This window comes from Pinus tabuliformis, chromosome 7 (genome assembly GCF_031772625.1).
Source record: "Pinus tabuliformis cultivar Carrire ecotype Pingquan chromosome 7, CPIR1, whole genome shotgun sequence".
In the NCBI taxonomy this organism is placed as follows: domain Eukaryota; kingdom Viridiplantae; phylum Streptophyta; class Pinopsida; order Pinales; family Pinaceae; genus Pinus; species Pinus tabuliformis.
The window spans coordinates 1672712794-1673866226 of NC_142293.1; the positions used below are offsets into that span (position 1 = coordinate 1672712794).

The 1153433-nt window shown below is 39.4% G+C and overlaps 3 protein-coding genes and 2 pseudogenes across 12 annotated transcripts; 4 read left to right on the forward strand and 1 right to left on the reverse strand.

Moving 5' to 3' along the window:
- Window positions 1-140583: 140583 nt before the first annotated feature.
- LOC149254883 (UBP1-associated protein 2A-like) lies at window positions 140584-142762 on the reverse strand (annotated as a pseudogene).
- Window positions 142763-148258: 5496 nt separating this feature from the next.
- On the forward strand, window positions 148259-631845 carry LOC149254884 (myosin-11-like). 9 transcript variants are annotated; one of them, XM_089460258.1, is made up of 40 exons: window positions 148259-149245; window positions 180588-180716; window positions 181007-181150; window positions 219185-219330; window positions 219436-219592; window positions 219841-219899; window positions 220550-220552; window positions 222585-222777; window positions 222924-223073; window positions 223215-223351; window positions 253202-253348; window positions 253458-253559; window positions 255382-255439; window positions 255539-255640; window positions 268311-268348; window positions 288486-288612; window positions 288745-288918; window positions 289151-289282; window positions 289495-289604; window positions 289979-290039; window positions 290333-290510; window positions 291942-292147; window positions 313646-313765; window positions 350309-350407; window positions 405710-405931; window positions 491380-491519; window positions 491876-491990; window positions 492339-492389; window positions 492492-492584; window positions 492691-492861; window positions 540375-540527; window positions 575804-576004; window positions 597226-597369; window positions 598345-598415; window positions 598646-598745; window positions 598837-598893; window positions 630661-630717; window positions 630827-630907; window positions 631037-631119; window positions 631433-631845. In XM_089460258.1, exons 1-40 carry the CDS (start codon window positions 149216-149218, stop codon window positions 631551-631553), a joined length of 4662 nt encoding a protein of 1553 aa, XP_089316384.1. In that variant the 5' UTR covers window positions 148259-149215; the 3' UTR covers window positions 631554-631845. The 9 variants fall into 9 exon arrangements, 4 of the variants coding, with proteins under 4 accessions (XP_089316384.1, XP_089316381.1, XP_089316382.1 ...); XM_089460255.1 differs by lacking the exons at window positions 148259-149245; window positions 180588-180716; window positions 181007-181150; ... (2 more) ...; window positions 219841-219899; window positions 220550-220552 and having other exon boundaries at window positions 222451-222777; window positions 491380-491549; XM_089460256.1 differs by lacking the exons at window positions 148259-149245; window positions 180588-180716; window positions 181007-181150; ... (2 more) ...; window positions 219841-219899; window positions 220550-220552 and having other exon boundaries at window positions 222451-222777; window positions 491380-491549; window positions 492342-492389.
- LOC149254885 (uncharacterized) lies at window positions 283540-288110 on the forward strand (annotated as a pseudogene).
- A 181747-nt stretch (window positions 631846-813592) lies between the features above and the next one.
- LOC149254886 (uncharacterized) lies at window positions 813593-816746 on the forward strand. Its single transcript, XM_089457138.1, has 3 exons — window positions 813593-814266; window positions 815825-815880; window positions 816141-816746. Exons 1-3 carry the CDS (start codon window positions 814128-814130, stop codon window positions 816384-816386), a joined length of 441 nt encoding a protein of 146 aa, XP_089313264.1. The 5' UTR covers window positions 813593-814127; the 3' UTR covers window positions 816387-816746.
- Window positions 816747-1056195: 239449 nt separating this feature from the next.
- Window positions 1056196-1141701, forward strand: SPL2 (E3 Ubiquitin ligase family protein). 2 transcript variants are annotated; one of them, XM_089460259.1, is made up of 6 exons: window positions 1056199-1056745; window positions 1070753-1070854; window positions 1130503-1130673; window positions 1130865-1130989; window positions 1131208-1131327; window positions 1141021-1141701. In XM_089460259.1, the coding sequence occupies exons 1-6, from the start codon at window positions 1056359-1056361 to the stop codon at window positions 1141298-1141300; spliced, it is 1185 nt and encodes a 394-aa protein (XP_089316385.1). In that variant the 5' UTR covers window positions 1056199-1056358; the 3' UTR covers window positions 1141301-1141701. The 2 variants fall into 2 exon arrangements, with proteins under 2 accessions (XP_089316386.1, XP_089316385.1); XM_089460260.1 differs by lacking the exon at window positions 1130503-1130673 and having other exon boundaries at window positions 1056196-1056745.
- Window positions 1141702-1153433: the final 11732 nt, after the last annotated feature.

A 1153433-nucleotide genomic window follows, 5' to 3' on the forward strand; every position in this document is an offset into this window, starting at 1 on the left:
AACTTAGGTAAGGTGCTGCACAAATGCATTGAAATGAACCTGCCTCTCAGTCCCAAAAAATGTGAATTCTTAATGACTACAGGGAACGTGTTATGACATTCAATATCTCAGCAAGGACTGCATGTGGACCCAAACAAAATAGCTATCATCCAAAGGTTCCCACATCCGCAAAAGCAGAGAGATGTCAAAAGTTTCCAAGGGTTATCTGAATACTACCGAATGTTTATAAAAGGCTTCAGCAAGTTGGCTTCTCCTTTATTTGGGTTGTTGGCCAAAGAATCTGAGTTTGTATGGTCAAAAAGCTGTCAAGAGGCCTTGGACACCCTGAAGAACAAGTTAACCACTGCATTGATTCTCCGAGGCCCAAATTGGGGCCTTCCTTTTCATATTCCTGTTGATGCCTCACACAAATCCATAGGAGTAGCCCTAGGCCAGATAGATGAAAAATTGACTTATGCCATTTAATTTATCAGTAAAAATCTGTCAAAGCCCGAACTGAACTACACAGTGACCGAAAAGGAGTTCTTGGTTGTTGTGCATTCATTGAATAAATTTAGGAATTATATTACAGGCTATCAAACATTTGTACATACTGACCATGCTGCAATCAAATATTTAATGAATAAACCTGATGTGAATGACCGATAATTAGATGGTTACTTTTACTACAGCAATTTGATCTAACTATTGTTGATAAGCCTGGTAAGGAAAATGTTGTTGCAGATTTTTTGTCTAGATTAACTTTTCCTGCAGGTGAGGAGGGAATGGTTGATGATCAGTTACCGAATGAGCACTTATTTGCCATTTCAGTTCTCTCTCCATGGTTTGCTAACATAGCAAACTATTTGGTATCTGCACAGTTCCCACTGAATTTGTCCTCCAAAGAGAAAAGCAAGATTGTGAGGAAGAGCGCCCCCTTCACTTGGATTGGGGGCAACCTCTTCAAACTAGGCCCGGATCAAATTTTGAGAAGGTGTGTCAGGGAGGAGGAAGTCTTTGACATCCTTCTGACCTGTCATGATGGGCCTTGTGGAGGTCACTTTGCAGAAAAGAGGACAACATTTAAAGTGTTACAAGCTAGGTATTATTGGCCCACTCTTCATCAGGATGTGAAAAGATATACTAGTCAGTGTGATCGATGCCAAAGGATGGGAAAGCCTACTCCAAGAGATGAAATTCCTTTGCAACCTCAAGTGACTTTTGAGCCATTTGACAAGTGGGGCATGGACTTCATTAGACCTATTGACCCTCCTTCCAAGCAAAAGTAGTATATCATTGTGTGCACTGACTATCTGACTAAGTGGGTTGAAACCAAGGCAATTAAGGCAGAAACAGAGGAGAAGGTGGCTGAGTTCTTAAGGGAGAATGTATTTTATAAATTTGGGTACCCTAGAGAACTGGTCATTGATCAAGGCAGTCAGTTTACTTCCAACATGATTGAAGACTTGTTAAGCCAGCATAAAACCTCCACTCCCTATCACCCACAAGCTATGATCCAGGTGGATCTTGGTGGCCACCTGCCAAGTCCACCTGGACCACCACCATTGTTTCTCTCATCATTTTCAGTTTCCTTAATTGTAGCACAACTTACTATTTTTTAGCAGTTTTTCAGGTCCTGAACTTCTGGAGCCGTTTTGAGGCCCTAAACGACATTTTTTGGGAAATCTGGGGGCAACATGGGTCCATGGACCGATGTTGCCCTTCCCAAAGTGGCAGTGCTCAGATAGATCTTTCTAACGAGCTATTGTACGCATCAAACGGAGATCGTATGCCAAAGTTACCACCCTTGGAAGTTGATGTACCAATTTACCCAAACGGGGCCCACAGTTTGGCATTTCATCTTCTAGGGTTAGGTTTTGGAATGTGAAGGGTTTTCCATTGTTTCTCAACAATAAATAGGCCTTTGAGCCTCATTGTAACACAGTTCAGAGGCATGTAGCCACCACAACTCTTCTCAGAGATAAGCTACCATCGCCCTAGCTGGTTTGTTTCCATTACTGTTTGTAAGCATATTTCAGTATTTTACATTAATGAAATGAAGTATTATTTCTGCTGCATGTCTGTGTTTATAGTTATCTCTGTAATCTGTTGCGTTCTTGTTTAAGTCTGGATCAGTGGTATCAGAGTGGTCTGCTTTTTCTCTGTTTTTCTTTGCATGTCCCCAACGAGGTCGGGATACAAGGAGTTAGGGCTTGAACTGATCGAACCTTTGCAAGACCAGGCTCACAAATCCCGATGGCCTCCCATGGTGGATGAGAAGAAAGACGAGGGGGCAGGAGATCCTATCAAAATCTTGCTCGAAGAAGCCCTCGAGCAACAACAGAATGCGATGATGGACAGCTTTGCCCAGATCCTTCAGCAGCTACCCAGAAGCGACGCATCGGCTTCCAGCAGCTACTCTGGAAATGCCACGCCCTTTAAGGTACAAGTTAATTTTGAAATCCCCATATTCGAGGGTCGGATAGATGCAAATGTCGTAGATAAATGGTTAAATCTGCTAGAGGGTTATTTTTCTATTCATGAATTTTCGAGTTAGGAAAAGATTGTTTTCGCTCTTCTCAAAGCAGACCCCCACGTCAAGGATGGGTGGGAAACCTACTGCGAGCAGAAGGATGAAAGTACCGGCTCACTATTTTCAGCTACACCCACCTGGAATTCATTCCAGGATGCCATCAAGGAGCAGTACTACCCTGTTGGAAGCTACGAGGATGAATATATAAAATGGACCACGCTGCGGCAGAGAAGGGACCAGGACATGCCAGAGTTCACCAATCTTTTCCATACCCTTCGCACAAAGTTGGGTATCAAGGATTCGGCGCAACATTTGATACTCAAATACCGCAGCTTCCTACACAAGTACATCCAGGAAGAAATACAATTCCTGAACATCTCCTCGCTCGGCACAACATACCGATATGTCGTCAAGGTCGTGTAGAAGTTTAAAAAAAAGAAGCGAGACTTTGGATCTGTGAATCCAAAGCAAGGGAAAGGTGCCCCTAAACCACAGAACAAAGGACAAAGCCAAGGCAGGGCAGCCCAAGACAACCCGTCGAAGCTGCAAGCAAATAATAGCGTCGTGAAGCCGAAAAAGGACACGGGAAAATGGTGTGAGTTCCATAAGAGCTCCACTCACAACACAAGTGAGTGTCGGGCTAAGCAGTCACTAGTGGCTGAGCTAAAGGTTTTAGAATCATATGCATGTTCCGACTCTGAGTTAGAACCCAACAAGGGGAATGACAAAGGGAAGCAGATCGTTGATGCGGATCCCAACACCACTGTTGCTATCGCCAAGATCCAGAAAAATGAACCCGAAGATCAAGAGGAGGAGGAACGCCTCTTCCACTCCCAGATGTGGGTAAAGTGATCCCCGCTGCAGTTCATTTTCGATAGCAGGAGCCAAAAGAACCTCATTTCGGCAGATGTCGTGAAGCGGTTGGGCTTACCGACCACAACACATCCACAACCGTACACCATCGGGTGGCTTCACCAAGGACGGGATCTTCGAGTGAGCCAGCAGTGTCGCCTTCCATACAACATCAAGCCCTTCACAGATGAGGTATTGTGTGACATTGCTCCCCTTGAAGTTTGTGATGTATTATTAGGACAACCATACTTGTGGAAGTGACATGCCGTGTATGAATCAAGGCCCCGTGCTGTTATTATTACATTGGGAAATAAGTTGTACAGGATACCAGAGGTAGCACTGCCTACCGCCATCTCTTTGATTACTGTAAAACAATGCAGTAAGCTCATTTCCAAAACCAGGAAATTTGTTTTCCTGATGATACGCCCTCAAGGAAAGAAGAAGACGGTGGCCACAGCCTCCAGTCAAGGCCCCTCTGCACAACAACTACAGATGGACAAGATCATGGAGGAGTACAAGGGCATCTTCACCTCCCCCGTAGGGGTTCCTCTGCACTATCAGGTCAAGCACTCCATCGATCTGACCCCAGGTGCGCCACTACCCAATGGACCAATTTATCGGTGCTCCGTTCTAGAGAACGATGAAATCAAGAGGCAGATTCAAGAGCTCCTACAGAAAGGTCACATCCGTCCGAGTTCATCGCCTTGTGGGAGCCCGATCGTGTTGGTACAAAAGAAGGATGGGACTTGGAGACTCTGTATTGATTATCGAGCACTGAACAAGATCACTGTTCGTAATAGGTACCCGATCCCGTGGATTGATGACCTCCTGGACCAACTAAAGGGGGAGAAATATTTCAGCAAGGTCGATCTAAAGTCAGGATATCACCAAGTACCAATCGAACCCTCTGATTTGTGGAAGACTGCCTTCAAAGCCAAGGAGGGCCTTTTCGAATGGTTGGTTATGCCTTTTGGATTGACGAATGCTCTTGCAACCTTCATGAGGGTAATGGATGACATCTTGTGGCCATTCAACAACTCATTTATAGTGGTATACTTGGATGACATTCTGATCTTCAGCCAGAATTGGGAAGAGCACCTCCACCACATTCGACAGGTTTTCCAAACACTGCGGCAACACAAGCTATGTGCCAATTTGGAGAAATGCACTTTTGGCATGACCCAGTTTCAGTATCTGGGATACATTATTGATGAACAGGGGGTGCATGTGGATCTAGCCAAGATCCAAGTCATTCGGGATTGGCCATCTCCAACCACTCTGACAGAGCTCCGCAGCTTTCTAGGTCTTGCCAACTTCTACCGCAGGTTTGTGTTGGGGTTTTCTCATATCACTTGGCCCTTGAGTCAAGTCACCAAGGGAGGAGCGAAAGCAAAATTCTTTTGGTCTGAATCTCAACAGAAGGCATTCATAGAGTTGAAAGATCGCCTCTGCACAACACCAGTGCTCGCGTTACCAGATTTACAACAACCATTTGAGGTCGAGACAGATGCCTCTGACTATGCTATTGGGGCAGTCCTTACTCAACATGGGCATCCAGTGGCATATCACAGTGAAACACTTTCAGACATAGTCTGGAAGTATCCCACTTATGATAAAGAGATGTATTCCATTGTGCAGGCTTGCCGACAATGGAAGCATTACATTCTGGGGAAGGAAACAGTCATCCACTCAGACCACCGACCCTTGCAGTTCATACAGACCTAAGGGAAATTGCAGAATGATCGCCATCAGAAGTGGTCTACATACCTACAACAGTTTCATTTGAATATCAAGTATAAGAAGGGCAACACCAATAATGTTGCAGATTGCCTCAGTCGACCACCGATCACGGCGTTAACCACCGTGCTCAACTCTTGTGGGCACGAGACTTCTGATTGGCCACTTCTCTACAAAACCGACCCAGAATTCAGCCACACATACTCTACACTCTTGGAGGGTCGGCATGTTCCAGATTTCCACCTCCAAGGTGCCCTGTTATGCCACCTGAGTCACCTTTGTGTTCCTTCAAGCGAGCGTGCCAATATGATTTTGGAAGCACACTATAGTCAAGCTATTGGGCATTTCGGGGTCGAGAAAACGGTGGCAGTACTGCAGAAGTATTTCTACTAGCGGAATCTTCGACAGGATGTTGGGAAGTACATCAAATCATGTACTGCATGTGCCATTGCCAAACCGACCATCAAGAAGCAAGGCCTCTATGCCCCGCTGCCTACCCCTAGTCGACCTTGGGAATCCATCTCCATGGATTACATGTCAGGCCTTCCTTCCACTAAGCATGGAAATGACTGTGTTTTTGTGGTCGTCGACAAGTTCTCGAAGATGGCCATTATGGTGGCCTGCAAGAAGAATATCACAGCAGAAGCCATTGCTAAACTCTTCTTTGAACGAGTGTGGGTGCACTTTGGGATCCCACAGTCTATCATCTCAGATCGGGATAGTCGGTTCCTCTATACATTTTGGTCCAATCTCTAGTCAATGCTGGACACCAAACTCACTAAGTCCACAGCCTTCCATCCTCAAACTGATGGCCAGACAGAGGTTGTCAATAATGTTGACAACTAATCTTCATGATTGGGGGAATTTGTAAATAAATAAATCAGGAATGTGAACATTCATCGAGAGATGAATTGAACAATCACTCCTAATGTATATAACAATAACCTACCTATGGAATAATCAGACGAATCAGTTTTTCTGCCTTTGGAGAGTTACTTCCTGGCCTGACATAGTATCGGAGCAGTGGTATCGTTTGCATGAACCGCTTGTCGCTATATATGCCGTGTCACAGCGTTTTGAAATTTGAATGGGTTTGCATTGACGCTGAAGTCGTATTAACTTTTGAATGCGCTGTTGAATTAAAGCTGAAGTCATATTAATGTTTAAATGCGTTTGCATTATTAATGTTTGAATGCATTTGAATTATTAACGTCGTTGAATTAAAGCTAAATCCGCTCACTATATTCGAGTATTGAATGTGTATTAAAGTTGAGGTTTGAATAATAACGTGGTGCGAATCCGGGGAAAGCACTGTGGGTGTATATATATATTGTCCAAGTCTGTGGTCCAATATATATATATATATATATATTGAATGGTTTTCTTGCTTAAAAGAAAATGAAAGGGGAGGATATTTTATAAATTTTGGAGACATTTGAAGAAAACTTAGTGCATAAAGAATTTGAAATCTGTTGCCCTTTTGAGTACAATTTCACTGTATATCAGCAGAAAGTTTTTTTATCAGCAGAAGTTTTTTTTATCAGCAGAAGTTTTTTTTTTTTATCAGCAGAAGTATTTTTTACAGAATGCATTCAATCATCTCTATGGTAGGAATAGTTCTCACTGGCAAGGAGAACTATCCTAAATGGTCCCGGATGATAAAACACACCCTCATCTTCAATGAGTTGTGGAAAGGAGTGTGTGTCGGAGAAGGAGACAATGAGCCAGTGCAGCCTACATCAGACAAAGATCTCGTCATTTGGGAAAACAAGAATAGCAAAGCCCTATGCATTAATCGCAGCATCTATAAATGAAGAAGTAAGTCGCCATATTTCATCATATTCAACTCCCTTTGAAGCTTTACAAAATCTGAAAGAACTCTATGACGCACATTCTGCACTTGAAGTTGTTCAGCTCATGATTAAACTCTTCACTCTTGAACTGAAAAATAATGATCCTCTTGCTCTTGCATCTGAAGTAAAGTCTATAATGCATGATATCAAATCCACTAAGGTTAAGCTGGATATCCCTCTTATTGCTTTTCTCAAGGCACTCTCTCCTACCTACTCCAATTATCTTGAGTCTTTACAAGCAAATGGAAATCTTAAATATATAACCTTTGACTCTCTTGTGAAAAAGTTTGCTGAAAGAGAGAAAGCCTTTGGAAAGAAGACAACCCCTGAATCTTTTGAAGAGACTGTGTGCCTTGCTCATAAAGAAAAGCATCCTGCTCAAGATTCTACAAGAGGAAGAGGTGGACGAAGAGGAAGAGGAAGATACTTCAGAGGCAGGGGGCCAGACATTCTCAAGGAGAAAAGGCAGATCTGCATTGCATTCACTGCAAACGAAATGGATCACATGATGCTTCTACATGCAAGCTACCATGGGACAAAATTGAGCAGAAAAGAAACCAACAAAAAGGTAAAACTGATGATACAGACAAAGGTAAAGCACCTAAATCCACTCACTATATTGAGGCACAATGTAACATTGGAGTAAATGAAGATTTGTTTAATGCTTCACTTGCTTCTTCGAAAAATGATTGGTTGCTTGATTCAGGAGCAACCTGTCATATGACTCATAGAAAAGATTTTTTTGAAGATTTCACTGACAATGTTGATGGAGCAGTATACTTTACAGATCAGTCAAAAATCAAGCCATCAGGGCTTGGCACAATCAGGCTTAAATTGCCTGGTCTTCCAGACTTTCTTCTGGATCATGTTCTATATCTCCCACAGCTCAAGAGAAACTTGTTGTCCTTGGTCCACATCCGCCAGCAAGGTCACTCCATTCATATGTTTGATGGTAAGCTTGAGGTAAGAAAAGCATCTAACCACTCACTTGTCATGAGGGGAATAGAAGAAGAAAGGCTTCTCAAACTGCAAGGAACCTCTGCTCATGCACAACATTTCTCATATATTTCTCATCATGAAGAAGGTACACTTCCATCAAGTTTATTATGGCATGCTAGATTTGGACATTTAAACTATGACAGTCTCCGCTTATTGAAGAAAAATGGTGTTGCTGGTTTTCCTACAATTCCTAGGAAACATAAGCAATGTGATGCTTGCATTCTAGGAAAGCATAGCAAACAGTCTTTTCATGATTCACATTCAAGAGCACATAGGAAGCTTGAACTCATTCATTCAGATTTATGTGGTCCAATGCCTGTTCCTTCTGCAAATGGAAATAAATATATCATGACATTTATTGATGATTACACCAGAATGTGTTGGGTTTATTTATTGAAGAACAAATCTGATGCTTTTCAAACATTCAAGAATTTTCATAAATGGATTGAAAATGATGCACAATCTCATATTGGGTGTATTCGCACTAATAATGTAAAAGAATATACATCAAATGAATTTGAAACTATCTTCGCCAACATGGGATCAAACATCAAACAACTGTGCCTTATAATCCCCAACAGAATGGTGTAGCTGAAAGAATGAATAGAACAATCTTGAATATGGTACGATCCATGCTTTTCTTCAAAAATGTAAAGATAATGTTTTGGTTTGATGTTTTTCTATGTGCTACATATATAAAGAATAGATGTCCATCTAATGCTATAAGAAACAAGACTCCTTATGAATTGTGGTATGGACATGTTCCTTCGGTAAAACATCTCAAGATCTTTGGTTCCACCTGTTATGCTTTGATACCAAAGGTACATAGAAACAAACTTGGTGCTAGAAGTCGTAAGTGTATCTTCCTGGGGTTTTCAAACACCTCCAAAGCATACCGTCCCTATGATGAAGTAAATAAAAAGTTTGTTGTATCTAGAGATGTAATTTTTCTTGAATCATCCAAATCTGACAATGTTGTTGAGTGGCAACTTGATCACTTGGATAGATTCACAAAAACGAAATCATTTCAAGAGTTTGATAATCAGATTCCACATCTTGAAGGGGGGATTCGTATACTAGAACAACATGTGGAATCTTCTTCTGAAGAACAATCTCCTCTGCATGAAACTCCAACAATGGATGATGCTTTAAGTGATTTAATTGATAGAATTAGGAGACTCAATCTTGATTCAGTCCCAACTTAATCAACAGAGCAGCCTGGACCATCTCAGAAAGGTCCCCCAAAGTGGCTAACAAAGACACTTGAAAGTGTTCATCCTGATGAAATTGGAAAAACAGGAACCAGAAATTCAAACAGACAAAATGGAGGTGATGTAGATGACCCTAATTCACCTGTTGATATGGATGTTACTTATGATTGTGAATTGAACTTGTCTACAGATTTTGAACCAACTTCCTTCAAAGAAGATGCTTCTCATGATGAATGGAAAGAAGCGATGCAAAAGGAGTATGATGCCCTCATAAAGAATGGCACTTGGAAGCTAGTTGATCCTCCATTGGGAACCAAACCAATTGGCTGCAAGTGGGTCTACAAGAACAAGTACAAAGATGATGGCTCACTTGACAAGCACAAAGCTAGGCTTGTGGAAAAAGGTTTTGCACAGAAGGAAGGGGTCGATTATGAGGAAACTTTTGCCCCCACAGCAAAATGGGCCACCATCCAACGGTTGGAAAGTCCATCAAATGGATGTAAAAACTGCATTCTTGAATGGAGATCTAAAAGAGAATGTTTTTATGTACCAGCCTGAAGGATTTGTTGTGAAATGACATGAACATAAAGTATGCAAACTTGTGAAGTCCTTGTATGGCCTCAAACAAGCACCGCGAGCCTGGTATGAAAAACTAACTGAGCATCTTCTGAAACTCAACTTCAATCATTTTGATCTTGATGATGCAACTTTATTTATCAAGAAAGTTGGCAAAACAGTTGTGTATCTTGTGGTATATGTAGATGATCTTTTAATGACAGGGAACAATGAAAGCTACATTGCATCCATAAAGAAGGAATTGGGGAAAAGTTTTGAAATGACTGATTTGGGCTATGTTCATTACTATCTTGGCATTGAAGTAACCCAATATCCAAAATCCATATTGCTTTCTCAAAAGAAATACATTGGAGATTTGTTAAATAGATTTGGCGTGACAGAGTGCAATCCTCTTTCTACTCCAATGGAAAAAAACTTAAACCTCACATCTATTTAAGGAAAGGAATTTGAGGATGCAACAAAGTATAGACAGCTTGTAGGAAGTCTCATCTACCTCACTACTACCAGACCAGACATTTCATTTACTGTTGGAATCCTCTCCAGGTTCATGCAAAAGCCTTGTGAGGGACATTGGTCTGCTGCAAAAAGAGTTCTAAGGTACTTGAAGGGAACTCAAGACCTTGGAATCAAGTATACACAGGTGGACGACTTCATCTTGATTGGATACTCTGATTCAGACTTCGATGGAGACAAAGAAACTAGGGTATCTACTTCAGGATATGCTATGAGTCTTGGATCAGGAGCTGTCTCCTGGAGATCACGCAAACAATCAGTTCCAGCATATTCCACAACAGAAGCAGAATACGTGGCAGCAACTGAAGCAACGAAAGAAATTGTGTGGCTCAGGAAAATTCTTGAATATTTGCAGGTAAAACAAGTATAATCAACTCCACTCATGATTGATAACACCTCTGCAATAAAGTTGGCCAAGAATCCAAAGTTCCATGATCGAACAAAGCATATCAATACTAAATATTATCTGATTCGACATCATGTTGAGGCCAAAACAATCCATCTCCGTCATTGTTCCACAAATGAGAAAATTGCAGACATCTTCACCAAAGCACTTGGAAAGGAAAAGCTTGAACGATTCAGAATGATGCTTGGACTCACCAACATCCCTTCAGATTAAGGGGGGGAATGTTGACACCTAATCTTCATGATTGGGGGAATTTGTAAATAAATAAATCAGGAATGTGAACAGTCATCGAGAGATGAACTGAACAATCACTCCTAATGTATATCACAATAACCTACCTATGGAATAATCAGACGAATCAGTTTTTCTGCCTTTGGAGCGTTACTGCCTGGCCTAACAAATAGGATGATTGTGCACATTCTGCGCATGTACAACTCAAAGAATCCACGCACATGGGATGAGATCCTCCCCTATGTTCAGCACAGCTACAATCGAGCTCTTCACAGCTTGACTGGCCACAACCCTTTTCAGGTGGGCTTGGGATTCCAGCCACTATGCCCCATTGATGTGGTCATGCCACTTGCAACTACTCACATAGGTTCAGCTCATGTCCAGTCTGAAACAGATAAGGAAACCAACTTCATTGAGAACATCCAACATATTCGCCAACAGGTCTGTGACATTCTAGAGAAATCAAATACCAAGTACAAGCAGCGACATGATCAACATTGGGTGCCACACAAGTTTCAGGTGGGCGACAAAGTCTGGTTGCATTTGCAAAAGGAACGCCTTACTGGAGCCTATCGAAAACTGAGACCACTCCGATATGGTCCTTACACCATTACTAAGGCTATGGGAGACAATGCATTTGATCTCAGCATTCCCCCATTCCTTGGCCTGCACCCAGTGTTCAATGTGGACCGCCTTTGGCCATACTTTCCACCATTGCTAGACACATCCGACATTGCAAAACAGCTCACACCCAGAGAATTAAATCCAGATTGCATGGAACAAGCTGTAACTGATCGGATCATGGACACAGAGATCAAGAACACTCGCCAACAAAATATCCAGCTGTATCGAGTTGTCAAAGCAGGCCAACTCCTTCACTAGGGCAAGTGGCTCACTAGGGACCAAGTTCAGCAAAAGTTTCCTCATCTCATGGAGGAACTCAACGCAATGGGGACCATTGCTTCCTAAGGGGGGAGGAATGATCCAGGTGGATCTTGGTGGCCACCTGCCAAGTCCACCTGGACCCCCACCATTGTTTCTCTCATCATTTTTAGTTTCCTTAATTGTAGCACAACTTACTATTTTTGTATAAATTTTGAATATTAAACACTTATTCAACAGAGATTATCCCGATTATACACTATTGCGGAATACATGCATAATACATAACCTCCTCTACGTTGATCAACAATTTAGCGGCATCAAAAACAATGAAACATCAATCGCATGCACACATTAACACAGTATGTAACCCGAGGAAAGCTTACAGCTGAAAACCCCACACTATCTGTATATTAATGATTAATAAAATGTAACAATACATAGTACAATACTCCTCACAAGTACTCAGTACTATCTCCACCTGTTACACACAAAACTAGCTCAGATCTTATCAATCACTGCTCAAATCTCCTCCACTGCTTTGCCTGCCTCCACTGCACAACCCTGCAAGAGAATGAATGATGAATGGATGATCCAAACTCCTATTTACCTTGTGAAAATCACTCACACTGGAAATCATGTGAGCACAGGCTATTCTACTGGGCATATGTTGTGCAATGCTCATGGGCATACTCAATACATTGCTTGTGCAAGATCTCATGCACAACTATAGTCACAACTGATAGCAATCTCAACCTCTAACACCCGTCTCCACTGAACTGTACATGCACTGAGTTAACTGATGTATTCTTCAGTTGCATTATGAGTTAATAATTAGTGAATTAATTAATAATCAATTCACAAAACTCATCACTACTGTATTCTTTAGTTAGACTAAATACAACTAGTTCAACTAAGTCAAACTGAACACAACTCCATCAACTCCACATCCAACTCCACAGAACTCACATGCATGAGTTCTAACTGATGTCCTGCATGCAATAGCTCAACTGACTCACAAAGAAAGTGTATTTCCTTCTGACAGTTGCATGTGCCACATCCGTAGCTCGAACTGAAGTGCTCCAAGAGAATAAGATAAAGTTTATAGTCCAAATATTATTATGAGACAATAATATTTGACTTTTCTATTTTTGACTAGTAGTCTAAAAATAGACTCTGATCACTCTTGCTGTGATCCAAAAATAGATTCCATCTATTTTTCCCAACATGACCAATCATCCATAAACAGCATTCTGCAACTCATAGACCATGATCCATATGTCTAAAAATAGACATAGTCTAAAAATAGACTTTGCGCCATAATTTGCCTACGGGCCCACTTAGTGAAGGTGACTCCTTTCCACTAAGCTCCATCATCTTGTTGCATTTTCAACAAGTTTTAGCAGTTTTTCAGGTCCTGAACTTCCGGAGCCGTTTTGAGGCCCTAAACGATGCTTTTTTGGAAATCTGGGGGCAACATGGGTATGTGGACCGATGTTGCCCTTCCCAAAGTGGTAGTGCTCAGGTAGATCTTTCTAATGAGCTATTGTACGCGTCGAACGGAGATCGTATGCCAAAGTTACGACCCTGGGAAGTTGATGTACCAATTTACCCAAACGGGGCCCACAGTTTGGTGTTTCATCTTCTAGGGTTAGGTTTTGGAATGTGAAGGGTTTTCCATTGTTTCTCAACAATAAATAGGCCTTTGAGCCTCATTGTAACACAGTTCAGAGGCATGTAGCCACCACATCTCTTCTCAGAGATAAGCTACCATAGCCCTAGCTGGTTTATTTCCGTTACTATTTGTAAGCATATTTCAGTATTTTACATTAATGAAATAAAGTATTATTTCCACTGCATGTCTGTGTTTATGGTTATCTCTATAATATGTTGCGTTCATGTTTAAGTCTGAATCAAGCTAATAGGAAAGTGGAGATGACCAACATAGTGCTAGACGGCATCCTGACCAAAGTAGTTAGCAGCAACAGGAAATATTGGGCAGATAGACTAGTTGAGGCCACCTGGGCCTATAATACCCTTGGAAAACCACCACTGGATTCACACCTTATGAGATGGTCTATGGGGAAAATGCCCTTCTGTCCATGAATTTGAGTATAATACATGGAGGATGGCAGCCCAACCAAATCTAGATCTCAGCAATGCACAAAAAGAGAGACTGCTCCAGTTGAATGGCTTAGATGAGTTCAAAATGCAAGCCCTCCGACACACAGAGGTAACTCAAATTTAGAGGAAGACATGGCATGATAAGAATATAAAAGATAAGTAATTTCAAGAAGGTGATTGGGCCTTGTTATATGATTCCATATATAAATACTTAAAGGACAAGTTAAGGACAAGATGGTTAGGGCCTTATGTTATAGAGAGATGTCATGAGAATGGTTCAATGCAGATCAAAACCATAGATGCAGAGACCATTCATTTACTTGTTAATGGGCACAGATTGAAAGTTTACAAAAGGCCATTGTCAAAGCAAGAGTTCATTAATGGTATCAATAAAATAGTGATGGTGGTGGAGCAAGTCTCAGCTCCTACCTCATCAAGTCACTAAGAAAAGAAAAAAAATAAAAATAAAAAATAAGGAGAATCAGGTGAAAACCTCCATGACGTGCCTGAGTTCCACTATTGGGCTGAAAACCTCTTGGGGCGACCCAATGGTGTCAAAAAAAAATACAAAGGTCTCTAGGTGAAAACATCTCTTGAGGCACCTAGGGAAAGCAGCTAGAATGAAAACCTCTTGGAGGCAGACTAGTTGTTAAAAAAAATAGAGAAAAAGAAAAGTCAGGAAAAAATTGTTTGCAGGTCAGCAGGAGGACAATCAGAGAGCAAAGGAGAATAAAAAAGGAACCTATTCCACTCATATTTTTATTTATCCATTCATTTTCCTTCATCATTCCACCATTCCTTTCATTTTTTCACTCATTTGCCTCAGTTTGCAAGGGTACTGTGTTTTCTACAGGATTCCCTGTAAACCTACAGGATCCCCTGAAAACCTACAGGATGATCCTGTAGGAATTACAGTGGCTTCGGAATCCTAAAGTGAGTAACCCTAGGGAAAGGAAATGACCTGTCCATGTCAAAAAATAAAAACCCTACATCACAATTCCATTACCATGCATCTCTCCACCTTGATCACCCCTGCATTCATCATTAAAAAAATCAATTTTCAAAAGAAAAACCACAGTATTCAAGAGAAAACACAGAGAAAATATGAAACAAAGAGAAGAGGAGAACAACACCTGAATGTATTTCTAATTATTCACACTCCTATACCTCCTCTCCATTCAGGTCATCATCCTCAAGTCCCAGCAGTTGAAATGATTAAAAATTCTAAGGGAGAAGCAACTACAGGACACCCTGTAGGAAATCAAGTAGCAGCCATCCCATAAAATAAAAATCATGAGTTACAGCGAGCTTCCATCATGGAGATCCAAGGGTAGAAGAAGCTCCAGAGTAGCAGCAGCACGATCATCTTCAACACCAGGTACCTGCATGTCAAGGCAATCATCAAAAGGGCAAGATATATATAAAAAAAGGAGGGAGAAATAACATGCAGCCAACACACAGCAAGCACCTCATGTCCTCAACAAACTGCAGCAAGGTATTATCACCACAGGTAAGTATCTCGCTTCACTCTCTCATTTTCATAATGTAATCAAAATATGTAAAGATTGTGGACGAGTTGGTTTATAAGTGAAAGGTGGCCAGTTAACTTGGCCACCTTCGTTCAGTCAGTGAGGAAAAAACAGTTAGTCCCCTCACACGTGGCAGAAGTCAAGTCAAAGAAAACAAGAATGAGGTCAAAATAAGTTGAGATTATGGATGCCCGAAGTGGGAGTTGATTACGAGGAGAGGGGAATGATGATGTGGTAGTGGGGACCAATAGTCCAAAAATAGAAAAAAAAATCATACCTCGACTGCCAACACACCACCTCACTCAACTCGACCATAAGAGGAAATAAATGTTGATCCCCATGCACTCATGCATTCATCTTCTTGAGGCTCACTCTAGCAAAGTCACTCTCGTACCTAAGCAACCTACAGAAGAAAAATTCATCTTTCTCCTACGCAGGACTTCCTACAGGATCACACAGGAAATCCTACAGGATCACACAGGAATCCTACAAGATACAGTCAAGCAGTCTATAGGATTGGCAGAGAGCAGTTTCAGAGAAGGAAACACAGGGGTTGGCTACAACAAGCACCATGAGGAGGTAGGCTCTACATTTCCTTCCATTTTTCCAAGTGAAAAGAACAGAAAAATCTCCTAGCTTGATTGAATTTGATAGTTGTGTAAGGGAATAGTTCCACAAGTATTTCAGTCCCATTTCCTCCTTCATTAAAATCTGTATCATACATATTTTCTCCTCAAAATTCATCAGAAAAAATGACAAGGGGGTTTAATAGAAGGGATCCCATCAACACTATGAGGATTCACCAACACCCTCTTGTGCTAGAAATCTTCACAAGGCATAATTGGATGGGGTATTTTGAGAAATTAAGGGGGTATGATGATGAAGTAGCCCGAGATTTTTCTCTCTCCCTCATTCCACTGACAAGAACCCATGCCACTGTGGTGGTGAGAGGTCTCTCCATAGAGCTCACCCCTGAACTCATAAGCAGAATTACCACACTTCCCCTAGGAGTGCCTTGGAGAAAGGAAGACAAGGGGGATAGCCAAACTGCCAAAAAGAAATTCTTTTTAGAGGGAGAGGAGCCCATTGAAGACAAGAATGGAGTAAGGAGAACAAGCCTACCATACCCCTGGAATGAGGTAAGCTACCACCTTATAAAATACATATCATGTGAAGGTAGGTATAGTGTGGTTTATGGATATCACTTTAGGCTTCTTGAAGAATTGAGGTTTGGAGCAGAAACACCTCCTCACCACAGGCTCAGCATACCATACTTCCTTCTACAATCACTGATAGATACAAGCATAAAGGTGCAGGAAGGAAACTACCAATAGTTAGCCCACCATGGGTTAATTAGAATCATCATAGAAGATGCCCTCCAAAACCTTAGAATTCCTATCCAATGGGCAATTTTCAGAGACATGCAGACAAATGAGGATATCAAAGCCCTCACATATGATATTAGCCCTACTATCAGTGAAAAGGATGAAGAAGAGATTGAAACAGATGGAGAAGAAGCAGAGAGGGATGAAGAGGAGATAGATGAGGATGAAGAGGAAGAGAAAGAGGAAGAAGGTGATGAAGAAATAGAGGAAGATGTCAAGGAGGACACTGATAAACAAGATGAGGATCTAGAGGGAGAAGAAGAGGGGAAAGACAAAGGTGAAAAGGGCAATGGAAAAGAAGAGGCAAAAGACAAAGATGAGTCACCCAGGGTGTCTCTAGAACCCACTGAGAAAGAGGCAGCAACTTCCCTCACTGCCCTTAGCACCCCTATCAACCAAAAAGGCAAAAGATAGAGGCAACCCCCTTTATACTTCAGAACAAGAAAAAGTACAAGGATAAGGCAGGGAAAACCCCAAACTCCAACCAAGGTTCCCATTGTTATTGAGGACTCACCTAAACAACAGGAGAATATGGCTCCTCTTATAAAAACTCAAGAAGAAGGATCATCAACACAAACCTCCCCTAAGTCTCCTATCACCTATGTGAGAAGGCATGTGCCCAGATCCACCTCATCCGAAGGAAAAGGCACCCTACATGATACATAGTAGGACCTATAGGAAGTAGATGCTGTCCTACAGGAAACTCTACTAAACCTACAGGAAACTCAAAAATTGGATAAGGAAGGAAGTATGCAGCAAGAAACAAAGAGAGAGGACCCAGAGCTAAGGGCACCTAGTCCTCAATCTAACCTTCACTCATACTATAGATTTATTGAGGGGGGAAGGGTCATTCCACAAAAATTTTCCATTCCATTATTCTTTGAGCTTGAGAAAGAAAGAGCCAGAACGCATAGATGAATGCATATTGCAAAGTCCAATGGAGTGGAGGAAATTGGTCACATGGAAGAAAATCTCAAAGAGATGGGTAGAGAACTAAGTAGCCTGAGGGACAGAGGGGCCATAATGAAGGCTCAATTGGAGGCAGAAAATGCATGGTTGAAAGGACAACTACAAGAAAGAGAGAATCAATTGGCATCCATGGTCTGTCTATCTTTGGAAGCAATCCAGTGCAGGATGCCAGCTAAGTCCTATGCATTATACCTTAGGGAGCAATGGCTACAGTTCCAAATCAAGACCCTAGCACAAAGATGCACTATGCCATTCTAGGATTATAGACAGTTCATTGATCTCTATGATCAAAGTACATTAGAGGATAGGGCTAAGATGTCTGAGTTCTACTTGCATAACATGGCTTTGACAGATATGAATGTATGGGACCCTAATGCAAAGCTGGGGGATTTACAGTTGATGGCTTTGGCATCATGGATGAACCATGAGGAAGCAAGGGTTGCAAAAATGAAGAAGATATTGGCAAGGGAACAAACTTAGCCTCTCATGATAAGAGCTGAGCAATCCAATCCAATGGTTGTCATTAGCACACACAATTTAATTGCAAATGATCATCAACTTTCACCCAGGTATCTTGCTACCCAAGAGAAAGCAATTACACATTTTTAGGACATGTTCAGACTGTTAGGGGATGAAAACATGCAAGCGTGCCAAAGGATGTGGAATACTTTACCATATAGTTTGAAAATTAGAGAGTACCATTCTCCTCAAAGGATGAGAGAAGTATTGAACAGGACACCCATGTACAAACAAACCTTCCAAAGGCTCAAAGTCAATTGGATTGGCTTGAAACTCAATCCACCACTGCTCTTGGGGATGTTAGAAGGAAGGAAGGAAGAGGAAGAAAGAAAGCAATGGGAGGAGGTAGAAAGGAATGTAGGATTATATGCACAAGAAGAGGAAACCATGATAGAAGCATGGGATGTCAGGGAGGCCACTAGAGCTATGAAAGACATGGATATTGATTGAGTTGCTTGGAGGATTAGCAACACTTTCAGTAGGGGGTGATGATGAGCCTCATCATAGGGTAACTATATGGACCTTAAGTCACCTCCTAACTTATTCAAATCAACTCTTCTCACAATTTATTACATGTTTTGATTATATTTTGTTTAATGAGATGAGTTAAAGTGATATATTATGCCTAGTGGACTAATATGCATTGAATGCAGGTTTGAAAGAGAAAATCAAAGAATTTTGGAAAATATTAAGGTTTAAAACTCGAATGGGACAAGGCAGAGAGATTGTAGGAGGTAAATCCTCCTCATTTACTCCTCCTTCATTCGAATATTCCTCCATTAATCACATCAGCTCAGAGTACAAGCAGCCAAGTCATGAAGATCAAAAGGCAGTCGAGCAAGTGATAGTCAAAGAGTTAGTTCATCTCTAGTTTGGGAGCCGATCCTCCCTAAATTTAAGGCAGTCGTTGGGGACTTTAGTTGTATAAATAAAGAGGCCTAGAGCCTCATTAGGATTCGAATTTTTGTTGTAAAAGCACTAGTTATTTTTGAGCTCCAGACTTGTGGAAGACATTGCTATGTAATTTTCTGTTTTGGTAACGAGAATGAGATTTTTCATGGTCCAGTACTAAGTTAACTCAAAGGGCTGAACCTCTTGGGTTAGGGCCCAACCCTAGCAGTAAAGGTTCCTCTTCTTGTATATTTATGTTGAGATTAGTTTCATAGATTCATGGTTAAATTGTCCTTAAAAGTATTTCATTGCAAGTAGTGTAGATTTGATTAGTTTGTTTATTAGTTTGCTTCCATTTCTGCTTTACTTCAGTAGTAGGTTAGAAGGGATAAAAGGAAAATCACAAAGCTATCAGTAGGTGTCTTGGCCTCACCTCTTCCTTCAGGGATCATGATTTGAGGAAAGGACCCCTATGCAGCCCCAAAAAGACAGATTTCTATTTTCTCATAGAATTTAGAGTTTACTGTACTTGAACCAACATTTGATTAGTTTGAAAGTGTAGGATTTAATTACCATATCTTCCATCTTTGTTCTTAAAATAGATCTCATCAATGATTCCATTTCATTCTGCAATTTTCCTCATGCATGAAGTAGACAGTTAGCTCATTAAACTCTGTTTTTCTAGCTTATTAGAATTCTTCTTGTTTACATGATTTTTTGGCAAATAGAAATGTTTGATGCAGAGCAGGTGTTTCAGAAGTAGAGAGAGATCCCATAGAAGAAACCACCTTCCAACTTCATCCATCCATAATCATTCCTTGCTTTCACCAAGACCTTCACCTATTTCATCATTTTACATAGAAATTCCTCCAAGCATGTTGAGCAAATCCAACCATCTCCTAACCTTGGTTTTGAGTTCTGAGTGACCCTAGGCATTTTCTCACTCCATTCCACCTACCAACCACCTTCCCTAAGCCTTCCATCACCTCTAGCACCCATTGTTTTGCTCTCAGCTGTATCCTATAGAAATATAGGGAATCCTATAGGTTTTTAGGACATCTTGTAGGTTTTCCTGTAGTGGCCTGTTTTGAGGCCGAATTGAAGGAAAAACCTCTAGGAAGCCACACAAGGGTACCTGAGGGTCTCCCAAACTTCCCAACCATCCACCAGCATCTCTAAGTCACCTGCCACAACACCAAAAGAGATTAGGGTTTACACTTGATTCTCCATAAAAAGAATAAAAAGAAAAAAACAGATTTATTGCAGTCCTTTACATGCACAGTAGTGATGTTTGATGTTTTTAACTTCCATGCTTAGGACAATAGCATTTCATACATGTTAGCTTGGCATTCATGTAAAGCATAGTTGTTGGGCCATGAATACGACCACTTTGTAACACTTATTTCATCCATTTTTACTCTTCTCTGTTATATCATCTATTATAATTTATCATTTAAATCCATTTTATAAATGATTTATGCTCTTATGGATGAATATTATTTATTCTCCTTTATTTCTAATAAATTGATGATTATGCATGATTTTATCAATGATAGTTTTAATAAATCAGTTGTAACATTATTCACCATTTTTAGCCTCCAAGATAATTTCCAGATTGAAGATTTGATCATTAAAAGTGCCAACTCAGAAATTCGTTGGAATAAGAAGTGACGGTTTTGCGGTTGAGATTCTAAGCAAATGAAGCAGAATCTGGAAAATCTGGAACATGAGTTTTGTCCAGAATGGACCTAATTAACTTTATCAAAGAACGGTTTGCCCAAATTCAGCTTGTACTAAGAGAAACGCAGGGTTCTTTGAGCACGATTTTCTCAGATTTGTTGTTGCGGCCATCCTCCAAATCTCAGCTACAAAGCCAAATTCGTCTTGCTCTTGTTGAAAGCTGGATGGAAATATATCTTCTTGTTTATCAATTGGTTGGAAACAATCTAATTTTGTAATAGAAATCATGTTGTACTTATCTTGATTGTAACTGCTCTCTAATCTCTCTTTATTTAAATCACAACAGAGATCAGAGAGGGGGGTGATTTCATAGGGATTCGAATGATGGAATGGAGGATGAATTAGAGATTCAGAATTGAGGATGGCAGAGAGAATGGATAATGGCTGAGAGATTGAGAGATTTCTTGTCGTAATCCACTGTAACTCTGCTTTGATATTTTAATATAAATTTTGTTGCCATTTCATCTTTGATCCTGAAGTAACCCAGCAGCATCCGCTGGCGGCTAAGGGCCCAGCCTCTAGTGGAGTACGCTGCTGCTGTATTATATCTTTATGCTTCATGTGTGGTTTGATTTCTTTCTTTTACTCCGTTCAGTAATATGATGCACTTTACTGTTTTACATTTCAGCGCTATTAGACATACTTGATTGGATACTATCGTTATCTGCAACAGGAATGCTATGTTATCATTTTAACTTTGTATCGCATTGCTGTTCCTTTTGATAATTGATATAACATTGATGTTCCTTACAGATTGTCATTCGATTACAGATTAACAGTGCTATATGTTCCTAAATCGGTACAACTGTATGATGTATTCTTAAATTGTGACTGTTGTTTATTCGGGATTGTTGTTCCGTTACACTAGCTGTTACTTTATAACTGTGATTCATGCATATTGTATCGAAGCTCGGATTACTGTCCCTTTTAATGATAAGTGTGTTGCGTGCTTGATTTGGATTGTTGTACATTCATATTTAGTTGTTGTTCCATTTCTGAATTGTTGTTTCATTTCAATTGCTGGTCTATTTCAAGAATTGTTGATTTGTTGTTTCGTTTACTTGCCATTTCTTAAGGACAGACTCAAGTTGTAGTGAGTGTCAGCTTCTGCTATTTGGCTCCCAGACCTCTGATCTGCTCCCATCAGTTATGAAAGGGATAGGTTATTGCCACCAAACCCTTGGTTGATGTGCTGTTCTATTTCATTGTTATTTCCTTTACTTGCCATTTCATTTATATTCATCAAGGACGATCTCAGGCTGTAGTGAGCCCTAGCATCTGCTACCTAGCTCCCAGACCTCGGATTTGTTCTCATCAATTATGAAAAGGATGGGTTATTGCTACCGAACCTTCGACTGATGCAATGCTTGGTGTGATTTAGCCTTTTGAAGTAGTTAAGTTGTAGACATGCACCCATTTACTTTGTTGTTCATTTCTATTGATTAATTGCACTAGTTTGCTTTTAAAGAGTTTTCCTAGTTTACTTTCAATGGTAGCTTTAGTTCAAGTTCGATTTCCTTTTGATTGCTTTAAAGCAGGACTGTCAACTGTAGAGAACATTGGTTATTGCTTCCTCGTTCCCAGATAGATTGTCTTGTTCCGGTTTGATTTCAATTGCATCAATCTCTAGAGGAATGAGTTATTGCTACTGTATCCTCAATTGATGTTTGCTGAGTGAATAGTTGGATTTCAGAGCATTTGAGTTTATGTTATTGTTAGATTTCTTTTTCAAGCATTCATTTAATTTTGTAGCTTTTAAGCACTATACTACAAAACATTACTCTTGAATAAATAGCCGCCTCAGATTGAGTACACTCTTGAAATAAAAAGTCGTCCCTGGGTTGATAATTAATGTGAAGGTAATTAGGAGTTTAAAAGACACCTTTTTATCGCTCCACATTTTGGCGCCGTTGCCGGGGAGAGCGTAGCCATTTCTAAAGAGTAGTGTGAATCTGATGAGTGTCTGCTAGGGAAGAGTTGGATCTTAAAAACGGAAGGTAAGAACCTGCGTGTGGAGCATGTAAAAGCCCTGCTCCACTGTCCGCTTTCCTAACAGATTTGTTGTTGCTTTGTTGGGTAGAGATAGATGTTTGAATTTTCGTGTGAATGACTAGGAAAAAATAAATCACATGATTTCACTCAAGTGGTGATGTAAGCACCACCCATTTCACTAACTAATTGACAGGAACATTGGAAGGAGGAGCTTCGAAGGAACACATGAAGAACATCTTCTGTTATGGTAAGAAACTGCCCAACATTTCTACTTTTGATTTTCCTACTCAACTAATTCCACACCCTCACCATAATAAACCAGTACAGCATGCTTACAATGTTGAACTGCCAAATTTACCGACCCTTCCCACCCATTCTATCTCACATGCGCCATTAGAGAAAACTTACAATGAGATTCGGAATGTTTCAAATTCAAAAATTGTAGAAGCTATGGAAGAAAATGAGGTTTCTTGTAGGTTGCACCAACAAACCATTTTAAAAGCTCAAGAACTTCATGGTATGATGGGAAATCAAGAAAGTAACGGATATATTGAAGATTGGTTTCACTCCATCACGTGTTTGCATCATCACTCCATACTTCAACAATTTTTGATACCATCTTTTCAAGGGAAGTTGGCTTCTCATACCCTAATTTTTATCAACATGTATTTTTCAAATTTGGGTATGTGCATACTAGAAGCCTTATTTCTAAAATGGTTCCACTGGAAGTACTCTTATACATAAACATATTCGATTCTCAAAGAAGAGTAGGATGGTGGAGAAAATAAAATAAATAAACAAATAAAACAAATACATCTTTTTTATTTTTATTTTTGTAAAGCTAGTTGTTTTTTGTTGCAACATACTATGGAAATCAACATCGGTGATAAATTTTTTTTTAATTCATTTGTGTATGTAGATGACTTATAATGGAAATAATAGTTCTACAAACACTTATATTCATTTTTTATCATCAATATGAAAAAATGCTTGAATATCATTTTTTTGGCTTGTGGGCTTGATGAAATTTCTGGAGAAACAGTCGGGACAGTTATGTTTTGAGGGACCAAAAATGAATATTTTTAAAACCTATTTCTACCCTAGGTAGCCCCTGATGTCTACTTTCTAACCCAATTTGAATCACTCAACTTGGATTTGAAACGAAAAAGTTAGAAACAAAACATTGACAGGGTGTCTAGTGGGCAGCTCAGGAACATAGTTGCGACAATCAGTTTTCGGAGGCCTAAATGTTTGAATTTTTAAAACCTATTACTATGGTAGATTCCCCTATGAATCTAGTTTACAATGCAATTGGAATCACCCATTTTCGATATCGTATGGGGAAGTTATGATCCAAATACTGACTGTTTATCGTAAATCAGCACCCTTAAAACTATGTCTTTCCGGTTGTTCCTTACAGTATTTGACCTATTAATTCTTCTTTTCTTCAAAACCTGTTTCTATTGGAGATAAATTAATGAATCTACTTTCATTTCCAATTTGAACCATTTGAATCCGACATCAAACGAAAAAATTATGCTTGAAATATCAACCGTTGGTCTAAGTGGGGTAATCGAAAATGACTCTGTAATGCAGGTTGTTCTAACTAAAATTGACATATCATATCATTGAATTTTTAAAACTTGTTTCTACTGGAGATATACCTTTGAATTAGCTCTCATTTAGCTTTGGAATCACTCAATTTGGACAAAAAACAAAGACGTTGTGATTAAAACACTGTTGGTTAGTATGGTCGACCACTGCTCTCCCGCAGGTGACAAATAAATTTTACTTTGTTATTTTCTCCATGGATTTGTTCTAAAGAGTAACTACTTGTTAGTTTTTTTGCATAATTCTTGGATTAGGGGAGCCATGCACCTCTCTTTCTCCATGATTTAATGTTTTATTGCAGGTAGACACTCGTTTTTTGCAGGTCCTCGGAAAAAAATAATGTCAATTTATGGACGAGTGATTCTTGAAAGAAATTTTAAATGAAACAAAGGAATTTCATCCAAATCATTACCCAACGGATTCATAATAGAAGAAATGAAGAATTGATTTCCATTTGAAGATTCATGTCATGCTGCCAAAACATTTTTCGAATAAATCATTTCTTTGACATAACATCATAGCTGTTGTAACTTAATTTATTTATTTACATACTGTTTTTTGTTGTTTCTTTTCTAATTTCTCTTATATTTTGTATTTCAGGTGTTGCTTCACTCAAAGTATAACTCATCCTCAGCATCAATACAGTGAACAGCGAATTCCTTCTTTGCATGCTTGCATTTTATGCTTGTGCATTTTGTTGTTCCTTTTCTGAAGGGACAGCATTTGTGTGCACTTTTTTTTGTTTCTGCTGTTCCTTTTCCAAAAGGACAGCATTTTCGTTTTGTTGTTCATTTTCCAAAGGAATAGCACCTTTTGGGTTAGCCGTTCATTTTGTTGTTCCTTCTTCATGATTCATTTTGTTGTTCCTTTTTCACTTTCATTTTGCCGTTCCTTTTCCATGGTTCATTTTGCCGTTCCTTTTCCACGGTTCATTTTGTTGTTCCTTTTCCACGGTTCATTTTGCCGTTCCTTTTCCATGATTCATTTTTGCTATTCCTTTCCAAATGGAACAGCACTTCTACACTTTCACGTTTTGTTGTTCCTTTCCGAACGTAACAACACTTCTGCACTTTCACTTTTTGTTGTTCCTTTCCAAATGGAACAGCACTTCTACACTTTCACGTTTTGTTGTTCCTTTCTGAATGGAATAGCACTTCTGCACTTTCACGTTTTGTTGTTCCTTTCTGAATGGAACAGCACTTTTGCACTTTCACGTTTTGCTGTTCCTTTCTGAATGGAATAGCACTTTTGCACTTTCACGTTTTGATGTTCCTTTCTGAATGGAACAGCACTTTTGCACTTTCACGTTTCGTTGTTCCTTTTCGAATGGAACAGCACTTCTGCACTTTTCATTTTTACTGTTCCTTTTCCAAAGGAACGACACTTGTGTTTTTGTTGTTCATTTTCCAAAGGAACGACACTTTTCATTTTTGTTGTTCCTTTTCCAAAGGAACGACACTTGTGTTTTTGCTGTTCCTTTTCCAAAGGAACGACACTTTTCATTTTTGTTGTTCCTTTTCCAAAGGAACAGCACTTGCGTTTTTGCTGTTCCTTTTCCAAAGGAACGACACTTTTAGTTTTTGCTGTTCATTTTTCCAAAGGAATGACATTTGCATTTTCACAATTTTTTTAGTGTGTATTTTTTTTTTTTTTTTGGTGCATTTCCTTTGTTGTTCCCTACAAGGAACACCACTTTTTGAGTGTTTTTGTTGTTCATTCAAAAGAGCAATGCTTTGGGATTATTTTCGAGAGCAACCCTTCCTTCCTCTTGTGGAATTATTCCTAATTCATCTCAACCACATTTTACTGATTCCCTTTTATGGCATGAAGTACACTACTTTTATGAGGACAAGAATTATGGATTCTTTTGAAGCAAAGTTAAATCATTCACGTTATGATCTTTAACAGGACAGCTCCTTGATGATAGATTCTTTTCAAAAGGGACACAATTATTTATATATCACTTTACTGCATTGTTTTCTGTTGAACATGATATTGATTGATCATCTTAATACCACGCTGGTTCCACCCTTCCTGGTTATAATCTTCTCTGTCTGTAATAAATGAGATTATGGGTATTTTTTTTTCTATTGACATGTTCAACTTCTTCCACCATCCTTGCTCTTAAGGAGTACTGAGCCTCCCTCTTTTTATCATAAAAATGTGTAATAATAACAAAATTTTGTTCGCAGATGGAGGATAGGGGGTCTCATTATGAGCCAGCCTACCATGTTCATAAGGTTGTAATAAAGTGACATTCCCATTATGGCCACCACACCAGGGTTATGATCCATTGGATAGCCAAATTATCCTTGGAACAGGAGGTCTCATCACGAGCCGACCTGATCACTTTTGCTACATCCTAGTGAATGGCAGTGTGGTTATCTGGTTACCACGCCAGCACACTGATCTCTTCTGTAGAACAGCACTGAAACTCTCTAGTTATAGATTGAGGATTCTGGCTCATATGAGTTAAAAAGCAACCCTACCGAGGCTATGGACGCCTGCTGGCAGCAGCGGCTCTGCTTATGGTATTGAAGTTATATCTTATCGTCAATTATTACTATAATACCCTTTTCTTATTTTTTCTTTTTATCAGAGAAGTTATTTCCTTAACTTTTTCCCTGTTTTGAACCTTTATGCATGAGAAATTATTTTCAGATCAATCACATCCTTTTCAGCTAGAATACCGTCAGCAAAGCATTTTTTTAGCATATTGTTGTCCTTTTTCATTTTGCATAAACTATCATCAATCCACAGCGTCCTATCTCTTATTCATAATTATCTTTACACACTTTGCTCTCAATATAACCATAACTTTCACCGTCCTATCATTGATAAGTGTACTCTGCTTCATTTACTGATATATTGTTCATTCCATTGCCTTGCCGTCAGCACCACCCCTTTCATATGCATTATGGTTATGGAACCCATTTTCCAATTGGAGGGGGAATGTATGCATTATGGGATTGCATGCGATATGATTACTGCACTTTGCCATACCTTGTTGATTTGACAACATATTAGTATTGCATGTATACATAAGTTTTTCTAATTGAAATTTTGCATGCATCTTATCTGTTGCTATTCAAAGCTAACACTATGGATTCAAGAACATTGTATGCAAAATAGTGCTTTGTTTACAGGAGAACAACAAGTATGGGCAGAATTCTATTCGTAGCATGACCACAGTATTGCACTTAACAGAAGAGGCTCGCGAACGTGAACAATTCTTCAGACATGGTGTGCTTACCTGGATTCCACCTTTTGCATCACTTTTCGCACCAACTCAGCTTCAACAACTGCCAATCCATATATGTCATTTCACATTTTTCTTTTTGGAGGTAAAATAGCATAATTTTCTAATTTATTACGAATTTAGGAGAATTTAATGAAAATCTATTTTGAGCATTATTTATCATCCTTCATTTCACATCTTTACCACTTCCCCTTTTTCAGCAACATATCATTTCCGAGTGTGGGGGAGTGTTCCTTCATTTCTTTCTTATGACCACGTCATTCATATTCTTTATCATCCATTGCTCTTCTTATTCATTCTCAACACCTCCCTTATTCCATGTTGTTTTACACCAAGCATAGAATTCAACAGATAATAGCAACCACCTCTATTTGTTTTCTAGCATCGCATGAGGGCATGCTAATTTTTCAAAGAGGGGGAGGAATTGCTACGCATGATGGATGTGTTCTATTTTCTTTCTCATTTAAGGCATACAATTTCAGTGTAGAAATTGATTTCCATAATATTTTTAAAACTATGAACTCAATTCTTGTGATCTCTAGGAAACACAGACATACTGTTAAAATACACATACCTAGATAATTTCAAGATAAATTGGTTCATAAAATTTCGGAAATCATGCACTCTCACCTACAACCATTTTGTTTATATCTCATGATCCGTGCATCAAAACAGTCCGATTTTTGGATCATAAAGGCATTCATATATTATAAATTTACTTGCCAAATTTCAACAAAAGTTGGTTTGTAGTTTTTGAGAAAATGGTTAATGAAGTTTGTTGTTACTTATATCATATTTTGTTGCAACTTCATATATACATATAATTGAATGTCAATGTAAAAATTGTTATGCCTTCATCAAGATTAATAAAAGTGAATATTCATTAATTAAGGAAGAATTCATTTGTTCTATCCATTTCATGAGCTGAAATGAACATATTTTTTTTTATCACTTGGTTAACACATGGGTTTTTGTCTTTGGGTTGCATGAAGGCATGCAATATATTCAGTTTTCGTTGCATGAGGACATGCAACATATTGAGTGTGGGGGTATGTTGGGCCATGAATACGACCACTTTGTAACACTTATTTCATCCATTTTTACTCTTCTCTATTATATCATCTATTATAATTTATTATTTAAATCCATTTTATAAATGATTTATGCTCTTATGGATGAATATTATTTATTCTCCTTTATTTCTAATAAATTGATGATTATGCATGATTTTATCAATGATAGTTTTAATAAATCAGTTGTAACATTATTCACCATTTTTAGCCTCCAAGATAATTTCCAGATTGAAGATTTGATCATTAAAAGTGCCAACTCATAAATTCGCTGGAATAAGAAGTGACGGTTTTGCGGTTGAGATTCTGAGCAAATGAAGCAGAATCTAGAAAATCTGGAACATGGGTTTTGTCCAGAACGGACCCAATTAAGTTTTTTAAAGAACGGTTTGCCAAAATTCGGTTTGTACTGAGAGAAACCTGGGGTTCTTGAGCATGATTTTCTCAGATTTGTTGTTGCGGCCGTCCTCCAAATCTCAGCTGCAAAGCCAAATTCGTCTTGCTCTTGTTGAAAGCTGGATGGAAATATATCTTCTTGTTTATCAATTAGTTGGAAACAATCTAATTTTGTAATAGAAATCATGTTGTACTTATCTTGATTGTAACTACTCTCTGATCTCTCTTTATTTAAATCACAACAGAGATCAGAGAGGGGGGTGATTTCAGAGGGATTCGAATGATGGAATGGAGGATGAATTAGAGATTCAGAATTGAGGATGGCAGAGAGAATGGATAATGGCTGAGAGATTGAGAGATTTCTTGTTGTAATCCACTGTAACTCTGCTTTGATATTTTAATATAAATTTTTTTGCCATTTCATCTTTGATCCTGAAGTAACCCAGCAACATCCGCTGGCGGCTAAGGGCCCAGCCTCTGGAGGAGTACGTTGCTGCTGTATTGTATCTTTATGCTTCATGTGTGGTTTGATTTCTTTCTTTTACTCTGTTCAGTAATCTGATGCACTTTACTGTTTTACATTTCAGCGCTATTAGATATACTTGATTGGATACTATCGTTATCTGCAACAGGAATGCTATGTTATCATTTTAACTTTGTATCGCATTGCTGTTCCTTTTGATAATTGATATAACATTGATGTTCCTTACAGATTGTCATTCGATTACATATTAACAGCGCTATATGTTCCTAAATCAGTACAACTGTATGATGTATTCTTAAATTGTGACTGTTGTTTATTCGGGATTGTTGTTCCGTTACACTAGCTGTTACTTTATAACTGTGATTCATGCATATTGTATCGAAGCTCGGATTACTGTCCCTTTTAATGATAAGTGTGTTGCGTGCTTGATTTGGATTGTTGTACATTCATATTTAGTTGCTGTTCCATTTCTGAATTGTTGTTTCATTTCAATTGCTGGTCTATTTCAAGAATTGCTAATTTGTTGTTTCGTTTACTTGCCATTTCTTAAGGACAGACTCAGGCTGTAGTGAGTGTCAGCTTCTGCTATTTGGCTCCCAGACCTCTGATCTGCTCCCATCAGTTATGAAAGGGATAGGTTATTGCCACCAAACCCTTGGTTGATGTGCTGTTCTATTTCATTGTTATTTCCTTTACTTGCCATTTCATTTATATTCATCAAGGACGATCTCAGGCTGTAGTGAGCCCCAGCATCTGCTACCTAGCTCCCAGACCTCGGATTTGTTCTCATCAGTTATGAAAAGGATGGGTTATTGCTACCGAACCTTCGACTGATGCAATGCTTGGTGTGATTTAGCCTTTTGAAGTAGTTAAGTTGTAGACATGCACCCATTTACTTTTTTGTTCATTTCTATTGATTAATTGCACTAGTTTGCTTTTAAAGAGTTTTCCTAGTTTACTTTCAATGGTAGCTTTAGTTCAAGTTCGATTTCCTTTTGATTGCTTTAAAGCAGGACTGTCAACTATAGAGAACATTGGTTATTGCTTCCTCGTTCCTAGATTGATTGTCTTGTTCCGGTTTGATTTCAATTGCATCAATCTCTAGAGGAATGAGTTATTGCTACTGTATCCTCAATTGATGTTTGCTGAGTGAATAGTTGGATTTCAGAGCATTTGAGTTTATGTTATTGTTAGATTTCTTTTTCAAGCATTCATTTACTTTTGTAGTTTTTAAGCACTATACTACAAAACATTACTCTTGAATAAATAGCCGCCTCAGATTGAGTACACTCTTGAAATAAAAAGTCGTCCCTCGGTTGATAATTAATGTGAAGGTAATTAGGAGTTTAAAAGACACCTTTTTATCGCTCCACAATAGTCTCTTAGCAGTTAGTTAGAGAATGGTGTCTTGTTAGCATAGAATTTCATTCATTTTCCTTATTGCAGTAGAGAAGCTTTCTCTTACAGTAGATTTCTCTTTCTCTCATTAGCAATCAAGCTTCTTCTAAATCCATAGAAGTTTGGCTTGAAAGCCCTAGTGGTATCTCACCAGCTGAGCAGTGACAAAAGGCAAAACCATCACTTTTACTTGTGTATACAACACTGTCACCTCCAAGTTTGTACGAACCCCGGGTTGATAAAGTAAAGCTAGTAGCTCCAAGAGTTGCAGCATTCTTGCTACAATACTAGTGCTCATCACCCTGGTGGATGAATTGGATCTACTCTATGATATCAACCTCTATGTTCTCACTTCTCCTTAATGGAGCTTCGGCAGAGGCTTTCAATGCAACAAGGGGACTAAGACAAGGAGACTCGATTTCCCCCTTCTTGTTCATATTAGCAGTTGAAAGGCTAGGAAGATATGTAAAATCAAAGGTGCAAGCAGGACAATTCAAAGGTCTGCGAATGTGGGGAAATGACTTGCCATTCACTCATCAACAGTTTTTTGATGACATCATGATGTTCGGGAAAGAAACACTCAAGGAAGCCAAATCCCTATTATACATCTTGCAAGACTTCACGAATGCCTCAAGAACGCAAATCAATAAAGAGCAGTCAGATATATTTTTCTTCAATACAACAACCCAATCCCAAGAATTCTTGGCAAGAACAATGGGCTTTCATATAGGAACCTTCCCATCGAAATACCTGGGGATTCTGCTAAGTCTACACTCGATTAGAGTGGCAAATTACAAAGTACTTATGACAAAGATTCAAGGTAGTCTTGAGAACTGGACATTCAGGACTTTAAACATGACAAGTAGAGTCATACTGCTAAAAGCAGTGGTACAATCAATCCCGCTCTACCAGCTCTCAAGCCTAGCAGTTCCTAAAATAGTATGTAATGGAATGATCAATATCTTTAAGAAATTCCTGTGGCAAGGGCCACAAACTATTAAAAATTGGGCATTACTATCTTGGAACTGGCTAATTAAACCAAACAAAGTAGGGGAGTTAGGACTCCGAGATCCATATACCCTAAACCAAGTAATGGGGGCTAAGTTATGGTGGAGATGGATATAGGGAGGAACAGATCTATTGAAAGAAATATGGGGGAGAAAATATGGGATGCCTAGATCGCCAGAAGGAAGATTAAGAATCTAGGAAAATATAAAGGGATTGACTATATGGAACTTTGCAACAGAAAACAAAGAACTGATAAGAAACCATAGCTTCTGGGAAATCAGGGGAGGAGACAAAGCTGGGTTCTGGAAAGAGGCTTGGCAGTAGAGAGAGAAATTATTGAGTAGGCTAGATCTAGCAGAAATATTCCTAAATACGAACAACCCAACAAATTAGACGGTGAAAAACTATTAGGAAACAGATACAGGAGAACAATGGAGAAAATGGAAGAGAAGACAACATTGGCCAGAAGCACCAAATTCTATTCAGTGGGAAACCTATGATAAGGATATGGATTCTAGAAGAATAGCGATTGCGGAACGACCAGACATTATAAGGTGGGGATACGGAATAAAAGGGATGTTCACTATCCAAGAAGGATATTATCTACAAGTAGAACACCAACAACAGCAAGGGTTACCCATATGGGAACATATATGGAAGGACAAACTATGGTCGAAAATAGCCTTCTTCCTGTGGGTGGTCCTCCATGGCCGAGCTTTAACATGGGATCAACTATAGGTAAGGGGGATGCAGGGTCCATCAGTTTTCTGCACATGTGAAGGACAAATGGAAACGATGGAACACCTACTAAATGCTTGCAGTTACAACAAATTCATATGGAAGAATCACGAACAACTATTCGGCCACACAGATAGGGATCAATCAAGTACGAAAACAACAATGGAAAAATGGCGAAAGAAGTTATACCAAAATCCCGTCTTGAACCGAGCCTGGAATATCTCCCTAACATTCCTACTACGGGCAGCATGGAAGGAAAGGAACCAACGAATTTTTAAAGGGGAAAAAGAACAACAATATAGTTATGGGAAATGATAGTTCAAAACATTAGAGAGACGATTCTCGCGGAGAAAGGGTACCCAGATGATTGGGAAACCATGCCACAGGAACGCTGAATAATGTAAAGGTTAAACATGATTCCTCGTATGATGATGCCCAATTCCTGGAAATAGAAACCTACTCCCCGTGATTCCTTAATCCACTTTGTGTTCCCCATGGAGGATTTCATAACACTAAATTTCGATGGTGCAGCCAAAGGAAATCTGGGTGCAGTTGGCTCAGGAGGTGTGTTGAGAGACCACCAGGGCAACACCATCTGGCTGTTTTCTATGGACTATGGAACAATGAGAAAAAATTAAGCAGAACTCTATGCGTTAAAGCAGCGGCTAGAAATAGCTCGAAGAGAAAATTTCCAGAAAATAGAGGTGGAAGGAGACTCGACACTAGTTATAGACATAGTGAAAAAAATTCAACAAGGAACCCAATGGGAGAAGATAAGACAAAGTTGGAGAACGGCACGATTAGTACAGGAAATAGAATACCTAATCTAAGGGATAGACTACATCATACCAACACATGTCTGAAGATCAGGGAATGTGGCAGCAGATTGCCTAGCAAACTGGGGATGTGGCAAATCCATAAGCAACCTAGATATATCGGGCGAAGATATAAGTCGAACAGAAGGAATGAATAGCCTCATCGAAATTTTGAGAAAAGACATGGAATAAGGACAGAATCCCCAATCGGGGTGTGGAGGGCAGAGGTAAGAAGGACAGGACAAATGGAAGGAGGGCAAGCACGCTGTCGAAGGGAAACAGAAAATATAAGACGGCAAGAGAAGTCAGAAATGGAAAGGCGATGATGGAGGACAATAAATGGCAGGTAAGTGTGCACCTAGACTGATACTTACACACGAAGGAAAGGAAGGCAGACAACGAAGCAAGGCAAGTGGAGGGTACCTTGGTAATGGGGATAGTTAGGTGGGAGAGCAAGTTAAGGAAAAAGGTGGCAAGGCTGAAGGGTAATTGCATGCAGGAAGCAGAGGAAGAATGATCAGACGGAGCTGGTGAAGGCCGAGAGCTGGGGTGTGACGACTAGCAAACGACCTTCATAAGAAACACCTGGTATGTACTTACAGCCTCCCCTTGTGTCAATAGGGTAACAATGCCATGGAATTTGAGAAGAATTTGGAATTTAAGGAGAAAAGTAATCAATACTCTAGAAAAATGTTGCCTCTGTGTTACTGGTCTTCTAGTCGAGAGAAGGAATGGAAAATCCTGAGTATTCAAGGATAATTGTCTGTTAACCCGGAATGGGTTCGACTTGATAGATTTCCGGGAAGGGTGGGAGGGAAAAATCAAACCCCGTAAGACAGCCAACTGGTCCTGGGGAAGAACAAGACTATCAGGCCATATAGATGTTGAAAGTAGCGATATTTTAAGTGTCTCCCTCCGTAATTTCCTGAGGATAATCTCATGGTATAAAGGGATGGTTATCCTGTTGGGGTGGGTGGGGAAAAAAGGGCATTGTAAGAGCCTTGGGGGGAAAACAGAACCTGGAGAAAACTCTAGACTGCTTGCCTGTAGGAACCGCCACAGAATTGAGAAGACGAAAGGCCTGTAGGCCTCTACAAGATGTCGGGGGAGTTGCTACCCCTTGGACCAGGGAGGGGAGAAGGATAGACACTGGAACTGGAAAAAAAACCAAGGGAGGATAGCATGGAGACGGGGGGGAACTCGCAGCACAGGGATAAAAATCTAGATCAGAGGGATAGGAAAGGGAAAACTCTAGTTCAAAAGGGCAGTGAAAGGAAGGAGAAAGAGCACCCTGGGAGGTCAGTGGGTAGGGTTGTCAGCCTAAGGAAACCGCAGCACAGAAAAGTGAAGAGGGGGTCCGTCCCGGTGGTGGAATGGCCAACAAAGTTCAGCTCCCCTGAAGATGGTGAGAAAATCTCTAACCCACTAGACCATGAGCATGGAGGGGGTTACTTGGGATCCTCATGGGGAATGAGAAGCAGAGGGGGCATAGAGCCGAGGATTGAGAATGTAACGGAGTGGTTTCAAACTGACAGTGATGGGAAGAATGCGGAAAAAATTGGAAGAGAAAAGGCCAAAACACAGACCATAAAACAAAGTAAGAATACTAAGGACAAAATTATTCCTGATTTTAATGTTTTACTACTGGTTCACATTATAGGTAGTATAAAATCTAGTGTTCATCAAGCCCCGATATACCGGAACTTGAATCAAGCAAGGGCACAGGAGTGCAAGGACTGTAAGAACAAAGAGCAGACAAATATGGTAAAGGAAGGCAGACAACAGGGACAAAAAGGGAGCAGAAGAACAGGAAAAAAGACTGATCAGAAAATGAAAGGCCCGAAGACATTAGCAAGAAAACCACTGAGGAAAAGGGGTAGAAAAACAGGACAGGAAAGTATGTAGAATCTAATCAATGCCTACTATGTAGGAACCCCAGTTGAAGTAAAAGCGGTCATAGACGAATGGGAAGGGGAGTTAAATGCCAATATACAAAACAAATAAATTTCTGTAGCAAAATGGGATCCTATAATTCAAGATCTAGGCCATACTCGAGGTCACCAAACATTGTTTAGGCAGACCATCCAGCAATATTGGGTAATGAAAAACCTTTTGGCTAAAGAAATGACAACTTACAAGGATAGAGAAGAGCCAGAAGTGGACAGACAAGCAGAACCAAGCCTAAAAGATCTCCAGAAGGAGATCCAGTCAGTTCAAATGCAGCAATATCATAACAATCTCTACTTGAAGAGAATGGAACAGTAGATCCAGACACTGCTACAGAGTGAAGCACCTGGGTCAAGTGCGAAAGTCTCGGCTCTAGTAGAATCCTCAAATGAATGAAGCAGAAGTCCAACTAGTAAAATTTTGTTATTATGTCGATTAGCATTTACTTTTTAAGTATGAAGCATATAGTAGATAAAGTAGCAAATGCAGCCTGGATGATAAGAATTAAACTGTTTAAATTTTGGACAACTTTTGATGCAGATAGGTGGCCAATGGACCTCGTTTCCTGTGAGCAAGTTGAGGCGACTAGCAATATTTTGAAAACCATATTTGACTACATGTTTATAAAAAATTAATAAAAAAAGGAGTACTACCAAACTTACACAACAACAACAACAAAAAATATTATATATATATATATATATATATATATATATATTAACAAAATATTAAAAATGTTATTTATATACCAACTCGTCATAATCATATTTAATTTAATAAAAAAACAAAAATACACTTCTGAATATTTTGTATTTACTTAAAATATTAAAATAAAAACAATGTCATATATAATAATTAGGGTATTTTGTATTTACTTAAAATATTAAAATAAAAACAATGTCATATATAATAATCAACCCTAATTTTATTAGTAGCAAAATCACTTTAAATGTAATTGATATAGGTGAATAGGCATATATCCACTATATAGATAATTATTAAAATGGATTATATTAATTATAGTACACAAAATTAATATTTATATCAATGTTAATATAAATATGAATACTAACGTTAACGGTAATAACAAGAATAATGAAAACTAATTATTAAAAATCAGTAACTCTATATAACCGTGGGTTGGCTAAATGTATTCTTACGACGCTTTTACTTATAAGAAAGGATTTTAGTAAATTCCCATTCCTGGGTTCTACAAGTTTGCTGGTCTACCTCAATACCTTACTCTCAAATGAAAATTGAAAACGCAGTCACAATATACTCTAGCCAAAAAAAAAATTGTTTTCAGAATGTTGTTTTGGAAATCCTTCTACTCATACTATTTTCTCTTATGCATAAAATGAATAAGCATAAAATGAAACCTTCACCTTTTACAACATGTACTTCTGTTTAGCACCGAGCATTAAAAGTAGTATGTTTTATTAAAAGACTTATACATTAAAAGTAGTATGCTTTATTAAAAGACTTATTTGAAATATTCCGAGAGTGATTTGAAATATTTTCCAATTGATAAACTCAAATCTATTGTCTCAATTCGATTGTCCTATTGATTAACCATGTGTTTCAAGTAACAGTGTAAAATGCTAACCAGATTTAATGCAACCAAATTTGATAATGTTAAATGTTAAAAAACATCAGTCCCAAAGGCATTATCCATGAAAAGAGGGCATCGATGTTCGTAAGCAATAGTTACATGATAAACTACATCCATGGAATTCCTTAGAAGTGGTCTCTCTGTGTAAGAGGGAGTAAGGATAGTTAAATATTTTCTTCATAAGGTATGCAAGAGGAAGAGGAGTTCTAAGTATTGCTCAGATTTATGTTGTAAATTAATAGGTCTATAGAAAGTTTTGTATACATCTATATGCTGCTGGGTGGAGCTATGAGATTTCCATTAACTATTCGTTCAACAATATCATTACCTAGATCTAGTCTTGATTTTTAGAAAGCAGTCTGGCTCTATCCCCTATATGAAGGGATCTTTGGTTAAGATAGAACATTGAGCTCTGGGAGCTCCTAAAGGCTTGCAGTACTTAGTAAGCTATGAGCGACCATAGGGTGAGTGGTTCACCTTCCCCTATAGGTGCGCGATGTACAGGGTGAGTGGTTCACCTTCCCCTGTGATAGATAACATGTGTGTAGGGCGAGTCATTCGCCTTCCCATATGATTTATAACACGTGTGTAGGGTGATTTGTTCACCTTACCCTACTGTTGATGACATATGCATAGGATGAGTGGTTCACCTTGTCCCATGGCATATGAGCAGGATGAGTGGTTCATCTTCTCCTGTAGATACTGAAGTGAGATATGCATTTAGGCATCTACTTGTGGACATGTCGGTGGGACATGGTTCATTCTTTCCCCACATGTAGGATGCTCATTTCCTATGATCAATGGTTGACATGTCGGTGGGGCGTGGTTCATCCCCCACAACTAGGATCCTTCCTAGGATTGATTGGTTGACATGCATGTATGAAGTGGTTCATCTTTTCCATACTCTCGTTGATTTGCATGCATGTAGGATGTGGTTTGTCCTTTCCCTACAATGATTGTGATATGTGACTGTAGAATGTGGTTCATCATTTCCCTACGTGTGGTTATGACATGTGTTTCTAGGATGTGGTTCATTTTTTCCCTACATGTGGTTATGACATGTGTTTGTAAGATGTGGTTCCTCCTTTCCCTACGTGTTGTTATGAGCAGGATGTGATATATTATTTCCCTACTGGTGTTCCTGCGTCATCCTATCCATGTAGCCTGGGACACATGGGAAGTACCTCTCATCTTGCCAATGAGATGAGAAAAGTGGATAGGAACCATAGCACTAGCGATGGACGCATCGTGTACTACCATACTTCCTATGTCTAGCATGAATGATGTTTCTTCAACTTGATCACTTGGGATCAAATCTCGATTATGTGGACCGACTTTTGTCAGTGGAGAGTGGCAAGGTCTTGTGACTCACTCTCGATCAATTCTTCTTCATTATCTATATCAGTGTTCAGCAGAATTGAAATGAGATGGCGCATGATGACAAGATTACATGATAATAAATGGATTGGATGGTGGAATTCTCCCTAGTTGAGAGGGAGTGTTAAAATTGGAAACTAGGGAAAAATTCCACTCTAGGCAGGTCTTTTGAAGAAGATAATTATGACATTGAATTCATCTTTTCGAGAGGACCAAAAATGACCTAAAGATCGTCAAATTTGGATAAGGAGAAAAGGGTTTTTGAATTTATGTTCTCCAACATGTAAAATATCAAAGTCAGCCTCACCTTTATGTAAGCTCATCAAGCCCAATGGTCACGTCTCTTGACCCCCATTGAGTTGTATATATAGAAGTGATTTCACCCTCATTTTGACATACACATATCTCATTCTTCTCTCTGAAATAGCTGCAGATGAAAGAAGATCTCCAATGAAGGTAATGAGGGCAAGGTTGGGATCGGTTTAGTCTCCTTCATGGGATGTGTTCCATATGCAGGAGGCCGAAATCAGTTTGGGCTTATCTATACATTATTATGGGCTCATTTATCTTCATTTCAGGACCAAGTTTGAGTAGAAAGGGAGCCACACTTATTAAATGCTATTGCACAGTGTTTTTGGCATACTTATGTATGGGTCTTCTCTTCAACTGTAACATGCACTCCTAATAGAATGGTATAGGTAGGCTGCATTACTTATGTCTCTTGACACAGAAGGTAGAAAGTGAGGTTGGTATCACATCTAGGCCATAGTCCTAGTCTCCATGGATTAGATTGACCGAAAGGCCTATGTAGGGGCTGACATTAGCTCAGATTTATTGATTGGATGTGAACAAAGATCCTAGAAGAAAGGTTGCAGCATTGAAAGGAAGTCTGGAAGTATTATAGTCATGAACCTATAAGCCCTTACCTAGATTCAGTCTATGCTTTGTCTATCGTTGACCATTAAACAAGACAGATTGTGACTGCAAAAATGCATATTTGATTGGGGTGCTTATTTGGATTTTGAACAATGAACAATGTAAACTAGGAAACGGGAACTGTACCAAGTACCCGTTTTTTTGAGGTAGCAAAAAAACCATCCGATTTTGAAAATTGTTCATTCAAAACACATTTTTTTTTAGAATATTTTTGAAACTTTAAATTTTCTTATGTATCAAGTATAAACATTATTTTTAAAATGTTAGTGATTTTCATGTTGATTTTGAAAAGTTTTAATCCAACGTCAACCCCTTTTTTTAGAAGACTCACTTTTTTGACTTTAAATTTTATAATGTAGTAAGTGTGGATAATTATTTTCTAAATTTAACATTTATTGAAGTAGTCATCTTCTTCTTTTTCCCTGACATATTTTTTTAAGTGTTTGTAGATTTTTTTTTTCTTTCATTTTTTTTTTGTAGTGAGATCTCTATTCTTTTGCATAGTTAAAAAAAGGTCGATATTTTAAAGTTTCGATCTTCTATATGTTTATATATCGTTAACTAATATTTCAATGTACACCAAATAATTGTCACTAAAAGAACAATAATTTTTAATAGATGACATAAAAATACACATTTTGAATATAGATATAACAAAAAATGCACATTTTGAGACTTTTTTGCTAAAAATGACTTGTGAAATATATGGCTTTTATAGTAAAAACTTAACAAAAAATGTTTAAAAAAATAGCAATTTTTATGAATTTCATGTCAAAAATAAGAATAATCACAGTTTAAAAAAAAAAATGATTCACATAAAAATTAAAGTGAAAATCACATAATACAAATATTAAACATATAACAACAACAATTGAATACTTATTCTTTTCATAAACTCTCAAAGCCAAAACATTACAAATATAGCTAATTAATAGTTACAAAAAATGAGCTTCATTTCTAAGATAACTTAAATTTAATCAATAATATCATGTAATCCATATTCTTCATCTTCTAAAGTTTCAATATTGTCTTCTTCCATAATATTTTCTACTTCAGTTTAGTCATTTTCCTCTTCTGATGGATCTTTGATGTTTGTAAATCTCCTAGTGTATGCTTTTCCAATCATTTCATCTAATGGTGGTTGAAGTTCCTTCGCCTTTTTTTCCACACATGATTCATTAAAATTCCCTTTCCTCAAACCAACTTCTTACATTGCATCTTGAAGAAATTGAAGAGAATTCATTATTTGTTGAATAAATTTGCATTGCACTCGGTCTTTTTCAATGACAATGCAATTCCTTTCTTTTTGTATGCAACATGCTAGTGTTGTACCTAATCATCAAGTACAAAAGAAATAATTACGTAAATTAATATAAACACATAAAAATTAAAAAAGAAAATAATTAAATTAAATTTTATATAATAAAACTTACCTGAGCCTGAGAATAAATCCAAAACTCAATCTCCTTCATTTGAACATAAATCTATAAGATAGTTAATCAATGATTATGGTTTTTTATAAATGTTAATTATCTCTCATTTTACTTCTTTATCTTCATATGTTAGTTTTTTACAACATCGTGAACTAGTACTTGCTTATGACTCTTTCCATCTACCCAATTCAGAAGCATAAGCTTATAGCTACCATCTTTTATCCAGCGTTAAACATGGATGAAATCACAATCACTTATAATTGGTTGATCTCTGCAACCAATAAGATTTCACTTTTGCCTGTAATATGGAATAATAAAAGTTCAATTAATTTGTACATAAATGATTTTTTTAACATTAATCAAACATATAATTTCAACGTCTTACCATGTAAGTTGCATCCTTGAGTTTTCTTTTCCCTTGAAGCTTGTTAATAACATTGCCAATTGTGTGTATAAATGAAATGTAAAAAATATCCAAAATGGTCATGTGGTGACTTCTATAAATCTCGTAACCACTTTACTAAAAGCTTGATAACTATAAAGATCACTATCATATTCAATGTTTGGGATATTGAAACCATGGGGATATCTGCGATCACTAGGGAATAATTCCTTTTAGTGATCAGGTGCTTAGTATTTAGCTCAAAATTCAAAGTTCTTAGATTGGCTTGAAAACTATATGGTTGTCTATGTCTCATCAAGATGATCGCAACACATTTCGTTTCATTGAAAATAGAGTTTGGATGATGGAGAAAATTCCTACTGTTCGTTTTCCTAAATAGCTAAAAAAATTGCAGAATGGAACAAAATGATGACACGGCAGTCCAGTCAGTAAGGGGAATATTATTCAATTTTCGCCCAATGGGGTTGTGACAAGTGTCACCTCTGGATTCGTCAGTGTGGTTGTGTGAAAGGGAAATTGCCTAATTGGCCTCTAAGGTGGAATTTGATTTTTTTTATTTAATTAAATATTATTATATATATAATTATTAGGTTATATTATATAATTTTTTAAATTATATATATATATATATATATATTAATTAAATATATATATATAATTATAAATTATATATATATATAAATTAATTAAATATCGAAGTCGCATTAAACCAAAGTTTATTAATATGGCAACGTTTTACATATGGGGCGACAAAATTATACAAGGAGCGAAAGGAGGGGGAATGGAACCCCCAACCTCTCCTGCCCCACTCCAAAACTTTACCAACCAGCCACAAGGCACACATTTCAAATATGCATTCGCGCACATATATTTATTGCCGTAGTTATGACCGACGGTGGGGTGGTGGGAGCCAGCCCCTACCCCATGCGACCTTCAAACACGTGACCATGGGCCAACACCAAGTATAAGCGTGATTAGTGCGCCATTAGTCCAATATTAGCCTTAATTAAACCATTGTTTAAGTTGGCGGAAATTATGGTGGAGCCACCAAATTCGGAACTCCCACCAAACTTGGCGGACTTAACTGGAGTCTCTTAAGATTTAGAGGAGGTTTTCTACGAAAATTAAAAGAAGCATAACTTGCTCAATTTTCGACCAAATTGAGATCAGAAAGAAGTGTTCTTAGCTAATTTGGACCTTCTGAACACATTAGTATAGGTTTCAAGAGACATAGAGCTTTGTAAATAACATTTTGCCACATTGAGCTAATATAGAGGCCCAAGCCATAGAAGCTAGACCAAGGAGATGTAGCCCAGGAGGGGTGAACTCCTTCATCAAAACATTGTGTTAATGTGTCTCTTTGATGGTTTGTTGTACTATAGATGTCTATTGTTCATTATTCAGTTTTGAAGCTATTTTTTTCATGAATGTCTTGTTTAACTTAAGAGAATTTACATGTTTGTAAGCACCAACAACTAAGGAAACCTCAGCACAAAAAGCAAGAAGCAAACACATGTTTATAAATATGTAATTGTTATTAGAGCAGCAAAACTAATCATACAAAAATAGATCAAGTTGGTATCAAATCTCAAGGTTGAATTGCTTGATTGCTTGAGTTTGTGCAATTAGGATTTTAATGGTTGCAAAATTGTGATGCTTATAAGGTTAAAGTTGTAGAGAGGAGAATAGAAGTTATTGGTTGCAACTCCTGAGGTAATGCCCAGAAGAAAGAGAGCCATAGGGCCACAATATCCACCACCAAAAGTTCCAATTCCAGTTGCACTTGAAACTCCTCAAATTTTTCCTTCAATTGCGATTAAAGAGGTACAATCAGTATAAATTTATGAGCCTGAATCCATAGCCATTATGTCTGGAGAAAGAGAGCCTGAAGGTCCCTCTTCAGAAGAGGAAGATTTCAAGAAAGCTTTATATACTTTGACTGAGATGGTTAAAGTACTTTATGAAGAGAGGAACACTAGAATGGTTGGAGAGAATTCTAAACCTCCACATGGAGAAGGAAGCTCAAAGGACAAAAAAGATGGAAAGAAGGATTCTAAAGGGAATGGTGGAAAGCCACCTCCATCTCCACCATCCTCATCATCTTCACCATCTCACACAGCATCATCTTCCACTACCACCACTGCCCATAATCATTCAAAAACCACAAAAGGAAAAACTCCATTACTGAAATTGGACATAAAATTTGAACTTTCCATGTACAATTGAGAACTGAATGCAGAAAAGTTGGACAATTGGATTCGACAATTGGAGGTATACTTTAGAATTTAGAACCTTCAAGAAGACGACATAAATATCCAGTCGGCTTCATTGAGGCTAGAAGGCGCTGCACTAGTTTGGTGGGAAGCAAAGACTCAAGAAGAAATGAGAATCCATGGTAAGATATACATCACTTGGGTTGAATTTGTTTCTACAATTAAAATACAATTTTACCCTTTAGCCTATATGCAAAAAGCCATTATGAGTTGGTAGAATTTTAGGCAGCTTAAAGGCCAAACAGTCCAAGATTATACACAGGAGTTTAGAAAAAGGGCTTTGTTATTAGTAGTGAATTTGAATTCCCAAGATACATTGTTCAAATATATTGGGGGTTTACATTCCTATCTTAAACACACTTTAACACACTTTTCTTATGTTCAATCAACTAATTTAGATGAAGTATATGTGCAAGCCATGCATCTTGAATCTAGAGGAAAGAACACTTATGAAGAGGATAGTAATAAAAATCCACCTAAGGGTAAGGAGAAAGAGAAGCGAGGAAAATGGAAGGGAAAGAAGAATGCAAGTGTGAAGAAAGAATGGGAGAAAATCACATGCAAACATTGTTCCAAAGAGGGGCATGATGAAGCCCACTGCTGGAAATTGCATCCAGAAATGAGACCAAATAAGTTCAACAATAAAGGCAAACAAAAAGACACTGTTATCACTCAAGAAGATTTATGTTCTGAATCAGGTGATGAAAATAAAATCGCTGTCATGGGAATCAAAGGAAAAAAATATGTTGCAAGCACTAGTTCACAAAATTGTTATGCTACTACTACTCCAGATGAAAAGAGACGAATTGAGTTATTTCATGTTAGGGTCATATCTAAACACACCAAGATTGACACACTCTTTAATAGTGGATCACAAGCGAATATAATCTTTGAAGACTTAGTCAACAGATTGAATCTTGAAACTGTACCTCACCATAAACCATACCCTTTGGGATGGAATCAAGAGACACAAGTTTACAGGTTACAAGAACATGTTTGTTTAAGTTTGCAATCACTACAAATTTTGTTGACGAAGTAGAGTTAGATGTGGTACCGCTTAATATTTCGAGTGTGGTGTTGGGTAGTCCATATTTGTATGACCGGAAAGCAGTGTTTTATCGCCATGAAAACAAGTATCACTTTTTCAAGGATTGTGTGGAGTAGATAGTGAGAGCCCATCGCAAAAAGCTGAACATTTATTTGGTTAATGCAAGGGAGGCAAAAATACTAGTGAATTCGAGTAAAAGTTTAGTACTTCTCATGTTCAAGCCAAATGATGATATTGTTTATGAAAATGTTATTGCATGTAATGCAAGTTTCAATTCTGATTTGGTTGGTTCAGTTCATAAGAGTGATGAAATATTTCAGGTTGTGAAATAATCGTCCTTCGAGGAGAAAAAAACTTCACATGAAATATCTTTGCAACAAGGATTTTCTCTTTGTGATATTAGCGTGCAAGGGTTAACAAAATTGCAAAGTATAGAGACACCAATGCAATGCAAAAGTTTGTTGAACAATGGGCTCATTCAATCATCCTTTATGCCATGTTGTGCACCGATGGTTATGGTGCCAAAGAGGAATTGTAAGTATTTCAAGAAAGAGGACAAGAGGAGTAGTTTTCGCCAAAACAATGTGGTAAGAAAAGGTCAGTGCAAGAATATACATAACATCAAACAAGAATGGTTTGTGTATTTTAATGTTGTATGTTCTTTGTAGTACTTCTACTACATACATGTATTTGAATTATGGCAAAAAAGAGTCATTTCTTGAAGAAATTGTCCACTTGGGTGACATAAATATGTTTATAAAGTTTTCTTATTCACATGTCATATATGAAGGAAAATTGTTTGATGTTTTGAAGATATCAAAGTACAAGTTGAGTTTCACTTCTTTGATGCATTTGGGCCATGATATTGGAGGAGGTAAGTTGAAGGCAAGCCTCTCCAAGTTGGATGCCATTGTTGATTGGTCAATGCCCAAGATCATCATTTTGATAAGAGGTTTGTTGGGAACAACCCAATGTTGGAAAAAAAAAATTGTTGACATTTCTTTTTTCGAATCTCCTTGGCATGCATTGTCATGTGTGTGCAAAGTCTTCCAGTGGGGAGGCAAATAGCAAGAGGCATGTGTTGCTTCAAAACAAAAGATCAGTTCAATTATTTTTTATGTTCTTTCAAACTTGAAAGGTTCATTTGAGTTTCAGGTTTATGTAAGCAACTTCACCATATTATTACATTCAGAAGATTTCCATGGTGTAAATATTAAGTTGTAGGGACCCATGCACTTTCATTGGATGGATACTTGTCAAAAATTTCACTTGGTTCGAAGGTGAAAAAGAGGTATAAGCAGCAAGTTCATTGTTATGCCTTTTAGGCCTAATTGTTATGTAACTATTGTATTCAAGCGTCATTATGTTTTACATGAAAGTTATGTTCAGAAAATTTCATACTTTCAAGATGTACAATTGGGCTCGAGTCATGTAAACCAAGTAGTGAAATTTTTTCATCCATTTGCATTACATTTTGGTATGTCATCTTGGTAAGGAGGATGTTGCTTTTGATGGCAACATGGACAAAACCATGAGTTTTTATGAACAACTGAAAAGTGCAACAAATAGTGCAAGATTAGCTTGAAAGGAGCAAAGATAAGTATAGGTATAGAACGAGGTCCTCAAGGCAAGGGAATGTTGATTTCCTTAGAGAGGAGCTCAAGGAAACAAATTTGTCAAAATCCAATTGGATCGAGCTTAGAAAGGTGAAAGGTTGTACCCTACATGTCAAATGAAAGTATCTTTTGGGGCCCAAAAGGCTTCTAGTGGGGAGAAATGATCAGGTGCTCAGTATTTAGCTCAAAATTCAAAGTTCTTAGATTGGCTCTAAAACTATATGGTTGTTTCTGTATCATCAAGACGATCGCAATGCAATTCCTTTCGTCAAAAATGGAGTCTGGATGAAGGAGGAAAGGCCTACTGTTCATTTTCCTAAACAACTAAAAAAATTGCAAAATGGGACAGAACGATGACATGGTAGTCCAGTCAGCAAAGGGAATCTTCTTCAGTTTTTTCCCAATGGGGCTGTGACAAGTGTCACCTCCGGATTCACCAGTGTGGTTGTGTGAAAGGGAAATTGCCTAATTGACCTCTAAGGTGGAATTTGATTTTTTTATTTAATTAAATATATATATTTATTTAATTAAATATTATTATATTATATTATATAATTTTATATATATATATATATATATATATATATATATATATATATATATGTCAAAGTCGCATTAAACCAAAGTTTATTAATATGGCAACGTTTTACATATGGGGCGGAAATATTATATGAGGAGCAGAGGGAGGGGGAATGGAACCCACGACCTCCCCTACCCCACTCCAAAGCTTTACCAACCAACCACAGGGCGCACATTTGATATATGTAGTCACGCACATAATTATTGCCGCAGTTATGACCGATGGCGGAGTGGTGGGAGCCAGCCCTACGGGCCAACCCCCACCCCATGCAACCTTCAAACACGTGACCATGGGTCAGCGCCAAGTATAAGCGCAATTAGTGCACCATTAATCCAGGATTAGCCTTAATTAAACCATTTTTTAAGTTGGCAGAAATTGTGGCGGAGCCACCAAATCCGGAACTGCCACTAAACTTGGCGGACTTAACTAGAGTCTCCCCAAATTTAGCGGAGGTTTTCTAGGAAAAATTAAAAGAAGCATAACTTACTCCATTTTCGACCAAATTAAGATCATAAATAAGTGTTCTTAGCTAATTTGGGCCTTATGAACACATTGGTGTAGGTATCAAGAGCCATAGAGCTTTGTAAACATCATTTTTTCCACATTGAGCTAATATAGAGGCCCAAGCCATGGAATATAGACCAAGGAGATGTAGCTCAGGAGGGGTGAACTCCTTCATCAAAACACTGTGTTAATGTGTCTCTTTGATGGTTTTCTGTATTGTAGATGTTTATTGTTCATTATTCATTTTTGAAGCTATTTTTCTCATGAATGTCTTGTTTAACTTAAGGAAGTTTCCCTGTTTGTAAGCACCAACAACCAAAGAAACCTCAACACAAAAAGAAAGAAGCAAACACATGTTTATAAATCTGTAATTGTTATTAGCGCAACAAAACTAATCATACAAAAATAGATCATTTAGGTATGATTTTTTCAATGTCTCCACAATCACCTTGTATTATTTGATATTGGATAGTCTCGGGCCCATTCCAAATGAAATGAGTAAGACTAGGATCAAGTTCAACATTATTAAGACGTTGCTTTCTCAACCTTTCCATTTTATTTATTTCAATCAAGCTTTTGAAACTACGAGGTGCTCCATTTGCATCCTTATATATATCTATATATATATATATATATATATATATATATATATATATATATATATATATATATATATATATATATATAAAAGTTATAAAATGAAAATAGTATATATATGAACAAAAATGAATGTATAAATCAACATACCTTTTTAAATGCAAGATAAAAATATTTTAGTGTTGAGGTAGAACTTGAATCTTGGTAGTTGCGTACAACATCATCCCAACGTGGGTTATTGGGATATTCCTCCATGAATTTCCTTTGAGCTTCTACATAGAGGTTTTCCCCAAGTACATAATATTTGTATTCAAAACATCTTGTCTTATCAAATGTTTATTTGTTGGGAACTTTAATTGGATCAACAAGCTGCACATAATCATACACATGTGCATATGGATTGTATCTCATCAATGTTTTCAAGTTGTGAACATATAGGTGGTTTGAATTTCTAATTTGATATTTAAATAGTCCTTTATTTGGCTTATAGATTTTTTTGACATTAAATTGAAATGTACGACCGCCCTCAATTGAGTTTGTCTTCATCAACTAATGTCGAATGGCATTTTTTTTTTCAATAATTACATTCTCTAAATCAGCTCCTGGTGTAATGATTTCTATGCTTCCTTTTGAGTTTTCACTAGGATCTTCACTTCTGCCCATGATTTTTTTCAGAATGATAAACTTTTAATTTCTTCCTCTTATCATTTATCATATTTTCTTCTACATAAGCAATCTCCTGATCATCAACTAGAAGGGAGACATTCTTGGACATTTTTATCTTTGGTCTTTTATGGCTCTTCTCCTTTCTAACATCAGTTCTAATCTCATCCTCAATAATGGTAACATATTCTTTAGCTTCAACTTCAACTTCCTCATATTCAAAAGTAACAGGTCTAGCTTTACTAGATTGATACACTATAGGCATTATCTGTTGATCCCTTGTATGTAGTCTTGTAGAATCATGAAGTAATTTGTTTTGCTTGTTTATCATATCTTCTTCTTACCCTGAGTGGAAATTGCTGACAACATTCATAATATCTCGCTTTATAAAATAAATCCCCCCAACATAATCAAAAGACCCTTAGATAAATTTTGTCAAACAAAATATAAGATGTCAATAATAAATAAGTTATAGAAAATACAATGATACAGTTACAATAACGCAAAACACATAAATATAAATAAGAATACTTACGATGTTTTGTGCAATGTCGTTGACTATTTGTTTACATATCCTTGTAGAATCTTTTGTCGTGTCATACATCGACAATGCAAAACGATATCTAATATTCTCATGTGACTTGGGAGTTTTTGTAAGTACATAAACAACTTCAATATCCAACATCAACAATATCTCCAGTATCTTTCCCAACACCTCATAACATCCATCATCGTAAATCATACCAGCATATAGATATATCTAGAGATCTTCTTTGCTTTCTCTATATTTCACATACAATGAAAAAATTTTATTGATACAAATTGGATCATTATATTATTTTTCATCCATCTCAATACATTTGGAGTGGAAGAAGTCGAGGATTCAACTCATGGGACCATTTTTACTAGTAGGACCCAGTGTGCCAAAATGGGGTCTGAAACCTTCTGGGAGCATTTTGGGGGTAAAAGTTTTCCCTTAATGCTGGATCATTTCATGTTATTCTAAAGACAATGATATTTCCAACAACGCAAGAATCGCATCAATCGGAGTCCATATGCAAAATTTATGCCACTCAAAAATTGACCTTCCTGTTTTCACACCTATAGTCGGGAGGATGCCGCGTCAGCCCCCATTACTCATGGAAAAGGGTATAGCGACATGCTTATGATGTAAAAGACTCTAGAAGGATCTATTTTGTAACTCTAGTTAAGAGTTGTTGTAGTTAAATTTAACCACTAATAGGCTATCAGGTTGTGTTATAACCGAGCCACTAGGAGAAAGAGGTATTCCATTATTTTGGGAGAATTTTGTTCCACAGCTTAGCAAAGATAGCTAGGAGAGATAGGAGGTAGAGCACAAAAAGAGGATTTGTGCACGGTAGCAGCCCACAAGCCACAGGCATTACTTCTTTGTACCTACAGCCATATTTCTAGATAGAGAAAGAGAGCGAAGCAGCCTCACCTTCTAGCTGGGTTTTCTCCCAAAAGGTTTTTCCAAAGAGCATATATTATGTATTATGTATGTGTGAGATTATTTTGTTGTTCTCTATTTTTTTGCATAATTTAAATTCGCATGCATGCACTAATTACAGTTAAATATATAGATCTTAAAGTTTAATAAAACTGTAATAGTGTAGAATCTCATATTTTTCATAGAATATTATCAGATCTGTTGTGACGAACTGTCCAGTGGAATATCCACGACAGTTTATGTATCATGTATGCTTCATTTCTTGTGATTTATTCTAGTATTAAATCAACTTATTTCCCTTTGAGGAGCCACTTGCTATATTTTTATTCATTAGCTCAGGTCAAGTTCATTCAACAATATTTTTTAAGGGTCCACTTGCAGCTTTAGATGATGTAATTGTTGTCTTTGGTCTAGAAAGATTCACAATAAATTACAAAAAAATCAATATCTTAAGTAAAGAAACAAAAGAAAACTAAAACTAAAAAACACCATAAACATGCACAGAAACACCCATGTCAAGTGGGTTGTTAGGCTCATCCAAGATACAAAAAAAAAAAAAAAAAAAATCCCATTCCTTCAAAACCATTTTTTTTTACATTTTCACCCTGATCCCCTACCTGCTAGGGAGCCGTCGGTGGGCCCGCCCACCCGAGGCACATCGGAGCCCTGGAAGGTAGGCGCTCAATTATCAGAATCGGCCCCCTACCTGTTAAGGGGCCACTGTGCGCATGCAACACAACGGGTATATTTCGCTAACGAAATGTTAAAAAAATATTAATGGAATGGGTTTTTTTATGGTATCCTGGATGAACCTAACAACCCAACTGACACATAACTACTAGTAAAGCTATGTGGGTTAAAGACCTATACTCAGTGGGATTTGAACCTAAGTCTACCTTGTTTCAACAATTTCTTACTTTTCGAATAAATAAATTGATTTCCCCTAAGAAAAAGAAAATAAATTATTTGTCGGTATATAACGAACTATTTTCCCCAAATTCCTTGTTGAATGGTCGCAGTAGAAGGAAAAGCAACCTTTGAAATGTAACAATCTCCCGTTGTATGTATTGTTGATGACAATGTAGCTTCTCCACAAAATCGCTCCAAGCTTTTAACGAAACCTAGAGAAGTCTTGATGTGATGTGATTGAGGAATAGTGACAACGAAAGTTATTATACAGCAGAAATTATGGAATTTCTTTATCGCTTCCTGGATGTGGTATTAAAAATAAAATTAGAAAAAACTTAATATATATTTTAAGTAAAATATTTAGTTTAATTTTGAAGGAATGTATCAAACGAAAATTGTGTGGAAAATTTGAATGGAAATTAGGGTCAAAATTTTCAAGAGAAAATTTTAGTAGAATTTTTCCAAACAAATTCTAGAAGAAATTTTGGAGGGAAATACTTCAAGCAAATTTTTTGGAGGGGAAATTTTCGGTGAAAAAATTTGGGGGGGAACTTTGGAGGGAAATTTTCATTCTTTAAGTTATATATTATTGCGAGAGAGTATGCTTGTATCATTCAACAGGAACTTTGGAGGGAAATTTTCATTCTTTAAGTTATATATTATTGGGAGAGAGTATGTTTGTATCATTCAACATATTCTGTTTGAAAGTCATAGATTCTTTTGATAGTGAAGTTTCTCTTTGTGAAGCATCAACATCTTCATCACGTAACAACTCTATTCATATTGATGAATATAACGAAAATTCTTTCACTATGAATAGAGAGTCAAATTTTCCACTTAGTCCTAACCCTAGGGACTATGAGAGGAGCATTGATGAAGGGCATGATGAAGAATTTCAAATAAATATAGAGTCACTTTTTCCACTTAGTCCTAATCCTACGGACTATGAGAGCAGTAGTGACGAAGGCCAGGATGAAGAATTTCCAATAAATCACGAGTTACATTTTCAACTTACTCCTAATCCTAAGGACTATGAGAGAAGTAGTGACGAAGGGCAGGATGAAGAATTTCTAGTAAATAGAAAGTCACATTTTACACTTAGTCTTAGTCCTAAGGACTATGAGAGAAACAGTGACAAAGGGCAGGACGGGGAATTTTCAGTAAATATAGAGTCACATTTTCCACTTAGTCATAATCCTAAGGACTATGAGAGCAACAGTGATGAAGGGCAAGATGAAGAATTTCCAGTAAATAGAGAGTCATGTTTTCCACTTAGTCCTAATGCTAAGGACTATGAGAGCAGCACTTACAAAGCACAAGATGAAGAACTTTCGGTAAATAGAGAGTCAAATTTTCCACTTAGTCCTAATTCAAAGGAATATGAGGGTAGAATTAATGAAGGGCAGGATGATGATGAAGAAAAATATCCTCCAAGTCGGTATTTCAGAAGCACAGATGATGATAGTGAAAAAATTCCTAGAACTGAGTATGGTAATGAATGTTTTTCAAACAATGATGGTGATGCCAATTTCCTAACTATGTTCAAAATGATCATAGTGAGGATAATACTCCTCCTAATGATGATGTAAATTATTATAAAGAGGATGATGAAATGATGGAAACGTTGCCAACAAATATTTTATCTAGGAGTAGGAGAAGACTTTTTGTATGAATCCAAAATGTTATAGTTATACAAGGGGTAGAGCAGAATAGCTCACAAGAAGAAGTTCTATCACTAATCTCATTTCAAGTGAATGTTGTCAAAAGGATTGCTTGAAACACATGGATTTCAAGTTTGCATTAGAGAAAAGGAAGAGATATTTTTCAATGAATAAAAACATGTAAAATTTATATTTAGTGTGGTGCATGCAATCTACATTGTCAGTTTATGGTTATCATATTGGGCCTTTATTGCTCTATAGAAAGGCTTTCAAAATGTTTCATTCAATTGGAAATTTTTTTCTATCAAGAATCCAAGAAAATTTGGAAAAAGATCCCACATTTTATTCAGAAGTACATCATAGATGAGAGTTTGGGACGTTAGAAAACATTGCAATGTCGTGGATGCAAGACTTATTTTCAAAGCATGGAGAGTGTTTTCCAAATAGAGAAACAATACATATTCCTCATAATTTCTCAAGACGAGAAATCTACAACTTATACAAAGAATATGTAGAAGGTGTTGAAGGAAATGGTAGTTTTATTACATATCAATATTTTGTGAAGATATGGAGGAAATAATTAAATATTGTATGTATTCCTAAGAACACAAGGATGGGGCTTTGTGTTACTTGTTCTTCTATTTAATAAAAAAGTGATAAAGTTCAAGGGGTAGAAATAGGTAAGCATTCATAACATTATTTTCAAAAATTGTAGTCATGAAATTGAAAATGTATTTATTAATAGGTTTCGTTTATGTTATGTGTATATTCCATTGTCAAAGCAATTCAAGAGCATCACAAACAACAAACAAGTGAAAAGAAAGAGTTGTACAAGAATCGAAATAAGTGTTATGATAATCCAAATAAATATTTGGGTTTGGTAATTGATGGTATAAACTAGAAGAACACTTCTACCATATTTTGTTCGCACACCCAAAAATTTACTGGAGGAAAATTTTGTTCAGTTTCACTTGGTCGGTTGTATGGTATTCGATGGGAAAATGTCAATAAGGGTTTACTTCACAACTCCAAATATTCATAATGATGCAAATCAGACAATAACCATAATTCATGATGTGCTTTCTCATTGGTCTGGTAATCTTCCTGAATTTTTGTATCTACAATTGGACAACACTTGTCATTAAAATAAAAATTAGATTTCTTTTGGATATCTAAACATGCTTGTTTAATTGAGAATTTTTCAGAAGGTAAAGGTTGGTTTCCTTCTTGTTGGGCACATTCATGACCATATTGATCAGATGTTCAGTCATTTTTCAACAACATTGAGGAGCAAGGATGTTGGGAGCTTTCCATCATTAATTGAATGTATTAAGAAATCATACATGCCATAACCTATTTTTCATGTGTTGGAAGAAATTGCTGACATGCGAAGGTGTATTCTGGGATGGCATGGTGAGGAGAAATGCATTGAACAAATTAATGACATTAGCTTCCAACATGAATTTCGTATCAAATAATTGAGGGGAAAATAATTATATGGGGCAAGAAGTATTCAGCTACTGTAGAATGGGCGTCGTCATCAGGTTTGGCATTTTTGGGGTTCATTCCAAATCATCCAATATTTGTGTCAAACATATTGTTATTACAATTAGTTGTTGAAGTTCATAATGCACAAAGGAAGAAGAGCGATATAAATTATTTTGAATGCCTGGAATAAATTAAAAAAATATATTGGATATACATATGAGTACTTTGATGTTGTTGATTTGATTTGGTGGGAATATTTTTTTCAATAATTAGAGTGATATCATTTCAATATCAACAAATGAAGATATACTTTTGAAGACTCCATTTATTTGGCCACAAAATGTGTGAAATGAACATGTGGAAAGAAACATTGTTGAACAATGACAATCTCAAGGTATTATTAATTATTCAAAGGTAGAAGAAAGAGAAATGTATATTAGTTCTAGAAGATCTCATGCGCAACATGAAGCCATGGAAGACCTTTACAGGGGTTCAATATAGTATATTAATGAGGGTTGATTTTCTGGGTTTCCAAGGTTATAAAGGTCATTAAAGAAAACGAAGATGTTTCACGTGTTGAAGTACATTGGTATGTCACAAATACACACCCATTTAATGGTGTGTACAAGCCAGAGACGGTAATTGATAAAAATGTTGGAAGAAAGAGAAAAATAAAGGGTACAAATATAAATTGTCGCCACGCAGACCTCTTAAAATCGGAGAATGCTAATATAATTGTTTATGACTTCAATTTAACAAAGAGAGGAACTCTTCACTTCAGGAATATAGATATTCTGAAGAAGTTGCTACCAGAAGAAACAGTGTTGATATGTGTGTCTCTTGAACCCAATCGTAGATCTAGAAGACTTTTGAAACCTGAAATAGTGGGCATGCATGTTGACTCGGATGGGGCACTAATTGATGAAAAAGAAGAATATGGAACATCTTCATCTGCATCCAGTCATTCATTTGAATATGTGAATTATGATGGTGTGCAAGAACATATGAGTGATTTTGAATAATTATATAAGACAATTTATATAAATGATGTTTGCATGGTAACTTGAAATAAATATTTTAACTTCCATATGATCTTACATGAGGTTATGAGTCATTTTTATGTTTGTTGTATTGTATGTTTTAATTATGATGAATTTATTTGTTTAGAATATCCACAATGCAATAATAACTTAGAGAAATAATTTATGTTTCATTCAATCTACAAGTATTGATATTTTGATTAATTTAGTCATATAATTTATTCATAATATCATGGTTGAAATATGTTGAAAACTTAAAGTTTTTTAATTATGTGGTTGAAAATTTGTCAATTTTGTTTTATCTTTATTGCTATGGTTGAAAACAATTAGAATTTTAGGGATTTTTAATGTCATGGTATTATATGTTTAATGACATGGATGAAAATTATTGGAATTTCAATGTGTTTCAGATCCCATTATCTTATCTTTAACGCCATCACTAAAAAATATTGAAATTGTACCCGGAAAAGAAAAATGTTACTCTACCAACAACACTAGTGTGTTTTTTTCATTTATTTTGCATAAAAAATTGGTTTCACTGCCATTTTTTAAAAATGACAAAAATTAACACACACACAAAAACATCGTTCCTGAATACACACTTTTCGTTTTTGGGCTATTTTTCATGTTTTTTGGGGTTTTTTTGGCTATAATTCTCGTTTTGAGTTTACAGATCCCGTTTCAAAGTTTACATCTGTTATGTAACTAGCTCGGAAATATATAGATCAACGACTTAAAAATTATCCTCTTCGAGGGGGAAACCTCCTTTACATTACATAAATGAATAATTCTTGGATGATTCAAATGACAGAACCTCCTTTCTATATATAGGAGTCTAAGGGGTCACAATATAATCAGAGCCTACATAAAAATAATAATGTAAGGGCACAACAATAATAATAATCGGCTTCTATGGGGTACCATAATAACAATATGGCGACTACACGGGCAAAACAATAACAATAAGGGGCTACACTAGTATTATTGGAACCTAACATGCCCTTCTTCTTCAAAAAAAGTGTTGTCCTCAATGCTTGAGTAGTTTTGGATGCTTTTGTATAAAATTCTCATCCTCCCTTGTGGAATATTCAACGGGTAAGTTCTTCCACTTGATGAGATACTCTTAAATTGATCGATTTCTTAGTTGTCGAGTTCTTGTTTCCGTGACTGCTTCAGGTTCCAATATGATTTTTCTTTCCTCGTCAAATTCTAGAAATATTGTTTGAACTGGGACCTTTTCAACTATAACCTTCTCTAAACATGAAAGATGGAAAACCGGGTGCAATCGGGAAGATGTGGGTAGCTTCAATTTGTATGCCATAGTATCAATCTTTTGCTGCACCTTCTAAGTACCATAGTACTTTGGTGATAATTTATTATACTTCTTAGCTTTCTTGAGGGATATTTGTATGTATGGTTGTAGCCGTAAAAATACCCAGTCGCCTACATCAAAACTTATTTTGTTACAATGCTAAATTGCCTGTTGTTTCATTCGATTCTGCGCTAAAGTGGGGTTATTCTTTAAGAGTTAGAGAACTTTTTGTTGATGCACAATGTGATCTTCCACTGCTTGAACATTAGAATTTTATCTTAAAGATAATGTGGTGGAAAATGGATGATATCCATAAAGTGCCATAAATAGGGTCTTTTTTGCTATAGTATGGAAGGAAGTGTTATACCACCATTCAACAAGAGGTAACCACTTGACCCATTGTGTTTGTTTATCATATACAAAGAAACAAAGATATCCTTCAAAACATTTGTTTGCTATCTCAATTTTCCCATCAGATTGAGGATGATAAGATGATCTATGAGCTAATTGAGTACCCAGACAAGAAAATAATTTTGTCCAAAAAAATCTAGTGAAAATTGGATCTTTGTTGCTTACAATAATCTTTGGCTTTCCATGTAGCTTTTGAATTATTTCCATAAATGCAGTAGCAACTGTACTAGCTTTAAATTAATGAGATAATGCATAAAAGTGTGCATCCTTGGTAAGTATATCAATTACCACCATGATAACACTTTTTCCTTTCGAACTTGGGTAATCCTGTGATAAAATCCATTGCAACTTCCTCCCAACATTGACTTGGAATGGATAAAGGTAGTAACAAACCCGGGGTCTTAATTGTCTCAACTTTATTTTGTTTGAAAACCAAACATTTCGCCACAAACTTTTGAATATCACATTTAAGGCCATACCAAAAAACTTCCTTCTTGACTCCGTGGTAATTGTTTAAAAATTCTGAGTGCCCTCCTAAGGGGGAGGTGTGAAATTTCAAAACAATATTTTGTTTGAGTTGGGAATTCTTACAAAGATATAAGCGATCTTTGTACCATAATGAATAATTTTTCTAGTTAAATGTATCAGATGTATTGGGATCTTGCTGCAAATTTTGAATGAGTTTCTACACTTCTTTGTCATTCTTCCATTGATCCCTTGCTTTGGTTATCCAATCTGGTTGGTTAAAAGGAAATGGTACAAAGAAATTATTCCACATCCTCATCCTTTCTTGAGAGTGCATTTGAAACAATATTTTGGTTCCTTTTTTTGTAAATGATTTTAAAGTCATAACCCAACATCTTTGTAACCCATTTTTGCTACTCTTCTGAAGATAATCTTTGTTCCAAAAAGTATTTATGACTATCATGATCTGTTTTTACCTTGAAGTGTCTTCCCATTAGGTAATGTCGCCATTGCTTTAGTGCATGTTGTATTTCCAACATTTCCTTATCATAGATAGTGTTTGTAAATATTTTCCTTTGATTGGACGGCTTTCAAAATAAATGGGTCTTCCTTCTTGCATTAAAACATGACCAATTCCAATTCCCAAGGCATCACATTTCACAATAAAGGTTTTTGTGAAGTCTGGCATAGTTAAGACCAATGCTTGGCACATTGCCTCTTTAAGATGTTCCAAGGCCTAACTTGATTTTGGAGTCCAAGAAAATGCATCTTTCTTCAGTAATGTTGTTAGAGGTGCTGCTATATATTCTCCCATAATTTGTAACAAACTTGAGATAATACCCTATCAACCTGAGAAATCCTGCAAATGCTTAATGGTTGTGGAGATTTTCCATTCCTTAATGGCTTTAATTTTGTTAGAGTCTACCTTAACACCCTCATGAGATACAATATGACCAAGATACTTCACCTCCTTTACTCCAAAGAATCATTTGGAGGTTTTTACATATAATTGTTTCTCCTCCAATAGTTTGCGCATATAATCAACATGTCGAACATGATCCTTCCAAGACTTGTTGTAGATTAGTATATCATAAAAAATACTAATAAAAATTTTCTAAGAAAGGATTTGAAAATGTAATTCATCCAACCTTGAAATGTAGAAGGTGCATTGGTAAGGCCAAAAGGCATGACCAAAAATTCATAATGACCTTCATGAGTTGTAAATGTTTTTTTTTTAATGTCTTTATAACACCCTCCTCCCATGTCTACCCAAGTAATTGGCCAACCAGGGTAAACATGAGACGAGAGGCTGCTATGATGGGATTCAACCTCCTATGTGACCTTAAGGAACTGAAATAGACAGAATCACAACACACAAATATCCAACACCAGTCTCAGGACCCACAGGAACCAAAAAAACACTTTAGACACCTTGCGCCTGGGTCCTACTACTGTTTTAACCAACTTAGGCCAATGTAACGCTCCCCAGACACTGTTAAGGCGAGTTATAATGCTCCCCAAACATAGCCCAGGTGAGTTATAATGCTCTCCAGAAACTACCCAGTCGAGTTATTCTCTAGGTGAGTGCTCTATTTTGCTAGCATCCCGAGATTTGAGCCACCTTTTTCGGCCCAGAGCTCGAGACACTATCCAGAATGGAATGATCACTTAAAATTGGTAAGAATACAAGGAAACAAGGATGAAAAAGCAATAAGTTTAAAAATACCATAACCAGACCCCTACTATCCATGAAAAACATTTCGTCAAACATATCATCAACATGTAACCTACAGGTCTAAACAATAGAATTAAGCGTAGGGATCTCATACTTATATGAGAATTTCCATGAACCATTGTTTCCTCATGTCATTTTCTGCCTTATCATTTATTAGATCATAGATACATTATCCATTTAGATATAAGTTAAAACATGATGAGAGCCATACATAGTTGTTGTCACAAAATATACATATAACCAGCGTAATAGGAACATAAATACAATGGACATATCAATCATCAAAATCCATGTATACATCAATACTTTTACACATGAAAATCAAGGGAATGAATTTCTCATTAATGAATGCAATGAACCAACTGGGGATGGGACTACCACGTTCCACTTGACCATAGATTGGATGAGCCAAGTCTCTCTTCATCCAATCACCCTCGTGCCATATTATGAGCTTGAATGTGGGATCTCATAGAATACATCAATCAAAACTCATCAAGGGATTCCAGAGGCCATCCGCCTCAACCCATAAAACAATTATTCCACCTCATGTTCGGACATCACAACACCGTCATCAAATTGGTCTCCATGCAAGCCTTCCAGGGCTTCCAAAGTGTTTGTTCCAACCAAGGCTTCCAGGACTAGCAACTCAACCCACAGTTGTTGTCAGGATTCCAAATAATTTTTCCAACCAAGGCTTCCAGGACTAGTAACTTAACCCACCAAGCACTTCCAGAGCATTTGTCCAACCAAGGCTTCTAGGACTAGTAACTCAACCCAAGATGTTACAGGGCTTCCAGAGCATTTGTCCAACCAAGGATTTCAAGAACTAATAACTCAACCCAAGCTAAGAAAACATGAGAACCAACCAACAACAAACAGTGAAAGTAAACCCACAATCACCATGGTTATATAGGAAATGACAAGGCTAGGAAACCCATTATCAATCTAGGAAATCCTTCATGCCAATGACAGATCACAACCAAAAAACCACATGCATATGCCGTGCATGCCAAAACTAGTGAAGAAATCATACATGCAATTTGGTACCTGTAAAAAAAATATGATGTAGTTGTTGATCTCGATTCCTTCTTGCTCTTTCCTACTCTTACGTTGTCTTCTTGCTCCAAGAATCCAAGTATGCCACACCCTTCAAGAGTGCTCCAAAAAAACTCTCAAGTATCCAAGAGTATGAGAGAGAGAGAGAGAGAATAATGAGAGAGAGCTCCAACATTGAACTGAAAAAAGGTTCACACTGAAACAAAGAAGCTTGCCAACTAATCCTCATAAGTTTTTTTATTAATGAGGCCTCTATTTTCTTCATTTTCCATTATTTTCCTTCATTTTACTACTCACATGAAAACTGTGATCTTTTACCTTCCTTTTCTCCTAATTTCCTTTATTTTCATTAATAAATGTACCAAAAATGCCTTTTTTCCTTTCCAAAGCCTTTTCCATTACCTTGTCCAATTTCCTTAGCCATAAACAAACAAATGAACACCCCCCTAGGATGTCCTGCCCAACATTCAGCTTGGAATATGTGTCCCATTGTTACACAACATTTTGTCATTGTCCCTATACTCCCCATGCCTTGATCCTGGACGACCTCTACAGTGAACCCGACATGCTTTCCCTTCATGAAGAAACTCCCATTGTGTCCCTCTTCATGAGCAGAACAATTTCCTTTTGCACCATTTCCCAAAAATCTTTAGTTTTTCCCAGTTTACAAGACCAACGCTAATGACCCTTGTCCTCCTCGCGCTGATATGCAGGGATTAACATTGTCCCTAGCACCAACCAAAGCGACTGAGCTTTGTTCCAATCGCGCTGATCCTCTTATGGAAATTTTTTTAAATAAGGAACTGAAGAATCCAGCTCTATAAGCTTCGTAACGGAAGTCTGCTAAATGGTTTGGTCGGATGGGGTCGAGGATGTCAGTTTGGGCTCCTTTCCCCTATAAGGATGGAACTGCCTCAAGAGATAAGACCTTCTCCCATGAGAAGAGGATCCATCTCCCATCCATTCATGCTATAAAAATCTCCATTTTTCTTAAGCACAAGCTAGTGTTAATGTTGGTGTGCTAGTGCTAATTAAGTTTGGAGTAAACAAGCAACTATTCATAGTTGTAGCTCTCTTAGAGTTGTGTGAAGGATAAGTGTGAATTTCGTTTAGTGTGAATTCTAAAGGGAAGAGCCTTAAAACTATCATTGTTGAGGCTATCATGGAATGATAACGGAAATGTGTGGGAACCTGGTTTTGTCGAAGGAGAATAGCAATGTCAAGACAATTGTTGTAATCTCTTCTTGATTCAATATATATGCAACTATCGATTGATTTCCTACATAATGTGTCATCTTACATGTTTATGGCTTAATGTTTCTTGACTTGTTAAGTAGGTTTAATTGCAATTTGTCTATTCTCACAGTTGTTGTTTACTTGTTTCAGGTGTTCGAAGAAGGAAACGAGAGATAGTTGGAGCGAGCAAGCAAGGTCATCATCAAACGAGATAAACGTACTAAGAGGTAGGCCCTCTTAATTGGTTCTAACATAAGGAAATATTCCATAGAATGTATCATTTGTGGCTACACCCATTATCGGGCTAGAGGAATTGTTTGTGTCCGCACTCATAATTTTACTTCACCACAAATTGGCAACTCCACTGGGGAAACAATCCTTCTGTTTGTTTGTTTGGGATTTCATGGTTTTGTGCGAACTTTTCTAGTTCCACTTTTTCCCTTCGGTTTTGTTTGTTTTCCTTTGCTTATTGGTCTGATTTTGAAATTCATACTAGCAATTATGGTCCCAGCTTTAAATTTTGTTTTATTTTTTTCATGGCTTCCTCGCTCAGCGCACTTAATTCGATGACAGTCGCGCCAACCCCCTTCTGGCGCTTATTGATGTAGGTTTTAACCCCGTACAGAAATTACCTGCATATGAATTCTAAAACACAGAAAATAAATAATGCGAGAGCACATAAAACACATATACACAGAGATTTTTCCCTGGATCCCAAAATCGAGACTACCAGCTTGATTTTTCATTATGTCCTTTCAATGTTATAATACATATTTATACATGCCGAAGCATCCAATACCGTGGATCGAAAACCATCGCGTCTAATACCATGGACCGAAAAACCATCGCGTCCAAAAAAACATGTGCGAAAATCATGCACAAAACCATAGATGGGTCCGCCCAACCTAACATAGTGTCCAAAACCAAAATTTTCCGGGGCGCTACCCTGGACCCCATAAAGTGGGGTTACGGGTGCCCCTCAAACCCCTTGTTAACTACATGGAAAGAATATAACACAACCCAACAGTTTTCAGTTAGGCAATCGCGTTGATGCCTGTAAGTGAAGATTAGGGTTTGTCCCAAATCTTGACCAGTGTGTTTTGTTGTCATGATTTCTACCTCGTAAGCTTTTTAGAGTGTTTTCTCCCTGACTAAAAAGCTGCTTTTCATTTGGTTTGTTTACTTATTGATTTGTCATCTTTTCGCTTGATTTCTTGGGTCATTGGATGGTTAGTGGCACTAAGTCATCTAGATTGTCATCTATTCAGCTAATTGTGGACTTAATGAGTCCAGTTGTTGGTGAATTTACTCCTTGAATTTTGTTTGCAATCCTGCTATGACTTTGACCCCATTACACAAGTTTGAAAAGTTTTCATTTGCTTATCTAAACGTTTCTTTTCGGCATGGATCACATTGCTTGTCTTGTTTATGGTAAATTCGGTGTTTCATTAGTCTGAAAGAGTTTATATCTTCGTGTTTTCATCTGCTTGAAGAGCTAATTGTCTCGAAAAAATTTCATTGAAGTGTTGTATGCGAAAAATTCATTTCCTCGTTTCATGAAAAGTATAAAATTCTAGTTTGTTGCATCGGTATGCTACGGTAGTTAGCATCATTGAAGACTAGGATTGCGTTGGCATTTGAAAGGAAAAATAACTCTCTTTTCTTTTGAAAGGACTGTTAGAAATGTACTTGTAAGGAAATTAGGAATTGGAATGTATTTTTCATTAGTTTATTTTCTCAAAAAGTGAAGTAGTGAAAAATCATTTTGCTTTCAGTTGCTTGGTTGTTTGCATTTGATTGTGTGTTTTCTACCCTCTCTAGTGTAGACAATTCATCGAATTGAAAGGGTATTGTCTCATTTAGTTGCATTTAGGGTTTTTCGAGTCACATCGCCAGGGCCTGAAAACTGAAACGTAACTCAAGATAAAATTTAAAACAAACTCAATTAACCTAAGGCACATTTAAAATCTAATGATCACATCTAGAAGGTCTAGGTTAGATACGTGTTCCGAAGTCTTTAAACCTAATAGTTGTCATTAGCTTCAGCATTAAATAGCGCTAGTACGGATTTGTGCTCCCTGTACCGTCGAGTATATAACGAGAGACCCCTCTAGGCTGCAATCCTTTATCCATAGGAAGTTGAGTCGGCCACCTTGAAAACATGATACACTAAACACAACATTCGAGGAGATTTCCTGCCAATACTTCTCGGTTCCCTAGGAGGTATTCTGCAGTTCACAATTTCCCAGTCATCCAGAGCATTCATTTGATCTTTTTGACTCATTAAACTTAAAATATCATTCGAGCGCTTGTCCTTTCGAGCTCGTTTCCAATCGAAAGTGATAGAGTCATTTTTGTTTCTTTCTCGACTCTTAAAACATGAAAGAACACCAGTCTATTTATGCGTCTTAATAAATTGATTACCTACGATCTTATAACCTCCTGTTAGTCTTTCTAGACCAAATTGTGAGTTTTCCTTAAACAATATTTTAAAGCCTTGAAGTTTATCTCTCTCTTTTCCTGTTAACTAAGACAAGGTCATCGTGGTTGAACCATTTGGTTCACCTAGTTCCTCTTCCTCTCCTTCGTCTGAAAGATTGCATGAGGAGTCATTTCTTGAATTACTAGATTCACTCGAGGACCAAGGTGTTGAACTCAGAATTGTTCTGAGCATTCAACCTTTGTCATCTCGTCCTCCACCTACTTCAGATACTGGGTCACCTACTGATTTTGGCCCAGAATCTCCGGACAATCCCGTTCAAACTCCTGAGAGTTCGTCGACCACTGACGGTCAGCTTGGACTGGTTATCTATCCTCTAAATCCTTTGTTCGATCATGTTGTGATATCACCACAGCATCCATACAGTTCGTACGATCAGCCGCGTGTTCCTTTGGAATTATCCCCTCATACCTCTTCGGTCGTTCGCTATCATTTGTTCCCAGATATGGAACCCGAAGGTGATGCTCCAATCACCTCTCTAGATGAGTCAAAAGATTCTACTCGACACACTGTCGAGGAGGAAGAACATCCTTTTCCTCCTGAAGGTTTCCCCTAGACAGGGAGCATTCCCGTCAATGTGCATTGGGAATTGCCACTTAATTATGTATCCTTGGCACAATTGGTTTTAGGTACACCTAGTGCCTCATCACTTTACCATAACCCTGTTTGGGCATCCAACGCCATGCCTACTACAGGTCCGTTCATTGCAAACTCGACCTCCCAACAGGACGTTACCTCAGTCTCGGTGTAACCCACCATTCTGAACCCTCTTGTATCGTCTGTCCCAGTTACCCCTTCGGTTCAACCGACGGTCTTTGTCAGTTCCTTAATCCCTCCGGTCAGTGGCCAAGCTGTGCCACCGCCTGGGGGGTAGAATCTGAATGTTTCTATGGTGTCAAGAACCACCAATGTGAGTAGCTCATAGGCTCACATGCTTGGTATGAACCAGCCTTCTTCTGGCTTTATTCAAAATCCTGCTAGATCGAGCAATGTCTAGAACCAATAGGTTCAAAATCTTGTTGGTCTGTTTGGGTCAAGCAATTTCCAGTATCAGCAGCCTTATGAAGCTCAGGTTCAATACCAAACTCCTTACGTTCCATATGGTTCCCAAGGAATGGTTAATCTGCCTTATATCCTTTAGTCTAGGCAGTACGTTCATCTTGGCTCATCCACTTTCCAGGGTGGCTATGGCCAGATTCAATTCGGAAATTTTTCAGGCACTGTTCAAGTACCCTTGCAATAGCAAGGACAGCCCTTATAGCAATAAGGGCAACTTTTGTTGTCGCAAGGGCCATCTACGCAACAGCAAGGGAAAATGATCCCGCAGCAAGGTCAACTACAACAACCATAGGGGAAACCCTCACAACAGTTGCAACAAACTATGCAGCAACAGCTGCAGTATGCTCCGCAAACCTCCCAACCTATGTCTTTGCAGGGCCAACCTCTGCAGCCCCAGGGACAAACTTTGCAGTCACAGGGCCAACCCTTGTAGAAGCAAAACCAACCCGAGCAGCAACAACCCTTATATACATATCAGCAGGGTCAATCCTTGGAAGGGCAAGGCCAGAGTCAAGTCCTGCAGCAGCAGGCCCATAATTCTAATGTCCTAGGTCAACAGGTCTAGAATCCTTTTGGCCAAGGGAAGCAGGTACAGAACCCTAGTGTCCTAGGTCAACAGGTCCAGAATCCTTTTGGCCAAGGGCAGCAGGCACAAAATCCCTATGTCCAAGGGCAACAAGTGTATATCCTTATGCCCAAGGGCACCAGGACCAAAATACTCTTGTTCAGGGGCAACAGGTTCACCACCCGTATGTTCAGGGACAACAAGTACAATACCCATATGTGTCCAAGGTCAACAGGCTCAACAACCTCTTAATCCGTACGTTGCTTATCAGTAACCTATGACTAGACAGTTCCAAGGTATTCAAGGTCAAAATCCCCCATATGGCTAAGGTAACCCACAATCGGGACAGAATCAAATGCCATAGTGTCCAAAACCAAAATTTTCCGGGGCGCTACCCTGGACCCCATAAAGTGGGGTTACGGGTGCCCCTCAAACCCCTTGTTAACTACATGGAAAGAATATAACACAACCCAACAGTTTTCAGTTAGGCAATCGCGTTGATGCCTGTAAGTGAAGATTAGGGTTTGTCCCAAATCTTGACCAGTGTGTTTTGTTGTCATGATTTCTACCTCGTAAGCTTTTTAGAGTGTTTTCTCCCTGACTAAAAAGCTGCTTTTCATTTGGTTTGTTTACTTATTGATTTGTCATCTTTTCGCTTGATTTCTTGGGTCATTGGATGGTTAGTGGCACTAAGTCATCTAGATTGTCATCTATTCAGCTAATTGTGGACTTAATGAGTCCAGTTGTTGGTGAATTTACTCCTTGAATTTTGTTTGCAATCCTGCTATGACTTTGACCCCATTACACAAGTTTGAAAAGTTTTCATTTGCTTATCTAAACGTTTCTTTTCGGCATGGATCACATTGCTTGTCTTGTTTATGGTAAATTCGGTGTTTCATTAGTCTGAAAGAGTTTATATCTTCGTGTTTTCATCTGCTTGAAGAGCTAATTGTCTCGAAAAAATTTCATTGAAGTGTTGTATGCGAAAAATTCATTTCCTCGTTTCATGAAAAGTATAAAATTCTAGTTTGTTGCATCGGTATGCTACGGTAGTTAGCATCATTGAAGACTAGGATTGCGTTGGCATTTGAAAGGAAAAATAACTCTCTTTTCTTTTGAAAGGACTGTTAGAAATGTACTTGTAAGGAAATTAGGAATTGGAATGTATTTTTCATTAGTTTATTTTCTCAAAAAGTGAAGTAGTGAAAAATCATTTTGCTTTCAGTTGCTTGGTTGTTTGCATTTGATTGTGTGTTTTCTACCCTCTCTAGTGTAGACAATTCATCGAATTGAAAGGGTATTGTCTCATTTAGTTGCATTTAGGGTTTTTCGAGTCACATCGCCAGGGCCTGAAAACTGAAACGTAACTCAAGATAAAATTTAAAACAAACTCAATTAACCTAAGGCACATTTAAAATCTAATGATCACATCTAGAAGGTCTAGGTTAGATACGTGTTCCGAAGTCTTTAAACCTAATAGTTGTCATTAGCTTCAGCATTAAATAGCGCTAGTACGGATTTGTGCTCCCTGTACCGTCGAGTATATAACGAGAGACCCCTCTAGGCTGCAATCCTTTATCCATAGGAAGTTGAGTCGGCCACCTTGAAAACATGATACACTAAACACAACATTCGAGGAGATTTCCTGCCAGTACTTCTCGGTTCCCTAGGAGGTATTCTGCAGTTCACAATTTCCCAGTCATCCAGAGCATTCATTTGATCTTTTTGACTCATTAAACTTAAAATATCATTCGAGCGCTTGTCCTTTCGAGCTCGTTTCCAATCGAAAGTGATAGAGTCATTTTTGTTTCTTTCTCGACTCTTAAAACATGAAAGAACACCAGTCTATTTATGCGTCTTAATAAATTGATTACCTACGATCTTATAACCTCCTGTTAGTCTTTCTAGACCAAATTGTGAGTTTTCCTTAAACAATATTTTAAAGCCTTGAAGTTTATCTCTCTCTTTTCCTGTTAACTAAGACAAGGTCATCGTGGTTGAACCATTTGGTTCACCTAGTTCCTCTTCCTCTCCTTCGTCTGAAAGATTGCTTGAGGAGTCATTTCTTGAATTACTAGAGTCACTCGAGGACCAAGGTGTTGAACTCAGAATTGTTCTGAGCATTCAACCTTTGTCATCTCGTCCTCCACCTACTTCAGATACTGGGTCACCTACTGATTTTGGCCCAGAATCTCCGGACAATCCCGTTCAAACTCCTGAGAGTTCGTCGACCACTGACGGTCAGCTTGGACTGGTTATCTATCCTCTAAATCCTTTGTTCGACCATGTTGTGATATCACCACAGCATCCATACAGTTCGTACGATCAGCCGGGTGTTCCTTTGGAATTATCCCCTCATACCTCTTCGGTCGTTCGCTATCATTTGTTCCCAGATATGGAACCCGAAGGTGATGCTCCAATCACCTCTCTAGATGAGTCAAAAGTTTCTACTCCACACACTGTCGAGGAGGAAGAACATCCTTTTCCTCCTGAAGGTTTCCCCTATACAGGGAGCATTCCCGTCAATGTGCATTGGGAATTGCCACCTAATTATGTATCCTTGGCACAATTGGTTTTAGGTACACCTAGTGCCTCATCACTTTACCATAACCCTGTTTGGGCATCCAACGCCATGCCTACTACAGGTCCGTTCATTGCAAACTCGACCTCCCAACAGGTCGTTACCTCAGTCTCGGTGCAACCCACCATTCTGAACCCTCTTGTATCGTCTGTCCCAGTTACCCATTCGGTTCAACCGACGGTCTTTGTCAGTTCCTCAATCCCTCCGGTCAGTGGCCAAGCTGTGCCACCGCCTGGGGGGTAGAATCTGAATGTTTCTATGGTGTCAGGTACCACCAATGTGAGTAGCTCATAGGCTCACATGCTTGGTATGAACCAGCCTTCTTCTGGCATTATTCAAAATCCTGCTAGATCGAGCAATGTCTAGTACCAATAGGTTCAAAATCTTGTTGGTCTGTTTGGGTCAAGCAATTTCCAGTATCAGCAGCCTTATGAAGCTCAGGTTCAATACCAAACTCCTTACGTTCCATATGGTTCCCAAGGAATGGTTAATCTGCCTTATATCCTTTAGTCTAGGCAGTACGTTCATCTTGGCTCATCCACTTTCCAGGGTGGTTATGGCCAGATTCAATTCGGAAATTTTTCAGGCACTGTTCAAGTACCCTTGCAATAGCAAGGACAGCCCTTATAGCAATAAGGGCAACTTTTGTTGTCGCAAGGGCCATCTACGCAACAGCAAGGGAAAATGATCCCGCAGCAAGGTCAACTACAACAACCATAGGGGAAACCCTCACAACAGTTGCAACAAACTATGCAGCAACAGCTGCAGTATGCTCCGCAAACCTCCCAACCTATGTCTTTGCAGGGCCAACCTCTGCAGCCCCAGGGACAAACTTTGCAGTCACAGGGCCAACCCTTGTAGAAGCAAAACCAACCCGAGCAGCAACAACCCTTATATACATATCAGCAGGGTCAATCCTTGGAAGGGCAAGGCCAGAGTCAAGTCCTGCAGCAGCAGGCCCATAATTCTAATGTCCTAGGTCAACAGGTCTAGAATCCTTTTGGCCAAGGGAAGCAGGTACAGAACCCTAGTGTCCTAGGTCAACAGGTCCAGAATCCTTTTGGCCAAGGGCAGCAGGCACAAAATCCCTATGTCCAAGGGCAACAAGTGTATATCCTTATGCCCAAGGGCACCAGGACCAAAATACTCTTGTTCAGGGGCAACAGGTTCACCACCCGTATGTTCAGGGACAACAAGTACAATACCCATATGTGTCCAAGGTCAACAGGCTCAACAACCTCTTAATCCGTACGTTGCTTATCAGTAACCTATGACTAGACAGTTCCAAGGTATTCAAGGTCAAAATCCCCCATATGGCTAAGGTAACCCACAATCGGGACAGAATCAAATGCCATATGGCCAAAACCCCCACTGTGCGGCCAAAATCCTTACCAGCAAGGATGGGCTCCTCCAATTGGACCCGCTTACCGGCCTCTAATGACTTTTAATACTCAATTGCCATTCTTGGCCACACTAGAGTTGCCATATTTGTCTCTCCTTACGAATGATCCAATTATTCATTCACCATACTAGCCTTCAGTTCCGTCCAAGATCCCGAGCGATTGTCCTAAGTTCGATGGGAAAGCAAAAGAAGATCCTCAAGCCCATGTGATGACATATCACCTCTAGTGCTCTTCGAATGCGTAGTTGACGATTCCATTTATCTCCGTGTTTTCCAACGAACCCTCACAGGTGTTGCAACCAAGTGGTACATCGAACTTCCTCGAAGTACTTACCACGACTTTAACTCTTTAGCCATGACTTTTCTCATGCATTTTCAGCTACCGGTTCGCTATGAAACTGGCACCTATTTTCTCACATTGCTTAAGCAAGATACTGTGACACACATCTCCGATCAAATCCATGAATGGATACATAGGTGTCGCTTGATCATTTGAGATTGTTGATCATTTGCTCACTGAATGGTTCACTAAGTCATTCGTGGCTCTAATTGCTCGCGATATAGCTATGGGTGGGTGCGTTACTGAAGAATAAGCCATTTCTCGTGCCCAGTACTTAGATCTAGTTTGCTCTCAGTCTAGCACTTTGTATGAGTTATTACCCGATGCTCCTCAGCGATCATCTGATCCCACGACATCGAAGTCATAGGCTACACCTCCTGTTGACAGAGTCATTGGTTTAGTGTCCCAGACCCCTGTTAAATCTTCTTCTAAACAAAAGTCGGTTTCAAACACTGTTTCTAATAGTTCCTACCAGAACCCACCTAGCCCTGGTAAAACCTTAGAGGTCCACGCTATCCAATCTACCACAATGGACAAATCCTCGAAAGGTAAGAAGAAAGGCAAAGGCAAGGGTAAAGCCAATGCCCCAAAACAGGGTCCTCCTAAATCGTCTGCTGGTGAGTCTTCACAATGGAAACCTAAGTATCCCTGCCTCATTTGCGAGGAGGATCACTATACCAAGGATTTTCCCCGACGATTCGAAGTTAGTCATTTTCTCAAAGGGACCCCAGCTATCCTAAAAGATCCATTTCTGTCTCAGCAGACCCAAATGGTAGACCAACCTCAATCCTCTGCTTCCTCAGGATCTCAAGTGTTCATGATGAGTACGCCTATTAATGTGGCTACTAGATCAAAATATTACCAAACTCCTGCTCTGACAGCCAAGAAAGAGAAAGAAGCCACCCCTTCTTCTTCTACCCCGAGTTCTGACCCTCTTCATATCGAGTGCCCTAACCCTGATTCCACTATACAACCACCCTCTCAAGGTGTGCTAACGAAATCCTCGTACAATCTCAACTCTCGAGTCGCTCAGCACTATAATATTGTTGAGGATTTGGCTCAGGCGTCATCAGCTATGTCGGTTCTCGAGGTGCTCCAAAGCTGCCCATCACAGCAGAAATCTTTGTTGTCGGCTATCGGGGGTATTGATCCTACTAATTCCAATTTGATATGTTTTGATCTAGAGAACCATGTTCCGCGCCTGCCTCATCAGATTGCCTTTCTCATTCAGGTAATCATCAATGAGAAGACCATCCACAGGACTGTCATCGATGAAGGTGCTTCCACCTACATCATGTCAATCGCATGCTGGAAGGCCATTGGTTCTCCTACTTTGAACCAATCCCCGAACACTTTGGAAGCTTTTGATGGGCGCGATTTGCGACCCTTTAGTGTCTTACCTAACCTTGCCATTACTCTGGAGGGCAAGATAGTACAAGTCAAGGTAGAGATTGTTGATGCTAATCTCAATTATAATCTTCTACTCGGTCGGAGCTGGACCCATGCCATGCATGTTGTAGCCTCCTCCCTATTCCGCGTGATTTGTTTTCCCCATCAAGGGAAGATTGTCACTGTCGACTAGCTGTCCTTCTTTGCCTCTTCCTCCTCGAATGGAAATGTTCCATACATCAAGCACATTGTTTCTCCCTATGAGAGTGTGGGGGCAGGTATTTTTAAATATTATGCCTTAATGGGATTTTTTTCGCTCCCACCTCCTCATGTTGCCTCTATCAACATGATCTCAGTCAAATCTGACCCTTGGGTCATACCTTCACTAGATCTTATTGATCCCTGGGGTGAGGTTATGCCACTTAGTCCTGTCGAAATCAATTACGTGGAAATCGTTCGGTCTCAAGCTCCAAATCCTCTAAATCCTCTGTTTTGAAGACCTCTCTTGATACGTATTCTCAATCCCCATGGCTTGGCGCTTTGGAATCTCTTGATCCCTTAGCCGAGACTTTTCTTGCTGATGAAGGTATCATGAAAGTAATGTCTCTCGAGGAACCGCCTTGCAATGATATTCATTATCGTTCCTCGTTCCTGCTTCACCTGGCGGTCACGTCTACCAATATCGAAGAGTTCTCTTCTCTGCTTCCTTCCCTCCCGCTTCCACCACCACTCATGACTCATGAAGTATGTTCGGAAGGAAATCTGGGTAATATTACTCAAAAGATGCCGATTGATATTTCTATCAAGCCTGGTATCGTTGAACATGTCCATATCGGGGTAACTTGTTCTTCAGATGAGATCAAGACCTATACTCGTTTATTTCAAGAATTTCGTGATGTGTTTGTGTGGTCCTACGAAGAAATGCCTAGCATTGATCCTAGCATTGTTGTGCACGAAATACCAACTTATCCTCATGCGAAGCCCGTTCGCCAACGGCTCCGCCTAGTGCACCCTAGGAAGGTCGCCGCTATCAAGGGTGAAGTTGAAAAACTTCTCAAAGCTGGATTCATCTATCCCATCCCTCTTACAGATTGGGTGTCAAATATTGTCCCAGTGACGAAAAAACAAGGCACGATCCGCATTTGCATTGATTATCATGATCTCAATCGTGCATGTCCTAAGGATAACTACCCTACTCCCTTCATTGATCAGATCATTGACGAATGTGTTGGGAGTGATTTTTTTTTCTTTATGGACAGTTTTTCTGGATACAACAAGATTAACATTGCATCGGTCGATCAAGAAAAGACAGCTTTTATCTATCCATGGGGTACATTCGCGTACAAAAATCTCCCTTTTGGCCTAAAAAATGTTGGGGCTACATTTCAGCGGGCGATGTCCTATGTGTTTCACGATATTCGCAACATCGTCCAGCCTTACTTGGATGACCTTCCTGCTCATTCTCGTAAGTTCCAAGATCATCCTGACCATCTTCGGTAGATTTTTCTTCGTTGTAGACACTACAACAGTCGTTTAAACCTGCATAAATGTTTTTTCTGCATAGAATCTGGACGACTCCTCGGCTTTATCTTTTCCAAGGACAGTATTTGCCTTTATCCACTTAAATTCGAGGCCATTGTAAATTTACCCACTCCATCTTCATTGCACCAACTCCATAGCCTGCAAGGAAAGGCAAATTTTCTTCATTGTTTTATACCTAATTATGTTGGGCTAGCTACAGGGTTTACCTGGTTGCTCAAACAAGGATCACCCTTTGCTTGGGATGAGGTTGCCCAAAAATATTTCTATGATCTCAAGGCTATCCGCGTAAATTCTCCTTTGTTGCATCCCCCGGATTATCACCGAGATTACTTCATTTACCTAGCTGCAGCCCCTAGCACCATTGTTATGGTCTTGGTCCAAGATGACGATGAAGGCAATGAACATGTTATCTACTACCTTAGTCGTAATCTCCTCAACACCGAAACGCGTTATGCCCAGGTCAAAAAGTTGGCTTTGGCTTCCATCCAGGTTATTCAACGCTTTTGACACTACATTCTCTTACGCACTACTACTGTGATTTCTGAATGCAACCCCATGACCTACATCCTGACTCATCAGTTGTTGGGGGGAAAGTATTCTAAATGGATTGTCATCCTGCAAGAATTCGATTTGGTATTTACTACTGCCAAATCTAAGAAGTCACTAGTTTTCGTCAAGTTGATTTGTTCCCTTCCTTCTACGTCTCTCCCTACTCGTGCAGATGAACAACTTCCGGACGAGACTCTTTTCCTAATCAGCACCCTTGACCAATGGTACGGTGATATCATCGTGTATCTCCAGACGTCCATGTTCCGATTCGCATTGACTAAGGATGATTACCGACAAATTCGGCATCACTCCCAACCCTACCGTATTATTGACGATACTTTATACCGTGTTGGTGTCGATTTAGTTCTTCACTGACGGATTCGGCATCGCTCCCAACCCTACCATATTATTGGCGATACTTTATACCATGTTGCTATTGATTCAGTTCTTCGTCGATGCCTTACTCTCGAGGAGGCTGAGAGAGTTTTCAATCACTGCCACTCCGGGGCATGTGGTGGTCATATGTTTGGCTATGCTACCGCTCAAAAAATCCTTCACGCTGGTTATTTTTGGTTGTGCATTTTTAAGGACTACATCCTTGTTGTTCGCAAGTGCCATGAATACCAAATTTACCAATGCAAGATGTGCACCCCACCCGCACACCTACACCCCATCATTACCGTTGGTCCTTTTGCTAGATGGGGCATCGACTATGTGACATGTAACCCTCGTTCGGCCGAGGGGCATGGCTATATTATTCTTGTTGTGGATTATTTCACCAAATGGGCCGAAGCGATGCCTACGTACTCTGCAGATGGTAAAACAGTAGCTCAATTCCTTTTCAACCATCTTATTTCCAGGTTCGACGTACCTCAAGCCATTGTCACAGACCATGGCTCCCATTTCAGAGATTACATGATGGTTAAGCTGACTTCCGCGTTGGGTTTACGCCATGATGGTTCAAACCCATATTACCTCAGGCCAATGGCCTAGTTGAAGCTGTGAAAAAGGTTTTGGTTACAATCCTTTAGCGTACTATTGGGATGCACAAGTCAAATTCGCATCTCATGCTCTTTTCAGCTCTATGGGCTTACTGAGCCTCGACGAAATATGCAACTAGTTTCACACCATTCCAGCTTGTCTCCGGTTTGCAAGCAACATTGTCGATTGAATGTGAGATTCCTTCGCTCAAGCTAGTTGTCGAACTTCTCCCCGAAACATCACCTCAGGAAGAGCGCCTCTTATGTTTAGAACGACTGGATGAGACTCATCGTCTCGTTTCTTTGGTTATCGAAGCATAAAAGAAATGAGTCAAGTCCCATTTTGATCAGTCAGTCTCCCCCCGTACATTCTCTGAGAGTGATTTGGTTTTACTATACGACCAAGCTAATGATAAACTAGGAGCAGGCAAGTTCGAGACCATGTGGCATGGGCCCTACATTGTGAAACGTGTTGTCAAACACACATGGGCAGTCAGAAAGACATGAAAGATAAAACATGCAATTCGATTTTTTATTAACAGAAGATATACATTTATAGTACATTATGTGACTCTTGGGTTTCAGATCCCAAGGTCTCTTGGACTGCTTTGTCTCTTCGGCTTCCACACTAACCATTTAGGATTAGGTGTCCAACATTCCCCCCCTTAATCCGAAGGGTTATGTATGAGTCCAAGAAGAGAGCTGTAATACAAAATGTGCAAAAAATGCATGGCAGCACTAGGCTGAATGTGCTCTATGAAATGTTGGTATAAAGGGCAGTGGTTTAAGGGTGACCACCAACACTGGAATGCTTAGTGCAGTTCCCGGAACTCTTCCAAAACTGGCAAGAAACTGAAGTTTTCTGCTAGAGGAAGTGATCCTATTGTTTTAAAGAGGGAAACCTTCAACCATAAAAGGGAGGTCGCACCCCGCATAAAAGGTAAAACTTCAACCTGAAAAGGGAAGTCTCAACCTGTGATGGTTTAAGGATGACCAACAACTCTGGAATGCTTAATGCAATTCCTGGAACTCTTCCAAAACTGGCAAGAAGCTGGAGTCTTCTGCTAGAGGAAGTGTTCTTAATCTGTGATGGTTTAAGGATGACCAACAACTCTGCGATTCCTGGAACTCTTCCAAAACTGGCAAGAAGCTGAAGTCTTCTGCTAGAGGAAGTGTCCCAGATTGCCAACTGAAGGCATGTTCAGGCATCTTTGTCTCTGGCTACAACTCTGAAACTGGTGTGGCAGGTTGTGGCTCAGGCTCGCTTGATGTGACTTTGAAGCTTGTAGATGACCATCATTTCTCCCCCTGTCAAATACAAGGTGAGAAGATGGAGAAAACTCAACTGCAAGACTGTTCAATACTCTGGAACAAGTTCTGACATGTGTTTGGAATATCTTCTTGGCTGTTGATGCCCATTGCCAAGAACAAGCAATCCATCCAAGATGAATCTTTGTTCTTGCAGGACGTTTGTTTTTGAAGCATCTGTTTGAAGAATGAGTGGTTTTATGACAGTGCTTACATGGATGAAGATCAAAACAATGATCTTTCAAATGGCCAACTCGGTCACAGTGTTGGCATTTCACGATCTGTTGTTTTTGTTGTTGTTGTCGCTGTGGAAGAGGGGCAGAATCTGGAACAGCTGGAGCTGAACTATCATGAGGAGCAGGTGAACTGTCATAAATGAATCCAGCACTCTAAAACTGAATGGGCTTGGTGTGGTCTGGAATATGAAAGGACAAGTCCTTGTCATATCCAAGACCAGTTCTGTGCTTGTTGTGGACAAGTTGTTCCCAATCTCTGATGATGGGCTTGGGAAGTGTAGACTGAACTTCTACCTCTGCATGTAACCTTGCTGCTTTATCTGAATGAACTGTAACATTATTGACTTGCTATTTATGGGAGTCTGTTTCATTGTTCTGAACAGAAACAGGTTCAGAATGATGACTCCACTGTTGTAATTCTTCCTGCTGCAGTTGTGATTCAAGCTGCAAAAACTCTATCTTTTCCTGTGCATATTGCAAACATGTTTGAATGTCTGAAAGAGAGGCTTTGTTAATTTTGATTGTGCTGTTAGCAGTGGACATGATTAGAGTTCTCAATAACTCTAATATTCTTTCAAGCTTAGCCATTTTTCTACACCTTAAAAATCCTCCAAAATCCCACAGAAAAATGTCAGCTGCTAAATATCTTCAAGTTACACAAGAAAGCCCTGTAGCTTAAAGGGAAAAACCAACCAGAGATATCTTGAAACTATGAAAATTATACAAATATCACAGAGTCCTTCTATATTTAGCCAACAATTACCCAAAATCCTCTAATATTTTGAAGAAATCCCTTGACGGCTGCAAAAACTATCAGCTGCTAAACATCTTCAAGCTACACAAAGAAAATCCTGCAGATTAAAGAAAAAACGCAGGGCAAGCGCTGGAGGCTTAATGCGCAGACTATTGCAACTGTGGCACTTTTTATTGCATCCACAACAAATATTTTAGTTCCAAAATATGGCGGCAGGATTATTGATATTGTCAGCAGAGATTTGAGAACGGAAGAAGAGAAAGCAGATGCTTTTAATACCATCAAAAACACTCTTGTGGAAATTCTTCTTATAATCTTAATTGGTTCATTTGCTACTGCACTGCTTGGATGGTGGTTTGCATCATCAAGTGAACGTGTTGTTGCTCGATTGAGAAAAGATTTATTTCGACATCTTTTTAACCAAGAGATCGCATTCTTTGATGTCACATGAACTGGGGAACTTCTTAGTCGTCTTTCAGAAGATACAAATTATTAAGAATGCAGCAACGACGAATCTCTCAGAGGCTCTCCGCAATCTCACAACTGCATTGATTATGTTTCAAAAAATATAACTGAACCATCCATTAAACTGCTGCAACAACGATATACTATGATTGTGCCATATCAGAGAGCGAGTAACTTGTCAAAAAACAAGACATGGACAGCAAAGACAATATCTGCGCCGAGTGCCAGGCGTTGCAAAAGTACAATCATGGAGGAAGCAGAACCCATAATTCGACAGTTATCATTGTTGATTTTTCAAGCTAAGGAGCTTCACTATGACAGTGCTACTATGATCATGAAATTGAAGGTTCAGATACAAGCGCTGGAAGATCGTGCAAATGCTGCAACTATACAAAGTACAACATTTGGACAATCGGCTGCAGAAGCTGTGCCCAAGGGTCTTTACTGTTTTGGCACAAAGGAATGGTCCAAAAATCATAAACTACAAAAATACATGGATCAGCAGAATCATTCACCTAAACTTGCAGATAATAAATTATATCACTTTTGTGTGTTTTCCGATAATGTGATTGCTACATCTGTAGTTGTGAACACCACAGTTCAGAATGCCGATGATTTCACAGCAGTGGACGTCGCCCTGCGGGAACAGCTCCACCCATAAATACGCCACGCTTACTTGCAAGGCCGCCCCGTGCAGGAACAATAACAATAATGGACCTCTGTTTAATGTAACTCCCTCCTCACCTGACGGCGAATTTGACGGGTATGAAGGCAGAATGGTATCCAACTCTGGCGGTTTCCATAGAATAAATTATGGAAGTGAATCGTCAGTGTCAGCAAATCAGTCGTTCGACCAACCTTATGGGTCTCCACTTTTCCAGCCAGCGTTTTCAAATCGAAAAAGGCACCTTGCAGCCGTCAAGGGATTTCTTCAAAATATTAGAGGATTTTGGGTAATTGTTGGCTCTGATACCATGTCAAATTCGCCGTCAGGTGAGGAGGGAGTTACATTAAACAGAGGTCCATTATTGTTATTGTTCCTGCGCGGGGCGGCCTTGCAAGTAAGCGTGGCCCCATCAACCGTCTTCGTGGGTTCCTCGAGCGCTCTGACTTGTAAATAAAAAAGGCAAGACCCTTGGATTTTCCCGTCACCTTGTCTAACCTTAACGGCCCTTCTTCAATCTCCCCGTTTGGCAGGTTCCTCGATGTCTGTCAGAATTAAGATTCTTGGCGTTACACAAGAGCTGCGCATTGAATTGTAACCTAATCACCAACACAAAATCCTTGAAAAATGTTACGTTTCAACGTTGGAATGCAATATATATGTTAAACACACGGTCATGCTCTGTTTTCAATTCATAACCGCCACCACGTGGACCGCAACATTTAATCACACACAGTCATGCTCTGTTTTCAATTCATAACCGCCACCACGTGGACCGCAACATTTAATCACACACAGTCATGCTCTGTCTTCAATGTTTAATTTAGGCAGCGTTTACCACGATTCTCAGCAGAGTTACTGGAGTTTTGACTAGCGTTCAACAATATAGCGTTCTTTGGAATACGATTTGTAGCGATAGGTGCAATGAGCCACTTTAGTGGTTAGCACTCAAGATATAGCTTATATATTTCCATGGAAAAAACATAACTCAGTCAGAAAAACAATGTCAAACCATGCCATACCGTGTCTATAAGCCATTTAGTGTGTGCGACACCAGGTATTTCAATGCAAAGAGCAACGTACATATAGTACTCAAGGCAACGTTACGACAACAGACTACCATGTAGACAATATGGTAAATTCAGGTGTATACATTATGGTAGAGATTGCAAAAATGGTGTTGCATTGATAGAATGTTAAGGCAGGTGTAGACAGACTATCAGCGTATCAATGAAACCTCTACTTTCGACAAAGAGAAGACGTTCGAATTTGCAGGTCGAGACAAAAGTTTCTGCTCTTAAGGAGAGAATGAAACAATGTCTAAGTAAAATATAATATCGAATGTGTATCCTATTCGAACTTGTAGTATTCAAATTCGAGTGAGTTGAGCGCTTGGTAACAATTGTAACAGATAGGGTCCAGGCTTGATAAGTCTGAAGAGACAAACAAAGATGCCGAGGTGTTACAGCTAGGGTAGGTAGGTGACAGAGACGTTAGGAATAGTGTCAGACCCGATTTCAGTGAGAGAGAGAAGCGATAATGTTTAGTGCAACTAGACAGGTAGTGCTGGCAGAGCGCTCAGGGAGGCATGACCGACAGTAGAGAAAAGCCACAGAATTGCGCTGAGTAACATTATAAACATAGAGTAACTTTATTTCTATAGCTGACTGGCCAAATAAAGAAGCAAACAAATCTTGGAAAGAAACAAATCTGAAAATGCCTAAGCCTAACTTGGCTCTGATACCATGTCAAACACACATGGGCAGTCAGAAAGATATGAAAGATAAAACATGCAATTCGATTTTTTATTAACAGAAGATATACATTTATAGTACATTATGTGACTCTTGGGTTTCAGATCCCAAGGTCTCTTGGACTGCTTTGTCTTTTCGGCTTCCACACTAACCATTTAGGATTAGGTGTCCAACACGTGTTTTGTAAGACCTGTGAGCTTATCGATTATGAAGACAATCCTCTGGACAAGCCTCGAAATGGGATTTACCTCAAGAAGTAATATGCTTAGGTCATCTTGCATGGTTACTTGTGTACATTAGTGTGTCATTCATTTTTGTGCAGTGTGGTTTGGTGTGTTAGTTTTCAAACAACTTTCTTGTTTACTATGTTTTCCTTGCTTTGCAGATGTTTGTGACTCCCCACATCGGTTTCACTGACGGTGCTTGTCGTAGTACCCGGAACCTATCATCCGTAGCGTGGGCTATTTATGACCCTCACGGTGAGTTGATTGATCTTCAAGGTATCTATTTAGGTCACACAACTAACAACATTGTTGAATACAGTGCGGTCATCGAACTGTTGTCAGAAGCCATTGCTCTTGACATTCGAGAGTTGGTTGTCAACCTGGATTCACAGCTTGTCGTCCTTCAACTCAACGGGAAATATTCTGTCAGAAACCCTTAGATATTGAGAATGTATCTCCGTATTCATCTACTAGAAAGACATTTTGATTATATTACATATCATCATATTCCTAGACGCATGAATACATTGACAGATGCATTAGCTAATTATGTGTTGGATAGACATTTACGAAACATGTGAAAAGATAAAACAAATCATTTGTACCATAGTAAGCAAGAAAATATAGCATATATATCTATATATATATAGAGAGAGAGAGAGATATATATATATATATATATACATATATATATCTCTCTCTCTCTCTCTCTCTCTCTCTCTCTCTCTCTATATATATATATATATGGTGATAATGTTTGATACATCAAAACCCAAAAAAATAATATGTATGTCCAAAATAACATCGTCGGCTCATAGGCCTCATATATCCATGGCACGTAGGCCTAAAAAATGTAAATGCTGGACCTAGGAACTAATCAGCATGGTGATCGTGGTAGCATGACATAGCTCGTGCAACACGAGTCAGCAATAGGTGAATCCGATCCGATACTCCCACCGTGTGTCTCTGGTACTGGCGAGGAATGTCTCCCACCCGAGCATACTCTAGGATACCACGAGTCAACCCCTCAAGGTTCCTCGCGATCTCCTCCTCGTTGTCACTCCCCTCCCGATAAGGAGCGACAGCACTGAACTAGCGGGTGACGCGCCTGGCTATTGGGGACATCCCAGCGAGACGCTTTGGTCCAACATCTACATTAACAAAGAAAAACGTTATAAACACATATATCAAAAATAATTAAAAATTCACAAAATAAAAAAAAAAAATGATTTTTACATTCATCATCAAAATCCTCTCCATCTGGTAGTGGCATATCTGGATCTCCACAAAAGTCGGTGCCACTATATGGCCATTCCTCGATGACGATCAGCTGTCATCGTAGCCATGAAAGGAAGGTAGGCTTGTACAACATGTGCTAGTCCCCAGTGATCCTGGGCATGAAACGACTCCAGCGGGCCATTCGCGGGTCGTGTGGCATGGGAGGATCTACCTCAGTCAACTGGTACTAGAACAATGGCACCCGTTCCAAGAAAAAGGTCACTAGTACGGATCCGAAGAAAAATTGCTTCAGATCCCACACCTTAGCTTTGGTCAGATGGCGTTTTATGTTGATCTTCAGGGCTTTCGCCCAATTGAAGATCGTTGGTGTTGTGCAATCGATGGCATATAAGAATTTTGAATTGTTAGTCTCATGCACTGCCGGGACCCCACCACTCTATTGATAGTCAACAGTAGCACTCTCAATGTCAGATCTCGAACGGTGGCAATCTCAATTTTGCCACTCTTGGATTTGAGGGCTTCAGGGAAATGTTCAGAAAGAAACATGGATATGCTTGCCCCAATCGGTCGTGGCCCATATAAGTTGACTGGCTCCCCTCTCTGGGACAGTCCTGTGATGAAATATATGTCTGAAGTTTCTAACTCTAGCTCCCGTCACCAATGATGAATATTTCCCGATATATGTCCCAGAGACTAATCAGGTACCAGAGCAGCTCAGGTTGGACCCGCATCCTTGGTGTGAATGTTGGAAATACTGAGGGGGGGCTGAATTAGTATTTCTTTTTCCGACTATTGTTTTACCAGTTAAAACATATATATTCAAAACATAAGATGAACAATAAGAATAAATGCTTTTATTAGTATAAATTGTGCAGTAAAATAGATACAATATATAGATGGTTGCAATCAGTTTCCAAGCTCCAACTCGGACTTTGGTGAGGCTCCAACCTCCAGAGCACCTGTTATGCTCCTATACCAATAGGTGTCATATTTCATGATTGACTGGTTAAAATCCCTAATATGTTCATCCTTTCCCTACTGCAAAGGTTTTCCATATTTTGAAAAGATAAAAAAATTAAAAAATGAAAAGAGGGTATACCCTAAAAGAAAGATCAAAGGGTAAAAAGAATGAAATGGTCAAAAGAAAAAATGAAAGAAATGAACCCCAAAGGAAAAAAGACCAGGAAAGTGTGCAAGGCCAAATGCCACTACTATTTCATGTCCTGTAAATAAAAGTTTCATGTGCAGTTTGTTGAACTTTATGCTGCAATTGATGAATGGCCAAACAGCTTAATCTTGGCTAGTTCATGTTTGAATTTCCTGTTTTAGAGATAGAGAATAAAAATCTGTCCAAACTGTTTAAACTTGGCAGATAAGTAGATAGGTAGAGAAGCAAAGGAGCTCAATTGTTAAACCTGAGCCCTTGGAAGAAATAAGGGCAGACTTAGATAGGATTCCCATGAAAAGAAAAGAAAATTTGTAAGGGTTTGCTAGTCCAAGTGCACCCATGGAAGAAGAACAAAAAATGTTAGGTATAATAGGCTGGGTAGGTAGTTCTGGTGTTGCAGAAGCATGCTTATGATTAATTTTGTCTCTCAAAGATGTTCATCTTATTGATATCATAAGTACCATGGCAACTATTTGGTTACAAATCAAGTGAGGCATGACTAACTTCCCTTCACACTTCTCCCAAAATCACTTACTAACCTCCCCCCAAGGATATTGAGATCTGCTCAAAACTCCTAAATCACTCCACCTCATTTCATGAAAAAGCTTAAGTAAAACAACATTCTTGCTTTAGGAAAAGAAGCCACATTTCTTGTGTAAAATCCTTTCGTTCCCTTAGCCTAATTTGTTGAACTTTATAACTTAGCGCCTATTTTTCATAGACTCATATTAGATATTAACATGGTAAGTATTAAATCCCTTATATTTGTTCCCCTTCCCGTATTATATATATAATAAAAACCCCAAATTTTATTATTTCCACCCCGGCTAGCTATAGCCATATGTCATTGTTTAATGGAATTATAGGTTTATTCAAAACCTTATAATAACCATCCCCCGCGCATTGTTTTGGAATCAATTAACCCCACGTTAATTGATTAACAAATCACCCCGCCACCAATCATATCAAGCCCGAAAAACATTAAAACGATGATTTAATTACATGGGCCCCCGCGCCGTAACCCTCCGCCAACTCCATTAACCGCCAGCCGTTAGATCTGGGCCCACTCATCCAACGGCCCACGATCGTATCGCAAGCCCCCCCGCTGCTGAAGTTTACCGCCCGGAGAGCTGGCGGTATTGCCGCTGTACCGAGGACACGTGTCCTACTCCCGCCATGCTCGCGGCCCTCCCCACCAAAACCACTTTGGCCCATAAGCGGTGCGTGCCAATACCGCTTATCGCCCTCCCGCTGATGTCATCGCCACATCACCGCCACATCATCCTCCCGTACCCCCGCGTCACGACAAAACGTCACATCCCGATGACATCATCCAACCAAAAGCGCCAAAAAGCCTCGCGAAAGCCAAATTTTGTCAAATAGTCGAGAAAATGTCATTTTCATTCGTTTTTCTCTGCGAAACTGTTTCATGCAAACTACGTCCAAGCAACTGCAGAAGCGTCCAGTCTGCCACCCGACCAAGCAAAGTCCAGCATCCTGCTCCGCAACTCGTCGATCAACCTGCAAATTACACTGGTTCGCCTCCAAAATACAGGTATTTACCCCGTTTTCACTTCCCGAACCTGTAATTTCGGTTTTCCTCTGTGAATTTCACCCAAAAGAGCTAAATTCAAGCTGAAGCAGTCCACAGTTGCCATACCAAGACACCCAGAACTACTCTTTTGCCCGTTTTTCCCACAGAAACTCGACCTCTAGTTTGAAAACGCAGCAAACAAGCATGGAAGCCCCTGTGGCCCTCAATGTGGCACCCCTTAATGCGCCTCACAAAGACCTAGATTGGTTGCCCTTGGCTGACAGAGATTTTCAAATTAAAGAGTTATCTGGTGATATGAACCATCTCCAGGCATTTTGCAGAATTAGGAATAGTCATCTGAGTAACTCTGATATCCTTGGAATATGGGAATCTAATCTCCCCAGGTATTACCTTCCCTCAGCCAATGTGTTCCCAGATATTATCCATCATTGCTGTGCAAACTATGACCCTGTCAGTAAAGCAGTTATGACTCCATCACAAACTGTTCTCTTTTATATAACTACTGAATCTATCAATGAGATGTTACGCTTTCACCCAGCTCAACCCCTTGCTCCTCTTTCCATGGGATTTTTGCTTAAGCAAGGCTCTCAATTGCCCAGTTCAGAAATAACTTGGATTGCTAAATTATTTATGAAGCCAGATTGCCAGCCTCAAGGCCCACCTCCCTATGTACATGCCTGGTTCACTGAAACTGGCAAGCTTATTCTTGACATGATATCCTTTATCTTGGGTTTCAAAACCAGTGAATTTGTTGATGAGACCATCTTTGTTATGTTGTCAATGTTTACTCCAGGACAACCCCTTGCTGTCAAATATGATTATGCCTCTTTCATTGCCAATAAAATCAATGAGCAATTCATAAATCTGGACAGAGAAGGAGTCTTCAAGTACACCTCATTCATATATCACCTTCTGCTATATTATCAGACAGACAACTTTTCATTTCCCATCAGGAAATTGGATTCCAAAGGAGAGAGGAGGTCTGTGATCTCTTTGACCTCAGTCTTCCACAATGTTTGCGAATCCCCATATACATATTGTGAATTCATTGACTGGTTTATACATCCAGCCTCCACTTTATTGATAGGAGCTCCTCCTCCTAGGCTCTCTGGGGATATAAAGAAGATTTTACAGCTCTCCAAAAACTACATAATAGGTGACTGGTACCTCTACCAAAATCACACTGAAATCAGAATTTATGGCTGTGAACTGTGCCCTTATAAGCTGCCCAAATATGTGCCCATGAGACTGTTTGCACTGGAGTATTTCAGGCAACTTATCAATGCAGATTTAACCCACTTTTGCAATGTAAAGAAAAAGGCTCAGCTGAGAATAAGAAACCAATTAGGCCCTTTTATCATTAACAAGAGGGAGGCATGGGAAGATGCTGATAAGATATTGGGGGAAGACCTTAAATTGAAGAAAAGTTTCTGGTGGGTGCCATATGACCCAAATAGCTTTATAAGTGACAGAAAAGTAAGAAACAGGCTATCGGCCTATAAACATTTTAGGATCCCTGAAATAGAGCAATTTTCTAATCAGGATGAGTGGGTAGAGGGTACATTAATAGAAGAACTTACTCAGCAAGAAATGATGGAACAAGCTATGAAAGATCTTGAAAAGACCCTTGACCTAGACTCTTTTGGACAGGTATCTTTCAAGCTACCTCAGCAAACCGGAGTGGGTACATCCTCTGCTGGAACTTCACAGCAACCTGTACAAGAAACCAGTGCACCAGGTACAGGGTCTTCTAAGGGCAAGGAAGTGGCAAGCACGGAGCAGCAAGCAATGACTGATCAACAAGGGCAAATTCCTCCGGTACAGACCAAAGAAGTAGAGATTCTTGCATTACAGACTCCACTAAATGAGGAAAAGGGTAAGAAAAGAGACAGAGAAGAGGCCACGCCCATCAGTGGACCTGTAGAACAGCCAGGTGCAAAAAGGTAAAGACTGAATCCTCTATCTGAAGAGGAAATCATTGAAGAAACAATAGAAAGTCTAAGAGGTGAGAGGGTAACGAGCCAACAAACCTCCCCAATGATAGAGACATCAACTAGCTCACATAGGCAGGAGCTAGAAAGGCAACATAGTGTGGAAGTTTCATCCACTAAGCCACCAAGTAAGCATACCTCTGACATCAAAAGAACATTCACAGAGATAAAGGCTAGAAATGATCCACTAAGGTTGCAGATTTACAATCAATATCTTAAAATGGCCCCCACAAAACAGCAAAGATTAATGTCTGCCTATGACATTAAAGAAGGGAAGATGATCATGAGTTATTTCAAGCCCAAGGTGCAGCAACCACAATCAGCAGCTGATTATATCAGGACAAATCTGGAGGTCTTGGCCAAGGACATTCATCCAATAGACCAGATTGAGCTACACAAACAGACTAGAGAGATGGTATACTCCACACTAGCTGATAAAGCAATGTTGGCTCATAAATTACAAAACTCCTTGAATAATACCTCGGCTCAATTAGATTTAGAGAAAGCTTCTTCTCTAGCAAAGGACAACAGGATCAAATCCTTGGAAGATATTATCATTGAACTGGGACATGATCCCAAAGATGCCAAAGGCATAAAAGCACTAATGAAGAAAAAGAAGAGGACATTGCTGCCCTCAGAAAATAGCTCAAAATGCCTCCTTCTATGCATCCACAAACTGCAGATGTTGTGCAGCAGAAATCAGAAGAGGACATGATGGACCTGCTCATGAGATTGAATGAGAGATTGAGTGAGACAGAGCAGGCATTGGAGAAAGCTCTACAAGAAAAGCAGGGAGAGTCGACCTCCCAGCCACCTAAAGTAGTCCCAACAGTCACTACTGCCCCTTCCACACTTATAACAACAGTGCCTCCCACTGTCCCGGCATCAACAACAGAAGTCATCACAGGAGCAACATCAACAGCAACAGCACCAGGCAACAGTACAGCTATGACTACAGAGCAATTAATAAAAGCCATGGAGGAATTGAAACTCCAAGTATCAGAGCTGAAGCAGGTAAAAGAAAAATTGGCAAAAGTAGAGCAAAGTTATGATAAATCCAAGATGAATGTGGCAGAGAAAACAAGGGAGATCAAAGCATTGGAGAACAAGGTGAGAGCATTAGAAAAGGATCTCTCTCTGGATAAACTTATGGCACAAATCAGAGGAATTTTGTGGAACAACATCACTCAATCCCTTAGTGATGTGTGGAGGTCTATCCAAACCATTTATGAGCAAATTGATTTAATAAGAGTGGCCCAAGTGGAAATTCAAAAAACAAGAGCCTTATTGGGACAGATGCCTGAGCAAGCTAACAGGCTAATACATTTTTTGAATACCAAAACTAGTGAAGAATTGGAAGCACTGGACATTAGAGACAGAACAGGCACCATTCTAGACATCAAGAGAGTTCTAACCATGAGAACTCTAATGCAAAATTTGGACAGAAGAAGCCAGGACATGCAGGTAGAGTTTGATTCTTTCATAGAAAAGTTTACAATCCTGCATCAAAAAGGTTTGCCAAGTCCTTTGGGAAATAATGATCGTCTGATGAAACACAAGGACTATGTATAAAAATTAAATACATATGTTGTCAATCAAGTTAATACATCATCAAGTACTTCAGGAGAAAAAGCACTTCCATCTGGCCAGTCCCTATATGACAGCTTGGAAAATTTGTTTTACATTGAGCACGAGGTGAAGCATCTATTCACCATCCCACCCAATTTCTTCAGGTACACAGAGACTAACGAAACTCTGAGGAAGCTGCAAAGACATAAATTACCAGGACCAGAGTGGTGGCAAAGTATGTTAGAAATCCTATGAACTTATCTTTGGTCAACTGAAAATTTTGGACCATCTACTATAATGCGAAGAATAGGAGTGAATCACACTCATACGGGTCAAAGAAAGTCTGGCCAAGGCAGAGTAACCAGAACAGAGTATCAGTAAAAGACGGTCGTGAACCGACTTGCAGCACCTACCTCTTATACATCTCATAAAGATAGAACAACCAGCACAGTGTCAATTTATTACATCAATTTATTGTTCCCCTGTTTTCGACACTGTCTGTCTCTATCTTTGTAAAACGCATTAATGATCACCAGATATTATGTAAGATATTTTGATGTTTTTTGTATAAAGACCCCCCCGAGACGAAGTATTAGGGGTTGGTTGGTTGATTGGGAAGCATTCTCAGACTTTGCTGTAATTCTAAAGTTTTTGGAATAAAAGGTTGTTGGAACCATTTTTGTCTGGCTTACTGAATGAGGAATTGCTACTAAGGACCATGCTACATAATTCTTGAATCATCTTATGGATCAATAAGTCCCTTCTAACTTGTGTTTTACAGTTTCTATGTTTACTATATCATCTATGTTTCATGATCTGAATAATAGAGAGAAAGAATAACTCAGAATTTGCTTGATTGCACTCTGTGTTCAATCTTTGTTATTATCAATGTTTTCTTTAGAATTGGCATAAACAGTGAATTCTTAATTGCTCTTGTTTCCCCTGATTCTTTCATCTTGAATATTTGCTAAGGAATTCTTAACTGCTCCTTAACAGTACTCAGCCATTCTCCCTCTGTCAACATGATGAAGGATTCTTAATTTCCCTTCACCCATTGACTCCATTCCATCTGATTCCAGCCTATTAATTGTTCCATGTTTGATTACCTTGCTCTGTGATACCATCCTTTGTTGAAAAAACCAAATCCAGAAGGCTATCCTTCTCTGACTCCATCATGCCCAATGGACTGAAACTTTTCATTTTTACCTCACTGTTCTTTTGAATCTCCATTCCTCCAACCAAACACAAAACAAAACCCTTGTACTTCATAACTAGCCTAACATAATTCAAAACAAAGCTAAATTATAAAGAGAGAACCCTCTCTAAACGCAAATTGGCTAGAACCTGTATCTAAAAGATTGGTCTGTGATTACCTCAGTTGTATTCCCTTTCTTACAACTTTAGGGAACAACCTGAGTGATAACAACACCAACTCTATTTTGCCAAGACACCAATCTTGGACTTAGGAGCACCAACTCCCAAGGACTTCAATCCTTCCATTTCCTGAGACACTAGTTCCAAAGACTCCTATCCTTCCTACTTCTGAGGCATCAACCCCAAGAACTCCATTCCTTCTTACTTCTGAGGGCACCAACCCCAAGGACTTCTATCCTTCTTGCTTCTGAGGCACCAGCCCCAAGGACACCAATCCTACTTACTTTTGAGGCACCAGCCTCAAGGGTTCTGACCCAATCTTGTCGAGGTTCATTTGATAGTAAGGTTCTGCTCTATTAACTATTCTCTACTGAGTTCTGTCTGATTATAGCATCACTATAGTCTCCAAGCTACAACATCAATGACAACCAGTCTTCTTATGAAGTAGTCTTCCCAATTCTTCATACTGCCCACACAGAGTGTCCAGTACCCTTCATGACTTTTGATAATGTCTTCACACAACTTTAGTCAGTCTACTGTTAGCTACACTAAGCTCTGCATAAAGAACAACTTTCTGTTCAAGCTTATGTTCTCTGCTGGCTACTTCTCCCCTTCAACTGTCTAATGTCCTGTTGACCCTTCGGCCCTCTTTCTGTTCTGTTGGATCCTCTCGCTACCTCTATCTCATCCAGCTTATTTTTCACAGCGTTCAACATCCTTCAACCGCGTTCTCTTCTTTTCTTGTCTTTTATTCATTCCTCATGCCTATGTCTGTGGATTTCCTCTCTTCGTTGGCCCTTTGCCTTCCTCCTCAGTCTTTGTGGTTTCCTCTATCTCTTTGTGCTCGCCAGCACTCCTGAGACACATTTCTTCTCAAGAGAGGTCCACAAATGCACAAAGAAATCATGTTTTATGTTAAACTGTAATAACGCTCCTTTTTACAATAATTACAGGCATACATAGAGACAACATTGTTTAACGGACAGCCACGTCCCAATCGCAATCGCAATCGGCTTGATTCAGCCTCCTGAACTATCCGGAGCATCCCTTAGTGTATTGCTGCCTCCAACTGTCATGCAAACCAAATATACAATTACACGGGAAATAGGAGCAAAAACAGGCAAACAGGACTAAAGGGCGGACTTCAAAAAATATTACACCAGCACCTAAATTGTATTGGATCCGCTCCTCCACAGTTTTATCACAATTGGTGCTTTCTTGAAGGTCTGTAATAAGTCATACCCTATTGCATAGCCGATGGTCGATGGTCGATTCCCTGCTCCGATGGACCAGATGCGATATGGTATTAAACTATAGTTAATATACCCATCGGGTCCACAACCTTATCGCAGTCGGCGCTTCCATTATGGCCAGGCTTTACGGCTTGCGATATGCGATGGATGCGATAATATATTAAGTCATATTATAATGTGCAGCAGGTCCACATACTTTATCGCAATCAGAGGTTTTAATGTGCCGGGGCCTTAACCACTTGCGATACATAATCCTAACGCGGCGAACGTGATATTAAATTGCAACATATTGCAATGGTCCCATGGGTCCGCGCATATATTATCACAATTGGAGGGTTTCGGGGGTGACAACCCTTTTGAACTTTGCGATAGGTGGATGCGGGTCCATGTATTATCGCATCAATATACTCCGCTCCATTAACTTTGTTTATATATATATATTGCTCTATTGTTTTAACTCTGTTTATTTGCTCCTCCGCTTATGCACCTTACTCTTGGCATATACGATAGCTCTACTCCTCTGATATTTTTCCTTTGGCATTGTTGCTCCGATAGTTGTTAATGCACATATAGATGGGTTTTGGCCTCCAATAGCTCCCGATTGTGTAATCTTCTTCCTCTGATGGCTCTGTTTTGGTTGATATATATGTTATATATATATGGCTCCTCCGTTTGATCTGTTTGCTCTGTTTGCTCCTCTTCTCTGGCATATATATATGCTCTGTTATGCTCCCTGTATTTGCTCCTGTAGCTCTGAGAACTCAGTTTTGGTATATATATTACATATATATGTGGCTCCTCCTATAGTTCCTCTTGCTCCAATGTGGCTCCTCTAGCTTGGCAGTGTCTTTCAAAGACCTCCTTGCATAAATGAATGCCTCTCTTGCTCTGATATCCTGTGATATGCTTTGATCTTCCTCCTTTAGTAACTCCTCTTGCTTATGGCTTGGCTATCCTGATGGCCTTGCTCTTGTCTCTTCATGGATCTGCTCTGCTTCCCCTTGGCTTCATATCGTCATCTAGTACCTAGAATATTGCCATATTGACATCAATGACAACCTAGGTCAACAATTTCCCCCTTTGTTATTGATGTCAATATTCTTTTTCTATCCCCCTTTGACACTAACGGCAAAGGAGTGCTCTAGGACTCCCCCTATCAAACTTCTTCTATTCTTCGTGAATGGTAGATTTTCATGGGTCGGTGACTCCCCCTATCATAATGCTCTTCTTCTTTTTATTCAACATAGAAGGATTGGTGCTTTATCATTTATTAGCACATCATTCCCTCTTTATGTCTCAGAACTACTCTATCATGGCTTCAACAATGCTTAAAGATGCTCTACATTAATGCTTTCATTTAGATTGCAAATAGCCATACACTAAGTGTCCAAGTCCAGGATTTTATGCTTCAATCCATATTGTTGTCTCCATAGCCAGAATTGAGAGGCCTTCATAAGTCCGAATCAAGAGAAAACTGCCACTGAGATTGTCTTTCTTATTGTCTTTCTTCAAATCTGAGTTCCTTTGTGTTCTTGTACATATCTCTGCAGATTCTGATATCCAATCTGTGACTGTCCTTTAAATTTATTCTGCTGATTTGCATCTTCATGCAATGCTTCAGTTTTTTTATATGCCGCCAGCTTCTCTTATTTCAATCTTCATTCCAAATGTATCTGTCGGATCTTATTCTTCAATGGAGTACTCCTAAGACATGATCTTTTTCAAAGAATGAGTGTTAATATAGCTCAACAAGGATTTCATCAGGACCCTTTTCACTAATAGCTTATACAATAGTGATCAAGAATTACAGGCTCCCCCTAACTGTATGCATCATCTCCTTTTGGCAGAGTCTTCCCATCAAATGCTTAGATTGTCAAAATTCAGGCCAATGACATATGTTGTTGGTTGGAGAGCTCAAGGGACTTTCGGACTTTATTTGCTTTCTTCTCCATACTTGTGTAACTTTCTTCTTTTGCATGGTTCTAGGTTGTGTAAGAACCCATGTTAAGTTACAATCACGTGTCATATGACCAATGTTATGACACTTGAAGCATTCTACATTGTTCATGAATAAGAATTCATGATTTCTTCTTGCAAAATTGTTTCTTGGATATTGTTGGGGACTATAACATCTATCTCTATGAGATGATTGGGGACCATAACATCTATCTTTATGATATGCTTTATAGTCTTTTTCAATGTGACCAAAGTTTGTACAAGAATAACAATAACCAAAAATGAACTTTGGTACCTGGGAGATGAAGGTTTCCTTGATGTACTTCTGAAGCCTTTCTACCTTGAGATCCTTTGATGATAACCATTGCCTCTTGCATCTTTGACATCATCTACATTTCTTCTTGGAGCTGGATTTCTTCTTGGAGCTGGATTCCTTCTTGGAGCAGGATTTCTTCTATTGTAGCCTTAATTTTTCTCCTTGCCTTTGTTGGAACTGGGAGCATCACCATTTCTTTCTAGCTTCATCACATCTCTTTTGTTTAAAGCATTTTCATTTTTGTTTAAGGGTTCACCTACATACCCGAGACCTGATTTATCTGATGGACATCTGTGATAGCTGAGCATGTCATCCAAGGTTTGAGAGCTCTTCAAGATTTTGTTCATCCCTTCAACCTTTGTCCTGAGTAAGACAATCTCTTCTTCCAATCTTTCACACTCACTATTCTTCTTAGCAAGTTGTTCCTCAGTTTCTTCGTTGATACGAGTAGCTTCATCTACTTTTATTTTAAGGGAGATGATATCTGACTTCATTTTGAAGATTTCTTCATTCTTTGTTTGACTGCTCTCCATATCTTCCTTGATCTTTTCAGCTCCTTGTGCTTGTTTCCTTGCTTCTTGTAGTTGAGACTTGAGAGAGGAGACCTCTACCTTGTACTGACCAATCTCTTCTTCAAGTTTGTTCAAGCTCTTGTGCCTTTGTTCAAGTTGACTTGACAACGTATATTCCTACTTCTTTACATTATTCTTTGCTTTATTCAGTTGATTTGTCATGGATATGAGTTCTTCATGATGCTTTCTTTTGCTTTGCTGAAATTCCTTCTTAAGCTTGGCAAGCTCTTCATCCCTTTCTTGTACCTGAAGCTTGATGAGGTCAATTTTCTTCCTTGTTTGATCTTGGTCACCAACTAGTGTTATCTTCTTAAGTTCCTCATTTTCCTTTTTCAAATTGTTATTCTCTTCCAGGGCAGTCATAAGTTGAGCGAGGAGTTCTTCTACAAAATCTTTTTCATTCTCTTCATCTTCTATGAGGGTTCTAGATTTCCTTCTTGATTTCCATCATCTTCATGACTGATGGTCATGGTCAAAGCCCCTTTTGAGTGAAGGTCATGCAGTTTCTACTATATACCCTTTGTTGATGAACATTTTCCTAGATTGTTCTTTACAGAATCAGGTAGCCCATTCAAGATTGCCTTCATTGCTTTTTCATTTTACTCCTTGGATTCCTCATCCATCCTGTTATCAGTAATCATTGATTTCCAGATTTCAATGCCTTGAGACTATACGAAATTCCTCATTCTTGCTTCCCATATATTAAAGTTCCCATTGAGCCTTGGAGCCTCCTCAAATTGATTGTCTTCTATTTTAGTAGTAGAGGGAGACATATCCTTAGGAGGATTGGATACTTTCTTCCTTTACCTTGCCATTTGTGTTCTAAAGGTCAAACTTCAAGTTGTTAAGCTTTGAATGAAGGTACTGACTCTGATACCAATTGTTGGAAATACTGAGGGGGGGGTGAATCAGTATTTATTTTTCCGACTATTGTTTTACCAGTTAAAACATATATATTCAGAACACAAGATGAACAATAAGAATGAATTCTTTTATTAATATAAATTGTGTCGTAAAATAGATACAATATATAGATGGTTGCAATCAGTCGCCAAGCTCCAACTCAGACTTTGGTGAGGCTCCAACCTCCAGAGCACCAACTCTATTTCGCCAAGACACCAATCTTGGACTTAGAAGCACCAACTCCCAAGGACTTCAATCCTTCCAGTTCCTGAGACACCAGTCCCAAAGACTCCTATCCTTCCTACTTCTGAGGCATCAACCCCAAGGACTCCAATCCTTCTTACCTCTGAGGACACTAGCCCCAAGGACTCCTATCCTTCATGCTTTTGAGGCACTAGCCCGAAGGACTCCAATCCTACTTACTTCTGAGGCACTAGCCTCAAGGGTTCTAACCCAATCTTGTCAAGGTTCATTTGATAGTAAGGTTTTTCTCTCAGAACTCTTCTCTATTGAGTTTTGTCTGATTATAGCTTCACTGCAGTCTCCAAGCTACAACATTAATGACAATCAATCTTCTTATGAAGTAGTCTTCCCAATTCTTCATACTGCACACATAGAGTGTCCAATACCCTTCATGGCTTCTGATAATGTCTTCACACAACTTTAGTCAGTCTACTGTTAGCTTCACTAAGCTTTGCATAAATAACAACTTTCTGTTCAAGCTTATGTTCTCTGCTAGCTACTTCTCCCCTTCGACTGTTTGTTGTCCTGTTGGCCCTTCGGCACTCTTTCTGTTCTACTGGATCCTCTCGCTGCCTCTGTCTCCTCCAACTTATTTTTCACAACTTTCAACAACCTTCAACCGCGTTCTCTTCTTTTCCTGTCTTTTATTCATTCCTCATGCCTTTGTCTATTGGTTTCCTCTCTTCGCTATCCCTTTGGCTTCCTCCTCGGTCTCTGTGGTTTCCTCTGTCTCTTCGTGCTCGCCAGCACTCCTAAGACACATTACTTCTCAAGAGAGGTCCACAAATGCACAGAGAAATCATGTCTTACATTAAATTGTAACAACACTCCTATTTACAATAATTACAGGCATACATAGGGACGACATTGTTTAACGGACATCCATGTCCCCATTGCAATCGCAATCGGCTTGGTTTAGCCTCCTGAACTATCCAGAGCATCCCTTAGTGTATTGCTGCCTCCAACTGCCGCACAAACCAAATATACAATTACACGAGAAATAGGAGCAAAAACAGGCAAACATGACTAAAGGGCAGACTTCAAAAAATATTACACCCGCACCTAAACTGTATCGGATCTGCTCCTCCACAGTTTTATCGCAATCGGCGCTTTCCTGAATGTCTTTAATAAGTCATGCCCTATTGCATAGCTGATGGACGTTGGCCGATTCCGGTGCTTTGATGAACCGGATGCAATATGGTATTAAACCATAGTTAATGTACCCATCGGGTCCACAACCTTATCACAGTCGGTGCTTCCACTGTGGCTAGGCTTTACGGCTTGGGATATGCGATGGATGCCATAATATATTAAGTCATATTACAATGTCGTAGTGGGTCCACATACTTTATCGCAATCGGAGGTTTTAATGTGGCAGGGCCTTAACCACTTGCGATACATAATCCCGACGCGATATTAAATTGCAACGTATTGCAATGGTCCCATGGGTCCGCGCATATATTATCGGAATCGGCGGGTCTTGGGGGTGACAACCCTTTTGAACTTTGCGATAGGTGGATGCAGGTCCATGTATTATCGCATCAATATACTCCGCTCCTTTAACTTTTTATATATATATATTGCTCCGCTGTTTTAACTCTGTTTATATGCTCCTCCGCTTATGCACCTTACTCTTGGCATATGCGATAGCTCTACTCCTCCAATAGTTCTTCCTTTGGCATTGTTGCTCCGATAGCTGTTAATGCATATATAGATGGGTTTTGGCCTCCGATAGCTCCCGATTGTGTAATCTGCTTCCTCTGATGGCTTTGTTTTGGCATATATATATATATATATATATATATATACATATATATATATATATATATACATATACATATATATATATATATATATACATATATATATATATATATATATACATATATATATATATATACATATACATATATATATATACATATATACATATATGTATATATACATACATATATACATATATACATATATATATACATATATATATACATATATATATACATATATACATATATACATATATATATACATATATATATACATATATACATATATATATATATACATATATACATATATACATATATATATACATATATACATATATACATATATATATATATATATATATATATATATGGCTCCTCTGTTTGCTCTATTTGCTCCATTTGCTCCTCTTCTTTGGCATATATATGGCATATATATATGCTCTGTTCTGCTCACTCTATTTGCTCCTGTAGCTCTGAGAACTTAGTTTTGGCATATATATATTACATATATATATGGCTCCTCCTGTAGCTCCTCTTGCTCCAATGTGGCTCCTTTGGCTTGGCAGTGTCTTTCAAAGACCTCCTTGCATATATGAATGCCTCTCTTGCTCTGATATCCTGTGATATGCTTTGATCTGCCTCCTTTGGTAACTCCTCTTGCTTATGGCTTGGCTATCCTGATGGCCTTGCTCCTGTCTCTTCATGGATCTACTCTGCTTCCCCTTGGCTTCATATCGTCATCTAGTATCTAGAATATTTCCATATTGACATCAATGACAACCTAGGTCAATAGTGAGAAAGAATTTGAGGAGCCCACAGTTCCTCAAAGCGTTCAGGCAATTTGGATCATTAAGTGCTTGGCTGTCCACGTCCTCGTGCTCACGTTCTTTCCAGTCTACCATTTTCGACGATTCTTTCCTGCAAAAACCATAGATTTAAGTCAATAATCATTTTTGGCCCATAAATTTCAAATTCTAATGGTGGTTTTGAGGGGAAATTGGTTTTTTCCCTATTCATGGCATCGGCGTGCCTGTTTTAAAAACAGTTGCGCCAATGGCATGATAGTTCATTTTAATTACCATCGGTTGGCACTATTTTGTGCCTGGAAGTCACGCCGACCAAGGGCAAAAAACTTTTGAAAAATCCTCCCTCAAAAATCCCAAAAATGGTCAAAAACAGGAACAAATGGTATGAAAATGAAGCTTAGGGTTTTGGCTCTTACCTGTAATTAGCGGCTTGGCAAATGGCCTGCTGGATCTCCCGCAATTTGCTACAGAGCAATTAGGGCAAAAGTGAGTAAAAAGTCTTTCACAGCAAGGTAAAATAGTAAATGGTAAAAAATATTTACTTTTCCTCCCTTTTATTCAGTTTTTCATGAAATATTAGGTTTTGTAAATATTTTGACCTATTTTGCCTCAAGATTTGGATAATGCACTTTACCTTTTTGCGCAAGAACAGGTGATGGATGTTCGACGATGATGTTGAGTCACGTTTCAACTCTTTTCTTGACTCTTAAAACTCATATGAAAAGGTTGCCGAGTATTTTTCCCTTTTGACTCGTAAAAGAAAATAAAACTTGGGGTCTGCTTTCAAGCTCTTTTTCGAACCTTTAAAAGTGAAAAGATTGCTAAGCCCTTGTTGTTTAGAACTCGTTAATAGATGCAAAACATCATGCGCCCAGTGTAATTTTACCCCTATTTCAGGCTGGGATGCACTATTTACGAAAAAGGTACTCCTTAACTGAAATGGTCAAGCGGTTCTCTCGAGTATTGTTTTCTACCTTTTCGGGCTCAAGAGACACAAATGTACGAAAAGGGGCCATGTGGAGTTTTCTTTTCCGTGTCTTTTTCAAACTATCTAAACATGAAAAAAATACTGAGTTACACCTTTTTTAGACTCGTTAAAATATTAAACGACATAGGATTTGTCACCCTGATGAACATGAGCTTCTCCTTCCAAGGGCTCGTTAAACTTACTGGGTCGGATTCGTCCGAAGGATGAACTTATAGTGCAAGCATATGCTATCCCCTTCAAGCTTGTGATTAAAAAATAATTAGGGTACCTGCCATAAATGGTGGGGGGGAATTTGGAAATCTAATCAGTTGTGTCAGCAGCTCACTCTTGAACATGACACTTTCTGCTTTGTGTCGGGTTGGGATATCCTCCTTTGTATCGTTGACCTTCCTGGGTTGGCCTATTCATTTTTGCCTTCCATTTGATCTTTGCCACGTCGTCATGACCACCAATACTATGGATCCAAAAGTTGCCAAACTTCCAATTGTGTCACCGATATGTTCAAGAGTTGTCCTTTTGTAGTTACACTTACCTCTAATTCTCTGTATCATCCAAAATCATTTTGCATCCCTTTGTCTCGTGTCAATGACGTGGGATACATTATGGCCCTCCTTCGACACGATCACTTCCTGTCGACTTCAACTCATTATCTGGGAATTTGATCGAGAGACTCCCTTCCAATACCTTAGAGCTTGCATGCCCTAATGACAAGTTCTTCGTACTTGACGACAAGTTCACATCATTGGCTTTCGATTGGGTGATTTTACGGGTGTTCGACTTTAGTTCCTCTATTCACATTTTGTGGCTTGTGCTGATAATACCTTGAGGACCATTGTCATTATTGGTGGTTTCTCTTGCACTTGTTAACAGTTTACATCATTGACTGTTAATCAAGCAACTTTCTAGCATGTTCGACGTCAACATATCTATTCACGTGTTAGAATTTGTACTCTAATTGGGTCGTGTTGGAGTGCAAGACCCTCGGCTCAGATCACAAAATTCCAAGTTGCATAATGATGTGACATGATTATGTTGATATACATGTCTCTTTCATATGGATGGTTACGACCATACCCTGAGTTCTCATATGTGATCCTTCTCATTAATGGATGGTCACGACCACACCTTGGTTTCGATATGATCCTCTTTATAGGATGGCTGCACCCATACCTGGATCCATTTACATGATCATTCTCTGGATGGATGCATCCATGCCACGATTCATGTATCATTTGACAGAGTTTTTAGTTATGTATATGTATATGTACTTGCTTGCAGGTTTTCCGACGACAGACTCTAGTTCCTCGCACTGATTCATAAAGTATTTCATCCCTCACTCTAGTTTGGCCTTCATGCTTTAGGGGGCATCTGTTACAAAGCATTTTGTCACTATCCCTATACTCCCTGTTCCTTGATCCTGGAGGACCTCTACAATGAACCCTACATGCTTTCCCTTCATGAAGAAACTCCCATTGTGTCCCTCTTCATGAGAAGAACAATTCCCTTTTGCACCATTTCCCCAAAATCTTCTGTTTTTCCCAGTTTACAAGACCGATGCTAATGACCCTTGTCCTCCTTGCATCGATATGCAAGGATTAACACTGTCCCTAGCGCCGACTAGAGCGACTAAGCTTTGTTCCAGTCGCGTTGATCCTCTTATGGAAAGTTTTTTAAATAAGGAGCCAAAGCTTCTAGCTCTAGAATTTTCGTAACGAAAGTCTGGTAATTGGTTTGGCCGGATGGGGTCGAGGATGTTAGTTTGGGTTCCTTTCCTCTATAAGGATGGAACTACCTCAAGAGATAAGACCTTCTCCCATGAGAAGAGGATCCATCTCCCATCTATTCATGTTATATAAACCTCCATTTTTCCCAAGCACAAGCTAGTGTTAATCTTGGTGTGCTAGTGCTAATTAAGTTTGGAGTAAACAACAAGATATTCATAGTTGTAGCTCTCTAGTTGTGTGAGGGAGAAGTGTGAATTTGGTTTAGTGTGAAGTCTAAAGGGAAGAGCCTTAAAACTATCATTATTGAGGCCATCATGGAATGCTAACGAAAGTGTGTGGGAGCCTGGTTTTGTCGGAGGATAATGGCAATGTCAAGACAATGGTTGTAATCTCTTCTTGATTTAATATATATGCAACTATCAATTGATTTCCTACATAATGTGTCATCTTACATGTTTATGGCTTAATGTTTCTTGACTTGTTAAGTAGGTTGAATTAAAATTTGTCTATTATCATGGTTGTTGTTTGTTGTTGTTTACTTGTTTCAGGTGTTCGAAGAAGGAAACGAGAGATAGCTAGAGTGAGCAATCAAGGTCATCATCAAACGGGATTCATGACACCTATAACCAACATGATTGCTGAAAAAAAATAAAAATAATAAATAATAAATAAATAGAATAAATAAAAAATAAAAATAAATAAATAAAATAAAATAAAAATAAATATATATATATATATATATACAAATACTGCCCATGGAGCTTTATAACACAACTCATTGCAGTATGTACAATGAATGAACTACTCAAAAGAACAACATCATGACAACATGACCAAATAACAACCATGTTGCATACTAGAGATTTATAACACAACTCATTATGGTATTTACAATAACCAAATATATACATATGCACATTTGCTAAACCAACAAATAAAGGATACGATATTTGCATCCACAATAAGGGAATCCAGAGGCTTACACCTCCACCCTCAAAGTAGTACTAGGATTCACATCCTTCCTAGGAAGTCCAAAATCCACTGTGAAGTCAAATTTGTGTCCAATTTCCAACACTATAATCCCAAGCCACTTTTCCTCTTAATGAACACTTATCGGCTCATTGTTCCAGGGCACATCATCTAATTCCATCTGGAAATGCTAATGAACAAAACAAATATATCCACGAACTTACCTTCTCTGCTACACAGTCCCTCGGGAATCCAGTCACCCCTTCTGTGCAGTCACTCACCTTCCAAGTTTCAATGCCACCCCCATCCTGGGAAGTCCATCCCCTCACAAGGCATCCTCGCATCGGAAGATACAAAAAAACAAGGCATATCCCTGCCTCAACACATCATACCAGTCACAACATGCTCATGGCAATCAATGGACATTATTGGGTACTAGTGTTCCACAATGGCCCTGCTCCTGAAGTGATTTACCAACATATTGTTTCATTTTCCAATTTCCTTCATTGTTTCTGATAATTATTGTAGTTGATTTCAACTACCCAACTGACTATGTTCATGCTTCTTGTACCATGCACATAACTTCCATTAGATTTAAATCAAATTAAAATAAATTCACATCATACCTCATTGGTAACTCATTAGTAAGGTACATTTGCAATCCTATTCGCTTCATGTCACAACAAGCCAAACTAACATATTTGACCAAATAAACATGTATAAAATATCACATCAGGTAAGCTCAAAACATAACCATCAAAATCATAAATCACATGTAACCATCATAACCAAAATCATAGATCACATGTAATCATCATAGACTAGAATCATAAATCACATGCATGATAAAACTGAAATAAAACATTGATACTTATCCTTTAATCAATCCTTAGCTTCCACCTTTGTCCTTATTTCATACGCAACTCGGATCAGTTTCCACACCTGACAAACACCCAATGCCTTCTCCTCAACCATGTGCACATATGCATAGTGTGCATCACACACATACAACCACACACGACATACAACTCCATGAAATACATGCACCTACCCTGACATACAACACACACACCTACACTTAGTGTATACAATACAATACATACGCCTACATCTAGTGCATAACACAATACATACACCTACATCTGACATACAACACAACCCGATATACAACACCACACAGTACATGCACCTACACAATGCACATACATAGTGCCACATTCCCTCATCACAATATGTATGACATGCACACAAGGCCACACATGCACCAATACCATATGTACAATATGTACATAGTACCACCTATACACCGCACCACTTGCACAACGTGTGCACAACATCACATGTACACGATGCCACCTGCACAACGTGTGCACAACATCACATGTACACGATGCCACCTGCACAATGTGGACATAACGCCACATGTACAATACACCGCTTACACAACATGTACACAATACCACATGTACATAGTACCACATGCACGACATGTACGTGGCACCACATTTACACAACACCACATGTACACAACGCCACTTGCACACAGCACCACTTGTACGACATGTACACAACACCACATGCACACAACACCACTTGTACAATCATGCACACCACACCATATGTACCTAGCACCACATGTACAACATGCATGCAACTCCACATGTACATAGCACTACATATTCAACATATACATAGCATCATCTATACATAACATCGCATATCCAACACACACAGAGAACCATACGCATACAACACCGCATATCCATCATGCACACAGTACAATATGTACATAGCATAGTATATCCAACATGTACATAGCACCATCTATACCCAGCACTGAATATGAAACATTCATATAGTACAGGTACATAACATCACATAAACAACATGTACACATGCTATATATTCACAACACCACATGCGCACAACATCATAGATGCAACATGTATAACATATACAACATATTCATAATAGTAGTACCACACATCCCAACCACACTTTCTCTACCAAGCAACCTTCCTTCCAGTGTCTTACCCATGCTTGTCCCAACATGTTTCAGACCACACTGCTTTCATTTTGTTGATGTATCCTTCAGTATAACATGTCCATAACATAGACACAGTATAATCACATAATATCAACTCATAGCCACATGATACTGACCTCATATACTTTTCATGACTACTCTTTCCACTTGATTCCTCATGAACCATGAACCTCTTCATTCCATTCACTTGCGTAAGCAATTATTCCTCCACAAGAATGATTCCTTACAATCCTTGTCAGACAGTGCAATAGATACATAGATACATGGATACATATACATAATCATTAGCATAAAACCATCATGATCCTGTCAGAAAATGATGTACATATATGTTCATATAAACATTAACATTAAACCACCATGATCCATGATGACCCTGTCAGACATGACATACACACATACATACATGTATACATATATAAACATCAACATAATCATGATCATAGCATAATTACTAGATAACATAAAGTCTAGGTTAATATAACTTTCTTACTCGTGCACAACAAAAATTCCCAACATATCCAAGGCATCTCACGCCTCAGATCCATTTACTTTACCTTTTTCGTTACCTTTCTCATGTCTGTATTGCCACCATTCATTTACCACAATGGACCCAACCAGTCCAACTGGTTGTCATACTCTTACCATATGTAGTGCTTACTCATGCATAGAGCTTCATATGAATCTTACATTACCTTTCAAGTACCATACAACTCTCCATGAGTTCCATTAACTCTCCTTTTTTTCAACCGGTTCCCAAGACTCAAAACTTAAGATGCGAGCACAAGAAACAATAAGAAGAAAACCATGAAAACCAATACCAACACGATTCCACAAACAAAGTGGCATGGCCATACACTAGACATAAACAAAGTCGCAAATCAAGCGCAACAAATCACAAAAGATTAAAAGCACAAGACTAACAATAGACACCATGGCTCAATCCCCATGGTTCCCAGTGCTCCCAAAGGAAAGCTCAACTTGAGCCTTCTTCAAGATTTCATGGCAATCTATCTTTCCATGCAACTCCCTACATTATATTGCCATAAACACATAATGTCAGTGCATAAATAAACATAACAATGCATCAATTACCTTACCTTGCTATGCCAAGCATGCTACCTTGCAATTGAACGCATCCACAACATCTCTTAAGGGACTCCAATTATCTTGACAGATCCACCTATAACTAGAGACTAGCTAATATACCTATCAAGTACATGTTCATGAATCTAGCACATATCCACATAATTTCAAACAGATTAAGGTTAAGAAGACTTCTTGTATGCAAAACACTCATTCGTTTGGAATTAGGGTTTCCAAACATAGCCAAAGGAATTCTTTCCCAATTCCTTTCCTTTACCATTTTTACTTTCTTGCAATCGAGGCTTACTATGCATTGTTACATCAACCAACTGTTAGTTATGTAAACACATTAGTTATTACCTTGTTAGGCTAATACCAGCATGCTTCCTGCAACTTCTCACACATGTCAACCACATGTTCCAAATATCAAGACAATCATATCTATCAATTTGAAATCAACATTTAGCAAGACTGACAATCATGTCATAATCCATAGTCAACTCATAGTCATTAGACATAATGCTACAACTATCACCTACTTATACTCAAGTGCCTATCAACTATCTTAACACATATGTATTAGTACCATCATCTTAAAACAAGGTCATTTGAACACATAATCATATTATGCAATTCATCAAACATTCAACCAACTTGCAACATACCATGTTAAATAAATCAACTAGACACCAAACACTCAAACACCAAATAGATGTCATAATCAAACAGTCAAGCACCAGGTAGATGACATAAGAAATCTCATACCTTAATGCATCTCAGGGGAGGTGATCTCGTCTGCACAATCAATCCAAGTTAGCATGATACAACTTCACAACATATTAACATAAATCATGATATCCATAATAGTAACTAACTAACATGTTCACATTATAAGCTCATAAGCATATGTCGTTCATGCATAATAATCACATATGTACGATCAGTCTAGATTAGTACAACACCATATCACAAATATGTCAACTCATACCTGAGTATCACAACCATAACCATCTGCATAGGTCAAACCAGGTTAGCACAATACATATAACATCAAGATCTTCAATGCAATGAACATAACCATCACGCATATGACCAATCCAAATTACAACATCAAGATCTCAATGAAGTAACCCTAATCATCAAGTTAATAGCATATAACAACAATAATCTATATATCACACTCATCAACAACATATAACCTAATCATCAAGTTATCTAACATAAACAACAAATCAATGCATATAACCACATGTTACTATCATTCATGACTATCCGACACATGTGCATATAACCACACTAATCATCTAACATCTATCATGAATGTAACCATAACATCAAATACATGTTCATAAACCTAATGTATATAACCCTAATGCATATAATAATCCTTAACTTACATACCTACATGCCAACATACAATACCTATATGACAATCTGCTCTTGCCTTGAGGTCCAATACTACAACTTCACTTTGATGATTTGCATCCCTTGCTCTATCTCAACCAGCTCATTAGCATCATAACAACCAATAGCACCATGATGGCCTAAATTTCATACATTGACTTCACAAGGCAATTTTGACCTACTATTCATGCATAACTATAACCAAGACCATACATGCATAACAACTGCATATAGACATATAACACATGAATACCAAACCATATACTCTTCATTCTAGCTAGAGTCCAGTCATCAATTCATGACCATATCAACTACACAAACCATGACCTCATGCATGACAAAAACAACCACATCATGTGCACTTGATAATATGTGAACACTAACGTGCCTAATATTGCATAATCAACCATACACACATGAAGACATACTCCATGACAACACCTTCAAACTTCACATGGACTACAACACAAGAGACACACATGCAACTGACATGAATGCATGACCAACATAGAGCCCAAGGAGGGTGAAACCACGCTTTGATACCACTTTGTAACACCCTCCTCCCACGTCCACCGAAGTAACTAGCCAACCGAGGTAAACATGTGATGAGAGACTACTATGATGGGATTCGACCTCCTATGTGACCTTAATGAAGTGGAATCAACAGAATCACAACAGATAGATATCCAATGCCAGTCTCAGGAACCACAAAAACCAAACAAGCACTTTAGACAACTTGCCACTAGGTCCTACTGTTGTTTTAAATGACTTATGCCAGAGTAACGCTCCCCAGACACTACCAAGGCAAGTTATAACTCTCCCTAGACATTGCCCAGGCGAGTTAGTCTCTAGTGTAACGCTATGTTTTGCTAGAATTCTATGATTTGAGCGACCTTTTTTGGCTTAGAGCCCGGTGTTAACACCCAGGTTGTTCCCTTTGACTCCCAAGGGAATACGGCCGGGGTAACCACTAACCAAGCTTTGGATTATAGGTCCTAGCCTACCTATAATTAGAGAGGGCTCTCTCTTTAAGTTTTAGCTCTGTTTGTGAAAATTTTAGGCTAGTTATGAGTTCAGCTTTTGTTTAAGGTTTTGGTTGTGAACTGTTGTTTTGAGAAGGGCATGAAATGTTTGAGGGATTTTTAGTCCATTGGGCATACGGAGTCAGAAATTGAGTAGGTCCTGATGTCTGTGATGGAGAAAGATTTAATGCAGAGCTAGACAGCTATTCATGATACAATTTTTTGGTTTATAAATGAAACAGAGTGAAATGGAAACTTATACATAGTGTGACTGTAAGTTTGAAAAAAGCCGATTCTATTCAGTAGCATCTAAGAATTACTGCACAGAAACTGTTAAAGATTTATAGTAAGTTGGAGCATTTAAGAATTCCAATTTAACAGATAAACCTGAAGAAAACATTTATAACAAGGAAAGATTGAATTCAGGGTGTCTCTATGGACAAATCCTGAGTTATTCTTCTTCTTTCTTGTTGAGATTAGACCACATACATGAGAAACGAAATAAACAAAAATTACACACAGACAGAGATAGAGAAACTTATTGTATCAAGCTATAGCACTAGAATTCTGCAGCATTCAATGGTTCCAACACAGCATACATCAGAAAAGACAATCTCTGAACTCCCAAAAAACTTCTTTGTATTATCTCTCCAAAGATACGGCCGAGTTCTCTTTCTGAACAAGTAACAACAACCCTTGCACGCTTATGCGGGGGGGAATATATACAGTCGGTTTTTACAAAATATCTGAACTGCTGAGTCACTTGATAAATTGAATACGCTCACTAACTTTACAAAATAGCAGATAAAGAAGTTATTACTGCTCTAAATACAAAATGAATGCTCATTAATTCTGTCAGAAATCTTTTTGACCTTTGGAGGCCACTGAGTCGGTTGAGCGTTCTGCATAAATGTTGAATGATGTGTCTTTACGGCTTTCTCATGCTGTAGCTTTCTCGGCCCTGTTATCTGTAGTTGTCCGTGTTGCTTTAGTGGCCGAATCTTTCTGCTGAGTTGGCTCAGTCCACTCTTCTTTAGTCATAGTGTATGCATCACACTTTCTGATCCTGATGACTTATGTTTTTTGATGAAAAACCTGATGAGAGGCTCTTGTTCACAGTATCAACTGTGTCATTTTGGTCCACCATTCCTGTGTGGGCAATTGATGCCTCAAAATTGCATCTAAGGTTTCATCTGCCTCTGTATACTTGTAGAAGTTTGGAGGTACTTCAAACAAATGTTTGATCTCATTCATAATAAAAAAAAAAGTTCTCTACTCTGTTATAGAGACTTTGCCCAGATGCTGGCCCTGTTTCTTCTGAGGTACTTGGTCTTACAGTGATCTGATTGGTAGCAAATGTATTGACCCTTTTAGCATATTTCTCATGTGAAAGTAGTCTCCCTGCGCTGCTCAGTAAGCCAGGAAGACCTCTGCTTTGTAATGCTGCAAACTTGTCCATAAATTTGTTTACTTCTGTCTGCATGTCCTGGCTTCTTCTTTCCAGTGTTTGTACCAGGCTTCTCAATGTAAGGACCCTCTTTATCAGCAGGATAGTTTCAGTTCTGTTAGGGATTCCTATTGCTGCCAGCTGAGGACCTGTACGGTTATTGAGCACGTTAATCATTCTATTGGCTATCTCAGGCATATTGCCTAGAGATGCCCTTGCTCTCTGGACTTCCCTGTGTGCTTTGCCTATGAGCTCCATTTGCTCATGAATGGTCTCTATATACTGCCACTGATCTGTGATTGATTGGCCCATGTTGGCCCATAAAACTGTCTTGAGCTCAACCACCACTTTGTCAAGGGTGAGCTCTTTCTCCAGCTCCTTTATCTTCTCTTTGAGAGCCTTCACTTCTCTTCCCTTTTCAGCTATGCTTTGCTTTGACTTGTCATATTTTTCATTCAGCTTAGCTAAATTCTCCCTGGCTTCATTTAACTCTGTCATTTGGGCTTCTAAGGCCCGAATTTCATTCTTCAGCTTCTGCATATCAAGGCTTGGAGCCTGCTCTGTTGTTGGTGCTGGTGTTGATGTAGATGGCGCTGTTTGAGCTGTCTGCTCTGTAGGAGGAGCAGTAGTTTGAGGAGATTCCTCAAGGTTGATTATTTGTGGAGGGGGCTGTGATGTTTGGCCTCCTTCCTTCTGTTGTAGGGCTGCCTGCAGCGCAACCTCTGACTCTCCAAATTTCTCCTCTGTCTGGATCAACTGTTTGTATAATGATACCAGCATAGCTGCCGCATCTTGGTCATGCCTTAGTTGGGCAACCTCTTCGGTCTGAGGATGAAGAGTTGTTGGGATCTTGATCATTTTTCTTAATGTTGCCATGTCTGCATCTCTTAATTTCAACAGCGCTTGTATAGCCTTGGTGTCCTTGGGATCATGCCCAAGCTCTATGATGATATCCTCCAACGCTTTGATTCGGTTGTCTTTTGCCTGGGAGGATGCTTTCTCCAACTCAAGTTGGGCAGCTGTGTTGTTTAGGCTATTTTCCAGCCTATAATTTACCAATGTTTTGTCTGCAAGGGTGGCATATACCATCTCACCCGTTTTCTTGTGCAATTCAATCTGATCCATAGGGTGGATGTCTTTTGCAAGGACCTCAAGGTTGGTCCTTATGTAGTCTGCAGCTGACTGTGGCTGCAGCATGGTTGGCATGAAATGACTCATTATCATTTTGCCCTCATGTACATCATATGCAGACATCAACCTCTGTTGGTTTGTAGGAGCCATTTTCAACAAGTGATTGTAGAGCTGTATCTTGAGTGGCTCATTCCTCTTTTTGATATCAATAAATTGTTGTTTGATGCCTGTTTCAGCTCCCCTTTGGTGGCTTGAGGAGCTGACTTCTCCTCCAACTGTCCTTTCCTGTTCCTGCTGAAAGGAACTTGCAGATGCTTCCATGCTTGGTGGGCCCATGCCCAAAGATTGCCCCATAGGCATTTCTTCTTCTGAAAGGGGATTTAGCCTCTGTCTTTTCTCCCCTTGAGTTGTGGATGTGGTGAGGGGAGTCTCCTGCTCTCTATCCCTCTTCCGATTTCTGTCTTCATTTTGTGGGGTTTGGAGGACCGAGGCCTCCACTGTCGTTTCCTGCCTAGGAGGCACAGTTTCTTGTGCCTGCTGCCCAGTGGATATTGGGGCTTCAGCTGTTTGTTCTTGCTGCACTGGCTGCTCCTGTTTTTGTTGTTCTTCTTGTTGCTGTACTTCTTCATGAGGTGGTTGTTCTGGCTCCATCTGTTTCTCTTTGCCTTTGCTGGAAGCCTAATAAGTAGCTTTGGCTACTTGCTGATGTGCTGTAGAAGATGAGGCAGCTGCTCCAAGTTGCCTTTGATATGAAGAGGAAACATGTCCACAAGTTTCCAAGTCAGCCTCTTTTTCAATATTCTTTGCCTCTCTTTGAATCATTTTCTCTCTAGTAATTGCCTCTTCTAGGGTGCCCTCTTTCCAACTTAGTAGATTGGCATATTTCTCAATATGAGGCAATCTAATGTGAGCATAGCCACCCAATTTATGTTTTACCCTCCTGAGAGAAATGAAATGATTAGGGTCATAAGGTACCCAGCGAAAACTGGTTTCCAATCGGAGGGCCTCTAGCATGCCATCTGCTTCCTTCCATCCCTCCTCCCTTATGTTGTAAAGAAAAGGGCCTAGCTGGTTCCTGACTTTTAGTTGCACTTTCTTGTTTTTACTATGGAAATGGATTTGGTCTGCATTTCCAAACTGCCTGAAATACTCCAAGGCAAATAGTCTCATAGGGACATATCTTGGCAGCCTATAAGGGTCCAACTCACAGCCATATATTCTGATTACTGTATGGTGTTGGTAAAAGTACCAATCACCAATGTTGTAGGTCTTAGAGAGATGGAGAATTCTTTGCATTTCATCGGTCAATCTCGGAGGAGGAACACCAAATAATAAAGTCATAGCTGGATGAATGAAAAGGTCTATGAATTCACAGTATGTGTATGGTGAACAAGAGGTATGATGAAAAACTGAAGTCCAAAACACAACCGACCTTGGATTTCCCTGGGCATCAAGTTTCTTGAGAGGAATAGGGAAACTGTCAGGTTGATAAAATAAGAACAGATGATATATGTATGAGGTGTATCTAAACACCTTTTCCCTTTCTAGATTCATCAGTTGCTCATGAATCTTGTTTGCAATGTATTCAACATAGTCATAGTGCACAGCAGGAGGCTTCCCAGGAGAAAATATGGACAGCATGGCCATAATGGTGTTATCAACATCCTCAACTCCCTTGTAGCCCAGGACATAGCTAATCAAATCTACAAGCATTTTGCCCAAGTCATTGAGATATGGATTTCCAATAGGAGGCGTTCTCACAGTTTCAGAGCTTGGCTGAATAAATAACTGATTAATTTTGATGATTTGGGCACTGGACAGGTTGCCCCCCTTCTTTAATAAGTCCAACATGGAGAGAGGAGTCAATGGTCTTGCAGTGTGAAAGTGCAGCATCTCATTTATGGCCTCAGGGGTAATATGGAACAAGACTGAGCCTGTGGGACTGAGAATAGCTCTCTGACATGGATCATAGCATTCACAGCATCTATGGATCAAGTCTGGAAGGGAATTGACTTGAGGAAGGTTAAAAATGGGCAAATTGGAGTCCCAAATCCCCAAAATATCAGCTCCACTGAGGTGTTGGGCCTTTAACTCATTCAGCATATGGATGTTAAATTTGGAATTCATTGGAAATGACTCTATCATCTTATAATATTTATCACCCAGGGCCTTCCATTCTAACTCTCTTTGCGGGGCATTCAGAGGTGGGATATTTAATGCTATTGGTGTTTCCATGGCTAATTAGGACTCTGATTTGTACGTGAACTGGTGTTTACTGATCAGAGCAACACAGAGGGGTATCTCCGGAACAGAGAGGCGAATTGCAGAGGAGCAGAGGGTAAATGGTAGTGAAGTAATTGAAATACAGCACAGAGAATTGATAGAGCAAATGCCAGGACTGGTAAACTCTCTCCACGGTGAATTAGTGGAGCTCGGGTCTTTAAGTTCACGAATGCGTGAACTAACTGTGAATTTAGGTAAATTTGGCTAAATGCAGGTTCTGCAGAGGAGTTTCGACCCAACAATTGAAAATAGACACTGGTACCGGGGACTGTCTGGTAAATACAGTGTTTTCTCACTCTTTTTAGGCTAGCTTTGGACAATTATGGACAAAACCAGGCGCGGAGGGAATGATTTGGATAAATACCTTGTGAATTGCCAGCAATGGTTACAAATGCAGGTGGATTGGACGCGCCCACGGTCTTTGTAGCGATTTCTGCAGGTTGGCGACAGATTGGTCGTAATTCGCATGCAGGGGGAGCAATAGTTGTTTTTGCAAAAAGTGAGAAAAATGCAATTTTTGGCGAAAATATGGACTTTTGGGTCATTGGCGCCTTTTTTGGATGATGTCAGCATGACGTCATCAGGTGGGGTCAGGGTCGGGTGATGTCAGCATGACGTCATCGAGTGACGTTGCGACCTGTGAGTGGTCCACGTGGATTGCATAGGTGGCGGACATGTTGGAGCGCTGGCGGGCGGGGGTGCTGACAGGGCGTCGAGTCGAACTGACGTGGGCATGACGTAGTAATGACGTGGGCATGGCGGTAAAGCACAAGCGGTAAGTGGTTTTCCTCGGACCGCTCTGGATACGGTCATGGTATTGTTAGAGGGCGGCCCGAGAAAATATGGGGGTGACGCGTGGCAGAGGCCTGACGTCACCCTCTGACAGTTTCTCGGGTGGTAAAGTGCGGTCATCGGGGCCGACCCGATATGGATATGGGCCGTCGGATGGGAAAGCCCAGATCCGACGGTCGACGGGTCAATAAGATGTCAGGGCGATACGGAAGCGGGCGGGCATATAAAATAATATTATTCGGTAAAATACGCGCCCGACGAAACATTAGAAAAGTGGGTTTTCAACTGTATTACGAGTAAAATGGATTATGCACAGGTTTGGTTACAAAACTGAGTTTAGGCAGTTAATCCAAGCAGATATTAGATTAATTCCAGGATTAATTTATCGGTGTTCTTTGGGTCGCACTCCAATGTTTAGCGCTCAAACCATTTTAAAGCCAAACTTAGAGCTATAATGCTCGGGGAAAGGGATACTTAGATATTTTGGGTTTTTTGCATAATTTACATAGTAATAGGGGAATAGGGGGTATAGGGAGTTACATAGTAAGAAGTTAGGGGTTAATATGAGTGGAAGAGGTGGATGAGGAGTGGAAACACTAAGTTTTATATGGAATCAACTTAGTTTAGGAAGTATATCAAAATGAAAAGAATTTTACACAAGAAATGTGGCTTTTAAAGAAACAAGAACCACCATAAGACCTTGACTTTCTTTCATGAACATAACTGGTAATGGGATGTTAACAATGAATGTGAGGGGGGGAAACAAGAAGTTAGACATGCTCCTTTGTATTGCTGCAAGATGATGGAGAAGAGGAACTTCTCTATCCACTGATGTTTCCTTTATGTTAGACCAGCAAAATTCAATTGAAAGGAATGACATTTCTGCAACCCCCTCTACCTACCCATTAACTTGCCTAGCATTTTTTGTTTCTTCATGGAGGGTGCACTTAGACTTGCAGACCCTCATGTGCCTTTTCTTTTTCTTTTGATTTTCTATCTAGAACTACCCTTATTGCTTCCAAGGTCCCAGATTAAGCAGTTGGGAACCTTAATTCTCTACCTAACTACTGGTCTGCCAAGATTGAACAGTTTGGATAGACTTCTTTCTCTATTCTACAACGGAAAATTGAAACATGGCATGATCCAGATTAGGCTGTTGGACCATCCATCCAAAATTGAGTCAACATCAAGCTATGTACACATATTACCTTCTCTTGAAAATATGGGATCTTTGCATCACCAAAGCAGAGCATATTTGGAACTTTCTTTACCAATCATGAAATATGAAACCTATTGGTATAGGTATCTAACAGTGGGTCCACATGGGGATGGTTTTTTCCATTTGAAAAACCAAGAACAACAGGTCAGAATGCCTTGGCCCTTGACTTCTTTTACCAAAACTTGGAGTTTTCCTCCTTGAAATCTCAAAATTGGAGTCTGTCATACTTGTGGAACTTGCTGAACTAAAAGCCTTTTCCTGGTTCTGCAAGACCTTTCAAACTGAGCTATTCATATGCTGAAAGAAAACATTATATACAACAGATTATGTACAGGGGAACAACCATGCTATATACATGGAAAGTAGTCAAAATAGTGCTTCAACATCCTGCCATTCACAGGACCTTCATCCAAGTCAGTTTCATCCAGATTTTTTAGGAAGTAAGTGTTGTTTCCTTGCACTGCTTGGATGACAAATGGTCCTCTCCAAAGGGAATCAAATTTTCCATGTTTTCCTTTATCTTCCCTTCTTGAATCCCACTTGAGGACTTTGTCACCCATGTTGAAATCTTCAGCCTTAGTTCTTCTATCAAAAGCTTTCTTTAACTTTTCTTGTAAAACTTGAACTCTGTGATAAACTTGGTCTCTAGTTTGTTGCAAACATATAATTTGATTTACTCTTCTTTGCATATCATTTGGTTCAGCCTGGCTTTCTTGAAGAAGTTTCATGACAGGGATCCCTAAGGATGAAGGGAATTTGGCTTCTAATCCATAGACTAACTCATATGGGCTGACCCCAATGGATCTCTTGGTTGTTAGTCTATCTGCCCATAAGGCATTCACAAGCTTCTTATGCCAAATTTTCTTATTGTCTTCCAACACCTTCTTTATGATGTTTACAAGGCTTTTATTTGATGATTCAGCTAGGCCATTACCTTGGGGATAGTATGCAGTAGAGTGGCCCAAGGTAATATGAAATTTGTGGCAGAAGTTCACCATCTTCTTGGATCTAAAAGCAGCAGCATTGTCTGTTATGATCTTATCAGGACAACCAAATCTAGGCAATATGTTATTCTCCAAAAACTGAATGATTGTTGAATCATTTGCTTGTCTGCATGGAATAGCTTCAATCCATTTAGTAAAGTAGTCTGTAGCTGTTAGAATCCATCTATGTTGGCCTAAAGATGAGGGATTAATTTCCCCAATGAAATCTAAGCCCCATTGTTGAAAATGTCTCTCTGTTGCAATAGGTCTCAAAGGAAGTGGCAGTAACTGTCTCTTTCCCTCAAACACTTGGCATTTATGACATGAAATGGTAAATTTTTTGACATCAGAGAAAACAGTGGGCCAATAGTAACCAACCCTCAGTATCTTGTCCACAGTGGACTTCCAATACAAGTGTCCACCACAATCACCTGCATGAAATTCTTTCATGACATTGTTAGTCTCATTCTCAATTAAGCAGTTTAACAATATACCCTCATGGTTTTTCCAAAGTAAATTACCATCTATAACACAGAATTTTGATGCTTTCATTTTTAGGAACCTACATTTAGTTCTGGACAATCCTGGGGGAGCACACAGGTTTTGCAATATATAACAGATATCAGAATACCACAGAGATTGTTCAAAGGCTACATTGATCTTTGGAGTCGCCAGCTCCGGTTCACTGTCCAGTTGGTTGATGTCCAAGGCTTGGAAATTTGTTTCAGACATTAATTTGGCCAAACCTTGCCCTTTTATCAGTTTTGTAGGTTTTATTTCAATGTCAAATTCTAAAATGTTGGCAATCCATTTTCCTCTTCTGCCCTCTAAGTTCTCTTGAGTAAGTATGTCTTTCACAATGGGACTTGGTACATAAGCTATAACATGGGAGTATAGGATATAGATCCTAAAGTATTTGATGGCTTTGACCAAAGCATATGCTTTCTTTTCCATGATCTGATATTTCAGGGGTGCATCTCTGAGAGCTCTACTAAAGAAAGCAATAGGTCTCTCATTTCCTTGATCATCTTTCTGTAATAAGACAACAGCAATAGTATGCTGGGAGGCAAAAGAGAAAATGATAAAATCTTTGTCAAATTGTGGATTTGTTAAGACTGGAGTTTGGGTGAGGGCCAATTTTATTCCTTCAAAAGCTTGATTTGCTTCTACTGTCCATTTTACTTTTGAATCCTTTTTAAGCATGTTATTGAGTAATCTGCTCAATTCTGCAAAATTTGGGATAAATCTCCTTAGGAAGTTGATCTTCCCCAAGAATGCTTGTAATTCTTTGATGTTTCTTGGGTGGGGCATTTGCAAGATGGCCTGTATTCTGTCTGGGTCAATCCTAATGCCATCCTTTGAAATAATATGACCCAATAACTTGCCTTCTTCCAAACCAAACAGGGATTTCTTGGGATTTAAAGAAATTCCATATTTCCTACAAGTTATGAATATCTGCCTTAGATGTCTCAAATGTTCTTGGTCAGATTTTGAGAAAGGTGTGAGGTCATCTAAGTAGATGACAAGGAAATCATGAATTTCTTTGGCAAACGCAATATCCATTGCTCTTTGAAAGGTAGCTCCTGCATTTTTCAACCCAAAAGGCATTTTGACATATTTGAAGGTTCCCCATGGGGTTGTGAATGCTGTTTTGTCCTGATCATCAGGGTGAACTAAGATCTGGTTGAAACCTGAGAACCCATCAAGTAAAGAAATTCTTGAGGCCCCCACTACTCTTTGCAAGATGTGATCCATCTTGGGTAAGGGGTAATTATCTTTTAGGGATACTTGATTTAAGTTCCTTAGATCAACACAAAGCCTTATTTCACCAGTTTTCTTTCTTGTAGGGACCAAATTTGAAATCCAGTCTGAGAATCTGATTGGTGCTATGATGCCAGCTTTAAACATTTTTTGTAGCTCTTTCTCAATTGAAGGGAGAAGCATGGGATTGATCCTTCTTAGTTTCTGCTTGAATGGCTTTTGATTAGGCTTGAGAGGGATTGTGTGTTGGATCACAGAGGTGTCATAGGATTTTAAATCCTCATAACTCCATGCAAAGACATCTTGAAACTCTTTGAAGAGGTCAATGTATTTAGGCTTCTGATCAGGAGGTAAGGATGCAGACAATTTTATTATCTTGGGCTTCTCAATAGTTCCAATGTTGCACTCTTCAATGGCAGCATTAAGAGGCTGCAATTTTGGTTTTCTAGGGACATCATTTGAGTCAAAAATGTCCTCTAATGGAGCTAGGCCTGCTGGAAGAAAATTGTCTCTCAATTGTATAACTTCAGCCTCAGCATCAGCTATTTCCTCAGAATGTAATTGTTCAAGTTCTTGTATTTTCTCCTGGTTAAAGTTTGTTGGACAAAGCATTTGATTTGCTGTTTCGAGTGAGATATTTGTTTGTTGTTGTTCACCTAGTATTTGTGAATCACTTGCAGCCTCAGTATCAATGTTTAGTCCTGAAAATTCTTGCTGCAAAGTCAAGAAATTGTTTATTTGTGTATCATCCTCAAACACTTGCCAATCCTTGACATTGTTTGGGACAGAAGGTCTGTGTTTTATCTCAGCTGTAAAGCAATGCTGGGGTTCAAAAGGTAGTTTACAAGTGCTTGCAAATGTAGCCAAACTATGAGCATGAAGATTATGGGTTCTAGGAATTTTGGTAATTTGAAATTCAGTGAAAGAATTTAGTATTTCAGCAGCAGCAGACCTATAAGATCTCAGTCTTTTGTCATTAGTGACAAAATTTCCCTTTATTTGTTGGATAATTAGGCCTGAGTCTCCTAGGATTGAAACTTTTATGGCTTGTAAGGATTTTACTAGCTTGAGGCCTAGTAAGAGAGCTTCATATTCTGCCATATTGTTGGTGCACCTGAAGTTTAACCTGTAGGCTCGGCCCTCTGCATGACTGTTTTGTTTGTTATGTATCCAAACCCCCGCTCCTGCCCCTAATTTGTTGACTGATCCATCAAACTCAAGGAACCATAAGATCTCCTGTTTTAAGGGATTTTCAACATTCTTTCTATAATTTGGGATTATAAGTTGGAGTTCTTGTTTTTCATCTGGTTTATCTTTTAGGAGTGACTCATCAATTGGTTTCTCAATTTGGATCTCTTGGGGACTTGGTTGCTTACTCTCATGCATGTTTTGTTCAAGTGTGACTGATTTATTATCACTCTCAGGGCTTGTATCATCATTGAACAGAATAAAGGAATCCATATCTGAATGGACTGCATAAATGGGGAAATTCTGAGGCTTTTCTTCACTGCTCACCATGTATTTCATAAGTGACTCTCTATATAGCCTCTTGGGTTGACCAAAGACTGAGATGGTGGCATATGACATGTCTAATTGCAGGGAACCTTGGAGTTTAGCCCCCCATGATCTTGATAACAACATTCCATATTTGGGTGGGATATCAGCAACTACAACATCCATTAAGATGGTTTTGTTTGGATACTGGATCAGGGATACACATAGATCTTTTATCAATCCTAAAAACTTAACTTGGCTGGAGTCAAATGAAAATAGGTCCTTATAGGGTCTTGTAATGTCTAAGTTGAGCCTCTCCATCACTGATTTAGGCATAAGGTTATGAGAGGCACCTGAATCAAACATTGCATTGTGTAATATTTTATGATGAACATGCAAGCTGACATAAAAAGGTAAGATCCCTTTAACTGTTGTCTTACCATCAACCTTTGGACCGAAAAGTAGTTCTGGGGTATCATCCAACACATTAACATCATCTTTATTATGGGTCAGTTGAAGGGATTTTTTGATTTGTTGTTTGTAAATGTCATGCTTGGCTAGCTCTGAAAGAGGAATGGCTATCTTCAGTTTTCCAATTTCAGCTTCTAAGTCAAAGGGTTTTTCGGATTGGACCTTGGTATTGTGGTTGACAAACCTTTCTTTGTTGTTGAAATTTTCTTCTTGGTTTTCACTCTGATCTTGAGGCTTGTCCTTTTTACTCATCTTCTGCGAAGTAACGCTTGAATTAGGCTGCAAGGGTGATGTAGCTATTGCTTGTTGATTTGGGGAAGATGTTTCAGTTATTTCTTCAACTGTTACTTCCTTTGTAATTGAATCAGTTTTGTCAATTGGCTCTGTGACAATGGTTTTCTTAGGCAGTACAGTGCCCTTTGTTTTCTCAGGCTATGTCACATTTATAGTTCTGCTCCTTAGCTTGTATTGTTTATGAACTTCATAAACAGCTGTGTCATAGCCTTGTTTAAAGTCGAATGACTCACCTAACTTGGTTTGAAACTGTTTAATACCATCATACTTATGATCTTCTTGACTTAGGAAAACTTGTTGATCATCATTCAGGCCCATTAGGTTAATGTGGGTGTCATCTATTTGTTCATTAGAAGTGGATGCTTCTGTATAGTTTTCTTGGAACGGAGGTCTGATCTCTAGTTCAGAATTAGCTTTACCAGCATTAGGATTTTGGTCTCTTCTGAAATTAGGATTCCTAATAGGATTATTCTGTGGTGCTTCCCATGATGACTTCCTCTCAACTGATTCTACTCTGTCACCTAATCTCTGCATACCAATGATTATTGCATCCAGTTTTTGATCCTAGCCTGAAGGCTCTTCTTTGAAGGTGGTCTTTCTCTCAGTTCTTGTCCTATTTCTCTTGGCTATCAGATTGGCTTCCACACTTACTGCTATATCTTGCATTTCAGCTAAAGTTCTGGGAGCCCTTTCCCTTAATTGATATGCCATATCTGAATCAAACCCATCAGGGAAGGTATATAAAGCTAGATCCGGTGGGGGTCTAAGATTTTGGGGAATAGCATTGTAGACATTGTTAAATCGGGCATAGTAGTCCAGGACAGTTTCTTGGGGACCTCTTTTGATAGTATTGTATTTAGATAATATATGGAGTGGGTCCTTCTTCTTCTCCCATCTGTTGATAAATGTTTGATAGAGGGCTTCAGGGTCAGCTATGGAATTTGGTGCAAGTGACCTAAACCATGTTCTTACATCCCCCGTTAAGCTTTGCACAAAAATTTTCATCCTAACCCCATCATCATCTATTTCGTAGTTTTCAAAGTAGTCCTGCATTTTCTTAGTATGTTGAAGGGCTGGATAAGAGCCAGTACCATCAAAGTATGAGATCTTGCTTTGGTACTCTTGAGGCATAGGAGCTGGATTGGCCGGTAACTGCAATGGGGCATATCTATTAGCCATGTTTGGTGGGACAACAGGGATAACCGGGATGAATGGGACAAGTGCAGGAAATGGGATGAAAGGGGTGAGTGTATTTGATGGAGTGGTTGAAAGGATACCTTGTGAACTGGATGAGGAACTAGGAGATTGTGGGCCAGTTGTATGAGGATGTAGAGCAGCCTTAGCAGGGGTTGGAATGTCAGTTTGGAGACCTGCTTCCGAACTTGAATCTAATAAAGTGCCTTCTGATTTGTGTCTCTTGAGGATTCTTGCAATCAAGTTTGGATTTTGAAACTCAGGTGCTGGATCAGGATTTGGGTTTGATCTTGTATAACGAGTTTTCTTCTTGGGAGCCAGCTTCTATAACTTTCTTTGTGAGAATTTCTAAGGAGGTAGTGATCTTTTGACAAGGACTGGTCAGTTATGGCATGACTATATGAAAATTAATACTGAATAAAGATTGACTGAGGCAGCTTTTATATACTCCTGCAAATGCAAAGCAGAGGCAGTTTCTAAGGCTATCTGGCTGTCACTCAGGCTTTATCTACAGCATTAAGAATCAGATAGGAGGTTGCAAAGTTTATCCAGATCCCCAGCAGAGTCGCCATTTATGTTAACACCCAGGTTGTTCCCTTTGACTCCCAAGGGAATATGGTCGGGGTAACCACTAACCAAGCTTTGGATTATAGGTCCTAGCCTAACTATAATCAGAGAGGGCTCTCTCTTTAAGTTTTAGCTCTATTTGTGAAAATTTTAGGCTAGTTATGAGTTCAGCTTTTGTTTAAGGTTTTGGTTGTGAACTGTTGTTCTGAGAAGGGCATGAAATGCTTGAGGGATTTTTAGTCCATTGGGCATACGGAGTCAGAAATTGAGTAGGTCCTGATGTCTGTGATGGAGAAAGATGTACTGCAGAGCTAGACAGCTATTCATGATACAATTTTTGGTTTATAAATGAAACAGAGTGAAATGGAAACTTATACATAGTGTGACTGTAAGTTGAAAAAAGCCGATTCTATTCAGTAGCATCTAAGAATTACTGCACAGAAACTGTTAAAGATTTATAGTAAGTTGGAGCATTTAAGAATTCCAATTTAACAGATAAACCTGAAGAAAACATTTATAACAAGGAAAGATTGAATTCAGGGTGTCTCCATGGACAAATCCTGAGTTATTCTTCTTCTTTCTTGTTGAGATTAGACCACATACATGAGAAACGAAATAAACAAAAATTAAACACAGACAGAGATAGAGAAACTTATTGTATCAAGCTATAGCACTAGAATTCTGCAGCATTCAATGGTTCCAACACAGCATACATCAGAAAAGACAATCTCTGAAATCCCAAAAAACTTCTTTGTATTATCTCTCCAAAGATACAGCCGAGTTCTCTTTCTGAACAAGTAACAACAACCCTTGCAAGCTTATGCGAGGGGGAATATATACAGTCGGTTTTTACAAAATATCTGAACTGCTGAGTCACTTGATAAATTGAATACGCTCACTAACTTTACAAAATAGCAGATAAAGAAGTTATTACTGCTCTAAATACAAAATGAATGCTCTTTAATTCTGTCAGAAATCTTTTTGACCTTTGGAGGCCACTGAGTCGGTTGAGCGTTCTGCATAAATGCTGAATGATGTGTTTTTACGGCTTTGTCATGCTGTAGCTTTCTCGGCCCTGTTATCTGTAGTTGTCCGTGTTGCTTTAGTGGCCGAATCTTTCTGCTGAGTTGGCTCAGTCCACTCTTCTCTAGTCATAGTGTATGCATCACACTTTCTGATCCTGATGACTTATGTTTTTTGATGAAAAACCTGATGAGAGGCTCTTGTTCACAGTATCAACTGTGTCATTTTGGTCCACCATTCCTGTGTAGGCAGTTGATGCCTCAAAATTGCATCTAAGGTTTCATCTGCCTCTGTATACTTGTAGAAGTTTGGAGGTACTTCAAACAAATGTTTGATCTCATTCATAATAAAAAATAAGTTCTCTACTCTGTTATAGAGACTTTGCCCAGATGCTGGCCCTGTTTCTTCTGAGGTACTTGGTCTTACAGTGATCTGATTGGTAGCAAATGTATTGACCCTTTTAGCATAGTTCTCATGTGAAAGTAGTCTCCCTGCGCTGTTCAGTAAGCCAGGAAGACCTCTGCTTTGTAATGCTGCAAACTTGTCCATAAATTTGTTTACTTCTGTCTGCATGTCCTGGCTTCTTCTTTCCAGTGTTTGTACCAGGCTTCTCAATGTAAGGACCCTCTTTATCAGCAGGATAGTTTCAGTTCTGTTAGGGATTCCTATTGCTGCCAGCTGAGGACCTGTACGGTTATTGAGCACGTTAATCATTCTATTGGCTATCTCAGGCATATTGCCTAGAGATGCCCTTGCTCTCTGGACTTCCCTGTGTGCTTTGCCTATGAGCTCCATTTGCTCATGAATGGTCTCTATATACTGCCACTGATCTGTGATTGATTGGCCAATGTTGGCCCATAAAACTGTCTTGAGCTCAGCCACCACTTTGTCAAGGGTGAGCTCTTTCTCCAGCTCCTTTATCTTCTCTTTGAGAGCCTTCACTTCTCTTCCCTTTTCAGCTATGCTTTGCTTTGACTTGTCATATTTTTCATTCAGCTTAGCTAAATTCTCCCTGGCTTCATTTAACTCTGTCATTTGGGCTTCTAAGGCCCGAATTTCATTCTTCAGCTTCTGCATATCAAGGCTTGGAGCCTGCTCTGTTGTTGGTGCTGGTGCTGATGTAGATGTCGCTGTTTGAGCTGTCTGCTCAGTAGGAGGAGCAGTAGTTTGAGGAGATTCCTCAAGGTTGATTATTTGTGGAGGGGGCTGTGATGTTTGGCCTCCTTCCTTCTGTTGTAGGGCTGCCTGCAGCGCAGCCTCTGACTCTCCCAATTTCTCCTCTGTTTGATGCCTGTTTCAGCTCCCCTTTGGTGGCTTGAGGAGCTGACTTCTCCTCCAACTGTCCTTTCCTGTTCCTGCTGAAAGGAACTTGCAGATGCTTCCATGCTTGGTGGGCTCATGCCCAAAGATTGCCCCATAGGCATTTCTTCTTCTGAAAGGGGATTTAGCCTCTGTCTTTTCTCCCCTTGAGTTGTGGATGTGGTGAGGGGAGTCTCCTACTCTCTATCCCTCTTCTGATTTCTGTCTTCATTTTGTGGGGTTTGGAGGACCGAGGCCTCCACTGTCGTTTCCTGCTTAGGAGGCACAGTTTCTTGTCCCTGCTGCCCAGTGGATATTGGGGCTTCAGCTGTTTGTTCTTGATGCACTGGCTGCTCCTGTTTTTGTTGTTCTTCTTGTTGTTGTACTTCTTCATGAGGTGGTTGTTCTGGCTCCATCTGTTTCTCTTTGCCTTTGCTGGAAGCCTGATAAGTAGCTTTGGCTGCTTGCTGATGTGCTGTAGAAGATGAGGCAGCTGCTCCAAGTTACCTTTGATATGAAGAGGAAACCTGTCCACAAGTTTCCAAGTCAGCCTCTTTTTCAATATTCTTTTCCTCTCTTTGAATCATTTTCTCTCTAGTAATTGCCTCTTCTAGGGTGCCCTCTTTCCAACTTAGTAGATTGGCATATTTCTCAATATGAGGCAATCTAATGTGAGCATAGCCACCCAATTTATGTTTTACCCTCCTGAGAGAAATGAAATGATTTGGGTCATAAGGTACCCAGCGAAAACTGGTTTCCAATCGGAGGGCCTCTAGCATGCCATCTGCTTCCTTCCATCCCTCCTCCCTTATGTTGTAAAGAAAAGGGCCTAGCTGGTTCCTGACTTTTAGTTGCACTTTCTTGTTTTTACTATGGAAATGGATTTGGTCTGCATTTCCAAACTGCCTGAAATACTCCAAGGCAAATAGTCTCATAGGGACATATCTTGGCAGCCTATAAGGGTCCAACTCACAGCCATATATTCTGATTACTGTATGGTGTTGGTAAAAGTACCAATCACCAATGCTGTAGGTCTTAGAGAGATGGAGAATTCTTTGCATTTCATCGGTCAATCTCGGAGGAGGAACACCAAATAATAAAGTCATAGCTGGATGAATGAAAAGGTCTATGAATTCACAGTATGTGTATGGTGAACAAGAGGTATGATGAAAAACTGAAGTCCAAAACACAACCGACCTTGGATTGCCCTGGGAATCAAGTTTCTTGAGAGGAATAGGGAAACTGTCAGGTTGATAAAATAAGAACAAATGATATATGTATGAGGTGTATCTAAACACCTTTTCCCTTTCTAGATTCATCAGTTGCTCATGAATCTTGTTTGCAATGTATTCAGCATAGTCATAGTGCACGGCAGGAGGCTTCCCAGGAGAAAATATGGACAGCATGGCCATAATGGTGTTATCAACATCCTCAACTCCCTTGTAGCCCAGGACATAGCTAATCAAATCTACAAGCATTTTGCCCAAGTCATTGAGATATGGATTTCCAATAGGAGGCGTTCTCACAGTTTCAGAGCTTGGCTGAATAAATAACTGATTAATTTTGATGATTTGGGCACGGGACAGGTTGCCCCCCTTCTTTAATAAGTCCAACATGGAGAGAGGAGTCAATGGTCTTGCAGTGTGAAAGTGCAGCATCTCATTTATGGCCTCAGGGGTAATATGGAACAAGACTGAGCCTGTGGGACTGAGAACAGCTCTCTGACATGGATCATAGCATTCACAGCATCTATGGATCAAGTCTGGAAGGGAATTGACTTGAGGAAGGTTAAAAATGGGCAAATTGGAGTCCCAAATCCCCAAAATATCAGCTCCACTGAGGTGTTGGGCCTTTAACTCATTCAGCATATGGATGTTAAATTTGGAATTCATTGGAAATGACTCTATCATCTGATAATATTTATCACCCAGGGCCTTCCATTCTAACTCTCTTTGCGGGGCATTCAGAGGTGGGATATTTAATGCTATTGGTGTTTCCATGGCTAATTAGGACTCCGATTTGTACGTGAACTGGTGTTTACTAATCAGAGCAACACAGAGGGGTATCTCCGGAACAGAGAGGCGAATTGCAGAGGAGCAGAGGGTAAATGGTAGTGAAGCAATTGAAATACAGCACAGAGAATTGATAGAGCAAATGCCAGGACTGGTAAACTCTCTCCACGGTGAATTAGTGGAGCTCGGGTCTTTAAGTTCACGAATGCGCGAACTAACTGTGAATTTAGGTAAATTTGGCTAAATGCAGGTTCTGCAGAGGAGTTTCGACCCAACAATTGAAAATAGACACTGGTACCGGGGACTGTCTGGTAAATACAGTGTTTTCTCACTCTTTTTAAGCTAGCTTTGGACAATTATGGACAAAACCAGGCGCGGAGGGAATGATTTGGATAAATACCTTGTGAATTGCCAGCAATGGTTACAAATGCAGGTGGATTGGACGCGCCCACGGTCTTTGTAGCGATTTCTGCAGGTTGGCGACGGATTGGTCGTAATTCGCATGCAGGGGGAGCAATAGTTGTTTTTGCAAAAAGTGAGAAAAACGCAATTTTCGGCGAAAATATGGACTTTTGGGTCATTGGCGCCTTTTTTGGATGACGTCAGCATGACGTCATCAGGTGGGGTCAGGGTCGGGTGACGTCAGCATGACGTCATCGAGTGACGTGGCGGCCTGTGAGTGGTCCACGGGGATTGCATAGGTGGCGGACATGTTGGAGCGCTGGCGAGCGGGGGTGTTGACAGGGCGCCGAGTCGAACTGACGTGGGCATGACGTAGTAATGATGTGGGCATGGCGGTAAAGCACAAGCGGTAAGTGGTTTTCCTCGGACCGCTCTGGATACAGTCATGGTATTGTCAGAGGGCGGCCCGAGAAAATATGGGGGTGACGCGTGGCAGAGGCCTGACGTCACCCTCTGACAGTTTCTCGGGCGGTAAAGTGCGGTCATCGGGGCCGACCCGATATGGATATGGGCCGTCGGATGGGAAAGCCCAGATCCGACGGTCGACGGGTCAGTAAGATGTCAGGGCGATACGAAAGCGGGCGGGCATATAAAATAATATTATTCGGTAAAATACACGCCCTGCGAAACATTAGAAAAGTGGGTTTTCAACTATATTACGGGTAAAATGGATTATGCACAGGTTTGGTTACAAAACTGAGTTTAGGCGGTTAATCAAAGCAGATATTAGATTAATTCCAGGATTAATTTATCGGTGCTCTTTGGGTCGCGCTCCAATGTTTAGCGCTCAAACCATTTTAAAGTCAAACTTAGAGCTATAATGCTCGGGGAAAGGGATACTTAGATATTTTGGGTTTTTTGCATAATTTACATAGTAATAGGGGAATAGGGGGTATAGGGAATTACATAGTAAGAAGTTAGGGGTTAATATGAGTGGAAGAGGTGGATGAGGAGTGGAAACACTAAGTTTTATATTGAATCAACTTAGTTTAGGAAGTAGATCAAAATGAAAAGAATTTTACACAAGAAATGTGGCTTTTAAATAAACAAGAACCACCATAAGACCTTGACTTTCTTTCATGAACATAACTGGTAATGGGATGTTAACAATGAATGTGAGGGGGGAAACAGGAAGTTAGACATGCTCCTTTGTATTGCTGCAAGATGATGGAGAAGAGGAACTTCTCTATCCACTGATGTTTCCTTTATGTTAGACCAGCAAAATTCAATTGAAAGGAATGACATTTCTGCAACCCCCTCTACCTACCCATTAACTTGCCTAGCATTTTTTGTTTCTTCATGGTGGGTGCACTTAGACTTGCAGACCCTCATGTGCCTTTTCTTTTTCTTTTGGCTTTTTCTTTTGATTTTCTATCTAGAACTACCCTTATTGCTTCCAAGGTCCCAGATTAAGCAATTGGGAACCTTAATTCTCTACCTAACTACTGGTCTGCCAAGATTGAACAGTTTGGACAGACTTCTTTCTCTATTCTACAACGGAAAATTGAAACATGGCATGATCCAGATTAGGCTGTTGGACCATCCATCCAAAATTGAGTCAACATCAAGCTATGTACACATATTACCTTCTCTTGAAAATATGGGATCTTTTCATCACCAAAGCAGAGCATATTTGGAACTTTCTTTACCAATCATGAAATATGAAACCTATTGGTATAGGTATCTAACACCCAGGACACTTCCCAGAATGGAATGATCACTTAAAATTGATAAGAATACAAGGAAACAAGGATGCAAAAGAAATAAGTTGAAGAAGACCATAACTAGACCCCTACTAGCAATGACAGACATTTCGTCAAACATATCATCAACATGTAACCTACAGGTGTGAACAATAGAATTAAGCGTAGGTATCTAATAGTTATCTAAGAATCGCCATGGACCATTGTTTCCTCATGTCATTTGTTGCCTTATCATTTATTAGATCATAGATACATTATCCATTCAGATACAAGTAAAAACATGCTGACATCCATACATAGTTGTTGTCACAAAATATACATATAACCAGCATAATAGGAACAAAAATACAATGGACGTATCAACCATCAAAATCCATGTACACATCAATACTTTTACACATGAAAATCAAGGGAATGAATTTCTCATTAATGAATTCAATGAACCATCTAGAGATGGGACTACCATGTTTCACCTGACCATAGATTGGTTAAGCCAAGTCTCTCTTTAGCCAATCAACCTCGCGCCATATTCCAAGCATGAATGTGGGATCTGATAGAACACATGAATCAAAACTCATCAAGGCTTCTAGAGACCATCCACCTCAACCCATCAAACAGTGATTCCACCTCAAGGTCGGACATCACAGCACCATCATTCGATTGGTCTCCATCCAAGCCTTCCAGGGTTTCCAGAGTTTTTGTTCCAACCAAGGCTTCCAGGACTAGTAACTTAACCCACAGTCATTTCCAAGCTTCCAGAGTGTTTGTCCAACCAAGGCTTCTAGGACTAGTAACTCAACCCACCAAAGGCTTCCAAAGAGTTTTTCCAACCAAGGCTTCTAGGGCTAGTAACTCAACCCAAGCTATTACAGGGATTCCAGAGCGTCTGTCCGACCAGGGATTCTAGGAACTAATAACTCAACCCAAGCTAAGAAGATATGAGAACCAACCAACAACAAACAATGAAAGTAAACACACAATCGCCATGGCCATCTAGGAAATGGAAAAGCTAGGAAATCCTTCATGCCAATGATAGAACATAAGTAAGAAACCACATGCATATGCCATGCATGCCAAAACTAATGAAGAAATCATACATGCAATTCGGTTCCTGCAAAACAAATCTGATGTAGTTGTGGATCCCGATGCCTTCTTGGAATTTCATGGTCTTCCTTTTCCTTCTTTCTCCAAGAATCCAAGTATCCCACACCCTTCAAGAGTGCCCCAAGAAAACTCTTAAGTATCCAAGAGTATGAGAGAGAGAGATAATAATGAGAGAGAGCTCCAACACTAAACTGACAAAAGGTTCACACTAAAAGGAAGAAGCTTGCCAACTGATCCTCATAAGCCTTTTTATTAACGAGGCCTCTATTTTCTTCATTTTCTATTATTTTCCTTCATTTTCCTCCTCACAGCCAACATGTGACCTGTTACCTTCCTCTTCTCCTATTTTCCTTTTTTTCATAAATAAATATGCCAAAAATTCCTTTTTGCCTTTCCAAATCTTTTTCCATTTCCTTTGCCAATTTCCTTAGCCATAAACAACCAAATGAAAACCCCCTAGGATGTCCTACCCAACATTCAACTTTGAATATATGTCCCATCAACCATGGTATTATATATTTTTACATGGAATTTTTACCATGGTTGTTACAGTGTTCAGTCTTCATTCTAATTTGAAGATATCCTGAACAAAGATCCAACTTGGTGAAGTAAATTGCTCCATGTAATTCATCCAATAATTCATTAATGACTGGAATGGGAAATTTATCTTTAATAGTGATCTTGTTAAGCTCCCTATAATCTGGACACATGTGCCATGATCCATCCTTCTTGTGAACCAATACTACTCGAGAAGAGAAAGAACTTTGACTAGGTTGAATTATACCGACCTTTATCATTTCCACAACCATACGTTTAATTTCACTCTTTTGGGCATATGGATATCTGTAAGGCCTAATGTTTGGAGGAACACTTCCTGGAATCAAATGAATAGCATGATCACGGTCATGAATAGGTTGGAGGCCTTTGGGAGTCTCAAATACCTTTGAATGATTGTTTAAGGATTTTTGGAGATCTGGAGAAATATACAATTTCGATGTTTGAACCTCTAGTGAGCTTAATTGTGTAATTACGCTCCGTTGTTCTTTCTTTAAAAGATTTTTCATGCCATTAGAGCTGATTATCTTTCCTGGTTTCCCTTCGATACCCCTTAATTCAACTTCCTTTCCTTCACAAAAATATTTCAAGAAAATTTCTTGAAAGTTAAAAGCTATCATACCTAAAGATTGTAACCATTGGACTCCTAGTACCCCATAAACACCACCCATTGGAATGGAAACCATTGGACTATTAAATACATATTCCCCCATGGTTAGCTTGATTTATGGCACTTTCCAGAGAAATTTATAGTTCCTCCATTTGCAACCATCACTTTACACTCTAGTGCTGGATATAGGAAGCAATTTAATTCCTTTGCCATCTTACAATGAATAAAATTATGGGTACTGCCCCAATCAGTGATCAAGGTTACCTTTTTCTTCTTGATATGTCTTTCTATATTGAGAGTTTGAGGAGTGGTAATTCCTGCCAATGCATTACGAGATATGGTCAGATTAATTTCTTCTTTCTCTAGGGTTGGTTCTTGGTGTATATCCTCTTCTTTTGAAGTTTCTTGTTCCTTTTCTTCATCCTCTTCATAACCTATGTAAAATAATCTCTTCTTAGCACACTTATGACCATTAGTGTATTTTCTATCACAATTATAAATAATCCCTTTTGCTCTTTTTTCTTGCAATTGTTGTGGTGTCAACCTTGTACGTTGTGGAAGGCTAGGAGTAGCAACACTTCCTTCTTTATAGTTGTGAATGGTAAGATTCCTTGTTGCCATAATTTTTCTCTCAAATTTTCTTGCCATCCTGAATGTCTTCCCCAATGAATCAGGTTCTCAAAGGCGAACCTCATGATGGATGTTATCCTTTAAATTCCCTATGAAAACATCAATCATATGCTCCTCTAGAATATCATTTACCCTTATATTCAATTTTTGGAAATCTTCAATGTACTCCGCCATTGAACCCTTTTGTTCTAGATTTATCAATTGGTTAAAGAAGGTGTTTCTCTTTGTATCCTCATAATGTGATATCATTTTCTCCATAAAAATTGACCAAGTGACAAGTGGTTTATGAGAACAAATCCATCTATAACATATGAACTGATTGGGTTCTAAATATAAATTTGAAATGCGTAACTTTTGTGTGTGTTGCACATTATGGAGATCAAAATATTGCTCCATCTTTAGTATCCATGTTACCGGATCCTTGCCATAAAAAATTCCTCATATAGATATTTGGAATATGGTGGGTCTTCAATCCAATGTTAGAGTCTATGAAATCATGATTAACATTTATTTTGTTCTCATCATGAGTTTCATGTAATACCTTTTCGCCGTTAGAAAGCATTTCTTGTAGCAACTTTGTCAAACCTTCATTCAAACCTTCCATGTCTTCTTTTAAAACATTCTTCAAATCTTCCATGTTTCCTTTCGTTATTTCTTCTATACTATCTATCTTAGATTCCATTTCATTTTTGGTTACTCTTTGCGAGAGCGAAATTTGTTGCACTTGGTCTCGTAATTTTGATATATCACGTTGGATTTCTTCCTCTTCTTCATGTGTCATAGAAGATCTTTCTGGTTTCTTACTAGATGTGTCCATTTTTTGTTTTGAGACTTTTTGAAATCAAACAATGATATCTATGCTTCATTATGCCCTTTGAATCACTTCAAATTGATTTTTCAAATAAAATTTATGCAAAATTTAAAAAATACACACCTTTTTCTTGCTTTTTAGGAGCTAGATATTGCAATTGTTATATCTCTGTAATTGTGCATCTCCAAGATCTAAAATTCCATCCTGTAGTAGCCCTCTGAGTCTTCTTTCCAACCTAAAAGTTTAGACCAAGATTGGATTCTTCAAGAAAGAGTTATTCCCAATATTCCATGATGACCTGATTATAGACTAGTTGAGTAGAGCAAACTTGTACAGAGTTCCATATGTCACTGCTTCAACCTTCAACCCTTTTTGAGATGGAATTATGGAGCCTGCAAAAACCATAACTTCCTCAGATCATATCTCTGGAAATATAGCAAGAAAAGATTAGAAATTTGTACACGAAGTTCACCAAGATTTCGGCTCCACGTGGATACAATTTCAACTTTTGAATCTTAGTAGGAAAAACTTTATAGAGAAAATGCCATGATGACCTATTTGAAGCAGCAAAACCCTAAAATCCAAAGCTCTGATACCAAATTCTATGCAACCAGGTCACAAATAGATAGATCAATGACTTAAAAAATATGCTCTTCGAGGGGGAAACCTCCTTTACATTACGTAAATGTCTATATATAGGATTCTAAGGGGTCACAATATAATCAGAGCCTACATAACAATAATAACGTAAGGGCACAACAATAACAATAAGGGGCTATAGTAGTATTATCTTTGTGTTCTTTTCGTTCTCTTCTATTGGCTTGCCTTCTGCATTTACATTTAATGTTCTTTCTTCAATTACTATCATATGGTAACGGTTAAAGTGATTTCTTATGGTCTAATGGAATTTATAATGGGCTAATGAAGTAACTAACCTAAGAAAAGAACATGTTAACTCAAAATTTAACATTGTATACATATGCGAGAATCCTCAAGAGATGGTGCAGGTATGGTCACAAGTCAAGGTTGATGGCAAGCCTCCCATACCTTTTTATTAACTGCATCCTCCCTTAAGAGATGGTGCAGGTATGGTCATAGGTTAGGGTTGATGGCAAGCCTCCCATACCTCTTTCTTAACTGCATCCTCTCTCCAACTATCTCTTCTCTAATTTGCAGCCGGATTGAGCTAATATTAAGCCATGACATGAAGGATAGGTACTATCACTCTTCACTTGAATCAAGGTCAAGCCATTCATCTACAAGAAGTGTTGTATGTGCCTGATTTGAAGAAGAACCTGGTGCATATTTCTCCGATGGAAGATAAAGGCTTCAAGGTAGCATTCGTTGATGGAAATGTATGAATTTGGAAAATAAATCCTAAATATCCATTTACACTTGTATTTATGGTTTATGGTATTTATCAAGTTGGAGGAAGTCCTTTGGGAGCCATGCCTTCTGATACTTCTCTACAATATGAATTATGGCATTAGAGATTTACCCACCTTCATTACAAAGCCTTACCTAGGATGAGGATGATGGTCATAGGTATGCTTGAATTCAATATGAACCAGGAAGGTGTTTTTCAAGGTTGTGCAACTAGGAAACATACAAGGGGACCATTACCTTCAAGTTAAAGTCAAAATTCTCGTATTCTTCAACTGGTCCATTATGACCTATCTGGTATGTTTCCCATAACATCATTGGGAGGATACTTATATTATGCTATCTTTGTGGATGGATTCTCTCACAAAACATGGATCTACTTATTGAAGAAGAAGGATGAAGTGTTCAAATGGCTCTATTCTTCCAAAGCTTTGGTGGAGAATCAAACAGGGAAGAATATCAAAATATTGATGACCGACAATGGAACTGAATATGAATGAAATGAATTCAATAAATTTTGTAAATTATCTAGCATTAAGAAGGAGAAAACCATTGCATACACTCCTGAGTAAAATGGAGTTGCTGAAAGGAAGAATCAAATGATCATGGAACGCAATCGTGCCATGCTCCACGATCTAGATCTTCCAAAGTTCTTATGGGGAGAAGCTGCCAATACTGCCGTGTATTTTCAAAATAGGTGTCCACATCAAGCATTGGATTTCAAGACCATCAAAGAAATTTTCACTGGTAAGAAACCTAATGTTTCTCATTTTAGAATATTTGTTTGTCCCATGTATTTTCATGTGCCTAAAGAGAAGATAAACAAGTTGGGAGCATGTAGGAAGAAAGGAACATTTGTGGGCTACAGTGAAAATTCAAAGGCATATAGAATCTATGTGCCTAGTCAACGAGATGTGGAAGTAAGCCATGATGTTACATTCTATGAAGACACTACCCTTGGGAAAGATCGAGATCTCCCCATTCCAGGAAAGGAGAATGATAATGTCATAGATAAACAAGTTGAATCTCTGGAAGATGAATATATGCCCGCCGTTGAAGGCCCAATGGATCCCATTGATCCACAACCTGGTGATCCCTCTACCTCAAGAAAAAAACCTTTGTGGCTCAAGGATACTCTCGAAGATGCTAAAGCACATGTTGCTCAAAGAGGGATATTTCGTGAAAGTAAGAAGCCAAATAGGTATCAAGGGTACCTTGTTGCTATGAGTACTATTTTTCAATCTGAGCCATGTACATTCAAAGAAGCTACAAAGCACCAAGTCTGGAAGGATGCGATGAATGAGAAATACGAATGTTATGAAGCCAGCTCAAGAAAAGATAGAAAAGAGAGATCAACGCCTTAGAATTCAGCCTCTTCGAGGGGGCAACCTCCTTTACATTACATAAATGAACAATTCTTGGATGATTCAAATGACAAAACCTCCTTTCTATATATAGGAGTCTAAGGAGTCACAATATAATCCAGCCGACCTAACAATAATAATACAAAGCCACAAAAATAACAATAGAGGGATTCTATGGGAACATTAATAACAATAATGGGGGGAAAACAATATAAATAAGGGATATAACTACAATAGTAATGGGGTAATCACTAGTATTATAGGGACCCAACATGCCCCTCTCCTTCAAAAAAGTGTTGTCCTCAACACTTGAGTAGTTCTGGATACTTCTGCATAAAATTCTCATCCTCCCATGTGGAATCTTCAGCGGATAAGTTCTTCCACTTGATAAGATACTCTGAAATTGATCGATTTCGTAGCTGTCGAGTTCTTGTTTCTATAACTGCTTCCGGTTCCAATATAATTTTTCCTTCCTCGTCAAGTTCTGGCAATATTGTTTGAACTGGGAGCTTGTCGCCTATAACCTTCTTTAAACATGAAACATGGAAAACTGGGTGCAATCGAGAAGCTGCAGGAAGCTCCAATTTGTATGCCATAGTACCAATCTTTTGCAACACCTTGTACGGACCATAATACTTTGGTGATAATTTATTATCCTTCTTAGCTTGCTTGAGGGACATTTGCTTATATGGTTGTAGCCGTAGGAATACCCAATCACCTACATCAAAACTTCTTTCACTGCGATGTTGATCTGCCTGTTGTTTCATTCTATTCTGTGCCAACACGAGGTTATCCTTTAAGAGTTGGAGGACTTGTTGTTGATGTTCGATGTGATGTTCCACTGCCTGAACCTTAGAATTTTCTCTTAAATATGATGTGATGGATGGTGGTTGATACCCATAAAGTGCCATAAATGGGGTCATTTTTGTTGCTGTATGGAAGGAAGTGTTATACCACCATTCAGCCAGAGGCAACCATTTGACCCATTGTGTCTGTTTATCAGATACAAAGCAACGAAGATATCCTTCCAAACATTTGTTTACTATCTCAGTTTGCCCATCAGATTGAGGATGATAAGATGAGCTATGAGCTAACTGAGTACCAAGACAAGAAAATAATTCTGTCCAAAAATTTCCAGTGAAAATGGGATCTCTGTCACTTACAATAATCTTTGGGTTTCCATGTAGCTTTTGAATTGTTTCCATAAATGCAGTAGAAACTGTACTGGCTTTAAATGGATGTGATAATGCACAAAAGTGTGCATACTTGGTAAGTCTGTCAACTACCACCATGATGACACTCTTTCCCTCAGACTTGGGTAAACCTGTGATAAAATCCATTGAAACCTCCTCCCAACGTTGGCTTGGAATGGATAAAGGTTGTAATAGACCCGGTGTCTTAATTGTTTCAACTTTATTTTGTTGGCAAACCAAACATTCCGCCACAAACTTTTGAATATCTGATTTAAGGCCATCCCAAAAAAATTCCTTCTTAACCCTGTGGTAAGTTTTTAAAAATCCTGAGTGCCCTCCTAAGGGAGAAGTGTGCAATTCCATAAGAATCTTTTGTTTTAGCTGGGAATTCTTACAGAGGTATAAGCGATCTTTGTACCATAACGAATCATTTTTCCAGCTAAATGTATCAGACGTACTGGAATCTTGTTGTAGCTTTCGAATAAGTGCCCACACTTCTTCGTCATTCTTCCATTCCTCCCTTGCTTCGTTTATCCAATCTGGTTGGATAATAGAAATGGCGCACAACAATGCTTCCACATCCTCATCCTTTCTTGAGAGTGCATCTGCCACCACATTTTGCTTCCCTTTTTTGTAGATGATTTCAAAGTCATAACCCAACATCTTTGTGACCCACTTTTGTTGCTCTTCAGAGGATAATCTTTGTTCTAAAAAGTATTTAAGGCTATCATGATCCGTTTTTACCTTGAAGTGTCTTCCCATTAGGTAGGGTCGCCATTTCTTAAGTGCATGGAGTATTGCCAACATTTCCTTCTCATAAATAGCTTTGCTTAAAAACTTTCCCTTGATTGGACGACTTTCAAAAGCAATGGGTCTTTCATCTTGCATTAGAACAGCACCAATTCCATTTCCTGAAGCATCACATTCCACAATAAAGGTTTTTGTGAAGTCCGGTGTAGCTAAGACCGGTGCTTGGCACATTGCCTCTTTAAGATGTTCAAAGGCCTTTGTTGCTTCCGGAGTCCATGAAAATGCATCTTTCTTCAATAATGTTGTTAGAGGTGCTGCTATTCTCCCATAATTCTTAACAAACTTGCGATAATACCCTGTCAACCCAAGAAATCCTCGCAGATGCTTTATGGATGTGGGGATTTTCCATTCCTTAATGGCTTTAATTTTGCTAGGGTCTACCTTAACTCCTTCATGAGATACAATATGACCCAAATATTCCACCTCCTGGACTCCAAAGAAACATTTGGATCTTTTTGCATATAATTGTTTCTCCTCCAATAGTTGTAGCACCCTGTCAACATGTTCAACATGATCCTTCCAAGACTTGCTGTAGATTAGTATATCATCAAAAAATACTAACACAAATTTTCTAAGGAATGGTTTGAAAATTGAATTCATCAAACCTTGAAATGTTGAAGGTGCATTGGTAAGGCCAAAAGGCATGACCAAAAATTCATAATGACCCTCATGAGTTCTAAATGCCGTTTTCGGAATGTCTTCAATCTTCATTCTGATTTGATGATATCCTGAACGAAGATCCAACTTGGTGAAGTAAATTGATCCATGCAATTCATCCAGTAATTCATCAATGACAGGAATGGGGAACTTATCTTTAATAGTGAGCTTGTTGAGCTCCCTATAATCCGGACACATGCGCCATGATCCATCCTTCTTGTGCACCAATACTACTGGAGCAGAGAAAGAACTTTGACTCGGTTGAATTATACCAGCCTCTAGCATTTCTGCAACCATACGTTCAATTTCACTTTTTGGACATAGGGATATCTGTACGGCCTGATGTTTGGAGGAACACTTCCTGGAATCAGATGAATAGCATGATCATGATCACGCATAGGTGGGAGACCTTTGGGAGTCTCAAATACCTTGGAATGATTGTCCAGGACTTTTTGGAGATCTGGAGAAATAGATGATTCCAATGTGGAAACATCTAGCGAACATAATTGTGCAATTACACCTCTTTGCTCCTTTTTTAGAAGCTTTGTCATGCCATTAGAGCTGATTATCTTTCCTGGTTTCCCTGCAATACCCCTTAATTCAACTTCCTTTCCTTCCACAGAAAATTTCATGAAAAGTTCTTGAAAATTAAAAGCTATTGTACCCAAGGATTGTAGCCATTGGACTCCTAGTACAACATCAGCACCTCCCATTGGAATGGAAAGCATTGGGCTAGTCAATACATATTCTCCCATGGATAGCTTGATATTATGGCACTTTCCAGAACAATTTATTGTTCCTCCATTTGCAATCATCACTTGACACTCTGGTGCTGGATATAGGAAGCAATTCAATTCTTTTGCTACCCTACAATGAATAAAATTGTGGGTGCTTCCTGAATCAATCAACACTATTACCTTTTTCTTCTTGATTTGTCCTTCTATCTTGATGGTTTGAGGAGTGGTAATTCCCGCCAATGCATTACAAGATATGGTCGGATTTATTTGTTCTTCATCTAGGCTTTGTTCCTGGAATATATCCTCTTCTTTTGACCTTTCTTGCTCCTTTTCTTCTTCCTCTTCACAATCTATGTAGAATAATTTCTTCTCAGCACACTTATGACCTTTTGTGTATTTGCTATCACAATTGTAACAAAGCCCTTTTGCTCTTTTTTCTTCCAATTGTTGTGGTGTCAACCTTGTAGGTTGTGGAAGACTATGGGCAACAACACTTCCGTCTTTATAGTTGTGAATGGTATGCTTCCTAGTTGCCATAATTTTGCTTTCCATTTTTCTTGCTAACCTGAATGCCTTCTCTAATGAATCAGGTTCCCAAAGGCGCACATCATGTTGGATATTATCCTTTAAAGACCCTATGAACACATCAATCCTATGCTCCTCTGGAATATCTTTTACCCTTATGTTCAATTTTTGGAACTCCTCAATGTGCTCCATTATTGAACCCTTTTGTTTGAGACTTATCAATTGGCTAAAAAAAGTGTTGCTTTTTGTATCCTCATAATGTGCTATCAATTCTTCCGTAAAAATTGCCCAAGTGATAAATTGTTTACGAGAACAAAGCCATTGATACCATACAAACTGATTTGGTTCCAAATATAAAGTTGCCATACGTACCTTTTGTGTGTTTTGCACATTATTGAGATCGAAGAATTGCTCCATCTGTAATATCCATGTGGCGGGATCCTTGCCATCAAACTTCCTCATATCGATTTTTGGAACATGGTGAGTCTTCGATCCAACATTAGAGTCTATGGAATCATGATTAACATTTCTTTTGTTCTCATCATGAGTTTCCTTTAGTACTCTTTCACCCTTAGTGACCATTTCTTGTAGCAACTTATTCATATATATCTTCAATTCTTCCATCTTATCATCCATGCCATTCACCTTAGCTTCCATGCCATCCATCTTAGCTTCCATGCCCTTTATCTTAGATTCCACGCCATTTATCTTAGCATATGTTAGCTTTTGTGAGCGTGACATTTGTTGCACTTGTTCTTGTAATTTTGATATATCATGTAGCATTTCTTCCTCTTCTTCATGAGTCATGCTAGAGCTTTCAGGTTCCTTACTAGGTGTTTGCATTTTCTTTCCTCGGGGCATCAGTTACCGATAATAATGCTTTACTATGCCCTTTGAATTCCTTCAAACCAAGCTTATGCAAAAATTAAAAAAAAAACTACACACCTTTTTTTCTTTGTAGAAGCCTGATATTGAATCTGATGTATCTCTGTAATTTTGAATCATCCAGTTCTGAAATTTTGACCTTTAGTAGCCTTCTATGTCCTCTTTCCAATGCCACTAGTTTGATCCAAATTGGATTCTCCAAGAAAGAGTTATGCACAATCTCCCGCAGTGACCTGATTATAGACTAGTTCAGTAGAGCGAACTTGTACGAAGTGCCACGTGTCACTGTTTCAACCTTTGACTCTGAAAAATATAAAAAAGAAAACTACAGTCCGTCCTCTTTCTGTACCTTCTTACGAAATTTCAATCCGATGCTCAGAAAGAAAGTTATGATGATTTTCCCCAGGTCACCTGTTTTGAATGTAATTCAGGAGTCTGCAAAAAGACCAACTTCCTCAGATCATATCTCCGAAAATATCGCGCGAAAAGCTCTGAAATTCGGACCCAAGGTTCAGCGCGATTTCTTCTCAAATGGGTTTTTTTTGCGACTTCTGAAACGTCACAGAAAAAAAGTTATAGCGAAAATGCCACGATGACCTATTTGGAGCAGCGAAACCCTAGAATCCAAAGCTCTGATACCAAATGTTATGAAACCAGCTCAAGAAAAGATAGAAAAGAGAGATCAATGCCTTAGAATTCAGCCTCTTCGAGGGGGCAACCTCCTTTACATTACATAAATGAACAATTCTTGGATGATTCAAATGACAAAACCTCCTTTCTATATATAGGAGTCTAAGGAGTCACAATATAATCCAGCCGACCTAACAATAATAATATAAAGCCACAAAAATAACAATAGAGGGATTCTATGGGCACATTAATAACAATAATGGGGGCACAACAATATAAATAAGGGATATAACTACAATAGTAATGGGGTAATCACTAGTATTATAGGGACCCAACAACGAATCAAATAGGGAGAAGGATTTTTGGGACATGGTTCCTACGCCCAAGGACAAGTTTTTGGTTACATCTAAATGGATTTACATAACAAAACATGGAGATGATGGGAGTGCTAATAAATATAAAGCCAAGTTCATTGCTCGAGGCTTGTCTCAAAAGGAAGGAATGGACAATGACGAGATATTTGCACCAGTTTCCCGATATACCATTATCAGATCGATTATTTCTCTTGTTTCCTCTCACAAATGGAGCCTACACAAAATGGATGTTAAGACTGCTTTCTTGAATGACTCACTTAAGGAGTAAGTCTACTTGGAACAACCTTCATGGTTTGAAGTACAAGGTTGAAGGGCACATGTGTGCAGGTTGAAGAAAGCTCTCCATGGGTTGAAGAAAGCCTTCTATGGGTTGAAGCAAGCCCCCAAGGCTTGGTATGAGAGGATTGATAACTATATTATGAAGTTGGGCTTTACAAGGAGCGAAGTTGATCCTAATCTATATTTTAGGGTTGAAAATGACATGCCTCTCATTCTGGGCCATTATGTAGATGGTCTCTTTCTGACAGGTGCAAACCCTCTCATTTATCAATGTAAGAGGGATTTGGCTTCCAAGTTTGAGACAAAGGACGTAGGTCTAATTCACTACTTCCTAGGCCTAGATGTCTAGAAAAAGCCAGGTGATATTTTTCTTTCTCAAGGAAAATACATTGTAAAGCTGATCGAGAGATGTGGGATGGTGGATTTCAAGTTTGTGTCTACTCCGATGGAAATCAACTTCAAGAATCTATGTGGAGGTGTTTTTGGGCCCGAATTGGAAAACCCTTTTTAATATAGACAACTTGTGGGGACCCTGATGTTCTTGGTAAACTCTTGTCTTGACATATGCTTCGCTATGAATAAGTTGAGTTGATTTATGGTCGAGCCTCATCACATACATTGGATTGCTACTAAGAACACTACAACAAAAAAGGTCATTGGTGAGTGTAGAAAAATGACGCCATAAGCTCATTGGTGACAGTCAAAATGACTTTTGTCACCAGAAACTGAATGTCACCAAAAGTATAGGTGTTGTGGTGACATTCAAGGTCTATCACAAATAATGATTACAATGACAGATAGTGACCATCACCATTTCATATGAACAATAGTGATGTATGGTGATGGACCTTTCATGACCCTGACTATTGATGTATATATATGGCAATGTTCATTGACCGTCACCTTTTCATATTTTGGTGAGGGTCGAAAAGTGTCACCATAAACTCATTGGTGACTATCAAATAACTTCCATCACCAAAAACTGAACATCACCAAAGGTCGTGTGACCAAAAGTATAGGTGTTGTGGTGACATTCAAGATCCGTAAAAAATAATAATTATAATGATGGATAGTGACCGTCACCATTTCATATGAACAACAATGATTTATGGTGATGGACCTTTCATGACCCTCATTATTGATGCATATATATAGCAATGTTCATTAACCATCACCATTTCATATATAAAAAATGACTTTTGATGATGACCATTTAATGACACTCACTATTGATACATATATAGGGATTAATAGTGATCGTCACCATTCCCTATGAATATTAGGGCACGATGGAATCGAACCACCAACCACCTACTTGTAAAACAAGTGCTCTTCCATTGAGCTAGAACCCTTTAAATAATTAGACCTTAAAACTTTATAAATTTTAAATTTTAAAACTTTAATTAAATTATAAAAGTTTGTAAAGTCGTGTAATTTTCATCGACTTAGCTAGCACAAACATCCGTCCAATAGATGCATATAATTGTTTTAGAACAAGAAAACAACTTTCACATGGTTAATATGCTCAACCACCTAAAAATAACATCAAATCCAATTATTTAAACTTGAGACCAACCAAAGTACAAACCCAAAGTCCCCATGTTCTATGGCTCTTCTAATACAAGTTTGCAGATGAAAGAAATCACTGATAGCAAAAATTGACGAAAATAGGCATTATAACTATTATGATGATTAAATAGCAAAATCCTGTAGAGTAGGAAATTCAACAAAGAGACTGAATACAATGGAGCCAACACGAAATCTAGTTCACAATTCTCACATGTGCTCCATGAATATACATACCTTTGGAATGCAACTCTTATGAATCCCTCAAAAATTAATATAGAACTCCAATGATATATAAAGGAAGAAAATAGGCATTATAATTTAACTATAAAGATAAAAATTCTTGCAGTGCAGGTATATTCAGTATAAAAAATAAACATATGGAGTAGCCATGAGATCTTGTGCATGTGACTAGCATGGGCTTCCTAAATATACATACCTCCAAAAAAGTGACTCTCTTGAAGCGCCAAAAATTAAAATAGAACTTTAATTATTTCTTTGGTAAAATCAGAGCTCTGAGTACTGAGACCAAGGTTAACTACCTTAATCCTCAATAAGAAGGACAATCTTTGATCTCCATGTCATCAAGAATCACTTTATGAGGTACCATAGTATGGAGGGATAGGTGCAATTGTGGTACCTATTGTAGGCAATCCAGGTTCGCTACACTGTGGAAGTTGAAAGGTTGTATTTTGGTTATAGTGGGGGTTGTACTTTATTGGTGCTAAAGCTCCATGAGCATCAAATAGCCATGCATATATAGGATGTATTGCAAATGTAGGTCCATATAAAGGTTGTGTAACATAAGAATATTGTGGACCATATAAAGGTAGCCTTGTCGGATATGCTTGTGGAGTAGGAGGAGGTAGTTGTGACCTTGGATATGATGGAAAGTTTGGTTCTTTACTGCATAACCTGATTGTACCTATGATCCCAATTACACTTGAGAGGATGGTATAGGTCTTGAAGCAGCCTTCTTCTAGCCCTCAATTGCAAGTTTCACTCTAACTAACCTTCCCTACATTTCAAAAAACAATTACAAATTACAAATTACAAACTATAATTGTCCAAAGAAGTCAAGTTTATCCTTTAAACTACCCAATAAAAGATAATCTCAAGAGGATTTAAAAAATGCACAGTTCCATTCCTTACATCAATATTTCTATTTGAATCCTCAAGAGCCCTTTTGGCCAGTTCAATAGACTTAAATGTCACAAATGCAAAACCCTTGTTTGAAAAATTTGTTTCAGAGTAGAAATATAAAACAATATTGCCAAACTAGATATAGTATATATATAAAACTTTCAGATGGAAGAATTACAAGAAACTAAAGTTTCCACTTAATAATTTCATTTTTAGCCAAAAACTAAATTACTTGGATCTATTTGTATTCTTGTCATATGCAACAAAACCTTCCTCTATTTCTCCATACTATGAAAAAATCGATATGAGTGCCTCATTTGATGTCTCATATGAAAGACCACCAATGTAAAGTTTCCTTTGTGACTGATCGGTAGTTTGTGTTGGATTAGTGGTAGCAGTTTCTAGATTACATACAGTAATTCAACCTTGTAGAGTCATCACCTCACATTACAAAATTATTCTTAAACGCTTAACAAAGAAGCATCCAATCAAATTTCCAACACAGTGACACACGACTAGAAAAAAACAGTAGCCCCCGCCAAAACTATTGCCTAGTTTGTGAAAATATTATGTTTGTTATACAAAGCATCTTATGCCATGGAGCAATTTAAATGGAATTCCACCAAGATAAAGCTCATAGATTTGCATATACTAAATTTTCATTGTTAATAATAAGTTTCCAATAATATTAACATTTCACTAGAAAGCATATCACAAGAAAGCAACAACTGAACAACATGAATAACATTACACCTAGATAGAACAATGGTGGATGTTCCATCGACTAAAATTTCTTGCAATACATGAAATTTAAAATCAACTTCTTATGCATGTATTTGGGAAACACTAATATTCTATTGAAAACTAAAAGTAGATGTGACTCTCATATCAATGACAGACACAGTCACACGGTCTCCTAAGAAGACACAACATCAAAAAGTATCTATACAATCAGCATTTCACAGTAAACTTCCAAGTTAAAATGTACAAATATCTGGAACCAACATTGACACATAGATCAATAGTCTTGTTAGGTTCCTACAAAGCCCTCTGAGAAGAATTCATATACTTAAATGTGAAATCCAAACCTCCTTACCTTCCCAATTTCCTTATCAATGATAACAGAACCTTCTTTAATCTCTCCATACTGTTTGAATGCCTAAAATATCAACAATAATTGGAATTATCAGTAAACAATTTTTCATTCAAAAGCATGGCTTGTTTTATATAGTCTCCAAGAGAGACTACATAGTCTATAGTTGTAAAAAACAAGCTAGATTTTGAACCATGGTTAACTTCCCTTTGAGTGAATATTAACAACAACCTTTATGTTAAATCAGAATGACAAAACTAAGGTACAAATTACAACTAGGACCAATGCAACCAAAAATATATGGTGACAAAAGCCAAAAAATAACATCACATGGTTTCAAGGCCATAAAACAAAAGCATTACCAATAAACAACAATATGAACAACATTTTCGTTGATACAAATGACAAGCACCCAATCATCATGCACACACTTCACGCAAAGTCTGTGAAACAGTCTCCCAAGCCAGTCCACATAAAAACGACATCCGATGAGTAGGGTATCTGCGTGGAACATTCCTAATATCCACAATCCCACCCATCAAACTATTCTAGAATATCATATAATATACTAGAATTATGTGTTAGATATACAACACCATACCTCCCTACTCTTCTTATGATATATAATATGTACATCTTACATGATGAAATTCTCGCAATTATGTATCCATAGTCTATGAACTTTATGGATCATATTTTCTTTTATGCTAGTTTCCTTTCCCTTCAAAATGCCTTGGAGGAAAATTTTACCTAGCTATCATCTAACATTCCTACCACCAATCATGAATGGAGCATGGATTCACGCTTTCCAACATGTAATAAGAAACATGTAACAAAGTACATGAAAGGCTCCATACATGAAGGTAGAGTAACAACAAATATGTAGTCATAGTGATTAGTTGGTTGCTCAAAAACAATCTTTGCATTGTTGTTGCTAGAACTAAGCCATAGATAGTGTCTTAGAATATTTTTTGGGCTTCTTTTCCTCTATATTTGCAATGTTATACTTTATTTGGTGAGAATATTAGCATAAAGCCCTTCTTAGATATATGTAGTTACTTCTAGTAGAGACGACTTGACTTAATTAGCGATGATGTAAATTCTAGCATCAACCTCATTTAAGTTGTTGCTTCCTTGAGATCTCAAAAACTACACCTTTTTATGGCATAGAGATGGTGATTTTAAGGTTTGAAATGACCCACAACATATATTTTGTGATTTTAATATTCTTTATTTTAAGGATATGAATGTGTCAATTCCTTCTGCTTTGATAAACTAAATTATGATGGAATTTAAGCAACCAACAAAGCTACAAATTTCTTGTACATATGCATAGACTGTCAGAGGTGTTCAAATTATGGGAAAAAAACAAGAAGAAGAAGAAGAGACTATTTGTTAACCTTATTGTCATGGATAAAATAAGATTGAGAATTTGACAATTGAACATTACACTTTGATGGTTTGAAGGGATCTGTATTTGATTTCCTAGAGCCAAAGGTTAGAGGTGAATATACATTTATTTTGTTAGGGTTGAATTTGGTGAATGTGGTCTATCTTGAGAAGACAAATAGTGCTCTCAATCAGATGTTGTCTTCATTTCACTTTCAAACATAACAAAAGGCCAGTTTCCAATTAGGATCCTATTGGAAGTTCCCAATATGAGGCTTTCTCTATGCTTTCATAATAACACCTAGTATATACTATATAGTCTATCTTGTTAAAGGTGAAGTCAGTAACAAGGGATATGAACTTCTATCTCTGTTATGTTTTAGTTCATATATAATTTATATAAACAATGACTATTCCTCTGTTTTACTTTATTGTTTCTTTTCCTTTCTTGGAGGTTGCTAAAGTTAGGGATGATGAACGACTTGTTTTTGTTAGAATATCAATTTTAGCACCAACTTTTGTGGTTGGGCGATTTACAATTGTTTAAAAAAAAGGGTATAATCTTATTGGAGAAAATAAATCCAAGAAGCAAAACAATTAGTACACAGCTAGAAACACCGCCAATACAATAAATTAAATGCGATTCTCCATCTCTTGGTTTATGTATGGATGCACACTAAACATACTTGCTCATAGAAGAGCTTCTAGTCTCTAGGCATATTTAGTGATGTTGAGGTTCAGATTGTTTTCGTGTTGTCTTCAAGTTACAACTGTGACTTTCAGACTCTTAAAAGTAGCCACCGCCCCTTCCCAATCATTTAAATCTACTGTCTCAGTTTTAGACATTTCAAACTTCTTGCCTTGCTTACCAGATGCTTCAAACTTACCTCCTGGATTGCCAGATATTTCAAAATCACTGCCTCGTCTACCAGATGTATGTGACTTACTGTTTTGTCTTCCATATGTTTTAAAGCTATTGCCTTGCCTTCCAGATGTTAGTTTGCTATTGTCTTGCCATTTGGAAGTTCTTAAACTATCATCCTTTATTCCAGATGTTTTGGAGTTAAAATTTGTGTCTGGATTGCCAAATGTTTTACAATCACTGCCTTGTCTACCATATGTCTGCAACTTACTGTTTTGTCTCCCAGATGCTTCAAAGCTACTGCCTTGTCCTCCAGATGTTTGTTTGCTACAGTCTTCCCGTTTGGAATTTCTTAAAAAACCATCCTTAACTCCATATGTTTTGGAGTTAAACTTACTACCTGGATTGTCAGATGTTTCAAAATGACTGCTTCGTCTATCAGACGTCTGCAACTTATTATTTTTTTATTTCAAATAATTCAAAGCTATTGCCTTGTTTTCCAGATTTTTTTTTTTTTTATTACTGTCTTCCACTTTGAAATTTCTTAAACTACCATCCTTCACTCCATATGTTTTGGAGTTAAACTTCCTGCCTATATTGCCATATGTTTCAAAATGACCGCCTTCTCTATTATATGTATGTAGTTTAGTGTTCCATGTTCCATAGGTTTCAAAATGACTGCCTTATCTTTAAGATGTTATTTCAATTTGGAAATTCCCAAACTTCCATCCTTTATTCCAGGTAGTTTGGATTTACCAACTCGACTTCCCCGTGACTACAAACTAGTAGCTTGCCTACTAGATGGCATGAAGTTACCACTCCTCTTTCTAGATGTTCTAACTTCTTTACCAATTTCCTCCCCCTCATTATCATCATCATATTCATCTTCATCATCCTCATCATCGTCTTCATCCTTCTCATCATCATCGTCATCTTCATCCTCCTCATCATAATCTTCATAATCATCCTCATCCTCGGTCTCAATCTCAACCTTAGTTTCATCCTCACTGGAAAGTCTCTCATTATATTTATTGTCATCCGAGCTCTCCTCTCTTGTGATTCTTTGTTCCCATAAGGATTCTTATCACAATCATCACCTTTTTTTCTAAGAATGGTCATTGTCTCCTTCTGCCGAATCTTTTTGCTGTGACTGACCCTTTTTGTACAACCATTTCTTCATGTCTTCCATCCCCTTCACCATTAAGTGAATATACTTCCCTCTCAAGGTTACAAGAGGATGTGCCTCGACCAACTTGGCTCTTTTGAAGGCCTCTCTGAGGATGATGGTTATGACACCATTCTTCATAGACTGGTAAAAAATCTCAGGATGGCGACTAAAACACCTCACAAACTTGTGTCGGAGACCCATCGGTTCATGCAAACTGAGAAGTGTACGCCTGTGAACTTTCTTGTTAACCATGATGCATAGCAACTCATGCAGAACACCGACCACCCGCTTCTCCCCTAAATCGCTATTGGGGTCCAAATGAGATGCATCCTTGTAAGGAGATATATAGGGCAGTTTCTGCCATGCTTGTAACCATTTCACAACTTTTTGTTTCATTTCATGCCCCTTAGAAAAATTCATAGGAAAAGCCAGAGGCATACCTTTTCTGTATTTCCAACACTATCTGCTCTCTTCTCTAATGTTGATACATCCAATTCATTATTCCAGCATAAGATATCCAATCCAGGCCTCTTAGTAGCATGTTGACGATGCTAAAATAGTCAGGATAGTTGGGCACCAAGCTCTGAACATAATTATCTGGCAAACCCAAATCCCATTTCAACTCGTCTATTAAGCTTAAGAGAAGTTGTTTTGGTCATGTCATCATGAGTAGCTTACAAAGCTTCTCTGCGTTATCTAATTCATGTTGTCGATGGATTCTCTCTTCCTCTTCTTCGAGTGCGAGGGCCTCTTTGCTCAATCAGAACCATGGAAGATTAGTTTTTTTAGCCACATATTCCTCAAAGATATGAAAAGTTTGTAGTATGACTTATCTAGGCTTGACAAGTGTTTTGAACATTGATACCTTTCCCTCATGTTTGTAGCAGCATTTACTTAAGAGTCTTCTAAACAATGAAATTAACATGATCTGCTGAATTGACTTTTAGATTTCACAAACATACTTTATCATAGTGACACATTAAACTAATATATGGGATAGCAAGTGACACATTTACATTGATATAATATATTGACTTTAACTTGATATATTAGTGAGATAATTATGTGACTTTAACATGTCCTATTGACTTCACACATGGTTTAGAACAACGATCTAACATGAGAGTTGAAAAATTTATTGACTTTGACTTTATTTGAGTATGAATTGACCTATAGATTGTGATGATAACCTAGGAATTGTATTAGTTGTCTTGTAGTGATGACCTAGAGCGTGTATAATGGCATAACCACGACCTTATAGGGTAGCAAGTCTTTTAGGACATATCACCTTGATGTACATCTTATTATCATGAAATATGGATTTCAGTATATGATTTGTGATCAGAAGTAGTAGATATGAAACATATGTTGGTAGCTCTTTGTGCGCAGAGTTTGAGAGAGTTAGTTGCTAGTTATAGGAATGATAAGTGGCATCTTGGAGTATGACACTATTGAAATTTTGAGCTCAATAGTATAGAGTGTTGGTTCATTGATGTTGGCATCCAGTTTGTGAGCCCATAAATGCTCATCTATTCATGCGCAGTGCAGTGTTTGGATAGTGATATGCAATTGAGAGGTGATAGTGATGTGTAGTTGAGCAACAACATTAACATGCAATATAGTGAAGTGATTAGCAAGAGAAAAATTATATATTTAAAACATAATTTTTATTTAAAAAAACAAACTTACACATCTTTTCTCTTGAACTAAAAAAAGCTCTCGAGTCAACCTCTTGACTCAATTAGTAAAAAAACAAAAACCAATTGGTTAATGTTTTTTCTTTCCATTCCAACACAATATTATTAAATCTACATATAAAAGAAAACTGAATGATTGTTATAATAAAAATATATGAATGTATAGAGTGGCTGCATACGACAAACGTGAGGGCAAATTAAAGCACATCGTGATCACTAGAGGCATTGCGAAAGGCTGCTGAACCTTTAAAAATTTCACATGGCGGTGGACGCTTGGGGTGACAATCATGGCCCAAGGGCTAAACCAACTCTTAAAAAATCATTGTACGAAAATAAAGGCGATCTCATAAATTTTTTCACGAATCCACATTTGCGAGGGCCAATTGAAAATAATTTAATGATAATTTATTGACTATGTGGATTTCCAAACCTATTACAACATGGTTATGATGGCCAGTTAAACAAAAATATCTTAAAGAAATATGCCCACTATTATTAGCTTTGTGAGAATTCCCAGGTGCACCCTCGCGATAACATGTGGCAGGACCGCCAGAATAGCCGAGACCGACCTACTTATGATTAAATAATTTTTCTGTTTTGACTTCCGCTATTTTATTTCTTTATGCTGTCAGCTGGTACTGCCCAGCGTCCATATTTAAAGGGAACACGAAGGGCGGGCTGCGGGCGATCAACAGGAAAAAGGGACCAGGGTTTCAGAACACGCGTTAGGCTGTTTGCAACTTTGCAGAAGTAATAGAGCTCATTTTGTTTGGTATTGGCGGGACGGGTCGCTTTTTGAGTCGGAGAAAGGCGTTTGAGCTCACACGCCATTGCCTCTTCCGGCGGTTCATGCGGTCCCTCGACCACGTAAAGCCGCCTTTCTTCGCGCTTCTCTTCGAGCTCACGATTAACTTAATACTGGGTTTTGGTATCCTAGCCCGACGGGAGTGAATAAGTTCAAACCCGAGACCTGCGGTTTGGTATCTTGACGAGCATTCCGTGAAATTAATGTTACTTTGCCAGAAGTTTGGAGCACAAGTAAGAATTTTCAGGAACTATTTGTGAAGTTCGAACCCGGGACCTGCGGTTTGTTACAGTGACGAACATTCCGTGTATAAATGTGAATATGGCAGAAGTTTGCTTGGAGTCGCAGTACAGGTGATCATTTTCAGGAATGTCAGTGTATTTCGAATGGGAAACCCGTGGGTTGATATCTCAACGAACATTCTTCGAAATAAATGTAAATTGATAGGAATGCTTTGATTGACATCATCAACACTCATGTCAGTTAATATCGGCGAATTTCGAGCCCCAAACCCGTGGTTTGTTATCTCGAAGAGCATTCTTTGAAATAGATGACAACCGACAGAATTTTGCTTCGATTCACTGCACAAATAGTCATCTTCTGTAAATATCAGTCAATTTCGATCCCGAGAGCCGTGGTTTATTGTCGGGAGAATAGTTCCGTGAAAGTAATATCCATTTGCCGGATGATTGTTTCGATTCACAGCATAAATGATCATTTTCAAGTAAATTTGGTGAATTTAAAGCCCGAGGGTTGCGCTTTGTTATCTTCATGAGCATTCCGTGTCAATTTCCCAGAAGATTGTTTCGATTCTCAGCATACGTAACAATTTTCAATAACACATTGGTGAATTTTGCGACCGAGACCTGCAGCTCTGTTAAATTAATGTCAGTTTGCTTGAAGATTGTTTCGATTCTTTGCATACGTTATTATTCTCAGGGACATATTGGCGAATATCAAGGATTTCTGGCAAAGGTTATGGTTCGTGTTGGAATGCCGTTGAAGATCTTTGAATCAATGTCAATTGAAGGAGTCAATAGTTAGAATCCCATCAACCGACATAGCCGGTTTATGCGCAGTCGTTTCCGGCTTACTCTCATGGTTTGTTTTTTGTTTTTTGTTTTTTTTTTTTTTGTTTTTCTGTATACTTTTGAAGTTTTAACTAACGACGCGTTTTTTAAGGCTGTTTGCATTAGATTTATTTCTAGCATTTGTCCTTTCAATCAGAATCCAATGAATTGCAGTAATAATTCAGATTAGTAGAGTTATCGAACTGAATGATTTTCCGGTTTATTCTGGTCCACATTTGGAGCCGAATATGCTAGAAGTTTAAAAGTAAATTTCAACAATTAATCTGCTAGTTGCGATGAATTTTGGCACTGGATCACGTTAAACTCGAGTTCTGGTTAATTAGGCTTTGTTTCGGCTTTTGGCGCTGACTGATATTTATGCACATTTCGAAATAAATGATTTTCTTGTATTATACGAAACCTACGGCGAATTTTATAAATCTATTCTACTATGTCATCACCTTCTTTCAAACTCCCACGAAGATGCCAAATTTGGGGCCACCTTGCGACGATGAATAAATGAGCATAAGTGAAGTAATAGTGTTTTTAAGCTTCCTTAGAAAACTGTTACGAATTCTTTTGAGTCTAAATTTATTAAAATCATTAAATCCTTCCACATTCCAGTATTGTGTAAATATATTAAACATAAAGATCTGTGCAAAACAACCCTTATTCCATGTTATCATTTAATCCGTGCCTGAAAATATTCAGAAACAGAACTATAATGCAGAGATTTAAGAAAATAATTTAATATTACTAATGTCCAACAAATGACCATAAATAGGTCAGTGGGACTGCTAACCACAACAATGTCTATACAAAGTGGGAGCGCAAGAGCGACCCCTATAAAGGCAGGAAGAAACACGGAAATAATTGTTAAAAAGTAAGGTCTAAGCTATAATAAGAAAACTAAAAGAGGAAGTGATCCTAGGATGGAGTGCCAAGTACAGATACAACTGTCTGTGTACTGCTGAGATCCAAAACCCTGAAGAAATGTTGTGTGCCAGCAGCCAGACTACAAGGCGAAGAAGATCGTGGACTGCTGGAACTAACAGCCAAGATCAAAGAGAGAGACTCAGAGGTATGCCCCTCCTACAAGTCAAGAATCTTAGTATCTCAGCATGTGTATCTCTCTTAACATTCAAGGCCATAGAAAAGAAATATTGGATAGGACATTGGCTAGATCAGCAAGACAAGTTTGGCTAAGAAATGTATCTTTGTCTGGAATAGGCAGCCCACCATTGGTATCGTGAGGAGCTCCACTGTCTGTTTGAGTGACACGAACTATCTTAGGCTCTAAGATGACATGTCCACAATGGTCTCAGAGACGTAGGATACTTATTGGTGGAGGGTGTGTGGAAGGTGTACAACCCCCTAAGGTCTCTTGGATATAGAACCAGATATAGTGCAACTGTCAGGCAACTGCTCGGTTCCCCTGTATGCTTTCAACCACAATTTTTAAAATATGTCTGGTTTTGTGACCCTTACAGTTTCAACAAAGGCTTCATGATTAGACAAAATCCTTACAGGAAAGGCATCTTGTACACACTCTAACTCGGAGATTCCTATTTCTTTGTTGCTGATTATTATTATTTTTTTCATTAGCTAGAGACAGTACAAGATGCCTTTTTTTCCAACACTTCAAGTGGCATTGAATTTTAATTTTCCTAGCCAAAATTATGACTCAAATTGTGCAAGGTGCAGTTTGAAGGCAAGAATCATTTGCTTTGATGCCAAATGTTATAAATTAACCAAATTAGCATAAGAAACACCAGATATGGTTATTTTTATACCTAATTAATTTAATAAGATAAGATAAGATAACTACATTTTATTGTCCAACAACTGACCACAAAAGTAGGTCAATGGGACTAAGAATGCAAATTCAATGAGGGAGTGTGAAAGCAACCTTTAGCTCGATATTGAAAACAAAAAGATAAAGAACTAAGTGTCTAGTGAAAAGCTAAATATCTAGCCAAAATAATATATAAGAGAAGGTGCAAGTACAATACAATAAAGCCTCAATATGCCAAAATGCTAAATTGAGGAGAGAATGTCAAGATTCCCCAAAGTTTAAGTTAGCGCTGGTTGTTGAGGCTGAGTTAGGGGACCATGATGTGGAATCCTCATTGGAGTCATTGATAACTTTGAAGGACTAATACACTATTAGATGATGTCCTTTAGTGAGTGGTCGGGGTTGAGAGGGCTTAGTTGTATGATCTCAAGGGGAGCAGAGAATTGAGGAAACCCAACTTTCCTAACATCCAAGGCCACGGGGAAGAAACACATAATAGAAGACTAGCTTCTTGAGTGAACTTGAATAGTGGTTTGCTAGAGGGGTGAGTGACTTTGGATCCACCTAGAACTAGTTTGTCTATTGAACTTCATACGTACATATCTGACATGGTCCATACCAGGTCATAATTTGTGTGATCATCCACTAAAATGCTAGTTGGAATAGAGTCAATGATGATCGAACAGTTAAACTTTCTAGCAATGATGTAGAGTTTGGTTTGTCCAACAAATGCAACTCTTCTACACATTGGTAGCACAACAAATTTATATTGGAAAACTAGTACTTTTTGGCTTGCCATGATTTGTTTGTTGACCTTTCTACCTTCATGTTCTGATGGTTGATACAAGTCATCAATTGTCTAATCATCCACTAGTATTCTTGTTAGTATGTGTTTGATGATGATTGAAAATTTCAACCTTTCTACCATTGATGTAGATTTTGGTTTGTTCAATAATCACACCTCTTCTACACCGTGGTAGCACAACAAATTGATTTTTGAAAATTGGGACTTCTAAGCTTTCCATGATCTATATAGTGTCCAACTTGCTCACTTCACTTCTCGCTGAACTTAGTCACTATATATATATATATTTTCCAATTCCACCAGGGAAATTGAATTCTCATGGTTGGCAATATTTTGTTGTGCTTCTTGTGGAATCTATTTTGCATTGAATCTCATAAGGGATTTTTTCCACTCATTCTTTTCACAATACGATGTTCTAATGAGCTTACTACAACCTAAGTCACTGCATTCAACGCATTTCAAGTTTGAAATCTGAAATTCACCGAATATGAAGGTGAACTGAATTAATTTGGCACAAATTCCAAACCAAACTTGATTTTGAATTTGATCTTGAACCTCAAGCAAACCTTAATCGAACAAATTTGCCTCGATTCTTCAAATTCCTCCCAAAATTTTTGAGAAGAAAAACTAAACCCTAGGCTCATTTTGTGTGGGTCTTTTGGCCTTCATGGTTTTCATCTTTTGCAAGGCCACGCTGCAGGAGTTCCATGTCATTCATTTTGGTAAATGCATTCCAATTTCTCTCCTCCACGCAACTGCAATAGCAACAGAGTCAAAACTACAATATGTTGATTTCTGGTAGCATCGAATGTGCTTTAAGCCTCAAAATTTGTAGGGAGGATTGAACACATGTATTCCACAATACCCAGAAATTGTTTTGGGAAATTCCACCCGGAGACAGTTTTATTAAAATAATTAATTATTTTTAAGGGGTGCATAAGTCTAAAGTTAGGAAAATAAAATAATTAAAGGGTATTAATCAAACTGTGGGTGAAACTTCTAGAAGAAGACGAGGATCAAGCTAAAATGATCGGAGATATTGATTAGAATCTAGTTTGGGCCGTTGATTGTCAATGAGAAGACTATAAGAGGAGGCTTGATGGGCATTTGGAAAACACATTGGGGAGAGATCAAGAGATCGAATTTCTCAGAGAAGGCAGCAGAACAGTTGCTAGAGAGAAGATCAAAGTGATTTCTTGCAGTGAGGGGTAGGGATAGTTTCGGTTGGAGAATTTCCGGATCCTGGAATACATTGCAGAGGAGGCAGAGAGAGATCCGGAAGAGACAATGCAGAGGCTACGCTAGGCAGCGTAGGCTGATGCAGAAGCAACGCAGAGCCCGAGAGGAGATTCGTATTTTGCTAGAGAAGTTGAATTCTGGAGCTAGAAGCCGGGGTGTGAGACCAGGAGGGCAGAAGTCGAAGTCTCAGAGGCAAATCGATCTGATGCAGTGCTCAGAAGTTGTGATGCAGGGCCTACATAGTGACTGCGCAAAGGCTGCAAGGGCATAGCCATTCTATGGCTGGATCAGTTAGGATCACCATTGATAGTGTGAGGTATATCTCACTCATCTCTCTGTTAGTCATATTACTTGTATTGGATAGCCAACAAGGCATCCAAAGACTATTCAGAAAACTATTGCTTAATAATACAAACCCTCAGTTGCTATATTGATTTTCCCACACTTGGTTTTTTTGGGGACATTTGTCCAAAAATAACTGTGTAGATGTGTGTGATGATTATTTCTCTCTTGTGCTGTGTTTAGTTTCCGCAATTTTTATTTGTGTAGGCTGCAGTTTTATTAATTCGATATTTGGCATAGCACACAAGAAGTAAATTGTTTAATCGAATTAACATTAGAAGAATTAACATCAGTTGTTGCAGTAGGAATCGGGTAACTGATTTCTCACATGGTATCGGAGCGCAGATCATGAGCAGAAGAGCTCAGAAGCAGAAAGGAAGAGGAGTTTGAAATTACTGTAGAGGCAACAATTCGAAACCCCAAAGGTAGCGCAGTTCGTGGGCCAAGGAGGTCGAAGTTTTGAGGAGAATTTGATTTCTTTGAGTGAGTCGACAAAGAAATTCGATCTCTAGATCGAAGCTTTCCAGAGGTAGAAGTGAGCAACGTACTTTTCCTTGCAGAGCATATCTTCAGCTGGGACGCAGATATTTTGCAGCAGTTGTTGGCAGAATAGTGTCAGTGGGGGAGAAGAAGACACACTTGAGGGAATTCTTCCTCAAAGGACTTCCAACCAAGAAGTCCGAATTTTCATTTGCTGAGCAACAACAGGGAGCAACAGATCTACTAACTCCAGCAAGGAGTGTGTAGGCTAGCTCAGCAGCAGCGCAGAGGAGAGAGGAGGCAATTCGACATTTCACTGGCAGAGAGGATAGCTCGTGGGCTGCGAGATCAGGATTGGTTGGAGGGTGCATCCAACTATGTGATCTGGAAGGCAAGAGTCTCATGCCTTCTGGATGAACACAATCTCAAAACCTCTGTCGATAGTGTGGTAGTTGTACCCGCAGATCCAGATCCGCTCAAGAAGTACAAGGCTGAGACGGAGTGAGAGATTACGTAGTGTGTCACATTGTCGGTAAGGACACTGCCCAACAAATGTGGGAAGCATTGGCCACGCTATACGAAGGATCTTCCGAACAATGGAAGATGTACTTGGAGTAGAAGATGAGATCCACGCAGGTGCAAAATGGGGAACACATTGATCTATTCCTAACGAAGCTTCAGGAAATCCAAGACTCGTTGGCAGCTGTGGGGTCAACACCTCAGCCTACTGAGATGGTGAGGCTGGCCCTGAATTCAGCCTCAGAAGAATGGAAAGTGTTTGTCCAAAGTATCTTGGGCAGAGAAAGATTGTTGGTTTGGGAAGGAATATGGGCCGCTCTTTAGCAAGAAGAGATGACGAGAGACTTAAAAGATTGTTGGTTTGGGAAGGAATATGGGCCGCTCTTCAGCAGGAAGAGATGACGAGAGACTTAGTCAAGTGCAAACTTGATAGTAGTGGCATTGGGACGAAGCCCAAGGAGGTGGAAGAAAATGCAACCCTTGCATCTAAAGGGCAATAGGAGTAGCGAAAGAAAAAGAAAGATGTTTCAAAGATCAAGTGCTTCCGTTGTGGTGAACATGGTCACTATGCTACATAATGTCTCTCAAGAAGAAGGACAAGGACGAGAAGCATGATTTGAAGGTTGCATTTGCAAAAATCGAGGAGGAGGAGTTTGCCATGGTTGCCTAGAATCCTCCAGGGGAGAGGTGGGGTGATCTAGAACTGTAGTTCGAAAGAATTGCATATGGATAGGATCCTTGAGGAGTCCACCTCTTGGATCAATACCTTGCTATAGGAGCCCGTATCAGATGTAGCAGGATGAACCAGTGTTAGTTGGTGCAGAGGAGTGTCGGAGTAACAGTCGCAGTGGCTAGGAGTGCCAAAGACTGAGCAACACAGAGCAGAGTTGGCAGTAGTGCAGTTGGCACAATGAAGAGTCAACAACAATGCAGAGGCTTTAGAGGATCGACGCAGAGACTAGCAGTAGTTTGAATTCCAGCAACAGATGCATCATGTTGAACACCTGTTCAGTAATTTTGGATGCTTTTCTGTTGCTGATGTAGCAACAACAACATTTGGAGAAGGATGCAGTGCAGATACAATATTGGTAGTGGCAATGCTAGTAGCAGCACAAATGTAGAAATTATGAGGGTTGCAGTATAGATGCAGTGTTTGTAGTAACACGGTCAACAATAGTATAGTTGCAACATTTGCACAGTAGTTGGTGGGCAGTGATGTCAGACATCAACAACGCAGAGGGAGACGTTACAGAGAAGGGTGATTCTTCAGCAGGTTGCATTACGCACCTTCCTCGCTAAGAGGGAGTGTTGATTTCTAGTAGCATCGGATGTGCTCTAAGCCTCAAAAGTTGCAGGGAGGCTTGAACATGTATTCCACAATACTTAGAAATTGTTTTGGAAAATTCCACGCGGAGACAGTTTTATTAAAATAATTAATTATTTTTAATGGGTGCCTAAGTCTAAACTTAGGAAATTAAAATAATTAAAGAGTATTAATCAAACTGTGGGTGAAACTTATAGAAGAAGACAAGGATCAAGCCAAAATGATCTGAGCCATTGATTAGAATCTAATCTGGGCCATTGATTGTCAACGAGAAGATTATAAGAGGAGGCTTCATGGGCATTTGGAAAACACATCGGGGAGAGATCAAATTTCTCGGAGAAGGCAACACAACAATTGCTAGAGAGAAGATTGAAGTGATTTCTTGCAGTGAGGGTCAGGGATAGTTCCGGTTGGAGAATTTCCGGATCCTGGAATACATCGCAGAGGAGGTAGAGAGAGATCAGGCAGCACATAGGCTACGTTGGGAAGTGTAGGCTGACGTAGAAGTAGTGTAGAGCCTGAGAGGAGATCCGTATTTTGCTGGAGAAGTCGAGTTCTGGAGCCAGAAGTCAGGGTGTGAGACCGGGAGGGCAGAAGTCGAAGTCTCAGAGGCAAATCAATTTGCATAAGGAGTGACGCAGTCCCCATAAGCTGTGACGCAGGGCCTACGCAGTGACTGCGCAAAGGCTACAAGGGACTAGCCATTCTATGGCTGGATCAATCAGGATCACCAGTGATAGTGTGAGGTATATCTCACTCATCTCTCTGTTAGTCATATTCTTTGTATTGGATAGCCAACAAGGCATCCAAAGATTGTATTTAGAAAACTACTGCTTAATAATACAAACCCTTAGCTGCTGCAACAGTGTTTCCACACTAGGTTTTTTCGGGGGCATTTGTCCAAAAATAATTGTGTAATGTGTTGTGTATTTCTTTCTTGCTCAGTTTCTTGTTTCCGCATATAATTTTAATTGGTGAAGGCTGCAATGTATTAGTTTCAGTATTTGCTGTAGGAAGCAGTAAATAATTTGTTTAGTAATTAACAAATAGAAGGAACTTAATCAATTGTTGCAGTAGAAATTTGGGCTTTCAAATTTTCACAACTAACAGGTCCATGGTGCATCCATTATATGGCAGGGGTCATGTGATATAATGATGGAACAGAGTGGGGCATTAGGGGAAGGCTCCAAGCCACATGCCATGGCACAAGGGTAACTATGATGAGGGGAAACCCACAATTGGGTGTATAGATGTAGGAGGTAGCAATCATGGTACATGAGTTACCCCCAACCATTGTTTTTCCACCCTTCTTCATATGTCTCTTGCCTTTTATTGATTTTTTCCACCCTCCTTTTCTTTAGCGCTGGGCTCTTCCGGCTTTTTTGCTCTCTTGCTTCACCTGTAGCTCTGATACCATGTGAAAATTTGGAAGCCGAAATTTATACTGCAACAACTGATTAAGTTCTTTATATTTGTTAATTACTGAACAAATTATTCACTGCTTCCTACAACAAATACCGAAAATAATACATTGCAGCCTTCACCAATTAAAATTATATGCGGAAACAAGAAACTAAGCAAGAAAGAAGTACACAACACATTACACGTTATTTTTTGGACAAATGTCCGGGGAAAGACCCAATGCAGGAAAACCGGTGCAACAACTGAGGGTTTGTATGATTAAGCAATAGTTTTCTGAATACAATCGTTGGATGCCTTGCTGGCTATCCAATATAGAGAATCTGATTGACAAAGAGATTAGTGAGAGATACCTCACACTATGGTTGGCGATCCAAGACTGATCCAACCATTGAATGGCTAGCCCCTAGCAGCCTCTACGTAGTTTTTGCTCAATCACTGCGCTGTTCTGCGTCATCGCTTCTGGGGTTTGCGTCACTCCTTCTGGTTGATCATTTTGCTTTTGGAACTTTGACTTCTGCCCTCTCGGTCTCACACCTCGACGGCTTCCGAACTCGACTTCTCCAACAAAATACAGATCTCCTCTCAGGCTCTACACTGCTTCTACGTCAGCCTATGCTGCCTAGCGCAGCCTCTGTGCTGCCTGTTCTGGATCTCTCTTTGCCTCCTTTGCAATGTATTCCTGGATTAGGAAATTCTCCAACCGGAACTATCCCTGCCCTTCCCTGCAAGAAATCACTTCGATCTTTTCTCTAGCAATTGCTGTGCTGCCCTCTCTGAGAAATTCGATATCTTGATCTCTCGATGTGTTTTCCAAATGCCCATCAAGCATCCTCTTATAATCTTCTCGCTGACAATCAACGACCCAGATTAGATTCTAATCAATGGCTTAAATCATTTTGGCTTGATCCTCATCTTCTTCTGAAAGTTTCACCCATAGTTTGATTAATACCCTTTAATTATTTTAATTTCCTAAGTTTAGACTTAGGCACCCATTAAAAATAATTAATTATTTTAATAAAATTGTCTCCTCGTGGAATTTCCCACAACGATTTCTGGGTATTGCGGAATACATATGTTCAAGCCTCCCTGCAAATTTTGAGGCTTAGAGCACATCTGATGCTACTAGAAATCAACATCACTCCCCTAGAGGTTGAAACCATCTAATAGGGTCCTTGATTAACCTCCTTCTTGAACTTTGGAGACATCTGTACACTTTGAAGCCCATTATGGAAGGGCATGCCACTATGAAGTGCCTACTTGGTTCCATGATTTGTAAGCTTATTCACTCAATTACACTAATGAATTGTTGTACTGGAAGGTGAGGGGACGCACTGGATTTTATATAGGATTGCAGGTGGGTCTTCATCTTGGGGTTTGGTCTCCCTATACGGAATCCATGCCTTCCAGAGGGTCATGTTGGCATTTGTAGGGTGTGTGTTGAGAGCCGTAGGCCTCCACTATAGCAAAGAGTAGATAGCCATGCCATGGGATCCTTCAGCACTGTTACTGCTCAAACTAACAGGGGACCTAAAGGGAATCCCTAAAGAGCAAATGCTAGTCCAAGGGTAACAAATGGAGTCTTAGCCCACTGTCACCTCAGCTAAGGCTTCCTTCTATTTACCGAATTTCATTGATGGGAGGAGATCCGGTATGCGTGGGGTCACTAATGAAGGATAAGTCAATGGATATGAGTGACCCGGATATCCCTTTCCTAGAATTTGAAGGATAAAGATTGCTTGCTTTGTAAGCAAGGTACTAGGTAATCTAGGGAAAGGAAGAGAGGATTTGAGGGTTAGGTTTATGGGATAAGACTTGTGAAGGAGTTTCCCAATCCCTAAAATCCTTGTTAGAATTGGTATCCCGGATGGTTCTTGAAGAATGGTCTTTCAAAGGAGTGGGACCACACGGGGCCAAGTGGACCCAGTCTAGGGTATGAGGAAGGAATGTAGAAACCGATAATATTCTTACCCTAGACAAGGTGGGGAGAGGTTCAAAGAAAATATAATTGCTCAAAGATGTTGGTTTGACCTCGCGAATTGCTAGCTTTGGGGATGGCAGGGCAAGTTTTGGTCTGGAGCTAGGGCTTGGCTTTTCTCCCAACTTCACCGTCGAAATGTCTTCAAATTTGGAGGAGGGCTAGAGGAAAGGCCAGCGTAGGAGACCCTAGGAGATCGATTTTTTCTAGTGGCTAACTTGTTGGGAAATTGATGCCCTAAGCACCCCAATGTGGCTAGACTTGGGAGAAGGTGAAAGAATAAGAGTTTTGGTGACCACCCTTGGTAGATCAGTGCCTTAATCCTTGGGAGAATGGAGTCTATGTTGATTATGATTAAGATTTCTTGGTTCCCAATCAAAGAGGCCCCAAAATTACTTCACAAAGCCCTCTAGGTCTAGTGAAAGCAATCTTGTAGCTTTTATACTTCAAATGCACAAGAGGAATGGCTTATCAAGGTCAAACTTTACCCCTAGGAGATTTTTCTCACACTACATGGCCCAGACATGGAGAGAACGTTATAATAGAGACAATTCCACAATATTAAGCAATAACTGCATGCAACAATTAGCCCTAAAACAACGAAAATCCTAGTCCAACATATATGACAAAAGTTACAAGAATAACATCAAAATTTCGTACTTACATGCAGTAGAGTATATCCAACCATTCACAAATGACAATAGAGAAGCTCCAAGAGAAGATATACCAACAACCATACATCAAAATTCATCCATAAAAGCTCCAATTCATCCTCTAGGGAAAGTGCGAAATTCTCTAAAGAAGAGAGAGATCCAATCCAAAGTGGCGATGAGAAATGATCTCACCTCACTTGTATTTATACACATCTTAGGAGTTCAAATTAGCCTCCTTGGCCTACATAAGCCCCAAAAACAAAATAATGTGTTAATAATACAACTTTTGGTGGCAAGCCCACCAAACTTGCTCATAAATGAAAAGGTAAGCCTCTCAAGAGGTCAAATAATAATTTATGCATGTCATAGGGCCCTCTAAGAGGCCTAATGATCTATGGCTGCCATAATGAAGAGAAGGACCCTCAAAAGCAGTGGGCAAGGGGGTGGCCCCTTGTAATAACCCGTGGTGCTCCAAATGACATCTGGGGGCAGACAAGTGACCTCATGGGTCTATAAATAAATTGAAGATGCCTGTAGGCTGCCTTCAAGGGCTAGGATGATGGTGTAGGTGATGCCAAATCATCGTGGGAGTCCTGGATCATCTGGCATGTGTATGGTGTAGATCTGGGGCCGGCTGGGCATGATGGATCAAGTGCATCCTCCTCGTCTAATAAGTGAACCACGAGCAATCTCTGAATGGTTGTGGGGATCCATGGAGTGCAATTTGCTACTGTGGAGGTCCATGGCTCTCAATGCTCACCCTACATGTGCTAATGTAGCCCTTTGGAGGATTACGACCCCGTATAGGGAGACCAAACCCCAAATGGAAACCATTTGCAATCCTGCATAAGATGCAATGCGTCCCCTAGCCCTCCAGTACAACTGTCAACAAGTCATTTGAGAAATCGAGTAAATGAGCTTACCTAATCATGGACCACAGGTGGGGACTTCATAATGGCCTGCCCTTCCATAATGGGCTTCGGGATGTGCCAATGTCTCCTAAACTCCAAATGGGTTAACCAAGCACCCTATTAGGTGGTTTCTACTTCTAAAGGGGACAATATTCAAGTTACATCCTTCAAAACGTGGTGGGATGTGACAGATATGGTGAATGAAGTAGGGGATGAAAAGGGGTAGCCCTAAGTCACATGTCGGGGTGCAATGATAATAAGAGGGAAGCCCACACTTGGGTTTATAATGTATAAGAGGGAGCAATCATGGTACATGAGGTGCCCCGTGTTGACGAATCTAGGGCAAGTGGAGTTAATGAGATTCTTCTAGTCATGATAACTATTTGTGAGGTATTTTTAACTTTTTCTTCTTAGCACAATGTTCACTTGTTATTATTAGAGTGTGTCTTCTTATATTCATCAAATAGTTACCAAAAAACAAAGAGACAAGAACACAAGATGTTGGCTTTCTGCCACGGCCAAAACCTCTCACTCTTTTCGAGGAAAACTCGCACAAAATTCTTCTTATAGAGATTCCAATTGACGAATACCAAGATCATGACCCTTGACCTATTAGGCCACTCCACGACCAAGATACCAATCCTCTTCTTTGTCACTGCTGAGTTTATCATCATCACTGAGGTCATCATTACTGCACCACAAAATTCATTACAGTTGCACCATGCACCTTCACCTAGATAATTGCTGCACTATCACTGAGATCATTACCATGTCAACGAGGTCTCTTGTCTTCATTGAGATCTTCATTATGACCTTGATTCCATGACTTCATCAATGCATCGAGATCTTCATCATGACCTTGTCTAGTATGCCGAGAGTATATTACTGTGGGATCACAATTATGTCAAGACAAAGATCAGTGTCTAGAGAGTGTATCATCTCCATCTTCTTCATCACAAATATAGTGATCAACACTGAGATCTTTATCATTACAACTACACCGAGACAATGATTGTTTTCCTTGCACTGAGATCATCATCATAGATATGCTGAGACTGTCACCACCGAGGAGGATGAGACTGTAATTTTCTCACTATAATTATCCATGAAAATTGCAGAGGTATCCGAGATTGTACCCTACTGTACCCATCCGAAGTTTCTGAGCTTGTGGACAGACCTCCGAAAATGACATCCGAAATTCTTCCTATAACTGTCCTCCTGTACTTCCTGTACCCATCCGAAAATCAGAGAGAATCCGAGTTCTGTGTTTTCTGTGGTGACCCTAGCCACATATATATAGTGGTTCGACCCACATATTAAGCTGACATGACAGTGAACCATTGTGTCTCTTTATATGAGTCGACATGACTGCATTTTATCTTATTTGGAGGCTGACTTCTTCAAGAGGGATTGTGCTTGTCTTTGGAGGGCTTCTAGACTTGTATATATTACACATAGGCTCAAGAAGAGCTTCTTCATACATGACATTGACTCTTTGACTTAATAATAAATCCTATGGGAGCCACTAGCAAATAAATAAACCTCTTGCTCATGAAACCCATGCAACAAGGCATACACAAATAATTTTATTCTTTTTATTTCATCGTTTACAAAGATCATGTCATTGTGAAGACCGAACCTAGTTACACTTCCTTCAACACTCCCTCTTAACTATGGAGGTATTCATAATAGTACTTGGTCATTCTCAATCTGAAGAATTTCTCATAAGAAGAATCGGATTGGTAACCCATCTGTATATCATCATAGTAACCAACATTGTTTCCACAACAAGGCCTTGATTGACAGCTCTATCTCTCATTAGATCAGAGCACAATGTTGGCGAGACCAATGATTATAGACACCTTCATCATTGTCTCTCAAGGTACATACCCACCCGGGTGTTCACTGAGTATGACCTTCTAGGACTATTCTTATCTTGGGTTCCCAACCCTTAAAGAATATTGGTCCTTTTACCTACTCTTATCTTGGATGCCCTACACATGCTCAAAGAGCATCAGATGCCAGATGATTACCCAATCCTCCATTCTTTCTTCCCAAGTGAAGACAAGAATGTTGTGTCTATCTCTCCCTCTCAACTAGGGAAGATATGCCCATTCCTGTAAAGGAATGTACCCAAGTTCCCTCTGACCAGGAACTTGTCCAAGCTCCCTCTCAATTAGGGACTTGTCAGAGATCCCTTTTAACTAGGGACTCTCCTTTTTCATCAACAACTTCTTCTTCATGGGTCATTTAGCTACTTGATCAACTTCTTTTCTTGATGTCATGAAATGCAATTGAGTTTCCTGCTTGTAGGGCATTAGCCATCCATCACTTTCCTTCTTGGTTCATCATGTCATTCTTTTCTTCATGGAAAGTGACCTTCTTGATACACATTTGAAACCCTTGTCATATGGCTACTTCTTCCTCATCATGTTTCTTTCAGGAATTTCCATCCACCACATGAATGCTAGTTGTACTTGTACTTACAATTCTTGTTCCAGTAGCCCTGCATGAACTCATCCATATATTACTCAAGAAATCAAAACATAACATTAAATCAAATTGTACCTTTCGAGATGGCTCTTCATGATGACATCTTCTTGTAGGTATCAACATCATGCATACATGTCGACACATCTCCCAAAGATATCCATTGTCAAGGGTCTTCATCTTTTCAGATTTTCATCAGTGTCTTTATATCTTTTTCGGGAGATTTCCTAGTCAAATCTTCTTGGTCTTTTTGATGTTGATCGCCTTCATCATGGTTGCATATCTCATGATCTCTTCCTTCCTCAAACATTCCATTCCCAGGAGCTTTCAATCAGAGTTTCTTAAATATGAGGACATATTATGTTGATTTCATCTAGTGTGACTTTATGCCTTCTTGCATCCTTTCAGAGTAGGAGATCCTTTTTATGCTTCTTAAGATAGAAGTAATGATCCATGTTACCTGCAACCGTATGACATGACATTATAATATTAAACACAAGCATACATACCTCATTTTAGCTTTAGGTCATCTAGGCTTCTTCCAACAACGTCCTTGATTGAAAAAATCTTCAATCCCTTGATTTGCTTAATGTCATCACACCATCATCCCATGAATTCCATAAGTTGGAGTTCCTGATGAAACAATTGCTTCCTCTCTAGATTAATGAACCCTCTGATGAGGATTCCATTAGAGAACCTTGAGGATCGTGCATATCCCCATCTGACAAATGTTTCCTTTTTGACTTGATGTATGATGAGCCTTGTCCTAGATGACTTCATCCTTTCCTTTAATGTCCAATGAGGTTCCCGAGAGCTATATCCTTCATGTTTGACTGCCATAGATTTTGTCCTCCATGATTCCCATGGTGATGTCACGAGCTCTTGTTTCTAATGCTTCCATGATGCATCTTATTATCATGGTCATATCTGTAATAAAAGATTTAGGAGATTATGATAAGACCCTTTTGTGAGGGATACCATCTCAATCATAGTAGATCTGTTACTCCCTCTTTCCTAGGCCCTTTTCTTTAGCTTCCTCCATCTTTTTGGCGATATGAGCTTTCTTTTCATAATCTTCCCATAACACTATTCTGTCTTGTTTGAGGACTAAACTTCCCTTTCCTTTCTGCAAATATTTGAGTCCTTTAACCTTCAACACTTTTGCCCTCAACTTGTCTTTTTCTATCTAGCATAGAGACCACAAGTTGTTAAATGAGGTAACCTTCTTGTTCATGGACATTTGTTACCTTGCTTATTAGTTAGAACAATGATGATTATCTTCTTATCATCTCTCTCAGATCTCCCAATTGAGATCCCATGAAGATATTCCTTCATTCTTTGATACTTTCAATTTTGTGTAGATTAGGTCTTAAGAGATATGACCTTCTTTACTACATTATTCAGACAATATATCTTCTAGTATTTCATATATCTCTTTTTTGTCTCCTTTCTTGCTACATAGGGTTGGGAGGACTTTAAGAGTTCCCTCCCACGAATTCAAAGGAGACCTTTTTCCCTGATATGTTCACTGACTTCTCTTATCTATGAGGATCATGACAATCCTCCTTATTCCATGCAAGGGCCTTTGATGACCCATCCAACCTATAGATCCCCTTGCAATCATGAAGTCATTTTACCAAATTGATTAATGAAAAATACTTACTTGACATGTGAAGATAAAATCTTCACCTTGATCATGTTGAAGATGCACTGATGCTTCCTTCGGGTGATCTTCGAGTTGATGTGATTTTATTGTATATCCTTGTGGTCTTGTTGTGATGCTCCTTGCTGGTGTAGAATCCTAGATACTTTGACTTGTAGATCCTTGCTTGAGTTGACTAGCATGAACAACTGAAATCCCTTTTTCAAAGATCTCCTTTGAGACCTTCTAGCACTTTTCAGCACCAAGCACCTAAACTGCTCCAGACTATAAGTTATTGAGATCATTGTGGTATGACAAAGATTGTAATGACACCCAATTTGTGGCTAGCACCGAAATTGTGAGAGGTACTGCGTTTTCTTCTTTTGACTGTGATTCGAGTTCTGAATGCTTCATTTTTACTCAGATTGCTTGATCCTGGCACCGAAAATATCCTGATTTGTCTTGTTGTTGTAGACTGTCTCGTTGATTATATAGACACAAACCCTTGTTGTTGTAGACCGATCCTTCAATCTTGACAAAGTCCTTCAACTTGCTTTGATGCCCTTCTTGAAGCTGATCCTTGAATGTCACTTTTTGCTGCCCTTCCTTTGACTTAAGCACCTTAACTCCGATACCTTGTTGAAGAATCTAGGGCAAATGAAGTTAATGAGATTCTGCTAGTCATGATAACTATTTGTAAGGTATTTTTAACTTTTTCTTCGTAATACAATCTTCACTTGTTATTATTAGAGTGTGTCTTCTTATATTCATCAAATAGTTACCAAAAAACAAAGAGACAAGAACACAACATGTTGGCTTTCTGTCACGGTCGAAACCTCTCACTCTTTTAGAGGAAAACCCGCACAAAATTCTTCTTATAGAGATTCCAATTGACGAATACCAAGACCATGACCCTTGACCTATTAGGCCACTCCACGACCAAGGCACCAATCCTCTTCTTTGTCATTGCTGAGTTTATCATCATCAGTGTTGCTTCACTGAGGTCATCATTATTGCACCACAGAAGTCATTACAGTTGCACCATGCACCTTCACCTAGATAATTGCTGCACTATCATTGAGATCATTACCATGTCAACGAGGTCTCTTGTCTTCATCTAGATCTTCATTATGACTTGATTCCATGACTTCATCAATGCATCGAGATCTTCATCATAACCTTGTCTAGTATGCCGAGAGTATATTACTGTGGGATGACAATTATGCCGAGACAGAGATCAGTGTCTAGAGAGTGTATCATCTCCATCTACTTCATCACAAATATAGTGATCAACACTGAGATCTTTATCATTACAACTACACTGAGACAGTGATTATTTTTCCTTGCATTGAGATCATCATCATAGATATGCTGAGACTGTCACCACCGAGGAGGATGAGATTGTATTTTTCTCACTGTAATTATCCACGAAAATTGTAGAGTTATCCGAGATTGTACCTTACTGTACCCATTCGATGTTTCTGAGCTTGTGGACAGGCCTATGAAAATGACATCTGAAATTCTTCCTGTAACTGTCCTCCTGTACTTCCCGTACCCATCTGAAAATCAGAGAGAATCCAAGTTCTGTATTTTCTGTGGTGACCCTAGCTACATATATATAGTGGTTCGACCCACATATTAAGCCGACATGACAGTGAACCGTTGTGTCTCTTTATATGAGCTGACATGACTGTGTTTTATCTTATTTGGAGGCCGACTTCTTCAAGAGGGATTGTGCTTGTCTTTGGAGGGCTTCTAGACTTTTCTATAGACTTGTATATATTACACATAGGCTCAAGAAGAGCTTCTTCATACATGACATTGAGTCTTTAACTTAATAATAAATCCTAAGGCTCTCGATGGGAGGTAATAGAAAATAAATTCACCTCTTGCTCATGAAATCCATGCAACAAGGCATACAAAAGTAATTTTATTCTTTTTATTTCGTCATTTACAAAGATCATGTCATTAGGAAGACCAACCTAGTTACACTTCCTTCAACACCCTGACCTTGAATTTTCCAGCTTTCTTTTATTCCTTTTGCCTTTTTGTGATTTTCTTTGATTAATTGCTCGGGGCTCAAAAGGGTTAGAGCATGATGTGTAAGATATAGCAGTGGAATCCCTCTTTTAAGGTGGGGCCCCACTAGGGGTTGGGACAATCATGGGTTCCTATATGATGAAGAAGGCTCATAGAACCTATAGGAACCAGGGTGATGGCCATGATAATGGGGTAGAGCTCATGTATTGGCTTTTGCCCACGTGCTAAAATGTTTTTGTCCCGACCATCTTTTGCATTTTGTGGTATTTTTCCTGTTGAATGTGGCCATATATGCTTTTAACTTTCTTTTCAGCTGCATCAACCTCCGGGCTTCATTCCAAGCTATGACCCAAGGTGTGGGCAAGGGGAAGGGGCAAGATAACGTTATGTGGACCCAATGGAGGAATGTGGACCAGGTGGGAAAATGATGGATGGGGTAATAATGAGTGGAAAGAGGGTACTATAAGCGGATAAGGGAGCGGGACCACGCAACCAAACTCGGGGTGTCCCACGAAATACCATCTTTGAAACCAAATGGTCAGTAAAAGAGATCACATGGGACTAGAATCTAAGGTTAATTCCTAAAAGGGGTCTAGGCAACAGAAGCACAGACCTGGCCCATCCTTTTCGCCGAATCCCCCCATTAATCCATGCCCAGAGGTGTCCATGATAAGCAAACCTCAATACTCAATTTCAAAATGATAAGGCATGCCTTTAGATTCAGGAGGCCCACCTTCAAACATACGATCATGGCAGATGGGCGATGGACCACATGGCTAGCTTAGGTGGCAGAGAAATGGCACAATGAGATAGCTGATGGCTGTAAGGGGCTGCTGGCTACTGACTGAGGACCATCTTGGAGAAATTTTTTCTCCTAGGGATATTACCCACAAAATGGTGGGTAACAAGCACCATTCATTGCTTGCTTGTGCCCGACTTATTTGATGATGATGATGCACCTAGACCACCTTGCCCAATCGGCTATATAATTGCACCACACACTTGGCAGTTGGTCCAGGGCCTAGACAGGGTTTTATCTCACCATGGGGGACAAGGTAGGGCTTGCATCATTGTTCCAGCTCTTACAAATGGGATACATGCTTGTTCGATTTAGTTGGAGACCCATGAGGATGCTTTTGTGCCCCCACAACCACTTGAGGGCACCACAGGTCATTTGCTTGGAGATCAAGGGGCCACCCCCTTCATCACTGTTATTGGAGCCCTCCAATTTGTTATGGCACATGAGGGACTTCATTTGGCCTTCCAATGACCCTTCTCGTTACTGTTCTATCATTTCGGCCCTCTTGAGAAGCTTATTCTTCATCTTTTGGAGCTATTTGGTGGGATTGTCACCAATTAGGGTGTTATTTTGCACATTAAAGTCATTTTTAGGGTCTTGTTAAGCAAATTTGACCCATTCGAATTGTTAGAGGCTCATATGAATACAAGTGAGGCCTCATTTGTAACTCATCATCACTTGAGATTTTCGCTAGCTCTTGAGAATTTCGACCTGCAATTTGTGGAGTTATTTGGATGGAAAAATTGCATTTTGACGTTTGGAAATCTTTGCTATCTTTTCTTGGAGCTTCTTGTTGCAATGTTGTGGATGGATATATTCTTCATTGTCTTGTAAGTGCCTTTTTAATGCTATATTTTTGAAATAATGATTGTCTAATGCATGGAATTTATTTCTTATGGTTATTATTGTGCCCTAATTCATGGGAAATTGTTTTAGGCCTTGATACTATTGGAAAATTTTGCATGTGTTACTCATAAAGATAATGAATGAATGAATGTTCCTAGGGGATCATTTGCATCCTTGAAAATCCATAATATTTTGCCATCGAAGTATAAATGCCTAAAGTTGCCGTGTAGCTGCATCCCTAGATAGTGAAGTTGTTGCTTTAGGCCTCCTTGAAGAGCGAAGGTGACAAAGTTGGGATCATTTTGACTCCAATCCTCCCAATAGCCAGGCACTGGTCTTAAATCCTAGTGTGATCACCCTAAAAACCTTTTCTCGCCTTTTCCCCTTTTTTCTGCCCTAACCCTAGAAGGCTGACTAGGGCCTTGTATGAATTTCATTAGAGACATCTCCTTAGGGTGCAAATTGGCAAGCAACTGCGCTAGTGAGTCTCCTATAAGCCCTCAAAATTTGAGGCCAATCTCGTGGTTGGATTGGGAGATATACCAAGCCCTAGCTATAAGACCAATTCCTCTAGGCTCCTTCTTGGGTAGTGGCTCCTCAAGGGTCGTTCACACTTTAAAACTCAAAGGAAGTTCATCTCTCATTGACCCTTCCAATAATCCTTTCCTGACCTAGTCATATTGTTGATGATCACCCCAAACCCTAAGTCTCTCTTGGATCCCCTTGGTCTCTCTTGTGGTCCCAACCTTTGTATGATCTATATTTCACAAAACTTTAAGAGAGGTCCTCCTCCCTTTCTAAGAAACCTTGATCTAGGCATAATTCTTCTATTGAATATCCTTTCACCTAGGTCTAGGACTCCTTCCTTGAAGCCTTTCTTGGGGAGCCCTTCCTTTGCTTCTAAAACAAGCAACCTATTATCTGAGCCTCTCCTTTGAATGGGCTTTGGAAATTATATTATACATTGTTATTGACCTCATCATTCTAGTGATTTCCACCTTATCGGGACTCCTCCCATTGGTTAGAGTTTGTAAAGAGCAGGGGACGTTGACTGAGATGATAGTGGTCCTTGTCCTAGTGTTGTCACTTGGTCTAGTAGTAGTCCCGTTGGAACCCCTGCTAGTTTGAGTGGTAACAAGTCCAACTTTTGGTTCCAATTGCTCCAACCTGCAACAAAAGAGATAGAGAAGACTAGTGCCTTGTTTACTCTCTCCATGTGGCTATTTAGCCCCTCAGTGGATTATCCCTCCAACTTTTGTCTAATCGTTACTAATTGTGTTATTATATTATTCAAACCTTTTTACAATATTAACCAATAAAAGATCAAATCGAAAAAACCAACCCACAATTTTGAGACATGAGTTTGCAAAAGGAGTTCTATTATGGTGTAGAGTTGTCTCACAGTTCAACAACAACTAAACTTGGAGGAGGGACTAACCTTTTATAGTTTTCTTTTGTAACGATTAGTTGGACCTCACTCTCTAAAAAATATTTTTTACTTTTCATCTACATGTCAAAGACTAAATGAACTAAGCAAAATATTTTTAATACAATGATTAGCCCACTAAGGGAGTTCTACTTGACTCAATTGATCCTTAGAAGTCCAATGTTGCACTTGGATAGACCCTAAAAAGGCAAGAGGTAAAATTTTTAGGCAAAATATGCTCAACGTTCCACTTGGATGACCCAACAACTTCATTTGTGGCTCAATTTGGTACTAGGAGGGTTCAATTTGGTACTTGGGAAGCTAATTTGACCTTGTAATGGCTATTTTTATGTCCACAAAAATCTAAATAGTCCATTTGATCTCCAATGGTCCAATTTGACCTCCCAATGTTCCCTTTTTGCCTTCAACGACTAGTATAGAGGTCTTCACCTTACATGGGAAGAGTCTCCAACGCTCTTGGGAAATTGAGGAATGTACCACTTGCATTTTGTTCGACTAATTTTATAGATCATTTTTGATGTATTTGCATGTCTCCTTTGGTCAAAATTTGCCCCTGATTTACCACTTGGGAAGCCCATGTACTGTTGGACCACCTTTGATTGCCATTTTCTTAATGACGTCTTCACTTTTTGGAAAAATTTCAATATGGCATGTCATATACATTTTTTGTTAAGCATTTTGAGGCTCCAATGGCCTTTGGAGTCTAAAACCATGTTACAAGCCATTGGGCCTTTGGCCTACTACAAATCATTGATCAAATGATCACTCATCAATGTCATCACCATTGCTAAAATAGGGATCATCAATAGGAGCTACATAAATATCATATGGCTTAGACTCTTTAGACTCTTCAGACTCCTTAGGGAGTGTTACCACAAAATCCAATAGCCTAGTGGAAAGCCTCACTAGGTACTCTAGGTCTAGCGCAACAATGAGATCAACCACCACTGTCACCTTAGTGGCTTCATCTCTTGCTTTTTTGTGGCCAGATATTATCCCCACAAGGGAGGTTTCGCCAACAAGACCTAGAGGTTAGATGACTAGCTCTCTAAATAGCTTGCAAACTATACACCCTAGAATGGTCTTCAATCAAGAAAGTCTCGGGGTGAAAAAAAGGTGGTGGATTTGAGGAAACTATTGGCGAAGCCTTGGAGGCCAAAATAATGTCCGTGGATGTTCAAGTAAGATTTTTCCATTAGCCACCACCAACTTCTAGAATGCTGTTATAAGTTAGGATTTCAAGTGTAGGAAGACTTATAGCATGCAAAACATTACAACAACAATGGAAATATCCTAGTGAAGGTATGATCAATTAAGTGATTGAGGCTATTGAAGGGCGTAGATAAGGGATAGGTCAACATTTTGTTTTTAATGGCCAAAAACGTGCAAAACAACAAATAATACCTAGACAACAAATTTAAAAACGGGGGTAAAAAAATGCATAAAATGATAGATTTTGCCTTTTTAAAGTTTATAGATCCAATACCAAACCTTAGGTCAATAACATATAGGTGCAATTAAGCTACCAAATGCAGATTTAACTAAACCCTAACCCTAGTTTCCTAAAATAGAGAAAATGGAAAAATTAAGTTGATTGACACACAATGACTAGGGCCTTCAATAAATGGGCAATGGAGTCAATAGGACCAGGTCAAAAGTTTGAGGACCTTGGATGGAGAAGGAGGAGGGAGAGGGAGGAGGGAGAGTTCTCTTCACCGCCAAACCTTAACGAATTTTTTCTTTAGGAGATTTAAGGTCAAAGGATGTAATCTAGTTCCTTTGATGGATACATGATATCAAATTTTACATAATAAGTAACAAGAGTGCATAAATAATATTGCAATTTTTAATATGGGACATTATAAACCCTAATTTCAGTAATTCATGCAAATTGAAAGAAAAATAGCATTAAACTTACACCATTCAAGCAAACATCACTTTATCAATCCATAGAAAGTCTCTCCATGCAAAACATATCCTCCCTAAGGCAATTCACATACCCGATTTAGCCATTGCATCCAAGTGAAAGAGACAAAACTCGCGTGCTCTCCTTGCAAGAGAAAGAATCAAGTGTTTGGGAGAATGATCCAAGTAATTTGACTCCCCTCTACTTATAGGAGGGAAACCAAGTTGAATTTGTCTTAATTTACACCAAAATCCCTGAAACACGACCTTAAACATTCAACAAGGCTAATAGGTCACAAGTCAATGTAAAGATAGATTTACATAATAAAAGACTCCTTTTCTCCACACCTATGGGAAAAGTAGCTCTCCAACATGACGTTATCATCATAAGGTGAGCATCTCCATCAAGTAAGGTGCCAAGAAGGGTCAAAGAGTGCTCCTCACTTGAAGACATCTCAACAATGTGAAAGGGTGCATCTCCAAGCCCCAACTTCTCCTCCGAGATGTCATCATCAACAAGCCATACGTCATCATCCTACGATTTGCATGGGTGATGTTGCAACCCTAGAGCATGACATCATCATCAAGAGAATTTGTACTAGCCCTCCCAAGGTGTCTCAAGTCATCATTATCCTCATTTGGACACTGGAACAAGGAACACCCATGAAGGTGCAAGGCTAGCTTGGGGGTATCTTGGGTCCTTTGGGTACATCATCAATCATGCTAATGCTTTGACTTCTTAGCTCAACATTTCAACATCTGGATTTGTAGAAGGTGTCATGCATCCATGTGAGGTTTCCTCAAGGCCCAACGCTCATCTTTGTGGGTGTCTCAAGTCATCATCATCCTCATTTGGACATTGGAACAAGGAACACCGATCAAGGTGCAAGGCTAGCTTGGGGGTGCATTGGGTCTTGTTGACCATGTACATGTCAACAGTTCCAAGAAGCAGAGTACAAAAGTGTGGATTGAAATTTTTCAGTCATCATCATCTTTGTAATCCCAAACTCTGCAATTTATTTGTAAAAATGATTCTAGTATAACCATTAAGCCATATAACAACACCTAGGTAAGCCTGTGATTCTTCTCAAAGGGTTTCACTCTAGGGAGTTTTTTAACCTCCTCAAATTATTTGTGTTTGTAAACACAAATAATTGGTAGAGTTTTTCTCCCAGATATACCCCAAGGCTAGGGTGGAACTGAATGACAAGGTTTTAGGTGAGTCCTATTGTTATCGAGTCTATGTATTTTTATCATACTAGATCATGTGTCTTGTGTCGTAGAATTTGGTTGAGTCTTAAGAGTCAGTATCTTTCATAATTTTCTCCTTCTAAGGGTTGAATATTGTAATATCTTGATGTCAAAGTGTGTTCAGGAATATTTTTGGTGAATGGTTCCTCATAATTAGTACACCATTACCAAAATATTTTCTAGACCCACTTATGTTGAAAAGTGTAACTAGGTTCGTCTTCATAATGACATTGATGTAAAGAAGAAAAAAAAATTATTTTTGTAATGCTTGAATCATTGGTTTCATGATCAAGGAATTTTATTTTTAGTTGAAGCTCCAATGGTGAGCTATTAGCGTTAGTCATCAAGTCATAAAGTTCATTGAGTCAATGTCAAAATTTGAAGACCCATTTGGGCATATTATACATTGCAAAGAGCAAAGTTAATTATGTTACAAACCCTCCAAGACCTTGTCACAAGCTCCCCCACATGTTGGCCTTCAAAAGAAGAAAAGGATGCTCCTTGATGGCAAGTCGACTTACCTATGGCACAAGTTGGCTTATTTGATGGACAAACTACTATATATAGGCAACTCAACCTTCATTTGAGAGTAGAATTTTGGTCAAGGGCAATCTGAAGCAGAAGAAGTGCGAAAAACTCAAGAGAGAAGCATCATCACCAAGCGAAGGAGAAGGGAAGACAACCGAGCCATTTCTGATCTATTTTTTGGCTAAACACTTCCACACGTGTGAGATTTCAGAGTTGTCTGCTGCAGTAAGGGACCGAGATATGACAGTCATCTTGAGAAGAAAAACTTAGGAAGAAATCAAGTGGATCCTCAAGCCGAGTTAAGGAAGAATAACCTCCATCTCAAGCGAAGGAAGGTGAGGACCAAAATCTCTCAAGTACCGAAACTAGGGTTTCTAAAGAAGGGCCGAAAAGTGCAGATCTGAGCCAAGGACTGAAATCTGAAGGTTAGTCGAGGGAAGTGGGAGGAGGAAGAAGTTTGACTATCTTTGACTCAAGGAAGAAGAAGTTAAACAAGAGGTCTTGTGACTTGGTCTTGGAAAGGTTTATAGGTCAAGGGTCTTGGTCATGGTGTTGGTATTCGTCAATTGAAGTCTCTATAAGAAGAAGAATTTGTTTGGGTTTTCCTCTTAAGTTGGAGAGGTTTTGGCATTGGCTGATCGCCTATATTTTGTGTCTCTTGTCTCTTTATTGTTTATGCTTTGGTAGCTGTTTGATGAAGAAGAATATTATAATAATCTAACTTAAGAGAAGATCCTAATCTAAAGAAGTAAAAAGCATTCACAAGCAGTTATCATTACAAGAGAAATCAACTAATCTTCATGCCCTAGATTTCTCAACAACTTAGAGGGTGGAAAAATATTTGTAATCCCCTCTTGAGTCTATTAATTAATTTTTTGGCAAAAATAAAAATAGAGTTAGCCAGAAATTGTCAAAATTAAAATGAAAGGGGAAAATTAATTACCCTCAAAGTGGAAAAATTATTAAAATTTCTATTGAGGCTATTTTCAAAGGAAAAAATTCAAGTCAAAATAAAAAGCCTCATTTCCAAGGCAGGATGGACCAATCCAGAAATTCGTTGGGCCAAAGAAGACTATTTCCCAACAAATAAAAAATTTGGACCAAGCAGTTAATTATTTTGCACAAGAAATGATAATTCTATTTTTTAGAGGTCCTCCATGGTCCAAAAGTCAAAGTTTGACCCCTCTAGCACAATGAACAAGGAAGATCGAATTATTTTGGAGATTTGTGCCAGCTAATCAAGGGTTCAAATTTTTTAGACGAGGATCAAGCCATGGATCGAGCTACTAGTCGTTATTTTCCACTTGGAGGGGTTGATCCCTCTCATTTTCTATATAAGGGAGCTTTCCAGCTCCTCATTGTAACAACTCTGATGATGATATGATGTACTGAGCTAATCTCTGCTCGAATATTTTCTGCATTAATAAAAAGTCTTTGGGGTTTCAATTCAAGGTGTTTCTCTCTTGATGATTCATGATATGTGCTGAATAATTTTAATGTTCTAATTGTGTTCACTATTGAAGATTATTGTTTCATAGCCAGTGGTTGTATTATCTATTAGCACTGGTATCTTGCTTTAGGTGTTGGGCTAGAGTAAACACATTGAACTTGGCAAATCTAGCAAGTATCTCTAGATCTCTAGTTTTCGTGTGTGAATCGAACCCCTTTGGAACTAATAATCTATCTTTTGAGTGTGTGGAGATCTTCAGGTGATTCAACCTGTGGGCAATGCCCAGGTACATGGATTTTGAGGTGATCACACCTTGTTTGGACTTTGAGCTTATCTAATGATTTGTGGTGCAAGATTTGGCTAGTACATTGGAATAAAAATATTTCTATCAATTATTTTCAAACTCCTACTTGAGCTAAAAATATTTATTTGCTAATTAGAGCTTGAATTTAATTGTGAATAGTGTAAATTAATTTGTAAATATTTTTCTACTAACCCTTGTGATTATTTTCTATTTTGTATATAATCATTTGGGGCTTTTATTTTTCAAATTTCTTCTAGATCTTGGGATTGGCTCTATTTATCTTACTTGTAGGTGTCAAAGATTGAATTTTCAAAGACAAATCTGAAGGCAGAGGGTCTAAGCCCTCACCTAGCCTAGACAGTTAGGGTTTGGGCACCATAGCACCTTTGGAGGGGCCGTTCAATGATTTTAGTGAGAGCGTTCAACATATAAGGGTGGATCTAGGCCTTAGAGGCCTTGATCTACAAGACCCAACTCTTGAAATTGCAATGTCCAACCTCTGGAAGGTAGACGCTAGCCCTAGAGTGCTAATTCACTGCAGAAACAAGGGTTCTTCACAAGTATTTCTCATCTGAAAGCCTTGCAAGTAATCTTTGGTGGCCAAAATCAAGCTTTGTGGCTCAAATTCACTCATTTGCTTCAGCAAGGGCAACCGCAAGGGTTTGGACTCTGGAGGCCTTTGAGGCCTAGCTGCAGCCCTTAGTGGCCTTTTCAAGCCTAGCTGCATGCCTAGTAGGGCTTAACAATTTCATTGCAAGTGATTTGGGTGGCTAATAATTTGTTTCACAGGCCTAGAAGGGCTTAATAATTTCATGACAAGTGATTTGGGTGGCTAATAATTTGTTTTGTAGGCCTAACATCATGTTTTGCAGGAGTTTGAAGTGGATTCTCACTGAATATTTGCCATTTGATCCATAAGGGTTTGAGTTTTCTTGGCTAGTTAGTGGTTTTGTAGGACTACAATCCATCTTGAAGGAGTTTTATGGGCTCAAATTAACCTTCAGGCCTAGCCGCAAGCCTAGAAGGACATTTCTACCCTAGCCGCAAGGATTTCAAGGGCTACTATCCTTGGCCGCAGCCCTTGAAGGGCCTATTAGCCCTAGCCGCTAGCATTTGGAGGCTTCATCTATCACTAGAATTGGTTCCAAGGCTAATCATTTGTGTTTGCAGGCTCAATCACAAATTTGGCAACGGTTTTGTGGTGGTTTATCATTGGTAATTTGTCATTTTGTTTGTTTGTTTGAGGGCTAACAAATTTGTTTTGCAGGCTTGAGATCAAATTTGGAACAAGTTCGTGGGCTTGGAAAACCATTTTATCCATCACATTAGCCCTACACTCTTGGTCGCTAGCATTTGGAGGCCTCATAGCCCTAGTCGCATACACTAGAAGATCTGATCTATCATTTTAATTGGGTTTGAAGGCTAATCTTTGTGGTTGCAGGTGTTAGAGAGCTCAAACATTACTATTTTGGTGCCTCAACCAGCCATGTTTGCCATCAAAGGGAGGCTGCTAGGCTTTAAGGGTTTGATCTCTCTAGCCTTGCCTCCTTTCTCGACTGTCACATTAATAACCAAACCTGAAGTTAATCATAACAATGGTGTGATCTTAATATCTAATCCTAAATAAACCCTAAGATCATCACACATTAACTTCTAAGGCTAATCATTGTGTTAGTTCTTGTGTCCTCTCACATTGGTGTCTTTCTTGAGGTCTGATCTAAATTTTCAGAGGTCTGATATAAAGATTGCAGTGGCATAATCTCTTTAAGCAGATCCTAAATTTAATCCTAATAAGCCTAAGAACCTAAAGGATTAACTCTCATTAAGTAAAGGCTTATTCATAATTGTTTCTGCTTTGTTTACAAGTGATTATTGGGACTGTCTTCATAATATTAAGTGGGCTGATCTGATTTATATTAATGTCTGGTGCATCTTCCTTGTGGTCATTGAATGATAAGAGTATTGGTGCATTGGTCTCTCTTTTGGTCTTGAGGATAAATTAGTGCATCTTGCTTTCTAGCTTTTTGCATCTTTGCATTCTTGCATCATTGCATTGTGCATTTGTTAGTCTCTTCATACATTGTGATTCACTGTTAGCAATCTCATTGTTCTATCGGTGCTTGTTACTATTGTGTCTAAAGAACATTAAAGTTCCTCTTGTCCCTAATTGTCTCACATCATAAGTATAAGAGAATTATTCTAATTGACACATCTAATAAGCATCTTGAGTAATAAGTATTGCTAATTTTGTTTCATTGAGATAAAGTGTTCTCTAAAGTGCTTCATTCATTTGCTATTGTCATCTTGTAATCTTTTGTTAAGGATAACATTTTGAGCATATTGATTTCAAGTGGTTTAATATTGTCATATTGGAGCATTTAATATATTTGTGATCTCATTGAAGCAATCAATCATTTGCATCTTCATTCTAAATTAGAACTGCATATTTAAAGGTTACCTCCAAGTATAAGCTTGGTTGTAAGAGAGATAGGACCACCTTCTTCACACAATTTGAGAAGTGGGGGAACAAGGATACATACATCAAGAGCGACCAATCATCCAGCTAAACATGTGATTCATATTAGAATGCCCTTAACATTAAATGAAAGCACATGATTACAGAAATGGTTAGTGTACCTTATAATAGATGACCCGCCTTCCCTTAAGAATTATGCAAGGTGGGAGAAAGCACTGACTGGACATATGTGGAGAGTTTTGTGACATAGCTACCTGTGGATCATCATAGGGCTGCTGACTGTCAAGCTTATCAATTAGGAGAAAAGATGCAGAGATAGCTGCTGTCTTCCTGAGTTTGCTCTTATTAAATATTGGATGCAAAGCAAGTGGAACAATAGGGCGTTGAGTAGAACATTGACAAGAGTAATTATGTATAGTATGGAAATTCTGGAAAATACTTCTAACAATAACCTCCACAGCAGAAATCTCAATTTTGAAATCAATGCGTTGTATGGAAGGGAAACCTGTGATGATATCTGTCTATTGGAAAAGTTAAGGGTTAATATTGAAAGAAGAGCTGCAGGTCTGGTATTTCTTAAAAGATGCAGAGATAACTGCATTCTCCCTGGTAGCTATCATTAAACATTGGATGTGATGCAAGTGGAACAAAAGGACGTTCAATAGAACATTAACAAAAGTAATTATGTCTACTGTGGAAATTTTGGAAAATACTTCTAAAAATAATGTCCACCACAGAGCTCAATTCTGAGATTGCTGCCCTGTAGAAGCAAAACTTGTGATGATAGACATCTACTGGAAAGTGTTGGAATTGAAAGAACTGCAGAATTAGTATTTCTGAAAAAGTGCAGAGATAACTTCGTTTTCTCTGAGCTTGCTATCATTAAGCATTGAACGTTACACAAACAGAACAATAGGGCATTCAATAGAATGTTGACAAAGGGATTATGTCTACTGTGAAAATTCTGGAAAATATTTTTAACAACAACCTCTACCACAGAAATCTCAATTCTGAAATTGGTGCCCTGTATGGAAGGAAAACTTGGGATGATATTTGTCTATTGGAAAAGATAATGGTTAAGATTGAAAGAAGAGCTGCAGATATGATATTTTTGCTTTCATTAAACATTGGATGTGAAGCAAGTGGAACAGAAATGTCAATCCTGAAAAAGCAACAAATTGAAAAACTTTGAGGTGATCAGTTTGAGGCTTTTTCCTTGAACAAGCCTCTTTCGAGGTGACCTCTCACACTGCTTTTATTGAGTAAATATGCAATAGTATGTGATGCTTCTAGTCAATACCTAATTCACAGCACCCTATATACTTAATCATACATTGCGCTATCTAACTCCATTGTGCTGTGGAGTATATTATCAGAAAATTGTCTTTGAATGCCTTCTTAGTTGCAAAAATCAGTAAACCTGTTAAATCTTATTTCACCTCCATTATTGTCTAGAGGGACGTCATATTTTTACCAGATTCTTTCTATATTACTGATTTAGAAAAAAAAAGACTTTGAACTCAACAAAAGCGTCAAATTTGTTTTTGCGAAAGCAGGCCCATATTTTCCTTGAAAAATCATCAACTGCAGCATATATGGTTGTCAACTTAGTGTCTTCTTTATCCCAAAGTGTTCCACTCAGCAATTCTGCCAATAAAAGACAATTTATTTGGATTGAAAATTGTTTTGACAAGGCGATAGCTCTGATCTTCATCTTATAACTTGGGATTGATGGCTTCCTTCTAGTATATAACTTTATATTCTGAATCTACGTATCACTCCATATTTTCTACACCAATATATTGGAAGAAACAATATTTCAAATCAGCTAATATCCCCATTGTGCAGGCCTCCCAAATTGGGAAAGATGCGCCTCTTATGTACCAGTTGTCATGCACAAGGTAGATTCTGGGTAGCCAAGTGCAGAGTGGATTGGTTTTAGGTCCCAATCCGTGCAGAAAGCAATAGCATTATCTTTAGGCACGGTGACAAGTTTTACGTGTTTTTTTCGTCCTGAGAATTTTTGAATGAAATTACGAATTATTTTGAAGCTTGAGATTTTTCATATTCAATTTGTAACTTCATGGATTTACCTCTGAATCTTTTTAATATGGTTACATTACAGAGCATTGACAGATCAAAAGTATTTTAATTTTTAGCTTAGCTTAAAGAAGAATGTCAATATTGCTAAAATAAGAATGAACTCTCACAAGCTTGATAGTGAAACACGTCATTCAACAATTCACTAAATGTGTGGGGATGAAATAATGAGTCATACCCGTGATACTAGGAAGGTGGGGAATGAAAAACACTTTTGGTCTAGAATGTCCCTTGTATGGCGACATCAGATCTCGTTTTCAAAATATTTGTAACAATATTGACCTTCCTGAATTGTTAGCTTATAAAAAATATGGAGATTTAGGAGGTTTATCTCCAATCATTTCGGGCATAGAAATAAAATCCTAAATGAAACCAATTAATTCCTTAACATTTTTTTTCAGGGTTTGATAGATTGAAGTGGGTCTTAATGGATGGTAACAATCATCATCATCATCATGATAAACAACTTTTGAGGACATACCTCCTAAATCAAATCATCAATGATCTTTTTTTTTCTTTTTATGGGTTACCTCTAATGTAATTTTTTCCTGAAAATATATCTCCTATAATTAATGCCATGCTACTTGTTTGCATTGTGGAAAAAATAATTGTGGATTTTGTATTTAATAGGCAACTGAAAGGAACATCATTGCTGGGATGAAAGTATGGGTTGAGGACAGTGAGCTGGCATGGGTTGATGGCGAGGTTATCAATGTTGGTAATGGGCTTGCTGCTGTTCTTACAAGCAAGGGGAGTAAGGTAAATGTTCTCAGTGGATATGTTTAAATGATGTTTATTGATTTGCATGCTCATGAACAATATTGCTTGTTCCACAAATCCAGTTGTGGATGGCTGGATAATTTTGGTATGTAGTCATTTACATAGAAGTTTTAGAATCTGCTTAAACGATGTGATGTGTTAGATAGCTAGAGTACTTAAACAACTACTAGGGAACCATGGTTTAGCATGAAAAACTTGTATTTTGTGGCTTTTTTTGGTTGGGAAGTTGATGGAAACCTTGTAATTTGTGGCTTATTTTTGTTGTGCAGCTGTCTATTCCGTTTTCCAAGATTCATCCTAGGGATGTAGATACACCACCTGGAGGAGTAGATGACATGACTAAGCTGGCCTATTTGAATGAACCGAGTGTTTTATATAATCTTGCAAGCAGATATGAACTGAATGACATTTATGTGAGTGATATGATTTTCTAGCCTTTACTTGTATCTGTTTTAATGTGCAAAATCTAATCTGGCATGTTGTTTTGAAATCTTGTCATTTTCCGAAATGAATGATACACTTAAAGGCAACTTATAGGAGGTTCCTATGAAATAACTCTATTTCATTTGTTTGTTTTGAAAGTCAGTGTCTCTTCTGTAGATAATGAATTTAGTGTGTGTGTTGTGTGTGATACTCAAGTAATCCTGTTGCTGCAAAATCTAGCAGGCCTTGGAGGAAGAAACCCTACAAGGTACAAACTAGACAATGGGACAACAATGGGGGAGAGGCCCAATGTCACCTCAGCGAAAATCCCCTGCTCTTTAGGATTTTCACTGATGGGAGGAGTCTCGGTAAGAGAGGTAGAGATCAATTCTAAGATAGATAGGCTATAGACAAGGGATGGGATGATCTCAATAGGGCTCATTCAAGAGAGAGACACAATAAGAGTTCAAAGGCTTCTCTAAGGAAGCAATTTGCTGTCCTTGGAAAGACCTAGAAAATGGAGGTGCATGACCTAGGGTTTGATGTACTTGATGATAAAGGGAGTTCCAAAGGTCAAGACTAAAGAGAAAAGGTTTTTTATAATGAAATTAGCTAAGCCAAGGCTCATGAAACCCTCGAATAAGTACTTAATTTGAGAGAAGGAAGACTAGGGTTTCCTTCCTAGGGAAAACACTTAGGGCAAAATAATTTATGGATAAAATTTGAGTGGATGTCCACCAAATTGATAGGTTTTGTGGCAAACCAAGTCAGCTTGATGTTTAGGTCTCAAATCATCAAAAACCTTTCTCCCTAGAATTTCTCTCCAAGTCCTAGTTGCTCCTCTAGCCTTAAAAGGACTGAAATTTTGAGAGAGGAAAAGATGGCTTAAAAATATGAGTGATCACCAATGACTTGGACTAGTGCCTTGTTCCTTGGGTATATGGAGTTAAGGATGTCAAAGATAGGCCAATATCGTTCTTAAGGAGGCTGAAATTTGATGCCCTGGCACAAATTTCAAGTAGTTACCCACTTCAAGGAATAATGAAATTTTATGAGAAGAGCTTTCAAGAGTTTCACCACTAGGATAATTCTTACAATGTCATGTATGAGTAATGCATGCAAAATTCATCTAGATAACCAATTAACAAGTTTTCAACAAATTAGGGCACAATTTTATCATCATCTAGAATCAATATTTCCATACATTAGACATAGAAAATAAATCATTCAACAATTAAAAGTACTGACAATACAATTATGCAAGAAATCCATCTATTATTCCAAGAAATAACTCTAGAAGATATCGAAAAATCAGCTCCAAGTGTCAAAATGCATCCAATGATCCAATAATCCAAGAGAGCAAGAAGTGCGAGTCTCTCTAAGGAGGTCGAAAATCCCAAGTTGAGTGATGACATGGCATCTCTCCAATATATATAAGTCCTAACATGTGCTATTATGCCTACAAGCCCCTAAAATCATAAATTAATGGCAAGAAACACCTCTAGGTCATAGGCTAACCTAGTAACCAATGTAAATAAATGATAAATCTCGTAAATGAGGGACAGGATATTGATGTCATGCATGCGTTGGCCTCCAAAGGGAAGACATTGAGGCTAAGTGGTGCCATGTGTGATGTAGAGGGTCTCTAAAATCATGATGGAGGGGTCGTGTTGAGAAAAAAGGGTACCAAGGAAGTGTTTCCTAGTGATTTTGCCTTTTGCCTAGGAAAACAAATGAGAACACCTTTTTAGTAAGTGACTTTGAGTTATTAAAGTCATGTGAGTTAAAGTCACTTTATGAGGTACTTTAATACTATGTACTTTATATTATATTAAAGTCACTTTATGTTTATAAAGTGACTTTATGAGAAAAAGTACATGGTACCTTATAATATTAAAGTCACTTTATGTTTTTAAAGTGACTTTATGTGAAAAAGGTACAAGGTACAACTTAAAGTTATAAAGTGACTAGGGAGACTCATTAATGAGGGGGGACACATGAAAAAGGGGGTCAAGTGAGGAAAAGATCTCCACCATTGATCTAGAGGGCTGAGATCTAATCTCAGCCCTTGATCAAAAGGGTTAGGGTTCTCTCATCTTAATGAGAACTAAAAAGGGAAAAAGGCTTTGTTACACGGGATCACTCCCGAGAGGTGGGAAGCCTGTTCCAATGGTTCCCGCGCTCCCGGGAGCTTTGGAAGTGTATGGGAATGTTACCTTTTCAGTAGGAGCTGCAATGGGAGCTTGGGAAAGTTTTAGAAGCTTTGACGACTGTTTTTTTGGAGTTCCAGTGTTCTCTGGGATTGGGCAATACAAAACCTATAGATAAATATGCTGAACTGCCCACAAAACATGAGCCTATGTTGAAACCTTCGCAAGAAGAAAGGCCAAAGACATCCTTAACACCGATATCCTTAATTGAGAGTGACACCCGAAGAATATATTTATATATAAGAGAGATAATATATTTATTATTTATATATTTAAATTGATTTTAATATTGGAATATTTTTATTCAATATTAATTTTGATTATTATATAAACTATATAATTAAATTTATTTATTATATAATATTACCGCTCCCGATTAGTCATTTCCTATAAATTTTGGGGAAACCTCTAGCCATTCTGGACATCTGTACCCGAGTTCCCAATGTTCCCACGATCCAGAAACTCACGCAACATAGGAAAAAGGCATGAGAGATTACTCATTCTTCATGAGAATTGTTGGAGAAGAGGAGCATGGAGGCTGTGAGAGCTTCAAGGAGGTCGAGAGAGCTTCAAGGAGGAAAAGGAGGTTGTGAGAGCTTCTAGGAAGCTGAGAGAGCTTCAAGGAGATTAGAGGCTCATTCTACATGTGCATTTGTGGAAGAGAAGAGCAAGAGGAGGAGAAGAAAGGCTGAGATATCCATTTGCTGAAGGAAGGAGGAGGCTGATATAGCTAAAATTTACAGTAGGAGGAGAGACCCTACAACTCGTACCCCAAGGAGGATAGAGGCCCAAATTCCTAGGAGAATCGTAGCTCAAAAATCAAGGAAGTTTCCAGTAGGATTTTTGAGGAGGAACAATGCGAATTTCTTGGAGATCCAGCATTGATTTTGAAGAAGGGGTAGGTCTAGATTTCAAGGAGAAAGGGAAGCCTTATCCACGCTAATTTCAACCTAATCCCGACCCATTGCATTCTTTCATCTCTTTACCAGTATTGATTCCACATTACATGGAATGTATACTAACCTTGTCATGATGCTTTTCCCAAAGACCTTCCAAAATAATGGTCCTTCCTGAATCACGTTGATTCAACTAAGCAAGATGACAACTTCTAACATTGTGTTACATAATACCTAGATGATTAATATGCAAAATGGTCTATCTATCCATCTATCTAGATGATCTCTACAAAGCAACTTAATCATGCAAATTCTAGACATGCTACTATCATATGCTTCTTTCTATGATGTTATGCAAAACATACTATCCTAAAAGAAATATTAGTCTTCATAAAGAACCTAATAGTTAGTGAACTTTCTTTAGTAGTAAAGATCCTTCACTTCTTCCTTCTTTGCCTTCTTCTCAGGTTCTCCCAACGCTTCAACTACATGAGCTTCACTCCTTTCCTTTCTCTTGATGTTTTGTTGGTTTGGACAATCCCTTTTAAAGTTTCCAAACTCATTGCACTTGAAGCATTAAACCTTGGACATGTATTTATTTTTGGGCTTACCAAACTTTCCATTCTTTAGTTTCTTGACTCGGGCGAGAAAGGCTTGAGATTACTCATTTGATCCAATATTATCCTTGACCTTGATCCTTGATTCTTCTAATATGCACTGTGCCCACAACTCATCAAAGGGAGTTGAATCCTTCTTGGACTAGATGCTTGTTGCAAAGCTGCTCGATTCCGGTGGCAATGCATTCAGTACACAAATGGTTACTTCAGAATCAGTAATTGGTTCCCAAAGTCCTTGCAGATGGTCTCTTAGTTGAGAGACTCTCATGAGAAAGGATGCCACATCCTCATCCTTTGATTTCTTCATTCTATACAATTTGTTCCTCAACGACATCTTTTGTCCTGTTGTACTTACCGAGTACAAATTCACTAGCTTGTCATACATAGCCTTGGAAGTCTTCAAATTTGCAATGAATGGAACAAGAGAATCTTTAATGGATTCCACTATGATCCTTTGTGCCCTTACTTCCCCTTTCTTGTATTTTGCTAGTTCTTGTGTTTTATCTTTCTCAGGTTCAATAATTTCTCCAGTAACATATTCCATTACTTCTTGTTTTGTGAGTATCAAGTCAATTCTTTTCTTCCATGCTAGATAGTTTGATGCCCCAACGAGCTTATTGCTCTCCTTGTAGAAAGAACCCATATGACTTGAAGATTCAGACATGATGTAATAATATGATACTTGATGACCAAGATTTTCCTTGATGATGTCTTCAACCTTCTTGATGCCTTCAAGATCCTTGAAGAGTCTTCAACAATGTCTTTGAAAGATGTTTCTTGGGATTCTTCCAACAACAACTTCCAAGATCCTTGATGCCTTCTTCAAAAATGCTTTCCAAATAGATCTTCTTTCAAGAGAGATCAACACCCTTCTTGAACTTTTCCTTTGATGTAGTCTTGATCTTCTTCAGTAGAAACCCTCCTACTAGGTCTTCTACCAATGAGTCCTCAATCCTTCTTGAAGTCTTCTTCTTTAGTCTTTTTGTTATGAATATAATTCATATAAAAAAAATAAAAAAAATAAATGCAAATAATAAATAATCAAAGTAGTGATTATTTTAATAGTCATTAGTTAAGTGAAAAGGTATGTCTAAAAAGACATGCCCAGTCATGAAGGGGTACCTGCCTATGTATATAAGCGGGCCCTCATTGTAACATTCAGTCACTCTTGTACATTCATCTTATTAATAAAATATTACTTACAATACATTGTGTATTTTACATATTAAAAGCGCAAACAATTCTGAGTTTTGTTGCTTTAGTGGTATCAGAGCCATTCGACCCCTTAGATGTTATTCGCTGCACATTTTTCCATTAAAGCTTAGGCCCTGAAAATCATGGAATTAAGTGAATATCATAAATCTAAATTGTTAAATGAAATTGGAGAAGCATTACAACAAATACAACAAATAAAAAATCATTTTCAAAATACCTAGAGGCTTTTAAAACACCGGATTTATCACCTATAATAGAAGTCGACATTAATGTCAAAGAGGATGAGTTTGAGCCGAGTGTTTTGATAGAGAAAAATAGGATAGTTGAAGATGAAATCAATGAGGAAAAAACATGAATCTACATAAATTATTCATGAAGAATCACTACATTCTGCAGAAGATTAGGAAGAGGTTTGTCAATTTTAGATTATGATGAGAATGAAGATGATCTTAAAGATAAATATGAGACTGCTAGCCAAGAGATTGTCAAAGAAGTTGAAAAAGATGATGAACGTGAAATTAATGACATGCCTGCCCCCTTAAATGATGGGAAGAAACAAAAGCAATTTGAAATTTTTATAGGTGGCCTTGATAAAGAAGTTGATGAAGAAGATTTGAAGAAAGCTTTTGGTGAAATTAATGTAATATAGAACCCACCACCTCCTCTGAAAATTGAACCCGATGAAACAATTTTTCATATACTTTGTTTTGGGTCAAAGACTGGAGGTATAATTGACATTGAAGCAAAGTTTAAATTGCATTTTCCACTTAATGAATTGATATTTTATCCATTGAAAACCCCAACAATAATGTTGTTCTAAATTGGATAATAAGAGAGCAAGAGCCTCCTGTGAAAACTGAAAAGAAAGAGGTCGTGAAGCCCAAAAAAGGGTTCATTGAGGTCCCATTTATTAAAATACCGACAAAAGATGCAGTAAATTTATCTGAGTGGATTCCTGTGAATCATGTATCAAGCCAAATACCACAGATTACTTATAGATAAGGAGAAGAGATAATCAAATCCATACAACTAAACAAAAAATAGAAAAAATGTCAATTGTTCCTCAGAACTTTACTCACAGTGTGCCCAAGGAGTTCTTTTGTCCCATTAGCAATGAGTTCATGATTGATAATGTCATCGCTTCTTCAACAAACAGAACATACAATCAGAACAACAACAACCACGAGAGGGAGGCTGACAATGAGTTTGACACAAGCAATCACCACCACAAAAGAGAACGCAAAAGATCAACAACCACCATTTCCATGAATCACAACGACGAAAACCAAAGGCAGCGCAATAGGTGGAGGGAGGCCACTAGAGATTACTCTTTCCCATCTCGCTACAGTCCGAGAGAAAACGACATTCTGCCACCGTAAAATGAAATGACACTTCACGATTATGATCTCATCGATCGATTACTGCATGGAGGCAAGGGCACAAGACTGTTTTCCATTCTTCACTACCGCCATCCGATTATACAAGCCACGAGACACATCCTTGCGCCGCCGTTTTTCACAGTCTCGATTGATGCCTTCTGTCCCTTCCCACATTGTCTTTCCGTCCCTCTGTTCGCAATCCTTGTTCTTGTCATATTGACTAAATCCACCTCTCTCATATTCGTTGTGGTCAAACCGTCGTGTTTTTCCTTATTGCGGTCACATCCAATTGGGTTCGGTCGGTTTGGTCGATGTCATTACAAACTATAACTTGTTGATACTATATAATAGTAATATAATTATATAATTATAACTATATAATTATAATTATATTAATAAAGTTATAGTTTTATAATTAAAGGTTTTTTTTTTTAATATATATTACCAAAAAAAGAAAGAGAAAATGGGTAAAGATCAATAATACCGCTTACACATGCGGGATGTGGGAAAGTGAGAAATTGTCAACGATTAAGCTTTGAGGACAAAGCTTTCTAAAGAGGGGCAATGCTAGGAATATAATTCATATAAAATAAAATAAATAAAAATAAATGTAAATAATAAATAATCAAAGTAGTGATTATTTTAATAGTCATTAGTTAAATGAAAAGGCATGTCTAAAAAGACATGCCCAGTCATGAAGGGGCACCTACCTAGGTATATAAGCGGGTCCTCATTGTAACATTCCATCACTCTTGTACATTCATCTTATTAATAAAATATTACTTACAATACATTGTGTATTTACATATTAAAAGCACAAACAATTCTGAGTTTTGTCTATTCACTTTTCTTGAGAGTTTCCTTTTTCCTTCCCCTTGATAAGAAATTCCTTCTAGTGTCCTTCCAACTGCCTTCCTTGTTCACCTTAGCTCTGATACCATGTTGGAAAATGGATAGTGGTAGTTATTAATCTTATTTTCCTTAACCTTGATATTTGCTTGTGAATCTTATTTATCTTCTTTATGTTCTTTAGTTAGATCTTTTCATCAAACAATATCAAGAACAGTGATAACAACAATATAGGACACAAATATTATTCTCTCAGCCAAGGCGAAACCCCTCCAAGGGGCATCCAAAAATTCTTCTCTTCTTAGAATCTGCTTCAAATGAGATACAAAGACCCAAACCCTAGACCAAGTCCTTCTCCTAGTACCAAGTTAGCCCTTCTTCAATTCCTTCCTTGTTTCTGCACCAAACTGCTACACTTTGCAACTTTGACTTGCCAGCTTTGATACTGCTACTCAGCTTGCAACTTCAACCCTGCAATTTCGGTCTTGCAGCTTCTAAGGAAACCCTAGTCTCAACCTCCTCTTGAGACCTTCCTAGAGCAAGAAAACTCCTCCTAAGGTCAACGAGGTCTAGATAGAGTATCCTTCCTTCCAACTACAAGATGTTGCATTTTGTCCTACTACAACTCGACCCCGAAATTACAATGTCTTACCGCAGCCCACAAACCCTATAATTTCACATGTGTGAGAGAGATAGAGCCCAAAAACAAGAAAATTTCGTACTTCCTTCTCTTTCTTAGCCTATGCTCTCGTTCTTGCTCTTTCCAGCGACAAATTGAACGTCTTCTTTTGATATCGAAATTGTGGAGTGTGTGTCCCAAATGAGGTCGAATTGCTTCTTTATGTAGCCTTCTCAAGGGGTCGAATTCCCTCCTTTATGCCGATTTGATGTTTCCAGGGCTGACTTGTACAGTTGGAGCTTTTAAGGCTTTCTAGACTAAAAATAATTCTTTTTACAATTACATATTGCTCGGAAGGGTCTTATGAACATGTTGACTCCTTTGACATATGACAATAAATCCTAAGACCTAACAAACCCTAGAAGCATGAAGAACATGCTTTAACTTAGAAGACCACCAATAATGAGCATTAAAACCATGCTTTAATAATAATAACTTTTTCTTTTCTTTTCTTGTTTGTTACATATGATACATATTGAAATGAATACAACAATTATGAAGACTGAAACTAGTTACATTTCTCAACATCTGCAAGTGCATACGACTTCACACCTGCGGCCCTGGCTGAAGGAAATTCATCCTCACAACCTCTGGCAAACTCGACCTCCTTTGACAAAAACTCGGCTTGACCTCTTGGCATTCCTTGGAACAAAATCAGACTGAAAAACTGCTTCTCTCTCCCACACTTGTCAATACAAAACTTGGCCTCTAGAAACACTTGCGCACTAGAAAAATCTCAGCCTTTGGCAGAAAATCAACTGACAATTTTTTCTTCCTCTATATCTGAGAAACTAGATGAAACTGATGAAGAAATCTTCTACTCAATCACTGCTTATTCCTTGCTGCTTGGTGTCCTCCACGCTATCATTGTGCCCTTGCTCTCACTGCAAATCTGTGTCTCACATGTGTTCTCCAAATGCCTTTTCTCCCTTTTTAGCCTTCATAATGAAGTGAAGCCCTAACCCTATGATAGATTATATCACAACTCTCCTTGATCAAGGGTGGAGATCTAATCTCTCATTGACCCCCTTTTCATGTCTCCCTTCATTAATGACTTCCCTAGTCACTTTGATGTTGTTTTTGTACCTTGTACTTTTTTCTCGTAAAATCTCTTTAAACACATAAAGTAACTTTAATAATATAAAGTACTATGTTTTTTGAATCTTATAAAGTGACTAAAACTCACATGACTTTAATAACTCATAAAGTCACTTACTAAAAAGGTGTCTCATGTGTCTTCCTAGGCCAAAGGTAAGAAGCACTAGGAAACACCTCTTTGGTACCCTTTTTCTCAAAAAAATATCTCTCGTCAGCTTTCCTCTCTTGGCCTTGAGTATCACATAGTGAGAGAATTACTTTCTCAAAATTGTGTTCTTTTTCCTCTCCTTAGACTTGCTTTTATAAATCACACAGTGAGAAAATTACTCTCTCAAAATTGTGTTTTTTTCTTCTCCTTAGACTTGCTTTTATAATTTCTCATTGAGCTAAATCCCTAACCCTAATCTCCAAAGTAATGGATGGTTAGGATTAAATCCTAACCCACTTGAGATCAATGGTTAAGATTAAAACAAATTCACTAATGTAATTAAAATTACATTTCCTTTGTTTTCCTAGCTCAATAGTGAACATTAATTAATTAACTTAATTAATTTGCTTTTCCTAAGTTAGAATTATGAAAATCATAAAACAACTTAGTAAATTGAGCAATTTTCCTAAGAAGGCTTTGGATGATTCTTGCATGTTTTACACCTTGTCAGTGTAGAAATACAAGTCCACTGCTACAAACATCAAAATATTATTGCCTTGCTTCAGAAAATTTCAGTGGGTGACATTATGCTCAAACAATGACCCCATCATGTATACATTGTATGAACGTAAGATTCATATTCAATAAATTAATGCCCTTTAACAAGTGCACCCCCCTATAGTATGTTCACTTATAAACAAAGTGAAGACAAGGATATAAGGGTCTCCAATACCATAACATGAATATGGGCTCATAAGATGAATGACTCCCCTCGTGAATATAAAATAAAGGGTGGCCGAACATCATATAAAATAAAATACTATAAAATTGCCTTCACATATGTTCACTAAGTGGTGGATCAAGGTGCATAATTTTCAAGGGGTGGCCCATCATCATTAAAATAATAATATCCTCCTCCACATATGTGTCCACAAGGAGTATATTGCATAAAGGGTTAGTACCATGAAAGTAAAAGTGGTGTCCCCTAGTAAACCCCACCATAAGCTAACATCCTAATGTAAGGAGACCATGAGATGTATGAGTGTAGGCTAGGTTAACCATGGACAATATAATCATCCATCAATGATATACTAGAGTGTTAAAACCATGAACTTCTAACACCCAAAGCTCGATTTACCAATGATATGCAACCATGAAGAGAGCACCAAGCACTAAGAGAATCCACCACATAAGTCACATCTCCATCCAACCAAGGAGAAATGAGATTCCCCCAAAGAAAGATCTCCATTAAGCGATCAAATGCAATGAAGAGAAAAGGGCTTCATGAAGATGTATACCCCAAATTGGTCCATTGCTCAAGAGTGCCATCAAGATGTATCCCCCAAATTGGTCCATTGCTCAAGAGTACCATCAACAAGTATCCATTGATGTGATGAAAATCACAAGATGGAACTTCATACAATTCAAGTTGTAATAGTGGGATTCATCTTTATGGATGTAATGCCCCCAATTTTTTATTTACTATCTCAGGAGGTTAGCAGAGACTTTCGGAGTTGTGCCAACAGTCATAGTAATGAGGCTATACCATTTGTGGGCCGGAGGGGCCAATGCAGGGAGGCAATGCACACCACTAGAGAGTGAGAGAGAGTGCAATTTTAGGAGGCAAGTGTTAATTTTTCCTAGTGTTCTATGTTGATATAATCACTTAAAAACAATTTTTGCGAATTTCAGTCACCCCAGTAACAGATAAGCAATTATAGATAGAACAATAAACAATAAATGCACAATAGAAGATAGCCATGCACAATGAGACATAGAGATTTTGGTCGATGACCAGGAAAGAAACCCCACAAAGGGGGAAAACCCTTAATGAATTCTTTTTCTTCTATTACTCAATCAATGTTCAACATGAGATACATAGTCGAAATAGTACATCCAACAACTAGTTAAAGTCAAGCCTTATGACATTCCAAGTCAACCAATCCAAAACCAATCAATGATGAGAGAGAAAGTCAAATCTAGTCCAAAATATTAGTTTGCAAACAATCAATGGTCAAAGTCAACCTGCCCAGAAAATTTTGGTCAGCGGGCATTAAATTCGAATTTCCTTTAGTGAAACTTGGTCAAAATGGAGACAAAAATCCTTCTTGCATTTCTGTCAAACTTCCATAGTCAACTTGCGGTCAAACCCTAGATCCAACCTGCTGTTAATGCTAGTCAAAGTGCCAGAACATAGTCAAAGATTGAACGTTCAAAATAGTTCAGTCAAATAGCAGAAAAGAGCTCGGTCGATAGAAGTCAACACTCTAAAATAGGAAAGTCAACATAGGTCTGAATTTTTTCTCTCTCCTCCACACGTGTGAAGTGACCCTTGCAATTTCAAAATAGATTGAACTTGTTTGTGATGTGTGGTTATGTCCAAATGAGCTCCAACATAAGGTCTATTTATATGTGGTCTTGGAGGGTGAATTTCTTCTTGAGGTTGACTTGGTCAAGGGTAGAAAATGTGACCTTTATTTATTGGTTTGGTGATGAAATTTTGACTTTAGCTACCTAATATTTAACACTCCCTCTTTTCTAGGGAGAAATTTTTCGCTGCACCATAAGTCTCATCTCGGATGTATGTCTCAACATAGGAGAAGCTCATCTTGTCTTATCTCATCTCATCTCGTCTCAGCTGAACAATGATGACTCGATCAATAGAAGTAGAAGAATGATCCACACGACAATTGGGGCGATCATTTTACCACAACCATGTCCATGGTAGTCATAAATGACCTTGGTAAAGATCACACACCTTATGTCGACTCACTGACCCTCACCCAACTTGATCCTCAGTAATCAAGTGGTAGAACACCTACATCCAATACTTAGGGGCGAACAATTTACCACAACTAAGTCCATGGCAAGTGTGTCCGCCCTTGGTAAAGGTCACACACACCTAAGTCTCCTCTCCCATGTGGCCAAGATGGGAGGCAATCCCGACAAGCTTAACATGTGAAAATTCCTAAACCCAGAATCCCTACTGCAACAAATTGATGTTACTTCTACTACTTGTTAATCTATGCAAGTTATTTACGATGTTCTACTGTAAATATCGAAGTAAATACAACTGCAACCTTCACTTAATTAAATTATATGCGGAAACAAGAAAATGAACAGGAAAGAAATACAACATATCTACACAACTATTTTTGGACAAATGTCCCCGAAAAAACCCAATGCGGGAAAACCGATGCAGCAGCGAAGGGTTTTATTATTATGCAGTAGTAATTTCTGAATACAATATCTGGATGCCTTCCTGACAATACAGTTACAGAGAATATCACTGACAGAGAGATTTGTGAGATTACTTCACACTATCACTGGAGGTCTTGGCTAATCCAACCCTTGAACGAACAATGCTTGTTTGCCTCTGTGCAGTGTCTGTGTTAGCCCAATGTCACACTGTCTAGGATCTTTGTCACTCTTCCTCGCGGATCGATTTGCCTCTGAGATTCTAACTTTTGCTCTCTCGTCTCACACCCCAACTTCTCGCTGCAAAAGTCGAAATTTCAGACTCCCTCAAGGCTATGCTGCCTCTATGTCAGCCTCTCTGGCTTTGCGCTACCTCTACTGGATCTCTCTCTCTCTCTTCTCTGCTGAGTATTCTCCTACTGGGAAAGATTTCCTTTCGGATACTATCCCTCCCCCTCTCTGCAAAAGATCACTATTGAAAATCTCTCTTGCAGCTGCTCTGCTTCAGAAAATCGAACTTCTGATCTTCCCTCTATGTGTTCTCCAAGCGCCCATCAAGCCTTCAGTTATAATCGTCTCGTTGATCAATCAATGACCTAGATTATGACTCTCATCAAACTGTGGCTCGCTATTTCTGCGGCACAAATTCTTGCTGTGGCTCACATTTGTATTCATAAGATTTGTATTCATTGCAGTGATGTTGGGCATGGAATCCCCCCACAACATGTTTTGGGGTTTAAAGCCCAAGTTTTGAGTATTATTGTTGTAAAGACTTCGTGAATTGCGGGCGTAGAGCGCAAATTGTATGTTAGAGTCATATGGTTGTCCGCCCTAAGTTTTGAATGTAGTGTCGGTCTACCCATGGTCCGCGGACCATGGGATTGTATAAATAGAGCGAGGCTCTAAGTTGTAAAGAAAACTAGAGGTAGACAGAGAAACAAATGGAGTTTAGAAGATAACGAGCATAGAGAAAAGGTCTAAGTGCTTTGGGTCGTAGTAGTAGGAAGAGGCTCTGCAACTGACTGCGCAGAGGCCTAGTAGAGTCCGCAGCTGAGTGTGCGGACCCCTGCAGTTGAGTGCGCAGGGCGGAGTCGAGTCTGTAACCAAGGCAGAAGAATAATAAAGATAAGTTTGATTCCAAACCTTGTGTATCTGTTTTGAGTTATTATATGGTTGATATCTTTTGCAATTATATTGTTTTATTTATCGCCCGCACTAGTATGAATGGTGAATACTGTTAAGTATAACTAAACACACGCAGATAAGCTAAGTGATCAACTAATATTGGGTTAATAGTAAGGGATTGGGTACTAACGCGGATCGAGTCTCGAGTAGGGTTGCGCGAAGGCAGCATCACAGGCTGTGAGGTACTGATAAGTGCGCCTAGCGATGCACACGTAGGGTCAGTCTGCAGACCACCGAAAATCATCAGACATCTCTAGGGTGCGGAAACTTGGTTCTAGCACCCTCCCATACTACTACGGGTAAGACCTCAGTCTGCGCTCCGCAGACTGTTGTCGAAAGGGCCAATAGTACCGGGATTTGTTTGGCTAAATCACCTTTGAACTTGGGTCAGACCCATATAAGCCAACAAATGGTTCCATTGCCAGGACCAGAAAGGGGTAACGAACAACTAATTTGCTACAATTGTGGAGGGCCCGGACACTATGCCCACGATTGTACGAATCCGACAAGAACATCGTGTTTGTACTGTACTCAATTTGATCATGAGGCAGAAGACTGCCCTACCTTGATAGCGAGGCTGCACGAAAAAGGGGTACTCCAGCCTACTCGACTTCGAATTTACAAATGATGAGGTCTAAGCTGCGCGAAGAAGACCTGAATGTAAACATAGTGCTCAAAAGCGGTATCACTACTGGAGAGGATAAAGGGAAGCAACTAGAAGAAAGTGCGTGGGTTCGCAAAAAGAACCCGAATTTGATTTGGAGCGTGCGAAGTAGACGTTCATGGAAGCTAAGAAGAGCTGAGGCCTCCACTTTAGGTAGTAAGGATCAAGTAGAACCAGGGATGGATCCTTTAGTGCTCACTACCTTTCTGGAGACATGCATGAAACTGCTGCGCGACAGCGAGGCAGTAAAAGGACAACAGGAACTTATCACTAGGTGCGCGGGGTTAGGAGAATCGCACGTGGTCCGGAAACTTGGAAAGCATGCACTGCGCACGGGAAGGGAAATGAGGTTGACTGGCGAACCAACAGAAGATCCTCCCCATGGGGAGATTGCAAGGGGTAACGGTGGATATTGAAGGTGCGAGCGCATTGGCACAACAATCCCTATCCCACGCTACTAGGAATAGACTGGGCCACCAATATGAACGGAGTCATAAATTTGAGGAAACACAAAATGATTTTTGAGAAAAAATCATTACGCGTAGTAGTACCGCTAGATCCAGCCGAAGGAGCGTGATACACTGAACCAGTGTGCGACGATGATAGTGATGACGATCTTGATTGTATCTACAAGATAACCGCGCGAGAATAGGATTGGGTGAATCCAACAGCAGATGGTAGGATTTCATGGGAGTGCGAAAGCTCTTGCACTTCGGATTAGGACGAGGAAACAGAACGATGGCAGAACCGGTTACACGAGATAACCACGCTTAATTGCAACATGATGGTTAGATCATTGTGCTGTGTGACAATCGAGGTAAGGGATCTGCCTAGGTATGACGGGTTGATAGCGGTGGAAGAATTCCTGGACAAATTTGAAAGCGAAGAACCAGAACAACTGCGGTTCGATGCTCTGAAATGGGCACTGTGCGTGACGCCCGCAAGGTGGTGGAGTACACATCAGGGAAGTTTTGAGGACTGGCGAAGATGCAAGAGGATGATGCGCTTATGATTTGGAAAACCCTAGCTAAGGATGAGAGCTGGTTATGAGGGGAAAAACAACTTGCGCACCCATCTTTTCCGACGGTTATAGACATATGACATGCAGTCCACACAAGCGCACACCACTCCTAGGATAGAGAATTGGAACAAAATGCAGCAGCAGGAAAGGCGAAGCGCGCCAATGATTATCCATGGAGAAGCATTCGACAGGGTGTGCGAGGCGCTGAACAGGGTTCACCAGGTGAGACGCACTGACTGGGACCTGCGCATACCAGCGGTTCGATGGGCCTATAGGACCATATGCAAAACCCTGACCGCGAAAACAGTTCCAAGGAGGTGGACTGAAGTAAGGACCGTAATCTCTGAAGAGTAGGCGAAGATGAATCCACACGAAATAGCATCTACAGGTGTGATAATGCGCAAAGCCCAGGACAAGGAAATCACACAGCTACGCGAAACAGAATACCTAAGACTTCAGAAAGCCATTCGGCAAGGGAACCTTAGACTTCGCGAACTTGAAAAGGACCGGGTACGGTTAAGGAAGAAAAGCAACTTGATGGACGCAAAGGTCAAGAGGTTGGAAAACAAGATCAAGGGAGCATGTTTCAACGATAAACCAAGGATGTCAAGGCAAGGTGCGGGTGATCATACTAATGAATTAGAAGACTATTGCCAAGAATTAATTAGTCTGCTGCCATGGCTAGGACCGTATATCACCAAACGCAGTAACCAGGGGAGCGCACTACAAACAGTAGAGCGCGCGGCGCCGATCACCACGATGACAGATGAGGATTTTCCGCGAACTATACTAGAGGGCGAGATGGAGCCTCACACAGGTGGTGCGACCACCTGACTAGCCGTAGGAAGAACAATCTTAGCACTCCAGGCAGCTGAAAGGGAGCGCGGGACTATAAACTATCCTGCCTGGAAGCTGCGTGCTCTGACAGGTGCGCGCAGGAACAACCTGTCACAAGGTTCGTGCCCATGCATGGAGGGATGCGCTGCCGCGCGGGTGGGCTGGGAAGTGACCATTGGTGTCACTGTTCATGACGGGATGTCCGATTTGAGGCCAAATGGAGCAGGCGACGGGCATTTAAGACAAGAGTTATGGGCAAGATTTCGGAAAATCTGCCGCCAAGAAAGCATTGATGGCCTGGAATTGGGGGGAACGGTCGAATTTGAATTCGAAAGGCGCTATAAAACTCAATGGGCTAGCCAACGGACAACACTTGGTCATTTGAGCATTGAGCAAGGCACAGAGTGTTGAGAGCCGAGCGATAATAGAGCCCCTGAGTTCGCGAGAGACAAAATACTGTGTAGAAATGATGACGACCACTAAGGATGGGTTGGGAATTGAGGAAGGAACCGCCGGCGAGGCTGCGCAGACCCCCATGGTACAGGATGTTCCTGAAGGCGCTGGGGTCGTGACAGAAATCCCCTCACCCTGGATGTCGAGGCCGAAGAAAGATAAGTAGGCAATGGGACCACTACGCATGTCCCTGAGGAATCCGCGGCACAGTAAGTTATCAATGGAAGAAAAAGGCAAGGCAGTCACCATTGAAACAGATGAAGAGGAAGAGGACTTGCAGGCAGTAGAAGAAGAAGAAGACGTGGAGGAAGACATCCAACCAATGCGCCTCGCTGCGAAATTGCCCGAGTATGTCCCTCTGCGGAAAGGGAAATCTAAAGTACCAAAGGATCTGGATGTGGCGAAGAATGCACTCCAGACCCCGCTCCTCCTTGATGGAATTACCTTTGAGGGGTCCGCTTCTAGGACGCGTGCCCACCCTGAAAATGTCGCGGCGATGAAGTACCAGCACCAATAGTTGCGTTGGCCGAACAATGTGCGGAAGGGGTCCAGTTCAATTGGGCCGAGTTCCTCTGCGAAGAGTTTTTGCTCAACTTCCAGGAGGCCTAGGAACAGGGTAAGACCTTCCACTACGCGTGGTTGCTCTTATCCATCTTGCTGGTAGCAGGAGAATTGCCGGAGGACAGCTAGTTCCCGAGCATCGATCGAGACTTACCAGAGGCCGCGAAGTACGCTTCGCTTTGGGCCACCAAGGACGCGAAACGGATTCGCGATACCAAGATTTTCTGGGTGCTCATGGAGGCGAGCATCCAAATGTGGATTAATAGGAGGCCACACTTGTCCCCCACAGTGCACAACAGTTTGAAGAGTTTTGCAGATTTCAAGGTGGACATGCACAATATCTACATCAGAGCGCGAAAAGATCTGCGCAGCAGTGGACAAAGCTCCCATTCATAGCCACTGACGACGCGATCTTTACGGTGTTAGAGACATGGCCTCCCGAGTGGCACGCCCCGGATTTGGTGGAGTTGGAAAAGACAACAGCGCAGAAAAGGAAGGATGATGCCAAGCTGTGCGTCACCCAACTGGCTGAGAAAAGGTGCAACGAAAAAGCGCCAACCGAGGTCAGGGCAGCGCGCGAAGCGGCACAGGCAGTCGAGGAGCAAAAGAAGGGCAGCTGAAGCAGTAGTAGCAGCGCAGACAGCAGAGGCCGAAACAGTGCAGGCAGAGGAGGGCCAAGCAGTGTCTGTAGGATAGGAGGTAGAGGACACAGACCTTGCAGAAGAGAGCGCGGACCCAGGAACCACCTCGACCCAACTCAAACGGCTGTGCATCGCAGAAAGATCGGGTCCAAGAAAAAAGGTCAAGGCCTTGAAGCTGGCCATTGACCCGATCACCTTAACTGAAGGTGACCTCCATGACATCGGCGAGACAGTTCGTGATGTCACTAGTGAAGCGCTCCAAGACTTTATGACAGAGCAACAGAATGTGTTGGGGGCCCTCAGGATGCAGCTGCAGGAGTTAAAGGTGCAGCCCCCTCAGGAAGGTATCTTGTCTACCCACGTCGCAGCGGGCACTTCAACAACAGAACAGATGCTGCGCGCGAGGATGGCCAACACAATAGTGTTGCCAGAAGGAGCGTTGGTATCAGCAGATGCAATGGACCGAATGACAATTAGCATGATGAAAGGCCTTGGCCTTAATCTAGCTGCCCTTCCCCTGGAAATGCTCTATCAGCTACAAGATGGAATAACAGCAGAGTTTTGTGCCAGGGAGAGCCGAGCGATCCAGGTTCTAAGCGAGCAGAAGATTAATATAGAACAGCTTAGCTTGCAACGCGACGAGTTGGTGTCGTAGAACAAACAATTGATGTAGACGGTAGATGACGATTGTCGACGTGTCCCAGAGATGGCTATTGCAGTAGATCTACCGGTAGAATTGCTGATTCACAGTTTAGCAAGTGGAGTCTGCGATGCCAGAGAAGAGACAACAAGGGTGCAGCTGGAGCTGAATCTCCTGATTGCCGAGCGCGGTTGAAGGCGCAACCTTCCACTCCCCCAGGGTCAGAGAGCAACGCGCCAACGCTATTGTAGCAGGGATGGAAGAGATTTGAGGTGCAGTGCGCGACTGTACCAACATGTTGGAGCAGGCGCTTGAGGTCCTCATGACGTTGCAGGAGGACCCCAAAATTCAGCGGCTGGAGACCGAGGCCCACGTACTCCAGCAATAGTATGACAAAATCAGAGGGACTGCGCAAGTAATAGTCCTTACTCAGCGGTTTGCAAGGATGCAGCAAGCCAAGGCATTAAAGGAGCAGGTGGACGTGGCGCGCCATAAGGAAGCCGTTCTCAAAGCGCGCGTCCAACCATGGATTGACGAAGCCTTCACAATCACAACAAATATTGAAGGAGAGCTCGCGCAAATTCAGGGGATACATGCACAGATGCAGTGCAACACGATGGAAACAGAGGGCTCAGAAGACAGAATGCAGTGGGTTCAGCAGGCAGCAGCTCAGTGTGCTACCAACATTCAGGCCGTTTGGGACCAGCTGGAGGGACTCCGCGCCAAGATCGCCACGCTGACAGAGTGACTCGAGGACGAGTCACGATGTTTGTGTTGGGGGCCTGTTGGGCATGGAATCCCCCCACAACATGTTTTGGGGCTCAAAGCCCAAATTTTGAGTATTATTGTTGTAAAGACTCCGTGAATTGCGGGCGCGGAGCGCAAATTGTATGTTAGAGTCATAGGGTTGTTCGCCCTAAGTTTTGAATGTAGTGTCGGCCTACCCATGGTCCGCAGACCATGGGTTTGTATAAATAAAGTGAGGCTCTAAGTTGTAAAGAAAACTAGAGATAGATATAGAAACGAATGGAGTCTAGAAGATAACGAGCATATAGAAAAGGTCTAAGTGCTTTGGGTTGTAGTAGTAGGAAGAGGCTCTGCAGCTGAGTGCGCAGAGGCCTAGTAGAGTCCGTAGTTGAGTGCGCGGACCCCTGCAGCTTAGTGCGCAGGGCGGCGTCGAGTTTGTAACCAAGGCAGAAGAATAATAAAGAGAAGTTTGATTCCAAATGTTGTGTATCTGTTTTGAGTTATTATATGGTTGATATCTTTTGCAATTACACTGTTTTATTTATTGCGCACACTGGTATGAATGGTGAACACTGTTAAGTATAACTAAACACACGCAGATAAGCTAAGTGATCAACTAATATCAGGTTAATAGTAAGGGATTGGGTGCTAACTCGGATCAAGCCTCGAGTAGGGCTGCGCGAAGGCAACATCACAGGCTGCAAGGTACTGATAAGTGTGTGTAGTGACGTGCGCGTTGGGTCAGTTTGCGGACCACTGAAAATCATTAGACATCTCTAGGGTGTGGAAACCTGATTTTAGCACCCTCCCATACTACTTCAGGTGAGACCTCAGTCTGTGCTCCGTGGACTGTTGCCAAAAGGGCCAGTAGTATCGGGATTTGTCTGGCTAAATCACCTCTGAACCTGGGTTAGGCCCATATAAGCCGACAAGTGACTTGCTCTTCTTGTTGTGGTTCACATATGGTATCTGTGTAACTTGGATTTTGTGACAGTGGCTTGTATATATACGTTTTGTGGCTCTCATAAATCGACAATGGCATTGCATTCGAGGCTCGACATCATCTCAATACTTTGTATGTTAGTTTTTGTAGCATCAGACAGGTGTTCTAGTCTCGATTTGTGTCAGAGGCTAAGAACAAGAGATATTCAAAACCCATAAAAAGTTTCATGAGGTAAACTTGTGAAACGCCTTAATTAAATTAATTGACCATCATTTAAATTTTTCCTAAGTCTAATTTAGGATAACTGGTTAATTAAAGTAATTAATTAAGGAAATGTGAGAATGCTCTAGAAACTCACACAAATTGAGTTTGAGATGATGTTGGCCATTGATGGAGATCTAATCATGGCTATTGGTTCACCAACAAGAGATTATAAGAGCAGGACGATGGGGATGGAGAAAGACACATCATGAGAGCGAGTTCCTTGGCAGATCGAGCTATCCAGCTGCAGAAGTCGAGCAGGGAAGAAGAGTTCGAGCTAGAAGGAAAGCATAAGGGAGAGGGAGCAACTGAAGTGATTTTACAGTGGATTTCTAGTACCGAAGAGTTGGCAACAAGAGCGCTGAGTGATTCTTTAGTGAGGCTTTATAGGGCCTGTGTAGGCAACTTTAGAGGGCAGTTCGATTTAGCTAGAGAGGAGGTGGATTCAGTTGCTGCTGGCCAGTAAAATTTCTAGAAGGCTAAGCGAGTCATCTTCGGAGGTTGAGTTAGGTAGAATGACTATATTAGAGCAATTCCTCAGGCAGTGTGAGTTTAGCTTGTGCAGAGACAGTGCAAAGGTTGACGCAGGGGCTTTTTGAGTGGCCCAGACAGAACCAAATTTGGTGCTGAGATTAGTGTCGGTTGAGACAAATTGTCTCACTAATATTTTGGCCAGATTATTTTTTGGAGGATTCCCAGTTTGGGGATCCAGATATTGTACTCGGATTTTTCTGCTGCATATAATAAAATAAACCGTCATCCACTGCACCGGTTTTCCCAGTTGGGTTTTTCCGGGGACTTTTGTCCAAAAATATTGTTGTCATTTTTATTGTGTGTGCATCCATTTCTCAGTTTCTAGTTTATGTTCTGCATCGTTTTTATTGTGATGAAAATGCAGGGTGATTTATTCGTTATTTGCCATAACAAATAAACTGCATATTTAATCAGATAGAAGAATAAATTCCAGTTGCTGCATTTCAAAGAAATTTTCACATGGTATCAGAGCATTGAAGATCATATCAGAGGCTCAGTAGCGAGAAGGAAAATTTGTGCAGGTTCAAAGGGAGTTATGAGCACAGTTTTTAGGATCTGCGTAGGCCAACCAGGCAGTTCGAATTGTTGGGCAGGAAATTCAATTTCTAGATCTAGACAGGTGGAAAAATTAGATTTGCCTAGTAGTAGATCCAGCAGGCAGTGGATTTGCAAGAAAAAGGGTTTTGGTGAGTAGATCAGTCAGTTCGTTGAGCATATCTGGGGTGCAGTTGGTTTGCAGCTAGTCTAGCAATAGTAGATCAATGCTCGGTGGAAGAGAAAAACACACAAAAAGGAATTTATCAGAGGGTTTCTAGATCTAGTTGTTAGGAAGAAATCCGTGATTTTCAGTTGTAGTAACCCGTCGTAGTTTTGCCAATAAGCCAATATGAGCTTCAGGAGCAATAGATTGTGTGCCAGATTCTGGAGAAGGGATTTCGAAAGGTTGAGTGAGTTGCCCAGTTGAGGTAGCAGGCAGCGTGAGGACCAGAGTACTCCCAGAGGTAGACAATAGTAGATTTGCGTATTCTAGAAGGGATTGCGAATAACAGAGACAGAGGTCGAGAAAAAAATGGAGGAGATTCCTATTTGTTTCCCAGTTTTTTAAGTTTCGCAGAGATGGCCGCAACAGGTTAGGATAGACTTGACGGAGCCTCAAACTTTGGTATCTGGAAGGCTAGGATGCTATTCTTGTTGGATGAACATGGCCTGAAAGAGTTCGTGACAACAGTCATAGCTGTACCTATAGATCTGATCTAGTTTCACGAGTACAGGAAGGATCAGGCCTGTTAGTGTCAGTCAGTTTTTCCTTCCACCAGTGATCAAATGTTCTCTTTCAAAATGTCCATTAGAGTTTAAGGTCAATTTTTTGTCATTTCACTAGGTCTTCCATTCAAAAACTTTGGTCACTGGTTAGTGTGTTTACGGTTATTTCCACTCTCTCAAGAATTTCACGTGCTGGTCACTTTCATAACTCAACTAAGTGTATCATCATTAAGATACTATCATCATCATGTCAGTCATCACCATCATGATTTCATTCAGTTCAATGTCTCCATTAGGTCATTAGGGTTTCAAGGTCACTAAAACTTTCAATTCATGCATAAAATCCGACAAAGGAGGAGTGGTAATAAGCAAGTTTCTTCAATAAATTTTGATTTCAAATGTAATTTTATGTTTTTATATGTAATAAGTACTTCAAAGTCCCAAAAGGGCATTGCAGAAAGAAAGAGACCAAAACCTACTAAACGAGGATTTGAGTATTGAAGACAGAATTGCTATGGAAATCAATGAAGACAGGGAATATTGGCTAGGCAAAGTCAATGGCCATCTAGAGAAGCTTCTTGACAAGGCTAACAGGGACAATTAAATGTTGAGGCACATGGCCCACCACTATCAAACAAGGAATCAGATTGCACAAATCAAAATCAAGAAATTGAAAACAAAACTGAAAGAAGTCCAAGACAAGAAAAGGGAGTCAAGAAAAAGGGGTAAAAGAATGAAATTGGTGGCTAAAACATCCAAGGATGTTTAGCCTATCATCCATAGCAGCCAAGGAGAAAATTTTGAAAATTTTGGAGCAATTTGAAATTTTTATGAAATTTTGCAGGAAATGGCACACAGAAGCGCCGCGTAGAGGCGCGACCCTTTTTCCTTGGACATCCAAATGAAGTTTTTCCTACATGGATGAGTACATAATGATGAGTACATGCCAAATCTCAGCTTAGTTTTGCATAAAAGCTTCCTATTCTGATCATAAACTCAAAAAACCTCACCTTTTTCATGCCTCTGCCACTAAATCTGGACTAGCGCGACGCTTCTGAGTAAGGTTGGAAAAATCAAGTTTTGGAGGCCTTCCCATGGGTATTTTTTGGAGCTTGATGGCTCATTGGAAAGTAGAAACGTGGGGCTACTTGACCCAACTTTCAGAATGCAGAATGGACTCCTAAAAGTCTACCAAAATCAGCTCTCAACAGGCACGACCCTTTTGCTGGCTAGTGCGACCCTTCTGGGCTTGGCACGACCCTTCTGGAGACACCTTGGGAGAATGAGTTTTTGGAGGCCTTCCCATGGGTCATTTTAAAAAATTCAAGATGTTCTGGAAACTAGACAAACAAGGTTAGTTTACCGTTCTTTCAGATTTCAATTTTGACTTCAGGAAGGCACCTAAAAATGGCCTCAAACTTGGCGCTATGCTTCTGCAATTTTTTAAGATTTTAATTAAAATTTTCACTGTGTAATTTTTTAGAGTTTCTAGTTTGACTTTTGTAAAGGTCAAAAGGTGAAGGTGGATAAATGTAAATGTAAATGTAAATGGGTTACTATATGGGTAAATAGGTGTCTTATCCTCCATTTAATGCTTTGGATAAATATCTTGTGATAGTTAGATAAAAGAGGAAATGGTTGAGTAACCTCCATAGTATGTAGAAATGATCAGATAGGTGCATGTATTTGACTTTCTTTGCTGGAAATTTGACCTTCTAGGGAGGATTTTGACTTCAGAGCCTATATGAGGCCTTTTGTAATCATTTTCAAGGGTTGGATGCAGTGGAATTAAGCCTTGAATGCTAGTGTAATTGAGAATTTGGCAAGAACTAATAGACAAAGTTTGCAGCTATTATAGTGGGATTCTTGTGGTATGTGTTTTAGCAGTGTTTTTCCTTCTGTGATCATAAGTTTGAATGTATTGTATCTTTCATTTCCATTTCCATGTTTCATGTGCTTGTTTCCTAAGATAATAATGTAATGCTCTGTTTTGGAGAAGCTTTCACATTATTGTTCATTTTTCTTCTGATATAAACAAATTCATGAGACTCATGCTCATTTAGAAACCCTACCTATCTCCCATATACACAATGACAACCCTAAAGTGCTAAAGTGTGTGCCTACCTTGCCCCATTACATCTCTACAAATCTGATTCTCAAAGCCTAGACCTAGCTCCCTAGACCTAAGCCATCATCCAACAAACAATCAAAATCAAATCAAACCCTGATCTAAACATATCTAGCCTAAAATCCTTTATATTCCAGTCATCTCTTGGCTGTGATTTCATAGAGAGAGCCCTCTCTGGTTTGGTAGGGCTAGCTACCAAACTAAAAGCTTGGTCTGTGGTTACCTTTGTCGATTCCTCTAAGCCTGGGCATCGTGGGGGATAAGAAGGCCAAAGCCAAGAGGATGGTCTTGGATGGAGTTCCAGATCATATCTTTCTAGACATTGCAGAGAAGAATACGACAAAGGAAATGTGGGATGCCGTCATGAAGTTATACCAGGATCCATCAGAGAACAAGAAAATGGTTCTCAAGGAGAAGCTGAGGACCATGAAGATGATGAAGGGTGAGGGCATAACTCCATATCTCACCAGGATTCGAGATGTTCGGGATGAGCTTGCAACTGTAGGTGAGAAACCGGAGGAAAGTGAGCTTGTGCGAATAACACTCAATGGGTTTATCCCAGAGAAGGCGACGTTTGTCCAATGAATCACTAGACGTGATAGATTGCCTGATTAGGAACACCTGTTGAGTCATTGGGAACACAAGAGGAGCAGAGATGAGTAGAGATGAGCGGAAATGAGCAGAGATGAGATATGGTATGATATAGTGATGATGATATTGTGTCATTTGAGATGAGACTTATGATGTAGTCGAAAATTCCTCCCTAACTGAGAGGGAATGTTGAAATTTAGTAGCTCAGGGAGAAATTCCCTCCTCTGGGAAGCCTTCCTCATTTTGAGAAGACCCTACTAACCCTTGGAAGAATTTAATTTCCTCAAGGAAAAATGTTATTTAAAATGTGAAACCCACAACTGCACAAAAGTACAAGTCGACCTGGGCAAGGAAATTCGACCCCCTCAACCACATATAAATAGACCTCATGTCGCATCACTTGGAGGCATCATTCGCACATCACATCTTTTCTTGATTGGTTTGTACAACTCTAAAATTGCAGGTCCGAGTTCACACGTGTGAAGGGAAGGAAGACATTTCTGTTTGCTGCGTTGACTTTTTGTTTTGAGCCTTTGACCAACGTTGACTTTTGGAATTTTGGGCATGGTTTGACTTGGGATTTTGGATCTGTCTTGGAGGCCGAATTCAAGAGCAAGGAGATTGAACTTTTATGGGCACTTTGACCTTGTTTGACTACAGACTTGAAGCTGCCCTTTGATCGTAGGGTTGACCTTGATGTTGACCAATTTTAGAGGCATATTTTGGCACTGTTTTGACCGAGTTTGACTGAGCTAAAGAGCCTGAGTTTTCTACTGCCTTGACCAAACTTTTGGAGGCTGATTTGACCGTTGACCAGGACTGGTTAAAGTTGTTGTTGTTATTGTTGACTTTGACCATAATTTGCAAATTTGACTTTTGATCGGAGTTTACTTTTTGGGCTCATCTTTGATTGGATATTGGATTGGTATTTGGATAGTCAAGGCTTTGACCTTTGACTCTTTGTTGATGAACTTGAACATTGTATCTCCTACTGAACATTTGATGACAATCTAATAGAAGAATTTTGAAAGGGTTTTCCCCCTTGTAGGGTCTTTCCCTAGTGTTTAACCAAATACCGTGTCTCTATTATTCTTGGCCGTCTTCTATTGTGCATTTGATTTACTGTTCTATCTACGTTTGCTTATTGTTGTTGGAAGATTGAATTATATTGGAAATTGATTGCTAACTAAAGAAGAATTGGAATAAGTGATTGTGTTGAGCATAGAACATTGGAAATTAACACCCTAGGTGTGCCCTAGAAGGGGACCTAGCTTGTTCTCCTTGGATATATGGCCTCTTTGAGGGTTGTATTAGCCTAGTATTTAATAGAATAAATCATAAGAGACCCTTGCCTCTATCTTACCTTGACCTAGTGAATACCTTGGAGGAATTTCTTACCACGTTTGTCCCTAAAAACCCTAGGTCTAGTGTAAGCTTCACTAGGTCTCTCAAGAAAAGCGAAATGCCTATTTGAGGTGTCAAATCATATTACAAAGCTTCTTGAGATGTCCTATCTCACCTTTGGAGTCTTTAGGCAAGCCTATTGTTATTGCATATTTCGAGCCCTATGTCTTGATCTCCATCCTAGGTCTTTCTTGGAGAGCCTTCAACTTCATTGAAGCATTGAAACAATATTGTGCCTCTCTTTGAATGGTCCTTTGAAATCACTTCACACCTTGTTATTAACATTATCATTACAAGTGATTTCCTTTCTACCGAGACTCCCCCCATTGATGAAAGTTCGTAAAGAGCAGGGGACATTGACTGAGGTGACAATGGGTCCTTGTCCCATTGTTGTCACTTGGTATGGTAGTTGCCCCATAGGTTCCCCTCCTAGGGCCCTGCTATATTGTATGGCAACATACCTTAGATTGTAGAACATAAAAGAGGGAAGATGCCTCTAAATTGTTGATCTCCGTAGATTGAACTTGCTCCATTTGATCCACTACATAGGGACCAGCAATGTTTTGGTTCAGATCTGCAAGGGCTGAAACCTTTCCTTGTACTGCATCTTTAAAAGAGATTGAAGGTCCATTTGGTGCTTAGGCACTTGAAGAACCCCCATGTAACCTTGTGTTTAGGATGATGGTTGATTTTTTTAGGATATTGTCGTCTTTAAGTTGGGCTGAATCTTGTAGTACCTTTCCCTCAAATTGCAGGCATTGCAAATAAGAAAGCATACCCATTTTTGTTCAATACTTTGTTTTAGTGAGGAAACAAAGTCTGTGCTTCTGGTCCAGAATAGGGTAGATTTCCCACAAAAAATTCTAATAAAAAATTGAAATGATGTACACTGAAATTTCACAGGATGTGGAAATTTGGAGATGCCACAAGAGGGTTGAATACTAAATTTTTTAAATTGCAGTGCTCGCGGAAGCCACAAAGGCACAGGGGCCAAATGGCCATAGGAAAAGGTTGTAGTATATCGACGCAAAGGAGAATAAAGATTAACTGGGAGTACGGAAGTAATTTTACATTTAATGAAACCCAGCTTCACCCAGACTACTGAAAAGGGGCCGCCATTAACCTCGTTTGCAGAGTTCTGTAAGACAGTCTTGTTTCCAGAGGCAGCAAAGGGTTGCTCTTGAACAGGGAAATCTTCCTATGATACGAACCACCCACCGATAAGCTCTAAAGACCCTTAGAATTGGTGATATGGCTACAATCCCACTAGAACATACCCTAATCCTTCGTATCCCACGCTATAGGCGAATAGTAAGTCGCCTCCCCCTCGATCAGAGACCACGAGAGTGCCGGTGAAGTAGCTAATTCCGTAAATAACAGGAATAGTAAATATTTGTTAATAATTGAATAATAATTTGAATGATGATTGTTTACAATGAGGGTCCCTGGCTTATATCCTACCATGGGCACCCTTTGGGGAAAGGGCATGATCTTATGATCGTGCCCTTTCGTCTAATTAACCTAAAATTAAATAATAAACCTAAAATTTAAATAATTTTTACATAACATTGCCTTCCTCTCAAAAAATGCTTTGTCCTCAAAGCATACGTAACGACGAATGTTGTTGACAAAATGATTCATTCTCCCAAGAAGCCTCTTCATCGGGTAAGTCCTTCCACTTGATCAGATATTCTGTGATTGTACAATGTCAAAGCTTTCTTTCTCTAGTAGATAAAATGTCTTCTGGTTCTAGAATGACCCTTCCCTCATCATCCAAGGATGGAAGCGTTGTTTGCGCTGATTGATGGTCGCCTAGTGCCCTTTTAAGGCAGGAGACATGGAAGACGTTGTGAACACGACTTTTCTCTAGAAGGCTTAAACCATATGCAACTTGGCTGATCTTTTTGTTGATCTGATAAGGTCTGTAGAACTTTGGTGCCAATTTGGTTTTTCCTTTTTGTTTTAAGGACAATTGTTTGTATGGTTGGAGCTTGACAAACACCCATTCTCCGACTTCAAACTCTCCTTCGGTTCTGTTTCAGTCTGCTTGTTGCTTCATAAGATTCCTTGCATTATTCAAGTTTTCTTTTAATATTTGGAATATTTTTTGGGTTTCTTCTAGTTGATCTTTAACAGCAGGTAGATTTCTCTGGACAACAACTAGATCCTTCCATTTTGGGGGTTCATACCCATACAAAGCTTGAAATGGCATCATTTTTGTTGACATATGATAAGTAGAATTATACCACCACTCAGCGAGATGTAACCATTGAGCCCACTTATTTTGTTTTTCTGTAGCATAGCAACGTAGGTAGGCCTCCAAACATTTATTGACAACCTCTGTTTGTCCATCTGCTTGAGTATGATAAGTGGAACTCATATTTAGGTAGGTTCCTATGTGGTTGAACAACTCCTTCCAGAAATTACCCTTGAATTTGGCATCTCTATCACTCATAATGACTTTCGGAAAACCATGTAACTTATATATATTTTTGCAAAATATTTCAGCGATTTCTTTCGCTGAGTATGATTTCTTTATTGCCATAAAGTGAGCATATTTGGTGAGTCTGTCGACTACTACGAAAATCTTGTCCTTGCCTTCAGATACTGGTAATCCTTCGATAAAGTCCATCGAAATTTCTTCCCATTTCTGATTTGGAATGTTTAAAGGGTGAAGTAATCCCGGTGTCGTAATATTTTCACTTTTATTCCTTTGACATGTGTCACACTCTGCTACATACTTCTGAATATTGCGACTCATTCCCTTCCAAAAGAAGGATTGACGTGCATTGTAGTAAGTCTTAAAGAATCCTACATGTCCAGCTGACGGTGAGTCATGTGACTCCTTGAGTATCTTAAATTTAAACTTGGAATTTGCATTTAGATAGATTCTTCCCTTGTACCATAGAATATCATTCTTCCACTCAAATTTTGAGTTGTTGGGAAGGTTATTGATTATTGCCGTTATTTCTGGATCCTTGGCATACTCACTTCGAATTTCGTTAAGCCATTTAGGAACAACAACCGAGATTGCAAGTAGTGTTGGTTCTTCGTCTTTCCTGGATAAGGCATCTGCTACTACATTGTCTTTTCCTCTTTTATGTAGTATTTCCATGTCAAAGGCGGCAATTTTTTCAATCCATTTTTGTTGTTCTTCGGAAAGTGTTTTTTGTTGAAGGAGGTGCTGGAGACTGTTATGGTCTGTTCGAATGGAGAACTTACTTCCCAAAAGATATTGCCTCCACTTAGCTAGTGCGTGCATAATAGCGAGCATCTCTTTGTTGTATGTGGATTTGAGGCGTTCTCTTTTGTTGAGCTTCCTACTTTCAAAAGCTATTGGATGCCCTTCTTGCATTAATACTGCACCTATACCGAATCCGGAAGCATCACACTCAATGATAAATGGTTTAGAAAAATTTGGTGTTGCCAATACGGGGGCATTAGACATAACTTCCTTTAATTTTTCAAAACACTTTCCTGCTTCCTCATCCCATAGAAATGAATTCTTCTTTAAAAGGTTTGTCAGAGGCGCAGTTATATGTGCATAGTTTTTAATAAACCTTCGGTAGTATCTAGTCAAACCTAAGAACCCTCTTAGCTTGGATACATTAACAGGTTTGGTCCATTCTTTTATAGCTTTGATTTTATTAGGGTCCACCTTTATGCCTTCATGGGATATAATGTGTCCAAGGTATTCTACTTCTTCCTTTTCGAAGGTGCATTTGGATTTTTTTGCATAAAATTGATGCTCTTTTAGTAGTGTAAGAACTTTATCCAGATGTTGTAAGTGCTCTTTCCAAGTTTTACTGTAAATTAAAATATCGTCAAAGAATACTAATACAAACTTCCTAAGATGTGGACGAAATAATTCGTTCATAGTTGCTTGAAATGTTGCTGGTGCATTGGTTAACCCAAACGACATTACTTTAAATTCATAGTGACCTTCGTGTGTTCGGAATGCCGTTTTTGGTATGTCTTCCAATCTGATCCTGATTTGATAGTAGCCTGACCTTAAGTCCAATTTTGAGAAGTATTTTGCGCCATGTAGCTCATCCAACATTTCGTCGATAAATGGAATTGGGAACTTGTTTTTAATTGTTATTTTGTTCAATCCTCTATAATCAATGCATAGCCTGAATGAACCATCCTTCTTCCTTACCAATACCACTAGAGCAACATACGGACTTTTACTTTTCGAGATGATCCCACACTTTAAAAGGTCTTGGATTAATTTCTCAATTTCCGTCTTTTGGTGATGTGGATATCGGTATGGCTTGATGTTGACGGGGTCTAACCTTGCTTTGACTTCTATTGTATGCTCAATTTCCCTCTTAGGAGGCATTTTCATAGGTAGGTCTTGAAGTGCTTTTTCGTGCTTCTGAATTAGATCTTGTATCTCTGGTGACTCTTCGTTGGTCATATTTGCAGCTAACATTTCCAATTGGTGACATTGTACTACGTAAGCGGGTGCTCCTTTTCGAATCATCGTCATTATCTGAGCTGATGATACAATTTGATTCTCTGGTGCTTGGAATCCGTGTAATTTGTACTTCTGACCTCCCCATTTGAATTTTATGAATTGTACTTGATGGTTGGCGGCATAAGTACCTAAAGTTCGTAGCCATTGGATACCTAAGACTACATCGACTCCTCCTAATGGTATCGTGAAGAACGGAGAGTCTAAATTAAAGTCTTGAATCTGCAATTTGACCTTATGGCATTTCCCTACCTTTTCAATCTTCTTACCGTCAGCTACCATCACTTTCATGTTTGGTAAGGGAAATGAAAAAATATTGAGTCTCTTTGCCACAGTTGCATCTAAAAAATTGTGTGTGCCACCAGAGTTGATGAGAACCACTACGTTGTTCTTCTTTATGTGTCCTTTTAACTTTAAGGTCTGAGGTTGTGATATACCTGTCATCGCTGATAGTGACACTTGCGGAATACTTCCGTCATCTAATTCTAGTGAGAATTCTGGGGCATCTTCTGTATCTTCTATATCAGAGTCTTCACTGTTTGAATCATTAGTTGCTTCACAATTATATAGGTTCTTTGATTCTTTTCCCTTAGCACACCTATGCTTGGGGTCCCACTTCTCACCACAACGTTTGCATTTGCCTTCTTTTATCCTTTGTATTTCCACATTAGATTTTTCATCTTCACGACGATGTGGTGGAACATATCTTGTATTGTTTGAGTCCATAGACTGGGGTACTCTTCGTCTTGAATATGCTTTTTCCGATTTTGACCAAAATATTTGTTCAAATTTCTTTTCAGTAGTTTTTTCTTTTCATCTTGCTTCTTCTATTGATATAATGTCATTCATTTCAAGTTCTACTTGTAAATGGGTTTTAAGTCCAGAGACGTATGATTGAATTAGACGAGACTCTGATAACCCAGGTACTCGTGTTACTAAGGTCTCCCATTCTTGAGTGTATTCGTCCACACTTCCTTTTTGTCATAATTTGATGAGTGTTGAAAAGAACTCTTCTTCCTTTACACCTTGGAATCTTTTAAAGAATGCATCCTTAAATTTTCTCCAACTAATGGCGTGTGTCGTCTTTTTCCACCACATATACCAATTATATGCTTCCCCTTCCATTTTCATGGATGCGTGCCTGAGCTTTTCGTCATCATCATTGATGTCATATATCTCAAAGTATTCTTCTGCTTTATTTATCCATGCAACATTGTTTTTTTCGTTTCCATCGAATTTAGGCATCTCGACTTTTGCCCTTCACTGGTATGTCGCTAATGGTTGAGCGAAAAGGGGTGTTGATTGGTAAAGGTATCCCAGAGTTGCTTATTTGTAAGAGCCATGTTACTAATTTCCTGGTGGGATGTCGTTGATTTTTTTGGAGATTCAGCTTTATGAGAATCTGTTGATTTTATTGAGTTTGATGAATGGTGCTCTTGATTTTCTTCATCTTCTTGGAGTAGTTGTTCGGGTGTAATATTTCTGCTTTCTACACAAGAGATTCAGCATTGCCAAAGCCTGTTTTTGGTTCAATTCGGATTGTCTCTTATTCTGATCCATCTATTGTTTTATTCGATTCGTCGTATCCTGAAGCCTCTTGATATCATCAGACTGCCTACTAAACTTACCCTCGAGATCGATTAATCTCGTATTGACATCATCGGAGTTGTTAGCCATCTTATTCTCCACTTCAATCAATCTTTTATTGAAATCGGCCATTGACATTGTCGACATTGAGCGAGTTTGTGGGGGCGTATATTTATCTGCTAGCTTATTTTATTTTATTTTTTTAAATAATTAAATTAAATTAATAAATCTAATTATATGACATAAGTTTTTTTTTCATTAATTAATTAAAATAAATTTAATTAATTAAATAAACATTATATATATATAACTTATAACTAAATTAAAGTTATATATTATATAACTTATAATTAAATTATAATATATATTATATATAACTTATATTATATATATATTATATATATATCATACGGATAGTCACGTCTGACTGATCCATCACGTTTGTTTGACCGTTCAAAAAAAATATGAGTGGATGAGGGACGTTAATAGCAGACAGAAAAACCACTGAAAACACACAAATGGTGACAGGGTTAGTGGTCGAATGCTAGGTGGAAGGCGGTGGTGGTGAGATGACAACACTTGCCTATGGAGATAGTGGTGGGTGGTGGTGAGACGGCAAGAGATGGCAAAGATAGCGGTGGGTGGTTGAGACGGTGGGACACGATGGCAACCCGTGTGGTTGTGGTGATGACTGACGAAGAACGACGGAACGTGATAGGGGCAGTGTCGAACAGGTGCAGGGATGGTACTCGATGGCTCAACAGCAGCAACGTCTCGAGAGCGAACCCCTCTGAGACCAGATGAAGTAGCTAATTCCGTAAATAACAGGAATAGTAAATATTTATTAATAATTGAATAATGATTTGAATGATGATTGTTTACAGTGAGGGTCCCTGGCTTATATACCGCCATGGGCACCCTTTGGGGAAAGGGCATGATCTTATGATTGTGCCCTTTTGTCTAATTAACCTAAAATAAAATAATAAACCTAAAATGTAAATAATTTTTACATAACAGCCGGGGGCCAAACCAAGCAGGACGCTGCTGCTCTATTTGACATTCTAGTGTAGAGAAAACCTAGCCGAACGTGCTGTCATTCCAGGTGTAATGCACAACTAAAAATTGGCAACTAGGGCCAAACTCCATGTGGGTCATCTTATTTATGGCAGCTGATATTTTTTCATGGATTCCTCTCATCGAGAGGTGTAGGATTGATCTAAAGATCATCTGATTCCGATAAGTATTCATGGAGATATGAATTTATTTGTGTTATGAGACAATTTGTCAAGGTCGGCCAGCGACCAAATAACCCCCATGTGTGCTCAACGTTTTAGTATAAAAGGAGGTGGCTTGATAGTCATTTGGATACACACTTCACTCTTGATTTCTCTCCAACTTGTTTTGGGTTTTAATGGCAAGAGAAATCTAAGAGGATGAAGCCCTAGACGCAGGTCTAGAAGGAGACCCTATGCGCAGCAAAATAAGGATGCCCTAGTCGCTGTTATAATGAATCTTAGCTGCAGTCCAAGCAGGGAGATCTAGCACGTTGAGGGAGACCTAACAGCTGACCCTAATGCAGTCCTATCATGCCCGCAGGTCTTATCATGCCCTAGCTAAACGCAGTGATGCCCTAATCCTGTACCCTGTTTTGGAAGGGTTTGAGATAGCCCTTAGACGCAGCAAAAAGGGATGCCCTAACGGCAGTCAAAAGAGGCTCCTAGCCACAGCAAAAGCAAGATCATTGAAGGGAGGTCTATCCACGTTCAGGGGAGCTTCTATACGCAGCAAGATCCACTGTCATAAGGAGGCCTTGAATCCACAGTCTTGGATCCCTAGCCGCAGATCTAAGGAAGGGTTATAACCCAGCTTTGGAGGAGCTGTGTGTAGGGCTGTTAGGTCACTTCAGGACAGCGTGGAGAGCCTAGATTAGAGGTTGAGTTGCTGTGGGAGTGCGGATTAGTTTGAGGGCTGTTTGAGGGTGCAAACAGGCCCAAGAACAGGGTTGTCTCAAGGATCAAGGAGCTGTGTGTAGGGCTGTTGAGGCCAAGCCTAATCAAGGTTGTTTGGACTGCAATCAAGGGGTTTTGGAGTGAGCTGTAGATGACAGCTGAACTGTGATAGACAGCAGGCCTAATCACCTCAGAACAAGAGACAACGTGGATAGGTTTGGGGCAGATTTGTGCCCAGAACAACAACACGGTTGAAGAGAAGTCTCCCTTGCCTAGGCTGCAGATTATAAGGGTTGCTTGATGAATCTGTTAGGGCTGTTGCAGCAATCAGTCACTGTAATCAGTTTCGCTGTTCGAAGACATTGGCATTGCTATGTGCTAGGCCGCAGGCCATAGCACCATAGCAAGCAACCTTGGTGTCTTAGGATGAATGTTGTAAGTATATGACAGTGGTATGCATAGTGCAGCAGTATGAAAGATGCAGCACAATGAGACACAATGATGGTGCAGCATAGTGCAGCACTACACAAAGCAGCATGATGAAAGGTATGCGGCATGATGATGTAAAGGGGCAACATGGTATGATGCATGGTGCAACTTGGTGATGCTGGACATGGTATGATGGTGCAACACAATGATAGGTGTCGCATGATGATGGAGTCACCTTGGAGGATCAGTGGAAGCAGCATGCCTTCAACTGAGTTCAGTTAAGCTACCTCATGTGTCATCTTCTTAGAGATGATCTCTGCTCTTATTTAGATAAGTCAAAATGTTGACTTCTGATGTATATGTACTCTATCTCTCTCTGTGCTAAACTATTGAAGAACATATAAGAAGAATTGATCAAGGGTTTCCATACATTGGGGTTTGTCCCTGGCTAGTGCCATATCTTGTGTCCTTTTGTCTTGAATTTTGCGATTTATGTTTATGTTCTATCTACAATTTACTATTATGCTGATGTGATTGCTACTTTGGAAAAGATATTGAGCCAATTGGGAAAATTGAAATAAATTGCTCTAAGCATAGAACTACCTAAAATTAATAGTCTTGTTTCCAGAGGCAGCAGAGGGTTGCTCCTGAACAGGGAAATCTTCCTATCATACGAACCACCCACCGATAAGCTCCAAATACTCTTCGAATTGGTGAGACGACTATAATCCCACTAGAACATACCCTAATCCTTCGTATCCCACGCTATAGGTGAATAGTAAGTCGCCTCCCCCTCGATCAAAGACCACGACAGTGCCGAGGGCCAAACCAAGCAGGACGCCACCGCTCTCTTTGACATTCTAGTGCAGAGAAAACCTAGCCGAACGTGCTGTCATTCCAGGTGTAATGCACAACTTATTGTAGTTTATTGACCCACACTTGTCGCCTTAGTAAGTAAATTTATTAATGTTCAACTAATTACCACAAAAGTAGGTCATTAGGAGTGAAGAAGAGTATAATTTGCTAGATTTCTAATACCAACCAGATTTATTTTCTCATGGCAAATTAGTTTATCTCCAATAATTTATTGATTAATCCGAATAAACACTGATTTGCCGAAAAATAAAATCACTAGTATTTTTAACTTCTAGAATTAAAAATATGGAATGGAAAGATCAACCACACATTGCAAAATCAATTAACCTACAATCAAATCTTCGTCATTTCATTATCTGGATAATCTGGGTTTTTCAACCCATAAAGATACAAGTAAAAATACAAATATGGAACCTGCAACCTAGTTCCCTCAGAATGAATTCGGCCCAAATATGGAACTGCATGTGACCTGCATAAAACTTGTGGAGACCCTCAGTTTTTCCTTTTGTGCTTAAAATTTACCATATTTTAAGTTTTTTTTTTGGAATTACCTTTGTTCTTTTCATAAATTATTATTATTATTATTTTGCCGAGTCTTATATGGGTTGTTCCCGAGTCTGATACGGCTCACTGAGTGAATAGCCAGACGAGTCTTATATGAGTATGAGTCATGCAACATTACTACAATGAAGGAGTGCAGGGGCATTTCCTAAAAGAAATGTTAAAGATAAGATATCGAGAGAAAGAAACCAGTGGTAGTGCTACTGCAACACGTATACAAGCGACCATGGTATAATACAAAATACATTGTCTGTGGCACGATACAGAATAGTAATGGCCTGCTAAAAAAGAATGAGTGAGTCTAAAGTCTTGACTTAGGAAATTCATTAATTAACTGCTGTAGGAGATAATTATGGTGACTCGCTGCATGTCATGGCACCTGATCCATGCAGAATCACCTTCCAAGCTACAACTTCAACAGATTTACCCATCTTTACTTCGTTGTTATTATGTTAACCTTTTGTATGGTAGACCAAAATTTTGTTGGATTAACAGAACCTCGTATTCATGACAAATGCTTAAGTATGACACCTATAGCCTTTCAAAGCAGTTTTCTGCTGTAAAAGTCAGCAAGCTAAAACTGAGTTTGGCATGCCTAGCAACTCGTATCGCCTTACATTCTTATGCACTTGCCCTATTTGATTTGTCCTTCCATTACTCCATTCGCCCAAGGTGTGATTAGGCACTTGGTCTAGGGGTTTCTATATTCATCAATGTTGCAAAAATTGTGATCGGGATTAAATTGGCGAGGGTCTGGAAAATGAAAAAATCGTAAAAATCGGCATAAAATCAGTAAAAACTGGCAAAATTTTAAAAAAATACAAAAAAATACAAAAAATACAAAAATACAAATTTTTGGGGTCAGATCGCAATTTTTTCTACCAGAATGAAAAAATCTCCAAATTAATCATTTTAGGGAAAAATTCGCGATTTAAAAAAAAATCATGGTTAAATCGCGATTTTCACAACACTGATATTCATATTCTCTTTCTACACCACTCATGTATTCCATTTTTACTACAATCAGTTGGTTTTGGTCAGGCTAACTGTTCACAAAATCACCTTGAGCCTCCACTCTATATCCTTAGCAATCCTATCTTTACGAAAGCCACCCTCGAGTTGAAGAAGAGCCAACCAAAGTGTGTTGAAGAGCTACTGTGGTGACTCACTCCTGTAGCCTTCTTGAGTGCACAAAACTAGCCCCTTGATGCTTAGGACTCATATCATACGGGAGTGCTAGATTTTGTTGTAACAAGAAGTATGTTAGTGGAACCATACTATATATTATTTTGTTGTAACAAGAAGTATGTTAGTGGATAGTGTTGTAAACTTGTGAGTTGTAGGCTTTAAGATTTTCTGTGTTAACCATTGGAACTGTGATTTCTTGTGTGGGCCAAATAACCATATAGAAGTTCTTGAGAAACTGTTTGTGGTGATTTATTGTACTGTTAGTTTTTCTGCAATCCTGGTGCAGTGGGTTTTCATGGTGAGCGAAATTTTTAAATTTCTGAGTTTATTGCTCAAGTTTCAGAAGTGGTGAATTGCTGCAGTGTTTAGTTAGGATGGAACTGTGAAGCGCAGCTCTGTTCTATTATATTGGCAGTATCTGAAAAATACTAGCACATATCTGCTGTAGCATTAATCTGCAAAAGAGGCACGCTGTTTTGTAGAAGGCTTTCTAGACCTCGTTGTGGATGGTATTTGAGATTGGTTGACAGAGTTCTGAGAATGTTGTTAGTCATTGGTAGTTTTTTCATTTTCTTTTGGGAATTAAAAGCATACTTCTACTCAAATATCCTTATCATCAGAAAGTTGTTTCCCTGTTTGTCCTTTATAGCGAGGAAGAAGATCCTATATTCATTTTATACATCATGCATTTTTCTCATCAGCAAATAATTACTATTTTCAGAAGTCAGTTGATTTTTATCCTGTCCTGAGCAATTGATTATAGGGTATTTCATAAATTTTTTCTCCTGATGGCAGACTTATACAGGAAATATCTTGATTGCTGTTAACCCTTTTACAAAGCTTCCGCACTTATATGATGTTCACATGATGGAGCAGTATAGAGGAGCACCATTTGGACAATTGAATCCTCATGTTTTTGCAGTCGCTGATGCTTCATACAGGTGAATTTTTAGTAGGAACAGGTGCATTGCCCCTAATTCTGACAAGAGAAAATTGATTGAATGGTTTTTTGTCACACATGGTTTTACTTGTTGATTTCATTACAGGGCAATGATCAATGAACAGCTAAGCCAATCAATTCTGGTTAGTGGAGAAAGTGGAGCAGGTAAAACAGAGACCACAAAACTGATAATGCAGTATTTAGCTTATATGGGGGGTCGATCTGTGACGGATAATAGAACTGTTGAGCAGCAAGTTCTTGAAGTAAGTTTTATTTTCCATTAGAGCTATTTCAAGAAGTTTTTCTTAAATGAAATCCAGATAGTCGTCAGGTGGTTTTTTTATACATGAAAGCATAACACCTTCTGGCACAAATAAAATATAAATGAATCCATATTTAGACCTCTGAATGATATGGCTCGAAAGGACCACATGCATTGGGCCTTATAGTATTTGTCAAGAAGTTGATTCTCACTTTCCTAATATAAATGCTGATTTTGAGATTTCTCCAGTCAAATCCAGTTCTAGAGGCATTCGGCAATGCAAAAACAGTCAGGAATGATAACTCAAGGTGAGATTCAGAGATGTATGGATTTTGTCTTATGTTGCGTCATTACCTGCATGTTACAGTTGCATGAATCTTTTCCTGTTATGAACTTTCCAAGTTACCATTCCTCAGGATTTAAGAGCGTGTTCCGGTTGTTCAATTAACATACATAATGGGGATTGTGTTACTTTTATTGCATTGGAAAATACGGACTTATTTTGTGCTTCCTGCTTTCATCTTATTTGGGTGTCATATGGTTTTAGCTATGTTGCAGGAAACGTGGGGGGGGGGGGGGGGGGGGGGGGGGCGTTCCGGCTGGAAACTGGGACGAAACGCGTTTGGTACGGCCAGGAAACGCGTTTCCGGCACGTTTCCCGAAACGGAAACGTGGCAGTACGGTCGGAAACGCGTTTCCCGGCCGTACAGCCCGCGTTTCCCAATTGAATTGTGTTTTTTTTAGTTTTTTTTTTTCAAATTTGTTTTTTAATTTTCTAGATGGGCGTCTAAAGTTATAAAAGTGAATTTTTGCCCTAGTGTTGATATGCAGTTCATGGTAATGTTTAAAATTCTCCTTTATTTTTCATTTTCATCCTTTTACTTAAATTTTTAACATTACCATGAAATGACTCAGGATGTTTGAGAGTGGTTTCGCCCTCATTGGATTTCATATGGAGAAAGTAGAATTTTAGATTTCACTCAAAATCCAGCAGACTTATTTGTTTTTCAGGATTTCAGGATTGGGGGGATTGCAATGTTTCCATTGGATTTTATCATGTACTAGGGTATGGAACTTGTATTTAATCAAGAAAACCAAGCCCTCTATGCAGGGGAAACTCCCAATAATCAAGATAATGTAGGGTACTAGGGTATGAAACGTGTATTTAATCAAGAGCACTAAGGTCGTTCGACTATGTAGGAGGAGACTCCCAATACAACAGTGGTCCTTCTAAAGAATGGGATGTGGATGCAGAAAATACTGATTTGGATCTCTCTCTTGCAGCCTTATAGTCTTTATTGTACTTGCAGCCTCATATATTAATATAAATAAAGGCTGATTTTGAGATTTGGATATCTAATAAAGGTTGCTTTTGGATATTCCGATATTTTTATTTTCATTATGTGATCATTCATGAGTAAATGTGATGTAAATTAAATCTTAATGTTTAAGTGTAATAAATTATAATGTATCATTTATGCTTTATGATTGCACACACACACACACACACACACACACACACACATATATATATATATTCACGTTTCCCCGTTTCAAAAATTTGGGGAGGTTGCGTTTCGTATCGCTTCCCGTTTCGGAAACTCGTACCCGTTTCGTGCAACTTAGGGTTTTAGAGATGCATGGATTTTGTCTTATGTTGCGTCATTACCTCCATGTTATGTTGCATGAATCTTTTCCTGTTATGAACTTTCCAAGTTACCATTCCTCAGGATTTAAATATGTGTTCTGTTTGTTCAATTGACATGCTTAATGGAGATTGTGTAATTTTTATTGCAATGAATATTGCAAACTTAGTCTGTGCTTGCTGCTTTCATCTTATTTGGGTATCATATGGTTTTAAAGGTTTTGCTTAAGTTTGTCTGCTTACCCTTACCATCTGATAGGTGTGTGCTCCTTGTTTCAACTTTCAGACACATTTCTCTAGATTCACACAATATAGACAGCTGCTTGAGATATGCTGATTGGCATCATGTGTGTATTTTGTACAGCCACTTTGGAAAATTTGTAGAAATACAGTTTGACAAGAATGGAAAGATATCTGGAGCTGCTATTAGGACCTACCTTCTGGAGAGATCTCAAGTGCTTGCTGCTTTCATCTTATTTGGGTGTCATATGGTTTTAGAGATGCATGGATTTTGTCTTATGTTGTGTCATTACCTCCATGTTACGGTTGCATGAATCTTTTCCTGTTATGAACTTTCCAAGTTACCATTCGTCAGGATTAAAATATGTGTTCTGGTTGTTCAATTGACATGCATAATGGAGATTGTGTAATTTTTACTGTATTGAATATTGCAAACTTAGTCTGTGCTTGCTGCTTTCATCTTATTTGGGTGTCATATGGTTTTAAATGTTTTGCTTAAGTTTGTCTGCTTACCCTTACCATCTGATAGGTGTGTGATCCTTGTTTCAACTTTCAGATACATTTCTCTAGATTCACACAATATAGACAGCTGCTTGAGATATGCTGATTGGCATCATGTGTGTATTTTGTACAGCCGCTTTGGAAAATTTGTAGAAATACAGTTTGACAAGAATGGAAAGATATCTGGAGCTGCTATTAGGACCTACCTTCTGGAGAGATCTCAAGTGCTTGCTGCTTTCATCTTATTTGGGTGTCATATGGTTTTAGAGATGCATGGATTTTGTCTTATGTTGTGTCATTACCTCCATGTTACGGTTGCATGAATCTTTTCCTGTTATGAACTTTCCAAGTTACCATTCCTCTGGATTTAAATATGTGTTCTGGTTGTTCAATTGACATGCATAATGGAGATTTTGTAATTTTTATTGCATTGAATATTGCAAACTTAGTCTGTGCTTGCTGCTTTCATCTTATTTGGGTGTCATATGGTTTTAAAGGTTTTGCTTAAGTTTGTCTGCTTACCCTTACCATCTGATAGGTGTGTGCTCCTTGTTTCAACTTTCAGACACATTTCTCTAGATTCACACAATATAGGCGGCTGCTTGAGATATGCTGATTGGCATCATGTGTGTATTTTGTACAGCCGCTTTGGAAAATTTGTAGAAATACAGTTTGACAAGAATGGAAAGATATCTGGAGCTGCTATTAGGACCTACCTTCTGGAGAGATCTCGAGTTGTGCAGATAACAGATCCTGAGAGGAACTACCATTGTTTTTATCAACTGTGTGCTTCCCCTGAGGTTAGCTGATTAGTGAACTTAGTCTGAAGGTTTTAGAATAAATTTGAAATATTGCCGTTAGGAAATATTTGTGCTGTCATTTTCATATTTATCTTTCTTAGTCAGTGCTCCTTTATTACTATCTGACTTGTTCTTCATTTACCAAGGATGTTGATATGTATAAGTTGGGGGATAGTAGAATGTTCCACTATCTGAACCAGAGCAATACGTATGAGTTGGATGGGGTGAACAATGCTGAGGAATATTCTAAAACACGGAGAGCCATGGATGTAGTTGGCATAAATCTTGAAGAACAGGTGCACATATTTTTGATGTATGTACAAATATACCATTCAGTGCACTTTGAAAATCGAATTAACATGGAGCTAATTGAGGGCTTGGTAATTTAAAAGGCAATGTTACTGATATTTAGTGTATTATGACTGGTATTGTGTCAGGAAGCTATATTCCGCATTCTGGCAGCTATATTACACTTAGGGAACATTGAATTTGCTCCAGGGAGAGAACATGATTCCTCAACACTGAAGGACCAGACATCTGCTTTTCATCTCCAAAATGCAGCAGAGCTTTTCATGTAAGTTTTGTGTAAATTGAAAGCAGTGGTTGTTGTATGTACTATCATATAAACAAGGTTTGATTAACCTTATCCATGGAAACCATCATAAAGTTAAGGATTGATTGTCTAGGCATTTTGTTGAAGAAATCTTCATAGCATGCCTCATTATTGCTCTAACTGATGTCAGAGTAAGCCTCTAAAAATGCTAGTATTACTACCCAAAAGAGAGATTGCCTTGGTCAAGATTGCGGTTGCATGATAGTTGGTAAAGGGAACATGATTCAGTGACTGTGATTGAGTCAATTTACCTACAATGAAATGTAAATGTAATAGTAGTCTCTCTAAAGCCATAAGATCATTGTGGATACAGGATACCAAAGACCCAACATGGATATGAACCCCAAGATGACTCCTTTACTGGCCTTACATGGAAATGAAACCCTGAGTATTAAGACATACATTATGAGAAGTGAGCAAATGCTAGTGAGATCAAAGAACATACACAAAAAATGCAAGAAAGCTTGAAACGTCTTAAAGAAAACTTCCGTACAACACAAACAACAACAAAACAACAAGCTGATACAAGGAAAACTGAACATAAAATAATCAAGGAGATTGGCTGTACTTAAGATTAAAATGATATAAGCAGACATATTTTAAAATTAAATTAAATACAAATTATCAAGAGGATTTTATGGACCTTTTAAGAGACAGTGAAGAGTATGAGAAATAGTGTATGAGTTAGAATTGCTTTGTAACTGAAAGAGAATAGGAAATTATATACCTATGCAAATCAACTTACCAACATTTAGTGAATAAGGGCAAAAGCCCAGATGGAGCCCGTAAATATCATGGATTCTCACACTAAGAATTTAGGATCAGGAAACATAAAAAGATGTCTTATTAAATGGAGATATTTACAGTTTGGAGAAACTACCCAGGGAAATGAGCAATTCTCCAAGCATTTGGAATTTGATAATAGGTTCCATGATCATATAGGTCTCCAAACATAAAGAGAAAGAAAGACCAAAAAATATGGTAGCTAATGGAAAATACCCAAATTAATATAGTATATTACCAGGGCATAATACAACGATGGATATTTTCAATAACTTGAGAGGAGAAAATGCAATCCAAAGATTACAATATGTCAAATGTTCTCTCTCTTTGTACTATTTATTCTTTGAGTTGCAACCTTCATAAAAGATCAACTATTATAACTGAAATAGCTTTCTATTTTCACTCAAGTGGCTGTGACTACTATTTTCTTTTCACTCAAAATAAGTTTAGTTTACATATATGATCTTATCCAAACATTTACACATTGTAACACCCCACCCTTAAATACCAACTAACAACAAATACAATGTTAGGTCTGCTAAGAGTCAGGTGAATAAGGCTTCCAACAAGTTGTCTATACAGTGTAGCATCAACCTTTTTCAGAGCTACTCTCTTTCATCAGCTTGACTCTTGGCTGATATGGGATAGAACAAGGACTACAACCTTCCATCTTAAATCTTTTCAATAAATTAAGAGCACACTTAAGTTGAGAAATCAAGTACCATCATCCAATTGCAAAACTTGGATGTGAAGAGAGAAATGAAGGAAACCCAAGTCTATTATCTCAAATCTATCCTTCTACATAACCTTTATGCCAAGAATCAAATCCCTACTGTCTTCGTGATAAGCAAATCATCTATTTATATCACAATCAAAAGAATCCTCGTCCTTAACATAAATACTATGATCTGATTTGCAACACTTGAAACCACAATGATGAAAGATTTTATCAATCTTCACCTCCCTACCCTCGGCCATTAGACTGAAGAGACCTTGTCATCATTGCTTCATCATCAGATCTCTTGTTCGGACACTCTCTCTTGATAGGATATTGAGTTTCCCACTTGTCCAATCTTGAGCAAACTCACTAAAGTTGATTTTATTGTTGGAAATGCTAAGACGGGGGTGAATTAGTATTGCGTTACTTTTAACAAATTTTCACTTAGTTAATCTCTAAGTTATCAGCATTCAGATATGGATACGGATCTGGATCCGGATTCGATAGTTTTTTGAAAATCCAGGATCCGGATACGGCAAGGATATGTCAATTACAAAAAAATTTAAATATAATATTATTTTTAAAATTAAAAAAAACACTTTTAGAGTTCAAAAATCAAATACTCTCTGAAAGCATCAAACACTTTTAGAACTGAAACCATTAGATATATTATAAATATGAAGACTAAAACACTGAAATGATGCATCCTCCCTTATACGAAAAGGATAATATCGTAAATGATAATAGTAAATACATTTACATATCCTCAAATGGATCTGCATTATCTTTTGCATATTGCAACTCTACATCATGAATAGATGATGGGGGTCCTAGAATGTAGCAAGTTGCATCAGTATGCCTGGATTGGTGGTGGAATAATATCCTCAAGTAGGTTGAGGTGATTCATGGCATTCAGTGTTAGGTTCAAGTCAGAGATCTTAGGCTCCACATCCCACATCCTGCTCAAACATTTTTTATACTTTGGTTCAACATGTGATAGAAGACGAAGGTTGGAATGAACATACACAAGATCCTCAACCTTTGTTGCTCTCAACCTATTTCTCTTCATTGAATGGATGAAGACATATGTACTCCAATTCCTCTCAGCTGATGAGGAACTAGCAACCTTTGATAACAACCTAGTGGCCAGAGTGGAGAGATGAATGCTATCCCCACAATGGAAGCCCCACCAAGTAATAGGATCAAGATGCCCTTGATCATCCATAGATACTGGATTTGAAAAGCTACTAGTAGATTGTACAAATCCTCCAAATTCTTGGCGTACTTCCATTGCAACTCCTACATCTTTATAAATTTTCTTCAAAGATGTCTTGTACCCTTGTACCACTTCAAAATCCTTGTTTGACACTGTTCTATTAGGTAAAGACAAAATTTTGCAATGATAATATTTGGGGTGCAATGCATAGGCCAAAAGGTGTAATGGTGTGGTCATTTTGTTCCACCTTTTTGTAACTATGTCCTTCACTTCATAATAGAATGTTTCAAAAGGGTCATTTTCACTTGCCCTGATAATTTTCCTTATCCTCTCCAACATACTATCAATGTTTTCATAAACTTCCTCCAAGCAATGTGTATTTGTGTCAAATGTTCTGATCAAGGTCAAGATTGGTTCAGTAAACTGCAGAAGGTATTGGGCCTTGTCCCACCATGCATCATCAATAATGATGGATTTTATTTTTTGCCCTCTATCAGAAGTGGAAGTCCTCCATGATTCCTAAAGAGGTCATTGACCATTGCTTGTAATGCTTGTCTCACTTCCACAAGCCTCCTTATGACAAGAGTGTGGGAGGCAAAACGATTTTCAACAACCTACAAGTTTCAAAAAGTCAAATCTCAAATGAAAATTCATATATAAATTTGTAATTAAAATTAAGAATTTCCAATACAAATAGTATTGATTAAAAACAAAATACCATCAGTAGCTCCAACTTTGCAAAACCTCGATATCTGGCCTGGGACATTGAATGATTGGTTATGAACATTTGAATTTCTTTTGCTGCTACATATATTTCATTAATCCATTCAATATCACCAATCTTGGGAAGCATAAGGTTCAAACCTTCAACTTTACAGACCTGTGCGTTGTCTGTAATGACTTGGACAACATTATGTGGCCCCACACTTTTTATTGCATCAATAAGAATTGTGGATATGAAAGATGCATCTTTCTCTATTCCACTGCAATCAACAACCTTCAAAAACACTGCCCCTTGGGGGCATACTGCAACAACATTAATTAACGGGCAGTTTCTTTGGTCTCTCCATCCATCAGCAATGATGGTGTTAAAATTGGCAACTAGGGCCAAACTCCATGTGGGTCATCTTATTTATGGCAGCTGATATTTTTCTTAGATTCCTCTCGTCGAGAGGTGTAGGATTGATCTAAAGATCATCTGATTCCGATAAGTATTCATGGAGATATGAATTTATTTGTGTTATGGGACAATTCGTCAAGGTCGGCCAGCAACTAAACTGCCCCCACTTGTGCTCCACGTTTTGGTATAAATACAAGTGCCTTGCAAGTCATTTGAACACACAACTCTCTTGAGATTTCTTCTTCTCCACTTGTTTTGGGTTTTAGTGGAAAGAAGAATCTCTAAGGGAAAAACGCAGGTCTAGAAGGAGACCCTATACGCAGCAAAAGAAGGATGCCCTAGCCGCAGGTCTTGTGAAGGTTTGGCCGCAGTTCAAAGGGAGCTTTGTCCACTGTTTAAGGGAGCTTCAATAGCCCTAATCTTGGAGCCCTAGCCGCAGTCTATTCATAGACTAACGCAGTCCTATCATGCCCTAAACGTAGGTCATATCAAGTCCTAGCTAAACGCAGTCATGCCCTGATCCATACGCTATTTTGGAAGGGTTTGAGACAACGCTTATATGCAGCAAAAAGGGATGCCCTGTCTGCAGTAAAAAGACTCCTATACACTGCCCATAACTGCTCCTATACGCTGCCCATACCTGCTCCTATACGCTGCCCTAATCTATACCCAGCAAGGCAGCCCTAACCACAACAAGAGAAGAGCCCTAGTGACAACATGAAGAATGAATGTGTTTGGGTGCTGGCAAGTGCTATTAGTTAGGCATTTGGATGCCACAACTGTGTTAGGGAGATAGGTAAAAGTGTTGGGCTTGAAACTACCTCAAAGGGGCAGCATGGAGGGCAACATCTCTGTGAGAGACAACATCAGTGATTAAGTGCAATTCTGGGCTAGTTTTGATGGGTTGTTAGGGACTGTGGTTAGTTCCCTAACCAGTCCCAGAATTGCAACAGTGCATAGTGAGTACAGCGGCATAATGATGTCATCTGTGGCAACATGATGAAGCCAACATTGTGCAGTATGGTGCAACAATGGAACAACATGGTAATGATGGACATGCAGCAGTATGGATAGCAAGAAGTATAGTGCAGCAATGGGACATGGTAATGATGGACATGTAGTAGTATGGACAGCGAGAAGTATGGTGCAGCAGTGGGACAACAATGCTACATGGTGCTGCAATGATAAGCAATGGGACAACAAAGGCAACTTGGTGAAATATGGTACAATAATGGGACATCAATGGTCAATGGCATATAGTGCACAACGGGACATCAATGGTACAATGGTACAACATGGGACAACTAGTACTTAGTGCTGCAATGTTTCATGGTGGATACATAGGACAGCAAGTACATAGTGCTGCAATGGTTTATGGTGGATACACAGGACAACCATGACATTGTGCAGTAGTGCCACAATGGGACAACAAGCATGTGCAGCATGGTGCTGCACGATGAGGTGTAGCATGACGACGAGATGCAACACAATGATAGGTGGTGGTGTCACCTTGGTGAATCAGTGGAAGTAGCATGTCTTCAACTGATCTCATGTATCATCTTGTTAGAGATGATCTATTCTCTTATCTAGAAAGTCAAAGTGTTGACTTCTGTTGTAAATGTACTATCTCTCTCTCTGCTGAACTATTGAAGAACATATAAGAAGAATTGATCAAGGGGTTCCCCACATTGGGGTTTGTCCCTGGTTAGCGCCACCTCTTGTGTCCTCTTGTCTTGGCTTGTCTTCTGCGATTTATATTTATGTTCTATCTGCAGTTTACTTTAATGATGATGTGATTGCTAATCTGAAAAAGATATTGAGCTAACTGTGAAAATTGAAATAAATTGCTCTAGCATAGAACATACCTAAATTTAACATGGTATCAGAGCTGAGGTGAAGACAATGCCCAAGCAAGAGTGAAAGAGCAATCACCGAAAACAGTTGGGAAAGGACAAAAGGCTCAATGGATTCCTCATCCCTCTTCAAATTCACCAAGGGTGAAATCGAAGCAGAGAATATTATCAGAATAGTGCAGCGGAAGCTTCTGATGGCCTACCTAAAGATCACTTCATTGGGAAGTCCGGATCTAAGGGTGGAAGGAAAGGCAGATGCCTTGGTTGCAATAAGTTCGGCCATTATGCGGAGAAGTGTCCGAATGGCTGGGACACATCACTTGATGATGATAACAATCATTCTAGGGACATCTTCAATGGTCAGAGGATTGACAGGTAATGCAGGTCATCAAGGAAACGACCAACTCTTCAGAGAAAGCAAGGAACCCCTGGTATGAAGAACCAAATGTTGTTTCTGATATTGGGCCTCTCCTTCATTTTTTTTGGGAATCTGGCTTATTGATTGTAGTGCTCCAAAGCACTTCAATGGATAGAAGGGTGCTCTCTCTAATTTGGTAGAGATGGAAACAATCGTGAGATTATACTTGGAGCCGATGCCACCTATCCCGGAAAGGGTGTAGGAAATATTACCCCTCAATTGAATGAGGGTAACTCGATTCATTTACAAAATCTCTTTTATGTACCTGATCACAAGAAGAACCTGGTGTCCATTTTGGCAATGGAAGTCAAAGGTTTCAGGGTGGCATTCATCGATGGAAAGGTACGTGTTTGAAAATAGAATTTTCAAAAGATGTTTTTACTCATGGGTTCAGGGTTGGCAATTTGTATCAAGTTGCAGGATGGTCCATTGGGGACCATGTCAGTTGACACATCTCATCTATAGCACTGGAGGTCTACTTATTATAGGACCCTACACGATGTGAGTCAGATGGTGACTGGGATGCCTGAATTCAAGAAGAGCATGAAGGTACATGTTTGAGATGTACCGAAGGAAAATCTTACAAGGGGACCATTCCCCTCATGTAGCAGGTCCACAAGTTTGGAACAACCCGAGGGGTTTGAGATTCATGATTGGGAATCTCATGTATACAGGTGGAAGAAAGCCCTCTATGGCTTGAAGTAAAACACCCCGAGCCTAATATGAGAGGATTGATAGCTGTCTGATGAAGCTGAGATTCACTAAAAGTGAAGCCGATCCAAACCATTATTTGAAGGTTGTGGATGATAGACCTCTTGTACTAGCACCTTCTGAGAAACAACCTATTTCTGACAGGTGCAGACCCTCTCACTTGCAGAAGTAAGAGGGAGTTGGATTTCAGATATGGAATGGTAAACTGCAAGCCCGTGACTACCTCGAGGATCTTAACTTTCAAAAGTTATATGGTGGTGATGCTGGACCAGATTTGGGAAATGCCTTTGAGTTTCATAAACTCACCTGCATTGATGTTCTTGGTGAACTTCAGTCTGTATATATGCTTTGCAGTTAGCATGGTGAGCTCATATTTGTTTGAGCCTCACTAGATTGGTGCCAAGAATCTTCTGAGATATCTTCAGGGCACAATCTCTCACGGATTGAGATACACTGCCGGAAATATGAAGCTACATGATTATTCGAATGCTGACTGGGCAGGCAGTGTGGAGGATCGCTAGAGCACTTCTCAATGCTGGTTCTCTCTGGATTCTGCTTCGATATCATGTATGAGTAGGGAGCAGAAGTCGGTTGCTATAAGCACCGCCGAGACTGAATACATAGCTACGAGTATGATCTCGTGTGAAGCTGCCTGGTTGTGGAAGCTCTTCAGTGAGCTGTTTTGTACACATGATGAATACCACTTTGATTCTTTGTGACAACTAGGGGGGATTCGATTATTGAGGAATCCCGTGTTCGATGATTGCTCCAGCAGATAGACATCAGATACTACCTCATCTGGGATATGGTAAGTCAATGAGCGAGGAGGCTCCATCGCATTGAGACTGATGTACAAGTCGCAGAAACTTTGTCAAAGCCTCGGGGAAAGATCAAATCTGTGATTTTCCCGAACGACTTGGAGTTGTTGAGAGACCTTCGTATAATGGTCCTTCACGTTGCATGCATTGAGTTCTGTGAGCTCTGGGGGGCTTGGGGTACTTACTAGAGCGACATACGACCACAGGGCAACTCACCCTCCCTTGGTGGTGCGCTATGTACAGGGTGACAGGTTCAATCTTTCTCTGTGATACCTCGTGGCGACTATGGAACAGGGTGATTAATTCTCTTGTGTGCCGGGATGATTAGTTCTCCCGTGGCAACTATGGAACGGGATGATTAGTTCTCCGGTGGGCTGGGATGATTAGTTCTCTCGTGGCAACTATGGAACAGGATGATTAGTTCTCCTGTGGGCCGGGATGATTAGTTCTCCCGTGGCAACTGTGAGCCAGGATGATTAGTTCTCCTGTGACGACCAATGGACAGGATGATTTGTTCTCCTGTGGACAGGTTGATTAGTTCTCCTGTCGAGGCATCCTAGCCATGTAGTCTGGGACTCATGGGAAGTACCTCTCATTTGATCAATGAGCAGGGAAATGGGGTTAGGGACCATGGTAGTACTATCGATGGACGCATCGTTGTATCTACCATACTCCCTATGCTAGGATGACCTACATTGGTCAGGGATCAATAAAACTGACACTGGGTCAGTGAGAGTGATATGACACACTCTCTTCAGATGAAATTGGCTTCAGGTTAATAGAGAATGGTATGAGACATTCTCGATTAATTCTTCAACCTTCATGGTTCAGCAGCGCAGAGCAGTGCAAGGCACTGATGGCAGAGATGTACAATCGGACATATGGATCAGTGGATGGAGTTCTCCCTAGTTGAGAGGGAGTGTTAAAATTGGCAACTAGGGCCAAACTCCATGTGGGTCATCGTATTTATGGCAGTTGATATTTTTCTTAGATCCCTCTCATCGAGAGATGTAGGATTGATCTAAAGATCATCCGATTCCGATAAGTATTCATGGAGATATGAATTTATTTGTGTTATGGGACAATTCGTCAAGGTCAGCCAGAAACTAAACTGCCCCCACTTGTGCTCCACATTTTGGTATAAATACAAGTGCCTTGCAAGTCATTTGAACACACAACTCTCTTGAGATTTCTTCTTCTCCACTTGTTTTGGGTTTTAGTGGAAAGAAGAATCTCTAAGGGAAAAACACAGGTTTAGAAGGAGACCCTATATGCAACAAAAGAAGGATGCCCTAGCCGCAGGTCTTATGAAGGTTTGGCCACAGTTCAAACGGAGCTCTAAAGGTTTGGCCACAGTTCAAACGGAGCTCTGTTCACTGTTTAAGGGAGCTTCAATAGCCCTAATCTTGGAGCCCTAGCCGTAGTCGATTCATAGACTAATGCAGTCTTATCATGCCCTAAACGCAGGTCATATCAAGCCCTAGCTAAACGTAGTCATGCCCTAATCCATACACTATTTTGGAAGGGTTTGAGACAACCCTTAGATGTAGCAAAAAGGGATGCCCTGTCTGCAGTAAAAAGACTCCTATACACTGCCCATAACCGCTCCTATACGCTGCCCATACCTGCTCCTATACGCTGCCCATACCTGCTCCTATACGCTGCCCTAATCTATACGCAGCAAGGCAACCCTAACCACAACAAGAGAAGAGCCCTAGTGACAACATGAAGAATGAATGTGTTTGGGTGCTGGCAAGTGCTATTGGTTAGGCATTTGGATGCCACAGTTGTGTTAGGGAGATAGGTAAAAGTGTTGGGCCTGAAACTACCACAAAGGGGCAGCATGGAGGGCAACATCTCTGTGAGAGACAACATTAGTCATTAAGTGAAATTCTGGGCTAGTTTTGATGGGCTGTTAGGGACTGTGGTTAGTACCCTAACCAATCCCAGAATTGCAGTAGTGCACAGTAAGTACAACGACATAATGATGTGATCGGTGGCAGAATGATGAAGACAACATTGTGCAGTATGGTGCAATAATGGGACAACATGGTAATGATGGACATGCAGCGGTATAGACAACAAGAAGTATGGTGCAGCGATGGGACAACATGGTAATGATGGACATGCAGCAGTATGGACAACAAGAAGTATGGTGCAACAATGCTACATGGTGCTGCAATGATAAGCAATGGGACAACAAAGGCAACTTGGTGAAATATGGTACAGTAATGGGACAGCAATGGTCAATGGCATATAGTGCACAACGGGACAGCAATGGTCAATGGCATATAGTGCACAACGGGACAACAATGGTACAATGGTACAACGTGGGACAACTAGTACTTAGTGCTGCAATGTTTCATGGTGGATACATAGGACAACAAGTACATAGTGTTGCAATGGTTCATGGTGGATACACAGGACAACCATGACATTGTGCAGTAGTGGCACAATGGGACAGCCATGACATAGTGCAACAGTGGCACAACGGGACAACCATGACATTGTGCAGCAGTGGCACAATGGGATAGCAAGCATGTGCAGCATGGTGTTGCACGATGAGGTGCAACATGATGACGAGATGCAGCACAATGATAGGTGAAGGAGTCACCTTGGAGAATCAGTTGAAGCAGCATGTCTTCAACTGATCTCATGTATCATCTTGTTAGAGATGATCTATTCTCTTATCTAGAAAGTCAAAGTGTTGATTTCTGTTGTAAAGGTACTATCTCTCTCTCTCTCTCTCTTTGCTGAACTATTGAAGAACATATAGGAAGAATTGATCAAGGGTTTCCCCACATTGGGGTTTGTCCCTGGCTAGCGCCACATCTTGTGTCCTCTTCTCTTGGCTTGTTCTGCGATTTATATTTATGTTCTATCTACAGTTCACTTTAATGTTGATGTGATTGCTAATCTGGAAAAGATATTGAGCTAACCGTGAAAATTGAAATAAATTGCTCTAGCATAGAACATACCTAAATTTAATAGATCGACACCCTTGTTTTTTGCCCATGTATCCCAGATTGCCTGTAGCTGTTTATCCATCGATTGTTTCTCTGATGCCAACAAAGTAGTGCAGACATTTTCATATCCAGGGCTTTTGTACCCTTTTGGCACTTTATTAACTGCCTTAGTCATTTGTTGCCAATAAGGGGAACACACCAAATTGAATGCTAGCCCATTAGCGTAGATGCAACTAGCTGCATGTTCATCGACGATGTCGCTATCTTGATTATTGAAAGCTGCTTCAAGAGGGCTTAGAGTGGGCCTTCTATTAGTTGTGGCAGCATGCCTAGATGGCAATGGAGGCCTAGTTGTAGAGCTTTGCACAAGGTGTTTTCCCTTAGCAAGCTTCATATTAGCAACTTCTTGCAAAGATGCGTAGAATTTCATTTTCCCAGGATTCAAACCTTGGCCAGGTTTGCCATTTGCATCTTTTGGTCTGGTGCATACTTGCACCCCTGTGTTAGTTTGACTAGTGAGATAGGCCTTCACTCTTGTATATGAACAATTTTTGATATCTTGGCATCCATTGCGCTTTCATTTAAATGAACCACCTACAGGATTTTTTCGAATAATCTCCACATATTGCCATACAGGAGATTTTGGGTCTATTTTGATGATTTCCCCGTCACTCTGCTCATGCTGTGATGGTTCCATAATGATAATCATCTATAAGTTACTGCATATAAAATTCAAATTATAATATATTATCAATAAACAATTAAAAATTAAAATACACAATTAAATACATAAAAATTAAAATACATTAAAATTTCAAAAGAAATACATTTAAAATACTTTATATCAGGACTGGGAATTACCCTTTCTCCATGGACATGGGAAAATAAATCATTGTATAAACCAGTGGTGCAGGAAACGTCCCCCCCTGGATCAAAACCCTGAAACACAATCCGCCCTCCAAAACGCATTTCGGAAAAACCGAAATGCGGATCAGGCTAAATAATACGGTTCCTGCCATTTCGGAACCGTACGACCCGATCCACGTTTCGATTTTTTGGAAAAGCGTTTTGTACGGCGGATCGGCCGTATGATCCGCGACGTTTCCAGGCCGGATTTGTACGGATTGCAACTGCTTAGCCGGGCAAGCGACCGTTTCCGTTGCGTGGGCCACAAAGTGGTGCATTTTTTGTTTATTTTTCCTTTTTTTTGTTTTTCTTTGTTGGGGTGGGTCCTGTTGACCTGCCGCTTACACCTACCTACAAGTCAGTGAGAAATGCTTTCAACCCCACAAGGTGTGGTTGGTGGCGGGGAACTCAGAGAAGGGGCTGTCAAACTAATCTCGACTCTCTCTGTTTAAGCTATCTCCTAGGTTAGCTAAGGGGGGTGGTCCCTAATGAAAACTAAGTTAAAAAGAGATGTGAGTTTCGAGGAGAATTGTTAGAGTTAAATAGATTATTTCTTTAAGATTTATAAGCAAAAACTGATATGAGCAATAACCATCATAAGATAAGCATGAAATACATAAACAACTAGTGCCTTCCAAGTATTTGTTCTTTAAGAAATGAAATTGTATTTTGCTTAAAACAAAAGTAGAATGCTTAAAAAATTGAAAGCAAAGCAATCCCGAAACGGAGACAAAGATTGCATGAAATAGTCAAAATGAAAATCTACAATTAGTGTACAAGAACTAGATCAAGACATGCAAGTAGAACTCCATACTTGTCTAGTTAAAACAATGCTCTAGGTAGCAAATAAAATCCTTGAAAGCACAAGATATTGATCAAGAAAAATATTTAATTTAAATTTATGTGATCTTAGTAGGCTAGAGGAAAGGAAACTCCTTTTAAAATCGTTTGATGAGATCCTTGAGGCAAACCGATTGGGTCCTTTTATTCTTGATCTTGAGAGTTAGTTCGTATATTGGAGAGCTACCCCACGCCCAAGTAAATCCTTCAACCAAATCTAAAGATCTCTACACACTTGGAAAAAGATGTCAGCAATCATAAGGGATTAGATTATACAATCGAGGAGAAGGCTAGAGATTTCACCAAAAATCTTCTAGTGCTCCTCTTCCTAGAATATTTCTCTAATCCAAAATCCATACAAGATAGCTTGCATATGTTAATCCAAACAAGTGGCAAAATGATAACTAGCATAATCCAACATACATGTAGAATGTAAAGCACAACAATTGAAATAACATCACCTCAAGAAATGGAAGGAGAACACCAACACAATAGTACCCCAAAGTCTCTTTTATTATATGAAAGATGAACACAAAATCCAGCAGAGTCTCCGTAAGCCCAATAGTTCGTTCTATGATACAAAAATGAGAGCTCAAGACTCATATAAATAAGAAAATGGGAGATGATCTCAATGGAGAAACCAAGTGATAAGTGTAGCTTGATGACAATCCTAAAGACCAAGTCAAGTTTCAAGTGGCAATGTGACTGTGAAGTGTGGAAATCAAACTGCTGTGAATACCCTCTGCTGGCCTGTGCGTACATCCTCACTGCTACCATGTGTATAAATGCTGGTGGAATGGGAGACAACTCCTTAGTTAACTGCTGTAAACTTCAATGCAATCCCCACAAAATACGATGTCAAGTTGCCTCTGCTTTTGAACTTAGCAACATGTATCTCTTGACTGATTTTGTGGGGGGACAAACTCTGACACATGTCCCCCACTAACTGAAATAACACAGCCCCTTCCAAATCTGCGTGTAGTTTGAACTAGCTGTTACGTAGAGGCTAAGGTAGGTACTGTGCGTACAAGTGTAAAGGATGTGAAGTTGTGTGGAGATATACTCCCAAAATAATAGCAATCAGATCTGCTATTACAAAATCTGAACCATGCGTTGATTTCCCTTGTTGTAGCGTTGATCTTTGACTGCCAACGTGTACCTAATCTGCCCATACGTGGAGTTGTCTCCTTGATTGGCAGCGTAAATATCTCTTCAAAAATCTGCTGTGTAATATCATGTTGCTGCGTTGGAGTTTCCCTTGCTGCGTGGAACCTTCTTTTCCCTTTGCGTTGAATCTTTAGTGGCATGTGCATAAATCTGTTTTGATTGCCTCCTACGTAGACTATATGATTGAGGTGGGGTCCAATCCCCATCCACTTTATTAAAGTTTAAACTTCAGACTTATACTCCACATTTAATCCATAACAGTTGAATTATATCAAGGTGAACTTTTGGCCATATGCATGAACTCAACGTGGGCCCAGTTTGACTTTGACTTGAGTTGTAGTTGAGCTAGCGCCTTTTTGGTGGGTCCCATGTAACTGCTACATCACCTTTGACTTCCCCACAATTTTCCTTGTCACTTGTTTTCCTTATTTTGACTTTGGAAAAATTTCTAAATTTTTCCGATTATTCATTTTTTTGAATTTTTTCCTCATTTTTGCCACTAACATTAGGAAGATTGGCGTTTGAGGGACTATAAGTCGTTTTTTGACTCCCAAAGTGGGTCCCAAGATAATGTTGGGTCTCTAAAGATGAATTTCGAATAGTCACACGACCCAGACATTTCTTAAGGCCACTTATTTACACCATTACATAGAAAATAATTAAAAAAATCCCGTTTTGCAAGAAATTTTTAACTATTAAAAAATCCTACTTAGACCTAGCCAAATCCCACAATTTTTTTTTTTGTGTGATTTAGTATGGTAATATACATCGACTCTAGACACTAAGATATGTTATGGGCACTCCAAGGTGTACTCGTTTGTTGATCGAGTATTAATATCCTAGGCCTAGTATAGACTCAAAAACTCATCATTACTAGTATTTTATTACAATTCCCCGCAGGGTGTGGAATTTGGTCACAAGAAAGATGATGAGAAGATAGAAGTAGAGTTAAAAAACTTTGTTGATTGATGATATATGATTGTACAACTGTCCTCTGGATCATTCTTGGGCATGGAGTCTTCTCATTTGCTCACTTTTATTTTATGAGAGCTTGGAGAAGAGAAGAGAGGAGAGCTTGGAGGAGTGAAGGAGGAGGAGCTAGGAGAAGGAGGAGGAGCTTGGAAGACTTCCATCTACAAGAGCTAAATAGGTAAGTGCAAACCCCAAACTCCCTCATTTTTTGACATTGTTTTTTGTATTTTTCTCCTCCCTCTCCTATTCTCTCCCATTCTTTCTACTTGCTCATTTAATTGCCGGTTGGCCACCACCTATAGCCATATTCCAAGATGGTGTTATTTTGGCTTCTATGTATCATTCCACTTTTGGTTTTAATGATGGCAAGGGGGAGTAGAAATAGAAGGGAAGAAGAACAAGAGGATGGTGGTCCCCATATGAGTGACCCAATGTATGATGAGGAGGAAGGATTTGAAGAGGAAGGGGATGAACCTGAAGGGAACACTGAAACACTAGAGGGGAATGCTGCATTAACACCCTTGTGGAACTGTGACCAAACTTGAAGGGGGAAAGGGTGGTGGAAGCTACAAATTTTTGTGCCCTCATGGTTGTCATGGAGGAAAAACATTTAGTGGTTCATATACCCATGTGAGGAGGCATCTTTGTGGGATGATGATAAAAAGGGTGATGTGGGGATACAAGTTTGCCCAAACATCAGTTCAACAAAGAAGATAATACATCCAAATAGAGGAGGCTGCACAACAAAAAAGAAAGAAATAACAAACTCATTCTGAATCAAGTGCAACCTCTAGATTTGGTAGGTCATCTCCTCATGGTGCTTTTGCAAGCTCTATAGGTAAAAGAACAACAGGGGATTTCCTGAATGTTGTTGGGAGGGATGATGTGGATGGAAAGATAGTAAAGGCCATCAATGAATTCCCAAAAGGATACAAGTCCCCCAACTATGAGAAAGCTAGAACAATGTTATTAGAAAGTGAAAAAGCAAAGGTTCAAAGAGCTTTTACAAATGAGTGGGTAGATTGTGGGGCATCCATTGTATCAGATGGGTGGACAAATATTAGAAACCAACATTTGATAAATGTTCTTGGTGTTTATGCTAGTGGTGTAGTATTTATTACATGTCATGACTCCTCATCAATTAGTTCATCTTACCAAAACATTGCAGATCTCCTATTGCAATCAATCAGAGATGTTGGTCCAAATATTGTGGTTCAAGTGATCACAGATAATGCAGCAAATTGTAAGGTAGCAGGAAAGTTATTGAGCATACTCATCTACACATCTTTTGGTCTGGGTGCCTAGTTCACACATTGAACCTTTTGAATCTTGATGCATGATATTGTGAAGCATAAAGAATGTGGGTGGATTAATGAGCTATACATGAGAGGGAAGCAACTCACTAAATTCATCATAGAGCATACAAGGGTAAACTACTTCTATGGCACTTACTCCAAGTTGCAGTTGCTTAAACTTGCAAAAACAAGATTTGCTAGTTATTACTTCACCTTTAGGCAGCTAGTGAAGGTGAAACAAGCTTTAACTAATATGGTGTGCACTGAATCATGGGAGGAAATTAACACTGATAGAGATGGTGCTAATGTAGCCAAGGACACTATTCTTGACATGTACTTTTGGTCACAGGTTAAATATGTTTTGCAATTCACCAAAAATTTATTACATGATCAAGTTTGGAGATTTAGATCTACCAATAATTGGGGAGGCGTATGAACAAATGGATAACATGTTGGGGCAGATTAAAGACATTGTTTAGCCTAGAGATATCACCTTGTACAATTATATTCGTGCAGAGGTGGAAAACCGATGGGAAATGCTAAATGTTCTATTGTATGCATTAGCATATGTTTTGACACCTAAATACTATCATCTATCATGGCTTTCAACACCAACACCTAGGGGGAGCAGGGGAAAACCACACCAAGATCAAGAGGTTCACAAAAAATATATGATTGCATTTAGTAAATTAGTCCTTGATGAGGAGGAGGCTGCCATGGTACGGAGACAGTTGAGCAACTATACGCTTAGCACTGGTCCATTTGGGAGCATGCATGCAATTAGAGATCAAGAGACTTTTTCTTCTCTTGAGTGGTGGAACATGCAAGGAGGTGCTACTCCACTTCTACAGACTTTGGCATTGCGGGTGCTATCACAGGTGGTAAACATTTCTTCTGCAGAGAGGTGTTGGAGCTCTTATTCTTTCGTCCACAGTGTTAAAAGGAATTGGTTGAGTTTAGATTGGGTAGAGAGCTTGGTTTATGTTCATTACAACTTGCGATTGTTGTCCCATTACTGTGATGATGCAAAGACTCATAAATACCTTAAGGTTTGGGACATGAATCTAGAGGAGCCCAATTTGGAGGATGGAGTGTTGCGATTAGAGAAATTAGAGGATGCTCTTAGTATGAATTTTGCTTATAAAGCATTTCTCTAATTCCTGTTTTTTTTTTTTTTTTTTTAACTAGTGGTTTTTTTTTGGTCTGAATTTTTTGAGCGGTTCCTGGATGATGATGATAGAGTTGAGATGCCACCCCCATTTGGTCCCTCGGTTACTAGGTTCCATGGTTCAACACCAACAGCAGGGGGTTTGTCTTCATCATTTTCAGTGCCACAACTTCCACAGGCACCATCTTCTTCATTGCCACCACGTGGAGGCCCACCGCTACGTTCTCTTCATGGTGGAAGAAGGAAGATTAGTAGATATATTCACAATTTAATACTTTTGTCATAGATTAGTCATTAGACTTGTAGGCTTGTTGTGAATTTGAACCTTTTTGTCTTGGCGGTGACCAAGTGACCTATTTTGTAAACATTATTATTTGAATTTTGGACATGACAAATGTTGACAGTTGCTCACTTGCTAGATACATCATAATATGTTTTATGTTTTATGTTTTATAATATGCTTAAATGCTTTATGTTTTATAATATGCTTAAACATTTGATGTATGTTTGTAATTGCTAGAATATAGATGGTTGATGCTCGAATAATTAATCATTGATGTACAATGGAATCATGGATGCCATATCTATCTTGATCTATGTAAAAATATGCATGTTTTCATGTCTTCTACAACTAATTTGGTATTTGGGATGTTTGTTTGAATATAAATGTAAAATATATATATAGTAGACGCTTCCGAGACGCTTTGCTTCCTAGATTTTTGGAAAATAACGCTTCTACGTCCTTGCTTCCAAAAAACGTCCCCGTTTCGTCCCCGCTTTGTGCAACATTGGTATAAAACTAAGTCACCTGACACGGGGATTCAGGATTCGTAGGATACGGGGATTCGAGAGTCGGATTCAGACACGTTGACCCCCAGAACAAGACACGTAGGATTCGTTATATATTATTTTATTAAAATATATATATTAAAAATTAGATATTTCTTATACAAATTCTCATTAATGATACAAATTCATTGATTTGAAATATAGATCTTCATCTAGATGATAGTTTACTATTTTTAAAGTAAGTTAGTAACATTATAGCATGCATAATACATACAAAATTCAAATACACATCACATAAATCACCATTCATAAATGAAAGACAACTTACAAGATAGTAAGATAAAGACATTGACAACTGTACTTTTCTCATTAAGTCATCAAATCAAAATGTGCTACATAGGTATTGCAATGCCAATGGCAAATGCCAAATAGAAATAAAAAATATAAAACAACTACAGGTATACAAGCCTCAGGGCAATAGGTAGCCCATGACTCATGAGTCAACAATCCTCATAGTCATCATCAGAATCAACATCAATGTCCTCATCATCATGGTCACCAGACTCACCACTGCTCTCCTTTGCATCCTCCTCCTCCCCTGTATCCATAGTCGCCTCTGCATTTGCTGGTGTGGAGGATGACCCCTCTAAAATATCACCGTCATCAAATCTAACAGGCTCTAGCACTAGATCATTGAGATCCGTGTTGGCCAATGCCAACTCAACACTACTGTCCAGACCCATATCATCAGGAAAGACATCCCACATCTTTGTCTTTCCCCTCAACCACTCTTGTCTCTGCCTGTAAATAAGACGAAGGTTGGTGTGCACATACACCATTGTCTCTGCTTTGGACTGCTCAAGCCTGCTCTTCTTCACACTATACAAATTCCCATATGTGCTCCAGTTCCTCTCGCAACAAGAGGATGAAGTCACCTGAGAGAGGAGCCTCATGGCTAACTGCTGAAGAGGAGGGCTTGTTGCCCCATGATTTGCCCACCAAGAATAGGGCTTCTTAGCCCCCCTGTGTCTAATCACATCATATCCTGCAAAGCGACCAGTGCCAGTGGAAAAATCTGCAAAGGCATCCTCCACCTCATCAAGGGATGCTCTATCTTGGAAAACCCACCTGAATGCATCTTTCCTCCCATGTGAGATTTCACCATCCATGTGAGGAGGGAATCTGCAGGAAGGTCCACCATTCAGCCACTCATGGCTGCAGTATTTTGGGTTCAATGAGTGAGCCAAACAATGTAAAGGTGTGCAATTTTTGTCCCATCTGCTGACAAGAATATCCTGTATAGTACCATAGAAGGCCTCTTGTGATGTCTCATACTCGGGGCACTCACACTGTAGAATAATGCTCCTCACAGACTCAATCATGGAATCCCATCCCTCATAAACCTCTCCTAGGATGGGTTTGTCCGTGTCTGCAAATCGAAGCAAAGAAATGATAGGGTCCATGATCTGAATAATTAGATCTACCCTCTCCCACCAAGCATCATCTAGCACTATGTCCTTCACTCTTTTAGAGGCTACTTGATCTGTCTTTCTCCAAAAAGACCAAAACTAAAAAATAACCATGGCCCCAAGAGCGGTCTTGACCTCCCTCAACCTCTTCAACATCATGAATGAAGAGGCAAATCGTGTATCAGTAATCTTCAACAATGATAGATTGTTCTACTCCTTGTAGATAGTGGGGGCATTTGAATGATTTTGCACAAAGCTACGGATATGTCGTGCATCCTCAATAATGTTACCAATCCAAAGCACATCAGAAGCAATCGATTTCAGTGCTAAGTTCAATGAATGGACAATGCAAGGTGTCCAAAACACTTGTGGATATTTAGCTTCCACAATCATGCCAGCAGCCTTGCAAACAGGTGCATTATTTGTAATGATTTGCACACAAGAATCAACACTTACATCTTCAATAACTTTAATAAATAACTCACCCATAAATTGTGCATCCTTGTATTCTCCAAGTGTATCCACTGCTTTCAAGAAAACTGGACCATTCAAGGAAGACACCATGAAGTTGATGATTGGGTGTCGTGCTAGATCTGTCCATCCATCAGAAACAATGCTAACCCCAGATGTTGGCCATGATGCTTTAATAGGCTCAAGCATTTTTTGCATCTCTTTTTTTGCCTTCGTCAACAATGTGGTTCTAAGATTCTCCGAACCAGGAGGCACATACCATGATGGAGATCCGTGAGTTAGAGCTCGACACATCTCAATAAATAGAGGTGAGCGTGCAACATTAAATGATATGAAGTTTTGATAGAAAAAGAAGGCAATGGTGAGATCAAGCTCTTCATGTTTCTCTTTTTGAAAAATCTTGTCCATTGGACCAAGTGTAATTGCTCCTCTTTGCTGCTTTTCCCCCAATAGAACTCTCAAATGGAAATTTGGTGGTGCCTTTCCTCAAAAATGGAAGGGGGTCTTCACTCTTGGTTTTTCTTGATTTTGCAACCACATTTTCCATACCAACAGTGAACTCCTTTTCCATTTTTTTCCTCATTTGTAAAGGAACAACTTTACAAGCTCCAATTCCACAACCTGGTAAAGCCAAAAAATGGCCTTTCACATGGTAATATGTGCTTTTGAAAGAAATGTGGCAAAAGTTGCATCTCCATTGCACATTGCCTCCTCCCTTCCCTTGGTGCTTGTCCCATCCTCTCTTGTGACATATTTCCACAAGGGATATTTCTCAATGCTGTCTTTAGGTCCTCCTCTTCCCTCAACATTACTTGCAACAGACTCTAATGATATTGGGGGAGGAGGGGCATCTCCAATGGAGACATTCTCCCCATTCCTTTGCCCCTTAACTGCTGCCCTTGATTGAGCCATGAATACTATAAAAAAATAAACAAAACATGCACAAATTTGTAAAAAAAAATCATATACAAACTGCTGTTATAGAAATGCAAAAAAATAGAGATGAAATGCACTTACCTAGTGTTTGAATCTTCTTGCCGAACGCTCCACACCCTTAGCTCCTTGCTCCAAACCCTTGAATCCTTGACCACAACTCAATGTATGCAAAATTGAAAGAGAGAAATGGTAAAAGACTGAAATAACAACGCCTTTTTATGCCCGCGGGTTTCATTTCTTGGGGATTCGAATGCCAAGATCGAGACATGTTGTGTCCTAATGGGACATGTACGAGATTCGTACGTGTCCTGTTCTGCGATTCGAATCCCCAACAAATCGTGTCCGATTTGTGGGATTTGGACATGTAGCCTCCTTTCAGTGAATCCGGTTTCACGTTTATGCCAGTTTTGTAAAGAACTTAATACCTTATTTCAAGCCCTAGATTAGCCACACGTGCGAAGAAATCAGAGCTGCAATAGGGTAAGAAGATCAGCCTCTAGATTGAAGATATTCCTCAAGGAAGGTCTCATTCTCTAGCCTAAGACCTAAAACTTTGCTAACAAGCTCAATGGTATCTGGAGCCCATTTGGGATGACAAATTTCCGTTGGCAAGGAAGTCTGCATTTGACTATCATTATGGACATGCTAAATTGTATCATTAGAAGTCTCAACATCACTAGCTTCATTAATTCTTCTTCCAAAGTTGCATTGATGGGGAATCATGAGAATAATACAAGAGGGAGAAGAAAGAAGAGTAGAACCTGAAACCTTGTCATTAAAAATAATATCTCTCTAAATGGTTGCCGACTCTTTAATTGGACCATACAATCGATAAGCCTTAGGTTCTACAAAATAACTTATCATTGCATGCATAACTTTTTGATCCGACTTGTTCCTCTTTTCATCTCGAATATGAAGCTCAAGCAACACATCCAAATGTTTTGAAATAAACCATTGTGGGATTCCTCTAGGGTAGTAATATTTGGCCATATTGGCCTTTTTTGTATGAAAATTTGTTAAAATTGGCAACTAGGGCCAAACTGCATGTGGGTCATCTTATTTATGGCAGCTGATATTTTTCATGAATCCCTCTCATCGAGAGGTGTAGGATTGATCTAAAGATCATCCGATTTCGATAAGTATTCATGGAGTTATGAATCTATTTTTGTTATAAGACAATTCGTCGAGGTCGGCCAGCAACCAAATAAACCCCACATGTGCTCAACGTTTCAGTATAAAAAGAGATGACTTGAGAGTCATTTCTCACACACTTCTATCTTGATTTCTCTCCACTTGTTTTGGCTTGTCTTCTGTGATTTATGTTTATGTTCTATCTATAGTTTACTTTAACGCTGATGTGATTGCTAATTTGGAAAAGATATTGAGCTAACTGTGAAAATTGAAATAAATTGCTCTAAGCATTGAACATACCTAAAATTAACATGGTATGAGAGCTGAGGTGAAGACAAAGCCCAAGCAAGAGTGAAAGAGCAATCACCGAAGACAGTTGGGAAAGGACAATAGATCAATGGATTGCTCATCCCTCTTCAAATTCACCAAGGGTGAAGTCAAAGCAGAGTATATTATCAAAATGGTGCAGCGGAAGTTTCTAATGGTGGAAGGAAAGGCAGATGTCTTGGTTGAAATAAGTTCAACCATTATGTGAAGGAGTGTTCGACTGGCAGGGACACATCACTTGATGATGATAACAATAATTCCAGGGACATCTTCAATGATTAGAGGAATGACAATGCAGGTCATCAAGGAAATGGCTGACTCTTCAGAGAAAACAAGGAACCCCAGGTATGAAGAATCAAATGTTGTTTTTGATAAGATAAAAAAGCGTTATCTTGTATTAGCCCTCTCCTTCAGATTCTGTGGGAATCTGGCTTATTGATTGTAGTGCTTCAAGGCACTTCATCAGATAGAAGGGTGATCTCTCTAATTCAGTAGAGATGGAAACAATCGTGGGATTATACGTGGAGTCGATGCCACCTATCCTGGAAAGGGTGTAGGGAATGTTACCTCAGAATTGAATGAGGGTAACTCGATTCATTTACATAATCTCTTTTATGTACTTGATCGCAAGAAGGACCTGGTGTCCATTTCGGCAATGAAAGTCAAAGGTTTCAGGGTGGCATTCATCGATGGAAAGGTACGTGTTTGAAAATGGAATTTTGAAAGATGCTTTTACTCATGGGTTCAAGATTGGCAGTTTGTATCAAGTTGTAGGATGGTCCATTGGGGACCATGTCAGTAGACACATCTCATCTATAGCACCAGAGGTCTACTTTATGGGGCCCTACTCGATGTAAGTCAAATGGTGACAAGGATGCCTGAATACAGGAAAAGCCTCAAGGTACATGCCCGAGATGTATCGAAGGAAAATCTTACAAGGGGACCGCTCCCCTCATGTAGCAGGTCCACAGGTTTTGAACAATCCGAGGGGTTTGAGATTCATGATCGGGTATCTCATGTATGCAGGTGGAAGAAAGCCCCCTATGGCTTGAAGCAAAACACCGCGGGCTTAGTATGAGAGGATTGATAACTGTCTGATAAAGATGAGATTCACTAGGAGTGAAGACAATCCAAACCATTACTCGAGGGTTGTGGATGATAGACCTCTCATACCGACACCTTTTGAGGATGACCTCTTTTTGACAGGTGCAGATCCTCTCATTTGCAAAAGTAAGAGGGAGTTGGATTCCAGATTGGGAATGGTGAATTGCAAGCCCGTGACTACCTTGATGGAGCTTAACTTTCAGAAGTTATGTGGTAGTGATGCCAGACCAGATTTGGGAAATGCCTCTGAGTCTCATAAACTCATTCGCATTGATGTTCTTGGTGAACTTCCGTCCGGATATATGTTTTGCAATTAGCATGTTGGGCTCATATTTGGTTGAGCCTCACTAGATTGGTGCCAAGAATTTTCCGAGATATCTTCAGGGCACAATCTCTCATGGATTGAGATACACTGCCGGAAATGTGAAGCTGCATGACTATTCGAATGCTGACTAGGCAGGCAGTGTGGAGGATCGCAAGAGCACTTCTGGGTGCTGGTTCTCTTTGGGTTCTGCTCGATATCCTGGATGAGCAGGAAGCAGAAGACGGTTGCTTTGAACACCGCTAAGACTGAATACATAGCTACGAGTATGATCTCGTGTGGAGATGCTTGGTTGTGGAAGCTCCTCAGTGAGTTGTTTGTACACATGATGGATACCACTGTGATCTTCTGTGTCAACCAGGGGGGGATTCGATTGTTGAGGAATCTCGTATTCTATGATTTCTCCAGTATATAGACATCAGATACTACCTTATTTGGGATATGGTACGTCGATGAGCGAGGAGGCTCTATCACATTGAGACTGATGTACAGGTCGCAAACATTCTGTCAAAGCCCTGGGGAAAGGTCAAATTTGTGACTTTCCCGAACGACTTGGAGTCGTTGAGAGACCTTCTTATGAGGGTCCTGCATGTTGCATGCATTGAGCTCTGGGAGCTTCGGGGGGCTTGGGGTACTTATTGGAGCAACAAGCGACCATAGGGCGACTCACCCTCCCCTAATGGTGCGCTGTGTATAGGGTGAATGGCTCAGCATTCCCCTGTGATACCTCGTGGCAACTTAGGGACAAGATGAGTGGTTCTCCTGTCGAGGCATCGTACCCATGTATTTTGGGACTCATGGGAAGTACCTCTCATCTAGCCAATGAGCAGGGAAATGGGGTTAGGGACAATAATAGTACTATTGATGGACGCATCGTTGTATCTACCGTACTCCCTATGCTAGGATGACCTCCATTGATCTGGGATTAGTATGAGTGGTTTGAGACACTCTCTTATGATATTGATCTAGGATTAATAAAACTGACTTCGGGTCAGTAGAGAATGGTATGAGACATTCTCGATCAATTCTTCTTCTTCATGGTTCAGTAGAACAGAGCAGAGTAGAGCAGAGCAGAGCAGAGCTTAGCAGAGCAGAGAAAAGCAGAGCAGAGCAGAGAAGTGCAAGGCACCGATGGCGAAGATAGTATAGTCGGACATATGGATCAACAGGTGGAGTTCTCCTTAGTTGAGAGGGAGTGTTAAAATTGGCAACTAGGGTCAAACTCCATGTGGGTCATCTTATTTATGGCAGCTGATATTTTTCATGGATCCCTCTCATCGAGAGGTGTAGGATTGATCTAAAGATCATCTGATTCCGATAAGTATTCATGGAATTATGAATTTATGTGTTATAAGACAATTCGTCAAGGTCGGCCAACAACCAAATAAACCCCACATGTGCTCAACATTTTAGTATAAAAGGAGATGACTTGAGAGTCATTTCTCACACTCACTTCTATCTTGATTTCTCTCCACTTGTCTTGGCTTGTCTTTTGCGATTTGTGTTTCTGTTCTATCTACAGTTTACTTTAATGCTGATGTGATTGTTAATCTGGAAAAGGTATTGAGCTAACTGTGAAAATTGAAATAAATTGTTCTAAGCATAGAACATACCTAAGATTAACAAAATTCAATAACAATACAAATTTTGTGAATTTTTTGTACAAAACAGAGGTCGTACAAATAACCTACTTTTGGCGATCATTGTTAATGTACCTTATGTCTTTGATACCCATTAACCATTTATCCAAAAAATTAATGGAATCTCCCTAAAAAACCCTAAAAATCCTATAAATATAAACTAAATTACCCCAATTTTCGAGAAATAAAATTTTATTTTTATTTTTATTTATTATGCATTACTAGGGTCCCAACTCTTCCAAAAGTTGTAACAAAATGCATATTTTCTTATCTATGTGATATATGCTCCCATTTCTTTTACTTTTAATTTTCTAGGAAACACTCATGGAAAACCATCAGAGTACTTTCCCATGATCTATGGATGGCAAACAGGGTAAAATATTGGTCTTGAGTATGGAACCTATCCGTAAGGGGATTAAGAGGGTTAAACTCTTGACCTCCCCAACTTTGGGGGAGAGATAAGAGGTCTTACTTTTGGCTCATGACCACCTGGGCTAAGCATCAAGGCTAAGGTATATACTTTCATATTGGAGGTGTATTAGTTTTTTTTTTTTTGTTATACATATTCTTTCATACCAATTGTATTCAGGTTTGAGTTTATATTCAAATCTTGCTCTTATGGTTTCCTATAACTCCATTTCTCGAGACTCAAGAGGTGTTACATTCTTGACATCCTTGGTGGTAATCCTCAGTGTTGTTGACGTTGGCATTAGCAACAAACCAACAAGGGTTGGTAAAAGAAAAAAATTGTGAAAATAGGGAAAATAATGGTAAAAATCGGAAAAAAAAATACAAAAATATTCATTTTTATAATTTTTTAAATATGTAAAGAAACAACAACATCAAAGAACTGCATTTTCATAAAAATATGAAAACATAACTAATATATAAGATGTATAAGATGTCTGGTGCTACATCACTCATTAACTCCAGTGTTATCAGAACCGAATTGAAATTGATGGAACTGGCTGGTCCGACCGTTTTTGGTCCAAAACCAGTCCAGACCGGAATAGGCTGGTTCAATACCGAACTGACCTATTTCACTGAATTGGCTGGTTTAGGACCAGTTCCGTGCAGAAAATTTTGCCTTTTTTATTTGTTATTTTTTGATTTTTGAGTTGGTTGGCCCACTTCTTACTCTCCCCTGGGCTAGCCTAATATTCAAGCCTATGGCCCTCAACCTAATAATCAAGCCTATGACCCTCAGCCTAAGAATCAAGCCTATGGCCCTAGTATTGCTATGCAATTCATGGTAATGTTAAATTCTTAAATTAAAAGGATGAAAATGAAAATTTAAGGGAAATTTTCATCCTTTTACATAAATTTTTAACATTACCATGTAATGGCCCAGGATGTTTCAGAGTGGTTCCAACCTCATTGGATTTCTTATGGAGAAAGTAGAATTTTAGATTCACTCAAAATCCGGCAGACTTAACTGTTTTTCAGGATTTTAGGATTAGGGGGATTGCAATGTTTCCATTGGATTTTGTCATGTATGAGGGTATGGAACTAGTATTTAATAAAGAACACCAAGCCCTCTATGTACTTCGATGTTAGTGGCATTGGTTGTCGAACTCCTCTATCATGACTATACTAAAAATGTACCCATCACTCAAACAAAATCTTGACATGACATGCTATGCTTTTTCTATCTGATTTTAATGCCTAAATGGCTATATTGAATGCAAAAGGCCCAATATAAGCAATGATTTTGATGATATGTAGGCATTTGTTGTAGCATGATTTTTTTTGGATGCTAGAGGCCATCTAGAGCCTATTTGTTGATGTATTTTCGGTTCATAGATGGATTGCACTCAATGCTATTTTGGTTATTTGCACCCTTACATGCTATGTAAATGAGAATTTTTGCATATTTGTGTATAAATGGTTTGGATTCATATGGATGCACATGAATATAGATGTTTTTCTTTAAAATATGAATATTTATGTGTTTTCAGTAAACCAGTTTTTTTGTTTTGTTTTTATTTATTTATTGTTCTGGTTTTTTACTCGTTCTGGTCTAGTTCCGATTGGTTCCCGGTCCACAAGGTTTTTCAGTTCGATCACCGGTTCGGTTCTGATAACATTGATTAACACTGAATCACGTTTTGAGTCATGAGTCCTGACTTAGCCTCAAAATATCACCAAAAAATATAATAAATGTATCTCATCATCATAGAGTCATCTACAATGAAATTAGATACATAAACTAGTGTTTTCCTTTGCCCCTTTTATGGGCAAAGGCAATGCCTTTTCCTCTAGAGGAAGGAGGCCTTGGGGTTGGTTTTGGGAAGATGAAGGATGTAGCCTTTGACATCGTCTACTGGTGTCCATACTATTGCTAAGTCCAGCTTGCTTTGTTTGAGTCCCTAAGGGTGGTTGTTTCACATTCTCCTCTTCCTCCTCCTCTCCTCTCTCCCCTACTACCTCCATTGGTGCCTAGTATGATGAAGAAAAAATAATGGGTAAAGGAAGACCCATGAAAAATCTAAAAAAAAATTGGTGGAAATTGATGACCATACCTGCAAATTCATCCACGATTGAGGGAAACCAATCCCACTCCAACAAAACATGGTGATGGTAAAGGAAAATGGTGTCCTCTTCCATCTTCGCTCAAGCAAAACCAGTTGCCTCCTCTTCTCTCCAATTGCTTCTTCTGTTTGCAAAATGAGTCAACCCCCTCAAGAGGGAAAAAAAACCACTGAAAGTGCCCTTGTCTGTGGCTTGGCGATTTTTTGGAACAGTTTGCAATTTTTATGATATTATTGTGATTTTTTCGGTTGGTAAAAAATTGTTGATTTTTTCCAGCAGCAAAATTGGCCAAGAGTAAAAGTTGCCACTGCACAATTTTTTCACAATTTAATTGTGATTTTAGTAACATTGGTATCCCTATTCAATGTGTGATTTCAACAAGCCACAATTTTTTCCCAAAAAGTGTTTGGCAATCAATTTGCTTGAATTATACATCTAGCTATTTGAGTCGATGTTCTATTCTGTTGCTCAACAATGGCATTCTGTTGAGAAATGAATGCCACAATTCCTTGCCATGAAATGCCATTTTTGGACATCAAACACTTCATTGGTTGTTCACAATGCTTTTTATGGAATGCCTTGAAGTCAGTGAATCTCTTAGCTCCATGTTCATATTCTTCAAGAAATAAATCCATGCTTGCTTTACTCTGCACCTCATAGAGAATGATGGCTCATCATGTAACATTCACCATGCATGATGTCCAGTTGTCACTTTACCCTCCATCACTTCTCTTTATCAAATCATCAACTTCATACTCCTAAAATTCAGATACCTTATTCTCTTGCAACAATGCGTATTTGCATCATCTAGTTTGGTTACAAGAGAAAAAGATCCTCTTTGTCTTTTTGGATCATGAAAACTTTAAAACTTGTGTAATTTCTCATTTGGGTCAAAAGTACCCGTACCAACAAAGAAAAACTGCTGTAAATATCCTTCACCATAAACTTGTTAGGCCAAAAGTTTACTTTCTGGCCAGTTTGTGTGATTTGAGGTATGGATAGCAAGTGAGCACTAAGTTGTGGCACATGATGTACATTATTAATTATTCCATTCTCTTACTCAACACTATGCCATTCCTAATGATAAATAACATATTGATTAAATATTCTCTTACTCAACACTGCCATTCCTAATGATAAATAACATATTAATTAAATATTCTCTTACTCAACAGTATGCCATTCCTAATGATAAATAACTTATTGATTAAATATACTAACATACTATTTACGAAGGGACATGACTATCCTTGTATGTGACCATTCAATGTGTGCTTATACAGATGTCACGTCTGATTGTAATCCATCACCTTTTCAACCATTCAATCATCTATCAAATAGTTTTTGGTACATTTTCTTTACAAATATGTTTATCTTGCATGTTTGTAACAATCTTCTTTTGTGAGGTAGAGCAAACAAGAAATGAGGTTTGCTTTTGCAAAAAACTCTAGAGGTGAGATAGATATGGTTGGGAATGTCTTGTTTAGGTTAGTAGTTTATGCTTCTTAGCATTTGCCTATGAGTTAGTACAAAAGTGATATGTGCACACAAGATAGCTATGAGAAAACATGCTGATAAGAAGGAAAATGCAAGAGAAGAATTGTGGCAGTTGTACATACTGCTCACTATATTTTAGTAGGAATATATAGATGTACAGCAAGTGGTAGCCAGAGAGTATTCATGAAAAGCTCAGTGACAAGTTTATCATCAGCTGAAGCAGATGGAGTGGTAGGTGAGATGTATGAGCGTGCTAAATAGGACATAGAAATACAAATGTAGGACAAGATACTTTTTCACCTACTTCGAAGTTGCATACAAAATTGGTTCTAAGGCATGCACTATGAAAAGGACACGTGTGATAAAAATTACATGTTTATTGCATGGTCTGTTTTATGTCTTAGATTTCAAGAACAATCATGTATACCATTAGGCTTGCTAGTAATGTAAATTCTCTGGTGGGTTTCCTCAAATGGATTTATGAGTGCAATAAGTATAGCACTCTAAATTTTTTACAAGAAGCCCGTTAAATGGAAAAACAATCAATGAATGAGATACATTAACTTGTGCACATTATCTTGCCTTTGACTTTTTTGTGTTAAATACTAGAAAGGAGTCTTATGTTATGTTTCTTTGTTGCAGGTGTGATGCAAAACAACTACAGGACACATTATGCACTCGCATCATTATGACTCGAGAGGGAAATATTACAAAATCTCTCGATCCTTCTTCTGCTACAATTAATCGTGATGCTCTAGCAAAGACTGTGTATTCACGCTTATTTGATTGGTCTATATCTCCTACCATTTAATTTGCTATCTCTTCATCTTTAAGATTACTGTGTTAGCATTATATATATTATTGATAATAGAAAACTGCTCATTTTACACTTTTGTAGGTTGGTGGATAAAATAAACAAGTCAGTTGGGCAAGATTCAGATTCTAGAACTCTAATTGGAGTCTTAGACATCTATGGTTTTGAAAGTTTTAAGAACAACAGGTTTATCCATCTCTTGGCACCTTTGTTATCTAGGAATATTGTGTTATTGTGAAAGATGCTTCTTTGTGTTTATGTAGCTTTGAAATGTATCCTCATAAGCACTATTTTCATACACAACAAAACTATGCTTGTCGATATTTGGAGTGTTCATATTTAATAATGAAATGCCTCGCTTTGTGTTTTCTGAGATAAATTCTATGTTATTATCAGAGTGTTTTCCTTCAGTGTCTTAAAGAAGTGAGTTGCAGTAAAAAAATAACATTAACTTTCCTTATGTTTAGGATTCTAGGGATTCTTCATTGTTTAGGGTACTAGACCACTTTTTTTGTTTGTAATTTTGTTTCTTTAGCTATTAATATATCTGAAGCATGTACGAGTAGGGTTTTGTTACCAAAAATGTGGGTGAGCTTGGTGGCCACCACAAGTTAGATTAAAGCAGGCTTAAAATCCATGGAGTTTTCAAAATGCCCTATATCATTTTTTTAAAGGATATATTGCCACTTGACATCAAAGCAGGCTTAAAATGCATTGAAGTAGTCAAAATTGCCATTGAAGTAGTCAAAATTGCCCTATATCATCTTTTAACGATATATCACCAGTTGGATTGCCATTAAGGCATGGAAAGGAATGACAACAAATATTAACAAGGTTTATTTATAAGTTGCATAATACAGAGAAACGGACATGTGTATCTGAGATGGGAATGCATTGGAAACATGACCTCCCTAAAATCAGGAAATGGGAAAATGTGATATATATATATATGAAAAAATTATTCTGTTTTTTTGAAAAAAAACATTTAACATTATAATTTAAAATACAGATACAAATTCATGAATAAAGAGCAAGTTCTGAGGCTCAAGGCCACAGAAAATTATATTGGGATCCTCATCATCAATTTCTCTTGTTGAACTGAAAAATTTCTCTAAGGAAAAGGTTGCTGGGTTTTCCCCCATGTGGGTCTTCCCAGGGTAAATGTTTGTGTTCTTGTTTGGCTGTCTCTTTATGATTCTACTGGCATTTTGTTTTACTATTGAAATCCTATGTGTAATTGCTTTATGATGAATATGATTGCAAGAAAAGATTAACCTAAGAGGAATCATTGAAGTAATTATTAATTACGAAGATACTTGAAAATTCAACAATGACAACATTCAACAACTGGTTCCTGTTCTGGTTGGCCCAGTTTTTAAAGCACCGATCTATGGTCATAGAATTTGCTTCTGAGTTGCTTCAATGGCGGAGGATTTTGAGTTTGGGGAAAAGTTATTTGAAGCTACTCCTAATATTCAATCATGTGATCTAGGGATTGCGATTTTTGGTAAGGAATTTTATGTTCTTGGGTTTCCAAATGAAGATTAAATCTTTAACAAATCATAATATTGAAATTTAACATGAGAAGAGGTTTTCAGAACATTTTCTCTTATTGTTGCCCTTTTTGTCTTTACTTTTGATTATTGAGTATTAAAACTTGGAACTGATAAAAACACGATGATTTACTTTCCAGAACTTCCTTTGCTATGAAAGTGATGTTATCACCCTTATTTTAAGTGGGTTTCTTTAAGGGTCTCTATTTTATTAGATAAAGAGGATCACTATTTTTCACTTGTGCGATGACTTCTGGTTTGGAATTCGGTCATGCTAGAGTTATTACAAATTAAATCTGTCGTTTTGCATTACCTGTGTGTATGCATGCTTGATGTATCTATGTACACCTATATCTTGACAGAAATAAAATCTGTAATGAACTAAACAGTAAATGTTAAGAAATTACACAACGTACGAGTGAAAATTACATTCTAACTTTAGTCATTCTGGCCAGTTTTGAGCAGTTTTGTATCAACCTTGCCAATGAGAAGCTTCAGCAGCATTTTAATCAGGTGGAGTCAAACTCTTTTGCATTAAAATACCAGTACTTTGTAGTTTGTGTACATGTGGCTGAAACAAAAAAATGGCTAACCTTTTGAATTGTGTCTCAGCATGTCTTCAAAATGGAGCAAGAGGAATATAGCAAAGAAGAAATTAACTGGAGCTATATAGAGTTCATTGACAATCAAGATATTCTAGATCTAATTGAAAGAGTATGTATGCTCTCAACAAGTTGGCTTCTTATACTAATGGCAATGTCTATAGTGCAATGCTTTTGTAACCGGATGCTGTTGCTTGTTATTCTTTGGAAGACAGCCAGGGGATTTTTGATGGTAAACTTAAATTGTTTTGAATGCCTTTTGATCCCAAATGCTTAAATATATATATGCTAGACTATATAAAGAACATAAGCATGAATTGAAGCCTGGGGCTGCTTTATTTCATTAGCTTGTAGCTGATTGTTACTTTAGTTATTAATAATTCTCCGTTCTAAACCATGTCTAATCACTTGACTGGAAAGGACCAGTTTTTACAGAGATTTATTAATATTTTTGGTCAGAATTTTTTTCTTGGTAGTTACAGATGAAGCTGTTGTGGTTGCTGTTTTTTTTTCTTCTGTTTAATTCCTTTGAAAGAAAACCGTATTTTCATTCATATTTGAAAACATAATACATTTTGTATATACACACTAAACATGTGCATTCATCAAGAATCTGCCCAGATGCTTGTGTGGCAAATTACTACAAAAAAAGATGCTAGCTGTTATGTAGTTACATTTCTGTACTACAGATAAAAAAACATAAAAATCACTTAATTTCTCCTTTTTGCCTTTTTTTGTGGAACTTTTGCCAACCCCCAGGATTGGGCTCCATAGGAACCAAAGCCAATTCTATTGCAGATGTCAATGGAAGAACTTCTTTATCTGAATCTGAACTCTCAAATACATGAGCTCTTTTTGTACCCCCCGCACCATTTTCTATCAGAGCCTCATTTTTCTCTGATCTGATTCCAGAAACTCTTGAATTTCAGTGTGTTCCTGTTCATGGAACACATCCCCACACTGGGCCTGAGCGGACACTTCTGCGTGTCCTGGAGGATCCTCCAGAATTTCCTCTTCTTCTTCTTTGGACAGGTTGGGATTTGAGGTCTGCCATCCTTTTGGTTTATGAACCTACGCATTTTTCCTCTTTGGGATTTTTTTTGCCTGATGGTAAGTACTCTGCAGGTGACTTGTTTGAAAGCATGTTTGGCATCTAAATGCCATATTTTCATAGTCTAGTACAATGTTACCACACTCGGAATCGGCAATAAATTGGCGAGGCAAAAGAGCGAAGAGTTTTAATCGGCTCAGGAAAAAATCGGTGAATTCAATAAATAAAAGTATACACATATATTGAATTAAAAAGAAACATTTTTCATTGATATTCACTAAAGCCATGTTCAAACAATGCATAATATCAATAGATGTCCAACATATCATGAATTAATAAGTATCTCATATATGTTATGAGTCCAAACATGATCCAAAGTACTGAGTCCTGACTCCTAACTAGTGACTACATAGAACCAGAAGCATTTGCTTCTAAAAGTTTACAAAATCTGCATACTAATGAGAAAAAAATAAGTAACTAAGAGTCTAAGACTCTTAAGAGTGAGAACTAGAAGCGATTCCTCCCGCTTCTTCGCTTGCTTGACTCTCAAAGTTGTCCAAATCATGTAGGCTAAAAAGAGGAGCCTCCTCTAATTGGACCCAATCTGTTGCATTTGTAGTTTGCAGATCTATCTCTTCAAGGTGGATTGGTGAATGATCCAAACTTGTCATTATCATGAGACATTGAAATGTGAATTAAAGCTTGACTTTGAACTTTAAAGTGCAAATCAGATTATGAAACCTTCCAATTCAATCTCACCTAATATTTGCTTGTTGCGAAGTCGTAGATTGTAATGGACGATTACAGGGTCATTTAAGCGCTTTTGTGTCAATCGCTTGCACTTCTTAGAATGTATTTTCTCAAACATGCTCCAGCTGCGCTCACAACCTGAAGCACTGCATGCTTGGTTTAAGATTCGAATGGCGAATCTCTTCAAATCTACCAAAGTTTTGCCACCAAAGACCTAGCAAGTGGCAAGGGTTTGTGAGTAGAAGTACTAAATAGTAAATAGTAAATACTAAATAGTAAAAACTTAAAAAGACAACAAAATTTAATAAAACATTTAACATACAAAATAAAGTTTAAACTTTAAACAAATTTAATGAATTGATGAAGCCTTCAAGCCTCAAAGGGTACCTGGCAACATCTTAGACCTTTCTCGTATAGCACTGGTATAGGAAAATAATTTAGCTGGCGCCCTATAATCTTGTAGTTGGGAAAAGACACGACTTTGAAAATCTGGATCAGGGAAGCACCTTTCCATGCATGTCATAAGTCCTCTGCCAACCTCCCCATCCTCATTAAATTTGCTTTTATCATAAAAATATTGTGGGTTTAAGAAGTACCCAGCAGCATGTAAGGGGGAATGCAATTGCCTATCCCAACGTGCATCAATAATGTCCCAAAGAGGCATATACTTTGCGTCCTCATCCCCATATCTTCTTTTGATGGTCTCCTTTGCGAGATCCATCGCCTCATCAACCATCTTGAAAGTTCAAGCTTTCAAATTTAAAGAAATATGAAACATTGAAAATAAAAAGAAGCTTGAAATGAAATTTTAAAAATGAAAAAGTTAAAGGCTTGAAGACTTGAAGTACTTGAGAACTCTAGCAAGGGACTCTGTCACAACAATAATCTCTTCGGCATCTTTCCAGAAATCGTTATTAAATGCAAGTGCAACAATTTAAATGCCTTCAAGGGCATTGGAATGTTTAGATGCCATCCACTCAGGTCCCAGGAATATCCTCTTCAGATTTATCTTTTGCTCAACCACAGATTGCAAAGATACAAATTTTGTTGCAAATCTAGTCACTGCAGGTCTAACAATTTCCTTACCTTCAGTGTATTTTCTCATAGTGTTTAGTACAATAGTGTGGTTGTATAGGTATTTGGTTATGGATTTTGCCTTCTCCACAACCTCATGTATCAAATGAAGCTCACCAATGTCCTCGAGCATTAAATCTATGCAATGGGCAGCACAGGAGGTCCAAAAAATAGTGGGGTTCCTAATTTCAAAAAGTCTACCAACAACCATATAATTAGCTGCATTGTCAGTGACAATTTGTACAACATGTTCTTCTCCCACTTCTTGAACGACTTCCTCCATCATTTCACAAAAAAGTTAGGCTGTCTTAACCTTGTTTGTGGCATCCATTGATTTGAGAAACATTGTTCCTGTTGGACAAGATACAAGGAAATTTATTAAAGTTCTATTCCTATGATTTGTCCATCCATTACTCTTGATGGTGCACCCTGTTTCTACCATGATGAACGAAACTCAGATAGCACAAGCATGACATCTTCAACACTCTCTAACAACAAATATGTCCTAAGGCTCTCCGATGAAGGGGCTTTGAACCCTGGACCTGCAATAGCAACTGCATCAATCATAGCTTGCCAATAAGGACTTTTGGCACAATGGAAAGGTATGTCAGAATAGTACCAAAAGTTAGCAATGGCCTTCCTTGCTTGACTATGGATATTTTTTTTCCAACCAGTGGCATCCAAGGTAGGTTGAAAGCCGGGTCTAGTGCGGGGAGCAAAAAAAGGTGTTTATGTTTCCACCTTTAGTGTTGAATGTAGGAGGACTCATTTGGCCTTGAGTTGGACTTGGACTTGGACTTGGAGGCATGTGTGGGAAACTTGGGAACATCATTGAGGATTCAACAGAGGGAAATGACATGGGGGTAGTGGAAGAAAAATCGTTAACTCCAGGAGTTCCTTTTTTTTGTGTTTCTTTCTTGGCATTATGGTGTCTCAACATATCGATGGCTAAGGTTGCTTGGTGTTTGACATTTTCATCAACCTTGTTGCAGAAACCTATATCATGGTCGGGTATTTGTGCAAGGTGGTGCTTGAATCTATAAATGGCTCCACTACATTTTGCTTTGCAAAATTTACAAATGAGCTCGGGGTCTCCGAGAATCTTGTCACAATAAGCCCAAGCAAAGTCCTTCTCCCTTAGCATTGTTGTTGTTTTGGACTTGTGTTTAAGTTGTGTCTTCAGTTAAGATTTGGAGTCGTGCATTCTGTTTAATTTGGCTCCTGTAAAAGACAATAAAAAAGTTAAAATTGCTTGTATTCTAGTAAAATGTAAAATACAAATTTGTTAGAGCAGTAAACTTTAAAATACAAATTTGTCATACAACATCTTGAATTAAGTTTAAAGTTTAAATTTTAAAGATAGTACTTGAGAGTTGAATTAACAAAAGTTTAAAACTAAAGCCTGAAGGTGATATTGACCTTGAGGCTTGAACAGCGATACAAAATGGTGATAAAATGTGCAGTGTTACTATGAAGAACAGTTGGAGTTGTCTCGACGAACAGCAGCTGGAGTCTTCCTCGTTCTTGGAGTCGTCTTGATGGACAACAACAACGACTGAGATATCGTGAAAACACAGTGACATCGAATTGTGTGACAACAATGGTTTTTCAGGCTTCAACGGACTGCGTTTAAATACCACGACACAATCTGTTGCCTAAGCCTGTTTTCCACCCGCCCACGCACTGCTATAGTCTGCCTAGGGCCTGGGCACGTATTCTGTAAGTGTCCTTTTGCTATATTTCTCCTTATGGCTATTGTATAGTGACCGACGTTGGCTGCGTTTCAGCCTTCAAGCTTCAGCGGGCTGCGGACTGTGAGTCATGATAGCGTAAAACAAATCATTGTGAGTTGTGGCTGTGTTTGCGTTTGCGGACTGTTGTCTAGACAGTGTAAAACAAATCGACCGACGTCGGCTTCAACGCACTGCGAATTGTGACAACGAAGCGGGCTGTTTTAAAAAACCAAATCAACCAACACGTCAAAGCTAAAAATAAATCCCTGCTCGCCCACAAACCTAAAATTAAAGTCGTGCCCGCAGACTCTGCAACCAGAAATTGGGAAAATCGGACGTAATCGACAAACTCAGCAAACTCGGGGACTCACGAGTCAAACTCGGTCAACGCGAGTTTGACTCGCAGAGGTTTGAGTCAGCTCTTTTGGCAAGCGAGCAGAGTTATAATCGGGAGTACTCGGGAAAGTCCGCAATTTCCGTTTCATTTGTCTAGTACTTGTTTCCAATGGAAATTTTTGTGCTTCATTTGTATGTGGTCAAGAAGACCTTTGCTGAGGTCAATCTCTATACAAATTCTAGCAAAAAAAATACACCTTTCTCTGATCTCTCATGGTCTATTTTTTTGTATTTTCTCGGTGTGTTTCCTATTACCTCTAGAACTTTATGGTGCATGTTTTCGTATAAGAGGTACACTAAATGTGGGAAAAGTTTCCAACCCCACAAGGTATAGACTTTATGGCGCAACACTCAGAGTAGGGGCTGTCATCTATTCCCTACTCACTTTGTTTAATCTCTCTCCTAGGCAAGCAAAGGGGGGCAGTGTGTAATATTCCTAACGGAAATATTCATTAGAATACCAAAGACATGCATTAGCTACAACATATGAACAAATACAAAATTCTGGAAATTGACACAAGCATGCACAAATTAAAAACCCATAATGCAGCCATAAGAAATCTGAGCCATTTTATTGATGTGTTGGAATTTGATTACAATAGGTGGTGGAAAGTGTGCATTTGAGCTTGCTATGAAAACAGGCAAATACGTAGGTAAAGATAGATGGAAATTTCCATGCAAATGGCTCTAACAGGTTGTACGCTGCACCCAGAAATTTCTGCACTGCTGTTGTAGACAAACTGGAGTTTGAGGGCTCAGAACACCTCTGAAAATTCTACAAAATTAGGTGTGTGCTCCTTGGGGCTAGTTTAGCGAAACCCAGAAAAGAATTGGGTTAATTCTGACCTCCCAGAATTACCCAATATTATGCTACGCCTTCCTGGCCAGAAATTGCGTCCCCCAAAATCATCACTGCTGTATCTGGCCCTTATCTCTCCTCAATCTGTTGTAGAAATCCTCCAAAAATTACCCCGTATAAGAGAGAGAGTTTCTCCCCCAAAATCCCGCACAAGAGAGCAGCTCCAGCCTCCCAAATTTCTGCCCAGTGACCCTCTGCGCAGGCCCAAGAATGAAAAATTCAGCCCTCTAAAGAGTAGCACCCTTCAGCGCTGAAATTTACCATAATTGCTAATTCATACTTAATGAAATACCCCTGGAAGCTTGCTCTATTTGGAGGCACGATTTTGCTTTTGCGTCCTCCCTAAAGTATGAACTGGATGAGTAATGGTTGAAAGGCACCACAAACCCAACAATTCCCCTCTTAAGCATAAATGATTCTAATGCCCTAATCATGTAAAAAATCATAGCATAAATTCCAATGGGATGTCACATATTCTAGGGACTGTCATAAAAGAAAAAATATTTTTTGACATTAGACACACTATTTTGAAATTGTTCTTACACTTGCTTATAGAGGACATTATGACCTTTTTAACAAGTACCTACTTGCCCTCTTATTCCTTAGCGTTGTGAAGATATTAATTTTTGAAGTGTAAAATAGACCTTCTGTCAACTTACCGACGTTGGCTCAATAAGTACAGGTCGGCTCTCCAAAAGGGACGTGCCCTTTCACAGTCACAAACAAGTATAAATACAAACTCAAAAAACAAGTACAAGATGTTGATCATGACCTTGATAAGACAAAGCAAGAAATTGACCTTTCCAAGTTTAACTACAAGAAAGAGGTAAGGAGCTCAACAAACTTAAGGAGGACTTGCATCAAAACATGAAGAGACATCATGAATAAGTCATTTCCATGACAACCCAATTAGAAAAAGCGAAAAGAAGGGAAGATATTTTGGAAAATTGTCTCTACTAGAGTTCTAAGGAATTGTGTAAATTCAAAGGAGAAATTGGTCAATATAAAGAAGAAGTCGCCTCCCTAAAAGCTCAACTAGAAGAAGCAAAGAAATGGATGCAAGGAGTTGAAGTTAATAATTTAAAGGAAGAATTGGTCCTCCTAAAAGGACAAGTGGATGAAGCAGAGAAATAAAGAAAATCATTGCATGCCAACTAAAAGAAAAAAATGAAGAGACTAGCATATTTGAAGCAAATGTCATCTCTTTTAATTCCAAGCATGTGAAGCAACAAAGATGAAGGAAGAAATGGGGAGTCAATCGGCAATGAAAGAGGAGGACTGTGAGAAGATGAAAGGAGAGATTATTTTTCTAAAGAAAGAAGTTGATCAACTAAATAAGAACTTGAGGAGTTCTCAAGCCTTGGAAGACATCCTTAGTCATCAAATATCCCATCTTGACAAATCTGGTCTTGGATATGTAGGTGAGTGTTCTAGCTAAAGTGATGCAAACCCTAATGCATCAAAAGACAAGAACGTTGCTCTTGCAGGGAAGAGAAAAGCGAAGAAGGGTCCCAGCTAGGGACAAGACTCAAAGGGAGAAAAGAAGAAGAAATATCTGTCGAAGGTCAAGTGCTTCGGATGTGGTGAGCTTGGTCACAATGTTAGCTAGTGTCCGAAGAGGATGAAGGACAAGAAAGGGAAGCATACAGTAGCTTCAACAAAGATCGAGGATTTGTCTTCCAAATTGGAGGATGAATTCACATTGATAGCAAAAATACTTCAAGGAGTAGTATGACAGTCCAGTATATTAGATGGAGCAGGGTCCAAGAGAGGAGCAACAAGGAGATCTAGATCGAGCCAGGGAGAGCTTGATTAGTAGATCAAATCTAGTTGTTTTGCAACCCTCAGTTGGACCAGTACCTTTGCTACGGGAGCCCAAGCATTATAGTAGCAGGAGGATTGAAGGGTCAGCAAGGTGCAGTCAAGCACTGGAGAGACAGTTGCAAAGCCAGACTCAATAGATCGGTATGAGATCAAGTCTCATTATTGCAATGATATCAACATTGCAGAGCTAGCGCAAGGGCATCAACAATGTGAGATCAAAGTAACGCAGTAGAAGAACAAGATGGTTTAGCTACAACATGTAGCAGGAGAATCAAGGATTTTGTCCAACATAGATCAGTTTGGCTACAATGTGTTCCCACAAATCAGCGGGTAGCTGATATACTCATGAAAGCCTTGGATAGGGCAAAGTTTGTCTACCTAAAGGAGCAAATAGGTATAGTGGGGAACACCTTTGCTAAGTGGGAGTGTTAGTTTTGGGAGTAGCAGTGGACAGGTGTTGTAATGTCTATGGTGTCTAAGAGGCTAAGGGGCACGAGATATCCAAAACCTAGAAGAGGTTTCGTCAGAAAAGCCTTTGAGGCACCTCAATTAGATTAATTAGCCTATAATTAAATATTTCCCAAGTCTAACTTAGGAAAAGTGGTTAATTAAGTCAGATTAATTGAGGGAGGCCGATTTTGCTCTAGAGACTTTTGGAGAAGTTAATTTACAAAGTTAAGATGATCATAGCCATTGGTTGCCCAACAAAAGATTATAAAAAGAAGGTCGATGGGGTTGGAGAAGATAGTTAATCACAGAGAAGTTCGACTACCTAGTTGTAGTGATTTCAGCAAGGGCACAGTTTAAGCTAGGGAGGCACCAACAACGTAGTAATCAATAGAGATTTGGGAGGAAATTTTCTAGAGAAAATTTCCGTAGTGATTTCCAGTTTTCAGAGGCAGGAAGGGGATCAATTTATTTGCAGAGGAGGCCGCATAAGCTAGTATGAGTAGCTAGTTTTCCCAGTGTGAGTTGTTGGAGAGACCACGTTTGAGTTGCAATTGGCCGGATCTATTTCTCGAAGGCAAAGCGAGTGGGTCTAGGAGGAAGATGGAGGCAGTACGACTTGCTGGGAAGTGATCACAATGGCTGAGCAAATTTTCAGAGCCAGTAGTGTGCATTTCTGGGCAGGAGTGCAAGTGCCGGGAAGTAGAGCGAATTGGCCGGAGGAGGCCAGATTAGTTGTAGAGGGAGACAAAGAGTCCAGTTATTTTTGTCAGTGGAGATTATCAGTTGTCAGAGGTTTGCCAATGGAAGGCAACCATTTGTAATATTTCTCAAATTGTTGAATAATAATAAAACTAAAACACTCATCTGCTGCATTGGTTTTCCCTTCAAGGTTTTTCTAGGGACAATTGTCCAAAAATAATGGTGTCAATTTTTGTGTGTGTGTGTGCATATTTTCTCAATTCCAATTTTATTTTTCACAACGTATTTATTTGTGAGGATTGCAATAGTGATTTAATCGTTATTTGCTGTAAATTTAATTAACATATTCTCTAGTAGATAGAAGATTAAGTTCTAGTTTATTGCAATCGTGGAAATTTCATAGGCTTCAACAAACTAACTCGGTCCTAACAATTAAACTCGGGTCCAACAAATCACCAATTCGGCTCTGTAGCCAATCGATCCCTTAACAACAAGAGATCTCGTCCTTCTAAAGATGATCCTGTAATTACAACAACCAAGGCTCAAAGTATTATCCCTTGCCGAAGGGTTTCTCCTTTGGAAATCCGCTCCAAACACTTACAAATTTCTTGATTGAATACAAGTGGAAGATTTGAAGTGATCTCCCCCAGAGAGCCAACTAGGGTGGCACTTTGGGTCCACCAAAATCTGTTGAAGAGTTCTCGTTGAAACCCTTGCACGAGACTCACTTGAGCCAAATCAATTTCATAGAGATGATAAATAGAATAGGATGCTTGAGAAGTGACCCCCTTCTTCCTCTTAAATATTTGTTGGATCTTTCTCCTTCCTTCTAGAAACATCTTTATTATTATTATTTTAATTGATAAAGTCACTAAGTGGGTTCTCTTATTCTCTCCAAGTGGTTTTTCCCACTTTTATTTAATAATGTGACTTTTTATTAACTAATTAAAGCCACTTTTAACCACAGGAAATGCTTAATTTGCCACCATGATCACATTGGCCACCCCAATGCCTCTTTTCTTCATCCTGCCTTGTAGATATTTTCGTCTCGACTCCAATGAGCTATTACACTAAGGTGTTCTTCCAATTAATCAACCCCAAATAACACCTTGAGCATAAATAACTAAAATATGCTTTGCTAAGTACGTTGTTTTATAGGAATCGTCAGAACGCAACGAAACCAAGATCTAATTGAGCGAAACAGATCTTGATGACAAAATATGGCAAGCGATCCCAGTTGGATCCCATAAAACTCCTCTAATCCCTCCGGGCCAACCAATGGTGTAATCCCACCCCTATGACCTGGCTGACACAAGCTCTGGAAATCTCCCCCACAAGGTAATCCAAAAATTGGGGACATTACAACATGAGTGACATGGATCTAAGCAACTCTTTCTCTTTCTTTCTGAAAATATGTTTTATACAATGATGCCTCATTTTCCCTTCCTACTAGCTACTAGGGCAACAATAAATTTAGATTTGACATCATGTCATTATCTGAGATTCCCCGTTTTCAGGACATGGGGATCTGGGAGTGTTGAAATGCATTCTGGGGACGTGTGGAGACAACCCACAAATTTTAGGGAGTGTGATGGGGGATGGGGGTTTGTCGTGGTCCTTGGCATAGGGACCTGTCTTTAAAATCAATTTGAAAATACAAAAAGATGAATCAAAATGATACCATTTAGGAGAAATACTTTTACAGAGTAGCATGACTTGTAGTGCAACATTTCGTCCATCTCCAATGACAGATCCAGCGGGCCTGCGGATCCCCTTTCACCCCTCCTTTGAGGCATCCCTTTAGGAAGTTTTTGGTGTTTGACTTTTTTCCATTGGTAACCATTGTTGATTTCTGGTAGCATCAGATGTGTTCTAAGCCTCAAAATTTGCAGCGAGGCTTGGACACGTATTCCACAATACCGAAAAATCGTTTTGGGAAATTCCACCAAGAGACAATTTTATTAAAATAATTAATTATTTTTAATGGAGACTTAAGTCTAAACTTAGGAAATTAAAATAATTAAAGGGTATTAATCAAACTGCTTTGTAATACAACAAAAGATACAAGTGCTTTGTAATACAACAAAGTTACTAGGAAGAGATGAAAAAGTAGTGACTGGGAAAGGAAGAGCATCTGCTGTGATGTAAGTTACCGTGAGGGCACCAGTACATTGCCTGATGATGTCATTTGGGGTACATGCGGGGCTGAGAAGACCTAGTTTGGCAGGGCTAAAAAGGTACATATTTTAGAAATTCTTCTTGAATTGGTACTTAGTCATATCACTTATGTTTGAGTTGTGGAGAGTATCATACTAAACATTTATATCCAGAATTTAAGGTACTTACTAGCACTTCTGTGCATATTATCATCTAAATTATAACTGATCTATGGAGCTTTTGGATGCTGACAGTTGCCATGAGTTAGTTTCATAATGGGGGGTTCCTTCTAATTTTAAAAAGCCACATCTTAATAATGGATTATCATCTTCTTACGTACATTGATTTTCCCACTTTGGCTCTCTGTTTTGACTTGAGACACTTATGCTGATGGTTGAAATGATAATAACTATTCAGTGCACCTTTGTTTCATCTCTTTAATTTCTTTATGAAATGTCTTTCTGATGCGTATTTTTGTTAATCCATTGTTAATTTAGATATTCACCTGGAAATTTTTACCAATGATTAAAAGTTATCATAATATGGTTATGTTGAAAATTGACAGCTCAGGGATGAATTTCTAAGAATAGAAAGTCTCAAGTATGACTTTCCAAAAATAGTAAATCAACTTGCATTAATTGGTAATCAAGTATTGTTGATGAAAAATCACTTATCATTAATCAATCCTAATAGTTCAATCTCGACTTAATATTTTATCATTAATATTATTATTATTATTCTTACGATACTATTATATTATTATTAAAAACAAATTCAAGTCAATCAATCATGACTCAATAATGTTCGCTTACACTCTCATTATTGGCATGACATATTCCTCTTACACTGTCATTAATGCTCTTACATTCTCTTACACTCAATAAAAACATGTCATAAAAGATTCTCTTACACTCTCTTACACTCAATAAAAGCATGTTATAAAAGATTCCTCTTACGCACTCTTTAATGCATATGTTACACTCTGTCTTAAAAGCATAAGTTACAAAGGCATGCATACCTCATTAATGGCATGAGTTACACTCCTCTTGGCATGCGAGTTACTCCTCTTTTATGGCATGGATTCATTGCTCCTCCTATATATATGTGCCTCGTTCTTTCTCCCCTCGCTACTTGTGCATTGTGAAAGAAGAATTCGAACTTGAGAGAGAGTTGGAGAGAGTTGAAGAAGATTGTGAGAGAGAGACTTGGAGAGTAAAAGAAGAACTTGGTTGATTTAGTGCTTCAGTGTTTCAGTGTTGATTCAGTTGAAGGGAAGGTTGATTGAGTGTGTGCATCTGCTGCTGCTACCAGTGTTCTTGTTACAACTTGTTCAGATTTGGGTGAATTTAGTCCTTCTCTTGATCTCTCATTGTACTTTGTATTTCTGCTAAACAATTGATTTCTACTAGAAGAAGAATCTGGTTGGGTTTTCCCCTTGTGGGTTTTGCCCTGGTCATTGGACCTAAATTCTCTGTCTACTTGTGGTCTTGGTTGTCTTCTATTTTGCATATGGTTTATATGGTGTATGTTCTATCTACAATTGCTTAATTAATATTGTAGAAGAAAGATGTTTTGGAATAAGTAATTGTTGCAACCTAGAACGCCAAAATTTCAACAGGTTACTGTATTTTTGTTGTTGAAGTCTGATATTTAGTATTGTTTTATATATCTTGTGTAGTATTATAGGAATCAATACTGCTTTGAAAATATAATTTAAGGGGTTTTTATGCATTTCTAATTTTGTTGAAGGTTGGTTCACTGATCGCTACTAAATGATTTTGTTTTGCAGAAACCTATGGGAATCATTTCTCTTTTAGATGAAGCCTGGTAATTTCAGTCCTGACGTGTCATGATTTGTGTATTTCTTTATTTGTTATTAAAGATTGGTTTTCATTAGAGTGATATGTACATCTCTTTGTGTCCATTTGGTTTATTATCTTTCTCGATTATTTACCAAATGCTATGATGTATTCAGTGTTTTTCATTAATAATTGGCATTGATGATTGCTATTCAAGTAAGGAAATGATGGCTTAATGCATGTCCATTAACCTTATGTGCAGAAATTTTTGGCATTCCTTAATAAATATATGCATTCAGAGCTTTTCATTAATAACTGGCGTTGATGAATGTTATTCCTGTAATAGAGAAAAGTTTAATGCATGTTCATTAACTTTATTTTATCAAGAAATTTTAGATATTTGAAGTGAGCAAAGTTCATTTACTATGGAAAAATCCAGCATAAGAAGGACATTAAACAAAAATGCATATAGGACAGAATATATAGATATAATGAATAAGATAGATGAGATATAAGCTCTGATATAATGCCATATGATGGTGTACTTATCCACATTGTGAAATTTCTGGCTACCCAGAAGGTGCTATTAATCCAGTTAATTATTTCCTGTTACTTAATTCTTCTGTGAGAAGTAACGAATAATAACATGAAGAACAACAATCACAGAAATAAAATTACAGGCAATATATGAGAAACAAATCACAAAATTTACACCAATATTTTTGGACAAAATATCCCTGGAAAAACCCCAATGTGGGGAAAACCAGTTTTCAGATTTGAGGGCATTTTATTATTAACTTAAGCGAAAACGGTTGTTGAGAAATTACAACTGCTTGCCTGACACAAGCAAAGCTCTGAAAATGTTATATCTTCATTTCTGCTAATCATAGATCATAGTATCACTTCGTAATATTATTTTATTCGAAATTCTAAATGTTAAATTTGAATGCATAAAATTTTAATCTAAATGTAAAATATATATTCACTTTTACTATGCAACCCTTTTTAAACAACGCTGTCAAAATATGATTTTAAAACTACAAATGGACCAAAATTTATATCAAACCATCATTTTTTATTTTTATTTTTTTAAATACTTGTATATTTATATGATGTTACGAATACCTCCTTTAATGTTTGATGGACATCTCTCCTTTCTCTCAAGAGAACATTTATAATATAGCTCGGCGTATCCCAAACAATGAGATTGGGCCTACTCGTTGATATTTCATTCCATATCTTTATCCTTATCCTTTAATTTTAATTTGATTAAATCAACATTTCATTTCATACTTAGAGAAAAGTATTTAAATTTAGGAGTCTATTGAGATATTCTCGTGATATATAAGCTTTTCACACTTTATTTTAAATTTTAAACCTTCTGAAATTTTAATTAGTAGTAAAATTTCCATCGAAATTTTATTTAGTAGTATTTACTACTTTGCAAAATGGTTTTGTTCGTAATTAGTAATAATGTACAGTTAACTTGGGTTCTAAATGGATTGGATTTTGAATCCGGCAGGTAGGAGTATGATTTTCTTAGTTTGTTTATACTAATTGATCCTTGCTGCTGTTTATTTATAAATTCATAATAAACTGGAATAAATTAATTCATAATATATATATATATATATATATATATATATATATAATCATTAAATTACAATGGGAAAGTGGCTAGGATTTGTGCAATCTCTCATAATTCTATACAGAGTTTTAAAAATCGCCGACTTGAACCGGAAACCGGTAAAACCAGCTGGTTCATTGGGTGACCGGGTCAAACTGGACAAAAAACCCGGTTTATGGGCCTATTTCGCCAAAAAACCACAAAAACCGGCCCAAACTGGCCGGTTTACGAAGGAACCGACTGGTTTTCCCATAAACCGTCCAGTTCCTTCATAAACTGACCGTTTATTGCCAAGCCAGCTACAAACCCTACAAAATGCAATTTTTTGAATTTGATGCTGTTTTGAGGGAAATTTGGAGTTGTTTCCCCCCAAAAACAACCCGTCTAAGAAAAGCATGCCTCCCCTCTCATTTGCCTCACACATATCAACCCTAGCAACACTAGCAATCAATGTCAAATGGTAATGTTAAATTCTTAAATTTCCTTTATTTTTCATTTTCATCCTTTTACTTAAATTTTTAACATTACCATGAACTGACTCAAGATGTTTGAGAGTGGTTTCGGCCTCATTGGATTTCATATGTAGAAACTAGAATTTTAGAGTTCACTCAAAATTCAGTAGACTTAATTGTTTTCAAGATTTCATGGTTTGGGGGTTTGCAATGTTTCCATTTGATTCTATCATGCATGAAGGTATGAGATTGGTGTTTGATCAAGAGCATGAAGCCCTTTAAGGACCTTGATATTTGTGGCATTGATTTTTGAACTTTGTTGATGTTGGTGGTATTGATTGTTGAATTACTCTACCATGGCCTTAACAATAATGTACCATTCACTGGAAGGAAAATAATTCGTTAGGGATGCTAAGCTTTTTCTACCACATTATAAGGCTGAGGAGATGAACCTTTCACTCAAACCAAAATCACTAGTTAGGCATGTTAAACTTCAATTTCTATCATATTATAAGGTTGAGCAATCCAAGTCTGAAGACTTTGAGCGAGATGATGTTTATGTATCTCTTGCTGATGATCCCATTTTTAGTAGCGCTGAGTCAATGATGAGTTTCATGAATGATCATGTTGATCAGAGATTTGTAGTTTTGTTGTCTATTTTTGTTGCTACTACTAGCATTACTGCTAAGGTTGCAGAGGAGTTTTAGGAGTCCTCAAACACTTAGCCAGATTATTTATGTAGCTTATGTTGATGATCCCTTGTCTAGTAGTGGTTGAGTTTGATCATGATGAGGAGTGATCATGCTTATCACTGATATGTAGACTTGTAGTAGGCCAGTGACCCCATAGCTTATAACATTGTTTTTATACTATAGAGGCCATTTAGAGCCTCATTGATTATGTATTATGTTGCTGATATGTATTTCACTCAGTGCCAATTTGATATATTCACCTTTACCTGGTATATAGATGAGCAAACTTTGCATATTTTATCTCTATTGGTTTGAAATCTTAAAAATAGTCTTTTTCATTGAAAACTAAGTATTTCATGTATTTCTTTAAAGACCGGTTCATTGAGATCTGACCAGTTCCGGTTGGATAGGTGGACTGGTCCGGTCACCGGTTCCAGTTTTTAAAACCATGTTTCTATATTAACATGAATTTAAAATCGGCTCCAAGTTCCCATAATTTTATAATAACATAAATTCGTGAGTTTGAAGATTCTTTAGAGCCGCTTCACTTCATAATAGAGAGTGAATTCCAAAGATTTAAGGAAATGAATTAGGGAAATATTGCAGGCTTCATTTTGACGAAAGGAAATTGCGAACATGTCTAACTGATGCAAAACCATATTCACTAAGGATCAGGGAAATCACGGCTTTATAGTAATTGATAGAGGCAGTGCAATATCATTCTCTAAGAAAGTCACATTTTCACATTTAGCGACTCTTCGCCATTGTAGTGGTGATTGAAAAGGACAAAAATAGGAACAATTGATCCTATCCACAGTGTGGAAGATAACAGAACCTGCATTGCTGAGCTTGTTATTTATATATAAAATTGTCTCGCATGAGCTCCACGCACAATGTCCTCAAATCAAACATATTTAAATGCCCACAATATGCAGAGCATTGGGGCAGAGTCATAACTCTGAGTATTGTTATTTTTATCGGACTGTAGAAATGAAGCTTAAACGCTTTAGAGCAGCCCAGGGAAAAAGCTGAGTCCATTAATGCTTCCATTATACTGAGAAGATCGCATTAGGGTGAGGACTATTAGTTTAGTCCCTAAATATTACAATCATTTGTGAATAAGTTTCTAGAAGGTCGATAGGTTCGACTCCTACCTAGTGTGCAGATTTTGGAAGAATTCGTTGTTTCCTGACATGATTCTGTATTAAATAAAAATTTAAAACCTGAACTAAGCTAGACTAAAGATGGCAGTAACCACTGCATTGTGTATATTATGCGCCCTGACATATAATCATATGCTTCAACTGTTGTAGACTAATCTTGGACTAAGTTAATGTTATTTTCTTCCTTTCCAGATCCCAAGAATTGAGCACTTAACTAAGCACGATAATTGCTGGCATAACACTAATAATTAGTGTATATATATTCCATATATCAGACTATGAATATTGAAGTTAAAAAAAAAAAAAACTTTCAAGGGTATAAAGCATACTTCTGGTCTCATAGAGTCACTAAAATCGCATGAATAATTATTCGCTGTAAATCTCCTCTCTGACCAAATCATCTTCCAAAACATTTAGCCCTATAGCCAAACCCGAGATATGTATGTTGTAGGACGACTGTTTTCTTCATAAATTCCTACCATTGACATTCCAGGTAAGCAAAGCCTGGGTAAATTGGCTTTTTTCTATAAGATGGCTGATAAAAATTTAATGCCCTAGCGATAGCTCCTTTACAAACTTTATAGGGCCAGTGAGGTCCCAAAGGGTTTAACTTTCCTCTGATACCAGTTTGTGAAACCCTAATTTCGGAAAATTAACAAATTTTAACAAAATTGATGCCCAAAATCTAGACAGTGAAAATTTTAAAGCAAAATTTATCAATTTAATAACACAGTCACATACCTAGCTTCCTCGTTTGAAGTCGATCCTGAGCTATTGTAGCTCCAAATTTACTCCTGTTACCAAAATGACCAAAACCTCGCTGCCAAACTGGGCTCAATCTCAGTACCCAACTCCAAAATACTTCAACATTGAAGCACTCTAGCCCTCATGCCCAAAAGTGTCAAGAACTGTTAAATCTCCAATTCTGATTGAATTCTCCTTGTAACTTGTTAATTTTAGGATAACAATGGCATGTTGTATGCTTAGAACAATTTTACTTCAATTTTCTTTATTAGACCAATATCATATCTAGTATAGCAATCACATCAATATGATAGTAAAATGCAGATAGAACATAAACAATAACAATAGAAGACAAGCCAACACAAGAGGACACAAGATATGGCACCAGCCAGGGACAAACCCCAATGTGGGGAAACCCTTGATCAATTTTTCTTATAATAAGTCAAAAGTTCAACGGAGAGAGAGTACAATTTACAATATTCACTTGCCCACACTGATCAATCAAAATAGCAGAAACAGAAAGCCCTGACTAGGAAGTCAATGTTGGTCAACAGGGCTGAAATTGACTTCCAAAACAACTCGGTCAGCCTTAGTCAACTTGACCTCCAAAAGCAAGATAATGCAGCCCAAAATAGTCCAAAAATAACCAGTCAAATCTGGTCAACAAAAGTCAACGCAACAACCTGAATTAGTGCAGTCAACTCTAGAGTCAAAGTGCCTCGGTTTTTGTGCCCAAAACAATGGCTTGCCCAAACATAAGTCTCCCTCACAAAATCGTAGTCAAATATGGTTAATGCTGGTCAAAGTTAGCCTCTTGGAATTTCGGTCAAAGCTGGTCAATGTAGTAGCTAGAAAAGATAGTATTCCTGTCGCACGTGTGGAGAGAGAGTCCTAGAAATCCGTACTAGATCAAGATGAGAGAGAGAAATATGAATGAGATGAGATGCCAAAATGGAGGAGGCATCTTGTATTTCTATGCAACATTGAAGGCCGGAGGAGGCTAATTTGATTGCTGGCCGACCTTGACAATTTGTCCATAATCAAAATAAATTCAATACTTCATTTGTACATGTCAGAATGGGATGATCTTTAGATCAATCCTACACCTCTCGGAAAGAGGAATCCAAGAAAAATATCAGTTGCCTCATAAGAGCTATCAAAAGTGATGTTTGGCCCTAGTTGCAAAATTTAACACTCTCTCTTAACTAGGGAGAACATCACCTGCAAAACTATCTTACAATCTGTACCATTCCTGTCACTGCACTGCTCTGTTGAACCATGAAGCAAGAAGAAATGATCGAGAATGTATCATACCATTCTCCACTGGTCCGAAGTCAGTGTCCAACAATAGAGAGTGTGCCATACCACTGTTAATCGACCCGTAGTCAGTTTTCATTGATCCCAGATCAATATCAACATCCTAGCATAGAGAGTACGGTAGTACACGATGTGTCCATCGGTAGTGCTATGGTCCCTATCCTCGTTTCCCTACTCATTGGCCAGATGAGAGGTACTTCCCATGAGTCACAGACTGCATGGGTAGGATGTGCCGATAGGAGAAGGTGAACCATTCATCCTGCTCATATGCCATAGGGGAGGGTGAACCACTCAGCTTATGCATATGCCACCATGGGGTATCACAGGGGGAGGGTGAACCATTCACCCTGTACACAATGCACCAATAGGGGAGGGTGAGTCACCCTATGGTTTCTCATCGCTCCAAGAAGTACCCCAAGCCCCCCGGAGTTCCTAGAGCTCACTATCCATCTCATAAAGGATCCTCATAAGAGGGTTTTTCAACGACTACAAGTCATTCATGGAAGGTTAAGAATTTGACCTTCCCGAGGGGCTTCGTAAGAATATCGACGACTTGCTCATCAGTCCCAATATGATGGAGCCTTATTGCTCCCCGCTATACCATATCCCAGATAAAGTGGTACCTGATATCAATATGCTTGGAGCGATCATGAAACACAGGATTCTCAGAAAGACGAATCCCACTCTGGTTGTCACAAAAGATCACGGTGGTATCCAACACATGTCCAAACAACTCACTAAAAAGCTTCCTCAACTAGATAACTTCCCAGGGGGCCAAACTAGCAGCAATGTATTCAACCTCATCGATGCTTAAAGCAACCAACTTCTTCTTCCTGCTCATCCATGATATTGAAGAAGAACCTAGAGAGAAGCAACATCCTAATGTGCTTTTGTGATCCACCACACTATCAACCTAGTCTGCATCGGAGTAACCATGGAGCCTCACATTCCCGGTAGTGTATCTTAGTCCATAAGTGATTGTGCCTCAGAGATCTCAAGAGATTCTTGGTAGCAATCCAATGTATATGATGAGGCTCGATCATAAACTGACTCAATGCGTTCATTGCAAAACATATGTCCAGACGAGAGCTCACTAAGAACATTAGGGCCCCTATGAGTTGACAATACTCAAAAGGATTTCCCAAATCGGGCCCAACAACACTTCCGCATAACTTCTTGAAGTTAAGTTCCATCAGAGTAGTCATGGACTTGCAGTCCACCATCCCAAATCTTTCAAGTAGCTTAACAACATATTTTCCTTGGGAAAGGAAAATCTCCCTTGGCTTTGCTAGACCTCCAACCCTAGAAAGTAATGCATTAGTCCTAGGCCCGTTATATCAAATTCGGAAGCCAACTCTCTCTTACATTGATGAATAAGAGAGTCTGCACTTGTCAGAAAGAGATTGTCCACATAGAGTACCAAGATGAGAGGTCTATCATTCTCAACCTTAAAGTAAAGGTTTGGATCAACTTCACTTCTTGTAAATTTCAGCTTCATCAGATAGCTATCGACCCTCTCATACCAAGTCTGGGGTGCTTCCTTCAACCCATATAGGGCTCTCATACATGTGTTTGACGATCTTGAACTTCAAACCCCTCAGGTTGTTCCACATAGACTTCGTCCTTAAGTGAACCATGCAAGAAGGCAATCTTGACATCCACCTAGTGTAGATTCCATCCTTGTGAGGTAGCAAGGGCTGTAATCGAACGAATGGTGGTGTGTGTAGTGAGCAATGGGTGCAAACATCTCATCATAATCTACACCTTCCTTTTGAGAAAAGCCTCGAGCAACAAATCTAGCCTTGAACTTCTCAACACTTTCATCAGCACCATGCTTGATCTTGTAGAGCCATTTAGAGGTGACAACAGATTTGTCTTGGGGTCTAGGGACCACATCCTAGACATCATTCTTCATAATTGACTCGTACTCTTCGTTCATAGCATCCTTGCATAATTGTTGCTTCACAACTTCTTCGAATGAGCAAGGTTAAGACTAAATAATGGTGCTCATAGCAGTTAAGTACCCTTGGTACCTATTAGGCTTCTTTTTTTCACGAAATGTCCCCCTCGGTGCAACATATCTCTTGGCATCTTCGAGAGTTTCCCTAAGCCATGAGGGTCTGCTTTTGGAGGAGGGCTCATGATGAGGAGGACCAATGGGATCCATCGGTTCTTCAACATCGGGCATTGACTCATCCTGCGAATCTCCTTGCTTTCCTGCATCTGCTTCTTTGTCCTTCCTTGGAATAGGAAGGTTGCTAATCTTCCTTAGGGGAGCATCCTCATCGAAGGTGACATCACGACTCAACTCTACTTCTCTTTGACGAGGCACAAATTCTATATGCCTTAGAAGTTTCATTGTAGCCCACAAAAGTTCCTTTCTTTCCAGATGCCTCCAATTTACTTATTTTTTCTTTCGACACATGAAAGTATACGGGACTACCAAAAATTCTTAAATGAGAAACATCAGGTTTCTTATCGGTGAAAACTTCTTCGGGAGTTTTAGAGTCCAATGCTTGATGAGGGCATCGACTTTGAACGTACACAATAGTGTTGGCAGCTTCTCCCCATAGGAACTTTGAAGTCCTTGATCATGAAGCATGGCATGAGTGGCTTCTATAATGGAATGATTCTTCCTTTCGACAACACCATTTTGCTCAGTAGTATATGCAATAGTAGCCTCCCTCTTAATGCTAACTTCCCTGCAATAGTCATTGAAGTCATTTGACTCATACTTGGTTCCATTATCTGTTCTCAATATCTTGATCTTCTTCCCTGTTTGATTTTCCCCCAAGGCTTTGAAGGCACGAAACCATGAGAATATTTCGTCCTTTTTCTTCAAGAAATATATCCAAGTTTTGCGAGAGAAATCATCCACAAAGACAACATAATATTAATATCCTCCTAATGATGTCACAAGCAACATACCAGATAGATCAGAATGAACCAATTGCAAAATGTCTGTGGTCTTACTATCACTTGAGGGGAATGGTCCCAATATATGTTTTCCCTTGGCACATCCTTGACGTACACCTTCATGCTCTATTTTGAATTCGGGCATACGTGTAACCATCTTCCTTGCATTAGGTAGAGCCTTTTAGTGAAGATGAGCAAACCTCTAGTGCGATAGTTCGGATCGAAGAGATGTGTCGCAAGACATGGCTCCTAGTGGACTTCCTCCAACTTGATATAAATTGTCAACTTTGAATCCAAGAGTAAATGCTTCTTTGAAATTTCTTTTCCACACACTTACCTTTCCATCGATGAATGCCACCTTGAATCCTTTGTCTTCCATTGCTGAGATAGACACTAGATTCTTCTTTAGATCAGGTTCATATAGTACTTCTTGGTGATGAACTATGTTACCTTGATTCAATTGAAGGGTAACATTCCCAACTCCCTTCATGGGATAGGTGGCATTGTCTCCAAGGATAATTTCCAAATTTGTATCCTTCTCTATCAGATTTGAAAGAGCTTCCTTGTACCTGGTGAAGTGCCTTGAGGCACCACTATCAATCAACCAATTTCCCAAAGTATCAAGTTATTTACATTATTATAAGGTAAACATCGAAATAAATACCACTGCAACCTTCACAACTTAAATAATATGCGGAAACAAGAACTGAGCAAGAAAGAAATAATAGCACACACAAGTGACACCGTTGTTTTTGGACAAATGTCCCTAGAAAAGCCCAATGCGGGAAAATTGGTGCAGCAACTGAGGGTTTGTATTATTATGCAATAATTTCTGAGTACAATTCTTCGGATGCCCAAATTGGAAATCCTATACAGAGATTTAACTGGACAAAAAAGTTAGTGAGATGATCTCACCTTGTCACTGGGAAATCCGACACTGATCTGCACTGGAGATGAGTCTCTGTGCTGTCTTTGCGCAGTACTATGTCACACCCACGCAGTTACAACGTCACTGCTGTGTTGATTTTTGGTAGCATCGGATGTGCTCCGGCCATTAAAATTGGTGGAGAGGCTAAGGCACATGAGATCTCCAAGACTCAAAAATCGTTTGGGGAAATTCCACCTAGATGGAGAGATATTAAAATAATTAATATTTTTAATGGGGTTCCTAAGTCTAAACTTAGGAAAATTAAAATATTAATGTGTATTAATATAATATGGGTGAGAAAGTTTTAAATAACGAGGATCAAGCCAAATTTAATCTTAGCCGTTGATTAGGGACTGCTGTTGAATCGTCAACAGGAAAAGTATAAGAGGAGGCTTGAGGGTCAATTGGAGACACACCAAGACACCATGAGAGATCAATCAGTTCAATTTTCTAGGGTGAGGTTTGTTGAGGAAATCAAACAAGTGATCAGTTGCAGTGAGGGGCAGATCGACAGGAGGTCGAGGAATACATATCAGAGAGACAACAGAGTGCTGGAAGAGGCAGTGTATGGCTTAGGAGGGATGATGCAGGGGCAGCAAGGGTTGACACAAAGGCTAAGGAGGCTAGCACAGAGGACGCAAAAGGCCAAAAGGAGTTGACGCAGAGGCCATAGAGGTTGACGCAGTAGATGCAAAGGGCTTTAGAGGCTGCACTGAGGTGATTCAGTGGGATAGACTCAGAGCTGATTGGCTGACGCAGAGCTAGAGAGGTGACACAGTCCCTAAGAGGGTGATGCACTTCCAGAGAGTGCGTGGAGCAGCTTTCGCTGTCCAGCACAAGGTTTAGCTAGAGTGATCAGCCGAAATATCTGCTTCATGATAGAGGTATTGTTGCTAAGGAAATTCTCTGAAGGTGAGCCATTTCTAGCACCCTAGTTGTATTCATAATCTGCGTAAAAATAAAACCCTCTATATGCTGCACTGGTTTTCCCACATTGGGTTTTCCTAGGGACGATTGTCCAAAAATAATGGTGTCCCTTGTGTTGTCTCAGTTTATTTCAGTTGCTGATCTGTATGTTTGTGAAGGCTGCAATTGTGTTTATTTTGATATTTATGCATATAAATAACTTGTTAATGTAAAGAACAAGTAGGAGATAATAAACCAGATGTTGTAGTAGGGGTTTTTGATGTGTTAGATTCAGAAATTTTCACATGTTGTTGGGATTGGTTGCACCTCCTCTCGATCCTCTGCGCGCTAGAAAATTTGGCCCTCTAGCCTCCCAGTCTCGCACCACGGCTCCGACACTAGATCACGACTGTTTCCCAACAGAAATACAGACTCCCTCTGAAGCTCTGCGCTGCCACAGCGTAGCTCTACGCTGCCTCTGCGTGGCCCAGCATTGCCTCTCCGGACTACTCTATGCCCTCTCTGCCTTGCACTCTCCGAGTCATGAAAACTTCCTGCGGAAAATTATGCCTGCCCCTCACTACAAGAAATCTCCTCGATCACCTTCTCTGACAACTGTTGCACTGCTCTCTTGAGAAAATCGATCTCTGATCTCTCACTCGATGTGTTTTCCAAATGCCCATCAAGCCTCTTCTTATAATCCTCTCGTTGATCAATCAACGACCCAGATTATATTCTAATCAATGGCTCAGATCATTTTGGCTTGATCCTCGTCTTCTTCTAGAAGTTCCAGCCCCAGTTTAATTAATACCCTTTAATTATTTTAATTTTCTAAGTTTAGACTTAGGCATCCATAAAAAATAATTAATTATTTCAATAAAGCTGTCTCTGGGTGGAATTTCCGAAAACGATTTTTGGGTATTCTGGAATACATTTGTCCTAGCCTCCTTGCAAATTTTGAGGCTTAGAGCACATCCGATGCTATCAGAAATCAACACTATTCAGGTTCCATGGTCTTCCCAAGACCATTATTAGTGATCAGGACAACAGATTTATGGGAGCATTTTGGCAGGAGTTATTCAGATGGGTGGGCAGTGAGCTCACTCTTAGCACTAGCTACCACCCCCAGACATATGGGAAGACAAAGATTGTGAACAAATGGATGCAGGCATATTTGCAGAACTATGTGACTGGGCAACAATGCGCATGGGCGTAGTTGCTTCACTCGGGAGAGTATTGCTACAACACCACTCACCATATGTCCATCGGTATGTCACCTTTCCGTGCCCTTTATGGTTATGATGCATTATCTTTTGCTGACATGAGTTTTGGAGATAACTGAACCCCTGGGGCAAAGGATTGGATACAGGTGAGGCAGGGGATCCAAAGGGCTCTCAAAGACAACTTGTAGATAGTGGAAAACCAACATAAGATGTATGTAGACAGGCATCGTGTGGAGAGGCATTTTGAGGTTGGAGACTTAGTTTTCTTACATCTCCAGTTGTATAGGCAATGTACACTGAAGCAGAAGGGAGCTTGGAAGCTCAAGCCACATTTTTATGTGCCATATCGGGTGATCTGATAGGTTGCAGAGATGGCCTATGAGCTAGAACTTCCACCAGGGAGCAAGGTGCATAATGTGTTCCATGTGCCTTGGCTGAAAAGGGCCTTGGGACAATAGGTTACCGCTGCCCCAGAGTTGCCACCCTTGGATGATGAGGGGCACTTGATTTTGGTACCTAAGGCTATCTTGCCGGAGGGGGAGAGAAGGCTCAAGAATAGGACTATTAGAGAGTACCTTGTCAGGTGGAAGAACCTATCAGAGGAGGATGCCACTTGGGAGGAAGAACATGTTCTACAACATCTAGAATTGCAGTTACTTGAGGACAAGCAACATTCGGGAGGGGAGGACTGTCATGTCCCCAATAAGTAAATTTTGCTAATAAGAATTTTCAATTTTGGTGATTAATAAATATTTTGGCATATAAACTTTTAGGAAAAGTGGGTTATGCATGCACTATAATTTTGGGAGACAAAAGAAAGCTAAAATTAGGAGAAAAGATAAAATTAAAGTGGTAATGGGTTGTGGGGACCACTCAAAAACGGAAATCTGTTGGACACCTAATCCTCAATGGGTTAGTGTGGAAGCTGAATAGACAAAGTAGTCCAAGAGACCTTGGGATGTGAAACCCAACGGTCACATAATGTACTATAAATGTATATCATTTGTCAATAAAAATTGTACTTGCATGTTTTATCTTTCATATTGTTCTTGCTGCCCATGTGTGTTTAACATGGTATCAGAGCAGGCGATTGCTGGTGTTGCTCCAATTTAAGCCTCTAATTTTTGTGGTCATTTTATGTGAGTTTGTTTTGTCCTCTCTGTCTACTGCGCAGTCTTCCTGCCTAAATTCAGAAAGCATTGAGAGAGGAACGGCTTCAGCACTGGAATATTGTCTGAAGAAGTTTCGGTGGAATATTGTCATGCTGCGTTGAACAGTTGATTTGTGCGCTGCTCCTGCTTTGTAAGAAACGCAGGTATTCTAAATTTGTATGCTACTCAGGGATTCTGGTCACTAGTTTGGGATTCGTATCTAATGCCTCCACGCAGGAACGAGGAACGAAGCTGTTCTTAAATAATTTCTTGAATGCTGCCATCAAAGTCTGAAGTATGTTGAACGCTGCTATACTTTGCTAATATATTGCTCCACCAAGTGTACTCATTAAATGTGTTTGAGAATGCCTGCCTATCACTTATTCATCATTGAACTTTGTTAATTGAGGTTCATCTGCAGCTACAATAAATAAATTGTTGTCTTCAGAGACGATGCTTTGGTTTCTATAATGGGAATTCAATTGACATTCAAGAGAATATACACTCGTGAATGATTGCTCTAGCCTGGGTCGATAGATTTGAAATCAGATGGTCGTCTGTATCCACCATTTGAGGTGATGCTTGGAGAACAAAATCGAAACGCATGAAAAGGCAGATACTGCCAGTAAGGAAGGACATAAAAAAAACGCAGATGCTGCGATTGACGAGAACAGCAAACCCGCTGGAGTTATCTGTGATGGAGATGTTTGTCACCGTGCTGATTAAAGTTTACTCATTAAAGTGATCTGTTTGAGTTGTTCATCTTTATAAATTGCTGGTTGTTATATACTGTGGTTGAAACACCAACCTTTGGGCATCATGAAACTGCTGTAAACCACTGCTTGAAAAATCAGAAGTACACAAAATACCTACAGCCGTATGTATGGGACATGTTTGACGAATTCTTGTTTACTGTAGCTGCTATTCAATTACCTCAATTTCTGAGCTTGGGTAAAGGCGTATTGTGGGGACTCCTTTATCAGTTCTAAGGTTGTGCTAAGAAAGCACCTCCCAACGTTCTTAATCACTAGACAATTATCCAAATAGGGTTCACGCTCCCATGCACCTGAATTTTCCCTTACAGTAGTCAAATCTACTTCTGGAACTGATTCGAGACATCTAGACCAAGACTGGAGTGGAGACAAGCATTTCTGGACAGCGCTATATCAGACGACCGGGCATTTGAGGGCTTCGTAGTGCGGTTCCTGACAAGGGCATCTTCTGGAGCAGCTCAAGGCGACTCTTCCTCTTCCACACGGACATGTATGCCGACAATCACAATCTACTATATAGAGGATGGTGGAGAGAGTTGGTGATAATGAGACCATGCTTTTTAGGCTTTAAATGTGAATGACGAGATCCAACATATCATTTCAAAGTTTAAAGAAATGATGAAGGCCCCCACATCTCAATCTGCACCTGAATATACAATGCTACGCTGGTATATAACGCTGTCCGGTATGATGTGTGGTCTTCCATGAGTTTTATGGTCTAATCAAGCTCAACATTTAGTTTTCTACATTTACTTGTTCAGTTCTGTGCGTAATGGTGATTATAGATTCCTTTAGCCGTTCCATTTTATTGAGCGCACTCTGCACATGTCAGTGTTGTCAAATCTGAAACTAGTTCTGACCTTCCTCCTTTGCTTGTGTCTGGTCTCTGACACACTGTCCATATACGTTATATCAGCGCTGTCCCGGCTGACATCTCATTGAAAACGCTGGCCTGGCATCTCATGCAGTTTTAATATGTAACGCTGGTTTTGATTCAAAACGAAATCTCAGAATTCCTATTCTGGCTTGGGCATTTTATCTTCCCAAGGAAACCTAACGCTCCTGCGCACTTGAGCTCTGCCAATTTGCTGACATTAATGATTGCCACCGCTCTGCTCCATTGAACCGTTTGCAGCTTGTCCCAACTCAATTACCATATCAGCGCCATTCTGCCAAAACTTCTGCGCTTGGCATCCACTCAGCGATAATCAACCTTTTCATTAATCTGCTCAACGACTTGGAATCCGCTCGACTGCAATCAACCGTTTCATTAATGTGACTACGGATTATGTTCATTATTTAATTTCAAAGGTGTTGCTCGCATGTTCGTTTTTGGGTATCACTGAGGATTGCAGATTCATCCTCGTTCTGTACTGAAGATGACAACGCTGTCAATTTTCATACCCTGTTACCGCAGTGGTCACCCAAGATTGGGCCCAGGTCAAGCTAACAATGGTCTTCGAGGGGATTTTCCAATAGGTTTAAGTGGAGCGAGAGCCATGTGCAAAATAGAGCGCGACATCACCACTATTAAAGAGCTTGCAGATGGGAGTCAAATGTTTTCTTTTGGAGCATCTCATTCATCAGGAAACAGGAGGAGAGCAACTGATTTTTCCTCATCACATGTGGAACACATGGCATTAAGCAACAGTTCCTTCCCAAGGAGAATGCCCTCTAATTTCAATAGACAGTCCCCAATTCCAATTTCTGCAGTTAAAAAGGAAGGAGGGCGTATTCGGAACAGAAAGCAGGAGAACAATGGTGCTGAAAAGGTGCAGAATAATTTTGATTCAGAGAATGTTATTGGAGAAACTGATAATGTAAACCACAGTAAAAGAGATCATCACCTTTCTCTGAGATCATCATCTACATATGCGAGGAGATCTCCAATGTCATCTCTTAATGATGGATCCAATCCAGATATGAATAAATCATCTAACTCATCTGTTGAAGGTGACATTGTTGCTCTCTTTAGGCGAATACAGGCTGAGTCTACTGTTTCAAAAGAAAATCCGGGAAATGATAAGAAAAATAGTAACATTTCTTCAAAATCTAAGAAATCCGCAGATTCTGTTTTAAGAGTGTTATGTCAATACCCTGACAAACCTAAGGAGGAAATTGAAGAAGAGCCTAACCAAAAAATATCATTTATGGGAGGCTATGAGAAATTGGTGACAAACATAGATTTTTCAAGAAAGCAATAAAAAAAGTCCAAAGAAATTGAAGAAGAATCTAACCAAAACATATCATTATTGGGAGGATATGAAAAAATGACTACAATTACTGAAGTATTAGAGTTCATGAAAACTCTTATACAATCTACTGTTGATGACACATTACAAATCAACAAAGGCTCTCTCTCTGAAATTCATACATGTCTACAAAATGCACAGGAAAAGATCGATTTTTTGCAGCTTGAATCTCAACTACAGCAAGAAGAACTAAAACAGAAGAGTCATTCTGAACATGTTTCTGTTCAGAACAATAAAATAGACTCCCATAAACAACAAGTCAATATTGTTCAAGTTCATTCAGATCCAGTGCCCAATAAAGCAGCAATTGTACATGCAGATGTAGAAACTCAGTGTGCACTTCCCAAGCCCATTATCAGACCTTGGGAACAACTTGTCCACAACAAGCACAAAACTGGTCTTGGATATGACAAGGACTTGTCCTTTCATATTCCAGACTACTCAAAGCCCATTCAGTTTCAGAGTGCTGGATTCATTCATGACAGTTCACCTCCAGCTGTTCCAGATTCTGCTCCTCTTCCACAGCAACAACAACAACAACAGATTATAAAATGCCAACACTGTGACCGAGTTGGCCATCTGAAAGATCACTGTTTTGATCTTCATCCATGTAAGCACTGTCATAAAACCAACCATTCTTCACACAGATGCTTCAGAAACAAACGTCTTGCAAGAACAAAGATTCATCTTAGATGGATCGCTTCTTGGCAATGGGCATCAACAGCCAAGAAGATATTCCAAACACATGTCAGAACTTGTTCTAGAGTATTGAAGAATCTTGCAGTTGAGTTTTCTCCATCATCTCACCTTGTATCTGACAGGGGGGAAATGATGGTCATCTACAAGCTTCAAAGTCACATCAAGCGAGCCTGAGCCACAACCTACCACACCAATTTTAGAGTTGTAGCCAGAAACAAAGATGCCCGTGAACATGCCTTCAGTTGCCAATCTGGGACACTTCCTCTAGTAGAAGACTTCAGCTTCTTGCCAGCTTCGGAAGAATTCCAGGAACAAAATTGGGGACACTTCCTCTAGCAGAAGACTCCAACTTCTTGCCAGTTTTGGAAGAGTTCCAGGAATTGCATTAAGAATTCCAGAGTTGTTGGTCATCCTTAAACCATCACAGGTTGAGACTTCCCTATTCAGGTTGAAGTTCTCCCTTTTATGCGGGGTGAGACCTCCCTTTTATGGTTGAAGGTTTCCCTCTTCAAAACAATAGGAGCACTTCCTCTAGCAGAAAACTTCAGTTTCTTGCCAGTTTTGGAAGAGTTCCGGGAACTGCACTAAGCGTTCCAGTGTTGGTGGTCATCCTTAAACCACCGCCCTTTATACCAACATTTCAGAGAGCACATTCAGCCTAGTGCTGCCATGCATTTTTGCACATTTTGTATTACAGCTCTCTTCTTGGACTCATACATAACCCTTCAGATTAAGGGGGGGAATGTTGGACACCTAATCCTCAATGGGTTAGTGTGGAAGCTGAATAGACAAAGTAGTCCAAGAGACCTTGGGATGTGAAACCCAACGGTCACATAATGTACTATAAATGTATATCATTTGTCAATAAAAATTGTACTTGCATGTTTTATCTTTCATATTGTTCTTGCTGCCCATGTGTGTTTAACAAAATCAAACCACCTTAGCAAAAATCGAACCACAAGGAAAGAGATGAGAAGGAAGGTCGAATTAGTGGAGCCCGGAAGGAAGACAAGAGCAACAATTATAAAAGGGAGAGAAGAGCCTCGTTTTTGCATCTTTGGCATTTCATTTCAAAACAAGAGAATTTGCTTGAGCTGCTTAGCCAAGTCAACCATTGCTGCTTAGCACAAGGAATTTCCATGTGGGAATTCCATCTCTTCTTCGGTGAACTACAAGTGTCACCCTAGAAGAGGATTTGAGAGCTGATTTCTGAGCATTTGAGGGATCAATTCATAGGATTTCTCCATCTTGTGCGAGTTCTAGAAGGACGCAAGAGAAAATTCATGGTGTTCAGGAGGGCCAACAAACGACAAAATTTTTGCAGAAGAAATTGCAGAGATTTTCCTTCAAGGTGGATGAACATTTCCTTGGAGGTTTGCAGGGTTAGAAGTGTTGTTATTTGGGAGACCGAATTTATCTTTGCTAGGGCCTACGCAGGGTTTTCTGTCTATCTTATGCACAGTCTTTGAGCAACAACTTCCATGAGTTGGATAAAGAGAAAATAAGGAGGATTGGAGCAACATTTTTGTATTGTATTTGGAGGGTGAATCTTCAAGAGTATTTTGAGGGCATATTTCATTAGTTCTTCTTCCAGCATTCTATGAAAATTCCTTGAAATGCAACAACTGGAAATATTTCTTCTAACAGATAAATTAATTATGCAGTTTATTTTGTTAACGACAAAATAACGAAATATTGACATTGCAATTTCTTCACTAAATATTGTGGAAGCAAAAACAGGAACTGAGAAATACAAGCACACACACAAATGTTTTGACTCTATTATTTTAGACAAAATTCCCCAAAAAAACCCAATGCAGGAAAACCGGTGTAGCAGTTGAGGGTTTATTTTTTTATGCAGCATTGAATTTTTGAGTACAATCTTTGGAAGCTTAGTTGGCTATCCAATCAACAAGAATTTGACAGAAAAATTCAGAGAGAATTCTCTCTCTCCACAAGATAACCTCGACCTCTTTCTCCCTCTAAAAACTGGTCGTTCAACCCCTGTGCAGACCGTTTCTGCTTATGACGATCCCAGCGGTTGTGTTGGGAAAACCTACGTGATACTCGCGACTGTACTAGGAAAACCCGCACAACCCTAACCGCAACCCGTCAGAAAATTCCCCGCGACCCTTGTGGCTGTTCTGGGCTAGCTTTGCTGTGGAATACTTTAGTCACTTGCTGTTGCTTCTTCGGAATTGGAAATATTCCTCCAGATCACTATCTTTGCCCCTCTGACACTTTCTACTCGATCTCTGACTCAATATCTCCGGCTGAAACACCTGCACTGGAGAATTGAACTGTCTAGATCACTAAGTATCTACACTAGTGTGTTCTCCATCAACCCATCGACCTATTTTTATAATCTCTAGTTGGGACTATAACGGCCAAGATTAAAACTTAATCGATGGCTGAGAATCGAGATCATCTCCAATTTGATCCGTGTGAGCTTCTAGATGATTCACACCTTTCTCAATTAATTCCTTTTAGTTAATCGCTTTTCCTAAGTTACATTTAAGAATTTTTTAATTATGGTCAATTAATTTTAATGGAGCCATCTCTAGGTGGAATTTCCATAAACGATTTATATGTTTTGGAAAACCCCTTTGTTTTAGCCTCTCCACCAAGTCTCAAGACTAAAACACCATCCGATGCTACAAAAACTAACACATTCCTTAGCCAGTCAGTTAGAGCCAAACACAGTTCTTGTGATCACCGACGCATTGTGGGTTCAACCCAAAACCCTTTCTGAGTTTTTGTGGGTTTATTGTGGGGAGGCCCTAGTTAAATTGGCTGAATTTTCTGAGCACTTTTGGAGGTCCAAACACAGGGTTGTTTCCAGCCAGAAGCCGCAGAATTTCCAGGCAGTGCGCAGTTCTTTCTGGGCATCTTCTCGGCATTTGGATTTCATGTTTTGACACCTAGGTTTGATCAGATCTTGCAATAGAAAGCTCAGGTTCCATTTCCTATCGTTGATGTATTCTTATCTCTTAGATTAATACCATGTCTCAGATTTCTGGTTTCAATTACTGTGTTTACCGAAGTGTGGGTTGTGTTTCAAAATTTTATTGTTGTTTGCTAGTGCATGTATTTGATATTCACTTGACTTCCTAGTTAGGAACATTACAAGATTCAGTTGCTGAAGTGAATAGAGCTTATTTTGAACTAGGTTCATGATCAATAAGATGTTTACAGTAATTTGTTCAGAATGCAGCAGTATCACTTTCGATGGCAATGTGTCTTTCTAGTAAAGTTTAGTCCTTTGGTACAATTATGTGTGTCTTGTTACATCCCTTGTATTTAACATAATTGGTTGATACAGCATGTTTCCTAGATCAACACATGAAACGTTTGCCACCAAGCTGTTTCAAAGCTTCAAAAATCATAGTCGATTCAAGAAGCCGAAGCTCTCACTTACGGACTTCACAATTTCTCATTATGCGGGTGAGGTATGCAAAATTTGGCTTCTATGTTTTCTGTATCATTAAATTCTATGCACTCTGCAATATTTTCGTTGTTGATTTCTTGTTTTAGGTATTGTGAATTGCTACAATACTGTCTGAGTTGTATACATTGTGCAGGTAACCTACCAAACAAATCATTTTCTTGAAAAAAACAGAGACTACAGCATTGTGGAACATCATTCACTATTGTCATCGTCAAAGTGCCCTTTCGTTGCTGGTCTTTTTCCTCCTTCACTTGAGGATACTTCGAAGTCTTCTTACAAATTTTCTTCTGTTGCAACAAGGTTTAAGGTATATTATATATTCCATGTCAGCTAACAAGTCCTGCTGATAAACTTTCTCTATTTGTTTTGACTGACTTTTAGAGTGTTAAAATGAGATTTCTACTGCATTGTGGCTTCATTACTTTGAATATATTGTGTAAGATCAAATACTTAGTGCATTTCATTCTTCATTTCCTCTTCATGCCAAGTTATTTGTGAAAATCTTGTAGCTGACAAGTGTATTGAATTGACATGCATAGCAACAACTTCAATCTCTGATGGAGACTTTGAGCGTAACAGAACCACATTACATTCGATGTGTGAAACCAAATTCGGGCAATAGGCCTGGAAACTTTGAGAACCTAAGCGTGATTCACCAGCTACGCTGTGGTGTATGTTTTCTACCCAATTCAAGTCTTTTGTGGAGTGTTTTACGTTAATGCATGTTTGAAGAGCCTCCTTTCCCATATCCATGCTTATTAGTTGGGAAGAATTCATTTTGTACAATCTCCATTGTATCTCAGTCAAAGAATGTGATTTGGTATGGTGTTTTATTGGTTTAAGCTTCTAATTATCTGATAATAACAAAATCCCTTTTCTTCAGGGTGTTCTCGAAGCTGTGCGAATAAGCTGTGCAGGCTATCCAACACGACGCACATATGATGAGTTTTTGGATCGTTTTGGTCTACTAACACCAAAATTTGTTGCTACCCAGTATGCATTTTATACCTGTCTTGATTTGAGAAAAGACTTTTAGCAATAACAGTTTGAGGTTCAAAGGGGTATGTGGTTTGAATTTCATAATAGAATATGCAAAGTGCTGCATTTTTATATGGTCTGGGCAAACTGTACAGAATGTGCATTCTTACATCTTATTGGTAGAACTCAGTGAACAAGATGTCTGGTGAAACTAAGTGGAAAATCGTCGCCCAACTTTAGTTGCATTGGCACACATTCTACTTTATTGGAGTAATAGAATGTTTCCTTGAAGTTAGGAAGAGCAGGTGTGATCCCGTGATTACTGAAAATTACTTTATCTGTCTCTTTAATGTTTTAACATTTTGCAATTGTTTATGGTTTGCCTACAGAAATAATGAAAAAGAAGCTACAGAAGAGTTGCTTCAGAGATTGAATCTCAGCAATTACCAAGTATGCAAATTATATTAAATCAATTAAAAGCAGACAATTTGTTAAAATATCTTTATGTGGTTACCTCTTCCCAAATGTATTATTCTAGAAATGGCAATTTCATGGGGATTTGGTCTGTATTGAATCATGTTTTTGTGGAGTCATTACTATACTGAAATTTTGATGCTAACCACTTACCTTTGTTATATTTCAGATTCTATCTATTTGATGTCAAATTTGATTACCTTTGGTGTTTTTCTGTTAGTCATGGAAATGATTTTTCTCCTTATTGATATGTCCTGAAATCTTTGCAGTTGGGGAAAACAAAAGTTTTCCTTAGGGCAGGTCAGATGGCTGAGCTGGATGCTCGAAGAGCAGAGGCCCTGAATAATGCAGCTAAAGTTATTCAACGGAAGTTTCGCACATTCATTGCCCGGAAAGAGTTTAATAGAAAGCGTAGGGCTGCTTTGAAAATCCAATGTTACTGGAGAGGTAATTCGGTTTACTTTTATAAACATTTTGTTGATCAGTATCACTCTGATGATTTGTTTACAGCCAACTGCTTTGGAAGGTGTGTTCACTATGTGGCACATGACTAAATAGATATACTCAGGATATAGGATATGAACATATTTATGTAGTTACACTAGAAATATATTGATGTCAAATTGAAATTTAAACAGTTTTCAAAAAATACAATCATTCAAAATCTTAAGTTACAGCTTTCAAATTGCGTATGCATTCTTAAACAGTGCCCTTCATCTTAAATGTGGTTGTTCTGCATGCTTCATAGTCTGAAAAAGGATTTCTTGCATGATGAAGAAGTAATCTAACGAAAAGCAAAATCTTGCAAGTGTGTCCATAATAATTAAAATTAACAAGCAGAAAGGGTAGGTGACAGAGTTCAACACAGGTAGGATTGTTACCATTACCATTGTAGTCTGGTATCCTCCACAAACCCATATTGTGATATGAATGCAAACCTGCAATATAGGAGAACTCACATGCAAGTTGGAGCAGGAAAAGTTTTAGGGCTGGTTTCCATAAGTTGCTTATGAAATACTCGAGAAAAATATACGAATAAAGTTGTTCCTCTATTCTTTTGATATTTTATCTAGATAATATTCAAAATTTTATATGGTCCCTAATAATAATATATTAGTTGATTACTTTTATTGCATTTGCCTGTAAACTATAATTTTAATTCTATAAACTTTAAAGTAATCATGTTTATCTAATATTCATACATTTAAGTTGTCCCCCAAATCTGCATTACTATTCTATCATGTCATGGATGCATGATTTGTACAAACTGGATTTCCTTGTAATGTTTGATGTTTATGTCAAACTGATATTAGGGAAGAAAATTAACCTGGCTTAGCCGGATGGAAAGTGTGACTGTTGAGTACGAAAGAAACTATCACATCTCTCTCTCTCTCTCTCTATATATATATATATATATATATCTTCTTCTCTTGGGAAAACCATATAAACTGTTAATCTAACTATTCGTTTTTTTCCTTGGGAGTTACGTGTCATATTGCCACTTTCACTTTATTCTGTCAAAAATTGAGTCCCTATATTCTGTTTTCTAATTACCTTTAGCAATGTTTAAAATTCTTTTCTCAAGAATTAAAGTTATTGGAATGATTGAAAATATCACGATCATATACATCCCAGAGTTCATTTCTTTTTCCATTCTCGTATTGGAATATTTGATTAAATTATTTGTTGGGAAAATGGTGTTAGTGTTACATGCTAATGGAAAAGAAACCAAGTTATATGTAAAAGACATTTTTGTGGTCCTACTTTTGATTGATTAGTCATGATCAGAGGAGTGGGGCAGGAGAAAAAGTTACTCTGATGCACTGATTACATCTCTATATGTTTGAAATGATTTAATGAAATTAACTGTTTTGATAGGTTGGCTTGCACGCAAGCTCTATAAAGTTATGCGGAGGGAAGCTGCATCGGTTATTATTCAGAAGTACATCCGCAGGTGGTTAAGTCAGAAGGTCTACATTCATCTTCGTTTTGCAGTGAATACTATACAAGCTGGAATCCGTGCATATTTTGCTCGTCGAGAGTATCAACTTAAAAGGCAAACACTAGCTGCAGTTAAAATTCAGGTAGTTATTGTAATCTGGACAAGTGCAAAACTGAACTTACATCTCATGTAATCAATTTATTGTTATCAGATGATACTATTGGAATATTTTGTCCCATCCATGAAAGGAGTCCTATTTTTTCTGATGATTTAGACATGTACAAATATATTCATTCAACAAATATCTGTTCTGTTTGCACATATGTTTCCCATTTCAAACTCTTATTGTAATGAAGTATGACCTTTGCACTAAATATATCTCTTGAAAGTTACATATGTTACAGGATCTGTTCCACTCTGGAATATTTGGATTCCTGGGGTCCATTGTGTCTATCATGGTTCCTTATCTGGAAAGAATAAGTCAGCAATCTGTAAGGGAACCGTTCTGGATTTGATTGTGGGTGATGCACATGCTGGTGGCCTTTAGTGTTAAATAAAGGACCACACATAGGAATTTCAAAAGCTTCAAAAATAAATATATTCATCCCAATTAGACATCAAGAAAATTGTTTATCATGTACATGCATGTCAATTAATAGGGTCATGTTTGAAGAAATCTATGGCTCTATATTTGCTTCTTATTTCCCAGAACAAATTTTACTTGGTGAGAGTAAGATGTTACACAATATCTGAACTTTGTCGTCTGCACCATTATTTAAGCAACAATATGTCAACCTTACAAGAAACAATCTTTTTTTCCAAACTATTTCATACTTTGTCTTATATTGTATTTTGTTAACTTTTAGAAACCTACACATGCTATAAAGGAAACTTTTATATGATATACTTAATTGCTCGATGAGTAGGTTGTGAACTAATTAATGAGATTGTCATAATGAACAAACACTAAGAAAAGTCCTTGTTAAAGTCCTAATTAGCTGGATGAAGGGTTATGCCTTTTGTCAGTTGTTGCATATGTAGGTCCTTGATTTGTGCAAGCCGCCCATATTTTGGAATTCTTTATCATGACAAGTGGAGGGAGCATCATTGTCTATTGTGCATCATATATCCATCTGTGTTGACTGTGTGTATTTTTGCATTAGATTTCTTGTGTTTTCGTAATTCATATTGTAATTTTTTCTTCTTCCTTATTCATTTAAGGTGCTCACTTATATTATTTGTAATTATGTTTGTCTTGTTGATTTTTTAGTGCTAATTTAGACAAGCACAATTTTCTGCCACTGATAATTAGTTCCAATGATATACAGTCTTATTTTATCATACTTCAGAACATCTTTAAGCAATTACACTGAGAAAATTGAACAGTAATTGCAATAGAACAATAAAGATCACAGTAGACACCAAAATTTTCACCTGGGAAACCCAGACTCGGGAGAAAACCCAGCAATCTTTTCTAGGAGAAATTGTTTAATTCAGAAAAAGTACAATCTGATTTTCCAAGTCAAATTTTGGCCACAATAGACCAACAATCTAGCTCTGGTCAAACCTGGTCAAATGGGCGTAAATTTGGCCTTTTTGCAGCTGCCAACAAATTTGATCAGCCTGGTCAAACAGGCCAAATTTTGGCCTCCTGCTGCTGCCCAAAGAACTCAGTCAACCTGTGGTCAAACGACCCAGGAAATCTTGGTCAACCTGCGGTGAAACAGTGCCTCAGGAATTCGGTCAACTGCCTCTGAATTTCAGTCAACTGTGCATCTGAAATTTGGTCAACTTCCTCAGTCAAACTTCGGTCAAATAGATCAGAAGGAGGGCCCAGTCAATGCTGGTCAAACAAATCCTTGAGCTCAGTCAAACTTCAGACTTCTATTTCTCCTTTGCATGTGTGAACAGAAGATTAGATGTTTTGTGATCTGGATTCGGTTGCAAAGAAAGAGGTTTCAAATGCTGTATATATAGTGGTCAAAGTAGGTGGGTTTTGACCAAGGGTTGGACCCGTTTGTATGGTCTGGCCGACCTGTCTTTCTGGAGCCTACATGAATTCAAAAATAATAATTTTCTTTTCTTTAATTTGGCTGACTTGAATACTGACTGCAGCCACTAAAAAAATCAACACTCCCTCTTGGCTAGGGAGGTATTCAACTTTGACTCTCTTAGATGTCCTCTTTGCTCAACAATTTCTTCATCCAAAGAAAAGATTGAATGAGCTAGCTATGTTAATGTATTTGTCGACTCAATGTTCTAATCTAGAACCATGTGGAAAGCATCCTACATCAGCATCATGCAAAGGATCTAGTTACCTACTAATCAAATCCCCTTTGCAAATGGATCTTGTTACCCACTAGCCAAACCTTTGGCGATATGGTCAGAACCTTTTGATCGGAGTCAACAAGACTAGTCCTGGGTCACTAGCTCAACAAGTCGTCACTTGGAGCAAGGTCAATATCTTTGACCAACAAAATGGTGAAACCCTGGGCTAATTACCAATGTTCCACCACCTTTTGACCGGAGTCAACAATACTAGTCTTGGGTCACTAGCTCAACAAGTCGTCACTTGGAGCAAGGTCAATACCTTTGACCAACAAAATGGTGAAACCCTGGGCTAATTACCAATGTTCGACCATGACTTTGGGATGGGGGGATGTTGGTGTGGGGAGATGCACAGGGTGGACATGTGGGAGTACCCTCAAATTTTAGGGAAATTTAGGGGGGGACTGGGAGACACTGGGGTATATATGTATAATATTCAAATTCATACTCAATAATGAAAGCATAAATATATTGATCTATACATAATTGAATTAAATAGTGAAATACACTAATCCATATTCATCGTTCATATTGGTACATACAATTCATCCATACACCACGAGATTCAATAGTGAAATACATTGATCCATATTCATCATTCATCATTCTAGAATCTACATTGATTTAAAAAATAAATTTATCATTCATCATTCTAAAACGTAAATTGATTTAAAATCTAAATTCATCATTCATCATTTTAGAATCTAATTAGTACTAAACAAAATAGACTGTAGTAGATACCAATGTTATCGCAACTGAACCAATGATTGAACCATAAAGCTCTCTTTATCGAGAACTAGCTATAACTTGGCCAGAATCGGTAAAAAACCCGGAACAAAAACCAATTGACCAAAAACACCTAAATTATTGAAATGTTAAATAAAGACATATATATTCATGTGCAGCCATATGGATTTAAACCATTTATACACAAATAAGCAAAAGTTTTCCTATATATAACATGTAAGGGTGCACATAACCAAATTAGCACTGAGTGCAATCCATCTCTGAACCGAAAAGACAACAACAAACATGCTCTAAATGGCCTCTAGCATCCAAAAAAATCATGCTACAGCAAATACCTACATATCACCAAAATCGTTACCTATCTTGGGATTGTCGACATTAATATCACCCTCTAAATATTAAAATAAGATAGAAAAAACGTAATATGTCAAGTCAAGGTTTTGTTTGAGTGATGGGTATATTTTTAGAAGGGTCATGATAGAGGAGTTTGACATTCAGTGCCACTAGCATCCATGTGCATAGAGGGCTTTGTGCTCTTGATTAAATACTAGTTCCATACTCTCGTACATGACAAAATCCATTCGAAATGTTGCAATCCTCTTGGATTTTGAGTGGGATCTAAAATTCTACTTTCTCCATATGAATCCAATGTGGTCGGAACCATTCTCAAATATCTCGAGTCATTTCATGGTAATGTTAAAAATTTAAGTAAAAGGATGAAAATAAAAGATGAAGGGGAATGCTACTTTTACTTTAAGAATTTAACTTTGCCATGAATTGCATAGCATAGCAGTAATAGGGCCATAGGCTTGAATATTAGGCTTCCCCACACAAAAGTTCTTGAAACTCAAAAGGGTTGCTTTTGGGCGTCTCCCCTCAAAATGGGTGCTTTTGGGCATCCCCATTTTGAGGGGGTGCGCCCAAAAGCACCCCTTTTGGGATGACATGTCCCCCACTCTGAGGAAATGTTTCCCCCTGTGTCTCCCTGCATATCCCCAAAACGGGGATGTGGGGAAATGTTTCTCTAGGTGTCCCCTTGTCCCGGGTACGAGGGAACCGTGGGGTACGTACACCCCACCCTGGGGGACGGGTCCCCATGGAACACTACTAATTACCATTCTTGCATGCTAATTGAATGGTAAAACACTTTCCCGATGCCATGGGGCACTCACTCTACCCTCTAGCCACTCACTCTACCCTCTAGCCAAACACCTCTTGGCAATATGGTCAAGACCTTCTGACCTAGGGAGCACTTTGGGCCTTGATGCTCTCTAGGCCGTTCTCCCTAGCCTTATTACATGGCATCCTGGTCAATACCTTTGACCTAGGGAGAATGTATGCCCTTGATGCAACAACATCAACACTCCCTCTCACTAAGGGAGACATTCTCAGCCACTCCAAGCTTGTCCTTGAAGTAGACAAACTTCGTCTGGGACAGAGGCTTTGTGAGAATGTCGGGAAGTTTCCCATTTGTAGAAATGTACTGCAGCCATATTGCTCTCTTTTGTACAATGACTCGATACTTGATCTCAATGTGCTTTGACCTATCATCACAGTCATTTCCAACCTCTGATGAAACAATTCTACGAGTAGCTTCCGAAGTCACACTGCTTCACAACTCGCCAAACTAGCTGCAATATAGTCGGCCTTTGTAGTGTTGAGTGTGAAAGATGTGTGCTTCCTACTAAAGCAACATCTTGTTGTGCTCTTCTTGTCTTTGCCACTCTCTGCGCAATATTAATCCATATATCCCTAAAACTGTACTTCATCATTTGAGACATATCTCAATCCATATCCAATTGTAGCATGCCGGTACCTCAACACATGTTGTGTCGCATGCCTTGGCTCAGCGATAAATTGATCAACTTTCTTCACTGAATCCATGACCACAGTTGCTTTCCGGTCACCCTGAATGAGTGCTTCCTCTAACGCTGAAAAAAATCCTTTCTGTGACAATCCTAGTTGAACACTCTACCACTACTACTTCCTAGTCACTGAAGGATATCTGCTGTTTAGCTTGGTCCACTCATAGAAGGCATACTGCTCTTAGAGATCACTTGTTTCTGAGCATCTTATAGTTCATTATTTGAAGGATCTCAATAGTATACTTCCTTTGACCAAGGAAATAATGCATGCATCAATTCTAGATACTTCATCTTGAATTAAGAAGTCAACTTCCTCTGACATTGAAGCGAAGCTTGATTGCTCCCTCTATCACAAAAGCTAATTCTCCTGCCATTGCTGCTCCCTCTGTCAGACGAGTCATTCTACTTCCGTTAGAAACAAGTCATATATAACAAGATCAACCAAGACTCAATAGATATCCATCAATACAAGAATACCATGCCCGATGTCTATACAAAACTTACTTCTCATGTACCTTGAAGCGCTCTGGTAGTTCTAAGTACACTTCTTCCTCAATCACTCCATTGAGAGAGGTCTTTAGATCCATTTGATGTAATCTCCAATACATAATAGAAGTAGTAATTCTAATAGAAGTGTACTTGGCAATTGGAGCATATGTCACTTCATGGTCCTCTCTCTCTTGTTAGGAGAACCGTCTTACCACGAATCTCACTTTGTACTTCTCTTTGTGCCATCTACCGTATGTTTGATCTTGTAGATCCACTTGGAAGTCACCATGACTTCCCTTCAGGTCTCAGGACAATTTCCTCCATTATAGCATCCTTCAAACTTGCTGGTCTGCGTGCTCGCTGTGAATTAGGAACTCTTCCGAGCATTGGACACAGTTCTAAATGTTAGTACAATTCTCCCTCTTGAGAGCAATTCACTCTAGTTGAGTTTATGCTTGATCTTGGGAGAATCCTCTTTCCACAAACTTTGTTTCGTTCTTCTTGATGCTTCCATCTGCTTCTAGAGCCTTGGCAACGTTTATGATGTACCTGCAAACCTCATTAGGAGGTTATGGAAGAAACAATTATAACCAGGCAAAGGATATAAATACAAGAGGCTGACTAGTAATAATAATCAATGAGGAAAGATATGAAGTATGTATCTTTTAATTTGAGGGTTGTAGGAATTGTCAACTCCCTCTTGCTCCTTGCCTATTTGCAGAGATCATTGAAATTGAAGCATATTCTCGTCCTCATCATCATTTGTTTTGTCATACTTTGATTTCTTCTGTTGTGGATGCTCATCATCACTAATGTCGACTGCTAAAGCATGTTGTTTTCCTTTCCTCTTTTTATCTTTCTTCCCTTCAGGACACTTGTTTTTATAGTGTCCAAACTCGTGACAACTGAAACATTGAATGTCCTCCTTCTTTTGATCTTGAACAAGAGTAGAACCTCTACCTGTATTCCTCTTATGAAATTTACCAAACTTTCTTCTTCCTTTACCATTCTTAGAATGAGATGCAAATGCTAGGGATTCACCATCTCGAGGTCTCTAAATCTTCTCTTTTGATATTAACCTAGACTCCTCTCGGGTTCAAGAGGTCCATAGTTGATCAAATGTTGGAATTTCTGTTCTACCACAAATTCTTGATACAAGAGAATCCCATGAATTTGACAAATCATTAAGAGTTGTGGTCAGAAGTTATGATTCATCAATATTTTCCCCAATGGCCTTGACCCGATCTCTCCACTGAGAGATCCTCATGAAGTAGGAAACCACAATATCTGATCTATTCATTTGAATATCATGACGCTGATTCCTCGAGGTCATTTTTTGTTCAATGTTGTTAATTGTATACAACCCTATGGCACATGCGAATGGGACACTTACACCACGGAGCACTGAGGATGCTCAGAGAGACTGTGACAGGAGTTGCAGTCCTTAGTACTGAGCATGATGTTATATGCAAAGGATGTGTACTAGGGAAGTACGCTAAAGTAGCTTTTCCACGGATAAAAACAGAGTGGAAGGCGTATTGGGATTGATACACTCAGATATCTATGGTCCAGTGTCCACAAGAGCTCTTAGTGGTGGAGAATACTTCATCACCTTTATTGATGATCACTCCAGAAAAACCTGGATCTATTTCTTAAAGATTGAGGATGAGGTCTTCGATTGGTTCAGAGAGTTTAAGGCTCTTGTTGAGAACATGATAGGGAAAAAGATAAAGGTATTGCGTTCAGATAACGGTGGAGAATATACAGACAAAATCTTTACAGATTTCTGCGCAAAGGAGGGCATCAAAAGAGAATGGACAACTCCCTATAATCCGAAGCAGAATGGAGTTGCAGAGTGCAAGAAGAGAGCTATTGTTGAAGCGGCAAAGGCTATGTTGTACGATAAGGATTTGCCTAAGTTCTTATGGGTAGAAGCTTGTAACACGATGGTGTAAATCTAGAATAGAACTCCTCACAAAGCATTGGGGAAGAAAATGCCCGAACGTCACAGGGAAGAAGCCAGAAGTCAGTCATCTCAGGATATTTGAAGGGTGGCATATTGTCACATTTTAGACGAGAAGCGTAGTAAATTGGACTAGACTGCAGAAAAGGGATACCTCGTAGGATATAGCGAGACCTCAAAGGCATACAAAATCTACATTCCTAGCAGCAAGAAGATTGTAGTGAGACAGGATGCGAAGTTCATGGAGGATAGTGCTTTCGGGAAATCTCGAGAGATGCTAGCAGAAGGTCAGTTAGTAGATGTTCCATTAGTCTAGTAGTAGCAGGGGTAGGCAGGAGGACAGGCAGGAGGACAGACACCTGGATCAAGTACAGTGACCAGTACCAGTATTTCCTCAGAGGAAGGAAATCCAGATAGTTCTCATTAGATGGAACGATAGGATCAAGAGGAGTTGATTGAGCCTCCCACCACCAGTGGTAGAACCAACAGGGAAGTATGACAGACACTGAGGAACACAAAGGAGTTTGTTGGAGCTCCTAGAACTGAGAAGAGGCGGCGTAGATTGCCTGACAGGTATCGGGCCTTGGTAGCATAGGTTAAAAAACTCTCTAGCTTTTAGGAAGCCATTCAACACCAAGTTTGCGTGGATGCCATGGTAGAAGAGTATAGTTCTATCATGACGAATGATGTTTGGGAAGTAGTATCTAGACCAGAGGATAGATCAGTGGTAGGATCAAAGTGGATCTACAAGAGCAAGTATGCTACAGATGGCAGTATAGAGAAGAATAAGGCTAGGTTCGTGGCAAAGGGGTGCGCACAAAAAGAAGGAATAGACTATGAAGAGACCTTCGCCCCAGTAGCCCGATATACCTCTATCAGATCCATTAAATCTATTAGTAGATGTTCCATTAGTCAGCAGTAGCAGGGGCAGGCAGGAGGACATGCGGGAGGACAGACACCTGGATGAAGTACAGTGACCAGTACCAGTATTTCCTTAGAGGAAGGAAATCCAGATAGTTCTCATTAGATGGAACGACAGGATCAAGAGGAGGAGTTGATTGAGCCTCCCACCACCAATGGTAGAACCAGCAGGGAAGTATGATAGACACTGAGGGACGCAAAGGAGTTTGTTAGAGCTCCTAGAACTGAGAAGAGGCAACGTAGATACCCTGACAGGTATCGGGCCTTGGTAGCACAGGTTGAAGAACCCTCTAGCTTTTAGGAAGCTGTTCTACACCAAGTTTGGGTGGATGCCATTGTAGAAGAGTATAGTTCTATCATGACGAATGATGTTTGGGAAGTAGTACCTAGATCAGAGGATAGATCAGTTGCAGGATCAAGGTGGATATACAAGATCAAGTATGCTGCAGATGGCAGTATGGAGAAGTATAAGGCTAGGTTTGTGGCAAAGGGGTACGCACAGAAAGAAGGAATAGACTATGAAGAGACCTTTGCCCCAGTAGCCCGATATACCTCTATCAGATCCGTTATATCCCTAGCAGCTCAAATGGGATGGGAGATTCACCAAATGGATGCCAAGACAACATTCTTGAACAAGGTGATAGAAGAAGAGGTGTATATAGAACAACTTGAAGGCTTCAAAACTCTTGAAAAGAGAACTCATGTATGCAGATTAAAGGCGGCCCTATATTGGCTCAAGTAGGTATTGAAGTTTCTAAGTTTACTTAGTTAGAAACCCTCCATGCAATTTATCTGATTTATTCCTACCCACTTGTTATTTTCCTTAACAAGTTATTTACAATGTAAATACTGAAAATAAACACTAATGCATGTTCAACAAATTATAGATCAGCAACTAAAGAAAGAAGAACAAACACACCACATGACACCATTATTTTTGGACTAATGTCCCCAGAAAATCCTAATGTGGGAAAACCGGTGCAACTATCTGAGGGTTTTCTTATTAAACAATATCAGAGTACAATCTGGGTGCCGAAACTGGCATACCCAACAGAGAATTTCCTTGGCAGTAATACCTCTCAGTTTCTAACAAATCTACTAGCTGAACCCCAAATAATCCTTTCGGCAGCTACTCGGCACCAATCTGCCCCAGAAACCCCAACGTTTTCCCAATCTGGATTGCGTCAGCCTCTCCTTGCCTAGCGCTGGCCCTGCGTCAGCGTATCTTGGCCTGCGTCAGCCCCAGGAGGCCCTGCGTCAGCTCTCTGAGCCTCTGTGTCAGCTACGCTGGCCCCTCTAGTGCTCTGCGCAACACTTCGCTGCCTCTGCGTGAGCACTGGTTGCTCCTGCATCTCTCTCTCTGGCTGCTCTGCTGCTATCCCAACACTATCTCTGCCTCTCTCTCTCTCTGTACTCAATGCCCCTCAGCTGCTCTCCCAATCACTGATTCTATCTCTCTTAGCAAACCCCGCTCTAGAGAATAGAATGATTGATCACTTTGGTGTGTTCGTCAAGTGACCCTCAAGCCTCCTCTTATACTCTTATACTTTTCCTGTTGACATATCAATGGCTGAGATAAACTCCCTAATGAACGACTAAGATTAGATCTGGCTCGATCCATGTCTTTTGGACCATTCTAACACAGATTCATATTGATTCACATTAATATTTTATTTTCCCAAGTTTAGACTTAGGGACTCCATTAAAAATATTAATATTTTTAATATCTCCTGTTATGTTTAGAATCTGCCCAAACCCTTTCTGGGTATTGGAGATCTCATGTGCCCCAACCTCTCCACCAAATTTCGTGGCTGGAGCACATCCGATGCTACCCCAAATCAACACTTCCTCTTAGTGAGGACTGTGCTCTAGCAATACTCCTCACTGAGTATTACTCTGATCATCTAGCATCAATACCTGTGTTGATGTTAGGCCTTCCTGCCCAACATCCTCTGCACTGCTGCATGCTGTACTGCTGCCCATGGTTTTGCCACTGCCGCTGCTGCATCTGTACGACAACTCCCTTTGCATCCGTGCTGCTGCTGGTCCTTCCTCCCAGCACTGCATCTGCATTGCACCTCCTCTCATCATGTTGCATCTTGCTGCCCACTGCTGCACCGCAACTCAGTTACCGAGAAGTAAGTAACTCATCTCCCAACTGACCTCCCTATTGGGCTAGAAACACCCACTGATGCTAAAGCTCCCTCTGCCGCTGACAAGTGCTCCCTTTCTAACCTCTGCGTTGCTGCAGCAACTCCCTGCATCTCGCACCGTTGCACACCTCTCTGTGCCTTCCTGCACTGGTGTAACACTCCTGTGCCTCTTGCATTGTTGCAGCCTTCTAGCTCTGTGCTATCTCGCGACACCTGCATTGTAGCTCTCTCTGCCACTCCGTCCGCATTCGTCCCTACCCACTTAGCCAGTCTTGGTACTCCTCGTCGGGGCTCCCGTAGCAAGGTCTAATCCAAGAGGCTGGGTACCACAAGGATCCTGCCCCTCATCACCTATAATCCACCTGACTACAGCTCGATGTCTCCCCACTTCCGCTTAAGTGGTGCGTGTGCACTCAAGGCACAGTCATCATCTGTCAAAACTTCCTTTTCTGCCCGTGCTGGCGCTACCTTAGTCTCGAAAGACTCTCCCTTACTCTTCTTCCTTGGACACTTGGTCGCATAATGACCCAGCTCCCCATAGTGGAAGCACTTGATCTTGGAGAGATCTTTCTTCTTCCGCTTTTCCTGCTTTCCCTCAGATGCCAGGGGCACATCTTCCTACTCCCGCTTGACTTTGATCCCCTTACTGCTGTTACCCATCTTCGACTGTCGTCTGATCTCTTCTTGGAAAAGAGCTGCCCACATCTCGTCCCAAGGTGGAAGTGTCCCTCTGCCTAGTATACTCTGGACAAACACTTCCCAGTCTTCTGAGACAGCATTCAGGGTTGTCCTCACCATTAGCTCTTGATCCGGTGTCGCCCCTATAACAGTCAACTGATCTCGGATCTCATTCAGTCCTCCAAGGAAGGTGTCAATCAATTGTCCCTTCTTCATCTAATACGACCTCATCTGATTCTCGAGCAACATTCTTCTCTGCACAGAAGTATGCTGATACAACTTCTTGAGAGCCTCCCACATCTCAAATGCCGTTTCCTTCTCGGTTATGTGTGGTACCACATGATCCATGACTCCGTTAAGGATAATGCACTTGGCCCTCGCCATTGCCTCCTTGTACCTGTCATTATCACTGGGGTCGACTGGGACAACTATTACCTTAAGGGCAAAGTTATTGACACGATTCCTGTCAAACACTGATAAGATTCTGGCCTTCCAGACTGCAAAGTTCGATGCTCCGTCCAGTCTATCCTAGTCTCTTATCTTGTGTAGTGCCATGATGCTCCTCTACTTTGCTTTTGGAAGTTCTCTGTTCGACTCCTCTGAGTCTCTACCTCCCGTTTGGAAGTTCTCTTCTGGACTCCCTCTGGGTCCTCATTTCCCTCCTGGAAATCCTTTTGCCGCTTGTCGAGATGTCACCTACTCTCATTGTCTTGTGCCACTGCATTGCTGATCCAGGTTCCTCGGCTAGAAACCCTCGGTAACAATTCCTCTGGCCCTGCTCTGTCAGGTACTGTTCTGACTACACTACCTCACCAGCTCCACTCTGCAATATTCCTGCAGCCTTATAGACCCCAAAAACTGCCTCTTTGTGAACCGTGTCAGCACCTCTCTGCCTCATGCTGTCTCTGCATCACCCCAGATGGATCTGCGTCAGCCCTGGGATGCCCTGTGTTAGTCCTTTGGCCCTCTGTGCCAGCAACGCTGGCCTTTCTGGGGCTCTGCGCAGGTCCCGACTTCCTCTGCGTGGCCCTGGTTGGCTCTGCGTCACACTCCTTGGCTTCTGCGTTGCTAGAAACAACTTCTGTCACCTCGGGACAACGGTTTTCTGCTGCTATTGCTTTGTTCGGCTGATGTCTTTTAGTCTTCCTGTGATCTGTAATCACGCTCTAATACGATGTTGAAGTTTCTAAGTGTACCTAGGAACCCTCCATGCAATTTCTCTGATTTATTCCTACGCACTTGTTATTTTACTTAACAAGTTATTTACAATGTAAATACTGAAAATAAACACTAGTGCATGCTCAACATATTACAAATCAACAAATAAAAGAAACAAGAACAAACACACCACATGACACCATTATTTTTGGACTAATGTCTCCGGAGAAACCCAATGCGGGAAAACCAATGCAACTATATGAAGGTTTTCTTATTAAGCAATATCAGAGTACAATCTGGGTGCCGAAACTGGCCTACACAACAGAGAATTTCCTTGGCAGTAATACCTCTCAGTTTTTGACAAATCTATTGGCTGAACCCCAGATAATCCTTCCGACAGCTACTCAACACCAATATGCCCCAGAAATCCCGGCGTCTGCCCAATCTGGATTGAGTCAGCCTCTCCTTGCCTAGCACTGGCCTTGCGTCAGCTTATCTTGGCCTGCGTCAGCGCCAGGAGGCCCTGCGTCAGCTCTCTGAGCCTTTGCGCAGCTACGCTGGCCCATCTGGTGCTCTGCGCAGCACTTAGCTGCCTCTATGTGGCCTTGCGTGAGCACTCGCTGCTCTTGCATGGCACTGCGTGAGCACTGGCTGCTCCTGCGTCTCTCTCTCTCGCTGCTCTACTGTTATCCCAACACTATCTTTGCCTCTTTGTCTCTCTGTAATCAATGCCCCTCAGCTGCTCTCCCGATCACTGATTCTATCTCTCTTAGCAAACTCCGCTCTAGAGAATAGAATGATTGATCACTCTGGTGTGTTCTCCAAGTGACCTTCAAGCCTCCTCTTATACTTTTCTTGTTGACATATCAACGACCGAGGTTAAGTCCCTAATCAATGGCTAAGATTAGATCTGGCTGATCCATGTCTTTTGGACCATTCTAACACAGATTCATATTAATACACATTAATATGTTATTTTCCCTAAGTTTAGGCTTCAGGACTCCATTAAAAATATTAATTATTTTAATATCTCCTGATCTATTTAGAATCTATCCAAACCCTTTCAAGTTGGATATCTCATGTGCCCCAACCTCTCCACCAAATTTCGTGGCTAGAGCACATCCGATGCTACCCCAAATCAACAGTAGGCACCCAGAACATGGTGCGATCGGATTGATAATTACTTGTAATAGTTAGGATTCGTCAAGTGTGAGGTTGATCCCAATCTCTACTATTTAATGATAGAGAATGAGCCACTTATTCTAGTATTATATGTGGATGACTTGTTTCTAATAAGTTCTCTAGGCTCATACAAGGCTGCAAGAAGAATCTTGAAGCATAATTGGACATGAAAGATATGGGGTTGATGCATTATTTTCTAGGATTTGAAGTTTGGTAGAAGAATGGGGAGATCTTCCTTGGGCAAGGAAGATATGCTATAGAGATTCAGAAGAATGCAGGATTGTCGACCCATGGCTACACCCATGATCACCAAATGGAAGTCAATAGATGCATCAGGAGACAAGGAGGTGGACCGCACCTTTTACAAATAGCTTATTGTGTTGCTCACGTATCTGGTCAACACTAGTCTAGATATTTGCTTCGTTGTCAACACCCTTAGTCAATGCATAGTGGAACCGAAAAGGGTGCATTGGGCAACAACTAGGCACATTCTTAGGTATGTGCGTGGAACAGTCGGATATGGGTTGATATACTCCCGAGGAGATGACTATTGGATGGATTCACAGATGCAGATTGGGCAGGCAGTTTAGTAGACCGGAAAAGTTCCTTTAGGTACTGCTTCAGTGTTGGATCAGGGATGATATCTTGGTGCAACAGGAAACAAAAGTCGATACCTCTGAGTTCAACAAACGCTGAATATATTGAAGGAAGCATAACTACGTGTGAGGCTATATGGCCTAGAAAACTACTTGTGAGTTTGTTCAGAAAGAGGATGGAAGCAACCATGATTTATTGCGATAATCAGAGTTGTATCAGCTCTCTGAGAATCCAATATTTCATGACCGGTCGAAACATATTGATATTAGATGTCACTTTATCAGAGACTGTGTTCAGCGTGGGGCAGTATAGCAGCGGTATGTCCTCATAGGAGATCAAGTAGCAGACGTACTCACAAAGGCTCTAGGAAGAGCTAAGCTCATTTAGTTTAGAGAGCAGATGGGTATGGTAGAGAATCCGTTTCAGTAGCAGAACCATGTGATTTCTCAGTTACAATGGCAAGAAATGAGAGGGAGTTGCAGTACAGATGCAGTGTTGGTAGTGGCAGGGTCAACAGCAGTACAAATGCAACATTTGCGCAGTAGTTGGTGGGTAGTGATGTTAGACATCAACAACGCAAAGGGAGATGTTACATAATAGGGTGATGCTTCAACAGGTTGCATTGCTAGAGCACATTCCTCGCTAAGAGGGAGTGTTGATTTCCGATAGCATCGAATGTGCTCTAAGTCTCAAATTTCGCAGGGAGGCTTAGAAACATGTATTCCACAATACCCAGAAATTGTTTTGGGAAATTCGACCTGGAGACAGTTTTATTAAAATAATTAAGTATTTTTAAAGAGTGCCTAAGTCTAAACTTAGGAAATTAAAATAATTAAAGGGTATTAATCTAACTGTGGGTGAAACTTCTAGAAGAAGACAAGGATTAAGTCAATATACTCTGAGCCATTGATTAGAATCTAATCTGGGCCGTTGAATACTTAATTGGAGGATTATAAGGACTTCGATGGGCATTTGGAAAATACACCAGGCAGATACTCAGTTACCCTAGTAAAATCAACACTGGTCGAAGTTCGGCAAGAGGAGATCTATTCAGAGGGAGAGTTGTAGGTGAGCAGAAGAAAGGGTATCAACAACAGTCGAGAGACAGGAGCAGAAGAAGCAGAGCAGAGAAGAGACAGCGCAGAAGCTATGACGTAGAGGGACAACTCAGAAGCTGAGATGCTTGGACTACGCAGATGATGACGCAGTGAGTGACAGAGGGGACAACAAATCCTCTCCTAGATCAGAATCTCGCCAAGGAGTGTGAGAAAGTTGTCTGTAAAATTCTCACAGAGATATCTTTTCTATTTTGCTAGTTGCATCTTGTACATGAGATTTTCGCTGAAGATTAATAAAGAAACCCTCATCTGCTGCACCAGTTTTACCACACTGGGTTTTTCTGGGGACGATTGTCCAAAATAACTGTCATTGTGATTATCCTTGTGCTAGTTTTTTTCTTTGCATTTACTTTCTGAAGTATTTTAATTGTGAAAGATGCAGTAGAATTTATTTCGATATTTGCAGTAGAAATGCTGTGAATAACTTATTTTTGAATTAATAAGTAGAAGAAATAATATTAGTCACTGTAGTTGGATTTCAATCTTGAAATTTTCACAAAGTCGACCTCATTTGGACATCTCATCAAGCATCTTCTTCTCTCTCTTCTTTGGATTGGTTCATACAGGTTTAAAATTGCAGGGTCTGAGCTCACACATGCGAGGAGAAGAAATTAAGCTAGAGCCGCAGGGTTTGATCAACGAAAATTTGGCTCTATCCGCTACGTTGATAGGGTGCTCCTTGTGGCTGGAGGGCTACAACCCCACTATCTGTCACTAGGTCCCAGCAGTTGTGACCTAAAATTCTGTTGACTGACGACCGTAGACTTTGACTTTGATCAATTTTTCCTATTGGGCTCATCTCTTGGATATTGTTTGGTTGGTTTTGTTGGATAGTCAAAGGATTGACTTTGACTCTTGATTGATGAATTGGAACACTGTACACTCTCTTCTAAACATTTTATGACAATCTAATGAGATGAATTTGAAAGGGTTTTCCTCTTTGTAGGGTTTTTCCCTGGTCTTTGACCAATCTTGGTGTCTCTTGTTATTGCTCTTTATTGCAATGTTCCACCAAGACTCCGGTGCGGGTGGACGGGGGTGCGGGGAGACGCACAGGGGTGACGTGTGGGAGTACCCTCAAATTTTAGGGAAATTTCGAGGATGTGGGGCGATATATATATATATATATATATATATATATAATTCAAGTTCATATTCATTGTTCAATAATGAAAGCACAAATATTAAATAGACCAATAAATTGAAAATTGAAAATTGGTCCACGCATAAAATTTAAATTCATAACTGAATTAAATAATGACATACATTGATCCGTCCTCATCATTCATTTTGATACATACATTATTCATATGACATACTCGTTATTCATCCATACCATGAGATTCAATAATGAAATATAATATATTCAAATACATTGATCCATATCATTCATCATTCATCATTCTAGAACCTACATTGATTTAAAAACTAAATTCATCATTCATCATTCTAGAACCTAAATTGAAGGCAAAACATACTAGTATATTACTATATACTATATACTAGATACTGAAGTTGAGGGGAGACGTCCAAACGCACCCCTTTTGGGGAGTCTCGTTGCCCACAATGGGGAAACGCACCGCCTTGTGTGTCCCCAAGACTCCCCAAAAAGGGTGCGTGGGGAAACGCACCCCTAGTAGACTCCCCGCCACTGGTGCGTGGGATATGAGGGGTGCGTGCACCCAACCCTAGGGGACGCGTCCCTGTTGAACATTGCTTTATTGTCTTCTACTGTGCAATGCATTGACTGTTGTATCTACAATTGCTACTATTCATTGGAAGATTGATATAATTTTGAAAGATTGCTAATTGAAGATAAGAATTGGGCTAAAGTGATTGTATCAACATAGAACAGTGGAAAATTAATAGGTTTTGACCTAGGGTTACACCCATTCGTATAATTTGGCTGACTTGTCTTTATAGAGCCTACATGAATTCAAAAATAAACATTTTCTTTTCTTTAATTTGGCTGACTTGAATACCGACCGTAGCTACCAAAAAAAATCAACATATCTCATTATCATTTCCAAATCCATGACTTCTGCTTGATTAACTCTCAACATTTGCCTTTGTTGCGAAGTTTTAAAATTGAAATGTGGAGACTCCTAATTTGGTTGTGACACTCATGTATCCAAGACATCTAATTATCAAATCCATAACGATTATCTCTTCCTTCCCAATGAGTATAGACAGAGGCAACAAGAGATAGGCAAAGAGTGACTTCACCTTAGCTCCTAGCTCTATGAGATGATGAGGAGACTTTCAACATTGACCTCCAAGAATCTTCTGGTAGTGTCTTGTCTAAGGCTATGCCAAATATCTCGTTCGTAGTAGACATTGCTTTCCTTCCTCTTAGTCTTGGTAATGACCTATTCTTGGTTGCATGGCTCACTGTTACCCACCAAAATGGGTAACCCCATATGAGAAAACGTTTTTCTCCTATCTTGGAAAGCCAACAATCCAACAACCCTAGACATTTGCTTATTGATGATGATATGCCAACTTTCTACACTATCTGCACCAGTCATGCACCTCTCATCATCTAACATTTCCTATTGGATGATGGTGGGCTACCAATTGAACATGTACTTTGACCATTTTGTAATCGAGTGCTTGTACTTAATGTTTTGGGTGTTTTGATATGGATAAATGGGGGATCTAGATGATTGACCGATCTTGACTGTAAACATATTCTCTCATCTTACTAGGGGAGGTAATCTTTAACCCTAGTTCAATGGGACCTCCTCTAAGGCCTTATAGCCTTATTGTCATTGGAGGGGCGCTACTTGGGAAACTTGGGTTGAAGTAGCAAACAAGTTGATTTGAGCGTGCAGGTAACAAGTCTATGAACCTAGGGATGTTCTCATGAACTCCCTGTTCGAGCATATGGATCATGCGCTCTACGGTGAGCACATGTCCCCGAGTTGGAGCCAAATGTTACCCACCAAAATGGGTAACCCCATAGGAGTAGAACTTTTTCCCCTTTCTTGGATAGCCAACCGATTAACAACCCTATACATTTGCTTATTGATGATGATGTGCCTGTTTTCTATGCCATCTGCACCTGTCATGCACCTATCGCCAATCGACAATCCTCTTGGACGAAGGTGCGCTACCACTAAACATGTAGTTTAAATATTTTGCAATCGAGTGCTTTTACTTAATGTTTTGGGCATTTTAACATGGATAAAGGGGTGATTTAGATGATTGATCAACCTTGATTACTAGTGGGGTTAATATTTAACCCTCCTCCAGTGGGACCTTCTCTAAGACCCTAGGGTTGTAGGAGGGACTCTACATGGGAAATGTGGATTGAAGTAGCGTGTCCATTACCCTTTTCATACTTTAACATTTTCCATGTTATATCATTTCCTTTGATATCATCTCCATCCTTTGGGTTAACTGTAATTTGTTTATTGTGATTTGGTACTCACTAATTGTTAATTTTAGATAACAATGGTATGTTCTATGCTTAGTACAATTTACTTCAATGTACCTTTAGCAGCGCAATGACAATTTCCAAACATTTCTAATAGCAATCACATTAACTTAATCACATTGACAATAAATATAGATAGAACATAAAAACATATGCAGAAAACAAGCTAAGACAAGAGGACACCAGATTTGGCGGATGCCAGGGACAAACCTCAATGTTGGGAAAACCATTTGATCAAATATTCTTATTATTATTGAATAGTTCAGCACAAAGAGAGTACAAAAATCAAATTCACTTGCCCAATACATAGTCAAATCAGCTCTATCAAATTCTGCAGTGAAATCAACCCTAACTAGAAAGTCAACGCTAGTCAAAGCAGCAATAAAATGTCCTCAAAACAAATCAATCTTATCCAGTAAAACTCGGCTTGATTAGAAGGTCAAAATCATCCCAAAACAGTCCAGTCAAACTTGGTCAAAGGAGAGAGAAAACTGTTGTAATTTTCTACAGTCAACCTGCAATTTGGTTTGCGGTCAAAGTGCTTAGAAAACCTCGGTTTTTGTGCCAAAAGCTGCGGCCTGCTGAGACAGAAATTTCCCCAAAAGATCGAAGTCAAATGATGCCTGGAAGGTCTCGGTCAACGCTGGTCAACAGTCTGAAATTTTTGCAACTTCGGTTCTGTGATTTAGCCCAGAAATTCTTGATTTTTTGCCCAACTGTACGACCTGCAAAAATCGAACTTTTCCACCCAAAATCGAAGTCAAACTTGGTCAAGAACACCTTGGTCAATGCTGGTCAAACTGTCCCTGAACTCTGAAATTTTTGGCCTGCAATCTGTCCCAGAAAACTCGTCCTCCAGCCACACGTGTGAGAGAGAGAAGCTGCCCAATAGTTGTATGACCCAATCAGAAGAAGAGAGAGAAGAATGTGTGAGTGAATGATGTCCAAATGAGGAGAGAGGTCACTCCTATTTATACAATTCATTGAGGGTGAAAGGACACATCTATTGGGCTTCTTGAGCCTACATTAAGCCTAGATCGACCTTAACAATTTGTGCATGAGAGAGAATAAATTCAAAATTCCACTTCTGCTTGTCCGAATGAGATGATCTTTATATCAAATTTGGACCTCTCGGAGGGAGGAATCCAATGCAAGAATCATCTCTATCATATGAGCTGTCCCAAAGTGGAATTTGGCCCTAGTTTCCAATTTTAACACTCCCTCTCAACTAGGGAGAATTCCACCTGCCAATCCATCTGTCATCATCGTGCCATCCTGTCATCATGTACCATCTCTGTCATCACTGCTTTGCTGAACCATGAAGTAATAATGAAGAAGAAGTGATTGAGAGTGAGTAACTGACAAAAGTCAGTCCTTAATCCTAGATCAAGTTGTTGAACACCATGCATCCTATTCATAGAGAGTACAACAATACACGGTGTGTCCATAGATAGTGGTATGGTTCCTAACTACTTTTTCCATCTCATTGGCCAAATGAGAGGTACTTCCCATGAGTTTCGGACTCCATGGGTAGGATGTGTGTTGGGGCATCGGCCGGAGAAGGTGAACCACTCATCTTGCTCATATGCCATAGGAGAAGGTGAACCACTCATCCTATGCATATGTCAATCGTAGGGGAAGGTGAACCACTCACCCTACATACATGTGTTTGCAATTGTAGGGGATGGTGAACCGCTCACCCTACACACATGTCAACCATCATGGGGTATCACAGGGGAAGGTGAACCACTCACCTGGTACATAGTGCACCACTAAGGGAAGCTGAACCACTCACCTTATGGTTGCTCATATCTTCAAGAAGTACCCCAAGCCCACAGGAGCTCCCAAAGCTAAGTGTCCAACTCGTATGGGACCCTCATAGGAGGGTCTTTCCACAACTCCAAGTCTCTCTCGGAAGGTTAAGAACTTGACCTTCCCCAAGGGCTTTGTGAGAATGTCTGCGACCTACTCATCCATCCTAATGTGATGGAGCCTTATTGCTCCCCATTGTACCATATCCTAGATAAAGTGGTACCTGATATCAATGTGCTTGGAGCGGTTGTGGAACACGGGATTCTCTGAGAGGCGAATCCCACTCTAGTTGTTGCAGAAGATCACGGTGGTATCCAACATGTGCTCAAATAGCTCACTGAAGAGCTTCCTCAACCAAACAACTTCACAACAGGCCATACTCACAGCAATGTATTCCGCCTTGGCTGTGCTTAGAGCAACCGATTTCTGCTTCTTGCTCATCCAAGATATTGAAGCAAACCTCAAAGTGAAGCAACGCCCAGATGTGCTCTTATGATCTACCATACTACCAGCCTGTGCAGCATCAGTATATCCATGTAGCCTCAAATTCCCGGAAATGTATCTCAAACCATAGTTGATTGTGCCACGGAGATATCTCAAGAGATTCTTGGGAGCAATCCAATGTATGTGATGAGGCTCGACCATAAATTGACTCAATGTATTCACAACGAAGCATATGTCTGGACGGTAGTTTACCTAGAACATTAGGGCCCCCACAAGTTGTCGATACTTGGAAGGATTTGCCAATGTGGGCCCAACAACACTTCCACATAGCTTCTTGAAGTTGAGTTCCATCAGAGTAGACACAGATAAATTAATTGGTAATTGATTGAAGGAAAATAAGAACTATTTTTGGTTGATGCAGGATTGGGCGATCCCTAGGAATGCTCCTGCATCAACAAGTATTTTAAACAAATGACATGGTATAATGTAGTCCAGATTTGCAAGTCTACATGATACCAAACATATTAATCCATAATGTGATATGGAAGTATATGCCAAATGCTAATTTTTGTGTTAGATTGGTGCTGATTATAGACCTGTATTAGCTCTTCATATTAAATGTTTTGCTGGGTAAATAATCGTTGGAGAATGTTTACTAAAGTGCAGGTTACTATGTGTTGTGAACTTGTTTACATTGTGTCTTCTGTTGACTTCTCATATTCTAAATGTTATGCCGTCTTTTTTAGAAAAATTGGCGGATGTGGAAAGCTCGTTCATATTTCCTTCATTTGCGGGCGGCTACTATTGCTTTCCAGTGTGCATGGAGGTGCAGGCTTGCAAGAAAGGAGCTCCATGGATTGAAGTTGGTATGTTTTATGCACACCATCCTTTCCACTATTATTATTTGCTTGATAATCTGTGAACGTGTAAGGTGTTATGTTGGGACATCTTAAGCTGGTAATATGGTCTTATTAGGTTCATGTTTAAAGTTTCCTTTTCATACTTTGGATTGTAAGTGTCAAAATGATGTATGAGTTTTAGTAGAATAGGTTGGAATTACCATAGTTCAGCACTTTTTAAACCCACATTTTTGGATCAGGCCTGTTGCTGGTTAAAAAATAACCACCGATTACTAGTATAAATAATTAATCATGGACAGATGGATAGACTTATTACCTCCTGTCCATATGTATTGTTTGTTTTATGAGTTGATGTGTTATTGGATTTAACTTGTATTTCTTCTCTAGACTCTATTGTGATGGTACATACATTGTGCCTTGCATCCTGGACAATGGTGAATATCCTAGACCATACAACAAGAAGTGACTGGGCCAGTTGCAACTAAATTATAACCACCTATTACTCGTATGAATAACTAATTATGAACAGAGGGAGAGTCTGGTTATCTCCCATCTATATATATTGTTTTTTTCATTAATGGATGTTACTTTGGATTTAGCTTTTTATTCATGTCGAAAGTATATTGTGATGACACGGACATTATATCTTGCATCTGTGACAAGAGTGAGTATGCTAGACCATACAACAAGAAGTGAATTTTTATTTGCAGACAGAGAGCTGTTCTTTACAGTGATACATATGGCTAAATCACAGTTGAAATTTTAGATACATATTGCTTGTATTCTAAGTTTTTGAGCCAGTTTAAAAAGAATTAATTCTTCATGGTGGCTTGATTAAGTATAGTGAAATAGATGGAATCACATTTTGTGTATTGTATACCGCTCTGAGTATTTCTTGCTTTGAAGAGAAAATGCTTGGCCAATGGTTGCCTATTTTGTTCGTGATGGTGTTCAACTTTAGTTTTAAATTAGATATCATTGTCCATTAGTGGCCAAAGGTTAGCCATTGGAACATTGATTGGAGAGCATTGTAAGTGCTAAAAGTATCTCCACATGAATTGTAAAAGTACAACGCAAGAGAGTAGATTTGGAGTGCCAAAAGCATCATTATGAAAAGAAATAGGAAGTGATGCAAGCCCACAACTAAAACGTGCTAAGCAAGGCTTGTAGAAGCAAGAGAAGACGACCACACACACATAACAGAAATTGGTTTTTTTCTGTCTGTGCAGCTTGTACAGTCTATTATGATGCATATCTATACCTAGAATGACGCCAAAAATGTTACCGTTCAAACTAGTAGGGGTCCTAGGAGGGAAACCTAAAGGGACAATTGCTAGGTCAAAGGCAACGATGGAGCAATAGCCCATTGACACCTCGGCTAAGGCTCCCTATTCTTTACAGACTTTCACCGATGGGAGCAGACCCCTTGTGATAAGGATCACGAGATGCATGGACCAGTGATAGGGTGAGGGGTGATCCTTGAAGCCTATTCACAAGAGAGGCTCAAATATGTGGCTTGTTTGTCTTGGAAGACAAGATGGAAGGCTCTCAAGGAAGGGCTTGGGGAGAATTTCAAGGGTTAGGTTTTGAGTATGTGTCTTATAAAGGAGATCCCTAAGCCCTAGAATTCTTGTGGAAACTTGGGTTCTAGGTGATCTTTGAAGAATTAACCTTGATAGTGCATGGGACCACACAGGACCAAGTGGACCCGAGGTTAGGTCAAGGGGATAGGATTTAGCAACCAATGATATGCTTGACCTAATTAGGGAGGGGAAAGGGATCAAGGAATGAATTTTCAGTGAAAGGCAATGCAAGGATCCCAGTGAGGTATCTAGCCTAATGGAAACCAAGGGAAAGAATTGGTCTTCGAGCTAGGGTTTGCGATATCTCAAGATCCCACTATCAGAATCTCATGAAATTTGGAGGTTTGGATTGTGAGATAATTGATGCCCTATGTGACCTAGAGGACTAGACTTAGAGAAGAGGAGAGGGGAGAAGGAAAACATGTTTAAGGTGATCACCTTATAGTGGACCAGTGCCTAATCCTTTGGGGAGATTTGGAGTCAAGAGTAATTATGACTATGGACATTGAATTTTCTATGTCAATGAGGACTCAAAGACAACTTCACATAGCATTAGGGCAACAACAAAAGCAACTTCAAGAACTTTATACTTGGTTTTGCAAGATTGATGGATTATCAAGATGAATTTCAATGAAGAAGCATCTATAGGAACATTCATTCATAATACATGCCCCATACATGAAGCATTACTATCTAGATACCGAATTTCCACAACTTCGCATAATTGGATGCAGTTAATTGGCCCTAGTATAGCGAATTCCCAGCAACAATGTATGTGATAAGAATAGAAAATAAAATAGTGTTAAATTATACGAACATGTATTAAGAGTATATCCAACCATTAAGAATTTTCCAATCAAGAAGCTCCAAGACAAGAGAAAATAATCCAAACATCAAAACTCATTCCATGCTTCAATATTCATCCTCCAAGAAGCATAGTGAAATTCTCAAGAGAGATACAAGTCCAATCCAAGTGATGATGATAAAATGAATCCTCATCACTTCTATTTTCACACTTCTAATGAGTTTGATTTAGCTACTTGGGCCTACATTAGCCCCTAGAATAAATTAATGTGCAAAACAACAAAGTTTTGGTGAAAAACCCACCAAACTAGCTCATAAACAAAAGAATAAGTGTCTCAAGGGGTCAAATGATCAATAATACATGTCGTTGGGCCTTCTAAGAAGCCTGATGAAGTCCATAAGTGCCACAATGACGAATACGACTCCCAAAAGTAGTGGATAAGAGGTTGGCCTATTGTTCTCCAAATAATAAACCTGTGGTGCTCCCAATGGGTGTGAGGGCACACAAGTAACCTCATGGGTCTCCAAGTAGATCGAAGATGCTTGTAGACCATCTGTAAGGGTTCAAATGATGGTGTAAGTGATGCCACATCAGTATACAAGTCTTGGGTCATCTGCCAAGTGCATGGTACAACTGTGGGGACAGTTGGGCATGGTGAACTCTGAGCATCTTCCTCGTCCAATAGGTGAATCTCGAGCAATCTCTGAACATCTCTGGGGATCAATGGAGTGCTGTCTACTGCTGGGGAGGCCCATGGCTCTCTACACACACCCTACATGTGCCAATGTAGCCCTTTGGAGGGTTAGGACCCTATATAGGGAGACCAAACCCAAAATGGAGACCATCTGCAATCCTGCATAAGATCCAATGCGTTCCCTAGCCTTTCAGTACAACAAATCGTTTTATGAAATCAAGTTAAAGAGCTTACAAACCATGGACAACAGGTGGGCACTTCAGAATGGCATGCCCTTCCGTAGTGGGCTTTGACATGTGCTAATGTCTCCAAGCTCCAAATGGGGTTAACCAAGTATCTTATTAGGTGGTCTCTACCTTTAAAGAGGATAGTATGTCCGAGGTACATCCTTCAAAGGCTGGTGGCTTGTGATAAAGAGATGAATGGAGTAGGGAATGAAAGGGGCAGCCCAATATGTCGGGTTACAAGGGTAGATAGTAAAAGGGAAGCCCACACTTGTGTATATAATGTATAGGAGGGAGCAATCGTGGTGCATGAGGTACCCTGACCTTGATTTTTCCACCCTTCTTTATATGCCTTTTTCCTTTTATGATTTTTCTTTGATTAACTGCTCAAGGCTCAAGGGATAAGAGCATGATGTGTATGGTATAACAGTGGATATCCCCTTTAAGGTAAGGCGGTTCATTGCCCACTAGGGGTTGGGACAATTATGGGTTCCTGAATGAGAAATGAGGCTCATTTATCAAGGTGACGACCATGATAATGGGGTAGAGTTCATGTATTGGCTTTTTCCCACGTTCTAAACGTGTCTGCCCTGACGATATTTTGCATTTTGTGGTACATTTTCCTGTTGAATGTGGCCACTTGTGCTTTTACTTTTCTTTTTAGCTGCATCAACCTCCAGGGCATCATTCTAGGCTTGACCTATTGAAGAATCTAGGGAAAATTATTATTAATGATTCTTCCATAGTCATTGAGAACTGCTGGTGATGTCTTTTTCTTTTAGTTAACTTCTTTATGTTTGCTTGTTCTTCAATCATCAAACAATTATCAAAGCAAGAAAATCAACAAAATACAAGTACACAAGATGTTGGCTCCAAGCCAGGGCAAACCTCTCCTCTTGAGAGTAAACCCTTGAATCTCTTCTTATAGATGTTTAGATGAAGAATACCAATACCCTTGACAAGATAGACACCAGGTTACCTCCAAGACGATTGTCACTATCCTCTGCTCTGTTGAGTCCACAATTCCCTGCTCTCCTTCTCCTTATGTTCTTGTTGTCACTGTCTTCGATTCCTCCTTTTCTCGGCTGCCACAATCCTTTATTTATGTTGATATCTTGGGACAGACTTGCATACTCTTTGTTGAGTTATGTTACTGTTTAGATGTACCACCACCGAGAACTGTATCTTCTACTGAGAGCTGTAGATACCACTGAGAGCTTCCATATATGTGCCACCATTGAGAACTGTGTCTTCCACTGAGAGTTGTGATACCACCGAGAGCTTCTATATATTTGCCACCATCGAGAACTCTGCCTACCATTGAGAACTGTACTCATAGTATATGTGTTCACCGAGAGATGTTGCTACATATATCTACACAAGACACTGCAACAAGTAATCACTATATATATATATATATATATATATACATACATACACACAATCCTTGAATACCTTCAAAGAGTGTTAAAATTGGCAACTAGGGCCAAACTCCATGTGGGTCATCTTATTAATGGCAGTTGATATTTTTCTTGGATCCCTCTCATCGAGAGGTGTAGGATTGATCTAAAGATCATCCAATTCCGATAAGTATTCATGGAGATATGAATTTATTTGTGTTATGGGACAATTCGTCAAGGTCGGCCAGCAACCAAATAAACCCCACATGTGCTCAACGTTTTAGTATAAATAGAGGTGCCTTGAAAGTCATTTGAACACACACTTGGGATCTCTTCCTCTCTACTTGTCTTTGGGTTTTAGTGGGAGGAGAGATCCTAAGGGATTACGCTGCCCTAATGGAGAAGCCCTAAATCAGCCTCTACGCAGTCCTAGGAGGAGACACCTCTACGCATTCAAGAAGGGTTCTATATGCTGTCTTAATGGAGATAAAATGCCCTAGCCGTAGTCCAATCTAGGAGCTCAAGTTGCTGTCCAAGCATGCCCTAATCAGTTGTCAAGGAAGGGCTAATGCTGCCCTATACTCAGTCCTAATGGGAGGTTCAATACTGCCCTAGCCGCAGTCCTAAAGAGGGTGGTTTAAGCCGCAGTCCAAGAGAGGAGAAACCTGCCCTATATGTTGCCCTAACCTGCTCCTATATGCAACCCTAGCCTGCCCTAACTCGTTGTCTAAAAGAATGCCCTAACAACAGTCTACAAAGGCTACTTAGCCGCAACAAGAAGGGAGTTGTTTAGAGGATCATCTATATGCAGCAAGGTAAGACCTTAACACTGTTTTTGGAAGGGCTTAGGACAACCCTTAGACGCAGCAACCAGGAGACTTAGCCGCAGTCTATACATAGCCAAACGCAGTCCAAAGATGATGACTGGATGCCCTAGCCGCAGCAAGAAGAGACAACAAGGTAATGTCACTTCAGGATAGCATGGAGAGCTTAGTTCAGAGGACAAGTTGCTGTGGAAGTGCGGATTAGTTTGAGGGTTGTTTGAGGGTGCAAATAGGTCCTGAATAGGGATGTCTCAACAATCAAGGAGCTGTGTGTAGGGCTGTTAAGACCAAGCCCAAATCAAGATAGTTTGGATTGCAATAAAAGGGGTTTTGAAGTGAGATGTAGATGACAGCTATACTGTGATAGACAATAGGCCTTATCATCTCAAACAAGAGACAACGTGGATAGACATGAGGCAGATCTGTGCACAGTATGTACAGTAGCATAATGATGTGATAGGTGGCAGTGTAATGAAGGCATATGGCGCTGTATGGTGTAGCCTTGGGACAACAATGAAGCTTGATGGAGCAAGCAAATGGGACAACAGTATGGCAACCATGGAATGGCAATATCACTAACAGTGGGACAACAGTATGGTACATGGGACAACAGTGGCAGCATGAGGTCCAACAATGTGATGATAAGTGCAGCATGGTGCAACATGGTGAGGTGAAGCATGATGACGAGACGGAACACAATGATAGGTGAAGGAGTCACGTTGGAGAATTAGTTGAAGTAGCATGTCTTCAACTGTTCTCATGTAGAGATGATCTATTCTCTTATCTAAAAAGTCTAAGTGTTGACTTCTGTTGTAAATGCACTATCTCTCTCTCTCGCTGTCTCCGCTGAACTATTGAAGACATATAAGAAGAATTGATCAAGGGTTTCCCCACATTGGGGTTTGTCGCTTGCTAGCGCCACATCTTGTGTCCTCTTGTCTTGGTTTGTGTTTTGCGATTTATGTTTATGTTCTATCTGTAGTTTACTTTAATGTTGATGTGATTGCTAATCTGGAAAAGAATTGAGCTAACTGTGAAAATTGAAATAAATTGCTCTAAGCATAGAACACACCTAAAATTAACATGGTACCAGAGCTGAGGTGAAGACAATGCCCAAGGAAGAGTGAAAGAGCAATCATCGAAGACAGTTGGGAAAGGACAAAAGGATCAATGGATTCCTCATCCATCTTCAAATTCGCTAAGGTGAAGTCGAAGCAGAGAATATTATTAGAATGGAGCAGCGAAAGTTTCTGATGACCTACCTAAAGATCACTTCAATGGGAAGTCTGGATCTAAGGTTGGAAGGAAAGGCAGATGCCTTGATTGTAATAAGTTCAGCCATTATGCGAAGGAGTGTCCGAGGTAGGGACACATCACTTGATGATGATAACAATCATCCCTGGGACATCTTCAATGATCAGAGGAATGACAGGTAATGCAGGTCATCAAGGAAACGTCCGACTCTTCAAAGAAAGCAAGGAACTCCAGGTATGAAGAATCAAATATTGTTTTTGATAAGATAAAGAAGCATTATCTTGTATTGGCCCTCTCCTTCAGATTCTTTGGGAATCTGGCTTATTGATTATAGTGCTTCAAGGAACTCCATCGGATAGAAGGGTGCTCTCTCTAATTTGATAGGTGGAAACATTCGTGGGATTATATTTGGAGCCGATGCCACCTATCCTGGAAAGGGTGTAGGGAATGTTACCCCCTCAATTGAATGAGGGTAACTCGATTCACTTACAGAATCTCTTTTATGTACCTGATCACAAGAAGAACCCGATGTCCATTTCGACAATGAAAGTCAAAGGTTACAGGGTGGCATTCATCGATAGAAAGGTACATGTTTAAAAATAAAAATTTCTAAGATGCTTTTGAGTTCAGGGTTGGCAATTTGTATCAAGTTGCAGGATGGTCCATTGGGGACCATATCAGTTGACACATCTCATCTATAGCACCGGATATCTACTTATGGGGCGATACCCGATGTGAGTCAGATGGTGACTTAGATATCCGAATTCAAGAAAAGCATGAAGATACATGTTTGAGATGTACTGAAGGAAATTTTTACAAGGGGACCATTCCCCTCATGTAGCAGGTTCACAGGTTTGGAACAACCCGAGGAGTTTGAGATTCATGATCGGGAATATCATGTATACAGGTGGAAGAAAGCCCTTTATGGCTTGAAGCAAAACACCTCGGGCATAGTATGAGATGATTGATAACTGTTTGTTGAAGCTGAGATTCACTAGGAGTGAAACAGATCCAAACCATTACTCGAAGGTTGTGGATGATATACCTCTCATACCGACACCTTCTTAGGACGACCTATTTCTGACAGGTGCAGACCCTCTCATTTGAAGTAAGAGGGAGTTGGATTTTGGATGTGGAATGGTAAACTGCAAGCCTGTGACTACCTCGAGGATCTTAACTTTCAGAAGTTATATGGTGATGATGCTGGACCAGATTTGGGAAATTCCTCTGAGTTTCATAAACTCATTTGCATTGATGATCTTGGTGAACTTTTGTCCAGATATATGTTTTGCAATTAGCATGGCGAGCTCATATTTGGTTGAGCCTCACTGGATTGGTGCCAAGAATCTTCTGAGATATCTTCGGGGCACAATCTATCATAGATTGAGATACACTGTCGAAAATATGAAGCTGCATGATTATTCGAATGCTGACTCGGCAAACATTGTGGAGGATCACTAGAGCACTTCTCAGTGCTGGTTCTCTTTGGATTCTGCTTCAATATCATGGATGAGCAGGAAGCAGAAGTCGGTTGCTATAAGCACTGCCGAGACCAAATTCATAGCTACGAGTATGATGTCATGTGAAGGTGCCTGGTTGTGGAAGCTCTTCAGTGAGCTGTTACCACTGTGATTTTCTGTGACAACTAGGGGGGGGATTCTATTGTTGAGGAATCTCGTATTCGATGATTGCTCCAGCAGATAGACATCAGATACTACCTTATTGGGATATGGTAAGTTAATGAGCGAGGAGGCTCCATCACATTGAGACTGATGTACATGTCGTAGACATTTTGTCAAAGCCCCAGGGAAAGGTCAAATCTGTGGCTTTCTCGAACGGCTTGGAGTTGTTGAGAGACCTTCGTGTAAGGTTCTTGCATGTTGCATGCATTGAGCTCTAGGAGCTCTGGGGGAGCTTGGGGTACTCACTGGAGCAACACATGACCATAGGGCGACTCACCCTCCCCTAATGGTGCGTTGTGTATAGGGTGAATAGCTTAACCTTCCCCTGTGATACCCCGAGGTGACTTTGGGACAAGATGATTCGTTCTCCTGTGAGCCAGGATGATTCGTTCTCCTGTGGGACAAGATGATTAGTTCTCCTGTCGAGGCATCCTACCCATGCAGTCTGGGACTCATGGGAAGTACCTCTCATCTGATCAATGAGCAGGGAAATGGGGTTAGGGACCATAGTAGTACTATTGATGGACGCATCGTTGTATCTATCGTACTCCCTATGCTAGGATGACCTCCAACTGATCTGGGATCAATATGAGTGGTTTGAGACACTCTCTTGTGATATTGATCTGGGATCAATAAAACTGACTTCGGGTCAGTAAGAGTGATATGACACACTCTCTTCAGATGAAACTGACTTCGGGTCAGTAGAGAATGGTATGAGACATTCTCGATCAATTCTTCTTCTTCATGGTTCAGCAGAATTGAGCAGAGCAGTGCAGGGCATTGATGGCAGAGATAGTACAGTGGGACATATGGATCAGCGGATGGAGTTCTTCCTAGTTGAGAGGGAGTGTTAAAATTGGCAACTAGGGCCAAACTCCATGTGGGTCATCTTATTAATGGCAGCTCATATTTTTCTTGGATCCCTCTCATCAAGAGGTATAGGATTGATCTAAAGATCATCCAATTCCGATAAGTATTCATGGAGATATGAATGTTGTGTTATGGGACAATTCATCAAGGTCAGTGAACAACCAAATAAACCCCACATGTGCTCAATGTTTTAGTATAAAAAGAGGTGCCTTGAAAGTCATTTGAACACACACTTGGGATCTCTTCCTCTCTACTTGTCTTTGGGTTTTAGTGGGAGGAGAGATCCTAAGGGATTACACTGCCCTAATGGAGAAGCCCTAAATCAGCCTCTACGTAGTCCTAGGAGGAGACAACTCTATGCATTCAAGAAGGGTTCTATATGTTGTCTTAATGGAGATAAAATGCCCTAGCCACAGTCCAATCTAGGAGCTCAAGTTGCTGTCCAAGCATGCCCTAATTAGTTGTCAAGGAAGGGCTAAATGCTGCCCTTACTCAGTCCTAATGGGAGGTTCAATACTGCCCTAGCTGCAGTCCTAAAGAGGATGGTTTAAGCCGCAGTCCAAGAGAGGAGAAACCTGCACTATACACTGCCCTAACCTGCTCCTATACGCAGCCCTAGCCTGCCCTAACTTCTTGTCTAAAAGAATGCCCTAACAACAGTCTATAAAGGCTACTTAGCCGCAGCAAGAAGGGAGCTGTTTAGAGTATCATCTATACACAACAAGGTAAGACCTTAACACTATTTTTGGAAGGGCTTAGGACAACCCTTAGACACAGCAACCAGGAGACTTATCCGCAATCTATACATAGCCAAACACAGTCGAAAGATGATGACTGGTTGCCCTAGCCTCAACAAGAAGAGACATCAAGGTAATGTCACTTCAGGACAACATGGAGAGCTTAGTTCAGAGGACAAGTTGCTGTGGAAGTGCGGATTAGTTTGAGGGCTGTTTGAGGGTGCAAACAGGTCCTGAACAGGGATGTCTCAAGGATCAAGGAGCTGTGTGTAGTGCTGTTAAGACCAAGCCCAAATCAAGATAGTTTGGATTGCAATCAAGGGGTTTTAAAGTGAGCTGTAGATGACAACTATACTGTGATAGACAACAGGCCTTATCACCTCAAACAAGAGACAACATGGATAGACTTGAGGCAGATCTGTGCACAATATGTACAGTAGCATAATGATGTGATAGGTGGCAGTATGATGAAGGCATATGGTGTTGTATGGTGCAGCCTTGGGACAACAATGAAGCTTGATGGAGCAAGCAAACGGGACAACAGTATGGCAACCATGGAATGGCAATATCACCAACAGTGGCAGCATGAGGTCCAACAATGTGATGATAAGTGCAGCATGCTGCAGCACGGTGAGGTGCAGCGTGATGACACGATGCAGCACAATGGTAGGTGAAGGAGTCACCTTGGAGAATCAGTTGAAGCAACATGTCTTCAACTGATCTCATGTAGAGATGAACTATTCTCTTATCTAGAAAGTCTAAGCGTTGACTTCTGTTGTAAATGTACTATCTCTCTCTCTCTCTCTCTCTCTCTCTGTTGAACTATTGAAGAAATATAAGAAGAATTGATCAAGGTTTTCCCCACATTAGGGTTTGTCCTTGGCTAGCGCCACATCTTGTGTCCTCTTGTCTTGGCTTGTCTTCTGCGATTTATGTTTATATTCTATCTGCAGTTTACTTTAATGCTGATGTGATTGCTAGTCTGGAAAAGATATTGAGATAACTGTGAAAATTGAAATAAATTTCTCTAAGCATAGAACATACCTAAAATTAACAGAGAGCTATCACAATGTATTGATCTCATAAAAACCTCCGAGATATATATTACAGACTTCTGAGATGAGAGATATAGTATAGTTATCTATTGCAGACTTTCGATATATTTCGTTTACTGCGTATATGTTCTTTTCATCATTGACTATACCTTTTTAACTTATCTGAAGACTTACGTTACTCCTTGTATATATATGAGTCAACAATGGACCTTTGAGCCGACATGATAACCTTGTATTCAAGCCAAGATATCACCAAGGAGATTCCTTCATTTTTGTAGAGCGGATTTGCATGAGGATAGTGACACATCTCTTGGAGTATTGTCCTTTGACCTTATGACTTTCATAATACATATGATGTAACATAAAAACCTAAAGACATCAAGAAGAAGTCTTTTAAGCTGAAGCGACCACATCTTTCTCATGAAACCCATCATGCAAGGAATAATATTATAGTTACAAACTTACAAGTCATCATGAAACCGAACCTAGTTACTTTTCCTTCAACACTCCCTCTTAACTAGGGAGGTATTCATTAAATGGTACATGGCTATTCAACACTAAAGAGATCTGATAAAAAGGGTCGGATTAGTAATCCATCTGTATAGCATCATTATAACAAACATTGTCACATAGGAAGATCTTGACTAACAATTCTATCTCTTAATAGATCAAAGCACAATGTTGGCGAGACCAATGACTTATAGACACCTTAGTCATTGTATCTCAAGGTACATACCCACCCGGGTGTTCACTGAGTATGACCTTCTAGGACTATTCTTGGGTTCCCAATCCTCAAAGAATATCTTTCCTCTTGCCTACTCTTGTCCTGGATGCCCTACACATTCTGAAAGAGTATCGGATGCCAGATGATTACCCAATCCTCCCATTCTTTCTTCCCAAGTGAAGACAAGAATGTTGTGTCTATCTCTTCCTCTTAATTGAGGAATACATGCCCAAGTTTCCTCTAACAAGGAACTTGTCCAAGGTCCTTTGTAATTGGGAACTTGTTATAACTCCCTCTTAGTTAGGGACTTGTCTATTCATCGACAACTTCTTATTCGTGGGTCCTTCAGTTGCTTGATTTCCTTGTGATGTCATGAAGTATTTGTTTGAAATTCTTCTAGGTAGGGCACCGACCATTGATCACTTTCCTTCCTGGCTTGTCATGTCACTGCTCCCTTCGTGGAAAGTGGCCTTCTTGATATATGTCAGGTCCTTTAGTCATCTAGCTACTCCTTTGTCATATGTCTATGCTTCAGAGTACTCATCACATAGATGCTTGCTTGTTTCCACACTTGGATTTGGTATCCCTTCATGACTTCATCTTGACATAGCTTTAACATTCAATAGTGCTTTTGCTGGATGGCTTCTTTATCATGACACCTTTCTGTAGTGTTGACTTTTAGTTTACCTTGGACAAGTGATTTCCCATGGGTTAGTCTCTACCTAGGGAAAAGTGTCCAAAATAATTCTTTTCCTAAGTGTGACTTTATAAAGTGAAAGTGAGTTTATAAGTGGTAAAGTCAATGTTAAATTATAAAGTGAAAAGTGACTTTAGACATAAAGTACAATTTGGGTTCTTTATTTAATGGATGAGTTAAAAAATAGAAAGTGAGAATTAAATGCACATTTATTCTCATCCCTTGATCTAAATGAATCTAAGCCATTAGATCTTAGGGTTGGCCAAAAGTCATTTAGGGAAACAAAAGGGGGAAAAGAAAATAGAGACTACATTAATTCTTCATGAGCAGATTGGAGAAAGGAGGCTGAGAGCTGGAGAAAAGTTCTAAAGGAGAAATTTGTTGCAGCAAGTTGAAGGAGTGATTTCTAGGCAACACTGGGCATGGAAATCAAGGCATAGAAGACAAGAAAAGGTATAGTACGAGCAACATTGAATGCTATGAGTTGCATGCCATTCGAGAGAAGTTTTATTTGAAAAAATGTATATACAGTCTGTACGAAGTCCGTACAGTCGTATTTGTGCAATACATATTTTCAGCTTCAAGTGGGCACGGTTTTCAAGGAGTTTTGGGCTGAAGATATAAGTTGTATTTTGCTGTTTTGTTTTGTCTGCAAATCTATTTTTCATGAACTTGAAAGATAAATAAATTTGAAGAGTTCCCTAATAGGTTTTCCTCGGAGAAGATTGAAGGGGTTTTGCTTGGGTCTAAGTTGACCAAAAATCTGTGCATATTTTTATGTGTGTTGCTGGCTGGGTTATGTCCATAGTTATTTTCAGCATGTGTTAACAGACCCATGTGTTTTAATCTGGAAATTTCATTTCCAGAATTCTATATGTTGAATGTATGTTTACGGGAAATGACATTTAACTGAATGAGAGTGCTAGGGTGAAATTAAAACTGGGTTGGGATTGCAGGGAACTTTTTTTTAGTCATCAATTTTCACGGAGAGCCAGCTAGGGCTCACGCAGAGGTAACCAGGAACCTCATAGTGTCCCAGAGGGCTAGTGTTGGTGACGCAGAGGGCCAGTTGACTGACGCAGGCCAAGCCAGAGTGACGCTGGGCTAACGCTGGGCTAGAGAGAGGCTGACGTAGTCCCTAGAGGCTGACACTGGGGTTTCATGGCGTAGATTGGAGCTATGACGCTGCCAGAGTGATTATCCGAGGTTTTAGTCGAAATATCTGTCTCCGAAGGAGAGGTACTATTGCCGAGATTATTCTCTGTTGGGTGAGTCGGATTTGGCACCCAGATGGTATTCTGAAACTGCTTAATTAATCAAACCCTCAGATAGCTGCACCAGTTTTCCCGCATTGGGTTTTTCCGGGGACATTAGTCCAAAATCAATAGTGTCACTTGTGTGCTTGTTTCTATTTCCTTCAGTTGATGATCTGTAATGTGTTGAGTATGTACTTGTATTTATTTCCAGTATTTACATGGTAAATAACTTGTTAATTAACAGAACAAGTAGGTAGGAATAAATCAGTAAAGTATATGAAGGGTCTCTAAAGTGTCAAACTTAGAAATATCAGCATGGTATCAGAGGGTGGTTGCAGATTACATGAGAACTGAGGACATCAGTCGAACAGAGCAACAACGGCAAAAAACAACTGTCCCGAGTGACAGAAGCTGTTCCTAGCAGAGTAGCAGCAAGGAAGGGGTGATGCATTGCCTGCGTCATCAAGATTTAGCTAGGAAGAGGCAGTGCAGACGCTGAGGGAGCCAAATACAGGCTCACGCAGAGGCCAGGAGGGTTGACGTAGTTTGCTAAGGACGCTGATTTGCCAATGCCGGGATTGCGCAGAGCCTAGAGCTCTAACCTTCAGTTTGTTGGGGTTTAGGAGGCTGTGGGTAAGTTGCAAAGTGGAGCTGGGGGGGTACTGTAGTCAGAACAACACCTAATAGGGCAAGGCCAAGGTAGAGGGAGTTTATGCAGAGGTGGATTTCTAGCCAAGGAATCCAAATTAGTGTTGCAGTTGCACAGACGATTGGAGAGGGGCATCTTGACATTGGCAGAAGGGTTTCCAGGAGGGAAATCGAGGCTCAGAGGAGTCATACTAAGAACTTCTAGGAGGGAAGTAGAGGAGCAACAAAATGGCACTACACGGAGTAAGAGACCAATACTGACTGGACGGAGCCTCAAACTTCGTAGTCTAGAAGGCCATAATCTTATCCTTACTAGATAGGAATCGTGTCAAGTACCTCGCCTTGAGGATGATAGCTATCCCAGTTGACCCGGTTGATAACGACAGGTACGAGGATGCAATGGCTAGGGCTAAGAGTATCATCCTTGACGGGTTCAAGCATCATATCGTACTAGATATTGCCGAGAAGAACATGGCACAAGAGATGTGGGAGGGCCTGACCAAGTTGTATTAGGATATTTCCGTGCAAAGGAAGATGCTACTAGAAAATCAACTGCGATCATTCAAGGGAGAACAGATCAACCCATTCCTTGGTTGATTGAAGGAGATCCGGGATCAGCTGACTTCCATAGGGGCAATGCTGGATCCAGAATTGATGGTGAGAACAACCCTGAACGCAGTCTCAGAATATTGGGAGGTGTTTGTCCAGAGCATAGTGGACAGGGTGACCCTTCCAAATTGGGAGGAAATGTGGGGTGCTCTTCGCTAAGAAGAGATCAGAAGGCTGAGCAAGGCGGGAAGTAGCGACAAGGGGATCAGAATCAAGGAGGAGGAGGAGGATGTTCCCCTAACATTTGATGGAAAGCAGGAGAAACGGAAGAAGAAGGAGCTCTCCAAGGTCAAATGCTTCCGCTGTGGGGAGCTCGGTAATTATGCGACCATGTGTCCAAGGAAGAAGAGTAGGGGAGAGGCCTCTGAGACCAAGGCAGTGCCAGCAAGGGCAGAGAACGAAGTGGAGACAGACGATGACTATGCCATGAGTGCTCATGTGCCACTTGAGTGGAAGTGGGGAGACATCAAGCTGTAGTCAGACGGACTATTGGCGATGAGGGGCCTGATACTTGAGGTACCCAACCTCTTGGATTAGACCTTGCTACGGGAGCCTCGAAGAGGAGTGCAGTGCTGGTGGATGTCAGTAGAGACGGATGCAAATGGAGTGACAAAGGGAGCTCTAGTGTAGGATTCCCAGGACATTGCATGGCTAGCATGTTGCAACAGTGCGAGAGGCACGGGATTGTTGCACCAGTGCAGGATGGCACAGAGGTGTGCAACGGTGCGAGATGCATGGAGTTGTTGTAACAGCGCAGAGATCAGAGAGGGAGCACTTGTTAGTGATAGAGGGAGCTTCAGCATCAGGAGTGTTTCTAGCCCAACGGAGATGTCAGAGTTGGGAGATCAATTACTTACTTCTCAGTAATTGCGTTGCAGTGCAGCAGTTAGCAGTGGTAGTGCTATGGGTAGCACGATGCGGCATGATGAGAGGGGTTGCAAGGCAGATGCAACAGTTGCAGTGGTAGGGTCATGGGAAGTAGCACAAATGCAGAGGGAGTTGCAGTACCGATGCAGTAGTGGCAGTGGCAGGGCCATGGGTAGCATTACAGGATGCAGCAGTGCAGATGCTGGGTAGCAGGCCTAGCATTAGCACAGGGGCCGATGTCGGATGATCAGGGTGATACACGGTGAGGAGTATTACTAGAGCACAGTCCTCGCTAAGAGGGAGTGTTGATTTGGGGTAGCATCAAATGTGCTCTAGCCACGAAAATTGGTGGAGAGGCTAAGGTACATGAGATCTCCAATACCTAGAAAGGGTTTGGGCAGATTCTAAATAGTTTGGGAGATATTAAAATAATTAATATTTTTAATGGAGTCCCCAAGTCTAAACTTAGGAAAAATAAAATATTAATGTGAATTAATATAAAACTGTGTTAGAATGGCCCAAAAGACATGGATCAAGCCAGATCTAATCTTATCCGTTGATTAGGGACTTAATGTCGGCTGTTTATTTGTCAACGAGAAAAGTATAAGAGGAGGCTTGAGGGTCACTTGGAGAACACAACAAGAGATCAAGATTTCGACTTTCTGGAGTTGGGTTTGCTGAGAAAGTTGAGAGAGTGATCAAAGTTGCAGTTGAGGGGCAGTGAATACAGAAGCAAAGATGCAGAGATAGCACCGGGAGGATCAGCGCAATAGCTGGAGAGAGGGATGCAAAATCAGCCAAGGGTTCACGCAGAGCCAGCCAGGGCTCACACAGAGGTAGCCAAGAGCTGCACAGTGCCTAAGAGGGCCAACATGGGTGACGCAGAGGGCCAGAGAACTGACGCGGGTCAAGCCATAGTGACGCTGGGCTAACATTGGGCCAGAGAGAGGCTGACACAGTCCCTAGAGGCTGTCTCTGTGGTTTCATGGGGCAGATTGGAGCTGTGAAGCTGTTGGAGTGATTATTCGGGGTTTTAGCTGGAATTTTTGCCTTCGAAGGAGAGGTACTACTGCCGAGATTATTCTCTGTTGGGTGAGCTGGATTTGGCACCCAGATTGTATTATGAAACTCCTTAATAAATCAAACCCTCAGATAGCTGCACCGGTTTTTGCGCATTGGGTTTTTCCGGGGAAATTAGTCCAAAAACAACATTGTCACTTGTGTGCTTGTTTCTATTTCCTTCAGTTGATGATCTGTAATGTGTTGAGTATGTACTTGTATTTATTTCCAGTGTTTACATGGTAAATAACTAGGAATAAATTAGTAAAGTACATGAAGGGTTTCTAATGTGTCAGACTTAGAAATGTCAACATGGTATCAGAGGGTGGTTGTAGATCACAAGAGAACTGAGGACATTAGCCAAGCAGAGTAGCAACAACAGAAAACAATTGTCTCGAGTGACAGAAGCTGTTCCTAGCAGAGTAGCAGCAAGGAAGGGGTGACGTAGTGCCTGCATCATGAAGATTGATCCAGGAAGAGGTAGCACAAAGGCTGAGGGAGGCAAAGGCAGGCTCACGCAGAGCCATGCAGAGGCCAGGAGGGTTGATTCAATTCGCTGAGGACGCTGACTTACCGGTGCCGGGATTGCGCAGATCCTAGGAGCTCTAACCTTCAGTGCGTTGGGGTTTAGGAGGCTGTGGGTAAGTTGCAGATTGGAGCTGGTGGGGTACTGTAGTCAAAACATCACCTAACAGGGCAAAGCCAAGGTAGAGGGAGTTGCTGCCGATGTGGATTTCTAGCCAAGGAATCCAAATCAGTGTTGCAGTTGCAAAGACAACTGGAGAGGGGTATCTCAACATTGGCATAAGGTTTACGAGGAGGGAAATCGAGGCTCAGAGGAGTCATACCAAGAACTTCTAGGAGGGAAGGAGAGGAGCAGGGAAATGGCACTACACGGAGTAAGGGACCAGGACAGACTGGACGGAGCCTCAAACTTCGTAGTTTGGAAGGCCAAAATCTTATCCATACTAGACAGGAATCGTGTTAAGCACTTCGCCTTGAGGACGATAGCTATCCCAAATTCCAATTGACCTGGCTGATAATGACAGGTACGAGGTTGGAATGGCGAGGGCTGAGAGTATCATATCGTACCACATATTGCTAAGAAGAACATGGCACAGGAGATGTGGGAGGTCCTGACCAAGTTGTATTAGCATACTTCCGTGCAGAGGAAGATGCTACTAGAAAATCATCAGCAATCATACCAGATGCAAAAGGGAGAACAGATCGACCCATTCCTCGGTCGATTGAAAGTGATCTAGGATCAATTAACTTCCATAGGGGCAACGCTGGATCTAGAATTGATGGTGAGAACAACCCTAAACGCTGTCTCAGAAGACTGGGAGGTGTTTGTCCAGAGCATACTGGGTAGGGCGACCCTTCCAGATTGGGAGGAAATGTTGGCTGCTCTTCGCTAATGATTTGAAAATGGGGCTTAAAGGCTTCTTGTCAAGGTTACAAGAACCTCTCCCACTTCCAAAGCTTAAATATTCCCAAGACCTTATGATTAACCAATTGCAGAATTAATAAGTGCTTGAAAATAGGCGTACTCTTATGTTTGTTTTAAAACTGTTTATGTGCTGTAAGTTCTGTTGTTTATGCTGATATGTAAATACATGTAACAGTAAAACAGTGCAACGAACAACAAACACATAAGACAACAATATAATATGGAGTTCACCCAAAACTCTTGGCCTACGTCTCCCTGAGCTCTAGTCAACTCGACTAGGTTCTTTGGGATTATGGCATAAGTCCTTTTACAAGCTCCACGCTCAACTCCATTGGATTACACAGAAAAAATGGGCTTAGAACACTATCTTATCCCTGGCTTTGAAGCTCTCTGGTTTTCTGGCTCTGGCTCTGGCTCTCGGCTTTGGCTCTGGCTCGTGGCTCTGGCTCTGGCTCTTGGCTCTCGGCTTTTGGCTCTTGGCTTTGTGAGCTATCAGCAGTTCGCTCGACCTCCAAGTGACTGTCTCAGCAACTTTCAGCTCTCTGGTTTTTTGCTCGACTTCCAAGCGACTCCAAAAACTCCCTCAGCTGCCTGCGCTGCTCGCTACCTCGTCAATTGAGCTCTTTGGCTTTCTTGAGGCATCCTTTCGGCTTTGCGGCTCACCAACCGTTTCTCTGCTGTAATCATTCCTCTGTGGCTTTGCGGCTTTTTTTACTCCTCGTCTCTTCGACTAGCCATTTCGTTCTGTGGCTCTCTCTGCGTTGCAAATGCATCATTGTCTATAAAACGCCCGCTTGCAGCGTGGCACAATGATCAGGGGTAGTTACAAAGGAATCGGGGCCTTCCTTCATGCAAAACCCGAAAATGGAAGAAAATTCCAATACATAGAGATTTACCGAAAATACATTATCGGGCGCAAAAGCGCGAACTTCAAATTCTATGAAATTGCGCTCATATCCCTATCGGGTCCTCTCTTTTATGGCTGTCGCAAGCCCATCGTTGATCTGCATGATCTTCGATCCAACAACTGACAGCCATTTCGGGTGGCTTATGTGCACGAAGATTACCCGCCCGAAAAGGCGGTTTTCTCTCTCTTGCGCCATGCCACGTGTCGGCCAGTGTATGGGATTAGGCGAAGCCTATCCAATACCACTTATCGCCTGAGGCCTGCCCGAAATCTCGCTTACCACGGAACTCCTTTGTATTTCGGTTTTATAACGAAAATTCGCTAATACACAAAATATTCGAAAAACTCGGATTTCAAATTTTATGCAATCGGGCTTATAATTCCCATCGGGTTCGGCCCTTATCGGCTTATCGCAAGTTGCGTGCCCAACGACCCTTTGTATCGGGGATCACCGTTCACTCGATCGCCGATCGCCGATATTGGTGTATCGCTGTCAGCGCCGTCGTTATATCGCACATCGCATTTGCAACGGCCCCGGGGTTCTTCCCTTTGACCATGCCGGCCGCTGATCTACTGATCGCCGATATCGCACCTCGCGTATCGCATCGACATGGGTCTATGTCCCTGCTCCTCCGATTACTGATCACCCCGATCGCCGATATCGTAATCGCTTTAATCACATATCGCTCATCGTGAATCCTTCATGCCTTTAGCTTAAGTTTGCCCTTTGAGCCTTTTCGATGCGATTTCCTTTAAGAAGGCCTGAAGTCCATTTTTTTATAAGAAATGCCTCCTTTTTTCAAAGGACAAAGGCAACCTTCTTTCTGCGCTAACTTCTTCATCCAAAGTCCGTTTTAGCCCATTCAAATTGCAGTAGATTCAGAATGAAATGATCTACGCAATGGGACTATTTTCATGAGCATCTTAGGACTTTCATTTTCCTCTGTGAGGAACACTTTAGACTTAGAAGTCTATCTTAAATCCATTTTGGATCACACCTTCCCACTAAAAGAACTTTTGGTCTTCAAAAGACTGACATATTGATCTGATCAGTAAATGGGAGTAACACCCTCTTCTTTCAGCCTCCATACACTTGCCTTGCATAGTGCCTCTGAACCAAAGTCTCTGACCACTTTTCTTCCTGGATGTGCTGGTACCCCTGGGAAGAACTGCCTTCCTCCTTGCCTACCTACAGAACTCCTGCTGAGAAGGTTACAGAGGGTAGTTTGAACTTCTCTTCCTTGATCATTGATCCAAGGTGGTTCAAACTTCAAACCAATGTGAAGTTATTACATTTGTTTCACAATATTTCCATTTGTACCTATTTGAAAAGTTGCCAACAACCACTGTTAACAACAACAAAAATACAAACAACAATTGGATGGCCTAAACTCGTGCTTCAACAAAAGAAACAGATTTTCACATCTTGTGAACGCCTCCATGTCTTACTTCTGCATACAAATGAGAGACTAGATAACAAGCCCAGAAAACATGCCTTTAAAACAAAAGACCCTTCGAGTCAAGCTTGTAGAAAAGATTTCAAGGATTCTTTTCAAAATATGAAACACTTCATCATCATCTCCATCTTGGAGACCAAGTTAACTTCTTCCAAGTCAACATTGCATGCATGTTACAACAAAGCAATCAACCCTTCAAGTTAATTACACATACATGTTCAAATACAAGGAAATCATCAGCATCCTTGTGTTCATGCATATCATTCTCATGCATGCATTTCATCCTTCAACTTTCGTTTAAGGACACTATACTTTCGAAGCTGAAATGAAATATAATGTTGCAACAACAAAGTGAGTCTCCTACTCAACTTTTCCATTCACCTTCTTGGTAAAATCCTGCAACTTGCATTCCATTAACAAAGAAATGTAAATAGACGCATCAATAGACATGCAATCTTAATTGGATAAGAACTCTAACCATTTCTTACCAATCCATTTCAAAGGTCTTGCCTTTGTGTGCACATCAACATCAATGTGTGGATCATCCTGAGACACATCATCCATGGAAACTACCTTTCCATTTTTGCCCTTTTCTCTTTCCACTTTCTTCAGCTTTCGTGGAAGCATTGCTGGATTCAGAGTCCAACAATTTTCAGCAAGATGCCCTTGCTTATGGCAGTAAGTGCCACACATGTGCATCCTCTTGACAGCATGATTTGCCTTGCCCAATGGACCCTTGGCTTCTTGCTTCCTTTCCTTTAAAAGTTTCTTGTATGTGGCCATTCTCTTCCAACATCTAGAAACATTATGGTTATCCAAACCACAAAAGAACATGCAATTCTTTTTTCATACTTATATGGAAATTTACGATGCTGAACATAATCAAAAGGAAAATGTTTAGAACCAGATTTATACCTTTCTCTTTCACCTTTATTGCCTTCATGAGGAGGTGAATCAAATGAAGAAGTGGCTCCCTTTGGAACACCATCAATCTCTTCAAGGCTGTTGGAGTTTCCACAACTCTCTGGTTCAAGTGTGTGCTTCTGAACACCTGCATCCTGCAAATGATGTTTTAAGCTATTGCATTCCTCCTGAATACAATCTTCACACTCTTGAGGTAGAAGACCTGCGATGCAAGTCCTTCTTGGAGCTGTTTCAATGGCCTGCATGGCAGCTTTGGAACTTTCTCCATAAGACTGTCCATAGCCAAGACCCAAATACTTAGGCCTTTCCTCAACTATTATTGGCTCAACAATACCTTGTGCATGTTTGCCCAAGCCCTTTCCTTCATAGCCCATCTTGGACATTAGCTTGGAACCTATGCCTCTAGTATGTTTTTCAAAAGAACCAATACAAGCATTCTTAGAAGAATTTGAAGACAAACAGGAATTGTTTACCTCTTCTTCAAGCTGATACTTGACTAAGGCTTCTTTGGCAACAAAGAGCTGTGTCTCCAACTCATGCATCCTTTTCAGGTTCATATTTGCAATATGAAGTTGCCTCTCCATTTCCTGCAATTTGTCAGAAAGCAACTGCTTCTCTTCCTCCACGGAATTCAACTACTCTCTAAGTATGCTGCTCTTCCTTCCATCCTCATACATTTCTCTCACCATATCCATCATGGTGAACAAGTCTTGCTTCTTGTCTTCATCAAAGAATCTTGTGAAGAAAGCAGAATTTGAGGACTCACTTGTAGAAGTTGTCATTATGCCAATGAACAAAAGAACTTCAAACAAGATTAATAAAGAGCTTATTCAACAATCTTTTGCAACAAACCTCTTGTGCTTCAAGGATTGCCTTGAGGTCCTTGGGGATAGAATAATGCCTTCAACCCTTCTTCCTTCTTGTCCTTCCTGGACTGAGCTATCAATAGCTTTTCCTTCACCTCTGCAAACTCAAACAATAGTTAGTCTGCAAACAAGCATACAATCAACCTCTGACTATTTAAACACGTTTTAGACAAGCAATCTTTGCTCTGTTAATCAAGCATTCTGATCTGATACCACTTGCTTTGGTATAATCCGCTTTGACATCACCTTCCTGAAGGTGGGGTTAATCAATCTCAGGCTTTGATACCACATGATCTGAAAATGGGGCCTAAAGGCTTCTTGTCAATCTTACAAGAACCTCTCCCACTTCCAAAGCTTAAATATTCCCAAGACCTTATGATTAACCAATTGCGGAATTAATAAGTGCTTGAAAATAGGTGTATGCTTATATTTGTTTTAAAACTGTTTATGTGTTGTAAGTTCTATTGTTTATGCTGATATGTAAATACATGTAATAGTAAAACAATGCAGCAAATAACAAACACATAAGACAACAATATAGTATGGAGTTCACCCAAAACTCTTGGGCTACGTCTCCTTGAGCTCTAGTCAACTCGACTAGGCTCTCTAGGATTATGGCATAAGTCCATTTACAAGCTCCACGCTCAACTCCATTGGATTACACAGAAAAAAATAGGCTTAGAACACCATCTTATCCCTGGCTCTGAAGCTCTCCGGCTTTTTGGCTCTGGCTCTGGCTCTGGCTCTCGGCTCTGGCTCTGGCTCAGGCTCAGGCTCTCGGCTCTGGCTCGTGGCTCATGGTTATGGCTTTGGCTCTTGGCTCTCGGCTCTTGGCTCTGTGAGCTATCAGCAGTTCGCTTGACCTCCAAGCGACTGTCTCAGCAACTTTCAGCTCTCTGGTTTTTCGCTCGACCTCCAAGCGACTCCAAAAACTCCCTCAGCTGCCTGCTACCTCGTCAATTGAGCTCTCTGGCTTTCTTGAGGCATCCTTCCAGCTCTGCGGCTTCCCCAGCCGTTTCTCTGCGTGTAATCATTCCTCTGCGGCTCTGCGGCTTCTTCTACTCCTTGTCTCTTCGACTGGCCATCTGGCTCTGTGGCTCTCTCTGCGTTACAAATGCATCATTGTCTATAAAACGCCCGCTTGCAGCGTGGCACAATGATTAGGGGTAGTTACAAAGGAATCGGGGCCTTCCTTCAGGAAAAACCCGAAAATGGAACAAAATTCCAATACATAGAGATTTAACGAAAATACACTGTTGGGCGCAAAAGCGCGGACTTCAAATTCTATGAAATCGTCCTCATATCCCTATCCGGCCCGCCCTTTTATGGTTGGCGCAAGCCCACTGTTGATCTGCGTGATCTCCGATCCAACGGCTGACAACCATTTCGGGTGTCTTATGTGCACGAAGACTACTTGCCCGAAAAGGCGGTTTTCTCTCTCTTTCGCCATGCCATGTGTCGGCCAGTGTATGGGATCGGGCGGAGCCTGTCCAATACCACTTACCACCTGAGGCCCGCCCAAAATCCCGCTTACCACAAAACTCCTATATATTTTGGTTTTATAATGGAAATGTGCTAATACACAAAAAATCCGAAAAACCCGGATTTCAAATTTTATGCAATCGGGCTTATAATTCCCATTGGGTCCGGCCCTTATCGGCTTATCTGAAGTCGCGTGCCCAACGACTCTTTGTATCGTGGATCACCGATCTCCGATATCGGCGTATCGTTGTCGGCCTCGTCGCTATATCGCACATCGCAATTGCAATGGCCCCGAGGGTCTTCCCTTTGACCATGCCGACTATCGATCTTCTGATTGCCGATATCACACCTCTCGTATCGCATCAGCGGGGGTCTATGTCCCTGCCCCTCCGATCTCCGATATCGCAATCACTTTAATCGCATATCACTCATCGCGAATCCTTCATGCCTTTGGCTTAAGTTTGCCCTTTGAGCCTTTTCAATGCGATTTCGTTTAAGAAGTCCTTAAGTCCATTTTTATAAGAAATGCCTCCTTTTTTCAAAGGACAAAGGCAACCTTCTTTCTGCGATAACTTCTTCATCCGAAGTCCGTTTTAGCCCATTCAAATTGCAGTAGATTCAGAATGAAACGATCTACACAATGGGACTATTTCTAGGAGCATCCTCAGACTTTCATTTTCCGTTGTGAGGAACACTTTAGACTTAGAAGTCTATCTTAGATCCATTTTGGATCAACTAAGAAGAGATTAGAAGGCTAAGCAAGGCGGGAAGCAACGGTAAGGGGATCATAATCAAGAAGGAGGAGGAGGATGCTGCCCTAGCATCTGAGGGAAAGGAGAAATGGAAGAAGAAGGACCTCTTCAAGGTCAAATGCTTCCACCGTGGGGAGCTAGGTCATTATGCGACCTAGTGTCCAAGGAATAAGAGTAAGGGAGAGGCCTCCAAGACCAAGGCAACGCTAGCAAGGGCAAAGAAGGAAGTGGAGACAGATGATGACTGTGCCATGAGTGCTCATGTGCCACTTGAGTGCAAGTGGCGAGACATCGAGCCGTATTCAGACAGGCTACAGGCAATGAGGGGCAGGATCCTCGAGGTACTCAACCTCTTGGATTAAACCTTGCTACGGGAGCCACGAAGAGGAGTAGCAGTGTTGGCGAATGTCAGTAGAGACGGATGCAGATGGAGCGACAAAGAGAGCTACAGTGCAGGATTCCCAGGACAATGCAAGGCTAGCAGGATGCAACAGTGCGAGAGGCACGGGAGTGTTGCACCAGTGTAGTATGACACAGAGAGGTGTGCAATGGTGCGAGATGCATGGAGTTGTTGAAGCAGTGCAAAGGTCAGAGAGGGAGCACTTTTCAGTGACAGAGGGAGCCTCATCATCAGGAGTGTTTCTAGCCTGACGGAGATGTTAGAGTTGGGAGATCAATTACTTCTCAATCACTGAGTTGCAGTGCACAATGTTACTTGGGAGCGGGAGCGGAAGCAGGAGCGGGAGCGACCATTTTCAGAAGCTCCCGGTTTGGGAGCGAATCCCGGAGCGATTTTTTAAAAATATATATATTTTTTATATTTTTTAATTTTTGATACATAAATGTCAACAAAAACATGTAGAATGATGAATTAGATATAAAAAACATAAAAAAGCATAGATTGAACCATATAACAACAATCATCTAGAAGTTATAATCTTCATCAACCACGTCCGCAAGTTAGTAACTAAAAGAATGTTGAATGAATTGATTTCGAATGAGCAAACAGCTCAATCATAATACAAAGATATTTACAATAATAGAAACATCAGGTTTCTATGTAGAATATAGAAACACTCAGTTTCATCAAAGAAACTGCTAAAAGAATATAAATAGCAAAAGCTAAAAGGAATGAGCATTAAATGCTAAATAGGAATATTCTAATATATTCTAATACCCTCCCTTAATGCTCAATCTATTTACAACACCAATAGACCCTCTGAATTTTACAAATTTATCAGGACCAAGAGGCTTGGTGAAGATGTCGGCGGGCTGCTCTGTTGTGGGAACATATTGCAACTAAACTGAGCCGTCTTCAACAAGCTGGCGAATGTAGTGACAATGAGTTTCCACATGCTTTGTTCGTTCATGAAAGTTAGGATTCTTGGCAAGTTTGAGCACTCCCTGATTATCACAAAACAAAGAAGTAGGCCTTGTCTGAGAAACATGCATATCTGCCAGCATACGTCGAAGCCAAACTGCCTCACAGGATGCCTTAACTGCTCCCCGATACTCAGCTTCTGTTGAGGAGAGAGCCACTGCTTGTTGCTTCTTACTAGTCCAAGTAACAGCACCGGATCCTAGATTAAACACATACCCAGCTGTAGATTTACGGTCATCAACCGAACCGGCCCAGTCAGAATCAGTGTACCCACTGAGAATAGGATTGGAACTTCGAGTGTATAGGAGGCCATAATCAGAGGTGCCACGCACATATCGTAGCACACGCTTTGCTGCTTGCCAATGATCAGCTTTAGGAGCGGACATGAAGCGAGAAATGTAGCTTACTGCAAAACTGATGTCAGGTCTGGTAGCAGTAAGATAGATGAGACTGCCCACTAATTGCCTGAATAAAGTTTCATCCACAAGGGGAGAGGATGACTGAGCTGAAAGTTTGAGCCCTGGTTCCATAGGAGTCGTGGCCGGTTTGCAATCCTGCATTCTGAATCTGTCCACAAGATTTTTGGCATACTTGGACTGAGAGAGAAAGATCTGATTTTCAGTCTGCCAAACTTCAACCCCCAGACAATAATGAAGAAGCCCCAAGTCTGTCATCTCAAAAGTTCTGCATAAATCTTGTTTGATCCCATGGATCAAATGTGCAGAGCTGCCAGTAATGATAAGATCATCCACATAGACAACCACAAACAAGATATCATCACCAGTATGCTTGATGTACAGGTTTGCATCAGAAGGGCTCCGCTGAAAACCCTGATCTGTCAAGTACTGATCAATTTTCATGTACCAAGCCCGAGGAGCTTGTTTCAATCCATAGATTGCTTTAGCTAACCGACACACTTTCTGTTCTTGACCAGCAACCTTGAATCCTGGAGGCTGCGTCATGTAGACTTCTTCTTGAAGATCACCATTTAGGAAAGCACTTTTTACATCCATCTGATGAACTTTCCAATTGAACTGAGCTGCTAGGGCAAGAACAAGCCTTATGGTACTCATCTTGGCTGTAGGAGCAAAAGTCTCCTCATAGTCGATGCCTTCTTTCTGTGAAAATCCACGAGCCACAAGCCGAGCTTTATACTTGTCTATGGTTCCATCAGCTTTGTATTTCACTTTATACACCCATTTGCAGCCTATGGGCTTTTTGTCTGCAGGAAGATCAGAAAGTGTCCATGTGTGATTCTTCTGAAGACTCTGGAATTCGGCTTCCATAGCTTGTTCCCACTCAGATGTACCCTTAGCCTCTGAATAGGTTTGAGGCTCAAAAGTACTGTGTAGGTTAGCCATAAGAGCAAAATTGACTGTAGACTGTTGTCTGCTCTTATGTCTAGAAGTTCTGCCTTCAAGGAGCTCATCATCCCGGAGATCACCAATGGTTTTAGCCCACCATTTTGGTCGAAGAGTAGAAGAAGTAATAGCAGAAGTAGAGGAACCAATATCAGGAGGAGGTGGATGAGACTCAAGAGCGATAGGGGCCGCAAGAGGAGGGTTATTTTCTGGAGGAAGCTCAGATAGAGTATGATCAAATACTGATGCTACATCATCCCTCCCATCAGGTGGACCGACCGGAAGAAAAACACTGTGAGGCTCATCCTCAGAACACTGCTTAGAAGAAGAAGACTGAAAAAATCCTCTGTCTTCATCAAATACTACATCCCGACTGAAGCTAAGCCGACCAGTGGCTATATCTATCAGCCTATAGGCCTTGTGATGATCACTGTACCCTGTCATCATGAGTTTCTGGCTTTTAGAATCCAACTTAGATCGCTTAGCAGCTGGAATCCAAACATATGCAACTGAGCCAAATACTTTGAGGTGACTGATCTTAGGCTTTCGGCCAGACCAAACCTCTTCAGGAGTCTTCCCTGTAACAGCCTGAGTGGGTGATCTGTTAAGAAGATAAACAGCAGTAAATACTGCTTCAGCCCAGAATTTGTTTGGAACACTCCTGTGTTGTAGCATGGAACGAGCCATTTCAACAACCGTGCGATTGCGACGCTCGACAACACTGTTTTGCTGAGGAGTGTAAGGAGTGGTTAATTGACGTTTGATGCCATGGATATCACAGAAGTTGGCAAACGCTGAAGAACAAAATTCCCCCCCATTGTCTGTCCTAAGGGTCATTATGTTACAACCAGATTCTTTCTCCACTAAAGTTTTAAACTTCTGAAAGGTACTAAGAACATCAGATTTATTTTTTAAAAAATATACCCACATCTTTCTACTGAAATCATCTACAATAAGTAAAAAATATTTGCAAGCAGTGATAGAAGCTGTATTCATAGGTCCGCAAATATCAGCATGAAGTAACTGAAGTACCTTAGATGCGCGCCAAGATTCTCCATTTTTGAATGAAGACCGATGTTGCTTTCCCGCTTGACAGGCGCTGCATACCCCCAACTGCTGAGTCTGAATATCAGGTAATCCAGACACAAGTCCCTCCCTAGAGAGTTGGGAGAGATACTGCATATTGAGATGCCCATATCGCTGATGCCATAGAGTGCTGATAGGAGAAATACGTGCTGCTAGAGCCACTTCTGGAGAGTCACCGGTGTCAAGTAGCCTGTATAAACCATGATCTTCTAGGCCAACAGCAACTGTTAAACTAGACTCCCTGTCAATAATGGAGCACTTGTGGGCACTGAACACTACATCAAGTTGAGGAGAATTCCTCATAATCTGGCTGACAGATAGCAGATTAATTTCCATACCAGGAACATAGTAGACATTCAGAAATATAAGTGTGCGCCCACCAGACTGAATTTGAACTGTACCTCTGCCAGCTATTGTGTACTTTTCACCTCCGCCAAATACCACGGAATCACTGAAAGGTGAGAAGTCAATAAACCAGTCACGCCTGTGAGAAAAATGACGTGATGCGCCAGAATCAATGTACCATGCAGAGGTAGGAACATGATCTGAAGACCTTTTAGCCATAAAGGCGTAAAAGGCAGACTCTGTCTGCTCGGAATGTTCTGGAACATTTGCTGTCTGATGTGGCCCTCCCTGTTTCCTGTGTTCAGAAGCAATCCTCTGTCGGCAATCTTTCTTCATGTGGCCGAACTTGTGACAGTAATTACACTGCACACTTTTCTTCCGAGCAGGATCAAAAGGCTGAGAGGAGCCTTTTTGCTGAAAGGACTGAGAGGACTGATATTTAGCAGAAAATGCATTTTCCGAGGACACTGATGAAGCACTACTACCAAACTGCTGTTTCCACCGATCCTGCTGCAGAAGTTTGGTACATAAATCTGGAAACTTCAGATCAACATTTGTGGTGGTAATGTTGAGCGTTTCAATGAAGTGTGCATAAGATTTCGGTAGACTTTTCAAAGTAATGACTACCATATCTTCCTCCTCCATGGTCCGACCAATGGCTTCGAGCTGATCTCGAATGTCTTTAATTTTGTTGAGATGTTCCTGTAGAGACATATGTTCGTCCATCATGATGGAGAACAACTGATTTTTGAGAAAAAAAGCTCTGCTTTTATCAGATGTCTCATGCAATTCTTTCAACTGTTGCCAGATTTCAGCAGCTGTCTTGCCAGAAGGGATCTGTGGTAACTGATCATCAGCGACAGAGAGCTTGAGAAGCATAACAACCTCTCGATTTCGATCATCAAATTTATCTTGATCGGTCCCGGCTGTACCTGGACGAAGCTCTTTGCCCAAAATGAGTTGATCAAGACGCCTGTACTCAAAAATGGTCAACATTCTTTGTTTCCAAATGTTATAGTTGCTGCCATTGAAGCGTTGATTTCCTTCTAACATCAGATTGGTAAGTGTGGCCATTTTCACAAAGAAAATACAGAAGTATGACACACAAGAACAATGTAGCTGACTGTTTATCCTGGTGTAAATTAAAGAACAGACTTTGTCCTGTTAAAAAAAAGTTTTACCCAGCAAAGATATCTCTCCAGTCTAAAACAATGGTAATACTGCTAGCACAAAATATATATTTCTGAGAATACAGTTTCCCACAGGAGAATGCAAGTCTACCATACGTGTATAGCTTGTAAAGGAGGCTGTCAGGATCACAAAAAAATTCCGCTGATAAAAATTCCGGCAACCAGAACCACAAATACCACGGATAAAAATTCAGGCAAGCACCACAGATTGGTAACGCTGATAAATCAAATACGAACCGGCAACCAGAACCACAAATTCCACAGATAAAAATTCCGGCAAGCACCATGGATTGGTAACGCTGATAAATCAAATACGAATATCTAAACAAGTTGACCCACGTGAGCTATCAAGGCTTCACGTCACGTCTCAGCTGTAAACGACTCAGAGATATACGTCTCAGCTATATACGGCTCAGCTATATAGATCCACAGGTGTATATATCCACGGGTTTCAACTGCCACGGGTTTCAACTGTATATATGGACCACGGGTTTCAAATATTTATCCTCGGGTTTGAAATATAAATGAACCACGGGTTTCAAATACGGGTCGGAAATATATAGCTACGGGTTTCAACTGCCACGGGTCGGAAATATATATGAACCACGGGTTTGAAATATAGCTGAACCACGGGTTTCAAATACGGGTCGGAAATATATATCTACAGGTTTCCACTGCCACGGGTCGGAAATATATATCCACGCCAAAATATATATCCACAGGTTTCAAAACGTGTATCCACGGGTTTCAAATGTAAATCCTCAAGCTTCAAAATGAATATCCACGAGTTTCAAAAATACACGCGTATCCACGGGTTTGACAGCTTTGAAAATAAAACCACGAATTTTCCCACAGATCGAATTTTCAAACCACGAGTCTGACTTTCAAAAAAACAAATGAGTTTTGAGAGAAAAACACCTGGATCACAAATGCTGAGAAATTCCACGTTGTGGTCGAGTAGCCGCCAGGTGAAGAAGAAGATAGCCGGATCCACGATTCCAAGCAGAACTGGCCAGCCAAAAAAAAATTCCGCTCCCACGAAAACAGTCACCGTCACAGAGTTATTTCCTTAATAAAATGATCATGCAAGGGAAGAATCCATTTCTGTATCGAGATGGACGACTGTAAGCTTTTATCACAGCGAGCAAAGCCGAGGCTAAGACTCAGTGAAGGCTGCCTGGCTTACAGAGGGCTCGACCTTAGAAAGGACTCAAGAGATTAAAATGCAGAGAGAATTACTGTTCAAGAAATCTCTTAACCTTGCTCTGATACCATAAAAGAATGTTGAATGAATTGATTTCGAATGAGCAAACAGCTCAATCATAATACAGAGATATTTACAATAATAGAAACATCAGGTTTCTATGTAGAATATAGAAACACTCAGTTTCATCAAAGAAACTGCTAAAAGAATATAAATAGCAAAAGCTAAAAGGAATGAGCATTAAATGCTAAATAGGAATATTCTAATATATTCTAATAGTAACATAGTAACATACAACATATTGAGTCTCATGATTCATCAATCTTAAAGTTTCAAGCTTTCAAAATTCAATATATAACATTTATCATCATTGATCACCAAAGTTGTACTTGTAAGCTAAGTGTAACCATTACAACAAATAATATCTAACATGAAATGAAATGTTATAAAATGAAATGAAATGAAACAACTTTCAACTTTCATGAAGCATCATATTCATAATTCATTACTAATGAGTTATAATTGCCAACTTCAAACTTAAATTGTCATATATTGTTTAAAAAAATATCATAATAAATATGAAAGAGTCAATAGTTATAAAAGCTACTAGAAACTAGAAAAGAGAAGTAAGTCTATTATCTATTTCTTATGCTTGGGCCTCTTGCCACCACGAGAAATGTCTAATTTTTTAGTCTTGTTGCAAAATCAGGATATTTGTCGTTAATATCACCCTCCAAGCATTAATATCCAGAGGTATCTTTGTCATTACCTTTGTACCTGTATAGGGATCTTTGTCATTAATATCACCCTCTAAGCATTAACATAAGATAGAAAAATCATAGCATGTCAAGTCAAGATTTTGTTTGAGTGATGCGTACATTTTTAGAAGGGTCATGATAGAGGAGTTCGACAACCAATGTCTCTAACATCAAGGTACATAGAGGGATTGGTACTCTTGATTAAATATGAGTTCCATACCCTAATACATGACAAAATTCAATGGAAACATTGCAATCCCCCAATCCTGAAATCCTGAAAAACTGATAAGTCTGCTGGATTTTGAATGAAATCTAAAATTCTACTTTCTCCATATGAAATCCAATGAGGACGAAACCACTCTCAAACATCCTGAGTCATTTCATGGTAATGTTAAAAATTTAAGTAAAAGGATGAAAATGAAAATTAAAGAAAATGTCACTTTTACTTTAAGAATTTAACATTACCATGAATAGCATATCAATACTAGGGCCTAGACTTGATCATTAAGTTGCCCCACTCAAAAACTATTTGTTTCTTTCAAAAAAAATTGCATTTCGAACATTACTACAAAAAAAAAATGCAAAAAAGGCAAAACGCTCCCGAAAATGCTCCCGAAAAGGCAGGGAGCGAATTTTTTTTTAGGGAGCGCGCTCCCGACCCGCTCTCGAGTCGCTCCCGCCCGGAGCGCGGATCGGGAGCGGGAGCGAGGGGGGGGGGGCGCTCCCCCGCAACACTGGTGCAGCAATTAGCAGTGGTAATCCTATGGGTAGCACGATGCAACATGATGAGAGGGGTTGCAGTGTAGATGCAGCAGTGACAGGGCCATGGGCAGCAGCACAGATGTAGAGGGAGTTGCAGTACGGATGCAGTAGTGGTAGTGATAGGGCCATGGGTAGCAATATAGGATGCAACAGTGTAGATAATGGGCAGTATGCCTAGCATCAACACAAGGACCGATGTTGAATGATTAGGGTGATGCTCAGTGAGGAGTATTACTGGAGCAAAGTCCTCGCTAAGAGGGAGTGTTGATTTGGGGTAGCATCAGATGTGCTCTAGCCACGAAAATTGGTGGAGAGGCTAAGGCACATGAGATCTCGAATACCTAGAAAGGGTTTGGGCAGATTCTAAACAGTTTGGGAGATATTACAATAATAATATTTTAATGGAGTCCCTAAATCTAAACTTAGGGAAAATAAAATATTAATGTGAATTAGTATAAAACTGCGTTAGAATGGTCCAAAAGACATGGATCAAGCCAGATCTAAACTTACCCGTTGATTTGTCAACGAGAAAAGTATAAGAGGAGGCTTGAGGGTCACTTGGAGAACACACCAAGAGATCAAGATTTCGACTTTCTGGGGTTGGGTTTGTTGAGAAAGTTGAGAGAGTGATCAGAGTTGCAGCCGAGGTGCAGTGAATACAGAAGCAGAGAGGCAGAGATAGCACCAGGAGGATCAACGCAGTAGCTGGAGAGAGGGACGCAATAGCAGCCAAGGGTTCATGCAGTGCCTCAGAGGGCCAACGTGGGTGACACAGAGGGCCAGAGGACTGACGCAGGCCAAGCCAGAGTGACGGTGGGCTAATGCTGGGCCAGAGAGAGGCTGACGCAGTCCCTAGAGGCTGACGTTGGGGTTTCATGGGGTAGATTGGAGCTGGGAAGCTGTCGGAGTGATTATCTGGGGTTTCAGCCGGAATATCTGTCTTCGAAGGAGAGGTACTACTGCTGAGATTATTCTCTGTTGGGTGAGCTGGATTTGGCACCCAGATTGTATTCTGAAAGTGCTTAATAAATCAAACCCTCAGATAGCTGCACTGGTTTTCCCGCATTGGGTTTTTCTGGGGACATTAGTCCAAAAACAACGGTGTCACTTGTGTGCTTGTTTCTATTTCCTTCAGTTGATGGTCTATAATGTGTTGAGTATGTACTTGTATTTATTTCCAGTATTTACATGGTAAATAACTTGTTAATTAACAGAACAAGTAGGTAGGAATAAATTAGTAAAGTACATGAAGTGTTTCTAACGTGTTCAACTTAGTAATATCAACAATAGGAGGATTTGTGCAATGATTTAGGAGGCTTCTAGTGCGCAAAGATTAAGGGGCAAGGATAAGGAATTGCAAGGGCAAGTCAAGGTATTCAGCAGGGGAACAGTTGCGAGCTAGAGGGCTGAGATCAAGCAGTGATCAAGGCAGGCTGAGATCAATTGTATCAGCTGAGATTAGTGAGAAGAAGCAGAACGCTTTCTCAGAGACAGATTGCTTTGTAATAGATCCAATTGCTCAAGAACAATCAATAAAATACCACAACAAAGAAAGCAGGTTTTCCCTTTTGGGTTTCCTAGGTAAACAAGTGTGTCAATTTGTGTGATGTGTTTTTATATCTGGTGTTTTTATTCACTAATAATATGTCTTTTGTTTTAGATTTACAGAACCGGTGCATGCTCATTCCAAGGTGGCCCCTTTTTTACAAACCCGGCCGGTTAGGTACCAAACTGGCCATGAATCAGGTTTATTGCTGTGGTTAGCAAGCTCGGGTGTCTGACTGGCTGGTTTGGCTGATTTCCGGTTCAACTCGGCCGGTATTTAAAACTATGCGTCAAATATTGGCTATCAGGAGGTGCTGGCTGGATGGTTATCCAACTGACTGTCCAATGTAGGAGAAAAGTTTTCTCTGATGGGGTTACCACTGTCCATAGTAATCTTTGGAATATCCTTCATAATCACTGCAGGTTATGATGTCTCCTGTTGCTACTGTCGCTAAGATTGTCACAAGAATGTATTGTTACTTTCATGGAGCTTATGATCTCATTAAATCATGTAAAGGAAGTCTTCTCTGCTGTAGATGAATAATAACTTGTCTTATAACTCTGATATATTGAGACACTGGATACTTATGCATCATACAAAGCCATTTACTGGGCACACTATTCTGCCATTTCTGCATGAAGATTGAGAGGTGGCTGAAGTGTGAGAAATGCTCTATTTGGTATTAGGGTTTATCACTTCATTGCCAACAGTTGTAAAGAGCACAAGACCTTTATCAAATTGGACCAAAATTTGTTAGGGCTCCTGGCTGGGCTTCATGTTAACGTTCTTACCAGATGTCAATGACACTATGCATGCCCAAAATCTGTTACCAGTGTTGAGCTACGGGGATCTGTTATCCATAATCCTTCAGATGCCAGCATTTTGAACCTCAACCAGCACTTGGAACCATTTACTTTGATGGTGTATTCTTTGAAGAGAGGATAATATGTTGCCAGCATTCAGTATGCATCTTTCCCATTGGCAATGAAACGATTTGTAAACAGTTTTCCAATTCTCAATGCCCTTATGATGAAGATGCTCAGAACTGATTATTTTATTTACGATCCTTTTTGATCTGTGCGACTTTTTGTCATACTGTAATTCAAGCACAATGCTACATGTTGGTTTTGTATGACCACCAATATAAGGTTCACTAACTGTGCATTCCCTTTCTCCTACCACATCAAAATCATCATTTTTTATGTTTTTGTGACAATCTTAAGTGCCAGAAGATTCACATGAATGGCTTCTGCATGACAATCTCTCAACATTTTTCATTCAAGAGGGTATCATGCGATGCATATTGAAATCTTCAACAAAACCAAACTCAGATTCATCATCGCTGTCAATCAGTTCTGGCATTGCCATGTTCCTAGTACTTTTCAGCCTTGGAACAAATAAAATGAAGTGGTAACCGACCAGTATTTCCATGCTTTTGAAAGAAAGCATGCCGGTAGACCACCAAAGTTACTCCTCTCAAGCATCCATAAACATCTTTCCTTTCAATGTTATCCCCATTCAAGATGCTGATTCATTCATGCATCCAGCATCCCAAGTGGAGTACAACCCTATAGCAGATTGAGGGGTAACACTTCCCAGTATTCATGGATGGAATTCCTTGTAAACTCATCGACAAAGAGTAGTGCTGCTAACCCTAGGTTATTCAACCCAAGCACCTGGAAGGTTATTCAACCCAAGCAGCTGGCAACACAGAACTAGCCAAATACACAACACTTCTCTGACAATTGGTTGAGGTTACCCCTTAAGCAATGTCTTGTATTACTTACACATTATTATCAACAGCCATTTAGATATATACTTTGGGCAATGGTCCATATTTTGGTTTGTGCTTTTCCTTTAGAATATCCTTGTGCAAACACCATAGATGTATCATGTGCAAATTCAAATTATATGGACTTATATGTCTTTTGCTTCTTGGTAATATTTTTGCTTCTATTTTGAGCCAATGGTGGTCCTTTCTAAAATTCAAAGATTTCTTGTGAATATTATGTGGAGAATTTATTTTTTCCCTTTTCTAGTTTGTTGCTTTTGATACTTATATGGACTTTTTGGCTTTTTTGACATGGAAGGCTGAAAGGGAAACTGGGGCCCTACGTGAGGCAAAGAACAAACTTGAGAAGCGATGTGAGGAACTAACATGGCGACTTCAACTCGAGAAAAGATTGCGTGTAATGAAATTTCTCATGTTCCTATAATTTTAAATTGTCATCTTGTTTGCATGTTGTTATTTGTCAATAGAAACCTGGGGCTTTGTTGGTATCAATAAGTGGCTAAAATATTTAAGGAAATTTAGTACTTTGTAGTGATTTATTTACTCTAGTTGGGTTGTTTCTGTCAGTTATGAGCTGATTGTGTCTTTGTACCCGCAATGATGCACAATATATTTTCTTAAATTATCCATTATGTAGCTGCACCTTCTGGAGCTTCGTTGTGATATTGTTGTAAGTTAAAATTAATTCTGAAATGCTCTGCTCAATGTGTAAATTAATGCTATTTCATCCATATCTGTTTCCCTGCTTATTATTTGTTTGTTGTATTTAGGATTTCACATGATATGTTGGGACTATGTTGGCTCCCTAATTTAGTCAAATCATTTTAGTGGAAAAACACTTCCAAAGGGTAATTTTTAGACAGGATTTCTAGCAGTCAAGGACAACTGGCAAGCATTCCTACAACATACAGTCTAAGGTTCAATATCCTTTCTGCACAATCTGCAATACTTGGTCAATTCAAGTATCTTTGAATCAATTAGCCATCTTCTACTAATCAAAAAACATGATAGGGTGTAAAGGATATTGTCTGTAGGGGAAAGATTTGACACCTATCTAAGCCTAAATACTCTGTTGTTGAAAATCTTCTTGTGAACAGCAACCAAAAGCTTTTAGAGTGCTATCTTAGAAGGACATTTGTAGTGAATGCTTAGCATCTATGCTTGCAGGCATCATGTCATACTCCATATTTACTTGACTCATCATGACGTTAAGTTGAATGTAAAATCATTAAACACTAACAATTAGTATGTAGATATAATTCATTCACAATATAATTACATTTGTGTAGAGAAAAAACAAAAGAAAACAACCATTATAGGATTCAGTTGTTATATAAAATGGAGACAAAGCCTAAATTGGAAATCCCTTCTTGACTACTTCGTTATAAATGTTCTTTATCAGGGTAAAAGTGTGGATGGCTCATTAAATCAGTTATAGTTTCTTTGATGGTTACCTGGTTGATCCTGCCAGTAGTCATTTATATGTAAATTTATAAGCACAATTTTTACTTGGTGAACCCTAGAAGTTAAACAGGATTTTACCCTCTGCATTGCACTCTTTGACCCCTAGGTTTTATTTTGAAATTAATCTTATACAAGTCCGTCGACCCGAATTGCATAGAAAATCCTTGAATGCAAAATTGAATAAATTAGTGAACTGTATTAATACATATCTTCATTTTAACTTTATGAGGCCTGGATACAATCTTTCTCATGAAGTGTACACTACATCCATTGGCGAAAGTATCTTTTACAATCAAATAGTCTCTTAACATAACTCAAATCTTCCCCTGTTGGAAAATGTTACTAGGTTCGGTCTTCATAATTGTCATTTTGGTTATGTCATTATATATTTGATGTAAAATGCAAAAGAAGAAAAAGAAATTTATTTATTTTTCAAGCATGGGTTTCATGCTCAAGAATTTTTATTTTTAGATAAGCACGTTCTTCATGCTTCTAGGTTTTGTTGAGTTAAAGAGTCAAAGTCCTATTTGGACCTATTGAAAAGAAAAAGGGAAAATAATTTTTAAATATGTAATTTTGGTTCAAAAACCCCTCTAGGTGCCAAGTCAGCCTACCTATCAAGTTGGCCCTGCCCCAATGGACATGTTTATTTGCACCCCTCTGGATAGTATAAGTAGAGGGAAGATGGAGCTCATTTGGACACACACTTGGAAATTTTTGGTCTGAAATATTGCAGAAAGGACAAAGATGAAGAGGAGGGACAAATTATAAGAGAAGGAGTATCTTCTTGAGCTTAAAGTTTGGGAAATTTCTGTCTTGATGCATCTCTTGTTGCTGGTCTCTTGATGATGGATTTGCTGTGCTAAAGGAAGGGTCTGACTTGGCATCTAGAGGGTGAAGTTTTCTGTGGTCATGGGTCTTGGATACCTCACTTTGATCTGATTCTATAGGAAGAGAATTTTTGCGGGTTTTTGCCATTGAGGGGTTTTTCTCTAGCTTGGTACCTATATCTTGTGTTCTTTTGTTTTCTGTGATATTCATGTTTTGTATGTTTGATAATTGTTTGATGAAGAAGAACAAAATTAAATTAATAGGAAGCCAAAAAATTTCACAAGCAGTTATCAAAGAAAGGAAAATCTAATCTAATCGTAAAGCCTCCAGATTTTCCAATGCCTCCATATGCAAAAACATATCTAATATGTATTTGAAAAATATTTATGAGACGATGATTCTTGAAAATAGAAATTTTGATTTTATCTTACATAAATAGAGATGAGTACAAAAGATTTGGTTCGTTATTCCCTGACTCACTCTTTTGTGTTGTTAACTATTATTGGCAACGTTATGCATGTTCTAAGGGGCATCACATTATTTGGGATAAATAAGTTAGCATAGATTCATTTGATTCTGGAATGACATGTCAACCCAGAAAACTGAAGATGGCCCAGGAAGGTTAAGGGACGTGTCCCTTGGGTTATTTCATCCCATTCGACTAGTGTAAATAGATGATGTGACCCCTCATTTTCTCCTTCAATCAAGAACAAGATTTCTCTTTCTATCTCTCTTGGAGATCACACATATGAAAAGAGGATGAGTTTTGTTGGAGAATGTAACTAAGTTCGTTCTTCATAATTGTATCAAAATGTATTTTATGTAAAAAGCAAAAGGAAGAAAAAGAAAAAAATTATATTCAAGCATGGGTTTCATGCTCAAGAAATTATTATTTTATTAGTTAAGCGTGTTCCTCTTGCTTTTAGGATTTGATGAGTCAAAGTCCTATTTGGACCTATTGAAAAAGGGAAAGGAATTTTTTTAACGTCTTTTGGGTAAAAACTCGTCTAGAAGCCAGGTCGGCCTACCTATCAAGTCGGCCCTGCCCCAAAAGACATGATTGTTCGCACCCCTCCGGACAAGTATAAATAGAAGAAAGTTGGAGGTCATTTCGGAGACACAAGTTTGGAGCTGTTGACCTCTACTGGTCAACTACCCATGCAGTACATCCCCCTTTTCTTGGCAAAAAGGGGCAGCCCCTGATCAGCATGTCCGTGCCATCCTGCCATCATCAGCAGCTTAATCATTTTTTATTGTAAACCCAGTCTGCATGTATGAATTGTAAATAATCTAAGCAGATCAGAGTCATGTATGTAAAATTGCCTAGTTGGACCTAACTTTCTATGATAATCTATGTCCCGGAAGGTTTTTCGTCTCACCGATCCATGGATCGGCAGAGTTTTCCTTCAAACCTGACCCCAAAGCCGGGATGCATTTTGTCATTAGAACTTTAGGAGAATCCTAGTGTGTTAATCTGCTAGATTATAGTTGTGTCGCAGAACTGGGTGTTTTGTGAGGGTCTGTATTAAGTGGGTTTGTCCCCTTAAGATGTAAATTGTAAAAAGTCATCATGAAATGTGTCTTGAGGGTTGAAAATGTTTTAAATCCCCTCGTGAGTCCTAAGTCCTAGGTCCTAGGTGATGTTTCCAAAGGCTTAGTTCGATGATCCATTTAAAAAAAAAATGAAATAAAATAATAAAATAAATAAAAAATTAAAAAATTTAAAAATTTAAAAAATAAAATAAAATAATAAATAATAATTTTTTTTAAAAAATTTAAAAATTTAAAAATTTAAAAATTTAAAAAATGAAATAAAATAAAAAAAATAAAAAATTTAAAAATTTAAAAAGTGAAATAAATAAAAAATAATAAAAAAAAATTTAAAATTTTAAAAATTTAAAAAATAATAAATAATAAAAAAAATTAAAAATTTTAAAAATTTAAAAAAATGAAATAAATAAAAAATAATAAAAAAAATTTAAAAATTTAAAAATTTAAAAAATAATAATAAAATAATAAATAATAAGAAATTTAAAAAATTTAAAAAATAATAATAAAAATTAATTGAATAAATCGACGGATGAGATCAAGAGATGTCTTGATCTTCATCAACGGTCGAGATCATTTCTACATGGATCATTCGAACTAGCCGTTGGGATCATTTCCTTTATATAGGGTCTTAGGTGGTCATTTCAGATTCATTCGATCTGTGAGTCTAAGACTGAAGAAGCTCTCTTGTAAATCTGTTTCTGGTTAATAAAGGAAGACTTTGGGGTCCATATCTTGCTGGTGTTACTCTCTTGGAATGTTGTGAGATCATTTCATTTTTTGCATATGTTATTTTCAGCCATTAATATTAGCTTCTTATAGAGTATTGTGAGCACAGGTATCTTGTTCACTTGCTGGGGTTTGGGTGCTGTTAGGGTTTCTGAAGTAATGGCAGGTATCTCCATTACTATTTGAGATCTAGCAGCATTTTTGCCCTCTTTGTTGACGGTTGTTTTGAGCTGTGCAGAAAGCATTTTCTGAAGGAATTTTGTGGGCGTTCGGGGAAGTTCTCGGCTGAACCAGCCAACTCCCGCAAGCATTTTTTGCTGAGCCCAGTTGGATTTGATCCTGGGTCTATCATTCGGTTTATTTATTTGATTTGCATGAGAAATTTTCTGAAGTTCTTCACAGTGACAAATCTGAAATTTTCTGTTCTTTAAAATATTTCCGTTCTTATTGCTGAATTTGGCTGTTAAGGGGCCAAATCTGTAAATTAATCAGTTGTCTTAGGGTTTCAATTTTCTCTGATCTAGGGTTTCAAATTTTTTGCTTTATGCAGTTTTTATCAGGGTTTAGGGTTTTTAGGTTTCATTTTATCACATAAAAAATTTGGAAAATCATTTTTGCCAGTTTCAGTTGTTTTTCATGTTATATCTTAAGATCTGAATTTTTCAAGTCGAGATGCGAATATGATATCTAGTTAATGGTCTAGGATTCTCGTGGTGGTTTAAAGCATTTATCTTTTTTCAAAATTCTCAGTCGCTGGATATCGTTTGGTTATGTGATTTCGCTGATACCTTTTGATGACAAATGATTGTTGTTCACGGTTTATTTTTCTATATCTAACAAGTAATCATTTTAACAATAATCTCTTAAGGCACTGGTCTGCTCAATTAATCAAATCATTTTAGTGCTTTTTATATCGTATCTCGTGTCTCCCAACCAACTGGTCGACAGTTGGTCTCATCATCTCACAGGGACTACCCCCCTTAGCCGCAGGAGATAGGCTTAAACGGAGGGATCGGGGATCAGAGTGACAGCCCCCGGTCTGAGCGTTGTCGTGTCAATCCGCGCGACAACATTTTTTGGCGCCATTGCCGGGGATAGAGTTTTTCTGTCCTTGGTTTTTCAATATCTTTTCATCATCCTTCTCATTTCTTATCTTTTCATCTGGCCCGGCAACGGCGCCAAAAAAATTAGAATCATGCAAAGCAGGTTGTCAGTCTTAGAGGAAAATATGGTGACCATGAAAGCTGATCATGATAGGGAAATTGACTCTATGCAAAACAAGTTACTAACTGTGGAAGAGGAAATGACTATCATGACGTTCAATCATAACAATCAGTTGGCTGACATGCAAGCAAATCACAGAGAAGAAATAAATTTTATGCAACATTGCTTGATGGACATAAAGGAAAAGAATGTTAAAGTAATAAAAGACATGCACGAATACCATGCCAGACAAATCAGTGCTACAAAGGTTGAACACTCTAGTCAGATGGATGCCATTAAAATACAAGTTCAAAGGTTTCAACAATTGGAAAATGAGAGAAACCAGGGAACATCAACAGATCAGGAGCCTTCTCATTTGTTGCAACAAGATTCATCTTATTATTGGGAGGTTGTTGATTCGATTGAAAGATGGTTGATTGAGGGTGATCCAGACAGACTTAAGAATGATAAAGATCAGATGCAAGATGAAGAAAGACATAGCACACATATCTTACATACTTCATCTGATAGTTTTGAAACAGAAAGTACCAGGTCATCGGTAATTCAACCAGCCAGAAAGAAAAAGCGCAAGAGAAAGAAGATAAGAAGAAGATTTGACTCATCAGACGGCCGCGAGCAGCTTGATTTTCGGATAGGAAAGAGTCCTACCATATGCAAAATTGGACATGGCACATCCGACAAGCAGCCGACAGATTTGCCTGAAAGCAGGCAAATGCTCAGTATGCACTATATTGAACACATCTGATGCCATAGGGCATCCTTTGTATCGTATTTCTAACCCTACTCGTCTTTTCAGCATTTCATTTCTGTTTTTAGGATTAGATTTACTTTTCATGTTATTAGTTAGTTAATAAATGAAGAGCTTTTATCTTTCCTGTGCTTAATTTATATGATGATTTTGGACGGACGCTACTTATATTTTGTTGTGTGTTGCATGGATGCAGATTCTGGATTCTCACATTCCTACAGAGCAGCAACATGTCCCCAAGTAGAGCCAGATGTTGACCTCTACTGGTCAACTACCCATGCAGTACATCCCCCTTTTCTTGGCAAAAAGGGGCAGCCCCTGATCAGCATGTCCGTGCCATCCTGCCATCATCAGCAGCTTAATCATTTTTTATTGTAAACCCAGTCTGCATGTATGAATTGTAAATAATCTAAGCAGATCAGAGTCATGTATGTAAAATTGCCTAGTTGGACCTAACTTTCTATGATAATTGCGACAACAGGAGCATCTGATCTAAAATTTCACGGAGATAGTGGAGGACCTAAATCTGAAATGGACAAGGAAATAACGGTTTATCTTCAACTTAGTTTTGTGGAACTTCTGCCTTGACATATCCATTGTTGAAGATCTGTTTCTGATGAGCTACATGTTGCTAGTCTCTTGCTATTGATGGATTTGCTGAAGGAAGGTTTGACTTGGCTTCTAGAGGGTTGAAGGGTCTTGGATATCTTATTTGATCTAATTCTATAAGAAGAGAATTTTCTGGGTTTTCCCTGTTGGAGGGGTTTTGCCTTGGCTTGGAGCCCATATCTTGTGTTTTTTGTTTTTGTGATCTTCATGTTTGATAATTGTTTGATGAAAAAAGAAGAATATAATAAGATAATGCCAACAAATTCACAAGTAATTATCAAAGAAGGAGAAAGATGAATTTAATTTGCAAACCACCTATTTCTCCAACATGGTATTAGAGCTAATGTTGAAGGATGGTTGTTCGAAGATCACATTTTGTTGGCATCATATGTAAAGTTTGAGGAATAAGGAGGTCTCAAGCTTACTCTCTGGATTCCAAGGAATGGTAGCATTGCTTGATACATAATCTAGATGGCTCCTGCCGTGAAAATTCCAATATGGAATCCTATTGCAACAACTGGTATTATTTCTCCTAATTTTTAATTAATTTAAACATATATCTGTTGCAACAAACATCGAAATAAACACATTGCAACCTTCACAATTAAAACTACCAAAAAATAATGTGCTGGAAACTGAGAAATGCTAGCACATGTAAAGTATGAGAATTAGTTTTGGACAAATGTCCCCGGAAAAACCCAACTTGGGAAAACTAGTGCAGCAGTGACGGTTTTTGTTATTATGCAGTAGTGAAAATCTGATTACAATATGGATGCATGAAACTAGCAATCCATAGCAAGAAAATCTGGGCCAAAATTATTGAAGGGAATTAACCCTTACTCCACAAACAATCCCGACCAACTTTCCTATAGAAAACTCGGCCTCCTAAAGCTTCTGCGTCACTCTCTGCGGTAAACTGCGCAGTCACTATGACGTCTAGGCTTTGACTGGTTTTTGATTAAGTCATAGTCATTCTGCCTTTTGCTGCTGAGATATTCATCTCTTCGACCCTCTGGATCCTTTGCCCGACCTTTGGATCTGAGAACGATTTTCTCTCCAGCAAATCGAACTGCCCTCTTTGAAGCTACCGCGTAGAGCTCTGTGCTGCCTCACTGGAATAGTTCGGATCTCTTGCTACTGCCTCTCCGGATCTCTTGTTGCTGCCTCTCCAGATCATTGTCCCCACGCCTCACTCACTTCTTTGATTTTTAGCTCTTTGGCAATTGACTGTTGCTACTTGGGAAACCGATCTGCCAATAAATCAAATTGCTTAAGTGTCTTCTCCATCACCATGTTGAATCAAATTGCTCAAGGGCCAACTTGCTGTAGCAAGGAACAGTTCGAATCCCCTGAGGGATTGCATAGTTCTAGCCAGGAGGGATATACTTTCGAGGTTCTCTCTCTTTGAGTGAGTCAACAGAGAGGTAAGACTACTGGTTTGAGAATTTGCCAAGGCAGAGGGAGCCACGCAAAGGCTCATCGCAGAGCTAGAGGGACACAATTTTCTGCAAGCTGAGTGCTGCGCAGAAAAACCATCGGAAGAAGGAAGCATATCACATAGTGAGGGAATACTTCCTCAGTGGTTTTGTTAATTTTTGGATAACAATGGTATGTTCTACGCTTAGAGCAATTTTACTGCAATTTTCTTTATTAGCCCAATATCATATCCAGTATAGCGATCACATCAACATGATAGTAAAATGTAGATAGAACATAAACAATAATAGTAGAAGACAAGCCAACATAGGAGGACACAAGATATGGCACCAGGTAGGGACAAACCCCAATGTGGGGAAACCCTTGATCAATTCTTCTTATAATTCTTCAAACGTTCAACAGAGAGAGTATAATTTACAGTATTCACTTGCCCAAACTGATTAGTCAAGACAATAGAAAAAGAAAGCCCTAACCATAAAGTCAACGCTGGTCAATAGGGCTGAAATTGACCTCCAAAACAACTCAGTCAACCTTGGTCAAATCGGCCTCCAACAACAAGATAATGCAGCCCAAAAGAGTCCGAAAATAACCAGTCAACTCTAGTCAACAAAAGTCAATGCAACAATCTGAATTAGGGTAGTTGACGCTGGTCAACGCAAGGGTGAAACTACCTCGGTTTTTGTGGCTAGAACAGCGGCCTGCCCAAACAAAAGTCTCTCTTACAAAAATCGAAGTCAAACTGGGTCAACGTTGGTCAAAGTTAGCCTCCTAAAATTTTAGTCAAATCTGGTCAATGAAGTAGCTAGAAAAGACAGTCTTCCTTTCACACGTCTGGAGAGAGAGAGGCCCAGAAATCCGTACCCAATCAAGATGAGAGAGAGAAAGATGAATGAGATGAGATGCCAAAATGAGGAGGCACCTTGTATTTATATGCAACGTTGAAGGCTGGAGGAGGCTAATTTGATGGTTGGCTGACCTTGACAATTTGTCCATAATCAAAATAAATTCATAACTTCATTTGGACATGTCAGAACGGAATGGTTTTTAGATGAATCCTACACCTCTTGGAAAGAGGAATCCAAGAAAAATATCAGCTGCCTCATAAGAGTTGTCAAAAGTGATGTTTGGCCGTAGTTGCCAAATTTAACACTCCTCTTAACTAGGGAGAACATCACCTGCAAAACTGTCTTACAATTTGTACCATCCCTGTCACTGCACTACTCTGTTGAACCATGAAGCACGAAGAAATGATCTAGAATGTATCATACCATTCTCCACTAGCCCGAAGTCAGTCTCCAACAACAAAGAGTGTGCCATACCACTCTTAATCGACCTGTAGTCAGTGTCCATGTGTCTGATGATCTTGAACTTCAAACCCCTCAAGTTGTTCCACATATATGTCCTCCTTAAGTGAATCATGCATGAAGGCAGTGTTGACATCCATCTGGTGTAGATTCCATCCTTGCGAGGCAGCAAGGGCTATAATTGAACGGATGGTGGTGTAGTGAGCAACGAGTGCAAATATCTCATCATAATCTACACCTTTCTTTTGAGAGAAGCCTCGAGCAACAAATCTGGCCTTAAACTTCTCAGCACTTCCATCAACACCATGCTTGATCTTGTAGAGCCATTTATAGGTGACAACAGAGTTGTCCTGGTGTCTAGAGACCATATCCCAGACATCATTCATCATAATTGACTTGTACTCTTTGTTCATAGCATCCTTCCATACTTATTGCTTCACAGATTCTTTGAATGAGCAAGGTTGAGATTGAATAATGATGCTCATAACAGTTAAGTACCCTTGGTACCTATTAGGCTTCTTTCTTTCACGAAATGTCCCACTTAGTGCAACATGTCTCTTGACATCTTCGAGAGTTTCCCTCAGCCATGAGGGTCTCCTTTTGGACGAGGAGGGCTCATGAGGAGGAGGATCAATGGGATCCATCGGTTCTTCAACACTGGGCATCGGCTTATCTTGCGAATCTCCCTTATTTCTTGCATCTGCTTCTTTGTCCTTCCTTGGAATAGGAAGGTTGCTAATCTTCCTTAGGGTAGCGTCCTCATCGAAGGTGATATCATGACTCAACTCTACTTCTCTTTGATTAGGCACACAGATTCTATATGCCTTAGAAGTTTCACTGCAGCCCACAAAAGTTCCTTTCTTCCCAGATGCCTCCAATTTACTTTTCTTTTCTTTTGGCACATGAAAGTATACGGGACTATGAAAAGTTCTAACATGAGAAACATCACGTTTCTTATTGGTGAAAACTTCTTCGGGAGTTTTGGAGTCCAATGCTTGATGAGGGCATCGATTTTGATTGTACACAACAGTGTTGGTAGCTTCTCCCTATAGGAACTTTGGAAGTCCTTGATCATGAAGCATGGCACGTGTGGCTTCTATAATGGAACGATTCTTCCTTTCAACAACACCATTTTGCTCAGGATTATATGCAGTAGTAGTCTCCCTCATAATGCCAACTTCCCTGCAAGAGTCATTGAACTCATTTGACTCATACTCAGTTCCACTATCGATCCTCAATATCTTGATCTTCTTCCCTGTTTGATTTTCCAGAGGTCAAACTGCCTTGGTTTTTGTGTCGAGAACAACGGCCCACCCAAACAGAAGTCTCCCTCACAAAACCGAAGTCAAACAGGGTCAATGCTGGTTAAAGTCAGCGTCTTGGAATTTTGGCCTCTTGAAATTTCATTCAAATCTGGTCAACGCAGCAGCTAGAAAAGATAGTTTTCCTTTCACACATGTGGAGAGAGAGAGGCCCAGAAATCCGTACCCAATCAAGATGAGAGAGAGAAAGATGAATGAGAAGAGATGCCAAAATGAGGAGGCTCCTTGTATTTATATGCAACGTTGATCGCTGGCCGACCTTGACAATTTGTCCATAATCAAAATAAATTCATAACTTTATTTGTACATGTCAGAATGGGATGATGTTTAGATGAATCCTACACCTCTCGGAAAGAGGAATCCAAGAAAAATATCAGCTGCCTCATAAGAGCTGTCCAAAGTGATGTTTGGCCTTAGTTGCCAAATTTAACATGTTTCTTGCTGTGGATATCAATATTTCTCATTTGCGGGGCAGCAGAGGAGCAACAAACTTTCCAGCTTTATCAGGGAGTACGTAAACTAGCCTAGAAGCTATGTAGTAGGGAGAAAGAGGGAGTTGTTTGACAGTTTTCGGAGGAGATGGCAACTAGTGGCTTGAGGGATCAAGACAAGTTGGACGGAGCATCCAACTACGTCATCTGGAAAATTAGAATGTCTTTCCTTCTAGATGAGCATGCCCTTAAGACGTATGTTGATAGTGTGGTAGTTGAACCTGCAGATGCAGATCCACTAAGGAATTACAAGGCTGAGATGGCGAAGGCCAAGAGGATGATCCTGGATGGAGTCAAGGATCACGTGGTGTGTCACGTTGCTAGCAGAGCGATTGCTAAGGAGATGTGGGATGCCTTGGCCTTGTTATATCAGGGGTATTCTGAGCAGCAGAAGATGTATTTGGAGCAGAAGTTGAGATCTGCTCAGATGCAGAAGGGAGAACGTTTGGATCCATTCCTCACGAAGCTGAAGGAGACCCGTGATGAGTTGTCAGTTGCGGGGCATACACCTCAGGATTCAGAGTTAGTTAGGCTGGCCCTAAATTCTATATCAGATGAGTGGCAAGTCTTTGTCTAGAGTATCCTGGGCAGAGAAACATTGCCAAATTGGGATGAGATGTGGGCAGCTCTAAAATAGGAGGACGTGAGGAGAGCCCTGGTTAAGGTCAAACTTGACGGAAGCATCAACAACAATGGGTCGAAGCCCAAGGAGGAGGAGGATAATGCAGCCCTTGCATCGAAGGGACAGCAGGGGCAGCAGAGACGAAAGGAGGACGTCTCTAATATGAAGTGTTTTTGATGTGGCGAGATGGGCTACTATGCATCCGAGTGTCCTTTGAAGATAAAGGACAAGAATGAGAAGCACGATCCTAAGGTTGCAGTTGCAAAGATCGAAGAGGAGGAGTTCGCTATGACAACAGAGATACCTCTAGGAGGAGGTGGGCTGATTTGGAGTTGTAGCTCGGAAGAGCTACAGACAGGCAGGGTCCTTGAGGAGTCCACCTCTTGGATAAATACCTTGCTAACGAGAGCCCAGTCTTGTAGTAGCAGGATGGACGAGTGTTGGATGGTGCCGAGGAGTGTCGGGGAGAAAGTTGCAGTGGCTAGGATGGCTAGAGACTAAACAACGTAGAGCAGATTTGGCAGTAGTGCAGATGGCACAGAGCAAAGGTCAGCAACAACGTAGTAGATTCAGAGGGTCAGTGCAGAGACTAGCAGCAATCAGGGTCCAACATTCACGTGGTATCATAGTGAGCACAATTAGTTCAGTAATTTTGGATGTGTTTCAGTTGCTTCTCTCAACAACCGAGTTGCAGTATGGATGCAATGTTAGTAGTGGCAGTGCTAGCAGCATAGCAGATGCAACATTTGAGAGGAAGTTGTAGTACAGATTTAGCGTTGGCAGTGGCAGTGTCAAAGGTAGAAGTACAGTTGTAGCAGCAGCGCAGTAGTTGGTGGACAACATGTCAGACATCAGCAGCACAAAGGACGATGCTTCACAGTCAAAGCAGTATGCAGCAACAATATATTGCTAGAGCACATTCCTCGCTAAGAGGGAGTGTTGATTTGGGGTAGTATCGGATGTGCTCTAAGCCTCAAATTTTGCAGGGAGGCTTGGACACATGCATTCCAAAGAACCCAGAAACCGTTTTGGGAAATTCCACCCAGAGACGATTTTATCAAAATAATTAATATTTTCAATTAGTTCCTATGTCTAAACTTAGGAAAATTAAAATATTAATGGGTATTAATCTAATTGTGCGTGTAACTCTAGGAAAAGGCGGAGATCAAGTCAAAACGATTTGAGCCTTTGATTAAGAGTTAATCTAGGCCATTGGTTGCCCATCAGGAAGATATAAGAACAAACTTGAGGGTCATTTGGAGAGAGAGTGATTTTCTTAGCTAGAGAATCATCAACAGAGAGAGGCAGAGAGTAATCTAGCAGTGGCAGCGCTAAGCTAGAGGGGCTGATGCAGAGCCATGTAGAGACAACGCAAAAGCCAGTGAGGAGTCCGAAATTTGTAGAGGGAATTTGAGTTTTAGAAGCCGGGAGCCGGGGTGTGAGATTGGGAGGCTGAAATCGAATCTCCTGGGCAAAAAATTGACCAGCAGAGGATTCATGTAGTCCCGAGAGAGCTTGACGTTGGGATGACGCACAGGCAACGCAGAGACAGCCAGAAAAGCCGGGGGCAATCAGTCAGGGGTTGGATCAGTCAGGATTTCTAGTGATAGTGTGAGGTAACCTCACAATTCTTTCTGCCAGTGTTTCTCTCTGTAATTGAATAACCCTGTGAGGTATTCAAAGATGTATTTAGAATTTGCTACTACTTAATAATAATAAACCCTCAGAGCTGTTGCATTGGTTTTCCGGCATTGGGTTTTTCTAGGGACTTTTATCCAAAAATAACGGTGTCCTACGTGTTTGTATTTCCTTGCTGAGTTTCTATTTTTCAAAATCATATTTAATTTGGTGTAGGCTCCTTCAGTAATTTGCTTCAATATTTCAAGAGGAAATCTGAAATAAGTTTGTATTGTAATTTATAATCTAGGCGAAGTAGATTCAACTAATTGCAGTAGGATTCCTAAGACTGTTAGATCTATGAATTTTCACAGGAATAACTTGGCCTCCTTGCTGTTGTCTGTCTGGATTTGAAAAACTTCCTCCAGATCATTGCCTCTGCCCCTCACTGACCTTGCTTCGATTTTTGGCTCTCCAGCAACTGTTGCTGCTGTCTAGAAATTGATTTATCAACAAAATCAAACTACAAAAGTGAAGTCTCCAAGTGCCCATCGACTTCCTCTTATAATCCATTGTTGGAGCTCCAATGACCAAGATTAAAATTTAATCGATGGCTAGGATCATCTTGGAATCTATCCATGTGAGTTGCTAGATGATTCTCATCTTGACTTAATTAATAATGATTAATTAACCAGTTTTCCTAAGTTTAGACTTAGGAAACATTAAAAAATTGGTTAATAATCGAATTAATTCACTTCTAGGTGGAATTTCCAGAAATGATTTCTTGGTTTTGGAGATCTCATGTATTCTAGCCTCTCCACCAAATTTCGTGGCTAGAACACATCCGACGCTACAAAAACTAACATATTCCTTGTTCAAGAGGGAATGGGGATCTCCCCTTTGGTTGAGAGGGAGTGATGATGGACCTCGTATTCGTACTCTTCTTCTTGTGTCATGCACTAGGCCAGGACTATCAACCGTACATCTAGTGAAGGACATGGAAGGAGAATGGAGGATTGGATAAGCATTTAAGACCAGTACTCCTTGAAGATTAGAATCCAAGATAGGTAGTAGTGTCGTGGACAGGGTATCCAAGCTAAGAGTAGTAGAAGAGGACCAATATTCATTGAGGGTTGGGAATCCAAGATAAGAATAGTCCTACAAAAATGTAACATGCTAGGGCAATTTTTTTTTCCTTGTAACAATAAGACTTTTTTTCCATATAACAATGCATCTAATTCCTTTTACAATTTAATCAATAAACATTTCAATTCCAAAATATTTCCACTATATAAAAATTAATGGCCAATGGGTCCCATGATATTAAGTCCACAATCGTATCAAGGTTCAAGGTAAATACGACACCATAACAAATAAGAATAGTTCAAAAGTTAACACGACAACATGCCCTCGACCACTGTTCTTGATAGCTACCCTTACAAGCACTGCGAATTCCCTAGTATTAACGACGACCCATTCTTTTGTTTGGTAGTACCTTCTAACACGTCGACCACTACAGGCCTGTAGGTTCCTTCTGATGAGAGTTCGATAGGCTAGTTTCTTCTGCAACTCTGTTTGACCATGCATTTGGTCCTTCGCAACACAATGGATCCGAAAACCTGTTTAGTGTCATCGCAACAGATTGGACGTATCCCGCTAAAGTTTTTTCTAGTTACAAGATTGAAAGTGTCAAGAATGCATAAAATATTGCCCCAAGAGACAGGAACGCTTATGGGACTTTCGTCCTATCTCCGAAGCAAAATTGAGCTGCCACAAAGTTGGTTACAGATTACGCTTCATTGATGAGGTGGTTTTCTGTGATCAGACAAGTTTTCAGTGGAAAGAGACTTTGCAACCTTCTAGATGGTGCTCCTATATCTTGAGCTTGTAGACAAAATAATCACTATCTTAGGATCTTTCTGAGTGTGGTTTCTTGTCGAGGGCAGAATCAAGGGCCTTAGACATTCCCAGGAAAAATTCACATTCTGCTACAATGTGTATTTAGAGAGCCTTATGGCCAAACAATGACGAGAGATTTTGATGCCCTTCAGACGCTATCTGTATGCCCAATAGAGAGAAAGAAAAGGAATCTTCGTCTAGTGGAAGCTTGAAAATGCTAGAGAAATCCCCACTATTAAAGAGAATCAACCATCTCAACAATATGTTGCCACTGAAAAAGCTAACTGTGATTTTGGACTTTCTAATTGTGCAGCGGAAAACAAATTTGCAAAGGAGTTGAGTATTTATAATTACATCAAGTAGTACGGTTTGGAAATTCAAAGCCAATATTGCAAAACTCCAAAGTGCACACAATTCTATGCAAATCTGAGCTGGACCTGGATGTATTAGAGTTTTGACTCCTTTCACTATTCAAGTGCTTGACAAATAACACTATTGAAATTAAATCCAATGCCAAATGCAATCTACCAAATCCGATTGCCTTTTCGCATTTGTATTTTGGCCTCAATGTAATTGAGCTCATACCAAATTGAGCTTGAAGAAGTGTCGCCAAAGCGATTTCTCTGCACCAATGAAAACCCCAAAAGCTTAGTCTCAATGATGGCTCCCTTTGTTCGGAGGGACCATGAATTTAAGAGAAACTACCCTCCACTTCATCATTAGTTACACAAAAATCATTTATAAGTTGTGTTGACCTCTACTGGTCAACTACCCATGTAGTACACCACCCTTTTCTTGGCAAAAAGGGGCAGCACCTGATCAACGTTTCCGTGCCATCCTGCAGTCATCAGCAGCTTGATCATTTTGATTGTAAACCCAGTCTGCATGTATGAATTGTAAATAATCTTAGCAGACATGAGTCGTGTATGTGTATTGCCTAGGTGGACCTAACTTTCTAGTGGTAATCTACGTCCCGGAAGGTTTTTCGTCTCACCGATCCATGGATCGGCAGAGTTTTCCTTCAAACCTGACCCCAAAGCCGGGATGGATTTTGTCATTAGAACTTTAGGAGAATCCTAGTGTGTTGATCTGCTAGATTATAGTTGTGTCGCAGAACTGGGTGTTTTGTGAGGGTCTGTATTAAGTGGGTTTGTCCCCTTGAGATGTAAATTGTAAAAAGTCATCATGAAATGTGTCTTGAGGGTTGAAAATGTTTTAAATCCCCTCGTTAGTCCTAAGTCCTAGGTCCTAGGTGATGTTTCCGAAGGCTTAGTTCGATGATCCATTTAAAAAAATGAAATAAAATAATAAATAATAAAAAATTTAAAAATTAAAAAAAAAATGAAATAAAAAAAAAATAATAAAAAATTTAAAAAATTTAAAAATTTAAAAAAAATAAAATAAAATAAAATAATATTTTAAGTGAATAAATCGACGGATGAGATCAAGAGATGTCTTGATCCTCATCAACGGTCGAGATCATTTCTACATGGATCATTCGAACTAGCCGTTGGGATCATTTCCTTTATATAGGGTCTTAGGTGGTCATTTCAATTCATTGGATCTGTGAGTCTAAGACTGAAGAAGCTCTCTTGTAAATCTGTTTCTGGTTAATAAAAGAAGACTTTGGGGTCCATATCTTGCTGGTGTTACTCTCTTGAAATGCTGTGAGATTGTTTAAATTTTCTGCATATTTTATTTTCAGCCATTAATAATAGCTTTTTGTAGAGTATTGTGAGCACAGGTATCTTGTTCACTTGCTGGGGTTTGGGTGCTGTTAGGGTTTCTGAAGTAATGGCAGGTATCTCCATTACTGTTTGAGATCTAGCAGCATTTTTGCCCTCTTTATTGACGGTTGTTTTGAGCTGTGCAGAAAGCATTTTATGAAGGAATTTTGTGGGCGTTCGGGGAAGTTCTCGGCTGAACCAGCCAACTCCCGCAAGCATTTTTTGCTGAGCCCAGTTGGATTTGATCCTGGGTCTATCATTCGGTTTATTTTTCTAATTTGCATGAGAGATTTTCTGAAGTTCTTCACAGTGACAATTTGAAATTTTTGTTTCTTTAAAAACATCCCTGTGCTCATTGCCGAATCTGGCTGTTAAGGGGCTAAATCTGTACATTAATCAGCTGTTTTAGGGTTTCAAAATTTTCTGTTATAGGGTTTTAATTTTTTTTTGCTTTATGCAAATTAAAGATTAGGGTTTCATTTCTTTTTTTATTGCAGGTGCAGAGTTTTTTTTTATTTTTTTGGAGAATTTTTTTTTAGGGTTTCTGGAGCAGGAAAGACTGAGAATTTTGTAATCAATCCGACATTCTCTTAAGCAATCCCATCCGCCATCAGTCGAAGCTGCCAAATGCTTTAAGGGGAAAACGTATCTATGTCTTCCACCTGTCAGACAAAAAAGGGAATATATATATATATATATATATATATATATATATATATATATATATATATATATATATATATCGCTGGAACAAACGACGAATTTCGGCTTAGATAAGCGGTGGTCTATATCTTTGAAGAACGCAGTGAATGAACAGTTCAATGTGACGGCAATTCACCGAGAAACCTTTCTATGTCAAACACCAGGGTTGTGTTTTCAAGGGTTACGATTCCTGTTTTAATCACCTAAATATGTCGTTCGATGAAGGCGCATTCGATTTCCCTCATTACAATTCGCGTGGCCAAGTCGTGGTTTTTCCGGGTTGCATTTCTTCAAACGCCAGGCGAAAGTTCTGACCACTGCATTCACGTGTCCCTTGGCATAAGCAGCACATGCTGGCGTTTTCTGGTATTGTTTACAAAGCGTGATTCGCCCAGGGCAAGCTGAAGGGGCGTACAGCGTAAATCCTTTGACGGCTTGAGCGAGTATCTCTGAGTGTGAAGCCAGGAAAACATCAAACCGCTTCAAATCTTTTCTGTCCGCCCGCAGCATGAACGCATTCCCTTCATTACGCAGATGTTTCAAATCGACGCTCAGTTTAGTCACAATTGTATTTCACGCAGGCATCATTGACTGAAACTCCTTCACGGTTAAACGCTTATTCTGCCGTCGAAGACCCTCAGGTAATGACTGTGTATTGTTTTAAGCGCGAGTAAGTCTGGACTATTTCACTTGCATGTTCAGATCAGGGTCACGATTTCCATTCCGCCGCCATCTGACTTAGCTCACGCGTTCATTTTTTGCGTTTTATTAGGGTTACGTAGTAGTGTTTTAGTTTTATTTAAAATTTAGTTTTATGAATTTGCGTAGTCATGCTTTAGGTTTAATTAGATTAAGTTTTAATAAAGATTTTAGATACGCTTTGTTTAGTTTTAGAGTTTTAGGATTTTAAAATATATATAAAATGGAAAAATCAAAATCGTTGTTTAGAATAGGTTTTAAGTTCAAAGTTTTGTAAATTTTAGATTTTCTTTAAATTTTCATTTTTATAATATAAAAAATAAAAATAAAACAAAGGATTCATTTTAATTTTTTAGGTTCTTTTTTAACTTAGTTTTAGATTTTAATTCATTTTAGTTTAAATTTTAATTAATCTTTGATTTTGTTTTTCTTTAAAAAAAAATAAAAAAATAAAAATTTTTCGAAAATTAGTTTTGCCAGATCCAGTCATTTTCGGGATTTATCATCTTTCATGCTGAGATCTAAAATTTTCAAGTCGAGACGCGAATGTGATATCTAGTTAGCAATTTATGATTCTCGTGGTGGTTTAAAGCATTCATTTTTTGAAATTTCTCAATTGCTGGATATCGTTTTGGTCATTCTAAGAGCATTGTGATTTAGCTGATGATAGATGATTGCTGTTCATGGTCCATTTTTTATATCATTTAACAAGTAATCGTTTTAACCACAATCTCTTAAGGCACTGGTCTGCTAAGTTAATCAAATCATTTTAGTGCTTTTTATATCGTATCTCGTGTCTCCCAAACAACTGGTCGACAGTTGGTCTCATCATCTCACAGGGACTACCCCCCTTAGCCGCGGGAGACAGGCTTAAACGGAGGGATCGGGGATCAGAGTGACAGCCCCCGGTCTGAGTGTTGTCGTGTCAATTCGCGCGACAACAAGTTGTAGGTGAAACTTTGTATTGTCATACATGAGCTTCAAAAACATTCCCATTGGTAATATCGACTTGTTGACTTTCTATGCTATAGGTGAACTTGAAACCCAACGGGAGAAACAAATAAAACACAATTTAATGGTACCTATTGCATTGTGAACAATCCAGACGGGATGTGTTGTTGCATAGAATGTCTAGGCACCGCGACAACGGCTCAGATCGGGGGCTGTCACCCTGATCCCCAATTTCTCTGTTTAAGCTGTCTCCCTACAACAGGCTAAGGGGGGTAGACCCTATGGAAAAGTGGAATGAAGAAGAATTAGTTGGGAACCAACCAGTTCAGGAGACATAGTGAAGCGATCAAGTACTTTATTGATTTAGTAAGACCTGTAGGATTTGATTAGATTTTAAACGATTGATACCAGTGCCTTATGGAGTCAACGATCTTGCTAGGGAAATTAAGGCCAAGTAATCGATTAACAACTGTTGCTTAGATGAATGGCTATTTTATATGAAATGCAGATCCTAAAACTAATGTGAGATGCAAGAATCTTGGTTAATTTTAGTTAAATGCTTATTTAAATGTGAACCCTTCAATCCTTTCTGTGTTGAGCTTGATTTTGTAGTAATTGGCAGAGAGAAGATCAGGAGAAGCACACTAAGGTGTGATTAATGATACCTCTTTTGAAATTCTAACATACCCGGTGCCTCTGGCGCTGCAGAGAATTGTGGCTCTAACGACTGCAAGGTCACCGTTTTAAGTACTATTAAAATAGGCTTCTCAAGAAAAGACGGATGGAGATCTGTCTGTCTATCGACCAAGCTTATGCTTGGAAGTAAATTTTATCTATGCAAAGTTAACTTATATGCAAATGCACTAGAAGATGAGATGAAGTTAGACTCGAGAATGGGAAAACACTTATGCCGCAAAAGCCTTCAATTACTCAAATGAAATGCTTGCTTTTTTTTTAGATGAAGACTTAGAAAATAAACTCTTGAAGATACTATAGTTAAAACACCAACTTATTTCAAATCTTCTTGATACATTTTAGCTCAAAGAGAACAAAGACAACTTTGCAATTCAATATCAATGTCAACAGATGCTCAAAAAAAATACTGAGTTTATCAAACAAAGGATATGCATTTTATCACAATTCCATGACAGAGTACTTAATTTTCAGAAATTAATTTTTAAGACAGCAGTAAGAAGTTTTTTATGACAACAACGATATGACAATGAAAACAGTAAGCTATCAATGATATCTTTATGCAAAAATTTACCGAAAATTTTCCAAACATGCCCACATGAATTATCAAAAAAATTTCAGCCTGTTGTGATGTGATTTCCGGAATTATATTAGCTCTGATATACTTATTACAGCCAGTAATTAAAACATGAAATAAGCCTAATGATGAATGCTCAACTCAAGAAATTAAATCCTTAATGTATTAGACAACTTAGGAACTGATTTTGGGCTAACTCACATGAAATTTTTCCACTGTTATATTTCAGACTTAAGAAACATAATTATTCAGAGATAATAGTGACCCAAAATGTAGATCTACGCCAAATTCTTGATACACATCAAACATAAATGACTTATTAATGTATTTAGCAATTTTTTAGTTAATTTCAAACCACTTTGATGTGTTTTTCACCACTATTAGAAAGGTATATGACTGCTGTAGCAAATAGTGAGGAAAAAGATGGTTTAGAGATCAAACCCTTAGGCCCTAGGCCCTTGAAAATCACTTGCCCAAGTTGCCAAAAAAATTTCAATATCTGAAACACATTTTTACCAAATTTTCTGCAAAACCCCACCAACGATTAGCTTCAGAAAATCAAATATTCAAATCAGAAATAGAGCAAGGGAATCTAGGGCCAATGAGAGTTAGCACTAGGCCCAATAAAACTATCGTTGGGCTAGGAGAAGCCAGATCTGGGCTTAGGAGCCCCAAAACTTGAAACCCTTGTTCGGAAAAAAATTATTTTGCTTCAGATCTTCAGATTTATTGCAAAATCTTTAATGGCTGGCCTTGTAAAAAAATTTGGGATAAGATATTGCCCTTCAGGGCCTAGATCTGTCTCAAAACCTCCAGATCTGCCTGAAAAATCTCAGATCTGAAGATTTACGTGGCTGATTTCTCAGATCTATTCCTACAAACATGAGCCCAGATCTTGCTCTCCAGGGTCTAGATCTAGCTCAGATCTGAAGATTTACTTCGCTTTTTTCTCAGATCTATTGCTGCAAACAATCTTTGAGCCCAGATCTCGCTCTCCAGGGTCTAGATCTAGATTAGATATGAAGATTTTTTTAGCTGATTTCTCAGATCTATTTCTGCACAAGTGAAAAGAAAAAAACCCAATACTGAATATGTACAAAAATAGAGAAAATTTCAAAAACCCAAGTGTTAAAATTCAAAATTATGTTACAAAAATTTCAGATCTACACAAGTAAGTAACAGATCTATACAAATAATTTACAGATGTATACAAATAAATAACAGATCTATCAGATCTGAGGAGTATGAGTCCAATTTCGTTCGCAGATTTGATAATCTAAGGCTCTTAATAGCCATATTTTTCAAAATTTCCACAAAATATTTAAAAGATTTTGAAATTTTAGAGAGGTACTAGCTCAAAAACACCTTGCAGAAAAAAGATTATCGTTAGATAAATCCTGAGGCTTATATGAAATAGGCTCTTCAGAAAATATGTGTTGAGAGGTGGCTGGTCCAACCGAGGACTATCCCCAAACACTCAATGAGAACCTGAGAGATCTTCTGCAAGCACTAGATCAACTATCAAATCAAGTAGAGAAATAGAACAACAATAAAATTATGAAGAAATAGAGATACCTGCTACTTCAATCAAAATTAAAAATGTTACCCTAGATCCAACAAAATGAATAAGATACCTGTATTCAGATTATTCTAAGAGAGCTATTGATACATAATATTAAGCAGAAATTAAAACAATGTTACCATAAATTCATGAAGAGGAACACTACAGCACGTTGAAACGCCAAAGACTTTTGCATTAATTCAAAAAAACTATACAAGAGAGCTTGAGAGCTTAATACACGATCCAGAGATTGGATGATCTCAACTGACAACTGACCTCCTATTTAAAGATAAATTTTCCAACGGCTAGTTCGAGTGATTCTTGTCAAAATAATCTTGACCGTTGATGAGGATCAAAATTTCTTTTAATCTCATCCGTCGAAATTTTAATTATTGAGGAAATTTCTAATTTTTCAATTAAATGCATTTTAATTAATTCAAAAATTAATTTTTTGAATTAATTTCCTCAAAATTTTGACTTTGACTTAACCCCAGGGACCAAAGCTTAAAATTTAACAAAATAATCAAATAACCTTAGTCCCTGGACCTCTTAAAATTTAATTTTTAAAGGACCCACAAATTTTGCTTTCGGAAAATTTAAATTTACCTAGGACCTATAATTAATTAAATTTCTGGCTGAGGATTTTAATTAATTTTGGCCAGAAAATTCAATTAATTAACCTATGAGGGGATAAATTATTTTTCTAACCCTCAAGGCACTTTACATCATGAATTTTACATTTTTTTACATCTCAAGGGGGAAACCCATTTGCAAAAGATCCTCACAAGCTACCCAGTTTTGCGACACCAAAATATAATCTAGCAGATCAAGCAATTTGTAATAAAATAATCTAACCAAATAGTTAGGATTATTCTCAAATCACTTTTACACAGATTCGATCTATAACACTGGGACTCACCTAAGATCTTGGTGACAAAATTCATTCCGGCTTTTTGGGGTAAGGCTGAAGGAAAACTCTATCGACCATCCAAGAATGGATCAGTGAGACAAAAAACCTCTCGGAATGTAGATCGTTACCAGAAAAATAGGTTTTACTTAGGCAATTACATAGATGACACAGATCTGCTGAGATTATCTACATCACATATATGCAGAATGGGTTTACATTATAACATGACAATTTGGTTGATGATGATAGCTCGACAGCATCTATCAGGTGCTATGCTTTTTGTTAAAAAGGGGGTGTACTGCTATGGGTCGTTCACACGTAGTGGTCAACATTTGGCTTTACTTGGGGATACGTTGCTGCACTGGAGGAATGTGAGAATCCAGAATCTGCATCCACGCAACACACAACAAAACATAAGTAGCATCCATCCAAGAAATCAACATATAACGTTAAGCACATGAAATATATAAGCTCTTCATTTATTAACTAGTCTAATAAGATGAAAAACACAAATCTAACTACAAAATGAAATACTGAAATAACAGGGCATAAGTTTAGAAATACAATACAAAGATGCCCCATGGCATTAAATGCGTTCAGTATAGTGCATACTGAGCATTTGCCTGCTTTGAGGCAAATCTGTTGGCTGTTTTTCGGATGTGCCATGTCCAATTCTGCATATGGTAGGACTTTTTCCTATTCGAAAATCAAGCTGCTCGCGGCCATCTAATGCATCAAATCACTTTCTCATTCTCTTTCTCTTGCGCTTTTTGTTTGTGGCAGGCTGTATCACTGACGATGTGGAACATTCTGTTTCAAAACTCTCAAATGAAGTATGTAAGATATGCATGACATGTCTCTCTTCATTCTGCATCTGCTCTGTCAAGAATGATGGATCAATCTCACAGGTGTCATGAGTTATAACTTGATCTTCTATGACTGGTGGATTAACTGTGTGAGCATCAACCTGATTATTAATTTCCATTTTATCCAGGTCACCTTCAATTAGCCACTTTTCAATGGAACAAAGGACCTCATAATAAGATGGAGCTTGCTGCAGCAAATAGGGAGGCTTATGATTTGTTGACATTTCCTTGTTTCTTTCATCCTCTAACTGATGGTGAAGTTTCTATACTTGTATTGTTATGGCATCCATCTGGTTAGAGTGTTCAACCTTCATAGCACTGACTTCCTTGGCATGGTCTTCCTCCATGCTCAATAACTTATTCTGAAGACATATCTGACTAGCTTCCATATCTTTTATTATTTAGTCATTATCTGCTTTTATGGTCATCGAGCAATGTTGTATAGAGTTTATCTCTTTCTCATGATTTGCTTGTATGACAGCTAACTGATTATTATAATCGAATCTTATGATGGTCATTTCTTCATCCATAGTTGACAACTTGTTCTGAATCGCACTTATTTCTTCCTGATAACTTGCTTCCATGGCAGTCACTTGATTTGAATGATTGAATTCCATGATCGCCATATTTTCCTCTAGGGATAATAACTTGTTTTGCATAGAATTAATTTCCCTGTCATGATTAGCTTTCATGGTTTCCATTTCCTTAGCATGTTGACTTTGCATGTTGGTGTATAAAGTTCTCATATCCTTGACGTAATCGGTTACAAATTTTTCTTGATTAAGCTCCATATTTTTTACCAGCTGCGTTTCATTGAACTGCATGTCTCTAACCAACTACTTTAGTTCTTCTATAATTTGCTTATCATTTTCCCTTTCATTGTCAATGTTGATTTGACAACTTGTCCCTGTTTTCCCACTGTCATAGATTTGATCTGCAATGGTACAAGTGGATGACACATTCTGATATGGAGAATTGTCTTGAAATCGTTCATCGATAGCTTGATCCTTCACAAGATCACTTTCATTTTGTTGCATAGTTTTAGGGGCACAAGGCAAGCTATCTTGATAACCATTTCTATCTTTAAAATCATTGACGATGTCTTGTAAAGAAGCGAAAGAATTTTCAGGACAATTATTAAACCAATTCAAAGCATCACCCTCTAAAGAAAAGGCAAATAGACACATTTTGACATATTCATTAATATATTGGGGAGGACAACAATATCTGAGTATTGTATGAGTAAACCTGCATAGATGCTTTCTAACTGTGACTAAATCGCCACCCGAGAACAAAGACAATTTATGAATGGTCGCTTTCGGAATATCATAGAGAACATTAGTAAAATGACACGAGGTAAATGAATCATCCATGATGACTTTGCCTAAAGGAATAATGAGGGACCAAATGGATGCTAGAGAGAGACCTCTGCTCAAGAAAATCAAGAGATCCACTAGAAGCGAGCTTCTAGTAGAAATTCTTGTAAGAAATGAAGGAAGTGGAGTCACCAGTTAAACATGAATCTAACGCTAGGATCCAAAAGACAACAAACAACGGATATAAGGGAGGGCTTCTTGTCTGAGAAATAATAAATGGAGGAAGTGGAGTCGCCACCCAAACACGAAACGAACCGAAATGTCCAAGTGCTAAAGGTGCAGATGAAACGATTAATGAGATGACGGATGATAGGGCGATGAAAAGATCAAATGACGCTAGGAAATGTTGTGCCGCTTGACAGGCTAATGAATGGCAGAAAAGATGAGATGATTGAAATGATGAATGTGGTAAAGCCAAGGCCCAATAAATTGGTCCCTGGTGGCAATGCCAAGAAGTGTTGGCTTTGTTGGCTCGAATGAGAGATGAGAAAGATGAAAGATGAAGAAATGTCGTTGAAATGCCGAGAATAAAATGTCCCCGGCAGCGGCGCCAAAAATGTTGTCGCACAGAATGTCTAGGCACCGCGACAATGACTCAGATTGGGGGCTGTCACCCTGATCCCCAATCTCTCTATTTAAGCTGTCTCCCTATAACAGGCTAAGGGGGGGTAGACCCTATGGAAAAGTGGAATGAAGAAGAACTGGCTGGGAACCAACTAGTTCGAGAGACACAGTGAAGCGTTAATCAAGTATTTGATTGCCTCGCTGTGTCTCCCGAATCGGTTGATTCCCAGCTGGTTCTCCTTCATCCCATTTCTCCATAGGGTTTACCCCCCTTAGCTTGCTGTAGGGAGACAACTTAAACGGAGAGATCGGGGATCAGGGTGACAACTCCCGATCTTTGCGTTCGCGGTGCCTAGACAATCTGTGCGACAATAGGATGCAATGAAATGATTACAATACACCTTTAGAGGCTCACTGATAAGTCTTAGGTCTTTTTCGCACCCTAAAAGTTTGCGACCGGAATGTACGTGTTGGTAACCTTGAAGAGGTACGACTTTCAAGTTCGATCCATGTTGTGTATATGTGCAGCGAATGTCGCCTTTCGTTTGCTTTGAATGCCTCTAGATGGTCATGTGGATTGCTCTGATGTGCGAGTCTTCCTATATTAGTGTTCCCTAATAAATGCTTATGGCAATCAGTGTCCAGGTGCAATCTGTTCTGAATGGAAACTTATGCTCTTCAACTACTTCCCATGAAATCACCAATTCAAGTTTTGTTCTTTGATATGGATAGTAGCACGAATGTCATGAATTTTGAAGGAGAGACTTGGTATCTAATGCTTCTCCAACACGCATGTGCAACACAAGAACAAGGAACCAGTCCTTTGTGAGCAGACTTGGGCACGTTCAGTCTAGAACACGCAGCTTTCATTAACAATAGATTGAGCCCAATACTTGATGTTGAAGAAAGTGTAACTAGGTTCAGTCTTCGTAATGACATGTAATGATGACTGATGTAAATGATGTAATAAATTGAACATGATTATTATTGTAAACTTACTTCATGGGTTTCATGAGCAAGCGATTTTAGAATAATAGGATTTGTCATGTAGAATTTAGAATTAATGTCATGTATGAAGTGCTCTTCTTGAGCCTATGTTTAATGTATACAAGTCTATAGAAATGTCTAGAAGCCCTCCAAAGAAAAGCACAATCCCTCTTGAAGAAGTCAACCTACAAATTGAATTAAAGGAAGATCATGTTGGCTCACTATATAGAGACACATCTCTTCATACACTCAAGTTAGCTTATTTATGATGGGTAACGACTATATATAGGCACCAAGGCACTTCGCATTTCCTTAGTTTAGGAATTCGGATCATCCTCTGAATTCGGATGGGTAATAACAAGAGGACGGTTTAGATCCCTAGTGTTGATTTGGGGTAGCATCGGATGTGCTCTAGCCACGAAAATTAGTGGATAGGCTAAGGCACATGAGATCTCCAATACCTAGAATGGGTTTGGGCAGATTCTAAACAGTTTGGGAGATATTAAAATAATTAATATTTTTAATGGAGTCCCTAAGTCTAAAGTTAGGGAAATTAAAATATTAATGTGAATTAATATAAAACTGTGTTAGAATGGTCCAAAAGTCATGGATCAAGCCAGATGTAATCTTAGCAATTGATTAGGGACTTAATCTCGACCGTTGATTTGTCAACGAGAAAAGTATAAGAGGAGGCTTGAGGGTGACTTGGAGAACACACCAAGAGATCAAGATTTCAACTTTCTGGGGCTGGGTTTGCTGAGAAAGTTGAGAGAGTGATCGGAGTTGCAGCTGAGGGGTAGTGAATACAGAAGCAGAGAGGCAGAGATAGCACCGGGAGGATCAATGCAGTAGCCAGAGAGAGGGACGCAGAAATAGTCGGGGTTAGCCAGTCTTGTGCCGGAACAGCCGGAACTGTCGGAACAACCGGGAAAGCTGACGAAGAGGGTAGAAGCTGGAACTGCCTGGAACAATCGGAACTGCCGAAACAGCCGGGAAAGCTGACGCAGTGGGTTATAGATCCGACCTGAAAATATATGAGAAATATAAATATACCCAAGAAATAACAAGATCTGAATATAGAAATACTTCACTTTATTACTCAAAACCCTTGAGGTAGGGAAACACCATACATTTACACCTTAGGAAGGAGACCACTCCACAAGCCATATGCTTGACAATAAAATAATCCTTGACATCTCTCAATGAGGAGTCACTAGCCTCTATATAGGCCTCATACATACAATACCATGGGTCATTACCATGGTTCCCTCAATACCATCTATCTAATACAATGGGCTTATTACATTATTACTAACTACTTGTGGTCCCGTAGATGATACGGGTTAACCACTTTATTTATTACTATGGCCCATCCTATTATTACATTATTCCCTTGGGTACCTCCCTCTGTACCCCATACTATCCCCTGTAGGTATACTACATTGGAACTGCTGGAACAGCGGGGAAAGCTGACGCAGAGGGTAGAAGCTGGAATTGCTGGGAACAGTCGGAACTGTAGGGAATAGCCGGAATAATGGGGAAAGCAGACGCAGAGGGCAGAGGCCAGAACTGCCGGGAACAACTGAAACTGCTGGGCAGAGGCTGATGTAGTCCCTAGAGGCTGATGCTGGAGTTTTGTGGGGAAGATTGGAGCTGTGAAGCTACCAGAGTGTTTATCCGGGGTTTCAGCTGGAATATCTACTTCCGAGTAGAGAGGTGCTACTGCCGAGATTTTTCTTTGTCGGGTGAGCCGGATTTGGCACCCAGATTGTATTCTGAAACTGCTTAATAAATCAAACCCTCAGATAGCTGCATCGGTTTTCCCACATTGGGTTTTTTCTGGGGACATTAATCCAAAAATAACGGTGTCATTTGTGTGCTTGTTTTTGTTTCCTTTAGTTGATTATATGTAATGTGTTGAGCATGTAGTTGTGTTTATTTTCAATATTTACATGGTAAATAACTTGTTAATTAATCATAACAAGTAGGAAGGAATAAACCAGAAAGGACATGGAGGGTTTCTAACTGTTAGACTTAGAAACTTCAACATGGTATCAGAGCATGATTGCAAATCATAGGAGAACTGAGGACATCAGCCGAGCAGAGCAACAGCAACAGAAAACAACTGTCCCGACTCCCGAGTGACAGAAGCTGTTCCTAGTAGAGTAGCAGCAAGGAAGGGGTGATGCAGTGCTTGCGTCATCAAGACTGAGCCAGGAAGAGGCAGCGCAAGGGCTGAGGGAGGCAAAGGCAGGCTCACTCAGAGGCCAGGAGGGTTGATGCAGTTGGCTGAAGAGGTTGATTTGCCGGTGCCAGGATTGCATAGAGCCTAGGAGCTCTAACCTTCAGTTTGCTGGGGTTTAGGAGGCTGTGGGTAAGTTGCAGAGTGGAGCTGGTGGGGTACTACAGTCAGAACAATACCTAACAGGGCAAGGCCAAGGTAGAGGGAGTTGCTGCCGAGGCGGATTTCGAGCCAAGGAATCCGAATCAGTGTTGCAGTTGCATAGACGATTGGAGAGGGGCATCTCGACATTGGCAGAAGGATTTCCAAGAGGGAAATCGAGGCTCAGAGGAGTCATACCAAGAACTTCCAGGAGGGAAGTAGAGGAGCAACGAAATGGCACTACACGGAGTAAGAGACCAGGACAGACTGGATGGAGCCTGAAACTTCGTAGTCTGGAAGGCCAGAATCTTATCCGTACAAGATAGGAATTTTGTCAAGCACCTCGCCTTGAGGACGATAGCTATCCCAGTTGACTCGGCTGATAACGGCAAGTATGCGGATGCAATGGCGAGGGTTAAGAGTATCATCCTTGACGGGGTCAAGGATCATATAGTACCACATATTGCCGAGTAGAATACAACACAGGAGATGTGGGAGGCCCTAACCAAGTTGTATCAGCATACTTCCGTGTAGAGGAAGATGCTAGTAGAAAATCAGCGGCGATCATACCAGATGAAGAAGGGAGAACATATCCACCCTTTCCTCCGTCGATTGAAGGAGATCTGGGATCAACTGACTTTCATAGGGCAACGCCAGATCTAGAATTGATGGTGAGAACAACCCTAAACGCAGTCTCAGAAGACTGGGAGGTGTTTGGCCAGAGCATACTTGGCAGGGCGAGCCTTCCAGATTGGGAGGAAATGTGGGTTGCTCTTCGCCAAGAAGAGATCAGAACGCTGAGCAAGGTGGGAAGCAGCTGCAGAGTGATCAAAATCGAGGGGCAAGAGGAAGATGTTGCCCTAGCATCTGAGGGAAAGCAGGAAAAACGGAAGGAGGATCTCTCCAAGGTCAGATGCTTCCACTGTGGGGAGCTGGGTCATTATGTGACCCAGTGTCCAAGGAAGAAGAGTAAGGGAGAGGTCTCCGAGGCCAAGGTAACGCTAACAAAGGTTGATAAGGAAGTGGAGACAGACGATCATTGTGCCATGAGTGCTCATGTGCCACTTGAGGAGAAGTGGGGAGACATCGTGCTGTAGTTAGGAAGACTACAGGCAATGAGGGGCAGGATCCTCGAGGTACCCAGCCTCTTGGATTAGACCTTGCTACAGGAGCCGCGAAGAGGAGTAGCAGTACTGGCGATATCAGTAGAGACGGATGCGGATGGAGCGACAGAGGGAGCCACAGTGCAGGATTCCCAGGACAACACGAGGTTAGTAGGATGCAACAGTGCGAGAGGCACGAGAGTGTTTCACCAGTGCAGGATGAAACAGAGAAGTGTGCAACGGTGCGAGATGCACAAAGTTGTTGCAGCAATGCAGAGGTCAGCTAGGGAGCACTTGTCACTGAGAGAGCGAGCTTCAACATCAATAGTGTTTCTAGCCTGACAGGAGATTTCAGGGTTCGGAGATCAGTTACTTACTTCTCAGGAACTGAGTTGTAGTGCAGTAGTTAGCAGTGGTAGTGCTATGGGCACTACGATGCAGCATGATGAGAGGGGTTGCAGTGCAGATGCAACAGTGGCAGTAGCAGGGCCATGGGCAGCAGCACAGATGCATAGGGAGTTGCAATACAAATGTAGCAGTGGCAGTGGAAGGGGCATGGGTAGCATGACAGGATGCAGCGGTGCAGAGGATGTTGGGCACAGTGTTACTTGGGAGCGAGAGCGAAAACGGCTGCGGGAGTGACATTTTCAAAAGCTCTCAATTTGGGAGCGAATCTCGGAGCAATTTTTATATAATATATCTATTTTTTATATTTTGATACATATATGTCAACAAAAACATGTAGAATGATGAATTAGATGTAAGAAACATAAAAAACACATAGATTGATCATTGAACCATATAACATCAATCATCTAGAAGTTATAATCTTCATCAACCACGTCCACAAGTTAGTAACATACAACATATTGAGTCTCGTGAATCATGATTCATGAATCTTAAAGTTTCAACTTCAATCTTTCAAAATTGAAAATTCAATATATAACATTTATCATCATTGATCACCAAAGTTGTACTTGTAAGCTAAGTTTAACCATTACAAGAAATAATATCTAACATGAAATGAAATGTTATAAAATGAATTATGAAATGAAATGAAACAACTTTCATGAAGCATCATATTCATAATTCAGAATCATGATTCATTACCAATGAGTTATAACTTCAAACTTCAAACTTAAATTGTCACAGTCATATATTGTTTACAAAAAATATCATTATGATATTAAAGAGTCAAGACTCAACAGTTATGAAAACTAATAGAAACTAGAAAAGACAAGTAAATTGTAAATCTATTATCTACTACTTCATGTGGCCCTTGCCACGAGAAGTGTCTGATGTATGTGCTGGTCGTGGTGGTCTTCTAGGAGTCTCCTCCCACATAGACCAACGACTAGAACCAGAAGGCACATGCCCTCCACGTGAGGGTGTAGATGGAGGCGGCGACATCAAAGGAATAAGACTCGGAACTTGAGCACTGCTACTGGATGGTGGAGGTGGCACGGTTGTTGCTTCATCTTCCTCTCTCATAAGTTCCGCTTCTAGTTCTTCAAGATGTGTAGTGCCATCCTCCAAATTATCATCCTCTGGGTGGTTGTCCCAAATTTTATATGTTGGATCCTCATAACCCTGATCACAGTAAGACTCAACAACCTCAAGTTGTAGTGCACATAAACCAAGCTTTCTGCCCAGTTTTCATTGAGTCTGTTTCTTTTCACATTATGTATGAAGCTGTAGGTGCTCCAACACCTGTCTACAGAAGAAGTATTTACAACCTGTGAGAGAACTTTTTTTGCCAATTTTGGCAAAAGTCCCTGGCCACCATATGATTCCCACCATGTGAGAGCATCAAATCTATCTCTATCTTCCATTACATGAAAGGTACCAAACAAAGCAGTGCAACTGAAGTATCTTCCTAATTCAAGACGCACACTAGCACATTCCTCCCTGTCAGGTATCAACTTTTCTAATGCTTGCAAATATCCTGTAGATACCTCTTCATCTATATGGGGTTTGACCCTAACCCCACCCCCTGGTGCAGGTTGGCCCAACCAAGATGTAGAGTAGTATTTTGGCGTAAGGATATACGCCAAGCAATGTAGTGGAACATTAAGTTTATCCCACCATATACACACACAATCGTGAATCAATTTATACAAGTTGGGATCATTGTTATGAACAATATCTTTTATTTGCCCCAACATGGTATCCATCTGCTCATACACCTCACCAATCACTGGTTTATCTATATCTGCAAACCGAATCATGTGATAAATGGGCTTGGCGAAATCCAATACTTCCCTCACACGTGCCCAAGCATACCATCAAGAGTGGCCTCCTCCACCTGTTCAAAACCTTGCCTGTCAGCTGCATTTGTAGCCCTTTCCATGAATACCTGCCAGTGTGGACTTTATACCATGCTAGGCTGCTAGCCAATGATTCCCTTACCTTCAAAAGGTGCCTAAAGGTGAGGTAATAGCTACCAAATCTGGTCCTCTCAATCTTTAACAACTCCAATCTTGAGTGACTGTGGAAAAGGCCATGGGTATTGCTATGATTTGTAATAAATTTTATCATTTGTTTGCGTCTCTTGTACAAATCACTAATCCATTCGTATTGTTTGTTTTTGTTTTTAACAATATCATGCATCAAAAGGTTCAGTGTGTGAACCAAACACCCAGACCAAAATATGTTGGGGTATTTATCCTCAATAATTGCTCCCACTGCCTTACAATTAGGAGCATTATCAGTGATGACTTGGATGACATTGTATGGCCCAATACACTCAATTGTTTCAAGTAATGGTTCTGCAATGTTGATGCTGGTCTTGAACTTGTCTGAGTAATCATATGCTGAAAGAAAGATGGCACCACTAACTGACATAGCAAGAACATTTATCAATGGCTTGCCTTTTACATTTGTCCATCCATCAGATACAATGGACACCCCATGGTCAGTCCAAGAACTTGTCATTCTATTCAAAGAATGTGATATTTTTGTTTTTTCATGATCAAGTCCAACGGTTCTTGCCTTGTCATACTCAGGGCTCTTGTATCCTTTAGGGGCATCATTTATGGCAGAAACCATTTCATGCCAGTAAGGTGAGCGAAGAACATTGAATGGTATCCCACATGCATAGAGAAACCTATAAACTTTTGAATCCACATCATTCCTACACCATTCATCAAGGAAATCTGATATGCTTCTACGCCTTAAACCTGGTGACCCCGTGCCTTCATATCCACTGCCTTGGGAGGATGCTGAAGGAGTCCTTTGTGCATGTGATTGTGAGCTTGGTTCAAAGAAACCCTTCGATTTTTTAGATTTGTATTGGGCTTCCTCCTCTTCCCTTGTGTATTTGGCTCTATCTATTGCTGACTCACCTGAACAAGTTTTGATTCCTATTTGTTTATCTCCATCCCATGGCCTTTTCCTGTAGAGGTGTTTTCTGGCACGGATGTATGAACCTGTGTAATTATTGTTGCAATGGGGGCAATGAAATTTAGTGGTTCCACTGCCTTTCCCTGTTTCAGGCCTATTAACATATTTCCACAATGGAGTTTGGTCTTGTTTAGTTTTTTGAGCTGACTCATGTTCACTCTTCTCCAGCTCCTCCTCACCAGGATTTTCATCAAATCCACTATGACTCCCTTCTTCATCCCCTTCTTCATTTTCAACCCTCCCTTTTCTACTCTCCAACACCATAATAACCAAAAAAGGAACCAAGAAAAAGAAAATGCCAAGAAATATAACCATGATGTTTAAATCTGCAAAAAAATGGAATGGGAATGGGGATAAAAAATTTAATTATTCATTTAGTAATGAACATTAAAAAAAATTGCTAGAATAGAGCCTACCTCTTTGGCCTCCAGTCTCCCCTCCTTGCTTTCTCTTGCTCCTTGCACCTTGCTCCTTGGCACTTGCTCTCTCCTTGCACCTTGCTTCTTGCTCTCACTCTCACTTGCTCTCTCTTACCCCTCAGTCTCTCTTGCTCCTCACCCTCCCGTGCTCACTCTCACTTGCTCTCTCTTGCCCCTCACTCTCTCTTGCTCCTCACCCTCTCTTACTCTCGTCTTGCTCTCACTCTCATTCTCTTCTAAAATAATGAAATTGATTGGAGGGAGGGTTTATTTATATTCCCTCCCTTCCCTCCCTCCCTTCCCTCCCTTTTTCCCCCAAACCGGCGACCTTTTTTATATTTTCCAGGGCGATTTTTTTTCCATTCGCGCGATTTTTTTCACCGGCTGGGAGCGTTATTTATAGCTCGGGAGCGGTTGGGAGCGATCGCTCCCCAAACGCTCCTGAGCTATAAAAAACTCTCCCAAAGCGACGGAGCAATTGCTCCGGCAATAGGCAGGGAACAATTTTTTTTTTTATGGGAGTGCTCCCGTAAAAAAAATTCCGTTCCCTGCCTATTGCCAGAGCAATTGCTCCGTCGCTCTGGGAGAGTTTTTTATAGCTCGGGAGCGTTTGGGGAGCGATCCGCGACCCGCCCCTGAGTCGCTCCCGCCCGGAGCGCGGATTGGGAGTAGGATCGGGGGGGGGGGGGGGGGTGCTCCCCTGCAACATTGGTTGGGCAGCAGGCCTAGCATTAGCACAGGGACCGATGTCGGATGATCAGAGTGATGGTCAGTGAGGAGTATTACTAGAGCACAATCCTTGCTAGGACGGAGTGTTGATTTGGGGTAGCAGCAGCTCTGCTCTAGCCACGATAATTGGTGGAGAGGCTAAAGCACATGAGATCTCCAATACCTAGAAAGGGTTTGGGCAGATTCTAAATAGTTTGGGAGATATTAAAATAATTAATATTTTTAATGGAGTATGTAAGTCTAAAATTAGGGAAATTAAAATATTAATGTGAATTAATATAAAACTGTGTTGGAATGGTCCAAAAGTCATGGATCAAGCCAAATCTAATCTTAGCCGTTGATTAGGGACTTAATCTCGGCCGTTGATTTGTCAACGAGAAAAGTATAAAAGGAGGTTTGAGGGTCATTTGGAGAACACACCAAGAGATCAAGATTTCGACTTTCTGGGATTGGGTTTGCTGAGAAAGTTGAGAGAGTGATCGGAGTTGTAGCTAAGGGGCAGTGAATACAAAAGCAGAGAGGCAGAGATAACACCGGGAGGATCAACGCAGTAGCCAGAGAGAGGGACGCAAAAATAGTCGGAGTTAGCCTGTCTTGTGCCGGAACAGTCGGAACTCCCTGGAACTACTTGGAACTGCTGGGAACAACTGGAAATGCTGGGAATGCTGACGTAGAGGGCAGAAGCTGGAATTGCCGTGAACATCCGGAACTGCTGGAACTGTCGTGAAAGCTGACGCAGAGGGCAGATGCCGGAACTGTCGGGAACCAATGTTCCACCAAGGTTCCGGGACGAAGGGGCGAGGGTGCGAGGATACGCGGGAGCGGCCTATGCAAAAGCTCCCCACCAATTTTTAGGAAACGTGGCGGGTCGTCAGGGTCTTAAAAACTTATAAATATAAAATATAATTTATTAATTGAGTCCACTATGACAATTGGGTTTGAATTGAAAAGCTGCAAAGCATGATCATTGATATGAATATCATTATCTAATATCATATAAATTTAAAATTCTAATTTATAATCATACATCATAGTATCATACATTATGATTAATGTTTAAACTTTAAACCATATTGATGTTCCACTTTCTACTATGAACATTGAATACTGAACAGGGAATATTGACGTAAAATTATAAAATTCAAGTCTGTTACATCATACATCAAGAGTCCAAATTTTATAGAATTATAAAAGATTAAAGTCAAGTCTGATACATCAAGAGTCGAAATTTTATAGAGTCAGAATAACATAAGAACATCAACATATCAAACGATAAACGAGCATAATTTTGCCCAAGCCTCAAGGTAATGCCCCGCTAGTCTCTTCATCCAGCTGCTGCATGAATAAATCAGGATCAACCATATCACTATCTGAATCTGAATCACTAGGATTCTCAAACATGGTAAGTGGCACACCAACCAATCCCATCTGTCTCTCATCAAGTCTCTCCTCCATATCTACCTGTGCATCATCGTCTGGATCAACATCACATTGTGTTGCTGGTCCCTTCAAATACTCAGGTGTCTTCCTATTTTCAAGACGTAGGGCACTGTGCACAACAACTAACTTGTCTGCTCTTTTAGAGGTAAGTTTGTTCCTCTTGATAGAGTGGATGAAGCTATTTGTGGACCAATTCCTCTCTGTTGTAGAGGAACTAGCAATCTGAGACAACAAACACATGGCTAGATCTTTGAACTCTGGAGCACCATCCCCATGCATCCTCCACCATCCAATTGGGTCATCTTGGGCTAGATCTATGCGATCTGCTCGAGCACCACGTGTGTTGAAGGGGCGACTAAGGGATGCAAACTGAACAAATTGTCTTCGAAATCTTGACCCCTCCTCCTCACTGTACATCTGTGCAATTGCATCTAGGAAGCCATTCTTTATCTCTAGATCATCAATAGGAGGCACCCTCCTAGGTCTCTCAACATACCATTTTGGGTTTAATGCATATGCTGCCATGTGCAAAGGTGTGTTCATGTGATCCCACCTACGCTGAATGATGGGTCAAATCTAGGAAGTATAGAGCTCTAATGAGGGCTCCCTCTGCTGAATGGCTACCTTCACACGACCCAACATGCTATCAAAGGTCTCATAGATTTCTCCAAGACTAGGAGCATCTAAATCAGTGTAACGAATGACCTCCACAATAGGGCCCAAGAATGACACCAAATAAAAACAATTTTCCCACCAATCATTGTCCAACACGTGAAGCCTGACCTTCTTCCCAGTGACTGTCTTTGATTCTAACCACCTTCCCCACTCTGAACTCACAACCAAAGATTGTAGAGGTGCTTGTACCTTTATTATCCTCTCCAATAAGAGAAAATAACTAGCATATCTAGTATCAGTGGGCTTGAGGAATTCCTTCCTCGTGTGAGCCCTATACATAGCCAAGGAGCTGTAGTGGTTGCAGATAAACATCTGCACATCTCTTGCCGCTAACACCAAGTCTGATATCCACTGAATCTTGCTAATGTCCTTCAGTGCATTATTGAGTGCAGGCACACAACAAGGAGTCCAAAATATATGTTGATACCTATTTTGAATCAATTACCCAGCTGATCTATAAACTACTGTTGCATCTGTCACAACCTGCACCACACTACCAGGCCCAACATCCTCTGTAGCTTCTCGAAGAAGCTCAAATTGGAAAGATGCATCCGTGCGCTTTCCAGAACAATCAACAACTTTAAGAAAGAATGGACCTTCTGAAGATGTCAGTATGATGTTGATTAGTGGGCATTTTCGGATGTCATTCCATCCATCCATAACAATAGAGCAACCAAACTTCAACCATGTTTGTCTCATTCTCTCTTTCTGCACATTAATTTTGGACACTTGTCTATCTAAAATTGTTGTTCGTAGTTTATGTTTTCCGGGTGGTACATATGAAGGCTCTATTTTTGTAGTTGCTTGGACCATTTCCTTGTAATAAGGAGAACAAAGAACATGGAAGGGAATTCCATTGGCAAAAAGAAATTTGCCAATTGCATCCTCTGTGTCATCTCGATCTAGAATGTTGTACATCCCAGACACTATACCACCCATTGCACAAGAACGAGATGCACCAGTAGAAACTTTTGTCTTTTTTGATGAAGCACTGGATGGAGGAATATTTGTGGATGGATCAACATGTCTATTGGAAAACAATCCTTTTCTAGTGGCTGCCCTTTCTAGCATCCAAAGTTGTTCTCTTTGAGCTGAATTCAGGTTCTTTGAGGGACACATATTGACTCCTTTACCTGTAATAGCCAAAATGTGTTGCTTCACCTTGGTATAGCTGCCAACAAAGTGATGCCCACAAATATATCAAACCCAATCACGTGAGCCACCACCAACTTTTGGATTCTTTTTTGGCAGTCTAGTTGCATAGATTAGAAGTGGTTTTAGAGGATTAAATGTCCCCTTTGCAAACATTTCCAGCGCTCTTGGTGGTCCTGCAGAATCTACACCATGCCTATTCTGGTATCTTGCCCCCTTGTGACTGCTTTCAACTTCTTCTTGTGTATCTTGTGGCTCACTACCACTGTAGCTACTGTCATTGTTCTCACTGTTCTCAGAGGAAGTTTGACTCTGACTCATAGTTGTAAGTTGTAAGTTGTAACTTTGTAAGTTGAATGACAAATCAAAATGTAAGTTGCCGCCTGCAATGAAAATAATTTTTTTTTAAAAACATTACACAGGCTAGTAGCACACACATTGAAGTTTCGAACACTGTTTTTTTTTTTTTAAATTTACAAGAAAAAAAAATAATTAATACATAGTCAGAAGTTATAAACAATTAAAAAAAAATAAAATTTACAAAAACAGTTTCAAATTTTTTTTTTAAACATAGTGAAGACTCAAAACTTAAAAAAGAAATGAAAAAATGAAAAAAACGAAAAAAACACAGGCTAAAAAATTATAAACAAATTAAAATTTACAAAAAAAAAAATTGAAAAATTAAAAAACAGTGGAATTGAAGTTTCTGATTTATTATTTTTTTAGAAATGAAATACATTATATAGTAAATTAAAAAAATAAAAAATTAAGAAATGCAATTACAGATTTCAGAATTACAAAAAAAATTAAAAATGAAAAAAAATTACTTACAGTTCTGGTACTTACCTGCATCAATCAGTGTTTAGGCAGGGCCGCAACTTGCAAGTGACACTGGACAACAACGGTGGACTGCTGCTCGACGGGGTACTGCTCGACGGGGAGGGGTGCTGCGTGTGATGGAACACTGGACTGTAGTCTGCTGCTCGCCACTCACTGGAGGAACAATGCTGGACTGGAAGTTTGGAACAATGCTGAGGAACCTCCAAACAATGCTCGCTGGTGGGTTGCTGCTCGACGGAGGAGTCAGGATCGTGGACGTGGACTGCTGCAGTGTTGCTCGACGTGCTCGTAGGATGCTGCTCGACGGAGGACGGGAGGAGTTTGGAGTTCCGAGTGGAGCGAACGCGCATGGTGTGAGGTCTCAGGTGTGAGGGTTTACACTTTAAAACATAAAACAATGAAACACAAAACCCTACGCGGTTTAAGTTTTAACAATTAATTAAATTAATTAAAGTTTAGTTTTAATTTAAACCATTTTTTTTAAAATCGTGCCTCTCGTCCCCTCGCGTGCCCCCTCGTCCCCACACGACCCCTCATGACCCCCCTTGTCCCCTCACAACCCCTCTTGTCGCCCTTTTCGGAAACGACCCCTTAGGACAGGGAAACGACCCCCTGGCATGTTCCCCTGCGCACCTTGATTTTCTGGAGCATGGGGAAACGACCCCTTCTCGCCCCCTCTCGGCCCCCCTCGTCCCCCCATGACCCCTCACGACCCCCCTCGTCCCTTCACGATCCCTCTCATCCCCCTTTTCGGAAATGACCCCTCTCGACCCCCCTCGTCCCCTCACGACCCCTCACAGGCCCCCTCGTCCCCTCACGACCCCTCTCGTCCCCCTTTTCGGAAACGACTCCTCATGACATGGAAACAACCCCCTGGCACGTCCCCCTGCGTACCTTGATTTTTGGTAGCGTTAGGAAACGACCCCTTCTTGTCCCCAAGTCCCCGGAGCGTGGGGGAGCTAGGGGGTGAGTCCCCGTGGAACATTGTCAGGAACAACCAGAACTGCCGGGGATAGGCTGACGCAGTCCCTAGAGGCTGACACTGGGGTTTCATGGGGTAGATTGGAGATGTGAAGTTGCCAGAGTGTGGTTTCAGCGGGAATATCTGCTTCCGAGTAGAGAGGTGCTACTGCCGAGATTTTTCTCTGTTGGGTGAGCTGCGTTTGGCACCTAGATTGTATTCTGAAACTGCTTAATAAATAAAACCCTCAAATAGCTGCATCGGTTTTCCTGCTTTGGGTTTTTCTGGGGACATTAGTTCAAAAATAATGGTGTCATTTGTGTGCTTGTTTCTGTTTCCTTCAGTTTATGATCAATAGTGTGTTGAGCATGTACTTGTGTTTATTTTCAGTGTTTACATGGTAAATAACTTGTTAATTAATCAGAACAAGTAGGAAGGAATAAATCAGAAAGGACATGGAGGGTTTATAACTGTTAGACTTTTAGAAACTTCAACGCCTAGAACAAAAGCTAATTTGGATGGAAGGAGCAACAAGAAAAGATGATAATGGAACAACGAAAAGGTCTAAGGGCTAGTTGCAAGTACAATGATTTAGATACCTCTCTCTGATATTTTAATGAGGCTACAGTCATCTTTGAATTCGGATGGGTAGAGGCAGAATGAGGTTCGGATACATCTCAGTGTTATTCGGATGGGCAGTGGCAAGATCTAAGTGAAAGCTTCAGAACGAACCTGTCTCTTTGATGAGGAGGATCTCGGTGATCGCATAGTGACACACTCTGTCTCAGCATACATTCTATATGCAGTCATAATCTCGACATAGATGTAATCATGGTCTTGGTATAGTTACAAGATCATGATCTTGATGAAGATCTCGGTGCAACTCTCATATATATATATATATATATACATATCTCAGTATAGAGATCTCATAGTTATGATGAAGATCTCGGTGAAGATGCAGCAATGGTGCAACAGTAATGATCTCAGTGGTGCAGTAGTGATGGCCTCGGTGTTGCAGCAGTGATGACTTCAGTAGCAGTGATGATGATCTCAGCAATGACAAAGAAGAGGATTGGTGTCTTGGTCTTGGAGTGGCTTATAGGTCAAGGGTCTTGGTCTTGGTATTTGTCAATTGGAATCTCTATAAGAAGAATTTGTGCGGGTTTTCCTCTCAAAGAGTGAGAGGTTTTGGCCCTGGCAGAGAGCCAACATTTTGTGTTCTTGTCTCTTTTGTTTTGGTAACTATTTGATGAAGTAAAAGAACATACACTAATAACAAGAGAAGATTGTGCTAATAAGAAAAAGTAAAAAGTACCTCACAAGTAGTTATCATCGTCCGAAAAATCTCACCCTAACCTAAATGCCCTAGATTCTTCAACATGGTATCAGGGCTAAGGTGCTAAGGTCAAAGAAAGGGCAACAAAGAGACATTCAAGGATCAAGTTTCAAGAAGGGCATCAAAGCAAGTTGAAGGATATCAAAGAAAAGGATAAAGATCTACATTGAAGAATCAAACCCTGTTTTCTATCAAACCCTAGATCAAAGAAGCAATCTACAATAACAAGAGCTTTTGTTTACGTAGTCATCATAAAAAGGCCTCGAAGACCATCATCAAGTTGTCTACAAAGCAGGGTAGCTCGAAGGACCTTAAAACAAAGATCACATCATCTTGGAGAAAGTTCAAACCCTAGTAGCAGTTCTAATCTACACTACAAAAGAAGGCAAAGCATATTGAAGGCATTGTCATCATCTTCAAGGTTATAAAACAAGCAAGGATCATCTCCTTGTCCTAGAACAAGATCTTTCAAGGAAGCAACAAATCATCCTCATCAAAAGGAGAAACCTTTCTCTATTGGAGAAAGGATTTTTCATTTGGAAGAGGATCATCCAAGAGGAAGGTCTAATACATCTTCTTCAACCAATGATCAAGTAAAAGAGTTCATCTTCACTTGTCAAGTGAGTATCTTTCATTCTTTAATTTATTTGGTAAAATGACTTTGTGCTTGCAAGGAAATCTATAAGTTGGATAGGTCATCGAAATTCCTTGCATAAGAAAGGAGGATAGATATAGTCCCCGAAATAGAAGTCATTGATATCTATGGAGAAGTCTCTGAAGGTCAAGCATTGTTTGAATGTGTTAGCGCTTGGAATTCACCTAGACTGAGATAGACAAACTCTCAAGGCTACATCAAACCATTTCACCTCGTAGCTAGCCCTACGAGGTATGAGAAGGCTCTCTCGGGTCAGATTTGATAGATCTTTCAATATGATTAGGCTGACCAATTAAGAATAAAGATTTTAGGCTAGTAAATTGATAGGGGGGTTGGATTTAATGATTTTTGGGGTTTTTGGTGGCAATTGGAGGGAGTGCAATTCAGGGTGCGGGGATTGGGCTCAGTTTTTGCAGGGGGTTCTTTGGGGCAATGTAGGAACTTGTGCTGATGCCTTTGGCTTGGATGAGTGATCAGGGAAGAAAGAGAGGAGGTTAAAGAGGGCAAACAAGGACTTTGAATCCTCTTTAAACAGTGGAAAACATAGATATTGAACAGAATTAAAAGCTGAGCATGGCATGCATGAATTCAAACTTTATCACTTCATCTTGTTCAAATAGCAGCAAAGAAAGAGAGATGTAACACATAAACAAACTTACAGTAACAATTAGAAGACACACCATCAACACAATGATCCACAAGAATCCACAATGAAATCTGCAAAACCCTGGCTTTCCTTTCCTTAAATTGCAGAAATAGATGTACAATACACAATAATGTTTCTCCCACAAGAGTCCAACCATGAAAATGAGAAGGAGAGAGCATAATATAGACCATCTAGACCATCTAACTCCTTTCCCCACCTCTAGGGGTCGAGCTCAGCTTCCTAGGGGCAGTTTCAACTAATTCTAAATTAAGCACTAGATAATAGGTAGTCCAACAACTTGCCTCTATTACTTAGCTAACTGATTCATGCATTAATTATTCACTTTTTACATCAAGGAAGCTTCTAGAAGGGTAAAGAGAGATAAAATCTATCAAAGTGCCATGAAAATATTACATTTATCCATCATCTACAAGTAAAAATGGTCAACCATAGTCAAAACAGTGTTTTTTGACAAAAAAGGTCAATTCTGGCAAAGCTGGCTCGAATGGTCGCGCCCCCTGTTCAAATGGTCGCGCCCCTTTGCAGCAACTTTTGAGTGGGTTCCACTGGTCCAAATCAGGTGCAAGATGGCTCATTGGAAAGCTTGGTCTGTCTACTTTCCATCCCAAATGGAATTTCTGAATTTGGAGTTGTTTTTCCCCCTCAAAAACCATTTCTCCTAAGGTCACTTTCTGCAACTCAAAAAGTGGGCAGAAAGTCATTTTTTTGATGTATTTTGAGCTTTTGGAGGCTCAAATCTCAAAATCAAGCTTCTCCCAAGTATTGGTAATTTTTCTCTTTGCATGCCCTTTCCAAAAATGCCAAGTTTTCAAAATTCCGAGCAGTCCTCCAAAATGGTCTCACCCGGGGTGAGACCATTCCACGGGAAAAACCTGTAATTTTACCAAAAATTTGCAAAATGCTCCAAAATTCTCAAAATTTTCAGATTTTGATGCTAGATCAAGGCTGATCAGTACCATGATGAGTGGGGGATGCCTCAGCCAAGATACGAAGTGGGTTTGTCCTTTTCTTCTTCTTCTGGGTCTCTGACAGCTTCCTTTGGAGAATTTTCATTTTAGCCTTGCAAACATGCAATCTTGCCCAATAGTGTGTTTTCATGTTGCGTAGCAGCTCTTTGTCACGATTTGCCTTCTCCAACAATCTCTCCAAGTGTGCATTCACACTGATAAGCATGGACTCCCGATCAGCAGGCAATGGGTCACCGGGCCTCCTACGGTTTAAAGTTCGATCATTGCGGATCCTCCATAGCTCATCAAGTTCTTTTTCTTCTTCTAATTGTTTGGTGCGCTGTTCTAGATAAGTGATGGTCCACTGAGCCATCTCAAGCTTCCGCTGCAACACAAGGTTCTCCTCATCTCTCCGCCGGATAATCTCATCAAAATCTGAAGAGGGAGAGCGGGCATCACGACCAGTGAAATCATCATGTGCCTCGCCAACTGCCTCATCCTCAATCATGGGCTGCTTGCCCTCTCGTACTGCCTGTGCCGATGAAGAAAGCGAGGCCCCTTCCACCTGGTGTGGAGATAACACTCGCTACTCTGAAGATGATGACGAGAGCCCTTCCACCGGCTGTGGAGAAAGTACTCGTCGAGCTGCTGCAAATAAGGTCCTATGACCTCTCTGATATGTGACCCTAGGAGAAGAAGCCATGTGTCTCGGAATGCTGGTCTCGGGCTGATGTGATGGCCCTCCCTCCTCGTGAACTGCCTTTGGCTCTGGATGTGGCTGTGTAAAAAACTCTCGGGAGATAAAATCTGCCCAAGGAATGCCCTGCTGGCTCAGCTGATAGGAAACTACTAGCTGAATAAGACCATGATGGCATAGGCTCCGAAGTTGCTGTACTAGGGTCTGTCTCTGAAAGATAGAGACCATCCTCTGAGTGTCGTGAAATAAGTATGCTGAGATGTTCATCATCCTCACTCTGGTGAAGTGCATTAGCATGCGGATATGACCAGGACCTACCCGTGAGAATCTCCCCTCGCATGTGAGGTAGTGCATAATGAGTCTCATGATATCTATATACTCTGCTCGGAGGAACTTGATAGGAAAGTTCCTTGACAAGTTATGCACATAGGTAGACCTGACATATGGCTCATAGTATACTAGGTCCAGCCACTTGCGCTTCGGCCACACCTCACCCACATTGGGTATCCCGGTAGCCTCTGTGATAGCCTCTGGAGAAAATACAAAATTCACCCCTGCAAGGGTGACCTGCCTGTCATGGAGATGTAGGACAAACAACCGGGCCAACTCTCTGTGATGCTGAATGTGTGACAGCCTCTCACAAAACTGATAACAAGCCATGTGCTGAAAACAAGATACTGCCAATGGGCAAGCCTGCAACTTCGTCAATGATGTGGGCTCTTCCCTCTTGTGGTGACCACCCTTGCCTCCCCTACGAGGCCTCCGCTGTGTCTCAATCTTAGAAGATGATGATCGGTCATCACCTTGCTCATTAGTCTCAGTAGTTGACATGGTGTTGTTATTGAGCAAGGTGGAATAAACAAGTCAAAATGACCGCTGCCCTGCCTGCAAAATGCTGTGAAGTATGCTGTTTTCAAGGGGAAACATCATGAGGGACGTGTTAGGGGAGGGAATTTACATATAGGAAAGGGAAAAATATATATAAGCAGGGAATTTTGAAGGAAAACATCACATAATGCTAAACATGTCATTCCATCTCTCACCATTTGCAAATCAATACTTTATTTAGGGAAACTGTGTTTTTTAAGCACCAAGGGAAAGGACAATGAAAATCTTCATGATGGAGGGGAGGATGTCATGGGCATAGGGGGATAGGGCAGCATCACTTATGTACAAGTAACAGGCAGCTCATTTCATTTTGCTTTTGCATGTCCTTGAGGAGCATACTCTGTTTTTTATAACTTTTGGAATAGTCATTTGATGCTTTGGGAAACAGGGAGTTAGGGTATTTGATTGCAAGAGGAAGGGAGAGGGGATTGCCGTGATTATGTTACAATGGAAGGGAGAGGGAATTGGTAACTTGGGAATTAGGGAAAAGAGAGGATATTAGGAATTAGGTTTAGGGGGACAATGAAACCCTTTTAATAATCACTGCCAACTAATTTTCGTAACAGCAATTCATTTAGGACAGTGGCAGCTTCATCATGCTTTTACCATGGGGAATTAGGGTTTTACTGTGTGCTTTGATCGTACGGAGGGACATTCAATTTGCATAAGGAGTTTTGCATGAAGGGAAATGCAATTGAATTAGGGTTTTAATATAGGGAATAGATAGGGAAAAACAGAGTTCTAGGAAAGGGAGATGATACCATGTTACTGCAAACTCTAACCACAACAAGACTGCTCTTTTTGGATAACTAGCAGCTGATACCTTTAATGAATTTTATCATGAATTTTACACAGCTTGTAACCTTTGACATCATACAGCAAGATGACATTTTTCTTTATTTTTTTTAAGGCTATGCAAATGGTAATTTTCACTGTTTTTACAATTTCTTGTGTGCATGCCTTGTCATCACTTTCCTTTTTGTTTTTTACAATGTTTTCCTTTTTACTTTGCTGTGTATACTAGTGTTTAGGTTTTGAGCATATAACATGGCAAAAAATTAGGGTTTGAAATGGTTTAGAAGGGGTTAGGGTTTCATAGGATTGGGGGTAGGGTTTGTGACTAGGGTTTCATAGGATTTAGGGGTAGGTTTGGTATGGTTAATTTGCAAATATGATTAATGAATATGACATTTTAACACTTGTGATTTAACATGGGAAAATAATGGAAGGGAATAAAGGAAAAATCACCTTGAAAAACGAACAAACTATCAAAGCATATGCTTGCAAAACAACCATCATTTAACCTATTTTTCATTGTTTTCTTGCATGACAAAACATGACCATAAATCTCCTTTGAAACCATGACACACTCATAAACTTGATAAAGGAGGCATACCTTGGAAAAAACCCGAGCAAATTTGGAGAAATTTGGAGTTTGGATGAATTTTGGTGAGTTTTCTGTGCAGGCGGACCAAATGGTCGCGCCTGTGTAAATTTACACAGGGAAATGCTCGTGGAATGGTCGCGCACCACCCAGGTGGTCGCGCACACCTGTGGAATGGTCGCGCACCTTCCCAAGCGCTAGATTTGCAGAAAATTGCCACGAAATCGCCTTCTTTGCCTCTAGCACGAAATTTTCACTTTCAATTGCACAATAAGAGTGACTAAAGAGGGAAGTTAGCTTTTATAGGGTCATTTTAAAAAAAATTTAACTTTAGAACCCACTTTCTAATGTTTTCAACTTGCTTTTCTTTTTAACACTGTTTAGAGTCTTTTTGTCCTGAAATGAGCTCTTTTGATGCGTTTGACTCCGTTCTTTTTGCAGGTTGACCGCCTGATGGACTGTAGTGAAGGAACCAGGGTTGTTGCCGACACTTTTACAAATTTTTGGAAATTTCTTTATTTTTACAAATTCCTCATGGCCTTGGACTTAAAAACAGGGTTTTTTAAATCCAAGGCATAAAGTGAGCTATAGCTGAAGAAAATGATAATGAAACATATGTACAAAATTCCTTCCGGCTTGCTGGGCACTTACTGACCATGACTCATTACCTTGAAATGATTTTGACTCAAAACCCTAGACCTAAGACCATGGGATCTCAAGACAAAAAAAATAAGAACAAGCATGACTCAATTACATTGTTGTATGACCTGATCCAGCAAAGCCAAGAAGGGAACAAAGACCAGCTCCTCCATTCAGTGTTATGGCATGCCTAGTGGGATGCAAAACTGACACTGATGAGACACCTACTTATGCATATGCAAAGAGCTTTTGATCACTGATGGAGGGCTCAAGACCGACACTAACAGAATGCATGAAAAAGATCAAGGGACTCATGGGATTCTTATGAAATCAGTCAAAGGTCCTCTCATCCTTATGTAGTAGGAGAGGAGACATCAAAGAGATATATGAAATGCTAGAAGATATATTCTCTGAAAATGCAGTAAGGAAGGTCATATCAGTTTGACCTGATCTACACGAAATTGATGGTATTAAAGAATGAAGGGATATCTTCATAAGATCTCAATTAGGAGATTTGGGAGAGATGATAAGAAGATAATTGTCATTGTTCTGAAATGCACTAAAGTTAACTGATTCTACAACTTGTGGTCGCTATGCTATATAGAAAAAGACAAGTTGAGGGCAAAAGTATTGAAGGTTAAAGGACTCAAACATTTGTAGAAAGGAAAGGGATGTTTGGTCCTCAAACAAGACATAATAGTATAGCTAAGATTCAATGTTATTGAGAGAAAGCTCATATCACTGGAAAGATGGAGGAAGCTGAAGAAAAGGGCCGAGGAAAGAGGGAGTAACAAATCTCTACTATGATTGAGATGGTATCGCTCACAAAAGGGTCTTATCATAAACTCCTAAATCTTTTGTTATAGATATGACCATGATAAATAATAAGATGCATCGTGGCATCATGGAAGCATTAGAAACAAGAGCTTGTGACATCGCCATGGGAATCATGAAGGATAGAAGGAACTAAATCCATGGCAGTCAAACATGAAGAATATAACTCTTGGGAACCTCATTGGACTTTGAAGGAAAGGATGAAGTCAGCCAAGACAAGGCTCATCATACATCAAGTCAAAAAGGAACCATCTGCCAGATTGGGATATGCAAGATCCTTGAGATTCTTAGATGGAATCCTCATCAGAGGGTTCACTAATCTAGAGAGGAAGCAAATATTTCATCAGGGACTCCAACTTGTGGAATTGATGGAATGATGACATGAGAAATGAAGCAGATCAAGGGGTTGAATATCTTTGCAATCAAGGAAGTTGCTGGAATAAGCCTAGATGACCTAAATATAAATGATGTATGTATGCTTGTATTTAATATTATAAATTCATGTCATATGGTTGCAGGTAACATGGATCACTACTTCTATCTTGAGAAGTGTGATCAAGGGAAAAAGGATCTCCTCCTCTGAAAGGATGCAGGAAGGCATAAGTCACACTAGATGAAATCAACATAATATGTCCTTATATGAAGTATGAGGTGGTTAACTACAATCAGGGAACTCTGATTTGAAGCTCCTGGGAATGGAATGTGTAAGAAAGGAAGAGATCATGAGATATGCAACCATGATGAAGGCGATCAACATCCAAAAGACCAAGAAGATTTGACTAGAAAATCTCCTGGAAAGATATGAAGACTCTGATGGAAGTCTGAATAAGATGGAGACCCTTGACAATGGATATCTTTGGGAGATGTGTCAACATGTATGCAAGATGCTGATACCTACTGGAAGATGTCATGATGAAGAACCATCACGTAAGGTACTATTTGATTTAATGTTATGTTTTGATTTCTTAATATTTGGATGAGTTCATGTAGCGACTACTGGAACAAGAGTTGTAAGCACAAGTACAACTAGCATTCATGTGGTTAATGGAAGTTCCTGAAAGAAGCAGGATGAGAAAGAAGTAGCCATATGAAGAAGGTTCTAGATATATACCAAGAAGGCCAATTTCCATGAAGAAAGGAATGGCATGATGAACCAAGGAGGAAAGTGATCGATGGCTAATGCCCTAGAAGGAAGAAGCTCGTCTGAATTTCATAACATCAAGGAAATAAGTTGGTTAAGTAGTTGAAGGACCCACGAAGAAGAAGTTGCTGATGCAAAGGAGAGTCCCTAGTTAAGAGGGAGCTTTGACAAGTCCCTAATTAAGAGGGAGCTTGGGCAAGTTCCTGGTCAGAAGGAGCTTGGGTACATTCCTTATAGGAATGGGCATATCTTCCCTAGTTGAGAGGGAGAGATAGACACAACATTCTTGTCTTTACTTGCGAAGAAAGAATGGAGAATTAGGTAATCATCTGACATCCGATGCTCTTTGAGCATCCAAGATAAGAGTAGGCAAGAGGACCAATATTCTTTGAGGGTTGGGAACCCAAGATAAGAAGAGTCTTAGAAGGTGATACTCAGTGAACACCCGAGTGGGTATGTACCTTGAGAGACAATGATGAAGGTGTCTATAGTCATTGGTCTCGCCAACATTATGCTCTGGTTTGATGAGAGATAGAGTTGTTAGTCAAGGCCTTGCTATGGAAACAATGATGGTTTCTATGATGCTATACAGATGGATTACCAATCCGATTCTTCTTATGAGAAATTCTTTAGATTGAGAATGACCAAGTACCATTATGAATACCTCCCTAGTTAAGAGGGAGTGTTGAAGAAAGTGTAATTAGGTTCGGTCTTCTTAATAACATGTAATTATAACTGATGTAAATGATGTAATAAAGAGAACAAAATTATTATTGTAAACTTGCTTCATGGGTTTCATGAGCAAGTGATTTTAGAATAATAGGATTTGTCATTTAGAATCTAGAATTAATGTCATGTATGAAGAGGGCTTCTTGAGCCTATGTTTAATGTATACAAGTCTATAGAAATGTCTAGAATCCCTCCAAAGACAAGCACAATCCCTCTTGAAGCAGTCGACCTACAAATTGAATTAAAGGAAGATCATGTCGGCTCACTATATAGAGACACATCCCTTCATATACTCAAGTCGGCTTATTTATGATGGGAAACCACTATATATAGGCACCAAGGCACTTTGCATTTCCTAGTTCAGGGATTCTGACCAGCCTCTAAATTCAGGTGGGTAATAACAAGAGGACAATTCAGATCCCTAGAACAAAAGCTAGTTCGGATGGAAGGAGCAGCAAGAAAAGATGATAATGGATCAGCGAAAAGGTCTAAGCGCTAGCTGCAAGTACCATGATTCAGATACCTCTCTCTGATATTTGAATGAGGCTACAGTCATCCCTAAATTTGGATGGGCATAGGAAGAATGAGGTTCAGATACATCATAGTGTTATTCAGATGGGCAGTGGAAAGATCTCTGTGGAAACTTCAAAACAAACCTCTCTTTGATGAGGAGGATCTCGGTGATCCCATAGTGACACACTCTGTCTCAGCATACATTCTATGTGCAGTCATAATCTCGACATAGATGTAATCATGGTCTTGGTATAGTTACAAGATCATGATCTTGATGAAGATCTCGGTGCGACTCTCATATATATATATATATACATATCTCAGTATAGAGATCTCATAGTTAGGATGAAGATCTCGGTGAAGATGCAGCAATGGTGCAACAATAATAATCTCAGTGGTGCAGTAGTGATGGCCTCGGTGTTGCAGCAGTGATGACTTCAATAGTAGTGATGATGATCTCAGCAATGACAAAGAAGAGGATTGGTGTCTTGGTCTTGGAGTGGCTTATAGGTCAAGGGTCTTGGTCTTGGTCTTGGTATTCATCAATTAGAATCACTATAAGAAGAATTTGTGTGATTTTTCCTCTCAAAGAGTGAGAGGTTTTGGTCCTGGTAGAGAGCCAACATTTTGTGTTCTTGTCTCTTTTGTTTTGGTAACTATTTGATGAAGTAAAAGAACATACACTAATAATAAGAGAAGATTGTACTAATAAGAAAAAGTAATAAATACCTCACAAGTAGTTATCATCGTTCGAAGAATCTCACCTTAACCTAAATGCCTTAGATTCTTCAACACTTTAGATGCAATCACATGCTTCTAATGAATGAGGTATGAGAGTTCATATAAGGACCAACGTACAGACTTCAGCAAGAGTCACGCTCCATTCAACGATGCTCCATTCAACAATGCTCCATTCATCGCATTTTCTTCAAGGCTCAATGCACTAAATTGGTGTTTATCTTGAATGTGTTACACCACATTGAATAATAAAAGCTTCCCCTTCACAAAATCTCTGTCAGATGGATTCACCAGGCTGGCCATTCTTCAGAAACAAACATATTTGACATGGCTTGATTCTATTATCTAACTTTCACCATGCTGGCCATTCTTCAGAAACAAACATATTTGACATGGCTTGATTCTATTATCTAACTATGGCATTCGTCCAATCATACCAAGATATTATAGTCGAGATAACGTTTGAATGTGCAAGTGTGTGCAGGAGACTTTACCTTAACTTGGCAAAGGAATCGTTTTTGATAAGTGAAATAATGAGCATGCTAAATTAGCGGGGGCAGAGAACTGGTAAATGATAGGACTATGTAGGTCAGTCCGACACGCGAATGAGACGTTGATATGAGATGATAGGAATGGCGTAAACAAAGGAATCCAAAACTTAGAGAGAATTGTGTTGTGATGAGCAGGGAAATGTGTTAAGGTATAGACAACATTAAGAGAAAAAACGTTGAGCCGGAGTAGACTAGGTATGCAAAAGAGGCGTTCTCAAACACCCAGGTCCCAAAGAATAAACTGTTGTACACTGCAATGGATGTAACAAATGGCATAAATGGACATAATTTTATAGTAATGTTCTTCTTGACACTTAGAAACTTGACAAAGGTAGAATTGGCAGTTTTCTGAGCAAGACTTACTACATTTTTGCATGAATAAAATTCACATAATCAGGGATCTGACAAAACAGAAAGGCCAAAATCATGAGCAGAGTGGGTAGGTCTAAGCAGAAAAGGAGCATTTCTGTGTAAGAGGCATATAGGAATGAAATGGGTCGAGTGATAAGACAACTAGAAATGAAATAGGACTGACAAAGGCCACAAAAATCAGTGGCTCAAATTGGAGCAGGGCTAAAATTCGCCCTCTCTGATACCATGTTAGACATCACCATGATGAAGACCAAATATGAAGGATAAGCATTGAATGCATATATTATTCACATGATATACATTTTATAATACATTGGAGTGGCCGTTGGAATATATTCCAAGGTCTCTTGGATTCCCTTTGACTGACCAACTTCCACACCTTAACCCTTAGCGGATTAGGTGTCCAACAAGAGTACCTCGAATTTGAAGTACTTTGGAGCTGGGTATTGAAGTTGTGCTGAGTTTGGCAGGGAGGTTTTGGTCGTTTTGGTGATGGTACCGAGATCCACAATAGAGCATAGACATCTTCAACCACAAAAGCCCAGGTCGGTACTCAATAGTAAAATCTAAGTTGCACAAAGCAATGAAACGTTTCAGAGTTTCTGAAACGGGTACGTTTAGAAACATCACCTCCCAAACATGGAAACACTAGCTGAAATGTTGGCCAAAACATCATATATGTTTATATATATGAAAAGAAATTTATAAATAAGTGAATAACACATTATCTTGCAAGAAAAAAGCGAATAAGACCCATAGATGACAATTTTGAAGGAAAACCAAGTCTATATTAACTCTCATAGATGATTCCATGATGGTTGAGTTTCAATAAAGTTTCGGCCAAGTTTCAGAGTTTCGGGTATGGGTATGTCCCGAAATGCCATGTTCCTAGAAGTTTCATGTAACATAGAGTAAAATTGATAAATTCTGTACATATATTGCAGAGTAGTATATTCTGAGAGTAATATTGATAATACCCTGTTAAATTTCCAATTTAGGGTTTTACCAACTGCTTTCAGAGCTTTAATATCATTAAAATTGTCAATTTTGAATTCTGGGTCTCACAAGCGATTTCTAAGTACATGAAATCGCTTTAAAATATAATCTGAGACACAAAAGCGAGCCATATTGTAATTTCATTATAAATTCACGATGCAACTGCAATATAATAGATGCCATGATGCCACTGCAATATAATAGATGCCACAATTCCACTGTAATAGAGTTGATACCACAGAGTGTTTTCTATAGAGAACGAGCCACAATGGTGCGAGCCACTGAGAATGTAATTGAAACCATAGAAGTGCAATGTCACTGTGAATGTAATTCGAGCCACAAAAGTGCGATGTCATTGTATGATATGCGAACCTCAGAGTTGCGGGCTATTGTATGATATGCAAACCTCAGAGTTGTGTGCCGCTGTAAAGTATGCAAGCCTCAAAGTTGAAGAGAAGCGAGATACATAAATTATTGTCTCAGACTTTCACACTCAATTAAGTGACCTCAGATCTTCACTAGGATGTGAGAGATCAAATTGCCATTTTAGAGGAGAATCGATCCAATATTTATATACATTCTAGTGGTTCAAATAGATGCCTTCAAAGGTCAAGCAGACTTTAGGGTTTTTGAGGAAAGTTCAAACTTGCTTATTTTAAAATATATTTTCTAAATGCTTGCCCAAATAGTTTTGCCACATATTAATAATATTTCTTTTATCGATTTGAATTCTCAATATAAATTCTCTTTGGGGCACTTTCCCTTGGGGATATTGGGTTTCTCTATGGAAATTCGTCCCATAGCTGCCCAAAATATCAACATTGCTATGCATTGTTTTGTTTTCTTCTTCTCTGTTCTTCCAGTTCCCTTAGCTGTAGGTTTAATATTGTACTTTTCGGAGACGTATTTTGTACTCCCATCATTGCCATTTGGATATGCTGTACTTTTCAATAGCATTGACCTGTTTCTGTCATATGACATCAATATAATTTCATTTCATTTAATGCATTCACATGCACAGAAACTAGAAAAGTGAAAATGTGATAACACAACTGACTATCTGAATTAGTTCCTTTATCCAGTGTTCTAATGAGGGCAGGCCATGAGTAATCAGTCACTTTCCATGGTGGAGATAAAAAACAGTAATAATCACAAGGTTAAGCAGTGCTTAGCATTTATACTGTGGTTTCTGTTCAGCCACTCAATGCTCTTGTCAATGCCCCTGTTAGGCCGTTTGAAGGTGCAAAGTTTGCCTTCCATTGGGACTCCCATTGAAAGCCTTTCTGCGACTCCACATGAAAGAAAAAGACTCATTACAGTTTTTATTATGATATGAATCTTGAAATCTTTTCTTCCTGTCTCTCTTTTTAAATACAAATGCAAAAGGTGTGAGAATCAAGATGCAACCAACCAGTGATGACCTTTTCATTTATTTTAATTAATATTTTGAAACATGAGTAAAGTTGTTAGCTAGACAGCAGTTGCCAATTTTTCCTCTGAGAAATGTACATCCTGAGCACTTCCCCTCATTCCAACGATGGTACCTGTGGTGAACTAGATTCCACAGAATCTTGAGGCTCTGTGAAGACAAGCTCAAGTCTGTTACAACAATATACTCATCAAGAGCTTAACTTGTGACTTGGGGGAATTGGTTCTAGGTGGGGAGGATAATTCATCACTTCTCACAATCACCCAGGTTTGATCGAATTGGAAGACAGCATTTGATATATGAATGTGCTTTGATTACATCATTTTAAGAGCCAGTGCTCATAAATTTAATAAGGGAATTGAGACACATGCCATATTTAGTTAAGTCGTTTCTGTTTCTAGACCATCATGTGTGCATACAAGTCTTCAATATATTACAAGGTACATTTTTTGCTGATTAGTCATTGATATGGATAAGATATGGAATCTTTTTAAAATTTAGAGAATTGGGGTTTTCATATTTCATTTGTTAAAACATATTTCATTTTTCTTTTTTGGACTTTTGAAATTGTGTTCCAGTAGTAGGAAAGTATTCTGAATTATATCCAATCATATTCAGGCTGATGCTGAAGAATCCAAGAGTTTGGAAATTAGGAAGCTCCAGAATGCTTTGGAAGAAATGCAACTTGAATCAGATGCAGCTAAAGCATTTGCATTGAAAGAGAAAGAGGCAAATCTGGTACTCCGAAATAAACTTGAACTTGCTACCAATCAAAGCTCAGCCTTGGAAGAGAGCTATGTGAAAATCCAGGATTTGACAAGAGAAAATCAGTCTCTTAAGGTAAATATTGCTGATAGTGATCGGATATGCCCAGGTATTGCAATTTCAATTTTGAATAACTTGAAAACAGGAATGATTTTGGCATGATGTTGGACTTGGTATTCATATATCAAATTAGGTAATGTGTTTTAAAATTATAGATTTGTTTGAACTTTGAAGTATTGTTCGGTATGTATAATCTGATAAAGACATTTCCAATTTCCTAAATTGTGTTGTGTTTATGCTTTCTTATAAATTGAGTGTATCTCTATAGAAGCACAATTGCTAGAGACAGAAAAGCGTGTGCAGAGGAAATATGTAGATGCACATATGCTGGTGTGACACTGATGAATATCAACATTTATACAAATCTACAATTTTCTATGTAAAAGTGTTTCATTCTTATTACTCATCAATTTCAAAAGATTGCATGGTTCACCTGATTTTTGTTCCACTTTCTTCTGTGTCTGCAACTTTGTCCAAGTTCGATGTGACGTATTGAATCACAAACTTCATTAGATTTTTTTATATATTGTTCTCTAACATTTGGCATCTGATAGTGATAAAAAATGCAGAAGAGACTTAATTTTTATGTTACATTGAGAATAAGGAAGAGATCATCTTTGTCTTTTCTTGTCAAATCTGCTTGCCTGTCTTGCATTTTTTGTTTTTGTGAATATTTTGATTTAATTTGCGAGAATATCATCCATTGGGTCAAAGGAAGTGTGTTCCTTGTGTGCAATCATTTGCAACCTGTGAAATACAATCTCGGCCTTTACATAGTGGTGTTGGTCACCCTGCCATAGTCCTGTGTTTGCTTCATGAAAATCACTGTTGATTACAGGTTTCTCTTCACTGCCATGGAGTTGCATAATAACAAGTGTGCATAAAAACCAAACTTTGCAAATTCAGATTATCATTTTGTTGAGCCCTCAACAAGCCCCTAAGTTTTGGGCAAAGCTTGGTGCCCCCTTCTGATCTTCTTCTTGGGTTTATATTGATTTTATCCCCTCATTGCCTTTGCTGCCTGGTTTCTTTTCATTCCTTAAATGCATAAGTTCGATGAGACTCCATGTTCTACTCTCTCAATTATGACTTAGTGTGGTAAATAAATCTGAAATCCTTCTCAACAACAAAATATCCAGAATACTTGACATGTAAAGGCATTTGTTTAGGATAAAATAATATAGTATTGAAATGTATGGAAAAAAGATATTTATATAAATTTTGCAAATGCAGATTATCGTTTTTTTGAGCCCTCAACAAGCCCTTAAGTTTTGGGCAAAGCTTGGTGCTCCCTTCTGATCTTCTTCGGTTTATATTGATTTTATACCCTCATTGCCTTTGCAGACTGGTTCTTTTCATTCCTTTGAAATGCATAAGTTAGATGAAACTCCATGTTCTATTCTCTTAATTTTGAATTCATGTGATAACTAAATCTTGAATCTTTCTCAACAATAAAATATCCAGAATGCTTGAAATGTAAAGACCATTTAGGATAAAATAATATTGAATTGAAATGTATGAAAAAAAAGATTTATATGATTTAGAAATGAGGGCCTTTTTGCCGTGAATTCTAGCAAGCCCGGTGCAAAGCTTCACTGGGCAGGGCCAAACCTTGTGGCAACAAAAGAAAGGGTTGGCACTATCACCTCAGTAGTCTTTCTCCTCTTTATTAAAACTAAACAACAAGGGAGGCTTCCCTAAATCACCAAGAAAGATGTTCTAATGCTGTGGTTCAAGATGATGAGTAAAAGGTCTAGTTTTGGATAAACCACTGCCAAGGCCTAAGATGGCCTAGGTGTTTGTGTTCTATACCAAGGTTCAAAATACTCCATATCTGGACCAAGATAGGGCTTGGAAGATATGCCATGATGAGGCATTCAATGTCATATAGCAGCCCAAGAAAAGAGCTTAGAATGATATTTAAAGGATCAAGATCTTCCAATAGAGAGTTGGGTTAGACTAGGGAAACTGTTTCTATGGTTGTTAAGTAAGTATAGATGGCAAGAAAGAGATTAAAATCAGCCCTATTTAAGAGGTATAGACCATGCACTTGTTGATTTGGGGTAGCGTCGGATGTGCTCTAGCCATGAAAATTGGTGGAGAGGCTAAAGCACATGAAATCTCCAAGACCCAGAGATGGTTTGGGCAAATTCTAACTGGTTTGGGAGATATTAAAATAATTAATATTTTAATGGAGGTCCTAAGTCTGAACTTAGGAAAAATAAAATATTAATGGGTATTAATATAAAATTGGGTTAGAATGTTTCAAAAGTCATGGATCAAGCCAAATATAATCTTAGCCATTGATTAGAGATTTAATCTCTGCCGTTGATGGACTAATGAGAAAAGTACAAGAGGAGGCTTGAGGGTCGGTTAGAGAACACACCAAAGTGATCAGTCATTCATTTTGCTAGAACGGGGTTGCTAAGAAAAAGTGAATTAGTGATCAGCAGCGAGGGGCAGTGAATACATTGCAGAGAGGTAGAGTTGTTACCAGAGAGAGTGCAAAGTCCAAGGAGGTTGACGCAGAGGCAACTAGGTGCTGCACGGAGGCTGTTGGGAGTTGCGCAGAGCCTGGAAAGGGCAGCGTGGGTGACACAGAGGGTGTGAGGGTTGACGCAGAGGCTTCAATAGTTGCGCAAAGGCCAGTAGAGATGATGCAGGGCCAAGAGGCAGCGCTGGGAAGATTTTCCTGGGGCAGACTGGGTGCTGGTGAGCTGGTGAGGGTGACACATAACAATGGAAGCTGCAATTGTTGCTGTGGAATCACTCATCCGGTGATTGGTCAGCCGAAATATCTGTCTCCGAGGAGAGGTACTACTGCCGAGGGCATTCTCTGTTGGGTGAGCCATTTCTGGCACCCTAGTTGTATTTTGAAAAATGCATAATAATAAGACCCTCTGAATATCTGCACCAGTTTTCCCGCATTGGGTTTTTCCAGGGACAATGGTCCAAAAATAACGATGTCACTTGTGTGCTTGTTTTCTTTTAGTTGATGATCTGTAGATGTTGATATTGTACTTGTGTTTATTTTCAGTGTTTACATGGTGAATAACTTGTTAAGTAATTAAACAAGTAGGAAGAAAATAAACCAGATAGTACAGGAAGAATTTCTAATGGGTTCAACTTAGAAATTCCAACATGGTATCGGAGCCAGGTTGTAGATCACAAGATAATTGAAGGCATCAGCTAGCAGAGCGGTAGCAGCAGATTAAGCTGTCCCGAGTGACAGAGCTGATCCGTGCAGAAGGTGACAGAGGAAGGAGTGACGCAGAGAGACTGCGTCATCAGTCTGGGCCAGAGAGAGGCGAATGCAGAGGCTGTGGGAGGCAGAATCAAGCTCGCAGCAGAGCCACACAAAGGCCAGGAGGGCTGATGCAGTTGGCTAAGGGAGCTGATTTGCCATTGTCGGGATTGCTTAGAGCCAAGTGGCTCAATCCTTCAGTTGCTAGGGCATAGGAGGCCATGGATAGTTTGCGGAGCGAAGTTAGTGGGTTACTGTGGTTAGAACAATACCTAACATGGTAAGACCAAGGTGGAGGAAGTTGCTGCCAAGGCCGATTTCTAGCCAAGGAATCTTGATCAGAGTCAGACGATCAAAGTGGGGCAGCTTGACGTTGGCAGAAGGATTTCCAGAAGGGAAATCGAGACTCAGAGGGAGGTGAACCTAGAACTTCTAGGCAGGAAGTTGAGAGACTCGGAGGAGTTGAAAGAAGAGCAACATACTGGCCGTGAATGGACTGAGAGATCAGGATAGGTTGGACGGAGCATCCAACTTCGTGGTCTGGAAGGCTAGGATCTTGTCCATTCTAGACATATATCACATCAAGGACTTCGCCTTGAAAACAATAGCGATCCTAGTTGAACCAGATGAAAATGAGAAGTACGAGGAGGCAATGTCTAGGGCGAAGTGCATCATCCTTGATGGGGTCAAGGATTATGTGGTGCCCCATATTGTCGAAAAGGATACAACATATGAGATGTGGGAGGCCTTGAAGAAATTGTACTAGCACACTTCCGTGCTGAAGAAGATGTTACTTGGAAATCAGCTGCAATCATACTAGATGCAGAAGGGAGATTAGATAGATGTCTTCCTCGGTCGATTGAAGGAGATCTGTGACTAGCTAACTTCTATAGGGGCCACGCCGGATCAGGAATTGATGGTGAGGACCGCATTGAACGCAGTCTCAGAGGATTGGTAGGTATTTGTCCAGAGCATACTAGGCAGGACAAGCCTTCTGGATTGGGAGGAACTGTGGGGGTTTCTTCGTCAAGAAGAGATTAGACGGTTGACCAAGGCAGGGAATAGCGACAAAGGGTTCAGAATCAAGAACGAGGAAGAAGAGGATGCGGCTCTAGCATCTGCGGGGAAGCAGGAGAGGAGAAAGAAGAAGGACCTCTCCAAGGTCAAGTGCTTCCATTGTGGGGAACTGGGTCATTTTGCGAACCACTGTCCTAGGAAGAAGAGCAAGGGAGAGGCTTCTGAGACCAAGGGAGTGCCAGTGAGGGCAGAGAAAGAAGTAGAGGAGGATGACGATTGTGCCATGAGTGCTCATGTGCCACTTGATAAGAAGTGGGGAGAAATCGAGCTGTAGTCAGGAGGACTACATGCGATGAGGGGCAGGATCCTTGAGGTACCCAACCTCTTGGATTATTCCTTGCTACGAGAGCCTTGAAGAGGAGTAGCAAGACTGGCGGATGTCGGTAGAGACGGATGTGGATGAAGCGACAGAGAGTGCTACAGTGTGGGAGTGCACAGGCAGCGTGAGGCTAGCAAGTTGCAACAGTGCGAGAGGCACGCGAGTGTTGCACCAGTGTAGGATGGCACAGAGAGGTGTGCAACAATGCAACATGCAGGGAGTTGTTGCAGCAGTGCAGAGGTCAATAGAGGGAGAACTTGTTAGCGACAGAGGGAGATTCAACATCGGGAGTGTCTCTAGCCTGACAAGGATGTCAGAAGTTGGGTGGATCAATTACTTACTTCTCAGTAACTAAGTTGCAGTGCAGTAGCACGATGCAACATGATGAGAGGGAATGCAGTGTAGATGCAGTGCTGGGAGGATGGACCAGCAGCAACAGGGATGCAGAGGGAGCTGCCGTATGGATGCAGCAGTGGCAGTGGCAAGGCCATGGCTAGCAATACAGGATGCAACAATGTAGAGGATGTTGGGCAGGGAGGCCTAGCATCAGCACAACGACCGGTGCAAGATGATCAGGGTAATGCTCAGTGTGGAGTATTACTAGAGCACAATCCTCGCTAAGAGGGAGTGTTGATTTGGTGTAGCATCGAATGTACTCTAGCCATGAAAATTGGTGGAGAGACTAAAGCGCATGAGATCTCCGTGACCTAGAAATGGTTTGGGTAGATTCTAACTGGTTTGGGAGATATTAAAATAATTAATATTTTTAATGGAGGTCCTAAGTCTAGACTTAGGAAAAATAAAATATTAATGGGTTTTAATATAAAACCGAGTTAGAATGTTCCAAAGGTCATGGATCAAACCAAATTTAATCCTAGCCATTGATTAGAGATTTAATCTCGGCCATTGATGGACCAACGAGAAAAGTATAAGAGGACGCTTAAGGGTTAGTTGGAGAACACACAAGAGTGATCAATCACTCATTTTGCTAGAGCAGGGTTCCTAAGAAAAAGTGAATTAGTGATCAGCAGCGAGGGGCAGTGAATACATTGCAGAGAGGTAGAGTTGGTACTAGAGAGATAGTGCAGAGCCCGGAGAGGTTTACGCAGAGGTAGCTGGGTGCTGCGCAGAGGCAGCTGGGAGCTGCGTAGAGCCTGGAAAGGCCAGCGTGGGTGATGCAGAGGGTCTGAGGGTTGACGTAGAGGCTAGCAGAGATGACGCAGGGTCAAGAGGCAGTGCTGGGAAGATTTTCATGGGGTGGACTGGGTGCTGGTGAGTTGGGAAGGGTGACGCAGAGGGAATTCTCTGTTGGGTGAGCCATTTCTGGCACCCTAGTTGTATTCTGAAAACTGCATAATAATAAAACCCTTTGAATAGCTGCATCGGTTTTCTCGCAATGGGTTTTTTCCTAGGACATTGGTCGAAAAATAACGGTGTCACTTGTGTACTTGTTTTCTTTTAGTTGATGATCTGCAGATGTTGATACTGTACTTGTGTTTGTTTTCAATATTTACATGGTAAATAACTTGTTAAGTAATTAAACAAGTAAGAAGAAATAAACCAGATAGTATAGGAAGAATTTCCAACGGGTTAAACTTAGAAATTCCAACAACACTATGTGAGATTTTTCCTTTAAACAATTTATAGATTCAATTCTTAAATTAAGAGACACAAATTTCCACTCAAACTTCACTTTTATGCATAAATTTGCCCTATAAAACTTAGAGGCTGCCATAGTTGTTGATTTGGGTAGCATTGGATGCGCTCTAGCCACGAAATTTGGTGGAGAGGCTAAGCCGCATGATATCTCCAATACCCAGAAAGGGTTTGGACAGATTCTAAACAGTTTGGGAGATATTAAAATAATTAATATTTTTAATGGAGACCCTAAGTCTAAACTTAGGGAAATTAAAATATTAATGTGAATTAATATAAAACTGTGTGAGAATGGTCCAAAAGTCATGGATCAAGCCAGATCTAATCTTAGCCTTTGATTAGGGACTTAATCTCAACCGTTGATTTGTCAATGATAAAAGTATAAGAGGAGGCTTGAGGGTCACTTGGAGAATACACCAAGAGATCAAGATTTCGAATTTCTGGGGCTGGGTTTGCTGAGAAAGTTAAGAGAGTGATCATAGTTGCAGCTAAGGGGCAGTGAATATAGAAGCAGAGAGGCAGAGATCACACCGGGAGGATCAGCGCAGTAGCTGGAGAGAGAGACGCAAAAGCAGCCAAGGGTTCACGCAGAGGCAGCCAGGAGCTGCGCAGTGCCTCAGAGGGCCAACGTGGGTGACGTGGAGGGCCAGAGGGTTGACACAATGCCTCCAGAGGCTGACACAGGCCAAGCCAGAGTGACCTTGGGCTAACGCTGGGCCAGAGAGAGGCTGATGTTGGGGTTTCGTGGGGTAGATTGGATTAGTGGAGCTGCCAGAGTATTTATCCGGGGCTTCAGTTGGAATATCTGCTTCCGATTAGAGGGGTACTACTGCCAAGATTTTTGTTTGGTTGGGGAGCCGGATTTGGCACCCAGATTGTATTCTGAAACTGCTTAGTAAATCAAACCCTCAGATAACTGCACCAGTTTTCCCGCATTGGGTTTTTCCGTGGATATTAGTCCAAAAACAACGGTGTCACTTGTGTGCTTGTTTCTATTTCTTTCAGTTGATGATCTGTAATGTGTTGAGCATGTACTTGTATTTATTTCCAGTATTTACATGGTAAATGTTTTGTTAATTAACAGAACAAGTAGGTAGGAATAAATCAGTAAAGTACATGAAGGGTTTCTAACGTGTCAGACTTAGAAATTCCAACATGGTATTAGAGCGTGGTTGCAGATCACAGGAGAATTGAGGACATCAGCGGAGCAAAGTAATAGTAGTAGATAAAGCTATCCCGAGTGACAAAAGCTATTCCTATCAACAAAACAACAAGGAAGGGGTGACGCAGTGCCTGCATCATCATGTTCGGGCCAAGAAGAGGCTGCGCAAAGGCTGAGGGAGGCAAAGACACACTAACACAGAGCCACGCAGATGCCAGGGGGGCTGATATGGTGGCTTAGGGAGCTAGTTTGCCGGTGCTGGGATTGCGCAAAGCCTAGGAGCTCTCACCTTCGGGTTGCTGGGGTTTAGGAGGTTGTGGATAAGTTGCAGAGTGGAGCTAGTGGGGTATTGTTGTCAGAACAATACCTAAAAGGGCAAGGCCGAGGAGGAGGGAGTTGCTACCGAGGGTTTCTAGTTGAGAAATCCAGATTAGTGATGTGGTTGCACAGACGATCGGAGTAGGGGGCATCTCAACATCGGCAGAAAGCTTTCCAGGAGGGAAATCAAGGCTCAGAGGGAGTCACATCGAGAACTTCCATGAGGGAAGTAGAAGTGCAACGAAAGGGCACTACACGGAGTAAGAGGCCAGGACAAACTGGATGGAGCCTCAAACTTCGTAGTCCGGAAGGCCAGAATCTTTTCCGTACTTGACAGAATTCGTGTCAAGCACTTCGCCTTGAAGATGATAACAGTCCTAGTTGACCTAGCTGAAAATGATATGTATGACGAAGCAATGGTGAGGGCCAAGAGTATCGTTCTTGACGGAGTCAAGGATCATATGGTACCACGTATTGCCGAAAAGAATTCTACACGGGAGATGTGGGAGGCCCTGACCAAGTTGTATCAACATACTTCCGTGCAGAGGAAGATGCTCCTAGAAAATCAACTTCTGTCATACCAGATGAAGAAGGGAGAACAGATCGACACCTTATACGGTCAATTGAAGGATATCCGAGATAAGCTGATTTCCATAGGGGCCACACTATATCCAGAGTCGATGGTGAGAACAACCCTGAATGCAGTCTCAGAAGACTGGGAGGTGTTTGTCTAGAGCATACTGGGCAGGGCGACCCTTGCAGATTGGGAGGAAATGTGGGCTGCTCTTCGCCAAGAAGAGATCAGGAGGGTGACCGGGACGGGAAGCAACATAAAGGGGATCAGAATCAAGAAGGAGGAGGAGGTGGATGGTGCCCTAACATCTGAGGGTAAGCAAGAAAAGCGGAAGAAGAAGAACCTCTCCAAGGTCAAATGCTTCCCCTGTGGGGAGCTGGGTCATTATGTGACCCAGTGTCCGAGGAAGAAGATCAAGGGAGAGGCTTCTGAGACCAAGGTAGCACCAGTAAGGGCAGAGAAGGAAGTGGAGACAGACGACGTCTGTGTCATGAGTGCACAAACACCACTTAAGCGAAAGTGGGGAGACATTGAGTTGTAGTCAGGAGGACTACAAAAGATGGGGGGCAGGATCCTCGAGGTACCCAACCTCTTGGATTATACCTGGCTACAGGAGCCCCGAAGAGGAGTAGTAGGACTAGTGGATGTCGGTAGAGACAGATGAGGATGGAGCGGCAGAGAGAGCTATAGTGCAGGATTCCTAAGACAACGCGAGGCTAGTAGGCTGCAACAGTGCGAGAGGCACGAGAGTGTTGCACCAGTGCAGGATGGCACAGAGAGGTGTGCAACGGTGCGATATGCAGGGAGTTGTTGCAGTAGCATAGAGGTCAGAGAGGGAGCACTTGTCAACGACAGAGGGAATATCAACATCGGGAGTGTCTCTAGCCTAACAAAGATGTCAGAGTTGGGAGATCAGTTACTTACTTCTCAGTAACTGAGTTGCAGTGCAACAGTTAGAAATGGCAGTGGCAGGGCCATGGGCAGCAACATGGATGCAGAGGGAGCTGTCGTACAGATGCAGCAGTGGCAGTGGCAGGGCCATGGGCAGCAGCACGGATGCAGAGGGAGCTGTCGTACAGATGCAGCAGTGGCAGAGCCATGGGTGGCAGTACGAGATGCAATAGTACAGATAATGGGTTGTAGGCCTAGCATTAGGGACTGATGCCGGATGATCAGAGTAATACTCAGTGAGGAGTATTGCTAGAGCAAAGTCCTCGGTAAGAGGGAGTGTTGATTTGGTGTAGCATCAGATGTGCTCTAGCCATGAAATTTGGTGGAGAGGCTAAGGCACATGAGATCTCCAATACCCAGAAAGGGTTTGGGCAGATTCTAAACAGTTTGGGAGATATTAAAATAATTAATATTTTTAATGGAGTCCCTAAGTCTAAACTTAGGGAAATTAAAATATTAATGTGAATTAATATAAAACTGTGTTAGAATGGTCCAAAAGTCATGGATCAAGCCAGATTTAATCTTAGTTGCTGAGTAGGGACTTAATCTCGACCGTTGATTTGTCAACGAGAAAAGTATAAGAGGAGGCTTGAAGGTCACTTGGAGAATACACCAAGAGATCAAGATTTCGACTTTTTGGGGCTGGGTTTGTTGAGAAAGTTGAGAGTGATCAGAGTTGCAGCTGAGGGGCAGTGAATACAGAAGCAGAGAGGCAGAGATAGCACCGAGAGGATCAACGCAGTAGACAGAGAGGGATGCAAAAGCAGCCAAGGGTTCATGCAGAGGCAACCAGGGCTCATGTAGAGGCAGCTAAGAGCTGCGCAGGGCCTTAGAGGGCCAACGTGGGTGACATAGAGGGCCAGAGGGTTGATGCAGTGCCTCCAGAGGTTAACGTAGGCCAAACCAGAGTGATGCTGGGCTAATGCTGGGCCAAAGAGAGGCTGACGCTAGGGTTTTGTGGGGAAGATTGGAGCTGTGGAGCTTTTGGAGTGTTTATCCGGGGCTTTAGCATGTATATTTGCTTCCGAGTAGAGAGGTACTACTCTTGAGATTTTGTCTGTTGGGTGAGCCGGATTTGGTACCTAGATTGTATTTTGAAACTGCTTAATAAATCAAACCCTCAGATAGCTATATTGAGTTTCCCACATTGGGTTTTTCCGGGGACATTAGTCCAAAAACAATGGTGTCTCTCCTGTGCTTGTTTCTGTTTCCTTCAATTGATGATCTGTAATGTGTTGAGCATGTACTTGTATTATTTCCAGTATTTACATGGTAAATAACTTGTTAATTAACAGAACCAGTAGGTAGGAATAAATCAATAAAGTGCATGAAGGGTTTCTAACGTGTCAGACTTAGAAATTCCAGCCATAGCCATTTAGGAGAGAGAAAAAGAAGATGAAATTTTATGGAGTTTATGGATTTTCAACACATGTAATGAATAATTCCTTATCCTATTAAGGTTTAATGGAGTCCTTGGGTTAAAAATTGAAGTAAGGACCTTGATGGAGTAAGGGAGGATGCCTAGGATATCCACTTTTAAAACCCAAGTATTATTCATGTGAGGGGGGAAATTAAATGTAGTGTCTACACATTAAGGTTTCCCTATAGGCCTTAGAGAACAATTTTACATGCAATAACGAAACAAGATTTCAATAATATTTAAGCACTTAGTCATGGCATAGTAAAAACCTAAGTTTCCAGGAAACGAAAATGGATATGGATCAAGATTCGATGTAGATCCACTAGATTTTTGAAAAGTTAGGATCTAGATACGGTATGGGAATGCCATATATATATATATCTGTTAATTTTAAAAAGCGTATTCAACGTTAAAAATCAAAACTTTGCTTGAATCAGAACATTAGAACTAAAATCATTAGATAATTTATAAGTTGGAAGACTAAAATCATGATGCATTGTTCTTTATACAAAAAGGATAATTGTAAATACAAAATTTACTATATCATCAATGATCATTTATTTATATGATGATGTAGAGTAGGTCTAACTACATGTCCAAAAATGGGTCTACATGCTCATGATTGTGAAAATTTCTTGAAATGTAGCGATTGGAAATTTGTTCTTCTAACTGATGAATTATGCTGTTTATTTGCTACGACAAACAATGAATAAAACATGTTGCAATTTCTTCACCATAAAAAAAATACGCCGTGGAAAGTAAAACAAGAACTGAGAAAACAGAGCACACTAACAATAAAATTGACATCGTTATTTTTGGACAAATGTCCCTGGAAAAACCCAATGTGGGAAATCGATGTAGGAGATGAGCGTTTTATTATTATTATTATTATTATGCAAGAATGAAAATCTGAGTACAATCTTCAGCAAATAATCTCGCTGAAATTATTAGAGAGAATTTTCTCTCTGCACGTGCAATCTTGGCACAACTTGTCTTAGAATAACTAGCCCTCAAGCACCCTTGCATGTGTGTAGTGGTTGCGCAATCCCGCACATGCATAGCCTGAAAGTGCCTCTGACCAAGTCGTTCTTCCTGCCGATGCTACTGGAAGTGATCCTCCAGCGTTATGGAAAATTATCTCGGCCTCTGTCTACTGAATCAACTCCCTGTTCAGCATAATTGAGCTACCTCACAGACACTGCCTATATAGTCCTTTGCGCAACCTCTAGTGGAATAACTCAACCTCTTTGCTACTGCCTCTCTATTGCTGGAAACTCCTCGGAAATCACTATCTCTGCTCCCTCTATGGCTCTATGCCCCTTCTGGCTCGAACTCTTCTTCCTTGCTCAACCTATGCAACTGGATAGCTTGATCTGCCAAGGAACTCGACCTCACTGGTGTATCTTCTTGATCTCCATTGAGTTACTCTTAAAATCTCTCGTTGGTGAACCAACAAGCATGATTAGATCCCCATCAACGACTAAGATCATCTCTAACTCGATCCACATGAGTTTATAGAGAAATCTCACCTTTCTCAATTAATTATTGTAAATTAATCACTTTTCCTAAGTTACACATGGGAAGTATTTCTTTATTGATCAATTAACTTAATTGAGCCATCTCTAGGTGTTTTCTCTTGAAACTTTTTCTGGGTTCTGGAGATCTTGTGTTTCTTAGCCTGTTTGGCCAAACTCGAGACTAGAACACCTGTGTGATGCTACAAAAACTAAGACTCCCTCTTAGCGAGGAAGGTGTTCTCTCACTTTGTCTCGATAACATCCTCCATAGACGCTGCTGATGTCTAACAACTGTGATGATCTGCCACTGCATGTGAAAATTCCTAGATCTAACAATCTCAGGAATCCTACTGCAATCGACTGAATCTACTTCACCTAGATCGTAAATTACATTACAAACTTATTTCAGATTTCTTTTTGAAATATTGAAGTAAATTACTGAAGCAACCTACAACAAATTAAATATGATTTTGAAACATAGAAACTTAGCAAGGAAATTCAAACACATAGGACACTGTTAATTTTGGGCAAATGTCCCCAGAAAAACCCAACTTGGGAAAACCAATGTAGAGTGAGGGTTTTATTTTATTATGCAACAGTGAAATCTTAGTACATCTATGGATGCCCAACTGGCAATCTAAACAGTAAGAAAATATGGTAGAGATATTCTCTAAGTAACCTCGACACTTGTGTTGCCTGCACTCGCGTTCCTGCACGCGCGTTCCTGCACTCGCGCGTTCTTGCACTTGCGAGATCCTACACACGCGCGTTCTTGCACTCGCGCATTCTTGCACTCGCGCATTCTTGCACTCGCGAGTTCTTGCACTCACGCGTTCCTACACTCGTGCATTCCTGCACTTGCGAGTTCTTGCACTCACACGTTCCTGCACTTGCGTGTTCCTACACTCGTACGTTCTTGCACTCATGCGTTCTTGCACTCACGCATTCCTGCACTCGCGCATTCTGGCACTCGCGCGTTCCTATACCTGTGCATTCCTTCACTAGGAATAACTCAGCCTCTGGCTATTGCCTCTCCGGATCACTGTCCCTGCCCCCCTCTTCAATTAGAATTTCCTCCTGAGAACTTCTCACTTCAGAAATTCGATCTCTTGATTTCTTGGTGTGTCTTCGAAATGATCATCAAGCTTCCTTAAATAATCTTCTCGTTGACATTCAACGGCCCAGATTAAAAGCTAATCAATTGCTAAGATCATTTTAGCTTGACTCTTGTCTTCTTCTAGAAGTTACACCCATAATTAGATTAATACCCATTAATATTTTTAATTTCCTAAGTTTAGACTTAGGAACTCCATTAAAAATAATAATTATTTTAATATAATCGTCTATGGGTGGAATTTCCAAAAACGGTTTCTGAGTTCTTTGGAATGCATGTGACCAGGTCTCCCTACAAAATTTGAGGCTTAGAGCACATCTGATGCTACCCCAAATCAACACTCCTCTTAGCGAGGAATGTGCTCTAGCAATATACTGCTGCATACTGCTCTAAGTCTGAAGCATCATCCTCTGCATTGCTGATGTTTGACATGCTGTCCACCAACTACTGTGTTGCTGCTGCACTGTACTACTGCCTTTGACATTGCCACTGCCAATGCTACGTGCGTACTACAACTCCCTCTCAAATGTTGCATCTGCTATGTTGCTAGCATTGCCACTGCGAACATTGCATTCATATTGCAACTCATTTGCTGAGAGAAGCAACTGGAAACACCCAATATTGGATAAGTATCCCGTGGATACACCTCGGTGTTGAAAGCCTGACTGCTCCTAGTCCCACACTGTCTTTTGAAGTCACTACGCTGTTGAAGCCCTGCACTGTGCCCCCATGCACTGCTGCCTTTCTGCTCTACGCTGCTCAAGTTTTGGCACTGCTAGCTACTACAATTTGTCGCTCCAACACTCCATGGCACCAACTGAAAACTCTTCCATCCTGCTACTACTGATCATGGGCTCCTGTAGCAAGGTGATGATCCAAGAGATGGGCTCCTCAAGGATCTCACCCATTTGTAGCTCTATCGAACTACAGTTATATATCAGTCTACTACCCTCCTGGAGGTATCTTGGCTGTCATGGCGAACTCGTCCTCTTGTTCGATCTTTGCGGTTGCGACCTTAGGATCGTGCTTCTCATTGTTGTCCTTTTTCTTCAAGGGACACTCGAATGCATAGTGGCCCATCTCGCCACATTTGAAACACTTCACCTTGGAAACGTCCTTCTTTCGTCTTTGTTGCCCCTGCCACCCCTTCGATGCAAGGGTTGCGTTATCCTCCTCCTCTACTTTGGGCTTCGACCCACTATTGTTGTTGCTTCCATCAAGTCTGACCTTGACCAGGTCTCTGCTGAACTCTTCTTGTTCTAGAGTTGCCCACATCTCATCCCAATTAGGCAATGCTGCTCTGCCCAGGATATGCTGGACAAAGACTTGCCACTCATCCGAGACAAAAGTTAGGGCTAGTTTTGCTAACTCCAAATCTTGAGGTGTATGCCCCGCAAACGACGACTCATCACGGGTCTCCTTCAGCTTCGTGAGGAATGGATCCACACGTTCTCCCTTCTGCATCTGCGCAGATCTCAACTTTTGTTCCAAGTACATCTTCTGCTACTCAGAAGATCCCTGATACAATGTGGCCAAGGCATCCCACATCTCCTTAGCAGTCCCTCTACTAGCAACGTGACACACCACGTGATCCTTGACTCCATCTAGGATCATCCGCTTGGCCTTTGCCATCTCAACTTTATACTTCTTTAGCGGATCTGCATCCGCAGGGACAGCTACCACACTATTGACATACGTCTTGAGGGCATGCTCATCTAGAAGGAAAGACATTCTGGCTTTCCGGATGACATAGTTAGAAGCTCCGTCCAACCTGTCCTAATCCCTCAAGCCATTGGTTGCCATATCCTCCGATAAATGTTGAACAATTCTCTCTTTCTCCCTATTGCGTAGCTTCTAGGCTGGCTTATGTACTCCTTGATTGAGCTGGTAAGTCTGCTGCTCCTCTGCTGCCCAACAAATGAGAATTACTGATTTCCTCGGCAAGGAATCACTGAGGAAGTATTGCCTCACTATGCGATCTGCTTTCTTCTTTTGACGACTTTTTTGCCTAGCACTCAGCTTGCAGAAAACTGCGTCCCTCTAGCTCTGTGTGGTTCCCTTTGCCTTGGCAAATTCTCGATCTGGCAACCTTACCTCTTTGTCAGCTCACTTAGAGAGAGGCACCCACGAAAATATAGGCCTCCTGGCTAGAACTGCGCAATCCCTCAGGGGATTCAAAATGCTGCTTGCTAGATCCCTTCAGTGCTAGATCTGCTCTTCCTCTTTCACATCAATAACTCTGATACTATGTGAAAATTCCTTGTTCTAACAATCTCAGGAATCCTACTACAACCAACTGAATCTACTTCACGTAGATCGTAAATTACATTACAAACTTATTTCAAATTTCTTCTTGAAACATTGAAGTAAATTACTGAAGCAGCCTATACACCAAACTAAATATGATTCTGAAACATAGAAACTGAGCAAGGAAATACAAACACATAGGACACCGTTATTTTTGGATAACTGTCCCTGGAAAAGCCCAACTTGGGAAAACCAGTGCAGTAGTGAGGGTTTTATTTTACTATGCAGTAGTGAAATATGAGTACCTCTGTGGATGCCCAACTGGCAATCCAAACATCAAGAAAATTAGGCAGAGATATTCCCTAAGCAACCCCGACACTCGTGTTGCCTACACTCGCGTTCCTGCACTTGTGTGTTCTTGCACTTGCGAGTTCCTGCAGTCACGTGTTCCTGCACTTGCGAGTTCTTGCACTCGTGCGTTCCTGCACTTGCGAGTTCCTACACTCGTGCATTCTTGCAATCGCGAGTTCCTGCACTCACGTGTTCCTACAGTTACGCGTTCCTGCACTCGTGAGTTCCTGCACTCGCGAGTTCTTGCACTCGCGCATTCCTGCACTCGTGAGTTCCTGCACTCGTGGGTTCCTGCACTCGTGAGTTCCTACACTCACACGTTCTTACATTGGGAATAACTCAGCCTCTTGCTACCGCCTCTCCGGATTTGGAGATCTTCCTCCGGATCACTGCCCCTTCCCCTCTTTTACAACAAATCTCTTCGATTACAATTTTCTCCTAAGAACTTCTCACTTCAGATGTTCGATCTCTTGATCTCTCGGTGTGTCTTCCAGATGACCCTCAAGCTTCCTTAAATAATCTTCTTGTTGACATTCAACGACCCAAATTAAAATCTAATCAATGGCTAAGATCATTTTAGCTTGATCCTTGTCTTCTTCTAGAAGTTACACCCACAATTATATTAATACCCATTAATATTGTTAATTTCCTAGGTTTAGACTTGGGAACTCCATTAAAAATAATAACTATTTTAATATAATCGTCTCTGGGTGGAATTTCCCAAAACGACTTCTAGGTACTTTGGAATGCATGTGCCCAACCTTCCCTGGAAAATTTGAGGCTTAGAGCACATTCGATGTTACCTCAATTCAACACTGCACAACTCTGATTCATCTGCCACTTTGAGTGAACCAACTTGCATCTGCGCTGTTGCTGACACTACACTGTGCCTCCTGCACTACTGCCAACTTTGCTCTGTTGCAATTGATCTCATGCTACTGCAACTATTGCATCTGAGAAACAAACTCCTGTCCCTGCTATTGAAAAGGGTTCTCCACTCTACCCATCTATTCTCTGAAATAGACAAACTTAACTCTCCCTAGAGCTTTTGTGAGTATATATGAAACTTGCTCTTCTGTGGGAACATGCTATAGCTAGACTGCTCCACGTTGCACACAATGTTTGATGAAATGATATTGTATATCTATGTGTTTTTCCCTATCATGAAACATTAGATTGGCAGAGAGCTTGATGCAACTGTAATTATCAAAGTAGATATTGGTCTCCTTCATCCTCTGATCAAACATGCTCACCAGCTCTTTTGAAGCCATATAACATTGCATGTAGCTATGCTCTTTGCCATATACTCTGCTTTTGCAGAGCTCATTTCTACTGAATTCTGCTCCCTATTGCACCAGGAAACCACCCTTGATCCAATGTTAAAGCAACACCTAATGGAATTTTTCTGTCCCCTGAACTGCCTGCGCAATTTGCATCTATGGATCCACGTAGTTTGACACCATCACCTCGAGTATACCTCAATCCATACTTGACTATGCCACACAAATACCTCAAAATGTGCCTCATTGTTGTCCAATGCACTCTCGTTGGTCCCACCATATACTGACTGAGAGTGTTGAATGCGAAGCGAATATCTGGCCTATTGTTTACCAGATACATGAGGGAACTAATAAGCTGTCTATACAAGGTGGGGTCAACATCCTCGTCCTCTGATGCATCGATCTTTGTCCATTTTGTAATCATCGGCGTAGACATAGGTCTACAATCATGTATCCTGAATCTCTTTAGAATCTTTGTAGTATATCTCCCTTGACCAAGGAAGATCTCCCTGTCCTTTTGCCATACTTCCAAGCCTAGAAAGTAATGCATCAACCCCAAATCTTTAATGTCAAATTCTATTGCCAGGTTCCTCTTGCAGTCCTGTATGAGCCTGATGACCCTGTCAAGAAGAGGCCATCCACGTACAACGCTAGGATGAGTGACTCATCCTCTACCATAAGATAGTAACGGTTGGGATTTGCGCCACTCTTGATGAATCCCATCTACTGCAAGTAGCTATCAATTTGACCATACCATGCCCTGGGAGCCTGTTTGAGCTTGTATAGAGCTTTCTCCAGTCTGCACACATGCATGCCCCTCTCATATGTCTTGGAGCACTCTCGCTGTTCTATATATACCTCCTCCTCTATCACCCCATTCAAGAAGGCTGTCTTGATGTCCATCTGGTGAGTCTGCCATCCCATTTACGATGCTAGAGATATAACCGATCAGATAGAAGTATATTTGGCCACTAGTGCAAAGGTCTCTTCATAGTCTATCCCTTCCTTTTGTGCATACCCCTTTACAACAAACCTAGCCTTGTACTTGTCCATGCTTCCATTTGCAACGTACTTGATTTTATAGATCCATCGAGATCCCACAACTGAACTGTTCTTAGGCCTCGACACCACCTCCTAAAAATAGTTCTTTATGATAGAACTATACCCCTCTACCATGGCATCTACGCACACCTGATGCTGTGCGACCTCTTGATAGCTGGAAGGTTCTATAACCTGTGCGACCAATGTTTGGTACCTCTTAGGTTGTCTACGTTCTCTCTTATTTGTCTTAGGAACTCCAATGAACTCTTCTGCATCTCTCAATGTCTGTCAAACTTCCCTACTGGTTTGACCATTAGTGGTGGGACGATCAACTAACTCCTTATCCTACCTCTGTTGGTCCGTCTGTTGTGGACTCATTGGATCTCCTGCACTTGAGCACGTTCTGGTACTGGTAACTGTACTGGATCCGTTTGATTGTGCTTGCGACGGTCCTAGTGGTTGCCCTTTTTGCTGAACCAATGGAGCTTCTACTGGCTCACTCTGATTACTTGTTGGGATCTTGCGAGATTTCTTGAAGGTTTTGTCCTCCATAACTTCAGGTCCCATCTCCCGATAATCTTCTTGCTGCTAGGAATGTAGATCTTGTATGCCTTAGAGGTTTCACTATGCACAACAAAATTTACCCTCTTTGCAGTCTAATCCAACTTGGTACGCTTCTCATTTATTACATGGCAATAAGCTATGCTACCAAAGGCCCTGAAGTCACAGACTCCTAACTTCTTCCCTGAGAAGACTTCTTCTGTTGTTATCTTCCCCAACACCCTGTGAGGAAATTTGTTCTGAATATATACAACTGTGTTACATGCTCGTGCCCATAAGAACCTAGGCAAATCCTGGTCATATAACATCGCCTTTGTAGCCCCAACTATAGACATGTTCTTCCACTCCGCTACCCCATTCTGCTATGGATTGTATGGAAGTGTCCACTCTCTTGTGATGCCTTCCTTCACATAGAAACTTGTGAAGTCACTATTACTGTACTCACCCCCGTTATCTGAGCAAAGCACACTGATCGTTTTCCTTCTCGCATTCTCCACCAGAGCCTTAAACTCCTTGAAGTGATAGAAGACCTCATCCTTGATCTTCAGAAAATAGATCCAGGTTTTCCTGGAAAGATCATCAATGAAGGTGACGAAGTACTCGTATCGTCTAAGAGATCTAGTGGACATAGCACCACATATATCTGAGTGTATAACTTTTAACACACCCTCTGATTTGCTATCATTCCTTGGGAACATTGCCTTAGCGTACTTCCCTAGCACGCACCCCTTGCACGCATCATCATGTTCCGTGCCTGTTACCCACCATTTTGTGGGTGCTATTCCCAGGAGATTTTTTTTTTTTCTCCATGATGAGCCTCAACCGGCAGCCAACAACCCCTTGATGCCTCTTGCTAGCTCCTTAGACCATTTCTCTGCCACCTGAGCTAGCCATGTGGTCCCTCATCCACCTGTATTGATCGTATGTTTGAAGGTGGGCCTCCCGAATCTAAAGGTATGTCTTGTCATTTGATAATTGAGTATTGGGTTTATATATCATGGATACTTTTTGGTATGTATTGATGGGGGGATTTGGCAGAAAGACTGGGCTTAGTTTGTACTCTTGTCTCCTTGATCTCTTTTGGTTGTTACCTTTGAATCTTAGTCCCATGGGATCTCCTTTATTGACCATTTGGTTCTAGGGTGGTACTACTTGGGAAACCCCGAGTTCGGGTGCGTGGTCCTGCTTCTTTACCCACATACATTAATCCCTTCCCGCTCATTGTACCCCATTCATCATTTCTCCCACCTGGGCCCACATTCCCATTCTGGGTCCACATAGGGCTAGCCTCCCTATCCTGTTGCCCCCACCTTGGGTTAGGCCTAGAATGATGCCCCAGAGGTTGAAGCAACTAAAAAAGGAAGAAAACGCATAATTGGCCACATTTAACAGGAAATTTTACCACAAAATGCAAAATATGGCCAAGACAAAAAGTAATTAGCACATGGGCAAAAGCCAATACATGAGCTCTAGCCCAATCCATGGCCATCACCTCAGTGCCATAGGCCCTAGATGAGCCTCCTTTATGTTAATTTTAGGTATGTTCTATGCTTAGAGCAATTTATTTCAATTTTCACAGTTAGCTCCATATCTTTTATATATTAGCAATCACATCAGCATTAAAGTAAATTGCAGATAGAACATAAACATAAATCACAGAAGGCAAGCCAAGAGAAGAGGACACAAGATGTGGCGCTAGCCAGGGATAAACCCTAATTTGGGGAAACCCTTGATCAATTCTTCTTATATGTTCTTCAATAGTTCAACAGAGAGAGAGAGATAGTACATTTACAACAGAAGTCAACACTTTGACTTATCTAGATAAAAGCATAGATCATCTCAAAGAAGATGATACATGAGATCAGTTGAAGACATGCTGCTTCAACTAATTCTCCAAGGTTACTCCTTCACCTATCGTTGTGTTGCATTTCGTCATCATGCTGCACCTCACCGCGCTGCACCCATCATCACTATGCTGCATCTCATCACGCTTCATTTATCTTGACTGTACCCATCACTGTACTGCATTATGTGCCATTGCTGCACCATGTTGCCATCTTGACCTATGTGTTGGCTGTCCTTAGCATGCTTGTTGTCCTTAGCATGCTTGTTGTTGCATGCTAGTTGCCCCTTGCATGCTAGCTGTAACATTGCATGCTTGGTGTATTTGCTGCTAAGTACCATACAACTCTCCCAATGTTAGTTCGCTGTCCCTTGTATGCTGCTCTCCTTCGGCGACAGATGCTCCCGCTGTTTCGGCAGTTCTTGACAATTCTGGTAGTTTCGGCTGTTCTCGGCAGTTCTGGTAGTTCCGGTTGTTCCCGGCAGTTCCGACAGTCCTGACAGTTCCAGCTTTTCTGGCAGTTTCAGCAATTCCGACATTTCCGGCTTTTCTGGATTTTCTGGCAGTTCCAATTTTTTCGACTTTTCTGGCTTTTCCGGTAGTTCCGACTTTTCTGGATTTTTTGGCAGTTCTGTCTTTTTTGGTAGTTCCAGCTTTTTCGGCAGTTCCGGATTTTCCGGCAGTTCCGATTTTTCTGGCTTTTTCGACATTTCTGCTTTCCGATAGTTCCGGCTTTTCCGGCTTTTCTAGCAGTTCCATCTTTTCTGGCAGTTCTGGCTTTTCCGACAGTTCTGGAAGTTTTGGCATTTCTGACAGTTCCAGTGTTTCCGACATTTCTGGCTTTTTCGGCAGTTCTGGCATTTCCGGCAGTTCCGGCTTTTCCGGTAGTTCCGACTTTCTGCCCTTTGGATCAGGGCAACGTTATTCCTTAAGATCTCTCCTCCTGCTAAAACCCAACGACAAGTAGAGAGAGGAAGAGATCCCAAGTGTGTTGAAATGACTTGAAGGCCAGCTCTATTTATACTAAAACATTGAGCGCATGTGGGGTTTGTTTGGTCGCTGGCCGACCTTGACGAATTGTCTTATAACGCAAATAAATTCATAACTCCATGAATACTTATCGAAATTGGATGATCTTTCGATCAATCCTACACCTCTCGATGAGAGGGATCCAAGAAAAATATCAGCTGCCATAAATAAGATGACCCACATGGAGTTTGGCCCTAGTTGCCAATTTTAACACTTTATCGTTTAGGAACCCATGATTGTCCTAACCCCTGAGGGCAATGAATCACCCTACCTTGAAGGGGGTAATCACTGCAATATCTTACACATCATGCTCTTGTCCTTTGAGCCCCGAGCAGTTAATTAAAGAAAATTCGTAAAAGGAAAAGGGCATATAATGAAGGGTGGAAAAATCAAGGCCAAGGCACCTCATGTACCACGACTGCTCCCTCCTATACATTACATACCCAAGTATGGGCTTCCCCTTATCTAGCTACCCCTATGCCCCATTATGTGGCCCAGGACTGCCCCTCTCATTCCCTATTCCATCTCACTTATTTGTCACTTGCCACCCCCATTAGAGGGATGTACCTTGGACATACTATCCCCTCTAAGGGCTGAAACCACCTAATAAAGTACTTGGCTAACCCCCTTTGGAGTTTGGAGACACTAGCACATGCCAAAGACCACTACAGAAGGGCATGCCATTATGAAGTGCTCACTTTGCTATCCATGATTTGTAATCTCTTTTACAGGATTATTTTAATGACTGGTTATACTGGAAGCATAGGGAACGCATTGGATCTTATACAGGATTGCAGGTGGTTTCCATTTGGTTTTGGTTTCCCTATATGGGATCCTGACACCCAGAGGTCTACATTGGCACATGTAGGGTGTGCATAGAGAGCCATGGGCCTCCACAGCAGCAGACAACACTCCACAGATCTTCATGGATGTTCAGAGACTACTAGTGATCCACTTTTGGGGTGATGGTGATATGCTTGGTACACTATGCCCAACGGGCCCCCACAGGAGCCCCACACTCTTAGCCGATGTCCCAACACATGTGCGATGTCATGGCAACATTCATTCCACCACTTGGACCATTATAGAGGATATACAGGCATCTCCGATATATATGGAGACCCATGGGGTCATTGATGTGCCCTCAGACCCACTAGGAGCACCACAGGTCTACTACTTGGAGAACAAGGGGCCATCCCCTTGTCCATCATATTCCTAGGAATGTATTCCTCAATATGGCACTTTAGGATACTATTGAGCCTTTGGAGGGCCCTACGACATGCACGTACTTTTTTTTGGCCCCTTGTGAGGCTTATTTTTACACTTGTGAGCTAGTTTGGTGGGCTTGTCACCAATAGTGGTTATTATTTGCACATTATTTTATCATTAGGGGCTAATGTAGGCCCATAGGCTAATTCGAACTCCTTAGGAGGCTATATATTGATGTTAGATACATTCATTTGGATTATCACTTGACTTGGGATCTCTCTAATCATAGAGAACTTCACATTTTTTCCTTGGAGGATATTTTTTGGAGATGGATGAATTTCAATGTATGGATTTGGGCTATTTATCTTGTCTTGGAGCTTTGTCTTGTGAACCAAATGCTGGTTGGAAATAATCTATAACGTTGTAAGTGAATTTTGATGTTATTATTCTTGCTGTCGCATATTGCTAAAATTAGGGCTAGTTGCTGCATAATTGAAACGTTGAATTGAGCATGTTTGAGTTTAATGTATGGGCCAATGTTATATGAATGAAATGTCCTAGAGATTATTCGTCTCGATGAGCTTACATCATTTGCTTTGAAGTATAAATGCTTGAAAGTCACTTTTCTTGTCTTTCTCTCAACATTGGATGAAGTTGACTTTTTGGGCCTTCTTGATCAAGAAACCAAGTTCTTGCTCATTATCATCTTTGACTTCATCTCCCTAAGTGAATTAGGCATTGGTCCCTTAAAGGGGTGATCATTTTAACCTTCTCCTTACTCTTTTCCCTATTTCCCCAAGTCTAGCCCCATAAGGTCACCTAGGGCATCAATTTCCTGGGAACCGACCCAAGGAAAAGCTTCGATCTCCTAGAGGCTACTGTGCTGGTGGGTCCCTTCCCTCTCCTCCAAATTTGAGGCAATTCTAACAGTGAAATCTAAGGGACTCCCAAGCCCTAGATCTAGGACTGAATTTTTCTTAGGCATCCCCAAGGCTAGGCCTCATTAAGATCAATCAACCTTTTGAAGTAAATATTCTTTCTTGGTCCTTTCCCGTCACCTTGTCTAGGATAGGAACATCATTGGTTGCTACATTCCATCCCCGAACTCGGGCTGGGTCCATGTTTCCAAGTTTCCAAGGATGATAGGGATTGAGAATCTCCTTTATAAGCCTATCCTTTCTCCATCAACCCTCTAATCCTTGACCCTTACCCCTGGTGGACCAAGTCCCTTGCTTAAAGAGCAATCAAGTTCCATTCCTCACTCCATCCTTGGGAAAGAGTTTTGAGGGTCACTCCTCACCTCTCCATTGACTTTTACTTTACAAAGTGATCCCTACACTACGGGGACTCCTCGCATTGGTGAAAGTTCGTAAAGAGCAGGGAGACTTAGTTGTCGTGACAATGGGCTAAGCCTCCACCGTTGCCCTTGATCTAGCAATTGCCCTCTTAGGAACCTCTTTAAGTCCCCTGCTAGTTTGAGTGGTAACAATGCCTAATTCTGGAACACTTGTTTCTGTTTGCTTGAGCATTCTAAATGCTCCATGATCTAAATATGCCATCCTCTTGTGTCATAACTGATTCAGGTCTTTCCCATTGTTACTTCCATGGTTGATTAGTGCCATTGGAGAGTCGAACTGCAACTTGTACAATATGTTGTTTCGTAGCCCAATTTGTTTCACCTTCTTTCAGTTCTGGTGTTTGATGAACACCTTCTTCCCTACAAAGTGGACATCATATCCCTTGTCTTGCCATTGGGATACTGAGATTAGATTCATACCCAATCCCGATGCTTGCAATACCTCTGTAACACTGGATTGTCGCCGATTTAATCCTGATTGCAATTATCGCAACATTGATACTAAGTGTTAACAGTGGGACAATGGCCCACTGTCATCACAGACAAGATTCGTTGCTCTTTATGGACTCTCATTGATGGGGGAGTCCCGGTAAGATAGTATCACCTATGAAAGGTATCTTGAGGTTCACTGTTATCAGAATCAAACCAAAACTAGTGGAACTGACTGGTTTGATGGGTTTGGGGACCAAATCAGTCCGGTTCAAGGTTTGGAACCAGAAATGGCTAGTTCGGTGCCGAATTGGCCTGCTTTCACCGGACCGACCTGTCTTGTATTGAACTGGCCGATTCCGTATAAGTTGATCAAATATGTTTGAAACAATTTTTTGTTTTTTAAGAAAAACCAAGAATTTTGAGTGGGGCAACCTAATATTCAAGCCTATGGCCCTAGTATTGCTATGCAATTGATGGTAATGTTAAATTCTTAAAGTAATTCATGTTAATGTTAAAGTCTCCTTTATCTTTCATTTTCATCCTTTTACTTAATTTTTTAACATTACCATGAAATGACTCAGAATGTTTGAGAGTGGTTTCAACCTCATTGGATTTCATATGGAGAAAGTAGAATTTTAGATCTCACTCAAAATCCAATAGACTGATCATTTTTTCAAGATTTCAGGATTGGGGTGATTGCAATGTTTCCATCGGATTCGGTCATGTATGAGGGTATGAAACTAGTATTTAATCAAGAGCACCAAACCCTCTATGTACCTTGATGTTAGTGGTATTGGATGTCGAACTCCTCTATCACGACCCTACTAAAAATGTACCCATCACTCAAACAAAATCTTGACTTGACATGCTACATTTTTGCTATCTTATTTAAATGCTTAGAGGGTGATATTGTTGATGAAAATCCCAATATAGGCAATGATTTTGAGATAGGTAGTTGTAGCATGATTTTTTTGGGATGCTAGAGGCCATCTAGAGCCTATTTGTTGATGTATTTTTGGTTCCGGGATGGATTGCACTCAATGCTATTTTGGTTATGTGCACCCTTGCATGCTATACAAATGATAACTTTTGCTTATTTGTGCACAAATGTTTTGGATTGATATGAATGCACATGAATATATATGTTTTTATTTAAAATTTGAATATTTTATGTGTTTTGTTGATTTTTGGTAGCATCAGATGTGCTCTAAGCCTCAAAATTTACAGGGGGGCTTGGACACATGTATTCTAGAATACCCAGAAATCGTTTTGGCAAATTCCACCCAGACACAGTGTTATTAAAATAATTAATTATTTTTAATGGTGCCTAAGTCTAAACTTAGGAAAATTAAAATAATTAAAGGGTATTAATCAAACTTAGGGTGAAACTTCTAGAAGAAGACGGAGATCGAGACCAAATGATTTGAGCCATTGATTAGGATCTAATCTCGGTCGTTGATTATTCAATTGGAGGATTATAAGGAGGACTTTGATGGGCATTTGGAAAACAAATCGAGTGAGAGATTAGAGATCGAATTTCTCAAGGAGGGCAGCGCATCAGTTGCTAGAGAGAAGATCGAAGTGATTTCTGGCAGTGAGGGGCAGGGATAGTTTTGGTCGAAGAGTTTCCTGATCTGGGAATACTGCAGAGGAGGCAGAGAGAGATCTAGAAGAGGCAGCGCAGAGGCCACACTGAGCAGTGTAGGGACACACTGAGACAACATGGAGCCTGAGAGGAGATTCGAATTTGCTGGAGAAGTCGTGTTACAGAGCCAGAAGCCGGGGTGTGAAACCAGGAGGGCAGAAAGTCGAAGTTGCTGAGGCAAATCAATCAACGGAAGGAAAGATGCAGTTCCCAAAAGTTGTGACGCAAAGCAGCACAGTGATTGCGCATAAATTGCATAGAGGCAACTGGGGGCTAGTCATTCAATGGCTGGATCAGTGCTGGATCGCCAGTGATAGTGTGAGGTATATCTCACTCATCTCTATGTTAGTCAAATTCTCTGTATTGGATAGCCAACAAGGCATCCAAAGATTCTATTCAGAAAACTATTGCTTAATAATACAAACCCTCAGTTGCTGCACCGGTTTTCCCACATTGGGTTTTTCTGGGGACATTGGTCCAAGAACAACGATGTCATTTGTCTGTGTTATTTCTTTCTTGCTCAGTTCTTTTTTCCGCATTTAATTTAATTGGTGAAGGATGCAGTGTATTAGTTTTGGTATTTGCTGTAGGATGCAGTAAATAATTTGTTTAGTAATTTAACAAATAGAAGGAACTTAATCAATTGTTGCAGTAGAAATTTGGGTCTTCCAAATTTTCACATGTTTTTGGTCAATCGATTTTTTGGTTCGGCTTCTTTATAGGTTCCGATTGGTTCTCGGTTCAAAGGGTTTTTCGATTCATTTCTGATAACATTGTTGAGGTTATGGTATTAGGTGATAGGCTAGAATCTCTCAAGAATGGCTCAAGTTTATGGTATAAGGCTTGAAGAAGCAATATGCCTTTTAGAAGAGGCCTAGTAATAAAATGCATGAGACCTAGGGTTTCATGATTTTTCTTGGTTTTAGGTACTCCCGAGATCGAGGCATGAAGGAGAAAAGGCTTCTTGCGATATACTTCAATAAGTACTAAGCTCATACGACCTTCAAAGAAGTCACCAAGTTAAGGAAGAATAGCTAGGGTTTCCCTCTTAGGGAAACACCTAGGGCAAGAGATTTTATGGATAAAACTTAAGTGGATGCCCACCAAAGTTGTAGGTCAAGTAGCCAAGACCCTTAGCTTGATGTTTAGGTTCTCAAGTTCCCACAAAACCTCTTTGAGGGAAATTCGCTCTAAGCCCTAGTTAGACATCCTTCCTTAAGAGGACCGAAATTTCAAGAAGATTTATGGATAAAAAGAGAGGATGATGACCTAGGACTTGGATTAGTGCCTTTTCCTTTGGGCATATAGAGTTTAGGAGGCTCAAGATAAGTTAAATTGTTGTGAAGGAGGCTAAGAATTGATGCCCTAGGTATTAATTTGTAGCATTTAACCACTTCTAAGGAGAATGGAGTTTGATGGAGAGTTTGAAGGATTCCTCTACTAGGAACATTCATGACATGTTATACAATGAATAACATATGTAATTCTCAAGTAGATAGCCTTTTAAATTTTAATATTAAATAATTAGGGCACAAATTATCATATTCTAGAAGCAGCGATTCCATACATTTTCAAGATAAATACTCATCAACATTAAGCACTTACAAGACAACATGTAGTATATCCATCCATTATCCAAAGAAATAGCTCCAAAGACAATCCAAAATAGCTTCCAAACATCAAAATGCATCCAAAGATCTCCAATAGCCAAGAAGGAACAAGTGCGAAATTCTCTGAATAGGTCGAATGATCCAAGTGATGATGATGAAAGAATGAAATGATCTCTCTCCAATTTATGTCTATCTAATGATCTCTAATTTGAGCCTAAAGCTCCTAAAGTCATAAAATAATGGGCTAATACTAGGAGAGGTTACAAGGCAACCTCATAGCCAATGTGAAACATAACAATTAACCCACTAAAGAGGTCGAAAAGCTGAAGTCATGCATGTGTAGGCCCTTTTATGGCATGTGTTTAGGTTGTCCAGTGCCAAGTTGAGTGTAGGGGGAATCCAAAAATCACAACCTAGAGGTTGGCCCCTAAATCTCCATGCAAATCATCCTACAAACCCTAGTTTTATGTTTGGGGCACAAAATGGGTCTCATGGGTCTCCTAGTGACAAAATAGCCTAGTTTTGCTCCAACGTTGAGGGCTCAGAGGATGGTGCTAGGCCTCCCATGTCTCAAGGGGTGAGACAAACTTCATCTAGGCCTAAGATGAATTGCCAAACCATGTGTACACTACTAAGTCGGTTGGGGCATGCTGGTCAAAGTGCATCATCTTATGAATAATGTGGGGCAAAGTGTAAACTATTGGGGTGTTGTAGGTGCGCACTGAATGGAATGATGCTCTGCAAGTGATATAAGTCCCATTTCTCTCAATGCTTCACCTGTAGGGTGTCATAATGCTCCTCTAAGGGACTTGGGCCCCAATTAAGTCGCTTGGACCATGATGAAAACCACCTACCAATCACATAATGTCCAGTGCTGCATCTTCACTGGTCGGTACAATAATAATTAGTGCATCTAAGTGAACGAAGCTTGTTAACCATGGGCAAATTGACTCTTCATACAAGGCTTCCCTTCCAAATTTGGGGCTTTGATCATGTAATAATGTTATCTCTCTAGGTAGGAGTGGCTAATAGACGACCCTTTTACAAATTAGGTTTTCCCAGTCCCTAAGGGGAAAGACAAGTCCCTCGTACATCCATCAATCAATAGGTGGCATGTGAATAATGATGGAACCAAATGGGGACAAAGGGGTCTCAAGGTCAATTGTTGTGGTCAAAGGGGTAACAATGATGAGGAAATCCATGTATTGGGTGGATAGATGTGAGGAGGGAGCAGTCGTGGATGCATGAGTTATCTGGCCTTTGTTTTTCCACCCCTCTTATTCCTTTTCCCTTTTCTTGATTTTTTTTTTTGTATTATTGCTCGAAGCTCTAGGAATTAGCAAATGAGAGCATGCCGTGAATCTTTTGTAGTAGTGGTTACCTCTTAGTGGTGGGGCAATTCATCGCCCACCAGGGGTTGGGACATGTAAGGGTTCCTTTTTAGTGATGTAATAACGAAACATTGGCCCCAGGAACTAGGTGATGGCGATAATGATAAGGGTAGAGCTCATGTTTGGATTTTTCCTATGTGTTAATATAAATGTCTTGACCATCTTTTGCATTTTATAATTTTCTTTCGTTTGTTTCTTGCTTGTGACCATGATATGCTTTTATCTTTCTTTTAGTTGAATCAATCTTCAAGGCAATGTTTGAAGGCCCGACCTAGATATGTGGACAAGGGGAGTGGGGTGTGGTAGTGCCCTATGGACCTAATGGTCATGTGGACCCATAGAGGGGAGATGGTGAATACGACTCGTAATGTGCGGAGGTAAACGATAATATGGAACAGGTTAATGGGACCACGCTATTAAAATCATGGTTTCCCAAGTATTGCCCTTCCTGAAGACATGGACCAATAGGGGCAGGTCTCACTGGACTAGGATTGAAGATTAACCCCCCATTTAAGGTGAGGGAACAAAACCGTGGTCAAAATGATTCATTTTTCCAAGTCAACCTATAATCCATGCCATATGCCGAAATGAAAAATAATTGTAAGCCCCCGATTGCACACTGAATAATATATCTTTTGGATTGGATTGCCCACCTTCTAACATGTGCTCAACAAATGGGCAAGGAAACATATGACTTGATGCAGGTGGCAGTGATAAAGTGGCACATCACATCAACTACAAGGTGGTTATCAGGGGCTGCTGGCTGCTAGTTAGAAGAATATTAGGAGAAAAGTTGTCCTAAGGGTACCCACTGAAGCAACTGTGAAGCAGGTGTATTTGGAGTTACCATTTGAGATGGCAAACTAGAGAGATCCTCAATCTCTTCATCAAGCTAACTCAAATCAGGGGGCACCTCCTCCACAACCCAATTAGACTCTAAAGAATTACTATCCAATAAAATTGGATCTAGTTCCTATTGTTGCTCAGATTGTACAGGCAATACGACAACAACTCAGGGTGGGGGTTATCATTTTGATCCCCACCCACTCCGTTCTAGTTGTCTCCTAACAATAGGCTATTGGGGGTAGTCCCTATGGAAATGTGAAGGCGAAGGACAAGGTGGCAACCAACAAGTCTGGGAGGCATGATTGAGTGGCCTAGCCACTTGGTTAATTTAAGCAAGATTTAAAGATTAGATTGGATCCAATTTTGAGACCAGTACCTTATGAAGTGAATTTCTTTCTTATTGTCAATTAAATGCCTAGTAACCGGATGGACAATTGCTGCTTGGACGAATGTCTATCCTAGATGAAGTGCAAATTCTACAAGCTAGGTGACATGCAGGATCTTGGTTGATTTTAAGTTAAATGCCTATTCTAGGTGCAAACTTCCTCTTAACTGTTTTCGAACCAGTCTCTAGAGTAGGTTGTGGGATGGTAGCAAACAAGAAGCAAGCATCGGCTTGATTAACGATACCTCCCCCTACGTTCCAACTACCCAATGCCTCCGACGCTGCAAAAATTGTGGCTCTGACAACTGCAAGGTCACCGTGTTAACCACTAAAGAGGGTCTAAGTCCCTCAATCTAAATTGAGAAAGGGTGGCCCTAAATATCTATCAACCAAGCTTATGCTTGGAGGTAAATTATTAAATGCAAGACTGACGTAGGATGATATGCAAGGATTATGAGTGTTTCTTAAGTTAAGATTGCTTAGGTTGTTGAAGTACTTAGTTATGGTTTGATTATGCGTGATAACTTGTCAATGAGTTATAATCTTAACCATAAGAAAATGTGCCAAGATACTAAGTGCCAATGAGATACAAATAGAAACCCACAAGATACAAATTTTCAACGACTATGGGATGTGCCAAAATCCCGTAATTAGAATAATCTAGCCAATTTTAACAAGATGTAAATGATTATTACCACAAGATTATCAATGCTCTCGCTCAGTTTAAAGCTCTCGAGGTATATGAATGAGATACATGCCAATATTAGAACACTTAGAATCTCAATGCCAATTAGGAGTCTTCCAAGATAATGCCAATGACAATTAGATCCCTCAATGCCAATGATTCAAAAGATGCTTAATTTAAGCGATGAATTACTTAGATCTTTAATTATCATTCCCAAATACAGACCAACAAATGAAACAAGAATGATAATAATAAAAGCACTATTTGCCAAAGTTTTTATGCCAATTATGAAAACGAAAGACCACCCAAAAGATTAAATCTTTTTATACAATTAGCATTTAACCAATGATACATCACCCAACAAGATAGCAATGTTCAATGAGATCTCATAATGATATCAATTGTGCTTTAGAGAGTGAACTTATGTGAGTGAGTGTAAATTGTAACTTTATGAAACTTTACAAGGTAACAAACAATACTTCTCTTATCCAATATTATCAATGCCAATAATCTCCTTCACAATAGCACATTAGATAATTAAAACAAGCCCCTTTAATGATGAGTAATCATAACCAACAAAACATGATCCCATGAAAGCACTTTAAGTTTCCTATGCCCTTACGACATTCAATGAGAAATAGGACAGTAACAACTAAGTCTTGTGGCAGCAGTGAACTTTAATGCCAAGTGCTCAGAACAGTCCTAAAATCACCACCCTTTTTAAGGTTTGATTGGAGCAAGAAAACAGTAGAAATAAACTTAAGCCTCTGATATGTTTTCAGACCTCAATATACTTATGACAGTGAGCAGTAAACCATGAAATGAGCGAATAATGAAAGCAGTTAGTTCCTTAATATATCAAGAAAATTTTATGTAGCTATCAGGGCACTTAGGGGAGGATTTGATCATTTGTTATAAGATGATCAGCTAGCTGTAGAGAAACAGTACGAGGATTGAGGGTCAGACAATGCAAAACATGTGGGCCATAGGCCTTGAAGACCACTGGCAAATATGCCCAAAATTATTCCAATGGAGATGGCCACCTTTGAGCAAAAATATTTATTCCAAATTGCTGCAACATACCCAGACTTAGCTCATAAATTTCAACGACATTCAAACAGTGATGGAAAGAGAAAAGATGAGATGGAGCAAGGCTAGATGAGGGGGCAGCAGAGCTCAACTTGGTCTGCGGTCAAGGGAGGATGTTGTTTGTCCATGACCTTGGTGTTTTGGATAGAATCTTAAATCTCTGACACTACCAAACCAAGAATCACAACGAAATCACTTTGCACAGTGGAATTAAAACAACAATAAATCTGCTAGTGCACAAAATATAGACAACTTTTGACAATTTTCAACACAACTTCGTTATATTAATCAAACTGAATAATACAATAGTCTAGTGTTCCCGTACTAGGAATAATGGCCCTCAAATATCCACTAGTACAAGAATACAAAACTGGGGCTTGGTGTCAATCCATTGACAACCAATCTACACTCAACAAGATACTTTGACCATCTAGCTGTTGCATGCTCTCTTAGCTCCTCTTGGTCGTACCTTGTACCTGCCTATTCTTTCAACTCCCAATCTACAACACTGCCTCTATCAACGATCCAAGTCCATCTGGTCACTGAACCTCGGCTATCCAATCTGCTCACTAGTTGTGCCTTAGTCCACCAAGGGCACAACACATCGAGAGTCCTGTCGAGTTGTTCACAACTCCGTTTGTGAACAATTCACAATTGCCCACTACTGCTTCTCAGCTACTTATGGATTCCAACCCACTATGGTCTTCCTTCTCGACACACAAGTCTAGGGATGTACAACTGCTCCTTTGGCTGATCAAACCTTGAGCTCAACTTCTGCCACTCTAGCAACCACCTAGGTCCATGAAGATGGTGCACATCGGGCTCCAACTTGGGCACTATCATGTTCTCCGAATCTCCTCCAACAAACCAATAAATGTCCAATCCAATGTCTACACTTGGTCCACTCTCACGCTGCCCTCCAACAGACCACGAGTGATCAAGTCTTGCTATAGCATCTACCTCTAGTTAGGGAATCCAATCATCTAGGAAACCCCTCCACTTGGTTGCCAAAAAACTTCGCGTAGGACACCCATTCACCTGTAAGTTACATCAACTCAAGAGGACAACCATACCTGATCTACAACCTTCTGCTGCTCCTCTTGACATGATACCTAAGTTGCTGATGTGATTGCTCCTTAGGATGGCCAGAACTGTCCTAATCTAGGACGCCATCCAACTAACATACTCATTGACACAAAAGAGTACAAACTCCAACATACTACTGGTCTACTCTTGTCCTTGGGATTTGTGGTACCTAAGCTCTGGTTAGGGCTGAAGCAACACTGCAACAGTAACTATAATCTACTCAAATCACTGTGTTTGTCTTCCAATTAGCTGCCCTACTTCGCTGTCCTATCTGGGCATCCAAAGCACTGTTTCGAGCTTGTTACCACTCAATCTAGTAGGGGACCTAAGGGGAATCCCTAAAGGGCAAATGCTAGGCCAAAGGCAACAAATGGAGTCTTAGCCAACTGTCACCTCAACTAAGTCTCCCTTCTATTTATGAAATTTCACTGATGGGAGGAGACCCGATAGTTATGGAGTCAGTAATGAATGATAAGTCAATGGATATGAGTGACTCAGACCCTTTTCGAGAAGGTTTTGAAGGATGGAGCTTGCTTGCTTTCTAAGCAATGTACTATGTGTTTCTAGGGAAATGAAGAAGATTTTGGGGGTTAGGTGTATGAGAATAGGCTTTGAAAGGAGTTCCCTACACTCTAAATCCTTGCTAAACTTTTTTGATTTGTGGTAGCATCGAATGTGGTGTAGCCACGAAATTTGGTGGAGAGGTTGGGGCACATGAGATCTCCAATACCCAGAAAGGGTTTGGGTAGATTCTAAACAGTTTAGGAGATATTAAAATAATTAATAATTTTAATGGAGTCCAGAAAGGGTTTGGGCAGATTCTAAATAGTTTAGGAGATATTAAAATAATTAATATTTTCAATGGAGTCCCTAAGTTTAGACTTAGGGAAATTAAAATATTAATGTGGATTAATATAAAACTGTGTTAGAATGGTCCAAAAGACATGGATCAAGCCAGAGCTAATCTTAGCCGTCGATCAGGGACTTAATCTTGCGCGTTGATATGTCAACGAGAAAAATATAAGAGGCTTGAGGGTCACTTGGAGAGTACACCAGATGATCAATCATTCTATTCTCTAAAGCAGGGCTTGCTAAGAGAGATAGAATCAGTGATCGGAGTTGCAGCTGAGGGGCAGTGAGTACAGAGAGATAGAGAGGCAGAGATAGTGCCGAGAGATTAATGTAGGAGCTAGAGAGAGTGACGCAGTAGCAGCCAAGGCTCATGCAGGGCCACGGAGAGGCATCTAGGAGCTGCATAGTGCTTGAGAGAGGCTAGCGTTGCTGACGCAGAGGGCCAGAAGGTTGATGTAGGGCCTCCGAGGCTGACACGGACCCATTCAGGGTGACGTAGGGCCAACGCTAGGCAGAGAGAGGTTGACGCAGTCCAGAAAGGTTGACCCTGGGGTTTCTGGGGCAGATTAGAGCTGAGGAGCTGCCAGAGGGTTTATCCGGGACATTTGTCTTAGACTGAGAGGTACCATTACCGAGGGCATTCTTTGTTGGGTAAGCTGGATTTGGCACCCAGATTGTACTCTGAAATTGCTTAATAAGAAAACCCTCAGATAGCTGCACTGGTTTTCTCGCATTGGGTTTTTCTGGGGACATTGGTCCAAAAATAACAGTGTCATTTTGTGTGCTTGTATCTGTTTCCTTCAGTTGATGATCTATAATATTTTGAGCATGCACTAGCGTTTATTTTCAGTATTTACATTGTAAATAACTTGTTAAGTAACAGAACAAGTAGGTAGGAATAAATCAGTAAAGTGCATGGAGGGTTTCTAACTAGTAGACTTAGAAACTTCGACAAACTTGGTATCCGAGATGGTTCTTTGAAGGAGCGGGACCACACAGGCCCAAGTGGACCCGGTTTAGGGTATGACACACGTATGAAATAATCAATGATTTTCTTACCCTAGACAAGGTGGGAGGGGTCAAGGAAAGTATTTCACTCAACGATGTTGATTTGACCCTGGGAAGTACTAGCCTTGGGGATGGCAGGGCAAGTTTTGGTCTTGGAGCTAGGGCTTGTCTTACATTCCAACTCCACCGTTGGAATGTCTTCAAATTTGGAGGTGAGCTAGAGGAAAGGCCAATGCAGGAGACCCTGGGAGATCGAACTTTTTCAGTGGCTGACTTGTTGGTAAATTAATGTCCTAGGCACCTCATTGTGGCTAGACTTGGGAGAGGAGGAAAGTATAAGTGTTTTGTGACTACCCTTGGTAGATCAGTGCCTTAATCATTAGGAGAATGGAGTCTACGTTGATTATGTGTAAGATTTCTTGGCTCCTAGTCGAGGAGGCTCCAAAATTACTTCACAAAACCCTCTAAGTCAAGTGAGCAATCATGCAGCTTTTATACTTCACATGTACAAGAGGAATGGATTATCAAGGTTAGATTTACCCCTAGGAGATTTCGATCATACTACATGGGCCAATACATGGAGAGAACGTTATAATAGAGACATCCCACAATATTACACAACAATTAGCCTTAAAACAACGAAAATCCCATCCAGCATATGTGACAAAAGTAACAATAATAACATCAAAATTTCATACTTACATGCAGTAGAGTATATCCAATCATTCACAAATGACAATAGAGAAGCTCCAAGAGAAGATAGACCAATAACCCTAATTCAAAATTCATCCATAAATACTGCAACTCATCCACTAGAAAGAAGTGTGAAATTCTCTAAAGAAGAGAGAGATCCCATCCAAAGTGATGGTGAGAAATGATCTCACCTCACTTGTATTCATACACATCTTAGGAGTTCGAATTAGTCTCCTTGGCCTACATAAACACCAAAAATAAAATAATGTGCTAATAATACAACTTTTGGTGACAAGCGCATCAAACTAGCTCATAGATGAAAAGGTAAGCCTCTCAAGAGGTCAAATAATAAACTATGCATATCATAGGGTCCTCTAAGAGGTCTAGTGAGGTCTATGGGTGCCATAATGAAGAGAAGGACATTCAAAAGTAGTGGCAAGGGGGTGGCCCCTTATAATAACCTGGGGTGCTCCAAATGACATTTGCGGGCACATAAGTGTCCTTATGGGTCTCCAAACAAATCGAAGATGGCTGTAGGCTTCCCTCAAGGGTTAGGATGATGGTGTAGGTGATGCCACATCATCATGGAAGTCCTAGATCATCTGCCAAGTGTATGGTGTAGATTTGGGGCCGACTGAGCATGATGGATCAAGTTCATCCGCCTTGTCCAATAAGTGAACCACGAGAAATCTCTGAATGGCTGTGGGGATCGATGGAGTGCAATTTGCTGCTGTGGAGGCCCATGGATTTCAATGCTCACCCTACATGTGGCAGTGTAACCCTTTCTAGGATTAGGACCCCGTATAGGGAGACCAAACCCCAAATGGAAACCATCTGCAATCCTGCATAAGATCCAATGCGTCCACTAGCCTTCCAGTACAACAAGTCATTAGAGAAATCGAGTAAATGAGCTTACCTAATCATGGACCACAAGTGGGGCTTCGTAATGGCTTTCCCTTCCATAATGGGCTTCAGGATGTGCCAATGTCCCCTAAACTCTAAATGGGTTAACCAAGCACCCTATTAGGTGGTTTCTACCTCTAGAGGGGACAATATAGTCAAGGTACATCTGTCAAAAGGTGGTGGCATGTGAGAGATAGGTGAATGAAGTAGGGGATGAGAAGGGCCAACGCTGGGTCACATGCTAAGGTACAAGAGTAGCTAATAAGAGGGAAGGCCACACTTTGGATTTATAATGTGTAGGAGGGAGCAATCGTGGTACATGAGGCGCTCCGACCTTGGTTTTTCCACCCTTCTTTATATGCCTTTTTCCTTTTTATGATTTTCTTTGATCAACTGCTCGGGGCTCAAGGGGTTAGAGCATGATGTGTAAGATATAGCAATGGAATCCCCCTTTTAAGGTGGGGTGGTTCATCGCCCACTAGGGGTTGGGACCAATGTTACTTGGGAGCGGGAGTAGGAGCGAAAACGGGTGCGGGAGCAACATTTTCAAAAGATTCCGATTTGGGAGTGAATCCTGGAGTGTTTTTTATATAATATATATATATTTTATATTTTGATACATATATGTCAACAAAAGCATGTAAAATGATGAATTAGATATAAAAAACATAAAAAAAACATAGATTGATCATTGAACCATATAACACCAATTATCTAGAAGTTATAATCTTCATCAACCACGTCCACAAGTTAGTAACATACAACATATTGAGTCTCATGAATCATGATTCATCAATCTTCAAGCTTTCAAAATTGAAAATTGAAAATTTCAATATACAACATTTATCATCATTGATCACCAAAGTTGTACTTGTAAGCTAAGTTTAACCATTACAACAAATAATATCTAACATGAAATGAAATGTTATAAAATGAAATGAAAAGAAACAAATTTCATGTAGCATCATATTCATAATTCATTACCAATGAGTTATAATTGCAAACTTCAAACGTCAAACTTAAATTGTCATATATTGTTTACAAAAAATATCATAATAAATATGAAAGAGTCAACTGTCAACAGTTATGAAAACTACTAGAAACTAGAAAAGACAAGTAAATCTATTATCTACTAGTTCATGTGGCCCTTTCCACGAGAAATGTCTGATGTATGAGTAGGTCGTGGTGGTCTTCTAGGAGTCTCCTCCCGCACAGACTGACGACCAGAACCAGAAGGCACATGCCCTCCACGTGAAGGTGTAGATGGAGGTGGCGACATCAAAGGAACAAGACTCAGAACTCGAGCACTACTACTGGATGGTGGAGGTGGCATGGTTGTTGCTTCATCCTCCTCTCTCATAAGTTCTGCTTCCAATTCTTCAAGATGTATAGTGCCATCCTCCAAATTATCATCCTCTGGGTGGTTGTCCCAAATTTTATATGTTGGATCCTCATAAGCTTGATCATAGTAATGACTCAACAACCTCAAGTTATGGTGCACATAAACCAAGCTTTCTGCTCGGTTTTCATTGAGTCTGTTTCTTTTCACATTATGTATGAAGTTGTACGTGCTCGAACACCTGTCTGCAGAAGAAGTATTTACAACCTGTTAGAGAACTTTTTTTGCCAATTTTGGCAAAATTCCTTGGCCGCCATATGCTTCCCACCATGTGAGAGCATCAAATCTGTCTCTATCTTCCATAGCATGGAAGGTACCAAACAAACCAGTGCAACTGAAGTATCTTCCTAATTCAAGATGCAAACTAGCACATTCCTCCGTGTCAGGTATCAACTTGTCTAATGCTTGCAAATATCCTGTAGATACCTCTTCATCTATATGGGGTTTGACCCTAATCCCACCCCCTGGTACAGGTTGGCCCAACCAAGATGCAGAGTAGTATTTTGGCATAAGGATATACGCCAAGGCATGTAGTGGAACATTAAGTTTATCCCACTGTGTACACACACAATTGTGAATTAGTGTATACAAGTTGGGATCATTTTTATGAAAAATATATTTTATTTGCCCCAACATGGTATCAATCTACTCATACACCTCCCCAATCACTAGTTTATCTGTATCTGCAAACCGAATCATGGGATAAACGGGCTTGGTGAAATCCAATACTTGCCTCACACGTGCCCAAAACATACCATCAAGAGCGGTCTCCTCCACCTGTTCAAAACCTTGCCTGTCAGCTGCATTTGTAGCCCTTTCCTTTAATACCTGCCAGTGTGGACTTGATGCCATGCTAGCCAATGACTCTCTTACCTTCAAAAGGCGCTTGAAGGTGAGGTAATAGCTACCAAATCTAGTCTTCACAATCTTCAACAACTCCAATCTTTAGTGAATGCGGAAAAGGCCGTGGGTATTGCTATGATTTGTAATAAATTTTATCATTTCTTTGCCTCTCTTGTACAAATCACCAATCCATTTGTATTGTTGGTTTTTGTTCTTAACAATCTCATGCATCAAAAGGTTCATTGTGTGAACCAAACACCCAGACCAAAATATGTTGGGGTATTTATCCTCAATAATTGCGCCTGCTGCCTTACAATTAGGAGCATTATCAGTGATGACTCGGATGACATTGTATGACCCAATACGGTCAATTGTTTCAAGTAATGGTTTTGCAATGTTGATGCCGGTCTTGAACTTGCCTGAGTAATCATACGCTGAAAGAAAGATGGCATTACTAATAGACACAACAAGAACACTCATCAATGGCTTGCCTTTTACATTTGTCCATTCATTAGATACAATGGACACCCCATGGTTAGTCCAAGAACTTGTCATTCTACTCAAAGAATGTGATATTTTTTCTTTTTCATGATCAAGTCCAACGGTTTTAGCCTTGTCATACCCAGGGCTCTTGTATCCTTATCATTTATGGAAAAAACCATTTCGTGCCAATAAGGAGAGCGAAGAACATTGAATGGTATCCCACATGCATAGAGAAACCTGTAAACTTTTGAATCCACATCATTCCTACACCCTTAATCAAGGAAACCTGATATGATTCTACGCCTTAAACTTGGTGACCCTGTGCCTCCATATCCATTGCCATGAGAGGATCCTGAAGGAGTTCTTTGTGCATGTGATTGTGAACTTGGTTCAAAGAAACCCTTTGATTTTTTCAATGTTCCACCAAGACTTCGGGACAGGGAGACGCAGGTGCAGGGAGACGCACAAGGGGGACGTGTGGGAGTACCCTCAAATTTTAGGGAAATTTAGGGGGAACGGGGAGACGTTGGGGTATATATATATTTTTTCCTTTTTAATATATATACAAGGGGGACGTGTGGGAGTACCCTCAAATTTTAGGGAAATTTAGGGGGGACAGGGGAACGTTAGGGTATATATATATTTTTTTTCCTTTTTAATATATATATATATATATATTTTTTTTTCCTTTTTAATATATATATATATATATATATATATATATTTCAAATTCATAATCAATAATGAAAGCATAAATATAATGATACATACATAATTGAATTAAATACTGAAATACATTGATCCATACTCATCATCCTTACTAATACATACATGATTCATCCATAGACCACGAGATTCAATAATGAAATACTCCAATCCACATTCATTATTCATTATTCACCATTCTAGAATCTACATTGATTTAAAAATTAAATTCATCATTCATCATTCTAGATTCTAAATTGATTTAAAATTAGAATTTATCATTCATCATTCTAGAATCTAATTAGTACTAAGCAAAATAGACTATAATAGATACTGAAATCTGAATACTGGAATAGTAAATTGATATAACTAAAACTCAAAAATAGTGGAGTGATGAGTCTAAAAGTCACTCTAAAGTACAAAGAGGGCTTGGTGCTCTTGATTAAATACTAAATCCATACCCTTGTACATGACAAAATGCAATGGAAAAATTGCAATCAATCGAATCATGAATTCCTGAAAAACTGTTAAGTCCGCTAGATTTTGAGTGAGATCTAAAATTCTAATTTCTCCATATGAAATCCAATGATGTCGGAACCAATCTCAAACATCCTGAGTCATTTCATGGTAATGTTAAAAATTTAAGTAAAAGGATGAAAATGAAAGATAAAGGAGAATGCCTTTTACTTTAAGAATTTAACATTACCATGAATTGCACAGCATTAGCAGGGAAATATGGTCAAATACTAGGTTTTCCTTGTCATAAATCATTGTTTACAAGTAAATTTAAGAGGGGACGCATAACCCATATTGAGGAGGGATGCCCAGGCGTCCCCCTTTTGGGGAGTCGCATTCCCTACACTGGGTAAACGTCCCCCCCTGCATCTCCCTGCGTCTCCCCAAAAGGGGGACGTGGGGAAACGTTTCCGCAGACGTCCCCCCATCCCGGTTGCGTGGGGTGCGACGAGGGGTGCGTGCACCTGACCCTGGGGGACGCGTCCCCGTGGAACACTGGATTTTTTAGATTTGTATTGGGCTTCCTCCTCTTCCCTTATGTATTTGGCTCTATCTGCTACTGACACACCTATACAAGTTTTGATTCCTATTTGTTTATCTCCATCCCATGGCCTTTTCCTGGAGAGGTGCTTTCTGGCACGGGTGTATGAACCTGTGTAATTATTATTGCAATGGGGGCAATGCAATTTAGTGGTTCCACCCCCTTTCCCTGCTTCAGGACTATTAACATATTTTCACAATGGGGTTTGGTCTTGTTTTGTTTTTTGAGCTGACTCATGTTCACTCTCCTCCAGCCCCTCGTCACCAAGGTACTTCTCTCCGGGGTTTTCATCAAATCCACTATGACCCACTTCTCCATCCCCTTCTTCATTTTCAACCATCCTTTTTCTACTCTCCAACACCATAATAACCAAAAAAGGAACCAAGAAGAAGAAAATGCCAAGAAATATAACCATGATGTTTGAAATTTGAAGTTTTGAATCTGCAAAAAAATGGAATGGGAAATAGAGAAAAAAAAATTATTTATTTATTTAGGAATGAACATTAAAAAAAATTGCTAGAATAGAGTGTAGAGCCTACCTCTTTGGCCTCCAATCTCCCCTTGCAAGCTCTTGCAAGCTCTTCAATCTCCCCTTGCTCCTTGCTCCTTGCTCTCTCTTGTTCTCACTCTCACTTGCTCTCTCTTGCCCCTTGCTCTCTCTTGCTCCTCACTCTCTCTTGCTCTCTCTTGCTCTTACTCTAACTCTCACTCTCTCAATTTCTCAAATAATGAAATTCATTTAAGGGAGGGTTTATTTATATTTCCTCTCTCTCTCTCTCTCTCTCCTTTCCCTCCCTTTATTTTCCTACAGTTGTTTTTTTTTTGTTTTTTAAATTTCCGCGCAATTTTTTTTTGGGGCGTCGCTCACGCCGTCGAGAGCGATCGCCCCTCAACCGCTCCCAGAGCGACGGGAGTGACGCTCCCTAAGTTGTTTCAAAAATAGCCAGGGAGCGAAATTTTTTTTAGGGAGCGTGCTCTCGACCCGCTCCCGAGTCGCTCCGCGCAAAGCGTGGATTGGCAGCGGGATTGAGGGGCTCCTCCGCAACACTGGTTGGGACAATCATGGATTCCTATATGATGAAGAAGGGTCATAGAACCTGTAGGAACCAGGGTGATGGCCATGATGATGGGGTAGAGCTCATGTGTTGGCTTTTGCCCACGTGCTAAACTAAGTCACCTGAAACGGGTATTCGGGACATGTAGGATTCAGGATTCGTGGTGTCGGATTTGGACACGTTGACCCCCTGGAACAGGACACGTTATATATTATTTTATTAATATATATATATATATATATATATTAAAATTAGATATTTCTTACACAAATTTTAATTAATGATACAAATTTATTGATTTCAAACATAGATCTTCATCTATAGCTATTAGCATGCATAGTACATACAAAATTCAAATAAATGTCAGTGGTACTGGTCACATAAATGATAAATCATCTAAAATCTATTAAAAATTTAAATCATGATTCATAATTCATAACTGAAAGACAACTTACAACTACAAGATAGTAAGATAAACACACTGACAACTGTAGTTTTCTCATTAAGTCATCAAATCAAAATGTGTTACATAGTTAGTGTTGGTGCAATGCCAATGGCAAATAGAAATAGAAAATATAAAACAACTACAGGTATACAAGCCTCAAGGCATCAGTCAACATCATAATCAACATCACTGTCCTCATCATCATGGTCCCCACTGCTCTCCTCTGCATCCTTCTCCTCCCCTGTATCCATAGTCGCCTCTGCATCTGCTGGTGTGGAGGTTGACCCCTCTAAGTCATCAAATCTAACAGGCTCTAGCACTGGATCATTGAGATCCATGTTGGCCAATGCCAACTCAACAGTGGTGTCCAGACCCATATCATCAGGAAAGACATCCCACATCTTTGTCTTTCCCCTCAACCACTCTTCCCTTTGCTTGTAAATAAGCCGAAGGTTGGTGTGCACATACACCATTGTCTCTGCCCTGGACTGCTCAAGCCTGCTCTTCACATTTTGCAAATTCCCATTTGTGCTCCAATTCCTCTCGCAACAAGAGGATGAAGTCACCTGAGAGAGGAGCCTCATGGCTAACTGCTGAAGAGGAGGGCTTGTTGCCCCATGATTTTCCCACCAAGAATAGGGCTTGTTAACCCCCGTGTCTCTAATCATATCATAACCTCCAAATCAACCAGTGCCAGTGGAAAACTCTACAAAGGCATCCTCCACCTCAGCAAGCAATGCACTACCCTGATAAATCCACTTGAATGCCTCTTTCCTCCCCTGTGAGATTTCACCATCCATGTGAGGAGGGAATTTGCGGGAAGGTCCACCATTCAGCCACTCATGGCTGTAGTATTTGGGGTTCAATGAGTGAGCCAAACAATGTAAAGGTGTACAATTCTTGTCCCATTTGCTGACAAGAATATCATGTATGGTATTGCAGAAGGCCTCTGGTGATGTCTCATACTCGGGGCACTCACTCTGTAGAATAATGTTCCTCACAGACTCAATCATGGAATCCCATCCCTCATAAACCTCTCCTAGGATGGGTTTGTCTGTATCTGCAACACGAAGCAAAGAAATGGCAGGGTCCATGATCCGAATAATTAGATCTACCCTCTCCCACCAAGCATCATCTAGTACCGTGTCCTTCACTCTTTTAGAGGCTGCCTGATCTGTCTTTCTCCAAAAAGACCAAAACTCAGAAATAACCATGGACCCAAGAGCGGTCTTGACCTCCCTCAACCTCTTCAACATCATGAATGAAGATGCAAACCGTGTATCAGCGATCTTCAACAATGATAGATTGTTGTACTCCTTATAGATAGTGAGGGCATTTGTATGATTTTGCACAAAGTTACGGATATGTCTTGCATCCTCAATAATGCTTCCAATCCAACGCACATCAGAAGCAATGGATTTCAGTGCTAAGTTCAATGAATGGACAATGCAAGGTGTCCAAAACACTTGTGGATATTTAGCTTCCACAATCATGCCAGCAGCCTTGCAAACAGGTGCATTATCCGTAATGATTTGCACACAAGATTCAACACCTACATCTTCAACAACTTTAATAAATAACTCACCCATAAATTGTGCATCCTTGTATTCGCCAAGTGTATCCACTGCTTTCATGAAAACTGGACCATTCAAGGAAGACACCATGAAGTTGATGATTGGGTGTCGTGCTGGATCTGTCCATCCATCAGAAACAATGCTAACCCCAGATGTTGGCCATGATGCCATAATAGGCTCAAGCATTTTTTGCACCTCTTTTTTTGCCTTGGTCAACAATGTGGTTCTCAACTTCTCTGACCCAGGAGGCACATACCCTGCTAGAGCCCCTTGAGTTAGAGCTCGGCACATTTCAACAAATAAAGGTGAACGTGCAACATTAAATGATATAAAGTTTTGATAGAAGAAGAAGGCAATGGTGAGATCAAGCTCTTCTTGTCTCTCTTTTTGGAAAATCTTGTCCATTGGACCAAGTGCTCTTCTTTTTGATGCTTGTCCCCCAGTAGAAGTAGAACTCTCAAATGGAAATTTGGTGGTGGCTTTCCTCAAAAATGGAAGGGGGTCTTCATTCTTGGGTTTTTTTGATATTGAAGCCAGTGCTACATGTTCCATACCAACATTGGCCTCCTTTTCCAATTCTTTTCTCTTTTGTGAAGTAATAGCTCTACAAGATCCAATCCCACAACCAGGTAAAGCCAACAAATGTGATTTCACACAGTAATATGTGCTTTTGAAAGAAATGTTACAAAAGTTGCATTTCCATTGCACATTGCCTCCTCCCATTCCCTTGTTGTTTGGCCCATCCTCTCTTGTGACATATTTCCACAATGGATATTTATCATTGTCTTTAAGTCCTCTTCCCTCAACATTACTTGCAGCAGACTTTGATGATATTGGGGGAGGAGGGGCATCTCTACTGATGACATTTTTGCCCTTCCTTTGCCCCCTAACTGCTGCATTTGATTGAGCCATGAACACTGTTACCTCAACCTGTAAAAAAAATGAACAAACTGCTGTAAAAAAATTAAAAATGCAAAAAAATGAACAAACTGCTGAAATGCCAGTCTTAGAACAGAGACAATACACATAAATTCAAGGTTACAATACACATAAATTATAATTAAATTATTAAATAGATTCCACTGTTCAGAACAGTCTGGCATCATATTAGGAATCAGATCTAGTGCAGCAGTTTTGGGCAATGACACCTCACCTCTGTTGGCCTCACACTTCTCATTGCTACGTTTCCATTAAAAATAATCTGAAGGGTTAATAAATCCTCTATGTTGCATTTAAAGTTTCAACTTTCAAGCCAACTAAGGTCTGTGACAACTCCAAGTAACCTTAAGAGTGCTCCTAAAACTGCTTTAAGTCTTCTTCAAAGGCTGCTCAAAGAATATCAAGTTTGTGCATTACAAAGGGACTCCAAAACTGTTCCAAGTCTGCTCTTAACTTGGTTTGAGCAACTTAGTCAAGGTCACAACCAACTCAGACTTGACAACAGTCTTCACTTCTTAATTTTAAACATCTTTTTTGACGGCTTTAAGCAACAAGCAGCATTGTCAATATTGAGTTTCGCTCACTTTGACGTGTGCTCACTGCTATGTTGTAACTTGTCATTGAAAATAATCTGAAGGGTCATAGACTCATATATGTTATTTGTTAATAATAAATATTTTAAAATAATAAGTTATGATTCATAAGTAGTATCTCGTGTATCGATCTTAGTATACAAAGATGTTAAAGTTCCAAACCATTTTATTATATCCTTGTCTGAGTTCAATGCTGTCTGGAGTGGATATAATAGTAGCTTCCAAGAGCAGCCATGAGAACACGGCTAGTTTATCAACATTCACCTTCCAATTACTTATTCAGATAACCTAGTTTTCGAGTGGGCTATGATAATTATTAATAAGTTAATAACCTATGTTTTGAGTGGGCTATGAGTAGGTAGCAGTTAGCACTTTTACTGACTTGCCTGCGGCTGCATGAGTTCCTTCTAAACCTGATGAATGTGTCAAATATTTTGACTTTCATGAGTAAGTTATAACTTATCAAGTAAACCATAACAATTATTAATTTATTGGCTGTTGCTAATCAGTAATCTCCAAGTAGGCGATTGATGTGATATCTGGGCAGTGGGCAATGATCTCATTGATCAATCTGGGCAGTGGGCAATGATCTCATTGATCAATCGTTTGTGTCCAAGGCATACAATCGTTTGAGTCTCAAACTGTTTTGTGTATACAGGCCAAGACCTATAAAAGCCAATAAAAAATAATCTCTGCTATCATGCTATGCAAGGTTACAATAACTTAATACTAAATAGTTACTTGGTGGACCGGTGGTCGATTCTCCTTGCTGAGAGTCTACTCCTTGCTGCAACAGCACAATCACTTGCCAACAGCACAAATCACTTGCAAAATGAAACGATTAATGAGCAAACACGCCCTTTTCATACCCGCGCTGGGCTTAGCGAGTCCTGGAAACAGGACACGTTTTCCAAAATCGCGACACACTCTTCAAAATCGTGACACGACCTCGGACACGACGTTTCATAAAGGGACACGACATGTCATAAAGTTTGGACATGAATCCGTACCGAATTGTGTCGGATTCGCTGGATTCGCGATTCGAGGGGCCTCTAGGGCGAATCCGATGATCTAGGTGCTAAAATGTTTTTGTCTCGGCCATCTTTTGCATTTTGTGGTACTTTTTTTGTTAAATGTGGCCATATATGCTTTTAAATTTCTTTTTAGTTGCATCAATCTTTGGGCTTCATTCCAGGCCATGACCCAAGGTGTGGGCAAGTGGAAGGGGCAAGCTAACCCTATGTGGACCCAATGGAGGATTGTGGACCCAAGCCGGAGAAATGATGGATGGAGTAATATTGAATGGGAAGAGGGTAATATAAGCAGATAAGGGAGCGGTACCACTGAAGCAACAAAACTGTAGCTTGTTGTCTTAATGTAAAAATACAGAAAAGGTATTTTGTAATAATAATTTATTATATATATAAATGTACAAGTGATGTCTAATGTTACAATGAGGACCCACATATATACCTAAGCTGGTGTCCTTTCATGACTAGGCATGTCTTTTAGACATACCTTTTCACTTAACTAATGACTATTTAACATAATCATCTTGTCATTATTTATTATTTATATTTATTTTATTTTATACAATTTATGTTCGTAAAATTGCCTCTTCCTTCAAAAGCTTTGTCCTCAAAGCTTTATTGGCGATGATTTTCTTCACTTTGCTCACGTTATTTTGATCAGTGTGACTTATCACTGGTACCTCAACATGTCGTGCTTTTGGTGATATTGTTTTAAACTAAGGCTTTTTTTTTAAATAGCATTTTTTTTAATTAACTCAATTATATAAGTTAATAAATTAAAATAATCAGATTATATAAATTAATTAATTAAATTGATCAATTTATATAAATTAACTAATAAAATTTAATTATGTTATATAGTATAATTGTATATATAGCAGTGTTTAATTAATGATCTGCTTTTTTTGAAAGGTGTGACGCATCACAACACTCGGTTGGCATCGTTTTCTTTCCCACAAGAGAATGGTCAACGGGTCGAACGACAAACTTGGTTGGGGAGTGACATACGGAGATGGTGGCCCAGAGGATCGGACTTTTTGTCGGGCAATGACCAGTCTTTGGTTTAGTGCTCACGTGGTCACGATGATTTGGGAGCCGAGGTGGATAGGGGAAGTGGTGGACGATGGGTTGTGACAGTGGGGGCAGCTCGATGGCAGCAGTAGTGGAAGCAATGGGCGGACAAGGGCGCAAGTGTCAAATGGAGGTCGTGACGGTGGGGACAAATTTTCTTGTTGGTGCGATAACAACGTGGCCACGCAACAGATGCCGTCTCCACGTCCAACATGCACAGGTTGTTGTCGAGCACATCCCTGGATTCACGGAAGAGGTCCTCATTGAGTTTTTATGCCATAGAGATCGATGCCGCCACAAGGTCGTGTTGGTTGGAGATAAATTGGAAGGGAGGGTTGAGATCGTATTGAGAGATCCATTGTTCAATAACAATTCTCATTCTTAGATCCTAAAATACATGTTATGGCTTGTGCAGATGTTTTACTGACTTCTGATTGTAGGTGAAGTTAGATTGGGGATGGTAACATGATCCGAGATGAATTTCTTTGAAATAGGGCAGAAAAGCTCTTCTGGTATTTCTTCATACTTCTCAGTGTGATCTACATCCATTGGGCTGGTTGTCGCACGAAGTGTCTAGGCAGTGCGACAATGCTCAGAGTAAGGGTTGTCACTCTTAATCCTTATTCACTCCGTTTGGACTCTCTCCTGGGCAAGTCAAGGGGGGTAGTCCCTAAGGTAAATGGATGAGAAAGCCTGTGGATCACGGGCTCTAGGAGATTTTAATGATGGACAACTTGATGAATCTAAATGATTAAATCAGATTGATAGATTAAATGCCAACGTAAACAAGACACGACCACAAGATAGAAACAATTATAGACCAGTGCCTTCGATATTTGAATTAACCATCAATAAAACAAGTTACCCAGAACGATTTTCAATATGTGACGAAAAGTGACAATCATAAATAATCCATATAAATGCCAAACACTTTATCATGCAAGATATTCCAGATTTAAGACGATTTTCGTTAATGACCAAGATCTAGAATTAATTAATTATCTTTTAACATTTATCGCACTAGACTATAGAAGAATTATGAGAATTTAAGATTTAGCGTTTAATATTATAGACACCAAGGAATTTAAAATTAATCAACGTGTTAAAAATTGAAATTATAATGGGCCACAGGCCACATTAAATTTTTTAACGTTTAAGTGAAAAGCCCCTTAATGTAAATCATTAATCACAAATTTAAATTTTTAGAATTTTTTAAATGTTTAGAATTTTAAAAGTTTTTTCATTTTTATATTTTGAAAATTTTAATTTTTTCTTAGGATTTTTTAAAGTTTTTTTTTTTTTTTTTTTTTTTTTTAATGTTTAGAATTATTTTTTTAATGTTTTTTAGATTTTTAACTTCTAGGATCTTTTGATTTTTATGATTTAGAAGTTCTTTTGATTTTAAATAAAAAAATCAAAGTTAAAATAAGACAATGAAAAATAAAATCTAAATAAAACAAAATGAAATCAAACGAATTTTTTTTTGAACTTTTGATGAATCTTAGCCTAAGTTTAATTTTAATGAAATTAGAAGGAATATACACCCTAGCTAAAACTAAAACAACACATATATCACAATAAAAAAAACAAAAAACAAAAATAAAAATAAACTACATACCTACGCTAACCCTACTCATATGCATACATAAAAAAAAAAAAAACTAAAACCAAAATAGGATTTTATTTGCGTTTGGTGTTTATTGTTGCAGGTTGGAGGTCGAGCGGAGGGACGACGTGGCAAGGAGCAATGGATTGAGGGTAGTATGCAAGCTTGGACGGAGGGGAGACCGAGGGAGTTGGAGCAAGCAGCTATGGAGAAGACTGCGTGAGGGGACAAACAACGAAGGGAGACTCCAGGACGTAGGTTTTGAAGGTTATATGATGTGGGGTTAAGGTTTTTCTTGACGAGAAGGGAGGAATAACACAACAAGAAAAGATGCGATGGGGGTTTTGAGGATGAATGGAGGGTTCGAAGCAGGCAGCGAGGACAGGTGATGCTTGCGTATGGAGCAAAGTGGCTCACTGACAGCGTGGGAGAGAAACGTGAGAATGGAGCAGCGAATCAGTGGAGGGAATACGAAGATGGAGAAAGGGTTTCAGATGAGGAAATCACAGGCTTTTTTTCTTTTTTTTTTTGCAGGTATGTAGCAGTGTATGGAGGGATGGCGTGGAGAGGCAGTGTTTGAAGGCAGACTGCGGAAGGAGGGAGAGCTGGGCAGATGAAGAGGGGAGGAGATGATGGTTGGTTTGCAGGTCAAGGAAGAGAGCTGCGTGGATTAAGGGTTTAGCTGCAATGAAAGAGAATGCCGTAGATTGAAAGAGAGGGCAGTGCTTGCTGTATGATGGTCTTTGACAACGATCAGGAATGAAAACAGAGAATGGCAGCGAATAGACAGACTTTCCCAGGAAAACTGAAAATACTTCAGCTTAAAAATCCCCTGTCAAACCCAAAAAAAGTTTAATTTTTTTTTCCAAATTTAAGAATTTTAAATTTAAACCACTGGGTTGCGAAACGCTGATAAATATTCTTCAAAAACAATTTTAATGAACCCCCGAGATCCAGATCTTACCCTCTAGGGCCTAGATCTGGACTATGCACAACTTTTCTCCTTCAGATCTGTAGCTGAAATACAACAAGAATCACCCAAAGAACATGTATAATAACCCAAAAAACTAAACCTTGAAAACCCAAGTTAGAAATCTAAAATTAATTATATATATGTACATAAATGGCAGATCTATCAGATCTAGGGAGTGTGAGTCCGATTCTGCTCCCAGATATGATGATCTGTGGCTCCCAATGGCCAGATCTAACGATTTAGCACAAAAAAATAAAAAAAATTTGAATTTTGGAGGAGGTACTAAGCTTGAAACCCTTCATGCATCACCCATAAAAATAATATCTTATGATAAGCCCGAGATCAAATTCAAACTGGGCTCTTCAGAAAACACGGATCGGGAGTTGGCTCGTTCAGCCGAGAACTTCCCCAAACGCCCGATGACCTAATAATCAAGGATTTTCCTGCAAAACTTAATTCAGCAGTCAACATAGAGCAAGAAAACGATAATAAAATTTAGATCTAATATAGATGGCTGCTATTATATTCAAAACTTAAATTACCATTTAAACCCCAGCGAATGAGGAAGATACCTATAATCAAATCGCTCTTTAGAAGGCTATATCAATGGCCAAAAAGAAATATATGCATGAAAATAACACATCTTACAACATTTCCATGAAGAGTAACACCAGTAGAAGTTAACCCCAAAGTCTTTCTTTATTTCTCATAAAAAAGATTACAAGAGAGCTTTTCGCTTAGTACATGATCAAAAGATCTGATGATATTGATTGACAAATGACCTCCTATTTAAAGATAAATCCTCCAACGACTAGTTCGAGTGATGCTTGTCAAAGTGATCTCAACCGTTGATGAGGATCAAAATTTCTTTTAATCTTATCCGTCAAAATTTTAAATATTGAGGAAATTTCGAATTTTTCAATTAAATGCATTTTAATAAATTTAAAAAATTAAAATTTTGCATTAATTTTCTCAAAATTTTGACTTTGACTTAACCCCAGGGACCCAAGGCATAAAATTTAGCAAAATAATTAATTAACCTTAGTCCCTGGACTTGTTAAGATTTAATTTTTTAAAGGATCCACGAATTTTACCTCTGGAAAATTTAAATTTACCTAGGATCTAGTACCTATGAGGGGATAAATTAATTTTCTAACCCTCAAGACACATTACATCATGATTTTTACATTTTTACATCTCAAGGGGGAAAACCCATTTGAAAAACATCCTCACAGACTACCCATTTCTGCGACACCAATAGATCAAGCAATTTATAATAAAATAACCTAACCAAATAGTTAGGAATATTCCCAAATCACTTTTACATAGACTCAATCTAGAACACTAGGACTCCCATAAGATTCCAGCGACAAAATCCATTTTGGCTTTAGGGTAAGGCTGAAGGAAAACTCTGCCGACCATCTGAGAATGGATCGGTGAGACAAAAAACCTCCCGGAATGTAGATTGTTACCAGAAAACTAGGTTTACCTAGGTGATTACATACACGACACGGATCTACTGAGATTATTTACATCAAATATATGCAGAATGGGTTTACATTACAATATGATCCTCAGGCTGACAATGATAGCTGGATGCCAGGAACACGTCGATGAGGCGCTATCCCTTTTGCGAAAAAGGGGGTGTACTGCTATGGCTAGTTGACACATGGTGGTCAATAAGGCTTAGGCTTCTCTCCTGCTTTCTATAGCTCTTGGTCATATTTTTTACAAGTTGTATCGACCCTGCAGTAATCAGGTAGTAGCTATGGTTTCCAGAAGCGGTCAAGATACAGGTATTATCCTTAACCACCAAATATCAAATATGGTAGTGTCATGAGCCCTCCATAGCTTTGTTCTGGCATCCTCTGTGTCAAGTTGACAGGAAAAATAAGAAGGCAGTTGACGCTATGTATGAAAAAGTTTAACAACCCCTTCTTCATCTGAAACCGCAAGCACGTGATTGCCACCATTTGTCTGGGCAAATGATATTGTATGAAAATTCTATTACTGTAGCAATTGATTTACTTTTCCTACTTATTCCACAATAAGTTATTTATGAAATTATTTCAATAAACATTAAAATAAATACTGCTGCAGATATCACACCGTAATAGAGAAACAAACATATACACAAGAATCAACAAATTGACACAATTATTTTGGACAGCAGTCCCTGGAAAAACCCAATGTGGGAAAATAGTGCAGTAAGGGAGGTTTTTATTATTCAACAATTCTTCAGTACGATAAGGTGCCAAACTGGCTTACCCACAGAGAGAAAAAATTCTCCAGCACTTCACCCAATCCCAGCGTTAGCCCGACTGACCTCTGTGTGGCTCTCAGATCCTCTGCGTCAGTCCCCTCTTAATTGCGTTAGCCCTGGGCCTCTTTGCGTCACCCACGGAAGCCTACTTAGTGACTGCACAGTCTCCTGCTGCCTTTGCTTCTGCCTGAAATGCCCTATGTCTGCCTCTCCTGCCTCAACGCTGATCTCTAGTGGCTGATCCGGTCTCTTTGTTCCGTACTTGCTGCCTTTTGACTGCTCACCAGACCATTGGTTCAATTTCTCAGCTAACCCCGCTCCAGAAATTGAACTGACTAGTCTCCCTTAGTGTGTTCTCCAAGTGGTCCTCAAGCCTTCTCTTATACTTTTCTCGTTGACAAATCAATGGCCGAGATTAAGTCCCTAATCAACGACTAAGATTAGTTCTGGCTTGATCCATGACTTTTGGACCATTCCAACACAATTTTATATTAATTCACATTAATATTTTATTTTCCCTATGTTTAGACCATTGTTTTACAACCCGCCCGTTTCAACTCCGAATCGGCCGTTTCGAACCGAGTCATCACCATAAACATTGACCCGGCCAGCAACCCGGCTCGGTTGACCGAGTCACATATGACTCGGCCGAGTCATCCAATGACTCGGCCGAGTCATATGTGACTCGGTCAACCCGGCCGGGTCCGTTATGACTCGGCCGAGTCAATGAAACTACGGCTGGGCAGCGTAAAACATGAAAAAAATTCACTTTTTTTGTGATTTTTGGTAAAGTTAAATTCAGTTTATGGATTTCAAAGGGTAATGGTAAATTGTTAAATGCTTTTGGGGTCCATTTCCCCCTCCCAAACCCTATTTAAGACAGCCAAATGCTCTCATTCACTCACAACAGTCTTATGCATTTGAGTGAGAGTCTTATTTCACTCCCTCCTCTCCATCAGATGCACATGGTCCTGAAGTTAGTAAAGGTCAAATTCAGCCCAGTTTAGATGACCATTGGAAGAAAGAATTGAGGGAGACTGCTTGTGACTACATAGCTAGATGGTGGTATGATGCTGATATCCCCTTTAATGCTGCTCGTTCACCATATTATGAGCCTATGTTTGATGCCATACATGCTGCTGGAAAAGGCTTCAAAGGCCCTACTATGCAAGAGCTAAGGGGGTTTCGTTTGCAGAAAGAAATTCAATCCATTAATGAGTATTTGCAAGAGTTCAGGGACTCATGGGCAAGAACAGGGTGTACCATCATGTCAGATGGATGGACTGATCAAAGAAACCGTACCATCATAAACTTTCTTGTCTTCTGCCCACAGGGAACCATGTTTTTAAAATCAGTTGATGCATTTGATAAGGTAAAAGATGGCCACTTGTTGTTTCAGCTATTGGATGAGGTTATTGAGGATGTGGGGGTGGCTAATGTTGTTCAAATCATCACAGACAATGCCTCTAACTATGTTCTTGCTGGTAAACTGTTAGAGGAAAAACACAAGACCATCTTTTGGACCCCATGCACTGCACATTGCATAGACCTCATGCTTGAGAATATTGGAAAATTAGATTGGGTCAGAAACACTGTAGATAATGCCAAAAGCATAACAAAATTTATCTACAATCATACACTGGTTTTGAGTCTCATGAGGAAACACACTGGAGGCAAGGATATTATTAGGCCTGCCATCACTAGATTTGCTACACATTTTTTGACATTGCAATCTATGCTTTCCCAACATAGAAACTTGCAAAAGATGTTTTCCAGTGATGAATGGAATCAAAGCAATTGGTCTAACAAACCAGAAGGCAGAGAATTGAAAAGGAAAGTCCATGATGAAACTTTTTGGAGAAAGGCAGCAGAGATTGTGAAGCTTGCTAAGCCACTAGTTAAGGTGTTGCGGTTGGTGGATGGGGAAAGGTTGGCTATGGGCTTCATTTATGAGGCTATGGATCAAGCAAAGGAGCAAATAAAGATAGCATACAAGGATAGAGTGGCAAAGTATGGGCCCATTTGGGCAATCATTGATGAAAGATGGAACAATCAACTCCATCGCCCTATACATGCAGCTGGGTATTTTTTGAACCCACGGTATCATTATAAAGCTAAGGAGTCAAGAGCTTTGAGGGGGGAAGTCAGAGATGGACTGGGTGATTGCATTGAATGCATGATCCCATCGAAGTCTGATCAGCTGCAGATACATCAACAGGTCACATCCTTCAGCAATGCAACAAGTACCTTTGGGAAGAACCTAGCAAAGATTGCAAGAGAAGCAGATGAGCCAGGTAAACAAAAATTTCAATTTTCAATTTCTTAATGGTTTTACAGTTTTACTTTTTTTATTAAAGACTAAAGTTTGTTAAATCATTTATAATTTGAAAGTTAGATATAATTTGTAATTTTGTTGAGCTTCAGCCTTCATCTAACTCATAATTCATTACACTCCTATGTTTTTTGCAACACAATGGTGGGAGGCCTTTGGTGGCCAGTGCCCTCAATTGCAAAAGTTTGCAATTCGTATTTTGAGTCAAACTTGCAGTGCATCTGGGTGTGGGCGCAATTGGTCTGTCTTTGAGAGGATTCACACAAAGAAGAGAAACCGTTTGGAGCAAAAACGGTTGAATGATCTAGTTTTTGTCCAATACAACCTTCGGCTCAGACGGAACCAATTGCTGAACAAAAGACCTGATTCAGATCCCATTGTGTTGGAAGACATTGATCCAACATCAGATTGGGTAGTGGAGAGTCGTCCACCAGAGTTTGATCCTGATGAGGATCTTGATGAACTTGAACTGGAACATCAACTTCAGCCTGTTCAGTTGAATGCAGATCCCGATCCACCAGCCTCAGTCTCACAGCCAGCAAGGAGTAGGACTCCAGTTGTAGGTGCTTCCTCTGCTCAGCCACGACAGAAGCGCAGCCGCATATCTACTCTATCTTAGCTTGCATCTGCTGCACAGCCTGCTAGTGGTACTGGCACCACTTCTACAGTTGCAGTTGGAGACGATGATGATGAGGAGGAGGCATGGGGCCCCTTGTCTGACTCTGATGATGATGATCCGGAGATTGGTCGAGATGATCTTGGCTCCTCTGGCAGTAGCTACTAGCCAGTAGTACTAGTATTGGAGTCTGGTCACCATCGCAGTTTACTTTTGTTGTAGAGGCCATTTCTAGCCTCCTTGGTTTTTTGTATTTTGTTTTGAGTCTTTGATCATGTATGACAGTTGACTATGTATTGCCATTGGGTACCATTTTGATATAATGGATTGGTTCATGAGCCTACTTTGATCATATGTTGTCTTCCATCTATATTATAATGCTGTGTGTTTGGAAACATGAATGAAATTCTTTAAAATTATGTTTAAAATATTTAAAATTATGTTTTTTTATAAAAAAAATAAATATTTAATGTATTTTTTACAACGACCGAGTCATTGAAATCGAGCCGGCCGAGTCATTACCGAGTCGGAGTCGGAGTCGGAGTCGATCCTCGGCCGAGTCGGAGTCGGAGTCGGAGTCGTAAAACACTGGAACTTTAGACTTAGGGACTCCATTAAAAATATTAATTATTTTAGTATCTCCCAAACTGTTTAGAATCTGCGCAAACCCTTTCTGGGTATTGGAGATCTCATGTGCTTTAGCCTCTCCACCAATTTTCGTGGCTAGAGCACATTCGATGCTACCTCAAATCAACACTTCCTCTTAGCGAGGACTGTGCTCTAGCAATACTCCTCACTGAGCATCACCTTGATCATGTGGCATCAGTTCGTGTGCTCATGCTAGGCCTGTTGCCCATCATCCTTTGCGCTGTTGCAACCTGTACTGTTGCCCATGGTTCTGCCACTACCACTGCTGCATCTGTACGACAAATACCCCTGCATTCATGTTGCTATCATTCCCATTTCTGCTTCTGAAACAGGTTCTTCACCATCCCCATCTTTTCCTTGAAGTAGTCAAACTGTGTCATTCCAAGGGCCTTGGTGAGGATCTTCGCCACCTGTTCTCCTATAGGAGTGTAGCTCAACTGTATAGCTCCTCGTTGGACACAGTCTCTGACAAAGTGACACTGGATATCAATATGCTTTGACCTATCATGAAACACTGGATTCTCAGAGAGCTTGATGCAACTCTGATTGTCGCACATTATCCTGGTCGTCTCCATATTCTTTCCGAATAGGTTCACCAACAGTTTTCTAAGCCATATGGCCTCACACAAAGCTGTGTTTGCTGCCATATATTCTGCCTTAGATGAGCTCAGAGCCATGGACTTCTCTTTCCTACTGCACCAGGAGGTCATTCCTGATCCAATGTTGAGATAGTACCCGTAGCTACTTTTCGATCCACTGAAGTTCCTGCCCAATTTGCATCAGTAAATCCGCTCAAACTGATATCCTTACCTTTAGTGTACAAGAGCCCATAATCGATTGTTCCCTGTAAATACCTGAGAACATGTTTGGCTGCTGCCCAGTGTGCCCTCTTTGTTTCCACCATGAACTGACTGAGGGTGTTTACGGCATAGCAAATGTCTGGTCCGGTATTGACCAGATACATCAGGGACCCTATGAGCTCCTTGTATAGGGTGGGATCAACATCCTTGTCTTCTGATGCATCAAACTTCTTCCAGTTGGTGATCATTGGCATAGCCATAGGTCTATAGTTCTCCATCCCGAATCTTTTCAGGATTTCTGTAGCATACCTCGCTTGCCCAAGGAAGATTTCTCCCTTCTATTGCCAAACTTCCAACCCTAGGAAGTAGTGCATTCGTCCCAAATCCTTCATATCAAATTCTTTGACTAGATTCTTCTTGCAGTCCCAAATGAGCCTGTATGATCATGTTAGAAAACGATCATCCACATTTAATATAAAGATTAGTGGCTCGTTCTTTACAACCAGATAGTAGAGATTCGGATACGCGTCACTCTTGACTAATCCCATCTTCTGCAAGTAGCCATCTATTCGACCATACCATGCTCTCGGTGCCTGTTTCAGCGCACAAAGATTTCTTCAATCTGCATACATGAGACTTCTTCTCATGAGTTTCAAAGCCCTCTGGTTGTTCAATGTATACCTCCTCTTCTATTACCCCGTTCAGAAATGCCGTATTGACATCCATCTGATGGATCTCCCATCCCATCTAGGCTGCAAGAGATATCACGGTCCTAATAGATATATACCTGGCTACTAGGGCGAAGGTCTCCTCATAGTCAATTCCTTCCTTTTGAGCATACCCCTTAGCCACAAACATGGCCTTGTATTTCTCAACACTGCCGTTTGCAGTGTATTTGATCTTGTAGATCCATCTTGAACATACTACTGACCTGTCTTGACTCCTTGGCACCACCTCCCAGACATCGTTTACCATTATGGAGTTGTATTCCTCTACCATCGCATCTAGTGAAACCTGATGTTGAGCTACCTCCTTGAAACTGTCAAGTTTTCCATCCTAAGCTACTAATCTTTGATATCTATCTGGCTATTTTCTCTCCGTCTTATTGTTTCTTGGCGCACCGATGAAGTCCTCTGCATCTTGCTGAATCTAACGAAGTTCCCTGCTAGTTCTTTCTTTGCCAACAGGTGCTTTTGTTCGCTCCTCCTCATCCTGAGAATCTTCCTGGTCCTGAGGAAGAATCCTTTACTTCTGTTGGTTGAGGAGGCTTAACCAATGACTCCTCTTTCGATTGCTCCTCAGAAGGCATCTCATGAGATATTCTGAAAGCCCTATCCTCCATGAACTTTACATCTTGTCATTCTACTACCTTCCTGCTCCTTGGGAGATTGATTCTGTATGCCTTAGCGTTCTTGCTATATCCCGCCAGATATCCCTTTTTTGTAGTCTGATCCAGCTTTTTCCTCTTTTTTTTCGGGTATGAGGTAATATGCTAAACTCCCAAATATCCTGAAATGACTGACTACAGGTGTTTTCCCTGTGAAGACTTTCTTTGGAGTAATCCTACCTAGTGCCCGATGAGGAGTCCTGTTTTGAACATAGACTGTTATGTTGCATGCTTCTGCCCACAGGAATTTTGGCATGTCCTGATCATACATCATGGCCCTAGCTGCTTCTACAATAGTCCTGTTCTTTCTTTCTGCTACCCCATTTTGCTCCGGATTGTAGGGAGCTGTCCACTCTCTTCTGATGCCCTCCTTAGCGCAAGAATCAGTGAAGTCCTTATCGACATATTCTCCACCATTATCTGAGCGCAAAACTTTTATTTTCTTCCCAGTGAAATTTTCCACCAGAGCCTTGAACTCCTTGAATCGAAAGAAAACCTCATCCTTGGTTTTCAAAAAATAAATCCGAGTTTTGCTTGAGTGGTCATCAATGAAGGTAAGGAAATACTCGGCACCACTGAGAGCTTTGACGGACATAGGTCCACAGATATCTGAGTGTATCAATCCTAGTACACTCTTGGCCCTGTGTTTGCTCCTAGGAAATGCTGCCTTGGCATACTTTCCTAGAGCACATCCCCTGCATACATCATCTCGTTCCGTACTCAGATCCAGAACTCCTGTTACAGTGCTCTTGAGAATTCTTAGAGCTCCATGGTGCAAGTGACCCATTCTTCTATGCCATAGTTCGTTCAAGTCCTTGTCTCCATGACTGCCTATTAGTGCCATTGGTGATTCTAGTTGTAATCTATACAACCGATTACTTTTGATCCCGATCTGCACTTTCTTTTTCCAACTCGGGTGTTTGACGTATACCTTCTCCTTGATGAAGTAGACGTCATAGCCCTTGCCTTGTAGTTGTGACACGGAAAGTAAGTTCATCCCCAATCCTGGCACATGCAACACATTTGTTGCACAGAACCATTCCCAGATGCAGCTCTCCGAGAGATATTGGCTTCTATGTATGCTTTTGGTTGATGACTATGAGTGGGATTAAACACTTCAATATAGTAATTTTTCTTTCTTCCTAGCTCCTTATCCCAAGTATGCTTGTGGAGCTTTTCCATAACAAAAGCTTTTATCTATTTGCTGCTTATGGGACACGCGTTCAAGCAAATGCCCAATTTACTAAACCATTTGTTATTTTGCTGCATCCAAGTTTTTTTTGCTCTTGCACAATCTATCATTAAAGACAACCTTAGGCCATCTACCCTCTTCCATTTGCTCAATTTTTTTTAAATACCTTACATAGCAATTGCTTCAATAGGAGCAGTCCCTGTTTCACTTAACAAGATATCATAAGGAACTGCACTTTTAATCTTAAATTTGCTTGTAATCAAACACTTCTGAATTTTCTCAATTTGTCTCCATTGCATGTCGGATGTACTGCTGGCCCATAGTTCACAACCATAGAGAATCACTGGAATCACTAGAAGCCCAAAAAGAGTTTGAGTGGTTTTCCAGTCCCATAACTTTGCCTCTCTACACCTATTTTGAAAGGTCATAAAATGCTTTCCAACCCCACAAAGTTCTTTTCTTTCTACAACCATTCCAGCTTAGATTTTTGTTGAAGTTGATTCCGAGGTATTTGCTGCCCTATTTTGTCTTTCCTTGCCTTCACTATCTTGCATGTTGTCAAACTTAATATTTGTTTCTCCTTTCTTATTAGCAAAATTGCTAATAACTTGAGCCCAAGTTTTGGAAACTTTGGTGGAACCTTTTTTCGTTTCTTCTCTTGCGTTCTCTTCATGGTTGTTTATCTGGGCAATCATTTTCCCTTTATCTTGGAATGATTTCACATTCACCACCTCTATACTTTCCACTACAGATTTCTTTATGTTTTTCACATCCGCTTTCATGCGTTGCCATTCTGTCTTCCCTATCAGGAGAGTTTCCTGTAGCAATGCCACTTTTTCTTTTGAAACTTTATTGCTTTCTGCTAAAGCCTTGTTCTCAGCTGTTATTATATGAATTTTATGATCTCTTTCCTGGCCTTTAGCTTTTAAAACTTCCAACCTTTGTTTTGCATTTAACAATTCTTTCACATAAAGATCAGATGACTAGGTGAGAGGTGTGGATGTGGTACTATATAAGGAAAAATCATCAATGAATTTTCCTCTGGACTTCTTGTTGCCATGTGCTTGTAGAGGAGACTTGTTTGAGTACTTTTTGTGAAGGGCTCGAGTACTTTTCTTTTTAGATTGTTTCTTCCTTGTTTGCTCCCATTTTAGAAGGGCTATTCTTCGTTTTAAAATGCCCGATATTATTTGGATTTGACCCAAACCCACTTCCTAGCTTTGGCGGATGAGGCAATTTTCACTTGTCCTAAATCATTTGTTTCCACATGTTCTGAAATTTCTTGTTCCTTTGTCATGTTTGAATGCATTTGTCGTCCACCCTATTCTGAGAAATATGTAGGTCTATAAAATGCCAAGATTACTTCGCACTGCTCCCTACTGTTTAGGTTATCGCTGCTCGTTGCTCGCTGCTTTTGCTGCATAAAAGATCCCTTGTCTCACACTGCTCACTATTCACTGCTCGCTGCTCTCACTGCTGACCTCACTGCTCACACTGCTCTGCTCACTTTGCTCGGACAACTATATTGACAGTATTGCTTGGAAGGGATCAGATTTTTCTAGGAACACCTGGTCATATGGAGGTCCGACTGCCTGCTTGTCTGCCTGCTAGCCATTGAATAAATCCTCAAGTTATGCATAACAACTTGAATTCGGAGATTGCAAGTTCAAAACCCTTGGAGTAAGTATCCTTTTATTTGTTTCCTCAAGAATCGTCGTCCCGTGTAGTCTCCTCAATTGAGGGTTTGAATGATGAGCTCGCAAACAAATCACTAGTGTCAAGTGATCTATGGTGGCTATGGCTATGGTTACATGGCTATGGAGGTTCTCCTTTGTAGACTTGACTGGCCATGAGCCCAAAAGACATGTCCCTTGGGACTAATGTCTATTCAATACTTAATTAAGTGTTTTTAACTTCATTTAATTTATTTAATAATTAATTAATTAATTATAATGTATTTATTTATTGTTGTAATAATTATTATTTAATATATATATTTAGTTATGAATTTTTAATTCATAACATTGCCTCTCCCTTAAAAATGCTTTGTCCTCAAAGCATAGGTAATGTTGGGTGTTGCTGAAGAAAACATTCTGTCTCCCATGATGAGTCTTCCTCTGGTAGTTTCTTCCATTTGATGAGGTACTCCTTAATAGTCTTGGACTATAATACCTTCTCTTTGGTAGCGAGTATACCTTCAGGTTCTAAGATGATTCTCCCTTCTTCATTAGTCTCGGGTATCTCTATTTGAGCTATTTGATTTTGCCCCAGTACTTTTTTGAGACTTGATACATGGAACATGTTGTGGATTCGACAGTTGTCTGGTAGCCTCAGTCCATAAGCCACGCCACTTATTTTTTTGATTATTTGGTATGGGCCATAATATTTAGGCGATAACTTATTTTTCCCTTGTTTTAATGATAATTGCTTATAAGGTTGAAGCCTAACAAAGACGCAATCTCCTTCTTCGAACTCTCTTTCAATGTGATGCTGGTCGACTTGTTGTTTCATTCTATTATGTGCCACTGTTAGATTTTACTTTAGCAGGTTAATAATTCTTTGGTTTCCTTCTAAGTGTTCTTTTATTGCTTATACTTTAGAATCGGGTAGTGCAAAGTCCTTCGACCTGTGTGGTTCATAGCCATAGAGGGCTTGGAAAGGTGTTATCTTAGCTGAAGTATGATTGGTGGTATTATACCACCATTCTGGTAGGTGTAGCCACTAGGTCCATTTGTTTTGTTTTTCGGTGACGAAACAATGAAGATATGTTTCCAAGCATTTATTTACGACTTCAGTTTGATCATCTATCTAGGTGTGATGGGCCGAAATCATGTTGAGAGATATTCCTTCTTGGTGGCTGAAATCCTTCCAAAAATTGGCTTTTTATTTTGTCTCAATCACTGACATTGACCTGGGGAAATCCATGTAATTTGTAAATGTTTTTACAAAACGCATCCACAATTTGCTTAGTTGTGTTAGTTTTTTTGATTGCCATGAAATGGGCATATTTAGTGACTCTGTTGACTATGAGAAATATCTTGTCCTTCCTGTTAGATACAGGTTGTCCTTCAATGAAGTCCATCGAAATTTCCTCCCATTTTTGATTTGGAATATGTAATGGGTGTAGTAAACCAGGGGTTGGGATATTTTCACTCCTATTCCTCTGACAAACATCACATTCCGCAACATATTTTTGGACTTCTTTACCCATACCTTTCCAATAGAACGATTGTCAAAGGTTGTAAAAAGGTTGTAGTAAGTCTTGAAGAATCCAAGATGCATAGCTGTAGGAGTACTATGAGATTCCCTTAGAATTTTCATTGTAAATTTGGATGTTGGGGTTAGGTAAATCCTACCTTTGTACCATAGTATGTCATTTTTCCATTCAAAATTGGCATATTGACTGATGTTTTCAATCATAGAACTGCAATCTGAATCCTTGGCATACTCGGCTCATATTTCGTCTAACCATTCAGGAACAACTACCAAGGTGGCACATATTGTGTTGTCTTCATCCTTACGTGAGAGTGCATCAACTACAACATTTTCTCTTCCCTTTTTGTGCAATATTTCTAGGTCAAACGCTGAAAGTTTCTCCATCCACTTTTGCTGTTCTGTTGACAATGTTTTTTGTTGAAGTAGAAATTGAAGACTATTGTGATCAGTTTAGATTGAGAACTTACTTCCAAGCAGGTACTGTCGCCATTTCGTTAAAGCATGTATGATGGCAAGCATCTCCTTTTGGTAAGTTGATTTCAAGCCTTCTCGTTTGTTAAGTTTCCTTCTCTCGAATGCTATAGGGTGGTTGTCTTGCATGAATACAACTCTAATTCTGAACCCCATCACATTCGACTACGAACGATTTGGAGAAGTTTGGAGTTGCTAGTACTGGTGTGGTTGACATCACTTCTTTTAGATTCTCGAAGCATTCGTCTGCCTGGTTATTCCATTGAAAAGCGTTTTTTTTCAACAAGTTTGTCAGGGGTGCCTTCAAATGTGCATAGTTTTTTATGAACGTTTTGTAATACCCAATTAGACCTAGAAATCCTCTTAGTTTTGATACGTTGGGTTTGGGACATTCCTTGATTGTTTTGATTTTGTTGGGGTCCACTTTGACTCTTTCCTTGGATATAAAGTGTCCTAGGTATTCAACTTCCTTTTGCCTAAAGGTACATTTTGATAACTTGGCGTAAAATTGATTCTTCTCTAATACGGACAACACTTCCTCTAGATGCTTGAGGTGCTCCTTCCATGTCTTACTGTAAACGAGAATATCGTCGAAAAAAACTAACACAAACTTTCGCAAGTATGGGTGGAAAAGTTCGTTCATGGTTGCTTGGAAGGTGGCTGGCGCATTTGTTAATCCAAATGGCATAACCTTAAACTCATAGTGCCCTTCGTGAGTTCTGAAATGCCGTCTTTTCGACATCTTCTAATCTTACTCGAATTTGATAGTAACCTGATCTCAAATCTAATTTTGAGAAATATTTTGCTCCATAAAGCTCATCTAGCATCTCATCAATGAATGGAATCGGAAATTTATGTTTAATAGTAATTTTGTTTAATCCTCTGTAATCTATACACAACCGAAAAGATCCATCTTTCTTTCTGACCAATACCACTGGTGCTGCATATGGACTTCTACTTTTCGTAATGATTCCATGCTTTAGCAGATCTTGGATTAGTCGTTCTATTTCTGTTTTATGATGATGGGGGTAACGATACGACTTTACATTTACTGGTGTTGAATCTGGTTTGACTTCAATGATATGTTCAATTTTCCTTTCAGGGGGTAATTTCATCGGTAGATCTTGAAAAACCTTCTCATACTTTTGGATTAGGGATGAAACTTCTGACGGTTGGTGAATCCCTTCTATCGATAATAACTCCAACTGTTGACATTGTGCAACAAATACTGGGGCTCCCTTGCGAATAAGTTTTTTCATTTGTTGAGTAGAGATGACTTGGGTAGGTGGGGCTTGGAACCCAAACAACTTATACTTCCTTCCATTCATTTTGAACTTAATGAACTACTTTTGGTGATTTGCCGAATATGTCCCTAGTGTTTGCAACCATTGTACTCCTAAAACGATGTCTACTTCAACTAGGGGGACTGTATAAAAACTGGATTCCATTTTGTATTCATTTAGTTGCATTTTGACTTTATGGCACTTTTCTACTCCATATACCACCATAACTTTTAAATCTGCTACAGGGTAGGCAAAAATGTTCAGTCTTTTTGCAACATTGACATCTATAAAGTTGTGCATACTTCCTGAGTCTATTAGAACGATAACGTTTTGTTTGTTGATATGGTCCTTTAAGCTTTAGTTTCTGCGGCTGAGCTATCCCTGTGATGGCTACCAGAGAAATTCGTGGCATATCTTCTTCTGGATCTAGATTATGATTCTCAATTTCTTCATTGTTCTCTTCGTCAGAGCTATCTTCTGAAGATTCTTCTTCTTGTTCTGCTTCACAATTGTAAAGTTTTTGCATCGTGCATCTGTGCCCTGGGGAATACTTGTCTTCGCATGTCCAACACTTGCCATCCCTTTTTCTTTCAACATTAGACTGTTGTTTTCCTCCATTACACATTGGTGGTGGAACGTACTTACCTGTGTTTTCTAAAGACAGTTTACTTGACTTCCCCTTGGAGTAGTTGTTTGATTTTTCATCACTGGCATATGGTGCTTTATGGAGTTTATATTACTGTTCAATAACTATGGCTGCATGCCTGGCATCCTCAATGGTTTGGGGTTTATATATCTTTAATTCTTTCCAAATGTAATTCTTAAGGCCACAATGATACATTTTTAATAGCTCTTTGTCTGAGAATCCCCTTTGCCTTATCGCTAATACTTCCCATTCGTGAGTGTATTCACTTAGTGATCCCTTCTGTTTGAGGTGAACGAATCTCTCGTAAACAAATCCTCTTCTTTGTCATGCAACCTTTTCAGCAGAGCGCTTTTAAAATTTTGCCAATTGAACGAGCGAGCTGCACATTTGTTAGACGACCATAGGAACCAACCATACGCTTCTGCTTCCAGGTAGTTGGATGTGGTCATGACCTTCTCTTGTTCACCTATTGGCGGGTTTGCTCCGAAAATGGCGTCCATTTTATTTGCCCATAGAATGGCGCCTTTATGGCCCTTACCATCATATTTCGGTAATTCTCTTTTAATTTTGAGGTAGTCTTTGTCGAAGAACTTTGTATGGTACTAACTTCCTTCAAACTATATATGTGGTACTCGTGGCATTTTGTACATTGATAGAATTTCGTGATTTGGAAAAATTCTGTCTTCCAGAGTTTCTGGACTTTGCGTCTCCGAGGGATTGAAAGGTGGATTCGCTGCTTCCATAGATTGGCTCATCATGCTCTTTATTGCTATGATATTGTCTGTCATTTCGTCTTGACAAATCCCAAAATTATCTTGCTTTCTTTCAACCTCGTCAAGGTGCCTGTGCACTTTGTCGAGTTCTTCTTGAAATTTCTTCAAATTATCGTCATTATTACTGCTTCCCATTTTGTTCTTCTTCTCCCTTGTAGACCGAATTTTTTTTTTTTTTATTTTTAATTTTTTTATTTTTTAAGTTAATTAAATTATATAATCAAATTAATAAAATTAATTAATTATGATTGTATAAATTTATTAATTGTGATTATAAGTTGATTAATCGTTATAATGTAATTATATATATCATACCGTATTACCCTATTTACCCACTGTATCCACCATTAGACACTGTATCACTTTATCACTCACCATATGACACCGTCACACCGTATCACCTTATCTCCCATTGTATGACACCATCACACTCCGTATCACCTAAACACCCATCGTATCACATGCTATGTCCATCCTTTATCACACGCTATGTCCATCCTTTATCACACCTTGACGTACATCAACGACACTGTCTGTGTATGTTGCGGCAAATAGAATAATTCCGAGCGTGTCCGCTGTGGTATCACTGTTGAGCAGGTATGACTGTCAAGAACGAGAGATTGAAGGGCAACCGAACAGGTAGCAATAGTCAGATGTACAACCAGGATCCGGACTGAGGCCTAACAGAGGCTCTGATACAACTGGTATGCCTAGTTTATTCCCGCAATCGTTGAACTGTGCGCTTACAATCAATTTGCTCACATACATTGATTAACACACACACACACACACACACATATATATATAATTTTTATTCAGATAAAAGATGATTTTTACATGGCTATGGCAGTTCTCCTTTATAGGAGTTGACTGGCCATGAGCCCAAAAGACATGTCCCTTGGGATTGATGTCTATTCAATACTTAATTAAGTGTTTTTACCTTCATTTAATTTATTTAATAATTCATTATTATGTATTTATTTATTGTTGTAATAATTATTATTTAATATATTTATTTAGTTATGCATTTTTAATTCATAATACTGCAGCTAGGTGAGAGGGCCCTCACTAGCCCTCTCGGCCCCTTCAACAAGTCTCCCGATATTTTGTTGTAGCTACAACCCACCTACGGCCCAAAACAAAAGTCATAAACACTATAAAATAAGCACAAAATCATCCTCAACCTTACCTCTGATCTGTGGCTCTATTCTGTAAGGAATTCGCACTCATAAACTGTCCAAAGGTTACCCTCCAATCATCCTCACTGGTTGTTACAGACCCTGGACATCTGCGGCCTTATTTGCTAAAGAAATCTGTATCAAAACAATCAAGAGACTCCTCCATATACTCGTTCTCCTTGTTACCTCAGATTCGTTGCCATTTCAGAGATAATCCATGATGAGATCTCACCTTAGGATGTACCAAATAGCCTTAATGAGCCCTCTTATTTATACACTTCTCAAGGGCTCCATCGAATTTGTCAAGAGGGCTAAACTAGCCCTAGCTGACATGCTTTCCTTGACAAATTAGCTCACACATAACTTCCAAAATTAATAACTCTTCAATGACAACTTGAAATTGGACGATTTTCGATGCGTTGGATTCGTCTCAACATCTACTATCATCCTCATCCATCACATGTTGTAATCTCGTCATGGTTTTGGCCCAAATATCGATGGGTGCAAAACCCCAAGCTTGGGTTTCAAACTGACATGGCCACTTGTGGAGCTCCTTCCTCCAAACCCTCGATCCTCCAGGCTTGGAGTACCTCCCAAGCTACGAAAATCAACAGAGGAGACCCCTTAAGCGGTTGCGGCCAATGTTGCACGAAGCGGGGACGTTTTTTGGAAGTCTATCCGTAGAAGCATCATTTCCCGAAAATCTAGGAAGCGAAGGGTCTCAGAATCATCTACTATATATATATATATATGTATTTTTATATTTTTTTGCATTTTTATTCAAAAAAAAAATCCTAAATACCAAATTAGTTGTGGAAGTCATCAAAACATGCATATTTTTACATAAATCAAGATAGATATTGCATCCATTGTACATCAATGATTAATTCTTCCAGCATCAACCATCTAGATGCATCAACCATCTAAAATCTAGATTCCTCTTCTCTTGTGTAGCCTTTGCCTCTACTTCGATTCTCTAGGGATATTAGTCAACATTGCCCAATTTTGATCAAACGACCTAATCCAAGTCTTATAATATGGTAGAGAAAGCTTAACATCTCTGATCAATGATTTTGACTTAAGTGAAGGGTACATTTTTGCGAAGGTGGTGACAAAGGAGTTCAACAATCAACAACACCAACACTAGGGTACATATAGGGCTTGGTGGTCTTGATTAAATGCTAAAGACATGCCCTCATACATGATATAATCCAATAAAACACCACAATCTCGTTGATCTTGAAAACTGTTAAGTCTGCTGAATTTTGAATTGGATATGAAATTCTATTTTCTCCATATGAAGTTTGATGAGGTTGGAACCACTCTCAAACATCCTGAGTCATTTCATGGTACTGTTAAAAATTCAAGTAAAAGGATGAAAATGAAAGATAAAGGAGAATGCCACTTTTACTTTAAGAATTTAACATTACCATTAGGGAGCATCAAGGGGCACCTTGGGAGTATTCAGAAAGCATGACTCCTCACATAACAGTTCGAAGTTTCCAAAAAAAAAAAGGCCTGCGGAACCATGTGAATTGTCCACCTTTTCTCGAATCTGCTCATGATCTGCGGCAGATACACGCTCGAAACTGCATGGATCGGCAACTGATCCTTTCTGAATCCACAGATTAGGGCCTCGTAGATCTAATTTTCTAGGAATCGCCAAAAGATGGCGGAACCACGGATCTGAAAATTGGATCCGTGGTTTTGGCAGAGGATCGGTGGCGGATCCGTATGGGATGCGGTTCCGCCTCTTGATCCTTTGGTGGGGGGATAGTTCCTGCAATTATGGCTGTGACAAGTTAAAAGAGGAGGAGGAGACCTACTGCAGAGAGGAAGAGGGCTAGCAGAGGATATAGGGAGGCTGACGTGAAGCAGAGATGTGCAAATTCTTGAATCTAACAAACCAGAAATCCTACTGCAGTAAATTGATTTGCATTATCTACTTTTGTTCTTCATTTTAACAAGTTATTTTTAGAAATATTCAGAAAATATTAATGCAAATACACTGCAGTCTACACCACTATATAGATCAAGTACTGAAAAATAAATGAGACAACCAGACAAAGGACACACTTATTTTTGGACTAAACAACCCCGGAAAAACCCAATGCGGGAAAACCCGTGCAAGAGATATGAGAGTTTTATTATTAAGAAGATTTCTGAATACAACTAGGGTGCCAACTCCGGCTCACCGAACAAAGAATAAACCCGACAGAAGTACTTCTATCCAGAGACGGATATTTTGGCAAATATAACAACTAGATAAACAAACCACATTGGTGACTGCGCTGTCCCCAATGCTGTGCAGTGATCGTTGCTCCAAGCTTTGCGCTGGAACTGCGTCACCTCCTCTAGGAGCTACGTCACCCTCCTAGTGAGCCTTCCTGGCTCAAAAATCAATTTGTTGAACTGCTGCTCTCTCTACCTCACAGAAACCCCAGTGCTACCTCTAAGTGATTGCGTCAGCTCCTCTATCCTCTGCGTCACCCTTTCTGGAGTTGCGTTGTCTCTCCTTGCGTTACTCTGTCTCTTTGTTATGTATTCTTGGCCTTGGATTGAAGTCCCTCTGCCGAACTTCCCCTCTTTGCACTAGAAACTCACTCCGAAATTCTCTGCAAACCATGCGCCAAAATTTCGAACTAGCTCAAGTGCTACTCTGTGTGTGTGTGTGTGTTCTCCAATTGAACCCAAGCCTTCCTTTATACTTTTTTTGTTGAGAAATCACTGACCGTGATGTAATCTCTAATCAACGACTAAGATTAAATTAGACTTGATTCTCGTCACTTAGAAGCTTCTCACCCATATTTAAATTAATTCACTTTAATTATTTTAATTTACTAAGTTTTAACTTAGGCACCATTACAAATAATTAATTATTTGAATAACATGCACTCTGAGTGGAATTTCTCCAAACGATTTTTGGGTCTTGGAGATCTCATGTGTTTTAGCCCCTCCACAATATTTTAAAGCTAGAACACATCCGATGCTACCTAAAAATCAACAAGAGGAAGGGAAAAGGGGGGCACGGTGGGCAGGCTAAGCTTGTGGCAGGCCTGGGAGGAGGCCAAAAGCTTGATGTCAGTGGGGATAAAGGGTTGTGAAGGTAAGAAATCTAACATCAGAGGGGAGAAGATGGTTTGATGCAGAGAAGAGAAGGAAGGATGGAGAGGACGGAGGCAAGGGAGTAGGTTAGGAGGAGGGATAAGGTCACTGGGAAGGGAAAAAGGGCAAGTGAAAGGGATAGGATGGGGCACGAGTGTTGATTTCCGGTCGCATCGAATGTGCTCTAAGCCTCAAATTTTGTAGAAGGGCTTGGGCACATGTATTCCAAAGAACCCAGAAAGCGTTTTGGGAAATTCCACCCAGAGACAATTTTATTAAAATAATTAATTATTTTTAATGGGTCCCTAAGTCTAAACTTAGGAAATTAAAATAATTAATGGGTATTAATCTAACTGTGTGTGTAACTTCTAGATGAAGACGAGGATCAAGAATAAATAATCTTAGGCATTGATTAACTTCTAATTTGGGCAATTGAATCTCCACGAGAAGATTATTTAAGGAGGCTTGAGGGTCATTTGGAAGACACACAGAGTTGATTAGTCAGATCGAATTGCTGAAGCTAGAGGCAGTGTAGTAATTTCAGGATGATCAAGGAGAGAGGGGTAGAGACTAGAGAGAGTTTTGGTTGGAGGATCTTCTCCGGAGCCAAGAATACTCAGTAGAGAGGCAGAGAGACACACAAAGGAGGCAACGCATTGCCCATAGAGGGTGATGTAGAGCTAGAAAGGGCTCACGCAGGGCCCATGTAGAGCAGCACAAAAGCTTTACACGCAAAGGTCCGAAATTTGCTGAGGAGGTTGACATTCTGAGCCAGGAGGGTTGGAGTCAGCTCCTGAGAGAAAATCAATCCAGCAAGGAGGTGATGTAGTGCCTTAGAGTTTGATGTAGGCCAGTGACAGCGCAAGGGTAGTGCAGAAGTAGTCGGGGACTCATTGTTTCAGTTGCCGCATTAGTGGGGACTTGCAGTGTAGAGTGAGGTGATCTCACTAATTTCATCTGCCACGCGATATTCTCTGTACTAGATTTCCAGCAAGGTATCCAGAGGCTATATTCAGAAATAACCTTTGCTTAATAATAAAAACACTCAGATCTGTTGCACCTGTTTTCCTGCATTAGGTTTTTCCAAGTACGTTTGCCCAAAAACCATTGTGTCATTTGTGTTGTATCTCTTTATTGTTCAATTTCTTGTTTCGACATATTATTTTAAATGGTGTAGGTTGCAGTGTATGTATTTCAATGTTTGTCGTAGGAAACTGCGAATAACTTGTTCATGTAAATCTAACAAGTAGGAGAAATATCATCAGTTGTTGCAGTGGCGATTCCAGTTTAGGAATTTTCACAATGAGGAGCAAGGAGGGCTGGCAATGGCCATGACCAAAGGGAAAAGGAGCCACATTAGGCCTATAGGGCTAGAAAAAATTCCTCAAAATCCTTGCCGAATTTTAATTTTGCTTCAGATTTCCAAAATTTGCCAAAAGATGCCACAAAAATTCTCTTGAGGGCGGATGCCTTCTCTTTGGGCTTGAACGTTGAGCTTGGAGAGGAAAGCAATGTTGGATCTTGCCTTGCTAGGCCTAGATCCACTTCTATAAACCCTCACGAAAATATTCCAAGGCTTGGTACCCTTGAAAATATTCAGATCTATTTACTTGCACAAATAAAATTACAAGAGCCCACAACCCCAATTTATACAAAAATTTAAAATAAATCCCAAAATCCCAATTGCAAACAATGGTTAGAGAAATAAAATAAAATATTTATTTTACAAATATATTTATAAAATATACGTGTATAAGGCTTGAAGAAATTTTGAGATTTTTTTTTTTTTTTTTTTTTGTGAATTTTTCGATAAATGGCTAAATGTGTTTCGAAAGATAAATGCCAAACCACAGTCTTAGCAAAGTTTGAAAACCATAAAAATATTCAGGATCCAAACGTAGTTAGGATGAAGTTAACAATTTGAATGAAATCGTCTCCTTGAAAGATCAACTCAAAGACACAAAGATAAACAAAGGAGAGTTCGTGCATTCCTAGATAATGAGGATATCTTGTCTTAGAGATCGATTTGAAAGAGTTGGGGACTCTGTGCCTGACAGGTAATTGGTGATTGTGACTCAAAGAGGTCTCCCTCCTATTTGGGAAACCTTTATTACTACTATAAGCAACAACAATGTCTTGTCATTTGATGAAATTCTTGGAAAGCTCACTCAAGAAGAATCAAGGATGATATCAAGAGGAAGGATTCAAAAGCATGAAGAAGGAGAACCCACTACATTCATCACTCATGACAAGAAAAAGAAGAAAGGGAAAGGAGCTCCATCAAATTCAAGAAGCTTCCTCATCGAAATTCAAATAGAAGGAAGGAATTATTGCACATTGAATGCTACAATTGTCATAAGAAAGGCCACTATGCTCAAGATTGCCCCGAGAAGAATAATGGACCACACTACAATACTAGAAGCAACAACAACAGGTTCAATAATCAAAGAAGAAGAGATGACCGAAGGAATGATCACAATGGAAGAGATGAAAGGAGAAGAAGAGATTCTCTAAGTGATCATGAAGAAGATCGTCATCCACAAAAGAATTCAAGATTCTCCAGTTATGAAAGTAATGTTGCAAATCAATCTAAATATATTCTTAATTTTGCCCTTACTAGTTCATCTCCTCCAGATTCGTGGGATATTTGGTTGGTTGATAGTGGGGCCACTCATTACTTCTTTGGTTATAAGGAAGTTCTCTCTAATTTGGTAGAGAGGGAGTCAAATTTGAAAATTATTCTTGGAGACAAATCTACTCATCCTGTTAAAGGTTTTGGGTCCGTCAAATTTCATTTGAATTCCGGGGAATCTATTTTTCTCCATGATGTGATGTATGTGTCAGGACTGAAGAAGAATTTGGTATCAATATTCGCTTTGGAAGACAAAGGGATGGGGGCTGTCTTTATCCAGGGAAAGGTTCTTACTTGGCCCGTTGGGTCACCTATGAGAAATGCATTCACATTGGGATCAAGATATGAAGCACTCTACAAGGTTACTGGAAGACCTCTTCTAGCATTGGTCCATGATTCTAATCATCTAAGCGAGCTATGGCATCAAAGATTCGCCAATCTACATTATGGTGCTCTTCCAAAATTGGAGAATTGGTCTTAGGGATTATGAAGGTTCAAACCCATCATGATGGAGTATGTCCAAGTTGTGCCAGTGGAAAGAAGAGAAAGGGACCATTCTCCTCTGGCGAGAACAAGACAAATGATATCCTCCATTTCATTCATTCCGATATATGTGGTCCAATGCCCGTGCATTCTATTGGTGGCCATCTCTACTATATCACCTTCATTGATGACTTCTCAAGAAAGACATGAATATATTATTTGAAGCACATGGATGAAGCCCTTGAAATGTTCAAGGAGTTAAAAGCTTTGATCGAAAATCAAACAGGGAAGAAAATCAAAATATTCAGGTCTGATAATGTTGGTGAGTACATATCAAAGGAGTTCATTGATTTTTGCAAGAAGGAAGGTATCAAGAAAGAGACAATTGTGCTGTATACTCTCGAACAAAATGGAGTGGCTGAAAGAAAAAACATGTCCATTATAGAAGCTGGCCGTGCCATGCTCCATGATCAAAAGTTGACGAAGTTCCTTTGGGGAGAAGTAACAAATGTCATCATATATGTCCAAAACAGGGCACCTCATCAAGCATTGGGCAACAAGACGCCCGAAGAAGTGTCCACAGGTGTCAAGCCCGATGTTGGACATCTCTATATCTTTGGCTGCCCCGTATATTTGCATGTGCCAAAGGACAAAAGGCACAAATTGGAAGCCTCGGGAAGAAAATGTACGTTTGTTGGATATTGTGAAAATTCTAAAGCATTTAGGATATATATTCCTGGTCAAAGGAAGGTTGAAATTAGTAGCGATGTTACATTCGATCAAGATGTCGCCCTAGGAAAAGCAAGGGACCTTTCCCCGCCGCGTCCTCCTAAGAATAATGATGATATGAATATTTTAGATGGTCCTTTCGTGCCTGAATCTGAGATAGATATTGTTGATGATCCCATGGAGCCCATGGATCCCTTAGATCCTCCTCCATTGATCAGGTCACTTTGGCTTCGTGATACTTTACATGATGACGAGAGACGTGTTCCTGTTTGAAGATCATTAAGAGAAAGCGAGAAGCCTTGCAAGTATTAGGGATATGTTGTATACATGAGCACTATGATTCAAGCCGAACCTTCCATATTTGAAGAAGCCGTAAAAGAACAAGTTTGGAAAGATGATATGGTCGAAGAATATGAATTGCTTGTGAAGAATGACATATGGGATGTTGTGCCAAGACCGAGGGGGAAATCAATGGTGACTTCAAGGTGGCTATTCAAGATCAAGCATGGAGTTGATGGTAGCATTGAGAAATACATGTCAAGAATCGTGGCTCGAGGATTCTCCTAGAAAGAGGGAGAAGATTATGATGATGTATTTGCACTTGTGGCTCGATATGCAACCATTCGTTGGATAGTTTCCTTTGCCGCAAGTCAAGGATGTACCCTTCATCAGATGGATGTGAAGACTGCATTCTTCCATGGCATTATACAAGAAGTGTACGTTGAGTAGCCACAGGGATTTGAAGTAGAGGACTGAAAGAGACATGTTTGTAGGTTGAATAAGGCATTGTATGGTTTGAAGCAAGCCGCTAGAGCATGGTACACCCTGATAGACAATTATTTGGTGAAGTTGGGATTCACAATGTCGATCCTAACCTCTACTTTAAGGTAGTCTAAGGTATGTTGTTGATTTTGGTTTATATGTTGACAATCTATTCTTGACAGTTAGTGAGCCCCTGATGATCGAGTGTAAGAGGGAGCTAGCCTCTGAATTCGAGATGAAGGACCTTGGACTCATGCACTACTTTCTAGGCCTTGAGGTGTGGCAAAGGCCCGGTGAGATTTTCCTTTCACAAGGAAAATATGTTGTGAAGATGTTGGAGAGATTTGGAATGATAAAATCCAAGTCCCTACCCACATCGATGGAAATGAACTTCAAGAAGTTATGTGGAGAGGCTGTAGGACCCAATTTGCTGAATCCATCTAAGTATAGACAATTAATTGGTGAACACTTGTCCGGACATATGCTATGCAGTGAATCTGTTGAGTCAATTCATCGCCAAGCCTCTCCATGCACATTGGATCGTTGCCAAACACATTTTGAGATATTTGCATGGAAGAATCACACTTGGTCTGAGATATACTACCGGAGATGTTCTACTTCATTGATACACTGATATTGACTGGGCAAGAAATGTTGTCGATAAGAAGAGTACGTCTGGATGTTGTTTTAGCCTTGGATCTGCCATGATATCTTGGATGAGAAGGAAGCAAAAGTTCGTAGCATTGAGTACCGTTGAGGTAGAGTATATTGCTACTTGCATGGCTAACTACGATGCAGTTTGGTTGAGGAAGCTCTTTGGAGAGCTATTTGAGCAGATCCTAGACACTAGAGTGATATATTGCGACAACAAGAATGGGATTCGTCTAGCGGAGAATCCTGTATTTCATGACAAGTCCAAGAACATAGAGATTCAATATCACTTCATTTAAGACATGGCGTAGAGAGGAGTCATTAGACTCTATCACATCTCGACAGATTGTTGAAGTTTCTAAGTCTAACAGTTAGAAACCCTCCATGTACTTTCTGATTTATTCCTTCCTACTTGCTCTGATTAAATAACAAGTTATTTACCATGTAAACACTGAAAATAAAGACAAGTACATCCTCAACACATTACAGATCATCAACTGAAGGAAACAGAGACAAGCACACAAATGACACTGTTATTTTTGGACTAATGTCCCTGGAAAAACCCAATGCGGGAAAAGCTGTGCAGCTATCTTGAGGGTTTGATTTATTAAACAATTTCAGAATACAATCTGGGTGCCAAATCTGTCTCACCCAACAAAGAAAAATATTGGCAGTAGTACCTTTCCTTCAGAGACAGATACTTCGGCTGAAACCCCAAATAAACACTCTTGCAAGTCCTTAGCTCCAATATGCCCCACGAAAAATCCCAACGTCAGCCTATAGGGACTGCGTCAACCTCTTCTTCCCTCCGCGTCAACTTTCACGGCAGTTCCGACTGTTCCCAGCAGTGCTGCCTTCAGCCCTTTACGTGAGCTTTCTCGACAGTTTTAGCTGTTCCCGGCAGTTCCGATTGTTCCCAGCAGTTCCGTCTTTTGCCCTTTGCGTCATCTTTCCTCGCTGTTCTGGCAGTTCCCGACAGTTTCGGCAGTTTCAGCTTTTGCCCTCCGTGTCAGCTTTCCCGGCCGTTCTGGTAGTTCCTGACAGTTTCGGTTGTTCCTGGCAGTTCTAGCTTTTGCCCTGTGTGTCAGCTTTCCCGACAGTTTCGGCTTCTTCCCTCTCCGTGAGCTTTCCCTACTGTTGTGTTGATCCTCCCGACACTATCTCTGCCTCTCTACTTTTGTATTCACTACCCCTCAGCTGCAACATTAGATTACTCTCTCAACTTTCTCAGCAAACCCAACCCCAGAAAGTAGAAATCTTGATCTCTTGGTGTGTTCTCCGAGTGACCCTCAAGCCTCTTATACTTTTCTCATTGACAAATCAACGACCGAGATTAAGTCCCTAATTAATGACTAAGATTAGATCTGGCTTGGTCCATGATTTGGACCATTCTAACACAGTTTTATATTAATTCACATTAATATTTTAACTTCCCTAAGTTTAGACTTAGGGACTCCATTAAAAATATTAATTATTTTAGTATCTCCCAAACTGTTTAGAATCTACCCAAACCCTTCTCAGTATTGGAGATCTCATGTGCCGTAGCCTCTGCACCAAATTTCGTGGCTAGAGCACATCCGATGCTACCCCAAATCAACACTCCCTTTTAGCGAGGACCGTGCTCTAGCAATACTCCTTACTGAGTATTACTCTGATCATCCGACATCGGTCCCTAATGCTAGGCCTGCTGCCCATCATCTGTACTGCTGCATCTCATACTGCCACCCATGGCTTTGCCACTGCCACTGCTGCATCTGTACGACAACTCCCTTTGCATTCGTGCTGCTGCCCATGGCCCTGCCATTGCCATTGCTGCGTTTGCACTGCATCCCCTCTCATGATGTTGCATCGTGCTGCCCATAGCACTGACACTGCTAACTACTGCACTGCAGCTTAGTTACTAAGAAGTAAGTAACTGATCTCGCAACTCTAACATCTCTGTCAGGCTAGAGACACTTCCGATGCTGAAGCTCCCTCTGCCACTGATAGGTGCTCTCTCTCTGACTTCTGCGCTGCTGCAACAACTCCCTACATCTATCACTGTTGCATACCTCTCTGTGCCATCCTGCACTGGTGCAACACTCCCATGCCTCTCGTACTGTTGCATCTTGCTAGCTTCGCGCTGTGCTGGGAATCCTGCACTGTAGCTCTCTTTGTCGCTTCATCCTCATCTGTCTCTATTGACATCCGCCAATCCTGCTATTCCTCTTCGGGGCTCTTGTAGCCAGGTATAATCCAAGAGGTTGGGTACCTCGAGGATTCTGCCCCTCATCTTCTACAGTGCTCTTGACTACAACTCGATGTCTCCCCACTTTCGTTCAAGTGGTGTGTGTGCACTCATGGCATAGTCATCGTCTGTCTCCACTTCCTTCTCTGCCCTTGCTGGCGTGGCCTTGGTCTCGGAAGCCTCTCCCTTGCTTTTCTTCCTCGGACACTTGGTTGCATAATGACCCAGCTCCCCATAGTGGAATCATTTTCCCTTGGAGAGGTCCTTCTTCTTCCTCTTTTCTTGCTTATCGTCAGATGCTAGGGTAGCATCCACCTCCTCCTCCTCCTTGATTTTGATCCCCTTGTTGCTGCTTCCTGTCTTGGTCACCCCCTTGATCTCTTCTTGGCAAAGAGCCGCCCACATTTCCTCCCAATCTGGAAGGCTCGCCATGCCCAGTATGCTCTGGACAAACACCTCCTAGTCTTCTGAGACTGCATTTAGGGCTATTCTCACCATCAACTCTAGATCTGGTGTGGCCCTTATGGGCGTCAGTTGATCTTGGATCTCCTTCAATCGACCGAGGAAGGTGTCGATTTGTTCTCCCTTCTGCATTTGGTATGACCGCAACTAATTTTCTAGGAGCATCTTCCTCTGCACGGAAGTATGTTGATACAACATGGTCAGGGCCTCCCACATCTCCCGTGCTGTATTCTTCTCGGAAATGTGGTACTATATGATCCTTAACCCCGTCAAGAATGATATTCTTGGCCCTTGCCATTGCTTCCTCATGCCTGCCATTGTCAGCTGGGTCAATTGGGATCGCTATCGTCTTCAAGGCGAAGTGCTTAACATGATTTCTGTCAAGTACGGATAAGATTCTGGCCTTCTAGACTACGAAATTTGAGGCTGCGTCCAGTTTGTCCTGGTCTCTTACTCCCTGTAGTGCCATTTCTTTGCTCTTCTACTTCCCTCTTGGAAGTTCTCGATGTGACTCCCTCTGAGCCTCGATTTCCCTCCTAGAAATCCTTCTGTCGATGTCGAGATGCCCCCTACTATGATCGTCTGTGCAACTGCACCATTGATCCGGATTTCTCGGCTAGAAACCCTCGGTAGCAACTCCCTTTTCCTTGGCCTTGCCTTGTTAGGTACTGTTCTGACAATAGTACCCTACCACCTCCACTCTGCAACTTAACCACAACCTCCTAAGCCCCAACAACCTGAAGGTGAGAGCTCCTAGGCTCTGCGCAGTCCTAGCATCGACAAACTAGGCTCCTAAGCCAACTGCGTCAACCCTCCTGGCCTCTGCGTGGCTCTTCTTGAGCTTGTCTTTGCCTCCCTCAACCTTTGCACAACCTCTTCTTGCCCTGAACTTGATGATACAGGCACTGCGTCACCCCTTCCTTGCTGTTTTGCTGCTAGGAACAACTTTTGTCACTCGGGACAACTGTTTTCTGTTGTTGTTGCTATGCTCGGCTGATGTCCTCAGTTCTCCTGTGATTTGCAACCACGCTCTGATACCATGTTGAAGTTTCTATGTGTAACAGTTAGAACCCATCCATGTAATTTTTGATTTATTCCTTCCTACTTGTTCTGATTAATTAACAAGTTATTTACCATGTAAATACTGAAAATAAACACAAGTACATGCCCAACACATTACAGATCATCAATTGAAGGAAACAGAAACAAGCACACAAATGACACCGTTATTTTTGGACTAATGTCCCCAAAAAAACCCAATGCGGGAAAAGCGGTGCAACTATCTAAGGGTTTGATTTATTAAGCAGTTTCAGAATACAATCTGGGTGCCAAATCCACCTCACCCAACAAAGAAAAATCTCGGCAGTAGTACCTCTCCTTCGGAGACAGATGCTTCAGCTGCAAACCCAGATAAACAGTCTGGCAACTCCTCAACTCCAATATGCCCCATGAAAAACCCCTGCGTCAGCCTCTTCTGCCCTCTGTGTCAGCTTTCCTGGTAGTTCTAACAATTCCCGGCAGTTTCGGCTGTTCCTGGTAGTTCCGGTTTCTGCCCTTTGCGTCAACTTTCCCGATAGTTTTTGCTGTTCCCGACAGTTCCGGCTGTTCCCGACAGTTCCGACTTCTGCCCTAAGCATCAGCTTTCCTGACAGTTCCAGCAATTCCCAATAGTTCCGGTTGTTCCCGGTAGTTTCGGCTTCTACCCTCTGTGTCAGCTTTCCCGGCTGTTCTGGCAGTTCCCAGTAGTTCTGGGTGTTCCCTGCAGTTTCGGCTTCTGCCATCTGCGACAGCTTTCCCGGCTGTTCCGGGTGTTCCCGGCAGTTTCAGCTTCTGCCCTCTGCGTCAACTTTCCTGGCTGCTGCGCTGATCCTCCTGACACTATCTCTTCCTCTCTGCTTTTGTATTCACTGCCCCTCAGCTACAACTCCAGATCACTCTCTCAACTTTCTCAGCAAACCCAGCCCTAGAAAGTCGAAATCTTGATCTCTTGGTGTGTTCTCTAAGTGACATTCAAGCCTTCTCTTATACTTTTCTCGTTGACAAATCAACGATCAAGATTAAGTCCCTAATCAACGACTAAGATTAGATCTGGTTTGATCCATGACTCTTGGACCATTCTAACACAGTTTTATGTTAATTCACATTAATATTTTAATTTCCCTAAGTTTAGACTTAGGGACTCCATTAAAAATATTAATTATTTTAATATCTCCCAAACTGTTTAGAATCTACCCAAACCCTTTTTGGGTATTGGATATCTCATGTGCCTTAGTATTTCCACCAAATTTCGTGGCTAGAGCACATCCAATGCTACCCCAAATCAACATAGATGAGAAGATTGCAAATATTCTCACCAAGGCTTTGCCAAAAAGGAAGTTCTTGGTGTTTAGAGAGTAGCTTGGACTGATGGATGTGACCCCTTCTGATAATGGGCTTCGCTCGAGGACACTGAGACAACTCTTCCCCTTTTTGAGCTCCCAGGGTGAGGAATTGAGATGGAAGGCCCCTGGGGTTGAGGGTTCTTTGGACAATAGGGTATCATCCTTATTTGTTACCCATAGGGTTGGAGATGTTGCTCCCCTATCTTAGTCTTTGCAGAGTATACCCCACTTGGCATCATACCCACAAGCCAGGCTTGTTGGGATTGTCCCTCCTTGTCTGGGCAATTGGTTGAGGAGGCTTGGGCATGTGATCCTTACCTTCTGGTAAGTCGGGTATCTAGCCCAAGCTCGGATTATGATGTAAGTGTTCTGCCACATGACACTTGAGGGTCGTTGTTGGGAAGATTGGTAGGACATAGGATGGGTTGAGATGTGCTCGCCTATATCACCTATTGCTCGATATGGGGTCATAAATATTTAGCTCCTCCATGAGATTCCAGGTTGAGATGTACTCCCTGATGTGGTTTCGAATTGATATATGCTCTCCGACAATGTAGGGGAAGGTAGCTTTAACTCCTCGATGATTATTCTTCTTTAGATTCGACAATGTTTCAACAGATAGAGTTGAGCAGAGATGGGACATGATATGATGACAGGATCACATGTTGATTGATGGTCAGATATTGACAGGTGGAATTCTCCCTAGTTGAGAGGGAGTGTTAAATTATGCAACTAGGTTCAAATTCCACTTTTGATAGCTCATTTGATGGAGATGATGATTGCATTGAATTCCTCTTTTCAAGAGGACCAAAATCGACCTAAAGATCATCAAATTTAGACAAGGGAAAGTGTACTTGTAAATAAAAGCCCACATATGCACATTTGGACAAGTTGGCCCTAATGGTGAATTGGTCACCCTTGGAAGCCTATAAATACAAGTGACCTAAATCTCATTTGGATATCACCAAGCATCTTCTTATTTTCTTCTTGATTGATTGGTTTGCACAAGTTGTAGGCCGGGTTGACAAATGAAGTTCGCAAAAGTCCATAATGATAGGGTCCGAAGCTAGCATCTATTTCTACGGTTTTGGGTTACAGTCGCTGGGTCATCACAGGACAAATGCGACCGCTGCTGCTGGCTTGCAGGCTCAATGGAGTGACTGGAAGCCTTCAGTTGTTCGCACAACTCCTCCTCCATGCGGCTGGGAAGTTTTACCCTTGACCAAAGTTGACCGCAAGCATGAAAATTGTCTCTGATATATTCTGATGCTAGAAACATATTTCTAAATGTTATTGGGTTATTTGCTGGATGATGTTGTATTGTGCTCATTGTACTCTCTGCTGAACATTTTATGACAATCTAGTAGAAAAAGAATTTCAAAGGGTTTTTCCCCTAGTGGGGTTTTCCCTTGATCTTTGACCAAACCTGGTGTCTCTTGTTGATGTGTTGATTGTCTCCTTTGTCATTGCATTTATTGTTCTATCTTCAATTACTGTTGATGATTGGAAAGACTAATTGTCATTGGAAATATTGCTAATTGAAGTATTGAATTGGCTAAAGTAATTGATTCACCATAGAATGTGAATATCTGGAGATTCCAAATCCTACTGCAACAACTTATAATATTTATTCTATTTGTTAATTTACTGAAACAAATTATTTGCAATTATCTGAGGCAAATATCGAAATACATACACTGTAATCTTCACAAATTAATTACTGCAGAAAAATAAATGTAAGGAAAATAATAGCAGAACAATAACACATTAACACAATTATTTTTGGACAATTGTCCCCAGAAAAAGCCAATTTGGGAAAACCGGTGCAACAAATGAGGGTTTCTTTCATTATTCTTTAGCAAAATCTCATGTATAATCTAGAGATAGCAGAATGGAACAAGAATCACTGAGAGAAATTTTACAAACAAATTTCTCCACTCAACAGTGAATTTCTGACACCTGAGAGGACCTATTGCCCTCACTCTAGCTACAATGCATCACCCTCTGTGCAGTGAATGCGCTATTCCTGCGCATCTGCCTCTGCATGGGTGATCTACATCCCTCTTTTACGCTGCCTCTTCCTGTCGTTTCCTGCACTCTTGATTATTGCTGATTCCCTCTCTCTCCACCCTTATTGCCGATTCCCTCTCTCTTTCACCTGCAACTCACCCTTTGATTTGATTTCCTCTTGTCAAACTTTAGCCATTGAGAAAATCGATCTACTTGGGCAATTGAGTATCTGCCTGGTGTATTTTCCAAATGCCTATCGAAGTCCTTATAATCCTCTCATTGATCAATCAACGACCCAGATTAGATTCTAATCAATGGCTCAGATCATTTTGACTTGATCCTCGTCTTCTTCTAGAAGTTTCACACCTAGTTTAATTAATACCCTTTAATTATTTTAATTTCCTAAGTTTAGACTTAGGCATCCATTAAAAATAATTAATTATTTTAATAAAACTGTCTCTGGGTGGAATTTCCCAAAACGATTTCTGGGTATTCTGGAATACATGTGTCCTAGCCTCCCTGCAAATTTTGAGGCTTAGAGCACATCCAATGCTACCAGAAATCAACGTAGAACAATCTGAAAATTTAACAGGAGGAAGGTATTTCTATGCAATGTTTTTAAAACTGGAACCGGTGACCGGACCGGTCCACCTAATTAGTCGGTTCACTGACCGGAATCAGTCTAACCGGGACTGGTTTGGTCTAAATGAACCGGTTTTAGAAAAGTACATTAAATAGTTAATTTTTAATGAAACACAACTATTTTTAAGATTTAAAACCATGATTCCAAGCCAATAGAGACAAAATATGCAAAGTTTGCTCATTTATATACCATGTAAAGGTGAATATATCGAAATGGCACCGAGTGCAATACATATTATCGACAAAATAGCAAAATACATAAGCAATGAGGCTCTAAATGGCCTATAAAGTCCAAAAACAATGTTGTAAGCTATGAGGCGATTGGCCTACTACAAGTCTACAATATACATATGATCAATCATCAAGTTCGTCACCACTACTAGCCACATGATCATCATCAGGAGTTACATAGACATCATCTGGTGGTTCAGAGTTTGAGGATGCCTCAGCCTGATCTGCAAGCTCAGTAGCAATGCCACCAATAACAATAGAAGTGGACCTAATGGAAGCACGAGTTTGTCGACCTACACGACTAGTGCCTTCCATTGGTTCTTTGCCTTTCCTTGATGCTGCTACTGATCTTGGTTCTGATGCCGCCACAAAATCTGCTTCATCCCCCTCTGAAGCCATGTCGATATCAAAATCAGCCTCAAACACAGGATCTTTAGTCTCCTCGACCCATTCTGATGTTGGATCAATATTGTCCAACACAATGGGATCTAGATCAGGTGCTTTGTTCGTCATTTGGTTCCTCCTCAGTCGAAGGTTGTATTGCACGAAAGCAAGATCATTTAACTGTTTTTGTTCCTTAAAGGCTTGGAGAGGGTGTTTTTGGAGGGAAAACACTCTTAATTTTCCTCTAAAACCCCTAAACTACCTTGGAAAATCCGCACTGTTGGTCCTCGGTGGGCATGGTAGGTAACCAGCTGGTTTAGGACCGATTAGGTCAAATTTTCCACCACACAGCCTATTAAACCGGGTTTTTTCACTGGTTCCAACCGGTGGGCCTGCTAACCAGCCGGTTAGACCGGTAACCAGTTAGCTAGGCCTGTTTTTAAAACTATGTTTCTATGATGTAACTTTCTTTGTTTTATAATTTTGGGTTTTACTGTTTGGTGTATCTCCATTTCTTGACTCTTTTCCTTCATGTGAAAAATATCCTAACTTCAAATTTTAAAGTTTTAATTAAGGATTTTCTTTGTGACTAGGATGTTATAGATATGCTAGTTTTATGGTGGGAAGATTTTGAAAGCCATATTCCTAGCTCCCAAAGCTTGATAGTAGATTGTTAATCCATACATACACAATCTTTGTTTTTGTGCATACATGGATAATATTTTAGCACACACACTTCAAGAGGAGCTACAGATTGGCCCAAAAATGAATGAATGGTTTTGTGTTCCTGGGACTAGAGTTGAAGCAATTGAAGGGAAATAAGAGTGCTTTTGACGTGCTATACTAGGTTAATCTGATTTCAGATTGGATCAGCAAGGCGGGGGAGGTGGCTTTTCCTTACAAGGCTTATCAACACTATTGGAGAGAGCAATTGGGTGTTTGGGTTCCCGCTCATAGCTTTGGCAGTTGGTTTAGAATGACACTGTTTCATCATTTATATTGTGGCATATCGTTAATTTTATTTTATTTACATGAACTATTGTCTATGTTGTACATCCTAATTTAATTGATTTGTCTTGAAATGCTAGAGGCCTGATTTTTACCTTCTCAAATGTCAACTATATATATAAATATATATTAAATATGCTGCGTTATTGACTAATTTATTATGGAGTTTCCCAAGATTAGGTATTGTCTCTTCATTTTCTGTATGTGGAGGCTGAGTCATAATATTTAAACGGTAGAATGTTCCTTTTTTTCAGCTTCTTACTAACCAATGTGATTGTGTAGATTTCAGTGGAATCACTTGAGAAAAAAGTTGCAGACACACACAGAGAATTGGTGATATCTCAAAATGAAACTGATGAAAGACAGAGGAAAGTAAAAGAAGTTGAATCAAATATTGCTCAACTTCAGGAGACAGTGCATAGGTGCTTGCTCTTATTGTCCTTGATAATGAGGTTTTAGTTGTTTTCTATTACTCTCTAATTTGACCATTGGTGTCCCATATTTTCTATCTATCTATGTCCTAACTTCTAAGTAGTTCAAGCTGTCACTTATATAAAATACTGCTGAAAAGGTAACACAATCTTTACTAGCTCTCTCAGGCTCAAGAAAACTAGAGAAACTTTTAGAATATTGATAGTCACTAGATAACAACTCAGAATCGGGCTTAGTGTTCCTTTTCTTTAATAAACTTGAGAAACTAAGATACATTTGTGATGTCCAATGTGAATATAGTTTCTGAAATTCTCAACTAATTATTAACTGTTGAACCATTTTGCAGGCTGGAAGAAAAACTATCAAACTTGGAGTCTGAGAATCAAGTTCTACGACAGCAAGCTTTAGTTGTCTCTCCAACTAATGGCCTGACAAACCATGCAACACCTATGATTTTGCAGGTTTGATTTATTTTTAGATTGAGCTTGGTGCATATCTGTTTGTTTTGATTTTTACCAAAGTATGGAGAGGATATTAGTGGTAACAGTTATGGTTAGTATTCTTTTGTTCAAGAAGTTTGAATCCTATATCAAAATTTTGAACATTTGTATCCTATATTTGCTTCCTATAACATGTTATGTTTTCACATAAGAAATAAAGCCTAAATATTGATGCAAATAAAGTTTTCACTAATATTTGTACATTGAGAATCTTTGTTGTGTGTGTTTTTCATGATTCGTGTGTACTATATAGATTTCACGTGATTCTATGAAATCTTGAGTTCAGTTATTAGGTGTTTTGTCATGCAGAAGACTCCAGAAGCTCAGCAGGTTTCTCAAGGGAGTCAGCAATCTATGTTTGTGAGATTCTTGCCTCATCTTTTCTCATATTGCAAATTGAGATCTGCCAAATTGTTGCTAATCTGTCTGATGTCATTAACATTGTTCCATCCTTCAATCTAGGATTCACCTATTGATTCTCAAATCGTTAAAGTAAGGAGTAATTCTGTGTCAGATACGAAGCTACAATCAAGGTTTTCCATTGAGAGGCAACAGGTAGTTTATGATGCCATGCTCAGTGAATCCTAAGAGATTACAGAATAAAATCTACATTGAACTTTATGTCATCAATCTGTTGAATTTGAGCATTGTCATCTGGCAGGAAAATCAACGAGCTCTTGTTAAGTGTGTAATACAAGATGTAGGTTTCAGCAATGATAAGCCTGTTGCAGCCTGTATCATATATAAATGCCTTCTTCACTGGCATGCTTTTGAGGCTGAGATAACACCAGTATTTGACCACATTATTCAAACTATTGGCTTAATTATTGAGGTGAGCTATTTCCATTAGGATGCTTTAGTGTTTTGAAGATAAAGAAAAGGATAGACTAGTTTATAGACATAATTACAGGGAAAATATAAAATTATTCAATTTAGACTGATATTCATGCACCTCTTTACCTAGCATACATGGGGTGCCAGTAATTAATTAAAATTGAGTGAGATCAATCAACACATTGACTGTGGGTTTAAAGAAAGAACAAAGAGGAATGTAGGGTTCTTGCCAGTCAAATTTCATCATCAAATGTTGGAGAGAGTACCAATAGTTCAAATCATCTAATAAGATGTGTATTCATATTTTTGATTAAAAGTTTGAAATGAGTATTAAATCTGTATTTATTTTTGATGAGCGCTGGCTTTTTTCATAATTTTAAATATCATTTAATGGATGTATTTTTGTCTATGCATCTTGGTCTCTTTATCTTTTGGTTTACTTTTTCTTCCATGTTGGGACCCTCTTTTTTAATGCCTCTCATACTTCGTAATTGTGGTGGTCGAGAAGAAGCACCACTAAGTACAGACAGTTTTAGGGAGGATCTGAAGGAGTTAAGATATTTTTGAAGATAGTTAACATTGTATACTGTTCCCTGAACAAACAGGATTCCTTTTTAGCTGCTTTTTGCTATAGATTGTTTTCCCTTCTATTGACAAACACAACATCATACAGATTTCTAGGTGCATTACCTTCTCTTATCTATCATGACACTGAAGCCTTTGCAATGTATGGTAGATTTTCCCATGGCAGAGGTGCTAATGTAGTGGACTATGTCATGTCCAACTAGGACCTTTTCTTTATATGCCACTTATCGGTTCCCCCCATCCCTTTAGTTGATCATGTGCTATTTTCCTCCCCTTTCCAGGGCGATTTGTTATGAATGTAAATAATTAATAATTAATAGTTAATAGTGATTGGTACACTGAGGAGGCATGTCTCAAAAGACATGGCTCTTCATGAAGGGGTACCCACCTAGGTATATATATGGGACCCTCAGTTGTAACAAATCATATTCTCATTGATATATATACTTGTGTCCTTTGTTGGAAAGACTGAGAGGGGGGTGAATCAATATTTCTTATCAATTAGTAACTTATTAAAATTTTTAGAGCATTAACAACATACAGAACATCAACACATCAAGAGAACAATACACAAGAAATTTTAGGTGGAAACCCTTCTAGGAGAAAAACCACCAAACACTATTCATAATAATTTTATCAATAATATGCTTCAGCTCCAACTAAAAAGGTAAGCCCCAACTGTCTAGTACTTTAGAAAAACGTTCAATTTTTCAGCTCCAACAAGAGGGGCGCTCCAACACCCTGCAAGCTCCAACTTGCCCTAGCACCACCTTGCCACCTTGAAGTGTTTCCAGGCTACGACCTGAAGGTGACTTCGATCACCTGCCTTGCACCATCCAACCATCCTGAAATATAAAAATGGATAATGAGATGTGGGCTCCCGTACTAGGGACAATGACCCACTTACAAATGATTTTCAATGATATCACAATTGTACAATTTCAAACTGCTGGAAGATGCAGAAGCTTTAACCAAACAACTTGCTGCACAACATACCTCAATTCCTTCTGCTGATAGCATTGCCTTGAAGGTATACCTCTATCCCTGCATTCTTTAGATATCTGCTACTGTCTTTTTCAATGGAATCAATACATCAGAGAAAACCTTTTGCAATACATGTCACTGCCATATACAATGATATAACTTCTGTAACCCTAGAATGATAAGCAAATCTAAGCCCTTATTTTTGCAAACTGATGGTGAAACTCTTACTGCAAACCGTAACTTCATTGACAATAAAATGTCTGTTCTCAGATGTGACCTCAAGAATTACTATAACAAGCTCAAGCCTTAGTGATTAGGGCATGGCTCCACTTCATAATTTATAAAGATAATCAACTAAACCCTTATACAGTATTTAGGTTTTCTTTCAGGAAATAAATCAGAATTTTGCTCAGAATTATCAAAAATCAGTGCACAGGGCACTAGTTAGTTTGTCACCAGAGCAACAAGAAGGACTGTAGTTATAAATTCATTGTCAACTTCAAAACCACAAAGTCAAAAGGTATACCAGATTTCCAATTGGAAGATTGTTCACACAGTCACAATTTAGAAGAACACAGTGAACCTTAGCAATGCTTCCAAAATGCTCAGAAATTTAGCATCAGATCAATGTCAAGAGAGGTCTCAACATTGCAGGTTTATCACCAAAAGGGGCTGAAACTGCTCAACCTTTTATTAGTCCTTATATCCTCAAACACAAACTTTAATATCATACTACATACCTCTGGACATGTTTGATTGATTCTTCAGACTTGCAGGCTGAATTTACCACAAACAGCCAGTGTCAAGCATGGATGCAAATAAGTGCCAAACTTCATGTTAATTTTTAGGGCTAGATTGTTCTCTGCTGTAGATAATTGCAGTTTTAAACTTTTTCAACATTTTCATATAACATTCACCCCATAACATCATATCATCATTAGCAACTATGTAGACAGAACAATAACAACAACAATGTATTGGAACGATAAGGAACAACAGAAAAAAACATTCACAATAGAGACACTAGGATATAGGTCAGAGACCGGGAAAAAGCTCACAAGGGGGAAATCCTCACCAGATTCTTCTTCTATTAGATATTCATCAAATGTTCAGCTGAGATACAGTGTACAATAAGTATGAAACACATCTTACACCATCCGATACATTAGGCCTCCTAGGCCAAACCTAGTAGCAAACGAGTATACACAGGTCTCCATCTCACTGTCACAAGTAGCACATGTATCTGTAATCATAGTCATAAGAGCATAGCACTTCACTGTCACTATCATCTGTCATGCAGGGATATTGCCACACAACTTTTAGTTAGAAGGAGATTGCCATTAGAGCAATCTGTTATCAATGTCATTAAGCATATTGTAGATATACTGTTATCACTGTCATCCAGATCAAGGTCACAATCATGTCAAGGTCACTGCCATATCAAAGATCAAGATCACTATCATTCATCAGGGTCAATACCTCTGTCACATAGATAACTGTCATGTCTCACTGTCATATAGGTTACAGCCATATACAAATGCACCAAGGTTATCGACATATACATATAGATCACAATCATGTATCAAGGTCACTATTGTCAAGATTAAGGTTACTGCCATGTCAAAGGTTCCTATCATCTCACCGGTCACTGCTATTACTATCATCGTACTGTTATCAAGATTATCACTCGAGGTCATTCTTGCCATTCATTACTGTCATATCAAGTCATATATCACTGCACTGTCATACCATGCCATTCATTATTGTCATATCAAGTCATACATCATGGTCACTGTTATGCCAAAGTCACTGAGATAGAATTATAGCCACAAATTATAATAGCGAACCACAACAGAAAGATGTGCAAGCCACCACAGAGAATCAAGTCACTGAGAATAGCGAGCCACAAAAATTGAGCCACAGAGATAGAGTCCTAGAGAAATAATAAGCCATAGGAATCTAGCCACAAACATCGAATCATAGAGAAATAGCGAGCCATAAAAATCGAGCCACATAGATAGAGTCATAGAGAAATAGTGAGCCATAGAAATCGAGCCATAGAGATCGAATCGTAGAGATAGAGTCAGGGAAATAGCGAGCCATAGAAATCGAGCCACAAAGATCGAATCATAGAGAAGGTGCAAGCCACAATGCAAGCCACAGGAAATACAATGCGTGCCACAAAAGTATAATGTGAATCTCAGAGATACAATGCCGACCTCAGAGATAACAATGCGAGCCATTATCATAACCATGTGAGCCACAAAAGTATAATACAGGTCACAAAAAATATGATGCGAGCCTGTGTCATAAAAATGCGAGCCTCACAAGTATGGCGTGAGCCACTATTATAAAAATTTGAGCCTCAGAATTATGGTGCGAGTCACTGGAGCATAGTGCGAGCCATAGAGAAAGCCATGCGATGTGTCATGTGAGCCATAGACATATAAAGCGAGCTACAGTACAAAGTATGCGATCCATAGAGAAGTAGTGAGCCATTGTTGATTTAATATCAGCCATAAAAGATGCGAGCCTCAGATATGTGAGATCAGTAATTTCAAACCACAACCAGTCAAACCAGGACTGGTTAGATCTCAATGTACCAATTTTAAAAAAATACATGAAATAATTATTTTTTAATGAAAAAAACTATTTTTAAGATTTAAAACCATGAGTCCAAACCAATAGAGACAAAATACGCAAAGTTTGCTCATCTATATACCATGTAAAGGTGAATATATCAAAATGGAACAAAGTGCAATACAAATCAACAACAAAATACATAATCAATTGAGGATCTAAATGGCCTCCAGAGTCCAAAAACAATGCTACAAGCTATGGTGTTTGTTGTCGCCCGGATTGTACAGGTACCGTGACAACCGCTTAGGGCAGGTGCTGTCACTCTGATCCACGCCCACTCCATTCTAGTTCTCTCCCAACAACAGGCTATGGGGGTAGTCCCTATGGAATGAGATGAAGGAAAACAAGTTGGGAACCAACTTGCTTGCGAGACACGAATGAGTGCCCTAGCTACTTGTTTAAATTTAGCAAGATTAATGATTAGATTAGATTTTAAGTATGTGACCAGTGCTTTAATGGAGTCACAATTCTTGCTTATAGTAAATTGAAACTAAGTGACTGGATGGATACCCGCTGCTTGAATGATTGACTAACCTATATGATGTGCAAGTCCTAGGACCTATGTGAGATGTAGTGATCTTAGTTAATTTTAATTATATGCCTAATCTAAGTAGAACCTTTCCCCTAACTATTTTGAGAAACAATCCTCAAAGTAAGTTGTGAAATGGAAGCCAACGGGAAGCAAGCAGCAACCTGATTAGCGATACCTCCCGCTGTGTTCCACTCACCTAGTGCCTCCTGTGCTACATTGACTGTGGCTTTGATGACTGCAACGTCGTTGTGTTAACTACTAGGAATAGTTGAACCTCTCAAGCTAGTTTTAAAAGGGCTGCCCTAAATCTCTATCAACCCAGCTTATGCTAGGAGGTGAATTTTAATGGAGGCTAGATCCTAGAATGCTTATGCAAGATGATGAGTGAGATTGTCTTGAGTTAAGATTGTTTATGTTATTCAAGTACTTAGTGTGAATCGTCTTATAGCAAGAGTACCTAACAATATTGAGATGACAATCTTAAAAAAGAAAAATGCTAACAGATACAAGGGCAAACTTCAATCAGAGATTAATCCATGAGATGCTCGACCAATTCAAAGAAAACTAAAGCACTTATCCAGTAATCATTATCCACAAGATGTTGAATGCCAATATTTCAATAATGTTCAGCACTGGTACCGCTCAAACTAGCAGGGGACCTGAGGGGAATCCCTAAAGGGAAAATGCTAGACCAAGGGCAACAAATGGAGTCTTAGCCCATTGTCACCTTGGCTAAGGCTCCCTTCTATTTACGGACTTTCACCGATGGGAGGAGACCCGATATGTATGGAGTCACTAATGAATGATAAGTCAATGGATATGAGTGACCCAGACCCTTTCCCAGAAGGTTTTGAAGGATGGAGCTTGCTTGCTTTCTAAGCAAGGTACTATGCGCTTCTAGGGAAAGGAAGAGGATTTTGGGGGTTAGGTGTATGGGAATAGGCTTTGAAAGGAGTTCCCCACACCCTAAATCCTTGTTAGAATTGGTATCCCGGATGGTTCTTGAAGAATGGTCCTTTGAAGGAGCGGGACCACACGGGGCCAAGTGGACTTGGTCTAGGGTATGAGGAAGGTATGAAACAATCAATGATATTCTTACCCTAGACAAGGTGGGAAGGATCAAAGAAAGTATTTCACTCAATAATGTTGCTTTGACCCTGGGAAGTGCTAGCCTTGGGGATGGCAGGGCAAGTTTTGGTCTCGGAGCTAGGGCTTGGCTTTTCTCCCAACTCCACCATCAGAATGTCTTCAAATTTGGAGGAGGGCTCTAGAAAAGGCCAATGCAGGAGACCCTAGGAGATCGGAATTTTTCAGTGGCTAACTTGTCAGGAAATTGATGCCCTAGGCACCCCAATGTGGCTCGACCTTGGAGAAGGTGAAAGAAGAAGTGTTCTGGTGACCACCCTTAGTAGATTATTGCCTTAATCTTTGGGATAATGGAGTCTATGTTGGTTATGTGCTTTGACAAGACAGAGTTGGTGCTCTGGAGGTTGGAGCCTCACAAAGAGTCCAAGTTGGTGCTTGGCAACTGATTGAAATATATATATATATATATATATATATATATATATATATATATATATATATATATATATTATATATGATTTATTGCAAAGATCACATTAATAAAAGCATCTATTCCTGTTATCTATTTCTGTGTTCCAAATATAAATGTTTTTAACTGATAAAAATAATAATTGAAAAGAAACACTGATTCATGCCCCCTCTCAGTATTTCCAACAATTGGTATCAGAGCGGGCTTCTTCATATCAGCCTAATAGCTTGAAGAAGGATTCTTAGTCATGATGAGAAATCTAGAAGTGTCAGGAAGACCTCCTCTGTTTGATGGCACAAATTTTGGTTTTTTGAAGAAGAGAATGTCCTACTACTTAATGTCTCTTGGACCTGAAGTTTGGCATTTGGTCTTAAATGAGTACATAGCTCCTTCCACTCTTCCAACAAATCAAGATGAGAGGAAAGTCTACGTTGCAAATGCAAAAGCCTTAAACTCCATCACTAGTGGAATCACTGATTCTGAATTTACAAAAGTCATGAATTGTAACTCTGCCAAAGAAGTATGGGATAAGCTAATTAGCTTATATGACGGGGACTCCAAAGTCAAGGAGGCAAAGCTTCAAACTCATAGAAGGAAATTTGAAAGTCTGAAAATGGACTATGAAGAAGATATTGCGTCATACTTTCTCCGAGTATCTGAAGTGGTCAACTCTCTTAAAGGATTGGAAGAAAACATTGAAGAAAGCACCATTGTTCAAAAGGTCTTAAGATCTCTCCCAGACAGATTTGACTCCAAAGTAAGTGCCATACAAGAAATGAAGGATCTAAATACTCTCAAGATGGATGAACTTCATGGAATCCTCATTGCCTATGAGATGAGAAAAGGTTGCCCAAGTTCCAAAGATGTAGCATTCAAGGCCTCAAAATCAAAAAAGGGGAAAGAAAGGAATGTCAATAGTGATGACTCTGATGTTGAATCTGAATTGGCGCAATTTGTACGAAGGTTGAAGAAAGGATCTAAGCTAAAAGTTAAATACCCTCTTATTTGTTTCAAGTGTGGAAAAATAGGTCATTATGCTGCAAAATGTCCTCATAAGCATGATAGTGATGATGAAGAAAATTCTAAAAGGATGGTATACAAAAAGAAAGGGTTCAATAAGAAGAATTTCCTCTCTAAGCAAGATGAGTTTGTAGTCATAAAAAAGAAATCAACTAACCAGTTCCCTCACCGCAAAGGAGGTAATGAAGAATCAGATGAAGAAAATGACCATGCTAGAAGCCAAGAAGTATTATTCATGGCATTCACAAATGATGATGACTCAGGGCTAGATGGAAATGTAGATGAATTGTTAATAAGTGCCATTGAAGAAAATGAGAAATTACGGAATAAAATCATTTCTCTCAAGGTAGAAAATGAGGAAACAAAAAGAAGGGAAGATCTCTTGAAAAATAAGCTAAAAGAAAAAGAAGAAGCTTGCGAAGAACGTGAAGCCGAAATAGTATCTCTGAGGAAGGAATTGGAGCAAGTTAAAAAGGGTTGGAAAAGCTCTCAAATACTTGACACTATCCTAAATAATCAAAAACCTCAACATGACAAATCTGGAATAGGTTTTAAAGGAGAATCATCAAGTACTAAGAATAATGCAAAAAGCTATGCCGATGTACTTTCCAGCGACCCAAAAGAAGAAAGATTATTTCATCAAAGGCTCATCCCAGATCCAAAGAATGAAGAGAGAGTAACTTCAAGGAAGAATTTTGATTCGAATCATAGATGTTGCAACAGATACAAAACAGTATTTCATCAAAGGCCCATCTCAAATCCAAAGAATGAAGCGTGAATAACTCCAAGGAAGAATGTTGATTCAAATCATGGCTATTACAACAGGTACAAAACTATCTTTTTTTGGGCATTGTTTCCATTGTAAAAGTTTTGGTCATCAATCTAGACATTGTATGGCTTGTAAGAATGACACACCAAAACTAAAGGATCAAATAAATAAACCATATGGCCCCAAAGGGCAAGGACAAATCAAGACCTACAATTCTTTTGATCCCTTGGCCAAATTTGATCTGATGTGCTTGTTATGTAATAATAATGGACACAATGAACAAAATTGCCCACTCAAAAGAGGAAAAGCAAGAAGAGAGAATCCCAACACGGATAAATGTGGCCTAGCTCTATGTGCTCAAAATAATGAAAATCATTGGTTTGTGGATAGTGGGTGCTCCAGACACATGACAGGGGACAAAGGGAAGTTTGTCTCATTGAACAAGAAGGAAGGAAATGTATCCTTTGGAAGTGGATCTGCCAAAATTGCTGGAAAAGGAACTGTTACTCTTATTAATGGAAAAGGAAAAGTTCAAAATGCTTTGCTAGTAAACGGGCTTAAACACAACCTCTTGAGTGTTAGCCAAATCTGTGATCAAGGACATAATGTTGTCTTTAGCACCAAAGACTGTGAAATAAGGAACTCTTCCTCAGGGGAACTTGTGGCGAAAGGGGTTAGAACACTAGACAACATCTATATTTTGAATAAGATTCAGGAAGATAAATGCTACTTAAGTCAAACAGATGCAAGTTGGTTGTGGCACAAGTGACTTGGACATACAAGCTTCGATAACTTGATCAATATCAGCAAGATTAAAGCAGTACAAGACATTCCAAGGTTATTCAAACCAAATCAAGGAGTATGTGGCCCATGTCAACATGGAAAGCAAACTAGAACAAGTCACAAGATCAAGGAGTTTTGTACATCAAAGCCTTTGGAGATCATTCATGTTGATTTATGTGGACCAACTAGAACTCTGGCACTCCAAGGAGAAAGGTACTTTGCTTTATTTGTTGATGACTATACTAGAATGATGTGGGTATATTTTATAAAATATAAATCTGAAGCATTTGAGTGTTTTAAGAATCTTAAAGCTCTTGTGGAAAATGAAAAGGACTCTAAGATTAAGTGTCTCAGAACAGATAGAGGGGGAGAATTCACATCAAAAGAATTTGATGAATTCTGTAAAATACATGGAATTAAAAGAGAACTCTCTGCTGCCAGAACACCAAAGCAAAATGGGGTAGTTGAAAGAAGAAACCGAACAGTTCAAGAAATGGCAAGAACAATGTTAATAGCAGCTAACTTGCAGACAAAATTCTGGAAAGAAGCAGTCGGGACAACTGTCTATACATTGAATCGAACTCAATTGAGACCAAATAATGAAAAGACTCCTTATGAATTATGGAAAGGAAGACCTGCGTCAGTAAAATACTTCAAGATTTTTGGAAGCAAGTGCTTCATAAAAATCAATGATGACTCACCAGGAAAATTTGATTCACGGGTTGACGAAGGGATCTTTCTTGGATATTCTATAAGAAGCAAAGCCTACAAGTGCTACAATAACCGACTATGGAAAATAGTGGAAAGCATTGATGTAAAAATTGATGAAGACCTTCTAGAAAAAGAAATTGAAGAACATGAAGTTGATCCTCTAATTGAAGAAGAAGAACTTGAAAACGAAGAAAAAGACCAAGGAAAAACCAAGGAAAAAGAACCATCTCAAACCCCTTCAAAGATGAAATTTCTCCAAAAATATCACCTAGAAGAGCAGATTATTGGCAATATGGATGAAGGGATGCAAACCCGAAGAAGGATGACTAGCACACCAAAGAAGAATGATGTTGCTCTTCTATCCATGATAGAACCAGAAACATTTACTCAAGCAAGGATCCTTATTGGGTAAAAGCCATGGAAGAAAAAATGTCTCAAATTGAGAAGAATGAGACATGAGAGCTGGTACCTCGTCCAAAGGACAAAAGCATAATAGGAACCAAGTGGGTGTTCCAAAACAAAATGAATGAAGATGGACAAATCATCAGAAACAAGGCAAGGCATGTTTGTAAAGGCTATTCACAAATTGAAGGAATTGACTTTGAAGAAATATTTGCACCAGTAGATCGTGTGGAAGCTATCAGGATGTTCTTAGCATTTGCTTGCTCAAAAGGATTCAAAATCTATCAAATGGACTTAAAATTAGCATTTCTGAATGGGGAACTCAAGGAAGAAGTTTACATAGAGCAACCAGAAGGGTTTAATCTAACAGAAGGAAAAGACTTTGTTTGTAAGTTGAAAAAGGCATTATATGGGTTGAAACAACTCCTAGAGCTTGGTACGCAAGATTGGCTCACTATCTACAACAACAAGGTTTCAAGAAGGGGGTGGCAGGAAGTAATCTCTACATAAAGACGGATGAGGATAAGTTACTAGTCACACTTGTTTATGTTGATGATCTGATTTTTGCTAGTAATAATGATGAGATGAGCCATGAGTTTTCTGAAAATATGTCAAAAGAGTTCGAGATGTCAATGATAGGAGAGTTATCTCACTTCCTTGGACTACAAGTGTCTCAAACCACGACAGGCATGTTTATATCTCAAGCCAAATATCTTAAAGACATGCTTAAAAGATATGGAATGGAAGACTGTGCAACCATGAGCACACCCATGACCACAAGTTGCAAATTGAGCAAAAATGATGACTCCCCTCCGTTGGATGCAACTCATTACAGGTCAATAGTTGGAGCCCTTCTGTACTTAACTGCTACGAGACCCGACATTATGCAAGCAATAGGAATGGTGGGAAGATTTCAATCAACCCCTAAACAATCCCATTTGTTGGCTGTAAAAACAATTCTCAGATACCTGAAAGGAAACCCTGATTTCGGTGTGTAGTACCCTAAGAGCTCAACTCTTACTTTGACTGCATACACTGATGCTGATTGGGCCAGAAGTGTCGATGATCAGAAAAGTACTAGTGGAAATGCATTCTTCCTGGGAGACTGTTTAGTATCTTGGCTCAACAAAAAACAAACATCCATATCACTATCTGCAGCTGAAGCCAAGTATATAGCTGCCGCAGATTATTGTACTCAAATACTATGGATGAAGGAAGCTCTAAAAGATGTCAACATAGGGACAAATCAACTAATTACTATCTATTGTGATAACACAAGTGCGATCAGCCTCAGTGAAAATCCAATGATGCACTCAAAGACCAAACATATACCAATCAAGTATCATTTCCTTCGTGAACAAGTAGTTGAACAAAACATCATCTTGGAATATATCAATACTAAGGAGCAGATAGCTGATATTTTCACAAAACCTCTTCCTCGAGAAGCATTTGAACATCTTCGTCAAAAGATGGGGGTTATCTCTTTAGCATCACTTAAGTTGATTCATAAAGATGTTGCAGGACAGGGGGAGCAGTTCGACAGGGGAGTCCTTGTGCACTCCTTTGCCATTGATGTCAAAGGGGGAGAGAAGAAGAATATTGCCATCAATAACAAAGGGGGAGATTGTTGACCTAGATTGTCATTGATGTCAATATGGCAATATTCTAGGAGAAGCGGAGCAAGAAGCCATGAGGAGAAACCAGAGGAAAGCCAAGACAGTCAAGCCATTGGAGAGAATATCGGAAGTCATAGGAGCTATCAGAGCAGAGCTATCAAAGCAGGGAAGAAGTTCATTAGAAGGAACAAAGAGGAACATGCATCAAGAGGAGAAGCCAGCGGAAGAGCAGTTAACAAAGGAGCATCGCATGTAATATATGCCAAAGAAGAACTATCGGAATCCAAAGGGAAGATCGATCAGAGGAGCAAAAGAAGCATAAAGGAAGAGTCATTTGAAACCACGAGAAGCAAAGAGCGGAGAGTCGTTACTCTGTGTAACCACGTTCAACAGTTAACCGACGAGTTTGTAATAGTGGCAATGGTTATCGGGCGGACGCTAGGCGGTAAGTGGTATTTAGAGGAGAGCGCCCGATTCCATTAACCGAGCGACACGTAGCACTCGGGTGGAGAGAGAAAACCACTTTTTCAGGTGGTTATTTCTCTTGCAAGTGGCTCACTCGAAATGCATGTAGGCCGTTGGATCTAGCGCGGGTTGATCGACAACAAAGGATCAATAGACGGTTTTGGGTTGATCGGGTTAAGTCGGGATTGTTAGATCTGGAGAGAAGTTCAATGGTGGAGGATCACTAAGGAATACCGCAAGAGTGTAGAGCCGTGTCATGATAAAATATGCGATTGCGATATATATATATATATATATATGGACCGACGGGAGCATTACAATATGATGTAATATAGGGGATAATATAGTCAAGGTACATTGGTAAAAAGGTGGTGGCATGTGACAAGTAAGTGGATGAAATAGGCGATGAGAAGGGGCAGCCCTAGGTCACATGCTGGGGTACAAGGGTAGCTAATAAGAGGGAAGCCTACACTTGGGTTTCTAATGTGTAGAAGGGAGCAATCGTGGTACATGAGGTGCCTCGACCTTGATTTTTCCACCCTTCTTTATATGTCTTTTGCCTTTTTATGATTTTCTTTGATTAATTGCTTAGGGCTCAAGGGGTTAGAGCATGATGTATAAGATATAGCAGTGATTTCCCCCTTTTAAGGTGGGGTTCCACTAGGGGTTGGGACAATCATGGGTTCCTATATGATGAAGAAGGCTCATAGGACCTGTAGGAACCGGGGTGATGGCCATGATGGTGGGGTAGAGTTCATGTATTGGCTTTTGTCCACGTCCTAAATGTTTTTTCCCTAGCCATCTTGTGCATTTTGTGGTACTTTTCCTGTTGAAGGTGGCCATATATGCTTTTAACTTTCTTTTCAGCTGCATCAACCTTCGGGCTTCATTCCAGGGCATGATCCAAGGTGTGGCAAGGGGAAGGGGCGAGCCGACCCTATGTGGACACAATGGAGGAATGTGTTCTCAGGCAGGAAAAATGATGGATGGGGTAATAATGAATGGAAATAGGGTAATATAAGCGAATAAAGGGGAGGGACCACACAACCAAAATCGGGGTTTCTTGTGAAATACCATACTTGAAACCAAATGGTCAGTAAAACAGATCCCATGGGACTAGAATCCAAGGTTAATTCCAAAAAGGGGGCTAGGGGACAGAAGCAGAAACCTAGCCCATTTTTTCTGCTGAATCCCCCCATTAATCCACGCCCAGAAGTGTCCATGATAAACAAACTACAATACTCAATTTCAAAATGACAAGGCATACCTTTAGATTCAGGAGGCCCACCTTCAAACATACGATCATGGGAGATGGGCGAGGGACCACATGGCTGGCTTAGGTGTCAGAGAAATGGAACAATGAGCTAGCTGATGGCTGCAAGGGCTGCTCGCTGCCGGCTTAGGACCATCTTTGAGAATTTTTTTCTCCTAGGGATATTACCCACAAATGGTGGGTAACAAGTACCACTTAGGAAAAACCAAACATCACTTTTAAGATAACCAATGAAAAACTTAGATGCCAAGTGCTTAAGATGATCAACCCAGATGTCAAAGACTTAGAGCAATGATTCAATTATATGCCAAACATAATGATGCCAGTTAGATTTCAAGTATTAGATCAACTTATACCAATCACAAGATCAGATCTTTAGAGCTTAAGTGTAGGAGTGCTTTAGGTGCCAAATTCAGAAAATTTTGCAAACTTAGAAGAAGACACACAAATGTTAGATTTCAATAATCAAATCAGCAGTAGCACTTGAAAAAATTTCAGCACTTATTAGTGTTGTGACAGTAGTAGAAAAGTCACTCTAGATTATAGAATTTGTCCAACACATGAAGCATAAAACTTTCCAATGACCAACAAATGTAAATCTAAGAGTTTAGCTTACTTTATGATGATGTATTCAACAATATTTCAGATCTGTAATAAGTTATTACAACAGTAAATAAACTATAGATCAACGAGCTAGTAATGCTAAAGACAATGCTCAGAACACCCAAAGATTGGAAAATTTCATTGAAACTGAAAATTTTAAGTTTTTGACCCTTTTTAAGTCTGCTTAAGAAATTTGAGATCAGAAATATCCAGTTATTTAGTAAATTCTAGCAAGCAGAAAAATAGATCTAGGCTAGACCTAGGGTTCCCAAGTGCCCAAAATTTTAGAAAAATGAAAATTTTGCAATTTTAAACAATTTTGACCAATTTATATTTGATATTAGGGCATAATTCACATTGATTTAACTGTTGTATTAAAACAAAAAGAAAACAATTGTCTAGAGGTCAAATCCTAGGCCAAAGGCCTTGTAGATGCACTTGCCCAAGTGGCCCAAAATTTTATGATGAAGAGCCCACCTGAAAATCAGCCTTTTGGATCTCAAATATTTGCAAAACCACCAACGAATCAGTTTCAAAACTTCAGACAAGGGTTTAGGGCAACTTAGGGCAAAAAGAGGCCAAGAAAAGCTAACGCTAGGCCAAGGAAGGTCAATGTTGAGGGAAGAGAGCCTTAGGAGGGTAGATCAAGGGCCAAAATGGCAAGAGGCAAAAAATTGGCAACACTAGAGGAGGAAGAGGCCTCAAGGCTAGACGATGGGGTTTTGAAGGGGAAATTAGGGACTAAAAGGCCACGACCAACCCAAAGGGCTGTCGTTAGGGTCAATGGAGGGAAGCTGTGTGGTCTGGGGCCCATGACTAGGCCTTCTAAGGCCTAAAATCCCTAACACTTGGCTAGGAAATGGAGACCGAGGCTTCTAGAGGTTACGACCTGCCCTAAAGGTCTGAATAAAGGATGACACAGGGGCAAAAACGCTGACACTGGGGCCTTAGAGGATGATGCTTGCCTTGGGGAGGTCGGATCCGATCCTGGGAGGCCTAAAAATGAAAACCCTTGTTTGGAATTTTTTTTCCTTTTCAGATCTGAATTTTGCTGCAAAATATTAAGTGAATAGCCCTGCAAAATTTCTTAGAGACTAGATCTTACCCTCAAGGGCCTAGATCTAGCTCTACTTCAACTTGATCCCTTGATCTAACCTACAAATAATGAAATAAAACACCCAAACCCCAAATATATAGAAAATAGTTAAAACCCCAAAATCCAAGTTAGAAAAAATAACTTACAAATTAGATTTACAAAATTATTTACAAGATCTACAAATATACAAGGGTTTTGAAAATTTTGAATTTTTGAGAAATAATTTTTTTATGGAGCTTTTTCCTTTGACGAATGACTAAAAATACTTTAGAAATCCCAATGTATACTATAGCCACCATTTAAAAAAATGACCGAGTCGACTTGGATTTGGCCGAGTTGACCGAGCCATACCCTTGATCAGTTCGGCTCGGAAAAAAAACTGGTCCAGCGGTCGGTTTGTTACCGAACGGGCTGAGCGGGTCACCGACTTGGTCGATTCGGTAACAAACCTACTGGCTTGGCCGAGTCCAAGTTAAACCAGCTAGTGACACTAAAATCTTCTAGTAGGAACTAGTTTCTAATGACATGGAAGCAGGGGAAACTATCCCTTTAGCTTGTTGTATTTGCAATTTTAAGGATACAACAAGAAGAGAATTGGGGAAGAAAGAAAATATTTTGATGTCATTCAACAACCAAAAATGGTTGAAGGGATCGTAGATTTTAGCAGGCATACATGAATTAAGGCAGTGCACACTATTTTGTTTCTTCTATCAGCCCATTAGTTGTAGCTATACCTTGCACAACCGAGTCTTGGCGGCCTCTCTGATAATGGGAAATTACTATAGTGTTGCACAGATTTTTTAACATGTCTTGATCCTTATTGTATTCATCTATGCAACCAATTGCACTCATATAACGCTGCTATTTCGTATGTGTTGGTTTTCCTGGGGTAGTGCTATTTAAACTGTGGCTTCTCTAGTAATAGCCAGTAGTACTGGTGACTAGTGATGTTTTACAATTTACTTTTGTTCTAGAGGCCATTTAGAGCCTCCTTGGCTGTGTGTTTTTGTTTTGATCTCTATATCATGTATGTTTTGGACAGTGCACTCGGTGCCATTTTTGATATAATGGATATATTCATGAGCCTACTTTGATCATATGTTGTCTTCTCTTTATATTCTAATGCTTTGTGTTTGGAAACATGAATGAATAACTTTAAAATTATGTTTTTTCATAAAATAATAAATATTAATGTATATTTTACAATGATTGAGTCATTGAAATCAAACTGGACGAGTCTATACTGAGTCTGAGTCAGAGTCAGAGACGACCCTCGGTCAGTTTTGAACTCGAGTCAGAGTTTTAAAACATAGAATAGCCTTAGCGAAAATTTAATCCACCATACAAATATTTGCGATCCAAGAAACAACGGTTCCTGCCCAAGTTTCTGAGCTTGGAGGCCAAGGACTAAAGTACTTGCAAGCACTATGTATTTATCTCAAAAATGATCTGTTAAATCACATGGGGAATCAAATCACCTAAGATTAGCCCAAAATTATTGATAGTATGATTTTATCTCCATCTAATGAAAAAAATAGATCTTACCAATATTCAACATGACATAAAGATGCTCGTAGTCAGCACATACCACAAATCAATAAGCAAGAACACCTTGAATTGCATCCGAAAGTCTTTTTTATAATAGAAAAAATAGTTCCCAGTGGGACAATAGTTACAAAGATGCTTCAACGACAATTTTATAGGCAGAGATCAAGATGCTAGAGACTCAACTGACTCTCTAATTTATAGATTTATCCTCTTAAGTGGAAAAATAATAGTTAGTTCCTTTGATCCTTTTCAAAATAATCTTAGCCATTGATAAACACTTCAAGATCTTTTAATCTTGGCCCTTGATTTTTAATTTTTGAGGAATTTTCGAATTTATCTTTTAATCCCATTTTTACTAGCTCAAAATGAATTATTTTGAGCTAATTTCCCCAAAAATTGATTTTGATTTAACCACCAAGATCCAGTGGTCCAAATTTTCTTGTAATACACAATATTCCCTTGGTGGAGGACCTCTGAAAATTGATTCCGTTTAGACTCACAAATTTTTCCACTTGGAGAATTATTTTTCCTAAGACATTTAATTTTTACTCTAATTCATTAAATTTTATGGCTTAGGATTTAATTTTATTTTGCCAGAAAAATTAATTAGTTTACACACGAAGGGATTTAATTATTTTTCCACTTTCTAATACATAAGATTTTACATTTACAACCCTCAAAGAGGAATGCACATTTGGCTTAGACCCTCAAGACACATAACCCATCTGCGAAACAATATGATCTAGTAGACCAAGTGATTTGTAATAAAATAGTTAAGCCAACTAGTTTAAATTATTCCCAAATCACTTTTACATCAGACTCGATTAAAAACACTAGGACTGACTTAAGATTTCGACAATTAATTTCAACCTAGCTTTGGGGTTTAAGCTGGAGGGAAAAAACTCTTCTGATTAGCCGTGTCTAGAAACACAGGTAATCAGTGAGGTTAAAAAACCTCCTAGGATGAAATCCGTCATCAAAATTATAGGCTCACCCAGGTCATTACATATAAACAACTCAAGGTCGTACTAGGATCATTTACATTACATAACTTACAGAATGGGTTTACAATGACATGTAGACTGCTGGTAGATGACCCGATCCTATTGAAAAAATTTGGCACTTTGGCACTTTCACTTCCTTGGAACTTTGAGAAAATGTGTGCAACATCTGGCTTCCTATGGGGACATGTTGCTTTTGTGAAGTAACGTGAGAACCCCAATATCCTCCATCCAAGAAAATAGAGGTCCATCAAATAGATATCCATTCAAAATCGAAATCGTCATGCATATATAGAAAACATTGTTGGAATAGAAAAATGTATTCGAACAAACTGAAATATAAAAGACATAATATAAATGCATGAAATAAAACCATGTAATGACATGAAGTAAAAAGGGAATATGGTTAGAGATACTATACAAAACGATGCCCTATGGCATCAGATGTCATCGAGGAGGTAAAATCTTGGGCATTTGTCCACTGACTGGTTGTTTCTCAGATGTCCCGTGTTGAAATTTGACCCTCTTAGGTTAGTATGACTGCTCATCACTGTGCCGCACATTTTTGTCCCTTTGAAATCTTCTTCTTTTTTTAGCTTGGCAAAGGGGATGGGCAGTGGAAAAAATGACTTATTGGCTGGACGAACTCTGATTCAAAATGAGGTGGAATTTGGATGCTCCTATGGCACAACCTATTCACCATTTTCTAACTTCTTTGGAACTTCCACGTGGTATCTTCTTTCAACTTCTCTGTACAGTCTGACCATTCCACCTGCTGCTGCGGGAATAGTGGCATAAGATAAATCCATCTGAATGTACCCACCTAAATCAACTGCAAACTTCTTGGAGAGAAGCATTCCCCATACATCTGGTGCATCAATGACTGCTATATCCATGGTAATGATTCTGCATGGATAATCGACTAAGGAAACCTGTGAATCTTTCACCACACCAAGGACTTTAACCTTTCTAGAGTTGATTGAACAAATGTTATGGTATGGTCTAGAAATCCTTAAGTTTAATTGCTCCATGACCTTCTTGGTCATAACGTTCTTAGATGCACCAAAATCTAACATGCAATTGTGAAGCAATTTGTTGTTTATGTCCAAAGTAAGAAAGAACAGCTCATGATTTTCATTAGTCATATAATAGTTAATATCCTTTAACTTAATTTCTTCATCCTTATGATTATTTCCATCATCACTTTGTTGAAGCATACCCAAAGCCCTAAAGAAAGATGCCCTTTGAGAAGGAATTTTTAACTATTCAATTACTGGAACATATATCTTGATGTTATTTATCCATGTTGCCCAATCTACCTTTAAAGCAGGTTTATATCTTTAAGAAGGAACTTGCTTATCTTGACTTTGGCCTTTACCTTTTCTTTGATAAGTGCAACCTTTACTTTTGGCAAGTTCTAGAATTTGTTCATGCAATGGTTTTTCACCATATACCTAAGTAATGGAGTCCTTTTCTTCAATAAAGGTGTTAATGGTGAAGGATGAAGAAATCATATCTGCACATCGACTTTCCTTAAGAGTTATCTTGATCTACTTTGTTATCTTGTTGATTCTTACTTTCTTCCAAGATTCTTCTAGCAAATGTAGATGTACTTTCCTCATGGAAACTCTCGCAAGGTGTGCAGAAAGGAACAAGCGCATCAACCATGTTGGGAAACTCAAGCGGTGTAGGGGGTTTCTGATTGCTTGGGGGATTCCTTCTTGCCATGGATTATTATTATTACTCTTGTTATTGTTGTTATTCCTGGGTGGCATACTCTGCATTCACATTCTCTCTATCTGTATTAACTGATTCTGCGTTTCACCTATTTTTCTGGCACGTTCAATCTTCATTTCTCCTACCAATCGGGTTAACTCCATAACAGTCTCAAATTCCTCTTCTTTAACTTCTTTTTCCTAACTTAATTTGGATTCTTTCAAAACTAGGGATTTCTGATTTTCCAGAGGCTTTCTTATCCTTCTCTAATTCCTCAGTTGTGCGTTGGGCAATTACTAGTGTGTTGGAATGAGCACGCCTGATTTCATACCGGGTTTCCGAGGGTTAAGCTTCAAGGTATTGTTCTAGAATAGTCTTGTCAAGAGGCTTGTAGTCCTGAGTCATATCCCTTAGAAGTTTATTGAACCTTTGGTTAAATTCTTCCACTGTTTCATTTTTTTCTTAATAGTGTTGAATTATTTAACCAAATATTTTCCTTCTCTTTTGTCCCCATATTTAGCTCTGATAATGTTATCGGAACTGAACCGGTTCTGGTAAAACCGGCCAGTCCAATCGGTTTGGAGGCAAAGCTAGTCCGAACCGGCCCTGCGAGCCAAAAATGACCAGTTCAGTACCGAACTGGCCTATTTCACTGAACCGACTGGTTCAAGACTGGTTTTGTGCAAAAAAAATTGCCTTTATTTTTTTATTTTTTTATTTTTAGACAATTGGCACACTTCTTACTCTCCCCTAGGCTAGCCTAATATTCAAGCCTATGGCCCTCAGCCTAATAATCAAGCCTATGGCCCTAGTATTTCTATGCAATTCATGGTAATGTTAAATTCTTAAAGTAAAAGTGACATTTTCCTTATTGTCACTTTTACTTAAATTTTTAACATTACCATGAAATAACTTGGGATGTTTGAGAGTGGTTCCAACCTTACTGGATTTCATATGGAGAAAGTAGAATTTTAGATTTCACTCAAAATCCAGCAGACTTTACAATTTTTCAGGATTTCAGGATTAGGGGGATTACGATGTTTCCATTGGATTTTGTCATGTACGAGGGTATGGAGCTAGTATTTAATAAAGAGCACTAGACCCTCTATGTACTTTGATGATAGTGGCATTGGTTGTCGAACTCCTCTACCATGACTACTAAAAATGTACCCATCACTCAAACAAAATCATGACATGACATGCTACGTTTTTTCTATCTTATTTTAATGCCTAAATGGTTATATTGATGGTGAAGACCCCAATATAGGCAATAGTTTTGATCATATGTAGGCATTTGTTGTAGCACAATTTTTTTTTGGAAGCTAGAGGCCATCTAAAGCCTATTTGTTGATGTATTTTCGGTTCAAAGATGGATTGCACTCGATGCTATTTTGGTTATGTGCACCCTTACATGCTATGGAAATGAAAACTTTTGCATATATGTATATAAATGGCTTGGATTCATATGGATGCACATGAATATATATTCTTTTCTTTAAAATATGAATATTTTATGTGTTTTTGGTAAATCGTTTTTTTTCTTTCTCGGTTTTTTACTTGTTTCGGTCCAGTTCCGACCGGTTCCCGGTCCACAAGGTTTTTCGGTTCAATCACCGGTTCAGTTCTGATAACTTGATCTCTGAAAGCATGAAGGAGAGTCCTCAAAGAATCAAAGGAATTATCGCCCTTATCTTGAAACCAATCAAAACCATCATCTTCTAAGGAAACGTTAAACAACTTCATTCTAACATCTTCATGGTTGTAAGCTGTAGTACGAGGAAATCTCTGAATGAAGCACTTGAATTTCTTAATATGTTCTTCAGCGTTGATGGCATTATTCCCTTGGAAGAGCGGTAGCTTGCTCATGGTAGATTCATTTGGAAAATCATGCGGATACCCCTGAATGTTGGTGAAGTTGCAAGGCCTGCGAAAGTCACCCATGATGTCAAGATTTATAGGATGATTGATAAAAAGAAAATGGAATGGAGGGCTTCTTGTCCAAGAAGGATAAGATGCTTACTAGAATGTAGTTTGTTTAATCTATCTCTAAGGGCCTTTTCAGGATCCAAGGCGAGATTAACCAACCTACCAAGATTTCCTCTAGTATTTGCTCTTGTGAAAGGATGAATAAGTGGAGTCGCCACCAAAACAGGAAACTAACCCAAATGTCCAAGTGCTAGGAAATGTTGTGATAGTGGGGATGAAAAGATGTTGAGGCGCCGAGAACAAGAAACTTGTCCCCGACAACGACGCCAGAAAATGTTGTCGCTCAAACTGTACATAGAATTGCGACAACGCTTAGGGTAGGGGATGTCACTCTAATTCCTACCCTCTCCGCTCAAGTTGTCTCCTAAATGCAGGTTAAGGGGAGTAGTCCCAATGGATGAGATGATGAGAAACTTGTTGGGAACCAACAAGTCCAAGAGACATCACTGAATGACCTAGAAACTGTTGAGTTGGGGTAGTATCGGATGTGCTCTAGCCACGAAATTTGGTGGAGAGGCTCAGGCACATGAGATCTCTAATACCCAAAAAGGGTTTGGGCAGATTCTAAGCAGATTGGGAGATATTAAAATAATTAATGTTTTTAATGGAGTCCCTAAGTCTAAACATAGGGAAATTAAAATATTAATATGAATTAATATAAAATTGTGTTAGAATGGTCCACAAGCCATGGATCAAGCCAAATCTAATCTTAGCCGTTGATTAGGGACTTAATCTCGGCTGTTGAATTGTCAACGAGAAAAGTATAGGAGGCTTGAGGGTCACTTGGAGAACACACCAAGAGATCAAGATTTTGACTTTCTGGGGTTTGGTTTGCTGAGAAAGTTGAGAGAGTGATCTGGAGTTGCAGCTGAGGGGCAGTGAATACAGAAGCAGAGGGGCAGAGATGGTGCTCGGAGGATTAGCGCCAATGTTTTTAAAACCGGAACTCGTGACCGGACTGGGCCACCTAATGAACCGATTTACTGACTAGAACCGATCGAATCGGGACTGATTAGGTCTAAACGAATCGGTTTTAGAAAAATACATCAAATAATTAATTTTTAATGAAACAAAACTATTTTTAAGATTTAAAACCATGATTCCAAGACAATAGAGACAAAATATGCAAAGTTTGCTCATTTATATACCATGTAAAGGTGAATATATCAAAATGGCATCGAGTGCAATACATATGATCGACAAAATAGTAAAATAGATAAGCAATGAGGCTCTAAATGGCCTATAAAGTCCAAAAACAATGCTGCAAGCTATGAGGCCATTGGCCTACTACAAGTCTATAGTGTACACATGATCAATCATCAAGTTCATCACCACTGCTATACACAGGATCATCATCACGAGCTACATAGACATCATCTGGTTCAGAGTCTGAGGATGCCTCGGCCTGATCTACAACCTCAGTAGCAATGCCACCAATAACAATAGAAGTGGGCCTAATGGAAGCACGAGTTTGTCGACCTGCACGACTAGTGCCTTCCATTGGTTCTTTTCCTCTCCTTGATGCCGCTACTGATCCTGGTTCTGATGCTGCCACAAAATCTGCTCCATCCCCTGCTAATGCCATGTCGATATCAAAATCAGCCCCAAACACTAGATCTTCGGTCTCCTCCACCCATTTTGATGTTGGATCAATATCGTCCAACACAATGGGATCTAGATCAGGTGTTTTGTTCATCATTTGGTTCCTCCTTAGTCGAAGGTTGTATTGTATGAAAACAAGATCATTTAATCGTTTTTGTTCCAAACGGTTTCTCTTCTTCATGTGTATGCGCTCAAAACAGACCAATTGCGCTCACAACCTGAAGCACTGCAAGTTTCGCTGAGGACTCTAATTGCAAACCTTTGCAATTGAGGACACTGGTCACCAAATGACTCCCACCAATGCGTTGCAAAGAAAAATACATTAATTAGTAACTTAGTTTATAATTTGAATTGGAAAGAACGTAAACAATTTTAACTTGAAAAGAAAAACAAATTGGAAATTGGCATTGCTTACCTGGTTGATCCACATCTCTTGCCATCTTTGCCAAGCTTTTGCCAAAGGTACCACTTGCCATAGTGAAAACAGTAATTTTTCTGTGTATTTCCAACTGGTCTGCATGGGTAGGGACCATGCACTCCAAGCAATCGATCAATCCAGCTCTGACCTCCCCATCATGCAGATTTCCTAGCCGATCTTTATAATTATACTTTGGGTTCAAAAAATACCCAGTTGCATGTATAGCACAATGGAGTTGACTGTTCCATCTGTTATCAATGATCTCACATATACGACCATATTTAGCTAACCTGTCCTTGTAAGCTGCCTGTATCTGCTCCTTTGCTTGATCCATAGCCTCATAAATCTAGCCCATGGCCAATTCTTCCCCATCCATCATCCTTAGCACCTTAACAAGGGGCTCGATAATTTTCACAAGCTCTACGGACCTTTTCCAAAAAAAATTGTCAAACACTTTGTTTTTGGTGTCTTTTCCATCTTGTCTACAAGCCCACCAAGATTTAGACCATTCTTCAGGAGAAAACATTTTCTGCAAGTTTTTATGTTGACTATTGAGACATTGCAACGTGAGGAAATGAGTTGCAAATCTTGTAATTGCAGGGCTAAGAAGCTCTTTGCCCCCAGTGCTTTTCCTCATTAGGTTCAATACCCATGAGTGGTTGTAAATGTATTTTGTAATGCACTTGCCATGCTCTAAAGTGTTTTTTACCCACTCCACTTTGCCTATGTCTCCAAGCATGAGGTCTATGCAATGTCCAGCACATGGAGTCCAAAATATGGTCCTATCTTTGGACTCAAGCATCTTTCCAGCAAGAACATAGTTTGAGGCATTATCAGTGATGACTTGCACAACATTATGCTCCCCATCTTCTTGAATAATGTCATCCAAAAGCTCAAATAGAAAGGCTACATCGTTCACCCTATCAGATGCATCAACTGATCTCAAAAACATGGTTCCTTGAGGGCAAGAAGCAAGGAAATTAATGATAGTGCAGTTCTTTCCATCGGTCCATCCATCTGACATGATGGAACAACTTGTTTTGAGCCATGAATCTTTAAACTCAGCCAAATACTCATCAATGGAAGATATCTTTTTTTGCAAAAGAGCTCCCCTAAAGTCATGCATACTAGGGCCTTTGAAGCCCTTTCCTGCAACTATAACAGAGTCCCACATAGCTTGGTAATAAGGTGAGCGAGCAACATTAAATGGGATATTTGAATCATACCACCATCTAGCAATGTATTGATGAGAAGTTTCTTTGCATTGTTTTTTCCAATGTTGATCCAAAGTGGGTTGACAACTTGGCTGGGAGGAAGTGGGATTAGAAGAGGCAATGTTGGCAGAAGATGAGAAATAACTTTGGATGTTTGTTCTCTTTGTTCCTTTTGATCGTTGGCCACAAGAAGGATGAACATAGTGAAAGGGGTCATTGGTGGAAGGGATAGAAGTTGAGTCTTGAATCTCATAATCATCATACCCACTCTTTCATGGCTTCTAATAATTCCCTCTTCCTTGCACTGTCATCTTGGATGGCCTTATCCCTAGCCTTAGCAGTACGGATGCAACAGTGGCAGTGGCAGGGCCATGGGTAGCAGTACAGGATGCAACAGTGCAGAGGATGTTGGGCAGCAGGGCTAGCATTAGCACAGGGACCGATGTCGGATGATCAAAGTGATGCTCAGTGAGGAGTATTACTAGAGCATAATCCTTGCTAAGAGGGAGTGTTGATTTGGGGTAGCATCAGATGTGCTCTAGCCACAAAAATTGGTGGAGAGGCTAAGGCACATGAGATTTCCAATACCCAGAAAGGGTTTGGGCAAATTCTAAACAGTTTGGGAGATATTAAAATGATTAATAATTTTAATGGAGTCCCTATATCTAAACTTAGGTAAATTAAAATATTAATATGAATTAATATAAAACTGTTTTTGAATGGTCCAAAATCCATGGATCAAGCCAGATCTAATCGTAGTGGTTGATTAGGGACTTAATCTCGGCTGTTGAATTGTCAACGAGAAAAGTATAAGAGGAGGCTTAAGGGTCACTTGGAGAACACACCAAGAGATCAAGATTTCGACTTTCTGGGGCTGGGTTTGCTGAGAAAGTTGAGAGAGTGATCGGGAGTTGCACATGAGTGGAAGTAAGTACAGAAGCAGAGATGCAGAGATAGTGCCAGGAGGATCAGCACAACAGCCAAGAAAGCTGACGCAGAGGGCAGAATCCAGAACTGTCGGAACTATCGAGAACTGTCGGAATCGCCGGGAAAGCTGACACAGAGGGCAGAAGCGAAAATTGCCGGGAAAGCTGACACAGAAGGCAGAAGCCGGGAACTATCGGGAACAACTGGAACTGCCGGGAAAGCGGACACAGAGGGCAGAAGCTGGAATTGCCAGGAAAGTTGACGCAGAGGGCAGAAGCTGGAACTGCTGGGAATAGACGAAACTTCCAGAACTGCCGGCAAAGCTGACGCAGAGGGTAGAAGAGGCTAACACAGTCCCTAGAGGCTGACGTTGTGGTTTTTCGTGGGGCAGATTGGAGTGAGGAGCTTCCGGAGTGTTTATCCGGGGTTTCAGCCGGAGCATCTGTCTCCGAAGGAGAGGTACTTTTGCCGAGATTTTTCTTTGTTGGGTGAGCCGGTTTTGGCACCCAGATTATATTCTGAAACTGCTTAATAAATCAAACCCTCAGATCGCTACATCGGTTTTCCCACATTGGGTTTTTTTAGGGACATTAGTCCAAAAACAATGGTGTCACTTGTGTGCTTGTTTCTATTTCCTTCAGTTGATGATCTGTAATGTGTTGAGCATGTACTTGTATTTATTTCCAGTATTTACATGGTGAATAACTTGTTAATTAACAAAACAAGTAGGTAGGAATAAATCAGTAAAGTACATGAAGGGTTTGTAATGTGTCAGACTTAGAAATTCCAATAGCAACTTGGGTTAAAATTAAATGGCAAGTGAGATTATTAAGCACAATTTGGTTAGATTCTTCAATGTTAGAATGAGAGACCAGTTCTTTTAAATTAATTGCTTGATCAATATAGATTAATATTCCAAGTTACTGGATGAACGGTGGTTTGTGGGATACAAATTCTATCCTAAATGAAGTGCAGGACCTAGACCTATGTGTGATGCAGGATCTTGGTAGATTTTAATTAGATGCCCTATCTAGATGAATCCTTTTTCTCAATTATTTTGGAACTAGTCTCGAACGCAAGTTGCAGAGAGAAGCGAAAAGGAAGGAGGCTAAGGCTTCATTTATGATAGCTCCTGTGGGGTTCTAACCACCTAGGTGCCTTCGTTCCCACAAGGGATTGCCCACAAGAGAACTTCAACGTCACCTATGTTGACTGCGAATGAGGGTCTAGACTCCTCAAATTGTGTGAAGAAGGTGGTCCTATCTTTCTTTCAACCAAGCTTATGCTTGGAGGTATATTTTAGAAATGCACTTCTAACCTAGAATGAAGGTGCAAGAGATGAGTGATTGCTTCAATGAGATTATAGATATGTTAAATGCTCCAATGAAGATTAAATTATTTAAACACAAGATGCTCACAATGAAATTCAACACAAGATCGCAAGAGCAATTATTAGAGCACTTGGAGAACAATTTAGAAATTATCCCAACGAAACAAGATTAGCAATATCAATAATCCAAGATACTTATTAGATTCAATTAGATCTCATTTAATTTCTCTTATGCAATTAGGAAAAAGAGCTACTTATAGCACAATGAGAGCAATATCTTCACATGAAACAATCAGGCATAAGAAAAGATTTACAATTTATCTCTTAAGCACAAATGTAACCCTTGAGCACAAGGAGAGATGAGATTGCTAACAATGATATGCAATACAAGAGAAGACTAACAAATGCATTCAACTACTAATGAGATGCCAATGCAATGATGCAAAATGCAAAGAGGAAATTATCTATCTTAGCAATGACAATGAAAGAATGCAAGAGACATGTTAATGAAATAACTAGCTATCCTCAAGATGCAAAATTCATGCATTTAATTCATCACTGATTCTTCACACTGCTATCACTTTGAAAATGCACCAGAGTTAAACAAATCAGATCAGATTCCCTTTATCATGAAATCAGCCCCAAAACAGGAACAAGAAGTGAGCCCTTAGTTAATATGTATCACTTCTTAGAGTTATAAGGCTTATTTTGAGATGATTTTAGGCTTCTTTAGGTTGATTAACACTTGATTATTCCATTATTAGATATGTCTTCAAATCTTGTTATTTATGACAGTCAACAAAAGAGAGGAGGGGAGAGAGGATCAAACCCTTCAGGGCTAGTGGTCCAACTTCAATGGAAACTTTGCCTTGTTGAGGCAAGCTTGAGGGACGAAATGAAATGAGTTGACAATGATTTGGCTTTTGAATACCTGCAACCGAAAATGATTAGCTTGTAAACAAGGGGGAAGTTCACCAAATCCCATGGCCAAGACAAGAAGAGCCTCTTAGGCTAGCGACTAAGGCAAATGACATCAAAAGTGTGATATGAGGCTTCTAACAAGTGCAAGACACCTACAAACACAAGGGATTAGCCCTAAAAATAATTCAAATGATGAATCAAGCAAATGCTATACTTTAGAGGCCCTCTAGGGCTACGGCTAGGGCTAGAAGCCCTAGAAACCCTTGTGGCTAAGTGAGAGAAGGCCCTCTAAGCTTATGACTATGCCCAAAAGCAAGTGTGAACTCCCTAAAACCTCTTCAAAATGGATATTGACCCTGCGAAACCAAGATTAGTTCACCATACAAGAAATTTTATGAATTAATGGCAAAAATATGATGAGAAACCACTACAAAACCTTGCCAAACATCACTTTAGGCTTGCAAAACAAATTGTTATCCCTTAAAATCAATTGCAAGGATGGAATTAGCCCCTTGTAGGGCAACAACTAGGTCAACAAGGCCTAATTAGCATTGTGGAAAAAGTTGAAGTCGGGATTAAAGCAACTGTAGGAATTTACAGGGTAAGTTCCTTAGATAGAACACCAAAGGGCATTGCTCACAAACAAATCACAGATCAGTACGCCAGTATTCTTGACGTGGTTAAAACCCTCAAATAGGGAAACAACCCACAACCTGAGCTAACGCGACCACTTCAGGCAATTTATTAATGTAAAAGAAAGAAAATTTACATAAGCTTCTCTCATGAATGGTCGCCTAACAAATGACCCTACATGCTCTTTAATTAGAGATCATGGACCAATCGGGTGTTAAGCCACCGATCAAGTGTTGGTAATATCAAGGAGAGAATGAACCGTTAGATCACATCATGTCTAGAACATATCGTGACCAAGTTATACTTAATTATTTCCTATGTGTCGGAATATCCTAACACCCCTCCTTAACTACAACTTGGGATGGGATTGAAGGATGTACAAGGATGACACTATAGAAGAAGGAGGGAGGCATTAGATCCTATCCCCCCTTAGTGACAATTTCCTTAACTCCAACGATAAATCAAAGTTTAGTAAACTTCGCCTTTGTGAGAGCCTTTGTAAAGATGCCTGCAACTTGATCATCGGTTGAATAATATTGTACTTCAAGAACATGGTCGTGAATGAGCTTTCTGATGAAGTGCATGTGTAGTTCAATGTGTTTGATGCACTGATGTTGGACTGGATCTTTGCATAGTTGAATGGCACTTTGATTATCACCCCTAGGTGTAGTCGGACGTTGCCACTGAAAACCAAACTCTGACAAGATCTGACGAAGCCACAGGGCTTCCTTATTAGCTTCAACGACACCAGGATACTCTGCTTCTGCTGAAGAAAGAGAGATGGCACTTTGTTTCTTGCAAGCCCATGTAATAGGTCCAGAACCAAGAGTGAAGACATAACCTGTAGTAGACTTCCGATCATCAGCGTCACCAGCCCAATCAAAATCAGTGAAACCAACCAATAGAGGAGATGCTTCTACACTGTAATGAATCCCAAACTGAACTGTACCTTGAACATCACGAAGTATTCTTTTGGCTGCTTTCCAATGGATTTCATGTGGGTTTTGCATAAACTGAGCAACAAGGCCAACAACAATGAAAAGGTTAGGACGGTTATGGGTCAGATATAAAAGTTTTCCAACAAGCTAACGATATAAGGTTGCATTAACTTCAGGGGAAGTACAAGTGACACAAAATTTGGCTCCAAACTGAAAGGGGGAAGGCGGTGGCTTACAGTCTTCCATGTCAAAGTGGCGTGGAAGATCATAGGCATACTTGGACTGGGAAAGGGAAATACCTTTTTTGGATTGCAAGACTTGAAGACCAAGAAAATAATGCAAGTGTCCTAAGTTTGTTAGTTCAAACTGCTTTTTAACGCTGGACTTCACATGGTTTATAAGGTTGGGATGATTACTAGTAAGGATAAGATCATCAACATAAAGAACAAGAATGATAAGAAACTTACCCACTTTCTTGGTGTAGACAGTTTTGTCAGAATGATACCTAGAAAAATCCAGTATCTAAAAGAAAGTTATCCATTTTGGCATACCAAGCCCAAGGGGCTTGCTTGAGACCATAAAGGGATTTCTTAAGCCGACATACAAGGCTGGAGTCTATTTGTATAAAGCCAGGAGGTTGTTCCATATGGATTTCTTCATGCAAGACCCCATACAAGAAGACGGATTTAACATCCATATGATGGACTTCCCATTTGAAAGGGGCAGCAAGGGAAAGAACAAGGCAGATAGACTTCATTTTGGGAACATGGGAGAAGGTTTCAGTATAGTCAATGCCTTCAACATGTGGAAAACCCTTAGCAACAAGAAGAGCTTTATGTTTATCAACTTTTCCATCTGGTGCAAACTTGGTTCTATAAACCCATTTGCATCTAACAAGTTTTCGTCCCTTTGGAAGAGGAACAAGGTCCCATGTATCATTTGCCAATAGTGAACGATATTCTTCATTCATAGCTGCGTCCCAATCTGGATGGCCTGAAGCTTCTGCAAAGGTGTCAAGATCATAATTTGTTGAAGCTTGAGCTAGTAAAGAAGAGGCTCTATCGAACTGAGAACGTGTACGATGATGATCTGTAGGATCACCTGCAAGAGCACCTACTGCATCCCGAGTAGCACAGACCCATTTTGGAAGCGAAGGAGCTGAAGGAGAATCCTGAGAAGTTGGGGGAGGATTGTCATCCTCACTATGATCATCTGAAGAAGGAATATTTTCAAAAGTAGAAGGGATAGAGAGAGGCCGCACATCCACCGAACTAGGTGTGAAAATTTCTGAATCTAACACATCAGAAACCCCTACTACAATATTTGGTTTTTTAATATCCTACTTGTTCTTTAAATTAACAAGTTATTTATATGCATCAATATCAAAATAAACACAACTGTAGCCTTCACAAACATACAGAGCACTGAAATAAATTAAGACAACACAAGGGACACCGTTATTTTTGGACAATAGTCCTTGTAAAAACCCAATGCGGGAAAACCGGTGCAGCATATATAGGGTTTTATTATTAAGCAGATTCTGAATACATCTATGGTGCCAAAAATGGCTCACCCTTCAGAGAATTTCCCTAGCAGCAATACCTCTATCCAGAGACAGATATTCCGGCAAATCAGCAACCGGATGAACTATCCTATAGTGACTATGGTTGTTCCTTGTACTGGACAACAAAAGTTGCTCCACGCACTCCTCTAGAACTGCGTCACCCTTTCCCGACTAATCTGTTCTCAGTCTGCTCCTCAGACTTCCTCAGCGCAGCCTCTGAAGCTCTCTGCCTGCACTGCATCAGCATCTATGGCCTCCGCGTCAGCTCCTTTGGCCCTCTACGTCCTCTGCACTGGCCTCCCAAGCCTCTATGTCTAAGGCTTTGCACTGCCTCTTCCGGCACTCTGTTGCCTCTCTGATATGTATTGCTCGGCCTCCTATTGAGCTTGCCCCTCACTGAAACTGATCACTTGTTCGATTTCCTTAGCAAACCTCGCCTCAAAAAATCGAACTGACTCATCTTTCTTGGTGTCTTAGTGTATCTCCAACCAACTCTCAAGCCTCCTTTCATACTTTTGCTATTGATGATTCAACAGCTGAGATGAAGTCCCTAATCAACAACTAAGATTGGATCTGGCTTGATTCCCGTTATTTAAAATTTTCTCACCTATATTATATTAATACACATTAATATTTTAATTTTCCTAAGTTTAGACTTGAGAGCCCCATTAAAAATATTAATTATTTTAATATCTCTCCATCTGGGTGGAATTTCCCCAAACGATTCTTGGGTCTTGGAGATCTCATGTGCCTTAACCTCTCCACCAATTTTCATGGCTAGAGCATATCCGTTGCTACCATAAATCAACACTAGGCTCGTAGGCCAATATATTTTCAGCAAACTTTACATCTCTTCTAATGATAACATTTTTGGATTTATGTTGAAGAAGTCTATATCCTTTGACATCTTCAGAATATCCAACAGAAATACATTTTTCACTCTTAGGTTCTAAGGCTTTATGTTTCTCATCTGGAATATGGGCCCATGCTTCACTTCTAAAAACACGAAAGTAACTTACATTTGGTTTAGTTGAGCTCCATGCTTCTTCTGGAGTGATATTCTTTAAAACCTTAGTAGGAGTGCAATTTACTATGTAATTGGCACAGTTAATTGCTTTTGTCCAAAAATTAAGACTAAACCCTTTAGATTGAAGTATACAATTAGCCATTTCCTTTAAGGTGCGATTCTTCCTTTCAGCTACACCATTTTGTTGTGGAGTATATGGAACAGTATGTTGCAATTGAATTTCATTCTCAGTGCAAATTTTGATGAATTTGTTGTTAACATATTCTCTGCCATTATTAGATCTTAGCTTAAGAATTTGATGTCCAGATTGTTTCTCAACAAAGATCTTAAAGGCCAAGAACATGTTAAAGGCTTCACTCTTGAGTTTTAAGAAGTATACCCAAGTGCGTTTGGAGAAATCATCAATGAAGGTTAAGAAATACTTGTAGACAGAGAATGAAACAACTAGAAGTGGACCACATAAATCACTATGCACATGTTGTAAAGGGGTTGAGGCATGCCAAGAGGCACGTTTTTTAAAACTATCCCGATGATGTTTTCCGAGTACACATTTGGAACAAACACCACCTCTGCAAGATACCATAAGAAGATTTGTTACCATATTTTCTTTACATAGATTTTGAAGGGAACGATAGTTTAAGTGACCAAATCGTTCATGCCAAAGTTTGCTCGCTTCATCATTATGAGCAACAAATACCGAGGGAAGAGTTGATGACCCAAAGTTGTTAAATTTATACAACCTTGTAGAATCATCAATAATGCTAGTAGCTAAAATCTGTCTAGGATCTCTTAGGTCCTTAATTACAACATCATGAGGTGAAAATTCAATGGTTTTACCTTCACCTGAATGAGTTATACAGATAGAAGGTTGCAGGATAAGGTAGGAACACACAATACATCATTAAATTGACCATTGTCTAGATGAATAGTTCCAGTCTCTACAACACTAAGAGATCTATCATCACTAACATATATATTTTTGGTGTTACAATTATTTAAAAAAGAAAACATAACTTTGTTTTTGGCCATATGATAAGAAGCTCCAGAATCAATGAGCCACTCATGAGAATGAGAAGAAGAAGATACATTTAGTGCATAACCAAACCGAGATGCTTGACAACCACATGCAAGAAGTGTTATTCCTGAAGATGAAGTTGAAGTTGAAGAGTGCTCCAAATGGATGTTATGTTTCTTCATTGCTACTTGCAAGGCTTCCATCTTCTTGAAGCATTTGGATTCTAGGTGGCCATCATGATTACAAAAGTTGCAGTGTCTATCAATCTTCTTCCCTTTGTTTTTAGTTGCCTTATCATTTTGGTGAGTTGATTTTTCATTGTGAGTCTGAAATTGCTTAGGACCCTTGTTTGGTTTAGGACCATTCCTTTTAGGATGCTGCTTTTAAGGATTCTTTGAACATGGTTGTTGTTGGGATGCTAAGGCTTTCTTAGAAGAGTTTACAATATTAATAAGACTGAGATGTAGGAGTTTTTCTTGCTTTCTTATCAAAGAATCACAAAATGCATCAAAAGAGGGGGTCTTGTAGTTTTGTCCTTGAGAAATAAAGGATTCTCTAGTAGAATGGAAGGTGGAAACAAACATAGAGTAGGCTGGTCCTAACTTAGTAAGAATGGAATAGATAAGGCTACCATCTTCTTTCTTAACCTTAACACCTTCCAAGAGAAGTCCAAGGGTATTGAACTTGGACAAAAATTCTTCAATGGAAGAAAAATTATTGGGTTTCAACATAAGCAACTCATTTTCTAGTTGATGGGCTCTAATTTTATTTTTAGTTCCAAAATCTTTATTGAGTTGTTTCATTGTTTCATCGGGGGTATCATTTTCTGCGATATGGAATCTAAGGTCTGGAGAAATAGACATCCCTATCAACCCACGTGCTTGATCTTGCTTATTTTCCCATTTGGCTTGCTTATATTCATCTTGAGGTTTAGACTCTTGACCTAAGGCTATTGTATAAAGACCTTTACTTCTAAGAAAATCCACCATGTAGGATAGCCATTGGAAGTAGTTGGTGCTGTCAAGAATAACTAGGCATGGAATTTCCATTTTAAAAGAAACCGAAGCTGTATATGGTGAAACTAAGTGTTCTAATGGAAGGATCTCGAAAAATTAGGCCAATTAAAAAGAATGGCTCTTAAAATGGCTTCTGAATGAAGAAGTTATGGCTTTTTGAAGAAAAATTGTTGAAGATGCCAACGAACCACGTGAATGTTGGGAAGTTGATGATAATGTTATATTTAAAAAAATCCCCCCCCTTTCCAAATTTAATCTAATTAGCTCACTTTAAAAAAAGATTATTTTATGTGACCCACTTTTATAAATAAGTGAAAGTCACTTTTACAATGATGCTTTATGGACTATCCACTAAAGTGTAACTTAAATAAAAGATAAAGTGACTTTAGAATTATAAGTGACTCACTTTTTATAATGGGTGAGAACACTTTTACATAGAGTAACTTTAAAACATAAGTTACATGTGCTTTTTGAAATGTAACTCAACAAAAAGAAAGACTTGAACCCAAGACCTCTATTCTCATAAAGTAACTTTAGACCAAGTGAGCTAGTTTAAAAGGTTAGTAAGTTTTGGAAATAGGAAGGGTTTTTTTTTTTTTTTTTGCTCACAGAAGCTTTGGGGTGCATGCTTGCTTGAAAAACCCCTTATTGCCCGCAAAACAAAAAAACAATTACACAAACCAAACGAACAAACAAAAGTATGCAAGGCTTACGACTTAAAGTTAGATTTGGTCAGAAACTAAATATTTTCCTCAATGTTTCTGATTTTCCGACATAACACTAAAGCACGATGGAAAAGAGCATACACATGAGAAAAAATCCTTTCTGTTTCTGGTTTGCTCAGATCGCACAAAGTCGCGAGGCAAAGAGCATACGCAGAAATGAAAGGTATAGATTCGGTAATAGAAAAAAATTATAGAGGACTACAAACCGAAATAACAGAGAGATAAATAACTATAAATGCAAATAAAGATTGTATACCTCTAGATCTTAAAAATGACATAGCTAGTGCTACCGAAAACCTTTTCGCATGAAACAAAAGGGGTTCCTCATTGGAACAGATGTTCCTAACACAATAGTGTTGAAATTTCTGAATCTAACACATCAAAAATCCCTACTGCATTCTCTGGTTTAATTTCTCCTACTTGTTTATTCCATTAACAAGTTATTTATAAATATAAATACTGAAATAAACACAAATGCAACCTTAATTCATATACAAACTTGCAACTGAAATAACTGAGACAAACACACAAGGAACACCGTTATTTTTGGACAATCGTCCCCAGGAAAGCCTAATGCGGGAAAACTGGTGCAACAAATATGAGGATTTTATTATTATGCAGTTTCTGAATACAACTAGGGTGCTAGAAATGGCTCACCGAACAAAGAATGCCTTCGGCAGTAGTACCTCTCAAATAGGGCAACACAATCCCGATAAAACTGTATCTCGCGATTAATTTCGCTACAAAGCTCAGGATCAGATACCATCCTATGAATACAGGAATGGAGCCCTTCCATCACGTCACCATCAAAATCAAAGCCGCATTTGTATTAAAATGCGGGGTTGAGAAAGAGTGTTGCTGCATGAGTGGGTCGATGAAGCATCCTTGTCCACCGACTATCAATCACATTCCATAACATCATATGCCTATCAAGGCCAGCAAAACCCTTATCTGCATAATAAGAATGAATGGCCTCCTTGGCCCTATCCATGGCCTCATACAAATAAGCCATTGCAGGCTTCTCCCCATCTACCAATCTGAGAACCTTTACTATAGATTCACTAACTAGCATGCTTCTTCTACTCCACGCCAAAATGTCTTCGAGTACACCATTTTTGCAATGGCTTTCCCATCTTGTCTCTTGCTGTATCTACAATTACACCAGCCATCAGACACAAACATTTGCTTCAGCTTGAACTGACATCGAAGCAAAGACTGAAGAGTAATAAAGTTTGTAGCAAAAGGTGTGATCGCAGGACGCCGCAGCTCCTTGTTTCTAGTGAACTTCCTCATGAGGCTAAGAACAAAAGCATGCTTATAAATAAATTTGGGGATGCTCCGAGCCATATCAACTGCCTCCTTGATGAAGGAGAGTTTCCCCATATCCTCAAGCAACAAATCGAGATAATGTGCTAAACACGGAGTCCAGAACAATGTGCGATGCCTCTTCATAAGCATCTTGTCAGCAGACACATAATTAGCTGCATTGTCTGTTATGACTTGCACCACATTTTACACACCAATCTCCCAAATGAACCCATCTAACAACTCACATATCGTTGCTGCATCTTTGATATGTTCTGATACATCCGGTGATTTAATAAACATGGTACCTTTAGGACAATGAACCAAGAAATTTAGAAGGGTCCTACCCTTCCTATCTATCCAACCATCAGACATCACTGTGCATCCAGTAACTTCCCATGTTTTTTTCAACTCCGCCAATCTAGAGTTGATGTCTTGCTTTTCTACTTGAAGAATTGGCCCCTGCAACTCCTCATATGTAGCACTTTTGTACCCTGGGCCCACAACAACAATAGCATCGCACATTGGATGCCAAAATGGATTGGTTTTGGTGATGCTGAGAGGTAAGTCACTCCAGAAAAGACACCTCCCCATGACTATCTGCTTCTTGCTTCTCCTTTTTTTTAACAAGTGATTTTATGCTAGGTTGTGATCCATGTCGTGTTCGTGGAACAAAAAATGATGACCTCGCACTAGCAGTAGCAGGTGATGCTGTGGAGCCCCTCCCACTACCCTCAGCATCAAAATTAGGAGAAGATATCTCGAAAGGTCTACCTGCACGTTCAACCTTGTTTCTTTCTATCTCTTCCTTCTTTCTGTCTTTTTCATCAATTGCCTCAAGAGCTTTTTGTATAAGCTCCGCACTAGAAACTGTACAAATCCCAACATCATATCCAGTGAGTCTAGCCAAATGGTATTTCAATCGTGTAACCCCTCTTGTCATCCTGGTCCCACACAATTTGCATGTAAGATATGCCCGATTTGTCCCACCATCAGGCTCCCCATACTCCCAAAATGGGTCCAAGGCTTTTGGCATATTTGAATTTTGTAGTGAGCTAACTCAATCCTAGGGCACCAAAAAAAAATAATTGGAATTAATAAGTAATAACCACCTCATTTTACAAAATATTTTTTTTGCTGCACTATTTGCAATGTGAATTCAATGAAAAACCATAAATGACAATAAGAGGGTGCATTTGAAAGTTTAAAAAAAAAATGGAGTTTGCTCTCCAAATATGGAGAAAACCCTTGCATTTGCTCATGGGCATGAAAATCATAGCAAATGGAAAAAAAAAAAGCAAAATATTTGTAGGCAAATAGGCAAGCAAGAATAATCCTAAAACTATCAAAAAATTCATTAACATAGGGGTTTATTTGAACATACCTGTTAATGGAAGAAATGAAATTGTCTCATTGTTTTTCAATCTTAGATCAACAAAATCTTCGTTGTTGGTGGCAATAATGGCTATTCAACACTCAAATCCTCCTTGGCAGCAAGCACATAGCTCTCCCCTTCCTTCTGCAGCGATCATAAATGAAAATGAATGAAAAAAAACAAAAATGGCCTTTTCTAGCCGCGGCAGCAATTTTTTGTTGTTGCTCGTCGATATTTTCAATCGCAGCACGATATTTTCCCGAGATATCGCTGATATTTCGGAAACATCGTGATATTTTCGAGAGACAAAATATCGCGACATTTCCTCTGCGATATCTCATCTCCTCGAAAATATTGCGATATTTCCGAATATCGGCGATATTGTCTTCATTGATTCCAGCTGATCAACCACCGGATGAACGATCCCACAGTAACTATGGCAACTTACACTGCTTTGCGTCACTTTGCAGGGACTGTGTCACCCTTCCTGGTTCACTAGCAGTCAGTTTTCTAGCCTCTACGCAGCGATTGAAGCCTCTGCGTCAGCTCTCAGACCCTCTGTGTCACCCACGCTAGCCTCTTTAGCCTCTGCGTAGTTCCCAGCTGCCTCTGCGTAGCACCCAATTGCCTTTGCGTCAGCCTCTCCAGGAACTGCGCTGTCTCTCTGGCATTATCTCTGCCTCTCTGCTATGTATTCTCAGCCTCGTGTCAAACTACCCCTCACTGCAACACATCACTGGTTTGATTCTCTTAGCAAACCTCGCTCCATAAAATCGAACTGACCGATCAACTTGGTGTATCTCCAACTGACCCTCAAGCCTCCTCTTATACTTTTCTTGTTAAGTCTTCAACGACTAGGATTAAGTCCCTAATCTATGACTATGATTAGATTTGGCTTGATCCATGTCAATTAGAACATTCTCACCCAGTTTTATATTAATACCCGTTAATATTTTAATTTTCCTAAGTTTACACTTAGGAACCCCATTAAAAATATTAATTATTTTAATATCTCTCCAACCGGGTGGAATTTCCCCAAACCATTTCTGGGTCTTGGAGATCTTATGTGCCTTAGTCTCTCCACCAATTTTCATGGCTAGAGCACATCCGATGCTAGCACAAATCAAGAAATAGAGCAGTCCTCTCAGCTTGAAAGCGATAAAAAACAGTAGATGTAGGAAACGACAATCGGATGCAGTTGTACCAGCTTCGGATTTGGATCACCAATGGATACGACCATCGAATAACTCTGATACTATGTAGGAATTTACAGGGTAAGTTCCTTAGATAAAACACCAAGGGACACCGCTCGCAAAATGATCATAGCTCAGTACGCCAGTATTCTTGACGTGGTTAAAACCCTCAAAGAGGGAAACAGTCCATGACCTGAGCCAACCTGTTCACTTCAGACAATTTATTAATATAAAAGAAAGAAAATTTTTACAAGTTTTTCTCGTGAACGGTCTCCTAACAAATTACCCTCCATGATCTTTAAAGAGAGATCATGGACCAATTGGGTGTTAAGCCACGGATCGAGCGTTGGTAATACTGAGGAGAGAATAAACCGTCGGATCACTTCATGTCTAGAACATATCGTGACTGTCGGATTGTAAGGTACAAAAAGTACATACTAAAGAAACACACTTTACCTAACTATACACTAGACCAAGTTATAATTAATTATTTCTTGTGTCGGAATATCCTAACATCGGCAAGGGTCTATGTTGATTTGGGGTAGCATCGGATGTGCTCTAGCCATGAAAATTGGTGGAGAGGCTAAAGCACATGAGATCTCCAAGTCCTAGAAATGGTTTGGACATATTATACCTGGTTTTGGAGGTATTAAAATAATTAATATTTTTAATGGAGTTCCTAAGTCTAAACTTAGGAAAAATAAAATATTAATGGGTATTAATGTCAAACTGGATTAGAAGATTCCAAAAGTTATGGATCAAGCCAAATCTAATCTTAGCCATTGATTAGAGATTTAATCTCGGTCGTTGAAGGACCAACGAGAAAAGTATAAGAGGAGGCTTGAGGGTCAGTTGGAGAATACACCAGAGTGATCAGTCATTCATTTTGCTAGAGTGGGGTTGCTAAGCAAAGTTGAATCAGTGATCAACAACGAGGGGCAATGAGTACGAGGCAGAGAGGCAGGGATAGTACTGAGAGACCAACGCAGAAGTAGAGAGAGTAAGAGCAACAACCAGTCCAGGTTATGCAAAACCCTAATAGAGACAGCGCAGAGGCCAGAGGGATTGCGTCATCCATGCAGAGGTCGTTGGAGTGACGCAGACGGTCCCAGAGGCTACGCAGTGCCTCAGAGGGCTGACATAGAGGGTCCTAGGTCTGACACAGGTCAGCAGGAGGCTGATGCAGAGGCCAAAAGGGCCAGTGCTGAGCTTTAGTTGTGTCGGAGAGGGTTTCGTGGAACAGGGTTTCTAAATACCTGTTTCAGAATATAGAGGTATTGCTGCCGTGTATTTTTTCTCTGTTGGGTGAGCCGGTTAGGCACCCAGTTGTACTAAAAAGATTGCATAATAATTAACCCTCAGAATAGCTGTACCAGTTTTCTCGCATTGGGTTTTTCTGGGGACATTTGTCCAAAAATAACGGTGTCACTTGTGTGCTTGTTTTCTTTCAGTTGATGATCCGTAGATGTTGTGACTGTATTGTGTTTATTTCGATATTTAAAATATTTTAAATAACTTGTTTAGAATTTACAAAGAATAAATAAATCAACAAAATACAGATTAATTTTCTAATGGATAGACTTAAAAAATTCAACAGTCTAGAATTTGAAAAAGTCGTTGAAGTTGGGAGGTTTTTGAAAAAGACAAATTAAAAAATTACAAAAATATTCATTTTAAAAAAAAAGTTTAGAAGTTATTAAAGAAACTACCTTAGTCACGATTTTTTTGGAAAAACTCTCGATTTTTCAAAATAAATTTAAAAAATCGTTGAAGAAACTACCTCACTCACAATCTTTTGGAAAAACTCCCGACTTTTTTGATAAAATCATGATTTTTTCGGTTTCCAAGAAGTCGCCAAAAAATCAGTCGATATGATTGGCTAGCTTAAAAAATCGGAGTTTGCTGATTTTATGGCGACTTTTTCCACATTGCTTATTAGGCCTGCACTAGCCTTCAAAGGTCACTTACCGGCCACATCTACGACTACAAGCCTTCAAACCCCTATAGCTAGGCTTTAGAGGCCTTCAAACCCTTGCGGTTGCCCTTGATGGAGCAGATGGAGTAGTATGAGCCACAAAAAAATTGATTTCCTCCACAAAATTGGATTACAAATCTTGCAATGATAAAATACTTGTGAAAAACCCTAGTTGCAGTAGCAAATAGGCCCTCTAAGGCTACAAACTTCCTCTTAGAGGATTAGCATTGGAAAATTGGCACTTGGATCTTGTCGATCAGGCCCTAAAAGGGCTAGATTATCCTCTTCTAGCTGAACGTTCTCCTTGTTTGAGCAAAACGACCCCTTGTCAACTGAATTTAGACCCAAACCCTAGCTGTCTAGGCTAAGTGAAGGCTTCAATCTTCCCACTTCATATTTGTCTTTGAATCCTTGAGCTAATGGCACCTGCAAGTCAAATAAATAGAGCCAATCCAAAAGAACTAGAAAATTCTAAAATAAAAACCCCAAAATATTATTTACAAAATGAGAAAAACAATATACAAGGGTTAGAAATAATTTACAAATAATCTACAAATTATTTACAATATCTACAAGAGAAATATTAGCTCTAATTAACAAATAAATCATTTATAGCCCAAGTAGATTTTGAAAATAAGAGATTTTTTTATTTAATGTCCAAGCCAAGGCCTTGCTCCAATAATCGTTAGATAAGTTTGAAGTCCAAACAATATGTGATCACCTCAAAGTCCATGAACTTGGTGCATGCCGGAGGGCTCAATATCTGAAGATCTCTACCCAAAAGATAGACTATTAGTTCTAGACGGGTTTGATTCACACAAATAAATTAGAGATCTAGAGATACCTACTAGATCTACCAACTTCGAGATGTTTACTCTAGCCCAATACCTAAAGCAAGATACCTATGCTAATAGATAATCCAACCACTGGCTATGGAACAATAATCTTCAGTTAAAGATAATTAGAGCATTAAGATCAATTCAACACATACCATGAATCATCAAGTGAGAGACACCTTGAATTGAAACCCGAAAGGCTTTTTATTAAAAATATTCTAGCGAGCTTAATTATGTACAAAAGATTTTCAATTTAGATCATCTGACAAAGAGGAGCTTGAAAGCTTCCTTATATAGAAAATGAGGGGTATCAACCCCTCCAAGTGGAAATAATGGCTAGTTGCATCAATCCATGGCTTGATCCTTGTTAGAAAAAATTGTTCCCTTGATTAGCTGGCACAAATCTCCAAAAAAGTTCGATTTCCTTATTCATTGTTTTGGAGGGTCAAAATTTGACTTCTGGGGCACTGGAGGACCTCCAAAAAATATAATTATCATCACTTGTGCAAAATAATTCACTTCTTGGCGCAACAATTTGATTTGATTTGATGGAAAATAGTCTTCTCTGGACCAAACGAATTTTTGGACTAGGTCCTTCTGCCTTGGAAATGAGACTTTTTTCTTTTACTTGCAAATAATATTTTCATGAATTTTCCACTTGTAGGGTAATTAATTTTACCTTCATTTTATTTTTTGACAATTTCTAGCTTAATTTTATTTTTTTGTCCAGAAAGTTAATTATTAGTCTCGATAGAGGACTAAATATTTTTTCCACCCCCTAAGTGTATCTAAAAAAATATTTTGGTAATGGTGTTTTAATTATGGGGAACCATTCACCAAAAATATTCCTAGATAACACTTTTCTCTCTAGATATTTTTGCAAGTATTTTCTCTACATGATTGCCAGTTTTCGGCATCCAAATTGTACTCAGACAAATTCACTGTTGCATGATAATAAAAACCCTCAGTTGCTGCACCAATTTTCCCGCATTGGGCTTTTCCATGGACATTTGTCCAAAAATATTGTGTTAACTTTTATGTGTGTTAGCATATTTCTTAGTTTGCAACGCTATTTTCTTCCACTGTTTATTTGTGAAGGTTGCAGTGTGAATTATTTGATATTTGTCGTAGCAGATAAATTGTTAAATTAATTAACAATTAGAAAAATAATTCCGAGTCAACTATAATAAAATTTCCTAGCGAAGTTGTCCCAACTGCAAAATAATTTTGTAGCGCCGAAATTTTCACATGGTATCAAAGCGTGATTGATTAGATGGGGAAGCTCAAAAGCATAAGCAAAAATTCGTTGTTCAGAGGGAGTAGCAGGACAATTTTTTGGAGGTTGCGCAAAGCGTAAGCTGGACAGATCGAATTGTTAAGTAGATTGATTTTTCAGTGCAAGTTGGCAAAAAAATTCGAGTTGCCAGATTTAGTGATTCCAACAGGTAGAGGGGGCAACAACTTAGTTATTTTTGCTCAGTAGATTCCTTGGTTGGATGCAAAGGGTTTTGCTGCTGCAAAATCAACGTCGAGTGGAAAGAGAAATAAAATACACACAGGGAAAATTTCTCTCAGGGAACTTCTGGTTTCAAAAGTTTGATCTTCCGATTGCAGATTGGCAGTAGCTGAGAGTAGATTTCCTCACTTTAGAAGGGAGTGCAAATAGCAAAATCAGTGGGCAAGCAGAGGAAAAGAGGGAGTTTTCGACAATTTTAGAGATGGCCACAACAGGGCATAGAGATCAAGATAGGTTGGAGGGAGGCTCCAATTATGTCATCTGGAAGGCTAGGATGTCCTTTTCCTTCTAGATGAATATGGCCGAAATGTCTATGTAGATAATGTGATAGCAGTGCCCGAGGATGCCAATTAGTTGGAGTACAAAAGAGAAATGGCGAAAGCAAAGCGAATGATTTTGGATGGAGTTTGAGATAATACAATTTTGCATATTTCTAGCAAGAACACTGCCAAGGAAATATGGGTAGCTCTCTTGATGTTATATCAGATTTCTTCCGAGTAGCGGAAGATGTTTCTCTAGGAGAAGTTGAGAACCATTAGGATGTAGAAAGGTGAAGGCATAGATCCCTTCCTCACTTGGATTAGGAGGTCCGAGATCAACTTGCAGCCATTGGGGAGGCACCCCAACCCATAGAGCTTGTATGATTGGTGCTAAACAATGTCTCAGAGGACTAGCAAGTGTGTGTCCAAAGCATATTGCGCAGAGACACTTTACCTAGTTGAGACAGAATGTGGGGCAATATGCAGCAGGAGGAGTTGAGGCAAGATCTAGTAAAGAGCACCATCAGTGGTAGCAGCAGTAAGGCCATGAAGGGTGAGACGGAAGAGGAAAATGCGGCCTTAGCATCGAAGGGTCCCAGTCAGGGGTAGGGGGAAGAGAAGAAGATGAAGGACCTGTCAGAGGTCAAGTGCTATGGATGTGGTGAGCTTGGTGACTACTGTACTCAGTGTCCTCTCAGGAAGGACACGCAGGAGAAGCAGGACTAGGCGGCAACGTCAGCCGAGATAGACAAGTTGTCCTCCAGGCTGGAAGAAGACTTCGCTATGATGGTAACCATACCTCTAGGAGTGAGGTGGAGCGACATGGAGCTATTGTCGTAGAGATTGCAGAGATTAGGCAGGGTCCATTGAGGTGTCCTCCTCATGGATCATTACCTTGCTATGGGGGCCCACAATATTCAGTGGCAGGATGGATCGGTGTTAGTGATGCAATCAAATTCCAAGGTGACAGTTGCAGACTAGTAGCAGTCAGGTGCTGAGGAGCGTAGTTCAATGTTGACAGTAGAGCAAGTGGCTCAATGGAGGGTTGGCAGTAGCGTAGATTCTTCAGTAGATAGTGCATAGGCTAGTAACAATCAGGACTTGGGAGACATATGCATCATGCTAAACACAATTGATTTAGTATTTAGGATGCTCCTTAGTTGCATTTGTAGCAGCAAGAATTGAGAGGGAGTTGCAGTGCAGATGCAGGGTTGGAAACGGTATGGTAGTGTCAGCAACAACACAGATGCAACATCAAAGCTGCGCAGTAGTTGGTGGGTAGTGGCAGGTAGTCACTGTGACCGGACATCAGCAGTGTCACAGAGGAGTGATACAGAAACAGGGGATGTGGCAATATGTGCAGCACTACAGAGAACACCTTCCTCGCTAAGAGGGAGTGTTAGTTTTTGTAGCATCGAAGGTGTTCTAGTCTCAAAACTTTGTAGGGAGGCTAAAACGCATGAGCTCCTCATAACCCAGAAATCGTTTATGGACATTCAACCTAGAAGTACCTCAATTAGATTATTAGTCTATTTTTAATTATTTCGTAAGTCTAAACTTAGGAAAAGGGGTTAATTAATAAGAATTAATTGAGATAAGGTGTGAATCATCTAGAAACTCACACAGATCGACAAGGAATTAATCTGGGCCCTTGATTAAGATTTAATCTTGGCCGTTAAAGGACTAACAAAGGATTATAAGAAGAAGTTGATGGGTGGATGGAGAACAAACTTGAAACACTTGTGAGAACCACAAAGAGTTTGATTTCCTTGTAGAGTTCGATTTTCCAGAGAGCCAGAAGTGTTGGAAGAGTTCGAGCTTCAGTAAGGAGGTAGAGACAGAGAGGGTTAGAGACAATGTGGTCGGAGGAAGTTCTCCAGATCCAGTGAAGTGCATTGTAGAGAAAGGCCAAAATTTCTCCAAGAATATGTTCAAAGACAACATAGGGACTTCATTGGGCAATTCGATTTGTTGAGGAAGGAAGACATTTTCAGTTCCAGAGGTCGGGCAGAGGCTCCAGAGTGTCGGAGAAGCGTTTTCCCAGTCAGCAACAAGCAAGACAGTTTGATAAGTAGATGATTTGGGCTACAGATGTGGCAGGAAGCTACAGATTGATGCAGAGCTTGTATAGATCCAAATGAACGACTTGCTTTTCAGTGGAAATCAAATGTCGGGATTGCTCAGAGTGAGGGTAATTTCTCTCTAGATATTTTTGCCAGTATTTTCTCTACAGGATTGCCTGTTTTTGGCATCCAGATTGTACTAAGACAAATTCACTGTTGCATAATAATAAAAACCCTCAGCTGTTGCACCAGTTTTGCCACATTGGGTTTTTCCAGGGACATTTGTCCAAAAAAAAGTTGTGTTAATTTTTATGTGTGTGTGCTAGCATATTTCTCAGTTTCCAAGGCTATTTTCTTCTATAGTTTATTTGTGAAGGTTGCAGTGTGAATTATTTGATATTTGTCATAGTATATAAATTGTTAAAATAATTAACAATTAGAAAAATAATTTCCAGTCATTGCATTAAAATTTCGTAGCGAAATTGTCTCAGTTGTAGAATAATTTCATAGTGCCAAAATTTTCACAGGGACGAAGTTGTAGGGCCAAGCTTCTGAAGTGAAGCTGCAGGGCCGAAATCCTAGTGTGAAGCTGCGAGGTCGAAGTTCTGAAGCTGCTTTGAAGAGATCTTGCTGGTGGGCTGACTTAGTGATTGGGATGATTCTGGGCTTTGGTCTTTGGGTCTTGGAAGTTTCAATTTGAACAGATTCTATAAGAAGAGAAGTATTCTTTCTGGGTTTTCCCCCTAGAGGGGTTTTGCCCTAGCTTAGAGCATATATCTTGTGTGCTTTGTCTCTTTTTGATCTTCATTGGTTTGATAATTGCTTGATGAACAAGAACTAAAAGAAGTAATAAAAGACCAACTAACATCACAAGTAATTATGAAGAATGGAAAGTCATTATAATATACAAGATTCTTGATTTTCCAACACAAAGGCCCTTCAACAGCTTTCGCTCTGCCATAAGTCTTTCAATCTGCGATCTAAAGCCTTCTAAATTTGGTACACAACCCCAAAATCTTCTTCCAAGGTGGACAAGTGTGGTTACAATATGGGTCTGATAGCCCTCAGAGCCACCAAACAGCTCACCTTTTATAAACAGTGATTCCAGGTGGGGCGACCCAGCCTCAGCATTAGCTGAATGGTGATATATATGGGTTCCATGATGCCATGTGAGTATAAAAGGGACCGATTGAAACAAATCTGCCCCAAAACTCAGCAGGAAAACCATCAAATGTGATAAGCAGCCTTTTCTCCACATAAATAATCATCATAGGACCACCCATGTCAATAAAGGTCGATTGAAGTCCTTTTTTAGGTCAGATCCGAAGTAAGATGTCAATATATGTCATTTACCAGGCAGAGGCCAGCTCAGCAAACAAAAATTTTTGTGTGCACCTATACACACACACATCATAAGTTCATTTCCTCTCTTCACTTCTAAAACGAGCACAATTGCTCTCTAACTTTTGGGACAGGTCCGACAACTGTTCTGGGCATTTTCTGAGGTTGGCTTGACCCACACTCCTATGTTCAATCTGTAACAGCAAAAGTAACCTTTATACCAGGCTGAGATCTTCATATTTCTGTAGCTGTTGAGCTAAACCCCTATAGCCCAGTGCCATATGTGAAACTGTCCGAATCGTTTTGCTTTAAGGATTACATCAGATCTGTACTCTCTTAAGCTTGGCAGCCTCACTAAATGTTTTAACAGCACCACCCAGAGCTACAGCAGGCTCAACCATATCAAGGTTGCTGAATTTCAACACCAGGTCACAACGTATTCAGTTTACCATCCTCAACCAGATTGACTTTTCATTGAGTAACCCATGTAACCTTGGAGCAGATTGCTAAAAATCTTACAGAATTGCAAGTTCCCTGCACATTGACAATTACAAATCTTCTCTGTAGCAGTGCTGCCAGGTATATCCTTCTCACAACATACCTTAGTCGACGTCAAATCTTCATTCATGGCCCTAAAGAAAAATAAAAATTTGCTGCCGTACCCCTTTCAAGTAATGGGGTAACAGGCCCAATGCAAGAGTTTGTGTGTTTTACTGTAGGATTCACCCAATTTCTGTTCTTTCGTCTAATGGTTTACGGATGATTTTCCATTATAAAAGTTGAGTAATTAGTACTTTTATTTTTAGTGATGAATAGAATCGCTTTTTGTTATTTGAAACTCACAACACTTAAAGCTGTAAATTACTAAATATCTCTTCACTCATGTAGACTACTTATGCTTTTGATTGTGTGACATATTTATTCTATAAATGTGTCATAATACAAGGATAATCATGGTATTTATGGTGTGAAACTCATTTAGTTTCAGAAGGGGAATAAGATGCATCTACAATATTTTTGGTTCATATGCAGGAAAAGGATGATAATGATGCCTTGTCATATTGGCTTTCAAATACTTCAACATTGATTTTCTTACTTCAACGCAACTTAAAACCAAGTGGGGTTTCTACAACACCTCAACGTCGTTACCCTGGATCAGTCACTCTTATTGGGAGGATGACACAAGTAAGCAAGCAAACGTGACAGAATGGGATATCTTTAACTCCTTTTAGTTATTACATTTTCAATGAGCTCGAGGTACTCAATTTAAAGCAAGTGTAGAAATGTGTATTTGAGTTTACATAACTCCTTTCATGCAATTTGATTTATCAAGTTTTGATAACAACTGTACTATCCACATGAATGTAGATCTGTAACTAATTTTCACTTGAGAATATCTATGCTAGTATGCACTGAGTTGTTCATTGTTTTGCTGAAGTAAATTTTATTAGTAGGCCACCTATGTCGAAAAAATGGCATCAGGCATGTTTTACCACAATGGTTTATATTAAGATGTTCACCTGTTTTTGACGCTGAACAGCTACTTAAAATTTTTCATCAGTCATTTCTGACACCTCTATATGCGTGTTGTGCATAATCATTGGAAGTTCAAAGCATGCTATATCCTATTATTTTATTTTCAACAAGCAGTACTGAAACAGGATATAAAACCCAACTCCGTTAAGGCTGTAAGTAAGTATTTGTTGTTAGCTTTACATGTTTTTAGATGGTGTTCTGTTTTAGTGTAGCTGTACACAGTAGATTCTAATTGAGCAGGACAACATAGTCAACCGTCAGTGTGGTCTTGTTTACAGTGTAGGATGGAAGCTCTGTGCATGAGGGCACAGCAGAAGAAGCCTCTTGGAGGCGGACATCAGTTAAGTGTCAGTGGTAGACAGCATTGGGCAGTTTTCTCACAGTGGAAGAAGTACTTAAAATGCACCATACATGCATGTTTTTGCTTTTGACTTGCTTTATTTAGAGGCAGTATTCATCTTTAACAAACACTATAGTTTAGTAGGCATTGAAGGGCTGTAGCATATGCATGCATCATGCTTCATGCGCTATCCTTAGACAGATTTAGGATGTTTTGTTCACATCATTCTAGTCCAGCTCTACATGTGTGCAGCACGCTGCATACACTATCCTTGGGCAGATTTAGGAGGTTTGTTATATATATAATTTTTCTAATATATATATTTATTTATTTTAAATTGCAACATTAATAAATAATAAGTTTAATAATAATGTTTGCCTCATTGGTTCTTTATAGATTGCTATAACCTTCGAATCCTTAACCCTTTATCAAATTAATGCGGCAAGTACTGATATACCAATGGTGGTTAGTAGTGGTTGTAGAGATTTATTATCTTTTATCAAATCGGACAAGATAGTGATCTAATGCCCTGTTTAATTTTGACGATGAGATGTTTTGGACAGTCATGTCCTCTATCTGCCTTCACGTCAAAGGCAGAAATTCGGCATAGATCTGCAATTGACAAGTTAAATCCCACTGGCACAGAATACAATTAGGGTTTGTACAACGACTTGTTCACATATTGACCCAACGGCTTGACTATGTCATGTATGGCGGATTTCAATGTGGATTGCGACAACGATAAAGGATTGTAATGGCATACAAACATGGATTGCAATTAATCTGTGCCAATGTGCATGTTGGATGAGGTATTTGATCGCTCAGAAATGGTTGATGTGACCTTTAAATTCATGATTCTCACTCTGATTTATTTTTGTGTGCGCACAGGTCTGTCTGAGATGAGGGTGGTTGTGGTTGGTACGGTTGCCGCAGGTGGCAGTGCCTAGTGATGGTCGCTGTGTGTGGTCTGCCTCTAGCTGCGGCTACAGTGTGAGGGTCCAGTGAAGGACGATGGATGCAGAGGTGCGGCCGTTGAGTGCTAACTTCCTTATGAATATAATATATATAAAAATAATATAAATATAAATAATAATAATAATAAGAATAATATTCATAATAATGATTAATTAAATAATGATTAGTATAGAAGAGGCATGTCTCTAAAGACAAGAACATTCATTAAGGGGTACCTCCCTAGGTATATAAGTGGGCTCACATTTGTAATCAATCTCATAGCATCTCATATCTCTTATACATTCAACATTCTTATATATTATTATTTATCCTGTAATGGATATTTACTGTAGTAACACAAGCACTGCTCCCAGGTATTGGAGAGTACGTACCCCACACTCTCGTGCCCTGTAATGGATATTTACCGTAGTAACACAGGTACCGCTCCCAGGCATTGGAGAGCACGTACCCCACGCTCCCACGCTCCTGGGAGCTTGGGAGCTGGTAGGAAACTTTCCAAAATCGCCAAGAGCTTTAAAGGGTACTTTGGAGCTTTTCGAGAGCTTCACTACAACAGATTTTGACGTTTCGGGTACCTATTTTGAGCAGATTTTCACCTTTCAGGTACCTATTTTGAGCAGAGAAGGTACCATTTATTTATTTTATAAGTGATACATGACAGGTCAGGGGGCTGGACTACATGGGCTCTATAAAGCGACAGAGACGTGGAGATGTAGCAAAGGTTTCAACAAAATATAGACAGTTTTCAGTCATTCCTTGGCAACTTCTGTTGCAAATCTTGAAGTTCAACAATTGCAAATAAGTCTACTTTCTTGAAGTCTATCTTGAAGCTTTAATGATAAGATTCAACAAATTACAGTGATGGTTAGAAAGAGAAAGAGTAGCGTGTTACTCAGTTTCATTTTATAAATTTCCAAACTTGAATTTTGAAGTTGAATATAATATAGTGTTGCATGAAATCACATAATAATCAAGTAATAATAGCCTTTTTTTTGGTTTGGGAGTTTCACATGTTTCTTTGCTGGCAAGGAATTTCATTGGCAAATTGTTGATGGATTAATATTTTGATTTTCCTGGCAGTGTTTCAAAGTTCAATCTTTTACATATTTCATTGCAAGATGGAATTTGCAGAATGGAATTTAATTGGCAAATTTTGGATGGAAATAAATAAATTATTTTATTTTATTTTTAATATATTATATTATTGTCGCTCCCAACTTCATGTTTCCTATAAATTTGGGCAAAGCTTCTAGCCATACCGGATACTTGTTCCCTGGTGCTCAAAGTACCCGCGTACCGGAAACTCGGGCAACATAGATATTTACATATTCCAGATATTCGGAATATTGTGTGTCTTACACGAACCTTGTTCGTTACATCGGTATCAGAGCGTAAATGAACTTTGATCATTACATTGGTATCATAACATATACAAACTTTGTTCATTATGTTGATATAGAGCATATACGAACGTTGTTCGTTACATTAGTATCAGAGTATATACAAACTTTGTTCGTTATATTGGTATTAGAGCAACTCGACCCTTTGGCCGCTCAACTACTACACAAAGTTGCGTTTTCTAATCATTAGACCTTTGGCCATCAACCTTGTTACCCACCACCTGTGGGTAGTATCCATAAAAGGAAATTTTTCTCCTAAATGGTTCTCAGTCGGTACCCAGGAGCCCCCTGGAGTCACGAGATAGCTTGATGTACCATTATCTCTGCCACTTGGGCCAGCCATATGCTCCTTTGCCCATCTGTTATGATCGTATGTTTGAAGATGTGACTTCCAACCTCAAAGGTATGGATTTTCGTTGCGTAATTGGGTACATTTGTTTACTTATCATAGACACTTTTTGGCATGAATTAGTGGGGGGATTTAGCGAAAAGAGTGAGCTTGGTTTGTAATTTTGTCTCCTCTGTCCAATTTGATGGTTAACCTTGTATCCTAGTCCCATGGGATCTCCTTTATTAGATACTAGCTTTAGGGATGGCATTACATGGGAAACCCCGATTTTGGTTGTGTGGTCGCTCTTCCCGACACCATACACATCACTCTGCTTTGCTCATTATAACCATATTCACCATGTTTCCCATTTGGGTCTACATTTGCCCACTGGGTCCACAAGGAGTTAGCTTCCCCCTCCCCTTGCCCACACCTTGGGTTGGGCATGGAACAATGCCTTGAGGTTGATGCAGGTAAAAAGAAAAGAAAAAGCATAATCTGACCACCCTCAATAGGAAATGTACCATAAAATGCAAAAGATGGCTAGGACATACAAATTTAGCATGTGGGCAAAAGCCAACATGAGCTCTACCCCTATCATCCTGGCCATCACCCTGGTTCCTAGGGCCCCTCATATCAGCCCCTTTTATTATTAAGGAACACACGATTGTCCCACCCCTAGTGGGCAATGAATTGCCCCATCTTAAGGGGGTAGTCACCGGTATATTTCCCACATCATGCTCTCATCCCCTGGAGCCCCAAGCAATTATAAGAGAAAAATCAACAAAGGCAAAAGGCATATCAAGAAGGGTGGAAAAACAAAGGTCAGGGTAACTCACGTACCACGATTGTACCTATTGATTTGGGGTAGCATCAGATGTGCTCTAGCCATGAAAATTGGTAGAGAGGCTAAAGCACGTGAGATCTCCAAAACCCAGAAATGGTTTGGGTAGAATCTAACCAGTTTGGGAGATAATAAAATAATTAATATTTATAATGGAGTCTCTAAGTTTAAACTTAGGGAAAATAAAATATTACTGTGAATTAATATAAAATTGAGTTAGAATGGTCCAAAAGTCATGGATCAAGCCAAATCTAATCTTAGCTGTTGATTAGGGACTTAATCTTGGCCGTTGAATTGTCAACGAGAAAAGTATAAGAGGAGGCTTGAGAGTCACTTGGAGAACACATCGAGTTGATCAAGATTTCGATTTTCTGAGGCAGGGTTTGCCGAGGAAGTCGAAAGAGTGATCAAAGTTGCAGCGAAGGGGCAGTGAATACAAAAGCAAAGAGGTAGAGATAGTACCGAGAGGATTAGCACAGAAGGTAGGAGGGAGGCACGCAGAGCTAACCAGAGGTTCACGCAGAGCTAGCCAGGGCTCATGCAGAGACAGGTAGGAGTTGCGAAGTGCCTCAGAGAGCCAGCGTGGGTGACGCAGAGGCTCTAAAGGCTGACACAATGCATCCAGAGGATGAGATAGGGCGAGCTACGGTGACAATGGGCAGACACTGGGCCAGAAAAGGTTGACGCAGTCCCTAGAGACTGACACTGGGGTTTTCGTGGTGTAAATTGGAGCTGGGAGTTGTCGGAGTGTTTATCCAGGGTTTCAGCTGGAACATCTGTCTCCGACTGGGAGGTAACTGTTGCTGAGATTATTCTCTGTTGGGTGAGTCGGTTTTGGCACCCAGATTGTATTCTGAAACTGCTTAATAATTAAAACCCTCAGATAGTTGCACCAGTTTTCCCACATTGGATTTTTCCGAGGACATTGGTCCAAAAACAATGGTGTCACTTGTGTGCTTGTTTTTGTTTCCTTCAGTTGATGATCTGTAATGTGTTGAGCATGTACTTGTATTTATTTTCAGTTTTTATATGGTAAATAACTTGTTAATTAATCAGAACAAGTAGGCAGAAATAAATCAGAAAATACATGAAGGGTTTCTAACGAGTTAGACTTAGAAATTCCAACATGGTATCAGAGCGTGGTCGCAGATCACAGAAGAACTTAGGACTTCAACTGAGCAGAGCAACAACAACAAAAGATAGCTTTCCTGAGTGACAAAAGTTATTCCTAGTAGAGAAGTAGCAAGGAAGGGGTGATGCAGTGCTTGCGTCATCGGGTTTGAGCTAGGAAGAGGATTAGCACAGTGGCAGAGGGGAGTAGACTCGACCTACGCAATGCTCGGTCATCTTTCTCAGTCAGGAAGGATTGACGCCTGTGGCCAAGAGGTGTGGATTTTGCTGGTGTTGGGATTGCGCAGAGCTTAGAAGCTCTAAACTTCATTTTGCTGCGGCTTAGGAGGCTATGGGTAAGTTGCAGAGTGACGCTGGTGGGGCACTGTAGTCAGAACAGTACCAAACAGGGCAAGACCAAGGTTGAGGGAGTTTCTGTCGAGGATTTCTAGCCAAGAAATCTAGATCAGTGGTGCAGCTCCACTAACGATCGAAATGGGGGCATCTCGACATTGGCAGAAGGGTTTCCAGGAGGGAAATCGAGGCTCAAAGGGAGTAACACGAAGAACTTCCAAGAGGGAAGTAGAGGAGCAGCGAGATGGCAGTGAACGAGGTAAGAGACTAGGATAGACTGGACGGAGCCTCAAAGTTCGTAGTCTGGAAAGCCAGAATCTTTGTCCGTTCTAGACAGGAATCGTGTCAAGCACTTCGCCTTGAAGTCGATAGCGATCCCAATGGACCCAGCTGAGGACGACAAGTACGAGGAGGCAATGGAGAGGTCCAAGAGCATCATCCTTGACGGGGTCAAGGACCATGTAGTACCACATATTGCCGAAAAGGACACGAGAAATGAGATGTGGGAGGCCCTAAAGAAATTGTATCAGCATACTTCTTTGTAGAGGAAGATGCTACTAGAAAATCAGCTACAGTCATACCGAATGCAAAAGGGAGAACAGATCGACACCTTTCTCGGTCGATTGAAGGAGATCCGGGATCATCTGACTTCCATAGGGGCCACGCCGGATCAAGAATTGATGGTGAGAACAACCCTGAATGCAGTGTCAGAAGACTAGGAGGTGTTTGTCCAGATCATACTGGGCAGGGCGACCCTTCCAAATTTGGAGGAAATGTGGACAGCTCTTCGCCAATAAGAGATCAGAAGGCTGAGCAAGGCAGGAAGCAGCAACAAGTGGGTCAGAATCAAGAAGGAGGAGGAGGTGGATGCTGCCCTGGCATCTGAGGGAAAGCATGAGAAACGTTAGAAGGACCTCTCCAAGGTCAAATGCTTCCACTGTGGGGAACTGGGTCATTATGCGACTCAGTGTCCAAGGAAGAAGAGCAAAGGAGAGGCTTCCGAAACCAAGGTTGTGCCAGCAAGGGTGGAGAAGGAAGTGGAGACAGATGATGACTGTGCCATGAGTGCTCACACGCCACTTGAGCGGAAGTGGGGAGACATCAAGCTGTAGTCAGACAGACTACAGGTGATGAGGTGCAAGATCCTTGAGGTACCCAACCTCTCGGTCTATACCTGGCTATGGCAGCCCCGAAGAGGAGTAGTAGTGTTGGCGGATGTCGGTAGAGACGGATGAGGATGGAGCGACAAAGGGAGCTACAGTGCAAGATTCCCAGGATAGCATGAGGCAGCAATGCAAGATGCATGGAGCTGTTGCAGCAATGTAGAGGTCAGAGAAGGGGCACTTGTTAGCAACAGAGGGAGTTTCAGCATTGAGGGTGTCTCTAGCCTGATAGAGATGTCAGAGTTGGGAGATCAGTTACTTAGCTCTCAATAACTGAGTTGCAGTGTAGTAGTTAGTAGTGGCAGTGCTATGGGCAGCACGATGCAGTATGATGAGGGGGGTTGTCGTACAGATGTAGCAGTGGCAGTGTCAGGGCCACGGGTAGCAATACATGATGCAGGAGTGCAAAGGATGTTGGGCAGCAGGCCTAGCATTAGCACAGGGACTGATGTCGGATGATTAGGGTGATGCTCAGTGAGGAGTATTACTAGAGCACAGTCCTCGCTAGGAGGGAGTGTTGATTTGAGGTAGCATCGGATGTGCTCTATCCACGAAAATTGGTGGAGAGGTTAAAGCACATGAGATCTCCAATACCTAGAAATGGTTTGGGCAGAATGTAACTAGTTTGGGAGATATTAAAATAATAAATATTATTAATGGAGTCCCAAAGTTTAAACTTGGGAAAACTAGAATATTAATGTGAATTAATATAAAACTGAGTTAGAATGGTCGAAAAGTCATGGATCAAGCCAGATCTAATCTTAGCCATTGATTAGGGACTTAATCTTGGCCGTTGAATTGTCAACGAGAAAAGTATAAGAGGAGGCTTGAGGGTCACTAGGAGAACACACCGAGTTGATAAATATTTCGATTTTTGGGGCAAGGTTTGCAGAGGAAGTCAAAAGAGTGATCAAAGTTGCTGCTGAGGGCTAGTGAATACAGAAGCAGAGAGGCAGTGATAGTACCAGGAGGATCAGCGCAGAAGCAGGGAGAGAGGGACACAGAGCCAGCCAGAGGTTCACATAGAGGCAGCCAGGAGTTGCGCAGTGCCTTAGAGAGCCATCGTGGGTGACGCAGTGCGTCCAGACGCTGACGCAGGGCGAGCTGGGGTGACGCTGGGTAGACGCTCGGACAGAAAGGGCTAACGCAGTCCCTAGAGGCTGACATTGGGGTTTTCGTGGGGCAGATTGGAGCTGGGAGCTGTCAGAGTATTTATCTGGGGTTTTAGCCAAAACATTTGTCTCCGACTGGGAGGTACTACTGTCGAGATTATTCTCTGTTGGGTGAGCCAATTTTGGCACCCAAATTGTATTTTGAAACTGCTTAATAATTAAAACCCTCAGATAGCTGCACCGATTTTCTCGCATTAGGTTTTTGTAGGGACATTGGTCCAAAAACAACGGTGTCACTTGTGTGCTTCTTGTTGTTTCCTTTAGTTGATGATCTGTAATGTGTTGAGCATGTACTTATATTTATTTTCAGTGTTTACATGGTAAATAACTTGTTAATTAATCAGACCAAGTAGGCAGAAATAAATCAGAAAGTACATGAAGGGTTTCTAACGAGTTAGACTTGGAAATTCCAACAATACCCTCCTAGATTCATACACCCAAGTGTGGGCTTCCCTTATTATAGATACCCTTGTACTGTGGCATGTGGCGTGGAGCCTTCCCCTGATGTCCCACTCCATTCCATCATTATATCACATGCCACCTGCCATTTGAAGGATGTACCATGGACATGTCACTCCCGTTAAAGGTTGAAACCACCTAATAACATCCTTGGTTAACCTTCTTCTTGAACTTGGAGACACTTTTATGTTCTAAATCCCACTATGTAAGGGCATGCCACTATGAATTGTCCACTCGAATCCATGATTTGTAAGCTCATTTACTCAATTGCACTAATGTTTGGTTGTACTGGAAGGTGAGGGGACACATTGGATCTTATACAGGATTACATGTGGGTCTTTATCTTGGGTTTGGTCGCCCTATGCACCCCCTCCAGAGGATCATATTGGCATTTGTAGAGTGAGCATTCAGAGCCACGGGTCTCCACCATAGCAAAGAGTAGATTGCTACTTCATGGGATCCTTCATTTCCAGTTATTGCTTGCTCGTGTTTCACCCATTTGACGATGATGATGCACCTGGACCACCTTGCCCAACCGACTCCACTGTTGCACCAAACACTTGGCAGCTGATCTAGGGCCCAGATGAGGATGTGTTTTGTCATGGGAGACAATGGGAGGGCTTTCATCATTCTTCCTGCGATTATAGATGGGATACATGCTTGTTTGATCCATTTGGAGACCCATGAGGATGTTTTGTGCCCCCCACATAGCCACTCGGGGGCACCATAGGTTATTTTCTTCGATATTAAGGGGCCACCCCCTTTATCACTATTTTTGGAGCTTATTCATTTATCATGGCACACATTGGAATCCACTAGGCCTCTTCAATGGCCCTTCGACCTATTGTACCTATTATTTTTCCCTCTTGGGAGGCTTATTTTGTATTATGGAGCTATCTTGGTGGGCTTGTCACCAAGGAATGTTATTTTTGCACATTATTTTATTAGTTGGGGCATTATATGGCCTTATTAAGCAAATCAAACCCCTTAGGAAGGATTTATGTTGATGTGATGATCATTTCATTTGATCATCACTTGGATTTGGAACACTATCTCTTCTTGAGAATTTCGCGAGACCTATTGATGGACGAATTGGAATCTTAATGCATTTCGATGTTTGGAAAAGATTGTCTTTAATCTTGGACCTTCGATTTTTGTCTTTATTGATGATTGAAAGATTTCACTATACTTGTAAGTGTCTTTTTCATGGTCTATTTCTCATTCTTGTCACTTGTATAATGTATGAAGAATTTTTGCTCATGAAGTTGGTGTAGCTGCCTTAATGAAATACAAATATATTGATCTTGTCTTTGTGAGGGTTTTTCATATGTTTCATGCAAAGTATAGTGAATGAATGTCCTAGGGATATATGATTATTCATAATTACATTGATAAGTCATCAATTGCAGCATCAAAGAAGTATAAATTTTCCTAGTAACCTAGTTGCTGACTCTAGGTCCATACAAAGTTGCTGGGGAACTCCTTGATTGGTTATAAGGATCTCTAAACATTGAATCCCTTTGACTCCATTCTCCCAATAGGGTAGGCACTGATTGAGTCCTAGGTGATCACCAAAACAAAGATTTCTCTCACCTCCTTTTCTCTTTCTAAACCCTAACCCTAGTAGGCTTCCTAGGGCATCACTCGAAGTCCATTGTAGACATCCAAAATTAATGAAATTTGGTCTAGTACTAGGTTGGTGTGTCTTTGAGAGGTCGTCCAATTTTGAAGCCAATCCGATAGTTGAATCTCGAGCTTTGCCAAGCCCTAGCTCAAAGAACATTAAATTCAAATCCCATCTCTTTGATCATTTTCTTCTCCCATACTTGGTCAAGATCATTACTTTGATGTTTCACCCCAAACCCTTGATTTTGTTTAGGTCCATAGGGTCCACTAGGGCTTCTTGGTGGTCATGCAACCTTGTCACTCCAATTTCACAAGGATTGTTTGGAAACCTTGTTTTTCGAGGATTCTTTGGTCTAGAGCACTTCACATCAAGAAATACTCCTCAACCCTAGGTCTAGGTCTCTTTCTAGCCTTCTTGGAGAGACATTCATCTTGCTTCTGAAGCAAGCAATCCCTATTATTAGAGTCTCTCCTTTGAATAGGCTCTTGGAATCACTACCTACACGCCATTGATATATTTCTCCTAGTGATATCCCTAATACTAAGACTCCTAGTCCGTAAAGAGCAGAGCGCTTTAGCTCAGGTGACAGTGGGCTATTGCTCCATTGTTGCCACTTTGTGAAAAAATGGTGACCTGATTCCCTACTGCAACAACTAATTAAATTTCTCTTACTTGTTAATTTCTGAATCAAGTTATTTACAGTGTTACACAGTAAACATCGAAATAAAATCTACTGCAGCCTTCACAATATGAAATACTGTGGAAACAAAATACTGCATAGGAGTGAAATAAACACACAAACAAATACACCGTTGTTTTTGGACAAACGTCCCCGGAAAAACCCAACATGGGAAAACCAATGCAACAACTCAAGGTTTTAATTATTATGCAGTGGTAATCTGTGTACAAATCTTTAGATGCCCAAACTAGCAATCGGATAGAGACAATAAACTGACAAAGAGGTAGTGAGAAATATTCTCAGACTGTCACTGGCGATCCGACACTGATCAGGCTCTGGAAGGCTAGCCCCACATTGCCTTTGTGTCAACTGACGCAGATCTATGTCACATCCTTTAGGAACTGTGTCACCTCCTCCTCTGATCTTCCGCGGATTGGAATTTCGACCCTCTAGCCTTCCCGTCTCATACCCCGGCTTTCAGCTTTAGATCTCGAATTCTCCCTGCAAAAATACGGACTTCCTCTGAAGCTTTGCGCTGCCTCTGTCTTTCACTACGCTGCCTCTCTGAACCTCTCATTGCCTTCTCTGCCTTGCACTCTTTGAAATTGGAAAATGCTCCTCTGGTCTACTATCTCTACCTGTCACTGCAAGAAGATCACTCGATCTCTCTCCAGCAACTCAACGCTGCTACACTTGAGAAATTTGATCTCTAGATCTTACTATCTCGATGTGTTCTCCAAGTGCCCATCAAGCTCCTTCTTATAATCTCATTGGAGCACCAACGACCAAGATTAGAATATAATCAAAGGCTAAGATTAACCGGGAGTTGATCCTTGCCTTCTTCTAGAAGATTCTCACCAGTTTTAATTAATACCCTTTAATTAATCACATTTCCTAAGTTTAGACTTAGGAATACATTAAAAATGATTAATTATTTTAATTAAACCATCTTTAGGTGGAATTTTCTCAAATGATTTTTGGGTCTTGGAGAATGCATGTGTCTAAGCGTCTCTACAAAATCTGGAGGCTAGAGCACATCCGATGCTACAAAAATCAACACTCCCTCTTAGCGAGGAATGTGCTCTAGTGCTGCAACCCACTGAATCAACACTTTGTCTTTGCACCATCTTCTGCAATGATGTTGATGTTTGGCTTTGCTGCCCATCAATTACCGCACAACTCTGATTGCTACATCCGTGCTGCTGTTGGCCATGTTGAACTGCTGCCAACACTGCGTTTGCACTGTGACCTTCTCCAATTGCTACTACTGTAATGGAAAAGTATCCAAAATACTAAACCAACTGTGGTCAGTATGATGCATTTGTCGTCCGAGTTTTGATTGTTGCTAGCCTCTACCTTGTCACTGAAGCCACGGTGTTGTTGTTAATTCTTCACTATGCCATCTTGTTAAGTTATGGTATGTTCTATGCTTATAACAGTTTACTTCTTTTTCTTATTATATTCCACCGATTAGCAATCACATGTACATAAAGTAAAGTGCAGATAGAACATTAAACAATCGACAGAAAACAAGCCAAGACAAGAGACACAAGATGTGGCGGCTAGCCAAGGACAAACCCCACAATGTGTGGGGAAACCCTTTGATCAAATCTTCTTTTATCTTCAAAAATTCAGCAGAGAGAAATAGTACAATAACTCTGATTCATATCAGCAGTAGCAAACCCTAGATCAGCAGCATCAGCATTAGCGGCTTCATTATCAAACTAGGGCAGACCATATCTCACAAACCGACCGTCGGATTGACTTCATTCCACCACCAAAAGTTTCGGCTTCCAAAGGAGGTTCAGATGAACCTACAATGCAGTTCAGATGAGGAGATCTTCTAGGCCACGCAAGTCAATCTTTACTTCTGCAGTTAAAGCTTCAGTTTCAGTAGTTTCCGACTTCAAACTAGGGCAGTCGATATCTTGCAAACCGTTCGTCGGATTGACTTCATTCCACCACCAAAAGTTGCGGCTTTCAAAGGAGGTTCAGATGAACCTACAGTGCAATTCCAAAGAGGAGATCTTTTAGGCCACGCAAGTCAATCTTTACTTCTGCAGATGCAGCTTCAAATTCAGCAGTTTCCGGCTTCACATGTGTGAGAGAGAGAGACCCATTTCAGCGCAGTAGAGAAGAGACTCATATCTGCGCAGTAGAGAGAGAGAGAGATGTGATGAGATGAGTGAGTCCAAATGAGGAAAAGTCCTCTTATATTTATACACAACGTTGGTGGGTGAATAGATGCGACTGTTGGGCTTCTGAGCCTACATGAGTTGTAGGTCGGCTTGATAATAATTCCATAATCAAAATAAATTCATATCTCCATGAATAACTATCGGAATCGGATGATCTTTATATCAATCCTACACCTCTCGACGAGAGGAATCTAATAAAAATATTATCAGCCATGAATAAGATGACCCACATGAAGTTTTGCCTTGGTTGCCAATTTTAACACTCCCTCTCAACTATGGAGAACTTCATCTGCAATTTGTCTATCGGTCGTTACTATTCATCCATCAAATGCACTGCCCTGTGCAGCCTGACCCTTGCCCTGCTCTGCTCTATTCTGCATGTTCTGCTTTGTCTTGATCTGCCTGCACTGATCTGTACTGTTTTGCTCTATTCTGCTCTGCTCTTGCATTGTTCTATTTTGCTCTGCTTTTGTCTGAATTATGAAGAAGAAATGATCGAGGATGTATCATACTGACTCAAAGTCAGTCTCAGAGTATGTACCACTGGTTCCAGACCAGTCTCAACCAACCCAAAGTCAGCGTCATAGTGAGTACAACTCCAATGGTCCCAGACCAATATCATCCTCTACTGACTCAAAGTCAGTCTCAGAGTATGTACCACTGATCCCAGACCAGTCTCAACCGACCTGAAGTCAGCGTCATAGTATGGTACAACTCCTACCACTGGTCCCAGACTAGTATCATTGATCGCAGATCAATGGAGGTCATCCTAGCGTAGGGAGTACGGTAGTTACAACGATGCATCCATCGGTACTACTATGGTCCCTAACTTCATTTCCCTGCTCATTGATCAGATGAGAGGTACTTCCCATGAGTCCCAGACTGCATGGATAGGTTGCCTCGACAAGAGAACTAATCAATCCTGTCCTCACAGGAGAACACATCAATCCTGCTACAATTGCCATGGAGAACACATCAATCCAGGCCTCACAGGAGAACTAATCATCCTGCTACACAGGAGAGCGAATCCTCCTGTCCCACAAGAGAGCGAATCATCTTGTTCCAGTGTGCACCACTAGGGGAGGGTGAGTCACCTTGTGGTCATATGTTGCTCCAGTAATAACCGCAAGCCCTCAGAGCTCCCAGAGCTCAATGTATGCAACATGCAGGACCCTTGTACAAGGGTTTCTTGCCGACTCCAAGTCATTTGGGAAAATCACAGATTAGATCTTTCCTCTGGACTTTGACAAGGTGTATCAACCTGTACATCATCTTAATGCGATGGAGCCTCCTTGCTCATCAACTTACCATATCCCAGATGATGTCTATCTGCTGGAGCAATCGACGAATACAGGATTCCTCAATAATCGAATCGCACCTCTGGTTGTTATACAGAATCACAGTGGTATCCAATGTAAATCCAAACAGCTCACTGAAGAGCTTTCACAACAAGACTGCCTCACACGAGGTCATGCTAGCAGCAATATATTCTGCTTCGACGTTGCTCAAAGCCACCGACTTCTACTTCCTGCTCATCCAGGATATCGAAGCAGATCCCAAGGTGAAACAACACCTGGAAGTGCTCTTACGGTCCACCACATTGCCTGCCCAATCAGCATTAGTATATCCAAGTAGTCTTACATCTCCGGCAGTGTATCTTAACCCATTGTACCACGAAGATATCTCAGAAGATTCTTGGCATCAATCTAGTGAGGCTCAACCAAATATGAGCTCACAATGCTAACTGCAAAACATATGTTCGGACGGAGGTTCACCAAGAACATCAATGCGAATGAGCTTTTGAAACTCAAAGGCATTTCCTAAGTCTGGTTCGACATCACTACCATATAACTTCTAAAGGTTAAGATCCTCGAGGTAGTCACAGGCTTGCAGTCCATCATACCAAATCTTTCCAATATCTTTACCACATATTTTCCTTGAGATAGGAAAATTTCCCTTGGCTTCTGCCATACTTCAATTCCTTGGTCCTTCATTTCAAATTCAGAAGCCAACTCCCTCTTACATTTGTGAATGAGAGGGTATGCACCTGTTAGAAAGAGGTCATCCACATAGAACACCAGTATGAGAGGCTTTTCATCTTCAACCTTAAAATAAAGGTTAGGATCGGCTTCACTCCAGTGAATCCCAGCTTCATCAAGTAGCTATCGATCCTCTCATACCATGCTCGAGGTGCTTGCTTCAGCCCATAGAGAGCTTTCTTCAACCTGCATACATGAGATTTTCGATCATAAATCTCAAATCCTTCGGGTTGCTCCACGTAGACCTCTTCTTTGATCGAGCCATGCAAGAACGCAGTCTTGACATCCATCTGATGTAGGTTCCATCCTTGTGAAGCGGCAAGGGCTATGATCAAGCGAATGGTCGTATATCTGGCAACAGGTGCAAATATCTCATCATAGTCTATACCTTCCTTGTGGGAGAAACCTCGAGCAACAAAACGAGCCTTATACTTTTCTGTGCTTCCATCTGCTGCATGCTTTTTCTTGTAAAGCCATTTGGAAGTAACAACAGTCTTGTCCTGGGATCTGGGAACTACTTCCCAAACATCATTCTTTATGATAGACTCATATTCTTCGGTCATAGCATCCTTCCATACTTGATGCTTGACGGCATCTGAGAATGATGAAGGCTCATTTTGTATGATCGTGCTCATGATGGTCAGGTATCCCTGATACCTGTTAAGTTTCTTACTTTGATGGAAGGTTCCTCAGGGTGTAGCATGTCCTTCAGCATCATCAAGTATCCCCCTAAGCCATGAAGGCCTCTTCCTAGAAGAGGAAGGCTCATGTGGATGAGGATCAATCGGATCCATGCGTTTTTCTACATCAGGCATTTGATTCATCATCCTTTTCTTTCGGTTCCCTGGTGTCGGCTTCTTGAGAGCTCCTCAAAGTCGGAAGATTGATCACCTTGCGGAGAGCCATATCTTCGTCAAAGGTGACATCATGACTAATTATGACTTCCCTTTGACCGGCTACATAGATTCTATAGCCTTTAGTATTTTCACCATAGCCCACGAAAATTCCCTTCTTTCCAGATGCTCCCAATTTATTTCTTTTCTCTTTCGACACATGAAAGTATACAGGGCTTCCAAAAATTTTAAAATGAGAAACATCAGGTTTCTTACCGGTGAATTTTTCTTCAGGAGTCTTGGAACCCAATGCTTGATGAGGGCATCGATTTTGTACATATACGGCAGTGTTTGCAGCTTCAGCCCATAGAAACTTTTGAAGTCTTTGATCATGTAGCATGGCCCAGACAGCTTCCATCATCGTGTGGTTCTTCCTTCCCACCACACCATTTTGCTCAGGAGTATGTGGTGTAGTAGTCTCCCTCTTAATGCCAACCTCAGGTATGCCTGAGTAAACCAATTGTAATATATCGGAGGTCTTGCTTTGGCTTGAGGGGAATGGTCCCCTTTTGAGCTTTCCTTTGGCACATCCCGGACATACACCTTCTTTCTCTACTTGGAATTCGGGCATCCCTGTTACCATCTGTCTTACATCGGGTAGAGCTTTGTAATGAAGGTGGGAAAACCTTTGATGCCAAAGTTCGGACTGAAGCATTGTGTCGCAAGACATGACTCCTAGCGGACTTCCATCGACCTGATATAATGAATCAACACTAAACCCAAGAGTAAAGGCATCTTTAACATTATTTTTCCATATACATACCTTGCCATTGCTGAAGGTTACCTTGTAGCCTCTGTCTTCCATTGCCAAGATGGACACAAGGTTCCTTTTGAGGTCAGGTGCATTTAATACATCGTGGACTTTCTAGCCTTCTTGAATGGTTGTCCTCTTCCTCGATCTCTAGCTCTCCTCTTACCTTTGTTGTTGAATTTGTCATTCCTTTGATTTGCCATCAGAGGGATTTTGATCATTGTCCTGGTGTGAGTCCTTTCTTTTCTTTGCATGAGAAGAAAAGGCAGCAGGAGGACCTTTAGGCATGGGAATTTCTTGCACTTCTTCCTTTGTTTCTTCTTGAATGCATCTAGCCATTAATTCCTCGAAACCAGGAATTACATTATAGTTCAGAAGAGTAGTCCAGTCTGTCGTAGATTTCCTTGGAGGTGTCTAGATCAGAGATGTAGGCCACCAAGCGCTTGTCGATAGAGTCCCGGATGATCTTCTTTGTTTTGACTTCTCCATTTTTCCATTAGTTCCAGGCAGTAGCAGATGCATTTGATGAAGGCTCAACAATATTGCCTCTTACATGGTCCAGCACTCCTTGATCTTCAAGGGATAGATCAATAGACATCTTCCATCCGTGATAGTCAGCTTTCTCACGGAGCTTATCTTCGACAGGAAAGAGTGTTGAGGACCCCATAGTTCTTTTAGGATAGCCTTGTCAATCTTCTCTTCGATGATTGCTCTTGCTCTTGCTTGGGCTTTTTCTTCACCTCAGCTCTGATACCATGTTAAGTTATGGTATGTTCTATGCTTATAACAGTTTACTTCTTTTTCTTATTATATTCCACCGATTAGCAATCACATGTACATAAAGTAAAGTGCAGATAGAACATTAAACGATCGACAGAAAACAAGCCAAGACAAGAGACACAAGATGTGGTGGCTAGCCAGGGACAAACCCCACAATGTGTGGGGAAACCCTTTGATCAAATCTTCTTTTATCTTCAAAAATTCAGCAGAGAGAAATAGTACAATAAATCTGATTCATATCAGCAGTAGCAAACCCTAGATCAGCAGCATCAGCATTAGCGGCTTCATTATCAAACTAGGGCAGACCATATCTCACAAACCGACCGTCGGATTGACTTCATTCCACCACCAAAAGTTTCGGCTTCCAGAGGAGGTTCAGATGAACCTACAGCGCAGTTCAGATGAGGAGATCTTCTAGGCCACGCAAGTCAATCTTTACTTCTGCAGTTACAACTTCAGTTTCAGTAGTTTCTGACTTCAAACTAGGGCAGTCGATATCTTGCAAACTGTTCATCGGATTGACTTCATTCCACCACCAAAAGTTGCGGCTTTCAAAGGAGGTTCAGATGAACCTACAGTGCAGTTCCAAAGAGGAGATCTTCTAGGCCACGCAAGTCAAGGAGCTTAACCTTAGATCTATCCCACAGAGAAATGTGGATTTGTTGTAGCTTCTTACTGCAGCTCCTTGACTTTGACTGTGGCTCCTTAACCTTGACCGTGGCTTACTGCGGCTCCCTTCTCCATTGACTGCGGCTTACGGCGGCTCCTCTTCCTCCATTGACTGCGGCTTACTTCTGAAATTTTCTGTGTCATTTTTGTCTACCCTTCATGGGTATTTATAGTGGTCATCCATATATGTAAGCCGACCTTAACTCATGAACCGATGTGTCCATTATTTCAAGTCGGCATGACATGTATTTATACATTTTAATTCATTTCTTTGTAGCCAACATGATCATCTCCTTATTGCTTCGCTTGCAGACTTCTGAGGGCTTGATTTGAAGCATTGATCTTCGTCTTGGAGGGCTGCTACACTAAGTGAAGACTTGTACACATTTATGTGGACTCATGACATGATTCTTTAACATAGAAATAAATTCTAAAGACATCGAGAAGAAGTCTTTCACCTAATGACACCTCTTGCTCATGAAACCCATCCATCAAGATTACAAAGATAATTTATTCTCTTTTATTACATCAAATACAAAGATTATGTCATTATGAAGACTGAACCTAGTTACACTTTATTCAAAATTACCTAGGTTGTTACATAAATACACAGTCTTACTAGCATCATTTACATTACAAATTTGCAGAATGGCTTTATAATGACTCAAAAAGTTGTTGGTTGATGATCTTGATCTTTGAAAAAAATTGGAACAAGTGCTTCCTGGAACTTTGACAAAATGTGTGCAATGCCTCCTTTACCGAGACTCCTCCCATCGGTGAAAATCCGTAAAGAGCTAGGGGTTTTGGCTGAGGTGACATTGGGCCTCTACCCCATTATTGCTAATAGGTCTAGTTTATACCTTGTAGGGTTTCCCTGTCCAAGGCATGCTAGGTTTTACACCAAAAAGTTGGATGAAAACCCAACCCGTTGTTGAGGAGATTTCATTCGGAAACCTTACGGAGCTTTATCAGCATCATTTGTGATCAAATCTGGAGCAAATATGTACATTGGAGTGGGGATCATTCCAATCTCCAATCAAAGCTTCATCTTCATTTTCAGTTTGATTCAATTTGCAGTTGTTATTGGGGGTCCCATCTTCTAAGCCATTGTGTGGCTATGGCATTTAATATCAAATCTATATTAATATAATAAGGCTAAAGATTTGTTGCATTGTCTCTTGTTATTTTATTTCTTAATTTGTCAGAGTAGCAAATTTGTGCAATTTCTAGATTTTACTTTAATCGTTGGCATTTTCTACGAAATTTTTCTTGGTGTTTCTAAATAAAATTCATGCCATAACCTTTTTAAGTAATTTCCTGAAAATTATAACAAGTGTTAGTTTTTTATGGTTAGGTAGCATTAGATAGGTGTTTTAGTCTTGACTTTGGTCAGAAAGGCTTAGAAACACAAGAGCTCCAGAACCCAGAAAACGTTTCGGGAGAAAACACCTAGAGATGCCTCAATTAAGTTAATTAGTCAATAATTAAATATTTCCCAAGTCTAATTTAAGAAAAGTGATTAATTAACAAGAATTAATTGAGAAAGGTGAGATTTCTCTAAAAGCTCACATGAATTAACTCAGAGATGATCTTAGCCATTAATGAGGATTTAATCATGGTCGTTGGTGAGCCACGAGAGATTATAAGAGGAATTCGAGTTGGAGCAATACACTTGAGACACTACAAGTCAAGTTCCTTGGCAGAGATCGAGCTTCCCAGTTGAAATTATTCAACAGAGTTCAAGCCACAGGAGACGTAGAGCCAATGAGGGGAAAAGACTGTGATTCTAGAGGATATTCCAGTTCCGGAGAGGTAGCAACAAGTGATAGAAGTATTCCACATTGAAGGTGCAAGGGCTTCAAAAGGCAGTTCGATTTAGCTAAGAGGTGTTGAGAAATCTAGGGGCAGCTAGATTAGGTGATTTCTCTTACTTTGATAACTGCTTGTGATGTATTTTTACTTAACTTGGTTAGCTTTTTCTTCAACTTGATTATTGTTGTGTTTTCTATCATCAAACGACTACCAAACTATGAAGATCAATAAGACAAAATGACAAAAAATGTAGGTTGCAAGTTAGGGCCAAAAAATCTCCTCTTGGGAGGAAAATGTTCGTTTTTGTAGCATCAGAGATGTGTTCTAGACACATAATTTGGTGGAGAGGCTAGAATGCATGAGATCTCCAAAACCCATAAATCGTTTCTAGAAAATCCACCTAGAGATGACTTAATTAGGTTATTAACCTATTTTTTTAATGTTTTCTAAGTCTAAACTTAGGAAAACTGGTTAATTAATCAAAATTAATTAAGTCAACATGAGGATAGTCTAGAAACTCACACGGATCGACTTCAAGATGATCCTAGCCCTTGATTAAGTTTTAATCTTGGCCATTGGTGCTCCAATCGAAGATTATAAGAAGAAGTCGATGGTGTTGATTTCTGGTAGCATCGGATGTGCTCTAAGTCTCAAAATTTGTAAGGAGGCTTAGACACATGCATTCTCTAATACCCAGAAATTGTTTTGGGAAATTCCACCTGAAGACAGTTTTATTAAAATAATTAATTATTTTTAATGGGACCCTAAGTCTAAACTTAGGAAATTAAAATAATAAAGGGTATTAATCTAATTGTGGGTGAAACTTCTAGAAGAAGACAAGGATCAAGCCAGGATGATCTTAAGCCATTGATTAGAAGTTAATCTGTGTCTTTGGTTGTCCAACAGAAAGATATAAGAAGAGGTTTGAGGGGCACTTGGAGAACACATCAAATAGAGTTCAAAAGATTTAATTTCCGAAGCAAAGCAGCTGCCGGTGAGAAATTCGAAGTGAGCTTTTGTAGTGAGGAGTGGGGATAATTCCAGTTGGAGATTTCTTCTGATCCAGGAATACTCAGCAAAGGAGGCAGAGAGAGATCCGAGAGAGGCAGCATAGAGCCAGAAGACGCTGACGCAGGGCCACAAAGAGGCAGCATAGGCTGACGCAGAGGCAACGCAGAGCCTTGCGGAGGTTCAAATTTTTTGCTGGAGGAATCGAAGTTCCTAGGAAACAAATCGATTAGCAGAAGGGGTGACGCAATCCCTAGAGCTTGTGATGTTAGGCTGATGCAATGACTATGCAAAGGCAGACAGGGGTCATTCATTCAGTGGCTGGATTAGTCAGATCTCTAGTGATAGTGTGAGGTAATCTCACTTATCTCTCTGTCAGTGATATTGTCTATATTGGATAGCCAAGAGGGCATCCAGTGATTGTATTTAGAAATTACTACTACATAATAATAAAAGCCCTCAATTGCTTTACTGGGTCTCCCAAACCGGGTTTTTCCGAGGACATTTGTCCAAAAACAACTCTGTAGATGTGTTGTATTCTTTCTTGTTCAGTTTCTTGTTTCCGCATTTATTTAAATGGTGAAGGTTGCAGTGTATTAGTTTCGGTGTTTACAGTAGGAAACAGTGAATAATTTTGTTCAATAATGAACAAATAGAAGAAACGTAATCAGTCGCTGCAGTAGAAATTTGGGCATCCAAATTTTCACATGGTATCAGAGCTACAAGTGAAAAAAGAGAGCAGTGCCGAAATAACCCAACGTTGAAGGAAGAAGGGAATTCAAAATTCCTGCAGAGGTAGCAATTCGAATCCCCAGAGGGATTACGTAGTTCAGGCTAGGAAGGCAAGATTTTCATGGTAAATCTCTGTCTGAGTGAGTCGACAGAGAGGTAGGATTTCCAAATTGAAATTTGTCAGCAGCAGAGGGAGCAACGCAACGAAAGCTTCATCGAAGAGGGGTTTTATGGTGTGACATAGTTTTCTACAGGAAATTGCTGGGCAAAAAGACATCAAAAGGAAGAAGAGACACTTGAGGGAATTTCTTCCTTAGAGAGTTCCTAACTAGGGAATTTGATTTTTCATTTGTTGAGCGACAATAGCAAAGAGGAAGTCATTCGACACTTTCGTTTGGCAAAGATGGCAGCCAGTGGATTGAGAGATCAGGATCGATTGGATGGTACATCCAACTATGTGATTTGGAAGGCAAGGATGTCGTGCCTTTTGGATGAGCATTTTCTCAAGATCTACGTCGACAACATGGTAGTTGAGCCCACAGATACAGATCCGCTCAACAAGTGCAAAGGAGAAATGGCAAAGACAAAGAGAATCATCCTCGACAGAGTGAATGATCATATAGTCTGTCACATCGCTGGCAGAGGGACTGCCAAGGAAATGCGGGATGGTTTGTCGACTTTATATCAAGGATCTTCCGAGCAGCAAAAGATGTACTTGGAGTAGAAGATGAGATCTATGCAGATGCAGAAAGGGGAACACATTGATCCATTCCTCACTAAGTTTCAGAAGACTCCAGACGAGGTGGCAGCGGTGGGATCAACACCTCAAGTTTCTTAGATGGTAAGACTGGCCCTGAATCCCATTTTTGAGGAGTGGCAAGTTTTTGCCCAGAGCATCTTGGGCAGGGCGACTTTGCCAAACTTGGATGGAACATGGGCAGCTCTTAAGCAAGAAGAGCTGAGGAGAGACTTATTCAACTGTAAACTTGACAGGAGCAACAATAGTGGGTCGAAGCCCAAGGAGGAGAAAGAGAATGCAGCCCTCACATCCAAGGGGCAGCAGAGGCGTAAGAAGGACGTCTCAGAGTGTTGATTTGGGGTAGCATTGGATGTGCTCTAGCCACGAAAGTTGGTGGAGAGGCTAAGGCACATGAAATCCCCAATACCCAGAAAGGGTTTGGGGATATTCTAAATAGTTTGGGAGATATTAAAATAATTAATATTTTTAATGGAGTCCCTAAGTCTAAACTTAGGAAAAATAAAATATTAATGTGTATTAATATAAAACTGTGTTGGAATGGTCCAAAAGTCGTGGATCAAACCAGATCTAATCTTAGTCATTTATTAGAGACTTAATCCCGATCATTGATTTGTCAATGAGAAGAGTATAAGAGGAGGCTTGAGGGTCACTTGGAGCGGAGTTCGCTGAGAAACTGAACCAGTGGTCTAGAGAGCAGTCAGGAGGCAACAAGTACAGAACAGAGAGACCGGAGATCAGCACAAACGCAGAAAAGGCAGACGCAGGACCAGAGGGAACCACGCAGACCCAGAAGGGCCTGCGCCATCCACACAGAGGCTACGGGAGTGATGCAGAAGGCCAGCAAGGCTGCACAGAGTCTCAACAGGCTGACGCAAAGGTCAGTAGGGCTAATGCTGGGTTCAAAAGAAGTGCTGGAAAATTTGTCTATTTGTGGGTAAGCCAGTTTGGCACCCTGTTGTACTAGAAAAATGTTGAATAATAATATCCTCCCTTGCTGCACCGGTTTTCCCACATTGGGTTTTTTCGGGAACATTAGTCCAAACTAACTGTGTCAATGTGTTGATTCTTGTGCATATGTTTGTTTCTGTATTATGGTGTGACATCTGCAGTAGTATTTATTTTAATGTTTATTGAAGTAATTTCATAAATAACTTATGGTGAAGTAAGTATGAAACGTAAATCAATTGCTGCAGTGATAGAATTTTCGCATGGTATCAAAGAAAGTAACCAGAGACAGAATGAGAAAGTCAGTTATGGGTCGAGATCACGATGCAGAGGCATCCACCTCAGGGGACTCACGCAGATTTTCAGAAGATTGCACAAGAGAAAGAGATTTTGATTTCTCTATGTTGGCTTCCAGGTTGGAAGAAGAAGTGGCATGCATGACTAGTGTTGCATCATTAGAAGTATGGTATATAGACAGTGGAGCCTCAAGGCATATGACAGGAATCAGGGAGTGTTTCTTAGAATATCGAGAAGAGAAGATGAACTTTCAGATCACCATGGGGAACAAGGCAAAGTGTACTCCAGTAGGGAAGGGTACCATAGTTTTTTAGACAAAATCTAGAGAGTGGTTCTGCGCCACAAATGTGTTGCATGTACTAGGATTAGGGATGAACTTACTTTCCGTGTCACAACTACAAGGCAAGGGCTATGACGTCTACTTCATCAAGGAAAAGGTATACATCAAACCCCCGAGTTGGAAAAAGAAAGTGAAAATCAGGATCAAAAGTAATTGGTTGTATAGATTACAACTAGAATCATCAATGTCACTAATAGGCAGTCATGGGGACAAGGACTTGAACGAACTATGGCACAGAAGGATGGGTCAATTTCACCATGGAGCTTTGTGAATTCTCAGGAGCACTGTAACAACAGTTCCGGATCTGAATACGGAATGAGATGATGTATGCAAGGATGCGCTCTAGGAAAGTATGCCAAGCTGGCATCTCCTAGGAGCAAACACAAGGCTAAAAGTGTACTAGGATTGATATACTTAGATATCTGCGGAATTATGTCCATCAAAGCTCTCAATGGTGTCAAGTATTTCCTTACCTTCATTGATGACCAGTCAAGGAAAACTTGTCGATTAAGGAGTTCAAGTCTCTGGTGGAGAATCTGACTGGGAAGAAAATAAAAGTTTTGTGCTCAGATAATGGTGGAGAGTATGTCGATAAGGACTTCACTAATTATTGCGCTAAAGAGGGCATCAAAAGAGAGTGGACAGCGCCCTACAATCCGGAGCAGAATGGGGTTGCAGAAAGGAAAAACAAGACTATTGTAGAAGCAACTAAGGCCATGCTGTATGATCAGGATATGCCAAAATTCCTATGGGAAGAAGCATGCAACACAACTGTCTATGTTCAGAACAGGACTCCTCATCGGGCATTGGGCAAGATTACTCCAGAGAAAGTCTTCACTGGGAAGACGCATGAAGTCAGTCATTTTAGGATATTTGGGAGTTTAGCATATTGCTGCATAGTCGAAGAAAAGAGGAAGAAGCTGGCTCAGACTACAAAAAAGAGATATCTGGTGGGATATAACGAGAATGCTAAGGTATACAGAATCTATCTTCCACGGAGCAAGAAGGTAGTAGTACGACAAGATGTAAAGTTCATGGAGGACAGAGCTTTCAGAAGATCTCGCGAATTGCCTTCCAAGGAGCAGTCGAAAGAGGATCCGTTGGTCATGCCTCTTCAACCAACATAAGCGAAGAATTCTTCCTCGGGTCAGGAAGATTCTCAGGATGAAGAGGAGGAGTGAACAAAAGCACCTGCTGGCAAAGGAAGAACTAGCAGATAACTTCATCGGTGAGCCAAGGAACAGTAAGAGGGAGCTAAAACAACTAGACAGATATCAAGCGATAGTAGCTCAGGATGGAGAGCCTGCTAGTTTCAAGGAGGCAGCTTAGCATCAAGTCTGGCTAGATGCGATGGTAGAGGAGTATAACTCCATAATGGTGAACGATGTCTGGGAGGTGGTGTCAAGGCCTCAAGACAGATCTGTGGTAGGTTCAAGATGGATCTACAAGATCAAATATGCTGCAGACGACAGTGTTGAGAAATACAAGGCCAGGTTTGTGGCTAAGGGGTATGCTCAAAAGGAAGGGATTGACTATGAGGAAACCTTCGCCCCAGTAGCCAGGTATACATCTATTAGGACTGTGATATCTCTTGCAGCCCAGATGGGATGGGAGATCCATCAGATGGATGTCAAGACGACATTTCTGAACGGGGTAATAGAAGAAGAGGTATACATTGAACAACCAAAGGGCTTTGAAACTCATGAGAAGAAGTCTCATGTATGCAGACTGAAGAAAGCCTTGTATGGGCTGAAGCAGGCACCGAGAGCGTGGTATGGTCAAATAGATGGCTACTTGCAGAAGATGGGGTTTGTCAAGAGTGATGCGGATCTGAATCTCTACTATCTGGTCATAGAGGACGAGCCGCTTATCTTAGTATTATATGTGGATGATCTCTTTCTGACAGGATCATCCAGACTCATTGAGGACTACAAGAAGAATCTAGCCACGGTGTTCGATATGAAGGATCTGGGACGAATGCACTACTTCCTAGGGTTGCAAGTTTTGCAGCAGAAAGGAGAAATCTTCCTTGGGCAAGGGAGGTATGCTACAGAAATCCTGAAAAGGTTCGGGATGGAAGACTGTAGACCTATGGCTACGCCAATGATCACCAACTAGAAGAAAATTGATGCATCAGAAGACAAGGATGTCGATCCCACCCTATACCGGCAGCTCATAGGGTCCTTGATGTATCTAGTCAATACCAAGCCAGATATTTGCTACACTGTCAACACCCTCAGTCAGTTCATGGTGGAACCAAAGAGGGCACACTGGGCAGCAGCCAAACACGTTCTCAGGTATTTGCAGGGAACAGTGCATTATGCGCTCTTATACACTGAGGGGAAGGATATCAGGTTGAGTGGATTTACTAATGCAGATTGGGCAGGAAGTTCAGTGGATCGGAAAAGTACCTTTGGGCACTGTTTCAACTTTGGATCAAGAATGACCTCCTGGTGCAGTAGGAAACAGAAGTTCGTGGCTATGAGCTCATCTGAGCCAGGATATATGGCAGCAAACACAACTTTGTGTGAGGCCATATGGCTTAGAAAACTGCTGGTGAACCTATTCAAAAGAAATATGGAGGCGACCAGGATCATGTGTGATAATCAGTGTTGCATCAAACTCTCTGAGAATCTAGTATTTCATGATAGGTCGAAGCATATTGATATCCGGTGTCACTTTGTCAGAGACTGTGTCCAACGAGGAGCTATACAGTTGAGCTACACTCCTACAGGAGAACAGGTGGCAGATATCCTCACCAAGGCCCTTGGAAAGTCAAAATTTGACTACTTCAAGGAAAAGATGGGGATGGTAAAGAACCCCTTTCAGAAGTAGAAATGAGTGTGTTAGCAGCACGAATAAAGAGGGAGTTGCAGTGCAAATGTAGTGTTGGGAGAAAGGACCAGCAACAACACAGATGCAGAGGGAGTTGCAGTGTGGATGCAGTGTTGGGAGAAAGGACCAGCAACAACACGGATGTAGAGGGAATTGTCGTACAGATGCAGCAGTGGCAGTAGAGGGAATTGTTGTACAGATGCAGTAGTGGCAGTGGCAGTGTCATGGGTAGCAGTGCAGAGGATGTTGGGCAGGGAAGCTTAGCATCAGCACAAGGAGATGCCAAATGATCAGAGTGATACTCAGTGAGGAGTATTAATAGAGCACAATCCTCGCTAAGAGGGAGTGTTGATTTCGGGTAGCATCAGATGTGCTCTAGCCACAAAAATTGGTGGAGAGGCTAAGGCACATGAGATCTCTAATACCCAAAAAGGGTTTGGGCAGATTCTAAACAGTTTGGGGATATTAAAATAATTAATATTTTTAATGGAGTCCCTAAGTCTAAACTTAGGGAAAATAAAATATTAATGTGTATTAATATAAAACTGTGTTAGAATGGTCCAAAAGTCATGGATCAAGCCAGATCTAATCTTAGCGATTGATTAGGGACTTAATCTCGACCGTTGATTTGTCAACGAAAGAAGTATAAAAGGAGGCTTGAGGGTCACTTGAAGAACACACTGAGGAGACCAGTCAGTTCAATTTCTGGAGCGGGGTTAGCTGAGAAATTGAACTAGTGGTCTGGAGAGAAGTCGGGAGGCAGCAAGTACGGAACAAAGAGACAAGAGATCAGCACAGAGGCAGAAAAGGCAGATGCATGGCCAGAGGGAGTCACGCAGAGGCAACAGAGGCTGCACAGAACCAACAGGGCCTGCGTCATCCACCCAGAGGCTGCGGGAGTGATGCAGAAGGCTAGCAAGGCTGCGTAGAGTCTCAACAGACTGACGCAAAGGGTTTCAGGTCACGTAGATGTTAGTAGGGCTAGCGATGAGTTTAGAAGAAGTGCTGGAAAATTTGTCTATTTGTGGGTAAGCTAGTTTGGCACCCTGTTGTACTAGAAAATTGTTGAATAATAAAATCCTCCCTTACTGCACCAGTTTTCCCACATTGGGTTTTTCTGGGGACATTAGTCCAAACTAATTGTGTCAATGTGTTGATTCTTGTGCATATGTGTGTTTCTGTATTAAAGTGTGTTATCTGCAGCAATATTTATTTTAATGTTTATTGAAGTAATTTCATAAATAACTTATGGTGAAATAAGTAGGAAAAGTAAATCAGTTGCTGCAGTGATAGAATTTTCACACGGAGATTAAATGCTTCAGGTGTGGTGAATTCGGTCACTACACAACACAGTGTCCTCTCAAAAAGAAGGACAAAGATGAGAAGCATGATTCAAAGGCTGCACCCACGAAGATCGAGGAGGAGTTTGCCATGACAGCCCAGATACCTCCAAGAGGGAGGTGGGGTGATCTAGAGTTGTAGTTCGAAAGGACTGCAGATGGGCAGGATCCTTGAGGAGCCCACCTCTTGGATCAATTCCTTACTACGGGAGCCCAGATCAGAAGTAGCAGGATGGACCAGCATCAATTGGTGCAGAGGAGTGTCGGAGTGACAATTGCAGTGGCTAGGAGTGCCAGAGACTGACCAACGCAGAGCAGAGTTTACAACAATGTAGTTCGCATAGAGCAGAGGTCGGCTGCAGTGCAGAGGCTTCAAAGGGTCAACGTAGAGACTAGCAGCAGTCAAACTCTAACAATAAGATGCATCATACCGAACACTTGTTCAGTAATTTGGGATGCTTTTCTGTTGCTAATGCAGTAGCAACAACAGTTGGAGAAGGTTGCAATGCAGATGCAATGTTGGCAGTGGCAATGCTAGCAGTAACATGGATGCAGAATTTGAGAGGGAGTTGCAGTACAGATGCAGTGTTGGTAGTGGCAGGGCCAGCAGCAGTACAGATGCAGCGTTTGCGCAGTAGTTGGTGGGCATCGATGTCTTCAACGGCGCAAAGGGAGATGTTTCAGAGTCAAAGTGATGCTTCAACAGTTTGCATTACTAGAGCACATTCGTCGCTAAGAGGAGTGTTGATTTTTGGTAGGATCAGAAGTGCTCTAAGTCTCAAAATTTGCAAGGAGGCTTAGACACATGCATTCTTCAATACCTAGAAATTGTTTTGGGAAATTCCACCTGGAGACAGTTTTACTAAAATAATTAATTATTTTCAATGGGACCCTAAGTCTAAACATAAGAAATTAAAATAATTAAAAGGTGTTAATCTAACTGTGGGTGAAACTTCTAGAAGAAGATGAGGATCAAGCCAGAATGATCTATGCCATTGATTAGAAGTTAATCTAGGTCATTGGTTGTCTAACAGAAAGATATATGAAGAGGCCTAAGGGGCACTTGGAGAACACATTGAATAGAGTTCAGAATATCGAATTTCGAAACGAGATTTTGCAGTGAGGGGCAGGGATAGTTCCGGTTGGAGATTTCTCCTAATTCGGGAATACTCAACAGAAGAGGCAGAGAGAGATCTGGGAGAGGCAATGCAGAGCCAAAAGACGCTGACGCATGCCCACACAGAGGCAGCGCAGAGCCTTGAGGAGGTCTGAAAATTTGTTGGAGGAATCGATTTCAGAGGTCAAAAGCCGGGGTGTGAGACTAGGAGGTGAAAATCGAAGTTCCTAGGCAACAAATCGATCAGCAGAAGGGGTGATGCTAGGTTGGCGCAATCGCAGCGCAGAGGAAGCCAAGGTTCGTTCATTCAGCGGTTGGATCAATCAAATCTCCAATGATAGTGTGAGATAATCTCACTTATCTCTCTGTCAGTGATATTCTTTGTACTGGATAGCCAGGAGGGCATCCAGTGATTGTATTCAGAAATTACTACTACATAAAAATAAAAACCGTCAGCTGTTGCATCGGTTTTCCCACACTAGGTTTTTCTAAAGACATTTGTCCAAAAATAATTGTGTAGATGTGTTGTATTTCTTTCTTGTTCAGTTTCTTGTTTCCGCATTTTATTTAAATGGTGGAGGTTGTAGTGTATTATTTTTGGTGTTTACTATTGGAAACAATAAGTAATTTTGTTCAGTAATTAAAAAATAAAAGAAACGTAATCAGTTGTTTCAGTAGAAATTTGGGCATCCAGATTTTCACAGATGGGAACTTGGAGAAGATACTTGTGGGGTTCGATTTCTTTGGCAGTTCGATTTCTAGAGAGTAGCAGTAGGTGCTAGAAATCTAAAGAAGGACGTAGAAACTGTGAAGGGTAAAGTCAGTGAAACCAGAGGAAGATTTTCAGTTTCAGCAACTGCATTTACAGAGAGGTCGGGATTTGTCCAGGAGGTTGCGCAGTGCCAACATAGAAGCTTCAGTGGGAAATTTGATTTGCTGAGGAAGATGTTTTCAGTTCCAGAGTGTCGAAGAAGCCTTTTCCCTGTGAACAGCAAGTAGGACAGCTTGATTAGCAGACAATCTAGGCAGCACGTGTGGCAGGTAGCCTTAGATTCACGCAGATCCTGCGCAGGCCAGTTGGACGACTTCCTTTTTAGTAGCAGTCAAGTGTCAGGGTTGCTCGGAGTGAGGGTAATTTCCCTCGAAATATTTTTTCCAATATTTTCTCTGCAGGATTTCTAGTTTTTGGCATCCAAATTGTAGTCAGAATTTCACTGTTGCATAATAATAAAAACCCTCAGCTGCTACACCAATTTTCCCAAGTTGGGTTTTTTCGAGGACATTTGTCCAAAAATAACTGTCATATTTTTTATGTGTGTGTGCTAGAATTTCTCAGTTTCCAATGCTATTTTCTTCCACAGTTTATTTGTGAAAATCACAGTGTGAATTATTTGATATTTGTCACGGCAGACAACAGATAAATTGTTAAATAAATTAACAATTAGAAAAATAATTTCCAATTCCTGTGACGGATGAAATTTTCACATAAAACCCACAAGAATTCTTCTCTTCTTATAGAATGTTCAGAGGACGAATTCCAAGACCCAAGACCTTGACCCTTGACAAAGACCCCTCCAAGACCAAGTGAACCTTCCTTGTTGAGCTTTCCTTAAACAACTTATAACAACAAACTTCAACCTTCCAACAACTTCTCTAGTAGCTTTGACCCCAACAATAATTCCAACAACTTCAACCACAACAACTTTTCCCAACAACTTTGACCCCAACAACTTTTCCAGCAACTTGAAACCCAACAACTTTTCCTGTAACTTCAACCCCATCAAATTCTCCGTCAATTTCGATCCCAACAACTTCAAAATTTTGTTTTATATGAGAGAGAGAGAGAGACCCAAAAACTTTGACCCTAACTTTCTTCATGAATTTCACTTGCCTTAGGAATTCTTCCTTTTAAGATCGAACTTCTTCTCTTGCTTCTCCGTGTGTCTTAGATGCTCTCTTCAAATGAGCTTGAATGCCTCCTATATATAAGCTTTCCAGGGGTACGAATTGTCTCCCTGAGGCCGACTTGTTTGACAAGGTCTTGAAGGGTCTTTATAACACTTTTGACTTTACAAAAAATTTCTTTAACAATGACTCTTTTGAGTTATTGACTCAATGACAAGCCCTAGAAGCACACAATGGGTGCTTAACCTATAAATAAATTTAGCTTGAGCATGAAACCCATGCATCAAGAATGACAATAATAAATTTATTTTCTCTTTAATATCAAATATATAAAATCATGATTACAATAGACATTATGAAGACCAAACCTAGTTACACATTTCGACAAGAGGGAGGTCGATTTAGCTTTTCTAGAGGTTGGGAAAATTTTCCAAAGGACCAGAGAGTCACTTCTAGCAGCAGAGACAAGCAGGACGTCTTGATCTGTGGTTGATCTAATCCACACGTGGTCTGTGCAGAAGGGCCTGCACAAGGGTTGGACGACCAGTTTTCAGAGGGAGCCAGAGATCGAGTTTGCTTGTGGAGAGAGAGAATTTTCTCTCTAATTATTTTTGTCAGTTATTTTTTGATTGGATAGCCAGCTGGGCATCCATAGCTTGTGCTCAGAATTTAACTGTTGCATAATAATAAAACCCTCATCTGCTGCACCGGTTTTCCCGCATTGGGTTTTTCCAAGGACAATTGTCCAAAAATAACAGTGTCAATTTTATTGTGTGCGCTCTATTTTCTTAGTTCCAAGTATTTTGTAATATTCCAAATGGAAATTAACAGTGATAATCAAACAAAAACATCACATGTAACACAAAACTTTACGCATGCAATTGTCACCTAGAAATTCAGCAAAACTGTGCCAAGCTGAACCATTTTATTATATATCAATGAGAGTACAATATAAGCATGGAGTAGATGCACCTAGGCTTGCAAAAGCAAGCCAGACAAATCCCAGGTGAGTGAAGATGATGCCTGGATGCTAGCAAGTACTTCTCCTTCTGCTTCTGCGCTGGCCCTAGAATTTTGTTGTTGCTGGCTAGAAAGAGATTTGTGTTTTACTCCTCTAGACTGCTCAGAAAATTCAACCAAATTAATCATAGCTCCTTCTCTTTAAACCCAAAAAAACCCAGTACCCCCAATTAGAATGAGCTCCTCCACCAGCTAGGAAATTCGTACCACCCAGAAATACGTTGCAAATGCCCTCTAAAAATTCTGCAAAATTAGGATCATGCTCCTTGGGCTATTCCAGCAAAACCCAGGAAGGATTTGGGCTAATTCAACCTCCCCGAAATACCCAAATTTGGTGCTACACCCTCCTTTATAGATTCTGTGTCCTCCACAATCTACAATTGTTGAATATGTCACAATCCCTCCTCAATTAGTTGTAGAATGGCCCTACAAAATTCCTCCGAAAAAGTCAGTGGATTTCCTTCCTAAAAACCCACACAAGCATGAAGTGTTCAGCGCCACGAATTCTATCCAATGCCACTATTGCGCAGGCCCTAGAGGCATATTGAGCTCTCACAAAAGATGCAACTTCAAGCCCTGAAAATTTCCATAAATGCTAGTCCAACCTAAGGGAAATTTCTGCTAAATTCTCATGCCAAAATACCCCTTTTCTCTGCCCCAACTCAGTGGTATGATTTTGATTCCTGCATCCTCCCTAGAAATCTTACTGGGTAAGAAATGGGTTGAAAGGTACGGCAATCTCCAACAAATTTACCTCCCACTAAGTTCAGAAATTCCTCCTTAGGGTGGCACTCGAAGTCCACCGAAAGAGAGGTTGGAATTCCTGCTTGGGAATTCCTTGTGCTGAACAATAGAGTTATCTTGGCTAAGCTACTCAAGAGAACTAATGTCAAATTTTCAACTGATCAAAGATGTCCCAAATGAGAGCCTCCTTGTTCCTTTTTATAATTGTTGGCCTCTCTCTCCCTTGGTGGCCCCCACTTTCCACTAGTTCACCCCCTTTTTTTCTTTCTTGCTCCACAAGTGCGCATTCCTTTTTTCTCTCTCCTGTGGCCCCCACCTGCACATGAGTTGCTATCTTGCCTTTTCACCCAAGTCCCTCAAGCCGAAATCAGTTCCAAAACTTGAACCACAAAATTGTGTTATGCCTAGCACCTCCCCAATAAACTTCGTTAATCTCCTCAAATGAAAGAAAATCAAAATTGGGGATATTACATATTTTCTGCAACATTTTTATGGTGAAAATTGCAGTTGTGATTTTATTCATTATTTGTCGTAGCAAATAAACTGCACTTAATTTTTAATAAATTATAAGAATAATTTCAAGTTTTTGCAATAGATTAAAATTTTTACAACAAGAATATCCAAACAGGATATTACATTGGCTTTGCTAGGAGTTAGCCTAGACGGAGGAGTTGAGATTTGAGTGACAACTACTCAACTCGTGACTTGACCCCAAGACCACACTAAGTGGATTAAAGATTTTCCCCACACTAACCTAGGTGTGGATTAGGCGGCAATACATAGCAACCTCAATGTTCAACTTGGAAGATAAAACAACTAGCTTGGGGAGGTCGACTTGGCTTGAAGATGCCACAACTAGCTCATGTTGGCCTTAGTCTTTCTCAATGAGGAAAATAGTATTCGGATGACTCATCTCCAATGGCTAGTTTGAGCTCCCAATGTGTCACTAAGGGAGGATGTCCACCTTGCATGGATGACTTATATGTTTAAAGCTGCAACACCCTTGGGAATTTGAGGAATCTGAAACATGGGTTTTGTTCAATTGAATATTTTTTTAACATTTGATGCAAAGTTTGTCATCACATGTTAGGTTCTCAATTTCACCTTGTTTTGCCACCTAAAAGCCCCATGTGCCACCTAGAGAGGGTATGACTACCTTTAGAATGTAATATCTGAATGATGCCTTTATCTTTTATCAAAAATTTTACGTTGCATGTCATCTATACAATATTCTAATTAATCTATACAATATTCTAATTAATTTGAGACACTGTTTATTTTTTATCTGAGGACCTACATGCATTGGGTTTTGTGCATTGCCTTGAGAACTGTGAGAGTGCCATGTTGAGAACTAGATGATGAATATTGCTTCAAAGCCAAGGATCCATACAGAGTCTATGACACATAAGTCATAACCATGTGGAAAGGCATAGGTGTGCAACACATGGGCTGGACTGGCCCTACAATTGCAATCACCCTTACATCCTAAACAATGAATCCCAAAGAGATCCATTCCAATTCTTGCAATCTTATTTAAGACGAAAGGAGCTAAGAGCGGGGACCAAATGGACTAGCCATGGCTGACCATAATAGCACTAGGATTCCCTAATGCATAGCCTCGCATGACTTACAAGGCGTTTACTTGCATCCTTCGGACTTACAATGGTGTTATTGAAATGAAAAAATGATCGTATGTAGCCTTGTTGGAATGAGGGATAATAGGAGGTATCTTTATTTGGCCCTCTATTACTCATGCATTAGACCATCTTAGTGATTAGTCCACTAAGGTATCCTTGGATCTTTAGATAGTATATGTCGCTTGCAAGCTACTTAATATGGATTTTCTCTTTGGATGGGCTCCAGTTGACTAATATCCTATGGATTAGCGAAGAGGTTAATGAGTCTATTTAAGATGGCATCTGTTATGTGTACACTCATGTAACATTATGTTCCTAGTAAATTTATTGGATAACTATGTTTTAATTTTCAACTCTTTATATCAGAGATGGATAAATTAGCATTCAAGGTATCTACTATGAATTATTCATATGGTTAAATAGAAATTTATACCATATAGTGAACCTCTCTAAACAATTCCAACTCCCTTTTGATGGTCTTCCTTCATATATGGATATGAAATGATGAAAAGAAACATAATTTTATCCCGTGTCAAAGTTAGAATCTATCATAGGTCTGGCAATCAATTGTTTTACCAATATAAGTATTTGAGTGTTATTGTATATTTCAAGATTGTCTTCTTTACTGAGCTTAACATTTGTGACTTTATAGGGGTTCAAATCACCCTCAAATCATGGCTCATTAGGAACTGGTGGAACCTTTGGTGCACATGAGGGAATACAACAAGTGGAAGCAAAGTATCCAGCCATACTCTTCAAACAACAAGTCACGACTTATCTAGAAAAAATCTATGGTATACTCCGAGAGAATGTGAAGAAGGATATAGGCCCGCTACTGAGCCTTTGCATTCAAGTACGTATCTTATTTCAGTATGCTTTTAATCTTTCATGTTCATTTCTATGTTATTTAGACAGCGTGTTCCTAGTTTCCAAATTGCACTGTTCTAGTAGGTGTTATTATCGAGAAGATGGCTATAAGATGTTGTGACTGATCGTGCAATCTTCAACCATTTTATTGGGATATGTAGACAAATTGCTCACTGTACTAGCTGTAATTTTGATTATTTGGGAAGTATCTTCTAGATAAAAGCGAGCTTTACGAAATAAAATGCCATATTTATAATTAAAAATGATTATATATTACTTCATTTTGTATGGGAACCTTTTTTGTTAGGATTTATTTTGTTTACTGTTATTTCCTCATGTTTGATTTTAATGTTTGCTTGTTAATTTGGATTTTTTTCCATGTATCTAGACTTCAACCAATGTAATTTATTAATGAGAATATATCTTACAGATTTGAACATAATTAGTTGATTGTGCCAATTTTGTGGCCAGCCTTTCAATCCTATTTACAACTTTTTGCCTTGCTAGATGTTAGAGAAATTATATTAATGGCCAGGAATAACAAAATTGGTTCAATGGAAGTCGAGAGTCGAAAGTATTGCAAGCTACGATAGCAGTGCAAGAGTTCCTATGGCTTCTCCAAACGATCTAGAAAGAAAGAGTGAATAATAATTAGAACCACAATACATAGGATTGGTTGGTAGTAGATGCATGCAGGGTCAAATGAGCAAAATCAGTGTGCTTAATGTCTTATAGAAGTATTAAGATATGGACTATCTGTCCAATGACTTCTTCCTTTTTGTGTTGTAAGCTGTAGGTAGAATGGGAGCTATGACTCTACAAACACTAAATGGGGCTAGAAATGGAACCACTATGTGCACCTTCTAAATCCACCTTTAAATCAACTACTGCTTAAATTATTTTGCGATAATTACTGAAATAATGTAATATTTAAGAACGAAAATGAGAGAAATAATCACAAAAGCAACAATTCGTATTCACTTCTTTTAATTAACATGTACAATAATGGAGAATAATGGAGCAATCTTGAGCGCTCATAGTTATTGTGGCAATTAACAAACAATGGCTATGCATTGGAATGTCACTTTGACTATACCAACAACCACATATCTTTTATTTTTTGGAAAGTACATCTTATACTTACAGAAAAGGTATTTTTAAATATAAGACCAGAAAGTCGAATGGCATATACAATGAACATCATAACCTCTTCCATAGAGCTACTTGGGAAAAAATAAAAGTAGAGTACTCAATGTTAGCCAAAGATTGAGCATCTTTGATCAACAGAACTCCTTTTAGCAACAATTGATGATGAACCTCATCCTTCCAAGCAGAATTAATAGTGGGAAAGGAGCTAGGTTCATGATCAAAAACAATCTTATACCACAGCTTCCATAAAACAAGAAGGCTCGCTGTCCTCAAACAATGCCAAATCCAGTGAAAATTAATACGAACAAAAGCTTGATTATCACCAAATAATGTTGCCCACTAGTAAACCCTGTTGGAAAATGCAAAGTGGCAGCTATTAATTCCAATTTTCCTTAACCTTAATACTTGCTTGTGAACTTTATTATTCTTCTTGTGTTTCTTTATTATATTTTCTTCATCAAACAAATATCAAGAGAAAAATAATAAAGACAATGGACATAGAAATTAGGCTCCAAGCCAGGACAAAACCCCTCCAAGGGGAAAACCCAGAAACGCATCTCTTCTTATAGAATCTGCTTCAAATGAGACAACAAATACCCAAACCCTAGACCAAGTCCCCCTCCAAGTACCAAGTTAGCCCTTCCAATATCACAGCTCAATCCTGCATCAACCAGCTTCTAGTTGCAACTTCAACCCTGTGATTTCGTACAACAACTTCTTCCTGCACCTTCAATCTGTAACTTTGGCCTTGAATTTGCCACAGAAACCCTAATTCAGCTTACTCAAGAGATCCTTCTTAGAGCAACACAGCTCCTGCCAAGGTCAACGAGGTCAAGACAAAGTATTCTCTCCTTCAACAACTAGATTCTGCACTTTTCTCTCCTGCAATTAGGGCCTGCAGTTTTGACCCTCTTTCTAGCTGCAGACACCCTAGACTTTCGCATTTGTGAGAAAGATGAGCCTACAAACAAGATTTTCTTCCTTCTTCTCTCTTCTTAAACTTTCGCTCTTCTTCTTTTCTGCTTCCTAGCTACAGATCAAACTTCTTTTCTTGAGATTGAACTTAAGGGTTCGAATTCCCCCCTTTAGGCCGACTTGAAGTTGTCGAAGAATGTAACTAATGCCAGTCTCTAAGTTGCATTGAGACAAATACGGATACAGTAAGGAAACAACATATATATATATATATATATATATATATATATATATATATATATGATGATGATGATGATGATTTTGGGTAGCATCGAATGTGCTCTAGCTCCGAAATTTTGTGGAGGGGCTAGAACACATGAGATCTCCATGACCCAGAAATCGTTTGGAGAAATTCCACCTGGATGAGTAGTTATTAAAATAATTAATATTTTTAATGGGTTCCTAAGTCTAAACCTAAGTTACCAGGATCCGGATTCGGATACGGATCCGCTAGTTTTTTGAAAAGTCGGGATCCAGAAACGGCAAGTACAAGCAAATATAAAATATTTTATAATTTTTAAAATTAGAATTTATATAAATATTAACTTAAAAACATAATTTTTCAATATGTAATTTTTATATACAATAAATAATTATTATATAAGTAATTCCTAAGGTATCATTTATAAATATTAATTAAATTTATATAAAAATAAAAATAAAAACATATGGAAATTTTTAAATATATAAATTCAATATAAAACTTTAGAAATAATTATTAAGTTAATCATAATATAATTAATGCATCATTTATAAATATTTAAACATTATTTATTAGTTACAATTATTTATATTAAGCAAATTATTAAACTTATTTTAGAAAAACTATTTTTAAACTTGAAAATTTATTAAAATATAAACTTACTTTTTAAACTTTAAATAAAATATCTTCTAAATAAATATGAGTAGATTATAATCTTGACGTCACATGTATTAAAGTTTATAATATGTATTTGTATTAAATAATATAAAGTTTATAATATATCTTTGTATTAAAGTTTATAATACCGTCAACATAGAAATAATAAATTGTGGCCCGCCAACTCCCTCTCGGACTTCATATCCGCTCGTTCTTATCATTAGCTTCATTCACTTGAATTAAAGTTTATAATATATTGTATTAAAAATAATACATTTCAATGTAAAAATAATAAATTTTATGACGTCCAACAACTCCCTAGTTTATTTTCGCGGAGGGATTTTTAATCCATTTCTTAACATTCGAAATTGACTTGCGTTGATATTTCTGTTTAGAAATTTTGTGCTGAATTACAGTTTTTTTACCCACGAAGAGAAATTTTTGCTGACATACGGTATTTACACACGGAGAGAAGATGGGCGGATCTCTACGGATCCAGATTCGAATCCGTCTCTGATCCGGGGATCCGCGGATCCAGCCATCAAGCTTGATGGATCCAGTAACATAGGTCTAAACTTAGTAAAAAAAAATATTAATGGGGATTAATAAAGATATGGGTGAGAAGCTTCTAAGAGAGGAGGATCAAGTTGTTTTAATCTTTAGTCGTTGATTCATCAACAGGAAAAGTATAAGAGAAGACTTGAGAGTCATTTGGAGAAACACTGGGCAAATACTCAGTAACCTAAGGGAAATCGATTCTCAAGGAGAAGTAGTTCGATTTCAGAAGGAGAGTTGCAAGGTGAAGGAAGAGGAGGGCATCACTAGTTGTCATAGATTGAGGAGGTGATGCAGGGCATTCGAGAGACAATGCAGAGGGAAGAGCAGGGAGACAACACCATTGGAGACGCAGTCCTCACGCAGAGTGACGCAGAAATGATTGAAGGGTTTGCAGGGTGTCAGAACATCTCCAGGAGGAGGAGAAACTTTGTCTCAGGTGTTTCTCCTAGAAGTGTCTCAGTTTTTTTGTAGAATCATTCCTTGTAAAGTGATTGTTGCTGAAGATTAATAAATAAACCCTCATTTGTTGCACTGGTTTTCCCACATTGGGTTTTTCCGAGTACAATTGTCTAAAAACAATTGTGTTGATGTGATTTATTCTTGTGCTTGTATATCACTATTATTTTCTCTATGTAATTATGTGATAACTGCAGTAGAATTTATTTTAATGTTTACTGAAGGGTTTCATAAATAACTTATTGTGAGAGATAAGTAGGTGAAATAAATCAGTTATTGCAGTGTTAGAAATTTTCACATGGTATCAGAGCAGAGATTGGTCAACAGGATTGAAGAATCTGCTATGAGTCAGGAGCATGATGTCGGGACATAAACTCAGTGGGACTCACGCAGATCTCCAGAAGAGAGCACAAATAACATGGATCACGATTATTCTATGTTAGCTTCTAGACTGGAAGAATAAATCGCTTGCCTAGCGAGTTTCGCTTCCTCTGAGGTTTGGTATATAGATAGTGGAGCTTCCTGACATATGACAGGAATACGAGAATGTTTTTTGGATTATCTGGAAGAAAGGATGAATTTCCAAATCACCATGGGAAATAAGGCAAAATTTATCCCCGTAGGAAGAGGTATAGACTTCGAGCAACCAATGTGTTGCGTGTGCCAGGATTGGGGATGAACTCACTCTCTGTATCTCAGCTTCAAAACAAGGGCTATGACGTTTTCTTCATTAAGGAGAAAGTATATGTCAGACACCCAAGTTGGAAAACGGAATCAGAAGGAACAGGCTATATAGATTACAGCTAGAATCTCCAATGGCACTGATAGGCAGCAGTGGGGAAAAAGATTTGAATGAACTATGGCACAAGAGGATGGGACACTTACACCATGGGGCTCTAAGAATTCTCGGGAAAACAGTATCAGGAGTTCCAGAATTAAGTACCGAACGAGATGATGTATGTAGAGGATGTGCACTAGGCAAGTACGCCAAGGCAGCATTTTCCAGAAGCAACAATAGGGCTAAGAGTGTTCTGGGATTGATACACTCAGATATCTGTGGACCCATGTCCACAAAAGCTCTTAGTGGTGCCGAATATTTTGTCACCTTCATTGATGATTGTTCCAAAAAGACTTGGATCTACTTTCTAAACACCAAGGATGAGGTTTTTAGTCGATTCAAAGAGTTCAAGGCTCTAGTTCAGAATCTGACAAGAAAGGAGATAAAGATATTGCACTCAGACAATGGTGGAGAATATATCGACAAGGACTTCACTGATTTTTGTGCAAGGGAAGGCATCAAAAGAGAGTGGACAACCCCCTATAGTCCGGAGGAAAATGGAGTAGCAGAAAGGAAGAACTGGACTATTGTTGAAGCAGCTAGGGCAATGTTGTATGATCAGGATATGCCCAAGTTTCTATGGGCAAAAGCATGCAACACGGCAGTGTATATCCAGAACAGGACTCCTTACAGGGCATTAGGTAAGATTACTCTGGAGAGTGTCTTCACCAGTAAGAACCCTGAGGTGATTCATTTCAAGATATTTGGGAGTTTTGCATATTGCCATTTACCTGAAGAAAAGAGGAAGAAATCAGATCAGATAGCAGAGAAAGGATATCTTGTAGGATATATCGAGAATGCTAAGGTGTTGATTTGTGGTAGCATCGGATGTGCTCTAGCCATGAAAATTGTTGGAGAGGCTAAAGCACATGAGATCTCCAAGACCCAGAAATGGTTTGGGGAAATTCCACCTGGTTAGAGAGAGATTAAAATAATTAATATTTTTAATGGAGTTCCTAAGTCTAAACTTAGGAAAATTAAAATATTAATGGGTATTAATATAAAACTAGGTGAGAATGTTCTAAATGACATGGATCAAGCCAAATCTAATCTTAGCCGTTGATTAGGGACTTAATCTCGGTCATTGAATTGTCAACAGGAAAATTATAAGAGGAGGCTTGAGGGTCAGTTCGAGATACACCAAGTTTGATCAATTAGTTGAGTGGGGTCTGTTGAGAAAATTCGAACAAGTGATCTTAGTTGCAGCGAGGGGCAGTGAGTACATAACAGAGAGGCAGAGATAGTGCCAGAGGGTCAGCGTGGTGATTGAGGAGGCTACACAGAGGCAACAAGAGCCACGCGGAGGCAGCTAGAGACTACGCAGAGGCTAAGGGTCCTGTGTGGGTGACGCAGAAGGCCAGAGCGCTGATGCAAAGAGGCAAAGGGTCATGCGTGGGTGACACAAAAGGCTAGAGAGCTGACGCATGTTGAAAGTAGTGTAACTAGGTTCGGTCTTCATTATTTTTGCATTAATGTATTTTTGTATTTTTGCTCTAATTAAAGAGCCCAAGATAAGTCATGTAAAAATAAAGACAATCATGTATTATTTGTTTAAATGTAATGAATGTAAGTCCTTCTAGATCATCAAAGAAATACTCAAATGTGTACCATTTTTACTCAAGAAACCGCTCAGAGGAAGGCTATGAAACCACGCCGGCTTAGCTAATTGATCAAAGGTTATGTTGGCCCAATGGATGAGAGGGAAAGCCTATATATAGGCTATGTGTGGCTCCTCCAAATAGAAATTTCGATTAATGTATCTCATGAAGAAGTGAAGTAATGTTAAGGCCGAAGAAAGAAGATAGACGCAGTACATGAGGAAGTTTGTCCCCTCATGCAAGTTACCATCGAGCCTCCGCTTCATCTCAGCATCCAGATCAGGGTTTGGGTATTGCATTTCGTGATTGCATGAAGGGTTTGAAGGGCAGTCTTGACCTCAAATGAAAGGAGAAGATTGCAGTTGAATAGTGTGAGGGTCGTAGGGCCAGAAGAGCCCTAACTCCATCAACATATATGCATATGCTCTGAAATCTAGGGCTTCTCCCTTCGTTGTGGTGACAGTGAACCTTATTACCTTGTGGAAGCTTTGCAAACCAGCTCTATTCATAACTGTGACAACTTATAAGACATCTACATGTGGAGCGAGGATAGATCGAGACTAGGAGAGCCCATCTGAACTGTTTTGGTGCAGACTGTCATAATCATTCAACTGCAGAACTGAACAGCGTGATTGGGTATGTTAGTGTCGGTCATGATGCCCTCCATCAGTGATCAAAAAACTCTTTGCATATGCATAAGTAGGTGTCTCATCAATGTCAGTTTTGCATTCCATTAGGCATGCCATAAAACTGATGGAGGAGCTGGTCCTTGTTCCCTTCTTGGCTTTGCTGGATCAGGTCATATCAGTTAATGAGCTTGTGTCACACTTGTTTTGTTTTGTCTTGAAGTCCAAAATCTTAGGTCTAGGGTTTCAGTCAAATGTCATTGCAAGATCATGAGTCAGAGGTCCATGAGTCCCCAGCAAGCCAGAAGGAGGTATGTAAATATGTTTCATTGATATTTTTCATCATGTACAGCTTATTTATACCTTGGATTTAAAAACCCTGTTTTTAAACCCAAGGTCATGTCAATTTTGTAAAACAATAAGGAAATTTCAAAAAAATTTCAAAATGCCGGCAATAACCCTGGTCTCCTCACCAGAGTCCATCAGATGGTCTACCTGCAAAAAGAACGGAGCTAAAGCACCCAAAAAGTCAAATTCAGAACAAAAGAAAACTCAAAACAGTGTTAAAAGAAAGTGTCAAGGCAAAACATTAGAAAGTGGGTTTGGTAAGTAATTTTTTTCAAATTGAGCTTATAAAGAGTCAAATTCCCTCTCAATACCCTCATTGTGCATCCAAAGAGCTTGCAAGAAGAAGTGATAGGGCGAAGAGGCGAAAGGAGGCAAAGTGCAGAGAAATTGAACCAGTTTCAGGTGCGCGACCCGTCAGAGGTTGTGCGCGACCTGTTGGGCGGTGCGCGACCCGTCAGGCGCCTCCCAGCAGTGTTAATTTGTAACGGGCGCGACCCGTCGGGCTGTGCGCGACCCGTCAAGCTGTTGACACCAAAACCGCCCCAAATTTTGTCCAATCGCCCTCTAAGTTGCAAAATCGACCGAGGTAGGGTCTATACACTTGATGAATTGATGAATGGTGAATGATGAGCTTTCATTTATATGTTTTTATCACTAAGAATGCAAAGAAAATAGATTTTGGTGATTGCTTGTCAATGTAGGCATAATGCTAGGGTTTGGTGTTTTTTTTCAAGGTTTTGATTCCCATTTATGTTCCCTCCATGTTTCCCCATTGATTTCACAATTGTCATCATATGTCTCTATCTTATCTTATTTGCAAAGAATATGAAATTTTCCTCCTTCCAAGTATCAAACCCTATCCCTCCCTAAACACATTCCCAAAACCCTAATACCCTCCATTGTGATATAAAAACACACACAGCAAAAAGAACAAAATGCTATGAAAGAAAAACAAAACGATTATGCAAAAAAGAAAGCAATATGATGATAAAATGCCAAAACAAGAAATAAAGAAAATGTGGCTGTGTATATAAACAAAAGCAAAGGAAATATTGCTATGTATATTTGATCAAAAGTAATGTTGCTGTGGTCCTAAAAAGCAAAAACCATGTTTTCCCTTCTATCTCCTAATATCCTTGTCAATGAAACCCCTTTTCCCTTTTGACAAAATGTCAATGAAGCCCTTTTCCCCTAGCATCAAATGTACATGAACCCCTTTAAAAAAAAAAAAACAGGGTGTGCCTTATGATGTACATTGAAAGGCAGAAATCAAATGAGCAAGTTATCTATGCTGTCCCATCCCCCTGTTGAGCATACATGTCATTTCCCTTGGTTATTATTATCCATGTTTCCCTAATAAAAACATTTCTTTGCAAATGATTTCCCGCTGATTAAGATGAGATTATATGTTTGACAGTTTGTGAATTGTCCCTTGAAAATTCCCTGTTTTCATATGTTTCCCTTTCCTTATTAAAAAATCCCCTCCCCTAACATTTCCTTCATGATTTTTTTTCCCCTTGAAAACAGCATACAACTCAGCATTTTTGCAGGCAAGGGCAGCAGTTTACTTTGTCTATTTTCTCCACTTTGCTCAAAAGCACCATGTCAACCACCGAGACCTATGAGCAAGGTGATGACCAGTCTTCTTCTACAGAGGTTGAGGTACAGCGGAGGCCTCGTAGGGGGGGCAAAGGTGGTCATCATAAGAGAGAGGAGCCCACCTCATTGGCAGAATTGCAGGCCTGTCCTTTGGCAGTGAATTGCTTTCGGTATATGTCATGTTTTCAGTTTTGCGAGAGGCTTGCTCAGATCCAGCACCAGAGGGAGTTGGCCCGCTTATTTGTTTTGCACCTTCATGATGGGCAGGTCACTCTGGCAGGAGTGAACTTTGTGTTGTCTCCGGAAGTGATTTCAGAGGCTACCGGGATACCAAATGTGGGTGAGGTGTGGCCCAAGAGCAAAGTGTTGGATTTTGTTCATTTTGAGCCATATGTCATGCCAGCCTTCATGAGACACTTGTCGGGGGTCTTTCCTTTCAGATTTCTCCGGAGGGAGTATGCTCCGATCTTGAAACTCATCATGCATTACTTTACATGTGAGGGCAGGTTTTCACAGGTGTACTCTTATCACATCCGCTTGTTGATGCACTTTACCCGAGTGAGGATGATGAACATCCCGGTTTTCTTCTTCCAGAATATTCAGAGAATGGTGCCTATGTTACAAAGGAAGACCCCAGCCCAGCAGTTTAGGAGTTTATGTCACTATGGTCTCATCCAGCTCATTGTTTCCCATCAGTTGAGTCAGCAGGGCATTCCATGGGAAGAGTTCATCTCCCATGAGTTCTTCACAGCGCCACCACAGCCACAGCCGGAGCCAGAGGTCATTTATGAGGAGGGAGGTCCATCTCACCAGCCCGAGATCACTGTTCCGAGACATGTTGCTTCCTCACCTCAGGTCACCTACCAGAGAGGCCACAGGGCCTTGTTTGCAGCAGCTCGACGAGTACTTTCTCCACAGCAGGTGGAAGGGGTCTCGTCATCATCTTCAGGGCAGCGAGTGTTATCTCCACACCAGGTGGAAGGGGCCTCGCATTCTTCATCAGCAGAGGCAGTGCGGGAGGGCAAGCAGCCCATGGTTGAGGATGAGAGAGCCGGTGATACACATGATGATTTCATTGACCTTGATGCCCGCTCTCCTTCTTCAGATTTTTATGAGATTATTAGACAGAGAGAGGAGGGGAACCTCGTGTTGCAGCAAAAGCTCCAAATGGCTCAATGGACCATCACTGATCTGGAGCAGCGCAACAAACAATTAGAAGAGGAAAAAGAACTTGATGAGCTATGGAGGATCCGCAGTGATCGAACTTTGAACTGTAGGAGGCCCGATGACCCATTGCTTGCTGACCGGGAGTCTTTGCTCATTCAGGAGAATGCTCGCTTGGAGAGGCTGTTGGAGAAGGCCAACCAGGACAAGAGGCTGCTAAGGAACATGAAGGATCATTATTGGGCGAGGATGCATGTTTGCAAGGCGAAGATGAAAATGTTCCAAAGAAGGTTGTCCGAGGCCCGCAAGAGGAAGAAGAAGACCAATCCACTCCGTATCTTGGCCGAGGCTTCTCTCACTCACCATGATACTCATTAGCCTCTTCATAGCAGCTAGCACAAGAAATTTTGAAAGTTTTGAGGCATTTTTGGCATTTTTGGGAAATTGACAGGTTTTGGCCTTTTAACGGGTCTCACCCCGCGCGCGACCCTACATGGGGGCAACTCAGAACGGGGAAAACTCAGCATTTTTGGAATTGTCATGCAAAGTTACACCTACCTGTGGATGGACTTCAGTTTTTATGGAGATTTGGGCCTCCAAAAGGTCAAAACACATGCAAATTTTGACTTTCTGCCCCTATTTTGAGTTGTAGAAAGCTGTCTTGGGAGAATTGAGTTTTGAGGGGTCAAATCAACTCCAAATTCAAAAATTCCGGTGGGGTTAGAAAGTAGACTCGCAGACCTTTCCAACGAGCTATCTTGCACCTGATTTGGACACCGGGAAGGCCCCCAAACAGGCCTCTCAATGTGCGCGACCCGTCAGGGAATTTTACCTGTTTTGACCAGTTTGGCCAGAAAAACACTATTTTCACTTGGTTTAATGTTTTGGGCATGTAAATGATGGATTTTTGTGTAATTTTCATGGCTCTATGATGCTTTTACTCTCCTTGATCACTTCTAGAAGATTCTTGAATGTAAATGGTAAAAATTTAATGCATGGATAGGTTTCCTAAGTTTTAGAGGCAAGTTGTTTTGACTGCCTATTATCTAGTGCTCAGTTTAGAATTAGTTGAAACAGCTCCTAGGAAGCTGAGCTCGACCCCTAGAGGTGGGGAAAGGAGTTAGATCATCTATATTATGCCTTCTCTTGCTCATTTTCATGGTTGGACTCTTGAGGGAGAAGCTCCTATTGTATATTTTACTTGTATCTCTGCAATTTGAGGAAAAGGAAGCCCAGGGTTTTGCAGACATCATTGGGGTTCTTGTGGACTCTTGTGTTGATGGTGTGTTCTCTTATTGTAATTGTAAGTGTATTTATGTGTTCCATCTCTTTCTTTACCGCAGCTTATTAAACAAATGAAGTGATAAAGTTTGAATTCATGCTTGCCATGCTCAGCTTTCAAATTTGTTTAATGTTTATGTTTTCCACTGTCTAGAGAGGATTCAAAGTCATTGTTTGCCCTCTTTAGCTTCTCTTTTTTCTTCCTTGATCATCCATCTCAGCTAAAGGCATCAGCACAAACTCCTACCTTGCCCCAAAGACCCACCTGCAAAACCTGAGCTCAATCCCCGCACCCTGAATTGCACTCCCTCCAATTGCCACCAAAAAAAAAAAAAACCCAAAAAACCCCAAGTCCACCTTTTAATCAGTTTACTAGCCTAATATCAGTGTTACCTTTGATTGGTCATCTCATCCCATTGAAAATTTACCGAGATAGACCGGAGAGAGCCTTCTCATACCCCGTAGGGCTAGCTACGAGGTGAAATGGTTTGATGTAGCTTTGAGATTTGCCTTCTCAGCCTGAGGTGAAATTTCAAGCGCTAACAGGGTACACATTCTAAGGTATTGTCATTTGATGTTGAAGGCATTTCGGAGTCAAGTTTGGGTCATGTAACTTCTCAATAAAGATTCTGTAAGAAAGAGTTCAAGGGTTTTTCCTCTCAAGTTTTGGAGAGGTTTTTGCCCTGGCATGGTGCCAATATCTTGTGTACTTCTGCATGGTTGATTTTCTTGTTTTGATAGCTGATTGATGATAACACTTCATGGTTAAAATAATAATAATATCAAATTTGAAGAAAAATAATATCTTAAGCAATTATCAAAGTATAGAGAAATAGATTAATTGTATTGCCCTTAATTTCTCAACATGGTATCAGAGCGCAAGTTCCACTAAGGGCATGAAGAAGATCACCTCCCTCACGAAGAAGTTGGCAAGCATTAGATCAGTTTCGCATTTCTCTCTGAAACTTCATGTGTAGATGGGTGCAGGTCTCCGCAAATAAGAAGAGACAAATCTCGGGTTCTTTCTCTGAAACTTCGCATGAGAACAGAAGAAGCAGATCCACATCACCTTAGGGCAAGAGATCAAGGGTCTGTCTGCACCTCAGATGGGTTTAAGGGCAGACAGACTAGGTCTCGGATTGCTAGAAAGAGTAGAAAGGCAAGCTACATCTCGGACACAAAGAGGAGCAGATAGAACTTCAGATGGATGGATAATCTCGGCATAAGAAGTCTTGGATAGTACCACAGTCTTGATGAGCCGCAGTATCAACAGTGACACAGTTGATCAGCCTCGGATTCATGACAGCAAAGGAGCATAATAATCTTAGCATAATGAGAAGCAGTAACTATCACTGTCTCGACCTAGATGGAAAGATAAGATCACACTCTCGGTGGATCTGTTTCATAAGCATGAGGACTTTGAAACCCTTATTGTTCTCTCTGTCTCGGATGGAAGATCACTATGATCCTAAAGGTGCAACCTCAGTCTCGACACACATATCTTACATAATTATGTTGAAAGAGAACTTCGGAAGTCTGGGCACAATGAGAAGCAGTGACAAGGGTTTCAAGCAGTATTAAGTGCTGCTGTAGTAATGACAGTGATAGCCACATTCTCGACATAATAGAAGGAGCTGTGACATGAATGATCAGTGACAAAGTCATGATCTAGTTCTTGTAAAATCATGATCTCGTTGAAGATGTAGAGATCACTTCTGTGGTAATTTCAAAGGGACAGTCATGGTGCAGCAATGATGGCAGCAGTAACAAAGATATCAGTGATATCGGAATAAGATCTCACTATTATAATCACAATATACTCTCGGCATGCTCACAATTAATGTGATGAAAAGCTCAGCTAGTGTACAGTGATGATGAATCAATCATCATGGTGATTGTAACAGTGAAGATCTCAACAGACCTCGTTGACGTAATGAAGAAGCAACAGTAAAGATCTCGGTGCAAGGAAGGTACACACTCTCTGTCTTCATATTTATGTCTCGGAAAAACTGTGATCCCACAGTAATGCATTCACATCATACTCTGTCTCGATATATTGGTAATAAACAAGTCATACCACCTGAACGAAATCATGATCTCGGTCTCAGCATTGATTATGAGAAGATCTTGATACCGCTGTCTTAATATATCGAGATCTCAGTGTTATAGTTATGGTTTCAGTAAAAGCGCAGAGATGATCTTAGTAAAAGAACAGTAAAGTTCTTAGTGAAGATGTGACAATAAAATAGCAGTCATGATCTTGTTCTTCTATGAAGACAAGGTCATGGGCATGATCTCGGCCATGATGAAGGCAAGGTCCTGATCCCTATCTCGGTGTAGTTATCATAAAAACCTCGTTGCTATAAAGGTACAAAAATGATGATCTTGCTGAAGAAGCAACAAGGATGATTGCAGTCATGGTGCAGTAGTGACCTAATTGAAATGCTAGAGGACATAGCTCTTGGGAATCTCATTAAAGGAAAGGAAGAAGTCATCAAAGACAAAGTAAGGATTTGCCAGATGGGGATATACAATATCTTGAGGACTCTCTGATGGAAACCTCAACAGAGGATCCCCTAGTCAGGAAAGGCAACAAGTGTTTCGAGGTCTCAGTGTTATAGTTATGGTTTCGGTAAAAGCGCGGAGATGATCTTTGTAAAAGAACAGTAAAGTTCTTAGTAAATATGTGACAATAAAATAGCAGTCAGGATCTTGTTCTTCTATGAAGACAAGGTCATGGGCATGATCTCGGCCATGATGAAGGCAAGGTTTTGATCCCTATCTCGTTGTAGTTATCATAAAAACCTCGTTGCTATAAAGGTACAACAATGATGATCTCGCGGAAGAAGAAACAAGGATGATTGCAGTCATGGTGTAGTAGTGATGTAATTGAAATGCTAGAGGACATAGCTCTTGGGAATCTCATTAAAGGAAGAAGTCATCAAAGACAGCAAGGATTTGCCAGATGGGGATATACAATATCTTGAGGACTCTCTGATGGAAACCTCAACGGAGGATCCCCTAGTCAAGAAAGGCAGCAAGTGTTTCATCAAGAAATCCAAACTTTTGGAATTCATGAGATGATGATCCGATGACATGAGAAATGAAGCAGATCAGGGGATTGAAGATCTTTTCAATCAAGGAAGTTGTTGGAAGTAGCAAAGGTAAAACAAGGTGTGTATGCTTGTGTTTATATTTAATATTGTAATATCATGTTATATGGTTGCAAGTAACATAGATCAAGCATGATCAAAAGGAAAAATGATCTCCTCCTCTGAAAGGATGCAGAGGGACATAAGTCACATTAGATGAAATCAACATAATATCCTCATATGAAGTATGAGGTGGTTGACTATGATTGAAGAACTTTGATTGAAAGCTCCTGGGATGGAAGATGTGAGGATGGATGAAATCATGCAACCATGATGAAGGCAATCAACATCTAGAGGATCAGGAAGACTTGACCAGGAATTCTTCTAGAAATATGTGAAGACTCTGATGGAAGTCTGAAAAGATGAAGACCCTTGACAACGATATTTTGAAGGCAATCAACATCTAGAGGATCAGGAAGACTTGACCAGGAAATCTCCCAGAAAGATGTGAAGACTTTGATGGAAGTCTGAAAAGATGAAGACCCTTGACAACAGATATCGTTGGGAGATGTGTCAACATGTATGCAGGATGTTGATACCTACAAGAAGATGTCACTGGAAAAAGGCCATCACCAAAAGGTAATATGTGATTTGTTTTTGGTGTCTGACCTCTTGGAAAAGTCTGGGTATGTGTGCAGGGCCATGGTAAGAAGAGTTGTGAAGGATGTCACAACTATGTACCTCGTGATCTAGAACAATCACCGTTGAAGGAAAGGTGAAGATAGATGGCCCTATGAAGGAAGCCCCAGATGTAAAGCCAAGGAGGATACTTTCCAAGATGACATGATGGAGGAAAGTGATGGATGGCTGAACCCTACATATGAAGAAATTGATGACATCAAAGTCTTGGATCATCAGTCAACTAGAAGACCCTATAAAGTACTGATGATAGAGTCCCTGGGTAAGAGGGAGCTCTGGGAGGTTCCTATGAGTAAAGGAACTCGAGCAAGTTTCTGAGTGAAGAGAAACTTGGAACTCGTCCCTGGTTAAGAGGGAGAGTTAGACACGACATTCTTGTCTTCAGTTTGGAAGAAAGAATGGAGGATTGTGTAATCATCTGGCATTCGACACTCTTTGAGGATGTGGTAGGGCATCCAAGACAAGAGTGGGCAAGAGGACCGATATTCTTGAGGGTTGGGAACCCAAGATGAGAATAGTCCTAGTAGGGCATACTCGGAGAACACCCGGGTGGGTATGACCCTAAGAGAGACAATGACGAGTTTGTCTATAAGTCATTGGTCTTGCCAACATTGTGCTCTAATCTATTCTTGAGAGATAGAGCGGTTAGTCAAGGCCTTGCTATATGGAAACAATGTTGGTTGAAATTATGCAATAACAGATGGATAACTAATCGGACTCTTTGCTTATGAGAACTCTTATATTGAGAATGTCCATGTACCATGTATGAATGAATACCTCCCTAGTTAAGAGGGAGTGTTGAAAGTAGTGTAACTAGGTTCGGTCTTCATTATTTTTGCATTAATGTAGTTTTTCTCTAATTAAAGAGCCCAAGATAAGTCATGTAAAAGTAAAGACAATCATGTATTATTTTTGTAAATGTAATGAATGTAAGTCCTTCTAGATCATCAAAGAAATACTCAAATGTGTACCCATAGTTTTACTCAAGAAACCGCTCAAAGGAAGGCTATGAAACCACGTCGACTCAGCTAATGGATCAAAGGTTATGTCGGCCTAATCTAAGTTCACGTCGGCCCAATGGATGAGAGGGAAAGCCTATATATAGGCTACGTGTGGCTCCTCCAAATAGAAATTTGATTCATGTCTCTCATGAAGAAGTGAAGTAACATTAAGGTCGAAGAAAGAAGATAGCCGCAGCACATGAGGAAGTTTGTCCCCTCATGCAAGTTACCATTGAGCCTGCTCTTCATCTCGGCATCCGGATCAGGGTTAGGGTATTGCATTTCGTGATTGCGTGAAGGGTTTGAAGGGAAGTCTTGACCTCAAACGAAAGGAGAAGACTGCGGTTGGATAGTGTGAGGGTATCGTAGGGCTAGAAGAGCCCTAACTCCATCCACGTATATGCATACGCTCTGAAATCTAGGGCTTCTCCCTTCGCTGTGGTGACAGTCAACCTTATTACCTTGTGGAAGCTTTGTAAACCAACTCTATTCATAACTGTGACAACTTATAAGACATCTACATGTGGAGCGAGGATAGATCAAGGCTAGGAGAGCCCATCCAAATTGTTTTGGTGCAGACCGTCATAATCATTCAACTACAGAACTGAACAATGTGATTGGGTACACATTCTGAGGTATTGTCATTTGATGTTGAAGGCATTTCGGAGTCAAGTTTGGATCATGTAACTTCTCAATAAAGATTCTATAAGAAAGAGTTCAAGGGTTTTTCCTCTCAAGTTTTGGAGAGGTTTTTGCCCTGGCATGGTAACAATATCTTGTGTACTTGTGCATGGTTGATTTTCTTGTTTTGATAGCTAGTTGATGATAACACTTCATGGTAATAATAATATCAATCAAATCTGAAGGAAATTAATAACACAAGAAGTTATCAAAGTAAAGAGAAATAGATTAATTGTATTTCCCTTAATTTCTCAACAACGCAAAAGGTTCCAAAGCTACGCAGAGGCTAGCAGGGTTGACAGAGAGCCTTGGAGAAGTACCGGAAGGATTTTCGTGGGGCAGACTAATGTTGAGAAGCTGAACATCTACTTCCGAGAAGAGGTATTGCTGTTGTGCAGATATCTTTGTTGGGTGAGCCAGTTTGGCACCCTAGTTGTACTCAAGAAAGTCGCTTAATAATAAAACCCTCAGAATTGTTGCACCGGTTTTCCCAAGTTGGGTTTTTCAAGGGACGATCGTCCAAAAATAACGGTGTCCCTTGTGTGTTTGTCTATTATTTCAGTTGATGATTTGTATATGAGTTGACACTGCATTTGTGTTTATTTTCAATATGTATATGGTTAAATAACTTGTTAAGGAATAAACAATTAGGTGAACTAAACCAGATAGTGCAGTAGGAATTTCTGATGTGTCAAAGTTAGAAATTTCAACATGGTATCAGAGCGTTGCAGATCATAGGAGAATCGAAGGCACCAGCAGAAATTAGAAAATGTGCAACAGAAACAGTTGTCCTGACAAACAGAGTTGTTCCTTAGCAAAAGGCAGCATAGAAGGAGTGACGTAGAGGGTCTGCGTCATCATTTCGAGCCAGAGAGAGGGCCAGCGTAGAGGCAGAGAGAGGCAAAAGAGGCTCACGAAGAGCCACGTCATCCTACGTAGTCAGGTAGGCTTGGATCATGTAACTTCTCAATAAAGATTCTATAAGAAAGAGTTTTTCCTCTCAATTTTGGAGAGGTTTTTGCCCTGGCATGGTAACAATATCTTGTGTACTTGTGCATGGTTGATTTTCTTGTTTTGATAGCTAGTTGATGATAACACTTCATGGTAATAATAATATCAATCAAATCTGAAGGAAATTAATAACTCAAGAAGTTATCAAAGTAAAGAGAAATAGATTAATTATATTTCCCTTAATTTCTCAACAACGGAGAAGGTTGCAGAGCTACGCAGAGGCTAGCAGGGTTGGCAAAGAGCCTTGGAGAAGTACTGGAAGGATTTTCGTGGGGCGGACTAATGCTGAGAAGCTGAATATCTACTTCTGAGAAGAGGTATTGCTGTTGTGTAGATATCTCTGTTGGGTGAGCCAGTTTGGCACCCTAGTTGTACTCAAGAAAGTTGCTTAATAATAAAACCCTCAGAATTGTTGCACCGGTTTTCCCAAGTTGGGTTTTTCCAGGGACGATCGTCCAAAAATAACGGTGTCCCTTGTGTGTTTGTCTATTATTTCAGTTGATGATTTCTATATGAGTTGAGACTGCATTTGTGTTTATTTTCAATATTTATATGGTTAAATAACTTGTTAAGGAATAAACAAGTAGGTGAACTAAACCAGATAGTGCAGTAGGAATTTCTGAAGTGTCAGAGTTAGAATTTTCAACATGGTATTAGAGTATTGCAAATCACAGGAGAACTGAAGGCACCAGCAGAAATCAGAAAATGTGCAACAGAAACAGTTGTCCCGACAGACAGAGTTGTTCCTTAGCAGAAGGCAACAGAGAAGGAGTGACGTAGAGGGCCTGCATCATCATTTTGAGCCAGAGAGAGGGCCAGTGTAGAGGCAGAGAGAGGCAGAAGAGGCTCACGAAGAGCCACGTCATCCTACTTAGTCAAGTAGGCTTGATGCAGTTGGCCAGAGGAGTGATTCAGCCTTGCCAGGATTGCACAGAGCTGAGAGGCTCAGTTTCTTCAGTTGTTGGGGCCTAGGGAGCTGTGGACAGATTGTGGATTAGGAAGTTGGTGGGGTGTTGTTGTTGTCGAAGCAAAACAATACCTAACAGGACAGAACCAAGATAGAGGGAGTCGTTGTCTTGGCAAAGTTCTAGCCATGAAATCCAAATCTGGTTTGCAGTTTCAAACAGAATCGTGTTGATTTGGGGTAGCATCGGATGTCCTCTAGCCATGAAAATTGGTGGAGAGGCTAAAGCACATGAGATCTCCAAGACCCAGAAATGGTTTTGGGAGATTCTAAACGGTTTGGGAGATATTAAAGTAATTAATGTTTTTAATGGAATTCCTAAGTCTAAACTTAGGAAAAATAAAACATTAATGGGTATTAATATAAAACTGGGTTAGAAGGTTCCAAAAGTCATGGATCAAGCCAAATCTAATCTTATCCATTGATTAGAGATTTAATCTCAGCCATTGATGGACCAATGAGAAAAGTATAAGAGGAGGCTTGAGGGTCAGTTAGAGAATACACCAGAGTGATTAGTGATTCATTTTGCTAGAGCAGGGTTGCTAAGCAAAAGTGAATCAGTGAGCAGCAGCGAGGGGCAGTGAATACATTGCAGAGAGGCAAAGTTAGTACCAGAGAGACAGCGCAGAGCCTAGAGTGGTTGACGCAGAGGCAGCTAGGTGCTACACAGAGGCAGCTGGGAGCTGCGCAGAGCCAGAAGAGGCCAGCGTGGGTGACGCAGAGGCTAGCAGAGCTGACACAAGGCCAAGAGGCAGCGTTGGGAGGATTTTCGTGGGGCAGACTCATTTGGAGCATACACTTAACAAGGTCGATCTGCAAGAGAAAGAGGACGAAGAATTAACAATTAGAAGAATAATTTCCAGTTGCTGCAATAGGATTTCAGACTTGAAATTTTCACATGTACATTATAATCTCCTGCATGACTTGGACTACACTTATCAGGAAAGCTTCATCATGTGGAAAGAATTCGAAGAAGTGCCAAAGTTCTTTTGAGCTAATGCAAACGTCACTCCCACATGGAGACTGGAAATAAGAGGACATGTTTATTATTTATTCTCAACCAGTTTTGTTGATTGTTTTAAAACATTCAGCAGTCTTTTTGGTGAACATAATGTGTTTCCATATTTCTTATCATGCAACTGTGTTTCCGTATTTCTCATGATGTAGCTTAACATATTTCTGAACTTAGAGTTGAGTTTTCTGAAAGTCTTATTATTATACAGAATCCAGATATGTGACATACAGATATACCAATATTTTTAGAAAATTTATGATATAATACAGCAAGATGCAGCCAGTGTGTGTGTCCTGGCTCAGGAGATTCTGCTCAAGACATCTTAGCAAAAGGTAACACCTCTCAAAAGAAACACTCATTATCCTGATATAAATGCTATGGTATCCTCCTGCCACAACTTCTCAGAAAATGCAACAATATGCTAAAAGCATTTTAGTTTCTCTCTTTACTGATGGCAAATGGTCCTCCTGAACATATTTGTTTGTATTTTTTAGTTGGGATTCTCTTATATGTTTAGAGTGTTTTTCTTTCCTATTTTTCTGGATTCATCATGGGATTGAATTTGCATCCCAAATGGATAGAGGGCATATCTAGGATGGATGATATATGAATCTGTAATGTATCTAAACCAGATATGTATCCTTGACTTATCTGGATTGAAGATGAATAAAATATGATAATACATGATTAGACTGTTGCATCTAGTAGCTAACATATTTGTAGAGATTCCAATGAATACTGTCCCATCACCTTCTCAAGTGAAGTTTATCCCTTTTTGGATCAGTTTCATTTAGATGTTAGGCTATGGATCTCTTTATTTTTTTTATAGTATTTTTAATTATCTACATTAGTGCATCAAAGTCATGATGAGATTTCATAAGATTTTTCCCCACTAGTTTTTTGAATAGTAATTGCTACACCATTTTTACTGCAGCTCCTATCATTCCCAAATGCTCCAGCACTACCTGTTTGTAGCCTTATTGCGTGAAAGAAGCTTAACCTTCAATTTTTAAATTTTAAATGTCTAAGATTTGTTGTTTGTTATAATGCATAAGTTACTAGGTTTAAAATCGTTATGCATGCCTAGTGATTAGTAACTTATTTATATCTACTTCATATTAGTCCAGCTTATTTTCATTTCCAATCTTGGGGATTGCTGAGGGCTTTGGACAACGGCATAATTTAATGCCAATTACTTTGCTTGAATTGCTGTTCTTTAAAAGGAAAATTATATCTGTACTGTTTTGAACTGTGTGAATGATAGCTTTTTAACTGTGGATCTGTGTTACAAAGGCACCAAGAATGTCACGAGCAAGTGTGAGTAAAGGATCGCGTTCACCAAACATGATTGGAGCTACCCAACAAGTTTTGAGCAGTCATTGGCATAGTATTATCAAAATCCTGAACTCTTTATTGAGTAAACTTCGTGCAAATCATGTCAGTACTCTCTCTCTCTCTCTGCATGCATGTGTGCTTACTCATATATGCAGTTTCATTTGTTTGCATGTGTGTGTGGGTCCAAAATTCAAAGTTGACAAAGCTGTTAAAGATTGCCCTTAGATAGCCACATTCATTTCTATGCGTTTTTGAACTGCACATGGATCAAGCAGCTACTTCGATATTTCAATGGAACAACTGATCCTGGTAAAGTGGAAATAAAGTTGAAGCAATGGCTTAAGAAGTTTGAAAGAAAGAATATGGAAAATAGAGTTAATATCATGTACACTGGGTGTGAACAGAAGTTTACTTGATTAGTCAGATCTCTGTCATGATAACTAAAATTGTGATTTTGGTCAGTGCTTGAAGGGAATAAACCTGAACTAGTAGGGTTTATGGCAACTGGATGTGACCTGCCAATCCAGCTCATTAAGTGAAAATCTAGAGAAAAATGGCTAATAAAGATATTGAACCAACAGTTTTCATGAATGATATATGCCACTTACTATAGTTAGATTTATATCTCAGGAGTAGCTTATATGTCTGCATGGTTGTGCTTCATGGGATGTTTTAGTACCTGTTTGGATGACAGTTTCAAAATGTGTATCCGTTTTCTTCAGAGAAAATGGAGAAAAATTTGGTTTGTAGGGTGAGTAGTAGTTTTAATTGCTGTCGGGGATGTACTAGAACATTCTCTGTCATCAGTTAACTTTTCCAAGATTTGTTTACCTGTAAGCTTTTGAAGTTTAGGGACATAACTTTTATTGTGTGGCATTTTTCACATAAACATTTAATTTGGATTTAATGATACTTCACTTTCTTACAGTAGACTTTATCTTCTAATTGACTTACTTTTGAGCTTCTAGAGAGATATCCACTTTTTCATTACATATCACTATTCTTATCTTCTTATCAACTTGATTTTTACCTTTTGGATTTTAATAGTGATCTTCCTCGTTTTCTTGTGTGCTACAGGTGCCTCCACTTTTAGTTTGTAAACTCTTTACTCAAGTTTTCTCATTCATCAATGTGCAACTTTTCAACAGGTTAGACATTTTTCAAGTTAGCTATCTAACATCATCATTTGTGGTGGGGGATTCCTTTGAAACTTATATTGCTGTCTGTTTCCTCATTTTGGAAAATGCATCTTATATTATTACTTAAATGAACAACAAGAGCACATAAAATTGTTCCATCGTTGGGCCAAGAAACCAGGTGGAGTAAGGGTGTCAAGATATCTGGAAGTCTCATCCTTTGTTGGTTGTTGTTTGGACAGCCTGTTGCTGCGACGGGAGTGCTGTTCTTTTAGCAACGGTGAATATATAAAATCCGGACTTGCAGAACTAGAACAATGGATATGCGAGGCTTCAGAGCAAGTATGCAATGATTACTTTTCAGATGCATTAGATATATGAAACAAATATTAAACAAACTGGCCACAGCACTGATTTTGTAGCATTATTTCAGTATGCAGGGACATCCTGGGATGAATTAAGGTACATCAGGCAAGCTGTTGGATTCCTGGTAAGATAGTTTTGTCATTTCATTGAGAAAGTATTCTTTCATATGAATTTACTCTTCATAGCATCTTCAGTACAATATCAGTTTCAATTTTCATATGGCAGCAGATTTTTGCCATGAAATATTTGTTGGGGATTTCTGCTATGAAATACTTGCTGCTCTGTGTGAGTCACAGACTCTTCAGAGTGTTCTGATGCTGATTTAACACGTGAATGTTCACCAAAACCTGAACATAGGGATGGCTGAAAATTTTCCAAATTTTTGCTTCATAAAATAGCTGCAAGTGCTCAGAACAACATGTATCATACCTCATAGGATATGGCTAGAAACTTTTCCATGAGGAGGCTGTAATAAATCTGTTCTAGATGGTTGAAACAAATCTCTGAAAATATCCTCTTCATGGTTCCAAAAATCTACATCGTAGTGTATATATATGGCTAGAAGTGATGATGAAATTTTTCTGAAACTGATGGCCATTCCAAAAGTAACAATTTTTCAATCTTGACTTTAGAATCGTCATAAGTATCATCAGTAGGATCCCCATCAAAATGTAAACAACTCATCCCATTTGTGCTGCCAGATAGATAGCAGGCCATCAATATTTCGATCTCAGGGTCATCATTTTTTCATCAAATTGACCAAATCCAAGGGTGGTTCTAAAAATTCTTCACTTTTCCAATCAATAAAGGATGCAACATGGAGTTTGTTGCCACCTGAATCAACACATGGGATATCATGGAGAAAATATTTAACTCCACTTGGTGTTGTGAAAATTTCTAATATGAAATTCTACTGCAGCAACTGATTTATTTCACCTACTTATTCTTCACAATAAGTTATTTATGAAATCCCTTCAGCAAATATTAAAATAAATTATACAGCGTTATCACATAATTACACAGAGAAAATACATGCACAAGAATCAATCACATCAACGCAGTTGTTTTTGGACAATTGTCCCCGGAAATACCCAACGCAGGAAAACCGGCGCAGGAGATGAGGGTTTTATTAATCTTTAGCAACAATCGCTTTTTTACAAAGAATGATTTTATAGAGAAACTGAAAGAAAACACCTGAGACTTTCCCCTAGAACCTTTCTGACACTTTGGAGACCCTTCTCCCACTCTTGCATCACCTTTGTGTCACTCAGCATGGCTCTGAGTGGCTTCGCGTCCCTTTGCGTTAGCCTGCGTGAGGGTCACGTCTCTCCTCTAGACTGCGGCACTCAGTGTGGCTCTGAGTGGCTCTGCGTCCCTTTGCGTCAACTTGCGTGAGGGACTACGTCTCTCCTCTGGACTGCATCTCTCTCTACGTTGTCTCTCAATGCCCCTATGTCACCTGCTTCTCAGTCACAAACTGCTACTAATGCCCTCCTCTTCCTCCACCCTGCAACTCTCCCTCTGAAATCGATCTCCTTCTCTTGAGAATTGATTTTCCTTGAGATATTGAGTATTTGTCGGTGTCTCTCCAAATGATCCTCAAGTCTTCTCTTATACATTTCCTATTGATGAATCAACGACTGAGATTAAGTCAATGGCTAAGATTAAAACAGACTTGATCCTTGTCTCTTAGAAGCTTCTCACCTTTATCTTTTTTAATACCCATTAATATTTTTATTTTCCTAAGTTTAGACTTAGGAACCCATTAAAAATATTAATTATTTTAATAAATCCTCATCCGGGTGGAATTTCTCAAAACGATTTTTGGGTCTTGGAGATCTCCTGTGCCTAGCCTCTCCTCCAAATTTCAAAGCTAGAGCACATCCGATGCTACCAAAATCAACACTCCCTCTTAGCGAGGAATGTGCTTTAGCAATGCTTCACCATAGAAGCATCACACTGATCCTCCGCATCGGTCCTTTGCGTTGATGCTTGGCTTGCTGACCCACATCCACTGGACTTGTGCTTCCTGTATTGTTGCCCATGACATTGCCACTGCCACTACTACATCTGTACTACAACTCCCTCTCAACATGTTGCCCATATCACTGCAACTCCCGAAACTTACCCATTTTTGCTACTGAAATGGATTCTTCACCATCCCCATCTTCTTCCTGAAGTAAACAAACTTTGTTCTTCCTAGAGCCTTGGTGAGGACATCTACCACCTATTCTCCTGTAGGAGAGTACCTCAACTATATTGCTCCTCGTTGAACACAGTCTCTGACAAAGTGACACCTGATATCAATGTGCTTCAACCAATAATGAAATACTGGATTCTCATAGAGCTTGATGCAACTCTGATTATCACACAAGATCCTGGTCGCTTCCATCCTTCTCCTGAATAGATTGACAAGCAATTTCCTAAGCCATATGGCTTCGCATGAAGTTGTGCTAGCTGCGATATATTCTGTTTCAACTAAGCTCAGAGCCACGGATTTATGTTTCCTACTACACCAGGAGGTCATTACTGATCCAATGTTGAAATAGTACCCAGTTGTACTTTTCCGGTCTATTGAACTTCCAACCCAATCTACGTCAGTGAACCCGCTCAGCCTAATGGCATTGCCTTGGGTGTACAATAGTCCATGCTTGATTGTTCCTTGTATATTCCTGAGAACATGTTTGGCTATTGCCCAGTGTGCCCTCTTGGGTTCCACCATGAATTGACTAAGGGTGTTGACAGTGTAACAAATGTTTGGCCTAGTATTGACCAGATACATCAGGGACCCTATAAGCTGCCTATACAAGGTGGGATCAACATCTTTATCTTTTGATGCATCAATCTTTTTCCGGTTGGTGATCATTGGAGTAGCCATAGGTCTACAGTCCTGCATCCTGAATCTCTTCAAGGTCTCTGTAGCATATCTCCCTTGTGCAAGGAAGATCTCACCCTTCTACTGCCAAACTTTCAATCCCAGGAAATAATGCATCTATCCCAGATCCTTCATGTCAAATTCTATGGCTAGGTTCTTCTTGTAGTCTGTGATGAGCCTGGATGATCCTGTCAGGAAAAGATCATCCACATATAACACTAGGATTAGAGGCTCATTATCTACAACAAGATAGTAGAGATTAGGGTTTGCATCACTCTTGACGAACCCCATCTTCTGCAAGTAGCCATCAATTCGATTGTACCATGCCCTAGGTGCTTGTTTATGCCCATACAAGGCTTTCTTTAATCTGCATACATGAGATTTCTTCTCATGTGTCTCAAAACCCTTTGGTTGTTCAATTTATACTTTCTCTTCTATTACCCGTTCAAGAATGTCGTCTTGACATCCATCTGGTGAATCTACCACCCCATCTGTGCTACAAGAGATATTACGGTTCTAATAGAAGTATACCTGGCTACTGGGGCGAAGGTTTCTTCATAGTCTATCCCTTCCTTCTGAGCATACCCCTTAGCCACAAACTTGCCTTTGTATTTCTCCACACTTTCATCTGCAGCATATTTGACTTTTTAGATCCATCTCGAACCTACCACTGACTTGTCCTAAGGCCTAGGTACCACTTCCCAGACACCATTGACCATTATAGAACTGTATTCCTCCACCATAGCATCTAGCCATACTTGATGTTGAACAGCCTCTTGAAAACTAGAAGGTTCCCCAACTTGAGCTACTAGGGCTTGGTATCTGTCTGGTTGTCTTCGCTCCCTTTTATCATTCCTGGGTGCACCAATGAAGTCCTCTGCATCCCATAAAATTATGTTGGAGTTCCCGGCTCATTCTTCCATTGGTAGTGGGTACATCTATCATCTCTTCCTCTTCCTGAGATTCCTCCTGTTTTGAAGCTTTGTCTTTAGGAGAATTTTTGGTACTAGTTTCTGCTAGTCAAAGTGGTTGGACCAACGGATCGTCTTTTGACTGCTCCTCAGAAGGCATTTCTCGGGATTTCCTTAAAGCTCTGTCCTCTATGAACTTTACATCCCGTTGAACTACTACCTTCCTACTCCCTGGAAGATAGACCCTATATGCCTTAGCATTTTCGCTATATCCCACAAGGTATCCTTTCTCAGCAGTTTGATCTAATTTCTCTCTTTTCTTCGGATACACGGCAATACGCTAAACTCCCAAATATCCTAAAATGACTGACTTCAGGGGTATTTGCAGTGAAGACCCTTTCCGAAGTGATTTTTTCCAATGCCCTATGAGGTGTCTTGTTTTGGACATAAATTGTCGTGCCACATGCTTCCGCCCATAGGTATTTGGGCATACAATGATCATACAGCATTGCCCTAGCTACTTCCACAATAGTCTTGTTTTTCCTTTGTTCTACTCCATTTTGCTCCGGATTGTAGGGAGTTGTCCACTCTCTTTTGATGCCTTCCTTAGCGCAAAGATCAGCGAAGTCCTTGTCAACATACTCTCCACCATTGTCTAAGTGCAACACTTTTATCTTCTTTCCTGTCAGATTCTCCACTAGAGCCTTGAACTCTTTGAATCGACCAAAAGCCTCATCCTTAGTTTTCATAAAATAGATCCAAGTCTTCATGGAATGGTCATCGATGAAGGTGACGAAGTATTCAACACCACTAAGAGCTTTTGTGGACATTGGTCTGCAGATGTCTGAGTGTATCAATCCTAGAACACTCTTAGCTCTATTTTTGCTTCTGGAAAACGCTTCTTTGGCATACATGCCCAGAGCGCACCCTCTGCATACATCATCTCGTTTGGTACTTAGTTTCAGAACTCCTGATACTGCTTTCCTGAGAATTCTCAGAGCCCCATGGTGTAAGTGTCCCATCCTTCTGTGCCATAGTTCATTCAAATATTTGTCTCCATCGCTGCCTATCAGTGCCATTGGTGATTCTAGCTATAATCTATACAACCTGTTACTTCTGATTCCAATCTGGGTCTTCCTTTTCCAACTCGAGTGTTTGACATATACTTTCTCCTTAATGAAGAAAATGTCATAGCCCTTGCTTTGAAGTTGAGATAGGGAGAGTGGGCATCCCCAATCCTGGCACATGCAGCACATTGGTTGCTCGAAGCCGCTCTCCTGCTTCGGGTTGAAAGAATATAGTACCTCTTCCTACTGAGGTACACTTTGCCTTATTTTCCATGGTGATCTGAAAATTCATTCTTTCTTCCTAATAATCTGAAAAACATTCTCGAATTCTTGTCATATGCCAGGAAGCTCCACTTTTTATATACCAAACCTTAGATGAGGTAGAGCTTGCTAGGCAAGCGACTTCTTCTTCCAATCTGGAAGCTAGCATAGAATAATCGTGATCCATGTCCCTTGTGCCTTCTTCAGGAAATCTGCGTGAGTCCCTTTGAGTTGATCCCTTGTGCCTTCTTCTCTCCTGTTGCCAGATCTCTGCTCTGATACCATGTGAAAATTTCTAATCTGAAATTCTACTGCAGCAACTGATTTATTTCACCTACTTATTCTTCACAATAAGTTATTTACAAAATCCCTTCAACAAATATTAAAATAAATTCTACTGCAATTATCACATAATTACAAAAAGAAAATACATGCACAAGAACCAATCACATCAACACAGTTGTTTTTGGACAATTGTCCCCGAATAAATCCAATGTGGGAAATCTGGTGCAGCAGATGACTATTTTATTAATCTTCAGCAACAATCACTTTTTACAAGGAATGATTTTACAGAAAAACTGAAAGAAAACACCTGAGACTTTCCCCTAGAACCTTTCTGACACTTTGGAGACCCTTTTCCCACTCCTGTGTCACTCAGCGTGGCTCTGAGTGGCTCTACATCCCTCTACGTCAGCCTGCATGAGGGCTACGTCTCTCTTTGCATTGTCTCTCAATGTCCCTACATCACCTCCTCCTCGGTCACTGACTTCTACTGATGCCCTCCTCTTCCTCCACCCTGCAACTCTCCCTCTAAAATTGATCTCCTTCTCTTGAGAATCGATTTTCCTCGAGACACTGAGTATCTACCGGTGTCTTTCCAAATGATCCTCAAGTCTTCTCTTATACTTTTCCTGTTGATGAATCAACGGCTAAGATTAAAGCAGACTTGATCCTCATCTTTTAGAAGCTTCTCACCTTTATCTTTATTAATACCCATTAATATTTTTATTTCCTAAGTTTATACTTAGGAACCCATTAAAAATATTAATAAATCCTCATCAGGGTGGAATTTCCCAAAACGATATATGGGTCTTGGAGATCTCATGTGCCTTAGCCTCTCCTCCAAATTTCAAGGCTAGAGCACATCCGATGCTACCAAAATCAATAGGTGTGCCCTTGGGGGCAAGTTTTGGGTTGAGTTGCTATCACTCAAATCTCAACTCCTCTGTCTAAGCTAACTCCTAGCAAAGCCAAATGGGGTGGACCCTATCAAAATAACTAAGACTTAATTAATCTATGCTAAAAAAGTTAAGTTCTAGGAGTTAATTAAAATGACCAAGATGCATCCACTTTTCAATATGTAACTTGCAGCAAATGAATTCAAAGCATATACATCGATTCCATGGGCAAAATGACCATAACCATTTACAAGTATAGATATTGCAATAATGAAAAAGATGAAACAAATGTAGATCAGTGTCAAATGTAAAATACTTGCAAAGATAAATACTCCAAGTAAAAGAAATAACTTTGAAAGTAAGTGCTTGGAAATAAGTATTTCAAAAGATAATGGTCCAAAATGTAATTGCTTTGAAAATAAAGCTAATCGCATGAATGACAAAGCACTTGAAAAGGAAACGCCTTGGAAATATAAATAATAAAATTTGGAAGCAAAGGGAAAAGATCAAGTACAAGATTGCTAAGTAAAAAAATGTGTAATGTGCTCTTGGTTCATTTTAAGTTAAATTAGATTGCCACTTAAGATTAAGTTAATTAGTTGCAAGATTAAAACAAGTTGCAATTCAACTTCTTCCCCAACTCTTATCCTCATCAAGGCCTTGATCTCAGAATAAGAAGACTTAGGGAAAGAAGGGTCCCTAATTAGACTACTTCAACCAGCGAGTTGGAGGTAAATTAATTATTGCAAAAGTAAATCCAACCACTGGAATTAAATATGGATCTAACTAGAAAGAGAATACTTGAATGCAAAAGAAAAGTAAATAAAATAGATAGTTAATGAAAGGAAATCAACTACACTAGATTTTAATAATGAAATGAAAGAGGATTCCATGAAATAAGTAAATTGTAAGCAAAACTAGATCGCATGAAATAAAAATTAGCCAACTACTCTAATGTGATTATTCTTCTACTTTAGTTTGACAAGAAAAGAGAAGAATTCAAGCACAACAAAAGACACTTCCCCAAATGGGGAAGCGGGGGTGCTTAGGAGAAAAATCCCCTAACTCCCAAGAAAAGTATACTCCTTTATTAGATCCCTTATAGAATGTTGGATGGAGAGAGAGAGAGAGAGAGAGGTTACAATGAATCTCTTTCGGAAAAGGGATTTTTATGTTTTGAAGAGAGCTTACAATAAATTCCCTTGATGAATCAAAGGGATGAAACGCTCTTCTCCAGAAGTAAATTGTAGGAAATACTAAGGGGGAGCGGGGGTGAATCACTATTTCATAAATTTCAACAATTTAAGTATCAAAACGTTTAACCAATAACTTCACATCAAAGTAGCACAATATATATATGAGAGATATATTTATATCACAAGGGAAGCTACAACTTCAAGATTTACTAGCTACAACTAGAAGGGCTACAATCCCAAGATTTATCAACTCCCACTGGAAGGAAGCGATAACCTCTTGAAGGAAGCTACAACTTCCTTCCCTAGTACAACCCTACCACCCTATAGAATAAAAGATAAAATAAAAACTTCTGGGGCCCCCGTACTAGGGAGAATGACCCTGTTGTTGCACAAACTAGCAGGACTAGTAAATAGGCAAAAAGCTAGAGGGCACAACGACATTTGGGACAAAGGCCCACTGTCACCATAGCCTATGTCCCCTACTCTTTATGAACTTTCACCAATAGTATGACTCCTAGTATGATGGAAATCACCAATAATGATAAGATCAATGACAAGTTATGATGTGATTTCCAAGGCCCATTCAAAAGAGAGGCTCAAATAAGGGCTCAATGCTCCAAGAGAAGCAAAAAGGATCTCCAAGAAAGACCTTCGAAGAGACCTAGATCTAGGGCTTATGATATTCAATGATGGCAAAAGACCTAACGTCAAGCCTCCAAAGATGATAAGGACCTTTCGAGAATCTTTGTAAGATGGTTATATCCCTTTACATAAGCTTTCGCTATTCTTGAGTGTTGATTTGGGGTAGCATCGGATGTGCTCTAGCCACGAAAATTGGTGGAGAGGCTAAAGCACATGAGATCTCCAATACCCAGAAATGGTTTGGGCAGAATCTAACCAGTTTGGGAGATATTAAAATAATTAATATTTTTAATGAAGTCCCTAAGTCCAAACTTAAGGAAAATAAAATATTAATGTGAATTAATATAAAACTGAGTTAGAATGGTCCAAAAGTCATGGTTCAAACCAGACCTTATCTTCTTAGCCATTGATTAGAGACTTAATCTCGGCCGTTGAATTGTCAATGAGAAAAGTATAAGAGGAGGCTTGAGGATCACTTGGAGAATACGCTGAGTTGATCAAGAATTCGATTTTTTGGGGTAGGGCTTGCTGAGGAAATCGAAGGAGTGATCAGAGTTGCAGCTGAGGGGCAGTGAATACAGAAGCAAAGAGGCAAAGAGGGTACCGGGAGCATCAACGCAGAAGCCAGGAGAGGTTTGACGCAGAACCAACCAGAGGCCACACAGAGGTAGCCAAGAGTTGCGCAGTGTTAGAGAGAGCCAGCATGGGTGACGTAGGGGCTCCAGAGGCTGACGCAGGGCTAGTTGGGCTAACGCTGGGAGATTTCGTGGGACAGATTGGAGCTGAGAGCTGTGGGATTGTACATCTGGGGTTTTTAGCTGGAATATCTGTCTCCGACTGAGAGGTACTACTGCCGAGAGCATTCTCTGTTGGGTGAGCCATTTCTGGCACCCAGATTGTATTCTGAAACTGCGTAATAATAAAACCCTCAGATAGCTGCACTGGTTTTCCCACATTAGGTTTTTCCGGGGACATTAGTCCAAAAATAACGATGTCACTTGTGTGCCTGTTTTTCCTTCAGTTGATGATCTATATGTGTTGACACTGTACTTGTATTTATTTTCAGTATTTACATAGTAAATAACTTGTTAATTAACAGAACAAGTAGGAAGAAATAAATCAGAAAGTACAGGAAGGATTTCTAACAATTAGACTTAGAAATTCCAACATTGAGAAGGACCTAGGATGGGACCACATGAGACATAGGGTTTATGTATATTATTGGTAGAAAACTCTTCAAAGCATACTCTAGGTCAATGTGGGATAAAAGAAAGAGTTTGAATGATTTATTTTGTCAAATATTATATGCCAAAACCCTCAAGAAAGCCAACACACTTAAACCTTCAAGATGAGCTTCCAAGAATAGAGCTAGGGCTTTCGATTTCTTGCAAATGAACTGTGAAAATTTTGTGAAACCTTGATGAACCCTAGGGGAGACACCAGTGTTGTTTTTCCACGGTACTAGAATGTAGGTTGGGATAAAAGAAAGAGTTTGAATGATTTATTTTGTCGAATATTATATGCCAAAACCCTCAAGAAAGCCAACACACTTAAACCTTCAAGATGAGCTTCCAAGAATAGAGCTAGGGCTTTCGATTTCTTGCAAATGAACTGTGAAAATTTTGTGAAACCTTGATGAACCCTAGGGGAGACACCAGTGTTGTTTTTCCACGGTACTAGAATCTAGGTTGGGATAAAAGAAAGAGTTTGAATGATTTATTTTGTCGAATATTATATGCCAAAACCCTCAAGAAAGCCAACACACTTAAACCTTCAAGATGAGCTTCCAAGAATAGAGCTAGGGCTTTCGATTTCTTGCAAATGAACTGTGAAAATTTTGTGAAACCTTGATGAACCCTAGGGGAGACACCAGTGTTGTTTTTCCACGGTACTAGAATCTAGGTTAGGGTCTTAGAATCACTGACACTACCAATCCAAATACCACAACAAACTACTTTACAAAGCGGAACAAAATATAACAGTAAATCTACTAGTGCACAAAATATATACAACTTTTTACAATTTTAACAACCCAACTTCATTATATTAACAAACTATAATACAACTATCTAGGGATCCCATACCAGAGATAATGGCCCTCATACATCGACCGATACAAGAATACAGTCGAGGGCTTGGTGTCAATCCTTTGTCAACCAATCTACCTTGAACAAGATACAATTTGACCTACTTCCTGATGGTGGCCACACACAGCCCTTTCAGTCCACATACCCTGAACACATCTGCCTGGCCCTTTGGCTCTGATCTGCAACAACACCTCTCTGCCTCTATCAATGTACCAACTCCTTTAGGTCACTGAACATGTCTCCAACTTCCCTCTAGCTGATCATTTGTCCCTCAATGCATCAACACATAGGGTCTTCTTGCGAGTTTTTCACAACTTAGTTTGTGAACAACTCTAGACTTCCCATTGCTGCTCCTTAGCTCCTTTAGGACTTCTTGCCCACTAGTTGGTCCTTTTCTTTAACCACATGGTGAATCAGTAACTGCTTGGACTAATCTAAGGGAGATCGAGGATCAACCCTTGTTTTTTCCACTATAACACCAAGAATATATCCAACAACCTGCAAGCCAGATATACCAAATTCTTATGATTTAGCAAGAGTCGAGACTCAGACGGATTAGGGGAGTCTACTCCTTGAGCCGAGATCATAGCAAGACACTATACTCAATGAGATTTGAACCGCGGTCTCGTGGGCTTCACCTAGCGAAACTGACCATTAAAGCACACTAGCTGCTCCTTACTTATTCAAGGACACAAATCTTAAGGACTTCTTCCCACTAGTGCCTTCCTATGTTGCCCAGTGAAGACACACTTAGGGCATAGAGGGTTGCCCACATCTACTATAGATGTTCTTCTCTAACAAGAAATATAGGGCTAGATAAATGAGCCCTCTTGGTTGTCCTTATTCCTTCAAGAGACAAACCCTGAGCTTTGTGAAAATTCCGAAGTCTGGAATCCTACTGCAATAACTAATATTATCTCTTTTATTTGTTGAATAAATCAAATAAATTATTTGCAGTTTGTTACGGCAAATATCGAAATAAATACACTGCAACCTTCACAAATTAAATACTAAGGAAAAATAAATGCAAGGAAAATTAGAGAAATTCTAGCACACATATAACCATATTAACACAGTTATTTTTGGACAATCGTCTCCGGAAAAACCCAATGTGGAAACACCGGTGCAGCATATGAGGATTTCTTTATTATTATTCAACAGTAATTCACGTACAAGATATCAGACATCAAAAATATAGAAAGAAACACTGCGAGAAATTTAGTAATAAATTTCTCGCTCTCCACAACGATTCTCTGACCCCGAAATAGCTCCTTTGCCCTTACACTGGTCTCACTGCGTCATCCTCTGTGCAGTTCCCTGATGAATTGCGTCCTTTCTCACGTTGGCCCTTCCATAACTTATCCTGCACTCTCAAACTACTGTTGATGCCCTCTCTCACTCCCTTGCAACTCACCCTTTGGCTCTATCTTCTCTTGCTAAACTTCAACCACTAAGAAAATCGATCTGCCTGGGCGACTGAGTATCTGCACTAGTGTATTCTCCATCTACCCATTGACTTCTTATAATCTATGTTGGAGCACCAATGGTCAAGATTAAAACATAATAAATGGCCTAGCTTAATTCCCTATTGATCCGTGTGAGTTTCTAGATGATTCTCCTCACATCTCAATTAATATTGATTAATTAACCATATTCCCTAAGTTTAGACTTAGGAAATAATTAAAAAATTGGTTAATAATCTAATTGAGACACTTCTGGGTGGAATTTCCAGAAACGATTTCTGGGTTTTGGAGAACTCATTCATTCTAGCCTCTCCACAAAGTTTCATGGCTAGAACACATCCGATGCTACAAAAACTAACACTCCCTCTTAGCGAGGAAAGTGTTCTAGTGTTGTTGCCTCTTGTAGCAACATCCTATCTCTGCATCATCTCCTGTCATGTTGTTGATGCTTGGCTGCAGTTGCCCACCAACTACTGCGCAACTCTAATATGTGTTGCATATATGTTGCTGCTGACCCTATTAAACTGTCGTCAACTACTGCATCTGCACTGCAACTCCCTCTCAACTACTACTGTTGAGAATCTATTGAAATGAATTTTCCACCATACCCATCTATTCTATGAACTGGATGAACTTAGTTCTCCCTGGAGCTTTTGTGAGTATATCTGCCACCTAATCACTTGTGGGGACATATTGCAGTTGGACTGCCCCACATTGAACACAATTTCTGATGAAATGACATCTGATATCAATTTGCTTCGGCCTATCATGAAATACTCGATTCTCAAAGAGTTTTATGCAACTCTGATTATCACAGTAAACATTGGTCGCTCACATTTTCTTCTTGAACAAACTCATCAGCGATTTCCTAAGCCATATGGCTTCGCACGTAGCCGTGCTGGTCGCCATATATTTTGCTTCTGCTAAGCTCAATGCTACTGACTTCTTCTTCTTGCCGCACCAAGAGATCATCCCTGATCCAATGCTGAAGCAGTACTCGAAGGTACTTTTCCTATCCACTGAACTACAATCCGCTCAACCTAACGTCATCTCCTCGAGTATATTTCAACTCGATCCCGACTATTCAATGCACATACCTGAGAATGTGGCTAGTTGTTGCCCAATGTACCCTCTTCAATTCCACCATGAACTGGCTAAGGGTATTGACAGTGAAGCAAATGTCTCGCCTAGTGTTGACCAGATACATGAGTGACCCAATTAGCTGTTTGTACAAGGTGGGGTCGACTTCCTTGTCCCTTGATGCATCTATTTTCTTCCAATTGGTAATCATTGGTGTTTCCATGGGTCTATAGTCTTGCATTCTAAATCTCTTCAGAATTTCTGTAGCATATCTCCCTTGCCCAAGGAATATCTCCCCATTCTTCTGCCATATTTCCAATCCTAGAAAATAGTGCATCAACCCCATATCCTTCTTGTTGAATTCTGCTGCAAGGTTCCTTTTGTAGTCCTTTATGAGCCTCGATGATCCTGTCAAAAACAGATCATGTACATATAAAACCAGAATGAGAGGCTCATTCTCCACCATCAGATAGTAGAGATTGGGATCTGCATCGCTCTTGATGAATCCCAACTGCTGCAACTGTCAATCTGACAGTACCACACCCTGGGTGCCTGCTTGAGCCCATATAGGGCTTTCTTCAATCTGCATACATGAGTGTGTCTCTCATGAGTTTTGAAGCCTTCAAGTTGCTCTATGTATACCTCTTTTTCTATCACCCCATTCAAGAATGTTGTCTTTGTTGATTTTTGGGTAGCATCAGATGTGCTATAGCTTCAAAATTTTGTGGAGGGGCTAAACACATGAGATCTCCAAGACCCAGAAATTGTTTGGTGAAATTCCACCCGACTTGTATTTTATTAAAATGCTTAATATTTTTAATGGGGTTCCTAAGTCTAAACTTAGGAAAATTAAAATATTAATGGGTAGTAATGAAAATATGGGTGAGAAGATTCTAAGAGACGAGGATCAAGTCTAATTTAATCTTAGTCATTGATTAGAGATTAGATCACGGCTGTTGATATCTCATCAGGAAATGTATAAAGGAAGACTTGAGAGTCATTTGGAGACACACCGAGCAAATACTCAGTAACCTGATGGAAATCAATTCTCAAGGAGTAAGAGTTCGATTTTAGAGGGAGAGTTGCAGGGTGAAAGAAGAGGAGGGTATCAGCATCAGTTAGAGACTAAGGAAGAGGTGACGTAGTGCATCAGAGGGATAGTGCAAAGGGACAACTCTAAGAGGCAGCACAGCAAGGGACACAGTGCTCATGCAGAGATGACGCAAAGGTGACGCAATGAAGGCTGGAGGGTCTCTGGGGTGTCAAAATTTCTCCAAAGGGACGAGGAAAATTATCTCAGGTGTTTTCTCAGAGGTTTCTCTATGTTCTACAAAATCATTCCTTGTAAAGAGATTGTTGCTGAAGAATAATAAATAAACCCTCATCTGCTGCACCGGTTTCCCACATTGGGTTTTTCGGGGACTATTTTTCAAAAATAACTATGTTGATGTGATTGATTTTTGTGCTTGTATTTCACTGTTCTTTTCTCTATGCTATTATGTGACAACTGTAGTAGAATTTACTTTGATGTTTACTGAAGGGTTTTGTGAATAACTTATTGTGGAAAATAAGTAGGAGAAATAAACCAATTATTGCAGTGGAATTTCGTGTTAGACATTTTCACATGGTATCAGAGTTGAGATCAGGCAACAAGGTTAGAGAATCTGCAATGAGTTGGGAGCATGATGTTGCAGTAACAACTCAAAAGGACTCATGCAATTCTCCTAGGAAAGAGGAAAGCGCGAAGAATATGGATCACGACTATTCTATGTTAGCTTCCAGACTGGAAGAAGAAGTTGCTTGCTTGGCAAGTTTTGCTTCTCTGAGGTTTGGTATATTGATAGTGGAGCTTCTACGCACATGATAGGAATACGAGAATTTTTCTCGAGCTATCAATAAGAACTGATGAACTTCCAAATCACCATGGGAAATAAGTCAAAAAGTACCCCCGTAGGAAGAGGTATTGTAGTTTTTCAAGCAGAAGCAGGGGATCGACTTCGAGCTACCATTGTGTTGCATGTGCCTGGATCGGGGATGAACTTACTCTCTGTATCTCAGTTACAAAATAAGGGCTATGATGTTTTCTTCATTGGGAAGAAAGTATTTGTCAAACATCCGAGTTGGAAGAAGAAGGCCCAAATTGGAATCAAAAGTAATAGATTGTATAAGTTACAGCTAGAATCTCCAATGGCACTAATAGGCAACAGTGGGGAAAATATTTGAATGAACTATGGCATAGAGGATGGGGTACTTACACCATGGGGCTCTAAGAATTCTCAGAAGAACCGTCAGAGGAGTTCTAGAATTAAGTACCAAACGAGACGATGTATGCAGAGGTTGTGTACTAGGCAAGTATGCCAAAGCGGCTTATTCCAGAAGTAACAGTAGGGAAAAGAGTGTTCTGGGATTGATACACTCAAATATCTGCGCACCCATATCCACAAAAGCTCTTAGTGGTGCCGAATACTTCATCACCTTCATTGATGACCATTCTAGGAAGACTTAGATCTACTTTCTAAAAACCAAGGACGAGGTTTTTGATCGATTCCAAGAGTTTAAAGCTCTGGTTGAGAATCTGACAGGGAAGAAGATAAAAGTGTTGCACTCAGACAATGGTGGAGAATACATTGATAAGGACTTCATTGATTTCTGCACAAGGGAAGGCATCAGAAGAGAATGGACAACTCCATATAATCCGGAGTAGAATGGAGTAGCAGAGAGGAAGAACAAGACTATTGTTGAAGCAGCAAGGGCAATGTTGTATGATCAAGATATGCCAAAATTTCTATGGGAAGAAGCATGCAGCACAGCAGTATATGTCCAGAACAGGACTCCTCATAGGGCATTAGGTAAGATTACTCCGGAGAGTGTCTTCACCAACAAGAAGCCTGAGGTGACTCATTTCAGAATATTTGGGAGTGTCAGACCAGGCAGTAACTCTCCAAAGGTAGAAAAAACTGATTCGTGTATATTCCATAGGTAACCCATTGTTATATACAATAGGTAGTGATTGTTCAGTTCATCTCCTGATGACTGTTCACCTTCCCAATTTATTTATTTACATAAAATTCCCAATCATGAAGATTAGGTGTCAACATTCCCCCCCTTAATCTGAAGGGATTTTGGTGAGTCCAAGCATCATTCTGAATCGTTCAAGCTTTTCTTTTCCAAGTGCTTTGGTGAAGATGTCTGCAATTTGCTCATTTGTGGAACAATGACGGAGATGGATTGTTTTGGCCTCAACATGATGTCGAATCAGATGATATTTAGTATTGATATGCTTTGTTCGATCATGGAACTTTGGGTTCTTGGCCAACTTTATTGCAGAGGTGTTATCAATCATGAGTGGAGTTGATTGTACTTGTTTTACCTGCAAATCTTCAAGAATTTTCCTGAGCCACACAATTTCTTTCGTTGCTTCAGCTGCTGCCACGTATTCTGCTTCTGTTGTGGAATCTGTTGGAACTGATTGTTTGCGTGATCTCCAGGAGACAGCTCCTGATCCAAGACTCATAGCATATCTTGAAGTAGATACCCCAGTTTCTTTGTCTCCATCGAAGTCTGAATCAGAGTATCCAATCAAGCTGAAGTCTTCCACCTGTGTATACTTGATTCCAAGGTCTTGAGTTCCCTTCAAGTACCTTAGAACTCTTTTTGCAGCAGACCAATGTCCCTCACAAGGCTTTTGCATGAACCTGGAGAGGATTCCAACAGTAAATGAAATGTCTGGTCGGGTATTAGTGAGGTAGATGAGACTTCCTACAAGCTGTCTATACTTTGTTGCATCCTCAAATTCCTTTCCTTCAATAGATGTGAGCTTTAAGTTTTGTTCCATTGGAGTAGAAAGAGGATTGCATTCTGTCATGCCAAATCTGTTTAACAAATCTCCAATGTATTTCTTTTGAGAAAGAAATATGGCTTTTGGATGTTGGGTTACTTCAATGCCAAGATAGTAATGAACATAGCCCAAATCAGTCATTTCAAAACTTTTCCCCAATTCCTTCTTTATGGATGCAATGTAGCTTTCATTGTTCCCTGTCATTAAAAGATCATCTACATATACCACAAGATACACAACTGTTTTTCCAACTTTCTTGACAAACAAAGTTGCATCATCAAGATCAAAATGATTGAAGTTGAGTTTCAGAAGATGCTCAGTTAGTTTTTCATACCAGGCTCGCGGTGCTTGTTTGAGGCCATACAGGACTTCACAAGTTTGCATACTTTATGTTCATGTCCTTTCACAGCAAATCCTTCAGGCTGGGACATAAAAACATTCTCTTTTAGATCTCCATTCAAGAATGCAGTTTTTACATCCATTTGATGGACTTTCCAACCGTTCTGAGCTGCTAGTGCAAAGAGTGTCCGGATGGTGGCCCATTTTGCTGTGGGGGCAAAAGTTTCCTCATAATCGACCCCTTCCTTCTGTGCAAAACCTTTTGCCACAAGCCTAGCTTTGTGCTTGTCAAGTGAGCCATCAGCTTTGTACTTGTTCTTGTAGACCCACTTGCAGCCAATTGGTTTGGTTCCAAATGGAGGATCAACCAGCTTCCAAGTGCCATTCTTTATGAGAGCATCATACTCCTTTTTCATCGCTTCTTTCCATTCATCAAGAGAAGCAGCTTCTTTGAAGGAAGTTGGTTCAAAATCTGTAGACAAGTTCAATTCACAATCATAAGTAACATCCATATCAACATGGGAATTAGAGTCATCTACATCACCTCCATTTTGTCGGTTTGAATTTCTGGTTCCTGTTTTTCCAATTTCATCAGGATGAACACTTTCAAGTGTCTTTGTCAGCCATTTTGGGGGACCTTTCTGAAATGGTCCAGGCTGCTCTGTTGATTGAGTTGGGACTGAATCAAGATTGAGTCTCCCAATTCTATCAATTACATCACTTAAAGCATCATCCGTTGTTGGAGTTTCATGCAGGGGAGATTGTTCTTCAGAAGAAGATTCCACATGTTGATCTAGTATAGGAATCCCCCCTTCAAGATGTGGAATCTGATTATCAAATTCTTGAAATGATTTTGTTTTTGCGAATCTATCCAAGCGATCAAGTTGCCGCTCAACAACATTGTCAGATTTGGATGATTCAAGAAAAATGACATCTCTAGATACAACAAACTTTTTATTTACTTCATCATAGAGGCGGTATGCTTTAGAGGTGTTTGAATACCCCAGGAAGATACACTTACGACTTCTAGCACCAAGTTTGTTTCTATGTACCTTTGGTATCAAAGCATAACAGGTGGAACCAAAGATCCTGAGATGTTTTACCGAAGGAACATGTCCATACCACAATTCATAAGGAGTCTTGTTTCTTATAGCATTAGATGGACATCTATTCTTTATATATGCAACACATAGAACAGCATCAGCCCAAAACATTATCTTTACATTTTTGAAGAAAAGCATGGACCGTACCATATTCAAGATTGTTCTATTCATTCTTTCAGCTACACCATTCTGTTGGGGATTATAAGGCACAGTTGTTTGATGTTTGATCCCATGTTGGCGAAGATAGTGTTCAAATTCATTTGATGTATATTCTTTTTCATTATCAGTGCGAATAGACCCAATATGAGATTGTGCATCATTTTCAATCCATTTATGAAAAGTCTTGAATGTTTGAAAAGCATCAGATTTGTTCTTCAATAAATAAACCCAACACATTCTGGTGTAATCATCAATAAATGTCATGATATATTTATTTCCATTTGCAGAAGGAACAGGCATTGGACCACATAAATCTGAATGAATGAGTTCAAGCTTCCTATGTGCTCTTGAATGTGAATCATGAAAAGACTGTTTGCTATGCTTTCCTAGAATGCAAGCATCACATTGCTTATGTTTCCTAGGAATTGTAGGCAAACCAGCAACACCATTTTTCTTCAATAAGCGGAGACTGTCATAGTTTAAATGTCCAAATCTAGCATGCCATAATAAACTTGATGGAAGTGTACCTTCTTCATGATGAGAAATATATGAGAAATTTTGTGCATGAGCAGAGGTTCCTTGCAGTTTGAGAAGCCTTTCTTCTTCTATTCCCCTCATGACAAGTGAGTGGTCAGATGCTTTTCTTACCTCAAGCTTGCCATCAAACATATGAATGGAGTGACCTTGCTGGCGGATGTGGACCAAGGACAACAAGTTTCTCTTGAGCTGTAGGAGATATAGAACATGATCCAGAAGAAAGTCTGGAAGACCAGGCAGTTTAAGCCTGATTGTGCCAAGCACTGATGGCTTGATTTTTGACTGATCTGCAAAGTATACTGCTCCATCAACATTGTCAATGAAATCTTCAAAAATATCTTTTCTATGAGTCATATGACAGGTTGCTCCTGAATCAAGCAACCAATCATTTTTCGAAGAAGCAAGTGAAGCATTAAACAAATCTTCATTTACTCCAATGTTACATTGTGCCTCAATATAGTGAGCGGATTCAGGTGCTTTACCTTTGTCTGTATCATCAGTTTTACCTTTCTGCTGGTTTCTTTTCTGCTCAATTTTGTCCCATGGTAGCTTGCATGTAGAAGCATCATGTGATCCATTTCGTTTGCAGCGAATGCAATGCAGATCTGCCTTTTCTCCTTGAGAATGTCTGCCCCCACTGCCTCTGAAGTATCTTCCTCTTCCTCTTCGTCCACCTCTTCCTCTTGTAGAATCTTGAGCAGGATGTTTTTCTTTATGAGCAAGGCACACAGTCTCTTTAGAAGATTCATGAGCTGTCTTCTTTCCAAAGGCTTTCTCTCTTTCAACAAACTTTTTCAAAAGAGAGTCAAATATTATATCTTTAAGATTTCCATTTGCTTGTAAAGACTCAAGATAATTGGAGTAGGTAGGATAGAGTGCCTTGAGAAAAGCAATAAGAGGGATATCCAGCTCAACCTTAGTGGATTTAATATCATGCATTATAGACTTTACTTCAGATGCAAGAGCAAGAGGATCATTATTTTTTAGTTCAAGAGTGAAGAATTTAATCATGAGCTGAACAACTTCAAGTGCAGAATGTGAGTCATAGAGTTCTTTCAGCTTTTGTAAAGCTTCAAAGGCAGTTGAATATGATGAAATATGGCGACTTACTTCTTCATTTACAGATGCTGCGATTAATGCATAGGCTTTGATGTTCTTGTTTTCCCAAATGACGAGCTCTTTGTCTGATGTAGGCTGCACTGGGTCATTGTCTCCTTCTTCGACACACACTCCTTTCCACAACTCATTGAAGATGAGGGTGTGTTTTATCATCCGGGACCATTCAGGATAGTTCTCCTTGCCAATGAGAACTATTCCTACAATAGAGATGATTGAATGCATTCTGTAAAAAATACTTCTGCTGATAAAAAAAACTTCCTTACGTTACAGCCTTATGCACTATATTTTCTTCAAATCCCTCTAATGTTTGATAGAAGCATCAGCAAAATATTATGTACATATCACTTCAATGTTTTAAAATGTAATATATTTATATATTACATATCACTTAAATGCTTTAACTTTAAAACGCAGCATTACCATTCAAATGATAAAAAAAAACTGCGCAATACTACTATTCACCTCCACAAAGCTGTGACTATGGGGCTGTTGTGAACGAGGTCGGTTCATAGTTACCCTTCAGCATTCAAATCTCATTCTGCATCGCCACGCAACTTTAATCTCCACAGAAATTCACCAAATTATATAATATCTACATACAGAATGATCAATGATGATTACGACTGTATTTCATAAAAGTATGCATATGTGAAAAATAAATCCCGCGTATCAAAACGGTTCCGACAGGCAGAATCCCGTTCAATACACGCAGCGGTCATGGCAACTTTAATGGTTCCGACCTATGTTGATCAGCTGGAAATCTCAGATCCAGTCTATTTGCTGTGCCTCAGCCTCAGGTGAGGCTGCAAGCTTGGACTGGCCTTGGTGCCTTAGGGTTGATTTCTGCGGTGTGATCCTTCCTCAACCAGATTCGGTGACCAACCAAAACTCAGAGAATTTACACAAGAGACTTCGTTGTTTGTGTAGAGAGAGCCTTGACGGTAGCCCTTCAAAAAGCTGGATGATCTTCGTTATCTTGTAATTAATGTGCAGAGAAATCTGAGTTGGGCACGCAGCGAGGTGCCTAAATAAATGTTTTGATCGAGGAAGTAAAGTAATAGCCAGAGCGGGCTACAAATGTACAGAAGAGTGGTGGGTTTGGCCTTATCAGGGCTGTTGTTGCTCACGGGGCGATGACGATTGCTCTCTTCTGATATTTTTTTGCCGAGGGTATAAGCAGTTCGTTGCAGAGAGGCCAAGGGCAAGTAGGTGGCGATAGCCCTACTTAAAAATGGAGGTGTCTGCGAAGAAGCGAATGACATGCTGTTGGTTATCTGTTCTGAGATAGTTCATGGGTCGATTCACGACTACACCGATGATGCCTTCTTGCCACAAGGGAATGGATTCTTTTTCTATGGGGTTAGTGAGGGCCTTTATGCTTCTTTGAATACAGACAATTGGCATGGCATAGACTATTTGATGCTCGATGCCCAAGTTCAAACATCAAAACAAAACGATACAGATAATGCAAACGCAAGGATAATCAAAACGATAATACCACGTTTCCGTTGCGCATGGAATCCCTCAGAACGGTGATGGCTCGCCTTCGAGCTCGAGATCAGTTACCAATATTGTCCAAGCATCATTTTACCAACGCATCTCTGGGCATGTCAGGCCATCGACAGAGGCAGAGCAGCGCTCAGCACTGAGGCAGTGGCAGACTATTTCAAGACAGAGGCAGTGGCAGAGATGAAGGGAGTTACGACTATTTTTAGGACTGGCTCTGATACCATGTCAGGCCAGGCAGTAACTCTCCAAAGGCAGAAAAAACTGATTCGTGTATATTCCATAGGTAACCCATTGTTATATACAATAGGGAGTGATTGTTCAGTTCATTTCCCGATGACTGTTCACCTTCTCAATTTATTTATTTACATAAAATTCCCAAATCATCAAGATTAGGTGTCAACAAGGAGTTTGGCATACTGCCATATGCCTAAAGAAAAGAAGAGGAAGTTGGATCAAACTGCAGAAAAATGATATCTTGTGGGATATTGCAAGAATGTTAAGGCATATAGAATCTATTTTACAGGAAATAGGAAGATCGTAGTACGACGAGATGTAAAGTTCATGGAGGACAGAGCTTTTAGGAAATCCCGAGAAATGGCTTCCGAAGAGCAGTCAAAGGATGATCCATTGGTCCAACCACTTCGACCAGCAAAAATCAGCGTCAGTATTTCTCCAAAAGACAAGAATCCAGAGGTATCACAGCAGGTAGAGTCTCAGGAGGAAAAGCAATTAGATCTACCCACTACCAGTGGAAGAACGAGTCGGGAACTTAGACAGATACTACGGGATGCATAGGATTTCATTGGAGCTCCTAGGAACGAGAAAAGGGAGCGTAGACAACCAAATACATACCAAGCCTTGGTGGATCAAGTTGGAGAACCCTCTAGTTTTCAGGAGGTCGTTCAGCATCTTCTCTTCTCGATATTCTGAGAAGCACTCCTTGATTCCCATCATATTCCACGAGGCTCCACTGTCTGTATACCATATTTTTGATGATGTAGCACTAGTCATACACGCCACTTATTCTTCCAACCCGGAAGCTAACATAGCGAAATCAAAATCTCTTTCTCTTGTGCAATCTTCTGAAAATCTGTGAGTCCCCTAATGTGGATGCTTATGCATCATGGTCGCGACCCATAACTGATTTTCCCTTCCTATCTCTGATTACTCGCTCTGGTACCATGTGAAAATTCTATTACTACAGCTACTGATTTACTTTTCATACTTATTCCACAATAAGTTATTTATGAAATTACTTCAATAAACATTAAAATAAATATTGTTGTAGATATCACACCGTAATACAAAAACAAACATATGCACAAGAATCAACACATTGACATAGTTATTTTGGACAACAGTCCCTAGAAAAACCCAGTGTGGGAAAAGCGGTGCAGCAAGGGAGGTTTTTATTATTCAGCAATTCTTCATTACAACAGGGTGCCAAATTGGCTTACCCACAAAGAGAAAAATCCTCCAGCATTTCTCCTAATCCCAGCGACAGCCCGGCTGACCTCTGCATGGCTCTCAGACCCTTTGCGTCAGCCCTTGCTTGACTGCGTGTTCCTTGGGCCTCTCTGCGTCACCCACACAGGCCCAGTTAATGACTGCGTAGTCTTCGGCTACCTCTGCGTCTGCCTCTCCTGCCTCAACACTGAACTCTAGTGGTTGATCCCGTCTCTCTGTTCCATACTTGCTACCTCCTAACTGCTCACCAGACCACTGGTTCAATTTCTCAACTAACCTTGCTCCAGAAACTGAACTGACTGGTCTCCCTCAGTGTGTTCTCCAAGTGACCCTCAAGCTTCTTCTTATACTTTTCTCGTTGACAAATCAACGGTCGAGATTAAGTCCCTAATCAACGGCTAAGATTAGATCTGGCTTGATCCATGACTTTTGGACCATTTTAACACAGTTTTATATTAATTCACATTAATATTTTATTTTCTCTAAATTTAGACTTAGGGACTCCATTAAAAATATTAATTATTTTAATATCTCCCAAACTGTTTATAATTTTCCCAAACCATTTTTGGGTATTGGAGATCTCATGTTCCTTAGTCTCTCCACCAATTTTTGTGGTTAGAGCACATCCGATGCTACCCAAATCAATAGAGACTAGCATGGATTAGTTGATATACCCTCCCTAGTTGAGAGGGAGAGATAGACACATCATTCTTCGCTTCACTTGGGAAGAAAGAATGGAGGATTGGGTAAGCATCTGGCAACCGATACTCTTTGAAGATGAAGCAGGGCATCCAAGATAAGAGTAGTCGTAGACGACCAATATTCTTTGAGGACTAGGAATCCAAGATAAGAATAGTCCTGGAAAGTCATACACTGTGAAAACCCGGGTGGAGTATGTACCTTGAGAGACAATGATGAAGGTGTCTATAAATCATTGGTCTCGCTAGCATTGTGCTCTGATATTGTAGAGAGAGAGTTGTTAGTAAGGCCTCGCTATGTGGCAATGCTAGTTGATATGATGCTAAACAGATGGGTTACCATTCCAACTCTTCTTATGAGATCTTTTCAGATTGAGAATGTCCATGTACTATTTATGAATACCTCCTTAGTTAAGAGGAAGGGTTGAAAAATGTGTAACTAGGTTTGGTCTTCATAAATATGAAATGTACTTTAAATTCTTGTATATTGTAAAATAAAATAAAAAATTATTATTGTTATTTTGAATGTTGGGTTTCATGCTCAATGGAACAAACAAAGCTCGTTCTTCTCATTAAACACTCCAGAAGACTTGGAATATAAAGATCTCCATTGAGATACAAGATTATATATTAAATGTATGAATAAGAATGATGATACAAATGAGAGTGTGAGGCCTTCTTATATACTAGGCGAGTGCCTCTGCGTAGAGAGTCATGTGTCATTTAGACATGCCTCTTCAACCTAATTACTAATTAACTAATCATTATTTATAATTATTATCATTTACATTATTTCCTATATATTTTATTCATAACATTGCCTTCCTCTTCAAAAAGCTTTGTCCTCAAAGCTTACTGATGAAAGGCCTGATCTCTTTTTCCTGTTTCAGATGTCTTCTTGTCTCAAAATTGTCATCTTCATCGAAGCAAGATGATATGATCCTCTAAGTGATAAACAAAATTGTCGCACTGAGAATGGATCTGACCATCCTAAATTAATCTTCTGTGGAATCTTGCGGTGACTGAAAACTTGTGATGAATTGTTATCACATGAATGGATTGCACTGATATTAGTATTCTTCGGAACATTAGTTTGTTGTTTCCGTTCTAAATACATGGCTTGATTGAGTTGTCTACTCTCGTGATTCGGATGTCGATAAGGAATTCTAGTGATTTGATTTTCCCTTATCTTGTTTGTGGCATTTCCCTAATTTATTTGAAGCATTTGATTTCTTTTAGTTATGGAAGTTGAATGGTTAATTTCTGGATTTTCACTTGAATCTGTTGTTGCTGGTATTGCCACTTCTGAATACATCTATACTTCATCTAGTTTGTCCTCTTCTTGAGTTGTGATATTGATTGGATCGGTTTTAGTTTCCTTATCTTCAACTTGGACTGTTACGTCTAGAGACTTCGATACTTTTTGAGTAAGTTGCTCTAACTTGTCTTTTAATGACTTCTTGTCATTCTTAAGCTTTTTAATTTGTGTTAGTAATTTTCGCTATGATTCTTAAGTCGCAAGACTTATTCATTTCTATCAGCAGTGATGCTGTCAATTTCATTTTGCATATTTTGTAATATTTTTTTACCTTCTTGAGAAATTACTTTTGAAATATCTGATATATCTTCTGGCGTCACTGAATTTGGCTTCAATGTAACATCTTGCAGTGTTATTTTCTCCTTCCTGTAAGAAAATGTTAAAAACTTTTTCTTCATATTTAAGATGACAGATCTTACCGTTTCCATCCAGGGTGACCCCAAAATCATGTCACCTTGATTGCTCCATAGGATTTGAACTGAGAATTGCGATATAAATGTATAATCCTCAATATTTAACTATAAATTAGTTGTCATATATTTTGTTGCCACAGTGCAATTTTTCGATTATATTTGACTCCGGAATCACTAATTGATTTGTGATTTTAGCCGTTATATAATTTTTATCGTAGGCGGGAGAGATAGAAATAGTAACATTTTTTCCCGTGAGAGTTCCCTTAATGTTAAATAGCGCTTTAGCATAGTTGGGTAAGGTTTCTAAAAATCTTTTTTTGTTACTTTTGAGTTAGGTTCCATTCTTGCATTTATCGAAATAATTAGGGTTTTGAAAGTAAAATAATAACTCTTTTATATATAAACTTTTTAAAGTCACCATCTTTTAATGATAACTCCTTTTATATATTTCAAACCTTTTCCTTTCCTAAATCTCCTTTTCACTCTTTTCTTTATATTATAAAATATTCTTTTTTTCTAAATAACCTTGCCTTTACTTTTAAAAAAACTAACCTTATATGTAATATTACTTTTTATATCTTGGTGCTTCTATATTCTTTATGAGCCTTGATCAAATCCTTCACCTTATTTTTTCTAATATATAAATATAATAATAATTCCTTAGAATTACTTGGCGGATATATATAGTCTTTATAACTAATATTCTTTGCTAAGCAACCTTGAAAATAACCTTGATAATTTCCTTATTAATTTTTATTTATTTTTTAATTTTATTTATTTTTTAAATTATATAATATAGTTGATATTTTTAATGAATATCAAAACTATATTAAAATTATATCATATAGTTTTAAACAATTAAATCAAACTTCCATAGCTTTTCGATGGTCAACAGACTATGGTCACGACGTTTGACCTCAATTATGTATCGGGGAGGGTGGCCCAATTGAATAGTGACCAGCCTCCGTTCGGTGCCTAGAACGAGCCTGAAGCCGAGGCGTGAGTGGACAGTGACAACGCACAGCAGATAGGGACAGGCCGACAGTGTGGCACGGTAGCAGTGCAGAGGTGGTCAGGGAACGCAAAGGGAGGAGGCACGAGGGATGACACAGCGGAGCACGATGACAACAAACGGGAGACTGGCAGGATTGACAACAAGCGGAAGAACATAGGGAAGTTCTGCGTGACAGGGAAGGGACAGGTCTGGACAGCCAGGAGTAGATGGTGACGAAAGACGCAGCGGCAGAAAACGGTGTGAGGAAGCAGCGGGGAAAGGGACGCGACAGGCATACTTGGGTCATGCGGACATGTTTCGATCAGACGGAGATCAAAAGTTTGATTATATTTTTTTATAGATATATTTTTTAACGAACTTTTTTTTTAATAAATAGTCCTTTTTTATATAATTTTTCTTTTAATAAATAGTCCTTTTTTATATAATTTTTCTTTTCTTTAAATGGCCAAAGACATGATAGTGAAAATGGAGACCCTCCAAAAGCTTGTAGCGAAACGCTTCAACGGCAACAAATTTGACAAATTTTAGTGGCCAAAGACTTGGATCGTAGAAGGAGCTTTGTGCAGCAATGAAGCAACCAAAGGATCGAACCGCTCTGATACCAAATGGATGGAACAAACAATGTTTGTTTTTCTCATTAATATTCCAGAAGAATTGGAATATAAAGATTTCCATTGAGATACGAGATTATGTATTAAATGTATGAATGAGAATGATGATACAAAAGAAGTTTTGAGGCCTTCTTGTATATTAGGCAAGTGCCTCTTCATGGAGAGTCATGTCTCATTTAGACATGCCTCTTCAACCTAATTACTAATTAACTAATCATTATTTATAATTATTATCATCTGCATTATTTCCTATATATTTTATTCATAACACTCAAGGTCTTTTATTTTAGAAGTCAAGCACCCATTAAGTGCTTCTAGGGTTTGTCCTAGGTCAAGAAGTCAAAAGAGTCATTGTCATATGTTGAAGACCCCATTGGGCACATTGTAACTTGTAAAAAGAATTATTTTTGTATTTAAAAGTGTCAGAATACCCTCCAACACCAAGTCAGCCTGCTAGCTAAGAAGTCGGTCTATTTTGAGGAGCCTCGTCCACCTTAGAAGCCTATATAAAGGAAGGAACTCGACCTCCCTTGGACACACATTCACTTCTCATCATCTAAGTGAAGAAGAGCTAGAAGGCCAACGAAGGAGGAGAAGGACGAAGGAAAAAGTTTTTGGGCTAATTCTCTCTCACACGTGCATAGAAGAAGATCTAGGGTTTGTTGCTTCAAGGTCAAAATTCTCAAGTTGCTCGAAGAATATTGAAGTTGTTGGAAGAGGAGCCTATTAGGTCACTCTCTAGCCCTAGACAAGGAAGCAAGTCAAGCGAAGCTGCTGGGAGGCCTTGGAAGGCTAATTTTCGCTCACATGTGTGGATGCAGTAGCAGTTGTAGGGCTGCAAAATTTCAGACCTGCAGTAGAGGCTGAAAATCTGAAGCTGGGGGTCAAAGTTGTGTTGCTGGAAGAGATTTGACTGGGTTTGACTTAGACAAAGGAAGCACATCATCAAGAAGGTTGGACTTAGTCTTGGAAGGGTATTGGTCTTGGTCTAGAGGTCTTGTAATTCTTCAATTGAAGAATCTATAAGAAGAGAAGATATTTGTGGGTTTTCCTCTCAGTGGAGAGGTTTTGGCCCTGACTTGCAGCCTATATCCTGTGTTCTTGTGTACTATTGTTCTTGTTTTGGTAGTTGTTTGATGATAAGAACAAACATAATAATAAGAGAAGAGCCTAATAAGTAAGAAAAAGTAAAAATACATCAGAAGCAGTTATCAAGAATAGAGAAATCATTCTAACTATTGCCCTATAGATTTCTCAATACAGCATTCACTCAAATAAACAAGACTCAATACTACAGCAACAGCTTGACTATGGCAATGAAATTATAGACTCGTTGTACTTTACACATTCAAACTATACTTCAAGACATACCAGCCATATCTAAATTACTCAACCACCGTGATCAATACTCAAAACTCTATCCTCTGTAGCCATTCAGCAGCATAAGATCTCTAGCCAAGTCTTCCTCTCTCAGCATGCTGGGATCTCCATAACGCACCCTAGCTACTTCAACTCAACACTAGTAGCATTGTGCCTTGCAACATTATCACTAGTAAAGGCATATCAATACATTTCTCAGACCATAGGATGAATGTGCACTTTCACTACATACACAGGCAGCCAATGCACCAAATCGCATTGTCACTCAGCAATGCATAATATACATGGGAACTCCAACAGGATTGATTTAATGCTCTAAAGCAATTTCATACGTTGGCTAATTTATTGAGACCGTACGCACAGATACGCAGTCATCGATCTGTCTTAGCTCCAAATCACCCAACACACAGGTACACACAACCTCAGATTATGCACCAAAACAATCTATCCAAGTTACATACAGAGGTTGCAACTGCAAAATGACCGTAATCTCTAAGGCGAAGGTGGCAAGCCCATACTGACCACAACTCACCCAACACCAAAATTCAAACAACACAGATATTATAAAAGAGATCTTCAATTTCCCCTTCAAACATCGCCAGGCAAATTTTCCAACAGAAAGAGTTCAATTCATGCGGCTACTCATTGTCAGTGGGCTTAGAAAGTTCTACCGATACCTTCTGCCTGCTTGCGCGCGATGGAAATGAAAGCAGGTGCCTGAAAACAATAAAAGTTTCAGACAAGACACGTTGTCCCCTGCTCAAATACTTGTGATAGCATCACATAGCCACAGATGGCAAAGTATGAAGTTTTCATATCAAGGAACGAAAAAATTTATTAGAGAAAATTGGTCGACCAAATATTTCGTGTCAAATGAAACCAAATACATCATGGATGATTTGTCATGATCTGTCATGAATAATTTGCCTTATCAGATACACATCACATAGTTTCAGTGGATCACATTACTGAGGTGAGACTCCATGTGCCAAGTCTTCTCTCTCTACACCAGTCTTAACCATTTATCATGTTCTTGGTTCTGCATACAACAAAATGAACCAAACCACTTTGCTAGAACAAGACTGTGATCAGAATATAACCATTGTCGTTACAGCCAAAATCTGATTCGTTTGGAACTAGAAGCACAAATCAGAACTATACTTCTGTTCTCCACATCGTTATTTGAACACCATCGCAAAGAAGATTGTTACTTCAACCAAAACAAATCTCAGAACCCTGAACCAACTTGAACTTGTCAACGAATCTAAGAAACAAATCTCGAAACATATTGTGGGTTCTTGCTTGTATCATATCATAGTCCTTCCTCTATATTTATATTGCTTATGTAGTTTTGAGGCCGACTATGGTTGTAGCTTCATGCTTGTAAACCTGGCAGGTCATCTGTTGTGACTGAGCATGGCTGACACAGATCACGCGCTTTAATAGAGGTTTATTATTATTTTTTAATTCAACCAATATAGTCGACCCTGCATATGTGAAAATTAAAAAACGATCATAGCCATATGAGCATGACAAAGCCATTAAAATTCCTTAGGGCCCAAAGACCATGACCCATGCACATTCTTTAATAAAATGGGTTTTGGGTGAATTGGCCAATGCAATGGGGCACACTGAATTCAAATAAGCATATCTCCTCAACTGAGAGGAACCGTGTGACGTGCAACCTACTGTTGGAAACAGCTTAACAAGGTCTATCCAATGGTGATGCTCTTGCGAGCAAAATCATTGTTCTTCCTATCCATTTACCTCAACAAGTGCGGGGCATCTGACTTGGGCTTCCCTTCCTTCCCTTCCAGGGCTTCTTGTCCATTGGAGCTTCCAATTAATGCAATCCATTGATGTATATTAAGAGCATTCAAAGACTGATGTTGGCATGAATGACAACACCATTCAACACTGCTCCAAACCACCCTGGATGGTTTGCAATTGGTAGCCATGGGCAACCATGAGGAGATGTTGATCACCCTTGATGATTAGTGTGATTATATTTGGCTACCTTATGGCTGTCTACTCTCTGTTTTGAACTTTTGACTACCATGTTCATGCTGCCGCTTCTTTTTTTTCTATGTTCTGATACTCCCCATAGGTAGCTATTTACAAGTTGTTGGACTGATAAGAATGACACTCTGGTTCCCCTTTATCTTTTTGCTGGGAAGGCACCTCAGTATATTGTTAAAATCTCTATTTGAAAGGATGAAATATTGGCCTCTTTTTTCTTAACAGCAAATAATGTTTTACGCAGTTTGGATGGCTTTTATCCAGAGGATTCTGAATTGGCTTAGGCTGGTTGGAATCTGCCTCTGTTTTTTGTAAATTATCTGTAAGTTTAATACAAATCCCTGCCCTGCTTTCATTACCAGAATGATACCTATCTATGATGATAGCTAGTGTATGCCCTTGAAGAGGTAGGTCTTGTAGCACTAGTTACTCCTAGTCCAAGCGTCAGGGAAGTTTCCATTTTGTCCAGCTGGTGAGGTTCAGACAAGTACTTATCCTGGTTATGACCCATCAAAACCTGTGAAGGCTGGTGAGTATTTCATGAGTCTCACAACTATGGGAATCATGTTTGGATATAACAGAATTAGTAGTACTTCTTCATACACTACTTCGTTTCAACAAAGTGTGCAATTGATAATGGCATTAGTCATAAGTACTACTCTAACCTGTGCTTTAATATATTTTGTAATTAGTAGATTAGTTCCCATACTAGTTAATGTAATTAATGCAGGTTTGCTATTCTCTGGATAAACTAACACAATTTGCCTACTTTTCAGGCATTTTTCTTTGGTTGATGCTTGTTGGTTTTTGTATACAAATGCTGTCCTATTATGCATGCTGACTTATTCAGTACTTGAATGACCACATCGTGTACGTGATTACAGTTAGTTGCCATGCAAGCAATGTTTTCTTGTAGAAACTGATTAGCATAGGATTGAACTCTTGATTTCAGGACTCAAATAATTATGATCAGAAAATAATAATGCTGAAGATAACCTGAGTAGATCCATCTCAACTCTGGATCTATTAAGCACCAAAAGGAATCAAAAAGAAATTGAGATGCAAATCTCTTAGTGCTTAAAAGATTCTGAGTTAAGATGGATTTACACTGTTGTGTATGTGATAGTCCACATTCAGTCTTTTTTGAAATATGTGTATTGTTTGTTTCTTATTCAGGGCAGATGTTGAAATATCTATTTATTATTTATTATTTATTTATTGTTTTTTAAATGTTATTTGTCAGCTCAACCGAGGCACAGAGATTACACATCTTCCTCATACTTGGTTGTGGATCATTCCTCTCAGTGAAATTACAGATTCTAAGTATGTTGTATAGATCAAATTAACAATGAGATGCAAGTCAATAATACTTGCCTAGTTGTGGTCTTTTGATGTAAAGTCCACATCACTTGTTCTATATTTAAAAATGTTAAACAGGCCAATTCCTCAGGAGGAAAGACATTGTGTAACACTCGACAAGTACTGGATTGAGACCTAGATGAACAGACTAATCCAACCAATATGCGAGTCTTATTTTCCATATTCAGTCAGAACTTGTTTAAAATCTCCAAGGCCTAAACTAAAGTCTTGTTTACATTGTAAGCAGGTAATACATCAGAAAGCAAAGAAGACTCTGGATGAAATAATGCAGGATATTTGCCCTGTATGTGCTCATTTCTGTAGAATAATTTGTACTTTCCTAGGTTTAGCTGGAGCTTAACAGCGGATAGTTGATATAATTGTAGCTTGTATGAATTTGCAATTGTCAACAGGTGCTAACTGTTCAACAGCTTTATCGGATAAGCACTATGTATTGGGATGACAAATATGGTACACAGAGTGTATCCCGTGAGGTGTGCCTAGATGTTTTAATTTCAAAAATTATCTGACACATTGTCAATGTCTTCTTGTATTTTGTTCTCGTGAGGAAGTTTTTGGCAGTTTTTTCCCATCACCTAAGGCTTGGTGGGTATAACTTGTAGGTTTTTGCAAGCATGAAGATGATGATGACAAGGAGTACTCAAAATGCCTCAACCAATACATTTCTGCTGGATGATGATACAAGGTAAGATTTTTTGTTCTGGCCATGATAAAAAGAATTTGAGAAGCGGATCATGTCTGTACACCAGTTTCTGATGGAGAAGCTTTAGGGATACCCTCTGCAGTACATTTGTTATTTCCAGACCCATTACAGCTCTTTGGGCATTCTTGGGCATTTATATAATTTGTTTGTCTTGTTTTCAATTTTCAAATAATTGTAAGGATTACATAAAGTATGAAGTAAATTATTTGTGCCGTTTGTTAAAAGCTTTATGTTTTGTGCAGTTACAGCTTTCTTTACTTTGTTAAGAAACTAATGTTTTGTACTCTGTTTGCAGCATACCATTTTCTGTTGATGAATTAACAAAGGGTATGTCAGATGTTGATCTCTCAGATGTGGAGACTCCACCCCTCCTCCGTGACATCTCAGCTTTTCAGTTTTTGCAAGAGAACACGTAGCCATGAGAAAGCTGCTTAGCTATCATTTTCTACCCTTCTTAGATATTTGGAAGAGAACTTGCTGCATTATTGGTGCATTAAACATTCCTATACAGGAGCAATGAGAAAGCTTCTTAGCTATCGTCTTCTACTCTTTTTAGATATTTGGAAGAAGACATGAGGCATTATATTGGTACATCGAACATTCCTTTACAGGAGCAGTATGTTTGTCCACATGTCAAATTAATTTGTGGATTGTCTGGCATCTGTCCTTAATTTTTATAACTTCCCTGCAATAAGTTAAGCAGGTCTATGGGAGCTGCCATTTTCTTCAATCAATTGAAGTACTCATGTCTTCATTTTTCTTCTGGACAGCATATGCACAACTTGCCATACAGCTCGACATAGTTCTCTTATGAGTGAGGAAAAGCACAAAGGGTTTGTAACAAACATGGCAGTAAATGCCTTGCATCAGTTTGTGGCCATGTATTATTGATTGCCAAAACAGGTTTGAGCAGTACATGTTAGGCTGCAGTTATTTTCCCTGTTTTGGGAGTCAACGCCATGTACTGTATATTTTTGTAACATAATATGACAACAGAGCAATTATTTATTTCATTTTATCAAAGCTGGGTTTCTTTCTCTGGTCAAGCATTGGTGTCACATTACTAATTTTGAATCTTCTAAATTGTAGTCTTTCTCCCAAAATCAAGTTTCCAATCTTGACCAGCATTAGTGAGCAATTTTACATTTTGATTTTGAGTATGCAATTTGAACACTTTCTCACAAGTTTAACGATTCAATGTCACTTTGTATCTATTCAGGGAAAAAAATTTCACACCGGGCTGGGAAATCTTTTTCAGCCTGGGCTGTAAGAATGCTTTTCTTGATGCAATGGAAAAACTTATTAAAATAGGCAGAATATATGAGAACATTCTTGAATAGTTCTCGACACATTAAAAGACTATCTGTGAGAGCATTCTTGAACAGGATAGCATCTCGACAAAACCTAAGAGGTTTAGCGATTCAAAGGAAGCCAAAAAGTGCCTTTGGAAAATAGCATATTCCATCTCACAATTGACTTCTTAATAATGTGAATTAGGTTGTGCATGCCATTAATGTAATTATTGGATGATAATTTGAAAATACAGTGAGTAAAACCACATTCTTCTGCAGGTTCTAAGTGTGAAAATGTTGACTTTAAATTGATCCCGAGTATAATGTGAATGTATTGGCCTAACAAATTTTGTTTGACATGTGTAATTTAAAGAAATATCAAATGAATTATGCATTACAATTATACTGATGAAAACAATTTGGGTTTAAAGTTTGATGTGTATGGTTCAGAGTCAAATTGCATTGTTTGTGAGAGATGGTGTTTGATCATTTCAAAATGCACATTATGAGATGAGATTCTAACTTGTGCAACATTTTTATCTGTGAAATAAAGAAACTCCTTTAAATAAGAAAGCAATCTTTGTAATCTTTGTATGACTGGATGAAAATAAAAATATTTATAAAAAACACTAATTTTTTTTCTACAAGGGAAAACAGAGTTCTTCCCAGCACAAAAATCTTAGCGCAACACAAATACATCTTCACCACCCACCCTCTTTGTTGTGTAGCATGCAACCCACATGGGGTGGGGATGAGGTGTTGAATGTTGAAGCCCTTTCTTGAGATTTTCATATAGCATGAAACTAAATTTTATTCCATGTACTTTTAGGGATGATGTTGTTTTGCAACGTGGTTGATATATATACAACCACAGTTTTGATGCTTTTGTCATGATGTATTTTAATTAATCACTGTTACATTTAGTTTGGGTATATATATATAATGTGTGTGACAAGTTTTTAAATATTTTTTAGGTTTGAAGTTTGAACTAACAAAATTGATATAATTTCAATTTGTTAATATAATTTCAATGAAAGCTTGAGCATCTTGAAATCTTTATTTTTTTTATTTCACATATTCTTTTTATAGTAAAATTTTCAACATAAAATGGGGCGGAAGAGCATATGATAATAGAAGAAATCAAGAAACTGAGTTTGTTTGGAGAATTGGGGTAGGCATGAACAATGAGGTCAAGGATCAAGCTCTTATATATTCTTTTTATAGTAAAATTTTCGACATAAAATGGGGTGGAAGAGCAGATGACTATAAAGGAAATCAAGAAACTAAGTTTGTTTGGAGAATTTGGGTAGGCATGAACAATGAATTCAAGGATCAAGCTCTCCATAAAAGACCTTGGCTTCTCCAAGCCAAACAAGCAAATGAATTTTTCATGGTAGGCAGTTTTATGATTATTCTTAGAATTGTTCAAGCTAACATAATAGTACATTTCTCCCCTTTAGTTGGGTCCCTAAGAATGATTCATTATGGGATTAAGGGGTTTAATGAAATATCATTTTTTCATGTGCCTTGCAGTGAAAATGAATTGATAGACCTTCAAGCAAACCAAGGAAGGGAATGACTCATTAGCTTATCAAATTCCCGTAGACTACAGTCAAAAAAGGGAATCAATTAATTATTTAATGTTATCTCTAAGGTTATATTGAGTGATTAAATTAAAAAGAGAATATTAAGTGACTTTTGATTAATTAAGGAATAAAACTTAAGTCACTTTATATTATTGAAAGGGGAAAAGGTAAAAAAGGGAGATTCGTGGTATTTTGATGCCCCATGGTACTCGAATGATTCATGGTAATCACCCATGGTATTCTAGTAGCCTGCATCATTAAAAGAAGGATTGGAGCTTGCTCATAGGGTGGATTGGTAAAAAAAACCTATTATGATTTAAGTGCTTATTGAGAATTTTGGCATAGGTCAATTTTGTTGTTGAGATCATACAACCTATTGGGTCAAAACTAGTTTTGGTGGAGAGATTCAACCACTCTAGCTAGTCTGGAGAAGGAATCACCCAAATTCTTCACAAGTACTAATTGGAGAATTTAATTACAGTTGAAGGAGTAATGCCTCATCATTGCAACAATTCTTATTTTACTTTAGGCCAAATTATTTCACTGTGTCTAGGAACTCAAAGAGACCGAATTATTTAGTGCCATAGATCAAATTGTTGGAGGTCAACTATTTGTTGGGTCAAATTTGTTCACTAAGGTTGTGATTCAAGTACGTTGAGGGTTTATCTCTACACGCTGAGTTACAGCATCATTGGAGCACAAGTTATAGCCTCTTGTTAGTTGAGATTAAACTCTATTTGCAAGGCGAATTAATGATTAGAGGGTTGAAGTCCTTCTCTAGCAATCAAATTTTGTTAATTTTAGGTATGTTCTATGCTTAGAGCAATTTATTTCAATTTTAATAGTTAGCTCAATATATTTTCCAGATTAGCAATCACATCAGCATTAAAGTAAATTGCGGATAGAACATAAACATAGATCGCAAAAGACAAGCCAAGACAAGAGGACACAAGATGTGGCGCTAGCCAGGGACAAAACCCAATGTGGGGAAACCCTTGAGCAATTCTTCTTACATGTTCTTTAATAGTTCAGTAGAGAGAGAGACAGAGACAGATAGTACATTTACAACAGAAGCCAACACTTTGACTTACCTAAATAAGAGCATAGATCATCTCTAAGTAGATGATACATGAGGTAGTTGAACTCAGTTGAAGATATGTTGCTTCAACTGATTCTCCCAAGTTACTCCATCACCATGCTGCACCTATCATTGTGTTGCTCATCATCACCATGTTGCACTTCACTTTGCTGCACCATGTTGCACCCATCATCACTATGCTGCATCTCATCATGCTTCATCAATTATGATTGTACTTATCGTTGTATTGCATCATGTGTCATTGTTGCACCATGTTTGCCATATTGTCGCATGTGCTTGCTGCACCATGCTTGCCACCATGTGCTTCCTACACATTGCTTACCATATTGATGTTTCATTGTAAGCATGCCTTTGCTGTTGACCCATTGTTACATTGTTGTACCATGCCATCATTGTAACATTGTTGCTATCACACTGACTGCTATAACATGCCATCATTGCTCATTGTAACATTGATGTTATCATGTTGATTGTTGTAACATGGCATCATTGCTCTCAAGCTGCCCATGCATCTTGTTGCACTTTCATGCATTCAAACTTCATGGGTCACCTTGCTGTCACATTCCTAGCACTGTTGTCCCATTGTTAGTGATTGTTGCTCCTATGATTGCTTGTTGTCCCATTTGTATTTGCAACACCATGTGACCTTGTTGTCCCATCTTCCTTTGCTGCACCATGTGACCTTGTTGTACCATCTTCCTCTGCTACCAACACACCATACAAACGTTGTTGTTTGTCACCTCATTACCGTTGTAATTTTTGGGACTGTTTAGGGCACACAACAGTGCCTAATTGTCCTCAAATCTGGCCTAGAATTTCCCTTATGAAATGCGGCCTACCCTAGTGTGAATGGGCCTCATTTAGATGATTGTGTCTAGGGTATTTTAGCACTGTGTCTAGGGCTTCCTTAGGACAGTGTCTGTTGTAGATCTAACCCAGAAATATATGAAAATATAAATAAACCCAAGAATAACAAGATCAAAATAGATAGAAATGATTCTCTTTATTGATCAAACCCTTAAGGTAGGGCAACACCGTACATTCACTCCTTAAGGAAGGAGAGCACTCCACAAGCCATATGCATGTTCATACAATAATACTTTTCTTCATCTCTCTCCATGTGGAGTCTCTAGCCTCTATATAGGCCTCATACATACAATACCATGCATCATTACCATGGTTTCCTCATACCATCAACTAATACCATGGGCCCTTTACATTATTATTAACTACTTGTGGTCCCTTACATGACATGGGTTAACCACCTTATTTATTACTATGGCCCATCCCATTATTACATTATTACCTTGAGTACCTCCCTTGGTACCCCATATTATCCCCCCTAGGTATATAACATTCCACCCCCCTAAGCATGTTTCGTCCCCGAAACATGGGAAGAACACAAATAATAAGATCTACTCAAAAGAGTAGTCCACTGATACCATGCACGTGCATCTAGCCATCCAAGAGAAAGGTGGACCCTCGATCTCGCTGGTGCCTCGCTCGCTTGAGATGGAAGTTGACCGTGGCAGCTCTTCTGTGTTGATGTGTAGTAGGTGGATCGTCTCTCCTTTCTATCCGTCATGTGACTACTTGGTTTCCATCTTGATGGTTGTCTTGCGGGGTGATGTGGGTGATGATATGTTGAAGTTTTAACCCACGATGGCTTTTGCTTGACTTCACCCTGCTGTGGTGCCTGTTGTGGTGTCTTCTTTTTCAATATGACTTCAACCACTGAGCCCTCCTCTGATGTATCATCACCTGTAACCTTTTCTTCTGCAGCCTCTGTTTGTGTTTGATTGTCGATCATCAAAGGCTCATCATCTGATATGTCAGTCCCTTGAACATCTTCTGCTTTAGCCTCCATGTGTTCTACCTGTTTATGGATCGAAATATCTTGTAATGTAATTTTCTTCTTTTTATACCATAGCTTCAGGAATTTCTTCTGCACATTAATATTGATAGTACCCACGGATTCCATCCAAGGATATCCCAAAACAACATCTATGTTATCCATATCTGAAGCATAAAAATCACCATGAAACACATACTTATCCATAGAAAGCTTCAAATCCTTATAAATTTGAACATCCTGATCATCAACCTGTGTATTTTCAATTTGTTTTGCTGGGACTTGCAATTTCTTTGTCAAGTTGATATTTATGAGATTTTGCTTGCAACTCGGATTTATATACACAATGATTTTCTCCTTCTGAATCAATCCATGAACCTGCAATAAGGAGACACCTGTAGCAAATAATCCCTTATGTTTCGCATTCTCCTTTTTTCTAGCCCTAGACCATTTGTCCAAAAAGACTTTTTCAAATTTTGCATCTGAAAGTTTGGTCAACTGCTTTTGGTCAAGTGATGACCACCAATTTGCAGCCTCATCTCTCAGATTAAGCGTCATTGAAACCTTCCAATATGGCCCATGTATGGACTTGTGTCCCTGTATGAATTCTTCCATAGTAGGACCATCATCTTTCCCTGTAAAATATAGCATCTCCATGAAGAGGGTTTGAGAAAAATTCCTCACTTGGCGAAAATTTAAAGTGGCCACAGTTTAGTCAATATTGCTCAGAATCTTTATTATGACCTGTTTTCGGAAATGGAATGACCATTCTGCATCTGCCCATGTGATAGAAATCCTGATCCAGGCACTAGAATTCCAGATCTGTGCTGCAACTCTCCCGCCGTCACCAAAATTTCTGCAAAAAAGAGTTGATTTTAAATCAGCTATATCTCCCCCATCCGGACTCCGATTCGACTGATTTTTTTTTTTGAAATTGGGTGATTTTTCTCAAACAACTCAGATCTACAATTAGATTTTGTAGATCTTGCACCAGGACGTCTAGATCTGCGCCGCAAACTCGCTGCCCTGAAAATTGTCTGCAACCCCACTGATTTTTAAATCAGTGATATCTCCTTCATCCGGACTCCGATTCAACTGATTTTTTTTTTTAATTCGACTATTTTTGCACAAAGAATCCAAATCTGTAGTTATATTTTACAGATCTTGCACCAAAATGTACAGATCTGACCTGCAAAGTCGCCGCCCCCGAAACCCTGCAAAAAAATATAAAAAAAAATATCTACTTTTGTGCCCAATAAAGTGCTCTGATACCAATTGTTGTAGATCTAACCCAGAAATATATGAAAATATAAATAAACCCAAGAATAACAAGATCAAAATAGATAGAAATGATTCTCTTTATTGATCAAACCCTTAAGGTAGGGCAACACCGTACATTCACTCCTTAAGGAAGGAGAGCACTCCACAAGCCATATGCATGTTCATACAATAATACTTCTCTTCATCTCTCTCCATGTGGAGTCTCTAGCCTCTATATAGGCCTCATACATACAATACCATGCATCATTACCATGGTTTCCTCATACCATCAACTAATACCATGGGCTCTTTACATTATTATTAACTACTTGTGGTCCCTTACATGACATGGGTTAGCCACCTTATTTATTAATATGGTCCATCCCATTATTACATTATTACCTTGGGTACCTCCCTTGGTACCCCATATTATCCCCCCTAGGTATATAACAGTGTCTAGGGCTTCTTTAGAACAACGTTAGGGCTTCCTTAGGATTACGTCTAGGGCTTCTTTCCATCGCTGAGATTTGATCTCCATTAGGGTTTCCTCTCCTAAATTTATCTTCCACTAAAACCCAAAGCGAGTGGAGAGAAATCAAGAGTGAAGTGTGTGAAATGACTCTCAAGTCATCTCCTTTTATACTAAAACGTTGAGCACATATGGGTGTTATTTAGTTGTTGGCCAACCTTGATGAATTATCTTATAACACAAATAAATTCATAACTCCATGAATACTTATCAGAATCGGATGATCTTTAGATCAATCCTACACCTCTCGATGAGAGAGATCCAAGAAAAATACCAGCTGCCATAAATAAGACGACCCACATGGAGTTTGGCCCTAGTTGTCAATTTTAACACTCCCTCTCAAATAGGGAGAACTCCATTTGCTGATCCATCTACCTCACGGTACTATCGCTACCATCAATGCATTGCTCTACTCTACTGAACCATGAAGAAGAAGAATTGATCGAGAATGTCTCATACCATTCTCCACTGACTCGAAGAGAGTGTGTCATACCACTCTTACTGATCCCAGATCAATTCCAAAAGAGAGTGAGTTATGTCACTCTTACTAACCTGAAGTCAATTCCAATTGATCCCAAATCAATATCAAAAGAGAGTGTCTCAAACCACTCATACTGATCCCAAATCAGTGGAGGTCATCCTAGCACAAGGAGTACGGTAGATACAACGATGTGTCCATCGATAGTACTACTATGGTCCCTAACCCTATTTCCTTGCTCATTGGCCAGATGAAAGGTACTTCCCATGGGTCCCAGACTACATGGGTAGGTTGCCTCGATAGGAGAACCACTCATCATGTCCATAAGCCGCCACGGGGTATCACAGGGGAAGGTTGAACCATTCACCCTGTACACAGCGCACCATTAGGGGAGGGTGAGTCGCCCTATGGTCACTTGTTGCTCCAAGAAGTACCCCAAGCCCCCTGGAGTTCCCAGAGCTTAATGCATGCGTGATGCAGGACCCTCATAAGAGGGTCTCTCAACGACTCCAAGTTGTTCTCGGAAAGTCACAAATTTGACCTTTCCTCAGGGCTTAGACAGAATGTCTACGACTTTCACATCAATCCAATGCGATGGAGCCTTCTCGCTCATCGATGTACCATATCCCAAATAAGGTAGTATATGATGTCTATATGTTGGAGCAATCATAGAATACGGGATTCCTCAACAATTGAATACCCCCCCGGTTGACACAGAAGATCATGGTGGTATCCCTCATGTGTATAAACAGCACACTGAAGAGCTTCCACAGCCAGGCAGCTTCACATGAGGTCATACGCGTAGCTATGTATTCGGTCTCCGCGGTGTTTATAGCAATCGTCTTTTACTTCCTGCTCATTCAGGATATCGAGCAGAACCCAAAGAGAATCAGCACCCATAAGTGCTCTTGCGATCCTCCACGCTGCCTGCTTAATCAACATCAGAATAATCATGCAACTTCACATTTCCAGCAGTGTATCTCAATCCATGAGAGATTGTGCCCCAGAGATATCTTAGAAGATTATTGGCACCAATCCAATGAGGCTCAACCAAATATGAGCCCAATGTGTTAACTGCAAAACATATATCCGGATGGAAGTTCTGTTGGAAACACTGAGAGGGGGGGTGGTGAATCAGTGTTTCTTACTATTTATTTTTATTTTTATTTTTTTAATTGTTCTAGTGATTGCCAACAACCTATATAGATATGTATATGTATACACAGAACACAAAAATCAACAGCTGAATTTAATGCTTTTATTAAAACTCAAGACAGTGCAAAGAAATAAATACAATACAAGTATAAATCTGATTGTCAATAGTTGCCAAGCTCCAACTTAGACTTAAGTGAGGCTCCAACCTCCAAAGCACCAACTCTGTTTTGCAGTGGTTCTGCACTTAGGAGCACCTACCCCAATGACTTCAGTTCTGTTCAGTTCTGAGGCTCCAACCTCTTGGGCTCCAACCCAACCTTGGTATAAACAGGTATGCTGCTGCACTCTATTCAGCTGAGGTTGTCTCACTCCTGCTCTCCTGCCTTTGCTGCTTCTGCTGCCTCTACAACCTCCGCTGCTTTTTCTGCCTCTTTTGCCTCTGTTGCTTCTACTATCTCACCCTCGAGTTCTTCACCACCATAACAGCACCAACAGTGCTCTGTTTCTACTGTTTTATACATTCCCATGCCTTTGTCCATTCGTTTCCGCTTACACCGTCTCTTAGGCTTCCTCCTCAATCGCTGTCGTTTCCTCTGACTCGCTTGATCTTTCAGCTTCCCTTCTTGATCGCTGTGACTGTTAGCTTTGCTATAAGATTAAGCTTTTGATGGGTAAGAAGCAGGTTTTGTTAGCTCTGCTACAACTTTAGTGCTTAATGGTCAAATTCAAGACTGATGGTTGGTTTGTGCCAAGAAAGCAGCGCGCAGCAGTCTTTTCACCTTCCTCTCCTTCGGTTTCTTTACACTCTCTTAACCTCTCACTGCGTCTATTTTCCTCTAAATCCTTGATAAACCTTAATTTCCCTTTTTCCCCGCCATTTCTGTTTTATTCCAAAAACCCACGTAAATCCTTTTTCATTTAGCCCTAGGCACTAAGGTGTTAAAACATATAACCATGCGCTTTTGCCAAATCATATTACCCACCGGGGCCCTCACCTATCACGTCAGTGGATAAACGTGCATGATTAGATCCCATCGTTCAATCGCGTCCACCATATCATCCGACGGCATTCGCTAGCCGTCATCCATCAAGCCGCGCCCGCGATAACCCACAGGGAAAGAGGTTTCGCACCCAGCGCACCTACCACGTGTCGCCGTTTCACTGGATCGCGCGGCCATGTACGGATACCGCCCATCTCTGATAGGCAGTGCGATAATCTCGCTTACCGCCTGTTTGTACGTCTCCCGCGCATTAACCTCCATGCCACTTTCCTGCGCGATAGCCATTGGATTTGCCACGTGGAGATCTAACGACTCTCAACCACCCGTTTCTGCTACTGCCCGATGGCCGTCGATCTGCACGGCCGCGATTTGACAGCCCTCGTTTCTCCAACTTATTTCCTCCCGATGGCTACCTCTAATACAGTCATCGTTGCCGAATCACGCGATTCAATGGCTGAGCTTTATCCATGGTATATTTGCTCCTCTCGTCTCCATCTGCTCCGATGGCTCTGTGTGCTCCTCTTCTTCAGCTCTGTCTGCTCCTCTCGTCTCTATCTGCTCCTCGAATATTGCCATATTGACATCAATGACAATCTGTGTCCAACAATCTCCCCTTTGTTATTGATGGCAATATTCTTCTGCTTTCTCCCCCTTTGACATCAATGGCAAAGGGATGCATATGGACTCCCCCTGTCAAACTACTCCCCCTGTCCTGCTACATCTTTATGAATGAACTTGAGTGATGATAAAGAAATAACCCCATCTTTTGACGCAAATGTTAGAATGCTTCTCGAGGAAGAGGTTTTGTGAAAATATCAGCTATCTGCTCCTTAGTACTGATATATTCTAGGATGATGTTTTGTTCAGCTACTTGTTCACGGAGGAAATGATACTTGATTGGTATGTGTTTGGTTCTTGAGTGCATCACAGGATTTTTGATGAGACTGATAGCACTTATGTTGTCACAATAGACGGAAATTGGTTGATCTGTACATATGTAGAGATCTTATAGAGCTTCCTTCATCCATAGTATCTGAGAACAACAGTCTGTTGCAGCAATATACTCAGCTTCAGCTGTGGATAATGATATGGATGACTGTTTTTTGCTGAGCCAGGATACCAAACAGTCTCCTAGGAAGAATGCATTTCCACTAGTGCTTTTCCGATCATTTATACTTCCAGCCCAATCAACATCGGTGTATTCAGTTACAGTCAGTGTTGAGTCCTTTGGGTACCAAACACCCAAATCAGAAGTTCCCTTCAGATATCAGAGAATTCTTTTTACAGCTAATAAATGGGATTGCTTGGGAGCATATTGAAATCTTCCCACCATTCCTACTGCTTGCATTATGTCTGGTCGTGTAGTTGTTAAGTATAGAAGGGCTCCAATCATTGACCTGTAATGAGTTGCATCTACTAGAGAGTCATCATCTTTGCTCAGTTTGCAGTATGTGGTCATAGGTGTGCTCATGGGTGCACAATCCTCCAATCCATTTTTTCGAGCATGTCTTTTAGATGTTTGGTTTGAGATATACACAATCCTGCTCTAGTTTGAGATATTTGAAGTCCAAGGAAGTGGGACAGCTCTCCTATCATTGACATCTCAAACTCTTTTGACATGTTTTGAGAAAATTCATGGCTCATTTCATCATTATTACTAGCAAAAATCAGATCATCGACATAAACAAGAGCAACTAGTAACTTACCTTGATCTGTCTTTATGTATAGAATTCTTCCAGCCACTCCCTTTTTGAAGCCTTGTTGTTGTAGATAGTGATACAGTGTTGCATACCAAGCTCTAAGAGCTTGTTTCAACCCATATAAAGCCTTTTTCAACTTACAAACTAAGTCCTTTCCTGCTGTTAGATCAAAACCTTCTGGCTGCTCCATGTAGGCTTCCTCCTTGAGTTCCCCATTTAGAAATGTTGATTTCACATCCATTTGATAGATTTTGAATCCTTTTGAGCAAGCAAATGCCAAGAACATCCTGATAGCTTCCATACGGGCCACTGGTGCAAATGTTTCTTTAAAGTCAATTCCTTCAATTTGTGAATAGCCTTTGCAGACAAGTCTTGCCTTGTTTCCGATAACCTGTCCTTCTTCATTCATTTTATTTTTGAACAACCATTTGGTTCCTATTATGTTTTTGTCATTTGGACGAGGTACCAGCTCCCATATCTTGTTCTTCTCAATTTGGGTCATTTCTTCTTCCATGGCTTTTACCCAATTAGGATCCTTACTTGCTTCGGAAAATGTTTCTGGTTCTATCATAGATAGGAGGGCAATGACTTTTCTCTTGGGTGTAATTGTTATCCTTCTTTGGGTCTGCACACCTTCATCTTTATCGCCAATGATCTTCTCTTCTGGATGGTGTCTTTGGACATCCTTCATCTTAGAAGGGGTATTAGGTGGTTCTCTTTCCTCCTCTTCTTCTTCTTCTTCCTTATTTATTTCTTCTTCTTTAGGTTCTTCTTCTTCAATGAGAGAGTCATCTTCATGTTCTTCAATTTTCTTTACTGGAAGGTCTTCATCAACCTTTACATCAATGATGTCCACTATTTTCTTCAGTCGATAATTGTAGCACTTGTAAGCCTTGCTCCATGTAGAGTATCCAAGAAATATCCCTTCATCAACCTGAAAATCAAACTTTCCTGGTGAACCATCATTTATTTTTATGAAGCACTTGCTTCCAAAGATCTTGAAGTACTTCACCGAAGCAGGTCTTCCTTTCCATAGCTCATAAGGAGTTTTATCACAATTTGGTCTTAATTGAGTTTGATTCAGTGTGTAGACAGCTCTCCCTACTGCTTCTCTCCAGAATCTAGGCTATAAGTCTGTTGCTAATAGCATAGTTCTTGCCATTTCTTGGACTGTTCGGTTTCTTCTTTCAACAACCCCATTTTTCTGAGGTGTTCTGGCAGCCGAGAATTCCCTTTTAATTCCATGAATATTACAGAACTCACTAAACTCGTTTGATGTAAATTCTCCTCCTTTCTCTGTTCTAAGGCACTTAATTTTTGAATCTTTTTCATTTTCTACAAGGGCTTTTAGATTCTTGAAACACTCAAAAGTTTCAGATTTATACTTTATGAAATATATCCACATCATTCTAGTATAATCATCAACAAATAACACAAAGTACCTTTCTCCTTGGAGTGCTTGATTTCTAGTTGGCCCACATACATCAGCATGGATGATCTCTAAGGGCTTCGATGTAGAGTGTTCCTTTGTCTTGTGGATTATTTTGGTTTTCTTTCCATGTTGACATGGACCACATACTGCTTGATTTTGTTTGAACAGCCTTGGGATGTCTCGTACAGCTTTTATCTTGGTGATATTGATCAGATTTTCGTAGCTTGTATGTCCAAGTCGCTTGTGCCATAGCCAACTCTCATCTGTCTGATTCAAGTAGCATTTATTTTCTTGAATCTTGTTCAGAATGTAAATGTTGTCTGGTGTCCTCACCCCTTTTTCCACAAGTTTCCCTGAGGCAGAGTTCCTTATTTCACAGTCTTTGGTGCTAAAAACAACCTTATGTCCTTGATCACAGATTTGGCTGACACTCAAGAGGTTTTGTTTGAGTCCATCAACCAGCAGAGCATCTTGAGCTTTTCCTTTTCCATTGATCAGAGTAAATGTTCCTTTTCATGCAATTCTGCCAAATCCGCTTCCAAAGGACACATTCCCTTCCTTTTTGCTCAGTGAGACAAACTTCCTTCTGTCTCCTGTCATGTGTCTGAAGCACCCACTATCTATAAACCACTGGTTTCCATTATTTTGAGCATATAGAGCCAGACCGCATTTGTCCATGCTGGAGTTCTTGCTACTCGTCTTTCTTCCTTTAAGTGGGCAGTCTTGTTCATAGTGTCCATTATTGTAGCAGAAAGAGCAAATTAGATCAAATTTGGTCAAGGGATCAAATGAAATAAAGGTTTTGATTTGTCCCTACCTTTTGGGGGCATATGAGTTGATTATTCTATCCTTTAGCTTTGTCTTTTCACTTCTGCGAGCCATACAATGTCTGGCTTGATGACTGAAGTTTTTACAGTGAAAGCAGTGTCCAAGAAAGATGGTTTTGTACTTGTTGAAGCAACCACGATTTGAGTTGATTTCCTTCTTGGGAATTACTCCTCCCTCGTTCTTTGGATTTGCGATGGGCCCTTGGTGGAGTACAGGTTAGTATTTGTTGTAGTGTCCGTGATTCAACTCCACATTCTTCTTTGGAGTAATTCTCTCTTCATTCTTGAGATCTGGGGTGCACTTTTCATCTTTTGGATTGCAGGAAAGTGCATCGGCATAGCTTTTTGCATTATTCTTAGTGCTTGAGGATTCCCCTTTGAAACCTATTCCAGACTTGTCATGTTGAGGTTTTTGATTTTTCAGAATAGTCTCAAGTATTTGAGTGCTTTTACAGCCCTTTTTAATTTGCCTCAACTCCTTTCTCAGAGACACTATTTCGGTCTTGCGTTCTTCACAAGTCTCTTCCTTTTCTTTAAGTTTTGCTTCCAAGAGATCTTCTCTCCTTATTTCCTCATTTTCCACTTTGAGAGAAATGATTTTGTTCCGTAGTTTCTCATTTTCTTCAATGGCACTTATTAACAGTTCATCTACATTTCCTTCCAACCCTGAGTCATCATCATCTGCGAGTGCCATGAGTAATGCTTCTTGGCTTTCATCATGATTGCTTTCCTCATCTGATTTCCTTTTGATGACCATAAACTCATCCTCATCAGACTCATCTTACTTGGAGAAGAAGTTTTTCTTATTGAACCCTTTCTTTTTATGTGCCATTCTTTTAGAATTTCCTTCATCATCACTGTCATGTTTATGAGGACATTTTGCTGCATAATGACCTATTTTACCACATTTAAAACAGATAAGAGGATACTTGCCTTTAAGCTTAGATCCTTTCTTCAGCTTTCGTACAAATTGAGCCAATTCGGATTCCACATCTGACTCATCACTACAGTCATTCCTTTCTTTCCCCTTCTTTGACCTTGAGGCCTTGAATGTTGCATCTTTGGAGCTTGGGCCACCTTTCCTCATTTCATAGGCAGTGAGAATTCCATGGAGTTCATCCATTTTGAGGGTATCTAGATCCTTTGCTTCTTCTATAGCGCTTATTTTGGAGTCAAACCTATCTAGAAGAGACCTTAATACCTTTTGAACAATGGTACTTTCTTCAACTTTTTCGTCCAATCCTTTCAGGGAATTTACCACTTCAGCTACTCGGAGGAGGTATGCTACAATATCTTCTTCATCTTCCATCCTCAAACTTTCAAATTTTCTTCTGTGAGTTTGAAGCTTTACCTTTTTGACTTTTGAGTCTCCATCGTACAAGCCAACTAGCTTCTCCCACATTTATTTGGCCGAGGTACAGTGCATGATTTTTGTAAACTCGGAATCAGTGATTCCACTAGTGATGGAGTTCATGGCCTTTGCATCTGCGATGCAGGCTTTCCTCTCGTCTTGGTCTGTTGGAAGAGTGGAAGTAGTTTTGTATTCATTTTGAACAAAACGCCAGACTTCAGGTCCAAGGGACATTAAGTAGTAAATCATTATTTTCTTCCAGAAACCAAAGTTAGTGCCATTGAACAAAGGAGGTCTTCCTGATGCTTCGTGGTTTCTCATCATGGCTGCGGATCCTTCTTCAAGCTGTTAGGCTAGTATGAAGAAGCTTGCTCTGACACCAATTGTTGGAAATACTGAGAGGGGGGGGTGAATCAGTGTTTCTTACTATTTATTTATTTATTTTTATTTTTTTAAATTGTTCTAGTGATTGCCAACAACCTATATAGATATGTATATGTATACACAGAACACAGAAATCAACAGCTGAATTTAATGCTTTTATTAAAACTCAAGACAGTGCAAAGAAATAAATACAATATAAATATAAATCTGATTGTGAATAGTTGCCAAGCTCCAACTTGGACTTCAGTGACTCCAACCTCCAGAGCACCAACTCTGTTTTGCAGTGGTTCTGCACTTAGGAGCACCTACCCCAATGACTTCATTCCTGTTCAGTTTTGAGGCTCCAACCTCTTGAGCTCCAACCGAACCTTGGTATAAACAGGTATGCTGCTTCACTTTATTCAGCTGAGGTTGTCTCACTCCTGCTCTCCTGCCTCTGCTGCTTCTGCTGCCTCTACAGCCTCCACTGCTTTTTCTGCCTCTTTTGCCTCTGTTGCTTCTACTATCTCACCCTCGGGTTCTTCACCACCATAACAGCACCAACAATTCTCTATTTCTATTGTTTTATACATTCCCATGCCTTTGTCCATTCGTTTCCGCTTACACCGTCTCTTAGGCTTCCTCCTCAGTCACTGTCGTTTCCTCTAACTCGCTTGATCTTTCAGCTTCCCTCCTTGATTGCTGTGACTGTTAGCTTTGCTATAAGATTAAGCTTTTGATGGGTAAGAAGCAAGTTTTGTTAGCTCTACTACAACTTCAGTGCTTAATGGTCAAATTCAGGACTGATGGTTGGTTTGTGCCGAGAAAGCAGCGCGCAACAGTCTTTTCACCTTCCTCTCCTTCGGTTTCTTTACACTCTCTTAACCTCTCGCTGCTTCTATTTTCCTCTAAATCCTTAATAAACCTTAATTTCCCTTTTGCCCCGTCGTTTCTGTTTTATTCCAAAAACCCATGTAAATCCTTTTTCGTTTAGCCCTAGGCGCTAAGGTGTTAACACATATAACCGTGTGCTTTTGCCAAATCATATTACCCGCTGGGGCCCTCACCTGTCACGTTAGTCGATAAACGTGCATGATTAGATCTCGTCGTCCGATCGCGTCCACCATATCATCTGACGGCGTTCGCTAGCCCTCATCCCTCAAGCCGCACCCGTGATAACCCACGAGGAAAGCAGTTTCGCGCCCATCGCACCGGCCATGTGTCGCCGTTTCACTGGTTCATGCGGCCATATACGAATATCGTCCATCTCTGATAGGCGGTGCGATAATCCCACTTACCGCCTATTTGTACGTCTCCCGCGCATTAACCTCCATGCCACTTTCCTACATGATAGCCGTTGGATTTGCCACGTGGAGATCTAAAGACTCTCAACCACCCGTTTCCGCTGCTTCTCAATGGACGTCGGATCTGCACGGCCGCGATCCGACGGCCCTCGTTTCTCCATCTTATTTCCTCCCGATGGCTCCCTCTAATACAGTCACCGTCGTTGAATCACGCAATTCAACGGCTGAGCTTTATCCATGGTATATTTGCTCCTCTCATCTCCATCTGCTCTGATGGCTCTGTGTGCTCCTCTTCTTTGGCTTTGTCTGCTCCTCTCATCTCTATCTGCTCCTCGAATATTTCCATATTGACATCAATGACAATCTATGTCCAACAAGTTCACCAAGAACTTCAATGCGAATGAGTTTATGAAACTGAGAGGCATTTCCCAAATCTAGTCCGGCATCACTACCACATAACTTCTAAAAATTAAGCTCCATCTAGGTAGTCATGGGCTTGTAGTTTACCATTCCAAATCTGGAATCCAACTCCCTCTTACTTTTACAAATGAGAGGCTCTGCACCTGTCAAAAAGAGGTCGACCTTAGAAGGTGCCAGTATGAGAGGTCTATCATCCATAACCTTCAAGCAATGGTTTTGATCGGCTTCACTCCTAGTCAATCTCAACTTTATTAGACAGTTATCAATCCTCTCATACTGCGCACGAGGTGTTTTGCTTCAAACCATAGAGGGCTTTCTTCCACCTGCATACATGAGATTCTCGATCATGAATCTCAAACCCCTCGGGTTGTTCCAAACCTGTGGACAGGGAATGTTCCCCTTGTAATATTTTCCTTCGGTACATCTCATAGATGTACCTTCATGCTCTTTTTGAATTCAGACATCCATATCACCATTTGACTCACATCGGGTAGGGTCCCATAAAGTAGACCTCCGGTGCTATAGATGAGATGTGTCAACTGACATGGTCCCCAATGGACCATCCTACAACTTGATACAGATTTCCAATCTTGAACCCATGAGCAAAACCATATTTGAAAATTCTATTTTCAAACACGTACCTTTCCATCGATGAATGCCACCCGAAAACCTTTGATTTCCATTGCCGAAATGGACACTAGGTTCTTCTTGCAATCAGGTACATAAAGAGATTCTCGTAAATGAATCAAGTTACCCTCATCCAATTGAGGGGTAACATTCCCTACACCCTTTCCAGGATAGGTGGCATCGACTCCAAATATAATCCCACAATCGTTTCCATCTCTACCAAATTAGAGAGAGCACCCTTCTATCCGATGAAGTGCCTTCAAGCACTACAATCAATAAGCCAGATTCCCAAAGAGTCTGAAGGAGAGGGCCAATACAAAATAACGCTTCTTTGTCTTATCAGAAACAACATTTGATTCTTCATACTTGGGGTTCCTTTCTTTCTTTGAAGAGTCAGTCGTTTCCTTGATGACCTGCATTACCTGTCATTCCTCTGATCATTGAAGATGTCCCTCGAATGATTGTTATCATCATCAAGTGATGTGTCCCTACCATTTGAACACTCCTTCTCATAATGGCCGAACTTATTACAAACAAGGCATGTGCCTTTCCTTCCACCCTTAGATCCGGACTTCCCATTGAAGTGATCTTTAGGTAGGCCATCAGAAGCTTCCACTGCGCCATTTTGATAATATTCTCTGCTTCGACTTCACCCTTGGTGAATTTGAAGAGGGATGAAGAATCCATTGATCCTTTTGTCATTTCCCAACTGTCTTCAATGATTTCTCTTTCACTCTTGCTTGGGCTTTGTCTTCACCTCAACTCTGATTCCATATCAATTATAGGTATGTTCTATGCTTAGAGAAATGTATTTCAATTTTCACAGTTAGCTCAATATCTTTTCCAGATTAGCAATCACATCAGCATTAAAGTAAATTGCAGATAGAACATAAACATAGATCGTAGAAGACAAGCCAAGACAAGAGGACACAAGATGTGGCACTAGCCAAGGACAAAACCCAATGTGGGGAAACCCTTGATCAATTCTTCTTATATTTTCTTTAATAGTTCAGCAGAGAGAGAGAGAGTACATTTACAACAGAAGTCAACATTTTGAATTATCTAAATAAGAGCATAGATCATCTCTAAGTAGATGATACATGAGGTCGCTGAACTCAGTTGAAGACATGCTGCTTCAACTAATTCTCCCAGGTTACTCCATCACCATGTTGCACCTATCATTGTGCTGCTCCTCATCATCATGTTGCACCTCACTGTGCTGCACCATGCTGCACCCAACATCACTATGTTGCATCTCATCATGCTTCATCAATCATGATTGTACCCATCGTTGTACTGCATCATGTACCATCATGTGCCATTTTTGCACTATGTTTTCCATACTATCCCATGTGCTTGTTGCACCATGCTTGCCACCATGTGCTTACTGCATCTTGCTTATCATATTGTTGTTTCATTGTAAGCATGCCTTTGTTGCTGACCCATTGTTACATTGTTGTACCATGCCATCATTGTAACATTGTTGCTATCAACATTGTTGTTATCATGCTTATTGATGTAACATGCCATCATTGCTCATTGTAACATTGCTGCTATCAACGTTGTTGTTATCATGCTGATTATTGTAACATGCCATCATTGCTCATTGTAACATTGCTACTATCATGTTGATTGTTGTAACATATCATTGCTCATTGTAACATTGTTGCTATCATTTTGATTGTTGTAACATGCCATCATTTCTCATTGTAAAATTGTTGCTATCATGTTGATTGTTGTAACATGCCATCATTGCTCTCATGTTGCCCATGCATCTTGCTGCACTATCATGCATTCAAACTTCATGGGTCACCTTGTTGTCACATTCCTAGCACTGTGGTCCCACTGTTAGTGACTGTTGCTCCTATGATTGCTTGTTGTCCCATTTGTATTTGCAGCACCATGTGACCTTGTTGTCCCATCTTCCTTTGCTGGACCATGTGACCTTGATGTGCCATCTTCCTTTGTTGTTCCATCTTCCCTTGCTGCCAACACACCATACAAATGTTGTTGTTTGTCACCCCATTACTGTTGTAATTTCTGGGACTGGTTAGGGAACACAACAGTCCCTAACCATCCTCAAATCTGGCCCAAAATTTCCCTTATGAAATGCGGCCTACCCTAGTGTGAACAGACCTCATTTAGATGATTGCGTCTAGGGAATTCTAGGACTGTGGCTAGGGCTTCCTTAGGACTGTAGCAAGGGCTTCCTTAAGACAACATCTAGGTTTTCCTTAGGACTGCGTCTAGGGCTTCTTTAGAACTGCATCTAGGGCTTCTTTAGAAGAGCATCTAGGGCTTCTTTAGGACAGTGTCTAGGGCTTCCTTAGCACTGTGTCTAGGGCTTCTTTCTGTGGCTGAGATATGATCTCCATTAGGGATTCCTTGTTGATTTGGGGTATCATCGAATGTGCTCCAGCCACGAAAATTGGTGGAGAGGTTGGGGCACGTGAGATCTCCAATACCCAGAAAGGGTTTGGGTAGATTCTAAACAGATCAGGAGATATTAAAATAGTTAATATTTTGAATGGAGTCCCTACATCTAAACTTACGGAAAATAAAATACTAATGTGTATTAATATGAATCTGTGTTAGAATGGTCCAAAAGACATGGATCAAGCCATATCTAATCTTAGCCTTTGATTAGGGACTTAATCTCAGTCGTTGAGATGTCAACATGAAAAGTATAAGAGGAGGCTTGAGGGTCACTTGGAGAGCACACCAGAGTGATCAATCATTCTATTCTCTAGAGGAGGATTCGCTAAGAGAGATAGAATCAGTGATCAGGAGAGCAGCTGAAGGGAATTGAGTAAAGAGAAACAAAGAAGGTAGAGATTGTGTCAGAAGAGCAATGCAACAACTAAGGAGAGTGACGCAGAGCCAGCAAGGGCTGACGCAAGGTCATGCAGAGGAAGCCAAGTGCTACGCAGAGCACCAGAGAGGCCAGTGTGTCTGATGCAGAGACCCAGAAAGATGACGCAGGGCCTCCTAGGGCTAACGGAGGCCAAGAAAGGCTAACGTTAGGCCAACGTGAGATAGAGAGGGGCTGATACAGTCCAGATTGAGTAGACATTGGGGTTGCAGAACAGTTTTGTGCTGAGGAGATGTCGTAAGGATTTTCTGGGGTTTCAGCCAAGAGATTTCTCTCAAACTGTGAAGTATAGCTGCTAAGGAAATTCTCTGTTGGGTAGGCCAGTTTTGGCACCCAGATTGTACTTTGATATTGCTTAATAAGAAAACCCTCAAATAGCTGCACCGACTTTCCGGCATTGATTTTTTCTGGGGACATTGGTCCAAAAATAATGGTGTCATGTGGTGTGTTTGTTCTTGTTTCTTTTAGTTGCTGATTTGTAATATGTTGAGCATGCACTGGGGTTTATTTTTTACAGCGCAGAAGCCAAGAAGTGTGACGCAGAGCCAGCCAGAGCCACGCAAAAGAAGTCGGGAGCTGCACAGAGCCTTAGAGAAGCCAGCGTTGCTGACGCAGAGGGCCAAAGGGCTGACGCCCATCTAGGGTGACACAGAGCCAGCATGAGGCAGAGAGGGGATGACGCAGTTCACAGAGAGGTAGTTACTGGAGTCTAGAAGGCTACATAAATATTGTAGACTGGAGCTGGTGAGGTACTGTAGTCAAAACAATGCCTGATAGAGCAGACCCAGAGGAGTTGTTACTGAGGGTTTCTAGTTGAGGAACCTGGATCAGCGGTGTAGTTGCACAAGACGGTCAGAGTAGGGGGCATCTCGATAAGCAGCAGAAGCATTTCCAGGAGGGAAATCAGGACTTAGAGGGAGTCTAGAAGAGAACTTCCAGACGGGAAGTAGAGACTCAGAGGATTCGAACATAGAACTTCCAGGAGGGAAGTAGAGGAGCGTCATGGCACTACATGAGGTAAGAGACCAAGATAGACTAGACGGAGCATCGAACTTCGCAGTTTGGAAGGCCAGAATCTTATCAGTGCTTGACAGGGAACGTGTCACGAACTTCGCCTTGAAGGTTATAGCTATCCCAGTTGACCCCAATGATAAAAACAAGTACGAAGAGGTGATGGCGAGGGCCAAGTGCATTATCCTTGACGGGGTCAAGGATCATGTCGTACCACATATAGCCGAGAAGGAAATGGCAGTTGAGATGTGGAAGGCTCTCAAGAACCTGTACCAACATACTTTTGTGCAGAGAAGAATGTTGCTCAAGAACCAGATGAGGGCGCATCATATGAAGAAGGGTCAATTAATTGACACCTTCCTCGGAGGACTGAATGAGATCCAAGACCAGTTGACTACTATAGGAGCAACACTGAATCAAGAGCTTATGGTGAGGATAGCCCTGAATGTTGTCTCAGAAGATTGCGAAGTGTTTGTCCAGAGTATCCTGGGCAAAGGGACTCTCCCACCTTGGGACGAGATGTGGGTAGCTCTTTGCCAAGAAGAGATCAGACGACAGTCGAAGACAGGTAGCAATAACAAAGGGATCAAGGTCAAGCAGGAGGACGAGGATGTGGCCCTAGCATTTGAGGGAAAGAAGGAGAAGCGAAAGAAGAAAGATCTCTCCAAGATCAAGTGCTTCCACTGTGGGGAGATGGGTCATTATGTGACCCAATGCCCAAGGAAGAAGAGTAAGGGAGAGTCTTCCGAGACTAAGGTAGTGCCAGCACGAGCAAAGAAGGAAGTTTTGACAAACGATGACTGTGCCATGAGTGCACACGCACCACTTGAGTGGAAGTGGGGAGACACCGAACTGTAGTCAAGGGGACTATAGGCGATGAGGGGCAGGATCCTTGAGGTACACAGCCTCTTGGATTAGACCTTGCTATGGGAGCCCCGACGAGGAGTAGCAGGACTAGCTGGGTGGGTAGAGACGGATGCGGATGGAGCAGCACAGAGAGCTACAATGCAGGAGTCCTAAGATAGCGCAGAGCTAGCAGGCTGCAGCGGTGCGAGAGGCATAGGAGTGTTGCACCAATGCAGGAAGGCACAGAGAGGTGTGCAACGATGTGAGATGCAGGGAGTTGTTGTAGCAACGCAGAGGTCAAAGATAGGGAGCACTTGTTAGCAGCAGAGGGAGCTTTAGCATCAGTGGGTGTTTCTAGCCCAATAGGGAGGTCAACTGGGAGATGATTTACTTACTTCTCAGTAACTGAGTTGCATTGCAGCGATGGGCAGCACGATGCAGCTTGATGAGAGGAGGTGCAGTGCTAGGAGAAAGGACCAGTAGCAGCATGGATGCAGAGGGAGTTGTCGTACAAATGCAACAGCGGAAGTGGCAAAACCATGGGCAACAGTATAGGAGGTAGCAATGCAGAGGATGTTGGGCAGCAAGGCCTAGCATCATCACAGGTACCGATGCTGAATGATCAGAGTAATACTCAGTGAGGAGTATTGCTAGAGCACAGTCCTCGCTAAGAGGGAGTGTTGATTTGTGGTAGCATCGGATGTGCTCCAGCCACGAAATTTGGTGGAGAGGTTGGGGCACATGAGAGCTCCAATACCTAGAAAGTGTTTGGGTAGATTCTAAACAGATCAGGAGATATTAAAATAATTAATAATATGAATCTATGTTAGAATGGTCCAAAAGACATGGATCAATCCATATCTAATCTTAGTCGTTGATTAGGGACTTAATCTCGATCGTTGAGATGTCAACAGTAAAAGTATAAGAGGAGGCTTGAGCGTCACTTGGAGAGCACACCAGAGTGGCCAGTCATTCTATTCTCTAGATCGAGGTTTGCTAAGAGAGATAGAATCAGTGATCGGGAGAGAAACTGAGAGGCATTGAGTAATGAGAAATAGAGAAGGCAGAGATTCTGTCGGGAGAGCAGCGCAGCAGCCAAGGAGAGTGACGCAGAGCCAGCAAGGGCTCACGCAGGGTCACGTAGAGGCAACCAAGTGTTGTGCAGAGCACCAGAGAGGTCAGCGTGTCTAACACAGAGGCCCAGAAAGCTGACTCGGGGCCTCCTGGGGCTGACGCAGGCCAAGAAAGGCTTACGCTGGGCCAACGTGAGATAGAGAGGCGCTGACGCAGTCCAGATTGGGCAGAGGCTGGGGTTGCAAAGCAGTTTTGTGTTGAGGAGATGCCGTAAGGATTTTCCGAGGTTTCAGCAAGGAGATTTCTCTCAAACTATGAGGTATAGCTGCTAAGGAAATTTTCTGTTGGGTAGGCCAGTTTCAGCACCCAGATTGTACTCTGATATTGCTTAATAAGAAAACCCTCAGATAGCTGCACTGGTTTTCCCACATTGGGTTTTTCCAGGGACATTGGTCCAAAAATAATGTTGTCATGTGGTGTGTTTGTTCTTGTTTCTTTTAGTTTTTGATCTGTAATATGTTGAGCATGCACTAGTGTTTATTTTCAGTGTTTACTTTGTAAATAACTTGTTAAAGAAAAATAACAAGTTGGTAGGAATAAATCAGAAAAAGTGCATAAAGGGTTTCTAAACTAAGTAAACTTAGAAACTTCAACATTCCTCTCCTATATTTCTCTTCCACGAAAACCCAAAGCGAGTGGAGATAAATCAAGAGTGAAGTGTGTGTGAAATGACTCTCAAGTCATCTCCTTTTATACTAAAACGTTGAGCACATGTGGGTGTTATTTAGTTGTTGGCTGACATTGATGAATTGTCTTATAACACAAATAAATTCATAACTCCGTGAAATATTATCAGAATCGGATGATATTTAGATCAATACTACACCTCTCGATGAGAGGGATCCAAAAAAAATATCAGCTGCCATAAATAAGATGACCCCACATGGAGTTTGGCCCTAGTTGCCAATTTTAACAAATTTTGCATGGGTTGAAGTTTGTTTTTGAAGACTAGATTGTAGTCTATTGCCCAACCAAATCATGCCTTATTGCAAGGTTGGTATAGGTGATAACACTTAAGTACTGGGCATTTAAATTTTTTATCAGTTTTAATAAATTATATAGGCTATCATTTGTTGTTCATATTTGAGTTAATTAATGGATTAAGGGTTTCACATTTAAATAGTAGCAAAATTGTCTAAAGAAATATCCCTAGGATTAAAAGGTTCTCTTATTTTCATGGTTAATGTATGAATAATTTTTTGCAAGCAAAGTGTTTTTTCAAATGCATGAAAGAGAGTTTTAAGAATTATCGCATGTTGCTTAGTAAATCTAGAAAGGGACATTACAATGGTATCAAAGTTTATCTTCTTGTCATCCTATGAGTAGATCATTGTTTGATGAGGGGTATGTTGAGAAATGGTACTAGTATTGGTCTTCATAATTTTATTTGAATCATGATGTAATTATTTGTAAAAGAAAAATTATTTATGAGCATGGGTTTCATGTTTTATTTATTTTATTTCCAGGTCAAAGCACCCATTGTTTGCTTCTAGGGTTTATGTCATGAGTCCTTGTCCATGTCATTATTTAATAGACCCTTCTTGGGCTTTGTATGTCAAGAAAGAAAATTATTTTGATGTAAATTTGTCATATAAACCCTCTTCCGCTAACTCAACCTTCCCTTCTGCAAGTCAGCCTCAAAAGGAGCTTCAAATCACTATAAATAAGCAACTACTTGACCTCATTTGATTATCCACTCAAGCAAGTTCGATTTGTTGTTGTAGGAGGAGATAAGAAGTGTGAAATACCAAGAGAAAAGTTCAAAGACTAGTGAGAGTCCTGGCGAAGAAGTTAAAGACCATTTTTCTCTCTTTTTTGACTCACACGTGTTGTTAGTGTCAGTCTTTACAGCCTTCCTACAGTGATCAAATATGCTCTTACAAAGTGTTCTCAGAGTGTCAAGGTCAAATTTTGTCATTTCAGTGAGTCTTCAAGCAAAATTTGGTCACTAGGCATTAGGTCTAGGGTTTGCCCAAATGTCAGTCCATGTCACTATTCAGCTGAGCCTATCATCATTCATAGGGTTGTCATTATCATGTCAGTGTCTAATGAGTCATTTTACACCTGGTCCATGCTTCAGTTGCCACCCAGGCAAGGTCATTTCCCTCTCCTAGGGTTTTGAAGGCAATTTCTCTTGGATGGTCAAATCACCGGCAAAACTTGTTTCCTGATGTTCATACACCTTCCCCTATCATTAAAGTACCTTATCAAACACTTCCCATCCCTTAGATCCACCAAATTCCTCATTTTTGCACAAACCCTAGTTTCTAGCTACAATCTGGCAATTTTCTAGGTTTGGCCTGTGTTTTGCCCTTTTGGACCCCTTCCCCTCACTCAATCTCTGAGATTCCACTTTCCCCTGCTTCCTAACATCCCTCCCCACTCCCAAAAATTTCCCCAAGAATTTAGAAGCCCTCTATCCCCTTCATTTCGCTCCATTTCGGCAAAATTCCTTGCTTCACACATCGGGACAAGTCGCACTCAAATGATGTTCCAGAGCAATCAAAGATGAATTTTGGAAAACTGAGAGAGTTTTTTGTCCACAACATGCCAAAGAAGAAAAACCTCTTTCACTTTTTACACAGGTGTCATGGTTTGAGAGAAATGTCAAAAATACCGGCGAGAACGAAGGTGCTCCAAGGACGGTTGGCGAAAGCACAAAAACGAAGGAAAACGCCCGATCCACTCCAAATTTTGGCCAAAGCCTCTTTGACTGAGCATGGTACTTGATTGGGGACTCCCAGCCCAAATTTCAAGAAATTTGGAAAAAATTTTGTCATTTGTGAATTTTTTGTGCAATTTACAGGTTTTTTCCCGTGGAATGGTCTCACCCGGGTGAGACCATTTTGGAGGACTGCTCGGAATTTTGAAAACTTGGCATTTTTGGAAAGGGCATGCAAAGAGAAAAATTACCAATACTTGGGAGAAGCCTGATTTTGAGATTTGAGCCTCCAAAAGCTCAAAATACATCAAAAAAATGACTTTCTGCCCACTTTTTGAGTTGCAGAAAGCTGTCTTGGGAGAAATGACTTTTGAGGGGTCAAATCAACTCCAAATTCAGAAATTCTAGTTGGGTTGGAAAGTAGACTCACAGACCTTTCCAATGAGCTATCTTGCACCTGATTTGGACACCAAGAAGGCCCTCAAACACAACTGCCAATGTGCGCGACCACTCCAAGGGAGGGGCGCGACCACTCAGGGAAATTTTGCCAGTTTGACCATTTCGGCCTGCAAAACTCAGTTTTTACTATGGTTGACTCTTAATGCTTGTAAATGATGGATTTTTGGATAATTTTCATGGCACATGGATACATTTACTCTCCTTTAACACTTCTAGAAGTTTCCTTGATGTAAATAGTGAATATTAAATGCATGGATGGGTTACCTAAGTTTTAGAGGCAAGTTGTTTTGACTGCCTATTATCTAGTGCTCAGTTTAGAATTAGTTCAAACTGCTCCTAGGAAGCTGAGCTCGACCCCTAGAGGTGGGGAAAGAGGTTGGCTTGCCTATATTATGTATTTTCTCAATCATTTTCATGGTTGGAGAGGTTGGACTCTTGAGGGAGAAGCTCTATTGTATATTTTACTTGTATCTCTGCAATTTGAGGAAAAGGAAGGCCAGGGTTTTGCAGACATCATTGTGGATTCTTGTGGATTATTGTGTTGATGGTGTGTTTCCTGCTTGTCATTGTAAGTGTGTTTTTGTGTTCCATCTCTTATTCTATTGCTGCTAATTAAACAAAAGAAGTGATAAAGTTTGAATTCATGCATGCCATGTTCAGCTTTCAATTTTGTTTAATATTTATGTTTTCCACTGTCTAAAGAGGATTCAAAGTCATTGTTTGCCCTCTTTAGCTCCCTCTCTTTCTTCCTTGATCATCCATCTCAGCTTAAGGCATCAGCACAAACTCCTTCCTTGCCCCAAAGACCCACCTGCAAAAACTGAGCTCAATCCCCACACCCTGAATTGCACTCCCTCCAATTGCCACCAAAAACCCCAAAAACTTTAAATCAACCCTCCTTATCAGTTTACTAGCCTAATATCAGTGTTCCTAATTGGGTCAGCTCATCCTATTGAAAGATCTACCGAGTTTGACCGGAGAGAGCCTTCTCATACCCCGTAGGGCTAGCTACGAGGTGAAATGGTTTGATGTTGCCTTGAAGGTTTACCTTCTTCAGCCTAGGGTGAAATCTCAAGCTCTAACATAGTGGTGACCATACTGGGGAGAACAAACTTGTTTGTGTGTTGATGTGTTTGTTTCATAAGTCTTAGACGGAGCCTGAAGTTACGCCAGGAGCCTTCGAAAACGCTCTTGTTTTACATCAGCGTTAGTAGATAAACGCTGCTTCAGTCAATCTCCGTGAGCTTTTGAAACCCTCACTTCATTGACACTTTACCCCAGTACATGTATCAAGTTTAGATCTGATTGTTGATGGTGAACAACGATCAGACACTTGAAAGGCTGAAATCATTCACTGGCGACTCCTTCACTGAAAACTCCAGAGATCGATGTTTCATGGTGACTTCACTGCAGATAGATCAGTAGCTTTGAGATTTCTCAAGATGGATCAGATTGCAAGAAGATATGCTCCCTTGAGCCGAGATCACATTCCAGGTTTTCCGAATAAGATGCCCAAGGTAGATTGGTCAAGGAATCTGCCCACATTTAACGCTGATGGTAAGAAGGATGCTGCTTTACATTTGATTAGATTTCATATGCATGTTCGCAAGTTAAAGATCAATTTTCCTGAGGACTGTTTGATGAAAATGTTTATGGCTACTCTGGAAGATGAAGCCCGATTCTGGTATGAAAGTTTGCCATCTGCTTCAATTTATTGTTTAAGGGATTTTCATACCGTGTTCTTTGAAAAGTATAAAGAATCATATCCATCTTTGATTTTAGTTCAGAACTGTTGTAGCCATGTACATAATTTTATTGAAAGCCTTGAGAAGTATTATGAAGATGATAATTTTATGGATGTTGAGATCATGGAGGCTTTGTATGAGAATCCATTTCAGCAACATGAAGAGAACCTAGAGGATTCCCATAGAGACGATCATGAAAATTTGCAGCAGGACCAAGATCTTAGTATGGTGGAAAATAAAAAAATTTCGCCTCTTGACAATCAACAGAAATTGCATGAAATGGATCAGCAGTATGAGGAAAATCTGTATACTCCTTCACTTGAAATCAATAAAGACAATCACTGTTTGAGCAGAAGAAAACAAAAGGCATTATCTCCTTTGTCCGAAGAGGAGATAGATCAGCTCTTGAGAGGTCTTGCTCCAGCTCAAGTTAATGCAGATTTGCAGTGCACACATGGTCAAGAAGATGATGGTGGACCTTCTTCCTCTTCTGAAAAGGATGACAGTCTTGTAAGCAGCTTTATAGATCAGCAGGTTGAAATTTGTTATATGGCTGAAGATGGTGAAAGAGAAGAGCTCATTTCAGATCTGCCCACAGAAGAAGACAGCATGCAAAGCCTGCATGAGGAGGTAATTCAGTCAGTTCATGAAAAGCAAGATGACATCTTCATTCAAGTAAGTGAAACAGTTCCTTTGGATGAATTTATGGTAGATGATAGAAATGTCATTTTTGCACGTCAAGAATCAGCTGAAGTTTCTTTCCTTATGATTGAAGAATGTAATAAGGAACTTGATAATTTGGTTGTGATATCATATGAAGATGACCTACAGCACATTCACACCATAGAAGATCATAGCATTCAGGATTTCCATTCAGATTCTTCATATGTTTCATGTGCTGAAATACTTTTCCAAGAAGAGATCTGCTCATCCATGTGTTCAGAATTTTTTGAGGACCAGGAACATACTCTTTCCGAAGCACATGATGAAGGCATATCAGAATTTGAAGCAAAGGATACCTTGTTCTTTCAGCAGGTGGTAGCAGTGGCAAATCTTCATGTTTTTCACGATCCTCTAGCAAGTTTGTTGCAGCCAGCAGTGATAGTGTTTATTGCAGTGTTCAGTGATGAAGGAGGTCATGGTCAGCTATGTTTTTGGATGCTCAGTTATAGGTTTGTATTGTTGACCAGAAGATCTGATAAGAAGAATCAATCAAGAAGGCATCTGCTTGATTGGTTGCATTGGCATTTTGATATAGTTTGATGTATATTGTCTTGTAAGAAACACAGGTGGTTGTCATCATGATTCCAAATCTTGATGGATGGCTGCCGTTTTTCCAAAAGCTTTGTAAAGTTTTGTTTTAAGTCGGTCATGAGTCATTTGTGTTTGGTCTATTGAGTGAGTTTTTTCAAGTTATTTCAGCTTGTCATTGAGTCGGTTTGAGTCAAGCTTAAGTTAAGTTGCAGTCAGTGTTCAGTCAAGTTTTCATCTAATAAATGTGTCAAAGTGTTGGGTCATATGTGTAAATAATGACTCCATTGCCCAATCATTGAAAGGCACTGGTCTGCTCTCCCAGAGGTCTAAGGTTCTTGGCACCTCCAAGGAGCTGCCATCCCCATTGGAGCCAATGTTAGTGTCAGTCTTTACAGCCTTCCTACAGTGATCAAATATGCTCTTACAAAGTGTTCTCAGAGTGTCAAGGTCAAATTTTGTCATTTCAGTGAGTCTTCAAGCAAAATTTGGTCACTAGGCATTAGGTCTAGGGTTTGCCCAAATGTCAGTCCATGTCACTATTCAGCTGAGCCTATCATCATTCATAGGGTTGTCATTATCATGTCAGTGTCTAATGAGTCATTTTACACCTGGTCCATGCTTCAGTTGCCACCCAGGCAAGGTCATTTCCCTCTCCTAGGGTTTTGAAGGCAATTTCTCTTGGATGGTCAAATCACCGGCAAAATTTGTTTCCTGATGTTCATACACCTTCCCCTATCATTAAAGTACCTTATCAAACACTTCCCATCCCTTAGATCCACCAAATTCCTCATTTTTGCACAAACCCTAGTTTCTAGCTACAATCTGGCAATTTTCTAGGTTTGGCCTGTGTTTTGCCCTTTTGGACCCCTTCCCCTCACTCAATCTCTGAGATTCCACTTTCCCCTGCTTCCTAACATCCCTCCCCACTCCCAAAAATTTCCCCAAGAATTTAGAAGCCCTCTATCCCCTTCATTTCGCTCCATTTCGGCAAAATTCCTTGCTTCACACATCGGGACAAGTCGCACTCAAATGATGTTCCAGAGCAATCAAAGATGAATTTTGGAAAACTGAGAGAGGTTTTTGTCCACAACATGCCAAAGAAGAAAAACCTCTTTCACTTTTTACACAGGTGTCATGGTTTGAGAGAAATGTCAAAAATACCGGCGAGAACGAAGGTGCTCCAAGGACGGTTGGCCAAAGCACAAAAACGAAGGAAAACGCCCGATCCACTCCAAATTTTGGCCAAAGCCTCTTTGACTGAGCATGGTACTTGATTGGGGACTCCCAGCCCAAATTTCAAGAAATTTGGAGAAAATTTTGTCATTTGTGAATTTTTTGTGCAATTTACAGGTTTTTTCCCGTGGAATGGTCTCACCCCGGGTGAGACCATTTTGGAGGACTGCTCGGAATTTTGAAAACTTGGCATTTTTGGAAAGGGCATGCAAAGAGAAAAATTACCAATACTTGGGAGAAGCCTGATTTTGAGATTTGAGCCTCCAAAAGCTCAAAATACATCAAAAAAATGACTTTCTGCCCACTTTTTGAGTTGCAGAAAGCTGTCTTGGGAGAAATGACTTTTGAGGGGTCAAATCAACTCCAAATTCAGAAATTCTAGTTGGGTTGGAAAGTAGACTCACAGACCTTTCCAATGAGCTATCTTGCACCTGATTTGGACACCAGGAAGGCCCTCAAACACAGCTTCCAATGTGCGCGACCACTCCAAGGGAGGGGCGCGACCACTCAGGGAAATTTTGCCAGTTTGACCATTTCGGCCTGCAAAACTCAGTTTTTACTATGGTTGACTCTTAATGCTTGTAAATGATGGATTTTTGGATAATTTTCATGGCACATGGATACATTTACTCTCCTTTAACACTTCTAGAAGTTTCCTTGATGTAAATAGTGAATATTAAATGCATGGATGGGTTACCTAAGTTTTAGAGGCAAGTTGTTTTGACTGCCTATTATCTAGTGCTCAGTTTAGAATTAGTTCAAACTGCTCCTAGGAAGCTGAGCTCGACCCCTAGAGGTGGGGAAAGAGGTTGGCTTGCCTATATTATGTATTTTCTCAATCATTTTCATGGTTGGAGAGGTTGGACTCTTGAGGGAGAAGCTCTATTGTATATTTTACTTGTATCTCTACAATTTGAGGAAAAGGAAGGCCAGGGTTTTGCAGACATCATTGTGGATTCTTGTGGATTATTGTGTTGATGGTGTGTTTCCTGCTTGTCATTGTAAGTGTGTTTATGTGTTCCATCTCTTATTCTATTGCTGCTAATTAAACAAAAGAAGTGATAAAGTTTGAATTCATGCATGCCATGCTCAGCTTTCAATTTTGTTTAATATTTATGTTTTCCACTGTCTAAAGAGGATTCAAAGTCATTGTTTGCCCTCTTTAGCTCCCTCTCTTTCTTCCTTGATCATCCATCTCAGCTTAAGGCATCAGCACAAACTCCTTCCTTGCCCCAAAGACCCACCTGCAAAAAATGAGCTCAATCCCCACACCCTGAATTGCACTCCCTCCAATTGCCACCAAAAACCCCAAAAACTTTAAATCAACCCTCCTTATCAGTTTACTAGCCTAATATCAGTGTTCCTAATTGGGTCAGCTCATCCTATTGAAAGATCTACCGAGTTTGACCGGAGAGAGCCTTCTCATACCCCGTAGGGCTAGCTACGAGGTGAAATGGTTTGATGTTGCCTTGAAGGTTTACCTTCTTCAGCCTAGGGTGAAATCTCAAGCGCTAACATCTCGAAGACAAGATTGATTTTGCCTTTAGGCTTTATGACTTGAGGCAAACGGGCTACATTGAGCGTGAAGAAGTAAAGCAGATGATAGTAGCCCTCCTGAGTGAGTCAGACATGAAATTGACGGATGACATTCTTGAAGCTATATTGGATAAGACATTTTCAGATGCAGATTATCGTCATGTTGATAGGATTGATAGAGAAGAATGGAGAGAGCTTGTTTTTCGAAACCCTTCTTTGTTAAAGAATATGACTCTACCCTATTTGAAGAACTTAACAACGACATTTCCGAGTTTTGTTTTCTACTCTGAAGTGGATGAAGTAGTCAACTAAGTCTCTATATATCGCAGGAGAATCCATCTTCCAGAAAACAGATTTTCCTATATTGATCATCAATTGATGATTCAATCCACATTGTCCCTATCTGAGGCAATTCAAAATGCAAGGAATTTTCAGAACCTGGTTTTTTACGATGGTTACAGTGATGAAGAGCAGTGGTCAAGTTATTATGGTTGCTGAAAATATTATCGAGGTGTTTGCTTCAAAAGTATCGGCAGCATGAAGAGATAATTTGCATTCAATCATATAAACAAATTCATGAGTAGAGTGACGATGTATGTATTTACACTGTACTTCAAAATGTTTACTTTAGAGTTGATAGGTTTCCAAAATCTTTGAAGGGATCTCTGGAAACTACAACTTCGCGCTTTCCAATTTGGTCAATTGGATGGACCGGATTGAGCTCTTAAAACAGACTTTTGTGGCTATGCATTTCATTGCATGTATACAGGGATTTTAATCAAGAGGCGGATAGACTATCAAAGGAATGTATATCGGGTGCTCCTTTTATTATATTTTACAGGTTCAGATCGGATGATGCGGTGCGGGACGAGGGAATCTCTGAAGTACTGGGTTATGCTCTACAAAGTAGCACTGAGAGAGGAGCATTGAGCAAGAACCAAATGATGGAGTGAAAACGAAGTTTGTTCTTGACATTTTGTCCCTCTGTGAGACAAATAAGGAGAAGACTACTTTTACTCCTTGTTTGGAGGCCATACCTCACGTGAAGTCTGCCGATGGTGATATACAGACGAAGCCATTCTTGGATGCCTGCAAGCTTGTGTTACTAGTCATTGACAAGTTTGGCGCTGCTATGGCTCTTGTGAAGGCTGATGTTGTTGGCAACATTTCGAGATTAAATATGAAACAGGGTCCTTCCGTGAAAAGTTTGATATATGAGATTGTGCGTAAGGAGATTTGAAGAAAAACAAAAAGCCAAACTACAGCTTGTTATGCGTAGCATAAAAAAAAAACAACAGTGTGTAAATTCAGAAAATCTTGATTGGGAAATATGTTCGGCCTTAGGAAGCAGCAGTCCAGGCCTGTCATGATATGGTGCCACCTGATGCAGTTGAAACATCACTAAAGCAGTTGGTGAATCATCGAGCTCGTATTGAGATGATTGCTGTTGGTTTAAATATTGTAAGGGAAATCTGTCTACGAATGCCATTATTGATGACTGAGGATTTACTTCGTGACCTTACCCTGTATACGAAGTCTCATGAGAAAGCAATATCATCAGCGGCTCATTGGCATCTTCAAACAGATATGCCCATCATTATTGGATAAGCAAGATTGTAGGGGGGGTCGATTTCCATCCGATATATGCGGTGGATTTATTCCAGATTTCCAAAATCTTCTCCTAATTGCGGTAAAATGGCCAAAGCATTTCCGGACATTTGGGGAGCAGTTGCAAAATGGCAGGGAACAAGATTCGATTGCCCATAATTGTCTTCACCAATGGAAATTGACACCTGTAATGCCACTAATGCCACCGCTTCATCAGTTTTCAACAGTTCGAGTAGAAGAAGGAGAGCATTTTTATTTTCAGAAGAGCTGATTGTTTTCAGTTAGTTTATTTATTAATAATGATAAAATCAATTCCTGGTCTTGGGGTCGAGTTGTTTTCCCCCAGTTGTGTTTATTTCATATATTTAAAAGAAAATTTTCATTTGTAATAGGCGAGGAGAGTTTTCTGAGTGCTGAGTGCTGGAACAGAGCTTTTCATTGTACAGTTTTTGGCAGAGAATTTTAATGGAATTTCACAGCTCTGTTTGCTGAGATTCATGTGGTATGTCAATTTAACATTAGTTTTTCCTCTGTTACATATGTAAACCGTTATGTTTCAATTCATTTCATGATCATTTCTAGTTGAGCAAATGAAGTGTTTAGGAAGGAATTCATAGTATTGTATGCTCCTCCTATAAATTTGCTCACGTTCAATGTTTTCTTCTGTTTAAGGAGGATTCAAAGTATTATTTGCCCTCCTTAGCTCCTCACCAGTCTTGCCATCCCATTTAAAATCTAGATTTGGTGTTAAATTGCTTGCCTACCTTGCCTCAGTTAATAATCTATGTAGTCATTATATTTCTCTGTTCGAACTGTGATTTTGCCCATGCAGCCCAGAAAAAACCCCGTCATTAAAAAACACCAAAAACTTTAAATCAAACTTCCTTATCAGTTTACTAGCCTAATATCTTTGATCCTAATTGGTCAGCTTATCATATTGAAAGATCTACCGAATCTGACCCGAGAGAGCCTTCTCATACCTCGTAGGGCTAGCTACGAGGTGAAATGGTTTGATGTAGCCTTGAGAGTTTGTCTATCTCAGCCTAGGTGAATTCCAAGCGCTAACACGTGTGAAGAAACTGAAGCTACATGAGGGTCGAAACTGCAGGTCTACAATAGGGCCAAAAATCTATTGCATGAGGTTCGAAATTTTGTGACTGATGCAGTATTGATGAAATTTGTCTTAAGTGGACTTTGCAATTTGGTTGATCGTCTGGGGAGGCTGACTTGGTGGATTGGAGGAGGTTTTTGTCTTGGTAAAAGTTCTTGGTTGTCTCAATTTGACTTGGTTTTACTATAGAAGAGTTTGACTGGGTTTTTCCTTGGCTGAGAGCCTACGTCTTGTGTCATTGATCTTCATGCATTAATGTTTTGATAGTTTCTTGATGAAAAGAAGTTAAAGAAGACATAAAGAAGTTAATAAGAATACAACAATATCACAAGTAATTATCAAAATAAGAAAATATTTCTGCCTTTATAATTTCTTAACATGGTATCAAATCTATGGTGAAGAAGGACAAAAGGCAGCTTGAAGATCATTGGCTCTCATCATTATCTTGTATGAAGAATTCAGGAACAATTTTTGTTGGCTAAATTCTTCAATGAAATGCAAGGTGATACCAAGAGTACAAGGGAGATAGTTTTATTTTTTGAACTATCTTCAAGGCTACATGTGATAGTGGTATTGTCTCTTATTGGAAGCTCACTATCTCTATGATTTGGGACTTAGTTTATTTTGTTGGGGACTTGTATTGACGTCGTGGAGGAACGGTGAGACTCGCTCACCTTTGTGATCTTGACTGACCCCTTTTAGAGGGCTACTTCTGAGCCACCCCAGTGATACATTTTGGCCCTATTGGATAATGAAATCTTTGTCCAGTTCAAGTTCTTCGACAGTAATATATTTTGGCTCCTTCCACAGTGATATATTTTGCCTTTCCTAACAATGAAGAATTTAACCCTGACATAGCTACAATAGTGGTAACATTCGACCTACACAGTGAATCTACAATGGTATTATTGGTAGGGGAATAGATAGATGCAAAGACAAACATGGCAGTTACCCAAACTTGAATGTAATAGTCACCTTGGAAGTTACCTTGCATAGGTAACAACAATGTATTGACACCAACATATATATTTAGGCAATCTCTAGGTTGAAACTACAGAGAAAGGAAAGAAGACCAAGCTTGAAAGGAATTACACCAAATTCAGTATAGAGTTATGAATATAACAAGTAATCCAAAGAAGAGAATATGCTACAGTATACAATTGCAAATCAATTTTTCATAAGAATCTGATACCCTGAAGCTTCCATCCAATAATTACAGATGGTGTATGATGTAAGAATCCAAAGTTCTAAAGGCATCAAACTACACAAGATATAACATAGAAGTATAAATAGAGCATCCAAGACTTGGCATCCTTGAAGGTAGAACTGAAGAAGGTACAACTTTATCCTTGAAAAGAAGTCACTTGCAAGATAGGATGAGTTAAGAATGATATGAGGTACGTATAATTATTTCTGCAAGGTCTAATTAGGTTTTCAATATCTCATTTTTTGGTTCTAGGGTTACAAGCCTTCATAATGTTGGAAGTTGTTGTCATCTAAGTTCTTGTAAACCCTAGTTGAGAAACCCTAACCCTATTCTAGTTTTTTTCCTCATAGAAACCCTAGCTTTTGGTCTCTAGGGTTTGTAGGTAGTATCATAGTTTTAAAAACTGAAACCAATGACCGGACCAATCCACCTATCAAACCGGGTTTCAAACTAGGACTGGTCAGATCTCAATGAACCGATCTTCAAAACGATACATGAAATATTTAATTTTTAATGAAAAAAACTATTTTTAAGATTCAAAACCATGATTTCAAACCAATAGAGATAAAATATGCAAAGTTTTCTCATCTATACCAGGTAAAGGTGAATATATAAAATTGGCACTGAGTGCAATACATATCAGCAACATAATACATAATCAATGAGGCTCTAAATGGCCTCTAGAGTCAAAAAACAATGTTATAATCTATGGGGTCCCTGACCTACTACAATTCTACATATTAGTGATTAGCATGATCACTCCTCATCATGATCAAACTCATCACCACTACTTGACAAGGGATCATCAACATGAGCTACATAAATAATCTGGCTAAGTGTTTGAGGACTCCTAAAACTCCTCTGCAACCTTAGCAGTAGTGGTAGTAGCAACAACAAAAATAGACATCAAAACTACAAATCACTGATCAACATGATCACTCATGAAACTCACCATTGATTCACTGCTACTAAAAATGGGATCATCAGCAAGAGATACATAAACATCATCTCGCTCAAAGTTTTCAGACTTGGATCGCTCAACCTTATAATATGATAGAAATTGAAGTTTAGCATGCATAACTAGTGATTTTGGTTTGAGTGAAGGGTTCATCTCCTCAACCTTATAATGTGGTAGAAAAAGCTTAGCATCCCTAACCAAGTATTTTCCTTTGAGTGAAGGGTACATTATTGTTAAGGCCATAGTAGAGGAGTTCAACAATCAATACCACCAACGTCAACAAAGTTCAAAAATCAATGCCACCAACATCAAGGTCCTTAAAGGGCTTCATGCTCTTGATCAAATGTCAATCTCTTACCCTCATGCGTAATAGAATCAAATGGAAACATTGCAAACCCCCAAACCATGAAATCTTGAAAACCATTAAGTCTGCTGAATTTTGAGTGAACTCTAAAATTCTTGTTTCTCCATATGAAATCCAATGAGGTCAAAACCAGTCTCAAACATATCGAGTCATTTCATGATGTGGTTAAAAATTTAAGTAAAAGGATGACATTTCCTTTATTTTTCATTTTCATCCTTTTACTTTAAGAATTTAACATTACCATTTGGCATTGATTGGTAGTGTTGCTAGGGTTGATATGTGTGAGGAAAATGAGAGGGGAGGCATGATTTTCTTAGACGGGTTATTTTTGGAGGGAAACAACTCCAAAATTTCCCTCAAAACAACATCAAAACTCAGAACATTGCATTATGTGGGGTCTGTAGCTAGCCTGGCAATAAATCAGTCGGTTTATGGAAAATCAATTGGTTCCTTCATAAATCGGCCGGTTTGGCCCAGATTTTGTGGTTTTTTGGTGAAATAGGTCCATAAACCGGGTTTTCTGTCTAGCTTGACCTAGTCGCCCAACGAACCGGCCTGTTTGACCAGTTTTCGGTTCAAGCCAACCGATTTTAAAACTATGGGTAGTCTAGGGAGAAATTGGAAACCCCAGTAAGTATAAAACTAAATTTGAAACCCTAGAATTGATATTTTAGGGTTTGAATCTAAATTTCCTAGTTTGTAATCACACTCTTGTACATGTATACTTTTGGTAGTACTTGTCAATAAATGTTGCAGGTACATATAGATATAAGGATGTTGATACTTCATGGTGAGAGGGAACCCTTCCAAAGGGAGCTTCCAACTTCTCACAAAAGATAAGTATTATTTTTTATTTCATATATATATATATATATATATATATATATCTTTGTTGTTTGATTATTATCCTTTCTCTTGTATTTTCCTTAGAAGGACTAAGCTTGCAAGTATATTCTAAAGAATAAAGATTATGAACATATTCAAAGGGAGACCTATAAGAAGATTTGTTACTGAGGGAATCCTTCAATGAGAAACCCTACAAAGTTTGTTACAAGAGAAACTCAAGGTATGTAAAATTGCAATATTCGTAGCAGCTGAGAAGGTGCGATCAGTTTTGAAATTTACTTTATATTACTGACTCTCTCATGTCTAGGATTTTGCTATAAAATCATAAAGATTATTATAGTGTTGGGATGATTGATCTCTAGATTAAATCAACCCCCGTCTTACTATCTTTTGTTCACTTTAGTAAAACTCCTAACCTTTAGGGTTCACTATAAAAATCTTAGCCTTTTTAAGTTTAGGGTTTGTTGATGTTATGATGAAGCCCTAGAATTTTAAGGTTTGATGAATTAGGTTTTATGAAAAAACCCTTGTAATAATGAACGAAAGATCCTAGGAATGAAACCTTAGGTGTATGTGCTTCTATATGATTGAAACCCTAACTTAGTTGAGTTTTTGTATATCTAACACTAAATTTTTGATCTAGGGATTACGACAAAACCCTAGTAAAGATTGATATAAGATTCTAGGATATGATAATGAGACCCTAGATATAAATTCTTTCACTATGATTACAATCCTAACTTGATTTAGTTTAATTATGGAATCTAAGGTTTGTGAAAAAACCCTAGCATAATTTGTTGTTAGAATCTAAGGTATGAAAGGTGTAACCCTTGATTGTAAATCCAACCAAGTTTAAATTTTGGATATCTAAAAGTTTGATTTCTTTGATAACCCTATATATTCCCATTGTGATGACATGCTAACCCTATATTGATAAATTTAACTTCATGCTCTTGTATATTTGTGCTTGTTTGTACTTGTTCTTGAAGATTTTCAAGTGCATAATCTTCAAGATGTTGATGATGCTTACCTACCTAATACTTGATAATGATTTGATGATGATGTTGAGCAAGATGAAAAGAGGGAGTTGTAAGAATCTTAATGGCATTGAAGTTTACTTTGTTGATTAATAAATTACCTTGTTTCCATGTGAAGATAGAAATAATGATGTTCCAAAAGGTTAAAATTCTCCGATGATATGATGATGTGAAAGAAAGAGCATGTGGTTGAAATTGATGAATTTGTCCCTAGTATAAAAGAAACTTGGATAAGGAAAGTGTATATCTTCCCAGTTAAGAGGCAGGGCATATTTTGAAAGCTATAGTAAAGACCTTGAAGAAAGAATAAGATCATAGAAAGGCTAAAGCACTATAGATGGTTATTCATGATTAATGAAGTTGTGAACAAGAATTGGATGTTTTGGAAAGCATTGAAGCTGAATTTGGTGTTGTTGGAGAAGTTGAAGAAGGAAGCTTTTGTTGAGATGTGTTTGGATATTGTGATGACCTAAGCAGCATTTGAATATTTGAAGACCCCTGAGTTTTTGCGCTAGCATACAAGAACATGTACATTGGAAGTATGATATTGGTTGGGGTCATGAAGCTACAGTACATGCCCAACAGATGAACAAGTAATTGATGTGTTCACAAAATTTCTTCCCAACAAGAAGTTAGTTTATTTTAGGAGCATGCTCGAATTAGTGGATATCTCTTATTTGGTTGAGAGGGAGAGATAAGTACCAAAAAATTGTCTGCATCATGGTACTTGGGAGGACATTGTGGCCTGGTAGAATTTAGATCTCAGTTGTTTGATGTTTAGAGCCCAGTGTGGGAGGGTATCTTGTGGAACTATGGTTTAGTGTTGATGATACCTGGATCCCTGTAAGGGTTGGTGTTAGAGCATGGATGCCTAGATGGAATCTATATTGATACCAAGGTTGTATCCTGATGGTACCTATAGTGGCAAATTCCCAAATGACACCTTACTCCTCATCAACAGTACAACAACGTTTATCACTTTGCATTGATCAAGTTTGTGGTTTTGCATCAGCTAAGTTTGTTGAATGTTTCATGGGATGATTTCATTTCACATGAGGTTTTCACAAGTCCTCAAGTGACCCCATCAGTTTTTCAAGAGGCAGGAGGGCCTTCAAATTAGCAAGAAGTGCATGAAGACTCAAACTACTAGTGTGCTAGTATTTGTTACTTACCAAAAGGGCACAAGGAGATTATTTGCAGCAGCCAAACGAGTATTATCTCCACCTGGGGTGGAAGGGGTCTTGTTTCCTTCATTAGATCATAGGAAAATGTTATCTTCACCCGGGGTGAAAGGGGCTTTGCCTTCTTCTTCAGCAAAGCGGGATAAAGGCAAACAAACATTGCATGATAAGGTGCCTTCTGAAGGTTAGGACAAATATTTAATTTTGATTCAGGATGAGGACACTGATTCCCTCGCAACAGCTGCAAGTAATTTGAAAATCCTGATGAATTCAAACAATAAGTTTGAAATTCATGTGAAACATCGCCCAGCTATCCTTGATAATCAAAGATATTGGCAGGTGTTTCAAGATGACAAAGAGATTGAAGAATTTCTGCAAAATGAAGGCAAGTACAAAGACACTTCTATCGATGGAGAGCAAGATGATGGTGAAGCAGATATAGAGGTAAATCAGATGGAAGTTTTGCAGCTGAAGGACAATGTCATTCCTAAAGGTCTAATACCTTTAGAGGAGTTGTTTGATCAAGATAATGTAGCCCGGAAACCGAACTTGGTGCCAACCGAGAAGGGAGTTGAGGATGTGAATATTGGAACAGCAGAAAATCCAAAGATGGTGAAGTTATCAAAGGTGTTGCCTCCACAGGTAAAGGCAAAATACATTAGTTTATTGTCTTCATTTACTAATGTATTTGCATGGGACTATTCAGATTTGAAGGCATACGATAAGAGTATAATTCAGCACATCATTCCAATCAAGCCAAACCAAAAGCCATTTCGACAAAAGCTAAGAAGGATAAATCCAAAGTTGTTGCCATCAATAGAGAAAGAGGTGAATCAATTGTACAAAGCTGGTATAATCGTTCCAATAATATTTTCAGATTGGATTTCCAATTTGGTGCCCGTGCGGAAGAAAACAGGTGAGATTATATTATGTATTGATTTCAGAAATCTGAATAAGGTGTCTTTGAAAGATAACTATCCATTGCCTAAAATGGACCACATACTTCAAAGAGTAGTTGGAGCATCTCGTATGTCGCTGCTCAATGGGTATTCCAGCTATAATCAAATTCTGGTCCATGAGGATGACAGGGACAAAACAGCGTTCACCACTCCGTGGGGAACTTTCCATTATGCAAAGATGCCATTCGGATTAAAGAATGTTGGTGCAACTTTTCAGCGGGCTATGGATATTGCCTTTGCAAATGAGAAAGATGTATTTTTAGTATTTTATCTTGATGATTTGACAATCTTTTCCAATTCAGATGAAGAGCACCTTTATCATTTGAAAAAAAAAATCAGCGATGTAGAAAGTATCGCATATCTCTTAATCCAAAAAAGAGCTTGTTTGCCATGGGTGAAGGAAAGCTTCTCAGCCACATCATATCCAAGGAGGGCATCCACATCGATCCATCTCAAGTGGAAGCCATTCAGAAAATTGATTTTCCACGAAGTAAAAAGGAGATCCAAGCATTCAACGGTAAGATGAACTTCTTACGTCGTTTTGTGCCAAATCTAACTGAATATTTGAGGGAAATCACAAACATGTTAAAGAAAGATAGTGTAGTGAAGTGGACCGAAGAAGCTATCAAGTCTTTGAATTTGGTAAATTTGGCCCTTTCTTTAGCTCCAATTTTGATCAGCCCAGATTATTCCCAAGATTTCATTTTGTTTTCATTTGCTTCGGATCATACTATGGTAGCAGTCTTAATGCAGAAAAGAGACCAGCTTGAGAAGCCAATTGCTTTTTTCAGCAGAACAATAAGAGATGCAGCCTTAAAGTATAACATTATTGAAAAGCAAGCTCTTGCCTTAGTAAAAGCGTTGAAATATTTTCGGATCTATATTCTACATTCTCATATTCTTTCTTATGTTCCTATTGCAGCCGTTAAAGATGTCTTAGTACAAACAGATCCGAAAGGGAGAAAAGACAAATGGATTGCAGCTTTGTTAGAATATGATGTGGAGATAAAGCCAACAAATCTCATCAAGGGACAGGAACTAGCAAAACTGATGGTGGAGTCTAATTTGCATGCCTTGGACATAAATTTGATTGTTGTTATGTCCGAAGAAGATGAAGAAATTTCGCTTGTTGAGGTATCTGAAATGTTTCTTCTTTCTCCTTGGTATTCGGATATTGTATATGTGCTCCAGCATCTTTCACCACCATCGGGGATGGCTAGAAATAAAAGTAGGACTCTGAAATTAAAGGCTGCCAAGTTTTGTATTATGAATAATGCACTCTATTGGAAAGATCCTGGCGGTGTCTTGCTGAATTGTTTGGTTGAGAAAGAAGCAAAATAGTTCATGGATGATTTTCATAAGGGAGATTGTGGAGGTCACCTATTTTGGAAGACAACAACGAATAAGATGTTGAGAGCGAGATATTATTGACCAACCCTCTTTGCTGATGTGTATAAAACTGTTACAAGCTGCCACGAATGCCAGATTTTTCAAGTTAGGAGAAAATTGCAGCCTTTACCACTCAAGTCGATTGAAGTAAGTGCTATGTTTCAGCAGTGGGGTTTAGATTTCTTTGGCAAGATTCACCCTACTTCTTTAGCTCAGCACAAGTGGATCCTCACAGCGACAGATTATTTCACTAAATGGATTGAGGCGATTCACACTCGGTAGGCCACCGATTTGGTAATAATTCAGTTTTTTGAAAATAATATTCTGTCACGTTTTGGCTGTCCTAACAAGTTGATTACAGATAATGCAACATCTTTTAAATCTAAAAAGATGATTGATTTTTGTAATAAATATCAAATTACCTTGGGGCATTCTACTACATACTATCCACAAGGTAACGAATTGGCAGAATCTTCAAATAAATCATTGGTCAACATCATCAAAAAGCTGTTGGAAACAAACAAAAAGAGCTAGCATAAGAAATTGGTTAATGCACTATGGGCGGATACAATAAGTCAGAAGAAATCAATAGGCATGTCTCCTTTCGACATTGTATATGGTGTTGACACGGTGTTCCCAACATCTCTCGCAGTCCCAGTTGTTAAACTTCTACAGGAAGTTGGCAGCGATGAAGATCATTTATAGCGAATAATCAACCAAATGATCCATTTACAGTAGATGAGAGAGGAAGTTTTTCAGAATACCTTCAGGCTGCAAGAGAGAATCAAGAAAATCTATGATCGGAAGGCAAAGGCGGACAAGTTTCAGATTGAAGACATAGTGCTGAAATGGGATGCTAGAAACGAAGACAAAGGCAAGCATGGAAAGTTCGAGAATCTGTGGAAATGACCATTTAGAATTGCTGCATATCAGGGTCAAAATGCTTTCCTGCTGAAAGAAATGAATGGAGAAGATTGTCCAGGTGGGTCGGTCAATGGTCGGCTGCTGAAACGGTATTATCTTTGAAATGTTTTCTGCTGTCACATATGTCATTGTACATACCATTTTATTTCCTTCATTGCAAAGTGTGTACTGTCGTCATTCATTCAGTTTGGGGCCCGAAGTGAAGGCTATAAAACTGAAGGTTTGATTTCAGTTTTAGTATGGATTGTTTGAGTCAGTTTTCAGTTAGATTTCAGTCTTGAAATTGAGTCAGTTTTCAGTTAGATTTCAGTCTTGAAATTGAGTCAGTTTTGAGTCAGATTTTAGTCCTGAAATTGAGTCAGTTTTGAGTCAAGATATTGGTTTTGGTTTGTTGAAGTTATTGACTCCATATCCCAATGGAAGAGGCACTGTCTGCTTTCTAGAGATCTGTAGTTCTTGGCACCTCCAAGGAGCTACCATCCCCATTGGAGCCAATGTTAGTGTCGGTATCTTCATCCCTCCATCAGTGATCAAAATTCTCTTGTTGCATGCATTCTTAGGTGTCTCATCCGATCAGCTGCATTCCATTAGGTCAGGGATCATCTAATGGTAGTGGAATTTTATCAAATTTCCCTCATGATCTTTACCTGTTGGCCTATTTTCATGAATTCAGGTCATTTAAAGTCATCTTTTGTCTTTACATCTGCAAAAGCCATTTTTAGGGTTTTAGGTCTCATTAGGTCTATGGTTTGTCATCAAAGTCTTGTAAAAGCTCAATAATGGTCAGCAAGCACATGAAGAGGTCAAATAAGGTCTCAGAATTAAAAATTTCAATAATCACATGCTCAGTGATTGATTTTTCCTCAAAACCTTGTTTTGAGGAAAAACAGAGTTTTATTGTTTTCTATACAAAATTTCATGTAATTTCATTTTTCCTATATGTAATAATGTCTGAAATGCAGCCCTAGTCACCTTGCCAAGCTCCTACATTCCAGCTCCTACAAAAGAGACAAGAAATTCAAAGCATTAGTCCATCAAAAGTCAAAAAGAAAGTCCAACTACAAAACAGAGTTTTTAAAAGATAAAGTGAAAGGAAAACATTAGAAAGTGGGTTATTTTTAAGTGAAAAATTAAAGTCATGGGTATATAAAGTGTTTTTCATGTTGAAGAATTTATTTGTGCCTAAAGAAGTGAAAGAAAAAAGAGCAAATCACAATTTGAGCCAAGGGAGAAAAATTGCAGCAAAACTGTGAAATCTTCCTGGTGCGGCGCATCTGGGTTGTGGTGCGGCACACCTGGTCGGCGCGGCACACAGAGCACAGGAATTACAAAGGAAGATCAATGGGCACAGTGCACAGAGCGCAGGAATTACAAAGGAAGATCAACGAGCGCGGCGTACAGGGCGTAGGAATTACAAAGGAAGATCAACGGGCACGGCGCACCTATGTCTAGGCGCGGCGCACCTGTGTCTAGGCACGGCGCACCGGTTTGTCTAGCCCTAAACTCACTCAATCGACCTCCTCCAAGCTCTAAATTCTTGCAAACTTCATTCAAAAAGTAAGTGAAACATTCCACTTTGCCAGTGCAAGGGTTTTGATCATCTTTCGTGGTGTGTAAATAGGTGAAAATTCAAACCCTAATTTGCTGCACAGTTACACTGAAAAAAATGTCTAGGGTTTGCAATTTGTCATTTTTGCTATTTGTTCCCCTGCATCATTGTTACATTTCCCTCCACTACACTTCCCTCATTTCATCTCCCTTTCCCTCTTCCATTCACACTCATCCTACCCCCTTATCCCCAAAACCCTAATACCTAACACAAATTCCCATTATTCCCCAAAACCCTAATTTGCATTTCTAAACCCTATCACTCCCTTATAACCCTACAGTCAGCACAAAATCCCACATTCACAGTCCCACTCATCAATTCCATTCACTATATAGCAAACACCTATTCTTGATATAAAATCTCTTCATAGTCATCATTTCACAACAAACAGTGGCAAATATGGAAATAGATTCAGCCTATGAAAGGGATGAGGAAATTGTGAGTGATTCCTCCCAAGAAATTCATGCACCAATAAAACCACACAAGGGAGGAAAACACATCCGGGAGGAGCCCACTACACTCACAGAACTATTGGCTTGTCCTCTTGCAGTAGCATGTTTCAAACACCAGTCTTGATACCAGTTTTGTGAGATGGTGGAAAGAGTGGAATACCACCATGAGCTTGCTAGACTTTTTGTTCTCCATCTTCACAATGGCTACGTCAATTTGGCAGGTGTTACATTCACTTTGACACCTGAAACTATAGCTGAAGCAACAGGTATTCCCAATGTGGGTGAACAGTGGAACAAAGGACAACTGGTGGACAAAGAGCATTATGAGCCTTATATCAAGGCTAGCTATCAGAAGCAAATCAGTAGGATCTTTCCTTTCAGATACCTACAGGACACATATGCTCCACTCATGAAGTTCATTATCAAATACTTCAACTGTTGAGGTAGATTTTCTCGCTTATACACTTATCATGTTAGATTATTGATGCATTTCACTAGAGTAAGGATGATGAACATCCCCTATTTCATTTGCAGAAATATTGATAAAATGACCACATTGGTGTAAAGAAAACCTCCTCATCAACAGTACAACAACATTTATCACTTTGCATTGATCAAGACTGTGGTTTTGCATCAGCTGAGTTTGTTGAATGTTTCATGGGATGATTTCATTTCACATGAGGTTTTCACAAGTCCTCAAGTGACCCCATCAGTTTTTCAAGAGGCAGGAGGGCCTTCAAATCAGCAAGAAGTGCATGAGACTCAAACTACCAGTGTGCCAGTATTTGTCACTTACCAAAAGGGCACAAGGATATTATTTGCAGTAGCCAAACGAATACTATCTCCACGCGGGGTGGAAGGGGTCTCATTTCCTTCATCAGATCATAGGCAAATGTTATCTTCACCCAGGGTGAAAGGGGCTTTGCCTTCTTCTTCAGCAAAGTAGGATAAAGGCAAACAAGCATTGCATGATGAGAGGCCTTCTGAAGGTCAGGACAAAGATTTCATTTTGATTCAAGATGAGGACACTGATTTAGGCTCCCAAAGATCAAAACTAAAAGAGATCATCAAAGAAAAAGAAGCTGACATTCATGACTTATCTCTTAACCTTGAAAGAGCTAAGTGGATTATAAACTACCTTGAGCAAAGTAACAAGCAGTTGGAAGACCATCAGACAATCATGGAGCTGCAAAACATAAGAGAAAATAGGCAAGCAGCAAAGAGAAGGAAAGTCAAGTTGACACCGCTTGAGCAAGAGGTTGATGCTGATCGAGAATCTTGGCTAGAGAGGGAAAACATGCACTTGGAGAAGCTTCTTGAGAAAGCAAAGAAGGAGAAAAAGATGTTGAGGCACATGGTTTTTCATTATTTGGCAAGAAACAAGATTTGCAAAGCAAGAATAAGGAGCCTAAAAGCCAAGTTGAGGAAGACTTTGAGGAGGAAGAAAAAGGAAGATAAGCTCAAGATCTTGGTTGAAGCTTCCTTGGCCCAACATAGTACTTGATGCAGGTCACTCATCCCAAATTTCAAGAAATTTGGCACACTTTTTGACAATTTTGAAATTTTGAAGGAAAAAACGGGTTTTTCTGCCTAGTGCGTAGCACCACCCGGTGCTCGCTTTTTCTAGGGACCTCCTCTGGAGGAAAAATATACATTTTTGGATTCCCCATGAAAAATTATGAATACCCAGAAATTACTAGAAATTTTTGTCAAGTTTTGGGCCTCCAAAAGGGTCAAAAACACCTCAAAAATGCCCTCTCTACCCCTTTTTGGCCACACAGGAAGCAGTGTTGGGAGAATTGATTTTTGGAGGGGAAAATGGACACCAAACTTAGAAATTCCACTTTTTCTGGAAAGTAGATGGACATACCTTTCCAACAAGCCCACTTGGAGAAAGTTTGGTGCACGGAAAGGCTTCCAAAATCAGCTGCAAAAAGGCGCTATGCACAGGAAAAGTGGCGCGACGCACAGGATGGAAAGTTGCTATTTTTGCCAAAAAACTCTGTTTTTCGTCTAGTTTTTTCTTAGTTTGAATTTTTTCTCTCTCATGGTCAAACTCATTATGTAAATTGATGTAACTTGATGGAATTTGATATAAAATGATAAAAATTCACTCATAGAGGTAGATGCATCATGTATAGGTGGTTTTAAACTGAATGAATCAGTTTCCTAGGTTTTAGAAGCAAGCTGTTCCACTGCCTACTTTTCAGTTCTTAGTTTAGATCTTGTTGAAACAGTTCCTAAACTCATGAATTCGACTCCTAATGGCTAGCATGAGTTGTTTGTTGCCTATATCTAGTACTTTTTCAGTCATTTGAAAAGGTTGGAGTCTTGTGAATGCTTTGAGCATTATTGTACATTCATCCCTGTAGTTTGGCAAAGGAATAGACCAGGTTTTGTAGCATTTTGTGGGATTCTTATGGCAAGCTTATTTTGGATTGTTTTTTTCCTTCTGTGATTCAAGTTTACATGTTTTTATGTATGAAATCATCTCTCTCTTTTCAGCATAACTAAATGAATCAAGGATAAAGGTAGAAATCATTGATGTTGCAGTGCTCTACCTAGGGTTTGTTTAGCTATTCATGTTTTCAAATGTTTGAAGAGGATTCCTGAGACTTCCATGCCCTCTCCAACTCCTCACCAGTCTTAAGACTCTCCATTTCACTTAATACAAAGTACTAAACCATTTGCCTACCTCACCCCACAGAAACCTCTGCAAGACTGAGTCCATTCCCCGGACCCAAATCTTCCTTTCACATTTGATCTAGCAAATCAACATTAAATTCAATCAAACTCCTCTGAGCATATACCTAGCCTAAAATTAGTCTTTACATCAGTCATCTCAAGCTTCATTTGCTATATTTTTCTGAGATTGACAAGGAGAGAACTCTCCCCCGACCTGGTAGGGCTAGCTACCAGGTTAAGCGTGGTTTGATGTTACCCTAGATCCTGCCTTTCTCAGCCTGAGGTAGATTTAGGCCATAACAAGGTGTTTACTTTAGGTCATACAAATACTTGATAAGTCACATACATTATGTTCTTGACCCTTCACAACAAATCCTTTTGGTTGAGATATGTAGACACTCTCTTTCAAATATCCATTCCAAGAAGTTATATTCACATCCATGTGATCAATATTCCACTTATTCTATGCTACCAAATTTGAAAAAACACAAATGATGTCCCATTTTATTATGATGAAAAAATTATCCTTGTGGTCTATGCCTCCTTTCTATGCATACCCTTTCACCACAAGAGTCACCTTATGCTTGTTAAGTGATCCATTTGATTTGTTCTTGTAGACCCAATTATAGCCAATTGTTTTGGTTCCAAATGGAGGATCCACCAACTTCCATGTCCCGTTCCCAATGAAAGCACCAAACTCTCCCTACATATATTCTTTCCACTCATCATGAGAAGCAACTTCTTTAAAGGATGTTGGTTCAAAGTTAGTATACAAATTCAATTCAAAATATTATGAAACTTCTATACCATTAATATCACCTTAATCTAGATCATGCACATCACCTCCATATTTTTTCTTCCAAAACTTCTTGCTCCTATATTTCCAACCTCATCATGATGAACACTTTTGAAGTGTCTTCATGACCCAATTTGGAAATTTCTATGATGATCCAAGTCTCTCAAATGATTGAGATGTTGTTTCATTCCCATCAAGATTCAACTTTTCATTCCTCTCAATCAAATCTTCCAAATTAACCTCTTAGTCTGATGAAGTGGCCAAATCTTCTATAATAGGGGGGAGATGACACAAGGAAGTTCTAGAGATTGATATAAGATAGGGATCCCCCCTTCAAGATGTGGAATATCATTATCAAACTCATGGTATGTCTTTAAATGGGTAAAACTATCAAGATGATCAAGCTACCATTCAATAGTCATCATTTTTAGTGGATACAAAAAAAAATACATCTTTAGAAAGAATAAATTTTTTATTTACCTCATCATGAATATGATATGCCTTAATGGTATTTGAGTACCCCAAGAAGATGCACCTTTTAATCCTTGCACCTAGTTTGTTTCTTTGCTTCTTAAGAATTAAGGCATAACAAGTGGAACCAAAAACCTTGACATGCCTTATTGAAGGAATGCAGTCATACCATATTCCAAAAGGGTTTTTGTTGCGAAAAGCATGAGATGGACTTCTCTTTCTTAAATACACTACTGGAGAAAACTACATCAGCCCAAAACATTACCTTTACATTCTTGAAAGGTAGCATTGATGAACCATATTCAAGAGTTTTTTGTTAATTCTTTTTGCTACCCCATTCTACTAAGGATTGTATGAAGCGGTAGTTTGATTTTTAATCCCATGTTGGAAAAGATAGCTTTCGAAATCATCAAAAATATATGTCCCTCTAGGATCAATACGAAGAGTGCCAATATGAGATTGTACTTCATTTTTAATCCATATATGAAAATGTTTCAAATGTTTGAGATTTTTGTTTCAACAAACGACCCAACGCATCCTACTACAATCATCAATAAAGTTCATGCTATATTGGTAACCAAAAGAAAATGAAATATACATGGGCCACACAAATTAGAGTATATTAGCTCTAGTTCTCAACATATTATCAAAGTGAAATCATGAAAAGGTTACTTTCTATTCTTACCAAGAATACATGCATCACATTGCCTTAAAATCCTTAGAATGGTAGGAAAAGTAGAAACATCATTTTTCCTCAACAGATGAAGATTGTAATAATTATGGTGCCCAAATCTAGCATGTCATAAGAGATTGGATGACAATATACCTTCACCATGGTGAGAGATGCAAAATATTGTGGCCATGTAGATGTCATTTTCAACTTCAACAATTTCTCATCCTCCCATCTTGTCATGATGACCGCGTTGTTGGAAGATCTTATTTGAAATTTTCCATAAAACATATGAATATGATGGCCTTTTTGTCCAATGTGTATAAGAGAAAACAAGTTCCTCCACAACTTGTTATGAAACTAGCTCACAAAAAGATGGAAAATATAGTTGAACGCCTTAGAATTCAGCCTCTTTGAGGGGGCAACCTCCTTTACATTACACAAATGAGCAATTCTTGGATGATTCAAATGACAAAATCTCCTTTCTATATATAGGATTCTAAGGAGTCACAATATAACCCAGCTGACCTAACAATAATAATATAAAGGCACAAAAATAACAATAGAGGGATTTTATGGGGCACAATAATAACAATATGGGGACAATAGGGGCACAACAATATTGATAAGGGATACAACTACAATAGTAATGGGGTAATCACTAGTATTATAGGGACCTAACATGCCCCTATCCTTCAAAAAAGTGTTGTCCTCAACGCTTGAGTAGTTCTGGATGCATCTGTATAAAATTCTCATCCTCCCATGTGGAATCTTCAGCAGATAAGTTCTTCCACTTGATGAGATAATCCAAAATTGATCGATTTCGTAGCTGTCGAGTTCTTATTTCTGTGACTGCTTCCGATTCCAATATAAATTTTCCTTCCTCGTCAAGTTCTGGAAATATTGTTTGAACCGGGAGCTTGTCGCCTATAACCTTCTTTAAACATGAAACGTCGAAAATTGGGTGCACTCGAGAAGCTGCAGGAAGCTCCAATTTGTATTCCATAGTACCAATCTTTTGCAACACCTTGTACGGACCATAATACTTTGGTGATAATTTATTATCCTTCTTAGCTTGCTTGAGGGACATTTGTTTATATGGTTGTAGTTGTAGAAATGCCCAATCACCTACATCAAAACTTCTTTCGTTGCGATGTTGATCTGCCTGTTGTTTCATTCTATTATGTGCCAACACGAAGTTATCCTTTAAGCATTGGAGGACTTGTTGTTGATGTTCGATGTGATGTTCCACTGCTTGAACCTTAGAATTTTCTCTTAAACATGATGTGATGGATGGTGGCTGATATCCATAAAGTGCCATAAATGGGGTCATTTGTTGTTGTATGGAAGGAATTGTTATACCACCATTCAGCTAGAGGCCACCATTTGACCCATTGTGTCTGTTTATCAGATACAAAGCAATGAAGATATCCTTCCAAACATTTTTTTACTATCTGAGTTTTCCCATCAGATTGAGGATGATAAGATGAGCTATGAGTTAACTGAGTACCAAGACAAGAAAATAATTCTGTCCAAAAATTTCCAGTGAAAATGGGATCTCTGTCACTTACAATAATCTTTGGATTTCCATGTAGCTTTTGAATTGTTTCCATAAATGCAGTAGAAACTGCACTGGCTTTAAATGGATGTGATAATGCACAAACGTGTGCATACTTGGTAAGTCTGTCAACTACCACCATGATAACACTCTTTCCCTCAGACTCGGGTAAACCTGTGATAAAATCCATTGAAACATCCTCCCAACATTGGCTTGCAATGGATAAAGGTTGTAATAGACCCGGGGTCTTAATTGTTTCAACTTTATTTTGTTGGCAAACCAAACATTTCGCCACCAAATTTTCAATATCCGATTTAAGGCCATCCCAAAAAAATTCCTTCTTAACCCTATGGTAAGTTTTTAAAAATCTTGAGTGCCCTCCTAAGCGAGAAGTGTGCAATTCCATAAGAATCTTTTGTTTGAGTTGGGAATTCTTAAAGAGGTATAAACGATTTTTGTACCATAACGAATCATTTCGCCAGCTAAATGTATCAGATGTACTAGAATCTTGTTGTAACTTTCGAATAAGTGCCCACACTTCTTCATCATTCTTCCATTCCTCCTTTACTTTGTTTATCCAATCTGATTGGATAATAGAAATGGCGCACAACAATGCTTCCACATCCTCATCCTTTCTTGAGAGTGCATCTGCCACCACATTTTGCTTCCCTTTTTTGTAGATGATTTCAAAGTCATAACCCAACATCTTTGTGACCCAATTTTGTTGTTCTTCAGAGAATAATCTTTGTTCTAAAAAGTATTTAAGGCTATCATGATCCGTTTTTACCTTGAAGTGTCTTCCCATTAGGTAGGGTCGCCATTTCTTAAGTGCATGTAGTATTGCCAACGTTTCATTCTCATAAATAGCTTTGTGTAAAAACTTTCCCTTGATTGGACGACTTTCAAAAGCAATGGGTCTTTCATCTTGCATTAAAACAGCACCAATTCCATTTCTTGAAGCATCACATTCCACAATAAAGGTTTTTGTGAAGTCCAGTGTAGCTAAGACCAGTGCTTGGCACATTGCCTCTTTAAGATGTTCGAAGGCCTTTGTTGCTTTTGGAGTCCATGAAAATGCATCTTTCTTCAATAATGTTGTTATAGGTGCTGCTATTCTCCCATAATTCTTAACAAACTTGCGATAATACCCTGTCAACCCAAGAAATCCTCGTAGATTCTTTATGGATGTGGAGATTTTCCATTTCTTAATGGCTTTAATTTTGCTAGGGTCTACCTTAACTCCTTCATGAGATACAATATGACCCAGATATTCCACCTCTTGTACTCCAAAGAAACATTTGGATCTTTTTTAAAATAATTGTTTCTCCTTCAATAATTGTAGCACCCTCTCAACATGTTCAACATGATCCTTCCAAGACTTGTTGTAGATTAGCATATCATCAAAAAATACTAAAAAAAAATATCTAAGGAAGCCTTTGAAAATGGAATTCATCAAACCTTGAAATGTAGAAGGTGCATTGGTAAGGCCAAAAGGCATGACCAAAAATTCATAATGACCCTCATGAGTTCTAAATGCTATTTTCAAAATGTATTCAGTCTTCATTCTGATTTGATGATATCTTGAACGAAGATCCAACTTGGTGAAGTAAATTGATCCATGCAATTCATCCAGTAATTCATCAATGACAGGAATGGGAAACTTATCTTTAATAGTGAGCTTGTTGAGCTCCCTATAATCTGGACACATGTGCCATGATCCATCCTTCTTGCGCACCAATACTACTAGAGTAGAGAAATAACTTTGACTAGGTTGAATTATACCAGCCTCTAGCATTTTTGTAACCATACATTCAATTTCACTCTTTTGGGCATAGGGATATCTATACGGCTTGATGTTTGGAGGAACACTTCCTGGAATCAGATGAATAGCATGATCATGATCACGAATAGGTGGGAGACCTTTGGGAGTCTCAAATACCTTGGAATGATTGTAAAAGACTTTTTGGAGATCTGGAGAAATAAATGATTCCGATGTGGAAAGATCTAGCGAACATAATTGTGCAATTACACCTCTTTGTTCCTCTTTTAGAAGCTTTGTCATGCCGTTAGAGTTGATTATCGTTCTTGGTTTCCCTGCAATACCCGTTAATTCAACTTCTTTTCCTTCTGCAGAAAATTTCATGAAAGTTCTTGAAAATTAGAATCTATTATGCCCTAGGATTGTAGCCATTGGACTCCTAGTACAAAATCAGCACCTCCCATTGGAATGGAAAGCATTGGGCTAGTCAATATTTATTCTCCCATGGATAGCTTGATATTATGGCACTTTCCAAAGCAATTTATCGTTCCTCAATTTGCAACCATCACTTGACACTCTGGTGCTGGATATAGGAAGAAATTCAATTCTTTTGCTATCTTACAATGAATAAAATTGTGGGTACTTCCTGAATCAATCAACACCATTACCTTTTTCTTCTTGATTTGTCCTTCTATCTTGATGGTTTGAGGAGTAGTAATTCCAACCAATGCATTACAATATATGGTCGAATTCATTTCTTCTTTATCTAGGCTTTGTTCTTGGAATATATCCTCTTCTTTTGACCTTTCTTGCTCCTTTTCTTCTTCCTCTTCACAATCTATGTAGAATAATTTCATCTCAGCACACTTATGACCTTTAATGTATTTGCTATCACAATTGTAACAAAGCCATTTTGCTCTTTTTTCTTCCAATTGTTGTGGTTTCAACCTTATAGGTTGTGGAAGAATAGAGGCAACAACACTTCCATCTTTATAGTTGTGAGTGGTATGATTCCTGGTTGCCATAATTTTGCTTTCCATTTTTCTTGCTAACCTAAATGCCTTCTCTAATGAATCAGGTTCCCAAAGGAAAACATCATGTTGGATATTATCCTTTAAAGTCCCTATGAACACATCAATCCTATGCTCCTCTGGAATATTTTTTACCCTTATGTTCAATTGTTGGAACTCCTCAATGCGCTCCATTATTGAACCCTTTCGTTTGAGACTTATCAATTGGCTAAAAAAAGTGTTGCTTTTTGTATCCTCATAATGTGCTGTCAATTCTTCCGTAAAAATTGCCCAAGTGATAATTTGTTTACGAGAGTAGAGCCATTGATACCATACAAACTGATTTGGTTCCAAATATAAAGTTGCATTATGTACCTTTTGTGTGTTTTGCACATTATTGAGATCGAAAAATTGATCCATCTGTAATATCCATGTTGCGAGATCCTTGCCATCAAACTTCCTCATATCGATTTTTGGAATATGGTGGGTCTTCGATCCAACATTAGAGTCTATGAAATCATGACTAACATTTATTTTGTTCTCATCATGAGTTCCTTTACTACCCTTTCACCATTAGTAAGCATTTCTTGTAGAAACTTTATCAAATTTGTCTTCAAATCTTCCATGGTTGTCTACAAATATTCCATGCCTATCTTTAAACAATCCATCTTAGCTTCTACACCTTTCTTTAAACCATCCATCTTAGCTTCTACATCTTTCTTTAAACCATCCATCTTAGATTCTGTTACTTTTTGTGCAAGTGACACTTGTTGCACTTGGTCTTGTAATTTTAATATATCATATTGCATTTCTTCCTCTTCTTCATAAGTCATGCTAGAGCTTTTAGATTGCTTACTAGGTGTTTGCATTTTCTTTCCTCGGGGCATCAATTACGAATAATAATGCTTTACTATGCCCCTTGAATTCCTTCAAACTAATTTTTCAAACCAAGCTTATGCAAAAATTTAAAAAAAAACTACACAGCTTTTTTCACTTTGTAGGAGCTTGATATTGAATATGATGTATCTCTGTAATTTCAAATCATCTAGTTCTAAAATTGCGACCTGCGGTAGCCCTCTGCGTCCTCTTTCCAATGCCACCAGTCTAATCCAAATTGGATTATCCAAGGAAGAGTTATGCCAAATCTCCCACAGTGACCTGATTATAGACTAGTTCAGTAGAGCGAACTTGTACGACGTGCCACGAGTCTCTGTTTCGACCTTTGGCTCTAAAAAATATATACAAGAAACTACAGTTCGTCCTCTTTTTGTAACTTCTTATGAAATTTCAATCCGATGCTCAGAGAGAAATTTATGATGATTTTCCCCAGGTCACATGTTTGGAATGTAATTTAGGAGTTTGCAAAAAGACCAACTTCCTCAGATCATATCTCCACAAATGTAGTGCGAAAAGCTCTGAAATTCAGATCCGATTTTCAGTGCGATTTCTTCTAAAATTGGTTTTTTTTTTAGCTTTTGAAACATCACAGAAAAAAATTTATAGGGAAAATGCCACGATGACTTATTTGGAGCAATGAAACCCTAGAATCCAAAGATCTGATACCAAATGTTATGAAACCAGCTCACAAAAAGATAGAAAAGATAGTTGAACGCCTTAGATTCAGCCTCTTCGAGGGGGCAACCTATTTTACATTACACAAATGAACAATTCTTGGATGATTCAAATGAAAAAACCTCCTTTCTATATATTGGGGTCTAATGAGTCACAATATAACCCAGTCGACCTAACAATAATAATATAAAGCCATAAAAATAACAATAGAGGGATTCTATGGGGCACAGTAATAACAATATGGAGACAATAGGGCCACAACAATATTAATAAGGGATACAAATACAATATTAATGGGGTAATCACTAGAATTATAAGGACCTAACACAACTCAAGAAGATAGAGAACATCATGTGAAAGAAAATATAGGAATCAAAGTGATTTAAGCTTGATGTTGATAATTGCCATAAGTGTGAGGCTAAATCTATTTGCAAAATGCAATACACTTTCTACATTTTCATTCAATTCCTAAAAGAAGTCTCTTCAAAAAATCATGTGGAAAGTAGCATTAGTGTTAAGAAACTATGCATCATTCCAAGAAGAAAATGAATTTTTGAATGAATATTAATATAGGTCAATATTGCAATGAGCAATTAAAAAATTAAAAAATTTAGGAGATTTACCTTTTTCTCCCTTTTATTCTTATTTTTCTTTGATATTCTCGTATGGAATCCTGCATTTCCTTGAATCATTTTTATCCTTGCCACAACAAACATACTAAAGATCCAATCTCTCACCTTGATTATGTTGAGAAACGAACTGCTAGATAGTTTGATGCTTGATTTCTCTTATTCGATAATTACTTGTGAATGTTAGTTGTCTTCTTATTAATATTATGATCTCTTCATCAAGAAATTATACAATACTTCAAATCATAAAGATCACAAAGAGACAAAGAACACCAGAAATTAGGCTCCAAACCATGGCAAAACCCCACAAAGAGGAAAGCCCAACAATCCTTCTCTTATATAATCTGTTAGTGTCGGTCTTGAAGCCCTCCATCAGCGATCAAAAATCTTTGCATTTGCATAGGTAGGTGTCTCATCAGTGTCAAGTTTTGCATCCCGTTAGGCATGCCATAACCCTGATGGAGGAGCTAGTATATTTATACCCCTCTTGGCTTTGCTGGATCAGTCATATTAGTCATTAAGCTCTTTCAAGCTTGTCTTGTTTTGTCTTGAGGTCAAAGTCCTAGGTCTAGGGTTTTGGTCATTTATCTCTGCAAGGTCATGTCTTTGAAAGTCCATGAGTGCTCAGCAAGCCAGAGGGAGGGTTGTAAACATGTTTCTTCGATATTTTTATCTTGTAGAGTGAATTTTCACCTTGGATTTAAAAACTTTGTTTTTTAAAAGCCAAGATCATTCTTTTTGAATTTTTGTAAAAAGTGATGAAATTTTCAAAAGACTGCAACAGACATCATGAAACCCTGGTCCCCTTGCCAAGATCCCTCAGATGATCTACTTGCAAAAAGAATCAAGAAAAAGCACTAAAAGAGTCAATTTCAGGACAAAGGAAGCCAAAAAGTCAATTTTATAAAGTGTCAAAGATAAACTTTAGAAAGTGGGTTTGAGCATGAAATTTTTTCAAATGGAGGTTACAAAAGCTCAATTTCCCTCCTATTATTCTTATTATGCATCCAAGGCATCGTTGAGAGAGAGTGAGCAAGCATCAAGAGTGTTAGGCGAAAACTGGTCGAATTTTGGGCTCAACACAGGCGCGCGACCCGTCAGGAGGGCGCGACCCGTCAGAGGCCATCCAGCAGTTCAGTTTTTGAACGGGCGCAACCCGTTGGGCGTGGCGCGCGACCCGTCAAGGTTTCCCCTGCAAACTCGAAATAAAATCGCTCAAACTCCCTCAAATCTTCAAGATTGTTCGAGGTAGGCCCTCTACACTTCAGTTTGGTGGTTGGTTATGATTGATGACCCTCATGCTTGTGTTTAAAAGTTAAATCGTGCAAGTGGATGAAATTTCAAATGACTGTAATGTTAATGTTTAAATGTGCTAGGGTTTGTGTTGTTTCAAGGTATTTCCCTTGGTAAATTGTTTCCTTCCTTCCCTTTGTACTCATATTTGCATTCATATCTATTTTCCCCATGCTATGTTGTAAATAATTGCAAACCCTCCCCTCTCCCTAATCACCAAAAATACAAACCCTACCCCCCTCCCAAAGCATCAAAACTCAAACCCTACTCTTGCCTCACCATATGCATGCTATAAACATAAAGATTTCTTGGTGAATATGTGAAAGGTTTTGTAAATAAGTTTCCAAATGTTCCCTTGTTACATACATGTATTCCCTTATGTTCACTGTTTATACATGTATTCCTATATGCAGTGATTTTGAAAATGATTCCCTATATCCTTGTTATGTACATGTATGCCTGTATATATGCAAATATTTGTTTGCAATGTATTCCCTAAATTCCCTGTTATTCATATTCTCAATTCCTTGTGCAAGAGGTCCCTCCCCTAACATTTCCCTCATGTCATTGTCCCCTTGAAACAACATAGAATTCAGCACTTTTAAAGGCAGAAACAGCAGTACATTTTGTCCATTTTGCTCCTCAAACATGTTAGACACTGAAACATATGAGCAGAGTGATGACCATCCATCATCTCCAGATATTGAGGTACAGAGGAGGCCACATAGGGGTGGAAAAGGTGGCCATCACAGGAGAGAGGAACCTACTTCTTTGGCAGGTCTACAAGCTTGTCCTATGGCAGTTTCTTGCTTTCAGTACATGTCCTGTTATGAGTTTTGTGAAAGGATCTCTCGAATTCAGCATCACCGAGAATTGGCCCGCCTCTTTGTCTTGCACTTGCATGAGGGTCATGTTAACCTTGCTGGGGTGGATTTCATTTTGACACCCGAGATCATTGCACAGGCTACAGGGATTCCAAATGTCGAGGAGAGTTGGAATAAACGCAAAGTATTGGATACAGTTCACTTTGAGCCTTTTGTCCGGCCACCATTCATGAGACATTTGGCCGGTGTGTTTCCTTTCAGGTTCCTCCGGAGTCAGTATACCCCCATGATGAGACTCATTATGCTTTATTTCACCTGTGAGGGAAGATTTTCTCAGGTATACTCATATCACATTCGCCTCTTGATGCACTTCACTCGAGTGCGGATGATGAACATCCCGGTCTTATTTTATCAGAACATTGAGAAGATGGTGTCCATGATGCAGAGGAAGAACCTGGCATAGCAGTATAGGAGCCTTTATCATTATGGTTTGATTCAGCTAGTGGTATTGCATCAGTTGACTCAGCAGGGCATCTCTTGGGATGAGTTCATCTCTCGAGATTTTTTCATAGCACCACCTTCACCACATCATGGGGTTATTCACGAGGAGGGAGGACCATCACAGCAGCATGACATCCCTGTCACTAGACATGTCAGCTCCTCACCTCTGGTTACATATCAGAAAGGCCCGAGGGCCTTATTTTCAGCAGCTAGGCGAGTATTATCTCCACAGCAGGTGGAAGGGGTCTCGCCTTCATCATCGGCTCAGCGAGTGTTATCTCCACATCAGGTGGAAGGGGCCTCGCTTTCTTCACCAACACAGGTACCAGAGAGGGGCAAACAGCCCATGATTGATGAGGGTCCATCAGGAGTTCCCGATATTGAGCTTGTTGATCTAGAGGCTAGTTCTCCGAGCCAAGAAGCAAAGGAGACCATTCAGCATCTCAGAGCTGAAAATGATGCTTTGCAGAGGAGATTAGAGGGGGCACAATGGACCATCACTTACCTTGAGCAGCGCAACAAACAGTTAGAAGATGAGCAGGCACTTGATGAGTTATAGAGGATTCGTAGTGACCGAGTCTTGAACCGAAGAAGACCCGGTGATCCATTGCCCGCTGACCGAGAGTCCATGCTCATCCAGGAGAACGCACACTTAGAGAGGCTGTTGGCTAAGGCCAACCAAGAGAAGAAATTGCTGAGGAACATGAAAAACCATTACTGGGCGAGAATGCATGTGTGCAAGGCCAAGATGAAAATGTTTCAAAGGCGGTTGTCCGAGGCCCTAAAACGGAAAAAGAAGACCAATCCACTCCGTATCTTGGCTGAGGCTTCCCTCAAAGATCAAGGCACTAATTAGCTCAGCCACAGCACAAATCCCAAAAAATTTTGAGAATTTTGGGTGAATTTTGGCAATTTTTAGCAATTTGCAGGTTTTTCCCATTAACGGGTCTCACCCCGCGCGCGACCCTACATCATGGCAACTCAGTTTGGTAAAAACTCAGCATTTCTAGATTTTTCATGCAAAGTTACATATGCCCATGGATGGACTTGAGATTTTGTGCAGTTTTGGTCCCCCAAAAGGTCAAAAAACTACCAAAAAATGACTTTCTGGCCCTTTTTTGAGTTGCAGAAACCAGTCTTGGGAGAATTAAGTTTTGACAGGGCAAATGACCTCCAAATTCAAAAATTCTAGTTGGGTTGGAAAGTAGACTCACAGACCTTTCCAACAAGCCCACTTTTGCTCAATTTGGACACGTGCAAGTGCTTCAAACATCGCTCCAAAGGTGTGCGACCCGTTAGGCAGGGGCGCGCGACCCGTCAGGCAGTTTTTGCCAAATTGCATTGTACAGCCCAGAAAACGCAGTTTTGACCCAGTTTGACTTTTTGGGGTGGAAGATGATTATATTTGATGTAATTATTGTAACTCTAAGACACTTTTACTCTTTTTTAACACTTCTAGAATATTCATTCATGTAAAGGGTAAATATTTAATGAATGGATTGGTTTCCTAGCTTATAGAGGCAAGTTGTTTTGACTGCCTAGTTTGTAGTGCTTAGTTTAGAAGTGGTTGAAACAGCTCCTAAGATAGTGAACTCGACCCATGGAGGCAGGGAAAGAGGTTAGATCATCTATATTATTGACTTTCTTGCTCATTTTCATGGTTGGACTCTTGAGGGAGAAGCTATCATTGTATTATTCACTGTATCTCTGCAATTTTTGGCTAAGGAAGACCAGGGTTTTGCAGTCCTCTTTGGGATTCTTGTGGACTCATGTGTTGATGGTGTGTTTCTCAATGTACTTGTAAGCTTGTTATGTGATTCATTTCCTTTCTTTTACTTCTGCATATTAAACAAATGAAGTGTTAAAGTAAGAATTCATGCTTGCCATGCTCTGCTTTTAAGTTTGTTTAATTTCAATGTTTTCTTCTGTCTAAAGAGAATTCAAAGTTATTGTTTGCTCTCTTTAGCTCTTCACCTTTCATTCCTGACCATCCACCTCAGTTAAAGGCATCAACGTTGTCTCCTACCTCGCCCCAAGGAACCCCTTGCAGAAACTGTGTCCAATCCCCGCACCCAAAATTGCCCTCTCCTCAATTTGCCACCAAAAAACCCCAAATCAAACTCTTTGATCAGTTTACTAGCCTAATATCAGTGTTACCTTATTGGTCATCTCATCTATTGAAGATTTTACGAGATAGACCGGAGAGAGCCTTCTCCTGCCCCGTAGGGCTAGCTACGAGGCTAAATGGTTTGATGTTGCCTTGAGGTTTACCTTTCTCAGCCTGAGGTGAAATTTCAAGCGCTAACATAATCATATCAAAATGACATTTCCAAGACCCAAGGCTAAGACCGAGAGTGCCACTAAGATCCAAGTCAACCCTCAAAGTCTCCTCCAATCAAGTCAAATTCAATGTTGGTCAAACTCTTTTGAAATCTGGTCAAATTGCATAAAATTTTGGTCCTACAATAAAGGCCAACTTTTGGCCCTGTAATAGCCTCAAAAAATTGTAGAAAATTTGCATGTGTGAGCAGAATTAGGGAAAAACATTTGTCTTCTCTCTTTTCTTTGACTTTATTCTCTCTCCTTTGACTTTGATTGTCTTTTTCTTTTTGTTTGGCGCAGAAATTGGTGTGATGTGTGATGAATGAATGATCCCCCAGGAGGTCGATTTTTCTTGTGTTTATAATTATCCAAGAGGGTCAAATCGCTGCAACATAGGCTGATTTGTCCAAGGAGGGTCGACTTGGTCTTGTGTTGACTCTTTGACTAAAAAATAAAATTATTTTTCTTTTCTTTACTAAAAGTCCAAATGGGACTAGACTCAAATATAGTTCTTTTGATTCATAATAAATATTTTTTGACTCAATTGACTCTATAAGCATGAAGAGAATTATTTTGAACAAAAATTAATGAATATAATAAATATATTAATGATAAAAAAAATTACATTTTATTACATTATGAAGACCGACGCTCACTACATTTTTCAATTTATTACGCCTACCCCCTAGCTCTCAAATATTTATTTCCACATGCTCTCTTTTTGCCTTATCCTCTAGAAGAATCATGTAATTAACTCCTCCCCAATTGAGAAAGGCACATAGTGTCTCTAGTGGCTTGAAATTTCTTCTTCTTAATATCTTTCTCATGTTCTACAATTTTCTCCATTAAAGATTCAAAATCAAGGGACTTCAATTGTTCACTAGCTTGAAGTGATTCAAGATGGTAGCGAGAATATGTGGGGTAGATGACCTTGATGAAGGCCAATAGATCAATTACCAATATTATCAATGCCATGCATTGATCCGGGAGGATCCCTAATAGCCCAAAAATAAAGGTCTTAAGAACATAGTGCAACTAAGAAGAAGTTGAAGTGCTCTTCACAAAGAATCCAACAATGTAAATGGCGCCTCAATCCAATTTTGTATCCGAAAGTTATGCCCAATCAAATTTTTAGTCAAAATAGGCAAAAAGTCAACATTCTAAGGTGTCATGGTAGTCTCTGGAGCAGACATGTGCACACCTAGAGCTGACATGGCAAGTACAATTGGTTCTGATTGGGTGCCATGTTGGTAGGCTCACTGGAGAGGTGGTGCAGCCTGAATGTCATATGTGGCAACTAAATAGATGTTGAGGTGGCATTGTGGCATGGTGATTGTGAAAATAGTGGACCAATGAGAAGTGGCCACATGGCCCCATGAGAAAGCACTATGTGGAACCTAAAATAAATCCATGTGACTGAGAAGTGCATGCAACCTCCTCTCGTTTTATGCGTATGGTTTGTTGGTTCACCATATGGTTTTTTTTTGTTTAACAACAAACTATACCATTGTAATGTATGGTTTGTTGGTTCGTTGTATGGTTTTTTTGTTTGTTTAACAAAAAACTATATTAAATAATGTATATATCAAACCATAATATTGTAATGTATGTATTTTTATTGTAATCAAAAGGGGAGGCCCATGGGTTTGACCCTGGGATCTATCCCACCAACAAAAAATTTAATATAGTCTTCATCCAATATGCCCAATGCCCAAGCCTTACATTCTTTTCCAAAAAAAATGTATATAAACCTCATATTTGAACATGGATCCATGACCCCGGAGGCAGTGGAGTCGTGAACGCGGAGGACGTCGGAACTTGGAGGCATTGGATCCACAACTAGCGGGACTTTGACAGGTGGAACCTTGCAACGAAAACCTTTCACAAACTCATTTTTTGAGGCACATGTTCCATGTGAATATTCCCATAATATTATTTTTTACGCTGTTGAGGAATCTTGAAGATTCTTTGGGGGGTCAAGAGATGACGGTCGGAGAATATAGCTGAGTTTATACTCATTTTACTTAGAATTTCACAAGGATTTAAATGGTGCAGTCAGATTTTGGATTTGAGTAGTGGATCTTAGAGGTCATGGAAGAAACCTGCATTCTTTATTAATTCTTGGGCACAAATTTTGAGACAACAATGCACCTTTCAGAAGTGGATCATGTTTAGAGTCAGAAGTCTGAGAAGGACAAGATGAACCCATTTGTGTTGTGATTGTTGTGTTTTGAGCAATAAAACTTTAAATCACTCTCATAAATGGAGGTATAATGATGTATTTTTCCATGTACATGCCTTTCCTTTTTATGAGATGAATGAAGCGGCCTCCCCACTGTTGAAGCAAGGCTCAGAGAATAGTCTACATTGGACTAACTTTGCTATCAAAATTTTGTGTGCATTGTCTTTATGATCTCCTTTATTTTTCTTCTTCTTTAAGTGTTTTGCATACATGGTTTTACATGCTCTTTCATGTTATTATTTTAACATCAACCAAAGAAAAGATATTGGATCATGCTAGTATCAGAGGAATATCGAATCATGTTTGGTATCAGAGTGGTCTTCTTGTTGATGTGAATTGTGAGTGTGAATGATAACTAGAGATTGGACATGCAACACGAAGAAGGAAAATGGAGAATGACAAATATTTTCGTCAAACTTTCTTTTAGACGGAAGAGATGGTAGATAAATTGAATAGAAAATAATGAAAAGAAGAACAAAGAGATAGCAGAGGATGATGCTTCGGTAAATCAGGGAAATGGAGGAGAACCTCCTTAACCTCCATATTCATCTTCTAGTGAATGTTTTTCTTCTTCATATTCTTCTCATCATTAAAATCATCATCACCAGAGAATTCAAGCAAAGAATGTTGAATTGAGGAGACTTCTACAATGCCTCAATCCGAGTTCTTATGCAAAACTTATGCTCGGTCAATTTTTTGGTCAAAACAGGGAAAAAGTCAACAAGTGAAAGGTGATGTGGCAGCGTCTAGAGAAGACATGTGGCACATATGGACCTGACGTGGTAGGTACAATTGGTGTTAATTGGGCGCCATGTTGGTAGGTTGATTGGACAAGTGGTGCACCCTGAATGTGACATGTGGCAGTTGAGTGGATGTTGAGGTAGCATTGTGGCATGGTGATTGTGCAAACAGTGGACTGTTGAGACGTGCAATAGGTGTGTATTTACTCTTGATTATTATTCTTTTTCTCCTTTCTTATCCATCTTATGCCATAATATAATAACAAATTGATAGGATTTTGATAAGGAATGAATAAAATAGCTCTTGATACGATTTGACTGACCAAACTAACTCTTGTTACTTTTTATGTAGAAAAACAACAGAAGGAACAGTTGTTGTTCCCAAGTCGAAACAGCGAGAGCTAATCAAGGAAAATGAGACGTGTCGGGTGCAGTCGAACCAAGGAACAAGTCAAGGAGATCAACGTGAGACAGAAGAATTGTCTGAAGATAGCATTTAGTTGTGAATCCCTCGGGATCTCCTAATCCTGAGGGATCTCATTTCTCTTTTCCTTTTGACTATAAAAGAGAAGACCGAAGAGGGATCTCTCATCTTTTTACTTGGATTGTAATTTTAATTTACAGAAGGGTGATTCTAAGAAACAAGATCATGTTGTAATGATAAGTGACTTTGATGATTAATATACAACTTGTGTTGTTGTTCCTTCGTATCTTTTGAAATCGTTAAGCAGTGTTCGCTGGTGGCTAGGCCCGATCTCTAGTGGAACTTACTGTTGTTCCCTATTTTATGCATTTTCCGTATCCTGCAAGTTATTCTGATTTACAACTTTTCAGTTGATGCATTTTCATTGAATCGGATTTCTGGTATTTATTTCATTAATGCGCAATCATAGTTGGTTTTATTTAATTCATGTCATGGATTGAATTAGTTATCAATTAAAGAATCATTTTCGGTTAATTGCATAATAGAGCGTGATTGATTAAATGCTTTCATTTTACCCAATAGTTTAAGTACAACTGAAAGAGCTCAGTTAATACTACAGTGCTCTCGGTTGATTTTCATTTGAATTTGGTTGATTAAGATTGAATTGCGGTATTGTTTAGATGAGTTATTTCCTTTAGAGTTACAAGCTTGAGATTTATGATTGCATCTGTTTACTCTTGTATTGAATTTCATAGCTTAGTTTAAAACATTACTCTCTGGATTTATAGCTTGCACATATTGTGTACACTCTTGGAATAAAAAGACTTACCCAGGTTGATAATTAATGTGAGGCAATTAGGAGTTTTAAAAGACACCTTTTAGCACCCAACATTTTGGTGCCGCGCCATTTGATTTTTGTTGTTCCTACTTCGAAACATCACTTTTGTTTTTGTTGTTCCCACTTTGGAACAACACTTTTTTTTTGTTGTTTCCCACTTCGGAACAGAACATTTGATTTTTGTTGTTCCCACTTCAGAACAACACATTTTTTATTTCTATTGTTCCCTTTTCGGAACAGCACATTTTTTATTTCTATTGTTCCCATTTCGGAATAGCATTTTTTATTTCTGTTGTTCCCTTTTCAGAACAGCGTTTTTTATTTTTGTTGTTCCCACTTCATAACAGCACGTTTGATTTTTGTTGTTCCCACTTCGGAACAACACGTTTGATTTTTGTTGTTCCCACTTCGGAACAGCACATTTGATTTGTGTTGTTCCTACTTGAGAATAGCACGTTTGATTTTTGTTGTTCCCACTTCAGAACAGCACGTTTGTCTTTGTTGTTCCCACTTCGGAACAGAACGTTTGTCTTTGTTGTTCCCACTTCGGAACAGCACTTTTGTCTTTGTTGTTCCCACTTTGGAACAACACTTTTGTTTTTGTTATTCCCACTTCGAAACAACACTTTTGTTTTTGTTATTCCCACTTCGGAACAACGCTTTTTTTTTCTTGTTCCCACTTTGGAACAACACTTTTGTTTTTGTTGTTCCCACTTCAGAACACCACTTTTGTTTTTGTTGTTCCCACTTCGGAACAGCACTTTTTTTTGTTTATTGTTCAAATACTACCTTTTTTTTTAGAATTTGTTGATGTTCCTTCTTTGGACCAGCATTTTTGCTTCTTAAAGTCATGTCTTTTTTTCTCCTTGCAATGTTGAAAAGCACTCCAGGACTATTCCTAGCTAATCTCAACCCCATTTTTTTATTTTCTTTCATGGCATGAACTACAATACTTTTATAAGGACGAGAATTATGGATTCTATTAAAGCAGGTGAATATCTTTAACGTTATCATCTTTAACAAGATAGCTTCTTGATGATAGATTTCTTAAAAATAATGGGGAAGAACACAATTATTTATATATTACTTTATTGTATTGATTTCTGTTGTATATAATATCGATTGATCATCTTTACCATGCTAGTTCCACCCCTCCTGGTTATAATCCTCTTTGTCTATTATAAGTGAGATTATGGGTATATTTTTTTCTATTGATATGTTCAACTTCTTCCACCATTCCTGCTCTTAAGGAGTACTGAGCCTCCCTCTATTTATTATAAAAGTGTGTAAAAACAACAAATTTTTCCTACAGATAGAGGATAGGGGGTCTCATTAAGAGCCAGCCTACCATGTTCATAAGGATGTAGCAATGTGACATTCCCATTATGGCCACCACACCAGGGTTATGATCCAAAGGATGGCAAAAATATCCTTGGAACAGGAGGTCTCATCACAAGCCGACCTGATCACTTTTTGCTACTTCCCAGTGAATGGCAGTGTGGTCATTTGGTTACCATGCCAGCACATTGATCTCTTCTGTAGAAACAACAATGGAATTCTCTAACTATAAATTGAGGATCCTAGCTCATATGGGTTAAAAAGCAACTATGTCGAGGCTATGGACGCCTGCTAGCAATAGAAGCTCTGCTTATGGTATTGAAGTTTCATTTTCAACATCAATAATTATTATAATACCCTCTTCTTACTTTTCTTTTTATCAAAAGAATTATTTCCTTAATTTCTCCCTACCTTGAACCTTTATGCATGAGTTAATGTTTTTCATCAATCATATCATTTGCAGCCGGAATATCATCAGCAAAGCATTTTTCTTGCTTATTGTTGTCCTCTTTCCTTACCGCTTAACCTATCATCAACCAAAGCATCTTGTCTATTATCAATAACCATCATTACACACCTCGCTTTCATAATATCCATACCTTTTATAGTCTTCTTATTAATATATGTACTCTATCCCAAATTAATGTGTATCTTTCATCCTTGTACGTTGTCGTCACAACAGCATTCACCAGTCCATTTGGTCGTAGGCGACCTCTCATCTTGAAGGAGTGAGGGGACCTTCATCACACTCATGCATGCGGTATAACTGTTTTATTGAATTTCATAGGCTGATATGGTACTCTATGATCACGTGGCATGTGGAAAAATAATAGTCCTCGAATTTATGAATTTTCGTTTAAAATTGGAAAACTTATCTGTTACAACTTACTTGTTGTTCTATCTCTCTGTTGATGTCCGTTGATGTGTTTTCTCCTCTACACTAATCCTTTGAAATGGTAGGAAGAACTCAAGAATTATGGGTGGTAAGTCAGTGTGTTGAGAACCTCTAGTCCTAGAAATCTCCGACAGAGCCAGAGAAATTCTGGTCTGCGTAGGGTGGATAACATACCTCGCAATATTTCAGCCCACTAGTGAGGAAATCGCTATTGAATTTCCACAGCATCTGCAGAATGGGCAATCCCTGGTGAGAGGTAGAAGAATTACAGTATCATACATTGTAATAGCTAAAGTATATGGGCTACCGACGGAAGGAAACACATGGCCAAAGAAACACATAATGTTACAAGATGCGGTGGACATTTTCAAATATGCAGGCGAGGAATTAATCAAGGAAGACAAGGGCATACAAACATCTTCTCTGGCAGAACCATGGCATGAGTTGGAAAATATTGTCCAAAGGTACATTACTTGTGATGGATGACGAGATGTGGTAAGACCACGACAACTCAAACTTTTAGCTGTTTTGAAACAAAAGATCACTGTTAATTTTCCATCTTTCATGAATTTATTGTTGCATGATACTGCTGATAGAATAAGATGGGCTAGGCACCCGGAAACCGTAGTTAGCCACCATGGATTGATAAGACTAATTGTTACCCACAACCTCGTTCAACAAAGCTTAACTTGGGATGGTCTCATAGCGCCCCTGGAGATTAGCGAAAACCCTGTAATTCAAATTCTTGAAATTTTGGTAATAAGCCAGCAGGGCCCTGTTCCGAAAAGGAAAAGGTCTACCCTCTCAAACATTGAACCCCACAAGCGCAAGCAGTCTGCAAGGTTATATCTAGCCCAGAGAATGTCTATAGATAGTTCCGAACAACCTGTAGAACCATCCAGGCCAATTAGTATACAGGACTCTAAGTCGGAACCAGAGGAAGAATTTGAATAAAGGGAAGAATGTCATCCAGAATCAGAACCCGGGGAAGAGGCCAATTCAGAATCAGAACCCGGGGAAGAGGCCAATTCAGGACAAGAACCCAAGGAAGAGGATAGACTAGACTCAGAAAAAGAAAGGGCACAACACCTTGATGATGAACTTGAAAATGAAGAAGAACTGCCTCAAGCATCAACCATGAGTCCCCAAAATGATATTCTGCAGGATTTTGAGACAAGGATGGCTTAGGTCCTGGAAAATCTAAATGCATACATGGAGCCTGGAGGATCACTTGATCCTAACTTAATGGAAGCTCAATCCCTAGAAGATTTTGGGCATACAAAAATTATGCCCTCTAACCAAGAAAAAGAAGCAGACGCAAAAGTTATTCAGGAACCAGACAACCAGTTTGGTGACACAGTTCTATTGGAACACTGCCATGATAAACAACATGAATCTTTAGATGTAGAAGCTATTGACGAGCCTATTAGTATAAAAGATGCTCCTCGAAAGAGGCAAGTAGCCGGAGAAAAACTAAATAAGCTGAGACACAAATATCAAAAGCTTCAAAAGACTGTTAAAAGGCTACGTGGGAAGCTTAAAAGAATTGCAAACGACAAAGCCCAAAACACCACTCCTGAAGTAGTCTCTGTGGCCATGCAAACAGAAAATTGTAAGTTTAGGTCAACAGAGACCCAAACCAAACTCCTTCCTACTCAAACTATAGCCACCCAGGAAAATTTGCATGCAGACTTAGTGGATGCAGCTATTCAGATGGAGGGTTGGTCCTCCCACAATAAGGAAGTACAGACCAATGAAATATCCTCTCGTAGAACAGGCGCTCAGACAAAAGAACAAGCCAAGGATATCCTATCAAGCAAAGACCCTATTCTCCTAAAGCTACAGGAAGAACTGATGCAAGCCCAACTTGCTCTAGAACGATGTGAACAAGAGACAGTCCCTCTGCAAAAATATCAAGAATTGCATAAACAGTTTAGGGAATTAACCATAACTGAAAATGGGACCTCTGATAGATTGAGACAGGAAGAAGAAAAGTTGAAGAAGGTAAATACCAAGCTAGACAGAGCCAGGAATCAAATAGACACCATTTGCTCGCTATATTCGGATGTCTTGACGTGTAGGTCTCTAGCCACAAATTATGCCCTATTCTTATTAGAACGGTACTTATTGTTAAAGGTTAAATCCGTAAGAGCTGGCAAGACAATCGAGTTAAAGACAACTGAAGATTTTATAAGTTGCTGCAAGGAACATGGGGCAAAAGTCCAAAGGCTTCTTTGCAAATTTTATCTGCATAATTTCATATTAGAAGGAGAAGTTGATAAGAACCCTAGCCCTTTTGTTGGAGATATTCAATTCCAGGCTTTTATCTCTTTTGCAGTTAATCAACTTAAGTGGTTTAAGGCGTATAATTCATTCCAAAGACAGGAACACGGGTTGGATCTCTGGGTAAGAAGTGAGCCTAATCACCCTTTGCAACTATTTGCTAGACATAAAAGGCTGATGACACAAGAAGGTGTGATTCAAATTTTAGGGCCCATACATGAGGAAATTGTACAGAAAGGAACATTATATTTCCTCTCTATCCAAGAAAGGTCCCTGACTACATCCAAAATGAGATGGACAGTATCAACTAACAATGTTAAGGAAGAGAACCATTTAATTATGGGAACTTCAAAGCTGTGGCAAGCCGGTTAATCACATATAGCAATCTTATTTTGAGGGAAGGGCCTTATTGGTTGGGATGTCGATTTAGATGTCCCATTATTTGGTATCCTCCTAAAGGGTATCGGTTTGACTATGGGTTGCCTGAAGGAAACGAATAGACAGCCTTTGCAAATTTAGCACAAAATCACAGTTTCAGGTCTGATAAAGAAACTTTTTTTCCAGCCTACTCCTTAACTACATTACATAGGAATTATTTATTTGTCATGAGGACATGAAAAAAGGTAAGTTGGGGAGTATGTTGAGTCGTGCAATAGGTATGTATTTACTCTTGATTATTATTCTTCTTCTCCTTTCTTATCCATCTTATGGATAGAATTTTGATAAGGAATTAATAAAATAGCTCTTGATACGATTTGACCGACCAAGCTAACTCTCGTTACTTTTTATGTAGAAAAACAGCAGAAGGAACAGTTGTTGTTCCCAATTCGGACAGCAAGAGCTAATCAAGGAAAATGAGACGCGTCGGGTGCGGTCGAACCAAGGAACAAGACAAGGAGATCATCGCGAGACAGAAGAATTGTCTGAAGATAGCATTTAGTTGTGAATCCCTCAGGATCTCCTGATCCTAAGGTATCACATTTATCTTTTCCTTTTGACTATAAAAGAGAAGGCCAAAGAGGGATCTCTCATCTTTTTACTTGGATTGTAATTTTAATTTATAGAAGGGTGATTCTGAGAAACAAGATCGTGTTGTAATGATAAGTGACTTTGATGATTAATATACAACTTGCGTTGCTGTTCATTTGTATCTTCTGAAATCGTTAAGCAATATTCGCTGGTGGCTAGGGCCTGGTCTCTGGTGGAACTTACTATTGTTCCCTATTTTATGCATTTTCCGTTTCCTGCAAGTTATTCTACTTTATAGCTTTTCAGTTGATGTATTTTCATTTAATCGGATTTCTGGTATTTATTTCATTAATGCACAATCATAGTTGGTTTTATTTAATTCATGTCGTGGATTGAATTAGTTATCGGTTAAAGAATCATTTCCGGTTAATTGCAAAGAGAGTGATTGATTAAATGTTTTCCCTTTACCCAATAGTTTAAGCACAGCTGAAAAAGCTCAGTTAATACTATGGTGCTCTCAGTTGATTGTCATTTTAATTTTGTTGATTAAGATTGAATTGAGGTATTTTTTAGATGAGTTATTTCCTTTAGAGTTACAAGCTTGAGATTTATGATTGCATCCATTTACTCTTGTATTGAATTTCATAGCTTAGTTTAAAACATTAATCTCTTGATTTATAGCTTTCACATATTGTGTACACTCTTGGAATAAAAAGACTTACCCAAGTTAATAATTAATGTGGGGTAGGTCGAGTCAATATGAATTGAGCAAATGCCCTAGTAGCCATCCGACACGGTCCACTTTCCAATCTATGGGTATTCTTCTGACAAAGGAGCTAATTCGAGGATTGCATGATGTCTCCCTAGGGGCGTAAGAAGTGGCTGGAACAATCAGATGATGAAAGAGGAGTTGACTAAGCCGTACTAGGTGGGGTAGACCTGGGAAATGAAGATGGCTGAAGCCAGCATGAGAAGCGGGTACCTTGGCACTCCATCCATCTCGTATTGAGGGGTCGCAATACTTGCTACCAGATCTGGTGCAATTAGGAGTTTTAAAAGACACCTTTTAGCACCCGACATGGACCAAAGAGAAGTGGCCACATGGCCCGATGAGAAAGTTCCATGTGGCACCTCAAATAAGGTCATGTGGCTTAGAAGTGTGTGCAACCTCCTCCTCATTTTATGCATATGGTTTGTTTATTTGTTTAACAACAAACTATATTAAATAATGCCATGTATCAAACTATTAAACAAAAAAATATATTATTGTAACGTATGTAGTTGTATTGTAATCAAAATGGGAGGCTCATGGATTTGACCCTAGGACCTCCTCGACCAACAAACACTTTAATATAGTTCATTATCCAATACACCCAACAACCAAACCATGCAATAATTTACCACAAAAATGTATATAAACCTCATATTTGAACATGCGGCGATGACCATAGAGGCGGCAGAGTTGTGAGCATGGAGTAGGCCAGAACATGGAGGCAATGGATCCCTGACCAATGGGAATTTTGAAAGGTAGAACCTTGCGAAGGGAACATTCTGTAGGAGCGTCCTTTTACGCACACATTATAAGGGAATATTAACTAGAATATTCCCAAAATATTCAGTTTCATGATGTTTAGGAATCTTAGATATTCTCTCAGGGGTCCACAGATGATGGTGGCATAATATAGCTGAGTTTATACTCATTTTACTCAGAATTTTGTAAGGATTTAAATGGTGCAGTCAGAATTGGGATCTAAGTAGTGGATCTCAGGGATCATGGAATGAATCCACATTCTTCATTAATTGTTGGGCACAAATTTCGAGACAGAAATACACCTTTTAGAAGTGGGTCGTGTTTACAATAAAAAGTTTCAAAAGGAAGAGATAGACTTATTGGTGTTGTGATTATTGTGTTTTAAATAGTGGAACTTCAAGTCACTCCCAGAAATGGAGGTATAATAATTTATTTTTCCATGTACATGCCTTTCTTTTTTATGAGATGAATGAAGCAACCTCCCCACTATTGAAGCAAGGCCCAGAGACGTAGTCCACACTAGATGAACTCTATTGTCAAACATTTGTGTGCATTTTATGTATGATCTCCTTTATGTTGCTTCTTCTTTAAGTGTTTTGCATACATGGTTTTTACATTCTCTTTCATGTGATCTTGCTAACATCAACCAAAGAAAAGATCTTGGATCATGTTGGTATAGAGGAATACCGGATCATGCATGATCACTTTAAATTTGGATGCTAAAACCATGGGATAGTTATCCTTCAAATCTAGTTTTAACATCTTCAAAAACTCCAATTTTGAATGTGAATCATACAAATATTTCAAATTCTTCAAAATACCTCAAGAATATTTAATGTATTTGATGTGATGACTCACCTATTCACTTATAAAAGTAGAAATCAAGGCATATTCTTTCTTATATTTATTCATCAATATTTCAAGATCTTTACGTGTTGTAGGTTTGATAGGTGAAGTATGTCCATCATAGTGTTATCCCAAATATCATTGGAGATAGGAGTATGCTTAATATTTCTTGACCATCCTAGATAATTTTCTTTTTCACTAAGAACCACACCAACAATGGTGAAAAAATAATTAATTTTCATCATAAATCAATAGATTTTCACCACTAATTTCTCCTCACAATACAACTTTCTTCCTCACAATCTATATAAGAACTATCTTTGGTGGGATGATGATGATGATGTGCATCCTATGGAGATAACTAATTTTAATACATTAATAGATTTGGGTGTTAACAATGCAGTTGGATCATCCAAGGATATTGGTTATGAAGTTTCTGGTAGCATGATCAATCCAAGTATTGGAATGATAAACAATGTGCTCTTATAGGTGCAAGTGATTCCCATGGAAAACTAATAGCAACAAATGTCAATATTGTATTTTTACCTCCTTTAAAATAATTTTTAGGATGTGAGCACACTATACCAATGTGGTATGCATGATTAATCAAAGAAATCATTAGAATGCAACTAATAATGTTGTTAGGTATCTATACTACCAACTCTACAAAGAGGAATGAAAACAGTGTAGAGAGAGGAATGTCAATGATCTTGAGAATTACAATAGTCTTGAGGGAATGCCAAATATTGAGAGGGGTGTTAGGTCCCTATACTACTAGTGTAACCCCTTATTGTTATTAGTGCAACCCCCTTATATTATTATTGTGCACATATAGTCCCGATGTTTTTATTATTATGCCCCATAGAAGCCCACTATTGTTATTGTTGTGCCCCTATAATATTATTGTTATGTAGGCTCTGATTGTATTCGGACCCCTTAGACTCATATATATAGAAAGGAGGCCTTGTCATTTGTATCATCCAAGAATTGTTCATTTGTGTAATTTAAAGGAGGTTCCCCCCTCGAAGACGCTGATTTTTAAGTTGTTGATCTATCTTTTCTATATTTTTGTGAGCTGGTTTCATAGCATTTGGTATTAGAGCTTTGGATTCTAGGGTTTCGTTGCTACAAAATAGGTCATCATGGAATTTTTGCTATAACGTTTTTTATGTGACGTTTAAAACGCTAAAAAAAAAACCCATTTGAGCCGATATCGTTCTAAACCTTAGATCATAATTTCAAATCTTGTCTCTCTATATTTTCAAAGATATGATTTGAGGAAGCTAGGGTTTGTGCAAGCTCCATAATTCCATCTCAAACAGGCCATCGTGGAATTTTCGCTATAATTTTGTTTCTACAAAGGCTCAAACTTGGAAATTAAAACCCATTTGAGCTGAAATCGTGGTAAAGCACGGGCCAAAATTTTAGATCTTGTTTCATTATACTTTCGGCGATATAGTCCAAGACATTTAGGGTTTTTGTAGACTCCCGAATTACATTCCCAACAGGTGACCTTGGGAAAATCGTCATAAATTTCTCTCTGAGTATCAGATTGAAATTTCGTAAGAAGTTATAGAAAGAGAACGGACTATACTTTTCTTTTTATTCATTTCAGTTCCGAAGGTCTAAATAGTGACACGTGGAAGGTGGTACAAGTTCTCTCTCTTGAACAGTCTATAATCAGGTCATCATAGGAGATTTGGCATAACTATTTATTGAAAAATCCAATATTGATCAGACTAGTGGCATTGGAAAGAGGACATAGAGGGCTATCAGAGGTTGCAATTTCAGACCTTGGAGATCTGAAATTTCAGAGATACAACAGATTCAATATCGAGATCCTAAAAGCAAGAAAAATAATGACTCGAATCAAGAAAATAGAAACACCTAGTAAGCAAAATTGGATGGGTGATTTGAAGAATGTGATCGAAGCTAACATAAATAATTTTATATGTGCCATGGAAGTAGATTTGAAGAAAGGCATGGAAGGTTTGAAGAAATAAATGGAAGTTTTGAAGGAAGGTGGGACAAAGATGCTACAAGAAAGGCCTCCTAATGACGAAAAGGTAGTAGAGGAAACTCATGATGAGAAAAAAATAAATGTTAATCATGATTTCATAGAATCTAACATTGGATTGAAGACCCACCATATTCCAAAGATCGATATGAGGAAGTTTGATTGCAAGGATTCCATAACATGGATACTACATATGGAGAAATATTTTGATCTACATAATGTGCAACTGTTACAAAAGGTACCCATTGCATCTTTATATTTAGAACTGAATCAATTTTTATGGTATAAAGGGCTTTGTTCTCGTAAACCACTTGTCACTTGGTCAATTTTCACAGAAGAAATGATAGCATATTATGAGGATACAAAGAGAAACACCTTCTTTAGCCAATTTATAAATCTCAAACAAAAGGGTTCAATGGCAGAGCATGTTGAGGACTGCCAAAAGTTGAATATAAGGGTAAATGATATTCCAGAGAAGCAGAGGATTGATGTCTTCATAGGGAATTTAAAGGATAAAATTTAACATGAGGTTCGCCTTTGGGAACCTGATTCATTTGAGAAGGCATTCAGGGTGGAAAGACAAATTGATAGCAATATTATGGCAACAAGAAATCCTACCACTCAAAATTATAAGATGGAAGTGTTGTTGCTCCTAGCCTTCCACAACCTACAAGGTTGACACCACAACAATTGGAAGAAGAAGGAGAAAATGACCTTTGTTACATTTGTGAAAGAAAATACACTAAAGGTCATAAGTGTGTTGAGAACAAATTATTTTACATTAATTGTGAAGAGGAGGAAGAAAAGGATCAAGAAACGTCAAAAGAAGAGGATATACACCATGAACCAACCCCAGAGAAAGAGGAAATGAACCTGACCATATCTTGTAATTCATTGGTAGGAATTACCACTCCTCAAACTCTCAAGATAAAAGGACATATAAAGAAGAAAAATGATAACCTCACTTTCGCGCAGAATCGAATGAAACAACAGGCAGACTAACATCACAGTGAAATAAGTTTTGATATATGCGATTGAGTATTTTTACAAATACAACCATACAAACAAATGTACCTCAAGCAAGCTAAGAAGCATAATAAATTATCAACAAATTATTATGGTCCTTACAAGGTGCTGCAAAAGATTGGTACTATGGCATACAAATTGGAGCTCCCTGCATCTTCCCGAGTGCACCTAGTTTTCCATGTTTCATGCTTAAAGAAGGTTACAGGTGAGAAGATCCTAGTTCAAACAATATTGCTAGAACTTGATGAGGAAGTAAAAATCATATTGCAATCGGAAGCAGTCACAAAAACAAGAAATCAAGAGCTACGAAATCAATCAATTTTAGAGTATCTCATCAAGTGGAAGAACTTACCGCTGAAGATTCCACATGGGAGGATGATAATTTTATACAGAAGCATCCAGAACTACTCAAGCATGGAGGACAACACTTTTTGAAGGAGAGGGGCATGTTAGGTCCCTATACTACTAGTGTAACCCTTTATTGTTATTAGTGCAACCCCCTTATTGTATTATTGTGCCCTTATAGTCCCCATGTTGTTATTATTATGCCCCATAGAAGCCCATTATTGTTATTGTTGTGCCCCTAAAATATTATTGTTATGTAGGCTCTGATTTTATTTGGACCCCTTAGACTCCTATATATAGAAATGAGGTCTTGTCATTTGTATCATCCCATAATTGTTCATTTGTGTAATGTAAAGGAGGTTTCCCCCTCAAAAATGCTACTTTTTAAGTCGTTGGTCTATATTTTCTATCTTTTTGTGAGTTGATTTCATAACAATGGGTGTATAGGTTAATCTCCTATAATGGTCGTTAGGTCAAGGGTGCATCCTATTGTCATATCATTGCCACTCAAAAATTAACGGATCCATTGGTTTCATCGAGAGGTACTCTACAGCCCAGTATAGGGGAGATGTGTAGGTGTAATGTAAGAAAGTATATACATATTTTTAAATGTGAGATCATTATGTTCAATTTATATTAATATGTTCAATTTATAAGACGTAAAGGATTTGTAAACATTTACAGGACGACTCAATTAAATAATAATAAAATATTAAATGGAATATTATGGAGGAGATGTTATAGTGTTCCTAAAAAGTTAAAATAATAAAATTCAATTTGTTATATTTTAAATTTGTTTTTGTTAATAAAATTACAATACATATCACATTAGAATGTACAAGTAGTAGCTACAATTAATATCCATTTTACCTTATAAATTAAACTAATGAGCTTGTACCCATATTTAAATTTAATTAATAAGCACATAAAAATTGTAATACTTACAATATAACAATATTTTTAACCATGGATATTCACACACACTTTACTGTAAATATTATTAACTTGTAAATAGGCTTTGTTACAATACAATGGGCCAATACCATGGTTCATCGATGCCACATGCACAAAAACCACCTCTTATTTCACAAACAAAATATTTTATTTGAATTTAATTTTATAACATTTTTTTACTTAAATATAAAAGTAAAAAGATTTTAATTACTTTTGAGATATATCTAAAACCTCTATTGAAGAGGAACGGAAGAGGGGAGGGGGGGGCATGGTGGCTAGCCTAGCCTCCTTCACCCCCTGTTTTGTGCTTCTACTCTTTCTGCTCTCTTCACCATGGCCATTATCTAGTCGTTGCAGTGTAGTTTCCGGCTTTAGTTTGGGTTCGGGCATTGAGGGAGTGGGGTCCTAGAGGTTTCCTAGCCTTTTTCGACCTTTAGTTTGAGCTTCTTGCACCCTTTCTTTTTGTTTTGTACTCGTGGTGGTCACATTTTTCAGTTTACTATAGATGTTATGGGTTTCTTGGGTGGCTTTTGCAACCCTTGTTGGAGCTTTTTGTTGTTGGGGCCTCTCTTGAGCTCTTGTTTGCACCTTGGTTTCCCAATGAGGTTCTGCCGCTGGTGTTTCCTCCTCCGTAGCGATTATTTTTTTGTGGTTATTGGTGGATTTTTCTTGGCATCAAGGTCTTCTAGTTTCTACTGCCATGTGGTGGGCTTGAGGTCGTCTTCATTGTTGGTGGTCTGATTGTCGTCGTGGGATCTTTGTTGGTCTTTGTGGCACTTTTTTTTGTTCATGGCCTGGTTTTGGGCCTTTTACTTAACCTGGAGGGGCGAGGTTCTGTTGGGGCTCGCTTGGATGGGTGTTTCTTCTTTTGACCATGTCCTCTGCATGGTCTTCTTGTGGCTTACACTTGGTCCAGTGGTTGTTGTTGGTAGGCAGTCATTATAGTTTTTTTATTCCCTCTTTGGGTGCTCCATTTTTTGTTAAGCTGGGATTCGGGGGGGCTAGGTCATGGCGGCTCCTCTATTGCTTTGGTGTAGTTTTGTGCCTCTCTATCTTAAATATGGGGTTTTCTTAAGGTCATCTGGGCACTCTGTGCCCAATTTTTCAATCGATTTAGGCCAACTTTTTGTTGGGATTTATTATTAAGTACACCCTTTGGGGTTTTTCACGGGCCTGTGTGCTCTAGTCATTTGTAGGTAGGCATCTCGGCCTCTTCTATTATGCCTTTCAGCTGGCATATGTAATTCCCTTGGGCATCTGCAAAATGTAATTTTGTATTGAATAAAATTACGGTTTTTTCTTGGAAAAAATATCTAAAACCTCTATCACATTCAAATATATATGATATAAATAGTAGATATAATTAAAGATCAATTTTACAATATAAATTAAAATAATAATTTTGTAATGATATTTAAATTTCATTAATAAGCACATAAAAACTTAATACTTATAATATAACAAGATTTTTAACCATGGATATTCACCCCACTTTACCATAGATATTATTAACTTGTAAATAGGTTTTGTTACAATACCATGGCTCATCAATACCACATACCCAAAAACAATCTCTCATTTCACAATCAAAATATTTTATAAATATCTTTTTTAATTTAATTCTACCGAGAGTCGCTCTCTAGCCCAGTATGGTAGAGATGTTGTAATGTAATGTTCAACATTTTAACTAAGTCAAATTACACAAAAATAAAAATTAAATTAAATTAAATTAAAAGATTAATGCAATTCAATGTAAATATTTTAACTCGATCAAAATAAAATAAAAAAAATAAAAATAACCTCTTTTAGAATGAAAAAATCAAGAAACACTCTCTAGCCTAGTCTGGAAAAGATGTTATAATGTCTTGTTATGTTATGTTATCTAAATATTTTGACTCTGTCAAATTACATAAAATAAATAAATAATTATTAATTAAGACATTTTGACTTAGTGAAATTACATAAGAATAAAAATTTAATTCAAAAAATAAAATAAAAATATTAATTATAATTATAATTATAATTATTAATTATTAATAATTAAAATATCTTAGATCCATCTTAACTCCAGATCTATCAAGCTCCGAGAGGGATCAAATCTCTTTAGGTGCAAACCTTTCCTCAAGTTTTGCATCCATAAAATAGATTTGCACCTCGAGAGATTTGATCCCTCTCAGCGCTTGATAAATCTAGAGTTAAGATGGATCTAGGCTCGTACCTATCTAGTTGGCTTGCTTCTTTATTATTAAAGCACTCTCAGTCATAGCTAAAGTAGGTAGATAGTTGGAGTTGATACATGACACCACCATTATGTCTTTAACAACTAATTCAAACATCATTATTGTATCTTCACATGAGGGATTATTGTAGTGTCATCACTTTTCGCCTACATGCATTCTAGAAAACTTTACCACCCTAATTTAAACTATTTAAAATAATAACACATTTAAATGAGTGATCTCTATTAGAAATGAGTGAATATATGAACTCTACAAGCCATCCATCTTCCTTAGAGTTGGGTTGTGCACGTTTGTCAACATAGTTGTGGGAATTTGATTACTAAATTAAAAGGAGCATAAAAACAATAAGAAAATAATAGACGAAGTGAATATTGATAGTAACCAAAACCTTTTCAACTGTTAGACTCTATATAAATTACTAGATTCCCAAACACTATGACAACAATGGAGTTCTCAATACTTTGGTACCATTAGTGAACCTTTAATAACTCTTGTGTGAATTATTTTGTTATTGTGCGTCACATATAAATACATTAAATATGATTTTTGGTTTCAACTTCCGAGGTTATGAACCTTACACCTTAAACATGATAAGAAACCAATAATTATAGTCCTCTTCAAAAGGCAAATCTCCTTTTATAATGAGTACAATGTACAAGACAATATTTGATGATCCTAAGACTAGGTCTCCTCAGTTTATATATATGAGAGAAAGGGTACAATTATAATAAAATGGGAACATGAAAGCGTCTATCTTACATAAATGTAATTTCTCAATATCTAAGACTTAATAAGTGTTTTAAGGGTCAACAAGGGGCTTACATATGGATTAACATGCCCCTTCATTTCGATCAAGTGTCGTCCTCAACACTTAATTATATGTGGGTGTTTCTACATGAACAACTCATTTTCCCGTGTCTCTTCTTCCACAAATAGGTTCTTATATTTGATAAGGTACTTAGTAATTACGCAAATCCTCAGCTACTTAATCCTTGTTTCCGTATTTTTTCTGGTTCTAGTATGATTTTCCCCTCTTCATTAATCTCTAATAAAATAATTTGCACTAGGATCTTGTCACCAATTACCATATTTAAGCAAAACATAAAATATTAAATGTACATGTGAAGATGGAGGTACCTCCAATTTGTAAGCCATACTTATGATATTTTTTTTGTTGCTTGAGGGACATCTGTTTATATGGTTTTAGTCTCACAACTACCTAATACCCCACTTCAAATTATGTTAAGCACTATATAAGCCCCATATTACCCTAAAACCCAGTATTAAGTCCTAGATATTAGGTGAGAACATTTCTATTGTTATATTTTTATATAGGCTAGAACCCCTCATGGTCTAATTTTATTACAATTATATCTTTTCTCTCTTATAGTCCTAGAATCATAAATATTGTATTGTATATTGTATTAAATGTAAAAGAAGTTTTCCCCCTGGAAAAAAACTATAATTATTAGTTTCTTATCATTTTTAAGGTGCAAGGTTCATAACATTTCGTATCGGAGCTCATGGTCCTAGGGTTTTATTACTTCAAACATGCCATTATGGAGGTTTTTCTATAATAAAAAAATATGAGAGGTTTCAAATGGTGAAACTTGGATAATATTAAGGAGAAATCTTAGTTAATATCTGGTTCAAATTTTAGATCTTGGCCCGCTATAGCTTAGGAGATATAATCCAAGGAAATGAGGGTTCTTGAATGCTCTTGAAATAAGTATCAAGCAGGTTAGTTTGGAATATTCACTAAAAAAAACACATTGGAGGTTCCAGAGTATGAAAATTGGGCCGCATTGAGGTGAAATGTCAAATAACATATGGTTTAAATTTAAAATATTGTTTCGCTATAATTTGGAGATATGATCTAAGGAAATATGGGTTTCTAGATGCTCCTAAAATCAATTTCAAATAGGTAAATTAGGGATTTTTCATAAATAATAAATTAAAAAATCTAAGGTTTTAGATAGTGAAACTTGTACCATGTTACAAATGAATCTTGGAGAATATTTGGTTCAAATTTCACAATTTTGTTCACTATACTTTTGGAGTTATACCCTGTCGAATTTAGGGTTTATAAACAATCCTGAAATAAATTTTAAATACGTCAACTTAGTATTTTTGTTAGATCTTCTTTTCTAGGACTGTTCAAACTATGAAATATTTAGGTATTTCAAGAGATGTATAGAAGTACATCATTCACAAATTTCAGAATTATATTTGAATAATCATACTTGTGGCACACTATAGAAATTTTCTCATGGGAAGAGGCCAAAAAATCAACAAGTTTTAGGAAATTTACCATAACTTTCACTTGGCACATCAAATTTTTGTCACATTTGTGGAATTTCATAAAAGACATGTTAGAATATTACAAATTAAAGTTTTAGATTCTTAAGGACTCCAATCTTGGAAATATCTCAAGAAAAACTTAAACCATTTAGATATTCTCCAAATTAATATTTTAAAGGTACGTAACTTACAAGTGACCTAATTGTTGATTAGAAGATCCCATTTTTTTTGTTAAAAGAAAAGTTATGATAAAGAGGCTCACTATTATTATTTTCCAATATGCCTCCAAGGAAAGCTAATACACCAATTAAATCTAATGAAGGTTCATTATTGACTCCTAAAGAAAGTCAACACTTAGAATTTAGGTTATCTCAATTAGAGAAGAAAGTTAATGAAATGAATGGGAGTACATTGAAAAAGGTGGATTCATCAAGTTCTCAAGAACAACTTAAAATATAAATGACAAAGAATATGAATGAAAATAAGGAAGGAATAAAAAAAAAGAGGAATGAAAATCAGGAAGAAATAGAAAAGAAGATATGCAAGGTCATTCAACAACTACGAGAGGCCCCTGATGTAGTAGAAAAAATTACGTGGAAAATTTATTTGTTATGGTATCAAGATCACTTATGTAAGAATTATCAACTCAAACAGAAGGTCCTTTTAGAATTACACACTTTTTCTATAGAAGGATAGTCAGGGTTCTTGAAGACATACCATAGGATCAAGAAATATTCTTTTTGGGAATGTCTTAGAGTTGATGTGCAAACGTTTGTGCCAGAACGTACGGTATTCTAGAAAAATAATGGAGAGAAAATCAAGACCACGTGGCTCCTTAAGCCATTATTCATACCAATCCAGCATTGGTAAGAAGTTTCAATGGATTTTATTACAAGTTTACCCAAATCTAAAGGAAAGAGTGTCATTATGGTAGTGGTAGATCAAATGACAAAGTATGCCCATTTTTTCTTTCTTTCTCATCCTTTTAAAGTGATTACAATGTCATAAGAATTTAAATAAATAGTATGAAATCTACATGCAATACCAAATATTATTATATGTGAGACACCAAATTTTCACTGGAAATTTTTATATTGAATTATTTTCTTGTTTAGGTACTCAATTGGCTCACAGCTCATCTTTCCATCCTCAATCTGATGGGAAATTGAGATTGTGAATAAATGTTTAGAAAGATATCTACATTTCTTTGCATTTGATAAATAGACACAATGGATCAAGTGGTTTCCCTTGGTAGAATGGTGTTACAACACATCCTTCCATACCTCATCAAAGTGTCACCATTTATGGCACTTTATGGATATCATCCTCCATCCATCATATCACTCATGAGAAGGACTATAAAGGCTCAAGCAATAGAGGACCACATATGGCACCAACAAAATGTTCTCAAAATATTGAAGGAAAACTTGGTTATGACACAAAATAGGATGAAACAAAAATCAAATCAACATTACAATGAAAGGAAATTTGCAATGGGGGATTGGGTATTTATGAGACTACAACCATATAAACATATGTCCCTCAAGCAACAAAAAAATATCAATAAATTAGCATAGAGGTAGAGTGACCCTTATAAGGTTTTCCAAAGGATTGGAAGTATGGCTTACAAATCCTAGTTGCATCCATCCTCGCATGTACATCCATTCTTCCATGTTTCTTACTTAAGGAAGGTATCTGGTGACAAGATCTGAGTCCAAAATATTCTAACAAAGATTAATGAAGAAGATAAAATAATATGAGAACTAGAAACAATATTAGAAAAAAAGAACTAAGCAACTAAGAAAACAAATCAATTACTAAGTAACTCATCAAATGGAACCTGCTAGTGGAAGAAGTGACATGGGAAGATGAGGTGTTCATTTAGAAGCACCTACAGATAGTCAAGTGTTGAGGACAACACTTATTTGAAAGGAAGGGTAATGTTAAGCCTTATATAAGCCCCATGTTAACCCTAAAACCAAGTATTAAGCCCTATATAATGAGTGATCACATTTTTACCGTTATATTATTATGTATGCTAGAACCTCTCGTTCTCCCATTTTATTATAATTGTACCCTTTGTTTCCTATATATATATATATATATATATACACACACTAAGGATACCTCATCTTAGAATCATCAAATATTGTATTATACAATATATTCATTGTAAATGAGGTTTCCCCCATGAAGAGGACTGTAATTATTGGTTTCTTATCATTTTTAAGGTATAATGTTCGTAACAAACTCATTTCCCAGTGATGTTGATTTGCTTATTGTTTCATCTTGTTTTGAGTTAATAACCAAGTTGTCCTTCAATAGTTTGAGAACCTATTGCTAGTGTCATATGTGGTTCTCTACTTCTTGAACCTTTATAGTCCCTTTCAAGGATGATGTCATGGATGGAGGATGATATACATCAAGTGCCATAAATGTAGACATTTTTTATGAAGTATGGAAGGATGTGTTGTACCACCATTTTTCCAAAGGGAAACCATTTGAACTATAGTGTTGATTTATCATATGCAAATCAGCATATATATACTTATAAACATTAATTCACAACCTCATTTTTCCCATTAGATTGAGGATGCTAAGATGAGTTGTGAGCCAATTGGGTAAATAAACAAGAACATAATTTAGTCCAAAAATTGTTAGTGAAAATTAGATCTTTGTTACTTATTTTAATCTCTGGTATTCCATGAAGCGCCTAGGGGAATCTCGATTAGTGATCATTGTGATATGAATTATTTGTGAAGTGTGAGGTTCAAGGCTCAATTCCCCATGACTCACCATGGCAGACATGTGTGGGGGGCATGTATGAGTTCACCTAGAGGTTATAATGGTAGCATTTAGAATACACCCTATGTCACATGAGTACGATCCTAGCCCAATTGGTGATTCCTCACGATACAGACCAAAAATAAATGGTATTCTATGTAGCTGTTAGATTGTTCCCATGAATGCTTCTATCAATGCACTTTCTTTAAAAGGAGGTGAAATAGAGAAAAAATGGGCATACGTTGTCATGTGATTTACCACTACGATAATGACACTATTTCCTTCAAATTTCTATAAACCTATAATAAAATCCATTAAATATTCTTCCCAATGTTTTCTATGGCTTATGGCTAAAGGAGCCATGGGGTCTTGATTATCTCTCCCTTACTTTGTTGGCATACAACACATTTAGCCACAAAATTTTGCCAATATACTTTAAGATCTTCCCAGAAAAATCTTTATTGATCTTATGGTATGTCTTACATAACCTCGAATGTCCTCCTACCGAAGATATGTGTAATTCCAAAATGGCCTTCTCTTTGAGTTGAGAATTCTTGCATAAGTATAAGTGATCATAATACCATAAAAATCATTCTTCCACATAAGTTTTTCTGCTGCATCAGGGTCTTCCTATACTTGTTGAATGATCTTGCATAACTTTTAATATTGCTTCCATTCTATCATTGTTTATTCCACCTAGTCATATTGTGGGGTGGAAATAGCATATAGTAAACCCTTTGTGTCTTCCCCTTTCTGTTATGCAACCAGCTCACAAAAAAGATAGATCAACGACTTAAAAATTATACTCTTCGAGGGGGAAACCTCATTTACATTACATAACTAAACAATTATTGGATGATTCAAATGATAATACCTCCTTAGTATATACAGGAGTTTAAGGGGTCACAATATAATCAGAGCCTACATAACATTAATAATGTAAGGGCACAACAATAACAATAGTGGGATTTTATGGGGCACAACAATCAACATGGGGGATACATGGGCACAAAAATAACAATAGGGGGATACACTAATAACAATAAGGGGAATAAACTAGTATTATAGGGACCTAACATGCCCCTCTCCTTCAAAAAAGTGTTTTCCTTAATGCTTGAGTAGTTCCGGATGGTTCTGTATAAAATTCTCATCCTCCCATGTGGAATCTCCAATAGGTAAGTTCTTCCACTTAATGAGATACTCTGAAATTAATTGATTTTGTAACTATCGGGTTCTTGTTTCCGTGACTGCTTCAGGCTAAAATATGAGCTTTCTTCTTCGTCAAGTTCTGGAAGCACTGTTTGAACTAGGAGCTTGTCAGTGATAACTTTTTTTAAGCATGAAACATGGAAAACTAGGTGTACTCGGGAAGATGCAGGAACCTCCAATTTGTATTCCATAGTACTAATCTTTTGCAACACCTTGTAAGGACCATAGTACTTGGGTGATTATTTATTATCCTTCTTAGCTTGCTTGAGGGACATTTGTTTGTATCGTTGTAGCTGTAAAAATACCTAGTCACCTACATCAAAACTTCTTTCACTGTGATGTTGATTTTCCTAATGTTTCATTTGATTTTGTGCTAGAGTGAGTTTATCCTTTAAGAGTTGGAGAACTTGTTGTTGATGCTCTATGTGATTTTCCACTATTGAAACTTAGAATTTACTCTTAAATATGATGTGATGGATGGTGAATTTGCAATATCGAACTTCAAAAAAGCAAGAAAAATGTGTGTATTTTTTAAATTTTGTCATAACTTTTGTTTGAAAAATAAATTTGAAGTGATTCAAATGGAATATTGAAGCATAGATACAAGTATTTAGTTCTAAAATGCCTCCAAAACAAAATAATTATACACCCATTAAGCCCTCAGAAAGCTCTATTATGACGCATGAAGAGGAAGAATTGCAGCTCTGATACCAAATGTTATGCTTCTCTTTGAGGGGGAAACCTCCTTTACATTACATAAATGAATAATACTTGGATGATTTAAATGATAAGGCCTCCTTGGTATATATAGGAGTCTAAGGGGTCATAATATAATCAGATCCTACATAACAATAATAATGTAAGGGCACAACAATAACAATAGTCGGCTTCTATGGGGAACAAGAATAACAATAGGGGGCTTCACTAATAACAATAAGCGTAATACACTAGTATTATAGGGACCTAACACTTTCCTTAAGTGTGCATCTACCAATATATTATTTTCTCCTTTTGTAGATTATTTCAAAGTCATAACCCAACATCTTTGTAGCCCACTTTCGTTTCTCTTTTGAAGATAGTCTTTGTTCCAAGAAGAACTTTAAACTATCATTATATGTTTTTAACTTTGAAGTGTCTTCCTATTAGGTATGGATGACATTTCTTAACTACATGTGGTATGGGAATATGGGTCTATGTAAGTTATTTCCATTAAGTTTTCTACTTTCAAATGCAAGGGACCTTCTTTGTGCATCAAAAATGCACCAATTCCATGGCCTAAGGAACCACACTCCATAATGAAGGTTTTTGTGAAGTAAAGTGTTGCCAAAATGGGAGATTTACACATAGTGACTTCCTTATACAATAAAAATTTTAGAGGCGTTGTTATTTGACCATAATTCCTGACAAAATAACAGTAATATCTTGTCAATCGTAAGAATCATCTAAGTTTATTCTAGGTGTTGGGGATTGGCCATTCCCTCATAGATTTAATTTTGTTATGATCCACTTGACACCCTCATGGGATACAAGATGACCCAAATTTTCCACTTCTTGAACCCCAAAAGCACGCATGGAAGGATTTGCATATAGTTGTTGCTCTTCTAGTAGTGTTAATACCCTATCAACACGTTGCGCATGCTCTTCCCGGGTTTTTTTGTAAATTAGTATGTCATTAAGAAACACTAATGAAAAATTTCTATGGGTTAGAAAATAGAATTCACTAAGCTTTGAAATGTTGAAGGTGCATTTGTAAGTCCAAATGGCATATCCCAAAACACATAATGCCCTTCATGTTTCCTAAAGATTTTTTTGGGAATGTCTTCTTGCCTCATTCGGATTTGATGATATCTTGAATGAAGATATAAATTAGTAAATAAAATTTCTCCAAGCAATTCTTCTAATAATTAATCAATGGCAAGAATAGGAAACTCATCTTTGATTGCCTTTTTTTCAGGATTCTTGTAATCTGGACACATAAAACATGAATGATCATTTTTTATAACCATCACCACTAGTCAAGAGAAAGCGCTATGGTTAGGTTGAACAATGCCAACCTCTAACATTTCTTGAACCATATGATTAATCTCACTCTTCTATGCATGTGGATATCTATAAGGCCTAATGATAGGTAGTACACTCCGAGATTACAAATGAATTGCATAGTAATGGTCTTGAGCAAGTAAAAGACCCTTAGGCATTTATCCAAATGCCTTGGAATGATTTTTGATAACTTTTGGAGATCTAATGGAGTAGTGGATATAGATGTTTGAACATCCAATGAAAAAAATTGTGCAATTTCACCTCATGCTATTAATTTCGTCACGTTATTAGAGCTTATCACTTTACTAGGTATCCCTCGTGTATCTCTAATATCAATTTTCTTTCCTTCTGAGGAAGATCTTATTAAATTTTCTTAAAAATTAATGGAAATCCTCCCCAACAATTGTAAACATTGGACCCATAATACAACATTGGCATGACCCATTTTGATTACAATCATGGGACTATCTAAAAAATACTCCCCCATGTTTGACTTAATACTATGGCACTTCCCTGAACAATTTATGGTGCCTCTATATGAAATAATTAATTGAATTTCTATTGTTGGATATACAAAGTGATAGCCCTTGAATTGTATGTGTAAAGGCCCGCCTATAACCTTTTTCACCTACGAATGCATGTACTTTTGACCTTGATTATGGTCAGAATTTGGCTAGTTTACATGTCATTCCTTATGTTTAAATGTTTGCCTAGGTGATTTAATCATACCAATGACTTTTGTGACCTTTGGAAGCCTTAGCATCCAAATGTGGACAAGTTTTTGAAGGCCAACAAGTTCCTCTAGCAACCCACTAGTAGTCTACCATGAATATAGTGGCCTTATTGCCTCAGCTATCAATATAAACCTATAGGGTCGAGTTATAATAAATTAAAAGCAAAGTGGTTGCACAACAATCTCTAGGGGTACAATCACCATTATTCTAAGGAGTTTTAGATGGAAATGAAGCCATCCTATTGAGTAGGTTGCTCCTTCACATTTTGTATAAAAAGAGGAACTCAAACCAGTAAATGGGACTTACTTTTTGTGGAGAAGGATATATTGTTACTTTGTATATTTTACAACTTCTACATTTCCACTTTCCATAATGACAATTTCCTAATAATGAAAATATATATCTTTATGCAAGCTTCCTTAGTTGATATTGCTTGAGGTTCTTGAGCATCTAGGGGAGAGGTCCACCCATAGGAACTTCAAAACCCTTATTGTACTTTTTGTAACTTATTTCCACATGTTTTTTTAAGATGTTATAATTTTTGTATGTTATACAATGATATTAGCATAATTTCATGTTCTTGTAAATGCTTGTAGATAGCATTTATTATTCGTTGAGTGTTTCTATTAGTTTCCATAAAATATTATTAGTTTCACATGTCTGATTTCACCATTCCTTTACTAATTCATTGCATTAATATCATCTCTGGGGTTTCCTATAGAATTACAAGACTTCTTATAAAATAACAGGGTATCCTACAGAATAGACCTGCGAACATTATTTTTCTTGATTATTCAAGATTTCATATTGTTTATTTGTAGAACATATCAATTAGTCAATTTAGTATGATTAAGTGAATGAGGATGGATTGAGAAAGAAGCTATCACAGCTATAGGACTGCCTGCAATATTCAATTTGTCTTACTTTAGTTTTGTTGATTGGATTGAATTACTTTATCTACAACATTAGTATAGCATTATTTTCCTTGCAACTTAGAGTACTTTCTCTAATGTCATTAGTGTAGTATGAATTCTTGCAACTTTCTTTTCCAACACTTCTACTTTTGCAACGTAATTTCCATTGATTTCCTGCAACTTTAATTATGTAATTCTCGCACTTAGATTATTGAACCTTCACCGCATGTTAGGTTTTTTTCTTCACATGTGGTTCACGGACACCCGCAGTCATTGGGTGGTCGATACGTCCACGGAAATATCTGAGCTTCATTAAGGGTATCAAGCCCCACGGCCAATAGCTAGGCCTAACCCCAAGGGCTTCAGGTAGAATTGACCCTGTGGCCTCCCGAATGGCAAGGCACTTATTTGACCAGTTGAGCTAACCCTTGGGGCTGCCTCATGTTAGGTTAGACCAATCAAAGTGATAGTTTATTAGAATTACCTCTTTGTTCACCTAATCAAGAAAGTCATAGATCTCATATATTTATGTGCTTTAAAAGAAAGGAAAATTCATAATTTGCATACATAATGTATGATACATCTTAAGTCTATATGAACCCCGAGTTGACATATTAAAGTTCAAACCCTTCAGGCTATAGCATTGTTGCTAGGATACTAAGGGACATCACTTTTTGGCACCTATTAAGGAGGTGTCAAAGTTTGCAATCTTTATTCTTTTTTATCATCGAAAAAAACATGCATGCCTCATAGACTTAGAGATAATTTAGGAAAAACTATACCAAAAACTGCCACTTTTGAGCCTCTAGCTAGCAATCAACAACATTTAGTTGATTGTGAAACATTTCCTTTTACAGCAAGGAGCTTTGTGACTTATCTATAGGAGCAAACTAGAGCATTTGAAAACCTTTCAAAGGAGGTACCTCTCGTTATACGATGGCTAAAAATTGAGACATTCCTGAGGTCTTTGATTTTCCTATCGTGGAAACCAATGGACAAGCCATAATGAATAACATTAATCCACTTTTACTTCCCCACTTCTATAGACTAACCATTAAGGATATTGACACTTTTCTATTTGAGTTTGTTGCAGTATGCAATACTTATGATTACCTTATAGATGAATAAAAAATCAAGCTCTTTCCTTCTACCTTGAAGGATGCGTCCTTAAGATGGGTCTTGAACCTTGAAGGGAATAGCATTACCACTTGGGAGAAAATAAAACAAGTCTCAACAACAAATATAGGAATTATTATCGATCTAGAAACACAAGGGATGATATCTTTCAAATGACCCAAGGATACATGAATCCATGGAATATTTTGAAGAAAGAATTCAATTGATATATAAAAGAGCATATAATTGCACCTTGGATGATGATTCCCTGAAACGTGTTTTCTTAAGAAGGGTCAAGGAAGACATGATGGAGACATTGAATCTCCTAGCCAACAGGAACATTTATCAGTTGTACTATGCTACCATCAAGCAAATTGTCAAAAATCATTCCATGGATAATAATAAGAAAGGTAGATCTGGCATAAATTTGGTAGTTCCTTGATGAGCCTCAGTATTGCAATGAGAATGTTGCAACTCCTAAGGCTACCGACTTTAATTATCAACCCGGATTTCGTACAAAATTAAGAGGTATCGGCACTATATGTGCAGCATACAATGTGTCCTTCCTTTGTTGTCATGATGTAATGGAGTGCATGTAATGAAATCAAATTCTAAACTAATTGCAGAAAATGAAATGCTCGAAATGGAAACCTTAACCTATTACAAGAAAGAAAGAACAAGGAAAGAAACATATTATAATTTCATAAAGTAAAGATCATGAACTAAATTCCAACCAACACATTTCAAAGAGTTTATATCCATTAACAGAGTTCATTGGATGTGGCAATCATCATTGTATTATCTATTTCATAAATTTGTCCATTAGCCCAAATCACTGAAATGTTTTTCATGGGTAAAGAGGCAAGTCCTAAGTGGTCTTTAGTCTTCTCTAATAATTGATTTAGATCCTATGGGTCATGATTCAACCCTAATGGACCAAAACTCTAAGGGACAAAATATGGGCAAGTATATACACGTTGGAAGAGTATTACAGGGTTTCCTGTAGTTTACTACAGGAAACAACAGATTTTCTATAGGGAGTTATAATTCACCGAATGACAAACCAAATCATATCCAAATTGGATGGGACAACTTTTCTTATTTACTAGGATGTATTAGGTCTCTATTACAAGTGGAATCACTCAAAAATACCTCTGTTAACCCATGCTAAAAAATGGCATAAAATTACTAGTCTAAAATCTAGAAATTTGGGAACTATTGAGCTAGTAAATCTATCAAATGCCTAACCTAATGAAGTGAAAATTCAATGGGGTAATTTTTGTTATTAACTAGAATTTTTTTGTAATCTAATGCAAGTGGAATAAACTCGATTGAAGTTCGTTAGCATGCTCTAAAAAATAGCATAATTTTACTATTATTTGCCACAAGGGACTTCCAGAAATCTAGATTTGGGAATAAGCAAGCTAATCCAAGTATCTCAATGATTACTATGACCTTCCAAATCTATTCCAATGATGGAATTATGCTTATGATCCTGTAAAATAACTTCAACCATTTAACCCAATCCTACAACAAGAAATAATTAATACTAAATGCGGAAATAGGAAAAAACAAGAACAAGAGATGCATGTGAATAAGAAGTGAAATGAAGAAAAAAAAATGATACAAAAGGGCTCTGAGGCTCTTGGGATGGCCAAGACCAAGGAAAATAAGATTCCTATGAAGGAGACCAAGATTTAGAAGTTGAACATGTCACGAATCTTCATTATTTCCATCAATACAATTACATCCCTGCAGAAAATGAAAGTGGAGCTGCAAAAATATGAGTTCTCTCCACAAGAAGACTAATACAAATCCACTCCTAGAGGAAAGACTCGGTACTTATAAAAAATAATTAGGAATAATTCCCCAAGAAAGAATGAAGCTTTCCCCACCAAAATCCCTTGATTAGTGGATTTGGTTTCCAATACTAGGAACCTGCATTAAATGGCAGGGAACACATTCCTAGATTTTCTCAATCATTAGAGCTCCACAATCTGTGCCATAATTCCATAATATCATGTTGATATATTATTTAATATTGATTCTCCTGTAGTAGGGAGCATGTCCCTAGATTATCTCCTCCTCCAAATCTCCATAATCTACCCAATATTCTCACAATATTCCACAAAAATAAATAATATTAGGCACAAATATGCAGTTATCCATAAACCTTCCTAATGAACATATTAAATTTAAAAATACATTATCTAATGCAAAAAGACAGTTTTAATGTGTTGAAGGATGGTCAGATGGGCCTTAATTTATGTCTAATTTATAGGCCCATCATTCCTTCCACTTCTTCCCCTATGCTTTAAAAGAAAATGGAGGAATATTAGAAGAAATGAAGATGGTGATATTGCACTCTCTATCCATGCAAATGGATACATTGCAAGGGAATAAAAATCAAGAAGAAGCATAAAGGGAATTAGTTATTTATTTTCCTAAGTGCACCAAAAGGTACCCTCAGAATGGGTTCCCACTTAATAACATAGAAATGTGTGCACTTTGTGAATGACAACACTCTAATGAAAAATTTCCTTCCTTGCCAAGATAGAAATATCTCTACCAAGGAGATGAGGAGCATGGATTCAATATGTTTCATCAACAAGAATATGCCAACAACACCAAGACCTTATCAGTAAGGTATGGGTTATAACTCTTCTTAGTATTTCAATAATTCTCACGCACAATTTCAACCTCATCCTTGGTGCCCATCTGGTCCTTCACCTTAGTCCATGTTTTCCCTCTGGCAGTACCTAAGCCAATCAATCACTCCTCCTTAGTAACCATTTCAGATTTAATCTTCTCAATGGAATAATTCTACACAAGGATGGAGGCATCCTACGTTAGGTCCCTATAATACTAGTGTAGCCCCATATTGTTATTGTTGTGCCCATAAAACCCCACTATTGTTATTGTTGTGCCCTTACATTATTATTATTATGTAGGCCCTAATTATATTTTGACCCCATAGGCTCCTATATATACCAAGGAGGTCCTTCTATTTGAATCATCCAAGAACTATTCATTTATGTGATGTAAAGGAGGTTTCCCCCTCGAAGTGGATTAATATCTAGTTATTGATCTATATTCTTCAATTTTTTTGTTATTTTCAACTAGAAACATAACATTTGGTATCAAAGCTTTGGATCTTGGGGTTTTGTTGCTTCAAATAGGCCATCTAGGAATTTTTTCTATAACATTTTTTTTCAAGGATTCAACAGCTAAAAATTTTACCAAATGGAATTGATCTTGGTGAACTTTGTGTAAAAATTTCATACCTTTTTTCATTATATTTTCAAAGATATGGTACAAGGAATTTAGGGTTTCTTCATGCTTCAGAATTCAGTCTCAAACAGCTGACCTAGTGAAAATTGCCATAACTTTATCTTTGTTGATGGGATTTGAATTCTATGAAAAGTGACTGAAATTTCACAGACTTTTGTTTCTTTTGGACGATTTTCAAGGCTGATGTTTGAAACAGTGACACGTGGAAATCCGTACGAGTCTGTTATACTGAACTAGTCGATAATCAAGTCATCATGGGAGATTTGGTATAGCTTTCTCTTGAAGAATCCAATTTCGGTCTAACTTATGGGGTTGGAAAGAAGACACTGAAAGCTACCTCAAGATGAATTTTCATACCTTAGGGAGTAGAAATTACATAGATACAATAGTTTTAATATCAAGCTCCAAAAATTAAGAAAAAAGGTGTGTATTTTTTAAATTTGCATAAATTTTGTTTGAAAAATCAGTTTAAAGTGATTCAAAAGGAATAGTTAATCATGGATATCATTATTTGGATTCAATATGCCCTGCAACAAAAAAAAATTATGCACCCAGTAAGCTAACATAAAGCTCTACTATGATACATGAAGAAGAGGAAGAAATGCAACATGATATATCAAAATTATGGGACCAAGTGCAATAAATTTCACTCTCACAAAGAGAAACCAAAAATGAATTGGATGGTTTAAAATAAGCAATAAAAGGGGACATGGGATTTTTGAAGGATGGTTTAAAATAAGACATGGAAGTGATGATGAATGCCAAGATGGAAGGGTTAAAGGAAGGTTTGAAAAAGTTGTTGCAAGAAAGGCTTCCTAGTGGTGACAAGGTATTCCATGAAAATAAGGATGAGGACAAAAGGAATATGAATTATGATTTTAGAGACTCCAACAATGGGTTGAAGACTAACCACATTCCAAAGGTCGATATGAGGAAGTTGGATGGCAAGGATACGATAACATGGATACCACAGATGGAGCATTTATTTGATCTACATGATGTGAAACACACACAAAAGGTACGCATTGCATCTTGATATTTAGTACCCAATCAGTTTGTATGGTATCAATACCTTTTTTCTTATAAAGAAATAGTGACTTGGACGATTTTTACGGAGGGATTGATAAGACATTATGAGGATACAAAGAGAAATACCTTCTTTATCCAAATGATAAATCTCAAATAAAAGGGTTCAGTTGGGGAACACATTGAGGACTTCCAAATATTTAATATCAAGGTAACTAATATTCTAGAGGAGAATCTGATTCATGTCTTCATAATGAAATTAAAGGATAATGACGCAGCACGGAAGCTAAACTCAAGAAAACCCCAAAATCACCCCGCGGATCCCCTTTAAACTATTAGCCGATTGTTTTCCTTTTTACCAAAATACACTAAAAAACAAGCCGAAACAATTAAATTTTACCTTTTGATATTGGCGCGCTTATCGTACACCAGAAGTCAACACATCAACCCTCAGTGACCGTTGATCTGGACCTGTGAGATCTGACGGTCGTCAAATATTTTGTGTGGAACAATAGACCGGGGTATAACCGCCCGATATACGGTTTTCTCCCCCTCCTCCTTTCCTACGTGTCAACGTTTCAATGGGATTGGATGCCAGACCTTCAAAACCACTTACAACTTTTAACACACCCAATAACCACTCATTGTAACGAGACTGCTTAGCGATCCAACGGTCGCGGTTGATCGCGATCCAAAGATTGCGATTTAATCGCCCGATCGCAAGTCGCAATGTCCAATTTCCAGGCTCCTTATGCTTCAAAGTGTCAATCCGATATCGGTATTACGGACCCAATATGGTATAGATCCTCACCTATAAATGTTTCAAGTCCGGATTCCAAATCTGACTATGTTTTGCACACATTTTTATTGTAAACTGGGTTTTACACTTGCGGGGCCGAAACTACATAATAAACTCCGCCGACCCGATAAAGGTGATCCGACGGTCAGGATTTAAGCGGATCAAACAATGATATTTAAAGAAAAAGCCTCGGACTTCTATAAAACCCGCGATTTCGACATGAAACACAGAATAACAAAGGAAATAACACTTTGTCGAATACAAAGGATCTGACAGCGTATAAGGGTTTCCATAGACTGATAGTCAATCATACACACAATATTATTCATTCATAATAAAATACTTATAGAGTCTTGGATTTGGGCCTGATTACAAAAATGAAAGACCTGTCTCAAAACCCAATCCACACACTATTCCTGCTCTCGCTCCACTTAATCCTCTCTCTCAATACATTTTTCATTTCTTTTTATTAATCGAATATCACTCTAACTGTATCTAACAACCAAATCCCTATTTCTAATAAATCTAACAGCAAATCTTCTAATTCCTAACTCTATCTCACACCTATGCTAACAACTCATCTTTGAGCCTAAAATAAGACAATTTCTAACTTATTACAATAATGAAATACAACTCATTTCTTGAGAGATCAAACCCTCTCAGTAAAACTGCCTTTTGACCAATCAGGTCAATGAAATCCAACTTGTTTAGCCACAACATGTGAACAAACTTTCACATTGTTGGCTAAGTCCGAATGCTCCTGCATCAGACTCCTGGGGAAGAAAAGAATCGTCCTTCAAACTTTCAGGACTTACTCCATACTTCTGCAACTCTGTTGTTGTCAACCAGCTAGCATCCTCCACTGGTTTTCCTTTCCATTTGACTAGATATTGGAAATAAGTTTGTCCTCTGGTTCTTTTGGATACTCTTTTCTCCAAAACAACTTCCACTTCTTTCTTAACTATCTTTGGAATTTGTTCTTCCCAGTTCACATTTTGAACTTCATCTCCTGTAGTTTCCTCCTATAGCTCTGTCTCTGCCTCTTTGTATGGATACAAATTTGCAACATTGAAGATAGGTGATATTCCAATCCCTTCTGGCAACTCAATTTCATAAACATTACTTGAAAACTTTCTTTTAATTATACATGGTCCTATCTTTTTCATTTTCAGTTTATTGTAAGTCCTAGCAGGAAATCTTTCTTTTCTCAAATACACCATCACTAAATCTCCCACTTGGAATTCTTTCTCTCTTCTTTTCATATCTACCCTCTGTTTGTGTTTTCTACTGCTTTCCTGCAATCTTCCTTTGACATCTTCTTGTAGTCTCTGCATCTGCTCTACAAAATCTTCAGCTTTTGCACTTATTTTCTTCTGTTTACCCAAATATTTGAATTCATATAAACCTCTTGGATTCATTCCAAAAACAATCTGAAATGGACTCATTCCAGTACTTCGGTTTGGGGTATCGTTATAAGCAAATTCAACTTGAGCTAGTGCTAAATCTCACTGCTTAGGATTTTGATACACTAAACTTCTCAATATGTTTCCCAAGCTCATGTTTACTACTTCTATTAGTCCATCTGTTTGAGGATGGTATGTTGAACTAAAACTGAGGTTAGCTCCCAATTTCTTCCAATGAGTTCTCCAAAAATGTCCTACAAACTTTGTATCTCTATCAGATACAATACTTACATGCAATCCATGTAATCTTACAATTTCTGAAAAAAATAGATTAGCTATATGTGTTGCATCACTATTTTTCCTACATGCAATGAAATGTGCCATTTTGGAAAATCTATCTACTACAACATAAATGGAATCATTCCCTCTCTGGGTTTTTGGTAATCCCATAACAAAATCCATGCTAACTGCATCCCACAGTCGGTCTAGTATTGGCAATGGTTGGTACAATCCTATATTCTGACTCCTTCCTTTAGCATGTTGACATATCTTGCATTTCTCAACAAAATTTCTTAACATCAGTCTGCATTTTTGGCCAATAATAAAAATCATTCACCTGAGCAAAGGTTTTATCTTGTCCAAAGTGACGAGATAATCCTCCACTATGTTTCTCCTTTATTATGTTTTCCCTCATGAAACATTTGGGAATACACAACTTGATGCTTTTAAACAATAGGCCTCCTTGAATGAGGTAGTCCAACCACTGACTTCTGTTATGACTCATTGGATTTTGAACTGTTGTATAGATATCTTTGAAATCTGCATCATCCTTGTACATTTCAATCATTTCCTCAAATCCTACAACAGCCACTTTGAATTCTTGCATAATAAAACTTACCCTGCTCAATGCATCTGCTACTTTATTTGACTTACCACTCTTGTGCTTTATTACAAAACTAAAGCTTTGCATAAATTTTACCCACTTGGCAAGTTTCTGATTCAGCTTCAGCTGGTTATTGATGAACTGTAAGGTATGATTGTCTGAATATAATATGAATTCTTTTGGCAGCAAATAATGTCTCCATTTTTTCAAGGCCTGTACAATAGCATAAAAATCTTTATCATAAGAAGAATACTTCTTAGCTTCATTCAAATTCTCAGTAAATTATGCTATTGGTCTCTGTTCCTGACTCAAAACTGCGCCAACTGCAACTCCACTAGCATCTGTTTCAACTTGAAATACCTTTTCAAAATCAGGTAATTCCAAAACTGGTTTCTCTGTGATTTTCTTCTTCAGCAAATTAAAATTTCTATCTGCTGCTTCTGTCCACCTGAATGGCTGATTGATATCCTTGATTGTTTCAAGAATGGGTGCACAAATCTGACTAAAGCTTTTGATAAACTTAAAGTAAAAACTTGCAAGACCATGGAAGCTTCTTACCTCAAATATATTTTTGGGAGTAGGCCAGTTCCAAATTTCTTGGAATTTCTCTGGATCCATCTTCAAGCCTTCTTTAGAAACTACAAATCCCAAGTAAACCAGTTGTTCCTTCATGAAACTACATTTCTTTAGATTTATCAGTAGTTTCTCTTTCTGCAGAGTTCTTAGAACCAACTTAAGATGTTCTAAATGTTCTTTTTTACTTTTACTAAAAACTAGAATATCATCAAGATAAACAATAACAAACTTGCCTGCATATTCCTTCAAGACTTCATTCATTAATCTCATGAACGTGATAGGTGCATTAGTGAGTCCAAAAGGCATCACTAACCACTCATACAACCCATTATTTGTTTTAAATGCAGTCTTCCACTCATCACCTTCTCGAATTCTTATTTGATGATATCCACTCTTCAAATCTATTTTAGTAAAATATTTTGATCCACTCAAACAGTCCATTAAATCATCCATGCGTGGCAAAGGAAATCTGTACCTGATTCTGATCTTGTTGATGGCTCTGGAATCTGTGCACATGTGCCATTCTCCTCCTTTCTTTGGACTGAGTATGTTGGTACAGCACATGGACTAAGACTTTCTCTAATTAACCCCTTATCCATCAGCGCCTGCACTTGCCTTCCAACTTTTGTGTTCTCTTGAGAAGTTAATCTGTATGCTACTTTATTTGGAAAACTTGCTCCTGGTATTAGATCAAGATGATGACTAATACTCCTGATCGGTGGCAATGCATTTGGCAACTCATCCACAATAATATCAGCAAAATCGTCTAACAGAATTTTAACTTCTTCGAGGAAATCATCCAAGTTTGTGGAAGTCAAAATTACCTTTGGTCTTCCCACAATAGCAAAATGTAACTCCTCATTATTCACTACTTCCTGTAGCAACTCCTTTCCACTTATCAGCATAATACTACTTCCAGGTGTTCCTTTGTCAGCATCGTCCTTCAATGGCAGCAATGTGTGTTTAGTTCCATCCTTCTCCAGAGTATAATTATTTCTCCTTCCATCATGAATAGCTTTTCAATCAAATTGCCATGGTCTTCCCAGAAATACATGGCATACATCCATGGGCATTACATCACATAATATCGCATCTTTATGCATACCAATTTGTATCTCCACCTTGCATTGCTCATTCACAATAATCTGATGTCCCTTCTGTAACCATGATACCTTGTAAGGAGTAGAGTGCATGGTCTTGGCTAGTCTGAGCTTGTCCACCATCTCTGTAGAAACAAGATTTTCAGTGCTTCCACTGTCAATTATTACTTTGCAGCACTTACCTTTTGATTTACAGGTAGTTCTAAACAAATTCTTCCTTTGTGTTGGTTCTCCAATCTCCGTCTCTACCCTAAGCAAAGTCCTTCTCAATAACAGTGATTCACCTACTTCAGGGGGTTCTTCCTTTTCCACAAGTCGAGGTGGTTCTGGCTTTGCCTCAGCCACATTCGCGTTCCTCTAACTTGCTGGTTTATTGTGAGGATAGTCCCACAACATATGTCCCCATTCTCCACATGTATGACACCGAACATCTCTTCTTCACCCTCTTCCTCTAGGCATAAATATTCCTCTGTTAAATTCTCCCCTCTATGGTGGTATGCTACTTGAGTTGCTTGCTTCATGCTGATGTTGTTGTCCCCTTGGTCTGGTAGTTCCTCTAACTCTTACTGAGCTTCTTTCCCTATTCCTCTGAGTCTGTTTTCTCAAAATCTTCTCCTCTACCTTCAAACTTGCTTGATAGGATCCTTAATAGTTTTCAGACTTAACAAGCTAATCTCAGCTTGTATATCATACCTTAAACCATTGATATATCTAGCTACCTTTTCCATATCATCCTCTACATGTCCTGCCCTAATACTTAATATATAAAACTCTTATGTATATTCATTAAAAGACATTCATTTTTGCATTAAATTTTGCAATTTCTTAAAAATATTTAACTGATAATATTTAGGTAAAAACTTGGCTTTCATATTGCTTATCATTTTGTCCCATTGCTTGATTTTGGACTTCCCTTTCCTCGTTCTTGATGTTTGTACCTCGTCCCACCAGATAGCTGCATGACCCCTCAATTTGGTAACTGCAAACTTCACCATCTTCTTCTCATCAACCTCTTCATAGTCAAAGTACTTGTCTAAGGATCTGATCCAATCCATTAGCTCTTTTGCATTCAGACTCCCTTCATACATAAGGATTTCCACCTTACGTTTTCCTCCTACTTTTGCCAACATCTTGATGACTTTGGTAGTTTCATTGTCTTCGTCTACTTCCTCCTCAAGAGATTCTTCTGAAAAACTATCATCTCCATCATTAGGTTCTCTTCTCTGGGCAGTCTCAATTGTCTCCATTCTCATATGCAGACTCTGAACCTCTTCTAGTAGAATTGCATTTGCTTCAGGTCTTCCTCAACCAATGCCAACTCCTCTCCTTGGCGGAATTTTTGGTGCAATCAACTTTAGCTTCTGCTCTAATACCACAAATGTCGCAGCGCGGAAGCAGAACTCGAGAAAACCCCAAAATCACCCCACGGATCCCCTTTAAACTATAACCCGACTGTTTTCCTTTTTACCAAAATATACTAAAAAACAAGCCGAAACAATGAAATTTTACCTTTTGATATTGCCGCGCTTATCGTACACCGAAAGTCAACGCATCAACCCTTGGTGACCGTTGATCTGGATCTGTGAGATTCGATGGTCGTTGGAGATTTAGGGTGGAACAATAAACTGGGGTTTAACCGCCCGATATACGATTTTCTCCCCCTCCTCCTATGCTACGTGTCAACGTTTCAATGGGATCGGATGATAGACCTTCAAAACCACTTACAACTTTTAACGCGCCCAATAACCATTCAATGTAGCGAGACCTCTTAGTGATCCAGTTGCGGTTGATCGTGATCCAACGGTTGCGATTTAATCGCCCGATCGCAAGTCGCAATGTCCAATTTCCAGGCTCCTTATGCTTCAAAGCTTCAATCCGATATCAATCTTACGGACCCAATATGGTATAGATCCTCACCTATAAATGTTTCAAGTTTGGATTCCAAATCCGATTATGTTTTTCACTCATCTTTAGTGTAAACTGGGTTTTACACTTGCGGGGTCGAAACTACATAATAAACTCCGTTGACCTGATAAAGGTGATCCGACGGTCAGGATTTAAGTGGACCAAACAATGAGATTTAGAGAAAAGGCCTCGGGCTTCTATAAAACTCGCGATTTCAACATGAAACACAGAATAGCAAAGGAAATAACACTCTGCCGAATACAAAGGATCTAACAGTGTACAAGGGTTTCCACAAACTGATAGTCAATCATACACACAATATTATTCATTCATAATAAAATACTTATAGAGTCTCAGCCTTGGGCCTGATTACAAAAATGAAAGACCTTTGTCTCAAAACCCAATCCACACACTATTCCTGCTCTCACTCCACTCAATCATCTCTCTCATTACATTTTTCCTTTCTTTTTATTAATCAAATATCACTCTAACTGTATCTAACAACTCAATCCCTATTTTTAATAAATCTAACAGCAAATCCTCTAATTCCTAGCTCTATCTCACACCTATGCTAACAACTCATCTTTGAGCCTAAAATAAGACAATTTCTAACTTATTAAAATAATGAAATACAAATCATTTCTGAAAGGTCAAACCCTCTTAGTAAAACTACCTTTTGACCAATCAGGTCAATGAAATCCAACTTGTTTAGCCACAACATGTGAACAAACTTTCACATTGCTGGCTAAGTCTAGATGCTCCTAAATTAGATAACATGCAACATGAGGTTCACCATTGGGAACCTAATTCATTAGAGAACGCATTCAGGGTGGCAACAAAAATTGAAAGCAAAATTATGGAAACAAGGAGGTCTACCACTCATAACTATAAAGATGGATGTGTCGACGCTCTGAGTTTCCCACAACCTACAAGGTTGACACCACAACAATTGGAGGAAAAAAGAGTTAAAGGATTGTGTTACAATTGTGATAGCAAATACACTAAAGGTCATAAGTGTCCTGAGAAGAAATTATTTTACATAGATTTTGAAGAGGAGGAAGTAAAGGAACTAGAAAAATCAAAAGAATAAATGAATATGAACAAATCTTGTAATGCATTGGAAGGAATTACCACTCATCAAACTCTCAAAATAGAAGGATATATCAAGAAGAAAAAGGTAATAGTGTTGATTGAATTAGGTAGTACTCATAATTTTATTCATTTTAAGATAACCAATGATTTGAATTGCGTTGTATACCCATCACCTAAGTGTCAAGTGATGGTTGCGAATGGAGGAACTATAAATTGCTCAGGGAAGTGTCATAATATCAATTTGAACTATAAATTGCTCAGGGAAGTGTCATAATATCAATCTAACCATGGGGGAATATGCATCGAATAGGACAATGATTTCCATTCTAATGGGTGGTGAGGATGTTTTATTATGAATCTAATGGTTATAAACTTTGGGGACAAACGCTTTTAAGTTTTAATATTTTTTCTCGGAAGGAAAGGAAATTGAATTAAGGGGTATTGCAGGGAAACCTGGGAAGATAATAAACTCTAATAGCATGAAAAATCTTTTTAATAAGGAACAACGAGGGGTAGTTGCACAATTATTTTCACTAGATGTTAAAATGTCTATGTCATTCATTTCTCTAGATCTCCAGTGGGTCCTTGACAATCACTCCAAGGTATTTGAGGTTATCAAAGGTATCCCACCTATTTGTGATCATGATCCTGTTATTCAATTGATTCCAGGAAGTGTTCCTCTAAACATTAGACCATATGGATATTCTTATTCCCAGAAAAGTGAAATTGAACATATGGTTACAGAAATTCTAGAGGCAGGTATAACTCAACCTAGCCAAATTTCTTTCTCTTCTCTAGTAGTATTGGTGCATAAGAAGGATGGATCATAGTGTATGTGTCCAAATTATAGAGTTCTCAACAAGCTCAATATTAAAGATAAGTTCCCCATTCTTTCCATTGATGAATTGTTTGATGAACTACATGGAGCAAATTACTTCATGAAGTTGGATCTTCGTTCAGGATATCATCAAATTTGAATGAAAACAAAAGACATTCCAGAAAAATCATTTAGAACTCATGAAGATCATTATGAATTTCCGGTCATGCCTTTTGGCCTTACTAATGCACCTTCCACATTTCAAGGTTTGATGAATTCCACATTCAAACCCTTCCTTAGAAAATTTTTGTTAGTATTTTTTGATGATATACTAATCTATACCAATTCTTGGAACAATCATGTTCAACATTTGACAGGGTGCCCAAACTATTGGACAATAAACAATTGTATGCAAAATCCTCCAAATGTTTCTTTGGAGTACATGAAGTGGAATATTTTGTTCATATTATATCCCATGAAGGTGTTAAGGCAAAACCTAAAAAAATTAAAGCCATGAAAGAATGGAAAATCCCCACAACCTTAAAGCATATTTGAGGATTTCTCGGGTTGACAGGGTATTATTGAAAATTTTCTTAAGAATTATGGGAAGATAGCAGCACCTCTAACAACATTACTAAAGAAAGATGCATTTTTTTTAATCCAAAAGCAACAAAGGCCTTTGAACATATTAAAGAGGCAATGTGCTGAGATCTGGTATTAGCTACACCAGACTTCACAAAAACCTTTATTGTGAAATGTGATGCCTTAGGAAATAACACTGATGTTGTTTTAATGCAAGAAGGAAGACTCATTGGTTTTGAAATTCATTTGATTACGAGAAAGTATTTACAGAAACCTATTTATGAGAAGGAAATGTTGGCAATACTAAATGCATTGAATAAATGGTGCCCTTACCTAATGGGAAGACACTTCAAGGTAAAAAGATATCATGTTAGTATTAAATATATTATCTTCAGAAGGGCAGCAACAATGGGTCACAAAGATGTTGGGTTATGACTTTGAAATCATCTACAAAACAGGGAAGAAAAATGTTGTTGCAGAAGCACTCTCAAGAAGGGATTAGTATGTGGAAGCATTTCTCTTTGCCATTTCTATTGTCCAACTTGATTGGATAACAAAAGAAATGGATGAATGAAAGAATGATGAAGAGGCATGGACACTCATTCAAAATTTGTAGCAAGATCCTAGTGTATTTGATTCATTTATTTAGAAAAACGATTCACTACGATACAAATATCTCTTATATCTATGTAGGAACTCCCAACTTAAACAAAAGGTTATTTTGGAATTGCACACCTCTCCTATAGGAGGGCACTCAGGATTTTTAAAAACTTACCACGGGGTCAAGAAGGATTTTTTTGGGATGGACTTAAATTTGATATTCAGAAGTTTGTGATAGAATGTTTAGTTTACCAACAAAATAAAAGTTTAGACAGTTAAGACCCCACGTATTTTACAACAATTATTCATTCCAAGTCAATGTTAAGAAGAGGTCTCATTGGATTTTATCATAGGTTTATCCAAGTTTAAAAGAAAGAGTGTCATCATGGTGGTAGATAATAGGCTTACCAAGTATACACGCTTTTGTGAACTATCTGAATCCTTTCAAATCTAGTAGATTCACTATTGCATTTATCGAAACAGTTCTAAAACTACATAGAAACCCAAAGATTATTGTAAGTGATAAAGATCCCATTTTCACTGGAAATTTTTGGATAGAATTATTTGCTTGTCTTGCTACTCAATTAGCTCATATCTCATCTTATCATCCTCAATTTGATGGGAAAACTAATATAGTGAACAAATGTTTGGAAGGATATTTTTTTGCTTTTTATATGATAAGCAAACACATTGGATCAAGTGGTCACCCCTGGAAGAATGGCAGTGTAACACTTCCTTCCATAATGTAGCAAAAATGACCCCATTTATGGAACTTTATGGATATCATCCACTGTCTATCACATCATCTTTAAGAGATAATTCTAAGGTTCAAGCAATGGAAGATCACATCGAACATCAACAACAAGTTATCCAACTCTTAAATAATAACCTGACTCCGACAGGGAATCGAATGAAACAGTAGGAAGATCAACAATGTAGTGAAAGAAGTTTTGATGTGGGTGATTGGGTATTTTTACAACTACAACCATTCAAACAAATGTCCCTCAAGCAAGCTAAGAAGGATAATAAATAATCACCCAAGTATTATGGCCCTTACTAAGTGTTGAAAAATATTGGTACTATGGCATACAAATTAGAGTTTCCTACATATTCACAGTTGCACCCAATTTTCCATGTTTCATGCTTAAATAAGGTTATAGGTGACAAACTTCTAGTTCAAACTATATTTCCAAAACTTGATGAGGAAGGAAAAATCATATTGGAGCCTGAAGAAATCACAGAAACAAGAATTCGACAGCAGAACAGGTCAATTTTAGAGTATCTAATTAAGTGGAAGAACTTACATGTTGAAGACTCCACATGTGAGGATGAGTATTTTATTTAGAAGTGTCCATAACTACTCAACCATTAAGGACAACACTTTTTTGAAGGATAGGGGAATGTTAGGTACCTATAATACTAGTGTAGCCCCAATATTGTTATTGTTATTCCCATAGAAGCCCACTATTGTTATTTTTGTGCCCTTGCATTATTATTTTTTGTAGCACACCGCCCACCCAAACCCCCTCCCACATTTACCCAATTTCACTGCCATACCGAGGTAAACATGGGAGGAAGAACTACTAATACATGACCCGACCTCAAAACTTCACTTATGGAAGTGGGGCCGATAACTAAACATACCAACCACAAACTAATATCCTACAAGACTTACAAGACACTCATAGGCTAGAAAACCATTCCCAATGCCCAATTCCTGAGCTAGGGCTCTCTTTCACTGATCTAGACTATCAGTCACAAGCATAACATTGCATCCATGAGACTGTACGCCTCAGTCGCATGCATAATCTTGCAAGGTAGCAATTTTAGTCCCAATTTCCTAGTTTTGTGGCATGCGAACCCGGAATCTGGGCCACTTTTTCAGGGCTAGTATATAGGCCTCTACTTAGAACTTGATAGAACTTTCCATAATGATTAATGACACAAGGAAAAAGCCATAATGCAAAACTTAGTCAATAAATTGACCTAACCATGATAGACATTTCGTCAAACATATTGACAACATGTAATCTATAGGTCATGAATGCATAATTAGACATAAATATTTGAAACTTATCTAAGATTCACTAAGAAGGTTGATGGGGTGCGAAATTGGGATACACTAATTTCGTCTCCATTTACAATAATTTGATCCTGAGGCCTGTGGATTATGGCCCACAAGTCTATCAGAAGCATTTTATTTTGTGCTTAGGCCTTAAAAACTGGAACCACTTATACTTATCGGAGCCCACAAACCTATCGGACACATTTATACGCTCTTTGCCTTAAAAACCCGTGGAATTCAACTCTATCGAGATACACAGGATACACGGGAAATACACGGTCGAAAGCATGGCCAGACTTCAAAAAGATTATGCCTGCATCTATAATTTTTGTCAGGTCCGTTCATTAAATCACTTCCGTTGTGCCCTTCGATCTCCGAAGCCCAATCGTCAATCGGCGCTTTATCACTATCGGCGTATCGACCCCATCACACATCGCTATTTCTATTGGCGTTGTCCCTTGACCTTGCAATCTCTAATTTGTGATTAGCGATTAGATCACGACCGTCGATCCTGACTCTCAATCCAACGATCCATGATCTATCGCATCATCGCAATCGCCTGGCCTCTCTGATTTGTGATCAGCGATTAGATCGCGACTGTCGATCCTGACTCTTGATCCGACGGTCCATGATCTTTCGCATCATCGCAATCGCAATCGCTCCACGACCGATTCTGATAACATGTAAAGGGTTGCACCGATGCGATATCAATTGACTCTGTTCTCAGCGATATGATCTTGTCTGTTGATCATATCGATCCAATGGATCATGTGTATTAACCTATCCATTCCTCTTTAGCTTGATTTCGCTTGCCTTTGACGGACTTCTATGTTAAAACCACGGTTCTCTACTATACTCTGTTTAAATAACGACATAACTCCATAATGGTTAACGCGTTTGTCGATGGATCGCCATCGATCCTACAGTGATCGATGGTTGATCAACACACTTACAAATGAGATTTAAGCCATGAAGCATATATATACAACAGAACTAAAAATGACACAATACATAGACACACGAAATGCACAGAACACATAATCTATTCATTATACATAGTATTGAATACAGGCTAAGGCATTTTAGCCTTAAAAACAAGCTCTCATTTTGGTTACATTTTCACCACTCTGGTTTACACAAATTCTATTGCCACTCTCTATCTCCTCTGCCTATGCAGGTTCATATATATATAAGAAATATTGGATCGAATCACTAGAAGGATCCGATCAAGTCCACTCCTTGATTTCCTCTCACAAATATCTCAACAAACCTTAAATCTCTCTACAGCTCACTATATTGATATATATGAATACATGGCAGATTACATTAATTTTTAATTAAGTCCATCAAATTACTTTGTTTTAACTGATTTGTCCCTTGTGTTGCTCCGATGGTCCACGTCCTCCTCTTCTCCGCTCAAAATTTGCAATTTTGATTAAGGGGGGTCAGCTGCCCCTGCATCAGACTCCCGAGGCACAAAATATTATGACCTCCTGGTCATATGCCTCTCCTTATCCTTAGCAATTCTATCCACATCCCTGTGGAATTGCCTTTATGATCTTCTACGAGCTGCAACCAAACCTTTGCAGTAACATTCTTCCTCTGTTACACGATACCTCACCAATATTTCTCTTGAGCTTAGTCTTTTGGCATCCTTCTGGTTCTCTCCTCTGTGGAACCATTTGAGCACTCCATGCTCTAGGCTTGCTGCAAGTCTTCTCACCTTCCATTGTCGTTCGATGTACGACAGTAAAGACCATAACTCTCTAGTCTTCAACACAACTGTACCTCTTCTCCTTCTACTTGCACTCTTTTTCCTTTTCACAGGAAATCCTTTCCCTGCTCTGATACCAAATGATGGGGTTCGAAATTGGGATACACCAATTTCGTCTCCATTTACAATAATTCGATCCTGAGGCATGTGGGTTATGTCCCACAAGTCTATCGGAAGCATTTTATTTTGCGCTTAGGCCTTAAAAACCGAAACCACTTAAACTTATCGGAGCCCACAAACCTATCAGACGCATTTATCTGCTCTTTGCCTTAAAAACCCGTGGACTTCAACTCTATCGGGATACACAGGATACACGGGAAATACACGGTCAAAAGCATGGCCGGACTTCAAAAATATTACACCCGCATCTATAGTTTTTTTCGAGTCTGTTCATTAAACCACTTCCGTTGCGCCCTTCGATCTCAAAGCCCCGAAGCCCGATCGCCAATCGGTGCTTTATCGCTATCGGCGTATCAGCCCCATCGCGCATCGTTATTTCTATTGTCATTCTCCCTTGACCTTGCGATCTTCAATTTGCGATAAGCAATTAGATCGCGACCGTCGATCCTGACTCTTGATCCAACAGTCCATGATCTATCACATCATTGCAATCGCTTGGCCTCTCCGATTTGCAATCAGCGATTGGATCGCGACCATCGATCCTGACTCTTGATCTGACAGTCCGGTGATCTATCGCATCATCACAATCGCAATTGCTCCACAGCCGATTCTGATAACGCGTAAAGGGTTCCGCTAATGCGATATCAATTGACTATGTTCTCAGCGATATGATCCTGTTCGTTGATCATATCAATCCAACGGATCCTGTGTATTAACCTATCCATTCCTCTTTAGCTTGATTTCGCTTGCCTTTGATGGACTTCTATGTTAAAACCACGGTCCTCTGCCATACTCCGTTTAACACACGACATAACTCCATAATGGTTAACTCGTTTATCAATGGATCGCCATCGATCCTACAATGATCGATGGTTGATCAACACACTTACAAATGATATTTAATCCATCAAGCGTATATATACAACAGAACTAAAAAGGACATAATACACAGACATGCAGAAATCCACAGAACACTTAATCTATTCATTATACACAGTTTTGAATACAGGCTAAGGCATTTCAGCGTTAGAAACAAGCTCTCCTTTCGGTTACATTTTCACCACTCTGGTTTACACAAATTCTATTGTCACTCTCTATCTCCTCTATCTACGCAGGTTCATATATATATAAGAAATATTGGATTGGATCACTGGAAGGATCTGATCAAGTCCACTCCTTGATTTCCTCTCACAAATATCTCAACAAGCCTTAAATCTCTCTACAGCTCGCTATATGGATATTTATGAATACACGGAAGATTACATTAGTTTTTAATTATGTCCATCAAATTACTCTATTTTAACAAATTTGTCCCTTGTGTTGCTCCAATGGTCCACGTCCTCCTCTTCTCCGTTCAAAATTTTCAATTTTGATTAAGGGGGGTTAGATGCCCCTGCATCAAAGGCCTCATTCCCTTTCACAATGGCTGCAATAACATCTATTATGGCATGCATTCAATAACCATTCATTTACCAATCAAAATATGATAAAATCCATAACTAAAATCTTACATAAAACCATGGTTATCACTAACATATGACTAGTAAATGAACAGCATATACACCATGATAAAAAAGCCATCAAAGCCACATAATAACAAGTACAATTACTCATGGAATTACAAGAGGAAAATAGCTCTTATTAACATATGCAAATCTAACCAAGTTAGGGACTTCCACTTACCACCTGACCATAGATTGGGTTGAACCAAATCTCCCTTTCAGCCAATCACCCTCATGGCATATTCCAAGCATCAATGTGGGATCTCATGGAATAAACGAAACAGAACCAAACCAAGGCTTGCAGAGGCCAAACTACCAAAACCCTCAACCAGTGATTCCACCTTGCGGTCGGACATCACTAACCAACTAGATTGGTCTCTACCCAAGTTTTCCAAGGATCCATAGCATTTGTTCCAGCCCAGCTCCAGGACTAGTAACTCAACCCACAGTTGTTGCAAGGCTCCACAGTGTTTTTCCAACCAAGGCTCCATGACTAGTAACTCAACCCACCAAGGGCTCCAGAGCATTTGTCCAACCAAGGCTTCCAGGACTATTCACTCAACCCAAGTTATTTTAAGGCTTCCAGATCATTTCTCAAACCAAGGCTCCAGGAACTAGTAACTCAACCCACAACCATAAGGAACATGAGCACCAATTAGAAAACAAATGGAAAAACCCACAACACCATGGCTATCTAGGGAATGTCAAGGTTAGGAAAAACCATTGTCAATCCATACAATCCTCCATGTCAATGACAGATCATAACCAAATAACCACATGCATATACCATGCTTTGGTGCAGGTAAATTCCCAGTGTGAACACAAACAATTCCTCTAGCCCTAGAGAGTGGGTCTAGCCACAAACCAATAACCTATGGAAAATATCATTAAGCTAGAATCAAATAAGAGGGCCTACCTCTTATAACGTTATTCCTCTTGGTGATGATCCTACTTACTCACTCCAACTACCTTTCATTTCCTTCCTTCGAATACCTTAAACAAGCAAACAAACAACAACAACAAACGTCATAGCATACAATATTGTATTCAGCCTACTTAACATGTCAAGGACATTAAGCCATCAAATGTAAGATAACACTTCAATGTAGGAAATCAATCAATAGTTGTATTCATATAAGTTCAGAAAGAGATTACAACTAATGCCTTGACGTTGTTGGTCTCCTCTGACGTATCCGGGTTCCCACACTTCTGCTAACATCTCATGGATAGCCCCAACAATGGAAATTTTAAGGCTTATTCCCTTTAGTCTCAAACCAAACCAAAAACACTATTCTCCCTCAATCATACACTAGAAGGCTACAAGTTATAGATGTCTTGGTGATTATTCAAGCTCCAAAAATACCAATACTCAAACTAGTGAAGCTTGTAAAAGGAGGGGTTTATATAGCTTGGATAGAGGGGAGATGGTTCCTCTTATCATGGGAGAAGGATTTATCTCTTGGTTTGGTTCCATCCTAATAGGATAAAGGAGACCAAACTGACTTCCTCGGCTCCATCCAGCCCAACCATTTACCAGACTTCCGTTCTGAAGCTTCTAGACCTGGAAGCTTCGACTCCATATTTAAAAAACTTGCCAAAAGAGGATCAGCATGACTGAGAAAAGGCCTAGTAGTGTCGTATGGCGCTAGTCTTGGTTTTAATCTCTGCAAATAGTCATGAGGAGGAAACTGTTCAATAGCGTCGGTCTTGTAAACTAGGGTAAAAGGAAGATTCTTGGGAAATGAAGCAAAGGAGAATTATTATGCTCATGAAGAGGGACATATTGGAGTTTCTTCATGATGGGAAAGCATGTAGGTTTCACTATAGAGGTACTGTAGGATCGTGGACGGGGAGTACAGGGATAGTGACAAAATGTTGTGTAATAGATGCCCCCTAAATCATGAAGGCTAAACTAGAGTAAGGGGTGAAATTCTTTACAAGTAGATGCGGGGAACCGGAGTCTGTCATCGAAAAACCTGCAAGAAAGCATAGATACATATACATCACTGAAAACTCTAACAAATGATACATGAATCATGGTATGGACACAGCCATCTTGAGAATGATCATGCAAATGTATCCAAGGCATGGGCGCATCCATCCAATAGAGACAATCATAACAAAACCAAGGTATGGTCACAGCCATCTGATAATGAGGAGGATCACATATAACAACTCATGGTATGGTCGCAGCCATCCATCTGAAAGAGACATGTATATTAACATGATCATGTCACATCACCTTGCAACTTGGACTGGTGTAATTTGAGCCCAGGGTCTTGCACTCCAAACGACCCGATCAAAGTACAAATCCTAACATGTGAATGAATGTGTTGAAGTCGAACATGCTAGAAAGTCGCTTGATTACCGGTCAATGATGTGAATCGTTAACAAGCGTGAGAGAAACCACCAATAATGACAATGGCTCTCAAGGTACTGACAGCATAGTACACGGAATGTGAATAAAGGAATTGAAGTCGAACACCCGTGAAATCACTCGATCGAAATCCAATGATGTAAACTTATCATCGAGTGCAAAGAACTTTCCATTAGGGTATGCAAGCTCTAAGGTACTGGAAGGGAGTCTCTCAACCAGCTTCCTGGATAATGAGCTGGAGTTGATAGGAAGTGACTGTGTCGAAGGAGGGCCATGATGTATCCCACATCATTGACATGAGACAAAGGGATGCAAATGATTTCAGATGATAAAGAGAATCAGGAGTAAGTGTAAATCCAGAAGGACTAACTCTTGAACATATTAGCGACATGACTCCAAAGTTTGGCATCTTTTGGATCCATAGGATTAGTGGTCATGATGATGTGGCAGAGATCAAATGGAAGGAAAAAATGAACAACACAACCCAGGAAGGTCAATGATGAAAAAAGAGGATATCCTAACCCAACACGAAGCAGAAAGTGTCATGTTCAAGAGTGAGCTGCCGACACGGCTGATAGAATTTCCCATTTTCCCCCACCATTTCTGGTGGGTACCCCAATTATTTTTTATCACAAGCTTGAAGGTGATAGCATGCGCTTGCACTGTAATTTCATCCTTCTAACAAATCCGACCTAGTAAGTTTCAGGAGCCCTAGGAAGGAGAAGCTCACATCCGACATGGCGACGAATCCAATGTCATTTAATGTTTTAACAAGTCCGAAAAACGTGTAACTCGGTATCTTTTTCATGTTTAGAAAGTTTGAAAAAGACACGGAAAAGAAAACTCCAAATGGTCCCCTTTCATACATTTGTGTCTCTCGAGCCCGAAAAGGTAGAAAACGATACTTGAGAGAACCACTTGACCATTTCAGTCAAGGAGTACCTTTTTCATAAATAGTCTATCCCAACCCAAAAAAGGGGTAAACGTATACTGGGTAAACGATATTTCGCAGCCTTTAACGAGTTCAAAATGACAAGAGCTCGGAAATATTTTCGTGTTTAAAGAGCCAGAAAAGAGCTTGAAAGCGGACCCCCCATTTTTATTCTCTTTTACGAGTTTTTATCACTCAGGTTGTCCTTAAGCTCCAGAAAAGGATACGGCCGAGGTAACCACAGACCAACTTTGGACTGCAGGTTCTAGCCCCCCTGCAATCAGAGAGGGCTCTCTCTTTCAGATTTTAGCTTTGCTGAAAAGGATCTTAGGCTAGTTATTGAGTTCAGGGGTTTTTGTTCCGATTTTGGTGGGATAATTGATGTTCTCAGGTAGAGAGGCAGAGCATAGTCTGAAATTTTCAAACCATTAGGCGTGGAGTTGAAAAGGAGGATTGCTGGTGCGTTTTCTTGGTCCCAAGAGAGAAAATGGAGCAAGGTAGCTGCAAATGAAACAATGTTTCGGGTTTAAAGGATGGGATGAATGCTAAGTAATGAGGGGCAGTTAAGAATCCCTCAGTCAGCTTAACAGGGGTAGATAACAGAGCTCTACCTAGGGGCAATAAAGAATCCCTAGATAATCGGCACACACAGGTGAATCGGGGTAAATATGAGCCAGAAGAAATTCATATTCATTACCAATTCATTCAGAGGAAAACATAAAGAAACAGTAGAAATTGAGCATAGAGTGTATTTAAACAAATTCTAAGCTAATATTTCTTTCTGCTATTTAGATAATGGTAAACAGTAAACAGAGGTAAGAAGCACTTATTGAATCAAGTTGCAGCACAAGAATTCCATCTTCAGTCTCCAGAAAAACATTCATAACACATCAAACAGTCTCTTCTCAGAACTTTCGGCAATCTTTGATTACAAAACCAATTTCAGGTATACAGTGCGAGTCTCTAGTGAAAAATACCAATTTACCAACCCTTGAAACAATGCTGAGGGCGGTATATATAGGGAAAACTCTCTACAATTTGTTTCTTACATCTTGACCTAAACAGGTCCTAAAGAATAATTAGTCTGACCTAATCCTATCTGAAATAAATGCATGAAAATATCTTTGGCTGCGCTGAGGGCTGTCGTATCAAAATGAAGTGAATGTGCTTGTCCTCGGTGGCTTGGTGTAGTTGCCTCTGCAATAACTATGCATGGGTCTCTGCTCCATTGTAGTTTGGTGGCCTTAAATGCTTCAACTGTGATTTGAGAGTTGGGATGGGCTTTCACCACCTGATTTGACTTTGTTGGTGGCCATTCAATGTTAACCTTCTTTGGGAACTGAAGGTTTCCATTAAACAATTTAACTGGTACACTTTGCTGCTTCTCTTTCCTCTGATACTCTCTGACAAATGAATTGGGTTGCTTTTCTCCTTTGACGTGGGTCTAATCACAAGTTAATGGTCGTTGTTCGGCCTCTGTTTCCTCTAGAACTGTCTTCTGCTCCTTTCTGCATGCTTCGCGAAGAAAAATGGGTCATTCGGCGCCTTTTGGGCTTGCTGGGGGCTGCACGATAAAAAGATTCCCCATTTTGGCCTAATTTATCCAGCGATGCGCGATTTGCGCTAGCATCAAAAATTGCCTCAGAAACTGATTCCGGGGCTCCAGAGTGCGATTTTCGCCCTTTGCGCCAAAATTGCTGATGACGTCAGCATGACGGACCTCGTACGGCGGATGACGTGGCAAGATGACGTCAGCATGTATGGAGGTGATGTGGCAGTACGGCAGGTCTGATGATGTGGCAGGACACGTGGCAGGGTGACTCGGCGGTACGGTGGCAGGAGGCCACGCAGGCGGATGACGCGGCAGGTGACGTGTGGCTTACGTCACGGGGGGGGGGGTAAATGCTTTCGGGCGCACCGCCTTTAGGCATGGGTGGTTTTGTCAGAGGGGGCTCCGCCACGCCCGGGAAGGTGACGTGTGGCAGGAGTATGGCGGCAATACCACCCATCTCTCAGACGCTAACCTTTGGGCGACTTGGGAGATGGGAACACCCGCCCACCGTTGATCTGCGGGGCGGGTGATCAGACGGTTGGCGGGAGGGACGAGGCGGCGGGGAGTTAACATACAAGGCGCGTGGAATATCCGGATTTTAATACGGCGCGGCAGGGGGGTAAAAACTATGGTTTATGTGGGTTTTTGGGGTTACAATGAGTGCGGGTTAATGTATTTACACTCAGGACTTAGGGATAGGGGCGCAATATGGGTTTTTTGAGGGTTTGTGAGCGGGGGTTTAAGGATTTGTGCACAAAACTTTAGGTTAGGGGTTGGAAAGAGGGTTTTGAGGGTTAGGATTAGGAAACAACGGTTATTAGCCTGACCAGGTGTCAGACTAATTCCTTTAAGACTCGGATGGGCTAAAAACAGCCCCAGATGGACTGCCTTTTCCCTGACCTAGAAGAAATATGGCTATAATGCCAGGGAGGGGATATTTACATAGGGGAGTATTATCTACATAGTTTTGGTAGGGGAAGGGGAAAACTGATAGGGAGTTATGTACTAGAGTTAGTAGTTAATATGGAGATGATAAGAAAGCGCTAAGGTAAGGGTCCTTAGGCTAATTTTGGGGAAAATAACTTGTAAATGAGAAATAAAGAATGCTTGAGCGAAGCAGATCTTCACCAAGACAAATGACATGGAGAATGATGAAACTAAGAGGAATCAAGCAGATCATGACCTCTTTGTGGAAGTTAGTAAATGACTTGGGAAATGAGAAGAAGGGGAAATTAGTTATGGCTAGCTCGAGCTCCTCCAGATGAAAACTGCCTGATAACTGTGATCTGAAAAGATATAAGACTTTAAAACACAAGATTGATCATGAATCATCATTTTGCAACCTCACAGCTACCTACCCGGCCTACCTTCCTAAAAAAATTTCTTCTTTTTGGGTGGGTGCACTTAGACTTGCAGACCCTGATTTACAATTTTTCTTTTGAATGCTTTCCTATCTAAATCTACACTTATTTCTGCCAAGGGCCCAGATTAAGCAGTTGGGTCCTTATGATTCTCTACCTATCTACAAATCTGCCAAGATTACACTGTTTGGACAGATACATTCTCTATATTCTAAACAGGAAATTGAAACCTAGGGAGACCAAGATTAGACTGTTTGAATCTCCCTTTAAAAACTCTTCAAAACTAGAACAACTCATCAAAATTGGAATACAGCAGTGCCATTTGGACTAGCACAGTTCATGGTATTTTGTGGAAATATGAAACACTGCAGCCTGCAAAGTATGACATATTTGGCATGTAAAAATGTCAATCATGAAAGATGAAACCCTGTTGCAATAGGAGGCTAACACGAGTCAAAAAGGCAAAAATAATCTGTGATCTTTTCATTTGAGTTTTATGAGTCGAGAAAAGAGCTTAAATGTGACTCTACTACTATCATCAGTAATCCGTCAGCTACCTCTGCACAAAAGGTAAATGCATTATCCAATTTCTGAGGCAAAATAGGTCAAAAAATACATTTAAAAACCTAATATTTCTTGACAAATGAATAAAACGAGGAAAAAGTAATTATTTTTTGCCATTTTACCTTGTGTGAAGAAATATTCACCCATTTGTGCCCTAGATTTTCAGGTGTAGATTGCAGGAGATCCGGGAGGCCATTCGATGATCTGTCAGTTGCAGGTAAGAGCCAATACCTTTAGCTCCATTTTCATGCTTTTTCTCCTATTTATAACCGTTTTTTTGAATTTCTTGAGGAAGTTTTAGCAAAAAAAATTCACCCTCGATCAGCGTGATTTCCATTGTCAAACGTGTCGTCAGCACTGATGTTTTTAAAACAATCGCGTTGGTGCCATGAGCATAAAAATTTCAATTTTTTCCCAAATTTCTCTGATTTAATCCAAATTTCTCTAGCCAAGAATGATTATTGACTTGATTTTATGGATTTTACAGGGAAAAGATCGCGAAAAATGGATGATTGGAAGGAAAGCGGGCATGAGGACATTAACACACAAGTAGTGGCAGACCCAAATTGCTTGAATGCCTTGAGGAACTGTGGGCTCTTCAAATCCTTCCTCACACCAGGTTTGTGGGCTCAACCTGAATTCCTATTATACCTGATCAGTCTTTGGGATGTCAATCGGGAAGTTTTTATGATCCGTGACCAAGAACTGGAGTTGGAAACTTCCAACATTTATTTCATCACAGGATTGTCCCGAAGAGAGGATTCGATCAATCTGTATGGGTCAAGGCCTACTGGGGGTGGTGTGACCATGTTACGTGCAGAACACTACCCGAAAGTACTAAAATCAAAGAGCGGCAAGATAAAGATCATGACTATTCGAGAACTTGTGTTGAGAGTGTTGTTGTTGACCATAAACAGAGTGGTTGGGGCTCAAGCACAGCATGAAACCAACAAGACGAAGTTTCAGTATACTATCGACTATGCGGAACCGACTATTTTCAATTGGGCCGAAGCCATGAAGGTAAACATGAAGCGCCAACTATTTAAAGCCAATGCAGGAAACCTAAAGCAGTTCTGCTATGGTTCCGTTCTAGTGGCCTTCTTTCTAAAGCGAGTCCTGCTATTTCACTACCAGCTTGCTGAGGTGGAACTAACATTGCCACGAGACCCATGGATGGTCCGTTGGAGTGCATTAATGCCTAGGATTACCCGGGGCCAACAGATGTCCTATAAGCCCACCTTCTTCTCATGGCTACAGCAACAGTTGATCGTAATAGAGGATTGGCCTTATAGCAGTACCGACTTCCGCGATGATCTGGATATGCCACTCCCAAAGGGAGAGGATTATGATGATGGAGGTAAAAACAAACAATTTTAATTTTTTATATCTTATTTATTTTTAAATATATGCATTCATGACATTTCGATTTTATAAATGCAGATGTGGGACCAAAGCGTCCTATTGGGATGTCCCCGATTGCCAAGCACATTGCTCGACAGTTCGATGTCACTCCTTATCAGGAAGGAAGCGATAATGTGGAGGAGATCACATGGAACCTCGAGGGATTGACCCACGGTATCCCAGAGTATGCCTGGGTGGGTGACATCCCACGCCAGTATCAGAGGCACACAGTGGGGGTATCAGATCGGATCCATCGACTGCTAACTCGTGTAGTACGAGCAGTTACATGCTACCATGAGCATCATGCCGATTAGTTCATAGGTCTAGCATTCCACATTTTTTAGGCCTACGAGCCACAGATGTATAAGGCCTGCGAGCCATGGATGTATTTGAACACACATATTATTTTTTGTGGTTTTGATGTATGACAAACATTATCGACATATATATATTCTATATTTCCTTGCTTACTATGGTACAAATGTTTTGTCTTTGATTTTTTACATGTTTCGCAAATGTCTATCCAGCACATAATTAGCTAATGCATCTGTCAATGTATTCATATGCCTAGGAATATGATGATATGTAATGTAATCAAAATTTCTCTCCAATAGATGAATACATAGATACATTCTCAATATTTGAGGGTTTCTGATGGAATATTGCTTGTTGAGTTGAAGAACAACAAGTTGTGAATCAAGGTTGACAACTAATTTCTGGATGTCAAGAGAGATAGCTTCTGACAACAATTCGATAATTGCACTATACTCAACAATGCTATTAGTTGTTCGACCTAAACAAATACCTTGAAGATCAATCAACTCACCACGGGGGTCATAAATGGCCCATGCCACAGATGATAGATTTCGAGTACTACGGCAAGCACCATCAGCGAAACCGATGTTAGGAGACACAGACATCTGTAAAGCAGGTAAAAGCATAATAAGCAGGAAAGTTTCTTGCAAAACAACACACCAAACCAGAATGTACAAAAATGAATAACACACTATTGTACAAAAGTAGCCATGCAAGTTGACCTAGGCATGGTACTTTTTGAGAGAATCCATGCTTGGACTCAGGTAATCAATCAACACAGATGAAAACCAGAGTTTTACCGTTGACATGAAGAGTAAGCATCGACTCAGCCAAATAATAGAGTAGAACTCATATAAGGTTGTGCCCCCATGCCCCCGTAGGGCTACCAGGTCTAGATCGTATGATGGGTGCCCGGTATGTTACTTCAGTAAAGGTATAGTTGTGTCATGCCATCAATGCCATCCATGCTATTCCGCCCGGTTCTTTCTCTAGCTGTTGTATCGTACCTGCCTAAGCGCTTCCATTAAGAAAAGCCATAGTATAGGGCCTATAGCAATAACACCAAGCAAATGGGGACCCTTAATAAAAAATCCAAAAAACATTTTATGAAAATTTTTGTATTTAACTCCCTAAAACTGTATTGCATCGCGAGAAGAGAATGAAACGTTTTCCTATGAGCATAATAAGCTGCGAAGAAGCGACGCGAAATTCATCGCATCGCATACATTATGAAGCACTCTTAAATGAAAAAACTTAAGAAATCTCCGACGGTCGATATGCGACGTCGCATATCGCAACATCGCGTAAGAAGCACACAATGATTGAATGACTAAGCGCGATCTACGATCTGCGATGAATGCGATTTGCGATAAATGCGATCATGAATTTCTACGATGACACATCTTGACGATGCAATCTGCGATGATGCGATGCAAGTCGCAGAAATCACCCATCACAAATTTTCCTCGGCGCAATATTCAAGGAAAGTTGTCCTTAAACCAAAATTGGGCGCACGCCTTAAAAAGAAATTAATGAATGTACGCCAAAGTATTCAAGAAGGACAGTTTTGTGTTTTTCGAAGAGTCAGTTAGTTATGGGTGTCATGATTATGCATTCATAAGAGCTTAAAGCTTTCATGTCAATCTTTATTATCATTACTCTTTTCCTTTGCGTAAACTGTAAGACAGGAAATAACATGAAGCAATGTGCAGGAAACATCTAAGGAAAAGGGGAAAGCGTCAATGCTCGGAGAACAGAGAAGAGATCCCTTCATAAATGGATGTCGCCTGCAACAGGACCACAGATTCCAGAGTATCACTCAACAGATGTTGATGTCAATAGGCCATCCAACGCCCAGAGTCAAAAGCGCACAAAAGCAGCATGTTTACAAAAGATCCTGAAGCTTATGCCCGGTAAAGCAAAAAGAAAAAAGGCGCTAAAGAAGGAAAATGCACCAGAAAAGCCCAGAACAAAGAACGGAGGCAGTTTTCGATGCAGAAAATTGTTCAGAGAGCAAAATCCCTAACTTGTTCAGTCATTCGCAAGGCCGGAAACCGAAATAGCAAAAGCAGATTTGAGAGAAATTTGGGTTATTACCAAGTATACACGCAGTGAATACACCCAGCCAGAGGAAGATTCTCGAAAATATCTTCTAGTTTACCAGAAAGTGGTGCCAGCAATTGTTATTTCTATTTTCATAGCTCAAACGAAAGCAGAAGGCGACCAGCCGACTCTTCCCAGGCGAATGTTGCATGCTTGCAGCACTAAGGAGCAAATATAGAAATGGTTAGGAATTAGATTCAATTTTTAGAAATAGTTTTGCTTTAGCAGAAGGGCGGTCATTTAAAACCGTATCCTAAATTTATGTAATTAAGTTAATTAGTTAGCAGTATTTAAACCCTTCTCAGGCATTAGGAGAAGGGTCCAGAAATTTGTCATAAAACTTGTCCTCAGAACATGCACTTTTGCACCCTCGGAGGGGGTTTTGATGAATGCATGGATCAAGGTTTATTAATGTTTGCATTTGATATCTTCTATTGATGTTGCACTTCTGTACTCTTAGTAGATGTTAGAGCAAGGAGAGATAAATCATTGTTGCTTGAAGGTTATGAGTGGAACCAGTCATAAATGGTACTTTTATCTCTTGACCGTTTATGTTTATATTCTTAAAGTGATATACAGTTTTTAGTTCTTTATATGTTACTGCATGAATGTGTGAGTTACCATTTGGCACTTTTGTACGGTGGAGTCATTTACTTGTGTTTGATATATGAATAACTTATTATGCGATATGCTGTTCACAACTGTTTTGCTTAACTTTTTATGCAAAGTGGTTTATTTTAATTGATTTCTATTCTTATGATAGCTGAATGATCTTTATTACCAGTTATTGGTTGAAATCTCTTTAGATCGCATAATAGAAGAAATACACCGTGGGTTAGCGTAGATTAGATGTGTTGTTTCTCATTAGATTACAATAGCATAGAGTTAGTTTAGAAGTTTGAATTAAATTAGCTTTAAGTACTCTTAGATCAGCATCATCCAACTCTACACACACACACACCCTTAAATTGGGAAACTGGTCCCATTATCCCTAGTCGGACCCGCTATACCAAACGGATAAGGAGCTGCCAACCAAGGTCCGAACCGGGTGGGTATCCCCCTTGTTGTCGACCCAATTTTCGGGGCTTCAACAGAGTCATAAGATGACAATCCCATGGGCAATCAGTAAAAACTCGGGGAGGGAGAAAAAACCTTAATCTATGAAGAGATAAAGGTGCCCCTAGTTGAAAGAGAATGGAAATGCCAGGAGAAACTGACATGTCAATAGGCGGTGGAGAAGAGAACTTCGCAAGACACATAGACATGACCATCGGGCTAGGCAAGAACGAGGAACGATGATGAGTGTCGTTCCAAGGTACTTCCTCCAGAGACATTACCTCCATGATACTCTCGTCACAAAGAAAAGTCTCGGTTAAGGGATCAGGATATTCCGAAGAACCAAGCCATGGGGATTGAGAATACGTATTGAAAGATGTTCTCGAAACAGGATGATCAGAGGATATCGAAGGCAAAGCCGAAACAATTTCCACATAATTAATTTCAGCAGGAATTAACGGCATAACCCTGCCCCATGTATCAACAAGATCCAACGAGGGAATTACTGAAGGATCAGACTTGCCCGAAATCATGTTGACAGAGGCAACATGAGGAGGTGGGAGTGGAAAAATACCCATCAACGTAGGATCTTTAAAGAGTCCTACCCCCACACTCTCATAAGGAGCACCGGTGTGCTTGACATACGGAACATTTCCATCTGAGGAGGAAGAGGCAAAAAAGGATAGTTGGTCGATTGTGACTATCTTTCCTTGATGAGGAAAATGAATCACATGGAAAAGGGAGGAGGCTACAGCATGCATGGCATGTGTCCAGCTCCGTCTGAGTAGAATATTATAGTTAAGATTAGCGTCAACAATCTCTACTTCGACATGTACTATCTTGCCCTCCAAAGTAATGGAAAGGTTGGGAAGGACACCGAATGGTCATGAATCACATCCGTCAAAAGCTTCCAAAGTGTTAGGGGACTGGTTCAAAGTAGGAGAACCAATTGCCTTCCAACAAGCGACAGACATGATGTAGGTAGAAGCACCTTCATCGATGACGGTCCTATGAATGGTTTTCTCATTTATGATCACTTGAATGAGAAAGGAAATCTGATGAGGTAAACACAGAACGTGGTTTTCCAGGTCAAAACAAATGATATTAGAGTCATCTGGATCAATACCCCCAATAGCTAACAGTAATGATTTCCACTAAGAAGGACAGCTTTGAAGGACCTCGAGAGCAGACATAGTTGATGGCGCTTGAGCCAAATCTTCAATAATGTTATAATGTTGAGCGGCTCAAGCGTTTGGATTGTATGAGGAATTTCGTAGCACACCTCAAGAAGGTGGTCAAATGGCGGAATCATGATTAGGTCGCTCTATATGGAGAGGACCAGAATTGGACGAGGCAAAAGAAGAAGGCATGCCTTCTTTCTCTTTCCCTGTTGTCGGGGTAGGAGTTTGATAATATTTTGACTTGGTAGCCACATTAATTGGTGTATTCATCATGAACACTTGTGAACCTATGGAAGTGGATGATTGAGGCTAGTCTACCATTTGGGTCTGTTAGGACGGAAAGGGATCTTTCAGGACCACTGGGGTCCCTTTGAGCAAATGACTAACTTCGAATTGTCTGGGAAAATCCTTAGCATAGCGATCCTCCTCACAGATGAGGCATGGATATTTGGGCTTCTATTGGGAAGCATCACCAGCAGACGACTTAGGAGGGCCCTGTTTCAGGGCATCGGCTTTACCCTTGCCTTTGCCTTTCTTCTTACCTTTAGAGGACTTGTTTGTTGCGGTAGACTAGACAGTGTGAACCTCTAAGCTTTTACTAGGACCTGATGAATTATGAGAGGAATCATTGGAAGCAGTGTTGGAGACCGACTTCTATTCGGAAGAAGATTTTGTAGGGGTCTGAGTTACTGAACCAATTACTCCATCAACGGGAGGTGTAGCCGAGACCTAGATGTCGTCAGATCAGATGATGGTCTGGGTGCATTGGGTAACACATCATATAACATGTTAGATTGTGAATAGACGAGGTCTAGATACTGGGCACGTGCAATGGCTTGTTCCTTAGTGATGCATCCACCCATAGCAATGCCCTCAGCAATTTTGTTGACGAATGATTTGGTGAACCACTCGGTCAACAACTGATCAGAAATCTCAAACTTGATTAGGCGACGCCTGCATCTCCATTCATGGATATGATCAAAGATGTGGGTCGCAATGTCTTGCTTGAGTGACGTTAGTAGATGGGTGCCAGTTTCATAGCAAACCGGAAACTAGAAATGTGTGAGAAAGGCCATGGCAAGAGTGTTAAAGTCATGATAGGTATTTCGAGGTAGCTCGATATACCACTTGGTTGTAGCACCTATAAGAGTTCGTTGAAAAAGCTGAAGACGAATGGAATCATCAACGTAGGAATTCAAGGAGCACTAGAGGTGATATGTCATCATGTGGGCTTGTGTATTGTCTTTTGTGTTTCCTTCAAAGTTCAGACAATCGCTCGGGATCTTAGATGGAACTGGAGGCCAGTATGGCGAATGAAGAATCAGGTCATTCATGAGTCTAGACACATCTAGCAATTCCAGTGTAGCCAAGAATGACAATTGGGTATTGAAAGGCATTTTAGGTCGATAAGGGGACCCAACTGGCAAGACCCATCCCTGCTAGTAAGGATTTTGTCCCCATAGTGGAGGATTTTGTCCATATGGCATTTGATTTTGCCCCCACTATAGGTTACCTTGCCCATAGGGAGGATTCTGACCTTGAAAGCCTTGAAACTATCCAGCCATAGGCTGTTGATAAGCAACATATGGGTTAAAAGGCTGTTGAGCCTGCTGGCCTTGGACATATGGATTTTTCACCTGATGTCCCTGAGCATAAGGGTTTTGAACCTACTACCCCTAAACAAAAGGGTTTTGGACCTACTGCCCTTGGACGTAAGGATTCTGCACTTGTTGCCCTTGGACGTAAGGATTCTGCACTTGTTGCCCTTGGACAAAAGGATTTTGGACCTGTTATCCCTGGACAAAAGTAGGCTAAACCTGTTTCCCTTGGACATAAGGATTTTGCACTTGCTGTAGTAGGACTTGACCCTGACCTTGCGGTTGCAAAGGTTGACCATGTTGATATGAGTATAATGGTTGTTGTTGCCTGGGTTGACCATGTTGCTGTAAGGGTTGACCTTGTGGTTGTAAAGGTTGTCCCTGCGGCTGCAGAGGTTGACCTTGCGAAGGCATAGGCTAGGAGGATTGCGGCACATACTGCACTTGCGGTTGCATGGTTTATTGCAACAGTTGTGAGGGTTTCCCCTGTGGTTGTTGCAGTTGTCCTTGTTGTGGTATTATCTACCCTTGCTGCTGCATGGATGGCCCTTGCTACAATGAAGGTTTCCCTTGCTGCTACAGAAGTTGTCCTTGCTGCTACAAGGGTACTTGAATAGTTCCCGGAATGACACCTTGAAAGTTCCCGAACTGTATCTGGCCATACCCACCAGGCACGGCGGACGGACCAGGCTAGACATAAGGTCTAGGCTGAGGGATGTAGGGTGGATTAACCATTGCTTGTGAACCATATGGAACATAAGGAGGTTGGTACTAAAATTGAGCCATATTAGGCTACTGGTACTAGATGTTACTTGACCCAGATGGACTAATAGGGTTCAAATGTTGGTACTAGACATTAGTCAATCTTGCAGGACCAGCAGGGTTTAGAATGGCACCCGAAGAGGGTTGGTTCACTCCAACCATGTGAGCTTGTGAGCCACTCACATTGGTTGTACCAAACATCATAGAAACATTCATACTTTCCCCCCAGGCAGTGGCACATCCTATCCACTTACTAGAGGGATCGAAGAACTAACAGAGACATGACTCGAGACTGTCGGTTGAACCGGATGGGTTACTTGGACCAACGAAACAAGAGGATTCAGAATGGTGGGTTGCATCGGGACTGAAGTAACTGTAGAATGCACCTTCGGTTGGGAGATCGGGTTCTGAATGAACAGACCTGAGGAAGGTGTTAGCGCTTGAAATTTCACCTCAGGCTGAGAAAGGCAAACTCCAAGGCAACATCAAACCACTTAACCTCGTAGCTAGCCCTACGAGGCAGGAGAGGGCTCTCTCCGGTATATCTCGGCAAATATCTTCAAAGGGCGGAGATAACCAATAAATAACACTGATTTTAGGCTAGTAAATTGATAAAAGGTTTGATTTGAGATTTTTAGGATTTTGGTGGAAAATCGGGGAAAGGCAATTTTGGGTGCGGGGATTGGACACGGTTTTTGCAGGGGGTTCTTTGGGGCAAGGTAGGAGACTGTATTGATGCCTTTGAAAGATTTGGATGGATGAGAATGACTGGTGAGGAGCTAAGGAGAGTAAGCAATCACCTTGAATTCCCCTTAAACAGATGAAAACATTGATATTAAGCAAACTTAAAAGCAGAGCATGGTAATCATGAATTCTACTTTAACACTTCATTTGCCTAATTTGCAGAAGGAAAAGTAAGAAGATGATTCACATAACCAAATTACAAGTACAAAGAGAAACACACCATCAATACATGTAACCACAGGAATCCCAAAAAGGACTGCAAAACCCTGGTCTTTCTTCCTTTGCCAAAATTGCAGAGATACAATGAATAATACAATAGAAGCTTTCTCCCTCAAGAGTCCAACCATGATAATTACCAAGAAAGTACATAATATAGGAAATATAACATATTTCCTTGCCTCTAGGGGTCGAGCTCACTATCCTAGGAGCTGTTTCAACCAATTCTAAACTGAGCACTGAAAACTAGGCAGTCAAAACAACTTGCCTCTATAAGCTAGGAAACCAATTCATTCATTAAATTTTTGCCTATCTCATGAATGAATCTTCTAGAAGAGATAAATAAGTGTCAAAATATCATAAAATTACATCATTTACAACAAGGAAGATCAAAATCTACTCCAAAAAGTCAAATCCAGTCAAAACTGCGTTTTGCTGAGCTGTAGGTGAATTTCTGTGAAAACTGCCCAACACGTCGCGCCCTGATCCTGAACGCGTTGCGCGCCCTTGGAGCTGCTTTTGAGGCACTTCCAGGTGTCCAAATGAGGCAAACGTGGGCTTTTTGGAAAGTTCTGGATGTCTACTTTCCAACCCAAGTGGAATTTCTGAATTTGGTGGCCATTTGCCCCTCCAAAATTGCAATCTCCCAAGACTGCTTCCTGTGTGTCAAAAAGGTGGCAGAAAGTCATTTTTGCTTGTTTTTTGACTTTCTGGAGGCCCAAAACTTGGTGAAATTTCTTGGCAATTGCTGAGAAAGTGTATCTTTGCATGACAAATCCAAAAATTCTGAGTTTTCTTGAAAAGGAGTTGCCCATTGAAAGGGTCGCGTGCGGCGCGCTACGCGTTGAGGGCAAAAACCTGTGTGTGGCACAAAAAATTCACAATTGACAAAATTTTCTCCAAATTTCTTGAAATTTTGGCTGGGAGTCCCCAATCAAGTACCATGCTCATTCAAAGAGGCTTTGGCCAAAATTTGGAGTGGATCGGGCCTTTTCCGTCATTTTAGTGCCTTGGCCAACCTCCTTGGATCTGGCGATTGTAATTTTGAAATTTCTCTAAAACCATGACACCTGTGCAAAAAGTGAAGGAGTTTTTTCTTCTTTGGCATGTTGTGGACAAAAACCTCTCTCAGTTTTCCCAAATTCATCTTTGATTGCTCTGAAACATCTTTTGAGTGAAACTGATCCCGATGTGTGAAACAAGGGATTTTGTCGAAATGAAGCGAAATGAAGGGGATAAGAGGCTTCTAAATTCTTGGGGAAATTTTTGGAAGTAGGGAGGTATGTTAGGAAGCAGGGGAAAGTGGAATCGCGGAGATCGAGTGAGGGGAAGGGGTCCAAAAGGGAAAAACACAGGCCCAACCTAGAAAATTGCCAGGTTGTAGCAAGAAACTAGGGTTTGTGCGAAAATGAGGAATTTGGCGGATCTAAGGGATGGGAAGCATTTAATAAGGTACTTTAAGGATATGGGAAGGTGTATGAACATCAGGATACAAGTTTTGCCGATGATTTGACCGTCCAAGAGAAATTGCCTTCAAAACCCTAGGAGAGGGAAATGACCTTACCTAGGCGCAACTGAAGCATGAACAAGGTGTAAAATGACTCATTAGACACTGAGATGATAATGAAAACCCTATGAATGATGATAGACTCAGCTGAATAGTGACATAGATTGGCATTTGGGCAACTTTGAAAAGAGTGAGAGCAAACCCTAGACCTAATGCCTAGTGACCAAATTTTGCTTGAAGACTCACTGAAATGACAAAATTTGACCTTGACACTTCAAAATCACTTTGTAAGAGCACATTTGATCACTGGAGGAAGGCTGGAAAGACTGACACTAACAGAAGGCATAGCGCCAGATGCCCAGATGGGGTTGTGATATAGCGATGAGGCAGTAGGTGTACCTGAAACCAACTGAGCTAAAGTCACATAATTACGCGGTAACTCAGGATGAACACTGGTCGGAATGCTTCCCATGTAAGGGAAACCTTCAAGAGGGAAATGATATTCCTGCTCCTCGACTGTGCGTGGAGTGGAAACCTCCGAGTGACCCAGAGAGGAGACTGGGATTTCTCCTTCTGATTCCATGGGTGAAAACAGACAATGACGAACTATCGAAGATGTTTGAGGGGATAATTCCAAAGGAATACCCGGCTGATCGTACAGACTGTACGGATGTTGCGGTGATATCACAACAGGATCGAACAAAGGATTCGGAGGATAAACAACCAGTCCAAGCTGACCTTCAGAAGTCGGCGGACTCTCGGGAGTCTGGATAGGATTATCTGATGATTCCAGACCAATGTCAAAAAGTGACCCAGTATCTAAGGGAGGGGGAGGATAGGATGAAAAATTTTAAATTCTCATAACAATTCCAAGTTCAACACCTTGGTCCTCAAGTGACTGTGGCAATTCAAGAAAAAGCTCCTCAGACAATCTTTCACACAGAGGAGAGGAAGAGGAACTAGGTGAACGTGATGGTTCAGCCATGATGATTTTGTCTCAATTAACCAGAAGAGAGAGATTGATTCCAAGGATTTAAAATTTAATTAAAGGTATAATCATGATTTGGTCTAGAAAAATACTAAGAGGAAAGTTATATGATCGTGGGCAACAATCTTTTAAGACGCAAAAACAAACTAGTGCTCTTTCATGTTTTAAGAGTCGAGAAAGAAGCAAATGTGACTCCATCACTTTCGGTTTGAAACGAGCTCGAAAGGACAAGCGTTCGGGTGATATTTTATATTTAGGTAGTCAAAAATATCAAAATGACTACTCGAGATGATATAGGCAAAAGGGATTACTAGGTAACCGTGAACTGCAAAATACCTCTCGGTGAACCAAGAAGTACGGTCAGGAAATCTCCCTGAATGCTTTGTTTGGTGTATCACGTTTACAAGGCGACAGACTCAGCTTCCTATGGATAAAGGATTTCAACCTATTGGGGTCTCCCTTTATATACGTGATGGTACGGGGAGCACAAGTACGTACTAGCGTTGTCTAGTGTCGAACAGAATGACAGCTACTAGGTTTAAAGACGTCGGAACATGCCTCTAACCTAGACCTTCTAAATGTGATCGTTAGGTTTCAAATGCGCCTTAGGTTAATTGAATACATTTTAGAGTTTATCTTGAAATTATGTCTCGGTTTTCAGTACTTATCGATGTGACTTGAAAAACTCTTATATGCAGCTAAATGAGACAAGACCCTTTCTATTCAATGAATTGTTTACACTAATGAGAGTAGAAAACACATTCAATGCAACAAAACAAGCAATCGAAAGCAAAATGACTTTTTCACTACTTCGCCTTTTGAAAACAAAATAATGAAAAACTCTTTCCAATTCCTATATTTTCTACCAAACGCACTTCAAGTAGTCCTTTCACTAGTAAAGAGAATTCATTTCTTTTCCAATGCAAATGACGATTCAACTCTAGTCTTCAATGAGAAAACGAATATTTCAGAAACACTTCAATGAAAAATTTTCAATTATAGTCATCCTCAAGCAAATGCAAAGCACAAAAGAGAATTCCTTCCAAACTAATGATGCAAAGACTCAACCAAAAACAATATGAGCAATGTGATCTATGCCCAAAAAGAGACGCTTAATCAACAAACGAAACTTTTCAAACTTTTTAAATGGAAATCAAAGCAACAAAAGGACTGACAAATGAAATGCAAGGAGCAACTTAACTATCGACTTGACTTGCTGAGCACACAAACTTGTGAATGGATGATGACCTAGATGCCCTAAGGCTACAAACCATCCAAGAACTCAAGAAACAAAGTGAAGAAAAGGCAAACCAAACAAGCATATAAACCGAGCTAATAGAGCTTTCCAGTCAGGGAGAACACAGTCAAAACAAACTAAGAGGCAGAAATCAGAAGGGCAAGACACATTGGTTATGATCTAGGGGAAACCCTGATCTTCACCTACAAGAATCGACATAACTGCCTACCTGACAACAAGTGCCAAGAGGGGGTCGGCGTGACTGTTTTTTAGAAAGTCACGGCGATCGATGCAACTGTCAGAAAAATAAATGCGCTGACCGAGGATTCAAGGAAAAAAATAAAATTTTCAAAGGCTAAAACCAGACTTGCCACTATAAATTTCAGGCTCATAGCAATAAAGCAGGCAAAGCAGAGAACACTAAAGGGAAAAGGTGATAGTAGAAAAGTTCACACAAAACCATAAAATGACAATCAATCAAATAGAAGGATTGGATCCCCAATGGAGTCACCAATTTGTGGTGCAAGTAAATTCTCAGTGTGGACACAAACAATTCATCTAGCCCAAGAGAGCAGGTCTCGTCACAAACAAAAAATCTATGGAAAATATCCTTAACCTAGAATCAAATAAGAGGGCCTACCTCTTAGAACGTTATTCCGCTTGGTGATGATCCTCCTTCCTCACTCCAGCTACCTTTCATTTCCTTCCTTGGAATACCTGAAACAAGCAAACAAACAACAACAACAAACTTGATAGCATACAATATTGTATTTAGACTACTTAACAGGTCAAGGCATCAAATGGAAGATAACACTTCAATGTAGGAAATCAATCAATAGTTGTATTCATATAAGTCAAGAAAAAGATTACAACTAATGCCTTGATGTTGTTGGTCTCCTCTGATGTATATGGGTTCCCACACTTCTGCTAACATCTCATGGATAGCCCCAACAACGGAAGTTTTAAGGCTTCTTCCCTTTAGTCTCAAACTAAACCAAACACAATATTATCCCTCAAACATACACTAGAAAGCTACAAGCTATAGATGTCTTGCTGATTATTCAAGCTCCAAAAATACCAATACTAAAACTAGTGAAGCTTGTAAAAGGAGGGGTTTATATAGCTTGGATAGAGGGGAGATGGTTCCTCTTATCATGGGAGAAGGCTTTATCCCTTGGGTTGGTTCCATCCTAATAGGAGAAAGGAGCCCAAACTGACTTCCTTGGCTCCATCCAGCCCAACCATTTACCATACTTCCGTTATGAAGCTTCTAGACCTGGAAGCTTCGACTTTGTATTTAAAAAAACTTGCCAAAAGAGGATCAGCACGACTGAGAAAAGGCTGAGTAGCACCGTACGGTGCTAGTCCTGGTTTTAATCTCTGAAAATCAGCGCGAGGAGGGAACTAGTCAATAGCGGCGGTCTTGTAAACTAAGGTAAAAGGAATATTCTTGGGAAATGATGCAAAGGGGAACTATTCTGCTCATGAAGAGGGACATGTTGGGAGTTTCTTCATGATGGGAAAGCATGTAGGGTTCATTGTACAGGTCCTCCAGGAGCGTGGACGGGGAGTACATGGATAGTGACAAAATGTTGTGTAACACATGCATGCCAATACTAGCAAGGAAATCATACATGCAACTCGATACCTACAACGTAATCCAGTTGTAGTTTTTGATCCACCTGTTTCCTTGTGCTTTCCTGCTTTCCTTTTCCTTCTTTTCCAAATCTAATGAAAACTAGAGTGCTCCAAGCATGCTCCAACAATGCTCCATTATTTCTCTAAGTGTACAAGAGTGAGAGAGAGAGAGAGAGAGAGAGAGAGAGCTCCACCATAGAATTGTGAAAAGCCTAACTGACAAAATCTTGCAAACTCATCCTAAGAAGCCTTTTTATCATTGAGGCATCTATTTTCTTCATTTTCCTTCAATTTCCCTCTCATGAAAATCTGTGATGTTTCATCTTCCTTTTCTCCTACGTTCCTTTATTTCCATAAATAAAATGCCAATTATTGCCTCTTTGCCTTTTCAATTTCCTTAGATATGATAAACCAAAAGTGACACCCAATAGGATGTTTTTCCCACCATTCAGATTGGAATATGTGTTCCATGACCTTGGTCTTATATTTTTTACATGGAAAAATCAACCATGGTTTGTTACAGAACCCTCCCCTCTGGGGGAACATTGTCCTCGATGTTCAATGACACTTATAAACCAACAACGGTTGAAAAAAATAACATACTACCTATGGATCATTATAATACAACTCATTACAATATTTACAATGACCACTGCTAAAAACATGACAATCATATTGTTTATTGGAGCTTTATAAGACAGCTCATTATGGTATCTACAATAACAACCACATATATACATACACATTTGCTTCAACTAGCAAATAATCATATTGTCTATGGAGCTTTATAAACACAGCTTGATATAGTATTTACAATAATATACCCATATACACATACACATTTTCTTAACCAACAAATAAAATGATATGATTCTTGCATCAGCAACAAGGGAATCCAGAGGCTCACAACTCCACCCTCAAAAGTAGTACCAGGGTTTACCTCCTTCCTAGGAAGTCAAAAATCCACTACCAAAACCAAAGTTTGCATCCAATGTTCAGTGCTAAAATCCTTGTGCTACTTGTTCTCTCAGTGAACAATTATCAGCTCATTATTCCAGGTCACACTCCCAATGTGCATCTGGTTCCATCTAGAAATGCTAATGACCAAAACAAATTCATTCACCATCCTTCCCTTCTCTGCTACACATTCCCTCGAACAATTCAGTCACCCACTTCTTTGCAGTCACACACCTTTCAAATTCCGCAGGCATCCCCTTCTCTGCTACACAGTCCCTCGGGTGACCCCTCCCTTGGCAAGGTTTCCTTGCATCGAAAGGTCCAAAAACCAAATCATATCCCTGCCTTAAAACCACCATACCAATCATAGCATTCTCATGGAAATCAATAGACACTATTGGGCACCAGTTTCCCACAATGACCCTACTCCTGGAGTCCTTTACCAACATATTGTTACATGTTCCAATTCCTTATATTGTTGCTACTAACATTCTCTAGCAGCTAATTCCAACCACCCAAACCAGGCATTTTCATGTTTTCTTGTACCAAGCACATAATTTCCATTAGATTCAAAATAAATTGAAGTAAATTTGAATCATACCTCGTTGGTGGTTCGTCAATAAGGTACACCTGCAATTTTGTTTACTTCTTGTCACAAAAATTCAAACTAGTTTTTCGATAAAAACATCATGCATAAACATATCACATTTGGTTAGCTAAAAATGCATCCATCATAAATCACATGTAACCATCATAAATCAAAATCACAGATCGCATGTAACCATCATAAATAAAAATCATAGATCATATGCATAGCTAAAACTAAAATAAAATACTAATACTTATCCTTTAATTGGTTCTTTACTTATGCATTTGTTCGTTGTCCTTTTCGTACACACATCGGATCAGTTGCCACACCCGGCAAGCACCAGTACTTCTCTTCTCTTCACATGTACACATACACAAAGTGTACATCACACTCATACATTCACACATAGCGTACAACACCACACAATACATACACCTACACCCGGTGTACAACACAACACAATACATACTCCTACACCTGATGTACAACACAATACATATGCATACATAGAATACAACACAACGAATACGCATGTCGTGATGCAATGACTACACAATGCATGTAACACAATAACATATATACACAACACAACATATATGACATGTACACAATACCACATGTGCAACAGCACCATGTGTCCCACATGAACACAGCGCCACCTATACACAACACCAATTTCACAATGTGTACACAGCAACGTATGTACACAAAAAAACCTACACAACATGTACACAACACCAATTTCACGACGTATACACAACACCACATGTACACAGCACCACCTGCACAACGTGTACATAGCACAACATAAACACAGCACCACCTGCACAACGTGTACACAACACCACATGAAAATGGAACCACCTGCATAATGTATACATAGCACCACCTGTACAACGTGTACACAGCACCACATGTACACAATACCACCTACATAGCATGTACGCAACAACACGTGCACACAGCACCACACGTACAACATGTACATAGCACCGCACGCACACAACACTTCATGCACAACATGTACATAACACCACATGTACACATCACCGCATGTACAATATGTACTCAACACCATATATACACAACCACATATGTACAACGTATACATCACACCACATGTACACAGCATCGCATATACAACTTGTATATAGCACTGCATATATGACATGTACATAGCACCATATGTACCCAACACCGCATATGCAACATGCACCCAACATTATATTTACATAGCACCTCATATGAAACACACACAACAACACCATATATGCAACATGTATGCAACTCCATATGTACACAATATTGCATATACTACATGTACACAACACCAGTACTACGCATCCTAGGACCACATTTTCCTTACTAAGAAATCTTGTTTCTAGTGTATTTCCACTATCCATGCTTGTCCCAACATGCCACGGATTGTACTACTTTCATTCTATTGATGTACCCCTTTTCATAGTCTGTCTATAACATAAACATATACATAGTATAAAAACATAATATCAATTCATATCTATAGGATATTGACCTCATATCGTTTTCAAGGCTACTCTTCCCAAGTGATTCCTCATAAGACCAGGAACCTCTTCACGACATTCACCTGCATAAGCAATCTTTCCGCCACAAGAATGATCCCTGATGACCCTGTCAAATAATGACATATATACATATAAACATTAACATAAAACAAGCATGATCTCTGATGACCCTATCAGACAAATACATACTTACATATATCTATACATATAAAGACATCAACAAAATCATGAGCACAACATAACTACCAGATATCATAAGGTCAAGCTTAAGAGAACTCCCTTTGTCTATGCATAACATGCACAACATTGAGAACAACAATTCCCAATTTAGCCAAGGAATCTAATGCCTCAAATCCATTTACTTTTCTTGTTATCTTTCCCATGATTGTCCCATCACCATCCATTTACCCCAATGGACCCAACCATCTCAACTAGTTGTCATACTCTTGCCTTCAGTTGCCCTTTACATGCAACAAGCTTCATCTAAATTATTCGTTACATATTGGGTTTCATCCAGCTCTTCCTGATCTCCATTAACTTTCCGTTTTCCCAACCAATTCCCAAGAAACTTGAAACATAAAAGGAAAGAACAACAAACAAACAAGAAGACAACCATGAAAAACCAATAGCAATATGACACCACCAACAAAGTGGCATGGTCACACACCAGACGTAAAAAAAATTGCAAATTAAGTGAAAACAAATCACAAAACATCAAAAGCACAAAATTAGAAACAAACATAATGACTCAATCCCCATGGGTTCCCAATGCTTCCGAAGGAAAGATAAACTTGAGCCTTCTCCAAGATTGCATGGCAGTCTCTTTTGCCATGCAATCCCCTGCATCATACTGCCATAACCACACAATTGTCAGCGCATAAATAATCATAACAACGTACCAGTTACCTTACCTTGTTGTATCCAACACTCTAACCTATAATTGAACATGTACCATCTCTTAAGGGACTCCAATTCCCTTGATGGATCTAGCTATATCTAGAAACCAAATTTTATACATGTCAAATACATGTTCATGAATCTAGCACATATCTACATAATGTCAGGCAAAATCAAGGTTAAGAAGACATCTTGCATTCATGCAAAGCACTCTTTCATTTGGAGTTACAGTTTCCAAACATAGCCAAAGGAATTCTCACCCAATTCCTTTCTTTTAACTTTTACCTTGTTGTAATTAATTCTTGTTATGTACTATCACATCCCCTGACTATCGGTTATATAAACAAATCAATCATTACCTTGTCACACTAATACCAAGCATGTTTCCCTACAATTGTTCACACATGTCAACCACATGTTCCAAAGATCACGACACCATGTCTATTTATTTGAAATCAACCTTTACCAAGACTAACAATTATGTCATAATTGGAAATCAACTCACAATCATAGTCATAATACTAAAACTAGCACCCACTTGCATTCAAATTCCTATCAGTTGTCTCAACACATATTGTGTTAGTACAACCATCTTAAAGCAAGATCATTCCTTTATGCAATATTATAGACACATAATCATATCATGTAACTAATCAAACTTTCAAACAACTTGTAAACATACCATGTTAAACAAACCAAATGGATGACATAATCAAACTCATACTTCAATGTATCTCAAGGGAGGTTATCACATCTGCACAAGTCCGTCCAGATTACCATGACACAATATCACAAATATATTGAATCATACATGAATATCATAACCATAATCATCTACATAGGCTGATCCAAATTAGCATGATACATACAACATGAAGATCTTAAATGAAATGACCATAACCATCATGCATATGACCACAGTGTATATAACAACAAGCTACTAACATTCACGACTATCTGGCACATGTGCATATGACCGCACTGATTAACTAGCATCTCTTATGCATTTAAACACAATAGCAATAGAATTATAAGCATGTAAATAATCATAATGCATATAACAACAATTAACCAACATACAAACCTATACGAAAATTTTCTCTTACGTGAAGTCCAATGTTGCAACATAGCTTTAATAATCTGCATCTCCTGCTCTATCTCAACCAACATATCAACGTCATGATGACACAAACTGCAACACTGAATATCACAATGCATGCTTAACAATCACATAGACAACTAGCATGCATGCATGGAAAACACATTTTGCCCATCTAGTCCAAGTGTTTGAACCTCCGAGCTCTTACACCATTCTATAGCACCCTCCTTCCCACATTTACCCAGTTTCACTAGCCTATCAGGGTATACATTATAGGAATATCTACTAATGGATGACCTTACATCTAAGCTTCACTTATGGAAGTGGGGTCGACAACTAAACATACCAACCACAAACTAACATCTTACATGACTTATAGGACACTCAAAGGCTAGAAAACCATTCCTAGTGCCCAATTCCTGAGTTGGGGTTCTCTTTCACTGACCTAGACTGTCAGTTGCAGGCATAACACTGCATCCATTAGACTATAGGCCCCCAATCACATGCATAAACCTACAAGGTAGCGACTGCAATCCCAATTTCCTAGTCCTGGGCATGCGACCTCAGAATCTGAGCCACTTTTCCAGGGCCAGTATCCAAGCCTCTACCCAAGACTTGATAGAACTTTCCAGAATGATGAATGACACAAGGACAATGTCATTAATACAAAAATTAGTCAAGATATTAACCTAACCAAGCCTAACCAAGACATACATTTCGTCAAACATATTGAGAACATGTAATCTACACGTCATGAATGCATAATTAAACATGGAGGTCTGAAACTTATCTGAGATTCACCAAGAAGGTCTAATGCCCTCTCACAGAGAATTTGTCCAACCAAGGCTGTTGGATAGGTAAATCCCCTCTGCGGACAGAGGCGATCCCACTAGCCTAAAACAGAACTAGCCACAATCGATTCACCCTGCCACGCAAGTTCCTAGTTGTACATTAAAGGTGAATTAAGAAGACCAACCTGGAATCCAACGCTGTAGTCGAGGCAGAGTTGGTATTCCTGCTCCCTTGCTCCGGCAGGTCACAATCCTTGCGATCCTTGCAAACGGACACCTGCACATGCAAAGGAAGAAACAAAGACAAGCATAAAATCCACCAAGGCACAACTATATTTCAGTCAGAAAGGAAATAAATCAAACATCACTATAATAGACAATGAGATTGGAACCATAACAGCAGTCGTTCATTAATAAATAATAGACAGGAAAAGTTACAACCAAGGTTCTGACGTTGAACCTCTCCTCTGGCTGGGTGAGCAACTATATGTGTCTTGCAATGTACCTCCTCTCCGGCAGCATAACCTCTCTATGCTTCACTATCACTCACGACAAGCATAATCACAACTAGCATTCCTCCAAGAATTAAAACTAGCTTGTCTAATGCATGAGGACAGATATTTATAGATGGAGAAGGGAGAAAGATTCGATGAACTAGGACACCCATTGTGGATTGGCATTATCTCTGAAAAGCCACTGTGGATAGATGTCGAGGATAAATGATGACTCTCGACCTCTATCAGATGGATTTTTCCCTCAAAAGACTTCGTGATCTGAAAGGAAAAAAACGGACGGGCGTGCTTTTAGCAAAAATCATTACCAAACTGGGTTGGCGCGGGTATTGTTCTGTGACAGGGCGCCAATGGCCGCGCCCTCTTTTGAGGATCTCAGTGATTGGCGCGGGTAAGATACTTGTGGACCTGCGCCAATGGAAAAAGAGTATTTTTCAGGGAGAATTTGCAGAAGGTGTCTTCAGGGAACATGAAGTACATACTCAGGGGAACATAATGCAAGTGTTTTTGGGTTATGTCACTGCTCACAGGTCTCGGAATGCGTCCTCCAATGTACGGGAACAGGGCGATAGGGACGGTGACCAATGGTGACAAATTACTGTGTAACAAATGCCCCCTAAAGCATGAAGTCCGAGAGGGAAAGAGAGGGGTGAAATGCTTTATAGGAACACACAAGAACACATATAGCTGCCGCCGAGGATCTGCATTGAGAGACACGACTGATAGTTCAATTACATAATGTACGTGGTATGGTCACAGCCATCCATAAGAGAGTACATAAATAATCTAGATCCATAGTATGGACGCAGCCATCTGGTTAGGATCAATGACTTGACTCAGGTATGGTCGCAGCCATCCAGTGAATGAGTCATGTATCAAGAATCACGCCTGGATTACAACAGACACAATCCAGGGTCTTGCACTCCATCTCGACCCGAACAAGAGTACAAGTTCAAGCATGCGAATATATGAACTGAAGTCGAACATGCATGAACATCATCTGATTACCAGTCAATAGTGGAAACTATTAACAGACGCGAGAGGTACCACCAATAATGCCAATGGCCCTCAAGCTACTATAGGTACAATCTACGGCGTGCGAATTAATGAGCTGGCGTCGAACACCCGTAGAATCATTCGATCGGAGGCCAATGATGAAAACCTCACGTCGAACACGAAGAACCTGCCATTGAGGCATGCAGGCTCCAAGGCACCGGAAGGGAGTCTCTAGATCAACTTCCTGGATAATGAGCTGAAGTCGACAGGAAGTGACCTTGATCGAAGGTGGGCCATAATGTTTCCCACATCATCGACACGAGACAAAGAGATAATGTTGTGAATCAAGATCATGTGAACTATCAGATGGAGATTGTTTCTTTTCAGAGGTCAACTTCTCTTGAACATATCGGCGGCACGACAGTGGGATTGGCAGTATTTGACATCAATGGATCAAAGGTCATGATGACGAGGCAATGAGTAGATGAGAGGTCAAATAGGGTACCCAAGTCCATGAAAGCAAGTGAAAAATATGAGATGAGATATCCCCACCCTGGACACGAAAGCAGAGAAGTGCCATGTTCAAGAGCGACATACTGCCGACACGACGGTAACTATGGTTCCTTTTTCCCCCCGCCATTTCTGGCGAGTACCCCAATTATTTTTAACAAGCTTGATGGGGATAGCATATGCTTGTGGTACGTCAGTTTGACAAAATCCGATGTCATCAGGTTTTAACGAGTCTGACAAAGGAAGAACTCGGCGTCTTTTCATGTTTAGAGAGTTTGAAAAGACAGCAGAAAAGGAAACTCCAGGGGTGTCCTTTTTCGTAAAGTTGTGTCTCTCGGGCCCGAAAAAGTATAAAATAATGCCCGAAAGAACCGCCCGACCATTACGATCGAGGAGTACTTTTCATAAATAGTGATTCCGACCTGAAAAAGTAAAAAAGCGGTTGAAATCACGTCGTTTCATGACCATTAACGAGTTTGAAACGACAAAACCCGATAATCTTTTTATGTTTTAACGGTCGATAAAAAGAACTTAAAACGACCGCCCCTTATTAACGTTTTAACAAGTCAAGAGGGGTAACTCGGCAATCTTTTCCTTTTTAAATGGTCAGAAAAAGAGCTGAAAGCAGACCTCCATTTTTATTCTCTTTAACGAGTCAAAAGGAAAAAATACTCGGCAATCTTTTCATATTTTACGAGTCTGAAAAGAGCTTAAAGGAGACTCGTCCTAGAGGAATGAGTGGTATAAAGAGTAGCAGCTGGTTCCGGTAATGGTGGAACTGCTCAAAACATGTAATGGTCAAGAGGCTGGCTAATAAAACCACTCATCGCTGCGGTTCCTCAGGAAAGGATAAACAACCAAGTGAAAGCATATGGTCGGCCAAAGAGATGGTGGCGATGGAATGAAACAACCAAGGCTCATCTAGCAGAATTTAGCAGATAAAGGGCAATCACGGGATGTAAATCAGGTATGGGTTCATTTTTACACAAGCTCGAACCATAGAAAACTTTGCTTGAATTCGGTTTCATGTTTACACAAGCTTGAAACGAAAAACTATGCTTGTTATAAATTTGCATGCCCCCAGCATGATAATGCAAATCGAGGTACAGGCCCCCCAAGCTTCATGGCATTCACGGAGTGGATGGAATGAAGGTTCACTTGGAAAGACTCGATTTTGAAAAGGAGGATGCATGCCCCCCGGGCTTCAGTCACGCGCCCGGGTCAGCTGCCGTCATTAGGAGGACGGACTGGATGTTGAGGCATTTCCTGTGGAAATAAGACCATTTAGGAATGGTAGATGACTATATGTGAAGTGTGAACCGGGGAACGAAAGTTGGTCTACGACCTTGATCGTCCTTCCTTCGTGCGGAAAACACATCACTCTGAAGAGTGAGGACACAATTGCGCGTATGCGATAAATATAGTCTCGCCCAAGGAGTAAATTGTAATCTAACGGACCTTGGACTACCATGATGCCCATTTGAACGGTCTTCCCTTCTAATGTGATAGGTACATTGGGAAGAATTCCTAAAGGTCGAATGGTTTCTCGATGAAAACCTGTAAGGTTTCTCATCTCAGGCAGAAGCAGTGGCGAACCAAGTGCTTCCCAAGCTGTTGAAGAAAGGATGCTCACAGGAGATCCCTCATCAATAATGGTACCGGCCATAACCATTCGGTAGACTTGAACTATAATTCGAAATGGCATGGAAGCTGGTAACCGGGGATTGCCTAGTTGATCCCAATTGAAGGAAACAACTAGGTTGCTTGGAGGTGGGACCGGATAAACGGCCGGATATGACTCTGATAAACTTCCTTCCTGCTGCGAAGGAATGAGAGGGATGCTCACTTGATCATAAGAGTCTGTGTTTATGAATAGAGTTTGGACGGTGTGGTCTTCATTCTTTACAGTGATAATATCATCTGAGGATGGAACTTCTGAAGGCAAAACCGGGTCACTTGTCATCTGGACCTCTTGAAAGACCGGGTCACTTGTCATCTGGACCTTTGGGCTTTCGTCTGGTTTGGATTCAGATTCTGAAGGCAAAACCGGGTCACTTGTCATCTGGACCTCTTGAAAGACCGGGTCACTTGTCATCTGGACCTTTGGACTTTCATCTGGTTTGGATTCAGATGGTTCATCCTTGATGATAAACACTCCCGGAACAAAGTGGTGCATAGATGATGAACGTAAATCAACACTTCTTCCAACCAGGGACTGGTCTGGAACAGGCTGAGCACAACCAGGTTCGGGAAGAGAAGACTGGACAAGAGAAGGGTGGACAAAAGAGGAATCTTGGTTAGCAGAGAGATGATCTGCAGTAGCAAAAAGACGCTGATATCTAGCGGGTAGTTGAGGTAAGGGAGCTGACAGACTTTCCAAAAGACGGGAGGCTTCATCCATAAGTGGACAAAGGCGAAGGAGATGATTACCTTCACAAAGTCGACAAGGGAAACGAACCTTCCCGTTTCCCTTACCGGCTGATAAGGTATTGTCAATCTGCGACGACGAGGGGCGAGTCGGGTCACGGGACCATATATCTAGGATCCTGGGAATACCAGGACAATCAGTAAGAAAATGGTCCTCCGGAACAGGAGTTATCACACTCGAGACCACCGAATTTGAAAACAACCACACGGGCAAACCGATGGTTAACCCAGGCAAAGACAAAGTTGCGATATACTGAACACCGACATTTCCAACAGTAGGAAATGGACGAGGGTTTCCATCAGGGGGAACACCTTGGCCGGTGGGCTCAGGGAAGGATGCCATTGACCGAGAAATAATCCTACTCAAGCTAATCGCAAACAAAATCTAATTGGGTAGATGTTATCGTAGCCAGATAAATTTTAAGACGCAAAGACACGACTTGACCTTTTCATGTTTTAAGAGTCGAGAAAAGGACAAAAGATGACTCTAGTCTCCTTCGAATATTTAATGAGCACGAAGTGACAAGACGCTCACAGGCACCTTTTCTTTTAGGGAGTCCGAAAAGGATCAAAAGTGACTGCTCTGGAAAACTAGGCAAGAGGTTTACCAAACAATCCGTAAAACTGCTTATACACCTCGGAAATCAGATGAAAACCAAGGACTTCCCGTACTGCAGTCAATCTTCCCGAATGCTGTGTTCAGTGCATTACGGATTGTAAGGCGGCAGACTTGGCTTCCTATGGATAAAGGATGATAGCCTAGTGGGGTCTCCCGTATATACGCGACGGTACGTGGGAGCTCAGTCCGTATTGGCACCTATCGTTTCACCGTGGAGGAATCACCCAACCACTCAACGGTAAGCTACCAGGTTTAAAGACGTCGGAACACGTCTCTAACCTAGACCTCTAGAATGTTTGCGTTAGGTTCCAATGCGTTGTTATGTTCATTGAGTTTATTTTAAAGTTTATCTTCAATTATGTTTCAGTTTTTTGGTCTTACCGTATGTGATATAAAAGCTTCTTAGATGCAAACTACATGCCAAAACTATACCATTTCATTCGATGAATTCTATCTACAGGAAGGTTGAGATCTTTACATAAACGAAACGATCACTCAGCAAACAACAAAGATCCTGATGCAGCTAATAACAAGAAATGAAATTTTTTCTTTTTCTTTTTAATAGCAACAAATAACAATAAACGCTAACTAATATGATGCAAAAGATCTTTTGTTTTTCTTTTCCTTTAAGATGGCATAATGCATGTAAACAAATCTTAAGAGATATTCACAAGTATACACTATCCAAGTTCACTTGATGAAATGGAACCAATTCTGAAACACCAAAATGAACTATCCAAGCAAGGAGAAACACAAAGACTTTCAATGAACCATGTAATCTAAGTTCAAATGAAGTCGAGAAAAATCCAGAGAAGCTAGAAGTGAATCACCCAAAGCATAGAAGACCAAGCTTTAACAATCACTAGATAGGTGCAGAACACAACCAACAAGTTGACTGGAAAATCAAAAGACCGAAACTTCCCACAGAAGGCTAGACATGCGAAGCCACTAGATGTTCTAGGGCTGAGACGAAAATCAATAGAAATAAGCAAACAACTGAAGGATAAAGGCCAAAACCAGTCAAACAGAGGTTCAACACACTTCCAGAGGCTGTAAGAGATATAAAAAGATAAAAATCTGGGTCGAAAGAGCTTCCAACCGACACACAGGCAAAATTCACAGGGCTGGCGCGACTGTCAGCCTGCAACTTGCGCTACCAAAAGATTGGCGCGAGTTGCTGTTGGGCAACATGCTCCAACTGGCGTGACTGTCAGAATAAAAACCGCGCCAACTAAGCTTGCCGGCTAAAAAAAATAAATAACATGACCCCAGGTCGGGCCGACAGTGCTCAGATGGATCAAACAGTAAATAACAATCTCAAAACTGACCCAGAAAGCTCATGCACTCAAGCAAGCAAGAGAAAATTAACATGCAAGACAAATTCCAAATAGCTTCTCCCCAGCGGAGTCGCCAAATTGTTGGATAGGTAAATCCCCTCTGCGGACAGAGGCGATCCCACTAGCCTAAAACAGAACTAGCCACAATCGATTCACGCTGCCACGCAAGTTCCTAGTTGTACATTAAAGGTGAATTAAGAAGACCAACCTGGAATCCAACGCTGTAGTCGAGGCAGAGTTGGTATTCCCGCTCCCTTGCTCCGGCAGGTCACAATCCTTGCGATCCTTGCAAACGGACACCTGCACATGCAAAGGAAGAAACAAAGACAAGCATAAAATCCACCAAGGCACAACTATATTTCAGTCAGAAAGGAAATAAATCAAACATCACTATAATAGACAATGAGATTGGAACCATAACAACAGTCGTTCATTAATAAATAATAGACAGGAAACGTTACAACCAAGGTTCTGACGTTGAACCTCTCCTCTGGCTGGGCGAGCAACTATATGTGTCTTGCAATGTACCTCCTCTCCGGCAGCATAACCTCTCTATGCTTCACTATCACTCACGACAAGCATAATCACAACTAGCATTCCTCCAAGAATTAAAACTAGCTTGTCTAATGCATGAGGACAGATATTTATAGATGGAGAAGGGAGAAAGATTCGATGAACCAGGACACCCATTGTGGATTGGCATTATCTCTAAAAAGCCACTGTGGATAGATGTCGAGGATAGATGATGACTCTCGACCTCTATCAGATGGATTTTTCCCTCAAAAGACTTCGTGATCTGAAAGGAAAAAACAGACGGGCGTGCTTTTAGCAAAAATCATTACCAAACTGGGCTAGCGCGGGTATTGTTCTGTGACAGGGCACCAATGGTTGCGCCCTATTTTGAGGATCTCAGTGATTGGCGCGGGTAAGATACTTGTGGACCTGTGCCAATGGAAAAAGAGTATTTTTCAGGGAGAATTTGCAGAAGGTGTCTTCAGGGAACATGAAGTACATACTTAGGGGAACATAATGCAAGTGTTTTTGGGTTATGTCACTGCTCACAGGTCCCGGAATGCATCCTCCAATGTACGGGAACGGGGCGATAGGGACGGTGACCAATGGTGACAAATTACTGTGTAACAAAGGCTCTAGGACTAGTAACTCAAACCACCAAGGGGGCCAGAGTGTTTATTCAACCAAGGCTTCCAGGACTAGTAACTCAACCCAATTTGTTCCATGGGTTCTAGAGCATTTTTCCAACCAAGGCTCCAAGAACTAGTAACTCAACCCACAGTCATAAGGAACATGAGCACTAATATGAAAACAAATGGAAAAACTAACACCACCATGGTTATCGAGGAAATGACAAGTCTAGGTAAAACCATTGTCAATCCAGGCAATCCTTCATGCCAATGACATATCATAACCAAATAACCTCATGCATATACCATGCATGCCAAGACTAGCAAGGAAATCATACATGAAACTTGATACTTGCAAAGTAATCTATTTGTAGCATCTGATCAACCTATTTCCTTGTGCTTTCCCGCTTTCCTTTACCTTCTTTTTCAAATCCAATGAAAACTAGAGTGCTCCAAACATGCTATAACAATGCTCCAAGATTTCTCTGAGTGTACAAGAGTATGAGAGAATGAGAGAATAGAGAGAGATCCACCATAGAACTTGTTATGAAACCAGCTCAAGAAAAAGATAGAAAAGATAGATCAATGCCTTAGAATTCAACCTCTTCGAGGGGGCAACCTCCTTTACATTACATAAATGAACAATTCTTCGATGATTGAAATGACAAAACCTTCTTTCTATATATAGGAGTCTAAGGAGTCACAATATAACCCAACCGACCTAACAATAATAATATAAATCCACAAAAATAACAACAGAGGGATTCTATGGGGCATAGTAATAACAATATCGGGACAATAGGGGCACAACAATATTAATAAAGGATACAACTACAATAGTAATGGGGTAATCACTAGTATTATAGGGACCCAACATGCCCCTTTCCTTCAAAAAAGTGTTGTCCTCAATGCTTGAGTAGTTTTGGATGCTTTTGTATAAAATTCTCATCCTCCCATGTGGAATCTTCAGCGGGTAAGTTATTCCACTTGATAAGATACTCCGAAATCGATCGATTTCGTAGTTGTCAAGTTCTTGTTTCTGTGACTGCTTCTGGTTCCAATATAATTTTTCCTTCCTCCTCAAGTTCTGGCAATATTGTTTGAATTGGGAGCTTGTCGCCTATAACCTTCTTTAAACATGAAACATGGAAAATTGGGTGCAATCGAGAAGCCACGGGAAGCTCCAATTTGTATGCCATAGTACCGATCTTTTGCAACACCTTGTACGGACCATAATACTTTGGTGATAATTTATTATCCTCCTTAGCTTGCTTAAGGGACATTTGCTTATATGGTTGTAGCCATAGGAATACCTAATCACCTACATCAAAACTTCTTTCACTGCGATGTTGATCTGCTTGTTGTTTCATTCTATTATGTGCCAACATGAGGTTATCCTTTAAGAGTTGGAGGACTTGTTGTTGATGTTCGATGTGATGTTCCACTGCTTGAACCTTAGAATTTTCTCTTAAATATGATGTGATGGATGGTGGCTGATACCCATAAAGTTCCATAAATGGGGTCATGTTTGTTGCTGTATGGAAGGAAGTGTTATACCACCATTCAGCCAAAGGCAACCATTTGACCCATTGTGTCTGTTTATCAGATACAAAGCAATGAAGATATCCTTCCAAACATTTGTTTACTACCTTAGTTTGCCCATCAGATTGAGGATGATAAGATGGGCTATGAGCTAAATGAGTACCAAGACAAGAAAATAATTTTGTCCAAAAGTTTCCAGTGAAAATTGGATCTCTGTCACTTACAATAATCTTTGGGTTTCCATGTAGCTTTTGAATTGTTTCCATAAATGCAGTAGAAACTGTATTGGCTTTAAATGGATGTGATAATGCACAAAATTGCGCATACTTGGTAAGTCTGTCAACTACCACCATGATGACACTCTTTCCCTCAGACTTGGGTAAACCTGTGATAAAATCCATTGAAACCTCCTCCCAACGCTGGCTTGGAATGGATAAAGGTTGTAATAGACTCGATGTCTTAATTGTTTCAACTTTATTTTGTTGGCAAACCAAACATTCCGCCACAAACTTTTGAATATCTAATTTAAGGCCATCCCAAAAAAATTCCTTCTTAACCCCGTGGTAAGTTTTTAAAAATCCTGAGTGCCCTCCTAAGGGAGAAGTGTGCAATTCCATAAGAATATTTTGTTTTAGCTGGGAATTCTTACAAAGGTATAAGCGATCTTTGTACCATAACAAATCATTTTGCTAGCTAAATGTATCAGACATACTAGAATCTTGTTGTGACTTTCGAATAAGTGCCCACACTTCTTCGTCATTCTTCCATTCCTCCCTTGCTTCGTTTATCCAATCTGGTTGGATAATAGAAATGGCGCACAACAATGCTTCCACATCCTCATCCTTTCTTGAGAGTGCATCTGCCACCACATTTTGCTTCCCTTTTTTGTAGATGATTTCAAAGTCATAACCCAACATCTTTGTGACCCACTTTTTTTGCTCTTCAGAGGATAATCTTTGTTCTAAAAATTATTTAAGGCTATCATGATCCGTTTTTACCTTGAAGTGTCTTCCCATTAGGTAGGGTCGACATTTCTTAAGTGCATGGAGTATTGCCAACATTTCCTTCTCATAAATAGCTTTGTGTAAAAACTTTCCCTTGATTGAACGAATTTCAAAAGCAATGGGTCTTTCATCTTGCATTAAAACAACACCAATTTCATTTCCTGAAGCATCACATTCCACAATAAAGGTTTTTGTGAAGTCTGGTGTAGCTAAGACTGGTGCTTGGCACATTGCCTCTTTAAGATGTTCGAAGGCCTTTGTTGCTTCTGGAGTCCATGAAAATGCATCTTTCTTCAATAATGTTGTTAGAGGTGCTACTATTCTCCCATAATTCTTAACAAACTTGCGATAATACCCTATCAACCCGAGAAATCCTCCCAGATGCTTTATGGATGTGGGGATTTTCCATTCCTTAATGGCTTTAATTTTGCTAGGGTCTACCTTAACTCCTTCATGAGATACAATATGACCCAGATATTCCACCTCTTGTACTCCAAAGAAACATTTGGATCTTTTTGCATATAATTGTTTCTCCTCCAATAGTTGTAGCACCCTGTCAACATGTTCAACATTATCCTTCCAAGACTTGTTGTAGATTAGTATATCATAAAAAAATACTAACACAAATTTTCTAATGAATGGTTTGAAAATTGAATTCATCAAACCTTGAAATTTTGAAGGTGCATTGGTAAGGCCAAGAGGCATGACCAAAAATTCGTAATGACCCTCGTGAGTTCTAAATGTTGTTTTCGTAATGTCTTCAACCTTCATTCTGATTTGATGATATCCTGAACAAAGATCCAACTTGGTGAAGTAAATTGATCCATGCAATTCATCCAATAATTCATCAATGACAGGAATGGGAAACTTATATTTAATAGTGAGCTTGTTGAGCTCCCTATAATCCGAACACATGCGCCATGATCCATCGTTCTTGTGCACCAATACTACTAGAGCAGAGAAAGAACTTTGACTTGGTTGAATTATACCAGCCTCTAGCATTTCTACAACCATACATTCAATTTCACTCTTTTGGGCATAGGGATATCTATACGGCCTGATGTTTGGAGGAACACTTCCTAGAATCAGATGAATAGCATGATCATGATCACGAATAGGTGGGAGACCTTTGGGAGTCTCAAATACCTTGGAATGATTGTCCAAGACTTTTTGGAGATCTGGAGAAATAGATGATTCCAATGTGGAAACATCTAGCGAACATAATTGTGCAATTACACCTCTTTGTTCCTTTTTTAGAAGCTTTGTCATATCGTTAGAGCTTATTATCTTTCCCAGTTTCCCTGCAATACCCCTTAATTCAACTTCCTTTCCTTCCACAGAAAATTTCATGAAAAGTTCTTGAAAATTAAAAGCTATTGCACCCAAGGATTGTAGCCATTGGACTCCTAGTACAACATCAGCACCTCCCATTGGAATGGAAAGAATTGGGCTAGCCAATACATATTCTCCCATGGATAGCTTGATATTATCGCACTTTCCAGAGAAATTTATTGTTCCTCCATTTGCAACCATCACTTGACACTCTGGTGCTGGATATAAGAAGCAATTCAATTCTTTTGCTACCTTACAATGAATAAAATTGTGGGTACTTCCTGAATCAATCAACACTATTACCTTTTTCTTCTTGATTTGTCCTTCTATCTTGATGGTTTGAGGAGTGGTAATTCCCACCAATGCATTACAAGATATGGTCGGCTTCATTTCTTCTTTATCTAGGCTTTGTTCCTGGAGTATATCCTCTTCTTTTAACCTTTCTTTCTCCGTTTCTTCTTCCTCTTCACAATCTATGTAGAATAATTTCTTCTCAGCACACTTATGACCTTTAGTGTATTTGCTATCACAATTGTAACAAAGCCCTTTTGCTCTTTTTTCTTCCAATTGTTGTGGTGTCAACCTTATAGGTTGTGAAAGACTAGGGGCAACAACACTTCCATCTTTATAGTTGTGAGTGGTATGCTTCCTGGTTGCCATAATTTTGCTTTTCATTTTTCTTGTTAACTTGAATGACTTCTCTAATGAATCAGGTTCCCAAAGCCAAACATCATGTTGAATATTATCCTTTAAAGTCCCTATGAACACATCAATCCTATGCTCCTCTGGAATATTTTTTACCCTTATGTTCAATTTTCGGAACTCCTCAATGTGCTCCATTATTGAACCCTTTTGTTTCAGACTTATCAATTGGCTAAAAAAAGTGTTGATTTTTGTATCCTCATAATGTGCTGTCAATTCTTCCGTAAAAATTGCCCAAGTGATAATTTATTTACGAGAGCAAAGCCATTGATACCATACAAACTAATTTGGTTCCAAATATAAAATTGCAATGCGTACATTTTGTGTGTTTTGCACATTATTGAGATCGAAAAAATGCTCCATCTGTAATATCCATGTTGCAGGATCCTTGCCATCAAACTTCCTCATATCGATTTTTGGAATATGGTGGGTCTTCGATCCCACATTAGAGTCTATGAAATCATGATTAACATTTCTTTTGTTCGCATCATCAGTTTCCCTTACTACCTTTTCACCATTAGTAAGTATTTCTTGTAGAAAATTTGTCAAATCTGTCTTCAAATCTGCCATGTCTCTCTTCAAATCTATCTTCAAATCGTCCATCTTAGCTTCCACACCCTTTATCTTGGCTTCTATTAGCTTTTGTGAGAGTGACATTTGTTGCACCTGGTCTTGTAATTTTGACATATCATGTAGCAATTCTTCCTCTTCTTCATGAGTCATGCTAGAGCTTTCAGGTTGCTTACTAGGTGTTTGTATTTTCTTTCCTCGGGGCATCAGTTACCAATAATAATGCTCTACTAAGCCCCTTTTAATTCCTTCAAAATAAATTTTTAAACCAAGCTTAAGCAAAAATTTTAAAAAATCTACACACCTTTTTTCACTTGGTAGGAGCTCGATATTGTCTCTGATGTATCTTTGTACTTTCAAATCATCTAGTTCTGAAATTGTGACCTGCAGTAGCCCTCTGTGTCCTCTTTCCAATTCCACCAGTGTAATCCAAATTGGACTCTCCAAGGAAGAGTTATACGAAATCTCCCACAGTGACCTGATTATAGACTAGTTCAATAGAGCGAACTTGTACGACGTGCCCCGAATCACTGCTTTGACCTTTGGCACTGAAAAATATATATAAGAAACTACAGTCCGTCCTCTTTCTGTACCTTCTTACGAAATTTCAATCCGATGCTCAGAGAGAAAGTTATGACGATTTTCCCCAGGTCACCTGTTTGGAATGTAATTCAAGAGTCTGCAAAAAGACCAACTTCCTCAGATCATATCTCTGTAAATATAGTGTGAAAAGCTCTGAAATTTTGACTCGAGATTCAGCACGATGTCTTCTAAAATGGGTTTTTTTTTAGCTTTTGAAATATCGCAGAAAAAAAAGTTATAGCGAAAATTCCACGATGACCTGTTTGGAGCAGCAAAACCCTAGAATCCAAGGCTTTGATACCAAATGTTATGAAACCAACTCAAGAAAAAGATAGAAAAGATAGATCAACGCCTTAGAATTCATCCTCTTCGAGGGGCAACCTCCTTTACATTACATAAATGAACAATTCTTCGATTATTCAAATGACAAAACCTCCTTTCTATATATAGGAGTCTAAGGAGTCACAATATAACCCAGCCGACCTAACAATAATAATATAAAGCCACAAAAATAACAATAGAGGAATTCTATGGGGCACAGTAATAACAATATGGGGACAATAGGGGCACAACAATATTAATAAGGGGTACAACTACAATAGTAATGAGGTAATCACTAGTATTATAAGGACCCAACAAAACTATCAAAATCCTAACTGATAAAATCATGTGAATTGATCCTCATAAGCCTTTTTATCATTGAGACCTTTATTTTCTTCATTTTCCTTCATTTTTCCTTAAATTTTTGTCTCATGCAAATTTGTGACCTCTCATCTCCCTTTTCTCCTATTTTACTTTATTTCAATAAATAAAATGCCAATTGTTGCCTCTTTTCCTTTTCCAATTTCCTTAGACATAATAAACCGAAAGTGACACCCACTAGGATTTTTTTCCCACCATTCATATTGGAATACGTGTCCCATGACCTTGGTCTTATATTTTTTACATGGAAAATCAACCAGGGTCTGTTAAATTTTTATTATGTAAAGCCTAATTATATTTTGACCCCTTAGATTCCCATATATACCAAGGAGATCTTGTCATTTGAATCATACAAGAATTGTTCATTTATGTGATGTAAAGGAGGTTTCCCCCTCATAGTGGATTAATATCTAGTCGTTGATTTATATTCATCTTCTATTTTTGTGTTATTTTCAATTGGAAACATAACATCTTATTGTTAGATACACATGGAATGTGGACAGCCAAATAAGGTAAAGCGTGAATGCATTTACTATTAACAAATGATATACATATATAATACACTCATATGATTGTTGGATTCATATTCCAATATCTCTTGGACTCCCTTTGACTGTTTATTTTCCACACCATAACCTTTAGAGGATTAGGTGTCCAACATCCCCTCCTTAATCCGAAGGGGTATGTGTGAGTCCAAGAAGAGAGTTGTAATACAAAATGTGCAAAAATTCATGGCAACACTAGGCTAAATGTGCTCTCTGAAATGTTGGTATAAGGGGGTGGTTTAAGGATGACCACCAACACTAGAACGCTCAGTGCAGTTCCTAGAACTCTTCGAAGTCTCGCAAGAAGCTGAAATCTTCTGCTAGAGGAAGTGTCCCTAATGATTTGGAGAGGGAGTCCTTCAATCTAAAAAGGGAGGTCTCAACCCCGCATAGATGGTTTAAGACTGACCACCAACCGAAGGCATGCTCAGGCGAATATTTGTCTCTAGCTACAACTCTGAATCTGGTATGGTAGGTTGTGGCTCAGGCTCGCTTGATGTGGCTTTGAAATTTGTAGATGACCATCATTTCCGCCCTGTCAGATACGAGGTGAGAAGATGGTGAAAACTCAACTGCAAGATTGTCCAATACCCTAGAATAAATTCTGACATATGACTAAAATATCTTCTTGGTTGTTAAAGAACATTGCCAAGAAGCGATCTATCCAAGATGAATCTTTGTTCTTGTAGGAGGTTTGTTTTTGAAGCATCTATGTGAAGAATGAGTACGCTGACAACAATTCTTGCATGGATGAAGATCAAAACAGTGATATTTCATATGGACAACTCTGTCACAATGTTGGCATTTCACAATCTATTGTTGTTGTTGTGGAAGAGGAGCAGAATCTGGAACAGTTGAAGGTGAATTGTCATGAAGGAATCTAGCACTCTAAAACTGGATGGGCTTTGAGTAATCTTGAATATGAAAGGACACATCCTTGTCATATCCAAAACCAGTTTTGTGCTTTTTATGGACAAGCTCTTCCTAAGGTTTGATGATTGGCTTGGCAAGTGCAAGTTGAATTTCTGCATTTGCATGTAAATTTCTACTTCATTGGGCACTAGTTCTAAATCAGTTGCAACATTATTGACTATATACTTATGAGATTCTGTCTCAATGTTATGAACAGAAACAGGTTCAGAATGATGACTCCATTGTTGTAATTCTTCTTGTTGTAGCTTTGTCTTAAGCTACAAAAATTCAATCATTTCTTGTGCATCTTGTAAACATGTTCTAATGTCAGCAAGAGAAGATTTGTTGAATCTTACTGTGTCTTCAATAGTAGACAACATTAGAGTGCTTAATAATTCTAACAACTCATCTAATATGCCCATCTTTGAATCTAAAGAATCAGACTCAGTGAAGAGTGTTAGCTTCAATATTTCAACTAATGTTTGAAAAATAGCTCCTTTCAAGGCTAAGGAACATAAAATCCTAAAACAAATTTGTAAATCATAGTGCACTGAAAATCTGAATACCCAACTAAGCCTTGGTATCTTGTCCCCTCCACAAGTTCTTTTGCAACCCATGAACAGAAGTAGTGCAACAATTAACTCAACCCAGAAATCAGTCACAAGTTCAACAATATACTTAGAAGTTCATCCCACACATAGAGCCAAGTTTAACTCCACAAATGACAGGGAACCCATGCTCCCTTGCATAAGATATTTTAGTCAATATGAAAAGAAGAAGCTCAGATTTTCCCAAGATATCTTAGTCAATATGAAGAGGAGAGTCGTAGAGTCTGTTATATTGAAAATCAAATTCTCATTCCAAATAGGATTGAGGTCTTTCTGTTTTGCATGGGTTTGACACCTCTAGTTGTCAAAGTTTACTTTAGCAAAGGGACTTACAGAACCTTGTCCATGAGGTTGTGGGCAACCACCACTTTGACCACAAATTTCTTCATACTCATTCTCTATTCACTTCTCCCACAAAAGGAAAAACTTCACAAAGTCAAAATTGCAAGCCTATCAACGTACAAAACAGGCTTTATCGCTGGCTAGTGCGCCAAAGTTCTATGCTGGTAATGAATATCAATTGTGTTTTGGTGACTGGAGGCGTTGGTTTTATTAGAAGCCACACCACCTTGCAACTCCTTGAGGATGGCTATGAGGTTTATATCATCAACAATTTAGTGAACAGACTGCGGGATTTAGTTGATTAGCGATTCCACCAAAATATTCACTTTTTTCTGGAGATCTAGTTCTAAAAGGCAACGTTTATATCTATATATATATATATATATATAGATAGATAGATATATACATATTTATTTATTTATTTATTTATTTTTCTCGAGCTATGAATTTTGAGCTTTGGCAATGCAAATCCAAGTTGTGCTCTAATTGCCTGAACTAATTCTCTCACGGGGCTTACTTTTCTGGAAGGAAATGCATAAAATACCTGCCTTTGCTTCAATGAACCTCTATTTATACAAGTAATTCCTTTGCAAATGCATAATTGCAACTGAAACAATAACTGAAAACTCCTTTGCTACGGGGGCCATGCTGCTTAGTCGTTCACTGGTGAAAGGGATGTTGTGGGCTATGGTACTCAAACAACAAATGAATGTTGTGGGCTATGGTGCTTGTGAATGAGTGAATGAGTAACCATAGATTCTAAATGTCAACAAGGAAAAGCTCTTCGTGCTTCAAGAAGCACCTTTATTTTTTTGAAGAAGAGAGGGTGAAGGATTTGGTGGGAAGAGTGTTACAGTCAGCAAAGGATTTGGAGCATAGAGCGTTATAGTCAGTAAAGAATATGAACGACCCTGACAACACAATAAACTTCCCAACTATCACATCTGTGAGACAGAGGGGATTTTCTGAGCAGAGGTAGATATGAGAAACTCATGGTGAAGGGAACCTTGAAGGGAAAGTTGAGGCGTTACATATTTGAAATCAGTTAGGTTGTGTAGCAGGAGGCAAATTTAACAGAGAAAAGGAGCATACAACGCATTCCTTCAACTCCACAAAACTCAAAAAAAAATAGTGAGACTTTGGGACAGATATTATGCACTAATTTTCTTTTTCTCCGTCCAAATCTGTTGGTCAACCCTTTAGGGAGTTGATGGTGAAGGCATTTGGAAAAGGCAGGCCTTCGTGTGAGAGCCTCAGTGTTATTCGGTCTTGCTTTTTGTGAAGTGGGACCTTGTCTTCCTCTATCGTCGGCCCTATACTGGGGTCGATGTTCAGCTCAACACGTCCAGAGAAGATCCATAACCAGCAATCACAAACCGCAGTTCGAGACTATGCCACTCGCTCATAAAAACTCTTCCAAATCTGCACCAGGAGCATAGAATTGGAATTAAGGGATAACTAAAACGCATAGGTAATGTTTGAATGTGGAATGGAGAAAGAGCGCACAACTTCCATTGGTTTGTAGGAGCAGAGAAAATGATAGTTACAAGGAAAAGATCATAGCTAGAATTTAGCTGAGAAAACATTCATGAAATGCAGAACTGATGGCAGAACTGACATGCACAGAAAGGCCACAAAACAAGTGGCTCAAATTTGGGCAAGACATATACACCTGCAACTCTGATACCATGTTAGATAAACATGGAATGTGGACAGCCAAATAAGGCAAAGCGTGAATGCATTTACTATTAACAAATTATATACATATATAATACACTCATATGATTATTGGATTCATATTCCAACGTCTCTTGGACTCCCTTTGATTGTTTATCTTCCACGCCATAACCCCTAGAGGATTAGGTGTCCAACACTTATGGCTCAACCACCTGCCATAATTCCTCCTCCTCAATAACCTAGCCTACCTCAGAACATTACTCCACCAAAGCAGACTCATCTTCTTGCTCAGCCTACCCCAAATCCTAATAATAAGGAGGCATAACTTATTTATAATGATGATATTACTTACCATACTTATACCTTATAATTTCAATACATAATCCTTAGAGTAGAGAAGGTCATACAGGTATCTCCCCAACCGTCCCCTCAAGAATATTCCAAGAAGGGAGAAGAGGACCTTGTACCTCAACAAATTCTTCCATTCCTTGAGAGGTTGATCATTAAAAAGACACATGCACCTGAAAAGTTGAATTCCTAATAGAATTGAATAATTTACGTGTTAAGATACCACTATTATAGGCCATCAAGGATGTTCTCAAAAGGTGTGGAAGAATAAGAAGGGATACCCCCACAATCAGTGTCATAGGAATACTAGCTAATCTAATGCTTGGGAGGATGATTGTTCTTAAGTACTTGGATCCTAGAAGCCCAATTGTGGAAGTGCATATCAATAAAAAACAATGGAAAACACCTTAATTTACCTAGGAGATATTATTAATGTCATGACTATGAACACCATTATTAGACTTGTTATTCAAGATTCCCTAAGAAAAATATTTATTGTGCTCCTACTAGTTGATAGATATATAGTCAAGCCAAAGGGTATAATAGAATATGTTATGGATTCCATATACTCTTGGGAGCCCCCCATTGATTTCCTAGTTTTACATGAAAAGACTAATATCAATGGATATCCACTAATTATGGGAATACCCTAGTTAGATACAACAAATACTTATTAGTTGTAGGCCAAGTATTATGACTATGACTTATGGGAAATCCTAGAAGCAACTTGTATTGATTTTTCCTACTCAACCTCTGGTTGAGGAAGATTTTCTGCTCTGGGTGGAAGATGAAGAAAAATAAAATTCCATCCTCTCCGCATTCTATCATGTCTGTACCTTTGCAAGATACCTTAGTAGCAGACAAGTTGATGAACATGATTTGATTGATAATTTTATGCAAAATTAGTATCATGTTGGTATTCAAATCAATTGCCTAAATTGTGATCAACCCATAGAACAACCTAGCATTCTAAAGGACCAAGAGTGGGTAAAAATTATCACTGCTAAATTTGACAAAGAGAACACTAAAATGGTTGAAATCCTCCCCTCTAAACTACTAAAAATTGCCACTTCTCTTATTATTGACCAAGAACAAGAACCGATCACTATTTTAGGGAAGCACTGATGCTTTGACCTAGGATTATAAGGGGATGAAGGGGATCCATCCATCCATTTGCACCCATCACATTTACATTAAATAAGGTCACAAGACCATTCGCCAACCCTAGAGAAGTATGAATATGGAAAGTGGAGAATATGTGTGGACTATCAAGAGTTAAATAAATCCAATAGAAAGGATCACTTCCCTTTACCATTCATTGATCAAGTTCTAAATGTTTTGGCATGGAAGAAAATATTCTCATTTCTAGATAAGTTTAGTGGATATAACCAAATTCAAATTAGTCCAAAAGACCAGCATAAGACCAATTTAAATTTCCCCTAGGGACATTTTCTTAGAAAAATCTCCCCTTTGGTCTACACAATGCCCCAGCCACATTCCAAAGGGAAGGACTTCGTATATTTTTTAATCTTTTTCATGATAGAGTAGAGATCTGTATGGATGAATTTACACCATATGATAACACTTTTCGAGAATCTCTCACCAATATTAATCAAGTACTTTAGAGGTGTGAATAGACGAATCTCCCATTGAGTCATGAAAAATGGCACATTCTAATGAGTAAGGGTGTTATCCTAGGACCCTACCCATCCTCCAAAGGGATTGAGGTAGATCCCAACCAAGTAGACATCAATAAACATATCCCTATCCCTCATGAACAAAAGGATGGTAGAAGTTTCCTTGGCAATGCAGGGTACTACAGAAGGTTCATCAAATATTTTAGCAAAATTGCTTCCCCTCCATTTTCCCTACTAGCCAAAGATTCAAACTTTTGTTGGTCAATAAATTGCTAAGAAGCCTTTAAAAGCATTAAGGAGAAACTTGTATTTGCACCTATCCTACAAGGACCAAATGGGCTTTACTTTTTCATATTCACACTAGTTCCTCATAAAAAACTATAAGTGTAGTAATTGGGCAGCAAATAGATAATAATCCATATTTAATCAATTTCATTAGCAAAAATTTATCTAATTTTGAATTAAATTACACTGTAACTAAAAAAGAGTTCCTTGATGTTGTTCATGCTCTGAATAAATTTAAACATTATGTCATTGGTTACCATTTTTTTATACATACTAACCATGCTTCCATTAGGTACTTAATGAACAAACCTGATGTCAATGTTATAATTACTATATGGATGTTTTTATTGCAACAATTTGACTCAACAATCATTGCTAAACCTAGAAAGGAAAATGTTGTTGGCGAATTTTTGTCTTGTTTAACTCTTCGTACAGATGTGGGCATGGTAGATGATCACTTCCCTGATTAGCACCTCTTTTACATATTAACATATATTCCCTAGTTGTTAACATAACAAACATTTTGACTATAGGAAAATTGTCCCCTCAATTGTTCGATATGTTGAGATTGCAACAAGATGATGGAGCTTAGTGAAAAGAGTCGCCTTCACTAAGTGGGCCCGCAGGCTATTTTTGGTGCAAGTCTATTTTTAGACTATGTCTATTTTTAGACATATGGATCATGTCTATGGATTGCAGGTTGTTGTTTATGGATGATTGATCAAGTTGGAAAAAATAGATGGACTTCTATTTTTTATGAAAGTGTGAGTGATCACAGTGTGAGTGATCAAAGTCTATTTTTAGACTGGCTGTCAAAAATAGAAAAGTAAAATATTATTATCTCACAATAATATTTGGACTATAAACTTAATCTTATTCTCTTGGAGCACTTCAGTTTGAGCTACAGAGGTGGCACATGCAGCTGTCAGAAGGAAATACGCTTTTCTTATAAGTCAGTTGAGTTGTTGCATGCATGACTTCAGTTAGAACTCAATCAGTTGAGTTTGGTGGAGTTGATTGTGGAGTTGATGGAGTTGTGTTCAGTTTAGCTTTGTTAAACTGGTTGTATTTAGTCTAACTGGAAAATAGACTAGAGATGAGTTGGGTGAATTAGTTATTAATTAATTCACAAGTTATTAACTCATAATACAACTAATGAATACATCAGTTAACTCAGTTGCATGTCAGTGCATGTTCAGTTCAACAGGGACAGGTGGTAGAGAATCAGATTGCTATCAGTTGTGACTATAGTTGTGCACCAGATCTTTCACAATCAAGGGATTGAGTATGCCAATGAGTTTGCTCACGTATTTGCCCACATTATAGCTTGTGCTCACGTCCAAAAAAGTGTGAGTGACTATTTTGCAGGTGAAAAACGAGTTTGGTGAGCCATTCTCATCAGTTCTTGAGCAGGTATTGAGCAGTGGAGGCAGGCAAGCAGTGGAAGAGATTTGGAGATCAGATCTGAGTTGTATTCTGTGTAACAGAGGTGGAGATACTTGTGAGAAGTATTATGCTGTGTAATGTTACATGACTCAATCATTAATATACAGATAGTTCGGGTTTTTAGCGAGATGCTTTCCCCGGGATACATACTCTGTTAATGTGTGAATGCTCTTGATGTTTTATTGTTATTGATGCTGCTATATTGATGATCAACGTAGAGGAGCTTATGTATTGTGTATGTTTTCCGCAATAGTACATGATCAGGATAATCTCCATTGAATATGTGTTAAATTATTCAAAATTTCTACATGGTATCAGAGCTGCTTGATTTGTAGAAGAGATTTTTACAGGATATCAAGCGAGGATTGATCATCAGATCTACTATTCGGGACGTGTTTACATTTTATTTCTTCAGGCAGAGTCTGTAATCGGGCCAGGTAGCCTCTGGATTCATCCTTCCTTTGGAAGGTGAGATATCCGGTGAATGCCCATACAGTCAATCTCTGTACGAGAAATATTGTGTTCTCACGAATCTTAGATCTGAGGCAGTTGAGTTGGTTGCTGGCGGAATTCGAATTTGCAACAGTGTTTTCTTGGTGACAACGCAGCAATATCTTTCAACGGATTGCGATTGGAGTATGCTCTTGAGGGCAGCTCAAACTATATTGCATGGAAGGACAGGATGGAGGTAGTATTGGATGATAACGGGCTGAAGGAGTTCATAGATACGGATATCCCAAAGTCTACTGATGCTGCTGAGGCGGAAGTTTGGAAAAATAAGACCGCAAAAAGTCGAAGGATTCTGTTGGAGGGCGTGAAGGATCACATTGTGTCCAGCCTCCATGGAAAAGCTACTCCATATTTGATGTGGAAATCATTAACAGAATTATTCCAAAGCAAGAGCGATCAGAGGAAGCTGGCGCTCAAAGATAAACTCAGAAACATCAAATGCGAGAAGGGTGACAGTATTCCCAAGTATCTCACGAAGTTCACTCAGTGTCGAGATGAGCTGGGAAGTGTGGGGGTTACTGTCGATGATGAGGACTTGGTGAGCTTGGCTCTCCTTGGTCTTCCGAAGAGTTGGCATTCCTATCAGGACTCTGTCAATGGTCGGGAGAAGTTGCCAGGATGGGAAAGACTATGGTCAGATCTTGTGCAGGAGGAGATCAGGCGGAGTACCAGGGACGGATCTTCATCAAAGGGAGCTGATGAAGAGAATTGTGCTTTGGCTGCCAAAGCAAAGAAAGGGAAGAGCAAGAAAGCTTCTCAGTCTGGTGCGAAAGGCAAGAAGCAGGATATGTCCAAGGTGAAGTGTTTTCACTGCCACCAGCACGGACACTATGCCACAAATTGTCCGCAGAAGAAGAAGAACAAGCAAGCTGTTGGATCTGCAGGGGGAGAGGCTTTAGCTTCTCAGTTTGTGCTTGATTTTTCATTGACCGCATGCTTGGTTTGAAGTGTGATGGGATCAGTGTGGTTCTTGGACAGTGGTGCGTCTTTTCACATGACGGGAGATAGAGATTTGTTCTCTAATCTGGAGGACAAAGATCTTGGAGTGCACATCGAGATGGGCGATGATGGTAGATACAGTGCGACCGGTATCGGTACCATTTCCTTTGAGAGGGAGTCTGGTAAACCCTTTGTATTGAAGGAATTCATGCATGTTCCAGGATTGAAGAAGAATCTTATCTCAGTGGCGATGTTAGAAGACAAGGGGTATGATGTTGTTTTCAGCGAGGGAAAGGCCTTCCTGCGCAGCAAGACAACTGGTGAGACCCGGAAGATAGGGGTTCGAGTGAGGAACCTTTATCAGTTGCATGTAGATGGATGCGCAGCAATGGCAGGCAAGGCAGAAGGATTGGTGAGCCGGGATGATGGCGAGTTGTGGCACAGGAGATTAGGTCACCTTCACCATGGAGCCTTGAAGATACTGCAGCAGATCACTACAGGGCTTCCTAAAGGCACACTTGCGCAGTCAGATCAGTGCAAGGGGTGTACTTTGGGGAAGTTTGTGAAAGCCACCTTTCACGAGAAGAATAGTCGCGCCACGACGATCCTTGAGAGAATTCACACAGACGTGTGTGGACCTTTCTCAGTTGCTTCGACAGCAAAACACAGGTATTATGTGATTTTTGTTGATGATTTCTCTCGTAAGTGATGGATCTTCTTCATGTAGAAGAAGAGTGAGACATATTCAAAGTTCTGTGAATTCAAAGCACTGGTCGAGAAGGAGTCGGGGAAGAAGGTGAAGGCTCTTAGGAGCGATAATGGTGGTGAATACATCTCGGATGAGTTCAAGGATTTCTGTAAGACAGAAGGGATTCATAGAGAGCTCATAGCTCCCCATAACCCACAGCAGAACGGGGTAGCTGAACGGAAGAACAAAACGATTGTGGGTGTTGCACAGGCAATGTTGCATGATCAGGGCCTACCCCTTCACTTGTGGGTGGAAGCATGCAATACAACAGTTTATGTGCAGAACCGTTGTCCTCATAGGATACTTGGCATGAGTACACCCGAGGAGGCTTATTCTGGTAAGAAGCCTGATCTTTCTCATTTGAGGATTTTTGGTGCTAACGTTTACATGCATGTGACGAAGGATGCCAGAAAGAAGTTGGAGCCGACCGCAGAGGTTGGGATATTTGTGGGGTACACTGATACACCCCACAACTATCGTGTGTATTTGCCAAACAGTGGTAAAACTGTTGTGCGACGGGATATAAAATTTCAGGAGGAGAAAGCCATGAAGTGTTCGCTTGAGAGGGAGCTACGCTTGCATGCAGATGAGGAGCTATTAGTTCCTAAGGATGAGCTTCAGGACGTGGATCAGCCACAGGACGAGGTTCATGGAGTGGAAGAGACCACTCATGCAGTGCCAACCATCAGAGGGCGAAAGCGCTTGACAGAAGCTGAGCGACTGGCTCAAGATGCAGAGAAAGTTGTAGGACCAACTACAGCCCAACGCAGGCAGAGACAGTCACCTGATCGGTACACTGGATACATGGCTCTTATGAGCAAGTGTGTTGTGACTGAGCCATCCTCTTTCGAGGAAGCTGTGGAGGATCCCGCATGGGTAGACGCCATGGTGGAAGAGTATGATTCTATTGTCAGAAACAGTGCATGGGAGATTGTTCCTAGACCGGAAGGGAAATCAGTGGTGGGTTCGAGATGGATCTACAAAGTTAAGCAGGCAGCTGACGGGAGTGTGGAGAAGTACAAGGCAAGATTTGTTGCCTGAGGCTTTTCATAGATTGAGGGGATCGATTATGAGGAGACCTTTGCACCTGTCGCAAGGTATTCTTCCATACGGACGATTCTTGCTCTCTCAGTGCAGATGGGATGGCACATTCATCAGATGGATGTGAAGACTGCGTTCCTCAACGGAGTCATTGAGGAGGAGGTGTACATTGAGCAACCCGAAGGCTTTGAAGTCTTCAGCAGCGAGTCGCATGTGTGCAGGCTCAAGAGAGCGATGTATGGGTTGAAGCAAGCACCACGTGCTTGGTACACACGGATAGACAGCTATTTCACAGGACTTGGATTCTCCAAGAGCGAGGCGGATCCGAACCTATACCAGATTTTGGTGGAGGGTAAGTTGCTTATCATTGTACTGTATGTTGATGATTTGATTCTAACGGGTGATGAGCTGTTGATACTGTCATGCAAGAAGGATCTTGCTACAGAGTTTGAGATGAAGGATTTGGGCCTCCTTCACTATTTCCTGGGATTGGAAATATGGGAGCACAGTGGTGGACTGTTTGTTTCTCAGGGCAAGTATGCTCGGGAGATACTGGAGAAGTTCAACATGCATGGCTGCAAGCCTGTTGATACTCCTCTTCCTGGAGGTTGGAGGAAGGAGGATGCCACTGTTTATCGACAGTTGGTGGGGTCGCTGATGTATTTGGTCAATACACGACCTGATATATGCTATGCAGTTAACCAGCTTTCACAATCTATGGTTAAGCATACCAAGCTCTTCTGGAAGGCGGGCAAGCATGTATTGCGCTACTTGAGAGGCACATCGGGATATGGTTTGTGGTACAGACAAGAGGATGAGGTGAAGCTATGTGGCTTCACGGATGTAGATTGGGCAGGGAGCCCAACAGACAGAAAGAGCACATCAGGAGGGGTCTTCAGTATTGGATCGACAGCAGTTTCTTGGTACAGCAGGAAACAGAGATCCGTGGCACTCAGTTCAGCGGAGGCCGAGTATATGGCAGCAAGTTTGGCTGCATGCGAGGCTATATGGATGAGGAAGATCCTAGTTGGTTTGTTCGGTTCTCATTTGGATCCTACTGTGATTTACTGTGATAACCGGAGTTGCATTAAACTCTCGGCTAATCCTGTATTTCATGATAGATCTAAACATATTGACATCAGGTACCATCATATCAGAGATTGTGTGCAGCGGAGGATCATGTTACTTTCGTACATTCCAACGGAGGATCAGGATGCTGATATTCTGACGAAGGCTCTCACCAGGAGCAAATTCGAGTACCACCGAGGCAGGATAGGGGTTGTTGATAATCCATATCTTGTCGAGAGGGAGTGTTGAGATTGCAACAAGATTATGGAGCTTAGTGAAAAGAGTCGCCTTCACTAAGTGGGCCCGCAGGCTATTTTTGGCGCAAGTCTATTTTTAGACTATGTCTATTTTTAGACATATGGATCATGTCTATGGATTGCAAGTTGTTGTTTATGGATGATTGATCAAGTTGGAAAAAATAGATGGACTTCTATTTTTGATGAAAGTGTGAGTGATCACAGTGTGAGTGATCAAAGTCTATTTTTAGACTGGCTTTCAAAAATAGAAAAGTCAAATATTATTATCTCACAATAATATTTGGACTATAAACTTAATCTTATTCTCTTGGAGCACTTCAGTTTGAGCTACAGAGGTGGCACATGCAGCTGTCAGAAGGAAATATGCTTTTCTTATAAGTCAGTTGAGTTGTTGTATGCATGACTTCAGTTAGAAATCAATCAGTTGAGTTTGGTGGAGTTGATTGTGGAGTTGATGGAGTTGTGTTCATTTTAGCTTTTTTAAACTGGTTGTATTTAGTCTAACTGGCAAATAGACTAGAGATGAGTTGGGTGAATTAGTTATTAATTAATTCACAAGTTATTAACTCATAATACAACTAATACATCAGTTAACTCAGTTGCATGTCAGTGCATGTTCAGTTCAACAGGGACAGGTGGTAGAGAATCAGATTGCTATCAGTTGTGACTATAGTTGTGCACCAGATCTTGCACAATCAAGGGATTGAGTATGCCAATGAGTTTGCTTACGTATTTGCCCACATTATAGCTTGTGCTCACGTCCAACAAAGTGTGAGTGACTATTTTGCAGGTGAAAAACGAGTTTGGTGAGCCATTCTCATCAGTTCTTGAGCAGGTATTGAGCAGTGGAGGTAGGCAAGCAGTGGAAGAGATTTGGAGATCAGATCTGAGTTGTATTGTGTGTAACAGAGGTGGAGATACTTGTGAGAAGTATTATGTTGTGTAATGTTACATGACTCAATCATTAATATACAGATAGTTGGGGTTTTTAGCGAGATGCTTTCCCCGGGATACATACTGTGTTAATGTGTGAATGCTCTGGATGTTTTATTGTTATTGATGCTGCTATATTGATGATCAATGTAGAGGAGCTTATGTATTGTGTATGTTTTCCGCAATAGTACATGATCAGGATAATCTCCATTGAATATGTGTTAAATTATTCAAAATTTCTACACGATAAGGAGAGATGCAATATCATTGGGAAAAGTTCCTCTTATACATGGATCAATGGATGCTTGTTCAAATTGGGGCTTGACTAGGTATTGATAAGGTGTGTAAGGGAAGATAATATCTAATATTAATAGACAGGGAAATAGCTCATACATTTGAAACGAGGGAGATAATTGGACAAGGGGGGGCTGAGTGAGTACCTTCATAGGTTATCGCCAGAGAGTCATCCTCCACAGTTGGAACAACTTTCTCCTCCTCCAACCTTAGAGTTCCTTCACTAACAAGATCCTTGCCATCCGCATTTTCTTGGGCATCTAATGCATTCATGTCGTGTGTTGAGACCTTGCCTTTATTACCATGGACCAGTGTTTTATTGTTGGTAAGGTGTGCTTTCTTAGATAGCAGTAGCTCACAATCCTTGACCAAGTGGCCATATCTATGATATCACGTGCATATGAATGGGATGCCTTCATAAACCTATGTATGTATTATTTCCTCCCCAATCCCTATATCCATGTCCTCTGGAAACCCTTCTCTGAGGTCAAAGTTAAACAACATGCATGCAATTGACATATTCCCTGTCAACTAATAAGAAGAGTCGTGTTCCAAATAGGTACCTAGGGAGTTTCCAATCTCTATGAAGATTAGGGTATCCTGGTAATTTGGGGGAAGACCTGGTAAACAAACCCAAATTGGGACCGTATCCATTATCTCTCATTTTGCATCAAAGAGTTAGGACCAAACATTGAAAAAAAATGGTGTCGATTTGATCTTCCATACTTTTTATTGAACCCTTTGGGCATCATCCACTTGCTTAAAGCTTAGGTGGATCCATCCTCTGGCTAGCAGAGCCACCTCCAAAGGATTATTGACAATGGGCATGATTTCCTAGCCTAGTCGACCAGATATTTCTCAAACATTTCCTCGACCTTCTACATGTTGACGTCTACCCCCAAAACAAGGGATAATCAAGCTCTATGAGACCTCTTAACACATCAATTGTTTTTCCTCTTACTAACTTTTTATGACTTCGCCTCCTGGTTCTCAGTTCCTTAAGAGGCTAATAGGGGTTCCTTCACTGGCGACCTTACTTCGTTCATTGCTTCATTCTGATCTTCTTCTATCGTTGGTGTCAGGATTCCCACAAAAAGTAGCTCGAAGTTGGCGAGGTCGAAGATGTCGTTGGAGGGAAAATGATTAGAAAGGCATCTTAAAGTAAAAATCCCTCGTTTAATTTGATACCTTATGAGAAAACTAAAGATGTCGGAAGGTGTTATTCATCTGGCCCGATATTCAAGTGGGATGGGGGAAAGAGTGTCTACAAACTGTGGATCACTTCCAAAGAACCCCAAGTTAGATCCGGCAAACTCTGACTCCAGACCTCTAAGCTTGGGCTCGCCATTCTTTGAAGACCCAATCCTTGTGGTCCTGAGACTAAGGTTAGGGCCTCTGAACCTCTAGACAGAAACCTTTTCAAATGCACAACTTCGCCTTCGAAAAGAGTTGCAGGGGTGGTGACCGAGTTGATTTGACCCTCTGAGTTGTCTCCTTCCTGTGCATGGGTGAAATCTGGGGTACATGACCAAATTTCCTAGTATCCGCTCTCTTCTAGTTCATAGTCCACATGTTCTCCCCCCTACATGTGAGTGCTCAAACTAGTGGTTCATAGATAAGTGACAATACTAATTGTAGAGATTCTGGCGCATCCCACTCACCTTCTAGCTGGGAGATAAAATGGTAATTTCGGAATTGATGAAAAAGGGCAACCAACTTACCGGTGTTGAAAATTGTGACAAGGAACGATCTTTTTCTCAACGGTGATCACACCAACTTCAAGAGGTCTAGCTACCTAATGATTCCAGCCTGAAAGCCTTAGATCTTCCCACGTCTCCATCTAACCAACCACAAAGCCCAACCCTAAGCTAAACCACATCATTATTAAACATAAATATTCTTCATAATATATGTTATTTTTAATACTCAATTAAAAACAAATCAAAATTTATTTTTCATAAAATTGTAAATAATTTTCAAAAAAAAATAATATAAAAATATATATATCTTAAAAAATATAAACATTAAAATAATTAATATATTAATTTTTAAAAATAAAAAATAAAAAACTTAGGTTTAAAATTAATATTAACTTCTATAGCAAAAAAATTAATACAAATCATATCACATAAATTACCTTTTCATTTTTTCAAAAGTATTATTTACTACCCATAACCAATGCATACAATCTCATTATAGATGTAATTACATACAACCTATGCATAACGTCGACGAATAAAGAATTCCAATAAAATATGATATGAAATTTAGAAGTCACTTAAGACAAGAAACATTTTATAAGATACTTTATATACATAACATTCATGAATAAGGAAGTGCAATAAAATATAAGATGAAATTATGTTAAGATGCATTTTATAATCCAGGAAAAACAATAATATAATTTTTTTAATATGAGATTAGTGATATATTTAATATAGACAATTATATATATGTGTGGGGGAGGGGGGGGGAGGGGAGGGGAGGGGAGGGGAGGGTTGGGTTGGGTTGGGTGGTTGAATTTTAGTTGTTGTGTTTTTTGGTTCATACCTTTTTTTATCCATGTTGTTAGGGTTTACATTATTTTGTTGGTGTTTCTATTAACATTTTTGATGGGCTCTTCCCATGATGGTTTTGGGTTTTGTTGTTGTCGTCTATACGTGATTGGGTATTTTGTTGTGGACTGTGCATTCATCGGTGTCTTTTTTTGTTGTCGTCATTCTGCGCTAAGCCAAGGTTATGATTGTGCTTTCATTTCAAGTGTGTCATTGCTCTACTTCCTGCCTCTTTTTCTAGGTGGTGTTGTTGTTGTTGCCCACTTGGATGTTGCTAGGGTTTTTCGCTTCGCTTGGTTTCCCTATTTTGATTATGTATGTTGCATGTTTTTGTGTTGTTTTCTTGGCTTTCAAGGTGGCGTGTGCCCTGATTTCTGAGGTTTTTGTAAATGTTTATTGGGGTTTTTTTTACCTGCTATGTAAACAATATATGTGGCATGGGCTTCTTTCCCTATGTTTGTATTTTCTGAATATGTGGTGAAGTGTTATTGCTCAAGTGCATTCTGCATATGCAAAATATAACCTTTTTTTTTAATTAATAAACTATGGGTTCTTTTTCTTATATAAATATATATATATATATATATATATATAATCACAAAACTTAGTCATTATAAATATCTTTATATTTTATAAATATATGTATGGATACAATTTTCAAAATGATAAATAATATATTCATCATAAATAATAGTTTTTTATATGTATTTCAATTTATTGAAGAATAACAACATTGTTTGTAGGGCCTGGTAGATGTTCCCTTTGTCGAACTGCCTCTGAGGACTACCCCCATCTATTTTTGCATTTCCCCTTTGTCGCTGCCATTTGGATTGAGGTCCCTCTCCTCCTTGGTATCAATGTCCATACTGACCTCTCCTCCATCCATGCCTGCATTGGGTCCTGATCTCTCCAAGCCAAAGCTTATATAGTAGTCCCCCTATATGTCTTGTGGGGTATTTGGATAACTTGAAACAATATGATCTTTGAAGGCATTCCTCCCTACTCAATGACTACCTCCCTCCGGATTGTGACATTATTTATGGAAGTTGGTCCTTGGACTCCAATAGCCTCTTCCAAGACCCCTTTGTTTGTTGATTTGGAGGGTAGATTCCTGATCTGCTACTTTGATGGTGCTTCCTCGGGCGGGGTTTGTGGTTGTGGAGTGTTTCTCAAATTGGACCCCTCTGTTCATTATAGATTCTATTGGTCTGTTGGTGTTGGAGACAATTGTCGGGTTGAGCTGCTTGCATTATGGGGAGCCCTCCAATGCTCCAAATGGTTGGATTTAGACCAAATCCTGATCGTCGGGGACTCCCTCTCGGTGATCGGTGGGCTCAGGGTCGACATGCTTTCGAGGTCCCCTCACTTTGTAATTGGGCTCAGTTGATCACAGAGCTGAAGTCTTCCTTTTTGGAGGTCTCTTTCCAACATGTCTACCGCGAGAAAAACTCTGATGTTGACTTACTTACAAAGTAGAGGGTATCCATGCTTCCTGGGTATATGTTCTTCGAGGTTCTCCACAGTGGTGTGATTTAAGGGCAAGGGGTGTTCGAATTCTAAACTTTGTCCCCTTGTTGTCTTATTTTTGTCTTCCAGATTTTGCATGTGTTGTTGCATTTCCTTTGTTCTACTGACACTGTTCTATTGTCTCTGTTTTTTCACAATGTTTGCCTCACTAAGAGGCGGAGATTTTCCTATTGGCATAGAATATCTTAATACTTGATCAGAAAGTCACTTGTTATTAGTGCTATTTTTGTGATTAAAAATCGAATAAATATGGAAAACATTCTTATTAATATATAAGCAATCCATTTATTTCAGCCACCTAAATGACATCTCATTCACATACAAATACAATGTAAAAATAATAATATACTACACCAATTATATGATGTATTGAAACATTCATTATGAAAAATAACCTATGTAATTTTAAAAATAAAAATTATTTATTATTTATTATAATAATAAAAGGGAAATTATATTTTCTTTGTTATATGTATTGAATGGTTTGTTAAAAACATGTATTTTTTTTTTATTTTTTATTTTTAATTTGTGGGTTCAAAAGAAAATATTAAGCATGTACCAAGTTTAGCTTTAAATTAGTATATTGAAATAGGTCTCTTATCTTATAATTATGAATTTCTCATACATTTTAATTTAATTTGGTGACTCTTAACTGTAAAATTTTCTCATTTGTTTTCTAAAAATTTTCTATCTTATTTATTTTCTAAAAATTTTCTATCTCATCTACATGAAGATAAATTCTTTGTCCTGTAAACAAAAAAATCTCATATACCAAACTTGGTGACTAGGTTTGCTATAAAATTTTGCGAGTAAAAATGCCCATACACCAAATTTAGTGACTAGTTTTGCTATAGAGTTTTGCCTGTACAACTGCATGTGATTCCTTTCTTTTTCAAAATTTAAATATTTGCTTGACAATATTTTCATCTTGAATATCGGACAGTAAAACGGAATCAGCGGGTTCAGGCTGGGAGTGATTGGCACTTTGAATATTCTCTCTCATCCTTGATAAGGCCAACCAAGCAGTGAGGAACAGGTGAAAGGGTGACAGTAACTCAGAAAAGCTGCTCTTTAGCAGATGAAATGGTTTGTCTAGATGTGACCTCCTGCCAACATCACATTGATAATCAGCTCAAAGTACATGTCCGACCCTGCGGAGTCCCCCAACTGCGGCCACCATTGACACACTAACGAAACAATTCCATTTCCTGTCATTGCCAACACTGCATCTACTGGCCTACCTAAATTACAGCACTGTTACCCGAACTTTTCGCCGTAAATCTGAGAGGTATACTTACCCTAGGGCGAGCTTACCTTAGACCTTGCCCTTACCAGAATCATTGCAAACTCACTCAAAGGTACGTGGCAGTACTACAGTCTCACTTTTGAATGAATGGTTACTTATATAGTATAGTTTAATACAGTGATGTGTGGTTTAACGTTAAGGTTGGGGTGAAAATAAATTATGGTTCAAATTTTATTTAGTATATGGTAAATTTTATTTAGTATATGGTTTGTTATGATCTTGTTTAAAGAGTTTCTTTGCTAGATCATAAGATCTGGTTTATTTGGTTTCTAGGTTGTTGGATATATTTTTGGTATTATAACGTAGCTTCTTCCAATTTTATGCTGAAAACTTCGAGGGTTACTCTTGGACATCTTAATAAAAATATGAGAATAATATTAAAAATATTATTCCTTTCAACTTGATAAGTTGTGGAATAATAAAGAATTAGAAGTAAAAAAGAAGCTAAGATATTACAAGGTGGTGATCCACCCCAATTTTGGTAGCCAGAATTGTCTTTCTATCTTGAATAGAGCTAAAAGAAAATGAACATTGTCAAGATAAGAATTAATCCTCATAAGCTTCAAATTGAAACTCTGCATTGGTCAATTACCAAAACACCTTGAGAGGAAAGAGTCTGTCACCTTTACAATATTAAAAAGGTTGAAGATGAAAACATTTTCTTTTGGACTTCCTCGTGCTTACTCACATTCTTTCTAATTTTCAAAATCTTTGTCACACTACCAACATTTTTCTAATTTTCAAATCTTTGTCACATTACCAACTTTTTTGACTGGTTAAATCAAGAAAATTATAGTACTCTAAAATACTTCTTTTTTTCAATCACACAAATATAATATTAAAGAATCTCAACTAATCTCTTATTTTAAATCTCATACTATATTGTAACATTCTAAGCGCTCGTTGATTTGCTGTAACTCCAAATACTGCAGAACCCATGTGGAGCATGGCCACCTTATGTAATTCCAGCGTTTTAGATTTCACATGCTCGTGACAAGTTTGCTTGTGACTGTCAATACCCACTTGTTTGTTCTGATCATTGCCTTAAAACAACCAAATCGAGAAGCAGCCCGGCCCGGTCTGTTGTATTGTATGTACTATAATGAAACACTTGAAAAGTACAATCATGGCCGGCCTCCAGGTTGTCCATGCTCCATTGAAGGACAAGACTGTAAGTGTTACACAGAAATACATCTCCAGGGATATATGATTTCATACTAGCTTTGTTAAAAGTGATTACAGGTGTGTTTAAGTATACTGAAATTAGCTTGATGGCAGATTTTGGTACTTCAGTGCTCTCTGTCAGATTCATATTCATAAATGTACAATTGGGATTCGGGGTTCTCTCATATGATTTTGTAATTGATATGTTTTTTTCTAAATATTTGTGCCGAGTTTAGGTTTGTCAAAATCATACATTCAAATTTTATGAAAAAGGTGAAAGGTGAGAGTCAATTGATTAGATAAATAGTCTTAAAAATATGTTCAATGTTGAATGATAGCATCTCTCTCCCACCTAAATTAAACTTAAATCTTAAACAAAAAACATTACTTAATTTCAAATAAAAATTTGTGAATAAGTTACCACTTTCTTAATGAAGCTTTTCAAGTATTCTTATTAAACAATTAGTGAAGCTTTTTAAGTATTTTGTAAATTTATTTATAATGGAAAAATCACATTCAAATGTAAAAAAATAAAAATAAAAAATGTATATTTGTAGTAGGTATAGTATTTGGCATTGGTATGGTATTAGTTATTTAATTGTGCTTTGACTGTGTATTAGTTTGTTTTTAACCAAAAAAATTGGGAATATCCATGGTTTAGTATTAGGAATTCAATTTTTGTTTTTTAGTATTATTTAAATTTATTTCTTTGTTAAGCGATTGATTGAAGTCTTGTTGGGTTGTTTAGTAACTTCTGTCTCAATTTTTAATAACTTTTTCTTTTTTCTATTATTTTTTTGTCTATATTTTCAATTTTTTTTCCGAAGAAAAAAGCCGAGCTTTTCTATTAATCAAAAATAAAAAAGCTACAAAAGGAATGAGTAAACATTCAGCAGAGATTGCTTGTGCCATAGAGATATTTAAATCTCCTCTGTGGTGTCTTTTTGACCATATCTTTTTATCAAGAGACTAAGAAAGCTCTCCTGACCGCGGCCTGTAACAGCCATATCAAAAAATAACATTTCAAAGCTGTCTCATAGTATCTGGGCCTCCTTTTTAACAGGAAAACAGCCCAATGCATAATATCAAAAGGAAAATAAAGTAAACAAACTGTCTCTCCTGCTTCAGGAGCATTTCATACATGTTCAGACAAAAAAGAGAATGATATTTTAAGAGTATGGGGGAAGATCCGACACACGGATCTGATCCTGAACTTGCTCTGTTATCCTCCAAGATCCCAGAATCTGCTGTAAACCTGCTTTAGAATACCTGTCGGCTTCTTCATTTTTATCCCTGTAAATATGTTCAATGGAGAAAACATTAAAGTGAGTCTTTAAACTTTGGATTTCTTCTAACAGAGGCATCAACATATAATTCCTGCATCTAAATTTCCCATTGACCCAGTTTACCACATTTGCAGAGTCTCCAAAAATCTGAACTGTGAGGATATTTCTATGAATGAGCCAGCAAAGGAGAAGTTTTAGGGCTGATAATTCAGCAAAATTGTTTGTGCCCATCCCAAGGCCTACTGAGGCTTTTAATGAGTGAGAGGGACTTAGATGGATTATAATTCCGGCTCCAGTGATGTTGTTTTGAGCTGCCCCGTCAAAAAAAGCCCAGGGGATGCCCTCTCTGATGACGAAATCCTTTCGCTGATTTGAAGATTGAGGACTCTCCGGTTCAGGAATGCTAGCTAATATGGCTGAGGCTTGAATTGCAATGACATTTGCTGGGGTGACTTTTTCTTTAAAAATGCATCCATTCCGGGCAATCCAAATACCCCAACAGACAATAGGAGGGAGGTTCCTCAAGTTTTTCTCAGGATAGTGGGACCACCAATATTCCCATGCTACTGATAGATCTTCCCCTTCCCATTTCACGGAAATGTTCAGAAGTTTTTTTGTTTCCTCCCAAACTTGTTTAGTGAAAGGACAGCTCAAAAAAAGGTGCGGGATAGATTCAGATTCAATCAGGCATAGAGGGCATCTATCTATATTTTCAATTTAAGATGGCTTATTCTGATATTAAAAACATATTTATAAATAAAAAAACACGACACATATGTGTGTTAATATGAACAATATTAGTTAATCATATTTCTTAATTTTTGGTGATGGTATTCAACAATACAATATTTTATTAGTTGTTTTATTTTTGTGATGAAACCTTTGACTTTATTATCATCTTTTGTTTAATTAAACTAGTCCTGATGATGGACCCCTTTGGGGTTTGAAACGTCAATCCGGATCATGCCACTACAAAAAACTACACAGAAGCTTAAAATCTAATATATTTAAATTATCAAAATAAAAACATTTTAAAAAAATCATCACTTTTTAAAAAGTTAATGTTAAAAGTTTTTCAAATATTTAATAAATTTAATTATAATAAATAATCATAATTCTTACCTATTCTAATTTTAAAACCTCTTTTAGTTTTATTTTTTTATAAGCTTGATTCTTCCAGCTTAACATAATTTTTTATCATCAAAATAAAAACATTTTTCCCTCTCAAAATGTAATTTTATTATTTCAAAAACATGTTTTCCAGAAAAAATCATTTTTATTATTTCAAAAACATTTTTCCAAAAAAAAAATCATCGTTTTTTAAAATAATGCTTTGAAACTTTTTCAAATATTTAATAAATTTAATTATAATTATAATGGATAATCACAATTCTTAGTCTAAATAACTTTTTAAATTTATTTTTCTATAATTTTAGTTTTTCCAACTTAACATATTTTTGTATAGCTTGTTAAGTCACTCCATGGTGTGAAGGTTACTGATTCCAAGTCACTCCATGATGTGAAAGTTACTGATTCCAAACTCCCTGGGCAAAAATCCAGTCATGTTAAGGGCTAGTGTGGCTCGCTGGGCAAAAATCCAGCGATGTTAAGGGCTAGTGTGGCCAGGGATCACGATTTCTCAAGCCATAGGTCAAGTCTAAAGTAATCTGTGGAGATCTTAACATGGCTAGTGTGGCCCAGGTCAGAGGTCACGGTTTCTCAAGCCATAGGTCAAGCCTAAAGTAATCTCTGGAGAACTTAGACAGCTTGACGATTTCTCAAGCCATAGGTCAAGTCTAAAGTAATCTGTGGAGATCTTAACATGGCTAGTGTGGCCCAGGTCAGAGGTCACGGTTTCTCAAGCCATAGGTCAAGCCTAAAGTAATCTCTGGAGAACTTAGACAGCTTGACAGAAAAAATCATAACATAAGTAATTTTATTATTTCTTTGAAAAAGTCATAAAATTATATGTTTCACATGTTTTCTCAAACATTTTTACTAAATGTATTTATCATGAGATTTCAAAGTTTTACGTAAGGAAAAATTCCCAAATATTGCAATACTCTTTCTCAAATTCATAAGTCAAATACAGCAATAGGAAAAACTCCATTTAACCACTTCCATGATGGATATGATTTTAATATCTAATAATAGAATAAATAGTAGAGTCAATAATAATAATAATAAACTATTGATTAAAGATAAGAATAGAATAAATAGTAGAGATAATAATAATAATAAACTATTGATTAAAGATAAGAAAAACATCGGATAGCATGATAGATTTTATTTTACTGACAACATTACTCTATGAAAAGGAAAATGAGTGATTATTCTTATATGTCTCCATTTCTATTTGTTTTTGTTATTAACCATGTTTCACACTACATCATAATTTCCAGTTTTCAATAAACCATTACTTTTCATATTTTTTTTAGTATGTTGAATAGCAAAATGGTTGAAAAACATTCTCAAACATTTCACTTCTTCAAAATTTAGAAACACATTGTAAATTTGAAAATCAAAAATATTGTTAATTCTTTTTTCATTTGCCCAGTAACAATGCTAATTTGAGTGCCATTAATTCTCCATAATTATTTAATTCCTACTCCAATCTTATCTTAAACTTAAAGGAGTTGTCTTTAGGGGGCTTTTTTGGATTTTCCGGTGAATCAGGCATAAAAAATTGAGGTGAAATCTTGATTTGCTTTATTTAAACTAGTTTTTTCACTGTATATATGGATTCAACACCCTGAAGATTGTGCAGGGATTACCTATCAAACTTGTGATTTCAATAAATTCCTGCCAAATTTTAGAAAAATTAGACCGGAAAACCCACCAAAAAAACTTCCAAAAAATCACACTAAAAACAACTCATAAACTTAAATGGAATGATTATAAAATATTGACAATACACCCTTTATCAACCGAATGTATTTTTTTGACAAAAATTAAAAGATTCCCAACCATGTCTTCTGAACCTACTTAAAAGTTTATTAAAAAAACAATTTAATTTCTCTTCAAACCTATTCAATCTGCCTTACAAAACGGATTTTCTTAATTTCTCTTAAGAAAATGTTTAATTAACTGTGAAAAAGTCCCAGATATTGAGTCCTTATCGTACATGAGATCCCCAATAGACAAATGTGAAAATCAATCCTGAACTGTACACCACCAAGGTTTTAATGTCTCTCTACAGTACAAGGATTTGATAAGCGCTGCTGTAAGAACAGTAGGTAACTCGTGAGCGAGTACTAAGGCAAATGAGTTGGCCCATCAATCTGTTGCACTGACAAAAACTGATCTGATTTCAATCAGCCCTCTAATGAATGTAGACAGAGGACAAGATCGAACCTTACGCTGTGGGATTTAATCAAAATGCACCCATTTTAGATTGGTGGTTTGGTCCATTTTTTCATCGGCGGTGGCGTACATGAAATTTAATTTTCTTGGTGTGGGTGTGAACTTTGGTGAGAGTAGTTGGAAGTTTTGATTTTGATTTTGCTTTTGGTGAGGGTAGTTGGAAGTTTTGCTTCTGTTTTGGTGTGAATAAGGGTGGGAATATTGCAAATCGATTTCAAACACCAATATTTTTCGAATTGTTGATGGGACTTGCATTTATTTTGCTTCTATCCTCCTACACTATGGGCGTATGGGTGACGCCTCCAGAGATTTGGATAGTGTAGTGATTTAAAAGGTAGTTTTTCTTTGTGTTTTTGGGCAGATTTTTTTATTGAAAAAATAGAGAGCTAGAAATACAATGGTATGTTATTAAAAATAAATATTTTAAGTATTTTAAAAAGTTTAGAAACTATTTTCATTAGTGTTTCGAAGTGGGTGTTTTTTTTGTTTTGATATGATGCCAATTTAGATTAAAAGGGTTGTTGCTCCCATTATACTTGGCATATAGTATGAGATCATATCAGTTCAAGGATTATGGTAAGAAGTTGACACAAGGTTAAACATCATTTGAATATAGCTCTTATTATACTTGGTGCATTGCATGGGTTGGTCACAATTCATGAAAATGTTCAACATCATTTGAATATTGCAAGGTCCATAGAGAGGTATAATGTTCAACATCATTTGAATATCACAAGCTCTATAAGGAGGTACACAAGGACTCGGTAAGAAAAAAAATCTATCAAATTGGCAAAGTTGCAAGAAAAAATTGACATTATAGACCCCAAGCCAACCATTCTAACTAGACGATCAACCATCTCCTTCTCCTTGGACAAGGGTAGTGACCAACCACCACCCATGCTTCCATCTCCTTCTCCTTGGACGAGGGTAGTGACCAACCACCACCCATGCTTAGAGATTTCGCCCAAAAATTATTGTTATGACTCACTAGTTTTTAGCTTACAATACTCGTAATCTTTTTTGCCTTCTTATTTTGCATAACTAATTATTTTTATACTTCTTATGTTGCATAACTAATTATTTTTATAAATTTATTATATTATCTATTTAGTTTCCGACCAAAAAAATAATTTATGTAATTCTTATTTAATGTAATATAGAATACCTAATTTCTGGTTTTTTGGTAGGTAAGTACCCACGGGGATTTGAACCAGTGACCTATCGCAAGGAGTGTCTTAATAGTGCACCCATTCACTGTCAATCCAAATCCCCGTGAACATATGAAATACCTAATTTCAAAATAAAACCAAAAACTAATTATATTTTTAAAAAAATCCAAAACCCCATGAACATATGAAATACCTAATTTCAAAATAAAACCAAAAACTAATTATATTTTTTAAAAAATACAATTTTGTAAGTTTATTAAAATCCACACATGTTACGCTGACCTCAAAAAAAATTTGCCATACCAAATATATTTGAATTTAATGAAAATTTTATTTAATTTTTTAAAGTTATTTTATTACTGGCTAATTTTTAGTTATTTATTTTTTATTGAGATTTATCATTAATTTAATAAATTAATATACTTTAATTTAATGAAAATTTTATTTAATTGTTTAAAGTTATTTTATTATTTACTTTTAGTTATTTTTTTAATTGAATTTTAACATTAATTTAATAAATTACAATTTTTGTGATATAAAATCAAATTTTCTAATTTATAAAAATATTTTAGTATTTTATTCCATTTAATTTTTTGTTATTGCAAAAGAAAAAAATAGATTAATTCATTATTTTATTTTTTGGAGTTTGTTAATTTTTTTTTAATTGCAATTTTATTATTTTTAAAAAAATTATATTTTTCATTTTTTAAAGTATTTCTTATTTATGAATTGAAAAGCTCATTCTATAATGGTATTTTCACTTTTAAATAGGTCATATTCCATGTGAATATCAATCATTGGTCAATACCATAGATTGTCATAAACCTGGAGCTTGAAAACAACCACGTTCTCATAAACGGGAAACCACGCTAACAGTTTGTTATATTTTAACCATTTGATAACAATATGATTTATCTTTGACCCAATAACATGAAATCACTAAATAATTCTAAATTGTTAATATTTCTTAAATTTCACAACAATACTAGTTTTAATACCATCATTTTTACATAATTATTAACCCTCTTTCAGTTTTATCTTAAATTTAACCCCATATATAGAGAGCTCGTCTGTACTTGGAGGTGTTCCAGGTATTTTTTTAGTCGAATTTGTCTAAAATCTGGTAAGAATTTATTGGAATCACAATTTTGATCGGTGAACTTTGCACAATCCAAGTTTCCAAAAGTTTGTTGGGTCACTGAATTTATCTATACCTTGAGAAACTAATTTTAAATTAAAAAAATAAATAAATAAATCCATAATTTAACCAAAAATTTGTTTCCGGAAATTCCAACAAAAAACTTGACAATATAAAATAGTTAAACAACAACTAGCAATTATCTAACTTATAGAGAAATGGTTTAATCAAAATCCCACTGAAATTTTTAAAAACTTGAATTTAAATTATGTAATCTGTATAATTTGAATGCCTCAAAAATTTTAAGATGTTGAATATATTTATTTATTCAAAAATATATTTTAACTAACAAAAAATTTTAAAATTGTAATACCAAATTCTAATGAATTCCAATAAAACAAATTATTGAGCCAGTAAATTAAACTACACCATTAAAAATTATAAAATGTAAATTAAACTACACCATTAAAAATTATAAAATTATATATAAAATCTTGCTCATCCTATTTAGTTTCAAGTTTATGGGAAAACCATCTTCCACACTGAACACACAATCTTGGGATCTTCAATATCCCTTATTTCATCTATTTTCTCTGCCGGATTCCAGCAAAGATGGCCAGAAAAAGTGCATTTCACATTGAATGTGGGGTCTCCAACGGTAAGGGCCGCAAGGTGCTGTCGCCTGCTTTACAGACAGCTAAATACCTTGGATTCCCACATGAGCTAGTCGCTACCCCAATACCAGACGCTATCCACCAGGCTTAAAGACGCTTGATGACGTGAAAGTCGAGATCAAACAACCGAACATGAGCTGCTCTGAGCTCTAGGATGTTTAGACATGTGATTTGTTCATCACACTTGTCCATCCTACGGTCAAAAAGACTATCCCAGCTGCCTTCCCTTTCAGCAAAAAAATTGGTTCCATTTTCACTTACAGTGACTGGCTGTATCTACAGCTACAGGGTGATGGATAGCTGGCACTCAAAATCATTCTCTGTATTGGGAAAATTCTGTTTGGAGTAAGGTAAAAAATAGGGTATAGTTTTAGAATGATTCAAGCTTTTATCATGGACTCTGGAGTGGAGTTGCCCTCAGGGTTTAAGGTAATTTTGAATTTATCCAGAATTTTGATACAGGTACAAGAGAAAAAGAGTGAAAAGAGGGGTTGTGTTTTATATTTGATTGAGTTGGGGTTAGGGTTAGTTTTAATGTTAATGGGAAAAAAATCTATTTAAAGATCAGAATTGTTACCAGGTTTAGTGGAAACTATATGCCTTGTGAGATAATAATGAGGATTGTGCAGGACTGCGTAGAGATTATACATCTCAGGACAATTGACTCCATACTTTACCCTTCTCCATAAAATTTTAACCTGAAATCTAATAAAAAACTAAACTCATATAAATCAACTAATTTACACAATAAAAAACTAAACTCATATAAATCAACTAATTTACACATTATTACAGTAATACATGAATGAAGGAACAAACAACAAGGAGAATCTTATAATTGATTCTTTGACTATAAAGCTCGTGACAGAATACTGAAGTCTCACTTTCAATCATTTTCCTCTAAAATTCAATGGTTCCGTGATAATAATAATAACTTGACACAAGAAGTTTACCAGATTTCATTTTCCAGTGAATGCCCTTGTCAAGCTCTATATATACCGTGCAAGATTCTATTCATTTGTTTTGGAGCACTTGGGTAGCCATTGGTTCACATTAGGTGTGATTGTTTCTTTGGATCAGGTGAATTATGCGTTATCATATTACTGTATCAGGACTTGACAAGGCAGTATAGTGGCCTGATTTATGTGCAGTACCGATTGGAAAAGGGAGCCCAAGAATTAATATAATATAGGCAAGGTCTTTGTATAGCTGGTTGAGAGTTTACCTTAACTGGCATTGACAGACTGAATGTTATGTACACAGAGGAACGGATGCTTAACTTAGAAGTTTTGCCTGTTCAAAAACAGTGAGCAGAGAGATCTGTGGACATGTAAATAAAAATTCTTTCTTGGGTCTGGGTACATGTTGTCTTCTTGCATTTAGGATGTAGCTTGTGATTATCGTTATGAAGCAGTACAGCATGGACTTTAAGAGAGTACTGATATTTAAAGACTTCTGAGCCTGTGCATACTATGTTTATATATGGCCCTAATTGTTCACAGAGAAGAAAAAGTTCTGGAAATGAAGGCAATTATATTTGAATCTGCCTGACAGATAACAGTACTGTAGTACTATGATTGTGAAGGTAAGGGAAACTGGTGATCCAAAGAGTTAAAGGGGGCATCTGCCATTGATAACGTTGGGATTTTATTGGAGAATTTTTGTTAGCCTAGAAACCCAAGAAGGGCCTTATATATCTTGAGGACTATTCAATAAGATACCTCCGTATAAGCAGGTATATGACCAAAGATGGAGCTCATTCTACGATCAGGATCGAAGAAGAGAAGATCTAAATTAAGACAGTTGCTTGTTCTCTGCCTTGCAGTATTGCTATCTTCTGCTTCCCTTGTTCTATTCTTTGCAGATGGAGCTTCCTCGTACAATATAGGTGAGCTGCATCATACGATTGTGCAGTGTGAAAATATTTTATACCAATTAGGTTAACAGAATTCAACTGTTACACTGGACTAACACACCTTTCCATGAATGAGTGCACCAAAACAATGGATGCAAGAGAAGAATTTGCATCATTTTAAAGAAGTAGAGTTAGGTGGCTGACATTTAAACGAAGAAATGATGTAGCATACCCAAAAAAATGTCATTTGTTATTGAAGTATCAGGTTTGTTCGGCTGTTTAAATTTCTTCACTCATATTAACCGCCAGTTTGGAGCCATTAAAACCCTGAATTATTTGTAAAAGTTCAACAGGTTGCAAAATTGCAAATGTCAGTTTTGGATTATTTTGCAGAATTGCAAATGTCAGTTTTGGATTTATTTCTTTCTTGTTCTTTTATGGATAAAGTGCTTGAAATCTCCCAACGCAGGCTGACTTTATTCTCTAATGATGATATGCAATAAATCAAATTTTGCATTTCTGTTATTCCTTATCCATCGCAGTTTGAGTGCAAGGGAACGTTGGTTATCAAGCAGATACAGTGTACCTATTTGGTTATTTTGTTTGGAATTTGGTAAAACAAAGTTCATGGCTTCTATCTAGGTGTCGTTTCAAAAAAAATTACTGAAAATTTTGGGCCAATTTGGGTACCTAGATCAATAAACATGGTAAAACCATATAGTAAATCATAATCCTTGGGTTGATTTGGATACCCAATATTCTTAAACATGGTGAAACCATGTACTAAACCATAATCCAAAAAATTATGTGATTCATCCCCATAATCACTTTAGAATCGTGGCCAAAAATTGCTGTTTTTAGTCTGTTGTTTAGCCTACTCCATGCAGTAGCAGTCATTCATCGGTTGGTATATCTAATGTTTGTTCTGCAGGAACTCGGAGATAATGACTGGCATATTGGTTTTATGGAACACAGCTCACAAATTCCAGATTAATACTGACCTGTTTGCCTTTGGAATCGAAATAGGCAAAACAGACATCACATTTGCAGATGGCTTTGTTTAAATTCATTCAAGTTTTTGCTTAAAACTTGTGAAATGTCTCTCCCAGAATTTTACGCATTAAATCTGGTTTAACCTGCTTTCATTCAAAGCTTCATTTGTCCCTGATAGTAAGTGGAGCATCCAGCTTTTCACACACCTGCCACAGTTCTTTTCAAAAACTACAACATATGATATAAACTCACTATAGTTAAGTTAAAGTTAAGATATTATATAGAATCACCCATCAGATATCAGCACATGAGGGGTGATATATTGCACAGCAATGTCAGAGTGTACAAGTACAGGCAGGTTATCATAAATCCTTAACAACAACATGCCTGAATTCTCTTAGTGTAATCATTGCTTTTTATTGATACAAGCTACTGTTTTTGTGAAAACAAAGTTGGCAAAGCAAGTTGCAGTGAGGACCTCAAATGGCAATCATAAATTACATGTTGCAGTGAGGACCTCAACTGGCAATCACAAACAACATGTGCAGACACAAAGAGAGGCTGCTTCAATGACTTTGGATTTTACATTTTTTTTCAGATTTCCCAACTCGTCTGGCGCCTCCAAACAATGAAGATGCTGCAAGAATATTACAGGTATCTTTGATTTCTTGAAAAGCTTTGTGATTTTGTTGCAGAACAAGTATTGATGTCTCCTTTTTGTCCAGAATGGCCTTAGTGTATAAGAGTAACTATTTGAATTAGAAAATTTGCATTGTGGATTGCCCTCACAAATAATATCGAGCACTATCCATATTAGCAACTTACAATTGCAACCCAGTCTTTTATTAATTATCTGAATATACTCAGATGCAATTGATACTGTAAATAAATTTTCAACCATGGCAATATTGCAGATCAGGAACCCAATTCGTCATGTTCATGGGGCAGTGCCCCAGCAGATGAAATTTATTAGTAAAAGACGGTATCTTGGCGGTCGGCCAGGATCCTTCCCACCGATGTGCAGTTCCAAATGTGCTCATTGTACTCCTTGCAAGCCAGTGCATGTTCCAGTGAAACCAGGGCCACCAAGAACTCTTCCAACTGAATACTATCCCGAGGCTTGGAGGTGCAAATGCGGTAATAAACTATACATGCCCTGACCATTTAACTAATATATTCAACATATATGTATGTCTTTGTTTATATGGCTGAGCAGGTTTCCTCTACTACACAATTTTGAAAAAAAAATCTTCATGTTAAGACATTGTAACGTATGCAATGTATTCTTGGGGTGCAAGGGAGCAATAGGAATTAGGGCTTTTATGGGGAATAACACCATACTTCTTGGCTTCCCCAAGGCTGGTCTTAACCATTATTCAGGCTATAAATTCAACCATGCAACACATATTGCATAGATTGAGCTTCCATTGTACAGAAAAATGACTGACTTTTTTCTACTCTGAGTATTTCTATAATGGTTGGACTTATCATGTTTCCAAGGTTGGGTTCTTGGCTATGCATTCTATGACCAATTGTCATAATATAGTTTTTTATTATTATTATGAAAATATTATGTTTCTCCAGGTAGAATGTGTCATAAATGAAATTTTAGTTTTTTTTATTATTATTTAAATAATGTTTTTTTTAAGGTAGAATGTGTTATATTTCCATAAAGTTTTTTATTTCAACTTAAAGTAAACTAGGATTCGTTGAATTTATTTTTATGTTTTTTAATTGATCGTTTTGATTCTTAAGGGAATATGATATGTTTTATTGGCTGTAGTGTGTTACAGAGTCTGTTAGGTTGCATTGACTTTTAATAAATTTAAAAAAATCTTGCCTACCGATTTTCCAGAGATTTGATATTATTCCAGTTCTAATAAGTTCATATTTTAATTAGATGGAGAAATTAATATATAAGCAAATTGTATTTAGCAAAATGCTCAATTTTACAATAATATGTGTAATTCTTTTTTTTTCTCAAATCAAATTAGATTGTTCCACATGGCTCTCCCCCACCAATTTCCTAGGGATTTGAGAATAATCCAATTCTAATAAGTCCATATTCTAACTAGATGGGAAATTAATATATAAGCAAATTTTATTTAGCAAAATGGTACATTTTATGTGTAATTTCTTTTTTATGTCAAGTTGGTTCAAGATTTTTATTTCCAGGATATATGAATCTCATCACAGTCAATTTCTGGTATGTTTTTTCTTATTTTCACATGGCATTAACTCTCTGTTAAGGTATGTGCTCAACAATTTTGTTATTTTGCAAGGCCTATTGTTTCCATTCCCAATGTAAACATTCCAAATATAGAACTGCATACAGTCCAATATTTTTAGTCATAGGAACAGTATGTGCCAAATCCCCGTCAGTCACAGTTCTCCGACAATATATCTGAGATAATGCTTGTATTTTGTTTTTCCTACTATGAATACAATTATTCAGTTTTTTCGTGCTTTTAACAAAAAAAAAAGAAGCAGTTGACTCATAAACTTTTTATACATGGTTAATCAGATAAATATAGACATAGGTAAATATTTTTAATGTATATATATATATATAATATAGTTTATTTGTTTTTTTTTAAATGAAAAGTTATTCCATAATTAATTCAGTGGTAGAAAATAAGCCAGTGAAATCTCATTAACTTCCACGTGAAAATGTTCTATATGTTTTGGTTATAGTTATTTATTTATGGTAATGAGATATGATTATTTATTTATAATAATGAGATATTACTATAAAAGCAATAAGAAAAAGTATTAAAATAATATTTTGATAATAAGATTTAAATTTTATTTAGTTTAAGGTTAATATATATATATATGAAAATAGTTTATATAAAAATATTTTATGAGTTTGTTAATGAGGCAATTTTGATTAAAATATATATATATATATATATTATTAAAATGAAAAAAAAAAATTATATAATGATAAGACTATAATATAATATTTTTAATAAGGATGATAATTTTAAAAATATTGAGAGTAATGTTTTATGGGTTTTATTTAGTTTTATTTGTTAGGTATTTGAAAATATTTTAAAAGTATTGCGTTTTTTTTTTAATCGATGGTTATAAAGTAAACAGAGGGTTTTATTAGGTTTGAGAAAAATAATAGTGATTATGGAGGATTGCTTTGAGGTAAAGGTTTTTTTTTTTTTATTCTTTCAAGAAAAAATATTTATGTATTTAATTGATAAAAATATTATTAAAATTGATTTTGTTTTAAAAAGTTTATACAAAATAAATTGAGGATGTTGTTGTAATTTAGTGAAAATATTCATTGGTTACTTGCAAATCCTTATGCCAAGAGACAATCACATATATATATATGTAAAGAGAGTAACAAGAGAACAAAAGTAGTGGTAGACCAGCAAAAAACCTCTAGTGTTGATCCACAATAATTCTCATGATATACGTGTATAGATTCTTGAAATTTACAATTGATGTAATCATCTAAATTAACTCATTGATCAACCAGATAGGAAAGTCAACCCTACTAGTAATTTGATTCGACTTGAAGGTCAACCCTAGTTGCATACTAACTTAAGAGCCTAATCGACTAGCTTGACTTGTGGGATAGGTGGAATGAGTTGACCAACCCCTCCAACATATCCCCCACTCATTGTGCCGCCTTGTCCTAAAGAAGGGAAGATTTAAAAAAATTTATATATGCAAAATTGAGAATAAGAAGAATATGTTGATAAAGAATGATGCATCAAGGAGGTGTAATTGTCAAAGTCTAGTATTTTTTTCTGCCAAGGTTCTTATTGGTGTCAAACTAGTTGGTTGATCCATTGTTTGTGCTTCTATCCAAGGGTGTAGAAGCACATATTTTTCCATAGGCTTGATGCCTCTTCTTTCTTTCTCTACACGTGATCCACTTGATCCTTCTACCTTAATCTCAGTCATGGTTGATTAACTTGGGTGAGCTTGCAATGCGCTCATAAACACTTGCCTAAAATATGGATACTTTGGTCGAGGGGGTAAAGGCTCTTGCATTGCCAATGTATTTTGAGATTCTCCAAATGTTATTTTGTGTGTGGTTGGGGCTAATATTTGCAAGTGTTGATCAAAAGTATTCCATTTTCTAATTGAATATTGCACCTGAGCTTCAAGACATTTCATCCATGTAATATTTTGAGTTGTTTAGACAAGGAGTTGTTTTGGAACACTTGAGAATTGGTTTTTCTCTTCATGCCTTATATCTGCTATCGTATTTTCTATAGATGGTCAGAAGTATTATATGCCTCTACTTGTACCTTCTTTCCTTCTATGAGCCATTGTCTTTCCTCTCGCATTAACTTGGTCTCCAAGCTCTTCTCTTGTTGTATTTGTATGTAAAATGTTATTGTTGCTCTCCATTCCAATGTGGAGTGCCTCTTGTCGATTAAATCCTTCATTAGGGGAATTTTGAGATTTAAAATGGGTCTCCTAAGGAATATAATAAAATAATAGTTAAAATAATAAAATAAGATTTATGATTTTTTAAAGAAAATGAAAGGAAACTATTTTTTTTTTTTGTATTTTCAGCTTATCCCCTTGTAGATTTACTCAATTGTAAAGTGCGGACACTCGTTGGATGTGGAATTAAATTTCACATCCAACGATTACTACTCTACATACTTATGAGTAGACCCACTTCGAAAAAAATTGAAAATACATGGAAAAAAAAACTTGTGAAGTATTTTCATTTTTTTCAATGTGGGTTTACTTATAGGTATGCAGAGTGTTACTCATTGGATGTGGAATTTAATTCCGCATCCAATGGGTGTCTACACTTGACATTTGAGTAAATCTACAAGGAGATAAGCTGAAAATACAATAAAAAAAATAGTTTTCTTCTTTTCCTTCCAAAATATTCTCCCTTGGGGATGACATCATCATCTTGAATCTTATTGGTTCTTTTAAAATTAATTTTTTTAGTACATTTTTTGTTTTGAGGCCCATTTTTTACCTCAAAATTCTCCTATTGACTTAGAATCTTTTGAATTTTGATTCCATTACAAGTGGATGACAACTATGTTGCTCAAATGCTCAAAACTATAATCATTGTGGCAACATGATCCATTGTTTTGTCCAATTGTTGTTTGACGTTGTTGAATGAAGTAACTTCTTTCCGCAAAACATAGGATGCTTCATCGATTCAAGATCTCTTGTTATATTATTGCAACTATTGTACCTCTTCCTTCATCTGTATGTTAAGGTCAATTAGTTGTTGCACAAGAGACTGCATAACGTCTAGTCGATCCTCTCCTATTGTAGGGGCTTAAATGTGCAGCTTTTCTTGGGTTGGTTCTACACATTTTTTCCAGGTGGCCTCTTCCTTGTTCTTTCTCCTTTAATATTTGTCTACTTTATCCAGAGATTGCTTCCACCTAGTAGATGCTTCATGTGAAATATCAGCAAGTAATTTAAAAAATTGTGTATACAGTACATAAGTCGAATCAATTGGTGCAGTCAGGATTGAGGTTGATTCTCTCTACATCGATGAGGTGAAAGTATTTAACTCCTTATCCTTTTTACTCTGGAGCTCAAAATTGTCTTTTCTCTTTGTTGATTATAATTGTTCTTGTTCCATGTCTTCCAACTATTGTTGCACTGACTAAGGAACATTCTATTGTTGTTGTGGTGTTGTAGGTGACTGCTCTTTTTGTTGTAGTTGAATCAACTACTGTGATTGATCTTATTATTTTTGAAAAGTAGTTGATTGTGGCATATGGTGGGCTCCAGTATTGTAGCAATAATGCTACAACTCCTGGGACTCCCTTCTTTAATCTTATCAACCCGGTAGTTCGTAACAAACTTGGAAGCGACGGTGTTGTATGCACAAGTACTAGCTCTTGCCGCAGCTGTCACTTGGTCAGCTGGCACAAGTCCGCTAGGAGCTTAAGCCAACTTCTATGAGCTCTTAGAAGAAGCTTTTTAATTGATGGATGAGAGCTAACTCGAAGGAAGCTAATCTAATTGCAAAAAGGAAACTGAAAGTAAAAAAGAAACGCAAACCCTAGCAAACCCTAATTCTACCAGCTAGTCCTACTGACGCAAAGGAGAGCATGCAAACTACTGAAAGAGATGCCATTACTTCTATGAAGGTAAAATACATGTGTCTAGACTACATCTATCTGAAGAAAACGTCTTTTTTGTATTTTTGATTGAGTTGTTGGGATTATCATGCATGTGCTTTTAACTATTTTTTACTGTGCAGAGGTGGATCAAGGAGGAAAAAGGCTTGGAAAAGGTTGGGAAGGTTCAGAGGGGGTCTAAGGAGTCCCTAACACCCTTCCAGAGAGTTTCACAACATCTGGCTATCAAGGAACCTCATTTGTGAGCTTCTACAGGAAGTCTGCAGGGGTTCTACAGGATGTTTCAGAATTTCTACAAGATGTTCAGAAATTCCTACAGGATGTCCTACGATTGGATTTTGGGTGATGGATGAGTGGAAGAGGATGCATGGATGGATAGGGAGGAAGGATAGGGGTTTGTAATGACTTAGTGACAGAGAGATGAAGTGATGAGAGGGTGTGGAAAGCTAGCTTGTCTTAAAGAGGGCAGAGGAAATGGAAGGCCAAGAAGGTAGGGTGACGTGGGCAAAAGAGTAGTTGTGAGACAAGGGATCTAACTTGGAGATGAGCAGTTGGCCTGGACGAAGCTTAGATGGATGAGAGAGTGATGGAGATGCACTGCACAGTGTAAACTTAACCAAATCAACCACGTCTTGCACATAATCAAAATATTAACTGATCTATCCTAACTGTTAATGAAACCAATGAACAACACGTTATTTCTAAAGAGAACCATGTACAGTACTGAAGCAAAGAAACATTCCAAGAGATCTGAGCGCATGAACAACTTCTACAAATGAAAACATTGCACCAAAGATTGCATGAGTAAGCAAACTAGTGTTTTTGTTGGGTAGCACTGTCTGCAATTCCAGCCCCTAGAAAGAGGTGAAAATGAGAGTGCAGGCAACCATTTTCTGGAACTCTTATCAATTCTTATCTCATTACTCTATTCTAGACATCTGAAGCAACTCTATCTTTCAACAATGACCTACTTAACCACACAACGAAATCTAACTCAACAAACTGCGTTTCAAATGCATGTAAAGAAAATCATAATGCTGAAAGGAAAGATATCAATACAAAGAAGGAGGCCCTAGGCTCTCAGGTTGGGCCCAACCCCGAGAGCTATGGCTCCTCTAGAAACTCAGAGCTGAGATCAAATTTGACTGCTTCTCATTAAAAAATAATAATCATAAGTCAAGAGGTATGCCAATGATGGCTACAAAAGAACAAAAACAGAGCTGGCAGCTCGTAGTGCAGAATGTGCAACAGTTTTTCAAAAAGTCCTTTTCGAAGGCTGAAGCCTTATCATTTATACATCACGAGGCCCAAGCTGGCCTCCTAAATCTATGGGACTTGGCTGACCAAACTGGGAGTGAACAGCTGCTTCCACAAAATCTGTTTGGCTGCCTTCTAGATCCGGTTTTGGTGGCTTTTGGAGCTCGGAGTTGGGGGTGAAGATCCCGAGGAAGGCTATTTAATGCCGTGGACAACCCCCCTATGAATCCTCAACCCCATCTTGGCTGTCTCCTAGCCCTTGTCTGCTCGGTTTTGCTCCAACATGTGTCAAAAAACCTGAAATGAGCACGTGTTAGCCACCTAGGAATAGTGACTACCCTTATTCGTACAAATGACATAAACATACTAAAAAATGATGCATAAGTTATGAAAAATGAAGGATTGAGCAAGGGTAGTTAGGCCAAATGAGCCCAAAATGTTACCAAATTTGGGGCTCATCATCACCCCCCAGCTAAAATGATTGTTCATCCCTGAGCAACTAATCCAGCTCCTCGTCCTTCATTGCTTTCACCGCCACTCTCACATCCTAGGCTTCTGAAGTAGTATCCTCCTCACTGGCATGGAACCCAGCCTTCCTTTCCACCTCTTCCCACTGCTTATGCTCTTCTTTTTCTGTGCTGCCTTCCATCAATCCTAAAAGCAAAGGTGGGCTTAGCTTGAGGCCAATCTAGCTGGCTTGGAGGTTCTGTATGGACTTCTTGTAGAGGGGCACCCGTACTAGAGCTTCCCTCATTCGAGTTGGAGTGTGATATTCCCTGATTTTGAGGTTGTGGGACAATGTGTTCCATCGGCGGGTGCAAGCATGAACACAATTGTCCCCTAATAGTCGCTCGATATCCTCAAAATGTGCTATAGCCTGAGCTTGCTGATCCATGTATTTCAATAAAGCTTGAGAGTTGGTTGCTAAGTGTTGGTGGGCCGATATCAATGCAGTGGGGTCCCCTGGCTTTGCTCTAATCAGCAGTGGCTCATGTAACTCTCGGTTCATGACCTCTTTGACCTCTGCTGCTCTTTTTTCTTCATGGTTCAACCATGAGGCAAATGCCATCAACTGCATATCTCTTACGACTGTGTTGGGATCCCATGAACTCACATTAGGAAGGGCCAAATTATGGAGATAGAACTCCGATAGCTTGGCCTTGTCCTCTGATGAACTGTTATTGCATAACTCTGTGAACTGCTGGGGGTCTTGGATTTGGGAGATACCCCTCTGTGCTAATGCATTAATTTGGAATTGCAGCCACTGCTCCCGTAGGTATAGGCCATAAGATTTGGCCGGTTGTCCATTGTATAGCATTCATGGCCCAACTAGCCATGCAGGCCAGTTGTGCCTCTTTTTGTTGTAACCGCTGTTTGAGAGCTTGTATCTCGATTTGTGCTTGCAATTCCCTTTCCTGTAGGTGCTGGTTTAGCTCCCCAAGACCAACTTGCAGTCCTTCTTTGCCTTGAGGTCCTGCTATAGTGTCCCCTGATGTTGTGCCCCTTTCTTTCCTTTGTTCCCGTAGCTGTAGTTTGAGTTTCTCATTCTCTTCCTGTAGGAATACCCGCTGGCAGTTTCCCACGTGTTTGGCCATAGCTAATTCTCTTCGTGCCTCCTTGAGTTGTTCCTCCAAGGGGCCTATATCTGCCACTCCTTTAGATTTAGCTATCCTCATCCACGTGTGGGTTCTCACTCTTTCTTCCTCCAACGCAAAGAAAAGCGGCACTGTGAATTTCTGTGGAATAATTTTTCCAGCCTCCAAAAAGTTATAATACGAGCTCAAGCTTGGCTGGGGACTAGGTTCTGGAATGTGCTCTACCTCTTCCTCCCTCGGTGGCTCTACTCCGTCTTCCCTTGGTGGTGATGTGGCTGCCTCTCCCTCCATTCTTTCGGTCTCCTTGAGCCTGGCCAATGTTTCCTGTAGAACGGCCTCAGCATCCTGTAGAGGGGTTTTTGAAGTCAACCTTTCCATCCTCTCCTTCCAGGCAGTCGTCTTCGGGCTCCCCCGCTCATAAGTGACTGATATTTTTGAGGGGGACCTCTCCCTTGGCGAGGTAGGGGTGTCTTCTATGGTAATTGGGTCGCTGGATGGAGGTTGGGGCCTGCCTGTTTTGATTCTGACACTTCTCCTTGCTTTGAAATACAGAGGGATCTCCCTCTTTCATTTTTCCTTCGGCTTGGGAGGGGTACTAAGGGTGGCCAACACAGCTGTTGCCTCCCTTGCAAGGATTTCGGCTGTCTTCCCCTTCTGTTTTCCTTTCTCAGGACTTACTGTAGAAAGCCCTGTAGCGGCTGATTTCTGGCTTCCTGTAGAAGCCGTTTTTTATTTTCCTGTAGAAACAGGTGGCACCGTTTTTGCCTGTTTGGCTGAGGGTGCTTTGTCTTTTGACTTTGTTGAGGCTGCCTTAGAGGTGCCTTCACTGACGTGGACTTGTTCAGTCCTTTCCACCCTGCTTAGTAACCTTTTCTCCCTGGGTGTTAATGTGGGTTTGTCATCCTCTGTTTTGTCAACCTGGTGTTTCTCTTGTTTCCCCTTTTGTTCTTTCTTTGGTGCTTTGGCCATGGTTTCTTGCCCTTTTCCTTTATTCTCTGTTTGAATTGGTTCCTTCTCCTCGCTGCTGGAGGAGGTGAGCTCCTCAGCCAACATTTTGATGTCACCATCCTTAGTCAAATTTCGAAAGGCTTCCCACGAGAGAGAGACGGTGTATGTGTGGAGTGCATCCTCCACGAGGAGCTTAATGAGCCCATGATGGGCTACCTGGTCTGACGTTCCCTCTCGTAATTTGGTGGCACATTCAGTCATGGACTACAGGAGGAAGTAAGGAATACTTAACTTGTTTTTTGAGGGTAGGTCCATTTGGTGCCTAAGTTCTGTGAGCAGCCGGAAATGGTACCCATACACGATGCTGAATCGTCCCTCGCACGTGATATATTTCATAATTTGGAGGCTGACCTCACTCCAGAGCGGCTGTAGGCTAGCTCTTCGAACTCCGTTCTTGTCCTCTGAGAATTGCTCCTCCGGCAGAAAGAACTCCTTCTTAGCCTTCTGGCCTAGTTTTCTCTCCTCCTTATCCCACGGTACCCCCATCGGGAGATCAGTGACTCTGCTGATGAACTGTGGGGTGAGTCTGAGATTCAAACCTCTGAAATTGACAACGGCCAGCGTTTTTGATTTTGGCTTCAAAGCTCGCAGGAATTCCTCTGCCACCTCGTCATCGTAACCTTGAAGCTTGTCGTAGAACGACATCCACCGTGCACGAGAAAACAGGTCTACCACCTCAGGGTTTTCCCGTAGCTTCTTTGAGTCTGTCGGTTCTTTCCTAATGAACCCACCCGGCATGGTGAAAGCTTGCTGTGTTAGCCGGAGCTGGCTGGCGCGTATCAAAAGATGGACCTTTGGGATTTCCTTAGACAGAGCGCAGAATTACGCCTCTGTCAAGCACACAGTTTGTGAATTCACGGCTATCTACAGGTGAGCCTTGACAGTGGCTCAATTATGAACCAAATCCTGTAGAAAACCCCGCATATACACTACGACGACAATTCTCATGCAGAAGTAAGACGACGCTTGCAAATTCATGCGCAGACTATAATTCTACTTTTTTTTTTAGGACGTCGACTTCGCCACCCTTCGAACCAATTGCATGGGAGGACTAGGTTCAGGCTTACCTCATTCCAACTTGCCACCTTTGACGTGAATAGATTAATTTCCTCCGTAGCGGTGAGCTTCCTGTAGCGCAGCTTCCTGTAGAAGTCGTGCACGGGTTCTGGAGAGCGTGTCAGTGGTTTTGGGCCTTCTGTGCAACCACCGGACATTTGAACAGGCCGAGGACTCGGAGTAACAGTCTTCAGGAAATTCTGGATGCTTACTCGACTGCAAAGCGGTTGATGATAAATGAGTGGAGTGTCATACGCGATCTAGCCGGTGGATTTGAATCCCTGCAGAACTCGTGGCGTGGGGGTGAGCTGTCTCTGCCGGACCGTTGGACGACGTCACCTGTTATCATTCCACTGTAAGTCTGCCTGACCGCCGAATCATTCCCTGCATATCTACCGTCGCCATTTCTGTTAGATCGCCGCTTCTCCCCGATTGGACGCTTCCCACGTGTCTATTTCCTGTCTTGTTTGACACAACCAACGCTTTCTGAATCGGATGAGACCATCGGACTGGTCGTGGTGGCCAGTTGAATGGCTACCTGTTATGAAACCAGCTCAAGAAAAGATAGAAAAGAAAGATCAACGCCTTAGAATTCAGCCTCTTTGAGGGGGCAACCTCCTTTACATTACATAAATGAACAATTCTTGGATGATACAAATGACAAAACCTCCTTTCTATATATAGGAGTCTAAGGAGTCACAATATAATCCAGCCGACCTAACAATAATAATATAAAGCCACAAAAATAACAATAGAGGGATTCTATGGGGCACAGAAATAACAATATGGGGGTAATAGGGGCACAACAATATAAATAAGGGGTATAACTACAATAGTAATGGGGTAATCACTAGTATTATAGGGACCCAACATGCCCCTCTCCTTCAAAAAAGTGTTGTCCTCAACGCTTGAGCAGTTCTGGATACTTCTGCATAAAATTCTCATCCTCCCATGTGGAATCTTCAGCGGATAAGTTCTTCCACTTGATAAGATACTCTGAAATTGATCGATTTCGTAGCTGTCGAGTTCTTGTTTCTGTGACTGCTTTCGGTTCCAATATAATTTTTCCTTCCTCGTCAAGTTCTGGCAATATTGTTTGAACTGGGAGCTTGTCGCCTATAACCTTCTTTAAACATGAAACATGGAAAACTGGGTGCAATCGAGAAGCTGCAGGAAGCTCCAATTTGTATGCCATAGTACCAATCTTTTCCAACACCTTGTACGGACCATAATACTTTGGTGATAATTTATTATCCTTCTTAGCTTGCTTTAGGGACATTTGCTTATATGGTTGTAGCCGTAGGAATACCCAATCACCTACATCAAAACTTCTTTCACTGCGATGTTGATCTGCCTGTTGTTTCATTCTATTTTGTGCCAACACGAGGTTATCCTTTAAGAGTTGGAGGACTTGTTGTTGATGTTCGATGTGATGTTCCACTGCTTGAACCTTAGAATTTTCTCTTAAATATGATGTGATTGATGGTGGTTGATACCCATAAAGTGCCATAAATGGGGTCATTTTTGTTGTTGTATGGAAGGAAGTGTTATACCACCATTCAGCCAGAGGCAACCATTTGACCCATTGTGTCTGTTTATCAGATACAAAGCAACGAAGATATCCTTCCAAACATTTGTTTACTATCTCAGTTTGCCCATCAGATTGAGGATGATAAGATGAGCTATGAGCTAACTGAGTACCAAGACAAGAAAATAATTCTGTCCAAAAATTTCCAGTGAAAATGGGATCTCTGTCACTTACAATAATCTTTGGGTTTCCATGTAGCTTTTGAATTGTTTCCATAAATGCAGTAGAAACTGTACTGGCTTTAAATGGATGTGATAATGCACAAAAGTGTGCATACTTGGTAAGTCTGTCAACTACCACCATGATGACACTCTTTCCCTCAGACTTGGGTAAACCTGTGATAAAATCCATTGAAACCTCCTCCCAACGTTGGCTTGGAATGGATAAAGGTTGTAATAGACCCGGTGTCTTAATTGTTTCAACTTTATTTTGTTGGCAAACCAAACATTCCGCCACAAACTTTTGAATATCTGATTTAAGGCCATCCCAAAAAAATTCCTTCTTAACCCTGTGGTAAGTTTTTAAAAATCCTGAGTGCCCTCCTAAGGGAGAAGTGTGCAATTCCATAAGAATCTTTTGTTTTAGCTGGGAATTCTTACAGAGGTATAAGCGATCTTTGTACCATAACGAATCATTTTTCCAGCTAAATGTATCAGAAGTACTGGAATCTTGTTGTAGCTTTCGAATAAGTGCCCACACTTCTTCGTCATTCTTCCATTCCTCCTTTGCTTCGTTTATCCAATCTGGTTGGATAATAGAAATGGCACACAACAATGCTTCCACATCCTCATCCTTTCTTGAGAGTGCATCTGCCACCACATTTTGCTTCCCTTTTTTGTAGATGATTTCAAAGTCATAACCCAACATCTTTGTGACCCACTTTTGTTGCTCTTCAGAGGATAATCTTTGTTCTAAAAAGTATTTAAGGCTATCATGATCCGTTTTTACCTTGAAGTGTCTTCCCATTAGGTAGGGTCGCCATTTCTTAAGTGCATGGAGTATTGCCAACATTTCCTTCTCATAAATAGCTTTGCTTAAAAACTTTCCCTTGATTGGACGACTTTCAAAAGCAATGGGTCTTTCATCTTGCATTAGAACAGCACCAATTCCATTTCCTGAAGCATCACATTCCACAATAAAGGTTTTTGTGAAGTCCGGTGTAGCTAAGACCGGTGCTTGGCACATTGCCTCTTTAAGATGTTTAAAGGCCTTTGTTGCTTCCGGAGTCCATGAAAATGAATCTTTCTTCAATAATGTTGTTAGAGGTGCTGCTATTCTCCCATAATTCTTAACAAACTTGCGATAATACCCTGTCAACCCAAGAAATCCTCGCAGATGCTTTATGGATGTGGGGATTTTCCATTCCTTAATGGCTTTAATTTTGCTAGGGTCTACCTTAACTCCTTCATGAGATACAATATGACCCAAATATTCCACCTCCTGGACTCCAAAGAAACATTTGGATCTTTTTGCATATAATTGTTTCTCCTCCAATAGTTGTAGCACCTTGTCAACATGTTCAACATGATCCTTCCAAGACTTGCTGTAGATTAGTATATCATCAAAAAATACTAACACAAATTTTCTAAGGAATGGTTTGAAAATTGAATTCATCAAACCTTGAAATGTTGAAGGTGCATTGGTAAGGCCAAAAGGCATGACCAAAAATTCATAATGACCCTCATGAGTTCTAAATGCCGTTTTCGGAATGTCTTCAATCTTCATTCTGATTTGATGATATCCCGAACGAAGATCCAACTTGGTGAAGTAAATTGATCCATGCAATTCATCCAGTAATTCATCAATGACAGGAATGGGGAACTTATCTTTAATAGTGAGCTTGTTGAGCTCCCTATAATCTGGACACATGCGCCATGATCCATCCTTCTTGTGCACCAATACTACTGGAGCTGAGAAAGAACTTTGACTCGGTTGAATTATACCAGCCTCTAGCATTTCTGCAACCATACGTTCAATTTCACTTTTTTGGACATATGGATATCTGTACGGCCTGATGTTTGGAGGAACACTTCCTGGAATCAGATGAATAGCATGATCATGATCACGCATAGGTGGGAGACCTTTGGGAGTCTCAAATACCTTGGAATGATTGTCCAGGACTTTTTGGAGATCTGGAGAAATAGATGATTCCAATGTGGAAACATCTAGCGAACATAATTGTGCAATTACACCTCTTTGCTCCTTTTTTAGAAGCTTTGTCATGCCATTAGAGCTGATTATCTTTCCTGGTTTCCCTGCAATACCCCTTAATTCAACTTCCTTTCCTTCCACAGAAAATTTCATGAAAAGTTCTTGAAAATTAAAAGCTATTGTACCCAAGGATTGTAGCCATTGGACTCCTAGTACAACATCAGCACCTCCCATTGGAATGGAAAGCATTGGGCTAGTCAATACATATTCTCCCATGGATAGCTTGATATTATGGCACTTTCCAGAACAATTTATTGTTCCTCCATTTGCAATCATCACTTGACACTCTGGTGCTGGATATAGGAAGCAATTCAATTCTTTTGCTACCCTACAATGAATAAAATTGTGGGTGCTTCCTGAATCAATCAACACTATTACCTTTTTCTTCTTGATTTGTCCTTCTATCTTGATGGTTTGAGGAGTGGTAATTCCCGCCAATGCATTACAAGATATGGTCGGATTTATTTGTTCTTCATCTAGGCTTTGTTCCTGGAATATATCCTCTTCTTTTGACCTTTCTTGCTCCTTTTCTTCTTCCTCTTCACAATCTATGTAGAATAATTTCTTCTCAGCACACTTATGACCTTTTGTGTATTTGCTATCACAATTGTAACAAAGCCCTTTTGCTCTTTTTTCTTCCAATTGTTGTGGTGTCAACCTTGTAGGTTGTGGAAGACTATGGGCAACAACACTTCCGTCTTTATAGTTGTGAATGGTATGCTTCCTAGTTGCCATAATTTTGCTTTCCATTTTTCTTGCTAACCTGAATGCCTTCTCTAATGAATCAGGTTCCCAAAGGCGCACATCATGTTGGATATTATCCTTTAAAGACCCTATGAACACATCAATCCTATGCTCCTCTGGAATATCTTTTACCCTTATGTTCAATTTTTGGAACTCCTCAATGTGCTCCATTATTGAACCCTTTTGTTTGAGACTTATCAATTGGCTAAAAAAAGTGTTGCTTTTTGTATCCTCATAATGTGCTATCAATTCTTCCGTAAAAATTGCCCAAGTGATAAATTGTTTACGAGAACAAAGCCATTGATACCATACAAACTGATTTGGTTCCAAATATAAAGTTTCCATACGTACCTTTTGTGTGTTTTGCACATTATTGAGATCGAAGAATTGCTCCATCTGTAATATCCATGTGGCGGGATCCTTGCCATCAAACTTCCTCATATCGATTTTTGGAACATGGTGAGTCTTCGATCCAACATTAGAGTCTATGGAATCATGATTAACATTTCTTTTGTTCTCATCATGAGTTTCCTTTAGTACTCTTTCACCCTTAGTGACAATTTCTTGTAGCAACTTATCCATCTTATCATCCATGCCATCAATTTTAGCGTCCATGCCATTCACCTTAGCTTCCATGCCATCCATCTTAGCTTCTACACCTTTCTTTAAACCGTCCATCTTAGCTTCTACATCTTTCCTTAAACCATCCATTTTAGATTCTGTTGTTTTTTGTGCAAGTGACACTTGTTGCACTTGTTCTTGTAATTTTGATATATCATATAGCATTTCTTCTTCTTCTTCATGAGTCATGCTAGAGCTTTCAGGCTCCTTACTAGGTGTTTGCATTTTCTTTCCTCAGGGCATCAGTTACCGATAATAATTCTCTAATATGCCCTTTGAATTCTTTCAAAATAAATTTTCAAACCAAGCTTAAGCAAAAATTAAAGAAAATCTACACACCTTTTTTCACTTTGTAGGAGCTCGATATTGCCTCCGATGTATCTCTGTACTTTCTGATTATCTAGTTCTTAATTTGTGACCTGTAGTAGCCCTCTGTGTCCTCTTTCCAATGCCACAAGTCTGACCCAAATTGGATTCTCCAAGGAAGAGTTATGCGAAATCTCCCACAGTGACTTGATTATAGACTGGTTCAGTAGAGAAAACTTGTACAACGTACCACATGTCACTGTTTCAACCTTTGACTCTGAAAAATATATAAAAGAAAACTGCAGTCCGTCCTCTTTCTGTAACTTTTTACGAAATTTCAATCCGATGCTCAGAAAGAAAGTTATGACGATTTTCCCCAGGTCACCTGTTTTGAGTGTAATTCAGGAGTCTGCAAAAAGACCAACTTCCTCAGATCATATCTCCGAAAATATCGCGCGAAAAACTCTGAAATTCGGACCCAAGGTTCAGCGCGATTTCTTCTCAAATGGGTTTTTTTTGCGACTTCTGAAACGTCACAGAAACAAATTTATAGCAAAAATGCCACTATGACCTGTTTGGAGCAGCGAAACCCTAGAATCCAAAGCTCTGATACCAAATGTTATGAAACCAGCTCAAGAAAAGATAGAAAAGAAAGATCAACGCCTTAGAATTCAGCCTCTTTGAGGGGGCAACCTCCTTTACATTACATAAATGAACAATTCTTGGATGATACAAATGACAAAACCTCCTTTCTATATATAGGAGTCTAAGGAGTCACAATATAATCCAGCCGACCTAACAATAATAATATAAAGCCACAAAAATAATAATAGAGAGATTCTATGGGGCACAGAAATAACAATATGTGGGTAACAGGGGCACAACAATATAAATAAGGGGTATAACTACAATAGTAATGGGGTAATCACTAGTATTATAGGGACCCAACACTACCCGACTGGCTCAACCCATTCATTTCCATACTCGCACACATTTTAGAGAATTGTTCATGTAATTTGACGAAAAAGGGTGAGGCACTTACCTGTGCGGCCGCGACGTTATTTTCAGGTTTCAGGATGAGGGTGACGGATCCGCTTGCTGCTGCTTCATTCACAGGCACGGGAGTTCCTTCTTGCTGCTGCTGGTTACGAGACTGGTTACCTGGCTGCAGATGGTGCATGTGCCCGCTCTCTGAGTTGCAGGTGCCTTCATGGTGTATGCTCTAGCTGGATCAACTGCTACAGGATTCCTGTAGGATATCCTGTAGCCGTTTCTCCTCCTAGGGTGCATGCTGAAACGATGGAATCACGGTCACGGTCGCAAGGTCCTCGGATGGCTTTGATAAGTAGTGCATGGGGCCTCTGCATACTTTATTCCATTTGAGAATTGTTTCTTCTGAGAATCCAACGTTCTGATTTGATTGTGCAGGTATTTCCATTGCATGGCAACAGGGGTGGTAGAAGGAGGCGATAGCAGTGGGTGATGGAGAAAAACATTGGTTGCATGCCTCCTTATTGGACTTCGGGCTTCAAATTCTTCCACCCAGTCAGTCTTGGGCCGTCCAAATATTCTACAGGAAGCTTCCTGTAGAAATACAGAACAGCCTGTAGAAAGTCCTGTAGCTTCCTGTAGAAGGCTAAACTGTGACCAACTCATGCCTAGACCTTGGAAGAGATGAGTGTTTCTGGAGGAAGTGCTGGTGAGGTCACCTGGTAGCATAGTAGGAACCCCTGTCCTTGAGTAGAGAGACCTCCTTTTCTGCATGGAATGCCTGCAACCTGCATGAATTGTCAAATCTTGAGCCTGGTTTCCTGTTTCTGCTTCCTTCTTTTTTGTCTTCTTTTTCTTTGCTTGTTTTTTCTTTCTTCTTTTTTTTTTTTTTTTTGAGAGACAGCAGGGGCGCCTCAGTGAGGTTTTCACCCCTACCATCTGCCTTGAGCGCCTTAGAGAGGTTTTCACCCCAAGAGTCTTTTTTATTCAAAAATTTTCAGAAAGACAACAGGGGCGCCTCAATGAGGTTTTCACCCCTACCATCTGCCTTGGGAGCCTCAGAAAGGTTTTCACCCAAGGATCTTTATTATATATATATATATATATATATATATATATATATATATTTTCATTTGATGTTTAGGGTATGCCCAAAATAGAGGCAGAACCCTTCTCTATGACCAGCACTGATTTTTCCACCGTTTTGATGAATTCTTTCCTCGAAAGAGGTTTCCTGTAGATCTTTAGTCGATGCCCATTGACGACCATGGGGATGGCTTCCTCATCAATGGTCCGAATAAGAACAGACCCATTGTCATTACACTTTTCCACTGCATATGGTCCCAGCCATCTTGTTCTCAGCGTCCCCTTGAAATCCTTATGTCTGGAATCGTACAACAGCGCCCAATCTCCCGGCTGGAATTGCTTGTCATTGAGGTGTTGGTCATGCCATACCTTCCTCTGAAGTTGAACCACTTCTGAGTGGAGAAGGGCCTACATTCGGTGCTCGTCCAACCCATTCAGCTGCAATAACTTTTCTTGTTGGGCATGGCTGAGATCTAGGTCCAGCTGAGCTGCCATCCTCAAGGTGGTGTACTCGAACTCAATTGACAGCAAAGCTCTCTTCCCATAGACCAGCTCATAAGGTGTGAAGCCGGTTGTGGTCTTCCAAGTGGTGTTGTAAGCCCAAGTGGCCTCAACCAGGCGATCTGCCCAATCTTTTCTACTGCTGCTCACCACCTTAGTCAAGATCCCTTCCAATGCTCTATTGGTGACTTCCACCTGCCCATTTGCTTGAGGATGATAGGGGGTGGAAGTCCTATGCTTGATTTTGTGATGAGCGAGTAGGTCTTCAATTAAGTTGGAGGTGAATTGGCTTCCTTGATCGGTGACTAGCTCTCTTGGGTAGCCAAATTTGTAGAAGATGTTTTCTCTTAAGAACTCGGCCACCTTTTCTTCTGTCGCTGCTTTGATTGCCTTGGTTTCTGCCCACTTTGTCAGGTAGTATGTGCACACAATGATGTAAGACCTTTGCCTCGAAGGAGGATTGATTGGACCCACAAAATCCATACCCCACTTCTCAAATGGCTCAAGAGTCACTTGAGGTTGGAGAGGCATTTCGTCCCTTGGAGTCGGATTCCCTATCCTTAGGCATCGGTCACATTGGCTGATATACCTTCTGACATCTTGATGAAGCGTGGGCCAATAGTAACCTACCTGTAGGATTTTGACGGCAGTTCTTTTGGCTGCAAAATTTCCTCCACAAGGCCCGTCATGACAAGTTAGGAGGATATCAAAGACTTCCTCCTCCCTTACACAACGCCTTAAGATCTGATCGGGGCCAAGCTTGAACAGGTTGCCCCCGATCCAAGTGAATGAGGCACTCTTCCTTACGATTCTACTCTTCTCTCTTGAGGATAGGTGCGGAGGGAACTGTGCTGAGACAAGGTAGTTTGCTATATCAGCAAACCATGGAGAGAGTACTGAGATAGCAAACAGATGTTCATCTGGCATCTGGTCATCCACTGTTCCATCCTCACCTGCAGGTAAATCCAATCTAGACAAGAAGTCAGCAACAACATTTTCTTTACCTGGTTTGTCAACGATAGTCAAATCAAACTGCTGCAACAAAAGTAACCATCTAATAATACGAGCATTCACATCTGGTTTATTCATTAAATATCTAATTGCAGCATGATCAGTATGTACAAATGTTTGATAGCCAGTGATGTAGTGTCGGAACTTGTTCAGGGCATGGACCACAGCCAAGAATTCTTTCTCAGTTACAGTATAATTCAGTTCTGCCTTGGATAAGTTTTTGCTGACAAAGTATATGGCGTATGGAAGTTTTTGTTCAACTTGTCCTAAGGCTGCCCCTATGGCTTTGTTCGAGACATCAGTGTGGATGTGGAAAGGTAGGGCCCAATTTGGACCTCTCAAGATTGGAGCAGACACCAACTTATCCTTTAATTCATTCAGAGCCTTCTGACAATCGTCAGTCCATTTAAACTCAACATCTTTTGCTAAGAGGCCAAACAATGGCGAAGCTAGCTTACTGAAGTCTTTAATGAATCTTCTATAATATCCTGCCAAGCCTAAGAAACTTCGAACGTCTCTTACCTTCTGAGGGGGTGGAATCTTTTTGATGAGAGCAATTTTGTTAGGATCCACCTGTAACCCTTGGCGAGAAATGGTATGTCCTAGCACGGTCCCTTCAGTCATCAAGAATTCACACTTTTCAGGACTAAGGGACAGGTTCATCTCAATGCACTTGGTTAGGACTTTTCCCAGATTGGACAATGCTTCCTGGAAGTTGGACCCATAAGGAGTGAAGTCATCCATATAGATTTCCACCGAATCATGGACCAGCTCAGAAAAGATGCTCAAGACGGCTCTCTGGAAGGTGGCAGGAGTGTTGATAGTCCAAAGGGAAGAACTCGGTAAGAAAAGGTACCCCAAGGACAAGTGAAGGTGGTCTTATCTTGGCCTTCCGCGCTAATTTGGATCTGATTATACCCGCTAAACCCATCTAGGAAAGAGAAAAACTTATTTCCCGCCAGTCCATCCAACACTTGATCTATGAAGGGTAGAGGAAAGTGGTCTTTCTTGGTGGCTTTGTTCAGTTCTCGGTAGTCCACACAGATTCTCCACTTCCCGTTTTTCTTGGGAACCAACACCAGAGGGGACACCCACTCACTATCCGAGATGGGGTAAATGAATCCTGCATCCAACAGTTTTTGCAATTCTTCCTTGAAAATGTCCTTAAGGGCTGGATTCATTCTCCTTTGGGGTTGCCTAACCGGTTTACGATCTTCTTTGATGTAGATGTGATGGGTACAGACCGAAGGATGGACTCCTTTCATCTCCTTATAGCTCCAAGCAAAAGCATCTAGATGACTGGCCAACAGACTACACAGCTCCTTTTCCTGGGAAGGAGATAGGGAGGAGCTGATCTTTAACGTTCTCTCGGGGCCAAACTCCACATTTTTTACTCTGAGAGTGACTGGATTGGTTACACAAAGGTCCACTAAGGTGCTGGCTTCGACATCCTCCACCAATTTCTCTAAGGAAAATGCACTGGGAGGTGGAGTCCGAATCAAGGTCTCAATCAAATCATCCTCGGTTAGGGGACCTCCCCTAGTGGTGTCTAGGGTGCACAAGGGTGCAGAGTACACCTCATCCTCTTCTCCTTCCTCCAACCAAAGTGGTAAGTCATGCTCTAATAAGGGTTGGGCAGGAGGGTATAGGACTAGCTGCTTGGACATAGGACCATTTTTTATCGTCATGTTTCCTGCATGGCAGCTTATGTAAGCATCCGCAGTGGCTAACCATGGCCTTCTCAAAATAAGGGGGTATCCAGTAAGCTTTGCCTTTGGTTGCAGAACCAAGAAGTCTGCAGGGTACTCCCAAGAGTCAACAGAGACCAAGACATCCTCCACAATCCCTTCGGGAGTCACGGTGGAGCGATCTGCTAGCTGCAGGATTGTCGAGGTTTTTGTTAAGGAACCTTGAAGGTTGAGTTTGAGCATAGTATCTCTGGTCATCACATTAATGGCAGCCCCTAAATCAATCAAAGTGTGGGGTATGATGGTGCCATTGATGTGGACATCAACTACAGGACTCCCAGGATCCAAATACTTTGGGCAGATTATTTGCCCCAACATAAGATCAGACAGTTGTCCTATGACATTGATGGTTGAGGCGTCTCTTTTTCGCCTTCCTGGGTGTTTGAAACACTTTTCCTTAACCAGTCTGTTGTATATCGGTACATCCTTGATGGCCTGGAGAAGGGGTATTTTCACACACAACTATTTGAGTTCTCCCAGAAGCTCATCCTCCTGTGGGTTGGGTTGTGTGGTTGCTGTTAGTCTCTCAGGAAAGGGTGGAATGGCTTTTGGTTCACTTTCATGTTTATCTTCCTCGTCTTCTGGGGGAGGAGGTTGGTGATCCGGAAGAGTCTTTCCAGGTCGCAGTTTGATCTCCTGGATCTCCACAGCATGGGTAGCGCATGATGTTTCCCCAGTATATACCTGTTGGGCCTATCGGTTGTTGGGGTTCGGGTTCGGTTGAGTAGGCATTTGGGGTTGTCTTGGAGGAGCAGGAGGTAATGGTTGTGGTTGAGCTGGTGGCGAAGGCAAAATGGCAGGAGGAGTATTGTACTGGGGCCTCCACCCCGGTTGAGGTGCATTCCACTGAGGCTGTGGCTGGGCATGTGAGTGAAACGAATGAGTAGTGGGCTGAGTATGGTACTGAAGTGGGTAAGACCATGGAGGAGGCATAAACCAGGAAGGATAAGCAGGGGGACCCCAGGAAGGCATAGGAGCAGATTGGTTAGGGCTATAATAAGCTTGGGATGTCCCTTGCATCCCCTGTTGGTAAGGTCTAGGTCCATGTGGCCTCCTTTGGTTGAGGAAGTAGAGAGGTTCAGTGGGTGCCTCCGTTCCTTGGTACATGGCTTTAAGCCCAGGTAAGGTTGGGCATTGGTTTGTGGGGTGGTCCTCCTCACAAACGAAACATACCTCAACTTAATGTAATGGGCACTCGTTCTTAGTGTGCTTCCTTGTACACCTAGGGCAGAAGATAGCCAAGGCCCTCTCAGCTTCCTCTTTCTTCTGCTGGATTCGGAATGTATCAAGTTGCATGGCAATGGTCTGTCTCACCTCACTCTTGAGGTCCTCTAATTGATTTGCAAACTCATGTTTGGAGAAAGGAATACTAGCTGAGAGGGGGTTTCCTCTACCTCTTTTCCGGGCTGCCCTAGAGTGGTTTCTAAACACAGTCTTTATATCTTCATAAGGTAGTTGGTAAATATCTCCTCCAGCTAGCATGTGAAGGGTATCTAAAAGGTCTTCAGGGACTCCTCGGAGCAGGACCAACTTGAGAGATTCAGGGTCAAGTGTGCACCTGGCCCGTTTATAGCTAAGTTGGAACCTTTCCTCGTAATCTTCTAAAGACTCATCATTTCCCATGGTCATCCGAAAGATTTCTCCCTTGGCCTCCTTGGACCTACAGTAGTCCCAGTATTTGGTATTGAAAGCTTGCTGCATCTGAGCCCAAGTGCTGATACTGTTCCCAGGTAAACCCATGAACCAGCATAATGTTGCATCCTTGAGGGTAGAGGGAAAGATTTTTAGTTTTTTCTCATCTTCGATGTAGTCATAGGTTCGACAAAGGACAGAAAACTCAAACAGGAAGGTATCAGGGTCTTCAGTAGTCAGTCCATGGAAGTGAGGTAAAGCAGAGGGGCTTATGTTTTTCATTTTCATGTCTCCATTGGTCTCTCGGATGGGAACGGCACCTTCTATTCTCTCATCTTCTCTTCTATTGTCAGCCATGGCTTCAGATGGAGTGTTCTCTAACTCTTCTTCTGTTATAGGATCTTCGTATATCTCAGGAGGCTCGCCTATAGGTTCTTCTGGATCACTGTCACCAAAGAAGAGAGAAGGGTGACTCAGTGAAGTGGTGGGGGTGTTGGGTAAGAATTTGCCTGTTTTATCTCGATTTCTACGAGGCATGAAATGGAAAGACTTTTGATTGCTTTTGTTCTTTTTTTTGGTACCTGCAAAACTAAAATAGATTGAATTGCAACCAACTATATTGCTGAAATGGAAATGCGGAATTGAAATGAAAGCATGAAAGAACTAATCTATTTTCCTCAAATGAAATTCCAGGAATGAAATACTAGGCTACGCTTGCGGAATTGAAATGCTAATCTACGCTTGCAGAAATGAAGTTGCGGAATTGAAATGCTAATCTATGAAAGCAGGAAATGTCTACGCTACTTTTGCGGAAAGGAAATTGCAGAATGGAAATGAAATAAACTACTTAGCAGAAGGCGAGAGTAGGAAAATAGAAGAAAAGCAACAATCACCAATACTCTGACGCTTCCCTAGCAACGACGCCAAAAAGATGGTGGGCTCCAGTATTGTAGAAATAATGCTACAACTCCTGGGACTCCCTTCTTTAATCTTATCCACCCGGTAGTTCGTAACAAACTTGGAAGCGACGGTGCTGTATGCACAAGTACTAGCTCTTGTCGTAGCTGTCACTTGGTCAGCTGGCACAAGTCCGCTAGGAGCTTAAGCCAACTTCTATGAGCTCTTAGAAGAAGCTTTTTAATTGATGGATGAGAGCTAACTCGAAGGAAGCTAATCTAATTGCAAAAAGGAAACTGAAAGTCAAAAAGAAACGCAAACCCTAGCAAACCCTAATTCTACCAGCTACTCCTACTGACGCAAAGGAGAGCATGCAAACTACTGAAAGAGATGTCATTACTTCTATGAAGGTAAAATACATGTGTCTAGACTACCTCTATCTGAAGAAAACGTCTTTTTGTATTTTTGATTAAGTTGTTGGGATTATCATGCATGTGCTTTTAACTATTTTTTACTGTGCAGAGGTGGATCAAGGAGGAAAAAGGCTTGGAAAAGGTTGGGAAGGTTCAGAGGGGGTCTAAGGAGTCCCTAACACCCTTCCAGAGAGTTTCACAATATTTGGCTATAAAGGAACCTCATTTGTGAGCTTCTACAGGAAGTCTGCAGGGGTTCTACAGGATGTTTCAGAATTTCTACAGGATGTTCAGAAATTCCTACAGGATGTCCTACGATTGGATTTTGGGTGATGGATGAGTGGAAGAGGATGCATGGATGGATAGGGAGGAAGGATAGGGGTTTGTAATGACTTAGTGACAGAGAGATGAAGTGATGAGAGGGTGTGGAAAGCTAGCTTGTCTTAAAGAGGGCATAGGAAATGGAAGGCCAAGAAGGTAGGGTAACGTGGGAAAAAGAGTAGTTGTGAGACAATGGATCTAACTTGGAGATGAGCAGTTGGCCTGGACGAAGCTTAGATGGACGAGAGAGTGATGGAGATGCACTGCACAGTGTAAACTTAACCAAATCAACCACGTCCTGCACATAATCAAAATATTAACTGATCTATCCTAACTGTTAATGAAACCAATGAACAGCACGTTATTTCTAAAGAGAACCATGTACAGTACTGAAGCAAAGAAACATTCCAAGAGGTCTGAGCGCATGAACAACTCCTACAAATGAAAACATTGCACCAAAGATTGCATGAGTAAGCAAACTAGTGTTTTTGTTGGGTAGCACTGTCTGCAATTCCAGCCCCTAGAAAGAGGTGAAAATGAGAGTGCAGGCAACCCTTTTCTGGAACTCTTATCAATTCTTATCTCACTACTCTATTCTAGACATCTGAAGCAACTCTATCTTTCAACAATGACCTACTTAACCACACAACGAAATCTAACTCAACAAACTGCGTTTCAAATGCATGTAAAGAAAATCATAATGCTGAAAGGAAAGATATCAATACAAAGAAGGAGGCCCTAGGCTCTCAGGTTGGGCCCAACCCCGAGAGCTATGGCTCCTCTAGAAACTCAAAGCTGGGATCAAATCTGACTGCTTCTCATTAAAAAATAATAATCATAAGTCAAGAGGGATGCCAATGATGGCTACAAAAGAACAAAAACAGAGTTGGCAGCTCATAGTGCAGAATGTGCAACATTTTTTCAAAAAGTCCTTTTCGAAGGCTGAAGCCTTATCATTTATACATCACGAGGCCCAAGCTGGCCTCCTAAATCTATGGGACTTGGCTGACCAAACTGGGAGTGAACAGCTGCTTCCACAAAATCTGTTTGGCTGCCTTCTAGATTCGGTTTTGGTGGCTTTTGGAGCTCGGAGTTGGGGGTGAAGATCCCGAGGAAGGCTATTTAATGCTGTGGACAACCCCCCTACGAATCCTCAACCCCATCTTGGCTGTCTCCTAGCCCTTGTCTGCTCGGTTTTGCTCCAACATGTGTCAAAAAACCTGAAATGAGCATGTGTTAGCCACCTAGGAATAGTGACTACCCTTATTCGTACAAATGACATAAACATACTAAAAAATGATGCATAAGTTATGAAAAATGAAGGATTGAGCAAGGGTATTTAGGCCAAATGAGCTCAAAATGTTACCAAATTTGGGGCTCATCAGCATAGAGGTACTATGTTGGTGCTATGTCGAAAAGGTCTCATGTTGTTGCAAGTCCATATCAAGTTTTCCTAGGGAGAATCATTCATAATATTTGACTAAGCTATTTTTTAGGAGACATGGTCTCCAACCTATTCTTCTACTTCATTATTATTTTCCTCATCTAAATGTGTGATTAGGGTGAGAGGAAATTATATAGTAATATCAATTTGAACAGGTTTTGACTACTTTCTTCTTGGCTTTGTGGTCTTAGGAGACTTACTAGTTCCAACCACTAGAATGGTTTAACCTATGATCTCCTCCTACCAGTCTTCCCTTTCTTCTTTATCTTTTTCTTGCATAATTATTTGTTTTATTGTACTAATGAATAAAGTCTTGGCATGTCTTACTGCTTCTAAAATTTGGGGTTCGACTAAGGACTCCATCTAACAATGTTTTTATATGTTATCCTACATATAGGATAAATTGATAGAAACACATTCACTTATTTTGTCCACCCAAGGTTTGTTGGGAACTTGAAAGGCACTTAGTGCAGTAAACACATAAATAAGACATTTATTGCATGCTCTAAACTATTATACACATCATATTAAAAAAGATAATTACAATTCTATTACATAAAAATGAAACTAGCAAAAAAATAATCAATATCATTCCAAATCTATAACTCAGCAAGTGTCATCTCCCATCTCGTAGTCCATGAAAAATATATTCACAACTTAACATTTAGCTTTGTGCACCGAGCGTCAATTGAGAACAACTTGATTCGTGAACACCCCAACACTAAAGCATATGAAGTTTGTAATAGACCATTCTAGAAGCTCATTTTGTAGCATATCAACAAAGCAAAGAAAACCTCTAAAGCTCATGCATAAGGCAATGAAGCAAATATATAAGACAGTAAAGAGATAGAACTACAAAATCTAACCAAAACTAGTTGCTAGATACAAAAATAAAATATTGAACAACGCCTTGCCTTGAGTGAGCCCTACTCTAGGTTTGGTTCGTGCCTAAATTCATATAGTCACCAGAACAATGCAACAGTGATATTCCATGCATCAAACTAGGGGCAGTTCAATTATATTTATGAAATCTAGTCTATAGCATAAGTTTCAATCTTTGATCTCTTATACAAGAAAAGCAAGGTAACCCATGTTGTAAATAACATATACATACATATATATTTATGTATGTATGTAAGTATGTAGGTATATTCATGAGGCAACTATTTGTTCCATATATGGAAAGCCAACTTCATCAAAATATGAAATCAATGCTAACACATGGACTAAAAAGAAAACTAGACATGCCTATTATTGGCTCAAAGCCCAATCAGCCATACTAAGATGCTCATTCAGAAGGTTCCTAGATTAACTATATTATTAAATCCTTTTGATTTCTCCAACATGATAGGCCACAACTTGTGACAACAACATTCTTTATGTGTGATTGCAATTAAACCATAACAGATTTTGATTCAGTATCCACCTATGTTGTATTATTGAGCACACCAACGCTTAGCTGGAAAACAAACCACCAAGATTCCCATGTTCTCGTCTTCATTTAATCATCAATCAAGGTAAATCCATTTCCATACTTCAAGAGAAACCTTTGATTGGGGTGAAGCCTCTTCCATGCTCCATGGGAAACCTTTAATCAGGGTTGGCTATTAGGGTTTGTATTTTTAGCCCTAAACGCAAAAGTAGAAGGTATATTGACCTTAAAGTAGCATGCACCTTTATAGAAATCAAGGTTAGCAATGAAACCATTGAGTTATAACTAATCACACAGATGCACATAAGCATATACAATGGTCCAACTAATCCCTAAAACACATTTCAATTCCAGTCATAAAAAGCACATCAGAGAAATCAATGGAAACCATATACCTCAGCAAAATTGTGACAAGTAGGAGTGATCAAGGGAAAAAAATTTGTAAATTATGTGAAAAAGGAAGTATTTATTTATCAAAACATAATCAAAATGGGGACTCGACATCTCCCCCTAGCTATTTTGGTTGTGTGTCCTCATGTACCCCGGTTATTCTTCTTCCCAAGCCATTTCATGTAATACATCCCAGTCTAATGTTGGGTGCCCATAATATTCCTAGCCATAGTAACCTAGGGCCCTATCTAGTTGCATTTAGTGAACTCTCTCCTCCTCCTCCTCATTCCAAGTGACCAAATGATAGGAAAACTAAATAATAAACCATTGCTTCTAGGACCATACCTGAACATAGAGTTAGTGTAAAATTATGTCTTGTTGAGAGCCATGCTAAAGTAAGGATAACCAACATGATTTCTATTCCTTAGGTAGTTAGAAAGGGACTCCCATATATCATATGCAATCAAAATCTTCTTAATCGAATGAGCTATCGCAGTCTCTTGATATTCTATGATTGCATACCTCTAATGGTGCCTAAGACCAACAATATTTCACAGGTTTTATATCATCCTTTGTAATATTCCTTAATTATGTGAGGTATAGGGGATTCATCATTGATTTGTAGGTTTAACTTATGTTTAATTCTTCCTTAAAATTTAACCTCTTTCTTCCATTTAACCAAATCAACAAAATGTGATGTGAATGCTCATTGTTTGTCATCCCTAACATAGGTCTTAGGGTTCGAATGTGTGTTGTCTTTCAGTAGGAAATAAAAGGTAAAGTTCACATAATAAATTTTGGTCCATGTCAGCAGAGAGGAACATGTCCACAAAGTCATGTGGTTGTCCAAATGTTATCTATTTCAAACTAAAGGTGGTCCACTGCTCATGTAATTGAATATGATAATCCCATAAAGGTCATTTGCAAAATACCTTTGCTAAGGCTATTTCACGTGTATTTCTGAGGCTAATCCTTATTTTTCTTGGATTTGGCTTCCCAATTTTTAAGAGTATTTCAATTATTATCTCTACTTTCTTCTATAATCCTGGTGAAAATATTCCCATACGTCATAGATGCCAAATGTTCAAAAAATAACCTTACAATATAAAAATCTTTTAGGGGTTCAGCTTCCTTTAGGTTGAATGCATAAAGCATTTCAAAAAAATCTACTAAATGGGAGGAATTTCTTAATATCACATTGGATGCATTAAAGAGTACAAAAATTAATTATATATTTTTCTTCATATGAAAAATGGGAGATGATGTATTGTGCTACCTGTATACTTCAGCTACAAAATATTGGTCACAAACAAAAAGGGATTCTCTCATGTTCATACAATATGATATATGTATGATCTTTCTTTTGCATATAATTTCCCTTTCCTTTGAGGTACTCTTCTGCCTCCTAAGTTATTCATGATGGTTCTACTCTAGTCAAAATAAATTCTTTGAGAAATTTATCGTAAATAAATTGAAAAGGTACCTTATGTTTCCACAGAATTGAGTACTAAAACGAAATAGGTTCTTTCTCAACATCTAAATTATTCGTCAAACGTAGTGCCTAAAACACATTATAGAAAGAAACCACTAGGATAAGATACACAATCATGAAAAATATTCGAGTCTTGAAGTAATTGGCCAGCTAAAAGGAAATTTCATTCAAGATCACCTCAGACCAATCAAATATGGTTTTTTTTCTTAAAGGAACGAGACAAAACATATAGAATTGACATGGGAATGTGAGATATAGACTTTCAACTCATTAAACCATGAAAAAATATTGATATAGATTTGTTAATAGAGATATATCAACAACTAAATGGTTAGTCAACATTTGAGTTGATGGAGCTAAGAAACCCTTCAATAAATTTGACCCATCACCCTAGGAATCACAAAAGAGTTAGCCTCAACAAGATTTGATATTATATTGTAGTTACGAAGTCAAAGCCTCAATCTAAAAACATTAGGAGTTAAAGACTAGATTCTTACCTTCAACTCCTTCTCTAATTGTTCTACTCTTTGAATCAAATCGTCGAGTAGGTCAGTAAACAAGCTCCCTTAAATCAAATATTTCTAGTACACACCCAAATTTTATGAAAGCAATTATCCAAATCTTGTTCTGAAGTTTTTTCTTAGGAGTTAAATTTAAGGTCCACTGATATGCAGTAGACTAGTGAAAGTATTTATCTTGACATACAAGGAAATTGACAATATCGCGACAAAAAGGCTCTTTTCTTCTTCTAGTTGTCATGCTCATTATTCTCCCAATGCATTTTCATGTATGTGATACTATCACTTCATAAATTATGGATATTTGGTTGTTTAAAGGCTTAGTTCATGGATATTATTCACTAGAACATCCTTTCATCATGTACCATTTGTTGAATATAATGTTGTCATTGATGTCAAGTTAGGGGGAGACCAATATGGAAATCGGCCTAATTTAGTGGGGGAGAAGATTGTGATATTGGTTTGATTACTTTTCAACCCAATCAAGTTTTACAGGTCAACTCAACCAATAGCGTTAAATCCTTATAAATAAGTGATCACATTTGTATGAGATCATTTGTAGAATATGGAAAACATGTGTGAAGGAAATATATGAGGTGTGCAAGTGAGCAAGAAGAGACCTAAGGAGTAAAAATGTTAACATGACGATTTCCCCTTTTATTCAAGAAATTTAGTATATGAGCTCTTCCACTAGAATAAAGGAAATTAGTGTAAAACACCAAATCTTCGGGCCTTTGTCATTTTTGTCAACTTATAAGAAATAACACGTCAACTTAAATTTGTCTACTAGAAGAAGCACATATAGAGGATTTTATAAAACAGATACATGTAATTTTTTCGATCCACTGATACTTCTTCTGCCATCTAAAGGAAAAATGTGACATAACGAAGTTCATCAAATGTTTTTTATCACACCAGGACTTCACCATACTAAGAATTTTGGAAAGTCTCTTTTATCAGATTCTTCGATGCTTTGGTAATCGATGTCGTTAACTAAGGAGAATTCATAATAGAAACTTTTTCATCCATTGAAGTCCATTTCATCGGGACCTGACCACACTGAAATTTTAGTAAAGTCATAGCCGTTGGATCCTCTAGTATCTCGATATTCTGGTGTTTTGGTGCCATTAAGTAATATAAAGATTTCCAAATCTTGACAGAAGAATTTTCCATCTTGGTTTTGTATCCATATCTTGTGTTAATGATTTGCGGGGTTTTCCTGATATATGGGTGTAAGGCCAAAATTAGGAGTTTTGAACCCCCTCGCTCTGGTGATACTAACTTCCAGGAAGGTCATTGTTATTTTTTATTGTTACATTGGGATGAAGCAATATGCAAAATATCCCATTCTCCGATATTTTGGTGTCTAGTGTTGTCAAGTGATGGAAAATTACCCAACAAATGATGAAAAGTTTTCCCGTGTCGAGGACTGAAAAATGATGGCTTTACAACCAATTTGTGTGTTAGTGATTTTTGGACTTTATTACAATTTTCCAATATATTGCCTAATTTTGGATTTTTGACTCCTCAGTGCTTGGTAATGTCAAAAAAACATGAAGATTGTTGTAAATTGTTGACAGTCACATTGGGTCAGAAGTGAAAGTGCCATTTATCAATAGTTATGTATTCTAAGGTCCTAAGAAGTGCCAGGACATATAGCTTGAACATATGGTAATGGTGCTTGGTGGTTGGTCGTCTATGTTGTTAGGAAATTTTTATGGGTGCCAATTATAGCATTTGGTATGTATGAATGGTGATCAAAGCATGATCAAGATTAAAATAGAGAGGCTAATATTGATCCATAAATGTTATTTGTCTCATTAACAAAGTGGGGACTAGCGTCTGCAGTAGGTTAGTACCTACAAATACTTACAATGATAAGGATTGGTGCCTACAATTTTTTTTTGTAATGGTAGGTTGATGCCTAAAAAGAACTATTATTAAAAAAAATGTGGTTTTCTCCTTAAAGGGTTTCCACTTGTATCTTGTGTTTCATGTTTTGCATATGATATTGTTTTCTTATGGTTCATGAATATTTAAATAAGTAAAAATTGTCTTATATAGAGTCACCCCCCACCTCTCAATATAAGTGTGTTTATCCAGGTGGCTCCAGAAAGACTCAAAAACCAAAGAAGGTTCAAGAAAGGCTCAAAAATCAAAGTTCTTGGATTTTGTCAAAACTAGGACTAGTTCGAAGAGCTCTTCATCTTGATTCCAACAGTGCAGACGGCATTGAAATCCGAGTCCGTATGAGAAATTTATTGTATTTTGATGTTTTTACCAAACAACGAAAAAAAAGAGAGTCAAAAGTCAACTAGTGGGTGCCATGTGTCACTCCCACAGGGTGCAACATGGTAGCCCAATCAACACACCAGGTGGAACACAGCAGGTGATGTGGCAATTTCACAAGTCGACACATGGCATGTAGGTGACAAAAGTGGCATATGATGTGGACCAATGAGAGCCTGCCACATGGCCCAATCACATGGTGCCACATGGCACTACAAATTAGGCCCAAGTGGCCTTGGCATGGTGCAACCTACGTTTTTGTCTTATGCTCAGGTTTGGGGAGTCATTACAATATGGTCATACGTATACCATATATTATATGGTTTGAAGACTATATTAAAACCAAAATTGGGCTTTAAAACCATATTAAAGCAAAATTAGGAGTCCATGGATTTTGAACCCAAAACCACCCAAACGACAACTAGCCAAATATGATTATGCCAACCATTGTGCCAAATACACACTTTGTCTTAGTCACCCCCACACTTTGTTATAAAATGTGATTCAAATGGTTCAAAGGGGACCATGGAGAATACATGAGAGATGAGGGTGCACGCAGGGTAATGAAGTCATGAATCTCAAGAAGATTCTAGGAATATTGGTAGAGAATATGTTAGGGACTATTTTAAAGAATATTCACTGAGGAATCTTTGAGGAATTTTTAAGATTCCCTGGGGCATAATTTTGAATGTGTCAGAACTATGTCAAGTTTATACTTAAATGAACTAGTTTTTCGCTAGGAGTCTAATGGTGTAGTCCATTTCTTCATCTGAATAGAAGAATTTATTCTCATGTCCAATAAGCGAATCTTGTGAGGAATCTTTGAGATTCTCAGGGAACCCAGATTTGACCGAGCCAGAAAGGGGTCGAGTTTACAATCATATTTCACGTATTTTCGCAAGGAACGTGATGGCGCAGGAAGTTCCTTCATCTGAGTAGCCAATTTTCAAGTCATCCCCAGATGTGGAGGTATAAGGTGCATTGTTTCCATGTCCTTATTTGATTTTTTTGAGATGATGATTTGATGTTGAGATCCATGTATACCATTTTGTTGGAGGATCCTTGTATGCCACTGTTGAGCCTCATTATTGAGTAATTATATGCGCCTTAATTGGCCTTAATTCACCTCCTAGCTTAGTCAAACAAAATATTCTCACAACTTATTGCATACTTTTGATTATATTTTGTTTATGAAATGAGTTAGAGTTGGATATTTGGCTTTGTGGTCTAATGTGCATATAATGCAGGAATAAAGGATAAAGCAAGGAGAAACGCAGGTATAAAGGATAAAAGCAAAGGACTATAGCAAAGACCTTGGTCAAGACTCGGATGGGACAAGGTAGAGGAATTATAGGAGGTTAATTCTCCTCATCTACTACCCCTTAATTCGAATATTCCTCCATTAGCTCGGAGTGCAAACAGCCACATCATGAGGACTAAAAGACAGCTAAGCAAGTGAAAAGGATAGAAAATAATTTATTTTGAGTTGGGAGCCAAACCACCCTAATTTGGAAGGAAGTTGTTGGAGACTTCATATGTATAAATAGAGAGGCTTAGGACCTCACTAGGATTCGGACTTCATTTGTAAAACTCTGTTTTATTTCTAAACTGCAAAGACTTGTGAATTTGCTCTGTAATCCATGGTTTCTATAATGAAGATGAGTTCTGTTTAAGCCAGCTCTGAGTTAAACTTCGAGGGCTGAAGCTCTTGGGTTAGGGCCCGACCCAAGCAGCCACAGCTCCTCTTTACTGTATTGTTATTCTAGCATAGAGTTTTGTTCTGTTTATTTGTTAAGTAGTTTCATGGTTTGTTGATGCATTTGCTCAAGAAGTTTTTGGTTCTGATTCATTTGGTTAAACAGCTTTCTGGTTTTGTTCACTTATTTGAATAGCTTCCTATTTATGTTCATCTGTTTCTGTAGTTGCATCTACTGTAAGTTACTTTCATTTGTGTTTTTAATTCACGAGTTGGATTAGAGGAAAATATTACTATCAGGTTATGCGTAGGTGTCTCGGACTCATCCCCTCCCTCGGGACCATGACTTGAGGCAGAGACCCTCCAGCAACCCCAAAAACACAGTTTCTGGTTCTCGCATGGGCTATGGAGTTTGTTGTTTAAATATAGTTGGTTGTTTACCCACACTAGTTTTCTTAGTCATTTTCCTTTGAAACTGCCTCCGGCACGTTCCCCCTCCATCGCTTCCTCACTTTCCGATCACCAACAAACCTTCACAATCACCATCCGGTTCACTATTTTCTTCAATTGTCACCTCGCGTGGGGTCCACCATTCACTTTATGAACTTTAAGTCCCCACCACCAATCTACCTTACCTGATCCGATGGTTGTCGCTTCACCCAATCGCCAACTAGCTTGGTCGATCTCCACCATTGATCAACCCCGCCTGATCCAATGGCTATCGCGCCATATCACGTGGATTTTTGTCAACCGTTATCCGCCCAAGAGCATGCAAAATGGGTGGCTTCCCCATGCTATGTGTCACTCGGGGAGACTAATTGCGTAAAATTTGAGAAAACCACTTACAGCTTTGAGGGCACGCGATAAACAGCTTACCACCCTCTAAACCCACTCCACCATTTCCACATGTTCTTTTTCCCGCGATCTAATCTCCGTCGCCCATCTGCCGACTAGCCTCATCCGTCCATCTCTTGCCTTCACCCACACAGTAAGATCTTAGCCGTTCATCACTCCTGTCAGCCTCACCCATCCATCTCTTGGCCTCACCCGCGCGATTAAATCTCAGCCATTCATCTCCTTTGCTCCCTTGTTCGCCCATCTACCTACATAACCTCCTGCGATCAAATCCCCACCGTTCATTTACCTTTCACCCGACTAATCCAATGGTTCTTATGCACTGTTTCTCCCTCACGTCCTCCTCTCACTGATTTCAACCTCTGACTGCTTTTTCCGCTTGAAACCCGATTTAGCCTAAGTTCCATTGTTTACCCCTTAGTCTAGTTTTAATGTTTTTTTCTTCTGCAACATAGATAATTAGCATTAGGTTAATGTTAAATTAGCAATTCTGCTTAGCATAGTTGTTTGATTGATTAAGTTAGGTTATGGTGCAAGTTTAGCATTTCATGTTGTTTTCTTCATTCCTGCAGTAGAATAGCTCTCTCTTAAAATAAGGTTTTCTCTCCTTCCATCAAAGAATTAAGCTTCTTCTGACTCTATAGAAGTTTGGTTTGGAACCCCTGGGGTCTCTTTCCAGATAAATAGTGACAACAAGCAGGACCTTCGCTTCTACTTGTGCATATAGCATTGTCACCTCCAAGTTTGTACGAACCCTAGGTTGATAAGTAAAGCTGCTAACCCTAGGATTTGCAGCATTATTGTTGCAATATCTAGGCTCGTCACTTTTTTGCGCCGTTGTTGGGGAGGTGTCTAAGTAGAAGTAATCACTATTTTCTTCTATTTATAGTCTCCTACTTTCTTTTCTTCTACTTCTAGTCTTGAAACTTTCTTCCATTAGTTTATTTCTGCAAAAGTAATCTAGTTTCTTTCTTTCTTTCAATTATCATTAGTTGACTTCCTTTCCATTTTGCCAGTACTTTCTAGCGTTAAAACAAAATCTTACAAAAACCAACCAAAAAACATTTCATTTCATGCCTCGTAGGATTAGGGACAATTCAGGAAAATTCTTGTCAAATACCCCCACTGCATACAACAGGCAACCTTCTCTCTTCTTCAGTGACGGTGAATTGGAAGATCCTTTAGGTGAGAAAACTTACCTATTTGGGGAACCTATAGAAGAAGAAGAAGAAGAAGAAGAGGAAGAATCCATTCCTACTGAACCAATGGCTGGAAACCAAAATTACAGGAGAGATAGAGAGAGAATTGAGAGTGCCTTTCTGATCAAGGAAACCAATGGGGACACCAAGATGAAGAATATAAGCCCCTCTGCTCTACCTCATTTCCATGGCCTGACCACAGAGGACCCTGACACTTTCCTATTTGAATTTGTTGTTATATGTCGAACCTATGACTATACAAATGATGAGAAAAAGTTAAAACTATTCCCATCTACCCTCAAGGATGCAACATTGCATTGGTTCATGGGTTTACCTGGAGATAGCATCACAACTTGGGCTCAGATGCAGCAAGCTTTTAACAACAAATATAGGGATTACTGTAGGTCAAAAGACACTAAAGACGAGATTTTCAGGATGACCATAGGCCAGGATGAATCCCTAGAAGACTATGAAGAAAGATTCCAACTTAGTTACAAAAGGGCCAGGTGCACACTTGACCCTGAGTCACTAAAGTTGGTCTTGCTTAGAGGAGTAAGGGAAGATCTTCTGGATACCTTACATATGATAGCAAGAGGAGATGTCTACCAATTACCCTATGAGGATATTAAGACTATCTTTAAAAACCATTCTAGGACAGCCAGGAAAAAGGGTAGGGGTAGTCAACCTATGGCCAGTACATCATCCTCTAACTTATCCGTCAAAGGTGAAATTGGAAATATGCTGGAAGATTTCAAAAGTGACATGATGCAAACCCCTGTCTTACAATTAGACACCATGAACATCAAAAGGAAGCAAGAGGAGGCAGAGAGAGACTTGGCCATTTTTTGCCCTAGATGCACTAGGAGGCATCCTAGGAACGAATGTCCATTAAACTGTATTCAAATTTGCTCAGTATGTGAAGAAAACCACTCCACAGACAAGTGCCCTTCTTTACCTAGACTCAAAGTTGTATATCAAGGAGCTGAAGAGGTCATTGAGCAACTTTGCTACATCAACCAAAGGAGACCTCCTGGGCCTAGACCATACCAGTAGGATATGCAAGGGTCATCCCATGCATACTACAACCCCAACCAAGCCACAGTTATACCTTCTTGGGGACCCCATGCTCATCCTTCCTGTTCTACACCCCCTCCTTGGTCCTATGCATCTCAGTATCAATCCCAGCCAGCCAGACAGTTATCTCAACCTTATGTTCAGCCACAACATCAGTGGAATGCCCCACCCGAAGGGTGGAGGCCCCAATTCAACGATGTTCCAACCCTATTGCCTCCACCACCTACACAACCACAACTCCTGCACTCTTCTCCACCCAAGAAATCTCAGATGCCTGCCCAACCAAATCTGAACCCAAATAATAAGCGGGCTCACAAAGCATACAGTGGAGAGACATCATACCCATCTTATGTTGTAGAAATCCAAGAGATCAACCTAAGATCAGGGAGAATTCTCCCTGATAACCAACCTCCCTCTCCACATAGGGAGGTTGAGGAAGAAAGAGAGAAAAGAAACCTGAAAGTAAATCCACCCTTTCCTTAAAGATTAACCCAACCACTCCAGCCTACCCCAGAAGAAACTAAACTTCTAGGAGAATTGAAAAATTTATGTGTAAAAATCCCCCTTCTCCAGGCAATCAAAGATGTGCCTATTTATAATAAATTGATTAAGGAGAAGTGCTTCAAGCATCCAGGAAGAAGAAAAAGGGATGCCCCTACCATTAATGTCATTGGGAAGTTGTCTGACTTAATGTTGGGGCAGGTAATATGTCCAAAATATTTGGACCTTGGAAGCCTTGTAGTAGATGTGCACATCAATGGCACTATTGTACCACACACTCTGATTGATCTTGGGACTACCATTAATGTGATGACTAAGAAAACCATGCTCAAACTCAACCTCTAAGGGTCATTGAGAAATACCACAACAGTGCTGCAACTTGCAGACCGTTCCACAGTCACCCCTGAGGGAATTGTGGAGGATGTGATGGTCTCCATTGATTCCTGGGAATACCCTGCAGATTTCCTAGTCCTCCAGCCTAAGGCTAAGCTTACTAGTTACCCTCTCATCCTTGGGAGGCCATGGTTGGCCACAGCTGATGCTTACATTAGTTGCAGAGCTGGGAATATGACCATCAAGAATGGGCATATGTCCAAACAATTAGTCATATACCCTCCTGCTCAACCTTCTCTAGAGCATGATTTACCTTTATGGTTAGAGGAGGAGGAAGAAGATGAGCTTTATTCTGCCCAACTTTATGCTATGGGAGCAATCATAGGAGGAGGACAACAAGAGGATGACTTGAACACCTGCTCCAAAGTCCAACTCCTAGTTTATTACCCTTAGAAGAATAAGTAAAGGAAACATTGAACAATCATCAAATTGACTTATGCTTGGCTGATTCCAACCCACTCCAAGTCAAAACCATATAATTTGGCCCAGAGAAAACCTTGAAGATTAATCCATCTCTTTCTACTTTAGAAGAGGAATAGCTATGCAAATTGTTGAAAGAGAATCTAGAAGCCTTCGCTTGGAACTATAAGGAAATGAAGGGGGTACACCCCTCTGTGTGTAATCACCACATATACATCAAGGAAGGTTGCAAGCCAGTCAGGAAACCACAAAGGAGAATGAATCCAGCCCTTAAAGATATATTCAAAGAAGAACTGCAAAAAAATTTAGATGTAGGGTTCATTTACCCTATCTCTGACAGTGAGTGGGTCTCTCCTTGAGTGTTAGTTCCCAAGAAAAATGGTAAGTGGAGGATTTGTGTCGACTATAGGGAGTTGAAAAAAGCCACAAAGAAGGATCATTTTCCCCTACCCTTCATTGACCAAGTGTTAGATGGCCTGGCAGGGAAGAAGTTCTTTTCTTTCCTAGATGGATTCAGTGGGTACAACCAAATCCAAATCTTCCCAGAAGACCAGGATAAAACCACGTTCACCTGTCCTTGGGGTACTTTTGCCTATAGGGTCCTTCCTTTTGGCTTATGCAATGCTCCTGCCACTTTCCAGAGAGCAGTCTTGAGTATTTTTGTTGAGTTAGTACATGATGTTGTAGAGATCTATATGGATGATTTTACACCTTACGGTTGTGATTTTCAAGAGGCCCTAACTAACCTAGGCAAAGTATTACGCAAATGCATTGAAATGAACCTGTCTCTCAATCCAGAAAAATGTGAATTCTTAATGACTAAAGGGATTATGCTAGGTCATTCCATATCTCATCAAGGACTGCAGGTGGACCCAAACAAAATAGCCATCATCCAAAGGGTCCCACCTCCACAAAAGCAGAGAGATGTTAGGAGTTTCTTAGGGCTAGCTGGATACTACAGAAGGTTCATAAAGGACTTCAGCAAATTGGCCTCTCCTTTGTTCGGATTGTTGACCAAAGATTCTGAATTTATATGGTTAGAAAGTTGTCAAGAGGCCCTAGACATTCTAAAGAGTAAATTAATCACTGCACCAATCTTGAGAGGCCCAAACTAAGCCCTCCCTTTTCATATCCATGCTAATGCCTCACATAAATCCATAGGAACAGCCTTAGGTTAGGTAAAGGAGAAATTGCTTTATGCCATCTATTTTACCAATAAAAACCTATCAAAGGTTGAGTTAAATTATATTGTGACCGAACAAGAACTCCTGGTTGTTGTGCATTCATTGAACAAGTTTAAGCTTTATATTATAGGCTATCAAACATTTGTGCATATTGATCATGCTGCAATTAATTATTTAATGAACAAACCAGATGTAAATGCTATAATCATAAGATGGTTACTTTTATTACAGTAGTTTGATCTAACTATTATTGTTAAGCCTGGTAAGGAGAATGTGGTTGTTGACTTTCTATCTAGGATGAATCTGCCTGCAGGTGAAGAAGGAATGGTGGATGATTAGTTACCAGACGAGAATCTATTTGCTATTTCAGTACTCTCCCCATGATTTGTTGATATATCAAACTATTTAGTATCAGCGCAGTTCCCACCAAACCTGCCCTCTAGAGAAAAGAGAAATATAATCAGGAAAAGTGCCCCTTCACCTGGATTGGGGGAAATCTATTCAAACTTGGCCCAGATCAAATCTTGAGAAGATGTGTAAGGGAAGAGGAAGTCTTTGACATCCTTCTGACCTGTCATGATGGGCCTTGTGTAGGTCACTTTGCAGCAAAGAGGACAACATTCAAAGTGTTGCAAGCAGGCTATTATTGGCCTACTTTTCATCAGGATTTGAGGAAGTACATTAGTCAGTGTGATCGGTGCCAGAGGATGGGAAATCTTACTCCAAGAGATGAAATGCCCCTACAACCTCAAGTGACTTTCGAGCCATTTGAAAATTGGGGCATGGACTTCATTGGGCCTATCAATCCTCCTTCAAAGAAAAAACAACACATTATTGTGTGCACTGGTTACTTGACTAAGTGGGCTGAAACCAAGGCAATTAAGGCAGCAACAGAAGAAAAGGTGGTTGACTTCCTAAGGGAGAATATATTCTACAAATTTGGGTACCCTAGAGAGCTAGACACAGACCAAGGCAGCCAGTTTACCTCTAGCATGATTGAAGAACTACTAAAGCATCACAAAATCAAGCATAGGACCTCCACTCCTTATCATCCACAAGCTAATGGGCAAGTGGAGGTGACCAATATAGCACTGGAGAACATCCTAACCAAGGTAGTGAATAGCAGCAGAAAGGATTGGGCAGAGAGACTAGTTGAGGCCACCTGGGCCCATAATACAACATGGAAGACCACCACTGTATTTACACCCTATGAGTTGGTTTATGGGAAGAAGGCTTTGTTGTCCATTGAATTTAAATATAACACATTGCGAATGGCAGCCCGACTACATTTAGATCTCAGCCATGCGCAGAAGGTTGTTACATTTGAATGGCTTGGATGAATTCAGAATGCAGACCGTCCTACATATAGAGATAGTTGAGCTTCAAAGGAAGATCTGGCATGACAAGCACATCAAGGAGAAGAAATTTCAAGAAGGAGACTGGCATTGTTATATGATTCTAGGTTTAAATATTTCAAGGGCAAGCTAAGGACAAGATGGCTCAAACATTATGTGGTGGAAAGATGCCATGACAATGGTTCAGTGCAAATTAGAACTATTGATTAAGAAGCCATTCCATTGCTAGTTAATGGACACAGATTGAAAATGTACAAGAGGCCTTTATCAAGACAAGAGTTCATTGACAACATTAATAAAACAGTGATGATGGTGGAGCAAGTTCTAGATCCTCCCTCATCTGGTTACTAAAAAAGGACAAAGAATAAAGATTCAGGTGAAAACCTTTATGAGGCGCTTGAGTCCCATATTAGGGTTGAAAACCTCATGAGGTGGCCCAAGGATGATAAAAATGAAAAGGATAAGAAGATCCCTAGGTGAAAACCTTCCTGAGGCACCCAGGGAAGATATCTAGGGTGAAAACCTATCTGAGGCAGCCTAGGTGTTTTGTTTAATATATATATATATATATATATATATATATATATATATATATCTATATAGATATAAGAAAAAAACATAATTGTTATGTGCAAGTGGGTGAGAAAGACAACTAAGGAGCAAAGAGAAGATCCAAAGGGAACCCTACCTGACATATATTTCATCTCCTCCACTCCTCACCAATGCATCCCTCAATCAATTCTATCATTTTTTCACTTCATTACTTCCATTCATGATCCAGGATGTTTTCACTTATAGATGTATAGAAAAGAATCACATGCAAAATTGCAACTTAACACAGAAATGTGCACATAAGAAAAGAAGAAGTAAACACATAAAAGGCACAAAAGAAGACACCAAGGCTTGATAATGGAGTTCGTCCAATTCGGACTACGTCTCTGGGCCCAGCTCAACAATGGGGAGGCCTTTCTTATTAAATGGCATGAAAGAAAAGAGAATTACAATCATCAACTGTCCACAAGAGGCTTATACCTCCAATCTGCAAGATGGCCTATGAAATGGATGCCTGAGATGGAGAGGTAAGCAGCACCAAAGCGTCCCGCAACAATGAAAGGGGCTGGAGTCATGTAAACTATCTAAACACAGAAAAATAGCACTCTCAGCCTCCTGCCAACCGAAACAGCATGTTGCACGAATTGCCTCCCCCCCTCTTTCCAATTATCATGGCTTTATAATGGATTCTTTGGACAGAATCCCATTCAAGTCAAGGCTTGTCTGGCTCATAATGGAGGCCGATATTGTGGATGGATTGGCGGGCACAACCACCTCTTAAACTGGCCTTTTTATCGTTGAGGCAATAAGGCCTTAAAAATCCCAAAAACACTGAAAATCGCCCCAAAACCATTTACCCAGACTTCAAAAATCATTAAATCGGGCTTATATGACTATCGGGTCCAACCTGAGGTCGCAAATCGGTGTATCGTTGTCCCAAAGGTCTTGTAACTGGGGAACTGCCGACCGTCGATCGTTGATCGCCGATATTGACGTCGGCCAATCGCATTGGCGTTCCCGCACATATATTGTCGATTTTGTTATCGCCGATCGCACTGCATGTTCACCGATATATATATATATATATATATATATATATATATATATATATATATATATATATATATATATATATATATATATATATATATATATATATATATATATATATATATATAAGTCCTCCGATCTAGTTGCCTCCGATCTGATCGAAGATCGGCGATCGGGGGTTCCACTGAGCCTTCTCTTAAGTCCACCTCCACAAGTCCTCCGATTGTGATTTGGCCTTTAAGGCTTAAAATCCATTTTCAAAGGAAAATCCTCATTTTCTTAAGGATCAAAGCAACCTTCCCTGTGCGATAACTTCATCATTCGAACTTGGATTGAGTTGTTGTTCACGCCATTGGAATCAAGATGATGAGATCTGCGCTCTGATCTTGAGTTGACTTCATTCCGATCACTCTGATTTCTGAGTTTTTCCATGTCATTGTATCTGAAGATCCCCCTACATCAATCCTCCCCATTGAAGAGCTTTTGGACCACCAAAAGCTTTTCATTAGTCAATTAGCAAGTGAGGGAACTGTGCCCTCACTTTCTCTTTCTCCAGCCATCTGGCCTTGCTGGGGTGCATTCCCTTGAATCCAACTCAAAGGTATTCTACATCTCCTCGTCGTGAAGTCCTAGTTCTTTTGTCGAGGATGATGTCTTCGGGAAACTCATCGAGATATTCTGGTGCAAAATCATCGACGGTAGGAACTATGCCCACCTCATCAGTGTCCATGATCAAAGGTGTTTCATACAGCTTTAGGTTCTCCACATTCACTACTGAGTACATCTGCATATATACCGGCAAGTCAAGATGAAAGGCATTGTTCCCAATCTTCTCCAATATGGTGAATGGTCCATACTGAATTGGCCGCAACTTCTTTCCTTCTCCCTTCATCCTATCTTTGCTAATGTGGAACCACACCTTGTCACCCACGTGGAATTGATGGTCGACTTGGTGTTTATCATGTCAAGCCTTGTAACGGGCTTGACTTTTCTCCAACTGCTTGGTGAATCAATTGGATTCGTTGAATGAACTACTGAGCTTTGTCTCTATCATTACGTCCACTTGAGCCATCCTCCCTTCCAATGACCATATCAAAAGGGTCCTTTGGCAGGTAACCAAAACATGTCTCGAATGGTGAACGCTACGTCAATGAATGCATTGCTCGGTTGTAGGAATGATGTATATAGGGGAGATGTTCATCCCATAACTTGGGATGTTTCCCACAATAACCTCATAATAAGTGTACCACAGTACAGTTAACAACCTCTGTCTTCCCATCAGTTTGCGGGTGAAATGCCGTGCTTCTTTTCAGTTTGGTGTCCATCATCCTCCACAAGCTGGTCCAGAACTCCCTAAGAAAGCAAGAGTCCCGATCTGACACAATTGATGTGGGTAATCCAAAGTGGACCCAAACATGCTGAAAGAAAAGAGAAGCAGTCTGCTTTCCAGTAATCTGCTTTTTACAAGGCATAAGAATACACATTTTTCTGAAACAGTCAACAACGACATACAAATAGTCGTGACTCTTCCTATACAAAGGTAAACCTCCTACAAATTCCATTGACACACTTTCCCATGGACGACTCGGAATAGGGAGTGGTGTGTAGAGCCCAAGTTTTCTATTAGAGGGCTTTGAAACAGAACACATCACACAACCCTTTACATAGCGAGTCACAATGTTTTTCAAATGAGGCCAAAAACAAAATCTTTGTACATGACATAAAGTCTTTTCGACACCAAAGTGTCCAGACACAAGAGAGGTGTGGACCTCTAGGATTACATGTACTCTTTCTCCTGTGGGAATACACAATTTACCAAGGTAATACAACAATTTCCCCTACAAGTGATAGTTTTCCACCTGTGAACCATGGGTTAGTTTTTCATAAACCTCCTTAAAGTCATCATTGTTAGCATATTGTTCAACATAACTTTTAAAATATAATGAAACATTATGCAAAATAACAAAAGCAGAAATAGGAGGACGAGATAGCATATCGGCCACTTTATTGCTAGTGCCCTTCTTATACTTTATTACCAGATGAAACTGTCGAAGAAAGCCCATCCACTTGAAATGACGAGATTGTTGCAACTTGGTTTGTGACTGAAGGTACTGCAAGGGATGATGATCTTTATGGATGTTGGTCTCCTTGCCAATCAGGTAGTGTTTCCACTTTTTCACACTCTGCACCAAGGCATAAAGCTCCTTGTCATAGGTGGGATAGATTATCACAACTTGAGAAAACTTCTCAAAATGGTAACAAATTGGCTTCTTTTGTTGCATCAGTACAACTCCCATGGTATAACCGCTAGCATCGGTTTCGATCTCAAATAGCTGTTGGAGATCGGGTAAGGCTAAGACTGGTGCGGTGCTGATCTTTTCCTTCAATGTCTCGAAGGACTTCTGCTGTCTTCCTCCCCATTCGAAGACCTGTTTCACACTTGTCAATGTGTGCAAAGGTGCTGCAATAACAGAGAAATTAGCAATAAATCTCCTCCAATACTGGACTGCACCTAGAAAGCTACGGACCTCGGTTACACTAGTAGGCTTAGGCCAATTTACAATTGCTTCAACATTAGAGGGATCAATTTTTAACTGACCATGACCAACAATATGACCTATGTAACCCAAAGAGGTTTTCCTGAATTCACACTTTGACAATTTTACAAAGATTTTTTCTTTCTTCAGCACATCAAGCAATTTCTTTACATGACTCACATGTTCAAACCAACTTTTGCTAAAAACTAGTATATCATATAAATACATGAGAACAAACTCATCAATGAAAGGCTGAAATATATCATTCATAACCCACATAAAGTTGGCTGGAGCGTTGCAAAGCCCGAAAGGCATCACCATCCATTCGAAAAACCCCTGCTTGGTCTTGAAGGCGGTTTTCCACACGTCCTACTCCGCAATTCTGACCTGGTGATAGCCACTGCACAAATCCAACTTTGTGAAATAAACAACATTTTTAATTGATCCAATAAATCATCTATGCATGGGAGGGGCTAGCAATTTTTCACCGATATCTTGTTGAGCGTACGGTAGTCCACGCACATCCTCCAGTTGTCGTCTTTCTTTGGCACTAGAACAATTGGCGAACCGCATGGAGAGGAGCTCGGCCTGATTACGCCTTGGTCCAGCAATTCCTGCACTTGCCTCTTGATCTCCTCCATCTCAATTGCTGACATCCTATACATGTCGATATTTGGCAGAGGGGCATCATGCAATAGATGGATTTCGTGTTGGATTTCCCTCTTCGGAGGTAGTCCCTTCAGCTCCTGAAACAGTTCATTATAATCATAAATCAATTCCATTAATTCTTGTTTATGCTTCCCATCGCAACCCTGGAATGCATCAGCGAAATCGGCCTCTTTCTCCCTTACGACCATAAGCATGCATGTTTTACTAGAATTCACCAGTCGTTTCATCTGCCCAACGCTTACAAGGCTAGCATTAATCTTATTTTGATGAGCCCGCACTATGTATTCTACCCCATCCTTGGTGATGTGATATTTATTTTCATGGTGGAAAAAGATTGTTTTTCTATCATACAGGTATGTGCTCCCTAATACCATGCCACAAATATCCAGTGGTATAACATCCAACTCTACTTCGTCTTCCAGCTTGGACGCAATCACAAATTTGACTTTGCACTGCTGGGTTACATTCAATTTTGCTTTATCATGTATCCATCCCAATAGGTAAGGTTTTGGGTGTTCTTTTGTCTCTAAGCCAAGCTCCTTTACCAGGGATTCTACAATTAAGTTTCCTTGAGACCCAATATCAAACAGAGTTTCAACCTTGGTATGATTTACTACAACTCTGATACGAAATAATTCAATTCTTTTTATATCATTCGAAAGGGACTCATCTACAGAACTAGTGCTTTCATGCGATTTAGAATTAACAGGAGGTGTAAGGGTACCTTTTTTTCCCGTTGCTATGACCAGCGCTTCATCTCCCGAATCTGATCCAAGGTCTTGTTGTGCCACTGCTACTGTTTTCTGCTTCCCTTTTCCTCCATACTTCTTTGGACACTTTTCTGGGTGCTTCTTCCAACAGTGATCATCATCGTGGCCTTCCTTCTTGTAGTGATTGCAATAAGGCCACTCTCCCTCTTTGGTTGTTGTTGTTTTCTTCTCCTTCCCTTTCCATTTCGCTTTGGATTTGCCATTGGGAGGCTTGAACAATGGCTTTCTGGACTGATCCTCTCTTTTATTCTTGCCCATGTTTTCAATATGAATTGCTTTCACACTGGCTGAATCAATAGTGGTTGGTTCAAACAACAATAATGAATGTTTAATATAACTATGCAGTGAGCCAATATACTTAGTTACAACTTCAGGTGCATCAAGTGCAATACCCAGATTTAGTGCTTGCTTTTTAAATTCTTCTGTAAAACTATGAACATCCTGCCCTTTGCCTTGCCTTAAGTATTTCCAATTCATCAAAGCTTTCTGCTTATATCCTAAGGGATAAAATTGTTCCTTTAACGCAGAAGTGAAATCAGACCATGAGGAAAAGAGCTTACCCACATTTTTACTACGTTGCAATTTACTCTCCCACCAAACGAGAGTTGTGCTGCCTAGCCGTAGAAAGGCCAGTTGGATTTTCGTCTCATCCTCTACGATTTTCTAAATCCTGCAGAAAACCTCAATCTGCCTGATCCAATTGTTAAGCTTTTCTGCGTTACTTTCACCATTAAACATAGGAAGGTCGAATTTCTACGATTATGGTGCTGAGAGGAGGAAGAACCTTCACTCCCAGAAGGAGAAGGAGGGGGGTCTTCTCCACCATTCCCATGTGTTGAACCTTGTCCTTCTGGGTTCCTCTCTTTTGCTTTTTCCAGTCTTATAACCAGCTGACTGATATTTTCTGCCATTGAATAGAAAGTCTTTCTGAAATTGCGCTCCTCTTCAATATGAGCTTCATCTTCAGCCATGTTTCTTCTCCGAGGTGCACGCCCTGCCTCTGGATCGAAAGGTTCTAGATTCCCTTCACCTCTTTGAAGCTTGCCTCTTGTTAGCATACAAACATGCAATTCACATCTAAAAAGCCCTGCTCTGATACCACTTGATCCAGGATGTTTTCACTTATAGATGTATAGAAAATAATCACATGCAAAATTGCAGCTTAACACAGAAATGTGCACATAAGAAAAGAAGAAGTAAACACATAAAAGGCACAAAAGAAGACACCAAGGCTTGATAACGGAGTTCGTCCAATTCAGACTATGTCTCTGGGCCCAGCTCAACAATGGGGAGGCCTTTCTTATTAAATGGCATGAAAGAAAAGAGAATTACAATCATCAACTGTCCATAAGAGGCTTATACCTCCAATCTGCAAGATGGCTTATGAAATGGATGCCTGAGATGGAGAGGTAAGTAGCACCAAAGAATCCCGCTGCAATGAAAGGGGCTGGAGTCATGTAAACTATATAAACACAGAAAATAGCACTCTCGGCCTCCTACCAAACGAAACAGCGTGCTACCCGAATTGCCTCCCCCCTATTTCCAATTATCATGGCTTTATAATGGATTCTTTGCATAGAATCCAATTCAAGTCGGGGCTTGTCTGGCTCATAATGGAGGCCGCTATCGTGGATGGATCAGTGGGCACAACCACCTCTTAAACTGGCCTTTTTATCATTGAGGCGATAGGGCCATAAAAATCCCGAAAACACTGAAAATCTGCCCCAAAACCATTTACCCGGACTTCAAAAATCATTAAATCAGGCTTATATGACTATCAGGTCCAACCTGAGGTCGCAAATCGGCGTATTATTGTCCCGAAGGTCCTGTAACCGGGGAACTGCCGACCGCCGATCGACGATATCGACGTCGGTCGATCGCATCGGCTTATTTGACGATATATACATATCTATATATATATATATCTATATATATATATATATATATATATATATATATATATATATATATATATATATATCTATATATATATATATATATATATATCTATATATATATATATATATATATCTATATATATATATATATATATATCTATATATATATATATATATATATATAGATATATATATATATCTATATATATATATATATATATATATATATATATATATATATATATATATATATATATATATATATATATATATATATATATATAGATATATATCACCGATTGTGTTATCGTCGATCGCATTGCTTGTTTGACAATATATATATAAGTCCTCCGATCTGGTTGCCTCCGATCCGCCGATCCGATCTGATCGGAGATTGGCGATCGGGGGTTCCACTAAGCCTCTCTTAAGTCCGCCTCCACAAGTCCTCCGATTGTGATTTGGCCTTTAAGGCTTAAAATCCATTTTCAAAGGAAAATCCTCATTTTCTTAAGGATCAAAGCAACCTTCCCTGTGCGATAACTTCATCATCTGAACTCGGATTGAAGTGTCATTCACGCCGTTGGAATCAGGATGACGAGATCTACGCTCTGATCCTGAGTTGACTTCATTCCGATCACTTTGATTTCTAAGTTTTTCCATGCCATTGTATCTGAAGATCCACCTGGATCAATTCATGTCAAGATTTTGTTTTCTAACAGAATCACCTCAACCATTACCATCATCCCTACATCCACGTACACTCCTACTCCCTCTGTCCATTCATTACAGCACCATCCAGCAACATGATCAAGAATTCTAAAGAAGACACTAAACATTGCCAAGTGGAAATCCAAGAGCTCCACAGCAACAGCAACATCAAGTCCAAGAGCTCCACAGCAGTAGCAGCATCAAATCCAAGAGCTCCACAGCAGCAACAACAACATCAGATCTTCAGTCACAGACACCTACAAAAGCTAATAAGCCATCAGCAGACAGTAGAGGAGGAAGAAGAAGGACCATCAGCAGCTCCTCTGATCTTTGACAACTACAGCATGGCATCAAGACCACAGGTAAGTATCCTACTCACTCACTCATATGCATCATTTGATCAAAAGTTGTAAAGGTTAAGAGGTAGTTGGTTTACAAGTGAAAAGATGGCAAAAAGGAAATTCTTTGTTAAGTCAAAAGAGAATGCAAGAGTCCATAGATACAATATTGTTATGGCAACCATTTGAGAATGCTTGAAGAATTAAGGTTTGGGGTAGAAACACCAGTTCACCAAAGACTCAGCATACCCTATTTCTTAATGCAATCACTCATAGACTCCAACAGCAAAGTAAAGGAAGGAAATTCCCAGCAGTTAGTTCACCATGGGTTGATCAGAATCCTCATTAAGGATGCCCTCCAAAACCTCAGGATCCCTATAAAATGGCCAGTCTTCAGAGACTTACCAGTAGAGGATGACATCAAAACCCTCACCTATGATGATAGTCCTCCTGTCAGTGAGGAAGAGGCAAAACAAGAAGAAACTAATACAGAGGAACATGATGAAACAGAACATAAGGAGGATGATGCTAAACCAGAGGAAGAAACTGATGGAGATGAGAAAGAACAGCAAAAGGAAGAAGATAAGAAAAACAAAGAAGATAGTTGCAGAAAAAGGAAATTGGCTAGCATATATGGCCAGCCTCTCCTTAGAGGCCATCCAGTGTAGGATGACAGCTAAATCCTATGCTCCCTACCTCAGAGAACAATGGCTGCAATTACAGATTAAAACCTTAGCACAAAGGAGCACCATGCTATTTCAAGACTGTAGACAATTTCTTAATCTTTGTGATCAAAGTGCACTAAAGGATGGGGCCAAAATGGCTGAGTTTTACTTGCATAACATAGCCCTCACAGATATGAATATTTGGGACCCTAATGCATAGCTAGGAGAGCTACAATTAATGGCTTTGGCATCATGGATAAACCATGAGAAGTCAAGGGCTGCAGAGATAAAATAATATTGGCCAGAGAGAAAAATGAACCTCTTTTCATCAGAGCTAAACAATCAAATCCCATGGCCCTACTAAGCACCCATAATCTAATTGCAAATGATCCTCAGCTGGCACTTAGATATCTTGCTGCCCAAGGGAAATCAATTTTCACATTTTGAGGATATATTTAAGCTGCTAGGAGATGATAATATACATGCCTGCTAAAATGGAACACATTGCCACACAGTTTAAATATAATAGGAAAAAAAGAGGAAAAGAGGTAGTGGGAAGAAGCAGAAAGGAAATCAGGCTTCTATGAACAAAAAGAAGAGACCACAATAGAAGCATGGGATGTCAAAGAGGCTACCAGAGCCACTAAGTTGCTCAGAGGATGAGCAACACTTTCAGTAGGGGGGTGATGATGAGCCTCATTATTGAGTAATTATATGGGCCTTAATTCACCTCCTAGCTTAGTCAAACCAACTATTCTCACAACTTATTGCATACTTTTGATTATATTTTGTTTATGAAATGAGTTAGAGTTGGATATTTGGCTTTGTGGTCTAATGTGCATATAATGCAGGAATAAAGGATAAAAACAAGGAGAAATGCAAGTATAAAGGATAAAAGCAAAGGACTATAGCAAAGACCTTGGTCAAGACTCGAATGGGACAAGGTAGAGGAATTATAGGAGGTTAATCCTCCTCATCTACTACCCCTCCATTCGAATATTCCTCCATTAGCTCGGAGTGCAAACAGCCACATCATGAGGACTAAAAGACAACCAAGCAAGTGAAAAGGACATAAAATAGTTTATTTTGAGTTGGGAGCCAAACCACCCTAATTTGGAAGGAAGTTGTTAGAGACTTCATATGTATAAATAGAGAGGCTTAGGACCTCACTAGGATTCGAACTTCATTTGTAAAACTCTGTTTTATTTCTGAACTGCAAAGACTTGTGAATTTGCTCTATAATCCATGGTTTCTATAATGAAGATGAGTTTTGTTTAAGCCACCCCTAAATTAAACTTCGAGGGTTGAAGCTCCTGGGTTAGGGCCAGACCCAAGCAGCCATAGCTCCTCTTTACTATATTGTTATTCTAGCATAGGGTTCTGTTTTGTTTATTTGTTAAGCAGTTTCATGGTTTACTGATGCATTTGCTTAATAAGTTTCTAGTTCTGATTCATTTGGTTAAGCATCTTTCTGGTTCTGTTCACTTATTTGAATAGCTTCCTCTTTCTATTCATCCATTTATATAGTAGCATATGCTGTAGGTTACTTTCATTTGTGTTTTTAATTCACAGGTTGGATTAGAGGAAAAGATTACTATCAGGTTGTGCGCAGGTGTCTCGGCCTCATCTTGTTTTGGGAATATTTAGTGTTCTTGAACAAATGCCTAACCCTCTAGATCTAGTAGCAGGTCTAGAAACAACAGACAAAGTAATATTAATCTTTTTCTATAATCAAAAGATAAAACAAGAGAGGAGAGAAACCTACTTGTAGTTTTCGCTAGCTCCTTGTCTCCCTTGACCGATTTTGCTGCTCCTTTCCGTACTTAAACCGCTTGGAAAGTACCTGCACAACTATAGAAACAAAAACCCATCAAGGCAAATGATAATGATCTATTGCTTATAAATAACATGGAATCGAGAACATGATATACATATGAAAGCATGAACATATAACATAAGCATAAGAAAAAAGTCTTGAAAACTTTATTGATAAGAGGAAATATTACAACCCATATGAGCTCGATCCAGCAGCACTCTTCCAATTCAATTCCTCTTCACCTCATGAAAAGCAAGACACTCCAACACTATTACAATACTTGCACTCAATTCTAATCTCATATCACCAGCATCTCCTTACAACTCAATATTTTTCAGCCCCCTGATCTCTTAGATGAGTGATCTATTTATAGGTGAGTGAAGGAGGTTATGCCATCAATGGTGGTGATCTCAGTTCCATGGAAGAAGGGATAGGGGATTGATGTTTCCTAATTCCCTTTCTCATCAAATGCTAACTCAAAGGAGCAGGTGGCATTGAGAACTTCTAGAGGCTTCCAATGGATAAGGAATCTTCAAACCCTCATAGAAATTTGCTCAAATTCACCCAGCGTAGGCCAAAGAGGGACCAAGTGCGCTGCATAGCACCCTGTCAGTGTATGGTTTGCATTGCAGCACACCCTAGTGAAGGCCTGCCTGCGCTGATCTTCTTAGAGGTAGTTTTTGGATGTTTTCAGTGATGGAACTTCTTTGGAAGTGAGGCATTTTGATGATTAACTTCTTTAGGGCATGTAACAACTGCACTAGGGGTTGATGGGCCCTAATAGTATCGATATATAATTTGTGGTTGATGTGCCCAAATGGATCTGTAGCAGTTGCCCCCTAAAACATAAAGTCGTAAATATATATGTCGGGTGAAATGCTTTATCATGAGGAGAGGAGGTTTCAAAACGGAAGGTGACCTGCATCAATTACAATACATATATCATGATGATTTGATTTTTCTCATGAACTAGCTGAGGGAGGCATACCCATACTCAGCTTATAAACTTTCATTACATGTAAAAATATAGTCGTCTACAGATATAGAGCCATGAATGGTTGACCACGAATGTAAGGCCATTGTACATTTGATTTAGTACTCCTGAAAATATCGCAGCGCGGATGGATGAAACTAGATCCAGGGTCTTCAATCTCATTGAATCTTTTGCTCAGGTACAAGTCTAACCATGTGAATAGATGTTCTGAAGTCGAACATGGAAAGACATTGTCTGATTATCAGCCAATGATGTAGGTCGTTAACAAACGTGAGAGGAATCACCGATAATGATGATTACCCTCAAGGTACTACAGTACATTTCGCATGGTGTGAATAAATGATTTGATGTCGAACACCATACAAAGTCTTTCGGTCGAAGGCCATTGATGTCAACCTATCGCCGGAACAAAAAAACCTGCCATTGATGCATGTAAGCTTCAAGGTACTGAAGGGATGTTTCTAAGTTAACTTCTTGGATGATGTGCTGATGTCGACAAGAAGCAATTCGTTGTAGGAGGGCCTTGATGTATCCCACATCTACGACACAAAATGAGGTAAATGATTTTGGAGATGAGAATCGACTGACGACACAAGGTTCAGGAATGGCGGTCATGAAAATGAAGGTTTACGGTATTGCAAAGGATGAAGTTTGAACTGAATGACTTCTCTTGAACATATCGGCGACACTAAGATGAATTGGTAGCATTGACCCAAAACAAAGTAATGGATGGTATGATAGACCAACGGTGTGATAACCATCAAGCTGAATGACCCAACCCACATAGTCACAGTGATGAGGTGAAAGTGTCATGTTCAAGAGCGACTTGCTACCATAAAGTTTTCTTGACTTTTTCCCATTTTCCCCAGTCATTGCTGACCAGTACCTCTTTATTTTTTATCAAGCTTGAGGAGGATAACATATGCTTGTTGTATAATTTCACCCTTTGGGTGAATCCATCGCTATTTGATGCTTTAACGAGTCTAGCAAAGGTGAAACTTGGTCTTGTCTAGATGGACAAGTTTGTCGCTATTTGATGTTTTTAACGAGTTTAACGACAAAGACAACTCGGTCATTTTCATGTTTAGAGAGTTTGAAAAGGGACGAAAAGGAAACTCCACAAGTTTTTTTTCGTAAAATAATCTCCCAAGTCTGAAAAAGCGTAAAATAATACAGGAGAGATGTCGTTTCCAATCCTTTAACAAGCTGGAATAGACAAGCACTCACCAATCTTTTCATATTTAGAGAGTCTGAAAAGAGTTTGAAGAGGACTCTAAGGGTGTTCCTTTTCGTTTTTAACAAAGCTCGAAAAAGAAACAAAAATTTGCTTTGTGGTCAAAGATGTTCAATTTACACTTGAGCACATCAAATTCTACTCTCAGTTGTTAAACCTGCTCAAAACTCCATCAAAGAAGATTAAAAATATTTGTTCATGAATAAAATGAATAAAAACATAACATTTACTTGATTAATGTGTGAGAAATAAACATAAAAACAAGTTTTATCATTCATTTTCACCATTTCACTTTTACCCTTTGAATTTGGTGCTCTCGAGAAGTTTTTTACCTCAAAGTCCTCTAGCTGATTGCGGAGGACTCAATGGACCGTTTCTCGTGTCATCCGAACTAGGTAGGAGTTATCCCTGTTCTCTTCCATTTTATTCCATTTATTTTCAGTTTTAAGCAAAAAAAAATTGGTTTTTGAGGCTCCTAGTGTTTCATTTTGCGCACTCTAGATCAACGCACCCTTTCAATATCAAAATGTGCACTGCATTTCATACACCTAGAAGGCAGTATGCATTGCAGCGCACTGTCTCTAATGGAGGGGTGCGATGGGCGCAAAAACCAAATTTTGACAATTGTTTTCTCCCAAATTTTCAACTGTTTTTTGCAAAAAATGGATCCTAATTTGTCTAATGGTTGCATTTCAGACATTCATCGGATCAAAATGGTGATTATATGGAGAGAACGAGAGCATGAAGAACAAGACATGATTGCCCTAAATGATCATGGAACTGTTGATGCCCTTAGGAATTGTGGGTTACTGAAGTATTTTCAATTATCCAGCATGCGACAACAAATTGAACTTTTGCAGTACCTTGTTCGTTCTTGGGATCCTTCCGATCAGGTTTTTCGTTGAAAATGCAACAGGATGATAGAGCTTAGTGAAAAGAAGTTTCCTTCACTAAGTGGGCCCGCAGGCTATTTTTGGCGCAAAGTCTATTTTTAGACTATGTCTATTTTTAGACATATGGATCATGGTCTATGAGTTGCAGGATGTTATTTGTGGATGATTGGTCATGTTGGTAAAAATAGATGGACTTCTATTTTTAGACATATGGGCAGATTCTATTTTTAGACTGCCAGGCTAAAAATAGAACAGTCGAATATTATTAGCTCTTAATAATATTTGGACTATAAACATTATCTTATCCTCTTGGAGCACTTCAGTTCGAGCTACGGATGTGGCACATGTAGCTTTCAGAAGGAAATACGCTTTTCTTGTGGGTCAGTTGAGCTATTTCATGGTGGACTTCAGTTAGAACTCATGTGGTTGAGTTTGGTGGAGTTGATTGAGGAGTTGATGGAGTTGTGTTCAGTTTGACTTGGTTGAACTAGTTGTATTTAGTTTAACTGCAAATACACTAGTGATGAGTGATATGAATTAATTGTTAATTAATTCATTAATTATTAACTCATAAAGCAACTAAAGAATACATCAGTTAACTCAGTGCATGGACAGTTCAGTGGAGACAGGTGTTAGAGGTTGAGATTGCTATCAGTTGTGGCTATAGTTGTGCATGAGATTTTGGACAATCAATGGATTAAGTAATGCCAATGAGAATTGCGTGGTTCAGCCAAAGAACTACGAGTTTGGTTCAGCCATTCATCACCATTCTCATGCAGGATTGCACAGTGGAGGCAGGCAAGCAGCGTAGGAGATTTGAACCTGTGATTGATTCATATCTGAACTAGTTTGTGTGTAACAAGTGGAGATAGTACTCAGTACTTGTGAGGAGTATTGTACTATGTATTGTTACATGTTCTCAATCAATATAATATACATATAGTTGGGGTTTTTCAGCTGTATGCTTTCCCCGTGATATACTGTGTTGATATGTGTGATTGATGCTTCAATGTGCGCATGCGATTGTTTCTGAATACTGCAAATTGATGATCAATAGTAGATGAGGTTATGTATTATGCATGCATTCCGCAAATAGTGTATAATCAGGATAATCTCTGTGAATAAGTGTTATATTATTCAAAATTTCTACATTATTCACATTAGGGGTGAAGTGATCCCCTTTACCATCAATGATATTTACTTTCTGACTGGACTGTCGAGGCGAGGTGCCCCCATCTCATTATTAGGATTTACCAAAGGAGGTGAATCAGTGAGAGATTATATACGACAGTTCTGTCGGGAAGGAGCTCAACCTAGCAGAGACAGAAAGATCAACATCAGGGATGTCAGTGATTTACCGTTGAGAACAATCCTTTTTACCCTCGCCAAACTGGCTGGCAACGCAACTTTACACTTGGCAAACAAGTCATATATGCAGTATGCTTTAGAGTGCTTAGAGCCAAAGGTATTCAACTGGTGTGAGGCAGTTCTTCCATCCATGAAAGAACAACTAACCAAGGTAAAGAATGGAAAGACAAAAAATTTTGGTTATGGGTCTATCTTGATTTCTTTTGCCTTGGAGAGAATCCCACTCATGCAGCCACAACACATCTCACTGGGAGTACCTGGACCTAGAGACCCACGGATGCAGAGGTGGGTAGATCTTATGGCTAGGCATGCTGGCCAGTCATTGATCTCATTTACCTCTGCTTTCTTTGAGTGGTTTGACCGTCAGGAGATGGCCTTCGTAGAATATCCATATTCAGGGATGGATTTCCGTGGTGATCCAGATCTGGTGTTACCGGTTGGAGCGCAGTGGAGTGCTATTGGTAAATTGTTTGACCACAGTGTTTTTCTTTTTAAAGTTTCTACTTTTTTGTGTTTTTTTATTATTGCCAAGACTAAACAAACATTTTTTATATGTATGCAGATGTTGGATCCGTTCGACCTGTGGGACACCAATGAGAGGCAGGTGCGCCAGTACAGAGAGATGTTGGGAGAGCAGTTCTCCGAGACTTGGATTTAGCAAAGACATTGGCCGAGCTACAGGATCACATAAAGGGTTTAACCCTGGGTATTCTGGATGTTCGGATTGAGGAGTTACCTATGCGATTGCAGCGCCATACCATTGGCGTGCTGAGTCGTTGGATGAGACTCCTATGCATGATAGCACAAGTTGTGACCTGTTATCATGAGCAGCACTAGTCTATTTGGATATTTTCTGCATACATTTTTGAGTTTTTTGGGTCAGATGACCAAATTTTGTCTTGGACACAAATTATTTGTAAAAAATTATATACAACTATCTATTTGACTTTCAAAGTTTTATTATGGTTAAGTGATGCAATCCTATTCAAATAATGATGTGAATTGAAAATGTTTACTTTACATATGTTGCAAATGTCTATTTAACATATAATTCGCTAGAGGGTCAGTTAATGTGTTTAGATTTCTTGAAATATGTTGATATTGAATAAACTCAAAATACCTTTCCAAAATACGAACTCTAAGGAACATGCGATGAATTGCTGAGTTACGGACGATATAAACGCTAGTAAGCTGAAGTACAACAAGTTGTGAGTCTAGCCTAATGATGATTCGTCGTATGCCAAGTGAAATGGCATCAGAGAGGAGTTCAATCAATGCGCTATACTCAGCAATATTTTTTATCGAACGTCTAATACATATCCCTCTAAAACTCACTAACTCGCCGCTTGGAGCGAAAATGGCCCATGTTGCATGTTATCACTCAGGTTGTTCCCAAAATTTGTAAGAAAGGGAATACGGCCGAGGTAACCATAGACAGATCTTTTAGATACAGATTCTAGCCAATCTGCATCCAGAGAGGGCTCTCTCTTTATAGTTTAGCTTTGTTTTGAAATATATTAGGTTAGCTATGAAGTACGAGGGTTTTGCTTTGAGTTTTGGTTGGAGGGATGGAGATTCAATGGAACAGCGAGGTAAAACTGCAAAGTTTCAGTCCATTGGGCATGACGGAGTCAAAGAAAGATAGCTTCCTGGATTAGGTTTCTTAATAGAGGAGGTATCACAGAGCAAGGTACTCAAATATGGAGCAATTTATAGGCTGGAATCAGATGGAATGGAGTCAATCGGGTGAAGGGTAGTTAAGAAACCTTCATCATATTTGATAGAGGGAAAATGGATGATTACTGCTAAGGAGCAATTAATAATTCCTTAGCAAATATTCAAGATGAAAGAATCAGGGGAAACAGGAGCAATTAAGAATTCACTGTTTATTCTAATTCTGAAGAAAACATAGAAAACAACAAAGATTGAAGACAAAGTGCAGTTAAGCAAATTCTAAATTATTCTTTTTCTTTATTATTGAGATCATGACACATAGATGACATAATAAACTGTAAAACACAAGTTAGAAGGAACTTATTGATCCATAATATGATTCAAGAATTCTGTAACATGGTCCTCAGCATCAATTCCTCATTCAGTAAGCCAGACAAAAATGGTTCCAACAGCCTTTTATTCCAGAAAACTTCAATATTACAGTCAGAAACTATGAACACCCACCAACCCCCAATACTTAGTCTAGGGGGGTATTTATACAAAAATACCAAATATCTTACAAAATATATGATAGAAATAATATCTGGTGATGTTTAATGCGTTTTACAAAGATAGAGACAGACAGTCTCGAAAACAAGGGAACAATAAATTGATGCAATAAATTGATGTTGTGTTGGTTGTTCCATCTTTATGAGATGTACCGAAGGTAGGTGCTGCGAGTCAGTTTACGGCCGTCTTCCACTGATACTCTGTGCTGGCTGCTCCGTCCTGTGTCGGATGTTCTTCAACTCTGATGTGATGCGCTTTGACCCACATGACTCTGATTCATTTCTGTTCTCCGCATTATAGTAGATGGTCCAAAATTTTCAATTAACCAAAGATAAGTTTATAGAATCTCTAACATACTTTGCCACCATTGCGATCCTGGTAATTTATGTCTCTGAAGCTTCCTCAAAGTTTCGTCAGTCTCTGTGTATCTGAAGAAATTAGGTGGGATGGTGAACAGATGCTCTACCTCGTGCTCAATGTAGAATAAATTTTCCAGGTTGTCATATAGGGCTTGGCCAGAAAGAAGTTCCTTCTCTCCTGAAGTACTTGATGATGTATTAACTTTATCAACAACATATGTATTCAATTTAAGTACATAGTCTTTGTGTTTCATCAGACGATCATTACTTCCCAAAGGACTTGGCAGACCTTTTTTATGTAAGACTGTAAATTTTTCTGTGAAAGAATCAATCTCCACCTGCATGTCCTAGCATCTCCTTTCCAAATTTTGCATCAGAGTTCTCATGGTTAGAACTCTCTTGATTTCTAGAATGGTACCTATTCTGTCTCTGATTTCCAATGCCTCCAGTTCTTCACTGGTCTTGATGTTCAAAAAATGTATTAGTCGGTTAGCTTGTTCAGGCATCTGTCCCAATAAAGCCCTTGCCTTTTGAATCTCCACTTGGGCCGCTCTTACTAGGTCAATCTGCTCATAAATGACTTGGATAGATCTCCATACATTACAAAGGGATTGATTGATGTTGGTCCACAAAATTCCTCTGATTTCTACCAGAGGTTTATCTAGAGATAGATCATTTTCTAATGCTCTCACCTTGTTCTCCAATGTTTTGATTTCCCTTGTTTTCTCTGCCACATTCATTTTGGATTTATCATAATTCTTTTCCACCTTTTCCAATTGCTCTTTGACCAGTTTCAATTCTGATACTTGCAGCTTTAATTCTTCCATGGCTTTTATCAGTTGTTCTGTACTCATAGTAGTACTGCTGCCTGGTGTTGTTGTTGTTGCTGTTGCTGAGGTACCTGTGATGATCTCTGTTGTTGATGTCGGGACAGTGGGAGGCAATGTTGTTATAAGTGTGGAGGGGGCAGTAGTGACTGTTGGGACTACTTCAGGTGGCTGGGAGGTCGAATCTCCCTGCTTTTCTTGTAGAGCTTTCTCCAATGCCTGCTCTGTCTCACTCAATCTCTCATTCAGTCTCATGAGCAGGTCCATCATGTCCTCTTCAGATTTCTATTGTACAACTTCTGCAGTTTGTGGATGCATAGAAGGAGGCAGTTTCAGTTGTTTTCTGAGGGCAGCAATGTCCTCTTCTTTCTTCTTCATCGGTGTGTTTATGCCTTTGGCATCTTTGGGATCATGTCCCAGTTCAATGATAATTTCTTCCAAGGATTTGATCCTGTTGTCCTTTGCTAGAGAAGAAGCTTTCTCCAAATCTAACTGAGCAGAGGTATTATTCAAGGAATTTTGCAATTTATGAGCTAACATAGCTTTATCAACTAGTGTGGAGTATACCATCTCTCCAGTCTGTTTATGCAGCTCAATCTGGTCCATTGGATGAATATCCTTGGCCAAGACCTCCAGATTTGTCCTGATGTAATCAGCTGTTGATTGTGGTTGCTGCACCTTGGGCTTGAAATAACTCATGATCATTTTCCCTCCTTAATGTCACAAGCAGACATCAACCTTTGTTGGTTTGTGGGGGCCATCTTAATATGTTGGTTATAAATCTGCAGCCTTAGTGGGTCGTTTCTAGCCTTTATCTTTGTGAACGTCCTTTTGATGTCAGAGGCCTACTTACTTGGTGGCCTAGTGGATGAAACTTCCACACTATGTTGCCTTTCTAGCTCCTACCTATGTGAGCTAGTTGATGTTTCCACCATCGGGGAAGTCTGCTGGCTGCTTACCCTCTCACCTCTTACACTTTCCGTTGTTTCTTAAAAGATTTCCTCTTCTGACAGAGGATTGAGTCTTTGCCTCTTTTCCCCTGGTTGTTCTGCAGGCCCACTGATAGGTGTGGTTTCTTCCCTGTCTCTTTTCTTGCCTCTTTCCTCATTTAGAGGAGTTTGTAATGTTGGGATCTCTGGTGCTTTAGATTTGGCAGGAGGAATTTGTAATTGCTCCTGTTCTTTGGACATTGTTGGCTGGTATGCCATTATAGGATGCTCTGTATCTACCACTTCTTTGCCCTTTGAGGTCCCTATAACTGGTGTGCTGGTTTCTTGTACAGGCTGTTGTGAAGTTCCAACAGAGGTTGTACCCACTCCGGTTTGCTGAGGTAGCTTGAAAGATACCTGTCCAAAAGAGTCCAGGTCAAGGGTATTTTCATGATCTTTCATAGCTTTTTCCATCTTTTCTTGTTCAGTAATTTCTTCTATTAATGTGCCCTCTACCCACTCATCCTCATTAGCACATTGTTCAATTTCAGAGATCCTATGATGTATATAAGCTGAAAGCATGTTTCTTACTTTTCTGTCACTTATAAAGATATTTAGGTCATATGGCACCCACCAGAAACTTTTCTTCAATTTAAGGTCTTCCCCTGATATCTTATCAGCATCTTCCTATGCCGCCCTCTTATGGATGATAAAAGGGCCTAATTGGTTTTTTATTCTCAGCTGAGCCTTTTTCTTTACATTACAAAAGTGGGTTAAATCCACATTGATAAGTTGCCTGAAATACTCTAGTGCAAATAGTCTCATGGGCACATATTTGGGCAGCGTGAAAGGGCACAGTTCACAGCCATATATTCTGATTTCCGTATGATTTTGGTAGAGGTACCAGTCACCTATCTTGTATTGTCTGGAAAGCTGTAAAATATTCTTTATATCACCAGAGAGCCTAGGAGGAGAAGCTCCTATCAATAGAGTGGAGGTTGGATGTACAAACAAGTCAATGAATTCACAGTAGGTATAAGGGGATTCACAAACATTATGGAAGACCGAGGTCCAAAAGATCACAGACCTCCGTTCTCCTTTGGAATCCAATTTCCTGATGGGAAATGAAACGTTGTCTGGCTGATAATATAGCAGAAGGTGGTATATGAATGAGGTGTACTTGAAGACTCCTTCTCTGTCCAGATTTATGAATTGCTCATTGATTTTATTGGTAATGAAGGAGGCATAATCATATTTGATAGCAAGGGGTTGTCCTGGAGTAAACATTGACAACATAACTAAGATGATTTCATCAACAAATTCACTGGTTTTGAATCCCATGATAAAGGATATCATGTCAAGAATAAGCCTGCCAGTTTCAGTGAACCAGGAATGCACATAGGGAGGTGGGCCTTGGGGCTGGAAATCTGGTTTCATGAATAATTGAGCAATCCAGGTTATTTCTGAATTGGGCAATTGAGAGCCTTGCTCAAGCAAAAATCCCATGGAAAGAGGAGCAAGGGGCTGAGTGGGATGGAAGTGTAACATCTCATTGATAGATTCAGTAGTTATATGAAAGATAACAGTTTGGGATGGGGTCATAACTGCTTTATTGACAGGGTCATAGTTGGCACAGCATTGGTGAATAATATCTGGGAACACATTGACTGAGGGAAGGTAATACCTGGGAAGATTAGATTCCCATATTCCATAGATATCAGAGTTGCTCAGATGACTATTCCTAATTCGGCAAAATGCCTGGAGATGGTTCATATCACCAGATAACTCTTTTATTTGAAAATCTCTATTAGCCAAGGGTAACCAATCCAGGTCTTTATGAGGCGCATTGAGGGGCACCACATTTAGGGCTACGGGAGCTTCCATGTTTGGTTCTTGTGTTTTCAAACTGGAGGTCGGGCTTCTGTAGGAAAATGGTCTTAAACAGTGGTTCTGGTGTTCTCATATGGAAACTTTGGACTGATTTCAGCTTGAATTTGGCTCTTTTAGGTAAAATTCCTAGAGGAAAATCGAAATTACAGGGTAACTGGTCGAATGGATAAATACCTGGCTTAAGGAGACGAATTGTGCAATTGCAGGTTGAAATGACTGATGGCAGAGCACGTCGCTGTGGTTTCTTTGGCAGGGTGGCGGACTGTACGCTCGCGCAATCAACCGGACATAATTTTCATGGAAGACCGTTCGCAGAGAAAAATGACGAAAATGACCTTTTTGTGTGTTTTTAGTGAAATTTTGGTTTGGTAGGGTTTTTTGGAATTATTGCATGGCTGACGTCATAGTGATGAGACGTCCTGTCGAGAAGCGGAAGGTGGTAAGCGGTTTTCTCCCCGCACCACTTATAGGGTCAAGCGGTTTCGGGCGAGAAGGCAGTGAGCAAGGTGGGAGGTCTACACGCGTCCCAGGTACGGGTGCAATACCACCCTTTCCTCAGGCGGTAAACTTCGGCGACGGAGGGGGTCGCGATATGATCGTGGGCCGTTGGATGAGCGGGCCTAGATCTGACGGTCGACGGGCGTGGGAGATGGCGGAGGTTTTAGGAGCGCGCCCAAGTTTAATAAACATTAAACTAATCACATCAGGCGCAATTTTCATTGGTCGGGGTTATGGTTATTAGTTAACCGGGGGTTAACTAATCCTGTGGTTTTGGTTATTAATTAACCAGATGTTAATTAATTCCATAATGCGTGTGGGATTTAGGTTATTAACAACTTCAGATAAATATGTTAATCCCTGCTGTAAGGTAGCTATGGTCGTATTTCGACCGAGATGGGAATTATTAGTATTTTTAGGGGATTTTTAATGTATTAATAATATACAGGAAAGGGAAATTTATACAAGGGATTTTTATAATAAAGTTATTGGTTAATATGAATATGATTGAAAGCAAGCGCTAAGTCTAATGTTAAGAAACTTAGGCTAAGGGAATGAAAAGGGTTTTACACAAGAAATGTGGCTTTGTGCCTAAGTAAAAATGTGGTTTTATTTAGGCCTTTTATGCAATGAGATGAAGTGATTTAAGAGGGATATTAAGCAGATCTTAATATCTTTGGGGGGAGATTAGTAAGTGATTTGGGAAAAGATGAAGGGGGAGTTAATCATGCTTCTGCCATGGTACCTGTGATAGAAGTAAGATTTAATCATTCTGAGAGACAAAACTTATCACAAGTTTCTTTCTGCAACACCAAAACTGCCTACCCAGCCTAGTTTGCCTAACATTTTTTTCTTCTCTTTCTTTGGGTGCACTTAGACTAGCAAACCCTTACAAATTTTCTTTTCTTTTCATGGGAATCCTATCTAAGTCTGCCCTTATTTCTTCCAAGGGCTCAGATTAAACTGTTGAGCTCCTTTGCTTCTCTACCTAACTATTTATCTGCCAAGATTAAACATTTTGGACAGATTTTATTCTCTATCACTAAAACAAGAAAATTGAAAACATGAACTGGCCAAGATTAAGTTGTTTGGCCATCCATCAACTGTGGCAAGAGTTAACAAACTGCACACAATCAGATTATTTCAAAGATAGCATAGTAGTGGCATTTTGAACTTGCACACTTTCCTGGTCTATTTGATTTGGGGTTCATTTCTTTCATTTTTTTACCATTTCATTCTTTTTTCCCTTTGATCTTTCTTTTTAGGGCATACCCTCTTTACATTTTTTAAATTTTCTGATTTTTTTGACAATATGGAAAACCTTTGCATCAGGAGAAGGTATGAACATATTGGAGAGCTCATTAATGTCAATCATGAAATATGACACCTATTGGTATAGGAGCATAACACTGGCTCCACTTGGGGATGGCTTTTCCTGGTGACAAGTCAAGAACAACAGGTCAGATGGACTTATGTACAATTATTGTTGCACTCTGAAATCTTCCTTTGATGTGAGTAAACAAAACTGTAAAAAAGGATTATGTAAAATATATACATTTCTCTTGAGCTAAAAACAAAAATAGTAAAATTCCTTCACTGTTTCTCAAAACTTTCTGCCCATTCCTTCCTATTTTTATTTATGTAAAAAGCTGCAGAAACTGAACTTTGCTATGTACAAGTCAGAGACAGGATGTATTAACAAACTGGATCAATATAGTGTTTCAGCATCCGACCATTCACTGGCCCATCTTCTGCTTCTGTACCATCCAGGCTTTTCAGAAAGTAAGTATTGTTGCCTTGTGAAGCCTGGATAATAAAAGGCCCCTTCCACAGGAAGTCAAACTTCCCATGTTTTCCTTTATCTTCTCTTCTGGAATCCCATTTCAGAACTTTGTCTCCAATGTAGAAATATTCTGCCTTGGTCCTCTTATCAAAGATTTTCTTGAGTTTTTCTTGTAACACTTGGGATCTTTGATACACTTCCTCCCTAGTCTACTGCAAATGGATGGTCTGATTTATTCTTCTCTGAATGTCATTGGGTTCCACCTGAGCTTCTTGCAGTAATTTCATTACAGGTACCCCTAGAGATGAAGGAAATATAGCCTCCATACCATAGACTAGCTCATAAGGACTGGTTCCAATGGATCTCTTGGTAGTTAATATGTCTGCCCATAGTGCATTAGTAAGTTTCTTGTGCCAGTTTTTCTTGTTTTCCTCCAATACTTTCTTAATAATATTGATCAGGCTTTTATTGGAGGACTTAGCTAGACCATTACCTTGAGGGTAATATGTTGTGGAATGGCCTAAGGTAATGTGGTACTTGTGATAGAAACTGATCATTCTCTTGGATTTAAAAGCAGCAGCATTGTCAGTTATAATATTTTCGGGAGAAAAATATAGACAAGATGTTGGTTTCTAAGAATTGAATGATCATTGAATCATTGGCTTGTCTACAAGGGATGGCTTCTATCCATTTGGTGAAATAATTTGTGGTAGTTAGGATCCATTTATGTTGGCCAGAAGAGGGAGGATGGATTTCCCCAATAAAATCTAAACCCCATTGTTGAAATGGTCTTTCAGTGGAAATTGGTCTAAGAGGTAGAGGTAAAAGTTTTCTCTTACCTTCAAAAATTTGACATTTATGGCAAGCAGTGACAAACTTTTTGACTTCAGCAAACAAAGTGGGCCAATAAAATCCATCTCTTAGAATTTTGTCAGCAGTTGATTTCCAGTACAAATGTCCACCACAGTCCCCTGCATGAAATTCTTGAGCACCTTGTCAGCTTCATCTTTTATTAGACAATTGAATAGAACACCTTCATGATTTTTCCAAAAAAGAGCACCATCTAAAATACAAAACTTGGAAGCTCTCATTTTTAAGAACCTTTTCATTGTTCTGGATAACCCTGGAGGAGCCTGCAGGTTTAATAATACATAACATATATCAGCATACCAAGGTGATTCTAAGAAGGCCTGGCTGATTTGTGGAGTCGCCATCTCCTATTCATTATCCAGTTCATTAATATCTAGGGCTTGGCAATTGGTTTCAGTCATGAGTTTAGCCAATCCCTGTCCTTTTATCAGCTTTGTAGGTTTTATTTCAATATCATACTCTAATATAGTAGCAATCCATTTACCTCTCTTGCCTTCAATCCCCTCTTGGGTCAGGATATCTTTGACAACAGTGCTTGGCACATAAGCTATTATATGAGAGTATAATATGTAGACTCTGAAATCTTTGATGGCTTTCACAAGTGCATAAGCATGTTTTTCCATGATTGGGTATTTTAGCGGTGCATCCCTGAGAGCTTTACTAAATAAGGCTATGGGTTTTTCACATCCTTTATCATCTTTTTGTAGTAAAACAGCAGTAATAGTGTGTTCTGATACAAATGAAAAGATTATGAAGTCTCTATCAAATTTTGGGCTTGCAAGGACTGGTGTTTTGGTCAAAGCTATTTTAATTTCTTCAAAGGCTTGTTTAGCTTCTAATGTCCATTTAATCTTGGAATCCTTTTTCAGTGTATTGTTCAGCAATTTGATTAGCTCGGCCAAATTGGGTATGAATCTTCTTAAAAAGTTAATTTTCCCTAGGAAAGCTTGAAGTTCTTTGATATTTCTAGGGTGGGGTATTTGTAGAATGGCTTCTATTTGGTCAGGATCAATTTTGATGTCGTCTTTGGAGATTATGTGACCTAACAGTTTGCCCTCTTCTAGACCAAACAAGGATTTCTTTGGATTTAATGATATACCATACTTTCTGCAGGTTAAAAACACTTGTCTCAGATGATCTAGATGCTGCTAATCTGATTTGGAAAACACAGTAAGATCATCTAGGTATATGACTAGAAAATCATGAATTTCTTTTGCAAAAGCTATGTCCATTGCCCGTTGGAAGGTTGCCCCTGCATTCTTGAGTCCAAATGGCATTTTCACATATTTGAAAGTTCCCCATGGGGTTGTAAAAGCAGTCTTTTCCTGATCATCAGGATGAACTAGAATCTGGTTGAAGCCTGAAAACCCATCCAAAAGGGAAATCCTAGAGGCACCTACTACCCTTTGTAAAATGTGGTCCATCTTAGGTAAGGGGTAGTGGTCTTTCAAAGAAACCTTATTTACATTCCTTAAATCTACACACAGTCTGATTTCTCCTGTTTTCTTCCTAGTGGGCACTAAATTGGACACCCACTCTGAAAATCTGATAGGGGCAATTATCCCAGCTTCATACATTCTTTTGACTTCTTTTTCAATTAAAGGGAGTAGTACAGGGTTGACCCTTCTGAGTTTTTTCTTGAAAGGTTTCTGATTTTCTTTGAGGGGTATTGTATGTTGAATCACAGAAGTATCGTAAGATTTGAGATCTTCATAGCTCCAGGCAAAAACATCTTGGAATTCCTTGAACAGTTCAACATATTTAAGCTTTTGGTCAGGAGGCAAAGTTTTGGATAATTTTATCATTTTAGGATTTTCTTCAGTTCCTATGTTACAGTCTTCTATGTCTGAGTTTAGAGGCTGCATTTTGGGTCTCTTTGGGATATCATTAGAATCAAAGAAATCTTCCAAAGGAGTTAATCCCGTGGGCAAATAGTTGTCTTTTAAATCAATAACTTCAGGATCCCCCTCAATAGCCTCATCAATGTCTATTTCTTTAAGCTCTTGCAACTTCTCCTTGGTAAATTTCGTTGGGTGAAGTATTTGAGTTGCAGTTTCTGCTGAAGTGTCTGTTTCGATTTTGTCTATTTGATCAACTTCACCAATGGTGTCCGTGTCTATATTAGTGCTGGAAAATTCTTCTTTTAGGGTCAAGAAATTGTTAATCTGAGTATCATTGTTAAACACTTTCCAATTCTTTAAATTGTCAGGTACAGTTGGCATGTGTTTAATCTCAGCTGTAAACTGGTGATTGGGTTCAAACGGCATTTTACAAGTGCTGGCAAATGTTGCTAAACTGTGAGCATGCAAATTATGTTTCCTTGGAATTTTGGCAGGCTGTGTTTCTAGAAATGTATTGAGGATTTCAACTGCTGCTCCTCTGTCAGATCTTAATCTGGGATCATTTGTGAGGAAGTTTCCCTTTATCTGTTGAATGACCAAATCAGAGTCTCCCAATACTGATACCCTAACTGCCCCTAAACTTTTAATCAATTTGAGTCCTAGCAAGAGGGCTTCATATTCAGCCATATTATTAGTGCATCTAAAATTCAACCTGTAAGCATGTCCTTCAGCATGATCATTTTCCAAATTGTGTACCCAAATTCCTGCTCTTGCTCCTAGTTTATTGACTGATCCATCAAATTCCAAGTACCAAAGGATCTTATGTTCATGGTTAGTATCAGGAGTCTTAGAAATTTGTCTGCTAGGGAACTCTGGCTTTTTAGTTTCATCTAGCTTCCCTTGAGTGTCTGTTATATCAATTATTTCAGAAACTTGTTGAATTTGAACACTAGATTTTTGGTTTAAAATTTCTTCTTGTTCTAGTGCTAAAACCTTGACATCAGTTGGGGGATAAATTTCAACATTGTATAGGATGAAGGAGTCCATGTCAGAATGCATGGAGTAGATGGGAAAATTATGGGGTTTCTCCTGGCTGCTAACCACGTATTTCATCAAAGTTTCTCGGTACAATCTCTTTGGCTGGCCAAATACTGAAATGGTAGCATAGGACATGTCCAATTGTAAAGATCCCTGGAGCTTTGCACCCCACGATCTAGACAACAACATGCCATATTTTGGTGGAATATCAGAAACCACTACATCCATTAAAATTGTCTTGGCAGGGTATTTACCTAATGATACACATAGATCTTTGATCAATCCTAGACATCTGACTTGACTTGAATCAAAAGAGAATAAGTCTTTGTATGGCCTGGTAATATCTAGGTCCAACTTCTCCATCACAGATTTAGGCATTAAGTTATGAGAAGCTCCAAAATCAAACATTGCATTATGAAGTATTTTATCATGAATGTTTAGACTTACATAGAAAGGAGGGACCCTTCATCTACTGATTTACCATTTACCTCAGGGCCAAAAATTAATTATGTTTGGTCATCAAGGACATTTACTGCATCTTTGTTTTCTGAAATCTGAAGTGATCTGCTAATTTGATCTCGGTAGACATCATGCTTAGCTAACTCTGACAATGGAATTGCTATCTTTAATTTGCCTATTTCGGTCTCAAGGTTGAAAGGTTTTTCTGTTTTCATTTTTGCATTTCGGGCAGTGATATTTTCCTTTTCTGTTGTATTTTCTATGTTTTTTTCTTTTTCAGAAGTGTTGTTATGGGCTGAAGCTATTTCCAAATCAATTTCTGGGAGTTCTTCCACAGTTTCTTTGGAAGGAATGGAAGTTGAAGGCTGTGTGTTAGGTGGTTGATTATCTGATACATCTTCAACTATTGGACTATTTGAGTTAGGACCTGTTCTAGGAAGGGGTTGTACATGTGTGTTATTGACCTTAGCTTTTTTTGGTTGCTTGGTGTCTTTCAGCTTATTGACTTCAGAGACATCTATCTTTCTGCTCCTCAAATTGTATTGCTTGTGAACTTCATAGATGGTTGTATCATATCCCTCCTTAAAATCAAATAATTCACCTGATTGAATTTGGAATTGATTAAGAGTGTGAGCCTCTTGGTCTTCTTGGGTCAAAAAAATTTGTTGCTCACTATTGAGACCCATTAAGTTGATTTGAGTATCTTCTGTTGGCTCGCTGGAAGTTGAAGCTTCAGCATAATTTTCCTAGAATGGAGGTCTAATGTTTTGGTCAGGGCCAGTGATGCAGGAGCATCAAGGCCAATTTTCATTTTTTCAATATGTAATAAAGGGGGTGTGACATTTTAATTGTTTTATTAATTAATTTGTTATTTTCAAATAAAATAGGAGATAAATTATAAAAGTGAGGATTTTGTAAATTAAAAGGATATGAGAGAAAATAGAATTAGGTAGAAATTTTAGGAAGGAGAAATGCTATGTACGGGACTTAGTTGAGTCCACACCTAAAATCTATTTAAATTAGATTTAGTTGCAAAACTTTAGGGATAAATCTAGATTTTAGGGGTGTTGAGTTTTTTAAAGAGATTTGAGTCTAAATTGGTTTAATTAATTTGTATAAATTATCAAGCCTCAAAGGCGTTGAGAGGAGTTAGTAGAGAGGATTTGGTGTGGAGCGAAAGCTTGAATGGGTGTGTGGGGCTTGGAGTGATGTGAGAATTTAGATTAAATGGGTGAACTGTATTATATGTGTAACAGAGATTATTTTCTTATGTAAGTGGCTCAAGGCGAGATCTGTTCCTTTATATGCCATGAATAAAATTGATGTTATGCGTATCAACGTATGATGAGTGTAATGTTGGATGTGTTGTTTTCTTTGTACAGTGGTTGAAGTCGTTACGACTTGAATGTTTATTTAATCTGTAATATTTCTGTGTTTATTGCAAACCTGGCGCTGTCGAATTGTGTGAATTGGGGAATTCATGAACACAAAGAAATTGTGAAGTAAATCCTTATCGAATTCCTGGAACGGAATTAAAGGATATATTGTTTGATTGCATGAGTAATCGGGTTTGTGTGTAAATTATTGCATCGGAACGAGGAAAGATTGCTATCACACCATATTGCTATAAACTCAGACGTGAAGCACTATCAACTGTGTCGGGTCCAATAATCCATCGGATCAGATTGATTGTGTTTAAAATCGTATTGCACAGAGAATCATTCCATATCACTATAAATCGGACGCAAATTGCTATAAGTCAGGTTGGAAATCAAGTCGGATCCGGGAACTTCGGATCGGAGCAGTGGAGAATTACATCGGCGTTGTGAAATTGGCGTAGGTCAGAATTTGAATCGCTTTAAACAGTTATTGATATCATATCGGTGCGCCTTGGAGTATAGAGGTTGCATTGGGCCGGAATGGTGAAATCGGGCGATAGTTAAGTGGCATTCAATCCTAATGATTGAGACTGCCGATTGATATTATGTCAGTGCAGATCGAAGTTGGAGCGCATTGCAGTATAGAAGGTGTAGTAATACGTATCAAATCGTGGTTAAACACGCAAATTCTTGTGGCATATCGTAATACAACAATTGGCAAATCAATTCGGCATCGAATAAATGAAATCTGGGTTGTTGCAATTTATGTATATATGGTTTGAAAGCGTTTAACGATGTTTTAATGATAAAGAACCAAGATATTATATTCCGATAATCACATATCGGAAAGGAAGGACGAATGAAGACTCGAGGGGAAGCCGGTAGCCAATAATGATAAAAGTGGTTCTTATTGAATGTGCCAAGACTGTATCCAAGTGGAGAAAGGTATTATTTGCGCGATTTTCTTTTGGAAATGTTGTTGTTTTTCTGAATGTAGAAATCGGAGCAGAGGATGAGCACAACACTGATATAGAGGAAAGTCAGGTTCGAAATTAGAGAAGGTAAGTAAATGCCAGTTTCAAAATCTGGGTTAAAAAGATAAAGGCGCACATATATGTTTGAAACCTTGGTTCAATTAATAATGGGAGCGAAATGGATCTATGTATCGAAGCATTGTGAATAAGGTGGGAGAGAAATTGAATTATGTGGCATTCATGTGGAGGAATTGAAACGTTGGGTTCTATAAAAGCACCATGTGTATTTATGGATTTCAAATCTTGAAATAGATCTTATTAGCTTCCGAGGGAATGGTATTGTGAGCATAGATTAAAGAGCTTGCGTGTGGAAAAGATAGTGTATGAAATTGCCAGCAATCTGAACTTTATATGTGTCAGGCCAGGGTAACTCCACATTTAACAAAAGAAAACTGAGATGATATTTCATTAAGAGAACTATTGTTTATATACAAGAAGGAGACGGAACAGTTCATATTCTTGATGATTGTTCACGTTCCAGTTCACCCATCCGTTGAGGATTAGGTGTCAACATTCCCCCCCTTAATCTGAAGGGATGTTGGTGAGTCCAAGCATCGTTCTGAATCTTTCAAGCTTTTCTCTTCCAAGCGCTTTGGTGAAGATGTCTGCAATTTGCTCGTTTGTGGAACAATGACGGAGATGGATTGTTTTGGCCTCAACATGATGTCGGATCAAATGATATTTAGTATTGATGTGCTTAGTACGATCATGGAACTTTGGGTTCTTGGCCAACTTTATTGCAGAGGTGTTATCAATCATGAGTGGAGTTGATTGTGTTTGTTTTACCTGCAAGTCTTCAAGAATTTTCCTGAGCCACACAATTTCTTTCGTTGCTTCAGCTGCTGCCACGTATTCTGCTTCTGTTGTGGAATCTGCTGGTACTGATTGTTTGCGTGATCTCTAGGAGACAGCTCCTGATCCAAGACTCATAGCATATCCTGAAGTAGATACCCCAGTTTCTTTGTCTCCATCGAAGTCTGAATCAGAGTATCCAATAAAGTTGAAGTCGTCCACCTGTGTATACTTGATTCCAAGGTCTTGAGTTCCCTTCAAGTACCTTAGAACTCTTTTTGCAGCAGACCAATGTCCCTCACAAGGCTTTTGCATAAACCTGGAGAGGATTCCAACAGCAAATGAAATGTCTGGTCTGGTAGTAGTGAGGTAGATGAGACTTCCTATAAGCTGTCTATACTTTGTTGCATCCTCAAATTCCTTTCCTTCAATAGATGTGAGCTTCAAGTTTTGTTCCATTGGAGTAGAAAGAGGATTGCACTCTGTCATGCCAAATCTGTTTAACAAATCTCCAATGTATTTCTTTTGAGAAAGAAATATGGATTTTGGATGTTGGGTTACTTCAATGCCAAGATAGTAATGAACATAGCCCAAATCAGTCATTTCAAAACTTTTTCCTAATTCTTTCTTTATGGATGCAATATAGCTTTCATTGTTCCCTGTCATTAAAAGATCATCTACATATACCACAAGATATACAACTGTTTTGCCAACTTTCTTAACAAATAAAGTTGCATCATCAAGATCAAAATGTTTGAAGTTGAGTTTCAGAAGATGCTCAGTTAGTTTTTCATACCAGGCTCGTGGTGCTTGTTTGAGGCCATACAAGGACTTCACAAGTTTGCATACTTTGTGTTCATGTCCTTTCACAGCAAATCCTTCAGGCTAGGACATAAAAACATTCTCTTTTAGATCTCCATTCAAGAATGCAGTTTTTACATCCATTTGATGGACTTTCCAACTGTTCTGAGCAGCTAGTGCAAAGAGTGTCCGGATATTTGCCCATTTTGCTGTGGGGGCAAAAGTTTCCTCATAATCGACCCCTTCCTTCTGTGCAAAACCTTTTGCCACAAGCCTAGCTTTGTGCTTGTCAAGTGAGCCATCAGCTTTGTACTTGTTCTTGTAGACCCACTTGCAGCCAATTGGTTTGGTTCCAAATGGAGGATCAACCAGCTTCCAAGTGCCATTCTTTATGAGGGCATCATACTCCTTCTGCATCGCTTCTTTCCATTCATCATGAGAAGCAGCTTCTTTGAAGGAAGTTGGTTCAAAATCTGTAGACAAGTTCAATTCACAATCATAAGTAACATCCATATCAACAGGTGAATTAGAGTTATCTACATCACCTCCATCTTGTCGGTTTGTATTTCTGGTTCCTGTTTTTCCAATTTCATCAGGATGAACACTTTCAAGTGTCTTTGTCAGCCACTTTGGGGGACCTTTCTGAGATGGTCCAGGTTGCTCTGTTGATTGAGTTGGGTTTGAATCAAGATTGAGTCTCCCAATTCTATCAATTACATCACTTAAAGCATCATCCGTTGTTGGAGTGTCATGCAGGGGAAATTGTTCTTCAGAAGAAGATTCCACATGTTGATCTAGTATAGGAATCCCCCTTCAAGATGTGGAATCTGATTATCAAACTCTTGAAATGATTTCGGTTTTGTGAATCTATCCAAGCGATCAAGTTGTCGCTCAACAACACTGTCAGATTTGGATGATTCAAGAAAAATGACATCTCTAGATAAAACAAACTTTTTATTTACTTCATCATAGAGGCGGTATGCTTTAGATGTGTTTGAATACCCCAGGAAGATACACTTACGACTTCTAGCACCAAGTTTGTTTCTATGTACCTTTGGTATTAAAGCATAACAGGTGGAACCAAAGATCCTGAGATGTTTTACCGAGGGAACATGTCCATACCACAATTCATAAGGAGTCTTGTTTCTTATAACATTAGATGGACATCTATTCTTTATATATGCAGCACATAGAACAGCATCAGCCCAAAACATTGTCTTTACATTTTTGAAGAAAAGCATGGATCATACCATATTCAAGATTGTTCTATTAATTCTTTCAGCTACACCATTCTGTTGAGGATTATAAGGCACAGTTGTTTGATGTTTAATCCCATGTTGGCGAAGATAGTGTTCAAATTCATTTGATGTATATTCTTTTCCATTATCAGTGCGAATAGACCCAATATGAGATTGTGCATCATTTTCAATCCACTTATGAAAATTCTTGAATGTTTGAAAAGCATCAGATTTGTTCTTCAATAAATAAACCCAACACATTCTGGTGTAATCATCAATAAATGTCATGATATATTTATTTCCATTTGCAGAAGGAACAGGCATTGGACCACATAAATCTGAATGAATGAGTTCAAGCTTCCTATGTGCTCTTGAATGTGAATCATGAAAAGATTGTTTGCTATGCTTTCCTAGAATGCAAGCATCACATTGCTTATGTTTTCTAGGAATTGTAGGCAAACCAGCAACACCATTTTTCTTCAACAAACGGAGACTATCATAGTTTAAATGTCAAAATCTAGCATGCCATAATAAACTTGACGGAAGTGTACCTTCTTCATGATGAGAAATATATGAGAAATGTTGTGTATAAGCAGAGGTTCCTTGCAGTTTAAGAAGTCTTTCTTCTTCTATACCCCTCATGACAAGTGAGTGGTCAGATGCCTTTCTTACCTCAAGCTTTCCATCAAACATATGAATGGAGTGACCTTGCTGGCGGATGTGGACCAGGGACAGCAAGTTTCTCTTGAGCTGTGGGAGATATAGAACATGATCCAAAAGAAAGTCTGGAAGACCAGGCAGTTTAAGCCTGATTGTGCCAAGCCCTGATGGCTTGATTTTTGACTGATCTGCAAAGTATACTGCTCCATCAACATTGTCAGTGAAATCTTCAAAAAAATCTTTCCTATAAGTCATATGACAGGTTGCTCCTGAATCAAGCAACCAGTCATTTTTCGAAGAAGCAAGTGAAGCATTAAACAAATCTTCATTTACTCCAATGTTACATTGTGCCTCAATATAGTGAGCGGATTCAGGTGCTTTACCTTTGTCTGTGTCATCAGTTTTACCTTTCTGTTGTTTTCTTCTCTGCTCAATTTTGTCCCATGGTAGCTTGCATGTAGAAGCATCATGTGATCCATTTCGTTTGCAGCGAATGCAATGCAGATCTGCCTTTTCTGCTTGAGAATGTCTGCCCCCCCTGCCTCTGAAGTATCTTCCTCTTCCTCTTCGTCCACCTCTTCCTCTTGTAGAATCTTGAGCAGGATGCTTTTCTTTATGAGCAAGACAAACAGTCTCTTCAGAAGATTCAGGGACTGTTTTCTTTCCAAAGGCTTTCTTTCTTTCAGCAAACTTTTTCACAAGAGAGTCAAAGGTTATATCTTTAAGATTTCCATTTGCTTGTAATGACTCAAGGTAATTGGAGTAGGTAGGATAGAGTGCTTTGAGAAAGGCAATAAGAGAGATATCCAGCTCAACCTTAGTGGATTTAATATCATGCATTATAGACTTTATTTCAGATGCAAGAGCAAGAGGATCATTATTTTTCAGTTCAAGAGTGAAGAGTTTAATCATGAGCTGAACAACTTCAAGTGCAGAATGTGTATCATAGAGTTCTTTCAGCTTTTGTAAAGCTTCAAAGGCAGTGGAATAGGATGAAATATGACGACTTACTTCTTCATTTACAGATGCTGCGATCAATGCATAGGCTTTGCTATTCTTGTTTTCCCAAATGGCGAGTTCTTTGTCTGATGTAGGCTGCACAGGGTCTTTGTCTTCTTCTCCGACACACACTCCCTTCCACAACTCATTGTAGATGAGGGTGTGTTTTACCATCCGAGACCATTCAGAATAGTTCTCCTTGCCAGTGAGAACTATTCCTACCATAGAAATGATTGAATGCATTCTGTAAAAGAATATCTCTGCTAAAAAAAAACTTCTGTTGATAAAAAAAAAAAAACTTCTGCTGAAAAAATCCTTATGCCACAGCCTTATGTACTTTATTTTCTTGTAACCTCTGTATGTAACAATGCATCACTATTCAAACAGCTTCGTGTTCAACCTTAAAACAGTCTTTTACTTGAGAACAGATTCAATGGTGTTCCATTTTCCTTCATACATCAAAGGCTCTAAAAAATTTCACTTGAAATAGATGAAGAGCACTACTGAAAAAACTTTGAAACAAGGAAATTTCATTTCTATGAAATGTCAGCCTTAAAACAGCGCATATAAAAAGATGACACTTGGAATAGGACTACATCATTTCATGGACAGTTTGTAAGAACTGCTGCTTAACCTTTTATGGAGATACTGTAATATACCAATCACTTTGATGTGTCGTCCCATCAATAACAAAAAGCTAACATATCACAGATCTTTATACTTGCAACAACAATATCTTATGCGGGCCTCAGACTTAAAAACAGCGCATTCAAAAAATATTCAAACAGCTTCGTGTTCAATGAATGCATGAAAAAAAAACTCGGGATCCTTTCCGCTTCAAGTATAGAGCCACAGCACCACTCAAGATTTGTATCAAAAATTTATGCAAAACAAAACGATATTCAAATCGACTGACCCAGCAATACGACCCAACTCCACTTGATCATTTCGATCCACTTTCCGTCGTTGTTGTGGCAAGGTAGGACGTAAGCAAAGTCTCGGCATTCAAAGCGGTTGGCCACAATGTAGTCCGAGGGCGCGGATCTCTACCTACGCATTCAAAGTCTCGGCATGTCAGGGCCAGAGGAGATGTGTTCACGCATTGCATGAAAGACGTTCAATGCTTCTGCCGGCCTCCTTGCCTTTCCAAGGACAGCAATCAATGTTGTATATACATATCAATGTGGCTGTTAACCAGGATGAGCCGAAGCTACACGACGCCGCTGCCGGTTTCCACCGGGTTTAATCCGTTAGTGAAGAGCTTGCAAAGAAAGACGGGGAGTAAAGACCGGAGGGAAGAATTCACGGAGGTACCGTCTCGGTTTCAGAAGGAAAGCATTCTGAGAGGGACTTGCAACCAAGGAACCACGGCAGCATAGTTCTTTTGGTTTCTGATTTTTCCTTTGTATCTCGGAGATAAAGGCCAGCAGGAACGATACTGTGGCTCCGTCACGATACTTGGAATCAAGTCTTCAATATTAAAAGCAGAAGCAGAGACGTTGCATTAAATCCCATTTCCAAGTTTCAAAATAATCTCGAAGCCGGGAGCCGGGCGTTCAAAACGGATGCGAATGTCAGGACAGAGGCACGGATGCGCAGAGAATGTCAGGACAGAGGCGTTGGCAGTGCTCAGGGCAGAGGACAACAGTAGGTGCATCAACGCTCAGGTGCATTCAATATCAAAAAACGCACATTCAACAGCGCAGAGGCAGGCAGTCTCAGGTGTAACCGAAACGCACATTCAACAGGGCAGAAGGCGCAGTGTCAGGACAGAGGGCGGAGTTACAGCTATTTTAGGGACTGGGACCTGTGCTCTGATACCATGTCAGGCCAGGGTAACTCCACATTTAACAGAAGAAAACTGAGATGATATTTCATTAAGAGAACTATTGTTTATATACAAGAAGGAGACGGAACAGTTCATCTTCTTGATGACTGTTCACGTTCCAGTTCACCCATCCGTTGAGGATTAGGTGTCAACAATATGGACAGTTTTGATGTATTCGTTGATGGAATGAGTAGAGTGTGATTCTGGTAGCGCAGGGGTGTCTCTACGTCAGCCAGCCTTTCCAATATTAGAATTCTGATTTTTTCTGAAGTTTGGATTTCTCCCAGTATTGCTCGGTTGACCATCCCAAGGGGATTTTCTCTCAATTGTTTCTACTCTATCACCAAGTCTATCCATTCCTTTAATAATAGCATCTAATTTTTGTTCAAATGCAGAAGGTTCTTCTTTGAAAGGTGTCCTCCTTTCAGCTCTAGCTCGAGCTCGTTTAGAAATCAGGTTGGCCTCAACACTGACAGCTATACTCTGCATGTCTTCTAAGCTTCGAGGAGCTCTTTCCCTAAGCTGATATGCCATATCAGAATCAAATGCATCAGGGAATTTGATCAAGGCCAAATCTGGAGGAGGTCTGAGATTCTGAGGAATAGCATTGTATACATTATTAAATCTGGTACAGTAATCTTGAACAGTTTCTTGTGGACCTCTCTTCAAGTTTTCATATTCTGATAAAATGTGGAGAGGATCTTTCTTCTTTTCCCATCTGTTCAAGAAGGTCTGATAAAGGGCTTCTAGGTCAGTGATAGTGTTTGCAGGGAGTGCTCTAAACCAGGTTCTAACATCTCCAGTTAAGCTTTGAACAAATACTTTCATTCTGACATCATCATCATCAATCTCATAGTTTTCAAAATAATCTGTCATCTTCTTAGTGTGTTGTTGAGTTGTGTAAGTGCCAGTACCATCAAAATAGGTGATTTTGCTTTGATAGTCTTGAGGCATAGCCCCTGGATTTGCATGTAGTTGTAGGGGAGCATAACGATTTACCATGTTTGCAGAGATAAGTGTAATAGCTGGAAGAGCAGGGATAATAGTAGAAATATGTGTTGTAGATGGGGGAGTGGAAAGGAGGGTTTGAGGTGCTGATGGTGAACTAGGAGAAGCAATAGTAATGGTAGAAAGGATTGGTGCTTTTCCAGGAGTAAGCTCAGATTGGATAAGGTTCTGCAAATGTTTGTCAAAGGTTGAGCTAGCATAATGTTCTTGGATCTCCTGGCTTCTAAGGATTTTAGGAATCAGGTTAGGATTTTCAAAGACAGGTGGGGATTTAGGATCTGGATTTGATCTGGTGTAACGGATCTTCTTCTTTGGAGCTAGTTTCTGAGTATGTTTTTGGTTTTTCTTGAAATAGTTTAGGAATTTTTAGATGAGGAGATTATGAATTTTCCTAAAGATCTACTGAAACAAGGGACTGATCAAGTATTTGAGACAATTGTTCAATACATAAACTAGACTGGAGATAGACTGAAGTAGCATTCATTTATTTCTGCAATTGCAAAACAAAAGCAGTTTCAAAGGCTACCTGGCCAACTTTAGGCTCCATATGTAGCTTATGAAATAAACAGTAGTAACAAACAATTATTCATGTCTCCAGTGGAGTCGTCAATGATGTTATCACTCAGGTTGTTCCCAAAATTTGTAAGAAATGGAACATGGCCGAGGTAACCACAGACCAATCTTTTAGATACATATTCTAGCCAATCTGCATCTAGAGAGGGCGTTCTCTTTATATTTTAGCTTTGTTTTGAAATATATTAGGCTAGCTATGAAGTACAAGGGTTTTGTTTTGAGTTTTGGCTGGAGGGATGGAGATTCAATAGAACAGTGAGGTAAAACTGCAAAGTTTCAGTCCATTGGGCATGATGGAGTCAAAGAAAGATAGCTTCCTGGATTAGGTTTCTTAACAGAGAAGGTATCACAGAGAAAGGTACTCAAATATGGAGCAATTTATAAGCTGGAATAAGATGGAATGGAGTCAATTGGGTGAAGGGCAGTTAAGAATCCTTCATCATATTTGACAGAGGGAAAATGGATGATTACTGCTAAGGAGCAATTAAGAATTCCTTAGCAAATATTCAAGATGAAAGAATCAGGGGAAATAGGAGCAATTAAGAATTCACTGTTTATTCTAATTCTGAAGAAAACATAGAAAACAACAAAGATTGAAGACAGAGTGCAGTTAAGAAAATTCTGAATTATTCTTTTTCTTTATTATTGAGATCATGAAACATAGATGATATAATAAACATAGAAACTGTAAAACACAAGTTAGAAGGGACTTATTGATCCATAAGATGATTCAAGAATTTTGTAACATGGTCCTCAGCATCAATTCCTCATTCGAAAGCTAGACAAAAATGGTTCCAACGGCCTTTTATTCCAGAAAACTTCAGTATTATAGTCAGAAACTATGAACATCCACCAACCCCCAATACTTAGTCTGGGGGGGTATTTATACAAAAATACCAAATATCTTACAAAATATCTTATAGAAATAATATCTGGTGATGTTTAATGTGTTTTACAAAGATAGAGACAGACAGTCTCGAAAATAGGGGAACAATAAATTGATGTTGTGATGGTTGTTCCATCTTTATGAGATGTACCGGAGGTAGGTGCTGTGAGTCGGTTTATGGCCGTCTTCCACTGATACCCTGCGCTGGCTGCTCTGTCCTGTGTCGGATATTCTTCAACTCTGATGTGATGCGCTTTGACCCGCATGCCTCTGATTCATGTCTGTTCTCCGCATTATAGTAGATGGTCCAAAATTTTCAATCAACCAAAGATAAGTTTATAGAGTCTCTAACACACTTTGCCACCATTGCAATCCTAGTAATTTATGTCTCTGAAGCTTCCTCAAAGTTTCGTCAGTCTCTGTGTATCTGAAGAAATTAGGTGGGATGGTGAACAGATGCTCTACCTCGTGCTCAATGTAGAATAAATTTTCCAGGCTGTCGTATAGGGCTTGGCCAGAAGGAAGTGCCTTCTCTCCTGAAGTACTTGATGATGTATTAACTTGATCAACAGCATATGTATTCAATTTAAGTACATAGTCTTTGTGTTTCATCACACAATCATTACTTCCCAAAGGACTTGGCAGACCTTTTTTATGCAAGACTGTAAATTTTTCTGTGAAAGAATCAATCTCCATCTGCATGTCCTAGCATCTCCTTTCCAAATTTTGCATCAGAGTTCTCATGGTTAGAACTCTCTTGATTTCTAGAATCGTGCCTGTTTTGTCTCTGATTTCCAGTGCCTCCAGTTCTTCACTGGTCTTGGTGTTCAAAAAATGTATTATCTGGTTAGCTTGTTCAGGCATCTTTCCCAATAACGTCCTTGCCTTTTGAATCTCCACTTGGGCCACTCTTACTACGTCAATCTTCTCATAGATGACTTGGATAGATCTCCATACGTTACAAAGGGATTGATTGATGTTGGTCCACAAAATTCCTCTGATTTCTGCCAGAGGTTTATCTAGAGATAGATCATTTTCTAATGCTCTCACCTTGTTCTCCAATGTTTTGATTTCCCTTGTTTTCTCTGCCACATTCATTTTGGATTTATCATAATTCTTTTCCACCTTTGCCAATTGCTCTTTGACCAGTTTCAATTCTGATACTTGCAGCTTTAATTCTTCCATGGATTTTATCAGTTGTTCTGTACTCATAGTAGTACTGCTGCCTGGTGTTGTTGCTGTTGCTGTTGCTGAGGTACCTATGATGATCTCTGTTGTTGATGTCGGGACAGTGCGAGGCAATGCTATTATAAGTGTGGAGGGGGCAGTAGTGACTGTTGGGACTACTTTAGGTGGTTGGGAGGTCGAATCTCCCTGCTTTTCTTGTAGATCTTTCTCCAATGCCTGCTATGTCTCACTCAATCTCTCATTCAGTCTCATGAGCAGGTCCATCATGTCCTCTTCAGATTTTTGTTGTACAACTTCTACAGTTTGTGGATGCATAGAAGGAGGCAGTTTGAGTTGTTTTCTAAGGGCATCAATGTCCTCTTCTTTCCTCTTCATCGGTGCCTTTATGCCTTAGGCATCTTTGGGATCATGTCCCAGTTCAATGATAATTTCTTCCAAGGATTTGATCCTGTTATCCTTTTCTAGAGAAGAAGCTTTCTCCAAATCTAACTGAGCAGAGGTATTATTCAAGGAATTTTGCAATTTATGAGATAACATAGCTTTATCAGCTAGTGTGGAGTATACCATCTCTCCAGTCTATTTATGCAGCTCAATATGGTCCATTGGATGAATATCCTTGGCCAAGACCTCCAAATTTGTCCTGATGTAATCAACTGTTGATTATGGTTGTTGCACCTTGGGCTTGAAATAACTCATGATCATTTTGCCCTCCTTAATGTCATAGGCAGACATCAACCTTTGCTGGTTTTTGGGGGGCATCTTAATATATTGGTTATAAATCTGCAGCCTTAGTGGGTCGTTTCGAGCCTTTATCTCTGTGAACGTCCTTTTTATGTCAGAGGCCTACTTACTTGGTGGCCTAGTGGATGAAACTTCCACACTATGCTGCCTTTTTAGCTCCTGCCTATGTGAGCTAGTTGATGTTTCCACCACCGGGGATGTCTGCTGGCTGGTTACCCTCTCACCTCTTAGACTTTCCGTTGTTTCTTCAAATATTTCCTCTTCTGACAGAGGATTGAGTCTTTGCCTCTTTTCCCCTGGTTGTTCTGCAGGCCCACTGATAGGTGCGGCTTCTTCCCTATCTCTTTTCTTGTCTCTTTCCTCATTTAGAGGAGTTTGCAATGTTGGGATCTCTGGTGCTTTAGATTGGGCAGGAGGAATTTGTAATTGCTCTTGTTCTTTGGACATTGATGGCTGGTATGCCATTATAGGATGCTCTGTATCTACCACTTTTTTGCCCTTTGAGGTCCCTGTAACTGGTGTGCTGGTTTCTTGTACAGGCTGTTGTGAAGTTCCAACAGAGGATGTACCCACTCCGGTTTGCTGAGGTAGCTTGAAAGATACCTATCCAAAAGAGTCCAGGTCAAGGGTATTTTCATGATCTTTCATAGCTTTTTCCATCTTTTCTTGTTCAGTAATTTCTTCTATTAATGTGCCCTCTACCCACTCATCATCATTAGCACATTGTTCAATTTCAGAGATCCTATGATGATTATAAGCTGAAAGCCTGTTTCTTACTTTTTTGTCACTTATAAAGATATTTGGGTCATATGGCACCCACCAGAAACTTTTCTTCAATTTAAGGTCTTCCCCTGATATCTTATCAGCATCTTCCTATGCCGCCCTCTTATGGATGATAAAAGGGCCTAATTGGTTTTTTATTCTCAGTTGAGCCTTTTTCTTTACATTACAAAAGTGGGTTAAATCTACATTGATAAGTTGCCTGAAATACTCTAGTGCAAATAGTCTCATGGGCACATATTTGGGCAGCTTGAAAGGACACAGTTCACAGCCATATATTCTGATTTCCGTATGATTTTGGTAGAGGTACCAGTCACCTATCTTGTATTGTCTGGAAAGCTGTAAAATCTTCTTTATATCACCAGAGAGCCTAGGAGGAGAAGCTCCTATCAATAGAGTGGAGGTTGGATGTACAAACAAGTCAATGAATTCACAGTAGGTATAAGGGGATTCACAAACATTATGGAAGACCAAGGTCCAAAAGATCACAGACCTCCGTTCTCCTTTGGAATCCAATTTCCTGATGGGAAATGAAACGTTGTCTGACTGATAATATAGCAGAAGGTGGTATATGAATGAGGTGTACTTGAAGACTCCTTCTCTGTCCAGATTTATGAATTGCTCATTGATTTTATTGGTAATGAAGGAGGCATAATCATATTTGATAGCAAGGGGCTGTCCTGGAGTAAACATTGACAACATAACTAAGATGATTTCATCAAAAAATTCACTGGTTTTGAATCCCATGATAAAGGATATCATGCAAGAATAAGCCTTCCAGTTTCAGTGAACCAGGAATGCACATAGGGAGGTGGGCCTTGGGGCTGGCAATCTGGTTTCATGAATAATTGAGCAATCCAGGTTATTTCTGAATTGGTCAATTGAGAGCCTTGCTCAGGCAAAAATCCCATGGAAAGAGGAGCAAGGGGCTGAGTGGGATGGAAGTGTAACATCTCATTGATATATTCAGCAGTTATATAAAAGAGAACAGTTTGGGATGGGGTCATAAGTGCTTTACTGACAGGGTCATAGTTGGCACAGCATTGGTGAATAATATCTGGTAACACATTAACTAAGGGAAGGTAATGCCTGGGAAGATTAGATTCCCATATTCCATAGATATCAGAGTTGCTCAGATGACTATTCCTAATTCGGAAAAATGCCTGGAGATGGTTCATATCACCAGATAACTCTTTTATTTGAAAATCTCTGTCAGCCAAGGGTAACCAATCCAGGTCTTTATCAGGTGCATTGAGGGGCGCCACATTCAGGGCTACGGGAGCTTCCATGTCTCGTTCTTGTGTTTTCAAACTGGAGGTCGGGCTTCTGTAGGAAAATGGTCTTAAACAGCGGTTCTGGTGTTCTCGTATGGCAACTGTGGACTGTTTTCAGCTTGAATTTGGCTCTTTTAGGTAAAATTCCCAGAGGAAAATCGAAATTACAGGGTAATTGGTCGAATGGATAAATACCTGGCTTAAGGAGACGAATTGTGCAATTGCAGGTTGAAATGACTGATGGTAGAGCGCGTCGCTGTGGTTTCTCTGGCAGGGTGGCGGATTGTACGCTCGTGCAATCAACCGGACGTAATTTGCATGGAAGACTGCTCGCAGAGAAAAATGACGAAAATGACCTTTTCTTGTGTTTTTAGTGAAATTTTGGTTTGGCGGGGTTTTTTGGCATTTATTGCATGGCTGACGTCATAGTGATGGGACGTCCTGTCACGAAGCGGAGGGTGGTAAGCGGTTTCCCCCCGCACCACTTATGGGGTCAAGCGGTTTCGGGCGAGGAGGCAGCGAGCAAGGCGGGAGGTCGACACGCGTCCCGGGTACGGGCGCAATACCACCCTTTCCCCGGGCGGTAAACTTCGGCAGCGGAGGGGGTCGCGATATGATCGTGGGCCGTTGGATGAGCGGGCCCAGATCTGACGGTCAATGGGCGTGGGAGATGGCGGAGGTTTTAGGAGCGGGCCCGAGTTTAATAAACATTAAACTAATCACATCGAGCACGATTTTCATTGGTCGGGGTTATGGTTATTAGTTAATCGGGGGTTAACTAATCCTGTGGTTTTGGTTATTAATTAACCAGAAGTTAATTAATTCCATAACGTGGGTGGGATTTAGGTTATTAACAACATCAGATAAATATGTTAATACCTGCTGCAAGGTAGCTATGGTCGTATTTCGACCGGGGTGGGAATTATTAGTATTTTTAGGGGATTTTTAATGTATTAATAATATACGAAAAGGGCAATTTATACAAGGGATTTTTATAATAAAGTTATTGGTTAATATGAATATGATTGAAAGCAAGCGCTAAGTCTAATGTTAAGAAACTTAGGCTAAGGGAATGAAAAGGGTTTTACACAAGAAATGTGGCTTTGTGCCTAAGTAAAAATGTGGTTTTATTTAGGCCTTTTATGCAATGAGATGAAGTGATTTAAGAGGGATATTAAGCAGATCTTAATATCTTTGGGGGGAGATTAGTAAGTGATTTGGGAAAAGATGAAGGGGGAGTTAATCATGCTTTTGCCATGGTACCTGTGATAGAAGTAAGATTTAATCATTCTGAGAGACAAAACTTATCACAAGTTTCTTTCTACAACACCAAAACTGCCTACCCAGCCTAGTTTGCCTAACATTTTTTTTTCTTCTCTTTCTTTGGGTGCACTTAGACTAGAAAACCCTTACAAATTTTCTTTTCTTTTCATGGGAAACCTATCTAAGTCTTCCCTTATTTTTTCCAAGGGCTCATATTAAACTGTTGAGCTCCTTTGCTTCTCTACCTAACTATTTATCTGCCAAGATTAAACATTTTGGACAGATTTTATTCTCTATCACTAGAACAAGAAAATTGAAAACATGAACTGGCCAAGATTAAGTTGTTTGGCCAGAGTTAACAAACTGCACACAATCATATTATTGCAAAGATAGCATAGTAGTGGAATTTTGAACTTGCACACTTTCCTGGTCTATTTGATTTGGGGTTCATTTCTTTCATTTTTTGACCATTTCATTCTTTTTTCCCTTTGGTCTTTCTTTTTACGGCATACCCTTTTTACATTTTTTAAATTTTCTTATTTTTTGACAATATGGAAAACCTTTGCATCATGAGAAGGTATGAACATATTGGAGAGCTCATTAATGTCAATCATGAAATATGACACCTATTGGTATAGGAACATAACACTGCAGAAGATAAATTCTACGTAATACGACTAGCTCCATCGGCATAACCAACAAATGGTTCCAAAAAGTTTGACATCTGCAACAAATACGAAGTGGATTACCTAACAAATAAAATCTCTAAAAGAAACTAACACACACAAATGCAATCAAAGCATATATACAGTGAGTTTTACTACACTTAACTAAGCATAGTAAAGTTTAAGGTACAACCCATTTCGGGGCTGTGACAATGGAATCCCATCGTAGTCCACTAACTCGTAGGCACCTTGGTCAACACATGTTTAACAATATAAGGGTCCATCCATAGTGGTTCAAATTTTCCCGCTCCAAATTTATCAGATTCTTAATCGTACAGAAAGACCAAGTCACCTTCTTAAAAGACACGAGGCTTAACATTTTTATCATATTGCGTCTTGATGTGTTTCTTATGTGCCTCATTAGCCACTGTGGCATCATGACGAGTTCCATCCAGATGGATTAACTCCAAGAAATGGGCTTCTTCTTCAGAAGTGTCAGGTAGCAGGTCAATCGCGAGTTTGAGAGACGAGATTTCACATTGGATTGGTAAGACTGCTTCTAAACCATACACCAACTGAAGAAGCGTAAATTCGGTCGCATTTCTCACGAGGTTCGATATGCCCACAAAGCCGAGTACAGGATTAAATTCCAATTCCTTTTATGAACTCCAATCATTATTTGCAACATGTGCTTAAGGACTTTGTTGATAGCCTCAACTTGTCCATTAGCTTGCGGGTAGTATGGAGTAGAACTATCATGTGACAGTCCTAATTTGGCAGTTAATTCAACCATCATGTGATTGTGAAAATGCGACCCATGATCTGTAACTATAGCTTGTGGTACACCAAACCTGGCAACCACATGGTTGAAAAAAAACAGAGCAGTCATTTTGCCACTGTTGTTCAATGTTGGCATCGCCTCGGCCCATTTGGTAAAATAGTCAACGGTGACTATAATATACCCATGCCCCCCGGCTGAGGTGGGGTTACATGTCATAAAGTCAATAGCCCATTTTGAAAATGGGCCAACGGCAACAACTGGATGCATTGGTACAGGTGGTATTCTGGTTTTATGGTCAAATATCTAGCAAACATGGCAACTTCTAACAGCAAGAATGCAATCTTTGAATATGGTTGGCCAGAAGTAACCAGCACGTAGAATTTTTTGTGCAGTTGCGTAACCAGATAAATTCCCCCCACAAGCACCTGAATGACACTCATTCAAAGCTTTTTCGGCCTCCTCATGAGTAAGGCACCTACGTAAGATCGTATCGACACCACAACGATAAAGTGTATCACCAATGATCAGATAATCTTTGGCTTGGTATCAAGTACATCGTTGTTCAAAGCGAGAGGTATTAGGCCGAAAAGCTTGGGTCTGGAGATAGACTAGTATATCTCCATACCATGGATCACTTGACGAGATAAGAAACAGAGACTCATCCAAGATTGATGCTTCTGATGTTAAATCATTGGAGGATGAGGGAAGATTGCAAAGTAACTCAGCAAAGACAAGAGATTTCTTTGATTTAGATTTGATGAATTCCAAATCAAACTCCTACAAGATAACTATCCATTTAGAATACTTTCCCCCTAGTAATTGACATGAAAAAATGTATGTCATAGCATTGCAATCTGATACAATGGTAGTTTTGCGAAGGAGGATGTAATGACGAAATCTTTGCACAGCTTGAACTGCTACCAAGGCTAACTTTTCGACATGTGAATACTTACTATCTGTATCATTGAGATTACGACTCAAATAGTAAATAGGATGTTCAGTTCCACTTTCTTCTTGAATTAAAACCATACCAATAGTTGTATCTCCAATGGCGAGATACAGGTAAAAGTCTTTTCAATAGTCTAGGGCATACATTAATGATGCTCTAATCAGTGAATATTTGAGAGCATCAAAAGAAGCTTGCGCAACTTGGTCCCAATGGAAGGGTACCCCTTTCTTCAATAGACGTGTATAACCTTTAGCTAATTCAGCATAGTTTGCAATGAACCTCCTCATAAATTTTGCCTTCCCTTGAAGTCTTTGTATTTGTAACAAGTTTGAAGGTGGAGTCAAGTCAAGGATTGCCTGAACCTTAATGGGATCAAGTCGAATTCCATCTTTCAAAACTACGAATCCAAGCAATTGACCAAAGCCAACACAAAACACACATTTATGTGGATTGATTCTTATCTTGTAGTGTCGACATCGTAAGAATATTGCTCTCAAATGTTGCGGGTGATCAGTCCATTTTCGTGAATGAGCAGGCAAATCATCAAGATAAGGTTGAACAATGTGCTTGATGTCATGGAAAGCATAATTCATTGCCCTCTGAAATGTAGCCCCTACATTCTTCAAACCAAAAGGTAGCTTTCGATAAGCGAATGTGCCCCACGGACATATAAAAGTGGTTTTTGATTGGTCCTGTGGGCGGATATTGATTTGATTGTAGCCAGAAAATCCATCCATGAATGAAAATATTTCACATCCGGCACATTCATCAATAATCTGGTTGATAAAAGGTGTAGGATAATTGTCCTTTGGACATGCTTGGTTTACATCCCTATAATCAACGCACACTTGAATTGTCCCTTTTTTTCATCACTGGAACAATATTAGATACCCAACCAGTAAGAGATACAGGGAAAATGAAGCTAGCACGCAAAAAAATTTCAATCTCTGCTTTAATGGTAGCAGCTTTCTTAGGATGAACAAGTCGAAGCCGTTGTCGTACTGGTTTGACATCAGGGTACATTTTAATCTCATGTTCAACAATACTTGAGTCAATGCCCGGCATATCCTCATAAGACCATGCAAAGATATCTCGAAATTCGTGAAAAAGAGCAGAGTAATTATCAAGTTCCAATGAAGAACAAGATTTGCTGACAAGAATGTTTTCTACAATGTTAGGCATGGTCAAAATGTTTATAGAAAACGCTTCTTCTATATTGGACAAATTACGCTCAGAATCTACAATATTTATAGAATTTGACAAAAAATCAATGATTGATGGGTGATTTAGTTCATTTGAATAATCTTCATTGTCATCTAGAAGGTGGGAACGATGATGATAATCCTCCCACAGCGTCTCTCCTATCATCATTGATTGGACAATTCCTTCATCCGTAGAATGTATACATAAAAAAAGGATCTGAAGAGGTACCATATTCTAACGATCTATCTACCCATACAATTGTTGAGTGCGGATTAGGGTTTGTCGCACAAGCCCGAAAAATTGATTGCTATGATGATTCAATGGGGCTTAGCGGCAACGCCTCGCTATGACCATCAGTTTCAAAGTAGTTGGAAATCTTCATAAAATCAGATGATGTAGAAGAAATCATGTTGCAAGTCTCTACTCTTGCCACTTCCGCCAAACCAGATGGTGGCAGGAGGGTAAAAGTGCCCATCAGGGAAGGATCTTTAAGGAGACCTACTCCAACACTTTGAAGTGACAGTGGGTTTCTGTGTATCAATAAAATGCTTCCCGTAGCCTGTGAGCTATTGGCAAAGAAGGCTAACCGATCGATGACTGTGATTCCACCCTTGAAAGGGAATGCAATTGTACGAAATTATGTGGAAACAACAGCAGCCATAGCATATACCCAAGGCCTTCCTAGTAAAATGTTGTAATCAAGGAGTTCGTCAACTACCTCGATGTCAACAGTAACTGTCTTTCCCCCTAGTTTGATTTGTAGGTTACTCAAAATCCCATATGGAGTATATGTTCTTCCATCAAAGGCTTTTAACGTAGTTGGTGATCGTGACAATGGCGGTGAACCAAGTGTTTTCCAGCAACTCATGGACATAATGCAAGTAGATTCCCCCTCATCAATAATAGTTTGGTGAACATTTTTATTGAGAGATTTTACTTGTATTAGGGAAGCTAATTGCGTCAGTAACTGTGGTGAATATCCCGCATGGTTGAAAACTACAAGATTTGAATCTATTCCACCTATTGCGGACAATAAAGCTTGTTTCTGGGAGGGACAGTTTTGCAACACCTCAAGTGTCGACATAGTGGAAGGTGATTGAGCCAAATCCTCCGCTATCTTATAGTTTTGAGCTGCTCAAGCACGAGGATTGAATGTTGATTTGTGCACAACTCCCTTTGGTGGCTTTATCGGCAATTCAGGTGCAATTGGTGGAACAACTTCTGATGAAGTCGAGGTCGAAGTACTAGGTTGATCAGTAGCCTGGTTATTCAACAATGATGGATTTCCATAATATTTGTTCCTTGTTGACACCAAAACATCATTTTGTGGATTTACGATGGATAACATGAGTACTTGGGATATGGAAGCATGATCAATTGCAACCAAATGTGTCTCCGGGGTTGGAACGGATCTGTCAACACTGCTGATGTGGTTGAAGTCTTTAAAAGTTTAGAGACCTCAGAGCGATGTGGACAATCTCTTATATAATTCTTGTCATTACATATCAGACATGGATAACGAGGTTTCCTGGCTACGGTAGGGGAATCAGATGATTTTTCTGGAGTGGAATTTTCTTGTTTCTTTTTGTTATTCTTCCCCTTCTTCTTACCTCTTGGTTTCTTTGGATTTTTACCTTTGTCAGATGACACAGCATTAATCTCAAAGGCATGGGCGTTTTTTGATGCATTTTCAACTTGATTGGAAATAGCAAGAGTTTGACCAAATGGTCTTCCTATTGCTGGTGTGCTTGAAGAACTGGTCACACTGTCGTCAGCATGAGAGTCCTTACTCGATTGTGGGGGTGGTGGAACAGTGTAAGATGGTCTAGGTGCATTTGGGATTTTATCATAGAGCGTGTCGGATTGTGTGTAAATCAAATCCAAGTATTAGGCACAAGCGATAACTTGCTCTTCTGTGACAACTCCACCTTTTGCCACATCCTCGATGATTGATGGCAACAAGGACTTTATGAACCACTCAGCTAAAAGTTGATCGGGAATGTATGTCTTAACCATGTGACGACAACATCGCCACTCATGAATATGATCTGATATATGGGTAGAGGTAGTTTGTTTAAAGTTGGTCAAGAGTTCCATTCCTGTCTTGTATCTGATAGGTAACTGGAAGTGGGTCAAAAAGATAGTCGCTAAAGTGGTGAAGTTACCAAAAGAAACTCTTGGTATTTCAATGTACCATTTAGCAACTGGACCAGTAAGTGTTCTTTGGAAAAGACAAAGTATGATCGAATCATCATTCAAAGTGTTGGATGAACACCATAAATGAAAGTTCATGACGTGATTCGATGGGTCTTCTCCGGGATTTTCATTAAACTTCGAAACACCATATGGTAACTTGTGCAGAATTACCGGCCACTAAGGTACATACGCGATTGGATCATTGGTGAGTCGGTTTAAATCCGGTAATTCTAAAGTTGCTACGAATGGCAACTATTGATTCAAGTCAGGTTGAGCATACCCAGGATATGATGGAATTGCCTGTGCAATAGGTATTTGCAGACCATCGTAAGGCATCTGCATTTGGTAACTTTGGTATGGTTGTTGAACAAAACTAGTATAAGGTGGTTGTTGATAACCAGATTGAAATTCTGGTTGTCTATAACCTACAAAGCCTTATTTCCCAGGTCCTTGGTAAGCTTGATATTGACCAAAACCAGGTTGAGCTTGTGAACCAGGTCCAAACTAAAGTTGGAACTGTTGGAATTGAGGTTGTTGGAATTGTGGCAACCACAGTTATTGATACAACTGTTGTTGCCCAGCAATGAAAGGTTGACCAAGTTGTGAATCAACTATACCAGTGTAAGATTGGGTCAATCCAAATAAAGGTATACTAACCTGAGGTTGTTGCTGAGCTCCAGAAACAAGTGGTTGTTGTATAACAACTTGAGAAACTTGAACCTCTTGACTTGAAACTTGTGGTTGCAAGGGAGAAGGATCAGTTTGTACCAGTTGAGATACAACAATTTGAGCTTGTGACTATGGCACAGTAGTGACAACAGGTGTAATAGGAATATTTGACACAGTTTTCATTGGTTGTGTTGAATACACGAGCCTGGGTTGAGTTGGCATTACTGGTTGCCATTGACAAACTCTAATTCTAGTTTGATTTGAATATTGTGGGAAACTACCATATGGTTGTCCTTCGGAATAAGGAGGATACGGTGAATAAGCATATTGCTCTCCATATGGTGGAAATCTAGTATTTAATGGATACACAGGTCTTTGTTGACCAGATTGCCCAACATGATACTGATGTGCAGGAACAAACTGTTGAGTTCCCATTAGAGAAGAACCAAGTAGAATTTCGGTTGACGACATGGGTGATGACCATGGTGCAGAAGCAACCCCTGAGTGGGTTCCTAACAATGATTGGTAACCAATCAGGATAGACGATTCACCATACAGGTGCGAATCAGGTGTGGTTGAAAACATCGAAGGAGTTATAACAGAAAATTCTATTGTAGCTGCATCAAACGATATAGTCTTCGATGTTAATGGTTGTTCAGCCATAGTTAATTGGCCCAAAAGTTGTCCTAAAGATTTGACAGGTTCTTGAAACAAAAGCAAGATCAGATGAAGCAAAGTAATCAGGAGTAGTAGGGTAAAGATTAAGCCCAATTCCAAAGTGAAACGGGGTTCCACATGTGGAATCTTCTACTAATTCCTCCTCTATGGCAATCAAATCTGGTGGAAGAACTTGACCGTCAGGTCCGTAAAAGATTTCTGGTGTTGATGAAAGTGTAGTTTCAACGGTAACTAATGTCTAAGGGGTAACAACTTCTGAATGTTGAAATTCGAAGTCCAGATGTTTAGGTAAATGAACAACAGTTTCAAAGGGAGGTTCCTGAACAACTTCAGGTTCAGATGTAACTTCTATTTGAACTGGGATAGATTCTGGACCAACTCCTAGTTGAGTTGTTTCAAGTTCAGAAGCACTTTCTAGTTGAACAGTTTCAAGTTGAGTATCAATTTGTTGTTGGACAACCTTGATTACTATTACACTAGGATCAGTGCTAATGTCCTCAGGTAATTGTGAAACTTCTTCTTTAGGAATGGATGTACCAGAAATAGTCGGAGTAACTGGAGTCTTTGTAGCTACTGAAACAAATGTTTCAGGTAACCCAGATGAAGAACTAGGAGTTCTTGATGTACTAGACTCAGTTAAACGAGACCGCTTTGTCTGAATTGGTGTTGCTTCGGGAGGCAAAGGCGGTTGGCTCGCTGTTCTCCATGAACGACGGGGTTTGGGTTGATGTTCCTCCACAATTGTAGATTAATTCTATCAAACTAAAATCAACTAAGGAATGAGGATGTTATTTTTGGTCAATTAATTTTTATGACACTGGGACACAACTTGCTTTTTCATTTTTAAAGAGTCGAGAAAAAACAAAAGATGACTCTATTTGCCTTCGATGTTTAATGAGCCTGAAAGGACAAGTGCTCAGATGATCCTTTTACTTTTAAAGAGTCGAAAAGGAACGAAAGTAACTTCTCTGGAGATTCTAGACAAGAGGGTTTACTAGATAAATCGCAAAACTGCAATATACACCTTGGTGATAAATGAAAGAGAAATGACCAAGGACTTTACGTACGATAGTCAATCTTCTTGAATGTTGTGTTTGGTTCATTGTGATCAGTAAGGTGGCAGAATCAGCTTCCTAGGGATAAAGGATTTCAAATTATTGGGGTCTCCCACTATATACTCGACAGTACGGGGAGCACAAGTTTGTACTAGAACTTACCGAATCAGAGAGGAGGAATCACCCAACCTTCAATGAAAACGATAGCCATTAGGTTTAAAGACGTTGGAACACATCTCTAGCCTAGACCTCTAAATGTTTTTCGTTAAGTTCCAATGCGTTATTAGATTAATTGATGTAAATTTTAGGTTGGTCTTGCTTAAAATTTGCCTTTCAAGTTTCACCACGTGATGTGTTCTGAAATTCCTAAGAATGCAACTAGAATGAGAAGCACTCTTTCCATTTAATTTCAGCAATGAAAATCCTAGCTATGAGGGATAGAGCATACAAGTACTTTTTGAACAAGCAACAAAGAGCACAAACTAATGCAATTCCCTAAACCATTCCTTTTGAACACACAAACTCAAGCTCTAAAATGCAAATTGCATGTATTTCTTTTCAGTTTCTCTTAATGTGAATGATGCAATAAGAAAAACTAACGCATAAACGATTCAGAACTCTTTTCATAAAAAATGATGATTTGTGACAATTCCTTTTAAAAGGAAAAGGAAGATTGTACGACACTTTCGATTTTAAAGAAATGAAGATTTTCGACACTTTAAATGAAAATACAAATCAAATGCACAAGTAAATCAATCGATTATTTATGAAGGAAAACTTTACGACACTTCATTTTTCGAAGAAAATGACAATTTTACGACACTTTTCTATTGACAAAACAATCGATCAAAATTACCTTTCAACAGTGGATTGCAAATGATAAGAAAATACATAAAAAAAACATCCAATAATCCAGTCTAAATAAGGCCAAATTAAGGAGATGAAAACTGTTTTCAGAGATAAGGCATCATTGACATTCAGCAACTCATTCAAATAAGAGAAAATTGGCAAAAACTTTCAGTTCCTAGATGGGAAACTGACCCTGAAGGGATCAGCGCAGGTAGCAGTTAGAGATAGTGCGATGAATCACACTGAACCTATGCGGGAAGTGCACTGCAGTGCACTGTGTCCTTCATCAAACTGCGCTGATGATAGTAAGCAATTCTGAAGGAAATTTTGTCACAATTTCGACTCAATTTTCAATGAAAGAGGACTGAAATCAATAAACGACCACAAGTACAGTATGTAGAAATGTCTTAAGAGGCTGATAAGCTACTAAGAAGGATAAACGATCCCCAGTGGAGTCACCAATTTGTTTCAGGAATATTTAGTGTTCTTAGACAAACGCCTAACCCTCTAGATCTAGTAGCAGGTCTAGAAACAACAGACAAAGTAATCTTAATCTTTTTCTATAATCAACAGATAAAACAAGAGAGGAGAGAAACCTACTTGTAGTTTTCGCTAGCTCCTTGTCTCCCTTGACCGATTTTGCTGCTCCTTTCCATACTTAAACCGCTTGGAAAGTACCTGCACAACTACAGAAACAAAAACCCATCAAGGAAAATGATAATGATCTATTGCTTATAAATAACATGGAATTGAGAACATGATATACATATGAAAGCATTAACATATAACACAAGCATAAGGAAAAATTCTTGAAAACTTTATTGATAAGAGGAAAGATTACAACCCATATGAGCTCGATCCAGCAACACTCTTCCAATTCAATTCCTCTTCACCTCATGAAAAGCAAGACACTCCAACACCATTACAATACTTGCACTCAATTTAATCTCATATCACCAGCATCTCCTTACAACTCAATATTTTTCAACCCCCTGATCTCTTAGATGAGTGATCTATTTATAGGTGAGTGAAGGAGGTTATGCCATCAATGGTGGTGATCTCAATTCCATAGAAGAAGGGATAGGGGATTGATGTTTCCTAATTCCCTTTCTCATCCAAATGCTAACTCAAAGGAGCAGGTGGCATTGAGAAACTTCTAGAGGCTTCCAATGGATAAGGAATCTTCAAACCCTCACGGAAATTTGCTCAAATTCGCCTAGCGTAGGCCAAAGAGGGACCAAGTGCGCTGCATAGCACCCTGTCAGTGTATGGTTTGCATTGCAGCGCACCCTAGTGAAGGCCTACCTGCGCTGATATTCTTAGAGGTAGTTTTTGGATGTTTTCAGTGATGGAACTTCTTTGGAAGTGAGGCGTTCTGATGACTAACTTCTTTAGGGCATGTAACAACTGCACTAGGGGTTGATGGACCCTAATAGTATCGATATATAATTTGGGGTTGATGTGCCCAAATGGATCTGTAATGCATATCCTCCCTCTGGGACCGTGACTTGAGGCAGAGACCCTCCAGCAACCCCAAAAACACAGAGTCTAGTTCTCGCATGGGCTATGGAGTTCGTTGTTTAAATACAGTTAGCTATTTACCCGCACTTGTTTTCTCTGTCATTTTCCTTTGAAACTGCCTCCAGCACGTTCCCCCTCCATCGCTTCCTCGTCGTCCAATCACCAAAAAACCTTCACAATCACCGTCTGATTCACTATTTTCTTCAACTGTCGCCTCGCATGGAGTCCACCATTCACTTTATGAACTTTAAGTCCCCATCGTCAATCTACCTTGCCTGATCTGACGGCTGTCGCTTCACCCGATCGCCAACTAGCTTGGCCGATCTCCACCATTGATCAACCCCGCCTGATCCAATGGCTATCACGCCATATCATGTGGATTTCTATCTGACTGTTATCTGCCCGAGAGCATGCGAAATGGGTGGTTTCCCCATGCTACGTGTCGCTCGGGGAGGCTAATCGCATAAAATTTGAGAAAACCACTTACAGCTTTGAGGGCACGCGATAAACAGCTTACCGCCCTCTAAACCCGCTCCACCATTTCCACACGTTCTTTTGCCCATGATCTAATCTCCACCGTCCATCTACCGACTAGCCTCATCCGTCCATCTCTTGCCTTCACCCACGCGATAAGATCTTAGCCGTTCATCGCTCCTATCAGCCTCGCCCGTCCATCTCTTGGCCTCACCCGCGCAATTAAATCTCAGCCATTCATCTCCTTTGCTCCCTTGTTCGCCCATCTACCTATGTAACCTCCTGCGATCAAATCCCCATTGTTCATTTACCTTTCACCCAACTAATCCAACAGTTCTTACGCACTTTTGCTCCCTCACGTCCTCCTCTCACTGATTTCGACCTCCGACTATTTTTTCCGCATGAAACTCGATTTAGCCTATGTTTCATTGTTTACCCCTTAGTCTAGTTTTAATGTTTTTTTCTTCTGCAACAAAGAAATTAGCATTAGGTTAATGTTAAATTAGCAATTCTATTTGGCATAGATGTTTGATTGATTAAGTTAGGTTATGGTGCAAGTTTAGCATTTCATGTTGTTTTCTTCATTCCTGCAGTAGAATAGCTCTCTCTTAGAATAAGGTTTGCTCTCCTTCCATCAAAGAATTAAGCTTCTTCTGACTCTATAGAAGTTTGGGAGAATAAGGTTGCTCTCCTTCCATCAAAGAATTAAGCTTCTTCTGACTCTATAGAAGTTTGGCTTGGAACCCCTAGGGTCTCTTGCTAGATAAACAGTGACAACAGGCAGGACCTTCACTTCTACTTGTGCATATAGCACTGTCACCTCCAAGTTTGTACGAACCCCAGGTTGATAAGTAAAGCTGGTAGCCCTGGCAGTTGCGGCATTATTGTTGCAATACCTACGCTCATCAACCTCTTCATGTGAGATTTTGTTACCTTTTCATGTTGAAGGAGATATTTTTTTAGTGAGATTTCTTATAGAAGAGTGTCTCGTGGAGAGACATGCCACTCTAGTTAAGGGAGTTCTTCCTTGTATGGACAAAGAACACATCATGTACTCATCATCATCTTGCAACATTTAATGAAGCAACCTCCCCACTCTTGACACCTGGCCTGGAGATGTAACCCACACTGGGTGAACTCTGTTATCAATTTGTTTGTGTTATTTGATTTGATAGTTGCCTTTATGTTTCCTCTTCTTTATAGTATGCACTTGTGGTTTTTCATACTCTTTCACATTCAATTCTGCTAACATCACAAAAGTAAAAGATCTTGGTTAATTCTGGTAGCTAAGAGAATCGGGATCATGTGTCCTCAACAATTGGTATCAAAGTTGGTTCCTTTAGAAGAATTCACTAAAAAGAAGATCTCATAGGCACTCATGGCTAGTCATGAAGGATCTTTCACAAAGAGATCTCCATTATTAAATGGACAAACTATGCCTTTTGGAAGATAAGGATGTGGACTTATCTAATGTCTTTTGCCTTTGATATTTAGAAATATGTTGTGGATGGTTATAAAGCTCCATCAATTACTCCATATGATCAAGATGTTAAGAAGGCTGGTATAAATAATGAAAAACCAATGAATGTTATCTTGTGTGGTCTATAATTATTGGAATTTGTCACGATAATGCATTATGAGTCTTTTAAAGATATTTGGACAAACTTCAAGATATTTATGAAGGAGATGATAAGGTGAAGAAGGAAAAGCTTCAAACTCATAGAAGACAGACTAAGAGTTTTAAGATGAAGGATGAATAAAATGGTGGAGCATTTTCCGTTTATGTGGATAAAATTGTCAACATATCGGAACACTTGGTGAGGATTGTAAAGAACCAATTATTGCACAAAAGGTGTTGATATCACTCGCCTTAATATTTGATTCCAAGGTCTTATCTACTAAAGAAATGAAGGATCTAGAAGATTCGTAGATGAATTAGTTGCATGGGATTATCACTACATATGAAATGAGGACAGAAAATGAAAATTCAACATTGAAGGAAGCAACTTTCAAATCATAAAAGAAGACCAAAGCAAACAAAACTTGTGATTATTCCAGCTATGAATTAGATGCAAAAGAAGCAAAAAATTGTGAGAAAGTTGAAAAGAGGATTTGGAAAATATAAAGGTAATCTACCCTTCAAATGTTTTAGTTGTGGTAAAGTAGGACATTTTGCTACTAAATGTCCTTATGAGAAATGGGAAGACAATGATGATAAAGAAAAACATAAAAATAAAAGCAAATCTTATAGACATAAAAGAGGAAAATATTTGAAGTATACAAGTTTTTGTTCCAAAGAAGATAATGGCTCTTTAGAAGAGAGTGATGGATATGCTTCTCATATTGACAAAGAAGAATTCCTCTCCGTATCCATGTTTACAAAGACTACTAAAAAATCAAATGAAAACAACTAGAAAAAAGAAAACATATTTAAAAGAAGAATACATTGATGGGGAAGTAAATCTTGAAGTATAACTTGTTAGTTCCTTAGAGGAAATTGATAGACTCTAAAGAAAGATTAAAAAAAGGATCTATTGCAGAAATATGAGAAGAAGGATCTGGATCTTGATGGAACAATAGTTATCGCCTTGAAGACACAACTAGAAGAGGCAAAAAGAATAGGAGGAATGACAAGAAGCTGGCTAAAGGAAAAGAAAGAAAACCATGAAAAGCCAGAAGCATAAGTCATCTCTTTGATAAAGGAACTAGAGAAATAAATTATTCAGTTGAATAAAAGCTTCAATTTAAAAAGAACACTAAAATCCTAGATGATATTCTCAATTATAGAGATCACCTTTCGTCAAGGTGGGTCTTAGCTACGAAGAAAATACTAATACCTCTAAGGGAGAAGCAAGCACAAAACCATTAGAAAAGAAACTAAAGAAAAGCATAAAAGCTATGATAACATTCTCAAAGGCTCTATCCATAGTAAAAGAAACACTTAGAAAGGAGATGAGGACTAGCAAGGACCTTATTTTTCACATAAGAACAACTAGAACAAGTTCAAAAGAGTCATTCCTCAAAGAAGACATTTCACTACTCAATAGCAAAATCTCTTCCTTGGCTATAGTTTTTCTTGTAATAATTTTGGCCTTAAAGAAATAAATTTTAGAGCTTATGTAAGAAGTGATTATGTGAGAGATAGAAATCCAGGATCTTATAATACATCAAAGAATAGTTATGCGAACATCAAAACTAGAAGTCTTAATGAGGATATTGTTAGAAACTACAATTCATTTGCTCCCCCATTGGATCATATTGAATGTTATAAATGCAATAAATATGTGTTAGTTTTTGGTTAACATGTTCTTTGCTCAGGTCAATTACTTCAATGATCCATATGAGCCCAAGTTCAATCTCATTTCTTTCTTTAACAATCACATAATCCATTATCACATCTAGAGTAATTGAGGAATCAACATAAATAACAAATGCAGAAGACAAGTCAAGATAAGAGAACACAGGAACTGGTTCAAGCCAGGGAAAAACCTCCAAGATGGGGAAAACCATTGATCAATTCTTCTTATTATCAAATATCAAATGTTCAATAGAGAGAGAGAGAATACAATCAAGGTCAAAATTTACTTTCCAATATGATGATTGTTGGGATGGGGTCCCCTAGGGTCAATTTTGGGGCAAAAGCCCAAGTTTTGTTGTATAAAGATGTAAAGTCTCTGCAAGTTGTGGTCGTGAAGCACGTAGATAGTTAAAGTATCATAAAAAGTTTTTCCCTTCTTTTATGTAACTTGAGTCGGATTTTGAAGATCTACATGGACCATGGGATTGTATAAATAGGTATGTCTTAGAGAGTCTAAGGCATGCTCATGGAGAAGTAATGTTTTGGTCTCTGGGAGAATTCTAAAGAGTTAGCGAAGAAGAGTAGGGAGAAAGGCTTTGCAGCTATGTGCGCATAGGCCTAGAGTATAGTCTGCAGCTGAGTACGCGGAACCCTGCAGCTGAGTGCACAGGGAAGTCTTGATTCTGTAAGCAGAACTAAGTATTAATAAAGAAGATTGTTACAAAAATACTTTTGTTATCTCTTTACTTTGTTTATATGAATGCACCTTATGTTTAATGGGTTTATGAAATAATGGTATATTGATGCACAACTTTACATGAATTACATTGTTATATGAACGCAATTACTGCTAACTGTTTACACGAAGATTATCTTGTTGTATGTTGAAATTATTGAACACTTACGCTAATTTGAGTAATTACTGGGTTATACGTAATCTTTAGTACGCGTAAGTAGTGGATTCACCTATTCAGGGTCTACAAAAGACAGTCGTAAACGTTCACAGAGGTATAGAAGCTTATTAAGGGCAGTTATATTGATAAGCCCTAAAGGCTTATCGATCTGCGCGAAGGCATATCTAGGGCATAAAACGACATCATGCTCATATCTGGGTGCGAAAACTTGGTTCCAGCATCCCCCCATACTACTTCAGGTGAGACTTCAGTCCACGCTCCACAGATTGATGCCGGAAGGGCATATAACAAATGGTTCTGTTGTTGGGACTGGGATTTGCATAAAGAGATGTGTGATGTCGCATCACTAGAATCCGACCAAGAAAGAAATTGAGGAGTGGTTGGATGGAAAGATCCAGGAATTCATGGCGCAAGAAAATAGAAATCCGCGCCTGACGAAGGAACAGTGGTTGGACACATACCTATACATGAGATCTTCTTCTACACCTTCCCGATCGAATATACAAGTCGATCGCTAAATTGGAAGACAACCAAGGAAGGTGGAGGCTTGATGATCCAATAATGTGGACCCTGGAGCTAATACAAAGATTAGAAGCTTCTGAAGATATGATCGCGCGTGCTGTCAATCACTGGCTTAATCGAGTCTTAGGAGGATTTGTGACAGAATTCACGGTCGATACCTCAGTCAGCTACAGCGAAGCAGAGCAACGCTTTTCAAGGCACTACGAGGTAAGTATTTGAGATCCTTGAATACTTTGATTAAGATGCTCTTCTGTGAAAAGCGGGTTATGCCATTACCTTGATGTTTGGAGCTATGCGAAGTGGAAAGTTCTTTAGGGATAAAGGGAGAACAGGCCCTGAATATAGCCTGCTAATTGAGCCTCCTCTGAGTGACGACGAGGGAGCAGCACAGGCTTCACCGCAGAGCATTGTCCAGTTAATAAGGCAAGGGTTTCCGCGAATACCTCATCCATCCACACCACCTCCACCTTCACCTCCACAGCATACACCTTCACCCACACCACCACCACCTTCACCACTATTCAATATGTCGAATACGATGAAATTGCTTGTTTTCAAGGGCTTGGGAAATGAGGACCCGGACCAGTTTTGGTTCATTGCAAAGGCCGTGTGGACAACACAGAATATTACAAATGATCATATGAAGAAAGCGCAGTTGGTTACTGCTCTATAAGATCGCGCGTTGACATGGTACATCAAGTACTGCATTGATAACCTGGTGGCATCATTAGCAGACACTCAGACTGCTCTGAACAAGGAATTCAGTAAGCCTAAGTCTGAAACACAGTCGGTAGTGGGGTTCAAGTAAATTGCAATGAGGATCAGTGAAACACCCTGGGAGCTGAATCAGAGACTGAGGTGCGGAATTTGCGAATCCAATATGAATCTCACATACAGTCAACACCACGACTGGTTTATAGTCGTGCTCCTGCCTCACTTCAAGATTGCTCTGTCGCAACAAAAGATAGGAACGCAAGCAAAAGCGCTAGAGATTGTAATGAGATTAAATGAGACACCTATCTAGGACGCGATGTTGGGAGTTAAAAAGATTCATGTGGAGTCTCAGAACTTGAAAAATGAGAAAGTGGCTCGGTCAGAGGTGCATGAAGAAGTTTGGTGCCTCAAGTGTAAGAACCAGGGGCGTGATAAGGATCATTGCCCTGTTTTCGTGAATTATACGGCAGGAGGAGATCCCATGCCTATGAGGTAGGAAGCCCCAGAGATACCAAGTACAGGGCCCGTGCTATGGTGCGCTATCTGTCAAGTAGCAGGAAAATACATAACAGATAATTGCCACTTACTACAATAATTTGTATAGACGTCACAACAGTTATTTTGCAACTTCTATAAATCAATAGGCCATGATGAGCGTAATTGTCGTAGCTATGAATTAATGATGGAAAGAACACCCGTGTGTCGAATGCAAATAGAAACTCAGCCTTTGAATCAAGGCGTTGGGGGAGCATGCGAAGGATATCAGGGTCGCGGATGAGGCTGAGGAGGAGGAGGTACTGGTAGATATCGAGGGAAAGTTATTTGCTATAATTGCGGAGTCCCGGAACACTATGCATGGGAGTGTACAAGCCAGACACACCCATCATGCCAATATTGTACTCAGTTTGACCACACGATAGAAGAATGCCCTATATTGATAGCTAAAATGCAAGAGAAGAAGGCACAGCCTGAGCAGCCTACCTAGAACCTACAGCTGATGAGGGCAAAGCCTCACGAAGAGGATCCCAATGTCAATATTGTGTTGCGAAGTGGTATGACGATTAGTGACGATAAGGGAAAACAGTCTGAAGAAGGTGGATGGGTCTGCAAGACTCCAAAAAAAGAAGTTGGGTTTGATCTGGAGCGCGCAAAGGAAACATTTATGGAAGCAAAGAAAAGCTTTGTTGAAGCCTCTACCTCAGGAAGTCAAGATAGGCTATCTGAAGAAGTTGACCCCTCTATGCTTACTACTTTCTTGGAGACTTGCATGAAACTACTACGTGACAGAAGGGTTGTGAAAGGATTACAGGATTTGATAAACAAATGTGTGGGACGGGATAATGCTTATGATGGGCACCGCGCGGTCATAAAGATTAGCAAGCATAAGACAAGAACAGGACGTGAGATGAGGCTCACCGCGCAAATAAGAGAATATGAGATGGATCAAGTTATTTTGGATCTAGGGTCAGATGTGAATTTTTTGCCTAAATAGACTTGGGAAAAGATGGGTAGGCATGCGCTGCAGTGGTCTCTGATTCAATTAAGAATGGCAAATCGACAGAAGATTATCCCTATGGGGAGATTGCATGGGGTAATCGTAGATATAGAAGGTGCAAGCATGTTGGCTGACTTTGAAGTAATAGAGACTGTTGATGACAGCAATCCATATCCCGCACTCCTTGGAATTTATTGGGATATTGACATGAATGAGGTCATCAATTTGAAGAAGCACACAATGTCGTTTGAAAGGAAAACGCTCTGCGCGGTAGTACCGTTAGACCCTGCAGAAGGACTGCGCTATACTGAACCAGTGCGCGACTATGAGGAAAGTGACGATGATTTGGACTAGATCTATAAGATAACAGCATGAGACCAAGATTGGGTTAATCCGACAGCCATGGACAAATTTCATGTGACTGAGAAAGCTCTTGTACGTAAGATTCAGACGAAGAATTGGAGCACTCGCAGAATAGGTTACACGAAGTATCTACGCTGCAATGTAATATGATGACTAAATTGTTGTGTTGTGTATCATCCGAGGTAAGAAGTTTGCCTTATTATGATAGTTTAACTGATGTAGATAAATTTCTGGATGCATTTGAAAGGGAAGTGCCTGAGAAGCATCACTTCCAAGCGCTAGATTTAGCATTGCACACTACGCCTACACGATGGTGGGGTACGCATAAAGACAGTTTTGACGAATGGCACGACTATAGGAGGATGATGTAGACGCGATTTTGTCACCCCAAGGTACGGTTGACTGAGAAGTGGACTAAGGTTTACAGAATGGAGTCGCAGCCAGAGTGGGTGCATATTTTCTGTCACAGTTTGGACATCATCCATATGAACTGGTATTTGGAAACAGAGCTCCGCCACGGCACCGCGAAATGGGATATCCTAAGAGAGGGGTTTGTGAGGAAGGATTAAAGAGTATTGATGAAGCGCTATAGGAGGTTAAGGCAGAAATCTTCAGAATTCCGCAGGATCCCTTGGAATTGATTCAACCGGATTGGAGCACCCAGCTGCACCATTCGCTGGAATGTTATAATATGACTATTGAAGGAGAGGATGTGGATCCAAGGAATATTAACATCCCCGAAGCAGAAGGCCACCATGAAGTAGAGGAACCGCAGATATAGAACCCCGAAATCACCGTGCCACTAAAAACTAAGCAGGTAAACATTGGTACAGAAGTGAAACTGAATTTTGTGAAGATTGGGGATCACTGGGATGATGCTACTATGGACAAAGTCGCTGAGTTGCTCTGCGAATGTCAAGATTTATTCCCTACCAAATTCTCGAACTTAAAAGGCATCATAGACAATTTGGTGGTGATGAAAATAACTTTGAAACCGAATGCGAAGCCTGTTAAGCAGAGGCCATATCGCCTTAATCCCAAATACAAGGAAAAGGTCTACTTAGAGTTGGACAAGATGTTTGCATTGGGTATTATTGAACCAATGGAGGAATATGATTGGGTGAGTCCAATGGTTGTCTAGGAAAAGAAGCAAAGTGATGAAATAAGGATATATGTAGAACTCAGGAAGCTCAAAAATGCTTGCGTTCATAGCCCTTTTCCAAATCCATTCACACATGAGGTACTAGATAACGTTAGCGGGTAGGAGGCTTATTCATTCACTGATGGGTTCTCGGGATACCATCAGATAAAGATCGCGCCTGAAGACAGGAGTAAGACCACCTTCGCAACAGAATGGGGATGTTTCCAGTATACAATAATTCCTTTTGGACTTACGAATGCATTGGCAATCTTCTTGCGCGTGGTCATCACAATGTTCAAAGAGTTCATTCAAAAGTTCTTGGAAGTCTATTTCGATGATTGGACAATGTTTGGGCTAGTTAAGCACCATGTAGACAGTCTGCGCTTAATGTTGGATACATGTCGAAGGTATCAGATTGCACTAAACCTAAAGAAATGTTTGTTTTGTGTCCCTTTTGGGATCTTGTTGGGTCATGTGGTATGTAGGAAAGGACTCATGGTGGACCTGCTAAGATCGCAGTAATAATTAATTTAGAGGCACTAAGGAGTGTTAAATAGTTGCGTGCTACGCTGGGCCATACTGGATATTATCAGAAGTTCATCAAAAGTTATGCTCAGATTACCACGCCTATGGAAAAGTTGTTGAAGAAGGACACTACATTCTGTTGGGACGAAGAATGTCAATGCAGCCTAGATGTACTAAAGGAGAAAATGGTCACCGCGTTGATCCTCATCCTCTCGGACTAGAAGAAGGAGTTCCATGTGCATGTAAATGCCTCATGTATTGTGCTAAGAGTAGTGCTGACACATGCCGATGAAGTAGAATTGGATCACCCTATAGCATTTGCGAGCAGGAAGTTGTCTAAGGCTGAAAAGAATTACTCGAAGACCGAGTGCAAAGGCTTGGCTATGGTGTACATGCTCCAGAAGTTCGGAAATTACCTGCTATGCGGACATTTCAAGATGTAAACAAACCATTTTGCATTGAAATACCTAGTCAATAACCCTGTGTTTGGGGGAGAAATATGCAGATGGCTATTGTTGTTTTAGGAGTATGATTTCGAGGTGATTGTGAAGCCAGGAAGGTTGAATGCAGGGTCAGACCATCTGTCGCGCATTGAAACAGGAGAGGAGCCTACCAATTTGGAGGAAGGGTTGCCTAACGCACAACTCTTCATGATGCACGTAGAAGATAATCACTTTACGGACATTTTCTGACCTCAGGGACGGCTCCAGAGGGATACACCAATCAACAGAAGAAAGAATTGGTGGTGTGTGCGACAGACTTTTCAATTATTGTAGGCCATTTGTATAAGATGGGCTCGGATGAAATATTTCAACGCTATGTGCCCGACTTTGAAATAAATAGTATCCTTATTGAAGCTCGTGGAGGAGATGCAAGAGGACATTATGCAGGAAAAGCAACAGCACAGAAGATTTTGCGCACTGGGTTGTGGTGGTTGACGTTGCATAAGGATTCTAAAGCATATTGCAGGGCATGTGACGCATGTCAGAGGATGGGTAGACCATCGCAAGGGATGAGCTGCCTTTGAATATGTAGGTGTCATTGCAGCCATTTGAGAAGTGGGCAATTGATTTTGTAGGACCGATTCAACCTCCAAGCAAGAAAACGGGCACGCGATATATCATCACCGCGACCAAATATTTGACCAGATGGGTAGAAGCACAACCTGTGAAAGACTATACAAGGGCAATAGTAGTGAAATTTCTATTCAAATATGTGTTGACCAGGTTTCTTTTCCCAAAGGCTTTAATGAGTGACTGCGGTAAGCATTTTCTCAATGAAACGATCAGCGCGCTGACAGAGGAGTTCCAAGTTTACCATCAGAAGAGTATGCCATACCATCCTCAGGCCAATGGAACGATTGAGGCTTTTAATAAGATATTGGAGAATGCGCTGACGAAGGTTTACAACACGCAGCGGAATGATTGGGACGTGCGCGTACCAGCAGTGTTATGGGCCTACATAACTACTTGTAAAAATCTTACTGGTCAAACACCTTTTAGGTTGGTCTATGGTGTAGAAGCTGTAATGCCTATGGAATACATTGTGCCTAGTCTATGCATAGCGGCCTTCACAGGAATGGCAGACCGCGGAGCCTTAGAAGAAAGGCTCACGTAGCTAATAGAGCTCGAGGAAGATAGGTTTTTGGCTGGATTCCAGCATCAGGTTCAGAAGGGACATGAAAAATCTTGGCACAATCGGCACATCAAACTGCGCACCTTCAAGGTAAATGACTTAGTTTTATTATATGACAGTAAGTTTGATAAGTTTGCAGGAAAATTTTGGATGCACTGGTTGGGGCCATATGTTATCAAAGAGATTACAGATGGCAGAGCAGTTCATCTTGCGAAGTTGAATGGAGATCCATTTCCGAGAAGGGTAAATGGAAGTCGATTGAAGCCATATACCAGGAATCCAGCCCAATGACTACATGATGGTAGAGCGGTCTTAGCGCTCTAGGAAGTTGCAAGGAGGCGCGGGACTCTAAACTACACTGTCTGGTTGATAGAGCTGCGCGACAAGGGGTCTGCACGAAAACGAATGTTGTCACAGTACCAGAAGAAGCATGAAGGGAGCTACACTATAGGGGAAGAGACTGCACAACGCGGCCAGAAAGTAACCATTACAGTCATTGTTCATGATTTGACTGCTAGGAGACGGTTAAGAGGAGCGGGGGGCGACATTTAAGGCATTTAAGGATGAAATATTTGGAGCTGCCAAATCAGCATTTATGGAAAAATTTTGGGGGCAACGGTCAAATTTGAAATCAAATTCGCCTATAAATTACACGTGGTCGTCCAGTGAAAAACACTTTTCATCCTTAGAATTTTTGCATTGCGTTGTCGATTTCTTATGAATCACTCATATTGGGAGGATTTGCGAGCCCTGCATTTGCCTAGTTATCAGAGGTAAATCAGACATTCATCCTGGAAAATATGCTAGGACCAAGGCCTATGGAAACTATGAGTACTGGTGGAGATGTCACTTCTGAGGGAGCGGTTCCGGAAGTTGTGAGCGTGGAGGTTCCAGCTGCTGTGCCTACGGCGTCGAGGTCACCTAGGCTAAAGCTGACGCCGATGAGGGAAGTCCCCAAAGCTAAGAATGACAAGCAGAAGAAGCCCATGTCGGTGTGTGAGTCACCAAGGAAGCATGCAGCTACCCAGGCTTAGAAGAAAGACAAATCGAGCGCGCAAGAGAAGGGAAAAGTGGTGGACTTGGAGGCTGACGAGGGTGCGAAGGACATCGAAACCAAGGGTGTGGATCCAATATCCAAGTTTTCAGATTACATCCCCCCGTGCAAAGGAAAATTGAAGGTCCCTAAGGACCCAGATGCAGGAAAGTTCCTCCTTAATACACCCCTGCTACCGGAGAACATCACCTTTGAAGGTTCGCGCTTGGCGCGGATTCCCCATCTCAACTTAGAAGATTTGGATTTGGCGGATCATGAGAGGTTCCCCCACTTGGCCACAAAAATTTACTTGAAGAGTGTGTTCTACAAAGAAGCAGGTGTCACCGTGCTGGAGCAGGTGGAGTGGATTCGTGGGGTGAATCAATTGGGGTTGTTGAACCTATTGTGGGTGCCCCACTACCATCGCTCCAATATCAACTTGATTGTCATTAAGAAGTTGTTAACCCTGGTGCATGACGGTTGTTTGTGGCTGAGCACGCCAATCCCCATCACCGATATGTTGATCCAGCGGATCATGTTATTGCCACACTCAAGGTTGAATCCTCCCAAGGAGTTTGGCGAAAAGAATATTAAAGCGCAACCTCGCAGTGAAAATGAAGGATAAATTCAAGCTCGAGAAGAAGCCGCGCAGGTACTCTATAACCTCAATCACTGACCTCGCGGTGAAGGTTGCCACACAGATCCTTGCGGGAAAAGTTATGAGAAAATGTCGTGCGGACGAAGTTCAGCGCCAGTGATTTCTTTGGCTGCCTAGTGCACGGAGGGTGTACAGTTCAACTAGGCGCGCTACCTTTGTAGCGAGTTCCTCGCGAACTGTCGAGAGGCGCAGGATGAGAGTAAAACATTCCACTATTTGTGGTTGTTTCTCTCCATTGTTCTCATCGCTTGGGATCTGCCAGAGGACAGTTAGTTTCCTCCTATGGATAAGGATTTGCCGGAGGCTGGAAAGTTTACATCTCTCTAGGCCACAAAATATGTTGTGCAAGTCACAAAGACTAAAGTATTTTGGGTGTTGATGGAAGTGAGCATTCAAATTGCCATCAAATAGAAGTCGTGGTTGTCACTAACCATGTTTGAACAGCTTTCAAGGCACACAAAGTTCAAAGCTGACTTCCACCGCGTATACATCCAGGTGCGGAAGGATCCGTAGCAAAAATGGTTCGACCTACCCTACCTCGCTACAAATGTCGTTATTAAGGAAATCGTCAAGCGCTGGCTGATTGAGTCGCACTCTCCATCTGAACTAGTCGTAGGTACTAGCAATTCCATGGAGAATAAGAAGAGGGAAGTGGCCAAGAAGAAGGTTCGGCAATTGGCTGAGAAGCAGAAAAAAGAGGTCGAGGAGAAGGCCCGAGTGGAAGCAGAGCATGTCGCGGCAGGCCAAACAGGAGGAGCGCGGCTCCAAGTGGAGTGATAAGTCTCAATCACCCCAAACGGAGGAGGAAGAGCAGTCATACCAGGATGGAAATGATCAGGAGGAGCAGGAAAGCACTCCCTTCTAGGTCAAAAGACATAGGGAAAGGAAGGACTGCGGAAGAAGTCCAAGGCGACAAAGCCATCGCTGGATCCGATCACTTTAACAAATGGCGACCTAGACGAGATAGGCGACAAGGTGCGGGATACTACAACAGAACTGCTGCAGCAGTTTGAGCAGCAGCAATAGCAGGCACTGAGCACCATCCAGAAGGATCTGCGCGAGCTGCAGATTCAGATGACTAGAATCCAAGTAGGCGTAGGGAAGAGCAACATTGTAACAACAAGTTTGGCACCGGGGACCACTCAGGCAGCTGAGATGGTTTGATCATTGGACCTCTAGGCAGTCGCATTGCTAGATGGATATTTGAGCGTGGAGGTGGCCGATGACAAGGCCATAGTGAGTTATTTGAAGAACATCGGCCTCAACCTGGCCGTGCTCCCGAATGAGTACCTACACACGCTGCAGGCAGGAGTGATAGTAGAATTCAGAGCTCAGGAGCAGCGCACGCTCAACCTCATCAGCGAGTATAGAGTGAAAAATGAACAGATGTTCACTGAGAAGTTAGAGGTGCTGGAGGCACAAAAGAAAATCCAGGCGCAGAACGACCAACTTGCAGCTGCAGTGGCAGAAGCCTGTAGAACAGTGCCCAAACTGCATATACCAGAGGAAGCGTCGTTGGAGGCAAAGATCAGAAAGCTGGTTGCAGGCGTGCGCGACACCAAGACAGAAGTGGCTAGAGTTCAGTTTGAGCTGAACTTGAAGATCATAGAATTAGAGTTGAAGTCGCAGCCTTCAACTCCGCCAGAGGTAAGGGAACATCATGAAGCCACTGTGAAGGATGGAGTCTCGAAAGTGGACGCTACAGTGGTAGACTGTACCACACTTTTTGAGCAAGCAATGGAGGTAGTCGTGGCTCTACAGGAAGATCCCACCATGTAGGCCTTGAATACAGAAGCTTGTGAACTCCAACAACAATATGATGAAGTAAGGGCGACAGCGTGCATCGTTTATGTCGCACAACATCTTGCTAAGCTGCAGGAGGCGAAGTAGTTGTTTACACAGGTGGAAGAAGCATAGAAGAGAGAGATAGTCCTCAAGGCCAGATTAGGGCCTTGGTTGGATGAGGCCTACATCATCTCTGCCAACATTCAGGAGAAATTGGCAACTTTACAGAGTACGCAGCAGAAGATCAAGGAGGACAATGCAGGGCTGGCAATAGAGCAGTTGGTGGAGCAGATCAAGCAGGCAACCACACACAGCGCGACTAAGGTAGCAATGGCGTGACTAAAGCTGGGGGATCTTTGCAGTAATATCTCCGCAGCCAAAAGAGTGACTTGAGGGCGAGTCACAACCTTTGTCTTGGGGTTCTGTTGGGATGGGGTCCCCTAGGGTCAATTTTGGGGCAAAAGCCCAAGTTTTGTTGTATAAAGATGTAAATTCTCTGCAAGTTGTGATCGCGGAGCGCGTAGATAGTTAAAGTGTCATAAAGGGTTTTTCCCTTATTTTATGTAAGTTGAGTTAGCTTTTGAATATCTACTCATGGTCCCTGGACCATGGTATTATATAAATATGTATGTCCTAGAGATTCTAAGGCATGGTCATGGAGAAGTAATTTTTTGGTCTATGGGAGAAGTATAAAGAGTTAGCGAAGAAGAGTAGGAAGAAAGGCTCTGCAGCTGTGTGCACAGAGGCCTAGAGTATAGTCCGCAGCTGAGTGCGCAGACCCCTGCAGCTGAGTGCGCAGGGAAGTCCTGACTTTTTAAGCAAAACTAAGTATTAATAAAGAAGATTGTTGCATAAATACTTGTGTTATCTCTTTACTTCTATTTATATGAATGTGCCTTATGTTATAATGGGTTTATGAAGTAATGGAGTATTGATGCGTGACTTTACACGACTTATACTATTATATGAACACAATTACTGCTAATTGTTTACGGGAATATTATCTTGTTGTATGTTGAAATTATCAAAAAATTAAGCTAATCTGAGTAATTACTGGGCTATACATAATCTTTGATACACATAAGTAGTGGATTCACCTATTCAAGGTCTGTGAAAGACAGTCGTAAACGTTTGTGGAGGTATATAAGTTGATTAAAGGTAGTTATATCGATAAGCCCTAAAGGCTTATCGATCTGCGCGAAGGAAGATCTAGGGCATAAAACGACATCATGCTCACCTCTGGGTGCGGAAACTTGGTTCCAGCATCCCCCCATACTGCTTCGAGCGAGAATTCAATCCACACTCTGCGAATTGATGCCGGAAGGGCCAGTAGTATAGGGATTTGTTTGGCGAAACTAACTCTGAACTTGGGTCAAGACCCACTAAGCCAACAATGATCAATACTGTTGTTCAAATGATAGAGGAGCAGCCCAAACAAATATTTCATTCTTCCTTTAGACAACAATAGGCAAACTCTGTCCTAACCAACCATAACCATAATAGAATCATGTTGTTGAGATGTCATCGGAAAACCTATAATTAAGTCCATGGAAATGACCTCCCATTTCCACTCTGGAATCGGAATCGGTTGCAGTAATCCACCATGATGCTTACATTTTTCTTTTAGTTGTTGGAAATTCAAACATCTTGCAACAAACTCTGCCACCTCTTTCTTCAAATTTTGCCAAAGGTCGAACTTCTTAACTGTGGTCAATGTCTTTTGATATCTCGGGTGACCTGAATACAGATTGACATGAAATTCCCTTAAGATAAGCTTCTTGAGCTCATTTTTGTCCGACACATAGATCCTGTCCCTAAATCTGACCAAACCATTTGTCGTTATATGATATTCCACATCTTGTTCACATGTACCCTGCTGTTGTAGCCTGTGCTTAAGATGGTTGTACCTGTCATCCCGTTGCCCTGCCTACAAGATATCATCCTGTAAATTTGTCCCATATGAACTCATAGTTGCCATGTGATAACTTAATATCACACGTCACATTGTTCTACTCATGCTCATCCAGTTTCCTTAACTCAAACCATACTACATGTCCTTCCGGCATAAGAACCCTGCCAAGTCCTCTTTTGCAAGAATTTGTACATGAAAGCACAAACTCTTTATCCAGATTTGAAATCTTTAAAAATGGAGCATTGGTAAGCAACTTATTCAACTACTCAAAATGGGTTGCACATTCCTCTATCCATTCAAATTTCTTTCCTTTTCTCTACAATGATGTAATAGGATAGTCAATGCACGAGAATTTCCTAATGAACCACCTATAATAGCCTACCAATCCCACGAATGTTCTGACCTCATCCACATATCTAGGAGTCCCATTCCATGATAGCGCTTATCTTTTCTACATCCACTGCTAGCTCCCTTGGAAACCACATGCCCCAAATAATGTACCTTTGTCTGAAAGAAGTTGCATTTACTAAGCTTGGCATACAACTGATGCTCTCTTAGAAATCTCAATATTGTTGCTAAGTGTTCGACATGTTCTTCCTCATTCTTAGAATATACCAATATATCATCAATGAATACAATAACAAACTTATCCAGATAAGGACGCAATATACCATTCATCAAGCACATAAAATTAGTTGGATCATTAGTCAAACCAAAAGGAACCACAACAAACTTACATTATCCATACTTGATCCAGAAAGCAGTCTTGTAGATTTCCTCTTCTTTGATGTGTACTTGATGGTATCTTGATATCAAATCAATCTTTGAGAACATTGTTTCACCCTTCAACTGATCAAACAAGTCATCAAATCCTCGGCAACGAATACCTTCTCTTAATCGTCACCTTGTTCAACTGCCTGTAATCAATACACAACCTGAGAGTACCATCTTTATTCTTCATAAACAATATTGGTGCACACCAAGGCGACACACTTGGCCTAATGTATCCCTTGTCAAGCATTTCCTTCAACTGCTACTTTAGTTCCACCAATTACAGAATGCTCGTCCTGTAAGGTGTCTTTAATGTTGGTGTTGCCCCTGGTACCAACTCAATAGAAAAGTCCACTTCGCTGTGAAGCGGCAATTCTGAAATCTTTGTTGGGAACACATCTTGCAACTGCTATAAAATCATATACCTCTTCAAGACCTTAACATCATCAACATCCTTACCTTTATCATTGGAAATATGAACTGAAAATAATACACACCCTTTCATGCGATTAATCTTTTCCTGCATAGTTGTAACCATTCTAATTGATGTTGCCTTCTTCTTACCCTGCAATATTCTTTATTCTCAATTGTCATCCAAGAATTCAATAGCCTTTTCATAACAATCCACCTTAGTCTTGTGAAGATACAACCAATCCATACCGAGAAGCATATTGTGTGATCCCAACAAAAAAACATTTCTAGGTGCTAATATAGACATACCATTCAACTCAATGCACAAGCTCTTACCCAATGATTAACTCTTTTCTTAGTAATTGTATCCAACTGCGCTAACCAATATTTTGCATGTACTTCTTTATTCAAACCACACTTATCCACCAAGTGAGGGTTAACATAACTATAATTAGATGCAGGGTCAATCAAAATAGAAACAACTTGATCTCAAAGCTTATCGTCCATCTCGATAATAGATGTCTGGCGATCCGCTTGCCTATCATCCAATGCTCCATAAATCTGAGGAATACTTTGTCCAACATCCCCCACTATTTTTTCCTCCTGAGCACTATAGATCTGTAGTTTTCCACCCTGATGTTGTGGACAATCTATCATGCGATGATCTTTTCCACAAGTCCAACATTGTAAAGGATTCTTGCCATCACCATTGTTTTTCTCCTTAGACACAAATCCTTGTCCTCTGTCAGATTCATTGAACTTCTTCTATGGAGTTTCATTCTCTTTGTTACTTGTGTCCTGTAGTATTCCTCACTTCTTATCCCATTTTCCTTTGGTCTTATCATTACCTTTCCAGTCTTGTTTAGATTCAGACTTGCACTTTGATTGCTCATAACAATTCTTCAAATTTCTAATGGCTTCCTCCAACAATTTAGGCTCATCAAACTCAATCTTGTCCTTGAATGCTTTCAGAAACCCACTGATGAATCTTTAAATATTTGCTTTCTCCTCCTTAAGATAAGGAACATACATTAACAACTCCAAGAATCTGCTAGTATACTCCTCATTGGTCATAGATCCCATCTTTAGCTCATAGAATTCCTTTGCTCTGTCATCATAGTATCTCTCAGATAGATACTTCTTCCTGAAAATTCTTTCAAACTCACTCCAAGTCAACTCCTCTTCTGGAGGAGCTTGAAACCCTAGATATGGAGGATGGTTTTAGCAGGAAATGAGATGGTAACAAGTGAAGTCGGATCCTTGTATGGATCCCACATGGCGTGGCATGGGGAAGGCTATCAGGCTAGGGAGGGCAACTAGAGGGAGATCAAACCGTGAACTGTTGTCTCAGGAGCGATGCAAAACGGAGCATTAGGGCGACTGGAGGGTGGAGGACGCGGTTTATTGTTTTACGTTGCAGTTTTGTTGTGTTTCCGACACTAACAACCTACATGGGCCCGCTGGAGCAGATCGGGTTTCTGGGTTCTGTGGGTTCCTAAAAATTGTTAACATTGGAAAGGGAATTGGTTAAACAACGAAATGTCGTCGATCTGGACCTCGAGCCTAAGGACATACTGTCAGTTTGGGGGTTGAAGGTCACGGAACAAAATATTGAGCAGTATATTCATCCATCTAGACTGCTAGGAGGGAAGAGAGGTGCTTCGGGAGTGGGATGGAAACAAGGGAAATCGTTAGGGTTTTTGGAGGAGAGTTTAGGACTAACTAAGTTGGAAAACTGGGTAGCGTAGGAACTGGAAGGGAGGCAAGGGACTTTACAACCTGTGTTGGACAGTGCGACCGGAAATGCAAAGGTTTTCCAAGTAAGTAATCATATTCCTAGCCCGCATAAAGATTTGTATTCGAGGGGTTTAGAAGATATTGTCATTATTTGTGGTTTCAAGGGCCAGGAAGGCCTGAAATCCTTCCTTGTGGAAGATTTGGGAGTGCCAGGGGCTAGGAAAGGGTTGCGACTGGCAGCACTTTTGCATGCAAGAGTCCTTTGCATGTCAAAAGAAGAGAAACCCTCAATCTCGATTCGAGCTCAGGTGTGGTATTACCTGTCTTAAGTGGACAGGGGAAGAATTTGAATGATGGCTGGAAGGCGCAGGAAGCAGGGAGGGGAGAAAATTGTGATTTAGAGGCCTATGGATATTCTTTCTTTATTGAAAATCGGGGGGAAGTTACTGAAGCAGAGGGGCATTCGGGAGGAAGAAAGCCTCTACTTTTCATAGGGGAGTCAACACAAGCCGAAGGAGGAGGTTTAGACAATCCTAGAATGTGTGGGAAGGAGGGGTGTTTTGAGACGCTCCAGGAAGCTGCCATCAATGTGGAAGAGACCACACCGGGGAGTGGGGAAGGGGGGTGGCACCGGCGGACAGGGGAAAAATGGAAGAAAAATAAGTTAATCAGGAAGATTGAGGAAGTTGCAAATCTGGTTTTAGGAGTTGATCTCCAGATTGACGAAGCCATGGAGGTATCGGAGCTAACATTGGTTGGCAGGGAAAAAGGGAAGAATTATACTGCAAACTACATCCAGGAATGGATAGCTAATAACTGGCAGGATGCGCCAGACAAATTTTTTGTGGTTTCAACCCTTACCAAGGGTTGGTTCATGATCAAATTTACTAAGAAAGAAGCTCTGGATTGGGTGTTGGGAAGGAACTGCAGTTTTGGGAGACACCCAATTTTATTAAAAAAATGGAACCCACTTTTTGATGCTTAGAGAGAGAAGGTGGATGAAATTCTGGTGTGGGTAAGACTGCCTAGGCTTCCTCCCCATATGTGGGTTGGCTCTGCTTTCAGGACAATCGGGAACCATTTCAGACGCTTTCTGGAAGTTGATATGTCTTTTGTGCACACTAGAGAAAGAGGGATGGCGAGAATCCTAGTAAGCCTAAATCCATGGGAAGGACTGGTAGAGGAAATCAAACTTAAATATAGATAACTCTCATACACACAAATGATCAACTATGAACAACTTCCTTTTCATTGTCATAGATGTCACAAGTATGGACATTTGGCAAGGGAATGTCCTTTAAGGTTCAGACGAAGAAGGAGGCAGAGGAAGGAATGGGGAGTGGAAGAAGCTCAAGGGGAAGAGAATGTGTACAAGGAAGTCTTGGTCATGGGGGGAACAAATGGAAGTAGATGAGATACATGAGGATGCAATGGAAAGAATCGAAGTTCAGGAGTAGGAGAATACAATCAGAATTCAAGAGCAACAGGGGGAACCGGCCCAGTCAGAGACAAAGGAGGGAGATGGAAGGGGCTCAGCTCTTCAGCCAGAGGGTATGGCTCTGGATCCTATCCCCTCTCTCAATACTTCCTTGTTATCTTTTCTCAATTCATTGTCCAAGCCTGGTCCCTCCAGGCTTATGAATTCAGATAACTTACATGTTAACAATGTAAATGAACAATTGGACAGTATCATTACCTCCATTCCCGAATAACATCTAAACCGAAGTCGAGGGTTGTGCGTAGAGGTAGAAGGTATGACCGTTGCCTACTCTGTGAAACCTCATTATAACCTCAAACCTCGTGAAAAGAAACTCCTTCCTTGGGAGGTGGTGGGGGGTTTGGGGATTCATCCTATTCTAATTGGTCCTCGTAAAACTAGAGGCAAAAAGACAAACTTATCAAAGGCTCAACAGAGAGCCGAGATTGATATTTCTGATGGCAAACAACTGTCGATCTCAGGGGCACTAAAAGCAGTGCAAAACCCCTCGATTGTTCCTAAATGATCATCTTGTCCTTCAATTGTAGAAGATTGGCCAGTACCCCTAAAAAATTGGCACTGAAGGCTCTGATTAATTCTTACAACCTTGATGTGCTTCTGTTGCAAGAGGCATTGGGCTCTAGGGATGAGATTAGTAAAGAATTACTGAAAATGTTGCCTGGATGGACTTTCTAGGCACATGATGCAAAAGGCAGATCCAAGGGATTGGCAACCAGAGTGAAAGAGGGAAGGTTGAAGGTCCTTTCCTCATGGGGAGTTGATCATGCTCTAAGAGTAGAGGTTTACTCATTGGAGCTGTGCACAAACATTCTAATTCTAAATATCTACGGACCCTGCCAAGATAGGGCGTCATACTGGAACAATTTGTTCTCCATGTCTTTTATGGAGAACCTGAATTTGGTGATTGGGGGGGATTTGAATTTTTCATTGGGTCTCTCAGAAACATGGGGTCCCTCAGCACTGGTTGACCCACTATCAAAGTTTTTCTTAAACAATATTAGTGATAGGAATCTCAAGGACATAAATTTTATCAAACCCAGACCTACTTGGAGGAATAGGAGAATAGGGGAAGCCAGGGTGGCTAAGAGGTTGGACCATTTTCTCATGAGAGAAGAAATGATGGCCAAGATACTGGTATTTAGACACTAGGTAGGAGAAGGAGGAGACTCATACCACCTACCAATACTGCTCGAAATGAAAGGGCCAAATAAAAATCCAGCATCCCCTTTCAAATTCAATCCATCCTGGCTCAAGGAGGACTCTTATTAAAAATTGTTTAAAACTACTTGGAGGTCAGTGACATCAAATGAGGAAAGGGGGAAAGCTTTCAGTTTCATGGAAAATTTGAAACGCTTAAAGAAGGAAACTATTGAATGGGTCAGAGTGAAGAAATTTAAAGAAGAAGAAGACCTAAAGCAGATAGGAGTGGAACTAGAATAGCTAGAAAGCCTGGAAGAAGATGGATATGAGACTGAGGGCAAGAGGGATAGGATCAAACTGCTGGAGTCAAATCGTAGAAATATTTTAGCAATTAGAGAAGAATAATGGCGACTAAAAAGCAGGGCAATATGGTTGGCTGCAGGTAATGAGAATTCAAATTTTTTCAAAATTATGCAAAAGGTAGGAAAAACTCAAATACTCTATGGTCTTTAAAATCAAAGGATGGAATGCAGGCCAAATCCTTTGAGGAATTGTCCCTGCTAGGGAGGAATCACTTCAAAAAAACTCTTCAAAGCCCCCCAAGAAGTATCAATTGCTAAGGTGGTCAAGACAACTCAAAACTTCCCAAGGTATTTGTAGGAAGAGGAGAATGAAGCAATCATGGGGGAAGTAACTAAAGGGGAAGTTGAAGGAATATCAAGGTCAATCCAAAAGGATAAAAGCCCAGGCCTAGTGGTTGGACAATGGAGTTCTTTCAACACTTTTTTTAGTCCTTGGGGAATGAATTAACTGAGGTATTCGAAGAATCCAAGGTGAAAGGGTCGATATATGAACCCTTCAATTCCATTTTCATAGCCCTAATTCCAAAAAAGGACAACCCAACGTATTTTGAGGACTTCAGGCCAATATCATTATGTAATTGCATCTACAAAATAATTGCAAAAGTAATTGCAGATAAAGGTGCTATAGTGAAAATAGACCTATCTAAAGCATATGATCGTATTAGTTGATTGTACATCCAGATGTTGTTGACCCATTTGGGATTCAACATCGGGTTTACAAATTTGGTTATGGGATGTTTGACTAATATTAGTTTTTCTATTCTGATCAATGGGACGGCCACACCTTTTTTCCAGAGTCAAAGAGGACTGAGGCAAGGATGCCCTCTTTCTCCCCTTCTCTTTCTTTTAGCAACAAAAGGACTCAGTCAAATGATCCTTGAAGCAAGGAGAAGAGGTGATATAAAGGGAGTAGAAGTGGTAGTCAATCTACATATAACCCATTTGTTGTTTGTGGACGATATTCTCCTCTTCAGTAGTGGTAGCAGGAATGAAACTAAGGCCTTAAAAACTATTCTAGAGTTGTTTCTTAAAGTTATGGGTATGTGCATCAACAAAGAAAATTCATCTCTTATTCTGGAAGGTTTCACAAGGATGGAGACTAGGAATATAGCAGAGGACCTTCCCTTTGAGGAAAAGAAGATGATTGGTAGCTTCAAATACCTAGGGTTCCATTTAAAGCCTGATAATTATAGGAAATAGGACTGGTATTGGCTGGTGGCTAAAATTGAAAATAGGACAAAACACTGGAGTTATAAATGGTTATCTAGAGCTAGAAGATTAGTCTTAATCAAGTTTGTATTAATGGCAATCCCTGCCTATTGAGAAGCACTTACTTGGGTGCTAAAGGGAATCATGGAAAGAGTGAGGAAAGTATGCAGCAGATTTATGTGGGATGGCTCAAAAGAGGAATCGGTACTACCCTGGGTGGCATGGGACAGGGTGGCAAGGCTGAAGGAGTGGGCAAGATGGGGTATTGAAGACCTCACAACCTTCAAACCATCCTTGGCAGCAAAGTTGGTATGGAGGATATTAATGAAGGAGAATTTTTGGAAAATGGTAGTAAAAAGAAAGTATATTGACCCTACCCCTCTGGAGGAATGGGTCAGAAATCCGGATAAGAAAAATCCACAAGCGTTAGTGGTTTGGAAGGCAACACTAGACTCAATCAAAATTATTGAGCAAGGACTCTCCTAGCAGGTGCTAAATGGAGAGCAAGTAAGAGTATCGAAGGATCCTTGGGTGGGTTGCAATGAGGGGCTCTCCCTATCCTCGAGCATCATCAACAAATTGGAAATAAGAGGAATTCATCATTTGAGTCAGATTGAGAAATTCGTACAATCGATGATTTGGTGCCAAGCTTGGTTAACTGAAGGAGATATAAACTTGGATCACCAATGGGCACAGGAGTGGCAACACTTCATCATGGAACTATTAAGATCGAATGTCCGCTTAAGAGTAGACCAGGCATGTTGCAGTGGGTACATGCTCCTATAGGGAATTATTCACCAAAATATGGATACAACTACCTCATGTCTAAGAAGGGATGGGAAATTTCAGAATGGTGGGTAAAACATATCTGGAAACTTAAATGTCCAGCAAAAGCAAGAATGTTCTTTTAGTGCATTCTTCAGAATAAAGTTCCAACATGGGATAATCTCCAAAAGAGATCAAAGATGGGACCGGGCTGGTGTTCCTTGTGCAGAAAAGACGAAGAATCAATACAACACTTATTCCTTAATTGTTCCTTCAACAGAGCAGTGTGGCTGGAAACGGGAAAACTGATAAAGAAAGTTCAGAGATGGGATGGTGGAGACATTAGGGAGGTATGGGAAAATTGGTGGAAGGACACGCAGGAGGAAACCCTGCGAAATTTACCTCTAATAATAGCATGGGGTATCTGGTTGGCCCGAAATAGAAGTATTTTCAAGGACCAGACTCCTTCTTTTGAGCACATTGTTATTGAATGCGCTACCATTTATGAGAGCATCCCTATGTTAGTCTAGAAATCTACTACTAGGGGGATTAGGGAGGAGCAGATAAGGGGAAACATCCCCTGGGCCTATTTCGATGGGGCATCTGATCAAAGGAATATGTGTGGGGCAGGAATGGTGATTCATTTGAATGCACATTGAAGCCTAAAGGCCTTGGTGGGGCTTGGCGAGGGAACAAATAATTATGTTGAACTTCAAACATTAAAACTACTTCTCTGTTGGCTCACACACCTAGGAATAAATTTGGGCCAAATCTTTGGTGACTCTCTGAATGTCATCAAATGGTTCAATGGAGAGAGTAGATGTCAAAACTATATTTTATCTCCTTTGTTAAAAGAAGCTACAAATCTCAAATAACTTTTTTAATTCTATTATTGTCTACCACATTTACAGGGAACAAAACAATGCAGTAGGCCTCCTTTCTAAGGAGGGTGTGCAACAGGATTTGGACGTTGGCGCATAGAAGAAACGGAAAATGAAGAGATTTGTGTGTCGAATCTTCCTCCTTTGAGATCTAAAGCAATTACAGAACAAATGCTACAACAATTTTTTTTGTTTTTTGCAAGGCCCAAAAACTTTTATTTTTTTCTGGTAAAATGGTGGATACTCATAATTCTACAAATGTATATGGTTTTTGTTCAAAGTAAAAAAAACGTTGGAAATACTTTCTTTGAATGTTGTTGATCATTTTCTTGTTTGGGTTGTTTTCCTTAATAGAGGAGGCTCGGGAATTGGCTTCAGTGACCATTTTTGCACAAACTGAGACGGGAAAGCATTTGTTTTTATGCTTACTAGCTCAGATTAATACTCTATGTTTAGGTCATAAACATACAATCTTCAGAATGCTTAAGTGCATATACTATGTAACTTTTTATTGCCTTAATAGAAAGTTCAATTTTTTCTTTGGAAAAAAAAAGTTAACACCTCTTCCCAAATTCCTTTGATATTCTTCACATATTCCCATCAAATGTGTGCTTTACCTTTAAGGTTGATTGTAGTTATCCTAGCTTTCATGTTCTCTGAATAATCATGCAACCGAAAGAACTTATTCATCCCAAGCAACCACAATTTTGCATCCTGTGACTTTTTCATTTCTCTATCAAATGCAGGTGGCTTTGCTTTCTTGAACTCTTCTAGTTGTAGGTTTTAACCCCGTACAGAAATTACCTGCATGCAAATTCTAAGAACAAAAAATAAACAATGCGAGAGCATAACACATAAAACACATATACACAGAGAATTTTCCCCTGGATCCCAAAATCGAGACTACTAGATTGATTTTTTTATTATGTTCCTTTCATATGTTACAATACATATATATACATGTCGAAGCATCCAATACCATGGATTGAAAACCATCGCGCCAAAACCATGTGCGAAAACCATGCACAAAACCATAGGTAGGTTCGCCCCACCTAATATAGGGTCCAAAAAAAATTTCACTAGGCGCTACCCCGGACCCCATAAAGGGGGGCTACCCCCCCCCCCCCCCCCCACAAACCTCCTAGACTGGGGGGGTTGCCACCCCCCGTGACCCCCCCACTGCGCAATCAGCGCAACGAAGGGGGGGCTCCGCCCCCCCTCTAACCCCCTAGTTAACCAAGGAATCTAGTCGTGGAAAGAATATAACACAACCCAACACTAGAAAATACTACTTATCACTCCTCCGATATGGATGGTGATGGTGATGATGATGTTGTCTCTCTAAACCAGAACTACAATACAACCCATGGTCATTTCCCATCCTATTAGGTGTATCCAAGAACCTACCATCTCTAACTGTATCATCCTTGTCAAACCTGTATCATGATTGAGACATGTTGCCATATGCCCCATTGGTCCTTTCCTCCTGTGCATGACGAATCCTAAGTGGTCCCTATCTTTGCAAATCTAATACTCTAAAGAATCATTACATTAACCTCTACTTGTTTCTCTTGTGCCCTAGCAAGTCTTTCCTATGACTGAATGATCCTATCATTATCTGTTTTGAAACTTCTTATCTCTACCTTCAAACTTCTCAATGTATCTGTTATTTGAGGGGAGTACTCATCACCCTAACCCCCTTATTTATGTAATAGGGTCAAGTCATAGTTATAGTTAGTTAAAGAGTCAATAAAGCCCATATTAATAATTGTAAGTGGTTGACCCGAATTTGAAGAAGGGACCACATTTAGTTGCAAATGGGCCATGGTATTAGATATATGGTATTAATAAGAAACATGGTACTGAACCATGGTATTGCATGTATGAATCTTATATAAAGGATAGAGACTACCCTTGAGGAGCGTCGTGTCTTATTTTGTAATTGAGCCCAGCTCTATCGGAGATTGCCCCCTCAAGTGAACATTACTTTCCTTTATGAATAATAAAATACATGCTGTTATTTCTTATTGTTCTGTGTTCTGGGTATATTTCTTCGCATATTTGGTATTCTGGTATCTTCTCGCAGGTCAAGAGCATAATAAGTGGTATCAAAGCACTTTCCATGGCCGGTGGGATCTCCATTTTTAGCAGAATTTTTTTTTGGCTAGAGACATGTTTCGGCGTCTTTAAACCATGGGATCTGTCGTTGAGCATATAAACTTGCGGATTTGGGGAGGCATGCACGCAGGAAATACAAGAGGTGGTCATGTTTGTCGGACTCCCTTGTAACCCCTGTGGGTACCCCTTTGAGTAGTAGCACATTAGACAGAACCGCGCATGGACTGTCTTCCGAGTACCCTCTGGGTATATCAGAAGCCCCATAGGTTCCCTTGAAACCTCGCCATAGATAAACCATCAGCCATCTTGCTGCTACAGTACACCGAGAATAGCACTCAAGGAGAGTAATCGCGCTTACGATAGGGTAGTCGGCTTGTACGGCTAAGGGTACGATTGATCCTCCTTGGTTAGTGCCCTGAAAGATTGGCCCAAGTACTACTGTCGAACCCTTATGCATATTGTGACCTGTAGCACCTGACACTCCTTGAGACCATAGTTCCCTTGTCTCTCTCTAGATCACGCATCATCTTTGCCAGATCAGATCTAGCAGGTTGGGTTCTGTCGTAGCCGCAACAATCAGTTCTGCCATTCAGATCTCTCAAATCCGCCATTCAGATCTAGCAGTTTGGGTTCTGTAGCAGTCGCAACAATTAGATACGCCATTCAGATCTAGCAGTAGGGGTTCGATCACTGCCACATTCCTACTCATACTCTGTAGTTGAGGGTTTCGCCGACATATCTGACTATTTGTGTGGCTCCTATACTTGGGCGTGATTCTCGCAGGACATTGGGTAGAATTAACTTTTCTGGGAATCGGCTACTGCAGTATTCCTAAACGAGGAGTAAAACTCCTTTCAAAGTAAAACCCCTCCTGGGATGCTTATAGGAGACTTAGCCCATAAGAATCAGGTCGACGGGCTGAGCAAGGTGGTACCATTCACTTGTCAGAGTCAAAATTTCGGGTGGTCCCAAATTTTTTTTAACAGTAAAAACAAGTGCACCGGATCAGTGCATGGTACAAACCAGAGCTTAAGCTATGGCCAATGAGAAGATCGACACCCTTGAACAAAAGTTGGATGTATTAACGACGCAGATCCATACCTTAACTGACACAATCACAAAGGGCAAGTCAGGGGAACAATCGGAGGCATATGCTTTTAATGAAAACCTTGAGGGCAAGTCTAGCCATTCTCTTCACTTCTATGGAAACCACCAATAGTCCCAGCTTCGACCACCCAAGCTGGACATGTATAAATTTGATGGCTCTCATCTGGCCATATGGCTAGCACAAATGGAGCAATATTTCACATTGAATCACATCAGAGATGATGCGACGAAGCTAAGTGTGGGAAGCCTGTACTTGGACCAAGAAAGATGGCAATGGTGGCAGTGGCATCAACGCTGCTATGCAATGCCACTAACTTGGCAGATATTCTCAAAAGCCCTTTCTGATTGCTTTAACCATGAATCTAACTTTTTGGGTCGTCTTACTAAGCTCAGACAGACAGGCACAGTGCAAGATTGTATTAAATCCTTTGAAGCATTAGCCTTCCGCACAGGAGGTCTAGCAAATGAATTCTACTTGAAATGTTTTATTAGTGGTCTCAAAGACGCCATATAAGCCCACGTCCACTACAACACCCAGTCTCATGGCTAGCAGCTTGCAAGATAGCTCGTGAAGTAGAACGCGCGTTAGCGGCCTAGTCGACTCGTCCAAATTTCACAGCCAAGGGACGCCCCACCCAGGCTCTGAGCACTACCCAAACACTTAAGGTTCAAAAGGTGTCAGCAATGGAAATGGCAGAAAGAAGAAAGCAAGGATTATGTTACTACTGTGATGAGAAATACTCCTCAGGGCATAAATGCAAGGAACCCAAATTCTTTCAAATTATGGCTACTGATCACAGTTCATCTGAGGAAGCCCCAACATTTGAGGGACCAGAGGAGGAAGAGGAAAATCAGCCGGACAATGAGCTCCCAGCTACACCTAAAGAACCAGTTATCTCGCTTCATGCTTTGGCAGGAATTTCTTCTCCCCAAACTCTCAAAATTAGAGGTTCTATTAAGCATCGCCCTATAGTAGTCTTGATTGATAGTGGCAGTACGCATAACTTTATCCATAAAACAGTCATGGACGCAGTGCATTTTTTTGTCATAGCAGTCTCTAATTTCCAGGTCCAGATTGCTGATGGGGGGACAATGAAATGTGAAGGCCGCTGTGAAAATGTCAAACTTCAAATGGGGGAGTATCACCTAAAGACCCACATGTTTGCAATCAACATGGGTGGGTGTGACATTGTCTTGGGTGCTGAATGGCTCTGCACACTCAGCCCAATCACAATGGATTTCCAGGAATTATATATGAGCTTCAAGCAGAATAACCACACACATACCCTCCGCGGACTCCAGGCAGGTGCTCCTTCTAACATCAGCTCGCATAGGATGGAAAAATTGTTAAAAAGGGGGCACCATGGAGTTATAGCCCAATTTAATGCCATTCAGGCCTTCGAACCCACTTCTCTTCATATTCATCCTGAGATGCAACAGGTCTTAAACAACCATCTGCAGGTCTTTGACAAGCCTCATGAGCTTGCACCCTCGAGAGGGGAACATGACCATAGCATTACTTTGGTCCCAGAGGCACAACCACCAAATGTGCGCCCATATAGATATCCTTTCGCCCAAAAGAATGAAATTGAAAAAATCATCAAGGAACTCCTGGAAGCCGGTGTCATTCATCCTAGCATTAGTCCTTATTCATCGCCTGTGGTCATGGTGCTCAAGAAAGATGGGGAATGGCGTATGTGTCTAGACTTTAGGGCCCTCAACAAGCTGATGGTCAAAGATAAATTTCCCATCCCAGTTGTTGATGATTTGCTGGATGAACTAAATGGGGCTCACCTCTTCACTAAGCTCAACCTTCACTCAGGCTATCACCAAATTCGCATGAAAGAAGTAGACATTCCAAAGACTGCTTTCCGAACTCATGAAGGCCATTATGAATTCCTGGTCATGCCATTTGGTCTCTGTAATGCCCCATCCACTTTTCAGAGCCTCATGAATCACCTGCTCAAACCATATCATAGAAAAAATTTCCTTGTTTTCTTTGATGACATCCTCATCTACAGCCTCACCTGGGAAAAACATCTTCAGCATGTAGATCTTCTCTTGCAACTGCTCTGGAAGCATAAATTATTTGTCAAATTGTCCAAGTGCTCTTTTGGCATGGAAGAAGTTGAGTATTTGAGCCACATTGTGGGGCGTGAAGGTGTCAAAGTGGATCTTAAAAAGATCCAAGCAATGCAGGATTAGCCTAAACCAAAGACCTTGAAGAGCTTGAGAGGATTTTTGGGTCTCACTGGCTACTATCGCAAATTTGTCTGCAATTATAGTCGCATTGCTAGACCCCTCACTCACCTTCTCAAGAAAAATTCATTCCTCTGGAATGATGAAGCGCAACAGGCATTTATAGCTCTCAAACATGCCATGTGTTCCACTCTTGTATTGGCACTACCCGACTTCACCAAATCTTTTGTGACTGAACGTGATCCTTTAGGTACGGGTATTGGGGTTGTCTTAATGCAGGAAGGTAGACCCTTGGCCTTCACTAACCAACAACTAAGTGGGAAAAATCTGGGACAATCTACCTATGAGAAGGAGATGATGGTCATCTTACATGCAATGGACACCTGGCAACCATACTTATTGGGGCGGCGTTTCCAAATCCGCACAAACCATCAAAGCCTTAAATTTTTTTTGGAGCAATGCCTATCCTCGCCACAACAAAATAAATGGCTAGCCAAAATGTTGGGATATGATTATGAGATAATTTACAAGAAAGGGCGAGAAAATCTCATAGCAGATGCTTTATCACACCAATTTGAGGAGGAAAGCACCCTACAAGCAATCTCTCTTCCCATTCCAGAGTGGATTGAAGAGGCTCACAAGGAATGTTTTCACATCCTTTGCTCTCTCAACTCATTAATAAATTGCAGGTGGATCCAAATTCCATAGCGGGCTACTCTTGGCAGGATGAGATTCTTCGCTACAAGGACAAAGTAGTGATATCACCAACATCCACCCTTAAAAATTGCATTTTGGTAGAGTTACACTCATCTCCCACTGCAGGCCATTCAGGCTTTCAGAAGAATTATGCTCGCACTCGACGTTCTTTTGGACAGGCATGAAAAATGACATTCTTACTTTTGTAGCTAAGTGTGATGTGTGTCAGCGCCACAAAGAAGAAACAGTCAAATCCCCAGGCACATTACAGCCATTGCCCATCCCTGCCTCAATCTCGATGGAGGTTTCTATGGATTTCATTACGGGTCTTCCGAAGTTAGGCAACAATCCAGTCATCATGGTGGTTGTGGACAGACTTTCTAAGTATGCTCATTTTTGCGCCCTACCCCACCCTTTTACACCAGCTTTGGTGGTTCAATCTTTCATGGACCAAATCTTCAAATTTCATGGCATGCCCACTCTCGTTGTGTCTGATCATGACCCGATCTTCACTAGTAACTTTTGGTAGGAACTCTTCAGGCTACAAGGTACCCAACTACAACTCAGTACTTCCTATCATCCCCAAACTGATGGTCACACTGAAGCAGTCAACAAATGTCTGGAGACCTACCTCAAGTGTTTCACTTCAGAAAAGCAACATCTGTGGGTACAATGGTTACCTCTAGCCGAATGGTGGTATAATACTAACTTTAATGCCACCACCAAAATGACTCCATATGAAGCAGTTTATGGTAAACTCCCTCCTTCACCTACTTCTTATATCCAGGGATGCTTGAAGGTACAAGCAGTGGATCAACTCCTATAGAACTGTGCAACAATGCTGGCCCACCTCAAAGAGAACCTCCATCAAGCTCAAAATCGCATGAAGCAATAGGCAGACCAACATCGTTCAGAGCACAAATTTCAAGAAGGGGATTAGGTATTCTTGAGGCTGCAACCATATGAGTAAAAATCACTCAAAGACAAGGGTTGTCAGAAATTATCTCCAAAATTCTACTGACCATATCAAATACTTCAGCGCATCGGAGAAGTAGCCTACAAGCTAGCCATGCCACCCACTACAAAAATCCATCCCGTCTTCCATGTCTCATGCCTCAAGAAAGCGGTTGGGAACCATTGCAGAATTCAAACCAGTCTACCAGAATTGGATGAAGAAGGTTCAATCTGGCTCCAACCTGAATAGGTTCTTGACACGCGAGAATGGCACCTACGTGGCCACACGATCAAGGAAGTCCTCATCAAGTGGAAAGACACCTTTCTAGAAGATGCGACCTGGGAACCAGCCACTGTTCTTCAGCAGTTTCCGCAGCTTCAGCGTTGAGGACAAGGTTATTTTTATGGGGCAGGGCATGTTAGGGTCCAACCCTAACCCCCATATTTATGTAATAGGGTCGAGTCATAGTTATAGTTAGTTAAAGAGTCAATAAAGCCCATATTAATAATTGTAAGTGTTTGACCCGCATTTAAAGAAGGGACCACAGTTAGTTGCAAATGGGCCATGTCATTAGATAGATGGTATTAATAAGAACCATGGTACTGACCCATGGTATTGCATGTATGAATCCTATATAAAGGATAGAGACTCCCCTTGAGGAGCATCGTGTCTTATTTTGTAATTAAGCCCAGCTCTATTGGAGGTTGCCCCCTCGAAGAGGCAAGTGAACATTGCTTTCCTTTCTGAATAATAAAATACATGCTATTATTTCTTATTGTTCTGTGTTCTGGGTATATTTCTTCACATATTTGGTATTCTGGTATCTTCTCACAGGTCAAGAGCATAACAACTCATCACCATGTTGCTCATCTGATCTGTAGGGAGAGTCACGTGAACTGTAGTCCACCATTTTGCTAGTCATATTAATCTTCTTCCTACAAACATACTATGTCAAATAAACCAAATATAAACATAATCAAACATACCTCGGTGAAGTTCAAGGGAGGCTATCTCGTCTGCAAAATCAATCCAAATTAGCACAATACATGTACACATATATATAATGAAATCAGCATATCAATCATCCCAACATCAACATCATCACTTCTACAGGAGGATACAACTGCACAATGACCATCACCATGCATATGTAACAAGCACATATACAACCTACATGCTTGTATGACAAACACATTCCACCCATCCAGTCCAAGAGTTGAACCTAGGAGCTCTGATACTGCTTTGTAACACCCTCCTCCCACATTTACCCAATTTCATCGGTCTGTCGGGGTAAACATGTAATTAAGAGGTACGATGATATGACTCAACCTCTTAGGTACAGTTAACGAAGTGGAATCGACAAACTAAAACCTTACTGACCCTCCTTAGGAGCTACAAGACCCTTGAAAGCCAAACAACCATTCCAAGTGCCCAAACCCTAAGTTAACTTGCTTTTTCATTGACCTAGGTTTCTAGTCGCATGCATAACAAGGCAAGCCAACAATAGTAAGTCTCCAGTCACATGGATAACCCTGCCTCCGAGCAATTGCAGTCCAATTCGCTCAGTTCTGTGCATGCAACCCCGAGATTTGAGCCACTTTTTCAGGGCTAAGATCTAGACCTTTGCCCATAACTTGATAGAACTTTAAAGAATGATGAATGACATAAGGACAAAGCCATTAATGCAAAACTTAGACAAGAAATTTAACTAACAAGGGCTAACCATGACAGACATTTCGTCAAACATATGGCGAACATATAATCTATAGGTCATGAATGCATAATTAAACATAGGATTCTCATATTTATCTGAAAAATCATCACAAATGTTTAATGCCCTCTCATAATAGCTTCAATAAAATCTATTAGGTCATGCATTCAATCACCATTCATTTACAAATCAAAACATGTCAAGATCCATAACTAGATCTTGTCATCAAACCATGCTTATAACCAGCATATAACCAGAATAATAATAGTGATAGAAAAACCATTAAAACAACATAATAACAAATACATTTAACCATAAAATACAAGAGGAAAAGAGGCCTTATTAACATATGGAAATCCAACCAAGTTAGGGACTTCCACATACCACCCGACCATAGATTAGGATGAACCAAATCTCTCTTTCGGCCAATCACCCCCGCACCATATTCCAAGCATGAATGTGGGATCTCATGGAATAAAATAGGCAAAACCAAACTAGGGCTTTGTTGGTATCATCCCAAGACCCCTTTTTCCTCCTAAAAAACATATCATTTGTCCATTCCTTTTCATCATATATCCCTTAGAATCCTTGAAAATTGATTATTAATAGTCTTATAGTTATTAAATTGCATAGAAATTGATTTAGGGATTTTATGTTGAAGAATTAGAAGTTTTTGATGAAATGGTTACAGGAAGTTCCAACATCCTGTAATAAGCGTATCGTTTGACATGTGGCGCAACAGTTGGGCTAGAACGAAAGGCATGGATGAAAAGCAGAATTTCCAAGCATGGAAAAACACCTATCTCCCAGCCGAATCGATCCTCCTATATGCGCGGTCAACTCAGGTCAAAGCATGGCACACTGGCAGACAAAAGCAGCAACAGCAGCTCGTTCTATTTTTATTTAGTTTTTGTTCTTTTTTGAAAACACTTAGGATAGAAACATTTTGAAAAAGCTTGATGTAATAAAAGCGGCAACAGCCGAATGTACATTCATTGTCGAAATGACATGGCTGTGGATATACATATGTAAATACAGTCTGGTTAATGGTTAATGTTTAATCGTTGAATCGTTCCAGAACAGAGTTTTTAAGTTTAATACTAAGACCTATTCACAGTTACGACTTGTGTGTCTCGTGCATTGATTTGGTAGTCGGTCGATTATAAGCCAGTGTACCCCTGGAACGCGGACGGGCCCTGCGTTCAATCGGTATACTGTCCATTTATTTCATTTGCATTTCGGTTATCGTATGGTTGCACAGTGGTATTGATTCAATTTCGATTTCAATAGGTTTTGTATGGTTTGCATAATAGTTACAATTACTTGGGTTTCGATTTCCATAGCTTTTGATTTCCATTGAATGTATATGGTTTGCGCTTATGGTTGGTTTGCGTTTATGGTTATGCTGAACAGTCATCACTGAGATCTGGAAGTGCGTCCTGTAAGGGATTCGATCCCTGTGTGTCTTTTAAAAGCACCATCATAAACTCTGTTTTTGTTTCACAATTCATTTATGATCTCTATATAGTTTGATATAGTGTAAATATCATTGAATGTTGTGTGTTTACTGAACAAGGGTTTTCTGCGTAATATCTTTGTAAGGAGATTAAGATCGTTGTTACAGTCATACACAGTGCTTAGGTTCAGTGTTTAATTTGGTAAATACATCTAATGACAAGCATTGTAATCAGGTATATTAGTAGGATAATCTGAGTGTTTGAATGATAGGTGACATATCCCAGCCTTCCGTAAAGAAGCCTTGTGACCTACATCATAATCACTTAGCCAACAATCCTTTATGTCTATATACTTTAGACGCATGCCTCTAAGCTTACGCACCCTGGTCGATATTAAATATAGTCTAGCCTAGTACCCTAGCTAGAACACTACATTTTGGCGCCGTTGCCGGGGAGGCGTACTTAAAGGATTCAAACAAAAAGAAAAAAAAATTCAATACACAAAAATAAACAAAAACATAGTTAGAAATCATGTTCATTTATGCCTAGACTTAGAGACAATCAAGGGAGATTTGTAAAAACCCCCCACCATCTAAAAACTAACCCATCATCATCAGGAGCAGACTCTCTAGGGAATACAACACCAGCTAAGGAGGATATCCAAACATTGAAAGAAATATTTTATTCAGGACAGCAACTTACTCTTGCTGAAAGGGAAACTCTATTTGCACATAAATCACAGCAGAAGCCCTTTCCTAGATCTTCCACACAAGGAAAAAGTAGTACAGTTACCGAACAATCTTCTTTTCTCCTTTTTCCAATTAGAATGGCTGAGGAAGGATCTGGATCAGTACCCCACCAAGAGGAGGAGGAGTCAACTTTTAAATTCCCTATACAAGAACCACAGGAGGATGAGGAGATCAAAATGAAAAATATACCCCCATCCGTGCTACCCAATTTCTATGGTATGGCTTCAGAGGATCCGGACTCGTTCTTGTTCGAGTTTGACATTGTATGTCGAACTTATGGCTATACAGATGATGCTCATAGACTTAGATTGTTCCCAGCCACATTAAAGGCATCAGCCTTAAAATGGTTTATGGGGCTAGGTGAGCATGCCATAGTTGATTGGGATGGCATGAGGAGGATATTTCTAAGGAAATATCAGCCTTATTGCAGATCCAAAGACTCTAAAGATGATATCTTTAGAATGAGTCAGCAGGAGGATGAAACCTTAGAAGAATATTTAGAACGGTTTGTCTACAACTTGCAGAAATCTAAACACCGAACAATGCCTCCTGATCTAGTCCGCACAATATTCTTGAAAGGTATCCGGGAAGAATACATGGATGATCTCAACTTAATGGGCAAAGGTGACATTTCTGCCTTACCCTTTGAAGAAATAGCTGAACTGTGTGAAAAATATTCAAGGAGCAAAGCTAAAATGGGAAAGAGAACCTTGTCATCAAAGGTCACAAAAACTGCCTCTGCAAGTGTCACCTGGGCTGAAATTGGTAATCTTTTAGAAGAGTTTAAAACAGATTTGTTGAGCACTCTAGGGAACCAAATTGATACCTTAAAAGCCAAAAAGAAACAGGAAGAAGAAGATAATATCATGGCTATTTTTTGCCCCAAATGCCGCAAGAAACATGCATTAAAAGACTGCCCTCTAGAAAATATCCAAGTTTGTGCTTTCTGTATTGAGCATCATGATATGTTTAACTGTCCTAAAGTTAAAATTTTGCAGAACTGTAATATGGCAGCCAGTACAGAGATGGAAAACGTGTATTACATGGGCGCAAAGCGACCATGGCAGCCAAGGCAAGCACCCCAAGGTATGTTTCCTAATCAAAATCTGCAATTTCCTATGAATGATCAGATGTATGCACAAAACTCATGGAATGTACCCATGCCATGGCAGCATCAAAACCAACCAAAAAATCAATGGAGACCGTCTCAACAGTATTCCCAATCCTATCATCCATATCCTCAATCATACCCACCTTACTCACAGCCATATCAACAGTACCAACAGCCATATCCATCACATTCTCAAACATATCAGCAGCACCCTCAACAAGTTGTTTATCAGCCCCAACCTTCTCAACAAGCACTGCCTGCTCCTCCACCAATAAATGCACCACAACTGCAATTTCCAACTAACCTACAACCTCCCAGACCCACTCAAATACCTACTCAAACTGTCCCAAATCCGAATAATAGAGCAGAGAGGCCAGCCTATAATGTAGAGGAAGGAACTTCATACTCCACACTGCCTTTGCAAAACATTAATCTGAGGTCTGGTAGGGTGCTCCAAAAGGATTCTCCAATAACAGATCAGCAAGAAGAAAACTCAGAAAAAGACAATGAAATGACAAATAAAACAAAACCAAGCAGTGATACCAAAGATAAACAGATGCAATCACTGCATCCACCTTTTCCAGACCGATTGGTCCAAGTAAAACCACCACTGCCTCCACCACAATTTGATGTCTTGGATGAACTTAAAAATGTCTACATAAAAATCCCACTGCTGCAAGCTATAAAGGATATTCCTATCTATACCAAAGCCATCAAATACATGTGTCTCAAGAAGCCTGCTAGGAAAAGGATTGATCCTCAGACCATTCATGTTTTAGGAAATTTAGCAGGCCTTATGACCAATACCATCTCCATGGAGAAGTATGTTGATCCTGGCATTCCCAAAGTGACCACCATCATTAACAACATACGCATTCCAAACACTTTGATAGATCTTGGAGCCGCAATCAATGTCATGACCCTTGAAACCATGAGAACACTCCAGCTCATAAATTTGCAACATACCACAATTGTTCTTGAATTAGCTGATAGGTCCAAAGTCATTCCTGAAGGGATTTTGGAAGACATCATTGTCTCACTGGACTCTTGGGAGTATCCAGTGGATTTCCTAGTCCTTCAACCCAAATCCAATTTAGGAGGATACCCTATCATCCTAGGTAGACCATGGTTAGCGACTGCTGATGCATTCATCGGATGTTGATCAGGGAACATGATCATTTCCAGAGGGACCGAAAGAAAACAACTCACCCTCTATCCATCGGCACAATCACTAGCAGTAACACATAACTTGTGGCTTGATGATAAATTTAATGATAAAGAAGAAGTACAATCTGTTTTTAGCATTGACCAGATCTATGATTTCCACGAAGACAATAATGATTTGGTAGAATTATTTCTTTCTCAACCTGATGTGTCTGAAAATTTGAGAAATGAACAATATAATGCTGCAGATGTACTTTTGGCTCAAAACTTCCAAGAAACATGCACTATCCACTCTTTGCAATCTACATTTCACGACATCTTTCCAGTTCAATCCATCACCAATACACAGAGTCAGGTCATAGAGATCAGTCCAGGGAAAACTTTGAACATAGGCAACCACCTAGACTCATCTCAGCAAGAGAAATTGATTAGACTCTTGAAGAAGTACCAAAAAGCCTTTGCTTGGGATTACACTGACATGCATGGGATTCACCCCGACACATGCACTCACCATATCTACACAGATAGCACCATTAAACCAGTGAGGCAACCCCAGAGAAGAATGAACCCCATGCTCCAAGACATTGTCAGAGAGGAATTGCAAAAACTTTTGAGAGTCAACTTTATATATCCTATTTCTGACAGTCAGTGGGTATCCCCATTGGTTATCGTGCCCAAGAAAAATGGTAAGTGGCACATCTGTGTTGATTACAGACAGCTGAATAAAGAAACGCTCAAAGATTACTTCCCACTGCCATTTATTGACCAAGTGTTAGACACCCTAGCTGGCAAATCATCATTTTCTTTTCTTGATGGTTTCAGTGGCTACAACCAGATCAGGATTGCCTCTGAAGACCAGGACAAAACCACATTCACCTGTCCTTGGGGCACCTATGCCTACAATGTTTTTCCATTTGGACTTTGTAACGCTCCAGCTACATTTCAGCGAGCTGTGTTAGCTATTTTCGCCAATTTAATTCATGATTGTGTTGAAGTGTATATGGATGATTTTTCAGTATATGGCAATTCATTTGAACATGCATTAGAAAATCTTGAGAGAGTTTTGAAAAGATGTATTGAAGCTAACCTGTCCCTCAGCAACGAAAGTGCTTTATGATGTTAAATGAAGGGATAGTGTTGGGCCATTATATTTCTTTTCAAGGCATCCAGGTTGACCCAGCCAAGATCCAGATTATTGCTGATTTGCCTATTCCACAGAATCAGAGAGAGGTAAGAAGTTTTCTTGGGTATGCAAGCTATTACCGTAGATTCATTGAACATTTTAACAAGGTAGCTTTACCTTTGTTTAAACTTATAACCAAAGATGTACTTTTCAACTGGACTGAGAACTGTCAACATGCATTCGAACAACTTAAAAAGAAACTATCTACCGCACCAGTCTTGAGAGGGCCTAATTGGAGTTTACCATTTCATATTTTTACCGATGCATCTGACACTGCAGTAGGTGCATCATTAGGCTAAAAAGAGGAATCTTGTACTTATGCCATTTATTTCATTAGTAAAAATCTAACACCTGCAGAGTTAAACTATATAGTTACAGAAAAGGAACACTTGCCATCATTTATGCTGTGAATAAATTCCGACATTACATAACTGGTTATGAAGTCTTTGTACATACTGATCATTATGCCATTCGACATTTAATGAATAAGCCAATAACTAGTGGCAGAGTTACCAGATGGTTACTATTGTTACAGGAATTTAACATCACAGTGTTAGATAGACCAGGCAAAGAGAACCAGGTGGCAGATTTTCTCTCTAGACTGCAAAATCCAGGTGAGGTTGTTCCAGTTGAAGATTCTTTTCCGGATGAAAACTTATTTGCAATTTCCATAGTAACTCCTTGGTATGCTGATTTGGCAAATTATTTGTCTACAGGAAGGACACCTCCACACTTCACTGCAAAGGAAAGGAAAAGACTAATCAAACAAAGTGCTATATTTTCATGGCTTAATGGCGATTTATTTTACACTGGTTTTGATATGATCATTAGGAGATGTGTAAGAAACGATGAGGTAATTGACATTTTAAAATCTTGCCATGATGAACCGTGTGGTGGGCATTTTGCAGCGAAGCGGACAGCCTTCAAAGTTCTTACTCTTGGATACCACTGGCCATCCATTTTCAAGGATGCCAAGAAGTATGTAAAGAGTTGTGACAGCTGCCAAAGAATGGGCAGACCAACAGCTACCGATGAGATGCCCCTTCAGCCCCAAGTTCACTTAGAGCCATTTGATAAGTGGGCTCTGGACTTCATAGGACCCATTAACCCAACCTCCAATGGTAAGAAGTACATCTTAGTATGTACTGATTACGTCACAAAGTGGGCTGAAGCAAAAGCACTGGTGAGAGCAACCGAACACACAGTAGTCAATTTCCTTTTTGAGGAGATTTTTGTGAGGTACGGAGTACCAAGGGAAATTGTAACTGATCAAGGTACTCAATTCACCTCAAAGCTCATGAAGGACATCACAGACGAGTACCAAATAAAGCATAGGAAAAGTACCCCTTACCATCCACAGGCCAATGGGCAGGTGGAATCAACAAACAAAACTTTGGAGTGGATCATTACCAAAACTGTTGCAATGAACTGGAAAAATTGGGAAGAAAAGCTCAAAGATGCACTATGGGCTTACAGGATTACTTGGAAAGATACCACAGGATTTACACCATACCAATTGGTGTACGGTAAGGAGGTCATGCTTCCTATTGAATTCCAAATACACACTTTTAAACTGGCTACAGATTTACAAATTGATTTGGACCAAGCACAAAAAGAAAGAATCCAGCAGTTGAACCAGCTGGATGAGATGAGGCAGCAAGCAGAACAAACCACCATCCTCATGCAAAAACACAGGAAGCAATGGCATGATTCACACATTAAGAAGAAGCACTTCAAGGAAGGTGACTGGGCTTTACTTTTTGATTCAAAATTCAAGGATCATAAAGCCAAGTTCACCACCCATTGGATGGGCCCCTATGAAATTATTCAGGCTTATGACAATGGTTCAGTCAAGCTCAAAACTATTGATGGAGAAGGTCATTTCTTCACAGTCAATGGTCATCGCCTGAAACTGTACACCAAGCCCATCAGCAAGCAAGATTTTCTCCATACACTATCTCAGCAAAGAGAGGTTGAGATACTGCAGCCCTCAGCTGCAGTATCACTGCCTTAGTTTCATTTCCTTTCAATTTCAAAGTCAAAAAGAAAAAAAATAATAAAAAAAAAAAAATTATAAAACAAAAACTAAAAAAAAATAATAATAAAATCATGGGTTAGATGTGAAAACCAGCATCTGGCACAATCTAACCCCGAATTCCTACTTGAAAACCAATTCGTTGGCGGGTATGAATTCTCTTTCTTTTGTTCACTGTTTGATTTCTCAGCTGAATCATGACTTGAGGACAAGTCAAACTTTTAGTCGGGGAGAGAGGCATCAGCATTTTGTTACTTTTATCTCTCCCTTGTAAATTCTTCAAGATTTCTTATTCTATATTTTCACTGTAAATTTCCAACAGCAGCTTGTTCCAGCATTCCAGACTTCAATAAGTAAGCTGTTCTGTCATTGTTTTATCTCAGAGGGACCTGGTTATAAACATTTTGAAGGGGGACCTGTTCTGTTCAGACATTTATGCTACCAACACCAGCAGTAATGGGACCTATTTAAGACATTCAGAAGGGACCTGTTAAAGAAATTGACACCGAGGGCTACTTCAACAGAATTTCATCAAGTTTCTACAAGGATTTGGGCACCAACACTCCATCAAATGCCCAAGCTCAGTGAACCTGTAACAGTATAAGGAGCTGCATGAACATTTTCAAAAATTTTCTAAGGGACCTGTTACATTCAAATTTTCTCAAAGGGACCTGTTACATCTTCAATTTTTCTCAAAACACCTGTGCACTTAATCTTCCTCAGAGGACCTGTTACAACAAGAAAAAGAGCAGTCAAAAAAAGGGATTAGCAACTCAGCATGTCAATACAATAGCGACCAACAAAAGAGTAATGTGTTTCTGTTCTTAAACATTTAATTTCCTAGATTGATTTTTAATGTAACTTTAATGACTGTGAACTGTTATGATTAATTTCAAGGACACCTACATCAATCTCCTATCATCCCTTATCCCACCGATTCTCATCATTCCCATACATCAACTTATTCATATCTCTAAAACCCATTATCAACACATCAATCTTGTCATACATCCTACAGCCATACCAACATCCTCTATACGACCGAATACCAACTGAAAAAGGGCACGTGGTGAGTTGTGTTTTTAAATACAAAGGGAGAGACAGATGTAAAGCGGCCTATCTATTTCACTCCACACAGCCAAATCATAACTTCACCACCCAACGTACCCAATGATCCAAGGGGCTCCCCGAAATCATACCCAGCATTATAGATACGCTACCAGCGCTCTTGTAGTGACATCCATGTAAGCGTACAGCACTCCTCTGTTTTTTTTTAAATGAATGGATACGTTGTGAAGTGAGTACAGGGTTATCTCACCATCATTTCCACCTTCGATTCCCATAACTTTCAAAGTGGAATCAGAAGCAAGGAGCGCCGAAGGGAGTATTACCATTTTGGTCGATTTACATAGTGAAGATTGCAAGCAGTGAGTGCCGGAAGAGGGAAGTATCACCACTCTATTTTGACTACCATCACAGTCATATCGACCGGTCGAGCATCATATTGAAGACTAAGGAAGCGATACACCAGGTAACCAACTCGAAATTTCTTTGTTAAAATTGTAAGAGTATAGACAGAGAAGGGTTAGAGGCACGACCCTCTGCCACCACCATGACTAATAGGGTCGAGCCGAGTGTGTTCGACAGTTCACAATACCATGAGGATTGCATTGAAATTCTCAGAGAAATACAGTGGTTACCATTTCTAGAAAAATTTCATGGAAGTAATGAGGAAGTTACTAAGCAATTTGCTTTCACCTTCAATGGAGAAAAAGCCCTGATAGGTAACTTCTCCTTCAGGGTTTCAGAGGACACTATAGCTCAGGCAATAGGGATTAGTCCGGAAGGGGAGAAGTATTTTAAAACCAAGCAATTTAAAGAGAAATCATGGACACAGTTCATGTCTAGATCTAGAGTCTCCTCAGTAAACTGGAAGAAGGGTGTTCCAAGAAGTTGGTTGATGCATCCTTGGGATGAGATGGTTTACATCCTTCAAAAATCCATAACTTGTGAAGGTCGGTACAGTATTGTTTATCTATACCACATCAAACTACTCCTCCACTTGAAGAAACAATGTGTCATCAGTATACCATATTTTCTGCTACAAAGCTTAACCAAGATGTCCAAGACTATCCAGAAGCAGAAGGGGAATGAAGACAAGAGCCTGTATCATTTTGGCTTAATTAAAATCCTCATTGAACATGAATTGCAAAGAAGAGGGAAACCATGGAAAGAATTCCTAGCTGTCAATCAAATCAGAGATGAGGAAGAAAAAGAAGAAGTGCAAGAGGACTCAGGGTTTATGAAGGACATTGATGAAGAAATTCCAGTATCCAAAGCCAGCAAAGCACCTTTACCTGTGGGCAGCATAAGGACCAGGAACATGAAAAAGGAAGATGCTAAGAGGGCCGAGAAAGATAAAATTTTTACCACTTACTCATGAAGAACAAGGAGGACACCAAGAGCCCAGTTACAAGAAGACCAGTTTGAATCTAATGCACCTGCACAAATGGATGTTGAGAGTGGTGACCATTCATTACCAGCACCAGAAGTTGATATGGAGGTAGAGAGCAATAACAAACAGGAAAAATGTTCACCACCTCCCATTAAAAGACAGAAGAAATTAGAAAAACAAATTGAAGAATTGAAGGAAGAGCTCATGGAGGCTAACATGTTGGAAAAAGTTATTAAGAGAGAAAATGAAATGCTCCGGGCGCAAAGCAAAGAAACTCAGAAGAAGAATGAAAAGTTAAAGGAAAGAATCAGTGAATTGGAGGTTGAGCAAACTGAGATTTCTAACTGGGCCACTAAGTGGTACAATCAGAAGAAGACCCTCAAAGAAAAATACAAAAAGTTAAAGCAGGAGCTCAAGGGACAGAAAGATAACTAGGTGAAAAAGAATGTGGACACCTTGCTCAAGGCAGCAGAGATCCATGCAGGGACAGAGCTCAAGGGAAGCACTTCGGGGATAGCATGAGGACATGCTAAATCCTTAAGTCGGGGAGAGATGTTGGTATCATCCCAAGACCCCTTTTTCCTCCTCAAAAACATATCATTTGTCCATTCCTTTTCATCATATATCCCTTAGAATCCTTGAAAATTGATTATTAATAGTCTTATAGTTATTAAATTGCATAGAAATTGATTTAGGGATTTTATGTTGAAGAATTAGAAGTTTTGATGAAATGGTTACAGGAAGTTCCAACATCCTGTAATAAGCTTATCGTTTGACATGTGGCGCAACAGTTGGGCTAGAACGAAAGGCATGGATGAAAAGCAGAATGTCCAAGCATGGAAAAACACCTATCTCCCAGCCGAATCGATCCTCCTATATGCGCGGTCAACTCAGGTCAAAGCATGGCACACTGGCAGACAAAAGCAGCAACAGCAGCTCGTTCTATTTTTATTTAGTTTTTGTTCTTTTTTTAAAACACTTAGGATAGAAACATTTTGAAAAATCTTGATGTAATAAAAGCGGCAACAGCCGAATGTACATTCATTGTCGAAATGACATGGCTGTGGATATACATATGTAAATACAGTCCGATTAATGGTTAATGTTTAATCGTTGAATCGTTCCAGAACAGAGTTTTTAAGTTTAATACTAAGACCTATTCACAATTACGACTTGTGTGTCTCGTGCATTGATTTGGTAGCCGGTCGATTATAAGCCAGTGTACCCCTGGAACGCGGACGGGCCCTGCATTCAATCGGTATACTGTCCATTTATTTCATTTGCATTTCGGTTATCGTATGGTTGCACAATGGTATTGATTCAATTTCGATTTCAATAGGTTTTGTATGGTTTGCATAGCAGTTACAATTACTTGGGTTTCGATTTCCATAGCTTTTGATTTCCATTGAATGTATATGGTTTGCGCTTATGGTTGGTTTGCGTTTATGGTTATGCTGAACAGTCATCACTGAGATCTGGAAGTGCGTCCTGTAAGGGATTCGATCCCTGTGTGTCTTTTAAAAGCACCATCATAAACTATGTTTTTGTTTCACAATTCATTTATGATCTCTATATAGTTTGATATAGTGTAAATATCATTGAATGCTGTGTGTTTACTGAACAAGGGTTTTCTGGGTAATATCTTTGTAAGGAGATTAAGATCGTTGTTACAGTCATACACAGTGCTTAGGTTCAGTGTTTAATTTGGTAAATACATCTAATGACAAGCATTGTAATCAGGTATATTAGTAGGATAATCTGAGTGTTTGAATGATAGGTGACATATCCCAGCCTTCCGTAAAGAAGCCTTGTGACCTACATCATAATCACTTAGCCAACAATCCTTTATGTCTATATACTTTAGACGCATGCCTCTAAGCTTACGCACCCTGGTCGATATTAAATATACTCTAGCCTAGTACCCTAGCTAGAACACTACAGGCTTCTAGAGACGAAACCACCTCAACCGTAAACTAGTGATTCCTCCTCATGGTATGACATCAATAACCATCATTAGATCGGTCTCTACCCAAGTTGTCTAGGGCTCTAGATCATTTGTTCCAACCTGGATCCAGGACCAGTAACTCAACCAAGAGTTGTCGCAAGGATCCAAAGCATTTGTCCAACCAAGGCTCCAAGACTAGTAACTCAACCCACCAAGGGCTCCAGACTGTTTGTCCAACCAAAGCTTCCAGGACTAGTAACTCAACCCAAGTTGTTCCATGGCTTACAGAGCGTTTGTCCAACGAAGGCTACAGGAACTAGTAACTCAACCCACAACCATAAGGAACATGAGCACTAATTAGAAACAATCAAGTGGGAAACCCACAAAACCATGGCTATCCAAGAAATGGAAAGGCTATGAAAAATGTTGTCAATTCAGGAAATCCTCCATGCCAATGATAGGTCATAACCAAATAAGCACATGCATGCCAAAAATAGCAAGGAAATAACACATGCAACTCGGTATCTGCAAAGCAAACCCATTGTAGTTGTTGATCCTATTGTCCCATTGTGCTTTCCTACTTTTCCTATGCCTTCTTTCTCCAAATCCAAAGTATGCCAAATCCTCCAAGAGTGATCCAAGAAAATTCCAAGTGTGATAGAGTAAGAGAGAGAGAGAATAGAATGGGAGTTCCAAAGACTAAACTCACAAAAGTTGTGTACTGATCCTCAAAAGCCTTTTTATCATTGAGGCCTCTATTTTCTTCATTTTCCTCTATTTTTCCTTCAATTTTCCTCACATGCAAATTTGCAACCTTTTTCCTTTTCTCCTATTTTCCATTATCTTCATAAATAAATGCCATATAGTGCCACTTTGCCTTTTCCAATTTCCATAGCCATTAATTAAACACCAGTTATCCCGTCACTATGTTTTTTCCCAACATTCTAATTGGAATACGTGTCCCATTACTTTGGTCTTATTTTTCCTTTATTAACTTTATTACATGGATTGTTAACCACGGTTTTTACTGAGGTCTTTGACATCCTCTCAGCATGCCATGATAGACCTTGCAGGGGCCATTTTGTTGCTAAGATTATAACCTTCAAAATCCTCCTAGCAAACTATTATTGGCTTACTCTACACCAAGATGCTAAGAGATACACTGCTCTATGTGATGAGTGCCAAAGGATGGGAAAGCCTACTCCGAATGATGAAAAGCACGTACAACCTCAAGTGACTCTTGATCCATTTGAGAAGTGAGGCATGGATTTCATTGGGCCAATTGACTACCCATCTAGAAAAAAGAGATACATCATTGTGTGGACTAATTATTTGACAATGTGGGTTGAAGTGAAGGAAATTAAAGTAGCAACAGAGCAAAAGGTGTCAGATTTCCTAAGGTAAAACATCTTCTATAAGTTTAGATTCCCAAGGGAGCTAGTCACTGATCAAGGGGCTCAATTCACTTCAAATCTGATTGAGGGAATCATGGAGCAACATCACATAAGGCACATAAAATCCACTCCCTATCATCCTCAAGAAAATGGGAAGGTGGAGGTGACAAATAGAGATTTAGAGAACATCTTAACCAAAGTTGTCAGCAATAGCAAAAAGGATTGGGCATCTAGACTTGTGGAAGCCACTTGGGCCTACAATACCACATGGAAAACCACCACTGGGTTCACTCCCTTTGAGCTAGTTTATGGCAAAAAAGGCACTATTTTCCATTGAATTTGAGTACAACACCCTAAGAATGGCAATAAAATTGGACCTAGACATCACCAAATCTTAGTGGGAGAGACTAAAACAACTCAATGCTCTTGATGAATTTAGATTGCAGACTCTCATGCATACTGAGGTGGTCCAATTGTAGAGGAAGATTTGGCATGAAAAAAATATCAGAGAAAGGACCTTCCAGGAGGGTGATTTGGCCTTGATGTATGACTTCAGATTCAAGGACTTCAAGGGAAAGTTTATGACAAGATGGTTAGGTCCTTATCTGGTGGAAAAGTTTCATGAGAATGGCTTTGTCCAGATCAGAACAATTGATGAAGAGGGAATTCCACTTTTAGTCAATGGTTACCAGTTGAAACTCTACAAGAAACCTTTGTCAAAGGAGGATTTTACTAATTCAATAAGTAAGGAGTTGAATGTGATTGGGAATCTCAAAACTCCCAACCCATATAGCCTCTTATGAATAGAAAAAGAAGAAAGGAAAAAAAAGGGATAAAAAACCCCTAGTGATAACCTCCACGAGGCACCTAAGGCAAGCTCTGGGACTGAAAACCTCCATGAGGCAGTCCAAGAGTCTAAAAAAAATGAAAAAAGAGAAATAAAATATCCCCAGGTGAAAACATCCTTTAAGGCACCTGGGGCAATCCCATAGGTTGAAAACCTCCTTTGAGGCAACCTACAGGCCTCAAAAAAAAAGAGAAAAAAAAAAAGGAAGAAAAACATAGAAAAGCAAGAGAGCCCTTACATCATTTTGCTAAAATTTCTTTTTGCAGGGTTCCAGTCACATTTATAGGAGGATAGAAAACAGGGAAGCAACTTAAAAACCCCACCTTCACATCCTCCAAGCTAACTCTTTGCATGTCCTCCATCATTCCATTGATTCTCTCAAAATTTTCTCATCATCAGAGGGCCTTCCTCGCTTGATTCTGCCACAATCCTGAACTGCTATAGGATTGTCCCAGATTGCTACAAGATGTTGATCGATACAAGGAGAAGAGGCAATCTGTGTGTTTTCTTGTCAAGAAAAAGGGAGAAGGTCCACAATGACCTTATCAACCACTCACCACATCAGTTGGCCTTTTCTCCACTTCCATTCCCCTCTTTGTTCATCAAAAACCATTACTTTTTCCCCTTCATCCACCTTTCCTACCACCACATAGCTCTCTGACACCCATCCTTAGATTTTCTATAAATTATCAAAACATTTTGAAGTGGTGTTCAGATAAATCAGAGGTCTTAGCAGGGTCTATGTGGTTGTTACAAAAAGACACACAGTCTTGTCGCAGACTGTACATCCCCTGCCATGCCATAGCTATAGCACAAAATCCATAAGTCAATCACCACGGAGCATTTGAGGATTACAACTTTGAACCTCAAGAAACTACATGACCTTATGTTAGTTGCTATATGATTCTTGATCACCCAACAAGCAACAACATTTGATCCAAAGAGCACCTGCATGAAGAAAGGACCTACATCATCGAGCTTCAGTCAACAAAAGAACATAAAAAAATATATATATATATATATATATATATATATATATTTCAGTAAATTGTAGGAAGCAATGGAGACAAATCAATGACCTCTCAAAACACACTCAAAAGCAACCTCACCCATGTCCATAAATTTCAAGCAAACATGAAGTGATCAGCACATGAGCAAGAAATCATCACGTAGGCATAGGTATGCACTATTCTTCACCTTTCCTCTTGATCATATTATGGTTAAAAATTTTTGTCAATGCATGAGAGACAAGGTTTTGTAGGCTCGAAGTGGCTTAGAAGTCTCGACCACCCTCAAATAGTGAAGTTGGAGTTAACTTTCTCTCTCATCACACATGGAGAAAAAGACTAAAAAAAAAGTGATGACTATGAGGGTGGGCCATTGGGCCTATGATGGAAATGCGAAGGTGGTAGGTAGGGGCTAGCTCATATAACGCATTGAGCCCACCACCAAACCACTAAGGACATAAAAGCGGGCCCGAGCCTCATTTGTACCAAAGTTTCATTCCAAAAATGGTAAGGAGGCCCACTACAATCATCGAGAGTCAAGCTAGCTACACCAAGGGTCTCATAGGCTGCCATAGAGAGGCTATAGGACCATAGGATAGTTGCTACAGGAGTCGAGCTGAGTGCTACAGGATATAGACTAGGTGTTATAGGAGACAGACTGTGCACTACAGGATTGTCCAGAGAGGTGTAAAGGATTCCTGTCTTGAGCATTATCGGCCATAAAACACTATAATTATGAAGGAATCACCTAGGGAGCAGTAAGTGCTTGATTCTCCTCACCTCTTGTAAACAAAAGGCATGTGAAATATTTCCAGAATTTCTCCACAGAAAATCCTATAGCAGAACCTTGAAAACAAAAGAAATTGAAGTGTGAAGTTTTTCTCTTGTGAAGTTGAGCATTATAATAGGAAGATGAACTTGTCTTGAGATTGGCATGCAATTTTTCCTCCCACTAACCAACCAAGAACATTGCTCCTTTTGTTCCTGTTATGAAATCCTATGTTGATCTGAAACTAATAATTGGAAGTATAATTCCCTTAAAAAAATTGAGAAGCTATAGTAGGAAGTCATGGGGGGTTGTTTTAATAGGAGAGAGCCCACAGACTCCTTGAGGATCCACCAACACCCTCCTATCAGAGAAATCTTTGCAAACCACCAGTGGTTGGAATTCTTTGAGAAATTCAAAGGGTTTAATGATGAAATTACCCATGAGTTTGCAGTAGGCCTTTAGCCTCAAGGAGAAGATAGTGCTACCACCATTATGAGGGGACTAATTATCCATCTAAATGAATAAGTTGTTAGCATAGTGACTACATTACCCCTGGGAGTGAGATGGACTAAGGAGGAAATAACCGAGGCTATTATAGCCAAGAAAAATTTCTTCCTCCTTGAGGAGAATCCTATTGAAGACAAGAATGGGGTCAGAAGGGAGGGCCTACCATACTGCTGGGATGAAGTAGCCTATCACATTCCAAAATATATGTATTGTGAGGTAAGGCTCGGTGTTGTTTATGCCTATCAATTCAGACTACTAGATTAGCTAAGATTCCAGATGGACTTGCCTATTCCAAGAATATTGAACATCCCTTATTTCCTTTTCCATTCTGTTAGCGCTTGAAATTTCACCTAGGCTGAGATAGACAAATCTCAAGGCTACATCAAACCATTCAACCTCATAGCTAGCCCTACGAGGCAGGAGAAGGCTCTCTCCGGTCAAACTCGGTAGATCTTTCAATAGGATGAGCTGACCCAATTAGGAACACTGATATTAGGCTAGTAAACTGATAAGGAGGGTTGATTTAAATTTTTTTGGGGTTTTTGGTGGCAATTGGAGGGAGTGCAATTCAGGGTGCGGGGATTGAGCTCAGTTTTTGCAGGTGGGTCTTTGGGGCAAGGTAGGAGTTTGTGCTGATGCCTTTAGCTGAGATGGATGATCAAGGAGGAAAGAAGAGAAGCTAAAGAGGGCAAACAATGACTTTGAATCCTCTTTAGACAGTGGAAAACATAAACATTAAACAAATTTGAAAGCTAAGCATGACATGCATGAATTCAAACTTTATCACTTCATTTGTTTAATTAGCAGCAGTAAAGAAAGGGATGGAACACATAAACACACTTACAATTACAATAAGAGAACACCCCATCAACACAAGAGTCCACAAGAATCCCAATGATGTCTGCAAAACCCTGGTCTTCCTTTTCCTCAAATTGCAAAGATACAAGTAAAATATACAATAGGAGCTTCTCCCTCAAGAGTCCAACCATGAAAATGAGCAAGAGAAGGCATAATATAGATGATCTAACTCCTTTCCCCACCTCTAGGGGTCGAGCTCAGCTTCCTAGGAGTTGTTTCAACTAATTCTAAACTGAGCACTAGATAATAGGCAGTCAAAACAACTTGCCTCTAAATATTTACCATTTACATCAAAGAATATTCTAGAAGTGATGAAGGAGAGTAAAAGTATCTAAGTGCCATGAAAATTACACAAAAATCCATCATTTACATGCCTCAAAAGTCAACCAAGATGAAAACAGTGTTTTGCTGGCCGAACTGGTCAAAACAGGCAAATTTCCCTGATAGGTCGTGCTCATCACTCTGACAGGTCGCGCACATTCACAGCTCTGTTTGAGGGCCTTCCCGGTGTCCAAATCAGGTGCAAGATAGCTCGTTGGAAAGGTCTGCGAGTCTACTTTCCAACCCCACCAGAATTTTTGAATTTGGAGTTGATTTGACCCCTCAAAAGTCATTTCTCCCAAGACAGCTTTCTGCAACTCAAAATAGGGGCAGAAAGTCAAAATTTGCATGTATTTTGAGCTTTTGGAAGCCCAAATCTCCATAAAATCTGAAACCCATCCATAGGCAAGTGTATTTTTGCATGACAATTCCAAAAATGCAAAGTTTTCCCCGTTCTGAGTTGCCCCCATGTAGGGTCGTGGAGATAACACTCGCTGACCTGTAGATGATGATGGCGAGACCCCTTCCACCTGCTGTGGAGATAGTACTCGCCGAGCTGCTGCAAACAAGGCCCTCGGGCCTTTCTGATAAGTGAGCTGAGGTGAGGAAGCAACATGTCTCGGAACAGTGATCTCAGGCTGGTGTGACGGACCTCCCTCCTCATAAATGGCCTCTGGCTCTAGCTCTGGCTGTGGTGGCACTGTAAAGAACTCATGAGAAATGAAGTCTGCCCATGGAATGCCCTGCTGACTCAACTGATGGGAAACAATGAGCTGGATGAGACCATGATGGCACAAACTCCTATACTGCTGAGCTGGGGACCGCCTCTGAAACACGGACACCATCCTCTGAATGTCCTGGAAGAAGAAAACCGGGATGTTCATCATCCTCACTCGGGTAAAGTGCATCAACAGGCGAATGTGATAAGAGAAGACCTGTGAAAATCTCCCCTCACATGTGAAGTAATGCATGATAAGCCGCATGATCGGAGCATACTCCCCCCGGAGGAATCTGAAAGGAAAGACCCCCGACAAGTGGCTCATGAATGCTGGCCTGACATATGGCTCAAAATAAACATAATCCAGCATTTTGCACTTGGGCCACACCTCACCCACATTTGGTATTCCGGTAGCCTCTGAAATCACCTCCGGAGATAGCACAAAGTTCACCCCTGCAAGAGTGACCTGCCCATCATGAAGGTGCAAAACAAATAAGCGGGCCAACTCCCTGTGGTGCTGAATCTGGGCAAGCCTCTCACAGAACTGAAAACATGACATATAACGGAAACAATTCACTGCCGTAGGACAGGCCTGCAACTCTGCCAAAGAGGTGGGCTCCTCTCTTTTATGATGACCACCTTTGCCACCCCTACGAGGCCTCCGCTGTACCTCAACCTCTGTGGAAGAAGACCGGTCATCACCTTGCTCATAGGTTTCAGTGGTTGACATGGTGCTTTTGAGCAAAGTGGAGAAAATAGATAAAGTAGACTGCTGCACTTGCCTGCAAAAATGCTGAGTTGTATGTTGTTTTCAAGGGGAACAAAATCATGAAGGAAATGTTAGGGGAGGGGATTTTTCATAAGGAAAGGGAAACATATAAAAATAAGGAATTTCTAAGGGACAATTCACAAACTGTCAAACATACAATCTCATCTTAATCACCGGGAAATCATTTGCAAAGAAATGTTTTTATTAGGGAAACATGGATGATAATAACCAAGGGAAAGGATATACATGCTCAACAGGGGGTAAGGGACAGCATGTATAACAGGGGTATGGGGCAGCATAGATCACTAGCATCAACAACTTGCTCTTTGATTTTGTCCTTTGACTGTACATTATAAGGCATACTCTGTTTTTCAAGGGATTCATGTACATTTGATGCTAAGGGAAACAAGGGATTCTTTTACATTTGTCATAGGGGAAGGAGGGCTTTATTTACATTTTTGTCAAAAGGGGAAAAGGGATTTCATTGACAACTTCAAAAGGGAAAAGAGTTGTATTGAAACAAGGATATTAGGGGATAGAAGGGAAAAGGGAAAACAGGGTTTAGTTTTGGGAGACACAGCAACATTATTTTTGTAATGAATACTCAAAGCAATATGTCTTTTTGATAAATATACACCGCTGCATTGTCTTTGTTTTTGCTTTGAATATACACAGCAATATGTTCTCTGTTTTTTAATGACTATGCACAGCCATATTGCCTTTTTCTTTTTGCACATCATTTTGTTTTTCTTGCATAGAAATTTGTTCTTTTGTTGTGTGTGTTTTTATATCACAATGGAGGGTATTTAGGGTTTTGGGAATATGTTTAGGGAGGGATAGGGTTTGACATTTGGAGATGGGAAAATTTTAATTTCTTTGCAAATGACATATGATAGAGATGTATAATGACAATTGCGAAATCAATGGGAAAAAATGGAGGGAATATAAATGGGAATAAAAACCTTGAAAAAACACCAACCCTAGCACTATGCCTACATGAACAAGCAATAACTAAAATCCATTTCTCTTTACATTCGCAAAAATATATATAAGCACAAGCCCAACATCCTTGATTCAAGCATCCAACACGTTAAAAGACCCTACCTCGATTGATTTGGCAAGCACGAGGGCGATTGAGCAAATTTTGAAGCGGTTTTGTGAGTGACAGGTTGACGGGTCGCGCACAGGCTTTGACAGGTCGCGCACGGGCTGACAGGTCGCGCCCGTTATGTTTTTGCACTGCGGAGAGGCGCCTGACAGGTCGCGCACCGCCCAACAGGTTGCGCACAATCCCTGACAGGTCGCGCACCTGAAAAACGACCAATTTCTCTGCACTTCGCCTTCGTTTGCCTCTTCGCCCTAACTCTTTGCCTTGCAAGCTCTTAGATGCACAATGAGGGTGTTTTAGAGGGAATTTGACTCTTTATAGGCCCAATTTGAACAAATTTACTTACCAAACCCACTTTCTAATGTTTTGTTTTGGCATTCACTTTTAACACTGATTTGAGTTTTCTTTGTCCTGAATTTGGCTCTTTGAGTGCTTTAACTCCGTTCTTTTTGCAGGTAGACCATCTGATGGACTCTGGCGAGAAGACCAGGGCTATTGCCGACATTTTGAAGAATTTTTGAAATTTCCTTATTTTTTGCAAAATTGACATGACCTTGGCTTTAAAAACAGGGTTTTTAAATCCAAGGTATAAATGAGCTGTACCTGATGAAAATATCAATGAAACATATTTACATACCTCCTTCTGGCTTGCTGGGGACTCATGGACTTTTGACTCATGACATTGCAAAGACTTTTGACCGAAACCCTAGACCTAAGACTTTGGACTTCAAGACAAAGCAAAACAAATGTGACACAAGCTCATTAACTGATATGACCTGATCCAGCAAAGCCAAGAAGGGAACCAGGACCAGCTCCTCCATCAGTTTTACGGCATGCCTAACGGAATGCAAAACTGACATTGATGAGATACCTACCTATGCATAATGCAAAGAGCTTTTGATCACCGATGGAGGGCATCATGACCGACACTAACACATTCTATGATATAAATAAGCTAGAGGGTTAGGGGAGGAAAACCTCAGTATAAAGCCCATCATGGGCTCATCAGACTAATTGTCATGGATTCTGTTAGAGTCGGTCTTGTTGCCCTCCATCAGCGATCAAAGCTCTTTGCATTTGCATTAGTAGGTGTCTCATCAGTGTCAATTTTTGCATCCCATTAGGCATGCCATAACCCTGATGGAGGCGCTGGTGTCTTTGTCCCCCTCTTGGCATTGCTGGATCAAGTCATTTCAGTCCTTAGTCACTTTCAAACTTATCTTGTCTTGTCTTGAGGTCAAATTCCTAGGTCTAGGGTTTTGGTCAAAATGGTTTACAAGGTCATGTCTCTGAAGGTCAACAAGTGCCCAGCAAGCCAGAGGGATGATTTCAAAGATGTTTCTTCGCAAATTTCAATCTTGTACAGTAAATGTTCACCTTGGATTTAAAAACTCTGTTTTTAAAGCCAAGGTCATTTTTCAAATTTTTGTAAAAAGTGATGAAATTTCAAAAAGCTTCCAAGGACAGTATGAAACCCTGGCTCCCTTGCCAAGATCCCTCAGATGATATCCCTGCAAAAAGTGTCAAGCAAAAGCATTAAATCAGTCAATTTCAGGACAAAGGAAACCAAGAAAAGTCAATTTTATAAAGTGTCAAAGAGAAACATTATAAAGTGGGTTTGAGCATGAAATTATTTCAAATCACAGCTATAAAAGCCCAATCTCCCTCCATCGACCCTCATTGTGCATCCAAGTTGTTTGCAAGAGCGATTGAGTGAAAGTTTGAGCAAATTTAGGATCTGGACAGGCGCGCGACCCGTCAGCAGCGTTCCGGCAGTGCATTTTTTCAACGGGCGCGACCCGTCAGTGGCGCGCGACCCGTTGGGTGAGGCGCGCGACCCGTCAGCGTCCTCTTTACCAAACCGACTGCAAATTTGTCCAAGGACCCTACGAAATCACCAAATTGCCTAAGGTAGGCTCTCCAACTTAAAAATGGTTGCTTGTTATGGTTAAAGACATCATGAATTCATTTGTAAAGATCTCATTGTGCAAGAGAAAAGCTTCCATGTTGCTGTAGTTTGAAATTGTAAAAATGCCTAGGGTTTTATGCTGTTTTAAGAGTATTCCCTTGTAATCATTTTTTCCCCATTCCCATTTCTTTTTCCTTGATATTCTATATAAATTTCTCTTTTGAATTTGTAAAGAAAAAGCCAAACCCTACCCCTCTTCCCTAAAAAATGAAAAATTAAAGCCCTAACCCTACCTCTCATTACTCATGTAAACAATGTATATGATGATGCATGTGCAATGATTTTTGGCAATGTTTTTTCCTTAAATCCCTGTGTTATATATTTATTCCCATTTTCCCTTTAAAAGTGTCCCTCCCCTAACATTCCCTTCATGCTCCTTGTCCCCCTTGAAACAGCATACAAATCAGCATTTTACAAAGCAGAAACAACAGTACATTTTGTCCACTCTGCTCCTTAAACAATGTCAGAAACCGAAACCTATGAGCAGAGTGATGACCAGGCATCAGCTTCAGAGATTGAGATACAGAGGAGGCCTCATAAGGGTGGTAAGGGTGGTCATCATAGGCGAGAGGAGCCCACCTCTTTGACAGATTTACAAGCTTGTCCTATGGCAGTCTCATGTTTCCAGTACATGTCTTGCTATGAGTTTTGTGAGAGGATCTCTCGGATTCAGCACCACAGAGAGTTGGCTCGCCTGTTTGTTTTACACTTTCATGATTGACATGTCAACCTTGCCGGGGTGGACTTCACATTGACACCTGAGGTGATTGCACAGGCCACAGGGATACCTAATGTCGGGGAGGTATGGAATAAACGCAAGGTGTTGGACAGTGTTCACTTTGAGCCTTTTTTTAGACCAGCACTCATGAGACACTTGACAGGAGTGTTTCCCTTTAGATTTCTCAGGAGTGAGTATGCTCCCATGATGAGGCTCATCATGCACTATTTTACCTGTGAGGGCAGATTTTCACAGGTATATTCATACCATTGTCGCCTCTTGATGCACTTCACCCGAGTGAGGATGATGAACATCCCTGTTTTCTTCTATCAGAACATTGAGAAGATGGTGTCCATGATGCAGAGGAAGAGCCCGGCACAGCAGTACAGGAGCCTTTACCATTATGGTTTGATTCAGCTAGTGGTATTACATCAGTTGGCTCAGCAGGGCATCTCATGGGAGGAGTTCATCTCTCGTGAGTTTTTCACAGCACCATCACCGCCACATCCTGATGTTATTCATGAGGAGGGAGGACCATCATAGCAGCATGACATCCCCGTCACTAGGCATGTCAGCTCCTCACCTTTGGTTACTTATCAGAGAGGCCAGAGGGCCTTATTTGCAGCAGACATGCGAGTATTATCTCCACACCAGGTGCAAGGGGTCTCGCCTTCTTCATCGGCTCAGCGAGTGTTATCTCCACATCAGGTGGAAGGGGCCTCGCTTTCTTCAGTAGCACAGGTACCAGGGAGGGGCAAACAGCCCAAGATTGATGAGGGACCATCAGGTGTTCCGGATATAGAGCTTATTGATCTTGATGTCAGTTCTCCTAGCCGAGAGGCAAAGGAGATCATTCAGCACCTCAGAGCTGAAAATGATGCCTTGCAGAGGAGATTAGAGGGGGCACAATGGACCATCACATACCTCAAGCAGCGCAACAAACAGTTGGAGGATGAGCAAGCACTTGATGAGCTGTGGAGGATTCGTAGTGACCGCAATTTGAACCGGAGAAGACCCGGTGATCCATTGCCCGCTGACCGAGAGTCCATGCTCATCCGGGTAAATGCACACTTGGAGAGGTTGTTGGCTAAGGCCAACCAAGAGAAGAAATTGCTGAGGAACATGAAGAACCATTATTGGGCAAGAATGCACGTGTGCAAGGCAAAGATGAAGATGTTCCAAAGGCGGTTGGCCAAGGCACAAAAAGGGAGAAAGAGGCCCGATCCACTCCATATCTTGGCTGAGGCCTCACTGAAGGACCAAGGCACTAAATAGCCCAGCCACAGCACAAATCCCAATAAATTCTGAAAATTTTGGGTCAATTTTGATTTTTCATGCAATTTACAGGTTTTTGCTCATTAACGGGTCTCACCCCCCGCGCGACCCTACATCATGCCAACTCCATTTTGCAAAAACTCAGCATTTCCAGACTTGTCATGAGAAGTTACATATGCTCATCAATGGACTTGAGATTTTATGAAGTTTTGGGCCTCCAGAAAGTCAAAAAACAAGCAAAAATTGACTTTCTGCCACATTTTTGAGTTGCAGAAAGCAGTCTTGGGAGATTGCAATTTTGGAGGGGCAAATGACCACCAAATTCAGAAATTCCAGTTGGTTTGGAGAGTAGACTCACAGACCTTTCCAACAAGCCTACTCTTGCTCAATTTGGCCACTTGGAAGTGCCCCAAAAGTGGTCCCAAAGGCGCGCGACCCGTCAGGCAAACTTCTCCAGATTTCAGTGTACAGCCCAGAAAAACGCAGTTTGACCCTGTTTGACTTTTTGGGGTGGATTATTAGGCTCTTTGATGTAATTATTGTACTTTTATGACACTTTTACTCTTATATACCTCTTCTAGAAGATTCATTCATGAAAAGGGTGAAAATTAAATGAATGAATTGGTTTCCTAGCTTATAGAGGCAAGTTGTTTTGACTGCCTAGTTTGTAGTGCTTAGTTTAGAAGTGGTTGAAATAGCTCCTAGAAGGATGAGCTCGACCCCTAGAGGAAAGGAAAGGTGTTAGCTTGCCTATATTATGTATTTTCCTAGTCATTTTCAGGGGTTGGAAGGTTGGACTCTTGAGGGAGAAGCTATCATTGTATTATTCACTGTATCTCTGCAATTTTTGGCTAAGGAAGACCAGGGTTTTGCAGTACTCTTTGGGATTCTTGTGGTTACATGTATTGATGGTGTGTTTCTCTATGTACCTGTAAGTGTGTTATGTGAATCATTTCCTTTCTTTTCCTTCTGCACATTAAGCAAACGAAGTGTTAAAGTAAGAATTCATGACTGTCATGCTCTGCTTTTAAGTTTGTTTAATTTCAATGTTTTCTACTGTTTAAGGAGAATTCAAAGTTATTGTTTGCTCTCCTTAGCTCCTCACCTGTCATTCCTGACCATCCACCCCAATCAAAGGCATCAATACTGTATCCTATCTCGCCCCAAAGAACCCCCTGCAGAAACTGTGTCCTATCCCCGCACCCAAAATTGCCACTCCTCAATTTGCCACCAAAAACCCTAAAAATCCCAAATCAACCCTTTTTATCAATTTACTAGCCTAAAATTAGTATTCCTTATTGGTCATCTCAGCCCCTTTAGGAAACTTTTGCTGAGATAGACCGGAGAGAGCCCTCTCCAGCCCCATAGGGCTAGCTACGAGGCTAAGTGGTTTGATGTTGCCTTGAGGTTTACCTTTCTCAACCTGAGGTGAAATTTCAAGCGCTAACAGATTCCCTAGAACATGTTCAACACCTTGTGGCATGGATAGATTTTGCAGACGTGGATAGGGAAGCTTTTCTAGAAACACAACGCAAAATATTATTGGAACTTGAAGAGACAGTCAGGGATGGATTTGCTAAAGAAGAAGAGGGTGGCCAAAAAAAAGAGGTTGAAACAGAATAAAAAGTGCCAGAGGATAAATCAGAAGAGAAGATAAAAGGAGAAGAAAAAGGAGAACAGATAGCCTCAAAGATCATTGAGGAATCTTCTAGACCTAAGAAAAGGAGAAGACAAAAGAAGAAAACAAGTGCTTCAAAGGGAAATACTGAGGAAGATGTGGTTGCCACCTTAGCAACCTTGGGCACACTAGTTAAGCCTAAAGCAAGGAAGCCAATACAACGCCTTGTATATTTCAAAAAGAGAAAGATCTCTAGGATTAAATGAGGAAAACCTCAACCTTCCTCAATAACCCCCATCACAATTCAGGGGTCACCCACTCCTCGAGAAGAAGAATTGGAGGAGAAAAAGAAGAAAATTGAAGAAATAACCTCCCTCCGGGCCAAGGGAAAGTGGCCCCATGCATCTCAAAAGAAGTTGAAAACCAGGGGAGCTAAGACTAAACAACTTCAAGGGGAATATGCCATGCTACAATAAGGCAGAGAAGTGCTACAAGAAGGTAGGGAAACGCTACAGGAAAGTGTTGCACAACTTCAAGAAGGAGGTGAAGGGTCACAAGCGCTAGGTGAAGGGTCACTAAGTTTACAGTCCCAATCCTCCTTGAGCTAGAAAAAAAAAAGGTAGAACCCACTGGTGGATTCAAATTGCAAGGTCCAAGGGAGTTGAGGATGTGGGCCTCATTGAATAAAATATGAAGAAGATGGGTGAGGAGATGGTTGACTTGAGATTTAAGGAGGAAATTATGAGGGAGAAGTTGCAAATAGTAAATAATAGATTAAGAGACCAACTATAAGAGAAAGATGAACAACTTTCCACCATGACAAGCTTAGATATGGAGGCCCTTCAATGAAGACACCCATCCAAGACCTATGCAATGTTTCTCAAAGAACAATGGTTTCAATTTCAAATCAAGACCCTAGCACAGTATGGGTAACTTACTTTTCAGGACTACCGAAAGTTCATTGATTTTTTTCAAAAGGCCAGTGTTGAAGACAGAGCTAAAGTGGCCAAGTTCTATATGCATAATTTGATTTTAACTTATATGAACTTTTGGGATCCAAACTCAAGAATGGGAGATGTACAGTTAATGGAACTAGCCTCTTGGCTTACTCATGAGGAAGCCAGGGCTAAGGAGATTAAGAGGGTCATGTCCAAGGAAGAAAATGAGCCTTTATACATCATATCAGAACTAAAAAGTCCTTGTGTTGTCATCAACAACCATAAAATCATCTTTGAGGATCCTAAATTGGCACCCCTCTACATGGAAAAACAAGAACAAACAATACTGCACTTTGAGGATATTTTCAGGCTACTAGGAACCGAGAGTGTGCAAGCCTGCCAAAGGAGATGGCATGCTCTACCACATGGTCTAAAAATCAAAGAATACAATTCCCAAAATATTAAGGAATGCCATGGAAAGGACACACCTATACAAAATAATAGTTCAAACGTTGAATATTAGATGGATTGGGCTCAAATTCATCCCTCCTTTGCTATTAAGGTTGCAGGAGAGGAGAGATGAAATAGAAGAGAAGAGAGAATGGGTAGAGGTAGAAATAAATTTAGGCTTCCACCCTAAGGAGGGCACTCCATCAAAGGTACATTGGGATGTTAGGGAGGACACCAGGGCCATGAATGAGACACAAATAAGTGATTGAGTTGCTTAGAGGGTGAGAAACATTTTCAATATGGGGTGATGATGGGCCTCCTAATAGGTACACAACAAGGCCCATTTGGCCATCTTTTAGCATACTTTTACCTCTCTCTCTGCATTTGATGACATGTTTTGAGCTATAATGTGTTCATTAGGTAGGGAAAAGAATATTGGCATATCCTATAGCCTAACATAGTTGAATGTGTAGGAAGAAGAGAATTTAATGTGCATGGATACGTTGCAAACCACTTCAAGGAGATGTAGGAGGCTTGTCCACTGCATTTACTCACCTACAACTGGACTTGCTCCTTGTATTTACTCACTTATAACTCAAGGATTTATTGAACAGTTGATGCAGTTAAGGACTGCGAGGATCTCAGGGAGCTAGATCCACCTTCATAGGGATTTTGCAGGGAAGAATCCCTCCTTCCAAGGATGCTACCCCCTCAACGATCTATGTATAAATAAAGAAGCCCAAGGGTTCAATAGGATTTCTAACTTTTTGAGAAGTACAAAGACTACTAGAGCTAGGAGCTTGTACTTGTTATTTTCAATTTTCTCATTGTGTACTTGAGCGTTGTTTGATATCGATGGGAAGCATTTTGTCATCTTCAATCTAAGTGTGTTTTAGAGGGCTAAGTTCCCTTGGGTTAGGGCCCAACCCAAGCACTCTAGTCTCTCTCCCTTGTACATTTCTAATATGCATTTTCTTTCTTGTACTTAGTTTAGCAGTATTTCCTTGTTTTCTAGCAAGATTTGTTTATGAGAAAAGTTGATTTTGTAGGTCTGTCAATCATCTCTCTTGTGGGAAGTGTGGTTTTAGACTTTGTGTTGGCAAGCAAAAACATAGTTGTTCTCCTTTTGCAATAGTTAGATCTTCAATTAGCTTTCCTTTTTGCATCTTTGTTTTCTGCAATTGATAATTTGTTTAATAGTCTTTTCAAGCATAAAAAGCATAATATTTCTTGTGTGCAAGTAAGACTATTGGGTTGCAGGGTTAAGAACTATCATTTTCACTTTCCATCCTACCATCAGCACCCTCCTTCCCTCCTCAACAACTTCTTCAAGCAAATTGTTCACCAAGAACTCATTTCAGATTTGTTAGAGGTCATTGTTTGCATTTCTCCTTGTGCAAGATGGGCTCCTGAGGGGCACTAAGCTTGGAAAGGACCACATACACCATTATTATACCTTGTCCCAACTTTCAGCACCTTCACATCACCTTCTAAGCCCACAAAGTGTTGTTAGATATGATCCTATAGTAAAACAGGGAAATCATGTAGCACCCTGTACCGATCCTGTAGCACTACACAGAAACCCTCCAAATTCGACGAGAATTTCCCTTTGAACTTGATTTTTGCATCTTAACCCTATACCATGACTCCTAGACTTTGAAACCAATCTTGGGTAAGATCAAAGACCATTAGGACTTGCCTTTCCATTACTATAATTCATTTCTACAATTAGGCTTAGTAAAAAGGTTCATGAATTAAATGGTATAGGGATGGTTTACATGGTTACTTCTTGAAGCATTTAATGAGGGATCCCAACTCAAGGTTTGGAGATGTACAATTAATGGCACTAGCCTCTTGGATTAATCATGAGGAAGCCATGGCTGAGGAGATTAAGAGGGTCATGTCTAGAAAAGCAAATGAGCCTTTATACATCAGAGCATAACTGAAAAGTCCTCGTGTTGTCATCAACAACCATAAAATCATCTCTAATGATCCTAAAAAAAAAAACTACACTTTGATGATGTTTTCAAGCTGCTAGGAACTGAGAGTGTGCAAGCCTGCAAAGGAGATGGCATGCTCTACCACATGGTCTAAAAATCAGAGAATACAATTCCTTAAAGATTAAGGAATGATTTGGAATTCACACCCTATACAAAAGAATAGTTCAAAGGCTGAAGATCAGATGGATCAGGCTCAAAATCAACCCTCCTTTTCTATTTAGGTTGTAGGAGAGGAGGAATCAAACAAAAGAGTAGAGAGAATGGGCAGAGGTAGAATTAAATGTAGGCTTCCACCCTGAGGAGGGCACTCCATCAGAGGTACCTTGGGATGTTAGGGAGGCCACCAGGGCCATGAATGAGATGCAGATAAGTGATTGAGTTGCTCAGAGGGTGAGCAACATTTTCAGTAGGGGGTTATGATGGGCTTCCTAATAGGTACACAACAAGGCCCATTTGGCCATCTTTTAGCATACTTTTACCTCTCTCTCTCTGCATTAGATGACGTGTTTTGAGCTATAATGTGTTCATTAGGTAGGGAAAAGAATATTGATATATCTTGTATCTTAACATAGTTGAATTTGTAGGAAGAAGAGCATTTAATGTGCAGGGATACATTGGAAACCAGTTGGAGGAGATATAGGGGGATTGTCTCCTGTATTTACTCACCTACAACTCAACTTTCTCCTTGTATTTACTCACCTACAACTCAAGGATCTATTGAACAACTAATACACTCAAGGACTGTGAGGATCTCAAGGAGCTAGATTCACCTTTATATGGATTCTGGATGGAAGCATCCCTCCTTCGAAGGAGGCTACCCCCTCAACCATCTTTATATAGATAAAGAATCCCAAGGGCTCAATGGGATTTGAAATTTTAGAGAAGGATAGAAATTTTTATAGCTACAAGCTTGTACTTGTCATTTTCAATTCTCTCATCATGTAAGTGAGCACTGTTTGATGTCAATGGGAAGCATTTTGTCATCTTCAATATGAGTGTGTTTTATAGGGCTGATTTCCCTTGATTTAGGGCCCAACCCAAGAACTCTAGTCTCTCTCCCTTGTACATTTCTAATATGAATTTTCTTTCTTGTACTTAGTTTAACAATATCTCCTTGTTTTCTAGAAAAATTTGTTTATGAGAAAAGGTACTTTTGCAGGTTTGTCAATCATCTCTCTTGTAGGAAGTGTGGTTGTAGAATTTGTGTTGGCAAGAAAAAACATAATTGTTCTCCTTTTGCAATAGTTAGACCTTAAATTAGCTTTCCTATTTTCATTTATGTTTTCTGCAATTGATAATTTGTTTAGTAGCCTTTTCAAGCATAAAAGGAATAATCTTTCTTGTGTGCATGTAATACTATTGGGTTGTGGGGTTGACAAATATCATTTTCACTTGTCATCCTACCATCAACACCCTTCTTCCCTCCTCAACAACTTCTTCAAGCAAACTATTCAACAAGAACTCATTTCAAATTTGTTAGAGGTCATTGTTTGCATTTCTCCTTGTGAAAGATGGGCTCCTAAGGGGCATTAAGATTGGAAAGGAGTGCATACACCCTTCTTCTACCTTCTCCCACCTTTCATCACCTTCAGATCACCTTCTAAGCCCACAAAGTGCTCTTGGATCTGATCTTGTAGCAAAACAGGGAAATCTTGTAGCGCCTTGTACAAATCCTGTAGCACTGCGCAAAAACCCTACAATCTCCACCAAAGTTTCCATTTGATCTTGATTTTTGCATCTTAACCCTATACCATGACTCCTAGGCTTTGAAACCAAGCTTGAGGAACATCAGAGACCACTTAGGACTTGCCTTTCCATCACTGCAATTCATTTCTGCAATTAGGGTTAGTAAACAGGTTCATGAATTAAATGGTACAGGGATGGTTTACATGGTTACTTCTTGAAGCATCTAATGAACTTTGTCACTAGAGTATGATATCTTTTGAATGCAGTCATTTAGAATTGATTTCATGCTCTTTACTTTATGTAGCTAGACTAGGTTTTCTTTCTCTCTCTTTTGTTTCCTACAATAGGTTAGGGTTTCCATTTCAAGAATTTCATTTCTTGCAACTAGATTAGAATATACTTTTATGCAATATTTCCATTCCTACAAGTATGTTAGAATTTCCTTTTATGCAACATTTTCATTCCTAAAAGTAGATTAGAATTTCCTTGTATGTAACATTTTCATTCCTGCATGTATATTATAGTTTCCTTTTATGCAACATTTTCATTCCTGCAAGTAGATTAGAGTTTCCTTTCATGCAACATTTTCATTCCTACAAGTAGACTAGAATTTCCTTTTATGCAACATTCTTTCCTTCTTACAAAATCTAGATTCAATTTGTAGAATGGTCTCTGTACACCTTGGTTTGATTCACTACCTCAAAGCAGCTTGAGTAGAACTTAACTTATTGTGCATACAACATTGTTACCTCTTAAGTTTGTACAAATCCATGATTGGTAAATTAAAGTTAGTAGCCCTAGGAGTTGCAACATTCTTGTTGTAATACGAGAGATCATCATCCTAGCCAAGGTTCAAGGCCAATGCGGACCTTGTCACCTATGTCAACCTTCTGAGCTAGCCCGTTACTAATGACTTCAAATGAATTTAGAATCATCCACCATATCATGGATATATTGGCTCGTGGATTATCCTCACGGAGGATCCAATATTCCAACAAGAGTGGGGCAATATATTTGTGAGTGAAAATGAAAGTCCATAAGTTTAGAGAGGATATGATCCTCGAACCACACTTAGCTGCCAAAGCCTTCGAAAAGCTAGAAATATTCTTTAAACCCCATCCCCCTAAAAGTTTAGGAATAACAACTTTGTCCTATTTTACCCAAGGAAGAGCTCCATGGTCCTAGTTCTTAGCCTAAAGGAAACTAAAACAAAGTATGCGACTTCTTTCCAACACAAATTTGGGGATCCAACCCATTGACATCCAGTAGATAGGTATAACTTCAAGGACTGAATTAATGAGCACTAACTGCCCTACACGAGAGAGCCAACGAAAAGACCAACTTCTTAGACGCTTTTCAATCATGGCAATGAGCCAAAGCCAATCCTCCTTTCAGTAACAATTAAGCTTTCTATGAAATCCTATGTACTTCAACCCTCCTCCAGCGATTTGGATTTGAAGGGAAGAGACCAAGTAAGATGATGGAGCTCCCCTTCGACCAGATTGTGCAATGATATAGAGGATTTCCTATAATTGATAGTCATACTGGTAGCATTCCCATATAAGAGTAGAATGGTCGCTCACTCACTTACATCCCTTGGAGAACCTTTACAAAATATTAATATATCATTGATGAAATGAAGGTTAGTAATGTACAACGCTTGCAAGATAAAGGTAACATAGAAGGATCTGCTTCTCTTAGCATCAATGATGAGATTATTGAGACCTTTGGATACCAAAAAAAAATAGAAAGCAGAGAGAGGACAACCCTGGTGAAGGCCCCTTCGAGCATGGAATAAAGGATAAGCAGTGTCATTTATCAAAACAACAAAAGAAAAATTATCTCATAACCCAGGCTATGAAGTTTGGGTTGAAATTGAGTTAATCTTACTAGGTCGGATCTATCTAAAGGATGGACTTACATTACAAGCATATGATATCCCCTTCAAGCTTGCCATAAAAAATAATTGCGGTACCTGCCATAAATGGTGGGGGAAAATGGGAAATTTTTACCAGTTGTGTCGGCAACTTGTCACTTGAACATGACACTTTTTTGCTTTGTGTCGGGTTGGGATATTCCCACTTCATCATTGACCTTCCTAGGTTTGGGCTGCCATTTTTTGCCTTTCCATCTGATCTCTGCCACGTCATCATGACCTCTGATCTTATGGATCCAAAAGCTACCAAACTCTGGAGTCATGTCGCCGATATGTTCAAGAGTTAATCCTTCTACAGTTTACACTCATTCCTGGTTCTCTGTATCATCCATTATCATTGCATCCCTTGTCTCGTGTCGATGATGTGGGATACATCATGGCCCTCCTTCGACAAGGTCACTTCTTGTCGATTTCAGCTCATTATCTGGGAAGTTGGTCAAGAGACTCCCTTCCAGTACCTTAGAGCTTGCATGCCCTAATGGCAATTTCTTCGCACTTGACGACAAGTTCTCATCATTGGCTTTCGATTGAGTGAATTCATGAGTGTTCGATTTCAGTTCCTTATTCACACTCCGTGAATTGTGCTACTGGTACCTTGAGAGTCATTGTCATTATTGGTGGTTTCTTCCGCGCTTGTTAATAATTCACATCATTGACTGGTAATCAAGTGATTTCCTAGCATGTTCGACGTCAACACATCTATTCGCATGCTATAATTTGTACTTTGATCAGGTCATGTTGGAGCGCAAGACCCTGGGCTCAGATTCCATAAGTCCATGTTGCAAGGCAATGTGACATGATCATGCTTACATACATGTCTCTTTCATATGGATGGAAGCGACCATACCATGAGTCTATTATATGTGATCCTTCTCATTATTAGATGGTTACGCCCATACCTAGGATCCATTTACATGATCTTCTTCTGGATGGTTGCGTCCATACCACGATTCATGTATCAAAGATTTCAATGATGTATATGTATCTATGCTTGCTTGTAGGTTTTTCGACAGTGGTCTCGAGTTCCATACATCTACTCGTAAAGCATTTCACCCCTCACTCTTGTTCGACCTTCATGCTTTAGGGGGCATCTATTACACAACATTTTGTCACTGTCCCTGTACTCCGAGTTCCTCAATCCTAGAGAACCTCTACAAAGACCCTCATGTGCTTTCCTACCATGAAGAACATGTCCCTACATCCCTCTTCATCTACAAAACATTTCCCTCTTACATAATTTCCCAAGAATATTCCTTCAAACTCAGTTTTCAAGACCGGGGCTAGCACTCAGTTTCTTCCCTACACCAATCTACAGAGTCTAACACTAGGCCTAGAGCCGAATGGTGCTAGTCAGCCATTCATGACCCGCACCAACCCTCTTTTGGCAAGTTTTTAAAAATGGAGTCGAAGCTTCCAGGTCTAGAAGCTTCGTGAACAAAAGTCTGGTAAATGGTTAAGCAAGATGGAGTCTAGCGAGACTGTTTGGGCTCCTTTCCCCTATTAAAATGGAACAAACCAAAAGGGATAAGGCCTCTCCCATCATAAGAGGATCCATTTCCCCTCTATCAAAACTATATAAACTCCTCATTTTACAACCTCAACTAGCTAATGAAAGGGTTGAAATAATATGAAAATATTGATAGCCATCTTGAGAACTTTAGCCTTCTAGTTTGTGTGTGAAGGGAGAATAAGATTATAGTGTTTGGTTTGGAGCAAAGGGAAAGAGGCCTTGAACTTCCATTGTTTTGAGGGTGAATCATGATATGCTTATAGTGGTGCTGGAACCCGGACATGCCAAAGGGAACCTGCAACGTCAAGGCTCCGGTTGTATTTCTCTTTGAAGTTTATATTAATACAACTAATGGTTTATTTCCTATATCGTGTGTAATATTACATTTGATAGCTTAGAACTCCTTGAGCTTTTAAGTAGACTAAATTTTATTTTATGTTATCACATTTGTTGTTGTTTCTTGCATGTTTGTTTCAGGTATTTGAACGAAAGGAACAAAAGGAAGCTAGAGAAAGGAAGCAAGATCACCATCAAGTGGATTAGCGTTATAAGAGGTAGGCCCTCTTATTCGATTCTAATATAAGGAAATTTACATTAGATTGTCTTGTTTGCGGCTAGAACCACTCTCTTGGGCTAGAGGGATCGTCTTTGTCTGCAGAGAGGATACTCCTACTCCAAAAATTGGTGACCATACTGGGGATCCATCCCTCTCTTTGGATTGTTTTTCATTTCATGATTTGTGACAAATTTTCTTGTTTCACTCTTTCTCTTTGGTAATTTGTACTTCAAGTCATCTGCTGCTTTGATTCTTGAATTTAGAGTGACAGGTCTGGTTCTAGTTTGTGAAAAAAAATATTCTTTGAATCCCTCGATCGGCGTTGTTTATTTGCTAACAGTCGTGCTAACCAACGCGAGTTCTCTTGAACAGTCGTGCCACAGCCCCTTCTGGCGCTTGTTGCTAGTTAGGTAGTCGCACTGATGCCTGTAGGTTTAAATCAGGGTTTCCCCTAAATCATTACCAGTGTGCCTTGTCCTCATAAATTCTGTTTCTTGGCTTGTTTGCTTGTATTCTCCCTGGCTAGAATGCTTTGTTAGCTTGATTTGTTTGCTTGATTGGTTTGAGATTGCCTTGCTTGATTTTTTAAGTTTTTGGATGGTTTGTGTCCCTAGGGCATCTAGGTCATTATCTGTTCATTTGTTTGTCTGCTCATCATGTTGATTTGTTGGTTTGCTGCTTCGTGCATTTCATTTTTGGTCCTTGCATCTATCTTGCTTTGGTTTCAATTGAACAAGATAAAAAAGTTTCATTTGCTCTTCTGTTGTTGAACGTCTCTTTTCTGAGCATAGATCACATTGCTCGGTTGGTTTCAGTGGAATCTTCGCATTTGATTTTGAAGGAGTTCTTCTTGTCGTGCTTTGCATTTGATCGATGTTTAGGTGTTTGGAAGTATTCATTGAAATGATTATGTGAAATATCCATTTTAGCATTCCATTGAAGAAATACATCATTCTAGTTCGATTAATTGATATGTTGCATTGATTGGCATCATTGAAAGCTAGAATTGCATCATCATGAACATGTGAAATCAAATGAACTTCTTTTACTGTTAAGAGGATTAGTTCAAGTGCATCTGATAGGAAGATAGGAAGTGCAAAGAATTTTCATTAGTTTGTTTTGAAAAGCAAAGTAGTGAAGATTCATCTTATTTTCGATTGCTTGTGTGTTGCATTGATTATTTTCTCTTCTCTCAATTAGTGTAAGCATTCATCAAATTGAAAGGGTGTCGTCTCATATAGCTGCACTAAGAGTTTTTCCTATCACATTGACAGGGCCTAAAAACTAAGACTTAATTTCAAGATAAACTTCTAAAATATATTCAATTAACCTAAGGCGCATTTTAAACTAAACGCTCACATTTAAAGGTCTAGGCTAGAGACGTGTTCCAAAGTCTTTAAACCTAGCAGCTGTCGTTCGCTTCGGCATTAGACAACGCTAGTATGGACTTGTGCTCCCCGTACCGTTGTGTATATAAAGGGAGACCCCACTAGGTTTGCAATCCTTTATCCACAGGAAGCCAAGTCTGCCGCCTTGTAAATGTGATACACCGAACACAACATTCAGGGAGATTGCCTGCCCGTACTTCTCAGTTCGCCGGGAGGTATTCTGCAGTTCATGGTTACCTGGTAATCCCTTTTGCCTAGATTATCCTGAGCAGTCATTTTGGTCTTTTTGACTCTTTAAATTTAAAACAACATCAAGCACTTTCCCTTTTGATCTCATTCAAACCAATAGAGACTAGAGTCATATTTGTCTTTTTATTAACTCTTAAAACATGAAAAGGCATCAGTCTGTTTCAGCGTCTTAATTTTTTTTTTACCCACGATCACATCACATTCCTGATAGTCTTACTCTGGACCACATCGTGAGTATATCCTTAATATATTTTTAAAGCCTTGAAATTAATATATCTTCTCTTTTGTTTGAGACAAAGTCATTGTGGCTAAACCATCAAGTTTTCCTCGTTCCTCTTTCTCTCCTCCCTCTAGAAGGTCATCCGGAGAAACTTTCCCTAAACTTCCATAGTCGCTTGAGGATTAAGGTGTTGAACTTGGAAATGTTCTAAGTATTCAACCTTTGTCTTCTCGTCTGCCTCCATGAGATACTGGATCACCTTACGAATCTATCTTGGAATCCCCTGATAATCCTATCCAGACTCCCGAGAGTCCTCAGACTTTTGATAGTCCACAAGGACTGGTTGTAGACCCTTTTGTGGTATCTCCACAACATCCTTATAGTCCATACGATCAACCTGGTGTTGCATTGGAGCCATATCCTCATTCATCTCGGCTCGTTGTCGGTTGTTTTCTATGGATTCAAAAGGCGAAATTGCAGTCTCCTCTCCGAGTCAGTCGGAAGTTTCTACTACTCACACTCCTCAAGTGGGTGATGAGCAGCCATATGAGTTCCCTCCGGAAGGTTTCCCTTACATAGGAGCCATCCCGTCTAGAATTTATCCTGAGTTTAGCGATCCTTTGTTACGCATGGTTATACCTCTCTAGCTCAGTTGGTTTCGGGCACTCCCAGTGCCTCATCATTGTATCATAATCCTATCTGGTCTTCTGGCACCATGCCTACATCAGGTCCATTTGTCCAGAACACAACCTCTCGACCGATTGTATGAACTACAGTTACTTTGGTTCCGGTTCAACCTACCATTCTGTCTCCACTTGTTTCGTCGTTTCAACCGACTCTTCTGGTTCAACCGACGGTCTCAGTAAGTAAGGTCTCGGTAAGTTCTTCTACCCCTCTAGTGAGTGGACAGACTGTGCCACCACCTAGGGTGCAAGATTTGAATATCTCTATGATGACAGGCCAAACCAATGTGTTTAGATCACAAACTCACATGGTTGGAACAAATCAACCTTTCTACGGTGCTATCCCTAACCCTGTTGATCCATCCGGGTTAGATAACATCCAATACCAGTAGCCATACATGGCTTAGGATCCATTCCAATTGACTTATGTTCCATATGGTTCACAAGCCTTGGTTTCCTCAACTTACATTCCTCAAGTTGGGCCTTATGTTCAGCCTGGTCAATCTGTTGTACCTGGCGGGTATGGCCAGATTCAATTCGTGAACTATCCATGAAGTGTCCAGCTACCTTTGCAGCAACAAGGGAAACCTTCATTACAGCACGGGCAAGCATTGCAGCAACAAGGACAACTTCTACAATCGTAAGGGAAACCTTTGCAACAATCGCAACAACCTTTGCAACCGCAGAGGCATTTTGCTTAGCAATCCTCCCAACCATTGTCCTTGCAAGGCCAACCTTTGCAGCAACGACAAGGCCAACCTGTGCAGCAGAAAAGCCAACCTGTGCAGTAGCCACAAGGTCAACCTGTGCAGCAACAGATCCAGCCTCTGTAGCAGCACATTATCTATGCATATCAACAAGGTCAGCACTTTCAAGGCCAAGGTCAACCTTTGCAAGGTCAAGGCCAACCCGTGCAACAATAGGTTCAAAATCCTTATGTCCAGGGGCAACAGGTTCAAAATCCTTATGTCCAGGGGCAGTAGGTGCAAAATCCGTATGTCCAGGGTCAGCAGTTTCAAAATCCTTATGTCCAAGATCAACAAGCTCAACAACCTTTTAATCCATATGCCTATCAATGGCCTATGGCAAGACAGTATCAAGTCTACCCAGGACAAAATCCTCACTACGAGAAAGATAACCTACAATGGGGGCAAAATCAGAATCCATATGGACAAAATCCTCCACTATGGGGGAAAAATCCTTATCAACATGGAGGGATTCCGCAGTTCGGGTCTATTCAAAGGCCCAAAACGCATTTTAATACGTAATTGTCATTCTTGGCCACGTTGGAACTGCCAAATGTTTCAAGGCTCACCAATGATCCTATCCTTCAATTGCCTTTTTTTTACTGGTCTCCAATTCCGATGAAGGTTCTTAGCCATTGCCTGAAATTTGAGGGAAAAGCAAAGGAGGATCCACAAGCCCATGTGATGACATATCACCTCTAGTGCTCCTCCAATTCGTACTTTGATGATCTATCCACCTACGAATTTTTGAAAGAACTCTCATAGGTGCTGCAGCGAAATGGTACATCGAATTGCCTTGAGGTACCTACAGTGACTTCAACACTCTCGCTATGGATTTCCGCACTCATTTCCAGTTGCCAGTTCGCTATGAAACTGGCACCTATCTGCTTACTCACTTAAGTAAGACACGGTGACCCATATCTTTGATCACATCCCCAAATGGAGACATCGGCGTCGCCTAATCAAGTTTGAAATTGCTGATCATTTGTTGACAGAATGGTCACAAAATCGTTTGTCAGAAAAATTACTAAGGACATAGTTATGGGTGGATGTGTTACTGAGCAGCAAGCCATCGCTCATGCCCAGTATTTAGACCTCGTCTACTCGCAATCTGGCACATTTTATGAGATGTTACCCGATGCTCCAAGACCATCATCCAATCTAGCCGCATCGAAGTCTCCAAATACACCACCTGTTGATGGAGTAATTGGTTCTATGTCTCAGACCCCGTGAAATCTTCTTCCAAGTAGAAAGTGGTCTCGAACACTTGTTCCAATGATCCCTCTCGAAATTCACCTGGCCCTGGTAAAACCTCTGAGGTTCATGTTGTCCAGTCTACCGCAACAAACAAATCCTCTAGTGGTAAAAAGAAGGGAAAAGGCAAGGCCAATGTCGATGCCCTGAAACAGGGCCCTCCTAAGTTGTCTACTAGTGATGCTTCTCAAAGAAAGTCGAAGTATCCATGCCTCATCTGTGAGGAGGATCATTACGCTAAATATTGTCCCCGATGATCTGAAGTTAGTCACTTGCTTAAAGGGACCCTGACTGTCCTAAAATAACCCTTTCCATCCCAACAGACCCAAATGGTAGACCAACCTCATTCTTTCGTTCCCTTAGGTTCCCAAGTGTTTATGATGAAAACTTGTTAAGTTATGGCATGTTCTATGCTTATAATAGTTTACTTCTTTTTCTTATTATATTCCATAGATTAGCGATCACATGTACATAAAGTAAAGTGCAGATAGAACATTGAACGATCGACAGAAAACAAGCCAAGACAAGAGACACAAGATGTGGCGGCTAGCCAGGGACAAACCCCACAATGTGTGGGGAAACCCTTTGATCAAATCTTCTTTTATCTTCAATAATTCAGCAGAGAGAAATAGTACAATAAATCTGATTCATATCAGCGGTAGCAAACCCTAGATCAATATCATCAGCATTAGCGGCTTCATTATCAAACTAGGGCAGACGATATCTTGCAAACCATTCGTCAGATTGACTTCATTCCACCACCAAAAGTTGCGGCTTTCAGAGGAGGTTCAGATGAACCTACAGTGCAGTTCCAAAGAGGAGATCTTCTAGGCCATGTAGGTCAATCTTTACTTCTGCAGTTGCAGCTTCAGTTTCAGCAATTTCTGGCTTCAAACTAGGGCAATCGATATCTTGCAAACCGTTCATTGGATTGACTTCATTCCACCACCAAAAGTTGCAGCTTTCAGAGGAGGTTCATATGAACCTACAACACAGTTCCAAAGAGGAGATATTCTAGGCCACGCAAGTCAATCTTTACTTTTGCAGTTGCAACTTCAAATTCAACAGCTTCCGGCTTCACATGTGTCAGACAGAGACCCATTTCAGCGCAGTAGAGAAGAGACTCATTTCTGTGTAGTAGAGAGAGAGAGATGTGATGAGATGACTGAGTCCAAATGAGGAAAAGTCCTCTTATATTTATACACAACGTTGGTGGGTGAATAGATGCGACTGTTGGGCTTCTGAGCCTACATGAGTTGTAGATCGGCTTGATAATAATTCCATACTCAAAATAAATTCATATCTCCATGAATACTTATCGGAATTGGATGATCTTTATATCAATCCTACACCTCTCGACGAGAGGAATCTAATAAAAATATAATCAGCCATGAATAAGATGACTCACATGAAGTTTTGCCCTGGTTGCCAATTTTAACACTCCCTCTCAACCATGGAGAACTTCATCTGCAATCTGTCTATCGGTCGTTACTATTCATCCATCAAATGCACTGCCCTGTACAGCCTGACCCTTACCCTGCTCTGCTCTATTCTACCTGTTCTTCTTTGTCTTGTTCTGCCCTGCACTGATCTGTACTATTTTGCTCTGTTCTGATCTACTCTTGCATTGTTCTGTTCTGCTCTGCTTTTGTCCGAATTATGAAGAAGAAGAAATGATCGAGGATGTATCATACTGACTTAAAGTCAGTCTTAGAGTATGTACCACTGGTCCCAGACCAGTATCAACCAACCCGAAGTCAGCGTCATAGTGAGTACAACTCCACTGGTCCTAGACCAGTATCATCCTCCACTGACTCAAAGTCAGTCTCAGAGTGCATACCATTGGTCCCAGATCAGTCTCGGCCGACCCGAAGTCAGCTTCATAGTAAGTACCACTCCTATCACTGGTCCCATACCAGTATCGCAGTCTTAGAGAGTGTACCACTGGTCCCAAACCAGTCTCAACTGACCCGAAGTCAGCGTCATAGTATATACCACTCTCACTGGTCCCAGACCAGTACTGCACTGACACGAAGTCAGTCTCGGAGTATGTACCACCGGTCCCAGACCAGTCTCAACTGACCCGAAGTCAATGTCATAGTATGGTACAACTCCTACCACTGGTCCCAGACCAGTATCGCAGTCTCAGAGAGTGTACCACTGGTCCCAGACCAGTCTCAACCGACCCGAAGTCAGCGTCATAGTATGTACCACTCTCACTGGTCCCAGACCAGTACTGCACTAACACGAAGTCAGTCTCGGAGTATGTACCACTGGTTCCAGACCAGTCTCAACCGACCTGAAGTCAGCGTCATAGTATGGTACAACTCCTACCACTGGTCCCAGACCAGTATCATTGGTCCCAGATCAATGGAGGTCATCCTAGCGTAGGGAGTAGGGTAGATACAACGATGCGTCCATCGGTACTACTATGGTCCCTAACTTCATTTCCCTGCTCATTGATCAGATGAGAGGTACTTCCCATCAGTCCAGACTGCATGGGTAGGATGCCTCGACAGGAGAACTAATCAATCCTGTCCTCACAGGAGAACACATCAATCCTGCTACAATCGCCGTGGAGAACACATCAATCCAGGCTACCATGGAGAACACATCAATCCAGACCTCACAGGAGAACTAATCATCTTGCTACATAGGAGAGCGAATCATCCTGTTCCACAAGAGAGCGAATCATCTTGTCCCACAAGAGAGCGAATCATCTTGTTCCAGTGTGCACCACCAGCGGAGGGTGAGTCACCCTGTGGTCATATGTTGCTCCAGTAGGAACAGCAAGCCCTCAGAGCTCCCAGAGCTCAATGTATGCAACATGCAAGACCCTTGTACAAGGGTTTCTTGCCGACTCCAAGTCGTTTGGGAAAATCACAGATTAGATCTTTCCTCGGGGCTTTGACAAGGTGTATCAACCTGTACATCGTCTTAATGTGATGGAGCTTCCTTTCTCATCGACTTACCATATCCCAGATGATGTCTATCTGCTGGAGCAATTGATGAATACGGGATTCCTCAATAATCGAATCCCACCTCTGGTTGTTACAGAGAATCACAGTGGTATCCAATGTAAATCCAAACAGCTCACTGAAGAGCTTTCGCAACCAGACTGCCTCACACGAGGTTATGCTAGCAACAATATATCCTGCTTCGGTGGTGCTCAAAGCCACCGACATCTGCTTCCTCCTCATCCACGATATCGAAGCAGATCCCAAGGTGAAACAGTACCCGAAAGTGCTCTTACGGTCCACCACACTGCCTGCCCAATCAACATCAGTATATCCAAGTAGTCTCACATCTCCGGCAGTGTATCTTAATCCATGAGAGATTGTGTCCTGAAGACATCTCAGAAGATTCATGGCATCAATCCAGTGAGGCTCAACCAAATATGAGCTCACAATGCTAATTGCAAAACATATGTTCGGATGAAGGTTCACCAAGAACATCAATGCGAATGAGTTTTTGAAACTCAGAGGCATTTCCCAAGTCTGGTCTGACATCACTACCATATAACTTCTAAAAGTTAAGATCCTCGAGGTAGTCACAGGCTTGCAGTCCATCATACCGAATCTTTCCAATATATTTACCACATATTTTCCTTGAGATAGGAAAATTTCCCTTGGCTTCTGCCACACTTCAAGTCCTTGGTCCTTCATTTCAAATTCAGAAGCCATCTCCCTCTTACATTTGTGAATGAGAGGGTTTGCACCTGTTAGAAAGAGGTCATCCACATACAACACCAGTATGAGAGGCTTGTCATCTTCAACCTTAAAGTAAAGGTTAGGATAAGCTTCACTCCTAGTGAATCCCAACTTCATCAAGTAGCTATCGATCCTCTCATAGCATGCTCGGGGTGCTTGCTTCAACCCATAGAGAGCCTTCTTCAACCTGCATACATGATATTTTCAATCATAAATCTCAAATCCTTCAGGTTGCTCCACATAGACCCCTTCTTTGATAGAACCATGCAAGAACGTGGTCTTAACATCCATCTGATGTAGGTTCCATCCTTGTGAAGCCATAAGGGCTATGATCAAGCGGATGGTTGTATATCTCGCAACAGGTGCAAATATCATAGTCTATACCTTCCTTCTGGGATAAACCACGAGCAACAAAATGAACCTTATACTTTTCCATACTTCCATTTGCTGCATGATTTATCTTGTAAAGCCATTTTGAAGTAACAATTGTCTTGTCCAGGGTCTGGGAACTACTTCCCAGACATCATTCTCCATAATACACTCATATTCTATGGTCATAGCACCCTTCCATAGTTAATGCTTGATGACATCTAAGAATGATGAAGGCTCATTTTGTATGATCGTGCTCATGATGGTCAGGTATCCCTGATACCTGTTAAGTTTCTTACTTTGACAGAAGGTTCCTCAGGGTGCAGCATGTCCTTCAGCATCATCAAGTATCCCCCTAAGCCATGAAGGCCTCTTCCTAGAAGAGGAAGGCTCATGTGGATGAGAATCAATCAGATCCATGGGTTCTTCTACATCAGGCATTGATTCATCATCCTTTTCTTTCGGTTCCCTGGTGTCGGCTTCTTGAGAGCTCCTCAAAGTCGGAAGATTGTTCACCTTGCGGTGAACTTTTCTTCAGGAGTCTTGGAACCCAATGCTTGATGAGGGCATCGATTTTGTACATATACGGTGGTGATTGTAGTTTCAGCCCATAGAAACTTCGGAAGTCTTTGATCATGTAGCATGGCCCGGACAGCTTCCATCATAGTGTGGTTCTTCCTTCCCACCACATCATTCTGCTCAGGAGTAAGTGGTGTAGTAGTCTCCCTCTTAATGCCAACCTCAGGTATGCCTGAGTAAACCAATTGTAATATATCGGAGGTCTTGCTTTGGCTTGAGGGGAATGGTCCCCTTTTGAACTTTCCTTTGGCACATCCCGGACATACACCTTCTTTCTCTACTTGGAATTCGGGCATCCCTGTTACCATCTGTCTTACATCAGGTAGAGCTTTGTAATGAAGGTGGGCAAACCTTCGATGCCAAAGTTCAGACTAAAGAGTTGTCTCACAAGACATGACACCTAGCGGACTTCCATCGACTTGATATAATGAATCAACACTAAACCCAAGAGTAAAGGCATCTTTAACATTATTTTTCCATATACATACCTTGTCATTGCTGAAGGTTACCTTGTAGCCTCTGTCTTCCATTGCCAAGATGGACACTAGGTTCCTTTTGAGGTCAGGTGCATTTAATACATCCTAGAATTTCTAGCCTTCTTGAATGCTTGTCCTTTTCCTTGATTCCAAACTCTCCTCTTACCTTTGCTGTTGAATTTGTCATTCATTTGATTGCCATCAGAGGGATTTCGAGTTGCACCACTGCATACAGTACCATGCTTCTCTAATCATGATTATCATCATGCTGCCCATGTCCATGATTTTATCCATCATAATGCTGCTCAAACTAGTGTGCATCATCATCATGCTATCATATATGTCCATGATCTCATGTTGCCCTTTATGTCCATGATCTCATTCATCATGATGTTTATGATCTCATACATAATGACATGCTTTATCGCAAATGTAACATCGTCATTTTCTTCTAGCCTTAGGTCCAGCCTTTCCTTCTGATTTAGTCCTGGAATTATTTCTTTTCTTGGCATGAGAAGAAAAGGCAATAGGAGGACCTTTAGGCATGGGAATTTCTTCCACTTCTTCCCTTGTTTCTTCTTGAATGCATCTAGCCATTAATTCCTCGAAACCAGGAATTACATTATAGTTCAAAAGAGTAGTCCTGAACACATACCATTCAAATGGCAATCCTCCAAGAGTTGTGAGTGCCATTTCTCTGTCAGTAATAGTTTCCCCAATAGATAGGAGATTGTTCTTGATCTCGGTGATTCTTAAGAAGTATGCTTGCATACTTTCATCTTTACTTCTTGATTTCCCTCAGCTTATTTCTAAGGAACAAAACTTGATTTGCATCATTAACTTTAAATAAGCTCACCAGTCTATCGTAGATTTCCTTGGAGGTTCCAGTCAGAGATGTAGGCCACCAAGTGCTTGTCAATAGAGTCCCGGATGATCTTCTATTGTTTTTACTTCTCCATTTTTTCATTTGTTCCAGGCAGCAACGGATGCATTTGATGGAGGCTCAACAATATTGCCTCTCACATGATCCAACACTCCTTGATTCTCAAGGGTTAGATCGATAGACATCTTCCATCCGTGATAGTCAGCTTTCTCACGGAGCTTGTCTTCAGCAGGAAAGAGTGTTGAGAACCCCATAGTTCTTTTAGGATAGCCTTGCTAATATTCTCTTCAATGATTGCTCTTGCTCTTGCTCGGGCTTTGTCTTCACCTCAGCTCTGATACCATGTTAAGTTATGGCATGTTATATGCTTATAACAATTTACTTCTTTTTCTTATTATATTCCATAGATTAGCAATCACATGTACATAAAGTAAAGTTTAGATAGAACATTAAACGATCGACAGAAAACAAGCCAAGACAAGAGACACAAGATGTGGCGGCTAGCCAGGGACAAACCCCACAATGTGTGGGGAAACCCTTTGATCAAATCTTCTTTTATCTTCAATAATTCAGCAGAGAGAAATAGTACAATAAATCTTATTCATATCAGTAGTAGCAAACCCTAGATCAATAGCATCAGCATTAGCGGCTTCATTATCAAACTAGGGCAGACGATATCTTGCAAACCGTTCGTCGGATTGACTTTATTCCACCACCAAAAGTTGTGGCTTTCAGAGGAGGTTCAGATGAACCTACAGTGCAGTTCCAAAGAGGAGATCTTCTAGGCCAGGTAGGTCAATCTTTACTTCTGCAGTTGCAGCTTCAGTTTCAGCAGTTTCCAGCTTCAAACTAGGGCAGTCGATATCTTGCAAACAGTTCATCGGATTGACTTCATTCCACCACCAAAAGTTGCGGCTTTCAGAGGAGGTTCAGATGAACCTACATCGCAGTTCCAAAGAGGAGATCTTCTAGGCCACGCAAGTCAATCTTTACTTCTACAGTTGCAGCTTCAAATTCAACAGCTTCCGGCTTCACATGTGTGAGAGAGAGACCCATTTCAGCGCAGTAGAGAAGAGACTCATTTCTGCGTAGTCGAGAGAGAGAGAGAGATGTGATGAGATGAGTGAGTCCAAATGAGGAAAAGTCCTCTTATATTTATACACAACGTTGGTGGGTGAATAGATGCGACTGTTGGGCTTCTGAGCCTACATGAGTTGTAGGTCGGCTTGATAATAATTCCATAATCAAAATAAATTCATATCTCCATGAATACTTATCGGAATCGGATGATCTTTATATCAATCCTACACCTCTCGACGAGAGGAATCTAATAAAAATATTATCAGCCATGAATAAGATGACCCACATGAAGTTTTGTGCTGGTTGCCAATTTTAACAAAACTCCTATCAATGTGGCTACTAGATCTAAAGATTATCAAACCTCGATGGCAGGGTGAGAGAAAGAAAGTACCCCTTCCTCCTCTGTCCCATCAACCTCCGGTCCTCTCCATATAGAGTGACCTAATCCTGATTCTGATGTTCGACCACCCTCTCGGGGTGTGCTGGGAAAGTCCTCGTATAATCCAAACGCTCAAGCCACTCAGAACTATAATATTGTTGAGGATTTGGCTTAGGTGCCATTAGCTATGTCTACTCTCGAGGTCCTTCAAAGTTGTACCTCTGAGTGGAAAGCATTATCGTTGGCCATTGTATGTGTTGATCCATCTAATTCAAACCTTATTTTCTTTGATCTAGAAAACCATGTTCCGCGCTTACCTCATCAAATTTCCTTTCTCATTCAGGTGATCATTAATGAAAAGATGATTCATAGGACCATCATTGATGAAGGTGCTTATACTTGCATCATGATTGTGTTTTGTTGGAAGGAAATTGGTTCTCCTACCCTGAACCAATCACCTAACACGTTGGATGCCTTTGAAGGACGTGATTCTCGACCATTTGGTGTCCTTCCTAATCCTGCCATTACTTTGGAAGGTAGGATAGTTAATGTCAAAGTAGAAATTGTTGATGCAAATCTTAACTATAATCTTCTACTTTGGTGGAGTTAGAGCCATGCCATGCATGTTGTAGCCTCTTCTCTATTCTGCGTGCTCCATTTTCCTCATCAAGGGAAAATCATCACGGTCGACCAATTATCTTTCTTTGCCTCTTCTTCCTCGGATGGAAATGTTCCTTACGTGAAGCATACCGATCCTCCATATGAGAGTGTGGGGGCTGGACTTTTTAAAGATCCCGCATTGATGGGTATTTTTACTCTCCCACCTCCGCATGTTTCCTCAGTCAATATGATCTCGATTAAGTCTGATCCTTGGGTCATTCCTCCTCCTGATCAAGTTGATGCATGGGGTGATGTCATGTCGTTAAGCCCCGCCGAGATTAATTATGTGGAGATTGTTTTAGCTTCGGCTTCGGTATCTACTGATCACACTGCTTTGGGTACATCTCTCGATGCGTATTCTCAATCTCCTTGGATTGGTTCTTCAGAATCTTCTAATCCCTTAATCGAGATGTTTCCTACTGACGAAAGTATCATAGAAATTATGTCTCTTGAGGAAGCACCTTGGAATGATACTCATCATCATTCCTCGTTCTTACCTGGCCAGGGAGCCATGTCTACCTATCTTGAGAAGTTCTCTTCTCGTTTCCCGACCCAACCACTTCAGACACCAATCATGACCCATGAAGTTTGGTCGGAAGGGAACATGGGTAATATTACCCAAATGATTCCTATTGACATTTATGTTAAGCCTGGTGTTGTTGAAAACGTTCATATTGGGGTAACCTGTTCTCCTTATGAGATCAAGCTTTATACTCGTCTTTTTCAATAATTTCGAGATGTTTTTGCATGGTCGTATGAAGAAATGCCCGACATTGAGCCAAGTATAGTTGTGCACGAAATTCCTTCTTATCTTGACGCAAAGCCTGTTCGCCAATGGCTTCATCCAGTGCACCCTAGAAAAGCGGTCGTCATTAAGGGGGAAGTTGAAAAAATTCTTAAAGCTGGATTTATTTATCCTATTCCTCTAACAGATTGGGTGTCCAATATTGTACTAGTGACTAAGAAACAAGGAACCATTCGGGTCTGTGTTGATTACTGTGATCTTAATCATGCATGTCCGAAGGACAATTATCCCACTCCTTTTATAGACCAGATCATAGATCAATGTGATGGCAGTGAGATTTTCTCCTTTATGGATGATTTCTGGTTATAACCAGATAAACATTGCACCCACTGATCAACATAAGACCACCTTTATCTGTCAGTGGGGGACTTTTACGTACAAAAAGCTCCCTTTTGGCCTTAAGAATGCTGGGGCTACTTTCCAACGGTTGATGTCTTATGCTTTTCATGACATTAGAAACATTTTTCAACCTTATTTGGATGAACTTCCTACTCACTCACATAAGTGTCGAGACCATCCTGATCTCCTTTGACAGATCTTTCTTCACTGTCGACATTATAACATTTGGATTAATTGGAATAAGTGTGTCTTCTGCATCGAGTCTGGACGACTTCTCAGTTTTATTGTTTCGAAGGATGGTATTCATCTTGATCCTCTCAAAGTCGAGGCTATTGCTAATCTACCCCCTCCCTCTTCGTTGCATCAATTACATAGTCTGCAAGGGAAAGCGATTTTCCTTCGTCGTTTTGTGCCTAACTATGCTGAGCTAGCTTCAAGGTTCACTCGATTTCTTAAGCAAGGAACTTCGTTTCGTTGGGATGAGACTGCCCAAAAGTATTTTGATGACTTGAAAGTTGTCATCATTAATGCTCCTTTATTGCACCCTCTTAACTATCATCATGATTATTTCCTCTATCTAGCTGCATCTTCTAACACTATTGCTATGGTTCTGGTACAAGACGATGACGAAGGTCATGAACATGTCATTTATTACCTTAGTCGCAATCTCCTCGATGCTAAGACCCGTTATGCACATGTCGAGAAGTTGTCTTTGGCTTTTGTTAAGGATGTTCAACACTTTCAGCATTATATTATCCTCCGCACTATAACCGTGATTTTTGATTGTAACCCCATGACTTATATTCTGACTCATCATTTGCTTGGGGGAAAATATTCTAAGTGGATTGTCATCCTCCAAGAATTCAATTTGGTGTTCACTACCGCCAAATCGAAGAAATCACTTGTCTTTCCTAATTTAATTTGCTCCTTTCCCTCTGCTTCTCTTCTTGTTGGTGCTGATGAGCAGTTGCCCGATGAGACTCTCTTTCCGATTAGCACTCTCGATCCTTAGTACGGTGATATCATCATGTATCTCCAATCATCTAACTTCCGGTCTGCGTTGTCCAGGGATGATCACTAATGCATTCGGAATCAATCCCAACCTTACCGCATCATTGGGGATATTTTATACCATGTTGGTGTCGATTCAATTCTTCGTTGATGTTTAACTCTTGATGAGGCTGAAAGAGTCTTAAATGACTGCCATTATGGTGCATGTGGTGGTCATCTGTCTGGTTATGCCACTGCTCAAAAGATCCTCTGCGCTGGTTACTTATGGCCCTCCATTTTTAAGGATTTCATTCTTGTTGTCTGCAAATGCCACCAATGCCAGATTTATCAATGGAAAATGAGCGCCCCACCCGCTCTCCATCACCCCATTATTACCGTTGGTCCCTTTGCCAAATGGGGCATTGATTTTATGACATGTAACCCTTGTTCTTTTGAAGCAGTGAACAAAGTTTTAGTTACTATGCTTCAGCGCACCATTGAAATGCACAAATCCAATTGGCATCTCATGCTTTTTTAAGCTTTATGGACCTATCAAACCTCTACTAAAGACGCAACTGGATTCACAACTTTCCAACTTGTCTATGGTCTAGAAGCTACCCTACCAATTGAATGTGAAATTCCCTCACTCAAATTGGTTGTCAAACTACTCCTTAAAACCTCACCTCAAGAAGAGTGTCTCCTATATTTGGATAGACTGGATGAAACCCGTCGTCTCGTTGATTTAGTCATTGAAGCTCAAAAAAAGATAGTTAAATCCCATTTTGATCAGTCGGTCTCTCCTCGTGATTTTTTTTAAGGTGATTTGGTCTTGTTGTACGACTAAGTTAACGATAAGCTGGGGGCAGGAAAATCCGAACCCATGTGGTATGGGCCCTATATTGTCAAATGTTTATTACAAAAAGGGGCATATGGGCTAATTGATTATGAGGATAACCCTTTGAGCAAGCCCTACAATGGGTTGTACCTCAAAAAGTATTATGCATGAGCCATCTCGCATGGTTACTTGTGTACATAAGTGTGTTATTCATTTTTGTGCAGTTTGGTTTGGTGTGTTTTTTCAAGCATCTTTCCTGCTTATTGTGTCTCACCTGCTTTGCAGATGTTTGTGACTCCTTACGTCGGTTTTGTTGTTGGTGCTTGTCATAGTACCCAGAATCTATCATCCGCAGAATGAGCTATTTATGCCCCTCATGGTGATTTGATTGATCTTTAAGGTATTTGTTTGGGTAAAACAAATAATAACATTGTTGAATATAGCATGGTTATCAAACTCTTGTCAAAAGCAATTGCTCTTGACATTCGAGAAATGGTTGTTAACCTTGATTCGCAGCTTCTTGTTCTTTAGCTCAATGGGAAATATTCTGTCAGAAACCCTCAGATATTAAGAATGTATTTGCGTATTCTTCTATTGGAAAGATATTTTGATTATATCACATATCATCACATTCCCAAGCATATGAATACATTAACAGATGCATTGGCTAATTATGCTTTAAACAGACATGTACACAATATGTGAAAAAAACATTGTATCATAATAAAAAGGAAATATAACACACACACACACATATATATATATAATATTTGAGTGCGATACATCAACTTCCAAAAAATAATATATGTGTTCTAAATACATTTGTGGCTCGTAGGCCTCAAAACTGTAAATGCTAAACTATGGACTATTTTGCGTGGTGATCATGATAACATGTTACTGCTCATACTACATGAGTTAGTAATCGTCGAATCCGATTTGACACCCCCACTGTGTGCCTCTGATAATGGCGAGGAATGTCCTCGATCTGTGCATACTCTGGGATTCCTCTGGTCAGGCCCTCCAGATTTCAGGCAATCTCCTCTTCGTTGTCCACTCCTTCCTGATAAGGAGCGACCTCGAACTGTCGAGCCACACGTCTAGCTATAGGGGACATCCTCGCTGGTCTTTCTAGTCCAACATTTGCAGTTACAAAATCGAGATGTCATGAATACATATATGCAAAAAACAATAAAAAACCAAAAACCAAAATTGTTTTGCTCACCTCCATCATCAAAATCCTCTCCCTATGGGAGCGGCATGATAGGATCACTGCGGAAGTCAATCCTGTTATATGGCCAATCCTCCACAAAAATTAGTTAACTCCTCAACCACGCAAAGAAAGCAAGCTTGTACGACATGTGTTGGCCCCCTCCAATCCTAGGCATCAGCTCGCCCCAACAGACCATCTGTGGATCTCATGGCATCGGGGGGTTCACCTCTACTAGCTGATAGTGGAATAGTGGGATCCGTTCCAGGAAGAAAGTCACCAGAACATAACCATATCCAAATTGCCTCAGGTTCCCTGCCTTGCATTTGGATAGTTGGCGTTTCATATTCACTTTCATGGCTTTCACCCAATTGAAGACAATGGGCGTCCTGCGGTCTATAGCATACTGGAACTTGGATTTGTTGGACTAATGTAATGCTTGAGCCCCAAATACTCTATTAATGGTCAAGAGAAGCACCTTCAATATCAAATGGTTTATGGTCATGATGTCGATTTTACAGCTTGTATATTTAAGAGCTCCCAGGAAATGTTTTGCAAGGAGCATGTTCACACTCGCCCCAATAGGCCTCCCTCATACAATTGGACTGGTTCCCCTCTGCGAGACAATCTAGTAATGAATTAAATGTCTAAAGTCTCTAGTGCCAGCTCTTGATCGTGGATCACAAATACCTCTCGTCCAACATCCCATAAACTGATCAGGTATTGTAATAGCTCAGGTTGAGCCTGTAGGCCCAGTGTAAGAAAGAACTTAAGGAACCCACAGTTCCTCAATACATCCAAACAGTTTGGATCTTCCAATGCCAATGCATCTATTCTTTAATGCTTTCGTTCTTTTCACTCGATCACCATCTTTTCATGCCTTGATTTGCTTGCAAACACCCCACATTTAGCTTAACATCAGTTTTTGCAAAGGGAAAAACCTGATTTGAAGCGGAAATTTGAAATTTTTAGTTCTATGCCCTGGCGCGAATGCCTGTGCTAAAAACCCCCGATCGACGCGGTCCTATGCCTGGATCCCGCGCCAACCGAGGGCGAATTTTTTTTGCAAGGAATCCCTCAAAAACCCTGAAAAAACAGTTAAATGCTTGCAAAATAGGTATTAATGCAAAGATTAAGGCCTCAGCTCTTACCTGAAACAGACGGTTCGTCGATCGGCCTCCTGGATCCACCGCATTCTACTCTGGAAGATTTAGGGCACAAGTGGGTAAAAATTGCTCCAAATGAGGTAAAAGAGGTAAATGGTAAAAATGTTTTAACTTTTTCCCTTTTTATAAACTTTTAGTCATGTTTTAGGGTTTTAAAAGCATTTTTTCACCATTTTACCTTAGAAACGGATAATACGTTTGCTTCTTGTGCAGTGACAGGTGATGGTTTGTTGATGGTGATGCAAAACTAGAGTCGTATTTAAGCTCTTTTCCTGACTCGTAAAAAACTGAAATGAAAAGATTGCCGAGTATTTTTCCCTTTTTGACTCGTTAAAGAAAATAAAAATGGGGAGTCCGCTTTAAGCCCTTTTCCGACTCTCAAAACACGAAAAGATTGTCGAGTTCTTGTCGTTTTGACCTTGTAAATGGTTTTGAAACGTCGTTTACCCAGTATATGTTTACCCCTTTTTCAGGCTGGGATAAACTATTTACAAAAAAGGTACTCCTTGGCTGACATGGTTAAGAGGTTCTTTCGAGTATTGTTTTCTACCTTTTCAGGCTCGAGAGACAACTTTACGAAAAGGGACCTTTTGGAGTTTTCTTTTCCATGTCTTTTTCAAACTCTCTAAACATGAAAAAGATACTGAGTTTTCCCTTTGTCGAACTCATTAAACTTTAATGACATTGGATTCGTCACCATGATGGACACGAGCTTCTCCTTCCTAGGGCTCATTAATCTTACTAGGTCGGATCTATCCAAAGTATGGACTTACATTATAAGCATATGTTATCCCCTTCAAGCTTGTGATCAAAATAATTGGGGTACCTACCAAAAATGGTGGGGGGAAATGGGAAATTTTTACCAGTTGTGTTGGCAGCTTATCACTCTTGAACATGACACTTTTCTGCTTTGTGTTAGGTTGGGATATTCCCACTTCATCATTGAACTTCCTGAGTTTGGGCCACCATTTTTTCCTTTCCATCTGATCTTCGCCATGTCATCATGACCTTCAATCCTATGGATCAAAAAGCTGCCAAACTCAGATTCGTGTCGCCGATACGTTCAAGAGTTAATGCTTCTGCAGTTTACACTCATTCTTGATTCTCTATATCATCCATAATCATTGCATCCCTTGTCTCGTGTCAATGATGTGGGATACATCATGGCCCTCCTTCGACAAGGTCACTTCCTGTCGACTTCAGCTCATTATCCGGGAAGTTGGCCGAGAGACTCCCTTCCAGTACCTTAGAGCTTGCATGCCCTAATGGCAAGTTCTTCGCACTCGATGAAAAGTTCTCATCATTAGCTTTTGATCGAGTGACTTCACGGGTGTTCGACTTCAGTTCCTTATTCACACTCCATGAATTGTGTTGCTGGTACCTTGAGAGCCATTGTCATTATTGGTGGTTTCTCTCGCGCTTGTTAACAATTCACATCATTGACTGGTAATCAAGTGATTTCCTAGCATGTTCGACGTCAACACACCTATTCACATGCTAGAATTTGTACTTTGATCAGGTCGTGTTGGAGCGCAAGACCTTGGGCTCAAATTACATAAGTCCAAGTTGCAAGGCAAATTGACATGATCATGCTTACATACATATCTCTTTCAGATGGATGGTTGCGACAATACCATGAGTCTATTATTGGATGGTTGTGACCATACCTTGGGTTTGATATGATCCTTCTTACTGGATGGTTGTGCCCATACCTTGGATCCATTTACATGATCTTCTTTTGGATGGTTGCGTCCATACCATGATTCATGTATCAGATATTTCAGTGATGTATATGTATCTATGCTTGCTTGCAGGTTTTCCGACGATGGTCTTTGGTTCCATGCATCTACTCGTAAAGCATTTCACCCCTCACTCTTGTTTGGCCTTCATGCTTTAGGGGGCATCTGTTACACAACATTTTGTCACTGTCCCTGTACTCCCCATTCCTCGATCCTGGAGGACCTCTATAGTGACCCTCATGTGCTTTCCTGCCATGAAGAACATGTCCCTACATCCCTCTTCATCTACAGAACATTTCCCTCTTACATCATTTCCCAAGAATATTCCTTCAAACTCAGTTTTCAAGATCGGCGCTAGCACTCAGTTTCTTCCCTGTGCCGATTTGCAGAGTCTAACACTGAGCCTAGCGCCGAATGACGCTGGTCAGCCATTCATGACCTGCATCAACCCTCTTTTGGCAAGTTTTTAAAAATGGAGTCGAAGCTTCCAGGTCTAGAAGCTTCGTGAACAGAAGTTTGGTAAATGGTTAAGCAAGATAGAGCCGAGAGAGACTGTTTGGGCTCCTTTCCCCTATTAAAATGGAACAAACCAAAAGGGATAAGGCCTCTCCCATCATAAGAGGATCCATTTCCCATCTATCAAATCTATTAAACTCCTCATTTTGCAACCTCAAATAGCTAATGAAAGGGCTGAAATAATATGAAAATCTTGATTGCCATCTTGAGAACTTTAGCCTTCTAGTTTGTGTGTGAAGGGAGAATAAGCTTATAGTGTTTGGTTTGGAGCAAAGGGAAAGAGGCCTTGAACTTCCATTTTTTAGAGGGTGAATCATGAGATGCTTATAGTGGTGCTGGAACTCAGACATGCCAAAGAGAACCTGCAACGTCAAGGCTCTGGCTGTATTTCTCTTTGAAGTTTACATTAATACAACTATTGGTTTATTTCCTATATCGTGTGTAAGATTACATTTGATAGCTTAGAACTCCTTTACCTTTCAAGTAGATTGAAATTGATTTTATGCTATCACGTTTACTGTTGTTTCTTGCATGTTTGTTTCAGTTATTTGAATGAAAAGAACAAAAGGAAGCTGGAGCAAGGAAGCAAGATCACCATCAAGTGGATTAGTGTTATAAGTGGTAGGCCCTCTTATTCGCTTCTAATCTAAGGAAATTTACATTGGATTGTCTTGTTTGCGGCTAGACCCACTCTCTTGGGCTAAAGTGATCGTCTCTTCCCACAGAGAGGATACTCCTACTCCACACTAGGAAGTCCAAAATTCACTGCAAGGTCAAATCCACATCCAATGTCCAGCGCTATAATCCTTTGCCACTGTACCCTCAGTGAATAGTTACCAACTCATTGTTCAAGAGTACACTCCCAATATGCATATTATTCCATATGGAAATGATAATGACCCAAACAGATATATCCTCAGCCTTCCCTTCTCTGCTACACAATCCCTCGGGCAATCCGGTCATCCCCTTATGTGCAGTCACACACCTTCCAAGTTCTGCTATCACCGCCATCCTGGGTAGTCCATCCCTCGACAAGGTTTCCTTGCATTGGAAGGTCCAAAAACCAAGGCATGTCCCTACCTTAAAACCATCATACCAGTCATAACATGCTCATGGAAATCAATGGACACTAATGGGTACCAGTGTCCCACAATGGCCCTACTCCTGAATGCTTTACCATCATACTGCTTCCTGTTTTAGTTCATTTCACTGATACTGTTAATTCTTGTAGTCGGTTTCAATCATCCAACCAGGAATTTCCATGCTTCATGTACCAAGCACATAATTTCCATTAGACTCAAAATAAATTGAAATAAATTCACATCATACCTCATCAATGGTCTGTCAATAAGGTACACTTGCAATCCTGTTCACTTCCTGTCACAACAAGTCAAACTATCTCTTGACCAAATCATCATGAATAAACATATCACATCCGGTTAGCTCAAACTCAACCATCATAAATTAAAATCATGAATTGCATGAAATCATCATAAACCATAATCATAAATCACATGTAACCATCATAAGTCAGAATCATAGATCACATGCATAATAAAACTGAAATAAAATATCGATACTTATCCTTCATCGATCCTTACTTCTGCCTTTGTTCTTTCTATACACACACTGGATCGGTTGCCACACCCAGCAAACACCCAGTGCCTTTTTCTTTTCTTCAATCACGTACACATACACAATGTACATCACAACACATACATCCACACACAACATATGACACCACACAATGCATACACCTACACCCGATATACAACACAAGACATATATCTATACCTGATGTACAACGCCACACAATACATGTACCTGCACCTGGTGTACAACACAACACAATAAATGTACTACATAGAGTACAACACAACGAGCACATCACGATACAACAACTACACAATGCACATACATAGTACCACATGCCCGCAACACAACATGTATGACATGCACACAATATCACATGTACACTAGTACCATATGTACAACATGTACACAATACCACATGTACACTAGTACTATATATACAACATGTACACAATACCACCTATACAACGCACCACCTGCACAATGTGTACACAACGCCACATGTACATCGTACCACTTGTACAACGTGTACACAATGCCAAACATACACAGCACTACATGCATGACATGTACACGACACCACATGTACACAACACCACCTGCACATAGCACCACATGTACACGACACCACATGCTCATAGCACCACTTATACAATCATACACACAACACCATATGTATATAACACCACATGTACAACATACACACAACACCATATGTACATGTCATTGCATATACAACATGTACATAGCACCCTATGTACACAACACTGCATATCCAACATGCGCACCACACCATATGCACACAACACCACATATCCATCATGTGCATAGTACAATATGTACACAACACTGCATATCCGACATGTACATAACACCATCTATATCCAACACTGCATATGCAATGTACACACAACACCATACATACAACAGACTCACAACATCATATGTACACAATACTGCAAAGATTAAATGTACATATCACCATAGGTACAATCAATAAATATACAACATGTGCAACATATACACAATAGTAGTACTGCACATCCAAAACCACAATGTCTTTATTAGGTAACCTTTCTTCTAGTGTCTCTCCGCCATCCATGCTTATCCTAGCATGCCGCGGATCTCACTGTTTTCATTCAGTTGATGTATCTGTCAGAGTTACCTATCATAACATAAACATAGGCATAATACAAACATACAATATCAATTCATATCCACATGATACTGACCTCGCATATTTGTCATGAATACTCTCCCCACTTGATTCCCCATAACCAGGAACCTCGTCATGCCACTCACTTGCATAGGCAATCATTCATCCACAATTATGATCCCTGACAACTCTATCGGGCAGTGACATAGATACATATACATAAACATTAGCATAAAACAATCATGATCTTGTCAAAAAATGGCATACATGCACACATACATACGTATATAAACATCAACATAATCATGATCATAACATAATTACCAAATAACATAAGGTCAAGGTTAAGAGAACTCCCTTTATCTATGCACACCATGCACAACATTGAGAACAATCGTTCCCAACATAGCCAAGGCATATGAAACCTCAGATCCATTTACCTTGCCTTTCTTGTTACCTTTCTCATGACTATCCTGCCATTGTCCATTTACACCAATGGACCAAACCAATCCAGCCGATTGTCATATTGTTACCTTTAATTTCGCTTACTCATCCATCGATCTTCATTCGGGTCTTACATTACTTGCTAGGTTTCATTCATCTCTCCCTGAGCTCCATTAACTTTCCTCTTTCCCAACCAATTCCCAAGACCCTCAAGACATAAAAGGCAAGAAAAAACTCAAACAAGAATAAAACCATGAAAACCAATAACAATATGACACCATGAACAAAGTTGTATGGCCATGCACTAAACATAAACAAAGTTGCAAATCAAGCGCAAACAAAGCATAAAGAATTGAAATCACAAGACTCTTAACGACCACCATGGTTCAATCCCCATGGTTCCCAGTGCTTCCAAGAAATCTCAACCTGAGCCTTCTTCAGAATTTCATGGCAGTGTCTTTGTCATGCAATCCCCTGCATCATATTTCCATAAACACATAATTGTCAGTGCATAAATAAACATAACAATACACCAGTTACCTTACCTTGTTGTGCCAAGAATGTTGCTTGCAACTGAACACATCCACACCATCTCTCAAGGGACTCCAATCCTTTGACGAATCTAGCCATAACTAGAACCAACTGCTATACCTCTCAAATACATATTTATGAATATAACACATGTCCTCATAATCTCATATAAATTCAAGGTTAAGAAGACTTCCTGTATGCAAACCACTCATTCGTTTGGAATTGCAGTTTCCAAACATAGCCAAAAGAATTTTCACCCAATTCCTTTCTTTTACCTTTTCCTTGTTGCAATTAAGTCTTACTATGCATTGTCACATCACCCAACTGTTAGTTATATAAACACATCAACTATTACCTTGTCAAGCTAATACCAAGCATGTTGCCCTGCAACTGCTCACACATGTCAGTCTCACATTCCAAAGATCAAGACATCATGTATATTAATTTGAAATCAACCTTTACCAAGTCTAACAACCATGTCATACTCAACAATCAACTCACATTCATCAGTCATAATACATAATGCTACAACTATCACCTACTTACACTCAAGTACATATTAGTTGTCTCAACACATATGTATTAGTACAACCATCTTAAAACAAGATCATTTTGGCAAGAAATCTTATAGACACACTCATATCATTCAAGTAATCAAACATTTAGACAACAGATAGACGACATAATAAACACCAAACACTCAAACACCAAATAAACGACATAGTCAAACATTCAAACACTAAATAGACGACATAAGAAAAATCATACCTTAATGTATCTTAGGGGAGGCTATCTTATTTGCACAATCAAGCTAGATTAGCACGATATAACTTCACAACATATCAACTAAACTATAAATAAGGTCATGATATCCATAACAGTAACTAGCTAATATGTTCACATCATAAAATCATAAACAATTTTCATTCATGCATAACAATCACATATGCAAGGTCAGTCTGGATTAGTATGACATAATATCACAACATATTTACTCATACCTAAATGTCATAACCCTAACCATTTGCATAGACAAATCCAATCTTGTATGATACATATAACATCAATATCTTCAATGTAATGAACATAACCATCATGCATATGACCATAATGCATACAACAGGGTACTATCATTCATGACTATATGACACATGTGCATATGACTACACTATAATCAACTAGCATTTATCATACATGTAACCATAACAACGATAAAATGACAAGGATATAAGTAACCCTGATTCTTATAACAACCATTAACCACATACCTTCATGCCCACCATACAAACCTATATGACAATTTGCTCTTACCCGAAGTTTAGTGCTGCAATCTCGCTCTTGTGATCTACATCTCCTATTCTATCTTAGCCAACACATCAGCATCATAACAACCAACATCATCATGATGACCTAAAATGCATACAATGACCTCACAATGCATGTTTGACCTACTATACATGCATAAGGTAATGCATGCATAATAACATATGGACATTGAAATGCATAACAAATGCATATACAACCGACATGCATTCCTGACTAAACCATCCCAACAACAACATCATCAACCTTCACATGACGACATCACTACAACCTTGATCAACACCATGCAAATGCAACAAGCACATGGACTACAAGCATAAGGAACACATATGCAACCAACATGAATGCATGACCAACACATAGCCCATCCAGTCCGAGGGGTGAACCATGCTCTGATACCACTCTGTAACACCCTCCTCCCACATCTACCCAAGTAACCAGCCAACTGGGATAAACATGTGACAAGAAGTTACCATGATATGATTTGACTCCCTATATGTTAGTTGAGGAAGTGGAACCAACGAAACACATCACACATACCTTCCACATCAACAACAGAACTCCCAAGAGCCACCCCAACCACTCAGGTAACCAACCCCTGAGTCCAACTAAAGTTTTAGTGCATCAAACCCCTGGATGCTCCCTTGATATGGACAAGGGTGCATCTAGGAGGCTCTGGACGCTCCCACAGTAAGGGCATGAGTGCCTCTGGGGACATTTTTCCCTAGTGTTTTGCTTGCATCTTCATGATTTGTGCCAATTTTTTAGGCCCGGAGCCTAGGTCACTGCCCAAAACTCAATGACACCTTCAGGAATGGAATTTCACAGTGGAACAAATATACATTTGCAAAAAAATCAATAAGGACTAGATTGGACTCGTACTAGCCATGACAGGGATTTCGTCAAACATGTCACAAATATGTAATCTACAGGTTTAAACAACATATTTGAGCATAAGGGTCTCATATTTATCTGAGAATCGCTAAGAAGCATTGTTCCCTTATATCATTAGCTGCATTATAATCTATTAGGTCATAGATACATTGTTCATTCATTTACAAATCAAAATACGAGGAGAACCATAAATCATCACTGTCATAATACATGCTTATAACCAGCATAATAACAACAGAAATATCAAGGATACATCAGCCATAGAATCTACATATAAAACAATACATTTACACGTAAGATATCGAGGAAAGAACCTCTTATTAATGAATGCAAAAGCCAACCCGATATGTGACTACCACGTTCCACCTGACCATAGATTAGCTGAGCCAAATCTCTCTTAAACCAATCACCCATGTGCCATATTCCAAGCATGAATGTGGGACTCAAACCAAAATAACCAACCAGGGCATCCCAAGGCTAAACCAGCTCACCCCCATCAATAGAAACCATGCTTTACCACAATCCACACTGGATCACTAGGCCCAAACAATAAACATGTAATAATAGGCTTTACCATGACCTCCACCCGATCACTAGGCCAAAACAAGCATGGATGCCACCGGATTTTTCCACCTACACCATGAGGAATTTTCCTATCTCTTATTCTCTTAGGATTTACCGCAATTCACACTGAATCACTAAGCCCTAAACTAAGACTCCACCCTCTAGGATTTAACGTATATCCTGTCATTCACAGATAAGGATTCCTAGGACTAATCAAGGGCAACCACCTCTAGGCTTTACTATATATCTTGCCATCAACCAATCGAGGATTCCTAGGCTCACCGAGGCACACAATACCTGGCTTTACTACAACCCACGGTCTGGTTTAGGGGTCACTAGGCCAGTGGCTTTACCGCAACCCACAGTATGGTTCAAGGTTCACTAGGCCATGTGTTATTTTATTCATAGATCTACCTCACTCAACTTTGAATCCATCTGGCAATCAATCTCAACCAAAACATGAGAATCCCATCACATCATGGCTATCCAAAAATGCCAAGGCTAGGCTGAAAAAACTGTCACACCTGGAAAAACCCATGCCATGACAACAAAGAACCATATGCAATAACATGCATGCCAAATCTAGCAAGGAAATCACATGCAAACCGATACTTGCAAAGGATCCTACTATAACTGCTTGATCCTGCTCTTCCTTGCATAATCTATGCTTCCTCTTTCCTTCTTTCCCTTTCTTGATCCAATGCCAAAGTGCTCCAAGAAAACTCTAAGTGTCCAAGAGAGAGAGAGAGAGAACTATGAACTGATCCTCGGAAGACTTTTAATCAACGAGTCCTCTATTTTCTTCCTTTTCCATTATTTTGCTTCATTTTCCTCCTCACATGCAACCTGTGACCTTTCACCTTCCTTTTCTCCTAATTTCCATTATTTTCATAAATAAAATGCCAATTAATGCATCTTTGCCTTTCTAAAGCCTTTGCCATTGCCTTTGCCAATTTCCTTAGCCATAATAAATTGAATGAACACCCACACTAGGATGTTTTTTCCCACCATTCAGCTTGGAATACGTGTCCCATGACCATGTTCTTATATTCTATTTACATGGATTTTTAACCAGGGTTGTTACAACCTTGCAAGAACCTTTTTCTATCACTCTTTTACTCCCACCCATGAGAATAAAAAGAAAAGACATAGTACCAACATTCACTTCCTTTCACAATGGTTCGTAGGGTGTATGCCTATGATTCAGAAGGTATAAGAAGGCCACATCTTATTGGTTTATTACCATGATTTGATATACTTATCCCCACTTGGATTTCCCTTCCCCACAATGTATTGAGGCCATAAATTAAGTACACCAGACTCATGTGGAAACATCACCTAAATACCTACCACATGCCCTTGTGTTTTGTCTGATTAGGGTTGGATTCACATATTCTGAGACTAAAGCGTGTCTTTGAGGAAATGTTTCTATGTTATGACCTTTATGATCTCATTTCTTTTCTCTATTTTTAATACAAGAAAATCACTTTAATTAATTTTGCTTCAATTCTATCACGCGATTCAAGAAGTTCCTTCGTACCCAAACTCATTCAAAACAAAATAGTTGTGCACCAATCAATAGTTTTACTTTTTAGGAGGGACTACCCAATCACTTATCATGGTACCACTGGGAAAAACTCAACCAAGAAACAACCATTTTCAACAACAACATCTCCTCTTTTATTAACATTCCTCTCATATATGCATATGGATTATTTCAATATTACTAGCCATGTCAATATGTTGTTGATATGAGTGAATTGTCGAAGAAACTACGCTTACCTACAAGAGAAGAAATGGAAAATTGACCATTATTTAAGTTAACTCAAACATAGAAGCAAAGGAAGCACATATTAGCACTTCAAGGCTCATTTAGAACTGTTAGTGTCAGTCTTGTCATACTGCCATCAGTGATCAAAACCTGCTCTTTTGCATTTGCATAATAGGAGTCCCATACTGTAAAATTTTCATCACTCCATTAGGTCATGGATCCACTAATGGTTGAGGTCACTTCAGTTTTCCCTCATGAAATATACTTGTTGATCCTCTTCTTTGTAGTCTTCAGTCATGATTCATTTTCATTCTACAGTTTATTTCATTAGGTCATAGGGTTTGGTCTCATTAGGTTTTAGGGTTCCACCATAGTCAAATTTGATGATGAAAATGCCAATAAAGATCAGCAAGGACATGAGGATGCCAAATAAACTCAAGCATAGTATCTGGAAAGTCAAAAGTTATTCTTTTTAAATCTTAATGTAATTTTCACCTCAAAACATGTTTTGAGGTGAAAATAGAGTATTTTGTTTTTATTGTCATTTCTTATGTAATTTCATGTTCCTGTATGTAATATTGATTCCCAGCTGCTCCTAAGCATCAATCCATACTGCCTAGCTACAAACGCTACAAAAAAATCAAGTCAATATGAGCTAATCCACCTGCAAAAGCAAAAGTGAAACAAGCATTAAAAACAGGGTTTTCAAAAAGGCAAAGAACATTGGAAAAGTGGGTTTTCAAAAAGTAAAAATCAAGATGGTGCCCATATATAAACCCTCTCATCCTACTTTTATTTCATTATGTCGTCTTACAAGTCAAAGAAGCAATTTTCAAGTGGTTTTGAGCAAAACAGAGGCGGTGCTGCGCGTAGGGAGGAGTGCGTTGAGCGTAGGCACTTTTCTTCCTATGTTAATTTGAACGGGCGCTACGCGTAGGAGCTAGTGTTGTGCTTCTGGGCAAGTGCACTACGCGTAGGGCAGCAAGCAACCAAAATGCTCCAAACTTCAAATTTTCGCCTAATTGCCTCCAAATTCTCCTTTTACAAGTAAGTACTCTCACTTCACTCAAGGATTGGCTTGCACATTTCAAGTTTTAGACAATTTTTTCACACCCTATATCAAACCCTAGTTTTTCACTATAAACCCTAATCATTTTGTTTTTCCCATTGCCTATGCTTCATAACTAAAACTCCTTACCCATATTTCTCTTTCCCCCTCATCTACATTCCACCATCTATCCCTCATTCCCTAAACCCTCCCCTCACTCTCATGGTTTGTCCATAACTACCTAAATTCACTCAAACTCATTCCTACAAACCCTAGAGTATCCCATTCAGTCCCATTTACATTGTCTAAAATTTATGCAATTAAGAAGCTGGTTAAACATGGATAGAGGTGACTATGACTATGATGAGGAGAATACAGCAAGTGATGTTTCAGTTGGGAGGAGCAGGCAACATAGAAAGCCTCATAAGGGAGGTAAAACCACTAGAGAAGAGCCAATTGACCTAAGAGAACTACAGGCCTCTCCATTAGTAGTTTCATGTTTTAGACACCTTGGATGTTATGAGTTCTGTGAACTAGTGGAGAAAGTTTAGTTTCATCATGAATTGGCTAGACTCTTTGTAGCCCACCTGCACAACAATGAAGTGACTCTTGCTAGGGTGACTTTCACAATGTCACCATCTATTATTTCAGAGGCCACCAAGATTCCTGATGTTGGTGAGAAATGGTATAAGGCTCAAGACCTTAATGAGCATTATTATGAGCCTTACATTAAGCCTCAATACAGAAGTCAGGTGAAGAGGCTTTTCCGCTTAAAATTTTTGGAGAACAGGTATGTCCCCTTAATGAGGATTATCATCAAATATTTCACTTGTGAGGGCAGATTTTCCAGGTTTTATACTTCCCATATCAGGCTCCTCATGCATTTTAAAAGGGTGAAGATGTTGAACCTCCCCTACTTTTTGTTTAGAAACATTGATAAGATGGCTTACATTGTGCAGAAGAAGCCATATCCTCAGCAGATGAACAACATATATCATTTTTCCTTGATCAAGATTATTATTCTTCACCATCTCAGTCTTCTAAATATCCCTTGGGAGACTTTCATTGCTCATGACATGTTCAGGGGACCTCAGATTCCTCCATCCATGGTGCAACAAACAGGTGGGCCCTCTACTTATGTGAAAACAGGAGAGGAACACAAAGAGACAAAAACTACTGAGGTGCCAGTATTCTTGACATATCAAAGAGGTACAAGGAAGTTATTTGCAATTGCTAGGCAAGTGTTTGCTCCACAAGATGTGGAAGGGACCTTGCCTTCTTCATCAATTCACAGGCAAATGTTATCTCCACAGGGTGTGGAAGGGGATTTGCCTTCTACATCAAAAAAATAGGTACAGGTTGAGCAGCTGAACAAAGGAAAGGAAAAGGTACAAGAGGATGATTTGGATGATGAGCAAGAAAGGGAGTTTGAGTTGGAAGAACATGATGAGCTCAAGCAGCATGACACTGAGGTTATTGATTTAGAGGCTCAAGAGAGGGAAATTTTCAAATACATCATCATTCAAGAGAAGGAAGCTCAGGTACAAGCCTTGATGGATAACTTAGAGAGAGCCAAGCTTGTCATCACCTACTTGGAACAGGAGAACAAACAATTAAGTGATAAACAGGTCCTCATGGAGCTTGAACTACTGAAGCAAAGAGGTAAAGTGACAAAGAGGTTCATGTCACTTTGACTCCTGTCGAGTAAGAAATTGAAAAGGATAGGGAAACTTGGCTTGAAAGAGTAAACCTACATATTGAAGGGTTCATTGAGAAGGCCAACATGGACAAGAAAATGCTTAGACACATGGCATACCATTACATGGCTCGCAATAAAATTTGTAACATGAGGATCAGAAAGTTGAAGGCTAGGTTAAGGAGGGATTTAGAAGGCAAAAAGGAGGAGGATAGATTAAATATGTTGGCTTAAACCTCCTTGGCTAATCAAAGTAGTTGATGGTGGTGCCTCATACCAATTTTGGGCAGTTTTTGAGGAAATTGTGTCATTTTTGAATTTTGGAAATTCAATACACAGAAAATCTGCCCAGAAGTGGCGCTGCACTTTTTCTAGGGGCACCCAATGGACAAATGGCTTGCATTTTTGGATTCAGGGCATCAAGGACATGCACCCTAGAAATTTTCAGAATTTTTGGAGCAGAATTAGTTCACCAGAAGGTCCAAAAACACTCAAAATTTGACCTTTCTGCCAGTTTTTGGACACACAGAAGCAGCCTTGGGAGAATCAGTTTTTGAGGGGGCAAATGAGCTCCAAATGTAGAAATTCCAGGTGTTCTAGAAAGTAGACTTGAAGACCTTTCCAATGAGCTATCCTAGGCTCAATTTGGATGATGGGAAGGCCTCCAAAAGTGGACTCAAAGTGGCGCTATGCGTAGGACCAGTGGCGCTACGCGTAGAGCAAATTTTGCTCAGGATGCTTATTTTGCGAGTTTTCGACTATGGTCATGATTTCTCTCTCATGGTGGATGATTTACTGATGTAATTATTGTCATGGCTTGTAAATATGATGGTTAAACAATTGTAGATGGTAGATTCATTAGATTAAAAGTGGATTTGAGAGCAATGAATCAGTTTCCCCTCTTTTAGAGACAAGTTGTATGTCTATATCATGTATTTTCTTTGTCATTGGAAAAGGTTGGACTCACTTGGATGCTCAGAGCTTGATTGTACATCATTGTAAGCAGTTTGGCAAGGAAATTAATAGGATTTGTAGCTATTTTTATGGGATCCCTATGGTATGGAGTTTTAGCACAGTTTCTTCTTTTGTAATCATTTGTTTACATGTTTTATGTATGCCATCATCCATTTCATTGCTTCTTATTGAATGTTATCAAGTTAGATAGGTAGAATCCATTGTTACAATGCTCTACCTTGGGAAATCATTCAATATTTTATGTTTTCTATTGTTTGAGAAGGATCCATGATTGTCACATGCCCTCCTCAGCTCCTCATCAGTCTTAAACATTTCACACCATTAAGCCTAAAGTGCTAAAGCCTATGCCTACCTTGCCCCATAGAACACCCTGCATTTCTGACCTAGTTTCCCAGACCTAAACTGCCCAGCTCCATCTGACCCAACAAACACCAACAAAATCAATCAAAACCTTTCGAGCTACTATACCTAGCCTAAAATCCTTACCTGATCCAGTCATCTCGACTGAGATTCTAAAGGAGAGAGCCCTCTCCCGGCCTTGTAGGGCTAGCTACAAGGCTAAGCTTGGTTTGTGGTTACCCTAGAATTGCCTCCCTTCAGCCTGAGGTCAATCTAGGTGATAACATAGTGGCAACCATACTAGGGAACGTAGTTTTATGTTCCTTAAAAAAATGTATCAAGTTCATATCTGATTGTTGATGGTGGACAAGGATCAGACACATGAAGGTTGAAATCATTCACCTGGCGACTCCAAATTAGTTTCAAGATCAGATCCAAGGACTCCACTGGAGGATGAACCCGACCAGCGAAAACATGAAAGGACAATATGGAAAGATTAGGTATTAAAGTTGGAATTTCATCCAAGACATTATGTTCTTTGTTATAAATTATTTCTTCTTTTTTCCCGAGAATGTCAAGAATGCTTTACGAAGTATACTGTATTTGAGAAAAGATCCTAGACCTGCATTTGATTCTTTCCCTTTAAAGATTGTGAATACAAAATATTTGCATGCCTTTGATCTTGATCAAGACCTTTCTTCTGAATATTATGATGACCGTCTTCAAACTGATGAACCTCAAGAGAATTCTACAGCTTCTGTACATATTCCTATACCTTGTAAATTCCAGATAGATACAAGCCTCTGATTTTACCTCCCATATCCCATGCTTTCCCTAAAAATCATTAACTATATCTACCAAGATTTGATGGTGAATGTGACAACATCACTGCTGAGAGACATGTACTAAATTTTGAGTCTTTCCTTGACCTTTTTGAAGTTGATGAAGAGGATTTTAGTGTTAGGCTTTTTGCTCTTTCTTTGCAAGGCAAAGTCAAGGGTTGGTTCAAAACCCTACCTGATGCGAGCATCTCAGATTTCCAGCAATTCGTCAAAGTTTTCCTCGACAAGTGGGTGGTCAAACAGAACCATTTCTTGATTCTAGAAGAGTATAACCAACTGAAAAGACAGCCAGGAGAGACAGTACAACAATTTTCTACCAAATTTAACCAAGTTTATTGTTCGATGCCTGTTAATATAAGACCTCCTCCTGATTCAGCTCTCTTGCATTATTCGGAAGCCTTTGATCTGGAAATGGAGTTTCAGCTGAGAGAAAGGAACCTTGCAACACTTGAAGAGATGCAAAACAGTGCAGTAGATGTAGAGGCTAATCTGTTGATCAGAAGGGCAAAGTTGAAGGAAGAAAAGATGAAGAACATAGATCTAGAGGAATCAACATCTTTAGAGGTAAAGCTCGACATTTTGGTAAGTGCAGTGGAAGGGATGATGCAAAAAATCACCACAAGGAAAGAGTATGATGTTCAAGACCATGGCTCGCTGATTGAAGAAAAACAAGTTGTTGATCCAAAACATTTTCTTTCTTATCCCAGTTGTCATAGACCTGATAATGATTGTTTTATAGATCATCTTGGAGAAGAGAGATCTGTTGATATGACATGTATGCTTGATGGTGTGTTTTATACTGATGGTTTGCCTAAGTTAGATCAGTATGATGGTGATGATGTTCCCCAAACATAAGCTAATCTTGCAGACAAATCAGAAGTTGCTTTGTGGAAGGAGGAAGTTCACTTTCAGCAGCTCGAATACAGTGATCAGCCGTTGCATATCAGCGATGGAAGTGAGGATGAAAGTGCAGAAAATTTTGAAGTAAGTGAAGGATCTTTGCCTCTTTGTTTTTCTTCGTTTCAGTTCATTAGAGACAAATTTCTTGCAATCAGAAATCAACCGTTGATAAGTTTTGATCTGGACCATCTAGTGGCAATGAAATCCTTGTTCAAGACTTCCCATATCTAGATTTGCCGCCCCCGAATGTCATTGAATGTCAGGCTGCAGATGAAGACTTGGAAGCTGGAACATATGATCAAATGATGCAAGATGATTTTGTACCATTATGTTTTGAATCATTTCAGCTTTTTAAGGGAATTTTGCATAGTATATCTTCAAATGAGCAGCCTGTCGAATATCATGCAATCTCATTGGAGCTAATAGAAAATGGGTTGCAACAATCTTTTCAAGTTTTTCACGATCCAATAGCTGATGTGTTGGATGATGTTTGCAGACAAAGTCCTTCTTCATTAGCTAACTATGAGCTTGAAAAAAGTATTGATACAAACTTGATCCAACAGCCAGTTTCTTTGTCATTTTTAGTAGGAGTCTCGTCACAAAACTCAGATGAAAGTTTGCATTCATGGTATGAGGAGAAGAAAAGTAATCCATTGGATGAGCTAAGTCCCAGTGCACATGAATTTCAAGATCCTCATGCAGTATTTTTGGAGTCTGATAGAGAATCCATATTATTCAATCTGGGAAAATTTGGATCTGTTTACAAGTTTTCATGGGAGTTGCATTTCAGTAGTTCTTTCTTCTTGCTCATAAACAAGCACTTGCGGAGAATTCAAACAACAGCTAGAATGCTTACTTGGTTGCATTGGTTGTTTCATTTCACTTGATTAGGTGATGAATGGAACAGTTAGAGTAGGTTTTATTGAATACGCTCCATTTTGAGCATATTTTCTAGTTTGTCAGTTGTGTTTAGTGTAGAGTCAGTTTTTAGCTGAGTAAAGGTCAGTTTGTGTCATCAAGTCGTCAGTGTTCAGTCCTGCATTTCAATTTAAGTGTTTTGACCCCATTGCCCAAAGGATAAGGCTACTAGGTCTACGGTGTTCTTGGCACCTCCAAGGAGCTACCATCCCCATTGGAGCCAATGTTAGTGTCAGTCTTGTCATACTGCCATCAATGATTAAAATATGCTCTTTTGCATTTGCATAATAGGAGTCCCATACTATAAAATTTTCATCACTCCATTAGGTCATGGATCCACTGATGGTTGAGGTCACTTCAGTTTTCCCTCATGAAATATACTTGCTGATCCTCTTCTCTATAGTCTTCAGTCATGATTCATTTTCATTCTGCAGTTTATTTCATTAGGTCATAGGGTTTGGTCTCATTAGGTTTTAGGGTTCCACCATAGTCAAATTTGATGATGAAAATGCCAATAAAGATCAGCAAGGACATGAGGATGCCAAATAAACTCAAGCATGGTATCTGGAAAGTCAAAAGTTATTATTTTTAAAGCTTAATGTAATTTTCACCTCAAAACATGTTTTGAGGTGAAAACAGAGTATTTTGTTTTTATTGTCATTTCTTATGTAATTTCATGTTCCTATATGTAATATTGATTCCCAGTTGCTCCTAAGCATCAATCCATACTGCCTAGCTACAAACACTGCAAAAAATCAATTTAGTATGAGCTAATCCACCTGCAAAAGGGAAAGTAAAACAAGCATTAAAAACAGGGTTTTCAAAAAGGAAAAGAACATTGGAAAAGTGGGTTTTCAAAAAGTAAAAATCAAATGGTACCCATATAACCCTCTCATCCTACTTTTATTTCATTATGTCACCTTGCAAGTCGAAGAAGCCAAAGGAGAGAAGAAAGAAGTGATTTTCAAGTGGTTTTGAGCAAAACAGAGGCGGCATTGCACTTCTAGAATATCTTGCCCGGCGTTGCGCGTAGGGAGGAGTGCGCTACGCGTAGGCAATTTTCTTCCTATGTTAATTTGAACGGGCGCTGCACATAGGAGCCAGCGCTACGCTTATGGGCTAGTGTGCTGCACGTAGGGCAGCAAGCAACCAAAACTCTCCAAACTTCAACTTTTCGCCTAATTGTCTCCAAGTTCTCCTTTTATAAGTAAGTACTCTCACTTCACTCAAGGATTGGCTTGCACATTTCAAGTTTTAGACAATTTTTTCACACCATATATAAAATGCTAGTTTTTCATTATAAACCCTAATCATTTTGTTTTTCCCATTGCCTATGCTTCATAACTAAAACTCCTTACCCATCTTTCTATTTCCCCCTCATCTACATTCCACCATCTATCCCTCATTCCCTAAATCCTCCCCTCAATCTCATGGTTTGTCCATAACTACCTAAATTCACTCAAACTCATTCCTACAAACCCTAGAGTATCCCATTCAGTCCTATTTACATTGTCTAAAATTTGTGCAATTAAGAAGCTGGTTAAACATGGATAGAGGTGACTATGACTACGATGAAGAGAATACAGCAAGTGATAGTTTAGTTGGGAGGAGCAGGCAACATAGAAAGCCTCATAAGGGAGGTAAAATCACCAGAGAAGAGCCAATTGACCTAAGAGAACTACAGGCCTCTCCATTAGCAGTTTCATGTTTTAGACACCTTGGATGTTATGAGTTCTGTGAACTAGTGGAGAGAGTTCAGTTTCATCATGAATTGGCTAGACTCCTTGTAGCCCACCTACATAACAATGAAGTGATTCTTGCTGGGGTGACTTTCACAGTGTCACCATCTGTTATTTAAGAGGCCACCAAGATTCTTGATGTTGGTGAGAAATGGTATAAGCCTCAGGACCTTGATGAGCATTATTATGAGCCTTACATTAGGCCTCAGTACAGAAGTCAGGTGAAGAGGCTTTTCCCCCTCAAATTTTTGGAGAATAGGTATGTCCCCTTGATGAGGATATATTTCACTTGTGAGGGCAGATTTTCCAGGTTTTATACTTACCATATCAAGCTCCTCATGCACTTTTCAAGGGTGAAGATGTTGAACCTCCCCTACTTTTTTTTAGAAACATTGATAAGATGGCTTACATTGTGCAAAAGAAGCCATATCCTTAGTAGATGAACATCATATATCATTATTCCTTGATCAAGATTATTATTCTTCACCATCTCAGTCTTCTAAATATCCCTTGGGATACTTTCATTGCTCATGACATGTTCAGGGGACCTCAGATTCCTCCATCCATGGTTCAAGAAATAGGTGGGCCCTCTACTCATGTGAAAACATGAGAGGAACACAAAGAGACAAAAATTGTTGGGGTGTCGGTATTCTTGACATATCAGGGAGGTACAAGGAAGTTATTTGCAACTGCTAGGCAAGTGTTTGCTCCATAAGATGTGGAAGGGACCTTGCCTTCTTCATCAATTCACAGGCAAATGTTATCTCCACAAGGTGTGGAAGGGGCTTTGCCTTCTACATCAACAAAACAGGTACAGGTTGAGCAGCTGAACAAAGGGAAGGAAAAGGTACAGGAGGATGACTTGGATGATGAGCAAGAAAGGGAGTTTGAGTTGGAAGAACATGATGAGCCTGAGCAGCATGACACTGAGGTTATTGATTTAGAGGCTCAAGAGAGGGAAACTGTCAAAGACATCATCATTCAGGAGAAGGAAGCTCAGGTACAAGCCTTGATGGATAACTTAGAGAGAGCCAAGTTTGTCATCACCTACTTGGAACAGGAGAACAAACAATTAAGTGATAAATAGGTCCTCATGGAGCTTGAACTACTGAAAGCAAAGAGGCAAAGTGACAAAGAGGCTCATGTCACTTTGACTCCTATTAAGCAAGAAATTGAAAAGGATAGGGAGACTTGGCTTGAAAGAGTCAACCTACATCTTGAAGGGCTCATTGAGAAGGCCAACAGGGACAATAAAATTCTTAGACACATGGCATACCATTACATGGCTCGCAATAAAATTTGTAACATGAGGATCAGAAAGTTGAAGGCTAGGTTAAGGAGGGATTTAGAAGGCAAAAAGGAGGAGGATAGATTAAAGATGTTGGTTGAAGCCTCCTTGGCTAATCAAAGCAGTTGATGGTGGTGCCTCATACCAATTTTGGGCAGTTTTTGAGGAAATTTTGTCATTTTTGAATTTTGGAAATTCAATACACAGAAAATTTGCCCGGAAGCGGTGCTACGCTTTTTCTAGGGGCACCCAATGGACAAATGGCTTGCATTTTTGGATTCAGGGCATCAAGGACATGCACCCTAGAAATTTTCAAAATTTTTGGAGCAGAATTAGTTCACCAGAAGGTCCAAAAACACTCAAAATTTGACCTTTCTGCCAATTTTTGGACACACAGAAGCAGCCTTGGGAGAATCAGTTTTTGAGGGGGCAAATGAGCTCCAAATGTAGAAATGACAAGTGTTCTGAAAAGTAGACTTGAAGACCTTTCCAATGAGCTATCATGGCTCAATTTTGATGATGGGAAGGCCTCCAAAAGTGGACTCAAAGTGGCGTTATGTGTAGGACTAGTGGCATTGCACATAGAGCAAATTTTGCTTAGGATGCTTATTTTGCCAGTTTTCGACTATGGTCATGATTTCTCTCTCATGGTGGATGATTTACTAATGCAATTAATGTCATGGTTTGTAAATATGATGGTTAAACAATTGTAGATGGTAGATTCATTAGATTAAAAGTGGTTTTGAGGGCAATGAATCAATTTCCCCTCTTTTAGAGGCAAGTTGTTTGGTTGCCTAGATTCCAATTCCTTGTTTAGAAATGGTTGAAACAGCTCCTCTTCTGATGGTTTCGACCCTTGATGGTTAGGATGAGCGATTTGAATGTCTATATCATGTATTTTCTTTGTCATTGGAAAAGGTTGGACTCACTTGGATGCTCAGAGCTTGATTGTACATCATTGTAAGTAGTTTGGCAAGGAAATTAATAAGATTTGCAGTTATTTTTATGGGATCCCTATGGTATGGAGTTTTAGCACAGTTTCTTCTTTTGTAATCATTTGTTTACATTTTTTATGTATGCCATCATCCATTTCATTGCTTCTTATTGAATGTTATCAAGTTAGATAGGTAGAATCCATTGTAACAGTGCTCTACCTTGGGAAATCATTCAATATTTTATGTTTTCTACTGTTTGAGAAGGATCCATGATTGTCACATGCCCTCCTCAGCTCCTCATCAGTCTTAAACATTTCACACCATTAAGCCTAAAGTGCTAAAGCCTATGCCTACCTTGCCCCATAGAACACCCTGCATTTCTGACCTAGTTTCCCAGACCTAAACTGCCTAGCTCCATCTGACCCAGCAAACACCAACAAAATCAATCAAAACCTTTCGAGCTACTATACCTAGCCTAAAATCCTTACCTGATCCAGTCATCTCGACTGAGATTCTAAAGGAGAGAACCCTCTCCCGGCCTTGTAGGGCTAGCTACAAGGCTAAGCCTGGTTTGTGGTTACCCTAGAATTGCCTCCCTTCAGCCTGAGGTCAATCTAGGTGATAACAAGAACAACACCACTTGCATCATGGACATTGGTGTGTCGTATCAATGGGAAGAAATTTACCCAATGTTTCAACAAGATTTCAATCTTGATTTATGATATGATGACCAGGATTTGGGTGTCTACCAAGCTCTAAAAATGCCCTAACTCTATAAGATGTTATTGTGTTCCCATGTGCATAGGCCATCTCTTGGTTCATCCATCAAATTGGCATTAACAATATGATATAAGAGATGCTCAAGGGAAAGTTCTCTTGTCATTTTAAGCCTAAGTTATAGATATATGTTATAAGCTTCCTACCGAAGAGATTCAATTAATAAAAGAATGGATGTTGCAATGTCCTCTAGATTGCAAAGAAGGGATGAGAAACTAGTGGGTTGTGACGGTAAGTTCTAGATCAAGGAAATCTAGAGATTATCCCACTAGGATGCTTAGAACCCCTTATAGGTTCGCTCAACCCTTCCATGCAAGATTTATGGACAAGTAAACATCTCAGTCATTCAAATAATATTGGGTCCCTTTGCCACACACAATCACAGTTATTGGTCACATATCTAACTAGATAATTGTCTTCTTTATCATAGTGGAGGATAATACATGAGCTACGAAACATAAGGTTCTAGGTAAACATCCGCAATTCCATATGTTCATACTTATTGGACGTAGTTTTTTTGGTGCATGCCATCCTTGGATTGGGATAGTAGTGGCAAAAAAAATGATCCCTCGATCCACATCTATTGTTAAGATTCATGGGAACACAAGTATCATATTTACTATCATAAGGAATGTGAATTTTTTTTAATCCCATTGTTCAAATTATTATTTTGTGCTTCAACTTCATGTATGTCAGGTAAGGCAATTCATGCGATTGACAAAATTAGGGATTGGTTTGTGCTATGGCATGGAACCTACATCAAAATATATGGTTCAACAAAGCCTCCCCATCTATTTCCAAAAATTATTCCTGACAAGTTAGTCTTACAAAAGAGGCATACCAAACCCTAGTTCATGGAATTGCAGTGGCAGCAACTAAGAATAGTAAATTTTCATGGCCACCACTGCCATTTTGCATATGATCCTATAGTGTCGAATATGTGAAGGAGGCTTAGGCTGAAGTTAGCTTGCCGAAAACTTGTAGTTTTGGGAATGAAATATTCCATAGATATGTCCCCTTAAAGGTTGTTAGTAAGCATTGTCATATCTACAAATATATATAGCCACATGAATCTGAGACTTTGAAAGATGAAGAGGTACACATAAGGGCCATTAATATTGACAAACTAATTTTCATGATAAGGGGTAGTTCATAGAAAAAAGATAAATTAAAGGAACGACAGGAAACAACTAGTGTAACAAGATAAAAAGAAAGGTTGAAGAAGGAGGTTGAAGCACCCTGACATAAGAAAGCAATAAATGCAACATTTACACTAGTAGAAGTAGAGAGGAATAAGAACAAAGAGGGGGATAAGAAATGAAACTCCAAGAAGGGGAAGAGGTAAAGCTCAAACAAGAAGAATCAGGAAAAAAAGAAAGAGGAAGAGGAAAAGAAAGTTCACGAGGAAGCCTAACACAATGACCCCATGGATACCAAACACTCCAAGACTTCTAGTTTGCCACTACCAGAGACCATTTCCCTCGAGAAGATCTAGAACTAGGAGGATTCACATCTTTAAAGATAACATAGTGGCAAACCTCAACTCCTTATAGATTTGACAAGGTCTAGCGTATAAGTGTAAAGAAAATTGTGAAGACATTGCCTATTTTGGGTTTTCCATCACTTTCAGTAACCATGGAAACACTAATTGTGACAAACAAAAGTTAGGATCTTATATCTATAACATTCATTGGAGCAGTATTTAACAAGCCTCAGAGTAGGTCAAAGAAAAAGAAAAATATAAGGCTTGAAAGACAGTGCTAGAGGAAGAAAACAAATAACAAATATTCCAACTAGGAAAGGACCAGTCTCACCAAAAACAAAACATGCACTAGTGAAGTACAAAAAGAATTTCATGTTACTGTAAACCAAGTATACCCTTTTCTATAGGGAATTTAAAGTCACGGTTGCTTAATTTTTTTCAGTATCCAATCATATTAAGAAGAAGAGGACCCAACTAATACATATGTGCAAAGGCATTAATGCTTTGAAGAGATGGCCACAGGGACATCTAGATGCACCTCTAGAAGTTTCATTGATGATCGAAAATGGACATTAGCTAAACTATGTAGTAACTGTAAAAGCCCAAACTATAGGGGGAAAACTAGAAGAGGATATAACAAACTCCATTGGCACCTACATGTGGTTTCATTGTATGGAAAAGAACTGAAGGAAAATATCATGCTGCCCAAAATCAATGATATGGGAAATCCAAGGCCAACACAACAAGTCTTTGCAAAATTAGAGGCCATGAATTCTACAAAAATCTTAAGAGTACAACTCAAAGGGTAACCAAAACAATTTTAAAATAACATGTTGTTGTCCCATCAAGAAAAGATCACTTGCTAAACTCTTGTTTGATTACTATGAAAAGAGACAAAAAGACCTTAACTTGGGGTGTTGCCAACTATACAGTTACAATAGAAAATTTACTTATAGAAAAATTATGATGATCTCATTGTATCATGACATTTGAACTACCTATACATAATATAAAGAAGAGGAAGGAGAATAAATTTCATTTCCATTTTTGTAATGTATTATATAAAGTAGAATAACACAAAAATAAGAAGTTGAAGAGTTTTAACTGGGATCAGGAAGTCAAGAAGTCCCAAGGTGCAAATGCATTTTTGAAAAGTAAATACTCAATAACACCTATGAAAATGGGATCTCACCATTATGTAAACTTTGGAACTACTTTTGATATTTTAATAATTGTTCTTCTATGGATGTTATAATCTTGCTCCTCATTTATTTTCCACCATTTTTGTTCTAAGTTAATGAGTGGACAATGTGCGCCTTTTTTGCTCATGTATTACTAGGTTTTTAGTTTTTTTAATAGCTATTTTTTTTGGAATGCAAGCATGAACTATTGCCTTTCATTTCTCATTTATTTTATTTAGTCTACTCCTAGTTAGCATATGTTGAAGTAGTGTACTTCCAACATTTAGATTTAGTTCATATTGTATTCTTCATTATGCATATCAATCAACCCCATACCCATTTATTTCCGATAATAGTTGGTAGGTAGAAATTCAGATGGGTCCCCTAGACCAAATAGTGTGAGGTTTGATTGGAGTTTCACATCAAGAAGTATAAAATTTTATTGAAGGGCAATTTACATATGACAACACCAGGGAAGCTCACAAGAGGACATATCACGAAGAAGGAGTGACAAGCATAAAAGGGACAAACTGGGGGGAAAGGAAAGAATGTTTAGATGAAGAAAATGAATTATAACATTGTCACTATAAAATATGTATGCTTCATCTTATTTGGAGTAAGGAAAAAATTATAGAGTAGGCTAGCCACATAGAATTAGAAGGCTAATAACTATGAACGTTGAAGACCAAAAATAGAAAGTCGAAGGTCAATATGATTTTATAAAAAAGGACATCATTGCACTCTTACAAACGGTCTCTCATTTGACTTTGTAAGTTATCTTCATATGTTGATTTGAGTGACATTGTTAGCTTGTGATATACTCTTTTGAAGTTGGCGATGGTCGTGGATCGTTATTTCCATTCACATTTTCCTAGTGCTTATAAGGATGAATGTTGTGTCTTGCAAATGGTGTGGCATATGGGAATTCTCTTGATTACTATGTTCAACTTACTTATCATATACACCACTAACTTGTTGGTTGTGGGTCTCAAGATGTTTTAGCTATCCCTAATCTTCAAAACAAACTTGGTTTTATTAGGTAAATGGTAGACGTGGACTATCTCCTTGCTCTTTGCAAGCCTTTTTTTATTTATATCTAATATTTGATATGAAACAAATACTTTCTCAGTGATTTGTGGCCATCTTCAATCCCCAAAACATAAACTGGGGTTGGTATCAAGAGTAGAGGTAAACTATTCTCCATGATCTATGTACCTTTGTTTTGTTTCATATCAAATTGGTTTTATATCACACACCCTTGGCTAGGGTTATATAGGGTTAAATAGGTTATAATAGTGACAAATTAGTTGCATATTGCACTCATATTCTTATGTGCATTAAAAGCATATAGAACCGATGGTGGCTCAGGCCTCAAATAGTAAGCATGAAGAACCAATGAAAACTAGGTTGTATTTGGAGAGTTTTCCATTCCAACAGAGGAAGGTTTAATTGGGGCCTTTCATTGAGTAAACTTGGGAGGTTGAATCGAGACATTTTCCCATGTCAATAGGCCCATACAAGTATATTTACATTGTCTGTATGCTAAGTTGTTCATTATTTGGACATTGTCCTTGAGCTTCACACTACAAATCCATACAAGCATATTTACATCATTGATACATGGGGTCATTTATTTATGTTCGTGTGGCTTGACCCCCATTGTTATAACCATGCATTTATAAATTTCACATAATATTACCAATACATTGTACGGTTTAAATTTAGAGTAATACATTGTCCATGATGTTATAAGACAACCTATTATTGATCTAGTAGTTTTGGAGTTAGTAAGGCTTCCTCCTCACTTTTGTGTAGTTTTTGGCCAATCTAGTGGTGGATGTGATATATATGGTTTGATGACATCTATGTCAAAACCAGTGGATAATTTTTGTTGTTCAATGAGAAGCATTGAAGACTTCTTAGCAATATTGACTTGAAAAACTTGCACTCAACATTGGAATGCCAATACTTCTTGTGGTAGGAGCACCACTTCTTCTTTTGTAATCTAGTGGCTAATGTTATGTTGAGAGACCATGAGTTCTATCCACTATTATTTTTTTGCCCCTTAAAAGTGATAAAGGTTTGAAAAATGAAACAAGCTTGTTTCACTAAGTAAGAATTGTCTTAGGTGGCTTAGCTTTGGTTTTGGAAGTACACTACAATGCATGCTCTTGGAAAGAAACAAAGAATAGGTCTAATTATTTCTCTAATACAACAATATTCCAATAATGACTTTACATGGAAAATGTCTTCATAGTCATACCTTGAGCTTGATGGATAATTTTTTGAAAGCATCAATACATTATTGGATAGACTATCATGGGATTTGTCAAACTTATAGCCACTTTGCTAGCAAAACATCATTGTAGCCTGATGGGTAAAACCTCTTATGAATGAAATCTTTGAAAACATGTTGAAATCTTATTGACAGTAAGGTTAGCTTTGCATAGAAGTCAGGGCATTCAGAATCCAACATATGTAAACACACCAAACACATAGAAGACCAACACAGTTTACAAATGTATGAAGGAAATTAGAGCATTGTTAGTGATTTCTAAGTAATCAGACATTCATAACACTGTAGATAATAGGAAAGAGACAACACAAGACATTCAGAACATCGAATTCCTTTTGATTCCTGAGAAGCAAGGCCAATACTGTATTACTAGAAAATAGAGTCTTTACACAAAGCACAATATGAGAGCTTTTCTCAATAATTTTCCAACCCTAAGTACATTGCTCTCTCTCCTATATATATAATTCTTTACATAGCTGAGATTCCTCCTCCAGCATGAGGGGAACTCGAATCCTGTTTGCTATGACACCTACTCAAACTTTAACTAACTATTAAATACAACAACTGCTAACTGGTAGTTTTAGAAACCTAAGACAATTAGGAGTCTAACTCCACATCATGCTGATAATAGCATTTATTACAATCAAAACTCGTTCTCTGACAAGTGGTTTCCTTCAGTTTAGCTTTGGTGGATGTTTAAAACTCCTTGCTGGCCCTTAATGTCTTATCTCTTTACTGCTGCTGGAAAGTAGGAAACTGCCCCTGTTTTTCTGCTTTCGGTTTCCTCAAGGATATTCGAAACCAATTAACCATGTTGTTCTTCTTTGATTACACAAAAATGTATTGGAGTGCCACGTTCTTCATGTGTTGTAGACCCTTCCCATATACTCGTATGAAGACAAAACCTCTTCAAAGCTGTTTGAGATGTCATGGACAATACTAGTTGTGATCATTTGTATAACAAAAAGATTAGAGTTCCTCCGCTTGTTTTGCCCTGGCTGGATGCTTGCAGATTGTAAATGATCCTTTTCTAAAATCCCCTTTCAAAAAAGTTTCCCCTTGATTACTCAAAATTGGTCGACTGAGTTTAATTATGCAGCTACAACAGTTTTGTAGCGTGCTACGAAACTGTTGTGCATTATGCATCACCTACAGCAGTTTCGTAGCGCGCTACGAAATTGTTGTGTAATCACAAAACACAGTTTTAATACCAAAATTTGACTGTCTTGAGCCTCTTTATATTGAAATGTCCTTTTCAACTGCCCTGAAGCTATTCAAAACTGAATGGAGATGCATCATTCTTCAAGAAAAACTGCAACAAGGTAAATCATCAAATTTTGGGATATAATCTTAATTGTTGTGTAATTTCCTTAAGGAAATCTTTCCCGCTGGCTTAGTTGTATCTTCAAATCCTCAGTTTGCCTCTTCATAATTCTAATCCCAGCTCTTAGTCTCGTATTAACTATTCTGATGAATTTTGCTTCCTTTATTGCGGGAACTGACCAGGTATAGTATTGAGCATGACAGTCGACCACCTCGGGTATTTGAATTGTTTTGTCTTCCCATAGAGCCTCCATTTTGTTAAAATGAGCTTCCTTGATTGCATGTTTCCTTGAGGCTTTCTTCAGTTTAGCAATTTCCAGGTTTGCTAATTTCAACTTCTTTTTTAACTCTTCAACACTATATTCCTCTTGAGGGATAACCGACTTACCTTTATCTCTTTTATGCAGCTGAGATGATGTTTCTGATGGAGCTACCGGTCCTTCATGAGACTGTGCTATCTCCTCTGTTTCACTTGCTTCTAGCAATGTCTCTTGTACCTGTCTTGAATGCCTCGTCACAGGTCTTCTTGGCTTAAAGACAAATTTAGCAACCGGATCATCAAACTTGAGCTTTTTCGAGGCTTTGATCTTTTTGGTCTTGTCCTTTCTTGATTCTATCAAATATGCTCGAACCAAGGGAGATTCTTCAATATCAATAGCTTGCAGTAAGTCATTAAGACTTCCCTTTGAAACCGGGCTTTCCTCAGTAACCACTGTCTTGCCTTTTTCCTTAGCTAACTGGCTCCTTGTCATTCTTCTCTGGACTACTTCACCTGTAGATGATTCATGTACACCCTCTCTGATCTGAGTTTTCTCTTTCTGGGACTGTTGGGGTGTGTCTTGGATTATCAGTGGTCTGGTGGGTTCCTTTACCTGCTTCCTAGCCTTCACTTTTACAAATCTCCTGGATCTTGTTTCTGCACGATCATTGGCTGCTGGTGGAGAATTTTTTACAGCCTGAGGACTGAGGCCAGTTTCATTTTTGAAGCCAGACATAAACATGAACGTGGACCAGTCCCTGTCTACTCTCTGGAGCTCATGCAAAATGATCAACTTGACTAATCCGTGGTGAAACAATGAGGTCTCACAGGCTTCCTTCTTTAGCTGAACCTTGTCACACATTTTTCCTAGGCTATGAAACAAGTAGAAAGGTAAATCAAGAGATGTCTTTCCTGTGAAATGCAGCAGAAGCTTGAAGTGATATGAATACACCTTATGATACCTCCCCTCGCAGGTAAAGTACCTCTGTATGCAGGTAAGTAAATTGGCATATGAGTCCTTGACAAAATTCCCGGGCACAGACTTATTTAAATCTGAATCAATGAACTTCGGCTTCAGAAATTCTTTACAGGGAGTCATATCAAATTTGAAATTTTTAAACCATCTTTCCTCTCCCCTTGGGATTTCAGTAACTACAGATATGACCTCTAGAGAGATGGGTAATTCAAGCACCCCAACTTTCGAATTCAAACCTGTGAAATTCAAGGCAAATTCCTTGGTGACTTGCATATGGCCTCCTCGAAGTTTTTCGCAAAACCTCCAACAGCCAACCTGTTTGAAGGCTCGTTCAACTTCGTCATTCTTTAGGATGTTGTCTAACCCCTCAGGTTATTTCCTAAAACATTTGCTTGACCTGTGCTCCTTTCTTTCTGCAGAACCCTCCATGAAATTCCAGCGGAATGGAAATTTGAAATACTCGCACTGCCTTAATCTTCGATCACTGCCTCGCTTCAAAACGGTCTTGCTTGATCTTCAGGGAATTCAAATTGAAGGCTTAACAATTTATTTCTCATGCATGAACCCAAACTCAAATCATGACTGTGAATACTTGGCTCTTCTTGAAACTTGAAATCTGAGCGTACCAGGGTACCTAACGAATCTAATCATGAAGATAAGCAGTTGGACATGGTAGGTGAAGTGTATAAGCTGACAAATGATAATGTAAACATAACGGATTTTGATAGAACGGTTGAGCAAGATTTGGTACGAATCTGCACGAATCCCCGATTTCATAGCGCAGCCAGTGCAAAATCTTGGTTTTGCGCTACGAAAACACCTAAATAGAGTTTATGCGCTACGAAAACTCCTAAACAGAGTTTATGCGCTATGAAAACTCCTAAACAGTTTCGTAACACATAAGAACCTTCGAACAAAGCTGACACATGGAAACTATGTGAGTTATGAGACCAGTGATGAATGAGAATGGATAGTTGACCTTTATTTAACCATACCACTAAGACTCCTAGGACTTAGACACTAAAGCAAACAAAAAATTAAACCTGGACTGGCACCTAACCTTTACAATCAAACTGTTATGAACAATTTGGACATTGTTTCTTAAGTGATAACACAAGAGATGGTATTAATTTCATAAATTTTTGGGACATCAATCTTTGACATGCTTTTCATATTAGAAATAGTGTCTTTTGGCTTTGCAATGACTTAGTGATGTCACGGGCTTACCTAAACTTCATTGGAAATTGTTCTTCTCATTAACTCCTTTCCAATGAGCTTTTACTTATCTAAAATATAGCATGTATGAGAAAATCAAGGCTCCAACGAGGTAATGGTCCAAATGTTATCCACATTTCCAAATTAAGACCATGTTAGTGCACTATAAATGGAATATATGGAGTTAGTAATGTGTGGGAATCCATTAAAGACTTCTATAAGTGTAATACTCAGGTTTTGATCCCCATTTCAATAATGTACACTTGCACACGATGAAAGGAAAAATAGGCTAGCTATGCAATGGTTTAAAATAGTATTAATAAAATACTTCATTGATTATAGACGAAAAAGGACAAGAGAAGAAGGGGTTATGATTCCATGAGAGATGGGGGCAACTAGAGAGGCTAGACCTTTTTATTTGTATTTTATTATACTCATATTTGAATTAGTTGAGAAAAAGGTGGGAATTTGAGCTTCTCAAAGAGCCATGTGGCATTGCAAGGACATGCATATATCCCCACACCTTCTTGGGTTGTTTTGGGGTTCCTCATTACTTATTCCCATCCACCTATGCTCTTTCTTATTGGGAGGGGAATAATTCTATTGCCAAGAACCATTGTTAGTGGCAATGTGTTAATACTTGCTATATTTCAACCTCATAAAATGATTCAGTGCATGTAAGCATTGACATTGTTAGTGAATATATCTATGGCTATGAGTTTTTGCAAAATTAGAGGCCATGAATTCTACAAAAATCTTAAGAGTACAACTCAAAGGGTAACCAAAACAATTTTAAAATAGCATGTTGTTGTCCCGTCACGAACACATCACTTGTTAAACTCTTGTTTGATTACTTTGAAAAGAGACATAAAGACCTTAACTCGGGTTGTTGTCGACTATACAGTTACAGTAGAAAATTTACTTATAGCAAAATTAAGATGATCTCATTTTATCATGACATTTGAACAACCTATCAAGAAGATAACGAAGAGGAAGGAGAATAAATTTCATTTCCATTTTTGTAATGTATTATATAAAGTAGAATAAGAAAAAAATAAGAAGTTGAAGAGTTTTAACTAGGATCAGGGGGTCAAGAAGTCCCAAGGTGCAATTGCAATTTTGAAAAGTAAATACTCAATAACACCTATGAAAATGGGATCTCACCATTATGTAAACTTTGGAACTACTTTTGATATTTTAATAATTGTTCTTCTATAGATGTTATAATCTTGCTCCTCATTTATTTTCCACCATTTTTGTTCTAAGTAATGAGTGGACAATGTTGAATGAATTTGTTGTTTCATACTAATGTGTGCACCTTTTTTGCTCATGTATTACTAGGTTTTTAGTTATTTTAATAGCTATTTTTTTTGGAATGCAAGCATGAACTATTACCTTTCATTGCTCATTTATTTTATTTAGTCTACTCCTAGTTAGGATATGTTGAAGTAGTGTACTTCCAACATTTAGATTTAATTCATATTCTATTCTTCATTATGCATATCAATCAACCCCATACCCATTTATTTTCGATAATGGTTGGTAGGTAGAAATTCAGATGGGTCCCCTAGACCAAATAGTGTGAGGTTTGATTGGAGTTTCACATCAAGAAGTATAGCTTTTTATTGAAGGTCAATTTACATATGACAACACCAGTGAAGCTCACAAAAGGACATATCACGAAGAAGAAGTGACAAGCATAAAAGGGACAAACTAGGGAGAAAGGAAAGAATGTTTAGATGAAGAAATTGAATTATAACATTGTCACTATAAAATATGTATGCTTCATTTTATTTGGAGTAAGGAAAAAATTATAGAGTAGGCTAGCCACATAGAATTAGAAGGCCAATAACTATGAACGTTGAAGACCAACAATAAAAAGCCAAAGGTCAATATGATTTTATAAAAAGGATATCGTTGCACTCTTGCAAACGGTCTCTCATTTGACTTTGTAAGTTATCTTCATATGTTGATTCGAGTGACATTGTTAGCTTGTGATATACTCTTTTGAAGTTGTCGATGGTTGTGGATCGTTATTTCCATTCACATTTTCCTAGTGCTTATAAGGATGAATGTTGTGTCTTGCAAATGATGTGGCATATGGACGTTCTCTTGATTACTATGTTCAACTTACTTATCATATACACCACTAACTTGTTGGTTGTGGGTCTCAAGATTTTTTAGCTATCCCTAATCTTCAGAGCAAACTTGGCTTTATCAGGTAAATGGTAGAGGTGGACTATCTCCTATCTCTTTGCATGCCTTTTTTTATTTATATCTAATATTTGATATGAAACAAATACTTTCTCAGTGATCCGTGGCCATCTTCAATCCCCAAAACATAAACTGGCATTGGTATCAAGAGTAGAGGTAAACTTTTCTCCATGATCTATGTACCTTTGTTTTGTTTCATATCAAATTGGTTTTATATCACACATCCTTGGCTAGGGTTATATAGGGTTAAATAGTTTAGAATAGTGACAAATTAGTTGCATATTGCACTCATATTTTTATGTGCATTAAAAGCATATAGAACCAATGGTGGCTCAGGCCTCAAATAGTAAGCATGAAGAACCAATGAAAACTAGGTTGTATTTGGAGAGTTTTCCATTGCAATAGAGGAAGGTTTAATTGGAAACTTTCATTGAGTAAACTTGGGAGGTTGAATCGAGACATTTTCCCATGTCAATAGGCCCATACAAGTATATTTACATTGTCTGTTTGCTAAGTTGTTCATTATTTGGACGTTGGCCTTGAGCTTCACACTACAAAACCATACAAGCATATTTACATCATTGATACATGGGGTCATTTATCTATGTTCGTGTGGCTTGACCCCCATTGTTATAACCATGCATTTATAAATTTCACATAATATTACCCAATACATTGTAGGGATTGAATTTAGAGTAATACATTGTCCATGATGTTATAAGACAACCTATTATTGATCTCGTAGTTTTGGAGTTAGTAAGGCTTCCTCCTCACTTTTGTGTAGTTTTTGGCCAATCTAGTGGTGGATGTGATATGTATGGTTTGATGACATCTATGTCAAAACCAGTGGATAATTTTTGTTGTTCAACGAGAAGCATTGAAGCCTTCTTAGCAATATTGACTTGAAAAACTTGCACTCAACAATGGAATGCCAATACTTCTTGTGGTAGGAGCACCACTTCTTCTTTTGTAATCTAGTGGCTAATGTTATGTTGAGAGACCATGAGTTCTATCCACTATTATTGTGTTGCCCCTTAAAAGTGATAAAGGTTTGAAAAATGAAACAAGCTTGTTTCACTAAGTAAGAATTGTCTTAGGTGGCTTAGCTTTGGTTTTGGAAGTACACTACAATGCATGCTCTTGGAAAGAAACAAAGAATAGTTCTAATTATTTCTCTAATACAACAATATTCCAATAATGAATTTACATGGAAAATGTCTTCATAGTCATACCTTGAGCTTGAGGGATAATTTTTTGAAAGCATCAATACATTATTGGATACACTATCATGGGATTTGTCAAACTTATAGCCACTTTGCTAGCAAACCATCATTGTAGCCTGATGGGTAAAACCTCTTATGAACGAAATCTTGAAAACACGCTGAAATCTTATTGAGGGTTGTTTTCTTAGTGCCACACATTAGGCGTGGTTTGTCACAATGTGAGACCTTGGTCCTCCATGTGAACTTCAATGGTCATAATGTTGTTAGCCCCAATTAGATTCCACCAGGTTTTGAAATAAGCTTCTAGATTATCTATCAAATTCAAGCTTATTGTCACTGAAAGCATCATCAACGTTAGATATTAACAATGTGGTGTCCAATTTTTGAATAATAGGAGCCAATTAGTGAATAGTGGGACGAGATTGGCACTAGCTTGGTCACTAATAAGTTAGTGGTTGCTAGGACATGCTAACTGTATCATGTATCATTTTACTCTAGAACTCTTGTTGTTGTCAAACCTACTACTACTATTGTTGAGTAACAAGGGATTTCAACAACCACTCCTACATTTGTTCAGTTGGGTTTTGTGTATGTTGGAAACTTGGAAGTCCCAAGATTCACTAGAGATTTTATGGGGAGCCATGGAACTTAGGAAATGCGGGATTTGAGGGCGTTTGACAATTAAGGATGTAGATTCACGAGTTACATGCAAAAAATGAGATAGATTCAAATATCAAGGACACAAATGGATTTACATAAGAACCATGTGAATTGATTTATGCGCTGGATTAAGGATATTAGGAATTGGGACATTCAAGAGATGGTATTAATTTCATAAATTTTTGGGACATCAATCTTTGACATGCTTTTCATATTAGAAATAGTGTCTTTTGGCTTTGCAATGACTTAGTGATGTCACGGGCTTACCTAAACTTCATTGGAAATTGTTCTTCTCATTAAGTCCTTTCCAATGAGCTTTTACTTATCTAAAATATAGCATGTATGAGAAAATCAAGGCTCCAACGAGGTAATGGTCCAAATGTTCTCCACATGCCCAAATTAAGACCATGTTAGTGCACTATAAATGGAATATATGGAGTTAGTAATGTGTGGGAATCCATTAAAGACTTCTATAAGTGTAATACTCAGGTTTTGATCCCCATTTTAATAATGTACACTTGCACCAATGAAAGGCAAAAGAGGCTAGCTATGCAATGGTTTCAAATGGTATTAAAAAAATACTTCATTGGTTATAGACGAAAAAGGACAAGAGAAGAAGGGGCTATGATTCCATGAGAGATGGGGGCAACTAGAGAGGCTAGACCTTTTTATTTGTATTTTATTAGACTCATATTTGAATTAGTTGAGAAAAAGGTGGGAATTTTAGCTTCTCAAAGAGCCATGTGGCATTGCGAGGACATGCATATATCACCTCACCTTTTTGGGTTGTTTTGGGGTTCCTCATTACTTATTCCCATCCACCTTCGACGTTCTTTCTTATTGGGAGGAGAATAATTCTATTGCCAAGAACCATTGTTAGTGGCAATGTGTTAATACTTGCTATATTTCAACCTCATAAAATGATTCAGTGCATGTAAGCATTGACATTGTTGGTGAATATATCTATGGCTTTGAGTTTCTGCAAAATTAGAGGCCATGAATTCTACAAAAATCTTAAGAGTACAACTCAAAGGGTAACCAAAACAATTTTAAAATAGCATGTTGTTCTCCCGTCAAGAAAACATCACTTGCTAAACTCTTGTTTGATTACTTTGAAAAGAGACATAAAGACCTTAACTCGGGGTGTTGCCGACTATACAGTTACAATAGAAAATTTACTTATAGCAAATTAAGATGATCTCATTTTATCATGACATCTGAACTACCTATCCATAAGATAACGAAGACGAAGGAGAATAAATTTCATTTCCATTTTTGTAATGTATTATATAAAGTAGAATAAGACAAAAATAAGAAGTTGAAGAGTTTTAACTCGGATCAGGAAGTCAAGAAGTCCCAAGGTGCAATTGCAATTTTGAAAAGTAAATACTCAATAACACCTATGAAAATTGGATCTCACCATTATGTAAACTTTGGAACTACTTTTGATATTTTAATAATTGTTCTTCTATAGATGTTATAATCTTGCTCCTCATTTATTTTCCACCATTTTTGTTCTAAGTTAATGCGTGGACAATGTTGAATGAATTTGTTGTTTCATACTAATGTGTGCACCTTTTTTGCTCATGTATTACTAGGTTTTTAATTTTTTTAATAGCTATTTTTTTTTGAAATGCAAGCATGAACTATTGCCTTTCATTGCTCATTTATTTTATTTAGTCTACTCCTAGTTAGGATATGTTGAAGTAGTGTACTTCCAACATTTAGATTTAGTTCATATTGTATTCTTCATTATGCATATCAATCAACCCATACCCATTTTGATCGAGATTTAAACAGGAACACAATAAAATACAGAGATAATCATAAAGACAGATATGCAGTGGAAATAATACTTCATTTCATTACTGTAAAATACTGAAATATGCTTACAAACATAAATGGAAATAAACCAGCTAAGGCGATGGTAGCTTATCTCTGAGAAGAGATGTGGTGGCTACGTGCCTTTTAACTGTGTTACAATGAGGCTCGAAGGCCTATTTATTGTTGAGAAACAATGGAAAACCCTTCACATTCCAAAACCTAACCCTAGAAGATGAAATGCCAAATTGTGCCCCGTTTCTGGGTAAGTTGGTACATCAACTTCCCGAGGTCGCGAATTGGTCATATTATCTCCATTTGACGCGCATGATAGCCCGTTGGAAAGATCTCTCCGAGGACTACGATGGAAAAGACGGTTTTTTGACAGAAAACATCGTTTAGGGCCTCAAAATGACTTTGGAAGTTTAGGACCCGAAAAACTGCTAAAAATAGTAAATTGTGCTACAATTTAGGAAATTGAAAAGATTGAAAGAGACAGTTGTGGGGGTCCAAATGGGATAGGTGGGTGGCCACCAACATCCACCTGGATCACATTTATTTCCGATAATGGTTGGTAGGTAGAAATTCAGATGGGTCCCCTAGACCAAATAGTGTGAGGTTTGATTGGAGTTTCACATCAAGAAGTATAACTTTTTATTGAAGGGCAATTTACATATGACAACACCAATGAAGCTCACAAAAGGACATATCATGAAGAAGGAGTGACAAGCATAAAAGGGACAAACTAGGGAGAAAGGAAAGAATGTTTAGATGAAGAAATTGAATTATAACATCGTCACTATAAAATATGTATGCTTCATCTTATTTGGAGTAAGGAAAAAATTATAGAGTAGGCTAGCCACATAGAATTAGAAGGCCAATAATATGAACATTGAAGACCAATAATAGAAAGCCAAAGGTCAATATGATTTTATAAAAAGGATATAGTTGCACTCTTACAAACAGTCTCTCATTTGACTTTGTAAGTTATCTTCATATGTTGTTTCGAGTGACATTGTTAGCTTATGATATACTCTTTTGAAGTTGTCGATGGTCGTGGATCGTTATTTCCATTCACATTTTCCTAGTGCTTATAAGGATGAATGTTGTGTCTTGCAAATGGTGTGGCATATGGGCATTCTCTTGATTACTATGTTAAACTTACTTATCATATACACCACTAACTTGTTGGTTGTGGGTCTCAAGATTTTTTAACTATCCCTAATCTTCAAAACAAACTTGGCTTTATCAGGTAAATGGTAGAGGTGGACTATCTCCTTGCACTCTGCATGCCTTTTTTTATTTATATCTAATATTTGATATGAAACAAATACTTTCTCAGTGATTTGTGGCCATCTTCAATCCCCAAAACATAAACTGGGGTTGGAATCAAGAGTAGGGGTAAACTATTCTCCATGATCTATGTACCTTTGTTTTGTTTCATATCAAATTGGTTTTATATCACACACCCTTGGCTAGGGTTATATAGGGCCCATATTCTTATGTGCATTAAAAGCATATAGAACAGATCGTGGCTTAGGCCTCAAATAGTAAGCATGAAGAACCAATGAAAACTAGGTTGTATTTGGAGAGTTTTCCATTCCAATAGAGGAAGGTTTAATTGGGACCTTTCATTGAGTAAAATTGGGAGGTTGAATCGAGACATTTTCCTATGTCAATAGGCCCATACAAGTATATTTACATTGTCTGTATGCTAAGTTGTTCATTATTTGGACGTTGGCCTTGAGCTTCACACTACAAATCCATACAAGCACATTTACATCATTGATACATGGGATCATTTATTTATGTTCGTGTGGCTTGACCCCTATTGTTATACCCGTGCATTTATAAATTTCACATAATATTACCCAATACATTGTAGGGGTTAAATTTAGAGTAATACACTGTCCATGATGTTATAAGACAACCTATTATTGATCTCGTAGTTTTGGAGTTAGTAAGGCTTCCTCCTCACTTTTGTGTAGTTCTTGGCCAATCTAGTGGTGGATGTGATATATATGGTTTGATGACATCTATGTCAAAACTAGTGGATAATTTTTGTTGTTCAACGAGAAGCATTGAAGCCTTCCTAGCAATATTGACTTGAAAAACTTGCACTCAACATTGGAATGCTAATACATCTTGTGGTAGGAGCACCACTTCTTCTTTTGCAATCTAGTGGCTAATGTTATGTTGAGAGACCATGAGTTCTATCCACTATTATTGTGTTGCCCCTTAAAAGTGATAAAGGTTTGAAAAATGAAACAAGCTTGTTTCACTAAGTAAGAATTGTCTTAGGTGGCTTAGCTTTGGTTTTGGAAGTACACTACAATGCATGCTCTTGGAAAGAAACAAAGAATAGTTCTAATTATTTCTCTAATACAACAATATTCCAATAATGACTTTACATGGAAAATGTCTTCATAGTCATAACTTGAGCTTGATGGATAATTTTTTGAAAGCATCAATACATTATTGGATAGACTATCATGGGATTTGTCAAACTTATAACCACTTTGCTAGCAAAACATCATTGTAGCCTGATGGGTAAACCCTCTTATGAACGAAATCTTTGAAAACACACTGAAATCTTATTGAGGGTTGGTTTCTTAGTGCCACACATTAGGCGTGGTTTGTCACAATGTGAGACCTTGGTCCTCCATGTGAACTTCAATGGTCATAATCTTGTTAGCCCTAATTAGATTCCACCAGGTTTTGAAATAAGCTTCTAGATTATCTATCAAATTCAAGCTTATTGTCACTGAAAGCATCATCAACGTTAGATATTAACAATGTGGTGTCCAATGTTTGAATAATAGGAGCCATTTAGTGAATAGTGGGATGAGGTTGACACTAGCTTGGTCACTAATAAGTTAGTGCTTGCTAGGACATGCTAACTGTATCATGTATCATTCTACTCTAGAACTCTTTTTGTTGTCAAACCTACTACTACTATTGTTGAGTACCAAGGGATTTCAACAACCACTCCTACATTTGTTCAGTTGGCTTTTGTGTATGCTGGAAACTTGGAAGTCCCAATAATCATTAGGGATTTTATGGGGAGCCATGGAACTTAGGAAATACGGGATTTGAGGGCGTTTGACAATTAAGGATGTAGATTCATGAGTTACATGCAAAAAATGAGATAGTTTCAAATATCAAGGGCACAAATGGATTTACATAAGAACCATGTGAATTGATTTATGTGCTGGATTGAGGATATTAGGAATTGAGACATTCAAGAGATGGTATTAATTTCATAAATTTTTGGGACATCAATCTTTGACATGCTTTTCATATTAGAAATAGTGTCTTTTGGCTTTTCAATGACTTAGTGATGTCACAGGCTTACCTAAACTTCATTGGAAATTGTTCTTCTCATTAAGTCCTTTCCAATGAGCTTTTACGTATCTAAAATATAGCATGTATGAGAAAATCAAGGCTCCAACGAGGTAACGGTCCAAATGTTCCCCACATGTCCAAATTAAGACCATGTTAGTGCACTATAATTGGAATATATGGAGTTAGTAATGTGTGGGAATCCATTAAAGACTTCTATAAGTGTAATAATCAGGTTTTGATCCCCATTTTAATAATGTACACTTGCACACGATGAAAGGCAAAAGAGGCTAGCTATGCAATGGTTTCAAATAGTATTAATAAAATACTTCATTGATTATAGACGAAAAAGGACAAGAGAAGAAGGGGCTATGATTCCATGAGAGATGGGCTAGAGATGCTAGACCTTTTTATTTGTATTTTACTATACCCATATTTGAATTAGTTGAGAAAAAGGTCGGCATTTGAGCTTCTCAAATAGCCATGTGGCATTGCGAGGACATGCATATATCACCTCACCTTTTTGGGTTGTTTTGGGGTTCCTCAATACTTATTCCCATCCACCTTCGATGTTCTTTCTTATTGGGAGGAGAATAATTCTATTGCCAAGAACCATTGTTAGTGGCAATGTGTTAATACTTGCTATATTTCAACCTCATAAAATGATTCAGTGCATGTAAGCATTGACATTGTTGGTGAATATATCTATGGCTATGAGTTTCTGGAAAATTAGAGGCCACGAATTCTACAAAAATCTTAAGAGTAAAACTCAGAGGATAACCAAAACAATTTTTAAATAGCATGTTGTTTTCCCGTCAAGAAAACATCACTTGCTAAACTCTTGTTCGATTACTTTGAAAAGAGACATAAAGACCTTAACTCGGGGTGTTGCCGACTATATAGTTACAATAGAAAATTTACTTATAGCAAAATTAGGATGATCTCATATTATCATGACATTTGAACTACCTATCCATAAGATAATGAAGAGGAAGGAGAATAAATTTCATTTCCATTTTTGTAATGTATTATATAAAGTAGAATAAGACAAAAATAAGAAGTTGAAGAGTTTAACTAGGATCAGGAAGTCAAGAAGTCCCAAGGTGCAATTGCAATTTTGAAAAGTAAATACTCAATAACACCTATGAAAATGGGATCTCGCCATTATGTAAACTTTGGAACTACTTTTGATATTTTAATAATTGTTCTTCTATAGATGTTATAATCTTGCTCCTCATTTATTTTCCACCATTTTTGTTCTAAGTTAATGAGTGGACAATGTTGAATGAATTTGTTGTTTCATACTAATGTGTGCACCTTTTTTTCTCATGTATTACTAGGTTTTTAGTTTTTTTAATAGCTATTTCTTTTGGAGTGCAAGCATGAACTATTGCCTTTCATTGCTCATTTATTTTATTTAGTCTACTCCTAATTAGGATATGTTGAAGTAGTGTACTTCCAACATTTAGATTTAGTTCATATTGTATTCTTCATTATGCATATCAATCAACCCCATGCCCATTTATTTTCGATAATGGTTGGTAGGTAGAAATTCAGATGGGTCCCCTAGACCAAATAGTGTGAGGTTTGATTGGAGTTTCACATCAAGAAGTATAACTTTTTATTGAAGGGCAATTTAAATATGACAAAACCAGTGAAGCTCACAAAAGGACATATCACGAAGAAGAAGTGACAAGCATAAAAGGGACAAACTAGGGAGAAAGGAAATAATGTTTAGATGAAGAAATTGAATTATAACATCATCACTATAAAATATGTATGCTTCATCTTATTCGGAGTAAGGAAAAAATTATAGAGTAGGCTAGCCACATAGAATTAGAAGGCCAATAACTATGAACGTTGAAGACCAACAATAGAAAGCCAAAGATCAATATGATTTTATAAAAAGGATATCATTTTACTCTTAAAACCGGTCTCTCATTTGACTTTGTAAGTTATCTTCATATGTTGATTCGAGTGACATTGTTAGCTTGTGATATACTCTTTTGAAGTTGTCGATGGTCGTGGATCGTTATTTCCATTCACATTTTCCTAATGCTTATAAGGATGAATGTGGTGTCTTGCAAATGGTGTGGCATATGGGCATTCTCTTGATTACTATGTTCAACTTACTTATCATATACACCACTAACTTGTTGGTTGTGGGTCTCAAGATTTTTTAGCTATCCCTAATCTTCAAAACAAACTTGGTTTTATCAGGTAAATGGTAGAGGTGGACTATCTCCTTGCTCTTTGCATGCCTTTTTTTTATTTATATCTAATATTTGATATGAAAAAAATACTTTCTCAGTGATCTGAGGCCATCTTCAATCCCCAAAACATAAATTGGGGTTGGTATCAAGAGTAGGGGTAAACTATTCTCCATGATCTATGTACCTTTGTTTTGTTTCATATCAAATTGGTTTTATATCACACACCCTTGGTTAGGGTTATATAGGGTTAAATAGGTTAGAATAGTGACAAATTAGTTGCATATTGCACTCATATTCTTATGTGTATTAAAAGCATATAGAACAGATGGTGGCTCAGGCCTCAAATAGTAAGCATGAAGAACCAATGAAAACTAGGTTGTATTTGGAGAGTTTTCCATTCCAATAGAAGAAGGTTTAATTGAGACCTTTCATTGAGTAAACTTGGGAGGTTGAATTGAAACATTTTCCCATGTCAATAGGCCCATACAAGTATATTTACATTATTTGTATGCTAATTTGTTCATTATTTAGACGTTGGCCTTGAGATTCACACTACAAATCCATACAAGCATATTTACATCATTGATACATGGGGTCATTTATTCATGTTCGTGTGGCTTGACCCCCATTGTTATAACCGTGCATTTATAAATTTCACATAATATTACCCAATACATTGTAGGGGTTAAATTTAGAGTAATACATTGTCCATGATGTTATAAGACAACCTATTATTGATCTCGTAGTTTTGGAGTTAGTAAGGCTTCCTCCTCACTTTTGTGTAGTTTTTGGCCAATCTAGTGGTGGATGTGATATATATGGTTTGATGACATCTATGTCAAAACCAGTGGATAATTTTTGTTGTTCAACGAGAAGCATTGAAGCCTTCTTAGCAATATTGACTTGAAAAACTTGCACTCAACATTGGAATGCCAATACTTCTTGTGGTAGGAGCACCACTTCTTCTTTTGTAATCTAGTGGCTAATGTTATGTTGAGAGACCATGAGTTCTATCCACTATTATTGTGTTGCCCCTTAAAAGTGATAAAGGTTTGAAAAATGAAACAAGCTTGTTTCACTAAGTAAGAATTGTCTTAGGTGGCTTAGCTTTGGTTTTGGAAGTACACTACAATGCATACTCTTGGAAAGAAACAAAGAATAGTTCTAATTATTTCTCTAATACAATAATATTCCAATAATGACTTTACATGGAAAATGTCTTCATAGTCATACCTTGAGCTTGATGGATAATTTTTTGAAAGCATCAATACATTATTGGATAGACTCTCATGGGATTTGTCAAACTTATAGCCACTTTGCTAGCAAAACATCATTGTAGCCTGATGGGTAAAACCTCTTATGAATGAAATCTTTGAAAACACGTAGAAATCTTATTGATGGTTGGTTTCTTAGTGCCACATATTAGGCGTGGTTTGTCACAATGTGAGACCTTGGTCCTCCATGTGAACTTCAATGGTCATAATCTTGTTAGCCCCAATTAGATTCCACCAGGTTTTGAAATAAGCTTCTAGATTATCTATCAAATTCAAGCTTATTGTCATTGAAAGCATCATCAATGTTAGATATTAACAATGTGGTGTCCAATGTTTGAATAATAGGAGCCATTTAGTGAATAGTGGGACGAGGTTGACACTAGCTTGGTCACTAATAAGTTAGTGATTACTAGGACATGCTAACTGTATCATGTATCATTCTACTCTAGAACTCTTGTTGTTGTCAAACCTACTACTACTATTGTTGAGTAACAAGGGATTTCAACAACCACTCCTACATTTGTTCAGTTGGGTTTTGTGTATGTTGGAAACTTGGAAGTCCCAAGATTCACTAGAGATTTTATGGGGAGCCATGGAACTTAGGAAATGCGGGATTTGAGGTCGTTTGACAATTAAGGATGTAGATTCATGAGTTACGTGCAAAAAATGTGATAGATTCAAATATCAAGGGCACAAATGGATTTACATAAGAACCATGTGAATTGATTTATGCGCTGGATTGAGGATATTAGGAATTGGGATATTCAAGAGATGGTATTAATTTCATAAATTTTTCGGACATCAATCTTTGACATGCGTTTCATATTAGAAATAGTGTGTTTTGGCTTTGCAATGACTTAGTGATGTCACGGGCTTACCTAAACTTCATTGGAAATTGTTCTTCTCATTAAGTCCTTTCTAATGAGCTTTTACTTATCTAAAATATAGCATGTGTGAGAAAATCAAGGCTCCAACGAGGTAATGGTCCAAATGTTCCCCACATGTCCAAATTAAGACCATGTTAGTGCACTATAAATGGAATATATGGAGTTAGTAATGTGTGGGAATCCATTAAAGACTTCTATAAATGTAATACTCAGGTGTTTATCCCCATTTTAATAATGTACACCTGCACACAATGAAAGGCAAAAGAGGCTAGTTGTGCAATGGTTTAAAATAGTGTTAATAAAATACTTCATTGATTATAGACGAAAAAGGACAAGAGAAGAAGGGGCTATGATTCCATGAGAGATGGGGTCAACTAGAGAGGCTAGACCTTTTTATTTGTATTTTATTAGACTCGTATTTGAATTAGTTGAGAAAAAGGCGGGCATTTGAGCTTCTCAAAGAGCCATGTGGTATTGCGAGGACATGCATATATCACCTCACCTTTTTGGGTTGTTTTGGGGTTCCTCATTACTTATTCCCATCCACCTTCGATGTTCTTTCTTACTGGGAGGAGAATAATTCTATTGCCAAGAACCATTTTTAGTGGCAATGTGTTAATACTTGCTATATTTCAACCTCATAAAATGATTCAATGCATGTAAGCATTGACATTGTTGGTGAATATATCTATGGCTATGAGTTTCTGCAAAATTAGAGGCCATGATTTCTACAAAAATCTTAAGAGTACAACTAAAAAGGTAACCAAAACAATTTTAAAATAGCATGTTGTTGTCCCGTCAAGAAAACATCACTTGCTAAACTCTTGTTTGATTACTTTGAAAAGAGACATAAAGACCTTAACTCAAGGTGTTGCCGACTATATAGTTACAATAGAAAATTTACTTATAGCAAAATTAAGATGATCTCATTTTATCATGACATTTGAACTACCTATCCATAAGATAACGAAGAGGAAGGAGAATAAATTTCATTTCCATTTTTGTAATGTATTATATAAAGTAGAATAAGACAAAAATAAGAAGTTTAAGAGTTTTAACTGGGATAAGGAAGTCAAGAAGTCCCAAGGTGCAATTGCAATTTTGAAAAGTAAATACTCAATAACACCTATGAAAATGGGATCTCACCATTATGTAAACTTTGGAACTACTTTTGATATTTTAATAATTGTTCTTCTATAGATGTTATAATCTTGCTCCTCATTTATTTTCCACCATTTTTGTTCTAAGTTAATGCGTGGACAATGTTGAATAACTTTGTTGTTTCATACTAATGTGTGCACCTTTTTTGCTCATGTATTACTATGTTTTTAGTTTTTTTAAAAGTTATTTTTTGGAATGCAAGCATGAACTATTGCCTTTCATTGCTCATTTATTTTATTTAGTCTACTCCTAGTTAGGATATGTTGAAGTAGTGTACTTCCAACATTTAGATTTAGTTCATATTGTATTCTTCATTATGCATATCAATCAACCCCATACCCATTTATTTCCGATAATGGTTGGTAGGTAGAAATTCAGATGGGTCCCCTAGACCAAATAGTGTGAGGTTTGATTGGAGTTTCACATCAAGAAGTATAACTTTTAATTGAAGGGCAATTTACATATGACAGCACGAGTGAAGCTCACAAAAGGACATATCACGAAGAAGAAGTGACAAGCATAAAAGGGACAAACTAGGGAGAAAGGAAAGAATGTTTAGATGAAGAAATTGAATTATAACATCGTCACTATAAAATATGTATGCTTCATCTTATTTGGAGTAAGGAAAAAATTATAGAGTAGGCTAGCCACATAGAATTAGAAGGCCAATAACTATGAACGTTGAAGACCAACAATAGAAAGCCAAAGGTCAATATGATTTTATAAAAAGGATATCGTTGCACTCTTACAAACGGTCTCTCATTTGACTTTGTAAGTTATATTCATATGTTGATTCGAGTGGCATTGTTAGCTTGTGATATACTCTTTTGAAGTTGTCGATGGTCGTGGATCGTTATTTCCATTCACATTTTCCTAGTGCTTATAAGGATGAATGTTGTGTCTTGCAAATGGTGTGGCATATGGGCATTCTCTTGATTACTATGTTCAACTTACTTATCATATACACCACTAACTTTTTGGTTGTGGGTCTCAATATTTTTTAGCTATCCGTAATCTTCAAAACAAACTTGGCTTTATCAGGTAAATGGTAGAGGTGGACTATCTCCTTGCTCTTTGCATGCCTTTTTTATTTATATCTAATATTTGATATGAAACAAATACTTTCTCGGTGGTTTGTGGCCATCTTCAATCCCCAAAACATAAACTGGCGTTGGTATCAAGAGTAGGGGTAAACTATTCTCCATGATCTATGTACCTTTGTTTTGTTTCATATCAAATTGGTTTTATATCACACACCCTTGGCTAGGGTTATATAGGGTTAAATAGTTTAGAATAGTGACAAATTAGTTGCATATTGCAGTCATATTCTTATGTGCATTAAAAGCATATAGAACCGATGGTGGTTCAAGCCTCAAATAGTAAGCATGAAGAACCAATGAAAACTAGGTTGTATTTGGAGAGTTTCCATTCCAACATAGGAAGGCTTAATTGGGACCTTTCATTGAGTAAACTTGGGAGGTTGAATCGAGACATTTTCCCATGTCAATATGCCCATACAAGTATATTTACATTGTCTGTATGCTAAGTTGTTCATTATTTGGACGTTGACCTTGAGCTTCGCACTACAAATCCATACAAGCATATTTACATCATTGATACATGGGGTCATTTATTTATGTTCGTGTGGCTTGACCCCCATTGTTATAACCGTGCATTTATAAATTTCACATAATATTACCCAATACATTGTAGGGTTTAAATTTAGAGTAATACATTGTCCATGATGTTATAAGACAACCTATTATTGATCTCGTAGTTTTGGAGTTAGTAAGGCTTCCTCGTCACTTTTGTGTAGTTTTTGGCCAATCTAGTGGTGGATGTGATATATATGGTTTGATGACATCTATGTCAAAACTAGTGGATAATTTTTGTTGTTCAACGAGAAGCATTGAAGCCATCTTAGCAATATTGACTTGAAAAACTTGCACTCAACATTGGAATGCCAATACTTCTTATGGTAGGAGCACCACTTCTTCTTTTGTAATCTAGTGGCTAATGTTATGTTGAGAGACCATGATTTCTATCCACTATTATTGTGTTGCCCCTTAAAAGTGATAAAGGTATGAAAAATGAAACAAGCTTGTTCAACTAAGTAAGAATTGTCTTAGGTGGCTTAGCTTTGGTTTTGGAAGTACACTACAATGCATGCTCTTGGAAAGAAACAAAGAATAGTTCTAATTATTTCTCTAATACAACAATATTCCAATAATGACTTTACATGGAAAATGTCTTCATAGTCATACCTTGAGCTTGATGGATAATTTTTTGAAAGCATCAATACTTTATTGGATAGACTATCATGGGATTTGTCAAACTTATAGCCACTTTGCTAGCAAAACATCATTGTAGCTTGATGGGTAAAACCTCTTATGAACGAAATCTTTGAAAACACGCTGAAATTTTATTGAGGGTTGGTTTCTTAGTGCCACACATTAGGCGTGGTTTGTCACAATGTGAGAACTTGGTCCTCCATGTGAACTTCAATGGTCATAATGTTGTTAGCCCCAATTAGATTCCACTAGGTTTTGAAATAAGCTTCTAGATTATCTATCAAATTCAAGCTTATTGTCAATGAAAGCATCATTAACGTTAGATATTAACAATGTGGTGTCCAATGTTTGAATAATAGGAGCCATTTAGTGAATAATTGGACGAGGTTGACACTAGCTTGGTCACTACTAAGTTAGTGGTTGCTAGGACATGCTAACTGTATCATGTATCATTCTACTCTAGAACTCTTGTTGTTGTCAAACCTACTACTACTATTGTTGAGTAACAAGGGATTTCAACAACCACTCCTACATTTGTTTAGTTGGGTTTTGTGTATGTTGGAAACTTGTAAGTCCCAAGATTCACTAGAGATTTTATGGGGAGCCATGGAACTTAGGAAATGCGGGATTTGAGGGCGTTTGACAATTAAGGATGTAGATTCATGAGTTACATGCAAAAAATGAGATAGATTCAAATATCAAGGGCACAAATGGATTTACATAAGAACCACGTGAATTGGTTTATGCGCTGGATTGAGGATGTTAGGAATTGGGACATTCAAGAGATGGTATTAATTTCATAAATTTTTGGGACATCAATCTTTGACGTGCTTTTCATATTAGAAATAGTGTCTTTTGGCTTTGCAATGACTTAGTGATGTCACGGGCTTACCTAAACTTCATTGGAAATTGTTCTTCCCATTAAGTCCTTTCCAATGAGCTTTTACTTATCTAAAATATAGCATGTATGAGAAAATCAAGGCTCCAACGAGGTAATGGTCCAAATGTTCCCCACATGTCCAAATTAAGACCATGTTAGTGCACTATAAATGGAATATATGGAGTTAGTAATGTGTGGGAATCCATTAAAGACTTCTATAAGTGTAATACTCAGGTTTTGATCCCCGTTTTAATAATGTACACTTGCACACGATGAAAGGCAAAAGAGGCTAGCTATGCAATGGTTTCAAATAGTATTAATAAAATACTTCATTGATTATAGATGAAAAAGGACAAGAGAATAAGGGGCTATGATTCCATGAGAAATGGGGGCAACTAGAGAGGCTAGACCTTTTTATTTGTATTTATTATACTCGTATTTGAATTAATTGAGAAAAAGGTGGGTATTTGAGCTTCTCAAAGAGCCATGTGGCATTGCGAGGACATGCATATATCACCTCACCTTTTTGGGTTGTTTTGGGGTTCCTCATTACTTATTCCCATCCACCTTCGCTGCTCTTTCTTATTGGGAGGAGAATAATTCTATTGCCAAGAACCATTGTTAGTGGCAATGTGTTAATTCTTGCTATATTTCAACCTCATAAAATGATTTAGAGCATGTAAGCATTGACATTGTTTGTGAATATATCTATGGCTATGAGTTTCTGGAGCTTATGACATTAATATTTCCTAACCAATAACATTGGATCCCTTGAGGGACTACATTATAGATAAAGAGATTCCTTTCCCTAGGTTGCACAAGTTAAAGGGGAAATAAAGCTAGGAGTTTGTATTACTATTGGACTAGTTGAGTAAACCTTTATAGCTATGATTGTTGTGTTACCATGCAAATAGAGAAAATTTGTGAACTTGTCTGTGAGTAATAGAGTTGGTATACAGACCCATCCTCGTGGAATTATAGCCTCAACTTGAGGGTGGTCTATCATGGAGAGTGAATGTGTAACGTAGCTTATGGTTGGGCAGAACATTCGATGTGTGGAATTAGTTGGTGAATCTTCTTAAAGATAAGTGTTTTTTGTCTTCTTTGTATTTATATTCCATTGTGTTGTTGAATGGTTGTCGTCATTAAATTTTGTGTATGCTTATGAGAATTTGCATTGCATTTATTAAATGTTTCTTGGTTATTGCATGAGGTTGTGTTAGTCATGCATTGTTTCTCAAATTTCTTAATTTTAAAACAATGGTATCATAAGTTGAATTTTACCAGGAACTTGGATTTTGAGTGTACATGAGCACAAGGGTATGTCATAATAAGCACCACAAAGATTCCACGAGAGTTTTGAAACTCTAAACCTAACCATAACCATAATTTTAGTTATAATGAACTAGTAGAGAACAACAAAAAGGTTCATGTTTTGACTTGTTTCTCGTTGTTCCATATTTGAGTAGAGTTGTGAGGGAAATGCTATAAGAGTAGACATATAGAAGCATGTTGCAGAGGATTATAGAAGACCATAGTGTCTCATAGCTTCATAGTAAGCCTAGAAAGCTTTGTAAGTGTATTGTAATCACTACAATATAAGAAAAAAAAGGCACAATCCTTCATTTGAGCACTAATTTACCTATATCGGTTTCTAGGGTAAATATTTGTATTCTAGTGTGTGTCTTTATTATCGTAGTTTATTCGTAAGTTGGAGTAGTTTTTTTTTAAATGGAACAATTTGACTTTGAATTAAAAGAGATGCAACTTCAATGTTCAACTTAATAATACAAAAAGAGAGAGGTCGATCATGAGCCATAAGTTCAAAATATGTCCAAAAGCTTGAAAATTTGTAGCTAAAACTACTAATATTTCCTTTGCATGGGAATACCAAAAGCACCGACTCGTATAAACCTTGTAGAAAGTTCATGATACCTAAGAGACTTGAACCATGGAATCAAGGAAAAACATGACCATTGTAGGCTTCATTTTGATTCTCATGAGAGGGTTTGGTTGAATCTTGCTCCATCCACTCCATATCCATATTTCTCAGACCTCCCTACATTGAATCTTCTTCTTTTGCTTCATCCATGACTCAGTCTATGAACATTCTTTGAAAGGAGATTATTGATTAGACTCGGCGTATGGACATTCTTTGAAAGGAGATTGATGATTGAGAGATTTTGACAATATTGGTTACTATTTGATGTAACATTTTTCACTTTGTTTCAAGACTCTCAATTTGATTTTTCTATGGAGTCACTATATCCATAATTTTAACACATTTAGAATTTCATAATTCCTCTCAAGAGACCAATCTAGAAGTTGTTGTCAAAATGGAAGTTTGATTATTAGAGAGAAGATTTTCATATTGAATTTGAACAATGTAAACATCCATATTCTCACAAATGGGGCAATGAATAGGATGACTATGATTTTCCATAAGCTCCAAATGCTAATTTGCAAGATAGGATTTCATTACTTTCCATGTACAATAGGCCTTGTTGACACTAACGACACCAAGACCCAAGAACAAGGTGTGGCACAATTCCTCATACATAGTAAAAAAAGCTAATCCACTATCACTTCAACTAAAAGTCAAGACATTCACTAAGACCTGGAAATCGACCACTAGGCCTGATAGAATGTTGAATCTATAGGTGACCAGGGATTAATTCATATTTCCAAGGAAAAAAACACATAGATTTCCATCAAAGCTCCACCTACATCAAACATATTACCAATTCATGGCATATGGAATTGCTCCACCTTCAAGTGTCAAGTTTGCAAGGGTATTAAGGGGATCCAATGCATTAAAACTCATCCCCTCTTCTTGAAATTGAAAGGCCACTTGAAAATGCATGAAACAAGCTTGTCCCATGCTAGATAGTTCATAATATATAATTACGGGACAATTAGAAAGTTAACCCCCTCTTTTGTTCTAAGTTTCCTCACCTCAAAAAGAGGAGCCTTGTTGGCTAGATGATCTCTTTGGTGATTGTGAGCTCTCAGGACATGTGAATACTTAATTGAATCAAATCTCTTTACCTCTACTAGTATTCTTATGATGATGCTTGCCATGATGCTATTACATGGAAAATGAGACTCCCACATAATATCAAACAATGAGTGTAGAGTCTTTAATGACTATCAAGCTCCTAATCCCCCTTAGGTCTAGAATTTTCAATCCTTGATAGGGAGTGAGACCTTTTACTTGGTTACTAGTTGCTTCTCCAAGGCCCCATTCAAAAGTTCTCGTTGTCCATTAGATTCGAAAGCAATCCTCCTCGTAAGTACCACCCATTATATGTTGGACTAGTTAAAGAATTCAAATGACATGTTTTTATTTATGTTAAATTGTTAAAAATACAAAAAAATAGTCACATAGTTGAGCATAGACATATTGTACTCATTTTAAGTTTAAACCAATGTTGGTGAGATGACCATTAGAATATTTATAGATTAAAAGAAGATATTTGACATTGTACATATGCTATGCACCCATTTATATCACTATATATAGAGTTAAACATTGCAACAAGAGTGATCAAAGTTGATCATGTCTCCTATAAAATACAAACAAAGTGGTTGAGTGATTAATTTAGACTAGTCCTCCCAAAGAGATAGGAGTGAAGTATAAATGATACAATTATCAGCACTATCATGTAAAAAACACATGTTCAAACCTCAATAGGGGCAGAGCCTCTATGTATGTGCGTGAGGGAAGGTGTTTGATATCTCTTCTAGTTGGTTTTCCTCCATCATCAAAGGGGCTTAGGTCACGAGTGGTTTGGCAAAGCCACCCTCCTTTGTTCCTTTAAGGTTTTGTGAAATCTCAAGTTCAAGTCTAAGTGTTAGTAGATGGTCTCAAAGGTGTTTGTTAGGGTTTCTCAACAAAGTCACGAGATCGTAATGCAATGGAGAGACCTTGGATTTATTGAAAGGTATCACCCCTGACGTGACATTGAATGGGTCATTGATGATTACCTAGAGGACTTAAGTAATTGTGGAGGTCAAAACTACAATTGAAAAAAAGAACACACACATGAGAAGCCACACTAGAAGTCATCATCTCATAGCCAAGAGTCAATTTCAAAGAGAGGCGTTGAACAACCCAGTATGGGGTTGAGGTTGTGGTGGATGTAAATGAGTGTAAACATTAAAATGTTGGCTCAATATGGAAGAGACGTAGTAGTGTCTATAAAATGAAGCATTAAATCAAATAATAATAATAATAAAACATAATTTGGTTCAATTAAAAGAATTATAAAAATCAAAGAGTAATAAAAATAATAAATTGATTCAATTCAATTTGTTATAAACAATTTTTTTGGGTAATAAATCATAATATGTATTTCACATAAAAATAAGTTTAAATAATAGCAATTTGCATTTCATAACCATGATATTTTAGTGCGCGCACACGCGCGCGCGCGCACACACACACACACACTATATATATATATATATATATATATATATCAAAATGATGATTTTGTATTTATATGCAAGTCTACACTTGGATCACAACAACTACATTGGGTAGTACATAGGTATATCTTCAAAAATTTTCCTTGAGCCCTCTTATTGAGCAAAACTACATTTTTTTCTAGAAGGACTCCAAACTAGACAACAACAAAAAAGGTTTTGTAGGTATATACCTTACAAAACACCAAAAAACAAAATTTAAATGTCATACTATAACTGATTGATAATGCAGTCCTTCATAATTGTGTAATGTCAATCCATTTAGCTCTAAGAAATAGGAGAAGGCCTGATTCGACCATTGATTTTTATATCTCCCAATCTTAATTTACACCCTTCATTAGCACATAAGTCTACATCTTTAATGAGATCACAAAAAACATAGAAATATGATATTGACAAGAACCCTTCTGTTGCTTTCCTGTTTCTTTTCATAAGGCTTTCTAATGTTTTGTCCCTCAGAGAGGAGCCCTTCACCATATGTTGAATAAGGAGCGAGTTTCCCAAAACAGTGAGATAAGTTACATGTTTTTCTTTTGCTGACTGAATCCCTTGGTAGAGGGCATAAGTTTTAGCTTGGTTGTTTCTCATGCATCCTAAGTCACACAAATACTTTGCAACTGTAACTTCCTTGGGGCCATAAAGCACCCCTCACCCTCCTGCCACCCCTATATTTTAGTACATATTATTACTAAAGATACAAAAACTTAATAGATTTAATTAATAAACATATAATTACAAATAAAGTATTTCTAAATATAGAAATGTGAAAGATATATGAAAAGCATAGTTTAATTAACAAACAAAATGACCTTTTTCCAAGCATTTTTCTTGTCAATTTTAACTAAAATCCCGTAGAGTTTTTTAAAAACTTCGATTTAAAGTTGTTTAATATGCATAATTCAAGTGCCCCAATGGTTGCGCCCATAGGTTTTTCAAGGTACTGGATTCATTTATGTATTCAAAAACGTATTTTAAATAACAAAATATCATAATCTCGCTTGAAATTGTATGACTAAATTACAACAAAAAAACCCATTTTATCTATTAATTAGACTGTGCCTATATAAAATATAAATAATAGTTATAAATTAAAATCCATCTCACCAATATTAATTAGACTGTGCCTATATAAAATATAAATAATAGTTATAAATTAAAATCCATTTCACCATATAAATTAAAATAATGATTCATATTCATAACCATTCTATTTAATATTTAATTTAATTAATAAATATATAAAAGTTCAATATTCACCCATACATATATATATATATTAAAAAACTAAACTTAAAAAGTTATAAACATTTCATGCCCTACATTTATAACTATATGTATTATGAAGTTTTTGGAAAAGATTTAAATAAAAATAAATTTTTATATAAATATGTGAAATTTATATAAAATATAAATAATATTATTAAAAATTAGTATATATACATCTTAAAAACTATATGTATTATGAGATTTTTAAGAAAAAATAAAGATATTTGTTTTTTTACATATAAAGATGTGAATTTTTTTATAAAATATAATTAATATTATTAAGAATTAATATATATATATATATATATTTTAACTATGGATTTATTAAACATTGAGAGGAATAAAATATTTGAGGGTGTAAACTTTTTCTCAAAGCTTTTATCAAAAAGAAGTTTGCATCTTTCTTCTTGGCCCTTGGTAGATTCGTAATTAATATGGATCTATATTGGTGAATAACAAGATGTTGACCCTTTGACAAAGCCAATGAAACCAAAAAGATCCTTATCCATCCTTTTATAAAGTTAAGAAGATTTTCCCAAAGAGGATTGGTGTTCCATCCAATTAAAGATTGAAAGGTATGCTCTTTTTTATATCAAGGAAATGTTTATTGAGAAACCCAAGATTGACAATTTATTAGAGTGATTTGAGCTACATTTGAGATGAAATTGAATGATTGCCACAATAACTCAAGAGTATATCCAATATGTTGTAAATCTATACTAATAACTTATGATTTAGCAAGGGTAAAAACACCATGAGATACACTCGTGGGGTGGTCCCACTCTTTGGGGGCATCTACCCTTTTGGATTGAGGTGGCTTCTTTTTTATAACAAGGAAATATTTATGGAGAAACTCAATATTGACAACTCATTAGAGTGATTTGAGTTACACTTGAGATGAAATGAAATGATTGCCACTATAACCCAAGAGTATATCTAATATGATGCAAGTCTATACTAACCAGTATAGATCCATTGTTAACACAGATCTAGCATGAGGCGAGAGGGATCAAATTTCTTCATGTGCAAACTTCTTTTAGGGTGTAAAATAATATGCCCTTGAGCATTTTTGTAGAGCAGTGGGGATGCAAGTCAATACTAGCAAGACCAAAATAATGATTTTCTCTAATAAAATGAAGCAGAGGCAACATACTTTCTTCTTTGAAGGCAACATTTTTGAAGAAGTAAATGAGTACAAGTACCTCGGGATTGATTTCAACAACAAACTTAATTGGGAGGACCACAGAAAGAAGAGAGTTTTAGGAGGGTGGAAAGCATTATAGGCTCTTCAAAACAGATGTAGAGAGGCAGAGTTATGAGATTGGAAAACGATTAAAGTGCTTTTTGGACTCCTAGTTTGTCCAAGGATGCTATATGGGTGTTAATTATGGGTTAGCAGCATCGCCATCTAAAAAATGAAACAAACTGAGAGAATCCAAAAACGCTTGATATGAGCAAGTTCAAAATAAAAAGTTCAGTACCTTATGAGATAATGTTGAGTGAAATAGGAGCAACTCCCATCGAAGCAATTGCTATGGTGCGGCTCATAAGATATCTAAAAAGAATTGAGCAAATGGGAGTAGGTAGATGGCCTAATGTTATGTTCAATGAAGACATGAATGAAAGAAAGAAAACATGGATGAAATAAAACTACACATGGATGCAAAAATGGAATATTTACCTCAATGCCCGTCCCACAAATAGAAAGGAGCTAAAGTATGGCGAAGTTTCGTAAAAGGGTATGGGGAAAGAGATGGGTAGAAAGAAGAAGTACTACATTGAGGAATCCAACCCTATGTGTGATCTACAACAAAAAGAGTTCATTGGAGCTAACATTCCGTGGAGGGCAAAGGTTCTTATTGCTCAATTAAGGACCAACTCGCATCAACTTCGGTGTGAAACAGGGTGGTCGAAGAACAACTGTGTACATTTTGCACGTCTGGGGCAGTGGAATCAGAAAAACATTTCATTTTGAAATGTGATGCATTCAAAGACATCATATAAAGTTATGAGAATATGTTAGCATCCATTTCTTGGCATTGTCTTTTTAGCAAGGGGAATAAGAAAATGATTGAATTGCAAAAGGCGAAAAACAGGGAACTAATGGTCTCATAGACTATTTTTAGTCGAGTGAACCTTAAAATACCATTTCATTTCATTTTATATCAGATTTAGAAATAAAAAAAATAGGCCTAAAAAAAGACTAAACTGTAAAATATTAAAATATTTTATTGATAACCCATATTGAATATTTTATTATATAAAACAATAAAATATTGTATTTTAATGTTTTTTTACTTTTAATTACTTTACATGAAATTGTATTGGGTGATATGGTCAACTAACAGAACATGCATAGCATATTAGTTTTTTTGTGACATTTCTTTTCTATTTTATTTAAAGAACATTTTATTTTTATTTTAAGAGGAACATTTGTGAATTCCACTTTGAGCATGGACTAAATTACACATCACCCACATACCATGTTGTAGAATGAACCTCTTAGCGCAATAACTTGTGATTTAACAAAGAGTCAAAACTTTCGTAGATGTTTCACTCTTTGGGAAAATCTAGGCATGTTCTTTTTATAACAAGGAAAACTTTATGGAGAAAATCAAAATTGGCAATTTGTTATAGTGATTTGAGTTATACTTTAAGACGAAATAAAATGATTACCACTATAATAAATATATTTGAGTTACACTTTAAGACGAAATAAAATAATTGTTAATGTAACCCAAAAATATATTCAATAAGTGTAATCTAACTTATAAACTAAAAAATATTTTTTTCACCATCTTTTTAGTCATAAAGAATTTGAATGTACTGAAGAAATGTACAAGTAACCAAAAATACCACCATATGCTAAGTGCAACGCTGAAGTTAAATATTATTCCCTCATGAACTCCCCCTTGAAAATAGAGTTCGATAACATCGCCCTGAAAACTTGCGCCCTAATGTTGTGTGTTATGAATCAGCACTATCACATTCAAAATTCTGAGGGAGGGTATAGTGTAGAGCACTGTAACAAATAAGAATGAACGATGGCGTCCCATGACCGCGAAATCTCCCAGGCAATAACCCGCATAGCCCTCGCAGGGGACGGCGCCGTGCTGGGGATCGGCCTCGCAGTAATCGCCGTGAGAACATGGTTCAAATTCCAGTCTCATTCGAAAGCCCTTCAAAGTATACAACAAACGCCCGTCTCGCACATAGCGGACTTGAGGTCACTCCTCCCACCTCCGCAGGACCATGGCGGCGATAGCGAGAATCGAACCCGCGACTCGCAGCAGGCCGAGCCCTTGGTAATAGTCAGAGGGAAGGTTCAGCCCACGGCCTCTGTGGAGAGCGGCGGGAGGAATGAGGGCGAGGGCGTGCTGACGACGCACAATTCCGGAGACAAGGCCGTGATTTTTGAGAAGACACAGACGGTAAATTTTGTGTGAGTACGTTATTTTGTCCATTTGTTTTTTCTTTGAATTCAAACTGATTTTTGAGTTTTGTGCTTGGAATTGAATTTTGAGTCTTCTGCTTTGGGATTCGAACCTGTGACCTCGGCTGGCACTGTGGAACTCCCAATTTGAATTGAACCAGAGCGTAAAACCTTGTTTGGTGGTTGCTTTTATTCCCATAGTTCGAACCAGTGACCTCTGGTGGGTGATCAGAACCTGGAAAGTGGTTGGCTACGGGTAGTTTGGTGTTAGAGCGTGTATTACTTAAATCGTGAAATTCAATCCATGTCTTCGTTGTGACTGAATTGACACGCCTGTAAGCTACAGCGAAAATTGGGATAGCTGGCATTGATACGATATGTTTGGTCCATTGAAAATTAAATGTTAAAAAAGCAATAATTTGGGGATTTTATTAAAACATTACTGGTTGAACTGGCTTGTTTTAGATGATTTCTGCGGGTTTAAGGCTTTAGCAGCCAGAATTGCAGGGCTGCTGTTTTTGTTGTTGTTAAATATGCTTTGAATTTTTATTGCTGTAACATATATACAACGAGCATATTAACAAAAATGGTAGGGTAACAATCGTTAGGGCAGGTCACTGCGCCAAAGGGGTAAAAACTGATTTCCCTTGAAGGATTCAAAACCAAATATCAAAGCAGGGTTGACAAATAAGGAGATGGATACTATCACAGACAACTAGGGTTCTCAAGGCAAGACACATTAAGAAGATCGTTTGAGCACTACATGCATGACTTACGACCCTACCTAAGAGATGCCAAAAAAAGGTCAGTAGTTAGACAAATTAGCGTTGGTCAACAGTGTTGGCATTATGACACAGGTTTGGCACTATGACACAGATGTTGTCCTTGATGGCAACTCACTGAGATGGCAGATCACTGTTCAGGCTCTCAGAATGAAAGAAAAAGAGGTATACGCAGGTTTCCTTTGACGAAGTCGCGTATACACGCGGGATTGCTGATCAAAAGTCGCGTATGCGTATGCACGCACTTTCATGCACGGAAAAGCGCGTACATGTGGGAAAGCTTATTTTTAGGACCATGGTATTTGGACCTATGGTTTTGGACCTTGGTATTGCGTCCGAAGTATTGAACCCAGGTTTTGGGTCCCTAGTATTGGTTCTCTATGGTTTTGGACCATGGTTTGAATAAGGCCTAAGACTATAAAAAGGAGGAGATCATTTGGTAAAGTTCCCAAGGCATAGATATGAAGCGGAGATTTCCAAGTATGTAGTTGAATTCTGGAGGTCTCAAGGACATAGGCTTAAGGGTCTAGGGATTTTTTGAAGTATAGTTCCCATGATAGCATTATATACGTGAATATCCCAAACACAATAAGTTAAGCACCACCCACCTTCCTAACATGACTTGGCTTCTTATTCTTTTTCCACCACCACTCTGGTTCGCTCAGCTTTATCAATCTTTATTTCAATCAAAATTGATCTGTCATTTGGCTACAACTTCCACCACCGGTAACACTGAATGCATGGATGTGTCAATGTTAAGCATCTTGGTACTGGCCCAAAGGTGTTAGCCCCCCTATACAGGGTTGTTTGTAGCGGCAACGAACATCCCATCCAATGGCTAAGATAAAGCGAGAATGGTAGGCTTTAAAGGAGAATTCAAGAGGGTGATGAAGGGAAGGTTCGGTCCTCAAGCAAGAGTCATAAGACAAGGCTCACCCTGTCGGGGGCACGATGGCGGCCTTCTTCAAATCTCTTTAGGTTGAAACTGACCCAAATTCACTTATAAGGAGGGGGTTTGATTCCTTTCCCTTATGGTCAAGCGGCCTTACGGCACCTTATAAACTATACCTTTTTATAACGTTTCTCTTGGATAACCAGTATTTTGCCAAGCGTCATAGTACTCGCCTTATGAATCCAATACCCATAGCCCACGTTGTTGAGGTGAGGCAGGCCAATGGGGGAAAATAGTCCACGTTGTTTTGAGGTGAGGCGGGTCACCCCTATTAGGAAAGGAGTCTTTGTTTGATGATCAGTTCTGGTTTTTACCTACCAAAGTAGGCATTCTGTAACTAAAAAGCAGCCATCGTAGTGTGAGGTGAGGCGTTAACATCCGCATGACTACGGTTATGGAAGGAAGGCGCAACTGTACCTCCATTCATAGATTGACCCGCCTAATAAGGAAGGCATTGAGCGACCCATGAACAACGCCTAACGGCATACGCCACCTGTTCGGTCTGGTTTAGTTCCCCTCCCTGGTTCGATTGACTTAAGGATTGAATATCTTATGAAGAACAAGATCTGGAATATTGGTGATCGGTTTATGGTGCATAGCTAAATCTGAATCAAGGAGGAACCTGAGCACAAGAAGACGGATAAGTTCTACTGATGGGTCAAAACTCAAGTTTTGAATAGTAGTATCTTTGTGTGATTTTGATCTGTTATATTTGGTGCATGACTTGATTTATAAATCTGATAATCTGGGTATAATTGATGTTTGAATATTTGAAAGAGTGAATTATCTTTTATAGATCTGTACGCAGGTTTGACACATCAGAGGCGCATATACACACTGGTTCAGTAAATCAAAACAGCGTATACACTGGTTGGCCTTAATACAGAAGCGTATGCACGCAGGTTTCTGCATATTGAAGTAGCGTACGTCTCTTGAAATATGTTTTAGCTACTTTTGTTTATTGCTGCAGTGTTCTGGGTTCAGAATTGGTGTCTGGTTACTGTTACTATTTTCTGGGTACATCATTCAGAGAAGTGATTATTTGATTCAGTTTGTTTGGTGCAAAGGAGATTGGTTGATGCAGATATACTTGATGTTTGATTGATGTTATTCATGGATCCAGTCTGAAAATTTATGAAACGTGGTCCCTGGAAGAAAAGAGAAGGTTGTAGCCTTCTGTAGGTCAGCACCTACGTACTAGTACCTCAGCTAGTACAAGAGCTAAGGGGGTTGTAGCTCCCTTCCAGGAGAAGCTAGAGAACGAGAGAAGGTTGTAGCCTTCTGCAGGTAGCAGCTTGCGTACTGGTATAAGACTGCACCAGTACAAAATCATTGTAAAAAGAAGTTTCTAATTAAAAGAAGATAGAGACGAATTGCAGCAGGTGGTTTTCACCCACATTGGGTTTCCACCTTATATCTTGTGTTCTTGTGTGTGACTGTCTAATCTGTTTTTACTGTTCTTGATTACTGTTTATATGGTTCTGACACAGAGTAATGATCAACATCAGAAGAATAAATTAAATTACAAGTCTGTAAGTTATACGCGAATTTCCTTAACTGTAGTTGCGTATTTACGCTGTTTTCTCTATCTGAAGTAGCGTATGCAAATCTGATTGTGAAATGAAAAATAATTGACCTGATAATACTGATTCACCCCCCCTCTCAGTATTATTTCCAACAATTGGTATCAGAGCAGGTCCTTCAGAAGAAGCTTGATCGCTTGAAGGAAGATCTATCATCATGAGCAACTATGAGAAAGAAGCATCGATCAGGTCACCAATTTTTGATGGGAGCAATTTCGTCTATTGGAAGGTAAGAATCACAACCTATCTTCAATCTCTTGGTACAGAAGTCTGGGATATCGTGGAAACAGGATACACATTTCCATCAACAACTCCTACAGATACAGCTGGTAAGAAGCAGTATGAAACAAATGCAAAGGCTGTCAATACTCTATTAGGGAGTCTATCTCAATCAGAATTCGTCAAGGTTATGCAGCTCAAAACCGCAAAAGAAATATGGGACAAGATCGTTCTGAGCTATGAAGGAAATGATCGGGTAAAACGAGCAAAACTACAAACTCTCAGAATTCAATATGAAAATCTCAAAATGCACAATGATGAAAGTGTGGCTAACTATTTTCTACGTATAGATGAGATTGTTAATTGTATGAAAAACTTGGGTGAAGAAATAAAAGAAGTTGTTTTGGTTGAAAAGGTTCTAAGATCTTTGTCTTCTAAGTTTGAATCAAGTTTCTGCCACAGAAGAAAAACAGAATCTACAGAGCATTACCATGTCACAGCTGCACGGAATCCTAACCGCTTACGAAATGAGAAAAGGGGGACCATCAGACAAGAGAGAAGCCGTATTCAAAGCCTCAGGGAAAGGAGATTACAATGACTTAGGACATATGTCAAAAGAAGAGGAAGAATCAAATTTTGTCAAGAATCTTCATCGGGGTCTTGGAAGATTTAGAGGTAAGTTACCTTTCAAATGTTTTGCTTGTGGAAGAGTCGGTCACTATGTTGCCAAGTGTCCTTATAAAGATAAACTTGACAAAGGTAAGGAACCAGTTAGATGGAACAGAAAACAGAATGTAAGTAAGAAAAGGTATTACACACATGAAGACAGTGATGGATTTTCAAATAGTGATGAAGATGAACAAGGTAATGATTATAGACTTTTAATGGCTTTTGAAGATGATGATTTCTTGGATGCTATAGATGAAGAAGGTCTTTATGAAGAAATTTCTAAACTCAAAATTTGTTTAGAAGAAAAGAATATGATTATAGATACTCTGACATTCCAACTTGTTGAAAGGGAAAAACACAATGAAAAGTTAGAATGTGAAATTGTGGGACTTAGAAAAGACATTGAGAAAACAAAAGCTCTTAATCTTAGATTTGCTAAAGGATCTGAAACTTTAGATGAGATTATCAAAGTGCAGCGTTCTCCTCTAATCAAGACTGGTCTTGGGTATACTGAAGAAACATCTCAAGCACAGAAGCCATCTACCTCCAAAAGTTATCTTGAAGCAGCAAGGAGAAGTGAATAGGTTGACAATCGACAACAAAGGCACAATGAAGATCATCAGGTAAATCAGGGACAATTTACTTCAAGAATGAACAGAGATCACCAAGTAAATCAAGGGCAATCTACTTCAAGGATGAACAGAAGCTACAACCAACCGCAGGTAAATCATTCTCAATTTGCCTCAAGAACGAATGGCTATTACAATCGCCTAGACGGAAGGTTTGATGATCACAGGAATTTCTTCAATGGCCAATGTTTCTCTTGTCATAACTTTGGACATAAAGCAACTCAATGTGTTGCCTATAAGACTATCATGACCAGAGAAGCACGAAATCAAAGGATTGTGACTGGAATCATGAAAAGAACTTACAATAACTTTTTTGCTCTTGAAAATGAAATAGAATGTTTTATTTGTAACAACTTTGGTCATGAAGATTTTGAATGCAGGAGTAGGTTTTGGCAAACAACTCAGAAGGAGCAAGCTTCATTGACCCCCAAAACATGGAGGAAGAAAGAACTGCAGCCAGAAAGATGTGGTATAGCCTTATATGCGGAAGGGCAAGAAAATCAGTGGTACATTGACAATGGATGCTCGAAACATATGACAGGTGATAAAGAAAAACTTTAAACATATAGTGCCTTAGAAAAGGAAAAGAAGGTCTCATTTGGAAATGACACCCTTGCATTCATAAAAAGTAAAGGTTCTATTCTTTTGAAAGAAAATGTCAAAGCTGGGAATGTTATGTATGTTGATGGCTTAAAGCATAATCTATTAAGTGTCAGTCAAATGTGTGATCAAGGAAATGAGGTAATATTCCGTTCAAATAGATGTATTGTTCGTGAGCTTGATATAGGAGAAACAATGATCAAAGGCATAAGAACACCAAATAATTTATACATACTCAAGGGAGGACAACAACAATGCTATCTAAGCAAGAATGATGAACACTGGCCATGGCACAAAAGATTGGGGCATCTAAGCTTCTCTCAAATAAGGAAAGCATGCAAATATCAAGCGGTTCGTGATCTCCCTGACATCAAAATTTCAGACAATACAATATGCAAATCATGTCAGTTTGGGAAGCAAACTAGAACTAATTTTCCTGAGAAGGAAGGATCAGCAAGTAGGCCACTTGAACTTGTCCATACTGATGTATGTGATCCATCTAGGAAAAGGTCACCTCGAGGAGAAGAATACTTTATATTGTTCATTGACGACTTTTCCAGGATGTGTTGGATAGAACTTATGAAGCATAAAGACGAAGCTTTCGAAAAGTTCAAAGCATTCAAAGCCTTGGTTGAAAATGAATCAGATTGCAGAATCAAATGCCTCAGGTTTGATAGAGGTGGGGAATTTACCTTGGATGAATTTTTCGATTTTTGTGAAGAACATGGAATAAGAAGGGAATTTTCTACTACAAAGACTCCTCGGCAAAATGGAGTAGTGGAAAGGATGAATAGAACGATTCAACAAATGGCTCGTGCTATGTTTGATGAGTCTGGAACTCCCGCAACCTTTTGGGGTGAAGCTGCATTTGCTGCAGTTACTATTCTCAACAAGACAAACGTTTGGGTAAACAACACTCAAACTCCTCATGAACTTTGGTATGGTAAGACTCCCACAGTAAAATACTTCAAAATTTTTGGAAGCAAATGTTACATCAAAAACACTGATGAAAACCTTGGTAAGTTTGAACCTAGAGCAGATGAAGGGATTCTTCTTGGTTACTCTCCCCACAGCAAAGCATATAAGTGTTACAATAGAAGACTTGGAAAAATTGTTGAAAGTATTGATGTAGTGGTTGATGAAGAAGGAAACATTTCTAGGCAAGCAAAATCTGAAGATTTCGAAGATGTTGAGGACTATTCGTTCAACAACAAATCAGACTCATGATGAAGAAGAAACCAATGAGGCACCAGAAGAACAGATAAGGATAGAAGAAAAGATTCCATCCAGGTACGTTAAGAAGAATCATCCAGAAACTCAAATTTTGGAGCAGAAAGAGGTAGGTGTACAAACAAGAAGAACTATTTCAGAAGCTTCAAGCTACCTAGCATTGCTCTCCTCCACTGAACCACAAAATGTAAGTGAAGCATGCAAAGATGAATGCTGGGTCAAGGCCATGAATGAAGAACTGGAGCAGATTGAAAAGAATAACACTTGGGAGTTGGTTCCTAGACCAAACGATAAAAATGTAATAGGCACAAAATGGATATTCAAAAACAAACTGAATGAAAATGGAGATGTTATTAGAAACAAGGCAAGACTTGTTTGTAAAGGGTATGCTCAACAAGAAGGCATAGACTTTGAAGAAACTTTTGCACCAGTTGCTAGACTTGAGGCCATAAGAATGTTCCTTGCTCTTTCAAGCTTTCAGAAGTTCAAAGTATTTCAAATGGACGTGAAGTCTGCTTTTCTAAATGGAGACTTGGATGAAGAAGTGTATATTGAGCAACCAGATGGGTTTATCCTTGGAAATGATCCAAAACTTGTATGTAGACTCAAAAAGGCTCTCTATGCCCTTAAATAGGCTCCAAGGGCTTGGTATTATCGTTTGGATAAGTACCTACATCAACAAGCTTTTACAAAAAGATCAACAGACAACAATCTATATATAAAAATTGAGAATGATAAGTTGCTAATACTTGTTGTATATGTTGATGATATCATCTTTGGTAACAATGAAGAAGACATGAGTCAAAACTTTGCCTTGGTGATGCAAAAAGAATTTGAAATGTTCATGCTTGGTGAGCTCACATATTTTTTTGGTTTACAAGTCCAACAAAACAAAGACGGTATTTTTCTATCACAAACTAAGTATCTCAAGCAGATCTTGAAGAAATATGGGATGGAGGATTCGAAACCAGTATGTACCCCTATGGTAACAGGATGCAGCCTCAGCGCAAATGATGAATCAGCAACAGTGCATCAACCAACCTATAGATCCATGATTGGTAGTCTGCTCTATCTAACAGGTACCCGACCAGAGATTATGCATGCAGTAGGAATAGTTGGAAGGTTTCAGGCAAATCCAAAGGAAACTCATCTTCAGGTAGTTAAGAGAATTTTCAAGTATCTTCAAGGAACTCAAAACTATGGCTTATGGTATCCTAGAGGTACAGATCTCACACTTCATGCATATACAGATGCAGATTGGGCAGGAAGCGTGGATGACAGAAAAAGCACTAGTGGTGGTGAATTCTTCATGGGTCCTAGATTAGTATCTTGGTTCAACAAGAAACAGAGTTCAATTGCATTATCTACAGCTGAAGCAGAATATGTAGCTGCTGCATCTTGCTGCACACAACTCCTTTGGATGATGCAAACATTGCAAGACATGCAAATCACTTGTACTCCACCTATCTCCATTTTTTGTGATAATACAAGTGCAATCAGTATTTCAAAGAATCCCGTCATGCATTCAAAGACCAAGCACATACCTATCAAATATCACTTTCTCCGGGAACAAGTGCTTGAACAAAAGGTTAAATTAGAGTATGTTCCCTCCAAGGAACAAGTTGCTGATATACTCACCAAACCACTGCCCAGGGAAACATTTGAATACCTCAGACAAAAGCTGGGAGTAGTCGATGCATCATCTTGCTGTTGAAACTTGTCTGTTTCAGAGAAAAGTGGGTGTATGCGAGTTTCATGAGGAGGATCTGCGTACATACGCCGGTTTATGTGGGTACAGTCGCGTATATGTTGGTTTGAAGACAAACAGTGGGCCAGGCTCAAGATGAAAGGAGTTTGATATGGGTCTGACAGAGACCATCTGGCACAGGTTCAGGGGGAGCATATATATTCTTCTAATAATGCATTGTTGGCATTATCCTAGAAGATCTTGGTTCAAGATCTTAGTGTTTTGGTTTCAGGGGGAACAGGTGCAGAAGGAAAACATGGTTGTTGGTCTGAATGATGATTGACAGATGTTGCTGATGATAGTTGTTGATAACTATCATAGTCTGGTTGTAGATATTTCGTCTCTATGTCATGTATTTCTTTTCTTATCAAGGTCATGTAACGGCCTACTTTGGTTTCCCCACTATGCCTGGGATGGATAATGTGACGTTCTTGTTTTATCTTGTGTAAACTTTTGGTGTATCCCCACTTGGTTGGGAGATGGATGTGTGTATGATTCTTTGGTGGTAGGAAGGTCATTTATGATGTATAAAGTTATGTGTCTTCTTGTAGAACATCTTCTTGCAGAACATCTTCTTGCAGACCTTGCCTACAATCAGGGGGAGCATGGACAGCACAACAGAGTAGAGATTTCAGCATGAACTCAGGGGGAGCATAACCCTTTGCCCTTGATGTCAAAGGGGGAGAATGACTTTGAGTGACTTGGGGTTGCCATCAAGTCCAAAGGGGGAGATTGTTGGCATTATGACACAGGTTTGGCACTATGACACAGGTGTTGTCCTTGATGGCAACTCACTCAGATGGCAGATCACTGTTCAGGCTCTCAGAATGAAAGAAAAAGAGGTATACATAGGTTTCCTTTGATGAAGTCGCATATACACGCGAGATTGCCGATCAAAAGTCGCGTATGCGTATGCACGCACTTTCATGCACGGAAAAGCGCGTACATGTGGGAAAGCTTATTTTTAGGACCATGGTATTTGGACCTATGGTTTTGGACCTTGGTATTGCATCCGAAGTATTGAACCCAGGTTTTGGGTCCCTAGTATTGGTTCTCTATGGTTTTGGACCATGGTTTGAGTAAGGCCTAAGACTATAAAAAGGAGGAGATCATTTGGCAAAGGCATTGACTTAAGGATTGAATATCTTATGAAGAGCAAGATTTGGAATACTGGTGATCAGTTTATGGTGCATAGCTGAATCTGAATCAAGGAGGAACCTGAGCACAAGAAGACGGATAAGTTCTATTGATGGGTCAAAACTCAAGTCTTGAATAGTAGTATCTTTGTGTGATTTTGATCTGTTATATTTGGCGCATGACTTGATCTATAAATCTGATAATCTGGGTATAACTGATGTCTGAATATTTGAAAGAGTGAATTATCTTTTATAGATCTGTACGCAGGTTTGACACATCAGAGGCGCGTATACACGCTGGTTCAGTAAATCAAAACAGCGTATACGCTAGTTGGCCTTAATACAGAAGCGTATGCACGCAGGTTTTTGCATATTGAAGTAGCGTACATCTCTTGAAATATGTTTTAGCTACTTTTGTTTATTGCTGCAGTGTTTTGGGTTCAGAATTGGTGTCTGGTTACTGTTACTATTTTCTGGGTACATCATTCGGAGAAGTGATTATTTGATTCAGTTTGTTTGGTGCAAAGGAGATTGGTTGATGCAGATATACTTGATGTTTGATTGATGTTATTCATGGATCCAGTCTGAAAATTTATGAAACGTGGTCCCTGGAAGAAAAGAGAAGGTTGTAGCCTTCTGTAGGTCAGCACCTACGTACTAGTACCTCAGCTAGTACAAGAGCTAAGGGGGTTGTAGCTCCCTTCCAGGAGAAGCTGGACAACGAGAGAATGTTGTAGCCTTCTGCAGGTAGCAGCCTGCGTACTGGTATAAGACTGCACCAGTACAAAATCATTGTGAAAAAAAGTTTCTAATTAAAAGAAGATAGTGACAAATTGCAGCAGGTGGTTTTCACCCACATTGGGTTTCCACCTTATATCTTGTGTTCTTGTGTGTGACTGTCTGATCTGTTTTTACTGTTCCTGGTTACTGTTTATATGGTTCTGACACACAGATTAATGATCAACACCAGAAGAATAAATTAAATTACAAGTCTGCAAGTTATACGCGAATTTCCTTAACTGCAGTTGCGTATATACGTGGTTTTCTCTATCTGAAGTAGCGTATGCAAATCTGATTGTGAAATGAAAAATAATTGACCTGATAATACTGATTCACCTCCCCTCTCAGTGTTATTTCCAACAAACAGCTGAACAGGCATGAAGCCTTGACAGTCAATTGTGAAGACATTTTGATTGCAGAGCATGGCCCCAATCGAGCTGCTTTAATGCTCTATTTCTAAGGTTAGATCATGTGAACTACACATTAAAGGAATCATTCCTTCCATAGACATTGCGGATGTATATACCTAAGCCGGACGAACTAAGCTTCCTGATCCTTGTGCCTCTAACGGTGAGGAAGAAAGAAGGCCTTATTGTCATTTTGGCTCAAGCATGTTGAAGTCCCTGCAAATGAGCCATTTGGCCTTTGATAGCTTTTCAATTATCCTATGGCAAAAGATTGCACATTCCAAAGCATCATTTGGAGCATAGATGTTGGTAACCTCTAACACATGTCCATCAAGGTGTAACACAACCTTGATCAATCTTTAGATGGATATGTGCCCCAGTATGTAACACAGGTAGCAAGTGTGGTTACAACAACTTTGCTACAGCACTTTTCCCTTCCCGTGCTCAGATAAGCCTTGGCACTGGGTCAGGTGAAATTAAGTGAAGTCTTGAGCAAAAATCTTGTTACTTTCACTTCTTGCAGATAGACTATGTCTAGGCTATGAACAAACTGGCACAGTCAACATACTATGTCCTTTCTATTAGTGCCCAAAACATCCCAAACATTCCATAATAAGGCTTAATGTGGGGGTGAAAGAGAAACACCAATGCCAGTATTGCCGCCATATTTGGTATCGCACCTAACTGTTTCAGCATCCTGGATGAACTAAAGGTTAGAGTCTTTGAGTGAGAGAAAATATATTAAATGCCTTTAGGTTTCTAAACGACGCCTCACCTTTCTGTGTTGTAGCCCCTACATGCATGTTCAGCATAGGTGATGGTGGCCTATCTGGCCTGCCTGTGTTAAAATGAGCCCAAGAACTCTGCAAACAAAGGTCTGCACCCTTAGGTGGATCTTTTCTATCTGTATGTTCATTGGGGCTAGGGTGGTTGGAGGAGCTTGATTATCCCGGGGGCCTGGGTGTCAATGGTGTCTGGGGCACTACTAGCTGTAAGAAGGCAGCAGTATCAAGACTTTGGCAGCAGAAACAAGTATTCAGAATGTTAAATCTCAACTTGAATGTTGATAAACTGTCAGTTGACAGATTTTTTGTTTGTTTGTTTTCTATCGGGGGGAATTGGTAACTAGAACATACAATCATTGCTGCCACCAAGGATCACATAATGCTGCTACTAAGGAAACCAATATGATAGGCCACAAACCATACCGAGCAAGGCTAGCCAGGATTTGAATTGAGGTGGGCTGGGCATTATCACTGTGAGTCACAACCACTCAGCCTAACCCTGATGGGCATGTATTTCGACAGATTGATTTGCATACAAATGCGCTATTTGGTCTTGGCCAAGATGTCTTCTCAGGTTTATGGCAGACAGATTTGCATATGGGCTGAGCTAGCCTTTCCAGGGAATGCTAGAGCTGTACTGGCAACCTGGGGAATTCTCCTAGGTCAGACAATTAAGTCAGCAGATTTATCTGCTGAAAATTTTCAATACAGTGAGAAACAACTCCCATGGTGTTTTGACAGAGCTCAAGGTCGTAACTGCCCAACAGCTCTGCAGGATGAGGCCTCCTTACATGTGAATATGAAAAAAAACCTTAGGCATATTTCAAATTCAAATCTTATTATGCCAGCCATGTAGCTCCCATGAATCTCTAACTTGAGTCTAAATCATACTTTTAGAGGGGATTTCATCCTCAAAATGACCTGCCAGGGCATGCTGACGACAGTCAGAACAAGCTTTTTGTATTCATTGACGGAAATTTGAACAGGTGGGTCAGAAACAGGAACAAAGCCGTGACGTTGTGAGGAACTTTTGGTGCAAACTTTTGCTCTTTCTTTGGTGCTATTATCCTCTTTGGCCACTGGAGTATGAACAGCTTCGAGAATGTGGGCCACATCTTGAGGCCTCTGCTTAACTAGTGGGAAAGGTCAGCAAAGCAGGATGAAGAACTAAATGCAGGGAAAAATGTCAGGATCTAAAGTATGTGAGAATAAAGAATTATCAGTAGAGCATTTAAGAGGACAGGATACCATGCCTATGGTCTGCATTTTTTACTAGGCTTGATTCACTGTTTCTAGTTTTCATTTAATGAAGATCAGGAAAAAAAATATCTAACCAATGTTTTGATTTAAACTTTCTGCATAGCTTTTGTAATTTTTTTGATCTCATCCATGATCAAGGTCATAATGGGATCTAAAATTTGGTAACTGATCAAAAATTTCTTTTTAACATTCTTTTACTTAGCAGATATGATGAACATTGGCCTCTGATGTGAAAGATTGAAAAACAATTTTAACATAAGCTTAATGAAACTTTGCTTCCAAACCACTCTAACATAGTTGCTTGAATTATCCTATTTGATCTGTGCATGATCAAAAAGCAATGGTGTCCATGGAGTCTTGGAATTCTACTCTGTAGCTCTCATTCTCTAGAGAATCTTTGAAGATGTTTTACATGTTGTCTTTTGATCGACTTATTGGCATGTTCTGTATTTTCTCAAACTCTTTTGTTCTGTTTTTTTTTCACTTCTCTAAACATGACTGTCATGATCATTATTGGTTCTCTTTATTTGTAAACTTGTGGTGGCTTACCATGTCTTATTGTTCAAATTTTAACGTACAATGGGTCCAGAGGATACTAGGTGGTGGGTAGACTTTATGTAGTTGGATGTATGCTTTTCTTCAAGTTTAATGCATGTTATTTTGATTGTAATTGTTTTCAGATTTGTATACTACTGCTTTTTCTAATGGGTGTTTTTCATATTTGTTAGATATGCTGTACTCTTGCGGCTTGCCATATTTTTTGGTTGGCAAACATTCAAAACATTTATTTCAAGTCTGTGGCTGTGGTTTAGAGGTATTGAGAATGAGATTTGATAATTACTACGCATCAAACTGTAAAAGGATAAATTTTTCCTTACAGAAAGAATTTTATATCACAATGGAGTCTGGACTCCATAGTTGTTAATCCAATTATTAGTAACCAATCTATGTATTTAAGTTTTAAACATAACATTGCATGAAGCAAACTGCTTCTAGACTCTTAAAACAAAGCTCAATCTGTCAGTAGAAAATATGGCCTTGTGATCTTCTTTTATTTTATAAAATGACCAAGAAGTATTGAGTTTAAAATTTGACATTATCTTGGGAATCTGGACCTTTAAATAAGGTTGTTGACATTACACAAGTTACAAAGACCTGATCAAAGGACCTTGTCATCAGAGTCAAACATGGTAAATATGTAACATGTTTCCAATTTATTTTTTCAGTGCTTATACAACGAATGGAGGGGCCTGTTTGGATGGAGTGCTGATTGGCGAGCACTCTTTGGAGGGTCATTGAAAGAGCAAGTCACAACTTCTGTGAGAAAGGTATCAACTTCCAAGTAAAAAACTGTGTTTTTATTGTGTCAAAAGTCTGTTTGTTTGAGATATTAAAATGGAATTATTTAGCATATCTTGGGGGATACTACCCATGAGGCTATGGCTATATCTGATTCTCCATGTGTACAGTGTCACTAGTGGTGAACTGGATCATCATCCACCTGGAACCTTGATCTCTTCCAGCAGTCATAACTGTACAAATCTGCTCCTTTGGTGCCTCAACCTCTAAAACATCAATCAGTGGTTGTCAGAGTAAAGTGTAGTTGTTCTATTCAGTGTTATCAGAACCGGACCGGAACCGGTGGAACCAGCTGGTCCAGCTGTTTTTGGCCCAAAACCTGTCCAAACCGGAATAGGCTGGTTTGGTACCCGGTTCTGTGCAGTTTGTACCTTCTCTGGTCAGTGTAAAAATTTGCCTATTTTTTTTTTGGCCCACTTCTAATTCTCCCCTATGCCAGCCTAATATTCAAGCCTATGGTCCTATTATTGCTATATGCAATTCATGGTAATGTTTAAATTCTCCTTAATTTTTCATTTCCATTTCCATCTTTTTACTTAAAATTTTAACATTACCATGAAATGACTTTGGATGTTTGAGAGTGGTTCCAACCTCATTGGATTTTATACGGAGAAAGTAGAATTTTAGATTTCACTCCAAATCCAGCGGACTTAACATTTTCAGGGTTTCAGGATTGTGAGGATTGCAACGTTTCCATTGGGTTTTGTCATGTACGAGGGTAAGGAACTAATATTTAATAAAGAGCACCAGCCCCTCTATGTACTTTGATGTTAGTCGCATTGGTTGTCGAATTCCTCTATTACGACTCTACTAAACATGTACCCATCACTCAAACAAAATCTTGACTTGACATGTAATGATTTTTATATCTTATTTTAATGCTTAGAGGGTTATATTGATGACGAAGATCCCAATATAGGCAATGATTTTGATGATATGTAGGTATTTGTTGTAGCATGATTTTTTTTGTATGCTAGAGGCCATCTAGAGCCTATTTTTTGATGTATTTTCGGTTCAAGGATGGATTGCACTCAATGCTATTTTGGTTATGTGCACCCTTACATGTTTTATAATTGAGAACTTTTGCTTATTTGTGTATAAATGGTTTGCATTTATATTGATGCATATGTGTGTGTGTATATATATATATATATATATATTTTTTTTTTTTTTTAAATTTCAATATTTTTTGTGTTTTTGGTCAACCGGTTTTGTGGTCCGGTTTTTTACCAGTTTCGGTCCAGTTCTGACTGGTTCCCGGTCCACAAGGTTTTTGGGTTCGATCACCGGTTCAGTTCTGATAACATAGGTTCTATTTTAGATGATGCATCTGATTTGGGATTTTTATATGATGATATTGATCAAATTTAAAAGCTGTATTTCCACCTTAAATAAACATTGAAATTATTGTCCATGGTTTTTACCCTTGTTGATATCCCCCTAATAGTGAATACAGGTTTTGTTGCCAGAACCTTCACCTCTTGGGAAGTGTATCTATAGCTCTAGAATCCTGGAAATTGTGTTTCAATTTTTAAGTATTTGATCAACATTTGCTTGAAGTGAGTGATATGTAGACAGCGTGCTAATTCAAGAATTCTGCTTGCAAGGAACCTTGAGAGCTTTGATTTAAGCATGAGTGGATTTCACAAACTTATGTCATTATAAGACTTCATTCCATAACAATGCTGGTTTCAGACTCTTCCCAATCACAAACTATACCAATGTTAAGGTCATTTTATCACCAAAGTAGGTACTCTAAATGAGGATCCTATGTTGGCTTCTAAGCTAGGATAGGAACTCTTTTTTGGTATTTAGGGCTAGTGCAGGTGTGATGCATAAAACTGAGTCTACCTGTTAGGTACACATTGTTCACTTGAGCTGTGGTTCACATGTCCTCTACAGTAAAACACAAGAAATATGCCTAAGCTGCATGCATTTTCCTAATACATGATGACAGTTCTGATCCATTGATAAGTTTTTTCTGAATTTTCTGTTGCTGGAATAAGGTGACAACTGTGAAAAATGTAAGAAAGCTTTTGGTTTCAAGAGTGGTAGTGTCGGGGCAATTTAGATATCAAGGAAGTAGAATTATTGGAGATTATGTATTGGAAAGAATTTTCCGAGGAGTTACTTTCTATGTCAGGATTGATAAAATTACGAAGACGGTTATTTTAACCTACACATTTGCATTTTTATTGAGAATCTGGAATCATCAATGACGTCTGATCCGAATGCTCATAATTTAATGAACATTGAAGATACTACCAAAAATCCATTGCCTATTAAGAGAAGGTGACGTTCAACTTAATGAACACTCCTCCATGGTTGGTTAAGCCTAGCCAACCATTATGATTTTCCTTTAGAAGGCCAAGTAGTGCAGTGGGTTTTAATAGTCCTAGTCAACAAAACGTAGAAATCTATTCAGGGTAGTGTCACGGTCTCAGTAAGACCAAACACACCAACCAGATCTTCTGTTTGCAAAATACACAGTGCATGCAAGGGGGCAGCATGACCCCAAAACGACAACCAAGATGAAAACCTGTCATTAAATTTGAACCCCATATATAATTGATGTTGTGATGGGGAAAACACACTCCTGGAGCTGCAAACACACAAAACCAACCATGTTTTACTGCTTCTTACAGAGAATAAGTTGTAGATCCAACATGAAAGGGACTGAACTTCCATCGACTAGTAATCTGGCATCTTACCACTCACAAAAAAGTTAAAGCAGACTTCATGCAGCCCCCCTGGCCTGGAAAAAGTAAAGGATGCTGTCTGTGGGGTCTGATCCGAATGCTCATAATCTAATGAACATTGAAGTACTAACAAAAATCCATTGCCTACTAAGAGAAGGTGATGTTCAGCTTTAACGAACAATCTTCCATGGTTGGTTAAGCCTAGTCAACCATTATGATTTTCCTTTAGAGGGCCAAGTAGTTCAGTGGGTTTTAATAGTCCTAGTCAACAAAACACAGAAATCTATTCAGGGTAGCAGGTTAGCAGCATGGTCTCAGACTTAAAACCAACCACACCAACCAGATTTTCTGTTTGCAAAATACAGGGTGTATGCAAGGGGGCAGCATGACCCCAAAACGACAACCAAGCCGAAAACCTGTCATTAAATCTGAACCCCATATATCCATGATGGTGTGATGGGGAAAGCATACTCCTGGAGCTACAAACACACAAAACCAACCATGTTTTACTGCTTCTTATAGAGAATAAGTTGCAGATCCAGCATGAAAGTGTTAATTTTAGACAACAATGGTATGTTCTATGCTTTAGAGCAATTTTACGTCAATTTCTTTATGAGTCCAATATCAATTTCAGTTTAGCAATCACATAAACATGTAAGTAAAATGCTGATAGAACATAAACATAAACAGTAGAAGACAAGCCAGGACAAAATGACACAAGATGTGGCACCAGCCAGGGACAAACCACCCCAATGTGGGGAAACCATTGATCAATTCTTCTTTTAGTCTTCAATATTTCAGTAGAGAGAGAGAGTACAATTTACAAATTCTGATAATTTATAACAGCATTTCATTAGAGAGAGAGTACAATTTACAAATTCTGATAATTTATAACAGCATTTCAGTAGAGAGAGATAGTACAATTTACAAATTCTGATAATTTATAACAGCAGCAAAAGAGCCCTAACTAGAAAGTCAACCTTGGTCAACAGGGCAGATTTCTTTCTCAAATCAGCTCGGTCAAACCCAGTCAATTTCGGTCTCCAACAGCAAGTCTAATTAGCCCAAAACAGTCCGAAAAAGTCCAGTAAAAACTGGTCAACAAAAGTCAACCCTGCGGCCAGCCCTAGTACAGTCAATGCTGGTCAAAACAGAGGTCAGATTGCCTCGGTTCTTGTGCCCAGATCTGCGGCCTGCTAGGACAGAATTCCTCCACCCAAAATCACACTAAAACAGGTCAACGCAGCCCAAAATAGCCTTCTGGAAATTCGGTCAAACCTGGTCAACGCTGAAACAGAAAATGACTCTCCTTTCCTTCGCACGTGTGGAGAGAGAAGCTGCCCAAAAATCTGTACCCAATCAGATGAGGAGAGAGAGATGTGTGAAGATGAGTGATGTCCAAATGAGGATGAGGCATCATGCTAACATTGAGGATGAATAGACGTGACTGTTGGGCTTCTGAGCCTACATGAGTTAGCTGACCGACCTTGACAATTTGTCCATAACATAAAAAAAATTCATATCTTCATTTGAACATGTCAGATTTGGATGATCTTTAGATCAATCCTACACCTCTTGGAGAGAGGAATCCAAGAAAAATATCATTTGTCATAAATAAGATGACTCATGTGGAGTTTGGCCCTAGTTGCCAATATTAACACTCCCTCTCAACTAGGGAGAACTCCACCTGCTAATCCATCTGCCAATCTGTACTATCTCTTCCATCCATGCACTGTTCTGCTCTGCTAAACTATGAAGAAGAAGTGATCGAGAATGTATCATACCATTCTCTATTGACTCGAAGTCAGTCCCAATCAAAAGAGAATGTCTCATACCACTCTTACTGACCCGAAGTCAGTTCCAATCAAAAGAGAGTGTCTCATACCACTCTTATTGACCCGAAGTCAGTTCCAATCAAAAGAGAGTGTCTCATACCATTCTTACTGACCCGAATTTAGTTCCCATTGATCTCAGATCAATATCGGACATCCTAGCATAGGGAGTACGGTAGTACATGATGCGTCCATTAGTAGTACTATGGTTCCTATCCTCATTTCCCTACTCACTGGCTCGATGAGAGGTACTTTCCATGAGTCCCAAATTGCATGGGTAGGATGTCTCGGCAGGAGAAGGATGAACCAATCGTCTTACTCACATGTCGCCAAGGGGTATCACAGGGGAAGGATGGACCACTCACCCTGTACACAACAAACCACTAGGGGAAGGCTGACCCACTCACCCTATGGTTGCTCACTGCTCCAAGAAGTACCCCAAGCCCCTCGGAGCTCCCAGAGCTCAATGTCCATCTTATACAGGACCCTCGTAAGAAGGTCCCCCCACGACTCGAAGTTGTTCTCGGAAGGCCAAGAATTTGACCTTTTCCACGAGCTTTGTCAGAATATCGGCGACCTGCTCATCGGTCTCAATGTGATGGAGCCTTATTGCTCCTCGTTGTACCATATCCCGGATAAAGTGGTACTTGATATCTATATGCTTTGAACGATCAGGAAACACGAGATTCTCTGATAATTGGATCCCACTCTGGTTGTCGCAGAGGATCACGGTGGTATCTAGCACATGTCTAAGCAGCTCACTGAAGAGCTTCCTCAACAAGACAACTTCACAGGAGGCCATACTAGTAGCTATGTATTCGGCCTTGGCGGTGTTCAAGTACACTGATTTTTGCTTCCTACTCATCTAGGATATCGAAGTAGAACCCAAAGAAAAACAACATCCAGAAGTGCTCTTGCGATCCACCACACTACCAGCCCAATCAACATTAGAATAACGATATAGCTTCACACTTCTGGCAGTGTATCTCAGTCCATGAGTGATTGTGCCCCAAAGATATCTCAGAAGATTCTTGGCAGCGATCCAATGTATATGATGAGGCTCAACCATGTACTGGTTCAATGTGTTAACTACAAAACATATGTTCGGACGGGACTTCACCAAGAACATCAGTGCTCCTATGAGTTGACGATACTCAGAAGCATTTCCCAATTCAGATCCAGCAACACTACCACATAACTTCTTAAAGTTAAGTTCTATCGGACTAGTCACAGGCTTGCAGTCCACCATCCCAAATCTTTCCAATATCGTCACAACATATTTTCCCTGCGAGAGGAAAATTTCACTTGGCTTTTGCCAAACTTCCAACCCTAGGAAGTAATGCATCGGTCCAAGGTCCTTCATCTCAAATTCAGAAACCAACTCCCTCTTACATTTGTGAATGAGAGGGTTTGCACCTGTCAGAAAGAGGTCGTCTACATAAAGTACCAGAATGAGAGGCTTATCATTTTCAACCTTAAAGGTTCGGATCGACTTCACTTTTAGTGAATCCCAACTTCATCAGATAGCTGTCGTTTCTATCATACCAAGCCCGAGGTGCTTGCTTCAATCCATAGAGAGATTTCTTCAACTTGCATACATGAGATTCCCGATCATGAACTTCAAACCCCTCGAGTTGTTCCACATAGACCTCTTTGATTGAACCATGCAAGGTGATCTTGACATCCATCTGATATAGGTTCCATCCTTGCGAGGCAGCAAGGGCTATGATCGAGCGGATGGTGGTGTATCGGGCAACAGGTGCAAATATCTCATCGTAATCTACACCTTACTTTTGAGAGAAGCCTCGAGCAATAAAGCGAGCCTTGAACTTTTCTACACTTCCATCACCTCCATGATTGATTTTGTAGAGCCACTTAGAAGTGACAACTGATTTGCCCTGGGATCTAGGTACCACATCCTAGACATCATTCTTCATAGTTGACTCGTATTCTTCATTCATAGCATCCTTCCATACTTGTTGCGTCACGGCTTCTTCGAATGATGAAGGCTCATTTTGAATGATAGTGCTCACGGTGGTCAAATACCCTCGATACCTGATCGACTTCTTGCTTTCACGGAAAGTCCCCTTTGGTGCAATGTGCCTCTCAGCATCTTCGAGTCTCCCTAAGCCATGAGGGTCTCCTCTTGGAGGAGGAAGGCTCATGAGGGAGTGGATCAATAGGATCCATAGTTCATCAACATTAGGCATCGTTTCGTCCTCTTTTTCACCCTGATTTCTTGTGTCAGCTTCTTTGTCCTTCCTTAGGATAGGAAGGTTGTTGATCTTCCTGAGGGCCATATCTTCATCGAAAGTGACATCATGACTTACTCAACTTCCTTTTGACTAGCGACATAAATTCTATATCCCTTAGAATTTTCACTATAGCCCACAAAGATTCATTTTTTCCCAGATGCACCCAATTTGCTTTTTTTTTTTTCTCTTTCGGCACATGAAAATATACAGGGCTTCCAAAATGAGAGACATCAGGTTTCTTACTAGTAAACATTTCTTCGGGAGTCTTGGAGTCCAATGCTTGATGAGGGCATCAGTTTTGAACATATACGACAGTATTTGCAGCTTCAGCCCATAGAAACTTCGGAAGGCCTTGATCATGAAGCATGGCATAGACAACTTATACAATAGAGCGATTCTTCTTTTCAGCCACACCATTCTACAAGGGAGTGTATGGCGTTGTAGTCTCCCTCTTAATTCTAGCTTCTCTGCAATAATCTTGGAATTCATTTGATTCATACTCGGTCCCATTATCAGTCCTCAATATCTTGATTTTCTTCTCGAATTGGTTTTCAATGAAGGCTTTGAAATGTCGGAACCAAGTGAACACTTCATCCTTTTTCTTCAAGAAGTAGATCTAGGTCTTGTGAGAATAATCATCCACAAAGGTGATATAATATAAGTATCCTCCCAAGGAGTTTACAAGCATCATACCAGATATATCGGAATGGATCAATTGTAATATGTTTGTGGTCTTGCTATTACTTGAGGGGAATGGTCCCCTTGTAAGTTTTCCCTCAGCACATCTCGGACATACACCTTCATGCTCTACTTTGAACTTGGGCATACCTGTCACCATCTGTCTCACATCGGGTAGGGCCTTAAAATGAAGATGGGCGAACCTTGGTGCCATAGTTCAGATTGTAGAGATGTGTCACAAGACATGGCTCCCAATGGACTTCCTCCAACTTGATACAAGGTGTCAACCCTGAACCCAAGAGTAAAAGCATCCTTGAAATTTCTTTTCCAAACACGTACCCTTCCATTGATAAAAGCCACTTTGAATCTTTTATCTTCCTTTGTTGAAATGGACGCTAGGTTTTACTTGAGATCGGGTACATATAGTACTTCTTGCAAATGAATAGTGTTACCTTGATTCAATTGAAGGGTAACATTCCCTACTCCTTTCACAGGATAGGTGGCATTGTCTCCAAGGATGATCTCCAAGTTTGTCTCCTTTTCTTTCAGATTAGAGAAGGCTTCCTTGTATCCGGTGAAGTGCCTTGAGGCACCACTATCAATCAACCATTTTCCCAAAGTGTTCGAAGGGTAGGCATTGGAGAGGGCCGATATAAGATAATACTCTTTTTGCTTATTGTTAACAACATTGGATTCATTATACCTGGAGTTCCTTGATTTCTTGGAGGGTTGACCATTTCCTTGATGTCCCACATTCCTTTTTCCTTTGCCATTGGACTTGCCATTCCTTTGATCGTTGTTGTTGAAGTTGCCTCTGGAGTTGTTACGATAGTCATCAGCTCGAGGTGTATCCCTTCTATTAGGACACTCCCTTGCATAGTGGCCAAACTGATTGCAAACAAAGCATCTTCCCTTCCTTCCATTTTTAAATCTCGGTCTTCCTTGACTTTGCTTCTTTGAACCTGCATTGTTCTTCCTCTTGGCATTAGCGGAGAATGCAGTGGGGTTGCTTCTATTAAAAGGCATTTCTTGCTCCACCCTTCTTGTTTCTTCTTGAATGCATCTCGACATCAATTCTTCAAACCATGGAATTCGATCATTGTTGAGTATAGTGGTTCTAAATACATACCACTTAGGCAGGAGTCCTCCAAGGGTGGTGAGAGTAAGTTCCCTGTTAAGAATGTCTTCTCCAATCGAGAGTAGATCATTCTTGATCTCAGTAATCCTCAAGAAATAGGATTGAATGTCCACGTCCTTGCCCTTCTTAATATCCTTGAACTTATTCTTGAGAAAGAGAATTTGATTAGCATGAACATAACATCAACCTGTCATATATCCCCTTGGAGGTCTTCAATTCAGAGATATAGGCCACTAGATGCTTGTCAATGGAATCCTTGATAATCTTCTTTGCTTTAACTTCAGCCTTATTGTACTTGGCCTTCGTAGCCGCTGATGCATTTGAAGGAGGCTCAGGGATTTTACCCTACACATAGTCCATCCCTTCCTTCTTTTCCAAGGTCAAATCAAGAGACATCTTCCATCCATGATAGTCAGATTTATCATGGATCTTGTCTTCCGCTGGGAAATAGGATGTGGAACCCATTGAGTCTTTTGTCCTTGTCCAACTGTCTTTTTAGTGATTGCTCTTTCACTCTTGCTTGGGCTTTGTCTTCACCTCAACTCTGATAACATGTCAATTTTAGACAACAATGGTATGTTCTATTATGCTTTAGAGCAATTTTACTTCAATTTCTTTATGAGCTCAATATCATTTTCAGTTTAACAATCACATAAACATGTAAGTAAAATGCTGATAGAACATAAACATAAATTGTAGAAGACAAGCCAAGACAAGAGGACACAAGATGTGGCACAAGCCAGGGACAAACCCTAATGTGGGAAACCCTTGATCAATTCTTCTTTTAGTCTTCAATAGTTCAACAGAGAGAGATAGCACAATTTACAAATTCTGATAATTTATAATAGCAGCAAAAACAACCCTAACCAGAAAAGTCAACATTGGTCAACAAGACAGATTTCTTCCTCAAATCAACTCGGTCAAACCCAATCAACTTCGGCCTCCAACAGCAAGTTTAATCAACCCAAAATAGTCCGAACAGTCTAGTCAAAATTGGTCAACAAAAGTCAACCCTGCGGCCAACCCTAGTACAATCAACGCTCGTCAAAACAGAGGTCCGATTGCCTCTGTTCTTGTGCCCAGATTTGTGGCTTGCTAGGACATAATTCCTCCACCCAAAATCACACTAAAACAGGTCAATGCATGGTCAACGCAACCCAAAATAGCCTTCTGGAAATTCGGTCAAACCTGGTCAACGTTGAAATAAAAAATGACTGTCCTTTCCTTCGCACATGTGGAGAGAGAAGCTGCCCAGAAATCCGTACCCAATCAGATGAGGAGAGAGATGTGTGAAGATGAGTGATGTCCAAATGAGGATGAGGCATCATGTATTTATAGGCTAACGTTGAGGATGAATAGATGTGATTGTTGGGCTTCTGAGCCTACATGAGTTTGCTGGCCGACCTTGACAATTTGTCCTTAACATAAAAAAATTCATATTTTCATTTGTACATGTCAGAATCAGATGATCTTTAGATCAATCTTACACCTCTCGAAGAGAGGAATCCAAGAAAAATATCAACTGTCATAATTAAGATGACCCATTTGGAGTTTGGCCCTAGTTGCCAATTTTTACAGAAAGGCACTGAACTTCCATTAACTGGCAGTCTGGAATCCCACCACCCACAAGAAACAAACTTTATGCAACCCCTTGGCTTGGAGAAAATAAAGGTTGCTACTGTGTCTTCCACAGCTAGCATCCTGCCCCTTTGTAGAAAATGATGAAGTCTGTACAACAATTCCTTATCTCTTGGTTATGCCACCTTCTATAAGTGAAGATGAACATGGGCTGCCAAAAGCATGGATTGCATGTTAAAAGGGCCACTGCCACCAACTAAACCCTGCCACACAACATGCCATCATATGACACCAAAACCTTCAAGAGAAAAGCCAATTGCTGTGCCAGAGGCACTTAGTCTATCCCCTCGACCTTTGCGTAGCTGTCTCCTTGATCCTCCATGTTTGTAGCATGCTCAAGCAATATTGGTGAAAGACTCTTCCCGTCAGACTAAGTTGCATGATACGGGAAAACTCGGGCACGGGTATGAAACGTGAACCCCCAAATTCTGGAAAAGGGGAAACGATATATGTAATGTTAGGACATTTAAGAAATGTTATATACAATCGTAAAGCATACATGATACATTATAGTTCATTACATTTAAAGTTTAAAGTTTAAACATTATGATTAAATTGTCCAATGTCAATGCTGAAGAGATTTCAACCCCCACTCCGGTTATCAATTTTCCTTATCACTCCATGCATTTAGTTTTAAATCCAAGCATGATAAAAATTCTAAAATCTGGAAATGATAATATTTTTTTGAAAACACAAATTTAGAGATTTCACAATTGCTGAAATTGTAGAAATAAAACACAACAAAATTATGACAGCCACGCATAGAAAATAACATAGTGATTTTTGGTCAATGTGACCCTGGAAAAACCCCTTACAACTTTTGGGGAAAACCAGTTTGAGAGCTCTTTTTATTTCTAAAAATGGTTTTACAGAGAAACTGAAATACACAGTAAAAATTGCAACAACCACAAATTACAACTTATCTCGATTCCGTGCTTGAACTCCACCTCGGAAATCGTGCCAATTAGCAAACAGCCAAAACAATTTTTTTTTATAGCAATAAAACAACATTAAATGCTGTATGGCCAGTCTCGAAAAACGTGCCTAGAACTTGCTGCCCCTCTTCCTCGATTTCTGTGCCTTTCTCCTGCTGTAGGGTTTTTCCTTGGGATGCATGCCAATAAATGCTGCTACCTAGATTTGCTGAAATGTCTTTTTGCTACTTTCCTTCACTGCTTAGAAATTTTCTCCTTGCTCTCTCTTCTCTTTCTCTCAAATGCTCATGAAAGAATGAATTGATCTTTTCCTCTTCTCTTCTCTTTTTATTCTCTAAATGACTTTTTGGGTTACCCTAAGATCTAATGGCTGAGATTCATTTAGATCTAGGGATGAGAATAAATGTGCATTTAATTCTCACTTTCTGTTTTTTAACTCATCCACTTAAATAAAGACCCACTTAGCCTTTTATTTCCATAGTCACTTTTTCACTTTCTAATTCTTCATTCACTTTAATAAAGTCTCTTTTAAATTAGAATGTAACTTTACCACTTATAAAGTCACTTTTAAATTAGAATGTAACTTTACCACTTATAAAGTCATTTTTAAATTAAATTGACTTTACCACTTATAAAGTCACTTTAGGAGAAAAGTAAAAATAAATTTGGACACTTTTCCTTAGGCCAAAGATCAAAGCCTTACGGAACCACTTGTCCTTTGGTACCCAAATTTTAACAAATGCATAAACTATAAGTCTCTAAAGTTACATCACATTTAGCCATGAATGATCACATAATGAAAATAGCAATATTAGAATATCCAAAATCAACCTGTATTATATATCCAAAACTCAAAATCAGCTTTTATTATATATATGAAGTTGCAAGTACAATAAAGACTATGAGGCTGCAAGTACTATAAAGACAAAAGGCTAATCCTCATAAAAAATAGAAGCAGAAGCATGCTGAACAGTGGATGGTCGTGCTGAAAACCATTTCCACTTCTAGTCTTCTTGTCCTCAATATTCAGGGCAACAAGAGAGAACTCCAAATTAGGACTTTCTGGATCCACATCCCATTCTTTGGAAGGACCACTGCTATATTTTGGACTCCTATGAGATGCAAGGCGAAGGTTAGAGTGCACATAAACAAGATCCTTTGCCTTTTGCCATCCCAACTTGTTGTGCTTCACAAAGTGAATAAAACCATAGGTGCTCCATTTCCTTTTTGCTGATGAAGAACTTGCCACTTAAGAAAGAACACGAATGACAAGGTTTTGCAAATGTACACCATTTGCTCCATGACAAATCCACCACCTAATTGGATTCGGATTCATGGTGCTTCTTTCCTCCAAAGTTGATATATTTGAATAATCATCTAATCCTGCAGCAAAACAGGCAAATTCTTTTTTCACCTCCCTGTGTAGATGAGCTTGAAACATTCTCATAAGGGCTTTTTTCACCCCTTTAGCCACCTCTCTATCCTTATGGGATGCCTTCCTCTTCCCATTGCTTTCAGCAATAAGCTCATCATCATAAAATTTGGGGTTCAAAGCATGTGCTAAAGTGTGCAATGGAGTGTTGAAATTGTTCCACTTATCAACAATGATTTTCTTGACTAAATCAGCAAAATGATCACCAACAAACAAAAGCTGTGGAGACTCTTGTGAAATGATGTCCATAGTTTTTTCAACTATGGAATCTATGCCATCATATACCTCTCTTAAGAAAGGTTGGTTAGTGTTAGCATTCCGAAGAAGCTCAAATGCAGGGGTTGTGAACTTTAGCAATAAATCTATCTTGCTCCACCAGTCTTGATCAAGGTACAATCTACGCACCATATATCCCCGCTCTGAATTTGCTTGTCTCCACTCAGCCCAAAGTTGACTCACCACCATAGAAACTAATGCTTTCTTAACCTCAACAAGGTGGCACAAAATTAGGAAGTTTGAGGCATATCTTGTCTCAACAACTTTTAACAACTCCATTTTGGAGTACTCTCGAAATATTGGTTGAAATTAGCGGTGGTTGGTGATGAATTTAACAATATCCGTTACTTTCCCTGTGATTTCCTTTATCCATGGAACTTTATTGTCGATCTCTTCTAAGATCAGATTTAGATTATGGATAATGTAGGGTGTCCAAAAGATGTGGTCATACCTCCCCTCAATAATTAAACCTGCAGCTTTGCAAACTGGTGCATTATCCATGATAATTTGTACCACCTTGTTAGGTCCTATTTGTTTAATAGATTTTATAATAATATCAACAATGAGCTGTGCATCTTTTACCTCTCTTGAGCATTCTTCCACCTTTAAAAACATTGCTCCTTTGGGTGAAGTGGCAACGATATTTATCAATGGTCTGCGCCTTGTATTTGTTCGTCCATCTAAGACTATGGTAACCCCAAACAGGAAGAACGAATTGGAAATAAAATATCCTCCACAATCTCCATCTCATTTTTGAGAAGCTGAGTTATGACTTTCTCATAGTTGGGCCCCTTGTACCCTTGAGGAGCTTTGTTAATTGTCCTTATCATATCTTGCTAGTAAGGAGAGCGAACAACATTGAATGGGATACCACATGCATAGATGCATGTAGCCACTCTGGAACCAGTTTCTTTTCTTGCTTGCACATTCACCAATTTAGCAATTCTGCTACCTTGAATTGAAGTGGTGCTCCTATGGTGTTTTTGGATGGTGGTTGTTCATGTTGTTGAGTGGCTCTCCTCTTCCTTGCATCAACTACAATCCTTGGCTCAATGTTTGTTGGAGCTTGAGGAGTAGCTTTGACTAAGCTCTTCATGCCTTCTTTTAATTCCATCCTCCTCATCTTGCTCTCTTTGATATGCCCTCCTCGCCAATGGGTCTGTTGTTTTTGTGCAACCTACAATCACTTGTCCTCCTCCATGCGAAAGATGTGCCTTCACTCTTGGGTAGGAGCCCTTGTACGAATTATTGCAAAGATTACATCGCCATTCCCATAAGCCCCCACCTCCACATTTTTGAAGCTTCTGAATATGCCTCCGAAGAGGATAATATTTAGCCCATGGGTTGGACTTGGGGCTTGAAGCATAAACCCTCGAAAAATAAAAGAAATAGTGGGAAAAAACTAAGAAAATAAATGCTTTTTACTCAAATTAATTTTTTGTAATTGAAGCTACCCCAAAATGCTAGAAAAGACGAAAAATATCGCTGTAGTTGAGCCAAAAACCAAAAATTTAGTAGCTGGAAACTCCGCACTCCAAATTTGCTTGTGAAAGCTCTTTCGCTTGCTGCTGAATTCTCCATTGCTCACTGTTGAAAACACCCTAGCTGAAACCACAACTCTCTTCCTCTTTTCTCCTTGCTAAAATCGTCCGTCTCCAAGTGAAATGACTTGCTCAATTCTTGTGATGAGGGAATGAGGCGAGAGTCTTTTTATAACTTGCGAGAGCCATCTAGAAGCATCCAAAAGATATTTTATTCGCCCAATAAAAAAAGCGGAAAAATCACAAATTAAAGGTGGAAACACGACTGTACGACTTAGAAACGCGTTTCTGGCCGTACTGGGCCACGTCTCCCCCGTGTAAGACGCACCAGTACTACCTGAAACACGTTTCCAGGCCGTACCAAATGCGTTTCCACGTTTTAGTTTTGTTTCAACCTAGAAATGCCCTTGGGACTATCGTTTCCTACAACATAGTCGCTAGAAGGGGATTTGACAAGATTTGACTTGATGATTAGAAGATTGACTTTCTCTCTCCTCTGACCAGAATTGACTTAAAAAGTGGTATGGTTATTTCACTGTGTTTGACTGGAAATTTAGATGTACAAATTGATTGAATTGGACAATTTCTCCCAAGAAAAGGTTGCTGGGTTTTTATTCTAGTTTGGGGTTTTCTTAGTGTAAATTTTGTCTCTTGTGCATCTTTATTTTACTGTGATCTCTATTGCCCTATTGTATTTATGGTTGAAATTTTCTAAAGTGTAATTGCTTAATGATCTGAAATGTGCTAAGAAGATAAATTGTATCATTGGAAGTAATTTGCCGACAGAAAATTGTGCTTGTTTTGATTGCACCTAAAAATCAACATTGTATCAGAGCTTTGGTGAAGGAAAGGGCATTGAGATCACGCTTTAGAGACCTACTTTTGCAATCTGTTTATTGTCTAGATCTATGACCATGGGTTCCTACTAAGACAAAGAACAAGTTGGAAGGTGCTACAAACTTTAGGGCTTGGAAGACAAGGATTGATCTTATTCTTGTAGAAAATGATGTCTTGGATTATGTGAAGGGCAAAGTGATCGAAAGACAAGATTCAAGAAGAATGAGATCACAACCATGAGGATCATTGTTGAGTCCATCAAAGATCGCTTAATCCCATATGTCTCACATTTAGAAACTCCAAAGGCTATTTATGATGCTCTAGTAGGATTGTACTCCAATAACATTGGTCAGAAAATGAGTTTTAAGAATCAACTTCGTGATGTTTGAATGACAAAGGATGATATTGTGGCTTCTTATTTCATAAGGATCTCCCAATTGAGAGATCAACTTAAAGCTATTGATGAACCGATTTCTGATACAAAGATTGTAACTACAACACTCAATGGTTTGCCTTTTTCATGAGATTCATTTGCAACTAGCATTTGTGGAAGAAAGGAAGTTCCATGTTTTGATGAATTATGGGCCTCTTGCACTCAAGGGGAATTTAGACTTGTTTGAAGAGGGAAGATTCAAAGACCTCGAGATGGTGATCAAGCATTTCTAGCTCAATCTAGGAAAGGTAGAGGAGGAAGGAATTTTGGAAGGCTTCAAAATTCAAAGGAATATAGGAAGAAGACCTGCTCTTGGAAGACCTCCTCCCTCTCAAGGAAGAAAGGATATGTCAAGAGTTCAATATTTTCATTGTCAAAATTATGGCCACTATCAAGATAAGTGTCGTCAAAGGAACAATAACAAGAAGAGAAGGGCAAGCAAGATGCCTCTATTGCAGATCTTAATGATGACCAAGCACATATGAAGAAGCCAAAGAATAATGATGATAGCCTTTTCTTTTATACTGCTCTTACAGGTTCTATTGCTGATAACAATGATGTTTGGCTGGGAGATAGTGGTGCTTCCAGGCGTATGATAGGAAATTGTGAAAGCCTCACAAAATTGATGGAAAAGAAGACTACACAAAAGGTGGAACTTGGTTACGATGGAAAATATGTAGTCAAAGGCATTGGTTCAACATCCTTTCTGCTAGAATCAAGAGGTAACGTTTTCTTAAATGATAGATTATATGTACTTGGTTTGAAAAATAATTTGGTCTCTATGTCATGCTTGGAAGATAAAGGGTATATAGTTGCTTTTGTTGATGGTCAAGTTTTAGTATGGAAGAAAGGATCTAGTGTAGATTATGCCAAAGTAATTGGTGTTCGAGAAGGAGGCTTGTATAGATTGATACATAACGACACTGATATTTGTGAATTATGGCACTGAAGACATGCTCACATTCACTACAAAGCCTTTTTTAGAATGAGAGAAATTGTCACAAGCTTGCCAAAAATCAACGTTGAACGTGAAGGAGTTTGCAAAGGATGTTCCCTTAGGAAGAATACCAAACGATCGTTTCCAAGTAGTGATAGTAAGTACAAGGGACTTTTAGATCTTATATGTTTTGATGTGTGTATATCCATGTTTGTGAATTTCCTTGGGTGTTTTTTTGTACTATGTAACTTTCATTCATGATTTCTCCTAGAAGACATGGATTTATTTCTTGAAGACCAAGGATAAAGTCTTTGATAGGTTCGAGGAATTCAAGGCTTTGGTGGAAAATTTTACAGGAAGAAGTATCAAAATTCCAAGGTTTGATAATGGTGGGGAATATACCTCCAAGGAACTTATTGCCTTTTTCAAAGATGCTGGAATTAAGAGAGAGTTGATAGTCCACTACAACCCTCAACAAAATGGGATTGCTGAGAGGAAGAACAAAACCATTATGGAAGCTGCTAAAGCCATGATTCATGATCAAGACCTACCTATTTTTTTATGGGGAGAAACCTCCAACGTAGCTGTTTATGTCCAAAATAGAAGTCCTCACCAGGTATTAGGGAATAAAACTCTTGAAGAAGTCTTCATAGGGGAGACGCTAAAAGTTGGACATTGGAGGATCTTTGGTTGTCTTGTCTACATTCATGTGCCGGAGGAGAAGAGGACTAAGCTGGAACCTTCTAGGAAGAAGGGAAAATTTGTTGGATATAGTGAGACATCAAAGGCTTACAAAATTTATGTTCCAGAACAACAAACAATTGATGTTACTTTTGATGAAGACACTGCCTTCTGGAAATCCAATGGATCACACTTAGATATTGATGATGAGGAGCAAGAAGCTCCCAAGAATGTTGGTTCAAGACTTGTGGATCATCTTCAAGATCAACAAGAAGAGCCTAAAGGACCAAATGAACTTGTGGACCCACCAAGGGTCATTGTACCAAAAACCAGGAAGAGGCTAGCATGTTTTGAAAAACATTGCAGGAAGTATAGGGACATGCAACTCCTCATGGGACTTTAGGGAATCCAAATGTGTTAAGAAATTCTTAGGATATGTAGCATTGATGAGTAAGATAATTGAGTTTGAGCCATTCAGCTATGCAGAAGCAACAGGTTAGCAAGCTTGGAAAGATGTTATGTTAGAAGAATACCAATCTATTATGAAAAATGATGTATGGGAAATCGTGTTGAGACTTGAAGGGAAGTCAGTGGTGACTTCCAAGTGGATATACAAGATCAAGCATGCAGTTGATGGCAACATAGACAAGTACAAAGCAAGATTCGTGGCTAGAGGGTTCTCCCAGAAAGAGGGAGAGGATTATGAAGACACATTTGCTCTAGTTGCCAGGTACACTTCCATTAGATCTATTATTGCTATTGCTTCTATTGCAGGTTGGAAATTACATCAAATGGATGTCAAAACCACTTTCCTCAATGGAGTGATTGAGGAGGAAGTGTACATAGAACAACCTCAAGGGTTTGAGGTTCATGAGAGGGAGACTCATGTTTGCAAATTGAAGAAAGCTTTGTATAGACTCAAGTAGGCACCTCAGGCTTGGTACTTTCAGATTGATGGATATTTGATGTGTATTGGTTTTACTAAAAGTAATGCTGATCCAAACTATCCTTTGTAATTGTTAAAGATGAACTTGTGATTTTGCTACTATATGTAGATGACTTGTTTTTGACAGGAGCAGAGGACCTCATTGTCTAGTGTAAGAGGGAGTTGATTTTTGAATTTGAAATGAAGGATCTTGGTTTAATGCATTATTAATTGGGATTAGAAGTATGGCAAAAGTCGGGTGAAATTTTCCTTGGTCAAGGAAAGTATATTGCTAAGATCCTTCAAAGATTTGGGATGATGGACTGTAAGTCCATGGTTACTCCCATGGTGACTAATTTGAAGAAGTTGCGACTCGTGAGAGTTCGATTTTGACTTGGTTGATCCCTCTATGTATCGTTAGTTGATTGACTCATTAAACTATCTGGTTAACACTAGACTTAATATTTGTTATGCAGTGAACACTCTAAGTTAGTCCTTGATGGAATGCAGACATGTACATTGGATTGCAACGAAACCATAGTATTCAAAACCAGCCAGTTTGAACTGGAAATTGGTCAAACCGACCGGTTCATTAGCAAACTCCTCCGAACTAGTAGAAAAACCCGATTAGACTGCCCTCCTCGTTGGTTTTTTGGTCAAATCGAGCATAAACCGACCGGTTTATGACGGGACTGAGCATAAACTAATGGTTCCGTCATAAATTAGTTGGTTCCGTCATAAACCAATCGCTTCACTTCCAAGCAAGCCATAGACTGGACAAAAAGTGGTTTTGTGAGTTTTTAAGCGGTTTTGAGGAAAACTTGGGTCTATTTCCCTCAAAAAACAACCCCTCCAAGAAAAACATCTCTCCCCTCTCATTTTCCTCACACATCTCAACCCTAGTAGTGTTGGCGGCCAATGGTAATGTTAAATTCTTAAAGTAAAAGTGACATTTCCTTTATCTTTCATTTTCATCCTTTTACTTGAATTTTTAACATTACCATGAAATGACTTAGGATGTTTGAGAGTGGCTTTGACCTCATTGGATGTCATCTGGAGAAACTAGAATTTTAGATTTCACTCAAAATTTAGCAGACCTAATGGTTTTTAGGATTTCATTGTTTGGGGTTTTGCAATGTTTCCATTTGATTCTATCACGTGTTAGGGTATGAGATTGGCATTTGATCAAGAGCATGAAGCCCTTTAAGAACCTTGATGTTGGTGGCATTGATTGTTGAACTTTGTTGATGTTTGTGGTATTGATTGTTGAACTCCTCTACCGCGGCCTTAATAAAAATGTACCTTTCACTCAAAGGAAAATCACTGGTTAGGCATGCCAAGATTTTTCTACCACATTATAAGGTTGAGGAGATGAACCCTTCACTCAAATCAAAATCACTAGTTAGGCATGTTAAACTTTTTCAATTTCTATCATATTATAAGGTTGAACAATCCAAGTTTTGAATGCTTTGAGCTAGATGATGTTTATGTATCTCTTGTTGATGATCCCATTTCCGGTAGCTTTGAATCAATGATGAGTTCCATGAGTGATCATGTTGATCAATGATTTGTAGTTTTGATGTCTAGTTTTGTTGCCACTATTACCACTACTACTGAGGTTGCAAAGGAGGTTTAGGAGTCCTCAAACCTGTAGCCAGATTATTTATGTAGTTCATGTTGATAATCCCATGTCTACTAGTGGTGATGAGTTTGAACATGATGAGGAGTGATCATGTTGATCACTGATATGTAGACTTGTAGTAGGCTAGTGGCCCCATAGCTTGTAGCACTGTTTTTGGACTCTAGAGGCCATTTAGAGCCTCATTGATTATGTATTTTGTTGTTGATATGTATTGTACTTGGTGCCATTTTGATATATTCACCTTTACATGGTATATAGATGAGCAAACTTTGCATATTTTGTCTCTATTGGTTTGGAATCTTAAAAATAGTTTTTTTTTCATTAAAAATGAATTATTTCATGTATTTTTTAAAGATTGGTTCATTGATATCTGACCAGTCCCCGGTTTGAAATTCGGTTTGATAGGTGGACCGGCCCGGTCATTGGTTTCGGTTTTGAATACTATGAGCGAAACATATATTGAGATATTTGCTTGGCACTATTGGTTATGGATTGAGATATGTATTGAATGGTGAACTACAACTGCATGGGCTAATTGACTCATATTGGGTTGGAACCACTGAAGATAGAAAGAACACTTTAGGATGTTGATTTAGTTTGGTCTCCGCTATGATATCTTAGATAAGCAAAAAGCAAACGTTTGTTGCACTTAGCACTGCTAAAATTGAATATATGGCTACTTGTTTGGCGAGTTTTGAAACAATGTGGCTTTAGAAGTTACTAGCGGGATTGTTTGATCTTGTGCTGAAATCGAACATGATATATTGTGACAATCAAAGTTGTATAACCTAGTTTTCCATGATAGGGTGAAGCACATCGAAATCAAGTACCACTACATTTGAAGCATTATTCAAAAAGGAGCAGCGAGGCTCCAACACATCTCTACTGATGAGCAGGTTCCTAATATTCTTACAAATCCTTTGCCCCAGATGAAGTTCATTTACTTCAGGGATAGGCTTGGAGCTGTTCAGAATCCTTCTCTTGTTGAAAGGGAGTGTTGATGTTGTAACATCTATGGGCTTGGATTGCTCCTGTAGGTTATGGGGTTTGATCATGAAACCATGGTTTATGGTTGGGGAGATTGGCCCTATAAGCATCAAAGCTAGATTGCTCCCTTGGTCATGGGGTTTGACTTGGAAGCTATGGAGTTTGGCTGAGGGGATTGGCTCCGTAAGCATCAAAGCCTCGATTACTCCCCTGGTCACGGGGTTTGACCTAGAAGGCATGGAGTTTGGCTAGGGAGATTAGCTCAGTAATCATCAAGGCTTGGATTGCTCCCCCTGCCATGAATTTTTGAGCATATTGCCATAGGGTTTGGCTAGTGGGTTGAGCTTGTGCCTCATAGCATCGAGCAAGTATTTACCATGAGGGAATGGTAAATTGGCCCCAAGTTCACCTTGGGTCAGGTGGGGTTCTTGATGTCTCCAAGTGATTGAGTTGGTGACCCTAGGACTAGTGGGTAACTAGTTCCTTTATTGGATGTTGATGCGAGGGTACTTTCAATTTTTCAATCTTTCAACCTTTTCTTGGAATGGAGAAATTTTATTCATATGTACATCTGTGGAAGTCAAAGAGAAATACCTCCCTAGCTAAGGAGTGTTGAAAATATGTAGCTGCAGTCAGTATTTTAAGCCTACAAGTCAAAAGAAAAATATTTGTTATTCTTGTTGTTCAAATTGGCCCCGCCTCATGAAAGGTTTGACCCTTGGTCAAAAACCAACTCGATTGGACATGTATATATTGACATTTGACCCTCCTCATTTGGACATCACATCAACAATTCAGATCTGTTCAAGGAGTCTTTTGTTCACACATGCGAAGGAGAAGAGAGAGAAGTTTGACCAACGTTGACTTGGAGTTTTTTGGGCTGCTTTGACTGGCTGATTGGACCGAATTTGAAAGAATCTTTGACCAAATTTATGGGTAGAAATTCCTGTGTTGATCGAACTGCTTTGACCAGCATTGACTGCAAATCAACTAAGGCAGATTGACTGAAGTTGTAGGGCTGAAATTCGGCCTCTTTGACCACAGTTGACCAGGAGCAGCAGAGGCCGAAATTTGGCTTGTTGACTAGATTTGAATTAATGATTAGAAGATTGAATCTCTCTCCTTTGACCAGAATTGACTAGAAAAGTGTTATGGTTATTTTAACTATGTTTGACTAGAAATTCAGATGTACAAATTGATTGAATTGGACAATTTCTCCTAAGAAAAAGTTGCTGGGTTTTCCCTGGTTTGGGGTTTTTCCAGGATAAATTGTCTCTAATGCATCTTTATTTCACTGTGATCTCTACTGCCCTACTGTATTTATGGTAGAAATTTTCTGAAGTGTAATTGCTTAATGATCTGAAATGTGCTAAGAAGCTAAATTGTATCATTGGAAGTAATTATATGCCAAAAAATTATGCTTGTTTTAATTGTACCTAAATATCAACACGGAAATCCCTCGGTGCCTCAAAAAAGCCACGAATTTCGCCTCAGAAAAGCCACGAGTTTCACCTCATGAAAGCCACGAATATTCCTTCAGAGATGTCATGAATATCTGTCCCAAATTATAATAGAAGCTTTAATTCATAAACCAAACCAGATTGCTCCATTGACTTGTGCTAGAACAAGAAGAAGGGTGACTAGGTAGGTTGGGATCACCTCCATTGAAACTAGTCAAAGACGAAAAAGGGGTCTTAAAACCCTTAGAGCCTCAGGCTCAAAGAAAAATAGACACAAATTAATCCAATTCGTGATGCCCAAAATGATTCTAACTCTTATATTTATAGATTTCCTTGTGGGGGTTTCTCCTCCTTAATAGATTGAGAGGGGTTCATGGCAACTCCAAACTTTGGGCTTTTTGCCCCAGCTGCCCCAAAACTTACCCAATGTTGCCCAAGCATGAGGTAATTTGCGATTCTCCCCTTTATCAAATACTATAGCCCACGGGGATTGATAGGCTACTTTGTCCCTTGAGGGAATTAATCTATTGGGAACATTACAGTCCCCCCTTATTGACATTGCTTGTTCCCAAGCAATGGCATGTCTAGATGCTGCATAATTTCCACTTCAAATTTTAGGAATAAAAGACTTCCTTCTGCCCTTACTGCTGTCATATCAACACCCTTCTTTTCTTCCTGTTGCGCCATAATCATACTGCTGGTTGGTGATGCCGTCATACAAGAATTGTTGCTTATACCCTCCAAGTTATAGGTGAGTTCTAGGTGAAAAGTACAAATGTGTGTCACTGCTGAAATAAGTTTTATGTCAGCCGGAGTTTCTCCCCTCATCATAGTAACAGTCTTCAAAAGGTTGTAGAAAGTTGATTCCCGTCTGGTGGCAGTGGTTTTAAAATAAACTCCACAGGCTGTCCATATTTTTTGTGCTGTCTTTACTTCATTTAAAGGTGATCCCATTTCATCTTTTAAGGTGTTGTCTATGCATGGTTGGGCCTTTAACAACCTCTTCCTTGTGTGAGTGAAAGGGCCATCAAACTGTGAGGGATCAATGACAACACAACTCCATGCAATTTTGCAATTACTTGACCATGGTAGGAGTGATTTGGCAGCCTGCAGTAAAATCATATCATTTTTCCCATTTTGAAGTAAACTGAAAAACACTCCCAGCTCTCCCCTTTTTGTAACTTCTGTTATCCCGATACATTTTGCAGCACAAAGGACTGTAGTAACATTGTAAGTATTTCATGCAGCGAGGAGTTCAGAACAAAATTTGGTACCTAGCTCAAATGCATGGGGTCTTTTTGGAGAATCAACTTCATGATCCTGTGATTTAGCAACTTTTGCTACCAAACTCTTTCCATGCTTCTGGTAGGTAACATGTCTTGTGTTCCCTTCTTTAATAAGGCTGTCACGAACCTCATTGAAATTTGCTACTGCAGCCTGTTTTTCCTTGTGGCCTTTGTCCTCACTGTTTGGACTGCTTTGCTACACATTTGTGCAATCTCTTTCTTTAGGGGTAAACTCCTGTGTGATATTAGCTGGTTTGCTCGGTGTGATCCCATATAACCTTTTTCTGAGTGTAGATTCAGTGACAAAATATATCTGGCCTTCAAAGAAAATGATTCCATCTTCCACCTGGTACCTATCATCACGGATGAGTTCATCCAACAATTTGCCAGCAAACGTATTCTTGGAGTACTCTACTAAGAGGTGGGCTCTCCAATCTATCAATAATGTGCATATGTCATTTTCAATGCCCTTTTTTCATAAGGTTGTAAACTGTTACATGACGATTTGTTCAAAGTTGCTATAATGATTTTAATGTTTCCTTGTGTGTGTGAGCTCCCCTGGACAACTTCTGCAATTTGTCTATCCACAAATTTCCTATTGGCCCTATATGGTCCCAAATCATACTTTTTGAGGTGTTTTCTTTTCGTCTTTAAAATAACGCTATGTTGCACACTATTATCTATGATTTCCCTGCCTTTATCACCCTCATTTATACACGGAGAAGCAACACTACCCTTTCTTTAGGGGTGAACTCCTGTGTGATATTCGCTGGTGTGATAGTAGTAGACACACCAAAAACACTTATCAATGGCTTGCCTTTTACATTTGTCCACCCATTAGATACAGTGGGTACCCCATATTCATTCCAAGCATTTGTGAATTTGCTTAAAGCATTTTTTATTTTGGCTTTTTCTTGATCAAGTCCAACGGTTCTAGCTTTGTCATACTGGGGGCTCTTATATCCTTTAGGGGCATCATTGCTAGCAGCAACCATTTCTTGCTAATAAGGTGAGCGAAGAACATTGAATGGTATACCACATGCAAAGAGAAACCGAATTTTTTTGCATACATGTTATCCCTACAACCTTGATCAAGGAGTTCTGATATTGTTCTATGCCTTAAAGGGATGACTATACCTGTGGCTGCCAATCCACTACCATGGGTGGATGCTGATGGAATTATTGCTCTATGTGTGTTAGTGGTGTCATGTTCACCCTTTAATATTTTTGATTTGTATCTTATATATTTGGCTGTTTGTTGTGTTGGCACATTTGCACAGGTTTTGATTCCTTTTTGCTTATTTCCATCCCATGGCATTTTCCCACATATATGCTTCTCGCACGAGCATATGAACCTGTGTAAGTAGATTTGCAATGGGGGCATACAAATTTAGTGGTTCCACCCCCTTTCCCTCCTCCAAGCCTTGTAACATATTTCCACAAGGGTGTTTGGTCTACCTTGGTTTTCTTTCCATCATCTTCACTCCCATTATCCTCCTCCTCTTCCTCTTGGTACTCCTCTTCTCCAGGGTATCCTCCACCACTACCCACTTCTTCATCATCTTCATCACTTTTTATTCAGTTTCCCAACACAATCACCATAGCAAAAAATGGAACCAACAAGATAAGGCTAAGCCATATATCTGTCGTGCTTGTTGGAGCTTGAGATTATTGCCTACAATAAAATGAGGGAGGAAAGGGAAAGAGTAGGAGAAGAGGAGAAGAACATCTGGATTCTAGATTCATTCAACATATAAAAAACACAAATGTTACATGGAAAAAAAAGAATGGGATTAGACCTTACCTCTTTGGCTCTCCAATGGTGGTGGCAACTTTCAATCTCCCAAGCTCTCATAAATGGTAGCCTTCAATCTCCCTTGCAAGCTCCGGCAATCTCCCACAATCTCCCTTCAATCTCCCACAAGCTCCTGAAGCTCAAACCTTGTCAATCTCTCTCTCAAACATGAAATGATGTTATGCGGGAGGGGAGGAGGCTTTCTATTCTTTTTGGCCCCTTCCATTTACCTCCAAAAAAACCACACTCTCTTTGGCCATGCGCGGGCTTCTTAGGCACGGGAGCAAATTTTTTAAGCGAACTTAACCAATAATTCCATTAGAAACAAACAAGGAATTTACATCTTCGGTGTAATGGTATAGAGGTTGACCTAGGGTTATTCCCACCAAGCCAGTTGGACAATAATTAAACCAAACTGTCATTACTGCAAGTTCTTATTTCTGAATACTAGAATAGTAGACGAGCAATAATATTATTGAAGTGTATCAATACCAATCTGCTTGCAAAAAGGACACAGTTACAGGATCTTTGACCTCTGAAGGATGAGGACAATCAGGCAATCATATTAGCAAAGTGTGTATGCAGGTATGAATACCCTATCAGGCAATAAAATAGCGATAAGGGTTGACATTACTGTGATGGCTTAATTCATATTATTGACCAAATGTATCTCAGTTAACCTAGTTTCAAACAAAGCAGTCTGCTAAAATAACGCTAGCATCTAAACGCTGAATCATTCACAACGTATATCTACAGTCTGCTAAAATAACCCTAGCATCTAGATGCTAAATCATTCACAACATATATTTTAGTTATCCCAGTTTCCATAAGGACTGTTTGCTAAGCTAAGCCCTAGCATCCAGGCACTAAATAGGCATGAAAACAATAAGAATCTAACCCATAAGACTCTACAGGTTCATTGTTACTAACCTCTTTTGCTGTAGGTCCCCTTGCTACCCTTGTGATGTTGACCACACGATACCGAATTTGTGCCTCTCCTTCCTTTGCGACGAATTCCCGGAATTATGCTCTTCAGATGCTTTATTCAATATTGCCCTTCTCTCCTTATTTTACTTTCCACTGTTTTCTTTGTTCCTCTGTTATTACACTTCCATTGTTCGCTTCTTTTGGTTCTCCATGTCCCTTACTAGTTCCGACTTCCTTCTTTTCTATTGTTCGCTTACTACTACCAGTTAGTTAGGATCTAACCCCTTTGGACCAACCCGAGATGTGCCCCCCTGTCCCTCTTGGTAATCACTGAAGCTAAGACGACCAATGTCTATATCTATTAGCCTATAGGCCTTGTGGTGATCACTGTACCCTGTCATCATGAGTTTTTGGCTTTTGGAATCCAACTTAGAGCGCTTAGCAGCTGGAATCCAAACATATGCAACCGAGCCAAACACTTTGAGGTGATTGATCTGACGCTGACGGCCAGACCAAACCTCTTCTGGAGTCTTCCCTTTAACAACCTGAGTAGGGGATCGGTTAAGAAGATAGACAACAGTAAACATTGCTCCAACCCAAAATTTGTTCGGAACACTCCTGTGTTGTAACATGGAACAAACCATTTCAACAACCGTATGGTTGCGACGTCCAACAACACTGTTCTGCTGAGGAGTGTAGGGTGTAGTTAACTGGTGTTTGATGCCATGGGTATCACAGAAGTTGGAGAAAGTTGAAAAACAAAATTCCCCCCCGTTATTTGTCCTAAGAGTTATGACATTACAGCCAGACTCTTTTTCAACTAAGGACTTAAACTTCTGAAAGATACTAAATACATCAGATTTATGTTTTAGAAAGTACACCCACATCTTTTTGCTGAAATCATCTACAATAAGCAAAAAATATTTGCAACCAATAACAGAAGATGTATTCATAGGATCACAAATATCAACATGAATTAACTAGAGTACCTTAGATGCGCGCCAAGATTCTCCATCCTTGAATGGAGACCGATGTTGCTTGCCAGCTTGATAGGCGCCATACACTCCCAATTACTGAGTCTGAATATCAGGGAACCCTGACACAAGTCCTTCCCGAGATAGCTAAGAGAGATACTGAATGTTTAGATGCCCATATCTCTGATGCCACTGAGTGTTGATGGGAGAAACACGAGCTGCTAGAGCCACTTCTGGAGAATCACCAGTGTCAAGAACCCTGTATAGGCCATGATCTTCTAGGCCAACTGCAACCGTAAGACGAGTTTCCCTGTCAATAATGGAGCACTTGTGTGCACTGAACACCACATCAAGCTGAGGGGAGTTCCTCATAATCTGGCTGACAAACAACAGATTAATTTCCATACCAGGAACATAGTACACATTCAGGAAGATGAGTGTGCGTCCACTAGACTGGATCTGAACTGTACCCCTGCCAACCACTATGTACTCCTCACCTCCACCAAATACCATGGAATCACTGAAAGATGAGAAGTCAATAAACCAGTCACGCCTGTGAGAGAAATGATGTGATGCACCAGAGTCAATGTACTAGGCAAAAGATGGGGCATGATTTGAGGACCTCTTAGCCATAAAGGCGTAAAAAGCAGATTTCGTCTGCTCAGAATGTTCTGCAACATTCGCTGTCTGATGAGACCCTCCCTGTTTCTTCTGTTCAGAAGCAATCCTCTGTCGGCAATCTTTCTTCATGTGGCCGAACTTGTGACAGTAATTACACTGCACATTTTTCTTCTTAGCAGGATCAGAAGGCTGAGAAGAACCTTTCTGCTAAAAGGACTGAGAGGACTGATATTTGGCAACAAAAGCATTTTTTTAGGAGGCTGATGAAGCACTACTACCAAACAACTGTTTCCAACGATCTTGTTGCAGGAGTTTGGTGCATAACTCCGGAAACTTCAGATCAACATTAGTGGTGGTAATGTTGAGTGTTTCTATGAAGTGTTCATAAGGTTTCGGTAGACTTTTCAGAGTGATGACTACCATATCTTCTTCCTCCATGGTCTGACCAATGGCTTCGAGTTGATCTCAAATGTCTTTAATCTTGTTAAGATGTTCCTGTAAAGACATATGTTCGTCCATCATGATGGAGAACAACTGATTCTTTAGAAAGAAAGCTCTGCTCTTGTCGGATGTTTCATGCAATTCCTTCAAATGTTGCCAGATTTCGGCAACTGTCTTGCTGGAAGGAATCTGTGGTAACTGATCATCAGTCACAGAGAGTTTGAGAAGCATAACAACCTCTCAATTTCGATCATCAAACTTATCTTGATCTGTATCGGATGTACCAGGACGGAGCCCTTTGCCCAAAACGAGCTGGTCAAGACGCCTATATTAAAAAATGGTCAACATTCTCTGTTTCCAGATGTTATAATTGGTGCCATTAAAGCGCTGACTGCCTTCCAACATCAAATTGGTTAGCGAAGCCATCTGCACATTTCCCAAGATACAAAAAACACCAAAGAAATCTAGCATGGATTTTAATGCAGATGCCGGCTGATTCGAAGAAAATCTGACAGGTGCTGGTGCAAATAGAACCAGAAATCGCTCTGAGAGGCTTAGGCAAGGAGAAACTTGGAGAATATTTGTATGCCCAGAAACTAATGTGTAGAAAAAATCTATATTTTCTGAAGAATCAAAAAATATATATACTGAGAAATTGATATGGGCAGGTTACCAGCAATTCGTGGTTTCCACAATTATTTCTTTATGCAAAAAAAACTATATAACATACCAGAGTTGACTGTCCCCCAAAAAATACATAACCCACCAGGATGGGCCCATGTGTTATCACGTCTGGTTTCAAAATCTTCAGATTGACAAGATTCGGTTTTTGAGAATGCTGCCACGACAGGCGACAATGATGACAGAAAGGACCCCGATGAAGATTCGAAATCCGAGTCAGGAACCTGTTGTGCCTTCGCCAAATGCCCTGCTGTTAATGCGTTGCGTTGCAGATCGTTAGTGCTAGACGGATGACTGTTTTCCGGCTTGACGCTGAGCACGGTGCCGCCGAGGCGTTTGATGGCTGTCAGCCTCGGTTATTCGGTGGCGGATAAGGCGGTAGTTGCGAAGACAAGCTGGGCGGTGGGTAAGCGGTCACGGGCTCTGCGTTAGCCGTCCTGTATGAACCTGCCGGATATGCTGCCACGGGCTCAGACTTGCCCGCACCATATGACCCTGCAGGATATGTAACAGTCTTGGTCTTTGCCGCAAACAACCGTCAGTCTCGTGGTGGTGACGTTCGTGGTGTTTTTCACCAACAGCCCACACTCGTGGAATAGATCCGGGGTTAGACGCAACGGCAGAGGGCAGCTTCGCCGATTTCAGATCCGTCACTCCGGAAGTCTATAGTCACCACGAACAGCGTAAAAAATCCACACGGTAAAAAAAAATCAAGTTCGAACAGCGTCAAACAACGTGCGGTCCAATGAGGCGAGATGAGAGTAGTTCGAGCCTGGCCAGCACGAAGCACGAGGGGAGTGTATCAAGTCTCTCGGATGACACCAGAAACCCTCACGAAACCACCGAAGAACAACTCAAACAGTGAGAAGACACGCACTTAGATGAAACAATGGCATCTGCAATGATGCAGCGACTTCAAAACCTAGAGAGCAAATTTGAAATGAAGCACAATTTTTTTCACACAAATGAAAAATTATTTCGAAAAAAATATCCGAGCTCCGATACCATAATCAATGAAAGTATTGAATTGATTTACAATGAGCAGTAAAGCTCAAAAATAATACAATTTTATTTACAGAAACAACAAGTTTCTACTAAGAAAGTAGAAACAAGAAGTTTTTAGTAAGAAGATAGAAACAACAAGTTTCTAATAAGAAACTTCTAATTACAATCATAGATGAGCATTAAACACTAAAATAGCATTATGCTAATACCTGGCCTTGTCATTGCTAATCGATTTTCATTGGCCAATCAATTTCCTTCCATTTGGCCCCTTCTTCCCTCCTTGCAGCCATCTGCCATCCTCCCTAGCCTGTTCTAGAATCGACAAAGTGTGCAGAAAAAAATATTCTCCACCATGTGCCAAAATTTCTTGCAAATAGCTGTGTGTTCCTCATTCACGACCTCCTTCGCTCTCCATCCTCAAATCTCTTTTGAATGAATGTTTGTGCGCAGTCCTTGGAAACATACCCTAAGAGAACACCTTGATCTGAATGGAAGGTTAATATAATCCACCGTTTGAGTTATTAGGGAAATGTCAATAAAAGGTCCATGCTTTACACAAGGCCTTCACTAGCATTCACTCCTACCAATATGAGAGGAATTGGCTTATGCTCGCTAGTTTTAAAAGGTGGGTTTATGTCTAGGGTTATATCAAATTTCATAGGCCTATCTACTAAGCCTTACAAGCCTTATAAGTAAAACAACTATAAAACACATATTTTGTTATTCCCATATCTTAAACAACATAAAATATTCTGAGCTATAAGAACACCAATGCTTGCGAATATATAGGAATTTTTTAGATATCAGTGTTGAAATGATACCATATCTAACATGCGTTCATTCATAACAAATCATAATGACTGATAAAAGAATTGGCTTACGAGACTTAAGCATTTTTATTATTTTCAACATGCATATAAAGATCGGAAATATTTACAATAACCATACCAAGACGACATTTACATTATATACATGAATGTACCATGACCGAGACCATTAACACAATATCCACATATTTTGCAAATGACCGAGGTCATTACAAAAATGGTGATACCCCGAACGAAGATCCAACTTGGTAAAGAATTTGGCGCCATGGAGTTCATCAAGGAGATCATCGATTACTGGAATAGGAAATTTATCCTTGATGTTGAGCTTCTTGAGGGCATGAAAGTCAGGGCACATGTGCCACTCCCCATCTTTCTTTAAGACCATGACCATTGAGGACGAATAGGGGCTTGTGCTAGGACGAATAACGCCTGCCTCTAGTAGCTCTTGAACAATCTTTTCAATCTCATTCTTTTGTGCGAATGGATACTTGTAAGGGCGAGCATTTGGCGGTTGGCTACCAAGATTCAAAGGAATGCTATGATCATGCTCACCACGTGAAGGGGGTAGCTCCTTGGGTTCTTCGAAACCTGTTGGCGATTACCCAACACCTGTTGCAAATCCAAATGAATGGTGGCAAGGTTGGATTCAATGTCTTGGATTGCATTGAATTGAGAAACTATACCATGGTGGCCCTTTTTAAAAGCTTCTCGAGTTGATGCGAACTAATGATAGTAGGAGAGCTTGCCTAGAGTCCCCTGAGCGTATGAGTGTGTCCATTCTACTTGAAGCTCATATATAGCTCCTAGAAGTCCATGGAAATTGGGCCTTGTGTTCTAAGCCATTCAACTCTGAGGACGATGTCACGACTCACAACCTCCCAATTCAATGGCAAACATGTTGGTTTTAAGGTGATAGTCCCCCATCTAGAGCTTAGTGTTTAGACAACACCCTTCACATTTCATGGTCCCCCCCATCAACTATGACGATTTGAAAATTGGACACCACCCTCACAAAACATTGAACAACATCAGCTACTCATCTATGGACAAAATTATGTATGCTACCACTGTCAATCAACACCACCACTAGGTTATGCTTAATAAGGCCTCTTATTTTAAGTGTTTGTGGAGAAGAAATGTCTGCCATTGCATGGAGTGAGATAATCGGTTCTTCTGGTGTTGCTGTTGTATCTGCTACTTCTTTAGTGGTCATTTTAGGTTCCGCTTCCTCCTCCCTAGGCACTTCAGCTAAAGGAACCTCATATGGTGGGCTAATTTCAGTAATGTTGATTTGAAAAAAATTTTGTTCCTTGCACTTGTGGCTTGGTGAATATTTCTCATCACAATAGTAACACAATCCTTGTCTTCCCCTATCGGCCATTTTGGCCGACGACACCTTTTGAACCTTAAGGGTTTGGGTGAGGCCACTTGTAGGGTTTGGACGTGCCTTTGATGAGAATGATAGAGGACTGGATTATGCATTAATAATAGTTTTTGTGTCTAAAGCCCTACGACAAGCCTCCATCCAAGCAGCGAGTTTGTGCATTCAAACATGTGCCTGGATGGATTTCTTGTTCCCATCGCCTAGGGGTGCTTTAGCCCTGAGGTGCCTCTCTACAAAGTTTAGGCGTGAAGTAATGAGATGGCAGTTGGGGCATTTGTAACTACTTTTAGGATTGAGGCGACGAGGTTGTCTTCTATGGAAACCACCCTTTTCTTAAGGTTTTCCATTGTTTGAGCCCTCGTAGTTACCATACAATTTCTTGAATCAATAATTTCAGCTTATTTCAAATTAGTATGACTGCAATGAGGGATTTAAAAAAAAATCACGTACTTTGGGGCGAAAAATTTGAAATGGTCACAACTCTGCCAATATAGCTCAAAATTCTTATTATAACATCTTTTTGGAAATGGAATGGCCACTCCTCATCTTCCTACACAATTGGAATCACAATTAGAATACTTTGTTACTCAGATCTACGCTGCAAACTTTCCGACCGCTAAATTTTTTTTCTTTTGAAAAATAGCTGATTTTAAATCAACAAGATCTTCTCCTTCCAAACTCCAACTCAAACGATATTTTTTTTTGAAATTGGATATTTTCTCTAGAGGAATTTAGATATGCAATTAGTTTTTGAAATTCTGCACCAAAATCTCCAGAAATTGACCTGAAAACTGTCATCCACTAATAAGAGTGTTACTCCTAATTGATCAATATTACAGCGACAAAAAACCTAAATTGTTGATATTGCTAAATCTGTAGGAAATTGGCGACCAATCAGCAGGAAGTGAGGGCACTATGGTAGTAAAGGAGTGTTAGGTTCTACAAATTGCGATATACCGCAAGGGTCTAACAACAATACTTGACCTAATATTTTAGAGCACTAAGGAGGCTAGACTGTGCCCTTAGCCATACTACCCGACTACCCTTGGTACGTGCGTGTAATATGCCCGAGTGTTGTTATTAGTGTATGACAACACAAAGACGGTTGACAACTTATCTAAGGTTGGTTTCGGGGAAAATTTGGCGGACTTTTGAGATACCAGAGGTACATGGAAGAACAATCTTTATACATGTGTTGTTTAATGCATTACTACTCAAAGGGGTACCAACAGGGGTTACAAGGGAGTCTAATAGATGTGACCATCTCTTGTATTTCCTGCATGTATGCCTCCCCAATCGTAGGTTGATGCACGTAATGATAGATCTTTCTAGTTTAAAGACACCAGAACACATCTCTATCCATTTTGTTGTTGTTACTAAAATGGGTGGTGCAGTTGGCCTGGGAAAGAGCTTTGATACCACTTGTAATGCACTTAACCCGCAGAAAATATCAAAATGCCAGAAAACACCAGAGAAATAATGCCAGAGATTGAGAAAAATGGAAATATTATATTGTGAGCAACAAGAAATAATGTTCACTTGCCTCTTCGACGAGGTAACCTCTAGGAGAGCAAAGCTCAATTACAACAATACTCGACTAAAACTTCCCTCACTAAACTATATATAGCAATGTTGCACTGGCTGTGGGGACGGGGTACGAGGGATGAGTTTCTGGGACTGCTAGAGTGCACCCCCAAATTTTCAGGGGACAGCAGGTTGGGGATGGCAAGTGCGAAAACTAATTTTTATATTTATTAAAAAATAAAAATAAAAATAAAATTTAGTAATTTAGCATAAACATGAATGATAAATTAAAATATAAAAATTAGAACTATTACCGATTTTGAAATTCAAATTATAAAATAAAATACTAAAGTCTAATACTATCTAATCATCATTGTGCATCACAAAAACAAATCTCCTCATCATTGCCCATTGTCAAGAACTTAAGAAGTACTATTACTTTGCTACAACCTACAATCTACTATTGTCTACATAATCATTCTATCATGCGTGATTAAACATTTCAAAATTTAAGTAGCAATTGAACTTTAAAGCCTAAAAGTAAAATTTAATAAAACTGTAAACATGAACAAGTCATAAAAATTTAATCATAAATCCCAAATGAAGAGCCTACAAATTAAGATCCTTGCGGGACTTGTCATCCGAGTAATGTATATCATAATGTTATGAAACCAGCTCACAAAAAGATAGAAAAGATAGATGAACGCCTTAGAAATAAGCCTCTTCGAGGGGGCAACCTCCTTTACATTACATAAATGAACAATTCTTCGATGATACAAATGACAAGACCTCCTTTATATATATAGGAGTCTAAGGGGTCATAATATAATCAGAGCCGACATAACAATAATAATGTAAGGGCACAATAATAACAATTGTGGGCTTATATGGGGCACAATAATAGAAATAAGGGGGTTGTAGTAATAACAAAGGGGTTACACTAGTAGTATAGGGACCTAACATGCCCCTCCTTCAAAAGGTGTTGTCCTCAACGCTTTAGTAGTTCTTGATACTTCTGTATAAATTTCTTGACCTAACATGCCCCTCTCCTTCAAAAAGTGTTGTCCTCAACGCTTTAGTAGTTCTTGATGCTTTTGTATAAATTTCTTGTCCTCCCATGTGGTATCTTCAGCGGGTAAGTTCTTCCACTTGATGAGATACTTCTAAAATTGATCGATTTCGTAGCCGTCGAGTTTTTGTTTCTGTGACTGCTCCAGGTTCTAATATGATTTTTCCTTCCTCGTCAAGTTCTGGAAATATTGTTTGAACTGGGATCTTCTGCAACTTTTGAATGAGTGGCCACACTTCTTCGTCCTTTTTCCATTCATCCCTTGCTTTGTTTATCCAATCTGGTTGGATAATAGAAATAGCACAAAACAATGCTTCCACGTCCTCATCTTTTCTTGAGAGTGCATATGCAACAACATTTTTCTTCCTTTTTTTGTAGATGATTTCAAAGTCATAACCCAACATATTTGTGACCCATTTTTTTTGTTCTTCTAAAGATAATCTTTGTTCTAAAAAGTATTTAAGACTATCATGATCCATTTTTACCTTGAAGTGTCTTCCCATTAGGTAAGGTCGCCACTTTTTAAGTGCATGTAGTATTGCCAACATTTCCTTCTCATAAATAGCTTGCTTGACATGTAGCCGTAAAAATACCCAATCGTCTACATCAAAACTTCTTTCACTGCGATGTTGATTTGCCTGTTGTTTCATTCGATTTTGCACCAAAGTGGCGTTATCCTTTAAAAGTTGGAGAACTTCTTGTTGATTCTCGATGTGATCTTTCAATTTTTGAATCTTTTTCTTCTTGATATGTCCTTCTATCTCGAGTGTTTGAGGAGTGGTAATTTCTTCCAATGCTTTACAAGATATGGTCGGATTCATTTCTTGATGCTCGATGTGATCTTTCACTTCTTGAACATTTTTCTTCTTGACATGTCCTTCTATCTTGATAGTTTCAGGATTGGTAGTTCCGTCTAATGCATTACAAGATATGGTCAGATTAATTTCTTCTTTCTCGATGTGATCTTTCACTTCTTGAACCTTTTTCTTCTTGATATGTCCTTCTATCTTGAGAGTTTGAGGAGTGGTAATTCTTGCCAATGCTTTACAAGATATGGTTGGATTCATTTCTTCTTTCTCTGGGGTTGGTTCCTGGTGTATATCCTCTTTTTTTGATGTTTCTTGATCCTTTTCTTCTTCCTCTTCACAATCAATGTAAAATAATTTATTCTCAACACACTTATGATCTTTAATGTATTTGTTATCACAATTGTAACAAAATCGTTTTGCTCTTTTTTCTTGCAATTGTTGTGGTGTCACCCTTGTAGGTTGTGGAAGGCTTGGAGAAACAATACTTCCATCTTTATAGTTGTGATGGGTAGAATTCCTTGTTTCCATAATTTTGCTTTCCACTTTTCTTCTAACCTGAATGCCTTTTCCAATGAATCAGGTTCCCAAAGATGAACCTCATGTCTTATGGAGACATTAATCTTATGCTTCTCTGGAATATCATTTTCCCTTATTTTCATTTTTTGAAAGTCCTCAATGTGCTCTACCATTCAACACTTTTGTTTGAGATTTATCAATTGGCTAAAGAAGGTGTTTCTCTTTGTGTCCTCATAATGTGCTATCATTTCCTCCATGAAAATTGACCACGTAACAAGTGGTTTACGAGAACAAAGCCCTTTATACCATAAAAATTGATCCGGTTCTAAATATGAAGATGCAATACGTACCTTTTGTAACAATTGCACTTCATGTAGATCAAAATATTGCTCCATCTGTAGTATCCAATTTACCGGATTCTTGCCATCAAACTTCCTCATATTGTCTTCTCTTGATTTTAGGAGCTCGATCTTGAACGACTGCAACTCTGTAATTTTGGATCATCTAGTTTTGAAATCGTGACTTGCAGTGGCCCTCTGTGTCCTCTTTCCAATGCCACCGGTTTGATCGAAATTGGATTCTCCAAGAAAGAGTTATGCACAATCTCTCAAGATGACCTGATTATATACTTTTTTAGAAGAGCTAACTTTTATGAAGTGCCACATGTCACTGTTTTGACCTTCGGATCTGAAAACTATACACAGAAAACTACAGTCCGTCCTCTTTTTGTAACTTCTTACTAAATTTCAATCTGATGCTCAGAGAGAAAGTTATGACGATTTTCCCAAGGTCGCCTGTTTAAGATGTAATTCGGGAGTCTTCAAAAACCCTAACTTCCTTGGATCATATATCCGAAAATAGAGTGAGACAAGATATGAAATTTAGACTCGAGGTTTGGACCACTTTCTTCTCAAATGGGTTTCTTTTTTAGCTTTTGAAACTTTGTAGCAAACAAGTTATAGTGAAACTACCACGATGACAAGTTTTAGATGAAATTTTGAAGCTTTCAAAAACACTAACTTCATCAGATCATATCCCTGAGAATATAGCTAGACAAGATCTGAAATTCGGATCCGAGATTCAGTGAGATTTCTTTTCAAATGGGTTTTCTTGTTAGCGTCTGAAACGTCACAGAAAAAAGTTATAGCGAAAATTCCACGATGACATGTTTGGACCAGCGAAACTCTAGAATCCAAAGCTCTGATACCAAATGTTATAAAACCAGCGCACAAAAAGATAGAAAAGAGAGGTAAATGCCTTAGAATTCAACCTCTTCGAGGGGGCAACCTCCTTTACATTACACAAATGAACAATTCTTAGATGATACAAATGACAAGACCTCCTTTATATATATAGGAGTCTAAGGGGTCATAGTATAATCAGAGCCGACATAACAATAATAATGTAAGGGCACAATAATAACAATTGTGGGCTTATGTGGGGCACAATAATAGAAATAAGGGGGTTGTACTAATAACAGTAAGGGGTTACACTAGTAGTATAGGGACTTAACACATAATTATTTAGAATCACTATTATTTACAGAGCACAAAAAGTATTACCATCCAGTCTATTTTCCTTGTAACTTTAAGCATTAAAGATGAGTTAGCCATTGTAATGTTAATTTCAAGAGTAACAAATGTTATGTACAAAAGTAATAATGTCATAAAGTGAAATAAATTATATATAATAAATGATGTTTATGTTAATGTATCCAGGGAATTAGTTGATTGGTTCCTAAAATGAATAATGGAACTTGTTATGCATAGAGACAACACCACTAGTAATTTAGTAGCACATTGATATATCATATAATCTTTCTTGCTTGTCTCTTGCATATATTTAGCATGGTATTAAATTCATGATGATTGTGGCATAGGGAAGTTTCAAAGATTCATGCTAAGAAAAGGTTTGTCGGAGACGTGGGGAAAGAGACAAGTTCAAATTGAAGGCAAATTAATTCATGGTGTGTAGTGTCTGTAAACTGTAAACATGAATAAGTTATTAAAATTTAATAATAAATCCCAAATTAAGAGTCTTAGACTTCACCCTGTCGCTTGACTCTTACCTCACCTACAACCTTCGCTCAAGTTCTCTCAACTTTGTTTACCTTTGTCGTTGTGAATGGTGTTCTTTGTTCAACGTTGACCTTTGCTCGCCATCTCAAACTTCACTCAACTCTTACTTGCAACCCTCGCAAACTGTATTTACCTGCAACCTTCGCTCAAGCTCATTGTTTACTTGCAACCTTCGCAACCTGTGTTTATCTTCACTGTTGTGTCTCTGTAACAGTGTTTACCTTCGCCGTCGCTGTGTAGTGTTTTGTGTAGTATGTGATAGGTTTAGTTTAATGTGTATGCGATAGGTTTAGTTTAGTCGATATCTTTAGGTTGCGATAGGGTTTAGGTTTCAAAATTTGTTTTTTAATTTTTTGACTTTAAAGTTTAGGACTTAGGTTTTTTGTTTGTTTGTTTGTTAAGTTTAATGTGGTTGATATTGGGGGATATCCTAAAGTACCCTGAAAAGTCCCCAATTTTTTGAGGGACGACCTGGAAGTCCCCAAGTCCCTAGTGGAGTCCCCGGCCAATTGGGGAAGTTTTTGACGAGTTGCAAAGTACCCGGACCGTCGGGACGTAGGAAATGCCATGAATTTTGGTGGGGATGGGTCCCCATGCAACATAGATATATAGTTTCATGAGATCTAAAACCCTAACTACCTGTGGTCTCTTGCATAATGTTGGTTAGCCACTTTATTTATTAGCTATGACTTGTTTATTCATCATCCTTAACTAAACTAACTAATTGTGGTCCCTTTTTAGATTGAGGGTTTGCCACTTACAAGCATCATGACTCTTACGAGGCCCCTTGTCCCTATTACATTAATAAAGGGGTTAGGGTCAAACCCTAACAAATAGTTTCTCACAATCAATCTTCAACAATGATTTCCCATGCTCTTTAAATAGAGATCATGACCATTTAGGTGTTAAGCCATGGATCAATAACTATTAGTATCAAGGAGAATATGAGCAATTTGTCACGATATATTTAGAACATATCGTGACCATCAAATTATATAACTAAAATTACACACTAATGTATACTAAAGAAACACATTTTTACCGAAGGACTCGCTATTCATTTCATGTAGTTCTTGTCATAAGGTTCCCTGCCCTTTGTTAAACAAAGTTGATCTTATTGATATTAGTCTTTCGGATTAATCACATCGCTAGGATTTGGTCGACGTTTCGAACCAACTAATGTGGTTTATCCTCAGGACAAGGTGATAAATCAATAGATTCGAGGGAATAAACAGCAAGGATGCAACAGTGCAACTCTGAGCAGTGTTGCATCCTTGCTATTTATTCCCTCAGATCTATTGATTTCTCACCTTGTCCTGAGGATGAACCACATTAATTGGTTTGAAACGTCGACCAAATCCTAGTGATGTGATTAATCCGAAAGACTAATATCAACATTATGGATCACAAAAGTCTTAGATCTAACCAGTGTTTTAGGGGAGCCCCCCCCGATCCCGCTGCCAATCTGCGCTCCGGGTAGGAGTGACTCGGGAGCACGCTCCCTAAAAAAAAGTGCTCCCTGCCTTTTTGGGAGTGTTTTCGGTAGCGTTTAGCCTTTTTTGCAATTTTTTTTTTTTTGCAGTAATGTTCCAAATGCAATTTTTTTCAAAGAAACAAATAAGTTTTGAGTGGGGCAACTTAATGATCAAGCCTATGGCCCTAGTATTGATATGCGATTCATGGTAATGTTAAATTCTTAAAGTAAAAGTGACATTCTCTTTAATTTTCATTTTCATCCTTTTACTTAAATTTTTAACATTACCATGAAATGACTCAGGATGTTTGAGAGTGGTTCCGACCTCATTGGATTTCATATGGAGAAAGTAGAATTTTAGATTTCATTCAAAACCAACAGACTTATCAGTTTTTTAGGATTTCAGGATTGCAATGTTTCCATTGAATTTTGTCATGTATTAGGATATGGAACTCGTATTTAATCAAGAGCACCAATCCCTCTATGTACCTTGATGTTAGTGACATTGGTTGTCGAACTCCTCTCTCATGACCCTCCTAAAAATGTACGCATCACTCAAACAAAATCTTGACTTGACTTGCTATGATTTTTCTATCTTATGTTAAGCTTAGAGGGTGATATTAATGACAAAGATCCCTATACAGATACAGAGGTAATGACAAAGATACCTTTGGATATTAATGCTTAGAGGGTGATATTAATGACAAAGATCCTGATTTTCCAACAAGACTAAAACACTAGACATTTCTTGTGGTGGCAAGAGGCCCAAGCATAAGCAATAGATAATAGATTTACTTGTCTTTTCTAGTTTTTAGTAGTTTTTATAACTATTGACTCTTTCATATCTATTATGATATTTTTTTAAACAATATATGACAATTTAAGTTTGAAGTTGGCAATTATAACTCATTAGTAATGAATTATGAATATGACGCTTCATGAAAGTTGAAAGTTGTTTCATTTCATTTCATGTTAGATATTATTTTTGTAATGGTTACACTTAGCTTACAAGTACAACTTTGGTGATCAATGATGATAAATGTTATATATCGACTTTTGAAAGCTTGAAACTTTAAGATTGATGAATCACGAGACTCAATATGTTGTATGTTACTATGTTACTAACTTGTGGACGTGGTTGATGAAGATTATAACTTCTAGATGATTCTTGTTATATGGTTCAATCTATGTTTTTTTATGTTTTTTATATCTAATTCATAATTCTACATGTTTTTGTTGACATATATGTATCAAAATATAAAATATATATATTATATAAAAAACGCTCTGGGATTTGCTCCCAAACCGGGAGCTTTTGAAATGTCACTCTTGCACCCGTTTTCGCTCCCTCTCCCCGCTTTTGCTCCCGCTCCTAAGTAACACTAGATCTAACAAAGTTGATCTTAATTAACTCCTAGGTGTCTAAATTTCCTAACATTCACCTCATATGCAAGAGGTTCAAATTCGACTCTCCTTAATAGACTGAGAGACTTTGTGTGCTTCCAAACCTAGGAAATAGGAGCGATCACTCTATAGCTAAAATGTTTTGAAAATGCTCCTTGTGTCAACTAGACCATTCCCACGGATTTAAGGACAGGTTTTGGAAGGCTGGGAGTGGTCATTGTGCAACAAGGGAGTAAATTTATTGAAGCCTTTGTTTATGGGTGACCTTAAGTATTTTTGGTGATTTGCTTCCTTGTAAAACCAGACTCCAATGTCTCCAGTAAATGATGCACTACATTACCGATTGGATCATTAGTTGATGCAGGCATATAATAGGTGGCCACATAATTAATCTGTGGCGGGGAAGATACCACTTGCATATAAGGACCATTTAGGGAAATTGGTTGATTGGGAGTCAAATTAGGACTAACGAATGAAAGCTGGTCAATGGTCATGATTCTTCCTTCATGCGGGAAACACATCACACGAAAGAGAGAAGAGACAAGAGCTCCCATGTCATAAACATAGTCACGCCCAAGGAGTAAATTAAAATCCAAAGGGCCTTGGACTACCATCACATCTTTATAGACAGTCTTTCCTCCCAAAGTAATAGGAAACTGAGGAAGGATCCCTAATGGTTGACTAGTTCCTCTGTTAAAGGGAAATAGATTCTAGGTAATGGGCACAAGCTGTGGAGAACCTAAAGCTTGCCAAGTAGTTAAGGACATAATACTAATAGGCGCGCCTTCGTCTATGGCTGTGCCAAGTATGGGCACATTATATGTGTCACCATGATCTGGACGGGCACATAAGGAGGAACATGATATCTTGCCAGTTGACTCCAATCAAAGGAAGTGACCATACTACTTGGAGGGGGTATCGTTGGAACGAGAGAATTGCCCCCTTGCGCTATGGGGATGGGAGAACTGCTCCCTTGTGTCATGGGAATAGCAGGATTGTCCTCCTGTGTCATTTTGAAATTTCTAAGTCTAACAGATTAGAAATTCTTCCTGCATTATTTGGTTTATTTCACCTACTTGTTTATTCCTTAACAAGTTATTTAACCATATAAATACTGAAAATAAACACAAATGTAGTGTCAACTCATCTACAAATCATCAACTAAAATAATAGACAAACACACAAGGGACACCGCAATCGTCCCCAGAAAATCCCAACTTGGTGCAATAGTTTTGAGGGTTTTATTGTTAAGCAACTTTCTTGAGTACAACTAGGGTGCCAAAGTGGCTCAACCAACAGAGATTTCTACACGATAGTAATACCTCTTCTCGGAATCAGATATTCAGCTTCTCGGCACTAGTCTGCCCCACGAAAAATCCTTTCGGCGCATCTCCAAGGCTCTGCTTTAGCCCTGCTAGCCTTTGCGTAGCTCTGGAACCCCATGCGTCAACCCTCTGCCTTTCTGCGTCACCCACGCATGCCCATCAACCTTTGCACAGTCTCTAGCTGCCTCTGCGTGGCTCCTGTTGCCTCTGCGTAGCCTCCTCAATCCCTGCGCTGGCCCTCTGGCACTATCTCTGCCTCTCTGCTATGTACTCACTGCCCCTTGTTGCAACTCAGATCACTTGTTCGAATTTTTTTAGCAAACCTCGCTCCAGAAAATCAAACTGATTGATCAATCTTGGTGTATCTCCAAGTGAACCTCAAGCCTCCTCTTATAGTTTTCTTGTTGAGTCTTCAACGACCGAGATTAAGTTTCTAATCAATGGCTAAGATTAGATTTAGCTTGATTGATGTCATTTAGAACATTTTCACCCAGTTTTATATTAATACCCATTAATATTTTAATTTTTCTAAGTTTAGACTTAGGAACTCCATTAAAAATATTAATTATTTTAATATCTCTCTAACTGGGTGGAATTTCCCCAAACCATTTCCGGGTCTTGGAAATCTGATGTGCTTTAGCCTCCACCAATTTTCATGGCTAGAGCACATCTGATGCTACGCCAAATCAACACTCCCTCTTAGCGAGGAATGTGCTCTAGTAATGCTCCACCATTGAACATCACCCTGATCATCTGGCATCGGTACCTGTGTTGATGCTTGGCTTGCTGCCCAACATCCTCTGCACTGCTGCCTCCTGTACTGCTACCCATGGCTCTGCCACTGCCACTGCTACATCTGTACTGCAGCTCCCTCTGCATTCGTGCTGCTGTTGGTCCTTCCTCCCAACACTGCATCTGCACTGCAACTCTCTCTCATCATGTTGCATTGTGCTGTCCATAGCACTACCACTGCTAATTGCTGCACTGCAACTTAGTTACTGAGAAGTAAGTAACTGATCTACCCAACTACTGACATCCTTGTCAGGCTAGAAGCCCCCTGATGCTGAAGCTACCTCTGCTGCTATCCTGTGCTCCCTTTGCTGCCTCTGCACTGCTGCAACACCTCTGTGCCTCTCGCACTACTGCAACCACCTCTGTGCCTTTCTGCATTGCTGCAACCACCTCTGTGCCTCTCGCATTGCTGCAACCACCTCTGTGCCTTTCAACATTGCTGCAACCACCTTTGTGCCTCTCGCATTGCTGCAACCCTCACTGTGCTGCTAGAGACCACTGCACTCTAGCACTGCCTTGTCGCTCCATCCGCATCTTGCTTCTACCGACATCTGTCATCCTGCTACTGTCTCTCGGGGCTCTCGTAGCTGGATATGATCCAAGAGTTTGGGTACCTCAAGGATCCTGCCCCTCATCTTCTGTAGTCCTCCTGACTACAGCTCGATGTCACCCCACCTCTTCTTTAGAGGTGCATGAGCACTCATGGCACAATCGTCATTCGTCTCGATTTCTTTCTCTGCCTTAGCTAGAGCTGCCTTGGAGTCAGAAGCCTCTCCCTTATTCTTCTTCCTCAGACACTGGGTTGCATAATGCCTCAGCTCCCCATCATGGAAGCACTTTACCTTGGAGATGTCCTTCTTCTTCCTCTTCCCCTGCTGTCTCACAAATGCCAGAGCCGCATCCTCCTCTTCTTTCTTGATTCGACCTCCTTTATACTACTTCCCGCCTTGGTCAATCGTCTGATCTCTTCTTGGCGAAGAGCTTCCCACATCTCTTCCCACCCTGGAAGTGTAGCTCTGCCTAAAATACTTTGGACAAATGTCTCCCAATCTTCGGAGATTGCGTTCAGGGCGGTCCTCACCATGAACTCCTGATCTGGCGTGGCCCTTAAGGAGGTAAGTTGGTCCCGAATCTCTTGCAACCTGTTGAGGTATAGATCTATATGCTCCCCCTTCTACATTTCATACGACCGCAACTGATTCTCCATTTGCATCTTCCTCTGCACGGAAGTGCCTTGACACAATGTCATCAAGGTATCCCACATCTCCTTTGCCGTGTTCTTCTCGGCAATATGTTGTACTACATGATCCTTGATTCCATCAAGGATTATGCACTTTGTCTTCGCCATTGCATCCTCATACCTTTGATTTTCAGCTGGTCGACTAGGATATTCAAAGTGCTCAAGGCGAAGCCCTTGATGTGATGTCTATCCAAAACAGACATGATCCTGGCCTTCCAAATGACAGAGTCGGAGGCCCCATCCAACCTGTCCTGATCCCTCAGTCCGTTCATTGCCATCTCCGCTCTTCTCTTGGACTCCCTCCAAGTCTCGATTTCTCTCCTGGAAATCCTCCTGCCAACTGTCGAACTGCTCCTCTCCGGTCCTCTTTGCACTTGCAACATGAATTTGGATTTCTTGGCTAGAAATCCCTAAAGGCAACGACTCCCTCTACCTTTGTTTTTGTCCCGTTAGGTATTGTTCTGCTTTGATAGCAACATCACCCCACCAACTTCCCAATCCACAATCTGCCCACAGCTCTCTAGGCCCCAACAGCTGAAGAAACTGATCCTCTTAGCTCTGCGCAGTCCCAGCAAGGTTGAATCGCTACTTTGGCCAACTGCGTCAAGCCTACTCGATTGAGTAGGATGACATGGCTCTTCGGGAGCCTTGTCTGCCTCTCTCTGCCTTTGCGCTGGTCCTCTCTCTGGCTCAAAATGATAACACAGGCACTCTGCGTCACTCCTTCACTGCTGTCTTCTGCTTAGGAACAACTCTGTCTCTTGGGACAACTGTTTCTGTTGCAAATTTTTTGATTTAGTTGGTGCCTTCAGTTCTCCCATGATTTGTAATGCTTTGATACCATGTTGAAATTTTTAAGTCTAACACGTCATAAATTCTTCCTGCGTTATCTGGTTTATTTCACTTACTTGTTTATTCCTTAAAAAGTTATTTAACCATATAAATACTGAAAATAAACACAAATGCAGTCTCAACTCATCTACAGATCATCAATTGAAACAACAAACAAACACACAAGGGACACTGTTATTTTTGGACTATCGTCCCGGGAAAAACCCAACTTGGGAAAACTGGTGCAGCAAGACTGAGGGTTTTATTATTAAGCAGCTTTCTTGAGTACAACTAGGGTGCCAAACTGGCTCACCCAACAAAGATTTCTACACAATAGTAATACCTATTCTTGGAAGCAGATATTTAGCTTCTCAACACTAGTCTGCCCCACGAAAAATTCTTCTAGCGCTTCTCCAAGGCTCTGCGTCAGCGCTACTAGCCTCTGCGTAGCTCTGGAACCCCTTGCGTTAGCCCTCTGCCTTTCTGTGTCACCCACACAGGCCCCTCAACCTCTGCGCAGTCTCTAGCTGCCTCTGTGTGGCTCCTACTGCCTCTATGTAGCCTCTTCAATCACTGTGCTGGCCCTTTGGTACTATCTCTGCCTCTTTGCTATGTACTCACTGCTCCTCGCTGCAACTCAGATCACTTGTTCGAATTTTCTCAGCAAACCCTGCTTCAGAAAATCAAACAGACTGATCAATTTTGGTGTATCTCCAACTGACCCTCAAGCCTCCTCCTATACTTTTCCTGTTGAGTCTTCAACAATCGAGATTAATTCTCTAATCAACGGCCAAGATTAGATTTAGCTTGATCCATGTCATTTAGAACATTCTCACCCAGTTTTATATTAATACCCATTAATATTTTAATTTTTCTAAGTTTAGACTTAGGAACTCCATTAAAAATATTAATATCTCTCTAACTGGGTGGAATTTCCCCAAACCATTTCTGGGTCTTGGAGATCTCATGTGCTTTAGCCTCCACCAATTTTCATGGCTAGAGCACATCCCGATGCTACCCCAAATCAACATGTCATGGGAATTAGAGGATTTCCCCCAGTTCATTGGAATCTGAAGAAACGAAAAGACCCTGAACGGTATGAGACTCACTCTCTATAGGAACTGTACAATCAACTGAAGGTGGAATAGAGTCAACCATTTTCTCAACCAATGGTTGGTCGGGAATAGACTCATAGGATTCACATTCAGAGAGAGTGGGATTGATTGGACAAAGATTCTGATCAATCACTTCATCACCTAGTGGAGGATTGGGGGAAAGCTTTCGATAACCAACTGAAAGACGAGGATGAGAAGCTGTAGGGTTTTCCAACACTTTTGAGGCTTCATCCATATAAGGACAAAGGTGAATAGGATGATTCCCTTCACTATCACTAGGTGATGGTTTGTCATCAACATGATCTCCAAAAGCTGATGACAAACGCTGATGTGAGCCTGTGGACCACACTTCTAATACCTTGGGAATACCGGGACAATCTCTAAGAAGGTGGTCACACTTACATAAGTTGCAAGGTAATTTAACTTTGTGGGGCTGATTGGAAGGTTTCTCCATACCAGTTGCATGGGTAGCAATGGTTGGTTGGTTTCCCTTCTGCTTATTTTGCTTCTTCTTCTTTGTTCTTTTCTTCTTCTTCTTAGCCTCCTGGTTACTAGGATCAAGACTTTCACCATACGAGGAGGAAGAAAGAGATGAAGGAACAACATGTGAAGAAGGCAAAGGGATAACTTTAGGATCAACTTGGGGTTGATGTTGTTCAGGTGGAGGAGAACTTGGTTGAGAAGGAGTTTGGACAGGCGGAACCATAGGGGTTGAAAACAACCAAACTGATAAAACAATGGTAAATCTGGGAAGGGACAAAGTTGCCATATAAGGAGCACCAATATTTCCAAAAGAAGGAAAAGGACTAAGATTCCCGTTAGAGGGGTTTCCTTGACTGGTGGACCCAGGAACTGTTGCCATTAGTCTCAACCTAAGATCTGCTAAGGAGTTGTTCCACGGTAAGGATGTTGTTCTGCGGTAATTTAATTAATTTTAGAAATTAACAACACAAAATAAAACAATGGGGTAAAAACTAGGCAAAAGGGTTTACCAAGCAACTGTGAACTACAATATAACACCCTGGTGAACCAAGGATTTACGTACGGGCAGACAATCTCACTGAATGTTGTGTTCAGTGTATCATTGTGTACAAGGTGGCCAAGTTGGTTACCTATGGTGAGGATAGCAACCTATGGTGAAGTTCCAAAATATACTTGACGGTACATAGAAATGCAGCCCGTGTTAGTGTTGTCTAATGCGTAACCGTTCGATGAGAGCGTTCCCATATACTTATCATGCGTGGAGCGCCATCTAATATACCCGAAGGTACGTGGAGAACAGTTTGATACACTTATGTACATGGAACATGATATCACCCCTGAAATGCAATGTTGGCAAAAAACGATAGCTCCTACGTTTAAGTACGCCAAAAAACGTCTCTAGCCTAAAACTTTGTGTGTGTCGTTAAGTTTCAAATGTTCCTTAGGTTGATTGAGTGAATTTTAGAGCTTATCTTGAATTATGTTTAGATTTCACGGCTCAAAAGTTGATGTCAGCTGAACACACCTATAATGCAACTAATATGACAAAAATAACTCTTTTCATTTTCCTTTTAATAATGAAAGGCCTAACTAAGTAGGGGAAGAATAAATCAATCAACAATGCAACAAACAAACGATGCAACAATCAATATATAGAACTCCACTATTTCAATCAAAATCAAAGCCCTATATGCAATGCACGATGCATAAGATTTTTCTTTTCAATTCCACTTAATTTTCAGATGAAAACTAAGATATTTGCCTAATCACTGATAAAAGAAACTATTCAAAACGATGACTGGAACACCAATTCTTTCAAGCAACCCAATGATTAAGCAATCAATTTGCTAATGACCTAATGATAAGAACAAATGAAAATTTAAACAAATCCTTATCAAAGGCACTCAAAACCAAAAGCAAACCAAATGGAGGCTTTTGAGAGACTATAAGATACCCAGCGACTCAAGGAAGAGCAGTTGGAACAAAGTTGGATAGAGAGTAAATCAGACAAAAGCAAATTTGTGCATGAACAAGGACCAACGCAAGTGCTGAAAGGGCACCAGTGCTCTGCAACGTAGGCACAAAGAAGGCTCAGGAGCATTGCAACGCTCTGTCACTAGACCAGAGGGAGTGCTAATAAGGGGATGCAAGGTTCCAACACAAAAATTGCAATTGAAACTCAATGAAAGGTCTTCCAAGGTCTATTCTTGACTGAGTAAGACAGTGAAGGTCTGAAGAAGAGATAAAATAAGCACTAAGGACAAGGAAACCACCAAGGGAATACACCGATCCCTAGTATGGTCGCCAATTTGTTATATGAAATCTACGACTGCGGACAGAAGTATCTTCCCTAGACTTGATGGCCTAGTCTAGAACAACAGAAAGCAAAGAAACCAATGTTTTCCTTAAAGTAAATGGACAATAGGATGAAGCCTACCTGGAATCCGTCGTAAGCCTCGTTCCTCTCTTGACTTGTATGCTCCAATCCTAGCTCCAATCTCTATAATTAGAACCTGCACAATTAGACAACACAAGCCAAAGATCTACGACATCTATGTAGCATAATCCAATCACTTCATTCAATATATCAACATGGTATTGAAATACATGAAATCATAACATCACATATAGGAAAACAATGAACTCTTTGTATTAATAGAAATGGAGAGAGTTACAACCAAATATAGAGTTGATCTTGTAGAAGAGCTCCTCCAAGTTGACTTGTCCTTGTCACAAAGTGTATCTCTATGTCACCCTAATGCATGGAATAATCACTATCACAACAACATCATGAGCGTAGAATCTATCTCCAAAAGCCAACCCCTAGTTTGTGGATGGCAGTAAATATATAGGAGAGGATGGTAGTTTAGAAATTTTTATCGGTTTACCAATCTAGGCTTGAGATCCACTCTTGATGGGAGGATGAACTCAAGGGATAAGGGGCGAAATCTCCAAGGTAAGATAGGATAGGATTCAAGACTTTCATCCAAGGTAAATTGTTAAAACAACCTCTGGAAGCTTTTGGAAGAGGAAGCTTTGGGATTCTTTTTATTTTTCCCGAATTTCTAGAATTAGCGCACCCACAGCAAGGAGCAACCTATTGGTGATCAACGCAGGTCGAGAGGGTCAACCTGCTGGTGAACGCAGTGTCACAAGGAAACAAGATTCATTGGGCCTTAAAAGCACTAAAATGAAGCGGTTAAAGGCATAAATTCAAGGATTAGGGAGAGTCATGCTTAGATATTTGTGCAAGGGTGATGGCAAGGGGTAAAAGGATGTTGATTGATCCAGTTAACATGCCTATTGACCAGATGTGACAAAATGGCCTATAACAATCTTCTTCTTCTTCTTGTCACTGCTCAAGATACTTTTCTTCCATCTTACTCACACTTATTTCTTTGATGTGGATACTTGATTTATCATCCTTCAAGTGAGGCCGAGTCCTCCTTTATATATTCTTCATACCCATGCAATTAGGCCGACTTGTCATCATTTCTAGGCCGACATGTCCTTCTAGATAGGTTGATTGCTCCTTTTGTAGGCCGACTTGTTGTAGCACTTGTGACAAGGTCTTGGAGGGTCTTTTGACTCTAACAATGACTCAAATAAATTTCTTCGTAATATGTAACATGCCCCAAATGGGTCTTTTATACATGAAAATGACCTAGAAGCTCTCAATGGGAGCTTTATCTAAAAAATAAATTCCTCTTAAGCATGAAACCCATGCTTCAAGATCAACAATAATAATTTATTTTTCTCATTACATCAAATACATAAAATCATGATTGCATATGTCATTATGAAGACCGAACCTAGTTACATATTTCAACACTCGCTCTTAACTAGGGAGGTATTCATAATCCATACAAGGTACTTGGGACATTTTCAATCTGAAGAATTATGATAAGAAGAGTCAGCTTGGTAACCCATTTGTATAACATCATATCATCCAACATTGTCACATAGCAAGGCCTTGACTAACAACTCTATCTCTCCACAAGATCAGAGCACAATGCTGGCGAGACCAATGATTTATAGACACCTTCATCATTGTCTCTCAAGGAGCATACCCCACCCAGGTGTTCACAGCGTATGTCCCACCATGATTGTTCTTATCTTGGATTCCTAGTCCTCAAAGAATATCGGTCCTCTACGACTACTCTTATCTTGGATGCCCTACCACATCCTCAAAGAGTATCAGATGCCAGATGCTTACCCAATCCTCCATTCTTTCTTCCCAAGTGAAGACAAGAATGATGTGTCTATCTCTCCCTCTCAACTAGGGAGGATATACCCATTCCTATGAAGGAATGTACCCATTCCTATAAAAGGAATGTACCCAAGCTCCCTCTTAACCAAGGACTTGTCCAAGCTCCCTCTTAGCTTAGGGACTTGCTTCCAAGTTTCTTCTTAATTAGAAACTTGCTTCCAGGCTCCCTCTTAACTAGGGACTTGTTTCCAGTAGTAACTCTTTCTTCATTGGTGGAGATCATGGGACCTTTAGCTGCTTGTAGCGCTCCTCCATTCGATGTCATGCATTTTATTTTTAACATTGTGGAGCTTTATCTTGGGGACTTCTTCGTACGGCATCGACCATCCATCGCCTTTCTTCTTAAATCAGGGTAGTCATGTCATCCTTCCTTTCATTGGCAAGTGATCAATTAGACCATATCTGGATTTTCTTCATGCCTTTTACATCATGTTTTCTTCAGGATCTTGCATCCTACTACATGAGTATTAGTTGTGGGTGACATCCATAACTCCCTTTTTGCTAGCCTTGTATTAGTCCATCAAGATAATGTTCAAAATCAGAATGAACAACACAAAATTACTTTTTGTGATGGCCCTTCATCATGACATCCTCTTGATGCATCATCAACATCCCACATACATATTGACACATCTCCTAGATATTCATTTGTCAAGGGCTTTCTTTGCTTTCAGACTTTTCCAAGGTCTTCATATCTTTCCCATGAAGATATCATAGTCAATTCTTCTAGTCGTTGGATGTTGATTTCCTTCTCCATGGTTGCATCTTTCATGATCTCTTCTTTTCTTTATTCACATATTGCTTCCATGGAACTTCCAATCATAGTTCCCTCATCTTTGTCAAACACCTCATATTTTGTATGAGGACACATTATGTTGATTTCATCTAGTCAATATGTGAACCATGCCTTTATGCATTTCTAGAAGAGAACCCTTTCCTTTGATCGTACTCATGAGATAGAGTATCTATTCATTCTATTTGCAACTATATGATGACATGACCTAATTTATTTAATATATGCATACATACCTCTTTACTTCTTTTGATCATCTAGACAAACTTCAACAGCTTCTTTCCCTTGATCGAAAGTACTTCAATTATCTTGACATGCTGCATTCCTTTGTCATCATACCATCATTCTTCCAAATAGTGAATCCCATCCAAGGTGGTATTCTTAGCAAGACACTTGCTTCTTCCAAGAGATGAACCTTCTAATGAAGATTCCAATGGAGGATCTTGATTATCCTCATCCTGCAAATGCTCCTTTCTAATGATGTATGATGAGTTCTATACTAGATGACTTCCCTCTACCCATAAGTACTACTTATGCTTCTAATGAGGTTACCAAGAGCTACTTCTTTCATAGACTTCTGCTTCAACTATCTTTCAAGCTTCTTATGAAGATCTCATGAGCTCTTGCTTCAATTGTATGCTATTTTGATGCCATCTCCTAAAACGATGCATCCTATCATGCTTCTAATGCTTCCTACTATGATAGCTTTATTTTACAAAAACTGAAAAGAACTAGGTGGAGAAGACTTATCTCAATCATAGTAGAGATCTTTTACTTCTTCCTTTTTGGATTTTTTCTTTTCAGCTTCTTCCACTTCTTCGGTAACATGGGCTTCTTTTCTTCCTCTTTTGCTGCTGTCCTTCTTGAGTTTGGGGCAGTCTTGTTTGTAGTGCCCATATTCTTGACATCCATAACATTGAAAGTTTACCATATTCTTATTCCTTTTCTGAGGACCAAATTTCCCAAACATTCCTTTCCTCTTTGCCATGGTAGCATATGCTTGAGTTTTCTCATTTGATCCTACATCACTTTTTGTCTAAAACCTGGTTTCTTCAATTTTGCATAGTGACCATAGTTCATTGAATGGAGTAGCTTCCTTCTTCCCATAGATTCTTGATGTAAAGTTACCCCATTCCTCCGGTAGTGCATTGAGCACTATAGTAGTCATTTCCTTGTCAGACATTATTTCTCCCAACTCTTGTTGTTGATCCCTTATTGTAGACATGCCCATAAAGTATGAGGCTTTTCCTTCTTTTGATATCTTTATCTTGTAGAGTTCTTATTTTAACGAGATCACTTCTCCTACAATGCTTACGGAGAACAATTCTACAAGTTTGTCATATATTTCTTTTGATGTTTCTAATTTTGATACATATGGAATGAGGGGATCCTTAATGGATTCTATGAGAATCCTTTGAGACCGACCTTCCCCTTTTATGAATTTTGCAAGAGCTTGAGCTTCTTCCTTTGGAGGTTTAGAGATTGAGCCCTTAACATGTTCCATGACTTCATTCTCTATGAGGTTTAGATCTATCCTTTTCTTCCATGCAAGAAAGTTTGAAGCCCCAACCAACTTGTTGCTTTCCTTGCAAAAAGACATTTTGATAGATTCAAATGTAGACATAAATATACTTGTGAAGATACTTCTCTTCAACCTGTTGCGTTCTTGATTTTGATGATGATATTGGTAATAGAAGACTTCTTGATGAAAATGTCTTTCTTCAAAAGTGATCCTTGATCCAAGGAGAGGGAGATCACTTTGAATCCTTGATGATGATGACAACGCCTTTGATCTTGTTTTCCTTGGATGAGTAGACTTCAAGATGCTTCACTTTGTATTTCTTCTTGAATTTTGAGTAGAGGTAGGGTCTATTGAGGTCTCCTTCTTTGAGCGAGGTTCCCAAGAATGCTTCAAGTGTAGAACCTAGGGTTTTGAGATCTAGGTGATGATGTAATCCTTGTCCTCGAATACCTTGATGATTTGTTGTCCTTGCTAATCTTCCAGAACTTTGGTCCTTGAATGTCCTTTGATGAGCTGGCCTTCCTTGACCTGTCACCTTAGCTTTGATACCATGTTGAGAAATCCAGGGGCAACAAATATAGGTGATTTCTCTTATAATGATAACTGCTTGTGAAGACTTTTTACTTTTCTTAATTAGGTTCTTCTTGGCTTGATTAATTTTGTGTTCGCTTCATCAAACAACTACCAAAACATAAAGAACAATGAGACAAAGGACACAACATATAGGCGATCGGCAAGGGCCAAAACCTCTCCAATCTTGAGAGGAAAACCCACAAAATTCTTCTTCTTATAGAGTTTTCAATTGATAAATTCCAAGACCTAGACCCTTGACCAAGAACCTCTCCAAGACCAAGTCACAACTATTCCACGAATAACTCTTCTTCCTCTTCAAGTCAACGCTGGCCAAACTGACTGCAATACCTCTGTTTTTGACTTCTCTTCAATTTCGGCCTCTTATTACAGGCCTGCAATTTTTGGCCTATCTGAAACTACAGAGGTGACACACATGTGAGCTGATGGGGCAGATTTATGAGGCTTTTCTCCTTCGCTAGGATTGCTCACTTTTCCTTGTAACTTTGGCTAGTAATAATACTCTTTTCTTGACCTTTATCTTGGCTTCTTCAATTTCTGCAAAACCCTACTGCAGAATTCCTAGCTGCAGTCACACGTGTGAGTGGAGGGACCCAAAAACAATAGTAGAAGACTTCGATCTTCTTCTCCTTCTCTTCGCTGCTCGAGATGCTTTTCTTCCTTCTTACTCACTTCTTTCTCTGATGTGGATGCTTGATTGATCATCCTTCAAGTGAGGCCAAGTCCTCTCCTTTATATAGTCTTCATACCCATGCAATTAGGCCAACTTGTCATCATTTCTAGGCCGACATGTCCTTCATATAGGTCGATTGTTCGTTTTGCAGGCTGACTTGTTGTAGCATCTTGTGACAAGGTCTTGGAGGGTCTTTTGACTCTAACAATGACTCAAATAAATTTCTTCATAATATGCAACATGCCCCAAATGGGTCTTTCATACATGAAAATGACCTAAAAGCTCAATGGGAGCTTGATCTAAAAAGTAAATTCCTCTTGAGCATGAAACCCATGCCTCAAGATCAACAATAATAATTTATTTTTCTCATTACATCAAATACATAAAATCATGATTGCATGTCATTATGAAGACCGAACCTAGTTACATATTTCAAAAGGGAGGAACTCTACCTGGGAAGAAACCTAACAGGGTTTGGCATTTAAGGCCATTGCAAACAAACATCATATTAATTTTTTCCGGGGAAAAAAGCAACATTTTATTAGTATAATAAAAGTTTTGATCCAGTAGTTCTTAAGCCGCGCAGGGCTTAAAGAAGCAGTCACAGCTCAACCCGCGGGGAGCTTTTTTACTGTTGAAGCCTGAGAGAGTCTTCCTCCCAAGAGGAGGATGTAAAACCATTTAAAACAAAAGATCAAAAGTTAACTGGAGTCTCCATATTGGAAAACAACTCCATTACAGTCAGAAAAAAGTGTCCACCTGCACTGTGTGAGAAACAAAATTTTGGAAGTCTGAAAACCGTGAACGAACAGCCGAAAAAACGGGAGCTGCTGAGGAGACATATATACAAAAAATATAAACAGTAAAATGAGAAAACTGATAAAGAGCCGACAAAAAAGGGGCGAATCAAAAAACTGTTGTATATGCTACTGATCATAAGGAGGCAGGTCTGATCTGACTGACTGCCCCTGGTAAATCTCCTCTATCGCCCAGCTGTCCGGATCCTGTAGTAAACCTGCCTTAGATAACTGATCGGTTTCTTCGTTCCTTTCCCTGTAGATATGACATAATGAAAACCTGTTAAAGAGAGTCTTCAGGTATAAAATCTCTTCAACAATTGTCATTAAAATTTGATTTTGGCAAGCAGCTAAACCATTGATCCAATTTATAACATTTAGAGAGTCCCCAAATAACTGTATTGAGTTGATGTTTTTGTGTTGAAGCCAGCAAAGAAGTAAGCGCAAAGAGGAGAGTTCTGCAAAATTGTTTGTTCCTGGGCCCAGCCCAACTGAGGCTTTTAGAATGTGTTCTGAATTGATGTGCATGCTCATGCCTGCGCCGGCCCGATTATTTTGAGAGGCTCCGTCAAAGAAGCCACATGGGATATCCTCCTGTATTATGAGATTGTTTTGAATCGTTCTGGTTTTCTTTGCTTCAGGGGGAGGCAGAGCATGATAGATGGCTGCTATATTAGAGGCAATGACAGGGGGCGGTGTAATTTGGTCTTGAAACAGACTCTTATTTCTCGCGAGCCACACACCCCAGCAGAAGATAATCGGCAGGTTCCTCATATTCCCATCTGAGTATGTATGCCACCATTTCCTCCAGGATTCGGCCAGCGGCTCGTTTCCCCAATGTGCAAAGACCTTGAGAAACCCAGTGACCTCCTCCCAGATCTTCCGAGAGAAAGGACAGGTGGTAAAAAGATGATTTAAAGTTTCCTCATTAGACTTACACAGGGGGCAACGCCCTGGGCCAACTAAAAACCTGGATTGAAGGATTTCCCATGTTGGAGCCTTCTTTTTTAGAATACACCAAAGGAAGAGCTTAGATTTTGCGGGGCTTTTGAGTTTCCATAAAGCTTTGGACCACCAGTCCGGAGCTTCCCATCCTTTCTTTCCCAAAAGATAAGAGTATCCCTCCTTTGGTGTATATCCCCCCGATTTGCTGTGAGCCCACATTAACCTATCAGGTTCCTCCCTTATCCTAACATTGGAACGTTTTAATTCTTTTATGAATCCTGTCCATTCATTCTTCCATCTAAGATTTAGCCCTAATTCTTCATCATCCTTCCAAACCTGGCCCCAAATGGAGGACTGCCCAACTCTTGCCACCTGATTTAAGGAGGTGATATCTATGGACTCAAGATGTCGAAGGAGCCCTGGCGATAAGGCGAAAGCTTCATTGCACCCGATCCAAGGGTCTCTGCCGATCCTGATTTGTCTGCCATCTCCCACTTTCCAAGCTAAACCTTGCTCAATCACTGAGAAAGCATCCACTGTGGCCTTCCAAATTACAGAAGAGTTTTTTGCCTTCTTGTTCTGACTCCGGATCCAATCTTCCAAGGGCGTTGGATCGATATACTTCCTTTTAATCACCCTTGTCCATAGATTTTCTATGGTTATAAGCCTCCAGCCAGACTTTGCTGCTAATGAAGTGCTGAACTCAGGAAGTCTTTTGATCCCCCAACCTCCCCACTCTTTTGATCTGGCCACTTTGTCCCAAGCCACCCACGGTAAACCTGAGAACTCCTTAGAACCTGCCCAAAGAAATCTGCAACAAATTCTTCTGATTTTTTCCATTACACCTTTAGGAATCCAAGTTAGTGCAGCCCAGTAAACCGGGATGGCTAGCAAGACCGATTTGATGAGAGTTAGCCTACCAGCTCTGGAAAGCCATCTATAGCTCCAGTGTGATATTCTAGCTTCAATTTTTGCTATAATCCAGTTCCAATCTGCTTTTCTGTATGCTGCAGGTTTTAGCCAAAACCCCAAATATTTGAAAGGAACATCCAAAGATTGGCTAGGATAAGGAAAGAGATCAAACATCATATTAATTAACATAAACACTGATAACAATTATATTCAGAGGGATTTCAGTACCTCGTGAAACTTGTGAGGGACATTTGGCGACATCATTGCTTTCACTAACAATATCTTTAGCAGAATTTGCAAAGTGATATCAGGTTGTAAGGTGGCCATTTGGCCCGCTCAAGCCTTATGATGGTAGGGTTAGGCCCTGCTGGCCAGATCACAGCAATAAAAGTTGTTAAATCTGGCTATTATGCCAATTAGATAGCCAATCTCCTAAACATACATATGCAGCCTCTCCTAAGGTTAACCCTAGCAGAGCCACCGCAACAGTTCCATCATCCTTTTCTTTGTTGATCTTATAATATCTTCTAATCAAAGACGGTTATCAGAAGCATTGTTATTCATCTAAATAATAAACAAAATCCAAATAAATCCAATTATCAACCAACAGCCATTCAGGGCTGCTCTTACTGATAATGTCAAAGGAAAAGCATCTTCCTCTTCCTCCTCCTCAGAGCCCCTACTGCCCTGGAAAATCCCTCTAGCCTTTATGTTTACCCGCTTTGTTCTTTCTCCTATTCTATCTTATCAATGCATTTTTTAGTTTACTTGCAAAACATCATTGCTTTTCTTTAGGAATGATGAGATTTCTAATCAAATGTTTGTAGTAGCCACTGTTCATACTCAACCAAGTTATTACATTAATCCCCACTAGAGTAAAGTTTGATTCAACGGAGAAAGGTACTAATCACGAGCGTTGCAGAACTTGGACTCTGCAAGAAACCAGTCCAAAATTGTTGACACGGGAGAACTCAGCAAAAACTCATGGAGTGATAAAAAAATGCACAAATTTCATCCTTTTTCAACTTAAATCAAAATATAAACTTGTTGAAAAAGGTACAGAAACTTGTTTGCCTAAGCCTAGGAAAACAAGTGAACCCACCTTTTTAGTGTGACTTTATGTGATTATTAAAGTCATGTGACTTTTTAGTCACTTTATGAGTTCTAAAAGTACATTGTACTTTATAATATTAAAGTGATTTTATGAGGCAAAAGATACATCATGGTACAAGAAGTTATTAAAGTGACTAGAGGGGGTCATTAATGAAGGGGGAGACATGAGAGGGGGTCAATGTGAGATTAGATCTCCACCCTTGATTAAGAGAAGTTGAGATCTAATCTCAGCCCTTGATCTTAGGGATAGGTATTCTCATCATTAGAGAGACTAAAAAGGAGGAAAAAGGTAAAGAGGAGGCTCATTCTTCAAGTGTATAGTTGGAGAAGAGAAGCGGAGAGGAAGAGAAGGACAAGAATGCTGAGAAGGCAAGATAGCAGCTGGAGAAGGAACAACACATTTCCCAAGGAGAACAGGCACCAACTTCAAGGCATCAGTCAAGGCAGTTGATACACCAACTCAGTGTGTTTTCTAAGGGATTGACGACGTGATTATCGAGGCTGTCAGAGTTGCTACAGCAGCTCAAATCCCAAGGAGCCTCTGACATGGAATCTGAGTAAGCTGGGTGCAAATTTTGAGGCAAGTGTCAGCGCATTTATTGCAGAGAGACTGACACAAAAATCTAGAAGTCTGAGTGAGAATTTCGAGGCTGCCTGTGCACAAATGTCGAGGCAGTTGGGTGCATTTTCTGAGGGAGCTGGGGATGGTTTTCTAGAGGCTGTACGAGCATGAAATTCAAGGGCAGAGGTCTCGACAGTGGCATGATTTTCAAGGATAGCAGCACAAGTTTCTAGAAGCTGACCCGAATCTCAAGGAGGGAGATAATAACACTGCTGTAATTAATGCTGTAAAAAATTCTCTGAAATTAAAGCAAATAAAATCCTCTTGCTACTGGTTTTCCCTTCGGGGTTTTCCAGGGTCTAGTTGACCAAAAATTTAGTGTCTAAATATTTGTGCATGCTTGTGAAATTATCAGCTGAAAGTAAAAGTAGTGGTAGCTTCTAGTGTTTCAATTGCAATTTATATTCAAGTTAAAATGAACATGGGGTTTGGGCATTAAACTTGATGGGAAAAACAAATTGAAACTGGGTGGGGCTACAAGACATAATTTTTTTTACAAAACTTAAAACAACATCAACAAGCTGAAGCAAAGTTTCCCCTCAACACAAAATCAGCAACTAAAAAAGAAGAATGAAGTGAGGAATCTGCTGCTATTTTTCAAATGTATGTAAAAATTCACTAAACTGATGAGTTATTGAAAACTGTAAACAATCTGTGATGTTTTCAGCTGACTAATCCCTGTATGATTGACTCATCAAATAATTGGCGAGTTTTGCGAACTGCTAATCACAGCTTCAAATGTTCATTTAGATGGATTTTATAATATGTGCCCAATTATATTAATATTACTCTTTCTATTTTTAACAGAAAATAACAAAATATTGCGATGTAGGTTACTGGTTGTCCTTGTGTTTGTTTACTTCTGCTTTAGTTAGAAAATTGAACATTAGAGTGCAGAAAGAATTTAAAGAGAAACTCTCTGCTGTACAGTAACTTATTTTGTCTCATTACAGGTTCCCTTTGTTTTAATTGAAAAGGATGGGCAGCAGAATCTCAACTTTGTGCACATTAACCTGGACGAGTCAAGGCACAAATTGCCACTTATAACAGTTTATCATCACTTGCACCCAGTCCAAGCATCTCCATACACGGTTTTTCAAGCCATTTTTGGCCGTGGTTATCCAGTATGTTATTTTTGTGGAACATTGAGATTCACATTGTCTTTTCTTTGTTACTAAACTAACCAAGCTTTTTTTGTGGAATTATGTAAGTTATATTTGGTGTGTAGTAAATTTGCATATTGGTTAAAATATAATCTTCTATTTCATTTTCCTTTTTGATGGTTTCTGACTATTTTGAACACTGTTGAATCAAGGTTGGTCTGTTGGATGAAGAAAAGATCTTACCACCTGGCAAAGAGATCACTGCAACTGGCCAGTTATATTTGTCACATGATGGACATCCTGCTATCAAGTCGTGCAAGTGGCTACCATACTTCTTGTATGTGAAATTTTGAGTGCCGGGATTGCATGGATTTTATTCTTTTAATATCATTTGGTCCTTAAATCCCACATGTCTGTAAAGGAATGCTGGAGATTTTTTTTTACCATGTTCTCTTTGATTAGGTTGGTCATGTTATGTTATAGGATGATTGTCAATGCTTTGTTGACCCATTAGTTGTTTTTTGGGTCAGTCTATAATTGTCTTACTTTGTCCAGGTCTGACCTTTCAAAGGATCAACTGGTAGAAGACATAACCATTGGAAAAGCGGTTCTATTTTGGAGTGGTGTTGTCCTTAGTACTGCAGCAGTTGTAGTTCTAAGTTACGCTGCTTTCAGGTATTTCAGATGGGACATTTTGTTGTAGCTGGCATAGAATCATTTCTAAGTTTTCTTACAGTATGGTACATGGTACACCAAATTTTGAAATTCAGTGTGTTTTCATCAAACACTCTTAAGATATGCTTTACAAAAAGTGTTATGTTTGCAAGATGCACAAACAAAAGAAAATTAAATAATTGATTCTCTACTAGATACTAACAATGCACAGAAGAAAAAGCAATGTTGGAGTGTTGTCTCTTATTTTTGCTCTTTGAACTAAAACAGTGTCTTTGAATATAGCATGCCTTTTCTGGTGGGTTGTACTCATATTTCAACTTAATTGAGGTCATCTATTGAATGTGTTAAATTATACAGTTGAAAATTTGCTGGTCATTTCGGGAGCATACCTGATACCTTTAAAAGGATTGATATTCTTTTTAATGTTGTATGCAAGTTAATTGACCATTCATGCATGATCATCAGATGCTAGTTTTCGCTGAAATAGGACAATTGTTAAATTATGGTATGTTCTATGCTTAGAGCAGTTTACTTATTTTTCTTCTTATTAGCCACAGATTAGCGATCACATATACATTAAGTAAAGTGCAGATAGAACATTAAATGATCAACAGAAAACAAGCCAAGACGAGACACAAGATGTGGCGGCTACCCAGGGACAAACCCCAATGCGGGGAAATCGTTTGATCAAATCTTTTTTTATCTTCAATAGTTAAGCAGAGAGAAATAGTACAAAATCTGAATTCTGTAATTTTATTTCAGCAGCAGCAAACCCTAGATCAGCAAAGTCAAACTTGGTCAAACTAGCTGAAATTGACCTCTAAAATACTTGGTCAATTTCTGTCAACTTGTTCTCGAATAGCCTGAAGAAACAGCTCTTGAACAGCTCCAAAAGTTCAGTCAATTTGCAGCCCTAAACTAGGGCAGTCAACACCGGTCAAACCAGAGGTCAGATCACCTCGATTTTCATGCCAAAAATTGGGGCCTGCCTAGGGGAGGCAACCACACCCAATCTGCGTTTCTGGAAGGTCAACGCTGGTCAAAGAGATGACTTGCTCCCCTAGCGTCCTTCTTTCTGCGTCTTCCTTGCCCTATGACGTCTTCCTTTTAGCCACACGTGTTAGAGAGAGAGAGAGGCTCCTTTTATGCGTAGGAGAGAGAGAGAGAAGATGAGTGAATTGAATTGTCCAAATGAGGAGAATGCTCCTTGTATTTATATGCAAACGTTGAGGTTGAATAGACATGACTGTTGGGCTTTTGAGCTTACATAAGTTTGCTGGCCGACTTTGACAATTTGTCCATAATCAAAATAAATTCATATCTCCATAAATTCTTATCGGAATTGGATGATCTTTAGATCAATCCTACACCTCTCGATGAGAGGAATCTAGGAAAAACATCAGAAGCCATAAATAAGGTGATCCACATGGAGTTTGGCCCTAGTTTCCAATTTTAACACTCCCTCTCAACTAGGGAGAACTTCATCTGAAATCCGGCACACTGTCGCTGCTATCCATCCATCAAATGCATTGTCTTGTACAACTTGACCCTACTCTACTCTGCTTTGCTTTGCTCTGCTCGAACTATGAAGAAGAAGAAATGATTGAGGATGTATCATACCATCCTCCACTGACCCGAAGTCAGTCTCAGAGTGTGAACCACTCTCACTGATCCCAGATCAATGGATGTCATCCTAGCATAATGAATACGGTAGATACAACAATGCGTCCAACAATAGTACTACTATGGTCCCTATCCTCATTTCCCTGCTCATTGATCAGATGAGAGGTACTTCCCATGAATCCCACACTGCATGGGTAGGATGCCTTGACAGGAGAACTAATCATCCTGTCCACAGGAGAACGAATCATCTTGTCCAGTGGATGCCACGGAGAACTAATCATCCTGGCCTACAGGAGAACTAATCATCCTGCTCCACAATTGCCACGGAGAACGAATCGTCCTGGCTCATAGGAGAACTAATCATCTTGTTCCACAGTCGCCACGGGGTGTCGCAGGGGAAGGTTGAACTTTTATCCTGTACATAGTGCACCACCGGGGGATGGTGAGTCGCCCTGTGGTCACATGTCGCTCCAAGAAGTACCCTGCGCCCCCTTGGAGCTCCCAGAGCTCAATACCTCATGCTTGACCCTCATAAGAGGGTCTTTGAATGACACCAAGTCGTTCTCGGAAAGTTAGGAATTTGACCTTTCCTAGGGGCTTTATCAAAATGTCAGTGACTTGTTCATATGTACCGATATGTTGGAGCCTTATTGCTCCTCGGTGCACCATATCTCGAATATAGTGGTACCTGATATCCAATGTTTTAAAACTCCGACTCCGACTCCGACTCGGCCGAGGGTTGACTCCGACTTCGACTCGGTATTGACTCGGCCAACGCGATTTCAATGACTTTGTCGTTGTAAAAAATACATTAAATATTTTCTTTTATAAAAAAACATAATTTTAAAGATTTTCATTCATGTTTCCAAACACACAAGACAACATATGATCAAAGTAGGCTCATGAATATATCCATTATATCAAAAATTCAAATGGCACCCAGTGCACTGTCAATACATACATGATGATGATATAGAGATCAAAACAAAAACACATAACCAAGGAGGCTAGAAATGGCCTCTACAACAAAAGTAAACTATGACCAGTACTACTAGCTAGTGGCTACTGCTAGAGGAGCCAAGATCATCTGGATCAACCACTGGTAGCATATCTACGTGCTTCATAGTTTGTAACTCATTTTATTCTTGTACCCTCATCAATCATCTTAGACCATCTCACCAATGTTAATAGATGTATTCATGAGAAGAACTACAAAGCAAATTGTATGTGACACAGTCTACAGACCAAGATATAGGATCCCTAACGCCAAAACTTCTGCATCCACATCTACATGCAGTCAGGACAGACCCATCTGCAGTCCATAAAATATTTTTTGGCTATTCTCTAGTTTTAGGATCCCTTGGGGCAACTTCAAGTTTGTTCCCATCAACTTTGTAATATGTATAAAGATAAACTGCCATCTTCCAAGAGAGAATTTTCACCTATGAACATTCTAACTAGGATCACATGTCTGGTCAGCATTCCAATTTCATGTGCCCTCTTTATTACATGGTTCTAAGATAGTATCATTGTTTACTTAGAAATTCACATTGTTCCTTGAGGAATTTTATATAATGAAGGCAATAGATGTCTTGCTCCATTCTTACTGGAGATTTCATGTTCTTGGCAAAAAGTTCACAACATTAGATCCTATCAAATTGCCAGTGCCAGACTCATCACTTTCTATTTTCAAGCACTAAACGATTCATGCCACAGGAAGCCGAGTGAACAAGTAAACAACCTATGAAAACAGTAAGCTAATGTGGAATTCATGTGTCCACCAAATTTTAACACAAATCTCTTCACCAAAAAAGCAAGTTAAAAAAATCATTATTTTTTTTGAGTTTTCAGGCCACTGTTACTGAGCCGGCCGAGTAGGCTCGGACTCGGCTGAGTCGGCTGAGTTATTATCGAGCCGGCTGAGTTGTTAGACAACTCGGCCGGCTCGGTAATAACTTGGCCGGCCGAACCAGTTTGATGGCCGAGTCGACCCCGTGAGGGCTTGACTCGGACCAACTCGGCCGAATCGGTTCCGAGCCGACCGGTTCTTAAAACAGAGCTGATATCGATATGCTTGGAGCGATCATGAAATACGAGATTCTCTGATAAACGGATCCTGCTCTGGTTATCACACAGAATCACAGTGGTATCCAATGTAAATCCAAACAGCTCACTGAAGAGCTTTGGCAACTAGACTGCCTCACAAGAGGCCATGCTAGCAGTAATGTACTCTGCCTCGGCGGTGCTCAAAGCCACTGACTTCTGCTTCCTGCTCATCCAGGATATCGAGGTAGATCCCAAAGAGAAACAACACCCGAAAGTGCTCTTTCGGTCCACGACACTGCCTGCCCAATCAGCATCAGTATACCCAAGTAGTCTCACATCTTCGACAGTGTATCTCAACCCATGAGTGATTGTGCCACGAAGATATCTCAACAGATTCTTGGCACCAATCCAATGTGAGTGGTGAGGCTCAACCATATGTTGACTCAATGTGTTGACTGCAAAGCATATATCCGGATGGGAGTTCACCAAGAACATTAATGCTCTGACGAGTTGACGATACTCGGTAGCATTTCGTAAAACAGGTTCGGCAGCACTACCGCTTAACTTCTTGAAGTCAAGCTCCATCGGGGTAGTTACGGGCTTGCAGTCCACCATGCCGAATCTCTCCAATATCTTCACCACATATTTTCCTTGAGATAGGAAAATCTCCCCTAGTTTCTGCTAGACTTCCAGTCCTAGGAAATAGTGCATAAGTCCTAGGTCTTTCATCTCGAACTCAGAAGCCAACTCCCTCTTACATTCGTGAATGAGAGGGTCTGCACCTGTTAGAAAGAGGTCGTCAACATATAGCACCAGTATGAGAGGCTTGTCATCTATAACCTTAAAGTAAAGGTTAGGGTTGGCTTCACTCCTAGTGAATCCCAGCTTCATCAAGTAGCTATCGATCCTTTCATACCATGCTCGGGGTGCTTGCTTTAGCCCATAGAGGGCCTTCTTCAACTTGCACACGAGATTCTCGATCATAAATCTCAAATCCTTCGGGTTGCTCTGCATAGACCTCTTCTTTGATCGAACCATGTAAGAACGTAGTCTTGACATCCATCTGATGTAGGTTCCATCCTTGCGAAGCAGCAAGGGCTATGATCGAGCGGATTGTGGTATATCGGGCAACAGGTGCAAATATCTCGTCATAGTCTATACCTTCCTTCTGGGAGAAGCCACGAGCGACAAAACAAGCCTTATACTTTTCCGCACTTCCATTGACTGCATGCTTTATCTTGTAAAACCATTTTGAAGTGACAATTGCTTTGTCCTACGGTCTGGGGACCACATCCCAAACATCTTTTTTCATAATGGACTCATATTCCTCGGTCATAACATCCTTCCATCATTGATGCTTGACGACATCTGTGAATGACGAAGGCTCATTTTGGATGATCGTGCTCATGATGGTCAGGTATCCCTGATACCTGTTCGGCTTCTTACTTTCACGGAAGGTTCCTCGGTGTGCAATGTGTCCTTCAGCATCATCAAGTGTCCCCCTAAGCCATGAAGGCCTCTTCCTAGAAGTGGAAGGTTCTTGCGGAGGAGGATCAATAGGATCCATAGGTTCTTCCACATCAGGCATCGTCTCATCTTCTTTTTCCTGCGGTTCCTCGGTGTCAGTTTCTTTAGATCCCCTTAAAGTAGGAAGATTGTCTACCTTGCTAAGAGCCATATTTTCGTCAAAGGTGACATCATGACTAATCTCGACTTCCCTTTGACCAGCTACATAGATTCTATAGCCCTTAGTATTTTTGCTATAGCCCACGAAGATTCCCTTCTTTCCAGATGCACCCAATTTATTCCTCTTTTCTTTAGGCACATGAAAATATAGAGGGCTTCCAAAAATTCTAAAATGAGATACGTTAGGTTTCTTACCTGTGAACATTTCTTCGCGAGTCTTGGAACCCAATGCTTGATGAGGGCATCGGTTTTGTACATATACAGTGGTATTTGCAGCGTCAGCCCATAGAAACTTCGGAAGTCTTTGATCATGGAGCATAACACAGACAACTTCCACAAATTGTACGATTCTTCCTTTCCGCCACACCATTCTGTTCAAGAGTATATGGTGTAGTAGTCTCCCTCTTAATGCCAGCCTCTTTGCAAAAGTCAAGAAACTCATTGGATTCATATTTAGTCCCATTATTAGTCCTTAAGATCTTGATCTTCTTTTCGGTTTGATTCTCGATCAAGGCTTTGAAGTGCCGAAACCAGAAGAACACTTCATCCTTCTTTTTCAAGAAGTATATCCAAGTCTTGCGAGAATAATCATCTGTAAAAGTGAGGTAATATAAATATCCTCCCAAGGAGTTCACAGGCATCATACTGGATATGTCTGAGTGAACCAACTGCAATATATCGGAGGTATTACTTTGGCTTGAGGAGAATGGTCCCCTTTTGAGCTTCCCTTCAGCACATCCTGGACATACGCCTTCTTGCTCTAATCTAAACTCAGGCATCCCGGTCACCATTTTTCTTACATCTGGTAGAGCTTTATAATGGAGGTGAGTAAACCTCCGATGCCATAGTTCGGACTGAAGAGATGTGTCACAAGACATGACACCCAGTAGACTTCCACTGACCTGATATAATGAATCAACTCGAAACCCAAGAGTAAAAGAATCTTTAAAGTTCTTTTTCCATACACGTACCTTGCCATTGCTGAACGCCACCTTGTAGCCTTTGTCTTCCATTGCCGAAATGGACACCAGGTTCTTTTTGAGATTAGGTACATATAATACATCTTGTAAGTGGATGGTATTACCCTGATGCAATTGAAGAGTGACATTTCCTACGCCTTTCACTGGATATTTTGAATTATCTCCAAGAACAATTTCTAGGTTGGTTTCCTTCTCTATCAGATTATAGAGAGCTTCTTTGTAACTAGTGTAGTGCCTTGAGGCACCACTATCAATAAGCTAATTTCCCAGCGAATCCGGGGGAGCAGTGGTAGATAGAGCTGCTGGTAGATAATATTCATCTTGCTTATTGTTAACAGTGTTAGATTCATACCTGGAATTTCTTGCCTTCTTGAATGGTTGTCCTCTTCCTTGATTTCCAACACTTCTTTTACCTCTGCCATTTGACTTGCCATTCCTTTGATTGCCTTGAGAGGGATTTTAATCATCGTCCCGGTGTGAGTCTCTTTTATCAGGGCACTCCCTAGCATAGCGACCCGCTTTATTGCAATTGTAACATCTTCATTTTCTTCCACCCTTTGGCCCAGCCTTTCCTTTGAATTTAGCCCCAGAATTGTTTCTTCTTTTAGTATGAGAAGAAAAGGCAGAGGGATGACCTTTAAGTATGGGCGTTTCTTGCTCTTCCATTGTTTCTTCTTGAATGCATCTAGCCATTAATTCCTCAAATCCAGGAATTACGTTATTGTTGAGAAGAGTAGTCCTGAATATATACCATTCAGATGGCAGTCCTCCAAGAGTTGTGAGTGTCATTTCCCTGTCAGGAATTACTTTTCCAACAGATAGGAGATCGTTCTTGATCTCGGTGATCCTTAAGAAATATGCTTGCATACTCTCATCTTTGCCCTTCTTAATTTCTTTCAACTTATCTCTAAGAAACAAGACTTGATTTGCATCATTAACTTTAAATAAACTCACCAGTCTATCGTAGATTTCCTTGGAGGTGTTCAGCTCGGAAACATAGGCCACCAAGCGTTTGTCGATAGAGTCCCGGATGATCTTCCTTGCTTTGACTTCTCCCTTGGTCCATTTGTTCCTAGCAGCAGCGGATGCATTTGATGGAGGCTCAACAATCCCGCCTCTCACATGGTCCAACACTTCCTGCTCTTCTAATGTTAGATCGAGAGACATCTTCCATCCGTGATAGTCAAACTTCTCACGAAGTTTGTCTTCAGCAGGGAAGTGTGTTGAGGACCCCATGATTTCTTTAAGATAGCCTTGCCAACCTTCTCTTCGGTGATTGCTCTTGCTCTTGCTCTTGCTTGGGCTTTGTCATCACCTCAGCGTCAATGACATGTTAAATTATGGTATGTTTTATGCTTAAAGCAGTTTACTTATTTTTCTTTTTATTAGCCACAGATTAACAATCACACATACATTAAGTAAAGTGCAGATAAAACATTAAATGATCAACAGAAAACAAGCCAAGACAAGAGACACAAGATGTGGTGGCTAGCCAGGGACAAACCCCAATGCGGGAAAACCCTTTGATCAAATCTTTTTTTCTTCTTCAATAGTTCAGCAGAGAGAAATAGTACAAAATCTGAATTCTGTAATTTTATATCAGCAGCAGCAAAACCTAGATTAGCAATGTCAAACTTGGTCAAACTAGTTGAAATTGACCTCTAAAATACTTGGTCAATTTCCGGTCAACTTGTCCTCGAACAACCTGAAGAAACAACCCTTGAATAGCCCCAAAAGTTCAGTCAATTTGCAGATTTCTGAAGTCAACTTGCGGCCCTAAACTAGGGCAGTCAACATTGGTCAAACCAGAGATCAGATCACCTCGATTTTCGTGCCAAAAATTGTGGCCCACTTAGGAGAGGCAACCACACCCAATCCGCACTTCTGGAAGGTCAACGCTGGTCAAAGAGATGACCTGCTGCCCTAGCGTCCTTTTTTCTGCGTCTTCCTTGCCCTAGGACGTCTTCCTTTCAGCCACACGTGAGAGAGAGAGAGGCTCCTTTTATGTGTAGGAGAGAGAGAAAAAAGATGAGTGAATTGAATTTTCCAAATGAGGAGAATGCTCCTTGTATTTATATGCAAACGTTGAGGTTGAATAGACATGACTGTTGGGTTTCTGAGCCTACATAAGTTTGCTGGCCGACCTTGACAATTTGTCCATAATCAAAATAAATACATATTTCCATAAATATTTATTGGAATCGGATGATCTTTAGATCAATCCTACACCTCTCGATGAGAGAAATCTAGGAAAAATATCAGAGCCAAAAATAAGGTGATCCACATGGAGTTTGGCCCTAGTTGCCATTTTTAACAACAGTGCATTTAATTATTGAACCTGAGTACATGGACATTCAGAATCAGTGGATGCTAGTTTTGGCTGAAATAGAAAAGTGAATTTAATTATTGAACCCGAGTACATGGATGATTTAGATAAAGCAGCATGCATTTTGCAGGGTAGATCTTTATGGATAGTGATCTCCCATTATAAACAAAGTGAATACTGGGGTGCCTTTGTATGGGCTCTAGCCGGGAGTGTTAGAGATTGTAACTAACATGGACACTGCAATCAAAAACATTAAAATCAATGCATGTTAATAAACTTATAAGCATGGGCACTTGACCATTTCAAATCATTTGTGATACTTTGAGTGTCGTAAAGCTGAAAACCGCTGGCATTTGGCCACCTCTTGCAAGATAGCTAAGAAACCCTTGAACCAAATGATTTTGGATGAAAAATCAGGTGGTTATTCAAAGTGTGTCTTGTACAGATTCCATCACATGAATGTACTTGACCATTTCAAATCATTTGTGATACTGAGTGTTGTAAAGCTGAAAACTGCTGGCATTTGGCCACCTCTTGCAAGATGGCTAAGAAACCCTCGAACCAAATGATTGTGGATGAAAAATCAGATGGTTATTCAAAGTTCTCTTGTACAGATTCCATCACATGAATGTGCAGCCATCTCTATAAAGAAGAGATCCTTGGCATTTGCGATCTTAGTTTTGTCTGGATACTCACAAAGCTGCCCTTTCTTCAATGAAATTCCCATGTCCAAGATGGTTGCAGAAAGGTGTGGCCTTTTCTAATAACCTAGTATGCAGATGTTTCCTTTAGTTGGTGCATTGTCTTTGGGTATCCCTTTACATGATATTTAGTTCTAGAATTTGTTGTGTCTTCCTACAAGGCTTCACAATCTGATTATTTATTTATGAAACACGTAAATGACTGCTCTGGATCACGTTCAGTAGACTGCTGCCATGAATTAGTTAAGGATGATTCCAAAATTCATCTAAATGAAATTCGCATAAAGATATTTATGTCAAAATATATTTAGTTTTCTTCTGTCTTGTGCAGGAATTGGGAAAGATGGAAAGAGTGGAGATACCAGAGGCAGGCTCGGCAAGCAAGAGAGGATCCACCCGTGTCGAATGCAGCTGAGGATGAATCTGGGAATGTACCAGATGGGGAATTATGTGTTGTTTGTCTGATGAGACGGAGAAGATCTGCTTTTATTCCTTGTGGGCATCATGTTTGTTGTTCAAGGTGTGCTCAGCTAGTGGAGCGTGACTCTAATCCAAAATGTCCTGTATGCAGACAGAATGTACGGAACTCAGTGAGGATATATGATTCTTGAAATATTAATTTATGCCATAGTGCACTGTATCAAGTGTCGTTGGCAGTTATTAAAAGCATGTCATTTCTGGGTTCAGTACAGAAATTCTTGAAATGGGTCTATTGGTACATGGTCTAAGATTTGTATAGAAGATGCATTATATTTTTCTAATTGCAATTTTGTACTCGTACAATTTATTTAGGCTTGTGTCTGCAACAGACAAACTCAGATCTCTAGGGCAGCTGACAAAAATGTAGTTATGCTGTTATTATCCATGTGCTCATTCTGGAAACACTGGTTTCATCTGCTCCATGCAAGAGGGACGCTGTTGGCATGGAAAATGGTAAATAGATTTGTGAACATTATATTCAGCATGGTGTCCATATATAAAAATACCTTTTGATTCAAATTTTGAATGGCTAGATTTGACTGTAACATGTTGGAGCCATTTGAAATGTAATTGAAGTTTTATTTTTGCACCCAATGTTACAGTCTGAGATTTATATTTTAGATCTCTGCAACATATTCTTAGCATTATTCAGTAGTACTATCCTTTCCCTCACCAGGGTGCAAGCGACGTTATTGTTACAGTTGACCAGTGGGTACACCTTTGTTGCCAAAAGCTTTTATTCAGTACTCTCTAAGTGTGGTGGCCGAAGCTTTCTCGTGTTGCAGTTGGCCTTGGAAGATAACGGAGGCCCTAATATCTGGCCGGAGAATGATTCCAAGTAGCAGATTTGTCTTTATTTTCCATTTGCTTAATTGCCCTTCTTTCTCATTTACTATGTTTTGAATTACAATCTATACAAAATATTAATGAATTCTTTGCTCTGGGTATTGGAATCCTTTCCCTGCTACAGTGCAAGCGACTTCCCTTCCCCGATTATCTTTTTGGTGTTGGCCTGTAGGTGCACTTTCGAGGTGCTTAGAGAGTTTAACACTGCTAACTATACTGCTGATGGATGACTCTAGTATATCGAAAACTTGAGGGTTAGTTTTTGCCATTTGGCTAAACATTGGCAAAAGTTCCAATAACCTCTCGGAGATGCGTAATAAAATATTTTTACCTACTTTCATTCATAAATGGCAAGTAATTTGATATTCACCCCAAATTTCTAGGAGTATTTAGTTCAAATATTGGTTTTTGTTTATGTATATAACATATTATTCTTGGCCATCTTTCTTTATAGCAGTCTGTATGACATACATCTGGTATGGATAGGAGCTTCAGTCAAATTTGCAGGAAACAACAGGTTGGGAGTGACATTAATATATATTATAACATATAAAATATTAATTAAAATGGTTGAAAAATAAACATTTTTGAACCTCAACTATCAGAGGTGATAGAAAATAGAAAAGTGTCAAACCCACAGTGAAAAAATATTTGCAAGGTGGGCGTCTTGTTATCAAGGCTTTAAACTAGACAATAAATAATCACAGAGGATGTTATCAAGGTTTCAAACTAGACAATAAATAATCTTACAGGATGTTGACAAGTCACTGGACAAAAATTATACTATCTTTAAGACTTGTTAAACTACATTATTTGGAATCTATGTACCTGTTGCTGTTATGTGGAATTTATTGAGTGATACATATTTTTTTAAAATAGTGGAAAAATCTATTGTAACTCAGTTATCAAACTAGCGGTGGGGACAACTATCACTGGCAGCTATCCACCAATGCACGCTGTCTCATCATTGTTATTCAAGGAAATCCATGCCACCTGGAATTACTCATTGATGGTCTGTAAGGGGGCAAACTTTCATTCCTGTCAGATGCCTTTGAGTCTTGGGCCGGTAACCTGTTTCTTTACGTCAGAGGAAAATGAGATTTAGCCCAGCAAAAACAATTTTAGAACATACTCCAAGCTCATAAATAATAATACTTATGCATACAAAGTGACAATTTTTCTTTGAATATTTTAATTCTTATGTATTCATTAGTGAGCCCCAATTGAGAGTTGAATCAATAGATATATCCTCCCAATGCTATTCTGTAGGTATATAAATCTGGTAATCCTGTGTAAGGATCCTCTTGAAGAAAACTAACCGTCAGATTTTTCCATAGTGCAGTTCACGATGGTTACAAGGTGAAATCTAGGTTAAAATGTGACGTGTAGAGGACAATTGTATTAATATACACATGCTAGTAACTTTCAAATATTTTGGAGAAAATAACTGCACATGATATTCTTACTTTCAAATAAAACCATCCCGTATTGTATTTACCCCATTTAGAGGTCACGACAGAAACCATCTTTGTTGATGGCTCATTGGTACCTGAATTTCAACTGCTGCTTGATGATTGTTTAGTTATATTTGCATTTTTAGGTCGTCATTCAATGTAACATATAGATGCGGAAACCACTCCTGTGATGGTTTCAAGGACTCCAATATGAGTTGTTTTGGCTGTTGCTCAGAGCCACTGAATCCTCACGTAGAGGTAAGTCATGAATTAGTTTTTATTTTCGCTCGAACAAAAATGGAACGACACTCTAGCTCGGGTAGACTTAATTTGTGGTCAGCGATATTGAATCAGAAAGTTGTTACTTTCTAATCTAAATTTTTGTGAAATAGACCATCTTTATGTAGCTTTACCTCTCTTGAACTTATGTCGTTATCCATGCTTTTGATCAATGATCTCTCTTTGTACTCGGTGATTCTAGGTCCACCACGTAATCGTTCTCTTTGTACTCGGTGATTCTAGGTCCACCACGTAATGGTTAGAAGTGTAGGTTTAGCAGATAGGATAGAAATTTATTATGAAGTTCAGAAATCTTGGTGAATTTTACTGGTCTCTAATATGCAAACTGTGAAATATTTGACAATATTTTTTGTAAAAATATTCAATGTGAAATATTTGACAATATTTTTTGTAAAAATATTCAAACTGTGAAATATTTGACAATATTTTTTGTAAAAATATTCAATGTGAAATATTTGACAATATTTTTTGTAAAAATATTCAAATTTATAATGATTTTATACACTAGGCTCTATAAATTATTGGTGATATTCAAGGTAAAATAATTTTATAATATTAACACTTGGGAAAAACATTTTTAGAAAAAATGGAAATTAATGAATCTTTTTTTTTTGAAAAAACTTAGCCCCTAAAAGTTTCCTAGGTTATTATGTTGGGCTAGAGACGATGGTTTATTTGATATGTTATGAATGAGAATATATGGATTATGATTTTTATTATCATGCAATATCTATGTAGATACTTGGCAATATTAGGATTCGGTTTTTAGTGGATATTGGGTATGCTGTTTTATTGGTGAGATTGTAGTTTCCATTGGTGATTTTGATTTATCTGCTTAGCCTATGGTGACCATATGGTTTTTGAAAATGCTCATTATATACCACTATTGATACTTTTTGTTTCCCATTCAAAAACCACGTATTTATTTCAACCGTTTGATAGTAACACCTCACTTATGTGAGTGCGAAAGGAATTTTTTTGACTACCTACTTACTTTCTTTTGTGTCCTGCATGAATATAATAATATGAAAGTGGAGAAAGGGATCCACAAGCCTTGTTCTTGTGTTGTCCTTCAACCTGTGTCCTATTCCTTCCCTTGCACTACTTGTTAGTAATACTTGCATATTTCCCAAATCTCCTTTTTTGACTATGCAGTGAAGCGGTGTTTAACCCATTTCTTTGTGTCCCATTTGCTCTTCATCCTGCCATTCACATATTGTGTCTTGCATTATGCATCCTTCAAAAAGTGTAGTTTCCATTCTCAAAGTAATTTATGGCACATTTATTGTGCACATTCCACAAGATGAAGAAGATGCTCATTAATAAATGCAACTTAACTCTCGCGTCTTCCCATAAAATCTTTTGCACACAAATAATAATACTATTAATGGATCACATACATTACAAAGAAGTGATGGTTAATTAAAGATTATAAATGATTATTTGACTACCTATTGTTAGGATATACCAACACATAGGAAATAGTTAAGTATATAACTTGGTCTAGTGTAGAGTTAGGTAAAATGGGTTTGTTTACTATGTACTTTTGTAATTTACAATCCGATGGTCACGATATGTTCTAGACATGAAGTGATCCGACGGTTCATTCTCTCCTCGATATTACCGACACTTGGAGGGTCCATGATCTCTATTTAAAGAGCATGGAGGGTCATTTGTAGGGTGACCGTTCATGAGAGAAGCTTATGTAAATTTTCATTTTTTATTAATAAATTGCTTGAAGTGGCCATGTTGGCTCAGGCCATGCACTGTTTCTCTCTTTGAGGGTTTTAACCACGTCAAAAATACTGGTGTATTGATTTGTGATTTGTTTGTGAGTGGTGTCCTTTGGTGTTTTGTCTGAGGAACTTATCCTGTACATTCCTACGTGGTATCAGAGCTATTTGAGACCCGCATCCATTGGTGATCCAAATCCGAAGCCGATATAACTGCATCTGATTGTGGTTTCCTAGATTTATTGTTTCTGTCTGCTTTCAGGCTGAGAGGATTGCTCTATTGTGTTCAGAACATCTGTTCCAGTGAGGAACCCCTTTTGTTTCACGTGAAAAGGTTTCCGGTAGCCCTAGCTACGTCAGTTTTAAGATATGAAGGTATACAGACTTTATTTGCAGTTTTAGTTATTCATTTCTCTGTTTATTTCGATTTATTTAGTTCTCTGTTTTTATTACCGGATCTATACCTTGCATTTCTGCGTATGCTCTTTGCCCTGTGACTCTGTGCGATCTGGGCAAACCAGAAACAAAATGAAAGGATTTTTCTCATGCATATGCTATTTTCTGTGGCGCCTTAGTGTGATCTCGGAAAATTAGAAACATTGAGGAAAATATTTAATTTTCGGCAAAACCTAACTTCAAGCCATAAGGTTTGGTTTTTTTTGCATGTCTGTGTTGGATTGTTTGGTTTTTGTTTTGTAGGGAAAAATAGTTTTTCCAAGTAAACATGCATTCCAAAACTTCAATGACAAAAAAAAAACTTTCATCTTTTCCAAAAATTACTAACCTTTTAAACTAGCTCACTTGGTCCAAAGTTACTTTACGAGAATAGAGGTCTTGAGTTCAAGTTTTTCTTTTTGTTGAGTTATTTTTTCAAAAAACACATGTAACTTATGTTTGAAAGTTACTTTATGTAAAAGTGTTCTCACCCATTATAAAAAGTGAGTCGCTTATAATTCTAAAGCCTCTTTATTTTATATTTAAGTTACAATTTAGTGGGTAGTTCATAAAATACCATTGTAAAAAGTGACTTTTACTTATTTATAAAAGTGGGTTACATATTTTTTTTTCAAGTGAGCTAATTAGATTAAGTTTGGAAAATGGGAGTTTTTTTTTTTTTTTTTTTAAATATAACATTATCATTCACTTCCGCACATTCACATACTTCGTCGGCATCATCAACAACTTTTTTTCAAAAAATCGCAACTTCTTCATCCGGAAGCCGTTTTTTTGAATCGGCGTAATTTTTTGAGATCTTTACATCGGAACACTTAATTTCAGCATCTACAACTTCAGTTTCTGTTAAAATGGAAAGTCCATGCCAAGTTATTCTTGACAACACCAATTACTTCCAATGGTTATCCTACATTGTGGATTTATTTAGAAGTAAAGGTCTTTATAGAATAGCCTCAAGTCAAGAGTCTAAACCTAATGATGAAGATAAGTAAGACAAATTCGAAAATATGCAAGATCAAGCATGTGGGTTGATATGGATGTTTATTTCTCCAGACCTTAGATTTCATATTACAGAACTTGATATCCCTGATGAAGCAATGAAACGACTCAATAAAGTTTTTGGAATTAAAAATGAAATTAGAAGCCATCAACTTGAAAATGAGTTGCTTACGTTGGATCCCGATAATTTTTCTTCCATTGAAGATTTTTCGTCCAAGTTCAAGACCCTTAAACTTCTCTTGGGAGGTGTTAAGGTTAAGAAAGAAGATGGTAGCCTTATATATTCTATTTTTACAATGTTAGGACTAACCTACTTTGTGTTTGTTTCCACCTTCCATTCTACTAGAGAAACCTTTATTTTTCAAGGACAAGCCTACAAGTTCCCCTCTTTTGATGCCTTTTGTGATTCTTTAATAAGAGAATAAGAAAAACTCTTACATTTTGGTTTTCTTAATCTTGGAAACTCTTTTAAGAAGGCTTTAGCCGCCCAACAACAACCAAGTTCAAAGAATTCTAAGAAGCAACATCCAAAAAAGAATGGTCCTAAACTAACCAATGGTCCTAAGCACTTTCAGTGTCAAAATGAAAAATCAATTCAACAAAATGATAAGACAAATAAAAACAAAGAGAAGAAGACTGATAGACATTGCAACTTTTGTAATCGAGATGACCACTTAGAATCCAAATGCTTTAAGAAGATGGATGCCTTGGAAGCAGCAATGAAGAAGGATAACATCCATTTGGAGCACTCTTCAACTTCAACTTTATCTCCAGGAATAACACTTTCTGCATGTGGTTGTCAAGCATCACGGTTTAGTTATGCACTAAATGTATCTTCTTCTCATTTTCATGAGTGGCTCATTGATTCTGGAGCTTCTTACATGGCAAAAAACAAAGCCATGTTTTCTTCTTTAAATGATTGTAACACCAGAAATATATATGTTGGCGATGATAGATCTCTTAGTGTTGTTGGAACTGGAACTATTAATCTAGACAATGGTCAATTTAATGATGTATTATGTGTTCTTACCTTATCCTGCAACCTTCTATCTGTATATCAGATAACTCATTCAGGTGAAAGTAAAACTGTTAAATTTTCACCTCATGGTGTTGTAATTAAGGACATTAGAGATCCTAGACAGATTTTAGCTACTGGAATTGCTGATGATTTTACAAGGTTGTATAAGTTTAACAATTTTGGGTTATCAACTCTTCCCTCGGTATTTGTTGCTTATAATGATGAAGTGAACAAACTTTGGCATGAGCGATTTGGTCACTAAAACTATTGCTCTCTTCAAAATCTATGTAAAGAAAATATGGTGACAGGTCTTCCTATGGTATCTTGCAGAGATGGTGTTTGTTTCAGATGTGTACTCGAAAAACATCATCGGGATAGTTTTGAAAAACGTGCTTCTTGGCATGCCTCAGTCCTTTTACAACTTGTGTATAGTGATTTATGTGGTCCACTTCTAGTTGTTTCATTCTCTGGATACAAGTATTTCTTAACTTTCATTGATGATTTTTCCAGATGCACTTGGGTATACTTCTTAAAACTCAAGAGTGAAGTATTTAACATGTTCTTGGCTTTTAAGGCCTTTGTTGAAAAACAATCTGGACATCAAATTCTTAAGGTAAGATATGATAATGGTCGAGAATATGTTAACAACAAATTCATCAACTTTTGCATTGAGCATGGAATTCAAACGCAACATATTGTTCCATATGCTCCACAACAAAATGGTGTAGCTGAAAGGAAGAATTGCACCTTAAAGGAAATGGCTAATTGTATGCTTCACTCTAAAGGACTAAGTCTTAATTTTTGGTTAGAAGAAATTAACTGTGCAAATTACAAAGTAAATCGCATTCCTTCTAAGGTTTTAAAGATTATCACTCCAGAAGAAGCATGGAGCTCAATTAAACCAGATGTAAGTCACTTTTATGTTTTTGGAAGTGAAGCATGGGCCCATATTCTAGATGAGAAACATAAAACCTTCAGACCTAAGAGTGAAAAATGTATTTTTGTTGGATATTTTGAAATGTCAAAGAATATAGAATTCTTTCACCTAAATCCAAAAATGTTATCATTAGAAGAGATGTAAAGTTTGCTGAAAATATATCGGCCTACGAGCTTAGTTCGACGGAGGTGCCGCCTCTCTCTATATCTTCTACTGCTGAAAATATTTATTCTTCAGATGATGACAGTGAGGATGACAATCCTCCCCCACCTTCTCAGGATCCTCCTTCAGCTCCTCAACTTCCAAAATGGGTTCGTTCTACTCGCGATGCAACAGGTTCTCTTGCAGGTGATCCTACAAATCAACGATGTACATGTTCTCAGTTCGATAGAGCTTCTATTTTACTGGCTCAAGCTTCAGTGAATTATGATCTTGACACCTTTGCAGAAACTTCAGGCCATCCAGACTGGGACACATTTATGAATGAAGAATATCATTCATTATTGGCAAATGATACATGGGATCTTGTTCCTCTTCCAAAGGGAAGAAAACTTGTTAGATGTAAATGGGTTTATAGAACCAAGTTTGAACTAGATGAGTTGATAAACATAAAGCTCGTCTTGTTGCTAAGGGCTTTTCACATGTTGAAGGCATTGACTATACTGAAACCTTCTCCACTGTTGCCAAAATGAACTCTATCCGCCTTGTTCTTTCCCTTGCTGCCTCTTTCAAATGCGAAGTCCATCAAATGGATGTTAAATCTGCCTTCTTGCATGGGGACTTGCATGAAGAAATCTATATGGAACAACCTCTTGGATTTATACAACCAGACTCTAGCCTTGTATGTCGGCTTAAGAAATACCTTTATGGTCTTAAGTAAGCCCCTCGGGCTTGGTATGCCAAAATGGATAGCTTTCTTTTAGATACTGACTTTTCTAGGTGTCATTCTGATAATACTGTCTACACCAAGAAAGTGGGTACGTCTCTTATCATTCTTGTTCTTTATGTTGTTGATCTTATCCTTACTGGTAGTGATCCCAACCTTATAAACCATGTGAAGTCCAGCCTTAAAAAGTACTTTGAAATGATAGACTTAAGACACTTGCATTATTTTCTTGGTCTTCCAGTCTTGCAATCCAAGGAAGGTATTTCCCTTTCTGAGTCCAAGTATGCCTGTGATCTTCTATGCCACTTTCACATGGAAGACTGTAAGCCAACCCCTTCTCCCTTTCAGTCTGGAGCCAAACTTTCAGTCATTTGTACTTCCCCTGAAGTTGATGCTACATTATACCATCAGCTTGTAAGAAAACTTTTGTATTTGACCCATACTCGTCCTGACCTTTCTTTTGTTGTTGGCCTTGTTGCTCGGTTTATGCAAAACCCACATGAAAGTCATTGGAAAGCAGCTAAAATAATACTTCATTATGTTTGAGGTACAATTCAGTTTGGGATTCATTACAGTGCAAAAGAATCTCCTCTACTGGTTGGTTTCATTGATTCCGATTGCGCTGGTGACCCTGATGATCAGAAGTCTACTGCAGGTTATGTCTTCACTCTTGGTTCTAGACCTATTACATGGGATTGCAAGAAACAAAGTGCCATTTATCTTTCTTCAGCGTAATCAAAGTATCGTGGCGCTGTAGAAGCTAGTTAGGAAGCCTTGTGGCTTCATCAGATCCTATCAGAGTTTGGCTTTCATCAGCAACATCCGACTACACTTTGGTGTGATAATCAAAGTGCCATTCAACTATGCAAAGATCCAGTCCAACATTAGCGCATCAAACACATTGAATTGCACATGCACTTCATCAGAAAGCTCATTCATGACCATGTTCTTGAAGTGCAATATTGTTCAACAGATGATCAAGTTGCAGACATTTTTATAAAGGCTCTCACAGAGGCGAATTTTACTAAACTTCGATTTATGGTTGGAGTTCAAGAAGTTGTAACTAGGGGGGATAGGCTCTAATGCATCCTTCCTTCTCCTATTGTGTCATATTTGTACATCTTTCAATCCTATCCAAAGTTGTTCTTAAGGGGAGATGTTAGGATATTCTGACACATAGGAAATAGTTAAGTATAACTGGTCTAATGTCGAGTTAGGTAAAGTGTGTTTCTTTACTATGTACTTTAGTAACTTACAATCCGACAATCACGATATGTTTTAGACATGAAGTGATCCGGGGGTTCATTCTCTCCTTTGTATTACCGACACTTGATCTGTGGCTTAACACTCGATTGGTCCATGATCTCTATTTAAAGAGCATGGAGGGTCATTTGTAGGGTGACCGTTTATGAGAGAATTTTATGTAAATTTTCTTTCTTTTATTAATAAATTGCCTGAAGTGACCGCATTGGCTCAGGCTGTGGATTGTTTCCCTCTTTGAGGGTTTTAACTATGTCAAGAATACTGGTGTATTGATCTACGATCTGTTTGTGAGCGGTGTCCTTTGATGTTTTTGTTGACACCTAATCATTAGGATTGGGTGAATAAATAAAATCAATGTAAATAAATAATAAGAGACATGAACAGTCATCGAGAGATGAAGTGAATAGTGTCCCTCATGTATATAATGAATACCAACATGAAGGAATAATACATACGAATCAATTTTGCTTGAGGAGTTACTGCCTGGTCTGACATGGTATCAGAGCCAGCTCCAAAAATAGTTGTAACTCCCTTCTGCCTACTGCTCTCTGTCCACTGCCTACTACTTTCTGTCCACTGTCTACTGCGCTCTTTGTCCCCTCCATGATCGCTGCCACTGTCTAACGCACTGTTGGAAGAAGCAACAACATAACGTTTGAATTGTTTCTCTGCGTTGAACGAACCAATCCGCCCTTTGTTTCTCTGCGTTGAACGAACCATTCTGCCCATTGTTTCAAGTGTTGGATGCTCGTTTGATTACAAGGAGGTTGGGTGTCTGGAAATGATTTTTATTTTAAATCGATTGTGCATGAAAAGTTACGCTGATATGGTGATTTTACCGGGCACGTTGGGTACGCTTTTTATTTTAAATCAATTATACATGAAAAGCTACCCTGACATTTTAACGCTGTGCTGAAGTTTTGTAACCCTGGCCTGAAGTTTTTTAATGCTGTGCTAAAGTTTTTTAACGTTGGCCTGAAGTTTTTTAACTCTGTGCTGAAGTTTTTAACGCTGGCCTAAAGTTTTTTGGTATTATATGAATCTGTGGTGTGGGTAGCTCTTACGTACTTGCCCCGAATCAAACAGGTTTGGGACTCTTTCACTGCTCTGGCACGGAATCTTATAGTCGAAAACTTCGCGGGTATTGTTGACGTTCATCTTTGCCGGATACATTGTATCGAGAGGTATATATATTTTCAAAATAACAACTAAATGGATATATGCGCAGCGCATGGATGCTACTGTGAGATTCAGAAGAAGCATGAAATAAAATATAGGAGAAGATAAAAAATACTTGCTCTTGCATCTGTATGTGTTGAAGTTTTTTTTTTGGGCATGTAAAATGTGTTGAATGCCATGTAAAGCTTCTGATATTTACCCTTTTGATATTTACCCTTTTGATATTTACGCTGCTGATATTTAAGGCTTCTGATATTTACGCTGCTGATATTTAAGGCTTCTGATATTTACGCTGCTGATATCATTACACTGTACGTACACTAGAAGCGCTGCCTTTGTGTATGTGTTGAAGTTTTTTGGCATGTAAAATGTGTCGAATGTCATGTGTCGAATAGAGTTTTTTAAAAATTAGGTCGTGGGTCAAAGCACTGTGGCATGAAGTGTTGAATGCGCTGTACTGATTTACGTATTTACAGCCTTGGGTATTGACATTTGCTGTCGAGTTGAATTTGCTGTCTAGACATATCAAAATTGTATCTTTTCCCATTAAGAGTAAACGTTTTGCAGTAGAAGTTTTTTATTACAGTATGCATTCAATCATATCCATCGTGGGAATAGTTCTCACTGGCAAAGAGAACTATCCTGAGTGGTGCTGGATGATAAAACACACACTCATTTTCAATGAGTTGTGGAAAAGAGTGTGTGTTGGAGAGGGAGACAAAGAGCCAGAACAACCTACCTCAAACAAAGAGATTGTCATTTGGGAAAACAAGAACAACAAAGCTTATGCATTAATCGCAACATTTGTAAATGAAGAGGTGAGTCGCCATATTTCGCTATTTTCAACTGCTTTTGAAGCCTTACAAACGCTGAAAGAACTCTATGACTCGCACTTGAAGTTGTTCAACTCATGATTAAACTCTTCACTCTTGAACTGCAAAATAATGATCCTCTTGCTCTTGCATTTGAAGTAAAGTCTATAATGCATGATATCAAATCCAGTAAGGCTGAATTGGATATTCCTCTTATCACCTTTTTCAAGGCACTTTATCTTACTTACTCCAATTATCTTGAGTCATTGCAAGCAAATCGAAATCTCAAAGATATCACCTTTGACTCTCTTGTGAAAAAGTTTGCTGAAAGAGAGAGCTTTTGGAAAGAAGACAACGCCTGAATCTTCTGAAGAGGTTGTGTGC

Excerpts from the sequence above, each read along its gene's own strand:
- LOC149254884 (XM_089460258.1), top strand. The coding sequence starts at position 149,216 with ATGCGCAGTCGTTTCCGGCTTACTCTCATG. Across the intron at positions 223,074-223,214 it reads GCATAAATCTTGAAGAACAG|GAAGCTATATTCCGCATTCT; the intron begins GTGCACATATTT and ends GTATTGTGTCAG. Across the intron at positions 492,862-540,374 it reads CTATTGGCTTAATTATTGAG|GAAAAGGATGATAATGATGC; the intron begins GTGAGCTATTTC and ends GTTCATATGCAG.
- LOC149254886 (XM_089457138.1), top strand. The coding sequence starts at position 814,128 with ATGGAGCTCATTCTACGATCAGGATCGAAGAAGAGAAGATCTAAATTA. Across the intron at positions 814,267-815,824 it reads AGCTTCCTCGTACAATATAG|ATTTCCCAACTCGTCTGGCG; the intron begins GTGAGCTGCATC and ends ATTTTTTTTCAG. Across the intron at positions 815,881-816,140 it reads ATGCTGCAAGAATATTACAG|ATCAGGAACCCAATTCGTCA; the intron begins GTATCTTTGATT and ends GCAATATTGCAG.
- SPL2 (XM_089460259.1), top strand. The coding sequence starts at position 1,056,359 with ATGGCGTCCCATGACCGCGAAATCTCCCAGGCAATAACCCGCATAGCC. Across the intron at positions 1,070,855-1,130,502 it reads TCACAACTTCTGTGAGAAAG|GTTCCCTTTGTTTTAATTGA; the intron begins GTATCAACTTCC and ends GTCTCATTACAG. Across the intron at positions 1,130,990-1,131,207 it reads AAGTGGCTACCATACTTCTT|GTCTGACCTTTCAAAGGATC; the intron begins GTATGTGAAATT and ends TACTTTGTCCAG.